Below are 1,080,481 nucleotides of genomic sequence, written 5' to 3' on the forward strand. Positions count from 1 at the left end.
ACAACCCGTAAGATGTGTATCATGCCCTATGCCTAAGGTGTACATCAGTACTATGCTCTGTATCTTATATGTGGGCATACTGTGGCTGAGGCATATTTGCGGGTGTGGTGTTTATGCTGTTACACACCTTGGGATGCTGTGCCCCGTGATTTATTTTATTTTATTAATTTTTAAGTACAGCTGAGGTTATTATATAATCAAAATGGAATCTTTTACCACGTTCCTTAAAATAGTGATGAAACCTACAATTGTATATGGGTAGAGGAGTATATATACTTCTAGCATTTTTAAAAAGCTATGTTCCGGTGCGGTTTATGCTGCCTTATAGATCTGGGAGGCAATGTTTCCGCTGTATTCATTTAGAATGTCAGCGGTAATATGCTGTGCGATGTGATCTTGACATGCGCAGTACTGTTTCCTAAACCTCTTGCTTCGGACATATACCTCTCTCTGTGTGGCTGATGCTGCCGGACTAATCCGATAAGCGGGGCTTCCGCTGTGTGTGTCCAGTTGGTCAGCGGCACTATGCGATTTGACATTGACATGCGCAGTAGTGGGTCTAGACCTCTCGCCTAGGATACACACAGGGATACCTGCGCAGTAGGCTGCAGCTTGTGTCCTCTGTGCGCAGATCGGAGTGGACATGTGCAGTTCAACTGGGGGCATGCCACAGGAAGTGGTCAGACGGCACCGTGAGTGAGCTTGACTGGCGGCAGTTATATAAGTGTTTAAGGTGAGACTGGGCGCTCAAGCTATCCATCATTATAAGTGACACTACCTATCATTGTATCTGGCCTCCTGAAGAGCCGTGGCAGGCGAAACGCGTTGAGGCGTTCATTATAGATGGCGGTAGTGCGGATATGCCGACAGATGAGTACTGATAGTTTATATATATATTAATGTCTTGAGAATAACATAGTAACTGGTGGTGTATCAGGGGTACTTAATGAGGATGCTCCAGTTGATGTGAATTAGATAGTTCGGTCTGGTAGCAATATATCCTATCTCTTTTAGTTACCCGTTATTGTCCACCTAGTACCGGAGTACTATCTGTTGTGCTGTTATATGCATTTCACCTACCGCCATAGGTGTCTATTATCTTCCTTGTTCGTTTTGGGGTATAGGCTTTCCCTAGTACAGTAGATCTCTGTATAGTACTAGAGGACCCTTTAGATGCTGGGTAGAGGTGGTCATTAGGTGTAGGGTACACTAGGGCCCCTAGGGACAGTCATCGTGGAGCGGGGGCGCCAGTACGTTCCCCCTAGGGTGTCTACCTCCGCAGCTAGGCAGGGGAGCATCTAGTTTACCTGACTAGGGTGATATAGCCATCCCCATTAGTTCAATGGTGTTTTTATAGCACGTTTTTGTATGCTTTTTTTGGTTTGTTTGTGTTTATTGGTCACTATGGGTTGGGTTCGTCGCCTTGATTTTAAACAATAAATAGTGGTTTTATATTTTTTCTGAGGTCTACTTTATGATTTAAGCTGTATGTACCTCGTGCTTATATACATTTTTGAGAGTAACCCCCATTACTAATAATAAAAAGTAAGAAAGACAGACACAGAAAAAAATTATTTAATTGAACTAAACACTGCCCGACAAATCCCCTCTTACTTTTGATTATGCAGTTAGACATAGGGGTATCTGATAGATGCCTCTCCATTACTAACCTCTGGGCTTCAAATCAGCTGACATTACAAAGCTGACATCAACCCCAAAATATGATCCCCGTTGCCAATGCACCATGGCAAATGGGAAGAGACGGGCAAAGCGCCAGAATTGGCACATCTAACGTATGCACCTTTTCTAGGGCGCCTGGGAGCTGATGTTATCAGTCTCAGAGAGGGCCAATATCCATGGCCCCTTCCCAGCCTATTAATACCAGCCTCCAGCTTCTGCTTTAGCTTGGCTGGTTATAAAAAATTGAGGGATTCAACACTGTTTTTTTATTATTTAAATAATTTATAAAAAATGACATTGGGTCCCACCTATTTTTAATAACCAGCAAAGGATAAACAGACAGATGCAGGATGATATTAATAGGCTGGGAAGAGGCCATCGATATTAGCCCCCTTCCAGACTAATAACATTAGCCCCCAGCAGCCCCTGAAATGGTGCATCCATTAGATGCTTTTCCCACTTGCCTTGGTGCATTAACAAGTGTGATAATGGATTTGGGGTCACCGTTGGTCACACGCAGCTGTGTTCTCACACTCAGCTCAGTGAGAGCTGGTTGCTGGCCTGAACGGTAGCATTACTGATGTCACCGCTCAGCAATGCAACCAATGCAACCAGATGTAGCAGAGTTGGTGCTCATCATGGGACATCAGCATTATGGATTATCAGCGGACAGGTCAGTATAACTTTGATTTTGGATTTTGTAATGAATAAATGGGAAAAAGAGGGGATTTGTCAGGAGTGTTTTGTTCCATTAAAATACTTTTTTCTGTGTTTGTCTTTTTTAATTTTTACTACTGGGTTAGTAATAGGGGTGTCTGATAGATGTCTCTCCATCTTTGTCATCACAAAGCTGACATCAACAGCCAAATATTATCCTGCTTGTCAAGGCATCAGGGCAAGCAGGAAGAGCTAGGCAAAGCTTTAGCTTAGCTGGTTATCAAAAATAGGGGGACTCCACGCCATTTTTTTTTAAATTATTTATTTATATCATTTTAAAAAATGGTGTGAGGACCCATCTATTTTTGACAACCAGTCAAGGTGACAACTGAGGGCTGCAGCCTGCAGCTGTCAGCTTTACTTGCGCTTGTTATCAAGAATAGAGGCGACACCATGTCTTTTTTTTTTAGTACAGTGCACCGCCCAATCACAGCCATGCCAATACTTGAAGTGGCTGTGATGGGGAAAATGAACCAAGCTTTGTTCGGGCTGCCAAACCTGAGTGGTAACACGGTCCATTCGGGTTCGCCCTAACCCTAAACAAAGTGGTGTGAAAAGAGGGTTTTATAGGTAAAATGTGTGACCCAGTGCATTTCTTCCTGTAAGCGTTACAGACCCAGGGTCTGCATCCTTTTCTCTGCATACTGCCTCTGTTTTTATATCTCTCCACTTTGTAGTAGTAGCGTAAGGCTGGAGTCACACTTGCGTGTGTAATGTGAGAAACTTGCGCAAGTCTCTTGCCTCAATACCCGCCACTGCTGCCAGCACTCAGGACTGGAACATTGAGGTACATAGAAATACATGCAGCCATAGACTACGGCCCCGAGAGTCGGCAGCAGTGCCAAGTATTGATGCGAGTTTCTTGCATTACACACGCAAGTGTGACCCCGGCCTAACAAGTGATTTATATGTGGCACTGCGATCAGCAATCAGGTAATATCTGTAATGTGCTGGATGAGGGTTGTAAAATATATGGTGCATGATAGGCATTACTATAGAATGGAGGCTTCTACTGCATTCAATTGCTAGATTGCATTTCCATAGCAATATCAATTTTTATGTCACTGCATAAAGCATGTTTGACAGCTTGACATTTTTTACAGATAAAAATGAGAATGTCTATGTATATCTGTATATATATACTGTAGTCATGGTCTAAATTGTTGACACCCTTGAAATTGTTCCAGAAAATTAAGTGTTTCTCTCCGAAAATTATTACAATTACACGTTTTGTTATATACATGTTTATTTCCTTTGTGCTCTCTGGTGTGTTCGCCTGTACCCTGTGCTGTAAGTTCTGATCTTCTTCTGCTGCTGACCTTTGGACCGTGTTCAGACTGCCCGTTTGTTATTGCCCCTTTGCTTATCCACTATTTCTCTGGTATTCTGACATGTGACCTGATTTACGACTTTGTATTTTCCCTTGGTTTACTAGTGATCTTTTGGTATTGACCCCACAACGTCTGACTGCGCTGATTCAATGCCTAGCCGTGGGTTGTGACTAGCATCACAGTATTGTTGGTGTTTTCATTTATCTCTGTCTGTCTCCCATGTTTATCTGATTAGTGTGTTACTATACACTTTAAGGTACCTTCACACATAACGATTTCGTTAACGATATCGTTGCTTTTTGTGACATAGCAACGATATCGTTAACGAAATCGTTATGCGTGACAGCGACCAACGATCAGGCCCCTGCTGGGAGATCGTTGGTCGCTGGGAATGATCAGGACCTTTTTTTTGGTCACTGATCACCCGCTGTCATCGCTGTGCGATGTGTTCACTGATAACCAGGGTAAATATCAAGTTACTAAGCGCAGGACCGCGCTTAGTAACCCGATGTTTACCCTGGTTACCATTGTAAAAGTTAAAAAAAACAAACAGTACATACTCACATTCCGGTGTCTGTCACGTTCCCCGGCGTCAGCTTCCCGCAGTGACTGTCAGCGCCGGCCGGCCGTAAAGCAGAGCACAGCGGTGACGTCACCGCTGTGCTCTGCTTTACGGCTGGCCAACGCTGACACAGTGCAGGTAAGCTGACGCCGGGGGATGTGACAGGCACCGGAATGTAAGTATGTAGTGTTTGCTTTTTTTAACTTTTACAATGGTAACCAGGGTAAACACCGGGTTACTAAGCACGGCCCTGCGCTTAGTAACCCGATGTTTACCCTTGTTACCCGGGGACTTCGGCATCGTTGGTCGCTGGAGAGCTGTCTGTGTGACAGCTCTCCAGCGACCACACAATGACCTAAACAGCGACGCTGCAGCGATCGGCATCGTTGTCTATATCGCTGCAGCGTCGCTAAATGTGACGGTACCTTTAGCTTCCCACTGCCTGGGGTGGGGGAGAGAACAGATAGGGGTTGTTATAGGAGCATAGCAAGGCACAAGAACCCAACATCTCCACCTTCAGGTGTAAGGCTACGTTCACATTATCGTTGTGCGGGGCAGCGTCAAGCGCAGCCGCGGCGACGCATGCGTCATGCGCCCCTATATTTAACATGGGGGGCGCATGGACATGCGTTGTCTTGTGTTTTGTGACGCATGCGTTATTTTGGCGCAACTGTCAGGGCGTTGAGGACACTGCATGATGCAGTTTTTCTGCGCCAAAAATCATGCAAAAATGAACGCATGCGTCACAATAAGCTGCGTTGTGCATGCGTTTTTGCATGCGTTTTGCATTGCACTGCCGACGCTGCCCCGCACAACGCTAATGTGAACGTAGCCTAATCCTGAAGACAGGGATAGACCAGGGCGCCCCTAGTTTTAGGGAACTGGTTAGGCTACTTTCACACTAGCGTCGGAATCTCCCCGTCGCATTGCGTCGGGCCGAGATTCCGATGCTAGCGTTTGTTGTGCCACAAAACAACCACATCGGGCCTCGTCTCATCTGCTCACCGGGCCCCTACCGGTGCTGCGGCGGTTTCCTATCGCGCCCGCACGCCAATAGTTAACAACAGCCGCCAGCCAATTGGAGGCTGGCAGCTGAAGTCGGCCGCAGGCGCAGCGCACACGTCGCCGTCGTCTGACGTCACTGTCAGTCGCTGGCGAGTTCGCGCTGCTGGAGGGAGTTAGCCGCCTGGAGCGCTGGTCAGGTGAGGAGAACTCAGTTTGTTTGTTTTGTTTTTTGTTAACCTAACGGCAATCCGGGTGGGCCAGAATGCTGGACACTGACTGGGGGCAATATGCTGGAGTCGGAGGACACACTGGGGCAGATGATAGCTGGACACACTGGGGCAATGCTGAAGACACTGGGGCAATGCTGGAGACACTGGGGCAGATTGCTGGACACACTAGGGGCATTTCTGGAGGACACACTGGGGCAGATAATTGCTGGACACACTGGCGCAATGCTGGAGACACTGGGGCAGACTGCTGGACATACTGGGGGCAATGCTGGAGGACACACTGGGGCAGATGATTGCTGGAGACACTGGGGCAATGCTGGAGACACTGGGGCAGATTGCTTGACACACTGGGGGCAATGCGGGGGCAGATGATTGCTGGAGACACTGGGGCACTGCTGGAGACACTGGGGCAATGCTGGAGACACTGGGGTAGATTACTGGACACACTGGGGCAATGCTGGAGGACACACTGGGGCAGATGATTGCTGGAGACACTGGGGCAATGCTGGAGACACTGGGGCAATGCTGGAGACACTGGGGCAGATTGCTGGACACACTGGGGGCAATGCTGGAGGACACACTGAGACAGATGATTGTTGGACACACTGGGGCAATGCTGGAGACACTGGGGCAGATTGCTGGACACAATGGGGGCAATGCTGGAGGACACACTGGGGCAGATGATTGCTGGATACATTGGGGCAATGCTGGAGACACTGGGGCAGATTGCTTGATGCACTGGGGGCAATGCTGGAGGACACACTGGGGCAGATGATTGCTGGACACTGGGGGCAATGCTGGAGGACACACTGGGCCCGATGATTGCTGGACACACTGGGGCAATGCTGGAGACACTGGGGCAATGCTGGAGACACTGGGGCAGATTGCTGGACACACTGGGGGCAATGCTGTAGGACAAACTGGGGCAGATGATTGCTGGACACTGGGGGCAATGCTGGAGGACACACTGGGCCCGATGATTGCTGGACACACTGGGGCAATGCTGGAGACACTGGGGCAATGCTGGAGACACTGGGGCAGATTGCTGGACACACTGGGGGAAATGCTGTAGGACAAACTGGGGCAGATGATTGCTGGACACTGGGGTCAATGCTGGAGGACACACTGGGCCAGATGATTGCTGGACACACTGGGGCAATGCTGGAGACACTGGGGCAGATTGCTGGACACACTGGGGGCAACGCTGGAGGACACACTGGGGCAGATGATTGCTGGACACACTGGGGCAATGCTGGAGACACTGGGGCAATGCTGAAGACATTGGGGCAGATTGCTGGACACACTCGGGGTAACGCTGGAGGACACACTGGGGCAAATGATTGCTGGACACACTGGGGTAATGCTGGAGAAACTGGGGCAGATTGCTGGACACACTGGGGGCAATGCTGGAGGACACACTGGGGCAGATGATTGCTGGACACACTGGCGCAATGCTGGAGACACTGGGGCAGATTGCTGGACACACTGGGGCAATATGCTGGAGTCAGACACTGGGGCAGATTGCTGGACACACTGTCTGGGGGCAATGCTAGACACACTGGGGCAGATTGCTGGACACTGGGGCAAAATGGTGGACATACTGGGGCAGATTGCTGGACACACTGGGGGTAATATGCTGGACACACTGGGGCAGATTGCTGGACACACTGGGGGCAATATGCTGGAGCCAGACACTGGGGCAGATTTCTGGACACACTGTCTGGGGGCAATGCTGGACACACTGGGGCAGATTGCAGGACACTGGGGCAATATGGTGGACATACTGGGGCAGATTGCTGGACACACTGGGGGTAATATGCTGGACACACTGGGGCAGATTGCTGGACACACTGGGGGCAGGACTGGAAGCATGGGCAGAATGTAGATACGGGGCAGGATTGGATCACGGGGCAGGATGGATACGATGGAGACAAATGGGGCAGGATGGGGAGAGTACATATGGGGTAGAATGGATACTCATGAGGGCAGGATGCAAGAACATATGGCTGGAGCCAGGAAAGAGATAAACGGGGCCAGGATGGGGAATATTATTACCATAGGGGCTAATTAAGGGATATTATTACTGCAGTGACGTATTTATTTTATTTTTTGAGTATACTGTTTTAAATGGGGGGGGGGCGGTCCTGTTACTGTGTGCAGAGTGACACTATCGCCTTTTTTTCTTCATGTGGTGTAATGTAGAAGTTGTGAAAAATTAAGTAATGTGCTCTGCAAGCGGAGCTTGAGATAACTGTGTTATTTCCTGCAGAAACGAGTCCTGGCTGGAAGAAATGATGGCAGTCTGTGCTGGATGAAAGATGAAGGACTTCACCTAGAGACGTCACTGGTGAGTCAGTGTTACCTATACACTGACACTATACACTGTATACTATATACAGAGGTCCTGTGTACAATGTCACCAGTGATCACTGTATTACCTATACATTATATACAGAGCTCCTGTGTATAATGTCACCAGTGATCTCTGTATTACCTCTACACAGACACTGCATACTAAGTACAGATCTCCTGTGAATACTGGCACTTATGGAGATAGTATTGTGTTTTTTTATTTTTTTTATTACTGATCAGTATTGTACTATTCAGTCACTATGTGGTGGTAATATGTGGTCTGGAAATGGTGTTGTGGTATTTGTCCCTTGTATGTGCTATTTGGTCACCAAGTGGTGGTAATATGTGGTCTTGACATGGTGCGGTGGTATTTGTTCCTTGTATGTGATATTATTTGATCACTGTGGTTGTAATTTGTGGTCTGGTCATGGTTCGGTGGTATTTGTTCCTTGTATGTGATATTGGTCAAAATATACCTAAATTGTATTGCATAATTTAACAAATATTTAACAGGTTACAGTAGAGTAGGGCCCGGCCATTTTTCTGGAATAATCTGGTTCAGGTATAACATGACCCCGTCACATGACCCCCGTCACATGACCCCCGTCACATGACTTCCGTCACATGACTTCCGTCACATGACCGGGGGGGGGGGCCCCACAGTGTCTGAACAGCCCGGTGTCCTGGCTACCCTTAATCCACCCTTGGGGATAGTACACATCACTGTTATGAATAGGTAATTCAGAACCACAATGGACCATGACGTTCAGAGCACACAAGTGACCTGACAAAAACCACAAAACATAGGACGAGCTCTGAGACGTGGAAACTCTGCTGACCGCAATCCCTAAACCTATCAAACCACACTAGAGGTAGCCGTGGATTGCGCCTAACGCTCCCTATGCAACTCGGCACAGCCTGAGAAACTAGCTAGTCCTGAAGATAGAAAAATAAGCCTACCTTGCCTCAGAGAAATTCCCCAAAGGAAAAGGCAGCCCCCCACATATAATGACTGTGAGTTAAGATGAAAATACAAACACAGAGATGAAATAGATTTAGCAAAGTGAGGCCCGACTTACTGAATAGACCGAGGATAGGAAAGATAGCTTTGCGGTCAACACAAAAACCTACAAACAACCACGCAGAGGGGCAAAAAGACCTTCCGCACCTACTAACGGTATGGAGGTGCTCCCTCTGCGTCTCAGAGCTTCCAGCAAGCAAGCAAAACCAAAAAAGCAAGCTGGACAGAAAAAATAGCAACAAAAGTAACACAAGCAGAACTTAGCTTATGCTGAGCAGACAGGCCACAGGAACGATCCAGGAGGAAGCAAGACCAATACTAGAACATTGACTGGAGGCCAGGATCAAAGCACTAGGTGGAGTTAAATAGAGCAGCACCTAACGACCTAACCTCATCACCTGAGGAAGGAAACTCAGAAGCCGCAGTACCACTCGTGACCACAGGAGGGAGCTTGATCACAGAATTCACAACAGTACCCCCCCCTTGAGGAGGGGTCACCGAACCCTCACCAGAGCCCCCAGGCCGACCAGGATGAGCCATATGAAAGGCACGAACAAGATCGACAGCATGGACATCAGAGGCAAAGACCCAGGAATTATCTTCCTGACCATAACCTTTCCACTTAACCAGATACTGGAGTTTCCGTCTCGAAACACGAGAATCCAAAATCTTCTCCACTATATACTCCAACTCCCCCTCCACCAAAACCTGGGCAGGAGGATCAACAGATGGAACCACAGGCGCCACGTATCTCCGCAACAATGACCTATGGAATACGTTATGGATGGAAAAAGAATCTGGAAGGGTCAAACGAAAAGACACAGGATTAAGAACCTCAGAAATCCTATACGGACCAATGAAACGAGGCTTAAACTGAGGAGAGGAAACCTTCATAGGAATATAACGAGATGACAACCAAACCAAATCCCCAACACGAAGTCGGGGACCCATACAGCGTCTGCGATTAGCGAAACGTTGAGCCTTCTCCTGGGACAAGGTCAAATTGTCCACTACATGAGTCCAAATCCGCTGCAACCTGTCCACCACAGTATCCACACCAGGACAGTCCGAAGACTCAACCTGCCCTGAAGAGAAACGAGGATGGAACCCAGAATTGCAGAAAAACGGTGAAACCAAGGTAGCCGAGCTGGCCCGATTATTAAGAGCGAACTCAGCCAACGGCAAAAAGGACACCCAATCATCCTGATCAGCAGAAACAAAACATCTCAGATATGTTTCCAAGGTCTGATTGGTTCGTTCAGTCTGGCCATTTGTCTGAGGATGGAAAGCCGAGGAAAAAGACAAATCAATGCCCATCCTAGCACAAAAGGCTCGCCAAAACCTCGAAACAAACTGGGAACCTCTGTCAGAAACGATGTTCTCTGGAATGCCATGTAAACGAACCACATGCTGGAAGAACAATGGCACCAAATCAGAGGAGGAAGGTAATTTAGACAAGGGTACCAAATGGATCATCTTAGAGAAGCGATCACAAACTACCCAAATGACCGACATTTTTTGAGAAACGTGGAGATCCAAAATAAAATCCATAGAGATATGTGTCCAAGGCCTCTTCGGGATCGGCAAGGGCAAAAGCAACCCACTGGAACGAGAACAGCAGGGCTTAGCCCAAGCACAAATCCCACAGGACTGCACAAAAGAACGCACATCCCGTGACAGAGACGGCCACCAAAAGGATCTAGCCACCAAATTTCTGGTACCAAAGATTCCAGGATGACCAGCCAACACCGAACAATGAACCTCAGAGATAACTTTATTCGTCCACCTATCAGGGACAAACAGTTTCTCTGCTGGGCAACGATCAAGTTTATTAGCCTGAAATTTTTGCAGCACCCGCCGCAAATCAGGGGAGATGGCAGACACAATTACTCCCTCTTTGAGAATACCCGCCGGCTCAGGCAAACCCGGAGAGTCGGGCACAAAACTCCTAGACAGGGCATCCGCCTTCACATTTTTAGAGCCCGGAAGGTACGAAACCACAAAGTCAAAACGGGAGAAAAACAGCGACCAACGAGCCTGTCTAGGATTCAACCGTTTGGCAGACTCGAGATTAGTCAATTTCTTGTGATCAGTCAAGACCACCACGCGATGCTTAGCTCCTTCAAGCCAATGACGCCACTCCTCGAATGCCCACTTCATGGCCAGCAACTCTCGATTGCCAACATCATAATTTCGCTCAGCAGGCGAAAACTTCCTGGAAAAGAAGGCGCATGGCTTCATCACCGAGCAATCAGCACCTCTTTGCGACAAAACAGCCCCCGCTCCAATTTCAGAAGCATCAACCTCAATCTGGAACGGAAGCGAAACATCTGGTTGACACAACACAGGGGCAGAAGAAAAACGACGCTTTAACTCTTGAAAAGCTTCCACAGCACCAGAAGACCAATTGACCACATCAGCACCCTTCTTGGTCAAATCGGTCAATGGTTTAGCAATACTAGAAAAATTACAGATGAAGCGACGATAAAAATTAGCAAAGCCAAGGAACTTTTGCAGACTCTTCAGAGATGTCGGCTGAGTCCAATCATAAATGGCCTGGACCTTAACAGGGTCCATCTCGATGGTAGAAGGGGAAAAAATGAACCCCAAAAATGAAACCTTCTGAACACCAAAGAGACACTTTGATCCCTTCACAAACAAAGAATTAGCACGCAGGACCTGGAACACCATTCTGACCTGCTTCACATGAGACTCCCAATCATCCGAGAAGACCAAAATATCATCCAAGTATACAATCAGGAATTTATCCAGGTACTCTCGGAAGATGTCATGCATAAAGGACTGAAATACTGATGGAGCATTGGCAAGTCCGAATGGCATAACTAGGTACTCAAAATGGCCCTCGGGCGTATTAAATGCAGTTTTCCATTCATCGCCCCGTTTAATACGCACAAGATTATATGCACCACGAAGATCTATCTTGGTGAACCAACTAGCCCCCTTAATCCGAGCAAACAAATCAGATAGCAGTGGCAAGGGGTACTGAAATTTGACCGTGATTTTATTTAGAAGGCGGTAATCAATACAAGGTCTCAGCGAACCATCCTTCTTGGCCACAAAAAAAGAACCCTGCTCCCAATGGCGATGACGACAGCCGAATATGACCCTTCTCCAAGGATTCTTTTACGTAACTCCGCATAGCGGCGTGCTCAGGTACAGATAAATTAAACAGTCGACCCTTAGGAAACTTACTACCAGGAATCAACTCGATAGCACAATCACAATCCCTATGCGGAGGTAGGGCATTGGACTTGGGCTCATCGAATACATCCCGGTAATCAGACAAGAACTCTGGGACCTCAGAAGGGGTGGATGATGAGATAGACAGAAATGGAACATCACCATGTACCCCCTGACAACCCCAGCTGGACACAGACATTGATTTCCAATCTAATACTGGGTTATGGACTTGTAGCCATGGCAACCCCAACATGACCACATCATGCAGATTTTTCAACACCAGAAAGCGAATATCCTCCTGGTGCGCAGGAGCCATGCACATGGTCAGCTGGGTCCAATACTGAGGCTTATTCTTGGCCAAAGGCGTAGCATCAATTCCTCTCAATGGAATAAGACACTGCAAGGACTCCAAGACAAACCCACAGCGCCTAGCAAACTCCAAGTCCATCAAATTCAGGGCAGCGCCTGAATCCATAAATGCCATGACAGAATAGGAAGACAAAGAGCAGATCAAAGTAACGGACAAAAGAAATTTCGACTGTACCGTACCAATGGTGGCAGACTTAGCGAACCGCTTAGTGCGCTTAGGACAATCGGAGATAGCATGAGTGGAATCACCACAGTAGAAACACAGCCCATTCTGACGTCTGTGTTCCTGCCTTTCAGCTCTGGTCAAAGTCCTATCGCACTGCATAGGCTCAGGTTTATGCTCAGATAATACCGCCAAATGGTGCACAGATTTACGCTCACGCAAGCGTCGACCGATCTGAATGGCCAAAGACATAGACTCATTAAGACCAGCAGGCATAGGAAATCCCACCATGACATCCTTAAGGGCTTCAGAGAGACCCTTTCTGAAGATTGCTGCCAAAGCACATTCATTCCATTGAGTGAGCACAGACCACTTTCTAAACTTCTGACAATAAATCTCTATCTCATCCTGACCCTGACACAGAGCCAGCAAATTTTTCTCTGCCTGATCCAATGAATTAGGTTCATCGTACAGTAATCCGAGCGCCAGAAAAAACGTTACATAAATATTACATAATGCAGGATCTCCTGGCGCAAGGGAAAATGCCCAGTCTTGAGGGTTGCCACGTAAAAAAGAAATAATGATCTTAACTTGTTGAACTGGGTCACCAGAGGAGCGAGGATTCAACGCCAGAAACAGTTTGCAATTATTTTTGAAACTCAGAAATTTAGCTCTATCTCCAGAAAACAAATCATGAATAGGAAATCTTGGTTCTAACATAGAATTCTGAGCCACAAAGTCTTGAATATTCTGTACTCTTGCAGTGAGAAGATCCACACATGAAGACAGACCTTTAATGTCCATCACCACACCTGTGTCCTGAACCACCCAAATGTCTAGGGGAAAAAAAAGGCAAAACACAGTGCAAAGAAAAAAAAATGGTCTCAGAACTTCTTTTTTCCCTCTATTGAGAAGCATAGTACTTTGGGCCTCCAGTACTGTTATGAATAGGTAATTCAGAACCACAATGGACCTTGACGTTCAGAGCAAACAAGTGACCTGACAAAAACCACAAAACATAGGACGAGCTCTGAGACGTGGAAACTCTGCTGACCGAAATCCCTAAACCTATCAAACCACACTAGAGGTAGCCGTGGATTGCGCCTAACGCTCCCTATGCAACTCGGCACAGCCTGAGAAACTAGCTAGTCCTGAAGATAGAAAAATAAGCCTACCTTGCCTTAGAGAAATTCCCCAAAGGAAAAGGCAGCCCCCTACATATAATGACTGTGAGTTAAGATGAAAATACAAACACAGAGATGAAATAGATTTAGCAAAGTGAGGCCCGACTTACTGAATAGACCGAGGATAGGAAAGATAGCTTTGCGGTCAACACAAAAACCTACAAACAACCACGCAGAGGGGCAAAAAGACCCTCCGCACCGACTAACGGTACGGAGGTGCTCCCTCTGCGTCTCAGAGCTTCCAGCAAGCAAGCAAAACCAAAAAAGCAAGCTGGACAGAAAAAATAGCAACAAAAGTAACACAAGCAGAACTTAGCTTATGCTGAGCAGACAGGCCACAGGAACGATCCAGGAGGAAGCAAGACCAATACTAGAACATTGACTGGAGGCCAGGATCAAAGCACTAGGTGGAGTTAAATAGAGCAGCACCTAACGACCTAACCTCATCACCTGAGGAAGGAAACTCAGAAGCCGCAGTACCACTCGTGACCACAGGAGGGAGCTTGATCACAGAATTCACAACACATCACATCGCATGATTGGGGGTCAGTGATGCGTCGGCATGACAACCTGAGGTCTCCTTGAGACCTCTATGGTTGTTGATGCCGGCTTGCTATGAGCGCCACCCTGTGGTGGCGCTCATAGCAAGCCTGTAATACATCTACATAGGAGCGATCTGATGATGTAGCTGAGCCAATCCAATTGTGCCAGCTTCTAGCCTCCCATGGAGGCTATTGAAGCATGGCAAAAGTTAAAAAAAATGTTTAAAAAAATATGAAAAAAATAAAAAAATATAAAAGTTTAAATCACCTCCCTTTCGCACGATTCAAAATAAAACAATAAAAAAATAAAATATACACATATTTGTTATCGCCGCATTCAGAATCGCCCGATCTATCAATAAAAAAAGGATTAACCTGATGGCTAAATGGCGTAGCGAGAAAAAAATAAGCCCTCACCCGACCCCAGATCACGAAAAATGGAGACGCTACGGGTATTGAAAAATGGCGCAACTTTTATTTTTTTTTAGCAAAGTTTGGAATTTTTTTTCACCACTTAGAAAAAAAAGAACCTAGACATGTTTGTTGTCTATGAACTCATAATAACCTGGAGAATCATATTGGCAGGTCAGTTTTAGCATTTAGTAAACCTAGCAAAAAAGCCAAACAAAAAAACAAGTGTGGGATTGCACTTTTTTTGCAATTTCACCGAACTTGGAATTTTTTTCCTGTTTTCTAGTACACAACATGGTAAAACCAATGATGTCTTTCAAAAGTAAAACTCGTCCCGCAAACAATAAGCCCTCACATGGCCATATTGACGGAAAATTAAAAAAGTTATGGCTCTGGGAAGGAGGAGAGAGAAAAACAAACACGGAAAAATGGAAAATCCCAAGGTCATGAAGGGGTTAAAATTGCTGTTGGGAGAAGGCCCAAAATTCCAGGTGAGAGGTGGAAGAAGCTTGTTGATGGTTATCAGAAGGGATTGATAGCAGTTTTTTATTCCAAAGCGTGTGCAACGATCAGGGTTCCAACAATTTTATCCATCCCATTTTAGTTTTTTTCCCTGTTTTTTTTTTGTCTTATTCCAATACACACAAAGGAAATAAACATGTGTGTAACAAAACAAGTGTAATTGCAATAATTATCTGGGAGAAAAACTTCATTTCCTAGAACACTTGAAGGTAAGGTAGATGGAATATCATGGTGACTTGGCATTAGATGCTATTTCTTCCTAGCACCATAGTGTTGCCATTCCTTTTATGCCTGTATTAATTACAAATAACTATGTGTTCAGTGACATATGCGACGTATGTGCGCAGTGGTGTGTCATTCATGCAATCAATTGTTTTTCATTCACTTTCACCCGTATTTAGATTTTGCAATGGAATTATGACATTTTTCTATAGTAATCATCATGTTTATGAAATCCCATAGTTACTTTTGTTCTAAGAAAGTCAAAAATATACCATATTTTTCAGACTATAAGACGCACTTTTTCCCTGGAAAATGGGGGGTGCGTCTTATAGTGTGAACACAGGCTTACCGGGGGGTTGCGGCAGAGGTGTGGCGATGCTGCGGCGGTAGGCAGTGTAGAGTGCACCTGAGCAGGGTCCCTTCCTCAGGATGCTGGCAGTAGGAATGTGTCGATGCTGCGGCCCGGTGTCCACGGCGAGTAGAGCCGAGTGCATCACTGGTTTCCCTGCGGCCATCTTCCTGAAGCCTTGGGCCGCCGGATGTGGAGTGAATAGTTATGCACAGTGAAGTTTTAGGTTACTTTTTCCTATTTGTTGTTTGCTTCACAATAAAAAGAAAAGCAAATGTTCACAATTGTAGACATGTTCTTTACATAAACTGATACGAACCCTCAAGAAGCCAGTGAAATTCCAGGTTGTGAAGTAGCAAAACACAAAAAATGCCAAGAAAGTGAATACTATTGCAAGCCACTGTAGATCTTCTCATATCTCTATGTACGATGTAAGTGAGACATCGTAGTAGCTAGTCTATACCCATTAACTCAGAGACAAATAAATATTAGCAAGAAACAGAAGATGGGAAAATACAGAATACAAGCCATATAATGGCTACAAATAGAGTTTTTCTTCATGAACATATACATGACATCTTATTCTGAAAAGTCATCTGAAATAGCAGCATTTTAATGTGTCTATTAAATCATTCCAAATAGGCATGTGGTTCTGGTTTGCTGCATATCAGTTATGGCAGCCCCCGGTGTTCATTTGTGCATTCACTGCAGGTATCCAGTGGTTGCACATGCTGAGTAGTTCAATACCATCGCCTGGATTTTCTAGTAGAATGGCAGCAAAGTGATCCCTGCACATGTGCAGCCAGCCAATATGAATCCCTGTACTAGAAACGACATCTTCTAACCAGCACTGGACACATCCTGAAAATGGAAGCAAACAGATAATGAGGGGATATGAATCATAAATAGGATCTCGCTGATTGACTTTGAGGCATATTTTGTAATCTGTGAAGAAGTCATAGCGAAAAGCAGTGGAGGTGGTGATGTGGTGCCCCAGGGTCCTGGTCGTAACAGTGGCATTGCTTTCCTTTTGGGGAGAGTGATGCTACGATTGGAGGCAAGGAAGGATAACTGCATCCAGGTACCACAAGCATGCAACATATTCATACTCCAGGCCACCAGGGGGAGCTTTTGATCCTATTTACTAGGTGACTCCCCATATATATATATATATCACTGGTAGTCTGTAGGGAAAGTGAGAAAGTTCCAGACATCCGTCTGAGGAGGACAGAGGGTCCACGGAGCTGTGTATGCCCTAAGAGCTGCAGCTCCCAGAAGGAGACATTTCAGAAGGCAGAATATGTTGCAGTGAGCGTGCAGGAAAGCAGAGCGCAGGAGAGGATACCAGGAGAGGACCAGCACCGAGCAGGCTGCCTCCTTCTGAGGCACAGATAACCGGTAGCCGGTACACCGAGGTAGTAAGGACCTCTACGCCTTACTTCAGAGACTGGCAGGACAGCTAATTGCACGTTACCTGTCTGCACCTACACCCAGGAGGCACGGTGGCTCCCCTCAGAGGCCGGGGCATGCTAGAGTCCCTATAAACCGCCTCAAGCCACCAGGTAGGTTTTGTCCTATCCGTCTACGGGGGACAGAGAGAGAAACATCACATTTGTGAGGACCTTATTTGAAGCTTATACAGTAAGGGACTACACCACTACAGCGCAAGGGAAGGCTATTGATTTCCACCTGGACAAGGGGACTCTGGACTTGCCTCCAAACCGGCCGAACTCTACCTGCCCTGTGATCTGGTGCCCTGGACTGTGGATGCTGAAACCAACAGTAAACAAGGTAAAGAAACTGCAAACCTGTGTCCTCGTTCTTCACTGCACCTCTCACCATTCTACCATCTACACACCGGGAAGCCCTGGGGACATACTTCAAATGTGGGAAAGTATACCATCTAGCTGCCATAACATCACCCCAGCGGACCCCTTAAAGCAGCGTACGTCACCCTGACTGAATACCAAAGGTGGCGTCACAAACATAAACCTTATCCCTTTAAAGACCTTTCCCTTTTATACGGATGTCCCAGGGCCACGAACCAGGTCAGCCACAGTGACATTCCCCAGTGAACCTCAGGACCCGGTACCGAGTAACCCCCTTGCCCTGACGGGGCGCTCCAGTGACGTCTACGCTTCCACTTTTTTAGTTTTTGGTAGTTTTCTAGGTGATTTGGTTCAATTGAAAAATACTTTTTTTGTTATAATCATGTTAAAAAATATCCGTATGTAGAACACTTTGGATCACACTATTCATTACTGTAATGGCTGATCTGATAGACCCTGACCAGCAGCTGCTCGGTAATATTACACTGCACAGCCTTGTGGACCGCATCAGCCGTTTGCATAATTGTAATGATCAACATAATAAGTGGCTATTAGGCATTGCCTTAATCTGCAGCTTCATAGAGACAAATTATACTTTTTATTATCCACTTACTGTGGGAGTTCTTTGTAATCTTTGGATTTATCACTTGAGAGGTAAATGACACCGACCAAACATTTCTGCATTCCATAGTCATAGCAAAAGCACACGAGAAACACTATTAGGACAAGAAGAAGAGAGCCTGGTCCTAAATCTGTGATGATTAGACTTGGCGAATTGTAACTGTAATTATATCATGAGACAAAACCATGACAATATAATTGTAGACTGCAAGCGGAGAGAACAAAAGAAGAAGGTATTTCATTGCTTTCAACAACTAGGAGATTGTAGAACAGGCTGAACTAAAAACAAACTTGGTGAACACAGCGAGATTAATTAATGGGCAGGCGTTATTAGCAAATGATCTATTGACCTATTTTGTTATGCTCGCTCTGTTCACCTAGCTTAATACTAGACTTGTACTTCTAAAATGTAAAGCGCTGCGGAATATGTCGGCGCTATAGAAATAAAATTATTATTATGTTCTGTACAGATGACTTTTCAGCAGTCTCATTATCAGCACAGATAAGATTATAGAAACAGGAACACATGGGCTACTTGCACAGTGAACAAGTCTGTAGGAAAATGTTCACACACCACCAACAAACTTGAAGACAAAAAAGAGCATAGTAGAACCAAAAACACTCAGTTTCAAAAAATCACAGTAATCCGCAAGTGCTAGTAAAAAGATGTAAAAAACAGGGTATTTGGTTGATACGTTTTTTGCAAAAAATGTATACTAAGCTGCTCCACCAAACGTCAAGGTATACCCATATCAGAGCAGTCCTAACTAATGTATATAATCCCTATCTGATGTATTTATAAACCTGATCATCTATATATTACCTGTGTGAACAGGGTTCAGAGAGGAAAAATCCATGTGGACATGCTGAGTGGAACAGCTTTTGTGCAGATAGCCCAAGAGGAGTGGTGGGTAATGCAGCGCCCCAGAGACCTGGTCGTTGCAGTATAGCGCTCTGCCACTAAGGGGAGCAGCGGTACGTCTGATGGCACTAAGGAGTTCTCCTGACCAGGTATCATCAGAACACATTACACTTCACACTCTGGCCACTAGGGGGAGAAAAAGGCTTTATTTATTGGGCCACTCCTCACACTGGTAAAACTAGGGGCTGGGGAGGAAGTTAGACAGAAGCTGACTGGGTTGGAACCAGGCAACATCCCGTGGCAGGGGGTGTTGCAGGGAGAAGGCACAGGGGGGTCCCTGTCAGGCGTGGGAACCTGGCAGGTGCCTAGCGAACAGAACAGAACGTAACGGAACCGCGCCTGCACACCTTGCGGCGGTATCCTAAGAGAGAGACAAGAAGGGAAGAATGTTGTGGAACAGTGTAAACGAGATCAGCACAAAGGAGAGCCAGTAAGAGTTGTGCCGAGAGAGGAAGGCAACATCTTACTGAGGCGCGTAGTCGGTGGCCGGATCACCGTAGGAGTAACTGACTTCAGGCCTTACTTCAAATCCCGCTGGACAGTTGATTATAGGTTGGCTGTCTACCTTCTACACCTACGAAGACATAGGGGGCAACATTGGGAGAGGGGCGTCTCTAGGGTCCCGGAAGACCTCCAAGCCTTCCCGTCAAACGGGTGGCGTCCTAGCCAAAATATACCTGGGGGACGTTAGAAACTAGCAACATCTGGAACCAAAGAACGAGAGAGAGAAAGCTGTAGAGAACGAACGAAGGAGAATAGCAGTTGTGAGGACTATTCCGAATGCTCAGCAGGGTAGGACTACAACACACAGGCGCTATTGGTAGGCAACGATTTCCATCTGCGAGGGAAACTGTTATGGCTGGCAATCAGGCAACACAGCGTGCAGTAATCAGCGCACATACAGAGATCTGGCAATAACCCAAAACAATAGGACGAGCTCTGAGACGTGGAATCTCTGTAGACTGCAGTACCTGATCTATCCTCACACAACTGTAAGCAGCAGTGGATTGCGCCTATCAACTACCTATGCAACTCGGCACTGCCTGAGGAGCTGACTAGCCTGAAGATAGAAATACAAGCCTGACTTACCTCAGAGAAATACCCCAAAGGAATAGGCAGCCCCCCACATATAATGACTGTTAGCAAGATGAAAAGACAAACGTAGGAATGAAATAGATTCAGCAAAGTGAGGCCCGATATTCTAGACAGAGCGAGGATAGCAAAGAGAACTATGCAGTCTACAAAAAACCCTAAAACGAACACCACGCAAAGGGGCAAAAAGACCCACCGTGCCGAACTAACAGCACGGCGGTGCACCCCTTTGCTTCTCAGAGCTTCCAGCAAAAGTTAATAGCAAGCTGGACAGAAAAAACAGAAAACAAACTAGAAGCACTTATCTAGCAGAGCAGCAGGCCCAAGGAAAGATGCAGTAGCTCAGATCCAACACTGGAACATTGACAAGGAGCAAGGAAGACAGACTCAGGTGGAGCTAAATAGCAAGGCAGCCAACGAGCTCACCAAAACACCTGAGGGAGGAAGCCCAGAGACTGCAATACCACTTGTGACCACAGAAGTGAACTCAGCCACAGAATTCACAACAGTACCCCCCCTTGAGGAGGGGTCACCGAACCCTCACCAGAACCCCCAGGCCGACCAGGATGAGCCACATGAAAGGCACGAACAAGATCTGGGGCATGGACATCAGAGGCAAAAACCCAGGAATTATCTTCCTGAGCATAACCCTTCCATTTGACCAGATACTGGAGTTTCCGTCTAGAGACACGAGAATCCAAAATCTTCTCCACAATATACTCCAATTCCCCCTCCACCAAAACAGGGGCAGGAGGCTCCACAGATGGAACCATAGGTGCCACGTATCTCCTCAACAACGACCTATGGAATACATTATGTATGGAAAAGGAGTCTGGGAGGGTCAGACGAAAAGACACCGGATTGAGAATCTCAGAAATCCTATACGGACCAATAAAACGAGGTTTAAATTTAGGAGAGGAAACCTTCATAGGTATATGACGAGAAGATAACCAAACCAGATCCCCAACACGAAGTCGGGGTCCCACACGGCGTCTGCGATTAGCGAAAAGCTGAGCCTTCTCCTGGGACAAGGTCAAATTGTCCACTACCTGAGTCCAGATCTGCTGCAACCTGTCCACCACATAATCCACACCAGGACAGTCCGAAGACTCAACCTGTCCTGAAGAGAAACGAGGATGGAACCCAGAATTGCAGAAAAATGGAGAGACCAAGGTAGCCGAGCTGGCCCGATTATTAAGGGCGAACTCAGCCAACGGCAAAAATGACACCCAATCATCCTGGTCAGCAGAAACAAAACATCTCAGATATGTTTCCAAGGTCTGATTGGTTCGTTCGGTCTGGCCATTAGTCTGAGGATGGAAGGCCGAGGAAAAAGATAGGTCAATGCCCATCCTACCACAAAAGGCTCGCCAGAACCTCGAGACAAACTGGGAACCTCTGTCAGAAACAATATTCTCAGGAATGCCATGTAAACGAACCACATGCTGGAAGAACAAAGGCACCAAATCAGAGGAGGAAGGCAATTTAACCAAGGGCACCAGATGGACCATTTTAGAAAAGCGATCACAGACCACCCAAATGACAGACATTTTTTGAGAAACGGGAAGGTCAGAAATGAAATCCATCGAAATATGTGTCCAAGGCCTCTTCGGGACCGGCAAGGGCAAAAGCAACCCACTGGCACGTGAACAGCAGGGCTTAGCCCTAGCACAAATTCCACAGGACTGCACAAAAGCACGCACATCCCGTGACAGAGATGGCCACCAGAAGGATCTAGCAACCAACTCCCTGGTACCAAAGATTCCTGGATGACCGGCCAACACCGAACAATGAAGTTCAGAGATAACTTTACTAGTCCACCTATCAGGGACGAACAGTTTCTCGGCCGGACAACGATCAGGTTTATTAGCCTGAAATTTCTGCAACACTCTCCGCAAATCAGGGGAGATGGCAGACACAATGACTCCTTCCTTGAGGATACTCGCCGGCTCAGATAACCCCGGAGAGTCGGGCACAAAACTCCTAGACAGAGCATCCGCCTTCACATTTTTAGAGCCCGGAAGGTATGAAATCACAAAATCAAAACGAGCAAAAAATAACGACCAACGGGCCTGTCTAGGATTCAAACGCTTGGCAGACTCAAGATAAGTAAGGTTCTTATGATCAGTCAAAACCACCACGCGATGCTTAGCACCCTCAAGCCAATGACGCCACTCCTCGAATGCCCACTTCATGGCCAGCAACTCTCGGTTGCCCACATCATAATTACGCTCAGCAGCAGAAAATTTCCTGGAAAAGAAAGCACATGGTTTGAACACTGAGCAACCAGAACCTCTCTGTGACAAAACCGCCCCTGCACCAATCTCAGAAGCATCAACCTCGACCTGGAACGGAAGAGAAACATCAGGTTGACACAACACAGGGGCACAGCAAAAACGACGCTTCAACTCCTGAAAAGCTTCCACGGCAGCAGAAGACCAATTAACCAAATCAGCACCCTTCTTGGTCAAATCGGTCAATGGTCTGGCAATGCTAGAAAAATTACAGATGAAGCGACGATAAAAATTAGCAAAGCCCAGGAATTTCTGCAAACTTTTTAGAGATGTCGGCTGAGTCCAATCCTGGATGGCCTGAACCTTAACCGGATCCATCTCGATAGTAGAAGGGGAAAAGATGAACCCCAAAAATGAAACTTTCTGCACACCGAAGAGACACTTTGATCCCTTCACGAACAAGGAATTAGCACGCAGTACCTGGAAAACCATTCTGACTTGCTTCACATGAGACTCCCAATCATCTGAGAAGATCAAAATGTCATCCAAGTAAACAATCAAGAATTTATCCAGATACTCACGGAAAATGTCATGCATAAAAGACTGAAAAACAGATGGAGCATTGGCAAGTCCGAACGGCATCACCAGATACTCAAAATGACCCTCGGGCGTATTAAATGCCGTTTTCCATTCATCTCCCTGCCTGATTCTCACCAGATTATACGCACCACGAAGATCAATCTTAGTAAACCAACTAGCCCCCTTAATCCGAGCAAACAAGTCAGAAATCAATGGCAAGGGATACTGAAACTTAACAGTGATCTTATTAAGAAGGCGGTAATCAATACACGGTCTTAGCGAACCATCCTTCTTGGCTACAAAAAAGAACCCTGCTCCCAATGGTGACGACGATGGGCGAATATGTCCCTTCTCCAGGGACTCCTTCACATAACTGCGCATAGCGGTGTGTTCAGGTACGGACAAATTAAATAAACGACCCTTAGGGAATTTACTACCAGGAATCAAATCGATAGCACAATCACAATTCCTATGCGGAGGTAGGGCATCAGACTTGGACTCTTCAAATACATCCTGAAAGTCCGACAAGAACTCTGGGATGTCAGAAGGAATGGATGACGAAATAGACAAAAATGGAACATCACCATGTACTCCCTGACAACCCCAGCTGGTTACCGACATAGAGTTCCAATCCAATACTGGATTATGGGTTTGTAGCCATGGCAACCCCAACACGACCACATCATGCAAATTATGCAGTACCAAAAAGCGAATAACTTCCTGATGTGCAGGAGCCATGCACATGGTCAGCTGGGCCCAGTACTGAGGCTTATTCTTGGCCAAAGGTGTAGCATCAATTCCTCTCAACGGAATAGGACACCGCAAAGGCTCCAAGAAAAATCCACAACGTTTAGCATAATCCAAATCCATCAGATTCAGGGCAGCGCCTGAATCCACAAACGCCATGACAGAATACGATGACAAAGAGCACATTAAGGTAATGGACAAAAGGAATTTGGACTGTACAGTACCAATAACGGCAGAGCTATCGAACCGCCTAGTGCGTTTAGGACAATTAGAAATAGCATGAGTAGAATCACCACAATAGAAACACAGTCTGTTCAGACGTCTGTGTTCGTGCCGTTCTACTTTAGTCATAGTCCTGTCGCACTGCATAGGCTCAGGCTTACTCTCAGACAATACCGCCAGATGGTGCACAGATTTACGCTCGGTCAAGCGACGACCGATCTGAATGGCCAAGGACATAGACTCATTCAAACCAGCAGGCATAGGAAATCCCACCATTACATCCTTAAGAGCTTCAGAGAGACCCTTTCTGAACAAAGCCGCTAGTGCAGATTCATTCCACAGAGTGAGTACTGACCATTTTCTAAATTTCTGACAATATACTTCTACATCATCCTGACCCTGGCATAAAGCCAGCAGATTTTTCTCAGCTTGATCCACTGAATTAGGCTCATCGTAAAGCAATCCCAGCGCCTGGAAAAATGCATCAACATTACTCAATGCAGAATCTCCCGGTGCAAGAGAAAACGCCCAGTCCTGTGGGTCGCCGCGCAAAAAAGAAATAATAATCAAAACCTGTTGAATAGGATTACCAGAAGAATGAGGTTTCAAGGCCAAAAATAGCTTACAATTATTTCTGAAGCTCAGGAACTTAGTTCTGTCACCAAAAAACAAATCAGGAATCGGAATTCTTGGTTCTAGCATCGATTTCTGATCAATAGTATCTTGAATCTTTTGTACATTTACAACGAGATTATCCATTGAGGAGCACAGAGCCTGAATATCCATGTCCACAGCTGTGTCCTGAAGCACTCTAATGTCTAGGGGAAAAAAAAGACTGAAGACAGAGCTAAGAAAAAAAAATGATGTCAGGATTTCTTTTTTCCCTCTATTGGAAATCATTGAATGGCTCCTTGTACTGTTATGGCTGGCAATCAGGCAACACAGCGTGCAGTAATCAGCGCACATACAGAGATCTGGCAATAACCCAAAACAATAGGACGAGCTCTGAGACGTGGAATCTCTGTAGACTGCAGTACCTGATCTATCCTCACACAACTGTAAGCAGCAGTGGATTGCGCCTATCAACTACCTATGCAACTCGGCACTGCCTGAGGAGCTGACTAGCCTGAAGATAGAAATACAAGCCTGACTTACCTCAGAGAAATACCCCAAAGGAATAGGCAGCCCCCCACATATAATGACTGTTAGCAAGATGAAAAGACAAACGTAGGAATGAAATAGATTCAGCAAAGTGAGGCCCGATATTCTAGACAGAGCGAGGATAGCAAAGAGAACTATGCAGTCTACAAAAAACCCTAAAACGAACACCACGCAAAGGGGCAAAAAGACCCACCGTGCCGAACTAACAGCACGGCGGTGCACCCCTTTGCTTCTCAGAGCTTCCAGCAAAAGTTAATAGCAAGCTGGACAGAAAAAACAGAAAACAAACTAGAAGCACTTATCTAGCAGAGCAGCAGGCCCAAGGAAAGATGCAGTAGCTCAGATCCAACACTGGAACATTGACAAGGAGCAAGGAAGACAGACTCAGGTGGAGCTAAATAGCAAGGCAGCCAACGAGCTCACCAAAACACCTGAGGGAGGAAGCCCAGAGACTGCAATACCACTTGTGACCACAGAAGTGAACTCAGCCACAGAATTCACAACAGGAAACTCTGGATGTGCCCATCGGACCGGCCGGTCTCTGATAGCCCGGTTGAACGTGCTCTGGACTGAGTATATTGAAGCCTTCAGTAAAAAGGTAAAGAGACTGCAACCTTGTGTCCTCGTTATTGCCTGCACCTCACACCATCACCATCCACCTTACTGGGAAGCCCTGGGGATATACTTCACCTGTGGGAAGGTATACCATCCAGCTCCATTCCACCACCCCAGCGGACCCTACAGCAGCGTCGGTCACCCTGACTGAACACCACAGGTGGCGTCACGAACCCCTGACAGACTGTACTACCACCTTCATTGGACGTCCCTTAGCAGGGTCACGACCGGGTCCAGCCACCGTGACAACCGCAGAACCAAAGGAGAAGGGACCGGTACCGAGTGACTTGTGGCCCTGTGTCTGGGGGCGCTCCAGGTAACTACCTAGTCTTGTAGACACAAGAGAACAATTATAGAAACAGGAACACATGGGCTACTTGCACAGTGAAAAAGTCTGTAGGAAAATGTTCACACACCACCAAGAAACATGAAGACACAAAAGATCATAGTAGAACCAAAAACTCTTGTGTCTACAAGACTAGGGAGTTACCCACCACTCCTCTTGGGCTATCTGCACAAAAGCTGTTCCACTCAGCATGTCCACATGGATTTGTCCTCTCTGAACCCTGTTCAGACACGTAATGTACAGATAATCAGGTTTTTAAATACATCAGACAGGGATTGCATACATCAGTTAGGACTGCTCTGATTTGGGTATACTTTTACGTTTGGCGGAGCAGCTTAGTATACATTTTTTGCAAAAAACATATCAACCAAATACCCTGTTTTTTACATCTTTTTACTAGCACTTGTGGATTACTGTGATTTTTTGAAACTGAGTGTTTTTGGTTCTACTATGCTCTTTTGTGTCTTCAACAGATAGGATTATGTGGCGCCCCAGGGTCATGGTCGTCACAGTGATATTGCTTTCCTCACGGGGAGAGTGATGTTACGTTTGGAAGCGATGAAAGATATCTTTTATCAGCTAATCATAATACACATAACATGTTCACACTCCAGGCCACAAGGGTGAGCTTTTGAGCCTATTCCTAGGTGACTCCCCTATATATATTGTGATTTGGAGGGAAAGAGAGGTCAGATTGTCAGAGAGACAGAAGAGAGCAGACCGACATATTGTTTCAGAAGATCTGAAGGGGCCGTGTAGTCTGAAGTATTAAGGTACCTTCACACATAACGATATCGTTAACGATATCGTTGCTATTTGTGACGTAGCAACGATATCGTTAATGAAATCGTTATGTGTGACAGCGACCAACGATCAGGCCCCTGCTGGGAGATCGTTGGTCGCTGAATAAAGTCCAGAACTTTATTTCGTCACTGGATCTCCTGCTGACATCGCTGGATCGGCGTGTGTGACACCGATCCAGCGATGTCTTCACTGGTAACCAGGGTAAACATCGGGTAACTAAGCGCAGGGCCGCGCTTAGTAACCCGATGTTTACCCTGGTTACCATCCTAAAAGTAAAAAAAAACAAACACTAGATACTTACCTACAGCCGTCTGTCCTCCAGCGCTGTGCTCTGCTCTCCTCCTGTACTGTCTGTGAGCCGGAAAGCAGAGCGGTGACGTCACCGCTCTGCTTTCCGGCTCCCAGACAGTACAGGAGGAGAGCAGAGAAGCAGAGCACAGCGCTGGAGGACAGACAGCTGTAGGTAAGTATCTAGTGTTTGTTTTTTTTTACTTTTAGCATGGTAACCAGGGTAAACATCGGGTTACTAAGCGCGGCCCTGCGCTTAGTTACCCGATGTTTACCCTGGTTACCGGGGACCTCGGGATCGTTGGTCGCTGGAGAGCGGTCTGTGTGACAGCTCTCCAGCGACCAAACAGCGACGCTGCAGCGATCCGGATCGTTGTCGGTATCGCTGCAGCGTCGCTTAATGTGAAGGGGCCTTTACAGCCCCTGGAGAAAGAGACTTACAGAAAGCAGAACATTGTCCAGTGAGAGTGAAGGAGAGCGAGGCACAGGCGAAGACTCCAGGGGGAGGGCAGCAGCGAGCAGACTGTCTCCCTGGCAAAGCGAAGATAACAGGTAGCCGGCACACTGAGGATATAAGGGACACTAGCACTTACATCAGAGACCGGCAGGACAGCTGAACTGCAAGCTACCTGTCCGCCACACACACCTGAAGACACAGTAACACATACAGGTCCTTCTCAAAAAATTAGCATATAGTGTTAAATTTCATTATTTACCATAATGTAATGATTACAATTAAACTTTCATATATTATAGATTCATTATCCACCAACTGAAATTTGTCAGGTCTTTTTTTGTTTTAATACTGATGATTTTGGCATACAACTCCTGATAACCCAAAAAACCTGTCTCAATAAATTAGCATATTTCACCCATCCAATCAAATAAAAGTGTTTTTTAATAACAAACAAAAAAACCAACAAATAATAATGTTCAGTTATGCACTCAATACTTGGTCGGGAATCCTTTGGCAGAAATGACTGCTTCAATGCGGCGTGGCATGGAGGCAATCAGCCTGTGACACTGCTGAGATGTTATGGAGGCCCAGGATGCTTCAATAGCGGCCTTAAGCTCATCCAGAGTGTTGGGTCTTGCGTCTCTCAACTTTCTCTTCACAATATCCCACAGATTCTCTATGGGGTTCAGGTCAGGAGAGTTGGCAGGCCAATTGAGCACAGTAATACCATGGTCAGTAAACCATTTACCAGTGGTTTTGGCACTGTGAGCAGGTGCCAGGTCGTGCTGAAAAATGAAATCTTCATCTCCATAAAGCATTTCAGCCGATGGAAGCATGAAGTGCTCCAAGATCTCCTGATAGCTAGCTGCATTGACCCTGCCCTTGATGAAACACAGTGGACCAACACCAGCAGCTGACATGGCACCCCACACCATCACTGACTGTGGGTACTTGACACTGGACTTCAGGCATTTTGGCATTTCCTTCTCCCCAGTCTTCCTCCAGACTCTGGCACCTTGATTTCCGAATGACATGCAAAATTTGCTTTCATCAGAAAAAAGTACTTGGGACCACTTAGCAACAGTCCAGTGCTGCTTCTCTGTAGCCCAGGTCAGGCGCCTCTGCCGCTGTTTATGGTTCAAAAGTGGCTTTACCTGGGGAATGCGGCACCTGTAGCCCATTTCCTGCACACGCCTGTGCACGGTGGCTCTGGATGTTTCCACTTCTCCACAATCTTCCTCAGGGTCCGGTCTCCTCTTCTCGTTGTACAGCGTTTTCTGCCACATTGTTTCCTTCCAACAGACTTACCATTGAGGTGCCTTGATACAACACTCTGGGAACAGCCTATTTGTTGAGAAATTTCTTTCTGGGTCTTACCCTCTTGCTTGAGGGTGTCAATGATGGCCTTCTTGACATCTGTCAGGTCGCTAGTCTTACCCATGATGGGGGTTTTGAGTTAGGGTACCGTCACACAGTGAAATTTTGATCGCTACGACGGCACGATTCGTGACGTTCGAGCGATATCGCAATGTCTGACACGCTCCTGCGATCAGGGACCCCGCTGAGAATCGTACGTCGTAGCAGATCGTTTGAAACTTTCTTTCGTCGTCTAGTGTCCCGCTGTGGCGGCATGATCGCATGGTGTAACATATATCGTATACGATGTGCGCATAGTAACCAACGGCTTCTACATCGCACATACGTCATGAAATTATCGCTCCAGCGTCGTACATTGCAAAGTGTGACAGCAGTCTACGACGCTGGAGCGATATTGTTACGACGCTGGAGCGTCACGGATCGTACCGTTGTAGCGATCAAAATTTCACTGTGTGACGGTACCCTAATGAACCAGGCAGGGAGTTTATAAAAGCCTCAGGTATCTTTTGCATGTGTTTAGAGTTAATTAGTTGATTCAGAAGATTAGGGTAATAGGTCGTTTAGAGAACCTTTTCTTGATATGCTAATTTATTGAGACAGGTTTTTTGGGTTATCAGGAGTTGTATGCCAAAATCATCAGTATTAAAACAATAAAAGACCTGACAAATTTCAGTTGGTGGATAATGAATCTATAATATATGAAAGTTTAATTGTAATCATTACATTATGGTAAATAATGAAATTTAACACTATATGCTAATTTTTTGAGAAGGACCTGTAGAGCCTGGGGCGTGATAGAGTCCCTGTAAAAAGGCTCCTATCCTATATGGGGGACAGAGAAGAACTGTGAGGACCTTATCTGAAGCCATAGGCAGTAAGGGACTACAACACCACCGCGCTAGAGGAAGGCTTTTAACTCCACCTAATAAAGGGGTCTTTGGATTCGCTTCCAAACCGCCCGGACCCTGCCTGCCCTGTTATCTGGTGCCCTGGACTGTGGCTGCTTGAAAACTTCAGTAAACCAGGTAAAGACACTGCAAACCTGTGTCCTCGTTCTATACTGCACCATTCACCATCTTCCATCTACACACCGGGTGCCCTGGGGATATACCTCACCTGTGGGAAATTATACCATCTAGCTGCCATAACATCACCCCAGAGGACCCCTTAAAGCAGCGTCGGTCCCCACTGACCGAATACCACTGGTGGCATCACGAAAATAAACGTTATTCAATTATCCCTTTTTACATGGGCGCCCAGGGCCATGAACCGGGTCGCCACCGTGACATCCCCCTGTGAACCCCGAACCCAGTACCGGGTACCCCACAGCCCTGGGGGGCGACTCAAATACAATGAAAGGTATCTGCTCTGTATACATTAGATGACAACACAGTATGTACCATCCACCATAAGTTACTGTTTATGAGTCGCCCACCAGGGCAGCGGGGTACTTGGCACCGGGTCCAGTCGCTATTAAAGGGGATGTCACAGTGGCTGTGACCTGGTCCATGGTCCTGGGACTTACTGTAAAAGGGGAATGATCTTTAAAGGGAATTGTGATAAAGTCTGTTGTGACACCACCTGTGGAGTTCGGTCAATAGGGGTACCGACGCTGCTTTAAAGGGGTCCTCTGGGGGATGTTGTTGCAACAATGATGGTGACGCTTCCCACAGGTGACGCAGGGTCCCCCGGGCTCCCAAGGTGTATGGCAATGATGATGTATGCCGGTCAATGAGTAAAGGACACAGCGTTGCAGTCTTTACCTGGTTTACTGAAGATGTAACAGGCCTCAGTCCAGGGTACCTGCAACAGGTACATTAGGTGTCCATGCAGTGCACAAACAAGTAAAATCCCCTTGGCAAGTCAGGTTGGGAGCCTTCCACTTTGCGCTCGCTATAGTCCCTTGCTGCCTGAAGTGTCCTAACAAGATCCTGGTTATTTCCCCTGTCCTGGGACAGGTACCTGTATGGTAGGCAGTTTGAGCTGTTCCTTCTGGGGTCTCTGCACAGTGACTCCAGGCTCCAGAATGCTGCTGTACCACAGGTTTAATTTGGGCAATGTACATGTAGTTATGTGCCCTCCAGATCTGCTATGGGGCTTGCAGCTCTCCACGGCCTCTGGCTCATGGTACCCGGTCTCTGCGCTCTGGCTCCTCGGGGCCCACTTGCAGCCTCCTTTAGCCCTATTCTCTCCTCTGTGCTCCTTTCCTATCTGTGTTCATTCTCAGACTGTCTGACTCCTCCTCCAGACCAGGATCATTATTCAGGGAAGCTGCCCTAAAACTGGGTTTTGAGCTCCCCCTCCTGGCCTGGATTCAGAAGGTGTTGTGTGTGTGAGGTTACCTTCCAAAGAGATCCCTCTTGTTTCCAGGCATAGCACTACCCTCCCTGAGAGGTACTGTCCCTGAGAGGTACTGTGGTACCCGAACTCCTGGGGTGCCACATTTATCTCTTCCTCTGCGCATATTGGAGCATGCCAAGAAAACTTTCCTGCAAAAGTCAATGAGTCATAGACAATCTATTGCTCCCAATTGCCATCCAAATAATAGAAAGTAGGAGTCTAGTATAAGGCCTAGTTGCAAGAGTTTAATTTTACTTTACTATTTTAAAACCATAGAATATTAGAGTTGGAAGGGACCTTCAGGGTCATCATGTCCAACCCCCTGCTTAATGCAGCATTCACTAAACCATCTCAGATAGATATTTGTCCAGCCTCTGTTTGAAGACCTCCATTGAAGGAGAACTCACCACCTCTCGTGGCCGCCTGTTCCACTCATTGATCACCCTCACTGTCAAAGCATTTATTCTAATATCTAATCTGTGTCTCTTCACTTTCAGCTTCATTCCATTGCTTCAGGTGTTTCCATTTGCAAATGAGAATAAGGATGATCCCTCAACACTGTGACATCCCTTCAGATATTTATAGACAACTAGATGGTGACCCGATTCTAACGCATCGGGTATTCTAGAATATGCATGTCCACGTAGTATATTGCACAGTTACAAAGTATATTGCCCAGTCACATAGTATATTGCCCAGCTACGTAGTATATTGCCCAGTCACGTAGTATATTGGCCAGCCACGTAGTATATTGCCCAGCCACATAGTATATTGCCCAGTCACGTAGTATATTGCACAGCGACGTAGTATATTGCCCAGTCACGTAGTATATTGCCCAGTCACGTAGTATATTGCCCAGTCACGTAGTATATTGCCCAGCCACGTAGTATATTGCCCAGTCACGTAGTATATTGCCCAGCGACGTAGTATATTGCACAGCGACGTAGTATACAGCACAGACACGTAGTATATTGCCCAGTCACGTAGTATATTGCTCAGCGACGTAGTATATTGCACAGCCCATGCAGTATATAACAGTGGCCACGTAATATATAGCACAGCCCACGGAGTATATAACACTGCCTATGTAGTATACAGCAGTGTGGGCACCATATCCCTGTTAAAAAAATAATTAAAATAAAAAATAGTTACATACTCACCTCCTGGGATCCAGCGGAGCTCCGGCGATAGGCGCACGGCTGCTGCCATCTTCCATTCCCAGGATGCATTGCGAAATTACCCAGATGACTTAGCAGTCTCGCAAGGCCGCTAAGTCTTCTGGGTAATTTCGCAATGCATCGCTGGAAATGGAAGATGACAGCAGGGGCGAGCAGCTCAGCAGACAACGGAGGGCGAGTATAGAAGGTTTTTTGTTTTTTTATTATTTTTAACATTACATTTTTTTACTATTGATTCCGCATAGGCAGAATCAATAGTAAAATAATAATAATAATCTATATTTATATAGCGCCAACATATTCTGCAGCGCTTTACAGTTTAAGTAAAAGGTTGGGGACACACAGGGTTAATAGCGGCGGTAACGGAGTGCGTTACCCGTGGCATAACGCGGTCCGTTACCGCCGGCATTAACCCTGTCTGAGCGGTGACCGGAGGGGAGTATGGAGTGGGCGCTGACTGCGGGGAATATAGAGCGGGCGCCGGGGACACTGACTGCGCCGCGGGGAGTATGGAGCGGGGAGTATGGAGCGGGCACCGGGCACACTGACTGCGGGGAGTATGGAGCGGGGAGTATGGAGCGGGCGCCGGGGACACTGACTGCGCCGCGGGGAGTATGGAGCGGGCGCCGGGGACACTGACTGCGGGAAGTATGGAGCGGCCATTTTCTTCCGGTCTGTGCCCGTCGCTGATTGGTCGTGGCTGTTTTGTCGCGACCAATCAGCGACTTGGATTTCCAGGACAGACAGAGGCCGCGAGCAATTAATATCCGTGACAGACAGACAGATGGAAGTGACCCATAGACAATTATATAGTAGATATGGAATATACTCTCTCTATATATATATATTCATATTTATCTTTAAAAGTACATTTGCCATAAAATTTAAATTTCAACACTTATTAATGACAAATTGCATTTAAAGGGAACCTGTCACCCCCAAAATCGAAGGTGAGTTAAGCCCACCAGCATCAGGGGCTTATTTACAACATTCTATAATGCTGTAGATAAGCCCCCGATGTATCCTGAAAGATGAGAAAAAGAGGTTAGATTATACTCACCCAGGGGCGGTCCCAGTCCGGTCCGGTCCGATAGGTGTCGTGGTCAGGTCCGGGGCCTCCCATCTTCTTACCATGACGTCCTCTTCTTGTAGTCACGTGCGGCTTTGGCGCAGGCGTACTTTGTCTGCCCTGTTGAGGGCAGAGCAAAGTACTGCAGTGCGCAGGCGCCGGGAAAGGTCAGAGAGGCCCAACGCCTGCGGACTGCAGTACTTAGCTCTGCCCTCAACAGGGAAGACAAAGTACGCCTGCGCCGGAGCCGCAGCGTGAATACAAGAAGAGGACGTCATCGTAAGAAGATGGGAGGCCCTGGACCGGACCGCGACGCTCATCGGAACGGACCGCCCCTGTGTGAGTATAATCTAACCTCTTTTTCTCATCTTTCAGGATACATCGGGGGCTTATCTAGAGCATTACAGAATGCTGTAGATAAACCCCTGATGCTGGTGGGCTTAGCTCACCTTCGATTTTGGGGGTGACAGGTTCCCTTTAAAGAGAACCTGTTAGGAGATTAATACTGCCAGAACTGTGGGCAGCGTGAATCTCAGTCCGGTTGCATGATTACAGCCTGGAGTATTAAGGTACCGTTACACCAAACGACTTACCAATGATCACGTCCAGCGATACGACCTGGCCGTGGTCGTTGGTAAGTCGCTGTGTGGTCGCTGGGGAGCTGTCACACAGACAGCTCTCTCCAGCGACCAACGATCAGGGGAACGACTTCGGCATCGTTGAAACTGTCTTCAACGATGCCGAAGTCCCCGGGTAACCAGGGTAAACATTGGTTTACTAAGTGCAGGGCTGCGCTTAGTAACCCGATATTTACCCTGGTTACCATTGTAAAAGTAAAAAAAAAAACCACTACATACTCACATTCCGATGTCTGTCACGTCCCCCGCCGTCAGCTTCCTGCACTGACTATGTCAGCGCCGGCCGTAAAGCAGAGCACAGCGGTGACGTCACCGCTGTGCTCTTCTTTACGGCCAGCGCTGACAGACATTTTTTTTCCCTATACTATGTTGTGCATAAATATGTGATTCTTCAGAATTTGTTTTAGTCTTTGCCTGATGAAGAGACGTATGTAGTCTCGAAAGCTTGCAGTTTGTTACCATCTTTTCAGTTAGCCATTAAAAGGTATCAACCACTGAAAATAATCTTGAGATTTAAGCACCTTCCTCAATTCAGGTATATTTTTCTGTTAAACACATATAGGGATCATTTTTGGACTAGACAACAATCTTAATTTGATGGCCTCTTGTCGAGCGTCTGAGATTTATGGCAAACAACTGCTTTTGCCTGGGGAAGATGCCAGCTTCATTTGATAAATGGCTGTCAGAGCGAGATCCGCTGCTTCTTAACAACTCTAAGCTGTGAAGCTCTTTCTGTCTGGTGAAGGGATTCTTAGGATGAATATTAGGATCACGGATGAGGCTACTCCTGCAGCCATGTGCCCCTCTCCCACATGTGGTGGATGCTTAGTGCAGGCCGAAAAATGTTCCTCTACCAAACAGCCGAGCTTATGATATTGACAACAGCATTGACACGTATCGGCTTCCACTATGAATTATGACAGCATCTGCTAGCAAACTAAATTACCAGAGCTATTACTGATCGCTAGCATTGGATTTATGTCAAATACCTGCCATAAATGCACATGGCATCTATGATATCAGATATCTAGATTTTGATACTGGTCGGGCTGACATTTAGATATGCAAAGAAATCAATGGTCAACGTGCATCAATTCATATCAAGTCATATATTTTTTGCAGTTCATTTTGCAATAGATTTATCTTAATAGATAGGCACCAGCTTATGGGCCCCCCATCTTCTGGAGGCCCCCACATTGAAAATATTGATTAGATATTGAAAAAAATGTACCATCAGCATGTCGTCCTGGCTGTGCGGCACCGGAGGCAATGTGGCGCAACGGCGCTCCAATGTGAACATTATAGCAAGTGGCAGTGAAATTATGCTTAAACTGTTGTCAGGTACAGTGGGGCAAAAAAGTATTTAGTCAGTCAGCAATAGTGCAAGTTCCACCACTTAAAAAGATGAGAGGCGTCTGTAATTTACATCATGGGTAGACCTCAACTATGGGAGACAAACTGAGTAAAAAAAAATCCAGAAAATCACATTGTCTGTTTTTTTAACAATTTATTTGCATATTATGGTGGAAAATAAGTATTTGGTCAGAAACAAACAATCAAGATTTCTGTCTCTCACAGACCTGTAACTTCTTCTTTAAGAGTCTCCTCTTTCCTCCACTCATTACCTGTAGTAATGGCACCTGTTTAAACTTGTTATCAGTATAAAAAGACACCTGTGCACACCCTCAAACAGTCTGACTCCAAACTCCACTATGGTGAAGACCAAAGAGCTGTCAAAGGACACCAGAAACAAAATTGTAGCCCTGCACCAGGCTGGGAAGACTGAATCTGCAATAGCCAACCAGTTTGGAGTGAAGAAATCAACAGTGGGAGCAATAATTAGAAAATGGAAGACATACAAGACCACTGATAATCTCCCTCGATCTGGGGCTCCATGCAAAATCCCACCCCGTGGGGTCAGAATGATCACAAGAACGGTGAGCAAAAATCCCAGAACCACGCGGGGGGACCTAGTGAATGAACTGCAGAGAGCTGGGACCAATGTAACAAGGCCTACCATAAGTAACACACTAAGCCACCATGGACTCAGATCCTGCAGTGCCAGACGTGTCCCACTGCTTAAGCCAGTACATGTCCGGGCCCGTCTGAAGTTTGCTAGAGAGCATTTGGATGATCCAGAGGAGTTTTGGGAGAATGTCCTATGGTCTGATGAAACCAAACTGGAACTGTTTGGTAGAAACACAACTTGTCGTGTTTGGAGGAAAAAGAATACTGAGTTGCATCCATCAAACACCATACCTACTGTAAAGCATGGTGGTGGAAACATCATGCTTTGGGGCTGTTTCTCTGCAAAGGGGCCAGGACGACTGATCCAGGTACATGAAAGAATGAATGGGGCCATGTATCGTGAGATTTTGAGTGCAAACCTCCTTCCATCAGCAAGGGCATTGAAAATGAAACGTGGCTGGGTCTTTCAACATGACAATGATCCAAAGCACACCGCCAGGGCAACGAAGGAGTGGCTTCGTAAGAAGCATTTCAAGGTCCTGGAGTGGCCTAGCCAGTCTCCAGATCTCAACCCTATAGAAAACCTTTGGAGGGAGTTGAAAGTCCGTGTTGCCAAGCGAAAAGCCAAAAACATCACTGCTCTAGAGGAGATCTGCATGGAGGAATGGGCCAACATACCAACAACAGTGTGTGGCAACCTTGTGAAGACTTACAGAAAACTTTTGACCTCTGTCATTGCCAACAAAGGATATATTACAAAGTATTGAGATGAAATTTTGTTTCTGACCAAATACTTATTTTCCACCATAATATGCAAATAAAATGTTAAAAAAACAGACAATGTGATTTTCTGGATTTTTTTTTCTCAGTTTGTCTCCCATAGTTGAGGTCTACCTATGATGTAAATTACAGACGCCTCTCATCTTTTTAAGTGGTGGAACTTGCACTATTGCTGACTGACTAAATACTTTTTTGCCCCACTGTATATTCAAGAATTCACAAGTGGTAGAGGAGGAAAATCTATGCAACCAGGCGTGGCAACTGTGCGATTCGCTAGACCAGAGAGTGGGAGTTGAGGAGAGGTTTGCAGCCATTTTGGGGTGAATCTGGATAGTGACAGGACGTCACAGATCACAGATTGTCCATTGGGATAGGGAGAGAAATCCATAAAACACATAGAAACTGTACAGATAGTGTGTGACAGCACAACAGCGAAGAAAATCAGTGTGTGAGCAAAAGAGAAGAGTTTCATGCACGTACGTTTAGGGCACTTGGAGGCTTTTCAGTTCTTTCAGTTTGCCACAAAACAAATTTTCTGGGAAAAAATTGGCAAACCTGAATTTCAAAAGATTCACTCATCTCTTGAATTTTCAAGGTTCATTTAAATTGTCTTCTTTATTGATTCCCCTCTACCAATTTAGTATCCATAGCCAGCAACAATAACCCCTTCAGTGCAGTACGGTTTTCTTTATGGCCAACTACACTTTGTCACTATAGTTTGGCACCATTTGGAATGTAAGAAATTATTTCTAACATACATTATCAGCATACAACTCTGACAATGACTATAACGTTCCGATGTTTTGTCCAGAGTTGAAGCTTTCCTCCTTCATTTTCTCCTGCTTATTCTCCAGTATGTATTAACATGAGCAGGTTTCTTCGCTCCAGTCTCCAGGATGTTTGTGTGGGTGGAGAGGTTAGATGGCAGCTCAGCTATAAATGTAGTAATAACATCTTTATAAGCAGCACATAGAAGCCCTCAAGACATTTCTCACCAGATAAAGCAGTTATGTACTGCAGACGCAGAATTGCTGAATGGAGATGTCAGGTTTCCACTTTCTGCTGATTTCCTTTTTTTTATCTTTAATATTTTCAGTCCTGCTTTTTTTTAATGAAAGGTAGGTCACAGTTTACATCTGGAAGTGAACAAATTCCCTGAAAAGCTCAGTGGTCTCCTTTAAAATATTGCAATGGTATTTTCACGCCAAAAAAAACTTTATGCTCAGCTCATACTTATACAGGGCTCTCCATCCAGCACTATATCGAAATTTGTGATGGAACAATCAAGACAGGAAGCCATTAATTTGACTTAATGTTTGGGATTCAAGTTACTCAATTTTCCAGCCAGACACTATTTTTCCTAGATTTGTTTGGACTGAAAAAAGTCAAAACATATATAAAAAATTATACCCCATTTTTCTCACCTCTGCCACTATGGCAGCTCACCTGTTCTGTTCTTACGGTCTTATGTTCATCCTCCATTTCGCCCATGAGATCAATCTTTTGACTGTGCAAGGCCAATAAGAGGCCTCAGATTGACCTGATGCATCGGAATGGGTGAAGAACAGAAGTCTGGCACAGAGGACCAGGGAACTGCATTGGAGGTGTAAACAGGTGCACGGATGCAACGGGGCAGAAGATGAAGACAAAGTTGTGTAACTAGTGTACAATATGAATGGATTAACAAAGGATTGGAATACAGTAAAGTATTTACGATATGAATAGCTCAATTCTGAGTAAAAAGATTCTAGTAACAATTCTAACATCTCAGCTCTGCTATGCAAATAAATGTACGATTACTATAGTATTAATGTCTCAATCGAACACCTCGCTCTATAATGCATCAGAGTCTGCCCCATGGCCACTACTGTCATCACTTAATCACTATGTCTATGATAATATGCACCTTAGAGTTCCTCTCGGAAGATAATGATGCCGCTTTGGTAGGTTGCAAGTCTCTTGCTTTTGAGTCCCTATAAGCCCAGCCCTGGTCCCTTCTGTACTGTATACCTCAGGTCACAGCTCACATGATTTCCCGAGTTCCTCTATCTGGACTCACAATCATGTGGGCCTCGTTTGTCTGTGTTCACACGGTTCTGGCTCTGCTCACACGGTTCTGACTCTGCTCATACGGTTCTGGCTCTACTCACATGGTTCTGGTTCTGCTCTCACCAATCTGGCTATGCTTACAGGTGTAACGGGGTCTACCAGTGTAACGGGGTCTACCAAGCTGGGGTACCTCTTTCAGTACCACCCCGTGTTTCAGGAGGTCCACTCTGCTTTGGCTGGAGTCTGAATGAAGGACGCTGGCTGGAATTGCTTGGTTACATGGGCGCATATAAGAGATCACTGCTTCTCCACGTATTTCCAGTCTGACAACACTTTACTCACAGGACACAGAATATATCACACAGATACAGAGGGCAGGCCAATAGAAAAGCGGCAGGCCAGACATACATTACAATAGCCGCAGGTGGCCGGAGCCTGCTGATATTTACTGTGGGAATTACAAAGGTGGGGGGTGGACAAAAGGGGAATATCGTGTCCCCTCTGCCCAGGGCGCAGCCTGTGGGCTGATGCATTAGGGACATGCATCTCACATGGAACCTATTATACATACATATAACTGCACAACATATTCTGGATGCTGAGTGGTTCCGTAACACGTAACACCTGCGATTCTGGACATGCGGCGCGTCTTTTTAGATCGCAGCATGTACGTTTACCTTGCGGCGATGCTGCGCCGCCGCAAGGTATAACACAGGGCCCTATGTGTGGGGTGCGATGATTCCGGATGTGTACAATGAACACATCCAGCATCATCGCGTCTCCAGAAGAGGGTGGAGCTTTGGGCAAAGCGAGTTCGCCGCTCCGTCAAAACCGCCGGCAATCCTGAACGTGGACACATACCCTAAGATTAAAAGCCAAACCAGAATCTAAATTGCAAACATGTGTTTCAGGGTGTTGCCTCCCTTCAGTTAAAACAATGATATCTGATTTGGCTGTATGAGAGGCCATTGCCTGGGGTCTGAAAGGTATGATAGACATTACCCTTTAGACCTCAATCAGAGGCCTCACATACAGCCAAATCAAATCTCATGATTTGCACTGAAGGGTGGCCACACCTTGAAGCACGAGTCTGCAAACTGAGATTCTGGTTTTGCTTTAATTCAAAGGCATATAGCTTGGGTTTATATTGACTTTTAGAAATGCTATTTCCAAAAGATGGCATGAGACTTCAAGTCCTCTTCCTCTCTGAAGAGGCAATTTGCACTATTGTTTATGTAACTTTCCAGCAATGTGTTTTTATTTCGGTTCCTTGAAGCAGCTTCTCAGCCTCCACGTGTGTACATGTTGTAACCAGCAGAGTGTCTCTAGTCTCTATGTTATAGGTGCTAATAATTACACTATTAATCCTGCCATCGTCTGTTCTCTCTGAAGTTCTTACAGATTCTATTCGCCTATGACAAGGGTTATCTGTAGTGCACTCAGGGGTCAGGATTTCTGCCTGTTTGGATGCCCGGTGTCCCTTATGTTCTTGTCTATTGTGTCTTTGTTCCCCTAATACCACAACAATTGAATTGAGGCATCTGCAGTTAACAGAAAGCTGGCAAATACAAATCTGTCTGACTGTTGTAATCATGCCCCTGAAAATATCCAGAGCTATGTGGACTATTCCTGTGATGCTAAAATATGCTAACCATCTGCTACATACACAGCATATTCCTGGTTAATGTATTGTAATCTGCATTTTCAAAACACCAAGCAAGTATTTCTTAATGTAGCTGTCCAGTAATTTATATTATGCAGCATAGTATTAGAGGGAACCTGTCCATCATTACAGTAAAGGACCTGTAATGATAATTACTTCCATACCTTTATATTACAAATCCATGTATTCCTTGTCTTGAACTTCATTAGCAAATTCTTATGAAAATTAACCTGCAAATACAAGGGCGTGGTCTGTCCTTACAGATCTCCAGCTTCTCTGGCACTTTTTCCTCCCAACGCCGGGCTCCTGCCATTGATTGACAGGTCACTCTTGTCTGTGACCCGCTACCCGTCGACATCTCATGCAGGCGCCGTCACTCCAGGGACAACGCTACGCATACGTAGTAACAACCTTACGATGCTGCGAGAGCCAGAATTTCCATCTGCCCATGTGCTGCCCAGAACAATGTTGCTGCAAGTGAGACTTCTGTGTCCTACTCCTCTGCCTGAGATCTCACACAGACATCATCATTCCCACGCATGGCGCATGTGCAGGCGGATATTCCAGCTCTTCCAAGGTCATCAGGAATTTACCTACCGTGCATGTGCCATGCCTGATATGATGGCGCCTGTGCAAGATGTTGGCTGGAGTAGCAGTTCATTGATAAGAGTGATATAGATTGGATGAACAATCAGCTAAAGCAGCCAATTCTGACGAAACTGAGTGACAATGAGGTATCATTTTATAAGGGTGTATTTTTGGCAGGCATCACACTCCATGGTGGCCATGAATGGGGTGAACTTACAAAATCAGCAAGGGATCAAATACTTGTTTCCCAGACTGCAACATTAAAAAAAAAGCATTAAAAATGGTTTGGGAGTTAAATCTCTCACGCATAAACTATTCCGTGGTCTGGAGTACATTTCTGTGACATATAACACTCCAAAAAAGCATTAAAAACATTTTCTGGGTAACATTTCTTACCAATACACTAGTGATCTGGGGTACATTTCTGCAATATATAACACTCCTAAAAAGTGTTAAAAATTATTTCTGGATTAAATTTCATATCCATACAGTATTCTGTGGTTTGGGGTCAATTTCTGTGATACATAACACTCCAAAAAAGCGTTACAATTTTTTACTGGGTTAAATTTCTCAGCCCTACACTATTCTGTGGTGTGGGGTACATTTTTGTGATATTTAACCCTCCAAAAAGGCATTCAAAAATGTATCTGGATTCAATTACTCATCCATGGAGTATAATGAGTTCTGGGATACATTTCGCTAGTATATAACCTTCAAAAACATTGATCAAAAGTTTATCAGTATTATATTGCTCACCCATAGAGTATTAGGGTGTTCTTGGGTACATTTCGCTAGTATGTAACCATCCCAAAAATTGTTAAAAATTTATCGGTATTATATTGCTCATCCATAGAGTATGTTACCTCCAATTCTGGCGCACGTGGTTGTGTGGCACACTGTGCCATGGACCAGACTTATCCTGGAGGGGCGTGACTAAGCAGCTACCTTCATGTTTACTGGAGCTTCTATTGCTGAGGTCAGGCTTGTGTGGTAGGTAGCTGCCAGGGGCAACTCCAGGGCAGCATCAGGCAGTAGCAGCTGACCCCAAGGGTCAGAAACATTAACTCGCATAGAGTGTCCAACACAGGGAAGGATGGCCACTTGGGACAGGTTCAGACTGTGTAGACAGGATGGCCACTTGGGAAACAGTTTTGTGGCCACAGGGTACAGATACCGAAGACTCGGTTTTCAGGATAACGTGTAACAAAAACACAACTACAGGGACAGTAAATGATAGGAAATCTCAATAGCAGCCTAAGGGAACACAGGATGATGGAATGGTTCAGGGACCTGGCAACATACAGTTGCACACACTAATACACCTAACACTATACTATTGGGGTTGCTCAGGTACCTTCCAATTGGGGAGGGTGCCTTTAATACAAGATGCCTCCCAGCTATTGGTTTGGAGACATCTAGCAGGTGTTCACATTAAGTAAATGTTCCAAGCTGTTAGCTGGGAGCGTTTTGCAATGTGCCTTTAAAAGCAGGGGAATGCACATGCACAGACCAGGAAACAGGAGCATGCAGAAGATCATGCTGGGGCCAGGGCTGTGAGTAAGCCAGAGTCCCTGCTTGGTGGGAGAAGGGGAACCATGCAGAAGCGCCGGCAGACGCTACAGACTATTACGTCTTTTTGGGTCGATTTCGATGGTATCTAACCTTCCAAAAAATTGTTAAAAAATGTATCAGTATTATATTGCTCAACCATAAAGTAATACATGCTCTTGGATACATTTCAATGGTATCTAACCCTACCAAAAATCGTTCAAATATGTATTTGTATTATATTTCTCATTTATACAGTATTACATGTTCTTGGGTACATTTTGATGGTATATAACCTTCAAGAAAATTGTTCAAAATTTATCGGTATTATATTGCTCATCCATACAGTATTAAATATTCTTGGCTACATTTTAGTGGTATATAAGCCTTAAAAAAATTGGTAAAAAATTTATCGGTATAATATTGCTTATCCATAGAGTATTACATGTTTTTGAGTACATTTCGGTGGTATTTAACCTCCAAAACAAGTTGTCAAAAATGTATAGGTATTATATTGCTCATCCATAGAGTATTAAGCATTCAGTGGTACAGAAAAAGCAGTAAGAAAACTTTCTAGATTCAATTGAAATTTTTTTTTATTGATTCAATTACTGATCTATACAGTATTACATGCTTTCTATTACTCTTCGTAGTTATATAAAAATTGAAAAAAACTTGAATAAATGTATATGGATTCAATGATTCATCCAAACACTGTAACATGGTTCTTGTTACATTTTCATCAATGTACTTCCCTCAAGTTCCCTCACTTGTTTTCCCTTCTTTTGAAGTCCATGCTGTCAGACTCTACCTCCCCTTCTCCATGGGAGTGGTGGTGGTGTATCGTCCTCTGGGCCCCTCCCATCAGTTCCTGGATCATGTTGCCACCTGGCTTCCACACTTTCTCTCCTGCGATATCCCCACCATCATCATGGGTGATTTTAACATCCCCATTGCTTCTCTCCTCTCCCTATCTGCTACTCACCTTTTATCTCTAACCTCCTCCTTCAGCCTTTCGCAGCTTACTAACTCTCCAACGCATGAAGACAGAAACTCCCTCGACTTGGTCTTCTCCCGGCTTTGCTCAGTGGATGATTTCACAAACTCCTCTCTCCCGCTCTGTGACCACAACCTTCTTTCATTCTCTATCAAGAACGGCTATTCCGCCCAGGTCACCCCTACTTTCCACACATATAGAAATATACAGGCCATTTATAGGCTGAACTGGATAGACAAATGTCTTTTTTCGGCCTTACTAACTATGTTACTATGTAACACCCAGAAACCTATGAAGAACTTGCAGTTATCACTGGCCCCTATCTCCTCCCTCTCACATCCTGATTCTGCACTGAAGAATTACAATGAAACACTGCAACATGCCCTGGATGAAACTGCACCTCCTATACATAGAACAACATGGCACAGGCGGCGACAACCATGGCACACGTTGCAAACACGTTTCCTGCAGCGGTGCTTCAGGTGCGCCGAACGTCTGTGGAGAAAGTCCAATCTACCCGAAGATTTCATCTATATATATAATTGTCTAAGGGTTTTTCTGTCTGTCTGTCTGTCCTGGAAATCCCGTGTCTCTGATTGGTTGAGGCCGCCAGGCCTCGACCAATCTGAGACGGGCACAGCATGGCGACGATGATGTCATAAAGGTTGCCTCGACCAATCAGCGACGGGCACAGTCTGCCGCGAATTAGCCTCGACCAATCAGCGACGGGCACAGTATCGACGTAGATGTCATAATGGTTGCCATGGCGACGATGATGTTATAAAGGTTGCCTCGACCAATCAGCGACGGGCACAGTCTGCCGCGAATTCTGGAATCGTCATTGTCCATATACTACGGGGACATGCATATTCTAGAATACCCGATGCGTTAGAATCGGGCCACAATCTAGTCTATTATAAGTTTACTAGATTGTGTCCCGATTCTAACGCATCGGGTATTCTAGAATATGCATGAACCCGTAGTATATAGACAATGATGATTCAAGAATTCGCGGCAGACTGTGCCCGTCGCTGATTGGTCGAGGCAACCTTTATGACATCATCGTCGCCATGGCAAACATTATGACATCTACGTCGATACTGTGCCCGTAGCTGAATCAGAAACGTGGGATTTCTACATCCTTTATGACATCATCATCGCTGTGCCCGTTGCTGATTGGTCAAGGCCTGGCGGCCTCGACCAATCAGAGACGCGGGATTTCCTGGACAGACAGACAGACAGACGGAAAAACCCTTAGACAATTATATATATAGATGCTTAAAACATACAACACTGCCCTTCACCTCTCCAAACAAACCTATTTCAACACTCTCATCACCTCTCTATCCAATAACCCAAAACATCTCTTTGACACTTTTCATTCCCTACTCAACCCAAGAGTGCAGGCCCCAACCACCGATCTCCACGCTGACGATCTGGCCAAATATTTCAAAGAAAAAATTGATTATATCCAACAGGAAATTATCTCCCAATCACCTCATACCATGCACTCTTCTCCCTCCCCCACTGCATCTAGCTGGCTCTCTGACTTTGAACCAGTCACAGAAGAATGTAATTAGGCTCCTTGCATCTTCTCATCTGACAAATTGCACCAGTGACCCCATTCCGTCACATCTCCTCCAGTCCCTTTCCCCTGCTGTCACCTAACAAAAATATTCAACCTCTCTTCTGGTGTCTTTCCCTCCTCATTTAAGCATGCCATCATACATCCATTACTTACAAAAACATCTCTCGGTCAAAACTGTGCCGCTAATTATAGACCTGTCTCTAATCTTCCCTTCATCTCTAAACTCCTGGAACGCCTGGTCCACTCCCATCTTATCCGCTATCTCTCAGATAACTCTCTTCTCGACCCTCTAAAATCTGGTTTCCGCTCTTAACACTCTACTGAAACTGGCCTTACTAAAGTCTCTAATGATCTACTAACAGTTAAATCTAATGGTCACTGCTCCCTGCTAATTCTCTCTGCAGCATTCGATACTGTGGATCATCAACTCCTCCTCACTATTCTCCGATCCATCAGCCTCAAGGACACCGTTCTCTCCTAGTTCTCCTCCTAGCTCTCTGACCGCTCCTTCACTGCATATTTTGCTGGCTCCTCCTCCTCTCCCCCTTACTGTTGGGGTTCCTCAAGGATCAGTTCTAGGCCCACTCCTCTTCTCTTTGTATACTGCCCCTATTGGTCAAACAATCAGTAGATTTGGGTTCCAGTACCATCTCTATGCTGATGACATCCAGTTATACACTTCTTCTCCAGATATCACGCCTGCCTTTTTAAAAAACACCAGTTTTTGCTTTACCGCTGTCTCTAACATCATGTCCTTCCTCTATCTGAAACTGAACCTGTCAAAAACTGAACTCCTTGTGTTTCCTCCCTCTACTAATGTACCTATGCTCGACATTGCCATTTCCAAGTGTGGTTCCACCATTACTTCCCAGCAACATGCCCACTATGTTGGGGTCATACTTGATTCTGAGCTTTCATTCACCCGCCACATCCGATCACTGGCTTGCTCTTGTTATCTGCACCTCAAAAACATTTCTAGAATTCGAATCTTACTTTCGACTCTTCAAAAACTCTCAGTATTTCTCTTATTAATTCTCGTCTGGACTAATGTAACTCTCTACTAATCGGTCTCCCTCTTACCAAACTCTCCCCTCTCCAATCTGTCTTGAATGCTGCAGCCAGGATCATATTCCTCACCAATCATTACACCGATGCCTCTGCCTTGTGCCAGTCATTACACTGGTTACCCATCTAGAATCCAGTACAAACGTATTACCCTTACCCACAAAGCACTCCATGGCTCAGCACCACCCTACATCTCCTCCCTCGTCTCAGTCTACACCTGACCCGTGCCGTCCATTCTGTTAATGACCTCAGGTTAGCATCCTCAATAATTAGAACCTCCCACTCCCGTCTCCAAGACTTTTCACGTGCTGCGCCAATTCTTTGGAATGCACTACCCAGGTGCATATGATTAATCCCCAATCCCCACAGTTTTAAGCGTGCCCTAAAACCGCACTTGTTCAGACTGGCCTACTGTCTCAACACATTAACCTAACTATCCCTGTTTTGCCCATTCAAAATTTTTACCATAACAGGCTCCTCGCATCATGTTCTCACATGCTTTATGCATTTAATAGCCCTCTGTGTCTAAACTGTTACATACTTAGGCTGATAACCGGTTCATGCAGCAGTACATGAACACCCAATTCTTACACTTTGGCTAGTCCGAACAATGAAAGCAGTTGTTACCATCCACCTTTTGTGTCTCCCCTTTTCCTCGTAGATTGTAATTTTGCGAGCATGGCCCTCATTCTTTTTGGTATCTGTTTTGGTCTATGTGTTTATTGTTATGATGTAATGTCTATTGTCTGTACAAGTCCCCTCTAAAATGTAAAGTGCTGCGGAATATGTTAGCGCTATAGAAATAAAATTAATATTAATATTGCTCAGCTTGAGTAACGAGCATCCAAGCATTTTAGTGCTCGCTCATCTCTACTGGCTATAGACACTAATAGTAATAACACGAATGAGACCTATAAATCCGATGAAACCTGAAAAAGTCAACATTTTATTATTTGACTTGTTGAAAAATACATCATGATATCAGTATTTGGTTGCATGTTGACTGTACATACACTTTCACTACATGCATTTATAAAATATAAAATAAAGTACTAGACCTGACCTAGTTTTTACAGTACATACCTGCAGTTTGTCTCAGTGGTGGACATATCTTCGGTGCAACTGCACAGGGACCCAAGAGATAAGGGGGCCCATTTCTACATCTAAAACAGGTGTAATTATGTATTATGATGAGTTATTGGACTGTAAAGGGTCCATATATAGTATAGTTACAGCCAACATTAACAGAAATAAATACTTGAAATAAATCACTCTGTTTTTAATGACTCTATATAATAGGAGTTTCGCTTTTTGTACTGAAGAACTGAAATAAATTAACTTTTTGATGATATTCTAATTTTTTGAGAAGCACCTGTATATGATGAACACATGTATGTTGTCCATGTATGTTGTAGACATGAGTATGAGTCTGTCCATATACAGTATGTGGTTAGCGTGTACCATTGCATCTGTGTAAAAGGTAAACGCATGTATAACTGTATCTTTGTATATGATGAACTTTTGAAAAATGTGTCCATGTATGTGATGAATATGTATAGGATTGCATACGAGTATAAAATATTAAATGAAAAAGAACATATATATATATATATATATATATATATATATATATATAAGGGAAAAGGAGACCTGTCATTTAAAATTGCTGTCTAAGTTTTTAGGGTGGATCAACCCATCACATTCTGATAATAGTCCTAGCGATGGACCACTAACCGCTGCATTTTAACTGCTTTGATGCTATGGTCAATTTTGACCTTGTCATCCAGGTGATCCGGTTTAGCGATTTCCCTCTGTCAACCCGTAGCTCCCCAGGGGATACTTGGAAAGTGCAAAGTGGCGTGCAGTATTTTGTCTTCAGTGTCCTTGTAGTTTGACATGCACATGGCTTCTACTCTATCACATGATGAGCATATTATGTCTCTACAAAAAAGGTATGATTTTTATGCAGCTATACTAGTACTTCAACAAGTAAAAATGGGCTGACAGGTTCCTTTTAAAAAAATTGAGGACTTGATCAAAATACTGGAGGAGTGCAGTTTGCCTTTTGTCAAACATAGCATAGGACTGCTTTAAAGTTGGTAAACAGAGATTTATACCTGCAGCAGACTTTAAATGCACATTATCAAACAGGTATGGTAACTATTACTATTTTACAATATTACAATTTTTTTTTTAATGTCAATTGTTTGCACCATGCTACAGTAATTGCTGTAATTCTTTGCAGAATGTAAGTTTCTGATAATTTGAACAGTTGTAACCATGTAAATGTATTCACTGTAATTTGTCGTCAATTTATTAGTACTTTGATAACCACGTCGGAGTGTTTCCGAGCTTTACATTGGTATTATACAATAGTTAGATAGCTTGATCAATGTATCAGTAGGTTGAGTCTTAAGGGCGCTGGAAGAAGAGCGTAAAGGTCAGGTTTTAAGACAAGAGGTTAGGACCATTCCGAATGGGGTGCACCTTGTCACGGTGGGATGGCTTCTATGCTTTTTTTTTTATATCAAAAACAGTATTTACTAAGTACCATATGTTATTTACATGCACTATCACTATCTATTTACTTACAGCATGGTATATGTTCATTTTGTTTCTATCTTAGGTTTTGTCTATAAAATGGCCACAGTGTGAACATGCTCTTACACGTTGTTTGTGCCGCGCCCCCACGTAAGGGCAATGGGGTACTCGGTACCGGGTCCTTCAGTTCCCTCAGCTGGGATGTCACGATGGCTCGACCCAGACCGTTACCCTATGAGGGGCGCCCAAATTAAAATAGGGCTCAAATAGTTTATAGATGATGGTAGTGTTCGTGACTCCACCTGTGGTGTTCAGTCAGGATGACCGATGCTGCTTAGGGGTCCGCTGGGGTGATGGAATGGCAGCTAGGGGTGATGGACTGGTCAGTTGCTCCCTCTCTCATCAATGCAGTCAGCTGCATTGGCATATAGCCGATACAGCTGACCCTGCGATGACAGGCGGGGGGCCCACTGCTGGCACAGGGCCCCCCAACACCTCCTCAGGGGCCGCACGGCGGCCGGGCGGCAGAGCAGGGAGATCGTGTCTCCCTGCCCTGGCGCAGAGTGTAACTGTATCGGTGCACTGTGCACTCCAATACAGTTGCATAACGTAGCTCCGGGTGGGCCCCTCAGAGTGCCACCACCCCCTCGGCCCCCCAGTAGCTATGCTACTGATAGCCGCACTCCCAGTATACTGAGTGGTGACATTGTCCTGCACCACCTCATTGACTCAGAGAGAACTGTTACACGGTGACACAGTGATTAAAACTTAATTTTCAATGAATTGCCGCATTAGAAGTCAGCCAGCTGCACAGGGTTTTAATGCAATTTACTTGCACATTAACCCAATATCTGCAAATAAATAGCATTTTGGTGATGTCAGATTCCCTTTAAGTAATTGATAGTGTTGAGCAAAGAAATTTGCAAGGCCAGTCCAGTCCTCCGTGGCAGAAGGACCAGGGCGGACTTCACATCTATGGCACAATCTGTCCGATTATGCTAATCACACTCAGATCACAGTTTGATTATGATGTGCTCCGATTCTCTCGGATGAGAAGATGGAGAGAAAAAAGTCTCCATCTTCTCCATTCTATCAGTCCGTGGAAATCGGACTTTACATAGATGGCATCTGAGTGCAGTCCAATGGTTTCCACAGACTCATAGACTTGTGTGACAGAGAGTGATCCGAAAATTGGATCAAACTTAAGCATGTAGCGATTTTTTCTCCCCCCGTACCGGATTGCAATCGGACCAAAAATACAGCCATGTGCATGTGCCGTAGTATAGGTCTGTTTTTCTCATTTATTTTTCATTTCAAAAAGATAATGCATTTTTAGATTAAAAGAAAAAACACAAAAAAAAACTTAACTCCAATCTACAAATAAAAGTCAAGGACAGTTTTAAACACAATTTATTTTTGTTTTAAATAATCAACTAGATCATCCAGTGTTTTGATTTCATACATTGTTATTAGAGCTATTATCAATGAATGCTGTTTTCATATGAATATAATCAACAAATGAAAAGATTTCACCAAAACCCCCCCAAAAAAATAAAAAATAAAAATGCCCTTTTAAAACACAGCAGCATTAACAACCTAATATTACACTGCTAGAATGAATACAGATGATTGGCTTTACTGAAAAGAGTCTACATCTTTATAGCCAGTACACAATACAGTAAGGACTTTACATCGTGCTGCCTGCCTAATTGTTCTTTTCAGTTTCTTTTTGTGCTTTTTTTTTTTTTTTTTGCTGAAAGCACAACTTTCGTTTCTAAAAACCTTACCCCACCCATGTAAAAGCAATACAGCGAGTGCCTGGAACTATGCACTACCGTACAATATATTATTATTTTGTTCTTAAAAGTTCATGAGAGGTTGGCAACAGCGATACGATTAAATAAAGGGCTTGTGTGGATAGCGCCGATGTTGGTTTTGTGTCCTAGTGTAGCTTTTGCAAAGTTCAACGAAGGCTAAATGAAAGTAAAATGGGTGATACATGCACCAAAATATTACTTAATCCGAAGAAAAATGATTCGGGATAGCAGAAGTCCCTGTTTCGTTGTGTACTGTTAAAGTTTACGGCAGAATTAAAGAAATTTGTGTAAAATCTGCTTGGCTTTTGTTTTATTTTATTTTATTTTTTTTCATATACAAACAATTGAATTGATAATATACAAGATTTTATGAAGACGCACCCATTATATACCCCGTCGGTGAAGTATTATCAGACACCTATTAGGTTATATGGATATGTGAGTGATCTTCGGTTGGTAAGTAGTTACCAGGCGGTGCATTATTAACATCAATCGTAGTCTTGTTAGACTTTTATACAAGTGTCACTTATTTACAGCAAATCCATTGATGATTTATAAAAGAAAATCAAGAGCATTTTAGACCCCGGTTTACGGGGTACATGTAAAATAAGGCGAACCGTTGCTTATTTTTAGTGATTATTGTGTCTTTCACAAGTCCATCCAATGTCATCCTCTTCGTCGGTTGTTCCAGCATTGGGAAAATCCAGACGCTTGTAGAGACGTCATTACCAGCATGGCATTTAATATGTACACTGCATTGTAAACTACACACTCCTGGACTCCATCCGAATGAAGGTGATTTCCCATGCTCTGTATAATTGGCTCATGCTAAAATAAAGGTTTCTTGCATAAAAAAAACCCATGCGGTTAATGTGTGGAAGCGGCAAACACACACTTTTTGCTTGTTTTTCAGTGTTTTCCACTAATTGTTTTTTATTCTGAATACTGGCAGTAACCATTCATCCTATAAAAAAAGAGAGAAGAATGAGCGTTATATTCACCACAAGGCTTTGTTCACACTAGCCATGAATGTTAAGGCTTCTTCACATGTTGCAGCATGAGTTCAACAAAGTGAATGAGATTTCTGAAATCTCATGCACATGCTGCTTAATGTTTCTTTGCAGATATGAATCACTATGCTATGTTCCCACAATGACCTTTAGGTGCAAGAATTTCTGCTCCTATTATTTAAATTAGGTTACTTGCATTTTTCCATTGCATTTTTCTGTGCTTTTTTTTTAAATAAGTTTTTATTGCATTTTAGTTTGTCATGCTTTAAATAAAGCTACTTTAGTTTTGAAACTTCCTGGTATTTGGCTTTGACAAAACTTTCTTGATATACTTAGGTGTGGATTACATGTGTTTTTATGCATTTCAGAAGTGAAAATGCACTTAGGCTATGTTCACTCCTTGCGTTTTGCAGCTTTTTTTTATTATCAGTAAAACAAAATTCATACAGCACAGAATCCTGATTAAGGGATGGAGTAGAGTTTAGTGTAAACCTTTCAGTATATCATTGGTAGGAGATCAAACGGTGGAGTACTCCAAAACATTAACATTAGAGCAAAAGGACAAAAAAGAGTAACCACGAACCATCAATAAAGTTAAAAAAAGATAATTTACTGAAGCAATTCAAAATACATATGAGTCTACTAAGGAGGAAAGAAGATGGGGAGCTACACAAAAATCCTATGCATAAAGCAGAACACTGTGTAATACACAAAAGTCTCACAACACGTCAAACGCGCGTCGGGGCAGTGTTGACGGGCTCAACTAATCCGCCCTCACATGAGTAAGCAACACTTTATTTAAGTAATCTCCCCTTGTCTCACTTTGTACTTACAGCGACTCGACCTGCTTCACAATCTATGACCTCTTGAGACTGTGTGCTTTTGTATTTTGTACACTGTGGGCTGCTTTATGCATAGGATAATAAAAAGTAAACTAAATCCCAGCACAGAGACCCACAGAGAGCATCGCTGCCACAATGAGGTAATAGGGGGATACTCCACTTACACCTTCCCTGTGAGACGCCCCCTCTCTTCGTCATCGGGACCACTCCCCCACACCATATGCACATTGGTACGTACCCGCCCTATAAGACGACACCCGGAGTATAAGACGACCCCCGACTTTTAAGAAGATTTTCAGGGGTTAAAAGGTTGTCTTATAAACTAGAAAATACGGTATTTGCCAAATGCCAGAATAATGAGAGAGAATGTTTTAAGGCATTTTTATTACTTACTGCAAAGTCAAAAGTTTACATACATTTCATTAGTATTTGGCACCATTGCCATAAAACTGAATGACTTGGATCAAACGTTTGGGATATCCTTCCATAAGCTTCTCACAACAGATGGTCAGAATTTGGGCCCATTCCTCCCAACAACACTGGTGTAACTGATCCAGGTTTGTAGGTTGCCTTGCTCGCACCTGCCTTTTCTGCTCTGCCCATAAATTTTCAATAGGATGGAGATCAGGGGTTTGTGATGGCCACTCCAAAACATTGCCTTTGTTATCCTTAAGCCACTATGTTACCATTTTGGTAACTTCCTGGCTGATGTCTTGAGATGTTGCTTCAGTATTGCCACATAATATTCTTTTCTCAGGATGCCATCTACCGTATTTTGTGAAGTGCACCAGTTCCTCCAGCAGCAAATCAACCTCACAACATGATACTGACACCCCCATGTTTCACAGTTGGGATGATGTTCTTAGGCTTCCAGGCTTCTCCCTATTTCCTCCAAATGTAACAATGGTCATTATGCCCAAAAAGTTCAATTTTAGTTTCATCAGACAACAGGATATGTCTCCAAAAATTAAGGTCTTTGTTCCTGTGTGCATTTGCAAACATTAATCTAGCTTTTTATGTTTCTTTTGGAGTAATGGCTTCTTCCTAGCAGAGTGGCCTTTCAGCCCATGTTGATACAGTACTCGTCTCACTGTGGATATTGACACAATCATACCAACTTCCGCAATCATGTTCACAAGGTCTTTTGCTTTTATCCTTGGTTTGATCTGCACATGTCGGACCAAAGCACGGTCATCTCTGGGACACAGAACCCATTTCCTTCCTGAGCGGTATGGTGGCTGGACATTCTTGTTTGTGCTTGCGTATAATTGTTTGTACAGATGAATGAGGCACCTTCAGGTATCTTGAAATTGTACTCAAGGATGAGCCAGACTTGTGCAAGTCCACAATTCTCTTCCTGATATCTTGGCTGATTTCTTGAGACTTTCCCATGATGCTGCACAAAGAAGCAGCGTGCTTCAGGTGTGCATTAAAATACTTCCACAGGTGTGTCTCTAATTAACTCAGATGTTGCCAAAAAACATTAGAAGCTTCCAAACACATGACATCATCATATGGGCAATCCAGAATTGCTTAAAGGCATAGTAATCTCAATGTATGTAAACTTTTGACTTTGCAGTAAGTAATAAAAATGCCTTAAAATATTCTCTATCATTATTCTGGCATTTGACAAATATTAATAATTCTGGCAATCCTAATTGACCTAAAACGGGAAAGGTTTATTGTGATTTCATGTCAGATAGTGAGAAAAACATGCAGATGTGTCTTTTAATATAGTGTATGTAAACTTCTGGTTTCAGTTGTAGATGAGATTCCAATAAAACTCATGTTACTGAAAACTTCTTTCCAGAAACTGATGTGATGCAGTTTTAAAATCTGCAGCATATCAATTGTTGGTGCGGAAAACGGGCAGATTTGACCCTTTGCAGCGGAGAGGATGAAATCTGCAACAAAATCCACAGAAAAATCTGAATGTAACATGCAGATTTTGCTGCAGGTGATCTGCAGGTATGTCGTGAACAAATATGCATCAAACATGCAAAGGGTGAACTTAGCCTTAAAGGGGCTGTCTAGTGAAGATACATTATCACCTATCCAATGCATAGGTAATAACTTGTAGATTAGTGAGGGCCCAACATTTGGGACCCACACGGATCTGGAGAACAGTGCACTTTCATCCTTGATGAGACAATTGTATCCGTAGTAGAATGGAGTGGCAACGTGCACGCCCAACTGCTGCTCCATTCATTTTCTAACGGAAATAAAAGTCCCCCCCTCTGCCAACTGGTGCTGGTGGCAGCGATCGGATCCCAACCAATTTCTAAAGTATGACATATCCTGGGGATCCTTATTTTCACTGGACAACTGATTTAATGTTCCAATATTTTTTATTCCATACTTGACGGCATATTGGAGGCTCCACTATTTGTGCCATGAGAAATACCAGATTGTTTCCATAATAATAAGGGGCATCATTAGTATCAGAGTGAACAAAGCATCATTAGTATTTGGAAAGCTTCTTGTGTACTTGTAGCAAAGGGCCTTAGCTAAGGTTGACTCTGCAAGATTATCGTGAATAAGTGTTGTTAAAAGCATTAGTTTCACGATTATTCTGCCGTGTAATCAATGCTATGCGGATGATGCAGGACACGTTATCAATCAAAGCTGGAGGACGGCGATTAGGAGCAGAGAGGAGGCACAGATGAAGCAGCAATGACACCTATTGGGCTGGACCATCCAGATCTACATACAGCGTGAGAGCAATTAAAACCGTATTTTTAGGGGTGTACAAGGGTAGTCAGGAGATGATAGGCAACTTTGTGGAATGCAGTACAGAAGCAAATAAAGTTGGTGACATTTGTTCAGAGACTCAAAACCTGGTGAAAAGATCCCTTTAATTCTGGTGTTTTTAATTTTAATCTTTTTAGATAGTAGTTTGTAGTGGACTTAAACATTTTGCTGTTGGTGATCTGCAGCAGATTTTACAACAAACGAAGTTATGTGGATTTTGACCTTGACTATTGAACTCAATGGGGAATCCAGAACAAATGTGTATCATAGATTAGAATGCTGCTGTTTTGCAGGGTTTTTTTCTTTTCTTTTTCAGTGTGTGAATAAGATTTGGAAATCTCTCAGCCCCTCTACCGCTACTGTAATTTTCATATCTGGGCAGAAAATATGAAGTGTAACTTCCCTTGTGTGCAAACTGTCTCTTGAGAGAGGAAGAGGACTAGATCTCTAGTGCCACCTATAGGAAGCAGCAATCCTAACAGTCAATATCGACCCTCCAACGAGCCTTATCACATGACTTAGGATAAAAGCGAAATCATATCCTAAGTCATGGGACAAGGCTTGTTAAAGGGTCAATATTGACTTGTAGGTTGCCAGTTCCAATAGGTGGTGCTGGAGTTCTAGTTCTCTTCCTTTCTGAAGAGGCAATTTGCATATTTAATTTCTCAGAGGAGCATTGCAAGGCTTAAAAGTCTCCTTACCTTGACATGTCACTCTTCACAAAGAGAAATATTACCCCTTGATTCTCTTGTGTGAACATGCCTGAAAGTTACAGCTCTTGCTGATGATGTATTCTAGAGATTCTTAAAGTCACCCTCACCCACCAAAGAAAACCCCCAAAACAAATTGGAAGCATTGGTCTAACACAAACAGTGGCCTTACTGGGTAGCTAATGGGAAAATTCAGCCAAAAATGTCATACATATATGTCCAAAATATGTTTCTCACTGATAAGCGAGTAGAAGGTGAGACCAGCAGTGGTTACCTGAGGGATTTAGCTGCTTCTCTTTTAGTTATTGGAAGCTCCATGTAATGTGGTCTTGAGCCTGGTATGTAGTGTAAGATATTTATCAGAACACAAGTGATCACATGTGAATACTCTACTCGTACTCAGTGGATAAGTGATAAATATCCATTGTGGGGTAAAATCTTTAGTAGGTCTGATGTGCTCGTATATTGAAATTGGTGGTGTTCCAAGCTGACAGACTCCATAGATATCATATGTGTTGGAACATTGCTTATGGGTGGATTTTTTTTTCTTGTCCATCATCATATTCTGCATATGTCTTTCATTTCCCATAGTTATAATAAACTAGAGGGGTTTTTGGACTTAGAATACTAGATTGGTGGGAGTCCGATATCCGACGGCTGCAATGATTAGCTGATTTCAGATCTGGTCACCAGTAGAGATGAACTAACTCAAAATTAAAAGTTCGGGATTCGTACCGGACAGTTAGTGCCTGGTGCTATACGCCAAACATGACCTTCTCCCAGAAGTCTGTTGTAGTGTTCGAAGTTCCAGGGAAGTCCATGAGAGAGGTTTTTTTCCCAGATCAAAAGTTCAGGTCTCCATTGTTTTTAATGGGGTTAGGGTTCTGCCGAACTTTGGGCTAAAGTTCTGCTTGGGCACTAGAACCAGAACTTCCACGGGTCCACTCATTCCTTGACACTACCATTCTCAGCAATGACCACTACATGGGGAACAGATCTGTGCTGTTCCAGCTTTGTTCATTGTTTATGGCCAGAGCTAAAAACATCAACATTAATCAGATACTGACGACTATCCGATCATAAGGCCAGACAACACCTTTAAATCTGAACTAGAAAAGAGTGAATCTTCCGAAATTCAAATTTGTTGTTTGAATTTGAAAAATGGCTCTGAGTAACAAACCTGCCTTCATCTGCCTTGGGAGTCGGAAATCTTTCACGTCCTGCAGCAGCGTGGTCATCTTTAACGCCTAACCTCCTATCCATTATCTATTCCATGCAGAAGAGGGTGGTTAGATAGCAGCGGCTGACTCACCCACAACCTTTTATTGGAGTAGTGCCAATCACGACTCCACCAGTTCAGCAGTATCTCACCCTCTATTTATGGTACCATATCACCCTATGGGAGATTGTCTATTTTTCTTCTTTCTCAAAATTCAGATTTCAAAGATTTAGGCAACTTTGATACGCATTAAATACTTCATGCGAACCAAGTGTGCCTTACTATGTCCTGGGGTCTCTCCCGATTACAAAGCATAATAAATGTTGTGTAAAAATGTTGTGTAAAAAAAGGTAATATTAATACTCGCCTCTCCTTGGCCATCACCAACTCGCTCTCTCCAGTCTGGATGAGTGTGAGGACTAAGGAAAAGACTCGATTGGAGGAAGTAACTGGACACAGTGTTACTTTTTACACCTTCCTGGCCCATCAAAATTCAGCCGGCTGCCATTTTGCATGATTCACATGAAGCAAATCACAAAAAGTATTTTGCCTCAAATTGCTTTTCTTATGATTAATCTGAACCTATATGATGAGGTTCTTTAAAATATGGGATTCTGCTAAATATTTGGCACATTGTATTTGACTACAGTATTAAGAGAGATAATTGAATAGTTGGATTTATAATATGAGATTTGTACCACCCATGAAGGCTAATTAGTTTACTTTGGACTAGCATGTATGAGATAATCTGGTACTGTAGCCTCAATGTTTCCAGACCTTGGATGATGACTTTGAATTCTTATAAAATCTTACACACCACTCACCTGAATCACTATGGTATTAAGAATAACTTTTCTTCTCAATGTGTCGGACTTCCTTCTTGGTCTTCACTTTATACCCGTCATTCTAGAATATAAATGATTTAAGAATTGTTATAGATAATTCAAAGAGAAAATTCTGTATTTTAATATTTTAATTTTTTTCTCAAAAACCTTAAATAAAGTCTTAAAGAAATTGCCAGTTCAAAATATACTGATGATCTACCTGTGGGTTTGGTCATCAATATCAGACAATGTGGGGTTCTACAATCGGCACCCTCACCGATGAGCTGTTACAAGGTTTATTGTGCGGTACCCATGAGCGGACATTGAATGGAGCTGTACAGTGCAGGTCCATTCCATGTGTTTACACCCAGACGCCACTGGAACAAATAATGGCTGATCAGTGGGGATGTCGGGTGTCGGACCCTCATGATCTGATATTGATGACTTATTCAACATGTTAGGGCATGTTAGGTTAGGCTATGGGTTGAACTAGATGGACTTAACGTCTTCCTTCAACCTTAATAACTATGTTACTATGTTATTCACATATAAGAAATCAGTATATTCTGACCGGACAACCCTTTTAAGACAACAATCGAGGCTTTGTTCACCCATTGGCTTTGCAATTTTACATATATGTCAGGTGACCTAAGAAATGAAATTGTGGAGGAACATTTTCCTCTAAGTCGACTGTCCATAAGTTTCTAAAGGACTCAGAGTCAACCCTAAATCAGGGGTTCAGCACTCACTCAGGCCTACTCCTACAGTAGGTATTTTATCAGAATTAGAATGGTTAGTACCACTGAAGCCAATGCAAACCTGACAAAATATTAATGGCAGAAAACATAGAACACATAAAGCAAAAACAAGATTAGCCTTTCCACAACCAACCAAGGTATAATAAATGTTATAAGGTCTAAAACCGGTCACCCAAAAGGTGTGCAAAACTTTAACAAGAACAGATTTAGGTTAAACCTTTAATATGGATGAGTTCATCAGGAATACTTACCTAAATAACCTGCTTACCAGAATTACTTTCTGTACAGTTCACTCTGGCAGTGACCGGTCACTAGTGAAAGTGCCTGAATCATTTCTAAATTGCTTTAGACGTGTGTGGTTTTATATGTAACCAAACAAGAGAATATAGAATGTGTGATAAGGGCACGAGTAAAGAGCATGCACTATGCTAACTACCATACATAATGTAAAGGAATAAACTTTATTCAGAACAGCAAATAGAAGACCAAACAAATAAAAGAGCACAATCTCCAATGACAACTGTGGGGCCGCACTCTGATAAGTACCGGTATCCTATCCCCTCCACACACACAACCACAAAATAATAAGCCTGGGACCCCTCAAAGATGTATACCTATTAAGACAGCAAAAAAAAGAGCATAAAGCATATTTAATAGCAAAGTAATAATAGCAAGTGAATTAAAAAATTGAACCGATATAACAGAACTAGTGACCTGAATGAATGAATAAATGAAACGGATTTAATATGTCCAGTGACCAGGTTGCATTATATCGGTTTATTTTTTTTTCTTCACTTGCTGTTATTACTTTGCCATTGGCTATACTCTTATGCTTATGTTTGCTATCTTAATAGTTACAATGGGAAAAATAAGTATTTGATACCCTGCAGATTTTGGAAATTTTTCCCACCTACAAAGAATGGAGAGTTCTCTAATTTTTATTGTAGATACACTTCAACTGTGAGAGACAGAATCTAAGAATAAAAACCAGAAAATCACATACTGCAAGATTTTTAAATAATTAATTAGCATTTTATTACATGAATTCTTTCTCTCACAGATCTGCTCTAAATACATGTATTAGTTGCACTGTTTGAACTTGTTTCATGTATAAAAGACACCAGTCTACACACTCAAGCAATCACACTCCAACCTCTCCACCACGGCCAAGACCAAAGAGCTGTCTAAGGACACTAGGAACAAAATTGTAGACCTGCACAAGGCTGGGATGGGCTACAGAACAATAGACAAGCAGCTTGGTGAGAAGACAACAACTGTTGGCACAATTATTAGAAAATGGAAAAAAAACACAAGATGACTGTCAATCTTCCTCGGTCTGCATGCAAGATCTCGCCTCGTGGGGGAAGGATGAATTTGAGAAAGGTAAGGAATCAGCCCAGAATTATCTGGAGAAGATCTGTATGGAGGAGTGGGCCAAAATCCCTGCTGCAGTGTGTGCAAACTTGATCCGGAACTACATGAAACGTCTGACCTCTGTAATTGCAAAATCAAAAATTTCTGTGTCAAATATTAAGTTCTCTTTTTCTATTATATAAACAATAAAATGCTAATTATGTAAAAATCATACAATTTGATTTTCTGTTTTTTTTTTTATTTTTAGATTCTGTGACTCCATTCTTTGTAGGTGGGAACTTGCAAAATCAGTGATGTATCAAATACTTATTTTCCCCACTGTATATATATTTGAGGGGTCCCAGGCCTATTTTTTTCATGTGTTTTCGGAATATGGCACATATCAGAGTCTAGGCCTGAGATTATCATTGGAGCATATGATGGGCATATTATATTGTTTATTTTTTGCATTTATCTGGTAGTGTATTCCTGGGCTCGTATCACACAAACTCTTTTCTTTTGTTTGGCTCTTATAACTTACTGGTGTGTGGTACTTTACTTGCACTGGGATTTCAGCTATTCATGCTTAACCTGTTTTATACTTTCTACTGTTATACACATGTATGAGAAACATTAGTTCAGAGAATAGGGCAGTTTAATAGGAACAGTTTGGAGGGTTTTGCTCTCCAACTGCTAATAAAATGCAACTTGGGGGCTGGATCAACACCTACAAACTAATTATATGGCTGCATCTGTCTTTTAGGCCTAAATACAGACAACCCCATTGTGTGAGGAAACTTTGCTTACTGTTTCAAACTTCTTTCAAGGACCTAGTGTAGTTGAACACTCGTGCACTATGGGTGGACCAGTCCTACTATTCTGCCGATAGAACGCCCACTGAGGCATGGCTGGAATACCTAATCCGGCCTCACTCGCTCCTCCCAGAACTTTACCGCTTGCGGCTGCTTGAGAACTCAGCAATTTTGGGCATGCGCCGTGGATCTCAATCTACATGACAGATACTTAAAGTCACAGTGCGCATGTCTGAAGTCATGGGGATCACAAGCAAACACAAGATGCAAAGTTCTGGGAGGAGAGAGGGAGTCTCGATAAGGGATTTCAGCCATGCCTCAATGGGCGTGCCATTGACAAAACTCGTCCGCCTATAGTGCACGCCTTTTTGACTATTCAAGTGTTCAAAAGAAGTTTGAAAAGTTTAGTGTCACTAGATACTGTAAGCGTTCCCCACACAATGCCTGTAATGAGCCTCAAAAGACAGATGCAGCCATATAATTAGTTACTAGGTGTTGATCCCGCCGTGAAGTTCACTTTAATGAATGTTTGCCAGTTTCACATACATACCAGTACAGAAGACAACATCATAGAGATCCATGGTGCTGTCGGTTCAGGATAATAAACCTGTAGTCAGACAGGGACATTCAGCTATAATACTGTCTTGTGAAACTATCCTCTAGGAGAAACTCACTCAGAAATTTCCATAAGCATTTGTCAGAGTTGTTGATGAGGATTTTGAATCAGATCTCCTTCGAATACACTTTGAATACTCTTGCTATTGATTTTAATGGAAAATCCACTTCATGCTGTTCATATGACAAGTTTGGGCGTTTTTTTCTGATGAGGTTTCAAAAAAAGAAGTGACATGTCACCTCATTAGTGTGGATTCCTCATGGAATCCACTCCAAACTTGTTAAAGCATAGAAAAAAAACTCCAAAAATCTTATCAAAATAGCTTCAAATAACCCTTCGGAAAAAAAAGTATTCAAAAACAGTGATTCCTGAAGCAATCCCATGTGAAAACCATGCCTAATATTTCTACCTCAAAAAACTCAAGTGAATCTACCAAAAATCCCTCAAACATAACCCAATCTACTAATAACTAGGGACTATTAGCATAGTCCTTGCATCTCACATGCAGTGTAGTAAGAAAAAGAAAAAGGAAAAACTTTTCTTAGTGGTAGAACAGGGCAGCCAGGAGTGCTGCTGTGCAGTTGCAGATATCATATGTCTGCAACCTTACATTTCCACAAGTCCATAGTATGAGTTAAAGGTGTTTTCTTTGACGGTTTTCATTTTTTTATTATGTGCTTAAGAACGAACATGCAGGTAGTTGCTAAATATCTGCCTGCTCTACTCTGCCCGGACTGCTGCCGCTGGCGATTCTGCCATTTCAATTCTTCCGTCAGTAGGGCATGACTGCTGGCATCATGCTGACTGACAGCCAGCTTCCCGCAGCCAGGCGGTGTTGACTTCGGCAGTTGCCCCATCAACAGAGCAGAGCGAAAAAGAAGAGAAGCAGCTGCTGTGTTGATGTGATGTCAGCAGGATTGCGGGCAGGAGCAGACTCTTAGCTACTCCCTGCCTTAGGCGCAAAGGAAAAAATAAATTAGTCCTGGATAACTCCTTTAAGGTTGTAAAAGCTTCTATTTCCAGAATATAAATATATGGAGAAAAGATCCAAAACATGTTTGCCACAGTGTTAAATACACACCAAACGGATACTCGTCTTAAGACATCAAACCTGGCACACAGAAAGGCATGTGTCACCACAACAAACATAATTACTTGCCCCAACCTTTACAGTTCCACCAACTTTTTTCTCTTGTGGAACCACAACACGTCTCACGACTTTCCGTGTCACCTATGAGAAGCAGGAACATTGACTTTCTATGGTGCTCAACATTCGGAAGCTCACACCACAAAAAGTTGAATATGGGAATACTTCCCAAATTAACGAAGGACATTGAGGAAAGAAAATTACTTTTCTGGTGATAATGTTGCCTTCTTCATCTGTGTATTGTTCTTCAGTAACAGTTTCACCGGGAATGTTTTTAACTTCCTCCCCCTAGAGAGTGTCAGATTATTACATCAATTGTACATTAATCCTTAATTTCTAAACACAGCACACTGGGCATGCAAGGTAAGGAGGATAAGACAAGACAAGCCTTTGGGAACCATGCTACGAGTGGGTAACACTGGTAATATAAGGCAGGTTGAATGGAAACAAATATATGGTTAGATTTCATTTTTACTGCAAAGCCTAAAGTCTTTCACTTTGTGGAATTTATCCTAACTACATTGTTGTAAATGACAGTCGGCTTATTATAGTAAATGAGGTCACATAGTAATCATTTATCGACGATTAGTATTAGATATTTGTATATGCCATTGGAACAGACCTCTGAGGAGCTTGTGTCAGGCTATGTATGTGACCACCCTATGACCACAATATTCCACTCGATCAGCATGAAGACAAAAATGAACAGAACTTATCCAATCTGGCCACTAATGTCTAGACATTTATACAGCCAATCAACCTTCAAATTAATTGTGAAAATAATTTACATTCCCAAGATTCTCCATAGTTAATGAAATTATAAAACTTTTAGAAAACTATTTTTTTCCTTATTTTTAATAATCATATAGTTAGTGATAGCATTTCAATAGGATATGCCATCACTTTTTATTGGAGGTAATATGACTATCAGGTTTACCACTGCTTTTCAGTTAAGCATCACGTCACCTTCAGTATAAATTCAGATGTGTTGGATTTTCTGCATATTTGCACTGCCCTATTTACTCTATTTGTTAGGTGCTGCATTCTTAAATAAAGTTTTCCCAGGAGCAGCCACAGATAGTAGAGGACCCAATTAATCCACATCTCTCCTCGCTATTCCTCCGCATCTCCCAGCTACAAATCCCTTCATTAGCTTCCAATTCTCCAATTAATCCAGTTAAAACTACTAAAACTACTAACCCCGATCTACAAGGCCGTCTATAATCTGTCTCCTCCATATACCTTGTATCTAATCTCCCGATATTTTCCTACACATAATCTCTAGTCCTCCCAAGATCTTTTTCTCTCTTCCACACTTGTACGTTCCTCACTCAATCGCCTCCAAGACTTCTCGCGAGTATCCCCATCCTTTTGAATTCTGTGCCCCAACACATCCCATTATTCACCACATTTGGAATTTTCAGATGGAACATGAAAACTCATCCTTTCAATAACCCCTTGCCCCACCTCACCAAGCAAGCCGCTAACCTACTGTCTCCTTCCCTATTGCTCTGTAGACTGTCAGCCCACAAGGGCATTGACCTCTGTACTAGTCTGTCAGTGGTAGTCTGTTCACTGTAATTTATACCTTTATTTTGTATGTAAACTCCTTTTCACGTGTAAAGCCCTATGGAATCAACAGAGCTCTACAAATAAATAATAATAATAACAGTGCAAGAACTGTGTATGGAACCCTCATATTCCACAGCTCTTCATAAAGCACCTAATTATTTCTAACAAATTTAGTGATGAGGAAGCGTGTTCAGATGAGGTGTTATACAAGCACGCTCATGTCCTAATCAAGTATTATCGGCATGATGGGAAAAAAATGCTTGAGCCGCCGCGGCTGCATGTCTCGGGGCTGTTCGACAGCCACAACACATGCAGGGATTGCCTAAACAAACGTGGCAATCCCTTGTGAGCTACGAAGATTATGAGCTTGTGCATTCTGATTGAGAGTAAGAAACTGCTGTTAAGACGAGCGTAGACCCACTAATCTATTGGGCCTCTGCACCGTTGCACAGTTTGCACCAATGATATGTGTTGTCACAACATTCATATGGCAGACAGCTATCTCTCCCGACTCCCGCATACACATGAGTGCTTGACTTGGCCAAGTGTTCATATGTTTTCAACTGGGAGAGCGAAGAAAGCCAATGCTAAACACATCTGGCAGATACTCCTGAAAATAAAAAGGATCCCACATACAGTGCTGCTCACCATTATTGGCACCCCTTCCATTTTTTTCATAGACTGTATAATATCTTCAGAAATAAATGTTAATGTACCAAAGTTATATCCTCAGGATTTTTTAATTAGTGGTCCAAAGTAAGACAACAATAAAACATTGTTTTTTAACTTCCAAGATACAATTTCAAAGAAGAAACAGAATAAACAGCAAGTGAAGCAATAAAGGCACCCCTAATTAATACTTGGTTGCACACCTTTTGGCATTGATGACAGCCTCCAAACGTTTCTTGTAGGCATGTTTAACCTTCTTGCACTTCTCAGCTGGTATGTTGTCCCACTCTTCCTTTGCAGTTTGTTCAAGCTCTTAAATGTTTGCAGGGTTCTTTTTCCAAATAGCAGACTTCAGCTCACCCCAAAGATTTTCAATGGTATTGAGGTCAGGACTCATTGTTGGCCATTTTAATAGTCTATTTTTTCTTTTCCACCATTCCTGTGTACTTTTGGATGTGTGCTTTGGGTCACTGTCTTGCTGGAGGACCCATGATCTTTGACTTAAATCAAATTCTTACACTGGGTAGGACATTTTGCGCAAAAACTTCTTGATAATTCTCTGATATCATGATTCCTGTGATACGGTTAAGGCCTCCAGCACCAGATGCAGCAATACAACCCCATGGATTTTCTACCATGCTTAACTGTTGGTAGGGTGTAGTGATGAGCGAGTATACTCGTTGCTCGGGTTTTCCCGAGCATGCTCAGGTGTCCTCTGAGTATTTTGGAGTGCTCGGAGATTTAGTTTTCGTCGCCTCAGCTGCATGATATGTGCCTGCCGGACAGCCTGAATACATGTGAGGAATGCCTGTTTGTTAGGGAATCCCCAGATGTATTCAGGGTGTCCAGCAGCCACAAATCATGCAGCTGAGGAGACTAAAACTAAATCTCCGAGAACGCCAAATACTGGGAGGACACCCGAGCAACGAGTATACTCACTCATCACTAGTAGGGTGTTCTTTTCCTTATATGTTTCATTGTGCCATTTGTAAACAAACTGTTGCTTTGCATTGCCAAAAAGTTCTATTTTTGTTTCATCTGTCCACAGACCATTTTCTCAGCAGGATTGTCACTTGTCAAGGTACTCTTTGGCAAAGATCAGTTGTTTCTTTTCATGTCTTTTCTTCAGCAACAGCTTCATCCTCGGCCTTTGCCCATAAAGATCTGCTTGGTTAGTGTGCAGTGTACGGTACTTGTTGAAACCATGACCCCAGACTGTTCCAGGTTGGCCTTCAGGTCTTTAGATCTTTGACGTGGTGTTTTTTCCACCATTCGCACCAACCTTCAAAGACATTTGTTGTCAAGTTTCCCCTTTCCCCAACATCCAGGGAGGTTCTTTATGGTTCCATGCATGGCGAACTTCTTAATAACATTAAATTATTGTCTATCATTTGCTCTTTTGCATTTAACACAACTGCTCTTTACTAAAAACTGCTTCACTTGATTCATTTCTTTCAGGAGATATTCCTCATTATGTACTTGAACTTCATGGGTGCCAATAACGATGAGCAGGACTGTACACAGCAGATTGCTCTGTTATCCCAACTTGTTAGTAAACTGTGATAGACTTTCTTCTTCTACTTCATTCTAAAAACCACACAATCATGCACATAGTGAATGTTCATATCCTGATCGATCCGAATTCTGCAAACCATGCTCAAAAAGAGAAGCCTTCTCAAAACTAAATTAGACAGCAGGAATGAATGTGGGAGGACAGAGCTCTTCATATCACAGGGAAATAGGGTGAAAATCAGGAATCCACAGGGCAATGATGATCGGTTCAACAATTTCAGAATAACGTTCTAACGCTTAAATGTACGTGTTCAATCATTACCCGGGATTACTCAAAGTTGTAAGGTACCAGATTCTGCTCCATGCTAAAGACGCGTGTTCCAACAAATGTAAGTTATGTTACTTTGTTCAAGTTGGTCATGCCAATTTAGTGCTTTCTTTTATATTCCACTTATAATGGGATGCACAATGACATTTTAATATATCGATTACGGAGGTCTGCTATGCTAAAAATATTTGTACTGATTTATCTATTGACTGTTATAAAATGGAGCAGAAAACTAAAACTAAAATTATAATCTGCATATATCACCACCAGGTAGCTTGGACAATGATGTATGCACTGTGAGGATTGTCAAGGGCTAATGTATCATAAGGTTATTATTTCAGCATGCTTTTAAGAAAACTGTAAATAGCAAACATCCAAGGTATTGGAGGCAAAAACTCATGCTACAGCTGGGCCCAGGAGTCATCTGCACTCGGTACCTTATAAATCAGCCGTCGCCGAGTAATTTTTGTAGTGATTCTTCGTTCCTCATCTGAGCTTGACTCACTTTCATATTCACTGCCACTAGAATCCTGATAAATGCATTTTAGGCATGTTTTACCAGAAAACTTAAAAGAAAAAGAAATATTTTTATCTACGTAGCCAGAAATTGACATCTGAGTCTTTTTCGAGAGATCACAGACATCATTGCTTTTCTTTGGAGATTAGTAGTTCAGGTGTTGACGATACTTCTCGAGGTTTACAAAATGCTATGCGTGAGACCAGTTGTCAAGAGAAACTTGATTCAACCCAAAACCCAAGACCAATAACTTCTTATACACTTGGACTAACCAACACTTGTTGGTTACACACAAGTAAAACCTCATTTAAATAGTAACCAACCAAATGAGAAAGTCTGTCTTCACTGAATACAGATTTTACCTCAGGATTGAGAACTTTGATAATGACTGATACATTTTGGCAGAAAAAGAAGCAGATTTCTCTGATAAGATATATTACAAAGTTATTTATTTTTACGTGTACTATTGTTTTATGACATAAACATTAAAACGACTGTTACTCTTTAAGGTCTGTGCACACAACGTCTTTTACATGCCGATTCTGTCTGGAACCAGTCTGGAAAATTGTTAAAAAAAAATAGCAAAAACAAGGAACACATGCACTGCGACGTTAAAACAACTTCCTGTGCACACTGTACATTCCAGCTTTTTGAAGTTCTTTTAACTGCTTCCAGCTTTAAAAGTTAAGAAGCATCTAAAAGTAATGACCTTACTATTCTTCAGATGGCTTCCCTTTGGAAGCTGCTCAGTAGTATGTCTACACAATTAAAAAAAAAAATAAATCACAGATGACAAAGTTAATGAAAAAAACAAAAACAAAGAGGATGGCAAGGATGATGCGTCAAGAAAAACCATCTGTTTCAAAAACTCTACAGATACATCTATGAGGTGTCTAAAAGACGTTGTGTGCACATACTCATACAGTGATAAGGGGCCTTGCACAGCAAGCTTTGATTAGCTGACTGCCCATTACAGAATGTACAAACTGGTCTATTAGAACAAGTTTATAGTCAAAAATGGGGGAGTTTTTTTTTATTATCTAAGATTAGACAAGTGCAATAGATCTCAATCCATCATGTTTAATGTATTTGTCTATATTTGCCCCGTATTCACATGTAAAGCGCCATGGAATAAATGGCGCTATAAAAATGTATAATAATAATAATGTATAATAATAAATTTGCAGTATCAAATTTTCTCAATAGGAGTCATTTTGATTGAACATATCTGACTTAGAACTGTACATTCTTAGCAGGAGCTCCTGTTTGCACATTTTTTCTAGTTTCAAGCACCATGACGGAGTAAATATATAGCTAAATTAACCTCTCACGACTTGTCTGTTTTGGTCTCTCAATGTCAAGAAATCTTTTTCATTAACACATTCTAAAGGTTGTAGCTTTTACCCTGTGACAAAGTTGTATGAAGGTTTGCTTTCTTGTAAGATTAGTTCTAGCTTTATGGCACCATTGTTACATAATATTTATTGGAAAAGAAAATGGTTTCAGCTCACCCAGTGTCCTTTCCATGAAACCACAGTTCTGAATTAGCAGTGGAGTGTGTACCGTGTTGGCCATTTGTAGACCAATTGTAGTATTGATAATCCAGCACATTTCCAAAATCATTAAAAACATGAAAAATCTTCATTCCAAAAGTACGGTACATCAAACTGTATCCTGTACACAATTCAAGTGTTTCTAGTCTAGGCTTAGTCATAATGAGTAGTGATGAGCAAATGTGGCAAATCCCTGCATGTGTTGCGGCTTTTGAACCGCCTTGAGATATGCAGCCGCCGGGGACTTCAACATATGTTTTGAGCATGCCGAAGACACTCAGCACACAAGCATGTTCTGATAACACCTTATCCGAGCACATTTGCTCAACACTAATAATGAGCAAGAATTAGTCATGACTACAGATGAGCGTCTGAAATAAGAATTTAAACCGGTCTGCTTGTGCATTTTTTCCTTGGAAATTTTATTGAAAAAAGTTATTCTCCACAAATTGAATGCTTCTTATTATGCTCTGGTATCTCTGCACATCCCAGAGAATAACAAACATCATATGTAAAAAATAGAGAGAAAACTTATACTTACATAATCGCTCACCTCTCTGCCCCCTTAGCTACTCACCGTCACCCATCCAGTCCTCGTCACATCTTCTGATCTCTGGCATGAGCACTGCTTTCCTGGGCCTCTCATACTGAGCAAAGCTCTGAGGAGGTCTTGGAGGGTTCTGTGCAAGTGTGCAAAAGGTCATGACATGAGGTGTACTGTGACTGTGCATGCGCATGGAATTTCAACACTCGAATCAGAAGATGAGGCAAGGACCTGATAGGTGATGTTGAGGAGTGGAGGAGCCAGATAGGTGAGCGGTAAGGTGAATGTAGGGAAATTTTTTATTTCTTAACCTGTTGATAGCTCTTTACAGTACTGAAAAATGGCAGTGAATATATACAGTGGGGGAAATAAGTATTTCATACACTGATGATTTTTCCAAGTTTTCCCACCTTCAAAAAATGGAGAGCTTTGCAATTTTTATCATATGTACACTTCAACTGTGAGACAGAATCTTTAAAAAAAAATCAGAAAATCACATTGTATGATTCTTAAATAATCAATTTGCATTTTATTCCATTAAATAGGTATTTGATAAAAATAGAAAACAGAACTTAATATTTGGTACAGAAACCTTTGTTTGCAATTACAGAAGTCAGACGTTAACTGTAGCTTTTGACCAAGTTTTCATTCAGGGATTTTGGCCCACTCCTCCACACGGTTCTTCTCCAGATCTTTCAAGTTTAGGGGCTGTTGAGGAGTAACATTGAGTTTCAACTCCATCCAAAGATTTTCTATTGGGTTCAGGTCTGGAGAGTAGCTAGGCCCCTCCAGGACCTTGAAATGCTTCTTACATAGCCAGTCCTTACTTGCCCTGGCTGTGTGTTTCGGATTATTGACATGCTGGAAAACCCAGCCATGATCCATCTTCAATGCTCTTACTGAGCGAAGGAGGTTGTTGGCCAAAATCCCACGATAAATGACTCCATCCATCCTCCCTACAATATGGTGCAGTTGTCCTGTCCCCTTTGCAAAACAGCACCCCCAAGGTATGATGTTTCCCCTACCATGCTTCATGGTTAGGATGGTATTCTTGGGGTTGTACTCATCCTTCTTCTTCCTCCAAATATGGTGAGTGGAGTTGATACCAAAAAGTTCTATTTTGACCTGATCTCCCATGCCTACTCTGGACCATCCGGATGGTTATTGGTGACAGTGAAACGGGCCTGGACATGTGCTGGTGTGAGCAGGGGGACCTTGCTTTCCCTGTAGGATTTTATGGGGGTGATCTTATGTTAATGTATAAATATATGAGGGGACAGTACAAAGACCTTTCTGATGATCTTTTTAATCATAGACCTGAGACAGGGACAAGGGGGCATCCTCTACGTCTGGAGGAAAGAAGGTTTAAGCATAATCACCGATGCGGATTCTTTACCGTAAGAGCAGTGAGACTATGGAAGTCTCTGCCGTATGACGTTGTAATGAGTGATTCATTACTTAAATTTAAGAGGGGACTGGATACCTTTCTTGAAAAGTATAATGTTACAGGGTATATATACTAGATTCTTTGTCAGGGTGTTGATCCAGGGAACTAGTCTGATTGCCGTATGTGGAGTCGGGAAGGAATTTTTTTCCCCAGTGTGGAGCTTACTCTTTGCCACATGTTTTTTTTTGCCTTCCTCTGGATCAACATGTTAGGGCTTGTTAGGTTAGGCTATGGGTTGAACTAGATGGACTTAAAGTCTGCCTTCAACCTTAATAACTATGTTACTATGATCGCATAGTGTGTTACTAACGGTAATGTTTGAGACTGTGGTCCCAGCTCTCTTCAGATCATTAACCAGATTCTCCCATATAGTTCTGGGCTGATTCCTGACCTTTCCCAGAATAATCCCTACCCCACGAGGCGAGATCTTGCACGGAGCCCCAGGCAGAGGAATATTGACAGTCATCTTGTGTTTCTTCCATTATCTAATGATTGTGAAAACAGTTGTTGCCTTCTCACCAAGATGCTTGCCTATTGTCCTGTAGCCCATTCTAGCCTTGTTCAGGTCTACAATTTTGTCACTGCTGTCCTTAGACAGCAGTTTGGTCTTGGCCATGATGGAGTAGTTGGAGTGTGATTGAGTGTGTGGACAGGTGTCTTTTTTACAGGTAATGAGTTCAAACAGGTGCAATTAATACAGGCAATGAGTGCAGAGTAGGAGGGCTTCTAAAGAAAAAATAACAGGTCTGTGAGAGCCAGAATTCTTGCTGGCTGGTAGGTGATCAAATACTTATTTCATGCAATAAAATGCAATTTAATTATTTAAAAATCATATTTTTATATTCTGTCTCTCACCGTTGAAGTATACCCAATTTAAAAATTACAGACCTCTCCATTCTTTGTAGGAGGGAACTTGCAAAATCTGCAGTGTATCAAATATTTATTTTTCCCACTGTATGCTCATCTTTAGTCATGGCTAAAAGTCGAATAGGGTTTTAAACACGTAATCCTCAAGAATATAGTCTCACATACTGTGGATTTTATAACTTTCCTTCCTTTCAGACCAGGCACAGTTTTGGATTATATTGTACACGTTCTTCTAATGTTTGTTTGTTTTTTTAATTCTTGTTTGGATTTTCTAATAATTATTACCTCTTTTTTTCATGACACATGGGGCCTAATTTTCATGTCATTTTTAGGCTATGCTTTTTGTTGCCTTTTTATGAAAGCAAGACCTGCTCATTAAAAACTCAAAAACACATTTCATTTTTTTTGCAGCAATATTTTTGCAGCTTTTTTATGGTGTGGGTAATGAGTTTTTGTCCACAGTACATGTTTAAAAAAGCTCGATTTTTTTTCACCAAAAATGTAACAAAAATTGGAGTCTTTTTTGGACTTTGTCATTGCTGGGTGAAAAAATGCTGCAAAAATACTGAAAGAATTCACATGCTACAGAATTTAAAAAAATGCTGCAGTTCACAAATTAAGTCAAGAATACAAAATGCAAGTGTGTGCATGAGATTTCTGAGATCTCATAGCTTTTGTTGGTGCTGTAAAATGCAGCTTTTTTGCATTAAAAAAATGTGGTGGCTCCATCCCTCCCCCCGCAACAAAAAAAATGTTGCATGTGAACATACCCTTATATTCCTTTTTTTCTTTGCTGATATCAGAGAAAAATGTAAAGAAAATAAGAAACACATGTCTATTTTTCAATTTTTTTTTCCGACCGCAAGGGACCATCAAACATTTTCGACTGTGTTCTCCTTTCCATAAAAATTATTTTTATATATTGGACTTTTTTTTTCATGGTTAGGGGGACTGGCAGTGTTTCTTATTTTCAGTTTTGTTTTATTTTTATTCTTGCTTTTTTATAAATTTATTTTTTCATTCATTGTACACACTGTTCCCCCATAACGCCTTTAAAGACCGTTGGGGAGAAATTGAATATATTAAGAGAGTGAATCTTTTGAAATTCGAATTTGCCAGCTTTACCGAATTTTGCCCCAAAATTTGATTAGAGATGAATAAAATTGCATTGATTTCAATACTGAAAAAAAAGTGTGGGTGGGGAGACGGAAAGAGAAGAGAGCAACATTTCATTTCAATATGATCTATCTACTCCGCACACTTAGTAAATCTGGAGAAAGGATCCATCTCTGTTGTACATACTACCAGTCCTGCGCCCAACTGTACTCCACTGGGAACCATTAATGTCCAGCGACCCAGCGGTGTACCGACCACTGTACAAGGTATGACGATCCAATCAGTTAACTGGGATATGTCACAGCTGCTGGTCATTATGGGGAAGCCAGCTCGACTTATGCAGACTAACATTAGTCCAATCACTGATGTTTTACCAGTGTGGGAAATGGTGAAGGGCAACTTTTGTTTTGCAAATTGAATCTCAAAGTGATCAAATTTGCATGGAGCTAAGAATTTCAGGAAATTCCACTCGATCTTGGTCCTTATTGGATCGTTCCACACATCTTTAATTAATACGGTATTTTTGTTGTTGGTTTTCCCTGTAACTGGGCTTGGTATATTAGCCCCAGGTAAAATGGAAATTCAGCCTCCCAGCTGCATAGCAGAGTTGACTGGTTCTTCTAGGACCCAGAAGCTTCTGCTTCCATCCTATACCTAACGAACACATGATTACTGGGTCCAAAGGAGAAAGCACCTTCACTACTTCCTAATTTGTATACACAACACTTGTTCAGCTTTGTGTAGACAGTGATCGGGAAGGCAAATAAGATAGTAAATCACATCTGCTTCCCAGTAGGGGAGTCTGGCTGTGTCTGACAGCCGGCTCACTACCCATGCAGTTTCATAATCCAGTAAGAATGTCAATGCAAAGTAAAGTGTGGATCACCGGAATGTTTAAGGTTTATGGGGGGGTCAGAAGTAGTTAACCTTATTGTACTGGAAAACACAAACAGAAGAGGGCCCCTGTGCAAAAACCGTAAAAGGGCCCTTGGCAGGCAAATAATTCATCATAATGCAAAATTCCACCTGCTTTCCAACTGGATGTAGGCCGCTTACCTCTTGTGGCCTTGCACCAAAGGTATGTCTACTAGTGATGAGCAAACATGCTCCGATAAGTTGATATCCCATAGAATGTAAGTCCGCAAGGACAGGGTCCTCACCCCTCTGTACCAGTCTGTTACTGTAAACCTGTTTACTGTAAACGATATCTATAACCCTGTATGTAACTAATTTCTCATCTACAGAACCATTGAATTAATGGTGCTATATAAATAAATAATAATAATAAAAAATAATAATAATAATAATATCAGAGTATGCTCGGGGGCTAACCGAGTGACTTTCGTGTGCTCAATTAATATGTTCGAGTCATCGCGGCTCCATGTCTCGCGGCTGTTTGACAGCTGGAACACATGCAGGGATAGCCTAACAGACAGGCAATCTCTGCATGTGTTGTTGCGGTTGAACAGCCACGAGACGTGCAGCGGCGAGGACTCTAACATATTTTTTCAAGCACTCTGAAGTCACTCGGTTATCACCCGAGCATATTCAGATAACACCTTATTTGAGCAGGTTCGCTCATTACTAATGCTCACCGCTGCCTTATGAAATAAACCAATTTCACACCTTTAATCATTTTAGAAGTGTGCTAGACTACAATTTACAAATATTATAAGTAGATATACTGAATAATTTATTATCTTGCATTTTATTTATTTTCATAAGAAGGTGAATATTAATACAAAAGGCAATTTCACTATCATGAAATCACTATTTCACCGATCATGTTAGTTTAATAGTATAAAATGGTGTGATTGTAACATTATAGAAGTGTTTTTATAAAGACTTTTGCTGAATAAAACTGAGTTTTGAGGAATAAAAAAATCATTTTTGGAGAGCCACTTCTCACAACCCATATATTTTTCCAGAGATTAAAAAAAAAACAAAAAAAAACATGTGTTTGCTTCTTGTCAATGGTTTTGCAAGCATTTTAGGAAATTGTATCAGATTTTTTTTAGTCAGAAATTGGATTTGTCCACTACTAGGAAAATCCCTTCTTATTCCCCATGAGGTTGATATGTAATGTGAGCCCTGCGCCCAATACTGTCCCTGCCTTCAGACATATAAGTAATTAACAGGAAGTGAGCGGCCAGCCATAGCTCCCGCTTCCAGGTAATTGCCTATACATCTGAAGGTAGGGACAGTGATGCCAGCGCTGATTGGCTGCCAGGCTTACGTGTCATATCAACCTCACTTGAACCCCGAAATCACGACTGCCAACACCGCTAGAACAGCGCCGACACAGGAGGTGAGTGTTTTTATTTTATTGGAGCTAAACACTCAGATTCAGATGGGTTGTCCTAGTAGCGGACAACCCCTTTAACTAAATTCTAGAAATAAGAGTGGACAGATCTGTACCAGTCTAGGCGATTTCTTAAACGGGGTTGGACTTGAGCTCAGGAATATGACTGTTGACAAGCTGATAACTGTTTCACAAAGCAACATGAAGAATTCTGAGTGTAGACTGGGATAAAGAGTGTTTGTATGAAATGTCTGTGTTCTGAGAAATTCTACACTACTTTTTTTTTTGCAAAATAATAAATACATATACATGCCTATAATTTATTGTCACTCATCCATTTCCTCAGGCTCAAAATGTTTCAGTGCATTCTAGGTATGGAGCAACTAAATTGAACTGTACCTTTTCAGATGTTCCTTCTTCTACATGGGCTGAAGGCCTGGATTTTCCATCTTCCAAGCCAGTCCGTTTTGCACTAATAGGTAATGAGCTCTTGTGCTCTATTACTGTCTTGCTTGTCATCTCTGATTTTTGATGTCCCGTTAATATTGTTGTTTGTTCCACTTTGCCTTGGAGTGTTTTTGGTTTCTGTTTTTCGTTCAGTTTTACAGGTTCTTTTTCCAGAGCACTGGGACTTGTCTTACCTTCTGGTAATGACTCAGAAGGACTTACATTAGATCCCAGCCTTCCTACTTCTCCCTTGAGATATGAGGTAATTGACTCATGGCTAAAAAATCATAAACAAAGTAAAATAGATATATTAGGCAATACTTCGTACAACCTAAATACACAAAATCAAACTTCATGACAAATGTTTTTTATTTACATCAATCATTGATAGAAAACTCTAAAACAGATAAAAGTTTATGCATTTAGCTCATGTTTGTATTACAGTGATAGTGTAGCCATATATTGAATGAAAATCTCAGTCCATTATGTCCACTCTGACTTGGCCTTTTCTATAGATTCCAAATTGGATTTACAGAGCAAGACAACATGCCATATAAATTCTTAGCCGCAAAGATGTTCCCTAACAATTTCAAGAGTTTCATCAGAAACACATTTATCACGTATTCTGTGGATAAGCTATAAAGTGGCATCCTATAGTTTGGGCACCATCCCCCCCCCCCCGGTCAAAAGTACTGTTATTGTGAACAGCTAAGTAAGTTGAAAATTAAATGATCTCTAAAATGCCACAAGTTAAAGATGACACATTTCCTTTGTATGTTAGGCAAAAAAATATACATTTTCATCTTTTACATTTTAAAAATTACAAAAAGGAAAATGATCTGATGCAAACGTTTGAGCAACTTTGAGATTTGTGTGGTCAGATAACTTTGGCCAAGGTTTCAGACCTTAATTTAGTCTGTTAGGGTTATGGCTTGTTCCTATCATCGCTAGAAAATGCCAGGTGATGCAAATTTCCCAGCTTTATAAAAACCCAGCCTCCTCTAACCTTGTGCCAAAAAACAGAAGCCATAGGTTTTTCTAAGCAGCTGTCTACCACTATGAAAATGAAAATGGTGGAGGCCCACAAAGCAAGAGAAGGCTATAAGAAGATAGCAAAGCGTTTTCAAGTTGCCTTTTCCTTACTTTGAAATGTAATTAAGAAATGGCAGTTAACAGGAACGATGGAGGTCAAAATAAGGTCTGGAAGACCAAGCAAAGTTTCAGTGAGAGCTGTTCGTAGGATTGCTAGAGAGGTAAACCAGAACTCCCACTTGACTACAAAAGACCTTCAGAAAGATTTAGCGGACTCTGGAGTTGTGGTACATTGTTCTACTGTTCAGAGACACCTGCACAAACATGGCCTTCATGGAAGAGTTATCAGAAAAAAACTTCTCCTGCGTCCTCACCATAAAATCCAAAGGCAGAAGTATGCAAAAGAACAGCTAAACAAGTCTGATACATGTGGAAACAAGTCCTGTAGATGGATGAGGTTAAAATAGAACTCTTTGGCCACAAAGATCAAAGGTATGTGTGGAGAAAACAGGGCACAGAATTTCCAGAAAAGAACATATCGGCAACCATTAAGCAAGGTGGTGGATCAATCATGCTTTGGGGTTGTGTTGCAGTCAATGGCTGGGGAACTTTTCATAGGTAAAGGTAAGAAAGGATTTAATGATATTTCAACAAATTCTTCATGTAAATGGATTGCCCCCAAGGGCCGTGGTGTACTCCGTACCGGGTCCGATGTTCACTGGGGAATGTCATGGTGGCCGACCCGGTCCGTGGCCCTGGGACGTCTGTATAAAAGGGAAAGGTCTTTAAAGGGATAAAGTTTATGTTCATGATGCCACCTGTGGTATTCGGTCAGGGTGACCGATGCTGCTTTAAGGGGTCCGCTGGGGTGATGTTATGGCAGCTAGATGGTATACCTTCCCAAAGGTGAAGTATGTCCCCAGGGCTTCCCGGTGTGTAGATGGTGGTATGGTGAGAGGCGCAGAGAAGAACGAGGACACAAGGTTGCAGTCTCTTTACCTTTACTGAAGACTTCAGCATCCACAGTCCAGAGTCAGGCCGGTTTGGAGGCAAGTCCAGAGTTCCCTTGTCCAGGTGGAAATCAGTAGCCTTCCCTTGTGCTGTGGTGGTGTATTCCCTTACTGCCTATGGCTTCACATAAGTGTCTCACACATGTGCTCTCTGTCCCCCATTTAGGATAGGACAAAACCCGTATGACTGTTGACTTGAGCCTGTTTATAGGGTCTCTTAGATAACCCGGCTCTGTAGGTGTCACCATGCCTCCTGGGTGTAGGTGCGGACTGGTAACCTGCAATTAGCTGTCCTGCCAGTCTCTGAAATAAGGTGTAGAGGTCCTTACTCCCTCGGAGTTCCGGCTACCGGGATTTTGCGCCTTAGAAGGAGATAGCCTGAGCGGGGCTGGCCCCCTTCTGGTATCCTCTCCTTTGCTTTGCTTCAACTTCTTTCACGCTCGCTGCAATGCAATTCTACCTTTCAATGTCTCTTTCTGGGAGCTGCAGCTCTGAGGACATGCACAGCTCCATTAACCTTCTGTCTTCCTCAGACTCCGGTCTGGAACTAACTCAGCTGAGCTCAGCCAGCAACTAACCAACTTTCCCTACAGACTACCAGTTATATATCTATATATATAATTGTCTAAGGGTTTTTCCGTCTGTCTGTCTGTCTGTCTGTCTTTCTGTCTGTCTGTCCTGGAAATCCCGCGTCTCTGATTGGTTGAGGCCGCCAGGCCTCGATCAATCAGCAACGGGCACAGCGATGACGATGTCATAAAGGATGTAGAAATCCCACGTTTCTGATTCAGCGACGGGCACAGTATCGACGTAGATGTCATAATGGTTGCCATGGCGACGATGATGTCATAAAGGTTGCCTCGACCAATCAGCGACGGGCACAGTCTGCCGCGAATTCTGGAATCATCATTGTCCATATACTACGGGGACATGCATATTCTAGAATACCCGATGCGTTAGAATCGGGCCACAATCTAGTATATATATATATATATGGGGAGTGACCTAATAAATAGGAGCAAAAGCTCCCCCTGGTGGTATGAAATGCGTTGCATGTTTGTGATACCTGGATGCAGTTATCCTTTCTTGCCTCCAAACGTAGCATCACTCTCCCTGAGACGAAAGCAATACCACTGTGACGACCAGGACCCTGGGGTGCCACATAAACATAACACCATCTGTAAAAAATCTGACGTTGAAAAGAAGATGTCTTCTACAAATACTGCTAAAAACATTTCAAAATCCACAATAGGCTACCTCAGAAGGCACAACCTGAAGGTTTTACAATGGCCCTCACATTCCCTAATCTGAACATCACTGAAAATATGTGGCTATACCTCAAAACAGCAGTGCATGGAAGACAACCCAGGAACCTCGTAGAACTGGAAGAAATTTCCAAGGAAGAATGGATGAAAATCCCTCAAAGAAAAATTGAAAGACTCTTGTCTCACTAGAAAAACCATTTACAAGCTGTGATACTTCCAAAAGGTGCTACTAGGTACTAACCATGCAGCGTGTCCAAACTTTTGCATTGGCCTATTCTTTTTTTTGCAATTTTGAACATGTAAAATAAATAAATATAAATATATATATATATATATATATATATATATATATATTACTTGCCCAAAATACAATGGAAATATGACATCTTTAGCTTAAGCCTTTTAGAGATCATTTCATCTTCAACTTGCTTAACTGTTCAGAATAACAGTAGTTTTTGACCGGGGGTGTCCAAACTTTTACATGTAAATATTCATGAATGGAATACATCTTTTATCTGTTATTTAGAAATAAGTAAATGCATGAAAACGTAGGCATTCAAAAAACTAAGCTTTAGACTGGATTCAAGCATATAATTTTAAGTATTTTTAATGTAAATAATTCAAAAGGAAGGGGAAATATAAAGGAATGACTAAAGCTGCATTTACACCTGCATATTTATGCCCATAAGCAAGCGCCGATCGATTTTACATAAGTCCTTAGGCGGTTGTTTAATGGTCGTTCACACAGGCCGATGTGCACTGTATAGAGACATGATGATTGTTAATACAATCGTTCCCACACAGCATCCAATATGTCAACAGCTCTTTCCCTATTTGCGTGGAGTGATGCAGCATGTTTACATGAATGATTAGAAACGAGTGTTTGTAAGAACACTCGTTTGACAACTATTTGTCCATATAAAGGGACCTTTATATATGTCCTGTTGCTGAATGCACTGCTGACTTTGAATATCTCAAAACAATTATAAATGCATTTCTGGCCTTTAACCCATTACTTGTCAAATTAGCAATTTTCATTTTCTATTTTTTTTTTAATGACAGATTTTTAATGATTTGGGTCCTAATGAATCAGAAACATAATTTGCTAAATTTTTTCAAGTACGGATTTTTCAGAAAAGGGCGTCCCAATATTCAATTAAAAATGACAATGACATGATTTGCTATTTTGAAAACATTCATTTTACAAACACAACACAAAAAATTGGACCTAATTATAAAAATGATAAAATCTTAGTTGCTAGAAGCTAAAGATTAGGCGTCCCAAAAAAAGGACATTGGTAGATAATGGAAGCTATACTCAGAAAATAACCCATTGTTTAAATCTGGTTGTTGTGGTAAATTTATTTTTACAATATTTTTGGTATAATTTTAATTTTATATATCATAATCTGTATTAAACACAAAACATAGAAATCTTGCAATTTTCACTCTGACCACTGAGGCTTTTTTTTACTCTAACTTCCGGTTGTTTCAGGAAACAACACATGTATATAGCCACAATGATCAGACTATGAGCCTATCTTCTGTATTGAAGTGTTTAATGAGCCTGTGCAAAGGTTATTGTAAAGAAAGGGGGAGCAGCATCAAATGTGAAATCAACTATTGTGAATGGTGGCTCCAGAGTTATCAGATGTATATACAGTACAGAGCAAAAGTTTGGACACACATTCTTATTTAAAGATTTGTCTGTATTTTCATGACTATGAAAATTGTACATTCACACTGAAGGCATCAAAACTATGAATTAACACATGTGGAATTATATACTTAACAAAAAACTAAAAAAAGTGTGAAACAACTGAAAATATGTCTTATATTCTAGGTTCTTCACAGTAGCCACCTTTTGCTTTAATGACTGCTTTGCACACTCTTAGCATTCTCTTCATGAGCTTCAAGAGGTAGTCACCCGGAATGGTCTTCCAACAATCTTGAAGGAGTTCTCAGAGATGCTTAGCACTTGTTGGCCCTTTTGCCTTCACTCTGCGGTCCAGCTCACCCCAAACCATCTCGATTGGGTTCAGGTCTGGTGATTGTGGAGGCCAGGTCATCTGGCGTAGCATCCCATCACTCTCCTTCTTGGTCAAATAGCCCTTACACAGCCTGGAGGTGTGTTTAGGGTCATCGTCTTGTTGAAAAATAAATGATGGTCGAACTAAACGCAAACCGGATGGAATAGCATGCCACTGCAAGATGCTGTGGGAGCCATGCTGGTTCAGTATGCCTTCAATTTTGAATAAATCCCCAACAGTGTCACCAGCAAAGCACCCCCACACCATCACAACTCCTCCTCCATGCTTCACGGTGGGAACCAGGCATGTAGAGTCCATCCGTTCACTTTTTCTGCATCACACAAAGACACAGTGGTTGGAACCAAAGATCTCAAATTTGGACTCATCAGACCAAAGCACAGATTTCCACTGGTCTAATGTCCATTCCTTGTGTTTTTTAGCCCAAACAAGTCTCTTCTGCTTGTTGCCTGTCCTTAGCAGTGGTTTCCTAGCAGCTATTTTACCATGAAGACCTGCTGCACAAAGTCTCCTCTTAACAGCTGTTGTAGAGATGTGTCTGCTGCTAGGACTCTGTGTGGCATTGACCTGGTCTCTAATCTGAGCTGCTGTTAACTTGCAATTTCTGAGGTTGGTGACTCGGATAAACTTATCCTCAGAAGCAGAGGTGACTCTTGGTCTTCCTTTCCTGGGGCGGTCCTCATGTGAGCCAGTTTCTTTGTAGTGCTTGATGGTTTTTGCCACTGCACTTGGGGACACTTTCAAAGTTTTCCCAATTTTTCAGACTGACCGACCTTCATTTCTTGAAGTAATGATGGCCACTTGTTTTTCTTTACTTAGCTGCTTTTTTCTGACCATAATACAAATTCTAACAGTCTATTCAGTAGGACTATCAGCTGTGTATCCACCAGACTTCTGCACAACACAACTGACTACCTCTTGAAGCTCATCAAGAGAATGACAAGAGTGTGCAAAGCAGTCATCAAAGCAAAAGGTGCCTACTTTGAAAAACCTAGGATATAAGACATATTTTCAGTTGTTTCACACTTTTTTGTTAAGTATATAATTCCACATGTGTAAATGCATAGTTTTGATGCCTTCAGTGTGAATTTACAATTTTCATAGTCATTAAAATACAGAAAAATCTTTAAATGAGAAGGTGTGTCCAAACTTTTGCTCTGTACTGTAGGTGTTACCTGTCATTGTGATCTTGACTCTAATAATATATAGCCTTGTTGAAAACGTTTCATTTTTTTTGTTTAAATATATGTAACCGAAAAACCTGATATAAAGCAATAGTTAATTTTCTGATTATCCCTTTCCTTCTAGTTTTGTTTAGATGGGCAGATTCCTGCAGATAAACAAGAGCTGATTGACTATATACAATATTAATGGCCTGATCACATAGCCTGATACAAACTGTATGGGGAAAAAACAACATGACCCTATACAGCTTGCATATTGTTGGCAGCACATCCCCTGTTAATATGGGGCAATGTGCTGCCGACAATGTTTTTCATGTCCACATATGAAATATAATCAGTGTGCAAAAAAATAATTTTCTACATTTGTTGGCTGAATGTTGGCATGTTTACACGAGCTGATGAAAAATAATACTCATTTACTGTTTAGTGGCCCATTTAAATGGGCAGTTAGACTAATTTGACAAAAGGTGGTCACACTGCACCTTGTCTAAAAAAACAGCAAAGGCCCCAATACACATCTGACTAATGTTAGCTGATCCTGCCGGTTTAACATACAAGCCAATGTGTATGGGGGGGCTTCCTGTCACCCGACAGATGAGGTTGAGAGACAGAAGGATCTGGCATGTCCTATATTGGACTGCCAATTCTTTAGTTCTTTAAGATACTATCTATTATTATAAAGATGTCTGGCAGCACTCTCAGAGAACACAGGAGCGCTCCGTCAGCTGAGCACTCCAATGTATGAGATAGTTGGTGGAAATAGCTGTTGGCTGAATGGCAGCTTTCTAAAGTGTCTTTGTTTGTAACTTTGGGAGACATATTGTTAGGGCTAGCGGAACGCACCGAGTAAATAGAGATGTTTATTGATATTGGTGCGTTCGCAGCCCGGGGTCCACCGTGCAGGAGTACCTGCTGCTAGCAAACGGCGGAGCTATATGGCGGTATAGACTAACTCAGTTAATTCACTGAGTAGCCGTGAAAGGAAAGCACTATGCCCTGTTAGACTCCACAGAGGCACAGGCTAACTGCCCAAACAGAGAGCAGTCAGTGGTCACACAAACACACAAAACTCCTCGCCGGAGGAGCCAGCATTCTAGGGGCTTATTTCAGCCGGGTCCCTGAACACACATACATGTGACCACACTGGTGCAAAGCACATAACATAAGACAATACTAGCGCATGGCCGTGCGGTCATGCGCAGTTTATATAGTTGCAGCACAGGAAGCTGCTACTGAAGTTTTTGCCCTTTCAGGACCTTCCAGAAGGACCAATGGAAAGTGCTGCAGTACCTGAGCATGTTTTGCCCTTTCAGGACCTTCCAGAAGGACCAATGGAATATACTGCAGCACCTGAGCATGTGACCGAACATGTGGCCCTCGACCTCCAATGGGAGACCCTGCCCTGGGCATGCTCAGTGTGAGAAAACAAGGACTTAGTCCCAGAGAGGCTCGCTCGCCGCAGATCAGTGCAGGGTACCATAGGAAAGCCAGAAAAGGCAGTAGTGACCCTATGCACCGAATCAGCCCCAGCAAGACGCTGGGAGCGACGTCTCCGCTGAGCAGAGCCCACTGCGGCCGATACCGAATGGGAGACCGCAGCAGACACGGATCGAGATTCCCCCTGTGCAGCAGAGGAAACTCGACTCCTAACACATATTAAGTATGTTTGTAGGGCAAACACCATTATTCTTTCAATAAATCACACAATGTACTAAGAAAATTATTTTTTCTAAGAATTTATATTTACTAGGGGAAAGTTGGGTCATACCTGTCATCCAATCGTTCTAACAGTTCACTATTGAGTTTCCGCTCAGGTGTTGACTGATCCACATGAAGACTTGATGCTTCTGTGTGCCAACCTGCAATTGAAGACATCTCTTGTTCGGCTTGTTGAACATTTTTGAGGATGGCCTGCACCTTCTCCTCAGTCATCTCCTCTGATTCAATCTCTTCAAGATGAAGATGCTTAAACAGTAATTTAAGCCTTTCCTCAGTGATCTCCTCAGGACCAGATGTATCGCTCTTAAGCTGGTCAGCATCTTCTGCTCTTTCAATCAGTTTTTGCTCTTTGTATTGAAGAGACTTCTCAACTTCAATGTAGCTACCCTTATTTTGGGGTTCATCATACAACTTAACATCTTCAAATTTCACCCGATGAATGGGCATTTGAAAGGAAACATCGGGACTGTGAATTAGATAGTCTGGTCTGCTGTCATCAAGAGATGTGTCTTCTGCTACCACCACGGGTGGTGCAGCTGAACTGTCTCCATTTCCCTGTTGTGTTACTAACACATCACTTAGTCTACTAGGAGTTCTAAAGGGTGATTCTATACTAGAACTATCACTAAAGAAATCATCTTGATGGAGGGGGGTAGGAGGCGTGTATCGTAAACCAGTGGGAGTTTCCAGTTCCACTTGAATGGTAGGATAACCTGAGGAAAACAGTACACTGAACTGAATGAAATGGTTTATGAAACAACAAAAATAAATTACAATACAAATCATGCTGATATGATAAGTTGATTGAACACATAAAATGTACAATGTTACATTAAAATGAAAAATGTTGTGAGGTACAATGATGTTAACATTAGTTTGCAGACATCTTCCCACATATTTAGGTTCTTATGCAATTATATTAATATTTTTCACAATTTTTAGTTGAATAGACCAGTGCACCTGGAAACTGAATTTTCCAAACTGGTGTAAAAGACTACAGAGCATTTTGAAGCTAAATCTAAAGGGAAGAAGTGGTATAGGAAAGGTTGTCTACAAGGATATTTCAGGTATAGTAATAATAAGTGGATGAGTAGAGTGTGATGCGAAAGATGATCTCGGAGAGTGAAGAGAATTCGTTCTCATGGGTAAGATCAGAAACACTGAGAAAAGAAAAAGAAATAGTAAGCCATGGCGTAATGATCACAGTCATGTTACACAATGGACAGACCGGAAGATGGAAGCAACATATATTGTAAAATGATCATTCGAAATAAAGCTTTAAGAGAACATCTGTCACCAGTCGGCAATTCATTGTATCCTTTTGCCAAATCTTTTTAGAATATTTATTTTTGCGGAATGGTTTTGGAACGGTTATTTATTTTTTTGATTGAAATTATCTATGTGTCCTAAATATATTGAACAATATAAACTTTAATGGACATTCATTAAAGTGTACCTCCAATGACAAAATGAAAGATTGGCAGTGCTACAAGGTTCTCATATACACCACAATTGTGGAGCCTTTGCCTTAATAGCCCAGCCATCTGTGCTGCTGATCTCTCCCGCCTCCAAATTTACTAGCAGGAAATGATCATGGTCTGCCATGTCACGGATGTAGTAGAGCTGAAGCCCAATCATTGGTCACTATATCTACAAACCTACTAAATCACATTAATTCACATTCAGCCACTCATCCTTCCCCTCTTTTGTACTGTTAGTTGTTTCCAATGGTTAAATTATTACTTTATTTTAGCAGCACAGTGACTCAGTGGTTAGCACTGTTGTTTTCCAGCACTCGGGTCCTGGTTTCAAATCCCACCAACATAATCACCAACAACATCTGCAAGGAGTTTGTATGTTCTGTATGTTTGTGTGGGTTTCCTCTGGGTTCTCCAGTTTCATCCCATACTCCAATGACAGACTGGTAGGGAAGATTTAGCTTGTGAGCCAAATTGGGGACAGTGATGATGATGTCTGTAAAAAACGTAAATTCTACACACAGCAGAAATTGGTGCAGAGGCTGCTGTAATCACATGAATTTATTAGCAAGTTTTCTCTACACGCACAGATTTTAATGTTCTGTTGAATCTGGTCACATTAGATGGCTTTTACCCAGCTCTCTTATATACAGGAGCTTATCTACGAGAGAACAAAGCGATCAGCAGTCTGAAATCAGACATGGCCAATCGTCATCTCCCTAAAAATTATCAGTTGGTTGGCAACCCCCATACACATGAGAGTGTTGGCTGAATCTGTCAATATCAGGGGGTTCGGGATGATAGTCTAATGTGTATGGGGGGGCTTCAGATAAGATACCAAAGTTATTTTAGTAGTATTTTAGCTCCCATTACAATGGAGGATATAAAGGGCTTCAGTTATTCAACCATCTTTCTTCTTCTCTTCTCTTTTGTAAATGGATCCTTGAAGGTACAATTTAACCCCTGTCCAACTACTTCATAAATTTCTTCTAAATTTGCTTAAAAAAATCAGATTTATTATTTTACTGAAATCTCTAAAGATAATATATTAGAGTAATATTAATTCTAACTTACAAATAGTGACAAATGCTCATTGAGCGAGTTTACAGCAGAAAAGGTAAAAAAGGAGAAATGAAAATCATGAGTCAACAACTGGAAAAATAAATATGAACTGTTGGATAGCCATGACACTTGTAATGTGTTATCCACTTTAGGTTATGTAGCTAACACTTATAAAATCTCCATTTTTGGTATTGTTTTTCCATTGAAGGATTGCTTTAAATCGTAATCTGACAATGTGAACTCAATCGATTCTCAATAAATAAAACCAATTTTCCATTTCGCGGTGAAGAGCATTACAGCAATATTGCAATAAAGCAACATATATCATCATAATAGTGGAGAGTACTTCAGATATGTGTTTCCTACTGAATTTAGTTTAGGGGACACTGTGCACCAATAGAAGTTTTCATTAAATAAATGATAAATGCTAAACACATTCTTCATTCTAGATGAATTCTAGAAGAATTAGTCTTATATTGAAAGAGCAGTAGTCTGTAGTCTGGTCTTGATGAGGTGTAAAGGATTCAGAGGAGAGACCGGAACAGTGTTGCTCAATCTTTAAGAATTGCAGATGCAGACTCAAGCTGGTCAAATAAGAAGATGATATGAAACAGCAAAGGGCGCAGGGCATTTCACATGCATGCATTTAGAAGAAGCATTATGACAAAAATTTCCAAATGAAAATCGGCAGATATTGAGTGCATGGTAACACAGTTAAAAATCACATTAGATTACATACTTGAAAAGTTTGACACTATTATTAATGACCTAAACACAAGATAGGTCATAAATACCAGTTTGGTGGGGGTCAGACACCTAGTACCCCCACCGATCTGCTGTTCCCAGCTCTTCCAGCAGCCAAATGTAAACAGTATATGAAGCAGAACCCCACCGCTCCATACACTGCTTACTGTTTGCTCCCGGGTACTGTGGATTACTTCCTAGGACAGTGTTCCTCAAGTCCGGTCCGCAAGAGCCACCAACAGGTCATGATTTCAGGATTTCCTTAGTATTGCCCAGGTGATAATTGCATGACCTTCACAGGCAATAATTCCATCACCTGTGCAATACTAATCAATGATGGCCGCTGGAGCTCTGCGCATGTGTTGCCAGGTTTTGTACGCACTTCCGCCCTCAGTATATACTGTTTACATCCGGGTGCTGCCATAACCTTGGATGAGTAATGGGGTGGGTGGGGTGAGGTTGTTGGGTTTAAGACATCCACTGATCTCATATTAAGGACTAGAGATGAGCGTTTCGTATTGTGCAACCCAGGTCCACAGTCCAGGTCAGTGCTCTCTGGCTGTGGAAGAAGCTGTGCGAATCTCCTGAGTTTACAGATTCTTTTGTGCGGTGTTTGATTAGCCAGCCTGGTGTGATGTCTTCTGTGCGCTGCTCATAGGTGACGGAGAGCCAGCACAGCTAATCATAAGATGAACCCGGGATCCTGGAAAGTCAGGAAACTCACACAGCTCCTGTCCACGGCCAAAGAGCACAGACCTAGACTGCGGACAGGGGTTGCTCAAAGTGATTTGCTCATCATTATTGATGAACTATCCTACAGATACATCATCAGTATCAAACTAATGTAAACCCCCCTTTGATACAGTCATAAACTAATAGAAGTGTCCTTCAGGTAGGGCACAAAGCCTATTTATAGTCCGCAAACATGGTTTATAACTTTAATTGATATTTTTAATTAATTTTACTACCAGTTTGAATTTTTTAGGGTCAGCTTGCCCCTTACTTTGTTCTTCATCTATGCTTAAAAAGAAGCATATAGGGGGAGGCTTGGGGAAAGGCTTTTCCAAAGAAAATAGTTTGCAGTCCACTTTGAAGTACATGTTCTCCCTTGTACACCTTTTTTATTTTTGTTATCTGAACGGGTCAAATTGTGAGCTGAATTGTACACTGTATTTGGCGGAGCTTATTCATGGTGTCACATATCAAGCAAATTCAGCACAGAAATTGCTTTTTATTTTAATTATGAAAAAAGGAACTATGCATAAAGTGATCTTGATTTATTGAGCAGACTTCCCTCAGAAAATAGCTTCTTGCTAGAATGACACCAGATACCTATTACCTATGAAATGATTACCAAAACTTCCAATTTGTGTGTGAAAGTCAAACAAAACAGGCCTCAAAGGGGTGGGGAATAGCAAAATAACGCTCAAAGTGGTTATTTCAGCGGTGTTATTTGTGGTCTTGGAAGTTGTGACTTAATGTTCACATTTTGTGTTCTAAATGTGGGTAAATATACTATGAAGAAAATATTAGAAACTGAGGTTTATCTATGTTAAAGCCTTTCGACTCCCCATTAACCAATATTGACCAGTAGACTCTAATATTGCACAGCTATTTGCTCAATAACTAGAGTTACCAATAGTCCATCAAAATATGGGACTGCATTCCACTATTTGTGAGAAAAAAATTGATGCGTCTATGATTTTTTTATTTTCTTAGATTATTAAGATATGTTCATTATAGTGCCTTAGTATAGTATAACTTGTGATCTCTATGATTTACTATATTTTTTCCAACGTATTCAGGAAAATATCAACTGTCTGTCAACATGCTATGCTTAACATGCAGGACTAGGTTTAGAGCACATTGCAATGTTATAACATAACACTGGATCAACCCTTTAAGACCACAAGTTGTCTCCATTTGATGTATAAGCATCTGTAATTTAGATATGCAATTTACTTTTACCATCAACAGCGGGGTCACCAAACACATTGATGTCATCTGCAAAACTTCTAGTGCCGCTAATATTTCCATAGTCAAAAATTGGACCCTCCAGCAATGTTACAATATCTATTCTGTTGATTTTTGTCAGGACATTGGTTAAGGCATCAGCTAAAAACAAAAACAAACAAAAATATATTTTACATTAATTATGTGATAAGAATTAAACCATTTTTATGCTGATAATTTAGCTAAAATAAAACATAAAAGGATTTTTTGCCTAATTATGCCCAATCACACCAGCTGGAACCCTCAATAATCCCCAAAACGTAGCTCTGAAATTCAGGAACCGTGCTCTGTAGAACCTCTCTTGAATCAAGCAGAGGATCATATGTTTGACCCCTGCTCCATTCATTGTCTATGGGACTACAAGAAAATAGCTGAGATTTGTATTCGACTTTCTCCGACTTTCTCCCATAGTCAACGACTGGAGCAGAAGTTGAACGTGCACACCTAAGCCTCATTTTACAAGTAACGAATCAAAATACAAAAGATTTTGCAAGTCTAGCTTTTAATAAAAAGAAATGTACATTTGTATTCTCTGCATTAATTTTCATTAATTGACTACTTTTACCTATATACCGTATATGTCCATATGTGATTGCTGCTAAATGCAAGGCTTCGATATAATAAGAATTACAGCTTCATCGAAGTGGGATTTTGCTACAGTTTACACACAAACACATAGAAAATAAAACTGTATTAAATATTTTTAAATACTAGTTTTAACGTTGTTAACTGTAAAGCCAAAAAGGTAGGGTGTAACTTAATATAACTTTAAAAAAAAAACTAAATTCCAAACTCTTAACATTACCGTACTCACTTGTTGCATTTTTGCCATCTCTGATAACCCATTTCTTTAATAAAATAAAGCTTTGTGTAGTCAGCGAATTTGGATTCTCAACCCGAATTTGATTAATTTCATCTACTGAAAAGTTCAGCTCTCTTGCAAGTTCTAAAAAATAAATATATATACATATACATTATTCTAACAATAAAGATCTAAGATATTGCAAGTAAAAGAGGTTGTATAATGTTAGTCAATATGTCAGAATTTTTCCAGAAAATTTAACATTTTGAATGCTATAATATATTTTAATTGAACCTTTTAAAGACTTTTTTTTAAATCAAAGAACATTAATGAATTTGTAACTTGCATATGTGGAATTGCTAAATTAGAGCAATTTTGTACCTGTCCAACTAAGTCCCAAATGATCAGCAACTATGGCCATTCTTATGTCCGTCCGCTCACATGGACTCTGAGGACCTGAAATTTACAAAACAAAAATTATAACATTTTGTTGCTTTCCGAAAATGTGTTGGAAGTTTGAGATTGTCTACTGAAACTACTCTATGAAACTGTGTGATCCGTGATCTAGAAACATTGGACTGTTACGACTTGTACTTTTATGTGTTTGGGGAGTACAAGTTGATCTCTGTGAGTACAGTTATTAAATGGATGTAAACATGCTGGTTGAGTGTACAAGAGGTGAGTTTCAGTGTTGGAGGATGTTGGCCTGGAAGAGGCAGTTTTCATGTTTAGATCCATGGGTAAAGTGTCATTTTTTTTCTTTACTGGCATGCTTTTCTAACTAACTGAAGTGTATCTTTAAAAAAAGAAAGAACGAGTAGTGTAAGACACAGACACAGATGACGATGAAAGAATGGAAACTAACATAGGTCACTCCACAAGCAATCACGACAGGTCATGCACTAAGGTCAACAAGTCGAGAGGTTTACAAACTAGGCTGGATTTCCACGATGTGAGCTATTACAGCCCCAGAAACCTGACTGCCTTTATTCTCACCAGTCCTTCTACTGCTCCTTCTCTCACTGTCGGCCTTTTCAATCTTTGATTTTAAAGATGCTGCGTCTGCTTTCATGTCTTTAGCAGACCTCGATGTTACCGAAGGCTGGGACACTTGGGTGGCTTCAGATAGTGATGTATTTCGCGATGTGCTTTCTTCATCATCAGAGATGTCATGCTGCAACTTTTTTTCTTCATCAGAAAGGCGATCCACAAGCTTTAATGTCTCACCACTAATTCCCTTAAAATATTCAATAGAATGTTTACACACCTCACTGAACTCAGGTTTCTTTACTTTGGCTGCTGATGTGGCAGTGGGCAAAGATCTTACCTTAACTGGTAATTTAGAAGGAGTAGGTTTACTTGTCTCCTTCTCTATCTGTGCCTGCCTTTGTTTTGGTGCCACTTTTCTTTGTATGGGTGGGTTCACTCTACTTACATTTTTAACTGGAATTTTAGACTTTATTTCTATATTTGAAATATATCCCTGTCTTGTTTCTTTTGTAACCTTACTAGGCAAACTTCTAACAACTGATGTGTTTGTATTGCTTATTCTGTCAGTAACTGGCTTTACTAATATGGCTTTGACTGGTAGTCTAGACCTTAACCTATTTGCTAGTGGATCTGTCAACTTTTGCTCATTTTGATGTAATTTTCTCTTATCTATATCAATGTTTCGATTGGAGGTCCCTAAATCATTATCTACATTAACTTTTGTTTTACTAAGTTTTTTAGAAGACTTAGATTCACAATCTTTGCTAAGTGCCAAATTGATTGTGTTATTATTTACATTTAAAGCTAATGAATCCAAGTTGTTATTGTTGTTAAAATTTTCTGCTTGAAAATCATGTATTTCTATGTGTCTTATAATTGTCTCGCTAGTTGTTATGTTTGTGAAAATAGCCTTATTCTCATTATCTAACTTCTGGGAATCTGGCACAGACTCTATTTTATCTGCCACTTCTCCAGTGCCATCTTTCTTTGCGGTCATTGTAGAGGCAGATATGCCCATCTTTATAGGTGTACGAAATTTAGGATCAACTTTACAATTGGAAGTAGTAGCTGTTTTGTCCAATGAATTATTACCATTTGTTCCATCAAGACAATCTCCACTTCCCTGGATGATCGAAGCACGTTCAACTGTCGATGTCTCTACTTGTTTTTCTAGGATGGGATCTATCAAGATGTCCCCTGACTGTGGAAGTGTGATGGCAGTAATTTTGTCCCCTTCCCCCTTGTCCCCTGACTTCCCTTCAGAATTATGCTCACCAATCTGAAAAAATTGAAGTCTTTCTTCAACAAAATCCCTCTTGCTCATGTCAATAGCACCACTGCGAGTCATCTCAAACATCTTCCCTTCATGAAATGGGAAGGGGTTGGGCTCACTAGTTGGAGTGCTTTCATCTGTAGGAGTTCTGGCAGGAGTTGTATCAGGTGTAGTTGCTTGAGAACGATCTTCTACAGCCAGACTAAACTGCTTTGGTTCCTCATCTTTGGATTTGGTTTCAAACACATCATCATCTCCTGCTTTACTGGACCATGGATCAAAATCAAGGCTTTTTGTAGCTACAGTTTTAAAAGGTGTTGCAAACTCTTCATCCACTTTATAACTAAAGTATGTATCTGGAAACACTGGTCGATCTGGATGCCTTCCTTCTAAAGTAAAAAACTGCCCTCCTTGCTTCTTGTCTCCAGTTTCAGTTTTCTTTTCACCATCAGATATTTTTCTACATGGCTTATACTCCTCAATTACTACTTTTTCTTCTTCAATAACTTCAAGTTTACTTTGACTAAAACTACGATCACTGTGTTTCAGCGTTCCTTCTTTTGTCCATGGCTCCTTTTTCACTTCCACATCTTGACCATGTTTTGTATCGCATTCTGTCAAGCCATCATCTTCATCTTGCAAGTCATAACCATCTAGAGAATCAATCTCCGTTGCATCTGTATCATGTGAGAATTCTGCAGTGGTTGCTATGGAGCACTCTGTGACAGATTGGTCATTATTACCATTTTGTTCAAGGTCATTAGATGGTGCATTGAAGCCCATATCTGACTCTTGAGCTTGCTTTGAAGTACAAGACTTCCCAGAAGAATTCATTTTTGAACATTCCTTTATCTCTTCATCATTAATTTTGAATGTGTACTTTTTAACGGAAAAGGGCTGAAGCACTGATTCATCATCACTTGAATCACTAATGTCTAATTCAGGGGGAACTGGAGATGGTGGTTGTACTCGTATTACTGGCTCAGCTGAAAGGAACTTGTCATGGTCATCTTGTAGATTAACTTCAGTTAGTTCCATTTCACTGTCTGTTGAATTCTCCATATTTTTTTTGCTAGAGTCGCTGTGCTCAGAATCTAGAGGTGGTGGAGGCGGAAACTCAATATATGCAACTCTGTTGTCTTTTGATCTTTTGTTTAAGTCTTTGCTAACAGTAACTGGTTTTACTATATCTGAATTTATAGCATCTGGGATATTCTGTTTAATGATTGGAAGTTTCACTAACTCTTCCTCCTCTGACTCTTCAGAGACTTCTGGTATAGGGCTTGGTTTTCCTGGTATATAGGGCATTAGTGAATCAGGGGTTTTAGAATTAAATTCATAGCTAACTTCCTCTGAACTGGGTGTTTCTGGAGTCAGAGGACTTTTACCTGAGCTATCTATAAATGACACTTGTTCTAGGGTATCATCCTCTGGGCTACCTTGAGGAGATGGGGGTTGTTTCTGTTGCTTAAAGAGGGTGCTTCTAGTTTCCTGAATTGTCCTACTCTCCTGGCTTACTATCTTTTTAACACCTCCTTGTTGTACTTCTTTGTCATATTGTTTTCCTACTTGTACAATACTAACATAAACAGGTAATGTTTTTATTTCCTTTAATACCTCAGTATTCCCTGATTTAAGTTTTTTGTTTAAGTCCTCTACTAGCATAGATTCATGAATATTGGCCAAGCGTTCTTTAACAGGACTAATCTCTAAAGAATCTGGGGACTTAACAGGGGATATCTCGTTTTCTTCAGTAGAAGGCGAGAACCCCAGGTATTCTTGGGCCTTATCTGCACGTCTATTACTTTCATCTGCAACTAGTGTAGAATGTAGTATATCAGGCTTTATCTTCTTATTTAAAGGTAATGAAGATGTTCTATTAACATCATTAAGTTTTGACTGACTCTTATTGCTGTCTGCACTATGCAATGCTCTCTTTTCATCAGAGACTCTGACAGGAATATGGGATACATTTGTCCCTTCCTTCTTGTTCTCATGTTTTTCATCACTGATATGTCCTACATCCTTTCGAGCAAGTTCTGTGTACAAAAGTTTTTTCGAAGGAGATTTAACACTCTCTTTTGTATCAGTTGTACAAGATCCATTTTTGGGAAACGTTTTGTCTTTATCAGTTTCACAGTTGGAATGATGTGATCCACTGATATCTTCTCCATTGTCCTGTATGAACACGTGCGCCAATTTTTCCTTCGGTATTTTTTGAGTAGCAGCACCAGATGTCTCCCATGTTCTATAAGTTTTCTTTTCAGGGGAGTCTTTAGTGCCAGAAACGGAGGTCACTGACTGCTGTGGTAACTGATCCATTAGTCCTCCAATTAATTTATCGGCTTTGTGATCTAAAAATCCACCGCTATTTTTAATCCTTTCTTTGAACTTTAAACATTCTTCATTAATGGCTTCTGAAATTGACTCCTTCAGCAAGGGAAACTCTCCATTCATTTCCTCAATGGTCTTTTGTGGTTTTTCTTTTGTGTGAAACTGAAAAAATGGAAGCCGACTGTCCTGTGTTTTCTTAATTGGAATTTTTGATGGAGTCCCGTGTTTTTTCTCTTCCTGGCTGTTGTCCTTATTTTTAAGATTTATGCTTTGCTCAAATTTTAACTTAATAGAGTTGAGTTTTGACTGTTTTAGTTGAAATCCAGATTGTGAACCTGATTGTTGGCTGTCTACCCTGTGGTCAAACATCTTTTTCTCAGGACTACAAGGCAGACTTGTTGCTTTTCGGTCATCAGCTAACGTGGTACACTTTCCATCATGTAAAAATTGGTGCATTTTAGTCCAGTCTTCGCTGGAAGTCCTAAAATCTGTAATCTTTCGTTTTTCTGGACTACTGTTAGTAGAATGTTGACCTGAGTTATAATCTTTACCATTCTTTTTGTGTGACTTCTTCTCTGGTGACTGTAGCTCATCATTTAGCTTTTCAGTTTTGTCCCGAAAAAACTGTGATACTTCAGTGAGTTTTTCCTCTGCCTCTTTAACAGTCCTATCCACCCTATCTTCGTACAATATCTTTTCTCTACCTCTGTCTAGCCTATCCTCTGTAAACCGCATCCACATTGCATGTTTAGGACTTTTAGAATCTCCGGCATAATGCAATACTGTCACTTTATCAAGAGAGTCATCATTGCACATTTTACCTAAACCATTTTCAGCTACATCCTTATATATTTTGGAAAGGATTTCCTTTTTAGGGGTAGTGATTGTTTTCTCTCTGCATTGTTTTTCAGGTAGATGGAAATCAGATCCAAGGAGTACAGCGTGGTCTGTCAAAGACTCCTGCACATCATCTAGATTTTCTGAAAGGAGCATTTTCTCAGCAAATCTGTATGACTCCCCTCTCAGCTCCGATAACTCATCATCATGATATTCTACAGAATGTTGACTCAGTAATTTGAGTGTTTTGTACGAGTCATCTGATATAAGTTGGGCAGAACTTGGACGGCTATCTTCTTCTTGGGAAACTGGGGTGTTTACTCTTGATGACTCCAAATAAGATGGTAAAGACTCCTCTGCAGTCAACTCCTCTTCTTCTCCCTGTCCCTGTTCATCTGAACATGGAAACATTTTATTTCTTTCTGTTACCACATCTTTGATAAAATCTCCCTGACTTAAGTCCCTTTGATAAACATACATTTCCTTCTCTGGGTGTTTTTTCGTTTCTCTAATAATGACTTCTGTAGGCTCAGCTTGGTTACCTTTTTCAATATGGACCTCAATTATGCGCTCCAATTTTGGTTTCATTTTGATGTCCCTTTCAGCATGTTGTTGTGAGGTATCAGCATACTTCTGAACATCTGACGCTACTGAAGTTTTATGTTCAAAGAGGCCTGCCAGCTCTTTAGATGGATCACGGCCTGACTGGAAAGCTTTCATTATGTCATGAACAGACATGGTTTCCTCAATTCTTTCTGATTTTTCAGCAGATTGAGGAGGATGATACACCATTCTTGTAGTAGTTGTTATATGAGTTTCTTCTTTCACTCGTACGCCCTTTCCCAAAACCCCTGCATGGTCATCTTCATCAATCCCAGTTTTCAACTGAAATGCCTTATTTTTTACTTTTAAAGGACCCGGTTGATTTTGTTCTAGCTCCATGAATGTTTTCTCTGGTTTTAACTGTGGTGGCTCTATTTTATCAACTTCTCCAACTTCTCCAGTTGATGGCTCATAGCTCCTTATAACATGAACAACTTCTGTTCTTGTTTCTGTAATTACTGGCGGAATAGGTACATCATGAAAAAGTGGCTTAGGACCAGTGCTCTCTGCACTCTGCGGAGCCGATGGGGTTTTTTCACTTCTGGTCTCAAAACCACTATCGGATAAAGGACTTTTATCTTGTTCATGTTGTGAAAAATCATCTGGAGACTCTAAAATCATGTCTGTTCCAAACACAGAGTCTGCTATTTTGCACAATTCTTTTTCTGATGCTGATGATCTCATCGATGGTGGTGGCATTTTAAGTTTGTGATCCTGCAGCGCTATACCTGGCTTCAGAACTCTTTTTTGTTTCTCTTCTCCTTCTTTTCTCCCTTCATCATATTTGTATTTAAGGGTTGAAAATGTATTCCCACCAATATCATTTGTCAGGTAATCAATTACTTTTGTTAAATTATAGTCTTTTTCGGATAAAGTCCTAGATCTAAAATCTACTTTTTCTGGTGGATAAAGGTTTTTTCTAACACTTTCTCTGGCTTCTTCAATTTCCTCCCTACTGAATTCTACCCAGTCGTCATCTGGTGACAAGCCTTGATCAGATGGAGATGTCATTTTTTCTAAGAATACATCTTTTTTTAAAATTTCACTGACTTTTACCAAGTCCTCTTTTACTTTCTCTACTATTTTAAATGGCTCCTCGTCTTCAATTCTGACTTCTTTTGCTAACTCAGAATGGAACGGTTTGTCTTCGGTAGTATCGGTCTGTAAGATTGCTGTCATTCGTATTAAGTCTTCTTTCATATCTGCAACATCTTTCAGAATCTCTTGACTTGAAGATAATGAAGAGGTTGTAGATAACTTGAGGGCAGCAGGGGAAAGAAATAAGGATGTCTTAAGTGGTGAGGAAATTCGACTGAACTGATTAGTTTCGGTCGACATGTTTTTTGATGTTGATAGTAGAGTAGCTGCAGACTTTGTCAAGGATGCAGATTCTGTTAGTTTCTTTAAGGTTGGCTCTGACAGTACATTTACCACAGAATACACTGGTACAGTTAATGTAGAAGATGTAACAGATGAGGTAGTCGAGGATAATGAAGATCTAAAATTTGTGTAGACTGCACCAGCAGGAGGAGCTCTTATTGTCTGAAAAGCTGATGTGGTAGATGCAAAAGGCTTGATTGGTGAATATGACATTTGAGTTGTTGTTGGAATGGAGTAAGTTTTCTCAGTTGTATCGATGGCCGTATTAAGCGACGCAGTTGCAGATTTGGTCACTGCTGATATCTTGTCTTGCAGATTTACTGCTGATCCATTGATATAATTGGAACAGAGTGGATACTTCAGTGGTGATGCAGACCCATTCACTAATCCAACTTCACTTGGCCCATTCCCAATCTTTAAAGGTGAAGAAAGAGAGGGTGCAATGCTTACTTTAGAAGTGGAGAGTGTAGAAGAAACCACAGATTTTAGAGGTGAAGATGAAAGTGACCCTGCAGAGGTAATGATTGATTTGAAAGGGAGGCTTGAAGAGTACATGTTAATGTTTGATTTAGGAGATGCTGGAGGTGTCATTGTAATGGATGATCTTTCTAAAAGAGTGCCAGCAGTAGTCACTGGAGATGTTCTGGAAGTAAAAACTGAGGTTGTGGATAATCCCTTAAAAGCTGGAGCTTCTGCAATTGTAGCAGCTCTAATTGGTGAACCCGTGCAGCCTTGAAGTGTATATGGCGACTGTGTGACAACAGTTTTTATTGGTGAAGCAATTGTCCGAAAGGATCTTATTGGAGATGCTACATCACTAACAGATTTAACAGAAGATGTAGTGGAGGCTCCCAATGTAGATTTTATTGGAGAGGCAGAGGAGACAGACCAAATTGATTTTAATGGAGATGCTGATGGAGTATTAGAGGAAGAGCTTGATAGAGAGGTAAAGCCTGATTTGGTCTGCCCAGGCACTGTGATTGGAGCAGTTGTCCATGACTGATATGGTCTTGTTGGAAAACCGGGCTTGTATGAATAGGTAACAGGTATAGTTCTCGGTGCTCCTGCATTCCGATCAATGGGTTCTTTTATGAATAAATTAAAATTAAATGCAAAATTAACAAAAAATGATTGAAAAAAAACAGAGAGACCAGAGAAAAAAAAAAATTGGTCAGTAACGATTATATTATTTCAAAAGCAAGTACAACTGTTTTAATGAGTCAGGATGATGGTTATGGTTTTAATGTATGGAAGGAAAAAAAAAAGATTTGTTGAACAAAAAAATGAGCCAACACTATAAGCAACACAAAGCGAAGGACAAACAACAAAAAACAACAAAAGGACAGAAAACACAGCACATGTCAAAAAGGGCTACAAAACACTTTGCTACTCAAACTTCCTATTGACTTTCTGATGTGCTAATTTCGTCCTGCAGAATACATTATGGGTGTGTAGAGTTAGTGTTCAGAATTAGTATTGCCTTTTGCGTTTTCTCTGGTTGTATCATGGGTTCACACATTACTGTCAATTGAAAAAAATATAAGTAATAATTAATATTATATTTAGGCAGTACCTTTCATGCAGACTCCAAATTGAAATATGTGACAGGCAAGTACAGTGCAAAAATGTGGAGGAACTTCGATACATTCGAAAATATATATATATTTTTTTTTTCATGCAGAATTTAGATATAAGCTGCACAATCACAAAGCCAATAAGATCAAGTTTTCTCAAAATGTCCTCAATAATTGTATATTCCTTGCATTTTTTTCATGCTGTTGTTTTGTCTTACTTATTCATAAAACCAAAGAAAACATGAAATGAAATGATGTAAAAACCATTGGGTGAAACGTGATGTCTTGAGAACATGGTCAGGCAGGGGTAGCCAAAGTATGGTTTCTGGACTTAAGCGTGCATGGAATGTCATGTCAAAACAAGCAATGGATTATGACATTATCTTTTATGTTATTTTTGTACAGATCGTTTCCAACGCCAGCCTTTCAAGCTCCAGTCACGTTGCAGAATAAATTACTTTTTACCAAATAAATGTTACCCATATAAAATTTAGGTTCTATAGTAATTAGGCTGGATTTGGAAATCTACAGTTGAATATTTACATTCACATTTCCTTTTAAAAGAAGAGTTCTTCTTGATTACAAGTTCTCATTTTTTTAAATTAACTTTTAGGTGCAATTTAGCATAATACTTGAAGATTGCTATTGGGCCCACTGCAGCATCTGGAAAATGCTGCTGGAAAAAGTTTTGCAATATCTGATAAAAAAGAATAAATTAAAAAAAGCTGTTCACAGGGCAGCTGATTAATCAGACCATCAACAATCAGCTGTATCAGACTAAGGAATCTGACAGGGAATACTCTAATTTACTGAAACGCCACCACTGGGTGCGTGAAACATTACTTGGTGCTGTGCATAAAATGGATTATGGTATCAGGTCCTAATTAGTGATGAGCGAGTATACTCGTTACTTGAGATTTCAGGAGCATGCTTGGGTGGTCTCCGAGTATTTCAGCGTGCTCGGAGATTTAGTTTATGGCGACGCAGCTGCATGATTTGCGGCTGCTAGGCAGCCTGAATACATGTGGGAATTCCCTAACAAACAGGCAATCCCCACATGTATTCAAGCTGTTTATCAGCCGCAAATCATGCAGCTACGGCGACAGACAGTAAATCTCCAAGCACATCCAAATACTCGAAGACCACACAGGCATGCTCGGGAAATCTCGAGTAACGAGTATACTCGCTCATCACTAGTCCTAATTAGATGGGGTCAGAATGTTTAAAAAAGGTTTTATAACTCGAACAAATCTAGGGGGAATCTGACACCATAAACATAGTGTCCTATTAAAGAAAAGCTCCCAGTTAATTTTGTCTATAACTGCACCCGCACCTGACTGTATGTCACATTATGGTTTTCTAACCTTTCGTCTTCATCTTGATTCCTAGCTTACTTCCTGATGTTATTCCTCTATTCTCTGATATAAATCCCATGATTCATCAGTACAACATCACAAGACCTGATGTCGCCAGTACCAGGTCTAATTGCTGGGATGACACTGAATACTCTTTTTTTATATTCTCCTAAATAAGTTACTATCAGTATACAGTCACAGAGGCTGAACTGTAATATCCAACATTACAATTTTGTGGCAGGAACTGTGCAGTCATCATCATTTCATTTTGATATAAAGTCCTGCTCCCACCTTACTGTGGAGAACTTCAATAGTACAGTCCATTAATTAGCATCATACAGGCAGTTCTGGTGACCTTCTAACAGAGAACTTAAATCCATGTCATTCCAAGGGGGTCAACTGGGATTTAACTGAGGAGCAGCAAACCATGAATTTCCAGATTGAAAGTAACAACTATGTAATACAAGCTAAATTATATCGCCCGATATCTCTTCTCCATTATGCCTCAAAACTAGTGAAACAGCATGTCCATCTTGAACGGTCCTCCCACCTCTCCTCCTGCTCCCTCTTTGACCGGTTACAATATGGCTTCCGACCCCATCACTCAACTGAAACTGCCCTAAAGTCACCAATGAACTACTAACTGCCAAGAGCAAGCAACACTACTCTGTCCTCCTTCTCCTGGACCTGTCTTCTGCCTTTGACACTGTGGAACACTCCCTTCTGCTACAGATCCTGTCATCTCTTGGCATCACAGACTTGGCCCTATCCTGGATCTTGTCATATCTAACAGACCGAACTTTCAGTGTCTCCCTCTCCCACACCTCCTCCTCACTTCGACCCTTGTCTGTCAGTGTTCCTCAAGACTCTGTTCTAGGACCTCTACTCTTCTCCATCTACACCTTTGGCCTGGGACAGCTCATAGAATCTCACAGTATGCAGTATCATCTCTACGCCGATGACACGCAGATCTACCTATCCGGACCTGACCTCACCTCCTTACTCACCAAAATCCCACACTGTCTATCTGCTATCTCGGCCTTCTTTTCTGCTTACTTTCTAAAACTGAACATGGACAAAACAGAATTCATCAACTTTCCCCCATCTCACTCTACCCCTCAACCAGACCTATCCATCAATGTCAATGGCTGCTCACTTTCCCCAGTCCTGCATGCTCGGTGCCTCGGAGTGATCCTTAACTCTGCCCTATCTTTCAAGCCACACATTCAAGCCCTTGCCTCCTCCTGCTGTCTCAAACTCAAAAATATTTCCGGGATTCGCACATTCCTTGACCACGAAACCACAAAAATACTAGTACACGCCCTTATCATCTCCCGCCTTGACTACTGCAACCTCCTACTCTTTGTCCTCCCCTCTAGCACTCTGGCACCACTCCAATGCATCCTACACTCTGCTGCCCAACTAATCTACCTGTCACCCTGCTATTCCCCAGCCTCTCCCCTATCCCAAGCACTTCACTGGCTTCCTATCGTGCAGAGACTCCAGTTCAAAACCCTTACTATGACATACAAAGCCATCCCCAACCTGTCTCCGCCATACATCTGTGACATGGTCTCCCGGTACTTACCTACATGCAACCTTCGATCCTTTCAAGATCTCCTTCTCTACTCCCCTCTCATCTCTTCTTCCCACAACTGCATCCAACACTTCTCCTCTGCTTCCCCCATACTCTGGAACTCTCTACCCCAACACATCAGACTCTCGCCTACTATAGAAACCTTCAAAAAGAACCTGAAGACTCACCTCTTCCGACAAGCCTACAGCCTGCAGTGATCCTCAACCTACTGAACCACCGCACAACCAGCTCTATCCTCTCCTAGTGTATCCTCACCCATCCCCTCCTTCTGTACCTGTTAGTGCCTTGTTTTTTGCTCATGTTTATTGTATTTGTCCATATTTGCCCCCTTTTCACATGTAAAGCGCCATGGAATAAATGGAGCTATAAAAAATGTATTATAATAATAATAATATAAGGGGGAAGAAAAGGGGTGGCTAGGGACAGGATGAGTTAATTAAAAAAACTGGATTGCTACTTCAAGCATAGCGTGTTACAGTGACAGGCTCGCTTTTCCGTTTGGCTTTGACAGATTCCGGTAGACTCATAGTTAGGAGTCTGAACTATTGAGGATGGAAACGCTCCCCTCATCTCCTCTCTCCCTTCTTTATTGTTTGCTGGCTATCAGGTACCCGCTTGGACACATGGTGGCCAAGAGTCAACTGTGCATGGGCAGAAGGTGGCACTATATTCTGTATTAGGTGCCTTTTTACCAAGTGGAGTTATATTTTTGAGCTGTTTGGTCTGATAATATCACATCTTTCACAATAATATGTTGACACTGATGTGAATTTGATCAGCTTACATGACACTAACTTCAAAGCAAGTTACTTTGACCCATAGTAAACTATCTAAAAGCAGATCTGGACTAGGCCCCCATTAAACCGTCAGGGTAATGATACTTGGGTTGCTCTTTTCAACTGACATAAGGAACTTGCATTCTGAGATGCAACTAACATAAAAAAGCTCATATGTCTGTAAAGAAGACTCTTCTTTTAAAGTGATTAGTACTGTTAGATTGTTAATAAACTCACTCATTCCAGGCTCAGTCAGATAGCTGTATCGCTTACGCAAGGCTAAAGATACAAAGTTCTGACGACGATCCACTTTCTCATTCTGTGAAAAATAAATAGAAAAAAATATATAAATATGTAATAAATTAAGCAATAAGTAACCAAATGTATAAGTCATATGTAGAGATGAGCGAACACGGACTTCTCCTGGAAGTGCATTTTATTGTTTAGAGTTCCGGCAGAACGGTTGCAGAGACGAGAGCTATGGCAATAGAGAGAAAGACCCCTAGCCCTTACTACAACCATGTTACAGCACCAAAATTTGGGTCCCCATTAACTTCTATGGAGTTCGGGTTCAGGTTCAAATTCGAGTAAACTTCTGGTACCCGAACCGAACTTTGAACAAAAGTTTGGTTGAACACGACAATCACGAACATCCACACGTCCGTTCATCCCTAGTCATATGTAAACATCATAACAACGTAGAACAATGGTGTTTCCTATCAGATTATTCCAGAACATTTTAGTCAAAAATAAGCTTTATATTAAATTTTCCAAATAAAAATATATGCATGTAATCAAAAATCTTTAGGTATACTTAGTTTTGTGACACTGTAATAGCACAAACAATCAACAAGGTAACATAGCATGTAACAATAGACAAAAACGACTGAATTTCGCATTACTTAGGTTAAGGTTGCTGCACTAGACTCATCTTGTGTATTATTAGCTGCATTTGTTATAGTTTTATATATATTTCTTTTGTACATTTCATTCCACAAAAAGAAAGGTAAGGAAACACAAACTAAATCCTGAGTTTGAGATTAAAAGTTGTGAATGCCATGGTTAAAGCTGCCCATGCTCATTACAAATATGTTAATGGAATCCATCAATTTGGGAGTGATCCAGTCTAGATCTAGTGTATACTGAGATCTCTCTAATGGTCTGATTTATTGATACTGTCAGAGGTTATGTTTAGACAGTTACTTATGGGGGTAAAATATTCTCCTTTGAACACCCTTTAAATTACTCTGTTTAAAACCCAGCGCACAAGAGATTAGTATTTTTAACTCCTTTGAACTGAACTTATGGAGCCAAAACAGTGAAGCTCATGCAAGGTTTACACTGATTTCTACGGGAGTGAGACTTTGCATGCTGGTATCATAATGGCAGCAGTTGTATCATTGACATACGGTATCAGTCTTGATACTTTCCTATGGCCGAGATCACTATACAACGGTGACTACCACATAGCATTATATATTTGAAGCTGTTGTGTATCCCAGGCCATATATTAGTCAACCAGAATTTAGACCAGAAGCCAAAGTGTGATACTGATAAAAAATGTTGCTTTTATTTACAGACTAATTGGAAATTCTCTATTCCGTTGTGACAGCTATTTTTGGTGAAAGTGACAACAGGAAGCATAGCCATATTTGTTGTTAGGAAAATAGAATATTTCTAAAGTGACATCCATGAGTGAAAAGTCACGGCTTCGCAAATTTGCTGTCACTTTTCCAAAAGCGTCTGGCAAAGCTTCACAGAAAAATGTCAATATTGGTAAAAAAGAACAAAAAAACATTTAAAGGGGGTTGTCACTACTCAGACAACCCCTTCTCAATGGCTATATTTCTTCAACCCGGTGTGGGTGCATTCCAGCTATGTTGGCACCGAGTCTCCCATGACGCTGTTGTCACGAGAGTCCTGCAGTCAATCAGCGACCACTTCACTTCTCACTTCCTTCTGAAGTAACGGAAAACCGGAGGAAGTGAGAAAACAGCAGCAACTCTCAGTTCTTTCGGATGTCCATTTTGTTGAAGGAAGTGAGAGTGAAGCAGACGCTTATTGGCTGCGGGACTCTCTTGACATAACAATGTCAAAAGCACCGCACCGGAGGTGAGTATAGCTGTTGCTATTTTACAAGGGAGAAGGATAGTGATTGAGAAGGTGCTGTCCGAGTAGTGGACAAACCATACAAAAAGGATATTTGCATCTTATACATCCAAGAGACATGTCATAAATGAATAGAGATCCCAAGAATAAGACTTGAGGGGCAATGGTCAGGGAAGAGGAGTCCGAATTCTCATTGATTTCTATAGGAATTCCAACAAGCTCTCCGCTGATAGCAGCAGGAGGGACTCACATCTACTATACATTTCTGAAATTATCCTGTGAGTATGCCATGACTGTACCAAGAGGTATATATACACATTTACATTGTGGTTTAACAAAAGTCTGCACAGTTTTTCGTTAGTGTGAGGGCAGCCATGGGAAGGTGGATACATATATTGTTCATATGCCTTCTGCATACTTCCCTGCCGATATAACACACACGTGATGTAGAATCGGTCAGGGACGTTAATGACATGCCTCCTAAACGCTTACATTTTCAGAACTGACGTGGGATCCTTAACTACAGATGATTGTTATTGAGAAAGGTGCACGAGTTATATTACCTCATCATCTTGGTCTGACTCTGTTTCCTTTTGGGTCCAAGATGGATTGCAGAGATAAGGTAAATTATAGTGGGCAGCAGGGAAAAGAATATTAGGATGTGATAAGGGAGAGGAAAGCAGCAGCGCAAGCACAAAAACAGCAAACAGAAGTAGACAGGTAAATTAAAAGGTAAAGAAACGTACAGGTTATCAGAAGTATACAAGCTCACACCGTGAACCAAGCAATCCAGTAGAACACACAATTGCAATTATGACAGTACAGTGGGAACGACAGATATTTGTCACAAAATCCAGAAGACTAAGCAGGACGTGAGGAAACACAGCCAAAATGACAGAGGACAAATAATAGCAATTTTGATTTACTACTTATTAGTAAAAAATTAACAACACTCAACTGCTTTAACCTGAGCATTTCACCTATACATGCGGTTATCATTCATTGCTAATCATGACAGCGGGGAACGGCTTTGCTCGGAGATACATCATCTTTAGTGATGAGAGAACATGCTCGGATAAGGTGTTATCTGAGCATGATCGGGTGACAACTAGTGATGAGCGAATATACTTGTTACTCGAGATTTCCCGAGCACGCTCGGGGGTCCTCTGAGTATTTTTTAGTGTTCGGAGATTTAGTTTTCATCGCCTCAGCTGAATGATTTACATCTGTTAGCCAGCATAAGTACATGTGGGGATTCCCTAGCAACCAGGTAACCCCCCACATGTACTTATGCTGGCTATCAGATGTAAATCATTCAGCTGCGGCAAGAAAACTAAATCTCCGAGCAATAAAAAATACTCGGAGGACCGCCGAGCGTGCTCGAGAAATCTCAAGTAATGAGTATATTCGCTCATCACTAGTGATAACCCTTCGGTGTGCTTGACAAACAAGCTTGAGTCCCCGTGTCTGCATGTCTCGTGGCTATTTGACAGCCGCAATACATGCAGGTATTAAAACCTTTTTGCTTACAATCTGGATGCTGTAAAATAAAATAATAATTTCCAACACTAGAGGGGTTTACCAGTTTTAGTAAACCCCTGATCTTCTGCTACAGTTCGTTTGGAAAAAATTTTAAAAAAAAAAAGAACAGAGTCTTACTCACCTTTCCCGGGTCCTGCACTGAGTCTCACTGATTGACTACAGCGCTCGATGTAACATCAATGCTGCAGACAATAAAAGATACTGGCAGCAGTGGCATAGACTCTGCACTGGACCTGGTGAGGGGGAGTAAAGCTCAGTTTGTTTGTTTCTTTTTTCAACAAACTTCACTTAAAGGTCAGGTGTTTTCCAAAACTAGAAAACCCCTTTAAGGATCTATTAGCATAACAAAAAAAATAAATATAAAAGGAAATAGATAAGTATTGGATATGAAAACTATTTTACTCTGTATGCACATGTAAAAAAAAAATCTATTTTTTAACTTTAAGACTGGAAACAATGTAGGAAGGTATTGTTGTGGAGGGTAGAAAGCCTGGTGAATTTTAACCTACTGAACAATTCACTACAATTAATTCTTCTTTGCATTTATGGTCTTCTCTCATCTTCACAATCTTTAGTTCCAGACTTGATGTCTGCAGCACTTCTTTAATCTTTGTTACTGATGCTCCTGGGTTGATGGATGTAATCACAGAAGCATATAATGATGCTGTTATGGGGATCCAGATCAGGTTAAATGCATTTTTTTTTTTAATGGGTGACGAAAACGTGTACAAGGATCCTTGGAAATCAAATGAAAGATAATGGAAAGGAGTTGGGAGTGACAAACAAGAACCAGATCTTCCAGTCTGAGGTGGTTAAGTATTTAATAGTCAGGAGCTTGCAATTAACTTTTACTAAGTCATCCCTTCTTCTGTATGTATCTAATATATATATGTCTTTTAGTAGTTTGGGGAACATCTGCATAATTTGGTGTACCCTAACGGGACATCGATGCAGACGAAGATTTCGGCTGGTCCAGCCACCTGTCAGAACGCCCGCCAAAGTCAATAAGGAGTTTTTCTCCGCTTCATGGTAAATTGAATCTCAGTAATTTAAAGAGTTGTTTTTGTCTTTATCTGGATCTTGACAGTCTTTTTTTCAACACAATAAACTATGGAACTATGAGGTCAACATCCCCATGAGAATTGTAAACCAGAATATAGAGGTTGGAGCTTTGTCATAATGAAGGAAGAGCTGCTGACATAAGGCCTTGAGCTTCCAAAGCTGATCTCTCAAATCTAAGCTATGGGAGGGAACAAGTATTTTCACAAGTTTAATCCAGAGTAAAGGACCTACCATGTAGAACTTGCTGAAGTTCACATTTATGGGGTTAAAAAGAGATTTGCCTGAAAGATGAACCATCAATGCTGAGTATTCTTTATACTTAATTTTCCCTTTTTCTAATAAAATAACTATATATATTAAAAAAAAAAAAAAGATTTGAAAACAAGTCATGTTATTATTGATAATCCAGAAGTATTGCAGTGGTTTCCTCCTTCGGGATTCTTTATCCATTGGCATTTGGAAAAGTCACAGTAGCCAAGGTTAAGTTGGGTTTTTAATAAAAATGGAGTAGGTAAAATCCACTGCAATTTTTTCCATAATTGGTCTAATGACAATCAGCTCATGGTCACTATTTCCTTTATAATTTTCTAAAAGAACTAAACTGAAGATTAGCATTTTCTTGTTGGCGAGTACTCGATAATAAGGACCAGAAGGGAATCTGGAACCAAAATTATAATAGTACTGCAAGTATTGTGTGCAATTCTGGTGGAGGTAATAATAAAAAAAAATAATCTCCATGCTACCAAACAAGTCAAGAGCCACTCAGAGAATCAAGAAAAACTATTATTCCAATTCCGGTTGGATAGGAGGTACTATCAATGTAATAAGTGGAAGGGATCTGGATTCAAAGCCGTATAATTTGAAGACCACAACGATTTAAGCCGCAAGGATACACTCAGTGGTCGTATTAAGTACTCTTGAATATCAAGGTAAAAAGTGCCATAATATTTAAAAGGTGAACAACATGAAAGATATGTAGATCTAAGCTGAACCGCCATTGACTTTGGAATATAGAAGTTGTTTTTTACAGGATCCCCAATTTGAGCAGAATTCTTCTGACCAATAGGGAATTATATTAATCTGTATTCATGAACATAGCCATACAGGACAGCTAACTCTCTGTAGTCGTCTCATTACCTTTTTCTGGGTTGGCAGAGTGATGTTGAGGTTGCAAACTGCAGTCTGGGGTAGGCCTTTTGTTGTCTTTGGCTCTTTCAAAAATGACAGTCGCCCACAAGGCTCCTGACTGGGGTCTCTCACCTGAAATGTATTTTACAAATCACAATACAAAGCACATTAAATAAAAAATAATAGTATAGTACACAATCTGCTGTAACTTTCAGGTAATATTATGAAAATCACAGACTGATGGATCATATTTATTAAAGCATAGGTTTGAGTACAATTAGCTATATCCACCAGACTTCAGTAGGAATTCGCACAAAAAAACTGACATACGTGCTATTGAAGTGTTGTGGACAGTTTTTTCTCCTCCTTTAACAAGAAGGCATGGACTACATATAAAAGTCTAAAAGGAGGTATGGTATGAAATGAGAAAGTAAGCCAACCAACAGGGGAAAAATTCCAAAAGAAAGAGGAAAATGCTGGCACAACCATCCAGTAAAATAAAAAAAAAACCTTCATTCAAAATTCCATAAAAATAGGTGGAACCACATAATAACTTAAAAACCTGACATGTTGCTGACAAGACAAACACCCTTAATCAGCCTAGAAACATTTCAGGTTTTTAAGTAGCTATATGCTTTAGCCTGTTTTTATGGAATTTTTAATAAAGGCTTTTTGATTTTATTGTATGGTTGTGACAACATGTACCTCGGATATTTTTGCTATGCTTCACCGGCTGGATTTTGCACACTTCCTTCAATATGTCATCCGATCACAGGCGTGGTAAGCCCCCTTTTTATTTCTTTCAACCAACAGGTGTTCTAAATGTAGATACAATGTCTAAATATTCATGAAATGTATTATACTAATGAACAAATCTGCTAAAAATTGAATTAGGCAGATCACATGAATTATCCAGGAAGTTCACATTGAAGTTATTTGATTTGAATCAAATTCTCTGCAGACCTCAAAGCATAATAAACATGGGGTGAAAAAAGAAGCCTCACCACACCACTCACCTGTGTCACTTCTACTGCTTGCAGTGTGGTCCTCTGCGAGTCTGGTCCTCTGTGCATCCTCTTCTGCCATCTGCACTTAGTACCAGGGATTCTGGCAATGAGTAGGTCTCAGACGTCACAACGCACGTTGCCCAAGACCGAGTCATTGCCTCAGGTGATGTGCCATGTGACGTGACATCATGACGGAATGACTGATATCTGAGGTCTACATGGCACCAGAAGCCCCAGCTCGGGGTGAAGATTTTGGAAGAGCTGAAGAGTAGGCATGGAGGAGTAGATGGCAGAGCTGCGGTGGGATAGATGAGCGGCGAGGTGAGAATTAATTTTTACAGCCCTGTACAGTTCAGCAAAATGGTCGCCAGATGGTCGCCATGTTGTTGAATTTGCACAAGGCAAATCACAAAAAAATTCAGATTCAAGAGAACAGATTGGTTCATCGCTAACTGTCCACCATAAGCTCTGATATAACTTTAGTAAATGTTCTGACTTTCAGGTTAATGTGCGTATTGAATCTGAGTTACAGTCTATATTTATTGATGACTCATTTTAAATTATGTAGAAAACGAAGCTCAACTACCCCAATTTTCTAGGAGCAACCAGCAGGAATCTAATGGGAGTAAAAATCTATTTGTGCTATTGAGTCTACTAAAGGTTGAGGTGGGAAACAGTGAAATGTTCTTGGGGACTTCAGGACCTCCTCAAGTGCTTATTTTCTGAAGTAGAAGCCTTTTCCAGGATGAGATGAACCCTGAAGTTGGACCTACCCTGTACATGGTACGTGGATGACCAAGAGCTTCAAGCTACAGTATGTCTTTACACTTATCCTACCTGACTGCACAGAAAGTGTAACACCCATCAAATTTAACAACTAACGGCTATTGTGTCATCTGACATTAGAGGCCACGTGGTGTTTATATAGAAATGAGAAGATAGGAATCAGTCATCTCCCCGAGCATTAGGAATATGTTTCAGGACGTTTCTGGCCATCAGAAAGTTCCTCCTCTTATACGGACCTTTGTTGCTCAAAATAAATCATAATTTACATTTGAGCGCTTGGGGTCAGATTGTACATACGTACATCCAAGAAATCCATAATAAATTATCATATTTATCACTTACCTTCACAGAAAAAGGCAGTCTGTTTTCTTTGAAAGCATAGAAATTAAATACAAGCTGCTGCCCTCCTTTTGTTAGTGGCGCCAGATTTCCATAGCAGTCCAAATGGATCGGTTTCCCTTCTAGTACCTGTTTAAAAAAAAAATTATTAACATGACGATCTGAATGAAAAGATCAGTGGCTTTATTTATTTATTTTGTTTTGATAAAGTATTTTTACTGATGTTTTCCAACAATTTTTACACAAACACTACTATTACTGTACCCGCATCGGGTAAACACAGAAAATTAAGAACAAATGGGATGGGGGGGAATGGGACATGGAAAGGGGAAGATCAAATTAAATTATAAACAAAAGTTCCCAATCTACAAAAAAAGGACAAAACATATAGTTATCACCACTGTAATGCCTAGAAAGAAAACATCTCCTTTTGGGGCTTCTAGCTGTGCAATCATTATTATTGCTCATGGGATAAACATGGATCATATCTCTCGTAATCCTCTTTATTAAATCAAGCCCAATCTATATCTTACTAATTCCCTTGACAGGAGCCCTGGTTCGTCCATCCAGGCAGCCCAAAGCTCTTCAAATTTATTAATATTGCCTCTTTTTTTGTACACACCTTTTTCCAAACTTATAAACCAGTTAGTGGTCTTATTTATGGACAACACATCTTTCAAAGTATGTAAATTCTCCAGATAGTAATGGTTTAGTAAAAACTTATATTCCCCTGGAAGTGTAAAATCTGGAGAATTTGTTCCAACAACTTTGCATCGTGCAATTATTTTGTTATTCTCCTAGAAATGCCTTGTAAATGTTGCATGCCAGTACATGATAGTGCCAGCTTCTCTAGGGTCACATCTTCTAGACAAGGAGAGGGATGATCAAAAGAGAAGTGATCCCCTTTGCATTAGCTTCAAAGAAGGAAACGTTTCAGTCAATAATAACAGTGAAAATGAGAGATGACTTTGGCATATACTCTATATAAGCTATTGTCCACTCAATATTCTCCTACGGACAGAGAAACTTACTTCTATGTCTTTACTCCTGGCAACCTCTTCAAAGTTCTCCTGCTGTTCCAGTGTTTTGTCCACTTTGTCATCTGTCATGCAGAAGCAACGCAGTCGAGCTTCCACAGGGTCGTTCATTTTGGCAAAGACAACAAACTTGGCCATGTATGGTACACATATCAATTCCCTGTAGAGCTGCGTCGCTAAACTCACAGTTTCAGGAATCTGATGACAGTCGCCAAGCCAAAATCTGCACAAACACACACAAAAAAAAGTGATATAACTTCCATATGTAGAGAAGTTTAGCAGGTTAAAAGGGTTGTGCAATGTTTGTTCCTCAGGGGTGCACCATTCCTTGACTTCCCAACTTCCGTCTAGCAGAGGGGCGGATAGCTCATGAAGATTTGGCCCAGTGATATGGCTGAGCTGATGTTCTCAACTCTACACTCTCCAATTTTACTTTGCCTCTGCACGATTGCAAAAGTGTGTGGGCACTGATGCTGGTCGAATCAGCAACAAGGCCAGTGTCATAACAGCTTGCAAGATGAGGAGCAAACGGCTTGGAAGGGTGCACTTTTTGGCTTGGAAATCAGCCACCTCCCAGGTGGCCACTATCCTTGACAATGAGCTGTAAGAATTAAGAATCCCTCCATTCTTGAGAATAAAAAGGATTTTTAGTAAGTAGTAAATTGGAATCTTGCTTGTTTTTAGCACTTTGCAATTGTAACCATTTGCAATCATGAGACCACCCATTAATGAAAGAAAGGTATTTTATGATTTTACAGGATGTCTGAAACTGGGAAAAATATGGTTTTCTTCCAAAAACAGAGCGACACCAGTTGATGGGCTGTGCTCATTATTACAGCTTTGCTCACTTCACTTCATTGGACCATACCTGCAATTCAGACGTAACTTACAGACAGGCATGGCGCTGTTTTTGGAAGAATTCCATCATGTTTGTCAAATCCTGGACAACCCTTGTATTTAAAGGGAACCTGTCACCCCCTTTTTTCGATTTGAGATAAAAATATGGTTCAATTGTGCCTGAGCTCTGCTTTACAGCAGTACCTTTCATATCCCCCTATTCCCCACCTTTGCTTATAAAATACCTTTGTAATCTCTCAGTTTTCGTATGTAAATTACCCCGCTTCGGTCCAAAGGACGGGGCCTATTCGCCGTCTCTCCCCCTGCTCCTCGGCGTGCTTGACTTTACGAGATCTGTGAATAACACATATCCCGTACAGTTTGTGTGTGCGCATTGAATTGGCCTCTAGCGCCTGCGCAGTATATTTTGCCCAACTGTGGTCAAAGCATAATATCACTATTGCACATGCGCCCCCATTTTTCATGACATTCTATGCCCCCTTGCATGGCAAGACTTCCAGGGCACAAAACGTCATAGAAAATGCCAGCGCATGCGCAATAGTAATTTTATGCTTTGACCACAGTTGGGCAAAACATACTGCGCAGGCGCTAGAGGCCAATTCAATGCGCACGCGCAGAAATTGTACGGGATCTATGCTATTCACAGATCTCGTTAAGCACGCCGAGGAGCGGGGGGAGAGACGTAGAATAGGCCCCGTCCATTGGACCGGACCGGGGTAATTTAAATACGAAAATGGAGAGATTAAAAAGGTATTTTATAAGCAAAGGTTGGGAATCAGGATATATGAAAGGTACTGCTGTAAAGCAGAGCTCAGGCACAATTGAACCATATTTTTATCTCAAATCGAAAAAAAAGGGGTGACAGGTTCCCTTTAAACAGAAGAATTATGGTAATCAATATTTTTTGTCAGGGATAATTTTTAGGCATGTTGGTGTCCATAGTATGTCGCTCAAACAAGTCATGTTTGCTATCCATTTTCTTGGCTTCCAGAGCAGCTTATCACCTGCTTCAATTTTTTTAAGTAGGTATGATAGGATAAATATTTTATTTTAAAATATATTACATTTTAAAGACAACACTTTGTATCTTATGTATTGCTATGGTAACGAATTTTGCCAATTCATACCCATTGTGAGGCAGTGACTGGTGCTATATGCGAGGGTTGTTATGTGTCCCCCATGATGTGCAAAGAAGCATATGGCGTAGCTGTGGTTGCAATGCAAAATAAAAGTGAGTATTGGTCTTGGACATACTATATGTCCAGGGCAGATTTAAGAAAACCTGTTGGGCTTTTCTTTTTGAAACGGACTACAGGATGGTAGTGGGGCAGTCCATTTCCTCCCCCGCCCCCCAGCCTGGGTTTTCCATGTGGCCCATGGACACAGATTCAAGTTACAAACCCTGCAGAAAAGGGTTTGGGTGTGTCAGTTTTGATCTTGTAAGCAGGCACTGTGGAAGGCTCTGTAGAGCTCTTCCTGTGTGAGGCAACACAGGGTCATGCGGAGCCAAAAGTCCTGGCACTCGCAGCGTACACGGCGGGGCAGTCGCCCATGGCAACCAGTCACAGACTGTCTTTGTTTTCCCGGCTGCGATCCGGAGGATCCATTGTACTTTCTGTTTGTGAGTACGCTGTACATTAAAAGAGACTTTACTTTTAACTTTTCCTGGGTCACTGCCTCATCACTGCACAGCGTGGACACCGCTGCACTACACCACACCATATATTTCTTGTATTTTTTTGTGACTTAAAATTTACCTGGCAGACACATTGGTTGTAAAAGATACACAGTCATTGACAAATGTCAGAGGAGTTGTTCCTGTAATGTCCTCCCATTGAGCTGGAGACGTCCCACCTACAACAAAACGTATTACCTTTTAAGACTTCAAAAAGTTGCAACCTAAACAAACTGCTAATCATTGGGTCTGATTGATATTTGACCGGGACCCATAACAAACTGCAAATGAATGAAAATAGCACTGAGCGATTTGCTGGCTATAAAATATTCAAGCACATGCCAAGGTTCAGATGGACTTCTGTCCAAATATCATGGGGTTTTGAGTCTGAACATTTTAAGTTTTTACACTTTGATGTAGCAATTTCTGCTAACAGAATGGTGAAAGCATATAATTATGGGCACAGCAGCTGTCAAAGCTCAATTTGTTTGCAATGTTTAAGTGCTTCTCAAGTGGATACAAATTACTATACAAAATTATTTGCTTGATTTAAAACAAAAAAAAAAAATTAAAGAAGCAGTGCCTTCATCGATCGTCCAGTTCTGATGTTTAACCAGGCCCCAATACTTCTCGATGCCATCTCAACACACAGAGAATAGCAGGAGATGCCTAATTTGCCAATTACTGGGCAAGGTGTGTCACACTGCTATGGCTAATGATCGGCTGATATGGCATTTCCTGTATGTTGAGATGGTCTCGAGATGTAGTGACCTGTGTGGAGCAGGGAAGTCTCAGAACCGGAACTACAGAGATTGGGAAGAAAGCACTTGGAGGAGAAAGCACTCGGCTTTTTTTATTTCTTGAACCAGTCTGAGACCTTTATAAAAAATTTTTTACCAACCCCTCAAAATGTGGAATCATTATTTGATATGAGGATACTGTATTTGGAATTTTGTATGTTCCAAAATGTCAATGTTGTTATACTTTTATATATATATTTATTCCATCATAGATGAAAATGATCTGACAATAGGAAATGTGCCTGATCAATAGTATGACCGACTGTTTGTAAAAGCTCGCTCACACTGGTGCCGAGCCGAGTGCTATCAGAGGTTTTATCGGATAGCACTCGGCCCAATGTTATACTATGGGGACACGCAGATCTGGTAATTATTTTTCATGCTGATTTGGCATGAGAAAAAAAACTGCAGCATGCTGCGAGCGGCTCTGCAAATCAGATCACATGCACCCATTCACACCTATGCGTGCAAAACATCGGACTGCACTCAGATATCATCCGGATACAGACAATGGAGAGTTCAGTGTACCGACACTCGGATCTAACTCTGATCAGAGTTTGAGCTGAGTGTCATTAGCATAAGCCATTAATTCTTGCATAAGAAAATGATCGCTTGGGTAACCTCCTACTATCAACATTCCGGAAAGAATTGGTAGATTAGGACCATGGTTGAAAAAAATCCAACATGTTTCCTTTTAGGCTAAAATTGGTTCCATTTAAAACTATGATCAGCCAAGTGGTCAAACCTACCATCGTTTTGCCCTGTGTGTGGCTAACGTGCGGGTTTTAGTCATTGATACGCACCTGTAATACTGCACAGCAGCCTGAGACTCGGGGTAGTGTCTCCTTTATAGCCGTTGGTTACACCTTCACCGGATGGTGGGGGCACCGGGATTGTCATAGTTATCGGCTTGTGGAATTTCCTCCTCCTGGGTTCCACAGTGACAATAGGACTAAACGTGGCTCGGTTTCCAATGACCTTTTTGACCAACTCATCGGGTACCGGCTGTGCCTGTAATTCATTAATGATTTACATAATTAATAGCATCCATCCAGCAGGTCAACAGTAAAAAAAAAGCCATTGTTTCATTTTTCATTAACTAAAATATCATTTGTACTTAATTGATTTAGAAAGTATAGAGCTGGGGAGCCGGGCAGGTGCATGGGCGGTCAACCACAACAAATTAACCAGAACCTGCAAAAACAACAGTTTTTTTTGCCTTGTATTCAATTTCCAGCATCAAATTACAATATAAGTAAGAACAAAATATTCCCTGTATGATTAACTCCTCAATCACCTTCTTAAGTTATGTTAACATTCTAACTACCGTAGATGAATAATTGTAATACTGGCTCCATTATTGGTAATTTGCCCCTGAAATCAGGCAGCGGGTTTTTTAAATTTTACTCAAAGCAGGGATGAGGAGTATGCTGAATAGGAGGCAAATAAATGGCATTTACTGACTATCCAAAAGCTAGTATTCTGACATTTAGGAACTGAGGGTGATGCATTAAGATTATTGGGCCCCAATATTGCATGTCCTGCTCCTGTTTCCCTGACTTCTTAAAGAAGCAAAAAATGTCATGTATTCTAAGCCTGCGTTGTTCTGTTCATTTTCAAGGAAGTCCATCACACTGTCAAAAGAAAGAAGACGGTGCTAGTATGGTTGTTATAGGTGCCAAGCCCCTACAACACTGTATAGGCCACTTAAAATTCATTTTGGGGGTGACGGACTCCCTTTAATGTTTCTTAACTCTGCTGTTCTGCTCCTTCGCAGCATGCATTGTTTTGTCTGGATCTGTGATGGAAGCCCTAAACGGAGCAGATGTGAAAATAGCCTAACTTACTACTTTTTTCCTTCTTGCTTTCCATCTTTAGATCATAGTTTCCATCTGATTAGTTTGGTCATTTGATCCAAAGGTGACCTCCACTGGGATTTAATGATGTCTCTGTGTTCTTAAGGGTACCGTCTTCGCGTGACTCATTTGCGTCCGCCTACAAGCATCTTTGGGGTTGAATAGAGCTGTATGCTTGCATGCATTAAAGGGTTATTTCTGAAATCATGATTTAAAAAAAAAACGGGCCTCCGGAACCCCAATAATAGGGCTTTGCGGAGTCCCATCTTCAGTGGAGCAGAAATGCGTATGCTCAGCTTCCATTCCATTCATTGTCTATAGGACTGATGGAAATAGTATTGTATTCTGGGTCTGTTGGGAAAAGTAAAGACACTGACTGTTGCATAGATCTGCTATATGAAAAACGGGGCTCCACCGAGGCTTGTCTATATGAAAAACGGAGCTCCACCGAGGCTTGTCTATATGAAAAACGGGGCTCCACCGAGGCTTGTTCTTGGGGTTCTGAAATCCTTTTCTCAGGAATGCTGGGTGTCTAAGAAGCTGGACCCCCAGCGATCAGCAAAATATCCCCTATCATATAGATAGGGGATAACGTATGATATTGGGAATAATCCTATAAAGGAAACCATCAGCGGCTGGTAAAGTGACCACTGGGTGACTCACCTGTGGCTCTTCCACCCCTGTCCAAGCTTGATTAACAGGTCTCTACCTATATGTATATATTATGTACCTTGTATAACACAATGATAGGGAGTCTGAAATATAAAATCCAATTGTCTTACTTACCTGTAGGCCTACTCGAATTCTCTTAGTCAGAGCCCCCTCTGGGAAGGAGGCCTGAACTCGAGGGGCTGTTGTACTCTTCAGGACTCCACCTTCAGGTCCAATCTGATTACTCTCTTGCTTTATCCGAGACACAACAGCAAAATATTGTGGGAAATCCTTTGTAACAATTCGACATATTCTCTTCTTTTCTAGTTCTTCTGCGCTGTCCAATTCTTAAGTAACAAAGAATAATATCTTAAGGTCATCATTTTTTTAAAACTTGTCTTAACCAGTGTATTATGGGACATAATTGTCCTTGAGATTAAAAATATCAAGTTCTGCTAAATGCATTTGTAAAGTACCAGTATGTGCCGTATACTGTGATTTATATTTACACCTCTTAGACCGCTGTGGATCATTATTTAGTCTATGGCGTCTGTTATATTGATCCTGCAATGCTCTTTTCTTTATTTAATACTATAAACTGATTTAAAAATCAAGGTTTTCAAAACAGTCATATAATGGCCACGCGGAAGGTCCATTATGTGCAAGCTGCACTTTCAAAAGAGGGGGTGAATCTGTAATCACATTTTATACTTAGATTTTAATGGTTTTTACATTTTATTGCTTTATTTTTACTTTATGATTGAAATTAAATTATAAGAACAATTTTTCATGAAGACTTCACTTTCCTGTATATAATCATCTCCCCTTTGGGATGTATGGCAAAATGTGAAAATATCTATATAGAGCAGGATGATACATAGAGGAGATGGCTTACAGTGGACAATTATATTATCTAAACCCCACCACCGGTGGCTAGCCTCCATTTAGACACAGCAGGGAATGACTTTGTGTACTGTCTTCATATTCTCTCGTTCTTGTTTTCTAATATTACAATTCTTATGAAAACACTTTTTGTTTTTCCTTTGAGAAAGGCGCCGTACCGGCACTGAAATGCGTTGGGGAAATAAAAAACCTTGCTTATACTCTCCAGATCTCGTCCTTTCCGTGAGTGAAGCTTTCACATTGTTATAGTCTCCACTTTACCAAACCGTTATCTGGACAATACTCTCCTCCAGCGCCGGGGCTGCAGCTACGGCACATCAGGCTTCTATAGGTGTTATGCCCTTATGCAACGCTTACAGGTGAGCGCTATCATCTCCCTCACCCCATCCTGTTCCTTCCCTATCTGCACATTTATCTCATCCACATCTTCCCAATTCTTATGAAAAAGGCTATTTACATAATTAATGGTGTATACCCTAAGCCAGTGTTCCCCAAGTCCGGTCCTCAAGAGCCACCAACAGGTCATGTTTTCAGTATTTCCTTAGTATTGCACAGGTGATAATTGCATCACCAGCACAGGCAATAATTCCATCACCTGTGCCATACTAAGGAAATCCTGAAAACATGACCTGTTGGTGGCTCTTGAGGACCGCACTTGGGGAACACTGCCCTAAGCTGTGCTTCCCTTTTCCACATCTCTTATGGCTGTGGCATATGAAAATTACATACCCTTGATGTGAAAGTGATGATAGCCGTAACATGTAAAGAGAATTGGTCATAATATTTCATGTTAAAAAACTTTATGCGATATCTTGGTATTCTTCTACCCTCCAACCCACATACTATTTACCAACTTAATATCCGACCCTTAATATCTGCCATTACTCGGGAAATAGAATCTTGGACGTCTTTTAAATTATCTTTCGCCGGTAAAGCTCACCTTATTAAAATGGTTTCCTTCCCTAAAATACTCTTCCCTTTACAAACGCTGCCTGTTCTATTATCTAAAGCTGACGATCAACTCCTAACTAAGATTTTTCGACAATTTATATGGTGTTCGAGGGGGAGATCTAGGATCAGTATTTTTAAATTGCAAGAGGTTAAATCTTTGGAGGGCCTCAATTTTCCAAATTTAAGATTGTATAGCGTTGCAGCCATTTTCAGACATTCTCTTGATTGGATTTGGGCCCATACTAAATTTACCAACACCCCATTAGATGAAGCAATGTCTGGACCAATCAGTCTTCCTGCCTTGCTCCATTTACAACAAAATGGAGTTCCCGCTGCAATCAGAGATAATCCTCTGCTATGGTCCGTGGTATTGGCATGGCGTCATGCTAGAAGGATCAGCGGACTAGACCCTTATACCTCAGTTTTCCTTCCCTTTCAAGGTAACCCATTCTTTTTACAAGGCAGACTACCCCCAATTTACCGAGTGCTGGGGGAGACAGGATGCAGACTGGTCTGCGATCTTCTGACAACTACTCAATGTCCTCTTTCTCTGGAGGGTATTGTAACAACTCTGCTGGCATCGCAGCATGGCCTCACATCTCTCACACAATCTTACCCACTGCTCCAGGCCATGATGTGCTTTCTCTTTAATGCCAGCTCCATGTTCTGTGTCTCTGCTCTGTGCATGCTTCATGGCTATGTGTATAGGGGGCCGGCGCCTGAACTCTCTGGTTCTTATAGGAATCAGGTGCACCTGTCCAATCAGTTCCTGACCAATTACCAAGAGGCTTCCTGTATATAGTGCAGCTCCACCCTGTGCTCTGGGCCTGTGCAATGTGTTAGCTCAGTTAGTGTTTAACTGCTGAGTTTGCCTGGCCTTGCTCTGAGTTACTCCCTCTGAGCTTTTCTCTGTGCTATTGCCTTGTTCTTGTAGTCTGCCCTCCAGGAGGCAGAATATCCTGGTCCCTGTGTCTTTGTCCCTGTGTCTTGTTCTATTGCCTTGTCTGTACTTTGTCTTTTCTCGGTCTCCTTGTCTGTGGCTTCCTTCCCTGCTTTCTTTCCTTGTGTTTTCTGTTTCCTGCCGTGTCTCTGCCAGCCCTGAGTTCTCTGCCGTGTCTCTACCAGCCCTGTCTCAGCCGTGCCAGCCTACTCGTCTGTGTTCCAGCCGTGCTCTTCTGCCAGTCCTGCCTAATGCCCGCACCAATCCTGGTGTTCCTGTCTCTCAAGTGGGATCAGCAGCCACAGCCAGACACCACCCTGGAGTAGCACCTGGCAGCTGCCTACTGCACAAGCCTGTCCTCACCATCAGAGGCTCCAGTGAAAACCCAGGCAGCTGTCATAGTCACGCCCCTTCAAGGGTAGTCTGGTTTGTGGCACAGTGGGGCCACAAACCCCCCGAGCTCACGCCCACCAGTCAGGGCGTGAGCGTGACAGGTATTTTCTCCAAATATCCAATCTTAGTGGGTAAAATTTTTATTGCTACTCAGATTAAGCATTACGTTGACTCAGTCTTCCGAGGCATACCAGAGAGTCTCAGAACCTGTCCTCTCCATCTGATCTCCCTTGGCGCTCGTGCAGGAGTTTATTCACTAAGTCTTATCTATAAATCAAACCTTCTATTTCATGGTCAGATTCTTCAACAGGCCCGGGCAGATGGGTATCACAACTATCTAATTATAGACTGATTGATCTTTTGAAAGCCACTCTACTTATAAACTCTTTATTGCCATATGACAGTTACTCAACTATGGCCCTGTAACAACTCTGCTGGCATCACGGCATGGCCTCACACAATCTTACCCACTGCTCCAGGCCATGATGTGGTTTCTGTTTCATGCCAGCTCCATGTTCTGTGTCTCTGCTCTGTGCATGCCTCATGGCTATGTGTATAGGGGGCCGGCGCCTGAACTCTCTGGTTCTTATAGGAATCAGGTGCATCTGTCTAATCAGTTCCTGACCAATTACTAAGAGGCCTCCTGTATATAGTGCAGCTCCACCCTGTGCTCTGGGCCTGTGCAACTTACTCCCTCAGTTCTTAGCTGCTGAGGTGCCAGGTCCTGTCTCGGTTACTCTCTCTTGTCTGCCACCCAGGGGGGCGTTGTACCCTGGACTTGTCCTGTGTAGCCACCCAGTGGGGCTTTGTACCCTGGTCTCTGTCTTGTGTAGCCACCCAGAGGGGCATCATACCCTGGCTTGTGTCCATGTCTCTGTGTCTTGTCTCGTTCCTGACTCTGTCTTAGTCTAGTCCTATTCCTCTGTCTGTTTATATTTGTCTTGGTTTGCCTTTTCTGCTCTGTTCGTCACTGTCTGTGGCTCTGCTCCTCTTTGCTCTGCACTCTGACCTTGCTTTACACTCTGTGGTTTTGCTCTCAGCTCTGCACTCAGACCTTGCTCCGCACTCTGTGGCTTTGCTCTGTGGCTCCGCTCTTTGCGGTTCTACCTGGCTCCGCTCTTTGCGGTTCTACCTGGCTCCGCCTCCTGCGTTTCTGCACTTGGCTCCGTCTCCGCTCTTGGCTCCGCCTCCAGCATTTCCGCTCTTGGCTCCGCCTCCAGCGTATCCGCTCTTGGCTCCGCCTCCAGCGTCTCCGCTCTTGGCTCCGCCTCCAGCGTCTCCGCTCTTGGCTCCGCCTCCAGCGTCTCTGCTCTTGGCTCCGCCTCCAGCGTCTCTGCTCTTGGCTCCGCCTCCAGCGTCTCTGCTCTTGGCTCCGCCTCCAGCGTCTCTGCTCTTGGCTCCGCCTCCAGCGTCTCTGCTCTTGGCTCCGCCTCCAGCGTCTCTGCTCTTGGCTCCGCCTCCAGCGTCTCTGCTCTTGGCTCCGCCTCCAGCGTCTCCGCTTTTGGCTCCGCTCTTGGCTTTGCCTTCTCCTTCTCTTCTCTTAGTTCCACCTTCTACTCGTACTCGGCCTCCTGCGTTTCTGTTCTTGGTTCTAGCTCTTGTGCTTTCGCTCTGCATCCGCTCTTGCGGTCTGTCTCTACTTGTTATTTAGTCCTCCTGTCTGAACAGGTTCCTACCTGTTTCACATACCTGCCTGCAGACCGGTCCCTACCGGTTCTTCCTATGTTCCAGTGTCTCTGTCAGTGTCTCTAATGAGCTGTTTGATCGACTTCAAGCCTGCGCTCCTAATGACGAATCCAAGCCAGTAGATCCTCCATGCTACTATGGGGACCCAAAGCAATGTCGTGTGTTCCTGGAGCGGTGCTTGCGTTATTTCAAGTGGCATGCTACCCAATTTCCCACTGACTGGTTGAAAGTAGGTTTCTTAATAGCCTACCTTAGAGGAGATGCTTTGATGTGGTGCGACCCCCTTTGGGAAGCAGGGGACCCCATCATCTCGAATCTGCCGGCCTTCCTGGTGGCCTTCTGTAAAGCCTTCGATGAGCCAAGTACTGCATCTCCTGAAAAGTCTTCCCCTTCAAGCTCACAGAGATGGTCCAGACGAAAGAAACCTGTAGGTAAACCGTGACTTCCGTCCATGACCGTCCAAGACTCATCTGTTCCACAACCCGCCAAAACGGCCACCCGAGCAAGATCCAAGAGGTCTAATAAGAGGGGTCTGGCAAATCTGCAGCCTGAATCTGGTGCTGAGATTGAAATACGGTATCCCTGTGGTTGTAAAGAAAATTCAGATGGTCTTTGCCCTGTGAAGCCTGTACTCCAAAACCCTGGGCCAGTAGGAGAGGCTGCCCCTGGCGAGAGTACTTCCTCTCCGTCAAAGTTAATGACTGTTTCTCTGCCTTCTGGGAGCTTTGGTGTGTTTGAGCCGCCTATCATTCGGAGTCAGTGTATGGTCTCCATTCTACAGCTCCAGAACCCGGTGTGGGCGTTGCCTGATAATGGCCGAGCCCTGCTAAAGAGCAGTCTAGTCCTGCAAGGACAACTACAGCTCCAAGTTGGAGCCTTATACACGAAGAAGTTTGTTTTCCGTATGCTGTCTGTTATGCCCATGGGTCATTCTGAGCCAAGGAGTCAACCACCCGCTCTGGTCAAGAGTTCCAGTAAAGTGCTTCGTTTGAACTTACCCAGTCTTGAGAAGTGTCTGGTTCCCATGCATCAAAGACTCTCAGCAGTGTCATCTTCTTCAGCTGGTCTGCTAGTCGTCGAGTCAAGATGTGCTGACGTCACCGAAGATGGGGAAACGGTGACGATGTCTCCACACATCTCCAATGACTATACCACTAAACAGTTAGTCGTCGAGTCAAGGTGTGCTAACGTCACTGAAGATGGGGAAGCGGTGACTATCTCTCCACACATCTCCCACGACTATTCCTGTAATCCGTTCCTAGGAACATCCCCACCGTTTGGACGATTTCTTCTGGATAACGGGCAGAGGATGATTCCTATGTGGATACCTTCAGCGTCCTTGTGGCCGGCTGGTGAAGATTTCAAAACAGAAGTTTGTTCACCTCATTTTTTCTCTGACCCGGTGGAGCTGTTCTCCACTCTCATCTCTAATGACTTTTCTTGTGTTCCGTACCTAAGAACATCTCTGCTACCTGTCGGGCAAAAGTTGAATCCTATGATTCTTGCGGTCTTTCTCTACTTGTCATTTAGTCCCCCTGTCTGAACAGGTTCCTACCTGTTTCACATACCTGCCTGCAGACCGGTCCCTACCGGTTCTTCCTATGTTCCAGTGTCTCTGTTGTACCCGTCTGCCTGCCTGTGTCCCAGCCGTGCCCGCCTGTCAGCCAGAGTACCAGCCGTGCCCACTCCGTTCCTTAGTGGGATCAGCAGCCACAGCCAGACATCACCCTGGAGTGGCACCTGGTAGCTTCCTATTGCACAAGTCTGACCTCACCATCAGAGGCTCCAGCGAACACCTAGGAAGCTACTTAGTTACGCCCCTTCCAGGGAAGTTTGGTCTGTGGTCCAGTGGGGCCACACCCCCGTATGCCCGCGCCAACCAGTCTTGGCGCGTGCGTGACAGGCCCTCATGATTTTCCATAGGGTTTACATTTCCCCAGAGGTCAAATCTAGGATGATTTTGGCTAATCCCTCTTGTCATAAATGTTTACACTCTCCAGCTGACATCTTTCATTGTCTCTGGGATTGTCCAAAGATACAGGAGGTTTGAGATATGCTTCTTCGCCATTTCACCAACACCTTCAGCATTCGCTTCACATTATCTCCAGAATGGGCGTTATTTAATATTTTCCCACGGGATCAAGTACTCGGACTCTGCTCAGCAACGACGTGTTTTAACTATTTGGGCGGCGGCTACCCGCAAGAGTATTCAGCATCTGTGGGCACAGGATGCAACCCCTTCACTAAATCTAATTTCTTCGAAGGTAACATATTTGTTTAAAATGGATTGGATTGAGTCCATACTTCATAAAGAAAGTCATACGGAACATTTTTAACGCACATGGTCCTCCTTTATTGATCTGCAGCCACTATCAGTTCGTCAAGCATGACATGGTTGCTTTCAATTCACCAATTGGTATATGAGAGAGCTTATATCTGGTAACACAGCTATTAGTCTTACCTAATTAATCCTGCAGGGTTTCAAATGTGCCTGGGGGGGGGGGGGGTGTGTTGGGGTCGGGATTGGTTGTTATACTGAATAACCCTGTCTTCTTTTGAATCTTTCAAGCTACACTTTCTGGATATTGTTATGCCCTTCTTTGTCTTTACATGCTATGTATGTTGCTGATTCTTATCTTGTTTGCAGACGGTTATAAATAAATATAAAGATTTAAAAAAAAAAACTTTATGCGTTTTTAAAATAGTTTATTTTTGACCTGGCGAGGCCGGTGTATTTATTTTTAAAATCCATGATTTAATACTTTTTAATTTTTCAGCAAGAAAAGGAGATGACAGATCTCTAACCACAACATAATGGCCAAATGCTTAAAATTTACTGGAATGTATTTTACACTGGCAGATACAAGTAGAAAACGGCCCCTGTGCAAGAACAGTATATGGGCCCTTTGCAGACCAATAGCTCATCATAATGCACAAGTCTACATATTTTGGAAGTGGAAGTGGGCACCCTTTACCTTTTGGGCCCCTGTGCGGCTGATATATCCGCCTCTGGTACTTTACTGAAAATAAGATTTACCTTCATCCATGCCGTTCAGCAATTCAGTCAGCTCTTCCAGTCTGCAGTCATATTGGTGCTCCTTCCAAGACTCTCCATTCTCACTTCTCAGTACAATCAATTCCCTTTCTTTGCTTCTCATAGATCCAAAGTGGGGGATTTCTACTATGACAGGTCTGCACAGAAAAAAAAAGTCACTTTAAAAACAAAACCACCAAAAACACAGACACCAAACCCTCGACATGTAAAAAAGTAACAAAATAATATAAAAACGAAAACCAAAAAGCTGCAGAATCCATCAGATGATAAGTGAGTATAAGTGCTCTTCATAAAAGAATTATTATAAGGCTTAATCATGTGTTATTTACTTCTGAAGTTTATGGTTACAGAAGACGGATTCTGCAGCTTTCTTGGTTGATTAATAGACAGTATCCATATTCTCCTACAGAGGTTGTACATATGTCATCCAAGCTGTGAGTTGCAGCAAAAGAAGCGCAGAGCAAATTTTTAGAAGAAGAATATATCATCGTATGGAAAGCATCTGTTAACCCGATCTTTTTATTTCCTATTTAGAGCTAAGGAATTAGGTTGTTTGGAGTAAATCTTCCATGCAATCCTGTAGACATACAAACATAGGAGACTGGACATACTTTAGTCAAAGAAATGAACACAGGGCAATGGCAATACAAACTTTGCAGGTTAATAGGTCAGATACTGTCTGCTTTTCGTCAGAGACTACATAATCATTGTGCATGGAGTAGAACGTGACTGTTCGGAGAGAAGGTATTTCACAGTCTTTCATCATTTCAACTTTTTTCAAATTTTAGAATTTGTTCAGTAACTTTTATTATAAGTACACATAATACTACAAAGCAATGGCTTATAAACACAACTTTTCTAGAAAAATGTTACTTTCTGAGTAGAGACCCACATCAAAGAAATGTCAGTCCTAAGATATGAATAAGCTATTGAGTTGTTGCCTCACTTTGCTGAATTCTACTGAACCATCTCCTACTTTTATCTGTTCATGGGCGGACTGGGTGAAAGTCAATATGACAGCCCTCACACAAGGTCAACTGGGTATTCTGCTTTGTTGGTCAAGATCCAACTGAAAATTTCACGAGCCAGATAAGGTGTAGAACGGATTTTATTTTCAAGGCGTTTCAAAGTCATCTGAGTTCTTCATCAGGAAAAAAACAAGGACAATCTGAAAAACCAGGACAATTTTTCTGGATGAAGAATTCAGAATAGTTCAAAACACGTTAAAAATAAAAGCAGTTCTCTACCATATGTGATTTGTGAAATGTTCTTTTGGATCATCACCAACAGCGGAGAATACTCACCTTTCCTTCCCCAATTCACCATTTATCGGTTGTTTATCGGTTGTTTCAATCCGTCGGACTGCAGCAGTTGTTCTACATGCGGTTTATGTGTTGTCTCACACAACTGAACCAGGAAATGTAACCTTTTTACCTATACCAGTGGTTGACGGAAAAAACCCTATTGCACTTTTCTGTTACTCAGCCCTTACACAAGGTCACACAAAAACACTCCTTTATTTGTGGGGATCCTCTCTGATCCTTGGGCCCCTAATTCACTCTGAACATTCATGATCCCTTGAAAGGAACGGCGATGCACAGTGTGTGGCTAGGAGTGTCACTATGCACATGAGCTGTGGAGGGAACTCATTTTAGGGATAGGAATAGTGTTGCATATCCTAGCGATATTCCACAACATTCTTGGATTGGACAATCTTTTTGAAGACAACCTGTCATCACTTCTGACATGTCTGTTTTAATGTTTATTTGTTAATGCAAGAATTTAAGAAAAAACAATCCGGGAGCATCTTTTCTTAGAACTCTACATTGTGCTTCTGATATTCCTCCTCGAAATGTATAATTAAAGGGACATGTTGAAAATTGCATCTGATCTGCTGGCAGGATGTTATAGAGTAGGAGGAGCTGATTTTTTTTTTCTAGGAAGTTCTATATTTTTTTGTGGGAAAAGTTTAAGAAACTTGCATTTTATTTATTGTCATCCCTGGTATGGCTATGAGTCCAGTGGGCCGGACTGCATGTACAACATGACACCCAATTCACTACTGGGTATCAGCATTCACCTTGTCAAAGAGGTATATCCCTACATACTCTCACACTGTCCAATCAGGGCTTCCAGACAAGTCAGACTGTTTAGGGACATACTTCTTTAAGAAAGGGAATTATTGAATGAATCATTCATTCATTTCTAGGAGGAATAACAGAGGAGCAGCATAACACAGAGACTTAATTAAAAAAATGCCCCAGATTTGTAATTTGTAATTTCACACAGAATACAAGTAGTTGATAAAATGGCGAGGTCAGGGCAGCTGATAGATCCTCTTTAAGATCTGATTTCCAAATCAACAGTTATCAAATTATTTTATAAGGTAGAATGCAGTTTTTCTACTTTAAGTTCTGCAAAAAACTTCAAGCCTTTTCGATAAATAAGTTTGCCTACGGAATAGAATTTTTTAACATCTTAACAGAGAATAACAGGTTGTTATTGTCTTTGGGGCAAATATAGTTTAATCTCATTTAAGTGATTGTTCTGTCTTCTCTTTTATGGGGAGCATTAGTCCCAATCGATACAGAACCCCTACATGACTCAAGATCCAAACCTTATAAAATGAGGGCATAATACCATTTACATTATTATAACAGTGGTTTATACTTGAACACTATTTTACAGTTTAAATAATATAAAATACAATTTTCATTAAAAACAGTTAAGAATCTTGCTAAACTGCCATGTATTATACATTCCGAGCCGTGCTGACATTTCTGATATTTTCTTGTGGATCTCAAGATCTATCACTTACAGTTAAATTGAGCACATATAATCTACTATTATCTGTTGTATTATATATTCTGAAAAAGTAAACTTTCTGAGTACCAGATTCTGTACAGTGCAGAGTATATCATCAGGGCAAGCGCTGTACATACACACTACAAGTAGGGAATGCTGAGACATATAAACTCAAGCGGTTGAATTATATTTCTACAAGTTAATCATAGCAAAATATTTGTAGAGCTGCTCAACTCAACATGGTACAAAGATAGAATGTGTTTTCCTGTATATACTGTAGATTATATAATCAGTATATAAACGTAAAGGGTAAACATCAGAATTTTTGAATCCTTGCGCATTATTTTACAGTTCTGTGTGACTGCCGTTGTTAGAAGTCATAATTTAGAGATGTTCACTTAAAGAGTTTGTACAGTATGTACTTTTTTTTTACTATCTGCCTAAAAACTAACAGGTATCACGATTCCACCATTCTATAACAGCATAGCCGCTCTATAGGACAAGGTCATTGTAAGTGACGGCCCAATTGCCCAATCTCGCAGGGCCTGCCGGATCTTTCAGGTGTCACCCGTTCTGGGCGATTACCTGGCTTTTTAGTTTTCTGACTATTATCAGACCTTGCTAATTGTAGCTTTTAGCTCAGTCGTGTGTTTGCTCTGTGCTCTGTATTCTGATCTTTGTTGCCAAACCTTGGAATTGCCTTTTTGACTTCCCGTTTATATTACCGGTACCTCACACTCTGAACTTGGCTTCTTGAACCCGGACTTTGTCTTTGACTATCCGTTTGTATTATCCCTTTGTCTATGACGTAACCTCCTGGCATTTGATCTCAGACTCTATGACTTTCCTGCCTTATGGCTTGCCCATGAGAAGTGACAGCATCACACAGGCAGCTAGTTACTAACTATATGCCTGTTGTACCCGATGCTGGCTCAGAGCTGTCACAGACAGCTCCTGCTGGTAATTCAGATGCAACGTGTCATAAGAGGAATCCTTCCTCCTCTGGGCTGCTCTATCAACGGGGTGGCGTGGGTGCTGGTGTCATGCTGCCTGCAGTTAACCCCTTCATGACCCAGCCTATTTTGACCTTAAAGACCTTGCCGTTTTTTGTAATTCTGACCAGTGTCCCTTTATGAGGTAATAACTCAGGAACGCTTCAACGGATCCTAGCGGTTCTAAGATTGTTTTTTCGTGACATATTGGGCTTCATGTTAGTGGTAAATTTAGGTCAATAAATTCTGCGTTTATTTGTGATAAAAACGGAAATTTGGCGAAAATTTTGAAAATTTCGCAATTTTCACATTTTGAATTTTTATTCTGTTAAACCAGAGAGTTATGTGACACAAAATAGTTAATAAATAACATTTCCCACATGTCTACTTTACATCAGAACAATTTTGGAAACAAAATTTTTTTTTGCTAGGAAGTTATAAGGGTTAAAATTTGACCAGCGATTTCTCATTTTTACAACGAAATTTACAAAACCATTTTTTTTAGGGACCACCTCACATTTGAAGTCAGTTTGAGGGGTCTATATGGCTGAAAATACCCAAAAGTGACACCATTCTAAAAACTGCACCCCTCAAGGTACTCAAAACCACATTCAAGAAGTTTATTAACCCTTCAGGTACTTCACAGCAGCAGAAGCAACATGGAAGGAAAAAATGAACATTTAACTTTTTAGTCACAAAAATTATCTTTTAGCAACATTTTTTTTATTTTCCCAAAGGTAAAAGGAGAAACTGAACCACGAAAGTTGTTGGCCAATTTGTCCTGAGTACACTGATACCTTATATGTGGGGGTAAACCACTGTTTGGGCGCACGGCAGGGCTTGGAAGGGAAGGAGCGCCATTTGACTTTTTGAATGAAAAATTGGCTCTACTCTTTAGCGGACACCATGTCACGTTTGGAGAGCCCCCGTGTGCCTAAAAATTGGAGCTCCCCCACAAGTGACCCCATTTTGGAAACTAGACGCCCCAAGGAACGTATCTAGATGCATAGTGAGCACTTTGAACCCCCAGGTGCTTCACAAATTGATCTGTAAAAATGAAAAAGTACTTTTTTTTTTTCACAAAAAAATTATTTTTACCTCAATTTTTTAATTTTCACATGGGCAATAGGATAAAATGGATCATAAAATTTGTTGGGCAATTTCTCCCGAGTACGCCGATACCTCATATGTGGGGGTAAACCACTGTTTGGGCACACGGCAGGGCTTGGAAGGGAAGGCGCGCCATTTGACTTTTTGAATGGAAAATTAGCTCCAATTGTTAGTGGACACCATGTCGCGTTTGGAGAGCCCCTGTGTGCCTAAACATTGGAGCTCCCCCACAAGTGACCCCATTTTGGAAACTAGACCCCCCAAGGAACTTATCTAGATGCATATTGAGCACTTTAAACCCCCAGGTGCTTCACAGAAGTTTATAACGCAGAGCCATGAAAATAAAAAATAATTTTTCTTTCCTCAAAAATGATTTTTTAGCCTGGAATTTCCTATTTTGCAAAGGGTAATAGGAGAAATTGGACCCCAAATGTTCTTGTCCAGTTTGTCCTGAGTACGCTGATACCCCATATGTGGGGGTAAACCACTGTTTGGGCGCACGGCAGGGCTTGGAAGGGAAGGCACGCCATTTGGCTTTTTAAATGGAAAATTAGCTCCAATCATTAGCGGACACCATGTCACGTTTGGAGAGCCCCTGTGTGCCTAAACATTGGAGATCCCCCAGAAATGACCCCATTTTGGAAACTAGACCCCCAAAGGAACTAATCTATATGTGTGGTGAGGACTTTGAACCCCCAAGTGCTTCACAGAAGTTTATAACGCAGAGCCATGAAAATAAAAATAAAAAATTATTTTCTCAAAAATGATCTTGTAGCCTGCAATTTTTTATTTTCCCAAGGGTAACAGGAGAAATTTTACCCCAAAAGTTGTTGTCCAGTTTCTCCTGAGTACGCTGATACCCCATATGTGGGGGTAAACTACTGTTTGGGCACATGCCGGGGCTCGGAAGTGAAGTAGTGACGTTTTGAAATGCAGACTTTGATGGAATGCTCTGCGGGCGTCACGTTGGGTTTGCAGAGCCCCTGATGTGGCTAAACAGTAGAAACCCCCCACAAGTGACCCCATTTTGGAAACTAGACCCCGAAAGGAACTTATCTAGATGTGTGGTGAGGACTTTAAACCCCCAAGTGCTTCACAGAAGTTTATAACGCAGAGCCATGAAAATAAAATTAAAAAATTATTTTCTCAAAAATGATCTTTTAGCCTGCAATTTTTTTATTTTCCCAAGGGTAACAGGAGAAATTTCACCCCAAAAGTTGTTGTCCAGTTTCTCCTGAGTACGCTGATACCCCATGTGTGGGGGTAAACCACTGTTTGGGCACACGTCTGGGCTCAGAAGGGAAGTAGTGACTTTTGAAATGCAGACTTTGATGGAATGGTCTGCGGACGTCACGTTGCGTTTGCAGAGCCCCTGGTGTGCCTAAACAGTAGAACCCCCCCACAAGTGACCCCATTTTAGAAACTAGACCCTCCAAGGAACTTATCTAGATATGTGGTGAGCACTTTGAACCCCCAAGTGCTTCACAGACGTTTACAACGCAGAGCCGTGAAAATAAAAAATCTTTTTTCTTTCCTCAAAAATGATGTTTTAGCAAGCATTTTTTTATTTTCACAAGGGTAACAGGAGAAATTGGACCCCAGTAATTGTTGCGCAGTTTGTCCTGAGTATGCTGGTACCCCATATGTGGGGGTAAACCACTGTTTGGGCACACATCGGGGCTCGGAAGTGAGGGAGCACCATTTGACTTTATGAATACAAGATTGGCTGGAATCAATGGTGGCGCCATGTTGCGTTTGGAGACCCCTGATGTGCCTAAACAGTGGAAACCCCTCAATTCTAACTCCAACACTAACCCCCCCACACCCCTAACCCTAATCCCAACTGTAGCCATAACCCTAATCACAACCCTAATCACAACCCTAATTCCAACCCTAACCCTAAGGCTATGTGCCCACGTTGCGGATTCGTGTGAGATTTTTCAGCATCATTTTTGAAAAATCCGCGGGTAAAGGGCACTGCGTTTTACCTGCGGATTTACCGTGGATTTCCAGTGTTTTTTGTGCGGATTTCACCTGTGGATTCCTATTGAGGAACAGGTGTAAAACGCTGCGGAATCCGCGCAAAGAATTGACATGCTGCAGAAAATACAACGCAGCATTTCCGCGTGGTATTTTCCGCACCATGGGCACAGCGGATTTGGTTTTCCATAGGTTTACATGGTACTGTAAACCTGATGGAACACTGCTGCGGATCCGCAGCGGCCAATCCGCTGCGGATCTGCAACCAAATCCGCACCGTGTGCACATAGCCTAATTCTAAAGGTATGTGCACACGCTGCGGAAAATGCTGCGGATCCGCAGCAGTTTCCCATGAGTTTACAGTTCAATGTAAACCTATGGGAAACAAAAATCGCTGTGCACATGCTGCAGAAAAACTGCACGGAAACGCAGCGGTTTACATTCCGCAGCATGTTGCTTCTTTCTGCGGATTCCACAGCGGTTTTACAACTGCTCCAATAGAAAAATCGCAGTTGTAAAACCGCAGTGAAATGCGCAGAAAAACCGCGGTAAATCCGCGATAAATCCGCAGCGGTTTAGCACTGCGGATTTATCAAATCCGCAGTGGAAAAATCCGCAGAGGAACAGAATACGTGTGCACATACCGAAACCCTAACCCTACCCCTAACCCTACCCCTAACCCTACCCCTAACCCTACCCCTACCCCTACCCCTAACCCTAACCCTAGTTCTTACCCCAACCTTAGTGGAAAAAAAAAAAAATTTTTATTGTCCCTACCTATGGGGGTGACAAAGGGGGGGGGGGGCATTTACTATTTTTTTTATTTTGATCACTGAGATATAACCTATCTCAGTGATCAAAACCCACTTTGGAACGAATCTGCCGGCCGGCAGATTCGGCGGGCGCACTACACATGCGCCCATCATTTTGGAAGATGGCGGCGCCCAGGAAAGAAGACGGACGGATCCCGGGAGGCCAGGTAAGTATAAGGGGGGGAGATCAGGGCACGGGGGGGCGTCGGAGCACGGGGGGGGTGGATCGGAGCATGGGAGGGGTGGATCGGAACACGGGGGGGTGGATTGGAGCACGGGGTGGGGGAACGCTGTGCAGGGGGGTGGATCGGAGCACGGGGGGGGGATCGCTGTGCGGGGGGGGGATCGGAGTGCGGGGGGGTTTGACTGGAGCACGGGGGGTGTGATTGGAGCACGGGGGGAGCGGACAGGAGGACGGGGGAGCGGAGCACAGGACGGAGGGGAGCGGACCACAGATCGGGGGGCTGGGGGGCGATCGGTGGGGTGGGGGCACATAAGTGTTTCCAGCCATGGCCGATGATATTGCAGCATCGGCCATGGCTGGATTGTAATATTTCACCAGTTTTTTAGGTGAAATATTACAAATCGCTCTGATTGGCAGTTTCACTTTCAACAGCCAATCAGAGCGATCGTAGCCACGGGGGGTGAAGCCACCCCCCCTGGGCTAAACTACCACTCCCCCTCTCCCTGCAGATCGGGTGAAATGGGAGTTAACCCTTTCACCCGATCTGCAGGGACGCGATCTTTCTGTGACACAGCATATGCGTCACAGGTCGGATTGGCACCGACTTTCATGACGCATACGCTGTGTCACAGGTCGGGAAGGGGTTAAGCATTAGTCAGCCGGTTGTTTATCAGCATGATGTTGGCAGTCACGACCAGTCAGCAGAGCAGAGCGGCTGCTCTGTCGACATGACATCAGCAGAAGCCAGTGAATTGCCGGAAGAAGTGGTCTGAGACTGCTCTGTGCCAGCAGAGATCAGCACTGGGCACAACAGGCAGGTACTTAGCAACTATCCGCCTGTTAGTACTTAGGCACATTTTAAAAAAAATTCCCAGATAACCCCTTTAATGTGTCATTTCACTGTGACTGACAATAGCTTTTTTAAAATATTAGGAAAAGGGAAAAGATTGTTATGTTCTGTAGAGAAACCAGAGTATAGAGCCAGGAGGGGTCTTAAAGCTTAAAGAGGTTGTCCACTACTAGAACAACCCATTCTTAAACTAAATGTTATGCCTCGATAAAATAGTAAAGCCTATACTCACCTCCCGTGCCGCTCCATTCCAGCGGTGTTGGTACTCGCAGTCCTGGGGCTGTGATCCAGTGGAATGACACTTCATGCCTGGCGCCCAATCAGCACTGGCGTCACTATCAACGCCTTCAGAGAAACTGAACATGAGGAAGAAGTCCGGGCTACAGCTGATCCCTGGCTTCTTCTACATGTCCAATTTGTTCGAAGGTGGAGACAGTGACACCAGCGCTGATTGGGTGCCAGCATCACGTGTCACAACACGGCATCACAGCCCCGGAGAGAGCGAGCGCCGACACAGCGGGAATGCAGCTGGCACGGGAGGTGTAGGCTTTATTATTTTATCGGGGCTGAACATTTAGCTTAAGAAGGGGTTGTCCTCGTAGAATCTTAATGATTCTAGTGAGTTGCCTATTATGCTTCCACAGCTTGCAACAGTACATGACCACTCGGAATGTTATCAGGCAAAGCTAACCAGATGTTGGAATGTGCCCAATGTCATTCAATAAGTAATGATTAACTTAGTGATTCCGATGCGGTTCATAAAATATAATGCTAGTTGCTCGCAGTTGTGCCTTTTCACTGTATACCTCAAACTAGTATTACAACAATAGATACTGTACTTGAATATACTGAATATGCATTGTTCCATAATGGTATTATTTTTTCTTTCCTCCTACATTATCAATAAAACACTATTATGACTTGGGGTAATCCAAAACCTTTCAGGTTTTCTTTTTTATATACGGTATATTTATGCCTTTATGATTATACATTTGTGCTCTGAGATTTTCCAATAATCAACTAGGTTGCGTGGCTTCTGGCTTCAGTAATCAGTTCACCAGGCTCAGTCCTCTGTGTGTAACTAGCCAAGGAGAAGATTTATTTCTTCTCCTATCACAGTCCTTGTTCCATCTCTGGTATGTGTGCTTATGATACAGCTCCTTTGTTAGATGAGATACAGATCTTGGGAGCTTTGTTTCTTCAGACTTCAGACAGTCCTGACACTTGACTATGTTGGGTTGATATTTTAATTACCTGACTAGGGACATTTTATTACATTCTCAGAAAACCTGTTTAAGGAGCAAGGACACAAGCACATTTAGCTTCAGTTGATTGATGGAGCCTAAGGGCTCATTCAGATGTCAGTTTTTCTCATACAAGTCCTGTTTGTATTTTCCATGGATAGCACTCGTACCTACGATAGTCTGCAAGGTTGTTGAAGTGTCTGAGTATGTTTGCCAACCGAGTGGTCAGCACAAAATTTATAGACATGTCTTTGAGTAGACTCACCATTACAAATCTATGAGTCTGTGAAATAAATGTGATAACACTTGGATGTCATCTGTGTGCAGTTCATTTTTCACTAACTATTCAGTATGAGAAGGTTAAGAAAATGTCGTTAATTTTGTTTTTCATTCTTGAAAAAGTGATGAAATTCTGACCAAAATATGATGGTTAAAACTGACACCGAACAAACTGATGAAACTCTGATAAAAAAACATTGATGAAATGTCTGAATGAGCTTGTACAGCAGTACAGAGGCAATGTGGCTGTATACTAAGGAGCAAACTGCATTGTGTGTACTGCTGTACAGGCTCCATGTGATTGTGCTTATGGCCTTATGCTTAGTGTGTAGGGGGCGTAGGTAGTAGTCATACCCCAATCCATCAGGCACTAAAACAATATATCAGTTTTTCTAGGAGTGTTCCTTTAAAGGGTTTATCCAGTACTATTTAATTTTTCTTTTTTACTATGAGCCCTCACAGACCGCTCCTGCTGGCAAATCAGTGGCTTCTGCTGACGTCACGTTGACCGATCAACAGCTTCTCTGCAGCTCTGCTCTGTTAACAGGGTGCGACTGCCAATGTCATGCTGATTGACAACTGTCTCCTCACTGCCTAACTATGGGGAGGCGGCTGTCAATCAGCATGATGTCAGCAGTCACGCTGTATTGACAGAGCAGCCCGGGAGAAGAAAAGCTTCTCTGCTGACATGAAGCCGGTGAATTGCCGTCAGGAGCAGTCGATGATCACTGTGAGCTGGCGCCGGGTACAACAGGCAGGTAGATGCATCTTTTAGCAACTACCTCCCTGTTAGTTTTTAGGCATGTAGTAAAAAAAGTCCTGGATAAACTCTTTAAATACTAAAAATAAAACTTATTTAACTGTTGTTACTAGGAGTGAATTCATTCATCGTAAAAAGGCTGTTCTTACCATATTTCTGCAAAACTCTAATAGTCAGCTCGGTGGCAATTTCGACTGGCAGAATGGAACTTTTGCAGGCTTGCCAGAACAGGATAATTATTCCAATACACACATAGACTGAGCCTGTGTTTCTGCAAATATCAGGCCGCCATGTTCAGACAAGAGAAGAACATTCCTTACTGTTCACATGACTGGAATTCTTTGAAGTATGGCTACTGATAAGCAGCTCGCTCCCACCGCCAGCTGGGAATGAAGAACTCATTCAGTGCTTTCATTCAGCTGGAAACCTCTCCTCTGTGTAACTGAACCCACCGGGGTGTCTAGGTCCCACATTCATTCTGACTGTGGCAGACATATAATTATATAACAGCAGAGCAATGGAAACCATGCGTACAAATGACTTACCGTACTAAACAAGCACATGTAGAAATGTCATAGTATATGTAATTGCATACAATTTTCCATTAACTGCGAATACCTTCTCTTGAACAAAATTATATGAAAATACTGTCTCTCCAAACTACAACGTGTTAGATGAGGCACTAACATAAAAAAAAAAAACAGACGAAAATATAGCAATCATGAAAAAAAAAAAAAAAAAGCAACTTAAAAGAAATCATTGTTTGCTGTGAGTTTCACATGCCTAAAAGCACAATAAAGTCAGCGATAGACAAGCCACTCTCCCTTCACCAACATGACTTCACTTAAAAATTGTAACAGAAAAGAAAAAAAAAAAATGTGGATGAAAAATAATAGAAAATGTCCAAAAAAAAACCCTTCGACCATTTAAAGCCTTAATTTTTGGTTTAACAATGCAGCATCCTACCCAATAAATTTTGTCCCTTGAGGCCCAAGCTGCAGGATTCGGCTAATCAAGCTCTCTCCCTCGTTTAGAGGGGGGGAATTAGTAGGAAGATGCAGTTTACTGAATAACATCCATGCAGCAAGAAGAGAAATAAGAAGGGGAAATTAGGATTGGGGAGGCCACTCCAGACAATAATTGCCGGTTTTATGCCACTAGTAATGAACGAATGTCCTCGTGTAAGGTGTTTTTGGTGCTTACTCGGGTGCTAACCGAGTGACTTCGGCGTGCTCGAAAAATATGTTCCGAGTCCTTGCGGTAGCTTGTCTCGCAGCTGTTCGACATCCGCAACATATGCAGGGATTGCCTAATCCATGCATGTGTTGCGATTGTGTAGTAGCGGTGAGACATGAAGGCGCAGGGACTCAAGCACGCCGAAGACACTCGGTTAGCACCCGAGCATGCTCTGATAACACCGTACCCGAGCACGTTCGCTCATCACTATATGCCACAAGTCTGGTGTCCGCTTTGGAAAATAAAGTAAAGTTCTGCATGCAGTCTAAGGAGAGGGCATTCATGGACCTAGTGGTCAATAGCATAAAGCATATGCATTGACAGCCCGCGTACAATCACTGGAAGTTCTAAGAATTTGCATTACAGACACAAAGCAACCACATCAAAATGTGAGAAGTTCTGTAATGCAGCGTTTCAGAACAGTAGAAGCAATCTGGGTTTTAAGGTCTAGTCCATACCATGAGGTTTGCTGCCTGCCATGAAGATGGATAATACAGCAATGTCACCGGTATGATTGCTTGCAAAATAGAATATGGCACTTACACTAACATTATCGTTTCGGTCGGCTTCACTGCCAACTAATGGTGAAGTATCTGAATTATTTAATAATGAAATATTCATTATTAATCTGATATGGCTTTCATGTCTTTGTGATATGAGAAGATGTAATCTTTATTTTAAATAAGTAAAAACGAAAAAAAGACACAGGCTGTATGAAATAGCGGACTTTAGTCAGTATCACACATTGCAAGGTTGTTTGTGCTTTTTTTTTTTTTAACCATAAATGCATAATTAGTCACTTTAAATGGGCGCTATCATCAGTGACATAATTATGCTGGCCTGTCATGCAAAAAATAAATGATGAAATATTGTAGTTTTCACATTGGCCAATGGATGTCAGCACAACAGGCTAGTTAAGTTAAAAATCTCGTTTTACAGCCTACAGTAAATGTGAATGTCAGAGTCTTCGGTAGTCAAAGAGTTGAAGAGGTTATCTGGTCAGAGGATACTGGTGACGGGATAGATCATCAATATTAGATTGGTGGAGAGATCGACATCTGGCAAACCAAGTCATCCGCTCTTACGAGCTTTGGCGTTTGCCGGATGTAAACAGGTGAAACAAAGTTGCAAAGCGTGGAGCGTAGTGTAGGGCTGCTGCTGAGTGCTGCAGAACATCTCTTATTCTCTTGAATAGGAGTTGTTGTGATGGACACGGCAGCAGCCACTACACATTAAATGGAACTTTGTTCCATCTGTTTACATTTGGCCACCGGCAGAGCAAAAAAACGCTAATCAGTAGGGGACCTATGGATAGATCATCAATATTCTCTGACCGGAAAACCCCTTTAAGGACTTCATACACATGGTAAAAACAGCCCAAACAATTGTTGAATCAGTGTTCAGTGTAAATGTGCAGTCGTCAAAGGATCGGGTATAATTTGTTTGTACATCGTTGATTGACACATCTATGTTGACCTACAAATTGAGATTTGTTGGCAGCACCTCTGTAAGCAGGCATGTTTATCTGACCATGTGAAAGGACACTTAAACGGGGAGTCCAGTTTTTTTACAAACGTCTTCTGTCATTCTAGGAGAATCCTCACATTATGCACAATGCGCACTGGGAGGATTCTCCAATGCCAGTAGTAAGACCCGAGCCATCATGCGACCAGAAGTATGTGATATGAATACTCCCAGCCACGTTCCGAAGAGATGTGTACAACCTCGCTCAATTTGGTGTTGAGTGAGGCCATGCACAGCTAGTTGGAATGTGGCTGGAGGTACGTTCCCGCAGCTCCCCCTGATATTGATCAGTTCAGCCAAAATTCTAATGTGTAAATGGGGACTTCGTCGTGGGAGATGTCGATCAAGCATGTCCAATGTCTGTCTGCAGTTTTGTCATAGAGAACACTGGAGCACTCAGCTGAACTAGCACGCCTGTACATGGGAGAGATGGCCAACATGGCTGTTGGCCAAACGATCGGTCTAAGCATAATTCGGCAGAAAGCCATCTAATGTGTATGGCTGGCTTAAAGAAGCAGGGTTACCAGTAGAGAAGGGACACATAACAGAGTAAAATCCCCCACATTTGAATAACAGTAGCTGAAATTGCTGATATCGATGGGTTCAGCTTCCAGTGTAATGTATATGCCCTGGACAGATGATTGTTGGGGGACTTAAGGACCTGACATGTCTGATTTCAGACAGATGATCCTGATTTCTCCTTAAGATAACCCATCACTAGAGATGTCCATACTGCTTGTCTGGAGCTGAGAGTTTAAAGTTGTCATAGTCAGACTTAGGTCCGTTGTGCTCAGGGCAACTTGTAATCTCTCAACAGTGAGATCAGGTTGTCTCTCACTGTATGTATCACACAGGGGTAACCTGCCTGTTCTGAGCTACGCCTGTGTGAGACATATAGTGACAGCTTGGTCTGATCTCACTGCAGTGTAATTACAAGTTGAGCTGAGCACAACAGACATATATGTGTTATGTACTGCTTATGGATGTACATTAAAGTCATTTCCTTTTCTGCCTTTATCCAAAGTTGAGTGCCAAGTTTATTTCTATAAATGTGTTACTGACACCTTTGTACTTTCAGCTCTAGGTGTTTGTGTGTGTGGGGGGTGGTGGTGGAAGGTAGACATACAGCAGAGGTGTTTGTGCTATGAGAGGATGAGAGCTGATAGAAGTGTTTGTAATCTGACACAGCTAAACTCAGCTGTGCAGCCTCTCTCGACACTGACTGACGGGACCTTATCTGAATAGTTTTAGTGATCTGTGCTTTTACTCTCTGTATTTTCTAATCATGCAGGGAGTTAGACCAGGAGATCAGGGCTGTCATTCATATGTCTCACACAATGTGTTTGCGTACTGTATAAAGGAGTAATTCTTCCAGCGGAGAACATAGTGCAAAATTCAAAAGATAATATTTTCTGGAGAGTGCAGTGCCGTCACAGCTGTCTTCTAAACTGATCTGTTGCAGAATGAAAGGTGTAACGGCTTTCTTAAAAAGGTCATAGATGTAAAAAAAATAATCTACATAATAAATACATTATAGTTAATTCAATGGGTAAAGATATGATTTTGGATGTCGATCATTCTGTATGAATGTCACTATGGAATCGGCATGTACATATAGCTTTATCGGATATCATGGTATAAAAACTTATCTTAAACTGCAAATGAAAAGAATAACGTATAAATAAAATGTATAATAAGGTAACTCACCCCAAAAACTGAGCCCCTGCTGGGCCCATTTCAACTAAACGACTTGCCAATCCTTCTCCTTCTACCATTGGTGGTGGTGTTGCTAATTTGTGCCTCTTGACCAGGCGGCAGGTAATACGAGTTGGAGCTGTGCATTTCCTTGGTGGGATAACGATTCTCATGCCATTGTGTCGGCTTCCTCTCATTGAGCCACCACGGGCGTCCACCATGAAGCTTACCAGGAAACTGTTAAAAACAGAACAACAGGTGTCAGTAAAAAAGCGACAAGGAAAAATAAAAGACGATATATATTCAGCTATTCATGCAGTTTCTCTGATTAGCTGTAATAATTAATATTCCAAGCGCCCCAGGAAGATCAATGGTGCAAGTATAATAACTTTGGATAGGTTTATCATGCAAATGCAATATTTGAAGTGCAAAATTCAGTTCTGATTAATTTCTATATATATGTATATCTTTATAAGGTCAAGGCTCCATTTCATAGCTCCAAATTCGCCACATGGACATACAGTTATATGATAAAACTCTAGTTTGCAGCAGGGGGGAGTTCAGGAGCTGGGTGGTCCACCTTTGCCGACAATTGTTTTTTTGTTTTTTTACATAAGTGCATGTATTTTGAGGCTAAAAAAAACAATTCTGCAATTTTATTGTTTATTTTTTTTTAGGTTCTTTTTTTCTTTTACAATGTTCACCAAGTGGAATTACTGACATGTTTCATCAGGTCAACATGATAATTTCTATAGATCTTTTTATTTACACTTTCATACTTTTGTCCGAAAAAATCCATTGAAAAGAAAATCATTTGTATTTGTGTCGCCATATTCTGAGAGCCATAACTTCTTACTTTTCCATCGAAGGAGCTCTGTGGGGGCTCGTATTTTGCTGGATGAGATGACGTGTTTATTAGTACCATTTTGGGGTACGCACATTTTTTTAATGGTTTTTATTACAATGTTAGGGAGGAAGATGAACGATAACAGCAATTTTGCCCCTTATTTTCATATGGCGTTCACTCTACGGCATAACTAATGTGACATTTTTACAGGCAGGATCGTTACGAACATGGCAATACCAATTATATGCTTTTATCATTGTTTGATTTGTTTTTTTTTTTAAATAATAAAGAGATGTCTAAGGGATAAAGGTAACCTTTTTATTAACATTTATACATATATGTAAATAAAAAGTTACATTTATCCCTATATATATATATATATATATATATATATATATATATATATATATATATATATTTTATTTTTTTTTTTTCACTTTTTTTTGTCACTTTTTATATCTAGTTCCTCTTGGGTACTTGAACTTGTTTGATCTTGATCGCTTATGTAAGACACTGCAATACATCAGGCCAACAGGGATTCTATTAGACCCTAATTTGCTGGGTCTAAGAGGAGGACAAAATTGACAGATTTGGGCTCCGTGGACAGCCCCAGTCCACCATGACAACATATTAGTACCCCCATCATCAGGGTAGGGTGGCATTGGTCTGACATAGGGAGCTCGCTCCCTCCCTCATTTTAACCACCTACATGCCGCAGTTGCTTTTGACTGTGGGTAGCAAACAGTTCTCACGTAGTTTCAGCAGGGGCCTGGCTGATGCATCAGCTGATCGGGAGAACAGATGTAATACTTGTTCAGCATGATGAATAAATCCGTTAAGTAGAGCCATGCATACGATTCATACATTGGGCTCAATAATAAAACAGTATGCAGTTAGCTCCCTCTAGTGGTGACTGAAGTCTATGAGAACTTTGCACATTTCATTTAACAGCTGTATGAAAGGGAGCAGGTATATTGGAGCTGTGACCGCTATAAAGATGTTTTATGGAATTAATCAGCACACAATTTAGACTTAAAAAACAATATTCGGTTTAAAGTGAACATTCACGTATTAAAATAAAATCTCTGAACTGGTCCATCCAGACGCAAACTGCAAATTTACATGCATCAGATCAAAACCACTCTAGTTAGTTTCAAATATGTGATAGTTGTAAAATCTGGATGGACGAGGACAGTAATTCTCTATCAGATGCTCTTGGATGTAGCAGCCAATATAGGCACACATTTAAAGAGGACTTATCACCTGTTATAAATATATAACATTTTCTAGCTGATCTGAATGTCACTGATCCTTGCATCTAGTGTCGTACTTCTTTGTTACTGCACCTTCTGAGCTTTTAAGAGATGACCTCCTATTCCCTGTGTGTAAATCTAGTCTTTTTAGCCAAGGGGGTGTGGTCCTCAACTCTCTTCTGTGGGCATCGATTCTGTCCCCTTGGCTAACAAGACTAGATTTACAGAACTGTGGCAAAAGTTTCAGGCAGGTGTGGAAAAAAATGCTGCAAAATAATTATGCTTTCAAACATAGAAGTGTTCATTGTTTATTTTTATGAATTAACAAAATGTAAAGTGAATGAAAAAAAAGTGAAATCTCAATCAAATCAATATTTGGTGTGACCGCACCTTGTGCAAGGTCAGGGATCATAACAAACAAGTGATAATTAACGGATTTGCATTTGTAGGTGGAAACACGCTCATTAACTGAAACAGAAACAGCTGGGTAGGAGGTTTAAAAAAGGGTGAGGAACAGACAAAAACCTGCTAAAAAGGTGAGGTTGTGGAAGACCAAGTATATAAAATGTGCATGCTATTGGAAAGTGAATGTTTTCTGGGTTTTTGTTAAAGAGACTCTTTTTCTATAGCCGTGGCTGCAGTATATGAGCTGCTGCTGAAGCCTTGGGTATATATTATACCGTGAATGTCAGAAGTTTTCCTATTGAGTAAACCTTGGCAAGTCTTCCATCCTGAACATACATTTACTTTGTCCGTCACTGATTAGTGCAGCCGTCCTTGTCATACAATTACGCCAGACACAGTTCTTCTGGCAGCAGTCGGCTCCCGTGACCACAGACAAGCAGCGCCTGTATCAGGCACACAAAGCGCCTTTGATTTAAACCGGTTTGATCAATAAGGGACAGAATGGCCCCACAGGTTATGGGATATCCTCAGGTTTCCCCTAGCATTGTGTAATGTGAATCCTCAGACCCTGCACTGACTGATTCACTAACAATTCTGCATCGATATGACTGCCATATTAAGCAAGAAAAGACCTTTCTAATCAAAACACACTTATAAAATCAGGGTGCACTGTGTTCTGTTAGCACAAGGACTATTCTTACTTCTGAGTCCAGAAATTTAATATTTCTATGTAGAACTTACCAACAATGCAAACTGGATTCCCGTAAAGACAACCCCTGTCCATATCCCATATTAGACCATATAGAGGTCATAGACCACCTCAATGGGACAGAATGGACGCCATGTAATAAAACATTATCTCTACCACACTGAACGTGAACCAAGCTGCAACAAGAACTTCAATGATATATGGCGAGCTTAAAGGGAATCTGCCATCAGATTTTTGCTACCTCATCTGAGAGCAGCATGACGTAGGGGCAGAGACCATGATTCCAGTAATATATCACTTACTGGGCTGCTTACTGCAGTTTTGATACAATCCCTGTTTTCTCTGCTGCCGATCTACCAGTGCTCTGAATGCTGAGCTCTGATTGACCACTGTGTGTACAATGTGCATAGGCAGAAAGCTGCCAATTAGTGATGAGGTTATACAGGGCTCATATATATGGAGGACTACCTGGCAGCAGGTTTGCGAGTCTTCTAGTGAAAATCTGCTGCTGGTAAAGCAGTGATTTCAAGAAAACTACACTAAGGATCCCAGTAAGTGACATATCATTGGAATCAGGGTCTATGTCTCGACATTACAGCGCTGTTTGGTTAGGCTACTTTCACACTAGCGTCGTACGACGCACGTCGCAATCCGTCGTTTTGCAGAAAAAAACGCATCCTGCAAAGTTGTTTGCAGATTGCGTTTTTTCTCCATGGGCTTGTATTAGCGACGCATTGCGACACGTCCCAATCGTCGTGCGACGGTTGCGTCGTGTTGTAGCGGACTGTCGGCACCAAAAAACGTTGCTTGTAACGTTTTTTTGGTGCGTTGTGTCCGCCATTTCCGACCGCGCATGCGCGGCCGGAACTCCGCCCCCTCCTCCCCGCAACTCATAATGGGGCAGCGGATGCGTTGTAATAATGCATCCACAGCCCCCGTTGTGCTGCGTTGGCACAGGATACGTCGGTACGTCGGCCCGACGCACTGCGACGGGCCGACGCTAGTGTGAAAGTAGCCTTAGGCGGCAAAAACCTGGTGACAAATTCCCTTTAAAGACTTGCTAGTAATTGGTGCATGTAAGGCTATGCTCACACTATCTTTAAATAGATGACAAACCCTATTTTAGTACAGCGGGGTCCATGGCAAGCCACAACGCTACTCCACTTGTCTCATGGTTTCCATCATAATTGTGAGAAGAATCAAATCTGTTGAAACCGCCACGTAATGGCTCAGAACTGAGTCTATGAACACAGCCTAAATTCCCAGACTAGCTATCCACACTATTTCCATGCTCGAAGGAGCAGCAGTACCAAGCACAGGCACTACAAAACATACAGAGCTGTGCTTGGCACACAATAACGTGATCTTAATCAGCTGATCACTGGAGGTGATGCTCATGGATCTGATAATAATGTCCTATGGAAAATGTCCCCATACACAATACACAGCTGTTCGTCAGATCATTCAGCCGCCAGCTATTGCCCCCAACTTCTCCATACACAGAAGAGCTCCGTCCAGTGCTCCTATTCCCTCTATGAGAGAGCTGCTGCCACACTGTTTCGGCGGTGGCTTAATTCGCCGAGAATGAAAGGATTGGCAGTCTGAAAACAACTGAGAAAGAGAGGAAGGTGATCCAGATCCTGATCCGACAACTCAAATTGGTGTGATAAAAAACATGAAGTCTTTATTTCGAAGATTAAAAGTACAAAGTGTCAAAAACTCACAAATATGGGAAGTCACTGGTGTTTTTTGAAACCCTGGATATACTTTTAATCTTGGAAATAAAGATTTCATGTTTTTAATCTTACGATTTGAGTTGTGGATCAGAAGCTGGATCATCTTCCTGTCCTTCTCAGTGCGTACTCACGCCGGGCAGTGGTGTGGATCTTGTGCTTCTGTACAGATTGAACTACATCGGTGAGTGAGCTGGCTTTTTTCTTATACCTTATTATAGTCTGAAATCAAGACTTACTGGATCCTTACCTCCCCTTACATCAATTGTCGAGGGAGAGCTGAGAGGTCACCAATTGTCGAGGGAGAGCTGGGAGGTCACCAATTGTCGAGGGAGAGCTGGGAGGTCACCAATTGTCGAGGGAGAGCTGGGAGGTCACCAATTGTCGAGGGAGAGCTGGGAGGTCAACAATTTTCGAGGGAGAGCTGGGAGGTCACCAATTGTCAAGGGAGAGCTGGGAGGTCACCAATTGTCGAGGGAGAGCTGGGAGGCCACCAATTGTCGAGGGAGAGCTGGGAGGTCACCAATTGTCGAGGGAGAGCTGGGAGGTCACCAATTGTCGAAGGAGAGCTGGGAGGTCACCAATTGTCGAAGGAGAGCTGGGAGGTCACCAATTTTCGAGGGAGAGCTGGGAGGTCACCAATTGTCAAGGGAGAGCTGGGAGGTCACCAATTGTCGAGGGAGAGCTGGGAGGTCACCAATTGTCAAGGGAGAGCTGGGAGGTCACCAATTGTCGAAGGAGAGCTGGGAGGTCACCAATTGTCGAGGGAGAGCTGGGAGGTCACCAGTTGTCGAGGGAGAGCTGGGAGGTCACCAATTGTCGAAGGAGAGCTGGGAGGTCACCAATTTTCGAGGGAGAGCTGGGAGGTCACCAATTGTCGAGGGAGAGCTGGGAGGTCACCAACAGTCGAGGGAGAGTTGGGAGGTCACCAATTGTCGAGGGAGAGCAGGGAGGTCACCAATTGTCGAAGGAGAACTGGAAGGTCACCAATTTTCGAGGGAGAGCTGGGAGGTCACCAATTGTCGAGGGAGAGCTGGGAGGTCACCAATTGTTGTGGGAGAGCTGGGAGGTCACCAATTGTCGAAGGAGAGCTGGGAGGTCACCAATTGTCGAGGGAGAGTTGGGAGGTTACCAATTGTCGAGGGAGAGCTGGGAGGTCACCAGTTGTCGAGGGAGAGCTGGGAGGTCACCAATTGTCGAGGGAGAGCTGGGAGGTCACCAATTGTCGAGGGAGAGCTGGGAGGTAACCAATTGTCGAGGGAGAGCTAGGAGGTCAACATAATCATTACACTGTCAATCAAGTTGATATTGGTCTAATGATTACGTGGGCCATAAATATTAAAATCCTGGAAAAACCTTTTAACTCTATGGCTGTGTGAAGGTAAGCAACGCCCATATGACCCAACCATGAGTTTCTATTGCAAATGCCTAGCTCTCTCAGTGCCACCATGTACCGCCTCTGAGGAACTAAGGTGGCACGTTACGGTACAGTATTATATTGTTATTGCCGTGTAATTGTTCTTAGTATAACATTGTACAGCACCACAGAAGATGATGGGGATACATTAATAGATAATTCCAATCTGTGATATATAATTTTGACATTTTTAATATGATAGCAGAAAATAGTAGTGAATTTTATGTTTCTTCACCAATCTAACGCATCAATCAATCTGTAATTCTGTACCAGCATGCTAATCCACCACAGCCACATTAAATAACTGCATTCAATGCATTCTCTATCTTATTGCCCACTTAAAAAAATAAATACAGCAGCGAAAATCCAGTTAGTACTTTTAACACAAATTGGCACAAGCGCACACAAATCAGCATGATCACCTTGCATCATACAGTGGAAGTGAAGAGTAATAGCTGCAAAATAATATGGAAAAGCAAAATGGAAAAATAATCATATAAACAGTTATACACAAGCAAAAAATGTATCAATGTAAAGAACCATATGGGTAGCAAAGGAGAGAAACATGAGTCATCATGAGCGCGCCGCTTTCTTTCTATATAAGGCTCGGGTCACCTCTTCTGAGATAATCTTGCTAATTATGCTAATCACACTCTGATCAGGGTTTGATCAGAGTGTGAGCACAATATGATCCGATTTTCTCGGATGTGGAGAAGTTAAAAAAAAAACAAATTCTCCATCTTCTTCACTTCTCCATTTTGTCAGTCTTTGAAAACCAGACTGCACTCAGATGTCATCCGAGTGTAGTCCAATTTTTTCCACGGACTCATTGAATAGCATGGCCGAGTGTGATCCAAATATTGGATGCAAATAAAGCATGTTGAGATTTTTTCTTCAGACAGAATTTGTCTGCGGAATAAATCGGATATGTGCACGGCCCCATAGGAGAAGATTGGATCGCACATGGACCCAAAATACATTTGTCTGCACAAGCACTTATTGCGGATATACCGCATAGCACCCATCACCTTCCAAATTATGCTCCAGCAAAATGTAGGGGGAATTACAGAGGGTACGGAAAGTAATCAGACCCAGTCTTCTTGGGAATGATGCAACAAGTTTTTCACACCTGGATTTGGGGGTCCTCTGCAATTCTTCCTTGCAGATCCTCTCCAGTTCCATCAGGTTGGATGGTGAAAGTTGGTGGACAGCCATTTTCAGGTCTCTCCAGAGATGCTCAATTGAGTTTAGGTCAGGGTTCTGGCTGGGCCAGTCAAGAATGGTCAGTCACAGAGTTGTTCTGAAGCCACTCCTTTGTTATTTAGCTGTGTGTTTAGGGTCATTATCTTGTTGGAAGAAGAACCTTCGGCCAAGTCTGAGGTCCAAAGCACTCTGGAAGAGGTTTTCATCCATGATATCTCTGTACTTGGCCGCATTCATGTTTCCTTCAATTGCAACCAATCATCCTGTCCCTGCAACTGAAAAACATCCCCATAGCATGATGCAGCCACCACCATGTTTCACTGTTGGGATTGTATTGGGCAGGTGATGAGCAGTGCCTTGTTTTCTCCACACATACTGCTTAGAATTATCACCAAAAACGTCTATCTTCGTCTCATCAGACCAGATAATCCTATGTCTCATAGTCTGGGAGTCCTTCATGTGTTTTTTTAGCAAATTGTATGTGGGCTTTCATATGTCTTGCACTGAGGAGAGGCTTCTGTCGGGTCATTCTGCCTTATTTACTTAACTATATACGAGTTGGCGACTCTGGGTTCAGCACCTGTTCACACTGAGTCTATGTTTGGATGTGCCGGTCAGGTTTTTGAAATGTATTCTTTAGCCTTCTGATCGTGCACTCCGCCTCCTAGCTTCAGGTGTTTTAATTACAGCAGGTCCAATACCCCTCCACAGAGAGAGAGAATTTTAGTCTAAGAAGAGGTTTCACATGCACCCATTCAGATGGAGACGTTTATTCTCAGCGAGGAAGGCAAGCGTAGGACCTCGTATAAGAGAGATGCCGTAAAGGGGCTACCAGGTACACATAAAATTGGCCATTTTTATGCGCTAAAAGCTCTCATTTTTCATATTTCTAGTGCAGTAATGCAGTTCAAATTTCGTGTTTTCAAGTTTGCATGTTTTAGCGCTGCAGTGTGCTGCCTTATTTACTTAACTATATACGAGTTGGCGACTCTGGGTTCAGCACCTGTTCACACTTAGTCTATGTTTGGATGTGCAGGTCAGGTTTTTGAAATGTATTCTGCCATAACAGCCCGACTGGTGGAGGGCTGCAGTGATAGTCGACTTTGTGGAACTTTCTCCCATCTCCCTACTGCATCTCTAGAGCTCAGCCACAGTGATCTTGGGGTTCTTCTTTACCTCTTTCACCAAGGTTCTTCTCCCACAATTGCTCAGTTTGGCTGGATGGCCAGGTCTAGAAAGACTTCTGTTGGTCCCAAACTTCTTCCATTTAAGGATTATGGAGGCCACTGTGCTCTTAGGAACCTTGAGTACTGAAGAAATTCTTTTGTAACCTTGGCCAGATCTGTACCTTGCCACAATTCTGTCTCTGAGCTCCTTGGTCAGTTTCTTTGATCTCATGATTCTCATTTAGTCTGACATGCACTGTGAGCGGTGAGGTCTTATATAGACAGGTGTGTGTCTTTCCAAATCAAGTCCTATCAGTTTAATTAAACACAGCTGGGCTCCAATGAAGGAGTAGAACCATCTCAAGGAGGATCACAAGGAAATGGACAGCATGTGACTTAAATAAGAGTGTCTGAGCAAAGGGTCAGAATACTTATGACCATGTGATATTTCAGTTTTTCTTTTTTAATACATTTACAAAAATATCTACATTTCAGTTTTTTTCAGTCAAGATGGGGAGCAGAGTGTACATTAATGAGTAAAAAAATTAACTTTTTTAAATTTACCAAATGGCTGCAATGAAACAAAGAGTGAAAAATTTAAAGGGGTCTGAATACGTTCCGTACTCACTGTATATACAGATACATTTATATATTCACAGTGTATATGTATATATATATATATATATATATATATATATATATATATATATCTATTGTAGCGTGGCTAAAGGTTGTATAGTCGACGGGAGGTATGTATCACAGAGAAGGCTTGTTGCTGTGATGTAACCCGGAGTGTTTTCTTTAGTACACATAAAGCAATTAGGAATTGTTTAGGATATTTGGGTCCGGGTTACGGGTAGCTATGAGAGATGGGAGGGTCTGGCTACCCATATACCTCACCCGTGGGTAAGGGGCATAACCATGCCTGTCTATGTTTGTTTCAGGACCTGTGCTGATGTCATAACCACATGTCTAATCATGTGACATTACCTCACCAATGGGTGTGGTTTCAGGCTACATAATGGAGGTGTGTAGCACATGGTGTGAGAGTGTTTGGGAGTCTGCCAATGTGGACAGACTTCCATGTGTCCAGGCTGAACACTACAGAGTGGTCTGTGGCTGCAGATAGAGCCTGAGTGCAGGACGTTGCACAGCCTGTGTTCCCACAGGCCTGAGAAGAGCAGAGCTTTTCTATGGACTTTTATGCTATGTCGGCCTGATGTACGGACTGTTTTCCTTTCTGTTCCTGTCTTGCTGGTTTATGGAGCAAATAAGCCCACATGGACATTAAAGAGAATGTGCCTCCTGTTTCCTCCTACGCACCTGAGCGGGTACAACGTTACTATATATATATATATATATATATATATATATATATATATATATATATACACATACACATATATATATACACATACACATATATATATATACACATACACATATATATAAAACTGCAGGCAATTTTGTATTTCCCACCATTGAATAGCTGATCCTTCAGGAGACTGAAGCTGCTTACTGCTATACAGCAGTATAACCTGACTATGAATTCTATATAATTCTGTTAACATCTTGTGTAAACATATGTACAGTAGAAGGAAAATGTCTTGAGGATCTACCAATGAATATATCTGACTAAAGGTAACATTCTACTCCATAATATGGGCATATAATGCGATACAGTGGGGCAAAAAAGTATTTAGTCAGTCAGCAATAGTGCAAGTTCCACCACTTAAAAAGATGAGAGGCGTCTGTAATTTACATCATAGGTAGACCTCAACTATGGGAGACAAACTGAGAAAAAAAAATCCAGAAAATCACATTGTCTGTTTTTTTAACAATGTATTTGCATATTATGGTGGAAAATAAGTATTTGGTCAGAAACAAAATTTCATCTCAATACTTTGTAATATATCCTTTGTTGGCAATGACAGAGGTCAAACGTTTTCTGTAAGTCTTCACAAGGTTGCCACACACTGTTGTTGGTATGTTGGCCCATTCCTCCATGCAGATCTCCTCTAGAGCAGTGATGTTTTTGGCTTTTCGCTTGGCAACACGGACTTTCAACTCCCTCCAAAGGTTTTCTATAGGGTTGAGATCTGGAGACTGGCTAGGCCACTCCAGGACCTTGAAATGCTTCTTACGAAGCCACTCCTTCGTTGCCCTGGCGGTGTGCTTTGGATCATTGTCATGTTGAAAGACCCAGCCACGTTTCATCTTCAATGCCCTTGCTGATGGAAGGAGGTTTGCACTCAAAATCTCACGATACATGGCCCCATTCATTCTTTCATGTACCCGGATCAGTCGTCCTGGCCCCTTTGCAGAGAAACAGCCCCAAAGCATGATGTTTCCACCACCATGCTTTACAGTAAGTATGGTGTTTGATGGATGCAACTCAGTATTCTTTTTCCTCCAAACACGACAAGTTGTGTTTCTACCAAACAGTTCCAGTTTGGTTTCATCAGACCATAGGACATTCTCCCAAAACTCCTCTGGATCATCCAAATGCTCTCTAGCAAACTTCAGACGGGCCCGGACATGTACTGGCTTAAGCAGTGGGACACGTCTGGCACTGCAGGATCTGAGTCCATGGTGGCATAGTGTGTTACTTATGGTAGGCCTTGTTACATTGGTCCCAGATCTCTGCAGTTCATTCACTAGGTCCCCCCGCGTGGTTCTGGGATTTTTGCTCACCGTTCTTGTGATCATTCTGACCCCACGGGGTGGGATTTTGCGTGGAGCCCCAGATCGAGGGAGATTATCAGTGGTCTTGTATGTCTTCCATTTTCTAATTATTGCTCCCACTGTTGATTTCTTCACTCCAAGCTGGTTGGCTATTGCAGATTCAGTCTTCCCAGCCTGGTGCAGGGCTACAATTTTGTTTCTGGTGTCCTTTGACAGCTCTTTGGTCTTCACCATAGTGGAGTTTGGAGTCAGACTGTTTGAGGGTGTGCACAGGTGTCTTTTTATACTGATAACAAGTTTAAACAGGTGCCATTACTACAGGTAATGAGTGGAGGAAAGAGGAAACTCTTAAAGAAGAAGTTACATGTCTGTGAGAGCCAGAGATCTTGATTGTTTGTTTCTGACCAAATACTTATTTTCCACCATAATATGCAAATAAATTGTTAAAAAAACAGACAATGTGATTTTCTGGATTTTTTTTTCTCAGTTTGTCTCCCATAGTTGAGGTCTACCTATGATGTAAATTACAGACGCCTCTCATCTTTTTAAGTGGTGGAACTTGCACTATTGCTGACTGACTAAATACTTTTTTGCCCCACTGTATGTCACCCAAAGGCTTCCTTCCAATGTAAAATCATCTTACTCCTTACAGAGTGCTGGCAGAAATTCAGAGATTCCTGGTAAACTTACTCTCCGCTAATTGAGAGCAAATCTAATACAATACTACAAAATCAGCTATTTGGATGATTCTCTTGCAGATTTTGCATATATAATGCAGTGTGATGATATATATATATATGGTCCTATATATAAAAAACAACATTAAAATGTATAGATTATATATGATTTCTACTGCTGCGGCAAAGCAGACACAGAGAAGACTCAGCAATGCTCAGAGGTTAATGTCAGCAAGGGCAGAAATGCTGGGCCATAAACTGCGCCATAAACAGTTAAAAATACATTTTTACTCAATGATTGCCCTGGATCTACTGGCATGCAAAAGCACTTTGCTCACTTTTGACTGTTGTGACTTCTTTTTCTCTCTCAGTTGATAGTCTATCCCCAGGGTCTTCTCTAGCCCATATGGATCCATTGTCAAATGTCACAAAATCTCATAACATGTTGGTTTTTTTTTTCCCCATTTCAAACAATAGACAGGTTCAATTGGCTAAGTTGACAAAAAACAACTATGCAGTATATAAAACAAAATGGTTAAAAACCCCTGAGATTTTCAACTTACCCAGAATGCACAGGGCTTGAGACAAGATTGACGTTGTCCAAAGTGTCTGCAGCCCAGCTATAGTGCCTCAGTGAATCCGAGTCAAACTCTCTTGTAAAGGAATTATGCTGAAATAGAGACAGAACAACTGGTAAGTAATCTGGAAAATGCCATAATCTGTACTATTACCAATACTAACCTGATAGAAAGAGGCAATAATGAGCCATTTGTATGAAAGAAAACCACACCAACATTCTGTATGGATGATTTTGTTTACATAGCTTATCCCATGTTCATTATTAAGGGCACACAGCTCCCCTGTCACCCGGCTTCTTATTTTCCGGGGGCAAAGCACTCTTCATTAGTTGCCCGAACAGTGCGCTCTCTGATGCTGTAAGCAGGGGCAGCTTTGCCACTGTAGCATCAATGGAGTCCAGTGGCACTGAAGATGGGCAAGTCTAGTGGTCTGGCCAGGTTCAGAGCAGCACTTCATAGCTTTATTGGAAAGAGCTTGTAAGCGCTGCACTCCATACCTAACAGACCTGCCTCCGCTTATGAAACTGCAACGGTGGCTGATGACATAGACAATGATCAGTAGGCTATCAAATGTAAAATCCCTCCGTTCTTAAGACCGAAGATGAATTTTAATAATTAAATTGGAACGATGTTGCAAGCATTTTGAAATTTTACCCGCTTGATAAAATTAAAATAACCTTTTAAGTAGTTTTCAAATCAGTTTTATTGTCTTTAAATATCAGGATACCAATTGTTGGACACTTGGTGACCCCCCTCAATACCAAATCGTGAACATTATTTGTGAGTGTAGACGCACCATCTATAACCCATTTATTTGTTTTAATATTGAAGGGGAGCGTTTCTTTGATGAAATTCCATTTTAAGGTTCATGGTTGTTAGGGAACAGAAATCAACAAGATGTGTTCAGCTACTGTTGTGCTCAAAAGTTTACATACCCCGGCAGAATTTTTGCTTTCTTGGCCTTTTTTTCAGAGAATATGAATGATGACACCAAAACTTTTTCTCCACTCATGGTTAGTAGTTGGGTGAAGCCATTTATTGTCAAACTTCTGTGTTTTCTGCCGGGGTTTGTAAACTTTTGAGCACAACTGTATTACCCTCAATATCTCTAAGACAGACCAATGTACAATTCAAGGGTACTAGTAAAGTATGACATATTTGAAAAGCTAGAGCCCATAAGGCTGGGTTTAGATTAGGCCAGTGCTCCATATCCATCATTCTTTGAAGGGATCCAGATGAATGGTCCCAAAATGGGATTCAGCCAGAATTCCCAAGGGAGTAATTTAGTATGATGATGCAAACAGAATCCAAAGGCTTTAGTATATGACTCTTTTTTAGCTGGACACAGTATTGCAGTCTAAATTTTGTCAACTGTATAAAAAACACTTAAAAAGTATCCAGGATCCATTAGAATTTACTGAATCTATTCAAGGAATCTAGCAAAGTTCTCATTCTTCAGACTAACGAAAGGTAGGAAAGATCACTTTGAAATAATATATATTACTTATTTAATTAGTTATATTGCTAAGACTGAATGTCTAACAGGGTTTTGGGAGTGACACAACTCTACACATTGCGTAGTCACCATAATTGGTACAGGACTCTCTTTTCAATTCACCGATCTGATATTAGTGACCTATCTTAAAGGTAGAGAGTCCTGGTAAAACACTCTAATATCATTGTCTTTGATAGGTAAAAAAAAAATTCTTCTATATTGAGCAGATATGCAGATAGTAAAGCTTTCTCTATTCTTGTACTTTGCATGGCATGTAAAGGAAAGCAGATGGAGCAATGTTTCCACGACATATAGCCCTTTGTTGGCCGTATGCGCTGGAAACTTTATTGTTCTGAACATATTGACTTACATAACCCAGATAATCCTATGTGAGTGGCGCACAATTACCTATTAGCCCAGGTGCACCGGTAGACATTTTCCTGCCAAGTGCTTCCCCCTGTTCATTAATAAATGTATTATTTAGACACCTGACAGCGGCTTGTTACAGGATTGTCAGTGACCTAAAGTGAAGCAGATGGTTTCCGAAAATGAACGGGATTAAAAATTTCCCTTAATTGTAATTAGCATGTTAACGGAGTTGTATACGCTCAAAGATCCCTTTTTAGAGCTCTGCAGCCGTTCCGCTTCCTGACGACCGCTAACCTCTCACAGGACGAGGCTTACACTTTCCAAAGTAATCAAAGTGTTTTAATAGAAAAAAATTGGCAAATAAATGGAGAAAAAACTAAGAATACATACATGGTCAACAGAGCAAGATGGTCTCATTAATTTTACTGACCAGAAAAGCGTATGTTTGTGTGTTACATGGGGCTGGGCTTACTGTAGTTTTGAATTAGTTTAATTTCACCCGCCGCTATTGCGGGCACATGTCAGCTTTGATGCGGGCTCACCGCGGGGGCTCTGACCTCGGACGTACTATTCCGTCCGAGGTCAGAAAGGGGTTAGGCTAGGTTCACATTGCGTTAGAGCAATCCGGTTAGCAGATACGCTAACGGAATGCGCTAACGCAATGTCTAAAAAGGGATTGCGTTTGGCAATCCCGCTAGCGCAGATGCCCGATCTGCGCTAGTGAAGAACGCACTCTGAACGCTGCAAGCAGCATTCGAGGTCCGTCCGAAAATAACGGGACATCGCTGACGCATGCCAAAAAAGGCATACGTTAGCAATGCGTTAGCGATCCATTAGCACATTGCAGTCAATGGGTGCGCTAACAGATCCATTAGATAGCATTAATTGCGACAATTGCGCCATGTAATGGATTCCGTTAGCGGACACCCACTAACGCAATTTGAACCTAGCCTTAAAGACTAAAAATAATGGTCTATCAATGACTGTACTTAATTCTTGCAGTACTCGGGGGTGTATCCCATCCGGGCCCGGAGATTTGTCAATTTTAGTGATTTTTAGACGCAGATGTACTTCCTGCTGGGTTAAGCAGGTGACACTTAATGGGGAATTTTTGTTATCACTGATCATATTGTCCGTCATGGGATTTTCTTATGTAAATACTGATGAAAAAAAGTCATTTAGCATGAGGCTTTTTCCTCATCCTCATCCACCATTTCACCCAGACTATTTTTAAGGGGGCCTACACTATCATTTTTTACTTTCTTACTATTCACGTAGTTAAAGAATATTTTGGGATTATTTTTACTCTTTCTGGCAATGAGTCTCTCTGTCTCAATCTTTGCTGCCTTGATTTGCTTTTTACAGAATTTATTTCATTTTCTGTATTTATTTAATGCCTCATCACCACCTACTTCCTTTAATTCTCTAAATGCTTTCTTTTTGTCACTTATTGCGCCCCTTACAGCTCTATTTATCCATATTTGTTTCCTCCTATTTCTAGTATGTTTATTCCCATATGGTATATACTGTGCACAGGTCCTATCCAGGATGCTAATAAACGTCTCCCATTTTCTTTGTGTATTTTTATGTCTTAGGCTAGTTTCACACTAGCGTTTTTATGATCTGCGGAGGGCTGCGGACTTCCTCCGTGAAGCACCGCCCTCAGCTGCACCTCCACTGCTATCTCCGCCTACTTCTGCATGCGGGCCGCATGCGGCCTGCGTACCTATCTTTAACATTAGGTACGCAGGTCGTGCGGCTGTATGCGGATGCTTCCGCATGCGTCGTTTTGACGATGCGGAGAAAAAAAAATTGCTACGAACTGCGTCCTATGCTGGTCGCCGCATCGTCAAAACGACGCATGCGGAAGCATCCGCATACAGCCTTCACGGAGGAAGTCTGCAGCCCTTCGCAGATCAGGAAAACGCTAATGTGAAACCGACCTATTAGGATATCGTCCCAGTTAATTGCGCCAAGATCATCTCTCATCCGTTGGAAATTTGCCCTCCTGAAGTTTAGTGTCCTTGTAACCCCTCTACTACACATCTATTTAAAGGATACATGAAAACTTATTATTTTGTGATCACTATTACCCAAGTGACCCCCAACCCATATATTTGATATGCGGTCTGGCCTGTTGGTTAATATTAGGTCGAGCAGTGCCCCCCTTCTTGTTGGGTCCTGAACCAGTTGTGAAAGGTAATTGTCTCTCATAGTTGTCAAAAACCGATTACCTTTGCTGGAACTGCAATCTATTTGAGGGTAGTTGAAGTCCCCCACAATAATGACTTCTCCTTGAGTCGCAGCTTCATCTATTTGCTTTATGAGGATATTCTCCGTTGCTTCCATTATTTTTGGAGACTTATAACAAATCCCTATTATTAATTTATAATTTGTTCCCCCTCCCCTTATCTCCACCCACAGGGACTCTACATTTTCATTAGATTCACCTATATTATCATCACGCAGGATGGGTTTTAAGGATGATTTTATATATAGACACACACCTCCCCCATGCTTATCCGTGCAGTCATTTCTGAACAGACTATAACCCTGCAAGTTAACAGCCCTGACATGGCTCTCATCCAGCCATGTCTCAGATATCTCCACCATGTCATAATTATGCTCTAACAACATTAATTCTAATTCCTCCATTTTGTTGCCGAGGCTTCTGGCATTAGTATACATTCAATTTATGTATCACTCTGTACCTCTATTCTTTCTTAAATGATTAATTGTTCTAACCCCACCCCCCCATGCCACCGCCACCCCCAACTTCCTTATTTGTGCCCAGGTCTCTATCTGCACTATCTTCCCCTCCTATAAAATGAATACCCTCCCACCTAGTCCCTAGTTTAAACACTCCTCCCACCGTCTAGCCATTTTCTCCCCCATCACAGCTGCACCTTCCCCATTGAGGTGCAGCCCATCCCTAGCGTAGAACCTGTAGCCAACTGAGAAGTCGGCTCATATACAAATTCTTGAGCCACTTATTAACCTCCCTAATCTCCCGTTGCCTCTCTGGCGTGGCACGTGCTACAGGCAATATTTCGGAAAATACCATGTTGGAGGTCCTTGCTTTCAGCTTGCAAAATACATTTGAAAAAGACATTTTTTGCTTGCTCACTGGATCAGTTTCAAACAGAAGATAACGGATGGCTATTTAACAAATGTGTTTTTCTATAGACTTCAATGTTAAAAAAACAGAACCAGCTGAAGTCAGTTCTTTAAAAATTTGCATCTGGACAATTTTTTGCCAATGGATTGCTGCTGGATCTGTTCTAACGGATGATTACTGGACATGTGAACTTGGCTTTAGGACTGACAGGAATACAAATTGGCTGAGATTCGGTTGATGATTAATCAAGGATTCACCTTAAAAGTCCACCAACTGTTGTGAATTAGGTCTCTATATACGGTAAAATAGAACTGGTTTTCAGTTATTCAAACTGAAAATAGATGGAATTTACAAATATAATTTCATTAAGAAAACTGTCCCAATGGTGATATCAGTGCCCCTACCTTGGTTTTGGCCACTCCACAATTATGGTAGTTTTATTACGGAAGGGACCTGTTTGAAGGACAGGAAGCTGGATTTCTGGCTTGATTACTTACAGTACCACTCCAGCGGTTTTTCTTTTTTATTGCTGCGCTGAAGTGGTGCAATTAATGTAAGGTCCCTGCCCCTAGTCTTATACTTAACAGCTCCCATCCTCATCTTTTATCTGCACCGCTCGTTTGGGACCTGCCGGATTGCTCCAGGGTTTGCTGGAGTGAGCCGGAGGTCACTTTTCAATGCAAGTCTATGAGATCATCGCTTGTGCTCTCAAAGACTTACATTGAGAGCTTGTGACCGTTACTTCTAACTTACAGTTAGTCAGAAGCTAAACCAGGAAAAACTGGTGTAAAAACTTTGATGAATCGGGGTCTATGAATTAAAAAAAAGAAATATTTAACATAAAACCTTATTTAAATAAGTGATCGTTTCCCGATGACAATTTATTTTTAAGGATTTAAGAGAGGGTTTAAAATGCATGTGCCTAACGAAAGATGCCCATGGAAAAATACTTGCTATCGAATGGAGAACAAAGATATTAAATCTGTTGATTAAATTAGCTCACTGGAATATGACCAACAAATGTAGAGATATTGAGCTGCCAGCTTTCTTAGATTTGAAACGTGCTGTCTTTTCGGTCTAGCTCCATCTCTGGAAGTGAACATACCCAACATCTAACTCAATATGCGAGGGTTCTGCTGGGGATACTTCTTAACGTATTTTGTATTCAGTCTCTTTGGCCCAAAGCCTGAGAGAACAGCTGAGTGTTGTTTATGAAATAAGAAGCGTGCGTGGCTAATGACGGATAAATAGAAGGTCGTCGGGGCTGGAAAACAAGAAGATAAACTGAATCTGCATACTGGGCTAGAGGAACATGCATTCTCCGGGAAGCTCGAATGTATACAATTTGGACATTCACCTTAAAACAAATGTACCAAGAATTTGAGGAACATATACAGAAGGTCACCAGTATTAACTTCTGTCCAGGTTTCTGTATCTCAGTGTATATGTGATGGAGACTATAATGTAATCATCAATGACTTCATCTTTTAGCTTAGTAGTGTTGGTGAGACCTTCTGACCCATAAGTATCCACATATGCCAGTTTTGTCATAGTTTTTTGTGCGTTTTTTTCTCATTTCCTCTGTGCCTGTTTTTTACAATCACTTTTGTTAGAAGAGCCCATTGATTAATACAAAAAGTCTGATTAGGACCCTTGACAATCAGCTGTGATCTGTGAGAGAATCTTCACTTTCCCTGCAGCACCCCCGAAGGGCAAACTAAGCATTACAGTGTTTCTGAGTCCCCAATTCATTGAAATCATTGGGCTGTAACTGGGCGCTATGGCAACTTAAGGGCCTACAATTACAGGCAAGAATTAAAGAACAAAAGCTAAAAGTCACTGGATCCTCCTGTTGTGTTGCCGCAGGTGCTATCAGGTAGGCAACACTGCAGGAGGGCCTGGCGATGACATGTGTGGGTAAGTGGATTCATGGTGTCACAGTGGGCAGCACAGCATTAGTGATGAGCTGTGAACCTCATTCAAAAGTTTTTAATGGGAACTTGGGTCTTGTATTTATCCCCTTGGATCGTAAATGGAATTCGGACATGTTGAGTCCACCAGAGCAGCGCTTCTCATTCTGTGAAGTGCTGCCTACTTGTTGAGGACCAAGAGTATCTTTATCTGCAGCAGTTTTGCTATGGATTACAACGAATGGTGAAGCCTAAGCAATTCATTGTGAGCCTAGTGAGGTCCCAGTTGAAAAAGGCTTAGGAGTCACGCTCTGGAGCAAGAGAGGCCTTTTGTAGTCACTTCGCACTCTTGCGGGTTGCGGGAGGATGAGTCTTTTTGATGGTGGATCTAACCTGGACTCAGCATTCCATAATAGGGCCTTAGCTAGAAAGGTTTTCTAATTCTGAAAACGCTTTTCTGAAATATGTCCAGGATAACAAAGGGCACTGTGTAATTGTGATAACGATCATTAATTATAATAAATTGTCATGTATAGGATTTCAGGAGGAAACATGAACGTACCTGATCCTTTGAAGGTGCAAGGAGTTCTTCAATCATCATACTGTCCCGGGCGAAAGAACTCCTGTTCAGTGTGTAGGACCTATCCGAACTGAAGGAGCGGAGGCTGTTGTTGCATTTACAATTTACCACAGTACACGCAGATGACAATGAGATGGATGGAAAAAAAAAGGAAACAATGAATGCAGCTTCCAGGGCAAAACAAAATATGATTAAAAAAATATGGTCAGAGCAACAATGAATTTAGAAAATCGTACGAATGAAAAAAAGAATATTTGTCACAAATGATTTGGATAATATGACTTTTGGGGAAAAAATAGCTACTAGGGAGAAAATATATACTGTACATATATTGATTAAGGTTCAGCAATCATCGCTGAGCAACTCAGTCAACTTTTAGAGTAAAGTTTATGTGTCATATGAAAATGGGACCCTGGAAGATACATGATTGGCAGACTCCAAGCCAAAACCTACATCTAAGAGGCAAAGCAAACAGGTAAAACTAAAAACCCACTAGGTCGCTCTCATTTCAACCCGTTATACGCAGTCTTCAAAAAACATGACATGCATTTCACAGTTATATACATCATCAGAACAAAATAGACCAGCGAATAGATCATTGAGGGGTTTATAAAAAGTTGTTACAACCAGGGGCTAAATGTTCTGTGGGCTCCTTCCCGTGCACATTATTTACAGAGTAATATCACTGTCAAAAGGCATAGAACAGCATATGGGGGCACATGATTCTACTACAGGGCTCAGCAGTGTGCCTAAGGCCTTGTATTTAGAAATCCTTTAAAGAGAACCTGTTCTAAGCCTTTTACACCTCAAACTTATGACATGTATTTGCAAGTGCCTTTATGCTGATTAAATCCATACTGTGAGGACGGTGGGTGTGGACCCACTGTGCCACTGGCCAGGCTTACCCTGGTGGAGTGTAGCTAAGTGACTGCCTGATCTTCACTAGAACCTCTGATGGTGAGGATAAGTTGGCCTGTTGAGGTATTCACCAAGTACCACTCCAGGGCAGTTCTTGGACCTGCAGCAGCTGACCAATGGGTCATAGGTAAATATGAAGCAAAGATGGTGAAGACACAGACGTAGTCTGACAATTTGAGGAGGAGGCGGGCAGCACAGGTTTAAAATACAAAGCCTGGGTCAGGAGCGGAGATATCAGAACAGACGAGTAAACAAACTAAGTCGGTAACAAGGAGTCAAAACAATAATGCACCTTTACAGGGGCCTAGTGAATAACTGCAACTTGGACCTAAACTCAGGCAAGGTGTGGAGGGAGGAGTTGCCTAATATATCCACTGCTGGAAGGGAATAGGCCAGCGAAGCAAAACTCTGCAGAGCACAGTGGTTTTAAATTCCTGCAGTGTCTGGCTGCAACTCTCTATAGTCGGGTGGAGGCTCTCCAGCAACTGGAGCATGTAGCCATGCTTGAAGTGTTGCATGAGGCAACTCAGCGAGATGGTCTGACACTGGGGGGAGCATAGTGGTGCTTGTAGTGAGTGGTATGGCGCTTAGAAACTGTGCAAGTCACCGGCTTGATTGTTGAAATCAGTTTGGTAGTTTCTAAGAAATCTAACGTTGAACTCACATGTAAATGAGCTGCAAGTGCTTTTGGGAGGGACAATCCACTTACAACTCTCCCTCCCTATTCCCTACTCTCTGTGACAAACTACAGCTTTTTTGTATCCAATTTTAATGCTGGATTTCTCAGAAACCACTAAACAGATTTCTACAATCAAGGTATAGATTTAATCAGCATGAAAGCGCCTGCAAATACATGTCATTAGTTTAAGGTGTAAAATCTTCATGATAGATCCTTTTTAAGATGTGACACAGATTCTTGAAAAAAAATTATTAGAAGCATACAATGACATATTCCCCTTGCACAGTAAATACGGGGCAAACCAGCCATCAAGCTTTATCTTTTTAGGAGAGGGAAGGGGAATCATGGCTCTTATTTAATAAAAATACGTCTCTTTCTTGTAAAGTTAAGAATATATGAGAGGCCCAACTACAGTGCCACAAAGCAGTAGTGTTAGACTTCTGATTGGACACTGCCACATTTCTGATTTGGAAGTCTTGTCATCAGACGTAGGTTATGACACATATTGTTAGACAATACTCCTTACACAAGCACGCTTTCCTAGACACACAATAGATGACTGAGCCTTATGTAAGCAGCATTTCATGCATTAATAATTACTATGGTCAAATAATCATTATACTTATTTTTTGATTATGCTTCATCTGTGGGTTAGGCCATTTTATGGTGTAGCAGTTGCAGTAGAAATGCTTATAAAAAAAGTGGAGAAGACGCACAAAGTATCCACTTGGGTTTCATATCAATCAGATCTGTATTTTGTATGTACCAGTGAATGCAGTCATTTCTGTGTACTGCATACATATACACTACTCACAAAAAGTTAGGGATATTTGGCATTCAGGTGAAATTTCAAGATGATCCGGAAATGCACTCCAACCTTTTAAGGTGAACTTAATGTGACCATCTCTAAACTTTTGGATGCACGTGTCAAACTGTTCAATGTTTCAGTACTTTATCCACAACTTGCTGTTCTCTAACAAAGAGCTTAATGGCAAAATTTACAACAGCTGTTTAATCCATGAATTGGCCAATACATTTCTGAGTTCAATTAGAATTGCTATTAAACAGTCCTCCTCATCATGCTGTTCATATTTTGACATCATGAGACCAAGACAACACCTAACAATTGATCAACAGTACCTCGCCATTGTGAGACTTCAAGCAGGATGTTGTTAGATGGAAGTGGCCACTGAGCTTAGAGTGTCACAGAGTCATCAGCAGGTTGTAACAGAGATATAGATAGACTGGAAGAGTCATAGGCAGAGGCAGAGAAGTGGACATCCTTTGGTCACCTCCCAAACTGATGAACGCTTCATTGTGAACAAGGCCTTCCGGAACGGGATGATGAATGTCACACAACTCCATGCACATTTGAGGGAGGTGAGAGGCACCCAAGTATCACATCACACCATTCAAAACCGTTTACATCAGCATGGTCTGTGTGCTAGATGACCTGCAAGGGTATCTGACCACACCACCAGGCATATGTGTAATCATCTTGCTAGAGAGCGTCTATGCTGGACGAGGGACCAGTGGACCTTAATGCTGTTCACTGATGAAAGTCAATTCACGCTTAGCAGAAATCGTGGTTGCCAACAATGTCGGAGAGATGGACACATCAAGGAGAGCACTGTGAATCAGCCCGTGTTGTCACCAGATGAGCCTGTGGTGGTGGTGTTACATTGTAGACAGGTGTGTCAAGTCAATAGAGAAATGCTCTACACTTTGTGAATGGTACAGTGACAAGTCCCTACTACTTCAATAACCTCATTAATTCAGTCATTGTGCCTCTGCATGAACAACACAGGCCTAATTTAATCTTCAAGGATGACACTGCTCCAGTGCATCGAGGTTGCATAATTAGGGAATGGCTGTTGGAGACAGGGGTACCTCAAATAGAGTGGCCTGGACTTTCTCCAGACCTGAATCCTGTAGAAAACCTATGGGATCAGCTGACTTGCTGATTAGAGGCTCATAACTATGTACCCCAGAACCTCAATGACCTGAGGGTCGCTCTTCAAGAAGAGGGGATGCCATGCCTCAGCAGACAATAACTCTACTTGTGATCAGCATGAGATGTCGTTGTCAAGCTGTAATTGATGATCAAGGCCACATGACAGGTTATTGAGACATTGACATTTAGGCACTGTTCTTGGCTTTTGTTTCAATAAAATTAAATGCTTGCTTCTACGTAAATGCCCTACTTTCACGATAAAATATCACTGTAGCGTGAAATTAAAGTTTTCTATAAATATCACCCAAAAGCCAAATATCCCTAACTTTTTTTGAGCAGTGTATATCCAAAAAGTAATTTGCTGTATTCTCCAAATGTGGGGAAAAAAGTAATGAATGCACACGTCCAAGAAATCAATTAATGTTACAAGCTTCTCACAGCCTCTGCTAGTTCTTAGGCCAAGTTGATGCCACAAGCTCGGCACACCGAGGGAATGCTCCACACATAGGACTGCATGACTGTTTATGAACTTTTCATGAAGCATCTGCCAAATGGTTGTCATGCTAGCCTATCGGTGATGGATGCTGTAATGCATTGTTTACAGGCATCTGTCATTCCTAGGCTGTTACAGCATAAGATTAGTTGTGTTTTTTTCGCTTTCTATTGTATATATGAAATAACAGAGTTACATACATTATTTTGATGTATCATGTCCAGATGGAAGCCAAAATAATTATTTTTTACCTCCATCATTAGATGTTTGCCCACCGGAGCAGCCAGTGTAGGATTTATGGGCATAACAGGAGGCAATATGCCTACGTTTCTTAATTTAATAACCCGTTGTGGCTAAAAAACAAAATGTTTAATGCTTTAAATCTCTATTTAACTGGGTTATATTAGGTCAGGATTTTTAATAAAAGTCAATGAACAGGCTTTTAAGACCGCATTGAGTATTTTAGTCAAAACTAGGAGTAGGCCAGGTAACAGAAGGTGCAAATCTTTTCCATCATAGTTTTCTCTATGACCCTGAGTCATCATTGCCTTTCCGCCTGTTTTTTGTTTAGTCTTTGTGTTTTCCACCTTTTTTTTTATTAGCACCCATCTCACTATTCTACTTGTGCCTTTTTTTAAGTCTATTTTGTTACGTGTTCGCCTGTATGTTTTTCTACTTTGTTGAGTTTAGCAATTTCACATGTTTTCGCCTAATTCTTCAATTGCAACTTTTTTTTTAAAAAAAAAAAGTCGCTATTTTGGGGAATTTTGGTGCCAAAAGCTGAAAAAGCTATTCAAGACAAGGCCATTTTTTTTTTTTTACTTTGAGAAAATAAGTGCGTCATTTTGTTGAATTTGAGGCCAAAAATGACAGCTAATACTGCATGATGAAAGAGGAAAAGTGACTTAAAAAAAACAAATGGTGAATCGGGGTCTATAAGTTCCACTAGCGGTAAAATACTGACCGATATACCACCATATGAAAGTAGACTTTCACAGTCTGCTGGAGTACGTATGTTTATGGGGGTCAATAGAGCTATGGCACTGGATGTGTTTTTTTCTCTCCATGTATGTAGAAGATATTAAATGGGCTAAAGTTGCCTCTTTTTCAGTACTAGCCCAAAACGTAGATTTTACATCTGTGAAAATATGACTACATCAGTGGTCCTTAATACAATGAAAAGCTGAAAGAAGTCAAATACAGGAATAGCACTCTAAAAAAGGACCCATAAAATGGCCTTTACCCACTTATAAAATCCTTACATTAGCACTAGTGATGAGCGAGTGTACTCGTTGCTTGGGTTTTCCCGTGAACGCTCGGGTGGTCTCCGAGTATTTGTAACTGCTCGGAGATTTAGTTTTTGTTGACGCAGCTGCATGATTTACGGCTGCTAGCCGGCCTGAGTACATGTGGGGGTTGCTTGGTTGCTAGGGAATCCCCACATGTATTCAAGCTGGCTAATAGCTGTAAATCATGCAGCTGAGGCAAAGAAAACTAAATTTCCGAGCACTTACAAATACTCGGAGATCACCCGAGCCTGCTCGGGAAAATCCGAGCAACGAGTATATTCGCTCATCACTAATTAGCACTGATTTTCTAAAACTGTCAAAACATTACTAAACAGGAAAAGCTGCTTTAACCCCATTCTGATGAATGAAAAGAACATCCCTTCAGCAAAGATGTAAATGTAAAAAAACAAAACAACAACCCATAAAGAAAAAAACACAACTTTACAAATCTAAAAACAAAAAAGTAGAATATGCACGGCACAATAATGACTAATATGAATGACAATGAGCGAAAGTTAAAGCAGCACTCTGAAAACGATGGATTACATGCCTTCTTACCTGATTTTAGGACTAGTTTAAAGAAATATATTTTGAACAAGGAAAAAAAAGTAAAATAATAAAATCAGACACAGCAAATGTAAAAAGTATAAATGAATAAGCAGTTGGATCGCTGACTTCTCTGTTCATGTTATACACAAATGTACCTGTAGATTTAGCAGTAAGAGAATAATCTTAGCTAATCAGTCGTTTATAAAGGATATTATGTGTATAACATGACAATTATGACTTGATATGTAAAAAAATTTCAAAATAGAATAAAATTTGGATGAATGAAAGCATTTTCTAATAAACAACACAATGCATTAGATATAAGGTAATATGCACCTTTAACTGCAAAGTCTCACGTTGATGAATCGTGTGAAATATCCAGGGTTGTATTACCTATAGGGGTGGTGGGTAGGGGTGCTTGTAAAAGGGATTGCTTAGATAAGGATGCACTGCACAATGTGCTGTCGACTATCCTCATTGCCACAGACTTAAAGTAGAGCAGCAATGCACATAACGCAGCTCCATTCAACTACTCCTGGCCTTGGTTTTTCTGCAGTCAATGAAGAATCGGAAACACCGGCTCTGATTTCTGGCAATCAATTGGTGTCCCGGTATTGAGAACCTCACCGATATTATTGTCACCTATCCAGTGACAAGGTGATCATTTACGTTTAACAAAATTCCCCTTAAGGTACAGCCTAATGGTCTGCATAAAAGGAGGTAAATCAAGTACACCGCAAACATTAGCTAGCCGTGGGACCTAATGATTGTTCATCTGACAGCCATATTTCTCAATTTGGCCGAATATTTCTGTGTTCTCTATTGAGATAGCCAGAAATATCGGTCAATGGACTGGTGGCTGAAATTCAACAGACCAGATCCTTCTCCCCTCCTTTCCTGACATCTGTTGGGGGTGAGTCGAGAGAATGTATAGCTTCAAAGATGTGATTCCATTTTTTACACTTTTCATAAAATGTCACTACTACCAAAAAACTAATTGGGTTGAGCTTCTATAATGATCAACCTTTTTTTTCCCCGTTTGTACACAACACAGTTTAGAAAAAAATTCACAGACTACTTGTAGAAAATGATAATATATTATGTGAAATGTTTAGTTTTCAAGGGAAAAGTCTGCACGGCTTTAAACTTTTGAGAGGCGGCATTATTGGCTTAAAGATTGGCTCATCAGCAAACACACCACTGTAATCCGAATCACCGACGGTAATCTCCTCCACCAACACAGAGACGGGTTTTGTTTTGAGCTTTGAGTAATCTTCATAGGGAATGTATGGCTATGTCTCCGACAATCGCAGGGCTCCAGAGTACAGATATCTCAGACAGCAGAGATTTAACAGACCCCAATTCCACATGCAAAGTGTAATATCCTGATACACTGATGAGTGTTCGGTCTGTTCAGAAATACCAGCAAAGAAATAGTTAGCGTGTCTATTAATATTGTGAATCCTTATAAAGGGAACATATTGAAATAGAGCTAAAGAACAAAATTAGAAAGGCGCCGCTTCACAAACTATGGCAATACCTCCTAAGTAAGAATGTTGTCTATTCTTGGACATCCATAAGCTATGTTGATAAAAAAAAATTTGCATGAGTTTAATGGCAACTATTTTTCTAGATGGCGTAGTGGATCATGCTGGTTTACCTATCCTGAGGTTATAATGGATAGCCGATCCACCTGGGCCATGACACCTAAGGGTATGTGCACATGACATCTTTCAAGTGGCCAAAAACATCAGTTTTTCCAAGTAGAAGACATTTCAGGAAACTCTCCTTTTCTCTGGTGTTTTGTAACCTGAACCGTCTTTTTTTTTTCCTCTCCTTTTTTTAGCATTATTTTTTTGACCATTTTTTTTCTAGCATTATGGGGGGGGGGGAAGTCTTTTTTAACTGTGATTTTACAGATGTTTGTGTTTTTAATTCCAACCATGAAGAAACTGATAGTGGTTTTTCAAGCAAGAATGCAGACAAAATGCTCTAATGATGCCCGGGGAGTCTTTTGAGCCTTCCCATTAACTTGTATTTTAAGTGTGGAGCATCTTCCAAGAATATCCAGCTCAATCCTTTTAACCGCTTGCCATCTTTGGAAGTCTGAAACGGATAAGTGACGCTCAAAAGCATGAATGAATGAACAGCGAGTCTTTTTTTCCCCATGTAAATACAAATATATTCCTTCTTTTGAGCTTTTTTTGGCCACTTTTTCGGAGCGGAGCCAAACAAACCCTACCTGAAAAAAATCATAGTGGGCACATACCATAAGAGTGGCCCAATGACCCCACTACCACATAAAAAACACCAATATTTTAAATAGAACATGGAAAGTTACATCTTTGACTATTCCGCACCTATCGTATGGGGCAGCAGGTGACTATTGAATTGTAGGAAGTCTCACTTTGTATGGCTTGGCTGAGATTTCAGAGGTGAACTCCACTTATCTGCCGCCATGCTGTCTTGTGCCATATAGATGTAATACAATGTAAAGGCTTTGGGCACTCACACAATGTGACACATCGTAATGTCCTCCTGATCTTCGAGTGAGGGTCCGAGGGTCCCAATGTACTCATGATATATTTTGATATTCTATATATACATATATGGACTTTTGTGGCCCACATGGTCATGACCATTATGGTCGTAAGTCCATATGACCATATATTAATATGTGCCTGCAGATGAATTGTTAATAATGGGATCTATCCTCCAGGTATATGGTACATGATTCCGCATGTATGTGTTTATGGAAGCCAAGACAGAAATAAAGAAAATTATTTTATTATATGGCTGCTGCTAAAAACTGTTCTAAATCCCCCAGACCCCAGCAAGCATGATGCAATAATTGGTATATACAGTATATAATGCACAGGGTTTATTCTAACTATACTTTTCCATGCACAAATGGAATATGCACACGTATTAGATTTTCAGGCGTTATAAACAAGTTTGTGACTATGAAGTAGTTGCTCGAAATGGAAAATAGATGGAAAAATGTAAGTCAATGGCGTATCATGATATACAATATTAGCATCCTGGGACTTACCTGGCCGATCTGGCTCCGAGGCTGAAGACCATGTATCCTTCTTGGGGCAGAGAATCATCCCCAAGCTCTTTGAGATCTTGTGGTCCAAGGTATTTGTCAGTGTCACCTGTCATTGCATCTTCACCTAAGGAAGAAGAAGAAGGACTGTTTAGCTACAAGCAGCAGCTTATACAAGCCCTGATGATGGGTTACTAGATCATCATTGTGAACACTCCGACATCTAATCAATGATGTGACACAGCCCTGGGACATTTTCCATACTGAAATTTCAATAATGTGCATCAGCAACAGGACAACACAGATGACTGAGCCTCTGGATGTCACGTTACAAGGATACATGGCCAAATATCAGATGTATTTCTGCAGTGAAGCCTCAGATTTCATATTATGGAGGCACGGATAATGTATATGTATTAAGCTTTGTAATTATATTATATATTCACAACTGCCCGTGTTACTTTATGCGGCCGATTGATGGTTCATCAACCACAATCTATGCTACCATGCAAGACAATGGGTTTCTCAATGTCCTATTCACCTACTATAAAAAAAAATATGCATGGATTTTATGTAATGTTTTAGATGTGCAAATGTCACCAATTTCTTTCTGATTTTTGCTGCGGATTCCACTTTTTGCAATCTAAAGCAAACACATGCAAGATATGCAGTGGTCTGTAGCCTGACACCATATTGACTCTGTACCAAAACTGACTACAGTATGTTGGGTTTTGGCAGTTGATGCCTGAAACACCTTTCCTCATATTGATCCAATTTTTGAGTATAATCATCTTATTTGTTATGCTCACTTACATAGCGCCATCATATTCTGTAGCACTTGTTACAGACATTATCATCACTGTCCCTATCGGGGCTCACAATCTACATTGCCTATCAGTATGTCTTTGGAGTGTCGGAGGAAACTGGAGAACCCGGAGGAAACCCACGCAAACACGAGGAGGACATACAAACTCATTCTGGATGTTGTCCTTGGTGGGATTTGAACCAAGGATCCCAGGGCTGCTATATTACAGTGCTAACCACTGAGCCACCATGCTGCGCCTTAGGTATTCATGGTTAGGACCACGAATAACTAATTTGCTAACTGTCACTATATGAGTGGTCGTAATTAGTGTTGAGCATTCCGATACCGCAAGTATCGGGTATCGGCCGATATTTGCGGTATCGGAATTCCGATACTGAATTCCGATACTTCCCGCGTATCGGATACCGGAATCGGAAGTTCCCAGAATTCAAATTGAACGCAGCAGCCAATGAGGAATGAATGAAAGTGTGGGCACATCCTGTTTAGCATGGTGGGCATGTAAGTACTGGCAAGGCTTGGATTGGCTGCTGAAATGATGTCACTCTGCACTATAAAAAAGCGCTGCCGCCATTTTGCGCTCACTCTGCTGTGATTTCAGTTAGGGACAGGACGCTGTGTTCTAACTGAGGGCCAGTTGAGCTTGCTAATTGCTTTATTTTCCTTTCCAAAGGCTAATTTAGCAAAACGCTGTGTGTTCTTCACTGTTCACCTTGCTCTTGCCTTGCAGCGCTGTTTTAACAGCGTTCTGCAAGGTCTCTGTGTGTGTGTGTGTGTGCAGCTCACTCTGTAGTCTGTGTGCAGCCATATACCCGGTTGTATTCAGCTCAGGGGGGGTTCACACTGCCTCACACAGTTGTTCTTTTTTGCTCTTAGTGCAGCCTGCTGCACATTTTTTCTCAAATTTCCTATTAGTGTTTTTCCACCAGTCTCAAGCTCTATTGTGGAAAAACACTACATAGGATAACCTAGAGGGGGGTTTTTGGGCCTTGCAGTGCCGTTTACGGCTGTCTGCACGGTCTCCGTGTGAGCCCAGCTCGCCCTGTAGTCTGTGTGCAGCCATAGCCGGTTGGATTCAGCTCAGGGTTCGTTACTGGCTCATACCTTGAGAAAAATTTTCCTTTTTTTCAAATAGTGCAGCCTGTTTAAAATTTGAAAAAAAAAATTCCTATTAGTGTCTTTCCACTCGTATCCAGCTAAATAGTGGAAAAACACTATATAGGATAACCTAGAGGAGGGTTTTTTGGCCTTGCAGCGCCGTTTACGGCTGTCTGCACGGTCTCCGTGTGAGCCCAGCTCGCCCTGTAGTCTGTGTGCAGCCATAGCCGGTTGGATTCAGCTCAGGGTTCGTTACTGGCTCATACCTTGAGAAAAATTTTCCTTTTTTTCAAATAGTGCAGCCTGTTTAAAATTTGAAAAAAAAAATTCCTATTAGTGTCTTTCCACTCGTATCCAGCTAAATAGTGGAAAAACACTATATAGGATAACCTAGAGGAGGGTTTTTTGGCCTTGCAGCGCCGTTTACGGCTGTCTGCACGGTCTCCGTGTGAGCCCAGCTCGCCCTGTAGTCTGTGTGCAGCCATAGCCGGTTGGATTCAGCTCAGGGTTCGTTACTGGCTCATACCTTGAGAAAAATTTTCCTTTTTTTCAAATAGTGCAGCCTGTTTAAAATTTGAAAAAAAAAATTCCTATTAGTGTCTTTCCACTCGTATCCAGCTAAATAGTGGAAAAACACTATATAGGATAACCTAGAGGAGGGTTTTTTGGCCTTGCAGCGCCGTTTACGGCTGTCTGCACGGTCTCCGTGTGAGCCCAGCTCGCCCTGTAGTCTGTGTGCAGCCATAGCCGGTTGGATTCAGCTCAGGGTTCGTTACTGGCTCATACCTTGAGAAAAATTTTCCTTTTTTTCAAATAGTGCAGCCTGTTTAAAATTTGAAAAAAAAAAATTCCTATTAGTGTCTTTCCACCAGTCTCCAGCTCAATTGTGGAAAAACACTACATAGGATAACCTAGAGGGTTTTTTTGGGGCCTTGCAGCGCCGTTTACGGCTGTCTGCACGGTCTCTGTGTGAGCGCAGCTCGCCCTGTAGTCTGTGTGCAGCCATAGCCGGTTGGATTCAGCTCAGGGTGCGTTACTGCCTCATACCTTGAAAAACAATTTCCTTTTTTTCAAATAGTGCAGCCAGTTTAAAATTTGAAAAAAAAAATTCCTATTAGTGTCTTTCCACTTGTATCCAGCTAAATAGTGGAAAAACACTATATAGGATAACCTAGAGGAGGGTTTCTTGGCCTTGCAGCGCCGTTTACGGCTGTCTGCACGGTCTCCGTGTGATTTAAACTAGCTCCGTAGCCCGATCTGCACCAAAAAAAAGGTTAAGTTCACCAAACACAACTTACACTTGTGTAGGCCACATTTGAAAAATAATAAAGTTTAGTCCACAATTTACAACATTAGTGTTTCTTACACCTGTTAGGAGGAGCATTACAGGAATAAGCACACTAAGGCCTTAGTACTTTTCTGCTTATCTTTATCTGTCAACCAAGATGAAGAGGGCAGGGAGTAAGGCACGTGGGCGTGGGCGCGGAGCAGGGAGAGGAGCAGGGAGGGGACGTGGTGATTCTGTGCCTGCTGCGGGCGCCGGTGACTCGTCGTCACTCAGTTTCAGCAGGGAACAGTCCTTCATGCGCAGCTTTGTCGGAGAGCGCCGTGCACCGCTGCTGCGTGAAGACCAAATTGAAGCCGTTGTCGGGTGGATGGCAGCTAACGCCTCGGCATCGACTTCAGTTAGTGCCACATCCTCTCAGGCACAGAGCACTGGAGAGCAGCCATCTGTCTCTTCACCACCTGCCAAATTGGCCAGGCAGTCAGAGAGCCCAGGACAGGAGCCGTCTCTACTTCTGTTCTCTGAATCTCTTGGCTTGGAAACAGGGGGCCAGCCAAGCAGCATTGGAGAAATGGAAGAAGAGGCAGTGTGCAGTGATGCCCAACACCTTTTTCTCTCTGACTCTGAAGAGGCAGGTGGGCCAGTGCCTCCGGTGACCACAGCGCAGTACGCATCTGATGATGAAACTCAGGTGCCGCTTTCTCGTGCGTACTGTGCTGCTGAGACTACCCAGGAGGAGCAGTTGGTGGCAGAGGGTAGTGGAGATGATGAGGTCCTTGACCCATCGTGGCGTGAGGAACAGGAAGGTGGTGGGAGCAGCTCAGAGGAAGAGCTTCCTCTTACGGGCCAAAGAGGGAGAGGGAGGGGGAAGACTGCGGAGCCTGTAGCCTCCACTTTGGCACCCGTTAGGAGCCTGTCTCTTTCCAAAGCCAAAAAGGGCGCTCCCAAGACTTGCAGTGCCTGGTCCTTTTTTGACACAGTTGCAGATGACATTTGTTTTGTCAAATGCAAGCTGTGTCATCATAAAGTAAAAAGAGGGAAAAATGTCAGCAACCTCAATACCACAAATATGTGGAAACATGTGCGGACCAGGCACGCGGTGGAGTTACAGAAACACACTGAAGATGTAGGCCAACCAACAGCGGCAGCTACCACCTCTTCAGCTCGTGTTGCCTCTTCCTCCAGCTCACGCACAGCTGGTTTGGCTTCCTCCCAGAGACCTTGTGTAATTCCACCCACAGCACCACCTTCCCAGTCATCCTCACACTCCCAGTCTACTCTACAGCCATCGGTAGTACAGGCATGGGAGAAAAGGCGGGCATTCTCGGCCAACCACCCCCGAGCACAGGCTCTGAATGCAGGCATTGCCAAACTGTTGTCCCTGGAAATGCTCTCGTTCAGGCTGGTGGAGACTGACAGCTTCCGTGACTTGATGGCATTGGCAGTCCCACAGTACAAGGTGCCCAGCCGCTTTTACTTCAGCAGGCAGGCTGTCCCTGCCCTGCACAGGCATGTTGAGGCAAACATAAAACATGCGCTACTGAACGCCGTCAGTAGCAAGGTCCACCTCACCACCGATGCGTGGACCAGTCAGCATGGACAGGGGCGATATGTTTCCCTCACTGCCCATTGGGTTAATGTTGTTGAGCCAGGTACAGATCGTGCGAGTGGCGCAGGACGTGTCCTGCCCACTCCAAGGATTGCAGGAATCCAGTCTGTACGCATCGACTCCTCCTCTTACACCAGTTCCTCTGATTCCTCTCTGCAGGATCCGTCACAGTCCACCCCCACATGGACCCGTGAACGTTTACCTATGACCGACATGAGCACAGCCGTGGCCAAACGTCAGCAGGCCGTCTTGAAACTAGTTTCATTGGGGCATCGAAGCCACACAGCGCAGGAGCTCTGGAATGCCATAAAGCAGGAGAGCGATGTGTGGTTACTGCCAGCGAATCTCCAGCCAGGCATGGTAGTGTGTGACAATGGCCGAAATCTGGTGGCAGCTTTGGCCCTTGGCAACCTCACTCACATCCCATGTCTGGCACATGTGCTCAATTTGGTTGTGCAGAGTTTTCTGAGGGACTATCCGGATCTTGATGCCCTGCTGCACAAGGTCCGCCTAGAGTGTGCTCACTTGCGGCGTTCCAGCTTGGCCAGATCCCGCATTGCTGCTCTGCAGCGCCGATTCCGCCTTCCGGAACACCGCATCATATGTGACCTACCTACCCGGTGGAATTCCACGTTACATATGTTGGAGCGGTTGTGTGAGCAGCAGCAAGCAGTTATGGAGTACCAGCTGCATCAGGCGCAAAGAAGTCGCAGTCAGCGCCGATCAGACTTCACAACCACAGAGTGGGCCACTATGAAGGACGTCTGCCAGGTTTTGCGTCCTTTTGATTATTCCACGCGGATGGCAAGTGCAGATGATGCACTAGTCAGCATGACTGTCCCCCTTATCTGCCTGCTTCAGCAAACTTTGCAAGGGTTAAGGGATGATGTGGTGGAAGAGGTGGAGGATGAGGAGTCACCTTTTCCATCAGCTTCTGGAGAGTCAGCGCCACGTGGTTCCTCACAAAGGGGTACGCAGGGGCCAATTTGTGAGGAGGATGAGGAGGAGTCAATGGAGGAGGAAGAGCTCCGTCCAGAGGAGGGAGCGACACAATTGTCCAGTGGTCAGTGTGTACAGCGAGGGTGGGGTGATGACGAGCGGGCAGAGATCATGTCTCAAGCAGGGGACAGCGTTTCTGGGCCGGTTGGCACTCTGCAGCACATGGTGGATTTCATGCTGCAGTGCCTGAGAAACGACCGCCGCATCGACCACATTCTCAACATGCCTGATTATTGGGTGTTCTCCCTCCTCGATCCTCGCTACCGGGACAACGTCCAAAACCTCATCCCTGCGTTGACCCGGGAGCGTAAATTGCGGGAGTACCACGACACACTGGTGAATTCCATCATCTTCTCCTGTCCAACTGAGAGGAGTGCTGCTAGTGCTTTACAAAGCAGCTCAGTGCGTCGAGGCAGTGGGGGAGGCTCTGCCCAAAGAGGGAGCAGAAGCAGTGCCTCTGCCCAAGGCAAGCCCAGTATGGCACAACTCTGGCACACTTTTGTGTGCCCGCCCCAAATGTCTACACCATCACCGGCGGCTCCAGTCAGCAGGAGGCAACGGTTCCGTCAGATGGTGACAGACTACATGGCTTGCCCTCTTACTGTACTCCCAGACGGCTCTTCCCCGTTCAAGTTTTGGGTCTCTAAGCTGGATACATGGCCAGAGCTAAGCCAGTATGCATTGGAGGTGCTGGCTTGCCCTGCGGCTAGTGTCTTATCGGAACGTGTCTTTAGTGCCGCAGGTGGTGTACTAACAGACCGTCGCATGCGACTATCCTCCGATAACGTTGACCGGCTTACTTTCCTGAAAATGAACCAGGCCTGGATCTCGCAGGAATTTGCCACTCCTCTGCCTGATTAAGTAATTGGGTGTCATCCAGGTCTCCTGCTGTGTTCATCTTTCTACCACCTGAACTGCTATTCCTGGGCTCCAACACCGCCAGTTGCGGCTCAGAAGTGCAGGCTGCACAGTAAAAACATACGACCCAGTGTTATTGGGTTTCAGTAACGTCAGCTGATCCCCAGCTGTGTAGCCGGCAATGTGTCCTGCGACCGCCACGCTGGCACAACAACCTAAATGTAAGGGAACCTGTCCCCCCCCCCCCCGTCGTTTGTTACTGAAAGAGCCATCTTGTGCAGCAGTAATGCTGCGCAAGGAAAAGGTAGCTCTTTTTTTTTAGCTCTTTGCACACGCAGAACTTAACACTTATAAAATGTGTTCACTGATACCGTTATACCGTCCCGGAGCTGGGACTTTCCTTCGTAATGTGACGCAGCACAGCCGTCATTCCTACCCCCTTGGTGCCATGCGCTGCCTCCTCAGCGTTGTTTTAAGCTGTCACGGAGCCTGCGCTGTTCTGTTATCCCTTGGGCATGCCCTATTTGCGCTGCCTGTCTTCTGACATAATTTGGTGTCAGGCTGGCTGCGCCTGTGCGGCCGCGGTGCCCGAGATCCCGCCTCGCAGTGTCTTCTGATTGAGTCACACTGCGGGCCTGGGATCCATGGGCATGCGCAGTGCATATCTTCCCCTCGGGCTCTCGCTCATTTCCCTCCGCCTTCTTTAGACTGTGCGCCGTCAGCTGATCCCTAGCATGCCACGGCCGTGACACCGCACAGTCTGAAGAAGAGGGAAGGAGGGGAGTGAGAGTCGAGGTTATGCACTGTGCATGCCCATGGTTCCAAGGCCCGCAGTGGGATTACGTTAGATGAGACTGCGAGGTGGGATCTGGAGCAGCGTGGACGCACAGGCACTGACAGCCTGACACCAAATTATGTCAGAAGACAGGCAGCGCTAATTGGGCATGGCCAAGGGCTAACAGAACAGCGCAGGCTCCGTGACAGCTTAAAACAAAGCTGAGGAGGCAGCGCACGGCATCAAGGGGATAGGAATGACAGCTGTGCTGTGTCCCATTACGAAGGAAATTCGCACCTCCGGAACGGTTTAACGGTATAAAGGGACACATTTTTAGTGTTTACTTCGGTGTTTGCAAGGAGCATAATTAAAAGAGCAACCTTTTCCTTTTGCATCCTTAGTGCTGCACAACATGGCTCTTTCAGCTACAAACGTCTTGGGGGGGGGGGTTAAAGGTTTCCTTTCAACTTGCTCCAATCAGGCTTCGGCCTACACTCTGTTCCTCTGCTCCTCCTGCTGTCCCTGGGCTCTAACACCGCCAGTTGGTGCCTGGAAGTGCTGTGTGCACAGTCAACAGTCGCTCCTCTGTTATTGGGGTTCAGTAACGTCAGCTGATCCCCAGCTGTGTGTGCGGCAATACCTCCAATCTGCTCCTCCTGCTGTCCCTGGGCTCTAACACCGCCAGTTGGTGCCTGGAAGTGCTGTGTGCACAGTCAACAGTCGCTCCTCTGTTATTGGGGTTCAGTAACGTCAGCTGATCCCCAGCTGTGTGTGCGGCAATACCTCCAATCTGCTCCTCCTGCTGTCCCTGGGCTCTAACACCGCCAGTTGGTGCCTGGAAGTGCTGTGTGCACAGTCAACAGTCGCTCCTCTGTTATTGGGGTTCAGTAACGTCAGCTGATCCCCAGCTGTGTATCCGGCAACGTGTCATGCGACCGCCACGCTGGCACAACTAAAATGTAAGGGGACCTGTCCCCCCCCCCCCCTAGGCGTTTGTTACTGAAAGAGCCACCATGTGCAGCACTAATACTGCACAAGGGAAAGGTCGCTCTTGAAATTATGCTCCTTGCAAACGCTGAACTACACACTCATGTAATGTGTCCCCTCACACCGTCCAACCGTCCCGGAGGTGGGACTTTCCTTTGTAATGTGACGCAGCACAGCCGTCATTGCTACCCCCTTGGCACCGTGCGCTGCCTCCTTAGCGTTGTTTGATTCCGTCATGGACCCTGCGCTGTTATGTTATCCCTTGGCCATGCACAGTTTGCGCTGCCCGTCCTCTGACATCATTTGTTGTCGTCCTGGCTGCGCCTGTGCGTCCACGCTGCCCGAAATCACACCTCGCAGTGTCGTCTAATGTGATCCCACAGTGGGCCTGGTATCCATGGCCATGCGCAGTGCATATACTAGCCTCTCACTCCCCTTTTTCACGCTTCTTCAGACTAGGCGGCGTCAGCTGATCCCTAATAGCATGCCACGGCCGTGACGCCGCACAGTCTGAAGAAGCAGGAAGGAGGTGAGTGAGAGGCGATGATATGCACTGCGCATGCCCATGGATCCCTGGCCCGCAGTGGGACTACATTAGAGGACACTGCAAGGTTGGATCTTGGGCAGCTTGGACGCACAGGCACTGCCAGCCTGACACCTACATGATGTCAGAAGACGGGCACCGCTAACTGTGCATGGCCAAGGGATAACATTACAGTGCGGGCTCCGTGACAGAACCAAACAACGTTGAGGAGGTGGTGCCCGGCACCAAGGGGGTTGGAATGACGGCTGTGCTGTGTCACATTACAAAGGAAAGTCCCACTTCCGGGATGGTTTGACGGTGTGAGGGGACACATTATATGAGTGTGTACTTCAGCGTTTGCAAGGAGCATAATTTTCGGAGCCACCATTTTCCATGTGCAGTATTACTGCTGTACAAGATGGCTCTTTCAGCAACAAATGCCTGGGGGGGGGGGGTTAAAGGTTCCCTTTCAACTTGCTCCACTGCAGGCTTCGGCCTACACTCTGCTCCTCTTTGATTCCCTGGGTTTCAACACTGTCAGTTGCCACCTGGAAGTGTTGTCTACACAGAAAAAACACTAGGTGATGTGTCAGTGGGGTTCAGCACCGCCAGCTGTTCCCCTGCTGTGTAGTCGGCAACGTGTCCAGCACAAGCCACGCTGGCACAACAGAACAAAAGCTGCCACCAGTGCAGGCTTCGGCCTACACTCTGCTCCTCTCCTCCTCCTGCTGACCCTGGGCTCAAACACCGCTAGTTTTTGCCCGGAAGTGCTAGCTGCACAGAGAAAAACACCAGCCAATGTGTTAGTGGGGTTCAGCAACGCCAGCTGTTCCCCTGCTGTGTAGCCGGCAACGTGACCTGCAAACGCCATGCAGGCACAGGAACTGAAATTAAAAGGGAACCTGGCCCCACCCCCCCAGGTGTTTCTATGTATAACAGCCACCTAGTACAGCAGTACTGCTGCATTTGTACAAGGTGGCTGACTTTTTCTCCTTGCCCACGTGTAACTCAACACGTACAAAATGTGTCTCATTGAGACCATTCCACTGTCCCTGAGGTGTGACTTTCCTTTGTAATGATACGCAGCACCCCCCTTGGTAGCGTTTCCCGTCTTTTGTCATCATGGTTAGCTGGCTGCGCCTGTGCATCCGCCCTGCTAGAAACAACGCCCCTCGTTGTCATATTTATTTTGTCAGCGAGGGTGTGGTTTATGGGCACGAGCAGTGCATATGTTCGCCTGTCTTAACTCATCTCCTTCCGCCTTCTTCAGACTGTGCGGCCTCCTGGCCGTGGTAGGCGATAAGGGATCAGCTGAGGCCGCCCAGTCTGGAGCAGGTGTAAGGACATGTGTAAGCGGCAAACCTATTTACTGCACAAGGCCACGAATCCCAGCCACGCAGTGTGATTTTTTGAAAACACACTGTGGGTCTGGGATTCATGTCCATCGCTAACCGCAACGGCCGACATGAAATGAGGTCAGAAGACAGGAAGCGCTCACAGCGCATGGCCAAGGGATCACAATAGCGCAGACTCCTGTACAGCAAATAACAACGCTCAGGAATCTGCGCCCAGTACCTAGGTGCAAATTTTGACACCTGTGCTGCGTCTCGTTAAAAAGACAAGTCACGCCTCCACAACTGTTTGACAGTATAATGGGCTAAATAGTGTACGTGTTTTAGTCAGCGTGTGCAAGGAGCAAAACAAATAGAGCAACCTTTTACTTGTGCAGCATTAATGCTGCACAAGGTGTGGCTCTTGTACCTTGCAACACCTGAGGGGGGGGTTAAAGGTAACCTTTGAAATTGGTTCAACTAGGCTTCGGCCTACACTCTGCTCCTCTACTCCTCCTGCTGACCCTGGGCTCTAACACCGCTAGTTTTTGCCCGGACATGCAATCTGCACAGAGAAAAACACCAGTCAATGTGTCAGTGGGGTTCAGCAACGCCAGCTGTTCCCCTGCTGTGTAGCTTGCAACGTGACCTGCAAACGCCACGCAGGCACATGAACTGAAATTGAAGGGAGCCTGCCCCCCACCCACAGGTGTTTCTATGTATATCAGCCACCTTGTACAGCAGTACTGCTGCATTTGTACAAGGTGGCTGACTTTTTCTCCTTGCCCACGTGGAACTCAACACGTACAAAATGTGTCTCATTAGAGACCATTACAATGTCCCTGAGGTGTGACTTTCCTTTGTAATGACACGCAGCACCACCCTTGTTAGCGCTGCCCGTCTTTTGACATCATTGGTTAGCTGGCTGCGCCTGTGCATCTCCCCTGCTCGAAACAACGGCCCTCGGTGTCTTATTTTTTTGGACAGCGAGGGTGTGATTGATGGGCATGTGCAGTGCATATGTTTGCCTGTGTTCACTCATCTCCTTCCGCCTTCTTCAGACTGGGTGTCCTCATGGCCGCGGCAGGCGATAAGGGATCAGATGAGGCCGCCCAGTCTGAAGCAGGTGTAAGGACATGTGTGAGCGGCAAACATATTTAGTGCACCAGGGCACGAATCCCAGCACCGCAGTGTGATTTTTTAAAAACACACTGTGGGTCTGGGATTCATGTCCATCGCTAACCGCAACGGCCGACATGAAATGAGGTCAGAAGACAGGAAGCGCTCACAGCGCATGGCCAAGGGATCACAATAGCGCAGACTCCTGTACAGCAAATAACAACGCTCAGGAAGCTGCGCCCAGTACCTAGGTGCAAATTTTGACACCTGTGCTGCGTCTCGTTAAAAAGACAAGTCACGCCTCCACAACTGTTTGACAGTATAATGGGCTAAATAGTGTACGTGTTTTAGTCAGCGTGTGCAAGGAGCAAAACAAATAGAGCAACCTTTTACTTGTGCAGCATTAATGCTGCACAAGGTGTGGCTCTTGTACCTTGCAACACCTGAGGGGGGGGTTAAAGGTAACCTTTGAAATTGGTTCAACTAGGCTTCGGCCTACACTCTGCTCCTCTACTCCTCCTGCTGACCCTGGGCTCAAACACCGCTAGTTTTTGCCCGGAAATGCTAGCTGCACAGAGAAAAACACCAGCCAATGTGTTAGTGGGGTTCAGCACCGCCAGCTGTTCCCCTGCTGTGTAGTCGGCAACGTGTCCAGCACAAGCCACGCTGGCACAACAGAACAAAAGCTGCCACCAGTGCAGGCTTCGGCCTACACTTTGCTCCTCTCCTCCTCCTGCTGACCCTGGGCTCAAACAACGCCAGTTTCTGCCCGGACATGCTAGCTGCACAGAGAAAAACACCAGCCAATGTGTTAGTGGGGTTCAGCACCGCCAGCTGTTCCCCCGCTGTGTAGCCGGCATCGTGTCCAGCACAAGCCACGCTGGCACAACCGACCAAAAGCTGCCACCAGTGCAGGCTTCGGCCTACACTTTGCTCCTCTCCTCCTCCTCCTGCTGACCCTGGGCTCTAACACCGCTAGTTTTTGCCCGGACATGCAATCTGCACAGAGAAAAACACCAGTCAATGTGTCAGTGGGGTTCAGCAACGCCAGCTGTTCCCCTGCTGTGTAGCTTGCAACGTGACCTGCAAACGCCACGCAGGCACATGAACTGAAATTGAAGGGAGCCTGCCCCCCACCCCCCCAGGTGTTTCTATGTATAACAGCCACCTTGTACAGCAGTACTGCTGCATTTGTACAAGGTGGCTGACTTTTTCTCCTTGCACACGTGGAACTCAACAAGTACAAAATGTGTCTCATTACAGACCATTACAATGTCCCTGAGGTGTGACTTTCCTTTTTAATGACACGCAGCACCCCCATTGTTAGCGCTGCCCGTCTCCTGACATCATTGGTTGGCTGGCTGTGCCTGTGCGTCCCCCCTGCCCGACACAACGCCCCCCGTTGTCTCATATATTTTGACTGCGAGGGTGTGATTGATGGGCACGAGCAGTGCATATGTTCCCCTGTTTTCACTCCCCTCCTTCCGCCTTCTTCTGACTGTGCGGCCTCATGGCCGCGGCATGCGATAAGGGATCAGCTGAGGCCGCCCAGTCTGAAGCAGGTGTAAGGACATGTGTGAGCGGCGAACATATTTACTGCACAAGGCCACGAATCCCAGCACCGCAGTGTGACTTTAGGAAAAGCCACTGTGGGTCTGGGATTTATGGCCATCGTTAACCGCACCGGCCAACATGAAATGAGGTCATGAGACGGCCTGCACTAACAGGGTATTGCCAAGGGATAACACAAGAGCGCAGTTTCCTGTACTGCAAATAACAACGGTAAGGAATCTGCGCACAGCACCTAGGTGTAAATTTGTACACCTGTGCTGCGTCTCCTTAAAAAGACTAGTAGTCACGCCTCCACTACTGTTTGACAGTATAATGGGCTAAATAGTGTACGTGTTTAATTCAGCATGTGCAAGGAGCAAAATTAAATAGAGCAACCTTTGACTTGTGCATCAATAATGCTGTTCAAGGTGTGGCTCTTGTACCTTGCAACACCTGAGGGGGGGGTTAAAGGTAACCTTTGAAATTGGTTCAACTAGGCTTTGGCCAACACTCTGCTCCTCTACTCCTCCTGCTGACCCTGGGCTCAAACACCACTAGTTTTTGCCCGGAAATGCTAGCTGCACAGAGAAAAACACCAGCCAATGTGTTAGTGGGGTTCAGCACCGCCAGCTGTTCCCCTGCTGTGTAGTCGGCAACGTGTCCAGCACAAGCCACGCTGGCACAACAGAACAAAAGCTGCCACCAGTGCAGGCTTCGGCCTACACTTTGCTCCTCTCCTCCTCCTGCTGACCCTGGGCTCAAACACCGCTAGTTTTTGCCCGGAAATGCTAGCTGCACAGAGAAAAACACCAGCCAATGTGTTAGTGGGGTTCAGCACCGCCAGCTGTTCCCCTGCTGTGTAGCTTGCAACGTTTCCTGCAAACGCCACGCAGGAACATGAACTGAAATTGAAGGGAGCCTGCCCCCCACCCCCCCAGGTGTTTCTATGTATAACAGCCACCTTGTACAGCAGTACTGCTGCATTTGTACAAGGTGGCTGACTTTTTCTCCTTGCACACGTGGAACTCAACAAGTACAAAATGTGTCTCATTACAGACCATTACAATGTCCCTGAGGTGTGACTTTCCTTTTTAATGACACGCAGCACCCCCATTGTTAGCGCTGCCCGTCTCCTGACATCATTGGTTGGCTGGCTGTGCCTGTGCGTCCCCCCTGCCCGACACAACGCCCCCCGTTGTCTCATATATTTTGACTGCGAGGGTGTGATTGATGGGCACGAGCAGTGCATATGTTCCCCTGTTTTCACTCCCCTCCTTCCGCCTTCTTCTGACTGTGCGGCCTCATGGCCGCGGCATGCGATAAGGGATCAGCTGAGGCCGCCCAGTCTGAAGCAGGTGTAAGGACATGTGTGAGCGGCGAACATATTTACTGCACAAGGCCACGAATCCCAGCACCGCAGTGTGACTTTAGGAAAAGCCACTGTGGGTCTGGGATTTATGGCCATCGTTAACCGCACCGGCCAACATGAAATGAGGTCATGAGACGGCCTGCACTAACAGGGTATTGCCAAGGGATAACACAAGAGCGCAGTTTCCTGTACTGCAAATAACAACGGTAAGGAATCTGCGCACAGCACCTAGGTGTAAATTTGTACACCTGTGCTGCGTCTCCTTAAAAAGACTAGTAGTCACGCCTCCACTACTGTTTGACAGTATAATGGGCTAAATAGTGTACGTGTTTAATTCAGCGTGTGCAAGGAGCAAAATTAAATAGAGCAACCTTTGACTTGTGCATCATTAATGCTGTTCAAGGTGTGGCTCTTGTACCTTGCAACACCAGAGGGGGGGGTTAAAGGTAACCTTTGAAATTGGTTCAACTAGGCTTCGGCCTACACTCTGCTCCTCTACTCCTCCTGCTGACCCTGGGCTCAAACACCGCTAGTTTTTGCCCGGAAATGCTAGCTGCACAGAGAAAAACACCAGCCAATGTGTTAGTGGGGTTCAGCACCGCCAGCTGTTCCCCCGCTGTGTAGCCGGCATCGTGTCCAGCACAAGCCACGCTGGCACAACCGACCAAAAGCTGCCACCAGTGCAGGCTTCGGCCTACACTTTGCTCCTCTCCTCCTCCTCCTGCTGACCCTGGGCTCAAACACCGCTAGTTTTTGCCCGGAACTGCTAGCTGCACAGAGAAAAACACCAGCCAATGTGTTAGTGGGGTTCAGCACCGCCAGCTGTTCCCCCGCTGTGTAGCCGGCATCGTGTCCAGCACAAGCCACGCTGGCACAACCGACCAAAAGCTGCCACCAGTGCAGGCTTCCGCCTACACTTTGCTCCTCTCCTCCTCCTCCTGCTGACCCTGGGCTCTAACACCGCTAGTTTTTGCCCGGACATGCAATCTGCACAGAGAAAAACACCAGTCAATGTGTCAGTGGTAGAGTTGAGCGACCTTGACCTTTTTAGAGTCGAGCCGGGTTTTGCGAAACCCGACTATGTCCAAAGTCGGGTCGAGTGAAATCGGCCGATTATGACGTAAAGTCGGGATCGACCGAAACACGAAACCCAATGCAAGTCAATGGGGCAGCATAGTCGGCAGTGAGTGGGGGCCAGGAAAACACCTAGAGTGGCCATTTTAATGTCAAAACCATCCATTCTTCTTAATGAAGCTTGTCAAGCGTAATTTACCTTATAATAATTGGAAGGCATTTGAAATTGGGGGTCATTTGGCTAAAGTTGTGGGGGGTAGGGCTGGTTCAAGTAATTAGTGGGCCCAGGAAATCTGGACCACGTCACGGCAGTGGAGCAGGGAGAGGTAAGTATTTCAACTTTGCAAGTGCTGTGAACCTGAGCAAGCAGGGGGGGCCCACTCGTTGGCATTGGCACTGGCACAGGGCCCCTCAAAGTACAGCGGTGTGTTTGCACGGCGGGGGCGCCTCCCACCGGCAGCAACACTTTTGCGTACTATGAGAGGCCCTGTGCCAGTGACGTCGCCAACTAGTATTCCTCCCCCCACCTGATGAAGGAACCTGCACTTTCATCTGCACCTTCCTCTTTGTCCCCGTGTAAGGTGGTATGGTATGCGGGAAGAGCAACCTGACTTTCAGCAGGGTCACAATGTTGTTGTGTAGCGTGCACGGGGAATGTTGCGTTATGGGTCAATGTACCAGCAGACTCATCTATCACTGGCTGGGCAATGGGCACGATGAAGTGGAAACACAGATATAGGCCCAAAGAAGAAAGTGGGCTAAATGCAGTTCAAAATTGGTAACACAGGAATAACCAGGGGGCATTGCAGTGGAGGACAACTGGAATGAGAGGCTGACACAGAGAGTAGGGCCAAATCAGTAAGTAGTCGAAATGCAGTTCAAAATTGGCAACCGTAGTAAACAGGCGGCACAGCTTTGTTCAGTGGAGGAGAACAGCAAGGAGTGGCAGACACCGATAGTAGGCCCCAAACCAACTAGTACGCCAAATGCAGTTGTTCCATTTAACCACAATTTAATGAGAGCCTGAAGATAGAAGCTCAGGAAAGGCAACCTGGGGAACACCTTGGAGTGTAACACACCATCTCTCTCCACCCCATACCCATTTTGTATGGCCTAATGCAGTGTACTTTTCTACAACTACTAAACGAGAGTCGGAAGACCGAAGCAATGGCAAGGAAACCTGGGGAACACCTTAGAGTGTAACACACCCTCTCTCTACACCCCATACCCAATTTGAAGGTCTAATGCAGTGTAGTTTCCAAGAACTACTAAACGAGAGCCGGAAGATCGAAGCTCAGGAAAGGCAACCTGGGGAACACCTTGGAGTGTAACACACCCTCTCGCTACACCCCATACCCAATTTGAAGGCCTAATGCAGCGTAGTTTCCAACAACTACTAAACGAGAGCCGGAAGATCGAAGCTCAGGAAAGGCAACCTGGGGAACACCTTGGAGTGTAACAAACCCTCTCTCTACACCCCATACCCAATTTGTAGGCCTAATGCAGCGTAGTTTCCGACAACTACTAAACGAGAGCATGAAGATCGAAGCTCAGGAAAGGCAACCTGGGGAACACCTTGGAGTGTAACACACCCTCTCTCTACACCCCATACCCAATTTGTAGGCCTAATGCAGCGTAGTTTCCGACAACTACTAAACGAGAGCCGGAATATCGAAGCTCAGGAAAGGCAACCTGGGGAACACCTTGGAGTGTAACACACCCTCTCTCTACACCCCATACCCAATTTGTAGGCCTAATGCAGCGTAGTTTCCGACAACTACTAAACGAGAGCCGGAATATCGAAGCTCAGGAAAGGCAACCTGGGGAACACCTTGGAGTGTAACACACCCTCTCTCTACACCCCATACCCAATTTGAAGGCCTAATGCAGTGTAGTTTCCAAGAACTACTAAACGAGAGCCGGAAGATCGAAGCTCAGGAAAGGCAACCTGGGGAACACCTTGGAGTGTAACAAACCCTCTCTCTACACCCCATACCCAATTTGTAGGCCTAATGCAGCGTAGTTTCCGACAACTACTAAACGAGAGCATGAAGATCGAAGCTCAGGAAAGGCAACCTGGGGAACACCTTGGAGTGTAACACACCCTCTCTCTACACCCCATACCCAATTTGTAGGCCTAATGCAGCGTAGTTTCCGACAACTACTAAACGAGAGCCGGAATATCGAAGCTCAGGAAAGGCAACCTGGGGAACACCTTGGAGTGTAACACACCCTCTCTCTACGCCCCATACCCAATTTGTAGGCCTAATGCAGCGTAGTTTCCGACAACTACTAAACGAGAGCCGGAATATCGAAGCTCAGGAAAGGCAACCTGGGGAACACCTTGGAGTGTAACAAACCCTCTCTCTACACCCCATACCCAATTTGTAGGCCTAATGCAGCGTAGTTTCCGACAACTACTAAACGAGAGCCGGAAGATCGAAGCTCAGGAAAGGCAACCTGGGGAACACCTTGGAGTGTAACACACCCTCTCGCTACACCCCATACCCAATTTGAAGGCCTAATGCAGCGTAGTTTCCAACAACTACTAAACGAGAGCCGGAAGATCGAAGCTCAGGAAAGGCAACCTGGGGAACACCTTGGAGTGGAACACACCATCTCTCTACACCCCATACCCAATTTGAAGGCCTAATGCAGAGTAGTTTCCAAGAACTACTAAACGAGAGCCGGAAGATCGAAGCTCAGGAAAGGCAACCTGGGGAACACCTTGGAGTGTAACACAACGTCTCTCTACACGACGGAAGGGCTGATTCTTAGGAAGGAAGGCTGTTGGAAATAAGCATTGCGCGTCCGAGGGTGATTATATTCTTATTAGGTATATACTCACCCTCGGACGCGCCCTGCTTCTTTATTTGGAATGAATGTTTATTTGCAATGTGGTGTTGACTTTCTCTATTATTTTGGTAATTAATGATTTTATTATTTTCATTATTTTGCATCTTCTCGGCAATAATATAAAGAAGACGCGACAGGACAACACTCGGTGGATGCCATATGTGTGTTTTCAATTTAAAAAAACTTTCAGTTAACTACTTGCAGGAGAAAGTAATTGTAGCTGGTGGCCATTTTTAGTACTGTACCAGATTTTAGTTGTGTGTTTGTTTTTAATGTTAAAATGTCTGCATTTGATATCTCACCAGTATTTTCTTTTTTATAAGCAAAATACTTATTTTTATATTTTCTGATGTTGGTTCCAGGGGTACACGGCCAGCAGTGCCCTGGTCAGTGTAGTAGTAGTTGAAAGAATGGACCGCAGACAGGCATCGAAGGCCTAAAATAATAACACATGGCTGTAGGCAATTTTAAATTGGTTCCAGGGGTACACGGACAGCAGTGGTGTGGTCAGTGGAGGCCTAGTGGAAGGAGTGACCGCAGACAGGCATCGAATGCCTAAAATAATAACACATGGCTGTAGGCAATTTTAAATTGGTTCCAGGGGTACACGGACAGCAGTGGTGTGGTCAGTGGAGGCCTAGTGGAAGGAGTGACCGCAGACAGGCATCGAAGGCCTAAAATAATAACACATGGCTGTAGGCAATTTTAAATTGGTTCCAGGGGTACACGGACAGCAGTGGTGTGGTCAGTGGAGGCCTAGTGGAAGGAGTGACCGCAGACAGGCATCGAAGGCCTAAAATAATAACACATGGCTGTAGGCAATTTTAAATTGGTTCCAGGGGTACACGGGCAGCAGTGACCTGGTCAGTGTAGTAGTAGTTGAAAAAATGGACCGCAGACAGGCATCGAATGCCTAAAATAATAACACATGGCTGTAGGCAATTTTAAATTGGTTCCAGGGGTACACGGACAGCAGTGGTGTGGTCAGTGGAGGCCTAGTGGAAGGAGTGACCGCAGACAGGCATCGAAGGCCTAAAATAATAACACATGGCTGTAGGCAATTTTAAATTGGTTCCAGGGGTACACGGGCAGCAGTGACCTGGTCAGTGTAGTAGTAGTTGAAAGAATGGACCGCAGACAGGCATCGAAGGCCTAAAATAAAAAAATTGGGCTGGCTGTAGGCAATTTTAAATTGGTTCCAGGGGTACACGGACAGCAGTGGTGTGGTCAGTGGAGGCCTAGTGGAAGGAGTGACCGCAGACAGGCATCGAAGGCCTAAAATAATAACACATGGCTGTAGGCAATTTTAAATTGGTTCCAGGGGTACACGGGCAGCAGTGACCTGGTCAGTGTAGTAGTAGTTGAAAAAATGGACCGCAGACAGGCATCGAATGCCTAAAATAATAACACATGGCTGTAGGCAATTTTAAATTGGTTCCAGGGGTACACGGACAGCAGTGGTGTGGTCAGTGGAGGCCTAGTGGAAGGAGTGACCGCAGACAGGCATCGAAGGCCTAAAATAATAACACATGGCTGTAGGCAATTTTAAATTGGTTCCAGGGGTACACGGACAGCAGTGGTGTGGTCAGTGGAGGCCTAGTGGAAGGAGTGACCGCAGACAGGCATCGAAGGCCTAAAATAATAACACATGGCTGTAGGCAATTTTAAATTGGTTCCCGGGGTACACGGGCAGCAGTGACCTGGTCAGTGTAGTAGTAGTTGAAAAAATGGACCGCAGACAGGCATCGAATGCCTAAAATAATAACACATGGCTGTAGGCAATTTTAAATTGGTTCCAGGGGTACACGGGCAGCAGTGACCTGGTCAGTGTAGTAGTAGTTGAAAGAATGGACCGCAGACAGGCATCGAAGGCCTAAAATAAAAAAATTGGGCTGGCTGTAGGCAATTTTAAATTGGTTCCAGGGGTACACGGACAGCAGTGGTGTGGTCAGTGGAGGCCTAGTGGAAGGAGTGACCGCAGACAGGCATCGAAGGCCTAAAATAATAACACATGGCTGTAGGCAATTTTAAATTGGTTCCAGGGGTACACGGGCAGCAGTGACCTGGTCAGTGTAGTAGTAGTTGAAAAAATGGACCGCAGACAGGCATCGAATGCCTAAAATAATAACACATGGCTGTAGGCAATTTTAAATTGGTTCCCGGGGTACACGGGCAGCAGTGACCTGGTCAGTGTAGTAGTAGTTGAAAAAATGGACCGCAGACAGGCATCGAATGCCTAAAATAATAACACATGGCTGTAGGCAATTTTAAATTGGTTCCAGGGGTACACGGGCAGCAGTGACCTGGTCAGTGTAGTAGTAGTTGAAAGAATGGACCGCAGACAGGCATCGAAGGCCTAAAATAAAAAAATTGGGCTGGCTGTAGGCAATTTTAAATTGGTTCCAGGGGTACACGGACAGCAGTGGTGTGGTCAGTGGAGGCCTAGTGGAAGGAGTGACCGCAGACAGGCATCGAAGGCCTAAAATAATAACACATGGCTGTAGGCAATTTTAAATTGGTTCCAGGGGTACACGGACAGCAGTGACCTGGTCAGTGTAGTAGTAGTTGAAAGAATGGACCGCAGACAGGCATCGAAGGCCTAAAATAAAAAAATTGGGCTGGCTGTAGGCAATTTTAAATTGGTTCCAGGGGTACACGGGCAGCAGTGACCTGGTCAGTGTAGTAGTAGTTGAAAGAATGGACCGCAGACAGGCTTAGAAGGCCTAACATAACAAACTTGGGCTGGCTGTAGGCACTTTTAAATTGGTTCCAGGGGTACACGGGCAGCAGTGGTCTGGTCAGTGGAAGTCTAGTGGAAGGAGTGACCGCAGACAGGCTTCCAAGGCCTAACATAACAAACTTGGGCTGGCTGTAGGCACTTTTAAATTGGTTCCAGGGGTACACGGGCAGCAGTGGTCTGGTCAGTGGAAGTCTAGTGGAAGGAGTGACCGCAGACAGGCTTCCAAGGCCTAACATAACAAACTTGGGCTGGCTGTAGGCACTTTTAAATTGGTTCCAGGGGTACACGGGCAGCAGTGGTCTGGTCAGTGGAAGTCTAGTGGAAGGAGTGACCGCAGACAGGCTTCGAAGGCCTAACATAACAAAATTGGGCTGGCTGTAGGCACTTTAAATTGGTTCCAGGGGTACATGGGCAGCAGTGTATGGTCAGTGGAAGTCTAGTGGAAGGAGTGACGGCAGACAGTCTTCGAAGGCCTAACATAACAAAATTGGGCTGACTGTAGGCACTTTTAAATTGGTTCCAGGGTAACACGGCCAGCAGTGGCCTGGTCAGTGTAGTAGTTGTAGAAAGAAGGGACCGCAGACAGGCTTCGAAGGCCTAACATAACAAAAATGTCAAAACAATGGTATTGTCAGTGCCAGGCATTGAAGGATGTCAGCGGCTAGACTACACATTGGTGAAGCTGTGAGAGATAATTTTGCTAGTGGTAGAGCACTGTTTGAGCTGGGGGGGGGAACTGTCTTGTGGCCGGCGGTACAGGCACAGGGCCCCTCATATTACAACGGTGTGTCTGACGTTGGGTGCGCACCACCACCGCCAGAGACACTTTATTGTACTATGAGGGACCCAGTGGCAGTGCCGTCGACCAAAAGCGGCCACACCCACCTCTTCAGACAAACAGCACTCTCAAGGGTCCAAGCGCAAAGTGGCGATAGCACGGCCCCGTGTGGGGAGTTTGGCCATTTCGTGAGGTGGAAACATGTCGTATGCTGGACAATCAGGTGAAGAAAATTACGAGATTGGAAAAGTCATTCAGAATAGTCCACAGGCAAGACCTTTTCATAGGAAAGCTAGGTGTCAGCCGGGCAGGGTGGGGCAAAAGATTTTGAAATCCAGTTGTGGTTCATTTTAATGAAGGTTAGATCATCTACATTTTGGGTAGCCAGACGAGTCCTTTTTTCTGTTAGTATTGAACCTGCAGCACTGAATACTCTTTCTGATAGGACACTAGCTGCCGGGCAAGCAAGCTCCTGCAATGCATATTCTGCCAATTCTGGCCAGGTGTCTAATTTGGATGCCCAGTAATCAAATGGGAATGACGGTTGAGGGAGAACGTCGATAAGGGATGAAAAATAGTTTGTAACCATACTGGACAAATGTTGTCTCCTGTCACTTTGAATTGATGCTGCAGTACCTGTCCTGTCTGCGGTCATAGAAAAATCACTCCACAACCTGGTCAGAAAACCCCTCTGTCCAACGCCACTTCTGATTTCTGCCCCTCTAACACCTCTGGTCTGCTGGCCCCTGGAGCTCGTGTGAGAACGATCACGGGCGCTGTGTGCAGGGAATGCCAGAAGCAAACGGTCAACAAGAGTTGATTGTTTTGTTGCTAATATTAGTTCCAAGTTCTCATGTGGCATAATATTTTGCAATTTGCCTTTATAGCGAGGATCAAGGAGGCAGGCCAACCAGTAATCGTCATCGTTCATCATTTTTGTAATGCGTGTGTCCCTTTTGAGGATACGCAAGGCATAATCCGCCATGTGGGCCAAAGTTCCCGTTGTCAAATCTGCGGTTGTGCTTGGTTGAGGGGCAGTTGCAGGCAAATCTACGTCACTTGTGTCCCTCAAAAAACCAGAACCCGGCCTTGCCACGCCACCAATTTCCCGTGCCCCCGGGAAAGCTTCCTCATTAAAAATATACTCATCCCCATCATCCTCCTCATCCTCCACCTCCTCTTCGCCCGGTACCTCGTCATGTACACTGCCCTGACCAGACAATCGCTGACTGTCATCAAGGCTTTCCTCTTCCTCTGGTGCAGACGCCTGATCCTTTATGTGCGTCAAACTTTGCATCAGCAGACGCATTAGGGGGATGCTCATGCTTATTATGGCGTTGTCTGCACTAACCAGCCGTGTGCATTCCTCAAAACACTGAAGGACTTGACACATGTCTTGAATCTTCGACCACTGCACACCTGACAACTCCATGTCTGCCATCCTACTGCCTGCCCGTGTATGTGTATCCTCCCACAAAAACATAACAGCCCGCCTCTGTTCGCACAGTCTCTGAAGCATGTGCAGTGTTGAGTTCCACCTTGTTGCAACGTCTATGATTAGGCGATGCTGGGGAAGGTTCAAAGAACGCTGATAGGTCTGCATACGGCTGGAGTGTACAGGCGAACGGCGGATATGTGCGCAAAGTCCACGCACTTTGAGGAGCAGGTCGGATAACCCCGGATAACTTTTCAGGAAACACTGCACCACCAGGTTTAAGGTGTGAGCCAGGCAAGGAATGTGTTTCAGTTGGGAAAGGGAGATGGCAGCCATGAAATTCCTTCCGTTATCACTCACTACCTTGCCTGCCTCAAGATCTACAGTGCCCAGCCACGACTGCGTTTCTTGCTGCAAGAACTCGGACAGAACTTCCGCGGTGTGTCTATTGTCGCCCAAACACTTCATAGCCAATACAGCCTGCTGACGTATGCCAGTAGCTGCCCCATAATGGGAGACCTGGTGTGCAACAGTGGCAGGTGCGGATGGAGTGTTTGTGCGACTGCGGTCTGTGGACGAGCTCTTGCTTCTGCAGGAGGACGAGGAGGAGGAGGAGGAGGGGGTGCGAACGGCTACAGACAACTGTTTACTAGACCGTGGGCTAGGCAGAACTGTCCCAAACTTGCTGTCCCCTGTGGACCCTGAATCCACCACATTTACCCAGTGTGCCGTGATGGACACGTAACGTCCCTGGCCATGCCTACTGGTCCATGCATCTGTTGTCAGGTGCACCTTTGTGCTCACAGATTGCCTGAGTGCATGGACGATGCGCTCTTTAACATGCTGGTGGAGGGCTGGGATGGCTTTTCTGGAAAAAAAGTGTCGACTGGGTAGCTCGTAGCGTGGTACAGCGTAGTCCATCAGGTCTTTGAAAGCTTCGCTTTCAACTAACCGGTAGGGCATCATCTCTAACGAGATTAGTCTAGCTATGTGGGCGTTCAAACCCTGTGTACGCGGATGCGAGGCTAAGTATTTCCTTTTTCTAACCATAGTCTCATGTAGGGTGAGCTGGACTGGAGAGCTGGAGATCGTGGAACTAGCGGGGGTGCCGGTGGACATGGCAGACTGAGAGACGGTGGGAGATGGTATTGTTGCCGCCGGTGCCCTAGATGCAGTGTTTCCTACTACGAAACTGGTGATTCCCTGACCCTGACTGCTTTGGCCTGGCAAAGATACCTGCACAGATACAGCAGGTGGTGCGCTAAATGGTGGTCCTACACTGCCGGAAGGGATGTTGCGTTGATGACTAGCTTCATTGGCCGAGGGTGCAACAACCTTAAGGGACGTTTGGTAGTTAGTCCAAGCTTTCAAATGCATGGTGGTTAAATGTCTATGCATGCAACTAGTATTGAGACTTTTCAGATTCTGACCTCTGCTTAAGGAAGTAGAACATTTTTGACAGATGACTTTGCGCTGATCAATTGGATGTTGTTTAAAAAAATGCCAGACTGCACTCTTTCTAGCATCGGATACCTTTTCAGGCATTGCAGACTGAGCTTTAACCGGATGGCCACGCTGTCCTCCACCAGGTTTTGGCTTTGCCACGCGTTTTGGGCAAGATACGGGCCCGGCAGATGGAACCTGTGGCGATGTTGATGCCTGCTGCGGCCCCTCCTCCTCCTCTGCTTCAGAACTGCTGCCGCCTGCACCCTGTTCCCCCAATGGCTGCCAATCGGGGTCAAGAACTGGGTCATCTAATAACTCTTCTTGTACCTCCTGCGCAACTTCGTCTGTGTCACCGTGTCGTTCGGTGGTATAGCGTTCGTGATGGGGCAACATAGTCTCATCAGGGTCTGATTCTTGATCAGCACCCTGCGAGGGCAATGTTGTGGTCTGAGTCAAAGGACCAGCATAGTAGTCTGGCTGTGGCTGTGCGTCAGTGCACTCCATGTCAGATTCAATTTGTAATGGGCATGGACTGTTAACTGCTTCACTTTCTAAGCCAGGGACGGTATGTGTAAAGAGCTCCATGGAGTAACCCGTTGTGTCGCCTGCTGCATTCTTCTCTGTTGTTGTTTTTGCTGAAGAGGACAAGGAAGTGACTTGTCCCTGACCGTGAACATCCACTAACGACGCGCTGCTTTTACTTTTACCAGTTTCACGAGATGAGGCAAAAGAGCTAGAGGCTGAGTCAGCAAGATAAGCCAAAACTTGCTCTTGCTGCTCCGGCTTTAAAAGCGGTTTTCCTAATCCCAGAAAAGGGAGCGTTCGAGGCCTTGTGTAGCCGGACGACGAACCTGGCTCCACAGCTCCAGACTTAGGTGCAATATTTTTTCCCCCACGACCACCTGATGCTCCACCACTACCACTACCCTCATTACCAGCTGACAATGAACGCCCCCGGCCACGACCTCTTCCACTAGACTTCCTCATTGTTTTAAAAACGTAACCAAACTAACGTTATTTGTTGCAGTCACACAACTTACACGGTGAGCTATAACTTCAGTATGATTTAGCTACCCCTTTACAGGTTGGTGAGACCACAGCGAAAATCAGGCCCAATGTTACACACTCTTTTTTTGGTGGCTGCAAATTAGAGAGATGCCCCACACGCAGGACTGTCACTGAAGCACAAATGTTAATATTAATGTCACACTATTATTTTTTTTTTATTTTTATTTTTTTCAGGAACACTTTAGAAACCCCCCAAAAAAAAAAAAATAGATTTTTGCAGGGAGAATTTAGAAAACAAATGTAACAAACTATATGCTTTCTATGGGCCACTGAGTGAGAGATGACGCACACAGGAATCAGGAGTGGCACACAAGCCCAGAGGCCAATATTTTTCTACCAATGATTGATGGAGTTATTTTCTCTGGTAGATTTTGGAACCCAAATCAAGGAAAAAAAATGTAGGCTTTCTATGGACCACAATTGGAGAGAGAGAGAGAGAGAGATGGCACACCCAGGAGTCAAGACTGGCACACAAGCAGAAAGGCCAATATTAATCTCCCACTGTTTTTTTTTTTTTTTTTTTTTTTTTTTCAGGGAGACTTTAGAAAAAAAAATAATAAAAAAAATATGATTTTATCAGGAAGAATTTAGAAACCAAATAAAATAAAATGATTTTTTCAGGGAGAATTTATAAAACAAATAAAAACAAAAATAGGCGTTCTATGGCCCACTGACTGAGAGATGACGCACACAGGAGTCAGGAGTGGCACACAAACCCAGAGGCCAATATTTTTCTACCAATGATTGATGGAGTTATTTTCTCTGGTAGATTTTGGAACCCAAATCAAGGAAAAAAAATGTAGGCTTTCTATGGACCACAATTGGAGAGAGAGAGAGAGAGAGATGGCACACCCAGGAGTCAAGACTGGCACACAAGCAGAAAGGCCAATATTAATCTCCCACTGTTTTTTTTTTTTTTTTTTTTTTTTTTTTTCAGGGAGACTTTAGAAAAAAAAATAATAAAAAAAATATGATTTTATCAGGAAGAATTTAGAAACCAAATAAAATAAAATGATTTTTTCAGGGAGAATTTATAAAACAAATAAAAACAAAAATAGGCGTTCTATGGCCCACTGACTGAGAGATGACGCACACAGGAGTCAGGAGTGGCACACAAACCCAGAGGCCAATATTTTTCTACCAATGATTGATGTAGTTATTTTCTCTGGTAGATTTTAGAACCCAAATCAAGGAAAAAAAATATAGGCTTTCTATGGACCACAATTGGAGAGAGAGAGAGAGAGAGAGAGAGAGAGAGAGAGAGAGAGAGAGAGAGAGAGAGAGAGAGAGAGAGAGAGATGGCACACCCAGGAGTCAAGACTGGCACACAAGCAGAAAGGCCAATATTAATCTCCCACTGTTTTTTTTGGTTGTTTTTTTTTTTTTTTTTCAGGGAGACTTTAGAAAAAAAAATAATAAAAAAAATATGATTTTATCAGGAAGAATTTAGAAACCAAATAAAATAAAATGATTTTTTCAGGGAGAATTTATAAAACAAATAAAACCAAAAATAGGCGTTCTATGGCCCACTGACTGAGAGATGACGCACCCAGGAGTCAAGACTGGCACACAAGCAGAAAGGCTAATATTAATCTCCCACTGTTTTTTTTTTTTTTTTTCAGGGAGACTTTAGAAAAAAAAATAATAAAAAAAATATGATTTTATCAGGAAGAATTTAGAAACCAAATAAAATAAAATGATTTTTTCAGGGAGAATTTAGAAAACAAATAAAACCAAAAATAGGCGTTCTATGGCCCACTGACTGAGAGATGACGCACACAGGAGTCAGGAGTGGCACACAAACCCAGAGGCCAATATTTTTCTACCAATGATTGATGTAGTTATTTTCTCTGGTAGATTTTAGAACCCAAATCAAGGAAAAAAAATATAGGCTTTCTATGGACCACAATTGGAGAGAGAGAGAGAGAGAGAGAGAGAGAGAGAGAGATGGCACACCCAGGAGTCAAGACTGGCACACAAGCAGAAAGGCCAATATTAATCTCCCACTGTTTTTTTGGTTGTTTTTTTTTTTTTTTTTTCAGGGAGACTTTAGAAATAAAAATAATAAAAAAAATATGATTTTATCAGGAAGAATTTAGAAACCAAATAAAATAAAATGATTTTTTCAGGGAGAATTTAGAAAACAAATAAAACCAAAAATAGGCGTTCTATGGCCCACTGACTGAGAGAGAGAGAGAGAGATGGAACGCTTAGTACTGGCACACAAGCCCAAAGGGCAATATTAATCTCCCTTTTTTTTTCCAGGGAGAATTTCTAAAACCCAAAAAAAAAATAAAATAGGCTTTCTATGGCCCACTATTTGTGAGAGAGATGGGACGCTCAGGACTGGCACAGATGGCACGCTCAGGACTGGCACAGAAGCCCAGAGGCCAATATTAATCTCCCTTTTTTTCTGGGAGAATTTATAAAACCAAAAAAATATTTAAATAGGCTTTCTATGGCCCACTATTTGTGAGAGAGATGGCACGCTCAGGACTGGCACAGATGGCACGCTCACAACTGGCACACAAGCCCAGAGGCCAATATTAATCTCCCTTTTTTCAGGGAAAATTTATAAAACAAAAAAAAAAATTAAATAGGCTTTCTATGGCCCACTATTTGTGAGAGAGATGGCACGCTCAGGGCTGGCACAGATGGCACGCTCAGGACTGGCACACAAGCCCAGAGGCCAATATTAATCTCCCTTTTTTTCAGGGAGAATTTATAAAACCCCCAAAAAAAATAAAATAGGCTTTCTATGGCCCACTATTTGTGAGAGAGATGGGACGCTCAGGACTGGCACAGATGGCACGCTCAGGACTGGCACAGAAGCCCAGAGGCCAATATTAATCTCCCTTTTTTTCTGGGAGAATTTATAAAACCAAAAAAATATTTAAATAGGCTTTCTATGGCCCACTATTTGTGAGAGAGATGGCACGCTCAGGACTGGCACAGATGGCACGCTCACAACTGGCACACAAGCCCAGAGGCCAATATTAATCTCCCTTTTTTCAGGGAAAATTTATAAAACAAAAAAAAAAATTAAATAGGCTTTCTATGGCCCACTATTTGTGAGAGAGATGGCACGCTCAGGGCTGGCACAGATGGCACGCTCAGGACTGGCACACAAGCCCAGAGGCCAATATTAATCTCCCTTTTTTTCAGGGAGAATTTATAAAACCCCCAAAAAAAATAAAATAGGCTTTCTATGGCCCACTATTTGTGAGAGAGATGGGACGCTCAGGACTGGCACAGATGGCACGCTCAGGACTGGCACAGAAGCCCAGAGGCCAATATTAATCTCCCTTTTTTTCTGGGAGAATTTATAAAACCAAAAAAATATTTAAATAGGCTTTCTATGGCCCACTATTTGTGAGAGAGATGGCACGCTCAGGACTGGCACAGATGGCACGCTCACAACTGGCACACAAGCCCAGAGGCCAATATTAATCTCCCTTTTTTCAGGGAGAATTTCTAAAACCCAAAAAAAAAATAAAATAGGCTTTCTATGGCCCACTATTTGTGAGAGAGATGGGACGCTCAGGACTGGCACAGATGGCACGCTCAGGACTGGCACAGAAGCCCAGAGGCCAATATTAATCTCCCTTTTTTTCTGGGAGAATTTATAAAACCAAAAAAATATTTAAATAGGCTTTCTATGGCCCACTATTTGTGAGAGAGATGGCACGCTCAGGACTGGCACAGATGGCACGCTCACAACTGGCACACAAGCCCAGAGGCCAATATTAATCTCCCTTTTTTCAGGGAAAATTGATAAAACAAAAAAAAAAATTAAATAGGCTTTCTATGGCCCACTATTTGTGAGAGAGATGGCACGCTCAGGGCTGGCACAGATGGCACGCTCAGGACTGGCACACAAGCCCAGAGGCCAATATTAATCTCCCTTTTTTTCTGGGAGAATTTATAAAACCAAAAAAATATTTAAATAGGCTTTCTATGGCCCACTATTTGTGAGAGAGATGGCACGCTCAGGACTGGCACAGATGGCACGCTCACAACTGGCACACAAGCCCAGAGGCCAATATTAATCTCCCTTTTTTCAGGGAAAATTTATAAAACAAAAAAAAAAATTAAATAGGCTTTCTATGGCCCACTATTTGTGAGAGAGATGGCACGCTCAGGGCTGGCACAGATGGCACGCTCAGGACTGGCACACAAGCCCAGAGGCCAATATTAATCTCCCTTTTTTTCAGGGAGAATTTATAAAACCAAAAAAAAAAATAAATAGGCTTTCTATGGCCCACTATTTGTGAGAGAGATGGCACGCCTAGGGCTGGCACAGATGGCACGCTCAGGACTGGCACACAAGCCCAGAGGCCAATATTAATCTCCCTTTTTTTCAGGGAGAATTTATAAAACCCCAAAAAAAATAAAATAGGCTTTCTATGGCCCACTATTTGTGAGAGAGATGGCACACTCAGGACTGGCACACAAGCCCAAAGGCCAATATTAATCTCCCACTGTATTTTTATCAGGGAGAATTTATACACCCCACAAAAAAAAATACAGAAAAATGAAAAGGCTTTCTATGGCCCACTATGTGAGAGAGATGGCACACACAGGGATGGCACTCTAGCAGAAATGCCAAATTGCCAATCTTAATCTCCCACCAAAAAAAAAAAAAAAAAAAAAACAGGGAATGTCCTACAATTACTATCTCCCTGCCTGCAGTAATCTCAGCCAGGTATGGCAGGCAGCTACTATCTCCCTGCCTGCAGTAATCTCAGCCAGGTATGGCAGGCAGCAATAAGGAGTGGACTGATGCACAAATGAAATAAAAAGTGTGGACAAACAAAAAAGATAGCTGTGCAGAAAGGAAGGAACAAGAGGATTTGTGCTTTGAAAAAAGCAGTTGGTTTGCACAGCGGCGTACACACAGCAATGCAGCTATCAGGGAGCCTTCTAGGGCAGCCCAATGAGCTACAGCGCTGAGGGGAAAAAAAAAAAAAAAAAAACTTCCACTGTCCCTGCACACCGAGGGTGGTGTTGGACAGTGCAAATCGCTGCAGCACAAGCAGTTTTGTGGTTAATGGACCCTGCCTAACGCTATCCCTGCTTCTGACAAAGCGGCAGCAACCTCTCCCTAAGCTCAGATCAGCAGCAGTAAGATGGCGGTCGGCGGGAACGCCTCTTTATAGCCCCTGTGACGTCGCAGACAGCAAGCCAATCACTGCAATGCCCTTCTCTAAGATGGTGGGGACCAGGACCTATGTCATCACGCTGCCCACACTCTGCGTTTACCTTCATTGGCTGAGAAATGGCGCTTTTCGCGTCATTGAAACGCGACTTTGGCGCGAAAGTCGCGTACCGCATGGCCGACCCCGCACAGGGGTCGGATCGGGTTTCATGAAACCCCGACTTAGCCAAAAGTCGGCGACTTTTGAAAATGTTCGACCCGTTTCGCTCAACCCTAGTCAGTGGGGTTCAGCAACGCCAGCTGTTCCCCTGCTGTGTAGCTTGCAACGTGACCTGCAAACGCCACGCAGGCACATGAACTGAAATTGAAGGGAGCCTGCCCCCCACCCACAGGTGTTTCTATGTATAACAGCCACCTTGTACAGCAGTACTGCTGCATTTGTACAAGGTGGCTGACTTTTTCTCCTTGCCCACGTGGAACTCAACACGTACAAAATGTGTCTCATTAGAGACCATTACAATGTCCCTGAGGTGTGACTTTCCTTTGTAATGACACGCAGCACCACCCTTGTTAGCGCTGCCCGTCTTTTGACATCATTGGTTAGCTGGCTGCGCCTGTGCATCTCCCCTGCTCGAAACAACGCCCCACGGTGTCTTATTTTTTTGGACAGCGAGGGTGTGATTGATGGGCATGTGCAGTGGATATGTTTGCCTGTGTTCACTCATCTCCTCCCGCCTTCTTCAGACTGGGTGTCCTCATGGCCGCGGCAGGCGATAAGGGATCAGATGAGGCCGCCCAGTCTGAAGCAGGTGTAAGGACATGTGTGAGCGGCAAACATATTTAGTGCACCAGGGCACGAATCCCAGCACCGCAGTGTGATTTTTTAAAAACACACTGTGGGTCTGGGATTCATGTCTATCGCTAACCGCAACGGCCAACATGAAATGAGGTCATAAGACAGGAAGCGCTCACAGCGCATGGCCAAAGGATCACAAGAGCGCAGACTCCTGTACAGCAACTAACAACGCTCAGGAAGCTGCGCCCATGCAAAAAGGTGTTGTTTTCGACACCTGTGCTGCTTTTCTTTAAAAAGACAAGTCACGCCTCCACTACTGAATAACAGTATAATGGGCTAAATAGTCTACGTGTTGCATTCAGCTTGTGCAAGTAGAAAAATTAATAGAGCAACCTTTTACTTGTGCAGCATTAATGCTGCAGAAGGAGTGGCTCTTGTACTTTGTAACACCTGAGGGGGGGTTAAAGGTAACCTTTGAAATTGGTTCAACTAGGCTTCGGCCTACACTCTGCTCCTCTCCTCCTCCTGCTGACCCTGGGCTCTAACAACGCTAGTTTTTGCCCGGAAATGCTAGCTGCACAGAGAAAAACACCAGCCAATGTGTTAGTGGGGTTCAGCACCGCCAGCTGTTCCCCCGCTGTGTAGCCGGCATCGTGTCCAGCACAAGCCACGCTGGCACAACCGACCAAAAGCTGCCACCAGTGCAGGCTTCGGCCTACACTTTGCTCCTCTCCTCCTCCTCCTGCTGACCTTGGGCTCAAACACCGCTAGTTTTTGCCCGGAAATGCTAGCTGCACAGAGAAAAACACCAGCCAATGTGTTAGTGGGGTTCAGCACCGCCAGCTGTTCCCCTGCTGTGCAGCTTGCAACGTGACCTGCAAACGCCACGCAGGCACATGAACTGAAATTGAAGGGAGCCTGGCCCCCACCCCCAGGTGTTTCTATGTATAACAGCCACCTTGTACAGCAGTACTGCTGCATTTGTACAAGGTGGCTGATGTTATCTCCTTGCCCACGTGGAACTCAACACGTACAAAATGTGTCTCTTTGAGACCATTCCACTGTCCCTGAGGTGTCACTTTCCTTTCTAATGATACGCAGCACCCCCCTTGGTAGCGCTTCCCGTCTTCTGACATCATTGGTTGGCTACTTGCGCCTGTTCGTCCGCCCTGCCTGAATAAAATGCTCCTCGTTGTCTTAATTATTTTGACTGCGAGGGTGTGATTGATGGGCACGAGCAGTGCATATCTTCGCCTGTCTTAACTCATCTCCTTCCGCCTTCTTCAGACTGTGCAGCCTCATGGCCGCGGCATGCGAGAAGGGATCAGCAGAGGCCGCCCAGTCTGAAGCAGGTGTAAGGACGTGTGTGAGCGGCCAAAATATTTACTGCTCAAGGCCACGAATCCCAGCACCGCAGTGTGGCTTTATGAAAAGACACTGTGGGTCTGGGATTTATGGCCATCGTTAACCGCACCGGCCAACATGAAATGATGTCATAAGATGGGCAGCGCTAACAGGGCATTGCCAAGGGATAACACAAGAGCGCAGACTCCTGTACAGCAAATAACAACGCTCAGGAAGCTGCGCCAAGCACCAAGGCGTTATTTTGGACACCTGTGCTGCGTCTCATCAAAAAACCAAGTCACGCATCCACTACAGTTTGACTGTAGAATGGGGTAAATTGTGTATGTCTTTCATTCAGCGTGTGCAAGTAGACAAATTAATAGAGCAACCTTTCACTTGTGCAGCATTAATACTGCACAAGGTGTGTCTCTTGTACTTTGTAACACCTGAGGGGGGGGTTAAAGGTTTCCTTTGAAATTGGTTCAACTAGGCTTCGGCCTACACTCTGCTCCTCTCCTCCTCCTCCTGCTTCAACACGGGCTCTAACATCGCTAGTTTTTGCCCGCAAGTGCTAGCTGCACAGATAAAAACACACGCCATTGTGTTAGTGGGGTTCAGCAACGCCAGCTGTTCCCCCAGTGTGTAGCCGGCAAAGTGTCCTGCAAACGCAACGCAGACACAAAGCTGCCTCCAGTGCAGGCTTCGGCCTACACTCATCTCCCCCTGCTTACCCTTTGCTCCAACACCGCTAGTTGGGGCTCTAGGAAGACAATCTTTAATAGGCAAGGCAACGCATCCGGGTTCCAGCACCGCCAGCTGGTTCTCGGCAGTGTTCTTGTCACAGGTACTCCCTCGTGCCAAGCCTGGTTTCAGCACCGTCAGCTGTTTCCGGGTTGTGTCAACTTCACTGAGACGCCTATGCTTGCCCCGTCGTGGGGCGGTCGAGTTAGCCAACTCCAGGGTGCCTCCAGTTTAGGAGCTTCCTATGTGGGCTGCGTGAACTGGTAGTCAAGGCTGGTTCTGTAGTGCCAGTAGGCCCAGCTCCCCCTGTAGGACTGTTGGGGTTCGGTAACTGCGGCTGCCTCGCGGCCTAGCTGTTCTCTCCTCTCCTGTGGGCCTTGGGGTCCACCACCTGGTTCCAGCACCGTCAGCTGGTTCCGGGCCGAGCCTTTGGCTTAGGTGCCTCCTCCTGGGTATCCGAGTTCCGCCAACGCCAGGCGGTCCTTGGTAGTGCTTTTAAGCGCGGGCACCTACAGCTTAGTAACCGGGTTCCAGCACCGTCAGCTGGTCCTCGGTCGTGCCATTGGCTCTTGCACACTGGGGCAACGCATCCGGGTTCCAGCACCGCCAGCTGGTTCTCGGCAGTGTTCTTGTCACAGGTACTCCCTCATGCCAAGCCTGGTTTCAGCACCGTCAGCTGTTTCCGGGTTGTGTCAACTTCACTGAGACGCCTATGCTTGCCCCGTCGTGGGGCGGTCGAGTTAGCCAACTCCAGGGTGCCTCCAGTTTAGGAGCTTCCTATGTGGGCTGCGTGAACTGGTAGTCAAGGCTGGTTCTGTAGTGCCAGTAGGCCCAGCTCCCCCTGTAGGACTGTTGGGGTTCGGTAACTGCGGCTGCCTCGCGGCCTAGCTGTTCTCTCCTCTCCTGTGGGCCTTCGGGTCCACCACCTGGTTCCAGCACCGTCAGCTGGTTCCGGGCCGAGCCTTTGGCTTAGGTGCCTCCTCCTGGGTATCCGAGTTCCGCCAACGCCAGGCGGTCCTTGGTAGTGCTTTTAAGCGCGGGCACCTACAGCTTAGTAACCGGGTTCCAGCACCGTCAGCTGGTCCTCGGTCGTGCCATTGGCTCTTGCACACTGGGGCAACGCATCCGGGTTCCAGCACCGCCAGCTGGTTCTCGGCAGTGTTCTTGTCACAGGTACTCCCTCGTGCCAAGCCTGGTTTCAGCACCGTCAGCTGTTTCCGGGTTGTGTCAACTTCACTGAGACGCCTATGCTTGCCCCGTCGTGGGGCGGTCGAGTTAGCCAACTCCAGGGTGCCTCCAGTTTAGGAGCTTCCTATGTGGGCTGCGTGAACTGGTAGTCAAGGCTGGTTCTGTAGTGCCAGTAGGCCCAGCTCCCCCTGTAGGACTGTTGGGGTTCGGTAACTGCGGCTGCCTCGCGGCCTAGCTGTTCTCTCCTCTCCTGTGGGCCTTGGGGTCCACCACCTGGTTCCAGCACCGTCAGCTGGTTCCGGGCCGAGCCTTTGGCTTAGGTGCCTCCTCCTGGGTATCCGAGTTCCGCCAACGCCAGGCGGTCCTTGGTAGTGCTTTTAAGCGCGGGCACCTACAGCTTAGTAACCGGGTTCCAGCACCGTCAGCTGGTCCTCGGTCGTGCCATTGGCTCTTGCACACTGGGGCAACGCATCCGGGTTCCAGCACCGCCAGCTGGTTCTCGGCAGTGTTCTTGTCACAGGTACTCCCTCGTGCCAAGCCTGGTTTCAGCACCGTCAGCTGTTTCCGGGTTGTGTCAACTTCACTGAGACGCCTATGCTTGCCCCGTCGTGGGGCGGTCGAGTTAGCCAACTCCAGGGTGCCTCCAGTTTAGGAGCTTCCTATGTGGGCTGCGTGAACTGGTAGTCAAGGCTGGTTCTGTAGTGCCAGTAGGCCCAGCTCCCCCTGTAGGACTGTTGGGGTTCGGTAACTGCGGCTGCCTCGCGGCCTAGCTGTTCTCTCCTCTCCTGTGGGCCTTCGGGTCCACCACCTGGTTCCAGCACCGTCAGCTGGTTCTCGGCAGTGTCTTTTGCTCTTGTACCTTCTGCTCCCCATCCTGGTTCCAGTACCGTCAGCTGGTTCCGGGCAGAGCCTTTGGCTTAGGTGCCTCCTTCTGGGTATCCAAGTTCCACCAATGTCAGGTGGTCCTTGGTAGTGCTTTCAGGCACGGGTACCTCCTGCTTAGTAACCGGGTTCCAGTAACGTCAGCTGGTCCTTGGTAGTTCCATTGGCTCTTGGACATTCGGCTACCCATCCGGGTTCCAGTACCGTCAGCTGGTTCTCGGCAGTGTCTTTTGCTCTTGTACCTTCTGCTCCCCATCCTGGTTCCAGTAACGTCATCTGGTTCCGGGCAGAGCCTTTGGCTTAGGTGCCTCCTTCTGGGTATCCGAGTTCCGCCAACGTCAGGCGGTCCTTGGTAGTGCTTTTTAGCACGGGTACCTCCTGCTTAGTAACCGGGTTCCAGTAACGTCAGCTGGTCCTCGGTAGTTCCATAGGCTCTTGAACCTTCGGGTAGCCATCCGAGTTCCAGTTCCATCAGCTGGTTCTTGGCATTTTTTCAGCCTTCTTGTACCTTCTGCTACATTTCCAAGTTGAAGACCCTAACGTCGACAACCCGGAAGACCACCCCGATGACGACGACCCGGAAGACCACCCCGATGACGACGACGACGACGGCGGAGACGACGACGGCGGAGACGACGACGGCTGAGACGACGACGGCGGAGATGACGACACTGGAGACGACGACCCTGGAGACGACAACATGGAAGACCGAGAAGCAGAAGAACAAGAGGCTGCAGAACAAAGAGCAGAAGAACATTAAGCATAAGACTTAATATCAGAGCAAAAGATATTATCTAAATTATATGCAGAAGAAGACTAAGCAGTGTATGGGGGTGAGTCCGTTCCTCCTCGTGGTGCCCCTGGATAAAGCCTGATGCTGCAGGCCAAACTGAACGCGGACAAATGTAACTTTTGTGACTGGCAGAACGGAAGGTGTAATCTTCCAACTTTTATAGATAACAACTACGGGAATGCCTGTCACAAATGAGAATATGATGAAGAAGTAGAATAGGAAGAATAATAACAGTGGAATAAAAAGAATATGTAGAATAGGAAGAATAATAATAGTTGAAGAAAATGAATATGAAGAATGTAATAAAAAAAAAAAAATAGGTAGAAGATGAAGAAGAAGATGAATAAGGTGAAGAAGTTGATGTCAAAGATGCTGATGATGATGAAGATGAAAGTGTGGGAAAAGAAAAAAAAAAAAAGAAAAAAAAGAAGGGGAAGGGCGTGGAATAGTGAAACATCAATATCTGACAAAATAAAAAAAATTTACATACTCAATATCTTTTTCACTCCGAACGTCTTTAAAAAAAAACAAAAACATGCTATTCTATTTGATTGGACTAATCCTCATTGCCTTTAATGTCTCCGCCACCTCCCCCATACATCCTACATTATTCTTAGTTGTTTTCCTTCATGTAGAATGAACCTACAAGGAAAGAAAGGGTTTATTTTAATTCCGATATTTTGGTCCCATTGACTTGCATTGGGATCGGGTATCGGTATCGGCGATATCCGATATTTTTTGAATATCGGCCGATCCAAACCGATACCGATACTTTCCGATATCGGAAGGTATCGCTCAACACTAGTCGTAATCATGGTCATCTAAGCTATTGCAATGCCATGCCATGCACATAGGGTAAGCGACATAGCAAATCAGGGGAACTATACTACCTTTCTAATTGGATGTATTTACATAGTTACACAGGTAGAAGGTAGAAAAAAAGACCTAGGTCCATCAAGTTCAACCTTTCTCCGCCAATTGTTTTTTTTTGCTAACATTATTATTATTACTCACACTACATAATGGGATAGGATCTTGGAGATGGGAATAGCCCTTTAAGTCATACACCAAGTCATGTACAAGAAAGCCTTGGTCCTAGAAATGCCCTGACACACACAAGACAGCCCACTTTTGGGTAGGACTTAAATGAACCGTGCTTCTTTTCAGTTCAGGATAGCTTAAAATGTACTGGCGCTGAATTTGAAAAATTGGGACAGTCCAAGCAAGTTCGTGACTGTCGGCAGCCATGAGGTAATGTACAGTATGCAAGCCACACATACACATTATATGTTCTTTGATAAATCCCGCGAATGGCTCGGCGGACTACGGAGGGTGAGAATAGCAGGGTTTTTGTTTTTTCATTATTTTTAACATTACATTTTTTTTACTGTTGATGCCGCATAGGCAGCATCAATAGTAAAAAGTTGGGGACACACAGGGTTAATAGCAGCGGTTACGGAGTGCGTTACCCGCGGATTACCGGTAATCCGCTGCCTCGGAGTAACCCTTGACACTGCCCTGTCCTTTAAACCACACTTCAAAGCTCTCGCCACCTCCTGTCGACTCCAGCTCAAAAATATTTCCAGAATCCGTCCTTTCACTCTACCAAAATGCTTGTGCATGCCCTAATCATCTCCCGCCTCGGCTACTGCAACATCCTCCTCTGTGGCCTACCTTCTAACACTCTCACACCCCTCCAGTCCATCCTTAACTCTGCTGCCCGACTAATTAATATTTCTCCTCGCTACACTCCTGCTTCCCCTCTTTGCAAATCCCTTCACTGGCTCCCAATTTCCCAGCGTATCCAGTTTAAACTACTAACACTGACCTACAAAGCCATCCATAACCTTTCTTCTCCGTATATTTCCAAACTAATCTCTCAATATCTTCCCTCACGTAATCTCCTGTCTTCCCAAGACCTCCTTCTCTCCTCCATGCTTATTTGCTCATCACCCCTCCAAGACTTCCCCCGAATATCCCCCATCCTCTGGAATTCTGTGCCCCAACACGTCCGGTTATCCACCACATGTGGATCCTTCAAAAGAAACCTGAAAACTCATCTCTTCAAAGAAGCTTACAACCTGTAATGACCATACGGCCACCTCAACACCCGCGGAGCTACTGCAATCCCCGACCTACTGTCTCCTTCCCCACCATCCTGTAGAATGTAAGCCCGCAAGGGCAGGGTCCTCTTCCCTCTGTACCAGTCTGTCATTGTTAGTTTTGTTTACTGTAAGTGATATTTATATTTTGATGTAACCCCTTCTCATGTACAGCACCATGGAATTAATGGTGCTATATAAATAAATAATAACAATATATTCAGCCTCATTTGCAGATTGATTCAAATGCTGATTTTTCAGTAATAGAAGAAGGGACTGGACATACAAAGGTAAGACTGGACACATGTAAAGTTTGGGGGTTGAAATCCTGCTGGCAAATTCCCTCTAACCTTAACCTCTCCTCTAACAATGGACTTCTTACTCCATACTGCAGGCTGTCACATGAAAACCGTTTCTACCTGCTGACACTTATGGGGGGATGCTTTTACTTTGATCTTAAACTTTGTTGGTTATAGTTAATTTAGTGACAAACTGCATAATTTTTGGAGAAAGGGTGAACCTGATGGACCGAGGTCTTTTTTCAGCCTATGTACGGTTACTATATATGTACTTTATACACCTCCCTACTGTAGTCCATGAACAGTTGCAGGATCAGCCTACGCTATAGGCCACGGTTGATGACAATTTCTCATGTAACTGAAGCAGATATTTGTATAAATGCCATTTAGATGCAACTCTTCGGGGCCCCGGTGTAGCTGCACCGGCTGAACCAGTGGTATGTCCGCCCCTGACTTCAGGGTCATTTACTTTAGAAATAATATGCAATGGTAGCAGTGAATGAGGATCAAGACAGAAGTGCAAATTTTTCCATATATTTTTGTGGTAAAATTGGCCATAGACATTAGATGGTAGTTGTTGGCCTAACGGTCATTTGGCTGACAGCGATCCTTGCCAGCTGCTCAACCAAGCATCCATGTTATCCCAAAGGGCAGAGGAGGGAAAGCTACTGACAGCGGAGTCTGCACAACGATTGCTCTCAGCCAAACACTCCTGAGACTGAAATCAAACATCAGGCCTTGAAATTTTATCTGCCCTATAAAAATAAGATTGTCACTCAGTTTCATCAAAATTTGCTGCTTTAGCTGATTTTCATCCACCATACATAGGGCCTTAAGATTTTAATAGGGGGCACTTGTTTAGTTTAGATATAGTCTAGCCCAGAGGTTAGTAAGTGTGTACACCAATCTATATACCACTACTGTTCATCTTCATGGACAAGTAATAGTCACTCTGCCCATACAATGGTTAATTATACTCGCTCCCCAGTGCACCATCATCAGTGCTCAGTGTACTATAATGGTTACAATGGTTTATAAAAGCAATGCTGAAATGTTTACTTTGCTTTGCAAACAACCTCTGTGTATTTGAGCACCTGGGGGTATGCTCACTTTGCAGACGAGCGGCTGAACCTCCCTCACTCAGCTACGGCTCGTGTTCAAAATATTAATTTCCAAAAATATTTCTTGATTGATCTTTAATTAATCTCACAATAATTCCCTTAAGTTGATATTTGTATATTGGACTTTGTGTCTAAGCATCTTTTTTTTCCACAGGAACAAATGATATACACATTATAAAATACCTATTTGGAAAGGCGCGGATCTTTCTATTGCAGTCAAATGTATTATATGATCTCATATAAAACATAAGAGATCCGAAAAAAAAAAAACCCAGACACCAAACTCACGTGAAGCAAAGTCACAAGGTTGTGCGAGATTAGGAAAATATGACCAGGAACAGCGCCACCCTTGGCTATAGGCTGTATACGGTACTGCAGCTCTTCTCCATTCACTTGAGTGTGAAGTGCCGTACGCTACATGGGACCATAACACACACGGACAACAGTAGACCTTACAATGACCAACACGCTACTGCAGTGGTCAGCACCTTGTGTCACTATAGCTATTTGAGAAACTACACCCCCCCTGTAGCTATAGAGCATGCTGGGAGTTGTAGTTTCAGATCAGGCGGAGTGCTAGTTGATAATACCTGCTTTACAAGTTTCATGTTGCTGACAATGCAGATTTCATCTGTCACCTCTCCTGTTCTCAGAATAGAGACGAATGTGACCGGACCTGTCCATCAGCATCATCCAAATGGAAAACAGCTTTCCCATGTTTGGTGCTTTTTAATTGGACGAAGCTGATGGACGGGTCTGGTCACATGCTCCTCCATCAGCCGTAATTTTGTGGACAGGAAACCTATGAGGTCAGTGAGGACGGCAGAAGAAGAACCTGTAGTACTGTTTATAAAAATGTACTTATAATAATAATTATACTCTACAGTATAATGTAGAGACAGAGACCCCGATTCAAGCACCATGTCCCTTATTGGACAGTTTGCTGTAGTTTCGATAAAATTACAGTTCTATCAGCAGCAGATTATTATTAGTGGCAGCTTTATGTGTTCATTGTACATGGGCAGAAAGCAGCCAGTTTTGTGGTTATACAGAGGTCAGCATTTCAGAGAACTGCTAGATCTGCAGCAAATCAAACAGGGATTTTATCAAAACTACAGCAAGCAGCCATGCAAGAGACACATTGCTCAAGTCAGGGTATCTGGGATGTGGTGGCAAAAACATGGTGACATATTCTCTTTAAGTCCCAGTAGACATTAGATTTGCAGGACTAGAGCTCATTCAGGCATCTGTGTTTCACTTGCATGGTTCATCAGTGGTTTTCTTGGATAGAAGACTTAAAGGGACTCTGTCACCTGAATTTGAAGGGAACAATCTTCAGCCATGGAGGCGGTGTTTTCGGGTGTTTGATTCACCCTTTCCTTACCCGCTGGCTGCATGCTGGCTGCAATATTGGATTCAAGTTCATTCTCTGTCCTCAATAGTACACGCCTGCGCAAGGCAATCTTGCCTTGCGCAGGCGTGTACTACGGTGGACACAGCATAAACTTCAACCCAATACTGCGGCCAGCATGCAGCCAGCGGGTAAGGAAAGGGTGAATCAAACACCTGAAAACTCCGCCCATATGACCACAAACCTGTCCCGCCAAATTCAGGTGACAGGTTCCCTTTAACCATAGTAGTCTATGGGACTGTTCATATTTCATATCCACAAAAAAATACCAACACTAGACATATGTTTTTGATCACAGTGATAGATCGAATTCACCAGTTTACATCTATGGGTCCATAAAAAATGCAGACAGAACACGGATGGCAGAGAGAACACGTATGGCAGTCAGCACATGGATGGCAAACAGCACAGGGATGGCAGACAGCACAGGGATGGCAGACAACACACAAATGGCAGACAGAACACTTATGGCAGACAGCACAGGGATGGCAGACAGCACATGGATGGCAGACAGCACACGGATGGCAGAATGGCAGACAGCACATGGATGGCAGACAGCACATGGATGGCAGACAGCAGATGGATGGCAGAATGTCAGACAGCACACAGATGGCAGACAGCACACGGATGGCAGACAGCACATGGATGGCAGACAGCACACGGATGGCAGACAGCACACAGATGGCAGACAGCACACGGATGGCAGACTGCACAGGGATGGCAGACAGAACACAGATGGCAGACAGCACACGGATGGCAGACAGCACAGGGATGGCAGACAGCACAGGGATGGCAGACAGCACATGGATGGCAGACAGCACATGGGTGGCAGAATGGCAGACAGCACACGGATGGCAGACAGCACATGGATGGCAGACAGCACACGGATGGCAGACAGCACACGGATGGCAGACGGCACACGGATGGCAGACAGCACACAGATGGCAGACAGCACAGGGATGGTAGACAGCACACGGATAGCATCCTAGTTGTATCTTAGTGCTACGAGGTTGTCAATCTTTGCTAGAAACTTGAGAAAACACTATCTTTTTTACATATGAGAAAAACTGATGAAAAATCAATGGTATAAACTGACAAACTGTCGAAACACTGATGAAACCTGATCCAAAACACTGATGGAAATTGGACATCTGAATAATAATATTTTCTGTACAGCAGCAGCCATGACAAGATCACAGGTGGCAACAACTCCAAGCATCACATTATCATATAAGCATTGGTCAAAATAAAACCAATCTTGCAGCTATCTTCCTTCCTGATTGTCTCCTCGTCGATTATCGCACATCTGTCAACACAGCACTCACATTCATGTGACTATAAATTATGCAAATACGGCTCATTTACTGAAAACAAAAACAAATAACAAAAAGTTCTAAAGCTTCATAATACACTCTGTGATTCAACCGCTTTCTGTCAGTGAACTAAGTATTCTTGTTTACATTCGGATTGTAAATATGTCCCGACCACTTCTTGCCGACAGAAGCTTTAATAAAAGACTTATAAACATACAGCAGTTGTGGGATGTTACAGGTTTTACACCCGCTCAGTGACGACTCACATTTTATGCTAATTAATGGAGGTTTGTGGAGTATGTGTCACATGGAGAAGGCTGGGACTTTTTTGTGCTATGGCTAGGACCACATGACACATCTGGGCCCACCAGGAGAGCTATAGAAATTAGCATAGGACACCACAACATATAAACACACAAGAAAGAAAGGCGTAAAAAGGAAAACCAAAACCAAATAAAACCTTCCATATATCCAATACAATTCAACAAATAGTAGATATAGACGTCTCTTTCGCGTTTCAGGCGCAACAACTGGCTCTTAACCAGAAAAAAAGACAGATTGCAAAATACGGACAGATAATAATAATCTTTTTATTTATGTAGCGCCAACATATTCCGCAGCGCTTTACAGTTTGCACACATTATCATTGGGGCTCACAATCTAAATTCCCTATCAGTATGTCTTTGGAATGTGGGAGGAAACCGGAGAACAGGGAGAAAACCCACGCAAACACGGGGAGGACATACAGACTCCTTGCAGATGTTGTCCTTGGTGGGATTTGAACCCAGGACTCCAGCGCTGCGGATGTCTACAGCGCCTCACGGATCCTGTTGACTTATGGTGCATTCACACAAAGTTTTCAGGCATGGTTTTTGGAGCGGAGCCTCTACAAAATCTACATCAAAAAGTTTGCAAAGAACATTGGAAGCATTTTGTTTTAGGTGGTTTTCGACTTTTGTAGTTTTGCCATTCAGACTCCGGGTGGACACAAGTCTGATCTATTAGATGACGATCCCAATGACCCCTGATGGACCCAACTGACTCTAAATGAAGTCCATCAGGTACCATTGATGTGCTGCATCCACCTTGGATCCACTTTAATTAGGGATTTTCATTAGCAGCCAATGGCTAAACTATTATTATTGGAATCTTTCCTTTTACATAATGGAGCTTCCAGGAACTTCAAATTCACCATCATCATCCTGGAATGTAGGATAAAGCTGAACTCGTTCCCAAGACCCTGGGACATTCATTCCAATACACCTTCTATACAACTTTTCTCTTTTTCCAACCATTTGCACCCATATGTGTCTAATGGCTTGTTCAGATCAGATGAGCACTGTCCGTAGTTTTTCCAGATCAAACTCGTGCCCATGTTATTCTATCGGGCACATATCCAATTTTTTTCCTCGGACTGAGTAGTCCTAGAAAAAAAAAAGTCACAGCATGCACGAGTTGCATCCAAGTATTTGATGGCACTGGGCCATTCATTTCTATGGATCTGTGGGGAAAAAAAAAAATCGAACTGCACTCGGATGACATCCGAGAGCAATCCGATTTCTACTGACTTACAAAATGGAGAAGATGGGAGTTTTGTTTGTTTTTTTTATTCTCCATATCTGAGAAAATTGGATCCCACTCTATTTAAACTCTAATCAGAATGTGATTATAATAATAGGACGGATTCTGATTCTCTCGGGAAAAAAAAACGGTCGTGTGACCCCGGTCTAATACACACAAATTACAGCCCTACGACCCGCTGAACTTTTCTCCATTTTTATTCACCTTTCATGGCAAAATCTCAGCAGATGACAAAGGGTTACCGCGCAGAATGCACCTCCGGTTCCCAGTCGCACATTCCAGCGGTGACGCAGGACTAGAACCTTTATCTGCACTTTCACTGGAATTGTTTTTTCCATTACAGGTAAAGCAAAGTTCAGGAATCAGCTTCTCTCCCCCACCTTATTATACAGCCAGCTATTACCCTGTACAAAGACTGGTAATTAAAGCAATCTCCATCTTTCCATTCTGGTTTACAAGGATAAGTCAAAGCCACAGTTTCCATCCAGGAAGCCGCAGATGGACTCTGTATAACTGGCCAGAAACCGTCTAAAAATACCCAGCACATACACGTCTACTTATAAAGAACGGATCATCTTTCCGCCTCTCCCAATTTATTTTAAGAGCCTCTTTCTGCATTTTACACCCACCGGGAGGTCAATGCATATAAAGTTCAGAATCGAAATCTTACTTGGTAAAAGAAGAGCCATTCGAGCGGAGTTACAAGATGTTCCGTTTTTTTTTTTCTGCAGAAATTCCTTATAGTCCTTAAACGGTGAATTAAATTTAATCCAAAACAGCCCAGGAAAGAACCTAATTCCGCAGGGTCATGTTAACTTCTCCATGTGACAAGCAACATGTTCCAGACATTTCAGAGCCGCTCCAGCCGAAATAATCCACAAAGACCAAAGTCCCTTTACATTTCGTGTTACCATATAGAGTGACACAAACAAGTCGCCAACCACGAGAACAGACAGACAGCAATCACCCAAAGAGTGGCATATCATCTGCCCTGCACACATCCATGGAAAAGTGCTCCGGACTGGATACCAAAACTTCATGCAGGCAGAGAATGGTGAAATAATGAGCCCTTCACGTATTTGTATGTAAATAGGTATCTGCCAGGGGGTGTGGAGGCTTTTTTTTTTTCTCGTAATCTGAGCCTTAAAGGTACAGTCCCCTTTTCTGCAGCTGTAGACACTAGTCAGGGACATCTATAACCCAGTAGTTCAGAGAGTTTGTAGTGCTAATAATCTGCAACCAAGGTGGGCTATATTATATTCTATGGGGGGCTGCATTATATTCTATGGGGCAGGGCTGTGTTATACTATATGAGGTGGGCTATATTATATTCTATGGGGGGCTGCATTATATTCTATAGGGGGCTGCATTATATTCTATGGGGCAGGGCTATGTTATACTATATGAGGTGGGCTATATTATATTCTATGGGGGGCTGCATTATATTCTATGGGGCAGGGCTATGTTATACTATATGAGGTGGGCTATATTATATTCTATGGGGGGCTATATTATATTCTATGGGGGGCTGCATTATATTCTATGGGGCAGGGCTATGTTATACTATATGAGGTGGGCTATATTATATTCTATGGGGGGCTGCATTATATTCTATAGGGGGCTGCATTATATTCTATGGGGGAGGGTTGTGTTATAATAATAATAATAATCTTTATTTTTATATAGCGCTAACATATTCCGCAGCGCTTTACAGGTTGCACACATTATCATCGCTGTCCCCGCTAGGGGCTCACAATCTAGATTCCCTATTACTATGTCTTTAGAATGTGGGAGGAAACCGGAGTACCCGGAGGAAACCCACGCAAACACGGGGAGAACATACAAACTCTTTGCAGATGTTGTCCTGGGTGGGATTAGAACCCAGGACCCCAGCGCTGCAAGGCTGCAGTGCACTATATGAGGTGGGCTATATTATATTCTATGGGGGGCTGCATTATAGTCTATGGGGGAGGGCTGTGTTATACTATATGAGGTGGGCTATATTATATTCTATGGGGGGCTGCATTATATTCTATGGGGGAGGGCTGTGCTATACTATATGAGGTGGGCTATATTATATTCTATGGGGGGCTGCATTCTATTCTATGGGGGAGGGCTGTGTTATACTATATGAGGTGGGCTATATTATATTCTATGGGGGGCTGCATTATATTCTATAGGGGGTTACATTATATTCTATGGGGGAGGGTTGTGTTATACTATATGAGGTGGGCTATATTATATTCTATGGGGGGCTGCATTATATTCTATATGGGGGTTACATTATATTCTATGGGGGAGGGTTGTGTTATACTTTATGAGGGGGCTGCATTATATTCTATGGGGGGGAATTATACTCTATGAGGGGGCTACATTATATTCTATGAGGTGGGATGCATTATATTCTATGAGGGGGGCTACCCCAACCCCTGCTATATCATTAAAACCTGTACTACCTTATATTATACCCTGATATTAGCGTGTTTTACAGCACAATCAGTAGTCTTGTATTTATTTCTATGTAGCTACATAGTGGGCCCAAAGAATGATTTTCTCTGGTGGGCCCAAGGAGCTCCAGTCCGACGCTGGCAACCATACTGTATAAAGTATACAACGTTACAGTAATTCTCTGTCATTTCAAGCTAGTTTACCATTTACCAACTAATAAAACAATCTTATATACAGATATAGATACAGTAGATAGATAGACAGATAGATGTTATTGAGATATATAATCAGTGCAGCTTACTGTACATGTACTTAGCTCATAATTAAATAAGAGAAAAAATGGATTGGGTTCCCTTTAATTTTCTTAACCAGCTGTGGGAAAGGCAACAGCTGGGGGATGATGTTTATAGTCTGGGAAGGGGGTTAATAAACACATAGTTTCCCTGGCTATTAATATCAGCTCCTAGCTGTCTACTTAGCCTTTACTGGTTAATGACAAGGTGTGACCCCCCCTAAAAAAAAAAAATGAAGCTCCATGCTTATTACCCCCTTCCCAGATTATAAATATCATCCCTCAGCTGTTGGCCTTCCCTCAGCTGGTTAAGAATAATATGGGGGTCACTACGCAGTTTTTTAAAATTCTATATATCTCTTTTTTTGTACTCTGACGGTTCACGCTGTGAATTTACTGTCCTTCCTACATATATCCCTTTAAAAAAATTAATATTTATCAATATCGTTTGTCCCCTTTTGAGTATATTTACTTTTGAATTTACTGTACTTGGCTGATGAAATGTTTCCTATGAGATGGGTGTGTAAAAACCGTGTGGCGTGCGATTTTTTTTCTTGCACCCTTTGACTTCCATTATCGAGTCTCATCCGATATGCACGGCCATTTGCAGCATGCTGCGATTTTATTTTTTTTCTCAGTCTGATTAGAGCTGAGAAAAAAATAGCAGATGAATACATAATCACTGACTAACATTAGTTAAGAGTGCAATCCGTTTTTTTTATCGGATTGTACTAGTCCGTTTTAAATGTAGATACAGCGCTAGCAAAAATTAAGAGACCACTGCAAAATGTTCAGTTTGTCTGATTTTTCTCTTTGTAGGTATATTTTTGAGTAAAATGTAAATTGTTCTTTTATTCTATAAACTACTGACAACATGTCTTCGAATTTCCAAGCAATAATTTTTGTATTTTCTTTTCTGACAAAGAAAAATGGTCAAAATTAAAAAAACTGCTTTCAAATAATGCAAAAAAACAAGTTCATAATCATCTAGAAACAACAATACTAATGTTTTAACTCACGAAGAGTTGAGAAATCAATATTTTGTGGAATAACCATGATATTTAATCACAGCTTTCATGCATCTTGGCATGCTTTCCACCAGTCTTTCACTCTGCTTCTGGCGCAAGAATTTAAGCAGTTCTTCTTCTTTGTTTGGTGGCTTGTGACTATCCATCATCCTCTTGATTACATTCCAGAGGTTTTCAGTGGGGTTCAGGTCTGGAGATTGGGCTGCCCATAACAGGGTTTTGATGTGGTGGTCTCTTAATTTTTGCCAGAGCTGTAAGTATGAGCCCTAAACAAATAATATCCCGAGCCCCACGGGTATCAGGAGTGGAACAATCAGAGGAAAAGTATAATAGAAACGCGTCACCACTTTTGCAGTTATCACCCACTCCTGGTTTTGACTTTTCAATGCTGATGTAAAATGCTGACTGAATACTGAACGTGGCCTCAAAGTTAAAGGGAACCTGTCACCTCATTTTGGCCCTATAAACTGCAGCCACCACCATTAGGGGCTTATCTACAGCACTCTGTTATGCTGTAGATAAGCCCCCCCCCCCCCCCCCCGATGTAACCAGAAAGATAAGAAAAACAAGTTAGATTATACTCACCCAGGGGCGGTCCCGGTGCGGTTGGGTCCGTTGGACAACGCAGGTCCGGGTCCGGTGCCTCCCATCTTCATGCGATACGTCCTTCTGTCGTGGCCCATGCGCAGGCGTAATTCTCTGTCCTGTTGAGGGCAGAGCAAAGTACTCCAGTGCGCGGGCGCCGGGAAAGGTCAGAGAGGCCCAGCACCTGCGCACTGCAGTACTTTACGCTGCCCTCAACAGGGCAAATCAGTACGCCTGCGCCAGAGCCGCAACAGAAGCAAGGAGGATGACGACATAGTATGAAGATGGGAAGTGCCGTACCCAGACCTGCGACGCCCATCGAACCCGAACCGCACAGGACTGCCCCTGGGTGAGTATAATCTAACTTGTTTTTCTTATCTTTCAGGTTACATAGGGGGCTTATCTACAGCATTACAGAATGCTGTACATAAGCCCCTGATGGCAGTGGCCGCAGTTTATAGGGCCTAAATGAGGTGACAGATTCCCTTTAAACATAAACGGTTGAAAACATGAAGCCAGCGACTGATACATGTTGCGTGTGGATTGGGCAGCATGTAACAGCTGTCAGGTTCCGTTTACAGGGTTTGTCCAGCCTTAGGCTACAAACATGCAGTCACTCTATGTGACTGCAGACTTGTGAATCCTTACGTAGCGCACACTGCGTGCTGTAAGGATTCTCCAGTGTCGGCGCCGGGAGCAAGGAGCGCATGATCACAAGTATATGATTTGTATTCATGCGGTTACATGCTGACTAGATGGTTGCAGTCTCGCTCAATGCAAATGCATTGAGCAAGACCAGATACAGTCTAGTCAGAATGTGGCTGGAAGAACGCATGCTAGAGGTCACATCACCGCCTGGAGTCGAAGAATCCTCATAGCTCGCTACTTGTAGCACTGCAAAAAAAAAAAAATACGTTCCAGCCTATCAAAATCTCTGAACTATAAAATGCCTGATTAAGAGATGCTAGATGTGATTGATTTGTTGTAATTTTTTTCTTCTGAGCTGTGTGCTTTTCACCAGGTACAAGACAAAGATCAGCCTGGTCTGATCTAGGTCTAATAATATCAAAAGGTAAATAATATAAACATTTCTAAGGTGATCGACTATGAAGTGGTGCGAGCATGAAAATGAAGCTGCAAACAATCTGTATTACTTCGTCCATTGATAATTTGTCTTAGTGGGGGAGGGGTGCTTTTTATAGAAATTGTTCCCAAAAATGTTATTTGAACTATTTTTAATCTAAACTACATTATGATCTCAGACGTAAAAACCCTACATGGAGCGTTCCTATTGTTTCCTTGTGAACAACACAGAACGCAGACACTTTTATCCTAATTTAAATCAATAGGGAATGCTGGTTACTAAACCGCAGCGGGGCTTAAATTCTACAGATTTATGTATAATTATATTTATGTAAAAGTTTACTGGAGGAAAATGATTAACCATCCATGTGCTGTCCATTATTCACAGAATAGTTGCTTGGGAATCGGACATCTGATTTTTTTTTGCGCACAAGAAAGAAGAATGACGCATGATTGGTATAAAATAGACACAAGGATCACAAACAGATGAAGATCGGATCACACTTGTTAAAGTCCCTTTTGTTCTGAAAGCAAAACAGACGTGGATATCTAATAGCTTAAAGGGGTTGTGCAGTCAAAACTAGCGATGAGCGAATATACTCGTTACTCGAGATTTCTCGAGCACGCTCGGGGGTCCTCCGAGTATTTTTTAGTGCTCGGAGATTTCGTTTTTCTTGCCGCAGCTGAATGATTTACATCTGTTAGCCAGCATAAGTACATGTGGGGGTTGCCTGGTTGCTAGGGAAACTCGGTGAATACCCGAGCATGATCAGAAAACCCCGAGTAACGAGCATACTCACTCATCACAAGTGTCCAATGCAATTCTATTGGGAAAATCTGCATATAAAACTCAACATACAAGAGAAAACGACTTGTGGATTTCAAAAACTCACCACAGGTCAGATTTCTATAAATCCCATCCACTTCAATGAACTTTAGTACGCTGTGCTGTTTGTGCACTGAAAATACGCTGCGTCAAAAACTCACCAATACCTCATCATGGGAACTTAACCCTAATATGGATAATGCTCTCAGGTGTCTTCCTTTTATTGGAGTTCTTTGCATCCCATCGTTATGTTCCCAGCAGTGTTTCCTGTTCTCATACTGTGCTTTTCTGTCTCACATCTGTATTACTTCCATGTTACTATCTAGGTCTCTTCTACAAGCCCTTTGTATATGAAATGGGAAAAAACAAAAGAGGCCAAAGCACTGAGGCATGTGTTAATTACACTAAATTGGGACACACTTTCCCATGAATAATGTCACCGGAGGCGGTAATGGTAAGTGAGGACACAGTAGACTAATCAGGAGCAGAGTGGGCAATCCTACAACTAATCTGAAAGTACAGCTTCATTCCTGCACACTTAGGCCGCCGTCACACATGCGAGTTTTACGGACGTAAGAGCGCAGAATCTACGTCCGTAAAACTCGCAAAAAATACGGCACAATTATTCTCTATGCCCCTGCTCCTATTTGCCGTATTTTACTGATCAGTATTATACGGCTTTCTACGGCCGTACAAAATCGCAGCATGCTGCGTTTGTCACCGTACTGCGCAAGAAATACGCCAATGAAAGTCTATGGAAGCGTGAAAAATACGGATTACACACGGACAATCAGTGTGACTTGCGAGAAATACGCAGCGCTGTTAGAGAGAAAAGCCGGTAATTCAGTGCGGTGTACAGTAAAATCACACTGACAGCTTACAGTAGAATAGGTAGAATAAATGTGTACACATAGAATAGGTATATATATATATATGTCAGTGAGACACATATATGTATATATATTAATATTTATTCCAGCGCTAGACAGCTTGAAAGCCGGTAATTCAATTACCGGCTTTTTCCTTCTCCTTCCTAAAACCCGACATGATTTGAGACATGGTTTACATACAGTAAACCATGTCTTCTCTCCATTTTTTTTGCAGATTCCACACTACTAATGTCAGTAGTGTGTATCTGCAAAATTTGGCCGTTCTAGCTCTTAAAATAAAGGGTTAAATGGCGGAAAAAATTGGCGTGGGCTCCCGCGCAATTTTCTCCGCCAGAGTAGTAAAGCCAGTGACTGAGGGCAGATATTAATAGCCTGGAGAGGGTCCACGGTTATTGGCCCCCCCTGGCTAAAAATATCTGCCCCCAGCCACCCCAGAAAAGGCACATCTGGAAGATGCGCCTATTCTGGCACTTGGCCACTCTCTTCCCATTCCCGTGTAGCGGTGGGATATGGGGTAATGAAGGGTTAATGCCACCTTGCTATTGTAAGGTGACATTAAGCCTAATTAATAATGGAGAGGCGTCAATTATGACACCTATCCATTATTAATCCAATACTAGTAAAGGGTTAAATAAAACACAAACACATTTGTTAAAATTATTTTAATGAAATAAAAACAATGGTTGTTGCAGTATTTTATTCAACGCCCAATCCAGTCACTGAAGACCCTCGTTCTGTGAGTAAAAAAACATAATAAACCAACAATATACTTACCCTCCGCAGATCTGTAACGTCCAACGATGTAAATCCTTCTGAAGGGGTTAAAACATTTTGCAGCAAGGAGCTGTGCTAATGCAGGCTGCTCCTCGCTGCAAAACCCCAGGGAATGAGGCTAAAAATAGATCAATGATCTATAATTAGCTTCATTTGCGGTGAGGCGCCCTCTGCTGGCTGTTCATAGATCGTGGGAAATTACCTAGAAAGCCAGGGAGCCAGGGAGCTTTCTAGGTAATTTCCCACGATCTATGAACAGCCAGCAGAGGGCGCCTCACCGCAAATGAAGCTAAATATAGATCATTGATCTATTTTTAGCCTCATTCGCCGGGGTTTTGCAGCGAGGAGCAGCCTGCATTAGCACAGCTCCTTGCTGCAAAATGTTTTAACCCCTTCAGAAGGATTTACATCGTTGGACGTTACAGATCTGCGGAGGGTAAGTATATTGTTGGTTTATTATGTTTTTTTACTCACAGAACGAGGGTCTTCAGTGACTGGATTGGGCGTTGAATAAAATACTGCAACAACCATTGTTTTTATTTCATTAAAATAATTTTAACAAATGTGTTTGTGTTTTATTTAACCCTTTACTAGTATTGGATTAATAATGGATAGGTGTCATAATTGACGCCTCTCCATTATTAATTAGGCTTAATGTCACCTTACAATAGCAAGGTGGCATTAACCCTTCATTACCCCATATCCCACCGCTACACGGGAATGGGAAGAGAGTGGCCAAGTGCCAGAATAGGCGCATCTTCCAGATGTGCCTTTTCTGGGGTGGCTGGGGGCAGATATTTTTAGCCAGGGGGGGGCCAATAACCGTGGACCCTCTCCAGGCTATTAATATCTGCCCTCAGTCACTGGCTTTACTACTCTGGCGGAGAAAATTGCGCGGGAGCCCACGCCAATTTTTTCCGCCATTTAACCCTTTATTTTAAGAGCTAGAACGGCCAAATTTTGCAGATACACACTACTGACATTAGTAGTGTGGAATCTGCAAAAAAAATGGAGAGAAGACATGGTTTACTGTATGTAAACCATGTCTCAAATCATGTCGGGTTTTAGGAAGGAGAAGGAAAAAGCCGGTAATTGAATTACCGGCTTTCAAGCTGTCTAGCGCTGGAATAAATATTAATATATATACATATATGTGTCTCACTGACATATATATATATATATACCTATTCTATGTGTACACATTTATTCTACCTATTCTACTGTAAGCTGTCAGTGTGATTTTACTGTACACCGCACTGAATTACCGGCTTTTCTCTCTAATATATGTGTCTACTGACATATATATATATATATATATATATATATATATATATATATATATATATATATATATAGACAGTATATATATATTTTCTTTTCTTTTTGGGACACATGGATCACTTCTATAGCGGTATGTTGGTTTTGCTAGCCTGCGAGAAAACCACGCAGTACGGATGCCATACGGATTACATACGGAGGATGCCATGCGCAAAAAACGCTGACACACCCTGCCTACGGAGGAGCTACGGACCACTTTTTTCGGGACTTTTCAGCGTATTACGGCCGTAATATACGGACCGTATTGTTTTACGCTGTGTGTGACGCCGGCCTTATTGTTGAGTTTATTGTCAAGAAATCCCCACAAAAATACTACAAGTTAAATGTTTTGTTCTCATCCTTTTAACCACATTTTTATTTGTTTTTAGAGTTTATGTTACTTTTTTATTTTAGCTCTTCTACAAATCATTTAATTAATCGATCATTTAACTCAAAGATTTCTCTTAGTATGTGCAAACCCCCCCCACTAAAATTGCAATACACTTTAATCCAAGCATTTTTATAAGCAACATAAAATACATACGCAGGTTCATTGGAAAAAAAAAAGTACCAGGAATGAGCTTGCCACATTTGCAAATTATTCTAAAGTCACGAAAAAAATACGCTACAAAAGTGAAAAATACATGTTACAAAAAGTAACGTACTAATTGTAAGGTATTTTCTATTTTCCTACTGATTTACAGATAACGCGATGCGGTTTCCGCATTTTGACGAAGAAAACCATCAACAAATAAAAAGTAATGCTCCATATGAAACGCAAGAGAAGATATCCATTCATTTTCTATAGAAGCTCTTTCCATTTAGGTTGACAAGACAGCCTAGTTTAGGCCAACTGTGGGAACTGAAGAAGGGTTTGGCCTACAGTCTATTGTGTATGGGGGGCCTGGACGATTTACTGTCAGGACAAATATTGATCTGGAATGTCTGATTTCAGAGTGTCTCTCGGAGATGAGCCGCCCCCAGACATGTCTCTCATAGAGCTATAAAGGCACAGATGATTGGCCTCAGGGAGACCAAAACATCCAACACTGCAGAGACACCATCACGTGTTTCTCAACGCAGTGATTCCAGAACACTGCCCCCATCCCTTATGGGAAATATGCAGATGCATGTAAAGAAGCTGCGGAGACACCATCACGTGTTTCTCGACGCAAGCAGTGAATAGCCAGGCCTTTCCCCGGGAAGGAACAACAAAAAACCCCGAAACAGCTGTCTGTGGATGGATACCATGCTTGGCATAGGTGGCTTTCCTTCATAGGATGCTGCCCTTCCCGTGGTTGTTCCTTCCCGGGGAAAGGCCTGGCTATTCACTGCTTGCGTCGAGAAACACGTGATGGTGTCTCCGCAGCTTCTTTACATGTCTCTCACAGAGAACACAGGAGCTCTCGACCGAACGAGCACTCTTATGGTTGATGACTACCGGCCAAACAATGTCTTTTTGTAACCAGAATACCCCAGAGAGGTGTACTGATCTTCCCCAATAAAGGATTGGGAATGTTAGATTTAATATGTCCTATGCTTTGTTCCTACAAGACTGAAGACATCGCAAGAGATCTCTGGCAAAGTCATGTGCTTGTCTCTCCATTGCCAAGCAAGATACTAAAAAGTATAAAATTCAGTCAGGACACCAACCATCTACAACAACAAAATATTTTAATCCATATAAAGGATTAAAATTGTCTCTCATTGCTCCAAATTGCATGTCCTGGATTGACTTTTCTTTTGCTGTTAATACCAGATTTTAGCCTCATTCTATAAGCTAAGGCTCATTCAGACAAAATAATAATTGGTGAAACTAGGAACGATCACTCCACCCTGATGAGTCCATGTAAATATGCGGGCAATTACCCAACGAATGAACAAAACGCACAGGGAATGTGCTGCCCTCAATATGATGCTGTTTGGGGACAGAATTAATGTATTAAAGTAGATTCCACAATACAAACCGTACTCATTATAAAATACATCTCTCAAACCTGATGGGGCTGGTATATGTACTTTGATAATCCATGTCAAAATGGCTGTATAATCCTCATATTAAAAGGAATCTAAATGTATTCACCCAGCCTGACAGCTGCAGCTTGTACTGAATAATGTGAGACCTGATCAGCAGGGAGGAGGGACACTGAGGGATTGTCAATCATGCTAGGTGGGCGGATATTGAGTTTAATTGTTCACGTAAGATTATACGTCCATAATGACATGGATAGATACAGCATTATTATCAGATCTAAGAGACTGATGTATTTAGTCATACTGTATAAGCACCTTGCATTGTGAAATCTGGTGACACATCTACTTTAAACACTCATTCTGTACCCATCGGGTTTTTGTTGGCCAATGTAAACAAGTGCTGGAATCATGTATATAGTTGATCAACGCTGGTTAACTAATGACATATCCAACATACAATCACAGTTTAGATAAGCTGCCTTGTAGTGCCATTAAGGCATTAATTGCATTGAATACTCAGAACTTCTATATGAGCATTTGTATAGAAAAGTATATAAAAAAAAATGTACAGTGTGTTTCAGGTGTGCATTAAAATACATCCACAAAAAAAGAAGCTTCCAAACACTCACATGGGCGGTCCAGAATTGTGTAAAGGCATAGTAATGTTAGTGTATGTAAACTTTTGACTTTGCAGTAAGTAATAAAAATGCCTTAAAACATTCTCTCTCTCATTATTCTGGCATTTGACAAATATTAATAATTATGGTAATCCTAATTGGCCTAAAACGGGAAAAGATTTATTCTGATTTCATGTCAGATATTGAGAAAAACATGCAGATGTGTCTTTTTATATAGTGTATGGAAACTTCTGGTTTCAGCTGTATCACAGGGTATGTGCACACGCTGCGGATTTTGCTGCGGATCCGCAGCAGATTGGCCGCTGCAGATTTGCAGCAGTTTTCCATGCGTTTACAGTACCATGTAAACCTATGGAAAACAAAATCCGCAGTGCACATGCATGTCAATTCTTTGTGCGGATTCCGCAGCGGTTTACACCTGCTGCATAATAGGAATCCGCAGGTGTAAAACCGCAGGTGAAATCCGCACAAAAAAACGCAAAAAAAAAAACGCGGTAATTCAGTGCAAATTACCTGCGGATTTACCAAAATCAGTCGGGAAAAATCTGCAGAGTAATCCGCAGCGTGTGCACATAGCCTAATGATAATGCTGTATCTGAGCACAGAGGCCGTATCTAACAAGATGGACTGTATGTATCTAAACATAATGCTGTATCTGATCACAGAGGCCGTATCTAACAAGATGGACTGTATGTATCTAAACATAATGCTGTATCTGAAAAGAGAAGCTTAATTTAGGAAGACATTCAGCTTTCTCTTTAAGCCGTGTTCACATCATGTCTCTTCCACCTGATGTGGCAGCATGGCAGGTTCCAGGATTCGGAAACGCCAAAAGACGGAGCCATAGATTTCAGTTATCACATGGAGTCCAAAACATGCAACTTTGGACTTATTTTTTGGGGGGAGGGCTCAGCCAAACAACAAGGCTGAGTTTGCATGCACTGTCCCCCGTGGAATCTATGCCTCTGCCTCGGCCACATCCAAACCTCATTTTCGAATCCCCTGACGGAATCGTGAACGTGCGTCAGAGATGTGATGATGACACATACATACATACAGCTCCTGTCTTTGAGTTCACACGTCAGGGCTATTTCTTGTATCAAAGTTGTGTCATTTTTTTTGAAAAATGTTACATTTACATAATAGCATTTCATTAGGAGCTCTAACACCCCAGGGTTAAACTCATCACCCACTTAGGAAATACCAGCTGAAGCTTCGTGCAGTTAAGATCCACACCAAAATTAATGGATTAGATTGGGAATAAAACAAACACTTGGAATTAAAGAAGCGATTACAGTACGTAACTTGGAGCTCACACAACATTCTGACTGAGGGCTTTACCTACTGATGGTGCCAGTACTACACACCTCACACCAGGGCAGGGAGGGCTGGACGGACACCACTTGGATGACACACGTATGGCCACCAAGAGCAGTCTTTTTTCATTGACAAGTTTGAGCCATGAATTGAATCAATAATGGTCATGTCTCTAGATCGGGTTTTTTGCAATCAGTTCACACAAAAAATGAACCACTTACAGATTATAAGCTTGCGGGCACTTTAATTGTAAAGTGTTGCGGAATATGTTGGCGCTATATTAATATAATTATTATTATCCTTGAAAAAACACAGAACATTATACTAAATGACGACTAAGAGCTCTTTCAGAGATGATTGCATAATCGTCAGATCCCAACAATGTGATATTTGTGACTTATCCTATATGATATGTGATTTTTATCGTAAGCCCAGAAAACTCCATTTACCTGTTATGGACAGAAAGATACGTGGCGCTCTTAATGGTAGATGAGAGCTCAAGTAGGATCCAAGTAGCCCTCCAAAATAAATTCAGAGCTTTATTAAGGAATAGCAATCCTCTATGCATATGATTAACGTTTCAGCCGCCACTTGGCCCTTCTTCAGAAATAGATTGCAAAAAGCAATCCTCATCACAGCACCATAAGTTTATCACCTAGCGCTGTCTTTTCTGTTGTCTGCTTGCTTTTTGCAATCTGTTTCTGAAGTAGGCCCAAGTGGTGGCTGAAACGTTAATCCTATGCATATACGGAGGATTGCTAATCCGTAATAAAGCTTTGAATTCATTTTGGAGTGCCAAGTTCCCCAATTTAACAATTAGCCACATAAATTCCAGTGAGTTTTCTCTGTTAGGTTGCATTTATATGTCTACGTTGCATGGTCCATGCACAAACAGTTATTTCTGGACTATATGCCTACGAGGCTGTTGAGTTCTGGTAATGAGACCTGAAGCTGGTCTGGAAATCAAAGAAATTGTTTCTCCTGTTTTAATACATCTATAATGCAGCCACATTTTAGCGTCCATGTCAGGTTTGCAACCTCCAGTTCTTCCCCCAGCATAGTTCTACAGAACCAAAGATAGATTACTATCAGGTTTTATAGTTATTTAAATTTAATCTGTCACAATCTTTTACATTTTTTATTAAATACATTTTAAACCGGAAGAGGCTGGTGAATATACTTTGAAAAGCCATGTCAGAATGGCTGAATAATCCCGTTATTAAAATGAGACTTTAGATTCCAGCTAAAGAGTAAGAGAGCTCATGAGTCCAAGAGTATTCAATCTCTCTGTCCACCAATCCGGCCTGACTGATATTTGCTGCATGCACTGAGCAATGTGAGATCTCAGCAGGGAGGAGGGACACTGCGAAGCTGTCAATTAGGAAAGGTGGGTGGAGATTGCTTTTAAACTTTAATAAGGCATTATACAGCCATTCTGACAAAGGTTTTCAAATTAAGTACACCCTCAGGCCTCAGATCTATTTAATAATCTTTACAGTCTGTATTGTCATATCTGGTGAAGCAGAAATGTGGGAGGTTTAGGTATTGTGGGCATAACATACATGCTTAAATTTAGTCTTAGTTTAAATAATTTCTAGTGTTTGTAATGCCAAAATCACTATTATACATATTACAGGGGTCTAACGATAGAGTAAGTTTATGGCACTCGCCTTGCTAATTCTTTCCATTTTATATGGGAACACTCGACTATTAATTCATGACTATTACAGGCTGCACCTAAACCCTGTGGTTAACCCTGAATCTCATTGTTGTGAGAGCCTCAAATTACTGATAAATGTTAGTTGAATCCGCTGCGGATGAATAAAGCATTGTACCTTCATCCCCTTCTGATAGATACTCTGCATCACTGAGAATCTCAGGTACATTGGCTTTACGTACTGTGTAATTCAAGTAAACATAAGTAAATGGCAGCAATGAGATGCACAGGAAATTCATTTCTTTTGCACACAGAAATATTTGCTTATTGGCCAGCGCTAATTTTGTCCAGTATACCGCAATAATAGATAAGATAGGCTGTAAAAATGTGTGAGAGTAGACATGGGTAGCTGAAAACTATTACCCCTGATACCTCATCAAAGTGCGTTCTGTTAGGTATGTTATTTTGGAGCTACCATTTCCTGTATTCTAGGGGAGAAAGACGGACACGTTCCCGACTCGCTAATTAAATATGAGGACTGACCGCTCCGCCTCGTAGACATTACAGGAGCAGCACATCCGGGTGAAAAGCAGAACTATCCACCAATAAAAGTCTAATCTCTGCGTCTAACTTTATGTTTTTGTGGTTGATTTGCGGTCATTAGGTCACATATAATAATATAGACCATCGACAGGAAAACAAAAATTGCACTATAACTTGAATGGGTACCTTATAATGATGAGCGAACGTGCTCGGATAAGGTGTATTCGAGCATGCTCATGTGCTAACTGAATGTCTTCAGCGTGCTTGAGAATTATGTTCGAGTCTCGGCACCTGCATGTTCGACAGCTGCAATAACATGCGGGGATTTCCTGTTTGTTAGGCAATCCCTGCATGTATTGCAGCTGTCTAACAGCCATGAGACATGCAGCCGCGAGGACTCAAAATTATTTTTTGAGCACACCAAAGACATTCAGTTAACACGCGAGCATGCTCAGATAACACCTTATCCAAGCACGTTCGCTCATCACTAGTACCTTACCCTACCATAAGAAAGAATATATAGATTTCAAATGATAACTACATTTATCTTACTTTATCTTATCTTTCCTCCATTACTTCCATGCTGAAGTGGCTGTTTTAGCTGCCTAGTTCATTCATTCAGGTTAGCGGTTTTGAGCTGCAGGTCTGGCAAATATCTAGGCTTCCGTGGCAATGCTCATACAGGAAGACTGTTAGTAAATGGTGCCGGAGAATGGTGGAAGGGAGCAGAGACGCCCACACTGAAGGATAGATATTTGTTAGACCTGAAGTTCAAAATAGCTACTTAATGAATGAACTAGGCAGTTCAAACAGCATGGAGTCTGGGGGAAAAAGGAAGAAAGATAAGATAATGGAGTTCATAACTTTGCAAAGGCTGATCAATATTTTACTAAAAAATATGTATATATAATAAAAAATATTTATATTTATTTATGAAAAACATTGAATTTTTTTTACACTTTTTACATTTACTCCTATTTAAAAAAATGAATAGTTCCTAATGCCACCTGCCTAGTGCTGCTTCTGTATTTGCAATTTTCTTTAGGTGGCAGAGTGTGCGCAGTACATTTTTATTCCATTGGCACAATTTGCCCTCTGCTTTGAACGCACAATCCTCTGCCTGGCCAGAGTACATTTACAGAGCCGGCTACTGTGACAGATCTACTGTGCCTTCTCCGTCATCTGTCTTCTGTCACGGTAGCTGCATAAAGTATTAAAATTAGATTCCTCCACCCTCGCCAGCTTTTTAAATGCTACCCTGGGCAGGAAGGAAGATGACACTTTTACAGCTAAGGAGGATATAGATTTACTGTGCATGCTCGGCCACTTAGGCGTCTTTCACACGTCCAGATAATTCCGGTACCAGAGAAATCGGTACCGGAATTATCCGTGTCCGTGTGCTCACGTAGCACATCAGTGTGGCACACGTGCGGCAGCCGTGTGCCGCCCGTGTGCCGACTGAGGACCACACGGACCGTGCAAGAGACAGAGCTACAGTTAAGCGCTGTCCCCTGCGTGCGGTGCTGAAGCCGGTATTCATCCCTTCTTCCCAGCAGCGTTCGCTGGAAAGAAGGAATGAAAAATTTTTTTTTTCTTTTCCCTTAAAAATAAAGTTTGCGCGTCCCCTCCTGCCTTCCATCCGCCGCTGAGAGGAGACATCGCTGGAGCTGAGTGTCGTTGAGTATTTCCTGGCAAGCGGGGGGGGGGACAGGGGATGGGAGGCGGGAGGGGACACACAAACTTAATTTTTGAGGGAAAAGGAAAAAAACGCTGCTGGGAAGAAGGGATGAATTCCGGCTTTAGCACCGCACACGGGGGGGACAGCGCTTACTGTAGTGCTGTCTCTCCTGCGGGCAGTACGTGCTCACGGAGGAAAGTGCACACTGTTCTCCGTGTGCACGTGTGCGGGACGCTTTGCGGACCGTGCTGTCGGAGAAAAACGGACATGTCTCCGTGTTTTCAACACGGACACACGGTCCGTGAAAACACGGAGACATGTGCATAGACCCATTCATTTGAATGGGTCTACGTGTGTCAGTGTCTCCGGTATGTGAGAAAACTGTCAGTACACGTACCGGAGACACTGACGTGTGAAAGAGGCCTTAGAGAAAGTTGCAAATACAGAACCTATAAGCAGGCAGCATTAATAACTCTAAATATTAATCATGGATATCTCTAGAACCAGACCTTTAGATATTTTTAATAGGAGTAAATTTAACAAGTTTAAAAAATACAATTTTCTTCATAAATAAATATAACGGTGGCAACAACCCCTTTATCTAATTTAAAAGGTTACTCTAAACTGGGCAAGTTATCACCTTTCCAATGCATAGTTGATAACTTGTTGATTGCTGGGGTCCGACCACCGGGCCCCTCACCAATCACAAGAACACGTCTCTAAAATTACCCTTTAAAATAGAGTGGTGGCCACCCTACATTGCCTGTGGGACTGATGGAGATAGCAGTACAATAGACAATGAAAGGAGAAGTGGCATGTTCGGCCACAACACCAGTCCAAAATGCATTTCAGAGTCCAGTTCTGAATAGTGGTGAGAGACCCAGGTCGGATTTCCAGTGAACTTGTTTAATTGGGAAAAACTTTTTCTAAGAGTTATTTGGGTTTCTCCATGCAAATTGCTTCTGCAGAGAGTAAGAGGCTTAGATCTCTAGCGCCACCTATTGAAAGCAACAATCCTAAAACTCAATATCGACCTTTAACGAGTCTTGCCATATGACTTAGGATAAAAGTCAAACCAGAATCTCAATTTACAGACACATTGTTTCGGGGTATTGCTCCTCATCAGTGCAAAGTATGAGATCTGATTTGGCTAGGTGAGAGGCTTAAGACTGGGATCTAAGGAGTAACGTTTCTCCATGTGGAGAGTGACAAGCAAGGCCTCGCATGTCAGAGTGAGGATATATATACGTATGCATTGCGCATATGTCTCCTCACATACCAAGCCTAGCTTGTCACTCTCCACAAGGAGAAACGTTACACCTAAGATCTTTGGTTTCTCCAGAAATGTTATTTCAGACAATTTTATAACATGATAAATTAACCATAATTTCTGCAGTAATGACATTATGTTTATGATTTGCATGACCGCTGCAGCCAATCAGAGTTGAAGCTGGCATATACTGCATGTGACGAGCAGCAGGATCAACAGGGAACACCAAAGTGGTGGCTTAGGAATGGCTGGGAATGTGCAAGATGACTTAAAATTGTTCAATTACTATATTACATTCCCTGCTGTTAACCAAATTTTACAAATAATTTTTAACTGATCTGGCACCCAAAGCTTTTAAGCACCATGAAATGTATGGTACCGTTACTAATGCGCCATACTGTATGGCAATTTTAATGAGGTACTGTATGGTTATATGTGCACTGTAGGAAAGTTATTGGCCTACTTATGGCACTGTTGGACATCGTATGATATATGACGATTTGTACATATATTCTATGATCGGGGTGGAGTTCCAATAGAGGGTACTACACAGGGTCCGACATGGGCTGCAGATCCTGCTGCTACCTCTGCGCACCCATATCAACGCCCCTGACTGAACAGTAAAATCTCTGCGCTCAGTCGTCTGATTGTCCTCTTAGTTTGTAACTCTGTGCGGCTTTATTGGGATTTTAGGAATACTGGATTCAGATCTAAATAAATTTTACTGAATATTAAATTAATGGAGGCAAAAAGTTAAAAGCTAAAACTCTTCATAGAGCTGGTGATGACACAGATAAAAGGAAGGATATACGTTGTTCCCATACCTTCATCATCTGACATGTCCAGGACCTCGTTCATTGTTTCAGGAACATTCATTTTATGCTTTTCAGTCACCATCTGTTGGATTAAAAAAAATAAAAAAAGAAAGAAATGATCACTTCCTATGTTAAGTTTGGGATATACGAAGCCAAGTGTGATAACATAGTTGGAAAAAAGCAGCAAGATGATGTGTTGTGTGTGTGGCGGCTTTCATGCCAAGAGAAGAGCAATTCCTGGAGTTGATAAAAGATTTACTATGCCTAAAACACGTGGGCCCCAAACTCTGAAACCTCAACACATGGAATACACGCACAGATATCTTGATTAATACATCCAGGCCTAAAGGAAGGTCACCGTGCTTAAAGGGGTTGTCCTGCGGTCAGAATGTCCAGCAGATAGGCAGGAGTTTGTGTGGAGCAGTGGTCAGAAGTTGGAAGAAGCCAAACAGAAACCACCAAGTGAGAGAGGACCTTCCCCACTGTAGGTTAGTGAAAAAAGGGGGCAGCGGGATGAGAGTAATGCATGTCTGCAAGATCAGACGACACGTAGGGTTTACTTGTAGCCTTCAACCATGGAGACATGGCTGTAGAACAAAAGAAAATAAGTGTAAAAAGGTTCATGATGTTAACGTTATGAAACATCTTTTAAATCTGAAGCACACAATAAAATAAGTGACTGGACATCACTAGTTCGGCATACTATGCATTTCGACATCTCACTTGTGACAGTGGCACATCCAATCACAAGGTTCAGAGATGCGGTTTTGCTACATAAATCTTCCCTCCTGCTTGGTTTACATCTATCTCCACTCTTCTCAGACTTTAAGAAGCCAGAACTGTCAATCAAAGAAGAGGAGGAGGGAGAGATAGAGGTAAAATGACTGATAGGAAGGTGTATGTAAATGATTGCTTCCGCCGTGAAGCACCGAGCGACTTAGGCTAATTTCACACTAGCGTCGTTCGACACACGTCACAATGCGTCGTTTTGAAGAAAAAACACACCCTGCAAAGTTGCCTGCAGGATGCGTTTTTTCTCCATAGACTTTCATTAGCGATGCATTGCGACGGATTGTTATACATTGCATCCGTCGGGCGACGGATGCGATGTGTTTTTGCAGTCCGTCGGGACAAAAAAACGTTGCTTGCAACATTTTTTTGTCCGTCGGGTCCGCTTTTTCCGACTGCGCATGCGCGGCCGGAACTCCGCCCCCTCCTCCCCGGACCTTACAATGTGGCAGCGGATGCGTTGTAAAACTGCATCCTCTGCCCCCGTTGTGCTTTTACTTCACAGCATGCGTCGGTACGTCGGCCTGACGCACTGCGACGGGCCCGTACCGACGCTAGTGTGAAAGTAGGCTTAGTTTGGACAGTTATTCTGTGCTGTCAGAGTCCCTTAAAGAGAATCTGTCAGTAGGATCCATCCTCCTAAGCCGGGTACATGGGCATGTAGGTAATAGGAAGGCAAATTAAATAATACTGTAATGGGGGGAATCCCTCCAAAAATATTAACTCCTACACCTCTAACGGGTAATGTCAAACTTGAGCACTATACTAAACATGTGGGGGGATTATATATATATATATATATATATATATATATATATGTATATATATATATATATATATGTATATTTTGACCAGAAACCCACTGGTGAGTCAATGTGAACATGTATATTTTGGCATTACTAGAATAATGCTAAACTATCAGGTATTCCAATACATAGGCCATATATAGTCATTTGATGGGTATGTGCATCTTGTAAAGTGATGACATAAGCTAGCAATATATCATCTGATATCTGGGACCCCCACCACTCACATGGGAGGTAAACTGGAGTACCCTGCAGCAGTCACTAAGCAGTGTATGGTATTGCGGTGCTCTGCTCTGCATATACCGTAACTTACATCCGGCCACCGCTGGAGCAGATTTCAGCTGAATCGGTGCAGGTTCAGTATGAAAAATTCTCATTGATCTTATATGGGTGACCTATCCTATGGATAGGTTATCAACTGTGTAGTCCAGAGCCACCCCATTATACCCATTCCTGGGGGTCTGGGGTATTACAGTCACATACTATGTAACTGCGTCATTTAACATTCAGTAGAACTGAGCGCTGATTTAATGAGATTGGTATTTCCAGCCAACGACCTTTCATGTTTTGTCATAATAAATGTGTAAATCTATATATCCAAGCATAAACTATGGTAAAAGTTAAAACAGTAAAATGCTTGTATGTAGATTGCATCTTTCATAAGAGATTTAATTATCTGGTTGCAAATCTCCTCAATCATTGTGGGCTGTGCAGCTCATCTCTCAGCCAGAGATTTGGCTCATCAGTAGAACACAACGTGTCATCACCTGCTTATTGTCAATGCTAGGAGAATGGAGTTACTGGACGCTTTCACATCAATCAAAAAGTGTTTCCTGTAAATCTACATAGAAATAATGAATTGTCGTTTTTTACGCTCCCATCAATGTTGATGCATTGCAAGGGACATCAGTAAGAGGACAGAAATACTGTAAATGTAGAAACCAATGGCTCCAGTATTTATAGATCCTGCCTCCAAAAAAAACTGTGTGCACAAACTGTAACCCTGCGATATCCATAAAATACCACCACTTCTAGATTATCTTTTCTTAGAACTCTACATTTTGCCGTCCCCTTGTTATTAATCCAAGCAATGAAAGCTCAAATTGAGATGTTACAATTCCCATAGTCAATGGGTCATGTACCTTAACTCAAACTATCAGACCAGGGGCAGACACAGACAGAAGATGGCCTCTGTGCAACCAAAATATATTAGTTCTTTGCAGTCCTCTTCACAATAGACCGTGAGCCCTCGCCAGCAGGGTCTTCTCTCTTCTTGCACCAGTCGATGACTTGTTTTGTTCGAGATTATTGTTATTGTTTTTTATTATGTACACGCCTTTTCACATGTAAAGCGCCATGGAATAAATGGCGCTATAATAATAAATAATAATAACAATAATAAAAATAATAATGTACAATTCCACCGACTTTGGAGGTGGAGTTGGGCCCCATTACCCATTGCAGCTTCCCTTTTGTTAGGGGAGGTGCAGACGGCCATATTATTGTTCCGATTGTGAGCTGACAAGACATCTGGATCACATCTGGACCAAGGATAGTCTATGTGGCCGTGCAGTATCTGTCCGAGGAAAAATAACAGCTGTCTGCCTGAGTTTGATCAGAAATTCGTATTGCACTCCGACATTCAAGTCAATGAGTCCATGGAAAACATCGGACTGTGCTTGGCTGACATCTGAGTGAAGTCCGATTTTTACAGACTGACAATGGAGAAGATGGAGAATATCTATTCTCCATCTTCACCTCATCACAGAGAACAGGAGTACATTGTGATCATGCTCTAATCAAACTCTGAGTTTGATCAGTGTCTTGTGCATTATTGGCCGGAACCCGAGAGAATTTACGGTGGTCTACACGAGCCCTTAGACAGTGTATTGACCCCCAAGGGAGGAGTGACACCCTCTTGGTAATTTATTCATACAAGAGGAACAGCACTAAAAAAGGGTCTAGAAAATATGCTCTAGAATTGTTGTTTCATGATGAATGCAGTGTTTTAGTATAAACAGACTAGAGTAGAGGACAGCTCCTTTTTACACTGGATGTGAAGGAAGTGATGACTGGGGCTTCTAGTGATCAGCTCGTCTCCATGAGACTCTTTCCTTATAAAGGAGTTGTCCACATTAGCCAAACGCTTTACTAGAATATATTATCACATTATTACAGAGAGTAGCTGGTACGAGGAGCACTGTAGTGATATAAATCCACTTACCACTGTAGTCAGAGTCTCTTCCGTCACCACCTTCAAAGTATCCACCACTGAAATGTAGCCCAACCTTCGAGCAATGGCGAGAGCGGTGTTGCCATTCTGGAGGAAAAATAATACAGCAACGCTTTGTATTAGTGTCAGAGGTTAGACACCGATAGCCTAAATGTGAAGACCTGTGACTGATTTTTCTACATCCGTACACCCACACCAGACGCCTCCAGCTCACTTCTCCTGATCTACAACTTTCCCTGTGAAGTTTCTGCTCTGATGACTCTTTCCTGGATCTCATTCACACATGAAATCAACGCTGAAAGACAACATCCTGCATGCAATAAGCACAGAACATGAGCAAGTGTATAAAGCTTTACTAAAGAACCACTGGAAAATATATAATGAAAAATATTTAATGAAACCTAATTGAAAAAATGATGGTTAGCCCCAACTGCATGCAAGAAAAAAAAAAATTGTCCTCAAAGGTGGACATGCCCATTAAGGCCAATTTTTTGGTTTGTCCTTAGATTCATCATTTTTTGGTTTGTCCTTAGATTCATCAAGTATCAAAACAAAAAACAAGCATTTTATCAATTTTTATTTTATTCATTTACTGTATCTATCTGTGCATGACACACATTTTTAGCCATGTAGTTGTTGATGAACATATTTAACACAAGTTCATATTTTGGGAAAAAGGATTGCATTTTTCTTTTGCTAATAGTTGTTTGAAAACAGCGTGAAAATAACAAGCGATCTTTTGTGAGAAACTGTTCCCTATGCAAGACCCAGGGTTTTGGGGGACCATTTCCAGTATCAAACTGAGGAGTAACTGATTAGATACTTAGCGACTACTTTAGAATGAGTCTCCATCTTTTAACATCATGTTTTTGTTTGGTACAATATTTAATGCTGATTTATTTCCCAATACATCTTCATGGTGATCCAAGTCATTTTTATTATATACGGTACATTTCTATATCTTCTGCAATGTTTTCGAGAAGCAAAAGAATAAAAAATGAAGCTTGGACTCGCCATAGCTGTCTCTATAGAGGGCTTACAGTACTGGCCACTGCTCAAGTATTGCGTTTAATGTATAATAGTATTCCGTAAGATGCACCAGTGGTAAAAGTAGACCACCAGAATTCAAGTTATTTTTATCCCGGTTACAAAATGGAGAGGCAGATTGTCTAAGGGACGGCATTAGCCGGTTGTTGTCTCTGTGCCCAAAAACGCCCGACATAGGTGACCCTAGGTGTGTGCACATGTTACTGTTTCAGCTGCTGACACCTTCAAACTATGTTCTGCCATGATTTGCGAGACACTTAGACCCTTTAACTCTACGATGACAAAGACAAACAGGTTTACGAAAATAAACTCTTGTTTACTAGGTCTGAAACATATGTACAATGGGTAGCAGGAATGATGCTTGAGTTTTTCTGGACAGTATAACAGATGTTCACACTTGACTGTTGCGGTCGGCGGCACATTACTTGTGTAGAATGTTGCAAATGAATAACAGGCTACGCTGGGGACCTCCATCTACCCGGTACAGGGCCACGGGGGACAATGTGTTGCACTGTGACCACTGACCCCCAAAGTGCACGCTGTGAACGGTGTGAGGGAGCCCTCCCTGCTACCACCTTACAGTCGTACCCCAGCACGGCTGATCCTGTATTTATTTACAAAGACCTGCAAGTCTGGCTAACACTGAGACTCGCTTAAGATCCACTTCCAGTAGGTTCCCAACTTGCCTGCTATGAGGATAACTGCTGCCACTGTTCCTTGCTGAAAAAGTGCTACCTTCTACGTCTGACCTTGACACACACCTGATGATGATCAGAACTGACTGAGGGTGTCCTTTCTTCTCTCTAGCTCAACCAAGACTGACTATAAAACAGAAACTAATCCCTAGTGCCCATTTACTCCTTCCCAACTTTGGCCTGGCCCTACAGTTAACCCTGTCACCCCTGACTAAAAGGAAACTGCAGTCTACATCAAGATAAACACACAATCATAAACAGGCCACATCATATATAATGACAGGCGTCTTCAGAAATGGTGTTCCACCATCTGTTCCACCATCTTCTCAGCCTTTACAGTTCGAAGCACGACTGCCGGGTTTTTCATTTTGTATGGGCTCAGCAGCCCCAAAGGGAATGAATGGAGTATCAATCAAGCATGAGCACTACCATTCCATTCTAGTAAAATTAAATCTTCCCCATTCTGTCAACTGGTGCAGGTCCCAGTGGTCAGACCCTCACTAATTAACAAACTTGTCACCTATCCAGTAGAAAGGTGATAACTGTTGTCACCAGTAAGTCCCTTTGAGCAAACCACAGAAAAAAACCTAAATCAGTATTTAATGTCTATAATGCACAGAGCGCAAATTATGTGGATTGTAAAACATACTGTTCTGAATATTCACTTACCACAGTGACTTCATTGGGGGAGGCACCATGCTGGAGTAACACATTGATGATGTGGGTATGTCCTTGCTGAGCAGCCTGATGTAATGGAGTATATCCATTCTGGAGAAAATAAATATTGCATGAATAATCTTCAAGCGAAAATCTTCTCCAAAACCAAGGAAAGCAAGTACAAAGAGGGGCTCATGTACTAACGATCTTAATATATTGAGCTTTATTGGTATAGACATTACATATGTCACTGATATAAGTGACATCTCTAACGACATAACAACACAACAAAGAAAATCCCTAAAACGGTGAACTTATTAATATGGAACCATGGGAAGATGTGTAAACTTTGTTATTTGCATGTGCGCGTGGCGTGACATTGAAATCTGTAGTGCAAGATTACTTCTCCCCCAACCACCATGTATGTTACATTTGTAAATTGTTAAAAATTACAACCCACCTTGGTTTTGGCATTGACTTTGGCACCATGCTGCAGCAGGAAGTTCACCATTTTAATGTTCCCATAGTGGCTGGCTACATGCAGAGGAGTGTATCCCATCTGTAGAACATAAGAAAAGACAGGCGATTACCCCCAACTCCATTCATAGCTACATTTTTTTCTTTTACTGTGTTACCTTCATAGCCTTTAGGCGCATGTTCTTTGTTCACAACACTATGATGTGTCACATCCACCACCCAAATTTTGTACTATTCCCTGTAATGTTAATGGTTATTAAAATGGCCAATAAATATAGAGTAAAAAAGAAAATTATACTAAACAGTTTAATTATTAACCATGTGAATTTCCACAGTTTTATATAATTTCCATGCCTTCAGCCACTCCAAATCTATACTATCTCAACAATAGAAACCAGGCAGTGCAGACACTTTCTTTATTAATTGGTTTTGAAGAAGTGACACGTTCTTTGTTCCTACAATTACATTGTCACGATCCAATTTTCGATTTGTGGCAGATCTGGTTTGCTTCTGTTTAATACCTTTTTTCCTTTTTGGTCATCGGGGGTTAATGCAGTTTTTCCCCCTCTGGTGGCCGCTCGTGTTATTGCATTGCTTCTGGTTCAGCTGATGTTTGTAGTGACCACTCCCTCCATCCTTTAAAAGGTCACCTGGTTCATCAGCTGACTGTCGGTGTTAGTTCATTCTTCAGCGACCAAGCCAGGAGTAGGAGCTAGCTGAGAGCTGTTTGTCTACTGCTGTGTCCGTTACAGCTGGTGTTTCTTTCTGCTGTGCTGTGCCTTGCAGCATTAAGCTAAGTTTGGTTTTCCTTTTACTTTTCTGTTTTTGGTGATATTTTTTACTCTGGTGCAGTCCACCTTCCTTTGGGGGAGAGGGGGTCACTTATAGGGCCTGAACAGGAGACAGGGATACGCTGGCGGCTCGGGCCTCCTAACCTTCATAGGTACCCCCGAGATAAGGGAGAGCCAGGACCCCTTTATAGTGGCAGGGACAGGTGCGGGTTCCAGTACGCCGTGCTGCCCCTTTATCGCCGTATACGGTGTGACATACATCTTGATTTAAAATGAACCCGTCAGGACATTTTTACTAATCAAACTAAAAGTTATGACAGCAAGGGCCAGAGGACAGCAATAAAAATGACATGTCTTGTAACAACCTGATGTTCCATAGCTGAGAAACCAGTTTTTGAAGCCCCATGGAAAGCAGTCTGGAGGTGCATTGGGGGCGCGTTGATCTGCTCCAAGTGCAAAAACATCCCAAATGCACTGTCAGGATGATTTGCCTGTGGGTTCAAAGTTTGTTTTCTTAGCCATGGCGCATTGGATTACTACAAGATAGGCTTCATAGTTATTGCTGTACTATAATCTGCACAGCCATGCTGCCAGTTTGAGTAATAAAATTGTCCTGATATGTTCCCCTTAATGACTTGTGTCAGGCAATAAGCTATAGAAAGCAATAGCTTGGGAACCTTGACATGTATAATTAATGGCTAAGATTTGGACTTCAAAGTTTTTATGTGCAATATACGTGTATAAAATAAACAAATATATATAACATAACAAATATCCAATTTCTGTAGTATTTAAAAAGAGAGAGGCAGCACTCCAAAAAATGAATACAAAAAGTGTGAACTTTATCAAGCCGATATGGCCAAGCTTGAGAAAAGTCCTGTGAACCGCAGCCATTTGGGCTTAATAAAGGCCACACTTCTTTTTGTATTTATTTTGTGGAGTGCTGCCTTTCTCTTTATATATATATATATATATATATATATATATATATATATATATTTTTTTTTAAGATGTCATACATCACTTTAAGGATACTAATGAGACACAGTAATATATTACGAAGGGTAGAAAAAATGCATATGTCCTTCTATTCAACTTGTTTTCCTAAAGTGTTCATGAAGATAAAGGCAAATCCTTATAGTGAAAAATTTCTTTGTAAAATAAGAGGTAAACTATTTGTGTAAAGGTCATTCTAGAACCTAAAAATCCATATCTTGAGACCATGTACTTGCCAACATTCCCATATGTTACTGGACTCTCCTGCTTATTGTTTCCCAAATGGGGCACTTCTTAAAGATTTAGGGGGAATTTTGATACTGATAGATATATATTTTGTGTATATTAAAACGATCCAGTCAGCAGGATTTTGCTAAGTAAACTACAGGCATTGTCATATTGTCGCTGTTACAGTGATTAAATTGATTTCTGGGGTGAAAAAATCCATCTTGTAGTTCTTGTGTAATCAGTTTAGGAAGTTGTCAGTTAATGATATGTCTGTGCTCCAGGGCAGGACTGTAGGCAGAGTCTTATATTCTGCTCGAAGCCAGAGAAACGAAGGAAAGACCTGCCCACAGGCCGCCCCAAAGTACAAACATGTCCCTTATCATAGAGACAGACTGTTTGGGCTTTGGGGCGGCCTGTGGGCAGGTCTCTCCTTGGTTTCTCTGGCTTAGAACAGGAAGTTAAGACTTTACCTATAGTCCTGCCCTGAAGCACGGGCATATCATTAACTGAAAACATCGATCACACAAGAACCACAAGGCAGATTTCTTCACCCCAGGTATCAATTTAATCAGTGTAACAGCGCAAACATGACAATGCCTGTAGTATACTTAACAAAATCCTGCTGACAGGTTCACTTTAAATACAGTTTGAGATATTAAGTATTGGGTTCAAATACAAAACTAGAATATCTACATGTAGACGTTTCAGTTGGAGCCCAGGACATTCAGGTTATCCTTCTACCTGTAATTATTACTCTGGTTAGCTTTTCCCCATGAACCTTACTTTAAAATTCATCAGCATGGCTCGGGGAGGCACGACTACATGGTAAGAGAGCAGCAGAAGGAATGAAAGAAGATACCACAAATATCATTCATGCAAATATTTAGCATTTTCCATGAATATTTCATATTTGTCTCACCTTTATGAATATATTCAGAAAAGAAGGCCACTAAGTCAGTCATTTTACATTTCCTTGACCCCAAGGCTTTTGCAGTTTAAATGACAACTAATCATGTTATCACATCTCTGTGGGCATGCGTAATATAATTTTGCAGGAGCGGCATCACCACTGCCTCTTTGCAGATATCTGCCTCTCTGACATTATGTAGTAAGCTGGGTTTATCCATCCTGAATTCATCGGCGCACTGAGCATGCCCTGGAAAGCAGAGGTGATGTAGGACACAGCCAACTGCAAGATGTTTAGAGCCACTGGTATCGGCTGGCCGAGTCACTGCTGCCTCCCTGGTCAGTGCACCGATGAAGCTGGGATGCATACAACCGGCTTCAGTACGCATTGTCAGATAGATTTGCAAACAGCTCAAATATCATGATACTCATGAACTTATATAATTTTTAAGATGTCCCCATAAATAGATTTTTGCTTAGGACACTTACATCTCCTATCATACGCAGCACACAAATAATAAATACCTTAGTTGTGCAGTCGGTGACTGTTCCATTGTTGAAGAGGACTTGGGCAACGCTGACTCTATCCTCCTGAGCTGCCAAGTGTAGAGGTGTCAGTCCGCTCTATAAATCATGTGCAATATCAGTATTTAGTATGAGGACAACTTATTATTTCTATTCACCAAATATTAGTGACCTTTTTGTAACCTCTAAACTGATCCTTAAAGGGTTTATCCAAAACTGATTTTTTTTACTATGTGCCTAAAAACTAACAGGCAGGTAGTCGATACCTACACCTGTCTGTTGTGCCTAGCGCCGATCACTTTCGGCACACAAGTCACAGACCGCTCCTGCCAGTGAATCAGCGGCTTCACTTCTGCTTTACTGTGTGGGGAGCTGGCTGTCAATCAGCATGACGTCGGCAGTCACACCCGGTCGATAGGGCAGCCCGGAAGAGGAGTAGCTGCTCTGTTGATGTTGAGCAGCTGAATGGCCGGCAAGATCGGTCAATGACCGCTCTGTGTCGGCTCCGGATAGAAAAGGCAGTTAGTTAGCAACCACCTGTCTTGTTTGTTTCTAGGCCCATAGTAAAAAAAATAGACCTCGATAAATCCTTTAAACTTTTTTAGGAGTCCTTGAAGTCTATCCCAACTACTGCATAATCTACCCTAACACAGATATGTAATAATAGCAAAATCTAAAGGTAATGTATACATATACTAGTTGGCAAAATATTCTTGGTTTATGATTAACTTTTCCACACAATGCAAATTTACATCCTGCCTGACGAAATAGGCTAAAAAGATTAGGTGCTTCCAGGTGTTTTTCAGGTAGAGACAGGAGTTTATCTTGTATCTTTCCGCAGATTGTGTTAGCACAAAATAAATAACAAGGAATATACAGTATATAAACATATAAATGGGTGTTGTTCTCCCGTGTTAAGTATTTCATTTTCTATTCAACTCTTTTTTTCAAGACTCAATGGTCCACTAAACAGATGCTAACCATTAGTGCCACAGAGGTTATTTATAAATATAGCCTTATATACTCTATAGGATTGAAATAGAATTAAAAAAAAAGACAATAGCTTTATACATAGGATCCTGGAAGGAAAAGTGAAATGTTTTGTTAAAAAATGACTGGGATGATTTTATAACATGGGATTTGGAAAGTGTTGTCTTTCGGACATTCTGGTTTGGCTGGTTTTGTCACAATGTGCATAAGCAATGGAGATTATGTTGCTCTGTCGAGCTTTATGTATAAAACATCTATTCAATGTGACGTAGCAGGAAAGCGTTTAAAACATTTACAATCAGAGCTACAATATTTGCAAATTTCCTTCCCAAATTAGAAAGCATGGGTTAGGCTGGAAAGAAGGGGAGAGGGTTGGTAAAATGCTTTGTCCTGATTGGTAAACTGATGAGACACCCAGCTACTTGTACATCTGCAGACACATGAGCATTTACGGTATATACATATACATTGCTCAAAAAAATAAAGGGAGCACTAAAATCCCACATCCTAGATATCACCGAATTATATATTCCAGTTGCAAATGGATGTTAGTGCCCTGCTCGCATTGATGTTCCATCCTGGATGAGCTGCACTTCCTGAGCAACTTCTCTGGGTTGTAGACACCGCCTCATACTACCGTACAGTACCTCTAGGGGTGAGAGCAATGACAAAATGCAAAAATGACCAAAACAACAGCCAAAAGGGAATGGGAGCAGAGAAATGGTCTGTGGTCACCCCCTGTGGAACCACTCCTTTATAGCGGTTGTCTTGCTAATTGCCTACAATTTCTACCCGTTGGCTGTTCCATTTGCACAGCAGCAGGAGAAACTGATTTACAATCGGTGTTGCTTCATAACTGGATCAGTTGATTTCACAGAAGTGTGACTGACTTGGGAGTTACATTGTATTGTTTAGGTGTTCCCTTTATTTTTGGAAGCAGTGTATATATACACATACATATATTTCTTCTTCAGATCGACCTTATGCCATGTTTTAAATTTGACAATTCTCGCCTAAGGCACAAACAGATATTTGCCTAAGGTCTGAAGGAAGACGTCAAACCTGATTTTCTTGCCCGATAGTGAATCATAGATTTATTTTTTCACTATCACTTTATAAACCTGACAAAACCCTTTTTTTGTAGCACTTCAGACACTTTGGCAGTGCATTAATACATCTCATCATATCTGAGGTTTATTTACAATCAGACAAGCTGAGTTCCCGGGCATTTTGGAATATGTTGGCACTATGTAATATGGCTTCTCTCTAACTGATTAGTATTTTTGTAGTATTTTCAGTACCTTGTTGCTAACATTAACATTAGCATTTCTGGTGAGAAGCAGAGACACCATATCCACGTGGCCCTCCTGGGCAGCTAGATGGACAGGAGCTATTCCTTGCTTAGTAATAGCATTGGCATCAGCACCATATTCGAGTAAGGTGGTAGCTATGTCCATTTGGTTTTTCTTTGCAGCAATGTGAATAGGAGTGTAACCATTCTGAAAGGAAAGTGACAATGATTGATCATTTTTACCATGGCACTGAACATCAGTAAATCAGACTCATACACCCTACTACGCAGAATCCTATTTGTCAGAAAATATATAGCACGAAAAGACCACCCCCACCCTACCCGCGTAACTAACAGACGGTATTGTTCCTTTAATCCAATGTTAAAGGATATCTATAGGTAAGACTACAGAAAATAGGAATAAGAATAAAAGACAGACTGCGGTGTGACTAAAAGCCACCTGTATCCGTGATATGGGTGTCAGAGAACAGTAGTAATGACAGAAAAATATCTGAAATGGGTTGACAAACCCTGTTTACGAATGTTTTATTGGGAGACAGGGATATCAGACAGGGTCTCCTGCTGGTAACCATGAGGTAATCATGACTACCCCTGTATGACACCTGACCCGCAGACCAAACGCGCGTTTCGCGTGGTCTTCCTCAGGGGAAGTGATATGTTGTGTTCAGACATACCCTATATACTACCACCGCAGATGTCAGTTAAACAGGCCTGATTATCGGTGCATGCGTGTATGTAGCGAGCGCCGGAAGTTACATCACTTCATGGCTGCCCATGTGACACAGTGGGTAAGGGAAAAAACCCTGTGACATCAATGATCCACATGTGTCACAAACAGGGCGACATTAGTGATGCTCTGGAACGCATCACGTCATATTTTTTTTTTTTTTTCGATGCGTTGGATCTCTAATTTGGATTTTTATATATGAAATAGTTAGCAACTAAGGCTGTTGGTTCTTAGGCCCATAAGAAAAAAATATAATCGTCCCGAAAAACCCCTTTAACCCCAAAACAGGAATTAAAACTAAATATTAATACATACTAATATATTTAATTCTGAAAAAGTAACTAAACTTTGTGTTATTTAACTATCCTCCAGGCATTCCAAAGTTGCGATCTTTTTGCTAAATACTTTTACATAATCTCTCCTAAACATTGCTGTTTTATACAGCCAGTTCATGCTTCATTAAAATCTGTTTTCAACTGCTGCTCAGCCAAGCTCTATATTCTGTTTATGGGAATAATCCCATCTTAGTACAGGAATATAGAACAGGGAAATCCTGTGCTCTGTGTATTTGCATACAAAGTAGTCCTGCCTGAGCAGCAGTCAAAAGCAGCTTTTAAAGAAGCATGAACTGACTATGTGAAAAAGGAGTGCAGCATGTTTTTGAAAGAAAAGGAAAAAAAAGAAGGTAATTAAGCACATTCTAAAACATCATAACTTTTCAATGCCTGGATGATGGCTAAATAAGAACAAAAAGTTTAACTCTATAAACTGTATGACATCAAATATGGCTACAACTATCTGGGGCAGCAATAATGGGTGGCTTTGTAATGAGATGGGATTTGTTAAGTATATAGGATATTTGTTGCTATCCAGCCTCTACATAAAAAGCTATGATTAGCATTTGTAGGTGATTTATTTTAAAGGAGATGTCCGGTATTAGAGAAAAGATCTTTTTTTTCTAATCCCAATATAAGGTGGACACTGTTCATGTTGATATCAATAAATTAAGTCACACACAGAAAAATAGTCTGAGTCCCTGTACCCTCCTGTCCATTTCTAATAAAAAATCTTCTTGTTATATTTAACACTTTGTTATGCCGATTGCTATTTACTCCTTCATTTAAAAGGTCAGTGTGGACACTCGCTCCCTTTCAGCAGATATCAGATGTGCATGCCACAACCCACAGAGCATGATTTGCAGATGTCTAATGTCAAATGCATTTCTGTGTTATTAGTCACCAGTCCCTGTCTGTGAGGGTATGCCTGTTATTGTTGGAGGTCCTAGCATAATGACGTATGTCATTGCTCACAAACAGTGAAAGGTGTTCTCCAAAGCTAAACTTTATTTTAGGCATAGATATTTTCAAAATAACAAATGGAGGCATACTCACCTTCTGTCGTTCCCATGGGCCTAGCACCGGTCATTCTGGAGGTCTGCACTAGATCTGGAAGCAATGTCTGCTTTGTCTGGGTGTTGACAGAACCACTGAAGCTGCATCAGTCAGGTGACTAGAAAAACACATCATCATATTTACATCCAATGACGAGCTCTTCTAGTCACCTGACCGCTGCAGCCGATCCTTGGCTTCAGCGGTTTTGTGAATATTTGGCAAGTGCAGACATTGCTTTAGGAGCCGGCGCAGACCTCCGCCGCAGCCTGTGCCACATGTGAAAGTTGAGTATGCCACTGAAACAGTGCCATCCTTTTTTTATTCAAATAAATTTTTATTAAGAATAACAAGGCAATTAACATGTTACATTTACATTTTCAATATAGAGTATTTCCCCCCCTCCCCCTTCAAACAGCCCCCTTCGATCCCAAAGCCCCCCACCCCCACCCCACAAAGCAGCTCATCTTGTTAATTAGTGCCATCCTTATACAGAGGCCACATCTGGTATTGCAATGCCAGACATAAGCAATGCCAGACATAGCCCATGGAACATACAATCAGTACTTCTTGGATATGACACTTTTTAAATACCTTTGTCTTATATCTTACAATGTTTTATAATGTGACAAGGAAGAATGGATGAAAATCCTTTAAACAAGAATTGAAAGACTCTTGGCTGGCTACAAAATCCATTTACTAGCTGTGATACTTTCAAAAGGGGTTGGTACTAGGTACTAACAATGCATGGGTCTAATTTACTGTTTGTAATTTTTAAAATGTAAAATATGAAAATATATACAATTTTTTTTTTGCCTGAAATACAAAGTAAATGTATAATTTGTAGCCTTGCTCAAGTGGTGTGTATTTGCTCTGAGCTTTTGTTCTTGTATTCTGATCTTTAATGCTCAACCTTGGATTTGCCTTGATCATCTGTTTGCGTAGCCCCTTTTGTCGTGATCGGCTACCTTCTTGGAATTCTGACCTTGAACTGTTACCCGATTCCACCTTGGTCTCACCCCTCTGCCTATTGCGCACCCTCCTGGCTTTTGACCTCGGACCTCTTGACTACCCAGCCTCATGGTTTGTTCGTGAGCAGTGACTAGCATCACACCAGATTGCTACATTTTGGCGTATTTTAAGACTAACTAATCAAAGGGTCTGTTTATACGGACCAACCGATGGCAGTAACATTTACCGATCGATGGTCGTTTAATAGCCGGTTTAAACAAGCAGACCACTGTAAAAGTTGAGCATTGAACGATCTGTAATAGATCTGGAATAGATTGCTCGGAGCGCATAAGCTGCCTTGCCTTGCCTCTCGGCAGTGTATACAGGAATCTACGTCGCCAAGAATGATGATCTTTTACTCTGCACAAAAGATCATTTCACTAGATGAAAGAGAGTTTAGCTTGCTCATCAGGTGATTGGCAGCCTGTTTATATTGAAAGATTCTTGTGAACGCGTCTTAAGAGCGCATTCAGTGTAAATGCAGCTTACGTTTGACAGTATTGATAAATCAGCCCCATTATCTATATGATGGACCAACATAGTTTGTCTTATAATAGTCTGTACATATAAATCCAAACTGGTAAAGTGTCATTAGCCATTCTGATGGCATTAGCAAGGAAATTACCCAATATCATGCATATATAACGTAAGGTGGGTTACCTTTGCAGCTCCGTGAGGCGATGCACCTTTATCCAAGAGTAATAAAGCCACTTTCTGGTTATCATAATGTGCCGCTACATGCAGTGGAGTTAGCCCGCTCTAAAGACATGCAGAAACAATGAAGGTCACACAACATGTCAATGAAGAAATCTGTGATAAGTAGAATTCTCATTCTGCCCAATTGGTGACTAACAGGATGCGTTATTTCTGTATGTTAGTAGTAGCCAGTACATCATCGTTTAGAGGAATAAGAAGTCTTTGTAAACCCAATATAGTTAGCATATATGACTGCTGCATAGACAAGTGTCCCACTTGAGAGAGTAGATTGAGAGAGTAGAGAACATAGTTGGATTACTTATACTGCTATTATAGTATGAGGATTTGGGGTCACACTTGCCAGTGCAATGCGAAAGACTCGCACAAGTCTCTCGCATCAATACCTGGCACTGCCGCCGGCACTCGGGAGCGAAGCGTTCAGCTGCATAGAAATACATGCAGCCGCACGTCTGTGGCCCTGGCCTTACTAATACTATCAAAATATAATACGAATATGTGTAGCCTAAATTAGGGCTTCACGTTCCAGGGTGTTGCCAGTCTTTGGGGAGAATTCGTCACTGGAAGTCAGTATTGTTTGTGTCTAAATTGCCATTGTTTGAGCAAAATTTACCAAAATTTTCCACATTATTATATGGTTTTGACACAACTTTTGATATAAAACTTCTGTCTAGAGATGATTTTATACTCCAGTTAACTACTGGGTTAAGTTTTTAACTTTTTGTGAAACTATTTAACAAGTTACAGTTCTTCAATTTGATTTAAACCAAATTTGCATAGCTAACCAATTTTTTTTTTTTTTTTTAAAGTATCAAGAGAAGACTTAAGATGAAAAAAGTTGCACATTTTCCCAAAAATGCATGGGACAAAGTTAGCGACACTTTCTTAATGACAAAAAAAAAACAACCTTTGGTTTCAGCCATCGCTTGTATCCTATATGATTAGATTTTTTTTGTTTAATAGTTTCAATTAAATGATTAATAGAACCCTATGGAAATTATGGCCATGTTTGGTTTCTATCTGCTATTCAAAAATGTTTCCAAAATTGCCATGATTTATTATTTTCCGACAGGATGCACTTTCACAAGTGTTAATTCAAAAGTTTTTAAGAGTGGGATTGGAAGTAGAGAAGTAGGATCTAAGATATGCTTTTTCTTCTGACTATGGCTCCAAAACTGCATCAAAATGTCACGTAGTAACATACTCTTACTTTCTGGAACCTCAGACAGCTTGCAGGTGCAATTAGCAGTGGAAACGTCCACTAAGGCGCCATACACAACCAGCCATGAGGTTCATCAGAAGTTCATCTGAAGCCGATCACTTGCTCGTTGGTGGTGAGATGGCTTGTACGCAGTAATAAAATTAGTATTTACAATTCCATGAAAAGGGGATATTCTTTGCCCTCAGTGTCAATCTATCATCCCAAAGGAACCATAATCTGGCACTTGCTGAAATGTTCACATTACAGGAGGTCTCTAAATCCAAAGCAACAAACTCAGTTGACTCATAAGAATGGTGGGGTACTTGTAGATAACGGCTACATTTGTGACTTTTAGATCTTCTGATCTTTTGAATGGCAATTTTTGCCTTATTACTTACAACGGAATAAAAAATCTAGTTCTATACTTACCTTTCCAGCTGCATCCGGGGATGCATTTTTCTCTAAAAGCAGCTTGGCTACTTCAATCTTTCCATATTTTGCAGCAACGTGTAGAGGAGTAAATCCTTTCTGTAAATATACATTTTGCACGCGGTTATACAGGTTTTGCTCCTTAGTTCATTATTTGTTCCATTAACCTTTCCATAGTTTATTTCCCTTCATAATTACTGATTCAAATATTGGTTCAATCCCCAATATGAAAGTCTATCAACCACTCGAACCCTAACGCTAACCCATGTACAGATTACTGGGATACTGCCATACCAGCATAACAAAATGCAGTATGCTAATAATAAAACAGGAGTAAAAACATGTCAAAGAGTATAACAGATAATCATCAGCCTTAATACCACAATGCATAAGGAAAGGTTTATTTCGCAGAGTATAACATTATCTAAGGTTTCCATGCCATATGAGCTATTACCTTACCTTCGTGACAATTGCATAGGTAGCCCCATGTTCCAGTAACACAGACGCTACGTCATCGTGCCCTTCCCTGGCAGCCAAGTGCAGTGGAGTGTAGCCAGAGGTTGTGGAGGCATCAGGGCTTGCCCCTTGCTTAAGTAACTGCTGAACAATATCGGCTTTCCCAAGGCGAGCTGCTATGTGCAGTGGCGTTTGGTCATCCTAAGAACAGAAATAGACAAACTTTTTTTTTAACATTTTGAGGAATACGTCGGAATAATTTGTATTTATACATTTCTGCAACCTAAGACTAGACTGTATTAAGTAATTACATATGTCATGCATGTGGGAGTGGAAGGAAAGCAGCTGTCAGATCACTCTAGAACAGAGGTCCCAACCTTTCCGACCTTGAGGGTCACATCCAGCTATGAAAGAGGGTTGTGAGCCACATTCAGCTTTGAGAGAGGGTCGCGAGCCACAACCAGCTCCTTCCCCACTCACAGTAGTGACACCAAGAGCCTCCATTACTGGTATAATGATAACCAAAGCTTTTCCACTGAAATCACACCAAGGCAGTATGCCAAGCTCCAAGGTCTCCTATCTCACCCCCATTCAGATCTACTCTTCTGTACAGGGCTACACACAAGTCACCAACTAGAGATCTGCTCTTAATAATTATTTACATCTGGTGCTAATGCACCAAGCTGGCAAGTAGCCGCGAGCCACATCACAGGCTCGCGAGCCACATGTGGCTCCTGAGCTACAGGTTGGGGACCCCTGCTCTAGAATATGTTCCCTGGAAATATGTTTCCCAGCAAATCTTAGAAATAGTGGACATATCTGTGGGGGGGATGACATCCACTATCACCTCATCTCCGCCGGTGGCCAGATGTAAACAGTGGACAGACCTGAAAAACCTGGAACGGCATGGCTCTAAACACTGTAGTTGCCGCTCCCAGGCACTGCAGATCACCTCCTATTCCCTTCAATGGAAGCTGACTTTAGGCACCTGAAACCTGTACACCATGGTGCTGTTCTAACTCTTCTTGGGAGTGTTGTCGATTGGAGCCAAACTGGACTGATATTGATGATTATTTCTAAAGATAGATCAGCACTCTCACAGTTCTGGATATCACACCAGTTTAGAAAATCAGCAGATCAGTGCATGATAAACCATCGCGGATGGGGCTAAAAATTGGCCTGAAATATATGCTGCATAAGCAAACATGGTGTGACATCATCACCTTGTTCCACTTTACCTATGAACCCATTTTCTTTCTTTGTCTTGCTGTTATTGTGCAGCCTACTACTACGTAACAATTTGTTTTTTGCTCCAATTTTTCATGAGCTGAACTCAAAGATCTAAGACTTTTCTATGTACACAAAAGGTATATATCTCTCAGATTGTTCACAAAATAGTCTAAGTTTGTTTTAGTGAGCACTTCTCCTTTGCCGAGATAATCCATCCACCTCACAGATGTGGCATATCAAGGTGCTCATTAGACACCATGATTATTGCATAGGTGTGCCATAGGCTGGACACAGTGAAAGGTCACTCTAAAATGTTCAGTTTTACTGTATTTGTGGGTCCAGGGGGTCAGAAAACCAGTCAGTATCTGGTGTGGCCACCATTTGCCTCTCGTAGTCTGGTTACATAGTGATTGTGGTCTGAAGAATGTTAGTCCACTCCATGTCAATAGCTGTGCGAAGTTGCTGGATATTGGCAAGAACTTGAACATGCTGTTGAATACACCGATCCAGAGCATCCCAAACATGCTTAATGGGTGATATGTCCAGTGAGTACGCTGAACTGGGATATTTTCAGCTTCCAGGAATTGTGTACAGATCCTTGCAACATAGGGCTGTGTATTATCATGCTGCAACATGATGCGATGGTTGTGGATGATTGTGAAGAGATCCTGAGGCCCAGTGTTGTGCCAGTATCTCTGAGCATTCAAAATGTCATCAATAAAATGCACCTGTGTTCACCCACCGCCTCCATGGGCCACCTTACTCACAACAGTGACATCAGCCTAGCCACTCACTCACTCACACAACATCCTACACACCGTCTGCCCTGTACAGAATCGGGATTCATCAGTGAAGAGAACACCTGTCCAACATCCCAGACGCCACTGAATGTGAGCATTTGCCCACTCAAGTCGGCTACCATGGCAAATGGCTGTCAAGTGGAAACCCCGAAGAGGATGACAAGATGAGCATGCCAAGGAATTTCCCTGAGACAGTTTCTGACAGTTTGTGCAGAAATTCATTGGTTATGCAATCCGATTGTTGCAGCAGCTGTCCGGGCGGCTGGTCTCAGATGATCATGGAGGTGAAGATTCTGGATGTTGAGGTCCTTGGTGGTGTGGTTACACGTGTTCTGTGGATGTGAGGCCGGTTGGATGTACTCCCAAATTCTCTGATGCCTTTGGACACAGCTTATGGTAGAGTATGGCACAGCCCTGGTGGACATTCCTGCAGTCACCATGCCAGTAGCAGGCTCCCTCAAAGCTTGCGACATCTGTGGCATTGTGCTGTGTGATAAAACTGCACATTTTAGACTGAACTTTTATTGCGGCCCGCCTAAGGCACCTGTGCAATAATCATGCTGTCTAGTCAGATTCTGGATATGCAAGACCTGTTAGTTAGATGGATTATCTTAGCAAACGATAAGTGCTCACTAACACAGATTTACATAAATTTGTGAACACTATTTGAGAGAAAAAGGCCTTTTGTGTACACTGAAAAAGTCTTAGGCCTAAGTTGCGCTTATATTTTTGTTCAGTGTCACCAGTTTCACTATACCCATCTTTGTACCCTATTTCAATCATGGGCAAGTTCAGGGTTGTTTCTTCTAGTACCTGGATCCCTCTCCTGAGCAGTTCAGATGGCAACAATTAATGAAATTTATACAGTACAGATATTACATTTTTACTCTTAAGCATACAAGACCATAATATTTTTCAAACCTAACTTCTTCTGCAACCCCTAGACCCCCAGAGATACAAGGTATTAACCTTGTCGCTCTGGACTCCCATTGATATTACTTACTGTTTACAGCCCCTTTAGACAGCCATTAATGACTGCTGATTGGCTACATGCGAGGCTGATGGACAGTCTATGCTCATAGAGAAATCTTTAATAATCCATCTTAATGATCATCGCACTCGTGAGACGAGGGTTTAGTTTGTTCACCTTGTGACTGCTGGCATGATTAGAGAGGAAAAAGTTGGAAACAAGATTTTCTAGAAGTCTTCCCCAATTATTGGCTAGTTTGGAAGCGCTATTAAGCAACTTTTGTGTAATGTAGTACATGAAGGAAGTTGAGAAAACCAGTATAATCGAGGTAGGGGGTGAAGGAGGATAAATTATCTACCTCTGTTTTGGTACCATTACACTTGGAAAACCCTCTTTAAAAATTGATATCAGCACGTACCAGTGTAAGACGTGCTGTGAAAGCAAATTTAAGCACCCCATACATATTACACAAAAATGGTCTGAACCCGCTAATATTGATAGCTTCGGCTGGTTGTCTAATGTGTATTGAGGCACCAGGACAAATGATTGTCGGGAGAGATAAGGATTCAGCATGTCTGATTTTGCACTGCCGATCCTTTTGTTCTACATAAGAAATGTCTGGCAGCAGAAATGGCCAGCAGTGATCCAAGGCTTTGGGCTCTGTATAAAGAAAATCCTATAGAAAATCCTGAAATAATCATGTGTAATACCAACATCACCTACCTTCGCTTTAGCTTCTACCTGAGCTCCATTTTGCAAAAGGTATCGAACAACTTCAGACTGACCAGCTCTGGCAGCCATATGGAGCGCCGTTTCTCCCCTCTAGAACATTTATGGAAAATAAGCCAGTTATTACCACAACTAATTTACATTAAGCGTTACATAGTTGTACAGCAGTGAAAGGCCTTTACTTTAGAGGCAATCTGTCACCGGGTTTTTATTAACCCATCTGAGAGCAGCATGATGAAGGAGCAGGGTCCCTGATTCCAGTGATGTGTCACTTCATTTACTCTTGCTGCCGATTTGATTTAAAAGTTTTCGTCTGCTGCAGATTTAGCAGGTCTCTGAATGATGAGCGCTGTATAACCCTAGCCACAACACTGGAGAAAATACTATGTATCCAGAAGGAAAACACTGGTTACAACTTTTTATGTACACTTTGCATAGGCAGAAAGCCAACAATCAGTGGTGGGGTCGTGCAGAGCTCATGAATACGCTTGACTTCCTGGCAGTAGGTTCCAGAATCCTTTAAAGATAATCTCCTTGTCACTGCGGTAACTCGCATGCGTTCCCACCACTGTGCTATTCACTGTGTCTGCCGCTCTGCTTACCCTCATGTCTGGCTGCTGCGCCGAGTCCATTCTGCACTTCTAACTCTGCTGCATATCCCTGATGTCTTCACATGACTATCGTGGGGTGCGGCCAGATCTTGCAGGAATTTAACCCTTCTGTGTCCTGCAGGCTTTGGATCCCCAGCAGTTGCCAAGCAGCGCGGCCCTCCAGACCTTGCCTGAGCTTAGGTTCTAGTATCTTTTGGCTCTAGTTTTCTGCTAAGGTGTACCTCTGTTTAGTCTCCTCAGGTTATCGACCAGACTTGTTCTGATCTCTCCATCCCTGACCCTGGCTTTGTTTGTGAACCTGTGCTGCCTGCCCCGACCTCGGGCCGTCTGACTACTCTTCTATCTCGCCACTCTGCACCTCATGTACCTGCTCTGACTTATGGGTCAACTGCTGCAGGTCCGGACACTGCCCTGGAGTGGCACCTGGTGGCTATTCTGTGACCCAAGCCTATCCTCACCATCATAGGTGCTAGTGAAGACCAGATAGCCACTTAGTCACACCCCTCCAATGTAAGCCCGGCCAGTGGCGCAGTGGGTCTACACCCACCAGCATTATATTCCTGCTGATAAAACAATGATTTTTTAGAAAAAACTACAGCAAGCAACCCAGTAAGTGACACATCACTGGAATCATTGTCTGTGCTTCTAGATATACTGTTCTCAGGTTAAGTAGCAAGAACCTGGTGACAAATTCCCTTTCAACTACATTGGTGTGACAGCATTTTCAATCCCTTTTTGACCATCTTGGACACATCACTGCTGATTAAATCTGCCTACTGGATCAACAAGGAAAAATGCTGCAGATATGTTAAATAGGAGGTATACTACAGCCAACCAGAAATAACATACACCCACATGTAAAACATATTCGCATATTTTAAAGTAGTAACTAAAACACATTTTGCTGAATTTCCTGATTGGATTTAATTTATTATTTTTATTCGTAAAAAAAGTGGAACAGAAATAGTGGTAGTGATACAGCACTGTTGTATACACAGAGCAAATGACAGCTACCTGAATTAGCCCTAAGGTGAAAAACTTATCTAAAGGGTACAAACAAGTTCTAAACTAACAACCTGCAGCACAAGTTATGGCTACTATAGACATTATGGTCATGGTCTATATTAAAGGGGTTGTCTGGCACTTTAACACTGATGGCCTATCGTTGGGATGGGTCATTAATATTTGATCCATGGGGGTGCGACACCGGCACCTCCCTTGATCAGCTGTCACATAGCAGCTGGAAGTGCTCAGTTACGTAGCTGCACAGCACAGCTCATTTGACTGTATACTGGCCGCGGCTGGTACTGCACATCTGCCACCTATTCAATCAATAGGGGGTGGATGTAAATACCCGGCTGTGGCGACTATTCCGTCAGAGCTGTGCAGCCCCAAAACTGAGCAGTTCCAGCCAACAGCGGTAACAGCTAATCGGCAGGTGTGCCAGGAGTCGCGCCTCCCACTGATCTGGCATTGATGACCTATCCTAAGGTTTGGCCATCAATTTTAGGGTATATTTCCACGGTCAGGAACCGGCAGCACTTTGGACGCAGCACATGTCTGCTCCATCCAAAGCGCTTCTGGCTTTTGGACACCGGTGATTCCGCATGTGTTCATTGAACCGCGCGGAATCACCGTGCCCAATACATTGGAGGGTGATATTTATCTTGCGAAGATGGAGCGTCTCCACAAGATTAATAGACATGCTGCAGTCTAGAAAGACGCACCGCATGTCCGTCTCCGCAGGGAAGCCGCGTGCATCTGTGCACGCATAGTGGAGATGGGATTTCTGGAAATCCCATCCACTATGCTGTAACATCTGGACGCTGCGGGTTGGACGCTGTGGGTTGGACGCAGTGCACCAACCCGCAGCATTTACTGACCATGGAAACATACCCTAAAAGTCCCAGAAAACCCCGTTAAAATGGCAACTAACATGTACCCCCTAAAAAAAACATGGTTACATGAGAAATTTCCAAATCAATCATACTACAGCTTTTATAAGAAAAGAATACAAATTTGCCATGAATCTGGGAATTTTAATCATTGGAGGAAATCTATTCCCAGCAATTTGATAGACCATATTTATGTATCTTGGCACATGAATAGCCGCAGAGCCAGTAAGTGGACGATTTTTTGATGTGACTCAGTCCTAAAATTATCCCAGCTGTACAGGACACATGGGTTAAAATAAATAAATCAAGACCTCCAACATATAAGGCTGCTGTTTTATGTTAGGTAATAGGAGATGAGCATTTGTGTGTCCTGTGCTCTTTAGACATTTCCGGTTGGCAATAAAATAGGATTAAAAGAAAAAAAAAATCTCCTGAGAATATCATGTTTCAGGCCTGAAAAGATAAGGAACATTTCTAAAAATACACTGTACATTACACTATGTGCTGGAAACTCTACTGTCAATGTGCAAACTACCCGACTTAACTTGTAGCTCAGCCGCTGTGTACGGTGACATTAACATTACACCAACTGGATTCTGTCGCAGGGCAATGTCTTTATTAACGGCCGTGATTACGTGTAATCCGCTGCAGCCAAGCTACACAAAACTGTCGCGGGAAGGATCGGAGCCCCTGTAGCCTAGCCATGCTAATAGCATGGTTATGTTCACACAGGGCGCTTTGAGAGCGTCCGCTTTAAAAAAAAAAAAAAAACACACCTGAAAAATCCTTTTAAAACACTTTGTTTCTATAGTAAAATCAATTTGATAGTTATATGTTTAAATATTATTTGTGGTTTTTTTTCTGCTTCAGGATAAGAAAGTGCACGTCATCTCTTTGAAATGGCGCCTGATTAGACCTCCTCTGTCTAATGAGACGTAAGCAAAAAATTAAGGAAAAAAAAACCTCTTAAAAAAAAGAAACTCCTACAAAAACTCATTTAAAAAGGAGAGTTTGCTTAAAATGATTTTCACTTGAAAACTGGTTGTTTGGGTTCACCTAAAAAAAAAACCTTCAGTATGCACAGGGACTTACAGTCAACATTGTTTAAAAAAATTAAAATAGTTAAAAAATAAAAAAAGTTTACATTTTAATTTACTCTCTTGATTGAATATAATTTTAATGACCGGGGAATTTTTCATCTTTGCAATTCGTTTATTTCCTTTCCTTGTTCCGAGAGGCATAACATATTTATATTTTCTGTTGATACAGCTATATGAGGGCTCGTTTTGTTTTTTTTTACGTATGAGTTGTGGTTTTCAAGGACACCATTCATTTTACCATACAATGAACTGGAAATGACCTGACGACCTGATTCTTCAGGTCAGTAAAATTCTAGTGAAACCAAACATAAATGTTTACATTTCTTTATTTAATATATTTTTTTAAACTTTTTTTTTTTCATTTTTACTTTTTTTTAGTCTCCTTAAGCAACTTAAGCCTTTAATCATTCACTCAAACTATATCCTAAATACTATATAAATATACTATTCTATATCCTATACGATATCTTAAATATTAAAATATTGCGGTACAAAGCAAAATCGCAATTCTATGAAACTTAGGACGCCGATGAGAGCAACATCTAAGTTGCCAAAATACAGCGATGGGCGCACACTTCAGTCAATATCAATGTGGTAGCAGGCAGATACCGGCTATTTAATGCAGTCGACATCTGCCACGTATGGAGCAGGCTCAGCTCCTGAGCCTGCTTCATATTTTACTTAATGACCTATGTACACGAAAGGCTGTTAACCAGTCAAAAGTGTGAATATTAAAACTTTGGGTAATTCAAATACTCTTTGTAACAACTCTCAACTATTTCCAAAAAATTCGAGCTCCACACTGTTCGACTCATAATTTTCTGGCATATATGAAACGGGGTTTGCTAAACTGGATAATCGCTTATAGGATCTTGCCAAACAAATTCCCATTGAAGGAATGATTTACCAAACATACACATACAATGAGTTGTACTAAATGGCAAACTCAGCTATTCTACAAATGTTATGCATACTTCAAAAATTCTGCATTTCTTTTAGCAATCGGTAACCCAACTCACCACATTGGTTGTATTGGGCGATGCTCCATGGTGCGTTAATTGAGAAACAATATTAACGTGTCCCATAAAAGCAGCAACATGGATCGGTGTCAGGCCAGACTGTAAATGAAACATACATAAAGATATTTGGTAGCGGTAGTGTTATTTCACAGGTTGTTAGTCATTTTAAATAGTAGTTACACTTGTTGTTTTTACATAAATCACCAGTACAAGCAAAGATAAGAAATGCTGTATTGTTAAAGAAAAATGCCTTTTTTTCCCAACTTATCAATCACTTCTCTCTCCCTGTACTCATAATTGACTCTCAAAAACTGCTCAAATCTGTCTACAGGTTTGTCTACAGTGATGGATCAAATTACCACCTGCTATCTACAAAACTCTATAGAAAGGGAAGTGGAGAGAAGCTGGAAGGAGACGTAGGGCTAGCTCACACTGGCATATAACATGGCCGAGAGCACCCTGCCCAGTGTTCTACTATGAGGCAGTGCAGATCTGTGATTATTTTGTCATGCCGATTCCTAATGAGAAAATAGCAGCAGCATGGTGCGGGTCGGATCACGCACACCCAAACTAGTCTGTGGGTAATTGAGAAACATCGGACTGCACTTAAATGACATAGTCTGACAGACAGAGTCTGATGTATGAGCACAGAAACAATGGAGAAGATGGAAAAGTTAAGTTCTCCATCTTCTCCACACCTGTGCTAGCATGAGAGGATATACAATAGTGTGAGCGAAAAAGAGAAAAATCTGAGGCTTCTAGTGCAGAGGGGAAAAACGGCTAAAAATGCAGATTACAGGACATAGAATAGACAGAAATAATTCCTCGTGTACACTCATACATGACACCTGATTCCGAAAGGCAAAGGAGAGTGCAACTACACTTTAACATTGCTATATTATGTTAGTGATAGAAGAAATTCTAGTTCCGAATTTCTAAAGCAGATTAGCCCTACTAACCACCAGAGACAGGAGGACTTGGGGCTTGTTTGCCTCCTCGCCCCTCTATTTAATAATAATCCATGGGTGAGATCCCCCTATCCCTTGTTTGCTAATGTTACATACTAGGCTTAGCAAGTGAAACCCTCCATAGAGGGGCAGACGCAGACAGTAGATAGACCCTCTACAAGAACGGTATATGGGCTCTTCTTATCCCGGAGCTTATCATAAAGCACATCATTATTTTTCTCTAACAATCTGATGGTCAATGTGAAGCCTATTAGGTCATACTCAATGTCAGTGATAGTAGGAGACTGCTTTTAAGACCACAGTGGACCCCCTAACCTATTGGACCAGTGTGGAGCTGCACAGGTTGCACCAATGGGGTGTCCACCCTTTTTAAAGATGTTCTCACCAACCATTTTTAAAAGGTTCCAACCAACCTGAGATGGGACCTATGGGCTACTTTTATGGTACTATGTCCTTGCTCTCCTAGCTACTACCCTTCATCAGTTTCCGAATCTTAAGAAGATAGCAAAGCCGACAGCAACGTAAAAAACTCCCCTGTCAATATGATACTCACTTCAGTGACTGCTTGAATAGAGGCACCATGTTTCAAGAGAAGTTCCATTACTTTATTCCGGTTTTTCTTGCAGGCTATATGAAGAGGTGTGAAGCCATTCTGTGGGGGCAAAAAACAAGAGAAGTCCATTAGTGGCTCCATATTAGTTGTACAATTTCTCATATTAAATTTTCTATATAGAAGAAAAAAATGGAACAGCACCGTATAGATGAATTCAGGGTGCAAGGCCCTCCAAACAAATATTCATTTGTATAAATAATAAAAAAGAAAAAAAAAAGAATCACTCCAATAAATGATGAAAAAAGTGGAGTTTATTAGCCCGTATGGTGTGGCAATTTTATATATAGATATTTAGATTCTGCATGTGTGATGAGCACCTTCCAAGGGGAATGATCGCCTACAGAATACGGGGTGAAGGAAGAAACTACAATATTTGTAACTCACCCAACCATTTACTCACTTATCTGAAAAAAAAGTACCAAAGTGTCCATCCCTGCGACGTGTATATAGGTACATTTATAAATAATTTATGTTTGAAAGACAAAGAGACTTTGAGATAAAAGTTTGGACACTTTTGGACTTTCTCTAGATTTAAAAGTTCATATTAGGAGCTCCCATTGGGATCACATATATTGGTTTATATATGTGTAAAGCACAGCACCACTTGTATTTTATACTGATTTTTTTTTTTGGTGTTCCAAGGGCAAAGAATCCCCAAGCTCAGCAAAAACCAGAAATGTATAATGCTGCACGCCACTGAACTGTGATGATGACTTGGCATGATGGCGATGTACTCTGATCAAACTTTGATGAAAGCTTGCTGGTTGCAGACACATTTTTAACTCAATAGGTTTTTGCATATTTCACGCAAACATTTGAACTTTAAATCCTGAAATCAAGACCTAAGATGCTGATCTCTAGCAATCCTTCACTTACAGAGGAAAGTCACCGGCTCATGTAAATATAAAGCATGCAGTGGCCATTGGTGGTAAAGGAGTCCCCCACACTGGGATGGCGGAAAGAATGTAGGAATATGTGGGAGACAGTTCAATTAAAGCTTTATTCACTACGCTTAGTTGTTACAATCTTACAAGAAGCAACAAGCTTAGTGGTTTCAACAACCTTGCAACAAGCAATGGCTTAGCATGAATAGACGTAGCCAGTTGGTTTTTACTAAATCAGTGGGCTAGTACCTGGGACACGTATCAGCCTGCTGATAAACTCAACAGCATCTTGGATACCTGGACAGTCACTAGGCCACTCACATTACAGACATTACGCAAAAAGTATCACAAAAATATGATATTTGCATAGTAATAAGGCACCTTATGCAAACAGTTGGTACTTTACCTGCAACACATTCAACGGTAACCCTTCAGCAATAGCACTAGGTCCTGGATATTTAAGAACCTACGAGAATGCTTCTGGTGGCATTAGTCCTGAATTTTTGCTGACCCATTCCTAAAAAAGTTATCCAGGCTTGGGGCTCAAATTTGAGGTCACTTTATGAGACTGCAGACTTGTGAAGCCCCACAGTGCGCACAGTGGGGATTGTCAGGATTTTTATGTGGCGACAATATTTGATTTGCATACTTCTGGCCACATTCCGACTAGACGTGTCCAGTATTGATCAATTCACTTGCATTGAATGAGACCTCGCATGTCTGGTCTGCATGTAACCACGTGTAGGCAAATCATATACTTGCAGTCGCGCGCCAGCCCGTTCCTGGTGCCTGCAGAGGAGAATCCTGACAGTGCGTAGATTGTGTGCTGCGAGGATGCACAAGTCTGCAGTCACAAAGGGATTGCAGACTTTAACCACAAACATGGACAACCTTTTTAAGACCTCTAAGAGGTGTATTGGCCACAAACTCCTTTGTTTATCATAATTATGTTCGGTTTATTTCTTATTACTATTTGCGTAGTGCTTTCAGGCCTGTTTTGCTGACGCAGAGCTAAAATCGACCTAATAAGCACAAAATTTTGGACTTAATTTGGTTATAAAAATGTTTTCAAGAATGGATATTGACTTGGAAAGAATTTGTATCATTCACATGGTAGGTAATGAGAAGTTACATAGTTGGTATGGCTGAATAAAGACATTTATCCATCAACTTCAGCCAAGGGAGAGGGACAAGAATAAAAGGAAGGGATATAATGTTGTGATTGTAACACTATAACCAACCCTAATACTTAGCAATTGGAAAACGTGGAACAAAGAAATACAATAAAACTATAGATAAGCCCATCAATTTTAGTACTAAGGTGACCCACGATGCGTCAGTCCTGGATGCTCAGTAATGACAGGATACAGATTACACATGATACCTCGTCATACTCCTTCTTGCTTTGTGCTTTCAATTACTGGAATTAAGAGCATTCATGTATAATGAGGAGGACGATGACTAAATTACATGGAGAATTACAAAACAGATTCTGCTAAAAAAGAAAAACATCTACCATAAAAAAACAACTTCCCTTATGAGTAATGATAAGTAAAAAAGCAAAAAAAAAAAAAAATTAACTGCACAATTGCTGGAGTAAAGAAATAAAAAAAACAAGTTGTGGCTCCACTCACATTATTAGGTGGTAGGTTTGCAACTGAAAGCTGAGCCATTATCCCTTCGTGGACCCGTTTTATGTCCTTTTGTAGGAAGACCCTCACCATTAGGCCGGAGTCACACTCAACGTATAAAAATACGGTCCGTTTTTGATGGCCGAGATACGCAGAAAATTTCCTGAACAGTGATCCGAATTCAATGCGAGGATGCGATTTCTTCTCCAAAAATTATACGTTTGTCATCTGTATGGTATCCGAAATCTCGCCGGCTTGCAAAATGGACATAGAATGGATCCATGGCCTCAAATATTCGTAAAAACATATATACAGTCTATATATATATATATATATATATATATATATATATATATATATATATATATATATATGTCATTGGGACACATATACGGTACATATATTTATATTTCATATAGCGCTAGATAGCATAAAAGCTGGTAATTCAATTGTCGGCTTTTGCTATCACCTTCCCAAACCCGACAGGATATGAGACATGGTTTACATACAGTAAACCATTTCATATCCCTTATTTTTTTACATATTCCTCACTACTACTGTTAGAAGTGTCTGTGTGCAAAATTTGGGGGCTCTAGCTGTTAAAATAAAGGGTTAAATCACGGACTGAGGGTAGATATTAATAGCCTGGAGAGGGTCCATGGTTATTGGCCCCCTGGCTAAAAACATCTGCCCCCAGCCACCCCAGAAAAGGCACATCTGGAAGATGCGCCTATTCTGGCACTTAGCCTCTCTCTTCCCACTCCCGAGTAGAGGTGGGATATGGGGTAATGAAGGGTTAATGTCACCTTGCTATTGTAAGGTGACATTAAGCCTGGTTAATAATGGAGAGGTGTCAATAAGACACCTATCCATTATTAATCCAATATTAATAAAGGGTTAAAAAAAACACACACACACATTAGGAAAAAAAGTATTTTAATGAAATAAAGGCACATGGTGTTGTAATAGTTTATTAAATGCTCAATCCAATTGAAGACACTTGTCACCTGAAACAAAGTAAAAAAAAAAAAAACAATATCCCATACCTCTCCGGCATTACAGTCAAGTCCCACGATGTAAATCCATCAGAAGGGGTTAAATAATTTTACAAGCAGAAGCCTGCTAATGCAGCCGCCCCTGTTATGCTGTGCTATCAGGCAACACAGTGTGCAGTAATCAGCGCACATACAGTGATATGGCAATAACCCAAAAACAATAGAACAAGCTCTGAGACGTGGAATCTCTGCAGACTGCAATACCTGAACCTATCCTCACACAACTAAAAGCAGCAGTGGATTGCGCCTAACACTACCTATGCAACTCGGCAATGCCTGAGGAGCTGACTAGCCTGAAGATAGAAATACAAGCCTGACTTGCCTCAGAGAAATACCCCAAAGGAATAGGCAGCCCCCCACATATAATGACTGTTAGCAAGATGAAAAGACAAAACGTAGGAATGAAATAGATTCAGCAAAGTGAGGCCCGATATTCTAGACAGAGCGAGGATAGCAAAGAGAACTATGCAGTCTACAAAAAACCCTAAAGCAGAACCACGCAAAGGGAGGCAAAAAGACCCACCGTGCCGAACTAACGGCACGGCGGTGCACCCTTTGCGTCTCAGAGCTTCCAGCAAAAGAGAATAGCACAGCTGGACAGAAAAAACGGAAACAAAAACAAAGTAACACTTATCTAGCAGAGCAGCAGGCCACAGGAAAGATGCAGTAGCTCAGAACCAACACTGGAACATTGACAAGGAGCAAGGAAGACAGACTCAGGTGGAGTTAAATAGCAAGGCAGCCAACGAGCTCACCAAAACACCTGAGGGAGGAAGCCCAGAGGCTGCAATACCACTTGTGACCACAGGAGTGAATTCAGCCACAGAATTCACAACACGCCCCTGCCTGTAAAAACTGGGGAATGAAAGGAAAGCAGGGGATCATATATACCTAGACTTGCGGTGCTGCGCCCCCTGCTGGCAGAAACTCATATGAACTCGAGCGTGAGAAAATATTCAGAAAAATTCCCACGCTCGCAATTTTTTATCGCATTGCACTCGTCCGTATTACGGTCTAGTGTGACTCTGGCCTTAGCCACGTTACTGGGGGAGACTAGACCAGACATTATCATCTATCATATGTCAGCCATCCATTGGAGCAGTTTGCATCTTTACTTCATGCATTTCATTCAGATGAAGATGTCCTCCTGCCCTAATTATACTATCTTGTTAAATATGAAACCATAGTGATGAGCTGATTACTGGCTAAGCTATAATAAGGGGATGTAATAAGGCGAAAATGCTCATTTACAAACTGGGAGATAACAATGATTGATAAATTGTGAGATAATGATAATTGCCAAATTATGACACAAGCTGCAGTTATAGATGGTAAAGCACAAGCACAAAACACAGAATAAAGACAAAATATTACTAGGAACTAAAATATATATTTTACCATTATTTTTTATTAATGGCTATAGCGCCATTAATTCGGCAGCGCTTTACAGAAATTATTGACCGCTGTCCCCATTGGGGCTCACAATGTAGATTCCCTATCCGTATGTCTGAGTGTGGAAGGAAACCGAAGAACCCGGAGAAAACCCACGCAAACATAGGGAGAACATACAAACTCCGTGCAGATGTTGTCCTTGGTGGGATTTGAACCCAGGACCCCAGCACTGGAAGGCTGCAGTGCTAACCACTGCGCCACCGTGCTGCCCAAAGACAGAAAAATATTTTATTTTAATAAATATTTTTGATACATTTGTAAAGTTGCTTCCTTTTGTTATTTATGATGCATTGAAGCAATTAAAATGTGAAGACATTTGGTAAATGTTACTATGGCTATTGACACGGAAATAAGATTGTCTGCACCAATGGGATTGTGAAACTAAACATCCTGCTTATAATACTGGTAGTCTGGAAGGGAAACGTGGTAAAACAAAACATGGCAAATTTGATAAAAAGTGCAAGTTTTTAAATACATTTGGCACATCCTGAACTATCATAAAGACAGAAAACCAAAATTGTATGATGATGACTGCTATGTACAGGCGCAGATTAAATTACTCTAAAGTTTCACCCATTTGCTGACTATCCTGAGAAACAAAAAGTTGCACTTTTTAGTGCCGAGATGATATGCTCTATACTTTGCAACTTTTTTAAATGAAAAAATGTCACAAATTGAATGAGAAGTTCCTCTGTGCCTCTATCTGAGTCTTAACGTTTTGAGTAATCAGCAAAAAAGCCTTCTACAGCTAGGACCCATGAGATCTACAGGTCCCATTCCTGGCATCCGTGATACAAAAAACAAGGAAAAAAAAACAATTCAACATATGAATATATATATATATATATATATATATATATATATATATATATATATATATATATATATATATATATATATATATATATATATATATATATATATATATACATACAGTGGGGCAAAAAAGTATTTAGTCAGTCAGCAATAGTGCAAGTTCCGCCACTTAAAAAGATGAGAGGCGTCTGTAATTTACATCATAGGTAGACCTCAACTATGGGAGACAAACTGAGAAAAAAAAATCCAGAAAATCACATTGTCTGTTTTTTTAACATTTTATTTGCATATTATGGTGGAAAATAAGTATTTGGTCAGAAACAAAATTTCATCTCAATACTTTGTAATATATCCTTTGTTGGCAATGACAGAGGTCACACGTTTTCTGTAAGTCTTCACAAGGTTGCCACACACTGTTGTTGGCATGTTGGCCCATTCCTCCATGCAGATCTCCTCTAGAGCAGTGATGTTTTTGGCTTTTCGCTTGGCAACACGGACTTTCAACTCCCTCCAAAGGTTTTCTATAGGGTTGAGATCTGGAGACTGGCTAGGCCACTCCAGGACCTTGAAATGCTTCTTACGAAGCCACTCCTTCGTTGCCCTGGCGGTGTGCTTTGGATCATTGTCATGTTGAAAGACCCAGCCACGTTTCATCTTCAATGCCCTTGCTGATGGAAGGAGGTTTGCACTCAAAATCTCACGATACATGGCCCCATTCATTCTTTCATGTACCCGGATCAGTCGTCCTGGCCCCTTTGCAGAGAAACAGCCCCAAAGCATGATGTTTCCACTACCATGCTTTACAGTAGGTATGGTGTTTGATGGATGCAACTCAGTATTCTTTTTCCTCCAAACACGACAAGTTGTGTTTCTACCAAACAGTTCCAGTTTGGTTTCATCAGACCATAGGACATTCTCCCAAAACTCCTCTGGATCATCCAAATGCTCTCTAGCAAACTTCAGACGGGCCCAGACATGTACTGGTTTAAGCAGTGGGACACGTCTGGCACTGCAGGATCTGAGTCCATGGTGGCGTAGTGTGTTACTTATGGTAGGCCTTGTTACACTGGTCCCAGCTCTCTGCAGTTCATTCACTAGGTCCCCCCGCGTGGTTCTGGGATTTTTGCTCACCGTTCTTCTGATCATTCTGACCTCACAGGGTGGGATTTTGCGTGGAGCCCCAGATCAAGGGAGATTATCAGTGGTCTTGTATGTCTTCCATTTTCTAATTATTGCTCCCACTGTTGATTTCTTCACTCCAAGCTGGTTGGCTATTGCAGATTCAGTCTTCCCAGCCTGGTGCAGGGCTACAATTTTGTTTCCGGTGTCCTTTGACAGCTCTTTGGTCTTCACCATAGTGGAGTTTGGAGTCAGACTGTTTGAGGGTGTGCACAGGTGTCTTTTTATACTGATAACAAGTTTAAACAGGTGCCATTACTACAGGTAATGAGTGGAGGAAAGAGGAGACTCTTATAGAAGAAGTTACAGGTCTGTGAGAGCCAGAAATCTTGATTGTTTGTTTCTGACCAAATACTTATTTTCCACCATAATATACAAATAAAATGTTAAAAAAACAGACAATGTGATTTTCTGGATTTTTTTTTCTCAGTTTGTCTCCCATAGTTGAGGTCTACCTATGATGTAAATTACAGACGCCTCTCGTCTTTTTAAGTGGTGAAACTTGCACTATTGCTGACTGACTAAATACTTTTTTGCCCCACTGTATATATATATATATATATATATATATATATATATATATATATATATATATATATCATGAATTACCCCTAAAAATTAACATTTATTGGATATACTCTAAAAAAAAAAACCCCTTCCTTAAAGGCCTGAAAAGGGAAATCTAATCCACAACCACTGATTGGAAAACAATCAGTACTGATAAATCTCTCTTCTCTAACTCCAGCACCTACCTATTAGCGGAGGCTGGCACCCTATATGGCCGGGATCACACATGCGAGAAACACGTCCGTGCCAGAACGGTACTGTGCACTTATCTTTGTCACCTCACTATTACCTTTGGGTTGCCTAGGTAAAGGAGGGAGAGCCGCCGAGGAGCGGGGCGCCAATCTCATTCTTAGGCCAGGATCACACATGCAAGAAACACGTCCATGTCTTGCATGTGAAATCCAAGCTCTGGTGTCGGCACTGTGGAGCGGAGCGTGCGGCCGCATAGGAACACATGGAGCTGCACGCTCCGCTCTGGAGTGCCGGCGCCAGAGCTTGGATTTCACATGCGAGACACGGACGTGTTTCTCGCATGTGTGATCCTGGCCTAAGAATGAGAATGGCGCCCCGCTCCTCGGCGGCTCTCCCTCCTTTACCTAGGCAACCCAAAGGTAATAGTGAAGTGACAAAGATAAGTGCACAGTACCGTTCTGGCATAAAATATACCAGCAAAATATTAGTATCATAAATAAAGTGACAATGTGCAAGATAGAAAAGTGACTATATGCAAAAACAAAAAACTGAATTGTTTTGGTACTCCGATAACCTCTGGCAATGACTAACCGCTACATCACTAATTGATACCCGAGCCCTCACACCTGGCTGCCCTGCGTATCATATGGAGTTATCGCTATATTAGCCTCCTGAGGAACCTTGATATGGGGAAACGCTTTGAAGATTTACCAAAATGACAACAAAGGATTTTATTAAGCTAAGTACGCTCGGCATATTGACCACAGCATTTTTGGCTCGCTACCTGTTTGAAACATTATTTATTATATTATATTTCTCCCCTCCCCTGTTTTACTATGACTGGTCTTAGGTTGTGGTCAGGGATAATAAGGGAGAGTCATCGAGGAGCGGGGGCGCCATAGTCGTCATCACATAGTGTGACAACCTCTGCAGGACAGGCGCCCACATGAGAGGTGAGAATGTTATTTTTCTTTTACAAGGAAGACTACTTTATAAAGAGGTTGTCGAGTTAGGTGACCACCCTATAAATCTGAAAGTCATCGTGAATATAAATGGCTTTGTCTGAATGTAAGATTGCTATCGACTATAATGATTTTTGTGAGGACCTATAACCAGGTCAAAAGTTGAATAGTTTCAGCTTTTATTTTATTCCTGCTGCTCCCTCAGGGGTTAGTATTTTGTTTGTTTTTTTAATCCACCATATGGTTTCAGAGATATGTTCCTTTTTTATTCTTGTTAATTTTCAAGGCCTTTACCAAGGGGGCATTGCTCACAGAGTAAAAATGCAGGGCAGCCTAAAGACTCGCCCCCAATAATCCTGTAGGAAACGCTTTCTTGTTAAAGACTGTCAAAATTAGCACAAAATAATAAGGCTCAAATTTCTGGAACCGTATGGTGGGTAAAAACAAAACAAAAAAAACCTAAATACTCAAGGGGAACAATGGGAAGTCTATGAGTGGAGTAACAGTTATGGTGAGGTGCACGGAGGCGCATGGCAGTGTCAAGATGCTGCATGCACCTTTTAACCCCTTTCTGCCATTAGACGTACTATTCCGTCCATGTGGGGTGGGCTTTACTTCCCAAGGACGGAATAGTACGTCATAGGCGATCGGCCGCGCTCACGGGGGGAGCGCGGCCGATCGCGGCTGGGTGTCAGCTGCTTATCGCAGCTGACATCCGGCACTATGTGCCAGGAGTGGTCACGGACCGCCCCCGGCACATTAACCCCCGGCACACCGCAATCAAACATGATCGCGATGTGCCGGCGGTGCAGGGAAGCATCGCGCAGGGAGGGGGCTCCCTGCGGGCTTCCCTGAGACCCCCGGAGCAACGCGATGTGATCGCGTTGCTCCGGGGGTCTCTTACCTCCTCCCTGCAGCAAGTCCCGGATCTAAGATGGCCGCGGATCCGGGTCCTGCAGGGAGGGAGGTGGCTTGCCAAGTGCCTGCTCAGAGGGGGGACAATACATATCGGTGATCTGCCAGTTTGCACAGCACTCTGACAGATCACCGATCTGCAGCGCTTGACAGATCGGTGATCTGTCAGAGTGCTGTGCAAACTGGCAGATCACCGATATGTATTGTCCCCCCCTGGGACAAAGTAAAAAAAAAATTTTTTACAAGTGTGTAAAAAAAAAAAAAAAATCCTAAATAATGAAAAAAAATATATACCGTATATTATTCCCATAAATACATTTCTTTATCTAAATAAAAAAAAAAAAAACAATAAAAGTACATATATTTAGTATCGCCACGTCCGTAACGACCCGACCTATAAAACTGGCCCACTAGTTAACCCCTTCAGTAAACACCGTAAGAAAAAAAAAAAAACCAGGCAAAAAACAACGCTTTATTATCATACCGCCGAACAAAAAGTGGAATAACACGCGATCAAAAAGACAGATATAAATAACCATGGTACCGCTGAAAGCGTCATCTTGTCCCGCAAAAAACGAGCCACCATACAGCAACATCAGCAAAAAAATAAAAAAGTTATAGTCCTCAGAATAAAGCAATGCAAAAATAATTATTTTTTCTATAAAATAGTTTTTATCGTATAAAAGCGCCAAAACATAAAAAAAATGATATAAATGAGGTATCTCTGTAATCGTACTGGCCCGAAGAATAAAACTGCTTTATCCATTTTACCAAACGTGGAACGATATAAACGCCTCCCCCAAAAGAAATTCATGAATAGCTGGTTTTTGCTAATCCTGCCTCACAAAAATCGGAATAAAAAGCGAAAAAAAATTGTCACGTGCCCGAAATTGTTACCAATAAAAACGTCAACTCGTCCCGCAAAAAACAAGACCTCACATGACTCTGTGGACTCAAATATGGAAAAATTATAGCTCTCAAAATGTGGTAATGCAAAAAATATATTTTTTGCAATAAAAAGCGTCTTTCAGTGAGTGACGGCTGCCAATCATAAAAATCCGCTAAAAAACCCGCTATAAAAGTAAATCAAACCCCCCTTCATTACCCCCTTAGTTAGGGAAAAATAAAAAAAATTTAAAAAATGTATTTATTTCCATTTTCCCATTAGGGTTAGGGCTAGGGTTAGGGTTAGGTTTAGGGCTAGGGTTAGGGCTAGGGTTAGGACTAGGGCTAGGGTTATGGTTAGGGCTAGGGTTAGGGTTAAGGCTACAGTTAGGGTAAAGGCTACAGTTAGGGTAAAGGCTACAGTTAGGGTTAAGGCTACAGTTAGGGTTAAGGCTACAGTTAGGGATGGGGCTAAAGTTAGGGTTAGGGTTTGGATTACATTTGCGGTTGGGAATAGGGTTGGGATTAGGGTTAGGGGTGTGTCTGGGTTAGAGGTGTGGTGTTGTGAATTCTGTTGTTGAACTCCCTCCTGTGGTCGTGAATGGTACTTCAGCGAGTTCTGTCTATGGGCTCCCTCTGGTGGCTGTGAGTGGAGCTGCTGCTTCTGAGGTTCCTTACACAGGTGACGTGGTTTATCCTTTGGTTGGCTTCTCTATTTAACTCCACTGAGATCGTTTCTCCATGCCAGCTGTCAATGTTTTAGCATTGGTTCAGTTCGCTCCTGGATCTGCCTGGTGACCTGTCTTCTCCTGCAGAAGCTAAGTTCCTTATTGTTATTTTTGCTCATTGTTTCTTTGTCCAGCTGGTTATCCTGATTTTGTCTTGCTAGCTGGAAGCTCTGGGATGCAGAGTGGCACCCCGCACCGTGAGTCGGTGCGGAGGAACCTTTTGCACACTCTGCGTGGTCTTTTGTAGGTTTTTGTGCTGACCGCAAAGATTCCTTTCCTATCCTCTGTCTATTTAGTAAGTCTGGCCTCCCTTTGCTGAAACCTATTTCATTTCTGCGTTTGTGACTTTCATCTTTACTCACAGTCATTATATGTGGGGGGCTGCCTATTCCTTTGGGGAATTTCTTTGAGGCAAGGTAGGCTTTATTTTCTATCTCTAGGGCTAGCTAGCTCTGAGGCTGTGACGAGGCACCTAGGGAGCGTCAGGAGCGCTCCACGGCTATTTTTAGTGTGTGCGGTAGGATTAGGGCTTGCGGTCAGCAGAGCTCCCACATCCCAGAGTTCGTCCTGTATGAGTTTAACTATCAGGTCGGGTGCTCCTAACAACCAGGTCATAACAGTGTGGTTAGGGTTACCGTTGGAATTAGGGTTAGGGGTGTGTTTGGATTACGGTTTCAGTTATAATTGGGGGGTTTCCACTGTTTAGACACATCAGGGGCTCTCCAAACGCGACATGGCGTCTGATCTCAATTCCAGCCAATTCTGCGTTGAAAAAGTAAAACAGTGCTCCTTCCCTTCCGAGCTCTCCCGTGTGCCCAAACAGGAGTTTACCCCAACATATGGGGTATCAGCATACTCAGGACAAATTGGACAACAACTTTTGGGGTCCAATTTCTCCTGTTACCCTTGGGAAAATACAAAACTGGGGGCTAAAAAATAAGTTTTGTGGGAAAAAAAAGATTTTTTAACTTTCACGGCTCTGCGTTATAAACTGTAGTGAAACACTTGGGGGCTCAAAGTTCTCACAACACATCTAGATAAGTATGTGGGGGGGTCTAGTTTCCAATATGTGGTCACTTGTGGGGGGTTTCTACTGTTTAGGTACATTAGGGGCTCTGCAAACGCAATGTGACGCCTGCAGACCATTCCATCTAAGTCTGCATTCCAAATGGCGCTCCTTCCCTTCCGAGCCCTCCCATGCGCCCAAACGGTGGTTCCCCCCACATATGGGGCATCAGCGCACTCAGGACAAATTGGACAACAAATTTTGGGGTCCAATTTCTCCTGTTACCCTCGAGAAAATACAAAACTGGGGGCTAAAAAATAATTTTGGAGGGAATTTTTTTTTTCACGGCTCTGCGTTAGAAACTGTAGTGAAACACTTGGGGGCTCAAAGTTCTCAAACACATCTAGATAAGTTCCTTTGGGGGTCTAGTTTCCAATATGGGGTCACTTGTGGGGGGTTTCTACTGTTTAGGTACATTAGGGGCTCTGCAAACGCAATGTGACGCCTGCAGACCATTCCATCTAAGTCTGTATTTCAAATGGCGCTCCTTCCCTTCCGAGCCTTCCCATGCGCCCAAACGGTGGTTCCCCCCCACATATGGGGTATCAGCGCACTCAAGACAAATTGCACAACAAATTTTGGGGTCCAATTTCTCCTGTTACCCTTGGGAAAATACAAAACTGGGGGCTAAAAAATAATATTTGTGGGAAAAAATTTGTTTTATTTTTACGGCTCTGCATTATAAACTTCTGTGAAGCTCTTGGTGGGTCAAAGTGCTCACCACACATCTAGATAAGTTCCTTGGGGGTCTACTTTCCAAAATGGTGTCACTTGTGGGGGGTTTCAATATTTAGGCACATCAGTGGCTCTCCAAACGCAACATGGCGTCTCATCTCAATTCCTGTGAATTTTGCATTGAAAAGTCAAACGGCGCTCCTTCCCTTTCGAGCTCTCCCATGCGCCCAAACAGTGGTTTACCCCCACATATGGGGTATCAGCGTACTCAGGACAATATGTACAACAACTTTTTGGTTCCAATTTCTACTCTTACCATTGGGAAAATAAAAAATTGGGGGCGAAAAGATCATTTTATTTTCACAAACATTATTTTTTATTTTTACGGTTCTGCATTATAAACTTCTGTGAAGCACTTGGTGGGTCAAAGTGCTCACCACACCTCTAGATAAGTTCCTTAGGGGGTCTACTTTCCAAAATGGTGTCACTTGTGGGGGGTTTCAATGTTTAGGCACATCAGTGGCTCTCCAAACGCAACATTGCGTCCCATCTCAATTCCAGTCAATTTTGCATTTAAAAGTCAAATGGTGCTCCTTCGCTTCCAAGCTCTGTCATGCGCCCAAACAGTGGTTTACCTCCACTTATGGGGTATCGGCGTACTCAGGACAAATTGTACAACAAGGTTTGGGGTCCATTTTCTCCTGTAACTCTTGGCAAAATAAAACAAATTGGAGCTGAAGTAAATTTTTTGTGAAAAAAAGTTAAATGTTCATTTTTATTTAAACATTCAAAAAATTCCTGTGAAACACCTGAAGGGTTAATAAACTTCTTGAATGTGGTTTTGAGAACCTTGAGGGGTACAGCTTTTAGAATGGTGTCACACTTGGGTATTTTCTATCATATAGACCCCTCAAAATGACTTCAAATGAGATGTGGTCCCTAAAATAAAATGGTGTTGTAAAAATGAGAAATTGCTGGTCAACTTTTAACCCTTATAACTCCCTAACAAAAAAAATTTTGGTTCCAAAATTGTGCTGATGTAAAGTAGACATGTGGAAAATGTTACTTATTAAGTATTTTGTGTGACATATCTCTGTGATTTAATTGCATAAAAATTCAAAGTTGGAAAATTGCGAAATTTTCAAAATTTTCGCCATGTTTCCAATTTTTTCACAAACGCAGGTAATATCAAAGAAATTTTACCACTATCATGAAGTACAATATTTCACGAGAAAACAATGTCAGAATCACCGGGATCCGTTGAAGCGTTCCAGAGTTATAACCTCATAAAGGGACAGTGGTCAGAATTGTAAAAATTGGCCCGGTCCATAACGTGCAAACCACCCTTGGGGGTAAAGGGGTTAATAAATTAGGCACATCATATTCCTTTTCATAACTCGTTAAGATTGGCCTATGAAATACCAGTCTTAACAGATCCATCTCTACATGTTTAGATTTCTCCATGTTCCCAAAATGTAAATTGCAAAACTTACAAAATGAAAAAACTAATAAACACATTTGGTATCTCCGCATGCAGAATTGTCTGAACGAGTAAAGTATCAAAATATTTATGCCATGTGGTACATGCTGAAATGTGTAAAGAAAAAGTTGTAATGGGCAGAATCACAGTTTTTTGAAACCTGTCATCACTAGTGATGAGCGAGTGTACTCGTTGCTCGGGGTTTCCAGAGCACGCTCGGGTGACCTCCGAGTATTTATGACTGCTCGGAGATTTAGTTTTCAATGTTTTAAAGCTACTAGCCAGGCTGAGTATATGTGGGGGTTATCTGGTTGCTAGGGAATCCCCACATGTAATCAAGCTGGCTAGTAGCTGTAAATCATTCAGCCGGAAAACTAAATCTCCGAGCAGTCATAAATACTCGGAGGTCACCCGAGCGTGCTCTGGAAGCCCCGAGCAACGAGTACACTCGCTCATCACTAGTCAGCACATTTTTATATATGGAAATAGTGGTATAACTGTGTAGACCACCCCCCCACACACACACACACACAAAAAAGATAACATTTTAATTTATTAGAAAATCAAGCATAGAAAACTTATGTAAATCAGGCTGGAGGTGCACTGGTGCTGTGTAACAATGCAGTGCCAACCTGTTTTGCATATGTCTCATAAGATAGATTTCTCATGACTGGCACATTGGATTTCTACTAGTGATGAGTGAGTATACTCGTTGCTCAGGTTTTCCAGAGCACGCTTGGGTGGTCTCGGAGTATTTGTAAGAGCTCGGAAATTTAATTTTCCTTGCCGCAGTTGCATGATTTACAGCTATTAGCCAGCGTGATTACATGTGGGGATTCCCTAGCAACCAGGCAACCCCCACATGTACTCAGGCCAGCTAGCAGCTGTAAATCATTCAGCTGCGTCAACAAAAACTAAATCTCCGAGCAGTCACAAATACTCGGAGACCACCCAAGCGTGCTCGGGAAAACCTGAGCAACGAGTATACTTGCTCATCACTAATCTCTACTATAAAAAAACCCAAAAACAATGTATTGGGGTATAGGTGTCATTATAGCTCAGTGTCAGAACAGGGCCAACTAGAAACCAACTCCAGGGCCCCACTTTTCATACATAGTGATTCAAGTACATTGTGCCAAGTACTGCACATGTGGCCAACACTTGCACAGGGGCCCACCGGAGGATTCTCCTGTTCTCTTGTGGGCCAGTCCAGGCCTGCATACAGCTATTTCTATATGGTTAAACATACTGACATATTCCCTATGTGTGTCAAGCTCCCCTGGAATTCAGAGATACTGTAAAAGCATTACGGCAGGGGTACTATAGGGGTACTCTAGAAGCATTGCTCCTGAGGCAGAAGATCTCTGTAGACACACAGCCCGGCAGAGTGTGCGACTATTTAAAATGAAAGAACCACTTGTATGCCATGGCAGAGATATATCCGACATCCCGAAAATGGCTCTGAAAAATTGAGCAGCCTGCTTGGCACACAAAGCTGTGCAACTAGAAAGTTAGTGAATGCCCTGTAATATGTCATAGTTAAAAAGAAATCACAGCCGACAGACATAAATAATAAATCACATCCACAGAAGTCCCCAAGAGGAGAGAAGAATGAGACAAGGTGTACTGACTTGTATAAAATTGGAATATTTCATATTAATGAAGTTGGTGTCAAAACTTCTGATTTCAAGATTTGAAAAACTTCACTTGTTTCTAAGCGTTCAAAGAATTTTCTTAAACATTCTCCCAAACTTGACTCCGCATGATCGGCCTTGTCCCATAATGCGTACCCCCATATCTCTATCGCATGGTAAGGCTCTAATATCTCCAAACTGGGCATTAATGCGACACCCCTGCAAGTGCTGACTCCGTAGAACATTTGTGATGCAGTCAGTGCTCAATGATGTCAGTCTGTGCTAACAGGATCCGGGCCATACTGACGATACAAGGTCAAGGTTACACCCGACACACTGAACCTGTGGGGAGCTATGATGCTGGCTCCATTTTGTATCTACCCAGTGTAAAAAAATCACAATGATTGTACATCTACGACCAAATATATTATTAAGTGTAGTGGGACAAGGTTTATTACATGTGCATTATGCTTCAACCTTATAACTTTGTGTATTACATCAGTGCTGTGACATCATTACATTATTATCTGTGACATCATTATGTTTATTATCCCAGCTCTGTACTGCTATATTTGTTCTGTGTCATTCTTTTGCACATGTATCGCATACTGTGATATCACCGTGTGCAGAAATCCTTATGATATTAAATATGAACTACACTGTTTATTATCCATATACTGTGGCATGTGTTTGTTATTTCTCTTTTGTGGCATCATTGTCTACTATCACTTTAAAATACTTCACTGTGAATGACCTCTGTGCATTATCTACTGTGACATCACTGTGTGCTTTATCCCTGTACTGTGACATTACTGTGTGCTTCATCTCTGTACTGTGACATCACTGTGTGCTTCATCTCTGTACTGTGACATCACTGTGTGCTTCATCTCTGTACTGTGACATCACTGTGTTTATCATTCTTGTACTGTGACATCGCTGTGTTTATTATTTCTGTACTGTGACATCAATGTGAGCTTCATCCCTGCACTGTGACATCACTGTGTTTATCATTCTTGTACTGTGACATCGCTGTGTTTACTATCACTGTACTGTGACATCACTGTGTTTATCATTCCTGTACTGTGACATCACTGTGTTTATTATCCCTGTACTGTGACATCACTGCGTTTATTATCCCTGTACTGTGACATCACTGTGTTTATTATCTCTGTACTGTGACATCTATGTGTTTATTATCCCTGCACTGTGACATCTCTGTGTTTATTATCCCTGCACTGTGACATCACTGTGTTTATTATTCCTGCACTGTGACATCACTGTGTTTATTATCCCTGCACTGTGACATCACTGTGTTTATTATCCCTGTACTGTGACATCACTGTGTTTATTATCCCTGTACTGTGACATCAATGTGTTTGTCATCCCAGTACTGTGACATCACTGTGTTTACTATCACTCTTACTGTGACATCACTGTGTTTATTATCTCTGTACTGAGACATCACTGTGTTTATTATCCCTGTACTGTGACATCACTGTGTATATTATCCCTGTACTGTGACATCACTGTGTTAATCATCCCTGTACTGTGACATCACTGTGTTTATTATCCCTGTACTGTGACATCACTGTGTTTACTATCTCTGTACTGTGACATCACTGTGTTTATTATCCCTGTACTGTGACATCACTGTGTTTACTATCTCTGTACTGTGACATCACTGTGTGTATTATCCCTGTACTGTGACATCACTGTGTGTATTATCTCTGTACTGTGACATCACTGTGTTTATTATCTCTGTACTGTGACATCACTGTGTTTACTATCCCTGTACTGTGACATCACTGTGTTTATTATCCCTGTACTGTGACATCACTGTGTTTATTATCCCTGTACTGTGACATCACTGTGTTTATTATCTCTGTACTGTGACATCACTGTGTTTATTATCCCTGTACTGTGACATCACTGTGTTTATTATCTCTGTACTGTGACATCACTGTGTTTATTATCCCTGTACTGTGACATCACTGTGTTTACTATCCCTGTACTGTGACATCACTGTGTTTATTATCTCTGTACTGTGACATCACTGTGTTTATTATCCCTGTACTGTGACATCACTGTGTTTATTATCTCTGTACTGTGACATCACTGTGTTTATTATCCCTGTACTGTGACATCACTGTGTTTATTATCTCTGTACTGTGACATCACTGTGTTTATTATCTCTGTACTGTGACATCACTGTGTTTACTATCCTTGTACTGTGACATCACTGTGCTTATCATTCCTGTACTGTGACATCACTGTGTTTATTATCCCTGCACTGTGACATCACTGTGTATATTATCCCTGTACTGTGACATCACTGTGTTTATTATCCCTGTACTGTGACATCACTGTGTTTATTATCTCTGTACTGTGACATCACTGTGTTTATTATCCCTGTACTGTGACATCACTGTGTTTATTATCCCTGTACTGTGACATCACTGTGTTTATTATCCCTGTACTGTGACATCACTGTGTTTATTATCTCTGTACTGTGACATCACTGTGTTTATTATCCCTGTACTGTGACATCACTGTGTATATCATCCCTGTACTGTGACATTATTATCCCTGTACTGTGACATCACTGTGTTTATTATCTCTGTACTGTGACATCACTGTGTTTACTATCCCTGCACTGTGACATCACTGTGTTTATTATCTCTGTACTGTGACATCAATGTGTTTATTATCCTTGTACTGTGACATCACTGTGTATATCATCCCTGTACTGTGACATCACTGTGTTTATTATCCCTGTACTGTGACATCACTGTGTATATCATCCCTGTACTGTGACATCACTGTGTTTACCATCCCACTACTGTGGAATCATTGTGTTTATCCCAGTTTATTGTCCCCATAATGTGACATCATTGTCTTTATTATACTTGTACTTTGACATCATTGTCTGTACCATCTCTAAACTGTGATATCACTGTAACTATTATTTTTTTTTGCACTCCAATTAGGGTGCATTTATTTTTCCACCTTTCCTCTTAAGCTATTATGTTGTCCAGCAGAGAGGTGCGTGAGGGCGGAGGAACCATTCTCCGTCTGCTGTGTCCTGGCTGTTTTCCCTGCAGATTCAGCCTGCTTTGCCTGTGACAGTGCATGAGTCACATAGGCAGGCTACCCTTACCAAAAAGAAGGGGAAGCAGGAGCAGTGAATACCACTGCACTGTTTAAGTGTCATTGTTGTAAGGTCACTCATCAGGGACACTGTGGATCTCAAGGTGAGAAGTAGAGGAATGTGAGGAGGCTAGATAACCCGTCAAAGCTTTTTTTTTTATTTATAAAAAACATATGTGCTATTGACACTAGCAATAGGGTGGACGAGATGGTGGAGGGGAAAATAGTCACTGCATAGCATATGCTTATACATGTCTGTTCCTGGAGTTGGGGGGGGAGGCATTATTTTACTGCAAAGGGGTGTTGTGTGAATGAATCATATTGATAGGAGTATAATCACATGCACCCATTGTTGAAAATTGTGCCTCCTTGAAGTATAATCACATACACCCCTTAAAGTCACCTTGAATATAATTATATAAACCCCTTGTAATAAAATGACATCTCCTCCTTCCCTTAAAGGGGTTGTTCCCTTTCAGCAAATGTCTGGCCCTGGCTGAAGTTTATTAGAAAAAAACAAACCACATGGAATCATTTATAGGGACACCTTTATAAGATTATCTCGGGTCAGGCCTTTTTTTTTAAGACATCCATTGTGGACCTTATTTTATTCTAAGATCTATTAATAAAATGTACTTTGTTCGTGGGACAACAATGATCAGCATTATCAGTAGGGATGAGCGGACCTCATGAAAGTTCGGGTTCAGCGGAACTTTACTCCAAAGTTCCGTTCAGGTACCAGAACTTGTCCTGAACTTAAACCCGGACCCTAACACCATGTATAAGTCAATGGGGACCCGAAATTTTGTGCTGTAAAATGGCTGCAAAATGGTCGAAGTAAGGGCTAGAGGGCTGCAAAAGGAAGCAAAATCGGGATAAGAACATAACAATTGCCCTGAAAATAAATGTGGATAGGGAAATTGTTTAAAATAACACAGAATAAAAATAATTATCTTGAACCAGGAGGCAGAGATCCAAATGGAGGCGCAGGGCCTTGCGTGTGTAGGACATGGGGTCCCCACTAATTAAATTAACCATCCAAGGAAAAGCAGACAGCTGTGAGCTGGTCTTATTATGCTGAGAAAGAGCCAATATCCATGGACCTTCCCAGTCGATTAATATTAGCCCCCAGCTGTCTGCTTTGCCTTTGCTGGTTGATAAAAATGGGGAGACCTAAAAAAAAATAACCAGCTAAGGCAAAGCAGATAGCTTTGGGCTGATATTAATAGGCTGAGAAGGTCCATGGATATTGGCCCCTTCACAGCCCAATAAGACCAGCCCTCAGCCATTAGATGTGCAAATTCTGAGATTAGCCTCGACTCTTGCCGATTGCCCTGGTGCAGTTACAATCGGGGTAATAGTTTTTGGGGTTGATGTCAGCTGTGTAATGTCAGCTGGCATCAAGCCCTGGGGCTAATAATGGAGAGGCATCTACCAGACACCCCCATTATTAACCCTGTATTTAAAAATAAAAAGAAACACAGAAGAAAAAAAAGTTGATTTGAATAAAGACTCCTACACATTCCCTGGTTTACCCATTTATTATTAAAAAGGAATCACCAGCAGTTCTGATGTAATCCATTACAGGTTCACACAATATCCAGTGATTTGTAGAATGTGAGCCTTCGCGGGCAGGGTCCTCTCTCCTCCTGTACCAGTTATGACTTGTATTGTTTAAGATTATTGTACTTGTTTTTATTATGTATACCCCTCCTCACATGTAAAGCGCCATGGAATAAATGGCGCTATAACAATAAATAATAATAATAATTCTCTCAAGCAACCTATGAAGCGTCATTCTGAGAACGACGCTCCATAGGTACTCACGGTCATGTCTGATGAGCGGTAATGTCATTACTAGTGAGTAACATCATCGACAATAATACACGACCATGAGTGACCTATGCAGCCTCATTCTTGAGGATGGCAAGGTCAATGGATATTGGCCCTTTCCCGGCATAATAAGACTAGCTCACAGCTGTCTGCTTTCCCTTGGCTGGTTATTAAAGATACGGGGAACCCTACATCATTTTTTTTATTTATTTCTTTTACACTCTTCCTCACTTGAGCTGTTCCTACGCTAGTCAGCCACCCGTGATCCGGCAGTTATACAGGCTGGGTCAGCCTTTCAACAAGCTTTATAAAGCATCCGAATTCCAAACAGTAACACGGACTTCTCACGGACTTTTGGGAGCAGTCCGTGATCAGGGTTCAGCACCTGACACTAGGTGTATAGTATGATCCTCAAACTTTACAGTTCAGGTTCTCTCATCCTTATTTATCAGGGATTACTACAACTTTTAGTTTAACTTTTCTTACATTCCTAAAAAAGTCCCTATAGCCCTAATAATGGTTGGTGTTCAACATGCTCAACTCTGTGGGCATTGGGTGTAAAGTTAGACTATGACTTTGTAACTGAAATAAATATAAAGAGAACAGTAAAGAAACAAGCTCGAACTATAATTAGTACTCACCAGTGCTTTGGCGTTAGGATTGGCTTTCTTATCCAGCAAGACTTTAGCAACCTTGTAGTGGCCACAGTGTGCGGCAACGTGTAGTGCAGTTAGATAGTCATTGGTGACATCGTCTACAGGTACGTTGTGCATCAGCAAGAGCTGGACACAGTTCAGGTGATCTCCTTGGGTTGCCATGTGCAATGGTGACAGTCCGTTCTGTAAACAAAACAAGCAGGATGAAATACCGGTGAGCAAAAGCTTCCAATACTCTTCTCCTGTTACTGAGAGATCCATGGAGGTTTGGCAAGTTACTTGTCTATAATGACTGTATGCAACCCAACCCTCTTTCTATTTTTACATTTTATTGAAATACATAATTGAAAACAGTCTCTCATACATCTACTGTATTTTATAAGGACCCTGTCACCAGATTTTGGTAACCTATTTGAGAGTAGCATAACGTAGAAAAAGAGAGCCTGATTGCAGCGATATGTCACTTACTGTGCTGCTTGCTGCAATTTTGATAAATACCCTGTTTCGTTTACTGCATGGTAATACCATGATTAAGAAGCAAGTCGAAACGCGTTGGTTTCAATGCTGCACCATTGTTCATTGTGCTATTATGTGCTGATTATTATCCAGTGGACCTCAACTCTGATCTTCTTCATATTTTAATGGCTCATTAAAAGGTATTTTTTATTACAAGGTTGCAATTTTTCTCGCTGGATTAACCCTGCTTTTTCCTGTTCCTTCACCGGCTGCTCAGCCTACATCTGTGAGAGTCCTTGACCTTAAGAATCCATGTATTAGCCACTTTTTCTATTTTTTTTAAAACGTAGAACAAGGATGAATTCCCATCTCCACACAATAAAAGAAAAAATAATAGGTCTATCTATGGCCAAACATTTTGTATCCCTGATCACAGCATCATGGACATGAAATTTCTGGTACTGAAAGGTAACTTCAAACCTCAGAGAGACAGAAGAGCCTGGGAGTACAAACTTATGATGACCTGTGACACACTCAGAGCAGGAATGAATGTGTAGCATGGATTTATATCTTTCTACATCAATTAAAGAATGTGCTCTTCAGACCTCCTGGAGGCATCACAACCCTGGACCAGACCTCAGTCAGGGGACAATAAAACTTTTACGCTCCTTATCGATGAACTCTTCCAATATTTACAGCCACAACTGTTTCTCCCATTCCCACATTGATAGTTCTGCTTCACATCACTTGCCTCATTACTGCATTATTCCTGTGTCCTGTTGCATATAAATATGTGACATGTCAGATTTTGTTTTACACTGAGCCTGATGAAGAGACCTGAGTAGTACCGAAAAATGCTACGTGTTTTCATCTTTTTAATAAGCCATTAAGCTATCAAACACTGAGGACTTTCAAACTTTAATATTTTATTATTTAAATGAGCGTAATATGAGACTATAAGAACATTGAGACACTGTATGAGCATAGTATCACACTATATAAGATGAGCATACACACACTATATAAGGTGAGCAAAGTATGACACTATACACTCCCTGACCGAAGTTATGTCGCTTAACAATGTTATGTAAATAAAAGCTTATAACCTGACATTAAATTCATCCATTGGTTGTATAAATTATTCTTTTGAAAGCTGAAACCCTCCGAAATGTAGTTTAGGTTAAGAAAATAAATTGGCATCAATACAGAAATATTGATCAGTTAATAGACACAGAATGGTCAGATTTTGGCAAGACAAGCGATGCACTTAACGGCTGTGACCCCACCAATCGCCAGAACAGGGGCCCATGTCACACACACTGCCATCACCCTGCCACTGCATTCAGAGTCGAAGGCAAAGATAGCAGCCAAATTCCATACTTGACAAAGACTGAGGTCAGTCAGTAACAAACCTTTGTTTTGGAAAGAATCGGGGCTCCTCTTTCCAGAAGCATTTCCACGACCTGGTCATGGCCACTCCTTGCTCCACAGTGAAGAGGCGTCAGGCCATCCTGTAAGAAAACAGTACACTGTATAAATATTTTGCACCCCTATTATTTTTTTCATGCTTTACACTGAATTACAACCCACAATTGTTGTATCCCGTTATTCACATTATTCCTTTACAGTTTTTTCTGCTTCCTTGCACCACACTAGTTACAGGTTATACTTACAATTCTATATTCTTTTACCATAGATGACACATACATGATATTTCATATATTTCATGCCCTTAGTTATCACATGCATTATTTTAACAAAAATAATGTAATACCTTCTCTATCCACTGAGTGACAGTATTGCTCCAAACAATAATGTTACTCTATAAATATAAACTCCCCGAATCTGGTGCAAAGCATGAAGCCAGAAGAAATCACAATATGTAGGGCAGAGATTTCCTTACTTGGCCTTAAAAACCTAATCATCAATAATATGTCTAACGGTAAAGAAAATGATTACGGTACTATGAATATGCAATTCCATATTATATATAGGGATCCACGGGGTAATATCATACCTCCCAACTTTTGAAGATGGGAAAGGGGGACAAAGTTTGCGTGCCGCGGCTAATTTTAGGCCACGCCTCTGACCACACCCATTCATAACTAGTCACACCCATATCCACGTCCCAACTACACCCATTTAGCACTGCTGATCACACTGTTTCATAAAGAATAATTATAAACAAAAAAATATGGCCACCCAGTGCTCCATACTGTATAATGGCTACACATGATGCTCCATACTGTATAATGGCTACACATGATGCTCCATACTGTATAATGGCCACACATGATGCTCCATACTGTATAATGGCCACACATGATGCTCCATACTGTATAATGGCCACACATGATGCCCAATACTGTATAATGGCCACACATGATGTTCCTTACTGTATAATGGCCACACATGATGTTCCATACTGTATAATGGCCACACATGACGCCCAATACTGTATAATGGCCACACATGATGCTCAATACTGTATAACGACCGCACATGATGCTCCATACTGTATAACGGCAGCACATGATGCTCCATACTGTATAATGACTGCACATGATGCTCCATACTGTATAATGACAGCACATGATGCTCCATACTGTATAACAGCCGCACATGATGCTCCATACTGTATAATGACTGCACATGATGCTCCATACTGTATAATGACTGCACATGATGCTCCATACTGTTTAATAACTGCACATGATGCTCCATACTGTATAATGGCTGCACATAATGCTCCATACTGTATAATGACCACACATGATGCTCTATACTCTATAATGACCACACATGATGCTCCATACTGTATAATGACCACACATAATGCTCCATACTGTATAATGACAGCACATGATGCTCCATACTGTATAATGACCGCACATGATGCTCCATACTGTATAATGACCGCACATGATGCTCCATACTGTATAATGACCGCACATGATGCTCCATACTGTATAATGACCGCACATGATGCTGCAAACTGTATAATGACCGCACATGATGCTGCAAACTGTATAATGACCGCACATGATGCTCCATACTGTATAATAGCCACACATGATGCTCCATACTGTATAATGACCGCACATGATGCTCCAAACTGTATAATGACAGCACATGATGCTCTATACTCTATAATGACCACACATGCTGCTCCATACTGTATAATGACCGCACATAATGCTCCATACTGTATATTGGCCGCACATGATACTTCGTACCGTATAATGGCCACACACAGCTACTCCTACACACGCGGCTGCGCTCTGTACACACGCGGTGCGCTCCATACACCTTGTACACATTCAGCTCCGCTCCATACACCTCATACACACACGGCTCCGCTCCGTACTCCTCGTACACATTCAGCTCCGCTCCATACACCTCGTACACATTCAGCTCCGCTCCATACACCTCGTACACATTCAGCTCCCCTCCATACACCTCGTACACATTCAGTTCTGCTCCATACACCTCGTACACATTCAGCTCCCCTCCATACACCTCATACACATTCAGCTCCGCTCCATACACCTCGTACACATTCAGTTCTGCTCCATACACCTCGTACACATTCAGCTCCCCTCCATACACCTCGTACACATTCAGTTCTGCTCCATACACCTCGTACACATTCAGCTCCCCTCCATACACCTCGTACACATTCAGCTCCCCTCCATACACCTCGTACACATTCAGCTCCGCTCCATACACCTTGTACACATTCAGCTCCGTTCCATACACCTCCTATACACACGGCTCCGCTCCGTACACCTCGTACACATTCAGCTCCGCTCCATACCCCTCGTACACATTCAGCTCCGCTCCACAAACCTCGTACATATTCCGCTCCGCTCCATACACCTCGTACACATTCAGCTCCGCTCCATACACCTTGTACACATTCAGCTCCGCTCCATACACATCATACACACATGGCTCCGCTCCTTACACCTCGTACACATTCAGCTCCGCTCCATACTCCTCGTACACATTCAGCTCCGCTCCATACACATCATACACACATGGCTCCGCTCCTTACACCTCGTACACATTAAGCTCCACTCCATACACCTCGTACACATTTAGCTCTGCTCCATACACCTCGTACACATTTAGCTCTGCTCCATACACCTCGTACACATTCAGCTCCGCTCCATACACCTTGTACACATTCAGCTCCGCTCCATACACCTCGTACACATTCAGCTCCGCTCCATACACCTCTTACACACACGGCTCTGCTCCATACAACTCATACATGGCTCCGCTCCATACACCTCATACACACACAGCTCCACTCCATACAACTCGTACACACATGGCTCTGCTACATTCACACTGTAAACACCTCCTAACCCCACACACAAGGCAGCTTACTTACCTCATCCAGCAGCACCATGGTAAGATGGCAACCAGCACAGCCAAATCATGCAATCCACGGAGGTCCCGATCATGTGACCCCTGACTCCTCCCCTCCTGTGACCTCATCACAGGTCCTGTGCGCATGGAGCAGCCAATATGTGGTGTGCTGTGCTCAGGCTGCTCTGTGGGTGCAGGGATGAGGCTGACTGCCTGATATTGCAGCACACCTCCCAACCACTGCGGGACAACTAATGTCCCGCCCGGGATTACGGGGCTTACTGTCAAAATCGGGACAGTCCCGCTGGATCCGGGACGGTTGAGAGGTATGGGTAATATTCCTTCTTGCAGAGAGTGACACATCAAGCCTGACATGTTGTGTCACTGTTACCTCTTGGATCCCGGTCAGACTCCTCTCACCCTGCCAAGCCAGATCTCACACTGCACTGACGAGGGGCAGTACCCCGAAACACAGTGTCTACAAACTGAGATTTTCGTTTGGGCTTTTATTCTAAGTCATGTGACAAGCCTCGTTAGAAACTAAAATGCCATAAATAATTATCAGATAAATATAGATAGATGATGGTGTGCTATAGCAAAAGGGGGAGGGAAACACAGGGGGCTAACAAAGGCACCAATTTTATTAAAGCACAAGACCAGCGAGCTAAATTAGTATCACTTTTTAGTTGAGAATTCCCATGCAAAAAAAAAGGTAAGATGAGTTTGTCATCGGCTGTTGCGCTCTGAATCAGGAGCGGCCAAGATGACAAAGGTCTCGGTACACAAAGTGAGCTTTGTTATTTCAGTTACAATGGCGGCATTGCACATGGGAGAGTACGTGGATGGCATCCGAGTGCTGTACGATTTTTCATGGACCCTTTAAATAATTTAAAAAAAACAGCGTGTGGTCCTCCCAATTTTTGACAACCAGCCAAGCTAAAGCAGACAGCTGGGATCTAGATATTGGCCCCCCAGCCTAAACACAGCAGCCTGCCCAGAAAAGGCGCATCTATTAGATGTGTCAATTTTGGCACTTTTCCTAGCTCTTCCCACTTGCCCTGTGGCAGTGGCTAGTTCGGTCAATATTCATGGGGTTGATACAAAAATACAGGGGAACCCACGTTATTTTTTATTTATTTATTCTTAGAGCAGGCGCCGGCTGATGAATATTCCCATCAGCCGCCGCCTGCTCTCGCTGTTACCACTGACAGCAGGTGTAGGCTGATGGGAGTAGTAGTCCCATCAGCCAACGCCTGTGACTGGAGTTTACCTCCAGACAAAGCTGCGGCTTCAGCAAGGCAGCCGCAGCGCTCTGACCAGTGGCAATGTAACCAGAGGCAGTGTTTGCCGCATTGTCATGCACATGACAGCGTGGCAAACACTGGATGTTCGGGCCCCCCATTCATGTGAATGAGGTCCGGATTTGGGTAATGTACTGGTACCGGAACCAAACTTTTTTTTTTTTTTTTTTTAACTGTTCAGCCCCGCCGAAGCCGAACATCCAGGGGTTCACCTCTCACTACTCAATACTGTACTGATTGAAGAAATTCAGGGAGGGATAATGATAGATAGAAAGATAGATAAAAAATATTAGTTGGACAACCTCACTAACAGCCCATTTAGCATCTTCCATTCACATTCTGCCCTCTCTCTGTTGGTGTTCCTCACGATTCTGTTCTTTTGTACATTCCTCAAAAAATCACCTTCTTCAAGACTTCTCCTGAGCATCCCCCATCCTATTTAATTCAAGGCCCCAAGATGTTCAATTATCTCCCACATTTGGAACCTCCAAACATAACCTGAAAACTCATCTCTTCAGAAAAGTCCGCAGCCTGCAATAACCCCACTGTCATTTCACCGAAGTTTCTCCAGCCCCAGACCAACTGTCTCCTTCCCCAATACCCTGAACATTGCAAGCACATAATGGCAGGGTACTCATCCCTCTGTACCAGTCTGTCAGACTGTTCACTCTAATTTACATTTGTATTTTGTATGTAACGCCTTCCCATGTACAACACCATGTAATCAATGGTGTTCTAAAAAGAAATAATAATAATAATAATAATTCTAGAAAAAATATTAGATAAATACAGTGGCTCCCCTTGGCATTTTTATTGTTTTGCTACTTCACAGTTGGTTTGTTTTTCGGGCTGGCATCAGTTCAAGTAACTGTAACACACATACTGTACCTACAACTGTGAACATTTGGTTTTCTATTTTTTATGAAGCAAACAAAAATAACTGAAAACTTCAGTGTGCATACATATTCACGAACCTAAGGTCAGTACTTTGTAGAGCCTCCTTTCTTGACAATTACAGCTGCAAGTCGCTTTGGATAAGTCTCTATGAGCTTTACACATCTGGCCACTGGGATTGTTGCCCATTCCTCAAGGCAAAACAGCTTCAGTTTCTTCAAGTTAGGCCGGCGTCACACTGGCGTTTTAAATGGCCGAGTGCAATGCGATAAAAAAAATCGCATTGCACTCAGACCAATGTTAAGCTATGGGGCAGCTCCCAGCAGCCAACTTTTTGTCAGCCATTTTCCTCGGTCCGAGACAATTGCAACATGCTGCGATTGTCTCGGACCGAGGAAAACTCTCGGCTCACTCGCACCCATATAAGCCTATGGGTGCGAGTGAGACAGCGCACAACACTCGGATATCATCCGAGTGATGTGCGCTATAAGCGGACCCCGGCAATGGAGGAGATGGAGAAATTCATTTCTCCGCCTCCTCCGCAGCTGTGCTCCGATCCTCCCTGTGTAAGAGGGTGAACTGTAGTCCCACTGAGAGGGCACTAGGACCCTGTGGTTTTTGCCTGTTGCAGCAGAGGACAGACCTCCCAGAGACAATGTGTGCTGCGGGGTGGGGTCTAGTGTCTCGAGTGTAAAGTGAAAGTAGGAAGTGAGAGCTGAGAGAGAAAAGGCGGGAAGAAAAGGAGAAGCTGCTGTGAGATCTTAAAAAGAGACTGTGTGGATTTACTGCAAGTGTTTTTGGAGGAAAAGAAGCTTTTGAGAGACTTTTTGTTGCTAACGTTCCCCTGGAGAAGAGCTAACCTTTTGTTTAACTCTGTGAGAGACTTGTGTTGCTAACGTTTCCTGGAGAGGAGCTAACCCTTTATCTAAGAAAAGACGGAGACTTTGCTAAGAACCCAGTACGAATTTGGAAGTCTGTGGATTCCCTGTGCATTGAGTGGAGGAACAAGTCTGGACAGACTGCTGATACAGAGACGGACGGATTGTCGTGGAAGCATTCCTAGGAGCTACAGAAGCAGAGACAACATCGTGAGACCACTAACTAAGTCCCCGGCGTTTGGGCTCGGCATCGGCCGACAAGACAAGAGGAGCTTGCTGTAACTTATTGGCGCTGAAGATATGAACTGGCTACAGCCTCTGCGGATTCCTGCCTGAGAGGAAATCCATCTCAGGATACGGTACCATAGTTATAGATACCCGGGTATCTCTGCTCAGAGTGTTAAATTGTTACTTTAGAGGTGTATCTTATATTAGAGTTGTGTAAGTTATACTCAATGTGCCATTCCAGGGGCTCCCTTAATAACACTACATTCAATTTACACTTGTTCCTGTTTTTAGTTGCCTGTTAGGTAAATTTCTTACTAGTCTGTTGTAGTACACAGTTCTCAGGAGACCTTTGAGTGGCACAGTGATTTCAGCTGCTGCTGAATTAGTGTATCTTTGGGGTGCATCTGCCTTAATATTCTCCATATTACCTTGATTAATTTGCCTTTGAGTAAATACCGTTGGAGATTTCTGCCTTGGTCTTGGTTTGTGACTCACTGGATCTTATTCGGACCTCTGGTCATTACATTTTTTGGCGTAGTCGGCAGGATCCAGTGTTTGTCATGGACGAGGGCGAGGGTGGAAATGACCCCGCTGTATCCGCATCCTCCTCGGGGGTTGGGGTTCCCCTGGCAGCCGCTGCGACTACGGGAGGGTATGTGCCTGTAGGAGCTTTACTTCAGCACATGCCGAAATACGATGGGCGCAATATGGCGTTGCAAGATTGGGCTGAGAGAATCCGGAGTATTCTGCGCATGTGTAATTTGACCCCCGCGTTACGCGCTGAGCTGGCATTAAATGCACTGGAGGGTGATATTAGGCGTATGGTGATGGTGCACCCAGAATCAAAGAGGGATACATTAGAAAAGATTTTGGAACTGTTAGAGGGGAGTTTGGGGGGCCGAGCGCGTGTGGCCCAGCTTCGGTCCCTATTCTTTAATCGTCCCCAGAGAGAGTGTGAGTCCCTGATGCAGTACTCTAATATTTTACAAGAGATGTTGAATGAGATGCAGCGACTAGACCCGGGGGCCATGGGGGCGTTCCGGGAGGTAGACCGCTTGCTTCGGGACCAATTCATCACCGGTTTAGCCCATAGACTTCTCCGGGACAAGCTGTTGGAAATGGCCCGGGTTGCACCAGAGTTATCTTTCTGGCAGATTTACCGAGCTGCAGTGGAAAGGGAAGAGAAATCAGCCTATGTTCCCGAGGGGTCAGTGAACAGTGCCCAGCTGGAGGAAGGTGTGTCATCAGGGTCGGGGGGAGAGGGGCTTGTAAGCGTGGTGCAAGCTTTGCGTGCTGAGGTGAAGGAGTTGAAGCTGAAATTGTCTCAACTGACAGTTGATCCCGCCTCTACCACCTCACGGGAACCTCCTGCCCCACCCCCTGGAACGGTGACCCCGCAAATGGCCAGGTCGTCCTATCAGAATGAGTCAAGCCCTCGCCCACGAGGAACAATCACCTGCTGGAAGTGTGGCCGCCAGGGACACATCTCGCGTTACTGCCGGGCGCTTACAGCCCCAGAAACCCCGTCGCCGGCTTTAAACTTCCGGCCGCTGCCATGAGAGGGCAAGCAGCAGCGGCCCCACCCACACAAAGCCCTCGATGGAATGAACAAGATTTGTTTGCATGTAGTCCAGTGATAGAAGCAGAGTTTGAAGGGCGGAAGATGAGGTGCTTGGTTGACACGGGATCCGAATGTACTATAATGCCTCTAGAAGTATATGAGAGATACTTCAGTCGACTAGTGATTCCAGAGGATGGCCGAGTGATACGACTGACCGCCGCAAATAATGGTCAATTGTCAGTCAAAGGGATCGTGTGGATGCAACTAAAAATGTTTGGTCAAGAGCTGGGGCAGAAAGGGGTAGTACTGGTGGATCACCCCCCTAGAAGAGGGATGGAAGTGACGCTCGGAATGAACATGCTGCGAGATTTGAATCACCAGATGTATGCCAGTGAAGGACCCCGATACTGGGCCCGTGCGACAAGACACCGACCCACACAGAGAATTCTACACCGTCTAGTGCTGAGTTGCGACTTGCTGAAAAGTGCGGTCCCAGGTGGCCGGGTGGGCCGGGTCCGAGTGACTTCGAGGGCCCCGATCCTGCTGGGACCCAGACAAGAGGAACTCTTAATGCTGCCTGTGGGAGCTGCACAGAGATTGAATGGGCTTCAAGTGCTACTTGAGCCCGCCCGAGAGGGTTCCTCATTTGCCAAGGTACATGTGGCCCGGTCTTTGGCGATTGTGAAGAATGGACGAGTGCCGGTCCGATGCATCAATGTTTTAGATGAAGCTGTTGCAATTCCCGCTGGGACCATACTGGCTGAACTGTTCGTGCCGGCAGAGAAGGTGCCGGAAAATGCAGGGTTCGAATTGCGACCAGACCAACAGTCATCCTGGACATTCGCGGTCGAGGTAGGCCGGACTGAACCTCCTACGGAGGAATGGAATGTTCATGTGATCATGGAGCAGATGGGAGTGGATCGGGAGAAGCTGACCCCCGTGCAGCTGGAGCAGTTGGAGAGAGTTTTGTGGGAACATCAAGAGACATTTTCCCGACATGGAGAGGACTTCGGGTGTACCCAGACGATTGAGCATGAGATTCCAACGGGGGATACTCCACCCATTAGAGAAAGATATCGTCAAATTCCTCCGGCGCTCTATCCAGAGGTGAAGAGCATGGTGGCCAGTATGCTGGACAACCAAGTGATCCGAGAGAGCCGGAGTCCCTGGGCGGCCCCTGTAGTCTTGGTCCGCAAGAAGGATGGGACACTCCGATTTTGTGTGGACTATCGGAAATTGAATGCCCACACCGTACGGGACGCATATCCTTTACCCCGTATTGAAGAATCCCTGTCGGCCCTGGGTCGGGCCAAGTATTTCTCAACGTTGGATTTGGCAAGCGGGTACTGGCAGGTCCCAATGGCTGAAAAAGATCGGGCCAAGACGGCGTTTGTCTTGCCAATGGGGCTCTTTGAGTTCAACCGGATGCCCTTTGGCCTCGCTACCGCCCCAGGAACCTTCCAACGCCTGATGGAACATTGCTTGGGCGATCTAAATTTTGAATCAGTCCTGATATATCTAGACGACATTGTGGTGTTCGGAACCTCATTTGAAGATCATCTGGAGAAGCTGCGTCAAGTTCTCCGGCGGCTCAAGAGCTACGGCCTGAAAATAAAGCCAAAAAAATGTCAACTGTTACGAAACCAGATTGAATATTTGGGGCATCTGGTGACCCCGGACGGGATACTACCTTTAGCCAGTAAGATTAAGGCGGTACAAGAGTGGCCACCTCCTTGTGACCTGCGAGAAGTGCGGGCCTTCCTGGGCCTAGCAGGATACTATCGGCGGTTTGTGCCTAAATTCTCACAAGTGGTGAGTCCCTTGAATGAACTTTTGAGAGGGACAGCGCTGGGTCCTCGAAATCGCCCCATTCCATGGGGGCCCCTACAGAAAAAGGCATTTGATGGAGTGAAAACCGCCCTAACGAGTGCCCCATTGCTGGCCTACGCCCGGTTTGACACCCCTTTTTTGTTGTATACCGATGGTAGTCTTCATGGGTTGGGGGCAGTACTAGCACAGGTGCAGGACGGCCGAGAACGAGTGATTTCTTATGGCAGCAGATCTTTAAGAGACTCCGAGCGAAATCCGGCTAACTACAGCTCATTCTGGCTGGAATTGCTGGCCCTGGTGTGGGCAATGACAGAACGCTTCGCCGAGTATCTAACAGGGGCTGAGGTGCTAGTCATGACAGATAACAACCCGCTAGCTCACTTAGAGAATGCAAAACTGGGGGCGTTGGAGCAGCGGTGGGTCGCCAGACTGGCCAAGTTCAATTACCGCATTAAATTTCGCTCTGGTCGAGAGAACGGCAATGCAGATGCATTGTCAAGGGTGCCCCTTGGGTCATCCGGGGAAGATGTTGACGAACAACTTGAGGATACTGAAACTCCAGCTTTGGGGCAGATACCTATCTTCCAAAGTGTGGTACACTCAAGTGGGGTGGCCACCGGGATGCCCTGTGTCCTGGGTAAAACACCCTCAGATTGGACAAGAGTCCAGGATGAGTGTCCGGACATTGCACTTGTGCGCCGTTGGGTACAAAACAAGGCCTGGCCCAGTGCAGAGGACAAGGCTCAGTTGTCCATGGAAGGAATGAAACTCCTTCGACAATGGGATAAATTGTGTGTGGAGCAAGGACTTTTGTATCGTAAGGTGTACCTGCCATCGGAGCTGCAGCATCGGTACCAACTGATAATTCCTGTGGGGATGGGGCCAGTGGTCGCTCGTGAGGCGCATGAGAAGGGGGCCCATTTTGGAAGTGAAAAGACACTTCAGTGGTTGCAGCGAGTCCTCTACTGCCCTGAGTTGGGAGGGATGGTGGCCGACGCGTGTCGGCAGTGCCGAATTTGTGGGCTCAACAAAAGCCCTGAGCAGCGGGCTCCCACACAGTCTATTAAGACTTCAGCTCCACTGGAGCTACTCATGATTGACTACGTGTTGATAGGGTACTCTACGTCAGGGTACTCCTATTGCCTGGTGATGACAGATCACTTTACCAAGTATGCTGTAGCGGTGCCGACAAGAGATCAGACGGCCAAGTCGGTGGCTGAGGCAGTGTGCCGACATTTCTTCCAAGTGTTCGGGTGTCCGCAGAGAATACATTCAGATCAAGGGGCCTGCTTTCAGGGGACGCTGATGAAAGAGTTGCACCAGCTCTATGGTATCGAGCAGTCGAGAACAGCGCCTTACCACCCTCAGGGTAACGGGGCGTGTGAGCGTTTTAATCGGACCCTGTTGCAAATGTTGAGGTCCTTAGAGAGTCAGCAACAGACATGCTGGCCTGAGTATCTCCCCGAATTGATGTGGGCTTACAATAACAGGGTGCACAGTACTACTGGTTACTCACCACACATGTTGATGTTTGGTAGACCTGGCCGAGACATTGAGGATTTGAACATGCCAGATCCCTCCTCCGCCCCCCTTCGGACTGCATCCGAGTGGGTACGAGAGCATCGGCGGCGGTTGAGGGTGGTGCATCAGGTGGTGGGCGACCGCCTTCGACAGGTGGTCCATAAGGACACGCGACCTGTACAAACAGAGCTGTTCTCTCCGGGGGACAGAGTGTTGGTGAGGACAAAACGACGGTCAGGAAAGCTGAGTGACCGATGGGAGGCGGTACCGTATCTGATAAAAAAACAGGTGAACCCTGAGATTCCAGTGTACGAGGTCGAACCGGTGGGGACAGGGGGGCCAACCCGTAATTTGCATCGTAACATGTTACAACGGTGCTGGTTTGAAGATTCGGCGCCTACCCCCCTAGAGCCAGAGGCCATGTTCCAAGGGGCGGAAGCTCTGAATGATCTTGAGTTTGATGGTGTGCTTACTCCTGCGCCTGCTTATTTGCCCCCTGTGACTGATCTGGCCTCGGGTGATGAGAATGTTGGGGATATGGAGGATGTTGTTGAGGAGAGTGCATCAGGTCAACTGCTTGGTCCTGACGCTGTATCACAGGACATCGAGCCGCAGGAGGAGACAACTCCACTTACGCCCACTAACACGACCACGGAAGAGACTCTAGCTCCCTCTAAGGTCGCACCTGTTGATGTAGGACTCAGGAGAACTACACGATCTACGGCAGGAATACCGCCTCAGCGATATGCTCAAGATGAATTTGAGTGGGAAGGTATGTCGAGGACGCCAACCTCTAGTGGGGTGGCATGTAAGAGGGTGAACTGTAGTCCCACTGAGAGGGCACTAGGACCCTGTGGTTTTTGCCTGTTGCAGCAGAGGACAGACCTCCCAGAGACAATGTGTGCTGCGGGGTGGGGTCTAGTGTCTCGAGTGTAAAGTGAAAGTAGGAAGTGAGAGCTGAGAGAGAAAAGGCGGGAAGAAAAGGAGAAGCTGCTGTGAGATCTTAAAAAGAGACTGTGTGGATTTACTGCAAGTGTTTTTGGAGGAAAAGAAGCTTTTGAGAGACTTTTTGTTGCTAACGTTCCCCTGGAGAAGAGCTAACCTTTTGTTTAACTCTGTGAGAGACTTGTGTTGCTAACGTTTCCTGGAGAGGAGCTAACCCTTTATCTAAGAAAAGACGGAGACTTTGCTAAGAACCCAGTACGAATTTGGAAGTCTGTGGATTCCCTGTGCATTGAGTGGAGGAACAAGTCTGGACAGACTGCTGATACAGAGACGGACGGATTGTCGTGGAAGCATTCCTAGGAGCTACAGAAGCAGAGACAACATCGTGAGACCACTAACTAAGTCCCCGGCGTTTGGGCTCGGCATCGGCCGACAAGACAAGAGGAGCTTGCTGTAACTTATTGGCGCTGAAGATATGAACTGGCTACAGCCTCTGCGGATTCCTGCCTGAGAGGAAATCCATCTCAGGATACGGTACCATAGTTATAGATACCCGGGTATCTCTGCTCAGAGTGTTAAATTGTTACTTTAGAGGTGTATCTTATATTAGAGTTGTGTAAGTTATACTCAATGTGCCATTCCAGGGGCTCCCTTAATAACACTACATTCAATTTACACTTGTTCCTGTTTTTAGTTGCCTGTTAGGTAAATTTCTTACTAGTCTGTTGTAGTACACAGTTCTCAGGAGACCTTTGAGTGGCACAGTGATTTCAGCTGCTGCTGAATTAGTGTATCTTTGGGGTGCATCTGCCTTAATATTCTCCATATTACCTTGATTAATTTGCCTTTGAGTAAATACCGTTGGAGATTTCTGCCTTGGTCTTGGTTTGTGACTCACTGGATCTTATTCGGACCTCTGGTCATTACACCTGTGCGAGAGAATCGGAGCACAGACGCATGACACTCGGCTCCTGCTCTGTTTAAAGGTGGCAGATGAGGTTTAACAATGATAAATGTAAGGTTATACACATGGGAAGAAGGAATCAATATCACCATTACACACTGAATGGGAAACCACTGGGTAAATCTGACAGGGAGAAGGACTTGGGGATCCTAGTTAATGATAAATTTACCTGGAGCAGCCAGTGCCAGGCAGCAGCTGCCAAGGCAAACAGGATCATGAGGTGTATTAAAAGAGGTCTGGCTACACATGATGAGAGCATTATACTGCCTCTGTACAAATCCCTAGTTAGACCGCACATGGAGTACTGTGTCCAGTTTTGGGCACCGGTGCTCAGGAAGGATATAATGGAACTAGAGAGAGTACAAAGGAGGGCAACAAAATTAATAAAGGGGATGGGAGAACTACAATACCCAGATAGATTAGCGAAATTAGGATTATTTAGTCTAGAAAAAAGACGACTGAGGGGCGATCTAATAACCATGTATAAGTATATAAGGGGACAATACAAATATCTCGCTGAGGATCTGTTTATACCAAGGAAGGTGACGGGCACAAGGGGGCATTCTTTGCGTCTGGAGGAGAGAAGGTTTTTCCACCAACATAGAAGAGAATTCTTTACTGTTAGGGCAGTGAGAATCTGGAATTGCTTGCCTGAGGAGGTGGTGATGGCGAACTCAGTCGAGGGGTTCAAGAGAGGCCTGGATGTCTTCCTGGAGCAGAACAATATTGTATCATACAATTATTAGGTTCTGTAGAAGGACGTAGATCTGGGGATTTATTATGATGGAATATAGGCTGAACTGGATGGACAAATGTCTTTTTTCGGCCTTACTAACTATGTTACTATGTTACTAACTATGTTACTATGTTACTATCATCCTCCAGTCAGTGTCGGCGTCTGACGTCGCCGACACTAGCAGCGGGTGCAATGACGTCACTGCCCGGCGCCATTTTTTTAATGGGTGCTGCTGCCTTATTACAGGGTATGCCTATGGGGGGGCTGCCTTATTACAGAGTCTGACTGTGGGGGCTGCCTTATTACGGGGTCTGACATTGGGGGTGCTGCCTTATTACAGGGTCTGACAATGGGGGTGCTGCCTTATTACAGGGTCTGACTATAGGGGTGCTACCTCAATACAGGGTCTGACTGTGGGGGCTGCCTTATTACAGGGTCTGACTATGGGGGGCTGCCTTATTACAGCTGCTGCCTGTGGGGGTGCTGCCTCAATACAGGGTCTGACTATGGGGGTGCTGCCTTATTACAGGGTCTGACTATAGGGGTGCTGCCTTATTACAGGGTCTGCCTATAGGGGTGCTGCCTTATTACAGGGTCTGACTATGGGGGTGCTGCCTTATTACAGGGTCTGCCTATGGGGGTGCTGCCTTATACTACAGAGTCTGCCTATGGGGGTATTGCCTTATTACAGGGTCTGCTAAATGGGGGTGCTGACTTATTACATTGTCTGCCTATGGGGGCTGCCGTATGCTATAGAGTGCCTATGGGGAGTACATTATACTGTATTGTGGACTATTTGGTGCATTATGCTACTGTATATGGAGGCTATCTAGGGGGCCATCATACAGTATGGAGATTACAGTGTAGGGGTCATTACACATTGTTGGAGCCATCAAACAGTTTGGGGGCTACTAAGGAGTCAGTATACTGTGTGGGTGCATTATACTGTGTATAAGAGAGCATCATGCTGTGTATAGGGGAGCTGTACAGGGGGAGACTCGGGACTTTACTAAATGTAAAGTGGGCACTTATTGTTATAGGGGAACTCAGGTTACTGTGGCTATCAAAGGGGCACACAGAGGGCATTATTACTTTCTAGGGGGCAAAATATGGGCACTGTTTTCTAGGGCACTTGCACCTGGCATTACTATATTATAGAGGGTTGCTTTAGAATTTAGAGGGCACAGAGAACCACACAGCAGGTGTAGTTATAGGGACACATACGGCAGCAGCGGCTCAGTATTGGGGTATCAGGAGCAGTAATAGGGACACATACGGCAACAGCGGCTCAGTATTGGGGTATCAGGGGCAGTAATAGGGACACATACGGCAGCAGTGGCTCAGTATTTGGGTATCAGGAGCAGTAATAGGGACACATTCGGCAGCGGCTCAGTATTGGGGTATCAGAGGCAGTAATAGGGACACATACGGCAGCAGTGGCTCAGTATTGGGGTATCAGCAGGATGAGGAGTTTGTGCAGGTTGGTAGTAGATGGTGATAGCTGGAATACGAGAAGTGAAACGTGTCTTTGTTGTATTCTCTGCAGATGAGTCGTTGCTGGAAGAAGTTGTCATGTCGGTCTGGGCCAGATGGAAAAGACGGGAAAAATGAACGATTCCATCAGAAAGGAAGACGGCGGTAAGACATTATCTGGAACTGTGCAGTGATCTGTTATATGTTCTGTAGGGCTGGTATCTACCACTGAACATATGGCGGTAATATCCATATTGGTCTTTATATAGAGATTATCTTCAGTAACAGCACTGTCATCTGCTGAGGTTCTCCTCCAGTATTATGGCGTGTGACCGAGTTGCAATCAAGGTTACCTGATTAGGAGCCCCTGGACCAAAATCCTACCTACGCCTCTGTTGAACAGCAATCTTCAAGTCTGACCATAGATTCTCAATTCGATTTAGGTCTGTGCTTTGACCACATTTACACGTTTCCCCTTAAATCACTCGAGTGTTGCTTTAGCAGTATGCTCTGGGTCATTGTCTTGTTGGAGGGTGAACCTCCGTCCCAGTGTAAAATCACTGACAGTCTGAAACAGGTTTTGCTCTACGATGTCCCCGTATTTTGCACCATCCATCTTCCCCTTGTCTCAGACCAATTTCCCTGACTCTGCTGCCGAAAAACATCCCCGCAGCATGATGCTGTTACCACAAAGTTTCACTGTGGGGAAGGTGTTCTTGGTGTGATGAGCTGTGTTGGTTTGGTGCTAGATATAGCGTTTACCTGCATTGGCAAAAAGTTCAATTTTGGTCTCATCTGACCTCAGCACCTTCCTCTATACATTTGAAGAGTCTCCCTCATGTTTTCTGGCAAACTCAAAACGAACCTTACAATTTTTATGTGCAAGTAAAGGCTTTTTTCTGTCCACTCTTCCATAATGCCCACCTCTATGGAGTGTATGGCTTATTATGATCGTATGAACAGATACTCCAGTCTCTGCTTGATAATTCTCCAGTTCTCTCAGGATTATCTTTGGTCTCTGTGCTGCCTCTCTGATTAATGCCCTCCTTGCCCGGGCTGAGAGTTTTGGTGGGCGGCCCTTTCATGGCAGGATTGTTGTGGTACCATGTTCATTCCATTTGATGATAATGGATTTGATGGTGCTCCGAGGGATCATCAGAGATTGGGATATTTTTTTTATCCCAACCCTGACTGGAACTTCTCAACAACTTTGTCCCTGACTTGTTTGGGAACCTCCTTGGTCTTCATGGTGGTGTTAGATTAGTGGTTTCTCTAGCTTAATGGTGTTGCAGCCTCTGTGGCCTTTTAGAAAAGGTAAAATGTATATACATTTGACACTTAGATTACACACAAGTGAACTTCCTTTCACTAAGCATGTCTCAAAGAAATTTGACTTGCAACTACTTAGCATATGATTAGTTATGCAGATTCTTATCATGTCACTGCATTGTTACTGTTTTTCTTCTAAAAATCAAAATTTTTAATTTTTATTATTTTGTTAATCCACCTTTGGCTTTCAACACTGCCTGAATCCTTCTGGGCATGCTCTCAATCAGATTCAAGCAAGTCTCGACCAAAGTCTTATCCCAGGTCTCTTCTACTTGTTTCCACAGTTGGTGCATAATGGTCAACTCACTTGGTTATGTATACATTTTTTTCTTCAACTCTACCCACAAGTGTTCGATTGGGTTGTGGGGACTGTGGGGGCCAATCCAGAACCTCTACTTCATGGTCATTGAACCATTTCTTCGCCAATCCCGACATATGCTTCTGGTTATTGACCTGCTGGAAGACTATGTTGCCCTTTTCATAGTTGTCGAGTGTACAAAGTACTTGTCTTGCAGGATACTCACATGTAGCTCAGCATTGAGACCACCATTGATCCTGGTGAATCCTGGTCCAACGCCTTTGGCTGTGAAACAACCCCATATCATAAGGCTTCCTCCACAGTTCCTTTAATTTCTCGAGCCGTTAGCCACTTTTCCCATGTTTCTTCCAGACCCATTTGCACCCATCAGAACCTAGACTATTTACTTTCGTCACAGTTCTCCAAATCACCCGTTTACAATCTTTTACTGTCCACTTTTCACACGTTTTTGCAAACTCGAGTCGACGCTTCTTATGACAATATTGAAGTCAAGGATTCTTCACCTTTCTTCGAGTCAACATTCCAGACTTGTGTAACATGCGTTGCACGGTGCTTGCATGGACATCTGTGATCTCACTATTATGAAACACCACCACTGTCGTGTTTGTTGCGCCACAACTGATAGACCTTGTGATGAGCTGACCTGTAGACTCCGATATTTTACCTGGACATCCACCTCTTGGCTTTTGAATGGCTAGACAGGCTTCATTTCATATTCTTCCAACTATCATGGCACTCACATGATGCAGTTTGGCAATTTTCCTGGCAGACAGACTGCTATAGATGAGCTGGATGATGCCATTACTCTTTTCTTGAGAAACCTTCCTCATGGCTGCTCCTCAAGTTCGAACCAATGACCTTTCAGTTGGGAATGAACCTAATAACACTCTGAGGTATTAGTGAATGTGAGAACAGGTTCTAATTTGTAGTATACAGGCAGAAAAAGATTTTTCCACCACCAGAAGCAAAACAGTGACAATGCAGTGACATGACAATCTGCATACCTAATAATATGCTAAATAGTTGCAAGTAACATTTATGTATGAGACAGCCAAGATGATCATCTATAAAATGATGGTGGTCTCATGTTCGAAGCAGTAGTGAATGGTGAGACATGGAGCCTGAAAGTCAAAAGTTCAAAACGTTGTTAACCTTTTGCTCATCAGTGTAGATAGATATAGAATGGATGGATAGATAGATAGATAACATAACCTTCATAAGCTCACATGACCTTGTATAGATATTACTGACTGTATCTTGTTTTTTAGGAATGACTGAGCGCTCTGTAGCATTTGCACATATGTAATCAGACAGCTTTTGACTAATGTCAGCCCCTGGTAATGAACCTTGTTGAGTCTCTAGTCAGTGTCTGTAAGCCTCCAGGGCCATTGCATGCTGCCACTGCTGCACTAAGAGGGCTGAAAGGATCCCCATGGCAGAAGGGTCTTATTAAATATATAAACGGTTAACATCTGTAAAGAAATCACTTTCAGCTATTTATACTTTGGGTAAAAGGCCTAAAAACCTGCAAGATACTACTCTGGTCCAGCTCCAGGGATCCTAGGGAGCAGCTGAGATGACTCTGGCTTCTGCGTAAAGTAAGCAAATAGCTATGACATTAAGACGTGCCCTCGTATACAGAAAGTCATGTCCAGCCAAAAGAACGGCTCAGTATAATAGCGCAACGCGATATTCATGGTATTTTACTGGCTCTCGAGTGATGGGCTATCATGGCACTAATGCACGACTGGACATCTAGGTTATATCTGTACATATATCTGTATATCTTTACCTATGAAGTTGGAAACTAGTCAACATGTTATGCCTGGGCCCAGAGTAGGATATGTGTTCAGTCCACAAAGGTCTATATATTTTAACAGAAATAGATTTCTATAGCACGAAGGTGCAAACTGAAGTCAGGCAGGGAAGACATCCAGTCTCACGAGTAATATCTCACCTCTTGTTCTCTTGGTACCGGTCAGGTAATATATAATGGATAAAGCATAAGACTGGATTCTCTCCAAAAAAATCAATACTGCAGCATCGGCTTTACGTAAGACATGATGCGCGAGTTATAGACTGAATGCATATTCAACATCACCGCCAGAGAGGTTTCTGCCTTCCGGACGCTCTCATTAAAATGTATGATATCTGTGTGGTTTTATCACTGTCTCAAGACCTGCAAATACTCTGAAGTTACTCTGATAAACAGACTTTTATGTGTCTTCCCCTATAAATAGTGTTTGTAAGTGCAGTGCAGCTTATATGGTAGATCTGTCTGGAATTTTGGAGAACATGGGGCTTGATTCATCATGTGCCCTTTTTGTTACAGTCACTTTTCTTTTACTTTTTTATGTCTTGTGATATTCGCTCATGGTGTTATTACCCAACTATTCATAATCGCACACATGGTTCATAAATTTTCATGACTTTTTCAGGCAAGTTCTGGCCAATATGCGAGGGATGAACAATGGCCAAACCAGCACGTCACATGTATAAAACATTACTCCACTTTACTAGCTTAACTTACTCCAGGAATGTACTCCAGTCCTTGACTGGAGTATATTTTTTGCTGGAATTGAAAAGCAGTTGTAAAATGCACCTAATTCATTAAAGAAGCACTCCTCCTCCCATCAAGGTTTTTATCCTCTTAATATATTGCAGTCATCATAATATAACACTGTATCATTTTACCCCTTAAGCCCCAAGGGTGGTTTGCACGTTAATGACCGGGCCAATTTTTACAATTCTGACCTCTGGCCCTTTATGAGGTTATAACTCTGGAACGCTTCAACGGATCAGGATGATTCTGACATTGTTTTCTCGTGACATATTGTACTTCATGATAGTGGTTAAATTTCTTTGATATTACCTGCGTTTATATATGAAAAAAACGGAAATTTGGTGAAAATTTTGAAAATTTTGCAATTTTCCAACTTTGAATTTTTATTCCCTTAAATCACAGAGATATGTCACACAAAATACTTAATAAGTAACATTTCCCATATGTTTAATGGGGGTAAATCACTGTTTGGGCGCATGGCAGAGCTCGGAAGGGAAGGAGCGCCATTTGACTTTTCAATGCAAAATTGACTGGAATTGAGATGGGACACCATGTCGCGTTTGGAGAGCCCCTGATGTGCCTAAACATTGAAACCCCCCACAAGTGACCCCCTAAAAAACTTATCTAGATATGTTGTGAGAGCTTTGAACCCCCAAATGTTTCACTACATTTTATAACGCAGAGCCGTGAAAATAAAAATTCCTTTTTTTTTTTCACAAAAATTATTTTTTTAGCTTCCAGTTTTATATTTTCCCAAGGGTAACAGGAGAAATTGGACCCCAAAAGTTGTTGTCCAATTTGTCCTGAGTACACTGATACCCCATATGTGGGAGGGAACCACCGTTTGGGCGCATGGCAGAGCTCGGAAGGGAAGGAGTGCCGTTTGGAATGCAGACTTAGATGGAATGGTCTACAGGTGTCACATTGCGTTTACAGAGGCCCTAATGTAACTAAACAGTAGAAACCCCCCACAAGTGACTCCATATTGGAAACTAGACCCCCCAAGGAACTTATCTAGATGTGTTGTGAGAACTTTGAACCCCCAAGTGTTTCACTACAGTTTATAACGCAGAGCCGTGAAAATAAAAAATCATTTTTTCCCACAAAAATGTTTAAGCCCCCCAAATTTTTATTTTCCCAAGGATAACAAGAGAAATTGGACCCCCAAAAAATGTTGTCCAATTTGTCCTGAGTACGCTGATACCCCATATATTGGGGTAAACCCCTCTTTGGGCGCACGGGAGAGCTCGGAAGGGAAGGAGCACTGCTTTACTTTTTCAAAGCAGAATTGACTGGAATTGAGATCGGATGCCATGTCGCGTTTGGAGAGCCCCTGATGTGCCTAAACAGTGGAAAATCCCAATTTTAACTGAAACCCTAACCAAACACACCCCTAACCCTAATCCCAACTCTAAACATAACCCTTACCACATCCCTAACCCGAACATGCCCCTAACCCTAATCCCAACAACCCTCATCCCAACCACACCCCTAACCCCAACACACCCCTAACCCTAATCCCAACCCTAACTCCAACACACCCCTAACCCTAATCCCAACCGTAACCCTAACCACACCGCTAACCCTGACACACCCCTAACCCTAATTCCAACCATAAATGTAATTCAAACCCTAACCCTAACTTTAGCCCCAACCCTAACTTTAGCCCCAACCCTAACCCTAACTTTAACCCCAAACCTAACTGTAACCCTAACCCTAGCCCCAACCCTAACCCTAGCCCCAACCCTAACCCTAACCTTAGCCCCAACCCTAACCCTAATGGGAAAATGGAAATAAATACATTTTTAAAATTTTATAATTTTTTCCTAACTAAGTGGGTGATGAAGGGGGGTTTGATTTACTTTTATAGCGGGTTTTTTAGCGGATTTTTATGATTGGCAGCTGTCACACACTAAAAGACGCCTTTTATTGCAAAAAAGAGTTTTTGCGTCTCCACATTTTGAGAGCTATAATTTTTCCATATTTTGGTCCATGGAGTCATGCGAGGTCTTGTTTTTTGCGGGACGAGTTGAAGTTTTAATTGGTACCATTTTCGGGTACGTGACATTTTTTGATCGCTTTTTATTCCAATTTTTGTGAGGCAGAATGACCAAAAACCAGCTATTCATGAATTTCTTTTGGGGGAGGCGTTTATACCGTTCCGCGTTTGGTAAAATTGATGAAGCAGTTTTATTCTTCGGGTCAGAACGATTACATCAATACCTCATTTATATAATTTTTTATGTTTTGGCGCTTTTATACGATAAAAACTATTTTATAGAAAAAATACTTATTTTTGCAATCGCTTTATTCTGAGGACTATAACTTTTTTATTTTTTCGCTGATGATGCTTTGTGGCGGCTCGTTTTTTGCAGGACAAGATGATGTTTTCAGCGGTACCATGGTTATTTATATCCATATTTTGGATCGTGTGTTATTCCACTTTTTGTTCGGTGGTATGATAATAAAGTGTTGTTTTTTGTCTCTTTTTTTTTACGATGTTCACTGAAGGGGTTAACTACCAGGACAGTTTTATAGGTCAGGTCGTTATGGACGCGGCGATACTAAATATGTGTACTTTTATTGTTTTTTGTTTTCTTTTTTAGATAAAGAAATGTATTTATGGGAAAAATATACCGTATATATTTGTTTTTCTTTATTTAGGAATTTAATTTTTTTTTACATATGTGAACATTTTTTTTTTAACTTTACAAGATTGCCCCGGGAAGGGGGCATCATGTTATAGGATCAGATCGCTGATCTGACACTTTGCAGTGCACTGTGTCAGATCCGCGATCTGATGTGCACTGCTGGAGGCTTGCAGGTGCCTGTTCTGAGCAGGCGCTTGCAAGCCACCTCCCTACAGGACCTGGAAGCAGCCCCGTGACCATATTGGATCTGGGGCCTGCAGGGAGGAGGTAGGAGACCCTCGGAGCAACGCGATCACATCGCGTTGCTCCGAGGGTCTCAGGGAAGCACACACGGAGCCCCCTCCCTGCCCGATGCTTCCCTGTACCGCCGGAACACTGCGATAGTCAGCTCACACCCGGCCGATCCACTATGACGTACTATCCCGTCACTGGGATTTAAGTCCCAGGACACCTCAACGGGATAGTACATCATACGGGATTAAGGGGTTAATTTGCTCATTTTGACTTTCTACACAGCTAGTTCTTCTCTTTACCATTAGGTCTAGGACATCATGTGATTAAAAACAGACTAGCTGAATCTTTCTAAGCTCTATGTAGAAATAGGAAGTCTCTTTTTTTATCTCTGCATGAGTCATCATTAAAACTACAATTCTATATCACTGCAAACTCCCTAGCAGCCCAGCTCCATACCAGCTTCAAATCCTGCTCCAGCTGCTCTCCTCTTCCCTTTTAAATTGACTTTACAGTGAGCTAGAATTGTAGTTTTAATGATGACTCATACAGGGAAGTGAGACTACATGTTTCTACATAGAGCTTAGAATGATTCAAGCTGTTCTTAATCACATGATGTCATAGACCTAGTGAAAAAAGCAGAAGTAACTGGGTAGAAAGGAAAAATTAGCAATTGTAAGTGCACAGCACCATATAATATGATGAATGCCATATATTAAGAGGACAAAAATTTTGATGGGAGGGCTTCTTTAAATGGCGTTCACCACGTAGTAAATTAGTAACTTCTCACGCCAGCCGCCCCTTTCATTAAGACTTAACATAGTCTTAGGGTGTCAGTGGGCACAGCTTGATGTTCCTGGGGAACAGTGTAAAATCTGTACTAACACCCTTTACTCTTTTTTATTTTTCACACGCTGTTTATAATACTGTTGTCGCCAATCATGTCAGAGAGATCATTTGATCACCCATCAAGCCTAGTTTCCTTTTAAGAAAAATTGGAAAATATTCCTTGCTGAACCACAGAAGATGACAAGTGTAAGTTCAATGTCATACTCACAGACAAGTCCCATTTTATGCCATCATTGTGTAGGTCTTAAATGTGTCTTACCCTAGTTTTGGCATCGATTTTGGATCCTCGATCAAGAAGAAGTTTCACCATGTTACCATTGCCTCTCTTGGAAGCCACGTGTAAGGGAGTAATGTCATTCTAGGAGAAACAAGAGCACAAAATAATTTACGTATGTAAAGTCAAGTCAAGGTAAAGAATAACACATTTTTGAAAGGTAGTAAATTATCCAGACCCAGAACTGACAGTGTTAAACATTGGTCTGATGTTAGATCGCTAATCAGGAATCAGATCCTCAGCAGTAAAGCAATGATGGCAAACTTTAGGATATAAACTACGATTTTATTTATTTTTTAGATAAAATAGTACAAGGAAAACATTAGAAACTGTATAATATATCTTATTGGATACAAATTCTTCCCTAGACACTTATAAGTCACTTCTCTCCTGGACTGATCATTCTCAAAAACTGCTCAAATCTGTCTACAGATCTGTCTGCAGTGAGAGATCAAAGTTCACCAATTGATTATAAAACAAAAGCAGAAAGGTAGAAGGAGGGGACACGAAAGGTAATTGGTAAAAAGTGCTTGTATTGTACAATCCGGCCATTAAAATAATACAGTACATAGGTTATTCACATAACGTTGCATGAACTGTTCACCAAGGACAGACACAGAGGGTTATTAAGTGAATGGAGGTGTGTGAACAGATGATACTAGGGTCCTAATTTTTAAGAAAATTTTGTATGTGCAAAATGGGGATAATTAGATAAGTGAGGTTAGAAGATAGGCCAGAAATGCATTTTTAAGCCATGCTTAAAACTGTGGGTATTGGGAATTAATCGAATTGTCCTGGGTAGTGCATTCTAAAGAATTGCCGCAACACACAAGAATTCTTGGAGAAGGGAGTGGGAGGTTCAGATTACAGTATTATAAATGTTCGGCGCTGGCACCTGAACGCAGAACATGGACTTTCTGCTGATGTCCAGTGAAGTGCTCGGTGCAAGTTGGGGTGGTGTGGAGGGGAGAGAGACAGAGAGAGAGAGATTTTTCATTTCTTAGCAGTGCAAGCATGCATTATTTTCAATGGGGTTCAAGCTCTGTTACCTTAACCCAACTTTCTAAAAAGTGTGGGTCTGGTACCAGGACCCGAACTTACACTGTTGAGCCCATCCCTAGTCTTAGGTCACTGGCAGAAGACGGGCACGAGTAGAGTGATGGACTGAGATGACGGAGGAAATCTAGGGTTTGTGGATGAGAGTGATAAATATATATTGGACTCTGTAACAAAACGGCAACCAGTGCAACGACTGGCACAGGGTGGAGGCATCAGTGTAGCTGTTGGATAGGAATATGATACTGGCGGCTGCATTCAGGACGGATTGGAGAGGGGAGAGTTTAATAAGAGGGAGACCAATTAGTTACATTAATCTTGACGAATGTGAACAAGAGGAACAGTAACAGGCTTTGCAATTATTAACAAATTAATATCCATGTCAATGTGATTATGGGCAATGTTGTAATATAAGCATTACAGATAGATCCTGAAATCCTTTTGCATCTGCAGTTACACAACATACCGTACTCTCTGAACTATACACTATTCATGAATGTTTTATAAAGACAAATCAGCTGCAGTGCGGAATATTGTTGCACATTTCCTTTAGGTGCATTACTTCTGCTCTACTTATTGCATATTGTAGATTTTTCTCACCCAAACTGACCCAGAGTTTGGGAACTTAGATCCACACTTTGCTGTGTTGCCGTGACATGAATGTTAGTCTATTGCTGTTTCAAAAAGACCTTTTTTTTTTTTTACATCCTTTGAAAACTCCAATAAGCAAATGCTTGAATATTAAACAATTGCCATCAGCCTGGTACAATTTCTCCTTGATTAGCATTTTCTTTTTTAATCAAATATATTTAACAAACATAATAAACGAACTTACTCTTAAAAAAAAACAGAATTTGGGTCTAAAACAATGCAAAGCAGCTGTCATCCATAAGAAAGAAAAGCGTCCTATCTGTACAGTCCATAGGTATCTACCATGTAAGTCAATGTCCGACTCATGAAATAGCCTTGATATTGGCCAAAGCACAGATAACCATGTGTAGACAGCGGTTTCAGAGCTTCTTGCTCCTCGTCAGTACAGAGCAAGGTATTGTTTGACCTGGCTAGAATGCCAGGTCAAACAATAGGGGTGGAGCCGCATATTCATTACTGTAATAAGCGGCACCACGTGACCACTCATACGGGAGAAGGTGCGGCGAGGACAGGACGCTGCGAGGGAGCCGGGTGAGTATTTTAGTAACAGCGGGGGGACGCACAGGGGGTGGAAGGGGGATGGCAACAGGAATCTTTATTTTAAACACGAGGACAAAAAAAAAAAAAAGGATTTTTCATATCTGCTTTCCAGCGAACGCTGCTGGAGAGAAGATATGAATGGCCGCTTCAGCACCAGATGCAGGGGACAGCGCTTATCTCTAGAAATAATGCACAGCAGCTTAAAGACCCACCCCCAGAGAATCCTAGGAGGCCAAAATAGGCCTATAAAATAATATAGGGTTATAAAATATTTATCCATTTTCGATTACTTTATATTTTACTTGTATTCCACTATACATATTCTTTGTAATATTAGAGTTATATGGAGATGTGTCCTTTTATAGTTGCATATACCCTCATCATTGCACGGCCATTGTTACAGCTCCCAAGTGGGTCATCATTAATGTTGAATAGATTCTTATATAGCATATCCACCCAGTCAGGTAACAATGTCCTACACTCCAAAACTAATGATACCGAGAAGCAGATAAAATAGAAAACAATTTAAAAAAATAATAATTTAGGGCATTCTGAATTACCGTAAAGTGCCAAGTTTAGCATGGCCAAATATTGCATATGACAATAAGTTTCAGGCCCTTTTTATTTATGACTACCCCACAACCTTGAATATGATGTTTCACATTTTATTTCATTTTAGTTATCTTCATGAAAACAACATTAAGCATGGCTGGAAACTAAAAATAAGGCACAGTTCTCGTATTTGGAGTATTCTAGTGGTAAAAAAAAAAAATCCATTTATCAGTCAGCAAAGATAGATCAAGGTAAAACACTTAGGTCATATGTCAATCAGTAAAATGCTTCTATAGCATTACAGCAAACATGAGTCAGGTGATCGATAATGTATAACATAGGCTGACCAAAACGCTTTTATTTCACTAATCCCCGGGCTTTCTTTTCATAGCCCATGCTGTAACTGTCATGCAAGTGCCTTGTTCAGCAAAATCCCTATATGATCCATATAGCTATAGAGACAACACTTGCCCTGTCCCATTCACTGCTCTTACTCTTCTAGTTGTTATTGGTTTGGATATGATGTCTCTTAGCATCACCCCATAGTATAAATCATACATAAACCGTATTTTATTAATGAGTTTTCACCTCATCCTCAGTCCTTTCTAGAACTAGGCAAAAGCCTGTGACATCACTTTTTTGGCATCATCAGTACTAGCTAGACCTAATCAAGATTTAGTGACATCACTCTCTCCCAGTCACATTGGTTTTTGTTATCAGTCTTTCTTACACAGAACCAAAATTCACTGACATCACTCTCTTGTAGTAACATCACATTTTTGTCATCATTAAGCCTTAGAATCATAGAATATTAGAGTTGGAAGGGACCTCCTGGGTCGTCTGGTCCAACCCCCTACTCAATGAAGGATTCACTAAATCATCCCAGACAGATGTCTGTCCAGCCTCTGTTTGGAGACTTCCATTGGAGGAGCACTCACCACTAGGGTTGAGCGAAACGGGTCGAACATTTTCAAAAGTCGCCGACTTTTGGCTAAGTCGGGGTTTCATGAAACCCGATCCGACCCCTGTGCGGGGTCGGCCATGCGGTACGCGACTTTCGCGCCAAAGTCGCGTTTCAATGACGCGAAAAGCGCCATTTCTCAGCCAATGAAGGTAAACGCAGAGTGTGGGCAGCGTGATGACATAGGTCCTGGTCCCCACCATCTTAGAGAAGGGCATTGCAGTGATTGGCTTGCTGTCTGCGACGTCACAGGGGCTATAAAGAGGCGTTCCCGCCGACCGCCATCTTACTGCTGCTGATCTGAGCTTAGGGAGAGGTTGCTGCCGCTTTGTCAGAAGCAGGGATAGCGTTAGGCAGGGTCCATTAACCACAAAACCGCTTGTGCTGCAGCGATTTGCACTGTCCAACACCACCCTCGGTGTGCAGGGACAGTGGAATTTTTTTTTTTTTTTTTTTTCCCCTCAGCGCTGTAGCTCATTGGGCTGCCCTAGAAGGCTCCCTGATAGCTGCATTGCTGTGTGTACGCCGCTGTGCAAACCAACTGCTTTTTTCAAAGCACAAATCCTCTTGTTCCTTCCTTTCTGCACAGCTATCTTTTTTGTTTGTCCACACTTTTTATTTCATTTGTGCATCAGTCCACTCCTTATTGCTGCCTGCCATACCTGGCTGAGATTACTGCAGGCAGGGAGATAGTAGCTGCCTGCCATACCTGGCTGAGATTACTGCAGGCAGGGAGATAGTAATTGTAGGACATTCCCTGTTTTTTTTTTTTTTTTTTTTTTGGTGGGAGATTAAGATTGGCAATTTGGCATTTCTGCTAGAGTGCCATCCCTGTGTGTGCCATCTCTCTCACATAGTGGGCCATAGAAAGCCTTTTCATTTTTCTGTATTTTTTTTTGTGGGGTGTATAAATTCTCCCTGATAAAAATACAGTGGGAGATTAATATTGGCCTTTGGGCTTGTGTGCCAGTCCTGAGTGTGCCATCTCTCTCACAAATAGTGGGCCATAGAAAGCCTATTTTATTTTTTTTTGGGTTTTATAAATTCTCCCTGAAAAAAAGGGAGATTAATATTGGCCTCTGGGCTTCTGTGCCAGTCCTGAGCGTGCCATCTGTGCCAGTCCTGAGCGTCCCATCTCTCTCACAAATAGTGGGCCATAGAAAGCCTATTTAATTTTTTTTTTGGTTTTATAAATTTTCCCTGAAAAAAGGGAGATTAATATTGGCCTCTGGGCTTGTGTGCCAGTTGTGAGCGTGCCATCTGTGCCAGTCCTGAGCGTGCCATCTCTCTCACAAATAGTGGGCCATAGAAAGCCTATTTAATTTTTTTTTTGGTTTTATAAATTTTCCCTGAAAAAAGGGAGATTAATATTGGCCTCTGGGCTTGTGTGCCAGTTGTGAGCGTGCCATCTGTGCCAGTCCTGAGCGTGCCATCTCTCTCACAAATAGTGGGCCATAGAAAGCCTATTTAAATATTTTTTTGGTTTTATAAATTCTCCCAGAAAAAAAGGGAGATTAATATTGGCCTCTGGGCTTCTGTGCCAGTTGTGAGCGTGCCATCTGTGCCAGTCCTGAGCGTGCCATCTCTCTCACAAATAGTGGGCCATAGAAAGCCTATTTAAATATTTTTTTGGTTTTATAAATTCTCCCAGAAAAAAAGGGAGATTAATATTGGCCTCTGGGCTTCTGTGCCAGTCCTGAGCGTGCCATCTGTGCCAGTCCTGAGCGTCCCATCTCTCTCACAAATAGTGGGCCATAGAAAGCCTATTTTATTTTTTTTTTGGGTTTCAGAAATTCTCCCTGGAAAAAAAAAGGGAGATTAATATTGCCCTTTGGGCTTGTGTGCCAGTACTAAGCGTTCCATCTCTCTCTCTCTCTCAGTCAGTGGGCCATAGAACGCCTATTTTTGGTTTTATTTGTTTTCTAAATTCTCCCTGAAAAAATCATTTTATTTTATTTGGTTTCTAAATTCTTCCTGATAAAATCATATTTTTTTTATTATTTTTTTTTCTAAAGTCTCCCTGAAAAAAAAAAAAAAAAAAACAACCAAAAAAAACAGTGGGAGATTAATATTGGCCTTTCTGCTTGTGTGCCAGTCTTGACTCCTGGGTGCGTCATCTCTCAGTCAGTGGGCCATAGAACGCCTATTTTTGGTTTTATTTGTTTTCTAAATTCTCCCTGAAAAAATCATTTTATTTTATTTGGTTTCTAAATTCTTCCTGATAAAATCATATTTTTTTTATTATTTTTTTTTCTAAAGTCTCCCTGAAAAAAAAAAAAAAAAAAACAACCAAAAAAAACAGTGGGAGATTAATATTGGCCTTTCTGCTTGTGTGCCAGTCTTGACTCCTGGGTGCGTCATCTCTCAGTCAGTGGGCCATAGAACGCCTATTTTTGGTTTTATTTGTTTTCTAAATTCTCCCTGAAAAAATCATTTTATTTTATTTGGTTTCTAAATTCTTCCTGATAAAATCATATTTTTTTTATTATTTTTTTTTCTAAAGTCTCCCTGAAAAAAAAAAAAAAAAAAACAACCAAAAAAAACAGTGGGAGATTAATATTGGCCTTTCTGCTTGTGTGCCAGTCTTGACTCCTGGGTGTGCCATCTCTCTCTCTCTCTCTCTCCAATTGTGGTCCATAGAAAGCCTACATTTTTTTTCCTTGATTTGGGTTCCAAAATCTACCAGAGAAAATAACTCCATCAATCATTGGTAGAAAAATATTGGCCTCTGGGCTTGTGTGCCACTCCTGATTCCTGTGTGCGTCATCTCTCACTCAGTGGCCCATAGAAAGCATATAGTTTGTTACATTTGTTTTCTAAATTCTCCCTGCAAAAATCTATTTTTTTTTTTTGGGGGGGTTTCTAAAGTGTTCCTGAAAAAAATAAAAATAAAAAAAAAATAATAGTGTGACATTAATATTAACATTTGTGCTTCAGTGACAGTCCTGCGTGTGGGGCATCTCTCTAATTTGCAGCCACCAAAAAAAGAGTGTGTAACATTGGGCCTGATTTTCGCTGTGGTCTCACCAACCTGTAAAGGGGTAGCTAAATCATACTGAAGTTATAGCTCACCGTGTAAGTTGTGTGACTGCAACAAATAACGTTAGTTTGGTTACGTTTTTAAAACAATGAGGAAGTCTAGTGGAAGAGGTCGTGGCCGGGGGCGTTCATTGTCAGCTGGTAATGAGGGTAGTGGTAGTGGTGGAGCATCAGGTGGTCGTGGGGGAAAAAATATTGCACCTAAGTCTGGAGCTGTGGAGCCAGGTTCGTCGTCCGGCTACACAAGGCCTCGAACGCTCCCTTTTCTGGGATTAGGAAAACCGCTTTTAAAGCCGGAGCAGCAAGAGCAAGTTTTGGCTTATCTTGCTGACTCAGCCTCTAGCTCTTTTGCCTCATCTCGTGAAACTGGTAAAAGTAAAAGCAGCGCGTCGTTAGTGGATGTTCACGGTCAGGGACAAGTCACTTCCTTGTCCTCTTCAGCAAAAACAACAACAGAGAAGAATGCAGCAGGCGACACAACGGGTTACTCCATGGAGCTCTTTACACATACCGTCCCTGGCTTAGAAAGTGAAGCAGTTAACAGTCCATGCCCATTACAAATTGAATCTGACATGGAGTGCACTGACGCACAGCCACAGCCAGACTACTATGCTGGTCCTTTGACTCAGACCACAACATTGCCCTCGCAGGGTGCTGATCAAGAATCAGACCCTGATGAGACTATGTTGCCCCATCACGAACGCTATACCACCGAACGACACGGTGACACAGACGAAGTTGCGCAGGAGGTACAAGAAGAGTTATTAGATGACCCAGTTCTTGACCCCGATTGGCAGCCATTGGGGGAACAGGGTGCAGGCGGCAGCAGTTCTGAAGCAGAGGAGGAGGAGGGGCCGCAGCAGGCATCAACATCGCCACAGGTTCCATCTGCCGGGCCCGTATCTTGCCCAAAACGCGTGGCAAAGCCAAAACCTGGTGGAGGACAGCGTGGCCATCCGGTTAAAGCTCAGTCTGCAATGCCTGAAAAGGTATCCGATGCTAGAAAGAGTGCAGTCTGGCATTTTTTTAAACAACATCCAATTGATCAGCGCAAAGTCATCTGTCAAAAATGTTCTACTTCCTTAAGCAGAGGTCAGAATCTGAAAAGTCTCAATACTAGTTGCATGCATAGACATTTAACCACCATGCATTTGAAAGCTTGGACTAACTACCAAACGTCCCTTAAGGTTGTTGCACCCTCGGCCAATGAAGCTAGTCATCAACGCAACATCCCTTCCGGCAGTGTAGGACCACCATTTAGCGCACCACCTGCTGTATCTGTGCAGGTATCTTTGCCAGGCCAAAGCAGTCAGGGTCAGGGAATCACCAGTTTCGTAGTAGGAAACACTGCATCTAGGGCACCGGCGGCAACAATACCATCTCCCACCGTCTCTCAGTCTGCCATGTCCACCGGCACCCCCGCTAGTTCCACGATCTCCAGCTCTCCAGTCCAGCTCACCCTACATGAGACTATGGTTAGAAAAAGGAAATACTTAGCCTCGCATCCGCGTACACAGGGTTTGAACGCCCACATAGCTAGACTAATCTCGTTAGAGATGATGCCCTACCGGTTAGTTGAAAGCGAAGCTTTCAAAGACCTGATGGACTACGCTGTACCACGCTACGAGCTACCCAGTCGACACTTTTTTTCCAGAAAAGCCATCCCAGCCCTCCACCAGCATGTTAAAGAGCGCATCGTCCATGCACTCAGGCAATCTGTGAGCACAAAGGTGCACCTGACAACAGATGCATGGACCAGTAGGCATGGCCAGGGACGTTACGTGTCCATCACGGCACACTGGGTAAATGTGGTGGATTCAGGGTCCACAGGGGACAGCAAGTTTGGGACAGTTCTGCCTAGCCCACGGTCTAGTAAACAGTTGTCTGTAGCCGTTCGCACCCCCTCCTCCTCCTCCTCCTCGTCCTCCTGCAGAAGCAAGAGCTCGTCCACAGACCGCAGTCGCACAAACACTCCATCCGCACCTGCCACTGTTGCACACCAGGTCTCCCATTATGGGGCAGCTACTGGCATACGTCAGCAGGCTGTATTGGCTATGAAGTGTTTGGGCGACAATAGACACACCGCGGAAGTTCTGTCCGAGTTCTTGCAGCAAGAAACGCAGTCGTGGCTGGGCACTGTAGATCTTGAGGCAGGCAAGGTAGTGAGTGATAACGGAAGGAATTTCATGGCTGCCATCTCCCTTTCCCAACTGAAACACATTCCTTGCCTGGCTCACACCTTAAACCTGGTGGTGCAGTGCTTCCTGAAAAGTTATCCGGGGTTATCCGACCTGCTCCTCAAAGTGCGTGGACTTTGCGCACATATCCGCCGTTCGCCTGTACACTCCAGCCGTATGCAGACCTATCAGCGTTCTTTGAACCTTCCCCAGCATCGCCTAATCATAGACGTTGCAACAAGGTGGAACTCAACACTGCACATGCTTCAGAGACTGTGCGAACAGAGGCGGGCTGTTATGTTTTTGTGGGAGGATACACATACACGGGCAGGCAGTAGGATGGCAGACATGGAGTTGTCAGGTGTGCAGTGGTCGAAGATTCAAGACATGTGTCAAGTCCTTCAGTGTTTTGAGGAATGCACACGGCTGGTTAGTGCAGACAACGCCATAATAAGCATGAGCATCCCCCTAATGCGTCTGCTGATGCAAAGTTTGACGCACATAAAGGATCAGGCGTCTGCACCAGAGGAAGAGGAAAGCCTTGATGACAGTCAGCGATTGTCTGGTCAGGGCAGTGTACATGACGAGGTACCGGGCGAAGAGGAGGTGGAGGATGAGGAGGATGATGGGGATGAGTATATTTTTAATGAGGAAGCTTTCCCGGGGGCACGGGAAATTGGTGGCGTGGCAAGGCCGGGTTCTGGTTTTTTGAGGGACACAAGTGACGTAGATTTGCCTGCAACTGCCCCTCAACCAAGCACAACCGCAGATTTGACAACGGGAACTTTGGCCCACATGGCGGATTATGCCTTGCGTATCCTCAAAAGGGACACACGCATTACAAAAATGATGAACGATGACGATTACTGGTTGGCCTGCCTCCTTGATCCTCGCTATAAAGGCAAATTGCAAAATATTATGCCACATGAGAACTTGGAACTAATATTAGCAACAAAACAATCAACTCTTGTTGACCGTTTGCTTCTGGCATTCCCTGCACACAGCGCCCGTGATCGTTCTCACACGAGCTCCAGGGGCCAGCAGACCAGAGGTGTTAGAGGGGCAGAAATCAGAAGTGGCGTTGGACAGAGGGGTTTTCTGACCAGGTTGTGGAGTGATTTTTCTATGACCGCAGACAGGACAGGTACTGCAGCATCAATTCAAAGTGACAGGAGACAACATTTGTCCAGTATGGTTACAAACTATTTTTCATCCCTTATCGACGTTCTCCCTCAACCGTCATTCCCATTTGATTACTGGGCATCCAAATTAGACACCTGGCCAGAATTGGCAGAATATGCATTGCAGGAGCTTGCTTGCCCGGCAGCTAGTGTCCTATCAGAAAGAGTATTCAGTGCTGCAGGTTCAATACTAACAGAAAAAAGGACTCGTCTGGCTACCCAAAATGTAGATGATCTAACCTTCATTAAAATGAACCACAACTGGATTTCAAAATCTTTTGCCCCACCCTGCCCGGCTGACACCTAGCTTTCCTATGAAAAGGTCTTGCCTGTGGACTATTCTGAATGACTTTTCCAATCTCGTAATTTTCTTCACCTGATTGTCCAGCATACGACATGTTTCCACCTCACGAAATGGCCAAACTCCCCACACGGGGCCGTGCTATCGCCACTTTGCGCTTGGACCCTTGAGAGTGCTGTTTGTCTGAAGAGGTGGGTGTGGCCGCTTTTGGTCGACGGCACTGCCACTGGGTCCCTCATAGTACAATAAAGTGTCTCTGGCGGTGGTGGTGCGCACCCAACGTCAGACACACCGTTGTAATATGAGGGGCCCTGTGCCTGTACCGCCGGCCACAAGACAGTTCCCCCCCCCAGCTCAAACAGTGCTCTACCACTAGCAAAATTATCTCTCACAGCTTCACCAATGTGTAGTCTAGCCGCTGACATCCTTCAATGCCTGGCACTGACAATACCATTGTTTTGACATTTTTGTTATGTTAGGCCTTCGAAGCCTGTCTGCGGTCCCTTCTTTCTACAACTACTACACTGACCAGGCCACTGCTGGCCGTGTTACCCTGGAACCAATTTAAAAGTGCCTACAGTCAGCCCAATTTTGTTATGTTAGGCCTTCGAAGACTGTCTGCCGTCACTCCTTCCACTAGACTTCCACTGACCATACACTGCTGCCCATGTACCCCTGGAACCAATTTAAAGTGCCTACAGCCAGCCCAATTTTGTTATGTTAGGCCTTCGAAGCCTGTCTGCGGTCACTCCTTCCACTAGACTTCCACTGACCAGACCACTGCTGCCCGTGTACCCCTGGAACCAATTTAAAAGTGCCTACAGCCATGTGTTATTATTTTAGGCCTTCGATGCCTGTCTGCGGTCACTCCTTCCACTAGGCCTCCACTGACCACACCACTGCTGTCCGTGTACCCCTGGAACCAATTTAAAATTGCCTACAGCCATGTGTTATTATTTTAGGCCTTCGATGCCTGTCTGCGGTCACTCCTTCCACTAGGCCTCCACTGACCACACCACTGCTGTCCGTGTACCCCTGGAACCAATTTAAAATTGCCTACAGCCATGTGTTATTATTTTAGGCCTTCGATGCCTGTCTGCGGTCCATTCTTTCAACTACTACTACACTGACCAGGGCACTGCTGGCCGTGTACCCCTGGAACCAATTTAAAATTGCCTACAGCCAGCCCAATTATTTTATTTTAGGCCTTCGATGCCTGTCTGCGGTCCATTCTTTCAACTACTACTACACTGACCAGGTCACTGCTGCCCGTGTACCCCTGGAACCAATTTAAAATTGCCTACAGCCATGTGTTATTATTTTAGGCCTTCGATGCCTGTCTGCGGTCACTCCTTCCACTAGGCCTCCACTGACCACACCACTGCTGTCCGTGTACCCCTGGAACCAATTTAAAATTGCCTACAGCCATGTGTTATTATTTTAGGCCTTCGATGCCTGTCTGCGGTCACTCCTTCCACTAGGCCTCCACTGACCACACCACTGCTGTCCGTGTACCCCTGGAACCAATTTAAAATTGCCTACAGCCATGTGTTATTATTTTAGGCCTTCGATGCCTGTCTGCGGTCACTCCTTCCACTAGGCCTCCACTGACCACACCACTGCTGTCCGTGTACCCCTGGAACCAATTTAAAATTGCCTACAGCCATGTGTTATTATTTTAGGCCTTCGATGCCTGTCTGCGGTCACTCCTTCCACTAGACTTCCACTGACCAGACCACTGCTGCCCGTGTACCCCTGGAACCAATTTAAAAGTGCCTACAGCCAGCCCAAGTTTGTTATGTTAGGCCTTCGATGCCTGTCTGCGGTCACTCCTTCCACTAGGCCTCCACTGACCACACCACTGCTGTCCGTGTACCCCTGGAACCAATTTAAAATTGCCTACAGCCATGTGTTATTATTTTAGGCCTTCGATGCCTGTCTGCGGTCACTCCTTCCACTAGGCCTCCACTGACCACACCACTGCTGTCCGTGTACCCCTGGAACCAATTTAAAATTGCCTACAGCCATGTGTTATTATTTTAGGCCTTCGATGCCTGTCTGCGGTCCATTCTTTCAACTACTACTACACTGACCAGGGCACTGCTGGCCGTGTACCCCTGGAACCAATTTAAAATTGCCTACAGCCAGCCCAATTTTTTTATTTTAGGCCTTCGATGCCTGTCTGCGGTCCATTCTTTCAACTACTACTACACTGACCAGGTCACTGCTGCCCGTGTACCCCTGGAACCAATTTAAAATTGCCTACAGCCATGTGTTATTATTTTAGGCCTTCGATGCCTGTCTGCGGTCACTCCTTCCACTAGGCCTCCACTGACCACACCACTGCTGTCCGTGTACCCCTGGAACCAATTTAAAATTGCCTACAGCCATGTGTTATTATTTTAGGCCTTCGATGCCTGTCTGCGGTCACTCCTTCCACTAGGCCTCCACTGACCACACCACTGCTGTCCGTGTACCCCTGGAACCAATTTAAAATTGCCTACAGCCATGTGTTATTATTTTAGGCCTTCGATGCCTGTCTGCGGTCCATTCTTTCAACTACTACTACACTGACCAGGGCACTGCTGGCCGTGTACCCCTGGAACCAATTTAAAATTGCCTACAGCCAGCCCAATTTTTTTATTTTAGGCCTTCGATGCCTGTCTGCGGTCCATTCTTTCAACTACTACTACACTGACCAGGTCACTGCTGCCCGTGTACCCCTGGAACCAATTTAAAATTGCCTACAGCCATGTGTTATTATTTTAGGCCTTCGATGCCTGTCTGCGGTCACTCCTTCCACTAGGCCTCCACTGACCACACCACTGCTGTCCGTGTACCCCTGGAACCAATTTAAAATTGCCTACAGCCATGTGTTATTATTTTAGGCCTTCGATGCCTGTCTGCGGTCCATTCTTTCAACTACTACTACACTGACCAGGGCACTGCTGGCCGTGTACCCCTGGAACCAATTTAAAATTGCCTACAGCCAGCCCAATTTTTTTATTTTAGGCCTTCGATGCCTGTCTGCGGTCCATTCTTTCAACTACTACTACACTGACCAGGTCACTGCTGCCCGTGTACCCCTGGAACCAATTTAAAATTGCCTACAGCCATGTGTTATTATTTTAGGCCTTCGATGCCTGTCTGCGGTCACTCCTTCCACTAGGCCTCCACTGACCACACCACTGCTGTCCGTGTACCCCTGGAACCAATTTAAAATTGCCTACAGCCATGTGTTATTATTTTAGGCCTTCGATGCCTGTCTGCGGTCACTCCTTCCACTAGGCCTCCACTGACCACACCACTGCTGTCCGTGTACCCCTGGAACCAATTTAAAATTGCCTACAGCCATGTGTTATTATTTTAGGCCTTCGATGCCTGTCTGCGGTCACTCCTTCCACTAGACTTCCACTGACCAGACCACTGCTGCCCGTGTACCCCTGGAACCAATTTAAAAGTGCCTACAGCCAGCCCAAGTTTGTTATGTTAGGCCTTCGATGCCTGTCTGCGGTCACTCCTTCCACTAGGCCTCCACTGACCACACCACTGCTGTCCGTGTACCCCTGGAACCAATTTAAAATTGCCTACAGCCATGTGTTATTATTTTAGGCCTTCGATGCCTGTCTGCGGTCACTCCTTCCACTAGGCCTCCACTGACCACACCACTGCTGTCCGTGTACCCCTGGAACCAATTTAAAATTGCCTACAGCCATGTGTTATTATTTTAGGCCTTCGATGCCTGTCTGCGGTCCATTCTTTCAACTACTACTACACTGACCAGGGCACTGCTGGCCGTGTACCCCTGGAACCAATTTAAAATTGCCTACAGCCAGCCCAATTTTTTTATTTTAGGCCTTCGATGCCTGTCTGCGGTCCATTCTTTCAACTACTACTACACTGACCAGGTCACTGCTGCCCGTGTACCCCTGGAACCAATTTAAAATTGCCTACAGCCATGTGTTATTATTTTAGGCCTTCGATGCCTGTCTGCGGTCACTCCTTCCACTAGGCCTCCACTGACCACACCACTGCTGTCCGTGTACCCCTGGAACCAATTTAAAATTGCCTACAGCCATGTGTTATTATTTTAGGCCTTCGATGCCTGTCTGCGGTCACTCCTTCCACTAGGCCTCCACTGACCACACCACTGCTGTCCGTGTACCCCTGGAACCAATTTAAAATTGCCTACAGCCATGTGTTATTATTTTAGGCCTTCGATGCCTGTCTGCGGTCCATTCTTTCAACTACTACTACACTGACCAGGGCACTGCTGGCCGTGTACCCCTGGAACCAATTTAAAATTGCCTACAGCCAGCCCAATTTTTTTATTTTAGGCCTTCGATGCCTGTCTGCGGTCCATTCTTTCAACTACTACTACACTGACCAGGTCACTGCTGCCCGTGTACCCCTGGAACCAATTTAAAATTGCCTACAGCCATGTGTTATTATTTTAGGCCTTCGATGCCTGTCTGCGGTCACTCCTTCCACTAGGCCTCCACTGACCACACCACTGCTGTCCGTGTACCCCTGGAACCAATTTAAAATTGCCTACAGCCATGTGTTATTATTTTAGGCCTTCGATGCCTGTCTGCGGTCACTCCTTCCACTAGGCCTCCACTGACCACACCACTGCTGTCCGTGTACCCCTGGAACCAATTTAAAATTGCCTACAGCCATGTGTTATTATTTTAGGCCTTCGATGCCTGTCTGCGGTCACTCCTTCCACTAGACTTCCACTGACCAGACCACTGCTGCCCGTGTACCCCTGGAACCAATTTAAAAGTGCCTACAGCCAGCCCAAGTTTGTTATGTTAGGCCTTCGATGCCTGTCTGCGGTCACTCCTTCCACTAGGCCTCCACTGACCACACCACTGCTGTCCGTGTACCCCTGGAACCAATTTAAAATTGCCTACAGCCATGTGTTATTATTTTAGGCCTTCGATGCCTGTCTGCGGTCCATTCTTTCAACTACTACTACACTGACCAGGGCACTGCTGGCCGTGTACCCCTGGAACCAACATCAGAAAATATAAAAATAAGTATTTTGCTTATAAAAAAGAAAATACTGGTGAGATATCAAATGCAGACATTTTAACATTAAAAACAAACACACAACTCTAATCTGGTACAGTACTAAAAATGGCCACCAGCTACAATTACTTTCTCCTGCAAGTAGTTAACTGAAAGTTTTTTTAAATTGAAAACACACATATGGCATCCACCGAGTGTTGTCCTGTCGCGTCTTCTTTATATTATTGCCGAGAAGATGCAAAATAATGAAAATAATAAAATCATTAATTACCAAAATAATAGAGAAAGTCAACACCACATTGCAAATAAACATTCATTCCAAATAAAGAAGCAGGGCGCGTCCGAGGGTGAGTATATACCTAATAAGAATATAATCACCCTCGGACGCGCAATGCTTATTTCCAACAGCCTTCCTTCCTAAGAATCAGCCCTTCCGTCGTGTAGAGAGACGTTGTGTTACACTCCAAGGTGTTCCCCAGGTTGCCTTTCCTGAGCTTCGATCTTCCGGCTCTCGTTTAGTAGTTCTTGGAAACTACTCTGCATTAGGCCTTCAAATTGGGTATGGGGTGTAGAGAGATGGTGTGTTCCACTCCAAGGTGTTCCCCAGGTTGCCTTTCCTGAGCTTCGATCTTCCGGCTCTCGTTTAGTAGTTGTTGGAAACTACGCTGCATTAGGCCTTCAAATTGGGTATGGGGTGTAGCGAGAGGGTGTGTTACACTCCAAGGTGTTCCCCAGGTTGCCTTTCCTGAGCTTCGATCTTCCGGCTCTCGTTTAGTAGTTCTTGGAAACTACACTGCATTAGGCCTTCAAATTGGGTATGGGGTGTAGAGAGAGGGTGTGTTACACTCTAAGGTGTTCCCCAGGTTTCCTTGCCATTGCTTCGGTCTTCCGACTCTCGTTTAGTAGTTGTAGAAAAGTACACTGCATTAGGCCATACAAAATGGGTATGGGGTGGAGAGAGATGGTGTGTTACACTCCAAGGTGTTCCCCAGGTTGCCTTTCCTGAGCTTCTATCTTCAGGCTCTCATTAAATTGTGGTTAAATGGAACAACTGCATTTGGCGTACTAGTTGGTTTGGGGCCTACTATCGGTGTCTGCCACTCCTTGCTGTTCTCCTCCACTGAACAAAGCTGTGCCGCCTGTTTACTACGGTTGCCAATTTTGAACTGCATTTCGACTACTTACTGATTTGGCCCTACTCTCTGTGTCAGCCTCTCATTCCAGTTGTCCTCCACTGCAATGCCCCCTGGTTATTCCTGTGTTACCAATTTTGAACTGCATTTAGCCCACTTTCTTCTTTGGGCCTATATCTGTGTTTCCACTTCATCGTGCCCATTGCCCAGCCAGTGATAGATGAGTCTGCTGGTACATTGACCCATAACGCAACATTCCCCGTGCACGCTACACAACAACATTGTGACCCTGCTGAAAGTCAGGTTGCTCTTCCCGCATACCATACCACCTTACACGGGGACAAAGAGGAAGGTGCAGATGAAAGTGCAGGTTCCTTCATCAGGTGGGGGGAGGAATACTAGTTGGCGACGTCACTGGCACAGGGCCTCTCATAGTACGCAAAAGTGTTGCTGCCGGTGGGAGGCGCCCCCGCCGTGCAAACACACCGCTGTACTTTGAGGGGCCCTGTGCCAGTGCCAATGCCAACGAGTGGGCCCCCCCTGCTTGCTCAGGTTCACAGCACTTGCAAAGTTGAAATACTTACCTCTCCCTGCTCCACTGCCGTGACGTGGTCCAGATTTCCTGGGCCCACTAATTACTTGAACCAGCCCTACCCCCCACAACTTTAGCCAAATGACCCCCAATTTCAAATGCCTTCCAATTATTATAAGGTAAATTACGCTTGACAAGCTTCATTAAGAAGAATGGATGGTTTTGACATTAAAATGGCCACTCTAGGTGTTTTCCTGGCCCCCACTCACTGCCGACTATGCTGCCCCATTGACTTGCATTGGGTTTCGTGTTTCGGTCGATCCCGACTTTACGTCATAATCGGCCGATTTCACTCGACCCGACTTTGGACATAGTCGGGTTTCGCAAAACCCGGCTCGACTCTAAAAAGGTCAAGGTCGCTCAACTCTACTCACCACCTCTTGTGGCAGCCTTTTCCAGACCCAACCTTCCTGGACCCAACCAAGATTCACTGACATCACTATCTTCTAGTAACATCACATTTTTGTCATCATTAAGCCTTAGGGTACCGTCACACAGTGGCATTTTGATCGCTACGACGGTACGATTCGTAACGTTCCAGCGATATCCTTACGATCTCGCTGTGTCTGACACGCTCCTGCGATCAGGAACCCCGCTGAGAATCGTACGTCGTAGCAGATCGTTTGAAACTTTCTTTCATCACTGGATCTCCCGCTGACATCGCTGAATCGGCGTGTGTGACGCCAATTCAGCGATGTCTTCACTGGTAACCAGGGTAAACATCAAGTTACTAAGCGCAGGGCCGCGCTTAGTAACCCGATGTTTGCCCTGGTTACCAGCGTAAACGTAAGAAAAACAAACACTACATACTTACCTTCAGCTGTCTCTCCCCGGCGCTCTGCTTCTCTGCACTCCTCCTGCATCCTGTGTCAGCGCCAGCCAGCTGGAAAGCAGAGCGGTGACGTCACCGCTCTGCTTTCCGGCCACTGTGCTCACAGTCAGTGCAGGAAAGCAGAGCGTCGGGGACAGACAGCGGTAGGTAAGTATGTATTGTTTGTTTTTTTTTACTTTTACGATGGTAACCAGGGTAAACATCGGGTTACTAAGCGCGGCCCTGCGCTTAGTAACCCGATGTTTACCCTGGTTACCAGGGGACTTCGGGATCGTTGGTCACTGGAGAGCTGTCTGTGTGACAGCTCTCCAGCGACCAAACAGCGACGCTGCAGCGATCAACATCGTTGTCGTATCGCTGCAGCATCGTTTCAGTGTGACCGTACCCTTAGAATCATAGAATGTTAGAGTTGGAAGGGACTTCCTGGGTCGTCTGGTCCAATGAAGGATTCACTAAACCATCTCAGACAGATGTCTGTCCAGCCTCTGTTTGAATACGTCCATTGAAGGAGAACTCACCACGTCTCATGGCAGCCTGCTTCAGACCCAACCTTCCTGGACCCAACCAAGATCCAATGACATCATTCTCTTTCCCAGACAGTTACATCATACTCTTTCCCTTTCTTTTTGTCATCGTCAGTAATACCTAGAACTACCCAAGATCCTGTGATATCACTCTTTTCCAGTGACATTACCTTTCTGCTGAGATAATCGTCATTAGATATGGGTTAACCTTATGTTTCATAAATGATCGAATAAGGAAATTGCCGTAATTTACAATTAATTTAGGCCCAGATTATTGACTTACTCTGGCAGTGAAGTCTACAGCTGCTCCCCGACTTATGAGCAAGGTTGCGACATTAATGTTCCCATAGTGTGCGGCAATGTGGAGGGGTGTAAAGCCACTCTGGAAAGACCAAACAAGAGCAATGAAAATTTTATGGATTGGTCAACGATAGCAATATTAATTCACATAATTAATATCAAAAGCAAAGGCAATAACATTCTAAACCTATTGGCACACATAAAACATTAGCAGTAACCAGACCAATATTCTTGCTTCTGCTGCATTTGACTTATAGTTCAACAGTTTAAGCTGTCGACATTACTCACGGCCCGTTTTATCATCCGTAATCCTTCCGTAGCCCAGAACAGATTACATATTTAATTTTATTTTTTTATAGTTAAATACAAGTACATTTAATGTTGCCCATAGTATATGTGAGTCACTGCAATCTTTGAGCATAGGTATAATTTTTCTGCATGTTCTGGACACACAGGAGCAGACACCAGCATATCAGAGGATTCTCTAATGGGCTCATGCTTGACCCTAAAGGTCCAGCAGAAGAAAATTCCCTTTTGGAGAAAAGGTCCCCATGCACATTAGGCTAATGTCGTCCAATCTCACAAATATCGACAAGTTTGGCCACGATCTAATATGTATGGGGGCACCTGCCAACTGATCATCGGGAAGATATCAATCAGTCAAGTCCTATTTCAGACTGCAAATCGCATTTCTCACCCGGAGATAAGCCACTAGCCGACACGCCAACTGATGGCTTTCAAATGGAGTACACAGGAGCTCTCGGGCAAATGGTTGCTCCTCTGAATGGGAGAGCTGACTGAGATGGCGGTCAGTCGAACGCTGCCTCTAATCTGTATGGGGGCCTTTAGTGATGGAGACAATCAGATGCTTCCTACGAGGAACTGTACTCTATGTTTTTTACTTTCAACTAATGTATTCGATTTTTTTGTAAAGATGACAACAAAGTTCACAATGTGACTAGAAGTAGACATGGACATGCTCTGTGCGAATGGAGGGAGGGTGCTCAGAACAATTTCCCCTTGTTAGCCCAATGAACCCCAGTTCAACACTGCGTGACCAAGACTGATTTACTATTTCTATGTAATAGGTTCCTATTCAAACATTCTAAACTTTATTTCACATCTATTAACCTCTATTTATCTTGAAAACTAATATAGGAATTAAGAATGCGGTGCTAATAAATATACAAATATCATAATTGTGAATGTGAACGTTCTTCAACGAGCGTTGTAGCATATATGATGTCCACACATGGTGTTTGTCTACGTGGATGGAATACATACATTTATGCATATACTTCATGCCATGATCGTCCCATGATCTCCAAAATCAAAACCAGATAATTACATTATATGAGTGTCATACTCCCTACATGTTCACTTTTAGTGTGTCCTTACATTGATGATCTCTAACCTGTGCAGCCACCATGAAGTGCATGTGCAACCACAGATGGAGACCCATAGGTTTGAGGCCATCGCCTTTTATGAGAAAAACGACGGAAATCCAAACCAAATGCATACTCTAATGTTTCCTTATGGATTGGCTTTTGCTTAGAACACGAGATCACTGTATAATCGACCATTTACGCTATGGGATCTAGACTTTGCCAACTAATAACATGCAAACAGTCTTCAATTCATCCTTCAAACAATGTCTCTAATAAACTAGATGCAATTTGTAAAGAGGTAGCAAACATTTCAGCCATGCTAGCCGGTAAAGGGCTTCATAAGTGAGGGTCTGCCAAATTCTGGCAGAGATTGCTGGTTTGCTGACACCAGGTAAGTGCAAGTGTCATGCAGAAAAGCCTACTAGAAAAAACAGTCTAGGAAGCAGTGTTTGAGGACTGTCTGCAGCTCAGGACCAAGGCAATAAAATATTTACGAGGACGTCCCAAGCATTATGTGACATGCTGATAATTTGTTTCTCTGTTCCGGTTCTTTACTGCAGGCAGCCCCGTTTACAGTATTGCCTCCTATTGCACATGCTACCTTATAGTCTAAAGCAAATCAATACTACATAGGAGGCAACACAAAGAAGAGAAGGAGAAAGCAGCAGCAGTGCTAAGGTATGAGCAAGTGACTGCGTGTACATATATACCTCGGTTGTCCTATTCACCATCACCTATGTTTACACATTGGGAAGCAAAGAAGGGGAAAAGAATGAATGGTTAGTCCACCAGTGATGATATGGATGACATAGACTAATGGTCATATTATGGGATGTGGGTGACCACACGACAGGCAAAGAAGGGGAGTTACATCTTACAGATAAGTGTGAGCGTGGAATTCTGCATGCCTTATCATGCATGTTAGACAAAAAATTACGTGACCCTCAACAAATTATTAGGGTGTGACATTATACTGGATTACTAAAAAATATACAGAATTTTAGCACGTCTTATAGGATTGGCAATATCTAAAAAGAAATACATAATTTACTGATTGCGTTATTATGAGTTTGCAAAAATGGGTCATGTAAGATAACAGATTACAGCACAAAGCTAAGGTGACCCCCTGAGCGCAAAACTGCACCCATGTTGAGTTTGGAGTCGGCTCGTGTAGACGTTGTCTACATTAAAAAATCTAAATCTCAATTTTTTTTTTCTCAGAGTAATGGGACAGTCTGATGACCATGCTGGCTCAAATCTAGTCAATGCAGTGAGAAACTAATGGTATAGTAGCTTTGTGATAGATTAAAGAGAACCTGTCAGCAGGTTTTTGCTACCTCATCTGAAAGCAGCATAATGTAGGAAAAGAGACCCCGATTCCAGCGATGTGTCACTTAATTTATTGGGTGCAGCAGTTGTGACACAATCAGAGTTTATAGATGCAGCATATTGCAAAGATCAGAAAGCTGCCCCCGCCCACATCACAGTTTTCTGCGTACATTGTCTATAGACAGTGAGCTGCTAATCACAGGAGTGATAATGCCCTAAATGCGTTAAAATCATCAATGTGTTGAAACAACAGCACACAGCCTAATAAGTGATACATCGCTGAGTTCAGTAGTTTAACCTTAACAGCATGCTGTTCTCAGGTTACATAGCAAAAACCTGCTGACATATTCCCTTTAAGGTCTGTAGTGTTTCCTAGGCACAATATTATGTGGTGATCCCCCATTTATTAAGAAATAAGAATAACTAAAAAGCAAGTTATAGGTCAAAACTACAGTATTACTGCAGTACTATATGATGCAAAAATTAACAATGCCATATGTCTCGTAAGGCTGCCATATAGTGGACCTATATTAGTGCGATATTGTGACTAAATACTGCAAAATTTCTAAATAAACAAGTAAGTTTACTTTGATGCTGCAGGGGTGTGTAACGGACCTAGCAATGACCTATTCTCTGACTCCTCCTTTTTGTCTTTTCTATAACCCGACCTCCCAGACACTGGAACTCTGACATAATCTTCCCTTATAAGCTCGAAAACGACGAACAACCCATGAAAATAATTCTTGACTTCTTTTTGATTGAAACTAAGGGGAGATGCAGTGATGTACTACTGGCACTACTGTGTGTTGGCCGAGGTTCCTCTATGGCTACGTTCACATTTGCGTTGTTGGGCGCAGCCCCTATCTTTAACATGGGGGGGCGCATATGAGTTGTAATGCGTTTTACGACACATGCGTCATATTGACGCACAAGACAGGGCGCAGAGGACGCTACTTGTAGCGTTTTCCCTGCGCCGAAATTCCTGATCTTTACGATTTTATGACAACAAATGCGTCGCAAAATGCTGCGTTGTGTACATGCGTTGTTGGTTGCGTCGCCGACGCTGCGCCCAACAACGCAAATGTGAACATAGCCTAACCAGTAGGTCAATGCCAAGTAGCATACCTTTAATGTATGAACTTATACTTCTACAGGCATAGGTTATATACATGTTAGGGTTACTGATGTATAAAGTACTAACGCTAGCCTAGCTCGGGTTCTATAGGTTCCGGGAGTTGTAGTCGGCTGAGGTTTTCTCTAGCCCCACTACAGATAGCCTTGTCTGCAAGTCCTTGTCTGGTCACGTCCATTGTGCTTCTGTTCTATAATTACATGCGAGCCTCCTATAATAAAGTTTTCGCATCTGAGTGGCAGAGACATTCCTGTGAGCAGAATGTGTTGGCACATGCACTGCATAAATTAAAAGTAGATAATAAGAAATAAACTTAACTGGCAACTTAAAGCTGTGCCCATAAATTTCCAGAAAGGAATGACTAAATAAACAAAACTAGATGTTGGGGAGACAGAAGATTAATAGAAGGAAGGGCTTGCGGTGCAACTTGGGGAGATGCTTTGCTGGTAGACATTTGACTGCATTATAACATGCATTAAATTGTCTATTACATCCAAATAGAACAGACGAACCTTGGATTCCACATCGGCGTTGTGGTCATTCTGCAAGAGAAGAGCCGCTGCTTTCGTGTCGTCCTTCCGGGCAGCAATGTGGAGAGCTGGCAGGCGGACTTTTCCTTTAGTGTCATTTTCAAGAAGAAGAGAAACCACTTGGTCATGACCTTGCTGAAGGGCAACTGCCAGAGGCGTGAACCCATCCTGAGAAGGCAAATGGGGTGATTTCAATTTATTTCAACTGTTTCAGAAGAAGATAACTGAATAGCAATTGGCGGTGGAGATGTAAATGAGAGACAGCTATAAGGGGGTCTATAACCTAAACCTAAGGAAGAAACAGATTCCTGTCCCCATCATTCATTAAGGGGTTTCCCAAGACTTTCAACATTGGAGCAAATAACAATTGTTTAGTTTATTCACTATAGCCAAAGTGCTCCCGTTTTGGTAATTATCCATAGATCATATGACTATCATTGTACGCTTTGACTTTTTCAGAGATACCCGTATAATCAGTCTCATAACCCTGTTTCTGATATTCTACCCCCAAGATATAGAATGTCAAAAATAACGTGGCATTCCTGTGGTTGTATTGAGTTTCCCTAATTGTTCAGGTGTGGTCTCAGCTCAAAGTAGCCGGTTTTGCAATGCGTAGTGGAAACAACATTTTTTGGGAGTCAACAGCTGGGCAGTAGTTAGAGGAAGGAGGTCAGAGCGTACTATTCACTGTATAAAACTGTATAAAATGGTCCAATAACAGCATCATGGTAGTAGACAATTGGCACAGGGACCCAGAACCATGATATTACCAAGACATAAAAAACAACTGTTCAGGAACCATTAGCCCAAGTGTAACACGTACCTCTGTAGCAAGACTTTGACTTGCTGCATTGTCTAGCAAAAATTTCACAACTTCCAAGTGGTTTTCCTGTGCTGCCATATACAGTGGCGTGAATCCATTCTAAAAGGAAAAAATTATAATACAAAAATAAATACATTTGCAGTTGAAGCCAGGATATTTTGTAAAATTTTTACTTCTCCACTGTAAGGAAGCATCTCTTCAACATAAACATTCCCTAAGGGCAGTGGTTCCCATCCTTTCTATGATTGGAATTTGGAAATTTATGAAATTTTTTTTTATTCTGCCCTTCCAAGTTTTTTTTTTTATGTAGGGATGCATAAGTATTCTATCTAGTTAAGAATTAGTTAACTGCTTTGTCCGCCACCATGCCAAGCATCCTGAGACTGAAATACTTGTGCTATCTCTACTCGTGTTGTGTTCTTGGGACCTACTGGTCATGATCCAGAGAAATGTGGTTGGGCATTCCTGCAGTAGATATAAGAAAACCACCACAAAAATCACGGACTGTTCAGAAATTTAGAAACCTTGATGAAAAATGTCATCCAACGTTTCAAATACAAGTTATCATATGGTAGACTTAATACGATAGAAATGACAATAAGCATTAAAATTACTGTAATAATTCCTAATTAATCATTCTATTGTTTTACTTACGGTATATTTAAATACCACGCGACAATTTCCTCATCCCCTCTTGCCATAAAACTTCATTTTTTCCAAGGACATTTACTTTTACCTTCACCAAACTAGCTCCGATTCATAAAGCATTGAAGCTTGTGTGCAGCCTACTGGGAAGTGTTTTTTTTTTTCTATCATGCCCTTGAATAACCTTCTTTAATGACTTGAAGTCATTTTGATGACATTTTCAGTGATTTACTTGCAACTAATACTGTAACATCTAAGCCCTGGTGCACCCGCTGGACTGGAGTTCTCTATGCTTTAGTTTGTTCTTGCTATTGATTAAATATATTTTGACCTCTTCTAGGGACCGTACCATCATTGATAATCCTGTCTTAAATAATTATCAGGATTGAAAAATTATTTTAGCTGAGAACACTCCTGGTGTAAGGAGAAATTGGTAGGGCAGATACCAAAGCCCAGATACAGATTGACTTTCATGAACTTTTGATAATGCAACCATCTTCTGATTCATATATGGTCACCATGGCTGCGCATTAAGGCTACGTTCCCACGATGAGTTTTTAGCAAAATTTTTAAGCTGTGTACGGTAATTTTCAAAAAATGCAAATAACCTATTTGACTTTATGGGTGCAGAAATGGTACAAAAAAATTGCAACACCAAAAGCTCATTATGGGAACCTAGCCTAAAGACAGATTAGAAAATTTCCATTTCACTAAAAGGAAAATGCATATATGAACCACGAGTATAGAAATAGTTATACATACAAAATGCAATTAAACGAGACAAAAGAAAGGGGCAAAACACTTTTATACAACACTATGAAAAAAAGAAGTAGAAAATGTGCTTTAGGCTTCTTTCACACTAGCGTCGGGCTCGGCCCGTCACAGTGCGTCGGGCCGAGGTTACCGATGCTAGCGTTGTAAGCGCCACACAACGGGTGCAGCGGATGCAGATTTTCATCGCATCCACTGCCCCATTGTGAGGTGCGGGGAGGTGGGGGAGCAGTAGAAAAAGCAGTCCGTCGGCAGCAAAAAACGTTACATGTAGCGGTTTTTTGTGCCGACGGTCCGCCAAAGCACGACGCATCCGTCGCACGACAGATGCGACGTGTGGCAATCCGTCGCAATGCGTCGTCAATACAAGTCTATGGGGAAAAAATGCATCCTGCAAGCACTTTTGCAGGATGCGTTTTTTCTGCAAAACGACGCATTGTGACGGATTGCAGTTAACGCTAGTGTGAAAGTAGCCTTACATACACAATACTGTGCAAAAGTTTTAGGAAGTTAACTAAATTTGTGCCTCCCTCCTATAAAATGTAACTTAAACAGTACTATGTAAAAGTTTTAGGTAGGTGTGTAAAAAATGCTGCAGCGTAAGAGTGCTTTCAAAAATAGAAGTGTTGCCAGTTTCTTTTTTATCAATAAAATTGAAAGTGAAAGGAACAAAACAGAAATCGAAATAAAATCAATGTTTTGTTGTGACAACCTTTTACCTTAAAAGGAGCATCAAAACATCAATTTTTCTAGGGATACATGTGATGCAAAAAATCAGAGGAAAAACAAAAACGTTGTCGCGGGCACTGTCACGATGAAGGCCAGGATGAGAAGGTGTAGGGAAGCAACAAACATCTATTAAAAGACAGCAGCACGTTTCAAATCGAGCTGATTTCCACATCATACATGACAGCCTGACGAAGAAATCAAACTGATTTTGAAATGCGTTGCTGTCTTTAAAGGGACACTGTCACCTGAATTTGGAGGGAACAATCTTCAGCCATAGAGGCGGGGTTTTTGGGTGTTTGATTCACCCTTTCCTTACCCGCTGGCTGCAATATTGGATTGAAGTTCATTCTCTGCCCTCCATAGTACACGACTGCGCAAGGCAAGATTGCCTTGTGCAGGCATGTACTACGGAGGACAGAGAATGAACTTCAATCCAATGTTGCAGCCAGCATGCAGCCAGCAGGTAAGGAAAGGGTGAATCAAACACCCAAAAACCCCGCCTCCATGGCTGAAGATTGTTCCCTCCAAATTCAGGTGACAGTGTCCCTTTAATAGACGTTTGTTGCATCCCTACACCTTCTCATCACGGTCTTCATTGTGACAGCACCCACCGCAATCTTTTTTCTCTAACTTTTTGCAGCTCAATTCTTTCAGTCAGCAGTTTTGTCTGCTACACTAATGATCTCATCAAAGTTGAACCTGACCTGCACAACTCCGGCAGGTGAGCAGATTCCATCTACTCTTCCCTGTTTCTCATCACCAGGACTTCACCATGGACCACTCTTATTTTGTCTTCTAGGTACACTTCCATACAGTCAGGGATTTTGCAGGATTTTAGTCATGTGTATGAGTAACAGAAACAGCTGTGCAGGAAGCATAGAACTGGGTGAAGAATAGCCAAACGCTGTCTTCCGCAACTTCACATTTGTAGCGGTTTCATGTCACACGTCATGCACCATGTTAAGACTGAGCACAGCAAGAAGATACTTATACTGCAACAGCCAGGTCTCAAACAGTCAAAGATTTCAAAGCAGACTGGGAAATCCAAGTTGTACTATTCAAACTCCTCTGAAGAAGCACCAAGAAATGGCCAGTGTTGCGGACCGTAGTTACAGTGGTTGGCCATGGAAACGTAGTGCAGCAGGTAAATGACACACCATGCTTAGTTCCCTTCGAAATCAGAAGCTGGCAGCCATGTCATCAGCTCAGAACGGGAGGCAACCAATGGGGCTTAGCTACACCCATCTTTTGTTCAAATAAATCTGGCCAGAAATAGTCTTTTTGAAAGCGTTGTAGCCAAAAACCTACCTTTGAAGTGGAAACAAGACCAAGTGACTCAACTATGCATAAAAACAAAGGAAATAGGGTGAGGAAAAATGGTAGCATGTGCTTTGGACTGATGAGTCAAAAAGTGAATTATTTGACTGTAACAGAAGGTAGTTTAATGCCGAAGTGCTGGAGAGCGGAACAATAATGATCATCTGTAGGCAACAGTGAAGCATGGCGGAGAGTCCCTGCAAGTTTGAGGCTGCATTTAAGTAAATGAAGTTGGGGATTTAGTCAGGATTAATGGTGTCCTCAGTGCTAAAAAATACATGCAGATATTTAACCATTATGTAATACCATCAAAGAGGCTCCAAATTTATTCTGCAGCAGGACAACAAGCCCAAACATACAGCTAATGTCAAGAACAAAATTCAGCGTAAAGAAGAACAAGGAGTCCTGAAAGTGATGATATGGCCTACACAGAGCCCTGATCTCCACATCATATGTCTGGGATCACATGAAGACATCCATGGTTAGTTCCAGATTTGAAGCAACCTCCCTGCTGAGTTCCTTCAAAAATTCTGTGCAAGTGTAGTTAGAAAAATGAATGCTTTGATGCGGTTTTGAAAGCAAAGGGCGATCACGCCAAATACTGATTTGATTCAGATTTTTCTTTCATTTATTCACTTTATTTTTTCCAATTAGTAAAATGGAAAGTTTTATTTTTACACTTCTATTATTTTAAAAGCTTTCTTACTTTGCAGCATTTTTGCACACCTGCCTAAAACTTTTGCACAGTACTGTACATCAAAAGTATTTCTACAGCATGGTTAATCTATATGATACCATACTTGAAAGCCGCAGCCTAGGGGACAGTGTAATCTTTTCTAAGTGGCAGGGACATGTTCCTGATGTTCTGCACTTGGTGTTTGCTTCTGCGATTAAAATGAGATAATCAGGGGAATAGTGTGGAAAATTCCTGTACAGACCCTGATGTAAGGTTACAATGGCGAGATTAGCCGGGAATGCATTTTGTACACAGATAGGTGAAGCCATTACTTCCCATTGGCTTGAAATGGGCAGACGTTGTTGAGATGCAAGGCACAAATTATCCTGGAATGTTTTCAACAGATTTTGATATGGGACAGATTATTATTCATTATTGACCTAAAAAAGCAAGGGATCACAACCTAAGGGAAAAGGGAATCATTCCTCCCCTCTTTCCCCATGATCTAGATGACCCTTCATATGCCTGTGTATTTCCTAATATTTTATTGATTTTTATGGAAACTGTACAATTCTTAAAGGGGTTGTCTGGTCTTAGGTTACAAGTCTACAGTCACTCTATGTACTAAAACAAGCCTCGGTTGCATGCTATATGCAGGGTGGTAGCACTAAGTAGTGGCCCACCCTAAGAGAAGATATGCACCAACTCCTTGTCGGGGTATCGCCACCTGGCCCAGGGTCCTACTCCTTCCATCTTGGTAAGCACCATCCCTGTATGGGATTTATAACTATTACTGCTTGTATTATATGATGTTGCTTCTCTTGGGAGGTTCTTTCCATGGTTCACTTACTGTTATACTAGCACCTTAGACATCTGGTTTCCGGATTTGTGTCTTATTCCTGGAATGTGTCACATAACATGTTTCTATAACTTTTTACTGTTTTCTAATAAAAACTGATCTTTTATCTCATCCACCTGAGTACTCCTTATCCTCCTTTCTTCACATAGTCACTCTATGTGACTGCAGACTTGTCAGTCCCCAAATCGTGTGCAGTGTGAGGTTTCTCTGGTGCTGGAACTGGAAGCAATGTGAGTGTGACCACAAGTATGTGATTTGCATACGTGCAGTCAAGTGCTGACTAGACGTACCTGACACGTCTAGTCGAAATGTGGCCAGAAGTATGCAAATCACATCCTTCCGGTCAAGACTGGAGAATCCTCACAGCGCGCAGTGCACTCGATGTGAGGATTCACAAGTCTGCAGTCACATACCTGGACTGCAGACTTGTAGCCTAAGGCAAGACTGCACCCGATCTGCCTGAAGCCAGTGGAACACCGCAACTCTACATTGCTTAATGGCTACTGCCGATAGCTGAGGCTTCTTTCTCATTCACTTGCATGGGAGAATGATAGCAGCCAATAAATAATGTACAGAGCTGCAGTGTACTGCTCCATTCATTGTTTACATCCAGTCAATGCCAAAACAGATATCAGATGATCATGGGGGTGATGGGTTTCGCAACCCCACCAACATCAATGTGTAAGTCCCAGATAACCACTTTATCAATGTGCCAAGAGACTGCCGAGGCCAGTGATTGACTAAATGGTCATGTGGGTGTCACTAGAGTATACACAGATGGGTGGCAACCACCAGATCGGCAGCACTGGTACAGCAGAGGAATTAACAGACAAGTCATATTGTTTTATTATTATTGTTTTCTTTTGACACAGGACTGCACAGACCTGTTTTATAGTCCTAATTCTTCCCACTAGGGGGTTAAACATACAATTATACTATATAATAATAATATATTTGCACTATAGTTTGTACAGTAATTTGTTTTACTTTTTCTTTTCTGTGTTTGCATTCCTTCAACTTGACCAAACATTGTTAAAACCCCTAAAAATAAATCTGTTAAGCTGTTTTATCCCTATTTCTTGTGTGTACTAAGCTTTGCTTAGGGTAACCTTAGTTAACCAATGTATAAGATAAAGATCATCCTGCCATTTTACAGAGCACCCAGCAAGATGTGAGCTGAGTTGGGTCCCTTTAAAGGGAACAGTGGCCCATTACATAGAGTCTGTCATCAGGTTTTCGTTATGTCATCTGAAGACAGCATGACGTAGAGGTTAAAACACTGAATTCAACAATGTGTCACTTATCAGATGCTGTTATTTGCTTACAATGAAGGTTTTATGATTAGGACATTGTCATTGCTGGGACTAGCTGCCCTGTGCCAAGTGGTCCGACCACGCCCCCTCCTGTGATAAGCAGCTCACTGCCAATGTACAGAGAAAGCTGTGGTGTGGGCACTGGGCAGCTTTCTCAACTGTGCTGGACTGTACATCTAAGAACTCTGGGTCACAACGTTTGCACCTAGTAAAATAAGTGACACATTACTGGAATCAGGGTCTCTTTTACTACATTATGCCGTTAACTGATGAGGTAGCAAAAAACTGGTGACAGATTCCCTTAAATGGTCACCTTTTGATTTGGGGATTGGTAAAAGCCAAAATTGAACTACTGTATCAAATTGCTAAAAAATGCCAATAATACGCCCAAAAATAGATAGCAGCTACCACCCATATCTTGAAAATAAGTTAATCCAGACCCCTTTTCATTTGCACTTCAAAGGCCAGTAAAATAAGCTATTAATCTACTGAATGACTTTGGGAGACGCAGCTGTCATCCTTACATTATACCATCTTCCTCAAGCAGCTGAACAAAGATCTGAAAAAGGAAACTACCGTAGATGAGTTGGAGGTCAAAAGGGTCTCAGTAGTGTAGGAGTCCTAGCACTGTCGATCAAGGTGCGATTTTAGTAACTGATACATGTCGCACCTTCGCTGCTTTTACTATTTCACAATTTATTACATTTCTGTATCCAGCTAAATAATTTTTCGATCTGTTCTTTGCTTACACTAGGAAAGGCGGAAATGTAGCTGACTGCACTCTCACTCTCTCATTATCTATTCAGACCATGTAACAATGCAGTTTACGCGACTGTACTGAGGACACACGAGTACCGGCTCATAAGTCGTCTGGGCAGAAATTGCTCTAAGGATACTATCGTCTCAAAAAGTCATGGCACATCACTAGGATATGCCAATACTTTAGGATATGGCAATTATACGATCTGTGGGGAAGTTTGACCTTCTACCAATGACAAGCAGAAAATACTGAAAAAAAAAAGAAAATACAAGTAATGTAAAGTCATTACAAAGTTACTGAATATTGTAAAAAGTTTTTATACAACCTACTGTGAACAGAGGGCCCTAATTTTTAGGAACTGCTGCAAGAAAAAGTAAGTGAACCCTTTGGAAAAAGGCTCTGTTCAAATATCCATATATTTTTTTCTGTTTCTCTTTTCTGTAGAACAAACAAATGCGACAAACGGAACAGATGAACTGAATTAGCGCGTACATTAGTGTTTCTAAGGCCGGGGTCACTCTTGCGTGTGTGATGCGAGAAACTCGCATCAATACACGGCACTGCCGCCGGCACCTGGGGGACGGAGCGTGCGGCTGCATGTATTTCTATGCACCTCAACGTTCCGGTCCCGAATCCGACGGCTGTGCCAGGAGTTTCTTACATCGCACTCGCAAGTGTGACCCCGGCCTCAGAGAAGCAGTGGGGCTCCATTGTTATATACATCAGACATACTGTATATTTTTAGAAAGTTGAAAAAAGTTCTGCTCAGAAATATTTCTTCCGTTCTAGAAATAAGCGAACAATGAACAGAAAGCAGACGGACCCCATATAACTCAAAGGGGTCCTTATTAGTGATGAATAGTGATGAGCGAGAGTACTCGTTGCTCGGGTTTTCCTGAGCACGTTCGGATGACCTCCGAGTATTTGTTAGTGTTCGGAGATTTAGAGTGCGTGTCCACTGCCCGGATTACATCCGGATTAGCTGCGGATTGAACGCTGCATACTACCGCAGCGTTCAATCTGCATCGTACAGATGTTACAGCATAGTGGAGGGGATTTTATGAAATCTCATCCCCACTATGCGTGCGATCACGCACCCGGCGGCCCTGCGTTTCCGGACATGCGGCGCGTCTTTTTAGATCGCATGTCCGTTTACCTTGTGGCGACGCTGCATCACCGCAAGGTAAATCACAGGGCCCTATGAGTGGGATGCAGAGATTCCGGATGTGTGCAATGAACACATCCGGAATCACCGCGCGTATAGAAGGGGGCGGTGCTTTCCATGGAGCGAGTTTTCCACTCCGTCCAAAGCGCCGGCAATCCGAAACATGGAACCTTACCCTAAGTTTTCATCACCACAGCTAAATGATTTACAGCTACTACCCAGCCTGAGTACATGTGGGGGTTGCCTGGTTGCTAGGGAATTCCCACATGTGTTCAATCTGTCTAGTAGCCGCAAATCATCCAACTGCCGCAAGGAAAACTAAATCTCCGAGCAGTCATAAATACTCGGAGACCACCCGAGCGTGCTCTGGAAAACCTGAGCAACGAGTACACTCGCTCATCACTAGTGATGAACGAATGTACTCGTATGTTTTCCGAGCATGGTCATGTGCTAACCGAGTGTCTTCGGTGTGCTCAAAAAATATGTTTGAGTCTCCATGGCTGCACGTCTCATGGCTGTTTGACAGCCGCAATAAAGCAGGGATTGCATGGTAGTTTGGCAATCCCTGTATGCGTTGCGACTGTCAAACAGCCGAGAGACATGCAACTGCGGGGACTCGAACATACAATTTGAGTACGCTGAAGACATTCAGTTAGCACATGAGCATGCTCGGACAATGACTTATCCGAGCACGTTCGCTCATCACTACTCATTATGTTTACTTTTGACACAGGACTGCACAGGACGTTAATTCTGTTTATCTCCTCTAAGTTGGACACTACAGATTTGTAAAAAACTGTGTATGTGTCTATTATTAAAAAAACTAGAATAAGCCACCACTATTAAAAAAAACAATTTAGAAAAAAACATATCCATTGCGGCCCATCTCAATTTTTACCAGGGACCACCTGTATGTTGCAAGTAGGCAGGGGCTGGCTGGCAAATTTTAGCCTTGGGGGCAAGCGCACAGCAGTGGCCCATGAGTGGCGACCCATTCTTAAAGGGGTTTTTGGATCTTAAGCTACATGTCTACAGACACTATATGTGAATCCTCATATCGTGAGCACTGTGATGATTCTCTGGTGCCAGCGCCGGGGACAGGTGGTCTTGTTACTGCAAGTATGCGAATATATAATATATATATTTTGACACACACACACAGTCCCACTGTATAATGAGACAAACACAGGGCCGGACTGGACAAAAAAGCAGCCCTGCCTGCCACACAAACCCATATCCATTTAAATGGGTTTTCCAATATTTTTTTTTAAACTTTCCCATTAAAAAAACCCTGAAAATAATAAACCAGTAATGACCTTCCCAACTTTCCAAAGTCCAAAGTCACCTCTCTGACAATAGAACAGGAGGAGTGGTACTGTGCAGTGTATATATACAGGAGGAGTGGTACTGTGCAGTGTATATATACAGGACAGGAGGAGCGGTACTGTGCAGTGTATATATACAGGACAGGAGGAGCGGTACTGTGCAGTGTATATATACAGGACAGGAGGAGTGGTACTGTGCAGTGTATATATACAGGAGGAGTGGTACTGTGCAGTGTATATATACAGGAGGAGTGGTACTGTGCAGTGTATATACAGGACAGGAGGAGTGGTACTGTGCAGTGTATATATACAGGACAGGAGGAGCGGTACTGTGCAGTGTATATATACAGGAGGAGTGGTACTGTGCAGTGTATATATACAGGAGGAGTGGTACTGTGCAGTGTATATACAGGACAGGAGGAGTGGTACTGTGCAGTGTATATATACAGGAGGAGTGGTACTGTGCAGTGTATATATACAGGACAGGAGGAGCGGTACTGTGCAGTGTATATATACAGGAGGAGTGGTACTGTGCAGTGTATATATACAGGACAGGAGGAGCGGTACTGTGCAGTGTATATATATACAGGAGGAGTGGTACTGTGCAGTGTATATATACAGGAGGAGTGGTACTGTGCAGTGTATATACAGGACAGGAGGAGTGGTACTGTGCAGTGTATATATACAGGAGGAGTGGTACTGTGCAGTGTATATATACAGGACAGGAGGAGCGGTACTGTGCAGTGTATATATACAGGAGGAGTGGTACTGCACAGTGTATATATACAGGAGGAGTGGCACTGTGCAGTGTATATATACAGGAGGAGTGGTACTGTGCAGTGTATATACAGGACAGGAGGAGTGGTACTGTGCAGTGTATATATACAGGAGGAGTGGTACTGTGCAGTGTATATATACAGGACAGGAGGAGCGGTACTGTGCAGTGTATATATACAGGAGGAGTGGTACTGCACAGTGTATATATACAGGAGGAGTGGCACTGTGCAGTGTATATATACAGGAGGAGTGGTACTGTGCAGTGTATATACAGGACAGGAGGAGTGGTACTGTGCAGTGTATATATACAGGAGGAGCGGTACTGTGCAGTGTATATATACAGGAGGAGTGGTACTGCACAGTGTATATATACAGGAGGAGTGGTACTGTGCAGTGTATATACAGGACAGGAGGAGTGGTACTGTGCAGTGTATATATACAGGAGGAGTGGTACTGTGCAGTGTATATATACAGGCGTGTGGTACTGTGCAGGGTATATATACAGGACAGGAGGAGTGGTACTGTGCAGTGTATATATACAGGACAGGAGGAGTGGTACTGTGCAGTGTATATATACAGGACAGGAGGAGTGGTACTGTGCAGTGTATATATACAGGACAGGAGGAGTGGTACTGTGCAGTGTATATATACAGGAGGAGTGGTACTGTGCAGTGTATATATGCAGGACAGGAGGAGTGGTACTGTGCAGTGTACATATACAGGGGAGAGGTACTGTGCAGTGTATATATGCAGGACAGGAGGAGTGGTACTGTGCAGTGTATATATACAGGAGGAGTGGTACTGTGCAGTGTATACATACAGGAGGAGTGGTACTGTGCAGTTTATATATACAGGAGGAGCGGTACTGTGCAGTGTATATATGCAGGACAGGAGGCGTGGTACTGTGCAGTGTATATATACAGGAGGAGTGGTACTGTGCAGTGTATACATACAGGAGGAGTGGTACTGTGCAGTGTATACATACAGGAGGAGTGGTACTGTGCAGTGTATATATACAGGGGAGAGGTACTGTGCAGTGTATATATACAGGACAGGAGGAGTGGTACTGTGCAGTGTATATATACAGGAGGAGTGGTACTGTGCAGTGTATATATACAGGGGAGAGGTACTGTGCGGTGTATATATGCAGGACAGGAGGAGTGGTACTGTGCAGTGTATATATACAGGGGAGAGGTACTGTGCAGTGTATATATACAGGACAGGAGGAGTGGTACTGTGCAGTGTATATATACAGGAGGAGGGTACTGTGCAGTGTATATATACAGGACAGGAGGAGTGGTACTGTGCAGTGTATATATACAGGACAGGAGGAGTGGTACTGTGCAGTGTATATATACAGGACAGGAGGAGCGGTACTGTGCAGTGTATATATACAGGACAGGAGGAGCGGTACTGTGCAGTGTATATATACAGGACAGGAGGAGTGGTACTGTGCAGTGTATATATACAGGGGAGAGGTACTGTGCAGTGTATATATACAGGACAGGAGGAGTGGTACTGTGCAGTGTATATATACAGGACAGGAGGAGCGGTACTGTGCAGATATACAGTACAATACAGATAAGGCCACATTATTCCCGTCCTTGTCTGCATGGCTCCTTATCCCCGTCCTTGACTGCATCGCTCCTTATCCCGGTCCTTGTCTGCATAGCTCCTTATCCCCATCCTTGTCTGCATGGCTCCTTATCCCCATCCTTGTCTGCATGGCTCCTTATCCCCATCCTTGTCTGCATGGCTCCTTATCCCCATCCTTGTCTGCATGTCTCCTTATTCCCGTCCTTGTCTGCATCGCTCCTTATCCCCGTCCTTGTCTGCATGGCTCCTTATCCCCATCCTTGTCTGCATGTCTCCTTATCCCCGTCCTTGTCTGCATGGCTCCTTATCCCCATCCTTGTCTGCATGGCTCCTTATCCCCATCCTTGTCTGCATGTCTCCTTATCCCCGTCCTTGTCTGCATGTCTCCTTATTCCCGTCCTTGTCTGCATCGCTCCTTATCCCCGTCCTTGTCTGCATGGCTCCTTATCCCCATCCTTGTCTGCATGTCTCCATATCCCCGTCCTTGTCTGCATGGCTCCTTATCCCCATCCTTGTCTGCATGGCTCCTTATCCCCATCCTTGTCTGCATGTCTCCTTATTCCCGTCCTTGTCTGCATCGCTCCTTATCCCCGTCCTTGTCTGCATGGCTCCTTATCCCCGTCCTTGTCTGCATGGCTCCTTATCCCCGTCCTTGTCTGCATGGCTCCTTATCCCCATCCTTGTCTGCATGGCTCCTTATCCCCATCCTTGTCTGCATGTCTCCTTATTCCCGTCCTTGTCTGCATCGCTCCTTATCCCCGGCCTTGCCTGCATAGCTCCTTATCCCCGGCCTTGCCTGCATAGCTCCTTATCCCCGTCCTTGTATGCATGGTTCCTATTAAAAAAAACAAAAAAACATCCTACTTACCTTCACTGCATGCCCTCGCAGCATCTCATTCCGGTGCCAGCAGCTCCTGTGACCGGGTGATCACGTGTCCCGCGCTCATTAAGGTAATGAATATTTACTCCACGCCTATGGGAGTGGAGAGGGGTGAATACTCATTACCTGAATGAGCGGAGGGCACATGATCGCTCGGCCTGAAGAGCTGCTGGTGCAGGAACGAGATGCAGTGAGGGCGCGCAAGGAAGGTAAGTAGGATGTGTGCTGGAAGCCGGCAGCTGTGCACGCTATAAGAGAAATGAATATTCACTGCCAGCGCAGTGAATATTCATTTCTCTTTAGCAGCGGCACAGGCTTTAGCCACAGCCACCGGCTCCTGCCTCTGTGACCCGCTGCTCCCCCTCCATCTTTCTGACACAATGACTCGTGTATAAGCCGAGGGGGGCCTTTTCAGCTAAAAAAAAATATGCTGAAAAACTCGGCTTTATACACGAGTATTTACGGTATACTACATTCTATTATATACACAGCTGCATATTATATACCGTGTTAAGGAATATAGAGCGGTGTAAATATTATATAGTGTAGAGATGTGGCAGTGTATATATAGTGTGAATTCTACACTATATACATAGCGCCATACTATATAAACATCTCTAGACACACATATATATATATATATATATATATATATACACACTAGATGGTGGCCCGATTCTAACGCATCGGGTATTCTAGAATATGAAAGTCCTCGTAGTATATTGCCCAGCCACGTAGTATATTGCCCAGCCACGTACTATATTGCCCAGCCACGTACTATATTGCCCAGTCACGTACTATATTGGCCAGCCACGTAGTATATTGCCCAGCCACGTAGTATATTGCCCAGCCACATACTATATTGCCCAGCCACATACTATATTGCCCAGCCACATACTATATTGCCCAGTCACATACTATATTGCCCAGCCACGTAGTATATTGCCCAGTCACGTAGTATATTGCACAGCCACGTAATATACAGCACAGAGCCATGTAGCATATTGCACAGCCACGTAATATACAGCACAGAGCCACGTAGTATATTGCCCAGCCACGTAGTATATAGCACAGCCACGAAGTATATAGCACAGCCACGTAGTATATAGCACAGCCACGTAGTATATAGCACAGCCACATAGTATATAGCACAGCCACGTAGTATATAGCACAGCCACGTAGTATATAGCACAGCCCACGTAGTATATAGCACAGCCCACGTAGTATATAGCACAGCCCACGTAGTATATAGCACAGCCCACGTAGTATATAGCACAGCCCACGTAGTACATAGCATAGAGCCGTAGTATATAACAGGCCACGCAGTATATAACATAGCCCATGCAGTATAAAACACAGCCATGTAATATATAACACAGCCCACGTAGTATATAACACAGCCTATGTGGTATATAGCAATGTGGGCACCATATTCCTGTTAAAAAAAGAATTAAAATAAAAAATAGTTATGTACTCACCTTCCGGCGGCCCCCAGATCCAGCCCAGGCCTTTAACAATGCTCCTCGCGACACTCCGGCCCCAAGAATGCATTGCGGCAATAACACATGATGATGTAGCGGTCTCGCGAGACCGCTACGTCATCTCCGGTCATTGCCGCAATGCATTCTTGGTACCGGAGCGTTGCGAGGAGCAGCAGGAAAGGCACCGGAAGGTGAGAATAGCATGATTTTTTATTTTTTAAATTATTTTTAACATTAGATCTTTTTACTATTGATGCTGCATAGGCAGCATCAATAGTAAAAAGTTGGTCACACAGGGTTAATAACAGCGGTAACAGACTGCGTTACACTGTGTAGCACGGTGGCGTAGTGGTTAGCACTGCAGCCTTGCAGCGCTGGGGTCCTGGGTTCTAATCCCACCCAGGACAACATCTGCAAAGAATTTGTATGTTCTCTCCGTGTTTGCGTGGGTTTCCTCCGGGCACTCCGGTTTCCTCCCACATTCCAAAGACATACTGATAGGGATTCTAGATTGTGAGCCCCATCGGGGACAGTGATGATAATGTGTGCAAACTGTAAAGTGCTGCGGAATATGTTAGCGCTATATAAAAAAATAAATGTGTGTGTGTGTTATGCCGCGGTGTAACGCAGTCCGTTTAATGGACTGCTAAACCGCTATGGGGGCACTGACTGGAGGGGAGTAGGGAGGGGGCCAATTCGTGGCTGGACTGTGCCCGTTGATGACTGGTCGCGGCTGGCCGTGATTTCCGTGACAGACAAACAGACGTAAGTGACCCTTAGACGATTAGATAGATAGATACTGCGACTATACACAGCAGTATCACCTATATATCGAATATGAAGTAGTCTATACATTATACAGATGATACTGCAAATGTTGGATACATGTTATATATACTGCTACTGCTGTATATAATGATAGTATCACCTACATAATGTATATACAGCAGTCTATACACATTCTATAGGAGATACTGCTACTGTATATACGTTATATATAGGTGATACTGCTGGGGTGTGTGTGTGTGTGTGTGTATGTATATATATATATATATATACATACACCGTCCGCAGTGTCAACTATAACGAATATACACATCAGTAGCAGTATGTATTGCCTATAGAATGTATATAGACTGCTGTATATACATTATATAGGTGATACTGCTGTATATAATCACCAGTCTATATACATTATATAGTGAATACTGCTACTGATGTGTATATACGTTATATAGATGAAACTGCTGTGTATATATGTACGGGTGTGTGTATATAAATATATATACACACACACCGCAGTGTTACCTATATAATCTATATACATCAGTAGCAGCATTCCCTATATAATGTGTGAAGACTGCTATACATACATTATATAGGTGATACAGTGATTATATATAGCAGCATCACCTATATAATGTATATATAGCAGTCTTCACACATTATATAGGTGCAACTGCTGTATATACACATTTTAAAAAATCATCTTGGGACTTACCCAGGTCCCTGAGATGGGGGAGGAGGTCGGTAGGATAAAGGGCTGAGTGAGGTGGGTCAGGTCCCAGCGTCGGCGGTAGAGGATCCCGGCCACAGGCAGCATAGTGTGCAGTCTTCTCTGACGCTGGTTCAGGCCGGCCAGCGTCAGACACACAGGTGGAGGTCCCTGGTCCCAGCGTCGGCGGTAGAGGATCCCAGGCAGCATTGGTAAGGAGAGAAGTCTTCTCTGACGCTGGTTCCGGCCGGCCAGCGTCAGACACAGGTGGAGGCGCCCTATTCAAGCGCCAGCCTTTTCAAATATCTCCGTGTGCACGCGGGGTCTCCTGCTTGCCCGCGCTGGCAAGGGCAGCAGCAGCAGACGTGCACACTCAGCACACACGCAGGCGGCAGGAACAAGGACCGCAGCAGGAACAAGGACCGCGGCCGTGCACTGCTCGTTGCTCCCGTGACCCGCACTGACGCCGGCCGCGGCGCGGCCCTTGTGAGTGCGGGCAACTGAACGCGCACATACAGGACCATTTAAAGGGCCGGTGCGCTATGAAGTAAAATCGCTGCCGGTCTTCCAGCGGCCCTGTGCAGCTGCACAGGCACCGGCCCCGGGGCACATGCATTCCTGCCACCCAGCCCAGTCCGCCCCTGCAAGTAGGGCCTGAGGGGAGGGCCACATGACTAGGATTTATGCCAGGGTCTTAGTATTAGGGTAGGGTATCAATCAGTGGAGGAACCTAGTAGGTATCTTAAGGTATCTGCACACGTTGCGGATTTGCTTGATGAAATTTCTGCGCGGTTTCTGCATCTCTTTGCAGAAAACACAATGGAAATTCCGTGCGGATTTGATGCATTTTTGTTGCGGTTTTGATGCGGTTTTATATGCGTTTTTCTAAGCTAAATAAAGATATATTATAAAAAAAAAAAGAATTGTGATGTCCTTTCCTTGTTCAACCTCTTCAGCCAGATACCCTCATTAATATTAAATAAAGACACACACACACACACAGTCACCAGCCGATGTAGGAGCATTAACATAATTAATAGTGATGAGCGAATATACTAGTTACTCGAGATTTCCCGAGCATGCTCGGGGGTCCTCCGAGTATTTTTTAGTGCTCGGAGTTTTAGTTTTCAGCACTGCAGCAGAATGATTTACATCGGTTAGCCAGCATAAGTACATGTGGGGATTCCCTAGCAACCAGGCAACCTCCACATATACTCAGCCTGGCTAACAGATGTAAATCATTCAGCTGCGGCAAGAAAAAGTAAATCTCCGAGCACTGAAAAATACTCGGAGGACCCCCGAGCATGCTCAAGAAATCTCGAGTAACGAGTATATTCGCTCATCACTAATAATTAACCTACATATGAACAACTGTCAGAAATCTGAATGAAATGCAATATCTGTTTATTGAAAAAAAAACAAAAAAATTGCGTGGGCTCCCGCATAATTTTCATAACCAGCAGAGAGAAAGCCGAAGGCTGAGGGCTGATGTTAATATTCTTGCAAAGAGCCAATAGCCAAAGGTTCCCAGGCTATTAATATCAGCTCACAGCTATTTGTTTAGCCTTTACTGGCTAGTGTACAGGGGAACCCCAGAAAAAAGTTGACATGGGGTCCCCCCATTAAATCGAACCAGCAAAGGCTAGGCAGACATCTGTGGGCTGATATTAATAGACTGGGAAGGGGCCATGGATATTGGCACCCCACCAGGCTAAAAACATCAGCTCTCAGCCGACCCAAAAATGGCGCATCTTATAGATCTGCCAATTCTGGCACTTAGTCTCACTCTTCCCACTTGCTCTGTAGCGGTGGCATCGACAAGACACATATCCAACATTAATATTGTAGTTATATGGTAAATAAACACACAGCTAGAATAAAGTCCTTTATTTGAAATAATCACACAGACTCCTTTAATGAATCTAAATTTACCATATTTACTGAATGCCTAATCCCAAACGCCCTCGTTCTCCTGGAACAAAAATAAAATAATAAGTCAACTTATAATACTATCCTGTCCAACGTAGTCCATTTAATACAGAGTGTCCCACAGCGATCTCATGTGTAGAACAGTCATATCGGGAGATGTGACAGCTCTACACAGCTGCTGGCAATACAATGACAGGAGGTAATCGCTCCTGCAGTGTATCACTGCGCTGCCGTGAGAGTTCACTGGAGTTCATCAGCTCTGGTGCTCTCACTTACGGCACCACTGCATAAGAGCTTTCTCACGCAGCGGTGCCGTAATTGAGAGCACCGGAGCTGATCAGCTGATGAACTCTGGTGAACTCTCACCTCCTGTCAGTGTATCGCCGGCAGCCGGGTGAGATCAACATGGGATACTCTGTATTAAATGGACTACTGCGGACAGGTAGTATATGTTGGTTTATTATTTTTATTACTTGTAGGAGACACGGGCGTCGGGGATTAGGTGTTCGACGAGTATGTACTTTGTGAATATGTATGTAATTATGTAAATGTTTTTATTATTTTTTTACAATTTAACACAGGCACCAGATCATGGAACTACTCTCCCATCATCGGCTCATGCGGTCTCTGTTATATGTGACAGTAGACATAGCCGGTTGGGTAGTGGTCCCATTAGACGACGCCTGAGTACACACGTCGCATGGCTACACACACACACACACACACACAGACAGACACACAAACACAGAGAGACACAGGCATGTATTTTTCGCTCACACACATATTCTCCACCCACACAGAGAGACACACGCACATATTCTCTGCCCACACACAGAAACACACACATTCTCCACCCACATACACACACATATTCTCCGCACACACACACACATATTCTCCGCCCACACACACATAAATTCACCGCACACACACACACACATATTCTCCGCCCACACACACACATATTCTCCGCCCACATGCACACACACACACACAAACACATATTCTCCACCCACACACAGATATTCTCCGCCTACACACAGACACAAACACATATTCTGGGCCCACACACTCTTCCTCCTTTTGACATAATTTCCTTTGACAATTTGCAGCGTTTTTAGCAGCAACTCTGCAGCAAATCTGCAAACCTTTTTACACCTGCATTTTTGCTGTGGATTTGACTGACTCAATGGAAGTCAATGGGTGCAGAAATGCTGCAGATCCGCAAAAACAATTGACATGCTGCGGGAAATAAAACGCTGCAAATTAGGACGGAAATTTCTGGATCATGTGCACAACACTTCAGGAATGTCATTTATTAACATTGCTTAAGTAATCCATTGCATTTCTGGAGCGTATCCAAGTGGAAAAAATGCTGTGTAAATGCTACAAATCCGCATCGTGTGCACATAGCCTAATATTGCGCTTTAGAAGGCAGTAAACTGGGTCAACACTGAAAAGTGGAGGTAGATTAGGGGAGTAGGGTGATTACATAGTCCTACTTGATTGGTTGATGCAGAGTGGTATATAGGATGGCATAGGCCATACAATGGCAGTCCGTTAGTGTATCTGTGGGCTGCACTCAATGGGCATGCTATACATTGCTATGAATGGTGTCCTATGGTATGCACATTTTTCAGTTCCCCTGTGCTTAATATGGCTAGTCCATGTTCTATATAGAGCTATTTGGCTAATAACTAAGTATTAGGCCTAATAACAAAGCCGAGGAGTACTAAGACTTGTGTCTTCATATGTGACTGAATATGAGTAATACATACAATTTTTCCTAGATTACGCAAGGATTTTTTCATTTGATAAAATTTCTTAATGTATGAAATTATTTTGACAGAAATTCTAAAATTGAGACTTGACAGATTTCCAAAGTAAATCTGTTTGTGACAAGTCAACGATAATAGAAGATATTTTTAGCACTTTGGGTGTATTAAATACACTTCATACTGGAAGGTCCGGGTTACATAGCTGTGTATTCTCTCTCTCATCCAAGAGAATTGGGTCAATTATGCAAATTATACTATGATAAAACTCTGATTAGAACTGATCAGAGTGTCAACATAGTGTGATCCGATTCCCTCGGATGAGGAGAAGATGGAGAAAAAAAGTCTCCATCTTCTTCATTGTGTCAGTGTACAGAAATCCGAAGACACTCAGATGTCATTCGAGCACAGTCTAATGTTTCCACAGATTCATTGACCTGCATAGCCGAGTGTCATCCGAATATTGAATCTAACTTGGGGATGCAGCATTTTTTTTCTTGGACAGACTCTGTCCAAGGAAAAAATGGGACATGTGCAGGGCCCCATAGAATAACATTGGTCCAAGTGGAATCCGATGTTTTGTTGGCTCACGCTCATATCTAAAATATGGTTGTCTGCACCTGCCCTTAGAGAATCTCGTTGTATTTCATTTTGTTTGAGCAGTCTGTGGTCTCATTCTCACCAGGGTCACGCAGGTGCGTCCTCTGGCAGGAGAGCTATGTAAGCGGACATAGAAGTGATTTTCCAAAGTTAAACAGGTACATCTGTCTCATACCAAATATGCTAAAGACTTGGCTAAATTATTGTAATATGTAACCACGTTAAAACATAAGACATCCCCCCAAACTATCAAGATAAAGGCAGACTGTGTAGTTGCTATGAGGGTCCTAGAAAGGAGAGGTTGAGCACTGGTTGGCCCCACCTACTTGGTAGTGGCAAAAACTTGTGTAGGACTCCATTCTACATAGCAGCCCCTAGGATCATGCCGAGAATTCAACAGAAGGAAAATTCCTAGGTGCCAAAATTCAGCACTATAATGTTGGTTCCGGTTTTATCTCTGTCATGGGACCTCCTCTATTCAAAGGAAACCACTTCAAATTAAATACCTGCATCATCCACAAGGATCTAAGTTTTTAAAGATAGATGTTGAAATCCCAATAGAACATATGTATAATTATATATTTCAATCAATAAAAGTGTATAAAACACACATTACAGGCATCCGACAGCCTACCTGCGACTGTGCATTGACGTTTGCGCCATTCGTCACCAAAACTCTTACGACTTCTGTCTGTCCAGCCAATGATGCTATGTGAAGAGCTGTATTTCCTTTCTGTAAAAAAAATAAAAATAAAAATATGACCGTTTTATAATATTCCCATCTACATTATGTTTTAAGGCATAAATGTCAGAATAAAACAACAGTTTTGCTGCTTCAATGGAGCTGTGTGAGATAGAAAATATATAATCTTATCCCTTATTGATATGATTAGGTCTATGGTTCTGATGAAAGAAGGAAATCTGTTTTAAATTGGGACATAAAAACAAATTATCATCTATCCACAGATTAGGGGATAACTTACTAATCGACTGGGGTCTGACTGGTGGGACCAAAAGGGGCACTTTTATTTTGTTACAAAAGGAGCTGCGGACTGGATGGCCAACCACTGTTCCATTCATTCTCAAAGGGGCTTCTGGAGAAAGCTGAGTGCAGCGCTCTGCAGCCCCAATGAAAGGAACAACGGTTGAGTATACAGAATGTTGCTCCATTCTGACGGGGATAAAAGTGACCCATTCTGCCAATCAGTGCAGATCCCAGCAGTCGGACTCCCACTGATCAACAAGGTATCACCTATCTTGTGGGTAGGTGATATAGGGATTATCTGTCTGATGAAAACACTTAATAAAAAGTTATTCAAGAAGAAATGGAAAACTTGAAATTAAAAAAAGAAGACAGCAATTGCAAACAAAATGGGCATTATTAATCCCTGCCATATGGAAAAATAAATAATGTATACCCATCCTGCTACTGGAGCGCAATATGGATCAAAAGAAGATCCCAGTGTACAAAGTCAGTGCTGTAGGGAATAAGGTGGATATAATCAAATCTGGGCCCTATTCCCTTAGGAGTCCCCAAGGCTCCTCTATCACATAAAGACCAAAGTACATACAAATAATGTGGTATCAAAAAATGTTGTTGGGAAGGAGCATTTATCAAGTTATAGAGCCAATTAATTATATTACCAAAGTGTAGTGCATGAAGAACTTCAAGAAAGTACATTTAGGAGAAGGAGATTTAGCCCTACATTGAAATATCAGTTATCAGCCTCAGTGAAGAAACATTTTCCCATTATTTCAGATTGCAATGCTAATAAGAAGTGGCATCCAACTTCAAGTGAGTGATGAACAGAGGGGACCTTGTGCTGCACTAATTACGGCTGAGATGTGTACCACAATGCTTTGTCAGGTGGGCTTGTGAAACGTGGTGAATTGGATGACCTGAATCTGGACATAAGGCACAAACCTTGGTTGCCGCATCCACATCAACGCCTCGCTGGATGAGTTCAGAGACTATTTCCACATGCCCTTCTTTAGATGCAAGATGGAGAGCGTTCAACCCATTCTGATAATGAGAAATACACAATGTTAGTAAACGTGTTCAGCAAAATGAAAATCTATGACCTAATCTTCGTTTCTTTTCATCATTTAGATAGTCTTCTTCACTCTCCTTCACCTTAGACCATTCAGCAACCTTTAACATGGTCAATGGCTCCCTTCTATTAAAACTTCTCTTGTCCCTTGGCCTCTGAGACTTGGCACACTCCTATATCTCCTCATCCCTTCACATCTGAACATTTAAAGGTTTATTTACTCTGTTTCCTAAACTGACTGATAACTTACAGCTTCTAAATAGACATCTCAGTAGATAACATCACTATTAGTGATGAGCGATTACTCGAGATCTCGTTATTAGAGATTTCCCGAGCATGCTCGGCGGTCCTCCGAGTATTTTTTAGTGCTCGGAGATTTAGTTTTCAGCACCGCAGCTGAATGATTTACATCTGTTAGCCAGCATAAGTACATGTGGGGGTTGCCTGGTTGCTAGGGAATCCACACATGTAATCAAGCTGGCAAACAGATGTAAATCATTCAGCTGAGGTGAGGAAAACAATCTCTGAGCGATAAAAAAATACTCTGACGACCCCCGAGCGTGCTCGAGAAATCTCGAGTAACGAGTATATTCGCTCATCACTAATCACTAGTGGTTGTTGTCTTCTAGTGGTTGATGAGCTTGGACAGCACCATGTTCCAACCAGAAGGGTTTTGCAGGAACTTTTTTGGCATAGAGATTGCTTCTGAAATGTCAAATACCGTAAGTAAGATCACCAATACCTGAAAGGAAACACATGATCTATAGATCACAGGATCTGGGTTTTTTAAATAGATGAAGGGCTAATATTAGATATCCACATTTTAATCAAGTGATGATATTTCAGGTATGTGCACATAATGTCTTTTTCAGGTGGATTCTGCCTGGAATTCTCCTGAAAAAGTGGCAGAAAAACTCCTCCTAAAATTAACAATGTACAGCAATGTCAACACTATATTGTTGTAAACATTTTCCGTCTTATGTCCTGTTTGTTAACCGCTCCAGTATTAGGAAACCATGAAATGGTTATAAGATGTGACATTCTTATTTTTCAGCGCAGAAGCCGCCGCCGCTCTATACTTGACAGTGTAGCAGAAAAGACGCTGCCGCATGAACAATGGGTTATTTGCCGGCAAGGCCGCTGTTGGCGTTTTTGCTGAAGTGGCTTTGCCGCAGAAGACTTGAGAAAGACGCCATGTACACAAAGACTAGTGCAACCAATAATTAGTGCTATAAGCCTGCAACACATAAAAGATAATAATATTTTTTTTTATTTATTTATTTTTTTTATTAACATGCTTACCTGATTGCAGACATTGATGTCCACACCATTTTTTAAATAGTCGAGCGCCTTTTCTAAGTTACCGGCTCTGGCAGCTCTCAGATAACTTGCACTTGTGTCTGACTGCTGCAAGACAAAAAAAAAGGAGAAATCAGTAATTACTATCTATTTTCACCTAAAGAGAAAACTAGTAGACAACTTAAAAAAGTGACAAAAAAAAAGTCTTAAACAAAAAAACTGGTATCAGTCATTGGAAATGGTGGATTTAAAGTTCATTAGCCGAATAAACAGTGAGGGTCTGCATACGTCTGCCTCTCTGATGAGGACCACATTACTTCTGGGACCTATAGAAAAGCCCACATAGACATTAGATTAAAGGTCTCCGCACCTGCGTGTCAAGCTGCTGTTTGTTAGGCAATCCCTGCATGTGGGCCTCCAGTGTCAGACCGGGGTGTCAAGGGCCCACCAATAACCAACTCCAGGGTGCAACTATTCAGCTACATGAAATTGTGACATTATCCTCAAATTTATATAACAATCAACTGGGTAGATTGTTGAATGAATAAGATGCCGCTTGTGTCTGTACATAGTGATTCAAATATATTGTCCCAAGTGCTGCTGATCCTACGCTTGGGCCCACCAGAGGATTCTCCTGTTCTCCTGTGGGCCATTCCAAGCCTCTCTGTGGCTGTCAAACAGCCGCAACACATGAAGGGGGGATCTGAAGCATATTTTTCGAGCACGCCAAAGTCACTCGGTTAGCACCTGAGCATATTCGGATAACACCTTATCCGAGCACATTTGCTCATAACTAATAATGATATAAAATCTCATCCTAACACTTTTTCTAAAAAGGCTCAACACATCCTCACACACCATCATCATATTTCAAATGATTCACAATAGCAATTGTAATGAACACTAAGCCCCCTTTATGCTCCGTAGATAATGTGTATTCATATTTGTCATTGTATTGCTGCCCCTGACCTGATGTTTATGTAAACAGTGAGGGCGCTGGGCCAGACGTCATGGATCCAGTTCACACACGTCCACCCCTTCTAAATAAGGCGATTGTTCCAAAAACCAATGTTCAGCATTCTGCTCTGGGACAGAGGCCAACGGATTGTGCTGCTCAGCACAGACAGAACATACTGGAGGTCATCATTCGATGGATGACCAAAGAACACCTTAGATCAGAATCACTTATCTAAAAGGTTAGAGATGCCAAAATATTACTACTCCTAAAATTATTTGCTTTAGAATTTAACTCCCAAAGTGTTATCTAATTTTTTGAGATTAGATGCTTAAATGATAATTCCAATCATTGCAATAATTTGAAAATTGATATCTAAAGATCTACCGTAATTAAAATACTCAAATTCTAATTTTGGAGGAGGTACAAATTTTTAAGCTTCGGAGGTATCTGCTTTTAATTTTAGATTTCATAGAATTTCACAAGTCACAAATAATTCCTATCCCTCAAACTGAATTCCTTTTGCCACTTTTGAGGTTGCAAGCCTTGCTTTTTGTTAAAAATAATGAATGACAAAAAAAATTTCCAAAACAATTGGCCAAAAATGGTGAAAAATTATGTCTACAGGTATTAACATGAACACTTAGGCTACTTTTACACTTGCCGTGTTTTTTTGTGGCCCGTTATTGGGGATCTTTTTTTGCGGGCTGTATCGCCGCAATGTTCACGGCCTGCCGCTATAATGGACCGCAAAAAACTTGCAGATCGCCATTTTTCGGGTTTCCAATACTATAGAAATAGTATTGAAAAAAAAAACGGCGTTCCGCAAAACTGAAAGTCACGGTGCACCACAAAAACAAGCTTCCGTTGTTTTTGTAGCCCCATTGATTTTCAATGGGGGCCATGTCCGTAAGCCATGAAAAAGATCGAGCAGGCTCGATCTTTTATCACTGCCGTAAATACGGCCCTCATGGTGCACCGTGAAAATATTGCGGCCTGTTTTTGCGGCCCCATAAAAATCTATTGGGGCTGCAAAAATGGGCCGCAAAACAAAGGTTTGTTAAAAGAAGCCTTAAGATGCATTTCCCTGTCGACGGTTATCAATTTTAACCTATGCATGTATCTGTAGTCCTCTCTCCACCCCCATCAACAAAAAATTATGGTAAAAAAAAAAGAGTTTGCAGAGTAAATAGGCTGAGCATAGTTCAAGCCCAGAATATGTAACGGGGGAGTGTGCTGCCCTTGAAATTGCCCTAAAGAGATCAGCACAGGCTAAAGTTAGGGGGATAGAATGGATACCATTTATACAAGTCCAAAAAGGACTTTAGATCAATGGGACTCTACAACATCTAACATGTCTTTATTGAATTTTAGGTGTACAAATTGACTCTTCAGAGAGGAAGAGGACTAGAACTACCGAATATTGGAAGGAGCGATCCTAAAAGTTAATATTGACCCTTAAACGAACCTTGCCACATGACTTATCATAAAAGCCAAACTAGAATCTCAAATTGCGGGCACAGTGTTTTGGGGTACTGCCCCTCATCAGTTCAAAGTATGATATCTGACTTGTCTAGCTGAAAGCCTCTAGACTGGTGTCTAAGGGGTAACTTTTATTCTTGTGGAGAGTGACAGTGAGGAGACTTATAAGCCATGCAAACTCCTCAGGGAAATTAAATATGCAAATCATCTCTTCAGAGAGGAAGAGGACTACAGCTGTAGCACCACTTTTTGGAAGCAGAGATCCTAAAAGTCAATATTGACCCTTTAACGAGCCTTTCAATATGACTCAGGATAAAAGCCAAACCAGAATATCAATTTGCAGACACGATGTTTCGAAGCTGCTATATCTCATCAGTGCAAAGTATAATGAGTCTGTATAAATGAGTATAGCGTGTTTAATGAGCCTTGCCACACGACTTAGGATAGGGAACGTTTGTAAGGAAATATTACTAGCCAATATAAAAAATGAGATAAAGAAAGTCTTTTTATTAATATTTTACTCAATTATTGTATCCAATGTATATGATGCAGAATTTGACCGTAAAGATCTTAAAATGCTGTTAATAGTTCAGGGAAACAGGGTCATTTTTTTGAAGGGTGTATGTAATTTGCTTTTGAGGATCTTTATATCATTATTTTTTTTTCGTATAGAAACAATACTGGAAAATGGTGCCTTCAATTACAGATCACACTTAAAAAGATTGAATCAGTAGGCATCAATTATCCGTATATCTACTGACTTAAATATAAAAAAAGGTGGAATAGTGGAACTGGCTACAATGTATTGCCTACCACAAAACAAATATTGACAGAATTAAGACAAACTTTTCGCAGGATAAAGATAATTTCTAAAAGGGTTTAGATTGGAATAAGAGAGAGTAAATAAGTATCTGTCACCCTCACTGATCCCTGTTCTGACGCTTACTTGGTTCCTGCTGGTGTCAACCTCCTGATACTGTCTCAATACACCGGAAATGTCCAGAAATGTCCATTGAGACAATCGCACTAGTAATCCACCTAAGACCGTGATTGACTAAGTAGACATTTTCTTCCATTTCTACTGTGTCAACATGGGCATTCCTACAAAATATTTTTTTGCTCCCTGGACAACCTCTTTGATCTTATTTCCTATTTGAAAAATTCTTCAAACTCATTGGGAAAATTTATGGAAAACAGAAATAATGGAATATAATAAAGCCTAAAAATACTAGTGTATACATTTGACAAACAGGCGAACAGATTAGGTTAGACGCCTGAAATGATCATCCAAAGGGCTTGAGAAACCATTCCATGTAGAAGGGCCTTTATTCCTTAAATCCATGGCCTTAACAAAATAACATCCATAACTCAACAGCTCAAAGGAAGTGCTTCTCATCCCTGAAACATTGATCTGCAGGCAGTATGGCAGAAAGTGGCTTTATGCTGTAGTACAAATGTGCTCGGACATTTCTGGGTATATTCCAATATAGGTGTGAGAAATAATGAGATGATAGTCAGCTTTTCTTTGATGTCATTTCCAGCCATAGTTGTTACAGGTAATATCCAATCTTCTTGAACATGGACCTAGGGGTGTACTGTGCATCCAATGGTCCAATGGACCCTCTCGATAAATAGCACAATAACTTCAAATAGAAAAAAATTCCATAAAACACATATTACTTTGCACAACTTCTTTGACAAGGAAGGGGCATCGTTCCGAAAAGTTTACACAGTCTCACGGGTGAATACACACCGATGAGCTTCAGCTGCGTCTCCACGTGGATTTGATGTAATAGTGATAGGACTATCACTTTGGGTGAGAATTATGACTTCTAATGCCTAAACTTACATATTGATTTGCTAATTTGTTATATGGTATTATGAGAATTTCATGAGAAGATAAAAATTATGCAAAACAATGTATGTGGCGCAGTCCTTTTTTCTATTTCCAGCCAAAGTTCCCATCATTTACAAGGCTGGGTTGACATTGCGTTAAAGCAGCCTGTTCAACACATGCGTCAAAGTGCCGAAATGTGATTGTACTAGCGCAGATAGAGCTAGCAGATGCTCTATCTGCGCTAGCGGTGACGGACCCGGAAACGCTGCAGACCGCGTCCCAGGGTCCGTCACTCAATGACGGCACATCGCTAGCGCATGCCCATTGTGGGTGTGCGCTAGCGATTCGTCTGACATAGGGCTTAATGGCGGCTTTAACGGACTGCGTTACACCGCGTTATGCCACGGTGTAACGTAGTCCATATAACGGACTGCCAAAACGCAATGTGAACCCAGCCTTAGAGTACAGAAGAACTTTAAAGAGACCTTCCAGTCCAAATTGAAGATGTTACTTAATACTGGATCTGGTGCCCTTAAATTGAACCTTTCTGCCACTGTTCCATTCTTCTAGAACTCCATTTGCAACATCCTGTGATTTCTTTATGGGACGAATGCTCTCCCCTTCCATTGCCTTTGATGATGTTAGCACTGGCGCCAGTGCTGGTCCTATCAGAGAGCAGTGGAGGGGATGGAGACAATGTGTTCTGCTACACAGGAAACATTTAAGGAACATGACAAGGAGTCCAGATTATGAGTGGGATCCCAAATTCCAAATATTGCCAATTCAATAGAGAACCTGTGAAATATGCTGAAAAAAATAAGTCCAAGGAGACCTAATTTTGCATTGTACAAATCTTCAACGATATGTTGCTAACCTCTTGGTGCCGGATATCACAGGGAACCTTCAGTGAGGTGTTTTGGTGGCAGGAGGTGGCCTGCACAAAATTAGGCAGGTGTATTTAATGTAATGGTTGATTAGTGAGTCTAATATTTCTCATGTACAGATGTGCTAAGGTTAAAAGAATCTGCCTCCATGTTTTTCTTCTCGAAGTAAGAGTTGGGACATACGAAAACCTACATCTGTATGGTTCAGTCACAAGCTACTTGATCAGTTTGCTTCAAGTGATGGGTACTAACTGATTTTCTGTCTCAATAATCCCAGTGCCTTTTAATAATGCAAGAAATTGGGTCTTGGATGTGTTCACAACTAGCACCAACTACGATCAGGGAACAAAACAATCTATATTATTAATTTTCTTATTTGTACTACAAATAAAAGTTGGGTTCACCAATTTCTCCTTCAACACAGCCCCAATAGACTGTTATACCCTTAATCTTCATCCATATGAATAATTAAACATTACATATAAAACACATGGTATAGATTATTATTATTTATTTATACAGCACCATTGATTCCATGGTACTGTATACGAGAAGGGGTTACATACAAATTACAGATATCACTTACAGTAAACAAACTAACAATTACAGACTGATATAGAGGGGTGAGGACTCTGCCCTTGCGAGCTTACAGGTATAGATGATGGTTTGCATCATTTTTACTTCTGTATTAATCATTTTCATGACCATATAATGTTTGCCAAAAACAGGAGCAAATGCCATCAAACCAGCAAGAAAATGTTCTTCAGGGTAAGGTTAACTTCTCTTTTTCCTCAGATGAGCTCTGCTCACTTTTTCAGGAAATAAATATACAGTCTTCACACAGTCCATTTTTGTGGAGGTGTGAATGCAGTGTTACTATAGAAACCTTTCTCTTTGGTTACAGCTTTTTCCTTTTCTGTGGGCCCAAACAGGTATTGTATTACCAGAATTATGTCGTAAAACACTGATATGTCGCAAACTTTTTGCACAAACCAAGTGTCATGAGGTTTCCGCAACAGAGAGGAGCCAGAAGACCGCGGTGTCTGATTGCTCCTACTCCTGAAATGAGAAAAAGCACTTCTCCTTCATTTTAATGGTGTTTATTCCTTTTGTCAGAATAGGGGTTAATTGGCCATGTTGGAAAACCCTGATCTCTCAGCTCAGCTCAATTAGCCACTCCTGTTCCCTTTATAATCTGGCTCCTGATTCAAATTAATGTCAGAGCTAGCACTTGCTGCATTGCTTAGGAAGAGAGGAGTTCAAATGAGAAGGAGTTCTGAAGGAGTTATCTGTGACTGTTGCGTGGTTTATAAGTGTGGTAATTCCCTTCCCTCTTCTACTTTGGTTTATTCCCCTTCCTCCATGCCCCAGTGCATTCCTCTGTTACATGTGAGTGAATATTTTGTATGTCTGGTGTTTTCACTTTACCCTCATTTGTGTAGCCTTGTTTGTCGGGTTGGTGTACTGCGGTGCACAGTAGTGCCTCTCTTCCCTAGGTGGGGGAAGAGAACAGACAGAGGGCTAACTCAAGAGATAAGGCAAGGGTGGTGACCCCGGCATCCTAACCTTCAGAAGTATCCCGGGGAATAGGGCGAGCTAGGGTGCCCCCTAATGTCAGGGACTGGGAAGGAGCCCCTGGTCCCGAGTCACCTGACAGCTGTGTCATAACACCAAGGTTTGACAAAAATGTAGTGAGGTTTGACATTTTCACTCCAGTTGTGCCCAGCTCCGCCAAAATATGCAGAGCTGGGGTGAGTCAGGGTCAGAGGAGCATGACACCCCAACTCATTGAATACATGATTAGCGACAGCATTCCTAACACCATAAATCTTACTTCAGTCCCGGACTGGAGTAAGATTAGCGGCATAGAACGTCTCATTAAAACCGGTTTGAACAAAACTGGACTTGGTGATTGGGGCCCTTTGGTTACATCAAGCTCACAGTCCTTTTTTACATTGCCCATGGCCAGGCTAAACTTTTCTTGCACAAAAATAAAAAATAAGTCAACTAAAATCCTAGATGCCTGCACAAAGGTATCCAGTGTAAACTGCATCCATCAAATACACCATGGCTACTATAATAAAGGAGGTCATGAAGCCGGTGCGAGACAATTCTTACAAGTTTGGAAATCTTTTCTTTTTCGATTTACATTGAATGTATAAATTCTATTGAGGAGTGCACTCTTGTAGACAGAAGCAGTCACATTTCATAATGGGTGACCTTGGCAATGACTTGTTTTTCATTTTTTTATTCTAGCAGTTTAAAAATATTCTTTTCACAGTATAATATCATGACATCAACATTAGATCATCGTGACAAACACTAAGCATTACATATAAGAACAGAGCTTGATATGAACCAATTACTTTAAGATGTCACCCCAGCTTTGTCAGAAGCAAGCGTGCCCAGATGGCAGAGACGTTATTCATAAAGTGGGTCAGAGGAAAAGGCTGACTTTTGTCAGGCAAATCACTGCAATGTGGTGTCATATGGCTTTGCACAAGCCGTGTAGGTTAACATCTTTATTTACTCTTAAAGGGGTGGGCCAAACCACAAATTAGTTTTCAACCTAAATTCCTATCTATTTAATGCCATAATCTAAACTGTTTTCTAATATACTTGAATTAAACATTCCCTATGCTTCCCTCACTACATGATCTAACTGCTTTTCTTTCCTTTTTTTTCCACCTCCTTCTTTATGACACTTTGTTTGAAAATCCCAGGGCATGCTGGGATACTCAAATGAAGTCTCATCTGCCCCCCCCCCCAAAAAAAAAAACTTAACGTCAGTGACCTTTGATTCATGGGCTGGGCTAAACCCCACTCTGTCACTGTGCGATGTGCACAATGACAGCGCGCTCTCTCACCACCTCAGATCAGTAGTAACGAACGAGCAACAAAGAACACTATAAGTGTGTGTTGTCAGAATACTCGGTGTGCAGACCTAAGCCACCTCTGCATATGATGTTTCTTGCAAGGATGGTGCAGGTATTTGCAAGCCAGGTATTCAACTTACAACGTGCACTGACAGTGTGCTCCATCGCGGGCTTGTTACTGCTGATCTGAGCCGGCGAGGGTGCACGCTGTCATTGTGCACATCGCACAGTGACAGAGCGGTGACTAGCCCAGTGGAAAGCGAAAACCCCTCAAAAATATTCTACAACACTTGCCATTCGTCTCATCAAATATGCCATAGCTCACTAAGTTAGTCACCCTTCTAAGCAATCTAATAGAGGTCAGTTGAAATATATCTTAATCGAGACCCAACATGTAGTAATTCAATAAATTAATCCACTATCACAACATCCTGGGAAGAGAACAATAGAAAAAAATGTAGACTAATGTTGAAAGCCTCTTTCCTCAGAAAATAGGTTAACCACAACTGGCTATTCCTTGGTAAGCTGGGGCGTAGCATGGATGGGCGGTCTATTAGCAGATTAAAAGAGTTTGTTGGGTGAATGGCACTCAAGAAAACCAAAGGCCCCAAAACTCAAGGATTTTATTAAATGTTTCTGTATATCCAGAGTTGTATGGAGCACAACAGCAAACATGCCGGAGGAACAAGACATTTGGGCCATCATACTAGTGGATGTGTGATGAATTTTGTTAGTTGGTTAAATGTGGAATATTTTTCTTTGAATGAGTGAATTAAAGAAATCGTTTTTGTTTTAATATGATGGAAAATAAAAGATCAAGTTCAATATTTGCACAATAGTCAATGATCAAACCAAGTATTACACTGACAATGATAAAGTCTTTAATTCAACCAAAAGAGATTGGAATTATTTGTCCGCCCAAAAATTCCCACTCAGGCCAATGGTTAAGATTTGGTACTGATATGATAAAACAGGACACGGAAAAAAAGTTCCGTTAAATTGAACTACGTAAGAGAAGTTCTCATTGAGGTATCAGAAATGGAGCAACGTTCCTTCTTAACCATGGCATTTTTGGAAATAACCTTTGATGTTGTGTTAAGAAATGTAGATTTAAATGGTCACTTTAAATTATGAAAATTACTTTATTTAAAGATTATGGCCTCATACCGCTGAAAAAAACATTCCCATATGCTAGCCATCAGGTATCATGCTTCTGAATATATTGCTGCCCACTACCTGCTATCAGGTATAACCTGTCTCTAGCAGCAGTGATTATAACTCACATTACAGGAGGGAGGGGCTGGTTTTTGTCTTTCTGTTTCTGCTCTCTAAAGGTACCGTTACACTTAACGATTTACCAACGATCACGACCAGCGATACGACCTGGCCGTGATCGTTGGTAAGTCGTTGTGTGGTCGCTGGGGAGCTGTCACACAGACAGCTCTCCAGCGACCAACGATGCCGAAGTCTCCGCGTAACCAGGGTAAACATCTGGTTACTAAGCGCAGGGCCACGCTTAGTAACCCGATGTTTACCCTGGTTACCATTGTAAATGTTAAAAAAAAAAACACTACATACTCACATTCCGATGTCTGTCACGTCCCCCGGCAGCTATAGAAATCCAGTCTCTCTCTAAAGGTACCGTCACACATAACGATTTCTTTAACGATATCGTTGCTTTTTGTGACGTAGAAACGATATCGTTAACTAAATCGTTCTGTGTGACAGCGACCAACGATCAGGCCCCTGCTGGGAGATCGTTGGTCGCTGGGAATGATCAGGACCTTTTTTTTGGTCGCTGATCACCCGCTGTCATCGCTGAATTGGCGTGTGTGATGCCGATCCAGCGATGTGTTCACTGGTAACCAGGGTAAATATCGGGTTACTAAGCGCAGGGCCGTGCTTAGTAACCCGATGTTTACCCTGGTTACCATTGTAAATGTAAAAATAAAAAACACTGCATACTCACATTCCGGTGTCTGTCACGTCCCCCGCCTTCAGCTTCCCGTACTGACTGTGAGCGCCGTCCGTAAAGCACAGCGGTGACGTCACCGCTGTGCTCTGCTTTACGGCCAGCAGGCACTGACACAGTGAGTGCGGGAAGCTGACGCCGAGGGACGTGACAGACACCGGAATGTGAGTATGGAGTGTTTTTTTTTTTACATTTACAATGGTAACCAGGGTAAACATCGGGTTACTAAGCGCGGCCCTGCGCTTAGTAACCCGATGTTTACCCTGGTTACCTGATGACTTCGGCATCGTTGGTCGCTGGAGAGCTGTCTGTGTGACAGCTCTCCAGCGACCACACAACGACTTACCAACGATGACGGCCAAGTCATACCGCTGGTCGTGATCGTTGGTAAATCGTTAAGTGTAACGGTACCTTAAGGGGCAGACAAGCCATTGAATAACAACTGGGAAGTGGGTTAAAGGAAGTCCCTGCACCTATAGTGCTGGCAGAATGTTAATTAAGAGGGAGTCAAAAAGATCGCAAGTTACAGACAGAATAATAAGTTAATGGACAGATTAAACTTCTATGTGCATCTAAAAGCAGTTTTATCTTATTTGACGGCTGCAGCACCATGCATTCCATACGTTTTATGTCAAAGGAGAGGTAGATTTTAAATTCAACTGCAAGGAAAAATACTAACAATTTAGAAAGATTTTCTAATGCCGGTTGCAGGACACTTACAACATTTCAGAACTATTGTAAAGAAAAGCACATTGTCAAAGAACCAAATGTGAGGAACAGCAACAAAGCAGCGTTGTCCTTAGAAAACTGTGACAAGGGATATCCTACACAGGAGACCGGCTCCAAGCTGAGCATGCATTTTAGATATTGCAGACATTTTGGGAAGTGTCCAGGCCGCTCGTACAGCTCGTGCTGCCGTCGGCACTTATTGTGAGCACACCATGAAGTGGAACATGTTTCTGCCCCATTTCCATACACTAATCCTCAGCTATGTGACGAGACAATGCAATGCTTATTAAGACCAAGAATACCAAAGCAGGAAAAGAAAATTACTATTAAAATATTCTCATTTTATGCAGCCCACTGAATTACGCGGCCTTGGGCACATGCCACGTTTGCTCATATGATGAATACAATTTTAGAGATGAACTTTTAACAATTTAACACAATGTTAGATAATACTGATTACTGTAATATTCGTGTAGAAATGGCAGCTTGTTTCTTGTCTACCTGGTCAATACCTGGCTAATATGCTAATCATGTGGGTGCTTAGACAGAGCGGCAGCATATTGGTTCTTGGAGGGTTGATGTGCTCATGTAGATCTGTTTTTGAGGGGATCAATATCGGACCACAATGCATGGACTGGCCGGCGGCGGCGGCTGTCCCGGCCCAAGCGTGACGGCTGCATAAAAATACATGAAGCTGTCACACTCAGGTAGGGAGAGCCGCCCGCCAGTCCAAACATTGTGGTCCAATATTGGATCCAGAAGAAACCCTGAGTGAAGAATTGATGCATATCTGGTCTTCTTACCAATTACTTTTACAAGCTAGATTATAAATATCTAATCACCAGTATTGGGGTCTCTTACAATCCTGTCCCTCTATACTGCATGTCCACAATATGGAGGAGTGATTGAACATACACATTGCAGCTGTGGTACATATGAGCATTTTGCTTAGCGGTCTCCTTCAGACCCCTACACATTGGAGGAAGCGATGGCAGTGGCACACACGCTCAACTGTTGCTTCTTCCAAAGTCTTCCTCACTGTGATTTTGCAGCAACCGTGATTTTTGGTAAGTGCATTCTTCTGCTCACTGCACTTAAAACTCATCCGGCAAAAAATGACGCAAGAAAACGCAAATATAAAAGCACCAGTGAGTCCAATTTTTCCAATCATTACTCAACTCAATCCAAAATAAGCCCAATGGTGCACAGCAGGTCACCTTATACACAGAGGGTACGGAAAGTATTAAGACTCCTTTAAATTTTTCACTATTTGATTCATTGCAGCCATTTGGTAAATTCAAAAGAGTTCATTTTTTTCTCATTAATGTACAATCTGCACTCCATCTTGACTGATAAAAAACAGAAATGTACAAATTTTTGCAAATTTAATTAAAAAGAAAAATTGAAATATCACATGGTCATAAGTATTCAGAAACTAATATTTAAGTCACATGCTGTCTATTTCCTTGTGATCCTCCTTGAGATGTTCTACTCCTTCCTTGGAGCCCAGCTGTGTTTAAACTGATAGGACTTGATTTTGAAAGGCACACACATGTCTATATAAGACCTCACAGCTCACAGCGCATGTCAGAGTAAATGAGAATCATGAGGTCAAAGGAACTGGTCAAGGAGCTCAGAGACAGAATTGTGACAAGGCACAGATCTGGCCAAGGTTATAACAGAATTTCTACAGTACTCAAGGTTCCTAAGAGCACAGTGGCCTCCATAATCCTTAAATGGAAGAAGTTTGGAACCACCAGAAGTCTTCCTAGACCTGGCCATCCAGCCAAACTGAGCAATTGTGGGAGAAGAACCTTGGTGAAAGAGGTAAAGAAGAACCCCAAGATCACTGTGGCTGAGATGCAGTAGGGAGATGGGAGAAAGTTCCACAAAGTCAACTATCCCTGCAGCCCTCCACCAGTCGGGCCTTTATGGCAGAGTGATCGACGGAAGCCTCTCCTTCGGGCAAGACATACTAAAGCCCACATAGAGTTTGCTAAAAAAACACATGGAGGACTCCCAGACTATGAGAAATAAGATTATGTGGTCTGATGAAAGGAAGATAGACCTTGTTTGGTGATACTGCTTAGAATTATGTGTGGAGAAAACCAGGCACTGCTCATCACTTGCCCAATACAATCCAAACAGTGAAACATGGTGGTGGCAGCATCATGCTATGGGGGTGCTTTTCAGTTGCAGGGACAAGACGACTGGTTGTCATTGAAGGAAACATGAATGCGGCCAGGTGCAGAGATATCCTGGATGAAAACCTCTTCCAGAGTGCTCTGGACCTCAGACTTGGCCGAAGGTTCACCTTCCAACAAGACAATGACCCTAAACACACAGCTAAAATAACAAAGGAGTGGCTTCAGAACAACTCTGTGACCATTCCTGACTGGCCCAGCCAGAGCCCTGACCTAAACTCAAATGAGCATCTCCGGAGAGACCTGAAAATGGCTGTCCACCAACGTTCACAATCCAACGTGACCGAACTGGAGAGGATCTGCAAGGAAGAGTGGCAAAACATCCCCGAATTTAGCTGTGAAAAACTTGTTGCATCATTCCCAAGAAGACTCATGGCTGTACTAGCTCAAAAGGTGCTTCTACTCAATACTGAGCAAAGGGTCTGAATACTTATGACCATGTGATATTTCAATTTTTCTTTTTTAATAAATTTGAAAAAATTTCTACATTTCTGTTTTTTTTCAGTCAAGATGGGGTGCAGAGTGTACATTAATGAGAAAAAAATTAACTTTTTTGAATTTACCAAATGGCTGCAATGAAACAAAAAGTGAAATATTTAAAGGAGTCTGAATACTTTCCGTACCCACTGTAAGTTCCTTCCACTTCTCACCATGAAAAAAACATACAACAAATTGTTCCTATACTTCATATCTCTATAATGGGATGTTGGAGAATTCAACAAATAAAAGAGCAGGACAAGATCAGACGCAAATGACCCTATGTAGCAATAGATGATGACATCAGCAAGACTATAGTATATGTGAGCGATATATCCAAACAAGTGGGTTACATTACCAGCACGGTGATGTTCTTTTCCATGATTTAGTCCATTGAAACTGACAAGCTCCAGATGAAACCATCGGTAAGCGGGGTATCCAATTGAGTGTTTGCAACCCCCCAACCAGCGCAGTAAATACTGTCCCATTGTTGTATGGCCAGACTTGCACAGGGTCAGCACACTTCTAAATCCACAGCAGTGGACAAATAATGAACTCACTTCAGCTCTGGAATCACAGCACAGACAAACAAGCTTAGTTATACTGACTGTACCGAGAGCTGTAGACATCATTGGCAGCTTTTTTTTAGGCAATATTAAACAGTGAAAACTGTTATAGCCTTCACCGAATGTCCAAAAAAACTCTAAAAATCCCTTTAAAGAAGAACTGTCACTTGCTATATATGTATTCTTTACCTGTTTTTCTAGATCGGGCATCATTGTTCTTTTGTTTCTGGCCTCTCCATTCCCGAGATATGGTTCCATCTTCCCTGTATGTAAATCTATCATTTTTAGCCACGTAGGTGTTGCCTTCAACTCTTGAATATGGAAGTCTTCTTGAGGACCATGCCAAGTTGGCCAAACAGAGAAGATTTATACATAAGAAAGAGAAGGTGATATCTCAAGAACTGAGGGGCACAGGAACAAAAAAACACCTGGTATAATAATCACATATTAGTGGCAAACGACAAATTCCCGTAAAACATCCTCATATAATGGACTGAACCTACCAATATTTACAGATGAGTCAATTCTTCACCAGTCCTTTCAAAAATTAAGAAGAAGGGTAAACTATGTCCTATCTTCAGAATCCAAGAAATTAATTTATTAGTCAAAAATATATAATCTGACCATCTCAAAAAACTGTTGTTTCGGAGCCGCTCACTTCCACAAAGGGATGTGAACCGCACTGGTGACAGATAGCGGCACAGAAGTAACCCTAGAATGACGACATGCTCCGTCCACACTTAATTTGATAGTTGGACAATATTATACTTGTATATGAATAACTTCTACTTATAGAAATATCTAACATTGCTCTGGAACAGATATAACGGCATCTATTGAAATCAATAGGCATCTGTCCAATCTAATGGCCGGTCCTCTAAATATACAAGCCACCAGACTCCGCTCCTGACTGGAGTTAATAGAGGTGATACCACATGGGAGAACAACTACGTGAATGATAACATATCCCATTAGCGCAAATAACAATGAGTTATCAAAAACAGACAAGTCCTTTAATTGAGTAATTGATGAGGGTTGATTTGCCCTGGATGGGTGTATAGTGAACACAACATTATATACAGTGGGGCAAAAAAGTATTTAGTCAGTCAGCAATAGTGCAAGTTCCACCACTTAAAAAGATGAGAGGCGTCTGTAATTTACATCATAGGTAGACCTCAACTATGGGAGACAAACTGAGAAAAAAAATCCAGAAAATCACATTGTCTGTTTTTTTATCATTTTTTTTTGCATATTATGGTGGAAAATAAGTATTTGGTCAGAAACAAACAATCAAGATTTATGGCTCTCACAGACCTGTAACTTCTTCTTTAAGAGTCTCCTCTTTCCTCCACTCATTACCTGTAGTAATGGCACCTGTTTAAACTTGTTATCAGTATAAAAAGACACCTGTGCACACCCTCAAACAGTCTGACTCCAAACTCCACTATGGTGAAGACCAAAGAGCTGTCAAAGGACACCAGAAACAAAATTGTAGCCCTGCACCAGGCTGGGAAGACTGAATCTGCAATAGCCAACCAGCTTGGAGTGAAGAAATCAACAGTGGGAGCAATAATTAGAAAATGGAAGACATACAAGACCACTGATAATCTCCCTCGATCTGGGGCTCCACACAAAATCCCACCCCGTGGGGTCAGAATGATCACAAGAACGGTGAGCAAAAAACCCAGAACCACGCAGGGGGACCTAGTGAATGAACTGCAGAGAGCTGGGACCAATGTAACAAGGCCTACCATAAGTAACACACTACGCCACCATGGACTCAGATCCTGCAGTGCCAGACGTGTCCCACTGCTTAAGCCAGTACATGTCCGGGCCCGTCTGAAGTTTGCTAGAGAGCATTTGGATGATCCAGATGAGTTTTGGGAGAATGTCCTATGGTCTGATGAAACCAAACTGGAACTGTTTGGTAGAAACACAACTTGTCGTGTTTGGAGGAAAAAGAATACTGAGTTGCATCCATCAAACACCATACCTACTGTAAAGCATGGTGGTGGAAACATCATGCTTTGGGGCTGTTTCTCTGCAAAGGGGCCAGGATGACTGATCCGGGTACATGAAAGAATGAATGGGGCCATGTATCGTGAGATTTTGAGTGCAAACCTCCTTCCATCAGCAAGGGCATTGAAGAAGAAACGTGGCTGGGTCTTTCAACATGACAATGATCCAAAGCACACCGCCAGGGCAACGAAGGAGTGGCTTCGTAAGAAGCATTTCAAGGTCCTGGAGTGGCCTAGCCAGTCTCCAGATCTCAACCCTATAGAAAACCTTTGGAGGGAGTTGAAAGTCCGTTTTGCCAAGCGAAATGCCAAAAACATCACTGCTCTAGAGGAGATCTGCATGGAGGAATGGGCCAACATACCAACAACAGTGTGTGGCAACCTTGTGAAGACTTACAGAAAACGTTTGACCTCTGTCATTGCCAACAAAGGATATATTACAAAGTATTGAGATGAAATTTTGTTTCTGACCAAATACTTATTTTCAACCATAATATGCAAATAAAATGTTAAAAAAACAGACAATGTGATTTTCTGGATTTTTTTTTCTCAGTTTGTCTCCCATAGTTGAGGTCTACCTATGATGTAAATTACAGACGCCTCTCATCTTTTTAAGTGGTGGAACTTGCACTATTGCTGACTGACTAAATACTTTTTTGCCCCACTGTATAACAAGAATAATATCATCATAAATATTATTATTATTATAATTGAAAGAACTTACTAAAATTAAGGCGTATTTTAATACCTAGGGTCTGTGAACATGTTGCATTTTTGCCATTTTGCCACAAAACCTGAAGAGTTTCCTATTATGGTACCTGCAAACTGAATGAGATTCCTGAAGTCTAACAGGCACACGGTGCGTTTTTGATGTGGTTTTTTTTTCCGTGCGGAATTGACCTAAAAATGCTAGCGAATCCTGATGCTAGCACAGTCAATGAGAATCCTGAAGTGCTGTGCGCATGATCACTATTTTTCCTTTCAGGATTTTCTGTGCATTTAAATCTGCAGCATGTCATTTCTTTGTGCATTTTTGCCTGCGTTTTTGACCCATTGAATGCAGAGGAAAAAAAACGCATGCAAAAAAGCACCAACAACGCAGTGGAATTTTCCGCAGTGTTTTTTTGCTGACAAGAGATGCAGAAACATTGCAGAAATTTCTGCAAGCAAACTTTTTCCTTTTGAGTCTGCAGGATGTCAATTCTTTCAGCATTTTTCCTTCAGATTTTACCCATATTAATGAGCGGGGAAAAATCTGCAAGTGAACCGCATGTCAATAACACGATAAAAACTCAACAAAACCACAACAAAAACACGCTAATTTAATGCTGTGTTTTCCTGCCAAAAGATGCACAAATGGTGCCGACACTGGTGACAACTGACAAACTGTACATTGTCACTCAGTATCACAGACTGATCATCATCATTAAATGTTCTATAAACCACACTGCATTTTGGGCCGTGGTCACACTGGCGAGTGCAATGCGAGTCTCTCACATCAATACCCGACTCTGCTGCCGGCACTCCGGACCGGAGCCGCACATTCCGGTCCCGAGTGCCGGCGGCAGTGTCGGGTATTGATGCGAGAGACTCACTTGAGTTTCTCACATTGCACTCGAAAGTGTGACCCCGGCCTGTGTGTACAAGTCAAGGATTTTGTGGGATCATAGTCAGGTGTAAGAATAACTAATTCTACCAAACACGCTATAATTACAATTATTTTCATATGCAACAAAACAGGTCAAATTCATTTATCCTACCACCATGATTTCGCAGACGATATGAGTTTTTTATGTTGTAATGAAGTGTTTTTCTTTCTCCAAATATAATGTTACCCATTAAAAATAAAAACTCTATATTGATCTCAAATATCCAAAAATCAGTATTGCGATAGCCTTCTGCTCCAGGTGATAGTGAGCAAACAACCACTGTTCCCCAGTGGAGTGGCTTGGAGCTGACACGTCCCCATACTACATTACCGGTTTGTTATCCATCTGTGTCACTGTTCTCGGACACTGGTGTGCACAAACCTATGTATATGTAATTTTTACCTGTGTGTTCCTGATTTAATATGCAATATACTGTTACTAGCAAGGAACATTCAGGTTTATGATCATTGGTGCCTCATTCCAGTATTTGGTGATTCATTGGATGTTATGGGGAGGTTTGTCTGACTCCATGCGCTCCATGCAGTTTGTCGGCAATTTTTAACCCGCTATTGTCCAAGTACCTGTTGTCTATATATTTATACTTAATAAAGCTATTTAAAATTATTCTTTGGACTTAGGCTGGTTTCACATTTGCATTTGTGTCCGCAGCGTTTCTACCGCATATATCTGTATGCGTTGTGTATTCCTATATTTAACATTAGGGACGCATGCGTTTTAATTGTTCGCGTTTTGCCGCGTTTGACGACGCATGCGTCATTTCGTTTGCGGCTTGGCGCAGAAATTCAACATGTAGTAATTTCTAGAGGCGTCAATTTGCCGCCTGGAAACGCATGCGGTCAATTGCACAAGAATTGCGACAAAAAAACGCATTGCTGTCTATATGAACGCATGCATTCACAAGAACATGCGTTTGCTTGCGTTCGTGAACGCATGCGTTTCAATTGAAAAAAAACATGTCTAGACACTGATAAGCCACCCCCCACATAGTAGGTGATAAAGGGAGGTAGTCGACATTTGCAGGTCACTACTCAGCAGACACTGAAGCAGACGAGACACAGGCTACATCTTGGAGGAAAACAAGACACTGAACAATGTGAGTATATCCTAACCAATGCCTTTATTTTCTATTTTCTGTCTCTACATGTCCTAATTTCTTGAATTTCTTTCTTTCTACATGCATCATAATGTCTTCTTCTTCTTCTTCTCATGAGGAGTTTCTTCCTGGGCCGTCGGAAGTCGAGCATGTCAGTGAGGTGAGTACTTGCCTCGTCAGATTGGTAAGTATTCACTGTCACATCTACACATGTGACAATTTGAATTTTTCATTTTTTAGAGCTCTTCTTCAACTGTGGCAGAGACTGGGCAAGAGCAGCGGACTCAAGGTCGGGAGGAAAGACGGCAGTGGGTACGTATACAAGGCTGACTGTTTACTGTATCCTCAGTGTAATATTCTTGAATCTTCCTTTCTTTCCATTCCTATTTCTTTACTTTTTTTTTCTGGAATCCTTTTTTATGTTGACTTTCCTATTCATGCCATTTCTCAGCATCTTTTTCTTTCTTTTCCTTATGTTAATTGACCAAACTTTAATGACTTTATTTAATTTTTAGGTTCCACAACGGGAGGATGACCTAATTGAAAATTACCTCCTCATCTCCCTGGTCCAGGAGCTAGTCCCGTTGTGGGACACCCGGGATCCACTGCACTTAAACAACGTCACGATGCGGCGCTTATGGAATGAGGTGGCCAAAGAGATGTGGGATGGCTGGGACAACGCCCCGACTCGGGTCCAAACTGCATTTGGTAAGTATTGCATTGCAGTGTGAAGCAGCAGAGACCTTGGCCGTGCTCACTCGACTGTGTGTGATGAAAGAAACTCTCTGGAGTTACCACCCACTAGTTTCATTGCCCCTTCTCCTGTCACCTCTGCATCATCCACAGTTAGCCAGGCCTCAGTGCTTCACACCCCCCGTTTACATCACTCTACCCCAAGCCGGCGCAGTTAAATAAATTTTTTGGGTTGTTAAAAAAATAAATACAATTTGATTTGCCCCAATTATGTTTGGTTTATTGTGTCTATCGCCGTCGGCAACACACACCGTGCGCCAAATAAGAAACTTCGCCACACACGTAATTTTTGGGCCATACCATATCTCCAGTAGTTATAAAAAAAAAAGACTGCAGCTTTGTGTGTCTTTAGTATAAAGATATGAGGTGGGCCAAACAATAATAGATGTATTATCTCCATAATCTCTTCATTCTGCTTAGTCTGTGACTAGTGTTGCAGTCTGAAGAGAAAATGGCGGAAAAACAGTGCAGAACTCTACTGAACAGGTCAGGTGTCAAAAAAATCATTAGTTAGGACACCTGACCTGGTGAGTTAAGAACTGCCTTGTATAACCTCCATTTTCTCTTCTGTGTACATAATCTATTACACACAAATTGAAGGGACGATGGTGGTCGCAGGCAAGAAACAGCTTGATGCTTAAATCCAGGTTGAAATAAAAGCTCTCCATGCGAAGATCCATCATGACACAGGATACAGGAGCAAAATCTGAAGATTACAGCTGTTCAGGTGTCTATATAAAGAAATACCATAATACACGCCCTCTGTAGTCCCATTGGCGGTGTCTGGTTATCTTGATTTTTTTCTTGTGAAATTTCTCATCATGCGCACCAAAAACGCAAACGCAGAAAAAACGCATATAAATGCATACAAACGCGGCGTTTTTTAAACCGCATGCGTTACCACATGCGTCTAAAAAATGCAGTGTTTGTACGCGTTTATATACGTTTTTCCACCACTTGCGGATGCGGATTAAACGCTGCGGTTTTAAACGCAAATGTGAAACCAGCCTTATTGCACCATTTCTTAGTGGTTGCTTGCTTTTCAGCATTGGTATGTTCGACACAATTCCATTTGCAGGCTCATGTTATCTCTATTTAACGTTCAGTTTAGGACATCAAGACTAGATGGTGTATGTATTATTGCCTGTTTTGTTTTCCTTGCTTGTACTCCAGGTGATATTTAGCAAATTGCAGAAAGGCAGCAATGTTCTTTTTTGGAGAACAGTGGCTATTTCATTGCAATCCTGCCAGTGCAAACAATGTTGTTCAGTGTCCTTATGCCGGACTCTTCAACACTAACATTAGCTAATATGAGAGAGGACTTTAGTTGCTTAGACCACTACCTTGGGTTCCTTTGTGATCTCACAAACTATTTTACATCTCGCTCTTGGAGTGACCTTTGTTGAACACTTTTAGGGATTGTAATATGGTGTTGAATTCCCTCTATTTCTACACTATCTGTCTAATAGTTGATTTGTGGAGCATCAAATTCTACTTAGAGATGGTTTGTAACCTCTGACAGCCTGATTATCATCAACACCTCTTCTTCTGAGGTCCTTAGAAATTTCCTTTATTTATGCTATGATATAATACCATAAACTTGTGATCAGACTTCAATAGCTCCAGATTCTATATTTCCCCTCTAATTATCTGCTAATCCTAAAGATTCCCTCCGCTTCCCTCCTCTGCAAATCTCTTCACTGGCTCCCATTCCCTCAGCGTATCCAGTTCAAATTACTAATACTAACCTACAAAGCCATCCATAACCTGTCTCCTCCATATATCTCTGAACTAATCTCCCGATATCTTCCCTCACATAAGCTACGGTCCTCCCAAGACCTCCTTCTCTTCTCACTTATTCGCTCCTCACCCAACCGCCTCCAAGACTTCTCCTGAATATCCCCCATCCTCTGGAATTCTTTGCCTCAACAAATCCCGGAACCTGAAAACCCATCTCTTCAGGAAAGTCTACAGCCTGCACTGACCCCGCTGCCTCCTCACCACTACTGGAGCTACCGCCTCACCCACAGTGGAGCTCCTGCAACCCTCAACCTACTGTCTCCTTCCCCATAATCCTGTAGAATGTAAGCCTGCAAGGGCAGGGTCCTCGACCCTCTGTATCAGTCTGTAATTGTTAGTTTGCTTACTGTAAGTGATATCTGTAATTTGTATGTAACCATTTCTCATGTACAGCACCATGGAATCAATGGTGCTTTATAAATAAATAATAATAATAATAATGATAATAAAAATTCCCATACTTTTGCTACTCACAGACATGTGATATCGGATCATTTTCCTCAATAAAAAAAAGTCTACTTTAATGACTTGTGTGAAAATTGGATGTAATTTTATTAGAATTCAAATTTATATAGAAGTATTGAAAAATTGTTAACAAACTTTTAAGCACCACTGTATGCTAAGTTGTTCTACATGTTCTTTAAAGAAAAGCCACATCGTAAGCACCATGTTCATCTTATCCCACAACAAGCCTAGAAACAAATAAAGCAAATACCATGCTAACAGCCTGCAGACAACCATCGTCAGCAATTCACATAAATTATTCTTTGATGCATGTATCCCAGCACATAACAATCTGTATTACCCTTGAAACATCACCATTCACGTCGGAGCTCCTTACTGCTCCTAATGGAATAATCTGGTATGGAAACCCGCAAGACGCATTCATGCTAAAAGCAACAAACTAAGTGCTTTTAAAGAAATTGAATTGAGGCCATTTATTATACAGAATACAATCCAAAGAAAAAGCAGCACTGTCTCTGTGGGTGCCAGATCCTGCAAGGATAACCGGCACCGCACTCTCCCCAAAAAGATACAGAACAAAGATACGGCAGGACATCGAGTTGGTGAAAAAGATCCTATATTCATCCATACAGGCTACGGTTCAGCTCTTCCTATGGAGCGTGCCTTGAGTAAAGGTCTATATAGGGTGATGAAACACAGCTAGTATGGGTATATATATATATATATATATGTGTGTATATGAATATAAATACATATGCCCAAAATGGTAATGATGATTTAGTCCTAAAATGATAAATACTAATAGAAAAGAATTAAGCAGGAAGGTTCTCACTGTGACATACTATAACATTCACCGTCTCACCCCTGCATTCCTACATTAGTGATCTGCAATACATGGCTGGTATCAAGTGTCATAACGACCTCAGCCGTATGCTGCAGAATGATGTCACATTACCAGCTACATGCATGGTATATAAAGAGGAACAAGCCAATGCACCAAGGTCTTATAACAAGAACTAGATGTTCTGAAAGTAGCTTTGCACAACGCCTCCTTCATATGATGCTTCATTATTAGTGATGAGCGAATGTGCCGGGATAAGGTGTTCTCATAGCACGCTCGTGTGCTAATTGAATGACTTCGGCATGCTCGAAAAATGTGTTCGAGTGACCGCGGCCGGCTGCATGTCTCTCGGCTATTCGACAGCTGCAACAAATGCAGGGATTGCCTAACAATCAGGCCATCAATGCCTGTGTTTTGGCTATCGAATAGCTGAGAGACATGCAGCCGGGGGGACTCGAACATATTTTTCAAGCACGCCGAAGTCAGTCTGTTAGCACACGAGCGTGCTATGAGAACACCTTATCCTGGCACGTTCGCTCATCACTAGTTCTTATAAAAAAAAAATTGGGGGGAAGAACACTATTTTATGTCTCAAGATTATTCTCAATATTTTCAAGACTTTTTAATAGTTCTGCCACAGTTTACAATTACCAATATAGGGGATGGAGTGTCTCCATTACGGAAAGAGAAATGTCTGATGATTCAAGATCGAAGAAATGAAGGTGTATTGTGTGTTGTGTCTTTGTATGTCTGTGACTTCATGCAGAACTTCAGGAAGATTTCATATGAATCCAACAGAAAAAATGAAATAAGTTCAATCAGACCCTGTATGCAGTAGAAGCACATATGTACTTGTAGAAGCACAATAAGAGCCCGTTCCGGCCCGTACACGGGAGCCATGGCTGGGACCCCAAAGCAATGTAACAACAGGTCCCATGCCGCTGTGTCTGAGCCCTAATAATTCAGAAGTTCCTCAGGCAGATTTGCTAGGAAAATCTCTTGATCTAAGCTACATACACAATAATAATAATAATGACTGAACAAATGCAACTGTATCAACACAACTGAATAATAAGATTGCAAAAAAAAAAAACAAGAAGAAAAAACATATAGTACGTTTTTTATGGAATATTCTTGTATTAAAAAGTATATTTGACTATTCTTTAAAAAAAATAAAGTTAAAAGAAGCTATAGCTGTCATAAAGGCCAAGTGGCCAATTAATCAAAACTGGGGTAATTAATTAATTTAGTGTCGCAAGTAAGTGGGATGAGATACCGTGTGCTGCAGCAGATATGCTACTCTAGTCAGGAACTGGACTAGCATTTCTGGAGTAAAAATGCCAACAGATTCGATTCATTGGGCAGGGGGATGAATCCATGCCCCATTATGGCTCCTCCCTGGCTCTGCCCATTTTAGTGGGGCTATTCCAATATGGCGTAAAAACATCAAAAGTCTCAACTCCACATTGCACAAACATTTTGCTATTTTTCAAAGCTTTTAGGCCACCTTGATTAAAAAAAAACAGCGATTCAGTCATTTTTTTTTTCTATTTTGGCATTCAACATGAGACTAATGTGATATTTTATTATTTTAGGCAGGTACACATCGATCAATATCAAATATTTTACATTTTACTGTTTGTTGTTTTTTTTAGATTTTATTTGTATTCTGGGAAAAATGGTATAATATGGTCTTTTATTTAATTTTTTTGAAATATTACATTTTTAAAAATAGATTTTTATTGGTTTTTTTGGGATACTGTAATATTGCAGCAGTATATTATAAAGGATGGGCTTTATAGCTGTACAAACATGGAAGATATCCACCTTCACACCAATGCCATCAGCACCCTGTGACAACTGATATTTAAGAGCTCGGCGATTAGGTTCCGGTGCTGGCTGTACAACACAGCTAGCATACCGGCTGTATGGAAGGGGATCAGCTCCTTAGACTGCTCCAAACATGTAGTGTGCACATCTGCCGTTCATGTATGCCAGATGTCACAAATTGAACCCTGGGCATAGTGGGTCATGTAAGTGCCACGAGTCAGGTGATGGCGCCAGCCCTGAGGGAGTTGAGGGTTAAACAACTATTGAATATAGGTTACACCAACGCAGCCAAAAATGTTTAGTCCATGCTGGACATTACAGTTGTCAATCTGGCCATACATACTTAATGGCACCAAGTAAAGGCGAACAATCATTTTCTGAATGTTACAAGAATGTTTTGAGAACTATCAAAGAATCCCGAGGCCCCAGTGGATAATCCTTACAAATATCTTTATTCCATAACATTTAAAATCACCATAATAGGAAGACAAGACAATGTTTCAGCCATACCTGGCCTTTCTCAGGCCTCAAGATACAGCTATCACAATACAGTTGAGGCTTGAGAAAAGCCAGATATGGCCGAAACGTTGTCTTGTCTTCCAACTATGGTGATTTTTAATATTATGGAATGGAATAACTGGATCTAAGGATTATCTTTGGGATTTTTGGATATTCTGTTTTTGGGCCTAGTGGAAGGCCCTACTGAGCAAGCACAGAATGGATCAATGGTGCATGGCACTTGGAAACTGGATTAAGTAATGGTTTGAGAAATGTTCTTTCAGGGAACAACCGTTGATGCACCAGCATCTATCAGTCACGATACGACCGATGATCGATAAACTTTTACTGATCGGCGGTCGTTTAAATGCCTGTTTCCTCCGGCAGAACTCCGTAAACGATGCGCATAGAGCAATCCATACTACATCGCTCAGTGCACGTAGGCTACCATATTTCTCGGCAGTGCGAGTCCCGGTTACATGGAACGATGCACAGCCGAGTACGATGATGTTTTCTGCTGAACAAAAGATCATTTAGTCCGAAAAACGAGTGTTAAACTCGTTTACCAGGAAATCGGCAGCCTGTTTAAATAGCAAGATAATCATCACACGAGCACTTTTAACCCATTATCTACCAATGTCCTTTTTTTGGGACGCCTAATCTTTTGCTTCTAGCAACTAAGAGTTTATAATTTGTATAATTAGGTCCAATTTTTTGTGTTGTGTTTGTAAAATGAATGTTTTCAAAATAGGAAATCATGTCATTGTCATTTTTAATTGAATATTGGGACGCCCTTTTCTGAAAAATCCGTAAAATGAAAATGTCCAATTTGGCAAGTAGTGGGTTAACAACGCTTGTTCACGATTAACCCTTAGTAAATTTCCCTTTAGACCATCAGAGCAAGCTCACTGCGGATTCTTAGGTAACCCATTCTGTGGGCATCAATAGGCAGGGCAACAGAGAAGCTACGGTGCAAACTTTTTAATGAAGCCCAACTACAAAAAGGATTTTTAGCCAAAAATACAGGCATTTAAGTTTAAAAAAAATCCTTAAAACGGAACAACCCAAGATTTGACACAGTAGTCATAGTGTACATCAGCAACCATCATCATCATCATCACATCTCCATTTCTGTGTCTTTGGACATTGTCCATGACTGACAATAACACCATTGATTAATATCTAAGGAACCTCATCCGCCATATGCCCAGTCTTTGTTTTAAACACCTCTGGCCCTTTAGATTGGCAATTACTATTAATAAAACCAATCAAAACAAAGCAAACAAAAGCCGTCATACTCATACTAGTGCTCAGCAGCAAATCAAACAGTCCTGATAGATGAATACTGACTGCGAATCTAGTAAAAAACATGAATTAAAATGCAGAAAATATCCATGCGATCCTAGCTTCTCATAGACAGAATTAGCAGAGCTGAATGCATTATTGACTTTTTAGTGTCCGCATTATTAATCCCTGAATTAATATTATTCGATACAGTCCCATGTAAAACCACCGATAACACATTGTGACTCACCAGAAGATAATGATTACCCTTGTAAATGCAATGTTACAGTGAAGGCAAAGTATAATGACCTTTCATTACAAATATTTACAAGTCATGTTATATACCATAATGAAAATTATATTTGATACATTTGCAATAAAGAGGATCATGCAATAAAAGTACCTACGGTAATTAGCCAGCTGTAATGAAATGACCTTCAGGATTGAAGCCATTGGATTTAATAGCTTATAAATAATACTGGGGGGAAAAAAAGTTATAAAAAATATGAATATACTAAAGTGGTATAAAGATGAGCTGTTCAATATATCCGTGCAATAGCAGAACGCTGCACAACATTTATCCTGGAGGCAAGGGCAAACGCGGACGTCCTGTGCAGATGCGTGGAAATGTTTACATCTGTTCCTCGCCTATGAGCTAAGTTACCAGAATATAAAAAAAGAAAGTCATCTCAGACATTACGACCAAGGAAACGACAAAGAGGTCCTTACTTGTCCGAAAAAGCGTTCTCCTTCTTCTACTGCCATATTTACAATGAAACCTGATAACGTGATGAATTAATACCGCATCCCAAGAGCAAAAATAAAAAACAATGGCAAAACGTAATCCCGAAAGGACACGGACTTAAATTCCAAGTGACGTCCTACAGTCTGAACCATGCACTCAGCAACACTTGCAAAACAACAGTGGATGAGGATTCCTGGCTGACTTACCATATTTGTAAGCTCCAATCGTTCTCTGTATATGTAACCATGATATGTGGCATACCCAAAATAGCAGCAGAATCAGCCGGCTACTTCCCTACAGTTGCTTGGAAGGGCTCAGAAGAGGCTTTTGTCATTTCGCTTATCAGCTTTCTCAGCTGTAATTCAGCCTGCTTAGGATAATGAATCAAATTGCTGTAAGTGTGGAAAGTCCTATACTGTGAAGTCGGAGGGAATCTAGAATGTGTATCTATTGTGTAGTGGAGACATAAGCATATTAACCAAACAAAAAGGGTCAAAATGCTGAAAGAGGATTAAGAAATGGGAGCTGCACCAAGGCTAATAATGTTAAGCAGTAAATGGCAGAATGAGAATCCTCTTTATGGACAAGACTAAAGAATTATATATATATATATATATATACACACACAAGATTGTGGCCCGATTCTAAAGCATCGGGTATTCTAGAATATGCATGCCCCCGTAGTATATGGACAATGATGATTCCAGAATTCGCGGCAGACTGTGCCCGTCGCTGATTGGTCGAGGCAACCTTTATGACATCATCGTCGCCATGGCAACCATTATGACATCTACGTCGATACTGTTCCCGTCGCTGAATCAGAAATGTGGGATTTCTACGTCCTTTATGACATCATCGTCGCTGTGCCCATTGCTGATTGGTCGAGGCCTGGCGGCCTCGACCAATCAGAGACGCGGGATGTCTACGTCGATACTGTGCCCGTCGCTGATTGGTCGAGGCCGGGATTTCCTGGACAGACAGACGTAAAAACCCTTAGACAATTATATATATACTGTATATATATATATATATATATATATATATATATATATATATATAGCTAGATAGATAGATAGAAGATGTGCGTTGGCACATAAGAGGCGACTCCTAGCAAAGATCAGTCAGGGTCATTCATTATTGTCTTGGGTTCCGCCACTTAAGTCATAATGGCTTGGTGTTTCTTTCTCCTCCACATGACCTTTTGGTCATGTCCCTACTAATTTGCCAGTTGCAGCTTTGGTAAGGAGCCTGAGATCTAGAAGTATAGAATTACAAGCCGAACCCTAAAAGTATAGATTCACGAGTCTTGTGCTAAAACTGGTCTGACCTGACAGTCTAATGTATATGTGGGCCTTCTGACTTGATAGATAATTGGCATGTCTTATATCGAAATGCTGAACCTTTTTGTTTTTTGGTAAAATAAATCTCTGCCAGAGAAGCCTGGCAGCGGCCTTCTCATAGAGACAGATAGACAGTTTTCTATTGTGTGGGGGACTTATGGCTGTATTTAGACAGGCCAACCACGGGTCTTAAATTACTGCATCAAAGCTCTCAGTTTTGGAAGTATAAAATCACGAGTCACAGTCCTGGTAACACAGAATCGTGAGTCTAAGAACAAAATTAAAAGCCTTAGTCCTAGAAGTATAGAATCTAACCTCTGACCTACAAGTATAAAATCACGTGCCATAACTTTTATCCGGCCATACACATTATGGAGCTATTTGCCAAATGCTTATTTGACCAACAGCTATCCCTTCTATGTACGGTATGTGATTTTAATAAGAAAAGGTGAATAAACAGGTTCAGACAGCATTCATCTAATGTGTATAGACGTTTTTAGTCCAACGCCTCTAAAATGAACTTTGATTGTAATCTTCTTCTCTAAGAGCCTAATGTTAGAGCCCACTATGTTGAAGGGTCCATAAAAGTCTGGGTTAACATTACCAAAGCGTCCCCTGTGACTTCCATGGGTCCACAAACACCTTGAGCTGGCCCTGTTTCCAGACTTAGTGATTAAACCTATGACTTGCTCAACATTGAAGTGCTCACTACGACTGTCCCTCATCTGATGACAGTGATAATAATTCTTAACTACCTTATTACATTTTTTTTCCCACCGGGAAAGAAGCCCAAAATTTTCAAGTTCCTACTGATCTCCACTCTTTTCACACCTGTTCTATGGGAATAGGAAAAAATAGAAGGAATCTACTATATAATTGTCTAAGGGTCACTTCCATCTTTCTGTCTGTCCCGGATATTCATTGGTCACGGCCTCTGTCTGTCATGGAATCCAAGTCGCTGATTGGTCGTGGCAAAACGCCCATGACCATTGCCACGACCAATCAGCGACGGCCAAAGTCCAGCGGCAATATGGCCGCTCTTTCCTCCCCGCAGTCAGTGCCCGCTCCATAATCTCCTCCAGTCATCCAGTCAGCCCTCAGACAGGGTTAATGCCAGCGTTACCGGAGCGCGGTGTAACGCACTCTGGTTACGCAGCTATTAACCCTGTGTGACCAACTTTTTACTATTGATGCTGCATATGCAGCATCAATAATAAAAAGATCTAATGTTACAAATAATAATAATAATAAAAAAGTTATTCTCACCCTCCGACGTGTCGCCCTGTCCTCGGCAGTGCAAGCGGCAGGTTGTGGTGCCACTGTCATGTGACCGCGACGTCATCACAGATCCTGCGCTCATACCAACCCTGGGAACGGAAGCTGCCGCGTGCACCGCACACAGGCGACAGAACTACAAGGGGCCCTCGGAAGGTGAGCATATGTTTCTTTTTTTATTTTTTAACCTGTTACATACCTGGCTGGGCAATATACTATGTAGCTGGGCAATATACTACGTGACTGGGCAGTATACTACGTGTCTGTGCTGTATACTATGTGTCTCTGTGCTGTATACTACGTCGCTGTGCAATATACTACGTGGCTGGGTAATATACTATGTGACTGGGCAATATACTACGTTACTGGGCAATATACTACATGGCTGGGCAATATACTACGTGACTGGGCAATATACTACGTGACTGGGCAATATACTACGTGACTGGGCAATATACTACGTGACTGGGCAATATACTACGTGACTGGGCAATATACTACGTGGCTGGGCAATATACTACGTGGCTGGGCAATATACTACGTGGCTGGGTAATATACTATGTGACTGGGCAATATACTACGTTACTGGGCAATATACTACATGGCTGGGCAATATACTACGTGACTGGGCAATATACTACGTGACTGGGCAATATACTACGTGACTGGGCAATATACTACGTGACTGGGCAATATACTACGTGGCTGGGCAATATACTACGTGGCTGGGCAATATACTACGTGGTTGGGCAATATACTACGTGGCTGGGTAATATACTATGTGACTGGGCAATATACTACGTGGCTGGTCAATATACTACGTGGCTGGGTAATATACTATGTGACTGGGCAATATACTACGTTACTGGGCAATATACTACATGGCTGGGCAATATACTACGTGACTGGGCAATATACTACGTGACTGGGCAATATACTACGTGACTGGGCAATATACTACGTGACTGGGCAATATACTACGTGGCTGGGCAATATACTACGTGGCTGGGCAATATACTACGTGGTTGGGCAATATACTACGTGGCTGGGCAATATACTACGTGGCTGGGCAATATACTACGTGGCTGGGCAATATACTACGTGGCTGGGCAATATACTACGTCACTGGGAAATATACTACGTAGCTGGGCAATATACTACGTGGACATGCATATTCTAGAATACCGGATGCGTTAGAATTGGGCCACCATCTAGTACATTAAATATGTGTGATCCGATACAAGGTCATCTTTTGGCCCTTTTAAGAGAACTTCCACCACTCTTCGTTGCACATCTTCATGAGAACATCAGGATCCCATGGGACTCTATCATTATAAAGATTTAGAACTATCAAATCATGTAATTTCTAAAAATTATACTTACAAATATAGATTTCAGAACACTCAACACAAAGATAGCTTTCCTCAAAGTTCCAGAGGAGCAGTGCACTCTAGTAAAGACTATTTTCTACTACTGAGCATCAAATCCTCTTTTCATTCTATGTTTCATTCCTATAAATCCTATGAAGATAGCAACATTAATGTCTGCCTAATATCTTTATTGGATTAGCCAAGTGAAATATTAGCATATAAAATAAGCTTCTAAAATGCTAATCTGGATCTACCTAGTAAGATTAATAAAACGGCATAATAATCTTAGTTGGGAGGATGTCAGACTGAACCATGATTAGGTTGCTTTTCTGGGTTTATCACTGCGGTGTTTTTCACCACACATAGAGATTGCATAGACCTCATATTATGCCCCCATGCATGCTATTTCACAGAGCCCATTGTGGACATCTACAGGCGCGTGCCAGAGTCAGAAACTGCCCTGCTTGTTAACAGCATGTAACAGGAGACTGAATAGAAGGCACGCAAATCAATACTGTGCTCTTCAGACTTTGTCCTGTGACTAAAGAAGGTTATGATGGTGGCCATGTTATAACACTAATGTTTTCAAGGACTGCTGATAGCACACTAGGCTTCCTTCTGTCTCCTCAAATCCACTATTAATATTAATCATCCAGCCAGGCCACTTCACAAAATGGTAGAGTAACAGCACCTCATGAGTATGACCCCTAAAGGGTAACTATACTTTCAAGTAACTTATCAGAATAATATGTCCTGTTTGAGTACAGGAGGTATAACACTGTTTCCCGCCATTATATTACTTGCATCCTGCACATTTTAACCAGTTTTCTCCTTTGTGGACTCTAGGTCTTAATTTGCAATTGACTCTGAGCTGGTGGGCATCTGGTATGATATCCAGTACACATCACAGCACACAGTGATAGATTCCTGCTCTTCACTCCTTAGTTAGAACACAGAGAGAAGCATTCACAGCATGTATTAAACAGTGAAGATGTGAATCCAGCTCTGGGATGAGGTAACAGACTTGTTTGAAAGCTCAGCATAAGCTTTCTGTGTCTCCCTCTGCTTTTTAAGTTCAGAAGACAAGGGGGAGGGGAAGAAGTTACTATTCAGTAAAGAAAGAAGCAGAATTCTCTTCTAAGATATATTACAAAGTTTCTTATATTCGCACGTACTATTGATTTAATGTGAAATTTGTTAAAAGTAGAGGTCTCTTTTAAACACTCATATGAAAGAAACAGTGGCATATTATGGACGTGCAAGGCTTAGCGCACCATGTTAAATCTCTTTTCTAATCAGAAAGACTTAAATTATTATTATATTTTGTAAGAACTGCTAAATTGTAAAGTTACAGAGAACAAATGTGTAGATTTTTCATTTGGGATCCAAGAAGTATCGTTTCTCCTTGCGGAGAGTGACATGATAAGCATGTCGAGGTGAGGAGACTTAAAGCTGCAATGCTCCTCTGGGAAATATGCAAATTGTCTCTTCAGAGAGGAAGAGGACTAGAACTCTAGTGCCACCTATTGGAAGTAGCAATCCTAACAGTCAATGTCGACTCTTTAACGAGCCTTGTCAGATGACTTAGGATAATAGCCAAACCAGAATCTCAACAGTGTCTGCAAATTGAGATTCTGATTTGGCTATCAGAGCATAGACAATACGCACAGCAATGTAATAGTACAACGACAATTCACTATCCACTGTGATGTCAGATTGCACAAGGTGAGGTCACTACCGTTCCCGTGTTATGCATTATTCATTTATCTGCATGTGTCCATGATGAGCAATAAGGGGCAGTGTTCATATAGATCATACTATTTTTTATACTTCTTGTTGGGAGACCATTCATCCATCAGTAAAAAATAGCTGACTGTCCCATTACCATTCGTTATCTAAAGTCTATGGGCAGCCTAAAGTATCCATCACAAATTATCGCAATAATGCCTGTGCCAGAAGACTACATCTAGGAACATCAAACGACAGAAGCGCTGGTGGAGACAATCATTTGTTAACCATTGCCCCTGGCGGTCTGAATAAATAAGCTGTTAGATATTCCAGCATTTATAATTTATCTTATGCACCAAAGGACACAGACAAGACCACGAGGTAAAGTCCCCCCAGGGTCCATACTGTTTATTGAAGTGCAGTTAGCTTTAATTGTCCTTATGAATATTTTGGACAACTGGTAGAAAAAGCTGAATTATTTTAATTTATTCTTATTGTGGCAGCCAGATTGTGGAGTATAAGTACTGGCAAAATAGAGAAGAGTCCTGGGAGACCAACTTCAAAAACTTCACTGTCATTGCAATTGATAATGTATGTTTCACCACCTGCTTAGCTTCACGCTAGCGCAGAGTTGGTGCATTGATGGAATATAAAGAATATTGACATTTAATAGAAATCTACAATCTTCGTCTTTGAAAACCCAGTATTTTTTATATATACAAAAGTAAGTGATGAGCGAATGTGCTCGGATAAGGTGTTATTGGAGCATGCTCAGGTACTATCTGAGTGACTTCGGTGTGCTCGAAAAATAAGTTTGAGTCCCCATGCCTCCATGACTCATGGCTAGGCTTGAGCGAAACGGATCGGACAAATTCAAAAGTCGCCGACTTTTGGCAAAGTCGGGTTTCATGAAACCCGACCCGATCCTAGTGTGGGATCGGCCATGCGGTCGTCGATCTTCGCGCCAAAGTCGCGTTTCGTATGACGCGTTTGGTGCCATTTTTTCAGCCAATGAAGGAGCGTGGGCAGAGTGATGACATATGTCTTAGGGGCGTGCCTATTGCCATCTTCTCGCTTGTGCGCTGTAGCGATTTGCAATGTGTAACACCAACTTTTCTGTTCAGGGATGGAGAGAGAGAGAGAGAGAGAGAGAGAGGGATTTCACATTGACTTTGCATTGGGTTTCGTGTTTTGGTCGATCCCCGACTTTTCGCGATAATCGGCCGATTTCACTCGACTCGACTTTTGAGATAGTCGGGTTTCGCGAAACCCGACTCGACCCTAAAAAACTAAAAGTCGCTCAACCCTACTCATGGCTATTCGACAGCGGCAACACATGCAGAGATTGCCTGAAAAAAACAGGCAATCCATACATGTCTTGTGGCTGTCGAACAGCCACGAGTCAAGGAGGCATGGGGACTCAAACTTATTTTTCGAGCATGCTAAAGTGACTCGAAGTGAGTACATGAGCATGTTCCAATAACACCTTATCATTCGCTCATCACTAATAAGAATCAAACATTTATGGTCCAGGATACACAATGAGCCGTATTTATTAGCATTCACAGAACAACACTTTACAAACTATAGCGGGAAAAAACACGCATTTCTATAATTCTGCAAAAAAAAATGAAGTATATGTTTTTAGTGCAATTTCAAGGATAAAATAAGTAAAAAATTGGCTGTGAAGTGCAGTACAGGAGCAATGTTACTTCAAAGCTTCTTTGAGATTAGTACAAAAGTAACATCCTAATATAATACAAGCTACAAGACCACGCTGGATTGGTTACTAACAAACAACACATGTGCCCAACACACCTCATTGACCTACAACAAGGTCTGTAAAAAACCTGACAACGATGAACCGAGAGATGTGAAAAAGAAATATAAAAAGAACAATATAACATTGTTGGTTATAGTTACCATATATACTCGTGTATAAGCTGAGTTTTTCAGCACATTTTTGTTGTTGCTGAAAACACCACCCTCGGCTTATACACGAGTCATTGTTCCAGAAAGGCGGCAGGGGAGCGGTGCGGCGGGCCTGTGCCCGCTGCTAAAGAGAAATGAATATTGCTAAACTGGCCGGTGCCAGTAGCTCTTCCGGCCAAGCAATCACATGTCCCTCGCTCAGTAAGGTAATGAATATTAACCTCTCTCCACTCACATAAGCGTGGAATGAATATTCATTACCATAATGAAGCCGGGACAGATTGACAGTGATGGCTTCACTTGGGCAACCGCTGTCAATTAATTTTTAAATGATCAAACAGAGAAAAAATTGGAAGACACAAAAAGAAAGACAAGATGATAAGGCCTCAAATGAAAACTACAGTTCTATCTAGGAAAAAAATAGGTCCTGGTTGGTCACCACTTCTAATATTAGGGTAGCTTTGCACATGTTTGTCCACTTCCCATACGGAATCTTAGTAAGTCATTGTAATCTTCAAATAGCACCATTAAAAAGTCAAGGCATTCCAACTACTGATAAGCGAGCGTGCTCTGATATCATGTTATCCAACCATGCTCGGGTGTTAGATGAGTATCTCGGGTGTGCTCGGGTAATATGCTTGAGTCCTCGCAGCTGCACGATTCACGGCTGTTCAACAGCTGCAACACATGCAGGGATTACTTGTTTTTTAGGCAATGCTTGCGTGTGGTGCGGCTAACAGCCGCGAATCATGGAGCCGCCGGGACTCAAACATATTATGTGAGTACGCCCGAGATACTCGGCTAACACTCGAGCATACATGAATAACACGAGATCGGAGCATGCTCGCTCATCACTAATTCCAACCACGTTGTTGTAGCCATCGTTGCATCATCTAAGAAAACTACTCAAATTGGTATATACTCCTGTATGTATTTCAGCTTATGCCGAGAAATATATACAGTTTCCTCCGTACAGTCATTGTAATTGCTTTGATGCTGCAATGAACGTTTGTGCTCGATATATTCCACCCTCACAGTGTTTGACGAGCAAAGTGTAGTCTGCAACACTGCGTGGAAAGGTATGAGGGATGTATGCAGCTAGTAGTGAGTCTTACCGGTGTGGGGTAGGCCACAGAATCCATTACTCTAAGGGCTGCCTGTGCTGTTAATACTGCAAAAGCCACTCATGCAGTCTAGATCCATAGTATAATGCCCTCTTGTCTGCTTGTCACTTTAAACCAATACATGAGCATTTATTAAGTAATCAATGAAGGAGCTTTACCTCAAATAGAAGGCATTTCCCTGATGATAATGTATGGCGACCTGGGTCCACATGGAGAGATTTACTTGAGCCTACAGTACATATCCTTACCCCAGTCTGGACAGGATTTGAGTTCATTGTGTTTATGTAAATGCTCGTATAATGTATTCTGGTGTAATATTAGGCCTCCTATGAGTTATCCTGCTGAATCGAAACTGTTTTCTATCACATCCTCTCTATCTATTGTCCGGGTGTTATACTGCATACGCGATGGATCATACAGGCGTAATCCTGCGTTCCTGGGTGGCACACTCCTTACATTGTATATTCTGTAGTCCTGATTTATGCTTTTAAGACATCAAAATTTACCGTATTTTATTTGTACTATTATTTCTCTATTTATTTCAGTTTCTGATGCAGGTTTCAGAGATCCAAACATCATATTACTCATGGATTACTTCCCAAATAAAGTACTACAACTGCATCACAAAAAAGGAGTGCCAAGGTCTCTATATTCCTTTTATATGCCAGCCATTCACATAAATGTCTGTCCATGTACAACATTTTTCCACCACACAGTGAGATGCTCTTACAAAGGCGACAGTTTGCTCTAGCACATAGCGGGGGATCCTAAACTGGGAACCTCCTTTATGACCGCCATGTGTTCTAGTAGGGAATATTAAGAAAAAGCATCCTGAATGGTCCATACCTTTTAAAAGGTCATCCTTATCTCACACATATATAGCATATCCTTGAGAAAGTCGGTGCTGCCATACTGTCAAATGTCAATGTCCGTAAAACCCTTCATTGTGAACCTTTAATGGGCAATTGAGAGACTTGGCTGTTGTGCTGCATAAGCGTCAGGTTATTTCCCTTCATTGAAAAGTGACCCCCCGGATGGTGTAATATCTGGACTAATATAGGGGAATATTTCTCTTTCTATACACTTCTAGATCCAAACGCCCATATACCAGCACTGACGTCTGCAATGCGGAACATGCCAAGAGCAAGGAGACCTGCAGCTCAGTATGGAGGGACGCCTCTGCCCTAATGCTAAGAGAACATGGTTTAAATCACCGCATGTCATTCATTCTCACTGTGACCTTTGTCTGAGACACCAAAATTAGACTGCAGATAAGGCAGACACATAAGAGTCATACTATGTCCTCTATAGACGTGCCTCGCCGTGCAGACGAGTATAATGTGCCCTCATGATCCGCAGTATGCCATTCTCATCTGTAATGTATATGTTGAGAAATATTCTGCTTCCGTTATGAAAAAAAAATCTAAAAAAAAAATACTCCTGAAGCAGCTGTCTCCCATTGTAGACACTTGTGAATTCTGTGGCAGAGTTCACTCCTGTGGTCACAAGTGGTACTTCGGCTGATTCTCTCTGGGAGCTTCCGTTTGTGGAGGAAAGTGGTACTGCAGCTTCTGAGTTTCCTCCCTCAGGTGATCTGGTGAGGTCGTTAGCTGCTTCTCTACTTAACTCCACCTGATGCTTTGATCCATGCTTCCTGTCAATGTTCCAGTGTTGGACTTGTGTTTCTCTGGATCATTCCTGTGGCCTGCTGCTCTGCATAGCTAAGTGCTTCTTTGCTATTTGTTGCTATTTTTTCTGTCCAGCTTGTCTATTTGTTTTGCTGGAAGCTCTGGGACGCAAAGGGTGTACCTCCGTGCCGTTAGTTCGGTACGGAGGGTCTTTTTGCCCCCTTTGCGTGGTTTTCTTTAGGGTTTTGTGTAGACCGCAAAGTTATCTTTCCTATCCTCGTTCTGTCTAGAATATCGGGCCTCACTTTGCTGAATCTATTTCATCCCTACGTTTGTCTTTTCATCTTACTCACAGTCATTATATGTGGGGGGCTGCCTTTTCCTTTGGGGTATTTCTCTGAGGCAAGGTAGGCTTATTTTTCTATCTTCAGGCTAGTTAGTTTCTCAGGCTGTGCCGAGTTGCATAGGGAGCGTTAGGCGCAATCCACAGCTGCCTCTAGTTGTGTTTGGAGAGGATCAGGAATTGCGGTCTACAGAGTTTCCACGTCTCAGAGCTCGTTCTATTATTTTGGGTTATTGTCAGATCACTGTATGTGCTCTGATCACTATGTACATTGTGTTACTGAATTGCCTATCCTAACAAGACACCACAACAAAAGATTATACTAATAATACATTACTTCTGATGGACATTTTATTTGATATTTCTGAGTCATTTTTCTACCTATTGACCTTTACTAATGTTCTGCCCTTGCTTATTACACCAGTATCCGTACCCGGCGATATGATCATGGGAGGATACAGTGCTCATGAAGGATACTACAGAGTTGGACTCCATTTTACAAAATAAAAGGTCAGTTTTGCCATGTGTATGAACCTTTACTACCGTTCTCCTACTGTTCTTGTGTAAGGCTGACCACACTCATTAGATAGCACAGCTACACCTTCCAACCCATATAATGCACAGTCACCTTGGCATCTTTATGTAATAGGAAGATGTTGCCTAACGATCCCAATACATATTAGATTAAATTCAGTCAAACCTGTTGATTTTTAATGTGGACCTCCCAACTCACCACTGAAAGATTATGTACAATCTGCCAATTCTTGTCTCTTCCAACAATGCCCAATTCTTTTGCTTCTTCATTTTGAGTTGTGCGTTGGCAGCTTACACCACTCTTAACATTGAAAACACATACACGCTTGACAGTTGTGAGTGTGGATGTGTACAATGGAGTTGGGAGAGAGTCCTGTTGCCTGATCTCAAGTTAACTTTTAGGGATGCCTTAAGCCATTACTCAGGGGCGGACACAATAGAAGAAGGACCCTGTAAGAACCAAATATTGGGCCTTTGAAGGACAAAATAATAATCTTTGAAGCTGCTTGATGATTTGGAGGTGACAATAACCTCTTTTACCCCTTGGGCTCTTGTGTGTCTGCACAGGTTGCACCAATGATATAAATGGAGAAGGAAGATTAGGAAAACCAGGTCACCATTGTGTCTCAAATCGTACAGATGCACAGAACTTGTGACCAAACGTATTAAATCCAAGGAAAAATGGGTTGGTTCCAGATTCTTTAAAAAGTAGTCCTTTATTAATATACATTAAAAACAGATTCCATATATCATGAAGAGAAAAGCAACATGTTTCAATCGCATTTCTGGCATTGTTTATCTGACAAAGAATGCAGATATGCATTCGAAACGCGTTGCCTTCCCAAAAAGGAGCTGGAACCAACCCATTTTTTCCTTGCACCAATGACATGTCTGCCCTTGCACCTAAGGGCAACAACTTGTGTCTGCAAAAACAAAGGAACTGGCTGGACAGTTGACCTCAAACTGCTCGCTCGATCTTTACACTCACTAATATCTGACCTCCGAGGAAATTCAGGAGGTCTTGACCAATATTCTGTACATCTATCTAATGCCTACTTTTATTAAATTATAGTCGGCACTCCAGGATAAAGATAGACAAGTGCAAGTGGAAAGGGAAGAAAACCCAAGTCACAACCGGCTGGAGTAAACTACAGCATTTATGATTCTAATCAGATTGCTTTTTATTAAGAATTCACTGATCAATCCAGCAAGAGCTTTGTGTTTTCATGACTCCAATGTATTATAACAGATGTACAGTGACATAATACTTAAATACAGCACCAATGTTTGAGTCCTCCCACACTCCCGGCATTGGACTAGCCAATTTGTCTTTTCTTCATCTCTCGCAGACAGAATAACAGTGTGATCAAGGTGCTGGAAGAACAAAATGTTGGTGGTGTATTCAATTATTCTGTGATTGTACATCTATAATAATACGTTGGATTTTTGAAAACACAAAGTTCTTGCTGGATTGATCAATGAATTCTTAATAAAAAGCAATGTAATGAGCATCTTAAGTGCCGTGGTTATCTATTCCACACTGCGATCATACAGAGGGCCCATCACTTGCCATAAATATGTCACTTATTACTTGGTCTAAATGCAACTGTTCCTCTGAATCTTTTCTTGTTCCTGAGGGTCTCCTTACCTGAGATATGGCCCCATCTTCTTCGTATAGAAACCTAGACTTCTTAGCCAAGGAGCGTGATCCTGAAATCTTCTGTGGGTGTCTCCATGAGGTTCACACCCAGTTGCCCAACAAGACTACACATGAATAAGAGAGGGCCATATCTCAGGAATGGAGAGGAGCAGAAACAAAAGAAATGAAATGCCATATTCAAGAAAACCGCAGCATTTATACCAGATAGAACATAATATTATTGGCAAGTGGCAGATCCTCGTTGACAGTATAATGAAGTTCTGAATAAGTCATAGTTATAGTTTCCGCCTAAATAAAAAATAAATAAATTGGTACTCAATATTTAAAATTACTTTTATTTCTATTTTTATCGGTGTAAGTAATGCTGGAGCTCTGTTTGCCTCATCTCATGAATTAATAAAGGTAAATTAAAGATAAAAACAAAACAAAACAAGAAAGCATGACCATGAGCTGCAACAAAAGAAAGAAAACAATAACACACATGTATCGAACCCTTGAGATTTCTAATTGTCTTGAATTGTGTTTCCCTCTTTCAGGGGCACGGTCGTAGAATTGAAGTGAGGCGCTTCACTTGTTATTGTCATGGCAACCATTAGTAATGTCATAATACTCCAAACAGCTGAGCTGCGCATAGAGTGGAGACCCGGCAAGCATCACGTATTACTCAGCACAGACACGACCAAGGGGCCCACCACCGGCTGCAGAGTATTTATGTGTCTAAATGATGTACAGTGATAAGCGAATATGCTCGGATAAGGTGTTATCGGAGCATGCTCGGGTGCTAACCGTATGTCCTCGGCGTGCTCGAAAAATATGTTCGAGTCCCCGTGCCTGCATGTCTCGCTGCTGTTCGACAGCCACAACACATGCACGGATTGCCTCCCTGTAAAACAGCCATGAGACATGCAGCCGTGGGGACTCGAACATATTTTTCGAGCACGCTGAAAACACTAGATTAGCACCCGAGCGTGCTCCGATAACACCTTATCTGAGCATGTTCGCTCATCACTAATGCTGAATGTGACGGATGGGGACTAGTTATACTGAGAGATCATGTATCACAATTGCCTTTATATCTGTTTTCATATAAATTGAGGGAACGTGCATCATAGAAAATAAACTGAATATCGCATTAGTCTGCGTCACATACGATGACAAGATGCCAGCCACAGATGTGTATGGGGTTTCTGCAATCAGTGCATGACAATGAAGTCTGATCCTTGTGAGTACCTACTGCGGATCTGCAGAAATCTTACTGCTTGGCCTTATTAGGACATCTATTTTCATAATTTCTATTCTATCCATGTTTTTCCCGGATAGAACACGTACCCGTTATATCATTGGTGTCGTTCACATGTACATGTTTTTGGTCTGGGCTTGAGCATACGCGTGACGATCAAACTCGTCAATGAAACAAATATTGATCGAACTCGAATGCCATTTGTGTGTCATCCGAACGCTGTCTGTTTTTTACTGTCCAGGGGAAGCTCGGACATTTTATTTTTTGCATCCAAGAAAAACAAATGCCCCACTGATGGTAAAACCCAACAAATGGACCAAAAAATGAAGGGAATATGCATCCAGCAGAGTGATAAAGAGTCTCTATTTTTCACAAAAGATAACACTACTTATTCGTTCTGATGAAGTGTAACGTAGCCCTGGGATCTTTCAATCGAGGTAGGGAGGCCCGGAAAGAGAAAATCCCAGCTGGGCGATGGTTGAGGCACAAGAGGAATAGGAAAAATCCAGCAATCCCAAGAGAACAAATATTGTACTTAAAACTTCACATTTAGGCTGGTTTCACAATTGCGTTTCAAAACGCATGCGTTTTAAAAAAAAAAAACGCATGGTGAAAAAACGCATGTAAACGTGTGCAAACGCTGCGTTTTTTGATGCATGCGTTTTTGCATGTGGTGAAAAAAACACGGCGTTTTGACGCGTTTACATGCGTTTTTTCATGCGTTTGCATTTTTTAAACGCATGCTGAGGAATGTGTGACAGCTGCCAATCATCAAAATAAAGTAAAAAACCCACTATAAACAGAAATAGTTAGGGTTAGGGGTAGGGTTAGGGGTAGGGATCATAACCCTAACCCTAACCCTAAAGGGATCCTAACCCTAACCCTAAAGGGATCCTAACCCTAACCCTAACCCTAAGCCTAAAGGGATCCTAACCCTAACCCTAAAGGGATTAGGGTTAGGGGTAGGGTTAGGATCCCTTTAGGGTTAGGGTTAGGGGTAGGGTTAGGATCCCTTTAGGGTTAGGGATAGGGTTAGGATCCCTTTAGGGTTAGGGTTAGGATCCCTTTAGGGTTAGGGTTAGGATCCCTTTATCACCTTTATGGTGGGGGGTGGCATATCAGTGTGTTTTCTGTTTTTTTTAATAAAAACGCATGCGTTTTTAACGCAAACAAACACATGTGCTTAAAAACACATGCGTTTACATAGACATCAATAGTTTTTTTTGCAGTGAAAAAACGCATGCGTTTTTTTGTGGCAAAAAAAACGCCGCAAAAATTACTACATGTTCCATTTCTGCAACACAACGCATGCAGATAAAAATGCATGCGTTGCAAAAACGCGTCAAAACGCATGCAAAAAAACGCATGTGTTTTTAATGTTAAATATAAGGGTAACAACGCATGCGCTTTTTTTGCGTTTTTTACCGCAAAAACGCAAAAAAAAAAGCGCAAATGTGAAACCAGCCTTAATGAAACTCAATTCAAAACGTATTTAAGGGGAAAGAAAAAGGGGACATAAAAAAATTAGAGAAAGGATGATGCGTTTCGAACTAGTATGGCTCATTCTCATATCCTACTAGATTGCTAAATGCCCAACGTCTAATCATGGGGAAATGAAATATTTAATATTTTTGGATTTTTCATACATTCAAGTTTAATGGACTGAAATATCTGGAAAGACAGTGGGTCTCCTGACCCGAAGTGACAGCGTAGTTGGTATATGTGAGGCTGTTAGTTTGGTTCAGGACACCAGCGGGCATTGTGGTCTGTATATGGACTTTAAAACACGGACTTCTGACTTGAGCCCAAGTCTTAACAGAGCCATAGATCATATAACCTTGCAGCTTATTTTGGGGTCAAGAACATTAATCTAATCAAGCATTCTAACTTTAGGGGACCCTCAGCCCCCTTTTCAACACTTATTAGAAACCAGGTCCCAACGCTTCAAGAGATGGAGCTAGCAGACTGGGCCTGTTTACTCTTAAATTCTTACTAATCTACTATATAATTGTCTAAGGGTCACTTCCGTCTTTCTGTCTGTCTGTCTTTCTGTCTGTCTGTAACGGAAATCCCAAGTCGCTGATTGGTCGCGGCAAAACAGCCGCGACCAATCAGCGACGGGCACAGTCCGGCGGCAAAATGGCCGCTCCTTACTCCCCGCAGTCGGTGCTTGCTCCATACTCCCTCCAGTCAGCACTCACACAGGGTTAAAGGCAGCGCTTCACAAATAAACTACATACATATTCTACAATACCCGATGCGTTAGAATCGGGCTACCATCTAGTATCTAATATATAATTGCCTAGAATACTACTTTCTGCAATTTGTGCCAACTTCCTGTCCGGAGCTAATGTCCGGAGATAATGTCCGGAGCTAATGTCCGGAGCTAATGTCCGGAGATAAGTGACGTCAACAGTGTCCAGTGTCTGATTGGTTGCCGCCTGCTGCGAGCGACCAATCAGAAACGTGCCGTACTGTGACACACTCCGCCCGCCATTTTGGTGTGATTTTTGAATTTTTACCTCACAGCAAGTTTCTACTGCGTGGAGGCGGGCCCAGTGACGTTGCTCTTCAAGCTCCTGCCGAATTTCGTCAAAAAAATGATGATACCATTTACCAAAACTATATATATTTAGTTGTGAAGTGGTTCAGTGACATTTTCACACCAATTTTGAACTTTTGTTTGGTGTTTTCTCCATATACTGCCTATTATTCACTGACTGTTATACTGAGAGACTGCCGTTTATTAACCTCTTCTTTGCCACATTGGGTATATTGCTCTATTATTTGCCACATAAGGACATTGTCCATTATTGCCCAGCAATTTCTCTGCAATATAAACTGCCTATTTGTTAATATCTGCATTCCTGCAAAGAACTATTGCCTATTATTAACTGGGTATTTTCCTACTACCTGACATTGTTCTTAAGCAAAGAACCGTTGTTGTGGCATTTGCCACAACACGCAAAGTTGTCGTCTGATGTCTTTCATCCCTCCCCTCATAAGCATGTTCATGGATCCTGTGTAACTGTACCTTAAATAAGAATTGTCAAGAGCTGGTGAGTGCAGCCATTTTTTGTTCTTTCTTACTATTATTTATTAATTGTATTATTTTTACATTTGAATAAATAAAGTATATATGGATTCTAGACTCCCGATTCTTTAGAATCGGGCTGCCATCTAGTACATATATAAAACGTTAGAATCAAGAAGAAGAACATTTTTATGGATCTTTTAATATTCCATAGCATGTATCAGATCATCAGATATCGTAATTGCCCCATTATAGGATTAATTGAAACCTGAAATATCAGTTTAAAATGGTGTTGACTAATGTAAGACCAAAAATCAACAGAGGAAATGAGCATGCTGATGTTCTGCCTGGGTTTTTGGCTTGTGATTTGCTGCTGCAGTAGTTTTTCAGATTCCCTTTAATTTAGCTCATCATGTGAATCAATGTTTTATGAGGGTATTAGCTGTGATTGTATCACCAGAAGCACTGAACTGTGAAAGAATGATTAGAGAGCACAAAAGGACAAATGTGCACCAAGCCGATCTATTTCTGATTGTTCTCTGCAGAGAGGGATAATAAAATATTCCTGTTTATTAAAAAGAATTGTAAAATAATTAATATATTGTATCATACGCTGATATGTATAATTATGTTGTTTTTGTCTATGGTATGATTTTGTACAGTACTAAGGGCCCCACATAGTGCTCCATACACTATAATGGGCCCCACATAGTCCTCCATACAGCATAATTGGCCTCACATAGGCCTCGATACAGTATAATGGCTTATATAGTGTTCCATACAGTATGATGGGTACCGCATAATTCTCCATACAGCTTAATAGGACTCACATAGATCTCCATACAATAAAATGGCCTCACATAGATCTCCATACAATAAAATAGCCTCACATAGGCCTCCATACAGTTTAATGGCTTACAAAATGCTCCATACAGTATTATGGGCCCCACATAATCCTCCATACAGTATTATTGGCCCCACAGTCCTCTATACACTACAATTGGCTTCATATAGTCCTCCATACAGTATAATGGGCCTCACATAGACCTCCATGCAGTATAATGGGCCACACATAGTCCTCCATACAGAATAATGGGCCACACATAGTCCTCCATACAGAATAATGGGCCCCCATAGTCCTCAGTGTCGTGGGCCAAATATAATCACCCAGAGGGCCAGATTTGGCATGGGGCCAGAGTTTAACATGTGTGCATCAGATGGTTAGCTTGGAGGGGTGTAATAAAGTTTTGATTAGACTAAGACGGTTAAGCCTAATGATAGTGAAAGATGCAATAAAGTCGGCGGTAATCCCTGGAACTGAATACCAGGAGACTCTCCCAGTGGCATCTGTGTATAATACATGTTTACTGTTATTGTCTGTTAACTTTTTGATAATGTGATACAATTTTTATACATCTTTTGATATATTACATGACTTTGTATTGTCTTATATACATTTACCATTATCATTTTAATAAATTGTATTAAGGTATTTACTTGAACTATTGTGCATAAATTAATTTATTCTTGCATCTTTGAGTCTATTACAAAAGAGCTATTATACGTACTAATTTTATATAACTATTATTGCGGTACATATTACTATTTTAGATTTTTACAATTACTGTATGATATCCAGTAGATATGTGGGAATTCCATATGCCGGATTCTTGTTTCCCCAACTACATAAATTTAATGGTTGGACGGCTCCCAAACCATAAGCAAGATATCGTCAGCCCAATATCAGCAGAATCCACAGCTATATATACATATTGTGCTTCACCATGATTTGCCATATTGTGTTGAAATGTAAATTTTATGTCTTAAAAATCCAGATTGTATTATGGAGAATAATTCAGGTAAAAATCCAATCAATTTCTAAACCTAATATCTCCCATCCCCCATGCCCACCATCCACTTCACTAAACAGAAGGGTCCCATCTGCTACAGTGTGAACTATGAGATGAAATACAAAGGAATGATCCCCCTAAACAGATACATCAGTGGGGTTGCACTATATATTATTAAAAAATGCTGGCTTTTTTTAAATTATAAGATGAATATTCAAATTAATTTAATCATGCAGTGTTTAACCTACAGTGAATAGAATGTCCCTTATAAATCAATATCAAGGAAATCCATCCCCAGATGCACAAGTGGCATATATCCAGCAAGTACATCTGGTGAGTTTGTACGAGTCGCTGTGACATAGAGATGCCAAATATAGAATTATCCGCATCACTGGCATCACATGCTGCACCACGCTGCTGGAGAACGTGAGGGACGGAGGGATCCGAGCCTCCAATGTCCAGCACCAATGACCTCATTTGTAACGTAGACCTTGACACTTTCAAGTGTCTGATTGGGATTAATACAAGGTTCAGTCTATGAGATAAGACAAACATGCTTAAAGGGAACCTGTCAGCAGGATTGTGCACAGTAACCTACAGACAGTGTCAGGTTGGCGCCGTTATACTGATTAAAATGATGCCTGTGGTGATGAAATCCGTTTTGTGGTTGTTGTTTAATCTTTATTCTCAGTTTTGAGTTAATGATATGCTCGTGCTCCGGGGCGGCCTTTGGGGGGTCTGTATGTGGTGCTAGGCTTAGGTATTTATAATGCAGACTGCTGACAGGACAGTGATCCCTCAGTGACCTGCCCGCTAGTTCACATAATGAATATTATATATACAGTACATATTGAAACAAAAATAAAACCTTTTGTAGGCAGGTGCCGGTAGTGGCGCCTGGGCTACAGCTTTATCGCATATATAATGTGTATGTAACTAATTTCTTTGATGCTATCCTAAAAATTCCTAAAATAAAATCAGTTTGAAAATGACGCCGGCCGCATCTGCGCAGTAGCAGCTATCAGCAATCCGATAGCTGCTATTGCGCATGTGCTGGCGGCGCCATCTTGCTAGAGAAAAAAAATCTCCCTCCAAGATAGCGCTGACACCTGCGAAGTAGCAGCTATTGGCGATCGCCGATATTGGAGGAGGAATTTTTTTCTCTTGCATTTTGAAACTGATTTTTTTTTTTTTAGGAATTTAAGGATAACATCACAGAAATGAGTTATTTATTATATATGTGATAATTCTGCAGTGCAGGTGCCATCGCCGGAACCTGCCTGCAGAAGGGGAGTTTTTTTAAGATATATATATATATATATATATATATATATATATATATTAGTTATAGCACCTCACATCTCTCATTTTCTCCCTTACACCTCTCATTTTCCCCCTCAATCCTCTCATTTTCTCCCTCACTCCTCTCATTCCCCCTAACACTTGTCATTTCGACCTCACATCTGTCATTTTCCGATCACTCCACTATTTTCCCTCACTCCTCTCATTTTGCACTCACACCTTTTCATTTTCACCTCAGTATATACATGTTTGTCATCTCCCTTATATATAGTATACACCTGTATGTCATCTCCTGTATATAGTATATACCTGTATGTCATCTCCCCTGTAAATAGTATATATCTGCTGTATGTCATCTCCTCCTGTATATTGTATATACCTATGTGTCATCTCCTCCGGTATATAGTATATACCTGTATGTCATCTCTTCTGTATATACTATATACCTGTATGTCAACTCCTCCTATATATAGTATATACCTGTATGTCATTTCCTGTATATAGTATATACCTGTATGTCATCTCCCCTGTATATAGTAAATACCTGCTGTATGTCATCTCCTCCTCTATATATCTATGTGTCATCTCCTCTTTTATATAGTATATACCTGTATGTCATCTCCTCCTGTATATAGTATATACGTGTGTCATCTCCTCCTGTATATAGTATATACCTGTAAGTCCTCTCCTCCTGTATAGTATATACCTGTGTGTGATCTCCTCCTGTATATAGTATGTACCTGTATGTCATCTCCTCCTGTATATAGTATATACCTGTGTATCATCTCCTCCTGTATATAGTATATACCTGTGTGTCATCTGCTCCTGTATATAGTATATATCTGTGTGTCATCTCCTCCTGTATATAGTATATACATGTGTCATCTCCCCTGTATTTAGTATATACCTGTGTGTCATCTGCTCCTGTATATAGTATATACCTGTGTGTCATCTCCTCCTGTATATAGTATATATCTGTGTGTCATCTCCCCTGTATATAGTATGTACCTGTATGTAATCTCCTCCTGTATATAGTATATATCTGTGTGTCATCTCCCCTGTATATAGTATGTACCTGTATGTCATTTCCTCCTGTATATAGTATATACCTGTGTGTCATCTCCTCTTGTATATAGTATATACCTGTGTCATCTGCTCCTGTATATAGTATATACCTGTGTGTCATCTCCTCCTGTATATAGTATATATCTGTGTGTGTCATCTCCCCTGTATATAGTATGTACCTGTATGTAATCTCCTCCTGTATATAGTATATATCTGTGTGTCATCTCCCCTGTATATAGTATGTACCTGTATGTCATCTCCTCCTGTATATAGTATATACCTGTGTGTCATCTCCTCCTGTATATAGTATATATCTGTGTGTGTCATCTCCCCTGTATATAGTATGTACCTGTATGTAATCTCCTCCTGTATATAGTATATATCTGTGTGTCATCTCCCCTGTATATAGTATGTACCTGTATGTCATCTCCTCCTGTATATAGTATATACCTGTGTGTCATATCCCCTGTATATAGTATATATCTGTGTGTCATCTCCTCCTGTATTAGGCCTCGTTCACACGTTATTTGGTCAGTATTTTTACCTCAGTATTTGTAAGCTAAATTGGCAGCTTGATAAATCCCCAGCCAACAGGAAGCCCTCCCCCTGGCAGTATATATTAGCTCACACATACACATAATAGACAGGTCATGTGACTGACAGCTGCCGTATTTCCTATATGGTACAGTTGTTGCTCTTGTAGTTTGTCTGCTTATTAATCAGATTTTTATTTTTGAAGGATAATACCAGACTTGTGTGTGTTTTAGGGCGAGTTTCATGTGTCAAGTTGTGTGTGTTGAGTTTTGTGTGGCGACATGCGTGTAGCAACTTTTTGTGTCGAGTTGCATGTGACAGGTTAGTGTAGCAAGTTGTGTGCGCATGGTGAGTTTTGCATGTGGCGAGTTTTATGTGTGGTGCATTTTGAGTATGTGCAAGTTTTGTGTGAGGCAATTTTTGCACGTGTTGCAACTTTTGTGCATGTGGCAATTTTTCAGCGTGTGCAAGTTTTGTGTGTGGCGAGTTTTCCATGAGGTGAGTTTTGCACGTGTGGAGAGTTTTGCGTGAGCCTAGTTTTGCATGTGGCGAGTTTTGCGCATGGCGAATTTTGAGCGGCGACTTTTGTGTTTCGACTTTTATGTGGTGAGGTTGGTGTATGTGTGGTGAAATGTGTGCTGAGGGTGATATGTGTTCAAGCACGTGGTAGTGTGTGGCGCATTTTGTGTGTGTGTTCATATACCCGTATGTGGTCAGTATCCCATGTCGGGCCCCACCTTAGCAACTGTACGGTATATACTCTTTGGCGCCATCGCTGTCACTCCTTAAGTCCCCCTTGTTCACATCTGGCAGCTGTCAATTTGCCTCAAACACTTTTCCTTTCACTTTTTCCCCATTATGTAGATAGGGGCAAAATTGTTTGGTGAATTGGAACGCGCGGGGATAAAATTTCGACTCACAACATAGCCTATGACGCTCTCAGGGTCCAGATGTGTGACTATGCAAAATTTTGTGGCTGTAGCTGCGATGGTGCAGATGCCAATCCCGGACATACATACATACACACATACACACACACATTCAGCTTTATATATATACCGTATATATATATATATATATATATATATTATTCATTCTGTAAACTAGGAGCCAGGTCAGTGAGGGTTCAGTGACCTGTCATAAGCCATCTGTATGAATTCCTAATCAGAGCACCACATCAAGACCTGATGTGAATTCTGTTATCGAACTCCCTCCTGTGGTCATGAATGGTACTTCGGCGAGTTCTGTCCATGGACTCCCTCTGGTGGCTGTGAGTGGTGCTGCTGCTTCTGAGGTTCCTTCTACAGGTGACGTAGTTTATTCTTTGGCTGGCTGCTCTATTTAACTCCACTCAGATCGTTACTCCATGCCAGCTGTCAATGTTCTTGTACTGGTTCAGTTCGCTCTTGGATCTTTCTGGTGACCTGTCTACTCCAGCAGAAGCTAAGTCCCTGCTAGTTAATTATTTGTTCATTGTTTCCTTGTCCAGCTTGCTATAATGATTTTGCCTTGCTAGCTGGAAGCTCTGGGATGCAGAGTGGCACCTCCACACCGTGAGTCGGTGCGGAGGTCTTTTTGCACACTCTGCGTGGTCTTTTTGTAGTTTTTTGTGCTGACCGCAAAGATACCTTTCCTATCCTCAGTCTGTTTAGTAAGTCTGGCCTCCCTTTGCTGAAACCTGTTTCATTTCTGTGTTTGTGACTTTCATCTTAACGCACAGTCAATATATGTGGGGGGCTGCCTTTTCCTTTGGGGAATTTCTCTGAGGCAAGGTAGGCTTTATTTTCTATCTCTAGGGCTAGTTAGCTCTTAGGCTGTGAAGAGGCGTCTAGGCAATGTTAGGTACGCTCCACGGCTATTTCTAGTTGTGTGATAGGATTAGGGGTTGCGGTCAGCAGAGCTCCCACTTCCCAGAGCTTGTCATGTGTGAGTTTAACCATCAGGTCGTTCCGGGTGCTCCTAACCACCAGGTCCATAACAAAGACCCTCCACAGGCCGCCCCGGAGCACGAGCATATCATTAACTGAAAATAAAGATAAAACAACAACCACAAGACAGATTTCATCAACTAAGTTGTCATGTTATCAGTGTTAAGGTACCTTCACACCTGAACGATATCGCTAGCGATCCGTGACGTTGCAGCGTCCTGGCTAGCTATATCGTTCTGTATCGGGGACAGACAGCGGAAGGTAAGTATGTAGTGTTTTTTTTTTTTTACTTTTACGCTGGTAACCAGGGTAAACATCAGGTTACTAAGCGCGGCCCTGCGCTTAGTAACCCGATGTTTACCGTGGTTACCAGGGGACCGGCATCGTTGGTCGCTGGAGAGCTGTCTGTGTGACAGCTCTCCAGCGACCAAATAGCGACGCTGCAGCGATCGGGATCGTTGCCTGGATCACTGCAGCGTCGCTCAGTGTGAAGGTACCTTAATGGCACCAACCTGACAATGTGTGTAGGTTACTGTACATAATCCTGCTGACAGGTTCCCTTTAACATCCTCCATGTCCAAGAATAGGTGGGATTGTGCACAGGTTCTATAGAATCTGTTATAACTAAGGTGTTTCCAATGTCATGTTGCCGGCAGGAAAGTTATCATCGTCATATAGACTGGACATCTGGGACATTTGCTGGAATTCATCCATGTACAGCGGGGGTGGGGAATCTTATCTCTGCTAAGGGCCATTTGGGTATTCATAGCATCCCTCGGGGGCCGTACAAATTGTACACTAACTCCGCCCACAAAATACTGGCGCTGGTGTCAGGACGTAATCTTTCATTACACACGCTGCAGCGTTGAATATTGAATACTGCTTGATCGTGTCCACAGAGCAAGGAGAAATTAATGGATTAACGGGCCAGCGGCCATCAAAGCACAGCTGCCGGCCCAAGCACTGCGGTCCCTATGTATCTGACTGGCCGTAAATGGCTCACAGGACTGAGGTTCCTCACCCTTGATGTACAGGAATAGCTAAAGCTCTTGCTATTGGTGCACCGTGCATGTCCAGCAGCACTTCTGCAATATCCCAGAATTTTACTGGTTCACTGAATGCGTCAATATTACTAGTTTACAGAATTTTACTGGTATACAGTGATTTTGATGTCTGAATGGTTTTAAGTTTATGGTGCTGATTAAGAATATGACTTTGGTTTAGCCAGATTTGCTAAATATTTAATAATTAATTACAGTAGAATTCTGGCTTCAAAAAACGACTTTTATAGCATTGTAAGCTTACAAATTGAAATGCAAAATAATTAGATGGAATATTTTATTACCCAAGACACTCAAAATCTAGAGCCAATTCAGCAAAAGTAATTGGATTTTTTAATTCAGCACCCTCAACATACCCTAAATCAGGGGTGTCAAACTGCATTCCTCGAGGGCTGCAAACAGGTCATGTTTTCAGGATTTCCTTGTACTGCACAGGTGATAATTTAATCACCAACTCATTATTTGTGTAAGTGATTAAATTATCACCTGTGCAGTACAAGGAAATCCTGAAAACATGACCTGTTTGCAGCCCTCGAGGAATGCAGTTTGACACCCCTGCCCTAAATCCATTTAAAAAACACCTTTGCGCCTGTATTTTTTTTTGTAGACCTGTGTTATAATATAAAAATTACAATGAGTATATTTCAAAATGCCAATAAGAGATATCAGCACTGGTTTAGATACCGTAAATGTTTTCCAACGGAACAATTTTAAAAAAATGCCTCTGATGCCCTCGGTAGGGTTGAGCGACTTTTACTTTTTTAGGGTCGAGTCGGGTTTTGCAAAACCTGACTATCTCAAAAGTCGAGTCGAGTGAAATCGGCCGATTATGGCGAAAAGTCGGGGATCGACCGAAACACGAAACCCAACTCTCTCTCTCTCTCTCTCTCTTCCCTGAGCAGAAAAGCTGGTGTTACACATTGCAAATCGCTACAGCGAGAAGATGGCGATAAGCATCCACGCCCCTAAGACCTATGTCATCACTCTGCCCACGCTCCTTCATTGGCTGAAAAAATGGCGCCAAACGCGTCATACGAAACGCGACTTTGCCGCATGGCCGATCCCACTCTAGGATCGGGTCGGGTTTCATGAAACCCGACTTTGCCAAAAGTCGGCGACTTTTGAATTTGTCCGATCCGTTTCGCTCAAGCCTAGCCCTCGGTTCTTTCGACAAACAGACAATGCTGCAATCACTAGATGAGACAGATCACTGCTGTAGCTCCAGATTGATGGAAAAGGCAATTCCTGACCAGGTAGCCGAGACCTGCAAGGTCTTATGGGGTATTGGAATTTTTGATCCAATCTCACTGGGCCAAAACCATTTTGCAAGGAAAAATGGGCAAAAATTTCAGCCTCTCGATGTGCAAAGCTGGTAGAGACAGACCCCTAAAGAGTTACAGTAGTAACTGCAGCAAAAGGCGGTCCTACAAAGCATTGACTCATGGGGGCTGAATACAAATGCACGCCACATTTTTCAGATTTATATTTTTTTTAAATATTAAGAAAACCATGTATTATTTCCTTTACACTTCACAAATACTTGCTACTTAGTGTTTGTATATCGCATAAAATCCCAATAATATACATTTACGTTTGTGAGTGTAACGTGGAAAAGTTCGTGGGGGTATGAATACTTTTTCAAGGCACTGTAGCTGCCATATAAATAACATTGTTTTTTCTAGTTTTAGACTTTTTTCTCAGTTAAAAACATTGGAATTAATCAAAAAATCTCCACTCCCATTAAAATCTCAGTTTCACAAGACAGTAGCTATAAACTGGAGAGCGCCAAATATTCTGCAGTAAAAGTTGTGATTTATACCAAAATGTTGATTAGACGGCACTACAAAGGAAGGATACATTTTACCAGAAATATCCGCATAAGTAGGAGCCCATTTATGTAAATTACACTCTTCTTGAAGGATCACAGCAGGTCTTACCTTCTTTCCTACACTTCCGAAAAATACTTTCTACTTTAATTTTAATATTGTACATTATATAGCAATGGCATACGTATGTGCACCTATTTGTGTTTCGTCACCTCTGCATGTTGGTATATTACTGGGATCAGTGGAATAAGGACGGTAACAATTGGGTCGTATGTGCTTAGAGCATAGAAACAAGTAAGGCTTATGAATCTTAAACCAGCCTAAATTAGGAGTGTTTCGCTGACACCTTCATGTCCACGGACTGTGTCTAGTACTGAATCTGAGCTTCATTCTCTTATATGATGACACAATCTGAGGACGGTCACCTCAGTGACATTGCTTAAAATCTCAGATAAACCCCTTTAACTATTTAGGAGGATCCATTAGTTATCAAAAGCATACAGAAGTAAACCTTTTTACACTTGATATTATGGAATATTTACATGTTTAGAGTGTGCGTACATGTAGTTTGTATATACAGCAGCGTGCAAAAGTTTTTGGCGGCTTTGGTAGAATGTTACAAAGTAAGAATACCTTCAAAAATAGAAGTATTAACCTTTTTCGTTTTTGTGCTTTCGTTTTTTGCTCCCCTCCTTCCCAGAGCCAAAACTTTTTTATTTTTCCCATCAATATGGCCATGTGAGGGCTTATTTTTTGCGGGTCGAGTTGTACTTTTGAACGACACCATTGGTTTTACCATGTCTTGTACTAGAAAATGGGAAAAAAATTCCAAGCACGGTGAAATTGCAAAAAAAAGTGCAATCCCACACTTGTTTTTTGTTTGGCTTTTTTGCTAGCTTCACTAAATGCTAAAATTGACCTGCCATTATGATTCTCCAGGTCATTACGAGTCATTATGATATTTTTTATCTAAGTGGAGAAAAAAAATTCAAAACTTTGCTAAAAAAAAAAAAAAATGCGCCATTTTCCGATACATTTTTCGTGATCTGGGGTCGGGTGAGGGCTGATTTTTTGCGTGTCGAGCTGACGTTTTTAATGACACCACTTTTGTGCAGATACATTCTTTTGATCGCCCGTTATTGCATTTTAATGCAATGTTATGGCAACCAAAAAAAGTAATTCTGGCGTTTCAAATTTTTTTCTCGCTACGCCATTTAGCGATCAGATTATTCCTTTTTTTATTGATATATCAGGCGATTATGAACGCGGCGATTCCAAATATGTGTAGGGTTTTTTTTTATTGTTTTATTTAGGATAGAGCGAAAGGGGGGTGATTTAAACTTCTATTTTTTTTTATTTTTTTCATATTTTTAAAAACATTTTTATAACTTGTGCCATGTTTCAATAGCATCCATGGGAGGCTAGAAGTTGGCACAACTCGATCGGCTCAACTACATAGCAGCGATCATCAGATTGCTGCTATGTAGCTGAAATGCAGGTGTGCTATGAGCGCCGACCACAGGGGGGCGCTCACAGCAGGCCAGCATCAGTAACCATAGAGGTCTCAAGGAGCATGTCGGGAAGGGGTTAATAGTTTCTTTTTTCATCAAAATTGCAAAGTGAAAAAAAAAAAAAAAAATCTAACTCTGATCAATATTTGAGGTGATCATCCTTTGCCTTCAAAAGATTAGTTCTAGCTACACTTGTAGTTTTATAGGAACTCAAGAGGAAAGTTGTTCCAAACATCTTAGAGAACTACGGTAATCGCAAAACTTCTGTGGATTTCGCTTGCGCAAATCGTTCTGTCTGTTCATATAATCCCCAAAAGACTCATAGAATCATAAAATGTTGGAGTTGGAAGGGACCTCCAGGATCATCATGTCCAACCCCCTGCTCAATGCAGGATTCACTAAACCATCTCAGAGGTCTGTCCAGCCTCTGTTTGAAGACTTCCATTGTAGGAGAACTCACCACTAGTGATGAGCGAGTGTACTCGTTGCTCGGGTTTTCCTGAGCACGCTTGGGTGACCTCCGAGTATTTATGACTGCTCAGAGGTTTAGTTTTCATCCCGGTAGCTGAATGATTTACAGCTACTAGACAGCTTGATTACATGTGGGAATTCCCTAGCAACCAGGCAACCCCCACATGTACTCAGCCTGGCTAGTAGCTGTAAATCATTCAGCTGCTGCGATGAAAACTAAATCTCTGAGCAGCCATAAATACTCAGAGGTCACCCGAGCAATGAGTACACTCGCTCATCACTGCTCACCACCTCTCCTGGCAGCCTGTTCTACTCATTGATCACCCTAACTGTCAAAAAAATTTTCTAATACCTAATCTGTATCTTCTCCCTCTCAGTTTCAGTACATTGCTTCTAGTGTTTCCAAGTGCAAATGAGAATAATGATGATCCCTCTACGCTGACATACCTTCAGATATTTGCAGACCGCTATTAAGTCTCCTCTTAGCCTTCTTAGCTGCAAGCTAAACATTCCCAGATCCTTTAATCATTCCTTGTAGGACATAGTTTGCAGTCTGCTCACGATCCTCTCAATGATGTTGAGATCAGAGCTCTATGAGGGTCATAGCAACATTTTCAGGCCTCTAATTTTTCTTTACTTTGATGACAGTACTTAACGACATTAGCTGTATGTTTGGGGTCATTGTACTCCTGCAGATTAAACTTGGAGGCAATCAGATGCCTCCCTGATGGAATGCACACTAAGGACCGAAGATGCCAGTAAAGGAAAGTTAGTGCAACAGATGAAAGACTCATCATGCTTACTTCCCATCAAAATTGGAAGTGGTTCTGCAGAGCCAGCAGCTCAGAATTGGCAGCAATGACTAAGACCCAGATCCACTCATCTACTGTTTGGATGAATCTGGCCAGAAGTCATGGACTTCATGGAAGAATTGCAGCCCAAAAAAATAGAAAAATAAAAACTACGACATGGAAACAAGGCCAAGTAAGGCTAAGTTCACATTAGCGTTCGGGGGCTTTGCAGAGGGCTGCGTACGTCCTCCATTAAGCTCCGCCTACTTCCGCATACTTCTGCATGCGTCCTGCGTACCTTTCTTTAACAATGGATGTGCAGTACATGTGGATGTATTCGGATGCGTTGTTTTGACACGCCTGCCGACCGCACTGGAACGCAACAAGTTGCGTTTTGTGCGGATGACGGGTGCGTCAAAACAACGCATCTGCATACATCCACATGTCTTGTGTACCCAATGTTAAAGAAAGGTACGCAGGACGCATGCAGAAGTATGCGGAAGTAGGCGGGACTTAACAGAGGACGTACGCAGCCCTCTGCAAAGCCCCTGAACGCAAATGTAAACCCGGCCTACGTTAAATGTGCACGCGTACATAGGAACTGGGGTGCCGAAAAATAGTAGCAGGTGCTCCTGATTGAGGAGTCAAAAGTTTTTAAATATTTGGCTACAACGGAAAGCAGTTTGTTCTGTGAAATGCTGGAGAGTGAAATTGGGGATTTGGTCATGGATAATGGAGTCTTCAATACTGAAAAATGCAGGCACTTAGCCTTTATATAATATCATCAGGGAATTATCAGATTGGCTCCAAATTCATTCTACAGAAGGAAAATGATTTAGAACATTCAGCCAAAGTCATTAAGATCTATCTTCAGTGTAAAGAAGAAGAACCAGGAGTCGTGGAAGTGATATTATGGTCCCCACAGAGCCCTGATCTCAACATCATGCCTAGGATTCCATAAAAAGACATCTACAGAACATCTGCGGTTAGTGTTTGGAACAACCTCCCTACCAAGTTCCTTAAAAAATCTGGGTACAAGTATAGCTAGAAAGAAGATCTGATGGTAAAAGGCAGTCACACCAGACATTTATTTGATTTAGATCCCTCTTTTGTTCATTTACTTTTCATTTGGATAATTGATAAAAAATAAACTAATAAGACTTCTAGTTTTTCAAGCTAATAACAGCTGATCGGTGGTGGTGCCATGGGTCGACTAGGTCATCAACATCATATATTTCTGGACAAGCCAATTACTGTAAGTAAGGAAACATCTATGGTATAAGCCAATTATTGAAAATAGTGATTTTGGAGACAAACCCTTTTATATGCATTGATTAAAGGCAAGATATTTTTAATTTATTTGAAGCAATATCATCTTTTCCGCACATATTAGCATATGATTATGTGACAGATGGTAGAAGGACATTACATAAGTCATTCATTGGAATTAACAATACTGCTTGGAAACAAAGCACATACAATCCGATTTAAAAAAACAAAATGCTACATGATGTCTTTAACTATTCACAAAAAGTTCTAAAGGGGTATTCCAGTCTGTAGAAATGATAACTGCTTAGTTACTATCATCAATCCTGTAGGCAATGAATGGAGTAGCAATGCGCCTGAGTGACCACCAGCTCCATTCAACCTCTCACACATGTGGTGACAATGGGGGTCATGAGCCTCCTATCTGGCTACGGGTGGTTTCTTTTTCAGCTTTGGTAGCCAAAATGATCTCAGAATTAACACTTGATCAATGACGTGGGGGTGTATTTTTTTTTTTTTATAAATTACAATATCCTTTTAAAGATTATTACATTCTTGTTGACTGCACAATGTATGGTTCCTGGGGGACAGAGTTCTCACTGGTTGCAGGACTGCGGTCTATCTTAGCTTTACCGTAGATATTGCTAACCACCGGATTTGCAGAAAAGTAACAGATTTGGATACGAAGTGTCAATCAATGAACAAAATGAACTAGCAGATTTTACGGAATATGGCTACCTTTTATATATGTAGTTGCCATTTCCAACCAGCAGTCATCTACAGTATATCCACAAGAAGGTTCCCTCTCGCTGTCATGAGCTCCATAACACAGTGCTCCATACATATCTGTTATCTTGAGGTCATCATTGATCGCCCTGCTATTTTCTCCGAGGAACTCAATCACTCAAGTCTCCATATAAAACATTTCCTTGGCTCCCTCATTGATCATGTCTTCTTCCACAATCTATACCATCAAGCCGGCCAATATTCTTCTAGATGCAATTGTCAGCAATCCATCCAAAGTAGCCTGTCCATTCCCTCTACTCACAAGATGTATCATCAACTGAATGCACAAGCCTGCTCTCTGCCACATCGGTCTGGTAGACTTTCATAGAGATACCCATTGAAAACGCAAATTATTTTAAGGGCACAAACTAATTTCTGTTTCTCTTGAAGGGTCCTACACTGGAGTCTTCTGTGATGGATTGTGCCAGCACTCAAATAATGTCACGGAGGAAAGAAGTTTTGTATACGATATTCAGTAAAAGATAAAGCTAGATCCTTCATGGTGATATACTGTGTCTTGTATTACGGTACTTATACATTACATAAATAAGTATAAAAGAACAGGCACGGGGAACAATGAGAAAACCTCAGAGAGGGGAACTGGCTTTCTTTAAGGACAAAAGGAGAAAAAATGCAAATGATCCGTTTCTCTCAGGGTGAAAAGTGCTCTTTTTGCAAGTGTCTCCTAGTGGAGGTAGTCATACTGTAAGTCAATGTCGAACTCTTGCAACAAGTCTGGCTTGGTTTATATCCCTGGACATGTCGCGAAACATATAAAGGGTTGCACACTGACTTATAGGTCAGCTGCCTTCATACAGGGTACTGGTGAGAAAGCATCTTTTATCTCTTTAGGAAACCTAATTTGCAAACTGACATAAAATCCATCATAAGACATGTACGTACAGGAATTTGCTTTAAACTTCGATTGTCTGGGCTGTATACTTTTAATGACTCCTTTTTTCAGAAGTCTTCTCCAAAATTAAGCTGGTCACTGGGTGTCCTGTAACAATTATCTGTAATCTGGGTACCAAGTGTTCTATTCCTAAAGGGGAGATTAATGCATTACAAAGCGCCCACCTAAATTGGTCTGTGAGTGCTATATGATGCATCTGTGTATATTATTTATGAAGCGGATGTAATTTTGCTTTCTTATTGGGTAGAAAACTTGACAGCATCTAAAACTTGTAATCACAACTGTTCGGAAGAGAGCTTTAAACTATGCATTGAAGGAGTTGTCGGACACTATATTGCAGGCCTATCCATAGGATCTGTGATCAATATGAGATTGATGGGGGTCTGACGCTTGGCCCCCACTAATCAGCTGCTATCTGCTCCGGCCAAATGCAGACAATGACTTGAGTGAAGCATCACCGCTCTGTACATTGTTTGGTGGACGCCGCCTTGTATGGAGGTTTATCTTCCAGCTGATGCAGGTAATTAGCAGTGAATGAGTGGCCAACCATGTAATATATGTATAGTCAGGGTCCAGCTAAAAGGAAGCTGCTCCTAAAGGGCTCCATAGAGGGATCCAAAGAGGAGAACTCCCTCCATGACTGTGTTCCCCAAGCTCAGTCTTCAAAAGCCTCCAACAGACCGTGTTTTCTTAATGTCCTTAGTTTTGCCTAGGTGATAATTCTTTCACCTCTATATTACTAAGGAAATCCTGAAAAGACGAGGACTGGAGCTGGAGAACCCTGCTCTATGAGGCCCATATGCATCAATCATGTCCTTATGCCCATATTCCTAATACGTGCAGGCGCGAGGACTTGAACATTTTATTCGAGCTCGCTGAAGACACTAAGCACCCGAGCGTACTCGGACAACACCTTATCCCAACACATTCACTCATCACTAATCCCAACCTTACCGGAAAATTACTAATTAATGACAGACCAATTGCACTGTGAATTTTGTCAAAGCTCATTATATCTCATCATTCTCCCCTCATCATTAGACTAATCTATTGTAGTGCTCTCCTTGTACTCAGGTTTTAATAGACGTGTTATTCTGCCAGGCTTAGCACATAGTCTTCATTTTCTAGTAAGTTAAGCATAACCCAGATAGAGAAATATTATACCATTCACTTGCACAGACTTACTAGGATCAGATTTTCTTTCCGCTGACCTGATTTCTTCAATCAATCAGGATATTACAGAACATTTACAATAGTTTAAAGAAAAGCACCAAAGAATATTTAGCTACAGGTTCACTTTAAATTAATCAGCTAAAACATTGATATTACAGACTATTCTGTTGGACTCTTCACAATATCTTATAATTCTGAAGAGTAACCCTTGTACGATTTAAGGGTGTGTTCACACATTGTGTACTTGCTTATATTTTGTTACGGAAACTCGTGCTTTCTGTAAATCCTGTTCAGACAAACAGAAATTTCTGCAACAAAATCTACAGTGTGTGAGAATCCACCCTCGGGGTACGTTCATAAATGGCGGACGCACAGCAGATTTTCCAAGCGGAACATGCACAGAATATTACAGTGCCAGCAAAGTGGGGAAAATCTCATCCAAAAAAAAAATCTTTGGAAAATCCATTAACAAAATTGGCCTGTGGTGCAGATTTTAAATCTACAACACGTCACTTTATGCTGCATGATTTTACCCAGCAGAAGTAAAATCTGTGGCAAATATGCAGCAAAATCCGTGACTGCACTACAGCAGATTTTATTAAAGGGGTTAAACTGACTTGATCTGAGCTAGCTTGGATTGCATCAGTTACTTTTATATGCTGGCTATGTAACAGAGCCTGCACCTGTGCAGCATGGAGCGAGCGCAGGCCCTGAGCCCGCACCATACAGAGACCGCGCACAGCCACTTCTGTTAAAATAAAAAAGTGGTTAATGTCTTAAAGTGAACCTGTCACCAGGTTTGGCCAATATAAGATGCGGCCACCGCCTATAATGCTGTAGATAAGCCACCGATTCGACCTGAAAGATAATAAAAATAAGTTTTATTATACTCACCTGCAGGGCGGTCCGGTCCGATAGGTGTTGCAGGTCTGGGTCTGGTGCCTCCCATCTTCTTATGATCGCCGCCCTCCTGCTTGTGTCATGGCTCCCAGGCATCGCCCTCCTGCGCAGGCGCACTTATCTTCCCTGTTGAGGGCAGAGCAAATTCCTGCAGTGCGGAGGCGCTGGGCCTCTCTGACCTTTCCCGGCGTCTGCGCACTGCAGTACTTTGCTCTGCCCTCATCAGGGCAGATAAGTGCGCCTGCACAGGAGCACGATACCGGGGAGCTATGACGCAAGCAGGAGGGCGGCGATCATAAGAAGATGGGAGGCGCCAGACCCAGACCTGCGACACCGCTCGGACCCGACCGCCCCCAGGTTAGTATAATAAATCTTATTTTTCTTATCTTTCAGGCCGGATCGGGGGCTTATATACAGCATTATAGATTGCAGTAGATAAGCCCTGAAGGGCGGTGGCCATATCTTATAGTGGCCCAACCTGGTGACAGGCTCGCTTTAAGGGCTCCTATTCACTTGCGAGCAACTCGGATGAGTCTTGCATGTTAAAACCCGGCTCTGCTACCGGCACTCAGATCGAAGCATGCAGCCGCATAGGAATACATGCAGCCGCACGCTCCGCTTCTCTGTGCCAGGTGCAGTGCCAGGTATTGACTCATCCGAGTCTCGCGCAAGTGAGTAAGAGCCCTAAAGTAACCCCTAACTGCTGAGGGGAATGACAGACATTATTAGGGGTTGTACAAGTTTAGAAAATCAAAGCTGCTTCTTTATCAAACAGCGCCACTCTTGTTCACAGGTGGAGCGTGGTATTGCATTTGAAATCCATTCACTTTAATGGATCTAAATTACAGTAGCAAAATTCAACCTTTGAACCCTGTTTATTGAAGAATGGAGCCACCTTATATTTTTTCTAAACCTGTACATCCCCCTTATGTAGCAATACCCTAAAGTAATAATACTTCTCCATAGGGGAACACATTTTTGCAGCCCCAGGTTGTTTTGTGTTTCTACAATGCACCCATTCTTCTCAGCCAAACATGGATTAGAAGAAAATGTATACATCACATTATATAAAACCAGCAGTCAAGCATTCGGCAATGAATTCCATGGTGGCCACAGATGGAGTTGCTCCCGGTGAATATATTACTGGTGTCTGCCTGATAGAAGCCAAACATAAAACAGTTGCAGAAGCTCCGGGCTGAAGCACAGCACAACCCTTTGGGTATTGCAGTATCCCAAGGAGGTCTGATTTATTATACAAAATAACACAGAGCCTTTCATTTCCTATAATACTCCCATGTTAATATGCACATCGGGGATAATACAGCAGGAGATGATGAGCTCGATCAATAGATCAAACCAGTTCCAGGATTCGCTTCTTGCAGGAATAGGTTTGATGGGAACCAATGATCGATGAATGAGTTCATGCATGGGTTTAGATTAAGACAGATGTTGATCAGCATTGTTGGTCATTTTTCATAGAGAACAATTGTATGTAGCGTCATCTAATTCTCATTAATTTTACCCTATTCATTTAATTAGTGGACATGTCCTGCAGCTTCGGATTCACCAGGACTAAATTAGTTTTTTGACTGGTGCTAATAATTAGTTGCAACTACCTGCTTGTTCTATCTGGTGCCAGCTCAGATAGGTCACGGACCGCTCCTGCCAGTGATTCTACTGCTCCATATCAACAGATAAGCTGTTCTTCTTCTGGGCTGCTCTGTCAATGGGGCGTGACTGCCGACACCATGATGATTAACAGCAGGATTCCCGCAGTTAGGCAGTGAGAATCAGTCATGCCCGTCAACAGAGCAGAAGAGAAGCCATTGCTCTGTTGACGTGATGTCAGTAGAAAACGCAGAATCGCAGTCCTGGGTAACCCCTTTAATATTTCGGTATGCTTACGATGTAGGTTATAAACGATAGTTTCTAAAGCAAAAATTGATGTTACCTATAGCTAGAATAATGGATTAAAAGGATTGTTTAACAATTAGGCCACTTTCAGACGTTAAGTATTAGGTACGGTAAGTTTTTTACCTCAGTATTTGTAAGCAAAAATCAGGAGTGGAACAATCAGAGGAAAAGTATATTAGAAACACATCACCACTTCTGGATTTATCACCCACTCCTGGTTTTGGCTTACAAATACTGAGGTAAAATACTGACCAAATACTGAACGTGTGAACGTGGCTTTACAACATAACTCTAGAGATGATTGAATCTGACAAGTTTCTAATTCGGTCAGTCGTGCAAATATAGCAGGGAAATTTGATTGCAATCAAACTTATTCAATTTGAATAGAATGTTACTTATTATATTCTGGGGGTCCCTCCATTAATACCACTCACCTGTCCAGCCTCCTTTGCAGAGGTGCAGAGGATCGGACGGTGGGCTGTGGGAGCGGTCAGATAGGTGACGTGAGTTGTCTACTAATTTTACTTAAACCTTTTGTTGGCCCTCTACAATTCAGCAGTATAGTAGTAAGCTGACTGCCACTTTGTTAAATTTGCTTTGATCAAATTCTCCAAAATTTATTTTCTAGAGAATTAAATTCTCCTTGAATAAATTTACTCATCTCTATTTATCAGCCATCCAAAGGATAAGCATTACATCTCTTTTCACTGAGGGAGCTATCGCTAGGACCCTCACTAATGACAAGATTAGGGGTCCTGCTTCCCTTTTTGGAATATGCAAATTGCCTTTTCAGAGAGGAAGAGGACTAAGGCTAGTTCCACACTAGCGTTCAGCAGGGTTGTGGAGGGCTGTGAACATTGTCCGTGAAGCCCCGCCCACTGCCACGCCTTTTGATTCAGCTCCGCCTATGGCTGCATGCGGTGTGCATACCCTATCTTTAACACTGGGTACGCAGGCCATGCGGATGTATGCGGATGCCGCATGCAGCCGTAGGCGGAGCTGAATGGCTGTGGGCGGGGCTTCACAGAGGAAGTCCGCAGCCCTGCTGAACACTAGTGTGAAACTAGCCTAAATCTCATATCCTAAGGCCACGTTCCCACCGTCAGTATTTGTAAGCCAAAACCAGGAGTGGGTGATAAATACAGAAATGGTGACGTGTTTCTATTATACTTTTCCTTTGCTTGTTCCTCTCCTGATTTTGGCTTACACATATTGAGGTAAAATATTGACCAAATACTGAAGGTGGGAACGTGACCTAAGTCATGTGACAAGGCTCATTAAAGGGTTGATATTTACTTTTGCTACTTCCAATAGGTAGCACTAGAGTTCTAGTCCTCTTCCTCTCTGAAGAGGCAATTTACATATTTCATTTCCCATTGCATGGCCTATAAGTCTCCTTACACAGTCTTGGCACTCTCCACAAGGAGAATTGTTACCCCTTAATTAAGCCCCCTTTTGGAATGGCACATTCATCTATGGTACAACTGATGACCAGTAATAGTGGGTGGCCCTTTTGCAAATTTTGCATTGGGGTCTATAAGCTTCAAGTTACACCACTGGATCCCAGCGGTGGCACTTCCAGTGATTGCCAACTTATCACCTACAATGTGACTGGTTGATAAGATCCATTGTGGCACAACCTGTTTAATGGAAAACCACTGGATCCCAATGAATGAGATCGTATATAGTTACAGGATGGTTATTCTGGTTCCTCGCACATCAGACAGAATAAACTTTGTGACTTGCCGCATTGGATGTAGTATGTACGGAGTGAGATATTCCATACAATTATACACCACATATTACACAATAAATATTTTGTAAAACAAGGAAAATGTTAAAAAAAATTGAACTTGAATTAAAATCCATGTACAAGGCTACGGTCCACCGTACAATGGTGATTTATCACCCCAGTACCAGGCGCACTTTACAACCCCCTTAGCACTTAAGCATTTTACATTAATTTAGTAATTTTGACAGCTTGCCCCATTCCCCTCCCCCACACACGTCTCGCACAATGAGGAGCAAGCTGAGGCCTTTGTGTGGTTGCCATGAAAACCAAACCATTTTGCTTTTGAAAAGATTAAGTGTTTTTTTTTTCTTGTGTGTGTTTTTAAAAGGTACCCAAATATTGGGATCTTCTGAATATACAGAAGGCATTCCCTCGTTTTGGCTCCGGCTGCAGTAATAATAATAATAACAAGGTCCGATCATGACGAATGTTGTCATCAATTAGTACATTGTTGGGTGGTTAGTATAATCACTGTTTTATTATATACATGACAGCTGAAATGGAAAATTTACTGTAATTCCCAACCTGCACTGTATGTGGTCCAAAAATCACCATAAGGCTATGTTCAGACGTTGATTTTTTGCTGATTTTTTTAATGCAAATTTTAAGTTGCGTTTTACAGTACCAGCAAAGTCCATGAGATTTCAGAACTCTTATGCACACACATTTCTTTTCCTGATTGATTTGGAAAACTGCTGTGTTTTTGCAGACTGCAGCATGTCGCTTCTTTCAGCGTTTTTGCAGCGTTTTTTCACCCACAGAAAGCAACGAGTAAGTGCAAAAACACAACAAAAAACACAGGTATCAGGTTTTGCTGAGTTTTTGGTGCAAAAACCTCAGGATGTTGCATCATGTTTTTTTGGGGGGACGCTAAAGTTTATCAGCATGCACAAGAAACAGCAAAAAAACAAAAGCAGTAAAAATGCAGCAAATACGCAGCAAAGACCTACTTTTTATAAGTGGCTTCTTTACTGCCAAGAGAGCAGGCTTTGCCTGCAGAAAAAAAAACATAGCAAAAATGCAACGTGGTGTAAAGATGGTCTAAGGGCTTATTCAGACCTGCTTTTTTCACGTTCGTGTTCCATCTGCGACTTTCACGGATGGATTTTTTACAAATCTCCTTGACTATGCCATAAATGTCCAGAATGGGAATATCCATTTAAGGAATGGCACAACCAATGCCAAGGGTAATGTTCTTGTTAATTATTTTCATAGGAGGTAATTATTATAAATTATTACCTTTAAATGGGTGTGATCACAAAAACAATCCCTTTCATTTGGAAGCTACTGCGGTGATCAACTGATCCTCACCGATCTGCCTTCTCTAACCCACAGCAATCAGTTGTGATCGAAGATGGCGGCCAAGTCGGACTACATATCCGAAATGTAATTGTAACATCTCAGGAAACCGGTTGTTACAATGGTGTTGCCATCCTTTTGGGGAGGGTGATACCATGCCTGGAAGCGAGGAGGATCCCTTTAAGAGGTGGTACATAGACACAACGTGTTCTGATTCCAGGCCAGAAGAGGGAGCTCTAAACCCGGTTTCAGGGGAGCTTCCTCAGATACAGTATATATTCTGGCTTGTAGGAGGAGTTAGAGCAGATGGTGAGCGGGAGAGAGAAAGCAGACAGAGTCAGGAAGGCTGGAGCCGCGCAGCCCCATAATTATGTAATAATAAGCAAGCGTGCTAGGATAAGGTGTTATTGAGCATGCTCGGGTGCTAACCGAGTGTCTTCAGCGTGCTCAAAAAATATGTTCGAGTCCCCACAGCTGCATGTTTCGAGGCTGTTCGACAGTCGCAACACACGTGGGGATTTCCTGTTTGGGAGGCAAAACCTGTACGTGGTGGTCGAACAGCATCGAAACATTCAGTAACGGAGACCTGTTTAGCTTATTTTTCACTAAATGTGATCCACACTATGCTGCAATTTCAATGTGACGGGCGTCCTTTAGAGCTTGTTCACACATTGAGTTTCTACATTTTTTTTTACAACATGTTTTTCAAGGGGAAAAAACACAGCAGTTTACAATTTTTCCCTTTGCGGATATAAACCATCAGATCATTTTTCTTTTAATCTGCAGCACGACGATTCTTTCAGTATTTTTGCAATGTTTTTCACCCATTGAAATGAATGGGAAAAATGCAAATAGAATACATAGAAAAAAAACATAAAAATATGTATTTCACACTATGTCTTTCCTACCAACACAAGTTTTTAGTAGAACTATAAACACTAACTAATAGTGAAATATTGGGGCTTACCGCAGATAAGAAGGGCTACACCGCACACCGGACCGGAACCAGGATAAAAAGACCCCCGACGTACGTTTCGCTTATTCCATATAACCGCTTTATCAAGGGGATATTTCACTATTAGTGATGATTTGTCACTTTATTATATGTACTACTGGCTTCCTGCAGCGCTGTGTATTTTCAGTCTGTTGTATCAGACTGTTTTGGATTTTTTTTTTTTTTGTGCTCCCGCACACTGGGTGGATTGTTATGACCTGGTGGTCAGGACAATAATGGACCTGGTGGTTAAGAGCACACGGAATGACCTGATAGTTACTGATAATAAAGGACGAGCTCTGGGACGTGGGAACTCTGCTGACCGCAATCCCTAATCCTATCACACACACTAGAAATAGCCGTGGATTGCTCCTAACGCTCCCTATGCAACTCGGCACAGCCTAAGGAACTAGCTAGCCCTGAAGATAGAAAAATAAAGCCTACCTTGCCTCAGAGAAATTCCCCAAAGGAAAAGGCAGCCCCCCACATATAATGACTGTGAGTAAAGATGAAAATACAAACACAGAGATGAAATAGATTTCGCAAAGTGAGGCCCGACTTACTGAACAAACTGAGGATAGGAAAGGTTACTTTGTGGTCAGCACAAAACCCTACAAAAAGACCACGCAGAGGGCGCAAAAAGACCCTCCGCACCTACTCACGGTGCGGAGGCGCTCCCTCTGCGTCCCAGAGCTTCCAGCAAGCAAGACAACAATAAAAATAGCAAGCTGGACAGAAAAATAGCAAACCAAAGAAAATACAAGCAGGAACTTAGCTTCTGCTGGGAAGACAGGTCACAAGAACGATCCAGGAGTGAACTAGACCAATACTGGAACATTGACAGGTGGCATGGAGCAAAGACCTAAGTGGAGTTAAATAGAGCAGCAAGCTAATGAATTAACCTCGTCACCTGTGGAAGGAAACTCAGAAACACCCACCAGAGGAAATCCATGGACAGAACCAGCCGAAGTACCATTCATGACCACAGGAGGGAGCCCGACAACAGAATTCACAACAGTACCCCCCCTTGAGGAGGGGTCACCGAACCCTCACCAGAGCCCCCAGGCCGACCAGGATGAGCCAAATGAAAGGCACGAACCAGATCGGCAGCATGAACATCAGAGGCAAAAACCCAGGAATTATCTTCCTGACCATAACCCTTCCACTTGACCAGGTACTGGAGTTTCCGTCTCAAAATACGAGAATCCAAAATCTTCTCCACCACATACTCCAACTCCCCCTCAACCAACACCGGGGCAGGAGGATCAACGGATGGAACCACAGGTGCCACGTATCTCCGCGATAACGACCTATGGAACACATTATGGATGGCAAAAGAAGCAGGAAGGGCCAAACGAAATGACACAGGATTGATAACCTCAGAAATCTTATACGGACCATTCAAACGAGGCTTAAACTTAGGAGAGGAAACCTTCATAGGAACATAACGAGACAACAACCAAACCAAATCCCCAACACGAAGTCGGGGACCCACACAGCGCCGGCGGTTAGCGAAACGTTGAGCCTTCTTCTGGGACAATGTCAAATTGTCCACCACATGAGTCCAAATCTGCTGCAACCTATCCACCACAGTATCTACACCAGGACAGTCCGAAGACTCAACCTGCCCTGAAGAGAAACGAGGATGGAAACCAGAATTGCAGAAAAACGGCGAAACCAAAGTAGCCGAGCTGGCTCGATTATTAAGGGCGAACTCAGCCAACGGCAAAAAGGACACCCAATCATCCTGATCAGCAGAAACAAAGCATCTCAGATATGTTTCCAAAGTTTGATTAGTTCGTTCGGTTTGGCCATTTGTCTGAGGATGGAAAGCCGAGGAAAAAGACAAATCAATGCCCATCCTAGCACAAAAGGATCGCCAAAACCTCGAAACAAACTGGGAACCTCTGTCAGAAACGATGTTCTCCGGGATACCATGTAAACGAACCACATGCTGGAAAAATAATGGCACCAAATCAGAGGAGGAAGGCAATTTAGACAAAGGTAACCAAATGGACCATCTTAGAAAAGCGATCACAAACCACCCAAATGACCGACATCTTTTGAGAGACGGGGAGATCCGAAATAAAATCCATAGAAATATGCGTCCAGGGCCTATTCGGGACCGGCAAGGGCAAAAGCAACCCACTGGCACGAGAACAGCAGGGCTTAGCCCGAGCACAAGTCCCACAGGACTGCACAAAAGAACGCACATCCCGTGACAAAGACGGCCACCAAAAGGATCTAGCCACCAAATCTCTGGTACCAAAGATTTCAGGATGCCCAGGCAACACTGAACAATGAATCTCAGAGATAACTCTACTAGTCCATCTATCAGGGACAAACAGTTTCTCCGCTGGGCAACGGTCAGGTCTATCAGCCTGAAATTTTTGCAGCACCCGCCGCAAATCAGGGGAGATGGCAGACAAAATTACCCCCTCTTTGAGAATACCCGCCGGATCAGGAACACCTGGAGAGTCAGGCACAAAACTCCTTGACAGGGCATCAGCCTTCACATTCTTAGAGCCCGGAAGGTACGAAACCACAAAATCAAAACGGGAGAAAAATAACGACCATCGAGCCTGTCTCGGATTCAACCGTTTGGCAGACTCAAGATAAGTCAAATTCTTGTGATCTGTCAAGACCACCACGCGATGCTTGGCTCCTTCAAGCCAATGACGCCACTCCTTGAATGCCCACTTCATGGCCAACAACTCTCGATTACCAACATCATAATTGCGCTCAGCAGGCGAAAACTTTCTAGAAAAGAAAGCACATGGCTTCATCACCGAGCCTGTTGTGAATTCTGTGGCAGGGCTCCCTCCTGTGGTCACAAGTGGTACTTCGGCTGATTCTCTCTGTGAGCTTCTGTTGGTGGAGGAAAGTGGTATTGCGGCTTCTGAGTTTCCTACCTCAGGTGATGTGGTGAGGTCGTTAGGTACTGCTCTACTTAACTCCACCTAATGCTTTGATCCTGGCTTCCTGTCAATGTTCCAGTGTTGGACTTGTTTTTCCCTGGATCATTCCTGTGGCCTGCTGCTCTGCATAGCTAAGTTCCTCTTTGCTATTTGTTTGCTATTTTTGTGGTTTTCTTTAGGGTTTTGTGTAGACCGCAAAGTTATCTTTCCTATCCTCGCTCTGTTAAGAAAGTCGGGCCTCACTTTGCTGAATCTATTTCATCCCTACGTTTGTCTTTTCATCTTACTCACAGTCATTATATGTGGGGGGCTGCCTTTTCCTTTGGGGTATTTCTCTGAGGCAAGGTAGGCTTATTTTTCTATCTTCAGGCTAGTTAGTTTCTCAGGCTGTGCCGAGTTGCATAGGGAGCGTTAGGCGCAATCCACAGCTGCCTCTAGTTGTGTTTGGAGAGGATCAGGAATTGCGGTCTACAGAGTTTCCACGTCTCAGAGCTCGTTCTATTATTTTGGGTTATTGTCAGATCACTGTATGTGCTCTGATCGCTATGTACATTGTGTTACTGAATTGCCTATCATAACAGTACAGGAAGCCAAAAGTACTAATGATTCTCAATAGAGGGAAAAAAGAAGTTCTGAGACCATTTTTTTTTCTTTGCACTGTGTTTTGCCTTTTTTTTCCCCTAGACATTTCGGTGGTTCAGGACACAGGTGTGGACATGGACATTCAGGGTCTGTGCTCTTCAATGGATAATCTCGTTATAAATGTACAAAAGATTCAAGATTTGCTGGTTCAGAAGCCTATGTTTGAACCAAGAATTCCTATTCCTGATTTGTTTTATGGTGATAGAGTCAAGTTTGTGAATTTCAAAAATAATTGTAAACTATTCCTGGCTTTGAAACCTCGCTCCTCTGGTGACCCAGCTCAACAAGTGAGAATTATTATTTCTTTTTTGCGTGGCGACTCTCAAGACTGGGCATTTTCCCTTGCGCCAGGAGATCCTGCATTAAGTAATATTGATGCGTTTTTCCTGGCGCTCAGATTGCTGTACGATGAGCCTAATTCAGTGGATCAGGCAGAGAAAAATTTGCTGGCTTTGTGTCAGGGTCAGGATGAGATAGAGGTATATTGTCAGAAATTTAGAAAGTGGTCTGTACTCACTCAATGGAATGAAGCTGCGCTCGCAGCGATTTTCAGAAAGGGTCTCTATGAAGCCCTTAAAGATGTCATGGTGGGATTTCCTATGCCTGCTGGTCTGAATGAGTCTATGTCTTTGGCCATTCAGATCGGTCGACGCTTGCGTGAGCGTAAATCTGTGCACCATTTGGCGGTATTACCTGAGATTAAACCTAAGCCTATGCAGTGCGATAGGACTTTGACCAGAGTTGAACGGCAAGAACACAGACGTCTGAATGGTCTGTGTTTCTACTGTGGTGATTCCACTCATGCCATCTCTGATTGTCCTAAGCGCTCTAAGCGGTTCGCTAGGTCTGCCACCATTGGTACGGTACAGTCAAAATTTCTTCTGTCCGTTACCTTGATCTGCTCTTTGTCATCGTATTCTGTCATGGCATTTGTGGATTCAGGCGCTGCCCTGAATTTGATGGACTTGGACTAAGCGTTGTGGGTTTTTCTTGGAGCCCTTGCAGTGTCCTATTCCATTGAGAGGAATTGATGCTACACCTTTGGCCAAGAATAAGCCTCAGTACTGGACCCAGCTGACCATGTGCATGGCTCCTGCACATCAGGAGGATATTCGCTTTCTGTTGTTGCATAATCTGCATGATGTGGTCGTGTTGGGGTTGCCATGGCTACAAGTCCATAATCCAGTATTAGATTTGAAATCCATGTCGGTGTCCAGCTGGGGTTGTCAGGGGGTACATGGTGATGTTCCATTTCTGTCAATTTCGTCATCCACCCCTTCTGAGGTCCCAGAGTTCTTGTCTGATTACTGGGATGTATTTGATGAGCCCAAGTCCGATACCCTACCTCCGCATAAGGATTGTGATTGTGCTATCAATTTGATTCCTGGTAGTAAATTCCCAAAAGGTCGACTGTTTAATTTATCCGTGCCTGAGCACACCGCTATGCGCAGTTATGTGAAGGAATCCCTGGAGAAGGGGCATATTCGCCCGTCATCGTCGCCATTAGGAGCAGGGTTCTTTTTTGTAGCCAAGAAGGATGGTTCGCTGAGACCTTGTATAGATTACCGCCTTCTTAATAAGATCACGGTTAAATTTCAGTAGCCCTTGCCATTGTTATCTGATCTGTTTGCTCGGATTAAGGGGGCTAGTTGGTTCACCAATATAGATCTTCGTGGTGCGTATAATCTGGTGCGAATTAAGCAAGGCGATGAATGGAAAACTGCATTCAATACGCCCGAGGGTCATTTTGAGTATCTAGTGATGCCGTTCGGACTTGCCAATGCTCCATCAGTGTTTCAGTCCTTTATGCATGACATCTTCCGAGAGTACCTGGATAAATTCCTGATTGTGTACTTGGATGACATTTTGATCTTCTCGGATGATTGGGAGTCTCATGTGAAGCAGGTCAGAACGGTTTTTCAGGTCCTGCGTGCTAATTCTTTGTTTGTGAAGGGATCAAAGTGTCTCTTTGGTGTGCAGAAGGTTTCATTTTTGGGGTTCATCTTTTCCCCTTCTACTATCGAGATGGATCCTGTTAAGGTCCAAGCCATCCATGATTGGACTCAGCCGACATCTCTGAAAAGTCTGCAAAAGTTCCTGGGCTTTGATAATTTTTATCGTCGCTTCATCTGCAATTTTTCTAGTATTGCTAAACCATTGACCGATTTGACCAAGAAGGGTGCTGATGTGGTCAATTGGTCTTCTGCTGCTGTGGAAGCCTTTCAAGAGTTGAAGCGTCGTTTTTCTTCTGCCCCTGTGTTGTGTCAACCAGATGTTTCTCTTCCGTTCCAGGTCGAGGTTGATGCTTCTGAGATTGGAGCAGGGGCTGTTTTATCGCAGAGAGGTTCTGATTGCTCAGTGATGAAACCATGCGCTTTTTTTTCCAGGAAGTTTTCGCCTGCTGAGCGAAATTATGATGTGGGCAACCGAGAGTTGCTGGCCATGAAGTGGGCATTCGAGGAGTGGCGTCATTGGCTTGAAGGAGCTAAGCATCGCGTGGTGGTATTGACTGATCATAAGAACTTGACTTATCTCGAGTCTGCCAAGCGGTTGAATCCTAGACAGGCTCGTTGGCCACTGTTTTTTGCCCGTTTTGACTTTGTGATTTCGTACCTTCCGGGCTCTAAAAATGTGAAGGCGGATGCTCTGTCTAGGAGTTTTGTGCCCGACTCTCCGGGTTTGTCTGAGCCGGCGGGTATCCTCAAGGAGGGAGTAATTGTGTCTGCCATCTCCCCTGATTTGCGGCGGGTGCTGCAAAAATTTCAGGCTAATAAACCTGATCGTTGTCCAGCGGAGAAACTGTTTGTCCCTGATAGGTGGACGAATAGAGTTATCTCTGAGGTTCATTGTTCGGTGTTGGCTGGTCATCCTGGAATCTTTGGTACCAGAGAGTTAGTGGCTAGATCCTTTTGGTGGCCATCTCTGTCGCGGGATGTGCGTACTTTTGTGCAGTCCTGTGGGATTTGTGCTTGGGCTAAGCCCTGCTGTTCTCGTGCCAGTGGGTTGCTTTTGCCCTTGCCGGTCCCGAAGAGACCTTGGACACATATCTCTATGGATTTTATTTCAGATCTTCCCGTATCTCAAAAGATGTCAGTCATTTGGGTGGTCTGTGATCGCTTTTCTAAGATGGTCCATCTGGTACCCTTGTCTAAATTGCCTTCCTCCTCTGATTTGGTGCCATTGTTCTTTCAGCATGTGGTTCGTTTACATGGTATTCCAGAGAATATCGTTTCTGACAGAGGTTCCCAGTTTGTTTCGAGGTTTTGGCGAGCCTTTTGTGGTAGGATGGGCATTGACTAGTCCTCAGACTAATGGCCAGACCGAACGAACCAATCAGACCTTGGAAACATATCGGAGATGTTTTGTTTCTGCTGATCAGGATGACTGGGTGTCCTTTTTGCCTTTGGCTGAGTTCGCCCTTAATAACCCGGCCAGCTCGGCTACCTTGGTTTCGCCATTTTTCTGCAACTCTGGGTTCCATCCTAGTTTCTCTTCAGGACAGGTTGAGTCTTCAGACTGTCCTGGTGTGGATACTGTGGTGGACAGGTTGCAGCAGATTTGGACTCATGTAGTGGACAATTTGACCTTGTCCCAGGAGAGGGCTCAACGTTTTGCTAATCGCAGACGCTGTGTGGGTCCCCGACTTCGTGTTGGGGATCTGGTTTGGTTATCTTCTCGTCATATTCCTATGAAGGTGTCCTCTCCTAAGTTTAAACCTCGTTTCATTGGTTCATATAGGATTTCTGAGGTTCTTAATCCTGTGCCTTTTCGTGTGACCCTTCCAGATTCTTTTTCCATACATAACGTATTCCATAGGTCATTGTTGCGGAGATACGTGGCACCTATGGTTCCATCTGTTGACCCTCCTGCCCCGGTTTTGGTGGAGGGGGAGTTGGAGTATATTGTGGAGAAGATTTTGGATTCTCGTGTTTCAAGACGGAAACTCCAGTATCTGGTTAAATGGAAGGGTTATGCTCAGGAAGATAATTCCTGGGTTTTTGCCTCTGATGTCCATGCTCCCGATCTTGTTCGTGCCTTTCATGTGGCTCATCCTGGTCGGCCTGGGGGCTCTGGTGAGGGTTCGGTGACCTCTCCTCAAGGGGGGGGGGTACTGTTGTGAATTCTGTGGCAGGGCTCCCTCCTGTGGTCACAAGTGGTACTTCGGCTGATTCTCTCTGTGAGCTTCTGTTGGTGGAGGAAAGTGGTATTGCGGCTTCTGAGTTTCCTACCTCAGGTGATGTGGTGAGGTCGTTAGGTACTGCTCTACTTAACTCCACCTAATGCTTTGATCCTGGCTTCCTGTCAATGTTCCAGTGTTGGACTTGTTTTTCCCTGGATCATTCTTGTGGCCTGCTGCTCTGCATAGCTAAGTTCTTCTTTGCTATTTGTTTGCTATATTTTCTGTCCAGCTTGTCTAATTGTTTTGCTGGAAGCTCTGGGACGCAAAGGGTGTACCTCTGTGCCGTTAGTTCGGTACGGAGGGTCTTTTTGCCCCCTTTGCGTGGTTTTCTTTAGGGTTTTGTGTAGACCGCAAAGTTATCTTTCCTATCCTCGCTCTGTTAAGAAAGTCGGGCCTCACTTTGCTGAATCTATTTCATCCCTACGTTTGTCTTTTCATCTTACTCACAGTCATTATATGTGGGGGGCTGCCTTTTCCTTTGGGGTATTTCTCTGAGGCAAGGTAGGCTTATTTTCTATCTTCAGGCTAGTTAGTTTCTCAGGCTGTGCCGAGTTGCATAGGCAGAGTTAGGCGCAATCCACGGCTGCCTCTAGTGTTGTTTGGAGAGGATTAGGGATTGCGGTCTGCAGAGTTCCCACGTCTCAGAGCTCGTTCTATGATTTTGGGTTATTGTCAGATCACTGTATGTGCTCTGACCGCTATGTCCATTGTGGTACTGAATTGCCTATCATAACACGAGCCATCAGAACTTCTCTGCGACAAAACAGCCCCTGCTCCAATCTCAGAAGCATCAACCTCAACCTGAAACGGGAGCGAAACATCTGGCTGACACAACACAGGGGCAGAAGAAAAACGACGCTTCAACTCCTGAAAAGCCTCTACAGCTGCGGAAGACCAATTGACCACATCAGCACCCTTCTTGGTCAAACCAGTCAACGGTTTAGCAACACTAGAAAAATTAGCGATGAAGCGCCGATAAAAATTTGCAAAGCCCAGGAACTTTTGCAGGCTCTTCACAGATGTCGGCTGAGTCCAATCGCAAATGGCCTGGACTTTAACAGGGTCCATCTCGATAGTAGAAAGGGAAAAAATGAACCCCAAAAATGAAACCTTCTGAACTCCAAAGAGACACTTTGACCCCTTCACAAACAAGGAATTCGCACGAAGGACCTGGAACACCATTCTGACCTGCTTCACATGAGACTCCCAATCATCCGAAAAGACCAAAATATCATCCAAATACACAATCAGGAATTTATCCAGGTACTCTCGGAAGATGTCATGCATAAAGGACTGAAATACTGATGGAGCATTGGAAAGCCCGAATGGCATAACCAGGTACTCAAAATGGCCCTCGGGCGTATTAAATGCTGTTTTCCATTCATCGCCTTGTTTAATACGCACAAGATTATACGCCCCTCGAAGATCTATCTTGGTGAACCAACTAGCCCCTTTAATACGAGCAAACAAATCAGACAGCAACGGCAAAGGATACTGAAATTTGACTGTAATTTTATTAAGAAGGTGGTAATCAATACGAGGTCTCAAAGAACCATCCTTCTTGGCCACAAAAAAGAACCCTGCTCCTAACGGTGATGACGACGGGCGAATATGGCCTTTCTGCAAGGATTCCTTTATATGACTCCGCATAGCGGCGTGTTCTGGCACAGATAAATTGTACAATCGGCCTTTAGGAAACTGACTACCAGGAATCAAATTAATTGCACAATCGCAATCCCTATGAGGAGGTAGGGCACTGGCTTTGGGCTCATCAAATACATCCCGATAATCCGACAAAAACTCTGGAACTTCAGAAGGAGTGGAAGACGAAATAGACAAAAATGGAACATCACCATGTACCCCCTGGCAACCCCAGCTGGACACAGACATAGATTTCAGGTCCAATACTGGATTATGAACCTGTAGCCATGGCAACCCCAAAACGACCACATCATGCAGATTATGCAACACCAGAAAGCGGATATCCTCCTGATGTGCAGGAGCCATGCACATGGTCAATTGGGTCCAGTACTGAGGCTTATTCTTGGCCAAAGGCGTAGCATCAATTCCTCTCAATGGAATAGGATACTGCAAGGGCTCCAAGAAAAAACCACAGTGCCTAGCATACTCCAAGTCCATCAAATTCAGGGCAGCGCCTGAATCCACAAACGCCATAACAGAATAGGATGACAAAGAGCAAATCAGAGTAACGGACAATAGAAATTTAGACTGTACCATACCAATGGTGGCAGACCTAGCGAACCGCTTAGTGCGCTTAGGACAATCGGAGATAACATGAGTGGAATCACCACAGTAAAAACATAGCCCATTCCGACGTCTGTGTTCTTGCCGTTCAGCTCTGGTCAAAGTCCTATCACATTGCATAGGCTCAGGCCCATGCTCAGATAGTACCGCCAAATGGTGCACAGCTTTACACTCACGCAAGCGTCGATCGATCTGAATGGCCAAAGACATAGACTCATTCAGACCAGCAGGCATGGGAAATCCCACCATGACATCCTTAAGGGCTTCAGAGAGACCCTTTCTGAAGATTGCTGCTAGGGCACATTCATTCCACTGAGTGAGCACAGACCACTTTCTAAACTTCTGACAATATATCTCCGCTTCATCCTGACCCTGACACAGAGCCAGCAAGATTTTCTCTGCCTGATCCACTGAATTAGGTTCGTCATAAAGCAATCCAAGCGCCAGGAAAAACGCATCAACATCACGCAATGCCGGATCTCCTGGCGCAAGGGAAAATGCCCAGTCTTGAGGGTCACCACGTAACAAAGAAATAATGATCTTTACTTGTTGAACAGGATCACCTGAGGAGCGAGGTTTCAAGGCAAGAAACAATTTACAATTATTTTTGAAATTCAAGAACTTAGATCTATCACCAAAAAACAAATCAGGAATTGGAATCCTAGGCTCTGACATCGGATTCTGAACCACAAAATCTTGAATGTTTTGTACCCTTGTAGTGAGATTATCCATCCAAGAGGACAGACCTTGAGTGTCCATGTTTACACCTGTGTCCTGAACCACCCAGAGGTAAAGGGGAAAAGAGAGACAAAACACACTGCAAAGAAAAAAAAATGGTCTCAGAACTTCTCTTATCCCTCTATTGAGATGCATTAGTACTTTTGGCCACCTGTACTGTTATGATCTGGTGGTCAGGACAATAATGGACCTGGTGGTTAAGAGCACACGGAATGACCTGATAGTTACTGATAATAAAGGACGTGGGAACTCTGCTGACCGCAATCCCTAATTCTATCACGCACACTAGAAATAGCCGTGGATTGCTCCTAACGCTCCCTATGCAACTCGGCACAGCCTAAGGAACTAGCTAGCCCTGAAGATAGAAAAATAAAGCCTACCTTGCCTCAGAGAAATTCCCCAAAGGAAAAGGCAGCCCCCCACATATAATGACTGAGTAAAGATGAAAATACAAACACAGAGATGAAATAGATTTAGCAAAGTGAGGCCCGACTTACTGAACAGACTGAGGATAGGAAAGGTTACTTTGCGCACAAAACCCTACAAAAAGACCACGCAGAGGGCGCAAAAAGACCCTGCGCACCGACTCACGGTGCGGAGGCGCTCCCTCTGCGTCCCAGAGCTTCCAGCAAGCAAGACAACAATAAAAATAGCAAGCTGGACAGAAAAATAGCAAACCAAAGAAAATACAAGCAGGAACTTAGCTTCTGCTGGGAAGACAGGTCACAAGAACGATCCAGGAGTGAACTAGACCAATACTGGAACATTGACAGGTGGCATGGAGCAAAGACCTAAGTGGAATTAAATAGAGCAGCAAGCTAACGAATTAACCTCGTCAACTGTGGAAGGAAACTCAGAAACACCCACCAGAGGAAGTCCATGGACAGAACCAGCCGAAGTACCATTCATGACCACAGGAGGGAGCCCGACAACAGAATTCACAACAGTGGATACTGGTTTCCCATGTTTCCATCCTTTCTTGCACTTTATATTGTGTTCTCTGCTTATATACTATCATCTTACTGTATGTATATTTATACCCTGTATTTGTAATAAATGTATATACCTATTATACTCCTGGTTCTCCTGTTTATAGTGTTAATATGGAGTGGGTTGCCTCTTGTGTAGGCGTTGGGGCTTTTTTCTACTATTTAGTGTAAAATTGCTCTTTTTTTCTTTGTTTAAATATGTGCTCTGCAGTCGTTATAATAGTTTTTAGTAGAGAAGAATCTGCAGCAAATACTCCACGTGTGCACATACCCTTAGGGTTACCCTAAACATTTTTAGGCTGCAGTGAGTGAAGACATTCGGGGTAATAAATCGATGCTATAAAGACAATGGAAAATAGATGTGAAGAGAACAGAACATAGACTCATAGCAGGAAGGTCACATAATGTACTTTCAATACAGCTAATATTTGTTTTGTGGGAGTCCAATTCCCAGCAGCATATTTAGTATGTACATTCGCATTTTTCCTAGAGAATATGGGGCATTTTTGTACTTCTTCTGCTGGCATACATCATCTGAATGGCTCATATCTGAAGCTTGTTTCATTACGGCATGTCCTGGCTTCATGACTTCAGGCACATTGTGCATGCGCTCTTTCAAGCCGGATTTATTGTACATGTTCAGTGGTTTTAGGTCTAATTGGAATTGTACAAATATAAAATTAAGAAGCACACCAGAAGTTTACATTCCAAAATAATTACAGTCAATAAATAAATCAGACAAGTAGAAAATGTCCTCATTCGAAGACCATAGAATAGGGTACGTATTTGTACGCAAAAGTTTCATTATTGTGGTTTGCTAATACAAATAAACACAACATACAGTACTGTAATTCTAGAGATTATTCATCCCGGATATATTTTACAAAAACTCGCCAGCATACTGTAAAATAAAAAATAAAATAAACATACTATATCCTGCTCCTCTTCTTCTAATCCCTGGATTTCTCTCCACTCCAGACCTTGAATTTACTATCACACGTTCAGAATTTGCTCAGTATTTTACATCAGTATTTATAAGCCAAGTCCAGGAGGGGAACAATCAGAGGAAAAGTATAATAGAAACATATGCACCACTTCTCTCACCCACTCCCGGTTTTGGCTTACAAATACTAATGTAAAATACTGACCAAATACTGAACGTGTGAACGTGACCGCTGCAACCAATCAGTTGCCAAAACAATAATGCATTAGTCACTGCTCCAAGTAGGGACTGGTTTCAAGGCTTGGATGCAAGGATGATTGGAGTGCAATACTGGAGTATAATAGCACCAATGTTTGTGACTTTTGAAAAGTCACAACTGATGAATCTGCTGAAAACAAATAAAACATGTAGGAACCACAGACCTTACCCCAATGGCGAACATAAAAAAAAAAGTCAAACACATAAAATACTCTTAAAAAAAACCATAAACCTATATTGCCTGACATACATGGGCTATCCCTGCATGTTTTGTGGCTGTCTAACAGCTGTGAAACATGTGGGCGCGGTGACTCGAACATGTGACTTGAGCCCTCGGGATACTCGGCGCATACATGGGCACCCTCGGCAAACTTTAGCAACGAACATTTGCGCGCATCACTACTGAGCATGCATCTATGTAAATGGGGAGGTCCGGAGGAAAAGCAGTCAGGCTAACAAGCACTTGGCTGAAGGCCATCTCAAATGCATGGGCAGCGTTATACTACGTAATGATGCGTCACTTTAGTTAAAAGCACCACGACTAGCTGACATGATCTGTTTTGTGGCAGCATACGCCAGCATGAGGCGGCCATTCCACATATCTAATCTTTGTTATAATCTACACAAATGGAATATATGGAGCTAAGCAACGTTTTGGCCTTTTTTTTCTATTTGGTTGATCCAAACTAATCGCTTTTATATCTTTCACACGCAGCAAAGAATGCAGCTATATATGGTACGTCCTGTATCCACCAGCTAGTGGAAGGGTCCCTCCTATATATCTGCAGTCTGGCATGGAGCCAGGACGAGCACTGCAGATGTAGGCAGCACCATGTATGTCTGTAACACCCAAGTAATGCTCAGTTGCACTGCAGAGGCGCAGCAAAGGAGAGCAGCAGAGATGGCCAGCAGCTGCAATGGATCTTACTGACAACTGTGATTATCCTTAACCCTTACCGAACTGCACTGCCCAAAAAAATAAAGGTAGCACTTAAACAACTGAATATAACTCCAAGTAAATCAAACTTCTGTGAAATCAAACTGTCCACTTAGGAAGCAATGCTGTTTGACAATCAATTTCACATGCTGTTGTTCAAATGGAATAGACAATAGATGGAAATTATTGGCAATTATCAAGACACACTCAATAAAGGAGTGGTTCTGCAGGTGGGGACCACAGACCACATCTCAGTACCAATGCTTTCTGGCTGATGTTTTGGTCACTTTTGAATGTTGCTTGTGCTTTCACACTCTTGGTAGCATGAGACAACCCACACAAGTGGCTCAGGTAGCGCAGTGTTGTGAATTCTGTGGTCGAGCTCCCTTCTGTGGTCACAAGTGGTACTGCGGCTTCTGAGTTTCCTTCCTCAGGTGATGAGGTTAAGTCGTTAGGTGCTGCTCTATTTAACTCCACCTAGTGCTTTGATCCTGGCCTCCAGTCAATGTTCCAGTATTGGTCTTGCTTCCTCCTGGATCGTTCCTGTAGCCTGTCTGCTCAGCATAAGCTAAGTTCTGCTTGTGTTACCTTTTGTTGCTATATTTTCTGTCCAGCTTGCTTTATTGGTTTTTCTTGCTTGCTGGAAGCTCTGAGACGCAGACGGAGCACCTCCGTGCCGTTAGTAGGTGCGGAGGGTCATTTTGCCCCCTCTGCGTGGTTGTTTGTAGGTTTTTGTGCTGACCGCAAAGCTATCTTTCCTATCCTCGGTCTATTCAGTAAGTCGGGCCTCACTTTGCTAAAATCTATTTCATCTCTGTGTTTGTATTTTCATCTTAACTCACAGTCATTATATGTGGGGGGCTGCCTTTTCCTTTGGGGAATTTCTCTGAGGCAAGGTAGGCTTATTTTTCTATCTACAGGGCTAGCTAGTTTCTCAGGCTGTGCCGAGTTGCATAGGGAGCGTTAGGCGCAATCCACGGCTACCTCTAGTGTGGTGTGATAGGATTAGGGATTGCGGTCAGCAGAGTTCCCATGTCTCAGAGCTCGTCCTATGTTTTTTGGTTATTGTCAGGTCACTTTGTGTGCTCTGAACTTCAAGGTCCATTGTGGTTCTGAATTACCTATTCATAACAGTGCAGCTCATCCAGGATGGCACATCAATGTGTGGCAAGAAGGTTTGCTGTGTCTGTAAGCCAGTGTCCAGAGGCTGGAGACGCTACCAGAAGACAGGACAGTACACCAGGAGACGTGGCGGGGTCATAGGAGGGCAACGACCCAGCAGCAGGACCGCTACCTCAGCCTTTGTGCAAGGAGGAACAGGAGGAGCACTGCCAGAGCCCTGCGAAAAGACCTCCAGCAGGCCACAAATGTGAATGTGTCTATCATTCAGTGATATCTAGGATGTGGGATTTTAGTGTTCCCTTATTTTTTTTGAGCAGTGTACATTTTTCCATTGAGTGTAATAGAATTGTTTTGCAAATCAGGAGAAATATAACTTGAATCCTGGTGCAAATTTGTACCCCAACAACCCCAACTAGGGAACAGTTCATCTATATCCCTCCAACCCCTACCTATCAGTTACTTGCAATTCTATAGAGAAAATCCAAGCATAAAACTTAGCATACCCACAAGAAATGTTGCAGATTTCAAACACGCACCGCGGGTCAGTTTACACTGAATAAAAAAAGACGCACACTGGGCTTGAGATTTCTATAAATTCCATTAACTTTGATGGAACTGTAAGACGCTGCGTTTTTTTCTTAGTTAAAACACGAAGCGATAAAACTCACTAAACACTCATTGTGGGAACTTAACCTTCATGATGTAAATTACCGTATAATGAATTAGTCGAATGTGCTTGGTCACACACCATCCCCAGCTCAGCCCTGGCCAAATTTATAAACGTTAGTGAAGCTTGCCCAAATGTGATGTAAATATGGCAAAAGTCACCTAACTTTTGTGTTTTACGCCAGAATTCTACTTCGAGTTCTGCATTTGGAGAGGAGACCTCCTGGAGAAGTTGACAAGTCTCCTGTTTTCTGTGTCATCAGACTAGCTCCAGGATGCAGACTTAAATTCTGGGGATGGAAATAGTCGCGGTTTGTGAATGGGGATGTGGCTATGCAAAAAACTTCCCAAGCTGCGTTCAGTAATTTCTTCCATTATCTGTATAAAGTTGGCATATATGGTATACAGTAAAGAAACACAACATGAAGCTACTACAGGAACTCGTAAGGAGGCGTATAGCCCTGGCTGGTCCCATTCCCTTTATTGGCAAAAGCTTGAGCATGATTTTCCTTTCCATGGAACCTAAGGAACAAATCTATGGGGGCAATTCATCAAAGCTTTTACATCAGAAACCTGACATACACCACTTTGAAAAGTCACAACATTTTTGCGTAATACAGAGTAGTGTAAACATTTTACAACTTTTTGTATTTTCCCAGTAGTTTGAAACAGCTTTGGCAAAATGGGCAGAGATGGGAAGGAGCTGGCTAGGCATGGCTACAAAGCCCGTCAGGGCATGGCTACAAAGCCCGTTAAATTCAGCAAAAGGGACAGCTTTTTTTTTTTACACCAGAAATGCTACTCCAAGTTCTGACTGATGGAGAATTTCAGGCAAAACGACGATACTGAGAAAATGTGCCGAATTCATTAAGTGGCATGTGTGTCCTAATGAACTTGGCACACTAGACTCCAGGGAGACTGGCATTGTATGTACATCAGTCATAGTTGATGCAAATAGTTGTATGTACGACAGACCCTGGACATTACATGCACCTAGCCTTAAAGTCTTCTATGTTCAGTCTCAGGCACCTGAACTGAAGAAGGGGTATAGTACTAAGGCTGAACAACCCAATATTGTAAAAGTCCCACCTAAATCTATGTATAACATGAGCATGTCACTTTTTCTTTAATTTTATTTATTGTCGAGAACCTGGGTTTTTCCACACACTACAGGAAAGCAAGAATTAAATAGTGCTGCCCAACAAAAGCCAAAGTCACTTAGGGATTTACCCGTCACTGTGCCAGCAGGACACGCAGAGCGACCCCATCTTACGCCTCCCCCTCATACAACTAACACAAAACACACAGAGAACAGACACGCATTGACTAATACAGGAGCACAAAAGACCTTAGAACTCCAGCAGCTTATCAGCTGTTATTAGCTCTGGCGGCCCCATGTAAATATTGAACAGAGCTTAAAGGGGTTTTCCGCTTTCAGAAAACCCTTTTCAACAGGCACAGTTTGTATATTTAAAAAAAACCACCGACTCTGCTTTAATCACCATCACCAGGTCTAGCGCTGAGTCTGCCACTAGTCATGGTGTCGGTTATTGTCTGCAGTGCCGACGTCATATTGACAGCGCTGCAGCCAATAACTGAGCTCAGCGGCTCTGCCAGTGCAGATGGCACAAGCCCATGAGCTCCCCGATTTACTGCAGCGCTGTCAATGTGACATCAGGACTGCAGACAATAAAAGACACTGGGAGAAGTGGCAGAGATGGGACACCTTGGGAGTGTGGGCAAAGCAATTTTTTTTTAAGGTCTCGCTCACACTAATATGTAACACAGCCGAGTGCTCTCCGATGTTTTATCAGATAGCACTCAACCCAATGATATACTATGGGGCAGAGCAGAACTGTGATTATTTTCTCATGCTGATTCGGCATTAGAAAACAATCACAACCTGCTGCATGTCACTCCTATATTCGGATCACGTGCACCCATACGAGTCTATGGAGTGGGGTCCCCCATAGTTTTCCAAACCAGCAGGGGGAAAGCCGAAGACTGAGGGCTGATGTTAATATTCTGGAAGGGGTCAATAGCCATAAAGGTTTTCAGGCTATTAATATCAGCTCACAGCTGTTTGCTTAGTCTTTACTGGTTATTATAGGGAAGACCCCCCCCCCCCTCCAAAAAAAAAAAATGACATGGGATTCCCCTATATTTACTAACCAGCAAAGGTTAAAAAGACAGCTGCAGACTGATATTCGGAAGGGGCCATACATATCGGCACCCTCCCAGACTAAGGACATCATCCCCAGAAATGGAGCATCCATTAGATGCACCAATTCTGGTGCTTAGCCTCCATTCTTCCCACTTGCCCTAGTGCGGTGAGAAGTCAGGTAATAGCTGTGGGCTTTATTTCAGCTGTTTTATGTCCACTGACATCATGCCAAGGGGTTAGTATTGGAGAGGTGTCTATAAGACACCCCCATTACTAACCCCATAGTCAAATGTAATAAAGACACAGAGTAAAGCCCTTTAATTGAAATAAACACACAGACTCATTTATTTGAAACAAAAACTCCCCAACTCTTTTACCCATTTATTCCACAAAAATATAAAATAGAAAAGTTATACCCATCTTTCAGCCGATAATCCATTAACACTCATGTCCCACGACAATCCGGACGGTTTGGTGAGTGGTCACATCAGTGATGCCACAGCTCTCCATGCCAGCCGGAACACACTGAGCCGAGTGTGAGAGCGGTGCCTGTGACCGGCGGTAACCTTAATGACGTCACCGCCGGTCACAGGCACACTTTAATTTCTATAATAATCTTATAATAATAATAATCTTTATTTTTATATAGCGCTAACATATTCCGCAGCACTTTACAGTTTGCACACATTATCTATGCTTTATTTCATTACATACGAGTCACACTGACAGCACACAGACACATGGATGTAACATATGTACACACAGATGGCACACGGTCACAGACCATAGATCTCACCAGTACTGTTTTTTTCCAGTACAGTAATCCCCAGGACGTGTGAAGGAGCCTCATGTGTAGCAGACACTGTGGAGTACTGCAGATCAGCTTAGAAATAGAACAGATCTGCTTGTCAGGAACTGCTACACATTAAACAGAGCTGTTCTCAGTGTTGGACGCACCATTTTCTACCTGATCATCAATATTACATGCCCAGAGAACCCCTTTGATGCACCTAGGGAACATAATGTGAACAGGGCATATGTAAAATTTTAAAAATTGATGATCAAATTTGAAGTAAAAAGAAAAAAAAGAATAATATATTCAGCAAATTACATTATTACACCCACAGCATTACGGAAGTCGGCCAATTCCCAGTGTTCTTACTCTATTCTGAGCAGCGAAAAAACAACATCACAGGTTCCTCCTCGGCACAGCAGCGAAACATACGCAGCAAATGTATTCATGAATTCCCCTTGAAGGCTGCGCTCCTTCCATAGCCAGTGAAGCACTGGGAAGATTTCTGATGTAAAACGAACCCCTGATTTAATCTCGCTTTAATATGCAGTTGTGAAATATTAAACACGTTCAGATTCTCGGCTGAATGTTTCAAATGTGGAGACAGTGTCAATGCAAACAGCGAGTAGCTATAGGCACAGACCTGAACCTAGTCCGACCCTATCCCCAGGGTGGCTAAGGCTACTTTCACACTGGCGTTTTTTTTAATAGGTCGCAATGCGTCAATTAGGGGAAAAAACGCATCCTGCAAACAACTTTGCCCCATAGAGTTACATTACCGACGCATTGTGACGTATTGACACACGTTGCGACGGTTGCGCCGTGTTGTGGCGGACCGCCGGGAGCAAAAAACGTTAAATGTAATGTTTTTTGCAGCCGACGGACCGCTTTTTCCCACCGCGCATGCGCGGCCGGAACTCCGTCCCCACCTCCCCGCACCTCACAATGGGGCAGCGGATGCGCCAGAGAAATGCATCCGCTGCACCAGTTGTGCGGCACAACAAACGCTAGCGTCGGAATCTCGGCCCGACGCAATGCGACGGGCTGATTTCGACGCTAGTGTGAAAGTAGCCTAACTTGACTTTTTATTTTTTCAGGACACATACAAGAAAAAAATCACAGACAGGCAATATTTTTTTTTTTACGGTCACATTGGAAAACAATAATAAATCATTATGATTATAAGTGATCCATGTGTACAGCCCGTAATTCTGACATGAAGACATCATCTGCATTCACTGTAAAATCAGAATAATTACAGGCAAAATAATTTGGTTCTTCAGCTTCAAAAAGTTTACAGACGCCTCAAATAATTTTTATAGACAGGGCAACAAAAAAAGTACCGTACGTTATTCTTATGGACTGTCCAGGAATTTCAGGACGGTTGGCGACCCTGCCTTTCCTATATTAGATGGAGCAAGTATTATAAAACTACACTTAGACAGGTCATGTATGTAATAGAGCCAGATGGAAACTCAGCTGCACATTCCAGTATCTGCAATATGCACACACTGCAGTCAATGGAAGTCTCTGACCATCAGATATAACATTTCTGACCATCAACATGCACACAGCAATATGGAGATGACTGCAACTCAGGTATCAGATCTATTTTAAAGTAATCTTATTATCACCTTTTTGATTTTTTAACCCCTTTACTACCTTAGGTTTTTCCTGTTTTGCGCTTTAATTTTTTCGCTCCCCTTAATTCCAGAGCCATAACTTTTCTTTATTTTTCTGTTAACATGGCCAAGGGAGGGCTTCTTTTGTTGCGGAACGAGTTGTACTTTTGAACGACACCATTGATTATTATTATTATTATTATTTATTTATATAGCACCATTGATTCCATGGTGCTGTACATGAGAAGGGGTTACAAATATCACATACAGTAAACAAACTAACAATGACGGACTGATACAGAGGGGCGAGGACCCTGCCCTTGCGGGCTTACATTCTACAGGATTATGGGGAAATTGTATTATATCATATGGTGTACTGGAAAACGGGGGAAAAACTCCAAGTGCGGTGAAATTGCAAAAAAAAAGTGCAATTTTACATTTTGTTTTTACCATGATCATTAAATGCTAAAACTGACCTGTCATCATGATTCTCCAGGAAATTATAAGTTCGCAGATATCAAACATGTCTAGGTTCTTTTTTATTTAAGTGGTAAAAAAAAAGTCCAAAGTTTTTAACCCCTTCATGACATGAGCAGTACATGTACTGCTCATATCGTGTCTCCCCCTTTGATGTGGGCTCCGGCGGTGAGCCCACATCAAAGTCGCGACATGTCAGCTGTTTTGTACAGCTGACATGTGCGCGCAATAGCGGCGGGTGAAATCGCTATTCACCCGCCGCTATTAATCTGTTAAATGCCGCTGTCAAACACAGACAGCGGCATTTAACTACCGCATCCGGCCGGGCGGCCGGATATGACGTCATCGCCGACCCCCGTCACATGATCGGGGGTCGGCGATGCATCAGGAAGGTAACCATAGAGGTCCTTGAGACCTCTATGGTTACTGATGCAGGCCTGCTGTGAGCGCACTCCTGTGGTCGGCGCTCACAGCACACCTGCATTTCTGCTACATAGCAGCGATCTAATGATCGCTGTTATGTAGCAGAGCCGATCAGGCTATGCCAGCTTCTAGCCTCCCATGGAGGCTATTGAAGCATAGCACAAGTAAAAAAAAAAATGTTTTTAAAAATATGAAAAAAATATAAAAAATATAAAAGTTTAAATCACCCCCCTTTCGCCCCATCCTAAATAAAACAATTAAAAAAAAAACAAACCTACACGTATTTGGTATCGTCGTGTTCAGAATCGCCCGATCTATCAATTAAAAAAAAGCATTAACCTGATCGCTAAACGGCGTAGCGAGAAAAAAATCCGAAACGCCAGAATTACGTTTTTTGGTCGCCGCGACATTGCATTAAAATGCAATAATGGGCGAGCAAAAGAACGTATCTGCGCAAAAATGGTATCATTAAAAACATCAGCTCGGCACGCAAAAAATAAGCCCTCACCCGACCCCAGATCACGAAAAATGGAGACGCTACGGGTATCGGAAAATGGCACTTTTTTTTTTTTTTAGCAAAGTTTGGAATTTTTTTTCACCACTTAGATAAAAAATAACCTAGACATGTTAGGTGTCTATGAACTCGTAATGACCTAGAGAATCATAATGGCAGGTCAGTTTTAGCATTTAGTGAACCTAGCAAAAAAGCCAAACAAAAAACAAGTGTGGGATTGCACTTTTTTTGCAATTTCACCGCACTTGGAATTTTTTTCCCGTTTTCTAGTAAAAGACATGGTAAAACCAATGGTGTCGTTCAAAAATACAACTTGTCCCGCAAAAAATAAGCCCTCACGTGACCATATTGACAGAAAAATAAAAAAGTTATGGCTCAGGGAAGGAGGGGAGCGAAAAACGAAAACGCAAAAATGAAAAAGGGCCGCGACTTGAAGGGGTGGCTCAGTGGATAGCACTGCAGCCTTGCAGCGCTGGAGTCCTGGGTTCAAGTCCCACCCAGGACAACATCTGCAAGGAGTTTGTATGTTCTCTCCGTGTTTGCATGGGTTTCCTCCAGGTACTCTGATTTCCTTCCACGTTCCAAAGACATACTGATAGGGAATTTAGATTGTGAGCCCCATCGGGGACAGCGATGAGAATGTGTGCAAAACTGTAAAGCGCTGCGGAATATGTTAGCGCTATATAAAAATAAAGATTATTATTACGATTATTGTTAAAAATTGTTATTGTTAAAAATTAACAAATGGCGCCATTTTCTGAGACCTGTAGAGTCTCAACTTTTCAGCATGATTTTTTGTTGATACCATTTTGGGAATGATACATTGTTTTTGATCACCCGTTATTGCATTTTATTGCAATGTTGCGGCGACCCCAAAAAAATAAATTCTGGAGTTTTGATTTTTTTTCTCATTCCGCCTTTTACCATTTGGATTCATTCTTTTTATATTTTGATTGAGCGTTTCTGAACTTGGCGATTTCAAGTATGTGTATTTTGTTTTTTGTTTACTTGTTTTATCTTTAATGGGTCAAAAGGGGGTGATTTGAACTTTTATTTTATTTTTTAATATTTTTAAAAACATTTTTTTTCTACACTCTTCAATAGTCTCTTTAGGAGACTTGAAGCTGCGATCATCTGATCGCTTGTGCTACACATAGAAAGGCTTTCAACCCTGCTATGTGTAGCTAAAATGCTCATCTGCGTTGAGCGTAGGCCACGGGGTGGCACTCATAGCAATTCTGCAATGACAACCCCCAGGGTCTCCTGCAGACCCCCGGTTGTAATGCCAACCCACCGACGCCCGCTATCACATGACAAGGACGCTGATGGGTGGAGCGAATGACGCACATCTGGTTTGCAAGAGTTAAATGCTGCAGTCAGAGATTGACCTCTACGTCATAGGTCTTAAAGGTGTTAAAGGGGTTTTCCGGGACTTGGATACAAATGAGTAATCCTTAGAGTAGCTCATCAATATCAGATGGGTGGGGGGCCAATACCTGGCACCCACGCCAATTAGCTGTTTATAGCTAATGTAACTTTAATCCTCACATAGCCTTAATTCCAAAAAAAGTTGGGATGCTGCGTAAAATGTAATGAAAACAAGAACGTAATGATTTGGAGATTTATTATAGTCATATTTTATTCCCAACAGAATATAGAACACAGATCAGAAGGTGGTCAGTTTTTCTGTTTGTAGCAAACTCCTATGACATTTGCAGTCCTACTCCCATCAGCCTAAGGCGATTTTAATTAGCTGGTTCCTTCCTGCCCTATAAATTGTAGGCTTTTCAGCCCAGGAGAGGTGACTTATCAGGTTAGGGACCCAACAATAAGGTATGCCTTGACAATGGCTGTTGGGCTCACATATATGGGCCAACATATGCGTTTATTATTATCGTAGTTTTTCCATAGCAATTTTGTAGTTCCATTTTTCCAATATTCCATATATAAATAATATAGTGTTTACCTATTTTCTATGGCAGTAATGCAGTTCCAATTTTCTAAATGTATTATTCTTAGGAATTTTAGAGTACAGCTATATTTTTCTTAGAATTATAGTCTTAGCTGACACCTGTACGGACTAGGATGTGCTGGTTAGTTTTTCTGTTTGTAACAGATCAGAAGGTGAAAGTTAGACATTTGTCCATTTTATTTGGAAAAATTAGCTCATTTAGAAATTGATGGCAGCAACACATCTCAAAAAATGTTGGAAAAAGGCCAAGTCTACCATTGTGTAGTGTCTCCTCTTTTTTTTCCTGCAAAAAAGTCTGTAAATGTCTTGGAAGTGAGATCACTCAGCGGAGTTACGGGAGAGAAATTTTTTTCCCATTCCTGTCTGATGTAGGATTTTATCTGCTCCACAATCCGGGATCTTTGCAGTATTTTTCGTTTCATAATGCACCAACTGTTTTCTATTGGTGAAAGGTCTAGACTACAAAAGGGTCAGTTCACCACCCACCATGACCTTGTGCACATGGATTTCTCCAAAGCTCTAACTCTTTTGATGATATTATGTACAGTAGATGGTGGGATAATCAAAGTTTTGGGAATTTTACAATGAGGAAATTTTTTTTTTTTTTTAATTGTACAACTATTTTTTAGACGCAGCTGTCTGCAGATTGGTGAACCTCTAACCATCTTTGCTTTTGAGAGACTCTGCCTCTATCAGTCTCTTACTATATACAGTCACGTGACTTAGTTGAAAATTGGACATCCAACTGTTTTTTCATTAGTACCACTTAGCTTTCCAGCCATATGTTGACCTTTCACAACTTTTTTGAGATGTGCTGCTGCCATCAATTTCTACATGAATTAATTTGTTCAAGTGAAATGGAAAACCGTCTAATGTTCACCTTCTAATCTGTGTTACATGTTCTCATTGGCAGATTATAATGAGGTCCATCCCGGTGAAAGCACAGGGCCCAGTGGTGTAGGGGTACCCGGGGCTACCGCTGAGATTGCCCTCGGCCGCCATCAGGGCATTACTGTCCTTACTGGCGTATGGGGCACGGTGGGCAGAGGGGGCCCTCATTTGCTCACCAGGCCCCTACCGGCGCTGCAGCAGTTTAACGCTATTGACGTGCGGGCCCGTAAGTTAATAGTTAATGGCCGCCAGCCAATCGGAGGCTGGCAGCTGACGTCAGCCGCAGCGTGCATGTCGCTGGCGTCTGACTTGATTGTCAGTCGCCGGTGAGTGCGCGCTTCAGCTGCGTGAAGGGAGCTTCGCCGCAGGAGCGCAGCCAGGTGAGAAGATTTTTTTTTTTAATTTGAGAGCAGTGATCCGGGGGGCCCAGGGCAGAATAATGCTGGAGACACTGGGGACAGAGATGCTGGACACAAATGGGGACAGAGATGCTGGACACAGATGAGGGCAGAGATGCTGGGCACAGATGCGGACAGAGATGCTGGACACAGATGAGGGCAGAGATGCTGTACACAGATGGGGCAGAGATGCTGGACACAGATGGGGCAGAGATGCTGGATACAGATGGGGCAGAGATGATGGACACAGATGGGGCAGAGATGCTGGACACAGATGGGGCAGAGATGCTGGACACAGATGAGGGCAGAGATGCTGGGCACAGATGGGACAGAGATGCTGGACACAGATGAGGGCAGAGATGCTGGGCACAGATGGGGCAGAGATGCTGGACACAGATGGGGCAGAGATGCTGGACACAGATGGGGCAGAGATGCTGGACACAGATGGGACAGAGATGCTGGACACAGATGGGGCAGAGATGCTGGACACAGATGGGGCAGAGATGCTGGACACAGATGGGACAGAGATGCTGGACACAGATGAGGGCAGAGATGCTGGGCACAGATGCGGACAGAGATGCTGGACACAGATGAGGGCAGAGATGCTGTACACAGATGGGGCAGAGATGCTGGACACAGATGGGGCAGAGATGCTGGACACAGATGAGGGCAGAGATGCTGGGCACAGATGGGACAGAGATGCTGGACACAGATGGGGCAGAGATGCTGGACACAGATGAGGGCAGAGATGCTGGACACAGATGAGAGCAGAGATGCTGGACACAGATGGGGCAGAGATGCTGGACACAGATGGGGGCAGAGATGCTGGACACAGGTGGGGCAGAGATGCTGGACACAGATGGGGCAGAGATGCTGGACACAGATGGGGCAGAGATGATGGACACAGATGGGGCAGAGATGATGGACACAGATGGGGCAGAGATGATGGACACAGATGGGGGCAGAGATGCTGGACACAGATGAGGGCAGAGATGCTGGGCACAGATGGGACAGAGATGCTGGACACAGATGAGGGCAGAGATGCTGGGCACAGATGGGGCAGAGATGCTGGACACAGATGGGGCAGAGATGCTGGACACAGATGGGGCAGAGATGCTGGACACAGATGGGACAGAGATGCTGGACACAGATGGGGCAGAGATGCTGGACACAGATGGGGCAGAGATGCTGGACACAGATGGGACAGAGATGCTGGACACAGATGAGGGCAGAGATGCTGGGCACAGATGCGGACAGAGATGCTGGACACAGATGAGGGCAGAGATGCTGTACACAGATGGGGCAGAGATGCTGGACACAGATGGGGCAGAGATGCTGGACACAGATGAGGGCAGAGATGCTGGGCACAGATGGGACAGAGATGCTGGACACAGATGGGGCAGAGATGCTGGACACAGATGAGGGCAGAGATGCTGGACACAGATGAGAGCAGAGATGCTGGACACAGATGGGGCAGAGATGCTGGACACAGATGGGGGCAGAGATGCTGGACACAGGTGGGGCAGAGATGCTGGACACAGATGGGGCAGAGATGCTGGACACAGATGGGGCAGAGATGATGGACACAGATGGGGCAGAGATGATGGACACAGATGGGGGCAGAGATGATGGACACAGATGGGGGCAGAGATGCTGGACACAGATGGGGCAGAGATGCTGGACACAGATGGGGGCAGAGATGCTGGACACAGATGGGGCAGAGATGCTGGACACAGATGGGGCAGAGATGATGGACACAGATGGGGGCAGAGATGATGGACACAGATGGGGGCAGAGATGCTGGACACAGATGGGGGCAGAGATGCTGGACACAGATGGGGCAGATGCTGGACACAGATGGGGGCAGAGATGCTGGACACAGATGAGGGCAGAGATGCTGGACACAGATGAGGGCAGAGATGCTGGACACAGAGGGGGCAGAGATGCTGGACACAGAGGGGGCAGAGATGCTGGACACAGATGAAGGCAGAGATGCTGGACACAGATGGGGGCAGAGATGCTGGTAGGCCGCTCTGAACAAATGTGTTTTGAGCGAGCGCCTAAAACTATGCAAATTGTGGATGGTCCTAATATCTTGGGGTAGAGCATTCCAGAGGATTGGTGCAGCACGGGAGATGTCTTGGAGTCGGGAGTGGGAGGTACGGATTAGTGCAGAGGTTAGTCGAAAGTCATTTGCAGAGCGCAGCGGTCGGTTAGGCCGATAGACAGAAATGATGGAGGAGATATAGGGGGGTGACGCACTGTGGAGAGCTTTGTGGGCGAGAACAAGTACTTTGAATTGTATCCTGTAATGAATGGGCAGCCAGTGTAATGACTGGCGAAGAGCGGACACGTCCGAGTAATGATTAGCCAGATGGATGACCCTGGCTGCTGCATTAAGGATGGACTGGAGAAGGGAAAGTCGCGTGAGGGGGAGGCCAATTAAAAGAGCGTTGCAGTAGTCCAGAAGGGAGTGGATCAGGGCGACAGTGAGGGATTTTGTTGTTTCCATGGTGAGAAAAGGGCGGATTCTAGAGATGTTTTTTAGGTGTAAGCGGCACGAGCGGGCAAGAGATTGTATATGGGAGGCGAAGGAGAGATCGGAGTCAAACATAACACCCAGACAGGGCGCCTGCTGCCGGGGTGTTATTATGGTGCCACCCATGGAGAGGGAAATGTCAGATTTAGGGAGGTTAGTAGAAGGCGGGAGAAGAAGTTCAGTTTTGGAGAGGTTGAGTTTCAGATAGAGAGCGGACATGATGTTGGAGACTGCGGACAGTCAGTGGCGTTCTGTAGTACAGCGGGGGTAAGGTCAGGGGATGACGTGTATAGTTGTGTGTCATCAGCATAAAGATGATACTGAAAGCCAAATCTGCTGATGGTCTGTCCAATTGGGGCTGTGTAGAGGGAGAAGAGAAAGGGGCCAAGGACTGAGCCCTGAGGTACCCCGACAGTGAGAGGAAGAGGAGAGGAAGTGGAGCCAGAGAATAGAACACTGAAGGAGCGGTCAGAAAGGTAGGAAGAGAACCAGGAGAGAGCAGCGTCCTTAATGCCTAGTGACTGGAGCCTAGAGAGTAAGAGAGGGTGGTCAACAGTGTCGAAAGCTGCAGAAAGATCGAGAAAAATGAGCAGAGTGGTCACCGTTACGTTTTGCTCATTTACAGTAATGAATATGCAGCTCCACCCCTATGGGAGGTGGAGCCGCATATTCATGACTGTAATCGGCGGCCCCACGTGACCGCATACAGTAGAAGGTGCGGCCAGGAGAGGAAGCAGCGACAGCCAACGAGGGAGCTGGGTGAGTATTTTCAGAACAGCGGGGGGGGGGGGGGGGCGCACAGGGGGTGGGGACATGGACCTTTATTTTATACACGAAAAACCACAAAAAATGGATTATTCATATCTTCTCTGCAGCAAACACTGCTGCACAGAAGATATGAATCACGGCTTCAGCACCAGTGGGGGGGACAGCGCTTACTGGAGCGCTGTCTCCTGCACGGCACACGGACTGCACACGGACAACGTCCGTGTGCGGTACGTGTTTTACACGGACCCATTGACTTTAATGGGTCCGTGTAATACGTGCGCTCCCACGAACACTGACAAGTCTCCGTGTTTGGCACACGGAGACACGGTCCGCAAAAAATCAATGACATCTGCACAGATGCATTGATTTTAATGCGTCTACGTGTGTCACGTGTCTCCGGTACGTGAGGAAACTGTCACCTCACGTACCGGAGCCTCTGACGTGTGAAACCGGCCTTACATGTCTAAATTCTCTCAATTCACTCCCATAAAGATAAGCCGTGTGCGTTTAGTCACCACATGACCACAAGTATTTACATCACATACAGTCACGAGACTACCTGACTACAATAGCAACGCTAGGGCATCATGACAGTGTGCACACACTGCGTGCCGTCTGCAGTTATCTAGAAAACCACACACACGCACAATAATAATATAATTTATATATCTAAATTCAATAAATAAGTGTGGTGTATATAAATAATTAATAAGATATATGGAGTGTGTGGTAAAATTGAGTGAACCCACTCAGTGCATAGAAAAAAGACCAAAACCCAAGTGACATAGACTAAAAGAAAGAGGAATACTAAGCTAGGATATGCATACAGTGGGGCAAAAAAGTATTTAGTCAGTCAGCAATAGTGCAAGTTCCACCACTTAAAAAGATGAGAGGCGTCTGTAATTTACATCATAGGTAGACCTCAACTATGGGAGACAAACTGAGAAAAAAAAATCCAGAAAATCACATTGTCTGTTTTTTTAACAATTTATTTGCATATTATGGTGGAAAATAAGTATTTGGTCAGAAACAAACAATCAAGATTTCTGGCTCTCACAGACCTGTAACTTCTTCTTTAAGAGTCTCCTCTTTCCTCCACTCATTACCTGTAGTAATGGCACCTGTTTAAACTTGTTATCAGTATAAAAAGACACCTGTGCACACCCTGTGTGTCTGACTCAAAACTCCACTATGGTGAAGACCAAAGAGCTGTCAAAGGACACCAGAAACAAAATTGTAGCCCTGCACCAGGCTGGGAAGACTGAATCTGCAATAGCCAACCAGCTTGGAGTGAAGAAATCAACAGTGGGAGCAATAATTAGAAAATGGAAGACATACAAGACCACTGATAATCTCCCTCGATCTGGGGCTCCACGCAAAATCCCACCCCGTGGGGTCAGAATGATCACAAGAACGGTGAGCAAAAATCCCAGAACCACGCGGGGGGACCTAGTGAATGAACTGCAGAGAGCTGGGACCAATGTAACAAGGCCTACCATAAGTAACACACTACGCCACCATGGACTCAGATCCTGCAGTGCCAGACGTGTCCCACTGCTTAAGCCAGTACATGTCCGGGCCCGTCTGAAGTTTGCTAGAGAGCATTTGGATGATCCAGAGGAGTTTTGGGAGAATGTCCTATGGTCTGATGAAACCAAACTGGAACTGTTTGGTAGAAACACAACTTGTCGTGTTTGGAGGAAAAAGAATACTGAGTTGCATCCATCAAACACCATACCTACTGTAAAGCATGGTGGTGGAAACATCATGCTTTGGGGCTGTTTCTCTGCCAAGGGGCCCAGACGACTGATCCGGGTACATGAAAGAATGAATGGGGCCATGTATCGTGAGATTTTGAGTGCAAACCTCCTTCCATCAGCAAGGGCATTGAAGATGAAGTGTGGCTGGGTCTTTCAACATGACAATGATCCAAAGCACACCGCCAGGGCAACGAAGGAGTGGCTTCGTAAGAAGCATTTCAAGGTCCTGGAGTGGCCTAGCCAGTCTCCAGATCTCAACCCTATAGAAAACCTTTGGAGGGAGTTGAAAGTCCGTGTTGCCAAGCGAAAAGCCAAAAACATCACTGCTCTAGAGGAGATCTGCATGGAGGAATGGGCCAACATACCAACAACAGTGTGTGGCAACCTTGTGAAGACTTACAGAAAATGTTTGACCTCTGTCATTGCCAACAAAGGATATATTACAAAGTATTGAGATGAAATTTTGTTTCTGACCAAATACTTATTTTCCACCATAATATGCAAATAAATTGTTAAAAAAACAGACAATGTGATTTTCTGGATTTTTTTTTCTCAGTTTGTCTCCCATAGTTGAGGTCTACCTATGATGTAAATTACAGACGCCTCTCATCTTTTTAAGTGGTGGAACTTGCACTATTGCTGACTGACTAAATACTTTTTTGCCCCACTGTATATATATATATATATCTTTATTTTAATAGCAGATGGTCAAATTACATAACAAGATAAAAAAAATTAATATATAAAAAGAAGTGCACCACAGGACATATAATAGTATTAATAATTAATAGTTAATAAATAATTATATAATTAACCCACAATATGATTCAAAGGAGACCTGATGCTAAAAAACGTATAATAATAAATAAGTGAACGTGTAACAGTGAAAATCATCCAATATGGTAAAATATTGTTTAAAATTTACAAAAGTGCATCAATCAGTAGCAAATAAGCAAATAAATAACAAATAATAACATAGTGCATCAACGTGCTCCGACGCGCATTTCGGTAGAATTTCCTTCGTCAGGGGGACTAATTTCCTGGCGAAGGAAATTCTACCGAAATGCACGTCGGGGCGCGTTGTTCACACGGACATTAACCCCTAAAGGTATCCTGTATGTGTATATTGTTACCATTTTGTAATCACCGATTTGGGTTTCGCAGAGCAGTGTCTCTGATATTTATACTGGCTCTGGTATCTATACTTGATCGGTGTGAACACCTTATGTTTGCGGTGGCACTTGTGCACTTTAACTATTGATGCTCTATGTTATGCAATTTGACCATCTGCTATTAAAATAAAGATATATATATATATATATATATATATATATATACACACACACATGTCCTAGCTTAGTGTTCCTCTTTCTTTTAGTCTTTATCACTTGGGTTTTGGTCTTTTTTCTTAGTCTGCAGTTATGTACAGTGACTGCAGATTTTTGTATAAAAACCTAGACCCCTTTAGTTGGCAGTCTTATAATTTCATTATTATAATGTGTTTGCATACATTTATTATGTAATAAAGAAATATGGAAGAAAGTAAGAATGAAGGCCATCTTCGCCTTGAATGAATACTATGGGGATCTTTGAAGCGCTGTTTTTCAGTATGGGTACCTGACATACTCGGAGCTCGATAATTGGAAATCTGTAGCCAGCATTCTTGCCCATTGTGCTGCTCCAATTAAAAATAGATGTAGAGGAAGTAGTGCTGACCTCAATAAGCAGCTACATCGCGGAGTTATGTGCTGAATCTATTCTACTTAGTGGCTATTAGTATAAGACACCCACACACTATTGCAGCACTCTGATGAAGCGTTTTCATACACAGCATAGACCAGCATTGTATCACCGAATATCAGGGTCCATATTGGCTGCAAATCTGGTTATCGACTTCATGAACAAGTTTGTGACACTTAATCTCACATTGAAATGATACAGTTGAATAGTAAGGAATAATGTTATCTGTGGATGAGTGCTTCTTAGATGTTATCTGGATGCTGGGACTATCAATAATCGGCTCTGGGGAACAAGTGTTTAAATTCCATGTATTATTATTTATTATTATTATAGCACCATTTATTCCATGGCGCTTTACATGTGAGGAGGGGTATACATAATAAAAATAAGTACAATAATCTTAATTAATACTAGTCACAACTGGTACAGGAGGAGAGAGGACCCTGCCCGCGATGGCTCACAATCTACATGGGATAAGTGAGGATACAGTAGGTGAGGATAGAGCTGGTCATGTAGCGGTTTGGTGGATCGGTGGTTACTGCCGGTTGTAGGCTTGTCGGAAGACGTGGGTCTTCGGATTCTTTTTTTGAAGATTTCCACAGTAGGCGAGAGTCTGATATGTTGGGGTGGAGAGTTCCAGAGTAGTGGGGATGTACGGGAGAAAGCTTGTATGCGATTGCGGGAAGAAGACATAAGAGGGGAGTAGAGAAGGAGATCTTGTGAGGATCGGAGGTTGCGTGCAGGTAGGTACCGGTAGACAAGGTCACAGATGTATGGAGGAGACAGGTTGTGGATGGCTTTGTATCAAATTGAACACACTGTCTAGCAATTTTATTTGGCTGAAGGAGAATTCAGGGTACAGAGTCCTAGGACCCCGATAAACATTAGACCAGGAATGCACAACCTGCAGCCAGGGGGCACATGCAGCCCATCACGCCTTTCTCTGTCGCCCCCAATAATCTGGTCTCTGATTATATGTCCGTATCCAGGGAAAGTAGCATACAGTCCTCTCAGTGTCCCCCATAAATATTAGGAGAACATTATCTATTGACCCTTGTTGGGCGATCTAGGAAGGTGTATAAGAAAGAATGGCGGGTGACCATCTATGAAGAACTCTCTAATGTAGTTAATGATAGTTGACAATCGGGAGAGTCATAGACCACAATGTCTTCCTTCTTTCTGGAGTGCAAGCTGTGGAAGAAGAGGATCTCTATTCTTCTTCTAGGCACAAGTTATACTTTCATGGGCTTTTATCTATCACGTAGGTGTGGTATTTACAATTGATATGCCAGAAATGTCCTAGCCTAGCAGGTCTTACTGTGACCTCGGACCACAAAAGGTTGCGCCCCCCTGCATAAATGTCAGCAGACTATGCCAATACCCACAGTCTGATGAGTATGGGGGGTTCCTGACTCGCCCATGACAGATGATGTCTGGGAAGATAAAGGACCCAGTATGTCCATTTTTTGGCAAGATAAATGCCAGGCGGCTCCTTTGTAGACAATACAGGAGTGCATGGCAGAGCGAGTATTCCTGTGTATGGAGGAATCAGGAGACATAGTTGTAAACCGAACCAACCTTCAGCTGACAGCTATATATTGTTTAGGGGTCCCTAGGGGTCCTTTTATAAACTGCTCATAGCAAGAACTAATCAATGGTCTACAAAGTCAATCAGCCCTTTTTTTTCCACCTTCATGTAATAATATTTTGCATGTTCGTATGAATGGTCATTTGTGCTCGCATGGAAGAATTGACAAGCAAGCATTTTTCTGCATATCTTTTCATTACTGTTGAGGTTTACCTTGGCCAATGATGATGAATGAAGGCATTCATTAAGGTTATTTTTTAAGTCTTTGAAAAAAAAGACTTATAAGAAGTATTCCCATTTCCAAAATTCCATCATAATATGTAATAAGTGTAGCAATAATATTAGCAAATACCACCAATTAGAAATGGAATATAGTTCTTCTGATTATCTGTCACTTACCCCATGTGCAGGGCATTGCAGGAGCTTAAGTATCCATGGTTACAAACGCTAACAACTAACTGTCACCATGTTAGTGGTCGTAACCATAGATATCTAAGCTAATGTAATGCCTTGCACATGGGGTAAGTGACATAGCAAATCAGAAGAACTATACTACATTTCTAAATAGAGGAATTTGCTAAAATTATTATTATTACATCTACTACACACTGGAATAGGATCCTGGAGATGGGAATACCCTTTAAGGACTTTCACCCCTCTTTAAAATGCCCCCCACAAGCGTATGGAGGGACTGTACAGGAAACCCCCATATAGCACCCCTACGGTAGTCAGAAATAGCAATATCTGGTCCCTAGCAGACAGAAATTTGATGCCAGTTACAAAAGACAGATGGCTAATCATTAAACACCAAAATCAGGGTGAACAGAGTTCAATCAAAACGGGTAGACAGCATCCGGTCAGGGCAGGTGGCAATCATAAATCAAGTCAATAAATGGTCTGGATAAAAACGAATAATCACAAATGCACACTGGTCACCGCCAATATACAAAGAAAGAAGGGGGCTGGCTGAGCTACTGAAATGGCCAGACCGCCACCTACACGCGACCTGGTCTCTGCCAGCGCCGGAAATGAGAACTCATTCATGTCAGCTCATTCACCACAATTGTTTGTTTCTTGTTTTTTTAGTTTGTTTTTATATCTGTCACCCATTTAACAGGTATGGATAAAGAGAAAAGGATTAACAAAGGCTGGTAAAGGAAGGAAACAATGGATTATTGGAAATGCATAGCAAACATTCTTCATGTACACCAAGTCAAGAATTCAGTTACATAAAATATAATTGCAACGAGATATATGTAATGCAATGTAAAGACTATGCCGTGCTCTTCTGTCCATCATTTCAAAGGGAAAACTCGTCTCTCATATCTGCACATATTTACACTTTGAAGTTGACTTCAAAGAAATTACATTGTAAGGCATCCAAGTCTGCCGGGGGTCTTATTCTCCGCAACCCCTTGTGTTACAGTCCTCTGCCAAACAATTGTACCCCAACATCACAAGCATACCTCCACCCACCCACGGTGAACCCTGGTAATGCCGGCAGACTGCCTTCCCATACAATTCACCACCTCAGTAAGTGGGAGTCTTGGTGGGCTTCTTTTCCTCTACATTTACTATTGCATATTGTCTAGTCACTATTACAATTATAATTCTATTTTTAAGGAATTCATGACATGACCAGAATGCATAATGTGGTAAAATTGACCAAAAATGTTCACTGCAACCAGAGAAAACCATTTAAAGAGAAGCTTCTGGTATTTTTTTTTTCATGGATCTATTTTTCTAAAGTTCGAAGGATAAATCTTTTCTATGGTTCTACCAATGTGAGGCCACAATGGGTGCTTCCAATCAGATTGTGGAGGAACCATTGTAGCGGAGATAAGAGCATGCTGTAGTCTACAGTTTGCCCAATAATGGCGCCCTCATTAGGGGATACCCATCGCCATTTATAGGGGATATCTGGTCACACCATATCGATGACCTTTGCAGAGGATCGGCGGGGTCCGACACCTGACATCCCCACGATCAGCTAGGGGGTGGCTGGATATAAGTACATTAAACAGAGCTGTTTTCAGCTGATATTTGGAGGTGTCTGGAGGGCGGCTTCCCACAGACGTCATATTGATGATCTCTATCCCACGGACCTATCCTATCCTATGGATCGGTCATCAATATATTGTGACTGGACAAGCCCTTTAATGTATAAGTGGGCTCTCTACCCTGATTGTCCTCAAAGGGATAAACTCTCTCCAAATGTGTCTGGCAAAAGCTTAGAACATATGCATGATCAATTGTCACGGATCCCTTCTCCGTGGTGTCACTTATTCGTCACGTGCCTGTTCTCACACGTGACTTGGGGTTGTGCCTGCAAGGGTTAATCCATCTCCCCACTCTCAGTCCAGCATTCAACCTCTGTCCTATGCTGTAATGGGGGCATAAATCACACACCGACCCAGGCCACACACCCGCTCATACACGCTGCCACCACTCATCGAATACATGGGCGGGCGATGAGTCCTGGAGCTAACAATAATACTAATAAAAATATGTCTATCACTCATAAGGCTCACACACCGTTAGGCTAAAAATAAAAATAAAAGATGTGCATGAGGGTTGGGAGAGGTAGCCGTAAGCCGCACAAACCTTTGGCCAATAACTATCTAATGTGGATAGCCAGGAAAAGGCTTGTCATTATACCTTTCAGGGATAGGCTTCCCTGCCACAACTCAGCTACAAAGACACCAACAAATGTGAGGAGTAATTAGCAGTGGAGAGTTTAGGATTCTCAGCAAATTCATCACACCAAAAATAATTACGGTAAATATTTGTCTGGAGGACAGGGTTGCCAGCCATTTGGAAGGTCAACGAAACTCCATAAAAACTTTTTTTCAGATACTGTAATAAATACATGCGTATGTGATCTTATTTGGGATATATAAGGATTTAGACAAATGATCAACGTGGCATCACAAGACCCAGTGGATGCAGCCGGTGAGCACATATCAGCATCTGTATATATATATATATATATATATATATATATATATATATATATATATATATATTCTCTTTACGATTCATTATGGTTTTGCACTTCATTAAAAAAAAATTGTGTCTGTCTGTGATTTTTGCATGGAAAAAAAGAAAAAGAGGATTGCGCCCCTGGTGTATAATAATTGACAAAGTGGTGACATAATCTGCATTTAGGGCATACACAGAGAGGACATGGCAAACAATTCAATAAGGTCAATAATTAATGTTGATTATTACTACAGCACTCAACCCCCGGGGACTAGAGAACTTGATGTTTGCTTCTCCCTTTTTTTTTTTTACAGGCTCTGTTAATTTTTTAACTCTGACAGAGGTGTAAAATGTGGCGCTGTGGAGTGAATACTACCCCTGCAATGTTGTTATCTGTGGATGTTAAAGGAGCAATCCACCTTTGGGGACATTTTTTTTCCTTAAATGCATGTGTAGTCTACTGAGCTCACTGATGAATCCTCAGTTAACTCATTCTACAACCCTCAATAGACAGTGCAACACAGAAGCTGTAGAAGACAAATGGTACAAATATTTCAAAGAAATCCAACTGCTAAAATTATTTTTCGACAATGATCCATACATTTAAGGAAATATAACATCCCTGATGATGGACAAGCCCTTTTAACATTACGTACAATTTTTGCTCATATATGTTCTGTAAAGAATGTAGATAAAGTAAAATGTATTTTATTAAAGGGTATTTCCCAATATATTAAGCATTTATCTATTTACAGCACAGGCATATCTTACTGATCATTGGGGTCTGACTGCCGGGACTACAACGAGGATGGGGCTGAGACCTATAGGGATCAGAAAGTTCTTCTCTATCCTTTGGATTTGTGATAAAAGGACATTACTAACATAGTACGTTAAGTGATAAAGTGATAAAAATGATTTAAACTTATTCGTCCCTTATCCCAGACATGAGCAGAATAGAGAAACACAAGACAGTATCAGCTAATGTCCGGCATATGACAGAACAACATAAAAATACTTTGGCTGATAGTCTGATATATTTTATTAAACCCACTGAGAACTAATGAGGTGATGATATACTATACGTTTTACCGATGCTACATGCGTCCATAAACCATAGGAACAAAAGCCTTTGTTAGAGGCATCTGGCCCTTGTTTCTGGGCCCACATTGTCGACATCACGTTGAAGCATTGTATCTGTCACACATAAATATTCCCTCTACTAGCCTGTCAGCTAGGGGTTAATTCCATTTGACCTAAGATTTCTATGCAGTAGAGGAGGCATCAGCTGGATCATGTATACAATGGATGGTGCTGGGTCAAGTCAGGATCCATTGTAAGTGATTGCCAGCCCCCTCATCCTACAGGCTTAGTGTATAACATGCTAACTCTCAGCAAAGCTTATTAGGCATCTAATATAGCGGCGATATATGAAGGAATCAGTTTCCAGGACCGGACAGGATTATGGTCAAACTCCTACTAATTGCATTGACAGGTTTCTTTATTGGCAAGTCCAGATGTTCGCTATTGTTTTTGTGCATTGCCCATAGTATTGTTGTCCCTGGGGTCATTGATACTGCAAAAATATTCATGATTTCCCCAATGAACCACCGACGAGCTATGGCCTGCTTATTACTAACATTGAGCAGTTCACAGAAAGCACAAAGACTGCATAATCCCCCCCGCAAAAAAAAAAAAAAAAAAATATATATATATATAAAAATATTTATACTCATATATATAAAGAAAACTGGACATTTCCATTGATGGAATGACTGCATTGAATGAACAGAAACCAGACTCCTATGGTGAGTTGTGAGGGTCACCTAAATTATGGTGATCTCTCCCACCCCCCATAATGACCTAGTGGCACTCTATAGCAAACTACGGAAAGGTTATATACAGTTAAGAAGAGAAATATATACTATCGCAATTATTTCTGAAGGAACAACTCCTAAAACCCGTATACACTGCACAGGATTTAGGCAACACCACAGCAGCTAGAGAGACCCAGAGCGGAAGATGTCACCGAGCAGATACGATGATACGATGATATTCTGGGCAAACCCGAACAGAAGAGCTCGGCGTTCACACCAGACAGTCACCGATTGGCCCTGAACGCCAAACACTGACTTTCTGCTGAAGTCCGAGACAAAGAGAGAGATTTTTCTTAGCAGTTCGGAATCCATTATTTTCAATGGGGTTTGGGTTCTGTTGGAAGTCTGAGTACTGATCTGGTACCCGAATCAAACTTTATAAAAAGTTTAAGTCAGGTACCAGAACCTGAACTTCAACCAGTCCGCCCTAATCCTTACATGACCTCTTTTTGGTGACTAATCCCACGAGTACATCAGAATGATCGCCGACATGTGATCGGGGTTATAAGAATGGGCAGAGACATCATCAGGTGTACGGCATATATACGGCCCGCAGACAATCCCCATGAGGGTACCTGCAGCATAACATTACAGTACTGTGTAACAACTATACACCAGATATTACATGAGCTCTACATTGCAGTGACCTGTAACCAATGTCTTGTCCTTGACCCATGCACTAGTGATCAATCATACATATTCTATGTAAGTGGTGTAAATCTATATTACTCTACCCCTGCCAGTAAATAGTCCGGCTGCGTAAAGTTGGAGAGTGTCTGCGGAGCAGTAATAAGTAGAGGCAGACTCCGTTTTAGCGTTGATTTGACGAAAACAGAAATGCTGACTCGTCCATTACGGAAAACCACACCCATCGCTTTACACAAATATTAATGTGGCTTTAATGGAGTTAAACATTGTATTTTCTGCACTGGAAACATTTGATGGATCCCGTTCTAACACTCCATTGAAGGTCTTCGGAGACAGTAAAACACCAGTGCACTATACATAATGCCATGTCGGCACTACATAGATATCAATATAAGCGCTGGGTATTAGAATGCCTATAACACGGGTTTCTAGGCTGCATTATTGTGCAGTTAGTAACCATCACGTCATTAACACCATATTTTGAAGTGACGACATTGAGAAAATGTAGATCATTCAGCGAGTTGATGGGCGTTTATGACGTAGTGGCAGCATGTAGGTTTATTGTGCATTGTCTGTAGGCCTCATATACAATCACTCATACCAGACACATGATCAAAGCTCTGCTGGAGAGACAAAGGCCTTACACACCACAATGTATACCCTTTCAGTCTTCTCTCCCCCTCTACACTGAGGAGGTGGTCTTATGGTAATAGAAAATGCTTGAAGAATGGAAGCGGACGCTTTAACTCTCAGCTGTGACCCCGACGCATGTTACTGCTATTGTCATTCCGCTCTATGGTTTTACAAATTGATAATGATGACTTTAAAGGCTAACGTTAGGGGGGCACAGCATGAACCATTTCCTGCAGAAACAGGCGCAATAAGTGAGCACTTGGCAAAAAAATATATTAAGTGTTAGATAAAATGATCGAGAACTAAGTATTATACACTGAAGCCAAAACAGTAATAAATGAAGGGATCTGGCCAAACATTGAGAATTTAGTCTTCAGTGGTTGATACGTTTCTGGGATCTGGCCAGGGATCAGTTTCATCACTAGGAGCTGTCCAAATGACAATTGCTGAATCTTCTGCTTACTCACGAATGGTGGTTCTAGACACGTGTATACATTGGAAAGGTGTGTGACATTCAGGCAGACCCCAATATCGATGCACACACATAGTGGTCATCCTCGAACCTCTGCCCAAAGTAATGTTCTCCTTGTGATCATTCTTCTATGCCTTGTCCTTTTTCCATGCCATTTTCTGCCCGGTCAATACACATCCGGATCATACACAAAAACCGCTAAGGGCACTGAGAACACAATGGCCGATCGCCCACAATGATCAGCCAAGGGTGACAATGTCAGATATTTAATGCATAGGAATAGGAGGGAATACATTCAACAGTCAAACCAAGAAACATCCTCTCCGATGACATTACCTGGAGCCTGTCTAATACGTCACATACAACAATCGTTAATGGTTTCCTCTGAGAAATGTGCGGTGTAACAGTGTATACAAAAAGGAAGCCAAGCTGTGTGATACCCTATGTGTATAACTGGGGGGATACACATTTACTGCAGCCAATCTACATGTCATTGAGGGAGCTCATGCATCAATGCCCCTTGTAAATTGGGTCTATCTGTCCTTAAGGGAAGACCACAAAGGGTCATAAAATGAAAGGGGAAAAAACTAGATCTATAAAGTGCTGTCTCAGACTGTGGCCTCCTGGTCAATATTAATTCTACTAAATATTATACTGGGCCTTATTTATGGAATTTGAGGACGGAGTCTCCCCGCTGCCTACACCGTCCTCTACAGGAACATGCATTTTAATTGCCCTTTGTCCCGGGCAGAGACTCTGGCACCAACAGAAATGTAGGAGACAATGTTTTTATCTTTCGGGCGCTGTTTTAAATTAATAATTTAGCAACATTGTCAGAAAAATTTACGTCACCCGCGTACAAGTGCGATGGGACTGACATAGTGGGCAATCTCGAATGAGGTCACAGCAGTGGTAGAATAGCGCAGCAGCTCACTTAGGAAATCTAGACGGCGAATTAATTATATATATATATATATATATATATATCATATTTTGCACATAAATATATATTTGTAAATATATCATTCAATAGAAACAATAGTTCAATCAAGTGGAGAATGAATTATGCTGTATTTATCCTAATTGCTGACCTCATATATACAAATTCAATACATGATATATACTATATATGTGTGTGTGTGCGCGTGCGTGCATATTATATGTATATCTCTCTATATAGATATATATACACATACAAGCACACATATACATATATTTATATACACACACATTATATATACAGTATATTACACGCACACACTACAGAAAAGTACATCTAATTTCATTATGTCGGGCAATGCATAACATATTCTGGAAAGATGTTGAATGGCAAATATGGGTCCTCCTGAAGCTCTAAACCACAGAAGTGGAATCAGATGCTGGAAACCCCCATAAAGAAGACGGCCATGTGTGTCCAGCACACACCTCACACCTCCTGCACCATCTCTGCAGTTGTCTAGGACAGTGTGACATGGGTTTCTTGCTTCCATGCCAGGCTAAGGCTGAATCTACACATGTGAAATCATCATAAATCCACAGATCTGTCATATGTACAATTTATACCTTTTTCTTGCGATCCTTGGAGCGTTTCCTGTGCCTCCTTTTTTCCTTAGCTTCCTCCTCTGCATTAATTTCCAGATCCCTGTTCTTCTTTAACTGGGATGCTGCGTGAGCCATTATGAGAAAGAATATCCCATGTAGCAAAGGTCCCTTGAAAAAAGGTGATGTCCCCTAATGCACCTTCTATCCAGCTTGGCAGGGAAGACTCCCAACAAATGGAGAGACAGAGGCGAGAGCCCAGTACGCAGGCTCAGGATGAGGAACGGTGGAAATATCCCGAGCTCACATCCCTGCCTTTACCTGGAGCATTCCCAGTCATTGTTATGCATTAAGTACAATGGGAAAGACAGCTGAAGCAGAGAGTGCTGGATGACTGCTGAATCCCCCTGCTACCAGCTGGAAGTGTCTAAGTGATCCCAGTAAGGGGGGATTGCTCCTAATGATGCTCTATGCAGAGGAACAGTCATGTGGAGCCGCACATGCAAAGATCCAACATCACAATCTGTTTCCCAATCCAGGAGCTGGAAGCTAAAACATTCACTTAGTCATTAGCTGAAGACCAAAATGTTGTCCTTGTGTAGATCTGTGAACCCAAGACGCAGAGCATCATCCCACTGTCATATAGCTGATGATGATAAAGACAAAAAATAGAGCAAAAAATAAGAATATAGAGCCCCTGAGCGGCAATATGCGGTGCTCAACGTGACGGCACGGTCTTATCAACACTGTGTGTGTTGGATGCTCCCCCCCCCACCACCACCAATGACAACAAATTCATAGAGGGAGGTAGAAGAAAGCCTGTTCTTGTCTCAGAAGAATGTACACATAAACACCCATTGTAACCCACTCCTGCAAAGAGGGAAAAAAATACCGATGCAAAGGCAAAAATACAAATTGTTCCAAATTTATAATTTTTTTAATATCACTAATGAATAAGGACTAACGAGTTGCATCAAGGCCTCCTTCAATCACCTTAGCATCTATCACCACCTGAGTCCATAGCATCTGCAGCTTGTGAATATTCATCACATGTATAAAAATAGCAGAACGTCGGCCCTGGAGCAGGAGCTATTAACGGAATGTACACAGGAGAAAATTAAAAATCGCTCGAGCAAACGCTAATATGTGACATGCGAAAAATCCCGTTTATTTGCATCATCCCCCCAATTAAAGAAAAAGGGAGAGAAAATAATTTGGGATGATTTTCTTATTCTCTGTACATGATGTTGTTTACAAAATGTGACCTAAAAAAACATTTTGTTGGACCATCACGTGATACACGCGGGGCTTAGACTATTCCACTTTCATCAAGGATGGGTATATTGCCACGATGCTGAGCCCGGTTAATCTCTGCATGCTTGATCCAGATGCCAGTGTGCACGGAAGGCTAGACCCAATAAACCCTTCTAATATGCATGGAGCAGTAACTGGTTTATCCAAATACGGTTAATCCAGATGAAAAAATTCATTTTACCAACTGCTCTCCGTCAACTAGGTCATGTTACGTGGAAAACAGCGAAGACTATCATAACAGTAAACAAATGTAACGATGATGAATAACAGAAGGCACTCAATAAATAAAGATCATAAAAAAAATGGTTACGTCAGTGAAGATTTAAAGGGTTACTCCATATTTTAATTTTGTTTTAGAAAATAGAAGAAGGCCTTTACTCAGGGGCCACTTTCACCGAACTCTTGATTGTAGGTTTGTGGAATGTTGGAGGAAACCGGAGTAACTGGAATCCCATGCAAACACCATGCAGATGTGGCTCCCGCTCAGATTACAGCTCAGTGATGCAACAGGGTTAACCAGTGAGCCACCATGATGCCCTCCACAACAGGATGGATACCTTAGGGCCAGATACACTGTTAACCAGTGAGCCACCATGATGCCCTCCATAACAGGATGGATACCTTAGGGCCAGATACACTGTTAACCAGTGAGCCACCATGATGCCCTCCACAACAGGATGGATACCTTAGGTCAGGGGTGTCAAACTGCATTCCTCGAGGGCTGCAAACAGGTCATGTTTTCAGGATTTCCTTGTACTGCACAGGTGATAATTTAATCACCTACACAAATAATGAGTTGGTGATTAAATTATCACCTGTGCAGTACAAGGAAATCCTGAAAACATGACCTGTTTGCAGCCTTCGAGGAAAGCAGTTTGACACCCCTGCCTTAGGGCCAGATACACTGTGCATATGTGCAAATCTCTAATGATCCCACAGCTGATCTCAACTACATGTATCCAACCTTTCTGGCAAAGTTTCCACGTAGTATAAAAGGCTGCATTTTTTTATTGTGCAAAAAAAAAATCTGGAAAAAAAATAGGAAAATGTGCTCAATTTCCAGCAAAGTCATGTCCACTGTGCATTTAAAGACGCTGCTGAACTGTAAGGGTTTTGGTGAGTTTTATTTTCCCTATAAGCTTTTATGGAGAGCCGGGGAAAAAAAAATTCACGTGTAAAATACACAGTGGTGTTTTTAAAGGGGTTGTTCTGGCTTTCTGTATAATTTGGGTGTTCTTAGTACCGTATGCAGAATGCTGACAGTTTGTAATAAACTCCCGGTCAGCATTCTGCATGTCCTAGATAGCACACCTAGTCATGTGAGCAGCTGTCTCCTGATTCTGGAAGAGCTGCTCATTCCCTACAAACCCTGGCAAAAATTATGGAATCACCGGCGTTAGAGGATGTTCATTCAGTTGTTTAATTTTGTAGAAAAAAAGCAGATCACAGATATGGCACAAAACTAAAGTCATTTCAAATGGCAACTTTCTGGCTTTAATAAACACTAAAAGAAATCAAGAACAAAAAATGTGGTAGTCAGTAATGGTTACTTTTTTAGAACAATTAGAGGGAAGAAAATTATGGACTCACTCAATTATTTAGAAAAAAATTAGGGAATCACCCTCTAAATTTCAATTCCCAAAACTAACACCTGCATCAAATTAGATCTGCTCATTATTCTGCATCTAAAAAGTAGTGATCACACCTTGGAGAGCTGTTGCACCAAGTAGACTGACATGAATCATGGCTCCAACATGAGAGATGTCAATTGAAACAAAGGAGAGGATTATCAAACTCTTACAAGAGGGTAAATCTTCCCGCAATGTTGCAAAAGATGTTGGTTGTTCACAGTCAGCTGTGTCTAAAATCTGGACCAAATACAAACAACATGGGGAGGTTGTTAAAGGCAAACATACTGGTAGACCAAGAAAGACATCAAAGCATCAAGACTGGAAACTTAAAGCAATAAGTCTCCAAAACAGGAAATGCACAACAAACAAATGAGGAACGAATGGGAGGAAACTGGAGTCAACGTCTGTGACCGAACTGTAAGAAACCGCCTAAAGGAAATGGGATTTACATACAGAAAAGCTAAACGAAAGCCATCATTAACACCTAAACAGAAAATAACAAGGTTACAATGGGCTAAGGAAAAGCAATCGTGGACTGTGGATGACTGGATGAAAGTCATATTCAGTGATGAATCACAAATCTGCATTGGGCATGGTGATGATGCTGGAACTTTTGTTTGGTGCCGTTCCAATGAGATTTATAAAGATGACTGCCTGAAGAGAACATGCAAATTTCCACAGTCATTGATGATATGAGCCTGCATGTCAGGTAAAGGCACTGTGGAGATGGCTGTCATTACATCTTCAAAAAATGCACAAGTTTATGTTGATATTTTGGACACTTTTCTTATCCCATCAATTGAAAGGATGTTTGGGGATGATATGATTTTTCAAGATGATAATGCATCCTGCCATAGAGCAAAAACTGTGCAAACATTCCTTGAAAATAGACACATAAGGTCAATGTCATGGCCTGCAAATAGTCCGGATCTCAATCCAGTTGAAAATCTTTGGTGGAAGTTGAAGAAAATGGTCCATGACAAGGCTCCAACCTGCAAAGCTGATCTGCAGCAATCGGAGAAAGTTGGAGCCAGATTAAGGAAGAGTCCTGTGTGACCCTCATTAAGCCCATGCCTCAGAGACTGCAAGCTGTTATAAAAGCCAGAGGTGGTGCAACAAAATACTGGTGATGTGTTGGAGTGTTTTTTTGTTTGCTTGTTTTTCACGATTCCATAATTTTTCCCACATAATTAAGTGAGTCCATAATTTTTTCCCTCTGCTTGTTCTAAAAAAAAGTAACCATTACTGACTACCACATTTTTTGTTCTTGATTTCTTTTAGTGTTTCGTCAAGCCAGAAAGTTGCCATTTGAAATGACATTAGTTTTGTGCCATGTCTGTGATCTGCTTTTTTTCCACAAAATTAAACAACTGAATGAACATCCTCCAAGGCCGGTGATTCCATAATTTTGCCAGGGGTTGTAGAGTTTTCCTGTCTGGCAGAGACTGGTCCTAACGTCACACTATTACTACAGACGGAGGTTCTGCAGCAGCTGTAGTGTGTTATGAGGTATATATTTAGATATACGTACATAGTCACACTCTTGCACACACATGACTATACTCTTTTCACTTCACAGTGCTCATTTGTCAGGGGTGATGTGGGGACATGTGAAGCTCTATCACTACTGTGGATGTGATATTGGGACATGTGAAGCTCTATCACCACTGGGGATGTGATGTGGAGACATGTGAAGCTCTATCACCACTGTGGATGTGGTGTGGGGACATGTGAAGCTCTATCACTACTGTGGATGTGATATTGGGACATGTGAAGCTCTATCACTACTGTGGATGTGATATTGGGACATGTGAAGCTCTATCACCACTGTGGATGTGATGTGGAGACATGTGAAGCTCTATCACCACTGTGGATGTGATGTGGAGACATGTGAAGCTCTATCACCACTGTGGATGTGATGTGGAGACATGTGAAGCTCTATCACCACTGTGGATGTGATGTGGAGACATGTGAAGCTCTATCACCACTGGAGATGTGATGTGGAGACATGTGAAGCTCTATCACCACTGTGGATGTGATGTGGGGACATGTGAAGCTCTATCACCACTGTGGATGTGATGTGGAGACATGTGAAGCTCTATCACCACTGTGGATGTGATGTGGAGACATGTGAAGCTCCCACCACCACTGTGGATGTGGTGTGGGGACATGTGAAGCTCTATCACCACTGTGGATGTGATGTGGAGACATGTGAAGCTCTATCACCACTGTAGATGTGATGTGGGGACATGTGAAGCTCTATCACCACTGTAGATGTGATGTGGAGACATGTGAAGCTCTATCACCACTGTAGATGTGATGTGGGGACATGTGAAGCTCTATCACCACTGTAGATGTGATGTGGAGACATGTGAAGCTCTATCACCACTGTAGATGTGATGTGGAGACATGTGAAGCTCTATCACCACTGTAGATGTGATGTGGAGACAGGTGAAGCTCTATCACCACTGTGGATGTGGTGTGGGGACATGTGAAGCTCTATCACCACTGTAGATGTGATGTGGGGACAGGTGAAGCTCTGTCACCACTGTGGATGTGGTGTGAGGACATGTGAAGCTCTACCACCACTGTGGATGTGGTGTGGGGACATGTGAAGCTCTACCACCACTGTGGATGTGGTGTGGGGACATGTGAAGCTCTATCACCATTGTGGATGTGATGTGGAGACAGGTGAAGCTCTATCACCACTGTGGATGTGGTGTTGGGACATGTGAAGCTCTACCACCACTGTGGATGTGGTGTGGGGACATGTGAAGCTCTGTCACCACTGTGGATGTGATGTGGAGACAGGTGAAGCTCTATCACCACTGTGGATGTGGTGTTGGGACATGTGAAGCTCTACCACCACTGTGGATGTGATGTGGGGACATGTGAAGCTCTGTCACTACTGTGGATGTGATGTGGGGACATGTGAAGCTCTATCACCACTGTGGATGTGATGTGGGGACATGTGAAGCTCTATCACCACTGTGGATGTGATGTAGGGACATGTGAAGCTCTATCACCACTGTGGATGTGGTGTTGGGACATGTGAAGCTCTATCACCACTGTGGATGTGATGTGGGGACATGTGAAGCTCTATCACCACTGTGGATGTGATGTGGAGACATGTGTTGCTCTATCACCACTGTGGATGTGATGTGGAGACATGTGAAGCTCCCACCACCACTGTGGATGTGGTGTGGGGACATGTGAAGCTCTATCACCACTGTGGATGTGATGTGGAGACAGGTGAAGCTCTATCACCACTGTAGATGTGATGTGGAGACATGTGAAGCTCTATCACCACTGTAGATGTGATGTGGGGACATGTGAAGCTCTATCACTACTGTGGATGTGATATTGGGACATGTGAAGCTCTATCACCACTGTGGATGTGATGTGGGGACATGTGAAGCTCTATCACCACTGTAGATGTGATGTGGAGACATGTGAAGCTCTATCACCACTGTGGATGTGATGTGGGGACATGTGAAGCTCTATCACCACGGTGGATGTGATGTGGAGACAGGTGAAGATCTATCACCACTGTGGATGTGATGTGGAGACAGGTGAAGCTCTATCACCACTGTGGATGTGATGTGGAGACATGTGAAGCTCTGTCACCACTGTGGATGTGATGTGGAGACAGGTGAAGCTCTATCACCACTGTGGATGTGATGTGGAGACAGGTGAAGATCTATCACCACTGTGGATGTGATGTGGAGACAGGTGAAGCTCTATCACCACTGTGGATGTGATGTGGAGACAGGTGAAGCTCTGTCACCACTGTGGATGTGGTGTGAGGACATGTGAAGCTCTACCACCACTGTGGATGTGGTGTGGGGACATGTGAAGCTCTATCACCACTGTGGATGTGATGTGGAGACATGTGTTGCTCTATCACCACTGTGGATGTGATGTGGGGACATATGAAGCTCTATCACCTCTGTGGATGTGATGTAAGGTCATGTGATGCTCTTTCACCTCTGGGGATGTGATGTGGGGACATGTGACACTGTCACCACTGTGGATGTGATGATGGGACATATCGCCGCGGCAGGAAGACAAGAAGAGAACGTGATCGTATGATGATAGGAGGCACCAGACCAGACCGCGACGCCCATCGTACCAGAACCGGACCGCAACGGGACCACCCCTGGGCGAGTATAATAAAACCTGTTTTTCTTACCTTTCAGGATACATCGGGGGCTTATCTACAGCATTACAGAATGCTGTAGATAAAGCCCCTGATGCTGGTGGCCTTATCTCATATACGATTTTTTGGGGTGACAGATTCCCTTTAATAAATTGCTTTTCTAAAGCTTTATAGTGTAGTTTTAGGTCAGGGAGGGATGGTTAGGGATGAGCTAGCAAGGTGCAGGGACAGGTAGTTATGGCTACTTGCGGACATGTGCGGCACTTGCGGTTTTGCACTTGCGGTGAGACAAAAACACTGCTGGCAGCGTTTTTTCCCATTGCTGCAAGTACCGCATTTGTCGGACCGTGGCAAAACCACAAGTGCCGCACATGTAAGCAAGTCCCATAGGGAATGAACGAAGCCGAACGCAGTGTTGCCGTAAGTGATCTGTTACGTGGCAGATGCGGAAAAACTGCCGGATCTGCTACAAAATGCTACTTTCACATCAGCAATTTATGCCAAAGTCACTGCCGATAGTGTCATACTCACCAATAGGGGAGGCAAAAGTAAAAGTGCCTAGGGCAGCAGAAACTCTAAATACGGCCCTGAGGCCAGCCTCACACTCAGCGTACAAAAATACAGTCCGTTATTTACGGCCGTAATACGCAGAAAAGTCCCCAAAATAGTGATCCGTATGTCATCCGTAGGCAGGGTGTGTCAGCGTATTTTGCGCATGGCATCCTCCGTATGGCATCCGTACTGCGAGATTCTCTCGCAGGCTTGCAAAACCGACATACGGATATACAATGGATCCATGGGCTCAAATAATCGTAAAAACATATATACTGTGATATATATATATATATATATATATATACACCCCTATACTATGTGTAGACATGTATCTTAGCTATTCTATTCTAACCTGTCAGTGTGATTTTACTGTACACCGCACTGAATTGCCGGCTTTTCTATAGAACACCGCTGTGTATTTCTCGCAAGTCACACTGTTGGTCCATGTGTAATCCGTATTTTTCTCGCCCCCATAGACTTTCATTGGTGTATTTTTTGCGCAATACGGTGACAAACGCAGCATGCTGCGATTTTCTACGGCCGTAGAAGACTGTATAATACGGATCAGTAAAATACGGCTGATAGGAGCTGGGGCATAGAGAAGCATTGTACCATTTGCAATCCGTATTTTCTGCACCTCTCTTACGTCCGTAAAACTCGCTAGTGTGAGGCCGGCCTGAGAGTGACACATAGTTCAACACATGCAAAGTGGAGTGAGGGCCCCTCACAGTGTCGCTTCCACCCACGTCTGGCCAGGTAACTGCTAGATTATGTAGTCGATGCACCAGCGGTATCAGAGAAAGCACCGGGCAGGAAGCTAATAATGGCTTCCTGCAGCTACTCTGCAACTTGCTATTGTCGCTGGCGGGACTGGAAGAAAACTACCTACACCATGATGCATGCTGCCAAGGATTGCAAAAAAGACTATAATGAGGGAAACACCACCCACTCCAACTCCAGAGCCCCAGACTCTGAATGCTAGCCCAGATTTTCCCAATTATAGTTCGTCCCTGGCTGTGCGCCATAAGAAATTGCTTTGGTCCACGGGCCGCTTGTTTAAAACCCCTAATGTAAAGGGCATCTCTAGATCTTACTTGATACTGGAGGTCTGAATGTTTTGTAAAATTAACCAGAAGTAGAGAGGTCTACTAACACTGACTGTTGGCAAAAGATCCACCTGTCCTGAAAAATCTCACAAATCCATAAATTCTGCCAGCTCACTTGAAGTTTCATCCTTCAAGGGGCAGAAAAACACAAGGGCCCCCGTGAAAGAACAGTTCATGGGGCCCTAAATTTCAAATGCCTAATTTCATGGTTCACATAGTCCCCTGTGTTTACCAGACTCAAACTAATATGGTAGCTTTCTAGTTGTGATGGTTACAGCGGCTTACCTGAATGATACACATTTCCAATGTCACAGCATTTTAGTTTTCTTAACGGGAATGTCAAACTTTTCGTAAAAAAAAAAGTCTGCAAATCAATAAAATGAGGTACCGTTTATCCCCGGCTCTGACCTTCAGGGCTGGCCATCAGTGGCCATCTCCACTGGGACAGGAACTGCTGAGCTCCTGTTTTTCAGACAACTGCAGCCATGTGATAAAGCAGGCACTTGCCTCTAACAGCAGGGAGCGGAGTTAGCTCCATACACTGCTGGCTAGCTAGTTAACACCTTCTTGACCAGGTGAAACCAATCATGCATAGTTTTTTGTATTTTATTTAGGCCGGTTTCACATGTCAGTGGCTCCGGTACGTGAGGTGACAGTTTCCTCACGTACCGGAGACACTGACTCACGTAGACACATTAAAATCAATGTGTCTCTGCACATGTCAGCGTGTTTTCATGGACCGTGTGTCTGTTTGGAAAACACGGAGACATGTCAGTGTTCGTGGGAGCGCACGGATCACACGGACCCATTAAAGTCAATGGGTCCGTGTAAAACACGTACCGCACACGGATGTTGTCCGTGTGCAGTCCGTGTGCCGTGCAGGAGACAGCGCTACTGTAAGCGCTGTCCCCCCCACGTGTGGTGCTGAAGCGCCATTCATCCCTTCTTCCCAGCAGCGTTTGCTGGAAAGAAGGAATGAATAATCTTTTTTTTTAATTTATTTTTGTTTTTTAAATAAAGTTGCCGGTAATCTGCCCCCTCCCACCCCCTGTGCGCCCCTCCGCTGGCATTAAAATACTTACCCAGCTCCCTCGGCGCTTACATCCTATCAGCGTCGCTGCTTGTCCTGTATGAGCGGTCACGTGGTGCCGCACATTACAGTGATGAATATGCGGCTCCACCTCCCATAGGGGTGGAGCCGCATATTCATTACTGTAATAATGATAATTAATTAATGTATAATTAAAACATTTTTTGGAGGTGGAGGCACACAAAAAAACTCTCATACAAGTATTTTTTTTCTTTGTTTTTTTTTAAATGGCATCACAATTATTTTGTTTTGGAGAAATCTGAGTTTTTTAACCCCTTAGTGACAGAGCCAATTTGGTACTTAATGACCGAGCCAATTTTTGCAATTCTGACCACTGTCACTTTATGAGGTTATAACTCTGGAACGCTTCAACGGATCCCGCTGATTCTGAGATTGTTTTTTCGTGACATATTGTACTTCATGTTAGTGGTAACATTTCTTCGATATTACTTGCGATTATTTATGAAAAAAACGGAAATATGGCGAAAATGTTAAAAATTTTGCAATTTTCAAACTTTGTATTTTTATGCCCTTAAATCAGAGAGATATGTCACGAAAAATAGTTAATAAATAACATTTCCCACATGTCTCCTTTACATCAACACAATTTTGGAACATTTTTTTTGTTAGGGAGTTATAAGGGTTAAAAGTTGACCAGCAATTTCTCATTTTTACAACACCATTTTTTTTTAGGGACCACATCACATTTGAAGTCATTTTGAGGGGTCTATATGATAGAAAATAATGAAGTGTGACACCATTCTAAAAACTACACCCCTCAAGGTTCTCAAAACCACATTCAAGAAGTTTATTAACCCTTTACGTGCTTCACAGGAACTGAAACAATGTGGAAGGAAAAAATGAACATTTAACTTTTTTTGCAAACATCTTAATTCAGAACCATTTTTTACCAAGTGTAAAAACAGAAATATAACCATAAATTTTGTTATGCAATTTCTCCTGAATACGCCAATACCCCATATGTGGGGGTAAACCACTTTTTGGGCGCACCGCAGAACTTAGAAGTGAAGGAGCGCCGTTTGACTTTTTCAATGCAGAATTGGCTGGAATTGAGATCGGACGCCATGTCACGTTTAGAGAGCCCCTGATGTGCCTAAACAGTGGAAACTCCCCACAAGTGACACCATTTTGGAAACTAGACCCCTTAAGGAACTTATCTAGATGTGTGGTGAGCACTTTGAACCCCCAAGTGCTTCACAGAAGTTTATAACGTAGAGCCGTGAAAATAAAAAATCGCTTTTGTTTAGACAAAAATGATCTTTTTGCCCACAAAATCTTATTTTCACAAGGGTAACAGGAGAAATTAGACCACAATAGTTGTTGTGCGATTTCTCCTGAATAAGTCGATACCCCATATGTGAGGGTAAACCACTATTTGGGCGCACCGCAGAGCTTGGAAGTGAAGGAGCGCCGTTTTACTTTTTCAATGTAGAATTGGCTGGAATTGAGATTGGACGCCATGTCGCGTTTGGAGAGCCCTGATGTGCCTAAACAGTGGAAACCCCCCACAAGTGACCCCATTTTGGAAACTAGACCCCTTAAGGAACTTATCTAGATGTGTGGTGAGCACTTTGAACCCCCATGTGCTTCACAGAAGTTTATAATGTAGAGCCGTGAAAAAAAAAAATCGCATTTTTTCAACAAAAATGATCTTTTTGCCCACAAATTTTTATTTTCACAAGGGTAACAGGAGAAATTAGACCACAAAAGTTGTTGTGCAATTTCTCCTGAGTACGCTGATACCCAATATGTGGGGGTAAACCACTGTTAGGGCGCACCGCAGAGCTTGGAAGAGAAGGAGTGCCGTTTTACTTTTTCTATGTAGAATTGGCTGGAATTGAGATTGGACGCCATGTCGCGTTTGGAGAGCCCCTGATGTGCCTAAACAGTAGAAATCCCCCACAAGTGACCCCATTTTGGAAACTAGACCCCGCATGGAACTTATCTAGATGTGTGGTGAGAACTTTGAATGCCCAAGTGCTTCACAGAAGTTTATAATGCAGAGTCGTGAAAATAAAAAATATTTTTTTTTCCCACAAAAAAGATTTTTTAGCCCCCAAGTTTTTATTTTCACAAGGGTAACAAGAGAAATTGGACCCCAAAAGTTGTTGTCCAATTTGTCCTGAGTATGCTGGTACCCCATATGTGGGGGTAAACCACTGTTTGGGCGCACGGCAGAGCTCGGAAGGGAGGAGCGCCGTTTTGGAATGCAGACTTTGATAGAATGGTCTGCGGGCATTATGTTGCGTTTGCAGAGCCCCTGATGTACCTAACCAGTAGAAACCCTCCACAAGTGACCCCATTTTGGAAACTCGACCCCCCAAGGAACTTATCTAGATGTGTGGTGAGAACTTTGAATGCCCAAGTGCTTCACAGAAGTTTAGAATGCAGAGTCGTGAAAATAAAAAATATTTCTTTTTCCACAAAAAAGATATTGTAGCCCCCAAGTTTTTATTTTCACAAGGGTAACAGGAGAAATTGGACTGCAATAGTTGTTGTCCAATTTATCCCGAGTACGCTGATGCGCCATATGTGGGGGTAAACCACTGTTTGGGCGCACGGCAGAGCTCGGAAGGAAAGGAGCGCCTTTTTGGAATGCAGACTTTGATAGAATGGTCTGTGGGTATTATGTTGCGATTGCAGAGCCCCTGATGTACCTAAACTGTAGTAACCCCCCACAAGTGACCCCATTTTGGAAACTAGACCCCCCAAGGAACTTATCTAGATGTGTGGTGAGAACTTTGAATGCCCAAGTGCTTCACAGAAGTTTAGAATGCAGAGTCGTGAAAATAAAAAATATTTTTTTTTCACAAAAAAGTTATTGTAGCCCCCAAGTTTTTATTTTCACAAGGGTAACAGGAGAAATTGGACCACTAAAGTTGTTGTCCAATTTATCCTGAGTATGCTGATGCCCCATATGTGGGGGTAAATCACTGTTTGGGTGCACGGCAGAGCTCGGAAGGGAAGGAGCGCTGTTTTGGAATGCAGACTTAGATAGAATGGTCTGTGGGCATTATGTTGCGTTTGCAGAGCCCCTGATGTACCTAAACAGTAGTAACCCCCCACAAGTGACCCCGTTTTGGAAACTAGACCCCCCAAGGAACTTATCTAGATGTGTGGTGAGAACTTTGAATGCCCAAGTGCTTCGCAGAAGTTTAGAATGCAGAGTCATAAAAAAAATATATATATATTTTTATATTTTTCCACAAAAAAGATTTTGTAGCCCCCAAGTTTTTATTTTCACAAGGGTAACAGGAGAAATTGGATGCCAGAAGTTGTTGTCCAATTTATCCCGAGTACGCTGATGCCCCATATGTGGGGGTAACCCACTGTTTGGGCGCACGGCAGAGCTCAGAAGGGAGGGAGCACCATTTGACTTTTTGAGCGCAAAATTGGCTGTCGTGTTTGGAGACCCCCTGATGTACCTAAACAGTGGAAACCCCCCAATTCTAGCTCCAACCCTAACCCCAACATACCCCTAACCCTAATCTCAACCTGATCCATAATCCTAATCACTAACCCTAACCATAATCACAACCCTTACCCCAAAACAACCCTAGTGTCAACCCTAACCATAACCCTAATCAAAACCCTAAATCCAACACACCCCTAATCCTAATCTCAACCCTAACCTCAAACCTAACCCTAATCCCAATACACCCCTAATCACAACCCTAACCTTAACCCTAATCCCAAACCTAACCCTAATCCCAACCATAACCCTAATTCCAACCCTAACCCTAATACCAACCCTAATCCAAACCCTAACCCTAATCCCAACTCTAACCCTAACTTTAGCCCCAACCCAAGCCCTAACTTTAGCCCCAACCCTAACCCTAGCCCTATGGCTACTTTCACACTTGCATCGTTTGGCATCCGTCGCAATCCGTCGTTTTGGACAAGAAACGGATTCTGCAAATGTGCCCGCAGGATGCGTTTTTTTCCCATAGACTTGTATTGCCGACGGATCGTGACGGATGGCCACACGTCGCGTCCGTCGTGCACTGGATCAGTTGTGTTTTGGCGGACCGTTGGCACAAAAAAAACTTTCAATGAAACGTTTTTTTGTACGTCGCATCCGCCATTTCTGACCGCGCATACGTGGCCGTAACTTCGCCCCCTCCTCCTCAGGACATAGATTGGGCAGCGGATGCGTTGAAAAACTACAGCCGCTGCCCATGTTGTGCACAATTTTCACAACGTGCGTCGGTATGTCGGGCCGACGCATTGCGACGGCCCCGTACCGACGTAAGTGTGAAAGAAGCCTAACCCTAAATTTAGCCCCAACCCTAACCCTAAATTTAGCCCCAACCCTAACCCTACATTTTGCCCCAACCCTAGCCCTAACCCTAACCCTAACCCTAGCCCTAACCCTAGCCCTAACCCTAGCCCTAACCCTAACCCTAGCCCTAACCCTAGCCCTAACCCTAGCCCTAACCCTAACCCTAGCCCTAACCCTAGCCCTAACCCTATAGCCCTAACCCTAGCCCTAACCCTAGCCCTAACCCTAACCCTAGCCCTAACCCTAGCCCTAGCCCTAACCCTAACCCTAGCCCTAACCCTAGCCCTAACCCTAATTTTAGCCCCAACTGCTGTTCTCCTGCCGGCCAGCAGATGGAGACAGATGGCGGGCGCACTGCGCATGCGCCCGCCATTTTCTTTTGCCGGCGGCCAGGAGGAGCAGCAGGAGGATCCAGGGACACAGGAGAGTATGACAGGGTCCCCGAATCCCCCTATTTCTCTGTCCTCTGATGTGCGATCACATCAGAAGACAGAGGATTACACTTTACTTTTTTTTTTTTTTTGCGGTCGCCGGTAAACAGTTAATCACCGGCGATCGCAAAACAGGGGTCAGTAAAACCGACCCCGATCATGCTCTTTGGGGTCTCGGCTACCCCCGGCAGCCGAGACCCCAAAGATTCTCGCGGGGCCGGCCGGCGGGCGCACTGCGCATGCACCCGCCATTTTGAAGATGGCGGCGCCCACCGGGAGCCACGAGGAGCACCGGGGGAGATAGGTGAGTATTTGGGGGCTACCTGGGACCCCTTTTCTCTGTCCTCTGATGTGCGATCACATCGGAGGACAGAGAAATTAATTAAAAAGAGATCTCGTTTTTTTTTTTTTTTTGTGATCGCCGGTAAACGGTTAATTACCGGTGATCGCAAATGCGGGGTGGGTAAAAAACCCCCCGAATCATGTTCTCTGGGGTCTTGGCTACCCCCGGCAGCCGAGACCCCGGAGAAAATCCGACTCTGGGGGGCGCTATTCACTTTTTCCACAGCGCCGTTAATTAACGGCGCTGTGGTTTAAGTACCCTTAGCGGCCGCCGTTAAAAGGCGTATCGGCGGTCTCTAAGGGTTAAGCCACTAAAATCATAAAAACAATAGAATTTTGCCATCGCTGTAGTCACGCTAACCTGAAGAATCATGTTGCCACTGCATTTTTATTGGACAATAAACAGAAAAACAAAATCCAAAAAAACAATTGTGAAATTGAGTTGTTTTTTTTTTTTTTTAACTATTTCATCTGATTTTGAATTTGGTTACAGTTTTTTAAGTTAATTATATGGTAAAATGAATGGGGTCTTTCAAAACTACAACTTTAGCAAAAACAAGCCTTCATATGGTTATGCTGAAGTGAAAAAAATGTTGTTGGAAGAAGGGAAAGAAAAAAGAAAAGCGCAAAAGTGAATCCTTAACCCCTTCAGCTTTTTTTTTTTTTCAACCCCTTCTTCCAAGAACTATATCTTTTTTTATATCTCTGAAAGCCTAGCCATGGTTGTTGGCTTGTCTTTTTGTTTGACAAGTTGCAGTTTGGAATTACACCATTCAATTTGATATATAATGTGCTGAAAAATGGGGGAAATATCCAAGTGGGTTGAAATGATGAAAAAAACTATTCTGCCATTGTTTTGGGGTTTAATTTTTACGGCCTTCATTCTATGGTTACAGTTTGTTACAAATATAAAGATACAAAATTTGCATTTTTTAATTATTTCATTGGTAAAACAAAAAATTCAGATTTTTGTAAAAAATTTTTTTTATAATATATACTGTATATATATATTAAAAATCCATACCTTTTTTTTATTTTCCAGCAATGTAGCTGTGCTTGGCTTTTTTGTGTCACAAGCTGATACTTTTATTGATACAATTTTTGGAACCATAAGGCATTTTCATCACATTTATTGCATATTTTATAAGACATGAGCAACTGAGAAACAGCAACTCTGGCATTTCTTTTTTCTTCACTCTTTATGGTGTTTACTGTACCGGTTAATTACTTTTGCATTTTGATAGATTAGACTTTTACAGGCGCAACTATAGCAGATGTATTTTTTTATTTCTTTATTTTTAACCCCTTACCGGCTTCGGACGTACTATACCGTCCGATGCCGGCTCCCCTGCTTTGATGCAGGGCTCCGCGGTGAGCCCGCATCAAAGCCGGGACATGTCAGCTGTTTTGAACAGCTGACATGTGCCCGCAATAGGTGCGGGCAGAATCGCGATCTGCCCGCACCTATTAACTAGTTAAATGCCGCTGTCAAACGCAGACAGCGGCATTTAACTACCGCTTCCGGCCGGGCGGCCGGAAATGACGTCATCGCCGACCCCCGTCACATGATCGGGGGTCGGCGATGCTTGTATATTGTAGCCATAGAGGTCCCAGAGACCTCTATGGTTACTGATGAGCGGTGGCTGTGAGCGCCACCCTGTGGACGGCGCTCACAGCACACCTCCATTTCTGCTACATAGCAGCGATCAGCAGATCGCTGCTATGTAGCAGAGCCGATCGTGCTGTGCCAGCTTCTAGCCTCCCATGGAGGCTATTGAAGCATGGCAAAAGTTAAGAAAAAAAGTTTAAAAAAATGTGAAAAAAATAAAAAAAACATAAAAGTTTAAATCACCCCCCTTTCGCCCCAATCAAAATAAATCAATAAAAAAAATATCAAATCTACGCATATTTGGTATCGCCGCGCTCAGAATCGCCCGATCTATCAATTAAAAAAAAGTATTAACCTGATCGCTAAACAGCATAGCGGGAAAAAAATTCGAAACGCCAGAATTACGTTTTTTTGGTCGCCGCGACATTGCATTAAAATGCAATAACGGGCGATCAAAAGAACGTATCTGCACCAAAATGCTATCATTAAAAACGTCATCTCGGCACGCAAAAAATAAGCCCTCAACTGACCCCAGATCATGAAAAATGGAGACGCTACGAGTATCGGAAAATGGCGCAATTTTTTTTTTTTTTTTTTAGCAAAGTTTGGAATTTTTTTTCACCACTTAGATAAAAAATAACCTAGTCATGTTAGGTGTCTATGAACTCGTACTGACCTGAAGAATCATAATGGCAGGTCAGTTTTAGCATTTAGTGAACCTAGCAAAAAAGCCAAACAAAAAACCAATGTGGGATTGCACTTTTTTTGCAATTTCACCGCACTTGGAATTTTTTTCCCGTTTTCTAGTACACGACATGCTAAAACCAATGATGTCGTTCAAAAGTACAACTCGTCCCGCAAAAAATAAGCCCTCATATGGCCAAATTGACGGAAAAATAAAAAAGTTATGGCTCTGGGAAGGAGGGGAGCGAAAAACGAACACAGAAAAACGAAAAATCCCCTGGTCATGAAGGGGTTAAACTGGGAACAGGGGAGTGATTTGATTTCTTTTACTTTTTAAACTTTTTTTAAAAATTTTTTAGTCTTCAACCTACAATCCTTTGATCGCTTGTTCTACATACTCTTATACCACAGTATTGCAGTGTATAGTCATAAAGATCGTGCCTTGTGGCTAGGTTTCACAGGAGTTCCAAAATGACAGCCATGTGGGTCTTGAGCAGACCTCTACCATCATGTCACAGGGGCCAATTGGAGCCAGTGCACACATATACTATTCCATTTAAATGCCAATGTCAGTTTTTGTCAACATCATTTAATGGTTAAATAGCAGCACTTGAGATCAAAATTGACAAATCTCCGGGCCCGGATGGGATCCACCCTCGAATACTGCAGGAACTAAGTACAGTCATTGATAGACCATTATTTTTAATCTTTAAAGACTCCATAATAACAGGGTCTGTACCACAGGACTGGCGTATAGCAAATGTGGTGCCAATATTCAAAAAGGGGACAAAAACTGAACTCGGAAATTATAGGCCAGTAAGCTTAACCTCTACTGTGGGTAAAATCCTGGAGGGCATTCTAAGGGACGCTATACTGGAGTATCTGAAGAGGAATAACCTCATGACCCAGTATCAGCACTGGTTTACTAGGGACCGTTCATGTCAGACTAATCTGATCAGCTTCTATGAAGAGGTAAGTTCCGGACTGGACCAAGGGAACCCAGTGGATGTAGTGTATATGGACTTTTCAAAAGCTTTTGATACGGTGCCACACAAAAGGTTGATACATAAAATGAGAATAATGGGGATAGGGGAAAATATGTGTAACTGGGTTAAGAACTGGCTCAGGGATAGGAAACAAAGGGTGGTTATTAATGGAGCACACTTGCACTGGGTCACGGTCAGCAGTGGGGTACCACAGGGGTCAGTATTGGGCCCTCTTCTTTTTAACATATTTATTAATGACCTTGTAGGGGGCATACAGAGTAGAATTTCAATATTTGCAGATGACACTAAACTCTGCAGGGTAATCAATACAGAGGAGAACAATTTTATATTACAGGATGATTTATGTAAACTAGAAGCTTGGGCTGATAAATGGCAAATGAGCTTTAATGGGGATAAATGTAAGGTCATGCACTTGGGTAGAAGTAATAAGATGTATAACTATGTGCTTAATTCTTAAACTCTGGGCAAAACCGTCAATGAAAAAGACCTGGGTGTATGGGTGGATGACAAACTCATATTTAGGGGCCAGTGTCAGGCAGCTGCTACAAAGGCAAATAAAATAATGGGATGCATTAAAAGAGGCATAGATGCTCATGAGGAGAACATCATTTTACCTCTATACAAGTCACTAGTGCGAACACACTTAGAATACTGTGCACAGTTCTGGTCTCCGGTGTATAAGAAAGACATAGCTGAACTGGAGCGAGTGCAGAGAAGAGCGACCAAGGTTATTGGAGGACTGGGGGGTCTGCAATACCAAGATAGGTTATTACACTTGGGGCTATTTAGTTTGGAAAAATGAAGACTAAGGGGTGATCTTATGTTAATGTATAAATATATGAGGGGACAGTACAAAGACCTTTCTGATGATCTTTTTAATCATAGACCTGAGACAGGGACAAGGGGGCATCCTCTACATCTGGAGGAAAAAAGGTTTAAGCATAATGACAGACGCAGATTCTTTACTGTAAGAGCAGTGAGACTATGGAACTCTCTGCCGTATGATGTTGTAATGAGTGATTCATTACTTAAATTTAAGAGGGGACTGGATGCCTTTCTTGAAAAGTATAATGTTACAGGTTTTGTATTAGATTCCTTGATAGGGCGTTGATCCAGGGAACTAGTCTGATTGCCGTATGTGGAGTCGGGAAGGAATTTTTTTCCCCAAAGTGAAGCTTACTATTTGCCACATGGGGTTTTATGCCTTCCTCTGGATCAACATGTTAGGGCATGTTAGGTTAGGCTATGGGTTGAACTAGATGGACTTAAAGTCTTCCTTCAACCTTAAGAACTATGTTACTATGTTACATCTGTGATGTCACAGCAGCGTACCAGATAAAACACATTCGTGATGTCACAGCGGTTTTCCAGATAAAACACATTCGTGATGTCACAGCCGCTTACCAGATAAAACACATTTGTGATGTCACAGCAGCTTTACTGACAGCTAACTACTAGACAAATTTGTGATTTTATATCACCAGCATAAAGGACCCTTGAACAGGCAGCATTCATCGGTTTATAGAAAAAATTATTTCCAAGTGAAACAGTGGTCGCCATAAACCATCCCAGTTAATTGTTCTCTAAAATATATACACTCACAACTGATTCAACTTAAAGACATTACTATTTTTTTTTTTGTGGTGGTGGGGGGGTGGGGACGGGGCCTTCGGGGACCCCTCGGCAGCTGCATGGTGTGTCCACCCCGGGATACTTCAGTGTATCCATTTTATACAAATAGAGCAGAATGAATGATTATGTAATAAGAGGTTATCACACGACAATGACTTTTTCATATGCACTATTACACATCATAAAGAAGGTCATCATGAGGACTCGGCGCGCCATTCATTTCAATGGCCATCATGCAAAATGCTACATTTCCTTTGCAGTGGCTGCTGCAGGAGAAATGTAAACCTGTCCATGGCTTTCCCCAGCAGTGCAAGCTATGGGGACAGAAACTATGCCACAGAAAGGGGATGCACACACGTCCTGCACCATCTCTGCAGTTGTCTAGGACAGTGGGAAACCTTCTTGTTTTCATGCCTGGGTAAGGCTGGATTGACAAATGTGAAAGCAACAAAAATATATAAAAGCCATATATCTGTCATATGCAGAAATTATACCTTTTTCTTACGATCCCTGGAGCGTTTCCTGTGCTTCTTTTTCTCCTTAGCATCCTCTTCTGCATTAATTTCAAGATCCCTGTTCTTCTTTAAGTGGGATGCTGCGTGAGCCATTATGAGAAAGAATATCCCATGTAGCAACCGTCCCTTGAAAAAGATGCTCTACCCTTATGCACCTTCTATCCAGCTTGACAAGAAATACTCCAATACAACAAATAGAAAGACAGAGCTAAAAGTCTAAGGATGAGGATGAGGATGAGGAGCTGTGTAAATATCCAGAGCTTATATCCCGTCTTGTACTTCCCTGTACCTGGTGCATTCCCAAAGACAGCTGAATCAGTGTGCAGGACGACTGCAGTATCCCCCTACTACCAGCTGGAAGTGCCTATGTGATCCCAGTAAGGGGGGATTGCTCCTAATGGTGCTCTATGCAGAGGAACACTAATGTGCTGCACGGAAACCAATCGTCATAAAATTCATGGACAATTGACAACTTTTTTTCCAGGGTCTATGAAAAAATTCATGCCTGTGATGTTTTTGGAAGCTAAAGGTACCTGAGCAGATAATTCTTATTATTTTACTACTCATTTAAACTGCAGCTAATGTGCTCAGGACAGTATATTAGAGACATATACGTTGGCTGTCTGTGATTTCTGCATTGGCTGCCAGAAAAAAATTAGAGATAAGGCTTGGCAACCCTCATGTAGAGCTGCAAATGCAACGTCCCGGAATCACCATCTGCTTCCCTTAGCTTAAAGTAAAAACAGCTAATGCATCCTTGTGTAGGTGTCTGGACCCAAGATGCAGAGCCCTCATCTCTGGCCATTTCGCGGTCTCCATTGGGATAGACATCTTTTTTTTTTTTTTATTGCAGCACAGAACAGCAACACGGAGCAGTTATGGCTTCTGGCAGAACCACTACTCTATATAATAAGGTATCGGTGTTGCAAGAAGCCATGATCGGCTCCCTGTCCTGCTGCTCAGCGCCTTTTCTATGACACAACCTGTGCAATGATGTCATTTTTCTGGCGGTGTCATGTAGGGGGTAGGCTGGGTTCATGAAGACGCTGTGGCAACAGGGGAGTTCTTATGATGTTGTTTGGAGTTTGATGTAGTGATGTTGATCTGTGAATATTTGTGTGATAAAAAGGGGTTTTACTATATTCATATGGCCGGTATGTATTCAGTTCACCTATAGGCTATGCCTAAGGCCGTCCCCGGGAATGCGGGAGGTCTGTCCACTAGGAGGACCACACTAAGTACAGGAATAAAGCTTACACTACAATAGGGATTAGATAGTTAATAGAGTTGGGATTAGCCAACAGTTTGGGAGGGGTGAGACCAATTTTATAAGAAAAGGTTTCCGGGTTACAGCGAGATAGAGTCTAGAACTCAGTCAAGTGCAAGCTCAAAGAGAGAGTCTAGGGAGAGTGGAAGTAAGCTGGACAAGGCAGCAGTAACAGGTGCTAGAAGATTCAGATGCAGCAGAGCCAAACAGGTGTTGTCAGGTCAAGCTTACCCACCGCATGAGAGCACAGTTGAAGTTTCGACTGGTCGCCCCTGCAGTCTTGGGCTTGAGAAAGAGGTATTGAGTGCCATACCCCTGTTCACCTTTGTGAGGAAGATGCCAGAGAAAGGGAAGGATGGTGGCTCTCTGGGAAGCTGTTATGCCGGGAGGAGGGTCCCTAGGGTCAACAAGAGCAGCTGGGCTGGGGACAAGTCGAGCAGTAAGGAGACAAAGACTGACAGACCAGGAAACAGAGGAAACATCACTAAAATGGGACTATGTCTTATGTATGCTGCAGCTGTGTGTAACCAAATTGCACAGTAAAGCTGAACCTGCTATCCCAGACCCAAGTTCTCCTGTCTTGTCTGAAGCTACAGAGTGGATCCGATCCCATGGATGGGGAGGTAGAAGGTACAAGGTAGAAGGAACAGTGAGTAAAGAAGAAACTCCACCGCACCACACTCTCATAACTGACACCTGTTTAGAAGAGGGGTTTCAGGGCAACCAGTAATCAGTGTTGGCCCACAGCAAACCGCCGGCCCTGTGCCACCCTTCATGTGGAGCTGCGAGCAGGGTCAGGCCCTGGAAAAATGAAGAAAAAGAAGAAACAATCAAGTAAAGCATTAACTACCTTAAAGACGATAAAGATGGCATACAGTAACTTGAACTCCAAAATGGCAGATGGTGGCTCGATTCCCAAGATAGCGGACAGCATCATGAGACTCAAGATGGCAACTACGGGGGGTCCGAAGAAGGGAGACCCATACCATCGTGGGAGTGGTTAGTGTCCAATGGCGCGAAAATCGTGTGCCCAGCCCACTGGAAAAACAGCCTACAAGAGGTGTTTTGGATCCAGGATCCATCCCAGAAAAGGTGTGGTGGCACAGAAGAAGGTGCAACCCAGGAAGAGATACGCCTCACCTGGTAAGAGACGATGAGATCAGGGGGCTCGTTTTAAGGTGGAGTCGAGAGGAGTGAAAGTGGACAGAGAAGAGATGTTGAGAGATCCTGAAAATGAGTTGCGCTAGTCTTAATTCCCAAGAGGCCGAGGCGATGGACTGTCTTCCGGATAAGAAGATGATATACCTCACCACCCCAGGGGTCGCCGCCTGAAAGATTCCCTACGGGGCCAAAGAAAAAGATTCTTCACTGGTCATCACGGTTTACTGGGAGGCCATACCACATCCAGAAGTGGGACTTATCCAGCACGAGGTTCGGCTTGTGTATTGGAGCCGGATGAATGAGGAAGAAAAGATGCCAGCTAGTGATGAGCAAATATACTAGTTATCCGAGAATTCCTGAGCACGCGTGGGGGTCCTCCGAGTATTTTTTAGTGCTCGGAGATTTAGTTTTCATCACCTCAGCTGAATGATTTACATCTGTTAGCCAGCTTGATCACATGTGGGGATTCCCTAGCAACCACGCAACTCCCACATGTACTTATGCTGGCTAACAGATGTAAGTCATTCAGCTGCGGCAATGAAAACTAAATCTCCCAGCACTAAAAAATACTCGGAGGACACCCGAGCGTGCTTGATAAATCTCGAGTAACGAGTGTATTCGCTCATCACTAATGCCAGCTTTAGAATATGTACCACTCTGAAAGTCAGTGTACTCCCCCTGGGCCATCCAAATCACCCCAAGTGGCTGAAGAGGAGGAGGATATTCCCCTGCCTGCCCCCCTTTCCCTGCCGCTGTCTTCAGCTTGGATAGTGGACGCTGGGACCCCCCGATCCCAGAGCTCCCCAACGTAGGTCAAAGAGAGGATGCAGGTTGACCGAAGTGGGCCCAACTGAGGAGCAGTGTACTGAGGGGTGTGTGGTTGACATTAACCATATGAAAGGGTATGGTTTCATTAAAGAACAAGGTACGGATGATGAAGTATATGCTAATTATTTAGGAGGCATATTGATTGCTTAATTTATATACAGGGGATCAGTGGTGTCTTCATCTATATTGGAGCGCAGTGGGGGCTTACTGTATATTTAGGGGTCACAGTTGTGATTACATATGTACTAAGGAGGCACAGTGATTGCTTCATATATTTTTAGGGTGCATATTGGTGCCTACACGTTTATTCAGGTCTCAAGAGAGCACATTGGTGGTGCCTTTTATATTCAGGGGCAGTGGTGGATTCCTTCAAATTTAGAGGAGCACAGTGGTGGCTTCAATTATTTTCAAGAGGCAGAGTGGTAACTTTATATTCAAGAGGTAAAATGGCTACATTTATAGTTAGGGGGCCCAATAACTAATTTTACACACATGGGCACAGTGTCAGTTACCTATTTTAATGTAATAATAGAGGCACAATGACTAGTTAAATATTCATAGGGGGCACAGTGCCTACATATATATTCCATGCTACATATATAGGTAGGATGTAAGACTAAAGCACTGGCATAATGGCCAATTTCTCAGAAGCCTCCAATATCTAGTTGACTTCACTACCCTTTTTAAAGTGCGTGCAGTATTGATTTATTATATATTGTATTGTAGCTGGCCTCCGTTATGCTTGTTTCCAAAAATGGAGAGAGGCAACAAGGGCTATTACATGCCGTGATTGTTCCCTGGTTCATCAGATTATGAAAATCTACATCCACAATTCCAAAAAAGTTGGGACACTGTGTAAAATTTAAAGAAAGCAAGAATTAAGTGATTTGGAAATCTTTTGTAACCATGTTTTATTCAGAATAGAACATAAAACACAGACCAGAAGGTGGAAATTAGAAATTTCATTTTAAAAAGATAACGGATTTAGAAATTGATGGCAGCAACTCGTCTCAAAAAGTTAGGACAGACTTAACAAAAGCCTGGAAAAGTAAGTGTTACAAATGAAAAAATATCTGGATGGTAAATTTTCAACTAAGTCACTTGACTGCATGTAAAAAGAGCATGTTAGCGGCTAAGTTTCTCAGAAGCAAAGATGGTCAGAGGTTCATCAATCTGTGAACAACTGCATCTAAAATTTGTGGAACAATTTCAGAAAAATGTTCCTCAATGTAAAATTTAAGGATTCTCTGGTGCCGGCACCGGGAGCAGGCACTCATGTCACCGCAATTATGCTATAAGCAAGCATATAAGCATACTCCATACTCCAGACCACATTCCGACTACATATCGCACACTTCTGGTCACTTGACTGTCCGATCTCCGGTCGGGTCCGTTACTGGAAAATCCTCACATATAGTGACTACAGACTTTTGTGAAAAACCTGGACAACCCCTCTGAAGCTTTATCACACAAGAAAAGAAGCCATGTATTAATCCCATCCCAATCTTGGACGTACTCAGTATGACCTGATTGGGAGATGCCTCCAAACCTTGGAAGTATTGGGTACGTCCAAGAGATTCTGCGAGCACAGAAGTTGTGCACGCGCGATTGCCGCCATGTGGTCAGCTAATATAATAGCTGACACCCACATGCACTGCCAGGAGTGGTGCCTGCACCATTCCTGGCAGCTTCACCCACTAAATGCTGTGATCGATACCGATCACAGCATTTAGAAGGTAGGAAGAGGAAGCCCTCAATGACCTCCGATCGGCACCCCTACGATGAATTAATCTCTGGGGCCCGATTACTGACACGACATCTGGGTCATCAGGCTCTAGCAAGCTTGTTAGTGTTAGCTTGTGTGAGAGCAGACTGACAGTTGTAATACATTACATCTATACCTGTAGATAAATTCCCAAAGAGGTATAATTTCCAAAATAGGGTAACTTGAGAAGGGATCTAGTTTCCAAAACAGGGTCACTTGTGGGGGGTTTCCACTGTTTAGGCACATTAGGGGCTCTCTAAATGCGACATGACACTCGCAGACCATTCTATCAAAGTCTGCATTCCAAAATGTCACTCCTTTTCTGAGCCCTACTGTGAGGCCAAAAAGCAGTTTTCCCCCTCATATGGGGTATCTGCGTACTACCGTTAAAATTGCACATTTTGCTAATTTTGTGTTCCATTTTCTCATGTTACCCTTGTGAAAAGAAAAAATTTAGGGCAAAAAGATACTGTACGTTTTGTGGAAAAAAAATCAGATTTTTTATTTTCACGGTTCAACGTAATAAACTTCTGTCAAGCACCTGGGGGTTCAAGGTGCTCAATACACATCTAGATAAGTTCCTTGAGGGGTGTAGTTTTGAAAATGGGGTCACTTGTGGGGCTTTTTCACTGCCTAGGCACATCAGGGGCTTTTCAAACGGAACATGGCGTCCGCTCTTGATTCCAGCCAATTTTGTGTTCAAAAAGTCAAACGGTGCTCCTTCCCTTCTGAGCCCTGCCGTGCACCCAGACAATAGTTTTCCTCCACATATGGGGTATTGGCGTACTCAGTAGAAATTGCACAACAATTTTTTGGGGTCCATTTTCTCCTGTTACCCTTGTGAAAAATAGATTGTGATCTAAAGTAAAATTCTTGTGAAAAAAAGGTTAGATGTTAATTTTTTCCTTTGACGTTCCATTAATTCCTGTGAAGCACCTGAAGGGTTAATAAACTTCTTGAATGTGGTTTTAAGCACCTTAAGGTGCTTCACAGGAATTTTTGTAATGTAGAAAAAAATGAGCATTTCACTTTTTATCACAAAAAATTTACTTCAGATCCAAATTTTTTTATTTTGAAAAGGGTAACAGAAAAATAGACCCCAAATTTTGTTGTGTAATTTCTCCTGAGCATGCCTATACACCAAATGAGGGAGAAAGTCACTGTTTGGCCGCACATTACCTCTCGGAAGGGAAAGAGCGCTAATTGACTTTTTGTATGTAAAATTTCCTGAAACAATTGGCGGACACTATGTCGCGTTTGGAGATCCCCCGATGTGCCTAAACAGTGAAAATCCCCCACAAGTTACACCATTTTGGAAACTAGACCCCTCAGGGAACTGTTCTAGATGTGTGGTGAGCACATTGAACCCTCAGGTGCTTCACAGAAGTTTATAACGTTGAGCCATAAAAATAAACATCAAATTTTCCCCACAAATATGTCTTTAGCACAAAATATTGCACTTTCATAAAGCTAACAGGAGAAATTGCACCATGTTGTTGTGCAATTTCACCTGAGTACGCTGATACCCAAAATGAGGGAGAAAACTACTGTTTGGGTGAATGGCAGAGCTCAGAAGGGAAGAAGCGTCATTTGACTATTTGAATGTAAAATTTCCAGGAATCATTAGCAGACGTCATGTCCCATTTGGAAACCCCCCACAAGTGACCCCATTTAGGAAACTAGACCCCTCAAGGAATGTATTTAGATGCGTGGTGAGCACATTGAACCCACAGGTGCTTCACAGAAGTTTATAACGTTGAGCAGTGAAAATAATAAAATCCCATTTTCCTCACAAAATTTTTTATTTTAGCCCCAAATTTTGCATTATTATAAGGGTAAGAGGAAAAATTTCACCATACAATTTGTTGTGCAATTTCTCCTCAGTACGCCGATACCCTATATGTGGGGGAATACTACTTCTGAGGCAGTGGAAATCTCAGAAGGAAAGAGGCGCCATATTGGAGTTCAGATTTTGCTAGAATGGTTTGAAGGTGCCGAGTCCCTGAGGTGCCAGAACAGCAGAATCCCCCTATATGTGAACTCATTTTACAAACTACACTCCCCAATGAATTCATCTAGAGGTGCGATGGTCATATTGACACCACATGTGCCTCTCAGAATTTTATACCACTGGGCAGTGAAGAAAGAATAAATTACATTTTTACCACTAAAATGTTGTTTTAGCCCCAATATTTAATTTTTTCTAAGGGCTAATAGGAATTTGTTTTTACAACAAACTGAGGTCCATTTTTTTCCTAAGTGCGCCAATACCCTACATGTAATCTGGAAATATTTTTCAGGCACAGTGCAAAGCTCAGAAGGCAAGGAGTTCCAGATTTTACTGTTATGGTTTGCAGGTGCCATGACCCATTGGGAGAGCCCATGATGTGCCATTACAGCAGAATCCTCCTCTATGACCCCATTTTACAAACTACACCTCTCAATGAATTCATCTAGGGGTACAGTGATCACACTGACACCACGGGTATGTCACAGAATTTTATACCATTGAGCAGTGAAGAAAAAATAACTAGTTTTACAACCAAAATTTTGTTTTAGCCCCAGATTTTACATTTTCACACAAGAAGTGGGTAAAATGGCACCCAAATTTGTCCCACAATTTCTACTGAATGTGGCAATACCCCATATGTGGCTGAATAGTACTACTTAGCCATATGGAGAGACTCGGGAGGAACAGAGAGCTATTTGCCTCTTGGAGCGCAGATTTTCCTAGAACAAAAAAAAAAGAGCATGAACCGCACATCCCAAAATCATACGTTGATCTAAAGCCGCTAGTGCGGTTCATGCTCTTTTTTTTTCCTTTTTGCAAAGCATGTTCTAGTCTTCTTCTTGGACCAGCACTCCTCCCATTTGGCACAGGTCATTTTAATTAGCAGGAGACTGCAAAGTAAGGGGTCTAGCCCATTTTGGCTCTCACTGAAGAGCTGGAGGAAGGTGAGCTTCAATGCTCCTTTCATTTTGGTGTTGGTGCTGTGTGGCGGCCATTGTTGCTGTGGCTTTGTGCTGGTGGGGCGGCACGGTCTCGCAGCATGGGTGCTGTGGGGCAACAGGCCGTCTGCCCTGCTGGTGCGTGGCTGCTGTGGCGGTGGTCGCCGCACGGCTCCGCTCCGTTAGGGCGATAGGACCCACTACGAGGTTTTCCGTGAAGTGGCTGTGGGCTTCATACAGTCTGATCAGAATGTTAAACTGAAAACCTCATATTCAGTTATATAAATTTTTGCCTAGCGGCTTTAGATCAACGTATGATTTTGGGATGTGCGGTTCATGCTCTTTTTTTTTCCTTTTTGCAAAGCATGTTCTAGCTTTCTTCTTGGGCCAGCACTCCTCCCATTTGGCACAGGTGATTTTAATTAGCAGGAGACTGCAAAGTAAGGGGTCTAGCCCATTTTGGCTCTCACTGAAGAGCTGGAGGAAGGTGAGTTTCAATGCTCCTTCCATTTTGGTGCTGGTGCTGTGTGGCGGCCATTGTTGCTGTGGCTTTGTGCTGGTGGGGCGGAGCGGTCTGGAGTCATGGGGGCTCAGTCTCGCAGCATGGGTGCTGTGGGGCAACAGGCTGTCCGTCCTGCTGGTGCGTGGCCGCTGTGGCGGTGGTCGCCGCACGGTTCCGCTCCGTTAGGGCGATAGGACCCACTACGAGTTTTGCCGTGAAGTGGCAGTGGGCTTCATACAGTCTGATCAGAATGTTAAACTGAAAACCTCATGTTCAGTATATAAATTTTTGCCTAGCGGCTTTAGATCAACGTATGATTTTGGGATGTGCAGTTCATGCTCTTTTTTTTTTCCTTTTTGCAAAGCATTTTCCTAGATCAGTTTGCATACTCCCTATACACAGCCCCTAATTGCTAGAAGAGCAGAATACCCCCTCAAGTGACCCCATTTTGGAAACTGTACCTGTTGGGGATGGGTAATTTTTCAACAGGTGGAGTGATGATTTTGACTCCATGGGTATTTTCCAGAGACAAGCAGCAATCAATGTTGCTGAGTGAAAATTGAAAACTGTTGCAGTAGTGACCAGTACGTTGCAGTCACCAGTATGTTATGCCTATCCCGTGCTTCTGGAGACATTCACCCATAAGTTAGGCGGGCTCTCATCACTTCAGAAATGCCAAAAGTGGACAATGTATGTGGTTTAGGTACACTGTGGGGCTCAGAAGGGAGGGGGAATTTGGATTTGGGAGCGGAGAATTTGCTGAATTTCTTTTGGGGGCGAGGAGCCATTTCGGTTTTCCGGAGACTTTGTGCTACCAGTAACATGGAAGCCCCCTACATTTCCGTTAACAGATGACATACCTGAGTAGGGACTTGATTTTTTTGTGGACTGAGTTGAAGCTTTTATTGGGAACATTTTACACAACCTTTGGGATCACATTTATCCAATGCTCTACGCTGACCACTTAGTGACATGATTCAGATGAAAACCCCAATTGATCCATTCACTAAAATGAGGCAGCAGAGTTACTCTGGACTCCGTCTGGCCTCTGTTCCGTGGTGTCCTTTTCAGAAATGCACAAAACTGTGGCCAACAGCACTTTTTATGCAATCCTAAAAAGACGGTCACCGCCAAATCACAGGTCAGACGACTTTCACAGTGCCTCCATCTGCCTCATTATACGCAATCTTCTGCTAGAGGTTCAGTCTGAAACACGTATTTCATAGATTTACACGGAAACCCTGGTGTAAGCGCTCAGTGCAGAGCGCAGGATAAATGTGCACCAAGCCTTACTGCGATCTTTGGGAGGCAGACTGAAAAAATCAACAGCACGTGAAGAATTTGTTTTCATTTATTTTTTATGCCATTCCTCGTGTGGTATAAGTGATTAGGCGACTTTATTCTTTGGGTCGGTGAAATTGCAGAGATACCAGATTTATATTGATCGGGTTTTTATGTTTGGCTGCTATCACACACTAAAAGGTGCTTTTTATTTCAAAATATAGTTTTTGCATCACCACATTTTGAGAGCTATAATTTTTTCATATTTTGGCCCACAGAGTCATGTGCGGGCTTGTTGTTTGCAGGACAAGTTGACGTTTTTAATGGTACCATTTTCGGGCACACATCATTTTTTGATGGTTTTCTATTCTGATTTTTGGGTGGCAAAATGCCGTGTGTGGTAAAATTGATAAGGCAGTTTTATTCTTTAGGTCAGTTCGATTACAGCAATACCTTATTTATATCTTTTTTTTATGTTTTGGTGCTTTTACACAATAAAAACTTTTATATAAAAAATAATTATCTTTGCATCACTTTATTCTGAGAGCTATAACTTTTTTTTATTTTTCCGCTGATGGATATGTATGGCAGTTTGTTTTTTGCTTGACAAGATGACATTTTCAGCGGTACCATGTTTATTTATATCCGTCGTTTTGAACCCTTTTTTCCACTTTTTGTTCGGCAATATGATGGTAAAGCATTGCTTTTTCCCTTGTTTATTTATTTTTTATGGGGTCGGGTCATTGCGCGACAATACCAAATATTGGTACTTTTATTGTTTTTTTCGTACAAATATTTATTTATAGATACAATATCTTTAGATTCTTTTTATTATTTTTGATACTTTTTATAGTTTTACAATTATTTAAAAAAAATATTATTTTTTTTACTTTTTTACTTTGTGCCAATATGAGACCTATCATTTTTTGCAGGCTGCTTGCTTGTGTAGTATGGGGATGCAGCAGCATCTCCATGCTGTAGAAACTGTCAGCTCTGCACTGACACAGAAACCAAATCCAATCCAAAGGCGGGGAAGCTGTCATCCCTCTGCCGACTCCTGGAATGCTGCGATTGTTTTTGATAGCAGCATTTAGGAGGTTAAAATGCCGGGAGCGGTGTGTGACTGGTCCTGGCACTTTAGTGCCGGGTGTCAGCTGTCAGAATCAGCCCGTGTGTGCGGGCGATCGTCATGCAGTAATAATATGTCCCTGGTCAGATAGGCGCATGGCACAGGGACGTATTATTACGACAAATGTCAGAAAGGGGTTACATTTTCCATCACTTCCTTGACCATACAAACCGTATGTGCCTAATATTTAATACATCCTCCCTTACTATACCAAGCTTAGCATCTCCTTGAAGGGGTTATCTGGGGATATTTCATTCTTTTTACTATGGGCCTAAGAACTAAAAGGCAAGTAGTTGCTACGTACATGCTTGCTGTGCCCAGCGTTGATCTCTGCCAGCACAGATCGGTCACAGACTGTTTTGCTGGTGATTCTATGGCTTCCGCTGATGTTATGTCAACAAAGCAGCATATTTTTTTCAGCCCTACTTTCTTGACGGGGCGTCACTGCTAATATCATACTGACTGACAGCAGGCTCACCTCAACATAACTAAGGGGAACCGGCTGTTAATCAGCCTAACGTGGGCAGTCACGCCCCATCAACCGAGTGGCCAGGATGAGAAAGAGCTGCTTTGTTGATGTGAAGCAGCAGAATCAACAGCAGAAGCGATCCATGTTATGGATCAACTTTGCCAATGCAAGTCTATAGCCCTGTGGGAAAAAAAATGTTGACAGAACCTGAATTTTATCCATGTTCTAGTGTATTTTATTGTAAGAGAATGCAAGAAAATGTTTTCTTAATATAAGAAAAACAAATGGGACATGGATTGCAAAATCTGACACATGGACCAAAAATGGATCCTTTACACTAAAAAGAGGTAAGTTTTTCACATACCTCAAACCTACCTAAAGGGTTTGTACCATCAAGTACATTTCTTACCTTTGCAAAGGGTAGGGGATACATATTTCACCAATGGGGGTCCCATTGCTGGCTACACTCATCTGCTTTCGTTAGCCCCATAGACCAATTAAGTGGAAGCGGGGCCCTGGGCAAAAGGGGCCCTCAATGCTCACAAATTGTACCATCACAAAGAAACAATTCAGCTGTATTTACATGCGCTGAGTCCAGGATGTTAAACTAGTAATCAGCAATATTCACATCTTTGTCTACCGGACTCTTCACACCGGCTAATGAAGAACGAAGTGCACAGAACGATCAATCTGTCGCCTGAAATATGTTAGCAGCACATCTGCAGTTTACACCCGGGTGCGATTGCGGACATGTTTACACCTATGGACTCTCGTCTGCGCTGCCGGGATTTATAAATGCGGGTGCTAGAAACAGTATGTGACAACAACACTGTATGTTATACACACAGGTATACACAGAGTACATACGCACACGTTTGTATATGTGGACCAGATACTTGCACACACAAAGCACATACATACAGACACATGCATGCATAGAGCACATACATACAGACATACTTAGAGACATGCATGCACATACATACAGAGACATGAATTCACATAAATACAAATGCACGCACATACATATACCGTATATGTTGCGGCTGTCAAATGCAGGTGCGCAGACTCAAATATATTATTTGAGCACACTGAAGACACTCTGTTAGCCGCGGAGCATGCTCGGATAACACCTTATGACACGTTTGCTCATCACTAGAGTTGAGCGACCTTGACCTTTTTAGAGTCGAGCCGGGTTTTGCGAAACCCGACTATGTCCAAAGTCGGGTCGAGTGAAATCGGCCGATTATGACGTAAAGTCGGGATCGACCGAAACACGAAACCCAATGCAAGTCAATGGGGCAGCATAGTCGGCAGTGAGTGGGGGCCAGGAAAACACCTAGAGTGCCCATTTTAATGTCAAAACCATCCATTCTTCTTAATGAAGCTTGTCAAGCGTAATTTACCTTATAATAATTGGAAGGCATTTGAAATTGGGGGTCATTTGGCTAAAGTTGTGGGGGGTAGGGCTGGTTCAAGTAATTAGTGGGCCCAGGAAATCTGGACCACGTCACGGCAGTGGAGCAGGGAGAGGTAAGTATTTCAACTTTGCAAGTGCTGTGAACCTGAGCAAGCAGGGGGGGCCCACTCGTTGGCATTGGCACTGGCACAGGGCCCCTCAAAGTACAGCGGTGTGTTTGCACGGCGGGGGCGCCTCCCACCGGCAGCAACACTTTTGCGTACTATGAGAGGCCCTGTGCCAGTGACGTCGCCAACTAGTATTCCTCCCCCCACCTGATGAAGGAACCTGCACTTTCATCTGCACCTTCCTCTTTGTCCCCGTGTAAGGTGGTATGGTATGCGGGAAGAGCAACCTGACTTTCAGCAGGGTCACAATGTTGTTGTGTAGCGTGCACGGGGAATGTTGCGTTATGGGTCAATGTACCAGCAGACTCATCTATCACTGGCTGGGCAATGGGCACGATGAAGTGGAAACACAGATATAGGCCCAAAGAAGAAAGTGGGCTAAATGCAGTTCAAAATTGGTAACACAGGAATAACCAGGGGGCATTGCAGTGGAGGACAACTGGAATGAGAGGCTGACACAGAGAGTAGGGCCAAATCAGTAAGTAGTCGAAATGCAGTTCAAAATTGGCAACCGTAGTAAACAGGCGGCACAGCTTTGTTCAGTGGAGGAGAACAGCAAGGAGTGGCAGACACCGATAGTAGGCCCCAAACCAACTAGTACGCCAAATGCAGTTGTTCCATTTAACCACAATTTAATGAGAGCCTGAAGATAGAAGCTCAGGAAAGGCAACCTGGGGAACACCTTGGAGTGTAACACACCATCTCTCTCCACCCCATACCCATTTTGTATGGCCTAATGCAGTGTACTTTTCTACAACTACTAAACGAGAGTCGGAAGACCGAAGCAATGGCAAGGAAACCTGGGGAACACCTTAGAGTGTAACACACCCTCTCTCTACACCCCATACCCAATTTGAAGGTCTAATGCAGTGTAGTTTCCAAGAACTACTAAACGAGAGCCGGAAGATCGAAGCTCAGGAAAGGCAACCTGGGGAACACCTTGGAGTGTAACACACCCTCTCGCTACACCCCATACCCAATTTGAAGGCCTAATGCAGCGTAGTTTCCAACAACTACTAAACGAGAGCCGGAAGATCGAAGCTCAGGAAAGGCAACCTGGGGAACACCTTGGAGTGTAACAAACCCTCTCTCTACACCCCATACCCAATTTGTAGGCCTAATGCAGCGTAGTTTCCGACAACTACTAAACGAGAGCCGGAATATCGAAGCTCAGGAAAGGCAACCTGGGGAACACCTTGGAGTGTAACACACCCTCTCTCTACACCCCATACCCAATTTGTAGGCCTAATGCAGCGTAGTTTCCGACAACTACTAAACGAGAGCCGGAATATCGAAGCTCAGGAAAGGCAACCTGGGGAACACCTTGGAGTGTAACACACCCTCTCTCTACACCCCATACCCAATTTGAAGGCCTAATGCAGTGTAGTTTCCAAGAACTACTAAACGAGAGCCGGAAGATCGAAGCTCAGGAAAGGCAACCTGGGGAACACCTTGGAGTGGAACACACCATCTCTCTACACCCCATACCCAATTTGAAGGCCTAATGCAGCGTAGTTTCCAACAACTACTAAACGAGAGCCGGTAGATCGAAGCTCAGGAAAGGCAACCTGGGGAACACCTTGGAGTGTAACACAACGTCTCTCTACACCACGGAAGGGATGATTCTTAGGAAGGAAGGCTGTTGGAAATAAGCATTGCGCGTCCGAGGGTGATTAGATTCTTATTAGGTATATACTCACCCTCGGACGCGCCCTGCTTCTTTATTTGGAATGAATGTTTATTTGCAATGTGGTGTTGACTTTCTCTATTATTTTGGTAATTAATGATTTTATTATTTTCATTATTTTGCATCTTCTCGGCAATAATATAAAGAAGACGCGACAGGACAACACTCGGTGGATGCCATATGTGTGTTTTCAATTTAAAAAACCTTTCAGTTAACTACTTGCAGGAGAAAGTAATTGTAGCTGGTGGCCATTTTTAGTACTGTACCAGATTTTAGCTGTTTGTTTGTTTTTAATGTCAAAATGTCTGCATTTGATATCTCACCAGTATTTTCTTTTTTATAAGCAAAATCCTTTTTTTTTTATTTTATGATGTTGGTTCAAGGGGTACACGGGCAGCAGTAGACAGGTCAGTGGAGGCCAAGTGGAAGGAGGGACCGCAGACAGGCTTCGAAGCCCTAACATAATAAATTGGGCTGCCTGTAGGCAATTTAAAATTGGTTCCAGGGGAACACGGGCAGCAGTAGACAGGTCAGTGGAGGCCTAGAGGAAGGAGGGACCGCAGATGCGCCAATGTTTCCCCCATACCAAATTTGTAGGCCTAATGCAGTGTAGTTTCCAACAACTACTAAACGAGAGCCGGAATTTCGAAGCTCAGGAAAGGCAACCTGGGGAACACCTTGGAGTGTAACACACCCTCTCTCTACACCCCATACCCAATTTGAAGGCCTAATGCAGTGTAGTTTCCAACAACTACTAAACGAGAGCCGGAATATCGAAGCTCAGGAAAGGCAACCTGGGGAACACCTTGGAGTGTAACACACCCTCTCTCTACACCCCATACCCAATTTGAAGGCCTAATGCAGTGTAGTTTCCAAGAACTACTAAACGAGAGCCGGAAGATCGAAGCTCAGGAAAGGCAACCTGGGGAACACCTTGGAGTGTAACACAACGTCTCTCTACACGACGGAAGGGCTGATTCTTAGGAAGGAAGGCTGTTGGAAATAAGCATTGCGCGTCCGAGGGTGATTAGATTCTTATTAGGTATATACTCACCCTCGGACGCGCCCTGCTTCTTTATTTGGAATGAATGTTTATTTGCAATGTGGTGTTGACTTTCTCTATTATTTTGGTAATTAATGATTTTATTATTTTCATTATTTTGCATCTTCTCGGCAATAATATAAAGAAGACGCGACAGGACAACACTCGGTGGATGCCATATGTGTGTTTTCAATTTAAAAAAACTTTCAGTTAACTTCTTGCAGGAGAAAGTAATTGTAGCTGGTGGCCATTTTTAGTACTGTACCAGATTTTAGTTGTGTGTTTGTTTTTAATGTTAAAATGTCTGCATTTGATATCTCACCAGTATTTTCTTTTTTATAAGCAAAATACTTATTTTTATATTTTCTGATGTTGGTTCCAGGGGTACACGGCCAGCAGTGCCCTGGTCAGTGTAGTAGTAGTTGAAAGAATGGACCGCAGACAGGCATCGAAGGCCTAAAATAAAAACACATGGCTGTAGGCAATTTTAAATTGGTTCCAGGGGTACACGGACAGCAGTGGTGTGGTCAGTGGAGGCCTAGTGGAAGGAGTGACCGCAGACAGGCATCGAAGGCCTAAAATAATAACACATGGCTGTAGGCAATTTTAAACTGGTTCCAGGGGTACACGGGCAGCAGTGACCTGGTCAGTGTAGTAGTAGTTGAAAGAATGGACCGCAGACAGGCATCGAAGGCCTAAAATAAAAAAATTGGGCTGGCTGTAGGCAATTTTAAATTGGTTCCAGGGGTACACGGGCAGCAGTGGTGTGGTCAGTGGAGGCCTAGTGGAAGGAGTGACCGCAGACAGGCATCGAAGGCCTAAAATAATAACACATGGCTGTAGGCAATTTTAAATTGGTTCCAGGGGTACACGGACAGCAGTGGTGTGGTCAGTGGAGGCCTAGTGGAAGGAGTGACCGCAGACAGGCTTCCAAGGCCTAACATAACAAACTTGGGCTGGCTGTAGGCACTTTTAAATTGGTTCCAGGGGTACACGGGCAGCAGTGGTCTGGTCAGTGGAAGTCTAGTGGAAGGAGTGACCGCAGACAGGCTTCGAAGGCCTAACATAACAAAATTGGGCTGGCTGTAGGCACTTTAAATTGGTTCCAGGGGTACATGGGCAGCAGTGTATGGTCAGTGGAAGTCTAGTGGAAGGAGTGACGGCAGACAGTCTTCGAAGGCCTAACATAACAAAATTGGGCTGACTGTAGGCACTTTTAAATTGGTTCCAGGGTAACACGGCCAGCAGTGCCCTGGTCAGTGTAGTAGTAGTTGAAAGAATGGACCGCAGACAGGCATCGAAGGCCTAAAATAAAAACACATGGCTGTAGGCAATTTTAAATTGGTTCCAGGGGTACACGGACAGCAGTGGTGTGGTCAGTGGAGGCCTAGTGGAAGGAGTGACCGCAGACAGGCATCGAAGGCCTAAAATAATAACACATGGCTGTAGGCAATTTTAAATTGGTTCCAGGGGTACACGGGCAGCAGTGACCTGGTCAGTGTAGTAGTAGTTGAAAGAATGGACCGCAGACAGGCATCGAAGGCCTAAAATAAAAAAATTGGGCTGGCTGTAGGCAATTTTAAATTGGTTCCAGGGGTACACGGGCAGCAGTGGTGTGGTCAGTGGAGGCCTAGTGGAAGGAGTGACCGCAGACAGGCATCGAAGGCCTAAAATAATAACACATGGCTGTAGGCAATTTTAAATTGGTTCCAGGGGTACACGGGCAGCAGTGACCTGGTCAGTGTAGTAGTAGTTGAAAGAATGGACCGCAGACAGGCATCGAAGGCCTAAAATAAAAAAATTGGGCTGGCTGTAGGCAATTTTAAATTGGTTCCAGGGGTACACGGGCAGCAGTGGTGTGGTCAGTGGAGGCCTAGTGGAAGGAGTGACCGCAGACAGGCATCGAAGGCCTAAAATAATAACACATGGCTGTAGGCAATTTTAAATTGGTTCCAGGGGTACACGGACAGCAGTGGTGTGGTCAGTGGAGGCCTAGTGGAAGGAGTGACCGCAGACAGGCTTCCAAGGCCTAACATAACAAACTTGGGCTGGCTGTAGGCACTTTTAAATTGGTTCCAGGGGTACACGGGCAGCAGTGGTCTGGTCAGTGGAAGTCTAGTGGAAGGAGTGACCGCAGACAGGCTTCGAAGGCCTAACATAACAAAATTGGGCTGGCTGTAGGCACTTTAAATTGGTTCCAGGGGTACATGGGCAGCAGTGTATGGTCAGTGGAAGTCTAGTGGAAGGAGTGACGGCAGACAGTCTTCGAAGGCCTAACATAACAAAATTGGGCTGACTGTAGGCACTTTTAAATTGGTTCCAGGGTAACACGGCCAGCAGTGGCCTGGTCAGTGTAGTAGTTGTAGAAAGAAGGGACCGCAGACAGGCTTCGAAGGCCTAACATAACAAAAATGTCAAAACAATGGTATTGTCAGTGCCAGGCATTGAAGGATGTCAGCGCCTAGACTACACATTGGTGAAGCTGTGAGAGATAATTTTGCTAGTGGTAGAGCACTGTTTGAGCTGGGGGGGGGAACTGTCTTGTGGCCGGCGTTACAGGCACAGGGCCCCTCATATTACAACGGTGTGTCTGACGTTGGGTGCGCACCACCACCGCCAGAGACACTTTATTGTACTATGAGGGACCCAGTGGCAGTGCCGTCGACCAAAAGCGGCCACACCCACCTCTTCAGACAAACAGCACTCTCAAGGGTCCAAGCGCAAAGTGGCGATAGCACGGCCCCGTGTGGGGAGTTTGGCCATTTCGTGAGGTGGAAACATGTCGTATGCTGGACAATCAGGTGAAGAAAATTACGAGATTGGAAAAGTCATTCAGAATAGTCCACAGGCAAGACCTTTTCATAGGAAAGCTAGGTGTCAGCCGGGCAGGGTGGGGCAAAAGATTTTGAAATCCAGTTGTGGTTCATTTTAATGAAGGTTAGATCATCTACATTTTGGGTAGCCAGACGAGTCCTTTTTTCTGTTAGTATTGAACCTGCAGCACTGAATACTCTTTCTGATAGGACACTAGCTGCCGGGCAAGCAAGCTCCTGCAATGCATATTCTGCCAATTCTGGCCAGGTGTCTAATTTGGATGCCCAGTAATCAAATGGGAATGACGGTTGAGGGAGAACGTCGATAAGGGATGAAAAATAGTTTGTAACCATACTGGACAAATGTTGTCTCCTGTCACTTTGAATTGATACTGCAGTACCTGTCCTGTCTGCGGTCATAGAAAAATCACTCCACAACCTGGTCAGAAAACCCCTCTGGCCAACGCCACTTCTGATTTCTGCCCCTCTAACACCTCTGGTCTGCTGGCCCCTGGAGCTCGTGTGAGAACGATCACGGGCGCTGTGTGCAGGGAATGCCAGAAGCAAACGGTCAACAAGAGTTGATTGTTTTGTTGCTAATATTAGTTCCAAGTTCTCATGTGGCATAATATTTTGCAATTTGCCTTTATAGCGAGGATCAAGGAGGCAGGCCAACCAGTAATCGTCATCGTTCATCATTTTTGTAATGCGTGTGTCCCTTTTGAGGATACGCAAGGCATAATCCGCCATGTGGGCCAAAGTTCCCGTTGTCAAATCTGCGGTTGTGCTTGGTTGAGGGGCAGTTGCAGGCAAATCTACGTCACTTGTGTCCCTCAAAAAACCAGAACCCGGCCTTGCCACGCCACCAATTTCCCGTGCCCCCGGGAAAGCTTCCTCATTAAAAATATACTCATCCCCATCATCCTCCTCATCCTCCACCTCCTCTTCGCCCGGTACCTCGTCATGTACACTGCCCTGACCAGACAATCGCTGACTGTCATCAAGGCTTTCCTCTTCCTCTGGTGCAGACGCCTGATCCTTTATGTGCGTCAAACTTTGCATCAGCAGACGCATTAGGGGGATGCTCATGCTTATTATGGCGTTGTCTGCACTAACCAGCCGTGTGCATTCCTCAAAACACTGAAGGACTTGACACATGTCTTGAATCTTCGACCACTGCACACCTGACAACTCCATGTCTGCCATCCTACTGCCTGCCCGTGTATGTGTATCCTCCCACAAAAACATAACAGCCCGCCTCTGTTCGCACAGTCTCTGAAGCATGTGCAGTGTTGAGTTCCACCTTGTTGCAACGTCTATGATTAGGCGATGCTGGGGAAGGTTCAAAGAACGCTGATAGGTCTGCATACGGCTGGAGTGTACAGGCGAACGGCGGATATGTGCGCAAAGTCCACGCACTTTGAGGAGCAGGTCGGATAACCCCGGATAACTTTTCAGGAAGCACTGCACCACCAGGTTTAAGGTGTGAGCCAGGCAAGGAATGTGTTTCAGTTGGGAAAGGGAGATGGCAGCCATGAAATTCCTTCCGTTATCACTCACTACCTTGCCTGCCTCAAGATCTACAGTGCCCAGCCACGACTGCGTTTCTTGCTGCAAGAACTCGGACAGAACTTCCGCGGTGTGTCTATTGTCGCCCAAACACTTCATAGCCAATACAGCCTGCTGACGTATGCCAGTAGCTGCCCCATAATGGGAGACCTGGTGTGCAACAGTGGCAGGTGCGGATGGAGTGTTTGTGCGACTGCGGTCTGTGGACGAGCTCTTGCTTCTGCAGGAGGACGAGGAGGAGGAGGAGGAGGGGGTGCGAACGGCTACAGACAACTGTTTACTAGACCGTGGGCTAGGCAGAACTGTCCCAAACTTGCTGTCCCCTGTGGACCCTGAATCCACCACATTTACCCAGTGTGCCGTGATGGACACGTAACGTCCCTGGCCATGCCTACTGGTCCATGCATCTGTTGTCAGGTGCACCTTTGTGCTCACAGATTGCCTGAGTGCATGGACGATGCGCTCTTTAACATGCTGGTGGAGGGCTGGGATGGCTTTTCTGGAAAAAAAGTGTCGACTGGGTAGCTCGTAGCGTGGTACAGCGTAGTCCATCAGGTCTTTGAAAGCTTCGCTTTCAACTAACCGGTAGGGCATCATCTCTAACGAGATTAGTCTAGCTATGTGGGCGTTCAAACCCTGTGTACGCGGATGCGAGGCTAAGTATTTCCTTTTTCTAACCATAGTCTCATGTAGGGTGAGCTGGACTGGAGAGCTGGAGATCGTGGAACTAGCGGGGGTGCCGGTGGACATGGCAGACTGAGAGACGGTGGGAGATGGTATTGTTGCCGCCGGTGCCCTAGATGCAGTGTTTCCTACTACGAAACTGGTGATTCCCTGACCCTGACTGCTTTGGCCTGGCAAAGATACCTGCACAGATACAGCAGGTGGTGCGCTAAATGGTGGTCCTACACTGCCGGAAGGGATGTTGCGTTGATGACTAGCTTCATTGGCCGAGGGTGCAACAACCTTAAGGGACGTTTGGTAGTTAGTCCAAGCTTTCAAATGCATGGTGGTTAAATGTCTATGCATGCAACTAGTATTGAGACTTTTCAGATTCTGACCTCTGCTTAAGGAAGTAGAACATTTTTGACAGATGACTTTGCGCTGATCAATTGGATGTTGTTTAAAAAAATGCCAGACTGCACTCTTTCTAGCATCGGATACCTTTTCAGGCATTGCAGACTGAGCTTTAACCGGATGGCCACGCTGTCCTCCACCAGGTTTTGGCTTTGCCACGCGTTTTGGGCAAGATACGGGCCCGGCAGATGGAACCTGTGGCGATGTTGATGCCTGCTGCGGCCCCTCCTCCTCCTCTGCTTCAGAACTGCTGCCGCCTGCACCCTGTTCCCCCAATGGCTGCCAATCGGGGTCAAGAACTGGGTCATCTAATAACTCTTCTTGTACCTCCTGCGCAACTTCGTCTGTGTCACCGTGTCGTTCGGTGGTATAGCGTTCGTGATGGGGCAACATAGTCTCATCAGGGTCTGATTCTTGATCAGCACCCTGCGAGGGCAATGTTGTGGTCTGAGTCAAAGGACCAGCATAGTAGTCTGGCTGTGGCTGTGCGTCAGTGCACTCCATGTCAGATTCAATTTGTAATGGGCATGGACTGTTAACTGCTTCACTTTCTAAGCCAGGGACGGTATGTGTAAAGAGCTCCATGGAGTAACCCGTTGTGTCGCCTGCTGCATTCTTCTCTGTTGTTGTTTTTGATGAAGAGGACAAGGAAGTGACTTGTCCCTGACCGTGAACATCCACTAACGACGCGCTGCTTTTACTTTTACCAGTTTCACGAGATGAGGCAAAAGAGCTAGAGGCTGAGTCAGCAAGATAAGCCAAAACTTGCTCTTGCTGCTCCGGCTTTAAAAGCGGTTTTCCTAATCCCAGAAAAGGGAGCGTTCGAGGCCTTGTGTAGCCGGACGACGAACCTGGCTCCACAGCTCCAGACTTAGGTGCAATATTTTTTCCCCCACGACCACCTGATGCTCCACCACTACCACTACCCTCATTACCAGCTGACAATGAACGCCCCCGGCCACGACCTCTTCCACTAGACTTCCTCATTGTTTTAAAAACGTAACCAAACTAACGTTATTTGTTGCAGTCACACAACTTACACGGTGAGCTATAACTTCAGTATGATTTAGCTACCCCTTTACAGGTTGGTGAGACCACAGCGAAAATCAGGCCCAATGTTACACACTCTTTTTTTGGTGGCTGCAAATTAGAGAGATGCCCCACACGCAGGACTGTCACTGAAGCACAAATGTTAATATTAATGTCACACTATTATTTTTTTTTTATTTTTATTTTTTTCAGGAACACTTTAGAAACCCCCCCAAAAAAAAAAAAAAAGATTTTTGCAGGGAGAATTTAGAAAACAAATGTAACAAACTATATGCTTTCTATGGGCCACTGAGTGAGAGATGACGCACACAGGAATCAGGAGTGGCACACAAGCCCAGAGGCCAATATTTTTCTACCAATGATTGATGGAGTTATTTTCTCTGGTAGATTTTGGAACCCAAATCAAGGAAAAAAAATGTAGGCTTTCTATGGACCACAATTGGAGAGAGAGAGAGAGAGAGAGAGAGATGGCACACCCAGGAGTCAAGACTGGCACACAAGCAGAAAGGCCAATATTAATCTCCCACTGTTTTTTTTTTTTTTTTTTTTCAGGGAGACTTTAGAAAAAAAAATAATAAAAAAAATATGATTTTATCAGGAAGAATTTAGAAACCAAATAAAATAAAATGATTTTTTCAGGGAGAATTTATAAAACAAATAAAAACAAAAATAGGCGTTCTATGGCCCACTGACTGAGAGATGACGCACACAGGAGTCAGGAGTGGCACACAAACCCAGAGGCCAATATTTTTCTACCAATGATTGATGTAGTTATTTTCTCTGGTAGATTTTAGAACCCAAATCAAGGAAAAAAAAATAGGCTTTCTATGGACCACAATTGGAGAGAGAGAGAGAGAGAGAGAGAGAGAGAGATGGCACACCCAGGAGTCAAGACTGGCACACAAGCAGAAAGGCCAATATTAATCTCCCACTGTTTTTTTTGGTTGTTTTTTTTTTTTTTTTTTCAGGGAGACTTTAGAAAAAAAAATAATAAAAAAAATATGATTTTATCAGGAAGAATTTAGAAACCAAATAAAATAAAATGATTTTTTCTGGGAGAATTTATAAAACAAATAAAACCAAAAATAGGCGTTCTATGGCCCACTGACTGAGAGATGACGCACCCAGGAGTCAAGACTGGCACACAAGCAGAAAGGCCAATATTAATCTCCCACTGTTTTTTTTTTTTTTTTTCAGGGAGACTTTAGAAAAAAAAATAATAAAAAAAATGTGATTTTATCAGGAAGAATTTAGAAACCAAATAAAATAAAATGATTTTTTCAGGGAGAATTTAGAAAACAAATAAAACCAAAAATAGGCGTTCTATGGCCCACTGACTGAGAGATGACGCACCCAGGAGTCAAGACTGGCACACAAGCAGAAAGGCCAATATTAATCTCCCACTGTTTTTTTTTTTTTTTTTTTTCAGGGAGACTTTAGAAAAAAAAATAATAAAAAAAATGTGATTTTATCAGGAAGAATTTAGAAACCAAATAAAATAAAATGATTTTTTCTGGGAGAATTTATAAAACAAATAAAACCAAAAATAGGCGTTCTATGGCCCACTGACTGAGAGATGACGCACCCAGGAGTCAAGACTGGCACACAAGCAGAAAGGCCAATATTAATCTCCCACTGTTTTTTTTTTTTTTTTTCAGGGAGACTTTAGAAAAAAAAATAATAAAAAAAATGTGATTTTATCAGGAAGAATTTAGAAACCAAATAAAATAAAATGATTTTTTCTGGGAGAATTTATAAAACAAATAAAACCAAAAATAGGCGTTCTATGGCCCACTGACTGAGAGATGACGCACCCAGGAGTCAAGACTGGCACACAAGCAGAAAGGCCAATATTAATCTCCCACTGTTTTTTTTTTTTTTTTTCAGGGAGACTTTAGAAAAAAAAATAATAAAAAAAATGTGATTTTATCAGGAAGAATTTAGAAACCAAATAAAATAAAATGATTTTTTCAGGGAGAATTTAGAAAACAAATAAAACCAAAAATAGGCGTTCTATGGCCCACTGACTGAGAGAGAGAGAGAGAGAGATGGAACGCTTAGTACTGGCACACAAGCCCAAAGGGCAATATTAATCTCCCTTTTTTTTTCCAGGGAGAATTTCTAAAACCCCAAAAAAAAAAAAAATAGGCTTTCTATGGCCCACTATTTGTGAGAGAGATGGGACGCTCAGGACTGGCACAGATGGCACGCTCAGGACTGGCACAGAAGCCCAGAGGCCAATATTAATCTCCCTTTTTTTCTGGGAGAATTTATAAAACCAAAAAAAAATTTAAATAGGCTTTCTATGGCCCACTATTTGTGAGAGAGATGGCACGCTCAGGACTGGCACAGATGGCACGCTCACAACTGGCACACAAGCCCAGAGGCCAATATTAATCTCCCTTTTTTCAGGGAAAATTTATAAAACAAAAAAAAAAAATAAATAGGCTTTCTATGGCCCACTATTTGTGAGAGAGATGGCACGCTCAGGGCTGGCACAGATGGCACGCTCAGGACTGGCACACAAGCCCAGAGGCCAATATTAATCTCCCTTTTTTTCAGGGAGAATTTATAAAACCCCCCAAAAAAATAAAATAGGCTTTCTATGGCCCACTATTTGTGAGAGAGATGGGACGCTCAGGACTGGCACAGATGGCACGCTCAGGACTGGCACAGAAGCCCAGAGGCCAATATTAATCTCCCTTTTTTTCTGGGAGAATTTATAAAACCAAAAAAAAATTTAAATAGGCTTTCTATGGCCCACTATTTGTGAGAGAGATGGCACGCTCAGGACTGGCACAGATGGCACGCTCACAACTGGCACACAAGCCCAGAGGCCAATATTAATCTCCCTTTTTTCAGGGAAAATTTATAAAACAAAAAAAAAAATTAAATAGGCTTTCTATGGCCCACTATTTGTGAGAGAGATGGCACGCTCAGGGCTGGCACAGATGGCACGCTCAGGACTGGCACACAAGCCCAGAGGCCAATATTAATCTCCCTTTTTTTCAGGGAGAATTTATAAAACCAAAAAAAAAAATAAATAGGCTTTCTATGGCCCACTATTTGTGAGAGAGATGGCACGCTCAGGGCTGGCACAGATGGCACGCTCAGGACTGGCACACAAGCCCAGAGGCCAATATTAATCTCCCTTTTTTTCAGGGAGAATTTATAAAACCCCAAAAAAAATAAAATAGGCTTTCTATGGCCCACTATTTGTGAGAGAGATGGCACACTCAGGACTGGCACACAAGCCCAAAGGCCAATATTAATCTCCCACTGTATTTTTATCAGGGAGAATTTATACACCCCACAAAAAAAAAATACAGAAAAATGAAAAGGCTTTCTATGGCCCACTATGTGAGAGAGATGGCACACACAGGGATGGCACTCTAGCAGAAATGCCAAATTGCCAATCTTAATCTCCCACCAAAAAAAAAAAAAAAAAAAAAACAGGGAATGTCCTACAATTACTATCTCCCTGCCTGCAGTAATCTCAGCCAGGTATGGCAGGCAGCTACTATCTCCCTGCCTGCAGTAATCTCAGCCAGGTATGGCAGGCAGCAATAAGGAGTGGACTGATGCACAAATGAAATAAAAAGTGTGGACAAACAAAAAAGATAGCTGTGCAGAAAGGAAGGAACAAGAGGATTTGTGCTTTGAAAAAAGCAGTTGGTTTGCACAGCGGCGTACACACAGCAATGCAGCTATCAGGGAGCCTTCTAGGGCAGCCCAATGAGCTACAGCGCTGAGGGGAAAAAAAAAAAAAAAAAAACTTCCACTGTCCCTGCACACCGAGGGTGGTGTTGGACAGTACAAATCGCTGCAGCACAAGCGGTTTTGTGGTTAATGGACCCTGCCTAACGCTATCCCTGCTTCTGACAAAGCGGCAGCAACCTCTCCCTAAGCTCAGATCAGCAGCAGTAAGATGGCGGTCGGCGGGAACGCCTCTTTATAGCCCCTGTGACGTCGCAGACAGCAAGCCAATCACTGCAATGCCCTTCTCTAAGATGGTGGGGACCAGGACCTATGTCATCACGCTGCCCACACTCTGCGTTTACCTTCATTGGCTGAGAAATGGCGCTTTTCGCGTCATTGAAACGCGACTTTGGCGCGAAAGTCGCGTACCGCATGGCCGACCCCGCACAGGGGTCGGATCGGGTTTCATGAAACCCCGACTTAGCCAAAAGTCGGCGACTTTTGAAAATGTTCGACCCGTTTCGCTCAACCCTACTCATCACTGATGCTAACCAATCATAAGTTGGAAGCAACATAGCACAAAAAGAACAGACCCCACAATAGCTTAGAGCAGATTTATCAGCGTGTGAGCAAGTACAAGTTGCTTTACTACAACAAACATAAGTCTGATTAAATCTCACACACTGAGAAACTTGCTCTAAGCTATAATGGGGGCGTGTTCTTTCTTCAGTGTGTTGCTGCCTGCTTATGATTGGGCAACTCATACAAGGAGACGAAGTGCACGCCCCCAGTGTAAACTGTCTCACAACTACTTGGACTTAAACTCATTAGGTGCCAAATACATTGATTGCTAATATCTCCTCAACAGTAAGGTAACAAAAATAAATAAAAGATGTTTTATTCCACTCTACACACTACACACACTTTCCTGTGTGTATAATTGGGTGACTACATGATTCACCAGCCCTGGGTTATCCAGGGATTTAGGGACAGCTGCCGAGGAGCGGGGGCGCCATTTCTTGTTTTTTTTTATGTGTAGGGTGCCAACATTCGCTGGTAGGTAGGCCTCGAAACAGGAACTATTGTGCAGGGTGCAAGTAGCCGGCACAGTTGGCTGTATGGTGATTGTTTTTATGTTTTGTGTCCGTTTTATAGGTACTCATTAAAAGTTGATTTTCATCTGATATATCATTTGGGTATAAGGTTATGTCGTTTGGTTTCTTGAATTTTTGACCTGATTAGTTTATTTTTGGAATTTGTGGCAGACATTTTTAATGATTTTTTTTTGCTTCAGACATTTGATATGATCCACTAAGACATAACATTATTGAAAAGACAAAGTCTTAATCCAGCTAGTGAGATTGAGTTTAGAGAAGATGAAAACAGAGAATTACTATGAATGCTCTTATTACACATTCAAATAAATAATATGGAAATACAAAAGAATCCTAGAAGGATAGAGTGGCGTAATAAAAACAGCCATCAAGTGAAATTCCAGATAGGTTTATGAAAAACTTTTAAAAAAGCAGATCCATGCTCGCACTATATATTTTTGTCCTGTGCAATAAACATGCTGGGAAGCATTGCATACATACAGTGTAGCATGGTTGAAGACTGTAAACAAGAACTTTATTATTATGCTTTGCTTATTTAGGCTAGTTTCATACTAGCGTTTTGAGGAGCTGCGGAGGGCTGCGGACTTCCTCCATGAAGCCACGCCCTCGGCCGCACCTCCGCCACTAGCTTCGCCTACTTCTGCATGTGGCGTGCATGCGGCCTGCGTACCTATCTTTAACATTAGGTACGCAGGTCGTGCCGCTGTATGCGGATGCTTCCGCATGCGTTGTTTTGATGATGCGGAGAAAAAAAAATTGCTACAAGCTGTGTTCTTCGCTGGTCGCCGCATCGTCAAAATGACACATGCGGAAGCATCCGCATATAGCGGCACGACCTGCGTACCTAATGTTAAAGATAGGTATGCAGGCCGCATGCAGGCCGCATGCAGAAGTAGCCGGAGCTAGCAGCGGAGGTGCGTCTGAGGGCGGGGCTTCACGGAGGAAGTCCGCAGCCCTCCGCAGCTCCTCAAAACGCTAATGTGAAACCGGCCTTAGGGCCATCATATTGAACAGCGCTTTCATAAATTTTCGTTGCTGTGCCCAATGGGGCTCACAATCTGATTTCACATCAGTATGTCTTTGGAGTGTCGGAGGAAACACCGCACAAACACCGGGAGAACATACAAACTCCTTGGATTTGTCTCTGCAAGGCAACAGTGAAAACCACTGAACCATGGGCTGTGTTATACCGTTAGGTGAGCAAGCATTCACAGTGAAGATTGGAAGATATACAGAAATAAGTACCAGTAGCAGCCATTAAATAATTGATAACCGAACACAAACACTTATTTTTTAAGACGCATATCCACAAGTTCTGTATTCCCTAAATATAAATGCATCCATTAAAGGATTTGTTTCATAAATACAATCTTTGTCCACATGCTTGGGACAGCAAAGTGGGAAGTAGATGTTGTCCTTGGTGGGAACTGAACCCAGGATCCCGGCGAAGCAAAGCAACAGTGCTAACCACTGTGCTGCATGGAGCATGTATTTCCCCCCCTCGTTAGTGTGAGTTTCTTCCGGGTTCTCCAGTTTCCTCCCACACTCCAAAGACTGACTGATAGGGAATTTAGATTGTGAGCCCCAATGGGGACAGCGATGATGATGTCTGTAAAGCGCTGGGGAATTAATGGCGCTATATAAGTAAAGTATAATATATAAATAAATAAGAACCTTGTTAGGATCCCCTTCAATACAGCAAGAAGTGAAAGATGTATCAGAATGGCTTCACACCATGTTTTACTACACTGTGTGGAAAATCTATGGGAAAATCAGTTGTTTCCAACGCAGGGCCGGTGTCAGAATCCGGTGTACCCGGGCAAGTGTCGGGGCCCTGGCGAGACAGGGGGGCCCATTCAGGGCCGGCGTTAGGGGCAGGCAGCCCAGGGGTCCTCAGCTAGCTGCACATCATGCTGCTGCTACGGGGCCCCTGTGGGGCAGGGGGGCCGCCTGTCGCAAGCGCCAACGCCCCTGCCGCCGCTTTGAACTTTACCGGCATATGCCGGTAAAGTTCAAAGCAAATGATGCAGGAGAGAGCGTCACCTGACGCTCCCTCTCCCATCATTCCCCACTCTGCCTCTGACACTGCCGCTGTGGGTGCACGATGATGTCATCGCACACTTGCTGTGTGGCAGGCAGTGCAGCGGCAGCCACCGAGACTGGAGCAGGGAGGGAGCAGCGTGGCGTGGGAACTTTGATAGGTGATGAGTGTTTTTTTTTCTGTAACTCACAGTGAGTACTGGACTATGGGGCCATTCTTGGGGGGAGGGGGGCTGTGCTGTATACTACATGTCTGTGCTATATACTACATGGCTGTTCTATATACTACATGGCTGTTCTATATACTACGTGGGCCGTGTTATATGCTACGTGGGCTGTTATATGCTACGTGGGCTGTGCTATATACTACATGGCTGTTCTATAAACTACGTGGGTTGTGTTATATATTATGTGGCTGTGCTATATACTATATGGGCTGCTATATACTATATGGGCTGTTATATGCTATGTGGGCTGTGCTATATACTACGTGGCTGTGTTATATACTACATGACTGTGTTATATGCTACGTGGGCTGTTATATACTACATGGCTGTGTTATATGCTACGTGGCTGTGCAATATACTACGTGGGCTGTGTTATATACTACATGGCTGTGTTTATATGTGATCATGAATCTTGGTATGTGTTAAAGGGGGGGCCCACTGAGACTCTTTCGCCCAGGGCCCTCAAAAACCTGGAGCCGGCCCTGGCCTCTGTAGACAGTGGCCTATTAAAGTGACCCAGTGACCTGCATAGACAGTAGCCACATGTTGAAAAAGTTCTCTTGGCTTTAAGTCTCCTCATCCTGGAATGCTTAGCATGTCAACCTTCACAAGGAGAAATTATACTTCTTGGATATCTCTCATGGGAAAACCCATTTAAAATTATAAGGACATACATAAAGAAAACTGAAGAGCGTACGTTGTTTCTTTGCCGAAAACCTAGAAAATACTATACATGCCGCTTCTCCTGGAACATCCTTGATGCTCTCAGAACTAGGAGACACCTCCTGGACTCCCGGTGGAGTTTGTAAAGCTCTCGGGCGAGCACCATTCTCATTACTCCAGTACTTTTTTATTGATGCATCTATTTTATTTAAACAGAAATACGGTAAGTAAAAAAAGTAAGAAAAAAAAAGAAATAGAGCAAATAATTTCCTAGCAAGAGAGAATGACAGAGAGCAGCTTGTGCCTTCTGTGCTTCCCGTCATGGTCGACAGTCATATCCCACAGTGCACGTTATGCATCACATATCATATGGAGGCAGCAGAATAACAATACGGCCGCAGTTCTCATGATTAGTCCACTAGAAAACTACCAACATGGTATTGATTCGCTTGTAACATGGCTACAAAATGATTCATCTGCAAAACAGGAACGCTTCGCCAGGGACTATGCTGCAGTGCTGCCTGCAGACAATGGGAGGAAATGAACATTACTATGATAATACGAGCAAAAAATAACTCATTTACATCCCAAATCAGTCTCCGAGGATAGGAAGAGTTTCAGACAGATGAAGGGGGCGAGAAATAACCTTCAAAGGACAAACAGTCAATACAATTACACCCATAAAGGGTGACTTACACCGCCATAAGGGCACGTCCGCTGTGAAATCTAGAGCAGCAAAATCCACGTTAAACCGGGTTTATTGCAGAAATGCTGCAGGTTCACTACAGATTTCATCTTCTGCATTTTTTTTCAAGGAAAAAAACCACAAGATTTCCCAAAAGCATCTTCTGCTTGACAAGCTCGGCAGGTTCACCTGAGTTTAAAAGGCGTCACTGTAGAATTGGTGCAGATTTTACACATCCCTAAACTTAAATCCAACGCATTTGTGCAACTAAAATCCAAGCCTATATTCCACACTCAGTCATGATTTTTTACGAGCGGCTTCTGTTGCAGAAACTCCCAAAGAACATTGGAAAACGAAGATTGGGTTTAACTGGTGGATTTATGGTCCCTATTGTAATGAATGACTAAAATCAAAAGTCAATTTCGGAGCAGATTTTGCAGCAAAAAAAAAAGCATTAGGTGGATGAGAATAAATTAAAACTCATCCACTTTGCCGTAAAATGATGTGGATAAAATTTGTGGATAAAATCTAAATATGCGACTTTTGAATGTAACCTTACATGGACAGATCAGGCATGGGACGGATTGATAGAAGGAGTGGAGTGGGACAGATTGATAGAAGGAGTGGAGTGGCTCAGCTGAGCTGGGGTGATTTCCTGGATGGTGTTGCCCTATGTCACCCTTCAGCTGTGATAGGCAGAGGTGTCGGACCTCAGGTTTCCGCTAGGCTTGGGACATTATGTAACACAAGTTGTAATAGGAAAGGTTACATTATATTCATGTATGTTCCTTCATATTATACAATAGACAGTATTAATGCTATTGTAGGGGCAGTTACTGAATCGGTCACCCGGTGACCCCAGCCTGGGGGGTTGGAACAGGAGATCTAAAGCCCTTGGCAGTCATCATCAATAGGACCATGATGCGGTGCTGGGCTCAGAGCCTCTGTAGTGAGGGACACTGTATGTACTGTGTATTCAGTGGCTAAATGGCCAAGAATTTATTTTTGAAGTATGATGCACCGATTTGAGATAACAAAGCTGCTTGTGGTCAATTCCAAACCTAATTCGATGTTTTGGAGTTAAAGATTTTCAGATGCCAAATGTCTGAGGGCTCCTTCAGACTTCAGTGATTTAGCATCAGTGTTTGAATGTCAACACCAGGATTGGAACATATAGAGAAAAGCTATTCCATAATTGAAAGATTGATTCCAGTTCTGTGCTTTGGAGACACTCCTGGTTTTGGAATACAAACACTGACGGAAAATCACTGATGTCTCAACGAGCCCTCAGAAGAAGGAGGCAGTGATGGCAGATATGCAACAGATGCAGACTTGTTTGTGTGCAGGAGGAGTTTACACTTTTCTGACAGTATATGTCGATGTTGTTACTGTTATATGCTTAGTTGAATGTAATGAATATACTTGTATGTCCGCTCCTGTGAGGCTGCACAGGTTTCACCACTGGTATGTCCACCCCTGTGAGGCTGCACAGGTTTCACCACTGGTATGTCCACCCCTGTGAGGCTGCACAGGTTTCACCACTGGTATGTCCACCCCTGTGAGGCTGCACAGGTTTCACCACTGGTATGTCCACCCCTGTGAGGCTGCACAGGTTTCACCACTGGTATGTCCACCCCTGTAAGGCTGCACAGGTTTCACCACTGGTATGTCCACCCCTGTGAGGCTGCACAGGTTTCACCACTGGTATGTCCGCCCCTGTGAGGCTGCACAGGTTTCACCAATGGTATGTCCGCCCCTGTCAGGCTGCACAGGTTTCACCACTGGTATGTCCGCCCCTGTGAGGCTGCACAGGTTTCACCACTGGTATGTCCGCCCCTGTGAGGCTGCACAGGTTTCGCCAATGGTATGTCCGCCCCTGTGAGGCTGCACAGGTTTCACCACTGGTATGTCTGCCCCTATGAGGCTGCACAGGTTTCACCACTGGTATGTCCGCCCCTGTGAGGCTGCACAGGTTTCACCAATGGTATGTCCACCCCTGTGAGGCTGCACAGGTTTCACCACTGGCATGTCTGCCCCTGTGAGGCTGCACAGGTTTCACCAATGGTATGTCCACCCCTGTGAGGCTGCACAGGTTTCACAAATGGTATGTCCACCCCTGTGAGGCTGCACAGGTTTCACAAATGGTATGTCCATCCCTGGCGCTGCACAGGTTTCACTAATGGTATGTCCGCCCCTGTGAGGCTGCACAGGTTTCACCAATGGTATGTCCACCCCTGTGAGGCTGCACAGGTTTCACCAATGGTATGTCTACCCTGTGAGGCTGCACAGGTTTCACCACTGGTATGTCCACCCCTGTGAGGCTGCACAGGTTTCACCAATGGTATGTCCACCCCTGTGAGGCTGCACAGGTTTCACCACTGGTATGTCCGCCCCTGTCAGGCTGCACAGGTTTCACCACTGGTATGTCCGCCCCGTCAGGCTGCACAGGTTTCACCACTGGTATGTCCACCCCTGTGAGGCCTCACAGGTTTCACCAATGGTATGTCCGCCCCTGTCAGGCTGCACAGGTTTCACCACTGGTATGTCCGCCCCTGTCAGGCTGCACAGGTTTCACCACTGGTATGTCCCCCCTGTGAGGCTGCACAGGTTTCACCACTGGTATGTCCGCCCCTGTCAGGCTGCACAGGTTTCACCACTGGTATGTCCGCCCCTGTCAGGCTGCACAGGTTTCACCACTGGTATGTCCACCCCTGTGAGGCTGCACAGGTTTCACCACTGGTATGTCCGTCCCTTGTGACAAATCATATGTGATGCTTTTTGCTGGAACAGGAATGAGCCATCAGAACAGCCATCTGCTTCCGTAAATGAGCCTGTGTGTACATCGGCCTTCACTATCACAATACGACATGTTGGATACTGACACCAATACAGGCCTTCAAAAATGCAACCCAGACTGGGAAGAACATTTCTTACTCTGCTGTGGTGAACGCTGATGAGTTACTGAGGTTGATGAAGGCAGATATCTGTTTATGTTTTAGGAATTGCATTCTAGTGAATCCATGCACAAATTTTTATCCTTGTCTGACACAATGATTCAGTCCGCATACAGACACCCATCCCTCCCAGTCATCTAAATTCTGCATTTTAACCACAGTGGTCGGTTTAACATTTACTAAGCCATAAGATATTAGAATTGTCTCTTGAATAGAATCTCATTGTGTTACTCGGTGCATTTCTTTGGCAAATGACATTTCTTGCCTTATGTTGCTGTACTGGGAAATCTGCAGAAGCCTCACACTGTAGGGGAAGACTCCTCCATGTTACTGGCCTGTGCTATTTATAGAGCTGGTGGAGAAAAACTAAGAAAGGCCGCCATCTGCTGGTAGCTTTTTGTCATGACATAAAAGTTACAGAATTTAAGAACTTCATTATTGTGTAAGCATATTTATTGCATTTTTACATAGTTATATTCCTCTTCTTTAACAGAATTAGTAATATTACTAATGTGTGTACATATATATATATATATATATATATATATATTTTTTTTTTTTTTTTTTTCAAAAAAAGAAATCTGGCAATTTTGAGACTTCATGATCAAAGACAGGGTTAATTAAAGGTTAATTAAAAGGTGACACCTCTATATGCATTAGTTAAAACAGGATCCACTATTCACAATAGGTGATGTCACAGCTCACCTCCTCTTCCTTCCTGCACAATTCTATATGCACAGGATAGAGTTTGATCAGTTAATGCTTTTATAAAAACAAATGGAGTCGGAGTCAGTCTATTGCTGCTAATGTCCATGTCGCTGCTGAAAAGAAAATGAAGCAAGGAGTCTAATATTAGGTCTAGGGGCCTTTTTTTTATTATTTTTATATAGTGATATAAAAAAAATATTTTTAAATTACATTTTACATAAAACCTGATTAAAACAAAAGGTCATTTATGGATATTACATTCGTTTTAAGCCTGAACATGTCTGCATAAAATTTAAAATATACTTTTAGCCCTGTTTCAAAATCAATGTCCATAAGAATAAGCAATAAATCTCTTTTTTCAGTGTCACACGGTAGTAGCATTCCAACAACATTTATGTAAAACGCAAAACATGAATGTTCAAGAACAGCTATAAGCGGTAATTGTCCTTACCATTACGCACATGGGGTGCCATCTAGTGGCAATCAGTGATATTGCAATGTGAGCCTAAACCTATGTGTGAATATATATATATATATATATATATATATATATATACACACACACACTATATTTACAGTATATATACGGCTCTGGCAGAAATTAAGAAACCACTGCAAAATTTTCAGTTTGTCTGATTTTTATCTTTATAGGTATATTTTTGAGTAAAACCAGATCAACACCTGGTCGTCTAATGGTTAGACGGAGACCTGGAGAGGCATACAAGTCACAGTGTCTTGCACCCACTGTGAAATTTGGTGGAGGATCGGTGATGACCTGCGGATGCTTCAGCAAGGCTGGAATTGAGCAGGTTAATCTTTGCGAAGGACGTATGAATCAAGCCGCATACAAGGTTATCCTAGAAAAACTTTTGATTCCTTCTGCTCCGGCAATGTTCCCCAACTCTGAGGACTGGGGTTTCCAGCAGGACAATGCGCCATGCCACACAGCTAGATCAATCAAGGTGTGGATGAAGGACCACCACATCAAATCCCTGTCATTGGCAGCCCAATCTCCAGAAGTGAACCCCATTGAAAACCTCTGGAATGTAATCAAGAGGAAGATGGATCGTCACAAGCCATCAAACAAAGAAGAACTGCTTACATTTGTGTACCAGGAGCGGCATACGGTCACCCAAAAGCAGTGTGACAGACTGGTGGAAAGCATGAAAGCTGTGATTAAATATCATGGTTATTCCACTAAATATTTATTTCTGAACTCTTCCTGAGTTAAAACATTAGTATTGTTGTTTCTAAATGATTATGCACTATGCATGATTTGACGTCTGCAAGCACAACATTTGTTTGTTATTTTGTCGATTTCTCATTTTCAGAAAAGAAATACATTTATTGCTTGGATCTTCGGAGACATGTTGTCAGTAGTTTCTAGAATAAAAGAACAATTTACATTTTACTCAAAATATACCTACAAAGAGAAAAATCAGACAAACTGAACATTTTGCAGTGGTCTCTTCATTTTTGCCAGAGCTGTGCGTGTCAGTGCAAGAGAAATTTGGTGGATGTAAAAAAAAAAAACCTGCAGTAACGGAAAAGTTAGAGAAAAACCTAACACAGCTCAAGCAACTTATGCAGGCACACTTAAGTGGGTTATATATTTATCAGAATCAATCTCATGTAATGCTTGCACTTCATACTTCAGTTTATATTATATTTTCACATGGAGTATTAGGGTATGTGCACACGTTGCGGATTCTCTGCGGATCCGCAGCGTTTTTTGCGGTGCAGAAACGCTGCAGATCCGCAATTGATTTACAGTACAATGTAAATCAATGAGAAAAAAAAATGCTGTGCACACTTTGCAGAAAATCTGCTGCGGAAACGCTGCGGTTTAAAAGAAGGAGCATGTCACTTCTTTTTTGTGAATCTGAAGCGTTTTTGTACCCATTCCATTATAGAAAACCGCAGGGGTAAAAAAACGCAGCAAATCCGCAAGAAAACCGCAGCAAAAACGCACAAAAAACGCTGCGGAACCGCACGTGCGTTTTCTGCCAGGAGAGGCAGAAACCGCACCAGAAATTGCTAAGCCTAATCCACAACTTGTGCACATAGCCTTAAGTTCCAAACCAAGGCTGCAGTGAATTAGTGGTTGTTATTGTTTGAATATGGTTTAATGAAGGCCCTAATACACAAGCTGGTAGAGTAGCACGTCCATACAGCCGCCTTGGTACTGGTGTATCTAAACCACTGTGGATCCTCTTAGGATTTGTGAGTGAATTTTGCAGAAAAAAACAAAAAAACAACATCATCTCAGCAGCCGTAAGCAAATCGTTGGCTCTTTGTTTAAAAAGCAAAAGGATCAATGCAACATTATTGGGATCCATCAATGGAAGCCTCTCATTACAAAAATGGGTTCCCAAGTCCATGTAAGGCCGGTTTGACACGTCAGTGGCTCCGGTACGTGAGGTGACAGTTTCCATAGGGGTGGAGCCGCATATTCATTACTGTAAATGAGCGGCCCCACGTGACCGCATACAGTAGAAGGTGCGGCCAGGACAGGAAGCAGCGAGTGAGCCGGGAGCTGGGTGAGTATTTTAATCACAGCGGGGGGGGGGGGGAGTGTTTGCGCACAGGGGGTGGGAGGGGCTTGGGGACCTGGATCTGGATTTTACACACTATTATTCATATCTTCTCTACAGCAAACACTGCTGCAGGGAAGATATGAATGGGGCTTCAGCACGATGCAGGGGACAGCGCTAAACTTTAGCGCTGTCTCCGGCACAGTGCGTGTGGTACTCAGTGGGCACACGGGCGGCACACGTGTGCCGCACGTGTGCCACACTGATGTGCCACAGAAACGCACCGGCACACGGACACAGATAATTCCGGTACCGATTTTTCCGGTACCAGAATTATCTGGACGGGTGAGACTGCCCTAAAGGGTAGGGAGCATTAGTGTAGAGCGAACGTGCTCGAATAAGCACAGAAACACGCCACATAAATGTAGTGGTTTGTAAAGCCCACGTCAAGTTGACAGCTGATTACTCCTGACTACCAGTACTGTAAAGGCCCCGTCACACATAGCGAGATCGCTAGCGAGATCGCTGCTGAGTCACAAGTTTTGTGACGCAACAGCGATCTCAGTAGCGATCTCGCTATGTGTGACACGTACCAGCGATCAGGCCCCTGCTGTGAGATCGCTGGTCGTGTCGGAATGGCCTGGGCCATTTTTTGATCGTTGAGGTCTCCCGCTGACATCGCTGAATCGGCGTGTGTGATGTCTTCGCTGGTAACCAGGGTAAACATCGGGTTACTAAGCGCAGGGCCGCACTTAGTAACCCGATGTTTACCCTGGTTACCATCGTTAAAGTAAAAAAAACAAACGCTACATACTTACCTACCGCTGTCTGTCCCCGGCGCTGGGCTTCTCTGCTCTGGCTGTGAGCGGCGGGCAGCCGGAAAGCAGAGCGGTGACGTCACCGCTCTGCTTTCCGGCCGCTGTGCTCACAGCCAGAGCAGAGAAGCACAGCGCCGGGGACAGACAGCGGTAGGTAAGTATGTAGCGTTTGTTTTTTTTACTTTAACGATGGTAACCAGGGTAAACATCGGGTTACTAAGCGCGGCCCTGCGCTTAGTTACCCGATGTTTACCCTGGTTACCCGGGGACTTCGGCATCGTCGAAGACAGTTTCAACAATGCCGAAGTCTTTCCCCTGATCGTTGGTCGCTGGTGAGCTGTCAGTGTGACAGCTCCCCAGCGACCAAACAGCGACGCTGCAGCGATCCGGATCGTTGTCGGTATCGCTGCAGCGTCGCTATGTGTGACGGGGCCTTAAGACTAACAGTTTAAGAAAACTGTACAGGACTATTAGAATTTAATTACCTGTGACATTTCCTGCCACCAGAGGGTTTTATAATTCTTAGATTTTTGTTCACTTTCTTGATTAACAAATTAAATTGGAAGACGCTGATCAAAGCTTTTTGTGTAAAGTATTTTTTTAAGCACACCTGTGTACGTGATACAGTATCGCTTACCACAAAAAATGTTAAAGGAGCAGCTCAACTGAAAATTTATTTCATAAATAGGATCAGTATTAGAGAATGATACTCCTCTTACTAATCCCCTGCGCTGCCAGTCATACTCTCTTTTCCTGTGTGTTAAGGAGGATTAGGACCCTGGAAGGGTGGCTCGGTAAAGTTTTTAATCTTTATTGTCCAGAATATAAAAAAAAAAGTTTCCCTATACCTATCCACTAAAGTGTTTTTTCTTTTAAACATCACATTTATTATTAAAAAACATAGGTGTCAGTCTTTCCTCCCCTCTGTTCTGTGCTCTGCTGCCCTCCTTTCCCCTTCGCCTGCCCCAGCCTCCCATCCGCCCCCCCCCCCCCCGCTGTCCGATCCCACCCCCCATACTTACCAAGTCCTGGTGTCCCTCCCGATGTCTGTCCGTCTTCAGCGATGGTCGCTGCCATCTTCCAAAATGGCGGGCGCATGCTGAGTGCGCCCGCCGAATCTGCCAAATCTGCCGAATCTGCATATTTGTTCCAGATACATTTTCATCACTGTAATAGGTTATTCCCCAGTGATCAAAATGAAAAAATAGTAAATAAAGCCCCCCCTTATCACCCCCACAGATAGGGAAAATAATGAAATAAATAAAATATATTTATTTTTATTTTTCCACTAGGGTTAGTTTTAGAACTAGGGTTAGGGTTAAGGCTAGGGTTAGGGCTAGGGTTAGAATTGGGATAGGGTTGCAATTAGGGTTAGGATTGCAATTAGGGTTAGAATTAGGCTATGTGCACATGGTGCGGATTTGGCTGCGGATCCGCAGCAGATTGGCAGTTTTCCATCACGTTTACAGTACCATGTAAACCTATGGAAAACCAAATCCGCTGTGCCCATGGTGCGGAAAATACCGTGCGGAAACGCTGCTTTGTATTTTCCGCAGCATGTCAATTCTTTGTGTGGAATCCGCAGCGTTTTACACCTGTTCCTCAATAGGAATCCACTCAAAAAACACTGGAAATCCGTGGTAAATCCGCAAGTAAAATGCAGTGCGTTTTACCTGTGGATTTTTCAAAAACGGTGCGGAAAAATCCGCAAACGAATCCGCAACGTAGGCACATAGCCTTAGGGTTAGGGCTGGAACTAGAGTTAGGGTTGAAATTAGGGTTAGGGTTGGAATTAGGGTTAAGATTAGGGTTAGGGGTGTGTTGAGGTCAGGGTTAGGCTTGTGGTCAGGGTTATGGTTGGGATTAGGGTTGGCTGTGTGTTGGGGTTAGGGTTGTGGTTAGGGTTGGGATTAGGGTTAGGGGTGTGTTGGGGTTAGGGTTGTGGTTAAGGGTGTGTTGGGGTTAGGGTTGTGATTACGGTTATGGTCAGAGTTGGGACTAGGGTTAGGGGTGTGTTGGGGTTAGTGTTGGAGTTAGAATTGAGGGGTTTCCACTGTTTAGGCACATCAGGGGGTCTCCAATCACGACTTGGCACCACCATTGATTCCAGCCAATCTTGCATTCAAAAAGTCAAATGGTGCTCTGTTGTGAATTCTGTGGCTGAGTTCACTTCTGTGGTCACAAGTGGTATTGCAGTCTCTGGGCTTCCTCCCTCAGGTGTTTTGGTGAGCTCGTTGGCTGCCTTGCTATTTAGCTCCACCTGAGTCTGTCTTCCTTGCTCCTTGTCAATGTTCCAGTGTTGGATCTGAGCTACTGCATCTTTCCTTGGGCCTGCTGCTCTGCTAGATAAGTGCTTCTAGTTTGTTTTCTGTTTTTTCTGTCCAGCTTGCTATTAACTTTTGCTGGAAGCTCTGAGAAGCAAAGGGGTGCACCGCCGTGCTGTTAGTTCGGCACGGTGGGTCTTTTTGCCCCTTTGCGTGGTTTTCGTTTTAGGGTTTTTTGTAGACTGCATAGTTCTCTTTGCTATCCTCGCTCTGTCTAGAATATTGGGCCTCACTTTGCTGAATCTATTTCATTCCTACGTTTGTCTTTTCATCTTGCTAACAGTCATTATATGTGGGGGGCTGCCTATTCCTTTGGGGTATTTCTCTGAGGTAAGTCAGGCTTGTATTTCTATCTTCAGGCTAGTCAGCTCCTCAGGCAGTGCCGAGTTGCATAGGTAGTTATAGGCGCAATCCACTGCTGCTTATAGTTGTGTGAGGATAGATCAGGTACTGCAGTCTACAGAGATTCCACGTCTCAGAGCTTGTCCTATTGTTTTTGGTTATTGCCAGATCTCTGTATGTGCGCTGATTACTGCACGCTGTGTTGCCTGATTGCCAGCCACAACAGTGCTCCCTCCCTTCCAAGCCCCAACGTGCTTCCAAACAGTGATTTACCCAAACATATGGGGTATTGGCGTACTCAGGAAAAATTGTACAACAATTTTGGGGTCTAATTTCTCCTGTTACCCTTGAGAAAATAAAAAATTGGGGGCTAAAAAATTATTTTTGTGGGGAAAAAATGATTTTTTTATTTTCATTGCTCTGCGTTATAAAATTCTGTGAAGCACTTGGCGGATCAAAGTGCTCACCACACATCTAGATAAGTTCCTTGGGGGTCTAGTTTCCAAAATGGGGTCACTTGTGGTGGGTTTCTACTGTTTAGGTACATCAGGGGTTCTGAAAACTCAACGCGACACCCGCAGACCATTCCATCAAAGTCTGCATTTCAAAATGTCACTACTTCCTTTCCGAGCCCCGACGTGTGCCCAAACAGTGGTTTACCCCCACATATGGGGTATCAGCGTACTTAGGACAAACTGGACAACAACTATTGCGGTTCAGTTTCTCCTGTTACCCTTGTGAAAATAAAAAAAATTGTGGGCTAAAAAAATAATTTTTGAGGAAAAGATGATTTTGTATTTTCACGGCTCTGCGTTATAAACTTTTGTGAAGCACTTGCGGGTTCAAAGTGCTCACCACACATCTAGATAAGTTCCTTGGGGGTCTAGTTTCCAAAATGGGGTCACCTGTGGGGGGGTTTCTACTGTTTAGGCACATCAGGGGCTCTGCAAACGTAACATGACACCCATAGACAATTCCATCAAAGTCTGCATTTCAAAACGTCACTACTTCCCTTCCGAGCCCTGACGTGTGCCCAAACAGTGGTTTATGGGGTATCAGCGTACTCAGGACAAACTGGACAACAACTTTTGGGGTCCAATTTCTCCTGTTACCCTTATGAAAATAAAAAATTGCGGGTTAAAAGATAATTTTTGTGGAAAGAAAAATTATTTTTTATTTTCATGGCTCTGCGTTATAAACTTCTGTGAAGCACTTGGGGGTTCAAAGTGCTCATCACACATCTAGATAAGTTCCTTGGGGGGGCTAGTTTCCAAAATGGGGTCACTTGTGGGGGAGCTCCAATGTTTAAGCACACAGGGGCTCTCCAAACACAACATGGTGTCCGCTAAAGATTGGAGCTAATTTTTCATTCAAAAAGTCAAATGGCGCTCCTTCCCTTCCAAGCCTTGCCGTGTGCCCAAACAGTGGTTTACCCCCACATGTGAGGTATCGGTGTACTCAGGAGAATTTGCCCAACAAATTTAAGGATCAATTTTATCCTATTACCCATGTGAAAATGAAAAAATTGAGGCTAAAATAATTTTTTTGTGAAAAAAAAGTACTTTTTCATTTTTATGGATCAATTTGTGAAGCAACTGGGGGTTGAAAGTGCTCACTATGCATCTAGATAAGTTTCTTGGGGGGTCTAGTTTCCAAAATGGGGTCACTTGTGGGGGAGCTCTAATCTTTAGACACACAGGGGCTCTCCAAACGCAACATGGTGTCTGCTAAAGATTGGAGCCAATTTTTCATTCAAAAAGTCAAATAGCGCTCCTTCGCTTCCGAGCCCTGTCGTGCACCCAAACAGTGATTTCCCCCCCCCCCCCCCACATTTGGGGTATCGGCGTACTCAGGACAAATTGTACAACAACTTTCGGGGTCTAGTTTCTCCTTTTACCCTTGGGAAAATAAAAAAATTGTTGCTAAAAGTTCATTTTTTGCTGATGGGAGATGACTGGCTGCTATGATGTCTCACATACACCATACAGCACACAGAAAGAGGGATTCCTGCTCCTCATTGATGAAGACATCCGTGTGTCATCACTGTGACACGTACCGGAGCCAGAGAAAATCTGTGCTGACCCCAGATGCTGAAGACAGCTCTGATCATTGTCGCCTGGTCTCCCTGAGCTCAACGCGACCAGGCAACAATGATGGGAGTTATACTCAACCCCACTGTGTACATAGTGTGTAAAACAAAGAATTAAATAAATACATTGTTGTGGGCACCCGTGTAATTTTGATAACCAGCAGAGAGAAAGCCGACTGCTGGGAACTGATATTAATAATCTGGGAAAGGGGACAATATCCCAAAAATTTTCCAGACTACTAATAGCTCACAGTGGGGTAATAGGGTTGGGGTTGATGCCAGCTTTGCATTGTCTGCAGACATCAAGCCCAGGGATTAGTAATGGAGAGGTGTCAATAACTATTACTAAATAATACAGCAAGAATAAAGTCCATTAATTGAAATAAACACATCTCACCCTCATTTTCTAATTTATTATTGTAAAAATGCAAATAATGAAAAAAACATATTCCTCAACTGACAATTCATTTGTCACACGAAGAAGTCCTGCTCAGCTACATCTGGATTACATGGCTGGCAGTGGCATGATGTGACATTTGAATTGAAATGTATTTTTTTTATCTCTAAAACTTTGTTAACATGATGTTTACTAATGGGCTCAAATGGAGGTTTGTTAATATCAAACTCAGTTAATATGGGCGCATAACTACTTTTACTAGTTGACTGCAGCCAATAGCTGAGCTCAGCAGCTCCATCTGAGTCGACAGCACGAGCCATTCATCTCGCTGACTGGCTGCAGACAATAACAGACAAGAGGAGCGGAGGACATGCAGTGACTGGCACGGGGAAGGTGGGTGAAACCCAGTTTGTTTGTTTTTGTTTTATTTTTTAAATTGCAGCAAAGGAGAGGGGTTTTCCAAAATCAAAAAAGCTCTTTAAGCAGAGACATTTCTGTCTCAATTCATCCTATGAATTCAAGCCACTTTTTTTTATCCTGTGGTATTTATTGCCTCATTTTGCTCCAATTTCTTCAAAATGGCATATATGGTTCAGGAATTTTACACCAAGTCAAAAATGGTCTACTCTTCATTTTTAGTCTTTTAAAGCTTTTTTGTGTCATAAAATCACTCACTGGAGAATATTTAATCAAAACTTTTGCAACTTTTCAAAAAGTTACACATAAATAATCAGGCAAAAACATCTGCAACCCTTAAACCCTGCCAACAATGACAAAAAAAAACAAAAATAAACTTTAAAAAAGCCACAAATTAAATGAAAAATTCAATGTAAATAAAAACAGTCGAAAAACAACAAAAACTAGAGAAAAAAGTGTGAATCCCATGGTGAATCGGCCAATATATTCACACAATTTTTTTTACATTTTGTTTTACTGCTCTGTTATGGGAGCAACAAAATTAATAGCATGCTGGAAAGTAGATTTGCCCGATGGACCCCATTGACTAGAATGGGATCGTTTGTGTTTTTGTCATGTTGACTAATAGCAATGGATGTTCCAGTAAAAATTTCAGATTCTGCAACAGGAGCTCTTATAAGAGGCTCCAATTTATGTGTGAACAGCGCCCAATGGTCCAATCAATGTATGAGAATTTTATGAGATTCGCCACAGATTTTGCTCCTAAATACTCATCAAATTCCACACCAAGTAGATGTGAATGGGGTTATTAAGAAATAACACAGAAAATATAAGTATGAACACAATTCTGTAGAGGTCACGTGTAAAGGACATGGACTAGTCCATTAAATGACTACGAGGGCATCCTTGTTCACCCTTGTGTGGATCTGTAGCATATCAACATCACACCCATGGCTGCTGTATATTCACTCATAGTTAGTCAAATTTAGGAGAAATAAACAATACTGTAACATGTTTTCCTGGAAAAAAAATTCTTCATGCTAATATGCCCCGATACACTGCACCATCCTATTTTTAAACTGGATCGGTTTCCAAATATGTGATCAGCCGTATGGTACGATGTGTAAACATATGGAAGTGAATTCAACTTGAAAAGACGTGTGAAAAATAAAGCTAATATTTATGCTGATTCATCCGATAAACAGAGTCTTCGAAATGAATCCTCCTAAGTGAACGCTGAATAGACTGATACAGGCAGAAATAAGTGCAAGTTTGATAGCGGGGGCAACCTTAGATGAATCTTCAATCTGCCTGCCCCTAGCACCACATCAGCCTACCAGTGCCACTGTGGGTTTATGATCACCCATCCATACAACCTCCATGCCCACAGTACTACCGTGCTGCGAACAAACGGAAGAGCTTTTTTACAGTTTTATTCTATTATTTTCCTAATGGATGAAGGCTATTCAAATCAATAGGAGGTGGATGAGAAGTACCGCGCCACTGTCAACCGCTGCCGACACTGAGGACAACTGATCGGCGGAGGTGCTGGGTGTCGGTACCCTAGCGATCAGACATTCATGAACTATCCTAAGGCTGGGTTCACATTGCGTTAATAGCAGCCCATTAAACACATACGTTAATGGGCTGCAGTTAACGCAAGTGCCGTTATGGCAGCACGCTAGCGCAGATAGAGCATCTGCTAGCTCTATCTGTGCTAGCGGTGACGGACCTGGAAACGCTGCAGCCCGCGTCTCGGGGTCTGTCACTCAATGACGGCACATGGCTAGCGTACACCCATTGTGGGCATGCGCTAGCAATGCATCCGACATTGCATTCAATGGCGGCGTTAACGGACTACGTTACACCGCGTTATGCCGCGGTGTAACATAGTCCATCTAACGGACGCCCATAACGCAATGTGAACCTAGCCTAAGGCTTGGTACTGCACATCCGCCTACTATTCAAATCAACAGAAGGTGGATGTGTAGAACCCTGCTGCGGCCACTATCAGCCACTGCCGACAATGAGGACAACTGATCAGCGGAGGTGCTGGATGTCGGAACCTTAACGATCAGACATTCATGAACTATCCTAAGGCTTGGTACTGCACATCCGCCTATTCTTGAAATCAACAGGAGCCGGATATGTAGTACCCTGCAGCGGCCATTATCATGCCGCTGCCGACACCAAGGACAGCTGACCTGCGGATGAGGTCCTGGGTGTCGGAACCCGACCGATCAAACATTCATGAACTGTCCTAAGCCTTGGTACTGCACATCCGCCTATTCTTGAAATCAAGAGGAGGTGGATGTGTAGTACCCTGCTGCGGCCATTATCATGCCGCTGCCGACACCAAGGACAGCTGACCTGTGGATGAGGACAACTGATCAGAGGAGGTGCTGGATGTCGGAACCCGACCGATCAAACATTCATGAACTGTCCTAAGCCTTGGTACTGCACATCCGCCTACTCTTCAAATCAACAGGAGCCGGATATGTAGTACCCTGCAGCGGCCACTATCAAAAGACGGCCAGCTCCGCAAGTGAGAACTTCCAGTCAGTGGCCTCCACCACCGATAACAGCTGATCGGTGGGGGTGCCAGGAGTCGGACCCTGGCCGATCAGACATTAATGACCTAAGGATAGGTCATCAATGCTAAAGTAGTGGACAACTTCTTTAACAAAAGCAGTGACAATAGAGTGGGTGAGTTAAAGTTGTATAAGCCATAAGGGTCTAAAAAAAGATCCATTGTGATTAGTGCAGGCACCTGCCCATGAAGTATGGTGAAAACTAGTTTGGTGTGGGTGCGCGCCAGGACCTATGAGTACCTGTAGTCCTACCACCCCTGTTGCAGTGGTCTGCTTAGAGAGGTAAGCTAGTGCCTGGACTAAGAGGAGGGTGTGAACTGTGCTGTGCACTTTACCCTTATTGAGAGGAACTGAGCCATGGCTGGAGGGTATGGAGTAGGGTGTTGCAGCTGAAGAGAGAACATTAATGATGTGGGCTGTGGTCGGGCCACAGACATAGACATTCAACAATGAAATAATGTCTGGGAATTGTAAAGAAGACCAAGAGCAGCGAGGTGGACTCTAAGGAGTCACTACAAGGAGAAGGAGAAGGAAGTAGGTTCTAGCTGTTCTTCTTATTCGTGATGGTGATGTCTACTGTCAGGTTAATTGTGCCTGCATATTGCGAGACCAACTGTATGAGTTTATGTCCTATAAATCCGATAAAAAGGAATCGCCTGCTTGTTTGTGCCTGAAACTTTCAATAATAAATTATTGTTGCTGCATTTATTAAAGTTTGTCTCCATCTGACATTTATTGCACCTCAGGCCAACAACCTACATAGTTTTAAAAAAGACCTACAGTAGGTCCATCAAGTTCAACCTTCCTCCACCAATTATACGCTCATCTGAAATGTAGAATAAAAGACATGGACCGTATATCCAAATATTTTACATGTATCTACCGCAACCATGAAAAATATTTTCAGTAAAGAATATCAGGTTCTTAATATTTTGATAAAATTGGGTAAGCCCACTGCCACGTCACAGCAAAATCTTTTTAAGTGGGTTTCTACATTATTAAGTTTAGTGCTACACTACATCATTTCCTTGACCTGGCAGTGGGCTTATAAACTTTGATCAAAAATGTCAACTAAAAGCCTCAGGGTTTGGAAAAATTTTCCACAGCTGCAGTAGATCTAAGTATAACATTTGAGTATATGGTCTTTTTTTTTTTTTACACATATTGTAAACCTGCACATTTGTTCCTTGAAATAAAATAATGCAATTCCTTGTGTTCTTTTTGAAGCAGAACATCCCACAGTAACAACTGCTGCTGTGGGTTCACAGTCCACCTTGCTGGAAGATCTCTGCGTGGTTTTGCCTTGTGGCTCACCGAGACGCTTACTCAAAGTGACATGGCTTTAAAAAAAAAATGTATCTTTGTCACACTGTATGACTTGACAGATTTGCACTATGGGCAGTTTAGTCATAGACAACATCAATTGTACATTTCACTTCACTGAGAATAGTCTCAGCAGCCGGGGTTCTCATAAAATGTTTGCCGACTGCCTTTGGCATATTATATGCCATATTATTTTATAATTCCTAGAAATGATCTCTGTCCATAAAACAGTAACAGGATGAAGGGGTTAGAATGGGGATATTTTTAATTTTTAATTTTATTTTTTTTAAAAAGGACTCAAAATTTAGGAGCCATATTTAATCAAAAGATGCCATCGTGAACAAAATCGGTGTCTGGTCACTTGCCCTTGGAAAGGTCATTTGAAAATGTTGTGCCACGTTTCCTATTTAAAGTGTGGCATTAGGTCACTAATTCTACACTAGATTAGTTAAGGATGTATAAGATTTATGAACAAATATGTATGCAAGAACTCCTGACCTCCTGAGCACACCATTCCTAGAAAGGTCTCATTTTGGTCTACAGAATTATTAAGTGTTCGTATGTTGGAACCATAAGATGAATAAAAGTTATTTTCATGATCCTGATCTATATATATAATTGTCTAAGGGTTTGGCTGTCTGTCCTGGAAATCCCGTGTCGCTGACTGGTCGAGGCCGCCAGGCCTCGACCAATCAGCGACGCGCACAGTCTCTGATTGGTCGAGGCCGGCTGGCCTGTGCGCATCGCTGATTAGTCAAGGCCGCCAGGCCTTGACCAATCAGCAACGGGCACAGTCTCAGATTCGTCGAGGCCAGCCGGCCTCGACCAATCAGCGACGGGCACAGTCTGCCGCGAATTTTGGAATCATCATTGTCCTCCACTGCTGTCAAGTGCCGCCATTGTGTTGTCTAAGGGTCTAATTGTCTGTCTGTCTCGGATATCAGCCAATCAGCGATATTAGTGCGGGATTTAAAGGGAACCTGTCACCCTGTTTTTTCAGATTGAGCAATAAATACTGTTAAATAGGGCCTGCGCTGTGTGTTACTATAGTGTATGTAGTGTACCCTGATTCCCCATGTATGCTGAGAAATACATTACCAAAGTCGCCGTTTTCGCCTGTCAATCAGGCTGGTCTGGTCAGGTGGGCGTGTTCACAGCGCTCTTTTCTTCCCCAGCTTTCCGTTGGTGGCGTAGTGGTGTGCGCATGTCCAAGGTTCTAATTCCCTGTGCCCACGTGAAGACACAGCGCGCGATCTGCGCTGTCATCCCTTTCATCGGTGGGGGCGGCCATCTTCCTGGGGCCGCGCGTGCGCAGATGGAGTGCTCTGCTGCACGGGGCTTCAGGAAAATGGCCGCGGGATGCCGCGCGTGCGCACAAGAGATCGCGGTGGCCATTTTCCCAAAGCCGAGATGCGATTGTACGTCGGTGACCCCACGTTGACAATGCACTCCAGTCCCCAAGCCTCTGTCAATAGTTTCCCCGCACCCTGAGGATATATTTGTTCCTAGACAGTTTGCTATTTACATACCTTATCGCAGATGACTTGGAAGCCATCTATCTTGGAAGATCTATGAGAGTAGCAGGATCTCTCCGTACTTTTTTTTTTTAAATGCTTGTAAGACAGATTCAAAATAAGTGTGACAAAATGTCAGCTCTTGTTAGATATCGGTGACTCATACTCCAGAAAATTACGACTTCTCTGAAATGTTTTCATTTCTTGCCTCTCTAATACCATTTAATGGATCGTTCAGTGAATCCAGCAAAGCCCTTACAATGACAGAGGGTGACTCATAGGTTATTTAGGATTTTGGGACTGTGTCTCTTGACGCCATTACCTGACATCTCTGGGGTTTCTTCCACTTCTCTATATATATGTTGCATAAATCCCTGAAAATTACATTTTTCTGTAGTTTAAGATTAAAGCAGGTTTGATGTTTAAAAATGGCGTCAATAATACCCATCTTTTTTCTGTGCCTGCACTTTTTTTAAAGAAAAAAATTGGGCAGCCATAGACAGAAGATTTGAAATATGTAACTCATTAACAAAAATAACCAAAAGTCTCCCTAATGCCTGGGTAAAAGGACCTGACTTTCCAGCATAAGTCAGTTCCATACTTTCAGACTGTGGGATCATGGCATGCAGATTTATTATTTCTTAAATATAAGGGCAGTTACAGACAGGCGTTTTAAAGAGTTTGCAAAGACAATCCCTTTAAAAAAAAAAAAAAAAAGGTCAGTATGTTGATTAGCTTTTCACCAGTCTCGATTTTCCTACCACCTTGCAAAAAGTTTTTGAAACTCGGGAAATTTGAGTCTGTGGCAGATGCAAAGGATGTGTAGAATTACAGGCTAGTCATTGGGCTGACATTGACTGTGCAATGCTTGGATTTTGGGGTCTTCCATATGGGGCTTCTTCTGAAGAATGGATCTTTATTTTGGTACACAGGGGCTGATTTATCAAAGCTTTTGTGCCAGAGTTGCGTCAAAATTTTAAGACTTTTGCCATTTTGACGCCAGTTTAAATCAACTCCGACAAAATTTGCTGAGCTAGGGAGGATCCGAAGCGGGATCAGGCCACTCCTGCAAGTCAAATTAATCGAAAGTACCGGTGTTGTGTGCCACAAAAATAATACTCCAATCTCTAACATTAAAAAAAACAGTCTGTAATAGCCAAATGGTGCTGCAGTGTTATTTAGGTAAAATTGCAAAAATTATTTTTAGTGCCAAAAACGACATGCATGTAGTGAAAAAAAAGTTCTCAGAGTCCTCAAATTTAATTGCACAAACTAACCCAGAGTAAATAGAGTTATGTACCACATTACCATGAGGAGGGGTACAGTTTACCGCTATAGGCAGCTTAACTATGAGGAGTTATCCCGTTGACAACTCGGGAAAGATATAGACCTATATATTCCATCCATACCAATTCCTATAAGGTCAAAAAGCAAGTAAATAACTCCTCCTGTAGTCATGTTGTTAAGCCCAAACTCTGAGATGACCATATAATATATATAAATATACTGTATATATACTGTATATATATATGTATATATATATATATATATATATATATATACTGTATATATATATATATACATATAAAAATATACTGTGTATATATATATATATATATATATATATATATATATATACACAGTATGTATACAGTATATTTATATATATTATATGGTCATCTCAGAGTTTGGGCTTAACAACATGACTACAGGAGGAGTTGATTTCTGAACTCTTCCTGAGTTAAAACATTAGTATTGTTGTTTCTAAATGATTGTGAACTTGTTTTCTTTGCATTATTTGATGTCTGAAAGCACTGGGGTTTTTCTTATTTTGACTATTTCTCCTTTTCCAAAAAAAAAAAAATACAAAATTTATTGCTTGGAAATTCAGAGACATGTTGTCAGAAGTTTAAAGAAGAACAATTTACATTTTACACAAAAATATACCTATAAAGAGAAAAATCAGACAAACTGAACATTTTGCAGTGGTCTCTTAATTTTTGCCAGAGCTGTATATATATAAAGAAAATGAATACTTAAGGAGTTTTTGCCAATTATCTATTGTAAAATTCTTTAAAATGTTGCAAAAATCCGTCACAACCCATAAATGTAGAAAAAATTTGCCGACGTTTGGAATATTTAAGGCAAATAAACAGCTCATAGGCCTGATCCAGAGGCAAACCCCACAACCTTATACATTTCCCTGGCTGCGACACACCAGTCCAGGCAGTGAGGTATAAATATCCCATAATTAATACCCCTACCCTTGCAGTTTCTACGCCCGCCTTGGCCTGTAATAGAAGCCACTACTCCCACTAGTGGCTTCCCACCAAAAGGACTTCACCAACTAACCAGCCCTTAAACTAGATCTATCCCCCCCCACTGCTGTGACAGAAACCACCCCTCCCGCTGTTTTATAATATACAAAAATGGTGAAAAGGTGGAGCAGGTGGGTGGGCAGCTGGGACCTGAGAAGCAAGACTCGGCAATAATGATGAGCGAATATACTCGTTACTCGAGATTTCCCGAGCACGCTCGGGTGTCCTCCGAGTATTGTTTAGTGCTCGGAGATTTAGTTTTTATTGCCGCAGCTGAATGATTTACATCTGTTAGCCAGCATAAGTTCATGTGGGGGTTGCCTGGTTGCTAGGGAATCCCCACATGTATTTATGCTGGCTAACAGACACCCGAGCGTGCTCGAGAAATCTCGAGTAATGAGTATATTCGCTCATCACTACTCGGCAACAGTCACCTATCACTTTAACAAACCTGCCCCCAGTCCTTCCCCTTCAGTCAGATTCCCTGCACGTATACCCTGCATTATTTGCAATCTTTTTAACCCCTTAGCTCCAACCCTCTAAATTGTCACGAGGCCTGTATGCCCTATAGGGCTCCCTGACCTTTCTTTCTGGACACGCAAATTACAAAAAGTGAATGAGGTGTTACAAAAATGAGTGTGTGTTGATTTCTTTATTTTTATTTTTGCCATTAACCATATTAACCCGTTATGGACCGGGCACTTTTTCGTTTTTGCGCTTTTGTTTTTTCTCCCCTTCTGCCAAGAGCCATAACTTTTTTATTTTTCTGTTGATATAGCCATGTGATATGGGAAAATAAAGGACTTTTACCGCAACACTACTTGGTGAGTGCCACATTTTTCATTTTTTCCCCAATAGACTGTGTGATAGCCATGTGAGTTTGTTTTTTGTTTTTTGCAGGATGAGTTGATGTTTTGACACTATCCATTTCATGAAGTGATAAACTAGAGAACAGGAAAAAAAATTCCAGGTGTCAAAATAGCAAAAAAGCGCAATTCCGCAATTGTTTTTTGAATTTTTTTTTTATTTACAAAGTTTATTTTATGGTAAAAATTACATGGCAATAAGATTTTCCAGGTCAATACGATTACACAGATAACAAACATTCACCCACTGCTCTTAGAGACAGATGATAGCTGATTATCACAGCCATCATCTGCCAGCAAAAATGCGGGCTCACAAGTCAGGGAGACAGCATGTGACATACCCTGTATGTCCATATGTCATTAACTGGTTAATATAATTTGGGGATCATAGTTGCTAACTTTCAGTACATAGTGCACATCCACAATGCCGTATGTGGCCGCCACGTACAATGGCATGACAATGATATAATAATATAGTATAAATTAAGTAAAGTTTTACCCAAGAAAATTCTTCTGACGTCTAAGAATGCACCTATTCACATCACCGGGGGGATTCATGGTTCATTTATTTTGCGGTGTTATAAATATGCTAGTCTACGAAGAACTACTCAATATGCGTCTTGAATTTTTTTCGATTTTGATATATTATTGATATCAACAAGAACGTTTTGACTTTGACTTCTTTGCTCTAGGGTTTTTACTAGATTTCCAAAACGAAGCTTACAGGATTTACCATTCAAGTTGAAGTGTAAAACCACTAGATCTCCTTCCAGGCTTATCACTTGTTTAGAGGGTGTTAGAAAACCGAGAGGAATGAATAAAACCTTTTCTTTCGCTATAATACAGGATGATGTTGAATATGAAGAGTATTAACCTTTTCATCAGACGATATAAAGCAGCTTTTAGGGGATAGACACAGATTTTGGATAGACATCTCCTGCAGTAGAGGACAACATCATCCTATTACTCCACTGTTATATTAGTTGAGTGTCATTTTCACTTGAAGGCTTTGTTCATCCATCGGCTTAAAAGGCTTTTACCAGCTTTTTAAGTTCTCCCCTATCAGGAGGATAGGGGAGAATTTACTGATCGTGGGGGTCCAACCATTGGGGCTTTCAGAAATTGCGATAACAGGCCTCTACATTCCCATCTACAGTGCCTTGCGAAAGTATTCGGCTCCCTGGAACTTTTCAACCTTTTCCCACATATCATGCTTCAAACATAAAGATACCAAAAGTAAATTTTAGTGGAAGAATCAACAACAAGTGGAACACGATTGTGAAGTTGAATGAAATTTATTGGTTATTTTAAATTTTTGTGGAAATTCAAAAACTGAAAAGTGGGGCGTACAATATTATTCGGCCCCTTTAACTTAATACTTTGTTGCTCCACCTTTTGCTGCGATTACAGCTGCGAGTCGCTTGGGATATGTCTCTATCAGTTTTGTACATTGAGAGACTGAAATTCTTACCCGTTCTTCCTTGGCAAACAGCTCGAGCTCAGTGAGGTTTGATGGAGATCATTTGTGAACAGCAGTTTTCAGCTCTTTCCACAGATTCTCGATTGGATTGAGGTCTGGACTTTGTCTTGGCTATTCTAACACCTCCTAGTGCATTCCCCTGTTATGTGTCAGTATATTTGCATGTTTGGTATTTTTCGTTACCCTTGTTTGTATTACCTTGTTAGTCTGGTTGGTGTATTACGGTGCACTACTACTCCCCTCTTCCCTGGGTGGGGGAAGGGTTCAGACTGAGGGCGGATTCAGAAGCAAAGGCAAGGTACGTGGCTCCGGCATCTACACCATCAGAAGTAATCCAGGAAGCAAGGTTAGCTAGTGCGCCCCCTAGTGTTAGGGACAGAGAAGGAGCTCCAGGTTCCGGGACACCTGACAACAGAGTCGTGACACTCGGCCTTTCAGCAGCTGGCAGCTGATGTTGCGGGCAACGCATGACGTCACTGCCATGGTCTGCCTGCTCTCCAGCTTCAATAATAATGTAAAAAACTTGTCAATCTTGCCGCTTTGTAAACACAGGTGTAAATTTTGCTATGTGAAAGTTTCCAGACAAAATGTGAAACGTTTCAGTCAAAACCCGACCTTCAATAGTCAGTTGGATAGATGAGACACTGTAGAATGCAGCGCAATGTGAAGCTATGCGATATCCACCGCTGTGCTCCCCTCTGTTGGCTGTGGAGGGGGAAGAGGGCATAGCTCACCACTGGAGCGAGGAAACGTGAGAATAATCATTGATTTTTTTTGTAGTCAAATGTGTTTAGGGATAGCATCAAAGTGGGGGATATTATTACAGGAAGGGTCCTAGGTTAAATGCCATTATTACAAAAAGGGGCCAGGATGAGGACCTTATTACAGGATAGGAGACATTATTACAGGAAGAGTGCCATTATTATAGGATGGGGGCCAGGATGGGAGGCATTATTAAAGGTCCAGGACTGGGGACATTATTACAGGATGGAGGACATTATTAGAGGACTGGGTCATTACTACAGGATAGGAGCCAGGACAGAGGACATTATTACAGGGGATTATAGATCTGACCAACATGCTGATGGGGGCCCTAGTCCAAATTTTGATTCTAGTTACTCCACTGAGTGTACAAGCTTGTTGCCTAGATTATTGGCCACCTTGGAGTTGCCGGTTTCCTAGGCAAGGAGCAATCCCATACACAGGAGTGGTCATTTGGTCTCTGGTGATCTCAATCTCATCTCCAGGAGAACAAAAGGATTGACAGACAAAAACCAGACATGCTGAATTCTTAACTTCACCAACTATCAATTGTCTGGGGCCCCCATTTACAATAGGCTGTCTGCAGAAGACTTCAATATTGGTGGGTTCAGCTGACATTAGTCTATTGTGTTTGGGGGCAGGGCTTGAGTTAAGAGATAAGAGAATTCCTTCCACTTTGAATCCCAAATCTTCTTTTAAGTATAAAAGGCAGGATAATAATTTGAGAATAGTAAACTGAACAAGGAAAATGGCTAAATCAAATAAGTCAACCATAGCATGGATTCCGCTTCCACAGAAGATGAAACCTGGTAGATGAACTTTTCAACCTTGACACTTAAGAGTCTCTGTTTAGTACAAAGTCATTAAAGGTACAAGAGACCGGACAGTGTTGGAGTAAATCAGTATCCAGGGCGTAATCCTGCTCTATTCTAAGTCACAGCAGGACTGTAAGTAATGTACGAGAAAGCTTAAATCGCTGAGCGGCTACAGACAAAATCATTTCGGGAAGAGGTTGTTTTGTTTCCCAAAATATTACAGCAGTAAGTCCGAATGAATTACTTGTTCACAAACCCACTGCAATAATATAGAATAACCCAGTCACATAATGGGGCTTTGCTACAAGTTTGCATGTGCATGGTCTAATATGTTCGAACAAATGCAATTACGAGACTACAGTAATAAACTTTGAGCAATAGATTTGGTACAGATGATCCACATCTAGAAAGGAAAACATGGAGGAAGCCAAATTCCCAGCAGCCCATAAACAGGGTACGGTAATTGTTTTGTTATACTTTACAACCTGTGTCCTAAAAACTATAGATTGTGGCAGTGATACAACTAGAATCAAAGGGATTGGCAATAATTTACCAATAATTATGCACAAAAGAGAACACATACTGTATATTAAATAAAGTCAGATAGTAGAAAACCACCAATGTCCAACCTACATCTGATTAGGCCTCCTCGGCCTCGCCGAGACCCATGGCAGCCAACTGCTACGATTTCTATATCTATGGTTATATGCATGAATACTTTGACTCCAGGAAGCTAAAAATGTTGTGTTGAATTTGTTCTATTACATTTTCAGAAGTTTCTTGATGTTTTAGAAACCATTAACAATTGAGGAGCGCGTAGAATTCTGGTGCTTTTTCAGTTTGGGTCTACGTTTGCCAGAAGCCGGATAAGAGGGACTTCTGAATCTTTCTGGTGGTAGGTAGGGTACCGATATTATAGGCTGCTTACCATCTTTGATTAGGTCTTACTACTATTACATCTATTAAATATTTACTTAAAGGGGTGTTTGAAGATGAAAATATCATAGCAGGCAGGATCAGAATGTCATATCAAAAAAGGTGAGGGTCAATCAAGATTCTCGAGATTAGCTGTTTGAAAGGTCCGAGAACTGCAGCCTCTTAATTCACATTGCTCTGTCTCCCTGTACACCACCCACTGTCATGCCGTTGCTGCCGCCGCCTCTCCCCACTGCAGCTCGCCGGGTGCGCGCGCGCATCACATTCAGCTCTGCGCGTGCGCACATCTGATTCCTCTGTTGGCGCTCTTTCCTGTCCTCTCCGTCATCCTGGAGGACTATAACCCGGAAGTAGCTCCCATGCTGCTATGTAAACTGCTTCCTGCTGCTTCTCTGTGCCTGATGTTCATTTGTGTGTACAAGTGCTTCTAGCCACCTGTGGTCTCTGTGCGTTCCTAGCTCTCTGACTTTGGGTCTCCTCCGCCCTCTGCAGTGCCTGCCTGTTTCCTGTGTTCCTGCCTTGTTCCTTCATTTCCTTTTCCTCTGCGGTACCTGCCCGGCTCCTACAGTGGGGCAAAAAAGTATTTAGTCAGTCAGCAATAGTGCAAGTTCCACCACTTAAAAAGATGAGAGGCGTCTGTAATTTACATCATAGGTAGACCTCAACTATGGAAGACAAACTGAGAAAAAAAAATCCAGAAAATCACATTGTCTGTTTTTTTAACATTTTATTTGCATATTATGGTGGAAAATAAGTATTTGGTCAGAAACAAAATTTCATCTCAATACTTTGTAATATATCCTTTGTTGGCAATGACAGAGGTCAAACGTTTTCTGTAAGTCTTCACAAGGTTGCCACACACTGTTGTTGGTATGTTGGCCCATTCCTCCATGCAGATCTCCTCTAGAGCAGTGATGTTTTTGGCTTTTCGCTTGGCAACACGGACTTTCAACTCCCTCCAAAGGTTTTCTATAGGGTTGAGATCTGGAGAATGGCTAGGCCACTCCAGGACCTTGAAATGCTTCTTACAAAGCCACTCCTTCGTTGCCCTGGCGGTGTGCTTTGGATCATTGTCATGTTGAAAGACCCAGCCACGTTTCATCTTCAATGCCCTTGCTGATGGAAGGAGGTTTGCACTCAAAATCTCACGATACATGGCCCCATTCATTCTTTCATGTACCCGGATCAGTCGTCCTGGCCCCTTTGCAGAGAAACAGCCCCAAAGCATGATGTTTCCACCACCATGCTTTACAGTAGGTATGGTGTTTGATGGATGCAACTCAGTATTCTTTTTCCTCCAAACACGACAAGTTGTGTTTCTACCAAACAGTTCCAGTTTGGTTTCATCAGACCATAGGACATTCTCCCAAAACTCCTCTGGATCATCCAAATGCTCTCTAGCAAACTTCAGACGGGCCCAGACATGTACTGGCTTAAGCAGTGGGACACGTCTGGCACTGCAGGATCTGAGTCCATGGTGGCGTAGTGTGTTACTTATGGTAGGCCTTGTTACATTGGTCCCAGCTTTCTGCAGTTCATTCACTAGGTCCCCCCGCGTGGTTCTGGGATTTTTGCTCACCGTTCTTGTGATCATTCTGACCCCACGGGGTGGGATTTTGCGTGGGGCCCCAGATCGAGGGAGATTATCAGTGGTCTTGTATGTCTTCCATTTTCTAATTATTGCTCCCACTGTTGATTTCTTCACTCCAAGCTGGTTGGCTATTGCAGATTCAGTCTTCCCAGCCTGGTGCAGGGCTACAATTTTGTTTCTGGTGTCCTTTGACAGCTCTTTGGTCTTCACCATAGTGGAGTTTGGAGTCAGACTGTTTGAGGGTGTGCACAGGTGTCTTTTTATACTGATAACAAGTTTAAACAGGTGCCATTACTACAGGTAATGAGTGGAGGAAAGAGGAGACTCTTAAAGAAGAAGTTACAGGTCTGTGAGAGCCAGAAATCTTGATTGTTTGTTTCTGACCAAATACTTATTTTCCACCATAATATGCAAATAAAATGTTAAAAAAACAGACAATGTGATTTTCTGGATTTTTTTTTCTCAGTTTGTCTCCCATAGTTGAGGTCTACTTATGATGTAAATTACAGACGCCTCTCATCTTTTTAAGTGGTGGAACTTGCACTATTGCTGACTGACTAAATACTTTTTTGCCCCACTGTATATCTTTTTCTTGCTCCCGTCAGCCTCGGTGTCTCCATATTGTCCTGCCAGCCTCCGTGCCTCCGTAGCGTTCCCATCTTCTCCCTTGTCTCAGTAGTTCCTTTCTGTTCCCTCTTTCCCTTTGTGCCTGCTGTGTTCCCTTCTGTTCTTAGTCGACCCTCCAGCTTCCGTGGCGATAGTCCCTCACGGGCCTGCCCCTAACTCTCCCTGTATAGGGGGCGGTCCACCTGGTCAGCTCGTCCGAGAGGGGTTCGTCATCACGGTCCAGTGAGTCCACTCTCCGTTTTTCACTGTTTGAATCTACATGCTCTAATAGGACTGCACTCGGGTGACATCCGAGTGCAGCCAGATTCTTACAGCGTCACAGTAACATCAGGCCATGGACCCCACTGGAGTCTCCGCCACTCAAAAGGAGTTACTCTTTTTGCATGAAAACCAGACTAGGATCATGTCATTTTTAAAGAATATGGAGTCTCGCCTAGTGGCTTTACAGCCTTCTGATCCTGGTATTGCTCCGCAGTTGGTTGCCCTTCAGCAGGAGCTAGGTCAACAACGGGACACTCGGTCCCATATTTTGAATTTTATGGCCTCCATTAATGATCGGCTTCTCTCCCTCCAGAATGTGGCCTCTGTTTCCACTCCTGTCTCTGCGCCACAACCCTCGCCCCGACTTGCTAGACCTCCTCGGTATGGTGGGGATTCTAAAGCGTGCCGCGGCTTTCTTAATCAATGCCAGTTGCATTTTGAATTGTCTCCGCTACTTTATCCTACCGACCGAGCTAAGGTTGCTTTTATAGTATCCCATTTGGAGGGTGAGGCTTTGGCATGGGTTAATCCTCTCTGGGAGTGTGACGATCCTTTGGTCTCCCAACTCAATCCGTTCCTGGATACCTTCCGTAAGGTTTTTGATGAACCTGGTCATCTGGTCTCTACCACTGAGTCCCTCTTTAACCTTTACCAGGGTACTCTCTCAGTAGCCCAGTACGCCATCCGTTTCCGGACTCTGTCCTCAGACCTTGGGTGGAATAATGAGGCTTTGGTTGGAGCGTTTTGGCGTGGTTTGTCTTCACGGATTAAGGATGAGTTGGCGGGACAGGACACCCCCACCTCTTTGGATGATCTTATCTCCTTGGCCATACACATTGATCTGCGCTTTCAGGAGCGCACTCATGAGCTTGCCAGAGAGAGGAGATCTCTTCGCCAGACCACTGTTGCTCGAGGGACTTCTTTTTCTCAAGCAGCCCTGGTGGCTTCTTCATCTTCTCCTGAACCCATGCAGGTCGATCGCCTTAAGTCTTCTGAGCAACGCCGCAAGGAGAGACTCGCACAAGGTCTTTGTTTTTACTGCGGCAATGCCTCTCATCTCTTACGCGCTTGTCCTCAGAAGCCGGGAAACGCATCCGCCTAGGACAGGTAAGAGAGGCTTTCCTAGGTGGTTATGATTCCTCTCCGCCTCTGGTTTTGTCTGTTATTCTACATTTAGGTTCCCGTCGCTTTTCTCTGGAGGCTTATGTTGATTCAGGAGCCGCTGGGAACTTTGTTCAGCTTGATGTTGTTAACAGGCTTGGGATACCTGTTAGACCCTTGGAGACTCCTAGACAAATAGCTTCCGTCGATGGTCAGCCTTTGCGGGAGACCGTCAACTTGGTTACGGAGGAAGTCGAACTTCAGATTGGAGCTCTTCATCGTGAGAAACTGGCCTTTTATGTTTTACCTTCTTTGTCTCATTCTTTCCTTTTGGGTCTTCCTTGGTTGAGAGATCACGAACCCACGCTGGACTGGCGTACTGGAGATGTTCTACGGTGGGGACAGTCTTGTCTGAACAGGTGCCTGCTTCCCGTCAAGCCTGCATCCTCCTCTCGGTCTGCTTCGGAATCTGTGGGAATTCCTCCAGCCTATTGCGCTTTCTCGGATGTCTTTAACAAGAAGGAAGCGGAGATTTTGCCGCCTCACCACTCTTATGACTGCCCGATAGACCTTGTTCCTGGTTCTACTCCACCTAGGGGTCGTATTTACCCATTGTCTCCTACCGAGACTCAAGCCATGTCCGAATATATTCAAGACAATCTGGCCAGAGGCTTCATTCAAAAGTCTTCCTCACCTGCAGGAGCTAGGTTCTTCTTCGTTAAAAAGAAGGACGGTTCTCTTCGCCCATGTATAGACTATCGGGGTCTCAACACCATCACGATCAAAAACAAGTACCCACTTCCTCTCATACCAGAACTCTTTGATCGTCTGCGTGGAGCACGAATTTTTACCAAATTGTATCTCAGAGGAGCTTATAATTTTATCCGTATCCGTTCTGGTGACGAGTGGAAGACTGCGTTTAATACCAGAGATGGTCATTATGAATATTTGGTTATGCCATTCGGTTTATGCAATGCACCCGCAGTCTTCCAGGAGTTCGTAAATGATGTTTTTCGGGATCTACTTTACACCTGTGTTGTAGTGTACTTGGACGATATCCTTGTGTTCTCTCCAGATCTGTCTACTCACAGAAGAGATGTACGGCAAGTACTTCAGCGTTTGAGAGAGAATCGGCTGTACGCAAAACTGGAAAAATGTGTCTTCGAACAGTCATCTCTACCCTTCTTGGGTTTCATCATTTCCGACGCTGGTTTGTGTATGGATCCGGGAAAAGTTTCTGCCGTGCTCAACTGGCCGCGTCCTCTTGGAGTGAAAGCAATTCAGCGATTTCTTGGATTTGCTAACTACTATCGGCAGTTTATACCTCACTTTTCCTCTCTTTCAGCTCCAATCTCCTCCATGATTCGGAAGGGTGCCAATCCTCATCTGTGGTCGTCTGAGGCCGAAGAGGCTTTCCGGTCCATCAAGCAAGCCTTTGCCTCAGCTCCTATTCTTCATCGTCCAGTGGCCAATAAACCCTTCATCCTTGAAGTAGATGCTTCTGCAATTGGAGCTGGAGCTGTGCTCTCGCAGAAATCCTCTTCTGGTCGTCTTGTGCCCTGTGGTTTTTTCTCAAAGATCTTCTCCTCCTCAGAAAAAAATTATTCCATCGGTGATAAAGAACTTTTGGCAATCAAGTTGGCATTAGAGGAGTGGCGGTACCTCTTAGAAGGGGCTTTACATCGTTTTATAATCTACAGCGATCACAAGAATCTGGCGTATATTCGTTCTGCGCAAAGACTTAATCCTCGGCAGGCCAGGTGGGCCTTGTTTTTCGCCAGGTTTGACTTCGAACTTCGTTTCTTGCCAGGAAATAAAAACTCCAAAGCCGACGACCTGTCTAGGTCATTCCAGGTGGTGGATTTGGAGGACGTGCCTGCACACATCATTGATCCTGCCAGAATCATCACAGTTGCTCCAGTCTCTCTCACTTCGTTGCCTCCGGGTAAGACCTTTGTCGCTGAAGGGAACAGGAGACGTGTCTTACTTTGGGGTCACGCCTCCAAACTGGCTGGACATGTTGGTTTCAAAAAAACCTTTCGTTTGATCTCTCGTTTTTACTGGTGGCCAACGTTGTCTAAGGATGTCCAAAGTTTTGTCGCCTCTTGTCCTTCCTGTGCCAAGAATAAGATTCCCAGGCAACTACCTTCTGGGCTTCTACATCCTTTGCCAGTACCTTCCTCTCCGTGGCAACATTTATCTATGGATTTCATCACTGATCTGCCTCATTCTTCTGGTTCCACCGTCATCTTCGTGGTCATGGACCGTTTCTCCAAGATGGCTCATTTCATCGCTCTCCCAGGTTTACCTTCTGCTCCCGAATTGGCAAAGATTTTTGTTCACCATATTTTTCGTCTTCATGGTCTTCCTTTACATATTGTTTCTGACCGAGGTGCTCAATTCACCGCCCGCTTCTGGAGATCCCTCTGCAGATCTATGAACATTTCGCTTGATCTTTCTTCGGCCTACCATCCACAGTCCAATGGCCAGGTGGAACGTACTAATCAAACCTTGGTAACTTATCTCCGTCATTTTTCCACTTCTCATCAGAATGATTGGTCTGACTTACTGCCATGGGCTGAGTTTTCTTACAATAACCATCCCAGCGAAGCCACTAACAAATCTCCATTTTTTATCGTCTACGGTCAACATCCTGGTCTTCCTCTTCCGGTTCCTCCTGTCTCTACTGTAGCAGCGGCTGATCTTCTGTCTAGAGAGTTCTCCAGGGTCTGGCAGGAGACCAAGTCCGCCCTTGAGTTGGCTCAAATTAGAATGAAGAGACATGCGGACAAAAGACGTCTTGATTCTCCTATATTCCATCCTGGGGACAAGGTTTGGGTTTCTTCTAAATTTATCCGTCTCAAAATCCCTTCACATAAGCTGGGTCCTCGCTATATCGGTCCATTCGAAGTTTTGTCTCGTATTAATGACGTTTCTTACAAACTTAAGTTGCCTGCCTCTCTGCGTATTTCTAATTCTTTTCATGTGTCTCTCCTTAAACCTGTAGTTTTTAATCAGTTTCATTCTTCTAACCTTTGTTCTCCTTCGCCTGTTTCCGAGGATGATGTCTTTGAAGTTAGGGATATTTTAGCCATGAAAAAACTTAGAAGGAGAACTTTGTTTTTGGTTGACTGGAAGGGTTTTGGTCCTGAGGAGAGGTCCTGGGAGCCTCGAGAGAACATTCGGGCTCCTCGTATTTTGTCCCGGTTTCTTTCTAGTCTTAAAAAGGAGGGGCGTAAAGGTGGGGGTACTGTCATGCCGTTGCTGCCGCCGCCTCTCCCCACTGCAGCTCGCCGGGTGCGCGTGCGCGTCGCATTCAGCTCTGCGCGTGCGCACATCTGATTCCTCTCTTGGCGCTCTTTCCTGTCCTCTCCGTCATCCTGGAGGACTGTAACCCGGAAGTAGCTCCCATGCTGCTATGTAAACTGCTTCCTGCTGCTTCTCTGTGCCTGATGTTCATTTGTGTTTACAAGTGCTTCTGGCCACCTGTGGTCTCTGTGCGTTCCTAGCTCTCTGACTTTGGGTCTCCTCCGCCCTCTGCAGTGCCTGCCTGTTTCCTGTGTTCCTGCCTTGTTCCTTCAGTTCCTTTTCCTCTGCGGTACCTGCCCGGCTCCTATATCTTTTCCTTGCTCCCGTCAGCCTCGGTGTCTCCATATTGTCCTGCCAGCCTCCGTGCCTCCGTAGCGTTCCCATCTTCTCCCTTGTCTCAGTAGTTCCTTTCTGTCCCCTCTTTCCCTTTGTGCCTGCTGTGTTCCCTTCTGTTCTTAGTCGACCCTCCAGCTTCCGTGGCGATAGTCCCTCACGGGCCTGCCCCTAACTCTCCCTGTATAGGGGGCGGTCCACCTGGTCAGCTCGTCCGAGAGGGGTTCGTCATCACGGTCCAGTGGGTCCACTCTCCGTTTTTCACTGTTTGAATCTACATGCTCTAATAGGACTGCACTCGGGTGACATCCGAGTGCAGCCAGATTCTTACAGCGTCACACCCACTTAGTTGATAGCCTTATGGTAGACATGGCAATGTAGATAATGAAAAGGTCTCAGAACTTCACCAAGACAGCAGCATCTCCAAGCAGCTGATTCCCGGAGGTGTCAAAAGTTAACCCCCCACCAATCTGATATTGATGGCTTACTCTAATGATAGGTCATCTTAATTCTGATCCTAGAAAAACTCCTTTAAATGGAATATGCCATAAGGTTTTTACAGCCCCATGTATTGGTGGGGGTTAGAAATTCGACCCCTTCACTGATTAATGAGCTCCAGCGCTGACCCAATGTAAACAGTGTACGGAGCAGGAAAGGTTGATTTGTGAGTGTTTCACCCCCTTCCCTCCTCCGATCTGATAGGGGTTATCCAAGTCCACAGTCCTGGACATCAGTGTTCTTATTATTTATTAAAGTATTTATCAAGTCTAGAACTGAAGCCGTTTCTCAAAAGAAGTGGAATCAGTATTTTCAGTTTTCCTTTCAGTTGTTAATATACCCATCCTGTTATGACGCACGAGCAATTACAAAGAAAAGAAAATGTTTTTCCACCATTGACAAGACTTTATTTTAAAGGACCTGGTACTTGAGATGTGCAACGTCTATTATTAGAGATCTGTGTTGGTGGATGCACTCTAAAATGCTTTAACCGTTCAAGTGTCCTCTACCTTCGACGTTCACATAAAACCTACGTGCCTGACACAAGAAAAAGGCAAAAGAGTAAAAGACTTTATAGCATCATAAAAAAAAAGATTACCGTAATCATCACAGATGAAAAAAAAAAGTTTAGAATTTTTGTACTTGCCCAAATCAATATTAAAAATAAAATATAAAAAAAATACAGCATGTGTCATTATAATGCTATGCCATGCTACATGTGCGGGTCTACAGGGTAACGTTTCTTGTGGAGAGTGACATGCCACGCTAAAGAGGCTTTTAGGACATGCAGTGCTCCTTTGGGAAATTAAATATGCAAATTGCGTCTTCAGAGAGGAAGAGGACTTGAACTCTAGTGCCACCTATAGGAAGTAGTGATCCTACAAGTCAGTATTGACCCTTTAACGAGCCGTGTCACATGACTTTGAATAAAGCCAAATCAGAACCTTAATTTGCAGACACCGTGTTTTGGTGTGTTGCCTCTCCTCCTAATCTGGCTTTATGAGAGACCTCTGACTGGGGTCTAAGGGGTAACATTTTTCCTTGTGAAGAGTGTCATGCCAGGGCTACCAGATATGCAATTTTCATATTTAATTTACTGATTAGCCTCCTTACAGTGGTGTGTCAGGCATGTTATTCCCCACAAGGAGAAACATTACCCTTTAGACTACAGTCATAGGCTTCTCATACAGCCAAATCCGATCTCATGCTTTGCACTGATGAGAGGTAACACACCAGAACACGTGTCTGCAAATTGAGATTCTGGTTTGGCGTTTATCCTAAGTCATGTGACTAGGCTCCTTAAAGGGTCAATATTCACTTTTAGTATTGCTACTTCCAATAGGTGGTGCTAGAATTCAAGTCCTCTTCCTCTCCGAAGAGGCAATTTTCATGCAGCATCTGCAGCACACCGTCAGGTGCTAGGTAGTATTAAAGGGAACCTGACACTGGAAAAAACACTATTAACCTGTAGATGTGGGGTTATTTATTATGCATTATAAATATTCTGCAGGTTAATAGCGTTACTAACCTGCCCAGCGCTAGCACTTAGACGAACGCTGCAGGGAGGAAATTAATTTTATTCCTCCCGGCAGCATTCAGGTTTTCAGCCCTTACTGACACTGGCTCTGTATTGGGGCCGGCTGTCAGTCAGGGCCGGGAGAACGGTTACATCCGCCGCTCTGTATACTCGGTGACTGAACCAGAGCCAGTGCCACCCCGATGACTGAAAGCAGGACTCTGCCGGGAGGGAATAAAGCTCATTTTCTCCCCACAGCGTTCAGCAAAGTGCGAGCGCCGGTCAAGTTAATAACGCAATTAACCTACAGATTACCCTCATATTTGCAGGTTAGTAGCACTTTTTTCTAATGACAGGACCCCTTTAAGCTCCCATAGTTAGGTATGTGTGTCCCGCAGCCAATCAGTGGCTGTTGTGTAGTAACTTCCCTCAGACAACCGGAGGCCGATGATTGGCTATAGGACTCATGTGGCAAAAAATGTCATGCACATCCCCGACAGACTTGGCGCCGACATCTCTGGAACAGCGGTGCTACAGAACGTGAGTATATGTTAGTTTTATTTTCACAAGGAGGGGTACTTATTTTAAAAGGGGGTTGCAGCTCATCAGTGGCAAAAGAAACACAGACATTGACATCTCTGGCACGCAGCCAGTCAGGGTGGTATATGCATATTTTTTTATTTTATAGGGTCCATTTTAGTATTTAATAAGCTGTTGTCCAGTAGTGACGGCCTGTTTAGCATAATCTTGTACGTTTTAGGTGCATTACTGTTTGGAATTACACTGAGCATGTACATGTTAGAAACTAATATCTTTATAGAAGAAATGAGTGGCTGCTTATGAGCGAACCCTGAACCCATCACATTCAAACAAGAATCAAGGGTCAGATACAAGGTGACGCCTTAGGTTGGCGTTTTCTGCAGTACGTGACGCTCTTTACACACAATCCTCATATTCCTATTCTCAGGGTCACAATATCTAGTGCTCCGTGCACATTACTGTCTTGGCAATGTCAGATGAATCAGACATTCATTCAGGTGAGAAAGATTGAGTCGGCCCCAGCATTGTTTGAAACAATAAGCTGAAAGAATTATTTGCAGAAATGACTCACACCTGCGTATGCTGCACGCCATTCATTTACATTTATATTAAAGGGAATTTTTTTTTTAAAGGGCGCCCCAACAATAAACTAGTTGCAAAGCTTTTCAGTGCTGAGACCCCCTACAAATTAATTTTGATTTTTATCAGTGAGTTGTCATGGACCACATTCAGACCAATGTTAGATAATCAGTGTGTTAATTCACATGAAAATGTTTTCACCTACAAAGAAGGACTTCGGATGAGACGCAATCATCAAATTTAAGGATTGCCTTAAAAAATGGATTAGTTGCAAATATTACTTGGAAAACTGAAAAACGGCAGTTTTTTTTTATTTTTTAAAAGAGGAATTAGGTTTAAAAAATGGATGTAACAATATTTAAATCCCCAGAAGTGTCACCACAAGGAGAAATAAATGACTTAGTGTCTACTGAAATCAGTGGGCCGTCCATTCAGAGCATAAATGTGTCCATGGATCCATCCACACACTCACATTCATGTGTCATGGTCCGTGATCCACAAACTGGCTGTGGCTCTCCCAACCTGAACTCAACAACCTAATAGGCATATACCAGGCTGTCAAGGTCAGGTTGGGAGACCAGAAGGCAGTCTGTGCATCGTGGATTGACTATGGATGTGTGAATGCAGCAGAAAAATGGACACATTGGGTTTAAACTCTAGCTAATTGATGGTGGTGGAAAAGTAGGAACTTTATTCTATCAATTCAATTTAGAATTTTTTAATGCTGTTGTCTTATTACAGAAAGCCCTAATATGAGGGGTTGTTAGGGGATTTTAGAGCAGAAACTAAGTGAAAACTCTCCAAATCCTCCTCAAATCTCAAAAGTGAGTATTTATGGTACGTGTGGTGACAGTTTTCAAACGTGCCGGAGACATTTGCACACGTAAACCCATTCAAGTGAATAGGTCTGTCCACATGTCAGTGTGTTTCCATGGACCGTATGTCTGTGGGCTAGACATTTTTTAACAGCAGCATGGGCCGCAAAACCACGTGCACACTGACGACACATGGATGACATCCGTGCGTCATCAGCGTGACACGTACTGGCTTCTGGGAATCAGAGGTACTGTTCGTACTGTTCCCCGCAATATTTAATTATTTCCATTTTTGACAAACAGCCAGCTAAAGCAGACAGCTGGGGGCTGGTATTCTCAGGCTGGTAAGGGGCCATGGATATTTGCCGCCCTCAACCTAAAAATAGATTTTTAGATGCGCCAATTCTGGCGCTTTGTCAGTCTCTTACCACTTGTCCTGTGGCGGTGGCAAGTGGGGCTTATCCCCAGACATGGATTACGGCATGGAACAAAACGACGGACAGGTAAGGGATATGGTTGTTTTTTATTTTTATTTTATTACAGGAGACATTGGCTTCAGTGGAATGGGTGATGACGTGAGTATGGTTTAATTTAGATTTATTAAAGGAGTCTGTGTCATTCTTTCAATTACAGGACATTATACTTGCTGTGTGTTTATTTACAATATAACTACAGGATTAGTAATGGATAGGTGTCTTATAGATACCTCTCCATTACTAAGCCGTGGGCTCGATGTCACCAGACAATACAAAGGTGACATCAACGCCAGAAATATGAAACCCACTTGCCACCACCACAGGGCAAGTGGGAAGAGCCAGCAGCTAATAGATGTACCTGTTCTGGGCTGCTGCGGCCACTATTTTTAGGCTGGGGGGGGGGCAATATTCATGACCTCTTATCAGCCTTAGAATACCAGCCCAATGCTGTCTGCTTTAGCTTGGCTGGTTGTCAAAAAATGGGGGACCGCCATGCTTTTTTTTAAATTATTTATCTAGATAATTAAAAATACGGCATAGGGACCCCTCTATTCTTGATAACAAGATTTGCTAAAGCTGATAGCTGGGGTAGCAGCCCGCAGTTGCAGCAAAGCGGCATATGGGTGCAATAGTAAGTTATGGGTCTGTGCATGTACACGGACTGGACTGTCTTTGGATCCATAGAGTTACTATTGAGCCATACTATATGGATCCATGTGCTGTCCATTTTTAAAAACAGACACCGTATTTTTTAAGAAATACAAGCAAATTATTTTCTCTAAGCCATCACATCCCATTTTAGTCTTGGTTTCATACATCATATTCAAACAATATAGGTGCCCATGCACCTTCAATCTGCCCCACTTGCCCAGACATATGCATGCTCAGCTAGGCGTAGCATGCACCTGTTTCCAGTTGACAGCTAGAAGTCACTGTCAGGCACCTGTGCTGAACTGCAAGTGGGAACAGATGGATTAAGCTTGTAGAGATTTGTTTAACGCAGAATTGTTTTGAACAGCCTGAGCCTGAGAGGTTTATTACTCACGAGTTTTTCCAATAACCTATAAGCAAAACCCAGCTCATCCTGTATTATCTAAAAAGTAATACGAGTTGGAAAAGTTGCACTTCAGAGGCATTATCTCTGTAGGCTTAATGGCTGCGTTCCTTCTAGAATATGTCACTTCTCATTGGAGATTATACCTACTATGTGGTAATCCATGTTATGGCTCAGGCTTTTCTCCAAACACTTTCTTGCTTCATTAGTCTGCATCAATATTTTTCATTCCTTGCTGCTTACTTGTTGTGACTTGTGTTTCCATAAAAGTACCTAATGGACTCGGGTTATGTTTTATGTTGCTGTGGATATTATGATTAGGTCATGCTCTTGGTTCTCTTAGCTGATGCTGAAAATTAACTCACAAGCACAATGTAAACTGGGTGCTGGCAACATTGGAGTGGGTTAATTTTCAATATATTCTTCTATTTAGGCTGCCGTCACACTATCAGTATTTGGTCAGTATTTTACATCAGTATTTGTAAGGCCGGTTTCACACGTCAATGGCTCCGGTACGTTAGGTGACAGTTTCCTCACGTACCGGAGACACTGACTCACGTAGACACATTGAAATCAATGTTTCTCTGCACATGTCAGCGTGTTTTCACGGACCGTGTGTCCGTGTGCAAAACACGGAGACATGTCAGTGTTCGTGGGAGCGCACGGATTACACGGACCCATTAAAGTCAATGGGTCCATGTAAAACACGTACCGCACATGGAGGTTGTCCGTGTGCAGTCCGTGTGCCGTGCAGGAGACAGCGCTACAGTAAGCGCTGTCCCCCCGTGGTGCTGAAGCCGCCATTGATATCTTCTCTGCAGCAGCGTTTGCTGTAGAGAAGATATGATAAATCCTTTTTTTTTTGTTTCTCGTGTTTAAAATAAAGATCCCTGTCCCCCTCCCACCCCCTGTGCGCCCGCCCGCTGTCATTAAAATACTCACCCGGCTCCCTCGCAGTGTCCTGTCCTCGCCGCACCTTCTCCTGTATGAGCGGTCACGTGGGGCCACCCATTACAGTCATGAATATGCAGCTCCACCTCCCATAGGGAAGAGGGAATATCAGCCTCCAGCTGTCTGTTTTAGCAATTCTGTTTGTCAAAAATAGGGGGGGAAGACCCAATGCCATTTCTTTTTAATTATTTTTTTAAATAATTAAAAAAAACTGTGTGGGGATCTCTCTATTCTTGATAACCAGCCTTGCTGAAGCTAACAGCTAAGCATTGCAGCCCACAGTTGTTAGTTTTGCCTGGCTGGTTATCAAAATTACAGGGGAACCCACGCAGTTTTCTTTAAATCTATTACTTTTTAGTGCAGGCGGCGGCTGATGATAAATACTACCATCAGCCGGCACCTGCTTTTGCTGTTATTAGCGGCAGCAGGTGTAGGCTGCTGGGAGTAGTAATCCCATCACCAGCCACCTACTCTCTCTGTTTTCAGTGGAATACAACTCTCAACATTCTCCCCTGCTAGCGATGATAGCAGCGCGAGCAGGGGAGAATGATGAGCGCGGTCTTTAGCACCCAGTGCCGGGGAACAGCAGGAACAGCACCGCTGATTTCCAGGCATCGATATGTGTCACACTGACGACATGTGTCGGGTCGTTTTGCAGCCCGTGCTGCTATTAAAATGGATATGTCAATGTGTTTTGCTCATGGACACAAGGTCCGTGGAAACACACTGACGTGCACAAACCCATTCACTTGAATGTGTCTATGTATGTAAGTTTTTCTGGTACGTGTGAAAACTGTAAAGCGCTGCAGAATATGTTAGCGCTATATAAAATAAAGATTATTATTATTACTATTATTAAAACTGCCACCACACGTACCCAACACACTGACCTCTGAAAGAGCCCTAAGAAAAATCCACTGGAATCTGTTGTCATTTTCACAATGAAAGATGTATGAGTGCAGATCTTTTAGGGCTCGTTCACACCACTGTATAAATCGGACAATTGCTATCTGAATTTTTATTGCATAGCACTGGGACCAATGTTATTCAATGGGACAGTGATGATGAGCAATTTTTCTCACTGACAGTATCTGTCTATGAAAATAACTGCATCGTGCTTCACTACAAAATCAGGTGGGTGCAAGCAGATTTATGGATGTCTGGGTCAGGAGACCCCTGCCGATCACAGGACAGGAGAAGCACACAGCTCGGAGCATGGATACTATACTGTATAAGGCCATGTTCACACGTTCAGTATTATGTGAGCATTTTACATCTTTATTTGTAAGCCAAAAGCAGGAGTGGGTGCAAAATACAGAAGTGGTGAATATGTTTATGTTATACTTTTCCTCTGATTGTTCCACTCCTGGTTTTGGCTTAAAATACTGATGTAAAATACTGAACGTGTGAACGTGGCCTAAAGCATTCAATATGAAGCCTGTGCTCTGTATTGAATCTGTACCTAACACTGTGGGTGCTCTCAGCCATGAGCTGTGGGTTCCTGTCACCTGAGCTGTGTACTAGGCCGGAATCACGCTACCGTAGAATACAGCCTAGTGCTTTGTGAGAAAACATCGCATAGCACTCAGCCCAGTGTTAATCTATGGGGCAGCTCACATCAGCTTTTTTTTTCTCAGCCGTATTCAGTGTGCATGTAAAATCGAAGCATGCTGCGATTATCACCGAGACTCCGCCGAGACTCGCCAATGCAAGCCTATGGGTATGAGAAAAAAAATCGCACAGCGCTCGGACCAAGTGAGGGGGACCCTATTATTATTTATTATAGCCCCATTTATTCCATGGCACTTTATATGTGAGGAGGGGTGTACATTATAAAAAGCAGGTACAATAATGTTAATCAATACAAGTCACGACTGGTACAGGAGGAGAGAGGACCCTGCCTGCGAGGGCTCACAATCTACCAGGGATGAGTGAGGATACAGTAGGCGAGGGTAGAGCTGGTCGTGTAGTGGTTTGGGGGAATCCACTATTTTAATAGCCAGTAACGGCTAAGTGTACAGTTGTGAAATGATATTAATAGCCTGTGAAGCTCCATGGGTATTACCCCCTTTCCAGGCTATAAACATATGCCCCCAGCCGTCAGCTTTCCCTCTGCTGGTTAAACCCTTCAAGACGCAGCAGCCCTTTTGCGTTTTCGTTTTTCGCTACCCTCCTTCCCAGAGGCATAACTGTTTTATTTTTCCATCAATATGGCCATGTGATGGCTTATTTTTTGCAGAACGAGTTGTACTTTTGAACGACACCATTGGTTTTACCATGTCTTGTACTAGAAAATGGGAAAAAAAATTCCAAGTGTGGTGAAACTCCAAAAAAAGTGCAATCACACACTTGTTTGGCTTTTTTGCTAGGTTCAGTAAATGCTAAAACTGACCTGCCATTCTGATTGTCCAGGTCATTACGAGTTCATAGACACCAAACATGTCTAGGTTATTGTTTATCTAAGTGGTGAAAAAAAATTCCAAACTTTGCTAAAAATAAAAAATAAAAAATTGTGCCATTTTCCGATACCCATAGCGTTTCCATTTTTCATGATCTGGGGTCAGATGAAGGCTTATTTTTTGTGCACCGAGCTGACGTTTTTAATCATACCATTTTGGTGGAGATGCGTTCTTTTGATCGCCCATTATTGCATTTTAATGCAATGTTGCGGCAACCAAAAAAGCCTAATTTTGGCGTTTTGAATTTTTTCTCGCTATGCCGTTTAGCGATCAGGTTAATTCTTTTTTTTTTGATAGATTGGGCGATTCTGAATGCGGCGATACCAAATATGTATATATTTTATTTTTATTGTTTTATTTTGAATGGGGCGAAAGGGGGGTGATTTAAACTTTTTTTTTTTTTTTAATTTATTTCATATTTTTTTTTAAACATTTTTTTTTTTACTTTTGCCATGCTTCAATAGCCTCCATGGGAGGCTAGAAGCTGGCATAGCCTGATCGGCTCTGCTACATCAGATCATCAGATACATCAGATCGCTCCTATGTAGCTTAATTACAGGCTTGCTATGAGCGCCAACCACAGGGTGGCGCTCACAGCAAGCCAGCATCAGTAACCATAGAGGTCTCAAAGCCATTTATTGTCAAACTACTCTGTTTTCTCTTTTTAAATCATAATGACAACCCAAAACATCCAAAAGACCCTGATCAAAAGTTTACATACCCTGGTGATTTTGGCCTGATAACATGCACAGAAATTGGCACAAATGGATTTGAATGGCTACTAAAGGTAACATCCTCGCCTGTGATCTGTTTGCTTGTAATCAGTGTGTGTGCATAAAAGCTGAGAGAGTTTCTGGGATCCAGACAGACTCTTGCATTTTTCATCCGGCCACTGATTTTTCTGTATTGTGAGTCATGGGGAAAGCAAAAGATTTGTCAATGGATCTACAGATCTAGTTGAACTGTATAAAACGGGAAAAGGATACAAAAAGATATTCAAGTAATTGATAATGCCAGTAGCGTTCAAACTGTGTTTAACCCCTTTCTGACATTAGACATACTATCCCGTCGAGGTGAGGTAGGCCCGTATGACCACTGACGGTATAGTACATCATAGCGATCGGCCACGCTCACAGGGGGAGCGCGGCCAATCGCGGCCGGGTGTCAGCTGGCTATCGCAGCTGACATCCAGCACTATGTGACAGGAGCGGTCACGGACCACCCACGGCACATTAACCCCTGGCACATTTCTTTATCTAAATAATAAAAAACAATAAAAGTACACATATTTAGTATCACCGCGTCCGTAACAACCCAACCTATAAAACAGTCTCACTAGTTAACCTCTTCAGTGAACACCGTGAAAAATTTTTAAAAAATGATGCAAAAAAACAACGCTTTATTATCACAATGCTGAACAAAAGTTGGAATAACACGCCATCAAAAAGACGGATATACATAACCATGGTACCGCTGAAAACGTTATCTTGTCCCGCAAAAAACGAGCCACCAAACAGCATCATCAGCAAAAAAATAAAAAAGTTATAGTCCTCAGAATAAAGTGATGCAAAAATAATTTTTTTTTTTTAATAAAATAGTTTTTATCGTATAAAGGTGCCAAAACATGAAAAAAAAATATAAAAATGAGGTATTGCTGTAATCGTACTGACCCAAAGAATAAAACTGCTTTATCCATTTCACCAAATGCAGAACAGTATAAACGCCCCCCCCCCCCCCCTTCACCCCCCAAAAGAAATTCATGAATAGCTGGTTTTAGGTCATTCTGCCTCACAAAAATCAGAATAAAAAGTGATCAAAAAATGTCACATGCTCGAAAATGTCACTAATAAAAATGTCAACTCGTCCCGCAAAAAACAAGCCCTCATATGACTCTGTGGACCAAAATATGGAAAAATTATAGCTCTCAAAATGTGGTAACGCAAAAAATATTTTTTGCAATAAAAAGTGTCCTTTAGTGTGTGACGGCTGCCAATCATAAAAATCCGCTAGAAAACCCGCTCTAAAAGTAAATCAAACCCCCTTCATCACCACCTTAGTTAGGGAAAAATTAAAAAAAAATGTATTTATTTCCATTTTCCCATTAGGGGTAGGGCTAGGGTTAGGGCTAGGGTTAGGGTTAGGGTTAGGGCTAGGGTTTGGATTACATTTACAGTTGGGATTAGGGTTAGGGGTGTGTCAGGGTTAGGGGTGTGGTTAGAGTTATGGTTGCGATTAGGGTTAGGGGTGTGGTTAGGGTTGGGATTAGAGTTAGGGGTGTGCTGGGGTTAGGGGTGTGGTTGGGGTTAGGGGTGTGTTTGGATTAGGGTTTCAGTTAGAATTGGGGGTTTCCACTGTTTAGGCACATCGGGCGCTCTCCAAACGCAAAAACACATGGGCCACCTGCATAGCGAACAAGTCTGTAGAAACCTGTTCACACCACCAAAGAACTTGAAGACACAAAAGCGCACAGAGAGGTAAAAAATACTCTATTGTAAAAAAAGTCACAGTAAATAAGCAAGTGCTAGTCAAAAAATGAAATTAGTTAATACGTTTTTTTTTGCAAAAAACGCTCTCCAAACGCAACATGGTGTCCCATCTCAATTTCAGTCAATTTTACATTGAAAAGTCAAACGGTGCTCCTTCCCTTCCGAGCTCTGCCATGCGCCCAAACAGTGGTGTACCCCCACATATGGGGTATCAGCGTACTCAGGACAAATTGCACAACAACTTTTGGGGTCCAATTTCTTCTCTTACCCTTGGGAAAATAAAAAATTGGGGGTGAAAAGATCATTTTTGTGAAAAAATATGATTTTTTAATTTTAAGGCTGTACATTATAATCTACTGTGAAGCACTTGGTGGGTCAAAGTGCTCACCACATATCTAGATAAGTTCCTTAGGGGGTCTACTTTCCAAAATGGTGTCACTTGTGGGGGGTTTCAATGTTTAGGCACATCAGGGGCTTCCAAGCGCAACATTGCATCCAATCTCATTTCCAGTCAATTTTGCACTGAAAAAGTCAAATGGCGCTCCTTCCCTTCCGAGCTATGCCATGCGCCCAAACTGTGGTTTACCCCCACATATGGGGTATTGGCGTACTCAGGACAAATTGTACAACAACTTTAGGGGTCCAATTTCTCCTGTTGCTCTTGGTAAAATAAAACAAATTTTGTGAAAAAAAGTTAAATGTTCATTTTTTTTTAAACATTCCAAAAATTCCTGTGAAACACCTGAAGGGTTAATAAACATCTTGAAAGTGGTTTTGAGCATCTTGAGGGGTGCAGTTTTTAGAATGGTACCACACTTGGTAATTTTCTATCATATAGACCCCTCAAAATAACTTCAAATGTGATGTGGTCCCTAAGAAAAAAATGGTGTTGTAAAAATGAGAAATTGCTGGTCAACTTTTATCCCTTATAACTCCCTAACTCCCTTATAACTCCAAAATTGTGCTGATGTAAAGTAGACATGTGGGAAATGTTACTTATTAAGTATTTTGTGTGACATATCTGTGTGATTTAAGGGCATTAAAATTCAAATTTGGAAAATTGCTAAATTTTCAAAATTTTCGCCAATTTTCCGTTTTTTCACAAATAAACGCAAGTAATATCAAAGAAATTTTACCACTATCATGAAGTACAATATGTCTCGAGAAAACAATGTCAGAATCACCAGGATCCGTTGAAGAGTTCCAGTTATAACCTCATAAAGGGACAGTGGTCAGAATTGGAAATATTGGCCCGTCGTTAAAGTGCAAACCACCCTTTGGGATAAAGGGGTTAACAAATGGAAAAATCAGGGGTTGTTTAAAAACAAAACCATGGTCAGGTAGACCAACAAAAATGTTGTCCTCAACTGCCATGAAAATTGTTTGGGATGCAAAGAAAAACCTACCAATAACAGCAGCTGAAATAATGGGCTCTCTGAAAACTAGCGGTGTTGCTGTTTCAAGATGCACAATAAGAAGGCACTTGAAGAAAAATGGGCTTCATGGTCGAGTCGCCAGAAGAAAGCCATTACTGCACAAATGCCATAAAGTATCTCACCTACTACAATATGCAAATCAGTACAGAGAAAAGCCTCAAACCCTCTGGAACAAGGTCATTTGGAGTGATGATGAGACCAAAATTTTACTTTTTGGCCATAACCATAAACATTACATTTGGAGAGAGGTCAACAAGACCTATGATGAAAGGAACACCATTCTTACTGTAAAGCACGGAGGTGGATTGCTGATGAAATGGAGATGTGTGAGCTACAAAGACACAGGAAACTTGGTCAAAGTTGAAGGAAAGATGAATGCAGCACGTTATCAGCAAATACTGGAGGCAAATTTGCACTCATCTGCCTCGAAGTTGCACATGGGACGTTCCAACATGAGAACAATCCAAAACGCAAGGCCAAGTCGACCTGTCATTGGCTACATCAGAACAAAGTGACGGTTCTGGAGTGGCCATCTCAGTCTCCTGACCTCAATATCATTGAGCCACTCTGTGGAGATCTCAAGCACGCAGTTCATGCTAGAAAGCTCAGGAATATACAGGAACTGGAGTTTTTTTGCCAAGAAGAGTGGGCAGCTTTACCATCTGAGAAAATAAAGAACCTCATCCACTACTACCACAAAAGAGTTTAAGCTGTCATTGATGTTAGAGGGGGTAATACACGGTATTAAGAAATGGGGTATGCAAACTTTTGATCACGGTTAATTGGATGTTTTGGGTCATTATGATTTAAAAAGAGAAAACACAGTCTTATGACAATAACTGGCTTCACCCAACCACTAGCCATGAGTGCAGAAAAAATTTTGGCATTATCATTCATATTCTCTGAAAAAAGGCCAAAGAAGCAAAAATTCTGCCAGGGTATGTAAACTTTTGAGCACAACTGTATATAAATGTGTATCTGTATTTTGAAGAATATTTCCTTTGAAAACGATGTGTAAATGACTTAGAGCATTGCTCTACGTAAAAGCTAATGTTAAAGTCGCACTGCATTCAGATTTAAATCGGATATTAGGTGTGAAAAATTGGATTGTACTCGCATGACACTCGCATTACACTTGTGCGTGTCTCGGCAGGGAGACTCGGAGCGATTTTTCATACATTTAGTGTGACTCCAGCCTTGGGCCCCTTTCACACGCCCGTGTCTCCGGTATATATGGTGACAGTTTTCACACGTAGCAGAGACACATACACACATAGACCAAATCAAATGAATGGGTCTATGCACATGTCAGTGTGTTTCCATGGACCGTGTGTCCATGGGCAAAACATGCTGAGATGTGTTTTTTGCCATCAGCTCGGACGACAAAGCATCCTACGCACTTGCAAACAGAGAAAACACTGATGTCCTCCGTGTGACACAGACAGCTGCCGGGGAAGAAGCGCTACTGTAAGCGCTGTTCCCCGGCAGCTGGTGCTGAAGACGGCTCTCATCATTCTCCCCTGCTCTACCCGCGAGCAGAGGAGAATGATGAGCATTATATTAAAGTCCAAACAACAGCAAATAGTGGCTTTTGGGACTGTAACCCCCATCATCAGACACCTGTTGTCACTAATAACAGTGACAGTAGGTGCTGAGGAAGGGGGTATTCCACAGCCACCGGTTGCGATCGTTCGGAAATAAATGACTGAAAAACCCGACCTGGGTTCCCCCCTATTTTATTGAACCAACCAGACAAAACTCACAGCTGGGGGCTGCAGTGCTGGCAGGAGAGAATGTTGAGAGTTTTATTCCACTGATAACAGATAGAGCAGGCGGTGGATGATGGGATTACTACTCCCAGAAGCCTACACCTGCTGCCGCTAATAACAGCAAGAGCAGGTGCTGGCTGATGGGAGTATTCATCAGCCGCCGCCTGCACTATAAAGTAATAAATTAAAAAAGAGCACAACATCATTCACCAGCGGTGACATCATCATGGCCGTGCAGAACTGAGGTGACCTCTGGACCATGGGAAAAAGCCGGTGATGATGTCACCGCTGGTGAATGATGCTGCGCTCTCAGCAGCTCATTCACCAGTGGTTTTCAAACGGCACAGTCTCATCTTGGCACCGTCCTGGTTGAAAATTATTTAGCCCCCAGACTTGGACTACAACATGGGACAGAACGACGGACAGGTATGGTATATTGTTGGTTTATTATTTTATTTTTATTAAATGAGATCGAGGGCTTTGGGAAATTAGGTGTTACAGTAAGTATGGTTTCATTTAGAACATTAAAGGAGTCTGTGTAATCTTTCCAAATAAAGGATTTTATTCTGGCCACGTCTTTATTTAACAGAACAACTATAGGACTAGTAATGGATAGGTGTCTTATAGACACCTCTCCAATACTAAGCCGTGAGCTTGATGTCACCTGAAAGGTGAAATATTACCCCACTTGCCATCGCTACAGGGCAAGCAGGAAGAGCCGGGCAAAGCGCCAGAAAAGGCACATCTAAGGCCGGCTTCACACTCAGCGTATGAAAATACGGTCCGTTTTATACGGCCGTAATACGCTGAAAAGTCCCCAAATTAGTGGTCCGTAGCTCCTCCGTAGGCAGGGTGTTTCAGCGTTTTTTGCGCATGGCATCCTCCGTATGTAATCCGTATGGCATCCGTACTGCGTGTTTTTATCGCAAGCTTGCAAAACCGACATACGGCTATACAAGGGATCCATGTGTAAAAAAACAAAACAAAACATATATACTGTCTATATATATATATATATATATATATATATATGTGTGTCTCACTGACATATATATATATATATATATATATATATATATATATACCTATTCTATGTGTACACATTTATTATACCTATTCTACTGTAAGCTGTCAGTGTGATTTTACTGTACACAGCGCTGAATTACCGGCTTTTCTCGCTAACACCGCTGCGTATTCCTCGCAAGTCACACTGCTGGTCCGTGTGTATCTGTATTTTTGGGGCTTCCATAGACTTTCATTGACGTTTTATTTACGGTGACAAACGCAGCATGCTGCGATTTTCTACGGCCGTACAAAGACGTATAATACTGATCAGTTTAATACGGCAGATAGGAGCAGGGGCATAGAGAATAATTGTGCCGTATGTTTTGCGAGTTTTACGGACGTAGTTTCTGCGCTCTTATGTCCGTAAAACTCGTAAGTGTGAAGCCGGCCTAATAGATGCGCCTTTTCTGGGCAGCTGCAGGCTGCTGTTTTTAGGCTGGAGGGCTTATAAAAATGGCCCCTTACCAGTCTGAGAATAGAAGCCCCCCGCTGTGAGCTTTAGCAAGTCTGGTTGTCAAAAATGGGGGAGACCCCATTCCGTTGTTTAATTTATTTAAATAATTAAAAAAACAGCGTGGGGACCCCTCTATTCTTGATAGCCAACCTTGCGGAAGCTGACAGCTGAGGGTTGCAGCCACCAGCTGTGAGTTTTGTTTTGTTGGTTCAATAAAATAGGGGGGAACCTAGGTCGGGTTTTTCATTCATTTATTTCTTAACGATCGCAGGCAGTGGCTGTGGAATACCCCCATCCTCCGCACCTACTGTCACTGTTATTAGCGACAGCAGGTGTTGGATGATGGGGGTAACAGTCCTAAAAGCCACCACCTGCTGTCGTTCGGACTTTAATATAATGCTCATCATTCTGCTCTGCTCGCCAGCAGACCAAGGGGGAATTATGACAGCCAACTTCAGCATCAGCCGCCGGGGAACAACGCTTACTGTAGCGCTTCTTCCCTGGTGGCTGTCCGCGTGGTACCGATGCGGCACGTGGGTGGCACACGTAGTACACACACGGACATCTCCGGTACCGGAAATATATGGATGTGTGAAATCGGCCTTAGGGAGATGGTATGGTTGAGTGTTCGGTGGGGGTCTTAGGACCCTGACTTCCACAGATCTGCTTAATAAGAGGAATTAAATTTGAAAAACATTTCATAGACTTAGTTCCTCTTTTAAGAAAAGATGCTCCAGAATACCGTAGGATTGCTGTGTCGTATAGCATAATTTACTAAACCGGACATTTCAGGAGAGATGACCAGTCCTCAGTGGTTTCTCTTTTATCATTAAAAACAATCTTTCACCAGGTTTTTGCTACCCCATCTGAGAGCAACATGATGTAGGGGCAGAGACCATTCCAGCAATGTATCACTTACTGGGCTGCTTGCTACACTTTTGATAAAATCACAGTTTTCTCTCTAGCATATCTCTGAATGCTGAGCAGTGTATAACCCGCCCACACCACTGATTGGCAGCTTCCTGTGTACACTATGCATAGGCAGAAAGCTGCCAACCATTGGTGGGGTGGAGTTATACAGAACTCATAAATATGGAGGAATAGGTGACAGCAGGTTTACTAGTCCTTTATAGTGATAATCTCCCTCTGTGATTTTACCAAAACTGTAGCAAGCAGCCCAGTAAGTGACACATCGCTGGAATCAGGGTCTCTGCCTCAGATTATATGACAAAAACCTGGTGACAGATTCCCTTTAAGGTTTCTGAATATTTCAAAAAAGCTGATGCTTCATATTTACTAAAGTTTATTTGTTACATTTGTTAATTGACGACCATGAATCCTGTAGAAGGTCAAACAAAAAAGTGCAATTAGTAAATAATTAATGTGCAAAGAAATTTTTTGCCCACGGAACACGGTAATTACACAGATCCACAACCGCGATTCTTTTTTTTTTTCTCTGTTTTTGCAAAACCAATGCATTACACAGATAAGAATCCTGCGAAGCAAACGTGCTTATCAGTCCGCCTCATATGGTGGGAGCTCAAAGGACGGATCTGTGTATATTCATCACACGCCGAAGAACATAATCACAGCCGTTACTATGGTTACTGAAAGAAGGAAAAAAAAAACCTCGCTTAGTCGCCAATGTTACAATTACCGAGCATCTAACCTTTTGGATTTTGGATTTGATCTGGATGGAGCTGCCTATCTGGACGCCTTTAATCCGCTCGGCTTGCGGCGAGGAACACTTTAGTCGAATTAGTTTGAAGGGAGGGGAAAACATTTATCTTTTATTATTTATTTCCATTGCAATTCTGCTTAGATGACGGCTTTGTTCATTTCCGATGCTTGTGATTTACGAGACAGAGGAATTAGTGCGGTTTAATAGGCACACGGCGCCTCGCACATGAGATGTGCTTTCAGCAGCGGCAAATTTTAACACACAGGTTTTTGACAAAGAATTTGGAAGCAGATCCTATTCCAAAATCTGATTTTAAAAACTGCTGCATGTCACTTCTTTCAGTGTATTTGCACTGTTTTTTCAACCATAGAAAAAAATGGGTGAGTGCAAAAATGCAGCAACAACGCAGGTATCAGTTTTTGGTGCGTTTTTGGTGCAAAAACCTAAGGAAGTGAAATCATGCTTTTTTGGGGAGCACTAAACTTTATAAACATGTACAAGAGACAACAAAAAACACAGCAAAAACTCAGCAAAACCTCCTTTTTGTAAGCAACTTCTTTTCTGCCTGAAGAAAAAAAACACACATCAAAAACACAACGTGTGACCACAGCCTTATATACTCCTTTTGATTTTGATGGGGAAACATGTTTGGATTTTTTTTAACATTTTTTTAGCATTTCCCATTAAAATCAATAAGTAAATTTTTCAAAGCGTGCCTGAAGTATTTTTATGTGGTTTTTGGAGCAGAATCCAGTTTATCAGGCCAGTTACACCATCCATTAAACACAGACTGTTCTCACATCAGAAGACGTGGCCTGACAGCCGAATCTCCCAACCCGAGCCAAGTGCTTCATACACCTGAGAAGCAGTTAGCTCAGGTCGGTTTCAAGGATGCATGAAACCGGCCCAAACCTTGTAAAAAAAAAAACAACAATTATGTGACGAGGATTTTGAAGCAGATCCACTCTAAAATCCACATCAAAAACTGCATCAACTCTTCTTCAAATACGCTTCTTATTTATATTAATGGAAAATCCTCTTTAGTGTTCATATGATTGTTTGGATTTCTTGATTGATTCTTCTAACAAGGTTTAGGCTGCTTTCACACTAGCGTCGGTACGGGGCCGTCGCCATGCGTCGGCCCGACGTACAGACGCACGTTGTGAAAGAAATGAACAATCTTGCCTTGCGCAGGCGTGTACTATGGAGGACATAGAATGAACTTCAATCCAATATTGCGGCCAGCATGCAGCCAGCGGGTAAGGAAAAGGTGAATCAAACACCTGAAAACTCTACCCATATGACCGAAAACCGGTCCCGCCAAATTCAGGTGACAGGTTCCCTTTCAGAAGGATTTAGCAGACCTCAAAAGGAACAAGCTGAAGGTTTTACAATCGCCCTCACAGTCCCCTGATCTGATCTATATAGACAGGTGTGCGCTTTTTCCAAATCAAGTCCTATCAGTTTAATCTTGCACCGGGGCCCATCTGACTATACTCCACTGCTAACTACCATGATTAGGTTGCGAGAGGCTGATGGGTGTTGTGAGAGCCATCACCCACTCACTTCCATTTACATGCCGCAGTCAGAGATTGACAGCGATGTTTAAATGGTTGAGAGTCGACCTCCGTCCGCGGCTCGTAGACACAGTTGCCTGCTGTTTAATTTATCCGACATCTACCTCATGTGGAGGCAGAAAAATTCAATGTGGTATTTAAAGAGAAATCCAGTTTACAAGTCTGTACATTCTTTTATGAGGTTGTCAAACGCGATGTTTTTTTTAGTGTTTTTCTTTTTGCCATGTCAGCATCTATTGAGAAAGGGTTTGTATGAAGGGAGGTGTCCATTTATGAATAAACCTCTTTTAAATATTTTTTTTTCCTTTTTTTGTATACAGAAATTATTTTCCGGCATGATCATTCATTAGCATTGTCTTTTCTTATGTGTAATGAGTTCTCATATTGCACATTATTTCCCTTACCAGCATCTCGTTGCCGTTCTGTCAATTCAATCAGCATTACGGCAATCATTTCTCAGAATAATGGGCAGTAAGTGCATCTGATACAGTATTTGCAGTGCAGAGCAATCAGAAATACAATCTGGATTTTAAGAGCTCGGAGTACAGTCTGTTCTGTGCACATCTACATAAAGGGAAACTGCCAATACATCTACTAAGTGTACAAGGGAACATGGTTGGTCTTGCAATCCATTTTAAGTGTATGCCTAGGAAATTATGGAAACAGATCTTCAGGTACAGCTGAGCTGTCCTGTCAGTAGGAAGCAACATTAACCTCTGTGTCCCTGTCATCGCCACATCAGTATATTTCGGTCGTGTTTCCGGTCTTACGCTCCATGGAAAGGGCTGTTCAGGCTGTCGAAATGTCTCATTATATTTTGATCACCAGCAGAGACAGAGCATTGATTGACCCAGTGCTGATTAAATGTGAAATGAGAGCAGTGTACACACAGCCCGCTCCCACATACACGGCTTTGTTCTGGATACTGTAGATCATTACGTGAAGCATAAAAAATTATGCCTGAGGTGACTGAGGAAATGGAAGAAATGATCTTCCTGCCCATACCTTAAATATATTTCCTAGTAAATCTACGTAAAAAAACAACCTGAGACATAATTTTGCTTTTAAGGGGTTGTCCAAAATTACAATCTTCAAAGCTCTCTTGGAAATGAATCGAGAACCGCACACGTGTGGCCACCTCTCCATTCTTGGTATCTCAAGATAGATGAGGGTCTCTGACATAAATGTCCCAGATGGAAAAACATGTTCAATTATTTATTATATACTTTGAGTTCTTGCCAGTTCTTCTCCATTCCTACACATAATCTATAACGCTGTTGGATGACTTTGAAATCAGTCAACATTTTGGCACTATCCGCCATTAGGCATGACCATACAGTGTTATTCTATCGGTTTAACAATGTTCTGAATTCCGTAATCTTACAGGAATTAAGAAAAAAATGTTTAAAGCTCTACACCAACATTTTTGTTTTATTTCAGTACTGGAGTGGTATCACTAATGTAAGTTCCTTACCCATACTGACCAGTCACCGTCTTCTTTCCTGGCACAGCTCTGATCCCATTCCACCATCTTGTGATCACAGCTCCTGACTCACCGCAAGTCAGAGGTAACGGTCACAAGATCTCAATTTAAGTCTACGAGATCTTCATTTTGGCCTCATTCTGCCTCCCATATACTTACATTGAAAAGTGACTTCCAGCTCATCCAGCAAACACTGGAGCCATTAAGCAGCTCACAACTGGAGAAGACAACTGGACCGGTACCAAGAACAGAAGATGATGGCAGCTGGTGAGTATGACCCTAGGGTCAGGGAACTCACATTAGTGACACCATTCCAGTGCTGAAATAAAAAAAAAACACTGGGGTGGTGCTTCAACTTTGCTTTAGGTATTAATGTAGAAGAATACATTGGGGCAAATTTGCCATTATGAGAGTGACTCGACCTTAAAAATTTTGACACTTCCAGTTTTAGACCTTTGCATGTCAGACCAAATGAGAATCATGAGGTCAAAGGAACTGACCAAGGAGCTCAGAGACAGAATTGTGGCAAGGCACAGATATGGCCAACTTGAAATGCTCTAAATGGGTGTGTTGGTTTGCTGGAGGAACTGGCTTAATAGAAAATTAATGTGGATGAATTGTACCACATTGCGCAAAAAGTTTCCAATAATGGAACAAGTTTATCATCTAGCATGAGCCCCTGTGATCAATTTGACCTTTTTTGACTGTCTAGTTTATGTTTGCATTGTATAATAGGGCAGGATTAGTAAATATTCCCCAATTATGCATTTCAAAGTCAAAAGAAGATCCAAGAAGTATAGTTTCTCCTTGCGGACATTTTAACGAGCCTTGTCACATGACTTAGGATAGGAGCCAAACCAGGATCTCAATTTGCAGACGCTGTGTTTCGGGGTACTGCCCCTCGTCAGTGCAAAGTGGAGATCTGGTTTGGCTGATTGAGAAGCGTCTGACCTGCATCCAAGAATATCGTTTCTCCTTGTGGAGAGTGACATGATAAGCATGTCGAGGTGAGGAGACTTAAAGCCGCAATGCTCCTCTGGGAAATATGCAAATTGTCTCTTCAGAGAGGAAGAGGACTAGAACTCTAGTGCCACCTATTGGAAGTAGCAATCCGAAACACAGTGTCTGCAAATTGAGATTCTGGTTTGGCTCTTATCCTAAGTCATGTGACAAGGCTCGTTAAAGGGTCGACATTGACTGTTAGGATTGCTACTTCCAGTAGGTGGCACTAGAGTTCTAGTCCTCTTCCTCTCTAAAGAGACAATTTACAAAGTCAAAAGAAGAAAGATATGGCCCATTATATGAAATGTACACCACACAAGAGGATGCCAAAGGGGTTTCTGACCATAAAGTCCCCTGTTCATTCATGGTTTTCTGTATAACGGAGTAAGGTTTCATTTATTCTGGCCGATAAGGAAAATGAGTGTCTCTAAACAGGCCGCTAAACACCCGTCAAATGAGCAAAAAGCTTGTTTGTCGGGTGAAATGATTTTTAAGCTTGTTTATTTATACATTCTTGCTCTCAGCAGCACATTGTGCTGTGTAAACAGATGAAGTGCTGTCAAGAACCATGATATTTTATGTGCACAGAACAATCTTAATTGTTTCTGTGCACATGGAAGTACGATCAGACGGTCTAAGCAGGCTGTCAAAAGGAACTGATGTGGCTGATCCACAATCATTTTATGACTGCAATCGAGCTGTCTAATGCAGCCTAAGATGTGAGACTGAGTATATAATGTTCAACACGCTGTGGGACTTAATTATGGCGATGTAAAGCAATTCTGGACACCAGGTATTAATCATTCCCCTGCCACAAACAAATCGGGAACTCCTTTAGTTACTGAGACAAACAAAATACACAATACTTTTGGCCACCAAAGAAGCATCATCTTAAGGTGACCAATAGCTAAAATACCAACAGCTATCCCTCCCCAGATGTACATCCAGCAGTATCTTTTTCCCCTCTCTGATGAGAACAGGTAATGTCCCTGAGAACAAAAGAATTTTGCATGTTGAAATCTACATATGCCATTGAAGGAAAGTTGGACAATGGTCGCCTGGTCTTGTGAATGAATCTTAATCCAATGTTTATGGCCATATCAACCCTTTTAGTATCCCATAACCCCAGGGAAATAACCCTCATTTTATTCTGGATTACCAGGAAGATGCCCATTACCCCTCCACACCCTAGACCACCAATTAGACAGACTATGATGGTGTAGCCATTCCCAGAAGAAAAGTGACTGTTTAGGCTTCCTGAAATCTAAGGAAATTCTGGTGATGCTGACACCTTCTGGAAATCATGAATCCAAAAAAAAAAAAAAGTTTTTTCTTCTTCTCTGTATTCTTGGAGAGTTGTTGAAGGAGCGGAGAACTGAGCAAAGAAGAGGAATGGAGGGCTGTGCCCAATGTGGTGCAGGGCTCTTCGTCTCTCGATTACCAACTTCCAAAATTTGGCAACAATGCCTTATTGTAACGGGTGGTAAGAACTTCTGCCAAATTTTAGGAACAATGATGTGGAGAATTAACTCAAAGAACACAGAAAGGTGATCGGGGCAAACAAGCACCATATCCTCTTGTCTCACATAGTGGATAGATGGGGTAGGGTTAAGAGGAACCATAAGGAAGCCCCACTTTAATCTTATTGGGACCTCTTTATCTACATAAAGTAAAATAATTTTCAGAGGTATAAATTGTGATTTCACATGTTGTCATCTATAGTAAAAGCTTATGCAGCCATACATGTTCTTAATATTAACCCCTTTCTGACCTCGGACGGGATAGTACGTCCGAGGTCAGATCCCCTGCTTTGATGCAGGGCTCCGCGGTGAGCCTGCATCAAAGCCGGGACATGTCAGCTGTTTTGAACAGCTGACATGTGCCCGCAATAGGTGCGGGCAGAATCGCGATCTGCCCGCACCTATTAACTAGTTAAATGCCGCTGTCAATCGCAGACATAGTAACATAGTAACATAGTAACATAGTTAGTAAGGCCGAAAAAAGACATTTGTCCATCCAGTTCAGCCTATATTCCATCATAATAAATACCCAGATCTACGTCCTTCTACAGAACCTAATAATTGTATGATACAATATTGTTCTGCTCCAGGAAGACATCCAGGCCTCTCTTGAACCCCTCGACTGAGTTCGCCATCACCACCTCCTCAGGCAAGCAATTCCAGATTCTCACTGCCCTAACAGTAAAGAATCCTCTTCTGTGTTGGTGGAAAAACCTTCTCTCCTCCAGACGCAAAGAATGCCCCCTTGTGCCCGTCACCTTCCTTGGTATAAACAGATCCTCAGCGAGATATTTGTATTGTCCCCTTATATACTTATACCTGGTTATTAGATCGCCCCTCAGTCGTCTTTTTTCTAGACTAAATAATCCTAATTTCGCTAATCTATCTGGGTATTGTAGTTCTCCCATCCCCTTTATTAATTTTGTTGCCCTCCTTTGTACTCTCTCTAGTTCCATTATATCCTTCCTGAGCACCGGTGCCCAAAACTGGACACAGTACTCCATGTGCGGTCTAACTAGGGATTTGTACAGAGGCAGTATAATGCTCTCATCATGTGTATCCAGACCTCTTTTAATGCACCCCATGATCCTGTTTGCCTTGGCAGCTGCTGCCTGGCACTGGCTGCTCCAGGTAAGTTTATCATTAACTAGGATCCCCAAGTCCTTCTCCCTGTCAGATTTACCCAGTGGTTTCCCGTTCAGTGTGTAATGGTGATATTGATTCCCTCTTCCCATGTGTATAACCTTACATTTATCATTGTTAAACCTCATCTGCCACCTTTCAGCCCAAGTTTCCAACTTATCCAGATCCATCTGTAGCAGAATACTATCTTCTCTTGTATTAACTGCTTTACATAGTTTTGTATCATCTGCAAATATCGATATTTTACTGTGTAAACCTTCTACCAGATCATTAATGAATATGTTGAAGAGAACAGGTCCCAATACTGACCCCTGCGGTACCCCACTGGTCACAGCGACCCAGTTAGAGACTATACCATTTATAACCACCCTCTGCTTTCTATCACTAAGCCAGTTACTAACCCATTTACACACATTTTCCCCCAGACCAAGCATTCTCATTTTGTGTACCAACCTCTTGTGCGACAGCGGCATTTAACTACCGCATCCGGCCGGGCGGCCGGAAATGACGTCATCGCCGACCCCCGTCACATGAGGTCGGCGATGCGTCTCCATTGTAACCATAGAGGTCCTTGAGACCTCTATGGTTACTGATGAGCAGTGGCTGTGAGCGCCACCCTGTGGTCGGCGCTCACAGCACACCTCCATTTCTGCTACATAGCAGCGATCAGCAGATCGCTGCTATGTAGCAGAGCCGATCGCGTTGTGCCTGCTTCTAGCCTCCCATGGAGGCTATTGAAGCATGGCAAAAGTAAAAAAAAAAAAGTTAAAAAAAATGTGAAAAAAATAAAAAAAATATAAAAGTTTAAATCACCCCCCTTTCGCCCCAATCAAAATAAATCAATAAAAAAAAAATCAAATCTACACATATTTGGTATCGCCGCGCTCAGAATCGCCCGATCTATCAACTAAAAAAAGCATTAACCTGATCGCTAAACGGCGTAGCGAGAAAAAAATTCGAAACGCCAGAATTACGTTTTTTTGGTCGCCGCGACATTGCATTAAAATGCAATAACGGGCGATCAAAAGAACGTATCTGCACCAAAATGCTATCATTAAAAACGTCATCTCGGCACGCAAAAAATAAGCCCTCAAGGGACCCCAGATCACGAAAAATGGAGACGCTACGAGTATCAGAAAATGGCGCAATTTTTTTTTTTTTTTTTTTTTTTAAGCAAAGTTTGGAATTTTTTTTCACCACTTAGATAAAAAAAACCTAGTCATGTTAGGTGTCTATGAACGCGTACTGACCTGGAGAATCATAATGTCAGTTTTAGCATTTAGTGAACCTAGCAAAAAAGCCAAACAAAAAACAAGTGTGGGATTGCACTTTTTTTGCAATTTCACCGTACTTGGAATTTTTTTCCCGTTTTCTAGTACACGACATGCTAAAACCAATGATGTCGTTCAAAAGTACAACTCGTCCTGCAAAAAATAAGCCCACACATGGCCAAATTGACGGAAAAATAAAAAAGTTATGGCTCTGGGAAGGAGGGGAGTGAAAAACGAACACGGAAAAATGAAAAATCCCATGGTCATGAAGGGGTTAATAGAACCAAAAACAGTAGTCCATGTGTTTTTGGTTCTATAATTGTTCTCTTGTTTCTACAAGACTGGGGAGTCCACTGCTCCTCTGTGGGTCATTTGCATTGTAGCTGTTCCATCCTGCATGTCCACATGTATATTTTTTCTCTCTGAACCCTGCTTACACAGGTACTATACAGATGATCAGGTTTTTAAATACATCAGATAGGGATTATATACATTAGATAGGACTGCTCTATTATGGGTATACCTTGGCGATTGGTGGAGCAACTCAACATACATTTTTTTGCAAAAAAACGTATTAACTAAATACCCTGTATTTTTTTCATTTTTTGACTAGCACTTGCTTATTTACTGTGACTTTTTTTTTATAACAGAGTATTTTTGACCTCTCTGTGCGTTTTTGTGTCTTCATGTTCTTAATATTAATAATACATTTTCATCTCCAGAAATCCTCAGCCCAACTCCAGTATGAAGTTGAGGAAGTCACATACCGTATATTGCTAGACATAGCAATCAAAACGGTTCCCTGCTCAGCTTGGGGAAGTCTTGAAGCTTACAAGGAAATTTTTACGATTACGCCTGGAGTGAGATCTTGTTCGGTTCCCCGGATACTGAGCTGAAAGTGCTGAAGTCGTATCCGGGCTCAGCTGCTATATACCATGCGCATGGTAATTGGCAGTAAACTACTTTAAATAGTATTCCTCTTTTGATCCCAAGGAGAAGAAAAATAGGTTCTTCTCAATGACAGCACATAATATTCTGGGATTAGAAAGCTTTAAGGCTTCCTATTTCTAAGCTGGGATACAGATTACGATGAATAAATGAAACATGACACATTGTGGATGAAATCTGGATGAACAGAGAATTTGTATCCGTCTTTGATAATAACAGTGTTGCAAGTTTTTGCTTTGTTTGTATCATTGTATCACTAAAGCTGAAAAGAAATTGCCGATATTGCAAGAAACAATTAGATGCAACACTTAATCAGGGGCACAGCTGCATAGAGATCAGAGATTGTAGTCATGCCTGGACCCCAGTACCTGAGGGTGGTGAGGGTCCCTTGTAATGATTGCCCTTAAAGGGAATCTGACAGAAGGTTTTGATATGTAATCTGAGATCAGCAGAATATAGGGCAAGAGAGCCTGATTCCAGCGATGTACCACCTACTGGACTGATTGGTGCAGTTTTGAATGAATCCCCGTTTTATCCCTTACAGAAATAGCAGTGGTCATATTGCTAAGCTGTGTGTAACCCCGCCCACACCCCTAATTAGCATCTTGCTGACAATGGACAGTGTTCACAGGAAGCTGCTATTCAATAGTGGGGGCAGAGTTACATAGACTAGCTTGACTACTGTGAATGTGAGACCTAGTCCAGCAGTCATAATCTCCTGCTGATTGTATTCAAACTATAACACACAGGCCAGTGAGTGACACATCCTTGGAATCAGGCTCATCTGCCCTACATTATACTGCTCTCAGAATAAATAGCAAAAACCTGCAGACAAATTCCCTTCAGGCCACGTTCACACGTTCAGTATTTGGTCAGTATTTTACATAAGTATTGGAAAGCCAAAGCCAGGAGTGGGTGAAAAATTCTGAATTGGTGACGTGTTTCTATGTGGTTTTGGCTTACAAATACTGACCGGAGTGTTGTCCGAGTGTCATCCAATTTTCTTGTGCATGGAGAAATTTAAAAAACAAAAAAAAGTTCTCCATCTTCTCCAATCTGACAGTCTATGAAAATCGGACACACTGAGATTTCATATTAGTGTTGTCCAATTTTTTCACGGAACCACTGAATGGTATTGCTGATTCTGATCCGACCCTGAGATCAAAATTGGACAAATGTCCGCGGACCTTGAGCTTCGACATGCAAATGGCCACATAGACTATCACAGGCACAAGTGTTGTCCGTGAAAAATTAGAAAGATGTAGGAAACGTCATTATACAATGAATGAACTTTAGTAACATAAATATTTGAACAGCCCCTTTAAATATTTCAGATGACCCTTCCTTTCAGTTTATACAGTAAAATTCATATAAAGCTCATCTGGCGTAAACAATATATTTTTCAAATGTTTCACAGCATCAGGGACAACATCAGGCTCGTGACTACATTATATCATTAAAGCCTGGAAATGTACCACTTTACTGGTGAGAGAAAAAAATGATGACAACAAGCATTAGATTACCGCTGAATCATGCCCATGTCTGCTTATGTAAGCCATAAGTGAGTACAGCTCCCCGGATGTAATTCTGCTACTTACGCATGTGTGCGAGGCTTACTGAGAGAGATGCAGAACAGAGGAATCACCACACCGCCCCTTTAAATGCATTAAAGCAATATACGGTAAATGCTTCCTGTCTCACCCTACTGTCTGCACTCAGCCGCTAAACTGAGCTTTATTTTAAAGGCATATTGAAGGAACAGTGAGATCGCGGATATCAGGGATTTAATATAGGGCAGGCTGAAAATTATTCTTAAGAATATAGACATGCGGATGTGAGAAATGGACATATTGAACACTGTACAGGTTAAAAAATAAATAGCTGGAGATGATCCCATTTTTGAAAATTGGATTCGGGTTCATCCATATTGTCATTTTTTTTTTTGACCAAATCAATCCATCACAAATCAAAAGTGCCCCAAAAAGATGTTTATTATTATCTTGAGATCTCTCCAGATCCTAAATTGTTGTAAACAGCAGGCTGGGAAGGGGTTAATAATGACGAATATTATACTGACTTCTCCCAATGTCCTGAAGAGAACACCGAGGGTCAGAAGACCATCCAAAGCAAAGCCCAGAGGCCATGGGTGAAGGGGGCTGCAGAAGTTGGACAGGTGAGGGGCAGGTCACCACAGAAAAATATTTTTTATATTATATATATATTTTAACCCTTTTCCGGCCTGCTGGCCACCATTTACCTAGATCCATTTACATCATGAAAAATTCATAAGAAATCCAATTAGTATAGAATCAATTCGCTCGTCTCTAAACATCCTCTTTTTTTTCCCAAAGGAATAATAGTTGGATTTGGAAGCTCACAACATGTGTGAATTCAACATTTCATAGTTTTATATTCTGTTTCTTTCCTATAATGTATCAGTATATAGTAAATAAAACTAGGGATGAGCGGACCCATGGACGTTCAAGTTCCGGTACCTGATCCAAACTTTATTCCAAAGTTTGGTTTGGGTACCAGAACTGTCCCCGAACTTCAACCAGAACCCGAACCCCAGTGAAAACATGGTAACCCGGACTTTTGATGTGTAAAATCTCTCTCTACAACGTTCTTCCACCGGAACGCTGTACATTGCACTGGACTTGCGGGGAAAGTCCGCGTTTTGGCGTTTAGCACCGGAGAGGTCTGGTACGAACGCTGAACTGTGCAGTTCGGGTTCGCTCCTCTCTAATTACAACGTATCAGTCTGGCTTCAGGGCTGTTTAGCTCACAGGGTTCTTTACTTTGAGTGAATACAATTGAATTAAGTTCATGCTGTTACAAGTATTACTTCTGCGCAGATTTTCAGCTTTCGAACAAATTATTTCTATTCACAGACAGCAAAAAGATCACTTCATTATATAAAGAATTTACCATGTGAAAAACATTTACAATTACAATAGCGTCCATGCATTTTTTAAAAACTTGTAAAATTGCACTAAATTCTAAACCCTTCCATTCCGTCTATAACAGATGTGTACATTGTCCTGGTACAGACAGACATATACGGTAAATTCTGTACGGAATTTTGACATTTTCAACCTGAACCTCCAAGTTCAGCACAGAAAAACTCCAATCAACCACTCATTATTGATACTATAACATGAAACTGATAATATAACATGAAACGGCATCTCTCCAGAATTCAAAGTAGTAGAAAAACTTGTGTCTTTATTGAGCCGTGTGGTTAAAGAAACGTTTCGGTGGCTCCTGGAACCTTTTCACGCCATCACATGGTGTTAGAAGTGCATTTAAATAGGGCAAATGTGAATACAATGCAAAACTGACATTCACGATCTAATTATGTGATACAGATAACAAATACAAATAATATTCCACAATCATAAAATACCATTTATATATGTGGAAGAACTGCAAAAGTTACACAAGTGATATATATACAAAGTGCCTAAAAGTGCTAAAGTGGATAGTAAGTATGTGGATGAATATATTACATTCAGGAGAACTCGCCCTACATGAAGAGTAAATGTCTCTGATATATAAGGACACATTATTGATAATGCTTGTGTATCTTCTGGTCCCCATAACCATGAGTGTAATTACACAGTAGCTAGTATTTTGGCTGCCATATGAATTTCCCCCAAAAAAGCTAAAGAGCAAAACCTACTTGAGAAAAATAGAAAATCAATATCTCACAATCTTGCAAAAGTCGTTCTGATTTTACTCCAGAAAAAAAGTTCATTTCCTGGGAAGGAGATACTCTTCACTTGCACCTAAAATCCGTTGCAGGCGAGTGCGGAGGCACGATGGGTCATTTGCACTTACCATCCTTCGTCAGCCATTAAATCCCCGGAATTGAAGCATAGCAGACTTTTCTCAACTTTATTAAATCCACCATCACCATAGAAAGTGATACCAAGAAGGATACAATTCACTGCCACTTACCTGGAAAGAGAAAAGGACAGAGTATGAGGCCGCTAATCACACAAGGCTAATCTCTTTACCACGCTGCTAAGTGGTTGTGACATAAAGTAGGATAAGACCTGATGTGGCAACGAAATAGAAGCATTTAACCTTGCAGTGAAGTGGATATTTGATGGACTGACACAGTGCGAGAATTCAAATTATTCATTTACTGAGCCCGGAATAACCGATCTGACAGTGTTCTACTGCAACAGATGTGCAATCGGGGAAGGTGACGGATCTGTAAGCCTCTTAAGTCCACCATGGCGATCCCTTCAGGAAGAATGGAATGATTGCAGCTAGATCTGCTGCAGCTTTCTCTCTTTGTAGGCCAGCCGGGAGCAGGTTGTGGTGGCAATCTGCCAGTGATTTCCTAGGCAACTGACATCTCAAAGGAGCCACAAATAGCAGCAAACCCCAGAACGCTTACTGGTGTCGCGCACAATCCCATCCAGCCTGACAGTAAACATACAAGTAATCTTCAAACACGCTTTATGCAAACGCTGGTGATCAGGCCTTATCTCCGGGACTTGGAATTCACCACTTGATAGCGTGATATGGAAATGATTGTTATTGGAAAAGGTATATCTCATCCCAACTGACTGTATCTATGAATGAAAGAAACTTCCAATAAAGGGGAACACCCAACGTAGAGTCAACAGACACGCCATGAATGTCTGATATATTCAGATCCCACTTCTAGGCATTGCAGGAGGAAGCAGCCCTGCCTCATACGGTCAGGGATCTCTTCAGAATCTGAAAATGTAGATTTTCCACGTATGTGTTCTATCAGTTTTTTTCACGGGTAAAACACGTATCCATTATAGCCTTTGGGGCTGTTCATATTTCTGTGTTCTTGTGCGTTCGTGTCACTTTTTAATCCAAGTCACAGATCAAAACCACCCATACACATCTATGGGTCCTTGAAAGTCATGAACAGCACACGGATGGCATCCGGCACCCCTGCTGGTCAGCTGTTTTTGATGCCTCTATTCAAATCAATAGAGATGGATGTGCAGTACCAGGCTGCAGCTACTAGATGGTGAGGCTCTGTAACTGAGCACTTCCGGCTTTCGCCGGAGGCAGAGAGCAGCTAATCGGCCGGGGTGCTGGGTGTTGCATCCCCCGCCGATTAAGACATTGATAACCTATCATAAAGATAGGTCATCAGTGTTAAGGTAGCGGACAACCTCTTTAACATTGCAACATATTGGAGAAGCTTCATAATTTACTTATTTTTTCATTAGTGAAAATGAAAGATGAAACACTGGTGGTAAATACTGATACACAGACCAAACACTGATGAATCTTGGGTCCAAAACACTGATGAACAACGGACCATGTTTTTAGGTGCAAAAAATATCAAGGCATTTTTCTTACTCTTGGTAGAGATCACTTACTGTCTATATGACTCACATATGATTCATTTAAAGTGGTCCTCGATTGACTAAATATAATTTGACTATATATCAGTAGACTGCCGGTAGAGTAGCAATCGAAGATGTTGAGGTTTCTCTGTTTTGTCGCAGTGACCATTTTGTAATCAGAAATTGCAACCAAATGAGTTTTTAACTTTAAAAAGGACCTGTCACTTGACATACTGTAAATATATATTACTAGATGGTGGCCCGATTCTAACGCATCAGGTATTCTAGAATATGCATGTCCACGTAGTATATTGCACAGCCCACGTAGCATATTGCCCAGCCACGTAGTATATTGCCCAGCCACGTAGTATATTGCCCAACCACGTAGTATATTGCCTAGTCACGTAGTATATTGCCCAGCTACGTAGTATATTGGCCAGTCACATAGTATATTGCCCAGCCACGTAGTGTATTGCCCAGCCACATAGTATATTGCCCAGCCACGTAGTGTATTGCCCAGCCACATAGTATATTGCCCAGCCACATAGTATATTGCCCAGTCACGTAGTATACAGCACAGAGCCACGTAGTATACAGCACAGACACGTAGTCACGTAGTATACCGCCCAGCCACATAGTATATTGCCCAGCCACATAGTATATTGCCCAGCCACATAGTATATTCCCCAGCCACATAGTATATTGCCCAGTCACGTAGTATACAGCACAGAGCCACGTAGTATACAGCACAGACACGTAGTCACGTAGTATACTGCCCAGCCACATAGTATACTGCCCAGCCGCATAGTATATTGCCCAGCCACATAGTATATTGCCCAGCCACGTAGTATATTGCCCAGCCACATAGTATATTGCCCAGCCACATAGTATATTGCCCAGCCACATAGTATATTGCCCAGCCACATAGTATACAGCACAGAGCCACATAGTATACAGCACAGTCACATAGTATACTGCCCAGTCAAGTAGTATAGTGGCCAGTCACATAGTATGCACCATATCCCTGTTAAAAAAAAGAATTAAAATAAAAAATAGTTACATACTCACCTTCCGGATCAAAGCGGCCGGTTACCGAGGCTTGTCGCGCGCTCCGGTCTAAAGAGTGCATTGCGGTCTCGCGAGATGATAACATAGCGGTCTCGCAAGACCGCACGTCATCATCTCGCGAGACCGCAATGCATGGAGCGGTCACCGGGGCGTCACGAGGAGCATCGGGAAACGGTCGCTTTGATCCGGGGGCCAACCGAGGGTGAGTATGTAACTATTTTTTTTTTTTTTATTATTATTTTTAACATTAGATATTTTTACTATTCATGCTGCATAGGCAGCATGAATAGTAAAAAGTTGGTCACACAGGGTTAATAGCAGCGTTAACCGAGTGCGTTACACCACGGTCAACGCTGCCATTAACCCTGTGTGACCGCTGACCGGAGGGGAGTATGCGGGCGCCGGGCAGTGACTGCGGGGAGGAAGGCGCGGCCATTTTCTTCCGGACTGTGCCCATTGCTAATTGGTCGTGGCTGTTTTGCCGTGACCAATCAGCGACGTGGATTTCCATGACAGACAGAGGCCGTGACCAATGAATATCTGTGACAGAAAGACAGACAGACACACGGAAGTGACCCTTAGACAATTATATAGTAGACTAGCTGAAGAGCCTGCCATTGCCTGGGCATAGTAACTAACTGTGGTTAGTTATAACAAATTATAATGATTATATTGCACATAAAAACATTTCACATCATATATTCAACACTACAGATTTGCAACACAAATTAACTAAATGATTACCCAAGTATTAATAGGATTTTAGTTTCAACTCGTTCCAGAGCCTTTTGATAAACAACATTTTTGGTTTTTTCTTCCAGTGCAAAGATGAACAGATTTTTGGAAGTTCCAACTCTTGAACATGTCGCTTTTGAACATAGCAACGATTCCGCACTGGTACACAGAACACAACCAGCGCCATTTTGTTGAAGCAAAAGTTTTTTTTAACACAATATTAACTCCTTAACGACTGCCGATACGTCTTTCAACGGCGGGAGTTAAGGGGCCTTATTCCTCCTGCACCTCATGCTCCTTCATTTTACACAGCCTCCTCCTGCACCTCACGCTCTTCCTTTATACACAGCATTTTTCTGCTGCAGCACAGCTTTTCTCCTTTATAGTCTCCTCCTCCAGCAGCACCTCACACTCCTCTTCCATTTACAATTGGAAACACCTGATCTCGAGAGAAATTACACTAATGCAATAAAGCGTATCGTATACACAGTCTACTTCTTCTGCAGCACCACACTTTTCTCCTTTAGACCTCGTTCACACATTATTTGGTCAGTATTTTTACCTCAGTATTTGTAAGCTAAAACTTAGAGTAAAACAATCAGAGGAAAAGTATATTATAAACACGTCACTACTTCTGTATTTTTCTCCCACTCGTGGTTTTGGCTTATAAATACTGAGGTGAAATACTCACCAAATACTGAACGTGTGAATGTGAATTTATACACAGCCTCCACCTGCAGCACCTCACTTTTCTCTATATAAAGCCTCACACTGCAGAAGCACCTCACTTCTCTCATTTTCCCCCTCACATCTCTCATTTTCCCCCTCACACCTCTCATTTTCTCCCTCACACCTGTCATTTTGACCTCACACCTGTCATTTTCCGATCACTCCACTATTTTCCCCTCACACCTGTCATTTTGACCTCACACCTGTCATTTTCCAATCACTCCACTATTTTCCACTCACACCTCTTCATTTTCCCCTCACTCCACTATTTTCCCCTCACTCCTCTCATTTTCCCCTCACACCTGTCATTTTGACCTCACACCTGTCATTTTCCCCTCACTCCACTATTTTCTCCTCACTCCACTATTTTCCCCTCACTCCACTATTTTCCCCTCACACCTCTCATTTTCCCCCTCACTCCTCTCATTTTCCCCTCACTCCTGTCATTTTGACCTCACACCTGTCATTTTCCGATCACTCCACTATTTTCCCTTCACTCCTCTCATTTTCCCCCTCACTCCTCTCATTTTCCCCTCACACCTGTCATTTTGACCTCACACCTCTCATTTTCCTCTCACTCCACTATTTTCCCCTCGCTCCACTATTTTCTCCTCACTCCACTATTTTCCCCTCACTCCTCTACTTTCCCCTCACTCCTCTACTTTCCCCTCACTCCTCTACTTTCCCCTCACTCCTCTACTTTCCCCTCACTCCACTATTTTCCCCTCACTCCACTATTTTCCCCTCACTCCTCTCATTTTCATCTTACTCCTCTCTTACCCTCACACATGCACAGCAACTTCCTGTTATGAGCACAGTGGTGTAATCCATGAGGCTCCTCCCTTGTCGTCGTGCCTCACAGGAGCAACTCCATTCTAGACACGACAAAGCTAGATGTGGTTTGTGCCTGCCGTGCATGGATACTCTGAAGGAGGCGGCCCTGATTGTAGCTCGCAGCAGCTGGGATGTCACAGCCACTGAGTTTTGCAGGGTGGCTTTCTAGGTGAATGTGTCTCCGCCCATGTGCGCTAATAACATGGACCGTGTGGACATGGCTTTGCGTGTGGAGTGAGTGTGGCTATGCGGAGTGGGCAGGGCTATGTGGAGTGGGCATGGCTTGATACATACAAACATACACACACATACATACACTCAGCTTTATATATATAGATTTCTTATTTGGTGTAAATCCTGCTGTTCTCCAGAATCTGGAGTTTTCTTTTTTTTTTTTACCTGTACCTCTCCATTCTTTGCCTATGGTACCTCTTCCTTGTATATAAATCTATTTTTGCCAACTGGGTGTGGACCTTAAGAAGACTCCCATAGAAATAGTAGAGGACAAAATCCACTCCCTAACTTAGCTAAAGAGACTAGATTTACAGCGGGTAAAATAAGTAATTAACATGTCACCAATTTTCTAAGTAAATATATTTCTAAAGGTGCTATTGAAATGAAATTCTCACCAGGTGTCGGTAATAATCCATCCAATCCACACAGACAAAGAAATCAAACCATACATGTCCATAAATTCCGTTATTTGTAAAAATGAGAAATGAAATTTAATTACTACTTCACACAAAAGCCTTTGTTGGTGATGACAGCTTTAAGACGCCTTCTGTATGGAGAAACTAGTCGCATGCATTGCTCAGGTTTGATTTTTGCTCATTGTTCCATACAAACACTCTTTAAATCCTGAAAGTTCTGTGGGCTCCTTCTATGAACTCAGAGATTTAGTGCCTTCCATTAATTTTCTGTTGCATTCAGGTCAAGTGACCGACTAGGCCATTCTAGCAATTTTATTTTCTTTTTCTGAAACTAAGAGTTTCCTTGGCTGTGTGTTTGGTATCATTGTCTTGCTGAAATGTACACCCTCGCTTCATCTTTATCGTCCTGGTAGATTTTTATCAAGAATGTATCTGTACATGGTGCTTCTATTTGAAGTTTGCCAGTGACGTATGTTGAAAAACAGCCCCAAACCATGATGTTCCCACCTCCAAACTTCACTGTTGGTTTGGAGATTTTTGGGTGATATGCAGTGCCTTTTGGCCTCCAAACATTGTGTGCATTATGGCATCCAAAGGGTTCAACTTTTGTTTCATCTGACCAGACTATATTCTCCCAGAATTTCACAGGTTTGTCTAAATGTTGCCGAATAAACTTTAAACGTGCTTGAACCTGCTTTTTGTTCAGTAATGGAGTCTTGTGTGGTGAGTGTGCACACAGGCCATGGTGGTTGAGTGTATTACTTATAGTTTTCTGTGAAACAATTGTACCTGCTGATTCCATGTCTTTCTGTAGCTTTCCACAGTCACAGGTGATCCTTGCCTCTTGGACAACTCTTCTGATTATTTTCACTCATCTGTCTGAAATCTTGAGTGGAGCATCTGATCGTGGCTGGTTTATGGTGAAATTATGGTCTATCCACTACCGGATTATGGCCCCAACAGTGCTCACTGGAACCTTCAGTAGTTTAGACATTTTTCTGTAGCCAATGCCATCAGTATGTTTTTGTCAGGATTCCTTCTGTCCAATAGTTTGACCACTAGTGGCTGCTATTGTTCAGCTTGATAATTATGCTGCAATTATACTCCTTACCACTGGAGGCTGCTGTTGTGTTCTGCAATTGCCCTTTACTAAGATGTCAGATTCTGAACCTATAGAATCCATCTTGTTTCTTGATTGTGCCTACTTAAATCCACATTGATTCCTCACTTCTTATTTGAGTATTGTGTCTAGCTGTTAGTCTAGTTCCAGTCTCCAGCTCCTGAACTTTTTTATCCAGACTGTTCTCAATTATCTCCAGATTGTTTCCTATAACTCCTTTGCTATCTCCAAGGACTTCTGTTACCGCTTGCTGTTCCTTGCTTGTGCTCTTCCGGCCACTGGATTCCAGCAGTAGTACATCAGTATCTTAACAGTTTTGCAACAATAAGGTTGTGAAGGTCTTAAGACAGCTTACTGGTTTTACCCATCATGATATGTTTCTTGTGTCTTGGTAATGAGACACCTTTTTCTAGGCCATCAGTTGAACCAGCCAACATTATTTTTCCCTAAGTAGCAGGATTACTTTCTAATTACTGATAGATTTCAGTTGGTGTAATGACTTTCAATGACTTTTTGCACTTCTCTTTGTTCATGTGTTCAGTACTCTTTGCCTGTCATTTCTCATTATCACACAAGTGGATCGGATGGGTTGTTACCAACATCTGTTAATAATTTCATGTCAAAAGCACCTGTAGAAATATATTTACTTAGAGAATTGGTGATGTGTTCAATACTTATTTTACCGATTGTATTTAATAATGTATACATTTTGTATTGTGAAATCTGATGAAAGATCTGCTTTAAAGTGGACTACTAATTTATATATCTATATGTAATTTTTTAAAAATAAGTCTTCTTTCTATCCAGGCATTTTCTTTTTCCTAAATTGCTGTTGTGCTCTTCTGGGGATCTGCTGACTACTTTGGTTGAGAAACACTATTATTGGCGATCAGTACTCAGAACTCAGCTTCTATTTTATTTTTATTTTAACTGAAGGCCGAGGTTGATTCTCACTTTTTAGACACCATTAGACATACAAGAAAAAAACCTTGCCTCTATCAAGGTCATCAATTCACCTTCTCAGTCGCACAAGTCAGTCTATTCTCCCAAGTGGCATACTCACTACTTAGCAGCATCTGTTCATTTTAGCCGGCATGTATAAACGTAAAGCGAACTTGTCACATTGAAAATTCAGCCCAATCTGCAGGCAGCAAGTTACAGAGCAGGAGAAGCTGAGCAGAATGATGCATAGGTTTGTGGGAAAAGACTCAGTAGAACTCATATTTTCCTTTATTTGCACTTTGTAGACTTTTCAATTGAGTGGAAAGTTCTAGTCTGTGACTGACCACCTTTCTTGCATAAATCTGCATAAAGATAGATCAATCAATGGTTAGAACCGCCCACTTGACAAAAAACAATTGGATTTAAATAAGAATAATTCAAGCTCTACTAATTATGTTCTTAAAAACCTATATATCGTTTTGTTCAGCTTGTCCTGCTCTATTACATGCTGCCAACTTATTTTCAATAAGTTACCTAGAAATGTATATATTTTATTCTTCCTATATATTATCGTCCTGGTGTTAAAACAAAAAGGAACATTTTCACCATTTAGAATCTTGTATGTTTACGAAAAATACTGAAAAGTATAATACATTTTAGACTATTTAAAATAAAAAAAAAAGGTTCCAAAAATTATCCCTTTTTTTAGGGGCAGATTGCTGCAGTGTTCGTAGGGTGTACGGATCTAATACTGGACAACAAGGAAATGTATAAAAAAAAGTGTGTTTTTTTTACAGCAAGCACGCTATGTGAGGTAGGATAGTTTTGTTTACATTTCTGTGATAAAAAAAAATTAAAATTAGGAGAGAGGGGTATTAGACAACCCTCATTGTTTGGCTTAAAAAGGCTATTATTCAGGTGTTGTTACGGCAATGTATAACAGATCAATCAATTCACAGTTACAATGACTCTATAGATACAGCATATCCCTATATCACTTGAAATTTTGGATTATTATTCACAGACTGAGAGTACAACTCCCATTTTCAATGTGCTTCAGCACTGCAGTAGTACACCACAATTAGATTAGACCTGTTTCTACCCTGAATTGCGGTCTGACCTCCTATACCTATGCTGTATAAACCCATGGCCATTGATCTTCTGCGCAGGTGCGGTGAGTCACTGCACAGTGGCAGGGACTCGCCGGCGCCTACGTAGACTCCGCCTATGTGCCTTGACCCAGCTTACCCCACCAAATATTTTTTTTGCCGGGGGGTGCTCAATATGGACTTTTGCTATGTGGCCTCATGAGTAGTGATTAGGGAGTGTACTCGTTGCTCGGGTGACCTCCGAGTATTTGTTAGTGCTCGGAGATTTAGTTTTCATCTCGGCAACTGAATGATTTACAGCTACTAGACAGCTTGAATACACATGGGGATTGCCTAGCAACCAGGCAACCCCCACATGTACTCAGCCTGGCTAATAGCTGTAAATTATTCAGCTGCCGCGATGAAAATTAAATCTCTGAGCACTAACAAATACTCGGAGATCACCTGAGCAACGAGTACACTCGCTCATCACTACTTATGAGTTCTATGCATGTCTATGAATAAAATAGCTACTTTTAATAACATTGGAACCAGGAAGCAATATGAAATAATTAAGGCGATGGTGGGAGTTATAGAAAATGAATTTTATTGAAAATCTTTTAACAATATCTTTGATACTGTACATAAATGTACAAAAATATCACTGACGTCATCCCAATAAATTCACACAAAAAGACTATGATTCATGACTCCAGTTCTACTTACTGAGTCACCTGTTGTGAGTTCTGTTTTTGGGCTCCCTCTGGTGGTTACTGATGGTACTGGGTGATTTGTGTTCTGCTGTCTCTGGTGTCCACCTGTTCTATTAGGATTTGGGAGTTTCCTATGTAACCGGGCTTTCTTGTCATTTCCCCGCCGGCTATCAAGGTTATCAGAGTGTTTTGTTACCTCAGCTTCTGGCTTCAGTAATCTTCAGGACAAGCTAAGTTTTGATTTTCTTGTTCCACGTTTTGCTTTATTTTTGTCTTGTCCAGCTTGCATATAATTGTCTCTTTGCTGCTGGTTGCTTTAGTGGGCTGTAATTGCTCCTCATGTTCCATGAGTTGGAACATGAGTTCAAGTAATTACAGGATGGTTTTTTGAAGGGTTTTTTGCTGACCGCGCAGTTTACTTTTGTATCCTCTGCTATCTAGTTTTAGCGGGCCTCATTTTGCTGAATCTGTTTTCATACTGTGTATGTGCCTTCCTCTCATTTCACCGTCATTATATGTCTGGGGCTGCTATTTCTGTGGGGTATTTCTCTGGAGGCAAGAGAGGTCTGTGTTTCTTCTAATAGGGGAAGTTAGATCTTCGGCTGGTGCGAGACGTCTAGGATCAACGTAGGCACGTTCCCCGGCTATTGTTATTTGTGTGTTCAGGTTTAGGGTCGCGGTCAGCTCAGGTTCCATCACCCTAGAGCTCGTTGGTGCTTGTCCTTTTGTGATTCCCTGCCATTGGAATCATGACAGTCACCCTAATGCACAAATTACTGATTATATTCACTGTGCTCACATCTCTTCAAACAGATCGTGAGCTTTAATTAATCTTCTAACAATTCAGATATTAAATCAGCAATTAGAATTTAGAAGAAAAATCAGACTGATGAATCATTATAAAAGGTGCAGAACTAAAGAATCCCGTATACAGCGTGTGATGGAAATACTACTCCATATGGGATGTGTGGCACAGTTGGATCATTTACAAATCTACATTAATCATGGAAATCCTGATGAAACACAAGCTCTGGCTTCCTAAATGTATTTTTGCCTGTACATTTGTGCATTGCTGATTTGCATTTTAAGTATTTGGGTTAGTGTCCTTCTTCCAACATGTAACTTCTGTGAGAGTCTGCAAAAAGGGGGTATTCAGCTTGTTATAAACTCCTGTTTTGAGATCAGACACTTGCGAAATCCACCATGTTCTCACATCATCTATTAAAGTATACCTTTAGTAATCCACTTACATTGCAAATTTTTTGTGGCTCTAAACAAAGAAGTTGCTATTTAATAAAAATCCTGTGATTACCGCAGCCTCAGCACTAGTTAGAGGTGTAGTAACTAGGTAGAGACAAGTTGGGATTGGCAAGGGCAATATTGGTTTGTAACGCGTGGCTCTGTACAAAAAAAATTGCGATCTAATAAAGTCCTGAGATTACTGCAGCCTGAGCACTAGTTAGGCCGGGATCACACATGCGAGAAAAACGTCCGAGTCTCGCATGGTAATATCCGGCATTGGCGGCGTCACTCAGGAGCGGAGCGTCAGCCGTATAGCGAAACATGCGGCCGCACGCTCCGCTCCTGAGTGACGGACGCACTGCTGGGTATTACCATGCGTATTTCTCGCATGTGTGATCCCGGCCTTATAGTAATGTGTAGTGGTGTACTAATTATGTAGAGACAAGTTGTGAATGGCAAGGGCAATCAATATAGGCTTGCAACTTGTGTTTATAGAAACAATACATACAGTACGTGCTTTATTCCTGTTTACATTTCTTTGAAATCATCCTACTTGTGAATTTCACAGATTTTTTTTTTAAAGAAAATTATTTTTTAGGTACTATAGTGCAGTGGTCCCCAACCTTTTTTGCCCCAAGGACTGCTTTCAAGCAAGACCATTCTTCCATGGCCCGGCAGAGCGGGTTGGATTTGGGGCAGAGGCAGAGCTTTGGTCATATGGGGGGGGGCGAGGTTATGGACCGAGTTGTAGTTTAGTGCATAGTTATCATTTAATTATGACATTTATATAGTATGATGGTTCCACCTGTAATCCCCCATATATTGTATGATAGCCCCACACATATAATCCCCCATGTATAGTATGATGGCCCCCCACCTATAATCCCCCATATATAATGATGGCCCCACACATGTAATCCCCCATATATAGTATCATGGCACCACACATATAATCCCCCATATATAGTTTGATGGCCCCACACCTGTAATCCCCCATATATGATGGCCCCACACCTGTAATACCCCATATATAGTATGATGGCCCCAAACGTATAATCCCCCATATATAGTATGATGGCCCCACACATATAATCCCCCATATAAAATGATGGCCCCACACATGTAATCCCCCATATATAGTATCATGGCACCACACATATAATCCCCCATATATAGATTGATGGCCCCACACATGTAATCCCCCATATATAATGATCGCCCCACATCTGTAATACCCCATATATAGTATGATGGCCCCAAACGTATAATCCCCCATATATACTATGAAGGCCCCACACATGTACTCCCCCATATATAATGATGGCCCCACACAGATAATCCCCCATATATAATGATGGCCCCACACATGTAATCCCCCATATATAATGATGGCCCCACACATGTAATCCCCCATATATAATGATGGCCCCACACAGAAAATCCCCCATATATAATGATGGTCCCACACCTGTAATCCCTCATATATAATATGATGGCCCCACAAAGTATTGATTGCTATATATATATATATATATATATATATATATATCAAAAAAAAAAAAGGAACAGCACAATTATCTTCGGGTGCAAGGCTCGCAGACCACCTGTCCACAGATTGCTCCAAATACGCACAAATTCAAGGCTTGAGAAAGGCTCATTCAGAGCTGAAATGTCGCCCAGACATGTGGGTTAAATAAATTCTCACCAAGGATATGGAGTGCTGCCTTCATTTTTTGAATTTGTGTAAATATATATATACTAGATTGTGGCCCGATTCTAACGCATCGGGTATTCTAGAATATGCATGTCCCCGTAGTATATGGACAATGATGATTCCAGAATTCGCGGCAGACTGTGCCCGTCGCTGATTGGTCGAGGCAACCTTTATGACATCATAGTCGCCATGGCAACCATTATGACATCTACGTCGATACTGTGCCCGTCGCTGAATCAGAAACGTGGGATTTCTACGTCCTTTATGACATCATCGTCACTGTGCCCGTCGCCTGGCGGCCTCGACCAATCAGAGAAGCGGGATGTCTACGTCCTTTATGACATCATCGTCGCTGTGCCCGTCGCTGATTGGTCGAGGCCTGGCGGCCTCGACCAATCAGAGACGCGGGATTTCCAGTACAGACAGACAGACAGAAAGACAGACAGACAGACAGACGGAAAAACCCTTAGGCAATTATATATATAGATATATATATATATATATATATACAACAAAAAAAATACCACTCTTCCTCTCTTCATTCCTTGCTGCTCTAGTCGGGCCTCGGTTGCAGCGTTACTATGGCCATGGGCGGGAAAGCGGAGTGCACGCTTCCTTCCCAGAGACAGCGCTGACATATAACAGTGTCAGTTCGTTCAGATGTGATGAACGCTGCATGCGTACCCGCGACCCACACCGGTGATAATAAACAACCAGGGCAGGCACCTGCAGTGTGGACTGAGCCGCCGCAGAGCAGAGCACACTGTTAGCGTTTAGTGCTGGTCTGTGGCAGCGGCGCGGACTGGCAAAAGAACCTCAACGGCCCAGTCCTGGGCCGCGGACCGGTGGTTGGGGACCCCTGCTATAGTGTATTTGTAAGAGCACCGTACTGTTTTTATGTCTGACTTTAAGAACTCATGCAGACGTTAGAGTAACTCTGTCCTAGCACGGACCACCATTCACAGACTTTCTGTCCGTGGGTCTCCTGACACAAACTTGACTCTCTCACATACACATATGAAGCTGTTGAGTTTGGGTCAAGAGACCATCGGACAGTCTGTGTATGGCGGTCCGTGCTCAGACAGAGTTACACTGATGTCTGCATGAGCCCCAACTTTGAGAAATTTATTTTCAGAATTAGACTAATGATACGTCATCCCACCTTAGCTCAAAGGCTATATAGCATTTTCCACCTTTCCATGTGAGGTTACTGGGGTCCAAGCTATCAATGGTCATACTTCCATACATCATTTTTCAATTAATGAAATAGACTTTCCAGCTACCCCATGATTAGACTTAACTTCAATGTATAAAAAGTAAAAAACTAGCAATCAGATGTGAAGGTTTTTTTTTTATATTTATGCTACTCACTTATATAGCGCCATTAATTCCACTGCGCTTTACAGATATCATCATTATTGTTCCCATTGGGGCTCACAATGTAGATTCCCTATAAGTTTGTCTTTAGCGTGTGGGAGGAAACCGGAGAATCCGGAGGAAACCCATGCAAACACGGAGAGGACATACAAACTCCTTGCAGATGTTGTTCATGGTGGGATTTGAATCCAGGACCCCAGTGCTGCAAGGCTGCAGTGCAAAATACTATGTATTTGTGATTCACTTCAAATATGGAAGATTGTCTAAACAAAGAAAAGGATGGCGTTATATGCGGCGCCCCAGGGTCCTGGTTGTCGCAGTGGTATTGCTTTTCTTTCGGGGAGAGTGATGCTACGTTTGGAGGCAAAGAAGGATAACTGCATCCAGGTATCACAAATATGCAACACATTTCACACCCCAGGCCACCAGTGGGAGCTCTTGACCCTATTTATTAGGTCACTTCCCATATATATATAATTGGTAGTCTGTAGGGAAAGTTAGTTCCAGACCAGAGTCTGAGGAGGACAGAAGGTTAAAGGAGCTGTGCATGCCATCAGAGATGCAGCTCCCAGAAAGAGACATTGAAAGGCAGAATTGTATTGCAGCGAGCGTGAAGGAAGCCGAAGCAAAGGAGAGGATATCAGAAGGGGACCAGCCCCGCTCAGGCTGCCTCCTTCTGAGGCGCAAAATCCCGGTAGCCGGAATACCGAGGAAGTAAGGACCTCTACGCCTTATTTCAGAGACCGGCAGGACAGCTAATTGCAAGTTACCTGTCCGCACCTACACCCAGGAGGCACGGTGACAACTACAGAGCCGGGTTATCTAAGTGACCCTATAAACAGGCTCATGTCACCAGTCATACGGGTTTTGTTGTATCCTATATGAGGGACAGAGAGAATGAAACACCACATCTGTGAGACCCTTATGTGAAGCCATAGGCAGTAAGGGACTACACCACCGCAGCGCAAGGGAACTCTGGATTTGCCTCCAAACCAACCGGACATTGCCTGCCCTGTGATCTGGTGCCCAGGGCTGTGGATGCTGATGTCTTCAGTAAAGGTAAAGAGACTGCAACCTTGTGTCCTCATTCTTCTCTGCGCCTCTCACCATACCACCATCTACACACCGGGAAGCCCTGGGGACATACTTCACCTGTGGGAAGGTATACCATCTAGCTGCCATAACATCACTCCAGCGGACCCGGTAAAGCAGCGTCAGTCACCCTGACCAAATACCACAGGTGGTGTCACAAACTTTATCCCTTTAAAGACCTTTCCCTTTTAAACGGACGTCCCAGGGCCACGGACTAGGTCAGCCACCATGACATGCCCCTGTAAACCGAAGGACCCGAAACCGAGTACCCCACGGCCCTTGGGGGGGCGATCAATTATAGATTCCTATGTCCACAATGTACTCCCTCGTAGAAGTAAAATTAACATTGCTAGATAAATGATAGAAGGATTAACATTAAAATAAAAGTATACATATATAAAAATTACTAAACAAAATTTAGCTTTATGTAGGTATTGTGGACACTCGACACATGAAGCCAATGGAGGAATGTGTTTTATCTGGAGTGAGCTATTCCTGTTGCACTGTGATCTCTGGGAAGTGTTAAAGCACATGGCTCTAATTCCAAAGCAGCGGAAGCATTGGATCTATGTCAATAATGTCAACACTGCACCGGATGAACCATTGACTAAGTTCAAATTATTCCTATTATACCTCATCATATCCTGTTCGCAAGGAGCAAAATAACTTCCCATACATGCCATTAATGAGCATCTGGCAACCTGTAACATGCAATCCTAGACTTGTCCATTTCCTACTGTAAATCAAGAGCAAGTTATTTACTACATTTACAAGTAACGTTTTCGTCAGTGATGAGCGAACGAACGGTGCTATCCTAGCACGCTTGGGCGCTAACAGAGTGTCTTCGCCGTGGTTGAAACATATTTTCGGGTCCCCGTGGCTGCAAGTCTCGTGACAGCCGCAACGCATGCAGGGATTGCCCAAAATACAGGAAATCCCTGCATGTGTTGGGGATGTCGCGAGACATTCAGCCGCTGGGACTCGAACATATTTTTCGAGCACTGCGAAGACACTCGGTTAGCACGCTCAGATAACAACTTATCCCAGCACATTCGCTCATCACTAGTTTTCAGCACTTACAGTCTCTAAATTCGATATGGACCATATATTTTATCGTGGTCTACGGCTATAAATATTTTTTGGTCACCGTGCGTTAAGTAAAAATAGAAAAAAAACGTATCCAGAAATGATTTATCGCTCATCTTAAGCAGCATTTTTCAACTACAATCCTTAAGTACTCCCAGCAGATCATGATTCACACATATTCCATGTAATAATACTTGAGGCGCCAACAAAAATCAAATTGCCTGCGAAATTCTAAAGAAGTTTGGAAAACATGACCTCTTGGGGGATTCTCAGCAATGAGAACTGTACATAGTCCAATCTGACAATGCAACATCTGAATTCTAAAGATGAAGCAAAGGCCACTTATGTAGATCATACTGTATATTATATTGATCAAGTAAAAGCAAGCACAGAACATACAATATTGAATACAACCGATGAGACTGTAGGCTACACATCAAATAAAAGTTAGAAATAGTGGCCTTGTAAACCTCCAACAGAGGAAAGGAAAAGGAACAAAAGTACATCTTACTTGTAAAGCACAAAAGTGTGTCCTGAAAAAATGCTGCCAAATTAACCCCTTCACGACATATGTCCCTGATATAGATGCTGGCTCACGTGCTGAGCCCGCATTTTTCTGCCGCATGATAACTGATTTAATCATTCACCATGTGCCTTTTACAGCTGCGGGTGGATTAGAGCTCCAGACACGGCTGTTAATCAGTTAAATACCACCATCAGTCACTAACAGCGGCATTTAACACGTGCCATCCGGGAGCGTGTCATTCATTCTGCCCATCAGCAGCCCTGTCACGTGATCGTGATGTGCCAATGGGTTATCATGACAGCTGGAGGACTGCTGATGACCGCAAGCCTATCATTACAATAATTCTGTTAGCGCGGTTCATAGGATAATTGTGATTTCTACTACAGATAGCGGGGCTGATGCACTGCTATATGAAGCACAAGCGATCAGACGATCACAGGTTCAGGTGTCCTAAGGGGACTATTAAATAAAGTAAATAAAAGTTTTTAAAAACATGAAAAACATTTAAAAACCCTATAAAAGTTCAAATCGCCCCCCCTTTTGCCCAATTGAAAATTACACAATTTAAAAAAACATAAAAATACACATATTTGGTATCGATGCGTTCAGAAATGTCTGAACTATCAAAATCTAAAATAAATTAGTCTGATCAGTAAACGACATAATGAGAAAATTGAATCGCCAGAAATACGATTTTTTGACTCCGCAACATTGCAATAACATGCAATAAGAGGAGATTAAAACATTGCATCTACCCCAAAATGGTATCCGTAAAAATGTCTGCTCAGGGCACAAAAAATTAGCCTTCATACAGCCCCATATCACAAAAAAAACATTACAGGTCTTGGAAAATGTCGACAAAAGCAAAAAAATGTTTTCATTTAAATTTCCGAATTTATTTTCAAAACTTTAAATAGAAAAAGAAAACTATACATGTTTGGTATCTGCATACTCGTACTGACCTGAAGAATCATGTTGCCAGGTCAGTTTTACTATATAGTGAACATGATAAAAAAAAACCATTATTGTGAAATTCCACTTTTTATTCCAATTTCACCGCACTTGGAATTTGTTTCCCGTTTTCCAGTACACTATATTGTATAATCAATGGTGAATCTCAATACTGGAAAGCTGGGCAGCACGGTTCAAATCCCACCACAGACAACATCTGCAAGGAGTTTGTATGTTCTCCCATTGTTTGCGTGGGTTTCCTCCGGGTACACAGGTTTCCTCCCACATTACAAAGACGTACCGATAGGGAATTTAGACTGTGAGCCCCATCGGGGACGGGGATGATAATGTGTGTAAAGCGCTATAGAAAAATAAATAAAATTATAGTAATTGCTCAAAAAATACATGAGGGGGAGAAGAGACTAACTATAGGAGCTTACCCTCTACAGGCAAGAGAGAAAGAGAAGACTCCGCTTACCTTAAGAACTTGCACTCTATAGAAGAGAGAGAACCACAGTGACCCTAAGAGTTTACACACTACAGGAGAGAGACTCACCCAGTGACTCCAGAGATGGAAGATGACTCTGCCGTACAAACTGTGCTCCATTGGGAACCGATAATCTGTGATGGCCCCGGTACTGACCACCACTGTACAAGGTATGATAATCTGTAAGATGTTATAGCTGCAGGGCATCATGGCCCGAAAAATGAAGGATGCTAGTTCGCTCTCTGATGCTTCAGCAGTGTTGTTTTTTTCTGTTTGTGAACCGCGAATCAAATCTCATAATCAAATTTGCATTAAAACAGCAAATGTCAGGAAATTCAACTAGAAATCAATCCCCCGCAGACCAGTCAACTCATCCATAGTCAACAGCTATTTAAAGCATGTGGACAACTCCCAGGTGCGTCAAGGTGGAGTAACCATTTGTTAAAAATCCAATGACTATTAGGCCTGACAAATGTGTTTTTTAGGGAAACCAGGATCCAAAATTCTTTATTATTTCCTGTCAGATCCATTGTTTTTCCAGGAGACTAGTGTCTGCATAAGTGTCTGTCGATCTCTAATTTCTCCACTGATATAATAATCAAACTAATACGAGATTGCAGGCTAATATGGCCGTAATTAGTACACTGTTTCAAATTGTAAGACATTTGTTATGATTGCCCCAACAACGAGGTTTTGCAACTGCTACCACCCTGCTGTAAACCTGCTTCCCTTCCTCTGGAATAGATGAAATGCTCCAATTTAAATTTACTTTACTTAATTCGTGTTTTTAAGTTATATCCTCAAGGCAAAACTTTCTAGACAAACCTCAATTTGAAACTGCATATATTTAATAAGAGATTACCATATTATAATGTGCCTCTGCTGTGCAGTGAGAAGGAGGCACATAACCGTGACAAAATAACAGACAAGTGAGAATTATTCATGCAGAGTCTAAAAAGATTGTGATTACAATGCCAGGTCTGAACTGCCTAATACCTTTATACAAAAGAGAAATATCCTCTAGACACAGACAACATTTAATCACAGTATTCAAGAAGAACATGGTGAGGAGCACAGACTCTAGGAGCTCTAACTAAAAAAAAAGTTATATTTTTTTAGACAAAATAGAAATAAATCTTCTGCTTTAAGCTGTCAGTTAATGAGCAACCATGCCATAACTCAAGGGTGCACAACCGGTGGCCCTGAGTCCACTTGCAGCATATGATTCTATTCTGTGCAGCCTCAAAAGAAGTTTGAGTATCCCTGGTCAAACTTACTGTTTTTGTGAACAGGTAAGCAAGTTGAAGATGACATGATCTCTAAAAGGCCTAAAGTTAAAAAAAATAAGTTTAGGCCTTTTAGAGATCATGTCATCTTGACATATTTCGTTTGTAATGATTTAGGCAAAAAAAAAATTGACTTTTTTTAAATGAGCCAATGAAAAAGTTTGGGCACCCTTCATAGTACCTAGAAGCACTCTTCCCTTTTGAAAGCATCACAGCTTGTAAACACTTTTTGAAGACAGACAAGAATCTTTGAATTCTTGCTTGAGGGATTTTTATCAATTCTTCCTTGGAAAATGTTTCCAGTTCTGTGAGATTCCTGCGTCATCTTGCATGCACTGCTATTTTGATGTCTAGCAACAGATTTTCAATCATGTTTAGATCAAGGGACTGTGAGGGCCATTGTAAATGTTTAGCTTGAGCCTTTTAAGGTAGTCTATTGAGGACTTTAACATGTGTTTAAGATCATTATCTATCTGTAGAAGCCATGCTCTTTTCATCTTCAGCTTTTTTACCAATGGTGTTCTGTTTGCATCATGAATTTGTTGAAACTTCACTAAATCCATTCTACCCTCCAGCCATAAAATGTTCCCTGTCCCATTGGCTGCAACACAACCCCAAAGCATGATTGATCCACCTCCATGCTTAAAGGTTGGTGAGATGTTCTTTTCCTGAAATTCTGTGCCCATTTTTCTCCACACATACCTTTGGTCATTGTGGCCAAAGAGTTCTATTTTAACCTCATCGGTTCAAAAGGCTTGTTTCCAAAATGCATCAGGCTTGTTTAGATTTTCTTTTGCATACTTTTGAAGCTGAATTATATGATGAGGATGCAGGAGAGGTTTTCTTCTAATGACTCTTACACGAAGGCCATATTTGTGCAGGAATCCCTGAACAGTAGACCAATGTACCATAACGCTAACTGGCTAATTAAGGTCTAAAAACTCAGTAAAAGTTATCTGAGCACACAAATCGCCAAGGATGCCCAAACTTTTACATCAGCCCATTTTCCATTTGTAATTTTTAAAATGTAAAAAATTATAACATATTTATATACATTTTTTGCCTAAAATACAAACTAAATGTCACGAAGTGACTGTCCAGATGTAACACGACCTGACGGGTTGGTCACAAAATGACGGAACACACAAGGGTACACCGGGGACACTTTAACAACGGTGGGCCCTGACGGTAGGGAACAGGGAATGGGCACCTCCTGCACTCACCTGAGGCTGTGCCCTGATCTTACTACCGTCCCTATATGGGTTCTTTCAACCCATCGCCGACCAGGATACCTTGTCGCTCACTTGCCCTGCTCTAATCCCTATGTAGGGAACTGGCAGGTGAGAGCACTGGTCCCACCGCTGCACTAATACAACACAAGGAGAGTTACACAACAAAGGGACAAAGAAACAATAACAGCACACTTAGCTTTCTCTGCTGCAATGCGCCGCGCAGCAGAGTAAGGCACGAGGAATGAGGATTCAGCTGCAGAACCGAAGCACTTAACCAGCAGCAATTCCAGAAAGGTTGGTATCCAAAGGACCTGTATAACCAACAGTCAGCAGATGCACCAGGTGACCTTTTAAAGGATGGTGGGAGTGGTAACAAACATCAGCTGACCCAACAGCAATGCAATGCAATATCACCAGCGGCCACCGAGGGGAGAAAACTGCATTAACCCCCAATGACCAGAAAGGAAAAAACGTTTTAATCTGAAGGCAACCAGATCTGCCACAGATCCAAACAAAGATCGTGACACTAAATATGCCATCTTCAACATTAAGCCTTTTAGAGATAATTTCATCTTCAAATTGCTTAACTGCTCACAATATCAGTAATTTTGACCAGGGATACTCACACTTTTACATGCCACTGTATATTCCTTGCCAAAGAGAAGAGGCATGGTTTAGTGTGAATTAAGGATAGATAACTAACTACCTATGGTTCACTTTCTGTCCCTCACTGGAACTTCAAAATATTAGCAGAATGGTTGTTTCCTGATTCCTTTGTAGCACGACAGAAAGGAGAGGATGACGTGGAGACGTGGCAATACATAAGGCTTTATTCAATGTATTTTTATGGGTATGAGTGAAACATATTTTAACAATTCACATCATAGAGATTCTCCAACGATGTGTTAAAATGGCCGCAATCACATAATTCAAACTGCAGCCTGTCCTAGACATGTGCCAGACTCAGTAGGGGTTGCAGTCTGAAAAAACAGCTCCCAAAACTTGTGTCTTAACTGTCACAGGAGACATATTGTAAAAATACATACCTCAGTGAGCTTCTGGAGCAGGCCTGTCACATGAGAAGAAATAAATCTTTTCCTCTCTGACTGCACATGGAAGTCTGAGGCTGGAGGAAAAAAATCATTTGTGCTCAGAGAAGATTTATTTCTTCTCATATTGCAGCCCTGCTCTGACAGCTCCCTGAGGTATATCTGTTTAGGATATTAGTCTTCTGTTAGCTGAGACACGCGTCTCAAGCAGTGATTTTTCAGACTGCAACCCACCCTGACATGCAACGAAGTTGGGTTGCAGTTTGAATTATGTGACAGGGGCCATTTCATCACAATCTTGAAGAACACGTTTAAATGAGGTTAGGGAACAGTCCAGTTGAGGACATAGAAATCATGGGGCTACATAAACAAAAAGTCTAAATTGCCCCTTCCCTCTCTACTCCCCTGCCGCCCCCCAAAAAGTTGCTGAAATAGGTGAGGTCATACCTTCCAACTTTTAAAAATCAGGGGGAAGAACACATATTACAGCAGGAACACAGTAATTATACAAATAATGAAGTTCCTTAGTGTCCTCACCGAATACTATACCCTTTTCATGGCCCTTATAGAGTATAATGCCCTAAAAAATACCTCCCATACTGAATGACCCCACCATAGTATAATTCCTCCCACAGCATGAAGCACCTAAGGTTCCACCTACACAGTATAATTGTCCCATTATAGCTCTCCTGTATATGGCATTGAGGCCCCACAGCGCGATATACACAATATAATGGTCCCCACATGTAATATGAAGTTCTATACCACCCCAATAAGCAGTTTGAGGGCCCCACATTGCATGAGAACCCCCACACACAATATGATGCCCCCCAGTTTTCCACTCAGTATAAGAGCCCCCACATCACCCCACACAGTATGGGGACACCCAGAAACAGTTTGATATCCCACCTCGACACACACATATTCCCCCAATGCCTGCTCCAGTCAGTGAACAGTGTCAACTAAGGCTCCATCCACCCAGGAGGTGGGATGTAATGACGTCTGTTATGATACGGTGGTCTAGGAGCAACATGGAACGAGCTCTGAAGGAAGTGGTAACTGTACTGACCGCAGTCCCTAAGCTCAACACAACACTAGAAGTAGCCGTGGAATGCTCCTAACTCTCCCTAGGCATCTCGTCACAGCCTAAGAGCTAACTACCCCTAAAGAAAGAAGCAGGAAAGCTATCTTGCCTCAGAGAAAATCCCCAAAGGATAGATTAGCCCCCCACAAATAATGACTGTGAGTGGAGATGGAAAAGACATACACAGGATGAAACCAGGATGAGCACAGGAGGCCAGTCTAGCTAAATAGATAGGACAGGATGGAATACTGTGCGGTCAGTATAAAAACACTACAAAAATCCACGCAGAGTTTACAAAAAATCTCCACACCTGACTAAAGGTGTGGAGGGCAAATCTGCCTCCCAGAGCTTCCAGCAAGTCAGAATAAATTCACACTGATAAGCTGGACAAACATAGAAAGCACAGAATGGATAAGTCCACAATCTATGGACAGAAAAGAGCAAGCAAAAACTTAGCTTTGCTGAACTGGTCAGGATAACAGGGAACTCCAAAGAGATGTGAATCCAACCAGGAACCATTTACAAGTGGCACTGGCTGAAGAAAGAGCCAGGCCTAAATAGCCGAGCAGAAGAGAAGATAAGTGGAGGCAGCTGAAGACAGCAAACTCCAAGGAGCAGCCATACCACTAGAAACCACAAGAGGGAGCCCAAGAGCAGAACTCACAAAAGTGCCACTTACAACCACCGGAGGGAGCCCAAGAGCGGAATTCACAACAGTACCCCCCCTTGAGGAGGGGTCACCGAACCCTCACCAGAGCCCCCAGGCCGATCAGGACGAGCCAAGTGAAAAGCACGAACCAAATCGGTGGCATGGACATCGGAGGCAACAACCCAAGAATTATCCTCCTGGCCATAACCCTTCCACTTGACAAGATACTGAAGCCTCCGCCTCGAAAAACGAGAATCCAAAATCTTCTCAACCTCATATTCCAACTCTCCCTCAACCAACACCGGGGCAGGAGGGTCAACCGAGGGAACAACGGGCACCACATATCTCCGCAACAAAGATCTATAGAAAACATTATGAATGGCAAAAGAGGCTGGAAGAGCCAAACGAAAAGACACCGGATTAATAATTTCAGAAATTTTATAAGGACCAATAAACCGAGGCTTAAACTTAGGAGAAGAAACCTTCATAGGAACATGACGAGAAGACAACCAAACTAAATCCCCCACACGAAGCCGGGGACCAACACACCGACGGCGGTTAGCAAAACGTTGAGCCCTTTCCTGAGACAACGTCAAATTGTCAACCACATGAGTCCAAATCTGCTGCAGCCTGTCCACCACAGAATCAACACCAGGACAATCAGAAGGCTCAACCTGCCCAGAAGAAAAACGAGGATGAAAACCAAAATTACAAAAGAAAGGTGAAACCAAAGTAGCCGAACTAGCCCGATTATTAAGGGCAAACTCGGCCAACGGCAAGAAAGACACCCAATCATCCTGATCAGCAGACACAAAGCATCTCAAATAGGTCTCCAAGGTCTGATTAGTTCTCTCAGTTTGGCCATTAGTCTGAGGATGAAACGCCGAAGAAAAAGACAAATCAATGCCCATCCCAGCACAAAAGGCCCGCCAAAATCTTGAGACAAACTGAGAACCTCTGTCAGACACAATATTCTCCGGAATGCCATGCAAACGAACCACATGCTGAAAAAATAATGGAACCAGATCTGAGGAGGAAGGCAACTTAGGCAAAGGTACCAGATGGACCATTTTAGAGAACCGGTCACAAACAACCCAGATAACAGACATCTTCTGGGAAACAGGAAGATCCGAAATAAAATCCATGAAAATATGCGTCCAGGGACCGGCAAAGGCAAAAGCAACCCACTAGCGCGGGAACAGCAAGGCTTGGCCCAGGCGCAAGTCCCACAGGACTGCACAAAAGCACGCACATCCCGCGACAAGGAAGGCCACCAAAAGGACCTAGCAACCAAATCTCTGGTACCAAAAATCCCAGGATGACCAGCCAACACTGAACAATGAACCTCAGAAATTACCTTACTTGTCCATCTATCAGGAACAAACAGCTTCCCCACTGGACAGCGGTCAGGCCTATCAGCCTGAAATCCCTGAAGCACCCGCCGCAAATCAGGGGAGATAGCAGAAAGAATCACCCCCTCCTTAAGAAAGCCAACCGGCTCAAGGACTCCAGGAGAATCAGGGGGAAAACTCCTAGAGAGGGCATCAGCCTTAACATTCTTAGATCCCGGGCGGCACGGTGGCGCAGTGGTTAGCACTACAGCCTTGCAGCGCTGGTGTCCTGGGTTCAAGCCCCACTAAGGACAACATCTGCAAAGAGTTTGTATGTTCTCTCCGTGTTTGCGTGGGTTTCCTCCGGGCTCTCCGGTTTCCTCCCACATTCCAAAGACATACTGATAGGGAATTTAGATTGTGAGCCCCATTGGGGACAGTGATGATGATGTGTGCAAAATGTAAAGCGCTGCGGAATATGTTAGCGCTATATAAAAATAAAGATTATTTATTATTATTATTATTATCCCGGAAGATACGAGACCACAAAATCAAAACGGGAGAAAAACAGGGACCATCGAGCCTGGCTAGGATTCAGCCGCTTGGCCGACTAGAGGTAAATCAGATTCTTATGATCGGTCAGGACCACAACACGGTGTTTAGCTCCCTCAAGCCAATGTCGCCACTCCTCAAACGCCCACTTCATAGCCAACAACTCCCGATTGCCGACATCATAATTGCGTTCCGCAGGCGAAAACTTTCTGGAAAAAAAGCACACAGTTTCATCAAAGAACCATCAGACTCCCTCTGAGACAAAACGGCCCCTGCCCCAATCTCAGAAGCGTCGACCTCAACCTGAAAAGGAAGAGAAACATCCGGCTGACGCAACACAGGGGCAGAAGTAAATCGGCGTTTAAGCTCCTGAAAGGCCTCAACAGCCTCAGAGGACCAATTCGTCACATCAGCGCCTTTCTTCGTCAAATCAGTAAGGGGCTTAACCACACTGGAAAAGTTGGCAATGAAACGGCGATAGAAATTAGCAAAGCCCAAAAATCTTTGAAGACCCTTCACAGATGTGGGTTGGATCCAGTCATGAATAGCTTGGACCTTAACAGGATTCATTTCTATAGACGAGGGAGAAAAAATAAAACCCAAAAAAGAGACCTTCTGAACTCCGAATAGGCACTTAGATGTTATGATAAGGTAATTCAGTACCACAATGGACATAGAAGTCAGAGCACATACAGTGACCTGACAATAACTCAAAAACATAGAACGAGCTCTGAGACGTGGGAACTCTGCTGACCGCAATCCCTAATCCTCTCCAACCACACTAGAGGCAGCCGTGGATTGCGCCTAACGCTCCCTATGCAACTCGGCACAGCCTGAGAAACTAGCTAGCCTGAAGATAGAAAATAAGCCTACCTTGCCTCAGAGAAATGCCCCAAAGGAAAAGGCAGCCATATAATGACTGTGAGTTAAGATGAAAAGACAAACGTAGAGATGAAATAGATTTAGCAAAGTGAGGCCCGACTTTCTGAACAGAGCGAGGATAGGAAAGGTAACTTTGCGGTCAACACAAAACCCTACAAAAACCACGCAAAGGGGGCAAAAAGACCCTCCGTATCGAACTGGCACGGAGGTACACCAGCTGCGTCCCAGAGCTTCCAGTAAGCAAGAAAACAATATAAAGCAAGCTGGACAGAAAAAATAGCAAACAAAATAGCAAAAGCGGAACTTAGCTATGCAGAGCAGCAGGCCACAGGAACGATCCAGGAGGAAACAGGTCCAATACTAGAACATTGACTGGAGGCCAGGATCAAAGCACTAGGTGGAGTTAAATAGAGCAGCACCTAACGACATCACCACATCACCTGAGGAAGGAAACTCAGAAGCCGCAGTACCACTCTCCTCCACCAACGGAAGCTCACAGAGAGAATCAGCCGAAGTACCACTTGTGACCACAGGAGGGAGCTCTGCCACAGAATTCACAACAGTACCCCCCCCTTGAGGAGGGGTCACCGAACCCTCACCAGAGCCCCCAGGACGACCAGGATGAGCCATATGAAAGGCACGAACAAGATCGGGAGCATGGACATCAGAGGCAAAGACCCAGGAATTATCTTCCTGAGCATAACCCTTCCACTTAACCAGATACTGAAGTTTCCGTCTTGAAACACGAGGATCCAAAATCTTCTCCACAATATACTCCAACTCCCCCTCCACCAAAACCGGGGCAGGAGGATCAACAGATGGAACCATAGGTTCCACGTATCTCCGCAACAATGACCTATGGAATACGTTATGTATGGAAAAAGAATCTGGAAGGGTCAGACGGAAAGACACAGGATTAAGAACCTCAGAAATCCTATACGGACCAATGAAACGAGGTTTAAACTTAGGAGAGGAAACCTTCATAGGAATATGACGAGAAGATAACCAAACCAAATCCCCAACACGAAGTCGAGGACCCACACAGCGTCTGTGATTAGCGAAACGTTGAGCCTTCTCCTGGGACAGGGTCAAATTGTCCACTACATGAGTCCAAATCTGCTGCAACCTGTCCACCACAGTATCCACACCAGGACAGTCCGAAGACTCAACCTGCCCTGAAGAGAAACGAGGATGGAACCCAGAGTTGCAGAAAAACGGCGAAACCAAGGTAGCCGAGCTGGCCCAATTATTAAGGGCGAACTCAGCCAAAGGCAAAAAGGACACCCAGTCATCCTGTTCAGCAGAAACAAAGCATCTCAGATATGTTTCCAAGGTCTGATTGGTTCGTTCGGTCTGGCCATTAGTTTGAGGATGGAAAGCCGAGGAAAAAGACAAGTCAATGCCCATCCTAGCACAAAAGGCTCGCCAAAACCTCGAAACAAACTGGGAACCTCTGTCAGAAACGATATTCTCTGGAATGCCATGTAAACGAACCACATGCTGGAAGAGCAATGGCACCAAATCAGAGGAGGAGGGTAATTTAGACAAGGGTACCAAATGGACCATCTTAGAGAAGCGATCACAGACCACCCAAATGACTGACATCTTTTGAGAGACGGGAAGATCTGAAATAAAATCCATAGAGATATGTGTCCAAGGCCTCTTCGGGACCGGCAAGGGCAAAAGCAACCCACTGGCACGAGAACAGCAGGGCTTAGCCCGAGCACAAATCCCACAGGACTGCACAAAAGAACGCACATCCCGCGACAGAGATGGCCACCAAAAGGATCTAGCCACTAACTCTCTGGTACCAAAGATCCCAGGATGACCAGCCAACACCGAACAATGAACCTCAGAGATAACTTTATTTCTCCACCTATCTGGGACAAACAGTCTCTCCGCTGGGCAACGATCAGGTTTATTAGCCTGAAATTTTTGCAGCACCCGCCGCAAATCAGGGGAGATGGCAGACACAATTACTCCCTCTTTGAGAATACCCGCCGGCTCAGATAAACCCGGAGAATCGGGCACAAAACTCCTAGGCAGAGCATCCGCCTTCACATTTTTAGAGCCCGGAAGCTACGAAATCACAAAGTCAAAACGGGCAAAAAACAGCGACCAACGAGTCAGTCTAGTATTCAACCGCTTGGCAGACTCGAGATAAGTCAAGTTCTTATGATCAGTCAAGACCACCACGCGATGCTTAGCTCCTTCAAGCCAATGACGCCACTCCTCGAATGCCCACTTCATGGCCAGTAACTCTCGATTGCCAACATCATAATTTCGCTCAGCAGGCAAAAACTTCCTGGAAAAGAAGGCGCATGGTTTCATCACCGAGCAATCAGAACTTTTCTGCGACAAAACAGCCCCTGCTCCAATCTCAGAAGCATCAACCTCGACCTGGAATGGAAGCGAAACATCTGGCTGACACAACACAGGGGCAGAAGAAAAACGACGCTTCAACTCTTGAAAAGCTTCCACAGCAGCAGAAGACCAATTGACCACATCAGCACCCTTCTTGGTCAAATCGGTCAATGGTTTAGCAATACTAGAAAAATTGCAGATGAAGCGACGATAAAAATTAGCAAAGCCCAGGAACTTTTGCAGACTTTTCAGAGATGTCGGCTGAGTCCAATTATGGATGGCTTGGACCTTAACAGGGTCCATCTCGATAGTAGAAGGGGAAAAGATGAACCCCAAAAATGAAACCTTCTGAACACCAAAGAGACACTTTGATCCCTTCACAAACAAAGAATAAGCACGCAGGACCTGAAACACCGTTCTGACCTGCTTCACAAGAGACTCCCAATCATCCGAGAAGATCAAAATGTCATCCAAGTACACAATCAGGAATTTATCCAGGTACTCTCGAAAGATGTCATGCATAAAGGACTGAAACACTGATGGAGCATTGGCAAGTCCGAATGGCATTACTAGATACTCAAAATGGCCCTCGGGCGTATTAAATGCAGTTTTCCATTCATCACCTCGCTTAATACGCACAAGATTATACGCACCACGAAGATCTATCTTGGTGAACCAACTAGCCCCCTTAATCCGAGCAAACAAATCAGATAACAACAGCAAGGGGTACTGAAATTTAACCGTGATCTTATTTAGAAGGCGGTAATCTATACAAGGTCTCAGCGAACCATCCTTCTTGGCCACAAAAAAGAACCCTGCTCCTAATGGCGACGATGACGGGCGAATATGCCCCTTCTCCAAGGACTCCTTCACATAACTCCGCATAGCGGCGTGCTCAGGCACAGATAAATTAAACAGTCGACCTTTTGGGAATTTACTACCAGGAATCAAATCGATAGCACAATCACAATCCCTATGCGGAGGTAGGGTATCGGACTTGGGCTCATCAAATACATCCCGGTAATCAGACAAGAACTCTGGAACCTTAGAAGGGGTGGATGACGAAATAGACAGAAATGGGACATCACCATGTACCCCCTGACAACCCCAGCTGGACACAGACATGGATTTCCAATCTAATACTGGATTATGGACTTGTAGCCATGGCAACCCCAACACGACCACATCATGCAGATTATGCAACACCAGAAAGCGAATAACCTCCTGATGTGCAGGAGCCATGCACATGGTCAGCTGGGTCTAGTACTGAGGCTTATTCTTGGCCAAAGGCATAGCATTAATTCCTCTCAATGGAATAGGACACTGCAAGGACTCCAAGAAAAACCCACAACGCCTAGCATACTCCAAGTCCATCAAAATCAGGGCAGCGCCTGAATCCACAAATGCCATGACAGAATAAGATGACAAAGAGCAGATCAAGGTAACGGACAAAAGAAATTTTGACTGTACCATACCAATGGTGGCAGACCTAGCGAACCGCTTAGTGCGCTTAGGACAATCAGAGATGGCATGAGTGGAATCACCACAGTAGAAACACAGCCCATTCAGACGTCTGTGTTCTTGCCGTTCAACTCTGGTCAAAGTCCTATCGCACTGCATAGGCTCAGGTTTATGCTTAGATAATACCGCCAAATGGTGCACAGATTTACGCTCAGGCAAGCGTCGACCGATCTGAATGGCCAAAGACATAGACTCATTCAGACCAGCAGGCATAGGAAATCCCACCATGACATCCTTAAGGGCTTCAGAGAGACCCTTTCTGAAAATAGCTGCAAGCGCACCTTCATTCCATTGAGTGAGCACGGACCACTTTCTAAACTTCTGACAATAAATCTCTATCTCATCCTGACCCTGACACAGAGCCAGCAAATTTTTCTCTGCCTGATCCACTGAATTTGGTTCGTCGTACAGCAATCCGAGCGCCAGAAAAAGCGCATCAATATTACATAATGCAGGATCTCCTGACGCAAGAGAAAATGCCCAGTCCTGAGGGTCGCCACGTAAAAAAGAAATAATGATCCTAACTTGTTGAACTGGGTCACCAGAGGAGCGAGGTTTCAAAGCCAGAAATAGTTTACAATTATTTTTGAAACTCAGAAATTTAGTTCTAACTCCAAAAAACAAATCAGGAATAGGAATTCTTGGTTCTAACATAGAATTCTGAACCACAAAGTCTTGAATATTTTGTACTCTTGCCGTGAGCTGATCCACACATGAAGACAGACCTTTAATGTCCATCGCTACACCTGTGTCCTGAACCACCCAAATGTCTAGGGGAAAAAAAAGGCAAAACACAGTGCAGAGAAAAAAAAATGGTCTCAGAACTTCTTTTTTCCCTCTATTGAGAATCATTAGTACTTTCGGCCTCCAGTACTGTTATGATAAGGTAATTCAGTACCACAATGGACATAGAAGTCAGAGCACATACAGTGACCTGACAATAACCCAAAAACATAGAACGAGCTCTGAGACGTGGGAACTCTGCTGACCGCAATCCCTAATCCTCTCCAACCACACTAGAGGCAGCCGTGGATTGCGCCTAACGCTCCCTATGCAACTCGGCACAGCCTGAGAAACTAGCTAGCCTGAAGATAGAAAATAAGCCTACCTTGCCTCAGAGAAATACCCCAAAGGAAAAGGCAGCCCCCACATATAATGACTGTGAGTTAAGATGAAAAGACAAACGTAGAGATGAAATAGATTTAGCAAAGTGAGGCCCGACTTTCTGAACAGAGCGAGGATAGGAAAGGTAACTTTGCGGTCAACACAAAACCCTACAAAAACCACGCAAAGGGGGCAAAAAGACCCTCCGTACCGAACTAACGGCACGGAGGTACACCCGCTGCGTCCCAGAGCTTCCAGCAAGCAAGAAAACAATATAAAGCAAGCTGGACAGAAAAAATAGCAAACAAAATAGCAAAAGCGGAACTTAGCTATGCAGAGCAGCAGGCCACAGGAACGATCCAGGAGGAAACAGGTCCAATACTAGAACATTGACTGGAGGCCAGGATCAAAGCACTAGGTGGAGTTAAATAGAGCAGCACCTAACGACATCACCACATCACCTGAGGAAGGAAACTCAGAAGCCGCAGTACCACTCTCCTCCACCAACGGAAGCTCACAGAGAGAATTAGCCGAAGTACCACTTGTGACCACAGGAGGGAGCTCTGCCACAGAATTCACAACACTTAGACCCCTTCACAAATAAAGCATTATCACGAAGGATCTGGAACACCATCCTGACCTGCTTCACATGAGACTCCCAATCATCGGAAAAAATCTAAATATCATCCAAATATACGACCATGAATTTACCAAGATAATTGCGGAAAATATCATGCATGAAAGACTGGAACACAGATGGAGCATTAGAGAGCCCAAATGGTATCACAAGGTATTCAAAATGGCCTTCGGGCGTATTAAATGCAGTTTTCCATTCGTCATCCTGTTTAATACGAACAAGATTATATGTCCCTCGGAGGTCAATCTTAGTAAACCAACTAGCCCCCTTAATCTGAGCAAACAAATCAGTAAGCAAAGGCAAGGGGTATTGGAATTTGACCGTGATCTTATTAAGAAGACGATAATCAATACAGTGTCTCAAGGAGCCATCCTTCTTAGCAACAAAAAAGAAACCCGCTCCCAATGGTGACAAAGAGGGCCGAATATGCCCCTTCTCCAAGGACTCCTTAACATAAATCCGCATGGCGGCATGCTCTGGCACAGACAGATTGAAAAGTCGGCCCTTAGGGAACTTGCAACCAGGAATCAAGTTAATAGCACAATCACAGTCCCTGTGCGGAGGAAGGGAACTGGACTTGGGCTCATCAGATACATCCTGGAAATCCGACAAAAACTCAGGGACCTCAGAAGAGGGGGAAGAGGAAATTGACATCAAAGGAATGTCACTATGTACTCCTCGACAACCCCAATTAGTCACCGACATAGTTTTCCAATCCAGCACCGGATTATGTTCCTGTAACCATGGAAATCCCAGTACAACAACATCATGCAGGTTATGCAACACCAGAGAACGGCAATCTTCCTGATGTGCAGGAGCCATGTACATAGTCATCTGTGTCCAGTACTGAGGTTTATTCTTGGCCAAGGGTGTAGCATCAATACCCCTCAAAGGAATAGGGCTCTGCAAAGGCTGCAAGGAAAAACCACAGCGCCTGGTGAATTCTAAGTCCATAAGTTCAGGGCAGCGCCTCAATCCACAAATGCCATGACAGAAAAGGACGACAATGAGCAAATCAGGGTCACAGATAAGAGAAATTTAGGCTGTATAGTACTAATGGTAACAGACCTAGCGACTCTCTTAGTACGCTTAGGGCAATCAGAGATAACATGAGCCGAATCACCACAGTAAAAACACAGCCTATTCTGACGTCTGAATTCCTGCCGTTCTATTCTAGTCAAAATCCTATCACATTGCATAGGTTCAGGACTTTGCTCAGAGGATACTGCCATATGGTGCACAGCTTTGCACTCGTGCAGACGCCGATCGATCTGAATGGCTAGAGACATAGATTCGCTCAAACCGTCAGGCGTAGGAAAGCCCACCATAACATCTTTAAGGGCTTCAGAAAGACCTTTTCTGAAAATAGCAGCCAGAGCCTCTTCATTCCATTTAGTGAGCACAGACCATTTTCTAAATTTCTGGCAGTATAACTTTGCCGCTTCCTGACCTTGACACAAGGCCAACAGGGGTTTTTCTGCATGATCCACAGAATTAGGTTCGTCATACAATAATCCGAGCGCTTGAAAAAATGCATCTACATTCAATAATGCCGGATCCCCTGTTTCAAGAGAAAAAGCCCAGTCTTGAGGGTCACCACGCAGCAAGGATATGATGATTTTTACTTGCTGAATGGGATCACCAGGAGAACGGGGTTTCAAAGCAAAAAACAATTTGCAGTTATTTTTAAAGTTCAAAAACTTGGATCTGTCCCCAAAAAACAAATCAGGAGTAGGAATTCTAGGCTCTAAAGCCGGAGTCTGGACAACATAGTCCTGGATACTCTGTAGTCTTGCAGCAAGTTGATCCACACGAGAAAACAAACCCTGAACATCCATGCCAAAGCATATATCCTGAACCACCCAGATATCAAGAGGAAAAGACAGACAAACCAGAGCACAGAAAAAAAATGGTTCAGAACTTTCTTTTCCTTCTTTTGAGATGCATTTAATTCATTGTTGGCCACTTGTACTGTTATGATTCGGTGGTCTAGGAGCAACATGGAACGAGCTCTGAAGGAAGTGGTAACTGTACTGACCGCAGTCCGTAAGCTCAACACAACACTAGAAGTAGCCGTGGAATGCTCCTAACTCTCCCTAGGCATCTCGTCACAGCCTAAGAGCTAACTACCCCTAAAGAAAGAAGCAGGAAAGCTATCTTGTCTCAGAGAAAATCCCCAAAGGATAGATTAGCCCCCCACAAATAATGACTGTAAGTGGAGATGGAAAAGACATACACAGGATGAAACCAGGATGAGCACAGGAGGCCAGTCTAGCTAAATAGATAGGACAGGATGGAATACTGTGCGGTCAGTATAAAAACACTACAAAAATCCACGCAGAGTTTACAAAAAATCTCCACACCTGACTAAAGGTGTGGAGGGCAAATCTGCCTCCCAGAGCTTCCAGCAAGACAGAATAAATTCACACTGATAAGCTGGACAAACATAGAAAGCACAGAATGGATAAGTCCACAATCTATGGACAGAAAAGAGCAAGCAAAAACTTAGCTTTGCTGAACTGGTCAGGATAACAGGGAACTCCAAAGAGATGTGAATCCAACCAGGAACCATTTACAAGTGGCACTGGCTGAAGAAAGAGCCAGGCCTAAATAGCCGAACAGAAGAGAAGATAAGTGGAGGCAGCTGAAGACAGCTAACTCCAAGGAGCAGCCATACCACTAGAAACCACAAGAGGGAGCCCAAGAGCAGAACTCACAAAAGTGCCACTTACAACCACCGGAGGGAGCCCAAGAGCGGAATTCACAACAGACGTCATCCCACCTGCTGTGCTGGTCCAGCAGGGAGCTGATGGCTTCCTCCTGCATCGTTTTATTCAACAGTATCTGCATCCGATACCATTGAAATTGCAATAACAGGTGGGGTGAATTGAGGGGGAGTGGTGCCACCCGGCACTGCCCCCCAGCTCACGGGTTCTGTAGTCACGGCGTGGTTTGCGGCTATGAATGATACGTCCCTGGAACAGTCCTTTCTACATGGCAAACAGATTTTGTGATAAGTAGGAGTCCTGTAACTTGACTATATCGGACATATATGGCATATTTTTTATTTAATTATAATATTTTATACGTGTCCTAGATCTCAAAACCACTTGCAACACTTGGAATTGATTCAGTCTAACAATGCAATGTGGGTTATACAGAGCTCAGCATTCAGAGAACTGGTAGATCTGCAGCCGAGAAAACAGTGATTGTATCAAAATTGCATCAAGCAGAATTGCTGGAATCAGGGTCTCTACCCCTACATCATGCTGCTCTCAGATGGGGAAAGAAAAACCTACAGTTTCCCTTTAAAAACAGATGTTGCCAGTGAATTCATAGAAAGTGAAGCGAGGGAAAAGCATTTTTCTGCAATAAAATAAATTATAAAGTTTCCTATCTTTGTTTGCACTATTAATGGAAAGTTAAAATTAAAATTAAGGCTGAACTTAATTTGATTTTGAAAATGATAAAAAGATGAATATAATAATCATATTCTATTTGGCTTGAAATGTTTTAGTAAGAACAATCAACACTGAAAAAAAAAGAGGTTTTGATTGGTTGTCTGTGTCGCCCCCCCTCCCCCCCTTCTTCCATTGCCCCCAGCATTCAAGATCATGTTTTACATGAACGTGATATATATAATAGGGAGAAATCCACTGTATATTTTTGGACCGCTGGTACAAATAGATAAATGTAAAATATCAATTAATAAAATAGTGCACCGCGCAGCAGTGCCAATATTAGTCATTACCATAATCAGGCATGAAAGTATTTCCACAAGCCAGCCTGATTAATTAGCATAAATAAAATTAAAGATGAGGAGAAAAAATGTTATCAGTTCATGCAGAGTATTTGTCATACCAAATGCTCTCCATTTAATTATGCATATGGTGCTTTTCCCGCCAAGCTAAACTGCGCTGCAATGCATTTTTGATGTTCTTTGTAAGTAGCAGTAGATTGGAAGGTCACATAAAGCATGGGGCTTAGGGTCTGTGTAGGAGTATAAACAGAAATGATGAACAATTTCAGCAAATTACTATGCTCCATTAGATTACTAAGGTTCTACAGAATTGATTTCATTTATTTTTTTTACACATTGTTTAATTTTCCCCATATGATAATCAATCTTACATACAGACATCAAAAAAACAATAGTTGTTGGACACAAGGATTGCTGGATTTTGTATAGGGAATTGCGATATAAAGAGGTTTTTTTTCTTGGGATACCTTTTAACCCCTTCACGACCTTGGGATTTTTAATTTCTTTGCGTTTTCGTCTTTTGCCCCCCTTTTCTGAGCCATAACTTTTTTTTTTTTTTTCCATCAATATGGCCATATGAGGACTTGTTTTTTTGCGGGCCGAGTTTTAGTTTTGAACTAAACCATTGATTTTACCATATAGTGTATCGGAAAGCGGGGAAATAAATCCAAGTGTGGTGAAATTGCAAAAAAAAGTGCTCTCATCAAGAGAATGCCAAGAGTATGCAAAGCAAAAGGCGGCTACTTTGAAGAACCCAGAATATAAGACATAATTTCAGTTGTTTCACACTTTTTTGTTAAGTATATAATTCCACATGTGTTAATTCATAGTTTTGATGCCTTCAGTGTGAATGTACAACTTTCATAGTCGTGAAAATACAGAAAAATCTTTAAATGAGGTGTGTCCAAACTTTTGGTCTGCATTATATATATATATATATATATATATATATATATATATATATATATATATATATTATATATATACATATGTATATATACACACTATATATACATGGTTGGGTCCTATATAATCTTTGCGTTATGTTACACTCAAGGTTTTCTGTCTGCTTCCAAAAATATCACCATGCCTGTCCATTATTATTTGTTTCTGGTATTTCTTTCAGCTCCACTTAAGAGAATTGGGATTAAAGTGCAACATGACACACAACCTATGGACAGACGTGGCACTGAGTTTTGAAAAAAAAATGTTTTTCTAATCCTGATAGATAGAACATAAAATGTTCCATTCATGGAGACTCTAGCTTTATTCTTGTGATACTTTTTTACCAGACAAATACATGTAATAAAATACTACTGCACAACAGCCTGTAATCCCATGTTCATTTACTACAATAAAATAATAATTATTGATTGTTTGCCACCATTCACTTTAACCGCTATGAAATGAAATCAGCTAATGTCTGCTCTGGCCATTTACTAGATTCTACGTGCCAGGCTTCCTGAGCAAATAGCATTATACAAGAATAAATAATAATTATTTGATTACAGCCTGTTATTTACTTCTGCTCATGGTCTGGTTTTTACAATTGTGCTACAGTAAATGTTGCTGTTTGCTCAGATTATTATTTTGTCTAATTTTGTTAACCCTTTATTAACTGCCAAGAAGCTTTAGAAACAAATATATAGATGTCTTTAGAAATATATAGCACTCCACGACAGGCGAACTTGTAGCAGGGGTCAGCCATATACTATAGCTAATACCGTGCTGCATCAGCCACGATTGATGTGAGAACTGATCATTACCATTTAACCACCTAGATGCCTGTTAATAGCGACAGCAGCATCTACATGGTAACCAGAAAGTGGGGATCCCTCTTTGACTCCATCCATTAAAATTCATATAGTGCAGTGTGCAATACAGGGAAAAGGACGTGGTGGTAATGCATCAATCTCACCTTATTAACTAAAGATCACATACAATAAATAGTATCCAATAGCAAATATCACAATTAGATCATTAATAATGTAAGCAAAAGTAAATGTAAGATGATTAAAGAGGCTGTCCGCTACTTTTTTATTGATGACCTGTTACTAGGCACTGCTCCTAATAGCCAGTTTCCTACTCCATACTGATGAGGGGCAAATACCCCGAAACAGCTGTCTGTGGATGGATACCATGTTTTGGCATAGGTGGTTTTTCTTTATGGATGCTGCCCTTCCCGTGGTTGTTCCTTCCTGGTGAAAGACCTGGCTATTTATTGCTTGCGTTGAGTAACACGTGATGGTGTCTCCGCGGCTTTTCTACATGCATCTGTCACTAGGATAGGTCATCAACGTCTGAAGGTTGGGGTCAGACAATTGGCACCCACGCCGATCTGCTGTTATTGGTGTCGACGGCCCCCGGCCGGAAATACTCACTCACTTGCCGAGCTGCTCAGTCTTTTGATAGTGGCCGAGGCTTTGTACTGCACATTCAAATCAATAGGAGGCAGATATGTAGTACCCTGTGGTGGTCACTATCAGAAGACGGCCAGCTCCGCAAGTAAGTATTGCGGGTGGCGGCTACCACCTCCGACACTGATAACAGCTAATTAGACAGGTGTGCTGGGTGTCAGACCTCGACTGATCAGACATTGTTGACCTATCCTAAGGATAGGTCATCAATGCTAAAGTAGAGAAAACCTCTTTAATTACCCACCAAGCATTATTTTGACACAATACATACAGCACTCTGCCTATCACCCTTATTTATTTTGTTTCCATCTCACTACAGTAAGATCTGACTGCTTGTTCCCTTTACTCATTATATGGTGATAACATTTGGTCCTGGTATATCAGCATCAATGACAAACGCTAATCGCATATGTATGTATGTTTTTCTTCGAGGAGGGGGCATATGGATTCTGCCCCTAATCTATTTAGACCTTAGCAAGATCCTTGATGGCAAGTTCAAGTTCTGTAGAACTTCAAGTGGATATTATAGGCTGCGTTAGCTCATACAGAAACTATTGGAGCATATGTATATTATGAGGAAATGAAGAAATATTCAACTCCCATGAACCAAAAAATATAATCGATGGCTTTATTTAATAATCCACAAAAAATGTGTACAAGACAAAGTGTAGATATGCACAGCGTTTCAGATCAATTATGATCCTTCTCCATGAAGAAGGATCACAATTGATCTGAAATGCGTTGCATGTCTACAGTCTGTGTCTTGATCATATTTTTTGTGGATTATTTAATAAAGTGAGTCATTATTTTATTTGGATAGTGAGAACAGGATGTTTCTTAATTTTTCCGCTGATTACACACAGGCCGTGTGATCTGTGCCATTGTTGGTGAGTGAGCTGGACTTTTCTTTATTCATATGTATATTATATATCATGAATCCCCCTGTATGAGCCAAAGGGCAGCTAAGAAACAGGCTCGCTCTCTGGCAGACGTGAAATGTCCACTTAATAAAGAGTTGGCCATTCATTTAAATGGCTGTTAACGCTTTTCAATGCTTAATGAGACAAATCGTCTAATTATGTTCTTTCCATTTTTAAAAGGGTTGTCCACTACTAGGACAATTCCTTCTCATTCCTCATATTTGACCCTATTAAAATAAAAACTCTTATGCTCAGCTCTGGTGCAGGCGCCGTTCAAGTGGTGTCAGCACTCATGTTCCTGGGGATCATGTGAGGTTGCTGTGTCACGTGAGCCAGCACTGGCATCACTGTCCCCACCTTCGGACAAATCGAACATTAAGAGGAAGACATAGAGCTGTCGCAGCCCAGAATCCTATTGATGCTCAATATGTCCAAAGGCGGGGACGAGGACACCAATGCTGATTAGGAACTGGGCTCGTGTTATGTCCCAACGTTGTGAATCCTGGGAACGTGAGTGCTGACTATGCTGGCATGACGCCGGCACCAGAGGTGCGTATAGGTGTTTTTATTTTAAGGGGCCAAACATAAGCAATGAGAAGGGGTTGTCCAAATAGTGGACAACCCAACCCCTTAATGACAGCCAATACGTCTTTTAACTGACCTGAGATATAAGAGAATAGCCTCCCCATACAGGTGACCGTCCAACAGCTGTTGGCTGTGCACTATAGCTGACAACTTGCTGTATCAGCCACGATCAGTGTTTGTACCGTCCATTTCTGTTTAACCCCTTAATGCTGCTGTCAATAGTGCCTACATCATTATAAATGGTTATCAGAGTGTGGGGGCTTCCTCTTTATCCAAATTGGTGCCCTCACATCATGATTTTGTGGTCCTGATGTTTGGCATGGCAATTCATGACCAAATAGTGGCCTAAGAATCTAACGGCTGTAGTAATCTGTTCAGAAGTTAGGCTAGGTTCACATTGCGTTAGTGCAATCCGTTTAGCGCATACGCTAATTGAATGCGCTAACGCAATGTCCAAAAAGGGATTGCATTTGGCGATCCCGCTAGCGCAGATGCCCGATCTGCGCTAGCGAAGAACGGACTCTGAACGCTGCAAGCAGTGTTCAAGGTCCATCCGAAAATAACGGGACATCGCTGATGCATGGCATACGTTAGCGATGTGTTAGCGATCCGTTAGCACATTGCGGTCAATGGGTGCGCTAACAGATCCGTTACATAGCGTTAATTGCGACAATTGCGCCATGTAACGGATTCCGTTAGCAGACACCCACTAACGCAATGTGAACCCAGCCTTAGAGACATTTAGGTGATAAAAATACACATTTTCATTTCTGTCATGCCACTTTGCATTAATTCCTGTAAAGCACCTGAAGAGTTAATAAATTACCTGACTGCAGTTTTCAATACGTCAGGGGGTGCTGATGTAAAAATGGTATCACGTTTGGGGGTTTCCCATTGTATGAGATCCCTGAAGTCACTTCAAACATGGATAAGTCTCTAAAAAAAAAAAAATTGCTAATTTCCTTGAAAAAATGAAAAACTGCTGCTACATTTTTAATCCTCCTAAAATGCTAGCAAAATAAAATAACATTTTACAAATGGTGTTGATGTAAAGCAGACATGAGGGAAATGTTATTTATTAATAGTTTGCGGTGGTATGACCATCTGGATTAAAGGGATAATCATTCAAATTTTGAAAATTGCTAATTTTTTAACATTTTTCTAAAATTTTTGATATTTTTTATAAATAAACACGAAACATATTGACCTAAATTTAGCATTATCATAAAGGATAATGTGTCACGAAAAAAACAATCTCAAAATCACTGGGATTTGTTGAAGCATTGCAGAGTTATTACCACATAAAGTGACACTGGTCAGATTTCAAAAATTTGGCTCCGTCACTAAGGGGTTAAAGTATCTTCTATAGAATTTTACATTTGTATTATAAGGCAATAATATGAACCTCGGTCTTTGTCCTATATTTCTACAATCTGCATTACGAGGTTGCATTATATCATATACACTTTTATGATGTACTTCTAAATGTAATGTTCCCTCTTTGACTAAGGACAAGACCATTACCATTTTGTTCTCTTTTAGACCAGTGCTTAATAGGCCTGAGCTTCACCTTCAGATTGTAAAGCATCTTCTTCTCCAGAATTAGCCCTCAATACTGAGTAATTCTGACATGTACTTCCTGTGTATTCCTCCTTAATGACACATTTAGAAGCTAAAGCAGTCCTGCAGATGCCTGGCAGAGCCTTGGTAATATAAACTGTGTAGGTATGCAGAAGTCAATAAATCAAATGGACCCTTTACTTTATTGCTTAATCCTAAAGTCAGAAAGATTTACTACAATATGACATAGAGGGACCTGCGTGATGTTAGATTACACAATAGCAAAATCGTTTCCATGCTTTAAAAAAAAAAAAATCTTAGCTAAAAGCTTTCAGTATTGTTTTTAAAGACATGTACATAGACTTAAGCCACAGATTACTCATCAGTTCAATACCCCTGTTGATCTAGCTGCCGTTTCTACTGTCAGTCTCCACGAAAAGTTAGTAGACCACAGCAAATGCGAAGCTGTCAGCTGGAATGAGATGGACAATTTCACATTTTGGTTAGCGGTCCTGCTGCCCTGATAGGTTAGGGTATGTCCAACTTCAACTGTTTCTGTATCCTTTGGAAAATGGTCAGGATATGTCCAACTTCATTGGTATCTGTGTTCTTTGGATAATGTATATACTGTGACACAACACTCCGGGATCGCCTTTGCTGGGGTCAAAGGCCACGTGGTTTGTGCATTGAATCTGAGGCGTACAGCAGGTTTTCTGAGCAGGCTGACCTCAGGTCAGATTTATTAACGTGAAAGCAACATAGATAAAACAAAACATAAAAATAAATCCTAGCCTGTCCGGCGCTAACTAAACCAACATGTTGCTATCTCAACAACTGGGGGGGCTTCTCCCACCCAGCTAACATCACACAATTCTTGAGCACAGCTCTCACTCACGTTTGTCTCACACAGACAGGCAATCTGTGTGCCCCAGGCTGACGCTGGAAACCCCCAGCTGGTCATCCTTTATTCCTGCACTTGTTAACCCATTAGCATCCTGAAGATACTGAGTGGCCTAATTCACATAGGACAAATACCTGGGCGAGATATACCTGCCCCCAACTACCACACCGACATGAGTCTTACATATCCCCCCCCTTGCTCAGACCACTCTGGTCGAGCAAGAACACTCTTGAAACAGTGCACTCGGGACAGGGCATCGGCGTTCCCCATCTGCACCCCAGGTCGGTGCTCCACCGTAAAAGAGTAAGCCTGCAGGACAAGGAACCACCGGGTTACCCGACTATTACGGTCCTTGTGGAGGTGCATCCACTTGAGAGGGGCATGGTCCGTGACCAGCCTAAACTTCCTACCGGCCAGGTAATACTTGAGGGAGTCGAGAGCCCATTTAATGGCTAGGCACTCTTTTTCAACCACCGCATACCTCTGCTCATGTACATTCAGTTTCCGACTGAGGTAGAGGACCGGGTGTTCGACTCCGTCCCTCACCTGGGAAAGTACAGCTCCGACACCAGTATCAGAGGCATCAGTTTGTACCACAAACTCGCTGCTGAAATCAGGAGTCACAAGTACGGGCTGAGAGCACAAAGCCCGTTTCAGATTGTGAAAGGCCTCTTCAGCAGCTGAGGTCCATTTTACCATGACGGAACCCTTCCCTTTGGTAAGATCCGTCAAGGGGGTAGCCATGGCTACAAAATTGGGTATGAACCGGCGATAATAGCCGGCAATCCCCAGGAAAGCTTGTACTTGTTTTTTGTTCACTGGTTGTGGCCAGCCCTGGATTGCCTGTATTTTGTTGATCTGGGGTTTAAACACTCCTCTGCCAATCACGTAGCCCAAGTATCGGGCTTCTTCAAGCCCGATGTGACATTTCTTGGGGTTTGCCGTTAAGCCTGCATCTCGCAGGTCATCAATCACCGCTTGTACCTTCCGGAGGTGAGTTTCCCAGTCCATGCTGTAAATTACGATGTCATCCAGGTAGGCAGAAGGGTACTGTCTGTGGGGCCTCAAGACTCGATCCATCAATCTCTGGAACGTTGCGGGAGCTCCGTGAAGTCCAAACGGCATGTAGACATACTGGAACAGACCTTCCGGTGTAGCAAATGCCGTCTTCTCTCTGGCCGCCTCGGCCAGAGGGATCTGCCAGTACCCCTTTGTTAAATCCAGGGTCGTAATGTATCGGGCTTTACCAAGCCGGTCGATCAACTAATCGACCCAGGGCATAGGGTACGCATCAAATTTAGAAACCGCATTCAGTTTCCTAAAGTCATTACAAAACCGTATGGAGCCATCCGGTTTAGGTATCAACACGATTGGACTGGACCAGGCGCTGTGCGACTCCTCAACGACTCCTAAGTCCAACATTGCCATCATTTCCCGGGAAACGGCTTCACGGCGTGCTTCCGGAATCTGGTAGGGCTTCACATGAACTGTGACGCCAGGCTCTGTGACAATCTCATGTTTCACTAGCTTAGTCCGGCCAGGTTTTTCTGAGAAAAACTGTTGGTTCTGTAACAAAAACTGCTTAACCTCCGATTTTTGTCGTTCCGAGAGAGTCTCGGCAACCTGCACCTCCGGTACGGTAGGTGAACAAACCGGACGGGGCAGATCCGCCGTTAGGGCAGAGCGGTCTTTCCAGGGTTTTATCAGATTCACATGATAAATCTGTTCTGGTTTTCTCTTACCAGGCTGGTACACTTTATAGTTCACTTCACCAACTCTTTCCAGGACCTCAAATGGGCCCTGCCGTTTCGCCAGAAATTTACTATCCACCGTAGGGATTAGGACCAACACCCTATCCCCGGATGCAAATGTACGGACCTTAGCGCCTCTATCATAACTTTGCCTCTGGGCTCCCTGGGCCTGTAACATATGGTCCCTAACAATGGGCATGACAGCGGCAATACGATCCTGCATTTGTGTTACATGGTCGATCACCGTTTTAAAGGGAGTGACTTGACCTTCCCAGGTTTCTTTTGCGACATCCAACAGTCCCCGGGGACGACGGGCGTACAACAGTTCGAAAGGCGAAAACCCTGTGGAAGACTGGGGAACCTCCCTAATGGCAAACAGCAAATAGGGTGACAAGTAATCCCAGTTCTTCCCATCTTTGTCTATCACCTTCCGGAGCATCTGTTTTAAGGTTTTGTTGAACCGCTCAACCAGGCCATCTGTTTGAGGGTGATAGACAGACGTACGCAACGTGTCTATTTGTAAGAGTCTGCAGAGCTCCTTCATTACCCTCGACATAAAGGGAGTCCCCTGGTCGGTGAGTATCTGTTTTGGAATTCCCACCCGACTAAACACTTGTACCAATTCCTTGGCGATCGTCTTGGTAGCTGTGTTACGCAAAGGGATGGCTTCCGGGTAACGAGTGGCATAGTCCACGATGACGAGGATATGTTGGTGCCCACGTGCGGATCGGGGAAGGGGCCCAACCAAATCCATTCCAATTCTCTCAAAAGGGACTCCAATGATAGGAAGGGGTACCAAAGGGCTACGGAACTGAGGTTTAGGTGCCGCGATTTGGCACTCTGGACAGGACTCACAATAGTTACGCACATCATTATGTATTCCAGGCCACACAAAACAATGCGATATCCTTTCTGTGGTTTTCTGTACCCCCAGATGTCCCCCCATTATATGTCCGTGGACCAAGTCCAGTACCTTCCGCCGATAAGGTTTGGGTACCACTAACCGTTGCACTGTGTCTTCCCCTTTTTTTTCTACCTGGTAGAGCAAATCATTTTCAAGAACCATATACGGGTATGCTACCTTAGTGTCAGGTTCTACGGGTACCCCATCTATCATTTTTACATTTTTCCTAGCCGGAGTCAGGGTAGGATCTTTCATTTGCTCACTGTGGAAGTCATCCAACTGGACTCCCAAAGCTGGCAGGCAGGGTGCCGGATGGCTGTCTGCCTCCGCCTCTCGCTGAGGTTCCTCAGTTTCCTCCGTTTCCCCCGCCATGACAGAGAAGGGGTACTGAAGGTTAGATTCACTAACCTCCCCAACAACATCTTCCTGTGGGGTCTCCTCTAGGGACTCGGGACCTCCAGATGGCATGGGAGAAGATTCACGGGTACAGCTACCGTGAAGGAGCAACTGATTCTCCCACAACTGCCAGAAATAGGGAAAATCCCTGCCCAGGATTACATCCTGTAACAATGCGGGAACGAGTCCCACTTTGTGCTGCACTGACCCATAGGGAGTGGAAATCCATATGACCGCTGTTAAGTACGAGCAGGTGTCACCATGCACACACGTTACAGAAAACTTGTCAGACGGACCAGATGGAAGTGCCACCAGACTAGCTTTCACCAGAGTCACCACACTTCCAGAGTCTAGTAATGCCACAACATTTTTCCCATCAACAGATAATTCACACAGGTGTTTCGCTGTATCATTTTGACCCACATTCACACTCACTAGCCGTGTCACCAAAGACATGCGTTTTTTAGAGTCTATAACGTCACACTGCATGGGTTCAGCGGTAACAGGACAGTTCGCAGAAACATGGCCCTTCTCATGGCAGCGGAAACACCTAACAGGTCCCCTACTGAGACCACCGTCCAATACTCTCGGTCTCGGAGTGCGAGCAGTCCCGGGTTCCTCCCCCACAGTTTTAAGCGATTTTCCTTCACCCGTGGTCCCTGGAACAGTCTTACCGGTTCCACGAGGAGGAGGCACAGACCGGGGGCTGGCGGTGTCGTCGGGAAGTCCTTCTGCCACGGAATAACGCTCGACCAACTCCACAAGTTGATCCGCTGTCGTGGGATTTCCTTGGCTTACCCACCTTTTCAGCGCTGGTGGTAGTACTCTCAGGTACTTGTCCAGGACAACCCGCTGGATTATTTCGGGTATTGTCAGTACCTCAGGTTGCAGCCATTTCTTTGTCAAGTAGATCAGGTCGAACATCTGAGACCACGCCGGTTTATCTTGCTGGTATGTCCACTGATGTACCCTCTGTGCCCGGACAGCCGTCGTCACACCCAGCCGGGCCAGGATCTCAGCTTTCAGCTTCTCAAAGTCCTGAGCGACCTCCGGGTCCAAATCATGGTAAGCTTTTTGGGCCTCGCCGGAGAGAAACGGGGCAATCAAATCGGCCCATCGTGCCTTCGGCCACTTCTCTCTCAATGCCGTCCGCTCAAACGTTGTCAGGTATGCCTCGACGTCATCTTCTGCAGTCAGCTTTTGCCAGTATCGACTCACATGGATCCTTCTGGACTCTGCTTCCGGGTCAGCGTCAGGCATGCTCACCAGGCGCTGCGCCACCTGTTGGAGAAGTTGGCGGTCTGCAACCGTCATGTCCACTAACTCCTTCAGCTGTGCGGCCATCAAGCGATTAGCTTCGTGCTGTGCGGCAGTGGCCTGCTGCTGTACGGCAGTGGACTGTACTAAGGCTTTCACCACGTCTTCCATGCTGTCACCTGTGCCACGGTATGCCCGCATTCTCCACCACAATGTGACACAACACTCCGGGATCGCCTTTGCTGGGGTCAAAGGCCACGTGGTTTGTGCATTGAATCTGAGGCGTACAGCAGGTTTTCTGAGCAGGCTGACCTCAGGTCAGATTTATTAACGTGAAAGCAACATGGATAAAACAAAACATAAAAATAAATCCTAGCCTGTCCGGCGCTAACTAAACCAACATGTTGCTATCTCAACAACTGGGGGGGCTTCTCCCACCCAGCTAACATCACACAATTCTTGAGCACAGCTCTCACTCACGTTTGTCTCACACAGACAGGCAATCTGTGTGCCCCAGGCTGACGCTGGAAACCACCAGCTGGTCATCCTTTATTCCTGCACTTGTTAACCCATTAGCATCCTGAAGATACTGAGTGGCCTAATTCACATAGGACAAATACCTGGGCGAGATATACCTGCCCCCAACTACCACACCGACATGAGTCTTACAATACATATATGGTTACCATTGCTGCAGAAATACCATGACCAAATGTTACCATAGTGATTAAAGGGAATAACGAGTCCGATCAGACTCTGTGGTGAAGCAGGAGTGAAATGGACAGAAGGATGTTACTGTGATGCTGAGTCACTTCTCACCACCAAGCTGTCAGTCAGGATGGCCAAGAAGTCCAAGGTCAGAAGCCAGAGGGTACATCATAAACATAAGGAAGAAAGAAAGGTGTAGTCAGGTAACGTTTCAAGGTCAGAATACCAGGAGGATAGCAGATCAGAGCAGAAGGGGTTAAACAGAAGGATGGTAAGACTGGCAATCACCTGGGATAATGAACACCTGGAGACAGTCAGCGCATCCCAGTCTCAGATTGGATAGACGAGTATTACGACCCGAGAAGTGGACCCTCTGGGTCACGGCTACAGAGCCCCCGAAGGCGAGCGGACCAGATGGAGCCACCCCCTATACAGGGAGTGTTAGGGACAGGCCCAAGGAGGGTGAAGCCGCGACTGCCGGAGCCAAAGGGACGACTGATATAAGAACCAGAGATGGGTCAGAGGATAAGGGAGAGGTGGTGTCACTGAGGCAAACAGATCAGAAGAGTCACAGGATGAGCAGAGTATGTAGGGAAAATGTATTGACCGGTATGAAGGAGACACACGATGGGGAACGTCAGGAACACAGGACCGGCAAGGACGGCTGGAACACAAGACTGGCAAGATGGCAGGAAAACGGGACTGGCAAGATGGCAGGAACACAGGACTGGCAAGGCGGCAGGAACACAGGACTGGCGAGACGGCAGGAACACAGGACTGGCACGGAGGCAGGAACACAGGACTGGCACGAAGACAGGAACACATGACTGGCAAAACGGCAGGAACACAGGACTGGCAAGGTGGCAGGAACACAGGACTGGCGAGATGGCCAGAACACAGGACTGGCATGGAGGCAGGAACACAGGACTGGCATGGAGGCAGGAACACAGGACTGGCGAGACGGCAGGAACACAGGACTGGCACGGAGGCAGGAACACAGGACTGGCACGGAGGCAGGAACATAGGACTGGCACGGAGGCAGGAACACAGGACTGGCGAGATGGCAGGAACACAGGACTGGCACGGAGGCAGGAACACAGGACTGGCACGAAGGCAGAAATACAGGACTGGCAAGGAAGGCGACAATGAGACAAAGACCAAAACAGAGTAAACGCTAGTGGAGCCAAGGAAACTAAAGGGATGCCGGCTAGGAGCCGACAAACACGATAAATGCAAAGGCGTCTAACCAGGGCAACTGCAGGAGTGAAATACCCCCATATTGGGGGCGGGGCCAACGGGTCACGAACTCCCAGAAGCCCCAGCAGTACGAGAACCCCGTCTGCGCATGCGCGGACCGGCAAAGGGACGAGCACCCAGGAAAGCTGAGACAGAGGAGCAAGGAGGAGCGTCGGGAGCACACCGGCCGGAAAGGTAAGTATAGGATGGCGTAACAATGAGCCTTCAATCAACACACTGACAGCTCGGCACACCCCTGCACCAGACTGGATGACTGAGCTGTCAATCAAAGCACTGATAGCTTCAGCACGCACCTGTGCCAGTTACTAGACATGGCAGTATATTTCCCATTCATTTGTGTTCTGCTCCATACATTGTTAATGGACTTCCATTACAATGACAAATGACATTGTGGTGTTTCTCCACTACGTATTTTGCCTTGGACATTTCCATCAAGTCATCTGCCACGACCGGAGGATTGTCTTGTTCAACTTTTAGTGAAAGCTCTCCCTGAGCTTAGCACCCTTCAAGACCCCTCACCAAGATGGGCATTTGCAGTTCCGCCTTTTGGCTAGCACGTGTCACACAATAAATTCTTTAATTAAATTTTCAGATGGGGTAGCTTATCCACCCACAATCTGCCGCTTCAGAGTTCTACCCGTTCCTTCATCAGCAGGTTCAGTTTTCTCTTGGGTCTTCCCTCCATTTTGTTCATCCACCTCTAGGGTCTCTGCTCGGCTCTTTGAAGAGTCAATGTTCTCGCTCCCAGACTCCATCTCTCCAGCCTCGGGTTCTCTGGAGTTCTCACACCCCTACTGTCCTGGTGTCACATGCCTCAGTACAGATCCCTTCCCCTTCCAGAATTTTGTCACTTTCCACCACCTCAGAGGCAAATGGATCACCAGTCCGCTCTCCATGACTTTTGTGGGTTTTCACTCCACCTGCGCTCTCTGGGATTTCTCCTCCTACCACAATCTTTGCTGAAAGGCTCCCCACCATCAAAATGTGTCAGTTTTATTTTCAGCACATCAGCAGCTACCTCTATGCTGGGGTTTGTCAGCGGCATTGTGACCTCCTTATCTACGACATTGTTTGCTTGCAACTCACCCAGTCTCTTCTTCAAAGGGTTCAGTCTGACCTGCCTTTCTGCGGCGTGTCCCCGGCGACGAGGGGAACCCTTGTCAATTTTACTTGGGTCCACCTTACTGCACTCTCTTTCCCTTGCGTTAACGTCATAGTCCAAATTGGCATCACCACCTGTCACCCTGGAACAACAAGTCCCCATGTAAATTGGTGTCAGACCCCTTTCCTGATGCTACCCCACTTTCAACGGTCAAACATTTGGTCACCCCAGCCAAGTCTCTGAGTTTAGACCAACACTTTTTCCCGGTCACTCCTAATTCTGGGACCTTTACCTTAGAGGGCCCTACCTCCTCCTCCTCTTGATACATCCCATTAACAGGAACCCTTTCAGCCCCCTGCTGTGGTGGGGCTCCCTAAAGGTACCTTCACACTGAACGATATCGCTAGCGATCCGTGACGTTGCAGCGTCCTGGATAGCGGTATCGTTGAGTTTGACACGCAGCAGCGATCAGGATCCTGCTGTGACATCGTTGGTCGGAGCAGAAAGTCCAGAACTTTATTTCGTCGCTGGACTCCCGCAGACACATGTCTTCACTGGTAACCAGGGTAAACATCGGGTTACTAAGCGCAGGGCCGCACTTAGTAACCTGATGTTTACCCTGGTTACCAGCATAAACGTAAAAAAAAACAAACACTACATACTTACAATCCGGTGTCTGTCCCCCGACTCTGTGCTTCTCTGCACTGTGAGCGCCGGCCAGCCGTAAAGCAGAGCACAGCGGTGACGTCACCGCTGTGCTTTCCGGCTGGCACTCACAGTCAGTGCAGAGAAGCACAGCGCCGGGGGACAGACACCGGAATGTAAGTATGTAGTATTTTTTTTTTTTTACGTTTACGCTGGTAACCAGGGTAAACATTGGGTTACTAAGCGCGGCCCTACGCTTAGTAACCCGATGTTTACCCTGGTTACCAGGGGACTTCGCATAGTTGGTCGCTGGAGAGCTGCCTGTGTGACAGCTCTCCAGCGACCACACAGCGACGCTGCAGCGATCGGGATCGTTGTCTAGATCGCTGCAGCGTCGCTAAATGAGACGGTACCTTTAGGGTCATTCCAGCTTCCCTCTGAGCAATCAGACATTCCCCTCTCCTCCCACAAGTCCCAAAACCATTTAAAGTCCCGGCCTATTACAATAGGGAATGGGAAGTCCAGGACTACAGGGACATCATGGCTGGTAATAATCATGGGTGTCTCAATGATCACACTGATGAGGCTTTGTTGCCCAGGAGAGGTGACAAAACAGGACAGGAACCCAATTATGAAGGATGCCTTGACATGGCAATTGGGCTCACATACATTGGCCAATTTATGCGCGAAGTACCTTCCTATTTTCACAGCAATTTTTGCAGCTAAATATTTCATGTGTACATTATAACACTTTTTTCCTATTTTCTATGGCAGTAATGCATTTTCAATGTTCTAGAGCAGTGATTTTCAACCAGTGTTCCGACACATGGTTGGGTGTGCCGCGGGGAACGCCGCCGCCTAATGCGGCGGTCCAAAGTGTCTCCCCCGGCGGCTACATTCTGCCGCCCCCGCACTGGGAGTCAGCTGTTCTCTGTGCCGACTGTCAAGCTGACAGCCGGCACAGAGAAGCTGCAGCGCGCCGGCTCCCGGAGATCAATTGTACTCACAGACATCTACCAGCTGCGAGTACAATTGAGGCTCTGACCGCTGGGTCAGAGCGACGCCAGCAGCGTGATCAAGTCATGTGATCACGCTGCTGACGTCACTATCCGGCACGCAGGAGAAAGAAGAGACTTGGTGGTAAGTGCTCATGTACTTCTGGAGCTGAAGACACCGAAGATTCAGCGTGGGGCGGGTTTATGGGGAATATTTATTCAGTGTTTGGGGGAGTCAGGATTTAATCAGTGTGTTGGGGGGGGGTTATTCAGTGGGGGGGATTTATTCAGTGTGTGTGGGGGTATTTATTAAGTGTGTGTGGGATTTATTAAGTGTGTTGGGGAGATTCAGTGTGTGTGGGGGGGATTTATTAAGTGTGGGGGGATTTATTAAGTATGTGGGGGGATTTATTAAGTGTGGAGGGGATTTATTAAGTGTGTGTGTGGGGGATTTATTCAGAGTGTGGGGGGGATTTATTAAGTGTGTGGGGGGATTTATTAAGTGTGTGGGGGGGATTTATTAAGTGTGGGGGGGATTTATTCAGTGTGTGTGGGGGGATTTATTCAGTGTGTGTGGGGGGGATTTATTCAGAGTGGGGGTATTTATTCAGTGTGTGTGGGGGGATTTATTCAGTGTGTGTGGGGGGATTTATTCAGTGTGTGTGGGGGGATTTATTCAGAGTGTGGGGGGGGATTTATTAAGTGTGTGGGGGGATTTATTAAGTGTGTGGGGGGATTTATTAAGTGTGGGGGGGATTTATTAAGTGTGGGGAGGATTTATTCAGTGTGTGTGGGGGGATTTATTCAGTGTGTGTGGGGGGGATTTATTCAGAGTGGGGGGATTTATTCAGTGTGTGTGGGGGGATTTATTCAGTGTGTGTGTGTGGGGATTTATTCAGTGTGTGGGGGGATTTATTCAGAGTGTGTGGGGGGATTTATTCAGTGTGTGTGGGGGGATTTATTAAGTGTGTGAGGGGATTTATTAAGTGTGTGTGTGGGGATTTATTCGGTGTGTGTGGGGGGATTTATTCAGTGTGTGTGGGGGAGATTTATTCAGTGTGTGTGTGGGGGGTTTATTCAGTGTGTGTGGGGGGGGTTATTCAGTGTGTGTGGGGGGGATTTATTCAGTGTGTGTGGGGGGGATTTATTCAGTGTGTGTGGGGGAGATTTATTCAGTGTGTTTGGGGGGGATTTATTCAGTGTGTGTGGGGGAGATTTATTCAGTGTGTGTGTGGGGGGTTTATTCAGTGTGTGTGTGGGGGGGGGTTATTCAGTGTGTGTGGGGGGATTTATTCAGTGTTTGTGGGGGGGATTTATTCAGTGTGTGTGGGGGAGATTTATTCAGTGTGTTTGGGGGGGATTTATTCAGTGTGTACGTGGGGGGGCTGGAATTTATTTAGCATGTGTGGGGCAGGGTGCATTTATTCTGTGTGGAAGGGGATGGATTTATTCTATCGGAAGGGGAGTGGATATATTCTGTGGGGGTGAGTGGGGAGATGGGGTGGACACAGTAGCAAGGGGAAAAATGTGTGCTGACACAGTATTGGGAGCAACGGTGATGGGATGTGTGAGGATAGTATGGAGAGTCGGGGGAATGTGTGAGGGGGGAATGTGTGAGGAGGAAATATGGAGAGAACAAAGGGGTATGTTAGCAGGGGGGGGATGTACATGAGGAGGCTATTAGAAATGTGTGCAGACAGTATGGGGGGATGAAAGTGTGAGTGGATACAGAATAGATACTGAGTAGGGTGAGGGTAACAGCCAGGAGGAGACAGTATGCCAAGTAGGCACAGTAGAGAGACTGGGCTCTCTATGAGGGACACAGTATGAGAAGGCAGTGTGAAGTATAGAAAAGAGAGAGAGGGTAGTGTGGATGGCATGTACCATAAGAGGGACAGTGAGGGTCATATTATGTGCTGGGAATAAAGTAAGGGGCAATTATTTACTCAGGGGCTCAGCCTAGGGCAGATATTTTTATTCCGGAGCATTATAATAACACTGCTATCTTTAAGGGTGTTGTGTCGGGATGTGCTGCAGAAGACAGGAGAAGATGGAAGTCTGCAGAAACGAGCTCTTCCGGTGGATGAGAAGAGTCATCATGGCATCTGGACAAGGTGAAGATGAAAAGAAAGAGGCGACTCCACAAACAACGTCATCTATCAGGTACCTGGATGTAAATGTGTTTTTTTTGTGATACTAATTCTCATATTTTTATTTATGTTAGGAACATTAAAGGGGATGTCCAAGGTTGTGATGAGTCTGCAGTCATACTATGTGACTGCAGACTTCTGAGTTCTCACAGTGCACACTGCTATCATAATTCTCTGATGTTGGTGATTTACATACATGCGGTCACGTGCTGACTAGATATGTGTGGCCTCATTCAATGAAAATGAATTGACTGAGGCCGGACACGTCTAGTTAGAATGTGGCCAGAAGTATCCAAATCACATACTTGTCCTGTCATGACCATCCACTCTGGCCACCGGCAAGGGAGAATCCTAAAGGTGTGCAGTGCTTGCGCTGTGAGAATTCAGAAGCCTGCAGTCACATAGAATGACTGCAGACTTTCATCTCAAACCTGGACGCACCATTTTGTGCCATTTTGGTTGGTGGTGTGCCCCGGGATTTTTTAAGTATAAAAAGTGTGCCGCGGCTCAAAAAAGGTTGAAAATCACTGTTCTAGAGTAATCATTCTTGGTAAATAATGGTGCAACCTTTATTGTTTTTCAACTTATATGTTTTTTTGGGGTTGGCACCTGTTTACACTAGCTTGGATGTGCTGGTCTTGTTCTCTATTTGTATTAAGCCTTTTTGGACATGTGCACTCCCACTCCCAATAGCCACAGGTGATTTTAGGTAGTTAGCTGGTCCACTCCTGACCCATAAATTGTAGACTTTTTTGCCCAGGAGAGTTGACAAAACAGGACAGGGATCAAATTATGAAGGATGCCTTAACATGGGATGTGTTTTTTTTATGTGTTTTTTTTTTTGGCACCTGTTCACACTAGCTTGGATGTGCTGGTCTTGTTCTCTATTTATTATGATTACCCTGGACACCGGATAATCCCTAGGGACCCCATGGATGCAGTGGACTTCCATCTTCCTTCCAGGAATCAGATAGGAAGGGAGTGTGGAGCTCACCAGGGTCACCGGGCTCCCTGAGTCTCGAAGACCAATCACACTCTCTCCATTGACGTCTACAGTACACCTCTGTGACCTCTGACCTCATGTCAGATGGATAGTCAGTGCATAATCCCGGACCTGCGCTGTTTGAACATCGTTCGCGGCAACAGTCCTTCAGCACATTCGCTGCCGCCCCTTTTTGAGCCACCACCCCTATTTCGGTCACAGCCCCATTTTGGGACTCCACCCATTTCTGAGCAACCATCCCTGTTTGGATCACCGCCCCTTTTGGGACTCCACCCCCTTTTGGGCAACCATCCCTCCTTGGGGTACCTGCCATGGGCTCCCCATGCCCTCTCTGGCCCCTCAGCGCCTATGCACGGCAGTCTATCCGCCCCCAACAGTTGCTCACAGAGAGGGTGTGGACCGCTCTGCAAGGCTCTGTCTGGCTCTGCCCGGTTCTGCACGGCTCCACACCACTCTGCACGGCTCTGCACAGCTCAATTCTGCAGATTTCATGCACTCGCTGATCCACAGCAAGCCGCCCAGTGTTCGTGGACCCGCCGATCCACAGCAAACACCTGCTTTAGTACTCCCAGGTACCTCCTAGACCGATGCCCGCAGTCTAGCACCAACTGTAGTGTTTCTCCACTATCTGTGGACAGGGAGTACTCACTTGGCTGGTCATTGAAGTATACGCTGGGACACTCAGGTTAAAACAAAAATCCATTTGGCTTATTCACACACAGCATAAACCAAATCTCAGGTACTTGGTAACCTGCAGCACCCCGTGCACCGTCCAGCAACTCTTCGGCTCGACAGTACCCACGGTTTTTGCTGAGCCTTAGTGTGTCTAACATGGATTAGGGTCCGTTAACTATCCGTGACGATTTCACAGGTTTCCGGATTCCTCTTATCCTCAGAGGCATCCTCTCTGGAGGTATACCACAGGCCTCCTCTCTCTGGCTCAGTCTAGCCAGCACTGCCCGTGCACAAACACACAGACTCCATACTGAGTGTTCAGACACCCCCCTGTGGGTGGGGTATGTAGGTGACCGGACTCACCCATCTCTCCAAGTCACCTGGAATCCTTCCCAATGTATAGTAACACTCAGCAGTAGATCTGCTGAGCAAAACAAGCCCAGGCTTCTATCACAGGGCCACCCACCTCTGTGATACATACCGCCCATTAACCACGTGGCCACTCATCATACCACAACATGTTTTGCATCTAAAGGGGCCTATTCACTAAGACTTGTTCTGGGCACGCCAGTCTTAACAGGGCTAGCTGGAGTACAATACAACAAAATCATTATGAGGTGCACGCCATTCAATGAATTCAGAGCATGTTCTCTGGCATATAGCTTTCCAGAAATGCAATTTTTAAAATTAATTTGATAGGCAAGCAAGGCAATGCCACTTTCCACCTATTGCAACAGAGCTGCTTCAATCTGGTGTGAAAATACCCCTTTCCAAAAAAAAAGACCATTAATGGGCCACAAAATATCACAAAATGTAGCATGGCTAAAGTATATTTGGAAAATACATCAAGACATGGTAAAAAATGCTTATATATCCCTGCCCTCTCTGTGTTGCCTGTCAGTTATCAAGAAGTTGGGGAAAGGATCAAATTGAATAGAGGCCCCCATTGATATTAGACAAACAATCAGCTAAACCCACCAAAACAGAGGGATTTGGCTGACAGGCTCGTGTGTATGAGTGCCCCCGCCCCCATGTTACATGATGTTGGGGGAGATAAGGATTCAGCATGTCCAATTTCCTCTGCTGATCCTTTTGTTATCTATGTGATAAGCCTCCAGATGTCTGACAGTAGCTGCCTCATAGAGAGTGCAAGAGAGCTCAGGTGCTCTGTGTATGGAGGAGTCTTGAGAGAAAGTGGTTGGCAGAATGATCAGTCATACCATTGCTCGTCTGACAGCTGTTAAAAGTTATTTGGAGGCTTCACACCTCTCTGCCATATAAAAATGCACAATTGTCCTTTTGAAGTCTGTATTCGTAATTAAATCTGGCCATTCATATTATATGACCAATGACAATGACCAAACAAAGCCTATGGCGATCATTGGGCCAACAGCCATCTTGGTTGATTCTTCTTGCATACACAGAGGCACTTATTCAGCTGAGCACTACTGTGTTCTCTATGAGAAACCCATCTCCAGAGATGTCTGGCGATGGCTTATCTATGTCAGACAGCAGTCCGAAATCGGGCACAATCGATCAACATCTCCCACAACAATCAAATGGCCGGCGCCCCCTATACACAGTAGATCGTCAATGTCGGCTGGTTTGGTCGCTATTAGTTTGTGTTTGGGAACCTTAAAAAGACACATAGATAAGCATAGAAGCTGTATACACAAACTGATGAGATATTTAATTTATGACAATATATCGCGTCATGAGACCACCTACCCTGCTGTTTGTTTACTTTCATCAACTTCCTTTTCTGATTCCATAAAATACAAACCATCACATATGATGAGACGGATTGTCTAGCCAACGCTGCATCCTCCATTAAGCTAATGTGAATGATGCAGGATAATTCAGAGTGTGGCGCCCATCAAAGCAGGAAAATAGGAGATGGGATTTATAGGAGGTGTGGGTTTTCTAGCTTCCGTTCTAGAACAGTGGGACCACCAGATGAATGAGGCAGTGCTCCTAAATAAAGGCACCACAGAAGGCTATGAAAATACAAAATAATAATGTAGATAAGAGTACTGGAAAGAAGCATTATCGGGTATGCCTCTGTACAATTCTGTACAGTATGGGCCCAATTTATCAAAGATTTCACACAATTTTGGTGTTAAAGCTTTGAAAAGTTGCAAAATGTAGGCACAATTTAGTACTGTGCCTAAATTTTGCGAACACAGGCGTCTTCTTGTCAGCTCCTTCCAGTGGGACAGTGGCATGGCGACTACCGCTCATCAAATTCAAGACTAGTAGTGGCGTTTCCTAAGCCACAAATCTTAGCAGGATTCGTGCGGAGGTGCACACACAAGTGTACGCTACTCGTCCAGCGCTCCTGATTTATGAAGAGGCATACGTTGGTCTTTATGAATCCGGCCCTTTGTTGGTGGTTTTTTGTTTTTTTTTTAAGTTGTATAACCCTTCCGAAGTTAAGAAAGTTTAGAGTCAAGTCTAAAAACTAACACACAACACATTTGGAGATGTAAAAAACAATAAAAGTTCTGGTAATATGTTAGAATTAGACACACAGCTGCAAAAAGAGTCACGTTACTGAAGACACAGGGAACATGCTAAAAAATATCTTCAAGTAATTATTTTTGACTAAGAAAATACAGAAAATAGATGTGAAAAAGATCAAGGCAAAATTGTATCATACCGCCGTTCTTCATATCCTTAAAGGCTAAATGGCAGAATTTCCCATCACAAACTTGCTTTATACCCGAGCCTCACAATGATTATCAAACACTAGAGGGCATTAAAGAAGTAGACAAGAGGCTGAAGTACGGGAGTGAGTCATAAAATGAGATGTTATATTTTGTCCCTTTAAATCAACGCCAATGTAAAGAGAATGCACAGAACATGGGAAGAAACATAGGTTGTTTAAATGCAAACACTCCACACAATTTAATGGAGAAAACAGCAAATAGCTTAAAAATCAAGTTTTGTAGTTTTTAGCTTAAAATACATAAAATGACAAAAATGTTACCAAGGGTTCTCCCTCCCTTTATCTCCGGCCACTTCCCTGAACCAGGACAGAGCACCTTGAGACATCTTAAAGGGACACTGGTAGGCTGCAGCTTTTACAGCTTTGTCCAAGCGTAAGGGTGCGTGTCCACTGTCCGGATTGACGACGTTTTGGACGGAGCAGAAAACCTGCTCCGCCCAAAGCGCCATCACCTTCTGTACTCGCGGTGATTCCGGATGTGTTCATTGACATATCCGGAATCGCTGCACCCTATACATAGGACCTTGTTATTTACCTTGCAGCGACGGAGCGTCGCCGCAAGGTAAACTGTCATGCAGTGTTCTAAAAGACGTGCCACATGTCCGGATGCGTGTTCGCACGCATAGTGGAGACAGGATTTCATAAAATCCCCTCCACTATGCTGTAACATCTGGACGCTGGGGTTGTACGCAGCGTTAAATCCGTGACTAAGGCCTCTTTCAGACTTCCGTCTTTCTTTTTCCATCACAATGCGTAGTTTCTGCTGGATCCATTTTTTTCTCACAGACTTGTATTAGCGATGGATTGTGATGAATGGCATTCCGTTTCATCTGTCGTGCACTGGATCCGTCGTAAAATTGATGTCCGCGGGGCGGAGACAACACACATAGAAACTTTTTTTATGCATGTCGGAAAATTGCTCAGCGATGGACCCTGCACTGTCCGTCGTTGGCTATAATGGAAGCCTATGGGCGCAGGATCCGTCACTAACTGTCAAAAGCAGGAATCCAGTGATGGAGGCCATCTTTTGAAACTGAGCATGCGCGGAAGAATTTCCAGTCAGGGAAATTCTCTCTTGCTCTCTCTCTCTTTTTACTATTGATGCTGCCTATGCAGCATCAATAGTAAAAAGATATAATGTTAAAAATAATAATAATAATAATAAAAAAATCGTGATATTCTTACCTTCCGTGTCCCCTGCAGCCTTCCCGATGCTCGCGATGCTTCCGGCAGCTCCCGTTCCCGCTACATCATCACAGGTCATTGTCTTGCAAGACATTACTGGGAACGGAAGCTACAGGGAGGATCGCAAGCATTGGGAAGGCTGTGGGGGACACCGGAAGGTAAGAATATCACGATTTTTAATTTTTTTAATAATTTTTAACATGGGTTGTGTTGTGTACGCGTTTTTGCAGCGTAAAAACGCGGTGACTCGACAGATCCATCAAACGGACCCAGTGCACCCTTTTTTACAATCTGCACAGGATCCGTCTTTTCAACATTTTGACGGATTGTGACTGATTGTAAAAAACGGAAGTGTGAAAAAGGCCCCAGATGTAATCCAGCCTGTGGACACATACCTTAAAAATAATATCCAATGGGGGACATAGCGCTATTATTGGAAGAATCAGCGTTGGGTGTAAATATTGATTTTTTTATTTTATGCTGCTTCCTAGGGTTATTAATATGGCGTTGTCAAAAAGTGGTCAACCACGTTAAGCCTATGTTTAGATAAGCACTGTACTTTGTGAACAAATCACGTCCACAAATTGCAGATGTGAAAGACTCAGAGAGCCCGTCTCCATAGTGGGTACATAAACTTCCTACTATTTACATGCACTAGTCTGTTCTATAAATTGGATCAGACTATGCTGGAAAATAACCCATGTGCACCAGCAGATAGGCTAACATACAGTAGGTCCATCCTACACGTGCAGTACTTTGCGCAGACAGATAGCACAAATATTTGCTTGTGTGAACTTTGACAAAAACTGCTTAGAATGGCCACATCTTGCCAAAGAAACAAGATTCTGTTAGGCACAGCAAGGTTGGCAATACTACCATAAGTCATATGCTGCACAAGCCTTTCTATAGTTAAGTTATTAATGATTGTTTGAGAAATGTTCGCTGAAAGAACTTGGACACACAAATAATTAAGACACCTTGCTGGCAGCAATTGCAATCATCGATCAATGACGGTCCAGATTTGCTTGATAGGAGACAAGTCTGGAGATGCTACAGGCTGTGGGAGCACATTTAGGCCACTTAGGCTGCAAACAATAGCACGAACAGTATATGGCATTTTTGCGTTAAAAAACGGCTCCTGGGAAACTTTGGTAAAGAAGCTGTACAAAAGGTTCCATCATCATAGCGTTCATGTAATGAAGATTACAAGGGTCTAGCTACAGTACATTAGCGGAAAAGACGCTGAACTAGCTGGGTTGAAAGACAAAGAGCAGGATATGGTGGATGCACAGGACAAACTGGCTATGGCGGAGACACAGGACAGACAGGATATGGCGAACGCACAGGACAGACTGGCTATGGCGGAAACATAGGACAGACTGGCTATAGCAGAGACACAGGACAGACAGGATATGGCGAATGCACAGGACAGACTGGCTATGGCGGAAACACAGGAAAGACTGGCTATGGCGGAAACACAGGAAAGACAGGATATGGCGAACGCACAGGACAGAGAAACGCAAAGCACAGAGAGACCTGGGTCACAAGAAGACAAATGACAATCAGGCATGGAGCAGAGAGAAGGGTCACCTTAAATAGGCTGCATGCTGCAGGACTTCCGGGTCAGGGTCCTCCAGGATCACCGAGTGGAGGAACGGAGCGTCTGCAGTCCAGAACCAGGAAGTGCGCATGCGCAGAAGGAGTTGGAGAGGTGCGCACGCACACCCGACGAGAACCTGGGACCAGCAGTGAGACAGGAAGAGAGGACACAAGGAGCGCGCACACCGCAGGAGTGCGCTGGCACGGGTAAGTATGCCAGTGGGCAGGGAAGGGGTGGCAGGAACGGCGACAGGTGCGGCAGCAGGGAGAGACGCCGTGACACCCACTTTTGTCTTGAGCACAATAGGGACCACATGAGCAACGCCATGAACAGGCCGTTGTGAGGGACTGTCACACTAGTCCTACTTCTGGGATTATGGTGTGGGGTGGCATAATCTACATTGATTTAATTGTGGAACCAGTGGTAGGGCCATTTCTCTAAAGTGTTTCAAAAGCCATTTTTCAACATGACAATACCATGCCGCATGTTGATCTAAACATGTTACAATAGCCAGCAGCGGATATTGATGATTTTCCAAAGTGCATTCAGCCTGACAGAATATTCTTCAGACAACCATTAACAACCTCATTGTAAAGGTACCGTCACACTTAGCGACGCTGCAGCGATACCGACAACGATCCGGATCGCTGCAGCGTCGCTGTTTGGTCGCTGGAGAGCTGTCACACAGACCGCTCTCCAGCGACCAACGATGCCGGTAACCAGGATAAACATCGGGTAACTAAGCGCAGGGCCGCGCTTAGTAACCCGATGTTTACCCTGGTTACCATCCTAAAAGTAAAAAAAACAAACACTACATACTTACCTACAGCCGTCTGTCCTCCAGCGCTGTGCTCTGCACTCCTCCTGTACTGGCTGTGAGCACAGCGGCCGGAAAGCAGAGCGGTGACGTCACCGCTCTGCTTTCCGGCTGACCGACGCTCACAGCCAGAGCAGGAGGAGAGCAGAGCACAGCGCTGGAGGACAGACGGCTGTAGGTAAGTATGTAGTGTTTGTTATTTTTTACTTTTAGGATGGTAACCAGGGTAAACATCGGGTTACTAAGCGCGGCCCTGCGCTTAGTTACCCGATGTTTACCCTGGTTACCAGTGAAGACATCGCTGAATCGGTGTCACACACGCCGATTCAGCGATGTCTACGGGGAGTCCAGCGACGAAATAAAGTTCTGGACTTTCTTCCCCGACCAGCGACAGCACAGCAGGGGCCTGATCGCTGCTGCCTGTCACACTGGACGATATCGCTAGCGAGGACGCTGCAACGTCACGGATCGCTAGCGATATCGTCTAGTGTGACGGTACCTTAAGAGCGGGGATTTCTGCATGTGGCGCTCATAATTGACATAGAATTAATAAAAATGTTTCCATTTTTTATCCTTTATATATTACCATGTCTAATCATCCTTTGATTTCCATAATTCATGACTTTCCCTTCTTGGTGTTGCCATTTTAATTCTGAGTGGTAAATGACTCATTTTGTGCCTATTTTAAGTGTCTGCTGGGTTGAGGAGACAGATTAAAAACGAAATTAGGATAATTTTAAACATTTTGCCACAAACTATGACCAATGTTGACATCAAGGAACTAATTTTGTGGCTGTGAAGCCCTTGTAGAAAAAGATGTTAGTAACAGATTTTGGGCGGTGGGGTGTTCTGGGTTCTGTATTTATTTAGGGTCTCTGGCCTGTGGCCGGTATCGATTCAGGACGTCACGTTTCAGAATCACAATGGTATCCTTATTTAAAAGTGAGCAAATATAGGTAACATCTTCATTGATGCATACTCAGCACTGTCGGACATCTCACGTGTCTGATTTTCAACACTTTCTTCTTTTCCACAACGAACAAACAGCTGCACAACAGGAGCTACTACCATTCATTTTCATGTCAGAATTTATGATCGGCTCCATGTACCAATTGAGTTGCAAGTGAGCAAATACTAGAATATGGCGTGCACAGACAGTTGTGAACATTGTCGAGTCGCAGTTTAGACCAGACCTAAGAACTGATGAAGATTTGCATCTGGGCGCCAATATCAAATCATTAAATATGACAATTTGCTCATAAACTTACAGAAGTTTTCCTGGTATTAGAATATTATCTATCCTCATGGTAGGAAATCAGAACACTAGTGATTAGATATTTATCACTTACCCCTTTAATGTTATCGTGTAGCCCTTTTTCAGGTAGCTGCTCTTTGTATTGGAGCATGGAAGATGCTGATAGACAAACGAAGGTCTCACTGGTAGATACATTGAAAAAGTTGAGCTCATCATGCTTGCATATACAGGAGAAGCTGAGAATATTGCACCAGTGGGAGACATGTCCTACTTGTGCGGTAAAGCCGAAATACCAAAGTTCTACCGGAAAAGTTTGGCAGTACCATCGAATGCAATAAAAAATACTTTATTCAGAAATCCATTAAAACAAGTAAATCCACGGTGAAGACATTGAAAAAACCTGTCGCGTTTCTGGTGCCTGGATTTTCTTGTTTTTATCGATTTCTGAATAAAGGAATTTCAATTTTATCCGATGGTCGTGCTGAACTTTTCCTGTAGAACTTTGGTAAAGTCTACCCCCTGGTCTACGTCAACATCCATTAATCTAATATTTAGAAAAAAAAATTTCCTACAAAAAGTGATTGGGTTTTTTGCTGCTAATATCTCAAAACAATATGTGTAAAATATAGAAAAAAAGGCTATTAAAATGTACAGGTGTCTGAACTCAATGACAAAAAACAATTGGCTGAACGGACATTAATAAAACCACTCACTTCCATGGTCCATGTCAGTGCGCTAGCAATCAGTCCACAAATAATGGTGGCCTAGGTTGGCTCACTGATTCCCATATAATTTGCATCAGTATGTGTTCTGTTGCATTAATTTCCTTACATGGGTGGAAATTAATACTTGTAAAAGAAACCTTAGCCATGAATGCTTTTGAAGAAAGATTGAGGAGAGAAGTAGAGTTTTTATCATTATGCATCATTTTTAGTGTTTTGGACAAAGATTTAACCGGAACGCCTTAGCACCTTTTTATATATGGAATATGGCAGTGTAGGTGCTTGTGACCCACAAAAAAAATTATATCTTCTTTTCTGGTGATTTAATGTGCCTGTCAAAATACCTCATGTAGAAGCAATATGTATATCAGGCTGGAGGTGAATTGGGGGCATGGTACTTGGACCACTTCCATGTGCACCAACACGCCCCCAGTGCACTTCCAGCATGAAATTATGGATTTCTATGCTAGATTTCTCATGACCAGCACATCGGATCTCTACAAAAAAGGTATCATTTTAATTGAGGGTTAAGCACCTATATAGCAATAATAATAATGCACCCCTCCAGTCTATCCTTAACTCTGCTGCCCGACTAATTACTCTCTCCTCGCTACACTCCTGCTTCCCCTCTTTGCAAATCCCTTCACTGGCTCCCAATTTCCCAGCGTATCCAGTTCAAACTACTAATACTGACCTACAAAGCCATCCATAACCTTTCTCCTCCGTAGATTTCCAAACTAATCTCTCAATATCTTCCCTCACTTAATCTCCGGTCCTCCCAAGACCTCCTTCTCTCCTCCACGCTTATTTGCTCCTCACCCAATCACCTACAAGACGTCTTCCGAATATCACCCATCCTCTGGAATTCTGAGCCCCAACACGTCCGGTTATCCACCACATTTGGATCCTTCAAAAGAAACCTGAAAACCCACCTCTTCAAAGAAGCTTACAGCCTGTAATGACCACACGGCCACCTCAACACCAGCGGAGCTCCTGCAACTCCCGACCTACTGTCTCCTTCCCCACCATCCTGTAGAATGTAAGCCCGCAAGGGCAGGGTCCTCTTCCCTCTGTATCAGTCTGTCATTGTTAGTTTTGTTTACTGTGATATTTGTATTTTGATGTAACCCCTTCACATGTACAGCACCATGGAATTAATGATGCTATATAAATAAATAAATAAATAAATAAATAATAATAATAATAATGGGTTCCCTTTGGACAGGTTGTACTATATTGGTAAAAAGTTGGATGTGGTTTTCAGGACTAGACCAGTCCAATTTCGACAAGTGTTGAGCTTTGTGACCAGATACTGGTAAGTTCTGTATAATTCAGTTTTAATCACATGTACATATACTTTAGATTTCTAGCTGGAGAACCTCTTTAATGTTACATGTGGCATAAGGTATCAAGATGCACTTTACAGAATAAAGTCACATTGTATTACAATAAAAAGCATTTATACTTCAGCCAAGAGATCAAAGTAACAGATTAAGGGCTGGCATAAGCCTTCCACTGCAGAATAATGACTTTGCTTCCCTCCGAGTTTTAACCCTTTTGGTCCTAGAGGAAAATCCCAGACAACGTTGTTTTTGCGATATATAAAAAGGTAGGAAATTGCAGCAATATTGTAAATACATCAGTTTTGAGATGTAACACCTGGCACATTGTGTACTGCGTCTTTCCCCTCTGTGAGTTGATTCCCAAGTGATTAAGTCCCCTGGATGGGGCTGCCTATTAGCACTGGCTTTAATCATATAGTCGCTGGGAGTTTTTCCAATGCACAACTAAATGAAAGGGAGTGGTATACTGGGCTCACTGCCTGTCTTCAATTTGCTTCCCAGAAAAGGTGCCATCATCAGTTTACCGTGTACACTAGATGTAATTTTTTCTTATTGTAATTTCTTAAAAGAAAAAATGTAATTGTTGGGAATATGGGCAAGTAAGAAGTTCTAGTCAATGGCACCAGGCGCACATGATGGGAATCATCGGAGTTCTGGAGGGATCAAATATATTTTGCAGGGGTTCTAGAATCTATTAAGTCACGGCGACAATTTTCGGTTATTTTTTTTCTTCAAACGTTTGCTGTATATTTTTCTATTTGCCAAAAAGCAATCATAATCCCATTTGTCCCAATAGTACCAATGGCTAGGGTTTCACAGATTTTAGGTAATAATTATTAAAAAAAGAAGACAGTTTGCATAAATAGTTGTATTTATTTTGGCGCTCGATTCAATTTGTTGGACAGGAAAGAACTTTCTGATCACTAGGGGTGCAGCCATTGAGACCCCCCAGTGATCCAAAGATCAAGCCTTTGGAACCCCTAGAACTGGGCTCTGTAATTCCGCTCTGAATTCAGGTGCACGTGCCAATAGACAATGAATGGCGCGGAGGCAGAGTATTCAGGACGGTGCAATGGAGCCCCTTTCTCTGGGTTTCAAGGCACCAATCTTCTGATCACTGTGGGTCCTTACAGTCAGACCTTCAGTGATCAGCAAGTCATCCCCTATCCTACATGTTGGAAAGGTGAAACAATAGAATTAATGAGTTACCATGGTCAATGCAAAAGACGCTTGTGGGAAATGTAGTTTCCACACAAGGCAATCATTTGCTAAAAAGCAGGCCTTCCCAGTTTTCTCTATGAAAAGTCAAAGGTTTATGGAGACAGAGGAGTTGGAGCAAAGAGAAGAACCACACAGTGAGATTATTATGGGGTGTTCATTTTTGTTTTGTCACAGTTTTTTTTTTTTAAACACATCTCGTCTCCACTACCAAAACTCAGCTGTTCCAGTTCTGCTCTATCTGGTCTTCTTTACTCCAGTTCCGCTTCTCAGATTGTTTCTTCATCAGTTAGACGTCACTACATGTTCGACAGCATTGCGTATACACTCATCCACCTTGCCGCACCACAGCCACCCTGTCTGGGCTGCTTCACATCGAGGATACACCTCACCAGGTGAGACAACAACAGATTGGGAGATGATCCATTGAACAAATTCTCCCCTAAAACTATTGCTTCTCAGGGGGAATAACTGAGTATATACAAAATAAATGGAATCCAATACACTCACACACCCTCAGTGGACTGTCGTACCGGTTCCATAAGGCTACTTTCACACATCAGGTTTTTTGCATCAGGCACAATCCGGTGAATTTAAAAAAAAAAAACTGAACTTTTTTTTCGTCCGAATCCGTTTTTTCCCCCATATTGTTGCATTAGCGCCGGATTGTGCCTGATGTCCCAATGTTTCATCTGTTTTTGATGGATCCGTGACAAATTTCTTTTCCGGCGGACGGAGAAAACGTTCAGAGAAAACCGCACAGCGACTGAATCGGCCAAAAACGTATGGAACGCAAGAAGAAATTGCCGGATCCAGTTTTTCTACCAAAATCATGCATTTTCTATTCTGGAAACGCTCTCTCTCGATATATATATCTATATATAGATATACAGTTAGGTCCATATATATTTGGACAGAGACAACATTTTTCTCATTTTGGTTACAGACATTACCCACAATGAATTTTAAACAAAACAATTCAGATGGAGTTGAAGTTCAGACTTTCAGCTTTCATTTGAAGGTATCCACGTTAAAATTGGATGAAGGGTTTAGGAGTTTCAGCTCCTTAACATGTGCCACCCTGTTTTTAAAGGGACCAAAAGTAATTGGACAATTGACTCCAAGGCTATTTCATGGACAGGTGTGGACAATCCCTTCATTATGTCATTCTCAATTAAGCAGATAAAAGGCCTGGAGTTGATTTGAGGTGTGGTGCTTGCATTTGGAAGGTTTTGCTGTGAAGTAAACATGCGGTCAAAGGAGCTCTCCATGCAAGTGAAACAAGCCATCCTTAAGCTGCGAAAACAGAAAAAACCCATCCGAGAAATTGCTACAATATTAGGAGTGGCAAAATCTACAGTTTGGTACATCCTGAGAAAGAAAGAACACTGGTGAACTGATAAATGCAAAAAGACCTGAGCGCCCACGGAAGACAATAGTGGGCTCGCAGAATAATCTCCATGGTGAACAGAAACCCTTTCACAACAGCCAACCAGGTGAACAACACTCTCCAGGAGGTCGGCATATCAATATCCAAATCCACCATAAAGACAAGACTGCATGAAAGTAAATACAGAGGGTTCACTGCACGGTGCAAGCCACTCATAAGCATCAAGAATAAAAAGGCTGGACTGGACTTTGCTAAAAAAATCTAAAAAAGCCAGCACAGTTCTGGAAGAACATTCTTTGGACAGATGAAACCAAGATCAACCTCTACCAGAATGATGGAAAGAAAAAAGTATGGCGAAGGCGTGGTACAGCTCATGATCCAAAGCATAGCACATCATCTGTAACACCCGGCGGAGGCAGTGTGATGGCTTGGGCATGCATGGCTGCCAGTGGCACTGGGTCACTAGTGTTTATTGATGATGTGACACAGGACAGAAGCAGGTGAATGAATTCTGAGGTATTCAGAGCTATACTGTGTGCTCAGATCCAGCCAAATGCAGCCAAATGGATTGGTCGTCGTTTCATACTACAGATGGACAATGACCCAAAACATAAAGCCAAAGCAACTAAGGAGTTTATTAAAGCAAAGAAGTGGAATATTCTAGAATGGCCAGGTCAGTCACCTGATCTCAACCCAATTGAGCATGCATTTCACTTGTTAAAGACTAAACTTCAGACAGAAAGGCCCACAAACAAACAGCAACTGAAAACCACCACAGTGAAGGCCTGGCCGAGCATCAAAAAGGAGGAAACACAGCGTCTGGTGATATCCATGAGTTCAAGACTCAAGGCAGTCATTGCCAACAAAGGGTTTTCAACCAAGTACTAAAAATGAACATTTTATTTACAATTATTGAATCTGTCCAATTACTTTTGGTCCCTTTAAAAACAGGGTGGCACATGTTAAGGAACTGAAACTCCTAAACCCTTCATCCAATTTTAATGTGGAAACCCTCAAATGAAAGCTGAAAGTCGGAACTTCAACTGCATCTGAATTGTTTTGTTTAAAATTCATTGTGGTAATGTCTATAACCAAAATTAGAAAAATGTTGTCTCTGTCCAAATATATATGGACCTAACTGTATATCTATTTCTCTACCTCGCTCTCTGTTTTCTGGGGTTCCGTTACATTTCTGCATTCAATGGATGTGACTGCAAATTGCTGAATTCTGAAATCAGCAATAAGCATACTGTCCACTTTGTTGCACTTTGCTGTCTTGCTGTTGATTTCCATGCTGGTGGTCATGTGCCAACTAACTTCTCAAACACTTTCCTTAATCGAACACTGAGAGACGAAGAAAAGTTGCTCAACATCAGAAATTACATACTTCAGGTGAGGACACCTGCCATTCGAGAAGGCACCTGAGTGGAATCCTGACAGTGTGCACATACCACTTTTTTAAGATTTAGGAATCCGCAGTCACATAGCGTGACTGTACAAATGTAGCCATAGCCCAGAAAACCTCTTTTATAATATTTCCAATAATTTAAGACTCTCTGACTTTCCTGACACTTGACTTTGGAATCCTGAAATTGGATAACGAATAAGCAGAACCTCTTAAAAAAAATATCAGACTTATTCAGGCCTAAGACGTGGATTACACATACTGCTAAATTTAAATCCTCAGATTGTATAAGAATAGAGACAAATCCTACTCATCGCAGAAACCGAAATTAATGATCAGCTTACATTACCAATTAACATAAAGGATAGGCATAACAATGCCACCTCCTAATTCACATGTGAATGGAACTAAAAATTAAGTAATCACATGGTGAATTTTGTCTTTTCCCACACAGCTATAACCTCCAGCTTCACAGACTAAATAAAACAGGAGATGAAATGCTATTCTGCTGCTCTGGCTGCCTGGAGGCCATGTCTATATGATATGATTCTCTAATGCTTAAAACTCATAGCTCCATTTACCGTAACAACTTAATTTTCCTACTGCCTACTGGCACATTTAACCTGCAATGGATTTGTGGAACGTAGGTAATTACCAAACTTCTAGATTAGTTTTCTTGGGCATATAAAATAATGCCAAATATAAAGACAAGTCATTATAATTGGCACTGCTGTCAAGGACCTAGGCAAAATGAAATGCAATCACATTGGTCAAGCCATCTACCCAGTATTTGTCATTTGTTGCACAGGAACTGAGAAATTTAACATCTATTATGTAAGGATCATCTTTTATGGGTATTGATGGTCCAAACCTGATTCCCAGTATGGTACCTTTTATTTCAGTGCAACGGCCCCAATTATTCTGTGCTCCCTATGGACTAATTAGAAATATAGTACAAGCCTCAGAGGCTGCATAATTATCAAATTATTATCTTTCACACTTCTTCTCAAGCACATGGGAATAATTATAAATGTGTTTCCTTTTTCATTTATTGACCCACCAAATGGGCAAAATAGGGAACACGATACAGGTGGATGAGCATAGGAGATCGATCAGGGACCCTGATTCTACATATGTATGGGGGTCAGTTTTGTGATGGTGGACTTGGACGTGGTCATTATGAAAAACAGAAAAATGTGCTGTTCAGTAGTCTTTTCTGCAAGTGTACAGGTCCCACTCTTTACTTATGCCTTCACTTGCGTTTTGGATTAATTTAGCTTCTGTAACGGGAGTGGAGGATCCACTGTGCCATGGTCCAAGGAAAGTCTGGAGGGGTGTGACTAGGTGAGCACCTGACTCTTCACTAGAGCCCCTGATGGGCAAGTTAGGCATGTCTCCCGATGGACACCAGGTGCTACTCCAGGACAGACCTAGCACACATGGCAGGTGATGCCCAAGGGACAGGTAGGTGGAATGGCTTGGTAGGAGAGTAAAGTTGATACAAGCAAGCACAGCAAAAACACAGGAACCACAGATGCAGATGGGTAAGGCTGGTATACCAGCATGCTCAGGCAGGTGCAGGCGGGTCCGGCTGATATGCAGACTGGCATGACAGGTACAGGAGGCTCCGACTGAAATACTCCCTGAGAATCTGCCTATTTTATATGAAAGGGGGTGTTACCAGTATGAGATATGTAAGGACTAACAGTCTGGTCTCCTGTTTGTGATTCCAAAGTGCAGCATGGAACAGACATAAGTTTGATTACTAACAATTTTTCAGCTTTCATCTCACACAGCCAGTGTGGGGGGAGGTGCAGTACAGCAGAGCTGACAACAATGAGGGGAGCTGTTAGAAGTGTTTGTTCTGAGACAAGGCTCAGTGAGGAGAGTAGACTGTCTGTCATTACATGTCTCACACAGGAGAGCCTTCTTTCCTGATCTCTCTGCAGAGCTATGCCTAATTACAGCTAACACTTCCTCAGTTTCTATCTCAAAGGCGACCAAGGTGGGGAGAGGTGAAGTGCATCTGAGCTGACAGCACTGGGAGAGAACTATAACTGTAAATGTGTTTGTAATGAGACAAAGTTCACTTCAGCTGTACTGTTTTTTATTATTATACACAGCTCTGCAGTGACATCAGGAGAGCAGACATTAAAATAAGCTCTGGAGGCAGATTTTCAGGGAGATCAATTTCTGGCCCATAGATCTTAACAGCTCATTTACATATAAGAAAAACATGTATTTCCCTGTAATAAGACATACGATAGCCGATATCAAAGTATAATTTTATTCAACTTTCTATGATTTGCATGACCATTTAGACAGCTTAGGAGGATTGATTAGATTCCCTGTAAAGATTCCCTGTAAAAATCTTCAACATTACAAAGTAATGAATTGAAAAAAAAAAAAACGCACAAATATTTTGCCACATCACTTGTTATATGTTGCTTATCCTTGTCTTTCTGAATATGAAGAGAACACATTTTCGCCACATTAATTATGAAAATATATTGGGGAGTAAATGAAAATTTTTCTTAGGATAGAGTTGCATTGAGAAATGTTCTATGACCTATATGCCCATATACACCGTGTTCCAAATTATTATGCAAATTGGATTTAAGTGTCATAAAGATTTAAATGTTTTGTTTTTCAAATAAACTCGTGGATGGTATTGTGTCTCATGGCTCAATGGATCACTGAAATCAATCTTAAACACATGTGATAATTAGTTTTCCAGGTGATTTTAATTAAAGGAAAACTACTTAAAAATGATGTTCCACTTTATTAAGCAGGCCACAGTTTTCAAGTAACAGGGGAAAGAAAAAGGATCTCTCTGCTGCCGAAAAGCATCAAATAGTGCAATGCCTTGGTCAAGGGATGAAAACATTAGATATTTCCCGAAAACTTAAGGATGATCATCGTACTGTGAAGAGATTTGTGGCTGAATCTGAGCACAGGCATGTTCGTGCTGATAAAGGCATAATGAGGAAGGTTTCTGCCAGGCAAATTCATCGGATTAAGAAAGCAGCTGCTAAAAAGCCATTACAAACCAGCAAACAGATATTTGAAGCTGCTGGTGCCTCTGGAGTCCCTTCAACCTGAAGGTGTAGGATCCTTCAAAGGCTTGCTTTGGTTCATAAACCTACTATTCGGCCACCCCTAAACAGTGTTTACAAGTAGAAATGGTTGCAGTTGGCCCAGACATACATGAAGACTTTTCAAACAGTCTTGTTCACTGATGAGTATCAAGCAACCCTGGATGTTCCTGACTAACAACTTTCTTCCATGGTATAAAAAGCAGAAAGGTGGCTTCAGGAGCAAAATCATCTTCATGCATGACAAAGCACCATCTCATGCTGCAAAGAATACCTCTCAGTCATTGACTGCTATGGGCATAAAAGGAGATAAACTCATGGTGTGGCCACCATCTTCCCCTGACCTCAACCCTATAGAGAACCTTTGGAGTATCATCAAGCAAAAGATCTATTGAGGGTGGGAGGCAGTTCACATCAAAACAGCAGCTCTGGGAGGCTATTTTGACTTCATGCAAAGACGTACAAGCAGAAACTCTCCAAAAACTCACAAGTTCAATGGATGCAAGAATTGTCAAGATGATATCAAAGAACGGTTCCTATGTTAACATATAACTTGGCCTGTTAGGAGGTTTTGGAGTTAAATAGCTTTTTTGTTCAGTGAATGTGATCTCCTAATGTTGCAAATTCCACAAATGAGCATTTTCAGTTCTTTAAAACATATCAAATGTTTAGATATTCTACTGTGCCTAATAATTTGAACAGTGCATTTTGAGTTTTTATTCATTTTGGAGATTATACTGTTATCATTGGGAGGTTTCTTCAATAAAATGTGATGTATACTCTAACGGGTGATGACTTATGTTAGACTGACTGTCATTTGCACCGACCATTTAGGAAAATCCGAGAAAAATATCATTTGCATAATAATTTGGAACATGGTGTAGTTGGCTTAGAAGGGCTTGTCCTACTGACAGTTTCCATTTAAATATCTATAAGTTATGATGACACAATACTTTTTCACAGTTTTTTCTTTTCTTATTTTTTCACAGCAAGCTCATTTAATTTTTTAATGGGATTTCTGTTTCGACGCCCACAGCATTATTTTTACTGCAGTTACTAAAAGCCATTATCTATATTACGACGTATTGAATTGATGCAAGTAACTGATGTTGTTATTCACGTTCTATATTCTCCATTTATTCACTAAAACCACATACATTTATTTACCATGTAATGACCAAGATAAGATGAAATATTTAAAAAAAACTATTATTGGTCTCCAAAGTCAAATAAATGAAAGTGATGCTGCGAAGAGTTGCCAGGTCAGAATCAATTCCTGTGTTATGAGCTTATCCCCAATGGCTTTTAATGGGCAAGAAAACTATGACGTAGAGTTCTTTTCATTCACTATAACAGCACTGAGCAGAAATATCACGTTCAGTTCATGGAAAGGTTACACATTGTCTAGGAAGACAGAGTAACAGGCTTGGTCAAGGCATATGGTGAAATCCAAAATGTATTTACATCAAACACATATTCACATTCCAAACTATAAAGCCGAGGGATGTCCCAAAGACGAGTATTATCAGCGATAACACTAAAGGGGTGTATCCATCACATACATTCATGACATATCTAAGAGATACCGAGTTTAAGCCGCAAAACGCGGCTGTCGCTGGAACGAGGAGCAGGTGAATATAGCAAGGGCCTGAGAGTTGAGTATGTAATTTTTTTTTAATCGCAGCAACAACATATGGGCCAAATGTCTGTATGGAGCATCTTATCGGGCCATGTGCAGCATTATATGGGGCAAATATCTGTATGGGGCCTTGTACAGCATTATATGGGTCAAATTTCTTTATGGGGCCATGTATAGCATCATATGGGGCAAATATCTGTATGGAGCATCTTATGGGGCCATGTGCAGCATTATATAAGGCAAATATCTCTATGGGGCCATGTGCAGCATTATATGGGGCAAATATCTCTATGGAGCATCTTATGGGGCCATAATCAGCATTTGTGGAGCATTATATGGGGCAAATGTCTGTATGGAGCATCTTATGGCGCCATAATCAACATTTGTGCAACATTATATGGGGCATATTTTAATATGGAGCATCTTTTGGGGCCCATCATAAACTGTATGGAGCATTATATGGGGCTCCTGATTCAATATGGATATTCAAAAACACTTAAACTACTGATGTTTCAATTAATTTTACTTTTATTGGTATCTATTTTTATTTTTGAAATTTACCAGTAGATTCTGCATTTTCCACCCTAGGCTTATACTCGAGTCATTACATTTTCCCAGTTTTTTTGTGGCAAAATTAGGGGGGTCGGCTTATACTCGGGTCGGCTTATACTCGAGTATATACGGTAATCCATAAAAGTGTGGTAAATAGTGGCATAATCTTCTACTTGCTTACATGTTCACAATAACAGTACTTTTGACCAGGGGTGCAACAATTTTTACATCCCACTGTATGTGTTTCAACAATGGAACCTGCATTTATCTCAAGAACAGGGCTGCTTTCAGTAGAAAGATGGTCGAAATATACATACAAAAGAATGGACATTAACACCAGCTCTCCACTGACAGCGGTTATCTTCAGGGCAATGTTCTCAAGAAGCAGTTCTATTGTTGAAATTCACATCTTCAATACATTTATGGTATATCCTTTGGTTACAAGATGAGAATACACCTTTTACTCCACTGATATTAATAACAATGACTATGTAGCTACAATGACACCTGTCAAGGAGTGAGATATATCAGGTGGTAAATGATCCATCGGTTCTTGAAGTCAAAGTGTTGGAAGCAAGAAAAATGGCCAAATGTAAGGTTATGAGTGAATTTGACAAGAGCCAGATTGTGATAGTTAGATGTCTGGGTCAACAAATGTTCAAATTGGTAGGTCTTGTTGGGTTTATTCTTTACGCATTGGTTAGTACCTACCAAATCTGGTACAAGGAAGAACAATAGGCAACAAGATTATAGGTGACCAAGACTCACAAGGGAACATAGACTAGCTCATGAGGTCTGATCCCACAGAAGACCTACTGGAAGAAGGAAGTCTGGTCATTATATCATAAGTATGGCCAGATATGTGTGTATCACTTACTTAGAATAGAAATGGCACATAAAGAAGACAAGAAAGCAAAGCGAGGGTAAGGCTCTGGGTATTGTTTGGCTGTAAACTTTGGGTTCTGGCATTCATGGGGCTGATATTTTATATGTACTTCCTAAGGTACCTAAGCATTGCTGTAAACTAAATAAATCCCTAATTGCAGTGTCTTCTTTCAGCAGGAAATGTGTCATGTACTTCATAAATTGTTCAGGAATGGTTGCAGGAACATCATCACAAGGAGTTCAATGTGATGACCTTGCCTCCAAATTCTGATGGAGCATTTGTGGGATGTATTAGAAAAACAAGATTGATCCACAGAAGCCCCGTAGTTCATCTCATAGGTCTTATGACATAGGACTTTAAGCATCTATCAGCTGCTAACATCTTTGTCCCGGAAACTTAGAGGTCAGCCCATGTCTCGACAGGTCAAGGCTGTTTTGGCAGCAGGAGCATGTGACTTTTTCAATATTAGGAATGTGGTTTTAGAGTTGATTAGTGTATATAAATAATAGAAAGACATCTAATAATCTAGGTTGATAATCCGGGACTTAAATGGGCACAGAATAATGCGTAATTTTTAATAACCAGAAACGTAAATTTATGCATAAATTTCTATCATCATTCCATAATCCACTAAGTCAGGATAGAAAAAGGCAAAATGATAACAAACTATTAAATATTTGCAAAAGGGGAATATGGCAGTTTACTTATCGTACTTAAGTTCTTTCAATACACATTTGTTACAGAAGTAGATTGGTTTCTGGAAAGTGTGGACTGGGCGAAATAACATTAGCTAAAGGGGTTATCCAGGACTACAGTATTTTATTATTATGGGCCTAAGAACTAAGACGCAGGTTGTTCTGCCCAATGCAGATCTCTGCCAACAAAGAGGGGTCACAAACCACTCCTGACGGCCATTCTGCAGCTCTTGTGGACATCGCGTCAACAGAGTAATGGCTTTTCTTCCCCTCTGCTCTGTTGACGGGACATGACTGCAGATGTCATTCTGGTTGAAAGCCGACTCACCGCTGCCTAACTGCAGGATCAGCATGACGTTGGCAGTCGCCCTGTCGACAGAGCAACCAGGAAGAGGAAGAGCTGCTCTGTTGACATGGTGCAGCTGAATCACTGACAGGAGCAGTCTGGATAACCTCTTTAATAAGAAAACAAATGTAGCAAGCACAATTCCATAAGCATCTTCTGACAAATCACTGCTACTAGATGAATGTGCATAGTTTGCTCCGGTATTGCTATGACGTAACAACCGTGAGTCATTATGGTACAACAGAGAGCAATTTGGGGTCAGTTAATTGTACTGTGTTATAGCTATAATGCTTTTTCAGAGAAAGGACTGTCTGCTCGCAGTGTAGACAGTGAGGTCAGTGGATCTATCTTTCTGTCAAACTGTCATACACTTCATTTGATGAATATTTGCACTAAAAGGCATTTACACATTCAAATAGTACTGTGTTCAAAATATCTACAGGCACTCAATATTGCTGCCAATAGCAGCCGCCACTATGTAAGCCCTCATTGTCTACAAGTAATATATGTAAAAGTAGATAAAATCAGCACCTGATATTAATAAAGTATTAATTTTGATTTAAGAGAAACAACGCTAACCCATTCCCCATAAAATATGGCATTTATTTAAGCAAATTAACTAATGTATAAAGACAATGCCTATAGTCACTCAATATGGCTGCCTATATTGGCTGTCACTGAGTCTAGTTGAAAGACCTTACTAAGAATCTACTAGTATGAAAAATATAGTAATAAAATATAATGTGACATAATTTAAGGATAACTGTCCTTCCAAATAAAACTGGTAGAAATGGAGTTGTTCTTGGCCCCAAAACAAGATAAAACTGCTTTTGGTGCACATACCAGTCTGATATGGTTAGAAGTTGTCCAGAATATCATGCTCCGACACTTGACATCCACTCTTTTTCAGTGGGCAGTTCCTTTTCATTGGCAACTTCCCAGTGCTGTAAGTGTCGGAACTTCTTTTCCAGCATGTATTGCACCTGACATTGCCCAAAACTTTGCTACCTTAAACTAAATACCTTGCTCTCTGCTAACTGTATGCTGTTAAACGACAAGAAAGTAAGATCAGGGAGACAAAGACCCGTCCCCACTCCCTGTAATCCATCTCAGCATCAGTGATGCTAAAGATGGATTACATATGCCAAAAGGCAGACAACACTTTTTAATCATTTTCTTTCTTAACGTTAACTAAAGTTCCATTCTGTAAGCTTAAGCCTTTAAAGAGGACCTTTTACCAATTTTAGTTTGTTAATAGGCCACCACATGCAATAGTGACTGCAAAGTGGAAAACATTTCTCCTCTCTATTACAGAGATATTAGCTTGCAAAGTTTAGGTTCAAATTTAGGTTAAGACTAAGGCTACTCTCACACTAGCGTTTTCTGCAATCCGTCACAATGCGTCGTTTTGCAGAAAAAATGCATCCTGCAAAAGTTCTTGCAGGATGCGTTTTTTCCCCATAGACTTGTATTGATGACGCATTTGCGACGGATTGCGTCGTGCTTCTGCGGACCGTCGGGAGCAAAAAACGCTACATGTAACGTTTTTTGCTCCTGACGGACCGCTTTTTCCGACCGCGCATGCGCAGCCGGAACTCCGCCCCCACCTCCCCGCACCTTACAATGGGGCAGTGGATGCGCCGGAGAAATGCATCCGCTGCCTCCATTGTGCAATGCGCTAAACGTTAGCGTCGGAATAACTCAGCACTATTCCTCTTACTCACTCACAGATTGCCATGAGATGAAAGCGGCAAGAGGTGTTTGTAATAACACATTGCTCTGCTCTACTCCAATACCCCCACACTGACTGCTGTGATATGAAAGTAGCAGGAAGTGTTTGTAATGACACATCATCAACTCTGTACGACTCTGTACAGTAGATACGAACAGTCAGACCACAGTGGAAAGCAGGGCTGTTCTATTAAAAAAAAATGATGCATGGTTAAATGCTAACAGCACCATCTCTGGTGGCAATATCTGCTGAGAGATTGAATGAAATCTGATTGGATTGTTACACTGTTATAGAAAAACCCTAGGAGTGCTTTCAGTTCGAAACAGAGGTGGGCAGATGTGCAAGGGAGTGCCCCTTGGGGCATTCCATGATAAAGTAATAAAGGTTTGTACACATAAAATGCTATGCTGAGCAACTGAAATGTATTATATTGCATCTATTAGATGACACATATTATCTGCTGCATATTCACACTCAGTCAGCATCCAAACACAAGGGAGATCCCCTTTTGATCTATCTATGTCAATCATATCCCCATTAGGTGTTATGACTGCGCTAGACATAGGTAAAATCAAAGAAGCCTATACTGTCAAACACTATAGTTTGTTCTATGGAAGCTAATTCATAACACTCAAGGTCATTCATATCGTAAACACTATTCACAAGATTTACGTGGTTGACAAGTGTGTTCCATCTAAACAAGGGAAATTATGAAATGCTAATCTATGTCATTACAATTTGCTTGTGTGAATTAAAATGGAGTTAGTGTACTGGGCACAGGCACAGAGAACAAAAAAGGGTCCATAATGTTTTTTTACTCAAAAAATTGTTTCGGCACTCAAAAGATTTAATGCTTGTGCAAAATTATTTTTTTATTAAGGAAATATGTTCCAGGAAAATAATGAAACGTTTCAGTCATTACACTGACCTTCATCAGACAAAAGAATGATAGGGATAATTGTTCAGGATGTCATCAGCAATGTGACATGATTCCCTGGACCTAGCGCAGCGGATAGCAGGTGAAGACCGGAGAAAAGGCACCATGTTTTTTTTATGCTGAAGCATTACAATTTCCCTTCAGTAGAACTAATGGGCTTTGGCCAACCCCTGAATAAATAACCCATAGCATTATACATCTTTAAAGTTGGCACAATGCAGTCAGGATAGTAACATTCTCCTGACATTCTCCAAACACAGACTCATCCTTCAGGCTGCCAAGTAGAGAAGTGTGATTTGTTACTCCACAGAACACTTTCCACTGCTCCAAAATCCAGTGGCAGTTGCTTTATACCACTATATCTGACACTTGGTATTGTGCTTGGTGACATAAGGCTTGGATGAAGTTGCTCGGCTAAGGCAACCCATGTCAAAGAAGCTCCTGGTGCACAGATTTTGCGTTTTGCGAGGTTTGGACTTTCTTGCGCAACTTGCTATGAAAAGTCGTAAAATTTTGGCAGAACTTTCGGCGTTTTCATGCCAGTGTCTCCCACCTACGTCAAAATGGTCCAGGTTTGGTTGAAGCTGGGGTGTGTCAGGGGTGCAGCAGGGCATGACTCCATGGCTCATCTAATTCAGGATGAGCTGTGGGGTTTCTTAAGCCAGAAATCTTACTTCTGTCAAAGACTGGTGATAAGATGTCTGGAATGGTGCAACCTTCTTCATGAATCAGGAGCATCTGATGAGTGGCGTATGCCTCTGTGCACCATACCAGAAATCCTACACTAGTCGTTGACTGCAGTAAGAAATGTGGCGTAAGAAACGCTATAGCTCTTAATGAATCAGGGGCATCTGTCTCCACCATGTCCCCTCATCATGACTAGTGGGAAAATCATCTTGATGAATCGGGGCCTATGTGCCTCAACACTCAGCAATCTCGATCTCTAACTTTACGTGGTCTACCCTTCAGTGTTATGTTGCTATGGTTCCACTTTTAAATGATTCCATTGATGGGATGGAGGAATATGTAGGAGGGAAGAAATTTCATGAACTGAATTGTTACAATGGCGGCAACCTATTACAGGACCGTGCTAGTATCAGTGAACTCTTTACAATGAGCCATTCTTTCCTAAATGTTAGTAAAGACAGACTGCATAGTAAGGGCTTGACGTTATACCCTTGGGGCAATGGGCTGAATGAAAAAAATGATAGTATGTCCCAATGCTTTTGTATACACATCTACACACACATTTATACACACATATAGAAAAATGGATCAGGACTGAAGTTGCCACCTGCAGTTTTTAATAGCTTGCCAAAACATCTACGAGGTTTCCAATCCAGTGCCCATGAACAGTCAGTTATCGAAAATAAGGTAACACCTAACTGGGTAAGAAATAACCCCAGCCCCTACCGAAATTTGACTTACCCTTCAGCATTACATTCCTTATGAAGAAGGATAATTTCTGGCAATACATCTATCAAAAATCATTGTTGTAGCATAGAAGAAATTATAGTGCAACTATCACTATTATTAACAAACCTCCTGAAAGCAAAATTCTCCAAGAACCTCCATAAATAATGGTAAACTAATAGAACTGTGCTGTATGAGCCTCCATTCATGGTGGGGAGTTTTATATACTGTGATGTCACCGCATGAACATGTACAGCCAAGATTGTCCTTGAAAAGTCTGAAATGTCACACGTCTTCGAAGAGAGAATTACGGTATGTCTTTCAGATTTTGCCAATTTTTTTTTTTTAACCACAGCTATGGACACTCCACAGTGGGCATCCCTCATCCAGATGGTAAACAAACAGTAGTTTTTATGAGTTTTGGCCGACATGGCCAACATAAAAGTCTATACTAGAAGAAGAGAGTAAAAGTTTAATACACAGCATTATTTTCTTACTGTGCCTATATTCACACACAGATGTAGCAAACCTGTTTTCCTGAAATGTAGCAGAGCTGAGTGGGTCAGTTATTCGACTCGCTGAGCTATCGTTGTGATACGCGCTTTTACGTACTACCGCGCAACTCAAGGAATGATCACTATGTACAAGTAACATGGCCCATAATATTAAATGACATCTATCAATCACTCAATATTCACTTTTGTACAAAACCACGTCCATACTTCGCACAAGTTAAAATACCGCGGCCAGCCCTCTACTACTGGTATATTCATAAAAATGTCAGCGAGATGGAGCATGAATAGGCAGCGTTCACATTGAAATCAACAGTATAAAAAGGTGATGTAATAAAAAGGGGTGTAACCAAGGCGGAGCTGGACGTACAAAAAAACAGTATGGCATTACTGTGGAAAATGACTAAAAATTGATATAATCCTTTAAAAAAACCATTACGGCATGAAAGAGATTATAAACAAAAAAAGAGCTTATAATAAAAATAATAAAGTCGTAATTATTCACACAGAACAGAAAAACAGGTGCTGCCATGGATTTCATTTCACACTGAGACGATTCGAATCTTGACGGCTCTCATTTTTTCCAAACCATTCACAAGCTGAGATTTTCACGGTATTAAAATCGAGTCGTGGAATAGTAAGTGGCAAGTAGGTGGAATGACTATCTATCTATCTATCTATCTATCTATCTATCTATCTATCTATCTATCTATCTATCTATCTGAGAAATAAAATGTATTAATTGATTTCTTTTATTTTTGTGTATTATATATATTATATTATGTATGTTATAGTTGCGTTTTACGTAATACAGATTTTAGCCTTTATTTTACCACCCTCCATTTACACTGTACAATCTCTAACTAAACAGACAAAGCACCTGTTTGCACAATGTAAGAACCAGGAGTACACTGCAATAAAATGCAATCCGGCCATGATCCAGATTTACAAAGCTGAATCTCAATACATTTTGCTAATCCTAACACAGCAGGTACCAATCTCCACCGATAAGACCATCTATTGGACATATTGATAGCCATCAAAGCCTGTAGACTCCTACAGAACCCCAAACCTGCCCATAACAGAAAGTTCTCAGAGCAGCATGGGCATAGGATTGGCATATATATATATTATATATTCTGTGATATTCTACAAGGCAATGCCATAAGCAGGATCTGATCACCCGTGTAAAGGTGTGTCTATGTTATGGCACATGAAGTCCTTTACTGTTTTCCTCCTATATGCACACCCAGCAGACTCCATCGTACACCACCAGCATCATATCTGGTGATGTCTGTCTTTTTTTTATTTTTTTTAAATAAATTAATATGTTGATGACAGTAAGCACGGCAAGCACAATGCAAGCAGCAGACATATCTGTTACCTTTTTTCCTTTCTTTTTCCTATGTGCAGGCTTGGAAATTTTCTCCTTGGGTTCCTCACTCATTTTATTGGTATATTGTAAGTAAAGTGATCGCTGTTCCTATATATTCCAACATCCGAAGGCAAGGAGTGAAATCAAAACACAGAAACCCAAAGTCCTTCTCCCGATATGCCACAGACAAGTGCTGCTTTGAAGCGGATAGCTCTACAGTCTTGACTTCCAGCTGTACAGACAGAAAGTGCCCATGCCTTGGCTTAAAGGGAGGAAAAAAAACTGGGAGTTTCCCTGACACAAAAGACTATTATTCCTTTAAATAAATGAGCGTTAACCCCATCCGGCATTAACTATGCTATATCCCTGAAGTCAATTGGAATAAGACTTTGAAGCCTTGTCCTCCCAACAGTGTTTCCAGGCTTTAAATGGTATTGACGAGAACAGGAATGAGCTGCAGATTGCTGACAAGTCTGGGAAGCTTTTCCTCCTTGGATGATCTGCTCTTTTTTCTCTCTCGTGGACTGGAAAGTGAATATGAATTTCACTGATTGCAGCAAGCGTCTTAATACTAACACATGTGTTAAATGCATCAAGGCATGGCAGAGAGGAGAAGGACTCACGCTCCCTCTGCCTTTGAAGCCACTCCCAGGCTGGCGAGCAAAACAATCAAGTTACATCAAACTGTTGGTGATAATGAGGTTCATTTTTAACCATCTCTAGTTTACGCTCCTGGTGGAATGATTTCACAAAGCCTGAAGAGTTAGAGTCATATGACGTTATCGTGAGAAATATTATCAAAGCTACCATGTTGTTGGTGAGAAGGCATCTACTGGGTCTTCACGTTTCATCCTGTGACATTACAGCACTTAGATGTACAAAATAAATCATAGCGACTTTTTGTACTTTTCCTTAAAAAGTGATTTTTGACTCTAGGTGACCATATAGTGTTTCTTCAGAATATCTTCTCGACAGTTACCTTTTTATTATTATTTTAAGGCGCTCTTTACTTTGGACAACATCGTATTGTTTAAGAGTTTATTTATAACCTTTTAAAGGCTATCCTGCTGCTCGGACCTCTTACCATAAGGGGAAAAAAAGACACATGGCATGTAAGGCAGGTGTTACAGAATGGTCTAACCCTCTAAAATGGTGCCTAAGAATCGGTAATCATTCAGTTGACAGTTATCAAACTTGATTTACTCAGTGACCTGCACTTTTGGCCTGGTACACATGTAACATTCGAACATGTTGTGTTCATTTTTTTGTTCCTCAATTACCTTTTCCTTTAAAGACTGGATGTTAGTTTTCAATATCTCTCGATAGGTTTCTATATCTCTGATACAGTGGTTTCACCTCACCACCCTTTGATGTCTACAAGGGCACTCGTCAAGGCTTCCCACTTGACGTCCACAAGGGCACTCGTCAAGGCTTACCTCTGTCCTATTTATTATCGGTTTTAGCCCCAGAGTCTCTATTAATCATAACCAGGCAAAATCGTGACATCGAGGACCTTCAGATGACTTCTGTTATTCAGTAAATTTGCAACTTCACATCCGATATTTTACTTTGAATTTGTTTTCTCCACATCCTTCCTTACCAATCTTGTGCATGTCCTATTCAGCTTTAGTCTTTGGTCCTGTAATGAACATTCCAAAATCGAGGGCTCTCAATAAGGTTAAAGAAAACCTTTCATTAGGATTTTATGTCCCAAACTAATGACACACTTGTAAAAGTGCTTTTAATGCAGAGTAAATCCTTACTTTGCTGATAAAAATTATTTTTGTTGTTTTAAAGAAATCCATAATTGAAATTGTATGCTAATAAGTTGCAAGTGCTTAACGGTGGGACAGTGCACTTGCTGCCCTCCTGCCTTTCTCTCTATTCCCTTCCCACTGCCTGCCATATGTCTCTCACTGATAGGTCCCTCCCGTTTCAGTGACGCCTTGCCTGCCTGACATCTATCAGTCTGCGACTGGAGGCAGGTGCTGGGCAGGGAATGGAGAGAAGGCAGGAGGGCTGTATGTGCATTGTCCCACCCACTGCACTTGTAAGTAATTAGTATACAAATTCAAGGATGGCTTTGTATTAAAACAAATTTCTACAATCATGGTATGATTTAATGCAATCAGTTTGAGATATAAAAACCTGATGAGTTCCCTTTACGCAATCCACTTTCTTCCTCCTGTTGCTTGCCACCCTGTGCACGAGTCACATTTTTTACTCTTGACAGGTATCCACAAATAGTTTGCAAAGGTGGACAATGCTTAGCAAAGGCATGGTTTGACACTGAATAATGGAATAAAAAATGGCGTCTCTTGGTACATGATTAACAAAAACATTATTTTCTACCTTATCCAATGTTCAAGATAAATTTCAGAAATCCTGGACTCCAAGGACGGAATATGCCTTTCTACCTGGCAATTCCAGTAGCTTTCTCTCCCTTTAGTCAATTTATTCCACTAGGAGTACTGTTCCTCTCACCTACCTTTATTTAATCCTTCTCCTTTCCCCTCTCTTTTTTCCTTTTCTGTATTCCAGTAATGTTACATAATTCCATACTAATATTTACAGCTTCAGTATTAAACATATCCAAGTATATTACAGGATTCATTGTCTCATAGAGTGACTAGAATGTTAAGGATTTTCATCTATTCTTCCATGTAAACTTTGGTTGAACTTTTTTGAAATTTTTGCCAAACTCCTGAAATGTGGAAGAATAGAACTAATATATAAAAATGTATTTCCTAAATAATTATCAGAGTATTTAATACTACAATATGTGAAAGGAAGAGTGCGTGGAGGCCTAGGAGATCACAAGACAAGGTTTTTATTTCAAACATATGGAAGCTTTAACCTTGCAGAAAATATCTCAATAGGAAATCAGGGATGGGCACCAGCATTAAAATGTGAAGACTTTGGCAGTGATTATATAGTAACCAAATGCAATAATGTAGAATCTTTGCCAGTTATACATAATTCATTCATACTCAATGCCTACCATGGGACTAAAAGCTTTCAGAGTTCCTCTGGACTTTTCTAGTAAAAAAAATGAAGGGTTTTTAATATTCTTCTCCCATATTATATCATCATCTCATATTATCTTTGTCTTCAACCGGTACATTTGTCCATTGTACATGTGCACAGAACAAATGACAACACACATCCGATTCATTACTGTTTTCCCCAAGTGTTATGTGTTAACGAAGAGATATATTACCTGCAAGATATAAAGTACTTGATACTCACCAGTTAGCTTTTCTCTCTAGTGCGTTTTTTTTGTTTTTTTTTTAGTTAAAAGAGTAACAGAGCTAAAACCTCAATTGAGTTATGTATTGATTTTGAAACTATGGTAAACTATGCGTTTCAGGCTTTTACTTTTTTTATTTTGTGATGTGTTTTTCACTTTTACATATAATCTATTAAAAATTAGGTAGTAGGTTTGAGACAAAATCAATTTGCCTTGATTTTCCAAAATATCCAGATTTAGTTTTTTTTGCTGATTTGTAGAGTCAAGTGTGAAAGTAAAAATGTGCTGCTCACCATCTCCGCCATCGCAGCCCTCAAGCCTGTCCTTCGTAGAGCTCCAGAGGGAGGACAGGTGAACGTATAGGTGATTAATATTTTTACTTTAGTGAATGACTAGTAATACGAGTCTCATATTTCCTGTTCTATAGCGTTAGACAGATGGATTTACAATTAAATGTGATATGACTTTGTTAAGTCGATAACACAGGATCCACTTATTCATAATAGGTTATGGTCTTATCTCACCTGTCCCCTCTTTTCAGAATGGTCTTTGCCCAGATCAGAGAATGCCTATAAAACTTTCTTGTAAGAGCCAAAGAGTCAGACTCATTCTATTGCACCTTACGTAATGATGAGCGAACTTGCTCAGATAAGGTGTTATCTGAGCATGCTCCGGTGCTAACAGTGTCTTCGGCCTGCTGGAATAATATGTTCGAGTCCCTGCGGCTGCATGTCTGTGACTGTTCGACAGCCGCAACACATGCAAGAATTGCCTATCAAACAGGAAATCCCCGCATATTGTTGCAGCTGTTGAGCAGTCACAGACATGCAGGCGCAGGGACACGAACATATTATTTGAGGACGCCGAAGACAATCGGTTAGCATCGGAGCATACTCACATAACACCTTATCTGAGCAAGATTGTTCATCATTAATCCTATGTCACGTGTCTGCTGTACGGAACAACATGTACATATGTGGTGAAAATTGTTGGTACCCCTCGTTTAAAGGGAACCTGTTACCCCGTTTTTTCAGTACGAGATAAAAATACTGTTAAATAGGGCCTGAGCTGTGCGTTACTATAGTGTATTTTCTGTACCCTGATTCCCCACCTATGCTGCCGAAATAACTTACCAAAGTTGCCGTTTTCGCCTGTTAATTAGGCTGGTCAGGTCATATGGGCGTGGCGACATGGCTGTTTCTTCCCCCAGATCTTGCATATATTTCCGTTGGTGGCGTAGTGGTTTGCGCATGCCCATCTTCTGAATCCACTTGGCAGGAGAAGAAAAAACGCGCGATCGGCGCTATTTTCCTGGTGATCTGTGGGGGCGGCCATCTTCCTGAGGCTGCGCGTGCGCATATAATAATAATTTTTTATTTATATAGCGCCAACATATTCCGCAGCGCTTTACAAATTATAGAGGGGACTTGTACAGACAATAGACATTACAGCATAACAGAAATATAGTTCAATACAGATACCAGGAGGAGTGAGGGCCCTGCTCGCAAGCTTACAAACTATGAGGAAAAGGGGAGACATGAGAGGTGCATATGTAGTCCTCTGCTGCCTGGGGCTTCAGGAAAATGGCCGTGGGATGCCGCGCGTGCGCAGATGGAGATCGCGGCGACCATTTTCCTGAAGCCGAGATGCAAACTTTTCCATCTGTGAACATAGAGCTAATGTGCCTTGTCAAAAAGTTACATTTTTGTCTCATCTGTCCATAGGACATTCTCCCAGAAGCTTTGTGGCTTGTCAACATGTAGTTTGGCAATTTCCAGTCTGGCTTTTTTATGATTTTTTTTCAACAATGGCGTCCTCCTTGGTTGTCTCCCATGATGTCCACTTTGACTCCTACAATGACGTATGGTGCATTCTGCCACTGATGTTCCTTGAGCTTGAAGTTGACCTTTAATCTGTTTAGAAGTTTTTCTGGGCTCCTTTGTTACCATTCGTATTATCCGTCAATTTGATTTGTCATCAATATTTCCTGCAGCCACATCCAGGGAGGTTGGCTACAGTCCCATGGATCTTAAATTTCTGAATAATATGTGCAACTGTAGTCACAGTAACATCAAGCTGCTTGGAGATGTTCTTATAACTTTTACCTTTAACATGTTTGTCTATAATTTTCTTTCTAATCTCCTGAGACAACTCTTTCCTTCGCTTCCTCTGGTCCATGTTGAGTGTAATACACACCATGTCACCAAACAGCACAGTGAGTATCTGTAGCCCTAAGGCCCCGTCACACATAGCGACGCTAAAGCAATCCCGACAATGATACGACCTGTCAGGGATCGTTGCTGCGTCGCTATGTGGTCGCTGGTGAGATGTCAAACTGTGAGATCTCCCCAACGACGCAGCAGCGATGCGGCGACCTGTAGCGACCTGTACAACGATGTCACATGGCAGCTATTTCATGACGATTAACAGACCTCAATGAGGGACGTCCTGTCATGAGGTCGTTGGTAAGGTGTCAAACACAGCAATGTGTGCTACCCAGCGGGACCTCAACGATCAAAAAAAGGTCCAGGCCATTCCGACACGACCAGCGATCTCACAGCAGGGGCCTGGTCGCTGCTACGTGTCACACATAGCGAGATCGCTACTGAGGTCGCTGTTGCGTCACAAAACTTGTGACTCAGCAGCGATCTCGCTAGCGATCTCGCTATGTGTGACGGGGGCTCTATATAATGGCCTCTCACTGATTCCAAGATTGTAGACACCTGTGATGCAATTAGTGGACACACCTTGATTTAGCATGTCCCTTTTGTCACATTATTTTCAGGGGTACCATCATTTCTGTCCAGGCCTATTCATTCATTTTTTTTTTTAATTCTGTGGAAGCATGGTTCGAAAGCAATGTCTGGCTTTCATTTGCTCATTTTCATAGATTGTTTATTTATTATTACTTTTTTCAGATTCAAGTTATTTCGGTGACCGTTGTGGGTTTTTCTCTCATTAAACGAGGGGTACAACAATTTTGACCATGTATGTAAGAGGCTAGTACTAGGCTTGGTGTACAGTGCGAAAATTGCAAGATTTCTGAATATTTGTTTAATAGAGATGAGCAGATCTAAAAAAAAAATTAAGTTAGTCAAAACGAACAGATTGCGATTTGCAAAGACGTTTTTCTCTGTGAACTGAAAGTGCCTTATATTAGAGTCCCCACAGCATACTAAACGTAAGATGAAAAAAAAAAAAGTCATACTTAATCTTTCTAGCTGTTTCCTGCCCATTGTTGGTCGTCTACGCCTCTTTTCCAGACGCAGGACCCAAAGATCACTGAGCATACGTTGTGACCTCCATGGCCTACAGCCATAGGATTCTAGATCAGTGTTCAGTCCAGGTTGGAGCTTCTAGACAAGAGTAAGCCCTGGAGCATGCACGGTGATCTCCAGGGCCTGCTCGCAGCCTGAAGCCCTGGCCTAGAACACTGGACTGGAAATATGGCGCAACAGAGGACCTTTCAGGGGACAGCAGTGGCCAGAAAGGTGAGTGGTGAGGTATTTTTTTTTCTTTTTAACCTTCTGCTGGCACTATACTATCAGGCAAGATGGCAGCCACACCTGGCCACCATTATGCTGAATTCATTCAGAGCAAATGATAAAAATATCAGTATTCCCTAGAATGTGGATTTTTGGAAAATTCGAGTACAATTCAAATCCACTCAAAGACATTCACCCATCTCTAACAGATAATTATTCATGGCTGTGATCGTACAGCCAATGGCTGATAAAGCGCTGCCCACAGTTTGGGCAGCATGTATTAGCTGACAGGTTCGCTTTAAGCGATATGAAAAAAATTATCCCAAAATATTTTTAAAAAATAAAGTTATCTAAAAAACCTGATTTAACTAACCAATGACACATTTCTACTGACGCCTTCCCTTTAAGCAAAAGCACCATCTATTTTCATATCATAAATGGGGAAAACAATTGATCTTTTTATTGACATTACTAACCCGTCATGATCATGGCCTCCTTAAGAAGTCTTTAGCCGTTCCTCATGTCGGGTGGTATACAATCAGACCAAACTGCGCCATAGATAATAATGTTTTGCATTGCTCAAGATTCATCATCGACAAGCAGAACAATCGCTTTTGACATGTCTAAGCTGAAAGCTAATAGCACAGCGATTACCTTCTATTAGAATTCATTTTGCCATTGCAGAGAATTTCTGATGCATTTGTGCATTGCCATGACAACATAGCGTGGCCTCACTCACTTGTTGGACATCTCATGTAACACCTGACCAGAACAGAATATTGCACTCCGCAAGCAGCAATTTCAGTTACACAACCACAAGGGTTGCCTGTGATTAAAATGTCCAGACGCTGAGCATTCACTGCTGAAGACGCTAAAATACACTAACGGTTAATTCCTGCTGTTATAGGAAAATGCCATTACAACATATATATATTCATATATATACACGTTGTGTGCATATTAATGATTTCTAGCATCAGAAAATATATGATTAGGGACTTAAAAGGGTTATCTACCCCATTAAGATTGGTCTCTGATTGCAAATTCCAGTGGTCGTCATGTAATTGCCAGTATGCGATTTGCGCACATGAGTGTTATGACCTGGTGGTCAGGACAATAATGGACCTGGTGGTTAAGAGCACACGGAATGACCTGATAGTTACTGATAATAAGGACGAGCTCTGGGATGTGGGAACTCTGCTGACCGCAATCCCTAAACCTATCAAACACACTAGAAATAGCCGTGGATTGCGCCTAACGCTCCCTATGCAACTCGGCACAGCCTAAGAAACTAGCTAGCCCTGAAGATAGAAAAATAAAGCCTACCTTGCCTCAGAGAAATTCCCCAAAGTAAAAGGCAGCCCCCCACATATAATGACTGTGAGTAAAGATGAAAATACAAACACAGAGATGAAATAGATTTAGCAAAGTGAGGCCCGACTTACTGAACAGACCGAGGATAGGAAAGGTTACTTTGCGGTCAGCACAAAAACCTACAAAAAGACCACACAGAGGGCGCAAAAAGACCCTCCGCACCGACTCACGGTGCGGAGGAGCTCCCTCTGCGTCCCAGAGCTTCCAGCAAGCAAGACAAAATCAAAATAGCAAGCTGGACAGAAAAATAGCAAACCAGAGAAAAACAAGCAGGAACTTAGCTTCTGCTGGGAAGACAGGTCACAAGAACGATCCAGGAGAGAACAAGACCAATACTGGAACATTGACAGGTGGCATGGAGCAATGATCTAAGTGGAGTTAAATAAAGCAGCCAGCTAACGAATTAACCTCGTCACCTGTGAAACTCAGAAACACCCACCAGAGGAAGTCCATGGACAGAACCAGCCGAAGTACCATTCATGGCCACAGGAGGGAGCCCGACAACAGAATTCACAACACATGAGGTCACGTGCCGACTTGAGATTCAGCCACATGTGCCAATATTTTATAGGGAGACACCGTTGAGACTCGAGTGGGCATGTGACCACACATGAGCAAATTGCGGTTAATGATGCGACTGCGTACATTACTTCCTGTTAGGATTCAGCAACCTGCAGTGCTGTATATGTGTAGTATATTAACAAACGACTAATAGGACATAGCCATAGCTACTGCATCAATCATTTCTGACTTTCAAAATCAATTTAGTGGGGTCAGACATTTTTCCCCTGATACAAACAGACTTAGGCAACGTTCACACGATCAGTATTTTACCTCAGAATTTGTAAGCAAATGCCAGAAGTGGTTGAAAAATCCAGAAGTGGTGACGTGTTTCTATTACTCTGAAGGTTCCTCTCATGATTTTGAAATACTGAACGTGTTAATGGAATTCAGACGTGTACCCTCATTTTTTTTAGGAATTCAGATGTCGACATATCATGGTTTGGTTACGGACTGTATTTCAGAACTGACTGTGGGTCTTCTGTCCCAAGCTCGGCCGCATAGGCATATATACCGTGAGTCTGATGTGCACGAGTTAGGTGGCCCACTATCAGTCCTAAAACAGAGACGTATTAAGTTGGCATTAGAGAAGCCATTATGATCAGCAGATGGCAGAACGATTTAAAAAGGTGCTATCTCTCTTCATGAGACAACTCTCTTAAAGTGGTTGTCCGGTCACATGATATTGATGGTCTATCTTTAGTTTATACCATCAATATCAGTTTGGTGCATGTCTGACACCCGACATCCCCATCATCATTGGTCATTAATTCCGTTCTGATGTGAACATTGAAGGAGCTGCACTGCACAGCTCTGTTCAATGTCTATCGGCCGTTAAGGTGTACTGAAGATCGGTTTCGTGCACCGTATTGTCAGCAGCCGGTACACATTACACAGAGCCATGCAGTGCAGACCCTTCAATGCTCAAATCCAGCCACCACCGGATCTAATAACAGAGGACTGGTGAGGGTACCAGGTGTCAAACCCTCACCGATTTGGCATTTATGACCTATCCTGAGGATAGGTCATCAATATCATATGACTGAAGAATGCTTTAAGCCTAGGGCATCACCTCCTTGTCAACCTGTACATCTCCAGATCAATTGGGAAGGCTAAAACCAGAAGTGGTGGCTAATTTCTGGCATGGATTTTATTGCAAATTTAAGGAAATACTGTATTACAGAATTGTTACATGGTACAATGGTTCAAAGAAAGTACCCTTGTCTTATGCACCACCCAGTCAGGCTCTCCAATGAGCATTAGGCCAGCGACTTATGGCAGTATTCTGGTCGGTAGCAAAGAAACTGAATTGGAACCTACACAGAGAAAAAAAATATAATAGAAACACTTTCACCTTTTCTATATTTAATACCCAATTTTGCTTTTGACTTGAATATACTGATGTAAAATATTGTCTAAAGTATACTACTGTGTGAAATGTGGCCTTACATAATATAGCAGATTTAGACACAGTGTTCCCTTAATTGAATTAATTAAAGGCTTATTACTAACTTTACCATTTATTTGTTAGGCAATCCTTGTATGTGTTCCAGCTGTCGAACAGCCGCGACGACTCGAGCATAGTATTCAAGCATGCCGAAAATACTCGATAAAGACATGTGCTCGGATAACACCTTATCTGAGGAGACTCGCTGATCACTACAAGTAAGGGTAGGTGCTGATTGATTAGGAGGATAACTACCCATTATCCAAAGAATGGGGCTCTGAAATGTGTCATTAGTATGCAACAGTGGCCCCACATGGGATCGCTGTCCTCCACTATCTCAAACAGTCCTACAATGAATGGAGCAGAGACATACATGCATGGTCACCTCTCAGTTTCGGCAAGGTATTTTCAAAGCTACGTTTTCAGGAGCAGTGGAGTTTCAAGCAGTTGGACCTTCAGCGATCAGCTGGTTATCACCTATCCTGTAGATAATTGATAGCTATAAATTTTGAGAACAACCCCTTGAGACACTGAGCAGACATCAAATAATTAATTCTTAGTTATGCCACTAAACATTGCCTTATAATCCAGCAGGTATTTTCTACATGCCTGGTAAATAACAAAACAGGTGGCGTCGTAGAATGTCAACCGCTCAGGAACTGCTGAATATTTTATACTTGGTGTTATTTCAGAATCAGATTTTTCCAGCCGAGCCAACAATTATCTTCAATCAGCCTGTTATTTTTCTCAGTTAGTGAATTCTACAGACCATATAGAAAGAGATTTTTGTATTCTATACACATGAAATTAGATATTATAGAAGCATGTGTGTTTTACATAAAACAACTAAGGACAAGGCAGTACTTTACAACATGTTTAATGATGAGCTCTGCTGCAAAACTGAATGGTACGTAGACTCCAGAAAGAAAGAGGGGAACTTGTGGAGGAGGTAAATCGATGAGGATGTTTCCAGTTTTCCATGGAAAAGGTTGTGTACCTTCATAACTAAAATGAGTTGTCCACTGCTTCTTAAAAGCTGTATTCCACCATAGAAAATTAAAAAAAATAAACAATATACATATCTCCTGCACCAGCGCTGTTCAAGTGGGTCTGCTGGCGCATGCATGATATTATTATGCCATGTGAGGGCTGCAGCCAACCAGCAGCTGCTAATTGATTGTAGGGTTCACTCATGCCCTGGACATCCAGGTTTTGTCCAAGGGAAGTGTTAGGAAGGCAACTCATTAGCAGTCACTGATTGTTATGCTACATGAGTGATGCAGTCAATGTCATATATGTCAAATAACCAAATAGCCTCTGTAAAGAGGAATAGGACATTAACTGTAGGACCACCGATTGGATATATCAATCCTATAAATCAATATCGACCCTTTAACAAGCCTTGCCACATGTATTAGGATATGAAACCAAACCAGAAACTCCATTTGCGGACTCGTGTTTCACGGTGTTTGCTCCTTCTCAGCGCAAAGCAGGAGATCTGATTCTTACACCGACTTGGCACTCTTCTGTTATGACCTGGTGGTCAGGACAATAATGGACCTGGTGGTTAAGAGCACACGGAATGACCTGATAGTTACTGATAATAAAGGACGAGCTCTGGGACGTGGGAACTCTGCTGACCGCAATCCCTAATCCTATCAAACACACTAGAAATAGCCGTGGATTGCGCCTAAAGGCCCCTTCACATTAAGCGACGCTGCAGCGATACCGACAACGATCCGGATCGCTGCAGCGTCGCTGTTTGGTCGCTGGAGAGCTGTCACACAGACCGCTCTCCAGCGACCAACGATGCCGGTAACCAGGGTAAATATTGGGTAACTAAGCGCAGGGCCGCGCTTAGTAACCCAATGTTTACCCTGGTTACCATGCTAAAAGTAAAAAAAAAACAAACACTAGATACTTACCTACCGCTGTCTGTCCTCCAGCGCTGCGCTCTGCTTCTCTGCTCTCCTCCTGTACTGGCTGTGAGCCGGAAAGCAGAGCGGTGACGTCACCGCTCTGCTTTCCGGCTCACAGACAGTACAGGAGGAGTGCAGAGCACAGCGCTGGAGGACAGACAGCGTTAGGTAAGTATCTAGTGTTTGTTTTTTTTTTACTTTTAGCATGGTAACCAGGGTAAACATCGGGTTACTAAGCGCGGCCCTGCGCTTAGTTACCCGATGTTTACCCTGGTTACCAGTGAAGACATCGCTGGATCGGTGTCACACACGCCGATCCAGCGATGTCAACAGGAGTCCAGCGACGAAATAAAGTTCTGGACTTTATTCAGCGACCAACGATCTCCCAGCAGGGGCCTGATCGTTGGTCGCTGTCACACATAACGATTTCATTAACGATATCGTTGCTACGTCACAAATAGCAACGATATTGTTAACAATATCGTTATGTGTGAAGGTAGCTTTACGCTCCCTATGCAACTCGGCACAGCCTAAGAAACTAGCTAGCCCTGAAGATAGAAAAATAAAGCCTACCTTGCCTCAGATATAATGACTGTGAGTAAGATGAAAATACAAACACAGAGATGAAATAGATTTAGCAAAGTGAGGCCCGACTTACTGAACATACCGAGGATAGGAAAGGTTACTTTGCGATCAGAACAAAAACCTACAAAAAGACCACGCAGAGGGCGAAAAAGACCCTCCGCACCGACTCACGGTGCGGAGGCGCTCCCTCTGCGTCCCAGAGCTTCCAGCAAGCAAGACAACAATAAAAATTGCAAGCTGGACAGAAAAATAGCAAACCAAAGAAATACAAGCTGAAACTTAGCTTCTGAACGGAAGACAGGTCACAAGAACGATCCAGGAGAGAACAAACCAATACTGGAACATTGACAGGTGGCATGGAGCAAAGATCTAAGTGGAGTTAAATAGAGCAGCAGCTAACTAAATAACCTCGTCACCTGTGGAAGGAAACTCAGAAACACCCACCAGAGGAAGTCCATGGACAGAACCAGCCGAAGTACCATTCATGACCACCGGAGGGAGCCCGACAACAGAATTCACAACACTCTCCACAACGAGAAACATTCCCCCTTAGTATACCAATCAGAGGCCTCTCACCTAGCCAATTTAGATCTCCTGCTTTGCACTGAGGAGAGGAAAACACCCTGTAACATTTCTGTGCACATGGAGTTTCTGATTTGGCTTCTTATTCTAAGTCATGTGACAAGGCTATTTAAAGGGTCGATATTGACTTTTAAGTTTGCTGCCTCCAATAGGTGGCATTATAGTCCATATCCTCTTCTTCTCTGAATTCTCTGAATATGTGATATATACTATGACCAATGTTATTAGATCTCTAGCTTCAATAGTAATTAAACCTTAGATTTTTTTTCCTGCTCCAATGAACCTTATTTTGCAAGTAGTCCTTAAAAATAAGGTCATGTTTTATGTCAATAGCACCTATTATGATCATGTAGATCTCCATAGCTAAAGACTACAAACAAATGCTGTGTAATCTAATCCTATTACCATTCCTCACCTGCTAACCTAAAATATTTTTATTTTAGATGTGCTAGGGCATTAAATTTGGCTATCATGGTGGTTACAATCTAGAGTACGAAATAACTGCAGTTTAAGGGCGCAGTCAGATGGCTGTATTATTTGTTCGAGGATCACATCACAATCCTCAGACTGTCCATTGGTCTACGTCACTGCGCCCTCTAACCTGAGCGTCACAGCCAGGAGACGCTGCAGACGGAGCCGCACCGGAGCGAGGAGCAGGTAAATATAGCGCAGCGCTGCGCTCCCCGTATACTTACCTGCTCTTGGCGCGGTCCCTGCAGTCCCTGGCTTCCCCGGCGCTGCAGCTTCTTCCTGTAATTGAGCGGTCACAGTTACCGATCATTTACAGCAATGAATATGCGGCTCCACCCCTATGGGAGGTGGAGCCGCCTATTCATTTCTGTAATGAGCGGTGCCATGTGACCGCTCAGTACAGGAAGAATCTGCAGCGCCGGGGAAGCCAGGGACTGCAGGGACCGCGCCAGGAGCAGGTAAGTATAACTACACAGCCCCCGCTCCCCCTCCCCTGCCGACCCCTGGGTATATGACTCGAGTATAAGCCGAGAGGGGGACTTTCAGCCCCAAAAAATGGGCTGAAAATCTCGGCTTATACTCGAGTATATACGGTACTTTTCCATGCAATAAAACGCATGTTAATTATGTATAAATCGTTCAATGTGATTTTCTGGATTTTTTTTTAGATTCTGTCTCTCACAGTTGAAGTGTACCTACAATAAAAATTACAGATGTCTCCTTTCTTTGTAAGTGGCAAAACTTGCAAAATCGGCAGCGTATCAAATACTCTTTTTTCCCCACTGTACTGTATATACAGGAAAATAATACATGTGAAAATCTAAGCAATTGATCAATACATCAGCTAGTTCAAGTCAATGTGAATGTGCTTTGTTTTGCTTTTTTGCAGCCAGGTACTGCTATTATAAACCATGGAAACAAAGTACCTGATTGTATTGAGAAGAGGCAATATATTCATTCATGCAAACAAGAAGATATGCAAAAAGACATGGAAATATGTACTAAGATACTCTCTGTAACAGTTTAGATATGTGTGCTTATCTCTGGATCTAATGGCTAAGACAACATTTTAGTGTTGGAGGCCTGTGAGTGAAAAAAAAATGTAATTTAACTTTATTAAAACTTTGTATTCGATTTCATTACTTTATGCTCCCAAAATGCATGACCAGAAGTTTAACTCCTCCTTTTCTCTTGACATGGGAGGAAACTGCTCCTTTGTCGACATCAGTGGACCATGCGACCACAGTTGTTTGGCTGTTTTACTAGCTGTTCTTCAAGTCAATTCCATTCAGTCCTGCCCTCTCAGCAATGTCAGCCTCTTTCATAGCATGTCTATTTCTGCCATTCTCTCTAACCAGCTTCCAGGATCATGGAAAGTGGTTTTCCCCTGTGCAGAGCAATGAGATTCAGGTTTTACCCCCTGAGGAGGAGACACTACGGAGCAATGAAGAGGGTGAGTAGAAGTCGGGACAAAGCCTTGACCTGCCGGGACAGCGGGGCTGACCTCTCAGATAGGGACAGTCCCGTTGATTCTGAGATGGTTGAGAGCTATAAAACACATACCATAAGACACAGCCTTCACAAACCCTGTCTGATGATAAATGCACATCTAGCAGGATGGTTGAGAGCTATGGCTCACTATCTACATTATTATACAAATGGGGGGGGGGGGGGGCAACACTAACCGCCTGTGGGGAATTGAATGCAATGTTAGCAATGGGTGTAGAATGCTGCGGTCAAATAATTGCTCAAAGCAATCATATAAGCAGGAATACTTTTAAATATTGAGCTATCATGAAAGCTGGTTACGCATGGGGAGAGATAGAGGTGTAGAATTAGTCAGGTTTCAAAAGAAACTGGCCTTACTAAGTAGGCAGGACCCAAGAGTGTGGCTTTGATCAAGGCAGTGAAGAATGTCAAACTCTTTTGGCCACAAGATCCACTGACTTCTTAAAATACAACATTTCCAGTTTTGCAAAAACGCAACAGAAAGTAAACATATACATCTGAATTTTTAAAGAAGGTAAATTACTAAGATTTTTGTTTTACACAATGTCAAAAAATAAATATTTTTAGTTGCTGGAAAAGAGTTTTTTACTTTGACGGACCCATATAATCTCCAAATCAGTAATTAAGCAACTAAGGCCAGTTTTAGACTTCCTTGATTTAGGTTTGCGTAACTGTGATTTCTAGACCAGCTACAGTTCTTACCAAAACTCAACAATTTCACAGGCATGAGGCTGTTGAGTTTGGGTCAAGAGATCTATGGCCGGTATGGAAATCGTAGTCCATACACAGACAGTAAAACATGGTCAAACAACCGGTGTTGCTTTATAATACTTCTTTTTTGCACATTTTCTACATTTGCGGACATTTTTTGCAATTTACAAAAATATTAGTATTATAATTGATCATACTGATAATTAATAATAGTAATTACTTTTAGATTTTACTTTATTTCTTTTAAAAATAAAGCATAATGGATAGACACTGGAATGACTCTCAATACACATAGTGCAGAAGAGGCATCTAGAGGCCATGCCGCTGGAACGCTGCCTAGCTGTGCTGTGCATAGTGCAGCATGTGACTGCCTAGCACAGAAAAGACCCTCCCCCTCTGGAAGCAAATGTAATTAAAACACTGTGGCATGGTACCAAATATGCCCACCCCGCCTTTAATGCAGTAGCTAAGTTTCTAAAAATAAAAAAACTACCTCCATGAAAACTACAACCACTCATGTTTCTTGACAGCTCTTTGCTATAGTTTGTTTGTGTGCAAAGAGTTATTAATAAACGTAGGCAAACCCATCGCAATTACATGGTGAGCTGATAGGTGGGTAATAGGTGGGTTAGAAAATTTAAGGATGACTAGGTTAAAACAAATTTACTAATAAAATTTTTCTTAACACACTTGAACCAAGTATGACATAGAAAAAAAAATCACCCAAGTAGCCCAATGTGATAATTTATTCATGGCTCCAAGCAAAATTGCTCCCTGACATCTTATTACTGTGTTACTTCTACTACCAACTGAAGCCATACTTCCTGTGACTGCACAGCTTGGCAATTTTGAAGAAGGGAAAGATAGAAATAAATTTGTGCTTCGATGTGCACACATTGGCAAATGTCCCTGCTGACACGATGCCTGTACGAGAGTAAGTCATGGTCCTCCTGAGAGCTGCAATTAGGGCCATCATCAGGGCATTACTGCCATCAATACTGTATAAGGCCCGGAGAGGAGAAGTGAGGGTATGTGCACACGTCAGGATTTCTTGCAGAAATTTCCTGAAGAAGACCGGAAATTTTCTGCAAGAAATCCGCATTTTTTTTTGCGTTTTTTATGCGTTTTTTTTTAGCATTTTGCAAGCGTAATTAGCTTGCAGAATGCTAAAGTTTTCCAAGCGATCTGTAGCATCGCTTGGAAAACTGACTGACAGGTTGGTCACACTTGTCAAACATAGTGTTTGACAAGTGTGACCAACTTTTTACTATAGATGCAGCCTATGCAGCATCAATAGTAAAAGATGGAATGTTTAAAAATAATAAAAAAAAATGGTTATACTCACTCGCAGACAGCAGATCTCCTCAGCGGCGTCCATTCCTATAGATGGTGTGTGTGTGCAGGACCTTCGATGACGTCGCGGTCACGTGAGCGGTCGCGCGACCAATCACAGGACCGCGACGTCATCGCAGGTCCTTCACACAGACCATCTATAGGAACAGAAGCGGCAGCATGCACCGCTGAGAGGCAGGAAGACACCGGGACCATCAGAGGGTAAGTATATGACTATTTTTTATTTTAATTCTATTTTTTTTTTTATTAATTATATGGTGCCCAGTCCATGGAGGAGAGTCTCCTGTCCTCCACCCTGGGTACCAACCGCACATAATCTGCTTACTTCCCGCATGGTGTGCACAGCCCCATGCGGAAAGTAAGCAGATCAATGCACTCCTAGGTGTGCGGAATCCCCGCAATTTTGCATTTTTAATGAACATGTTATTTTTTTTTCCGCAATGCGATTTTTTCGCGGAAAAAAAAGCAACATTTGCACTAGAAATGTGGAATACACTGTAATTAATAGGGGGCATATGTAAGCACTTTTTTCGCGTTTTTATCACGTTTTTATAGCGAAAAAACGCGAAAAAACGTGAAAAATACTGAACATGTGCACATGGCCTAAAGAGGGGGGCCCAGACCGACTACAAGCCCCACCTCTTGTGTTTCTGCTCACCGGGCCCAAGAGTATAATAAAGTATATTGTGCGGGCATGCTGCCTTTGACGGTGCACATCTCATCGCAGGGAGCCTTCCTGGATATGCACGGCCTTCAAAACTGAACAGCCATGCAGCTCCAGGGCTCCTTCCACCTCTTCTGTAATGCGCTGGTGATGGTCCATATGCGATGATGTCGCGTGTGTGCAGATATGTATGCACGAAACTCACAAGGACACCAGAATTGGCGCGAGCTGAGCCTGTAGGGGATCATGAGAGATGAGTATGAAACATTTTTTTTCTATTTTTAATAAAATGAATTAAATCGGTTTGGGGGGACAAAATGATGATGAATTGACGGTGAGGGTTGAAGGACAGTGAATGATGATGTATTGAGATGGGGAAGTGCAAATAACGATGAATTGGGGTTGGAGGACAGCAAATGGTGAATTGAGGGTGGGGCGGGGTGGCAGATAATTTTGTATTGAAGATGGGAGGTGGGGAGAGCAAATGATGACTTGAGGGTTGGGGGGAAAGCAAATAATGATGAATTGAAGGTGGGGTACAGAAAATAATAATGAATTCAGGGTGGGGTACAGCAAACGATGATGAAATGGGACAGGAAGATGGGGACAGCAAATGATAATGAACTGAGGGTTGGGCTAGTAAATTATGAAGTATTGAGACTGGGGGATAGGAGGTAAGAAAAAGATTATGATATGGAGGGTGAGGAACAACAAATGATGATTAATGGGGAGTGGGGGAAAGTAAATGATGAGGAATTGAGGGTAGGGATGGGAGAGAGAACATGACATACTGAATTGGGGCTGAGGTGGGCATGTAATTATAATGAATTGGCGGAGCAGGGGGCACAGAGTGGGGAGGGCGCTGAGGATGCTGGTGTGTGACTGGTATTGAATTCTGGGAAAGTGTACAGGTTGTAATTAATTTATATATTTATTGGGTATGGAAAGTGGCTATTTATAGTTGGTGGGGGCACAGTGGTGGATTACAATTTATATTTGGAATGGGGGTTGCATAATAACTAATGATATATTAATTGGTGCACATCTGAATTCAGCTGCGTAGCGTACAAGTTGAGGAAAAAGTGGGGAATGTGCTCTGGAAGCAGTGCTCTAGATAACTGTGTGATATTTTACGAGTCTTGGCTGTAAGAAATTATGGCAGACTGCGTTGAATGAAGAAGAAAAGCAAAGATTAAGAACTTCAACTAGAGACGTCACTGGAGAGTCACTGTGTTACCTGTACATTGATACTATACCCTGTATACTATATACAAAGCTCCTGTACACTGACACTATATACTGAGCTCCTGTGTATAATGTCACCAGTGATCTCTGTATTACCTTTACAACGACACTATATTCAGAGCTCCTGTGTCCTGTACACTGACACTTTTTACAGAGCTCCTGTGTGTAATGTCACTGGTGATCACTTTATTACCTTACACTATATACTGCATATTATGTACAGAGCTCCTGGGTATAATGGCACTTAAGGTAATATTAGTATTGTGTTTTTTTTAATTAATGATCAGTATTGTAGTATTCTATCTCTATGTATTGGAATTATGTGGTCTGGTCATGATGTGGCGACATTTGTTCCTTTTATGTGGTATTATTCAGTTATTATGTGGTTGTAATATGTGGTCTGGTCATGGTGTGGTGTTACTTGTTCCTTGTGTGTGGTATTATTTGGACATTATGCGGTGGTACTATGTGGTCTGGTCATAGTGGTGCAGTGTTTGTCCCTTGTAAGAGGTATTATCGGTCACTATGTGGTGGTAATATGAAGTTCGGTCATGGTGTGGTGGTATTTGTTCCTTGTATGTGCTATTATTTGGTCACTACGTAGGGGTAATATGTGGTCTGGTCACGATGTGGTGGTATTTCTCCCTTGTACACGGTATTATTCAGTCACTATGTGGTGGTAATATGTGGTTCGGCCATGGTGTGACAGTATTTGTCCCTTGTATTTGGCATTATTGGTCATTTAAAAAAAAAATGTATGTGACACATTCCCTTAAAGGTAAATAAATAAAAAATATGCCTAAAAAGAGTTTTACATATTTTAAGAAATGTTTAATAGGTTAGAGTTGAGTAGAGCCTGGAATAAAGAGTCTACCTTGTTGTGACGGAGGCTTAAAAAATCTTTTGGCCAAAACAAAAGCTGCCGGAGGACAGACAGCGGAAGGTAAGTATGAAGCGTTTGTTTTTTTTACTTTTAGGATGGTAACCAGGGTAAACATCGGGTTACTAAGCGCGGCCCTGCGCTTAGTAACCCAATGTTTACCCTGGTTACCAGCGAAGATATCGCTGAATCGGTGTCACACACGCCGTTTCATTGATGTCAGCGGGAGAGCCAGCGACCAAATAAAGTTCTGGCCTTCTAGCCCCGACCAACGACATCACAGCAGGATCCAGATCGCTGCTGCGTGTCAAACTGAACGATATCGCTAGCGAGGACGCTGCAACGTCATGGATCGCTAGCGATATCGTTTAGTGTGAAGGTACCTTAAGGTGTAGAAGACATGTATCATTTTGCCCGCTGTCTAGTTTAATATGTTTACATGTTTTATTTATTTATATTTTAAGTAAATGTATTAAAAACTTTATCACTGAATTTTATTATGTGGGCAGTAAGGGATGCTTTCGTATGGAAGTGGAGGTACAGATACTTTAATAACGGGCAGTTGACATGGGACATGGGAGAATCAGCACTGACAAGTTGCTGGACTGTTTTCCTCTGTTAAGGAAGGATTTCCAGAGGCTGGATTCATAATATTGGGTGTGATATCGGTAGGCGTCAGTATTTTGGTATGCATCAATACGCTATCCAGTAGTCTGGCCACACGTCCTACTTGGCTCCACCACAACCAGGTGTCTGATTGTCTAATAAACTCAGATATTCCTTAGATCTACCCGCACATCCTACTCTCCCTTCTACATGTGCCACATTGCCTATACAACTTTACTGTTCCTGAGAGTTACCCGCACATCCGGCACTGCTACAACAAAGATTCAGATGATCAACTCAGCCCTGCTGTTTCTGAGTATTATACACACATATAGCTCTGGTACAATAAGGTGGTCTGTTTGCCTATTCAGCTCTGTGGTTCCTGAGTGCTATCTGCACACTCACCTCTGCAGCATCAAAGTACCTGCTTGCCTACTAGTCTCTGCAGACTCAAGGTGCTGTCTAAATACTTGGCTCTACGGATGTACCACTTCAAGCTCCACTCATCCACCAGCCATCCTGAATATAATGACTGGTCCTTGTGTTCCACGTGCCGCCTGGCCACTCCAGCTTCTATGTATTAATACCTCCGGTCCGTGCTGCTCACCTTGACCTATGGCATAGCAAATATATATCACCGAGTGATCCCATAACAATAACAAAGCTACTTGGAGATGGTGAAATTGGAAGAAATCTGCTCAGAATATGGCCTGAGGGCTTCATATATACCCCATACATCTTTGCCACATATAATGTATGCATAACTGTTTAAGTACCGTCCGTAACCATTCTATAAACTAACAAGGAAACAGTACTAGTCATGGTTGCTATATTGTATGTAATACACGTGGTAAAGCCAGTGTCACTATAGCTTTTAGGTGGCTAAGCTGTCAAACACATGCACATAGGTTGAGTGGCATAGTGTATTATGAAACAGCCAATTTAAAAGACGCACTGTCTTTCATCTACAGACTCTTTTTATGTTTGTGACTGTGGATACCTTAGATCAAACTCTTAATTAGAACAGAGTCAACACAATCTGTCTTATTCTTTTCAAAAGTATTAAACATTCAATAATCTTTTGCATATAATTTATAACTTTTCATTTTGACCTAAATTCACTTATGTAACATTTTAGACTTTTGAAAAAAAAGAACGAAAAATATTGTTATGTCCCACAGGCACGCCCTCCAATAACTGCCATACTGTGCAGAGTTTCAAAATTGATGGACCACCACTTTCAGAAGACATTGATTTCCAAACTCATATTATCGGGGAACTTTAAATATAAAGATCTAGGGGTTCTCTTTACCAGTTTCCTTTGGATCAACACAAGAGACTTGTTCATATTAATCACTTCAACCTCTTTCTGGGAATTTTCAGTCCAGTGGGTGGGCCTATCAGTGATTGACAGCTTCCTTCACATAAGTCTGCATACAGTGGTATCTGTCAGTCACTGATAGCACTGCCCACTGGACCGAAAATCCCAGAAAGAGCAGAAGTTTAAATGGTTAAAACAAGTTATACTGAATCTTTTCTCACAAAATTATATATCAATCTGCTCAGCTCCTCCTGCTCTATAACATGTACTTTCATGGAGACAGGTTCCCTTTAATGTCTTACTGCGCCACCACAGTGGTCATTAATGCATTATATCCTTCAATGGATTGTCTATGTAATGCAGGACAGGACAGATCCTGTGGCATATGGGCTTTTCAGCTGATATTTTGTCCAGCCAAGAGATGAGAATTCTGAACAGAGGATCTATTAATTTTTCAATGGAATGATCAATCCTTAAGATTTTTAGAGGTAAGGGCATCCATTCTTATTGACTCAATGTCCCACTTAGGGTACGTTCACATTTGCGTTGTTGTGTGTTGCGTCGGCGACGCAACGCACAACGCATGCACAACGCATGCAAAAACGCATGGTTTTGTGACGCATGCGTCCATTTTTGGCTTGCTTTTGGATGCAAAAAAATGCAACTTGCTGCGTCCTCTGCGCCCTGACGCTTGCGCCAAAAATGATGCATGTGTCACAAAACGCAAGACAATGCATGTCCATGCGCCCCATGTTAAATATAGGGGCGCATGACACATGCGTCACCGCGGCTGCGCCTGACGCAACGCTAATGTGAACGTAGCCTTACACGCTCTGTTCGGCTAGAGTCACAGCCGCGTATTTTCTCTCATCCGAGAGAATCGGGCCGATTATGCTATTCACATGATGATCAAACTGTGATAAGAGTGTGACCATAGTGTGATCCGATTCTCTTGGATAAGTAGAATGTGGAAAAAAATCTCCATCTTCTCCATTCTGTCAGTTCATGAAAATTGGACCGCACTCAGATGTAATTCAAGCGCACCTCAAATTTTATCAATGGACTCATAGACTTGCATGGCCGGGTGTGATCCCATAATCGGATCCGACTCGGGCATATTGATTTCATTTTTCCTCAGACCGGCATATATGAAAAAGTGAGACGCGCGTAGGGACGCAGGGCTTCTGTCCTTGGGTTGACCTCTCCTCTGGTGATTTTTAATTGGTATGTTCAGTTTGATTACCACAATCATAATGCGTATATGTTTGTCAGATGTTGTGACTCATGATTTATTCAATAATGTGCTATTTCCTGCATGTTCATGCCTGATACTTTGTTAAAAGTCCTCATGTACTGGTGTGTGGTCATTCCTAGACTTTATATTGGTACTGTACTGTCCTTTTATTGTATGTTATTTGCACCAGCTGTATGTGTCAGCCTTACTCTTTGCTACAATCATCGTTTAGTTTGTCTGTGTATTTTCTATTCATTATTATATAGTACAGACCAAAAGTTTGGACACACCTTCTCATTTAAAGATTTTTCTGTATTTTCATGACTCTGAAAATTGTAAATTCACACTGAAGGCATCAAAACTATGAATTAACACATGTGGAATTATATACTTAACAAAAAAGTGTGAAACAACTGAAAATATGTCTTATATTCTAGGTTCTTCAAAGTAGCCCCCTTTTGCTTTGATGACTGCTTTGCACACTCTTGGCATTCTCTTGATGAGTTTCAGGAGGTACCGTAGTCACCATCAGCATTAACATGTGTTAATTCATAGTTTTGATGCCTTCAGTGTGAATTTACAATTTTCATCGACATGAAAATACAGAAAAATCTTTAAATGAGAAGGTGTGTCCAAACTTTTGGTCTGTACTGTACGTCTTAATAAAAAGTTTGTTATTTTGGAAGCACTTTAGACTTTAACTTTTTTCTCCTGTGTATAAATGTTGTTTCATAGAATTGCTTCCAAGGTCAGTTACGACATTTATTTGTTATCATGCATTTTCATACTTTGTGGATTTTGATTTAATGATGTTCAATTTTTGTAGCGTTTTTTATGCTTTTTCATGAGGATTCCTGGTGGAATCAGTTTGAAAAAAAGACATTGAATGTGCATATTCTTGAAGAGTTTTCGAAGCGTTTCCGAAAGCGTTCTTTTTTTCTTTTGCAGCCATTTGATTGGACAATGCCTAGTTTGCGGATTCCATATCAACAGCCCGCTTCAAAGAAATGACATGCCCCTTTTCCCGCCAGGCATTTTTACAAACCTGAAGTTGAAAAGAAAGAACAAAAGACTGTACATGTGAACTGCAACGGTTTTACAGTAGAAACTAATGCAAAGTCTTTGAAGGAAAACCAATCTTTTGAAGAGTTTAAGAATTTTTAATTTGTAAACTCTGTATGAAACAGTCATAAGAATAAATCCCATCAAAAAACTAATTAGGAGTATTGACATTGCCATGTCGCTTGATGAAATGAAAAGATGAATAGTGACAAAAATTGGATCGACTATGGCATGCAGGGAGCAGGTGCACTTTAAGTGAGGACAGATATACTGTACATGTGGAACACATAATATTCATCAACAAAATAACCTTGACTCAGGCCCCCGTGAAAGATGTAAGCTATAAAAAGCACGGAATGCCATACATGCAAGTGACTGACATGTATTGTAACTGTTTAAGGCCGAATGTGTTGCAATGAAGTCACACAAAATAATAAAATTATGATTCTATTAAGTTTTTCTTAAGTTCACAATTTGGATTTGATACAGATAATTTAGCAGTAAATCCGACCTAGAATCCGCAGGTAAATCTACCAGAAAATCTGCACAATTTTGATGCAGATTTTCCAAAGCTTGTTCTACGAGAAAAGAAAAAGCAGTTTCCTCACCTTCTACTGCTTCCGTGCTTAAACAGTTATGTGTTGACACAGGAGACCACTGAAGAACGTGATTGTCTGCAGTGGTCACATGCCGACACAACAAATGACTTGAAGGGGCCAGTAAACTACAACAGGAAGAGAGACCAGGAGATACTTGCCATGGGGATGGCGGGAGACTGGAAGGTGCATATACTGTTTTAATTTAGATCATTTTACGCAACAGATTTCACTTGTCCACTTAAGTCAATGAATGAAATCTGCAACAAATCGTTATATTTTCCCCTGGAAAAAAAAAATTGACAAACCGTGGATTTAAAAGTCTTCTGTATATCGCAGGTCAATTTAAAGCAAAATTTGGAGCCAAAAAGTACTCAGTGTGAACATAGTCTAAGGCTATATGCAGACGACGTCATTAGTCCAATGGCAGAGCCACCCGAGTTTTCTTTCACAAATACTGAGCTTGACATTGCTCTGCATTATGCCCATTTTAGTTTTTTTAGGGGGGTGGTGGCTATTTTTGATGGATTACGGGCACAATATGCCTGAAAAAGACGCTGTGTGCACATAGCTTAACCGTATGATCATAATGAGCTTTTTAGGAGTTTTTGGTGCAGAAAATTAGCAAAGGTTCTTCGAACCCTCAAAAACTCAAAACTCCTCAAAAACGAAGCTCAAGCACTCAGCAAAACATCTCAGTGTGAACACACCCTAAGGCTTCGGTCATACGACAATATAAAGAAATCAGTCCGATTTTCATCCAGAAAAGTGGGAGAATTTTTTTCCTCACTTGTCATCCGTGTACAGTCCGCATACAATATATTTTTTATTAATCATTTACAGGACCATTTACAGTTTCCTATACTTTATATGTGATACTGTAATTTCCCTCAGGATCAATACAGTGTATTGTATAGTATTGTATGCTTAATATGTAAATGAGCTGTTAAGATGTATGGGCAGGACACAGATTTCCCTGGGAATTTGCCTCCAGAGCTTTTTTTAAAGTAAAGGGGGTGTTACCAGTGTGAGACATGTAGATCAGGAGAGCAGACTGTCAGTCATTACATGTCTCACACTGGTAACGCCCCTTCTCATTTAAAATAAGCTCTGGAGGCAGATTTTCAGGGAGATCTATGTCCAACCCATAGATCTTAACAGCTTATTTACATATAAGAAAAATGTGGATTTTTCTGGAATAAAATATCAGATCACAAATATCAAGGTATCATTTTATTTCATTATCTGTGACTTACATGCTCATACACATGGTGTCACGACTCCTCTGCTCAGAGTGTCCAGGATTCAGTGATGGACAGCCCTGTCATCCAATCCTGTGCTGGGGCATGCCGAGCTGTCAGGGCTTTGATTGACAGTTCGGTTGACCTATCTGAGACTGTAGGGGCAAAGATTTCCACAGGTGCTCCCTGTTCCTGGTAATTGTCCTGCTATTTAGGTTTGCTGTCCGGCCCAGATCACTGCCAGCCAAAGCTTGTTCTAAGCTTGTGCTCCCTGTTGTGTGTTCGCCTGTTCCCTGTGCTGTAAATTCTGATCTGCTGCTGCTGACCTTTGGACTGCTTTCAGACTACCCGTTTGTAATTGCCCTTTGTATCTGATATTCTGCTGCTGACCTTCGGACCATGTTCTGATTACAAGCTTGTTATTACCCCTTAGCTTACCCGCTATTTCTCTGGTATTCTGACCCTGGCATGTGACCTGACTTACGATTTCATATTTTCCCTTGGTTTACTACGTGCTCTCTTGGTTTTGACCCCAGAACGTCTGGCTTCGCTGACTTTCGGCCTCACACATGGCTTAGGAGGGTTGATCCTACTGGCAGATTCCTTTAAAAATATAGCAAGAAGCCCGGCAAGTGACACAGTGTTTGAATCAGGGTTTCTGCACCTATTTTATGTGGCACTCAGATGTGGCAACATAAACTTGGCATCAGATTGTCTTTATAACATAAATCATAACGATTGAGAACACCTTTAAAGCTTTTACCTCACAATCCTATTCCGGACAGTGCGTTCTTGTGATTCAATTACTGCCTCTTCTCAGACATTTGTCAGGTACTAAATCTCTTTTTTCTCTATCCCCATGTGATCCAAGTCTGTGTAAACCTCCACAGCTGAGAGTTTGCCGATTTCCCCACCCACGTTAGGTGCTGTACTCAGTGATCACATAATGGAAGTCTGGACACGGGCCCAGATATTTTGGCATCTAATGCACATGATTCAACAATTTGCTCTACTTGCTTTGGAGTTGCAGCGACAACAATTCTCACCTCTTCTATTTTGCCTATGACACACTTTGTAAGGCATTAAGGCAATGTAAAATAGAGACTAGATGGTTTAATATGAATTATGTGCACCGCAGCTACGTGCTACTGAGAACTTCAGATCAGATTTTTCTGATTACTTTAAATACAGCAGAAATCATGCTTGATAACTTTTTGAGAAATTCTTTTAGGAACTTAGAATGGGTTGCACAAAATGTTTGAAACATTCTAAAGCCCTTCATATATGTCTTTGAATCATGATTATTACATCTGACTGCTGACCCCAGAGTTTCTTCTGGGATGTGTGCTAGCTAGGCATTGGATCTAATGTCTTACTTGGATGGTTATGCAACTGCACGAAAACAGTGCAGAAATGAAACTTTATAGAGGAACCCTCTTTATTTTTAGACTCATTTCGGCATGCTGGTGCGTAAGGTACGCCACAGCTCAACATGCATTAGATGAGCTGTGGTGTCGCATCCCCATTCCATCCCCATTCTGCCCCCGTCGTGGTCAAAACTGTTGTGAAAATGCAAAAAGTCACAATTTCCCTGTACAACTCAGCTTTGGACAAAAAGACTGGCAACTTTTCAAAGCATTTTACACCACAATTCTGTCAGAATCGCTTTGATGAATCAGGGCCAATGTTTTTTGATTGTTTGTTTGCTTTTAATTTGCTGCCTGATAGAAGCACTCCCATCAAAGTTTTTATTCTCTTAATATATTGCAATCATCATATTATATAGCACTGTGCACTTACAATTGCTCATTTTGCCTTTCTACCCAGATAATTCTTCTCTTTTCTCTGCTCTATGTAGAAACAGGAAGTCTCTTGTCCCTATATACAATGGGGCAAAAAAGTATTTAGTCAGTCAGCAATAATGCAAGTTCCACCACTTAAAAAGATGAGAGGCGTCTGTAATTTACATCATAGGTAGACCTCAACTATGGGAGACAAACTGAGAAAAAAAAATCCAGAAAATCACATTGTCTGTTTTTTTAACATTTTATTTGCATATTATGGTGGAAAATAAGTATTTGGTCAGAAACAAAATTTCATCTCAATACTTTGTAATATATCCTTTGTTGGCAATGACAGAGGTCAAACGTTTTCTGTAAGTCTTCACAAGGTTGCCACACACTGTTGTTGGTATGTTGGCCCATTCCTCCATGCAGATCTCCTCTAGAGCAGTGATGTTTTTGGTTTTTCGCTTGGCAACACGGACTTTCAACTCCCTCCAAAGATTTTCTATAGGGTTGAGATCTGGTGACTGGCTAGGCCACTCCAGGACCTTGAAATGCTTCTTACGAAGCTACTCCTTCGTTGCCCTGGCGGTGTGCTTTGGATCATTGTCATGTTGAAAGACCCAGCCACGTTTCATCTTCAATGCCCTTGCTGATGGAAGGAGGTTTGCACTCAAAATCTCACGATACATGGCCCCATTCATTCTTTCATGTACCCGGATCAGTCGTCCTGGCCCCTTTGCAGAGAAACAGCCCCAAAGCATGATGTTTCCACCACCATGCTTTACAGTAGGTATGGTGTTTGATGGATGCAACTCAGTATTCTTTTTCCTCCAAACACGACAAGTTGTGTTTCTACCAAACAGTTCCAGTTTGGTTTCATCAGACCATAGGACATTCTCCCAAAACTCCTCTGGATCATCCAAATGCTCTCTAGCAAACTTCAGACGGGTCCGGACATGTACTGGCTTAAGCAGTGGGACACGTCTGGCACTGCAGGATCTGAGTCCATGGTGGCGTAGTGTGTTACTTATGGTAGGCCTTGTTACATTGGTCCCAGCTCTCTGCAGTTCATTCACTAGGTCCCCCCGCATGGTTCTGAGATTTTTGCTCCCTGTTCTTGTGATCATTCTGACCCCACGGGGTGGGATTTTGCGTGGAGCCCCAGATCGAGGGAGATTATCAGTGGTCTTGTATGTCTTCCATTTTCTAATTATTGCTCCCACTGTTGATTTCTTCACTCCAAGCTGGTTGGCTATTGCAGATTCAGTCTTCCCAGCCTGGTGCAGGGCTACAATTTTGTTTCTGGTGTCCTTTGACAGCTCTTTGGTCTTCACCATAGTGGAGTTTGGAGTCAGACTGTTTGAGGGTGTGCACAGGTGTCTTTTTATACTGATAACAAGTTTAAACAGGTGCCATTACTACAGGTAATGAGTGGAGGAAAGAGGAGACTCTTAAAGATGAAGTTACAGGTCTGTGAGAGCCAGAAATCTTGATTGTTTGTTTCCGACCAAATACTTATTTTCCACCATAATATGCAAATAAAATGTTAAAAAAACAGACAATGTGATTTTCTGGATTTTTTTTCTCAGTTTGTCTCCCATAGTTGAGGTCTACCTATGATGTAAATTACAGACGCCTCTCATCTTTTTAAGTGGTGGAACTTGCACTATTGCTGACTGACTAAATACTTTTTTGCCCCACTGTATTTATCATTCCCCTCTTCAACTCCGAATACAGCTGCTCCCTCCTCCCCCTGCCAGGGACTTTTGCAGTGACTTATGATTCATACAGGAAAAATTGACCTCCTGTTTCTACATAGAGCTTAGAAGGATTCAGCTAGTCAGTTTTTAATCACATGATGTCATAGACCAAATGGAAAACAGAAGAAATGACTGGATCGAAAGGCAAAACGAGCAATTGTAAGTACACAGTGCTATATAATATAATGACTGCAATATATTAAAGGGATCCTGTCACCAGAAAAACGCTTTCAACCTGCAGATATGGGGTTAATCTACAGGTTAATAGCGTTATTATCATGCCCGATGCCCACTCTTAGCCGAACGCTGTGGGGGGGAATAAACTTTATTCTCTCTGTCAGAGTCCCGGTTTCAGTCAAGGGGAAGGCACCAGGGCAGGATCTGTCACCGCTCTGAGTATACAGAGCGGTGGCTGATACAGCCTCCCCGGTCCTGACTGACATTGGCTCTGCATTGTGTCAGGGCCAGAGGTGCGGTAAACTCTGCCGGGGAGAATAAAGTAAATTTTCATTGTTCAGCTAAGTGCCGACACGGGCAGGTTAATAACATTATTAGCCTGCAGATTAACATTAACAATAGCATTCTTTCTGGTGATTGGTTCCCTTTAGGACGATAAAAATTTTGATAAGAGTCTTTCTTTAAAAGAAAACACCACTGGTAGATATTAGCCCTGTGAAAAAAAATATGATTTTTTAATTAAATTCACTTTGTTTCTTTTGTTTATCTTTCTTACAAAACATGACGTGTTTTTACAAAATGGCTGTGAACATTGCATGAATTTCTCCATAAAAAAAAAGTTCCCAAAAATAGTTTTCATAGAGAAAACACCCTGACATTTGCAATAAACAAAAAAAGCATCATGTCAATTATAATAATATAAGGTACAGTTCTCACAAGTAAAACAAATGTCGGACTACATAAAATCCATGCGCTTGGCTAACGGCCTCATGTATAACAACTGCAGACAGACAGTAACTGTACACAGAAACAAGATTAAGAACAGGCCTGTTTAGTTTGTCTGGGCTTCTGCTTTGCTTCTCCAGTTGTGTCATGGTACTGTGCATTTTTTAGATCCTTCTCTACTAAAATCACAGCATGGCCATCTGGTATTTTAACATTACTGAGTTGTATAAAAGTTCTCCACAGAAAATAAGGACCTTCGTGTCACAACCACTAATTGCTGCTAAAGCACGTACAATAAATAAAAACGAGCGCAATGCCACTAATTTCCTCTTTGCCCCGAGTTATTATTTGTACAGTTCTTGATGTTCATGAAGGTAGCCTGTTGTAGAGATTAGAGTATCTCCAGACAATCATTTTAGATTTGCTTGAATCGGCCTAAAGATCTGATTTGGTCTGGAAATAAGTCAGACTGAATCAAATCCAACCCAAAAAGCCATTTTTTATTATACTCTGAAGTCTTTCCAGACCCCAATGCCTGGAGGGCTACGGAGGTATTGAAAATAAAAGACTTTACTCGCCTGTCCTTGGCCCACGCCCTACCCAACCTGTTGCCACAACTCCAAGCTTAGTTTTCCATTTGTTTCTTCTTTGAGGTCTTCTCTTTGGTTGTGATCTCAGGTGTCTCATGGTCATTTGGGCACAACATGAGGGGCAAAATAGATCATTGACATGAATCACGCCCCACATGATCAAATGAACCCTAATCAGTGCATGTTGATCCAAAATGAAGAGAAGACCGATTCAGAGACCAAAGACCAATCCTAATCGAACAGAAGTCTGGGCATGGTGGTAGGACAGTTGAGAGGCAGGTGAGTATAGTCTTTTTTTTTCTTTTTTTGTTACCCTCTACCGGCCCTTAAACAAATGCAGCAAAATGGCAGCTCACCGTTTACCATTTTACTGAATTGTGCAGATTCTAGCAAATTCAAATTTTGAGGGAAATTGATAGCAAATGTGATTAAGGTCCAATTGATTAACCCATCTTTACTAAGTAGTCTTCACATCCATCACAATAACGTAATAGGCTTAGGCTGGTTTCACATTTGCGTTTTTTTGGGTGCGTTTTTGCGGTAAAAAACGCAAAAAAACGCATGGTGAAAAAACGCATGTAAACGCATGCAAACGCTGCGTTTTTTTGACGCATGCGTTTTTGCATGTGGTGTAAAAAACGCGGCGTTTTACCGCGTTTACATGCGTTTTTTCATGCGTTTGCGTTTTTTAAACGCATGCTGAGAAATGTGTGACAGCTGCCAATCATTAAAAAAAAGTAAAAAACCCACTATAAACAGAAATAGTTAGGGTTAGGGGTAGGGTTAGGGGTAGGGATCATAACCCTAACCCTAAAGGGATCCTAACCCTAACCCTACCCCTAACCCTAACTCTAACCCTACCCCTAACCCTAAGGGATCCTAACCCTAACCCTACCCCTAACCCTAAGGGATCCTAACCCTACCCCTAACCCTACCCCTAACCCTACCCCTAACCCTAACCCTACCACTAACCCTAACCCTACCCCTACCCATAACCCTAAGGGATCCTAACCCTAACCCTAACCCTACCCCTAACCATAAAGGGGTTAGGGTTAGGGGTAGGGTTAGGGATAGGGTTAGGATCCCTTAGGGTTAGGGTTAGGGGTAGGGTTAGGGTTAGGGGTAGGGTTAGGATCCCTTTATCACCTTTACGTTGGGTGGTGGCATATTAGTGTGTTTTCAGGGTTTTTAATAAAAAAACGCATGCATTTTTTAACGCAAAAAACGCATGCACCAAAAAACGCATGCGTCCCCTTTGACTCCAATGCATTTTTTGACACAAAAAAAACGCATGAAAACGCATGCGGTTTTTTTGGTCCAAAAAACGCTTCTAAAAATACTACAAGTAGCATTTTAGAAAAAAAACGCATGCAGTAAAAAAACGCATGCGTTGCAAAACGCGACCAAACGCATACACAAAAAAACGCATGCGTTTTCAATGTTAAATATAGGAAAAAAAAACACATGCGTTTTTTTGAAAAAAAAACGCAGCAGACAAAAACGCAAGTGTGAAACCAGCCTTAGCGCATCGAGCAACATAAATCTCAAATCCAGTACATCAAAAGTGCAAGAAAAAGATATTTGTACCGTGTTAGCTAATAAATAAAAAAAAATATTAAAATTTGAGAGTCCTCGGCGGCTGATAGCTTTTAATTGTTTATGAAAATGATGGTATCAAATAGCAGCTTCCGAGACTACTCCAGTCTCTTCATCAGGCTCAGTATAACACAAAATATGAGGAGTCACATATTTATACACAACAGGACACAAGATTAATACAGTCCTGACAAGTGACGTGAAGCAAAACTATCAATGTGAGATGGAGATAAAACAGTTGAGGCAGTAAATATTGGAGCAGTTCATAGATAAGGAGTAGGAAAGTTTTATTGTCCCCCGAAAAACATCATAGACAGGAAATTGCTGGTATTGAAAGGTAACTTCAAATCTCAGAGAGGCAGAAGAGTTTGGGAGTACAAGCTTATTATGACCTGTGACCGATTCAGAGCAGGAATAAATGTGTTCCATGGATTTATGCTGCTTTTATATCAATTAAGTAATGTGCTCCTCAGACCTCCCGGGGGCATCACAACCCTGAACCAGACCTCAATCAGAAGACAATTAAACTTTCATCCTACTTATCTATGAACTCCTCCAATATTTACTGCCACAACTGTTCCTCCCTATCCCACATTGATAGTTCTGCTTCACATCACTTGTCTCATTACTGCATTTTTCCTGTGTCCTGTTGTATATAAAGATGTGACTCCTCAGATTTTGTGTTACACTGAGCCTTATGAAGAGACCTGAGTAGTCTCAAATATTTGCTATTTCTTAAGTAATAGTCATGTATGGGAAAAAAAACAACATAGGCGCTTAACAAACCCTTCTGTGGTTCAGCATTCCCCATTAGTTGTTATTTTTACTTGGCCACAACTATTGTGCATTGCAGAAGTCAATCACTTGCCAGATTGGTGATGTCAACGTTGGACTGAAAGTCACATCGGTAGTCAAAGTTCTCTGCTGTGGACTGTGGACACATGTCAAGTAAGACACATTATCACCACATAAGATTTAAAAGAGGAGGTTCTATATTTTTTTTACTTTTAGCTATATGTAGCTACCTACTATTGTTCTCCAAACCACCCATTTGAGGGTGTACTTTTTAGCAAGGTACTGATTGGTTTAAAAGAGTAACCTGATGAAATCTGAATGCACTTTTGGATAAGAATGGACTATAAGAGCTTCTGTAACTCAGAACGAATGCATTGTAAATGTAAGTAAATACCCAGGGAGATTATACACTACTAGATGGTGGCCCGATTCTAACGCATCGGGTATTCTAGAATACGGTATATGTAGTTTATTTATAAATATTTTAGAATAATACAATGAATACACAGAATTCGGCTGGCCGGGGCGCGACCAATTAGCGAAGTGTGGGTCAAATCGCGTGCCAATTTGTGGCCGGAGTGCACCTGTCGCTGATTGTTCGTGGCCAGCCATGTAGTATATAGCACAGCCACGTAGTATATAGCAGCCTACATAGCATATAACACAGCCATGTAGTATATAACACAGCTCACGTAGTATATAACAGCCCACATAGCATATAACACAGCCACGTAGTATATAACACAGCCCACTTAGTGTATAATAGAGCCACGTAGTGTATAACAGAGCCCACGTAGTATATTGCACAGCCACGTAGTATATTGCACAGCCAACGTAGTATATTGCACAGCCCTCATAGTATATTGCACAGCCCACGTAGAATATTGCAGCCACGTAGTATATTGCACTGCCACGTAGTATATTGCACAGCCCACATAGTATATTGCACAGCCCACGTAGTATATTGCACAGCCACATAGTATATTGCACAGCCACGTAGTATATTGCACAGCTGACGCAGTATATTGCTGAGCCAATGCAGTATATAACACAGCCCACGCAGTATATAGCACAGCCCACGCAGTATATTACACAGCCACGTAGTATATTGCACAGCCAATGTAGTATATAACACAGCCACGTATTATATTGCACAGCCGATGTAGTATATAACACAGCTCATGCATTATATAACACTGCCCACGTAGTATATAGCACAGCCACGTATTATATTGCACAGCCGATGTAGCATATAACGCAGCCCACGCAGTATATAGCACAGCCCATGCAGTATATTACACAGCCACATAGTATATTACACAGCCCACGTAGTATATAGCACAGCCACGTATTATATTGCACAGCCGATGTAGTAGATAACACAGCTCACGCAGTATATAACACTGCCCACATAGTATATAACACAGCCCATGCACTATATAGCAATGTGGGCACCATATCCCTGTTAAAAAAAGAATTAAAATAAAAAATAGTTATATACTCACCCTCCGACAGCCCCCGAATCCAGCCCAGGCCTTTCCCGCTCCTCGCGTGCCGCTCCGGTCCTAAGCGGCAATAACACGTGATGATATAGCAGTCTCGCGAAACCGCTACGTCATCTCCGGTCATTGCCGCAATGCATTCTGGGGACCGGAGCGGCGCACGAGGAGCGGGAAATGCCTGGGCTGGATCCGGGGGCCGTCAGAGGGTGAGTATATAATGATTTTTGTATTTTTTTATTATTTTTAACATTATATGTTTTTACTGTTGATGCTGCATAGGCAGCATCAACAGTAAAAAGTTGGTCACTCAGAGGGTTAATGGCAGCGTTAACGGACTGCCTTACACCACATTATGCCGCAGTGTAAGGCAGTCCGGTTAACGCTATGTGGGCGCTGACTGGGGGGAGTAGGGAGGGGGCACTGACTGCAGGGGAGGAGGGAGGGGCCAATTCGCGGCCGGACTGTGCCCATCGCTGATTGGTCGCGGCCTCGAGCCGCGACCAATCAGCGACGTGTGATTTCCCAGTCAGACAGATGGAAGTGACCCTTAGACAATTATATAGTAGAATATAAAAGCTAACACTCATAGGTGAAGATTACTGCTCTTTAGTTCAGCTACATTAAAGCAGAGCTGTGACCTTTGTGTAAAGTTTAGCTACAGTGCACACAAGTAGTCTGAGGTAGTCTGAGACACACCTCCTATGTCATCTTTGGTTCATGCAGATCTCTTGTCCCTTCCTCTAGAGCTCTGCCTTCACTGATTGGCAGATATGTATAACACAAGATTATCACATAATTAGCAGGAAATGTGTGTATGAAGAGCCATTTTCTATTACAGCAAGCAAAGAATAATTATTACATACAGGCGACTAAACTACCGGTAAGAAAAAAATAATTATCATGTAATTGTTACACACTGCCGGTAGAAAGCCTGGAGAGTCACTTTTAAGCAAGTTAACCTACAACATGAAAAATAAAAATCAGTTTTGAAATGTAATATTTCATTTTTGTTTTCTTTAAATTCTGAGGAATTAAAAAAAAAAACCTCATCCAACACTAATCTCTGTGGTTAAAAGGAATATGTCATCCAAACACTCAGATTAACAAGATCAGAATCTGGAAGAACATGGAATGTTCGGCAGTTAAATTGTTCCACAAATTACACTTGTTCCTATCTGAAAAACTGAGACATTATTAAGGCACAATCCGAGATAGTGTCATTTCCTGCTAGTGTGCCGAAAAAAGAAAGACATATTTAACTGTAGAAGGAAAGCGGCGATTAAACGACTTTACTTCTGATGTGTTTAGAAGGTATCATGTAATTCTCACTTGCAGCCATGTGAAATATGTAGGGGGAAAAGTTCAGGCTTTGCTGACCTTGTAGATATGGAGGGAATAGCTCTGTGTACTTCATGTCCTAGTTTTCTCTGCACCAGTTGGTAGGGAAATGAGTGCGAAGTTTTTCAAAAATATTCTAACATGTTTCACCCTAGACAGCAGAAAATACTTTACACCCGTGATTAAATTTAGCAGCAGTCTGGCAGACTAATCACAGGAAAATACGGAAAAAGTTTGACAAATAGGATTCTTCCAAGTAGATGAGAATCCAAACAGCATAACAAACACATCGATTGTAAGACATAACCAATCAACCGGTAATTGGATATATATTATTCTCATTTCAACAAAGACAAATATTATTGAAATATTACTTTTTAAAGCTGGATTCCGACTTGAATAGTGCTGCTAATAGATTAAGTCCATAAACCCATATTGGCACAGGGTATGCAGCCATAATATGAACTGTACTCTACTCAGTGCTCATATTATGCCCAACTGATACTGACCTTAGAGTATTGCTGTTTACAGAAAATAACACAAAAAAGGATTTATTAGTGTGTTCTATGAAACCAGCTTGTAATCATTATTAAAATAGTTAAAACTTAATACATTTAAAATATACAATACAATGTAAGCCGTCATAATTATCGTACTAATGGGGAGGAGACACACATCCAAGTTTCACAGTCCGAGTATGGGCAGCGAGATGTAAGGACTAGTCATGGGTTTCCTGACCCAAAATAAATTGCATCATACAGTTAGGTCCAGAAATATTTGAGCAGTGACCAATTTATCATGATTTGGGCTCTGCATGCCATTATTTTGGATTTAAAAGGAAACAACAGTGTTCAAATTGAAGTGTACACTTTCAGGATTAAAGGGGCTAAATAAAAATATCATGTGAAACGTTTTGGAATCTCAACCCTTTTCCTAGAAAGCCTCCTCATTTCAGGGGGCTCAAACTTAATTGGTCAAATTAACTTTATAATAAAATGATCGTTTTTAATACTTTGTAGAGAAACCTTTGCAGGCAATGACTGCATGAAGTCTGAAAGCCATGGATGTCACCAAACGCTGGGTTTCCTCCTTTGTGATGCTTTGCCAGGCCAATACTGGAGCGGACTTTAATTGTTGCTTGTTTGTGAGCCTTAAATTTTGCCTAAGGAATTTCAAATGCATGATGGATGGAGTTGAGATCTGGTGATTGACTCGCCATAGCAGAATATTCCACTTCTTTCCCTTAAAAAACTTCTGGGTTTCTTTTGGAGTACATTTTGGGTAATTGTTCATCTGTACTCTGAAGCACCTTCCAATCAACCTTGATGCATTAGTTTGAACCTGAGTAGAAAGTATCGCCCTGTACAGTTCAGAATTAATCCGGCTGTTTCTGTCTTCAGTCATATCATTAATAAACACTAGCGACCCAGTGCCATTGGAAGCCATGCATGCCCATGCCATCACACTGCCTCCATCATGTTTTACAGAGGGTGTGGTATGCTGATGATCATGAGCAGTTCCAAACCTTCTCCACACTTTCTTCTTCCCACCATTCTAGTACAGGTTGATTTTAATTTCATCTGTCCAAATAATGCATTCCAGAACTGAGTTGGCTTCTTTAGATTTTTTATTTTAGCAAAGTCTAATCTGATCTTTCTATGTTAAAAGGCTGATTAAGGGTATGCACCTTGTGGTGATTCCTCTGCAATTGCTCTCAAGAAGTCTTCTCTTTATGGTAAATTTAGATACTGAAACATCTATTTCCTTGAGAATCTTCACTTGGATGGACGTTATGAAGGACTTTTCCTTCACCGTGGAAAGGATTCTGTGATCATCCACCACTGTTGTCTTCCATGGACATCCAGACCTTTTCAGTTCCTAAGCTCACTAGTGCGCTTTTTTTTTTTTTTTACAAAGTGTACCAAATGTTGATTTGGTCATTCTTAACATTTCGTCTATCTCTCTGATGGATTTCTTCTTTTCAGCCTAATGATGGTCCTTTGCTTTTCCATTGACTGCATTTTGTGGGTTCACAGCAACAGCTTCCAAATGCAAATGCCACACCTGGAATCAGATCCAGACCTCTTTTACATACGTAATTGATGATGGATAAATGAGGGAATAGCCCATGCTGCCCATTAAAAAGAAAAAAGATTTTGAGATAAATTACTTTTGGTCCCTTGAAAAAGAGGCAGCCACATATTAAAGAGTTGTAATTCTTATACCCTTACTCCAACTATGATGTGAATGCTTTCAAATTAAATCTTAGAGTCTGCACTTTAAGCCCATATTGGTTATACAACTTTATCTTGAATATGTTTTGGTAACAGCTAAAATGCCAACTTAAAGCTGGTGCAGCATTTCTGGCTTAAAAAAAATCAGCATTTGTAATGAATTTGATGGGATGGGCGTGGCAACACCTGTCCTGCTCCGATGTCGCCCCATTTCTACGGAGATACTTCACATTACGCAGTAACAACTGTGACTTTTCATAGCTTTTACACCAGCTTTCTGGTGTACATGCGTTTCTTGAATTGATCCCAATGCATATTGACGGATAGGTAAGTCATTGAATGGATGGTGGTTCTGCATTTATTCTCACTTTAAATGGCTGATTATGTGCACTATAAAGTGCAGCATTCAAAAACATGCAAAGACATGTTATACAAAGAGGCAGGGCTAAAGAATAATATATATATTATGTTGCACGTAACATGTAGTACCAGATTGTGAAGAAGGGAGATCTCGGCAGACAAGGTATGGCATAAGAAGCGAATACTAGTCATATAAACCTAATGACAATCACATGCAGTCACGCTCTGGGAATAACAGCTTCCTTAGGTTGCAGTACAAGGTAATATTTCACACATGATACCACATTCATGACATGACAAGTAGCAGGGTCAAGAAGATGCAAGATATCATTTGAACTTCTGGGACGTACATGGAAGAGGTAAAAAAAAAAGCTACAAATAGACCAATCTGCAAATGATTGCTATGATTTTAGAAACCTACTACAAACTATGCCTACACTTGTTTATAGCTACACCATTTCTTAAAAGCCATAAACTGCTGGCAAGGGGGTGTCCATATTCCCGATTAGGGCACATATGCAACATAAAGGGGAACATTTTAAAATGTTTCCATGGCCAATAGAAAGAGACTGGAGGAGTAGCTGCATCTGGATCGGCTTTGGCACGTAAGCACCAGCTGTGTCCTGGTTGATGACCGCTGCCCGTGTCTCTATGTTTCCATGGTGTCTGGTCATCTGACCTGGAATCATTGGTCTCATGGCGCGAGTGGCGGTGCACCTCCAGGTTATGTCAGGCAACGGATGCGGCTACTCCTCTCGCCTCTTCCTATTGGCTATAGACAACTTTTAAACCTCTGGTCCACAGTGGAACATCATAACCTGACAAATGATCATATACAAAACACGCATCCGGGTGTGCACCACACTTTTGAAGCTTGACCACCCTGCCAATGTACTGTTTATTCATTATTTGCCAGTCGACCTCCTGCCTCTCTATACCTTCTATACATTTTTTTATTTGGCCCTCATGTTGTTCACTGATATGCAGGGGCGGATTATAATGGAGTCAATCTGGGCGGTAGATTGCCCGCCGCCATCAGGGCAGTACTGCCCTTACTGGCATATGGGCCCGGTGGGCAGAGGGGGCCCACATTGGGCCCCGTCTCATCTGCTCACTGGGCACCTACCGGCACTGCGGCAGTTAAACGCTATTGATGTGTGGGCGCGCGCTCGCACGTCAATAGTTAACAGCCGCCAGCCAATCGGAGGCTGGCAGCTAACATCAGCGGCAGCGCGCACGTCGCCGGCATCTGATGTCATTGTCAGATGCCGACGAGTGCGTGCTTCAGTGGTGAGGAGAGAGCTTCGTCAAAGGAGCGCAGACAGGTGAGGAGAACTCTTTTTTTTTTTTTATTGTGAACGGCAATCCGGGGAGCCCGGGCCAGTATGCTGGACACTGGGGGCAATATGCTGGACACATGGGAGCAATATGCTAGACACTGGGGGCAATATACTGGACACACTGGGGGCAATATGCTGGATACACTGGGGCAATATGCTGGAAACACTGGGGGCAATATGCTGGACACACTGGGGGCAATATGCTGGATAGACTGTAGGCAATATGCTGGACACACTGGGGCAGATTGCTGGACTCACTGGGGGCAATATGCTGGACACACTGGGGGCAATATGCTGGACACACTGGGGCAGGATGCTGGACACACTGGGAGCAGGATGCTGGACACACTGGGAGCAGGATGCTGGACACACTGGGGGCAGGATGCTGGACACATTGGGGGCAGGATGCTGGACACACTGGGGGCAGGATGCTGGACACATTGGGGCAGGATGCTGGACACATTGGGGCAGGATGCTGGACACATTGGGGGCAGAGATAATGACATTGGGGCAGAGATGCTAGACACTGGGGGCAGAGATGCTGGACACTGGGGACAGAGATGCTGGACATTGGGGGCAGAGATGCTGGACACACTGAGGGCAGGACTGGAGACAGATGGGGCATGATTGGAGACATGGGCAGAATGTAGATACGCGGCATGATTGGAGACACGGGGCAGAATGAAAGACATGGGGCAGGATTGGAGACAGATCGTGCAGGATCATGGGGCAGGATGGATACGATGGAGACTGATGGGGAGATCATATGGGGCAGGATGGGGAGATCATATGGGGCAGAATGGATACTCATGAGGGCAGGATGAGAGAACATATGGCTAAAGCCAGAAATGAGATACACGGGGCCATGATGGGGGATATTATAATTACCATACAATTAAGGGATATTATTACTGCAGTGATGTATTTATTTTATTTTTTGAGGACACTCTTTTAAATGGGGGGCAGTCCTGTTACTGTGCATAGAGTGACACTATGTTGCCTCTTTTTCTTCATGTGGTGTAATGTAGAAGTAGGGAAAAATTAGGTAATGTGTTCTGCAAGCAGAGCTCGAGATAACTGTGTTATTTCCTGCAGAGACAAGTCCTGGCTGGATGAAGTGATGGCAGTCTGTGCTGGATGAAAGATGAAGGACTGCACCTAGAGATGTCACTGGTGAGTCAGTGTTACCTATACACTGACACTATTAAAATAATAATAATCTTTATTTTTATATAGCGCTAACATATTCCACAGCGCTTTACAGTTTGCACACATTATCATCGCTGTCCCCGACGGGGCTCACATTCTAAATTCCCAATCTGTATGTCTTTGGAATGTGGGAGGAAACTCACGCAAACACTGAAAGAACATACAAACTCTTTGCAAATGTTGTCCTTGGTGGGGTTTGAACCCAGGACTCCGGCGCTGCAATGCTAAACACTGTGCCACTGTGCTGCCCACTATACACTGTATACTATATACAGAGGTCCTGTGTATAATGTCACCGGTGATCACTGTATTACCTCTACAAAGACATTACAAACTAAGTACAGATCTCCTGTGAATACTAGCAATTATGGTGATACTACTGTTTTTTTTTTCTTCCTAACTGAAGGGTAAATTGACTAGATCAATGGATGTTTGACAGGTTATAGTTTCACACAGCAACTATTTTTCTGGAATAATCTGGTTCAGATATATGATGACCCTGTCGCATGACCCCGTTTCATGACCCCGTCACATGACCGGAGGGCCCACAGTGTCTGAACAGCCTGGGGCCCTAGCTACCCTTAATCCATCCCTGCTGATATGTATCATCCAACTACTATAATCCATTTACGTGCATAGTTTCCACTTCTTTGCCTGCGACAATAAAATATGCAAAGAACCTTCTGGCTTAATTGCCCCATTCCTATCTTACATGGCAAAGATCTGGTTATGTGCACGTATTCTCTACCTCTATTGTACCATTAAGCACATATCCTAAGTTACATAACGCCTCTAATCATCTCATATCTTAAAGGGAACCTGTCACCCCCAAAATCAAAGGTGAGCTAAGCCTACCGGCATCAGGGGCTTATCTACAGCATTCTGGAATGCTGTAGATAAGCCCCCGATGTATCCTGAAAGATGAGAAAAAGAGGTTAGATTATACTCACCCAGGGGTGGTGCCGCTGCGGTCCGGGTCCGATGGGTGTCGCGGTCCAGTTCGGGGCCTCCCATCTTATTACGATGATGTCCTCTTCTTGTATTCATGCTGTGGCTCCTGCGCAGGCGTACTTTGTCTGCCCTGTTGTGGGCTGAGCAAAGTACTGCAGTACGCAGGCGCCGGGAAAGGTCAGAGAGGCCCAGCGCCTGCGCACTGCAGTATTTTGCTCTGCCCTCAACGTCATCGAAGAAGATGGGAGGACCTGGACAGCACCGCGACACCCATCGGACCTGGACAGCAGCGGGACCGCCTCTGGGTGAGTATAATCTAACCTCTTTTTCTCATCTTTCAGTATACATCGGGGGCTTATCTACAGCATTCCAGAATGCTGTAGATAAGCCCCTGATGCTGGTGGGCTTAGCTCACCTTCTATTTTGGGGGGTGACAGGTTCCCTTTAATATTCGGGGCCATTATATTTTCTTTATGGTAGGCAATGGTCTGTGTCTCTGACTGGCCATACTACCGCTTCACTTGCGATTTATGATTTTTTCTTTTCTGATGTGTACTATTCTCTTAGTGGTTCAGGTTATGCCATTTAAATTATTTTGTGTAATCATATATTCTATGTATTTTAATTAGTGTGCACCCACCACGGAAACTCCAACCAAGCATAGTCATATGTGATAATGGCCATAACCTGGTGGTGGTTGTGAAGCTTGGCAAGCTGACACACGTACCATGCTTGGCCCTCATGCTCAACTTCGTAGTTCAGTGGTTTCTAAAAACCTACCCACATTTGGCAGAGCTTCTGGTCAAAGTACACCGCATCAGCACTCATTTCCGCAAGTCAGCTACAGCTGCCTTCGTAATGGCAGTGCTGCAGCAGCACATGCAAGTGCCAGCTCACTGACTGGTGTGTGACGTGACGCACTGAAACTCCACACTGCACTGCTGGGTATGGTTGTTTGACATATGTGCAGTTCTCCAAGACTTTGAGGACTCCATAAAGATGGTGAGCGGCGATGATGCCATAATCAGTGCAAAGATCCTGCTTTTGTGCCTACTTGAACAATTGCTGTTAACAATTAAACATGAAGCTTTGCATGCGGACCAGGTGTGGATGGAGGAAGACATGATACAGGCAGATACTATCCAGCCTCATCTCATCTGCTCAGTGCGAATTTGGTAACAATGAGGAGGTGGAGACTGAGGAAGGGGAACAGGAGTTGGTTGCTAGAGCAACAAAGGTTTATACCCACACAAGCTTCTTCCTGTCTCTTCTACATGGATGGGCAGAGGAGGGGAATGAAGGGAGCTTTGCATCTCCCCTTCCTAAGGTGGAGAGTTATACTAAAATGGTGCTGTACGCGAAGACCATTGTGGAAATTATGATGAAAAAATTTCCATCAGACAACACTAGGGTAGGGAGCAAGCTTCCAGGGTCATAATGACCGGGTATTTTTGACAAGGAGGGAAAAGTTTTTAAAGATGGTCAAGCAATACCTGGCCGACAAAACCAGCATACTGCCTAAAACCTTCAACTATTGGTCTCAAAGCTGGATATCTGACATGAGCTGTCCCTCTATGCCTCGGAGGCATTGTGCTGCCCTGCCACTAGCGTCTTGTCAGAGCATACTTTAAGGCTGTGTGCACACGTTGATTTTTTGCGTTTTTTTCACGTTTTTTCCCTACAAAAATGCTATAACACAGCAAAAAAACAGCATACATTATGCATCACATCATTTTTAATGAATTCCGCATTTTTTGTGCACATGATGCATTTTTTTCCGCGAAAAAAACGCATTGCGGTAAAAAATGCAGCATCTTCATTAATTTTGCAGATTTTTTGCGGATTTCCCACTATATAATGCATTGGGAAATGTCCAGAAAAATCCGCAAGAAAACCGCACCAAAACGCGGTAAAAACACGCAAAAAAACATGCAAAAACGCATGCAGATTTCTTGCAGAAAATTTCAGGATTTTCTCAGGAAATTTCTGCAAGAAATCCTGAACGTGTGCACATAGCCTTAGTCCCGCAGGGGGTCGTAACAGACAAGTGCTTTCATCTGTCAGCAGAAAATGCTGTCAGGCTCACTCTGATAAAAATGAACAAAGCTTGGATTAGCCCCAACTTTTCCACACCACCAGATGACAGAAGCACCTAAAGTGTTTTTAATCTTCAATATTTGACTGAGGCTCTCCAGTTGCTGCCTTCAATGGTGTATTGATGACCCTCCTTATAATTTTTTCTGGGTTTGCACTATGTGCAGAGCCTTATGAGTGTAAAAGTACCACAACTACACTTAATTTTTTTTAAGAGGCACTCCAGTTGGTGCCTTCAAGGGTGCATAGCCTTTATGAGTCTAGGAGTACAACTTCATGATAATTTGAACAGAATGTGTATGAAGCCCGCCTTTATGTCTAATGAAGGGTGTATCTGAGTCTCTCTTCCATCAAATTTTGGGCAGTTCTTGCTTTCTAAATAAATTCATAAATTATACTGAAATTTCCAATTTTTTAATAAAAATTTAAATTTCGGTTTACTTAAATTATTATGTTTGTATAAATCCTTTTTCAATTTTGCCTTATATACAAATTACGGTAACTATTCAGGAAAGAATGTTTAGCATTTTTTTCCTGTAAACTCCAAATTCTCGTCGGTTTTGAATGTTTTATTGTAAGTCCTTAAAGTTGAGTAAGGCCAGAGTCACACAACCGTTGAATACGGACGCGTGCTATATGATAAAAAATCGCATAGCACTCAGACCAGTATTCATCTATGGGACAGCTCACATCAGCGTATTTTTTCTCGGCCGTTTTCAGTGTGCGAGTGAAATCGCAGCATTCACCGACACTCGGCTGAGACTCGGCTCACTCGCACCCATATAAGCCTAAGGGTGCGAGTGAGACAACGCACATCACTAGGATATCATCCGAGTGATATGCGATATATACTGTCCCCGGCAATGGGGGAGATGGAGAAAGTCATTTCTCAGCCTCCTCCACAGCTGTGCTCCGATCCGCTCTCTGCGAGAGGCTCGGAGCACAGACGCATGACACTCGGCTCCTGCTCGCAGCAGAGCAGGAGCCGAGGGTCATTAGCATATCGCATCGGATGCTCTCACATCGACTGCCATACCCTAGTGTGACTCCGGCCTAAAGAGTGTGACACTATTGTTCTCAGCAGCGATCTGGGAGTCAGAGATGCTTCCACAGATCATTCCCATGCTGTTCTCCTTCCATTCAGCACTTTTTCCATCCATTTAAACATTTTCACTGCCCCCCAGAAGTCCTTGTAATTTCTGCTGGAAAAATCCTCAGATTTCCCATTGACTCTCATTAACCCCTTCCCGACCTGTGACACAGCGTATGCGTCATGAAAGTCGGTGCCAATCCGACCTGTGACGCATATGCTGTGTCACAGAAAGATCGCGTCCCTGCAGATCGGGTGAAAGGGTTAACTCCCATTTCACCCGATCTGCAGGGACAGGGGGAGTGGTAGTTTAGCCCAGGGGGGGGTGGCTTCACCCCCCCATGGCTACGATCGCTCTAAATGGCTGTTGAAAGTGAAACTGACAATCAGAGCGATTTGTAATATTTCACCTAAAAAACTGGTGAAATATTACAATCCAGCCATGGCCGATGCTGCAATATCATCGGCCATGGCTGGAAACACTTATGTGCCCCCACCCCACCCCACCGATCTCCCCCCCAGCCCTCCGATCGGTGGTCCGCTCCCCTCCGTCCTGTGCTCCGCTCCCCCGTCCTCCTGTCCGCTCCCCCGTGCTCCAATCCCACCCCCCGTGCTCCAATCCCACCCCCCCGCACTCCGATCCCCCCCCGCACAGTGATCCCCCCGTGCTCCGATCCACCCCCCCGCACAGCGATCCCCCACCCCGTGTTCCGATCCACCCCCCCATGCTCTGATCCACCCCTCGTGCTCCGACGACCCCCCCGTGCCCTGATCTCCCCCCCCCTTATACTTACCTAGCCTCCCGGGGTCCATCCGTCTTCTTTCCTGGGCGCCGCCATCTTCCAAAATGGCGGGCGCATGCGCAGTGCGCCCGCCGAATCTGCCAGCCGGCAGATTCGTTCCAAAGTGAATTTTGATCACTGTGATAAAACCTATCACAGTGATTAAAATAAAAAAACAGTAAATAACCCCCCCCCCTTTGTCACCCCCATAGGTAAGGACAATAATAAAATAAAAAAAAAAATTTTTTCCTCTAAGGTTGGGGTAAGAACTAGGGTTAGGGGTAGGGTTAGGGGTAGAGTTAGGGTTAGGGGTAGGGTTAGGGTTAGGGGTAGGGTTAGGGCTAGGGTTAGGGGTAGGGTTAGGGGTAGGGTTAGGGTTAGGGTTTCGGTATGTGCACACGTATTCTGGTCCTCTGCGGATTTTTCCGCAGCGGATTTGATAAATCCGCAGTGCTAAACCGCTGTGGATTTATCGTGGATTTACTGCGGTTTTTCTGCGCATTTCACTGCGGTTTTACAACTGCGATTTTCTATTGGAGCAGTTGTAAAACCGCTGCGGAATCCGCAGAAAGAAGTGACATGCTGCGGAATGTAAACCGCTGCGTTTCCGTGCAGTTTTTCTGCAGCATGTGTACAGCGATTTTTGTTTCCCATAGGTTTACATTGAACTGTAAACTCATGGGAAACTGCTGCGGATCCGCAGCGTTTTCCGCAGCTAGTGCACATACCTTTAGAATTAGGCTATGTGCACACGGTGCGGATTTGGCTGCGGATCCGCAGCAGTGTTCCATCAGATTTACAGTACCATGTAAACATATGAAAAACCAAATCCGCTGTGCCCATGGTGCGTAAAATACCACGCGGAAACGCAGCGTTGTATTTTCCGCAGCATGTCAATTCTTTGTGCGGATTCCGCAGCGGTTTAAACCTGTTCCTCAATAGGAATCCGCAGGTGAAATCCGCACAAAAAACACTGGAAATCCGTAGTAAATCCGCAGGTAAAACGCAGTGCCTTTTACCCGCGGATTTTTCAAAAATGGTGCTGAAAAATCTCATACGAATCTGCAACGTTGGCACATAGCCTTAGGGTTAGGGTTGGGTTGGAATTAGGGTTGTGGTTAGGGTTAGGGGTGTGTTGGGGTTAGGGTTGTGGTTAGAGGTGTGTTGGGGTTAGGGTTGTAATTAGGGTTACGGCTACAGTTGGGATAAGGGTTAGGGGTGTGTTGGAGTTAGAATTGAGGGGTTTCCACTGTTTAGGCACATCAGGGGTCTCCAAACGCAACATGGCGCCACCATTGATTCCAGCCAATCTTGTATTCAAAAAGTCAAATGGTGCTCCCTCACTTCCGAGCCCTGACATGTGCCCAAACAGTGGTTTACCCCCACATATGGGGTACCAGCATACTCAGGACAAACTGCGCAACAATTACTGGGGTCCAATTTCTCCTGTTACCCTTGAGAAAATAAAAAATTGCTTGCTAAAACATAATTTTTGAGGAAAGAAAAATGATTTTTTATTTTCACGGCTCTGCATTGTAAACGTCTGTGAAGCACTTGGGGGTTCAAAGTGCTCACCACATATCTAGATAAGTTCCTTGGGGGGTCTAGTTTACAAAATGGGGTCACTTGTGGGGGGTTTCTACTGTTTAGGCACACCAGGGGCTCTGCAAACACAACGTGACGTCAGCAGACCATTCCATCAAAGTCTGCATTTCAAAAGTCACTACTTCCCTTCTGAGCCCCGACATGTGCACAAACAGTGGTTTACCCCCACACATGGGGCATCAGCGTACTCAGGAGAAACTGGACAACTTTTGGGGTCCAATTTCTCCTGTAACCCTTGGGAAAATAAAAAATTCTGGGCTAAAAAATAATTTTTGAGGAAAGAAAACGTATTTATTATTTCCACGGCTCTGCGTTATAAACTTCTGTGAAGCACTTGAGGGTTCAAAGTGCTCACCACACATCTAGATAAGTTCCTTTGGGGGTCTAGTTTCCAAAATGGGGTCATTTGTGGGGGATCTCCAATGTTTAGGCACACAGGGGCTCTCCAAACGCGACACGGTGTCCGCTAATGATTGGAGCTAATTTTCCATTTAAAAAGCCAAATGGCGTGCCTTCCCTTCTGAGCCCTGCCGTGCGCCCAAACAGTGGTTTACCCCCACATATGGGGTATCTGCGTACTCAGGACAAACTGGACAACAACATTTGTGGTCCAATTTCTCCTATTACCATTGGCAAAATAGGAAATTCCAGGCTAAAAAATCATTTTTGAGGAAAGAAAAATTATTTTTTATTTTCATGGCTCTGCGTTATAAACTTCTGTGAAGCACCTGGGGGTTTAAAGTGCTCAGTATGCATCTAGATAAGTTCCTTGGGGGGGTCTAGTTTCCAAAATGGGGTCACTTGTGGGGGAGCTCCAATGCATAGGCACACAGTGGCTCTCCAAACACGACATGGTGTCCGCTAACAATTGGAGCTAATTTTCCATTCAAAAAGTCAAAAGGCGCGCCTTCCCTTCCGAGCCATGCCGCGTGCCCAAACAGTGGTTTACCCCCACATATGAGGTATCGGCGTACTCGGGAGAAATTGCTCAACAAACTTTAGGATCCATTTTATCCTACTGCCCTTGTGAAAATGAAAAAATTGAGGCGAAAAGAAATTTTTTGTGAAAAAAAAGTACTTTTTCATTTTTACGGATCAATTTGTGAAGCACCTGAGGGTTTAAAGTGCTCACTAGGCATCTAGATAAGTTCCTTGGGGGGTCCAGTTTCCAAAATGGGGTCACTTGTGGGGGAGCTCCAATGTTTAGGCATACAGGGTCTCTCCAAACGCGACATGGTGTCCGCTAACGATGGAGATAATTTTTCATTCAAAAAGTCAAATGGCGCTACTTCCCTTCCGAGCCTTACCATGTGCCCAAACAGTGGTTTAACTCCACATGTGAGGTATCGGTGTACTCAGGAGAAATTGCCCAACAAATTTTAGGATCCATTTTATCCTGTTGCCCATGTGAAAATGAAAAAATTGAGGCTAAAAGAATTTTTTTGTGAAAAAAAGTACTTTTTCATTTTTACGGATCAATTTGTGAAGCACCTTGGGGTTTAAAGGGCTCAGTATGCATCTAGATAAGTTCCTTGGGGCGTCTAGTTTCCAAAATGGGGTCACTTGTGGGGGAGCTCCAATTTTTAGGCACACGGGGGCTCTCCAAATGTGACATGGTGTCCGCTAAAGAGTGCAGCCAATTTTTCATTCAAAAAGTCAAATGGCGCTCCTTCCCTTCCAAGCACTGCTGTGCGCCCAAACAGTGGTTTACCCCCACATATGAGGTATCGGCGTACTCAGGACAAATTGGACAACAACTTTCGTGGTTCAGTTTCTCCTTTTACCATTGGGAAAATAAAAAAATTGTTGCTGAAAGATCATTTTTGTGACTAAAAAGTTAAATGTTCATTTTTTCCTTCCATGTTGCTTCTGCTGCTGTGAAGCACCTGAAGGGTTAATAAACTTCTGGAATGTGGTTTTGTGCACCTTGAGGGGTGCAGTTTTTAGAATGGTGTCACTTTTGGGTATTTTCAGCCATATAGACCCCTCAAACTGACTTCAAATGTGAGGTGGTCCCTAAAAAAAATGGTTTTGTAAATTTCGTTGTAAAAATGAGAAATCGCTGATCAAATTTTAACCCTTATAACTTCCTAGCAAAAAAAAATTTTGTTTCCAAAATTGTGCTGATGTAAAGTAGACGTGTGGGAAATGTTATTTATTAACTATTTTGTGTCACATAACTCTCTGGTTTAACAGAATAAAAATTCAAAATGTGAAAATTGCGAAATTTTCAAAATTTTCGCCAAATTTCCGTTTTTATCACAAATAAACGCAGAATTTATTGACCGAAATTTACCACTAACATGAAGCCCAATATGTCACGAAAAAACAATCTCAGAACCGCTAGGATCCATTGAAGCGTTCCTGAGTTATTACCTCATAAAGGGACACTGGTCAGAATTGCAAAAAACGGCAAGGTCTTTAAGGTCAAAATAGTCATGAAGGGGTTAAACTAGTTACTTGAAATGACCATCCGAGCATTAGGAGTTGCTTGGTTCCAGTAATGAGTATGTGATCATTTTAGCGCTCCCTCATCCCTATTAGTTTTCTGATTTTTAGCTCAATGTGGCTTTTCTAGATGTTTTAGACAAATTCATGAAATGCGTTTTTTTTAAAAAGTCGCTAAATTTGGCACAACCCTACTCCAGTCCCCCCTGGAATGATTTTATGTACATCGCTTAGATTGTTGCGTTTTGGTGACATTTTTCAAAATGTGCGACTTTTCCTGCCAAAAAGTCACAAAATCAGTTATGGATAGAAAGAATGTATAAACGCATTTCAGAACATCTCTTTTGATGCAATGGACGCGGCAACACACTGCAGGTTTTACTAGAAGCTTCGGACTTGCTTCTGCTTGCATCTTTTCTAGCACTAGACCAAATGAAAGCCAATGTCTGCAATTTATTGCCTCTTTACTAAATTACTTGTTCCTAATATCCTGCTTTACTGTTGGCTCAATAGTAAAATCCATAATAAGATAAAGTTGCCAAAAACATACACAATATATTGTACCTGGCAGGCAAATAATCCTAAATCCTATACAATAAGGACTGCAGACATGCAGTATTTAGTAGCTTTACTGATGCATCAAACATATCATTTTTGTATTATGTATCCACAGGTTGTGAACAAAGAACATGACTACAAGCTCTCCATTTGTGGTCTACACCAGTGATTATACAAGATCTATTATGTCATCCAATCCTTAAAGGGTGTTCTCATGTGGACCTGTATGGTTTTTTATGGCTAATTACTCTCCACCACAGGTGATGTTAACAGAAAAAAGGATCAGGCATTTTAAATTTCAACACACAATCATTGTCTTTGCAAAGGAGATAAGTCACAGCCATAGGGAAGGCACGGGTTACTCCCCTCTCATCATTGAATAACTGAATTAATTGTGCATATAGTTGATGGAGAAAATGTATGGCCAGTTTTGCAAAAACTCTGGGCAAGTTTATTTTCTTTTTACTTTTATCAATTTTTTTGTTAGTTCTTTAACCCCTTCATGACCCAGCCTATTTTGACCTTAACCCCTTTACCCCCAAGGGTGGTTTGCACGTTAATGACCGGGCCAATTTTTACAATTCTGACCACTGTCCCTTTATGAGGTTATAACTCTGGAACGCATCAACGGATCCCGGTGATTCTGACATTGTTTTCTCGTGACATATTGTACTTCATGATAGTGATAAAATTTCTTTGATATTACCTGCGTTTATTTGTGAAAAAAACGGAAATATGGCGAAAATGTTGAAAATTTCGCAATTTTCCAACTTTGAATTTTTATGCAATTAAATCACAGAGATATGTCACACAAAATACTTAATAAGTAACATTTCCCACATGTCTACTTTACATCAGCACAATTTTGGAACCAAAATTTTTTTTTGTTAGGGAGTTATAAGGGTTAAAAGTTGACCAGCAATTTCTCATTTTTACAACACCATTTTATTTTAGGGACCACATCTCATTTGAAGTCATTTTGAGGGGTCTATATGATAGAAAATACCCAAGTGTGACACCATTCTAAAAACTGCACCCCTCAAGGTTCTCAAAACCACATTCAGGAAGTTTATTAACCCTTCAGGTGTTTCACAGGAATTTTTGGAATGTTTAAATAAAAATTAACATTTAACTTTTTTTCACAAAAAATTTACTTCAGCTCCAATTTGTTTTATTTTACCAAGGGTTACAGGAGAAAATGGACCACAAACCTTGTTGTACAATTTGTCCTGAGTACGCCAATACCCCATAAGTGGAGGTAAACCACTGTTTGGGCGCATGACAGAGCTTGGAAGCGAAGGAGCGCCATTTGACTTTTTAATGCAAAATTGACTGGAATTGAGCTGGGACGCCATGTTGCGTTTGGAGAGCCACTGATGTGCCTAAACATTGAAACCCCCCACAAGTGACACCATTTTGGAAAGTAGACCCCCTAAGGAACTTATCTAGAGGTGTGGTGAGCACTTTGACCCACCAAGTGCTTCACAGAAGTTTATAATGCAGAACCGTAAAAATAAAAAATCATTTTTTTTCACAAAAATTATCTTTTCGCCCCCAATTTTTTATTTTCCCAATAGTAAGAGAAGAAATTGGAACCAAAAAGTTGTTGCACAATTTGTCCTGAGTACTCTGATACCCCATATGTGGGGGTAAACCACTGTTTGGGCGCATGGGAGAGCTAGGAAGGGAAGGAGCGCCGTTTGACCTTTCAATGGAAAATTGACAGGAATTGAGATGGGACGCCATGTTGCGTTTGAAGAGCCACTGATGAGCCTAAACATTGAAACCCCCCACAAGTGACACCATTTTGGAAAGTAGACCCCCTAAGGAACTTATCTAGAGGTGTGGTGAGCACTTTGACCCACCAAGTGCTTCACAGAAGTTTATAATGCAGAGCTGTAAAAATAAAACAAAAATTTTTTCCCACAAAAATTATTTTTTAGTCCCCAGTTTTGTATTTTCCCAAGGGTAACAGGAGAAATTGGACCCCAAAAGTTGTTGTGCAATTTGTCCTGAGCTGCGCTGATACCCCATATGTGGGGGGGGAACCACCGTTTGGGCGCATGGGAGGGCTTGGAAGGGAAGGAGCGCCATTTGGAATACAGACTTAGATGGAATGGTCTGCAGGCGTCACATTGCGTTTGCAGAGCCCCTAATGTACCTAAACAGCAGAAACCCCCACAAGTGACCCCATATTGGAAACTAGACCCCCCAAGGAACTTATCTAGATGTGTTGTGAGAACTTTGAGCCCCCAAGTGTGTCACTACAGTTTCTAACGCAGAGCCGTCAAAATAAAAAAAAAATTCCCCCCAAAATTATTTTTAGCCCCCAGTTTTGTATTTTCTCGAGGGTAACAGGAGAAATTGGACCCCAAAAGTTGTTGTCCAATTTGTCCTGAGTGCGCTGATGCCCCATATGTGGGGGGGATCCACCGTTTGGGCGCATGGGAGGGCTCGGAAGGGAAGGAGCGCCATTTGGAATGCAGACTTAGATGGAATGGTCTGCAGGCGTCACATTGCGTTTGCAGAGCCCCTAATGTACCTAAACAGTAGAAACCCCCCACAAGTGACCCCATATTGGAAACTAGACCCCCCACAAACTTATCTAGATGTGTTGTGAGAACTTTGAGCCCCCAAGTGTTTCACTACAGTTTATAATGCAGAGCCGTGAAAATAAAAAATCTTTTTTTTTTCCCACAAAAATTATTTTTTAGCCCCCAGTTTTGTATTTTCCCAAGGGTAACAGGAGAAATTGGACCCCAAACGTTGTTGTCCAATTTGTCCTGAGTACGCTGATACCCCATATGTTGGGATAAACTCCTGTTTGGACACACGGCAGAGCTCGGAAGGGAAGAAGCACTGTTTTTCTTTTTCAACGCAGAATTGGCTGGAATTGGGATCGGACGCCATGTCGCGTTTGGAGAGCCCCTGATGTGTCTAAACAGTGGAAACCCCCCAATTATAACTGAAACCCTAATCCAAACACTCCCCTAACCCTAATTCCAACGGTAACCCTAACCACACCTCTAACCCTGACACACCCCTAACCCTAATCCCAACCCTATTCCCAACTGCAAATGTAATCCAAACCCTAACCCTAACTTTAGCCCCAACCCTAACTGTAGCCTTAACCCTAACTGTAGTCTTAACCCTAGCCCTAACCCTAGCCCTAACGCTAGCCCTAACCCTAGCCCTAACCCTAACCCTAGCCCTAACCCTAACCCTAGCCCTAACCCTAGCCCTAGCCCTAACCCTAGCCTTAACCCTAGCCCTAACCCTAGCCCTAGCCCTAACCCTAACCCTAACCCTAGCCCTAACCCTAGCCCTAACCCTAGCCCTAACCCTAGCCCTAACCCTAGCCCTAACCCTAGCCCTAACCCTAGCCCTAGCCCTAACCCTAGCCCTAACCCTAATGGGAAAATGGAAATAAATACATTTTTTTTATATTTTTCCCTAACTAAGGGGGTGATGAAGGGGGGTTTGATTTACTTTTATAGCGGGTTTTTTAGTGGATTTTTATGATTGGCAGCCGTCACACACTGAAAGACGCCTTTTATTGCAAAAAATATTTTTTGCGTTACCACATTTTGAGAGCTATAATTTTTCCATATTTGAGTCCACAGAATCATGTGAGGTCTTGTTTTTTGCGGGACGAGTTGACGTTTTTATTGGTAACATTTTCGGGCATGTGACATTTTTTGATCGCTTTTTATTCCGATTTTTGTGAGGCAGAATTACCAAAAACCAGCTATTCATGAATTTCTTTTGGGGGAGGCGTTTATACCGTTCCGCGTTTGGTAAAATTGATAAAGCAGTTATATTCTTCAGGTCAGTACGATTACAGCGACACCTCATTTATATCTTTTTTTAATGTTTTGGCGCTTTTATACGACAAAAACTATTTTATAGAAAAAATAATTATTTTTGCATCGCTTTATTCTGAGGACTATAACTTTTTTATTTTTTTGCTGATGTTGCTGTATGGCAGCTCGCTTTTTGCGGGACAAGATGATGCTTTCAGCGGTACCATGGTTATTTATATCTGTCTTTTTGATCGCGTGTTATTCCACTTTTTGTTCGGCGGTATGATAATAAAGCATTGTTTTTGTCTCGTTTTTTTTTTCTTACGGTCTTTACTGAAGGGGTTAACTAGTGGGACAGTTTTATAGGTCGGGTCGTTACGGACGTGGCGATACTAAATATGTGTACTTTTATTGTTTTTTTTTTTTATTTAGATAAAGAAATGTATTTATGGGAATAATATTTATTTTTTTTTTTTCATTATTTAGGATTTTTTTTTTTTTTACACACTTGTAAAAAAATTTTTTTAGCTTTTTTACTTTGTCCCAGGGGGGGACAATACAGATCGGTGATTTGCCATTTGAAGTCAGTGTTTATTTGTGATAAAAACGGAAATTTGGCGAAAATTTTGAAAATTTCGCAATTTTCACATTTTGAATTTTTATTCTGTTAAACCAGAGAGTTATGTGACACAAAATAGTTAATAAATAACATTTCCCACATGTATACTTTACATCAGCACAATTTTGGAAACCAAATTTTATTTTGCTAGGAAGTTATAAGGGTTAAAATTTGACCAGCGATTTCTCATTTTTACAACAAAATTTACAAAACCATTTTTTTTAGGGACCACCTCACATTTGAAGTCAGTTTGAGGGGTCTATATGGCTGAAAATACCCAAAAGTGACACCATTCTAAAAACTGCACCCCTCAAGGTGCACAAAACCACATTCCAGAAGTTTATTAACCCTTCAGGTGCTTCACAGCAGCAGAAGCAACATGGAAGGAAAAAATGAACATTTAACTTTTTAGTCACAAAAATGATCTTTCAGCAACAATATTTTTATTTTCCCAATGGTAAAAGGAGAAACTGAACCACGAAAGTTGTTGTCCAATTTGTCCTGAGTACGCCGATACCTCATATGTCGGGGTAAACCACTGTTTGGGCGCACAGCAGGGCTTGGAAGGGAAGGAGCGCCATTTGACTTTTTGAATGAAAAATTGGCTGCACTCTTTAGCGGACACCATGTCACATTTGGAGAGCCCCCGTGTGCCTAAAAATTGGAGCTCCCCCACAAGTGACCCCATTTTGGAAACTAGACGCCCCAAGGAACTTATCTAGATGCATAGTGAGCCCTTTAAACCCCCAGGTGCTTCACAAATTGATCCGTAAAAATGAAAAAGTACTTTTTTTTCACAAAAAAATTCTTTTAGCCTCAGTTTTTTCATTTTCACATGGGCAACAGGATAAAATGGATCCTAAAATTTGTTGGGCAATTTCTCCTGAGGACACCGATACCTCACATGTGGGAGTAAATCACTGTTTGGGCACATGGTAAGGCTCGGAAGGGAAGGAGCGCCATTTGACTTTATAAATGAAAAATTATCTCCATTGTCAGCGGACACCATGTCGCGTTTGGAGAGACCCTGTGTGCCTAAACATTGGAGCTCCCCCACAAGTGACCCCATTTTGGAAACTGGACCCCCAAAGGAACTTATCTAGATGCCTAGTGAGCACTTTAAACCCTCATGTGCTTCACAAATTGATCCGTAAAAATGAAAAAGTACTTTTTTTTCCACAAAACATTTCTTTTCGCCTCAATTTTTTCATTTTCTCATGGGCAATAGGATAAAATGCATCATAAAATTTGTTGAGCAATTTCTCCCGAGTACGCCGATACTTCATATGTGGGGGTAAACCACTGTTTGGGCACACGGCAGGGCTCGGAAGGGAAGGCGCGCCTTTTGACTTTTTGAATGGAAAATTAGCTCCAATTGTTAGCGGACACCATGTCGCGTTTGGAGAGCCCCTGTGTGCCTAAACATTGGAGCTCCCCACAAGTGACCCCATTTTGGAAACTAGACCCCACAAGGAACTTATCTAGATGCATACTGAGGACTTTAAACCCCCAGGTGCTTCACAGAAGTTTATAACGCAGAGCCATGAAAATAAAAAATAATTTTTCTTTCCTCAAAAATGATTTTTTAGCCTGGAATTTCCTATTTTGCCAATGGTAATAGGAGAAATTGGACCACAAATGTTGTTGTCCAGTTTGTCCTGAGTACGCAGATACCCCATATGTGGGGGTAAACCACTGTTTGGGCGCACGGCAGGGCTCAGAAGGGAAGGCACGCCATTTGGCTTTTTAAATGGAAAATTAGCTCCAATCATTAGCGGTCGCGTTTGGAGAGCCCCTGTGTGCCTAAACATTGGAGATCCCCCACAAATGACCCCATTTTGGAAACTAGACCCCCAAAGGAACTAACCTAGATGTGTGGTGAGCACTTTGAACCCTCAAGTGCTTCACAGAAGTTTATAACGCAGAGCCATGAAAATAAAATAAAAAATTTCTTTTCTCAAAAATGATTTTTTAGCCCGCAATTTTTTATTTTCCCAAGGGTAACAGGAGAAATTTGACCCCAAAAGTTGTTGTACAGTTTCTCCTGAGTACGCTGATACCCCATATGTGGGGGTAAACCACTGTTTGGGCACATGCTGGGGCTCGGAAGTGAACTAGTGATGTTTTGAAATGCAGACTTTGATGGAATGCTCTGCGGGCGTCACGTTGCGTTTGCAGAGCCCCTGATGTGGCTAAACAGTAGAAACCCCCCACAAGTGACCTCATTTTGGAAACTAGACCCCGAAAGGAACATATCTAGATGTGAGGTGAGCACTTTGAACCCCCAAGTGCTTCACAGAAGTTTGTAACACAGAGCAGTGAAAATAATAAATACGTTTTCTTTCCTCAAAAATAATTTTTTAGCCCAGAATTTATTAATTTTCCCAAGGGTAACAGGAGAAATTTGACCCCAATATTTGTTGTCCAGTTTTTCCTGAGTACGGTGATACCCCATATGTGGGGGTAAACTACTGTTTGGGCACATGCCGGGGCTCGGAAGTGAAGTAGTGACGTTTTGAAATGCAGACTTTGATGGAATGCTCTACGGGCGTCACGTTGCGTTTACAGAGCCCCTGATGTGGCTAAACAGTAGAAACCCCCCACAAGTGACCCCATTTTGGAAACTACACCCCGAAATGAACTTATCTAGATATGTGGTGAGCACTTTCAACCCCCAAGTGCTTCACAGAAGTTTATAACGCAGAGCCGTGAAAATAATAAATACGTTTTCTTTCCTCAAAAATAATTTTTAGCCCAGAATTTTTTATTTTCCCAAGGGTTACAGGAGAAATTGGACCACAAAAGTTGTTGTGCAGTTTCTCCTGAGTAAGCTGATACCGCATGTGTGGGGGTAAACCACTGTTTGGGCACACGTCGGGGCTCAGAAGGGAAGTAGTGACTTTTGAAATGCAGACTTTGATGGAATGGTCTGCGGGCGTCACGTTGCGTTTGCAGAGCCCCTGATGTGGCTAAACAGTAGAAACCCCCCACAAGTGACCCCATTTTGGAAACTAGACCCCGAAAGGAACTTATCTAGATGTGAGGTGAGCACTTTGAACCCCCAAGTGCTTCACAGAAGTTTGTAACGCAGAGCAGTGAAAATAATAAATACGTTTTCTTTCCTCAAAAATAATTTTTTAGCCCAGAATTTTTTAATTTTCCCAAGGGTAACAGGAGAAATTTGACCCCAATATTTGTTGTCCAGTTTCTCCTGAGTACGGTGATACCCCATATGTGGGGGTAAACTACTGTTTGGGCACATGACGGGGCTCGGAAGTGAAGCAGTGACGTTTTGAAATGCAGACTTTGATGGAATGCTCTACGGGCGTCACGTTGGGTTTGCAGAGCCCCTGATGTGGCTAAATAGTAAAAAAAAAACCCACAAGTGACCCCATTTTGGAAACTAGACCCCGAAATGTACTTATCTAGATATGTGGTGAGCACTTTCAACCCCCAAGTGCTTCACAGAAGTTTATAACGCAGAGCCGTGAAAATAATAAATACGTTTTCTTTCTTCAAAAATAATTTTTTAGCCCAGAATTTTTTATTTTCCCAAGGGTTACAGGAGAAATTGGACCACAAAAGTTGTTGTGCAGTTTCTCCTGAGTAAGCTGATACCCCATGTGTGGGGGTAAACCACTGTTTGGGCACACGTCGGGGCTCAGAAGGGAAGTAGTGACTTTTGAAATGCAGACTTTGATGGAATGGTCTGCGGACGTCACGTTGCATTTGCAGAGCCCCTGGTGTGCCTAAACAGTAGAAACCCCCCAGAAGTGACCCCATTTTGTAAACTAGACCCCCCAAGGAACTTATCTAGATATGTGGTGAGCACTTTGAACCCCCAAGTGCTTCACAGACGTTTACAACGCAGAGCCGTGAAAATAAAAAATAATTTTTCTTTCCTCAAAAATGATTTTTTAGCAAGCAATTTTTTATTTTCTCAAGGGTAACAGGAGAAATTGGACCCCAGTAATTGTTGCGCAGTTTGTTCTGAGTATGCTGGTACCCCATATGTGGGGGTAAACCACTGTTTGGGCACACGTCGGGGCTCGGAAGTGAGGGAGCACCATTTGACTTTTTGAATACAAGATTGGCTGGAATCAATGGTGGTGCCATGTTGCGTTTGGAGACCCCCTGATGTGCCTAAACAGTGGAAACCCCTCAATTCTAACTCCAACACACCCCTAACCCTTATCCCAACTGTAGCCGTAACCCTAATCACAACCCTAACCCCAACACACCCCTAACCACAACCCTATCCCCAACTCACCCCTAACCCTAACCACAACCCTAATTCCAACCCTAAGGCTATGTGCCAACGTTGCGGATTCGTATGAGATTTTTCAGCACCATTTTTGAAAAATCCGCAGGTAAAAGTCACTGCGTTTTATCTGCGGATTTACCGCGGATTGCCAGTGTTTTTTGTGCGGATTTCACCTGTGGATTCCTATTGATGAACAGGTGTAAAACGCTGCGGAATCCGCACAAAGAATTGACATGCTGCGGAAAATACAACGCAGCGTTTACGCGTGGTATTTTCCGCACCATGGGCACAGCGGATTTGGTTTTCCATATGTTTACATGGTACTGTAAACCTGATGGAACACTGCTGCGGATCCGCAGCCAAATCCGCACCGTGTGCACATAGCCTAATTCTAAAGGTATGTGCACACGCTGCGGAAAACGCTGCGGATCCGCAGCAGTTTCCCATCAGTTTTCAGTTCAATGTGAACCTATGGGAAACAAAAATCGCTGTACACATGCTGCAGAAAAACTGCACGGAAACGCAGCGGTTTACATTCCGCAGCATGTCACTTCTTTCTGCGGATTCCGCAGCGGTTTTACAACTGCTCCAACAGAAAATCGCAGTTGTAAAACCGCAGTGAAATGCGCAGAAAAACCGCGGTAAATCCATGATAAATCCACAGCGGTTTAGCGCTGCGGATTTATCAAATCCGCTGCGGAAAAATCCGCAGAGGACCAGAATACGTGTGCACATACCGAAACCCTAACCCTAACCCTAGTTCTTACCCCAACCTTAGTGGGAAGAAAAAAAAAAATTATTTATTTTATTATTGTCCCTACCTATGGGGGTGACAAAGGGGGGGGGGGTCATTTACTGTTTTTTTTTATTTTGATCACTGTGATAGGTTTTATCACAGTGATCAAAATTCACTTTGGAACGAATCTGCCGGCCGGCAGATTCGGCGGGCGCACTGCGCATGCGCCCGCCATTTTGGAAGATGGCGGCGCCCAGGAAAGAAGACGGACGGACCCCAGGAGGCTAGGTAAGTATAAGGGGGGGTGATCAGGGCACGGGGGGGCGTCGGAGCACGGGGGGGTGGATCGGAGCATGGGGGCGGATCGGAACACAGGGGGGTGGATTGGAGCACGGGGTGGGGGATCGCTGTGCGGGGGGGTGGATCGGAGCACGGGGGGAATCGCTGTGCGGGGGGGATCGGAGTGCGGGGGGGTTGGATTGGAGCACGGGGGTTGGGATTGGAGCACGGGGGAAGCGGACAGGAGGACGGCAGAGCGGAGCACAGGACGGAGGGGAGCGGACCACAGATCGGAGGGCTGGGGGGAGATCGGTGGGGTGGGGGCACATATGTGTTTCCAGCCATGGCCGATGATATTGCCATGGCTGGATTGTAATATTTCACCAGTTTTTTAGGTGAAATATTACAAATCGCTCTGATTGGCAGTTTCACTTTCAACAGCCAATCAGAGCGATCGTAGCCACGGGGGGGTGAAGCCACCCCCCTGGGCTAAACTACCACTCCCCCTGTCCCTGCAGATCGGGTGAAATTGGAGTTAACCCTTTCACCCGATCTGCAGGGACACGATCTTTCTGTGACACAGCATATGCGTCACAGGTCGGATTGGCACCGACTTTCATGACGCATACGCTGTGTCACAGGTCGGGAAGGGGTTAATCTATTTTGACAATGAAGCCCGGAACCATTCCACTAGGAATGGAGAGTTGGCTGCGGGAGCACGGCTCTCCCCATTCATTTCAATGGGAGCTCCAACAATTGGCAAGTAACCATGCTTGGATATTTAGGACATATCAAGTTGATGTACCATTAATGTGCAGACATAAATATCCATAAAAAACCCAACCAGATATAAGTGATAAAATTAACGAATGAAATTAACTTGACAACATTTTATTGAAAGCTGGGACCCCATGTCACATACAGTACATGCATACACAGTATGGCGTTTTCAGAAGCGAGATGAGAGTAAGTGGTGCCTTACCTCTGACTGCAAATTATCTCCCAAAAGAACAAAACACTGGGGAGTTGAAATGCATCATGCCCGATCCTTCTTTGTCCAGACAGCATTTGTCTGGGGCGAGTTAGGAAGCCTCTATACACTTTAGAAAGTGTTAACTTTTTTTGCCTATTTTCCATTTTTGATGTTGATTTAATGGTGCTTTTTCACAGCATAAAGATATAAAGTCCCACCAAGTAGCATAACTACCGGTGGGGTAGAGGAGGTCGGTCGCCCTGGGCCCCGCACTCTGAGGGGGCCCACTGGGAGCTACGCTACTGTAACTGTATTGGCATGCACAGCTATGTTCTGAGGCAGAGCAGGGAAAATCAATCTCCCTGTTCTTCCACCCGCACCGCTATGGCTCCCTGAGCAGGGCCCCCCCATCATCGTAAGTTCAACTGTTACGGCTGGATGCTGAAACAGCTGACTGCATTGATGAGAGAAAGAGCATTATGATTCCTCTCCCATCATTCCCCCTCTCAGTGTCTGATGTCCCTGATGCAGACATTGATGGGTCGCGATGATGTCACTAAGCGTCCGCTGTCCGAATATATGCTGGAGCTCAGAGCAGTGCAGGAATCAGGATGAGAGATGAGTATTGAATGTATTTATTTTCTTTGGAGGTGCTTTATTATTATATAGAGTTTGCCTATAGTGGGTGGGGAGAACATACAGCAACCTCTAGCTGTGACATCAGTCACTGCCTCACAATTGCAATCACAGCTACGCCTGTGACTGCAATGCATCTCCATGGCCTCAATATGCCTCCGTGCGCATCCTGGGGAAAGCATACAGCGACCCCTACCTGTGACACCAGTCACTGACCCACACTATATAGAGTCTGTGAATGGGGGCTGCATTATACTATATAGAGTTGGCCTATAGGGGTGTGCATTATACTATAGAGTCTGCCTATGAGGTGCTGCATTATACTATATAGAGTCTGCCTATGGGAGCTGCATTATACTATATAGAGTCTGCCTATTGGGGCGGCATTATACTATATAGAGTCTGCCTCTGGGGGGATGAATTATACTATAGAGTCTGCATATGGGGGGCTGTATTATACTATATAGAGTCTGCCTATGGGGGCTGCATTTTACTATAGAGTCTGTCTATGGGTGGCTGCATTATATTATTTGGAGTCTGCCTATGGGGGGCTGTATTATACTATATAGAGTGTGCCTATGGGGGCTGCATTATACTATAGAGTCTGCCTATGGAGGGCTGCATTATACTATATGGAGTCTGCCTATGGGGGCTGCATTATACTATATAGACTTTGCCTATGGGGGACTGCATTATACAATATAGAGTCTGCCTATGGGGGTGTATTATACTATAGGGTCTGCCTATGGGGGAGCATTATACTATATAGTCTGCCTAAGGGGGTGCATTATATTATATAGAGTCTGCCTATGGGGAATGCACATAGAGCATGCTTATGTACATTATACTATATTGAGGCCTATGAGGAGTGCATTATACTATATTGAGGACTACCTGGTGCATTATACTATATGGAGGCCATCTAGGGGGCCATCATACAGTGTGGAGATTACAGTGACGGGGCCATCATACAGTGTTGGAGCCAGCAAACAGTTTGGGGGATACTAAGAGGTCAATATATATATAAAGTGAGGAGACATTAAACTGTGTATAAGAGAGCATCATACCATGCATAAGGGAGCTGTACAGGGGGCGGAGACTCAGGACATTATTAAATGTAAAGTGGGCAATTATTGTTAAAGGGGTACTCAGGTTACTGTGACTGTTACAGGGGTACACAGAGGGCATTATTACTTTCTAGGGGACAAAATGTGGGCACTGTTTTAAGGGCACTTGTACCCGGCATTACTATATTCTAGAGGGTTGCTTTAAAATTTATAGTGCACACAGAACCACACAGCAGGTGCAGTAATAAGGACACATACGTCAGCAGCGGCTCAGCATTGGGGTATTAGCAAGATGAGGAGTTTGCTCAGGTTGGGAATAGCCCCATTGGGGAAAGTGCTGAAAATATGGGACATGAAATGTGTCTATGTTATTATCTCTGCAGCCGAGTCCTGGCTGGAAGAAGTTGTCGTTTCAGTCTGGGCTGGATGGAAAAGACGTGAAAAGTGAATGACTCCATCAGAAAGAACGTCCTCTGAAGTCACCATCTATAACTGTGCAGTAATCTCTTTTGTGTTCCGTAGGACTAGTATCTACCACTGACCATATGGCGGTAATATACATGTTGGTCTTTATATAGAGAATATTTCAGTAACAGTGCAGTCATCTCCTACATCCACTATTAGGGTGTGTCACCCAGTTGTAATCAAGGTTACCTGGTTAGGGGACCACTCACAAGTTCCCCCCATTCCCCCATACAAAAAAACAAAAACCCTAGCTACGCTTCTGGTTCTACAACATTTTCTGATGAAAAATGTTTTCAGGTGCTAGTTGTGAAATATGGCACTGCACGTTACAGGTGGAGCTATAAATAACCGAAAAATTCAATTTAGGGTAAAAATAAAGTAACAGCTATAGATATCTACCTACAGCAGGGTCAGACACAAACAGACGAAGACCCCTGTGCAAGAAGAATATATGGACCAATAGCTCATTACAGTGCACATTTGCACCTGCTTTGGGGATGGTAATGGCCCCCTTACCTCTTGGGCTGCACAGGTTTCATTAATGACATGTGCACCTCCGACCTACAGTGTTATCTGATGATAGATGTTTGTAGCCTCATATGCTTTTAAGTTTGTTTTTTTACATTTTGTGCTGACAAACATCCAAGGCTGTGCGGCTGTCAGCTTATATTTTTGGTAATCTGAGCAATCCTGTCATGATAAAAACCTAAAAGGACATGTAATGATGGCTTATGGTTATCATAGTTCTTCGGTCTATTTCATATCGTATGTTCTGATTTGGCCTTGGAGACTTCTTTGTGATCAGTCAGGCACAAATGTGATTTCACAGTAACTGGCAGTCAGCACTCCATCTCCCACACATGGAAAAGCATGATCTCTGAAGAATCTGGGACCAACTGTTCTTAGTTGTCAGATCAGGTAATGTGTATCCTAAATTCATGTGCTCACTACTAATTTTTGTCAGTCATTTATATGGATCATGTTGGATTCATCTATAGGAACGTTCATGTCCTGCTCGGTTGACTTTTTGGTTTTGAGGCGATCTAGAAAGGGGTAATATCTGGTCATTTTCAACCTCTGCTCACTACCCTGACTATGGCTAGACATGACAAATCAGTAAAAGGATGACCAAGGTCTGGCATTCATCACGGGAAATTCTGGCTAGCTGTAGCTCCCCCCCCAGAAAAAAAAATCAGCTTTTGCAAAAGGCAGTTCCTATCAGACATGGTTGTCTCTGATGATATAACCCCTTTAAAGGAAATGTGCCATCAGAAAATATCAAGTTTACATGTTTGTTTAAACATTTTAGATGATATTATTTTTCAATGTTCCACACCACTATTTACATTAAATAAAATCTGCAATTTTGCCATTATTTATCAATGGCCAATAAACCCTATAATCGACTCATGCTTACTGTTCTGTAGAGATGACTATTAATCAGTCTCATTATCATAACAGGCAGGATTACAATGAAAAAAAAGATAAGGTACCTTGAAAGCTGCCCAGGGACTATGTTATGACTAGTCTGATGCAGATCCCTGGTAGAGTCTTCCCAACCGGATGCCAGGTCTCTTCCTATGTGCTGAGATGCTAGTCACTACTTATGGAGACACCGTGAGGTGAGGAAGTCAGGGAGTCTGAGGTCAAAACCAGCAGGATACATCAAACAGAGGGGTGAGGCAAAGGTGTAGTCAGGTCACAGTCCAGGGTCAAAATTCCAAGAAGGTAGCGGATCAAGACATAGGGGCTAGGCAAATGGATGGTCAAAGGCAAATCCAAGGTTGGTCAACAAAGATCAAAATGCTGCAATTCAAAGCACAGAGCCAGCACATTCCAAACTGAGAAAAGCTACAACTGGCAGAGAACAGGCAGACAGCCTGGGAATCATTCTGAACAGCGAGTTTTGCGCTTTACACCTGGTCCCCACTGGCGTCCAGACTTACGCTCCCTTTCTGCCTTGGGAAGCCATACTATTGTGGTCAATGCACAGTACTCAATTATTTCATGTACTTGACATAACTGGACATAGCGATGTTTGAAAAAGACCCAGGCTGGGTCAAAACGTAACCCATCATTTACCTATCGCTTTACCCATCATCGCTGGATTTTGATTTTCAACGGCGTGGTGAATGATGACTTCATGTTAAAATACAAACAAACACTTTTCCAATCTTCTGAGAGTGCGGCTTATTACCTTATTTACGATTTGGAACTCTCCAGTCCGGGCAGCACCCACATATCTGCTGAGTGCACACCTATTCTATTGCTTACCAACTTGTGAATCCTCACATAGGGCACATTGCATGCTGTGAGGATTTTCTGGTGCCGGAAACGATTTGCATACTTCCGGTCATATTAGGATTACACTGTCAGCGGCCTCATTCCATACTTTTACACTGAGCAAGGTCACACCCATAACATGACCGCATGGCATGCATTTATGTTCACGGCAACGTACCTGACGCTCCTGCAGGCCCCGGAGAATCCTCACAGCATGCACACTGTGTCACGGGATTACCGCAACAGAGAGGAGCCAGAAGACCGCAGCGTCTGATTGCTCCTACTCTTGCGCTGAAAGAAGCACTTTACCTTCTTTTTAAATGGTGTTAATTTATTTTGGCAGAACGGGTTAATCGGCCATGTTGGAAACTCTGGGAGTCTGAGCCACTCCTATCCTATATATAATCTGGGTCTTGAATGAAACACATTGTCAGAGCTAGCTTATGCTGCATGGTTTGGAGGAGAGGTGTTTTGGTGATTATATGAGGAGTTTGAAAAAGTTATATGTGACTATTGCATAGCTTTCTAAGTGTGATAATTCCCTTCCCTCTTCTTACTTTGTTGTTTGCCTGTCCTCCACTCCCCGATGCATTCCTCTGTTATATGTGAGTGAATATTTGTATGCCTGGTATTCTCAGTTACCCTTGTTCGCGTTGGCTTATTCGTCAGGTTGGTGTACTGCGGTGCATGGCAACTCCCCTCTTCCCTGGGTGGTGGAAGGGAACAGACAGATGGATCATTCAGGAAATAAGGCAAGGGTGGAGGCCCAGGCATCTTCACCTTCAGAAGTATCCCGGGGAATAGGATAAGCTAGGGCGCCCCCTAGTGCTAGGGACAGGGAAGGAGCCCATGGTCCCAGGTCTCCCAACAGCTGAGTAGTGATAGTGAGGACCCACAAGTCTACCGTCACATAGAGTGACTGCAGGCTTGTAGCTTAAGACCGGACAATCCCTTTAAGTGTTAGACATGAGTCAAAGTGCAAAACCGAACTGTGATTAGTATTTTTAAATGGACTGTCTCATCAATGTAGCCTCTGTCCATAGGCACTATTAGTATATCCACAAGAATGCTCATTCCCAACTACTATCAGCCACTGGAAGGTACCTTTTTACTTTATCAGTGATCTTATTTAATTTAATGTTATTACTACGAGTTACAAGTCAAAGTACAAAATATTTTTCTAAATTTGAGAACTTCTTTAGTCGCCTTGCTTCATCGTGGAAGCAAAGCAGATTTATGAGCTCTCTCAGTGCTTACGTTACAGGATGCAACTTCTCTAGGTCCACTGAAACTCAATATGAAATGTTTAAATTTGTCCTGTGCTTCCTGTACGCCTGTTATCATTGCAAAGAACACGTTGTAACTTTCTGCCCGTAGACATTCTGATGAAGTATTTCCATAAGGATTTGCATATTTTTCCAGGAGGTATGTCATATTGGCAGCCAGAGCAATCAACTATATATATATATAATAGTCATTCTTTACGTGTCCTTTTTCTTCCAAAAGGCAGTATGAATGAGTCATTTATTACTAGCTATAAGTGTGAGAAAACCATTAACTGAAAAATAGATTCCCAAACAGACGATTCCAGAATACACCACACACCAGGATCCAAGAACTCCCAGGGGTCTACCCTTTCATCCACCAAAAGGGATCTCGACTTCACTGCATGAGCCCCTAAGTTAAAGTTGGAGTCAAAGTAATCGCTGGCTCCTGATATGAGTAGAGGGAAAATATGAAAACCTTGGATCAGAACCCAATTGGGAGGTAAATGACAGTACTCCAGAGAAGATATCAGCTGAGCGGTGGGAGTGCCAAGCAGGCTTGGACCCTGTGCAAATAGTATTTGGCACAATCCTTCTATATTATTTCAAAACACTCTTTTTCCGTGATTACTTTGTATCTCCATTCATACTGAACCCACATACACAAATGATACAGCATATGAAAGGTAAACTTGCCTCCTTCAGCAAGAAAATAGCCAAACAAACCACACATCCACGATGTGACCACAAAATACATTTTAAATTTTAAACATTAATTTTCATAAACCTGCAGTAAGGAAAAATGACCTGCAGGTGGCACCACACTACCCCAAAGAATACTACCACAAAGCTGAAACAAATCCTAACATTTGCCTTGGGGGCTTTCCAGCTTGCCGAACTCCTTGCCCAGCCGATTTTAGGCAGGCACATATAAAATATCTGCTACATATGTGGAAGTAGAATAAAAGTAAAACTTTACCTGTTTAAGACTTCAGCTTTAAAACTAAAGATATAAATGAAAGCAGCCTAAAAGGGACTGGGCGGGTTCTGAACCATCAGATTTTCCATATTATTGGACAGTCATTGAAAAGTCTATCTTCCTTCTAAGGTTTCAGCTTATTGGTGACCTGGAGTCACCTCTGGTTCCAAGTAAAAAACTGCAGCGTTGACATAACTCAGACTGTACATTGTTTCCCGATGGGGAAGATTGGTGGAAACAACCTTGCAAAAAAGAAAAAGAAAAAAAACATCCAACCGTAGGGAAAAAAGGGTAAAATAATCTGCAGATAAAACTTTTTTTTAAAGGGAACTTCCCAATTATTATACAAGGGTGTAAATACGCTCAGTTATGGGGTCAATTCTTCATCATCATTTTTACTGTCAAAGTGGCACTGCTGTACAGGGAGCTGCTCCGTTCGCATACATAGGGTTGTGTGCACTTCCCTATACTGCAGATAGGTGTCAGTGCTGCTGTGGAGGGGAAAAAATGCTGCTGCCCCTGTTCTTTTGCAAAGTCCTGACAAACAGATCCCTTCTGATTAGTAAGTAAAATACCATTATGTTTAATGTTGGGGGATCTCCTTTAGGCTGGAGTCACACACAACGTATAAAAAAATCGGTCCGTTTTACACGGACGAGAATCGTAGAAATGTTCCCTGGACAGTGATCCGTATGTCATGCAGTGCGAGGATGCGATTCTCTCCCATGAAAGCATCCGTGTGACATCCATATGGCGTGATTTTCTCGCCGGCTTGCCAAATGGACATATAATGGATTCATGGCCTCAAATATTCGTGAAAACACACGCGGTCACGTGATCACCGGCTTGTACCTGGAATATCACACTGAATTCTGTCATAATTCGACAGTCTGCAGTGACATTGGGTAACTACAGATTTTTGCCCCAATCCTGGACAAACCATTTAAGTACTTACCTAGTAGCTGGATTGTGTTAATAACCACCGGTAATTCTCATCTCGATTTCTTGATCTAGATCATTTCTATGCCCATGTGACTTCCTACATCGGTGGGTGATGATCACTCTAACGTGCTCACAATCACCATGAGTAGTTCAATGTCTTAAACTGATTGCTTACTGCAGTAATGTCTTCAATTTCTTCTCCGTATTTATTATAATGAGGAAAATTGTTTTTTTGCACTAAGTAGCTGGATGTGTTTCTTAGAACCACTTATGGTCACTTTGCAATAGCTTACAAATTGCTTACAACAATAAATGGAAAGAACATAACGCAAAAGGGAAGAAACCCTTTGATACATCCTAAAAGGATTTCCAAGTAAATCCAGAGTACACATATTTATACACATGCCATAAAACATTTCAAAGATTAGTTAAAATAGCAGGAAAAAAAATCACAAGAGTAAACTGGTTAGAGTATGGGGAAAAGACTACAGGATAGTTTGCTAATATAGGTTCTACCACAATTAAGTTTCCAAGAAGAAATCCATGTGGGCATTATAGGTCAACGCATTTCACAGAGATAAACAGCTTCTTCAGGGGGTGGTCTATAACTTTACTCACACATAGAAAAGTGTCAGTGTCAGTCAGTCTAGCTGATTGGTAGGGAGAAGCTGGTGGAGATCGGACATCTTGGACTTGTTTCCTTGTCCCTGGCCTCACTTTTAACATTGTTTTTGTATGAAATGCAGTAAGGATGTTTGTAAGGCAGGATCTAATCTTTGAAATCACGTTGCCCATAGTTCAAGCATCATGAATCAGCTGAAAGGTTCCCTTTAAATGCACAATTTTGACTAGGTTTTACTTCACTTGAGGAAAATATTCAGTTTCCTACTCACCATTTATCTAAATCATACTTGTCAATTTTTTACGTGAGAAAATCAGACTTTTTTTTGCAGAGCTGCACCTCCATCAGTCAAACATGCCATCACAACATACAGAAAACCTTTAGAGAGCACTGCTTACTGGAAGTTTTCTGCAACACTCAGGAGTCTCAATCGTATCCCCATTTTCAAAAAGTCTATCTAAAGTTTAAGGAAAGTTGTCAAATTTGACCTGGTGGAGAGTCACCATGGAAACCCCTCTACAACTACATGTTTTGCCATGGCCAAGGCACAGTGGCTTGTTGGTGCAGTCAGAATACTGAATTTTTCGCTTTGTAAGATGCACTTTATTTCCCCCAAATTTGGGGGGTAATGGGTGTGCGTGTTACAAAGCGGATATACCACTTACCGTTACCGTTGCAGGCTGGGATGAGGGGGTTCCACCGCCGCTGCCCAGGGTGTCCGCCGCTGCCAAGGGTGATGCTGCGGGGGCTCTGCCGACATTTTGTAAAGGCCAGAGCCCCCCAGCAGTTTGTCCATGCTTTCCTGTGCGACAGACTCCAGGAAAATGGCTGCTGGGAGGAGGCGCATGCACAGATAAAGATCTCAGGAGATGAGATTTCAGCGCTGAGATCTCGTCTCTCGAGATCTTGGTCCAAAGATCTCCACCTGCGCATGCGCCGCCTCCCGGCGGCCATTTTCCTGAAGTCCACCGCACAGGAAAGCATGGATGAACTGCCGGGGGGCTCAGGCCTTTCACAAAATGTCGGCAGAGCCCCCCGCAGCATCGGAGACACCCCTGCAGCACAGGTGACACCCTTTCAGCACAGGAGCCCCCCTGCAGCACAGGAGCCCCCCACAGCACAGAACACCTGCAAACCCCCTCATCCCAGCCTGCAGCAATGCTCCACTCCTGCCTCCTCCAGCGGAGACCCTGGGACCCCAGCTTCACCACAGCCACCACCCTGGTAAGCAATAAGACGCATGGATTATAAGAAACACCACCAATTTATTAAATTTTCCTATTTTTCTCCTCAAAATTTGGGGTGTGTCTTATAATCCGGAGTGTCTTATAAAGCGAAAAATACAGTATCTATCAAGTTCTTTTCATAGCTATATCCCTTGTTATAATGTTATTCAATCACTACATGGGGAAAACAGAATACACACATATGATAACTAATATTGTACTTTGTAGTTAATTGGTATGTACTACCTTAGACGAACTCCGTGGAGAAGACAACCGCTTGTCAGTCTAAAAAGATGAAAAGTTTTATTTTGTTAAAATTTGAATTTATACTTATGGAAATAATCTGAGAAATTATCTGCTACAGCAGAAAGAAGTAACATTTTTAAACCACTACATTGTGCTATGTACAGTACTCAGCATAAATGAACACATCACCTTTGAAAATCTCTCTGAAGACAAGAACAGTTTCTAAAATTTCGACAAGACTGAGTTTCATTAAATATTTTTTTAACCTATGACATGACATTAAAATAATAACTTTCATTTCAAAATCGTCAGTTTTACTCAATTGAGTTGACACAAAAAAAGAATACACCCCAGAAACAATTTTTTTCACTGGATAAAGAGGCTGGTACAGCATTGAAACACATTTTCAATAAAAAAAAAACCTTTTTATCATCATTGTTAAAAAATCGATTTCCTTCAGTAAGATGGCGGCCCACCTTATGTGTTTTATCCAAACTGGTTCCAGAATCAGGAAGGTGGGCAGAGAAAAGCCCCACCCGCAAAAAAGATTTCACTTTCATGGGTGGGGTTAGTCCCTGCTTTGCTTTCCTGGTTCACTCCTTACAATGTGCACTAACAGTGCGCTCTCTTGTCGCCAGTCACTAGAGCCGGTGAGGAATTGCACTGTCACTGTGCACTGAGAACAATATTGCACAATGACAAGTGCTTGCACTGAGTACACTGTAACTGACAACAGATGCCATCTCAGTATAGCAAGGACTAGCCCAGCCCTGAAACGGATGTCACTGATAACTCTTCTTTTCAGGCTGCAGGAGTGACAGCTAACCTCGGCCCCCTGATGATATCCCGTTTGCAGCAGCATGCCCATGCTGTAGAAACTGTCAGCTCTGCACTGATAGAGAAGCATGCTGATCATGCAATGTACATGATCAGTATGTTTCTTAGCTCTGGTGACCTGGATACCGTTATGATGACATCGGGTTACCATGGCAATGATCGGGACCCCGCATCACACCGCAGGGTCTCCGATCCAAAGGCAGAGGGGACTGTCAGCTTTCTGCCGGCTCCCAGAGTGCTGCAATCTGGTTCGACCGCAGCATTTCGGGAGATAAAGTGCCAGAAGTGGTGCATGAGCGCACCTAGCACTTAGTGCTGAGTGTCAGCTGTTGGAATCAGCTGACACCAGAAGGCGATCACCCGCAGACCACCCATGTGCGCAGGCGATCGCGTAGACATAATAATCTGTCCCTGGTCAGACAGACCCAAATCACATGGACAGATTATTACATCTAATGTCAGAAAGGGGTTAAAGTGAAAAGAGATTAGATTATTACAATAAATAGACATTTAGGATTAAAATCAATATTAGTTTCGGACCACCCCTTTGATTCCTGAGTTCTATGACAAGGTTAACTGTTAAGTTTCTTATGAGCCAAATGAGTATTTGTTTCAGACCCACCTGAATATCAGCGAGACCACATAGTCTATTGAGTTTCCATTCTGGAGCAAGCTCTTAATATACAACTTATTTACAAGAAGGAAATTGTAGAAACTTTATAGAACCGATTTCAGTTTATATTCTTCCATTTACTTTACTTCTGTATATTCTAGTCCTTTTAGACTTTTATCTTTTGCACCACTACTTTGGAAATGCAAACAATATTGATCCGTAGAATCCCACAGTACAATCACATAGAGCCAAATGTATGGCTGAAATTCCTTTTTCCTCTGTATTATTGTATTGCTGTTCTGGCACTGCTGGCCATTCATTTGATATAGGCTTAATCTAAGTAAATATAAAGCAATTAAAAAAAATGTAGCCAAGATTTAACAATGTAGATCTGCAAGTTTGTAAATTAAATCAACTAGTGAAAAACCCCAAAGCTCAATACAACTTTGAATCGGAGCTTAAACCTTTAGACAATGTTTTAAAAATAAACTAAATATAGAAGAAAGGGCAAGAGCTCAGCAGACATGGGAACTGACCACGAAGCAACAGGTCACCCCAAACCGAGACATCAAAATGGGTACTGAAAGTAGCATACCTCCCAACTTTTGGCCTGGCACCAGTGTTGTTCAACATTTTTTATAAATGATCTAGATAGGGGAACTGAAGGTAAACTGATCAAAGTTGCAGAAGATGCAAAGCTAGGAGGAATAATGAACACTTGAGAAGACAGGGAAAGCATTCAGAAGGATCTAGATAAGATTCAACAATGGACAGTACCTAATAGAATGGTATTTAACAGGGAGAAATATAAGATTCTACATTTGGGCAAAAAACGAAAAAGACATCTACAGAATGAGGATTAGAACGAAGCAACAGCACGTGTGAAAAAGACTTGGGTATATTAATAGATCACAGACTGCACGTGAGTCAACTGTGTGATGCAGCAGCAAAAAAGGCAAACACAGTTCTGGGAAGTATTAAGAAAAGGATACAGTCTAGATCACGTGAAGTAATTATCCCCCCTACTCTTCCTTGGTCAGGCTTCATCTGGAATACTGTCTCCAGCTCTGGGCACCACATTTTAAAAAGACATAAAAAAACTGGAGCAAGTTCAGAGAAGAGCTACCAGGATGGTGAGTGGACTGCAAACTATGTGCTACAAGGAATGATTAAAGGATCTGGGAATGTTTAGCTTACAAAAAAGAAGGCTAAGAGGAGTCTTAACCTAGCTGTCTGCAAATATCTGAAGGGATGTCACAGTGTAGAGGGATCATTTTTATTCTTATTTGCACATAGAAACACAAGAAGCAATGGAATGAAACTGAAAAGGAGAAGATAGAGATTAAATATTAGAAAAAACTTTTTGACAGTGAGGGTGATCAATGAGTGGGACAGGCTGCCACGAGAGGTGGTGAGTTCTTTTTTGATGGAAGTCTTCAAACAGAGGCTGGACAGACATCTGTCTGACATGGATTAGTGAATCCTGCATTGAGCAGGAGTTTGGACATGATGACCCTAGAGGTTCCTTCCAAATCTAACATTCTATGATTCTTTTATAGCAAAATCTTGGTATATCCATGCAGAGAACACCATACATAGCTTCTCAGCAACCATCATTGCATATACTACAAATTATGAAAACATGATCCGCAACGTTGGAAAATGTAATGGTTCCCCTTAAATATAGATTTATGCATCGATATATACTTAACAGTGAAAGACTGTAAATACAGTGGCATGCAAAGTGCATAGGATGCTTAATCGTACAGTAACAACACTCCATTGGGGGATTATTCTTTAATGTTGCTGAACAAACATAATGAAATGAAGAATGACCATTTTATACAATACTCTCTTCCAGTCCTCTGTTTCTTCCCCACATACTTTGTTCTCCTCACTTCTCAGGCATCTGTTTTCCCACACTCCCAGACTCTTCACCTAGGGCTCAATCTCCTTTTTCAGACCATGTTTTCCAGAGGCTTGTCTGTTTTCCCAACCACTGTTCCTGCATCTCAAAGGTTCACCAAACTCGCCAAATTTTTTTCAACACAACTTCTTCCCGACACAGACAATTTCCATTTGTTTGTTTTTTATTTTTCTGTCCACACAGACATGTGAGGGCTTGTTTTTTAAGGGATAAGTTGCACTTTTGAGTGACACCATTCATTTTACCACATCACATGCAAAGCACCATGGAATAAATGGCGCTATAATAATAAATAATAATAATATTAATAATAATAATAGCATATTGGAAAATGAGAGAAAGAAATTCCAAGTGAAAAAAAAAATTCTGACATTGTGTTTTTGGGAATTGTTTTTAATCATGTCTGGTAAAAATGAGTTTGCAATATGATTCTCCTCATCGGTATGTTTATGGCGATACCAAATGTGTCCAGTTTTTTATCATGCTGGTAAAAAAAATCAGAACTTTGAAAAAAAAAATTTAGTTTTGATTGTATCGCCTTTTTTTTCAACACCTGTAACATTTTCATTTTTCATTTGATGGAGCTGAGTAATGGATTATTTTTTGCAGGGTGAGATATTGTGTTTACCAATCAGGTTAATTACCTTTATATTTTGATAGACCAGACTTTTCTGAATACGGTGATATCACATGTGTATTTATAATTGTTTTATTATCGTTATTTTTAATGGCGGAAAAGGAGAATGATTTAAAACCATCACTGATTATGGAAACTTCACACTAGACCTCAAGCAGCTTGGATTGTCTGTCTCTCCATTCTTCCTCCAGACTCTGGGACCTTGATTTCCAAGGTCTAGTGTGAAGGTTCCACAATCAGTGATGGATTAGGGAGCCATGTCATCTGTTGGTGTAGGATCATTGTGTTTTATCAAGATCAAAGTCAATGCAACCGTCTACCAGGAAATTTTGGGGCGCTTCATGCCTCCCTCTGCCGGCAAGCTTTTTGGAGATGGAAATTTAATTCTCCAGCAGGACTTAGCACCTTTCCACACTGCCAAAAGTAGCAATACCTGGTTTAAAAACAACAGTATCACTGTGCTTGATTGGCCAGCAAACTCCCCTGCAACCTGGGCTTCCATAACACCTCAGCAGTACCACAGGCTGATCACCTCCATGCCACGCCGCATTGATGCAGTAATTGATGCCAAAGGAGCCCTGACCAAGTATTGAGTGTATTTATTGAACATACATTTCAGTAGGCCAACATTTCGGATTTTATAATCATTTTTCAAGGTGGTGTTATAAAGTATTCTAATTTCCTGAGATAATGACTTTTGGGTTTTCATTGGCTGTAAGCCATAATCATCAACATTAACAGAAATAAACACTAGAAATAGATCACTCTGTAATGACTCTATATAATATATGAGATTCACTTTTTGCATTGAAGAACTGAAATAAATTAACTATTTGATGATATTCTAATTTTGTTAGAATCAGCTGTATGTTCTAGTCCCTGTGGCAGCTTGTTTTGTGGCTGTTAGACAGCCGCAACACATGCGGGGATTGCCTAACAAATGCAATGCGCACCACCTGAGGCTGTAATACACACACCCATTACCTGTCAAGTATGGGGCGAGCTCACCCTGCGAGTTCACACCATACACCCCCTACAGACTTGCGTCGTACATGTATATTGGATGTCGGTAAGGGATTAAATGAAAAAAATAACTCAATACAAGTTTGGTATCGCTGTAATTGTACTGACCTGAAAAATCAGATTTCAAAGTCACTTTTATTGCTCAATGAATGCCATAAAAACACGCTTGGAATTTTTTCACCTTTCCCAGTGCATTTTACGGTAAAACGAATGGCGTCTTTCAAAATTACATCTCGTCCCATTAAAATCAAGCCCTCATATGGCTGTTGGCTATTGGAAGAAGGGGAGTAAAAATCAAAAATGCAAAAAAACAAAAAACAAAATAGAAAGTCGCCCAGTCAAGAAGAAGTTCAGATGACTTATGTATGTGTTAGGGGTCGAGTTCCCGCTTCTGCACAGGGGGAATCTCGAGCCACTTCCGCTGCGGTCTCCCATTCTTGTCCAGCCGCAGTGGAGCCTGCTCAGCAAGGACGTCGGTCCCAGCGTCTTGCTCATTCTCACTCTGTTCTGAGAGTTAGTGCTGCTTCTCCAGTCTCTGCCATTAAAGTCAGTGCTGGTCAGCAGCGAGCGGACTTCTCTGGGACTAAGTCCTTGTCTGCATGTACTGAGCATGCCCAGCGTAAGGTCTCCCGTTGGAGATCGAGGGTCATGTGCTCAGGCTCTGCAGCACATTCCATTGGTCCTCTTGGCAGGTCCTAGAAGGGCAAAAGTGCTGTGGCCACTTCCTGTGCTGCTGCTATATAAACTGCGCATGACCGCACGGCCATGCGCTAGTATTGTCTAACAATTGCTAATGTGTGTATGTTGTGAGTGCAAGTCGTCCTTGGAAACCCCTACCCTAGTGAATGTCTGTTCGCGGAAGGTGTATGGCTGCTACCTAGCGCCCGACTTAGCCTACAGCACTAAATACACATCTCAGCGTCCTGTAGCTGTGCCTGCCAGTACTGCGCCGTGCGCCTGCCTTGCGCTTTCCATACCCGAGTCTGGGTGGTTAGTGGCGTCCGTTAGTGCGGCATCGCTCGCACTCTTGTGCACTTATATTTCTTTAGGTTCTCTACACACCCAGTTGCGGTGTTACGCCAGCAAGGGTCTAATCGGGCTCCAATCCCTTCTGGGGTTAAGTCCGCTGACCACTTGCTCGCGCACTAGTGCGGTACTGCGGTCCTGTGAATTAACAGGATCGCTTTCTTCACGCTGGGTGAGGTTTAACCCACGCGTGTATCCTTTAGTGTACCGCCATATTGTCCGTCTTGCTAGCTGCAGGGTCTTTTACCTGCACGGTGGACCTCGGCCTGCGAACGCACCTAGTTTCTTACCATCTATACTTGGTGCGTTCCGCCAGTCCTTAACATAATACTAGCGCCAAGGTCTGGCTAGTATGGCGGACATTCAGCAATCTTTGCGGTATATCCAGCAGTTGGAGGGTAGGTTGAAGGTTCTCGAGAACTCAACCTCAGCTGTGGATGTTACCGCAGTTGCTGTAAAGGCTGCTGGCGTGGCAGCAGCAACCTTGTCCACTGCCACCCCTGTTCCGACATTATCCCGCCTCCCGTTGCCAGAAAAATTTTCTGGAGATTGCAAAACTTGTAGGGGATTCGTGAGTCAGTGCTCTATCCACCTCGAGCTCCTGGCTGCACGTTTTCCTACAGAGCGGGCTAAGGTGGGATTTATTGTCTCGCTGTTGTCGGACAGGGCGTTGGAGTGGGCTACGCCGCTGTGGGAGCGTGATGATCATGTGGTGCAGAGTGCTCCGTTGTTTCTGGGCACGCTGAAAAAGGTCTTTCTAGGACCTCAACTCACCCATGATACAGCGCTCCAACTACTGGCATTAACTCAGGGTGAGTCCTTGGTCAGCCATTTTTCCGTCCGATTCCGTACTTTAGCTTCCGAGCTGGAGTGGTCGGATAAAGCCCTTATCCCCATATTCTGGAGGGGCCTGGCTGACCATGTTAAGGACGCTCTGGCCACTAGGGAGATTCCTGCCACACTGGAGGAGTTAATATCTATTTCTACTCGTATAGACCTCCGTTTTAACGAGCGGAGGTTGGAACGAGCCCAGTGTAGGCAGAGGTTTCGGCTGGCTCCTACCTTCGCCAAACCTTTGGAATCCCCAGTCCAGGCATCTGAGTCACATGAGACCTTGGAGGTGACACGAGCGGGATCTAAGTCTCAGTCCGCTCGTGCACATAAGGTCCGTCATGTTTGCCAGCAGTCAGGACGTCTTGCCTCCAAGAGTCCTCAGCGGTCGGGGAAACGTCAGCGTCTAGTGGCAGTTGGAGGAGGTACACTAGACACGGCGACGTTTGCCTCAAAGTTGTCCTTCAAGGGGACAATTACCATAGGCCCATCCACTCTTACGGTCGAGCTATGCTTGGATTCTGGGGCAGAGGGTAACTTTATGTCCTCCGCCTTTGCCCAGCGTCACGCAATACCCTTGGTGATGCTCGCCCAGCCAGTGACCGTTCGAGTGGTAAATGGGTCAACACTACCTTCACAGATTACCCACCAAACCATTCCTTTCACGCTATCTGTGTCTCCATCACATCAGGAGATAATCTCCCTATTAGTCATTCCTGAGGGAATTGATGAGGTCCTGTTGGGGATGCCATGGCTTCGCTACCATTCTCCTCATATTGAGTGGTCCTCTGGGAGAATTTTGGGATGGAGTAAATCCTGTGAGGGTAGATGTCAGAGGGAGTGCGTTCAGGTTGCTACTACACAGGTACCCGCAGATCTTTCCTCTCTCCCCAAGCACTATTGGTCCCATGCAGACGTGTTCTCCAAAAGAGCTGCGGAGACTCTTCCGCCTCACCGCCCCTATGACTGTCCTATTGACCTCTTGCCTGGTGCTGAGCCTCCCCGGGGTCGAGTCTACCCGTTATCTCTCCCGGAGACGGAGGCAATGTCCCAGTATATTCAGGAGAATCTGGCAAGAGGATTCATTAGGAAGTCAGTGTCACCGGCAGGGGCTGGGTTCTTCTTCGTACAGAAGAAGACTGGAGACTTACGTCCATGCATAGACTACAGGGGTCTTAATGCCATTACCGTTAAGAACAAGTACCCATTACCCCTGATATCTGAGCTCTTTGATAGGCTACGGAGAGCAAAGGTATTTACAAAGTTAGATCTGCGGGGTGCTTACAACCTGATTCGCATCCGTGAGGGGGATGAATGGAAGACGGCTTTTAACACCAGGGATGGGCACTATGAATATCTAGTGATGCCCTTTGGGCTCTGTAATGCCCCAGCCGTTTTCCAAGACTTTGTGAACGACATCTTTCGGGATATGCTCACCACCTCGGTCGTAGTCTATCTGGATGACATTCTCATCTACTCTCCAGATATAGACTCCCATCGGAGAGATGTTCGCAAAGTCTTCGACCTCTTACGGGCAAACTCCCTCTACGCTAAGTTGGAGAAGTGTGTGTTTGAGCAGGAGTCCTTGCCTTTCCTTGGTTATATCATTTCTGCCCAGGGTTTGGCTATGGATCCTGCCAAGCTACAGGCAGTAATGGACTGGCAGGAACCCCATTCTCTTAAAGCGGTGCAGCGCTTTATGGGGTTCATTAATTACTATCGCCAGTTCATTCCACACTTTTCAACTTTGGTAGCTCCCTTGGTCGCCCTCACCAAGAAGGGAGCAAATCCCAAGTTGTGGTCAGAGGAGGTCTCCAAGGCCTTTCTCTCGATTAAGTCACACTTCGCTAGCGCTCCCATCCTACATCGCCCCGATGTAGATAAACCATTCATCTTGGAGGTGGATGCCTCATCCGTTGGTGCTGGAGCAGTCCTTTTCCAAAAGGATGCTCAAGGTCGGAAGCATCCTTGCTTCTTCTTCTCCAAAACTTTCACACCAGCGGAGAGGAATTATTCCATCGGGGACAGGGAGTTGCTAGCCATGAAGTTGGCTTTTTCAGAGTGGAGACACCTCTTGGAGGGAGCTCGCTTTCCCTTCCAAGTCTTCACTGACCACAAGAACTTGGTGTATATACAGACGGCCCAGCGGCTAAATTCTCGCCAGGCTAGATGGTCCCTGTTTTTCTCCCGGTTCCATTTTACCCTCCATTTTCTCTCCGGGGAGAAGAACGTTCGTGCCGACGCTCTCTCCCGCTCCGTAGTGTCATCTGAGGAGGAGGAGGAGGAGCCTCGGCTTATTGTCCCGCCTGAGAGCTTGAGAACTGTAGCTCCGGTTTCGCTGGAGTCTGTGCCCCCGGGCAAGACTTTCGTGCCAGCTAACTTGCGACCGGAGGTTCTCTCTTGGGCTCACTCCTCCAGAGTGGGTGGGCATTTTGGGACCAAGAGGACTTCTGAGCTTTTGGCGAGAACATATTGGTGGCCGCATATGGTCCGAGATGTCAAGGACTATATTCAGGCGTGCGTTTCTTGCGCCCAGAATCGGTCTCCTCGGCAACGGCCTGCTGGGTTGCTTTACCCTCTACCGGTGGCAGACAGGCCCTGGGAGATGGTCGGAATGGACTTTGTGGTGGGCTTACCCAAGTCGCGTGGCTGCTCCATTATTTGGGTTGTCACCGACCATTTCTCTAAGATGGTACATTTGGTACCGCTTCCTCGGTTACCCTCAGCACGGGCCTTGGCGGTGTTGTTCATGAAGCATGTTTTCCGATTGCATGGTATGCCTGATAAGATTGTCAGCGATCGGGGTCCCCAGTTCGCGTCTCGGTTTTGGAGAGAGCTCTGCCGTTTGCTCAGCATAGAGTTAAACCTCTCCTCTGCATATCATCCCGAGACGAATGGGTTGGTGGAGAGAACCAACCAGACTCTGGTGACATATTTGCGACATTTCGTCTCCGCTAGGCAGGATGACTGGGCATCTTTGCTACCTTGGGCGGAATTTGCCTTGAACAACGCCGTAGCCGATTCCACTGGCCAAACTCCTTTTCTCCTTAATTACGGCCAGCATCCGCGTGTTCCTGTGCCCATGCCCGTGTCATCCACCGATTCTAGGGTGGCAGACTGGGCGGTGGAGGCACGGGACATCTGGGACCGCACACAGGATGCCATTCGGGCCTCCAAGGAGAGAATGAGGGTTTCGGCTGATACACACCAGCGTCCCGCTCCGGTCTTTGCTCCCGGCGACTTAGTGTGGCTCTCCGCCCGTAACATCAGGCTGCGAGTTGAGTCCACTAAGTTTGCTCCTCGCTACATTGGCCCGTTTAAAGTTCTGGAACAGGTCAACCCTGTGGTTTACCGTTTGGCCATTCCTCCACGCCTTGGTATCACCGATACCTTTCACGTTTCCCTCTTAAAGCCCGTTCGTTTGTCTCGGTTTTCTGAGTTATCTGCTGGGACATCGGGTTCATCCACGGATGAGTTTGAGGTGAATGCTATTGTGGGAAGCAAGGTGGTACGTGGCAAAAAATTTTATTTGGTGGATTGGAAGGGTCATGGTCCAGAGGATAGAACCTGGGAGCCTGTGGAGCACATTCGGGCTCCGCAGCTCATTGCTGCCTTCGAACGTAGCGAGGCCCAAGGAGGGGGGGGGTAATGTTAGGGGTCGAGTTCCCGCTTCTGCACAGGGGGAATCTCGAGCCACTTCCGCTGCGGTCTCCCATTCTTGTCCAGCCGCAGTGGAGCCTGCTCAGCAAGGACGTCGGTCCCAGCGTCTTGCTCATTCTCACTCTGTTCTGAGAGTTAGTGCTGCTTCTCCAGTCTCTGCCATTAAAGTCAGTGCTGGTCAGCAGCGAGCGGACTTCTCTGGGACTAAGTCCTTGTCTGCATGTACTGAGCATGCCCAGCGTAAGGTCTCCCGTTGGAGATCGAGGGTCATGTGCTCAGGCTCTGCAGCACATTCCATTGGTCCTCTTGGCAGGTCCTAGAAGGGCAAAAGTGCTGTGGCCACTTCCTGTGCTGCTGCTATATAAACTGCGCATGACCGCACGGCCATGCGCTAGTATTGTCTAACAATTGCTAATGTGTGTATGTTGTGAGTGCAAGTCGTCCTTGGAAACCCCTACCCTAGTGAATGTCTGTTCGCGGAAGGTGTATGGCTGCTACCTAGCGCCCGACTTAGCCTACAGCACTAAATACACATCTCAGCGTCCTGTAGCTGTGCCTGCCAGTACTGCGCCGTGCGCCTGCCTTGCGCTTTCCATACCCGAGTCTGGGTGGTTAGTGGCGTCCGTTAGTGCGGCATCGCTCGCACTCTTGTGCACTTATATTTCTTTAGGTTCTCTACACACCCAGTTGCGGTGTTACGCCAGCAAGGGTCTAATCGGGCTCCAATCCCTTCTGGGGTTAAGTCCGCTGACCACTTGCTCGCGCACTAGTGCGGTACTGCGGTCCTGTGAATTAACAGGATCGCTTTCTTCACGCTGGGTGAGGTTTAACCCACGCGTGTATCCTTTAGTGTACCGCCATATTGTCCGTCTTGCTAGCTGCAGGGTCTTTTACCTGCACGGTGGACCTCGGACTGCGAACGCACCTAGTTTCTTACCATCTATACTTGGTGCGTTCCGCCAGTCCTTAACAGTATGTTGTCTCCTGGAACATCTACCAAATGTTGCGGATTTTCTTTCTGCTTCTATCTTACCGCGGGATAAATATTCACTGTAAATGAGAAGTGTGTGCCGAGCGCTTCTCTTATATTAGCATTTTGTCTCATTTCGTCTGACGCTTTGGGTAAAACTGAGAGCGTTCTTTGTCAGTTTTCACACAAGTAGGACACAGGCAACATGTACTGGAACCTGTGATTTACTTGTCACAGTTTCTAAAGGAAATTCTTCCCCTTCTACACCCATGCACCTGTTTTGGTCTGCGGGACATAACATATATTCAGTAGCCGGAACAAAAGGAATACAATTGAAGGATTGCAAATAGGATAAAAATGTATAAAAAGTCATACATCCAATAAAGATTCTATAAAGTGACCATGTGATCAATAAATCATCAGACTTGTTACTGATGTAATAATTTTCTTTAATGATAAAAACATCAAAAAATAGAATTTACTGGAAACGTTTTTGTAAAAATATAGTGAAAATATATTGTGAACCCAATTACATGACCAATATATTTATACACAGCAAAGACACTCGTGTACATTATTTGTATACTGACGACTGCATTATTTATGTTCATTTTTCATTTCCACACAACAGAAAAAAAAAGCTTTACTGAATGGGACCAATTAATTCACCGAGAACCAACCACAATGGCCCAGCGCTGTCAGTGGAAGTCCTAAACTCATTGTGAGATTTACTTTTACCCAATGGCGTAACTTGAAGCTCATGGGCCACAATGCAAAATCTCCAACAGGGCTCCAAATTATTGTTAAGTCTAGTATTTGTCTTTTCATATAGGCCAAAGGAACTTTATGGGACCCTTAGGCTCCATTTGCAACTGCAACCCCTGCACCTGCTGTGGATACGCCCCGGCTAATGTAACCTATTGGCTGCAGGATTACCAAATACTATGAATTAAAGGCTGGATAGGATACATGTTAATTTATAAAATGTATTAAATGTAAATGAACGCTGTCATTTCAACAAATTGCATAAATCAATAGTACAGGTGAATATTTGTAGGATATCATATTATGGGAATATGCTTCTTTCTCCAATTATGAGACACTTCTTATCCTCCCCTCTGCCTCATATACTCATCATTCATACAGAAAGACAGCTAAAATTAATCTCTGTCAAATCAAGAGGGTCTTCCAGCACGGTGAGGTGTTATTTTACAGCTGCTTATTGACGTCTCTAGAGAACAGAAAGGAAAAAGTTGGGTGAAAGAGACAGGAAGACAAACAAACTATGCTGTTGTTTTCTGGTATTTTATTTCAACCCAGAGCTGGATTCACAGTTACACTGCTTGGTACTTCTTTATAATGTCATCCATGCTGCTGTGGAAAAAATGTTACATAAACACAAGGAAACAGGAATCCCTCATGCCTGTATGCTGTGTATAGGAGACATTAGTTTCTAACAATAGCTCAAAGACAACTGAGAATCAGAGATAGAGTCTGCAGAGGGTAAAACTGCTGAAATGGATCCAAGTCACATAATGTCCAGAAAATGCAAGATCCAAGTCATATAATGGCCTTACATAATGGTGATCATTATGTACACACAACAGCTTATTCTAAAAAAAAACACTTGGAACAAAAGGCAAGCTTTAACCGTAAAGATAGAGGCATCCAATGTGGCCATTACTACTAGTTCCAGGACTATCACTACTAAATGTCTTCTTGCTATTCTATCTGAACAGCATTCTGCAGCTTCTATGGTTTTAGCAAATTCCATTAAATCAGAATTGTCTCTTCTAATAAGTCATGATCTCTTTATGTCCTGCACAAGAACCGGAGAGATGTTTAGTCTCTAGGGGTAAACAAGGAAAAAGAAGATGAAGCCAGCTCACCGATCTTAAAGAGAAGCACGGAAACAGTCCTGATAAGACGTGCAGTATATAAATGAAAAAACGAAAATTCCAGCTTGCTCTGAATAAAATGTAAATCTTTAATCCAAAAAGGTTAAAATAGCAGTACATGCTCCTTAGACCCACCATGAACCCCATAAGGGAGAGAGCGACGCGTTTCGACTGAAAAACAGCTTGGATAAAGACTGTTTTTCAGTCGAAACGCGTCGCTCTCTCCCTTATGGGGTTCATGGTGGGTCTAAGGAGCATGTACTGCTATTTTAACCTTTTTGGATTAAAGATTTACATTTTATTCAGAGCAAGCTGGAATTTTCGTTTTTTCATTGGTAAACAAGGAAAGCAGCAATTGGAAGACTGCAACCGGGGATCTTGAAAAACTATACGAAAATAACACAGAAAGTATTTAAAAAAATTATATATATATATATATATATATATATATATAAATTGTTTTGACTAAAGCAAAAAAAAAAATCTCTGATATCCACACAGTCATTTTGGCAATGTTCCCTATTTTTCAGTCGATTGTCAGACGTGTTGTTTTGTCAAGAAAGCAAGAAGTGATTCCACGCACAAAAAGGTTCAAGGTCTGTAAAATAACCCTTGATCATCACATATTAAGAGATGTAATTTCACAGCTATTGACGCCGATTTCCAGCCTCTTGTAGATACCTAATGGTGGAGAGTCACCATGGAAACCGCTCTACAACTACATGTTTTGCCATGGCAACAAGGCCTCCCCGGAATATTAATGAATGCCTATGGCAACAGGAAGTTAATACAGGGATATCAAGGGACCTCGTATCTCATGTATCATTTATAAAACATTGCTATTAAGGCGGTTAAACATATCCAAAATATTATTATGAGCAGCAATACATTTTATGTCATCAGGTGAGAACAAGCTGGGGAATAAGGGGAATCTAACCTGTGACTGTGCATTTATATGGATATCATCGTATTGGCAGCCTCTACACAGGAAAACAACAAGTTTGCTTAACCAGGGCTGTGGAGTCAGAGTTCTGGAGTCGGTGTCCATTTTGGGGAAGTCGGGGTTGGTATTCTCAGCGAGGAAAGAAAGTTTAGGACCTGGTATACGAAAGATGCCCTAATGTGGCTACCAGGTACACATGAATTGGCCAATTTATGCGCTAAACGCTCTCATTTTCTCATATTTCTAGTGCAGTAATGCAATTCAATTTTCATGTTTCATGTTTGCATGTTTTATCGCCGCAGTGTGCTGCCTTATTTATTTGACTGTATATGAGTTTGTGACTCTAGGTTCAGCACCTGTTCACACTTAGTCTATGCTTGGATGTGACGGTCAGTTTTTTGAAATTGGTATAAAATGGACCAACTCATAAAATATGTAGTAAATTGGGTTCAGTAGTTCAGTGCAGGATGTGCTGTAAATGTTTTCATAAGAATTTGGGAAAGTTATAAAATGTCCTATAAATGTCTGTTCTGTTCCTGATCTAAGGATCTTGGCTTTTAGTTTAAATTAATCTGTGCTGCACTTTTACATGCTGAGTAGTGACAAATGCTGTGGAGTTAGAGTCATGGAGTTGGGCTGGAGTCAGGGAATTTATGGAGTCGGAGGTTTGGCTTACTGACTTCACAACCCTGATATTATCGGGACCACCTAAACGTAATGAAATATGGTACTGATCTGCTGAACAGCGTAACATGCACAACAGGCGGCCCATGGTGCAGCTCTCCACTTGACAACTAAATTTTTTGGCATATTGAATAACCCTCAGAGACCCGCCAAAAAATAAAGATAAAAAATACCTAGAATTTGCATATACAGAGACTCTCCATTATATACAGTATGTAAAGTAACATACAGTTGAGTCTTTGGATTGTTGGTGCTGACAGTGCTCTAAATAAGATCTTATTCTAAACCATTTTTTTCACCTGTCTGGTTTTTTTTCCATGTCCTGCATGTTTATTTTTACTTTCTGTGCTTTGGCTCACATGGTTAGGTGGATCCTCCAAGCCCCTGGTCCAAGTAGGCACAATGACCATGGGTATCAGTGCAGCAGGTAAGGCTTGTTGACACAAGGACTGGCAGCACTGAGGACCGCAGGCAGACCGGACAACGGAAAGCAGGTATGGATATGGAGCAGATACTGGAAGCACTGGAGGCCGCAGGCAGGCAAAACACAGATGAAACAAGTATTAACAACAAGGTGTGTATCTCGGTGGACCTCATATACTGTAGGTCACATGGCAGCACGCAAGGCCACTTGCAAAGCCTGATGCGGAGCACAATAGAGTTAAGAAGACCAAGGCAAGGGGAGCAGAGGCCTGACCCAGGACAGGTGTGTAACACTCTTGCTTCTCTTGTCTGAAAAAATATTGGATATATGCTTCCCAAGTGTCTCCCAAAGCTGGTCCATGAAAGCCCAACCATTCAAATGGAGGAATCTGTTATAAAAAAGGATAGCTGATAAGTTATAGATCGAAGGGGGTCTGACCACACTGGTACCCCCACCGATCAGCAGAACTAACGTTTTCCGGCATAGAAGAGAATGAATGAAGCAATGGTCAAGCATCCACAATTTCGATTCATTTTAACAGGGAAAAAAAAGAGCTCTTTTCTGCGTTTGGAATCCAACTGATCAACAAGTTATCAGCTGTTCTATGATCCTGTTAAAACCAAGCCAATATCATTATCTGTCCTCAATCAAACCTTATTTTGGCACAATCCAGTCAGGCAGGTTATGTTCTCCTGGCATTTGCCGAAACCCAGACTTGTCCATCAGATTGCTAGATAGAGAAGTGTGATTGCTCGTGCAATAGAGCACATTGCTACAGCTCCAAAGTCCAATGTCAGTGTGTTTACATCGCTCCATCCAGCACTGTGATTGACACTTGGCATTGTGATTGGCGATATAAGGCTTTCATGTGCAGCTGTTCAACCATGGAAACCTATGCCATATATCTTCTGGTCAAGAGTTTTTGTGCCAATATAAATGCCTAAATTGGTTTGGAACTCTTTCTACTATTTTTATATAATATACACCTTAGCACACTTTGACCCGCTTTGTAACTTTTTGTGATTTAGCCATTTGTGGTTCCGAAATGCTTCGACTGTTCAATAATACCACTCACTGTTGATTGTGGAATATATTGGATGGAAGAAATTGTATGAACGATCTTGTTTATGTTAGAATTCATATTATTAGTATCAGAGTTATTTAGTTTGGCAACTTGGAAATTAGGGAGACTTACATTGGCACAAAAAATATAACAGAGTTAGGAGTACCTACCCTGAACATTACATAATGTGGAACAGTTCAGAAATTAGCCAGATCTCTTTATAACTAATTTCTCCACCACATCTTTTTCCTCTCAATAATTAAACGGGTCCTGGGATGTCAATCATCTCTCTATTTAGATTTATTTCGATATATCTGCATCAGCCTTTGGTTCTTAAGTGCTCTTAGAATTCTAGAAACGTAATTATCAGCAGGTGGAAACTGGTAGCAGTAGTAAAAATGGTAATTTTCCTTTCCATAGAAGCTACAATTTTGTGGTAGGGTTCCTAGAAGACTGGACATTTTTAGCATTCTCACACATCTCTATAAATAGAGCATGAAATGAAAAAAAAACAAAAACATAATTTCTTAATGTTCACATTATACAATATCAGCCATGCAGACGTTGGAGATCTTAGGTCCTAGGTTCCAATGTTTAGTTGACCGTGGCCTCAGTATTTGTTGTCCAGTGCTGGGCTGCCACTAGAAATTTCGGGGCCCCATACTGGCAAAATTTTCATGGCTCCCTTGAGACTCTGCCCAGGCTCCACCCCAGCCCTGCCTCCACCCCTAGAACTATCCACAGTCCCACTGTTCTCTCTTGGAAAAACTCTACTTCTCACCTATCACACATTAATAGTTCCCATCACCAGATCACACATATAGCCGGCAGCTTTTGATTTGGCCAAAAGATTTTTTTAAGCCACCACCTTAACATGGTAGACACTTTTGGCCGGGCCCTACTCTACTGTAACCTACTAAATATTTGTTAAAATATGCAATACAATTTAGGTATATTTTTATTTATTTTTAAATTTTTAAAATGACCAATAATATCACAAACAAATACCACAACACCATGATCAGACACCATATTACCACCACAGTGATCGAATAATATCAAATACAGGGAACAAATACCACAGCACCATGACCAAACCACATATTACCACCACAAAGTGACCAAATAGCACCTACAAGGGACAAATACCACAACACCATGTCCAGACCACATATTACTACCACATAGTGACTGAATACTACAATACTTATCAGTAATAAAAAAACACAATACTATCACCATCAGTGCCATTATACACAGGAGATCTGTACTTAGTATGCAGTGTCTGTGTACAGGTAATACAGTGATCACCATTGATATTATACACAGGAGCTCTGTATATAATGTATAGGAAATACAGTGATCACTGGTGACATTATACACAGGAGCTCTGTATATAATGTATAGGTAATACAGTGATCACTGGTGACATTATACACAGGAGCTCTGTATATAGTATACAGTTTATAGTGTCAGTGTATAGGTAACACACTGACTCACCAGTGACGTCTCTAGGTGAAGTCATTCATCTTTGTTTTTCATCTTTCATCCAGCACAGACCACCATCACTTCTTCCAGCCAAGGCTCGTCTCTACAGGAAATAACACAGTTAACTCGAGCTCTGCTTGCAGAACGCATTACTTAATTTTTCCCAACTTCTACATTACACCACATGAAGAAAAAAAAGGTGACATTGTATCACTCTACACAGTAACAGGACTGCCCCCCATTTAAAACAGTATCCTCAAAAAATAAAATGAATACATGACTGCAGTAATATCCCTTAATTAGCCCCTATGGTAATAATATTCCCCATCCTGGGCCTCGTGTGTCTCATTCCTGGCTTCAGCCATATGTTCTCCCATCCTGCCCTCCTGAGTATCCATTCTGCCCCATATGATCTCTCTATCCTGACCCATCTGTCTCCATCGAATCCATCCTGTCCCATGATCCAATCCTGCCCCCATGTCTTTCATTCTTTCCCGTGTCTCCAATCATGCCCCATATCTCCATTCCTGCCCCCAGTGTGTCCAGCTTTCTGCCCCCAGTGTCTCCAGTCCTGCCCCCAGTGTGTCCAGCATTCTGCCCCTAGTGTGTCCAGCATTCTTCCCCCAGTGTGTCCAGCATTCTGCCCCCAGTGTGTCCAGTCCTGCCCCCATTGCTCCAGCATTCTGCTCCCAGTGTCTCCAGCATTCTGCCCCCAGTGTGTCCAGCATTCTGCCCCCAGTGTGTCCAGCATTCTGCTCCCAGTGTCTTCAGCATTCTGCCCAAGTGTCTCCAGCATTCTGCCCCCAGTGCTCCAGCATTCTGCCCCAGTGTGTCCAGCATTCTGCCCCCAGTGCTCCAGCAGTCTGCCCCAGTGTGTCCAGCATTCTGCCCCCAGTGCTCCAGCATTCTGCCCCCAGTGTGTCCAGAATTTTGCCCCCAGTGCGCCATCATTCTGCCCCAGTGTGTCCAGCATACTGCCCCAGTGCTCCAGCATTCTGCCCCAGTGTGTCCAGCATTCTGCCCCAGTGCTTCAGCATTCTGCCCCAGTGTGTCCAGCATTCTGCCCCCAGTGCTCCAGCATACTGCCCCAGTGTCTCCAGCATTCTGCCCCCAGTGCTCCAGCATTCTGCCCCCAGTGCTCCAGCATTCTGCCCCAGTGTCCAGCATTCTGCCCACAGTGCTCCAGCCTTCTGCCCCAGTGTCTCCAGCATTCTATCCCCAGTGTGCTGAGCATTCTGCCCCCAGTGCTCCAGCATTCTGCCCCCAGTGCTCCAGCATTCTGCCCCAGTGTGCAGCATTCTGCCCTCAGTGCTCCAGCATTCTACCTCCAGTGTTTCCAGCATTCTGCCCCCAGTGCTCCAGCATTCTGCCCCCAGTGCTCCAGCATTCTGCCACAGTGTCTCCAGCATTCTGCCCCCAGTGCTCCAGCATTCTGCCCCAGTGCTCCAGCATTCTACCTCCAGTGTGTCCAGCATTCTGCCCCGGGCTCCCCGGATCGCCGTTCTCAATAATAAAAAAAAAGTTCTTCTTACCTGGCTGCGCTCCTGCGGCGAAGGTGAAGCTCCCTCCACTCAGCTGAAGCACGCTCTTGCCGGCAACTGACACTGACGCCAGACGCCGGCAATGTGCGCACTGCGGCTGACGTCAGCTGCCAGCCTCCGACTGGCTGGCGGCTGTTAACTATTGACGTGCGCACCCGCACATCAATAGTGTTGCCGCAGCGCCGCTAAGGGCCCGGTTTAGCCTGCCGGTAGGGGCCTGGTGAGCAGATGAGATGGGGCCTGATGCGGGCTCCCTCTGCCCACCGGGCCCCATACGCCCATTGGTCTTTTACCACTTACTAGTGGCTTGATTAAAATCATTGCCATAAAGCTTTCAAATAAAGGTACTACTAGTGAGCTTCAATTCTTCTTTCGGGAAGAAAGCTAATCTGCATACTTTTTTTAATACAGGAACACTGCAAATAAGATGCCTTACCAAGCCAGTCCTTTATGTATACATTTTTTAAATAAAAGACTGGAATGCAAGGAACTCATTTAAAGGGAATCTGTCACTAGGATCAACACTCCTAAGCTATCTATGTGGGCATTCAGGTTCTAGAAAGTTGAATAAAATTATATTTTGATTTCTGTGGTCCAATGTTTTGGGGTTTTTTTTTTTTAAGAAACCCACATTTTTGTTATATGTAAGTGAGCTGTTAAGATCAATGGGTTGGACATACTGGGTGGACCATTTATATGGATACACCTAGATAAAATAGGAATGGTTGGTGATATCAACTTCCTGTTTGTGGCACATTAGTATATGGGAGGGGGAAAACTTTTTTTTTTTTTCCAATGGGAAGAGGGTCATGTGACATATCAAACTTATTGAGAATTTCACAAGAAAAACAATGGTGTGATTGGTTTTAACGTACCTTTATTCTTTCATGAGTTATTTACAAGTTTATGACCACTTATAAAATGTATTCAAAGTGCTGCCCATTGAGTTGGATTGTCAATGCAACCCTCTTCTTTCACTCTTGACACACTGATAGAAAGACAGCAGAAGAAATGTTAGCACAGGCTTCCAGTATCCATTGTTTCAGATGCTGCACATCTCGTATCTTCAGAGCATAGACAATTGCTTTCAGATGACCCCAAAGATAAAAGTTCCTACATGATCAGTTTCTTGGAAAGTGGATTGGTTGTCGTGGGCCAGTTGAATGGCCATTAAAGTCTCCCGATCTGATCCCCTTAAGGCCCCTTAACATTAAGCGACGCTGCAGCAATACCGACAACGATCTGGATCGCTGCAGCATCGCTGTTTGGTCGCTGGAGAGCTGTCACACAGACTGCTCTCCAGCGACCAACGATGCCGGTAACCGGGGTAAACATCGGGTAACTAAGCGCAGGGCCGCGCTTAGTAACCCGATGTTTACCCTGGTTACCTTCCTAAAAGTAAAAAAAACAAACAGTACATACTTACCTACCGCTGTCTGTCCCTCGGCGCTGTGCTCTGCACTCCTCCTGTACTGTCTGTGTGAGCACAGCGCCGGAAAGCAGAGCGGTGACGTCACCGCTCTGCTTTCCGGCTGACCGACGCTCACACAGACAGTACAGGAGGAGTGCAGAGCACAGCGCCGAGGGACAGACAGCGGTAGGTAAGTATGTAGTGTTTGTTTTTTTTACTTTTAGGAAGGTAACCAGGGTAAACATCGGGTTACTAAGCGCGGCCCTGCGCTTAGTTACCCGATGTTTACCCTGGTTACCAGTGAAGACATCGCTGGATCAGTGTCACACACGCCGATCCAGCGATGTCAGGAGGAGTCCAGCGACTAAATAAAGTTCTGGACTTTCTTCAGCGACCAACGATCTCCCACCAGGGGCCTGATCGTTGGTCGCTGTCACACAGAACGATTTTATTAACGATATCGTTGCTACGTCACAAAAAGCAACGATATCGTTAACAATATCGTTATATTTGAAGGTACCTTTAGACTTTTATCTTTGTGGTCATCTGAAGGCAATTGTCTATGCTCTGAAGATGCGAGATGATGTGCAGCATCTGAAACAACGGATACTGGAAGCCTGCATATAAGAAAAATGTGGATTTATTTGGAACATGACATCAGATTGCAGATATCAAGATTTCATTTTATTCAACGTTCTATGCCCTACTTGTCCACATAGTTGGCTTAGGATGGGTTGATCCTACTGACAGATTCCCTTTAAAGCTTTGCTGCTCCAGTGCCACAGCTATGGCTGTCCCCGATTATATGTTTACACAGCTGATCATATCAAGTGACCACTGCAGTCAATCACTGACCTTAGTGGCTTTCTGCTGTACATGCAGTTATCACCACTGAGGGAAGTGATTAACGTCAGTTGTCATGCGTGAGTAGATTTTTTTAAATCATGTTTGTGTTGTTTACAGCATTCAGTGACTTTGTAGAAGAGAATATTAATATCCTTGACAACTTCTTTTTCGTCTAAGTAGGATACTATTAGCTTTGGCCAGTTAGAAGGCCTTCCCGAGTATAGAGTTTCCCAGCAATCACAAAAATCCATTTTGTCCTTTTAAATTCATTCAATAAAACAGTAACAAATTCCAAAAGAAGCAAACTAATTATTCAAGCATATATTTTCTGAATGGTAATCTGAATAAAGCATTTTTTATTTTGCATTTCAGGCCATCCCAGCTAATGCTTGTCTTATGGAATGGAAAATATAAAGCCTGTGACCGCTATGCTTAAGGGAATGGGCACGTTTTTGTTATCATTCCCTCAGGTACCAAAGCATCTTCTCTCACTTTGATCAGTATTCCAATCACTTTCCCACAAAATTCTGTGATAACATGTCTGCCCGATACACCACCGAGCTGTGCCGAGACACAGAATCCTGAAATCCTGCGTCACAACAATGAATCATTTTATTCCTTCAGCAAGGTTAATTCAATTCACAGTTTTTATCTAGCTCTCTAGAACAAGACAAAAACTAATTTTTGCCTTAGGGAAGAACAGGCAGATACGTTGTGCTTTGGAAAAGAAACTTATCGGCCAAGCTCTTGGCTATGTTCTAATTGTGGTTTATTAACGAAAACAAATAGGCACAAAGTGCATAGAAGACTTTCTAGCTCAGTCTGTGCTATTTGTATGAAAAAATTAATTTAGGGGATTTTTGTCACAAAAACATTCGGCAGAGCTAGCAATTTTGTGCTTGTGATGTATGCTCTTTAAAGTCAATACATAAATACCAAGTACCAAATTTAGCAGGGATCTAACCGCTGCTTGGGTACATGTAGAGTACTGTGTACCTATAAAAGAAGTCACATGGATTGGTTAGACTTATTTTCATACTTTTGTAAAGTCTACAGCAAAAAAATTTTTTTTTTTTTTTTAACCCTAATGCTTGTCCAAGCACGATTGATACCTGAGTGGGCAAAAACGTTACTAATGAATCATTCAGTACTATCTTCTGGCTTAGGATTTTCAACTGATAAGCCAACTTCCACATTGGGAACCAGCCTTAAAAAAATATGATTTTCCTAAATTATTGGATTTTTTATACATATATTTTAGGGAGTCAGTGACCAGGTTCAGGTTGCAAAGCACAAGTTGAGTAATCCACGGCCTACAGTAAAACTCCAATAACTTGTAAATCTTATTAGAAAAACAGAAGATTGGAATTTGTACATTCTCTCCTCCTCTCTCTCCTGGTTAATGGTATTGAGAACCCAGGAAAATAGAGAGGTCAAGAACGCCTTTTTTTCTCCCAGTAAAGACCTGTTTAACAGTAAAATGTTATGTCACACTTAATTGGGAGATTTTGTAAAAATTATTGTAACAGTAATTATAAATGAAGCTAATGCCCCCAAGAAATAATAAAAAAAAATATTGTACATAGCAGCAACACGATCATAAATGTAAATGATGCTTAGGCATTGCTGTGGAAGAATGTTGCAAAGTCTTCACTAAGCAACAACAATCTTCTTGGCCGGCCATGGAGCAGATTCCGCTCAGGTGAAAAATACCACAATATACTGATTAAAGCTGGAGTGGGAAGCCTCATGCCCATCATTTGGATTATCCATTGGGCAGATTACAAGCAGTTCTTGCACCATCTGCCTCATTTTTACATAATTTTCCAATAGAGCGTGCACACAAGAACATTGTTTTCATGTGGCTGAGACAGGGAAATTCCCATACTGTAACTGTAAATAGAGTATGGATTCTTGCTGGACAGCAAGTGAGAGCTGTTTCTTCAGGATCTTGAACTAGGCAGTTAAAACTGCACTGCAGCATGGTGGGGCAGAGGGAGGTAAAATAAGGTATATGAAATATATAAAAAAAATGTCATATCATAGCAAAGGCTGACTGATAATTAAAAAAAGTTCTGTTACTCTTTACACATTTTTTTTTACATTATCCCCTGTTCGTAGGTAGTTTAAAAAGTTGTCCGGTGTAGAAGGGACCTTTAGCATCTGATTCTGCACACTACAGAAACTTTTGCTATATTTGTGGATCCCATCTGCATAGAATGTAAAGTAGGAAGGAGATACTACTTAGCCCACTCACAAGAATATAGATTAGCAGGAGAACCAAGGTGAACCCAGGTACACAAACTGTGATGATGGTGAGTTTGGACCCATAGCGTCACTGGCGGGGCTTACCCTGGAGGGACGTAACTTAGTGGCTACTTGATCTTCACTAGGGTCTCAGATGGTGCAGATAGTCTTGGGTCACTCCAGGGAAGTGTCCAGACCTGCAACAGCTGACCGAAGGGTCAAGGCAGGGATATGAGGTACAAAGGGCACAGGCAGAGATGTAGTTAGACAGGCTGAGGTCGGGGCAGGCAGTGCAGGTTCAGGATACAAAGTCGAGGTCAGGAGCGAAGAGATCAGATGGATCGTGTGGACAAGCTGGGTCAGTAACAAGAGACAAAACAGGAACACAACTAGACCGGAAGCTAGTAGCAACTACTGATTAGAATCAAAGCTCAGGCAATGAATAGAGGGAGGAGCTGCTCAATATATTATCTGCTGGCAGTGGATAGACCAGGGAAGCTAATCTCTGCAGGACATAGCAGGGTTAAATTCTTGCAGAGACTGCACACGCCTCCCTATAGTCAGGTAGAAACAGCAGGAAGTTGCAGCAGTGCGGGGAGTGCTGCAAGAGGCAAACTCAAGGAGATGGCCTGACATGAAGGAAAGCAGGGGGGTGACCACATTGAGTAGGACGGCAGTGAGAGGGTGAGCGAGTTGTTGGTGTGACACAAAAAACATGAGAAATTGTATTTTTGTATGCCATAAAGACTGTAAATTGCTCTTAAAACATATTAACAGCTTTCAGCATTCTTCGTGTAAACACATATACATTTACTAAATCTAGCATTGCATAACTTTATTAGCGATATATACACAGCTTAAATGCACTGAAGTTCTTTACATGTATATGCATTAAATGGAACAGTAGTCCAAATCCTTGTATTTTTACAGGTCATACACAGATTCTAATTAACAGACGAGCACAGAGGGTAGTGGAAAGTGTTTGTTGACAGTAAAACACCAGTACTCTAGGGGGCTTGATCCAAGCACAGCAGGAAAAATGTACTGGGAAAATAAAATACTAATTAAGAATACATAGGCAATTTCCAATGTCCTTGCTGCTTTTTGTTGCTTTCTTAGGAACAAAAGATCCCTACACATTCTAAGATGGAAATTTGCTCAGACAAGTGGCTATAATAAATATTGCTGAAATGTTTCAGGGAAGTCTAACAATTTTGATTCTGTTCCTCTTTATTCGATATCCTTATTCACAGCAAAAATTATATTATAAAATGCTGTAAGTACGGTAAATTCTACTTGCTATAGCCAATAGCACCAATAAAAGGAGCACTCCAAGAAAGACTGATATATTGTGTTATGCCTATTGAAATGTCTGAAAGAGATTACTGCATATATGATGGCCTTGTAATCTTGCACTATGCATTACCTCCTCTGGTGCCAGTCTGAGCCATCTGTGTATCTAGAGCCTACTTGTCACATCTCACGACTTGGGACTCATACAGTCTTGTATTGTATTGTTGTGTTGCTATGCAATAAGGTTTGCCTTTTAGAAGTTTGTATTCCCTATCTCTCTGTCTGCCTCCCTAGCTTTTATGTAAGTAACCCTTCCCTTAGTTTCATTCTGATTATAACCATGTTATGATGCTCATGTTTTTGCATCTCTGGATCAGAATTAGTAATTTTTATTATTATTTATATTGCACCATTAATTCCATGGTGCTGTACATGAGAAGGGGTTACATCAAAATACAAATATCTCTTACAGTAAACAAAACTAACAATGACAGACTGGTACAGAGGGAAGAGGACCCTGCCCTTGCGGGCTTACATTCTACAGGATTATGTGGAAGGAGACAGTAGGTCGAGGGTTGCAGTAGCGCCAATGGTGTTGAGGTGGTCGTGTGGTCTTTACAGGCTGTTAGCTTCCTTGAAGAGGTGGTTTTAAGGTTTCTTTTGAAGGATCCAAAAGTAGTGGATAACCGGATGTGTTGGGGCACTGAATTCCAGAGGATGGGGGATAATCGGGAGAAGTCTTCGAGGCAATTGAGTGAGGAGTGAATAAGCGTGGAGGAGAGGAGGAGGTCTTGGCAGGACCGAAGATTACATGAGGGAAGATATTGAGAGATTTGTGTGGAAATATATGGAGAAGAAAGGTTATGGATGGCTTTGTAGGTCAGTGTTAGTAATTTAAACTGGATACGCTGGGAAATTGGGAGCCAGTAAAGGGATTTGCAAAGAGGTGAAGCAGGAGTGTAGCGAGGAGAGAGATTAATTAGTTGGGCAGCAGAGTTAAGGATGGACTGGAAGGGTGCAAAAGTGTTAGAAGGTAGGCCACAGAGGAGTATGTTGCCGTAGTCGAGGCGGGAGATGATTAGGGCATGCACGAGCATTTTGGTAGAGTGTGGGTTGAGGAAAGGACGGATTCTGGAAATATTTTTGAGCTGGAGGTGACAGGAGGTGGCGGTTTGAAGGACAGGGCTGAGTCAACGGTTACTCTGAGGCAGCGGATTTTGGGGACAGGGGAAAGTGTGATTTCATTTATTTTGATAGATAGATTAGGTAGGGAAGATATGCGTGATGGATGAAAGATGAGTTCAGATTTGTCCACATTGAGCTTGAGGAAACGAGAGGAGAAGGAGGATATGGCTGATAGACACTCTGGGATTCTGGAGAGCAGAGAGGTGACATCTGGGCCAGAGAGGTAGATCTGAGTGTCGCCGGCATATAGATGGTACTGGAAGCCATAGGACCTTATGAGTTGTCCCAGGCCGAGTGTATAGATTAAGAAGAGTAAGGGTCCCAGGACAGAGCCTTGGAGGACTCCAACAGAGAGGGGGCGAGATGAAGCGGTAGTATGGGAGTAGGAAAAGCTAAATGTGCGGTTGACAAGGTATGAGGAGATCCAAGATAGGGTGAGGTCTTTGACCCCAAAGGAAGAGAGGATCTGTAGTAGGAGGCAGTGATAAACTGTGTCGAAGGCAGAGGACAGGTCTAGGAGGAGAGAATTGTCTGTTAGCTTTGGCTGTAAGTAAGTCGTTAGTAATTTTGGTCAGGGCAGTCTCAGTGGAATGGTGGAGACGGAAGCCAGATTGTAGGTTGTCGAAGAGAGGGTTAGATGCAAAGTGAGAAGAAAGTTCAGCATGGACATCTACTGTAATTGTTATCTACTGTAATTGTGCATAATTACTAGAATTAAGCTTGAAAATAAACCTTCTTCTGTAATCTTCAGTCGAGTCAAGCTATTTGATGACATATCTTTGTGGGAGTACTAGTACTCAGAGACAGCCCAAAAAATGGTGTCTCAAGAGCCCCACACCCGAAGCCTAGTTATGGATTAAGAATACTACTGTTAAGAAAGTGCAATACGTTTATGATTTCTTAGAAGCGAAAGTCTTCTGTCATCTCCATTCCTACTTATGCAGAGAGCAGCAGTCAAGGCGAGTTTGTCATCAGCCACTGTGTTCTGCATAGGCAGTGAATGAGATTGGAAAGCTTGTTTCATAATATTGAGCTTTGTAATTTTGATCACAGCCTAATCAGAGTGTAGCATCTGATGAATAACTAATCTCCCCTGCTCTGTATAAACATCTCCAAGCAGGTACTCCCTGCATCTCTGTAAGAAGAGGCAGTATTTGCAGGCACCGATCACTTGACAAGGGTGGTGGTATAGGTGAGGTGCAGGGTTGGTTTGGGCACAAATTTTGCTTCCCTATAGACTTTTGTCCCGTGTTGGGTCTATGCAACAGTGGAGATTTTTTACATGAGGGTGGTCAATCATTTTTCAACCCTCAGACATGTATCTTGCATCTCTTATATACAGTATGTTTACAGGCACCTCATGCATTCAAAGATAGAGAAGTAGGGTCACTTACCGTACTTTTTTTCCTGTTCTGTATTTGGAAACTTTTTTTCAATGCCTTCAGTTATAGGGTCATGTGCAGGTGACTCTTGGTGCACATGGATCCACTGATCACAAGTGGATAGAATAGTTGAATCAAATCGCTGGGCTAATTTTCTTTTCGAAATGGGGTTGTCATCATGAGAAAATCCCTATATACCGTAGGTAAGATGTAAGCGAGTAAGAAGTTACTATTTTAATACTACCCTTAGCTGGCTCTTATGGCATATTTATTAATTCTGGCATCTTCCGGGATAATCTAAGATTTATAACATGTTTTTTTTTGTCAATGATATGACTTTACATGGTCTTGTTGAAACCCCAGGAATGGTTCCAGGATTCTAAATGCAAAAACATTGTACATTTAATTTGCATTTAAAAAGGAAGCTGATGCTAAAAAATAAATAAAAAAAACTCAAATAACATTAGCAAGGCCTACATTTAACTGTTAAAACCTTAGAAAGTATTGAAGGTAGTAGCAATCAGTGGCTGATGTGCGTATAGTTTAAGGCCTTATTCAGATTTTCGTTTTCCTCATTTTTTTTATAGAAATTAGTATGGGCTTTCAGTGCAAAGAAGAGAAAGAAGTCTCAGTATAGTCCATCAAATCGCTGCTGGATTAGTGAAGAGGACCATAACCAGGCTTAGTGACAAGATGGCAGCACCACCAGTGAGCTGAGCATTCAAAGTGCTCCCTGTCTCGATGTCCTCTACAGGCCTGCACGCTGTTTCCTTTCCTGGTTCTCTGAAGATAATGTGGGAATTAGGGCACTGGTATATGGAGGACCGATTCAGTGGCTGCCGGAAAAGGATAGGGCACTGGGAAGTAAGATTAGGGCACCATTGGGGAAAATAAGAACTTCACCTTGATAGTAATACGTGTACTAGGATAACAATACTAGGGATCCCTTAGGCTGACACTCCTACAATGCCTACACGTAGGGCACACAGTCAGTAATGGCCCGTAACCCTTTGCTGCTGGTTGAATATTTTTTGGACTACCTATTAATTTTATGACTAAAATTTGAGACACTTTTAAACGTAAAAGTTACATATCACAAACCACTCTTTTGTCAGAAACATGTATGTTTCTCTTTATATACCATTCAGCTTCTTTTTTGCTATTATGCTTTTATTTTAAATAGGAAATTAATAGCAAGGTGTACACTAAGTTAGACAGGCCAGGGTGCCCGTACACGACAAAGGTCTGTACCATGGTGCATACAAGGGGCTGGCGCTAAACAGAGGTCTTATCTTGGGTCCAATTTTGGGGTCTGCTCTAGGAGGTCCATTCTCAGCGAGCTTCATTATAAATTGTGGCACACTTTACTTATTCTACTGCTTAAGTAACTTTTGTGAATACAGTGAATTACTATACATATCTTGTACTGATACCGTACTTATAGTTTTTTATGAGCTGCATTCACAATTCTCAGCTGAAATGTCACCACTTTTTGTAAGTTCAGTGCAAAGATCTGGTAAATTGCATTCTCTTAAGTGTTGACTCGACACCAGGTTAAAACAATCATCTATCTGTGATGTAATACAGAGTCCCTCAGTATTATAGGATCTCAGCTACGCCAAGTATGTATGAATATAGTTATGGGCTATAAAACTTTCAGAGCTGACTCTGGTAAAGATAAAATAAAGTTAAAATATAATAGTCATACAGCAGAATTCCAGAAGAAATTCTGAGGAAGATGAACTAATGGACAATCTAAAGATACCATCACATCATCACTATAATGGGAACTACTACTGTAAGTGCGAAGATAACAAAAAAGTAGTCACAAATTCCCAGACCCTTGTTGCTTAACAATGGCCCAAACATTCAGGCTTAGAAAAATGAGTTCTTAGGGAGTCTCAAGAGTTCCCTAAAATTACTATGGAAAAGTGAAATATTATCTTTAAAGTAGCACTTCAGAATTTTTTTCCAGCCATCTATTACCTATTAGTAATGTTCCCTCAGTGTTTACATTAAAATACGTACCGGTCGCTGTCTCATGCTGTTTCCAGCGCTGCTCTGGTCCTCTTCTGTGACTGCAGTTGTGACTAGCCGGCTCACACCAGCATTTCTGTGTGGACTAGAAGTCACTTTCTCAATGTAAGTTTATGAGACTCAGCAGGGGTGGACTAAGAGAAGCCAGGGCTCAAAGCAGTTTAGAAAGCATGGCCACCATCCAAGTACCTAATGTATCACATGACATGTCACATGATCCCCCGATAGATCATGTGATAGGTCATATGAGTAACACTCAGGTGCTCTGGGACACATCCATACAAGGAAAAGGTCAGAGACAGTGGTGCGCTTACCGCGCAGCGCAATTTTTTTCCTTATGTACGGCACTATAAATAACATGGCACTATACAAAATAGAGCGGAATGGGACATTAATTAATTTTCCCTTGGGGCCACATGACAGACCATGACTTTTGTGCAGGCTGAACCAATAGGCTGAAATTCATTCCGGTCAACATGAATAAAATATTTAAAAAAAATAAATATTAATAATTGTATGACTTAATATTGAGACAAATTAAGTATGCTTACATCCCTTATCTACAGTATGACCCACCACATAGCCCCCACTAGATACAATACGAGTCTACACACAGCCCCCTACATACAATGTGAGCCTAATTACTTAAACAATGATGCCCCACAATACTGATTTTGGCACTTTAGCAATTTAGACAACAAATAGGGAACTCAGTGAGAATTATCCCCTGAGCCCAAAGAAGAGAACCAACGGATGCCGAAACATATAAAATTTATTGTCAGAAATATTAAAAGAAAAAAGGCTTGGTATATACAATACAAAATAATACCCAGAGGAGACCAGAATATCACCCTCAACCATATAGTACAATTATATACCTGGGAGTATAGCAAAGAAACAAATGTGAGGCAAAATACTTACTGGAATTAGCTCAAACTATTGTATGCTGAGGCATTATAAAATATGCCAAGTATAAAGGATAACAATTAACTATTCAATGGTGCCCTAATCAGGCATACACAATGAGTCATACTTGTATACAGCATAAACCATAGGTGGCATTACCTTGAATCTGTAGGTCCCTGGTGTTTGTGAGTAATAAATCATATGGTGCAGGATGGCCTGGTCCTCCCCTCTCGCCCCGACGCGCGTTTCGCCCTTAGCTTCTTCCGGGGGCGTGAGCCGCCTCATTGCTACTTATATACAGTATAAGCCTTACATAGCTCTATATATATAACATGAGCCCCCATATATCTACCTAGATACCGTATGAGCACACACATAGCCTCCTATATACAATATGAGCCCGCACATAGCCTCTTATATACAATGTTACCCCACAGATAGCCTGCAATATACAGTATGAGTCACACATAGCCTCCTATAAACAGTATAAGCCCCTACGTAGCCTCCAGTATACAGTGTGAGCCCCCATATATCCTCATATGCAGTATGAGCCCGCACATAGCCCCCATATACAGTATGAGCCCCCACATAGCCTTCTGTATACAGTGCGAGCCCCATTGAGCCTCCCACATACAGTACGAGTCCGCATATAGCCTCCTGTATACAGCATGAGCCTGCACATAGCCTCCTATGTGCAGTATGAGCCCACAAATAGCCTCCTATATATAGTATGAGCCCGCACATAGCCTCCTATACACAGTATGAGCTCTCACATAGCCCCCTATATACAGTTGTGCTCAAAAGCTGACATACCCCTGAAGAATTTTGGCTTTCTTGGCCTTTTTTGAGAGAATATGAATGATAATTCCAAAACTTTCTCCACTCATGGTTAGTGGTTGGGTGAAGCCATTTATTGTCAAACTACTGTGTTTTCTCTTTTCAAATCATAATGACAGCCCAAAACATCCAAATAACCCTGATCAAAAGTTCACATAGAATATATATAGAAGGGGTGCTCACTGTTGAAAAAGGTGCTCTGGAGAAAAAAAACAGTATAGCTATCAAAAAATAACTCCGGCACACTAAGAGTTCCAAATGAATAATATAGTTTATTGTATGCTTCCAAAATCACTGTATTTCTTATATTTCATAATACATTCCGCACACGGTAGCCAAAAGAAGATGAGTGAATCAAGTATCAAATTCAACGTTTCGGCTTGCTATAAGCCTTTATCAAGAAATATCTATATCTCATATGAAGAAAATGTCCGGGTGATTAGAATCCGAGCACATCTGTCCCCACATAGCCTCCTATATACAGTAGTAGCTGAAGAGCCCGGCGTTGCCCGGGCATAGTAACTAACTGTGGTTAGTTATAACAAATTATAATGATTATATTGCACATAAAAAGGCTACTTCTTCTGCAGCACCACACTTTTCTCCTTTAGACCTTGTTCACACTTTATTTGCTCAGTATTTTTATCTCAGTATTTGTAAGCTAATACTTGGAGTAAAACAATCAGAGGAAAAGTATATTATAAACACGTCACCACTTCTGTATTTTTCTCCCACTCATGGTTTTGGCTCATAAATACTGAGGTAAAATAATGACTCAATACTGAACATGTGAAAGTGGCTGTCATGCCAAGGCAGGCGGAGCAAGGTTAGTAAACCCACTAGACCACAGAGGACTCTGTGGAAGCTGAATACTAGGAACCAGCTGGACAAGGGTGTCAGATGAATCAGCAATGCTTTATCCAGGCTACAACGGAGAACCCCCTGGGCTGAAACACAGAATACCCCCGACGGAACTCCTGCGAGCGAACCACTATACATGGATAGACCCGGCGCAGCCAAGGAAGCTCAGGTGCAACAGCTCCAAAGACCAGAGGGTCAGACCCAAACGGGACAGTGGTACTGGGTGAGGAGGAGCGAGAGGTCCAGGGAACCGGAGAAAGAGAACCAGCAGGGCCCAATGATACCGTCAGAGTCCACAGGTTGATGGTAGGTATACGGGACGACGGCACTAAGGGTAAAAACATTGGATATTACTTCAGGCAAGACAAGGCAAGACAGAATAAGCAAGCGCTGATTTGCGACCTGAGAACGGCAACTAAGAACAAAACACAAAGTTGCCAAGTCACCTCCCAAAGGAAGTGAGGACCTTAAATACACCCAGATCTCTCAGCGATTGGCTGAGAGGACATTCAGGAAAAGGGTGCGCTGGCCCTTTAAATGATTTTACAGTGGTGTGCGCCGTTTGCTTGCTCCCCTGTAATCAGGAAGTGAGGGAGTGGAGGAGACGCGTCAGACGCACAGCCAGGCGGAGCGTTGTGGGAGCGTGGACTGGGCGAGGATTGTGGGGACCAGGGAAATGCCTGTGGGCAGGCGGGACCCAATCTCCCTGTACCTTGGAGACAGGACCCGCCGGCTGGAGCGCTACAGTGACCTTATACACAGCCTCCACCTGCAGTGCCTCATTATTCTCTATACACAGCCTCATACTGCAGCAGCACCTCACTTCTCTCATTTTCCCATCACGCCTCTCAATTCCCCCTCACATCTCTCATTTTCACCTGTCATTTTCCGATCACTCCACTATTTTCCCCTCACTCCTCTCATGTTCCTCTCACTCCTCATTTTCCCCTCACGTCCTGTTATGAGCACAGCGGTGTAATCCATGGTGCTCCTCCCTTTCCTTTGACGTCATGCCTCACAGAAGCAACTCCATTCTAGACACGATGGAGCTAGATGTGGCCTGCGCCTGCTGCACACTGATACTCTGAAGGGGACGGCCCTGATTGTAGCTTGCAGCGGCTGGGACGTCGCAGTCTGTGAGTTTTGCAGGGTGGCTTTCGAGGTGAATGTGTCTCCGCCCGTGTGCGCTAACACCGTGGGCCATGTGGACAGGGTTCTGTGTGTGCAATGAGTGTGGCTATGTGGAGTGGGTATGGCTTGATACATACATACACACACACATACATAACACCCCAGGGTCCTGGTTGTTACAGTGGCATTGCTTTCCTCACGGGGAGAGTGATGTCATGCTTGGAAACAGGCAAAGATCTTTTCTATCAGGTAACACAAACATGCAACATGTTCACACTCCAGGCTAGAAGGGGGAGCTCTGATCCAATTCGTGGGTGGCTCCCTTATATATATATTCTGGCTGGAGGGGAAGTTAGGGAGAGTTTGTCAGGAGGACAAAGAAGAGAGCAGTCAGACAGTGAATGTCGCAAGGACTGAAGAACCCGGGCAGCCAGAGGTGCTGCAGCCCCTGGGGAAAGGGGAAATACAGAAGGAAAGGACAGATTGTAGAGAGCATGCAGGAGAGCTAAGCACAGGAGAGTGACACTTGGGGAGACAGCAGCGTTTGGGCTACCTCCCTGTAAAGCGCAGATTCCGGTAGCCGGAAGACCAAGGTTGTGTCGGACTCTAAGAGGCACAGCAGAAACCAGCAGGACAGCTGGACTACACATAACCTGTCTGCCCAAATACCCGGGAGACACAGTGTTGCATAAAGCCCGGGTTGTGATAGAGACCCTGTAAAAAGGCTCAACCCACCTGTCATACAGGTTAGTGTCCCACCTTTATGGAGGATAGAGAGAAATGTGAGGACCTTGATAGAAGCCACAGGCAGCAAGGGACTACACCAAAGCGCTGGTAGGAAGGCTTTCATCTCCACCTGGGAGAGGGGACTCTGAACTTGCTTCCAAGCCGGCCAGACCCTACCTGTACCTGTGATCTGGTGCCCTGGACTGTGGACTCCTGAAGCTTCCAGTAAACCAGGTAAAGAGACTGCAAACCTGTGTGCTCTGTTCTTTACTGCACCACTCACGATCCTCATCTACACACCGGGAGCCCTGGGGACCTACTTCACTTGTGGAAAATCATACCATCTTAGCTGCCATAACATCACCCCAGAGGACCCTTTTAAGCAGCGTCGGTCCCCACTGACCGAATTCCACAAGTGGCGTCACAAACACGAACTTTATTACAACTCCCTTAAAAGACCTTTCCCTTTTACTTGGGCGCCCAGGGCCACGGACTGGGTCGCAGCCACCGTGACATCCCCTTTAAGTACTGGACCCGATACTGAGTACCCCATGGCCCTGGCGGGTGACTCACATACACTCAGCTTTATATATATATAGATGAGTTCTCATATAACCCCATATATACATTATGAGCCTGTACATAACCTCCTGTATACAGTGTGAGGCAGCACATAGCCTCCTATATACAGGGTGAGCCCCTATATATCCTCATGTATACAGTATGTGCCCCCATATAACACCCTATACACAGTGTGAGCACCTGTATAGTCTTCTACAGTGTGAGCCCCTATATAGCCTCCTGTATATGGAATGTCCGCTAGTGCCTGGGGCACTCGGTACTGGGTCCGGTTGCACTTAAAGGGGATGTCATGGTGGCTGCGACCAGGTCCGTGGCCCAGGGTGCTCAATTAAAAGGGAAAGGTCTTTTAGGGGAGTTGTGATAAAGTTTGTGCTAGTGACGCCAACTGTGGTTCTCGGTCAGAGGGACCGATGCTGCTTAAATGGGTCCTCTGGGGTGATGTTACTGTAGCAAAGATGGTAACGCTTCCCACAGATGAATCGGGGTCCCCAGGGCTCCCGGTGTGCTGGACAGGGATGGTGTGGTGGATGCCGGCAAATAAATGGAGGACACAGGGTTGTAACGTTTTTACCTGGTTTACTGGTGGTAGCAGGCCACAGTCCAGGGTACCAGGAACAGGTGGTGATATGGTCCGGCCGGCCTGGAGTTAAAGGTGGATCCCTCTCCCAGGTGAGGTCTGTAAGCCTTCCAACTCGCACTTGTATGCGAGGTCTTTGCTGTCTGTGGCTTCCATACAAAGTCCTCTCTCTCCTGTCCTGGGACAGTTACCCGTATGGTGGGCAGTGTGAGCCATTTTATAGGGTCTCTATCACGACCAGGGCTCCTAGTGTACTGCTGCACCTTCAGGTGTGGGTGTGGGCAAATAACATAAAGTCCTATGACCTCCGGTTTTGCCATGTGACCTGGAGTATAACACAGCCTCCGTCTCCCAGTACCTGGTTCCTGCGCTTCAGCTCTGAGGGTGCCCGGTCACAGTTCCCCTCTGAGCCCCTTTCCATCTCCTGTGCTTTTTTCCTCTGATGCTTCATTACATTCAACCCCTCGGGTTTACTTCCTTTCCCTGGAGCTGCAGCTTAGTCCTGGCTGCATGGCCCCGCTGTCTACTCTCCGTATTCACTCCTCCTCCAGACCAGAACACTTACAGCTAGGGAAGCTCCCCTAAATCCGGGTTCAGAGCTCCCCCTTCTGGCCTGGATTCAGAATGTGATGTATGTGGGTGCATTACCTGGTAAAGGGAATCCTCCTTGCCTCCAAACATGATATCGCCCTCCCCGAAAGGAAGGCAACATCACTGTAACAACCGGTTACCTGGGGCATTACATATACAGTGTGAACCCCTATATAGCCTCCTGTATACAGTGTGAGCCCACACATCCCATTCATATATTAATAATTTAAAAAAATACATACAGACATACTCACCTCGTTCCAGTTCACGTGGCGCTCTGTTGCGGTCCCCGAGGCTCCACTTCTGGTCTGGCCAGTGCGTATATACTAGCGCGATGACGTCATCATGCCAGGGCCAGCTTATTATGTCATAGCGCTGGCACAGCAGGGGCGACGGTCGTCGATGCAGAATGGCAGCACAGTGCCAGGAAAGCTCCCTGCCAGGATATGTGCGCCAGGATATGTGCGCCGCATCGGTGGTACTCCTTGGAGCCATGGGCCCCAGCCAATAGCCCAGATTGCCCTCATTAAAATCCACCTATGAAACTCAGAATGAGGCTCTCACAGGTTGTAAGACTGCGAAAAATGGCTCTCACCACTCTTGGTAATTGCTGAATTATGTGTTACTCTGTAATATCTTATTTTGTCTGCACATGTTCGCCCTGACTTGTAAAATGTATATGTTGGCGACATACAAATAAAATGATTATTTATTGACTTACATTAAGAAAGGAATTAATAGTCTGAGGTGTGAGCCAGCAAGAAACAGCTTCGGTCACACAATGCAGGGGAGGGACTTGATCAGAGCTATAAACTGCAGAAGACAACAATGTGTAAGAATTTTGTACAATTTTATACATTTGTATACTTTATTTTAATTAATAAAGGTGCCCTGATCTCTAGATATAAGCGTTGCTCATAGAACAAGTTCTAATCCTGGCCTGTGTTTGACTTAAGTGAGCTTTTTCTATATTGGCATATGAACAGTGCTGTATGTGAAGCCAATCCAAAGACAGAAAAGATAACTGGCCCATGATCCACCCAAGTCATTTTGACTGAGCTCAGGCAGCAGGATGCCTCCTGAGTATTCAGGTAGGCAACATTCTTGCCTTTAAAATTATTATTATTATTATTTATTGTTATAGCGCCATTTATTCCATGGCACTTTACATATAAGGAGGGGTATACATAATAAAAACAAGTACAATAATCTTAAACAATACAAGTCATTACTGGTACAGGAGGAGAGAGGAATGCTCACAATCTACAAGGGATGGGTGAGAATACAGTAGGCGAGGGTAGAGCTGGTCATGCAGCGGTTTGGTCGATCGGTAGTTACTGCAGGTTGTAGGCTTGTCGGAAGAGGTGGCTCTTCATGTTCTTTTTGAAGGTTTCGATGGTAGGCGAGAGTCTGATGTGTTGTGGTAGAGGGTTCCAGAGTAGGGGGGATGCATGAGAGAAATCTTGTATACGATTGTGGGAAGAGGAGATAAGAGGGGAGTAGAGAAGGAGGTCTTGTGAGGATCGGAGGTTGCGTGTAGGTAAGGCTGGGTTCACACTGTGCTAGCAGCAGCCCGTTCAGCACATACGCTAACGGGCTGCTGCTAGCGCAAGTGCCGGCGTTCAATGGCGCTAGCGCAGATAGAGCAACTGCTAGCTCTATCTGCACTAGCAGTGACAGACCCGGAAACGCTGCAGCCCGCGTCTCCGGGTCCATCACTCAATGACGGCACATCCCTAGCGCACGCCCATTGTGGGCGTGCGCTAGCGATGCGTCCGACATTGTAGTCAATGGCGGCCGTAACGGACTAGGTTACACCGCGTTTATGCCGTGGTATAACGTAGTCCGTCTAACGGACTGCCTTGACGCAATGTGAACCAAGCCTAAGTACCGGGAGACGAGGTCACAGATGTATTTAGGAGACAGGTTGTGGATGGCTTTGTACGACATGGTTAGGGATTTGTACGGGAGTCTCTGGGCAATGGGGAGCCAGTGAAGGCGCGCAACTCTGCTGTGCACTCTGCTATTCTGCAGTTCCTACACTGTTTACATTAGCCTATGTTGTACAACTCTGCAATTCCCTGATTTTAGCACTGCTACATCGTAGTGACAACTCTGCTGCTAAGACGACCCAGCCCTGCTACATCAGACATTGCTCAACGTGCTTTGCTAAACCATTCATCGCTAATCCATATCTGCTACACTGTTCATCACTCATCTGGATCTGCTACCCCTCATCATTGAGCCAGCTTTTCTACACCAATCATAACAAATCCAGCTTTGCTACATCATTCATCACTGAGCCAGCTCTGCTATACAATTCATCACTGATCCAGCTCTGCTCCACCAGTCCTCATTGATCCAGCTCTGCTAAACCTGCCTTGAGCTCCAGCTGCACCAATCACTCCAATCCAAACTGTTCTTCCAGATTGAGGGCTTTGAGGATACACCTCACCAGATTAGTCATAACACTTATAAATTGACAAGAGCAAAAAGTATTGGCCCACTAGTCATGGTGAACAATGGAATATGTTCTCTCTTTTACATAAAATTCCATACCCAAGTTCTGATCTCCAGTACACAAGTACAATGGCTGCTCTGGATGTAAAAGGACGTATTTATGGGATATAGGTAAAGAATCAGATGTAGAAAGACTCTTGTAGCTGGATTCATCTACTGTATGAATGTAAAATCTTGTAAAAATCAGATTATTCTCCAATTTTACATATCCTGGTATATGTATGCCTAAATAATAAAAAGTCCTTTGTCATGTAGATATCTTCTGAAAAAGTACGTGGCTCAATGGGTGAGCTGGACGTCACCTCGGAGTAGTGTTTCATATAATAATAATAATAATAATTTTTATTTATATAGTGCCAACATATTCCGCAGCACTTTACAATTAAGCGGGGACATGTACAAACAATAAATTCGGTACGAGTTAAGGCAGTTTAAACAGTGACATTAGGAGTGAGGTCCCTGCTCGCAAGCTTACAATCTACAAGGAAATGGGGGGACACAATAGGTGAGAAGTGATTGTTGTTTCAGGTCTGGCAATGATAATAAATAGGGATTTTCATACAAAGCTGCATGATCCGGTCATCAGCCCTTGTGTTTAAGTGCAATAGTCAAGTATCAAGTGCAGTTATCATGTGTATGGAGGGTGTGGAGACAGATGAATAGTAGGGTGCAGATTCAGAGTAATATTTGGAAGGAGGGAACAGGACAAAGTTAGTTTACTGAGTAGTTGATGTGGTAGGCTTGTTTGAAGAGATGGGTTATCAAAGTGCGCTTGAATAGGTCGGGGCTAGGTATCAGTCTGATTGTCTGGGGAAGTGCATTCCAGAGAGCTGGTGCAGCACGAGAGAAGTCTTGGAGACGGAGGTGTGCAGTTCGGATTACATGGGATGTTAGTCTTAGGTCATTTGTAGAACGGAGGGCACGTGTAGGGCGATAGACAGAGATGAGAGAGGAGATATAAGGCGGTGCAGAACTGTGGAGAGCTTTGTGGGTGAGAGAGATGAGTTTATACTGGACCCTGTAGCGAATAGGTAGCCAGTGTAATGACTGGCACAAGATGGAGGCATCGGTGAAGCAGCTGAACAGAAATATGACTCTGGCTGCAGCATTCAAGATGGATTGGAGAGGAGAAAGTTTGGTAAGAGGGAGACCGATCAGAAGAGACTTGCAGTAATCCAGACGGGAATGAATGAGAGCGACAGTAAGAGTCTTAGCAGTTTCAAAGGTGAGAAAAGGTCGGATTCTGGAGATGCAGGTGACAAGAGCGAGTGAATGATCGGATATAGGGAGTAAAGGAAAGTTTGGTGTTGAATATGACCCCAAGACAGCGGGCATGCTGCTTGGGAGTTATGGTTAAACCATCCAGGGTAATTTCGATGTTGGGTAAAGTGAGGTTAGTAAAAGGGAGAAACACAAAGAAGTTCCGTTTTGGAGAGATTAAGTTTCAGGTAGAGGGAGGACATGATGTTAGAGACAGCAGACAGACAATCCTTGGTATTTTGAATTAGGGTAGGGGTGATGTTGGGGGAAGAAGTACATAATTGGGTGTCATCAGCATAGAGATGATACTGGAACCCAAATCTGCTGATTGTTTGTCCAATAGGGGCCGTGTAAAGAGAGAAGAGGAGGGGGCCTAGGACTGAGCAGAAGAGGAGCCGGCAAAAGATACAGTGAATGAGCGGTCAGAGAGATAGGAGGACAACCAGGAGAGGGCTGTGTCCTTGAGGCCTATAGAGCGGAGCTAAGGCTACGTTCACATTAGCGTTGCGCCGCCGTGCGTCGGCGACGCAACGCGCGACGCACACTAAAACGCACGCAAACGCGCGCAAAAACGCGTGCGTCGTTTTCCGACGAAAATCGGACGCACAGAAAATGCTACATGTAGCGTTTCCTTGCGTCCGACGATAGCGTCGGAAACGACGCACGTGGCGAAAAACGCCACCAAAACGACGCACGCGTCCCCTATGTTAAACATAGGGGCGCGTCGCCGCTGCGTCGCCGCTGCGTCGCCGGCGCAACAGCGACGCACATTGGCGGAACGCCAATGTGAACGTAGCCATAGTGAGGAGAAGCTGGTGATCCACAGTGTCAAATGCGGCAGAGAGATCCAGGAGAATCAGCGGAGAGCAATGACCTTTGGATTTAGCTGTTATTAGATCATTAGAGACTTTAGTGAGGGTAGTTTTAGCGGAGTGTAAAGAGCGGAAACCAGATTGTAAGGGGTCAAGAAGAGAGTTATCCGAGATATAACTGATTAGATGGGAGTGGACCAAGCGTTCAAGGAGTTTAGAGATGAAGGAAAGGTTAGAGACAGGTCTGTAGTTAGCAGTGCAGTTCTGGTCCAGGGATGGCTTTTTAAGTGAAGGGGTTATGATGGCATGTTTAAATGAGGAGCGAAAGATACCTGAAGAAAGAGAGAGGTTAAATATTTCAGTCAGGTGAGTGGTGACCACTGGTGAGAGAGACTGCAGGATATGTGAAGGAATGGGGTCACTGTTGCAGGTTATAGGCCGAGCAGAAGCGAGGAGCTTGGAAACTTCTTTCTCTGAAACAGGCTCAAAGATGTCTAGTGAGCTTGAGGTGCGGCAGGGAAGGGGATCCAGGCACTGAGGAGATTGCGCTGAGATATTCTGATGGATGTGGTTGATTTTTTTCTGAGAAATAAGTGGCCAGATCCTCACCGCTGAGGTTGGTGATGGGGGCCTGTACTTTAGGTTTCAGAAGGGAGTTTAAGGTTTCAAAAAGTCGTTTTGGGTTGTTGGATAGTGAGGTGATGAGGGTGGTGAAGTAGGATTGTTTGGCCAGAGAAAGGGCAGAGTTATAGGTTTTCAGCATGAACTTATAGTGGATGAAGTCTTCTGCTAAGAGAGATTTTCTCTTAGCAGACTTGTGCTCCAGTCAGCACACAAATGGATGGATGGATAAAATACCATGTGCTAAGCTTGCGAAATATGGTTCAGTATGCACAGATATGGTTATGAAATATGGTTCATATGCACAGAGTTTGCAGGTTCTACCTGTAAACATCCAAAAACATCAAAAACATAGGGAAACCTAGAATGTTTAATATCAATCGGGGGGAAATTTATTTGTGCTTTTGCTAAGATATCATGAAAATAAGCAACATTAATTTCTACACAGTATATTTCTTTCAATCCACTAGGAAAAGTTCGGCCTCACAGCAGGGCAGGAAGAAAATAATTTCTCATAAAAGCTCTGAAATGACTTGCAGAAAAAAAGCCATAACAACAACATCATCGGCCATGACAATAACTGTATTATTGCCATGGCAACCACCAATCATGGAGGAGTGACACATTTTTTTCATCGCTCTTCTTTCTGAAGTGGCCACACAGCACCAGAGAATTCTGAAGCAATATCTGTTGCCATGGTAACACATCCCCCCCTCTTTGTTTTGGATGTGATATGACTCTCTGTGCGAATTGCATGCAAAAGCAGAGATGTTCTATGAAATATCCATGTCTGTTCTTCTAAACACGCATTTCCCGATACAAGCTATACACCCCTGTATGAACATGGCTTACAACGCTCGCTCGGCATTGCTTCCAGCTAGACAAATAGTCATCCCTACCATACAGAATTCGACATGTTTTTATTACAGGAAAAAAATGACATTGACTCTTCTCTGGAAACAGGGAAAGGTGTCCTTGAAGCAGTAACACAGTGAAGAACTGGGCAGAAGAGGGTAACATATTACCTATGTAGAGCTGTGTTTATAGGAATGACTACTACCTGCAAGACACTGGTAGACATAGACAGAAGGGGCCCCTGCGCAAGAACAGTATATGGGCCCTTTGCAGTCCAATAGCTCATCATAATGTACAATTCCACCTGGTTTGTAGGTGTAGTTGGGCTCCCTTACCTCATGGTTGCACCAATGATATGTCCGCCCCCGCCTCTACAGATGAATGACTATTGTTCCATATGACTCTTCTTTATACTGTAGAGCTGCAATATCGCATACTTAACTTTGAGGAGTGACTTTGGAGAGATAACGTGCACAATCGGCACGCCTTAATATAGAGGCAAACAGTTTAAACTTCCTCAAACCAATGCCTTGAACCAGAAGCGTAGCTTGGGTTTTGGTTCAGGGGGAGCGAAACTTTTGAGTCGGCCCCTAACCAGGTAACCTTGATTACCGCTGTGTGACACATCCGGAAAGTGGAGGAGAACCTCAGCAGATGATCACACTGTTGCTGAAAATATTCTCTTTACAATGACCAACATTTATAGTACCGCCATATGATCAGTGGTAGATACCAGTCCTACAGAACATAAGTGATTACATTACAGTTATAGATGACTTACAGAGGATGTTCTTTCTGATGGAATTGCTCACTCTTCCCATCTTTTTCATCTGGCCCAGACCGACATGACAACTTCTAGAGCCAGGACTCAGCAAAGACACATTTCACGTCTCATATTTTCAGTACTATCCCCAATGGGACTATTCCCAACCTGCACAAACTCCTCATCCTGCTGATACCCTAATACTGAGCCGCTGCTGATGTATGTATCCCTATTACTGCACCTACTGTGTGGGTCTGTGTGCCCTATAAATTCTAAAGCACCCCTCTATAATATAGCAATGCCGGGTGCACGCGCCCTAGAAAACAGTGCCCACATTTTGACCCCTAGAAACCTAGAAAGTAATAATGCCCTGTCTGTGGGCCCATTTGACAGTCACAGCAACCTGAGTTCCCCTATAGCAATAAGTGCCCACTTTACATTTAATAAAGTCTGCCCCCTGTACAACTCCCCAGTACACAGTATAATGATCTCTTACATAGGCAGACTCTATAGTACAATGAATCTGCCATAAGCAGACTCTATTGTATAATGAACCCCCCATAAGCAGAATTATTGTATAATACACTCCCCATAGGCAGACTCTATGGTATAGTGCACCCCCATATGCAGACTCTATAGTATAATGCACTCAAATACGCAGACTATATATTGTATAATGCACCCCCCCCATAGGCAGACTCTATATTGCATAAGCATAGTTATGTTCATAAATGTTATGGGCCGCAATCCTTTCAATAATATCTTCTATTATAGGGGGATCTTTGCCATCCCAAAAGGTAGCTATCAGATGCTAGCTGTGGAGTTAGTGTAAGATGACTACCAATGATATCATGAATTAAAGATTCCACTTTCCCCAATGACTTGATATTTCTACAATCCCAAAAGAGATGTTTCAAGTGTCCATTGGAGCATTAATTCAGAATTTTTAACATGGTTTGTGAAAATATATTTTGGTAGGAACTATGTGTATTCTGTAAACTCCATGGATGGGGCTTGGGCTTGCACTGACAGTCTTGACCTTAACTACTCTGCTTTGCAGGTTCCAGGAAACAGACTGGTTTTCAACCCTTTCACCTCTATACAGGGATTTCACCTCTAGGTTAGCATCCACCAAAAGAGTTGCTGCTGGCTGTTGAGCCCGTAGGGAAGCAAGATAAAAACCAGAGGAACGGAGACAGTGGAACAATCAGAACGCAGGGACAAGGTCAAGAGGATAGTCAGGGTTAAGTCCAGGATATCAAGCACAGATGGCTTGCAAGCAAAATTTTACATTGTCTAGAGTAAAATAGTAGAGAAGCGATTTATCATGTTTGTTCATAAATCAGGTTATCACACAGGAGTAATCGCACCACAAGATATAAATACTACGCACTTGACAATGCACTGAAGACAGATATGGAATTAAATAGGGTGCTGTGCTCCGCAATTGGTCCCTTAATCCTGCTGTTGTGTTTGGGTCATAGTGACCCGTAGAGAATTTGTGAGGCCCTGTAGATATTTGTACACTTTCGCCGATTTGTACACTTGTCGTGTTCGGGTCATAGTGACCCGGCATCATTTTTTACAGCTGTGAGGCCATATTTTCAGTGAAATAAAGGAGTTATAACCTCAGTTGGGTCTATTTATTGCATCTACTATTGTACATGAATTTATTGATTTCCTAAATTATTTCAATGGGGTCGTACAGGCGCTCTGCCGGGTGTATGCATTGAGATCTGCGCACCATGAAAATGGCTTTATATTGATTATTTTTGGTGCACAGTCTATACTAAAATGTAGAGCGCATCCAGAGAGATCACTAGGTGTGCACTACACGTGTATATTCTGTGCAGAACGGACCTTGTTTTGTAAAGCTCAGCTCTAAAGGCTTGCAAATGATTTTTTTTTGGCTAAGTAAGTCTGTCTTCTTGGCTTATCTCCTTGTTTTTTGAACGGAAGGACCAGCAGGCCTTCTACAGAGCATTCAGCAACATGCTCAGTAAAGGGAAACCATGGCCTCCACAAGCACTTCTACCCCCATGGCCTCTACCAGCGGTGCTTCCAGAATAAAAAGAAAAAGGTGCAGCTATTGCCCTTATTCTTGTGATAATAAAACAAGTATTACATGTTCTGGATGCAAAAACTTCTTATGCAACGCCCATGTTTATTGTTCTTCATGCAAGAATACATAAATTTATATTACCATGTAAATATGTTCAAATTGAAGTGTTTATTATCTTAAATTTTTTTTCACAAAACGTTTGATTTGCTTGTTTTGGTTTATTTATTTTTTTACCACATATGTGTAGTTTGCTATTTTTCGGTTTGCTTATTACTAAGTTTGTTTTTAATTAAAAAAAAAAGATTTCAATTTCATTTTTCTTTTTTTTTTTTATTTCCAAACATATTCCCATACAGTCTAGTAAGCAAAAGGTATAAAAATAATTGAGCTAGAGTATCTAAAATCAAGATTTAATAAACTGGGCCATAGTGACCCAGGAGCAATACAAGTGTATAGTACATGGGAACCAAATCCTGCAGTTGGTTGATAGACAATGGTCCTGTTAACAGTCCATGTGATTGGCCACCGAACACTGTTCTGCAATTGGTTCATAGAAGATGATCCCTCATACCAGCCATGCCATTGGCCAGTCAGCAGAACCTCAACTGCCCTCTTCCAAGTGTAATAAAAAGAAGGAACCTGAGTTCTTGGGTCACTAATCCATGATCTGAAATATATGACTCAAGTAAAAGAGCGGATAAAAAGAACATTGCTGCCAAAAATATGGAGTTTAGCCTGACATAGCCTTAAATTCATATAAATTCAATTTGTATGTCAATACATAAGGACACAAGCTAAATCCGAGGCTGTGAGATTAGCCAAAGCCTTCATGTCAAATCAGTCTCCGCTCATGAGAATGAGGAACAAATCATGTTACAGACAATGACCTGTGAAGTGAGCCCTAGAAAGCAGCACACAGGAGAGGCCTCTCGGGTGCACACTCAGAGGGAATATTCAGAATGTACCTAAAGGGTTAAAAGTCGAATATTTCATAGAAGACCCTCTGCCTATTTGCCGCTCATGCAGAACTTGCTGGAAATGTCTGTGGATGACTGTAGATGATATCTAGCTGTGCTGGAACCTGTGGCACGCACAGGGTAATTTGTTGCACCTTTTCAACCCGGCCTATTTATAGTTTTAAATGCCACTCTAAGAAAACCTATGAGTCATCTAATCAATAATTCTGAGCATGCTGCTCTGGGCTGTCAGCATGTAAGCCGCTCAGCTCCGAGTCATGTGGCTAGGCTGCCATCTATCGACAAGAAAAGGGTAGCCTCTGATGTACGGTGAAATGGAGCACTGTGTGTGCCTATATCAATAGTAACGATAATAATATTCCACAGTGAAAATGTAACATTAGCATACACTTTTCATATGATTACACTCAGACTTGTTTCATCCAATGCACAAGGCTATCCTGATGATGCGGTTCTTTTCCCTATAGAGGTGGACATATCATTGGTGCAACCTCTGCATCTGCACAGAGGCCCAAGAGGTAAGGCGGCCACTATCACGCCCATAGCAGGTGGAATATAGGGCCCATATATTGGTCATGCACAGGAGCCCTCTTCTCTTTGTGTCTTCTCACGCAATAATGTCACGTTCTATATAGTTACATGTGACTATGGAGCTTGGCTATTGAGTAGTATGACGGTCAATGCTTTACTGAACGCTGGGTCACTTATGTAACATATTCTACAAAGAGCATGGATAAATATTAATACACACTGGTGACAAATATGACAAATCTTCAGGACAAATTGGAATATAATTGTCTTAGCAGGCAAATCACGTATAGTACATTATTCATCTGAAAAGTACAGTGGATAGAATCATCTGATTTCTTGTTTCTTGGGGTGCTAAAGAAACCTGGTATTCTCTTATATTAATAAAGAGATTATTATTATTATCGTTTTATAGAGCAAAATTTGTAATATTAAAGGGCAATATTCTGAAATACTTTTACTTTTCAGAGATCAGTGTGTGATGAACCAGGTTGTGCTCTCATCACAGACAACCTTGGATTGGTTTCCCTACTGTGTGCTCTTAAAGGGAATCTGTCACCAGGTTTTTGCTATGTTATCTGAGAGCAACATTATGTAGGAGAACAGACTCTGATTCCAGAGATGTGTCCCTTGCTGGGCTGTATTTTGCTGTTTCTATACAATCAGAGTTTTATCAGCAGGTCATTATCACTACAGGACTATGTGCCTTGTGCCTCCTAGTCTCCTAGTCTAACCACACCCCCATCACTGATTAGCAGCTTTCTGTCAATACACATTGTACAGTAATAGCAATGGGTTGAGGATAATAAAGAAAGCACTGGAGGAAATAATAATATAGCAAAATGTAGTCATATAAAACTTAACTTTTATTTACTAAATAAAATGGTAGCAAAACCATAGAACAATTGTAGTCCAGCTGTACTTAATGTGCAGAAACAAGGCAACAGAACAAAGAAAATCAAATGTTTACATGTAAACTCCTTACTATGTCACTAACACTGACCAACATATAGGACTAAGAGTCCTGGCAATGCTACTAGCGACACAATGTAAACAATATGATAGTAGACCTTAACATACAGTGCCTTGCGAAAGTATTCGGCCCCCTGGAACTTTTCAACCTTTTCCCACATATCATGCTTCAAACATAAAGATACCAAATGTAAATTTTTGGTGAAGAATCAACAAGTGGAACACAATTGTGAAGTTGAATGAAATTTATTGGTTATTTTAAATTTTTGTGGAAATTAAAAAACTGAAAAGTGGGGTGTGCAATATTATTCGGCCCCATTACTTTCAGTGCAGCAAACTCACTCCAGAAGTTCATTGTGGATCTCTGAATGATCCAATGTTGTCCTAAATGCCTAATGATGATAAATATAATCCACCTGTGTGTAATCAAGTCTCTGTATAAATGCACCTGCTCTGTGATAGTCTCAGGGTTCTGTTTGAAGCACAGAGAGCATCATGAAGACCAAGGAACACAACAGGCAGGTCCGTGATACTATTGTGGAGAAGTTTAAAGCCAGATTTGGATACAAAATGATTTCCAAAATGTGAAACATCCCAAGGAGCACTGTGCAAGCGATCATATTGAAATGGAAGGAGTATCATACCACTGCAGATCTACCAAGACCCGGCCGTCCCTCTAAACTTTCATCTCAAACAAGGAGCAGACTGATCAGAGATGCAGCCAAGAGGCCCATGATCACTCTGGATGAACTGCGGAGATCTACAGCTGAGGTGGGACAGTCTGTCCATAGGACAACAGTCGTACACTGCACAAAACTGGCCTTTATGGAAGAGTGGCAAGAAGAAAGAAATTTCACAAAGATATCCATGAAAAGTGTTGTTTAAAGTTTGCAACAAGCCACCTGGGAGACACACCAAACATGTGGAAGAAGGTGCTCTGGTCAGATGAAACCAAAATTGAACTTTTTGGCAACAATGCCAAACGATATGTTTGGTGTAAAGGCAACAGAGCTCATCACCCTGAACACACCTTCCCCACTGTCAAACATGGTGGTGGCAGCATCATGGTTTGGGCCTGCTTTTTTTCAGCAGGGACAGGAAGAGGGTTAAAATTGATGGGAAGATGGATGGAGCAAAATACAGGACCATTCTTGAAGAAAACCTGTTGGAGTCTGCAAAAGACCTGAGACTGGGACGGAGATTTGTTTTCCAACAAGACATTGATCCCAAACATAAAGCAAAATCTACAATGGAATGGTTCACAAATAAACGTATGCAGGTGTTAGAATGGCCAAGTCAATGTCCAGACCTCAATCCAATCCAGAATCTGTGGAAAGAGCTGAAAACTGCTGTTCACAAACGATCTCCATCAAACCTCACTGAGCTCGAGCTGTTTGCCAAGGAAGAATGGGAAAGAATTTCAGTCTCTCTATGTACAAAACTGATAGAGACATACCCCAAGAGACTTGTAATCGCAGCAAAAGGTGGCGCAACAAAGTATTAAGTTAAAGGGGCTGAATAATATTGCACGCCCCACCTTTCAGCATTTGAATTTCCACAAAAATTTAAAATAACCAATAAATTTCGTTCAACTTCACAGTTGTGTTCCACTTGTTGTTGATTCTTCACCAAAAATTTACATTTGGCATCTTTATGTTTGAAGCATGATATGTGGGAAAAGGCTGAAAAGTTCCAGGGGGCCGAATACTTTTGCAAGGCACTGTATGTAATGTAGTCATGTGTCATATAACTTATTGCTGCAGCCTCAGATTATGATATCCAAACTGACATATAGGTCATGAAAAATACCCCCAGTAAACCTTCATCTATCCTGCTCATCTGCTCGGGTGAGAGTGTTCCTTTTTCATGCTATGTATACTGTAATGGGGATGTTTTTCATGACCTATATGTCAGTTTTTAAGACAAGGAAAATGGAGTAAAAACACGTCAGTTAAATAATTTTGAAGGGTTCTTAGTTATAGACTACATCATAGGCTACGATTAGGAACCATTAGAGGTTCGAAATATGTCACCCAACATGTTTTTATTCCCTTTTCTGATCTCTATTTTGCACTGTGATGCATGGATTTTAAAGGGAATCGGTCACCCCAAAATTGGCCTATAAGCTAAGGCCACGGACATCAGGGGCTCATCTACAGCATTCTGTAATTCTGTAGATAAGCCCCAATGTCACCTGAAAGATAAGAAAAACAGGTTAGATTATACTCACCCAGGGGCGGTCCCAGTGCGGTCCGGTCCGATGGGCATCGCAGTCCGGGTCCAGCACCTCCCATCTTCATACGATGACGTCCTCTTCTTTTCTTCCTGCCTCGGCACCTGCGCACGCGTACTTTGTCTGCCCTGTTGAGGCCTCTCTGACCTTTCCCGGCGCCTGCACACTGCAGTACTTTGCTCTGCCCTCAACAAGGCAGACAAAGTACGCCTGCGCAGAAGCCACGGCAGGAAGAAAAGGAGAGGACGACATTGTGTGAAGATGGGAGGCGCTGGACCCGGACCACAACGCCCATCGGACGTGAATATAATCTAACTTGTTTTTCTTATCTTTCAGGTTATATCGGGGGCTTATCTACAGCATTACAGAATGCTGTAGATAAGCCCCTGATGCCGGTGGCCTTAGCTTATAGGCCAATTTTGGGGTGACAGATTCCCTTTAATCATTTTTGAATAATAATGTGTTTTTTTCATCTATTTTTTTTTTGGGGGGGGGGGAATGTTGGTTACACTGGCAATATATGGCCTAGATTTGCAGCATAAATGGTTCCGGATATATCTGAAATATTATAAGTGTAGATGTTTGTTATAACTTTTGAATATAGTGAATATAGGAATGGGTTGACATTGGGAAAATATTGTAAAAAATGGTCATACTTAGCAGATGTCTTTGCAGTTATTATTGCTTTTGTAAGTTGGTTCCATACATTAAAAAAAAATCTGTAGCAGGTGCATGGATTTTTGCAAGCTTAATTCAAATCTGCCATGTGTGTTTACATGTTTATTTTACATTGGAAATGTTTCATCCCCACCAAAAAAGTTCAAAGTATACCAGGAATAATATATCTTTGTTAGTCAGTAGATAGAAAAAACTATTTACAAAAATTGCACCCTTAGAGGTACACTAAGGACTCTCAATTCTTCTTCTTTTTTTTAATATATCTCAGCTCCAATAAATTTAAATTATATTATAAAAAGTATAATGTAGAGTCATGCCTTGTTTCAAAAGATATGGCTCCAATAATAGCTATTGAAAACTTATTTGAACAGAACATTGTGTCCACATGTAAAACAATAAAAGCTTCCTTCACTTAATACATCACATGGTGAACACTGACTACAGAGGATTACACCCTTTTTGTTTAGGTCTTTGATGTTTGCGGTTTGGCATTTCCACCCAAGTATTATTTTGACAATGAATGCAGCCTATGCTTGGTTTACGCCTGCATAGCAGCTAAACAACAAATTCAATAGTAATACTGGATCTATCACATGACTAAAAGGAGGGATTTCAGATGGATCCTACTGATCATAAGGGAGGAGTCAGAAGGTCATATAACTTGGACAAGGATTGCAACGCAATGCTCGTACTGGCCGGCTGCTCTCCCGACCCAAACGTGACAACATGCACCGTATTTCTATGCAGCTGTCAAGCTTGGGTTGGGAGAGCCAACAGCCAGTCCGAGCATTGCGTTACGATCCTCGTCTGAGCTATACGGCTGTCCGACTCTTCCCTAACAGAGTCTATTGAAGTTCTGTAATGATGTCTAACAATGCGAGCACTGAAATCCCCAGGTATCTAACAGTGAACCAGGACTAGTGGCTCTCACAAGGCCTGGGAAAGTTCAGTGCAACTGCGCAAAAAATCATAACATCATGAGGTCATGACATGCGCCGTGACCTTGCACACGCATGCACAAACCATGCTACCAAAGCTCCAGCCATGGCGAGTCATTGACCTCATGATTGTGAAACAAAATCATAAAACAATTGGTCATTTTGGAGGGTGGAGTCTTGACCACATGCATCCAAGCTGTGGTCTTATCCTTAGGATACATTCAAATGAACATATTTTCGGTTTAAGTACTGTCAATGATAAAAATGACAGCAATAGTGCAAATCTTATTCAATTAGGCTATTCAAATGAGCATTTTTTATTTTCGTGGACCAAATTTGTACATGAAAAATATTGCAGTATACACTAGTTCCTCCTGTATGTCGCAAGAGATTTGACAATTCATGTTTATGGATGCCCAGAAATACACAGATCCCTTAGTAATAATTCTTACCGCATCATTTTTTTTTCAGATACATTAACACTGCAGTTCTTAACAGAGGAAACTGTATTTGGTGTTTTAAATAACTAGTGATATAAAAAAAACTGCTGCATCACAGACTGCATACTGAACACCATACGGGTGAAAATAATTTTTTTCTGAATGAAACTTGGATGATTATTTTATAACCTCGGGTGAATCTAGGCCTGAGATTGAATGAAAAGGTGTTTACTGACACCTAAAATTCTAGCACACTTGATCAGAGCCAAGTTCAAATTATAGTATTATAGTAGGAATTCATCAAACACTTTATGGCTGAAAACTGGCAAATAAAAGACTTTTGGGGCTCAATTAATCAATAACATTTTTTTTTAAATTCATAAAAATGTATGACACTATATGTCACGACTGTTGTTGGATGTGCCGGCACCAAGTGATCCTTCCCTGTGCCTTACACTAGGGGCGCACTAGCTTGCCCTGTTTCCCAAATTACTTATGATGGTGAAGACGCCGGGGCCACACACCTTGCCTTAGCTCCTGAATCCACCCTCAGTCTGTACACTTCCCCCACCCAGGGAAGAGGGGAGTAGTAGTGTATTGTAATACACCAACCAGGCTAACTAGGTAATATGAGCAGGGATAAAGGCAAAAAGCAATCATACAAATATACTCACATAAACTACAGAGGGATACACCAGGGAATGGAAGATGGTGTAAAACCAAAGTAGGAGAAGAAGAGGAATTAGCACACACCCAAAACCTAGTAACAGTCTGAGATAAATCCACCAAACACCTTCTCAAATAACAACCACCAACCAACAACCTCCAGCTATGCAGCATAAACTATCTCTGACATTGAGTGCTTGCCAGGACCCAGATTATATAGTAGATGGGAGTGACTAATAGTGCACAGCTGAGAGCCTTAATGCAGGAAAGCTTCCCGGAGCTCTCAACTGAGCAGATTAATGCTTGCACTGCTAAAAGAAGCCTGCACTGTTTAATAAGAAAGTGAAATACTTCTAATCAGATGCTCCAGTCTTCTGACTCCTCTCTATTGCGGTAAACCCGTGACACTATAGTAGTGGAAATTATTCCAGAAATGTAGCTGAATCCCTGGCTAAAGTAACATTTCTAGTGAGGCACATGGCAGTTCTAAGATGCGCTTCTTAATGATTTAGGTGAATCTTGCACCATTAGTATAATTAATGTCAGAAAGAGCAAAATATACTGCAGCACATGAGTGGAATACATTCCCTGACCCATGAGAATGTGCAAACCAAAAGATCCAAAAAAGAGCCAAATTTGCTGCATTTTAGTTCAGTGGATTCGTGGTCAAGAAACGAGTATTAAAAGTCAGTCTTGATCAATTCCCCCTAATACATATTTTTCTGATTATGAAATCAAGTTGAGCACTGAGATGTCTGTTATTTTTAAAACCCAAGTGTATGAATATATTGGGAAATAACACAAACAGAAAGTTCTTAAGATGCATTCCATATATTCCCTGCCACTTTCACCACTGCTTCTTTTACTGCTCCTATACAGGCCTCAATGTCTCCATGACAACAGATTACAATCACACTGTGTATAGTCTGATTCTGCAGTGTTCAGGCCCGCCAAGGTGACAGATATTTAGGATTTTTTTTCAGCAACGATACCAACATAAATTCATAAGGAGTACATATACATAGACAGGAGTGATGGCTTTGGGGAGGGGGTATGAAGTAGTGGTCATGTGCTGTAGAAACTATATGTATAGGCCTCATGTGACAGGTATAGATAGGGTACAAATAGTCCTATGCGAGTACTATTAGTTGTACATCAGATGACCAATATGTATAGAATGTCGAGTTCTAAGCCTTTATTGTACTTTTGTACTTTAGTTTACTTTTGGGTTTCCATTTCCCTTTAAGTTTATATTATAATTCTGAAGCCACAGATACAATCAGCCATACAATATAGTGCTGTCCATGGCTAGATAAAGTCACCCCATTGTTTCCAAATGGCCCTATTGTATACACAAATGAGTCCTCTGTGCACAGTGCATATTATGCTGAGGCTTCACTTGTCTATAATACAGAACCATTTTTGCACAACAATCCCATAATTTTCATATTACAATTCCCAGTACAGATATCATTTAAAATGCATTGGGAAATGGTGAATGACCAGAACAAAAGAGATTCTGTCTCTGTAAAATCAGTCAGTCAATGGAACTTATTCCCTCATTATACTATTCATCATCTCAGTGATGCACCACTCTCTGGTGTCGTGGAGAACATGCAGGTGCTGGTCACATTTTGCAATGATCTAGTGTAATTGTGTTATCAGGAGTAAGGCTACTTTCACACTGGCGTTTTTTGCCAGACGTCGCAATGTGTCCTTTATGGCAAAAAACGCATCCTGCAAAGTTGTTTGCAGGATGCGTTTTTGCCCCAGAGATTAACATTAGCGACGCATTGCGACGCTTTGCCACACGTCGCAACCGTCGTGCGACGGTTGCGCCGTGTTGTGGCGGACCGCCGGGAGCAAAAAACGTTAAATGTAACGTTTTTTACTCCTGACGGACCGCTTTTTCCAACCGCGCATGCGCGGCCGGAACTCCGCCCCCACCTCCCCGCACCTCACAATGGCGCTGGAGAAATGCATCCGCTGCACCCGTTGTGCAGTGCGTCAAATGCTAGCGTCGGAATCTCTGCCCGACGCATTGCGACGGTGATATTCCGACGCTAGTGTGAAAGTAGCCTAAAACATATCAGATGAATATTGTTTGCCCCTTTTGTGTCAAGAGTTGGGACTACAGTAGAGCTGGTGCGAATCAATTTGCACGTCCCAGTCCACGTCACTAATCTGTTGCAGCTAAGTGGGAAGCGGAGAACTGCCTCTTACCTGATGGCATCTAAGGATCTTGTTTTAATGAGTTGGCCTAGAGTGACATCAAAAGAAAAGTCGTGAATGCTGGAAGCTAAGAGACGGTTCTCAGGGCTCCAATCTGGGGAACACTGACCACAATCGTAACCGATGAACTGGGACATTTGCACCAACTCTAGTTTCAAGATATAACTGCTTGAAGTTCTAGGTCCAAAGTCTGAAGCTACACTCTTCGGTGATTCTGGGAACACTATGTCCTGTTCTTAGTTCAATGGGAGAGTGCAGTTGCTAGCTTTTACAGTGATTTTTAATGTCTGGCATAAGGTTTTTTATTAAACAGAATTTTTGACTAAAATGATATTGATGACTCATCTAATGGGTTATCAACATCAGATCAGATCAGTGTTGGATCGATACCTTACAAATCCAGTGATCAGATCATTTTCTCTGCTCCATCAGCAGCCAGATGTAAGCTAAAACGTAGTGGAACAGCGCAGTTCCGCCAACTGTTTAATGGCTTCTGCTATTTGATGGCTCAATTCTTATGCCTTTTAAAGCTAACAGAAAAAAAATCAATTTAGCTTCATTTGCGGTGAGGCGCCCTCTGCTGGATGTTCATAGATCGTGGGAAATTTCCTAGAAAGCTCCCAGGCTTTCTAGGCAAGTTCCCACGATCTATAAACAGCCAGCAGAGGGTGCCTCACCGCAAATGAAGCTAAATATAGCTTATTGATCTATATTTAGACTCATTCCCCGGGGTTTTGCAGCGAGGAGCAGCCTGCATTAGCAAAGCTCCTTGCTGCAAAATGTTTTAACCCCTTCAGAAGGATTTACATCGTTGGACGTTACAGATCTGCGGAGGGTAAGTATATTGTTGGTTTATTATGTTTTTTCTTTCACAGAACGAGGGTCTTCAGTGATTGGATTGGGCGTAGAATAAAATACTCCAACAACCATTGTTTTTATTTCATTAAAATAATTTTAAATAATGTGTTTGTGTTTTATTTAACCCTTTCATTCAATTGGATTAATAATGGATAGGTGTCATAATTGACGCCTCTCCATTATTAATTAGGCTTAATGTCACCTTACAATAGCAAGGTGGCATTAACCCTTCATTACCCCATATCCCACCGCTACACGGGAATGGGAAGAGAGTGGCCAAGTGCCAGAATAGGCGCATCTTCCAGATGTGCCTTTTCTGGGGTGGCTGGGGGCAGATATTTTTAGCCAGGGGGGGGCCAATAACCATGGACCCTCTCCAGGCTATTAATATCTGCCCTCAGTCACTGGCTTTACTACTCTGGCGGAGAAAATTGCGCGGGAGCCCACGCCAATTTTTTCCGCCATTTAACCCTTTATTTTAAGAGCTAGAACGGACAAATTTTGCAGATACACTCTACTGACATTAGTAGTGTGGAATCTGCAAAAAAAATGGAGAGAAGACATGGTTTACTGTATGTAAACCATGTCTCAAATCATGTCAGGTTTTAGGAAGGAGAAAGAAAAAGCCGGTAATTGAATTACCGGCTTTCAAGCTGTATAGCGCTGGAATAAATATTAATATATATACATATATGTGTCTAATGACATATATATATATGTATATATATATATATATATATATAGACAGTATATATATATATTTTTTTCTTTTTGGGACACATGGATCATTTCTATAGCGGTATGTTGGTTTTGCAAGCCTGCGAGAAAACCACGCAGTACGGATGCCATACGGATTACATACGGAGGATGCCATGCGCAAAAAACGCTGACACACCCTGCCTACGGAGGAGCTACGGACCACTATTTTCGGGACATTTCAGCGTATTACGGCCGTAATATACAGACCGTATTTTCATACGCTGAGTGTGAAGCCGGCCTAACCGGCAAGGGCAGGGCCCTCGCCCGTCTGCACCAGTCTGTCATTGTTAGTTTGTTCATTGTAATCTATATTCATATTTTGAATCTAACCTCTTTTCTACATGTTCAAGCACTATGCAATCAATGTCACTCCAAAAATAATTAATAATACGGAACAGCTTAGAGACATCATATAGCCAAGTGCAGGGGCCATAAACTTATATTAAAAATACTTATAACATTTATTTCCCTGAATGAATATTGAATGTGGCTCCATTCAGTTATGAGGTCAGGGTGGAATGGTGGATACAAGTCATTCTGGTGATCAGTGATGGCTCAGCTTTGCTTAGGCAAGAAAATTAAGTTGCCACGGAAGTTATTTACTATCTTATTGTCTATCACCAAGGGTATCAGATTTAATCAAGCTACGCGAGTCGAGGACTAGTCATCATTATTATTAGGTCTGCTCTCTTGAGAAATGCTATGGGCTGATGCTGAAGGTGGCCGGGTGTGGAGGATTATATTGGGCTGAGGGTGTCAGGGCGTTCATATATTGTTCAAAGCGAGGACTGGGTGAGGCAGACACTAGATAAAAGAAGAGGATTCAATAAACCGGAGTATATGGTGGATTTGTAAAGCTGTTCCTCTAGTAAATGCAGCTATTATGAGAAGCATAAAGCCATCTATGAGTGCAGGAAAATACATTCAGTATATTCAGTACAACGATCGTAATCTTCAGTAATCAAAGAGAACCTGTCATAGCACATAACTACACTATCTGCACAATATCTGAACATGGACTGTATTATTTTGTGATACTGTCACCTATTAAAAGCCATTAAAAGTGTTGTCTCATCTTCATTAATGACTAAAACTGCAAAGTCCTTGTAAAAACCAGCAACTCTGCAATTTACCTCTTCCAAAAAATTCTCTAAAGAATGGAGACACTTGCTACATTCCCATGAGCTTTTGAGGGTTCAGATTTTATGTAGCATTTCTGCACCTATTAGTCAAATCAAGTTACTTGCCTTTGTTTTCATTGCGTTTTTCACTGTGTTTTTTTACTTGTATTTTTTATTGAACTTTTGACTCTGGTTTTTATGCTCTTTCAGCACATCTTTTAAAGGGAATCTGTCACACCATTTTTGGCCTATACTGCAGTGCGCAGGCGCCGGGAAAGGTCAGAGAGGCCCAACGCCTGCGCACTGCAGTACTTTGCCCTGCCCTCAACAGGGCAGACAAAGTATGCCTGCGCAGGAGCCTGACAGAAAGCAGAGGACGACATCGTATGAAGATGGAAGGCGACAGACCCGGACCTGCGACTCCCATTGGACCGGACCACAGCGGGACCGCCCCTGGGTGAGTATAATCTAACTTGTTTTTCTTATCTTTCAGGATACATCAGGGGCCTATCTACAGCATTATAGAATGCTGTAGATAGGCCCCTGATGGCGGTGGCCGCAGCTTACAGGCCAAAAATGGGGTGACAGATTCCCTTTAAAGGGAACCTGTCACCTGAATTTGGCGGGACTCGTTTTGGGTCATATGGGCGGAGTTTTCAGGTGTTTGATTCACCCTTTCCTTACCCGCTGGCTGCATGCTGGCTGCAATATTGGACTGAAGTTCATTCTATGTCCTCCGTAGTACATGCCTGCACAAGGCAAGATTGCTTTGCGCAGGCGTGTACTATGGAGGACAGAGAATGAACTTCAGTCCAATATTGTAGCCAGCATGCAGCCAGCGGGTAAGGAATGGGTGAATCAAACACCCGAAAACTCCGCCCATATGACCCAAAACCAGTCCCGCCAAATTCAGGTGACAGAGTCCCTTTAAATGAAGCTACTTTGTTTTTGATACTTCCCGGTATTTGGCTTTGACAAAACTTTATTGATATAGTCATGTGCAGATTTCATGTGATTTTTTAGTGTTTCCACAGCACTAAAAACACACATGCGTTTTTTTACCTGCGCCTTTTCCGCATCTAATACAATTCAATGGGAAAAATCTACACATAAAACTCAACGTACCTGAAAGAGAAATTTACGCAGTTTATACAGCATTAAAAAAGAAGCATGGTGGGCAAAGCGAAAATACACAGCATAAAAAAAACTCAACAAAAAGTTAACCTTAAAGGGGTTGTCTCAAAAACAAAGTACATTTTAATTCATAGATATCTACTATATAATTGTCTAAGGGTCACTTCCGTCTTTCTGTCTGTCCTTCTGTCTTTCTTTCTGTCACGCGAGACCACTACGTCATGACAGGTCATTGCCGCGAGGCATCACTGGGAACGGAAGCATTGCGAGGAGCGGGAAGACTGCCGGGGACGCCGGGAGGTGAGAATATCACGATTTTTTATTTTCATTCTTTTTTTTAACAGGGATATGGTTTCCAGGGCCTGGAGGAGAGTCTCCTCTCCTCCACCCTGGGTACCAACCGCACATGATCCGCTTACTTCCCGCATGGTGGGCATAGCCCCATGCAGAAAGTAAGCGGATCAATGCATTCCTATGTGTGCGGAATCCCTGCGATTCCACACAAAGAATGAACATGCTGCATTTTTTTCCGGAATGCGATTCCGCCGTGGGAAAAAATGCAGCATGTGCACAAAAAATGCGAAATGCATGAAAAATTATGGGGTGCTTATGTAAGCATTTTTTTAGCATTTTTTCAGCCATTTTCCGCCAAAAAAAACGCTAAAAATCCTGAACATGTGCACTAATCCTAACTCAAATGGTGGACCACAGAAATTCAGAGAAGAATCATCTCCGATGACCATCCGTTCTAAATAATTGAACCCAGTTAACTATTACAGTGCCCAAGTTGCAAACCACTTCTTGTGTAGAAATAAAGTCAGTACAAGACCGTTGCACAAGCCTGAGATCACCATACCCAATGCATTGGCTAAAAAATGGAAAACTACAATGTAACTTGAATTCTGGAGTAGTGGAACATGAGTTCTTTGGAATAGCAACTCATACTTTGCTATTTGGCGAGCTGAGGTATGTCCAAAAACCTGGGTATTTATATGTCCATATGTTCTAACATCTGTCCTAAGAGTTTCTGGTAAGATACAGAAGTATCAATGAGACCGGGGTCACACTTGCGAATGTGATGCGAGAAACTTTCCAGAGGACATCCGCCTGAAAATGACGTAATGTGCACATACCCTTATACTATTATAAAGCATATGGCTTTTAAAATGATACATTTATTCCAAATACATATATGTTGGTTAATGTACTTACATTTTGTTGATTGTACCTGTTGTGCAACCTGAATTTGATTTTGATGCATGTTGAAACATCAATTGTTAACTATAACTTCAATAAAAATATATTGAACCGTAAAATGATACATTTAGTATTATTATTTACTTTTGGATGAACCGGAAAGGGAATTAGTTACCGTAATTAGATGTTAAAAACATTGCTTTCACTAAAATATTTGGGTTTGGAATATGCGATAACCATAGGGAAAAAAAATGCACCAAATTAACTGTGCCAGTCTTAGCAAAGGTCTTTACTCCCTTGGTTCTTCTTTATTTCTCATCAATCTCCATGTTACCTTTTTAAATTCATAATCTTTAGACACTTTTTTTCTTGGTTATAAGGTGTGAGGCTGTAATGTTTTGTGATTCTGTAAAAATATTCTTTAGCAAAAGTCTTATGACTCCAGAAGCATTTAGCTTTCTTCGTTGTCCCCTTGTTAGTTTCAGGCAGGGAAGATGAGAAATATCGCTGGGAAGAAACTGCTGATTGTACCATATACTGCACAGTTATTTAATTTTAATGTTACATTAAATTCTCCAGTGTATGCGGCGTATGTATGAATTAATATACAATAAGCATGTTTAGACGCCATCCAGTTACATCATGAGCAGGCTTTGCAGAATTTACTGGAACATCAAAAATTCCCCAAAACATTTCCCTCATAGGTAAAAGGGACTTTCCATCAGATATTCGTGTAACTAATATCCAGAATTCCCCAATAGTTGTACAGTTTACTTTTGGTTTACTGGAGACATGGCTTCAAGGTATAATTTGAGCAGAATAAAATGCAATCTTGATTGGATTGGGACGACATAGTCTATCATCTGGGACAGGGCCGACTCCAGGTTTTTGTAGGTTCCAGGCAAAAGGGTCACAGTGGGCCGCTTTAATACATACCATAATTCATAATGCACAGATACAGCAGAAATATAGGTATAGAACAATGCCAAAGATCTGGGATATCAGTCTAAGTCGGGGGTCACACTTGTGAGTGTAATGTGAGAAACTCGCGCAAGTCTCTCGCCTCAATACCCGACACTGCGGACCGGAGTGTGCGACTGCATGTATTTCTAGGCAGCTGAACGCTCCGGTCCTGACTGTCGGCGGCAGTGGCGGGTATTGAGACTTTTCGCGAGTTTCTCACATTACACTCACAAGTGTGACCCCAGCCTAACAGATACAGCAGGATTAGGGTACAGCCTGCTTGGCTTGTCTGCACAGGTCACCACGAGTGATGAGTGAGTGTACTCGTTGCCCGGGTTTTCCCGAGTACGCTCGGGCGGTCTACAAGTATTTGTGACTGCTCGGAGATTTAGTTTTCCTTGCCTCAGCTCCATGATTTGTGGCTACTAGACAGCTTGATTACATGTGGGGATTCCCAAGCAACCAGGCAACCCCCACATATGGGTGCTAGATTCTATGATGGGACTTTGATCCAGGGAACTAGTCTGATTGCCATATGTGGAGTCGGGAAGGAGTTATTGCCTTAATATGTTGGAATTAGCATCTGCTTCTTGAGGTTTTGTTTTCTCCTGGGTCAACAAGTTACGTTATAGGTTGAATGCGATGGACTATGTCTACTTTTTACCTTAAAAATTATGAAACTGTGAAACCTTCCATGACTACAGACTGATAATTTGCATAGAGCACAAGTGGGATTTGAGGAGCACTCATTTGGTGTACAGATGATGGTAGTGAAAGGATAAGCACGTCTCCTCTGAGTATTCTGCTTAGGCCAGCGTCACATGGACGTATAAATTGGATGAGTGCTATCTGATTTTTTTTTTATATCGAATAGCACTCGAACCAATATTATTCTCATTTGCACATTACTGCCCCTATTGGACAAACAATTAGTAGATTTGGTTTCCAGTACCATCTCTATGCTGACGACACCCAATTAGACACTTCTGCTCCTGATATCACACCGACCTTTTTAGAAAACACCAGTGATTGTCTTACCGCTGTCTCTAACATCATGTCCTCCCTCTATCTGAAACTAAACCTGTCAAAAACTGAACTCCTCGTGTTCTCTCCCTCTACTAACCTACCTTTGCCTGACATTGCCATCTCCGTGTGCGGTTCCACCATTACTCCAAAGCAACATGCCCGCTGCCTTGGGGTCATCCTTGATTCTGACCTTTCATTCACCCCCCACATCCTATCACTGGCTCGCTCTTCTTACCTGCATCTCAAAAACATTTCTAGAATTCGCCCTTTTCTTACTTTCGACTCTGCAAAAACTCTTACTGTTTCACTTATTCATTCTCGTCTGGACTATTGTAACTCTCTAATAATCGGCCTCCCTCTTACCAAACTTTCCCCGCTCCAATCTGTCCTGAATGCTGCAGCCAGGATCATATTCCTCACCAACCGTTACACCGATGCCTCTACCTTGTGCCAGTCATTACACTGGCTACCCATCCACCCCAGAATCCAGTACAAAACTACTACCCTCATCCACAAAGCACTCCATGGCTCAGCACCACCCTACATCTCCTCCCTGGTATCAGTCTACCACCCTACCCGTGCCCTCCGCTCTGCTAATGACCTCAGGTTAGCATCCTCAATAATCAGAACCTCCCACTCCCGTCTCCAAGACTTTACACGTGCTGCGCCGATTCTTTGGAATGCACTACCTAGGTTAATACGATTAATCCCCAATCCCCACAGTTTTAAGCGTGCCCTAAAAACTCATTTGTTCAGACTGGCCTACCGCCTCAATGCATTAACCTAATGATCCCTGTGTGGCCTATTTATAATAAAAAAAAAATAAAAAAAAAGTTCCTCGCATCATGTTCTCATACACTTTATGCAGTATTAGCCCTCTGTGTCTGTACTGCTACATACTGGTTCATGCAGCTTTACATGAACACCTGAGCCTTACACTATAGCTAAAGCAATTGTTACCATCCACCTCTCGTGTCTCCCCTTTTCCCCATAGTCTGTAAGCTTGCGAGCAGGGCCCTCATTCCTCCTGGTATCTGTTTTGAACTGTATTTCTGTCATGCTGTAATGTCTATTGTCTGTACAAGTCCCCTCTATAATTTGTAAAGCGCTGCGGAATATGTTGGCGCTATATAAATAAAAATTATTATTATTATTATTATAGAAACACAAGAAACAATGGTATGAAACTGAAAAGGGAGAAGATACAGATTAGATATCAGAAAAACTTTTTGACAGTGAGGGTGATCAATGAGTGGAACAGGCTGCCACGAGAGGTGGTGAGTTCTCCTTCAATGGAAGTCTTCAAACAGAGGCTGGACAGACATCTGTCTGAGATGGTTTAGTGAATCCTGTATTGCGCAGGGGGTTGGACACGATGACCGTGGAGGTCCCTTCCACCTCTAACATTCTACAATTCTATAATTCTATGATTCTATTCAATGGGGCAGTGCTGATGGCCGATTTCTTTCACTGACAGAATCGGTTTGTGAAAAAAATTGCAGCATTCTGCAATTTCACTCTGATATCAAAAGACACATACCCACTCAAGTATATGAGTGTGTGGAAATCATCAGACTGCACTTGAATGACATCTAAGTGCAGTCAGATTTCCGTGGACTCAGGCAATGGAGAAGATGGAGAAACTACGTTCTCCATCTTCTTCTCACGGTCTGCTACAGTTTTTCTATTTGAACGAATCGGGTCAAAGTATTCTGACACTTGGAGTAAACTCCTATCACAGTTTGATTGAAGTGTCATTAGGATAATAGATCCGGTCCTCTCGCATTAAATAAACTACAGTCGTGTGACTCTGGCTTTATAAGAACAATCTCCTGCAGCAGCTTTAAACAAGAATTAGTGAGACTCAGGTGCTGAGCTGACCTTTTCACTGTCATCATCTGTAAACTCACACAAGTACATTCTGATATCAGTGCAGATAAAAGTACAGTAAATACACTGGGGAAAAGAAGGAGTTTGGAAGCCAATTACATGCTATTTTTTTACAGAAATAAAAAAAAATCCCTACTAAAGTGTTTTGCAAAGTTTTATAACTTTCCATGCTGGACAAAATTATAAAAAAAATTAAAGCTTAGTTATTCTTCAAAATTTTGTTTAATCAAAAGTAGGTGTCTGCTTGGGCTACTAAGCAAACCTTTCGATAGTTCAGGAGGGAATGGTAGCAGTAGCAGATAGCAACGAGCAAAAATCTCCTGACAGGTCCTGATAAATGGACAGAGACGTTTATAGATTTGCGCATAGTTCCACAGCAGTGATCATGCCGAATTCATCCTGCATAGTGTAGAGTTTGCCTCTGTGACCAAGGTCCTTTGTGTTTGGGCCTTTGTAGTGACACGGAGTGTATTCTGCATACATACCGTAACTCCGGTTGCTGTAGCTATGTAAACCTTCTAGCGGATTGCATGTAGGGTTAACTACGGTACTTGTTATTGATGTATTTTCATTGTTAATAATATCATGGCATACTGATCTCCCCTTACTCAATGTGTTCTGTACGCAGGAAGCATTGCACTTATTTACAAATTAATTTTTCTCATGGTTTTATTGGTGCTTTATTACCATATATACTCGTGTATAAGCTGAGTTTTTCAGCACTTTTTATACTCGAGTCATTGTCCCAGTTTACAGCGGGGGAGGAGGAGCAGCAGCGGAGCAGCAGGTCACAGGAGGCAGGAGCCGCTGCTGCGGCTAAAGCCTGTGCCCGCTGCTAAAGAGAAATGAATATTCCCTGCACTAGCAATGAATATTCATTTCTCTTACAGCGCACACAGTTACAGCTGCAGCCGCCGGCTTCCAGCAGCTGCCGGGCTATTCATTAAGGAAATAAATATTCACCTCTCTCCACTCCCATAGGCGTGGGACACATGATCCCTAGACAGCAGGAGCTGCTGGCACCAGAACGAGATGCTGCAAGGGCGCGCAGGGAAGGTAAGTAGGATGGTTTTTTTTTGTTTTTTTTTAATGCTTTTCTCATGGGGGCCATGCATGCAAGGATAGGGATGAGTAAGCATGTATATAAGGATGGGGATAAAGAGCCATGTAGACAAGGATGGGAATGAGGAGCCATGCAGACAAGTATGGGGATAAGAAGCCATGCAGACTAGGATGGGAATAAGGAGCCATGCATACAAGGAAGGGAATAAGAAGCCATGCATACCAGGATGGGGATGATGAGTTTTCCCAGTTTTTTGTGGCAAAATTAGGTGGCTCGGCTTATACTCGGGTTGGCTTATACACGAGTATATACGGTGTGTGCATTTGTTCAGCAAAGCATAGGTTTGCAAACATCACGGTTCAGACCTCATGGCCAGTGGCAGACTAAGGACTTTTGTGCCACTATATTCTTGCATTTCGCATGGGCTTCCTCGGGGGCTGTAACTCACTGTGTCCTAGATTACCTATAAGTAGGATCTTAGCTGATTACAATTACGTGTAAACACCTGTGCAGGCAGAGAAGATTGACTACGACATGCAAGCATGTTGTGAATTCTGTGGCAGAGCTCTCTCCTGTGGTCACAAGTGGTACTTCGGCTGGTTCTCTCTGTGAGCTTCCGTTGGTGGAGGAAAGTGGTACTGCGGCTTCTGAGTTTCCTTCCTCAGGTGATGTGGTGAAGTCGTTAGGTGCTTCTCTATTTAACTCCACCTAGTGCTTTGATCCTGGCTTCCAGTCAATGTTCTAGTATTGGACCTGTTTCCTCCTGGATCCTTCCTGTGGCCTGCTGCTCTGCATAGCTAAGTTCCTCTTTGCTATTTGTTTGCTGTTTTTTTCTGTCCAGCTTGTCAATTTGTTTTTTTCTGCTTGCTGGAAGCTCTGGGACGCAGAGGGTGTACCTCCGTGCCGTTAGTTCGGTACGGAGGGTCTTTTTGCCCCTTTGCGTGGTTTTTGTAGGGTTTTGTGTTGACCGCAAAGTTACCTTTCCTATCCTCGCTCTGTTCAGAAAGTTGGGCCTCACTTTGCTAAATCTATTTCATCTCTACGTTTGTCTTTTCATCTTAACTCACAGTCATTATATGTGGGGGCTGCCTTTTCCTTTGGGGTATTTCTCTGAGGCAAGGTAGGCTTATTTTCTATCTTCAGGCTAGCTAGTTTCTCAGGCCGTGCCGAGTTGCATAGGCAGCGTTAGGCGCAATCCACGGCTGCCTTTAGTGTGGTTGGAGAGGATTAGGGATTGCGGTCAACAGAGTTCCCACGTCTCAGAGCTCATTCTTGTTTTTTGGGTTATTGCCAGGTCACTGTATGTGCGCTGACCTCTATGTCCATTGTGGTACTGAATTACCTTTCATAACAGTACTGGAAGCCAAAGTACTAATGATCCTCAATAGAGGGAAAAAAGAAGTTCTGAGACCATTTTTTTTTTCTTTGCACTGTGTTTTGCCTTTTTTTTCCCCTAGACATTTGGGTGGTTCAGGACACAGGTGTAGCAATGGACATTAAAGGTCTGTCTTCATGTGTGGATCAGCTCACGGCAAGAGTGCAAAGTATTCAAGACTTTGTGGTTAAGAATTCTATGTTAGAACCGAGAATCCCTATTCCTGATTTGTTTTTTGGAGACAGAACTAAATTTCTGAGTTTCAAAAATAATTGTAAACTATTTCTGGCTTTGAAACCTCGCTCCTCTGGTGACCCAGTTCAACAAGTTAGGATCGTTATTTCTTTTTTGCGTGGCGATCCTCAGGACTGGGCATTTTCCCTTGCGCCAGGGGATCCTGCATTAAGTAATATCGATGCATTTTTCCTGGCGCTCGGATTGCTGTACGATGAGCCTAATTCTGTGGATCAGGCAGAGAAGAATTTGCTGGCTCTGTGTCAGGGTCAGGATGAAATAGAGGTATATTGTCAGAAATTTAGAAAGTGGTCCGTACTCACTCAGTGGAATGAAGGTGCGCTCGCAGCTATTTTCAGAAAAGGTCTCTCTGGAGCCCTTGCAGTGTCCTATTCTATTGAGAGGAATTGATGCTATGCCTTTGGCCAAGAATAAGCCTCAGTACTGGACCCAGCTGACCATGTGCATGGCTCCAGCACATCAGGAGGTTATTCGCTTTCTGGTGTTGCATAATCTGCATGATGTGGTCGTGTTGGGGTTGCCATGGCTACAAGTCCATAATCCAGTTTTAGATTGGAAATCCATGTCTGTGTCCAGCTGGGGTTGTCAGGGGGTACATGGTGATGTCCCATTTCTGACTATTTCGTCATCCACACCTTCTGAGGTTCCTGAGTTCTTGTCTGATTACCGGGATTTATTTGATGAGCCCAAGTCCGATACCCTACATCCGCATAGGGATTGTGATTGTGCTATCGATTTGATTCCTGGTAGTAAATTCCCAAAAGGTCGACTGTTTAATTTATCTGTGCCTGAGCACGCCGCTATGCGGAGTTATGTGAAGGAGTCTTTGGAGAAGGGGCATATTCGCCCGTCATCGTCGCCATTGGGAGCAGGGTTCTTTTTTGTAGCCAAGAAGGATGGTTCACTGAGACCTTGTATAGATTACCGACTTCTAAATAGGATCACGGTTAAATTTCAGTACCCCTTGCCTTTGTTATCTGATTTGTTTGCTCGGATTAAGGGGGCTAGTTGGTTCACCAAGATAGATCTTCGTGGTGCGTATAATCTTGTGCGTATTAAGCGAGGCGATGAGTGGAAAACTGCATTTAATACGCCCGAGGGCCATTTTGAGTATCTAGTAATGCCATTCGGACTTGCCAATGCTCCATCAGTGTTTCAGTCCTTTATGCATGACATCTTCCGAGAGTACCTGGATAAATTCCTGATTGTGTACTTAGATGACATTTTGATCTTCTCGGATGATTGGGAGTCTCATGTGAAGCAGGTCAGAACGGTGTTTCAGGTCCCCTGCGTGCTAATTCTTTGTTTGTGAAGGGATCAAAGTGTCTCTTTGGTGTTCAGAAGGTTTCATTTTTGGGGTTCATCTTTTCCCCTTCTACTATCGAGATGGATCCTGTTAAGGTCCAAGCCATCCATAATTGGACTCAGCCGACATCTCTGAAAAGTCTGCAAAAATTCCTGGGCTTTGCTAATTTTTATCGTCGCTTCATCTCCAATTTTTCTAGTATTGCTAAACCATTGACCGATTTGACCAAGAAAGGTGCTGATTTGGTCAATTGGTCTTCTGCTGCTGTGGAAGCTTTTCAAGAGTTGAAGCGTCGTTTTTCTTCTGCCCCTGTGTTGTGTCAACCAGATGTTTCGCTTCCGTTCCAGGTCGAGGTTGATGCTTCTGAGATTGGAGCAGGGGCTGTTTTGTCGCAGAGAAGTTCTGATTGCTTGTTGATGAAACCATGCGCCTTCTTTTCCAGGAAGTTTTCACCTGCTGAGCGTAATTATGATGTGGGCAATCGAGAGTTGCTGGCCATGAAGTGGGCATTCGAGGAGTGGCGTCATTGGCTTGAAGGAGCTAAGCATCGCGTGGTGGTCTTGACTGATCATAAGAACTTGACTTATCTCGAGTCCGCCAAGCGGTTGAATCCTAGACAAGCTCGTTGGTCATTGTTTTTTGCCCGTTTTGACTTTGTGATTTCATACCTTCCGGGCTCTAAAAATGTGAAGGCGGATGCTCTGTCTAGGAGTTTTGTGCCCGACTCTACGGGCGTATCTGAGCCGGCGGGTATCCTCAAAGAGGGAGTAATTGTGTCTGCCATCTCCCCTGATTTGCGGCGGGTGCTGCAAAAATTTCAGGCTAATAAACCTGATCGTTGCCCAGCGGAGAAACTGTTTGTCCCTGATAGGTGGACTAATAAAGTTATCTCTGAGGTTCATTGTTCGGTGTTGGCTGGTCATCCTGGAATCTTTGGTACCAGAGAGTTAGTGGCTAGATCCTTTTGGTGGCCATCTCTGTCGCGGGATGTGCGTACTTTTGTGCAGTCCTGTGGGATTTGTGCTCGGGCTAAGCCCTGCTGTTCTCGTGCCAGTGGGTTGCTTTTGCCCTTGCCGGTCCCGAAGAGGCCTTGGACACATATCTCTATGGATTTTATTTCAGATCTTCCCGTCTCTCAAAAGATGTCAGTCATTTGGATGGTCTGTGATCGCTTCTCTAAGATGGTCCATTTGGTACCCTTGTCTAAATTGCCTTCCTCCTCTGATTTGGTGCCATTGTTTTTCCAGCATGTGGTTCGTTTGCATGGCATTCCGGAGAATATCATTTCTGACAGAGGTTCCCAGTTTGTTTCGAGGTTTTGGCGAGCCTTTTGTGGTAGGATGGGCATTGACTTGTCTTTTTCCTCGGCTTTCCATCCTCAGACTAATGGCCAGACCGAACGAACCAATCAGACCTTGGAAACATATCTGAGATGCTTTGTTTCTGCTGATCAGGATGACTGGGTGTCCTTTTTGCCTTTGGCTGAGTTCGCCCTTAATAATCGGGCCAGCTCGGCTACCTTGGTTTCACCGTTTTTCTGCAACTCTGGGTTCCATCCTCGTTTCTCTTCAGGGCAGGTTGAGTCTTCGGACTGTCCTGGTGTGGATACTGTGGTGGACAGGTTGCAGCAGATTTGGACTCATGTGGTGGACAATTTGACTTTGTCCCAGGAGAAGGCTCAACGTTTTGCTAATCGCAGACGCTGTGTGGGTCCCCGACTTCAGGTTGGGGACTTGGTTTGGTTATCTTCTCGTCATATTCCTATGAAGGTTTCCTCTCCTAAGTTTAAACCTCGTTTAATTGGTCCATATAGGATTTCTGAGGTTCTTAATCCTGTGTCTTTTCGTCTGACCCTTCCTGTCATGATCCCAATGGCAGGGGATCACAAAAGGACAAGCACAAAAAACAAAACAAACTCTAGGGTGATGGAAACTGAGCTGACCGCGATCCTGAACCTCAACACACAACTAGCTGTAGCCGGGGAACGTGCCTACGATGATTCTAGACGTCTCGCGCCAGCCGAAGAACTAACTTTCCCTATTAGAAGAAACACAGACCTCTCTTGCCTCCAGAGAAACACCCCACAGAAATAGCAGCCCCCCACATGTAATGACGGTGAAATGAGAGGAAAGCACATACGTAGTTATGAAAACAGATTCAGCAAAATGAGGCCCGCTAAAGCTAGACAGCAGAGGATACAAAAGTGAACTGCGCGGTCAGCGAAAAACCCTACAAAAAACCATCCTGAAATTACTTGAACTCATGTTCCAACTCATGGAACATGAGGAGTAATATCAGCCCACTAGAGCAACCAGCAAAAAGGAATCACATATCTGCAAGCTGGACTAAGACAAAAATTAAGCAAAACGTGGAACAGGAAAATCAAAAACTTAGCTTGTCCTGAAGAATACAGAAGCGGGAAGCAGAGGTAACAAGACACACTGATTACATTGATAGCCGGCGAGGAAATGACAAGAAAGCCAGGTTAAATAGGAAACTCCCATATCCTGATAGAACAGGTGGACACCAGAGACCGCAGAGAACACAAGTCACCCAGTACCATCTGTAACCACCAGAGGGAGCCCAAAAACAGAATCCACAACAGTACCCCCCCCTTGAGGAGGGGTCACCGAACCCTCACGAGAACCACCAGGGCGACCAGGATGAGCCCTAAGAAATGCACGGACCAAATCAGCAGCATGAACATCAGAGGCAACCACCCAAGAATTATCCTCCTGACCATAACCCTTCCACTTGACCAAATACTGGAGTTTCCGTCTGGAAACACGAGAATCCAAGATCTTCTCCACAACATACTCCAATTCTCCCTCCACCAGCACCGGAGCAGGAGGCTCAAGCGAAGGAACAACAGGTACCTCATACTTCCGCAACAACGACCGATGGAACACATTATGAATAGCAAACGATGCCGAGAGATCCAAACGAAACGACACAGGGTTAAGAATTTCCAAGATCTTATAGGGACCGATGAACCGAGGCTTGAACTTAGGAGAAGAGACCTTCATAGGAACAAAACGAGAAGACAACCACACCAAGTCCCCAACACGAAGTCGAGGACCCACGCGGCGACGGCGATTAGCAAACTGCTGAGCCCTCTCCTGGGACAACTTCAAATTGTCCACCACATGACTCCAAATCTGATGCAACCTATCCACCACCATGTCCACTCCAGGACAATCAGAAGGCTCCACCTGACCAGAGGAAAAACGAGGATGAAACCCCGAATTACAAAAGAAAGGAGAAACCAAGGTAGCAGAACTAGCCCGATTATTAAGGGCAAATTCGGCAAGCGGCAAAAAGGTAACCCAGTCATCTTGATCAGCAGAAACAAAACACCTTAAATAAGTTTCCAAGGTCTGATTAGTTCGTTCCGTCTGGCCATTCGTCTGAGGATGGAATGCAGACGAAAAGGACAAATCAATGCCCATCTTAGCACAGAACGTCCGCCAAAATCTAGACACAAACTGGGATCCCCTGTCAGAAACGATGTTCTCCGGAATTCCATGCAAACGAACCACGTTCTGAAAAAACAGAGGGACCAACTCAGAGGAGGAAGGTAACTTAGGCAAGGGTACCAGATGAACCATCTTAGAAAAGCGGTCACACACAACCCAGATGACGGACATTTTTTGAGAGACAGGGAGATCCGAAATAAAGTCCATGGAAATGTGCGTCCAAGACCTCTTCGGGATAGGCAAAGGTGACAACAATCCACTGGCCCGAGAACAGCAAGGCTTAGCCCGAGCACAAACTTCACAAGACTGCACAAAAGAACGCACATCCCTCGACAAGGAAGGCCACCAAAAAGACCTGGCCACCAAGTCTCTAGTACCAAATATTCCAGGATGACCTGCCAACGCAGAAGAATGGACCTCGGAGATGACTCTACTGGTCCAATTATCCGGAACAAACAGTCTTTCAGGCGGACAACGATCAGGTTTATCCGCCTGAAACTCCTGGAGAGCACGTCGCAAGTCTGGGGAGACAGCCGACAAAATCACCCCATCCCTAAGGATACCAGTGGGCTCAGAATTTCCAGGGGAGTCAGGCACAAAACTCCTAGAAAGAGCATCCGCCTTCACATTCTTTGAACCTGGCAGGTATGAAACCACAAAATCGAAACGGGAGAAAAACAGTGACCAACGAGCCTGTCTAGGATTCAGACGCTTGGCAGACTCAAGGTAAATCAGATTTTTGTGATCAGTCAAGACCACCACACGATGTCTAGCACCCTCAAGCCAATGACGCCACTCCTCAAATGCCCACTTCATGGCCAAAAGCTCCCGATTACCAACATCATAATTCCGCTCAGTGGGCGAAAACTTTCTAGAAAAGAACGCACATGGCTTCATCACTGAGCAATCGGAGCTTCTCTGTGACAAAACCGCCCCCGCTCCAATCTCGGAAGCATCAACCTCAACCTGAAAAGGAAGCAAAACATCTGGCTGACGCAACACAGGAGCAGAAGAAAACCGGCGCTTAAGTTCCTGAAAGGCCTCCACAGCAGCAGGAGACCAATCAGCAACATCAGCACCCTTCTTAGTCAAATCCGTCAAAGGCTTAACAACACTAGAAAAATTAGTTATGAAACGACGATAAAAATTAGCAAAGCCCAAGAACTTCTGTAGACTCTTAAGAGATGTAGGCTGCGTCCAGTCACAAATAGCCTGAACCTTGACGGGATCCATCTCAATAGTAGAAGGGGAAAAAATATACCCCAAAAAAGAAATCTTCTGGACTCCAAAGAGACACTTTGAACCTTTTACAAACAAAGAATTGGCCCGCAGGACCTGAAACACCTTCCTGACCTGCTGAACATGGGACTCCCAGTCATCCGAAAAAACCAAACCATAATCCAAATACACAATCATAAATTTATCCAGATATTCACGGAAAATATCGTGCATAAAGGACTGGAAGACAGAAGGAGCATTAGAAAGTCCAAAAGGCATCACCAAATACTCAAAATGGCCCTCAGGCGTATTAAATGCGGTTTTCCACTCATCACCCTGCTTTATCCGCACAAGATTATACGCACCCCGAAGATCAATCTTAGTGAACCATTTAGCCCCCTTAATGCGAGCGAACAAATCAGTCAACAATGGCAAAGGATACTGATATTTAACTGTAATCTTATTCAAAAGACGGTAATCTATACAAGGCCTCAAGGAACCATCTTTTTTGGCCACAAAAAAAAACCTGCTGCCAAAGGGGACGAAGATGGACGGATATGTCCCTTTTCCAAGGACTCCTTAACATAATCCCGCATAGCAGTATGCTCTGGCACTGACAGATTGAACAAACGACCTTTAGGAAATTAACTGCCAGGAATCAAATCTATAGCACAATCACAATCCCTGTGAGGAGGAAGCGAATTGAGCTTAGGCTCCTCAAAAACATCCCGATAATCAGACAAAAATACCGGAACCTCAGAAGGAGTAGATGAAGCGATAGAAATCGGAGGTGCATCATCATGAACCCCCTGATATCCCCAGCTAAACACAGACATCGTTTTCCAGTCCAAGACTGGGTTATGAGTTTGTAACCATGGCAGACCAAGCACTAGGACATCATGTAAATTATACAGTACCAGGAAGCGAATCACCTCCTGATGAACGGGAGTCATACGCATGGTCACTTGTGTCCAGTACTGAGGTTTATTCATAGCCAAAGGTGTAGAGTCAATTCCTTTCAAAGGAATAGGGACTTCCAGAGGCTCCAGACTAAACCCACAGCGGTTGGCAAATGACCAATCCATAAGACTCAGGGCAGTGCCTGAATCCACATAGGCATCAACGGAAATGGCTGATAATGAACAAATCAGAGTCACAGACAGAATGAACTTAGACTGTAAAGTACTAATGGCAACAGACTTATCAACCTTTTTTGTGCGTTTAGAGCATGCTGATATAACATGAGCTGAATCACCACAATAAAAACACAACCCATTTTTCCGCCTATAGTTTTGCCGTTCACTTCTGGACTGAATTTTATCACATTGCATTGTCTCAGGTGCCTGTTCAGAAGACACCGCCAAATGGTGCACAGGTTTGCGCTCCCGTAAACGCCGATCAATCTGAATAGCCATAGTCATAGACTCATTCAGACCTGTAGGCGCAGGGAACCCCACCATGACATCTTTAATGGCCTCAGAAAGGCCATCTCTGAATCTTGCAGCCAGGGCGCACTCATTCCACTGAGTAAGCACCGACCATTTCCGAAATTTCTGACAATATATTTCTGCTTCATCTTGCCCCTGAGAGAGAGCCAATAAAGCTTTTTCAGCCTGAATCTCTAGGTTAGGTTCCTCATAGAGCAAACCCAATGCCAGAAAAAACGCATCCACATTAAGCAACGCAGGATCCCCTGGTGCCAATGCAAATGCCCAATTCTGAGGGTCACCCCGCAGGAAAGATATAACAATCTTGACTTGCTGAGCAGGGTCTCCAGAAGAGCGAGATTTCAAAGAAAGAAACAACTTGCAATTGTTCCTAAAATTCAGAAAACTAGATCTATCTCCAGAAAAAACCTCTGGGATAGGAATTCTAGGTTCAGACATAGGAGCATGCACAACAAAATCTTGTATATTTTGAACCTTAGCAGCAAGATTATTCAGGCTGGAAGCCAAACTCTGGACGTCCATGATAAACAGCTGAGGTCAGAGCCATTCAAGGATTAAGAGGAGGTAAGACGCAGCCAGGCTGCAATTAAGGCTATGCAGCAAACTCTGAGGGGAAAAAAAAAAAAAACTTCCTCAGACTACTTTTCCTTCTACTTCAGCCAATACGATTACCACTTTTTGGCCGGCTATACTGTCATGATCCCAATGGCAGGGGATCACAAAAGGACAAGCACAAAAAACAAAACAAACTCTAGGGTGATGGAAACTGAGCTGACCGCGATCCTGAACCTCAACACACAACTAGCTGTAGCCGGGGAACGTGCCTACGATGATTCTAGACGTCTCGCGCCAGCCGAAGAACTAACTTTCCCTATTAGAAGAAACACAGACCTCTCTTGCCTCCAGAGAAACACCCCACAGAAATAGCAGCCCCCCACATGTAATGACGGTGAAATGAGAGGAAAGCACATACGTAGTTATGAAAACAGATTCAGCAAAATGAGGCCCGCTAAAGCTAGACAGCAGAGGATACAAAAGTGAACTGCGCGGTCAGCGAAAAACCCTACAAAAAACCATCCTGAAATTACTTGAACTCATGTTCCAACTCATGGAACATGAGGAGTAATATCAGCCCACTAGAGCAACCAGCAAAAAGGAATCACATATCTGCAAGCTGGACTAAGACAAAAATTAAGCAAAACGTGGAACAGGAAAACCAAAAACTTAGCTTGTCCTGAAGAATACAGAAGCGGGAAGCAGAGGTAACAAGACACACTGATTACATTGATAGCCGGCGAGGAAATGACAAGAAAGCCAGGTTAAATAGGAAACTCCCATATCCTGATAGAACAGGTGGACACCAGAGACCACAGAGAACACAAGTCACCCAGTACCATCTGTAACCACCAGAGGGAGCCCAAAAACAGAATCCACAACACCTTCCAGATTCATTTTCCATACATAACGTATTCCATAGGTCATTGTTGCGGAGATACGTGGCACCTATGGTTCCATCTGTTGATCCTCCTGCCCCGGTTTTGGTGGAGGGGGAGTTGGAGTAAATTGTGGAGAAGATTTTGGATTCTAGTGTTTCAAGGCGGAAACTCCAGTATCTGGTTAAGTGGAAGGGTTATGCTCAGGAAGATAATTCCTGGGTCTTTGCCTCTGATGTCCATGCTCCCGATCTTGTTCGTGCCTTTCATATGGCTCATCCTGGTCGTCCTGGGAGCTCTGGTGAGGGTTCGGTGACCCCTCCTCAAGGGGGGGTACTGTTGTGAATTCTGTGGCAGAGCTCCCTCCTGTGGTCACAAGTGGTACTTCGGCTGGTTCTCTCTGTGAGCTTCCGTTGGTGGAGGAAAGTGGTACTGCGGCTTTTGAGTTTCCTTCCTCAGGTGATGTGAAGTCGTTAGGTGCTTCTCTATTTAACTCCACCTAGTGCTTTGATCCTGGCTTCCAGTCAATGTTCTAGTATTGGACCTGTTTCCTCCTGGATCGTTCCTGTGGCCTGCTGCTCTGCATAGCTAAGTTCCTCTTTGCTATTTGTTTGCTGTTTTTTTATGTCCAGCTTGTCAATTTGTTTTTTTCTGCTTGCTGGAAGCTCTGGGACGCAGAGGGTGTACCTCTGTGCCGTTAGTTCGGTACGGAGGGTCTTTTTGCCCCTTTGCGTGGTTTTTGTAGGGTTTTGTGTTGACCGCAAAGTTACCTTTCCTATCCTCGCTCTTTTCAGAAAGTTGGGCCTCACTTTGCTAAATCTATTTCATCTCTACGTTTGTCTTTTCATCTTAACTCACAGTCATTATATGTGGGGGCTGCCTTTTCCTTTGGGGTATTTCTCTGAGGCAAGGTAGGCTTATTTTCTATCTTCAGGCTAGCTAGTTTCTCAGGCCGTGCCGAGTTGCATAGGCAGCGTTAGGCGCAATCCACGGCTGCCTTTAGTGTGGTTGGAGAGGATTAGGGATTGCGGTCAACAGAGTTCCCATGTCTCAGAGCTCGTTCTTGTTTTTTGGGTTATTGCCAGGTCACTGTATGTGCGCTGACCTCTATGTCCATTGTGGTACTGAATTACCTTTCATAACACAAGCACCTACAAATGTTTAGGGTGGATGTCAGCGCATGCTGTTGACTTTTTTATTATTTGGGGGTTTTTTTGCTTGTGTAGTGTATTTGTAATAAACATTTTTGTGACATTTACTTATAGTAGTGGACTCTGACTCTTGTAACACATATATGCTGTGGTGTGTCCATTAGTGCCTTCTTTAGAGGTTTTTTCATTTTTTTCTAGCAATTTACCATGATACATTACAATATTGCCATATTATTATACAAAGTTGTTTGTTCGACTGATATTGAACACGTACATATTACATATATATTTGGACAGATACATTTTTCTAATTTTGGTTATAGACATTACCACAATGAATTTTAAACAAAACAATTCAGATGCAGTTGAAGTTCAGACTTTCAGCTTTCATTTGAGGGTATCCACATTAAAATTGGATGAAGGGTTTAGGAGTTTCAGCTCCTTAACATGTGCCACCCTGTTTTTAAAGGGACCAAAAGTAATTGGACAATTGACTCCAAGGCTATTTCATGGACAGGTGTGGGCAATCCCTTCGTTATGTCACTCTCAATTAAGCAGATAAAAGGCCTGGAGTTGATTTGAGGTGTGGTGCTTGCATTTGGAAGGTTTTGCTGTGAAGTAAACATGCGGTCAAAGGAGCTCTCCATGCAGGTGAAACAAGCCATCCTTAAGCTGCGAAAACAGAAAAACCCATCCGAGAAATTGCTACAATATTAGGAGTGGTAAAATCTACAGTTTGGTACATCCTGAGAAAGAAAGAAAGCACTGGTGAACTCATAAATGCAAAAAGACCTGAGCGCCCACGGAAGACAACAGTGGTGGATGATCGCAGAATAATCTCCATGATGAAGAGAAACCCCTTCACAACAGCCAACCAAGTGACCAACACTCTCCAGCAGGTCGGCATATCAATATCCAATTCTACCATAAAGAGAAGACTGCATGAAAGTAAATACAGAGGGTTCACTGCACGGTGCAAGCCACTCATAAGCATCAAGAATAAAATGGCTAGACTGGACTTTGCTAAAAAACATTCTTTGGACAGATGAAACCAAGATCAACCTCTACCAGAATGATGGAAAGAGAAAAGCATGGCAAAGGCGTGGTACAGCTCATGATCCGAAGCATACCACACCATCTGTAAAACACGGCGGAGGCAGTGTGATGGCTTGGGCATGCATGGCTGCCAGTGGCACTGGGTCACTAGTGTTTATTGATGATGTGACACAGGACAGAACAGCCGATTGAATTCTGAGGTCTTCAGAGCCGCCATACTGTGTGCTCAGATCCAGACAAATGCAGCAAAACCGATTGGTCATCGTTTCATACTACAGATGGACAATGACCCAAAACATAAAGCCAAAGCAACCCAGGAGTTTATTAAAGCAAAGAAGTGGAATATTCTTGAATGGCCAAGTCAGTCACCTAATCTCAACCCAATTGAGCAGCATATCACTTGTTAAAGACTAAACTTCAGACAGAAAGGCCCACAATCACACAGCAACTGAAAACCACCGCAGTGAAGGCCTGGCAGAGCATCAAAAAGGAGAAAACACAGCGTCTGGTGATGTCCATGAGTTCAAGACTTCAGGCAGTTATTGCCAACAAAGGGTTTTCAACCAAGTACTAGAAATGAACATTTTATTTAAAATTATTTAATCTGTCCAATTACTTTCGGTCCCTTTAAAAATGGTGGCACATGTTAAGGAGCTGAAACTCCTAATCCCTTCATCCAATATTAATGTGGATACCCTCAAACGAAAACTGAAAGTCTGAACTTCAACTGCATCTGAATTGTTTTGTTTAAAATTCATTGTGGTAATGTCTATAACCAAAATTAGAAAAATGTTGTCTCAGTCCAAATATATATTGACTTAACTGTATAAGGGAACACATTATTATATTTTTGGAAATACATCTTTTAAGAGATTTTACATTTTCAACTCTTTTAAAATAATGATGTCAGTAGGTGCTACATCTCCGCGGCTGCTTCAGTGATTGTGGACAGGCTCCAGAGGATCGATGAGTTTCATATTTTTGTTTTTTATGTCATACTGAGCCTTTTTCAAAACAATTGTATTGTGTCAAGTGTGAGAGTACTTTTTTGATGGAACCTATATTCTAGTCATATCTAAAATATTACGGGTGCAGCTGTTGCCACCAAAGGTATGGCAGGTATGTAATAAAGGTAAAGCAAGGCAGCTAAGCTGTCATCGCCTGAGGGTACATTTCTGTGAGAATTCAGGCAAGCATGCTGATTTCAGCAAAAATTACTGAACAAGTGGAGAGATGTAAAATACATTCCAGATAATTAATCGAACATGACATATTCTCTTTCAGTAAAGATAGCTTTTCTTTCCATCAACCACCAAAAAGCATACTCATAATAAAAATATCATATAGTAACGTGCTTAAACACCTTGGTCCCCAGTATAGAATTTGAAACAGGCAGAGGGGTAATTGAGCCTTCTCAAATATCAGGTCTAGGTGTGGGTGCTACATCCATATCTCAACTTCCTGAATAGCTAAGCTCCCATTTGACTATGTTCACACAGAATGTTTTGGATGAGAATTTTTCTCATCTACTTCAGAATCCTGAAGCAGTTTTTAAGTGCTTTTTAGGCTATTTTGTGTATGGAGCATGTTTGTGCTTCCAACTCACTTAGACAAATTTCGAGAGGGTTTTAAGACAGAAAAGCTTTAATAACTGTCAGGCTGATTATTTGACATGTTGTGTGGAGTGGCACCTGGCAGTCAACTGCCGCACAAGCCTGACCTTACCAGGCTCCAGCGAACACTAGGTGGTTCCTTAGTTACGCCCCTTAAGGGTGAGTCCGGTCCATGGCACAGTGGGTCCACGAACCACGTGCCACCTGCATACGAGACATATACCAGGATGGTACAGGATGAGGAAAATATATACCAGGATGGAGGACATATACCATAAATATATATACATAGGTCAAGGTAAGGTCTGGAAGACCAAGCAAAATTTCAGTAAGAGCTTCTCGTAGGATTGCTAGATAGACAAATCAGAACCCCCGCTTGACTGCAAAAGACCTTCAGAAAGATTTAGGAGACTCTGGAGTTGTAATACATTGTTTAACTGTTCAGAGATACCTGCATAAATATGGCCTTCATGGAAGAGTCATCAGAGGATGTATTTTGGAAACAAGTCCTGTGGACCGAGGAGGTTAAAATAGAACTCTTCAGTCACAATGATCAAATGTATATACAGTACAGACCAAAAGTTTGGACCCACCTTCTCATTTAAAGATTTTTCTGTATTTTCATGACTATGAAAATTGTACATTCACACTGAAAGCATCAAAACTATGAATTAACACATGTGGAATTATATACTTAATAAAAAAGTGTGAAACAACTGAAATTATGTCTTATATTCTAGGTTCTTCAAAGTAGCCACCTTTTGCTTTGATGACTGCTTTGCACACTCTTTGTATTCTCTTGATGGGCTTGAAGAGGTAGTCACCGGGAATGGTCTTCCAACAATCTTGAAGGAGTTCCCAGAGATGCTTAGCACTTGTTGGCCCTTTTGCCTTCACTCTGCGGTCCAGCTCACCCCAAACCATCTCAATTGGGTTCAGGTCTGGTGACTGTGGATGCCAGGTCATCTGGCGTAGAACTCAAATCACTCTCTTTCATGGTCAAATAGCCCTTACACAGCCTGGAGGTGTGTTTGGGGTCATTGTTCTGTTGAAAAAGAAATGATGGTCCAACTAAACGCAAACTGGATGGAATAGCATGCCGCAGCAAGATGCTGTGTGTTGTGAATTCTGTTGTCGAACTCCCTCCTGTGGTCGTGAATGGTACTTCGGTGAGTTCTGTCCATGGACTTCCTCTGGTGGCTGTGAGTGGAGCTCTGCTGATTCTGAGGTTCCTTACACAGGTGACGTGGTTTATCCTTTGGTTGGCTGCTCTATTTAACTTCACTCAGATCGTTACTCCATGCCAGCTGTCAATGTTCCTGCATTGGTTCAGTTCGCTCTTGGATCTGGTGACCTGTCTACTCCAGCAGAAGCCAAGTTCCTGCTAGTTATTTTTTGTTCATTGTTTCCTTGTCCAGCTGGATATCATGATTTTGTCTTGCTAGCTGGAAGCTCTGGGATGCAGAGTGGCATCTTCGCACCGTTAGTCGGTGCGGAGGTTTTTTTGCACACTCTGCGTGGTCTTTTGTAGTTTTTTGTGCTGACCGCAAAGATACCTTTCCTATCCTCTGTCTATTTAGTAAGTCTGGCCTCCCTTTGCTGAAACTTGTTTCATTTCTGCGTTTGTTACTTTCATCTTTACTCACAGTCAATATATGTGGGGGGCTGCCTTTTCCTTTGGGGAATTTCTCTGAGGCAAGGTAGGCTTTGTTTTCTATCTCTAGGGCTAGCTAGCTCTTAGGCTGTGAAGAGGCGTCTAGGGAGTGTCAGGAACGCTCCACAGCTATTTCTAGTTGTTGTGATAGGATTAGGGGTTGCGGTCAGCAGAGCTCCCACATCCCAGAGCTTGTCCTGTGTGAGTTTAACTATCAGGTCGTGCCGGGTGCTCCTAACCACCAGGTCCATAACAGCTGTGGTAGCCATGCTGGTTCAGTATGCCTTCAATTTTGAATAAATCCCCAACAGTGTCACCAGCAAAGCACCCCCACACCATGACACCTCCTGCTCCATGCTTCATGGTGGGAACCAGGCATGTAGAGTCCATCCGTTCACCTTTTCTGCATCGCACGGTGGTTGGAACCAAAGTTCTCAAATTTGGACTTATCAGGCCAAAGCACAGATTTCCACTGGTCTAATGTCCATTCCTTGTGTTCTTTAGCCCAAAACAATTCTCTTCTGCTTGTTGCCTGTCCTTAGCAGTGGTTTCCTAACAGCTATTTTACCATGAAGGCCTGCTGCACAAAGTCTCCTCTTAACAGTTGTTGTAGAGATGTGTCTGCTGCTAGAACTCTGTGTGGCATTGACCTGGTCTCTAATCTGAGCTGCTGCTAACCTGCGATTTCTGAGGCTGGTGACTCGGATAAACTTATCCTCAGAAGCAGAGGTGACTCTTGGTCTTCCTTTTCTGGGGTGGTCTTCTGGTTAGCCAGTTTCTTTGTAGCGCTTGATGGTTTTTGCCATTGCACTTGGGGACACTTTCAAAGTTTTCCCAATTTCTTGGACTGACTGACTTTCATTTCTTGAAGTAATGATGGCCACTTGCTTTTCTTTACTTAGCTGCTTTTTTCTTGCCATAATACAAATTCTAACAGTCTATTCAGTAGGACTATCAGCTGTGTATCCACCAGACTTCTGCACAACACAACTGATGGTCCCAACACCATTTATAAGGCAAGAAATCCCACTTATTAAACCTGACAGGGCACACCTGTGAAGTGAAAACCATTCCCAGTGACTACCTCTTGAAGCTCATCAAGATAATGCCAAGAGTGTGCAAAGCGGTCATCAAAGCAAAAGGTGGCTACTTTGAAGAACCTAGAATTTAAGACATAATTTCAGTTGTTTCACACTTTTTTGTTAAGTATATAATTCCACATGTGTTAATTCATAGTTTTGATGCCTTCAGTGTGAATGTACAACTTTCAGTCATGAAAATACAAAAAAAATCTTTAAATGAGAAGGTGCATCCAAACTTTTTGTCTGTACTGTATGTGTGGAGAAAAAAACAGCACCAAATTTCAGGAAAAGAACATCTCGACAACTATTATGCATGGGGGTGGATCAATCATGACTTGGGGTTGTGTTGCAGCCAATGTCACGGGGAACATTTTACAGGTAGAGGGAATAATGGATTCAATGAAATTCAACAAATTCTTGATGCAAACACCATTTATAAAAAAAAAGCTGAAGTTGAAAAGAGGATGGCTTTTACAAATGGATTATGATCCTAAACACACATCAAAATCCACAATAGACTACCTCAAAAGGCACAAGCTGAAGGCTTTACAATGGCCCTCACATTCCCCTTATCTGAACATCATTGAATATCTGTGGCTAGACCTCAAGATAGCAGTGCATACAAGATAACCCAGAAATCTCACCGAACTGGAAGAATTCTCCATGGAAGAATCGATGAAAATCCCTCAAACAAGAATTGAAAGACTCTTGTCTGGCTACAAAAAGTGTTTACAAGCGCAAAAGGGAATGCAACTAGGTTCTAACCAGGTACCCAAACTTCTTCATCGGCCCATTTTCCTTTTTGTAATTTTTAAAATGTAAAAGATGAAAACACAAATATCTACTATACAATTGTCTAAGGGTCACTTCTGTCTGTCTGTCTGTCACGGATATTCATTGGTCGCGGCCTCTGTCTGTCATGGAAATCCAAGTCGCTGATTGGACATCGCTAAACGCCCACGACCATTGCCACGACCAATCAGAGACGGCCATAGTCTCGCAGCGAAATGGCCGCTGCTTTACTGCCGTGCAGTAAGCGCTGAGCGCTCACACAGGGTTAATGTCAGTGTTAACGAACCGTGGTGTAATGCACTTCGTTAACGCTGCTATTAACCCTGTGTGACCAACTTTTTACTATTGATGCTGCGTATGCGTGTTTGGCACACGGAGACACGGTCCGCAAAAAATCAATGACATCTGAACAGATGCATTGATTTTTAATGTGTCCACGTGTGTCAGTGTCTCCGGTACGTGAGGAAACTGTCACCTCACGTACCGGAGACACTGATGTGTGAAACCGGCCTAAGGGCCCCTTTCCACTTGTGAGAAAAACGGACGAGTGCAATCCGATAAAAAATCGGATTGCACTCGGACCAATGTTTTTCAATAGGTGACATTCCATTTGCGATTTTTTCCCAGCCGAAATCGGACTGAGAAAAATCTGTCGGCTGAGAAAAAAAATCACAGCATGCTGCGTATTGCTGAGATTCTCGGACGAGACTCGCCAATGCAAGTCAATGGGTGCGAGAAAAAAAACGCACAGCACTCGCACCATGCGAGTGCTGTCCGATTTTTACGCACCCGTGTCCTTTGAAAAGCCGGCAATTCAGCGCAGAGTACAGTAAAATCACACTGACAGGTTAGATGAGAGAAGATATATACACATAGAATAGGTATATATACATATATATATGTCAGGGAGACACCTATATATATATATTTATATTTAATGCAGCGTGAGATAGCTTTAAAGCTGGTAATTCAATTACCGGCTTTTGCTTTCTCCTTCACAAACCCGACATGATATGAGACCTGGTTTACATACAGCAAACCATCTCATATCACCATTTTTTTTTGCATATTCCACACTACTAATGTCAGTAGTGTGTCTATGCAAAATTTGGGCGTTCTAGCTATTATATTTAAGGGTTAAATGGCGGAAAAAATTGGCGTGGGCTCCCGCGCAATTTTCTCCGCCAGAGTAGTAAAGCCAGTGACTGAGGGCAGATATTAATAGCCTGGAGAGGGTCCATGGTTATTGGCCCCCCCCTGGCTAAAAACACCTGCCCCCAGCCACCCCAGAAAAGGCACATCTGGAAGATGCGCCTATTCTGGCACTTGGCCACTCTCTTCCCATTCCCGTGTAGCGGTGGGATATGGGGTAATGAAGGGTTAATGCTACCTTGCTATTGTAAGGTGACATTAAGCCTAATTAATAATGGAGAGGCGTCAATTATGACACCTATCCATTATTAATCCAATTGAATGAAAGGGTTAAAAAAAACACACACACATTATTAAAAATTATTTTAATGAAATAAAAACAAAGGTTGTTGTAATATTTTATTTAACGCCCAATCCACTCAGTGAAGACCCTCGTTCTGTGACAAAAAATAAAAAATAAACCAACAATATACATACCTTCCGCAGATCTGTAAAGTCCAACGATGTAAATCCTTCTGAAGGGGTTAAAACATTTTGCAGCCAGGAGTTCTGCTAATGCAACGCTACTCCTCGCTGCAAAACCCCGGGGAATGAAGCTAAATATAGGTCAATGATCTATATTTACCTGCATTTGCGGTGAGGCGCCCTCTGCTGGCTGTTCATAGATCGTGGGAGCTTTCCTTGAAAGCTCCCAGGCTTTCTAGGAAAGCTCCCACGATCTATGAACAGCCAGCAGAGGGTGCCTCACCGCAAATGAAGCTAAATATAGATCACTGACCTATATTTAGCTTAATTCCCTGGGGTTTTGCAGTGAGGAGTAGCCTTGCATTAGCAGAACTCCTGGCTGCAAAATGTTTTAACCCCTTCAGAAGGATTTACATCGTTGGACTTTACAGATCTGCGGAAGGTATGTATATTGTTGGTTTATTATTTCTTTTTTGTCACAGAACGAGGGTCTTCACTGAGTGGATTGGGCGTTAAATAAAATATTACAACAACCTTTGTTTTTATTTCATTAAAATAATTTTTAATAATGTGTGTTTTTTTTAACCCTTTCATTCAATTGGATTAATAATGGATAGGTGTCATAATTGACGCCTCTCCATTATTAATTAGGCTTAATGTCACCTTACAATAGCAAAGTGGCATTAACCCTTCATTACCCCATATCCCACCGCTACACGGGAATGGGAAGACAGTGGCCAAGTGCCAGAATAGGTGCATCTTCCAGATGTGCCTTTTCTGGGGTGGCTGGGGGCAGGTGTTTTTAGCCAGGGGGGGGGCCAATAACCATGGACCCTCTCCAGGCTATTAATATCTGCCCTCAGTCACTGGCTTTACTACTCTGGCGGAGAAAATTGCGCGGGAGCCCACGCCAATTTTTTCCGCCATTTAACCCTTAAATATAATAGCTAGAACGCCCAAATTTTGCATAGACACACTACTGACATTAGTAGTGTGGAATATGCAAAAAAAAATGGTGATATGAGATGGTTTACTGTATGTAAACCAGGTCTCATATCATGTCGGGTTTAGGAAGGAGAAGGCAAAAGCCGGTAATTGAATTACCAGCTTTAAAGCTGTCTCGCGCTGCATTAAATATAAATATATATATATAGGTGTCTCCCTGACATATATATATATGTATATATACCTATTCTATGTGTATATATCTACTCTAATCTAACCTGTCAGTGTGATTTTACTGTACTCTGCGCTGAATTACCGGCTTTTCAAAGGAGACCCGTGCGTAAAAATCGGACAGCAATACGGATGTCATACGGATGTTGCGAAAAAAAAAAATCGCATGACACTCGCATGACACTCGCATGGCACTCGCAGACGTTACATCAGTTTTTTCGGTCCGTAAATCGGACCGTTTTTTTTCTCACACTAGTGGAAAGGGGCCCTAACAGTAATTTTGACCAGGGGTGTCCAAACTTTTACATGCCACTGTATCACCTGTCTGGTCCCCTGAATGAGCCCTACAATAATGTAGACTCACATCTGATAAATAGGTGAAAGCTGCAGCCGTGGTTTGCAGGTCAAACTCAAATATTTTTAATGAGGGAATACAAAAGCTTGTTAATAATTGGACAAATTGTATTTATAATCGGGGCGATTATGTGAAAAAATTATGCATTTATCTGTTCTGAAAATTGATTAAATTCTATAGTCAGAATGCAGATAATTTTTGACTCTGCTTTGTATGTTGTATTAATTTACAAACCTGCGTAACAGTCTTGTGTTCATTGTATGGACACATATAACAGTACAGATCTCCTTTAAGTATTTAATGCAGGTAATCTGTTTTCTATTCTGCAAAGCACACCAAAACCACACAGAACATTAACCTCAGCAGGTTTCCAGGCTCCTCAGCTAAAAGTAAATTGCTTGAATTTTCTGTGTGTCAGACTATAAAAAAGCAGAGTAGAGTCTCCTATAGAACAATACATCCAGAGTCAATTTACTAGAAATAAATAACGTGTGTCTGACGGAATTCAGGGCTAAGTAGCTCAGTATCTAAATACTCATTTATGTCTTTCTAAGGATTTGCTCTCAGTGGCGTTTAGGTTTCAATGTGGGTTTTACGAGCTTTCTGACACTTTTGACATACAGCATAGAAGAGCAGTGTACAACACTATTTTTATCTGGGTTTTAAAATGTGCATTTTGTTTTTTTCCTCAAATAAATTTATCCAAAGTACCTATTTAACCAACTCTGGACAAAATAGTGTCCTTTTTATTCCCTCAATGTGATAGTATTAGTGATGGGCGAACATGCTCAGATATCTGGAATATGGAGTTTAGTTATATGCAAAGATTAAAAGAACTAAATCTATTTATTCTTGAAAAGAGATGTCTAAAGGGGGTCATGGTTAACTTGTACAATTACATAAATATCCCATACAAAAAATATGGTCAAAATCTTTTTTGATATGCATAGAGCACTGAAAAAAAAACCCACCGGAGTGGCCCTTTTAATCTAAGCCCCCCGGTCATATACTCACCCTCCGGCATCTTTTTTTTATTGGTCCTTTTCTATTTGGTATTGATTACATATTATATACTAAATGGTGGCCTGATTCTAATGCATCGGGTATTCTAGAATATTCTGACTGACAAAATGTTTTCAGTGAACGTGACTGAACTATGTCGCACTGTGACTGACTGAACGTGTTCAGTAAACATGAGTGAATTACGTCACACTATGACAGACAGAACGTGTTCAGTAAACGTGACTGAACTACATGGCACTGTGACTGACAGAACTCGTTCAGTAAACTTGACTGAACTACATGGCACTGTGACTGACAGAACTTGTTCAGTAAACGTGTCTGAACTACTTGTCACTGTGACTGACAGAACTTGTTCAGTAAATGTGACTGAACTACATCACACTGACTGACAGAACTTGTTCAGTAAATGTGAATGAACGACATCACACTGTGACTGACAGAACGTGTTCAGTAAATGTGACTGAACTACATGGCACTGTGACTGACAGAACTTGTTCAGTAAACGTGTCTGAACTACGTGTCACTGTGACTGACAGAACTTGTTCAGTAAATGTGACTGAACTACATCACACTGTGACTGACAGAACTTGTTCAGTAAACGTGACTGAACTACATCACACTGTGACTGACAGAACGTGTTCAGTAAACGTGACTGAACTACATGGCACTGTGACTGACAGAACTTGTTCAGTAAACGTGACTGAACTACATCACACTGTGACTGACAGAACTTGTTCAGTAAACGTGACTGAACTACATCACACTGTGACTGACAGAACGTGTTCAGTAAACGTGACTGAACTACATCACACTGTGACTGACAGAACTTGTTCAGTAAACGTGACTGAACTACATCACACTGTGACTGACAGAACTTGTTCAGTAAACGTGACTGAACTACATCACACTGTGACTGACAGAACGTGTTCAGTAAACGTGACTGAACTACATCACACTGTGACTGACAGAACTTGTTCAGTAAACGTGACTGAACTACATCACACTGTGACTGACAGAACGTGTTCAGTAAACGTGACTGAACTACATCACACTGTGACTGACAGAACTTGTTCAGTAAACGTGACTGAACTACATCACACTGTGACTGACAGAACTTGTTCAGTAAACGTGACTGAACTACATCACACTGTGACTGACAGAACTTGTTCAGTAAACGTAACTGAACTACGGCTGGACTGCGCCTGTTACTGATTGGTCGCGCCAGCCGCCTGCGACCAATCAGCGATGCGGGATTTCCATTACAGACAGACAGAATTAGACGATTATATAGTAGATGCATTCTATGGAATAGTTGATTTTTCTAGCAGTCTTGCACATCATGTTTAATATATTGTGTAGTTTGCTGTCAGCACTTTTGTAGCATTCTGGTGTGGAGTAATTTATTGAAATTAGGCAATTATTGGCCTAATTAAGTGTATTTTTTACCCATAAATAAACACCGCAATTTAAGATGAGAAACTTTGTAATATATCTTATAATAGAAAACTGCCTCCATTCACCATTTATGACAATTTTTCTCCTGCGCTGATCATTCATTCTCAACAACTGATCAAATCTGTCTACAAATCTGTCTGCAGTGAGGAGACAAATTACACTTGTTGCCTAGAAAACTTTTAAGAGCTAAGGAAACAAAAGCAGAAAGCGGGAGAACCAATAAAAAAAATCCACAACTTTTGTATTTTGTTGCTGATCAGTTCCATTCAAATGCAAAGCAGCAGTGTCTTTTTTTTATAAACCCAGAGAACCCATTTAACTACCGTACAAAAGTTGTTTTTCCAACAGTAATTATAGTTAGTATGTGCACCTTCTTTCTATGGATCAAGGAAAATAACCAAAAACTCCCTTTAAAAAATGTGCCAATCCTTGGTATAACACAAGTTGGGTTTCTGCAGGATTACAATATTACAAGATATCAGGTATGCACTGGTTCATATTGAGGAAAACAAATCACCACAGATGTCAGTATTAGTCTGTTTTTAAATGTTTAAAGAGTATTTTTTTTTCTTCTTTTTTTACATAAACCAATAGTACATGTGAAAATAAGACACTTTGTAATATACCTTATTGGAGAAATCTGCTTTCTGCTTCTGAACTGATCATTAATTCTCAATTCAATAGTAAAATAGGTCTTCAGTGAACACAGACTTTCCCATTACTGAGAGAAAAGGCAGTTGGTGTTCATAAACTTCTATGGAGAAATGTAACTGTTGCCTCAGGAGAACTTGCAGCAGAATGTCAGAGTCTGTCTCTAGCTCCTCCCCCTCACTGCTCTATAGAATTTTAAGAGTACCAACTGTCATTTCCTATTTCAGTAATGGGAAAATCTGTCTTCTTCACTGTACACAGATTTACAGATTTTACCCATGAAATGAAAATAAAAGATCAATCCAGGAGGAAAATGAAGCAAATTTGTCTAATCAGATATATTAAAAATTTCTTATTTTTGTGTAATATTGATTTATGAAATAACAATTAAAACAAAAATTTACTGTTTTAAAGGGAACCTGTCAGCAGGATTGTGCGCCGTTATACTGATTACAATGATACCTGTGGTGATGAAATCTGACTTGTGGTTGTTGTTTAATCTTTATTTTCAGTTTTTAGTTAATTATATGGTTGCACTCCGGGGCGGCCTGTGGGGTTCTTCATGTGGTGCTCTAATAAGGTATTCACCAGTATAGCTAGCTTCTGATAGGTCACTGATCCCTTCTGATAGTGACCTATCAGAAGCCATACTGGTGAATACCTAAGGAGAGCACCACATGAAGACCCCCCACAGGCCGACCCAAAGCATGACCATATCATTAACTCAAAACTGAAAATAAAGATTAAAGAACAACCACAAGTCAGATTTCATCACCACAGTTATCATTGTATTCAGTATAACGGCACCAAACTGACAGTGTCTGTAGTTTACAGTTCACAATCCTGCTGACAGGTTCCCTTTGAACAGTATGTCTCAGATTAGGTCTAAATAAAGTGAGTAAAGTGTCTGCTTTTATATTGAACCACTTTCTAATTCAATAATTTATTGGTTATTCAAACATATTCAGAATTCTACAAGGTTCCTGTTACCAGGGAACAATGCACTACAGGCATTACAGCTACAGGACCTTATTCTGAAACAGGGGTGGGGAATCTTTTTTCTGCTAAGGGCCATTTGGATATTTATACCATCCTTCAGGGGCCATACAAACTCCACCCACAAAGTGCATAATGACTCTGGCACTGGTGTCAGGATGCAATCTTTCATTGCATGCCCTTCAATGTTCAGTAGTGAACACTGCGGATGTGTGCTAACAGAGCAAGAAGAAATTAATGAGCTGGTGGCAATCAAAATACAGCTCCCTGCCCAAGAATGCGATCCCTGAGAATCTGCCCGGGGGCCTGATAAAAGGTCATCGAGGGCCGTAAATGGCCCAGGGGCCTGAGGTTCCCCACCCCTGTTCTAAAACCTTAGGTATTAATATGGAGTTGCTTCTCCTTTACAGCTACTGCAATTTCTGCTCAACTGTAAAGGATTCCTACAAGATTTTGAGGGTGTCTTTGGACATTTTTGCTCCAATCATCCAGATGAGCATTTCTGAGGTCAGATATTAATGTTGGATGAAAGGGCTGGGCCCAGCAATCTTCCAAGAGTGTTTGATGGGGTTCAGTTCACAGCTCTCAAGTTCTTCCACACCAAAGAGCCATGCCCCTATGGACCTTGCTTTAGGCACGATGGCAGTCATGCTAGAAAAGAAAAGGACCTTCCTCAAACTGTTCCTGTTGAATGCTACAGTTGTCCAAAATGTCTTGCTACATTAAAGAATAGTGATTTAGCTTTATTGGCACTAAGGGTCCTAGGTCAACCCCAGAAAAACATTATCCCTCCTCGCCCAAACTTTACAGCTGGCACAATGCAGTCAGGCAGGTAATGTTATCCTGGAATTCACTAAAACCAGACCCGTCAATAAGTCTGCTAGGTAGAGTTACATGATTTGTTAGTCCACTAAACATGTGTACACTACTCTTGAGTCCAGTAGCGGAGTGAGTTTCACGGCTCTATCCGAAGCTTTGCCATTTGCTTGGTGAGCTAAGCATTGGATGCAATTGCGCCAACCTGGAAACCCATGCCACGAATCTTGCAGTGATCAAATTTTTTGCTGATGTTAATCACGGTGGAGAATTGGACTCTGCAGTAATGGAGACAGCAGAGTGTTGGTGATTTTGATGTACTATGCGCTTAAGCCATTGTTGACCCCTCTGCATGATTCTATGTGGTCTGACAATTTGTGGCCGAGTTATTGTGGTTCCTAAATTACCTTTTTGATAATACCACTCACAGATGATCATTGAATATTTAGGATTTTCATAAATTGTCTTGTTACAACAGTAACCCACTATTACGGTACCACACTCAAATTCAATGAGCTCCTTAGCAGGAGCCATTGTTTCATAAATGTATGTAAACCTCGAATGCATGGCTCGGGGCTGGATTTTATATACCTGGGGCAATCAGACAGAATAAAAACTGTAAGTCAATAATTTAATTAAGAGGGAGTCCCAATACTTTTAATACATAATAAGCATTAAATTTAATAAGCATCTACCATATAAATATATACGGTAACTGATGTGCTCGGTTGTCTTATGTAACCTAGCCACTGTCTTACATATTCCAATCATATGTCATATCTTTGTGTCACCAGAGGAAGTTCTACTTAAAGGTCTAGAGGGGTTTATGTGCACAAATAGTAAAAGTAAGCTTAAAAGACAACACCACCCAAGTCATATAATCCTTCAGTGAAATTAATGGTAATTCTCTGATCACATATTTTTATCCTTGGAATCAGTCATTCATGAAATCCACTGATCTTCTAAATTAATTGTAGTAAAAATCCCAGTAGCACAACAAGTAAAGCTGTCACGTCTGTTGTGAGTTCTGTTATCGAACTCCCTCCTGTGGTCATGAATGGTACTTCGGCGAGTTCTGTCCATGGACTCCCTCTGGTGGCTGTGAGTGGAGCTGCTGCTTCTGAGGTTCCTTCCACAGGTGATTTAGTTTATTCTTTGGCTGGCTGCTCTATTTAACTCCACTCAGATCGTTACTCTATGCCAGCTGTCAATGTTCTTGTACTGGTTCAGTTCGGTCTTGGATCTTTCTGGTTACCTGTCTACTCCAGCAGAAGCTAAGTCCCTGCTAGTTTATTATTTGATCATTGTTTTCTTGTCCAGCTTGCTATCATGATTTTGCCTTGCTAGCTGGGAGCTCTGGGATGCAGAGTGGCACCTCCGCACCGTGAGTCGGTGCGGAGGTCTTTTTGCACACTCTGCGTGGTCTTTTTGTAGTTTTTTGTGCTGACCGCAAAGATACCTTTCCTATCCTCAGTCTGTTTAGTTAGTCTGGCCTCCCTTTGCTGAAACCTGTTTCATTTCTTTGTTTGTGACTTTCATCTTAACTCACAGTCAATATATGTGGGGGGCTGCCTTTACCTTTGGGGAATTTCTCTGAGGCAAGGTAGGCTTTATTTTCTATCTCTAGGGCTAGTTAGCTCTTAGGCTGTGAAGAGGCGTCTAGGTAGAGTTAGGTACGCTCCACGGCTATTTCTAGTGTGTGTGATAGGATTAGGGGTTGCGGTCAGCAGAGCTCCCACTTCCCAGAGCTTGTTCTGTGTTAGCTTACCCATCAGGTCGTTCCGGGTGCTCCTAACCACCAGGTCCATAACACACGTCCTCCTGGGAGATCTGGGGTTAAAAGATCACTACATATTGTGAATTGCAGTATCATGATTCCAATGGCAGGGAATCACAAAAGGACAAGCACCAACGAGCTCTAGGGTGATGGAACCTGAGCTGACCGCGACCCTAAACCTGAACACACAAATAACAATAGCCGGGGAACGTGCCTACGTTGATCCTAGACGTCTCGCACCAGCCGAAGATCTAACTTCCCCTATTAGAAGAAACACAGACCTCTCTTGCCTCCAGAGAAATACCCCACAGAAATAGCAGCCCCCCACATATAATGACGGTGAAATGAGAGGAAGGCACATACACAGTATGAAAACAGATTCAGCAAAATGAGGCCCGCTAAAACTAGATAGCAGAGGATACAAAAGTAAACTGCGCGGTCAGCAAAAAACCCTTCAAAAAACCATCCTGTAATTACTTGAACTCATGTTCCAATTCATGGAACATGAGGAGCAATTACAGCCCACTAAAGCAACCAGCAGCAAAGAGACAATTATATGCAAGCTGGACAAGACAAAAATAAAGCAAAACGTGGAACAAGAAAATCAAAACTTAGCTTGTCCTGAAGATTACTGAAGCCAGAAGCTGAGGTAACAAAACACTCTGATAACCTTGATAGCCAGCGGGGAAATGACAAGAAAGCCCGGTTAAATAGGAAACTCCCAAATCCTAATAGAACAGGTGGACACCAGAGACAGCAGAACACAAATCACCCAGTACCATCAGTAACCACCAGAGGGAGCCCAAAAACAGAACTCACAACATTGCAGATCTTGCATTTAGCCTTTTTGTTTATGTTCCATATTAAATGGATTTGGTTTATTTTGGTGCTGAAGAGGTTCATGATCCATTCTATGCTGGTCAGAAACTTGCAGCTTTATTTTCATCTGCTTCTGATCTGGTCATTACCTCTCCACATAAAACCTGGCTAGACCTTCTCTGTCTTGCTAGTGAAAGCATTGCTGGAGATGCTCTGCTGAATAGAAGATCGTTATTACTACTGGAGGTTGTTACGTGCTCTTTTGGGGTGTATGCTTTCCTTATTGTCCTATTCCTATTTGGTTGATACATTCCTATCCTTTCCTATATGCCTCTTTACTTTTTGTGAGTGTTTGTATGTTTATTGCTTTCTGTTTTTCCTGTTTTGTCTTTGTGTCTTGTTTACCTAATATTTCTGTCCCATGCCTCATGGTGTGGGGGAGAGAACAGATCGGGGGTTAACAGGAGCATAGTAAGGTCAGAGACTCGGGCCTCTCTACCATCAAGAGTACCCCCAGGCAGGGATAGTTAGGGTCCCAGTTACAGGGACAGTTGGAGGCCCCCTTCCTTACCTAAGACCATCATGACAAAAGGTCCATGAATCCTTCTCATCTGACATCTACACATACCAAAGCATCATTTTAAAGGGAAGCAAAGCCTAGAAAAGAATGATGATAGTAAACAGGAGATAAGCTTTCCTACATTGTTTGTCAGTCTGCAGGATATTTGCATGTCCCTAAAGCAAATACTGTAGTGCAGTAGAAATACAGTAGAGCACACAAAGAGCCTTCTCTGATCTCTAAGGCTATGTGCACACGTTCAGGATTTCTTGCAGAAATTTCCTGAGAAAAACCTGAAATTTTTAAAGGTCAAAGTATTTCTATGATGAGCCACACAGTTTGTTCTCCAACCATGTTTCTTTGGATTATTCATTTTCATGTAAGGTTAGCTAAAAATGAAGTAACATCAGGGCAGCTGCTAATGAGAAATAATAAGAAACAGTGGGTAGTTTTCTCATGGAATGGGGCATTACTTAATTTCATGTCTATATAGATTTAGATCTAGTAAACTGCAGCTTTCCTCCAATCAACATCAGTAGATCCACTTTGTAAAAAATACTCATGTGCTGCAAAAATTAAAAAATTTCATTTTCCTTCCCTGATAAAAAAAAACAGTACTTGCTGCACTTGAAAGGTTGTTTTCCTGACACTTCTCACTATGTGTTTAACCCCTTCATGACCGGGGGATTTTTCGTTTTTCCGTGTTCGTTTTTCGCTCCCCTCCTTCCCAGAGCCATAACTTTTTTATTTTTCCGTCAATTTGGCCATGTGAGGGCTTATTTTTTGCGGGACGAGTTGTACTTTTGAACGACATCATTGGTTTTAGCATGTCGTGTACTAGAAAACGGGAAAAAAATTCCAAGTGCGGTGAAATTGCAAAAAAAGTGCAATCCCACATTGGTTTTTTGTTTGGCTTTTTTGCTAGGTTCACTAAATGCTAAAAATGACCTGCCATTATGATTCTCCAGGTCATTACGAGCTCATAGACACCAAACATGACTAGGTTATTTTTTATCTAAGTGGTGAAAAAAAATTCCAAACTTTGCTAAAAAAAAAAAAATTGCGCCATTTTCCGATACTCGTAGCGTCTCCATTTTTCATCATCTGGGGTCGGTTGAGGGCTTATTTTTTGCGTGCCGAGATGACGTTTTTAATGATAGCATTTCGGTGCAGATACGTTCTTTTGATCGCCCGTTATTGCATTTTAATGCAATGTCGCGGCGACCAAAAAAAACGTAATTCTGGCGTTTCGAGTTTTTTTCCCGCTATGCTGTTTAGCGATCAGGTTAATACTTTTTTTTATTTGATAGATCGGGCGATTCTGAGCGCGGCGATACCAAATATGCGTAGATTTGATTTTTTTTTATTGATTTATTTTGATTGGGGCGAAAGGGGGGTGATTTAAACTTTTATGTTTTTTTTATTTTTTTCACATTTTTTTAAACTTTTTTTTTTAACTTTTGCCATGCTTCAATAGCCTCCATGAGAGGCTAGAAGCAGGCACAACCCGATCGGCTCTGCTACATAGCAGCGATCTGCTGATCGCTGCTATGTAGCAGAATTGCACGTGTGCTGTGAGCGCCGACCACAGGGTGGCGCTCACAGCGACGGGCAATCAGTAACCATAGAGGTCTCAAGGACCTCTATGGTTACAATATACAAGCATCGCCGACCCCCGATCATGTGACGGGGGTCGGCGATGACGTCATTTCCGGCCGCCCGGCCGGAAGCGGTAGTTAAATGCCGCTGTTTGCATTTGACAGCGGCATTTAACTAGTTAATAGGTGCGGGCAGATCGCGATTCTGCCCGCGCCTATTACGGGCACATGTCAGCTGTTCAAAACAGCTGACATGTCCCGGCTTTGGTGCGGGCTCACCGCGGAGCCCTGCATCAAAGCAGGGGAGCCGGCATCGGACGGTATAGTACGTCCGATGCCGGTAAGGGGTTAAGAAACATATCTGTTTAACAAAAAAATTAAGAAAAAACTAAATACAAAAACAGATCTCGTTCAGTTCACAGAAATACTAACCTGTAAAGTTTAGCTGATAAATCTCTTAACTTGTCATCATTTTTTTTACTAGGGGTGTATAATTCTTCTCCTATTTATCATTGACCAATCATAAGCAAGCAGCAATGTTCAAAAGAAAAAAGAACACGCCCCCACCATAACTTACAACACTGTTCTCAGTTTGAGGCTACACTACCATTATCAGTATTTGGTCAGTATTTTTTTGGTGACATGTATAATAGAATCACGTCACCACTAGTGATGAGCAAGTGTACTTGTTGCTCGGGTGACCTCCGAGTATTTATGACTGCTCAGAGATTTAGTTTTCCTCGTGGCAGCTGAATGATTTACAGCTACTAGCCAGGCTAAGTACATGTGGGGGTTGCCTGGTTGCTAGGGAATCCCCACATGTACTCAGCCTGGCTAATAGCTGTAAATCATTCAGCTGCCACGATGAATACTAAATCTCCGAGCAGTCATAAATACTCGGAGGTCACCCGAGCAACAAGTACACTTGCTCATCACTAGTCACCACTTCCGCATTATTGATGCACTCATGGTTTTGGCTTACAGATACTGCTGTAAAATACTGACCAAATACTGATAGTGTGACCGTAGCCTAAAGACATGTAATCAGACAATCTGCTCTACTCACTAGAGTCACTGCAGAGTTATTACAAATTGGGGAACTACAGCAGAGATTGCTAACACCTTTCAGCTTTCATCTCACAGCAGTCAGTACTAAAGTACTGAGCTTTGTCTCATTACAAACTCTTCTGCAGCTCTCCTCTCACAGTGCTGTTAGCGCAGCTCTAATGTTCCTCCCCCCACATTGACTGCAGTGAGAAGGTTAAAACTATCTATAAAGTAATTATACCTAAATTACAATCTGTCTGGATCAAAGTGCAGAGTAATACTAGCAGACTGCAGACAATGGAAAATCTTTCAAAATTAGTGATTCATTTTAGAAACTGCATAAATATCAATGCCGTAATACATATTATCAGAATCACACTACATTGAGGCAATATTTTACTGATGATAAACTTCAAGCTATGGTAAAGTATGTTCCCCATGCGATTTCTTTAGTAACTATCACCAGAATATAAATTCTCTTATTGCTCTGAGGTTATAACAAATTGACTTTTGAATTTGACATCTTACAACTCTGACAATGTTTAGCATGCTGCACTATTTTTATGTCACAATGACGGACAAATAAATCTAGGTGACTCATTTAAAGTTAATAGCATCTTTATGTGTTTATAATGGCATGCATTTCCATACTGCAATAGTTCCATATTTTCTGTTAATATAATGGAACAGAAAACACTAGTAAGAACCAAGACTAAGGGAAAAAAAGCTTTAAATAGTTACAAGCCTGGTAAATTGACTGGAGAGAATTTAAGAACAGAAGAGAAGCAGTAATGTAAAGGGAGATGAAATGAAAAAAATAAATTTTTCATGTTACTTGTAAAATATTTCATACTGTGTATATGTCCTAACTTAAATTTATATACCGTACTCAATGCTGAAATTGCAACACCAAGAAGGAAAAGATGTAGTATTTCGGAGATCACAGGATGGATAGACATGCTATGAAATGCAAATTATGACAAAATGGAAACAAAATTTTCAAATATCTCAGTATCAAGTATGAGTGCCACATGAGTACAAGTAAGCTGAGCAGCAGTACTCAATGTCAAGCAGCAGCCGCAAAAGCAAACAAGATTTTAGGATGCATAAAAAGAGAGATAAAATCATAGTAACATAGTTAGTAAGGCCGAAAAAAGACATTTGTCCAGCCAGTTCAGCCTATATTCCATCATAATAAATCCCCAGATCTACGTCCTTCTACAGAACCTAATAATTGTATGATACAATATTGTTCTGCTCCAGGAAGACATCCAGGCCTCTCTTGAACCCCTCGACTGAGTTCGCCATCACCACCTCCTCAGGCAAGCAATTCCAGATTCTCACTGCCCTAACAGTAAAGAATCCTCTTCTTTGTTGGTGGAAAAACCTTCTATCCTGCAGACGCAAAGAATGCCCCCCTGTGCCCGTCACCTTCCTTGGTATAAACAGATCCTCAGCGAGATATTTGTATTGTCCCCTTATATACTTATACATGGTTATTAGATCGCCCCTCAGTCGTCTTTTTTCTAGACTAAATAATCCTAATTTCGCTAATCTATCTGGGTATTGTAGTTCTCCCATCCCCTTTATTAATTTTGTTGCCCTCCTTCGTACTCTCTCTAGTTCCATTATATCCTTCCTGAGCACCGGTGCCCAAAACTGGACACAGTACTCCATGTGCGGTCTAACTAGGGATTTGTACAGAGGCAGTATAATGCTCTCATCATGTGTATCCAGACCTCTTTTAATGCACCCCATGATCCTGTTTGCCTTGGCAGCTGCTGCCTGGCACTGGCTGCTCCAGGTAAGTTTATCATTAACTAGGATCCCCAAGTCCTTCTCCCTGTCAGATTTACCCAGTGGTTTCCCATTCAGTGTGTAATGGTGATATTGATTCCTTCTTCCCATGTGTATAACCTTACATTTATCATTGTTAAATCTCATCTGCCACCTTTCAGCCCAAGTTTCCAACTTATCCAGATCCATCTGTAGCAGAATACTATCTTCTCTTGTATTAACTGCTTTACATAGTTTTGTATCATCTGCAAATATCGATATTTTACTGTGTAAACCTTCTACCAGATCATTAATGAATATGTTGAAGAGAACAGGTCCCAATACCGACCCCTGCGGTACCCCACTGGTCACAGCGACCCAGTTAGAGACTATACCATTTATAACCACCCTCTGCTTTCTATCACTAAGCCAGTTACTAACCCATTTACACACATTTTCCCCCAGACCAAGCATTCTCATTTTGTGTACCAACCTCTTGTGCGGTACGGTATCAAACGCTTTGGAAAAATCAAGATATACCACGTCCAATGACTCACCGTGGTCCAGCCTATAGCTTACCTCTTCATAAAAACTGATTAGATTGGTTTGACAGGAGCGATTTCTCATAAACCCATGCTGATATGGAGTTAAACAGTTATTCTCATTGAGATAATCCAGAATAACATCCCTCAGAAACCCTTCAAATATTTTACCAACAATAGAGGTTAGACTTACTGGCCTATAATTTCCAGGTTCACTTTTAGAGCCCTTTTTGAATATTGGCACCACATTTGCTATGCGCCAGTCCTGCGGAACAGACCCCGTTGCTATAGAGTCCCTAAAAATAAGAAATAATGGTTTATCTATTACATTACTTAGTTCTCTTAGTACTCGTGGGTGTATGCCATCCGGACCCGGAGATTTATCTATTTTAATCTTATTTAGCCGGTTTCGCACCTCTTCTTGGGTTAGATTGGTGACTCTTAATATAGGGTTTTCATTGTTTCTTGGGATTTCACCTAGCATTTCATTTTCCACCGTGAATACCGTTGAGAAGAAGGTGTTTAATATGTTAGCTTTTTCCTCGTCACCTACAACCATTCTTTCCTCACAATTTTTTAAGGGGCCTACATTTTCAGTTTTTATTCTTTTACTATTGATATAGTTGAAGAACAGTTTGGGATTAGTTTTACTCTCCTTAGCAATGTGCTTCTCTGTTTCCTTTTTGGCAGCTTTAATTAGTTTTTTAGATAAAGTATTTTTCTCCCTATAGTTTTTTAGAGCTTCAATGGTGCCATCCTGCTTTAGTCGTGCAAATGCTTTCTTTTTACTGTTAATTGCCTATCTTACTTCTTTGTTTAGCCACATTGGGTTTTTCCTATTTCTAGTCCTTTTATTCCCACAAGGTATAAACCGCTTACAGTGCCTATTTAGGATGTTCTTAAACATTTCCCATTTATTATCTGTATTCTTATTTCTGAGGATATTGTCCCAGTCTACCAGATTAAGGGCATCTCTAAGCTGGTCAAACTTTGCCTTCCTAAAGTTCAGTGTTTTTGTGACTCCCTGACAAGTCCCCCTAGTGAAAGACAGGTGAAACTGCACAATATTGTGGTCGCTATTTCCTAGATGCCCGACCACCTGCAGATTTGTTATTCTGTCAGGTCTATTAGATAGTATTAGGTCTAAAAGTGCTGTGATTGTAATGTATTATTACCCCTTTATAAATAACTGGTGAGGCCACATCTAGAATATGGGATCCAAGTTGGGCTGCACATTTTAAAAAGGATGTTCAAAAGTTAGAATAAGTTCAAAGACGGGCAACAAGATTATTACAAGGGATGGATGCCTCAGAGGGGATCTCATATACATGTATAAATATATGTGTGGCCACTGGCCAGTACAAAACACTGACACATGACTTATTCCGTCTAAAGAGCATACTAAGGACCAGGTTGGCACTCATGACATGTTTTAGAAAGGCGATTCCGGCAGTTAAACAGGAAAGGTTTCTTTACAGTTAGAGCAGTCAGACTGTGGAATGTCCTACCACAAGAGGCAGTAATGGCTGACACTATAACAGCTTTTTAAAATAGAGCTGGAAGGTTTACTTGATACACATAACATTGTGGGTTATAGTTAAATTATTGACGAAACGTAGAATTGGTGGTGGAAGGTTAAACTTGATGGACCTAGGTCCTAGGTCTTTTTTCAACCTATGTAACTATGTGGGACGCCATTGGTTGGGAATTGTAAGGAGAGCTGACAGCAGCAGATCTTGATGATTTACCCATGTGCATTCATCATGTCAGAACATTCCTGAAAAAAAACATTAATATCCTTATTGAAAGCAGCCAAGGCATGTGTGCAACTCATACTAAATACTGAATAAATCGAATTGTTTTGAAAATTTTGTTTCCATTTTTTTTATAGCTAAAATGTCTATCGGTCCTGTGATTTTCACAATTTCACAACTTTCTCTCCTTGGTTCTGCAATTTCAATGTTGAGGAGTGTACTTATCCTGCTTAACGTGACAGCAGGAGGTTATTACTTAGTGCCTTTTGCGAACGTGTTCACCCTCAGAGAGCCACTTGTCACCCATGCACGAAAGAATAATGAAGTATGTGTATATCTCCAGCTCAGTCTTCCATGCTCCGTTTTTCTTGAATGCCAATTAGAACATTTATTAGAGTTTCCCAGCCCAGTTTATGCCAGTAACAGTGACAATGCAGCACATTCATTGTGAGAGCATTGAGAATTCGGAGGGTCAGGAACCAACAAGCTGTAAAACACACAGCGTTTTTATGTTAGAATGCATTCAAAGCTGGCCTCTTAAGTATTACCAGGGAATTTGGGGAAAGGTACAGGGGCTTGTTCTAACAGATCTGTACAATTATAAATATATATTGTGTACTCTATTCAACTGGTTTGGACACTGAACCTCTCCCATATGTGACAGTTATGTTATAGTAACATTTTTGTTTGCTTTAGTAGGGATCACAGATCCCATATTAGTGGGAAATTGCTAGAAACATAGTCATAGCACATCATACCTGGCAGATGCTGGCTATGTTACAAAGCTGGTATCTGTCTCTAACAGCAGCAATCAGAGCTAAGCTCCAATAGTTGCAAGAGAATTGTCAGCATAGTGTGATCCTCACCACATCCCCACAGTCAGTTCTACCTCCCATCCAGGCTCCATCACAAATTTCCGTAACCTCTCTAACCTTATACCCATTCGCCCAGCGCCCACTTCCCCAGTCCCACTACCAGGAGCTCTATGGAACGCTCGCTCTGTCTGCAATAAGCTTTCCTACATCCACAATCTTTTTGTTACTACCAAACTTTCCTTCCTCGCATCACTGAAACCTGGCTCACCCCTTCTGACACAGCCTCTCCTGCTGCTCTTTCCTATGGTGGCTTCCACCTTTCTCACACACCTCGCCCCAGCAGCAAGCATGGCAGAGGAGTTGGTTTTCTCCTGTCAGATAACTGCTCCTTCATCCCAATCCCGCTGCCACCCTCTGTTACCCTCCCTTCCTTTGAGGTGCACTCTGTGCGCATCTATGCCCCCACCAACCTCCAACTGGCTGTCATTTACCGCCCCTCAGGGCCAGCCACCACCTTTTTTTACCACTTCACCACCTGGCTACTTCATTTCCTTTCTGCGGACATCCCCACTATCATCATGGGCGACTTCAGCATCCCCATTGACACTTCCCTCTCAGCTGCCACTAAACTTCTATCTCTCACTTCCTCCTTCGGCCTCACTGGTCTTCTGCAGCCACTCACAAAGATGGTCACACATTGGACCTCATCTTCACCCGCCTCTGCTCCCTATCTAAACTCTCTAACTCACCTCTTCCTCTTTCTGACCACAATCTAATCAGATTCTCTTTCCTCTCCACTCCTTGTCTACAATCCCCACCCCACAAACTTGCACACCCTCACAGAAATCTTAAACACCTTGATCTACATTCATTCTCTGAATCCCTCCTCCCTCTCACAGACATAAGTTCCCTACACAATGCGGATGACGCTGCCGCTCTATATAACACCACAATAGCTGCAGCTTTGGAATCTCTTGCCCCTCGCACACATACCAAAGCTCGCAAAATCAACAGACAGCCCTGGCACACCAGCCTGACCAAAGAACTGAGACGAGCGTCCAGGGCTGCAGAGCGGAGATGGAAAAGATCCCACTCCAACGAGCACTTTATCGCATTCAAACAGTCCCTCACTACTTTCAAGACCACACTCGCCACAGCTAAACAAACCTACTTCTCATCTCTCATATCCTCCATGTCTCACAACCAAAAACAGTTATTCAACAACCTTCAACTCTCTCCTCCGTCCCCCAGCACCTCCTCCCTCTCCACTTATCTCAGCTGAAGACTTTGCATCATTTTTCAAGCAGAAGATTGAGAACATCAGAGACAGTTTTAGTCGACAACCCCCAGAGACCTTCCTCCCAACTACCCAGCTCTCCACCTCAAAAACCAACTTCTCCACCATTACAGAAGATCGACTCTCCACTCTACTCTCAAGATCGCATCTCACCACCTGTGCACTTGTCCCGATGCCTTCTCACTTCATCCTAAACCTCGCCACAGTCTTCATCCCAACTCTAACCCATCTCTTCAACATATCACTAACAACTGGTGTTTTCCCCTCAAGCTACATGCCTCAATCACACCTATCCTCAAAAAGCCCTCTCTTGACCCATCCTCTGTATCTAGCTATCGCCCTATATCACTTCTCCCCTATGCCTCAAAAATACTGGAACAACACGTCCATCTCGAACTGTCCTCTTATCTATCTTCCTGCTCCCTTTTCGACCGCTTGCAATCAGGCTTCCGGTCACACCATTCCACTGAAACGGCCCTAACTAAGGTCACCAATGACCTATTAACTGCCAAGAGCAAGCGACACTACTCTATCCTCCTCCTGGACCTGTCCTCTGCCTTTGACACAGTGGACCATTCCCTATTACTACAGACCCTCTCATCCCTTGGCATCACAGACTTGGCCCTATCCTGGATCTCGTCATACTTAACTGACCGAACATTCAGCGTCTCCCATTCACACACCACCTCCTCACCTCGCCCCCTATCTGCCGGAGTCCCGCAAGGTTCAGTTCTAGGGCCCCTGCTCTTCTCTATTTATACTTTTGGCCTGGGACAGCTCATAGAATCTACAGATCTACATCTCTGGACCAGATATCACCACCCTACTAACCAGAATCCCTCAATGTCTGTCCGCTATTTCATCCTTCTTCTCCGCTAGATTTCTAAAACTTAACATGGACAAAACAGAATTCATTGTATTTCCCCCATCTCACGCGACACCCCCAATGAACCTATCCATTACAGTAAACGTCTGCCCACTCTCCCCAGTCCCACGAGCTCGCTGTCTCTGGGTAATCCTTGACACTGATCTCTCCTTCAAACCGCATATCTAAGCCCTTTCCACTACCTGCCGCCTTCAACTCAAAAATATTTTACGGATCCGTACATTCCTAAACCAAGAATCTGCAAAAACCCTAGTCCATTCCCTCATCTCCCGCCTTGACTACTGTAACCTCCTGCTCTGTGGCCTCCCCTCTAACACTCTCGCACCCCTCCAATCTCTTCTAAACTCTGCTGTCCGACTAATCCACCTGTTCGCCCGCTATTCACCGGCCTCTCCCCTCTGTCAATCCCTTCACTTTCTCCTTATTACCCAGAGACTCCAGTACAAAAGTCTAACCATGACATACAAAGCCATCCACAACCTGTCTCCTCCATACATCTGTGACCTCGTCTCCCGGTACTTTCCTGCACGCAACCTCCAATCCTCACAAGATCTCCTTCTCTACTCCCCTCTTATCTCCTCTTCCCACAATCGCATACAAGATTTCTCTCGCGCATCACCCTTACTCTGGAACTCTCTACCACAACATATCAGACTCTCACCTACCATCGAAACCTTCAAAAAGAAACTGAAGACCTACCTCTTCCGGCAAGCCTACAACCTGCAGTAACCACCGATCGACCAAACCACTGCACGACCAGCTCTATCCTCACCTACTGTATCCTCACCCATCCCTTGTAGATTGTGAGCCCTCGCGGGCAGGGTCCTCTCTCCTCCTGTACCAGTTGTGACTTGTATTGTTCAAGATTATTGTACCTGTTTTTATTATATATATCCCTCCTCACATGTAAAGCACCATGGAATAAATGGCGCTATAATAATAAATAATAATAATAATCCGATTCTTTTGGATGAGACAATCGGAGCACACTGTAAGCAGAAGATGGAGAACGAAATGTTTCCATCTTCTCCATTGTTTCAGTTTGCGGAAATCAGATTCCACTCAGATGTCACCCAAGTACAGTCTGGTTTCCACGCACTATTTGACTTGCATGGCCGACTGCGATCCAGATATCAGATCAAACTTGAACACACAACGATCTTTTCCTCAAACCGGTACGAGGAAAAAAATCAGACATGTGCATGGCTCCATAGAATAACATGGTCCAAGTATGATCCGATGTTTTGCCAGATCACACTTGGACGGAAATTGCGGTGGTGTGAGTGAGAGCTAAAGGGAATGTGTCAACAGGATTTCACACCCATATAGATCTTTAAAAGTCCAGTAATACATTTTACTGTTATGCCTCTCGGAAAAAATAGGAGGAAAAAAAGAGAATTTTCTGCGGCAGGAGGGTTTGATACTATGGCTTATTTTATGAATGTAAGGAAGCCATTTAAAAAAGATAAAAGATAATGGCCTCAGTACATTAAAGTTGTCAAGCACTGAGAAACTTTTTATTAGCCATGTTATAAACCAGTTTTGATGCACTTTGCTCAATGTGTAATATGACCTTTCACAAACAAAACATTCCAAATAGAAGCTCATTATTAAAGACATGCTTTGCCATAACATCCCATTAAGCTTCCCGTGAAACGATGCCCAAATGAATCTCAGGTTACCTTAATAAAATAGGTAAAATATCTATGTTTTAAAGAAAACCTATCACTAAGATACCATGCATATTAGTATGATAATCTAATACTCTACGGAATACATTTGCACCTGCTAAAAGCCCAAACCTGACAATCACTGGTTTTATGAACTTCCAAGTGCATCAGGTGATCCACGCCAGCTTTAAAGGACTATTCCCATTCATAAAGTGATTGATGGCAGGACCTGTGATGACGTCGCAGTCACATGACCGTGATGTCATGGCAGGTCCTTCTCGCATAGCATCCTTGGCACCGGAACCTGCAGCTTGCATTGCCGAGGACAGCGCGCCACGTTGGAGGATGAGAATAACCTTTTTTATTATTATTATTTTTAACATTAGATCGTTTTACTATTGAGGCTGCATATGCAGCCTTAATAGTAAAAAGTTGGTCACACAGGGTTAATAGCTGTGTTAACGGAGTGCATTACACCGCGGTCTGTTAACTCTGGCATTAACCCTGTGTTATAACTCAGCGCTGACTACAGGGCAGTAAAGCAGCGGCCATTTCGCTGCCAGACTATGGCCATAGCTGATTAGTCGTGGCAATGGTCATTGGCGTTTTGCCACGACCAATCAGCGACTTGGATTTCCATGACAGACAGGGGCCACGACCAATGAATATCCGTGACAGACAGAAAGACAGACAGAAAGACAGACAGACGGAAGTGACCCTTAGACAATTATTTAGTAGACTAGATGGTGGCCCGATTCTAGCACATCAGGTATTCTAGAATATGCATGTCCACGTAGTATATTTTCCAGTCACGTAGTATTTTGCCCAGTCACGTATTATAATGCTCCATGCAGTTATGGCCCCATAGAGGCCGGCTGGCCTCGACCAATCAGCGACGCGGGATTTCCAGGACAGACAGACAATTAAACCCTTAGACAATTATATATATACTAGCTATTGAACCCGTTCTACGCCCGGGTGGCGAGCATTTATATTGGTATATGGTCTCCATCCTGGTATGTGCTGCTCCATCCTGCGTCCCCATCCTGTCATGTGCTGCTCCATCCTGCGTCCCCATCCTGTCATGTGCTGCTCCATCCTGCGCCCCCATTCTGTCATGTGCTGCTCCATCCTGCATCCCCATCCTGTCATGTGCTGCTCCCATCCTGCGCCCCCATTCTATCATGTGCTGCTCCCATCCTGCGCCCCCGTTCTGTCATGTGCTGCTCCCATCCTGCGCCTCCATTCTGTAATTTGCTGCTCCCATCCTGTCATGTGCTGCTCCCATCCTGCTCCCCCGTTCTGTCATGTGCTGCTCCCATCCTGCGCCCCCGTTCTGTCATGTGCTGCTCCCATCCTGCGCCCCCGTTCTGTCATGTGCTGCTCCCATCCTGCTCCCCTGTTCTGTCATGTGCTGCTGCCATCCTGTGCCCGTTCTGTCATGTGCTGCTCCCATCCTGCGCCCGTTCTGTCATGTGCTGCTGCCATCCTGCGCCCGTTCTGTCATGTGCTGCTGCCATCCTGCGCCTGTTCTGTCATGTGCTGCTCCCATCCTGCGCCTCCATTCTGTCATTTGCTGCTCCCATCCTGTCATGTGCTGCACCCATCCTGCGCCCCCGTTCTGTCATGTGCTGCTCCCATCCTGCGCCCCCGTTCTGTCATGTGCTGCTCCCATCCTGCGCCCCCGTTCTGTCATGTGCTGCTCCCATCCTGCTCTCCTGTTCTGTCATGTGCTGCTCCCATCCTGCGCCCGTTCTGTCATGTGCTGCTGCCATCCTGCGCCCGTTCTGTCATGTGCTGCTCCCATCCTGCGCCCGTTCTGTCATGTGCTGCTGCCATCCTGCGCCCGTTCTATCATGTGCTGCTGCCATCCTGCGCCCGTTCTGTCATGTGCTGCTCCCATTCTGCTCCCCTGTTCTGTCATGTGCTGCTCCCATCCTGCGCCCGTTCTGTCATGTGCTGCTGCCATCCTGCGCCCGTTCTGTCATGTGCTGCTGCTATCCTGCACCCGTTCTGTCATGTGCTGCTGCCATCCTGCGCCCGTTCTGTCATGTGCTGCTGCCATCCTGCGCCCGTTCTGTCATGTGCTGCTGCCATCCTGCGCCACCATTGTATTATATGCCCCCCATAAGACGCTCCAGTGTGTATGCCCCCGTATGCTGCTGCCATATAAAAAAAAAAAATACCATACTCACCTATCGTCCGGCTCCACTGCAGGTGTGTCTTCAAGAAAATGGCATCGGAAAGCGCGGACTGCGCAGGCGCCAATTCCGGCAGCAGGAATCGGCGCTTGCGCAGTCCGCGCTTTCCGGCGCCATTTTCTTGAAGACACACCTGCAGTGGAGCCGGAGTTTGTCTTCAAGAAAATGGCGCCGGAAAGCGGGGACTGCGCAGGCGCCGATTCCAGCAGCAGGAATCGGCGCCTGCGCAGTCCGCGCTTTCTGGTGCCATTCTCTTGAAGACACACTCCGGCTCCTCTGCCTATGACTGGTAAGTCAGAGGGCGGCGCCGGCGCGCATTAAGCGCGTCATCGCGCCCTCTGAACTGTCACAGCAGAGGAGCCGGGAGACGGAGCCACACGCAGCGCTGGAACGGGGAAAGGTGAATATACCCTCCTGGCGGTCCCTGACTCTCCGGTGGAGATCGCGGTATGCGTTCAGTGCTTACGCATACCTCGATCTCCTGGGAGCGTCACTCTGTGGGGGCCAGACTGCGCCGGCGCTTGCACCTGCGCAGTCTATAAAGGCTTCGGAAAGAGTGACGCTCCCAGCATTATATTATAGATATAGATAAGGCAAAGAAGGGACATTATTACTGTCTGGGACACTATTAATAGCGCTATGTAGTTTGTGTAGTGGAGGTAAAATGTGAGGAGGGTCATGAAAAAGCAGTAAAGAAGTGTGTATGTTACATTTTACATAGGCTAATTACACAGTGGGCTGTCCCGTGACCACAATATGGGGTTTTCATACATGCAGTCACGTGCTGACTAGACGTGCACAGTCTCTCTCAAAACAAGTGAATTTTGCAAGATCGAGTACGTTTAGTTGGAATGTGGCCGGAGGTGTGGAAATCGCATTCTTGCGGCCACATGACGGCCTACTGCTAATACCGGCACTGGAGAACCCTGATAGTGTGCACTGTGAGGATTCAGAAGTTTGCTGTCACATAGACTTTAATCTCAAGTCTGGACAACCCCTTTAACAATAAGTATGGTGGTATTATCAATACTGTATATGCTGGTAATATTTGGTTATGATTTGTTGGTATTTGTCTGTTATATTGCAATATTATTATTGCGGTATTATTATTATTTTATGCAGCGGTACTATTAGAAATATTGATTTCCTCCAGGCAGTGTAATATTAGCAATAGATATCCCCATTTGGGCCTCAGGTGCAGGTACAGCATGGTCTGTGTTCTTTCATATCATGACTAAGGGTGCTTGGTCACCAGAAAAGCGTTGATATCGCATTTTACTCTTTATTATTGCTGATGTTTTATCCTCCACTGAGCACATTTTTTAAGTGAATACAGAAAAGATTTTTTCACTACCTTGTTGAGCTGGATTCCTCATTTTTGTGCTTTCAAAAGCCATGGCTGAATTTCAGTCCCCGTCCGTCCCTGCTGGGAACAAGTATTTTATGGTTGTTTGAATCCAATGTGTAGATTTTGGGTGAGGCTTTAATGATAGGTGTAGCCTAAAGCAGCTGGCATTCAGTGCCTTTAGGTGAAAATCTAGTTTGGCTGACCTGAAAAGCCTCAATAATGTTAATTACCGTATATACTCGAGTATAAGCCGAGATTTTCAGCCCATTTTTTTGGGACCGCACCAGGAGCAGGTTAGTATAACGGGGAGGGGAGCGCTGCGCTGTGCGATATTCACCTGCTCCTCGTTCCGGGGCCGCTCCGTCTTCAGCTGTGACGCTCAGATCAGAGGGCACGGTGACGTGGTTAGTGCGCGCCCTCTGCCTGAACGTCAGTGCGGGAGATGCTGAAGATGGAGCGGCGCCGGAAAGAAGTCAGGTGAATATTGAAAGTGCTGGGGGCCTGAGCGACGGAGAGGTGAGTATGTGATTTTTTAATTTTTATATCGTAGCAACAGCAAATGGGGCAAGTGTCTGTATGGAGCATCTATGGGGCCATAATGTTTGTGCAGCACTATATGGGGCCATAACGTTTGTGCAGCACTATATGGGGCCATAACGTTTGTGCAGCAATATAAGGGGCCATAACGTTTGTGCAGCACTATATGGGGCCATAACGTTTGTGCAGCACTATATGGGGCCATAACGTTTGTGCAGCACTATATGGAGCCATAATGTTTATGCAGCACTATAAGGGGCCATAACGTTTGTGCCGCACTATATGAGGCCATAACCTTTGTGCAGCACTATATGGGGCCATAACGTTTGTGCAGCACTATATGGGGCCATAACGTTTGTGCAGCACTATATGGGGCCATAACGTTTGTGCAGCACTATATGGGGCAAGTGTCTGTATGGGGCCATAACGTTTGTGCAGCACTATATGGGGCCATAACGTTTGTGCAGCACTATATGGGGCCATAACGTTTGTGCAGCACTATAAGGGGCCATAACGTTTGTGCAGCACTATATGGGGCAAGTGTCTGTATGGGGCCATAACGTTTGTGCAGCACTATATGGGGCAAATATCTTTATGGAGCATCTTATGGGGCAATAATCAACATTTGTGCAGCACTATTGGGCAAATGTGTCTATGGAGCATCTTATGGGGCCATTATTAACCTTTGTGCAGCATTACATGGGGCATATTTTAATATGGAGCATCTTATGGGGCCATCATAAACTTTATGGAGCATTATATGGGGCTCCTGATTCAATATGGATATTCAAAAACACTTAACCTACTGATGTCTCAATTAATTTTACTTTTATTGGTATCTATTTTTACTTTTGACATTTACGGGTAGCTGCTGCATTTCCACCCTAGGCTTATACTCGAGTCATTAAGTTTTCCCAGTTTTTTGTGGCAAAATTAGGGGGGCCGGCTTATACTCGAGTATATACGGTAGTCAAAAAAGCTCTACGATCATACTTCTATATTAGCTAACATATGCATAGCAAATTGGGAAATTAATGTGACACATATGGCATAGATTGGATTTCAAAATCTTATTTTCTGGTAACATACATTATGTCTTTGTGCACGTATTTTCTGTATTTTCAATTTTGCATTATATTCTAAATGACTATAAAATAAGAATAAGCATTTCTGGTTTTTAATATAAAAATGAATATATCAATTAATCTAAGCATAAATACTTATTGCTATAAACAAATGAGTGGCAGCCTGTAAGAGCCCTTATATTGTAACCACAAGAGTGAATCAGTCTTTGTTAGAAATGTGATTGCTCAACACCAGGACAAACAGTGATGAGAAACTGATATATGAATTACAGTAATGGAACTTGACTCTTTAGTGCAAAACAGACCGAACATCTCACAATAGAAGCGGAGAGTGTTAAGCTTTTTTTTTGTTAATAAGAATATAATGAATCCTCAAATAGGTGTTTATCTTCGGTTCATATTGCTCAATAGAGGCTGGGAATAATTCCATTTACAAGACATTGTCAGCACGCCTCATACAAATAGCCACATAGGTCTATAAATACAGATAAAATAATGGCTCCCTACTGTACATTTGTAAGCCCTCAAAGAACCAAAAAGTAATTGTGTTCCTAAAATGTCAAGCCAATCAGTTATAATTAAAAAGGGTGGTCCGAAGTCCAAAGTCATTTTCAATCGAAACTATTTTCTAATATACTTGAATTATTTAATATGCTTGAACAATCTAACGCTTTACTTGGTTTTTTTTTTACTTCCTTTTTGATGACGCTTCGTTTGATAATCCCAGTGCATGGTGGAATACTCAAATTAAGAATCATGAGGGGGAAGAGGCTGCGGTCACTGTTGTAGCCACTGCCATCTCCCTGAAATGAAGACTCTTCGGTAAAGCTCATTTCAGGGGCTGGGCTAGTCCCTGTGAGATGTGCACAGTGACAGCGCACTCTCTGGTACCGACTCAGATCAGCAGTAACAAATTAGCACCAGAGCGAACTGTTAGTGTGTGTTGTAAGGCAGGTGATATCGGCGTGCACGTGATTGGGAGCGAATGGCAGTGACAATGTACGCTCCTGTCGCTTGCAAACTAAAGTCAGCTGCCGGCTTCAGAAGAGGATGCCATGCAGCGGGGAAAGGTGAGTATAATCATTTTTTTTTCTTTGCAGTAAAGAACAGTGGGAGAATGGGGGACATATACTGTACCAGGATAAGCCCAGGATGTGGAACATATATACCGGTATAGGTAACATGTATACCAGGATGAAGAACATATATCCTGGGATGTGCCCAGTATGGGGGACATATATACCAGGATGGGGAACATATACAACAGGATGGTGCACATATACATCAGAACAGGGAACATATATAACATGATGGAGTTCATATATACCAGGATGGAAGACATAAAATACTAGGATGGGCCACGATGGAAGACATATATAACAGGAAGGAGCTCAGGATAGGGGACATTACTACATAATGGGGGAGGGGGCAACTCATATGTCCTTATAGCAATTAGAACACTACAAGGGCCCATACATCAAACCAACTTGTGGGATGGGGATGGGGGCCCAGGTCAGTCACATTTTGCACCGGAGCCCATTGGACTCTAGCTGCACCATAGCCCCTGATGACACTTTGTTTCAGTGTCCCAGCATGCACTCAGATTCTCAAACGAAGCATCATCAAAAAGGAAGTGAAAAAATATATATAAAAGCAGTTAGATAGTGTAGTTAGAGAGGGATAGGGAATTTTTAATTCAAGTACTTTACAAAACAGTTTAGATTATGGCACTAAATTGATAGGGATTTAGCATGAAAATCACTTTAGACTTTGGACGACTTCTTTAACTCTTTACTATAGCAAGCCGTTAACATACTGTGTTTATTAGTGAATATGCATATTACTATTTTTAACTAAAGGACACGGTAGTAAAGTTTTGGAGCCATAATATATTTAAATAAAGCAAATAATATCTAATGTGGCTGTAAAAGCATCGGGTGAATGTTGGAAATAGTTTGAATGAATTCAAAGGATTATTCCATGGAAAACATATTCTTAAAAGGGCATCTAAAAAGGGTGTTTAAAAAAATGAATAAAAGCAATGATACTCACCTGCAAAGAACTCTCACAGCCCTTGGGCTCACTGTTATCAAATTTCCGCTGGTCTATATTCCTGGTCCTTCTCATCACATCAGAAATGCCCATGAAGTAAATCATGGTCCGCAGATGTCTCCTGCAGAAGTGTTTGAAGACATGACGAGGAAGTATAGACTGGCAGAGAAAAGGATTACAGACCGGCAGAGACAAGGTAAGGGCTCGCTCACACTAGCGTATACATCGGACAAGTGCTACGTGATGCTTTATCGTATAGTACTTGGACCAATATTATATTATGGGGAACTGCAGAGCTGCAAATTTTTTCTCACGCTGATTCGGCATGAGAAAGAAATTGTAGCATGCAGCGAGTGGCTCCTGAATTTGGATCACGCATCCATGTAAGTCTACGGGTGATTGTAAAACATTTTATTACACTCGGATGTCATCAGAGTGCAATCGATATCCGTGGACAATGAAGAAATTAAGTTCTCCATCTTCTCCACACCTGTGCTCCGATTCTCGCATGTGAGAGAATCAGATCACATGAAGATGACACTTGTATCGAAGTCTGACAGACTTTGAGCTGAGTATCATTATCATAATCGGCTCGATTTCCTCACATGAAACAACCGTTGCAATGGGACTTTTTGGAGATTAGAGATGATTTTACAATTTAACTTTTTTTCATACTAATCTGAGCCACCTTTTAGCCCAGGAAATGCATCATGTTAGGTTTTGGGTCCCAAGGTGACCTGGAGCCAGGGGCTTCTTTGCTGTCCCTACCACTGGTGGGCACCCTAGCTTGCCCTATTTCCTGGGATACTTCTGAATGTAAAGATGCTGGGGCCACCACCCTTGCCTTATCTCCTGAATCAGCGCTCCCTCTGTTCTCTTCCCCAACACCAACCAGACAAACAAGGCAACACAAACAAAGATACACTGAAAACACCAAGCATACAAGTATTCACTCACATATAACAGAGGAACGCACCGGGGGATGGAAGATGGGGAAATAACCAAAGTAAGAAAAGGGAAGGGAATTAACCACGCAACAGTCACAGGTAACTCCTCCAAAAGTCCTTCTTATGTGAACACATCTCCACTAAGACATGCAGCAAAAGCTAGCTTTGACATGGGTTTGAATCAGTGTTATAAAGGGGATATGAGTGGCTAACTGAGCTCAGCTGAGAGCTCATACTCATAGAGTTTCCAACATGGCCGAATAACCCATGTTCTGCCAAAATATATTAAAACCATTCAAAAAGATTGAGAAGTGCTTTTTTTCAGTGCAGGAGTAGGAGAAATCAGACGCTACAGTCATCTGGCTCCTCTCTGTTGCGGTAAACCCCTGACAGGTATGGCTTGCCGCTGGCTTCCCATTTGTGCACGAAGGCCCTTAATTTTTTAACATGTTCTCTTCAACAGTAATGTAGTTACAATTTCATATATCCAATGTTTGTATATTATAGCGTTACAGAGTGCAGCTTTACCTTACAGTTTCATAGGCATTTACTGTATAAGGCCATTAGTGCGAGGCAGGGAACTCATAGTTGGTCCAAGAATAGCAGTATGTGCACGTCCTGCGAAACACGGACTTGTGAATTCAAGCTAAGTTAAGATGAGCACTGTATTTTGCAGACGAGCCAGTTTTGCAAATTCAGAACCGATTGTCTCCGAGGGCTTGAAATTAGTGCATGGTGCAATTTTTTTACCCATGCAAACCATAGGTCCATGTGGAAAATGCCCCATGTGCACTAGTACAGCGGCTATCATTGGTCAGTGTGCCGTACGTGTAATAGTTCATCGTGTACCCGGACAACACAAAAAATGAAAATACACTCAAGTGAAATTAGCCTAAGGTCACATACTAGGACACAGAGGACACAACAATCACTCTCCAAGAAGAACATCGTTAATTAAAATCACCTGTAAGGGTCAGCATTCACGTGAACTTTCAAAAAAAAGGAGAGGTATGTTTGGCAAAAAACAAAAATAAAAAATTATTGCATTTCTACCTAAATATAAACCTATACAAATTACAGCAACAAACTATATTAAAATAATCAATATTTATTGCATTATTTGTTACATAATTAAAATTGATAAAATTATGGAGAATCTTCATGTTAACCAAAATCATAGGTGAAGTATACATACGGTAATTATTGTTTTTTCATACATTGTAATAAAGCTCATATACCAAGGACTCCATTGGTGATAAATATGCTGGGGATATTAATATACCGGTAGTTAAGAACTTCGTCAATGGTACATAAGTTATTTACATAAAGTATACATGCATACATACAAATTATTAAAAATAATATAATTCATGAAGAAATAAGAAACATACAGATAGATCCAGAAATATTTGGACAGTGACCGAATCTTCATAATTTGGGCTCTGCAGGCTATAATTTTTTGGTTTAAAATAAAAGAACTGAGATGCAATTGAAGTGTAGACTTTCAGGTTTAATTAAAGGGGTTGAACAAAAATATCCTGTGAAACATTTAGGAATTGCAACCATTTTTCTACAAAGCCTCCTCAAAAGTAGTATGACAAATTTGCCATAAATAAAATATTCATTTTTAATACTTTGTAGAGAATCTTTACAGGCAATGACAGCCTGAAGTCTGGAAGCCATGGACGTCACCAAAAGCTGAGATTCCTCCTTTGTGATACTTTAACAGGCCTTTGCTGCAGTGACTCCAGTTGTTGCTTGTTTGTGGGTCTTTCTGCCTTAAGTTTTATCTTTTAATGGAAACCTGTCAGTTAATACATGCTGCCCACAAGATTTGGACAGCATCTATCAGCTGACAAGTTCCCTTTAAGTAAGCAAAATTAATGTTCAATGCGGTTAAGATCTGGTTATTGACTCGGCCATTGCAGAATATTCCACTTCTTTGCCTTAAACTCTTGGGTTGTTTTCACAGTATATTTGGGGTCATTGTCTATCTATACTGTGAAGTGCCGTCCATCTAACCTTGCTGCATTTGGTTGAATCTGAGCAGAATTCATCTGGCTTCAGTCACATCATCAATAAACAATAGTGGCCCAATGCCATTGGAAGCCACGCATGCCTGAGCCAGCACACTGCCTCCACCATGTTTTACAGAGGATGTGGTGTACTTTGGACCATGAGCCATTCCAAGCCTTCTCCATTCTTTCTTCTTCACATCATTCCGGTACAAGTTGATCTTAGTTTCATCTATTCAAAAAATGCCTTTCGAGAACTGGACTGGCTGCTTTAGATGTTTTTGACAAAGTCTGATCTGATCTTTTTATTTTTAAGGCTGAGTAATGGTTTGCCCCTTGTGGTGAACGCTCTGTATTTGCTCTCATGAAGTCTTCTCTTTATGGTAGACTTCGGTACTAAAACACCTACTTCCCGGAGTCACTTGGGTGACTGTTGTAAATGGGTTTTTCTTCACCATGGGACAGATTCTGCGATCATCCACTACTATTGTCTTCTATAGGCGTCCAGATCTTTTTGAGCTCTTAAGATCACCAGTGCGCTCTTTTTTTGCAGACTGTACCAAACTTATATAATAAAAACAAAGAAAACATATAATGTCTGGTGTTATGAACAGGTGATTCAGAACCACAATGGACCTAGTGGTTAAGAGCACACAAAGTGACCTGATAGTTACTAACATAGGACGAGCTCTGAGACGTGGGAACTCTGCTGACCGCAATCCCTAATCCTATCATACCACACTAGAGATAGCCGTGGATTGCGCCTAACGCTCCCTATGCAACTCGGCACAGCCTGAGAAACTAACTAGCCCTGAAGAAAGAAAAAAAAGCCTACCTTGCCTCAGAGAAATTCACCAAAGGAAAAGGCAGCCCCCCACATATGACTGTGAGTTAAGATGAAAATACAAACACAGAGATGAAATAGATTTAGCAAAGTGAGGCCCGACTTACTGAATAGACCGAGGATAGGAAAGATAGCTTTGCGGTCAACACAAAAACCTACAAACAACCACGCAGAGGGGCAAAAAGACCCTCCGCACCGACTAACGGTACGGAGGTGCTCCCTCTGCGTCTCAGAGCTTCCAGCAAGCAAGAAAAAACAATATCGCAAGCTGGACTGAAAAATATAGCAAAAAAAAGTAACACAAGCAGAACTTAGCTTATGCAGGGCAGACAGGCCACAAGAACGATCCAGGAGAGAGCCAGACCAATACTGGAACATTGCCTGGAGGCCAGGAACAAAGAACTAGGTGGAGTTAAATAGAGCAGCACCTAACGACTTAACCTCGTCACCTGAGGAAGGAAACTCACATCCACCAGCGGAAGCTCATAGACAGAACCAGCCGAAGTACCACTCATGACCACAGGAGGGAGCTTGACCACAGAATTCACAACAGTACCCCCCCTTGAGGAGGGGTCACCGAACCCTCACCAGAGCCCCCAGGCCGACCAGGATGGGCCAAATGAAAGGCACGAACCAGATCGGCAGCATGAACATCAGAGGCAAAGACCCAGGAATTATGTTCCTGACCATAACCCTTCCACTTTACCAGGTACTGAAGTTTCCGTCTCGAAATACGAGAATCCAAAATCTTCTCCACTATATACTCCAACTTCCCCTCAACCAAAACCGGGGCAGGAGGATCAACGGATGGAACCACAGGTGCCACGTATCTCCGCAACAATGACCTATGGAATACGTTATGGATGGAAAAAGAAGCTGGAAGAGTCAAACGAAAAGACACAGGATTAAGAACCTCAGAAATCCTATACGGACCAATGAAACGAGGCTTAAACTTAGGAGAGGAAACTTTCATAGGAATATAACGAGATGACAACCAAACCAAATCCCCAACACGAAGTCGGGGACCCACACAGCGCCTGCGGTTAGCGAAACGTTGAGCCTTCTCCTGAGACAATGTCAAATTGTCCACCACATGAGTCCAAATCTGCTGCAACCTATCCACCACAGTATCCACACCAGGACAGTCAGAAGACTCAACCTGCCCTGAAGAGAAACAAGGATGGAAACCAGAATTGCAGAAAAACGGCGAAACCAAAGTAGCCGAGCTGGTTCGATTATTAAGGGCGAACTCAGCCAAAGGCAAAAAAGACACCCAATCATCCTGATCGGCAGAAACAAAACATCTCAGATATGTTTCCAAGGTCTGATTGGTTCGTTCAGTCTGGTCATTTGTCTGAGGATGGAAAGCAGAGGAAAAAGACAAATCAATGCCCATCCTAGCACAAAAGGCTCGCCAAAACCTCGAAACAAACTGGGAACCTCTGTCAGAAACGATGTTCTCCGGAATGCCATGCAAACGAACCACATGCTGGAAGAACAATGGTACCAAATCAGAGGAGGAAGGCAATTTAGACAAGGATACCAAATGGACCATCTTCGAGAAGCGATCACAAACAACCCAAATGACCGACATTTTTTGAGAGACGGGGAGATCCGAAATAAAATCCATAGAGATATGTGTCCAGGGCCTCTTCGGGACTGGCAAGGGCAAAAGCAACCCACTGGCACGAGAACAGCAGGGCTTAGCCCGAGCACAAATCCCACAGGACTGCACAAATGAACGCACATCCCGCGACAGAGACGGCCACCAAAAGGATCTAGCCACCAAATCTCTGGTACCAAAGATTCCAGGATGACCAGCCAACACCGAACCATGAACCTCAGAGATAACTCTACTCGTCCATTTATCAGGGACAAACAGTTTCTCCGCTGGGCAACGGTCAGATCTATTAGACTGAAATTTCTGCAGCACCCGCCGCAAATCAGGGGAGATGGCAGACAAAATTACCCCCTCCTTGAGAACACCCGCTGGCTCAGACAAACCCGGAGAGTCGGGCACAAAACTCCTAGACAGGGCATCCGCCTTCACATTTTTAGAGCCCGGAAGGTACGAAACCACAAAGTCAAAACGGGAGAAAAACAGCGACCAACGAGCCTGTCTAGGATTCAACCGTTTGGCAGACTCGAGATAAGTCAAGTTCTTATGATCAGTCAAGACCACCACGCGATGCTTAGCTCCTTCAAGCCAATGACGCCACTCCTTGAATGCCCACTTCATGGCCAGCAACTCTCGATTGCCAACATCATAATTACGCTCAGCAGGCGAAAACTTCCTGGAAAAGAAGGCGCATGGTTTCATTACCGAGCCATCAGAACTTCTTTGCGACAAAACAGCCCCTGCTCCAATCTCAGAAGCATCAACCTCGACCTGAAACGGGAGCGAAACATGTGGTTGACACAACACAGGGGCAGAAGAAAAACGACGCTTCAACTCTTGAAAAGCTTCCACAGCAGCAGAAGACCAATTGACGACATCAGCACCCTTCTTGGTTAAATCAGTCAACGGTTTAGCAATACTAGAAAAATTATTGATGAAGCGACGATAGAAATTAGCAAAGCCCAGGAACTTTTGCAGACTCTTCAGAGATGTCGGCTAAGTCCAATCATAAATGGCCTGAACTTTAACAGGGTCCATCTCGATAGTAGAAGGGGAAAAAATGAAACCCAAAAATGAAACCTTCTGAACACCAAAGAGACACTTTGACCCCTTCACAAACAAAGAATTCGCACGCAGGACCTGGAACACCATTCTGACCTGCCTCACGTGAGACTCCCAATCATCCGAGAAGACCAAAGTATCATCCAAGTATACAATCAGGAATTTATCCAGGTACTCTCGGAAGATGTCATGCATAAAGGACTGAAACACTGATGGAGCATTAGAAAGCCCGAATGGCATCACCATGTACTCAAAATGGCCCTCGGGCGTATTAAATGTTGTTTTCCATTCATCGCCCTGTTTAATGCGCACAAGATTATACGCACCACGAAGATCTATCTTGGTGAACCAACTAGCCCCCTTAATCCGAGCAAACAAATCAGACAGCAGCGGCAAGGGGTACTGAAATTTGACCGTGATTTTATTTAAAAGGCGGTAATCAATACAAGGTCTCAGCGAACCATCCTTCTTGGCCACAAAAAAGAACCCTGCTCCCAATGGCGACGACGACGGGCGAATATGACCCTTCTCCAAGGATTCCTTTACGTAACTCCGCATAGCGGCGTGCTCAGGCACAGACAAATTAAACAGTCGACATTTAGGAAACTTACTACCAGGAATCAAATCGATAGCGCAATCACAATCCCTATGCGGAGGTAGGGCACTGGACTTGGGCTCATCAAATACATCCCGGTAATCCGACAAGAACTCTGGGACCTCAGAAGGGGTGGATGATGAAATAGACAGAAATGGAACATCACCATGTACCCCCTGACAACTCCAGCTGGACACAGACATTGATTTCCAATCCAATACTGGGTTATGGACTTGTAGCCATGGCAACCCCAACACGACCACATCATGCAGATTATGCAACACCAAAAAGCGAATATCCTCCTGATGCGCAGGAGCCATGCACATGGTCAGCTGGGTCCAGTACTGAGGCTTATTCTTGGCCAAAGGCGTAGCATCAATTCCTCTCAGTGGAATAGGATACTGCAAGGGCTCCAAGAAAAACCCACAGCGCCTAGCAAACTCCAAGTCCATCAAATTCAGGGCAGCGCCTGAATCCACAAATGCCATGACAGAATAGGATGACAAAGAGCAGATCAAAGTAACGGACAAAAGAAATTTCGACTGTACCGTACCAATGGTGGCAGAGCTAGCGAACCGCTTAGTGCGCTTAGGACAATCGGAGATAGCATGAGTGGAATCACCACAGTAAAAACACAGCCTATTCCGTCGTCTGTGTTCTTGCCGTTCAGCTCTGGTCAAAGTCCTATTGCATTGCATAGGCTCAGGTTTATGCTCAGATAATACCGCCAAATGGTGCACAGTTTTACGCTCACGTAAGCGTCGATCGATCTGAATGGCCAAAGACATAGACTCATTCAGACCAGCAGGCATAGGAAATCCCACCATGACATCCTTAAGGGCTTCAGAGAGACCCTTTCTGAAAATTGCTGCCAGAGCACATTCATTCCATTGAGTGAGCACAGACCACTTTCTAAACTTCTGACAATATATCTCTACCTCATCCTGACCCTGACACAGAGTCAGCAAGATTTTCTCTGCCTGATCCACTGAATTAGGTTCGTCATAAAGCAATCCAAGCGCCAGGAAAAACGCATCAACATCACGCAATGCCGGATCCCCTGGCGCAAGGGAAAATGCCCAGTCTTGAGGGTCGCCACGTAATAAAGAAATAATGATCTTTACTTGTTGAACTGGGTCACCAGAGGAGCGGGGTTTCAAAGCCAGAAATAGTTTACAATTATTTTTGAAATTCAGAAACTTAGCTCTATCTCCAGAAAATAACTCAGGTTCTAACATAGGATTCTGAACCACTAAATCTTGAATGTTCTGAACACTTATAGCGAGATTATCCATCAAAGAGGACAGACCTTGAATGTCCATGTCTACACCTGTGTTCTGAACCACCCTGATGTAAAGGGGAAAAGAAAGACAAAACACAGTGCAAAGAAAAAAAAATGGTCTCAGAACTTCTCTTTTCCCTCTATTGAGAAGCATTAGTACTTTGGGCCTCCAGTACTGTTATGAACAGGTGATTCAGAACCACAATGGACCTAGTGGTTAAGAGCACACAAAGTGACCTGATAGTTACTAACATAGGACGAGCTCTGAGACGTGGGAACTCTGCTGACCGCAATCCCTAATCCTATCATACCACACTAGAGGTAGCCATGGATTGCGCCTAACGCTCCCTATGCAACTCGGCACAGCCTGAGAAACTAACTAGCCCTGAAGAAAGAAAAAAAAGCCTACCTTGCCTCAGAGAAATTCCCCAAAGGAAAAGGCAGCCCCCCACATATAATGACTGTGAGTTAAGATGAAAATACAAACACAGAGATGAAATAGATTTAGCAAAGTGAGGCCCGACTTACTGAATAGACCCAGGATAGGAAAGATAGCTTTGCGGTCAACACAAAAACCTACAAACAACCACGCAGAGGGGCAAAAAGACCCTCCGCACCGACTAACGGTACGGAGGTGCTCCCTCTGCGTCTCAGAGCTTCCAGCAAGCAAGAAAAACCAATATCGCAAGCTGGACAGAAAAATATAGCAAAAAAAAGTAACACAAGCAGAACTTAGCTTATGCAGGGCAGGCAGGCCACAAGAACGATCCAGGAGAGAGCCAGACCAATACTGGAACATTGACTGGAGGCCAGGAACAAAGAACTAGGTGGAGTTAAATAGAGCAGCACCTAACGACCTAACCTCGTCACCTGAGGAAGGAAACTCACATCCAGCAGCGGAAGCTCATAGACAGAACCAGCCGAAGTACCACTCATGACCACAGGAGGGAGCTTGACCACAGAATTCACAACAGTCTGGTAACATAAGGATGGTGCGACATGGTGGATAGAACTGCTGAACTAAATTACGTGTTGGAACGTGTCGCCAATTATCACAGCTAAATTACAGGTTAAACACATTTGTCTCACCGGAATTGAACAACCTTAAAATAAAGTAACAGGTACTTAGTATATGTTCATTCCTTCCATATATCACATTACTTATGTAATACAGTGATATTTGCCAAATACGTCCACAGACGATATTCTCCATGAAAGCCAAACGCCACAGAAACTTAATATGTTCATAGTTTCTCTGTCTCAAAATCAGATGTGTTCAGATGGAGACATTGCATGGAAGAATAAGGAAAATATGATTTTTGTTTTACCCCTGACACAGCAAACTCTTTTCCTAGTGGACAGTCTTGTGACGGCTTTAGTTAATGGAGTTGTATAAAGATTGCTCTGCTTTGTAGAAACTATTTCTGGAACTTGATACTGAGAAAAGGACAAAACAAGTACGGTGGGTGCAAGGGTTGCAATTGCATCGGGGCCCTGGAGCCTAGGGTGTCTCAAAGGCTCCTGATAGTTGGGAGTCCTGTTAGAGATTTTTTGTGTTGGAACCCACGAGCTTCAATTTTTGCTACTAATTGGTGGTTAGATATCATAAGGGCATGTCCATACATTTACATACATAGAAATTTCCATGATTGAGGTGTGTCCCATTTTTTAAGGGGTTTGTAAAATCACAGGTATGCTCTTCAGAAATAACCTACGGTAATTTAGACTGTTCACAATGTGTTTTGTACCGTAAATGAGGCAGGAGAGCGCCTGGTGAATATGCCAAACATAGTAATAGGCCCCTCATTCACCTGTCATAGGCCAAAGTAATGTCTCATTGTCCTCATGTCACTATATCACTTTCTCCTGAACAGAAAACTGTAGAAGACTATAATTGTTCTATACCTGGCTGTAGAGTGCTATATGTCAGAGCCTTCATCCCCAGCAAATTCTCCTGAGGAATACCTCTGATAGGCGGGTCAAACTGCCTGTAGACCCCAACTAATTCCTAAAATGAAACTATAAAAAAAGGACACAGGGAGCTCCCAGAGTATAATCCATTTGAGTTGGTAATGATATGGACAGGATATAGAGATATATATCCACCTCCTTGTATACAGCCTTGCAGATAGCAACTGCCACTTATCCAGACTGGGACAGCACTCACTAGGAGATGGACGACGATGGAAAAATGGTCACTCACTGAGCGGTGGCAGATTAGGATGCAATGAAGATAATCCTAGACATCAACGAGAGTATATTAGTTATATCATCTTATTAAACCGCAACATGTTTGTACTAACATCTTCTTCATCTGATCTCAATGCCGAAAATGTGCTGTTTGTAGTCATGTCAACCAGGGTACAGGAGGCTATGTATACTTCATACCTTTAAAATTAATATGAGCTAGTGATTGTGCAGAATGATCTAAGCAAATCCTGACAAAATATTGGAAGACTAGCCAAAACTTTTAAGTAGGTGTTTACACTAGCAGGTACCCAGGGCTGACTTTGTGTTGGAGCCACTTACTCTGATATGCTGTATGGTCACACAGTATGCACGTGGCTAAACCAGACAGTGCCTTAGTATGAGCGCAATACAGTATGTACCCAATAGCATTGCCAATTATAAGCCAAATAATTTTCACTCACCAACAAATGATTTAAAAAAAGATACCTGTTCATATGGACAGTTTATGTTATCTTCACATCCATAAATCAGACACTGATTTATGAATGTCATGACTAAAGCACCACTCCAGTGTTTTTTTTTACTGCACCGTTGGAGTGGTGCTTTATATGTAATTCCCCTGCCCTGTCTCATCCTCCCTTACCGCCGCATTCATCGTTTTCCAGCGTCGCTCGCTTTGGTCTTTATTTCATGGAGCTGTACGGAGGTCACATTTCAATACAAATCTATGTGAGCTCATTTTGGCTTCATTCTGGCCCTCATAGACTTGCACTGAGAGCTTGTGGCGTAACTTCTGAGTTCCAGCCAGTCAGAAGCTGCGCTCACAAGACAGAACAGGGGTACCAGAACAGCACCGAAAAACATTGAAGATGCCGGAGGGTGAGTATATGACCGGGGGTGGGGGACTTACATTTAAAGCGCCACTCCAGCCTTTTGGGTTTTCTTTCAGGGCTTTAAGCATATCAAAAAGCTTTTGACCATCAACAGTCAGTGCTGTTACGAGTTCAGCAGTGATATGGATTAATTACTAATGAAAAATGTCAGAAGACCCTCAAAGCCTAAATCTAAATGGCACTGGCTATAAAGAGACATGGTTTTCCTGGTTCTCCACCTATTTTCTCTGTACTGGAATCTGGACTTGACTTCTGGGAATCCCCCAAGTAGTTTCATATTGTTGAATGTGGCGTTGAAAAGTAGCAAGGTCAGGATTTAAACCAAAAGTCATAATAAAGAAAGCAGACAGAGGTAATCAGACCATGAAATAATCAATAAGTGTAGTCAGAACCAGAGAAATGCAACAGAGCTAGGCAGGGTATCCAAAGTATCACACATGAGTGAGCTCAGGGAATAGGCCACGGTCAGAATTCAAGACTCCATCACATGACTGCGTATAGCCCATTTGGGATCCTTTCCAAAATCCCTTCCACTAAACCAGCTATTTGCGACCAAACCAATTCCGCCACCCCCCAACTTAACGCTAATTATGCAATAAAAACATAACACGGTAAATTCTTTTGGAAAGTTTTGGCCACAGCGGCCAATTTATTACCAAACAACAAATAATTATTATAATTATAACAAAAAATATCTGTAAAAACTTGAGGGGAGGGTTCTTGGAGCTAAAAGATCTGGCATCATATCTATAGGCAAAAAATGCCCCAAACTATTTTAACCACCACTTATTTACCCTCAGCCGTGACCACCAGCTCGAGGGCACCATGTAACCCTTTTCAGGGCAGACCAAAAAACCCCAAAGCTCCCGAGGACAATCCCCGTCCAGAGCCCGTAACCACAAGCCAGATCAACCCCCATCCAATTGACCTTCCTCCAATAAAACATCACCAACTCCAAGAACCCCGCCCCCGCCAAACCTGCCACTGTGACAATGAAAAATATCTGGAAAATGCAAACCAAATAACATGACCCTTCCCTTAAAATTGGCTAACCAACCCCCGAAACCAACTACACACATCCCAGAAAAAAGAGGGAGGGTGCGTGGGCTTTTCCCGCTGTGTTCTATCTTGCTAATGGCACTTTCCCGCACTTTTCCCACTCCTTATCGCCCGTCCCCAACACCCAATCTCCTACCCCATTCCCTTACAGCCAATCCCCACTCAAAGCCTCTTTTAAACAATATGAGGACAATCCTCGAATGGCAACGCAGTCATGGGGGGCCTCCATCAAGCTGCGCCTATTCCAGCCCCCATCTAGAACCATGTAGACTAAAAAAGATGGCTTGGTTGAGACAAGGCCATGAACAGAGCTGGGGTCAGAGAACAATATTAGTAATGGACCAAAAGCAAGCAAACAGGATCCGGAAAGGTTTTTACCTTATACACCATGCAATTAATTGCATAAAATATGTTAAAAAGGCATACAAAAAAAAGTTCTTCTTACATGTTCAAGTCTGTTCGACTCTTACATCCCCCAAACAAATTAAATGGCTGTCGGCCAAACGGAGGTTCAGCCAACCGGTCAGCCATACACAAGAGTGCTTGCTCAGTACTATTTCTATGAGAGAGCCACTGCCAGACAAACGGAATAGGCAGTCCGACATATATCCCGATCAATTGCCTGCCCCATATCGGCAGAACCCATTGTTTTCGGTGGGTCAACACTAGCTGAATGAGTATTGTGGGCTTTAGTCTATGACTAAGAGTCAGACAGACTCAGAACTTTTTTTTGTACGACTATGACATATTTTTAATGAAGCAATAAAAAAATAGATTTTTTTTTCACTTTTTTAGCCTGGTGCTGGATACGAAAACCTATTTGCCGTGACCAGGTAATAAGCCTGAGAAACAGCTGGGTTTATGTAGCAAAACCAATGACATTGTAGAAACAATATACAAGAGATGAACAATGGGACTCCTCTGTGCCTTGGTGCCCATCCCTCAATGTCCACTCTGCAAAGAGTGGAGGTATCATTGTTGCAACCTGCACAGTCGCACAGGAGCCCGAGAGGTAAGGAGCCATTACCATCCCCAAAGTAGGTGGAATTGTGCATTATGATGAGCTATTGAACTGCCAAGAGCCCAATAGACTCTTCTTGCACAGGGGCCTCTTCTGTCAGTGTCCGCCAGTGCGCTCTGCCTATGGTCTTTTACATCAATAATACAAAACAAACAAGACAGTACGCAATTCAAAAATGTATTATTACCACCATTTGCATGGCACCCTTTCTCAGGCATTTAGAAGTAATTCTGTGAGTAAAGCTAAAGGTACCATTACATTAAGCGACGCTGCAGCGATATAGACAACGATGCCGATCGCTGCAGCGTCGCTGTTTCGTCGTTGTGTGGTCGCTGGAGAGCTGTCACACAGACAGCTCTCCAGCGACCAACGATGCCGAAGTCCCCTGGTAACCAGGGTAAACATCGGGTTACTAAGCGCAGGGCCGCGCTTAGTAACCCGATGTTTACCCTGGTTACCAGTGTAAATGTAAAGAAAACCAAACAGTACATACTTACATTCCAGTGTCTGTCGCGTCCCCCGGCGTCCGCTTCCCTGCAATGTGTAAGCGCCGGCCGTAAAGCAGAGCGGTGACGTCACCACTGTGCTCTGCTTTATGGCCAGCCGGTGCTGACACAGTGCAGGGAAGCAGAACGCCGGGGGACACGACAGACACCGGAATGTAAGTATGTAGTGTTTGGGTTTTTTTACATTTACACTGGTAACCAGGTAAACATCGGGTTACTAAGCGCGGCCCTGCGCTTAGTAACCCGATGTTTACCCTGGTTACCAGTGAAGACATCGCTAAATCGGCATCACACACGCCGATTCAGCGATGTCAGCGGGAGATCCAGCGACGAAATAAAGTTCTGGCCTTCTAGCTCAGACCAACGACGTCACAGCAGGATCCTGATCGCTGCTGCGTGTCAAACACAACGATATCGCTATCCAGGACGCTGCAACGTCACGGATCTCTATTGTTATCGTTGTTAAGTTGTTCAGTGTGAAGGTACCTTAAGGTCAGATTCTCAAGTCTTGATAATAACATATAACCTGCTCTCCAGAAAGCATCATGTTGCATAGCAATAAAGCACTGAACAAAGAGTTAACACAGTCCTGATAAGGCAGCAAGGTGTGACTGAGAAAGAGAAAAAAAGGTCACAGGAACCTGTTAGTTTCCGTCCAAGTGCTGTCCGTGGAAAAAAAAAACCAGACAGCACTCAGACCAATACTATCGAATGAGGCAGTGCAGAGGAGCGATTTTTTTCACCGAATGCGCTTGTGAAACAATTTGCAGCATGCACTACTTTCTTCTGTAATTTGGATGAGACTTATCTATTCAAGTCTACTGGAGCGTAAAAAAAATCAGATGTCATACGGAGGCTCAGTATAGCAATACATTTTTACAGATACATTACAATTCAATAGCAATCTGTAAATGCTCTTGTAAGGGATTGATAGCTGCTGCTTTAAAAAAAAAATAGATTGTATATGGATGACTAACTAGTGAGAAAAAATTGTCCCACTTTTCTGGCTGAAATTCTGTGTGACTTTTTTATATGCTCATATGAACCTACATTAAAGTCCCCTTTACACATCCGTTTGTTATGTCTGTATGCAGTTAGTTATTTAAGGACACAATATGGACACAGGCACACCTATAGTATTCAATGGTGGTGCGCACATGTCAAAATCTCACAGACATGTCCTTTCTTTTCGGCACCACGGAGGAAATGTGAGCCGAGGCTAAAAGCCAAAATTGGCACATCTAATGGATGCACCTTTTCTGGGGTGGCTGAAGGCTGGTGTGATTAGTCTGGGAAAGGGGCCAATATCCATGGCCCCTTCTCTGCCTACTAAGATCAGCCCACAGCTGTCTGTTAAGCCTTTGCTGGTTATTAAAAATAAGGGTGACATCATATCATTTTTTGGGGGGTCCCTCCTTTTCAATAACCAAAAGGCTACAGACAGCTGGGAGCTGTTATTAATAGGCTGGGAACCTTTATGGATTATAGCCCCTTCCCAGAATATTATCACCAGCCCCCAGCTGTCTGCTTTCCCTCAGCTGGTAAATAAAAATAAGTGGTACCCCGTGCCATTTTTTAAATTTATTTATTCAATAAATACAAGTGCAATTAAATACACATGCAATGCACTGATTATTAGGGTTGAGCGAAACGGGTCGAACATTTTCAAAAGTCGCCGACTTTTGGCGAAGTCGAGTTTCATGAAACCCGATCCGACCCCTGTGCGTGGTCGGCCATGCGGTACGCGACTTTCGCGCCAAAGTCGCGTTTCAATGACGCGAAAAGCGCCATTTCTCAGCCAATGAAGGTAAACGCAGAGTGTGGGCAGCGTGATGACATAGGTCCTGGTCCCCACCATCTTAGAGAAGGGCATTGCAGTGATTGGCTTGCTGTCTGCGGCGTCACAGGGGCTATAAAGGGGAGTTCCCGCCGACCGCCATGTTACTGCTGCTGATCTGAGCTTAGGGAGAGGTTGCTGCCGCTTCGTCAGAAGCAGGGATAGCGTTAGGCAGGGTCCATTAACCACAAAACCGCTTGTGCTGTAGCGATTTCCACTGCCCAACACCACCTTCGGTGTGCAGGGACAGTGGAAGCTCCTTTTTTTTTTTTTTCCTCAGCGCTGTAGCTCATTGGGCTGCTCTAGAAGGCTCCCTGATAGCTGCATTGCTGTGTGTACGCCGCTGTGCAAACCAACTGCTTTTTTCAAAGCACAAATCCTCTTGTTCCTTCCTTTCTGCACAGCTATCTTGTTTGTTTGTCCACACTTTTTATTTAATTTGTGCATCAGTCCACTCCTTATTGCTGCCTGCCATACCTGGCTGAGATTACTGCAGGGAGATAGTAATTGAAGGACAGTTCCTTTTTTTTTTTTTTTTTGTGGGAGATTAAGATTGACATTTCTGCTAGAGTGCCATCCCTGTCTGTGTCATCTCTCACTCAGTGGGCCATAGAAAGCCTATTTATTTTTTTGCTTGATTTGGGTTCCAAAATCTACCAGAAAAAATCACAACATCAATCAGTGGGAGAAAAATATTGGCCTCAGGGCTTGTGTGCCACTCCTTACTCCTGTGTGTGCCATCTCTCACTCAGTGGGCCATAGAAAGCCTATTAATTTTTTTGCTTGATTTGGGTTCTAAATTCTACCTGAAAAAATCAATAAATCAATCAGTGGGAGATTAATATTGGCCTTTGGGCTTGTGTGCCAGTCCTAAGCGTGCCATCTCTCTCTCTCTCAGATAGTGGGCCATAGAAAGCCTATTTTTTTATTATTTTATTGGGTTTATAAATTTTCCCTGGAAAAAAAAAAAAGTGGGAGATTAATATTGGCCTCTGGGCTTGTGTGCCAGTCCTGAGCGTGCCATCTCTCTCACAAATAGTGGGCCATAGAAAGCCTATTTATTTTTTTGGTTGATTTGGGTTCATAATTCTACCTGAAAAAATCAATCAATCAATCAATCAATCAATCAGTGGGAGATTAGTATTGGCCTTTGGGCTTGTGTGCCAGTCCTAAGCGTGCCATCTCTCTCTCTCAGATAGTGGGCCATAGAAAGCCTATTTATTATTATTTTTTTTATTGGGTTTATAAACTTTCCCTGGAAAAAAAAAAAAAGTGGGAGATTAATATTGGCCTCTGGGCTTGTGTGCCAGTCCTGAGCGTGCCATCTCTCTCACAAATAGTGGGCCATAGAAAGCCTATTTATTTTTTGGGTTGATTTGGGTTCCTAATTCTACCTGAAAAAATCAATCAATCAATCAGTGGGAGAAAAATATTGGCCTCAGGGCTTGTGTGCCACTACTTACTCCTGTGTGTGCCATCTCTCACTCAGTGGGCCATAGAAAGCCTATTAATTTTTTTGCTTGATTTGGGTTCTAAATTCTACCTGAAAAAATCATTAAATCAATCAGTGGGAGATTAATATTGGGCTTTGGGCTTGTGTGCCAGTCCTAAGCGTGCCATCTCTCTCTCACAAATAGTGGGCCATAGAAAGCCTATTAATTTTTTTGCTTGATTTGGGTTCCAAAATCTACCTGAAAAAAATCACTAAATCAATCAGTGGGAGATTAATATTGGCCTCTGGGCTTGTGTGCCACTCCTGACTCCTGTGTGCGTCATCTGTCACTCAGTGGGCCCTAGAAAGCCTATTTTTTGTTTTATTTGTTTTCTAAATTCTCCCTGAAACAATCATTTTATTTTCTTTGGTTTCTAAATTATTCCTGAAAAAAATCATTTTTTTTGTATTTTTTTTTCTCTTAAGTCTCCCTGAAAAAAAAAAAAAAAAAAATCTGTGGGAGATTCATATTGCCCCTTCTGCTTGTGTGCCAGTCTTGACTCCTGGGTGTGCCATCTCTCTCTCTCTCCCCAATTGTGGGCCATAGAAAGCCTATAAATTTTTTTGCTTGATTTGGGTTCCAAAATCTACCAAAAAAAATCACTAAATCAATCAGTGGGAGATTAATATTGGCCTCTGGGCTTGTGTGCCACTCCTGACTCCTGTGTGCGTCATCTGTCACTCAGTGGGCCCTAGAAAGCCTATTTTTTGTTTTATTTGTTTTCTAAATTCTCCCTGAAACAATCATTTTATTTTCTTTGGTTTCTAAATTATTCCTGAAAAAAATCATTTTTTTTGTATTTTTTTTTCTCTCAAGTCTCCCTGAAAAAAAAAAAAAAAAAATCTGTGGGAGATTCATATTGCCCCTTCTGCTTGTGTGCCAGTCTTGACTCCTGGGTGTGCCATCTCTCTCTCTCTCCCCAATTGTGGGCCATAGAAAGCCTATTAATTTTTTTGCTTGATTTGGGTTCCAAAATCTACCAAAAAAAATCACTAAATCAAACAGTGGGAGATTAATATTGGCCTCTGGGCTTGTGTGCCACTCCTGACTCCTGTGTGCGTCATCTGTCACTCAGTGGGCCCTAGAAAGCCTATTTTTGGTTTTATTTGTTTTCTAAATTCTCCCTGAAACAATCATTTTATTTTCTTTGGTTTCTAAATTATTCCTGAAAAAAATCATTTTTTTTGTATTTTTTTTTCTCTCAAGTCTCCCTGAAAAAAAAAAAAAAAAAAAATCTGTGGGAGATTCATATTGCCCCTTCTGCTTGTGTGCCAGTCTTGACTCCTGGGTGTGCCATCTCTCTCTCTCTCCCCAATTGTGGGCCATAGAAAGCCTATTAATTTTTTTGCTTGATTTGGGTTCCAAAATCTACCAAAAAAAATCACTAAATCAATCAGTGGGAGATTAATATTGGCCTCTGGGCTTGTGTGCCACTCCTGACTCCTGTGTGCGTCATCTGTCACTCAGTGGGCCCTAGAAAGCCTATTTTTTGTTTTATTTGTTTTCTAAATTCTCCCTGAAACAATCATTTTATTTTCTTTGGTTTCTAAATTATTCCTGAAAAAAATCATTTTTTTTGTATTTTTTTTTCTCTCAAGTCTCCCTGAAAAAAAAAAAAAAAAAATCTGTGGGAGATTCATATTGCCCCTTCTGCTTGTGTGCCAGTCTTGACTCCTGGGTGTGCCATCTCTCTCTCTCTCCCCAATTGTGGGCCATAGAAAGCCTATTAATTTTTTTGCTTGATTTGGGTTCCAAAATCTACCAAAAAAAATCACTAAATCAAACAGTGGGAGATTAATATTGGCCTCTGGGCTTGTGTGCCACTCCTGACTCCTGTGTGCGTCATCTGTCACTCAGTGGGCCCTAGAAAGCCTATTTTTGGTTTTATTTGTTTTCTAAATTCTCCCTGAAACAATCATTTTATTTTCTTTGGTTTCTAAATTATTCCTGAAAAAAATCATTTTTTTTGTATTTTTTTTTCTCTCAAGTCTCCCTGAAAAAAAAAAAATAAAAAAATCTGTGGGAGATTCATATTGCCCCTTCTGCTTGTGTGCCAGTCTTGACTCCTGGGTGTGCCATCTCTCTCTCTCTCCCCAATTGTGGGCCATAGAAAGCCTATTAATTTTTTTGCTTGATTTGGGTTCCAAAATCTACCAAAAAAAATCACTAAATCAATCAGTGGGAGATTAATATTGGCCTCTGGGCTTGTGTGCCACTCCTGACTCCTGTGTGCGTCATCTGTCACTCAGTGGGCCCTAGAAAGCCTATTTTTTGTTTTATTTGTTTTCTAAATTCTCCCTGAAACAATCATTTTATTTTCTTTGGTTTCTAAATTATTCCTGAAAAAAATCATTTTTTTTGTATTTTTTTTTCTCTCAAGTCTCCCTGAAAAAAAAAAAAAAAAAATCTGTGGGAGATTCATATTGCCCCTTCTGCTTGTGTGCCAGTCTTGACTCCTGGGTGTGCCATCTCTCTCTCTCTCCCCAATTGTGGGCCATAGAAAGCCTATTAATTTTTTTGCTTGATTTGGGTTCCAAAATCTACCAAAAAAAATCACTAAATCAAACAGTGGGAGATTAATATTGGCCTCTGGGCTTGTGTGCCACTCCTGACTCCTGTGTGCGTCATCTGTCACTCAGTGGGCCCTAGAAAGCCTATTTTTGGTTTTATTTGTTTTCTAAATTCTCCCTGAAACAATCATTTTATTTTCTTTGGTTTCTAAATTATTCCTGAAAAAAATCATTTTTTTTGTATTTTTTTTTCTCTCAAGTCTCCCTGAAAAAAAAAAAAAAAAAATCTGTGGGAGATTCATATTGCCCCTTCTGCTTGTGTGCCAGTCTTGACTCCTGGGTGTGCCATCTCTCTCTCTCTCCCCAATTGTGGGCCATAGAAAGCCTATTAATTTTTTTGCTTGATTTGGGTTCCAAAATCTACCAAAAAAAATCACTAAATCAAACAGTGGGAGATTAATATTGGCCTCTGGGCTTGTGTGCCACTCCTGACTCCTGTGTGCGTCATCTGTCACTCAGTGGGCCCTAGAAAGCCTATTTTTGGTTTTATTTGTTTTCTAAATTCTCCCTGAAACAATCATTTTATTTTCTTTGGTTTCTAAATTATTCCTGAAAAAAATCATTTTTTTTGTATTTTTTTTTCTCTCAAGTCTCCCTGAAAAAAAAAAAAAAAAAAAATCTGTGGGAGATTCATATTGCCCCTTCTGCTTGTGTGCCAGTCTTGACTCCTGGGTGTGCCATCTCTCTCTCTCTCCCCAATTGTGGGCCATAGAAAGCCTATTAATTTTTTTGCTTGATTTGGGTTCCAAAATCTACCAAAAAAAATCACTAAATCAATCAGTGGGAGATTAATATTGGCCTCTGGGCTTGTGTGCCACTCCTGACTCCTGTGTGCGTCATCTGTCACTCAGTGGGCCCTAGAAAGCCTATTTTTTGTTTTATTTGTTTTCTAAATTCTCCCTGAAACAATCATTTTATTTTCTTTGGTTTCTAAATTATTCCTGAAAAAAATCATTTTTTTTGTATTTTTTTTTCTCTCAAGTCTCCCTGAAAAAAAAAAAAAAAAAATCTGTGGGAGATTCATATTGCCCCTTCTGCTTGTGTGCCAGTCTTGACTCCTGGGTGTGCCATCTCTCTCTCTCTCCCCAATTGTGGGCCATAGAAAGCCTATTAATTTTTTTGCTTGATTTGGGTTCCAAAATCTACCAAAAAAAATCACTAAATCAAACAGTGGGAGATTAATATTGGCCTCTGGGCTTGTGTGCCACTCCTGACTCCTGTGTGCGTCATCTGTCACTCAGTGGGCCCTAGAAAGCCTATTTTTGGTTTTATTTGTTTTCTAAATTCTCCCTGAAACAATCATTTTATTTTCTTTGGTTTCTAAATTATTCCTGAAAAAAATCATTTTTTTTGTATTTTTTTTTCTCTCAAGTCTCCCTGAAAAAAAAAAAAAAAAAAAAATCTGTGGGAGATTCATATTGCCCCTTCTGCTTGTGTGCCAGTCTTGACTCCTGGGTGTGCCATCTCTCTCTCTCTCCCCAATTGTGGGCCATAGAAAGCCTATTAATTTTTTTGCTTGATTTGGGTTCCAAAATCTACCAAAAAAAATCACTAAATCAATCAGTGGGAGATTAATATTGGCCTCTGGGCTTGTGTGCCACTCCTGACTCCTGTGTGCGTCATCTGTCACTCAGTGGGCCCTAGAAAGCCTATTTTTTGTTTTATTTGTTTTCTAAATTCTCCCTGAAACAATCATTTTATTTTCTTTGGTTTCTAAATTATTCCTGAAAAAAATCATTTTTTTTGTATTTTTTTTTCTCTCAAGTCTCCCTGAAAAAAAAAAAAAAAAAAAAAAAATCTGTGGGAGATTCATATTGCCCCTTCTGCTTGTGTGCCAGTCTTGACTCCTGGGTGTGCCATCTCTCTCTCTCTCCCCAATTGTGGGCCATAGAAAGCCTATAAATTTTTTTGCTTGATTTGGGTTCCAAAATCTACCAAAAAAAATCACTAAATCAATCAGTGGGAGATTAATATTGGCCTCTGGGCTTGTGTGCCACTCCTGACTCCTGTGTGCGTCATCTGTCACTCAGTGGGCCCTAGAAAGCCTATTTTTTGTTTTATTTGTTTTCTAAATTCTCCCTGAAACAATCATTTTATTTTCTTTGGTTTCTAAATTATTCCTGAAAAAAATCATTTTTTTTGTATTTTTTTTTCTCTCAAGTCTCCCTGAAAAAAAAAAAAAAAAAAAAAATCTGTGGGAGATTCATATTGCCCCTTCTGCTTGTGTGCCAGTCTTGACTCCTGGGTGTGCCATCTCTCTCTCTCTCCCCAATTGTGGGCCATAGAAAGCCTATTAATTTTTTTGCTTGATTTGGGTTCCAAAATCTACCAAAAAAAATCACTAAATCAATCAGTGGGAGATTAATATTGGCCTCTGGGCTTGTGTGCCACTCCTGACTCCTGTGTGCGTCATCTGTCACTCAGTGGGCCCTAGAAAGCCTATTTTTTGTTTTATTTGTTTTCTAAATTCTCCCTGAAACAATCATTTTATTTTCTTTGGTTTCTAAATTATTCCTGAAAAAAATCATTTTTTTTGTATTTTTTTTTCTCTCAAGTCTCCCTGAAAAAAAAAAAAAAAATCTGTGGGAGATTCATATTGCCCCTTCTGCTTGTGTGCCAGTCTTGACTCCTGGGTGTGCCATCTCTCTCTCTCTCCCCAATTGTGGGCCATAGAAAGCCTATAAATTTTTTTGCTTGATTTGGGTTCCAAAATCTACCAAAAAAAATCACTAAATCAATCAGTGGGAGATTAATATTGGCCTCTGGGCTTGTGTGCCACTCCTGACTCCTGTGTGCGTCATCTGTTACTCAGTGGGCCCTAGAAAGCCTATTTTTTGTTTTATTTGTTTTCTAAATTCTCCCTGAAACAATCATTTTATTTTCTTTGGTTTCTAAATTATTCCTGAAAAAAATCATTTTTTTTGTATTTTTTTTTCTCTCAAGTCTCCCTGAAAAAAAAAAAAAAAAATCTGTGGGAGATTCATATTGCCCCTTCTGCTTGTGTGCCAGTCTTGACTCCTGGGTGTGCCATCTCTCTCTCTCTCCCCAATTGTGGGCCATAGAAAGCCTATTAATTTTTTACTTGATTTGGGTTCCAAAATCTACCAAAAAAAATAACTAAATCAATCGGTGGGAGATTAATATTGGCCTCTGGGCTTGTGTGCCACTCCTGACTCCTGTGTGCGTCCTCTCTCACTCAGTGGGCCCTACAAAGCCTTTTTTTTTTTTTTTTTTCCTAAATTCTCCCTGAAACAATCATTTCATTTTATTTGTTTTATAAATTCTTCTGTAAAAAATAATTTTTTTCTAATTTTTTTTTTTTCTGAAGTCTCCCTTTTAAAAAAAACAAACACAAATCAGTGGGAGATAAATATTTACATTTGCGCTTCAGTGACAGTCCTGCGTGTGTGCCATCTCATTTGTTGCCAACAACAACAGAGTGTGTAACATTGTGGCTGATTTTCGTTGTGGTCTCACCCACCTGTAAAGGGGTAGCTAAATCATACTGAAGTTATAGCTCACCGTGTAAGTTGTGTGACAGCAACAAATACCGTTCGTTTGGTAACGTTTTTAAAACAATGAGGAAGTCTGGTGGAAGAGGTCGTGGCCGGGGGCGTTCATTGTCAGCTGGTAATGAGGGTAGTGGTAGTGGTGGAGCATCAGCTGGTCGTGGGAAAAAAAATATTGCACCTAAGTCTGGAGCTGTGGAGCCAGGTTCGTCGTCTGGCTACACAAGGCCTCGAACGCTCCCTTTTCTGGGAGTAGGAAAACCGCTTCTAAAGCCGGAGCAGCAAGAGCAAGTTTTGGCTTATCTTGCTGACTCAGCCTCTAGCTCTTTTGCCTACTCTCGTGAAACTGGTAAATGTCAAAGCAGCGCGTCGTTAGTGGATGTTCACGGTCAGGGACAAGTCGCTTCCTTGTCCTCTTCAGCAAAAACAACAACAGAGAAGAATGCAGCAGGCGACACAACGGGTTACTCCATGGAGCTCTTTACACATACCGTCCCTGGCTTAGAAAGTGAAGCAGTTAACAGTCCATGCCCATTACAAGTTGAATCTGACATGGAGTGCACTGATGCACAGCCACAGCCAGACTACTATGCTGGTCCTTTGACTCAGACCACAACATTGCCCTCGCAGGGTGCTGATCAAGAATCAGACCCTGATGAGACTATGTTGCCCCATCACGAACGCTATACCACCGACCGACACGGTGACACAGACGAAATTGCACACGAGCTACAAGAAGAGGTAATAGATGACCCAGTTCTTGACCCCGATTGGCAGCCATTGGGGGAACAGGGTGCAGGCGGCAGCAGTTCTGAAGCGGAGGAGGAGGGGCCGCAGCAGGCATCAACATCGCAACAGGTTCCATCTGCCGGGCCCGTATCTTGCCCAAAACGCGTGGCAAAGCTAAAACCTGTTGGAGGACAGCGTGGCCATCCGGTTAAAGCTCAGTCTGCAATGCCTGAAAAGGTATCCGATGCTAGAAAGAGTGCAGTCTGGCATTTTTTTAAACAACATCCAATTGATCAGCGCAAAGTCATCTGTCAAAAATGTTCAACTACCTTAAGCAGAGGACAGAATCTGAAAAGTCTCAATACAAGTTGCATGCATAGACATTTAACCACCATGCATTTGCAAGCCTGGACTAACTACCAAACGTCCCTTAAGGTTGTAGCACCCTCGGCCAATGAAGCTAGTCAGCAACGCAACATCCCTTCCGGCAGTGTAGGGCCACCATTTTCCGCACCACCTGCAGTATCTGTGCAGGTTTCTTTGCCAGGCCAAAGCCGTCAGGGTCAGGGAATCACCAGTTTCGTAGTAGGAAACACTGCATCTAGGGCACCGGTGGCAACAATACCATCTCCCACCGTCTCTCAGTCTGCCATGTCCACCGGCACCCCCGCTAGTTCCACGATCTCCAGCTCTCCAGTCCAGCTCACCCTACATGAGACTATGGTTAGAAAAAGGAAGTACTTAGCCTCGCATCCGCGTACACAGGGTTTGAACGCACACATAGCTAGACTAATCTCGTTAGAGATGATGCCCTACCGGTTAGTTGAAAGCGAAGCTTTCAAAGCCCTGATGGACTACGCTGTACCACGCTACGAGCTACCCAGTCGACACTTTTTTTCCAGAAAAGCCATCCCAGCCCTCCACCAGCATGTTAAAGAGCGCATCGTCCATGCACTCAGGCAATCTGTGAGCACAAAGGTGCACCTGACAACAGATGCATGGACCAGTAGGCATGGCCAGGGACGTTACGTGTCCATCACGGCACACTGGGTAAATGTGGTGGATGCAGGGTCCACAGGGGACAGCAAGTTTGGGACAGTTCTGCCTAGCCCACGGTCTAGGAAACAATTGGCTGTAGCCGTTCGCACCCCCTCCTCCTCCTATTCGTCCTCCTGCAGAAGCGAGAGCTCGTCCACAGACCGCAGTCGCACAACCACTCCATCCGCAGCTGCCACTGTTGCACACCAGGTCTCCCATTATGGGGCAGCTACTGGCAAACGTCAGCAGGCTGTATTGGCTATGAAGTGTTTGGGCGACAACAGACACACCGCGGAAGTTCTGTCCGAGTTCTTGCAGAAAGAAACTTGTAGATTGTGAGCCCTCGCGGGCAGGGTCCTCATTCCTCCTGTACCAGTTATGACTTGTATTGTTTAAGATTATTGTACTTGTTTTCATTATGTATACCCCTCCTCACATGTAAAGCGCCATGGAATAAATGGCGCTATAACAATAAATAATAATAATAATAATAATAATAAAGAAACGCAGTCGTGGCTGGGCACTGTAGATCTTGAGGCAGGCAAGGTAGTGAGTGATAACGGAAGGAATTTCATGGCTGCCATCTCCCTTTCCCAACTGAAACACATTCCTTGCCTGGCTCACACCTTAAACCTGGTGGTGCAGTGCTTCCTGAAAAGTTATCCGGGGTTATCCGACCTGCTCCTCAAAGTGCGTGGACTTTGCTCACATATCCGCCGTTCGCCCGTACACTCCAGCCGTATGCAGACCTATCAGCGTTCTTTGAACCTTCCCCAGCATCGCCTAATCATAGACGTTGCAACAAGGTGGAACTCAACACTGCACATGCTTCAGAGACTGTGTGAACAGAGGCGGGCTGTTATGTTTTTGTGGGAGGATACACATACACGGGCAGGCAGTAGGATGGCAGACATGGAGTTGTCAGGTGTGCAGTGGTCGAAGATTCAAGACATGTGTCAAGTCCTTCAGTGTTTTGAGGAATGCACACGGCTGGTTAGTGCAGACAACGCCATAATAAGCATGAGCATCCCCCTAATGCGTCTGCTGATGCAAAGTTTGACGCACATAAAGGATCAGGCGTCTGCAGCTGAGGAAGAGGAAAGCCTTGATGACAGTCAGCCATTGTCTGGCCAGGGCAGTGTACAGGACGAGGTAGCGGGCGAAGAGGAGGAGGAGGACGAGGAGGATGATGGGGATGATTATATTTTTAATGAGGAAGCTTTTCCGGGGCCACTGGAAATTGGTGGCGCGGCAAGGCCGGGTTCTGGTTTTTTGAGGGACACAAGTGACGTGGATTTGCCTGAAACTGCCCCTCAACCAAGCACAACCGCAGATTTGAGAACTGGAACTTTGGCCCACATGGCGGATTATGCCTTACGTATCCTCAAAAGGGACACACGCATAACTAAAATGATGAATGATGACGATTACTGGTTGGCCTGCCTCCTTGATCCTCGCTATAAAGGCAAATTGCAAAATATAATGCCACATGAGAACTTGGAACTAATATTAGCAACCAAACAATCAACTCTTGTTGACCGTTTGCTTCTGGCATTCCCTGCACACAGCGCCCGTGATCGTTCTCACACGAGCTGCAGGGGCCAGCAGACCAGAGGAGTTAGAGGGGCAGAAATCAGAAGTGGCGTTGGCCAGAGGGGTTTTCTGACCAGGTTGTGGAGTGATTTTGCTATGACCGCAGACAGGACAGGTACTGCAGCATCAATTCAAAGTGACAGGAGACAACATTTGTCCAGTATGGTTACAAACTATTTTTCATCCCTTATCGATGTTCTCCCTCAACCGTCATTCCCATTTGATTACTGGGCATCAAAATTAGACACCTGGCCAGAATTGGCAGAATATGCATTGCAGGAGCTTGCTTGCCCGGCAGCTAGTGTCCTATCAGAAAGAGTATTCAGTGCTGCAGGTTCAATACTAACAGAAAAAAGGACTCGTCTGGCTACCCAAAAGGTAGATGATCTAACCTTCATTAAAATGAACCACAACTGGATTTCGAAATCTTTTGCCCCACCTTGCCCGGCTGACACCTAGCTTTCCTATGAAAAGGTCTTGCCTGTGGACTATTCTGAATGCCTTTTCCAATCTCGTAATTTTCAGCACCTGATTGTCCAGCATACGACATGTTTACACCTCACTAAATGGCCAAACTCCCCACACGGGGCCGTGGTATCGACACTTGGCGACAGCACCCGTGAGAGTGCAGTTTGTCTGAAGAGGTGGGTGAGCCCGCTTTTGGTCGACGGCACTGCCACTGGGCCCCTCCTAGTACAATAAAGTGTCTCTGGCGGTGGTGGTGCGCACCCAACGTCAGACACACCGTTGTAATATGAGGGGCCCTGGGTCTGTACCGCCGGCCACAAGACAGTTTCCCCCCACCCCAGCTCAAACAGTGCTCTACCACTTGCAAAATTATCTCACAGCTCCACCAATGTTTAGTCTATGCGCTGACATCCTTCAATGCCTGCCACTGACAATACCATTGTATTGACATTTTTGTTATGTTAGGCCTTCGATGCCTGTCTGTGGTCACTCCTTCCACTAGGCCTCCACTGACCACACCACTGCTGCCCGTGTACCCCTGGAACCAATTTAAAATTGCCTACAGCCATGTGTTATTATTTTAGGCCTTCGATGCCTGTCTGCGGTCACTCCTTCCACTAGGCCTCTACTGACCACACCACTGCTGCCAGTGTACCCCTGGAACCAATTTAAAATTGCCTACAGCCAGCCCAATTTTTTTATTTTAGGCCTTCGATGCCTGTCTGCGGTCCATTCTTTCAACTACTACTACACTGACCAGGTCACTGCTGCCCGTGTACCCCTGGAACCAATTTAAAATTGCCTACAGCCATGTGTTATTATTTTAGGCCTTCGATGCCTGTCTGCGGTCACTCCTTCCACTAGGCCTCCACTGACCACACCACTGCTGCCCGTGTACCCCTGGAACCAATTTAAAATTGCCTACAGCCATGTGTTATTATTTTAGGCCTTCGATGCCTGTCTGCGGTCACTCCTTCCACTAGGCCTCCACTGACCACACCACTGCTGCCCGTGTACCCCTGGAACCAATTTAAAATTGCCTACAGCCATGTGTTATTATTTTAGGCCTTCGATGCCTGTCTGCGGTCACTCCTTCCACTAGGCCTCCACTGACCACACCACTGCTGCCCGTGTACCCCTGGAACCAATTTAAAATTGCCTACAGCCATGTGTTATTATTTTAGGCCTTCGATGCCTGTCTGCGGTCACTCCTTCCACTAGGCCTCCACTGACCACACCACTGCTGTCCGTGTACCCCTGGAACCAATTTAAAATTGCCTACAGCCATGTGTTATTATTTTAGGCCTTCGATGCCTGTCTGCGGTCACTCCTTCCACTAGGCCTCCACTGACCACACCACTGCTGCCCGTGTACCCCTGGAACCAATTTAAAATTGCCTACAGCCATGTGTTATTATTTTAGGCCTTCGATGCCTGTCTGCGGTCACTCCTTCCACTAGGCCTCCACTGACCACACCACTGCTGCCCGTGTACCCCTGGAACCAATTTAAAATTGCCTACAGCCATGTGTTATTATTTTAGGCCTTCGATGCCTGTCTGCGGTCACTCCTTCCACTAGGCCTCCACTGACCACACCACTGCTGCCCGTGTACCCCTGGAACCAATTTAAAATTGCCTACAGCCAGCCCAATTTTTTTATTTTAGGCCTTCGATGCCTGTCTGCGGTCACTCCTTCCACTAGGCCTCCACTGACCACACCACTGCTGCCTGTGTACCCCTGGAACCAATTTAAAATTGCCTACAGCCATGTGTTATTATTTTAGGCCTTCGATGCCTGTCTGCGGTCACTCCTTCCACTAGGCCTCCACTGACCACACCACTGCTGCCCGTGTACCCCTGGAACCAATTTAAAATTGCCTACAGCCATGTGTTATTATTTTAGGCCTTCGATGCCTGTCTGCGGTCACTCCTTCCACTAGGCCTCCACTGACCACACCACTGCTGTCCGTGTACCCCTGGAACCAATTTAAAATTGCCTACAGCCATGTGTTATTATTTTAGGCCTTCGATGCCTGTCTGCGGTCACTCCTTCCACTAGGCCTCCACTGACCACACCACTGCTGCCCGTGTACCCCTGGAACCAATTTAAAATTGCCTACAGCCATGTGTTATTATTTTAGGCCTTCGATGCCTGTCTGCGGTCACTCCTTCCACTAGGCCTCCACTGACCACACCACTGCTGCCCGTGTACCCCTGGAACCAATTTAAAATTGCCTACAGCCATGTGTTATTATTTTAGGCCTTCGATGCCTGTCTGCGGTCACTCCTTCCACTAGGCCTCCACTGACCACACCACTGCTGCCCGTGTACCCCTGGAACCAATTTAAAATTGCCTACAGCCAGCCCAATTTTTTTATTTTAGGCCTTCGATGCCTGTCTGCGGTCCATTCTTTCAACTACTACTACACTGACCAGGGCACTGCTGCCCGTGTACCCCTGGAACCAACATCAGAAAATATAAAAATAAGTATTTTGCTTACAAAAAAGAAAATACTGGAGAGATATCAAATGCAGACATTTTAACATTAAAAACAAACACACAACTAAAATCTGGTACAGTACTAAAAATGGCCACCAGCTACAATTACTTTCTCCTGCAAGTAGTTAACTGAAAGGTTTTTTAAATTGAAAACACAGATATGGCATCCACCGAGTGTTGTCCTGTCGCGTCTTCTTTATATTATTGCCGAGAAGATGCAAAACAATGAAAATAATAAAATCATTAATTACCAAAATAATAGAGAAAGTCAACACCACATTGCAAATAAACATTCATTCCAAATAAAGAAGCAGGGCGCGTCCGAGGGTGAGTATATACCTAATAAGAATATAATCACCCTCGGACGCGCAATGCTTATTTCCAACAGCCTTCCTTCCTAAGAATCAGCTCTTCCGTGGTGTAGAGAGACGTTGTGTTACACTCCAAGGTGTTCCCCAGGTTGCCTTTCCTGAGCTTCGATCTTCCGGCTCTCGTTTAGTAGTTGTTGGAAACTACGCTGCATTAGGCCTTCAAATTGGGTATGGGGTGTAGAGAGATGGTGTGTTCCACTCCAAGGTGTTCCCCAGGTTGCCTTTCCTGAGCTTCGATCTTCCGGCTCTCGTTTAGTAGTTCTTGGAAACTACACTGCATTAGGCCTTCAAATTGGGTATGGGGTGTAGAGAGAGGGTGTGTTACACTCCAAGGTGTTCCCCAGGTTGCCTTTCCTGAGCTTCGATCTTCATGCTCTCGTTTAGTAGTTGTCGGAAACTACGCTGCATTAGGCCTTCAAATTGGGTATGGGGTGTAGAGAGAGGGTTTGTTACACTCCAAGGTGTTCCCCAGGTTGCCTTTCCTGAGCTTCGATCTTCCGGCTCTCGTTTAGTAGTTGTTGGAAACTACGCTGCATTAGGCCTTCAAATTGGGTATGGGGTGTAGCGAGAGGGTGTGTTACACTCCAAGGTGTTCCCCAGGTTGCCTTTCCTGAGCTTCGATCTTCCGGCTCTCGTTTAGTAGTTCTTGGAAACTACACTGCATTAGGCCTTCAAATTGGGTATGGGGTGTAGAGAGAGGGTGTGTTACACTCCAAGGTGTTCCCCAGGTTGCCTTTCCTGAGCTTCGATCTTCCGGCTCTCGTTTAGTAGTTCTTGGAAACTACACTGCATTAGGCCTACAAATTGGGTATGGGGTGGAGAGAGATGGTGTGTTACACTCCAAGGTGTTCCCCAGGTTTCCTTGCCATTGCTTCGGTCTTCCGACTCTCGTTTAGTAGTTGTAGAAAAGTACACTGCATTAGGCCTACAAAATGGGTATGGGGTGGAGAGAGATGGTGTGTTACACTCCAAGGTGTTCCCCAGGTTGCCTTTCCTGAGCTTCTATCTTCAGGCTCTCATTAAATTGTGGTTACATGGAACAACTGCATTTGGCGTACTAGTTGGTTTGGGGCCTACTATCGGTGTCTGCCACTCCTTGCTGTTCTCCTGGTTTCCTGTCCTGAAATTCCATTTTCAGGCTCTCGTTAAGTAGTTGTTAATGTTAGACTGCATTTGGCCTACTAGTTGGGTTGGGGCCTACTATCGGTGTCTGCCACTCCTTGCTGTTCTCCTCCACTGAACAAAGCTGTGCCGCCTGTTTACTACGGTTGCCAATTTTGAACTGCATTTCGACTACTTACTGATTTGGCCCTACTCTCTGTGTCAGCCTCTCATTCCAGTTGTCCTCCACTGCAATGCCCCCTGGTTATTCCTGTGTTACCAATTTTGAACTGCATTTAGCCCACTTTATTCTTTGGGCCTATATCTGTGTTTCCACTTCATCGTGCCCATTGCCCAGCCAGTGATAGATGAGTCTGCTGGTACATTGACCCATAACGCAACATTCCCCGTGCATGCTACACAACAACATTGTGACCCTGCTGAAAGTCAGGTTGCTCTTCCCGCATACCATACCACCTTACACGGGGACAAAGAGGAAGGTGCAGATGAAAGTGCAGGTTCCTTCATCAGGTGGGGGGAGGAATACTAGTTGGCGACGTCACTGGCACAGGGCCTCTCATAGTACGCAAAAGTGTTGCTGCCGGTGGGAGGCGCCCCCGCCGTGCAAACACACCGCTGTACTTTGAGGGGCCCTGTGCCAGTGCCAATGCCAACAAGTGGGCCCCCCCTGCTTGCTCAGGATCACAGCACTTGCAAAGTTGAAATACTTACCTCTCCCTGCTCCACTGCCGTGACGTGGTCCAGATTTCCTGGGCCCACTAATTACTTGAACCAGCCCTACCCCACACAACTTTAGCCAAATGACCCCCAATTTCAAATGCCTTCCAATTATTATAAGGTAAATTACGCTTGACAAGCTTCATTAAGAAGAATGGATGGTTTTGACATTAAAATGGGCACTCTTGGTGTTTTCCTGGCCCCCACTCACTGCCGACTATGCTGCCCCATTGACTTGCATTGGGTTTCGTGTTTCGGTCGATCCCGACTTTACGTCATAATCGGCCGATTTCACTCGACCTGACTTTTGAGATAGTCGGGTTTCGCGAATCCCGGCTCGACTCTAAAAAGGTCAAGGTCGCTCAACTCTACTGATTATATATCACAGTGACATATTTCTATCTACCTAATTATGTTCTTCATTGCTATCTATCTCTATCTTTGAACATCTTTAATACATAACACTTTTTAATTTCTATGCTACATTTCATTCCATATGTATCACACTGACCGCACACTGACAGCACACGGAAACACAGATGTCAGATACGTACACACAGATGGCGCACGGACCATGGATCTCACCACTACTGGTGATTCCAGTACAGGAAACACCAGGACGTGTGAACTGGGCCTAACAGATAAGTTGTATTCAGTAATGGAGCTAGCTAGTATACAGAAGTTGCTGCACAGCACTTTATGGCTCACCGACTGTTGTAAATGAAATTATAAATTAGTTTTTAGGGTCAATGTGCTTCTGTGCTACGGTATCGAAAGGCAAATGTGAGCATTAAAGTTCCACACTCCACTACATTCATGGTTACGGCTCTAATTATAACATTCTTCCGTGAATTTTAAATAGCCATGCTCAATAAATATTAACTTTTAAAAGCTTCCAGGCTCTGAATTCATTGTAAGAGTTTAATTTACCCTACTAACAAAGTCATGGAATAAACCTCCATATTTTTTACATATTTGTGCATGTGTATATTTTAATAAAACACATATTTAGATATGCAATATTATCAAAAGTGTAGACACATCTGTTCATGCAATGTTTGTTCTTGATCTCATTGGAATGTGCACATTATAGATTCAGACTCAAAACAGCAAAACCATAAAGGGATACATAAGAAAACAAGGTGTAAAGAAACATGTGAAAAAACAAATCCGAATAATTCTTAAGTTTTAGGTTTCTCACAGTACCCCCCTTTTAATTGATTGCAGCTTCACACACCCGAGCCATTCCCTCAAGCAGGTTCAGCAGATAGTCACCTGAAATAACTTCCATTGAACATGTATGCCTTGTTAAGAGTTTATTTGTGGAATTGCCGGTCTTTTGAAAATGTTTGTGACCATCAGGTGTTTTTCAGAGGCAGTGCTGGTGCACAATTCCATGAGGTGCTGAGTCCTATTACACAACTGTTCTAAACCAGAATATAGAAAGAACCACTAAGCTAAGAAACAACAGTCCATCATTATTTTAATAAATGAAGGTCAGTCAATGTGGAAAATCGATAGAACTTTGAAGATATCCTCGTGTAGTCATGAAAATTATCAATCGCTCCATCGGGTCCGTGCGCGACGATACACACTGCCGGCCAATCAGAGGCCAGCAGCTGATGTTGGCGTGCACCTAATGAGATGCATGGCAGTGATGTCATACGCGCCGTTCGCATGCCAAAATCAGCTCCTGGCTTCACAACAGGACGCCATAGGGGAGCGAAGGGAAGGTGAATATTTTTTTTTTTTAATCAGTGGCCATACTAGTACATGGATGACTATGGGATGCATTATACTTTATGGATGACTATGGAGCTGCATTATACTTTGCAGATGACTATGGGAGTGCATTATAGTACATGGATGACTATGGGCTGTGCATTATACCTTATGGATGACTATGGAGTGCATTGTACTTTATGGATGATTATGGGGTGCATTGTACTTTATGGATAACTATGGGGGTGCAATATACTTTATGGATGACTATGGTGGTGCATTATACTTTATGGATGACTATGGGAGTGCATTATACTTTATGGATGATTATGGGGTGCATTATACTTTATGGATAACTATGGGGGTGCAATATACTTTATGGATGACTATGGGAGTACATTATACATTATGGATGACAATAGGGGTGCATTATAGTACATGGATGACTATGGGCTGTGCATTATACTTTATGGATGACTATGGAGTGCATTATACTTTATGGATAACTATGGGGGTGCAATATACTTTATGGATAACTATGGGGGTGCAATATACTTTATGGATGACTATGGGAGTGCATTATACTTTATGGATGACTATGGTGGTGCATTATACTTTATGGATGACTATGGGAGTGCATTATACTTTATGGATGACTATGGTGGTGCATTATACTTTATGGATGACTATGGGGGTGCAATATACTTTATGGATGACTATGGTGGTGCATTATACTTTATGGATGACTATGGGAGTGCATTATACTTTATGGATGATTATGGGGTGCATTATACTTTATGGATAACTATGGGGGTGCAATATACTTTAAGATGACTATGGGAGTGCATTATACATTATGGATGACAATAGGGGTGCATTATAGTACATGGATGACTATGGGCTGTGCATTATACTTTATGGATGACTATGGAGTGCATTATACTTTATGGATAACTATGGGGGTGCAATATACTTTATGGATAACTATGGGGGTGCAATATACTTTATGGATGACTATGGGAGTGCATTATACTTTATGGATGACTATGAAGGTGCATTATACTTTATGGATGACTATGGTGGTGCATTATACTTTATGGATGACTATGGGAGTGCATTATACTTTATGGATGACTATGGTGGTGCATTATACTTTATGGATGACTATGGTGGTGCATTATACTTTATGGATGACTATGGGAGTGCATTATACTTTATGGATGAATATGTTGTGTGCATTAAACTTTATGGTGAACTATGAGCTGTGCATTATACTACATGGATGACTATGAGATGTGCATTATACTATATGGAGGAATATAGGCTGCATTATACTATATAGAGAACTATGGGGGGTGCATTATACTTCTGATTATGAGCCCCATGACTTCTAGGTATGGCCCTGGAGAGCATAATGGTATATTTTTTACTATACATTAAAGAACAGCAGCAAAACGGGGGACATATACCAAGATGGGGGATATATACGGTATGTATATACCAGGAGAGGTCCCAGGATAAGGAACATATACCAGAATGGGCGATACATACCTGGATGGGACCAGAATGAGGGACATATATACAAGGATGAGGGACATAAATATCAGGATGGAGGGTGCATATATACAAATAACAAGAGGATAAACACATACAACTAATGGAAGATAGCATGTTCAATATAAAATGTTGGAAAGTGTATAAAAAATACTCCAAATAAATTCCATAGCTAAGTGCTAGGACAATACGGACACAATGAATATCGATACGAAAACCACCACAGAAACAATTACAGTGAAAACAGTCCAGTTCAAAATATATATATAATTACAAAATGAATTTACTAATAGTAGTACAAGACAATATCAAAAAGAATACAGGCAAGTAATAGAATCAAGTAAACACCCGGCGGGAGACAGCGTGGGATCCCTTTACTTGAATACCTGGTATGTTTACTTGATTCTATTACTTGCGCACATGACTTGAACTACTTCCTATATGTATTCTCATGCCTGTATTCTTTTGGACACTCAGGGATCTCTATGCTGTAATTACCGCCCTTATGTATGCGGCATAATCTGTCACTTTTTAGTCTTGTTGTCTGCCATCGTCTTGTACTACTATTAATAAATTCATTTTGTAATTACGTATATACTCAAGTATAAGCCGACCCGAGTATAAGCCGACCCCCCTAATTTTGCCACAAAAAACTGGGAAAACTTATTGACTCGAGTATAAGCCTAGGGTGGAAAATGCAGCAGCTACCGGTGAATTTCAAAAATAAAAATAGATGCTCCATACCGTTCATTATTGCCCCATAAGATGCTCCATATAAAGCTGTGCCACATATAATGCTCCATACTGTTCATTATTGCCCCATAGATGTGCCATATAAAGCTATGTCATATAGTGCTCTGCACCGTTCATCATTGCCCCATAGATGTGCCATATAAAGCTGTGCCATATAGTGCTCTGCACCATTCATTATTGCCCCATAGATGTGCCATATAAAGCTGTGCCATATAGTGCTCTGCACCATTCATTATTGCCCCATAGATGTGCCATATAAAGCTGTGCCACATATAATGCTCTGCACCGTTCATTATTGCCCCATAGATGTGCCATATAAAGCTGTGCCATATAGTGCTCTGCACCGTTCATTATTGCCCCATAGCTGTGCCATATAGTGCTCTGCGCCGTTCAGTATTGCCCCATAGCTGTGCCATATAGTGCTCTGCACCGTTCATTATTGCCCCATAGCTGCCATATAGTGCTCTGTGCCGTTCAGTATTGCCCCATAGCTGTGCCATATAGTGCTCTGCGCCGTTCATTATTGCCCCATAGCTGCCATATAGTGCTCTGCGCCATTCATTATTGCCCCATAGCTGTGCCATATAGTGCTCTGCACCGTTCATTATTGCCCCATAGCTGCCATATAGTGCTCTGCGCCGTTCAGTATTGCCCCATAGCTGTGCCATATAGTGCTCTGCGCCGTTCATTATTGCCCCATAGCTGCCATATAGTGCTCTGCACCGTTCATTATTGCCCCATAGCTGCCATATAGTGCTCTGCGCTGTTCAGTATTGCCCCATAGCTGTGCCATATGGTGCTCTGCGCCGTTCAGTATTGCCCCATAGCTGTGCCATATAGTGTTCTGCGCCGTTCATTGTTGCCCCATAGCTGTTCTATAGAAAGCTCTGCCATATATAACGTTGCTGCTGCTGCAATAAAAAAAACCCCGCCATACTCACCTCTCTTGCTTGCAGCTCCCAGCGTCCCGTCCCGGCGTCTCTCCGCACTGACTGATCAGGCAGAGGGCGGCGCGCACACTATACGCATCATCGCGGCCTCTGACCTGCACAGTCAGAGAAGAGAGACGCCGGGAAGATGGAGCGGCGCCCGGCGTGTGGAACGGGGACAGGTGAATATGACATACTTACCTGCTCCCGGCGTCCTGCTCCCTCTGCCTGTCACACGGTCTTCGGTGCCGCAGCCATATATATATATTTTGATCTGGACTGTTTTCACTGTAATTTTTTCTGTGGTGGTTTATATATACAAATAAATATATATGTATACAGTGCCTTGCGAAAGTATTCGGCCCCCTGCAACTTTTCAACCTTTTCCCACATATCATGCTTTAAACATAAAGATGCTAAATGTAAGTTTTTGGGGAAGAATCAACAAGTGGAACACAATTGTGAAGTTGAATGAAATGTATTGGTTATTTTAAATTTTTGAGGAAATCCAAAACTGAAAAGTGGGGTGTGCAATATTATTTTGCCCATTTAACTTAATACTTTGTTGCACCACCTTTTGCTGTGCATGTGCGGTCCGTAGCTGCCGCTGTGGAAGCTATCTGCGGGTTTCAAGGTCCTCTGCAGCTGGTGCATGACTTTCACATGTGTTCAGGCTTGCAGTCGCTGCAAGGTGCCCTAAGCCTCAGTTCCTGTGCTGACTGTGCTGTAATAGTTTCTGTTTGTGCTTAGGGTGCATGCGGCCACACCTTCCCGGCTTTTATTAGGGTTAGTGTGTGCACCTGTGTTGCTTTCCTCAGCCTATTGCGGAGGGGTCGCTCCTATATAAACTCTCTATTTCCTGTTGGGCATTGCCAGAGCATTGCATTGTGTTTCTGAGTCTTGCCTTGTGTGTGAGGTATCCAACTCCCGTTCTGTATGGAGTCTGTTCTGGGAGAGCCGATACCTGTTTTTCCGCCTGTCCTGGGTGCAGAGTACCCAGATCCGTTAGTATCTTGTTTTTCTGCCTGTCCTGGGGCAGAGTACCCAGATCTGTTATCTCGTTTTTCCACCTGCTCTGGGGACAGTGTACTAAATTAAATCCATTTGTATCTCATTTTTCTGCATGCTCTGGGGGCAGAATACCCAGATCCGTTTTTGTGTCTAGTTTTTCCGCCTTCTCTGGGGGCAGAGTACCCAGATCCGTTTGTGTCTTGTTTTTCCACCTGTTCTGGGGGCACAGTACCCATATCTGTCTATCCTGCAGGTTGCATATCCAGTACCTGACCCTGTCTGAACTGTGTCCTCTGTATTATGCTCCTGAAGTCTTTTTGTGTCTGACACCCCGTACCCAGTGACTGTGAACTTCCTGGGCTCTTCTTTTAAAGATGGAGTTCGGTGTTCTTGCTGATCGTTTACAACGCTGTGTTCAGCCTGCTATGCGGAGCTAACTCCATCTGGCCCAGGTCCAGTCTGGCGGTTCTTGCACCATCCCGCTTGAGATCCTTCCCAGGTCCAATGCCTGGAGCCTGAAGGCCTTAGCTAGGAACCTAATGACCACCGCTGCCTGGTCCTATGTCATCCATCTCCCAGCCGATGACCTGAGCTGCCATACCAGTGTCCCAGATGTCTATCGGTGTCCCTGATGTCCTGATGTAGACAATGATATGGGCTGCCACGCCAGTGTCCCAGATGTCTCTCCGATGTCCTGCCTTTGTCCTGATGTCCTTCCTGTGTCCAATGTCCTGAGGTCCAGCCTGTGTCCAGATGTCCAGCCTGTGTCCGATGACCTGATGTCCAATCTGAGTCTGACGTCCTGAGATCCAGCCTGTGTCCAGATGTCCAGCCTGTGTCCAATGACCTGATGTCCAATCTGAGTCCGATGTCCTGAGGTCCAGCCGTGCCAGATGACACTGGACTGCATCAACCCGTGATGAACCCTGACGTCTGTCCAAGGTCGGTGTCTGATGTCTGATGCGGTGTAATCTAGTTTTGCATATCGCCATCTTGACCATATGCTCAGCTGCCACCGACCCTGCTCACTGCCCTTCCCTAGTCTGGGTAGGTCCTGGTTACTCTATGTGGTCCAGTGGGTCCACATTCCGGAACACTTGGGATGCTCGCTCCCCGTCATCATGGTCTGACGACATGAAGGTGTCGGCTAGGCCGCATCTCCGGTTCCAGCCGTAACAGAGGGGAAGGTCAGATGGTGTGACGGGGTCTTGCTGGTGACACTGTTATTTGTTTGTTCAACATTCAAGGCATTCTGCAACAACATGCCATCCAATCTGGTTTGCACTTAGTAGGACCATCATTTTTATTGAAACAGGAACAACACAATGACACAAAACACACATATTAGGCTACGTAAGGGCTATGTAACCAATAAAGAGAGAGATGGAGTGCTGCACCACGTGATATGGCCTCCACAATTATCAGACTTCATTCCAATTGAGATGATTTGGGTTGAGTTTGGAATGCAGAGTAAAGGTAAAGCAGCTCAGCTCCTTACATCCTAGACTGTTAGAAAGCCATATCAGATGACTATCTGACCAAGCTGCTTAATTCAATGCCATGGCTGTGTAAAGTTGTCATTAGAGGAAAAAGGGAAAGGGGGGTTGATACTTTAGTTCCTTTGTGGGTATTTTGTCTTCAGTCTGACTATACATTGTGCACATTCCAGGGAAAGCCATTGTTAGAAAGTTGTTTAACTTTTGACCCATTGACCCATACTGTACGTCAACAAAGGAAGCCGATTTCAAAGCATAATTGCTCCTGCCATTTGCTTGCCTGCTAGGAACTGAGAAACTGTCTTTATTATACCTGTATGTATTTTAACTGACAGAACAGATCAGAGAAATAAAGATGCATGACCATTTCTGCTTCCATGCTGCTAGAGACAGATTACACTTGACAGCAGGCAGTTACATCTGCTGCATATCTGCTAGTAGGAAAACATCTAATGGTTGGTTCAGGTAGCAATATATAATTTGTAATAGCATAACAAGTTATGCTAAAAAGGTCATTCAAAACTGGACAGTGGACAGCAGAGACAGATTAGTTTTAATCTACAGCAAAACAATTTAGGAATATTTTTAAAATTGTTTGAGCGTGCTGCGATCCAATTAGCCAGATCTGCTAATCAGAGCCGTTGAAAAAACGGATCCGATGCATCAGTTTTTCACAATCTGCGACGGATCCATCGAGCCAACGGAGTGTGACTGATGACAAAAAACTGATGTGTGAAAGGGGCCTTATTGTGCTCTGCATGCTGGGATACTCAAATGAAGCGTCATAAAAGCAGGGGGCAGAGGCTGCGGTCACTTTGCAGCCTCTGCCTCCTTCATGAAATGAGGCGTCATCAGTGATGCTCGTTTCAGGGGCAAGGCTAGTCCCTGCTGTGTCCCTCCCTACGACCTGTGCACTGTGCATACGCTGGGATTCTCAAAAAAATAGGCATCATACAGGACATAGGAAAAAAATAGAAAAGCAGTTAGTGTAGTTAAGGAATAGTAGAGAATTTTTAATACTAGTATATTTGAAAATAGCTTAGATTACGGCACTAAATAGTGTAGGGGTTCCACTCACTCAGCTGCGACGGCTGACACACAGGAGACGTGTTCCTTTAAAGTTCACTGGGTTTATTGCTTCATAAACCATGTGGCAAAACAACAGAAAACAAGATAGCCTTTGGTTCAGGCAAAGAAAACAAGTGTCCAGTTCTCCCGGCTCAGTCCTGAAGCCGTAACACACTCAGGAGGGTTTCACCTCCACACATATCTACCTGTGTTAAGCATTAGGCTTTCTTTTATATGTCTAACCACACCCAGAACCCATCACATGACCAGACATGTGGTTGTGACATCACCACAGGTCCTGAAACACATATCGGTAGCTATGGTTACATAACAGCAGCAAGCCATCTATAAGACACATATCTCCCATCGATTAGACATCCTTTAGCCACGCTACATACCTCCCCCCTCTGCCTAAAGCCGTGGGGCTTGGCACTTTCTCCCTCTAGACAAGGGATTCTTGACAGGGCATCAGCATTACCGTGCAGCTTTCCGGCCCTATGTTCCACATGGAAACAGAAGTCCTGCAGGGCTAAGAACCAACGGGTGACCCTAGCATTTCTACCCTTCGTTTCCCTCATCCACCTAAGTGGGGCATGGTCGGATATCAGTCTAAATTTACGTCCGAGCAAATAGTACCGTAATGTGTCGACTGCCCATTTTATGGCCAAGCACTCCTTTTCAACGACTGAGTAGTTCTTTTCAGACGAGGACAGCTTCCTACTCAGATAGAGAACAGGATGCTCCTCTCCATGTAGTTCTTGGGAAAGGACTGCTCCCACCCCAACATCTGAGGCATCTGTTTGAAGAATAAACTCTTTCTTGAAGTTTGGGGCCATCAGAACGGGTTGCTAACATAAAGCCTCTTTCATTTCTTGGAAGGCTGAATCTGTTTCTTCGGACCACTTAACCATTACTGATTTTGTCCCTTTTAGCAGGTCAGTCAGAGGCGCCGCCATTGTGGCGAAGTTTGGGATGAACCTCCTGTAATATCCCACGATTCCCAGGAAGGCTTTAACTTGCTTCTTGGAACCTGGTTTTGGCCATGTTTGAATTGCCTCCACTTTACTGATTTGGGGTTTTATTTCTCCACGACCCACTATGTATCCAAGGTACTTAGCTTCTTCTTTACCCAATGCACACTTCTTCGGGTTTATTGTAAATCCGGCCTCTCTTATAGCATCAAACACCGCTTGGACTTTCTCCAGATGACTCTCCCAGTCCGGGCTAAAGATGACGATATCATCTAGGTACGCAGCAGCGTATGCCTTGTGGGGTGCAAGGACTCTATCCATAGCCCTTTGGAAGGTGGCCGGAGCTCCCTGTAGGCCAAATGGCATCCGGACATACTGGAAGCATCCATCTGGTGTAGAAAACGCCGTCTTCTCCTTGGCTTCCTGTGCCATGGGGATCTGCCAATACCCCTTCGTCAAATCCAAGGTGGTTATGTACCTGGCGGGCCCAAGCCTTTCGATGAGCTCATCAACGCGGGGCATGGGATATGCGTCGAACTTGGAGACCTCATTCAACTTCCTATAGTCGTTGCAAAATCTCCACTCCCCATCAGGTTTTGGGACCAGGACAATTGGGCTCGACCAACCGCTCTTGGATTCCTCAATGACTCCAAGCTTCAACATACGCTCCACTTCCTTGGAGACTATTTCTCGACGGGCCTCAGGAATTCTATAGGGCTTCACGTTCACGCGCACATGGGGCTCTGTCAGGACCTCATGCTCTATGACCTTCGTGTACCCAGACAACTCGGAAAACAGGTCCCTGTTTTTCTGGAGTAACTCCCGGCATTGCTGTTTCTGGGACTCCGATAGCGTCTCCGCTATAGTAACCGCTCCAACCTCATCTTCTGGGTTGCTTAACAACGATGGAGTTACTGTCGGCTCTCTATCTTGCCACGGCTTGATAAGGTTGACATGGTATACTTGGAATGGTTTCCGTCTTCCTGGTTGGTGAATTTTATAGTTTACTTCACCAAGTTTCTCGACAACCTCATATGGCCCTTGCCATTTGGCCAAGAACTTGCTTTCCACTGTCGGAACTAACACAAGAACTCGGTCTCCCGGATTGAATTGCCTCACTCTTGCAGACCGGTTGTAGACCCTGGCCTGAGCTTCCTGTGCTTGGAGAAGGTGTTCTTTCACGATAGGCATCACCTTTGCAATCCTCTGCTGCATCAGGGCTACATGCTCAATGACGCTTCTGTGGGGCGTGACTTCGGCTTCCCAGGTTTCCTTGGCTATATCCAGGAGTCCTCGTGGATGTCGGCCATACAGAAGCTCAAACGGTGAGAAACCTGTGGAGGCCTGTGGAACTTCACGAATGGAAAACATCAAATAGGGTAAGAGACAATCCCAGTCTCTACCGTCTTTCTCTATAGCTTTTCTCAGCATGCTCTTCAGTGTCTTGTTAAATCTCTCAACAAGGCCATCTGACTGGGGATGGTACACCGAGGTCCTCAACTGGGAGATTTTCAGGGCTTTGCATAGTTCCCTCATCACCTTGCTCATGAAAGGTGTACCCTGGTCAGTCAGGATCTCCTTCGGCAGACCTGTCCGGGAAAAGACATGGACCAACTCGCGAGCTATACTCTTTGAAGAAGAATTTCTCAAGGGAATTGCCTCAGGATAGCGTGTGGCATAGTCCAGGATGACTAATATATACTGATGGCCCCGGGCTGATTTAACTAAGGGACCGACCAAGTCCATGGCAATTCTCTCGAATGGCACCTCAATAATGGGCAGTGACACAAGGGGGTTTCGGAAATGAGGAGTGGGAGCAGTTAGCTGACATGTAGGGCAGGACCTGCAATAGTTCACTATTTCCCGGTGGCACCCAGGCCAATAGAACCTCTGCACAACCCGTTCCTGCGTTTTTTCCACCCCTAGGTGTCCACCCAAGATGTGTGAATGGGCCATGTCCAACACCTTCCGTCTATATGGACCCGGCACTACCAACTGCTCTACCAACTCCTCCCTTATTTTCGTGACCCGGTACAACAACTCCCTGCTCATTAGAAAATGGGGAAATCTTCTGTCTGCCCCCGGCTCCTGTACCACCCCGTCAATAACTGTGACATTATTAAAGGCTTCCCTCAGAGTGGGGTCCCTATGTTGGGCAGTCCCAAAATTTTCACCGGATACCTCTAACTCCAGAATGTCAGATGCAGGGGACACTTCCTCCTCATCTCCAGCCAGGACACAAAAAGGAAACCTGTCTGACTCTGGGTGTGGCACCACCCTTCCAGGGTTCACTGGTTCCCTACTCTTGCTAGGGAGCTCAGAACCTTTCCCCCACAAATCCCAAAACAAACAGAAATCCCGGCCAATAATTATAGGGTGCAACAAGTCCTGAACGACGCCGACTATGTGGGACTCCGTGCCACATGTCGTTTCAATGTTCACACTGGCCACAGGGTAGTCCTTTGCATCACCATGTATGCACCGCACTCCGACCTTCTTTCCCGGGAGCAGGTGGAGAGGAAAAGTGGCCCTCACCAGGGTTACTAGGCTCCCCGAGTCTAACAGTGCCGTTACTGCTCGACCGTTCACCTTTACGGGACACGCTTGAGGTCCCTCGTTGGGCGGAGAGTTCACACTGCAGGCTGGATACGCATAGTATGAACAACGGCGTCCCATGCTGCAGTCCATCTGCTCAGTGGCCTGGGAACAACGGGCAGCTATATGTCCTGGCCCGTGGCACCTCCAACAAATAATATCACCCGTAGGGACCTTGGGCACCACCTCCCCCGCCCTTGGTGACCTTGGACGCGCCACCCCTTTTTGGGGCTCAGCTCCCTTCTGGGACCCCCAGTATGGCATGGGCTGCCTCCTGAAGGAGCCTTCCAACCCTTGGTATCTCTCAACCAGTCCGATCAGCTCGTCGGCATTCTGGGGATCACCCTGGGCAACCCAAGTCTGTATAGGCCTCGGGAGGGAATGGACAAACCGATCCATCATCACCCGTTCTACCATTTGAGCAGGCGTAGATGACTCTGGCTGCAGCCATTTCTGGACCAGGTGCAACAGATCAAACATTTGGGAACGAGGTGGTTTGTCCCGGTGATAGGCCCAGCAGTGAATTTGCTGTGCCCTGACAGTCAGTGTCACCCCCAAACGTGCGAGAATCTCGGCTTTCAACTTGTGATACTCCTTGGCATCCTGCAAGGTCAAGTCATAGTACGCCTTCTGGGGTTCTCCCGTCAGGTATGGCGCCAATACCTCTGCCCACTGCTCTGGCGGAAGTCTTTCCCTCTCAGCGACCCTCTCAAACACTGTCAGGAAGGCCTCAACATCATCCCCGGGGGTCATTTTCTGCAATGCGCGTCTTACCGTCTTCCGGACGTGGGCGTCATCAGCCAAACCTGGGGTTGGGGCGCTCGCCTTGCCCTGGATGGCGGTTGCCAGAAGCTGCATCTGCTGCTGATGCTCCTGTTGGCTCTGCTGCATCTGCTGCCGTTGCTCCTGCTGGTTTTTCTGCATCTGCTGCCGTTGCTCCTGCTGGCTCTGTTGTATCTGCTGCATCAACAGCCTGTTGGTCTCTTGCTGCCTTTGCTCCTGCTGGACCAAGTGTTTCAGCAAGTCCTCCATTTTCTCCGGCAATGCTTGCTGGCTTGCAACAGCCTTGACCCAGGACATTCAAAAATAAACTCACGTCTCCGCTGGGAACGCTGCTCGCATATCTATCACCAATTGTAGGGGTTCCACTCACTCAGCTGCGACGGCTGACACTCAGGAGGCAGGTTCCTTTAAAGTTCACTGGGTTTATTGCTTCATAAACCATGTGGCAAAACAACAGAAAACAAGATAGCCTTTGGTTCAGGCAAAGAAAAACAAGTGTCCAGTTCTTCCGGCTCAGTCCTGAAGCCGTAACACACTCAGGAGGGTTTCACCTCCACACATATCTACCTGTGTTAAGCATTAGGCTTTCTTTTATATGTCTAACCACACCCAGAACCCATCACATGACCAGACATGTGGTTGTGACATCACCACAGGTCCTGAAACACATATAGGTAGCTATGGTTACATCACAGCAGCAAGCCATCTATAAGGGACATATCTCCCATCGATTAGACATCCTTTAGCCACGCTACAATAGATAGGGAATGGGATATAAGAGGATGCACACCAGTGACCAATATCCATATGCACGAACATTGATGTCATCACACAGGAAATAGGAAAAGAATTAGAATTGCTGTTAAATAGTGTAGCTCGGGAATGGTAGGAAATTTCTAATGCAAGAATATTAGAAATTAGCTTAGATTACAGCACTAAATAGATGGGAATTTACAATTTAATTTAGTTTGACTTCCGACCACCTCTTTAACAGGTTTTGTAATGTTTGTCTTTTCATTTCTCGGTATTTTCTGCTGCTAGTTTAATTACTAAAACTCTAGAACAATCCCTATAATTTTGGTTGTAGTTGGGGCGTTACCCATTAAAAGCACGAACATGACTTATAAAACCTGAAAAGCTGACGCGAGCCATAAACCATGAAATAAGCCAGCCCTGCATTAAATCATAGCTGGAATTCTGGACATGCATTAGATTTTCATTAATTATGGAAGAAAGATACCATGTATTATCTAACACAGCAATGAGGCATTTACCGACAGCATTATGAACACACATTTACCTCAGCATTAAAATATTAGCGAATAATGGATCACTGAGACGTGCACTTCCTCGGTGATGCATTACTGAGCCCACAGCTTCCAGCAGTAAACTCTGACAAATGGACATTGTTCATTTTGCTTCACTCTGATGCCAAGAAGACATAAAACATCATCAATGTCTCATACGGTTTAAATTAACGTTCTGCAGAAATGCATTATTATGTTGTATCTATCTATCTATCTATCTATCTATCTATCTATCTATCAATCAAATCATTACTAAAATAACCCAAAGTACAGATATTTATGCTTCATAATTCAGTATTCATTCAATGTATCTCCTACTGTACCTTTATAGCAAGCTTTAGAATTTACTGACCCTAAATAACTTCCAAGGCTAAATAGGTCATTTAAAAATGAGCATGTCATTGGGTTCATGCTTCCAATCTGAAGGCAGAATTGAAAGGTAGAAAGGTGCAAAATAGTGACAGACAACCATTCACACACATATCCTTCATGAGTGCAGCTTAGTATTATAAATGCACATGGATAAGGCTTGCATAAGGTGTCAGTCATAGACATCTGTAGTGCACCATGGCCTAGGGTACATTCGCATGTTCTTTCACCGACAAACTGATGTTAATTCTGCGTATGGAATCAAAATATTATGCAGAAGAAACGAAGTGTGCTACTGAGTCAGGATCCCTAAATGTAGTAAAATGAATACTTTAATTAACAAAAAAAACAATTATGTACTGTATATTAAAAACATAACTTGTACTGTATATTAAAAACATTTAAAAAGCACAATGGCTAATGACTATTACCCCTGAGGAAGCTACACTTTCGGTGGCGAAACGCGTGGGATTCCATTCCTCCGTTATTTATTGTCCATATCTACAGTTTCCATTTACTCATGGACATCTTGCTACAAGCTTTTTTTTTTCCCAATAGGGTACTTACTATTGTTCTCATACATCTGGTGATCACTTTCTCTTGCAAAAATAGGTATTGTTCCTTATTCTTCCTTTCTATCTTGCAAACCATTATCTTTATATTGCTACCGCTTTATGCTATACTTGGTGTAATCATGATTACTTATTTTTGTTATAAACCCATTTATTTTTGTTATCCTAAAGTGTTTTATTTATAGTACCAGATTTTTGTATTTCTATTGTATCACCCTAATACTGCAAAATATAGTGGTCCTCAGTATTTCTCTGTGATAATTATTTATTCATATGACTGGGATTTTTTCTGTGTTGGACATTGCATGAGAGGTGTAGTTTCTTATGTGGGGAGGAGACACAAACTATGCAAGATATTAGAAAAAACGTTTTGACAGTTAAGGTGAGCAATGAGTGGAGCAGGCTGCCACGAGAGGCGGTGAGTTCTCCTTCAATGGAAGTCTTCAAATAGAGGCTGGACAGACATCTGTCTGAGATGGTTTAGTGAGTCCGGCATTGAGCAGGGGGTTGGACACTATGACCCTGGAGGTTCCTTCCATCTCCACCATTCTATGATATAAACACACCTGGTGAATTCAATTTAGCCATTGTGCTTTTTAAATGTTTTTAATATACATGTCATTGTTTTTTTTATTAAAGTATATGTTTTACTATATTTGGTGATCCTGACTGAGTAGCACACTACTTTTCTTCTTATTGCAGGTTTTGTTCTTGGTGTGCAGATGGCTGATCTAGTATTTATCAGTAGTGCCTTCAGCTATTTTTCTTGGAACCAACCTTTTAGTTCACAGGACATACACTATATACCGTATATACTCGAGTATAAGCCGACCCGAGTATAAGCCGACCCCCCTAATTTTGCCACAAAAAACTGGGAAAACTTATTGACTCGAGTATAAGCCTAGGGTGGAAATGCAGCATTTACCGGTGAATTTCAAAAATAAAAATAGATCATTATTTCCCCATAGCTGTGCCATATAGTGCTCTACACCGTTCATTATTTCCCCATAGCTGTGCCCCATATAGTGCTCTGCACCGTTCATTGTGCCCCATAGCTGTGCCATATACGGTGCTCTGCACCGTTCATTGTGCCCCATTGCTGTGCCATATACAGTGCTCTGCACCGTTCATTGTGCCCCATTGCTGTGCCATATACGGTGCTCTGCACCGTTCATTGTGCCCCATTGCTGTGCCATATACGGTGCTCTGCACCGTTCATTGTGCCCCATTGCTGTGCCATATACAGTGCTCTGCACCGTTCATTGTGCCCCATTGCTGTGCCATATACGGTGCTCTGCACCGTTCATTGTGCCCCATAGAAATCTCTGCCGCCGCTGCTGCAATAAAAAAAAAAACACATACTCACCTCCCTCGATTGCAGCTCCCGGCGTCTCGTTCTGGCGCCTCCATCTTCCCGGCGTCTCTGCTCTGACTGATCAGGCAGAGGGCGCCGCGCACACTGTATGCGTCATCGCGCCCTCTGCCTGAACAGTCAGAGCGCAGACGCCGGGAAGATGGAGGCGCCGGCCGGGAAGATGGAGCGGCGCCCGGCGGCTGGAACGAGGACAGGTGAATATGCTATACTTACCTAGTCCTGGCGATCCTCGCGCTGTCCCTCTGCCTGGTCTTCGGTGCCGCAGCTCTTCCTGTCAGCGGTCACCGGCACCGCTGATTAGAGGAATGAATAGGCGGCTCCGCCCCTATGGGAGGTGGAGCCGCTTATTCATATCTCTAATGAGCGGTCCAACGTGACCGCTGAAGAGGGGAAGAAGCTGCAGCACAGAAGCCCGTGGGACGGCAGGGACAGCGCGAGGATCACTGGGACTAGGTAAGTATACCTCAGCGCCCTCACCCCCTCACCCGCCGACCCTGCCACCCACATTGACTCGAGTATAAGCCGAGAGGGGCACTTTCAGCCCAAAAATTTGGGCTGAAAATCTCGGCTTATACTCGAGTATATACGGTAATACATTAAAACATCAATTTTATTGTTTCCTTTAAAAATAGGGGGATTGTATCAACAATTAAATGAAACCAATATACCAGGTAAGGCTACGTTCAGACTAGCGTTGTGCGCCGCTGCGTCGGCGACGCGACGCACAGCGCACCGAAAAATGCGGCAAAACGCACGCAAAAACGCTGCGTTTTGCGACGCGTGCGTCGTTTTTTGCCGAAAATCGGACGCAAGAAAAATGCAACTTGTTGCGTTTTCTTGGTCCGACGCTTGCGGCAAAAAAGACGCACGCGTCGCAAAACGCAACAAGCAAAAACGCATGCGTCCCCCATGTTAAACATAGGGGCGTATGACGCGTGCGTCGCCGCTGCGTCGCCCGACGCGGCGCCGACGCAGACTAGCACAACGCTAGTCTGAACGTAGCTTAAGTAAACCTGACCAAGAATTGCTAAATAGAGGGAGAGTTGGGTATGACCCCAGCACTGGTCTAGCCTTTTACCACTTCGCCATAGAAGTTGGCACCCTATAAACACAAATGGTGCCCCACTCAATGTAAGCTCACCCTAAGGCCGGAGTCACACCAGCGTATGGCATGTGATGCGAAAGCATCAGATGCGATATGCTAATGACCCTCGGACTCCTCCTGCTCTGCTGCGAGCGGGAGCCGAGTGTCAGTGCTCTGTGCTCTGATGCTCTTGCATGACAGGATCGGAGCACAGCTGCAGAGGAGACAGAGAAAGTAATTTCTCCATCTCCTCTGCTGCTGGCATCGGCAGGAATCGCACCGCACTCCATGGGTGATATCCAAGTTCAGTGCAATGTTTCACATGCACCCATAGACTTACGTGGCTGCGAGTGAGCCAAGTCTCGCTGCCAATCGCAGCATCAAAACGTTTAATTAATAGCTTTAGACACATGAGGCATATAGTAGCTCAGGAATACTAGATGATATCCACAGGGATACAGAGATGTCATATTTTCACAGCTGTAAACCGTCCCAGATCAGTTTCTAGAGTCCAATGTATATGGTATGTCATATTCTCTCCGCGGCGAGGTGAGGACAGGATAGACCAGTACTAGACTCATCCACAACTTTCTCTCTCTCTGCTTAGCAATTCTTGGTCAGGTTTATTCACCTTGGTTACCTACATCTACAGTATATTGGTTTTATTAAATTCTTGATACTATCCCCCTATTTTAATGGAAACAATAAAAGTGACGTCTTAGTATTTTCACATGTTGCGTATTTTCAAACGCTTTGACTCAAAGCTCAGGCGAAACGCGCGTCGGGCGGGTGCGGGTCACCACAGGACCACTTTGACAGTTGAGTATTCCACTGCTTATACAATTAGGTCTTTGTCTGATGTACGGGCTTTAGACTTATTTAGAGCACACTTGTGCTATTGTAATAGTGTTTACATTGTACCACTATTTAGATTATATTGCTGTGCAGGGGGCTTCCTATTCACTGCCAGATGGACTTAATGTGCAATATCTATGCTATGCTGCTAGTTAAATAATTTGCATTTTGCTGCTATAATAATGTGTGCACATAGCTTATGACTTATACATGGTTTTTTACCTATGGTCTTTTACTTATATTTCTGTCCATATACTCTGGTATTACCTAAATCTTTGGAAAAATATACCCTGTGGCATTACCATTATCTATGTGGTTTTTGATTATTACCCCCGTTACAGACTATAATTCCCACTTTTACATTCCGTGGATACCAATGTTGTTATTATTATTTCTTGTATCTATGTAGATAATTTTTACTTTTTATTTTGATTATATAATATACGTTATTGTGGTCTCTGTGCTATCCCGTACTTCTTTCCACTTTTTTTGCTTTTCCCTTTTACTTATGTCTTGTGATTACTTGTATGATTAATAAAGTTATGTTTACTATATTTCTATGAGTTGTGCATTATGTTATAGGTTGCTAGAGTGTGCATGGTGCATAAAAGATGCAGAATTTTACATTACCAACAAAATTAGTCAGATTACAGAAATAATCTGTTGCGCATTGTGCTCTTTTTGTGTGTATTGCGAGCTCTGATGCATTTTTTCAGTTCTGCAGCATTTCAGTTATTTTGTGTTTTCTGCAGTGGTTTTCGCTCATTCAAATGAACGTAAAAAAAAGAAAATCTAGTAAAACGGCTGCAAAACCACACGTGAGAAACGCGTGTATTGTACGCAGCATTTTCCTTACCTAAATAATGTTTTTTGCTGAAGAAAAATCCACTGCAATAACACCGCGTGTGAACATAACCTTACAGCCTACTGGTGACACCCCTGTTAGGTCAGGCAGGCTGCCCAGTACTATATAAATGAGCCTCAAAAGAACAAACATCCTATTTCATTCACCACAACATTACAGGGCATAGCTCTATCTTGTGAAGGAGAAAAAGACATTATTTTATATTTTAGCCAGAATACACATTCTGGTTACCAACGTCAAGGATGCCCATCCGGGGCGGACATATCATTGTAGCAACCTGCGCAGCCGCACAGGGCTCCAAAGGCAAGGGGGTCCATTCCCACCTCCAAAGTAGCTGGAACTCTGCATTATGATGAGATATTGGGCTGCAAAGGGCCCATATATTGTTCTCGCACCGGGCCCTTTCCTGTTTCTGCCAGCGGTGCTCATTGTCTTGTGAATTCAAACACTAATATTAAAAGCAATTTATACGTACCAATACCAATATACTGCAGGGTGCAGACAGGACGCCATAACGCCAAGCCTTACTTGTGTACATCTATAAGGCTGGGGTCACACTTGCGAGTAGCTCACCTGAGTCTCTTGTATCAATACCCTGCACTGCTACCGGCACTCGGGACCGAAGCGTGTGGCAGCATAGAAATACATGCAGCCGCACTTTCCGGTCCCGAATGCCGGCGGCAGTGCCAGGTATTGATGCGAGTTTCTCGCATTGCACTCGCAAGTGTGACCCCGGCCTAACACTAGGCATCGGCCCTCCATGGAGGATGCGTGTGTGAATGATTGTTTTATCAGCATTTTGCATCTCTCCAGCCTCAGCCTTTATAATGGGGGTCTGCTGCATTCTGATTAATATTGTGACCAGGTGTTGGTAATTACGGCCTCGTTTTTTCTGTGCTTTTATTGGATTCGATGTCTTTACCTGTGATTTCTTTATAACATGCTAAGGAATGAGCTACACGTAAGAAGTAAATAAGTTCTGTAAAAGAACCAACATTGTTATCTCAGTGATTTGTTTTTCAAAGAAGTTCAGCAATGGAAATAAAGAATACAAGTTGGAAGAAATGAAATTTCATCTAGCTAATCATTAATCTATCCTGTTTGTAAACTGTGATTTTATTACGTTGGGGGATGGGGAGTATTTATCGGTACCACTGCATTATCTCCAAGTCAATTGCAAATTATCTTACCTATGACATTCCTCCATAACATCTAAATGTTCAAACTGATTTGAGAAAAGATCTTCGGCTATGTTCACACATTGCGCCTTTGATGCATTTTTTTCCGCAGGCAAAACCTGTCCTCTTGGCAGTAAGAAGCGTGCTCCAAAAAAAAGCAGGTTTTGCTTAGTTTTTGTTGTGTTTTTGTTACGTCTTTTTCCTGTGTTTTTGTCAAGGTACATTTGTCTCTTGTGCATGCTGATAAAGTTTAATGCATAAAAAAAATCTGATTCTACTTCATCAGGTTTTGGCACCAAAAACTGATAACGGCGTTTTTGCAGCATTTTTCAGCGTTTTTTTGCACCACCCATTGCTTTCAATAGGTGAAAAACTCTGAAAAAGAAGTGACATGCTTAAGCTTGCAAAAACCAAGGTATTGCACAAAATACTGAGGACAGCACTTTGCTGGTACTGTAAAACGCAGATGAAAATTTGCATAAAAGATGCATAAAGAAAAGTTGAAAAAAACGCAACATGTGAACATAGCCTTATTTTGACATCAGATGGCATTTTGATACAATAGGGTAAACAATACTACAGCTCACAGACTAAAGTCCATCAGCATTTTATATAGGCAGGACGACTTCTAAAAAGGATACAGAAATTCTGACATGGATTTACAAATTGCACCAGACTCATTGGGTCCAAGGCCTCATTCACATGATGCTCCAAGAGACTGTGAAAAACACGTACAGAACAATACTAGGACTAAGGGCGTTTAAGGCTCCAGAAACGCATCAGTGTTATAATTCCTCCTTGCGTTCCTTCATTTTAAAGGAACATCAATAAAGTTTTATTAACATATTATGTGACCAGATGGAAGTGCCGACCTCTCCTTCCATTTTCCAAGTTGCTGCACCAGTGAGATCTGGCACCCGTCGGTTACAAGTCCCCCAACTACCTATATGAGCGGCAGGCGTGGTGAGCTCCTTATATACAGTACTTTTGATATCATCTATGTCCTTTGATATCATCTATGTATCCAGTGTCGGACAGGGCCCACCAGTAACATTGACTTGGGGGGGGGGAGGGGGGCATTTTTCACCTGCATGCAAATATTATACTACCTTCGATCACAAATTTACCTTTATCTCTACATAATAATAAACTGGGTAACATGGTTAATGAATGATGAGATGCTGCTTTTTTCTGTACAGAATGAATCAAGTGAATTATGCCAAGTACTGCCCATACAGTGGGGTTGGGGGCCCAGATCTACACAGGGGCCCACCGGGGGATTCCCCTGTTATCCTGTGGGCCAGTCCGAGCCTGTGTGTATCATCTAGATATCATCTATGTCCATGCATTCAAAATCAGGTACAAGTCCAAATAAAGAACATGGTGAACCATTAGTGATCGCACACGCTGCGTCTTGCTGCATCACATTCAGTCATTGATGAAACTTGGTTCTATAAATACTGAACAGCTATAATATTGAAACCACTCACAGGTGAAGTGAATAACTTTGACTTTCTTTAACATTGGCACCTTTCAGGGGTGAAATATATTAGGCAGCAAGGAACAATCAGATCTTTAAGCCGGTGTGTTACAACAAGGAAAAATAGACGAGTACATTTTGACAAGGGTGAACGTGTCAAGGTTAGAACATCTCCAATATGCCAATATGTCAGTTTTTGTGTCATATTCCAATAATTCAAAGGTTAGTGCCTACTAAAAGCGGTCTAAAGAATTAGAACCAGTGAAGTAGTAACAAGAGCATGGGTGCCCAAAGCTGACTAATGTAGGTGGGAATTAACTGGATCAATCAGACAAAAAAGATCTATGGTTAAGGTACCTTCACACTGAACGATATCGCTAGCGATCCGTGACGTTGCAGCGTCCTGGCTAGCGATATCGTTGAGTTTGACAGGCAGCAGCGATCAGGATCCTGCTGTGCCATCGTTGGTCGGAGCAGAAAGTCCAGAACTTTATTTTGTCGCTGGACTCCCGCAGACATCGCTGAATCGGCGTGTGTGACGCCGATTCAGCGATATCTTCACTGGTAACCAGGGTAAACATCGGGTTACTAAGTGCAGGGCCGCGCTTAGTAACCCGATGTTTACCCTGGTTACCAGCGTAAACGTTAAAAAAAAAAAACACTACATACTCAAATTCTGGTGTCTGTCCCCCGGCGCTGTGCTTCTCTGCACTGTGTAAGCGCCGGCCGGAAAGCAGAGCACAGCGGTGACGTCACCGCTGTGCTTTCCAGCCGGCGCTCACACAGTGCAGATCCAAGGGATCGTTGTCTAGATCGCTGCAGCGTCGCTAAATGTGATGGTACCTTAACACAAAGAGATAAGAAGGTAGAGCTGGCTATGGTAGAAAGTGTGTCTCAAAGTGTCCATGCAGACCCTGTCCACAGCTCAAAGTGCCTTCAATAAGCATGATAGCATCCAGATTCGCCATGAAGAAATGGAAGACGTTGGCTTGGTCTCATAAATCACATATTTTTCTACACGGATGGGTGTATGTGTAGTGCTGGGGAAGATATGCCACAAGGATGCACCATGAGAAGAAGGCAAACCGGCAGAGGCCGTGTGTTCTGCCTCTCCCGGTTTGCCTTCATAGTTACATAGTTATTAAGGTTGAAGGAAGACTATAAGTCCATCTAGTTCAACCCATAGCCTAACCTAACATGCCCAAACATGTTGATACAGAGGAAGGCAAAAAAAACTCATGTGGCAAAGAGTAAGCTCCACCTTGGGGAAAAAAATTCCTTCCCGACTCCACATACGGCAATCAGACTAGTTCCCTGGATCAACGCCCTATCAAGGAATCTAGTGTATATACCCTGTAACATTATACTTTTCCAGAAATATATCCAGTCCCCTCACTCATTACAACATCATACGGCAGAGAGTTCCATAGTCTCACTGCTCTTACAGTAAAGAATCCGCGTCTGTTATTATGCTTAAACCTTTTTTCCTCCAAACGTAGAGGATGCCCCCTTGTCCCTGTTTCAGGTCTATGATTAAAAAGATCATCAGAAAGGTCTTTGTACTGTCCCCTCATATATTTATACATTAACATAAGATCACCCCTTAGTCTTCGTTTTTCGAAACTAAATAGCCCCAAGTGTAATAACCTATCTTGGTATTGCAGACCCCCCAGTCCTCTAATAACCTTGGTCGCTCTTCTCTGCACCCGCTCCAGTTCAGCTATGTCTTTATTATACATCGGAGACCAGAACTGTGCACAAAATTCTAAGTGTGGTCGAACTAGTGACTTGTATAGAGGTAAAATTATGTTCTCCTCATGAGCATTTATGCCTCTTTTAATGCATCCCATTATTTTATTTGCCTTTGTAGCAACTGCCTGACACTGGCCACTAAATATGAGTTTGTCATCCACCCATACACCCAGATCTTTTTCATTGACGGTTTTGCCCAGAGTTTTAGAATTAAGCACATAATTATACATCTTATTACTTCTACCCAAGTGCATGACCTTACATTTATCCCCATTAAAGCTCATTTGCCATTTATCAGCCCAAGCTTCTAGTTTACATAAATCATCCTGTAATATAAAATTGTCCTCCTCTGTATTGATTACCCTGCAGAGTTTAGTGTCATCTGCAAATATTGAAATTCTACTCTGAATGCCCCCTACAAGGTCATTAATAAATATGTTAAAAAGTGAATAGAATGTGGGCCATACAGAACTGCATCACAGGCCATGTGTAATACAACCCTGACCTGAAGGAAGTTTTCTTTGGTGTGCAACAATAATCGTTTTTTTATCGCTCATGGTGATGTTTTTCTTAATTGTCATGTAGACACACTTCTGATTGTTCCAGAACTTTTACTGAGATATAAATTAGTGCAGAACATACAATTTTCTTTTAGGTTCGCCACGTTATATAAGAGGTTTTATCAAATTAACAGCCAAATTAATTTCAGGACTCAAGGATTTCCTGCAAAACATTTCCCAGAACACAGGGGAGGACAGTGCCGCCAGCGCTGATTGGGCACAGGGTTTCCATGTCATAACAACCTCACGAGAGTGCCAGCATCGAAAGTGTCGACATCGCTATAGCACTGCCGCCATGGGAAGTGAATATAAGTGTTTTAATTTTACCGGCGGCAAATATTCAGATCTAAAAGTAGTTGTCCTAGTAGTGGGCATTGTTGCGGACTGGGTGGTCAAACCACTGTGCAGTGATCCGAGGAGAACCTGGAGGGGTGTGGCTAGGAGGCTCACCAAGTCCGACTTTGGGTGCACAGCTGCAGGTGATACCGTGATCTGACGAGGGAAGAGGCACCAGGTGATACACCAGGACTGACCTTGGGTGGATGGCAGCTGACCCCAAGTGACAGGAGGCAGGAACCACCTTGCATGTTAGTCAGTCAGGTGGGTACCGCTGATAGACTGGCAGGCGAGTATGGCTGATTGGCAGGCAGGTGGGCACGACTGATAGACATGCTGTCACGGGTGTATCAGATGCTACAGTCGCTCTCCATCTGGCAGAAGTCTTCTTAATAATTCTGACTTTTGAACCCAGTGGCAACCTCCCTTTGGCTCTAATTGATACAAATGGACCTGGGAGTTTATAGACTCCTAGCCTGCTTCAGGGAGTCACAGGTGATATTCACATTTTCCCCTTGTGAAGGCTTGGAGCAATAGCAGTCGTCCTTCCTCTCTGGTGCTGTTGGAGGATGTTTGGTGTTACCTCTCTGGAGTTTGCTCAAGCTAAGTTGCTTCCCCCTTGTTTGCTTCCCTTATTTTTAGTGTTCACTGGGGACTAACCAGTGCTCACCCTCCCCCTTCCCTATTCAGGGCCTGCCTCTAGGAATATACAGGGCTTAGGTTCCTGCTTGGCGATTGGTGTGTAACCAATATAGGGGTAGTAGGGGAGGTAGGGTGCTATTAGATCTGCCTAGTGGGTCTCTAATCCCCTTTTCCGTAGCATTTGGGCTGCCTTCCCCTCATGTTGCACTTAGTCTTCCTACACTGTGTGTGACACAAGCAGGCAGGTACACCGAAATATGATCATTGGGACCAGAGAACTAGCAAACATGTTAGACACAGTATACTACATTGCACAGGCACCTCCCAACTGGTGCATGTGCTTTAAATAATAAGTGTTCCCCAGCCATTGGATGGGGACACTTTAAGACGGCGCGTTCTAACCACAGTGCCTGGGGATCTGCAAGCCGTGCGCAGACCCCGGGAAGCCACAGGATGATGAGAAAGAGGTGCGGGACTGCGGCGGTGACAGAATGGGCGTCTCTGCCAGGGAAGTGGGTGCATTGATGCCACCATTACAGACAACCCCTCTAAGCAACCTAAAGAATTTTGAATAAACTGCAAACATGTTATATACAGTTCAGACCTAAGCGGTAGTGCGCAAGTGGATATCTCTGCTTCCCAGCCCTCCTCTCAGGAGTGTCAGCCCATCACCTATCAGCATTTTATGTGGAAATGCCATGTTTCAAATAGAAATAAACTTCCAATGATTATAAATTCCTGCAAAAATAAAGTTTTTATGAATTTAAATTCTTTTTCTTAGCCTTTTAGTATTTTGCTGCTTTTGTTATATGCAGTCTTACTGTCTTAAAGAGCAACAAATAAAAAAAATACCTAGAGCATGGTGAATTTTAGGGAAAACAAGTCAAAAAGTTCACCATACTCCATATGCTGTAGGACATTGCAAAATTTGCAAAAATATTCTTTTTTAATAAGGGAGAACGCAACATTAAAAAGTACGCATTTAATATTTTAGAAAATTTCCCCTATTTTTATTAGATATGTTCTCATAATTTAACGAGGCAGAGAAATGATTTCCCAGAGTACTGTGCAGAGGAATTCCATTCAATGCAAGCCAGTGTTTGGCTGTATGTGAACATCTGACCATGACAGAGACACAGAGGAGCTGGCACCAAAACCCACAGCAAATGGAACTGACAGGTCTTCAGCTCTGTGAAAACAAACCCACTTGTGTGCAGCCAGCACGGCTCATTGTATCTTGTGTCTACATTTCCCCACTTTACGTACGTCAGAATCTTTTTCTATGGAATATTTTCAAAATAGTAACCGACATTATGGAACATTTCGATATTATCATTTCTACAAACAGGACCCGTTGTTACAAATAGACCATCTGCATATAGAGAACAGTAAAGTGACTATTAATGCACTGTATCAATATAATAAACACTGCAGGAAGATACTAATATGAATAATTTCCTACATAAACAGAAAAACACAACTTTTCAGCTTTAGAAAGTCTTTAAAACTTGAACCAAAATCTGCCACTCCAAAAACTTTTATGTACCCTCTGTTGTAGTACTACAAGTCTCTAGGTGATAAGGTTGTACAATTTTCATAAAAGTCTCCAAAGCTCCACTCTTGATGCTGTATCTAATGCTATGGTCACACTATCAGTATTTGTAATAAAACCAGATGAGGAACAATACCAGGAACCTATAATAGAACCTTGTGCACCAACTCTTCATTTTTGACCCACTCCTGGTTTGGGCTTACAAATACTGATGTGAAATACTGACAAAATATTGATAGTGTGAACAGGAAAAGTAGCTTTACAAATACCGATGGGAAATACTGACAATATTGATAGTGTGAACAGGAAAAGTAGCTCAACATCTGCACACAACTGAAAGTCTCCCAAAAGGGAAAGTAACTGCAGAACATTGCTCACCTGGTGTCTTTCTTTACCACCCCCTGAAGAGAAGGAAGCCATGTCTACACAATGTGCAACTTCTGTAGGAGTCCAAACAGTGATGATAATCCTCCGATGGGTTCTGGATAAGAGTCCAGAAGAGCAGGAAGGTCCAGGGTCCCTATGTGATCAGTGCAGGGAGCTATCCTGAGAGTTGTGCTCTGGGCAGAGCTCCCTGGATACTTGTTGCAGCTGCTCAGCCTGCAGTTACTAGTATTACATTACATACAGAGGGAGTGGCTGCTGGGCAGCCAGGTACAGGGCTCCAGTGCTGGAGGGAAGGAGGTTTGCAATCAGTACAAGTCATCTACACTACTTTCATGTTTACACTCCATTTTGTCAAGGACATTGTCTCCACAGGTAGGGTTAAAGAACAAAAGATCAGTAATGATGTTCAATGTACAGTATATATATGTATCTAGGAGTCCTAAATAGTAAAATGTGGTCATTGTGTTCTACATCCAGTAAAAAGGAATGTATCCAAGTGATGAAAAAAAAAGAAAAAAAAAAGGTCAATCCGGAAAAGCAAATTAAAATAGTAATACGGGCATAAAAAAAAATCTGACGCATTTCGAGTTTGGTTGACTCTCAATCGTAGATATAGACTCAAAACGCGATGTTTTCCAATGCCCTTGCTACTCTTTTAATGAAATCACAATAAAGAATTTTTGCTTTTAAAGGGAACCTGTCACCCCCAAAATCAAGGGTGAGGCAAGCCCACCAGCATCAGGGGCTTATCTACAGCATTCTGTAATGCTGTAGATAAGCCCCAATTTATCCTAAAAGATGAGAAAAAGATGTTAGATTATACTCACCCAGGGGCGGTCCTGGTTCTGTCAGATGGGCGTCGTGGTCCGGCGCCTCCTATCTTCATCAGATGGCATCCTCTTCTGGTCTTCACGCTGGCGGCTCCAGGCAGGCGAACTTTATCTGCCCTGTTGAGGGCAGAGCAAAGTACTGCAGTGCGCAGGTGCTGGGCCTTTCTGACCTTTCCCGGCGCCTGCGCACTGCAGTACTTTGCTCTGCCCTCAACAGGGCAGATAAAGTACGCCTGCGCCGGAGCGTGAAGACCAGAAGAGGACGTCATCCTATGAAGATAGGAGGCCCCGGTCCGGACCGCGACGCCCATCGGATCGGACGGCCCGCCCAGGTGAGTATAATCTAATCTCTTTTTCTCATCTTTCAGGATACATCCGGGGCTTATCTACAGCATTACAGAATGCATTACAGAATGCTGTAGATAAGCCCCTGATGCTGGTGGGCTTAGCTCATTATCAATTTTGGGGGTGACAGGTTCCCTTTAATTTTCTTTGCTGGATTAAATTTTTTTTTGGCAAATTGAACAAAGCTGCTTGATAAGTTACAAACTTAATCCGTGTACAGTGGAATGGATTGCCTAGGAACCAGACTGAACAACATATACGTGTATTGGATGGGTGAACTGTATCCACAAACTTTCTGTAACAACCCTGCCGGCATCACTGCATGGCCTTCCATTCCCCACCTGCCTGTTACATCTACTCACCCAGTGCCATGCTGTGAGATCTGTCTGCTGCTGGTTCCATGCCATGTGCTTCATGGCGGCCTGCTCTGTGTACACTTCCTGGCAGTGTGCATAGGGGGGCGGCGCCAGCTACTCCGGATTCTTATTGAGACTGTGTGCACCTCCCTAAGGTGCTTCTGGCCAATAGCCTTGAGGCCTCTGATACTTAAGGCATCCTCACCCATTGGAGGATGCCTGAGCAAACTATTCCCCTCAGTTTGCATTTGCTACTGAGCTGCCAGGTCGTGTGTTTCCTGTCTCTGAGGGCTGCACTATTGCAGGCCTTCATCTGTGTTCTGTTTGTGTATCCGTTTCCATTCCTGTCTGTACTCTGGTCTATGTCCGTCCCTGCTCCATCTTTGTCATTAGTCATTTCCCACTCAGCTGTGTGTACCTCTGCCTTATCTTTCTGCTCTGTTCGCCACTGTCTGTGGCTCTGCTTCTCTCTGCTCAGTTCTACCACAACCTGTGGCTCTGTGTCTCTCAGCTTTTCTCTCAGCTCTGCTCTCTGACCTTGCTCCGCTCTCTGTGGCTTTGCTCTACGGCTCCGCTCCTAGCGGTTCCACCTGGCACCGCTCCTTGCGGTTCTACGTCTTTAGCTCTTGGCTCCGCCTCCACCGTCTCCGCTCTTGCCTCCGCTCTTGGCTCCGCCTCCAGCGTCTCCGCTCTTGGCTCCGCCTCCAGCGTCTCCGTCCTTGGCTCCGCCTCCAGCGTCTACGTCCTTGGCTCCGCCTCCAGCGTCTCCGTCCTTGGCTCCGCCTCCTGCGGCTCCGTCCTTGGCTCTGCCTTCTCCTTCTCTACTCTCTGCTCTGCCTTCTGCTTCTCTGCTCATAGCTCCACCTTCTACTTGTACTCCGCCTCCTGCGATTCAGCTTTTCTTCCACTCTTGCTCTATCTTAATTCTGCAACTTTCCCTACAGGTCTCTACCTGTTCCTTTATATTCTCCAGTCTGAACAGGTTCTTACCTGTTTCCACATATCCATCTGAATACCAGTTCCTACCAGAGTATCAGTCCTGTCTGCCAGTGCCAGCCGTGCCCGCCTGTCTGCCTGAGTGCCAGCCGCGCCGTCTGCCTGCCTGTATCTCCGTCAAGCCAGTCCGCCCGTGAGGGCCTCTGCCATACCCGTCTGTCAGCCAGTGTCACAGCCGTGCCTGCCTGCCCGTGTCTTGTCCCCGGTGGGATCGGCATCCACAGTCAGACTCCACCCTGGAGTGGCACCTGGTAGCTTCCTATTGCACAAGTCTGACCTCACCATCAGAGGCTCCAGCGAACACCTAGGAAGCTACTTAGTTACGCCCCTTCCAGGGAAGTTCGGTCTGTGGTCCAGTGGGGCCACACCCCCAGGTGCCCGCGCCAACCAGTCTCGGCGCGAGCGTTACAGATTACTCAGGCCATGGTCCCCACTGAGTCCCATGAGCCATTGCTCTCGGAGCAAAATGAACTCTCTTCTAGCCTGTATTGGCCCCCAGAAGGTTTTTATACTCAGTTGAAAGATCTGCCTACACCTACTCCTGGTGGTCCACTCATAATCTCAAGAGAGTTGTATGATTACATCGCCAGTAGAGAAAAACTCCTTCCGCCTAGATACTATGGGGATCCAGAGGAGTGCATGGAATTCCTGGAGCGTAGTCTGATGTATATCGAAGCTAATCCTTCTGAATTTTCTTCTGATGAGTTCAAGGTAGGATTTATCTTGTCCTATCTAGCAGGAAATGCATTGAATTGGATGAACCCTCTCTGGGAAGCAAGGGATCCAATCCTCTCAGACCTTGGGGCTTTCCTGGAAGCCTTTGTTAAAGCCTTCAAAGCGCCTAAACCTGCTCCTCCTGCAAAGTCTTCCCTCACCAGATCCCAGAGGCGGTCTAGACGAGTTAATCCCCCAAAGAAATCGTCACGTCAGACAAAGTCCGTCCAAGACCCACCTGTTCCTCTACCTGTCCCAGCAGCTACCCAAGCAACACCCCAGAAGGCTGATAAAAGTGGGCTGGCAAAGCAGCAGCCCAAATCCAGCCGCAAGAAGGGAACGTGGTATCGCTGCGGTTGCAAGGAACATCCAGACGGTCTCTGCCCTGTAGATCTAAAACTCCAAAACCCTGGGCCAGCAGGAGAGGCTGCCCTAGGTGAGAGTACCTCCTCTCCATTAAAATCAAAGACTGTGTCTCTGTTTTCCGGGAGCTTTGGTGTGGTAAAGTCGCCAACCATTCGGAGTCGGTGTGTGGTCTCTGTCATACAGCTCCAGAACCCGGTAAGGGCGTTGTCTGAAGTTGGTCAAGCCCTACTCAAGAGCAGTCTAGTCCTGCAAGGACAACTACAGCTCCAAGTTGGAGCCTTATACACGAAGAAGTTTATCTACCGTATGCTGTCTGTTATGCCCATGGGTCATTCTGAACCTGGAACTCTACCACCCGCTCTGGTCAAAAGTTCCTGCAAAATACTTCATTTGATTTTACCCAGTCTTGAGAGGTGTCTGGTTCCCATGCATCAAGGACAGTCAACTGTGTTGTCTTCTTCTTCAGCTGGTCTGCTAGTCGTCGAGTCAAGGTGTGTTGATGTCACCCAAGATGAGGAAGCTGTGACTATTTCTCCACACGTCTCTTGTGACTATACCAGTAACCTGTTAGTCGTTGAGTCAAGGTGTGTTGATGTCACCCAAGATGGGGAAGCGGTGATAACCTCTCCACACGTCTCCAGTGACTATACCAGGAACCCGTTAGTCATCGAGTCAAGGAGTGCTGATGTTACCAAAGATGGGAAAGCGGTGACAATCTCTCCTCACTACTCTAATGACTATACCTGTAACCTGTTCGTGGAAATACCTCCGCCTCTTGGACGTTTTTTTCTGGATAATCGGCAGAAAATGGTTCCTATGTGGGTGCCTTCATCGTCCATATGGCCGGTTGGTGAAGATTCCAAAACAGAAGTTTTCTCCTCTCAGTTTTTTCCTGATCCGGTGGAGTTATTATTCTCCACCCTCTGCTCCAGTGATTTTTCCTGTGTTCAGTACTCTGGAACATTTCAGCTACCTGAAAGTTTGTCTCTGGATATCGGGCAGAAGGTGTATGCTGTGAGTGTTCCTTCGGCTTCTAAGTGGCCGGCTGGTGAAGATATCAAACCAGTAGCATCCAAGTCCCTGCTTCTTGTCTACCCAGAGGAAATGGTCCAGTCCATTGAGGAGGCTAACCCTATTGGGTACAAAGAGACTTTGCTATCCGAGATATCTGATGAAGCTAACCCTGTTGGGCACAAAGAAACTTTGTCTTCTGAGATTCCTGGTGACCCGTTTGCCTTATCCTACTTTGAAGATGTTATGACTTGGACTGTGAGTGGTTTCTTTCTTCTTCTATGGATCATTTTAGCGGGTTTGAAGAAGAGGGGGCGTAAAGGAGGGGGTACTGTAACAACCCTGCCGGCATCACTGCATGGCCTTCCATTCCCCACCTGCCTGTTACATCTACTCACTCACCCAGTGCCATGCTGTGAGATCTGTCTGCTGCTGGTTCCATGCCATGTGCTTCATGGCGGCCTGCTCTGTGTACACTTCCTGGCTGTGTGCATAGGGGAGGCGGCGCCAGCCACTCCGGATTCTTATTGAGACTGTGTGCACCTCCCTAAGGTGCTTCTGGCCAATAGCCTTGAGGCGTCTGATACTTAAGGCATCCTCACCCATTGGAGGATGCCTGAGCAAACTATTCCCCTCAGTTTGCATTTGCTACTGAGCTGCCAGGTCGTGTGTTTCCTGTCTCTGAGGGCTGCACTATTGCAGGCCTTCATCTGTGTTCTGTTTGTGTATCCGTGTCCGTTCCTGTCTATACTCTGGTCTATGTCCGTCCCTGCTCCATCTTTGTCATTAGTCATTTCCCACTCAGCTGTGTGTACCTCTGCCTTATCTTTCTGCTCTGTTCGCCACTGTCTGTGGCTCTGCTTCTCTCTGCTCAGTTCTACCACAACCTGTGGCTCTGTGTCTCTCAGCTTTTCTCTCAGCTCTGCTCTCTGACCTTGCTCCGCTCTCTGTGGCTTTGCTCTACGGCTCCGCTCCTTGCGGTTCCACCTGGCACCGCTCCTTGCGGTTCTACGTCTTTAGCTCTTGGCTCCGCCTCCAGCGTCTCCGCTCTTGTCTCCGCTCTTGGCTCCGCCTCCAGCGTCTCCGCTCTTGGCTCCGCCTCCAGCGTCTCCGTCCTTGGCTCCGCCTCCAGCATCTCCGTCCTCGGCTCCGCCTCCTGCGGCTCCGTCCTTGGCTCTGCCTTCTCCTTCTCTACTCTCTGCTCTGCCTTCTCCTTCTCTGCTCATAGCTCCACCTTCTACTTGTACTCCGCCTCCTGCGATTCAGCTTTTCTTCCACTCTTGCTCTATCTTAATTCTGCAACTTTCCCTACAGGTCTCTACCTGTTCCTTTATATTCTCCAGTCTGAACAGGTTCTTACCTGTTTCCACACATCCATCTGAATACCAGTTCCTACCAGAGTATCAGTCCTGTCTGCCAGTGCCAGCCGTGCCCGCCTGTCTGCCTGAGTGCCAGCTGCGCCCGTCTGCCTGCCTGTGTCTCCGTCAAGCCAGTCCGCCCGTGAGGGCCTCTGCCATACCCATCTGTCAGCCAGTGTCACAGCCGTGCCTGCCTGCCCGTGTCTTGTCCCCGGTGGGATCAGCATCCACATTCTGACTCCACCCTGGAGTGGCACCTGGTAGCTTCCTATTGCACAAGTCTGACCTCACCATCAGAGGCTCCAGCGAACACCTAGGAAGCTACTTAGTTACGCCCCTTCCAGGGAAGTTCGGTCTGTGGTCCAGTGGGGCCACACCCCCAGGTGCCCGCGCCAACCAGTCTCGGCGTGAGCGTTACACTTTCTTATATTAAAAAATGCATTTAGTTGAACAATGTACGGAAAGCAATGGTTTTCCTTAAAGGGAACTTGCCAGCAGGATTGTACACAGTAACCTACACACACTGTCAGGTCAGCGCCGTTATACTGATTACAGTGATACCTTGGTTGATGAAATCCGTCTTGTGGTTGTTGTTTAATCTTTATTCTCAGTTTTGAGTTAATGATATGGTCGTGCTGCGGGGCGGCCTGTGGGGGTCTTCATGTGGTGTCTGATTAGGTATTCATAATGCAGACTGCTGACAGGTCCGTGATCCCTCAGTGACCTGCCCCCTATTTTACATACTGATAATAAAATGTATTGAAAAAAAAAAATCACATTCAACAGGTAGACTCCAGCGGCGGTGCCTGCGCTGCAGCATGATCACATCTATAATATGCATTAAATTATTTAATTTAGTGATACACATATATTCTAAAAAAAAAATCTATCTCAAAATGGCGCCGGCAGCGACGGCTCAGTAGCATCTATTGGCAATCCGATAGATTCCACTGTACAGGTGCTGCCGACACCATTTTGCTAGATGAAAATTTTTTTTTGTCTTCATCAGGATGGCGCTGGCGGCGCCGGCACAGTAACATCTATCGGATCGCCAACAGATGCTTCTGCACAGGCGTGACCGGCGTCATTTTGTGACAGAATTTTATTTTTTTTCAGAATAAATGTATATCACTAAATAAAATAATTTAATGCACACTATACATGCGATCATGCTGCAGAGCAGGCGCCACCACCGGCGCCTGCCTGCTGAATGATGATGATTATTCTTTTTTTTTGTCAAAACATCTTATATTCAGTATGTAAAATATGGGGCAGTTTAGTGAGGGATCAAAGATTAGAATCCTTATCCAAATTCAGTAAAAGATGAGTTTGGCCTAAAGGTACCGTCACATTAAGCTACGCTGCAGCGATATAGACAACGATGCCGATCGCTGCAGCGTCGCTGTGTGGTCGCTGGAGAGCTGTCACACAGGTCCCCGGGTAACCAGGGTAAACATCGGGTTACTAAGCGCAGGTCCGCACTTAGTAACCCGATATTTACCCTGGTTACCATTGTAAATGAAGAAAAAAACACTACATACTTACATTCCGGTGTCTGTCGCGTGCCTCGCCGTCAGCTTCCCGCACTGACTGTGAGGGCCGGCCGTAAAGCAGTGAAGACATCGCTGGATTGGCGTCACACACGCCGATTCAGCGATGTCAGCGGGTGATCCAGCGGCGAAATAAGGTGCTGGCCTTCTAGCTCCGACCAGCGATGTCACAGCAGGATCCAGATCGCTGCTGCGTGTCAAACACAACGATATCGCTAGCCAGGACGCTGCAACGTCACGGATCGCTATCATTATCATTGTTAAGTTGTTCAGTGTGAAGGTACCCTAAGACAAGCCACATTACACCAAAATCTGCACTCATTTTTTTTCTAAAGAAAGTCAGTCAAGAGGTGCTATAAAAACAGACAGACATGAAGAAGCACGAAATTTATCATGCATCATGAGCCACTGAGATAAATGTTGACATAAATTTGCTGGTTTAATAAAATGAGATCTAGTTAAAAAAGAAAAAAAGAAACATTGATCATAGATGATAAATGGATATTCAAGAAAAAATAGCATTTTGGGCCAGTATACTTTTAAGGTGGACCTGTCCTTTTAGCAAAGGCTACTTTCACACTTCTGTCTTTTCAGCTCCGTCACAATCTGTCGATTATTGATCCTGCAAAAAATTTGGATCCTGCATTTTCCCATAGACTTGTATTAGCGACGGATTGTGACGGATGGCCATCCTTTTCATCTGTCGTGTACTGGGTCCGTCGTAAAATAGCGGTCCGTCGTGCAGAGAAAACGTTCATTGTAATGTTTTTTGTGCACATCGGAAAATCGGTCAGCGACGCATCCTGTGCAGCCCGTCGTCGGCTACAATGGAAGCCTATGGACGCAGGATCCATCGCTGACTGTCACACACAGAAATCCAGCGATGGATCCAGTTTTTCCCTTCTGAGCATGCCAGAAGGATTTTCAAGTCCGGGAAAAGTCAGTCTCTCTCTCTCATCCACGGACATTTCATTCCCGGAATTTCTGTACGACGGATCCGTCATTACACTGGATCCGTCGCACATGCTTTTACCTATTTTCATGACATCCGTCGATACGTCATTTTACTGCACCACGACAGACCCCAGAAAACAGAAGTGTGAAAGTAGCCAAACTTGTCAAAATAAGGCTAGGCACAGGTTACATTCGTGCCCAATGTTTGGTGCATACTGCATACACTCAGGAGGACATATCATTGGTGCAACTTGTGTAGTCATGTAGGGGTCCAAGAGGTGAGGGGGACAACTTCTACTGTATCTCCAAAGCAAGGGGAATTGTGCATTATGATAAACTTTTGGATTGCAAAGGGTCCACATATTGTTCTTGCACACAGGCTTCTGTCTGTGTTCGCTCCTGATCTGTGTACATGAGAAATAACGCTATTTCCATTAGTTGTATTGGTCTACTTTTTGCCAGTTTCCGTCTCTGCATGTTCTAGCTCTAATTTTCAGTTCTCTCTGATAGAGTGAGGTGCTTTTATGTATTCAATATATCACACTTAATAATAGATGGATTCCTGCTCCTCTTTCTCTGTAGCACACAGACCGAAGCAGCAGCAGCATTGAAGATATTATACAGCAGTACTGAGCTGTGTGGCTGTGAATCCAGCACTGTAGTGAGGTAGCTGTGAAGCTGCAGCAGGATCTGCCTGTGTCTGTCTATCTCTCATTGTGCCAAGTGCTCCTCACTCCTCCTCCTCACTACTCCATAGAGTATAAAAAGAGGTGTAAAATGACACCTCAATGTGCTGGCATTCTGTCTTGCTTTGACTAAGATGGATTTGAGCTATTTTTGTAGAGTACATTGTGAGTTAAAAAAGCAGGAGAGCAGAGGTAGCTAATATGTGGAGAAAGAAGTAGATTTCTCTGAGAAGATGTGTTAGAAATGATGCTATATTTACTTTTGATTCACTGTATATGTTCGTGTATAAGCCGAGTTTTTCAGCACATTTTTTTGTGTTGAAAATGCCCCCCCTCGGCTTATACACGAGTCAGTTGTACCAGAGAGTCGGCGGGGGAGGGAGAGTGGCGGAGCAGCGGGTCACAGAGGCAGGAGCCAGCGGCTAAAGCCTGTACCGCTGCTGTAATAGAGCACAGTGCCAGCCGCAGCCGCCGGTTTCCAGCATACATCCTACTCACCTTCCGGCACACCTTCACATGGTACCGCTCATTAAGGTATCTCCACTCCCATAGGCATGGAGCGCATATTTATTACCTTAATGAGCGAGACCACGTGATTGCTCGGCTGGAAGGGCTGCTGATGTCGGAACGAACGACATGCAGTGCCACCGAGTGCGCGCAGGAAGGTAAATGGGATGTTTTTTTTTTTAGCAGGAATCATGCATACAAGGATGATAAATAGCCATACATAAAAGAATAGGGGATAAGGAGCCATGCATACCAGGACAGTGGCGGGGGAGCCATGCATACAATGACAGCGACATAGGAGCCACGTATACAGTGACAGGGACGGGGGAGCCATACATACCAGGACAGTGACGGGGGAGCCATGCATACAATGACAGCGACATGGGAGCCACGCATACAGTGACAGGGACGGGGGAGCCATGCATACAGTGACAGGGACGGGGGAGCCACGCATACAATGACAGCGACATGGGAGCCACGTATACAGTGACAGGGACGGGGGAGCCATGCATACTAGGACAGTGACGGGGGAGCCATGCATACAATGACAGCGACATGGGAGCCACGCATACAGTGACAGGGACGGGGGAGCCATGCATACAGTGACAGGGACGGGGGAGCCATGCATACAGTGACAGGGACGGGGGAGCCACGCATACAGTGACAGGGACGGGGGAGCCATGCATACAATGACAGCGACATGGGAGCCACGTATACAGTGACAGGGATGGGGGAGCCATGCATACCAGGACAGTGACGGGGAAGCCATGCATACAATGACAGCGACATGGGAGCCACGCATACAGTGACAGGGACGGGGGAGCCATGCATACAGTGACAGGGACGGGGGAGCCATGCATATCCGGCTTATACTCGAGTCAATAAGCTTACCCAGTATTTTGTGGCAAAATTAGGTGCCTCGGCTTATACTCCGGTCAGCTTATACTCGAGTATATGCGGTATGTAAAATTTGTTAAAAGGGAAGTTACCATTTAACCCCTTCCCAATCTAACAAAAAATTTTTTATTGTACTGCCCACACAGCCACCTGAGGGCTTGATTTTTCTGGGATGAGATGTAATTTTGAATGGCTCCATTAATTTTATAATTCAGTGTAATGGAAAATGGGAAATCAACAGGAAAATAAAAAATGGAATTTTTTTGTGTGTTTTATTTTATGGCGTTCAGTGTGTGGTAAAAATGACCTGGTAGCATAATTCTCCAGGTTGGTACAATTACAACGATTCTAAACATGTGTAGTTTTTATTTACGGTATATAATAGTGAAAGTAAAAATCAGAAAGTAAAAAACAAATCATAATTTTGTCAGAACAGCAACGTTTTCATTTTTCAGTCAATTTAGCTTTGTGAGGGCTTTTTATTTGTGTGTTGAAATGAAATGTTTTTATTGATATACTTTTTGGGATAGATACTACACTCTGATTACTTCTTGTTCCTTTTTCATGCGTTGCAGTATGGCAGCAGCCAAAAAACTCCCAAATTTCTTTTTTTTTTTCTTTTTATGGTGCACTGTTTACCGATTAAGTTAAATAATTTTAGATTTTGATAGATCGGACTTTAATGCTCATAGCGATGCCAGATATGTTTACTTTTTTCCTTTTTATTACTTCTTTATTTTGAATGTGAGAAAACAGCTTTCCCATTGTTTTTTTTTTACATTTTTCTTACTGTAAATTTCTTCACACCATTGAATAATGAAGAAACCGCTAGTGATTTTTTTAAAGGGAACCTGTCAGGTGAGATAACACTATTAAGGCCGGGGTCACACTTGCCGAGTAGCTCACGTGAATCTCTCGTATCAATACCCTGCACTGCCGCCGGCACTCGGGACCAGAGCGTGCGGCAGCATAGAAATACATGCAGCCGCACTTTCCGGCCCCGAATGCCGGCGGCAGTGCCAGGTATTGATGCGAGTTTCTCGCATTGCACTCACAAGTGTGACCCCAGCCTAATACTAGGCATCGGCCCTCCATGGAGGATGCGTGTGTGAATGATTGTTTTATCAGCATTTTGCATCTCTCCAGCCTCAGCCTTTATAATGGGGGTCTGCTGCATTCTGATTAACATTGTAACCAGGTGTTGGTAATTACGGCCTCGTTTTTTCTGTGCTTTTATTGGATTCGATGTCTTTACTTGTGATTTCTTTATAACATGCTAAGGAATGAGCTACACGTAAGAAGTAAATAAGTTCTGTAAAAGAACCAACATTGTTATCTCAGTGATTTGTTTTTCAAAGAAGTTCAGCAATGGAAATAATTAATACAAGTTGGAAGAAATTAAATTTCATCTAGCGAGACCGCTAAGTCATCTGGGTAATTTCGCAATGCATCACTGGAAACGGAAGCTGGCGGTAGCATCGTGCGCATCGGGACAGCTTCGGTGGACGCCGGAGGGTGAGTATATAACTATTTTTTATTTTAATTTTTTTGTTAACAGGGATATGGTGCCCACACTGCTATATACTACGTGGTTGTGTTATATACTACGTGGCTGTGTTATATACTACGTAGCTGTGCTATATACTACGTGGCTGTGCTAAGCGCGACGTACATACATATTCTAGAATACCCGATGCATTAGAATCAGGCCACCATCTAGTTTTTACAATAAATATGAACACAAAGAGTCTCCAAAATGTTTTTTTTATGAGTTTTTCAGACATATTGGAAGCGGACCCTCTCCAACAATGTGTTCACATAACCAAATGGTTCATAGATTCATGCTGTTTGCATTGGATTCTGATCTCCCCATCAGAATAGTGCACCTGAAACTTACATTCATTGCTAAGGATCCAATATTCGTCCTTGTTTGCCACCTGGAGTCTTGCCTTTCTGTTTCCCTAAGATAGTACCGGAACTTGAACTGGTCGTCTGTCACTGTTGTTATAGCTCAACAGTGCTAAGGAAAGACAAGTTGTGAAGAATATGGAGGGATGTAACGGCAACTTACAATCCTCCTTCAGCATGTGTAGCTGTAACAAGACACCTGGCTCAACAGGTGGTCCAGACCCACAGGCTAGTGTCCAGGCACATACAGGATGACCATCAATGGAGCTCACACTGTTTGACTGTTTAATTCAAACTTTCTCCAGTCAGATAGGATTTCATATTTCAAATAAAAGACTTTATAATGAGTGTTTTTTACTTACATTATGACTATAAGGTTAGGAATGGATAGGCGTCTTAAAGACGCCTCTCCATTACTAACCTGTGGGCTTGATGTCATCTGACAATACAAAGGTGATAGCAACCCCACAACTATTACCCCACTTGCCACCGCCACAGGGCAAGTGGGAAGAACCGCGCAAAGCACCAGAATTGGTGCATCTAATAGATATGCCTTTTCTAGTCAGCTGCTGGCTGCTATTTTTTGGCTGAGCGGGGCGATATCCATGGCCCCTTACCAGCCTGAGATTACCAGCCCCAGCTGTCTGTTTTAGCATGGTTTGTTGTCAAAAATGGAGGGGACCCCAAGCAATTTTTTTAAATCATTTATTTAAATAATTAAAAAAAACAGCTTGGGAACTCCGCTATTCTTGATAACCAACCTTACTGAAGCTGACAGCTGAGGGTTGCAGCTTGCAGCTGTCAGTTTTGCCTGGTTGGTTATCAAAAATACAGGGGAGCCAAGCCGTTTTTAAAATGTATTTATTTAAATAATAGCAACAAAAAAAAAGCCAGTGTGGAAACCCCTCTATTCTGGATAACCAGCGATGATAAAGATGACAGCTGAGGGTTGCAGCTGTCAGTTTTGCCATGATGGATATCAAAAATAGAAACAGACCCTACGTCATTTTTTAAAATTTATTCATAGAGCATGTGCCGGCTGCTGAATACTTCCATCAGCAGTGCCTACTATCAATGTTATTAACAACAGGCGTAAGCTGATGGGAGCAGTACTTGCAGTGCCCCAGGGTCCTGGTCGTTGCAGTAATATCATTCTCCTCTAGGGGGGAGTGATGTTATGTTTGGAGGCAATGAAAGACAACTGAATCCAGGTATCACAAACATACAACACATTTCGCACTCCAGGCCACCAGGGGGAGCTATGCTCCTATTTATTAGGGCACTCTTCACACTTAGATAAAACTGGTTGCCTGGGGAGGAAGTTAGTCATTTGCAGGCTGAGCTTTGCTCAGGTAGTTGGTAGTTGACAGGGGTGGGATCCTGTCAGAGGCTGAGACAGAAGGACACGGAGCTGCGCCTGCCCTGAGTGCGGCAGCTCCAGAAAGAGACATTGAAAGAGAACTGTATTGTAGAGAGGGTGAAGAAGTCATAGCAAAGGAGTGGATATCAGAGGAGTTCTGCCCTGCACAGGCTGCCTCATTCTGAGGCGCCAGATCCCGGTAGCCGGAACACCGAGGGAGCAACAGTCCTTTATGCCTTGCTCCAGAGACCGGCAGGACAACTAATTTCACGTTACCTGCCCGCCCTATACCCAGGAGGCAAGGTGGCACCCACGAGAGGCTGGGGCATGATAGAGTCCCTGTAAAAAGCCTCAAGCCACCGTTCATACGGGTTTGTCCTATCCTATCCTAGGGACTGAGAGAGAGACATAACATCTGAACATCTTCAACAGTTTTGAGGACCTTATGAGAGGCTTAGCAGTAAGGTACTACAACACACGGCCCTAGCGGAAGGCTACTGATTTCTACCTGGATAAGGGGACTCTGGATTTGCCTCCAAACCGGCCGGGCTCTGCCTGCCCTGTGGTCTGTGCTCTGGACTGTGGATGCTGAAGCCTTCAGTAAAAGGTAAAGAGACTGCAACCTTGTGTCCTCGTTCTTCACTGCGCCTCTCACCATCCACCATCTACACACTGGGAAGCCCTGGGAACATACTTCACCTGTGGGAAGGTATACCATCTAGCTGCCATAACATCACCCCAGCAGACCCCTTAAAGCAGCGTTGGTCACCCTGTCCGAATACCACAGGTGGCGTCACAAACATTTCCCCTTTAAAGACCTTTTTCTTTTACACGGACGTCCCACGGGCCATGGACTGGGTAAGCCACCATGACATCCCCCCTGTGAACCGAAGGACCCGGTACCGAGTACCTGTTACCCATGGAGGCGCTCCATACTCACATGACGCCTCTGTGACCGGAGGTAAACTTTTTACCGCTGGTCACAGTGGCCGGCTCATGCTGTCATCTGACATGGGAACCGCAGCTCTCTGACCGCCCTTAATAATCTTACTGTCAATCAGAGGCATTGTTTGCCACACTGTCATGCAGATGACAGCATGGCTAGCAACGGATGTTTGGGCCCTCCCATTCATCTGAATGGGGTCCAGGTTTGGCTATTGTTCTTTGTTTGCTTTTTTTAGATCCATGAGTTAGCACCTGTGTTTTAGGTTGTGTTTTTTTTTTAGTTTGGCCTTTAGTTTCTATCAGATTTACCGTATATACTCGAGTATAAGCCGAGATTTTCAGCCCAAATTTTTGGGCTGAAAGTGCCCCTCTCGGCTTATACTCGAGTCACGGTGGGCTGCAGGGTCGGCGGGTGAGGGGGAGAGGGCGCTGAGGCATACTCACCTAGTCCCGGCGCTCCTGACGCTGTCCCTGCAGTCCCACGGTCTCCGGGTGCTGCAGCTCTTCCCCTGTTCAGCGGTCACGTGGGACCGCTCATTAGAGAAATGAATATGGACTCCACTCCCATAGGGGTGGAGCCACATATTCATTCCTCTGAGCGGTGCCAGTGACCGCTGACAGGAAGAGCTGCGGCACCCGAAGACAGTGTGACAGGCAGGGGCAGCGTCAGGAGCGCCGGGACTAGGTGAGTATTTTATATTCACCTGTCCGCGTTCCACCCGCCGGGCGCCGCTCTGTCTTCACGTCCTCTTGCACTGACTGTGCAGGCCAGAGGGCGCGATGACGCATATAGTGTGCGCAGCGCCCTCTGCCTGATCAGTCAGTGCAGAGAGACGCCGGGACGAGACGCCGGGAGCTGCAAGCAAGAGAGGTGAGTATGGCATTTTTTTTTAATTATTGCAGCAGCAGCAATGGCACTTCTTTATATGGAGCATCTATGGGGCAAAAATGAACGGTGCAGAGCACTATATGGCACAGCTATGGGGCAAAAATGAACGGTGCAGAGCACTATATGGCACAGCTATGGGGCAATAATGAACGGTGCAGAGCACTATATGGCACAGCTATGGGGCAAGAATGAACGGTGCAGAGCACTATATGGCACAGCTATGGGGCAGTATGAACGGTGCAGAGCACTATATGGCACAGCTATGGGGCAATAATGAACGGTGCAGAGCACTATATGGCACAGTTATGGGGCAATAATGAACGGTGCAGAGCACTATATGGCACAGCTATGGGGCAATAATGAACGGTGCAGAGCACTATATGTACAGCTATGGGGCAATAATGAACGGTGCAGAGCACTATATGGCACAGCTATGGGGCAATAATGAACGGTGCAGAGCACTATATGTACAGCTATGGGGCAATAATGAACGGTGCAGAGCACTATATGGCACAGCTATGGGGCAAGAATGAACGGTGCAGAGCACTATATGGCACAGCTATGGGGCAAGAATGAACGGTGCAGCACACTATATGGCACAGTTATGGGGCAAGAATGAACGGTGCAGAGCACTATATGGCACAGCTATGGGACAATAATGAACGGTGCAGAGCACTATATGGCACAGCTATGGGACAATAATGAACGGTGCAGAGCACTATATGGCACAGCTATGGGGCAGTATGAACGGTGCAGAGCACTATATGGCACAGCTATGGGGCAATAATGAACGGTGCAGAGCACTATATGGCACAGTTATGGGGCAATAATGAACGGTGCAGAGCACTATATGGCACAGCTATGGGGCAATAATGAACGGTGCAGAGCACTATATGTACAGCTATGGGGCAATAATGAACGGTGCAGAGCACTATATGGCACAGCTATGGGGCAATAATGAACGGTGCAGAGCACTATATGTACAGCTATGGGGCAATAATGAACGGTGCAGAGCACTATATGGCACAGCTATGGGGCAAGAATGAACGGTGCAGAGCACTATATGGCACAGCTATGGGGCAAGAATGAACGGTGCAGCACACTATATGGCACAGTTATGGGGCAAGAATGAACGGTGCAGAGCACTATATGGCACAGCTATGGGACAATAATGAACGGTACAGAGCACTATATGGCACAGCTATGGGGCAATAATGAACGGTGCAGAGCACTATATGGCACAGCTATGGGGCAATAATGAACGGTATGGAGCATCTATTTTTATTTTTGAAATTCACCGGTAGCTGCTGCATTTTCCACCCTAGGCTTATACTCGAGTAAATAAGTTTTCCCAGTTTTTTTGTGGCAAAATTAGGGGGTCGGCTTATACTTGGGTCGGCTTATACTTGAGTATATACGGTACCTTATTTGTAATGTTAAAATGTTATCAAACATGCAATATATATGCACATTAATCTTTTGAAAGAGTAAAATTATCAATGGGAGACAAATACCATGCCACAAACAACCTGAAAAAATGCTGATGCTGTGATTTTAAAGAAAAGCCAAAAATGAAAATTGCAGTTATCCCCCCTCCCCCCCAAAAAATAAAAATAAATTTAAAAAAAATAACCCTGCGTGTATAGAGTTTAATATTTCCCTTTGGACTAAAACATCTGAACGCTGTGAGAGAAAGCTTTTAAAATATATATCACACTTTTTTGTTTTTTTAAAAAAGCATAGATTTCACTTTGCAATTGTGAGTTATAAGACCCCTAGGGTCTGCATATGTAAGTTCACAGATTAAGTGAATGTGTAAAAAGGATAGTTCCATAGTCAATGAAATGGAACGTTCAAATAAATTCACACCAACTCTACCTTTGATAAGGTTCTAATCGTTTTCCTTGTTTTTGGCAATCAATGTTCTCTAAACTTTTTAGGCCACTGTCTAGACACCCCAAGTGCATTCAGCATGGTAGAAAAGTCCTCAGACAACCATTGATAACCTCATTGCTAGAAGCCAAGGGAGTAAGTGCGGGGATTTCTGCATATGAAGCTCATAATTATAATCGATACTGAATAAATAGAGATGTTTTGAAAATTTAGTTTCCAATTTTCATCATTTGCATATCATTAACTTGCCTATACATCCTGTGATTTCCATAATTCTGTGACTTGTCCTTCCTGTCCTTTTTTGCAAATTCAATACTGAGGAGTGTATACTAGATTATATAAAGATACAATGACACAAAAACACAATTTATTTAACCTATTAGAGTCCATGAATTAAGACAGGAATTGGTAAGGACATGGCAACAAAAGTGGTTTAATAACAAATATGTGTAAACTCATTCCATATATTTATTAGTAGATGCACAGACAAGTTCCTAACGTACCGTTAGTCTCTGTTGCAATGCCCCCTAGTGGTAGCACAGTTTACATGACCCAGTAACACAAACATTAATTCAAATTCTGTAAAGAATCCTTTTTATTTTCTAAATCTATGGAAATGTATATGTAGTGTTGTGTAAGATCATTAAAGGGGATGTCTGGCTTTATGCTACAAGTCTGTAATCATTCTATGTGACTGCAGACTTGTGAATCCTCATAGTGCTCACAGACATGTCAGGCCTTGCTCTTCTCACTTGCATTGAGCAAAGTCATGCACGTCTAGCCAGCATGTGACTGCATGTATGCAAATTGCCTACTTGAGGTCATGCACCCACTGCTCCCAGCAATCTTCACAGAGCGCAGAATGAGTGGCTGCAGACTTGTAGCCTAAGGCCAGACAACTCCTTTAATATACTGACCGATTGCCGCCTTCTCTGGTTTCCAGCACCACTCTTGTCCTCAGGGCCATATTTCGAGTTTATGCTGCCCTAGGCACTTTTCGTGCTGCCTCCCCCATTGGTGAGTATGAATAATGCAGACACTGTCGGCAGGGACTTAGGCTACTTTCACATCAGCGATTTTTGCCATTTGCAGCAGATCCGGCAGTTTTTCCTCATCTGCTGCATAACGGATCACTTACGGCAACACTGCGTTCGGCCTCATTCATTCCCTATGGGACTTGTGGACAAGTACGGCTCTTACGGTTTTGCCGAAATCCGGCAAATGCGGTACTTGCAGCAACGGAAAAAAGAAATGCCGCTAGCGGTGTTTTTTTTGTCTCACCGCAAGTGCAAAACCGCAAGTGCTGTGCAAGTCCCATAGGGAATGAATGAGGCCGAACACAGAGTTGCCGGCCTGTAAGTGATACGATACACGGCAGATGCACTATGTCCCGGAACACAGCGAAATACTTCCGGGACATAGTGCGCCGGCACATGCGCACTGATGCTTTTCGGCTTTGCCCGCAGTTGGGCAAAGCATACTGCGCGTGCGCAAGGCAAGATTGCATTGCACACGTGTGTACTACGGAGGAAACCTAATCAAATTCAAGACAATATTGCAGCCAGCGGGAAAGGAAGGGGTGCATGAAAGAACAGAAAACACAGCCCATCGGACCGTTAACAGAGCCCGCCAAATTCAGATGACAGAGTCCCTTTAAGCAGAACATGATGCCTATTGAAATTAATTGTCTGAACTGTACAGAACTATCAAAGCCTTTGTAGGACCCGTGGAAGTGCAGAAGCACGAAACGGCTGTCATTCTTTTCTGTCCACGTTCTCCCTGGTATTCAATGCATATGTCCCAATAAAAGGAGAATGGTCACAGAGTTGTTCTGAAGTCACTCCTTTGTTATTTTAGCTGTGTGCTTAGGGTCATTGTCTTGTTGAAAGGTGAACCTTTGGCCAAGTCTGAGGTCCAGAGCACTCTGGAAGAGGTTTTCATTCAGGATATTTCTGTACTTGGCCGAATTAATGTTTCCTTCAGTGGCAACCAGTCGTCCTGTCCCTGCGGCTGAAAAACACCCAAATAGCATGATGCTGCCACCACCATGTTTCACTGTTGGGATTGTATTGGGCAGGTGATGAGCAGTGCCTGGTTTTCTCCACACATACCACTTAGAATTATTATCATAAAGGTCTATTTCGTCTCGTCAGACCAGAAAATCTTATTTCTCATAGTCTGGGAGTCCTTCATGTTTTTAGCAAACTCTATGCGGGCTTTCATATGTCTTGCACTCAGGAGAGGCTTCAGTCAGGCCACTCTGCCATAAAGGCCTGACTGGTGGAGGGCTGCAGTGATAGTTGACTTTGTGGATCTTTCTCCCATCTCCCTACTGCATCTCTAGAGCTCAGCCACAGTGATCTTGGGGTTCTTCTTTACCTCTCTCACCAAGGCTCTTCTCCCAGGATACTCAGAGGTGTATCTAGCCTTTCCTGCATCTGGGGCAAAGGATCAGTTTGGCGCCCCCCCCCCCACCTCCCCCATTTGAACATTAACTGTATTGAAACTGTATGACCAAGCCAAGGTACATTCCTGTAAATTTATTTGTGTCCCCTATGGGGGCACAAATCTGGAAAGTATGACAGTATGGCGGCACAAATATGGACATATGGGGGCACAAATCTCATCTGGACAGTATGGGGGCCCAAATCTGGACAGTGCCTGGTATTACAGCTCAGTCATATTTACTGGAAAGTGACTGAAAAGCCTCAGCGGTGCTCTGCCCCATAATAAATGAAGAATGCCTTCCCTGTAATCAGCTGATTAGTCAGGCCCACTCTGGTCCAATATTGTTGGCCTATGTTTCTCGTTAAATTAATTTTCTTTATCGTGCATGACACAATGTGAGCAGAATATAGAAGATGTGGCCACATATTTATTGTGTTATTCATATACATTAAACTAAATAAGCCTTAGCTCTCAAAGTCAGCTCTGCTACATCTGACATATCAGGACTACAAGAGCTGCTACATGTGAATGACAGGTTCAGGTTTGCTACATTTCACAAATTTAGATAGGTGGCACTTAACAAACTCAGCTCTACAATATCAGACAATCTCAGCTCTGCTACATCAGACCATCACAGCTCTGCTTCATCAGACCATCACAGCTCTGCTGCATCAGACCATCACAGCTCTGCTTCATCAGACCATCTCAGCTCTGCTTCATCAGACCATCTCAGCTCTGCTTCATCAGACCATCTCAGCTCTGCTTCATCAGACCATCTCAGCTCTGCTTCATCAGACCATCTCAGCTCTGCTTCATTAGACCATCTCAGCTCTGCTTCATCAGACCATCTCAGCTCTGCTGCATCAGACCATCTCAGCTCTGCTGCATCAGACCATCTCAGCTCTGCTACATCAGACCATCTCAGCTCTGCTGCATCAGACCATCTCAGCTCTGCTTCATCAGACCATCTCAGCTCTGCTTCATCAGAACATCACAGCTCTGCTGCATCAGACCATCACAGCTCTGCTTCATCAGACCATCTCAGCTCTGCTTCATCAGACCATCTCAGCTCTGCTTCATCAGACCATCTCAGCTCTGCTTCATCAGACCATCTCAGCTCTGCTTCATCAGACCATCTCAGCTCTGCTTCATCAGACCATCTCAGCTCTGCTTCATCAGACCATCTCAGCTCTGCTTCATCAGACCATCTCAGCTCTGCTGCATCAGACCATCTCAGCTCTGCTGCATCAGACCATCTCAGCTCTGCTGCATCAGACCATCTCAGCTCTGCTGCATCAGACCATCTCAGCTCTGCTGCATCAGACCATCTCAGCTCTGCTGCATCAGACCATCTCAGCTCTGCTTCATCAGAACATCACAGCTCTGCTGCATCAGACCATCACAGCTCTGCTTCATCAGACCATCTCAGCTCTGCTTCATCAGACCATCTCAGCTCTGCTTCATCAGACCATCTCAGCTCTGCTTCATCAGACCACCTCAGCTCTGCTTCATCAGACCATCTCAGCTCTGCTTCATCAGACCATCTCAGCTCTGCTTCATCAGACCATCTCAGCTCTGCTTCATCAGACCATCTCAGCTCTGCTTCATCAGACCATCTCAGCTCTGCTTCATCAGACCATCTCAGCTCTGCTGCATCAGACCATCTCAGCTCTGCTTCATCAGACCATCTCAGCTCTGCTGCATCAGACCATCTCAGCTCTGCTTCATCAGAACATCACAGCTCTGCTGCATCAGACCATCACAGCTCTGCTTCATCAGACCATCTCAGCTCTGCTTCATCAGACCATCTCAGCTCTGCTTCATCAGACCATCTCAGCTCTGCTTCATCAGACCATCTCAGCTCTGCTTCATCAGACCATCTCAGCTCTGCTTCATCAGACCATCTCAGCTCTGCTTCATCAGACCATCTCAGCTCTGCTTCATCAGACCATCTCAGCTCTGCTTCATCAGACCATCTCAGCTCTGCTTCATCAGACCATCTCAGCTCTGCTGCATCAGACCATCTCAGCTCTGCTTCATCAGACCATCTCAGCTCTGCTGCATCAGACCATCTCAGCTCTGCTTCATCAGACCATCTCAGCTCTGCTGCATCAGACCATCTCAGCTCTGCTTCATCAGACCATCTCAGCTCTGCTGCATCAGACCATCTCAGCTCTGCTGCATCAGACCATCTCAGCTCTGCTTCATCAGACCATCTCAGCTCTGCTTCATCAGACCATCTCAGCTCTGCTTCATCAGACCATCTCAGCTCTGCTGCATCAGACCATCTCAGCTCTGCTTCATCAGACCATCTCAGCTCTGCTGCATCAGACCATCTCAGCTCTGCTTCATCAGACCATCTCAGCTCTGCTGCATCAGACCATCTCAGCTCTGCTTCATCAGACCATCTCAGCTCTGCTGCATCAGACCATCTCAGCTCTGCTGCATCAGACCATCTCAGCTCTGCTGCATCAGACCATCTCAGCTCTGCTTCATCAGACCATCTCAGCTCTGCTGCATCAGACCATCTCAGCTCTGCTGCATCAGACCATCTCAGCTCTGCTTCATCAGATCATCTCAGCTCTGCTTCATCAGACCATCTCAGCTCTGCTTCATCAGACCATCTCAGCTCTGCTTCATCAGACCATCTCAGCTCTGCTTCATCAGACCATCTCAGCTCTGCTTCATCAGACCATCTCAGCTCTGCTTCATCAGACCATCTCAGCTCTGCTGCATCAGACCATCTCAGCTCTGCTTCATCAGAACATCACAGCTCTGCTGCATCAGACCATCACAGCTCTGCTGTTTCAGAACATAACAGCTCTCTGCATCACACCATCTCAGCTCTGCTACATCAATCTTGGGCAGAAGAAATAAAATGACTTTGCTTACAATCAGCAGCTGGAACATCCACAACCTGAACAACTCGGCCTTTGGATGTAATACAAATTATTCTGACTTTATACAAAGACTGAAAAATATAGACATTCAGATCCTCCTGGCAACATGGACCAGAGCTGAAAATGAATACCTGATACCCATCAGATACAGGGAAAGCTCTGTCTCTGCCCCGAAAAAAAAACCAGCTGCTCAGGAGGAATATTGATCTGGTATAAAGAAGCCTTCCACCAGTACATCAAACTGATGAATAGAGGAGACAGACACATATGGATCAGAATTAGCAACTCCATTCCCACCTCTCAGTCTGACGTCTACTTCTGCACCACCTACATACCACCACAAGAGTCCCCCTACTTCAGTCCAAAAGAAAAAAGAAAGAGAATGAACTAAAATAGGCCTGCACAACCACATAGAAAAATAATAACAAAATACGTTTATTAAACACCACACCCCTACTTCAGTCCAGACTGCTTCGAGATCTCACAAAGAGAAGCCACCCATTATCAGGCCCTGGGCAAAGTTTTCATCCTGGGAGACCTCAATGCAAGAACTGGGAGAGAAAAATACTTTTTGACCATATATTTGGAGCAAAGACTGACTGCTACTGTGGCGCCCCTGGGGTCCAGTCGCTACAGAGTACTGCACCTCATCCAGAGGTGTGGTATTCCGCTCTCAGGTAAGGAGGGGGCACGGCACCGAACCCTACACCTGTATCCAACACTAGACACTTCAGTCAGGGCACCTGGACGTACCCTAAGGGAGGAAGGTCAGGCTGGATAGGAAAGGTGTTGGATGAGTGGGTGGGGTAGGTAGAGTAGGGGAGGAGCTTAGTAAACAAAAGACAGGAAAGATCTAGAAAGTTAGTGAGTTGATGAGAGGAGTTGATGAGAGGAGAGGAGTTGAGCAGACGTGAGGGTCTGCAGCTCCTGTCACACAGAAAGACATTCCCAGAGAGAGGGAGCTGAAGGTAAGTGAAGCTACAGAAAGATGCTCCCAGAAGGAAGAGGTCCTAGAGGCACAGATAGTGAGAGATCCATCTGTGGGGCTCATATGGACTGGCGTGGTCAGTGGAGGGATCAGGTCGCAGTCAGGGGACCGGCCCCATTCTAGTGGAGAAACTAAGGACTCAGCTAGCTACTCGGAGGCTGTGGTATCTGTATGTGCCACAGCCACATCTGCACACATTCACTGAAAAGGCAGCCATATAGGATCCAGGGGGATTCAGCGCACACCGCCCGACAAGATCTGTGGCTGGTGGCTTAGGACACTGTGTGGCAGGCACAGGGCAGGAGAGGCTAAGCCAACACAGTGAGGCGGCCAGGAAAGGACATATGAAAGAGGGTTCTGGAAAGTGTACCCAATTTGCTTGAGAGCGGGCTGGATCACAAACCTGGAGGACACAGCACCCCAGCTGGGGCAACTAAAAACTGTGAGTAAAGCATTAGAAACTGCACCATGCTGTGTCCTCACATTTATTTACTGCGCCATCCACCCTGCACCACAGCTACTCCAACATCCATCATCTCACATTTTCACCTAAGTGCCCTGGGACTAAAGCTCTACCTGTGGAGAGCTGTACCCACTCTGCTGCATCACCATCAGCCCCAGCGGTCCCTTCAAGCAGCGTCGGCTAACATCTCCCTATTTGCCGAGTACCACAGGTGGCGCCACAAACATTTATCCCATAAACTTTATTTCCCCTTTTATTTCCCTTTTATTGGACGCCCAGGGCCACGGACTGGGTCACTGCTGCCATGACACATCCCCTTTAAGAACCGGCCTGGTACCGAGTATCCCCACGGCTCTAGCGGGCGCTCCAATACGACTTCTTGGTACATGCAGAGAGAAACAGCTATGACAGTACTAGTCAACAAAAATGGCAAAAAGCTCCTGAACGTATGTAGAAATTTAGGACTCATATTCCTAAAGGCCGCCTCAAGGGAGACTCCTAGGAAGGTGTACACTAAACTCCCATGTAGGAAGTAGTGTAGTAGATTATGCCATTACAGAAATGGACCCAGCAAATATCAGCACCTTTATAGTCACCCCACAAACGCACCTGTCAGATGACAGTCAACTTGTTCTGTACATGAAATTTACAAAGAAACCATCCACACAAAAACCTCAGCCGAGCGGCCTCTTCAATCTGCCTCCATCCTATAAACGGTCCAAGACGTTGGCAATGAAATATAAAGAGGTTCCAAGCATACCTGAAATACAGGAGATGCTCCACCACTAAAACAACTACAACAACTTCCAGAAGCAGTGAGTCAAGCTGCAAAGAACCTCAATGATATATTGTACACCATGGCCAGATTGTCCGACCTTACAAAAGTCAACTACAAAAGGCCAAAAGAGAAACAGATCAAAGGTTGGTTTGACAGAGAATGCAAAACTATACGAAAGATCCTGCGAACAGCCTCAAGAAGGATGCCTATGACACCATACAAAGGCAGTATAAAACAAACCTCAGTAGGAAGAAGCAGAGTTACATCTCTACCAAACTTAGCCAACTCCAAGACTCCCTTCGAAATAACTCTTTCTAGGAACTATAGAACCTAATGGGCTCAAAGAGAAAGAAAACATCCATATACAAAATGGCAACATCTGGCTCCAATACTTCAGAGACCTCTATAAAGATATCCGGAAGGAACGACTAAGCCAAGAACAGAAAAACATGATGGCAAAACTAAAGGTAATGAAGGAAAAATTAAAAAATTTCCAAAACGCTCTGGATACACCAATCACGTTACAGAATGTTACAGACAGAAGCTCTTCCATGAGATGTAGAACAGCCAGTGGCCTGGATGGCATCCCACCAGATAAACTGAAATACAGTCCAAAGGAAATACAGGCAGCAATGGTTAAACTGTTCAATATTGTGCTGTGAGCACACTCAAGCCTCATCATACCCATTCACAAGAGTGGGGACAGGTAGGACCCTGCCAACTACAGAGGCATATATGTCAGCAGCAACCCAAGAAGACTCATGTCTGTACGAGCTCAAAAGGGTGCTTCTACTCAATACTGAGCAAAGGGTCTGAATACTTATGACCATGTGATATTTCAGTTTTTCTTTTTTATTAAATTTGCAAAAAAATTTACATTTCTTTTTTTTTTCAGTCAAGATGGGGTGGAGAGTGTACATTAATGAGAAAAAATGAACTTTTTTGAATTTACCAAATGACTGCAATGAAACAAAGAGTGAAAAATTTGAAAGGGTCTTAATACTCTCCGTACCCACTGTATGATGTCATCAAAAGTTTCACATGAAGAACCACTGCAGCGTGCGTGTGAATGATAGAAGAACGACTGATTTCCAGCAAAGCCACAGAGTCAGACAGGGCTGTAGCCTAAGTCCAACGCTCTTCAACATTTACATCAATGAGCTGGACACTGCTCTGGAATCCTCCGCAACACCAGGTCTCACACTACTTGACACCATGGTAAAATTCTTGCTGTATGAATGCAGATGACCTATAGCTGCTGCCACCATCCAAGAAAGGCCTCCAAGACAACCTGAACATCTTGTAGAAGTTCAGCTCCACCTGGGCACTACTTATCAACCTCAAGAAAATCAACATCATGGTGTTCCAGAGGAGAAAGGCAAGATCGGACCAGCACACTTCATTTGTGCTAAACAATTGTACTCTTACAGGAACAGACAAATACTCCTACCTGGGTCTGGAAATTGACCTGTCAGGGAGTTTAAAACAAGTCATAGAGACCCTGAAGGACAAGGCCTGCAGAGCCTGTTATGCCACCTGAAGGAAACTCTACCATTTGAAGCTGCTAGTGAGGGTCTCTCTAAAAATCTTCTATGCCTTCATCGCCTCAATCCCCCTGCCTGTATGGCAGCGAAGTCTGGTGTCCTTACACAAACCCAGACTGGTCAAGGTGGGATTCTAGCCCAACTGAAATAGTCCACCTGGAATTCTGTATGTACCTTCTCCAGGTCCAGCGGAGCACCACCAACATTGCCTGTCGGTCTGAGCTGGGCAGATTCCTTCTAAAGGGGGCGTTGTCATTCTGAACTCACCTACACAGCAGCAATCCAAGCAACCATCACAATAAAACCTTGTTACATATAGGTGGTCCACCCGAACAAGGACCCCTGGAACAGGTCACCAAAACCTAACCGGCAAAAACACGACTTGCCTGCATAGCAGCAATCCAAGCAACCATCACCATAAAACCTTGTTACATATAGGTGGTCCAACCGAACAAGGACCCCTGGAACAGGTTACCAAAACCCAACCGGCAAAAACACCAATCACAGCAGCATGACAAATGCCAGAATCAGGAAGATGGTAGACGAGGGCCAGGAGAAGTATGACAGTGACTGGAGGAATGATATCATCACCTCACAGAAACTGACAATGTACCTGAGTTCTACAGAGAGACTCCATATCTGGAGAAACTACCAGACTCCAGAGACCACCAGATCCTGAGTCGGTATAGATTCAGTGCCCACAATCTGGCCATCGAGTCCGGAAGGCACAGACAGAGCTACAAGCCTAGGGAGGAAAGACTGTGCCCACACTGTGACCTGGAGGATGAGATCCACTTCCTGCTACACTGCACCAAATACTCAGCAGTGAGGGACACTCACCTCAGGAGACTCTCCGATCTCTTCATGGATTTTCAACTCCATGAAGGAGGAAGAGAAAACATTTATCCTGCCGGGGGAAGAAGAAAGCGCAGTGGAGATAGCAGCGCAGTATGAGAGTATGACAGAGGCTGAGAGAAAGGAAACTATAATATGCCATGGACTTCCATAGCCCCAACCCTGGATGTGCCCCATTCATCCTTCCTACAGTCCCTATCCATCATCCCCACAGTCAGTATCCCTTTTCCTTTTTGTACACGTGTTTTGGCAAAACTAATGCTCATTTGGTCCTGCCAATAAAGCGTTGTTTAAATTTTAATATGATAGATAGATTATATATAGAGTATAGATAGGTAGATATAGATAATAGGGATGAGCAAAATTGGTTGGTGGTACACAGGAGCTCTGTATATAGTGTCAGTGTACAGGTAATACAGTGATCACCAGTGACATTATAAACAGGAGCTCTGTACACAGTGTATAGTGTATAGTGTGCGTGTACATGTAATACACTGATTCACCAGTGACGTCTGTAGTTGAAGTAATTCATCTTCGCTTTTCTTCTTCATGCAGCACAGACGGCCATTACTTCTTCCAGTCAGAACTCATCTCTGCAAAAAATAACACACAGTCCTCAATAGCTGATCGCTTCCAGAGAACAATCCCTACTTTTTCACCGACTTCTACACTGTCAGATGAAGGAAAAAAAGCGACGTAGTTCTGCCCTGCACAGTAACAGGACCTTCCTTTTGTTCACTCCATGGAAAACAGTTTCCTAAAAGGTAAATTATATTACAGTAGTAATAGTGTCCCTAATTGGACCCTATACAAATTATGTTCCCCACTTGTCACCATAAACTAATATAACATGTTCCTCATTCTGGCCCCCAAACCGTAATTAAGTCGCTAATCCTGGCCTCCTTTATTTAATAATCTCCCCAGCTTGGCCCCCTATGTCCCTTGTCCAGCCTGGCCCCAATATGTGCAGCCTGGCCCTCAAATATCCATCCTGCCAGTCTTCCCCATGATTGTGGAGCCTACTGAAATAGACTACGGCCACGGCACACGTTGCAGAAAGTGGTGCGGATTTTTCCGGACGGATTTTGGTAAATCACAGGTAAACTGCACTGCGGATTACCTGCAGAATTACTGTGGATTTACCGCTTTTTTTGCGGATTCCACCTGCAGATTCCTATTATGGAGCACGTTGAAACCGCTGCGGAATCCGCACAAAGAATTGACATGATGCAGAATAAACAACGCTACGTTTCCGCGCGGTATTTTCTGCAGCATGTGCACTGCGGATTTTGTTTTCCATAGGTTTACGTGGTACTGTACAACGCAAGGAAAACAGCTGCAAATCCACAACCTGTGCACATACCCTTATAGGCCTTTTTACATGCTTAGGAAGCCTTTACAGGTGTGTTTTGTTAATTATTCTAATTTACTGAGATAATGACTTTTCGGTTTTCATTGGCTGTAAGCCATAATCATCAACATTAACAGAAATAAACACTTGAAATAGATCACTCTGTAATGACCCTATGCGAGTATAATTCATGAGTTTCACTTTTTGCATTGAAGAACTGAAATAAATTAACTTTTTTGATGATATTCTAATTTTGTGAGAAGCACCTGTGTGTTAAGGGGTTAAATTCCTTTGGGCCACTGATCTGACACTTAAAACACACAGATAGTGATGCCCTGCATCAAACCCTTGTCCCTCCAGCCTGATCCAAATGGGTTCTGGGCATCAGGACAGGCATCAAAGTGTGCAAACGGCCCATGTTCACACATTTGAATAAGTAACTGAAATGCCTTTGGGCCACTGATCTGACACTTAAAATACACAGATAGTGAAGCCCTGCATCAAACCAGGTCCCTCCAGCCTGGTCCAAATGGGTTCTGGGCACAAGATCTGGCATCAAAGTGGGCAAATAGCCCATTTTCACAAATTTGAATAAGTAACTGATGTTTTTAAGGGGTTAAATGCCTTTGGGCCACTGATCTGACACTTAAAATACGCAGATAGTAATGCTCTGCATCAAACACAGGTCCCTACAGCCTGGCCCAAATGGGTTCTGGGCACCAAAACTGGCATCAAAGTGGGCAAATAGGGTTTGATGCAGGGCACCACTATTTGTGTATTTTAAGTGTGAGATCAGTGAAAAATCTGTGAAAATGGGCTGTTTGCCCACTTTGATGCCAGTTCTAGTGCCCAGAACCCATTTGGGCCAGGCTGGAGGGACCTGGGTTTGATGCAGGCATCACTGTCTGTGTAATTTATGTGTCAGATCAGTGGCCCAAAGGCATTTAACTCCTTAAAAACACCAGTTACTTATTCAATTGGCCAAAATTAACTGTCTGCCCACTTTGATGCCAGTTCTGATGCCCAGAACCCATTTGGGCCAGGCTGGAGATAACTGGTTTGGATGTGGGGCGCCCTGTTCTATGTGTCTGCAGTGTGAGATCAGTGGCCCAAAGGCATTTATTTAACCCTTTCTTCAGCGCTCTTTGGTGCCCATTTGGATGACCATTTTTTTTTGCCAGTTTTAATGTTTTTGTAGCCGTTTTAAGTGTATTCACATCAGGGCTCCTCGCTGCATTGTCTTTTATTATTGTAATGATTATTTTTTGCTGTTTAACCTATAAAAAAAACAGAAAAGAAAAAATTGCCGAATAAGAAACCAACTTCAGCCTGTCAGTGTATACATGAGCATAACTATAGAGGGTGCAGGGTTTGCTATTGCACCCAGGCCCTGGAGCTTAGGGGGGCCCATATGAGAAGACCATTAAGTGTGTGTATTCCCACATTGTACACATATTGGCATGTGATGTATGCAGCAGCTGCAGTACAGCATAGCAGGAGCACTGTCTCGCTGGAGGGGCTTTCTTTTACCACATATCATGTCTCACGCTGATTACACCCCGTAACCTAAAACTCTAATTTCTGACAAACCATTAAAGAGCTGGAGGAAAACTCGCCCTACCGCGCTAAAACAAAAGTTTTATTCCGCAATATAATGCTGTCACGTCCCCACCCGCATGCTTTTTTTCACCGCCCTTCCTCGTACGTTTCGCGCCGTCATCACTGCTCGATTCTGATTGGTTGCTTTGAACGTTCACTTCCGCCCCGATTGGCTGAGCTGCAGGAGTTTTGAGCGGCCGGTTTGAAATCCTCTCAGTCTGTCGCTGCCCGTGTATTAGTAGGAAGAGGCGCTCTGTGAGGTAATGTCGCCGATGTGCTCCGGCTGTGCGGCCGGTGTGGGCCTGCAGACTGATACATGTGACCCGTATGTAGGGGCCGTAATGTCTGCGCGTGTGTGGCGGGGGGCTATGGTTTATATCATCACTATAAGGGGAGACGGGGGGGGGGGGGGGGGGGGGTGCAGATTCTAGAACGATCAGTGATTCCGGATGTTATTCCCTTCCATTGTCTAACAGGCCCAGGGATATACGGCGCTGTGCTTATACTGCTCCTGTATACTCCGAGCAGCCACGTGTGCCAGGCATGCTGCGACTTGTAGTCTCCCAACTGCTTATCTTGTGTCTGGAAACTATGGTGACATAAGGGACAGTACACACCATTTTCAGTAAGCACCCCCCCATAGTGCCTGGAGGAGGCGCTACTGCCGGCTGTAGGTGTAGGGGGGGCGCTACTGCCGGCTGTGGGGGGGGGGCGCTACTGCCGGCTGTGGGGGGGGGGGGGGGGGCGCTACTGCCGGCTGTAGAGGGGGGGGGGGGCGCTACTGCCGGCTGTAGAGGGGGGGGGGGGCGCTACTGCCGGCTGTAGAGGGGGGGGGCGCTACTGCCGGCTGTAGAGGGGAGGGGGCGCTACTGCCGGCTGTAGGGGGGGGGGGGGGCGCTACTGCCGGCTGTAGGGGGGGGGGGGCGCTACTGCCGGCTGTAGAGGGGAGGGGGCGCTACTGCCGGCTGTAGGGGGGGGGGCGCTACTGCCGGCTGTAGGGGGCGCTACTGCCGGCTGTAGAGGGGGGGGGGGCGCTACTGCCGGCTGTAGAGGGGGGGGGGGGCGCTACTGCCGGCTGTAGAGGGGGGGGGGCGCTACTGCCGGCTGTAGAGGGGGGGGGGCGCTACTGCCGGCTGTAGAGGAGGGGGGGTCGCTACTGCCGGCTGTAGAGGGGGGGGGGGGGGGGTGCTACTGCTGCCTGTAGGTCTAGAAATCTGTCTGAACTCTTGACCTTTGCTTTCTTACTGTAGATCCCCAGATCTAATGATCTGTACAGGAATTTCTTTATGATCTCGCTCGCACGTTTCGCTTTATAGACTGAATATTTTCTGTGTATATAGATGGTCTGGGATATTTTTGAGTAACATTGTAGCTTGATACAGAGATATGTGGGTATATAGTGTTTTCCCACCTACAAACAATGGAGAGGTCTATAATTTTTATTGTCCGTACATTTTAACTGAGACAGAATTTAAAAATAAGAAAAAACCTGAAAATCATTGTATGATTTTTACATAATTTGCATTTTATTGCATGAAATAAGATTTTGACACAATAGAAAGACAGAACTTAATATTTGGTACAGAAACCTTTGTTTGCAGTTACAGAGGTCAGACGTGTCCTGTAGTTCTTTTCCACGTTTGCACACACTGCAGCGGAGATTTTCGCTCACGCCACCATACAGATCTGTTATGTTTCGGGGCAGTTCCTGGCAACATTGAGTTTCCGCTCCCTCCAAAGATTTTCTATTGGGTTCAGGTCTTGAGACTGGCTAGGCCACTCCAGGACCTTGAAATGCTTCTTAGGCCATGTTCACACAGTGCGTTTTTTTCTGCGGAACCGCAGCGTTTTTGCCGCTGCGATTCCGCAGCTGTTTTCCATGCAGGGTACAGTACAATGTACCCTATGGAAAACAGGAACCACTGTGCACATGATGCGGGAATCGGGGAAAAAAAGCCGCGCTGAATAGCCGCGGTAAAAAAGAAGTACCATGTCACTTCTTTTTTTCGGAGCCGCAGCGGTTCTGCACCCATAGACCTCCATTGTGAGGTCAAACCCGCAGTAAAACCCGCAGATCAAAAATATATCTGCGGGTTTTATTGCGGATTGTGGTGCCGAACCGCTGCAGCAGGAAGTGCGGGGAAGCGGGCGGAAGTGCGTGGGCGGAGTGTGGCTGCCCCGATCCCACCCCCCCCATGCTCCGATGTCGTCCCCCCCCCCCCCCCCCCCCCCGTGCTCCGATGCCCCCCCGTGCCCTAATCTCCCCCCTTATACTTATACTTACCCGGCCTCCCGGTGTCCGTCCGTCTTCTCCCTGGGCGCCGCCATCTTGCAAAATGGCGGGCGCATGCGCAGTGCGCCCGCCGAATCTGCCGGCCGGCAGATTCGTTCCAAAGTGCATTTTGATCACTGAGATATAACCTATCTCAGTGATCAAAATAAAAAAAATAGTAAATGACACCCCCCCCCCCCCCCTTGTCACCCCCATAGGTAGGGACAATAAAAAAATTAAAAAAATTTTTTTTTTTTTTCCCCACTAAGGTTAGAGTAGGGTTAGGGTATTTTCAGCCATTTTAACCCTAAAAAACTTCCTAGAAAACACACTCTGCATAGAAAACTGCATAAAAAAACGCATCAAAAAACGCACCAAAAAAGGACCTGCGTTTTCTGCAAAGAGCTGCGGTTTCAGTCCTGAAAAAAAAGATGGAAATCAGGAACGTGTGAACATACCCTTACAGATCCACACCTTTGTTGTCCTGGCTGTCTCAGGTTACTGACGTGCAGGAAGACCCAGTCACGACCCACCTTAAATGCTTTTGAGTGAAGGAGGTTGTGGGCCAAAATCTCCCGTTACATGACCTCATCCATCCTCCCTTCAATACGGTGCAGTCGTCCTGTCCCCTTTGCAGAAATGTACCCTAAAGTATGAGGCTTCCTCCACCATGCTTCATGTTTGGGACAGTGTTCTTGGGGTTCTACTCATCTTTCTTCCTCCAAACATGATTAGTGGAGTGGATACCAAAAAGTTCTATTTTGGTCTCGCCTTACCACATGACCTTCTATGCATCCTCTGGATCATCCAGATAGCCATTGACGAACTTCAACTGGGCCTGGACATGCCCCGGCGAGAGCAGGGTGACCATTCTTGCCCTGCAGGATTTTAATCCATGACTGCGTAGTGCGTTACTAACAAATGTTTTATACACTGGTCCCAGCTCTCTTCAGGTCATTCACCAGATCCTCCTTTGTAGTTCTGGGCTGATTCCTGACTACAGGACTACAATTATTATGTCCTTGGTGTCCTGAGACAGCACTTTGGTCTTGGCCATGGTGGAAAGGTTGGAGTGTGATTGTGCGTGGTGTCTTTTTATGCAGATAATGAGATCAAACGGGTGCATACAGGCAATGAGTGCAGAGTAGGAGGGCTTCTTAAAGAAAAACTCGATGTGAATACTTTTCTGCCCAGTGATGACAGAAGTATTCTAGGAGTGATACCTTTATTGGCATCACTCCTAGAATACTTCTGTCATCACTGGGCAGAAAAGTATTCACATAGATTTTTCTGGCTAACACGGTACCACAATACAATTTGTTATTGTACATAAAGAAAAACTAAAAGGTTTGTGAGAGCCAGAATTCTTGCTGATTGGTAGCTGATCAAATACTTATTTCATGCAATAAAATCATACAATGTGATTTTTTTTTTTTATTATTTATTTATTTTTTTTAGTTTGTCTCACAGTTGCAATGTACCAATGGTAAAAATTACAGACCTCTCCATTCTTTGTAGGTGGGAAAACTTGCAGCATCTGCAGTGCATCAAATACTTATTTTCCCCACTGTATATAGGAGAAACAAATAAATTGCCTGTTCCTTAAAGGGGTTGCCTAGGATTGCTGCTATATGATGTATTGGTGCATGGGTCGCCTGCTGGGACCAGTACCGATTTGCAGAACTAAGCACTGTGTCCTCATGGTAGTATGGGGCAACAGTGTGCAGGCTCGACCTCTGCACCATTCATGGTCTATAGGACTCTCAGAAGTAGCAGAGTGCAGCACGTTGTTTTCTCTGGCAATCCCAAAGACAATGAGTGACGCGGAGGCTGAGCATTCACAGCTCCATTTAGTACTGGGCTCTGCAATCCTGTTGTTCTAAAGCCCCAATTCTGTGATTGTCGGGGTCCCGGGACACACACGCTCTCCTCAGTCAGCAAGCTATCTCCTATAATATGGTTGGGGCATAATTAATTTTTTTTTGGGGGTGCGTGGGGAGGTGGCAGCAAGGGTAGAGAATTATTTAAGATATGAGGGAAACATTATTTAAATGGTTTGTCCACCAAATTTTGTTTTCCAGGTATATATATATATATAGAAATCCCACAGAAATGGATGAATATGCGAAGATAGAAAAAATCGGCGAGGGTATGTATAATATGGCAAAAGTACAACTAAAAGGGGAGAGTGTTAAAGGAAAACGTTTAAGTTAGGATAGCGCTAGTAATCGGCAAATAATATGGGTTAAGGTACCGTCACACATAACGATATCGTTAACTATATCGTTGCTACGTCACAAAAAGCAACGATATCGTTAACTATATCGTTATGTGACGGTACCTTAACCCATATTATAACGCTATCGTTGCTTTTTGTGACGTAGCAACGATATCGTTAAGGAAATCGTTGTGTGACAGCGACCAACGATCAGGCCCCTGCTGGGAGATCGTTGGTCACTGAGGAAAGTCCAGAACTTTATTTCGTCGCTGGATCTCCCGCAGACATCGCTGAATCGGCGTGTGTGACACCGATCCAGCGATGTCTCCACTGGTAACCAGGGTAAACAACGGGTTACTAAGCGCAGGGCCGCGCTTAGTAACCCGATGTTTACTCTGGTTACCAGCGTAAACGTTAAAAAAAGAAACACTACATACTTACCTTCAGCTGTCTGTCCCCGGCGCTGTGCTTCTCTGCACTCCTCCTGCATCCTGTGTCAGCGCCGGCCAGCCGGAAAGCACAGCGGTGACGTCACCGCTCTGCTTTCCGGCTGACCGGCGCTGACAGTGCAGAGGAAAGCAGAGCGCCGGAGGACAGACAGCTGAAGGTAAGTATGTAATGTTTGTTTTTTTTTAACGTTTACGCTGGTAACCAGGGTAAACATCGGGTTACTAAGCGCGGCCCTGCGCTTAGTAACCCGATGTTTACCCTGGTTACCGGGGACCTCGGGATCGTTGGTCGCTGGAGAGCGGTCTGTGTGACAGCTCTCCAGCGACCAAACAGTGACGCTGCAGCGATCGACATCGTTGTCGGTATCGCTGCAGCGTCGCTTAGTGTGACGGTACCTTTAATCTGCAGGTTGATAGCAGTAGGTAGGTGCCCGGCTGCTGGACTGAATGTGAGAAAATTAATATTTCTCCCAGGAGCCGCCGAATTTCAGTCATGCCGTCGTGGCTATGGTCACCACAGTATAGAGATCCTGAAAACATGACCTGTTGGTGGGCCTTGAGAACTGGATTTGGGGAACACGGATTTAGGCTGTTTCTACTGTCTGGAATCCCTTCGCTTTGAACGCAGCGGATACCCTGCTCTGCCCAAAGCGCCAACCTCTGTTGTACGCACAGTGATTCTGGATGTGTTCATTGAACACATGCGGAATCACCGCATCATTTTCATACTGTATTATTTATCTTGCGGAGTGTCTCCGCAAAATAAAGACATGCTGCGGTCTGGAAAGACGTGCCACATGTCCGGTAACGCAGGGCTGCCGGATGCGACCCTGCACGCATAGTGGAGACGGGATTTCGTAAAATCCCCTCCATAATGCTGTAACACCTGGATGCTGTGGATGTACGCAGCGTCCAATCCGCAGCAAGTACTGAATGAATCCGGCCAGTGAAAACATAGCCTTACAGGTCTGGTATGGGAAACACTTGTCAATCATCAAGTGCAGTGCTGGGAAAAGCTGTCTGGAGACCATGGCCAGAGATAAGCAATGCCATTTTATTCAGTGTCCGCTATGCATTCCCTAAATACTTATGTAACCCCCTAACTCCCCATGTATCACCCATAAAAACCTTTATATTTATCCGGTGATGTATGCTAATAGTGCCCATCCGGTCCGATGGGTGTGGCATCAGTTCTCTCACTCTACCCCTCTCCTCGGCTGCTGCTTGCAGTCCTTGACGTGGATGGCGCAGATTGCTGTGAGGTATTGCACCTGCGCAGTCAAATGGTTTCTCACGCAACTGCGGGCAAAGCTGAAAAGCAGAAGTGCACACGCGTGAGAAATCATTTGACTGCGCAGGTGCGATAGCTCACAGCATTCAGCGTCATCCACATTAGACTGCCTGCAGCAGCCGAGGAGAGAGGTGGAGTGAGAGAACCGATGCCACGCCCATCGGACCGGATGGACACTATTGGCATACATCGCGGGAGAAATATTAAATGTTTTTCTGGGTGATACATGGGGAGTCAGGAGGTTACGTAACTATTTAGGGAATGCATAGTTAACACTGAATAAAATATTTTTAGCTGGTAGGACAGAAAAGTGATGACAGGTTCCCTTTAATAAGCATTTGGGAAAGTTTTGAAATGTGCTACAAATGTCTGTTCTATTCCTGTTCTAAGGATCCCAACTTTAAGGTGACAGAATCTGTGCTGCACTTTATGCACATGCTCAGTAGTGAGGCAGTGCTGTGGAGTCTGAAGTTGGGGAAATTGAGGAGTCATGGGTCCGTGGTTTGGCTTACCGACTCCATAGCCCTAGTTCTGGCTGCTGCCGACACTGGGGACAATTGAGCGGTGGGGATTGGGGGGGTGCAGTGTGTCGCACCCCCGCCGATCAGACATTGACCTATCCTAAGGATAGGCTATCACTGTTAAGTCCTAAACAACCCCTTTAAATCTGTAAAGCTGAATACATGTGGAGTGTGACTAGAGAAGAGTTGTGATTTTTACTTTTTTTTTTTTCTGTGCCACTGTAGATGAAGCCTAACAAAAACTTTGTTTTCAGGCACTTATGGGGTTGTTTATAAGGGTCGACACAAAGCAACAGGGCAGATTGTTGCCATGAAAAAAATTAGATTGGAAAATGAAGAGGAAGGTGTCCCCAGTACAGCGATCAGAGAGATCTCTCTCCTCAAAGAACTTCAACATCCAAACATTGTATGGTAAGTTTGATTTAATAGCCTTACATTAAAAGGGTTGCCAGGCTTTGAGTGTGCACGCTGTCAGGATTTTCCTGTGTTGTTGGTGCAGTCACGTGACTGCATGTATGCGATTTACATTCGTGTCATAAAGTGTTGACTAGAATGCTTGGTCTTTATCAATAGAGATGCATTAAGAAGGGACGAGCATTTCATAGTGACTGGAAGTTTTCAACCTAAGTCTGGATAACCCTCCTTAAAATTACCAATAACGGACATGGCACTTCATGAGCGCTGGTTAGTTCCTGCACAATAACTTGCTATACCCGTCACGATTTAAAAACGCAGTGACCGTTCCTTCGTGACAGCTGAGCAGCGTGGGAAAAGCTGTGGGGACCGATCTTACTGACAACAGCATGAATCTTGCCGAAGGTGCTGAAATTGGCACCTCCTGCCCGATTGGATTGCAGCAGGAGCTCAGCGCTGCTTAGGCCTGAGCTCCTGCAGTAACAGCCAGGGATAATGCCAACACCACCCTTGGTGGTTTAACACCCTGAATGCTGCTAGTCATAACAATTGCAGAATTTAGAAAGCAAGGAGGGGGATAGGGGTCACTCTCCCTTGAGATCTGCACCCCTGCATTGTAGTCGCGGGGGCCCGATTGTTGTCATGGCTACTCCGTGTCACCAACTTAAGAAAGCATCTTGGACCATGCTCAACGCATGGTCTGAAATGCTTCTGTCCGTGCAGAATGTTGGTGCATTGCAATGCTTCATACCAGCGATCAGAGTAAAATAAGTGAAAGTCCCATAAAGGGAATAAGTATAAAAGAAAAATAAATTATGAAAGTATTTAAAAGAAAAATCACAAAATAATAAAAAAAATCCATAAATATGTTTTATGTAAAATAAATAAATACCAAATGTGTATCTCCAGGTCCAGAATGTCCCCATCTATAAAATTATCACGATAGTTAACCCCTAGAGTGAATGCTGTATAAAAAAAAAAGTGGCAAATTATGGTTTTTCATCATACCGCTGGGAAAAGTTGACAAACTCGATAAAAGGATATACAGTCATCGCCAAAAGTATTGACACCCCTGCAATTCTGTCAGATAATACTCATTTTCTTCCTGAAAATGATTGCAAACACAAATTGTTTGGTATTATTGTCTTCATTTAATTTGTCTTAAATGAAAAAAACACAAAAAGAATTGTCCTAAAGCCAATTTGGATATAATTCCACACCAAACAAAAAAGGGGTGGACAAAAGTATTGGCACTGTTCGAAAAATCATGTGAAGCTTCTCTAATTTGTGTAATTAACAGCACCTGTAACTTACCTGTGGCACCTAACAGGTGTTGGCAATAACTAAATCACACTTGCAGCCAGTTGACATGGATTAAAGTTGACTCAACCTCTGTCCTGTGTCCTTGTGTGTACCACATTGAGCATGGAGAAAAGAAAGAAGACCAAAGAACTGTCTGAGGACTTGAGAAACCAAATTGTGAGGAAGCATGAGCAATCTCAGGCTACAAGTCCATCTCCAAAGACCTGAATGTTCCTGTGTCCACCGTGCGCAGTGTCATCAAGAAGTTTAAAGCCCATGGCACTGTGGATAACCTCCCTAGATGTGGACGGAAAAGAAAAATTGACAAGAGATTTCAACGCAAGATTGTGTGGATGTTGGATAAAGAACCTAGACTAACATCCAAATAAGTTCAAGCTGCCCTGCAGTCCGAGGGTACAACAGTGTCAACCCATACTATCCTTCGGCGTCTGAATGAAAAGGGACTGTATGGTAGGAGACCCAGGAAGACCCCACTTCTTACCCCGAGACATAAAAAAGCCAGGCTGGAGTTTGCCAAAACTTAAATGGAAAAAGCCTAAAACGTTTTGGAAGAATGTTCTCTGGTCAGATGAGACAAAAGTAGAGCTTTTTGGGCAAAAGCATCAACATAGAGTTTACAGGAGAAAAAAAGAGGCATTCAAAGAAAAGAACACGGTTCCTACAGTCAAACATGGCGGAGGTTCCCTGATGTTTTGGGGTTGCTTTGCTGCCTCTGGCACTGGACTGCTTGACCGTGTGCATGGCATTATGAAGTCTGAAGACTACCAACAAATTTTGCAGCATAATGTAGGGCCCAGTGTGAGAAGGCTGGGGCTCCCTCAGAGGTCATGGGTCTTCCAGCAGGACAATGACCCAAAACACACTTCAAAATGCACTAGAAAATGGTTTGAGAGAAAGCACTGGAGACTTCTAAGGTGGCCAGCAATGAGTCCAGACCTGAATCCCATAGAACACCTGTGGAGAGATCTAAAAATGGCAGTTTGGAGAAGGCACCCTTCAAATATCAGGGACCTGGAGCAGTTTGCCAAAGAAGAATGGTCTAAAATTCCAGCAGAGCATTGTAAGAAACTCATTGATGGTTACCGGAAGCGGTTGGTCGCAGTCATTTTGGCTAAAGGTTGTGCAACCAAGTATTAGGCTGAGGGTGCCAATACTTTGTCTGGCCCATTTTTGGAGTTTTGTGCGAAATGATCAATTTTTTGCTTCATTCTCTTTTGTGTTTTCATTTAAGAGAAATTAAATGAAGATGATAATACCAAAGAATTTGTGTTTGTAATCATTTTCAGGAAGAAAATGAGTATCTGACAGAATTTCAGGGGTGTCAATACTTTTGGCCATGACTGTAAATGTGGTGTTGCTATAATCGTACAAACTCGAAGAATAAATCTGCCTTATCAATTTTACCACACACAAGGCATAAACAAAAAACAAAACTCTGAACAGAAAACGATTAAAAATGTGGCCTAAAATGTACCAATAAAAATGTCAACTTGTCCCGCAAAAAATGCTCCATGAGACTCTGTGGACTGAAATATAGGAAACTATTGTTTGGACTATGGCGATGCATAAACTTGTTTTTGAACAAAGTGTCTATTAGGCTACGTTCACATTTGCGGTGCGTCGGGCGCAACCGCAGTGACGCATGCATCATGCGCCCCTATATTTAACATGGGGGCGCATGGACATGCGTTTTGTTGCGTTTTGTGACGCATGCGTCTTTTTTGGCTCAAGCGTCAGGGCGCAGAGGACGAAGCAAGTTGCATTTTTTTTGCGTCCAAAATTGGCCAAAAATGGACGCATGCGTCACAAAACAATGCGTTTTTGCATGCGTTGTGCGTTGCGTCACCATTGCGTAGCCGATGCAACACACAACGCAAATGTGAACATAGCCTTACTGTGTGACAGCAGCCAAAGATGAGAAAAACTACCGTATTTTGCGGTTTGAGACACCCCAAATTTTGAGAAAAATAAGAAAAAACTTTGTTTAATAAAATGGTGGTACTTCTTACAATCCATGCGTCTTATTGCTTACCGGGGGTGGTGGCTACGGTGAAGTGGGGTCCCAGGGTCGCTGCTGGCCGAGGCAGGAGTGGGGCGAAGCTGTGGACCACAGACTGGGAGAAAGGGGTGTTCGGTGGTGCAGGGGCTCCGCCAACATTTTGTGGAAGCGTGGGACCCCCGTACTTCCTTGGTTTATTTTGCGGTGGACTCTGGGGGAAAATGGCTGCCGAGGGCGGCGCATGCGCAGATTGAGATCTTGCCGTTGAGATCTGATCTCCTCCATCTGCGCATGCGCTGCCCCTTGCAGCCATTTTCCCAGAGTCCACTGAATTGTAAACCAGGGATCCCCGGCTTTCACAAAATGTCGGTGGGGCCCCCGCACCTCCAAACACCACCCTCATCTCAGCCTTCAGTAACACTCCACTCTTGCCTGCTCCACCGCGGCCGGTAAGGTATATTCGAATTATAAGATGCACCCCCATTTTCCCCTCAAATCTGGGGGGAAAAGTCTTATAATCCAAAAAATACGGTATACACATTTGGTATCGCTGTAATCGCGCTAACTTGAAGAATAACGTAATCTAATCCAATCCGTCAGCTGCTGTTTCTTTTTTTTTTTTTCCTCTTTCCCTTCATTCTGCCTCCCAAAGATTGCAGTAAGGCTCGGCTCACATTTATCTTGCGTTGAGCGCTTACAGCAGAATTTCTGTGTAATTTTCTGAAATGTGTGATTCAGACAGAACCTACGGCGGAAGGTTCCCTATGAGGCAGATGAAGGCGCTGTGGACGCTGTCTGGCCTCTCCTTTTTTTAGACTTGCACAAAAGTGCAGTCCGCCAGTTTTGTGCACTATTGAAAAGGACAATGCTGAACAGAGGCCAGACTGAGTCCAGAGAAACTCTGCAGCCTCATTATAGTGATGGACCCTCAGAGGTTTAATCTGAATCACGTCATTTGGAGTTTTATGCTATATCCCAGATGTAAGTGCCCAGCGTAGAGCCCTGGATAAATGTGATCCGAAATGTTCCCAACAAAAGCTTAAACTCAATCCACAAAAGTCTCCCTTAAGTCTGTCTTCTGTTAACAAATGTAGGGGGCTTCCACATTACTTGGCGCACAAAGGCCCTGGAATAGTGACATGGCACCCACCAAAAGAAAACTAGTAAAATCTGTGCTCCCAATTCCAAGAATAATAAAACAAAAATCAAATGCCATTATTTATTATTGCTGCTTTCAGAAACTCCCAATCTATCAAAATCTAAAAAGAATTAATCAGATCGGTAAATGGCGTGACAAGAAAAAAAAAAAACTCGAATTAAATTTTTTTTTTTTTTTTGTCGCTGTGCATTGCAATAAAAGGTCATCAAATGATCTGACTTCTTTTTTTTATTTATTTTTTTACAAACTTTAGATTTACCATAATTTTGTCACCACTTAAATAATAAAAAGCCTATACTTGTCTGGTATCTGCAAACTCGTAATGACCTGGAGAATCATCATGGCAGGATTGTTGTTAGCATTTAGTGAACATGATACAGACAAAAAAAAAAAATACAATTGTGGAATTGTGATTTCACCGCGCTTGGAAGTTATGGCTCTGGGAATAAGGGTAGCAGACAACAAAACCGGAAAATGGCCCTGTTGTGAAGGGTTATTTGCACATGTCTTTTCTGAGAGAAAAGCCCATCAGGTCACGTCAAATGGTTTTTGTCTGAAAGTTGTCTTGAAGCATCATTTATTTATTTATTTATTTTTTGGTCGTTTTTCATCATTGATTGTCTTAGCATTTTTTTTCACTCCTCCATTCAGCACTGAGGAAACTGGCAGTGGATCTGTGAAAACTATCAAGATGCCTGGGAGTCTTTTGAGACTTCCCATTGACTTTCTTTGTAAAGTATGGAGCGTCGTCAGGGCGGCAAGCTCCTGGAAAATGGTCTGTTGACTTGTTAGCTGCTCGGTGTATTTTGAAACCTGAGGCTGTCAAAATGCTCAAAATCCTGAATATATGCAAGTCAATTTTACATGGACTCTTGTCTCGTTAATAATCACAGAACATAGCAGGAGATTTGCTATGCCATGTGTAGCACTGCGTGAAGTGCAAGACACCATTTTCCCCCTTTTTTATTATTCCTAGAGATTATCAAATCTTTAAAATTCAAATCCGTCAGGTTTGGCAAATTTTTTTTTTTCCAAAAATGAGATTTATGGCTAATTCACTAAGTTTTGTATGTACTACAATATAAATATTACAATTGTATCCAGCCCCTATTAATCTATTTAACCCCTTCATGACCCAGCCTATTTTGACCTTAAAGACCTTGCCGTTTTTTGCAATTCTGACCAGTGTCCCTTTGAGGTAATAACTCAGGAACGCTTCAACGGATCCTAGCGGTTCTGAGATTGTTTTTTCGTGACATATTGGGCTTCATGTTAGTGGTAAATTTAGGTCAATAAATTCTGCGTTTATTTGTGATAAAAACGGAAATTTGGCGAAAATTTTGAAAATTTCGCAATTTTCACATTTTGAATTTTTATTCTGTTAAACCAGAGAGATATGTGACACAAAATAGTTAATAAATAACATTTCCCACATGTTTACTTTACATCAGCACAATTTTGGAAACAAAATTTTTTTTTGTTAGGAAGTTATAAGGGTTAAAATTTGACCAGCGATTTGTCATTTTTACAACGAAATTTACAAAACCATTTTTTTTAGGGACCACCTCACATTTGAAGTCAGTTTGAGGGGTCTATATGGCTGAAAATACCCAAAAGTGACACAATTCTAAAAACTGCACCCCTCAAGGTACTGAAAACCACATTCAAGAAGTTTATTAACCCTTCAGGTGCTTCACAGCAGCAGAAGCAACATGGAAGGAAAAAATGAACATTTAACTTTTTAGTCACAAAAATTATCTTTTAGCAACAATTTTTTTATTTTCCCAATGGTAAAAGGAGAAACTGAACCACGAATGTTGTTGTCCAATTTGTCCTGAGTACGCTGATACCTCATATGTGGGGGTAAACCACTGTTTGGGCACATGGTAAGGCTCGGAAGGGAAGGAGCGCCATTTGACTTTTTGAATGGAAAATTAGCTCCAATTGTTAGCGGACACCATGTCGCGTTTGGAGAGCCCCTGTGTGCATATGCATTGGAGCTCCCCCACAAGTGACCCCATTTTGGAAACTAGACCCCCCAAGGAACTTATCTAGATGCATATTGAGCACTTTAAACCCCCAGGTGCTTCACAGAAGTTTATAACGCAGAGCCATGAAAATAAAAAATAATTTTTCTTTCCTCAAAAATGATTATTTAGCCTGGAATTTCCTATTTTGCCAAGGATAATAGGAGAAATTGGACCCCAAATATTGTTGTCCAGTTTGTCCTGAGTACGCTGATACCCCATATGTGGGGGTAAACCACTGTTTGGGCGCACGGCAGGGCTCGGAAGGGATGGCACGCCATTTGCTTTTTAAATGGAAAATTAGCTCCAATCATTAGCGGACACCATGTCACGTTTGGAGAGCCCCTGTGTGCCTAAACATTGGAGATCCCCCAGAAATGACCCCATTTTGGAAACTAGACCCCCAAAGGAACTAATCTAGATGTGTGGTGAGGACTTTGAACCCCCAAGTGCTTCACAGAAGTTTATAACGCAGAGCCATGAAAATAAAAATAAAAAATTATTTTCTCAAAAATGATCTTTTAGCCTGCAATTTTTTATTTTACAAAGGGTAACAGGAGAAATTTGACCCCAAAAGTTGTTGTCCAGTTTGTCCTGAGTACGCTGATACCCCATATGTGGGGGTAAACCACTGTTTGGGCACATGCCGGGGCTCGGAAGTGAAGTAGTGACATTTTGAAATACAGACTTTGATGGAATGCTCTGTGGGCGTCACGTTGCGTTTGCAGAGCCCCTGATGTGGCTTAACAGTAGAAACCCCCCACAAGTGACCCCATTTTGGAAACTAGACCCCGAAAGGAACTTATCTAGATGTGTAGTGAGCACTTTGAACCCCCAAGTGCTTCATAGAAGTTTATAATGCAGAGCCGTGAAAATAAAAAATCATTTTTCTTTCCTCAAAAATGATGTTTTAGCAAGCATTTCTTTATTTTCACAAGGGTATCAGGAGAAATTGGACCCCAGTAATTGTTGCGCAGTTTGTCCTGAGTATGCTGGTACCCCATATGTGGGGGTAAACCACCGTTTGGGCACACGTCAGGGCTCGGAAGTGAGGGAACACCATTTGACTTTATGAATACAAGATTGGCTGGAATCAATGATGGCGCCATGTTGCGTTTGGAGACCCCCTGATGTGCCTTAACTTTGGAAACCCCTCAATTCTAACTCCAACACACCCCTAACCCTTATCCCAACTGTAGCCGTAACCCTAATCACAACCCTAACCCCAACACACCCGTAACCCCAACACACCCTTAACCCTAACCACAACCCTAATTCCAACCCAACCCTAGCCCTAAGGCTATGTGCCAACGTTGCGGATTTGTATGAGATTTTTCAGCACCATTTTTGAAAAATCCGCGGGTAAAAGGCACTGCGTTTTACCTGCGGATTTACCGCGGATTTCCAGTGTTTTTTGTCCGGATTTCACCTGCGGATTCCTATTGAGGAACAGGTGTAAAACGCTGCGGAATCCGCACAAAGAATTGACATGCTGCGGAAAATACAACGCAGCGTTCCCGCGTGGTATTTTCCGCAACATGGGCACAGCGGATTTGGCTTTCCATATGTTTACATGGTACTGTAAACCTGATGGAACTCTGCTGCGGATCTGCAGCGGCCAATCCGCACCGTGTGCACATAGCCTAATTCTAAAGGTATGTGCACACGCTGCGGTAAACGCTGCGGATCCGCAGCAGTTTCCCATGAGTTTACAGTTCAATGCAAACCTATGGAAAACAAAAATCGCTGTACACATGCTGCAGAAAAACTGCACGGAAACGCAGCGGTTTACATTCCGCAGCATGTCACTTCTTTCTGCGGATTCCGCAGCGGTTTTACAACTGCTCCAATAGAAAATCGCTGTTGTAAAACCGCATTGAAATGCGCAGAAAAAACATGGTAAATCCGCCATAAATCCGCAGCGGTTTAGCACTGCGGATTTATCAAATCCGCAGCGGAAAAATCCACAGAGGACCAGAATACGTGTGCACATACCGAAACCCTAACCCTACCCTAACCCTAGTTCTTACCCCAACCTTAGTGGAAAAAAAAAAAAAATTATGTTTATTGTCCCTACCTATGGGGGTGACAAAGGGGGGGGGGGGGGGGGTCATTTACTTTTTTTTTTTTTTTTTTATTTTGATCACTGAGAGGTTATATCTGTGATCAAAATTCACTCTGGAACGAATCTGCCGGCCGGCAGATTCGGCGGGCGCACTGCACATGCGCCCGCCATTTTGGAAGATGGCGGCGCCCAGGAAAGAAGACGGACGGTCCCCGGGAGGCCAGGTAAGTATAAGGGAGGGGGGGGGGGGAGATCAGGGCACGGGGGGGGGGCGTCGGAGCACGGGGGGGTGGATCGGAACATGGGGGGGTGGATTGGAGCACTGGGTGGGGGATCGCTGTGCGGGCGGGTGGATCGGAGCACGGGGGGGGAGGGAATCGCTGTGCGGGGGGGGGGATCGGAGTGCGGGGGGTTTGATTGGAGCACGGGGGGTGTGATTGGAGCACGGGGGGAGCGGGCAGGAGGACGGGGGAGCGGAGCACAGGACCGAGGGGAGCAGACCACAGATCGGGGGGCTGGGGGGGCGATCGGTGGGGTGGGGTGGGTGCACATTAGTGTGTCCAGCCATGGCCGATGATATTTCAGCATCGGCCATGGCTGGATTGTAATATTTCACCCTTTTTTTTAGGTGAAATATTACAAATCGCTCTGATTGGCAGTTTCACTTTCAACAGCCAATCAGAGCGATCGTAGCCACGAGGGGGTGAAGCCATCCCCCCTGGGCTAAACTACCACTCCCCCTGTCCCTGCAGATCGGGTGAAATGGGAGTTAACCCTTTCACCCGATCTGCAGGGACGCGATCTTTCCATGACGCATATGCTGCGTCATGGGTCGGAATGGCACCGACTTTCATGACGCAGCGTATGCGTCAAAGGTCGGGAAGGGGTTAAGGCTAGATTCTGACATCTCATTCTTATGAGTCTGCTGAGTGTGGGGTCTGGGCACCCGTGTCTGTTCCGTGCATGGTGATCTGTGCTCAGATCGCGTGACAAATGGATGTGAAGCTAGTCTCCGAGGTGCCCTTCATGTCTCAGAAATTACTGGTGGGCCATATGCCAGGGCTGAGAAGGAAGGAGCACTATTTGGATTTTGGAGCACAGGTTTTGCTAAAATAGTTTGTGGGTGACACTTGCGGAGCCCCAAAGGTGCCAGAACAGCAGAAAACTCACAAGTGACCCTATTTTAGAAATTGCATCTCGATAGAATTCATCTACGGCTGTAGTGACTATTTTGTATCAGCCACACCAGGCTTTATTCTGGAGAATTGCAAATATGCCAGTTTAGTGCCCTTACATTGTGCCCCCATAAAGTGTAGAGCCCCCATATATGGCAGTGCGATACCAGACCTGCATTGTTTGTTTTTTTTCTTAATAGGTTTTACAGCTATCACACAGTAAAATGTTTTTCATAAGTGTTCTTTAATTCACTCACCATTTACCACTGTAACTTTATTTATTTTATTTTTTTTTTTAATTTTTTGGCTTATTTTTTGTGGGACAAGTTGCAGATATTTTTTTTTTTTGCTACGGTTTTGGGGTACATAATTTTTGATTGCTATGTATTCAGATTTTTCAAACACAGAATGAACAAAAAAACCGCAATTCAGTTATATTAATTTTTTTTTTTTTTGTGCCAATCACCATTTGGTATAAGTGATGAGACTGGTTTTGTTCGTGGGGTTCAGTGTATTGAAATTTTTTTTATATGCATTGCTATTTTTACACACTAAAAACAATACTTTACAAAAAATGATTTTTTTTTTCTTTCCATTGTCAAATTCTGAGATGTATTATTCCTCAGCACCATTAAAAGATATATCGGTGGTCGTTACAGGGTTAATGTAGCAATGGTTTCAAAATTCCTCATGAAATTGTAAATATTGTGAATAGGGCCTAAAGTAAGAAAATGTATTGAATGCATTCTGTGCTGGTAAATGATTGCATCTAATTGCAGGGGAAGGAGAACAGACTGGGTTCAAATCGGGTCTCAGCCTGTCAGTATAATGCCACCAGAACGTAATGCACAAAAGCAAAGCATTAATTCCAGAAGTGTATCTATACTTGGCAGTAATTGATTGTAATATATTTCTCCCACAGCCTTCTGGATGTTTTGATGCAAGATTCAAGGCTATATCTTATTTTTGAGTTTCTTTCTATGGATTTGAAGAAGTATTTGGATTCCATCCCGAGTGGTCAATATTTAGACGCAATGCTTGTAAAGGTGAGGAATATCCAATCCAGCTGACGCCTCTTTGGTTGTTACAATGTAGTCCACAGTGCTCTGCTTTGCCCCACGTTTCTTTATTTTGTTCATTTCTCTTGTATTTGACAGAGCTACTTGTATCAGATCCTACAAGGCATTGTGTTTTGTCATGCCAGAAGAGTATTACACCGAGATCTGAAGCCCCAGAACTTGTTAATAGACAGTAAAGGAGTAATAAAGCTGGCTGATTTCGGGTTGGCTCGAGCATTCGGCATCCCTGTCCGTGTTTACACACATGAGGTAAGAAAAAATAAATACCGTAAATGTGTAGTGACATCGCATTTAGAAATGTAACTTTTTTTGCTTTGTTCTCTTATAGAATGGGTAATGCTGCAAAGTGCTTGCAAAAAACAACCAACTATGCAACTTGGCTTTCTTTAAAAAAAAAAAAAAATCTTTGCAGCTTTCAAACGAAGGGATACTTGCTGCGGTAGTTCTACTACTCATTGCCAATTATATGGTCCACATCGGTGATGGCCGATCTAGGCAACGAGTGCACTTTGCAGGTTGTTTGCTTAGTTTGCAGGCATTGCTCTGAAGCTGGCCAGGATGCACTGCACATCTTCTTCCCCTCCACCCCCAGTTAGCAGGAAGGCAGGGCCTGAGGAGCCCCCCTGAAGATTGGAATGAGACAGCCCTCTAACTCCATAAATAGTTTTTTTGTTTTTTTTCTTTCACAACATTTTCAAAAATAGTTGGGTATTGCATAAAGGGAATGTCAGCAGGTTTTTGTCTATCCCATCTGAGAGCAGTATGATCTAGTGGCAGCTGCCCTGATTGCAGCGATGTGTCACTTACTGGGCTGCTTGCTGCAGGTTTGATAATTATCTACTGCAGCTCTCCCAGTTCTCTGCATTCTGAGCTCTGTAGAACTGTAAAAATCTGATGACTGACTTCCTGTAACAGAAAGAGTAAGGGTCTTCCTGTCACATGACAAACTTACTGTTAAATGAAATGCAAAATGTTGGTATACATTAGAGCGCATATCTAATTTTATAATTTGCTTAGCCTTTTTCTGGTGCAAGCTCAGCTGGAGAATTAGCTAATTTATTTAGAAGTGTACGTCTCTTAATACAAAGCCTGCTGGAAGGGTGCATAAAGTGCCAGTCTTTTAACCCCTTCACGACATGCGCCGGTATGTCGTGTCTCCCCCTTTGATGTGGGCTCCGGCGGTGAGTCCACATCAGTCGCGACATGTCAGCTGTTTTGTACCGCTGACATGTGCGCGCAATAGCGGCAGGTGGAATCGCAATCCACCTGCTGCTGTTAACTAGTTAAATGCCGCTATCAAACGCTGACAGCAGCATTCAACTACCGCTTCCGGCCATCGGGCCAGAAATGCGCGCATCGCCGACCCACATCGTGAATGGGGGTCAGCGATGCGTCGGCATGACAACATGAGGTCTCTTTGAGACCTCTATGGTTGTTGATGCTGTCTTGCTGTAAGCGCCACCCTGTGGTCGGCGCTCATAGCAAGCCTGTAATTCGGCTGCATAGAAGCGATCTGATGATGCTATGTAGCTGAGCCGATCCAGTTGTGCCAGCTTCTAACCTCCAATCGAGGCTATTGAAGCATGGCAAAAGTAAAAAAAAAAAAAAAAAATTAAATATGAAAAAAATATAAGTTTAAATCGCCCCATTCAAAATAAGAGACCCTTCTGCAGGCATGGCGCCTGCACTACAGCATGATCGCATATCTATTAATTATATGCACGATATATATTTTCTTGATGCAATTTGTATGTGGTCATCCACCACTAAAGCCTAGAAAGAGCAGGCCTCCCGCAAACTATTATATTCAAAACTCAGACAATGCTGGAAATTCAGCACAAACCCATCCATGGTACAATACTTGGTTCTGCAGTTGGGTGGTCATTGGATCTGTATTGGAAATGAGCTTTGGAGATAAACACCTGTTACTGAATATTGGTTATGTCCATTTACATACCAGTTATTCCTTGTCAACACTGCAGGTTGTGACTTTGTGGTACAGGGCGCCGGAAGTCCTCCTGGGCTCTGTGAGATATTCCACACCAGTCGATGTATGGAGTATAGGCACGATATTTGCAGAGATTGCATCAAAGAAGCCACTGTTCCATGGCGATTCAGAAATAGATCAACTATTCAGAATATTCAGGTATGTAGATCTACAGTGTATGGGGATAGTAACGGTGATGATGGCGTCATAATCTCTGGCCATATTTGTGGAGTACTCGAAGCAGCGCATCAGCCTCATCACTTTTGCACCCTGTTCTCTCATTTCCTGTTCATCTGGGTCATTGTGGCCACCGCTTCTTCCTCTGTACTGCCCACATGATTTTAATGACCTTGACTCCATGTGGGGTCTAGGACCTCATCATCCATCGCATCGTCACCTCTCCAGGCTGTCTAACTGTGCTGCCCTTCAAATCCACTCCTGTCCTCACTACTCCTCTGCTTCTCCCCTCTGCAAATTCCGTCATTCTCTCAAATATCCACAAAGTATCTACTTCAAGCTAATTAGGCTACGTTCACATTAGCGTCTTGCGGTGGTGCGTCGGGCGCAGCCGAGGCGACGCATGCGTCATGCGCCCCTATATTTAACATGGGGGCGCATGGACATGCGTTTGCATGCGTTTTGTGATGCATGCGTCTTTTTGGCCGCAAGCGTCAGGGCGCAGAGGACGCAGCAAGTTGCATTTTTTTTGCGTCCAAAATCCGGCCAAAAAAGGACGCATGCGTCACAAAACTATGCGTTTTGCATGCGTTCTTGTTTGCGTTGTGTCGCCGACGCAGCACCGCACAACGCAAATGTGAACGTAGCCTAACAAAGCTGTCCATAATCTGTTTCCCATATATCTCTGAACTAATTTCTCACCATGTAATCTCTGGTCCTCCCATCTCTCCTCCATAATTGCACTTTCCTAATAATCCACACATGTTTCACCCTGCCCTTTGCCAGTGTACACACATCAGAAAGCTGCAGCAGTTGGCACCTTTGTCATCCGCATCATGAGATGTGCTGCGGTAGTCCGCTGGCCGTTTGCACTACTCCTCACACATAGTTGTCCTCTAAGGGTATGTGTCCACCTTCAGGATGGCCGGCGGTGTAGTCTGCGCGGCTTTGCTGCTCTGTGCTAAGCTCCGCCCCTTCTGGGGACGCAATGATGCCAGATGTGTTCATAGCACACATCCGGGATCATCGCACCCATCGCCTAGGGCCCTGTGCTATATCTTGCGGCGACGCAAGATATACGGACATACTGCGATCTGAAAAGACGCGCGGCATGTCCGGAGTCGCAGGGCCGCCGCGTGCGTGTTACCACACATAGAGGAGACGGGATTTCATTAAATCCCCTCCACTATGCTGTAACATCTGGACGCTGCGTGTTTGACGCTGCGTCTCTATGCAGCGTCAAACACGCAGCGTTTACTGCACGTGGAAACATACCCTGACATAAGTTGTTGAACATCAGTGCACTTAATCTTTCAATTGTTGGCCAGGGCCAGGTGGATGGCCCATGGAACCATAGCCAGCCGGTGTCAAAGAGCAGAAGTGACTGCTGCATGGCTAGGGGCTCAGACTGCTTGCCTGATTTTCAAAGGGGTGAGATGGAAGACTGATTCCCATGGGCCTCTGGTGCCAAATCTGCACTTTCAGCAGGGGACCGGGTGGAAGACAAAAGGGCCTGAACAGACTCTCAGCCAACCACTCTAAAACCACCACTACTTTTTCTGGCCTCACCATTCATCCATTGGTACTTGGGCCTACGAAATTACACAGAATAACCTGTTGCCTGCTTGCAGCAGAAGGGGGTGTTTTATTTGGGTGCATAGCAGGCACAGTTTGAACATTCTCTCTCCCTGCAGCAGCTGCATCATCACCACCACCTGCAACACGGCCACATCTTCTATTTGATGCTTTCAATTTTTGGGTTGAAAATTAGTATTTATTTCAAACTCTGCTTGGACCTCTGCCTTCTGGTTCAAGATTATTATTTTTTTTTTTTAATTTTGTTTGCATGACCTATCCACACTTGTTTGCAGGGCACATGTCCTGCTCTTACCCCCATTTAGCGTAGTTTTGCATCCCCTTAGCCCTTACTATGACATTATTTACAGCCATGACTTCAATTGGGTTCGGTTTGGGGGTAAAGTTCAGTTCTGAACCAAACTTATCTAGCTTTGGCAAAGCCAAACATCCACGGGTCCACTCATCCCTAGTCCTAATCTCTTTGCAGTTCCTGCAAATTGCCTTACTGGTACAACATGGTGGTTGTGTGGGAACAGGAACTGTCAGACCAGAATACCGCAGGAGCTCGGCTGAGCAATTCTGCACCTTCTCTTCTGCTCTGATCTGTTGTAGAAGAATCACTGCTGACATGTTGATTGACAGCCGGCTCCCTGCAGTGGTCTATCAACATATGGTCAGTGACACACTGGCAATAAGTGCTTGGCTCTGGAGGGAAAATATAAAGTCCTGATTTAAATTCCTTTTAAGGTCTTTAACCCCTTAGTGACCACCAATACATCTCTTTACTGACCTGAGATGTAAGAGAATAGCATCCCCCAACAGGTGGCAAGCCAGCAGCTCTCAGCTGTCCACTATACCTGACAACTTGCTGCATCAACCACTATCCGTGTTGGTACCGACTATAGTTGTTTAACCGCTTAAATGCTGCGGTCAATGACTGCAGCATCTAGATGGTTAAGTGTGGAGGCTCCTTCTTTAATAGCATTGGCTACCTGAGATCTTGATTGTGTGGCCGTGATGTTTGCGATGGCAATTCATGGTCAAATAACGGCGTAAGAGTCTTCCAGCTATAGCGGGCTGCTCAGAAATTAGCGACATTTAGGTGGTAAAAATCAACTTCTTTATTCTGGTCATGTCACTTTGCATTAATTCCTGAAAAGCACCTGAAGGGTTAATGAACCATTTGAAAGCAAATTTGAATACATTGAGGGGTGCTGTTTTTAATATTGTATCACTTTGGGGGTGGGTTCCAACATATAGGATCCCCCAAAAGTCATTTCAAAACTTAACATTTTTTTAAGGACCTATTATGTAAATTTCCTTGAAAAAATGAAAAATTACCGCTACGTTAAAACCTTCTGAAATTCTAAGGGTATGTTCCCAATGTCAGTAAATGCTGCGGGTTTGACGCTGCGTACATCCGCAGCATCCAACCCGCAATGTCGATGTTACAGCGTAGTGGATAGGATTTCTTGAAATTCCATGTCAGCTATGCGTTCACCGATTCCCACGGCTTCCCTGCAGAGACAGACATGCAGTGCGTCTTTCCAGACTGCAGCATGTCAATTTATCTTGTGGAGACGCTCAGTCTTTGTAAGATAAATTTCACCCGTCCAATGAATAGGATGCGGTGAAACTCGCACGGTTTACTGAACACATGCAGAATCTCCTGCGTTCAAAAGCCGGCAGCGCTTTGGACATAACGGACATGTACTGCGTCCAAAGCGCTGCCGATTACTAACTGTGGGAACATACCCTAACAAAATAAAAACCTTTTACAAATGATATAAATCAGACATGAGGGAAATGTTGTTTGTTAATGTTTGTGTGGTATGACTTTATCATCATGTACAATCTCAGAATCAATGGGATATTTTGAGGCGTTCCAGAGTTACCACATAAAGTTACACTGTTCAGATTTTAAAAATTTGGCCCAGTCACGAAGGGGTTAAAAGCAATATAAAAATAAACTGTATTTTAGTAGTTGAGGTACCCTTCACATTGCTTTCTTGCTTCTGTTCAGTGTTCCTATCAAGGCTTGTCTTTTCCCAGCATTTATTGGGATTTGGCGCATGTGCTGATCATTAAAGGGAACCTGTCACCCCGTAGAAAAAGAGCGCGCTCGCCGCTATTCAGCGGTTTCTCGGTGGGCGCTTCAGGAAAATGGCCGCCGCGATGTCCATCTGCGCACGCGTGGCATCCCACGGCCATTTTCCTGAAGCCCCGGGAAGCAGGAGACTCCATCTGCGCACGCGCGGCCTCAGGAAGATGGCCGCACCCACCGAGAAACTGCTGAATAGCGGCGAGCGCGCTCTTTTTCTACAGCTGCGCTGTGCATTCGGCACTTGCGCATGCGAGAAGCACTACGCCACCAACGGGAACTTAAGCAAGATGTGGGGGAGAAACAGCGCTGTGACCACGCCCATCTGACCTGACCAGCCTGATTGACAGGCGAAAAAGAACACTTTTGTAAGGTATTTCGGCAGCATAGGTAGGGAATCAGGGGACAAAAAAATACCCTATTGTAAAGCACAGCTCAGGCCCTATTTAACAGTATTTTTTTTTATCTCCTACTGAAAAAACGGGGTGACAGGTTCCCTTTAACGTGTGATCTGACGTGCATCATTTTCAGGTGTATGCTCCTGAAAATGATGCACAGTCTGTACCATTTAATCTATGGCCTCATCGGCACATATGCCGAAAGCTGCTTAGCATGGGGTGAATGAATGTGGGCAAGAACGCAATGTGAAGGGATCCTTGGGCATTGATGGTAGTCGCACATAATCTAACTTTCCAGATTTTCTTTTTTAAATTTATACAGAGCTCTGGGAACACCGAATAATGAAGTATGGCCAGAAGTGGAATCTTTGCAAGACTACAAGAATACATTTCCAAAATGGAAAGGTGGCCACCTTGGTTCTAATGTGAAGAACATTGATAAAGATGGCCTTGACTTGCTATCGGTATGTACTAAAAGTAGAGCTCTATATATGTATTTTAGTGGTGACAATTTTTTTTTTCTCCTGTGGTTCTCAAATTGCTTATTAAACAGAAATACAAGCAACTTCTTTCATTTTATTTTTTAAATTTTTAAAAATCCTCCCTGTTCTCGAGCGATTGCCACTTGCAGGCTTTGGATTGCAATACAGCATCCAAGAAGTCCCTTACTGGCTCTTTTGCAGGGGAAGGGCTCTTCGGAAAGAGCCAAGATGGGATAATGAATGGCTGAGACGTTGTCCTTTTCCAAGAGATTTGTCAGGGTAATCTAAGTGACAACTTGGTCAGGAAGGGGCTATCTCTAGGTTACAAGATCAAATTTGTGTCCCTTTCTAAATATTTTGCATGGAGTCCTGTCACTACAGCAGAGAATTTATTCTGCCATACTTAATGCTCATCTTCCCATTCCCATTGCTGAGTGCTACCAGCAACTTCTTGGCTTCTCTTCCAGTTTATTGCACTTATTTTTAGATTTGTGAAGGCCCTCAACGTGGTCAACTGTGACAGAGGGGTAAAAATGATCCTGTATCCGGACGATCTTTTTGTGAAGGCCACGTCCAGAGAGGACTATCTGTCCAGTCTCCAAATCTTTTTGGACTCCTTGGAGCCCTTAATTTGAATCATCAATCAGCATAAATTATGTCTGATACCATTCCATCTCTTGCAATTTTTAGGAAAAACCAAACCACACAGGAGTGCCTATCATTAACCCCTTAGCGACCGCCGATACGCCTTTTAACGGCGGCCGCTAAGGGTACTTAAACCACAGCGCCGTTAATTAAGGGCGCTGTGGAAAAAGTCCATAGCGCCCCCCAGAGGCCGATTTTCTCCGGGGTCTCGGCTGCCGAGGGTAGCCGAGACCCCAGGATTCGGGGGGTTTTTAACCCACCCCGCATTTGCGATCGCCGGTAATTAACCGTTTACCGGCGATCGCAAAAAAAAAAAAAAAAACGATCTCTTTTTAATTTCTCTGTTCTCCGATGTGATCGCACATCGAAGGACAGAGAAAAGGGGTCCCAGGTGGCCCCCCAATACTCGCCTAGCTCCTCGTGTCTCCCGGTGGGCGCCGCCATCCTCAAAATGGCGGGCCCATGCGCAGTGCGCCCGCCGGCCGGCACCGGGAGAATCTTTGGGGTCTCGGCTGCCGGGGGTAGCCGAGACCCCAAAGAGCATGATTGGGGTCGGTATTACCGACCCCTGTTTTGCGATCGCCGGTAATTAACTGTTTACCGGCGACCGCAAAAAAAAAAGTAAAGTGTAATTCTCTGTCCTCTGTGATCGCACATCAGAGGACAGAGAAATAGGGGGATTCGGGGACCCTAGCATACTCACCTAGGTCCCTGGATCCTCTTGCTGCTCCTCCTGGCCGCCGGCAGCAGAACATGGCGGACGCATGCCCAGTGCGCCCGCCATCTGTCTCCATCTGCCGGCCGGCAGGAGAACAGCAGTTGGGGCTAAAATTAGGGTTAGGGCTAGGGTTGGGGCTAAATTTAGGGTTGGGGCTAAATTTAGGGTTAGGGTTGGGGCTAAATTTGGGGTTAGGCTTCTTTCACACTTACGTCGGTACGGGGCCGTCGCAATGCGTCGGCCCGACATACCGACGCACGTTGTGAAAATTGTGCACAACGTGGGCAGCAGCTGTAGTTTTTCAACACATCCGCTGCCCAATCTATGTCCTGGGGAGGAGGGGGCGGAGTTACGGCCACGCATGCGCGGTCAGAAATGGCGGATGCGACGTACAAAAAAACGTTTCATTGAACGTTTTTTTGTGCCGACGCTCCGCCAAAACACAACTGATCCAGTGCACGACGGACGCGACGTGTGGCCATCCGTCACGATCCGTCGGCAATACAAGTCTATGGGCAAAAAACGCATCCTGCGGGCACATTTGCAGGATCCGTTTCTTGTCCAAAACGACGGATTGCGACGGAATGCCAAACGACGCAAGTGTGAAAGTAGCCCTAGGGTTAGGGTTGGGGCTAAAGTTAGGGCTAGGGTTGGGGCTAAAGTTCGGGTTAGAGCTGGGATTAGGGTTAGGGTTTGGATTAGGGTTGGTATTAGGGTTAGGGTTGGCATTAGGGTTACGCTTGGGATTAGGGCTAGGTTTGGGATTAGGGTTAAGGTTAGGGTTGTGATTAGGGGTGTATTGGGATTAGGGTTAGGCTTGAGGTTAGGGTTGAGATTAGGATTAGGGGTGTGTTGGATTTAGGGTTTTGATTAGGGTTATGGTTAGGGTTGTTTTGGGGTAAGGGTTGTGATTATGGTTAGGGTTAGTGATTAGGATTATGGATGAGGTTGGGATTAGGGTTAGGGGTGTGTTGGGGTTAGGGTTGGAGCTAGAATTGGGGGGTTTCCACTGTTTAGGTACATCAGGGGGTCTCCAAACACGACAGCCAATTTTGCGCTCAAAAAGTCAAATGGTGCTCCCTCCCTTCTGAGCTCTGCCGTGCGCCCAAACAGTGGTTTACCCCCACATATGGCACATCAGCGTACTCGGGATAAATTGGACAACAACTATTGCAGTCCAATTTCTCCTGTTACCCTTGTGAAAATGAAAACTTGGGGGCTACAATATCTTTTTTTGTGGAAAAAAAAAAATTTATTTTCACGACTCTGCATTCTAAACTTCTGTGAAGCACTTGGGCATTCAAAGTTCTCACCACACATCTAGATAAGTTCCTTGGGGGGTCTAGTTTCCAAAATGGGGTCACTTGTGGAGGGTTTCTACTGGTTAGGTACATCAGGGGCTCTGCAAACGCAACATAATACCCGCAGACCATTCTATCAAAGTCTGCATTCCAAAACGGCGCTCCTTCCTTCCGAGCTCTGCCGTGCGCCCAAACAGTGGTTTACCCCCACATATGGGGTACCAGCATACTCAGGACAAATTGGACAACAACTTTTGGGGTCCAATTTCTCTTGTTACCCTTGTGAAAATAAAAATTTGGGGGCTAAAAAATCTTTTTTGTGGAAAAAAAAATATTTTTTATTTTCACGGCTCTGCATTATAGACTTCTGTGAAGCACTTGGGCATTCAAGGTTCTCACCACACATCTAGATAAGTTCCATGGGGGGTCTAGTTTCCAAAATGGGGTCACTTGTAGGGGATTTCTACTGTTTAGGCACATCAGGGGCTCTCCAAACGCGACATGGCGTCCGATCTCAATTCCAGCCAATTCTACATTGAAAAAGTAAAACGGCACTCTTTCTCTTCCAAGCTCTGCGGTGCGCCCAAACAGTGGTTTACCCCCACATATTGGGTATCGACGTACTCAGGAGAAATTGCACAACAACTTTAGTGGTCTAATTTCTCCTGTTACCCTTGTGAAAATAAGAATTTGTGGGCGAAAAGATCATTTTTGTGTAAACAAAAGCGATTTTTTATTTTCACGGCTCTACGTTATAAACTTCTGTGAAGCACTTGGGGGTTCAAAGTGCTCACCACACATCTAGATAAGTTCCTTAAGGGGTCTAGTTTCCAAAATGGTGTCACTTGTGGGGGGTTTCCACTGTTTAGGCACATCAGGGGCTCTCTAAACGTGACATGGCGTCCAATCTCAATTCCAGCCAATTCTGCATTGAAAAAGTCAAACGGCGCTCCTTCACTTCTAAGTTCTGTGGTGCGCCCTAACAGTGGTTTACCCCCACATATGGGGTATTGGCGTATTCAGGAGAAATTGCATAACAAAATTTATGGTTACATTTCTGTTTTTACACTTGTGAAAATAAAAAAAATGGTTCTGAATTAAGATGTTTGCAAAAAAAAGTTAAATGTTCATTTTTTCCTTCCACATTGTCTCAGTTCCTGTGAAGCACGTAAAGGGTTAATAAACTTCTTGAATGTGGTTTTGATAACCTTGAGGGGTGTAGTTTTTAGAATGGTGTCACACTTCATTATTTTCTATCATATAGACCCCTCAAAATGACTTCAAATGTGATGTGGTCCCTAAAAAAAAAATGGTGTTGTAAAAATGAGAAATTGCTGGTCAACTTTTAACCCTTATAACTCCCTGACAAAAAAAAATTGTTTCCAAAATTGTGCTGATGTAAAGTAGACATGTGGGAAATGTTATTAACTATTTTTCGTGACATATCTCTCTGATTTAAGGGCATAAAAATACAAAGTTTGAAAATTGCAAAATTTTAAAAATTTTCGCCATATTTCCGTTTTTTTCATAAATAATCGCAAGTAATATCGAAGAAATGTTACCACTAACATGAAGTACAATATGTCACGAAAAAACAGTCTCAGAATCAGCGGGATCCGTTGAAGCGTTCCAGAGTTATAACCTGATAAAGTGACAGTGGTCAGAATTGCAAAAATTGGCCTGGTCATTAAGTACCAAATTGGCTCTGTCACTAAGGGGTTAAACAAGTTCTTCCTCCTTTCAACTGGAGTGTTTTGTTTGTTGAACTTGTGCTGTATCAGAGGTGTTTTTTTGCATGATGGTCTGTCTTCAAGGCAGTGCCCTTCACTCAATATCTGCAACATTTCATTCTCTCTTTGAATCAAATTTGTAAGGACTGCACCGACTTGTTTCAGTTTTTCTGTTCTAGTCTTCATAGCCCTTTGGTGGTTGACAGCCCTTCTCTGGTTTCAGGCAGATATTTCCTTTCTCCTTCAATGGCAGCTAGTAATGTCCAATGCTAGTCTTTTGGGCTGGAGAGCAGTGTTCAATCATCACTCCATTCAGGGTCTTTGGAGGAATCTTGCCTGCATTCTGTCCTGGAACGGAAAGCCATTTTATGGCTCTCTACAACTGGTCCTCGCTTCTCGGAGACTTCCTGCTTTCAGTGCTTTGAGGCCTATGTGAACCATCATGGGGACACCTGTAGCCCCTCAGCCATGAGTAAAAATTGTCAATGTTGTTCACTGGTCAGGGTCATGTTCCACTACAAGATGCAACAGGCTCCCGGGATAAAGGTGGGGCAGCACAATTACAAAATACAAATGTGTGACAGGCAGCCATGAATGGTAGGTATGAATAATCTTCTCATCCGTATTTTACACCAAGGCCACAATGATCTTTTCAGTATTTGGTTAGTATTTGTAAGCCAAAACCAAGAGTGGGGGAAAAAAATGCAGTCACGATGTTTTCATTGTACTTTTTCCTCCGATTGTTCTAATTCTGGTTTTGGCTTACAAATACTGAACGTGAGACTATGGCCTAATGCTGCCATGGGGGGGTCTGCTGCATCCTGCACGTCATTAACATTGTGTGTTGGTAATTACAGCTGCCTATTTTTCTGTGATATTTCCTTAGCTTCACTTTCCTGCGTTCTCTACTGTTCACATTCACTGGAAAACTGGGCTGCAAACTCTCAGCCAAGCAACTTTACATCCAGGACAGTAGAATCACTTCAGTGGTCTTCAACCAGCTCTGATTTTGCTAATGCACCCCTGGCATGGATTTCTTTGCACTTTACCTTAACCCTGCTGTTTTGTTCGCATTTACTATACACTTGTAGTGTTCCGGGTCACTATGACCCGGCTTATTAAACCTTGATTTTAGACACTCTAACTCCATTTTTTTAATACTTTTTGCTTACTAGACTGTTTGTGAACATGTTTGGTAGTAAAAAAAAAAAAATGAACTAGAAATCTTTTTTTTTTTGTTTTTATTCTGAAAAAACAGATCAATGAGCAAAACAAAAATAGAAAACTACACATTTTGTAATAAAAAAAACCTTTGTAAGTAAACAATAATAAAGTCTGAGAAAAAAAACAGCTTCAAAAACAATAAGAGCTTCTATACTACATCAAAGCATACCAGTGCTCAATATCCAGCAATCTATCATGCTAAGTGCAGAGCAGTGTATCACACAGTAATAACACTAATTACATGTAATAAAGTAAAAGTATTCCTTTACAATATATCAATAGAATTGATTAGTAAAAGCATAACAAGCAACATACCTGTAGAAAACAAAGATACTGCCTGGAACAGAGATGTCCTGGAACAGAGGTATGTACACAGCTGCTCTCCAAAGAAACTGAAAGGTAACATGTCTGGGCTAGCATATGTATACTGATTAGAGCAGAGAAGATAAGAACCCTTCTGAAAACAAGCAGATAAGCCAGGAAGACAGACTTAAGGTACCGTCACACTTAGCGACGCTGCAGCGATACCGACAACGATCCGGATCGCTGCAGCGTCGCTGTTTGGTCGCTGGAGAGCTGTCACACAGACCGCTCTCCAGCGACCAACGATGCCGGTAACCAGGGTAAACATCGGGTAACTAAGCGCAGGGCCGCTCTTAGTAACCCGATGTTTACCCTGGTTACCATCCTAAAAGTAAAAAAAACAAACAGTACATACTTACCTACAGCCGTCTGTCCTCCAGCGCTGTGCTCTGCACTCCTCCTGTACTGTCTGCGTGAGCACAGCGGTCGGAAAGCAGAGCGGTGACGTCACCGCTCTGCTTTCTGGCTGACCGACGCTCACAGCCAGTACAGGACTGCAGAGCACAGCGCTGGAGGACAGACGGCTGTAGGTAAGTATGTAGTGTTTGTTTTTTTTACTTTTAGGATGGTAACCAGGGTAAACATCGGGTTACTAAGTGCGGCCCTGCGCTTAGTTACCCGATGTTTACCCTGGTTACCAGTGAAGACATCGCTGAATCGGTGTCACACACGCCGATTCAGCGATGTCTACGGGGAGTCCAGCGACGAAATAAAGTTCTGGACTTTCTTCCCCGACCAGCGACAGCACAGCAGGGGCCTGATCGCTGCTGCCTGTCACACTGGACGATATCGCTAGCGAGGACGCTGCAACGTCACGGATCGCTAGCGATATCGTCTAGTGTGACGGTACCTTTACTTTACAAAAAAAAATGTCTTAGCGCGTTCTGAGCAGTCCGTTCTGCGCATAATATACACATGTAGTGCACACCTAGTGATCTCTCCGGATGCACTCTACATTTTAGAATAGACTGCGCACCACAAATAATCAATATAAAGCCATTTTTATGGTGCGCAGATCTCAATGCATACCCCCGGTAGAGCGCGTGTACGACCCCATTGAAATAATTTAGGAAATAAATCAATTGATAAACAATAGTAGATGCAATAAATAGACCCAACTGAGGTTATAACTCCTTTATTTCACTGAAAATATGGCCTCACAGCTGTAAAAAACGATGTCGGGTCACTATGACCCGAACACAAGTGTAACTTTTTGCGTGTAGCAAAAAGTAAACGAAAAAAAAAAATACTCATAGGTAGGTCCCCCCAAATGAGGAAAAGTCAAGGAGTCTCAATTTTAGACTTACAGGAAAAAAATCTACAGGGCCGCAAAAAGTCTGTTCGGGTCACTATGACCCGAACAGAACATCAGGGTTAATCACAAAATCCCATCTTATGATACCTGGATGTGCCAGTCAGTTCTTTGTCATTTGTATGTTGGCTTACTGACTGAGCACTCCGCCCTTCAATATGGATGAATAGATGATAGAGTGCATTTTTTTGTATATAGCAAAAATGCAACTCTGCGTACAAAAAAAAGTCTTCATGGTTGTGAATGGATGAATAAGTCATGGCTCTTGGAAAAAGGGGAGGGAATAAACAAAAGTGCTGAAATGTAACTCGCTATGTCGGGAAGAGGATATCACCAAGAGGTCTCGGGAAGACCCTGATTGCCATTGTACCAAAGGGGGGCTAATGGGAAACGGGCTCTTCCTGCCACCCATCTCTAACCACTTGGATGATTGTGATTCTGTGTCTTATGATGGGGTAAACTATGATAGGGTAAACTGCTACAATTAATGATTACATTGATTGCTGCAGTCAGTAACAGACTGTATAACAGATGGCACCAACCCTTTTGACTGTCTCTGTTCTGGACCACAACTTGTACATACTCATACTTATTTTCCTGCGGTGAAAATATTTCCAAAGTAACTTTAATATTTTGTCCTCTCATTAACAGAAAATGCTGATCTATGACCCTGCAAAGAGAATTTCTGCCAGGAAGGCCCTGCTTCATCCATACTTCGATGACTTGGACAAGTCAAATCTTCCAGCCAATCAAATTAAAAGTTAAATCCTGACACCCATGCTGGGTCCTAACTACTTAATTCTATGAATGGTCACCTCTTGTTTTTTTTTTTTTGTTTGTTTTTTTTACTACTTGTGTATATCTATGTTGTTTTTTGTCTTTTTTTTTTTTCCTGCAGACTTTGCAGGTAATGTATTTACATGTAAATATTGCCGTGTGCTGTGTACAAATACAGTAGAGGAAATCACAGCAAAGACTAAAATAAAGATCTATATTCACAAACCATCAAAGATTTACTCAAGACATGCTGCTTAAATCATGTCACTGGTAGTGAATTGTTCTCGAAGTATGGAAACCAAAGGCAAGTTGTTGTCCTATGTGGTGACCAGTAAGGGGGATGTATTGCTTATATTAAACTCAATCCAGAAAGTGAAACACTTGGTAGTTTAAAAAAAATTCTTTTTTTTTATTTTTATAAATAACTGGTGCTTCCCCTACCCACCCCACCCCCTCTCCAGTTTATTGGGTGTGTGAAGCTTGCAAAGTTTAATTTTGTTATAATTAAATTATTTCTTTTAGTTTAAACTATTGCCACACAAAAACAGATTAAATTGGATCATGCACTCTGTTCTGTCCTTTTCTGATCCCTTTGTACTTGTACATCTCCTTTATGTATGCTGTAAATCTGTTTATTCTATATAAATGTTTTTGACATTACCTTTTTACTGCTGTATTTTTCAATGCTTCTAGAAAGGAATATCTTTCTAACTTGTTAGGTGATGTAATGTCACTACTTGCTACGTACTACAGTGCTCAGCATGAATGCACACACCCCTACAGATTTGTCAGAAAACACTTGGTTTTCATTTTAAATAAAGATTATTTTCTATGGGATACAATACTATAAAATACTCAGTGTAATTTTAAAAGGTAATTTCCCTAACAAATTTATTAAAGACCCTGTGGCAAATAGGAGTACACCTCAATGAAAGGCTTAGGAGCACAGCTAAAGTTTGGACTACAAAATTCTAATGAACAAGGATTCAACCACAGGTAACTAATTCATTAGGCAGGTATCCAGCAGACAGTTAACCATAAATGGTGTTACTTAACAAAACCCCTTCCCATTTCATGATATCAACAATGGCACCACATGGAAGAGAAATGTCACAAGGCCAAACAAAGAAAATTACTACTTTTATGCAAGAAAGGTGAAGGCTACAACAAGATCAACAAACCTTTAATTATTTCCTAAATTGTATTCTGGCTAAACTGCAGCCATCTCCCAGGTGCCCAGGCTGGCCACAGACATTAATACCTAAATAGGGGCATCTTCTGATGAGAATGATTTTAAAAAAAAAATCAGCGTTCAAGTTGACAAAGTAGAAACTCTAGTTTGAGTTTCCTTGACACAATTTATTGTACACTGCAGAGGGATGATATGCATTGGTGTCATCCATGAAGGAAGTACCTCCTAGAGCCCATGCAAACCAAAAGCCTGGCCATATTTTTCAGCATGAGCCCTGGCAAATTATAAAGACTCTCTAATCTGGAGTGATGAGACCAAAGTAAATTGTTTTGGGAACACATTGCTTTCAAACTGGCACTGTATAGGTGAGGAGTGCAAAGAAAAATGTATGGTGTCTACATTGAAATATATTGGTGGTGGCAGCCCCCTAATGGGGGCTGAATGAATGCTGCTGGTGTCGAAGCTTTCATTGCTTTCATGAATCCACAGATGTACTGCTCTGTATTGAAAGATAAGATGCTGCCATCATTCTGTGCCCTTACTAGAAAATTATCCAAAACACATCAAAGGCCAGTGTTGTGTTTCTGAAGGAGGACAGGGTAAATGTGATTCAGTGGCCAAATGTCTCTTGATCTGAACCTAGACGAACACCGATGGGAAAATTCTGAAGAGAAAAGTTGAGCTTCACTCTGCATCCAGCATCCAGGCTCTAAAAGAGTTCCTTGAATGGAAAAAGATGGATGTTGCAATATGGTCGCCAACTTGTTCATGCCATGCCTAGAAGGCTTGGTGCTGTCCTTAAAAATCACAAAAGTCATGAAATGGTAGAAGTGGGATGTGTTCATTTTTTGCATCACTGAATTAGCTTAAAACTGAAGATTTAGTAATGACTTGTATTATAAACCTTACTTTCATGTTTAGAGTTAAAAACTGTTTTATGAAATGCAGTCTTGCCAGAATTTGGGAAATTGTTTGTTCATTGAGCTAGTGATTAAAATCTTGTTTTCAAAGGGGGTGTACTTAGTTATGCTGAGCACTGTATATGTTCTATTATTTGACTGACATGGTAATTCAGTGGTGCATTTCCCTTACTGCTCATTAATCAGCATGATTCACTGCGCACAGGCACTTTTTACCTACTACAGGATCATAGTTTTTTGATCATGTGCGATTGTACTTTTTTTTTTTTTTTTTTTGTACATATGTATTTGAAATTTCCATTATGAGCTCACCTGCTACATGCACATGACTACATGCATGTATCATATAGTTTTTGTTTTAAGGTGTCTGTCTTAACATTCTAAATTATTCTTGTGACATATCTCATCCCCGCTACAATCTCTTCTTTCTGCAGATTTTTTGCGTTTTTCTGGAGCTTCCCAATGCATTAAATAGCGGGAAATCTGCAAAATTAATGAACATGCTGTGTTTTTTTTATTGCGGAACACATGTGCACAAAAATTGCGGATTGCATTCTAGTAATAGGATGCAGGGCCGGCTCCAGGTTTTTGAGGGCCCCGGGCGAACGAGTCTCAGCGGGTTCCCCCCAACCCCTCCTTTAACACATTCAAAAAATGGCGAAATTTGGGGGGGGGGGGGGGTTGGATGGTCACCATTTCATCGCACTTTGGAATTTTTTTTTCCCGTTTTCACAGTATTATATGGGAATATAACGCAGTCAGTCACATCTACAGATCGTACTGCAAAAAGTAAAATAACAAAATGCTAAATCTGGATAGGACCACAGGGGACGGGAAGAAAACGCACCATAAGAAGCTGGAAAGGAGACGAGCAATAATAATATTAATCAAGTCTAGTCGCCGGGTCTGCAAAGGGTTAAGAAAGGGGGGTGCCCCGGAATCCCCCTGTGATCACGTCACAGCGGCCCCGGAGCCCCCAAAACCATGTCCAGCACATTACACCTGCCTGGGGGCAGTGCAGCACCCACATAATCACTGGCAATGCACGGAGCTTTCTGACCATCTTGCTCCTGAATGAGCTTTATTAATTTGAGGGCGTCAGGCAGCAGACCCAGCGAGGCTCAGCAGCAGCCAGCCTGCATCCCATATTCCACTCTCCCCTCCCCCCCGCAAAGTGCAGCGTTGGGACGGGACCCGGCCTCACCCACCCCCCTCACCGAAGACGAGTCACTGACTCACTCACTGCTTTGCCGGACCCCTCGTTGTGGACACAGCAGGAGAGGGTGCACCGACCGTGCACTGTCCTCACTGCAGGCTGCAGCTGCTGCTAGTCTTCTCCTGCTTGGCGCTGCCGGACCTGTCCTCTCCTCATGTCCTGGATGGTGGACGCTGGACGGATAGATTCTGGACTGGAGTGGAAGGCTTCAGCGGCGCCAGGCCAGCGAACGGTCCGACTACGAACGGCTCTCTCTGTCATCTCCTTCTTGCTCTAGGATGACGAGCCCGCCGACCGGATGTAACAGGAGAGGAGATGACCCAGCGACCCGGAAGTGTCTTCTGTATCCATGGTGAGGGCCGGCGGAGGTGAGTATTGCTGGCTGCTATTGTAGCTGCGCAGCGCCAGCGAAACGGCCTCAGAGCTGACTGTGCCCCCTGCAGCAAAGGCGCCGCCAGGCGATGTGGATGTAGTGAGTGACGCTGATGTGTACTACCATAAATGGGGCCCCCCCTTCTCGCCAGGGCCCCGGCATTTGCCCGGGTGCTGACGCCGGCCCTGATAGGATGCTTAACCCCTTCATGACCGGGGGATTTTTCGTTTTTCCGTGTTCGTTTTTCGCTCCCCTCCTTCCCAGAGCCATAACTTTTTTATTTTTCCGTCAATTTGGCCATGTGAGGGCTTATTTTTTGCGGGACGAGTTGTACTTTTGAACGACATCATTGGTTTTAGCATGTCGTGTACTAGAAAACGGGAAAAAAATTCCAAGTGCGGTGAAATTGCAAAAAAAAGTGCAATCCCACACTTGTTTTTTGTTTTGGCTTTTTTGCTAGGTTCATTAAATGCTAAAACTGACCTACCATTGTGATTCTCCAGGTCATTACGAGATCAGACACCAAACATGTCTAGGTTATTTTTTTTTTTATCTAAGTGGTGAAAAAAAATTCCAAACTTTACCTAAAAAAGAAATTGCGCCACTTAGCGTTTCCATTTTTTGGGATCTCGGGTTGGGTGAGGGCTTATTTTTTTGTGTGCTGAGCTGATGTTTTTAATGATACCATTTTGGTGCAGATACGTTCTTTTGATCGCCCGTTATTGCATTTTAATGCAATGTTGCGGCAACAAAAAAAAAAGTAATTCTGGCGTTTTGATTTTTTTTTTTTCTTGCTACGCCGTTTAGTGATCAGGTTAATCCTTCTTTTAATTGCTAGATTGGGCAATTCTGAACGCGGCGATACCAAATATGTGTATGTTTGATTTATTTTTGTTTGTTTGTTTTATTTTGAATGGGGCGAAAGGGGGTGATTTAAACTTTTATATTTTTCATATTTTTTAAGACTTTTTTTTTTTTTTTTTTTTTTTTTTTAACTTTTGCCAAGCTTCAATAGCCTCCATAGGAGGCTAGAAGCTGGCATAGCCTAATCGGCTCTGCTACATAGCAGCGATCATCAGATTGCTCCTATGCAGCCGAATTACATACTTGCTATGCACACATGCTAGCCACCTTAGGGAGAGACCCAAGTTGGGCTAAATGTAGCGGGACGAAAGAGACCGAAAAGCCCTCTACTTAAAGGAAATACATAGTGGATGCTTTCCACATACTTGCTATGAGCGCCGACCAGTTAAATCCCGCTGTCAGCGTTTGACAGCGGCATTTAACTAGTTAATAGCGGCAGGTGGATCACTATTCCACCTGCCGCTACTGCGCGCACATGTCAGCTGTACAAAACAGCTGACATGTCGCGACTTTGATGTGTTGCGACTTTGATGTGTTGCGACTTTGATGTGGGTTCACTACCGGAGCCAACATCAAAGGGGGAGACACGACATGCGCAGTACTAGTACGGTGCATGTTGTGAAGGGGTTAATGTCTTTCTAGATTGGAAGCTCTCAGAGCATTTTTATCACTACCTGAGTATGCATTGATTTTGAGGTCATGGCCTTTGTCTTTATCTGTCATACACTGACGCACAAAATATTTGAGTTAATGTGAAATGCTCAAATACAGCTGACTTCATAGGAAGCTTCTTAGGCATTTTATAATCCTATAAATTCACTCTCAAAATAATTTTGTCCTATATAAAAAAAATTATTCTACATTAGGACAATATTCTTTAAAAATACTGTATATAAAAAAAAAAAAATTTTTTTAAATGGCTGCTGTATTATGAAAGCCATGTTCAACATGATATAATTGTTGTGGTCTTGTATTGCTGTAAAATCGCCACATGTGATCACATTGTGTGAACATAGCTTTATGTTTTACTTTTCATTTTGCAGAATAATGTGTTTTATCAGACAACATATGAAACATTTCACTAGGGGCGGAGAGAAGCTGTGCATGTCCCTAGGGAACTCAACTTCTATACGTTGCAAGAATGAATATGTAATCTATATATAATCATCTAAGGGGCACTTCCCTCTGTCACAAAAATCCCAAGTCTCATAGCGCGGTGTAATGCAGTCTGTTAACGCTGCTATTAATACTGTGTGACAAACTTTTTACTATTGATGCTGCCTATGCAGCATCAATACTAAAAAGATATAATGTTAAAAATAATAATAAAAAAAAAATTTATATACTCACCCTCCGACGTCCACAAATGCGCACGAGCGGCGAGGCTGCCACCAGCTTTCATTCCCAGAGATGCATTGCAAAATTACCTGCTAAGTCATCTGGGTAATTTCGCAATGCATCTCTGGGAACGGCAGCTGGCGGCAGCCTCGCCGCTCGCGCGCATCGGTGGACGCCGGAGGGTGAGTATATAACTATTTTTTATTTTAATTTTTTTTTATATACATGGATATGGTGCCCACACTACTGTATACTACGTGGGCTGTTATACTGCCTGACTGATATATACTGTGTGGGCTGTTATATACTACGTGACTGTGCTATATACTATGTGGCTGTCTGTGTTACATAGTACGTGGGCTGTGCTATATACTACGTGGCTGTGTATATACTACGTGGTTGTACTGTTTCCTGCACCCCGAACCCCCAACAACGTGCGACCAATCAGCGACAGACGCAGTCTGGCCGCGAATTGACCGGGATTTAAACCACGCTTCGCTGATTGGTCGCGGCCGGGCATGACCAATCAGCGACATGCGCCGTCCAGCCGCGAATTGGCACCAGATTTGAACCACGCTTCGCTGATCGGCCAGCCGTGCACGGTCAATCAGCGTTATTGGCGCAAAATTTAACCCCCGCTCACAGTGCAACGTACATACATATTCTAGAATACCCAATGCGTTACAATCGGGCCACCATCTAGTAAATATATTGGACTCATAACCTCCGACTATGATGTCTTGACCTGTGTGACTGCAGAAGAGGTCATATAGGCTGAAACATTACAGGAAGTCATAATAGACAGAGACTGATGTAATACTAGTGTAATAAACTTCGTGCTAAGTGCAGTGGAGATCAGTATCATGGGTCAGAAAAGAGGCCGAGAGACAACAGGTTGAGTTCAAGAATATTTACAATGATATGCAGATAAACGGCTATGACCCAGCAGGTTAGTAGCAGACAGAGCTGGATAGGCAGTAAGCACGTGTACAGACCGTGGAAGTCCAAGTATATCGGGTCTAGAGACCTGGAGACCAGACCAGGCCTCCTAGCAGGGAGCAGTCCAGCGGCAGAGACGAGTGCAGAGCAGATCCAGGGAAATGAGTCTTTGCAATGAAGAGATGTAGAACCGGAGACAGATGGGATATCCCAAAGTAACGAAGAAACCAGCAAGATAGCAGTTCTTCCAGCTTGATCACAAGTCAGGAACAAGATACTCAGCAATGAGTATATATACAGAGCTCCCTTAAATACACCACAGACAGGAACAAGGAAAATCTCACAGGAAACAAGATGGCCCCCGTGAGGCCAATGACTCCATCTTAGGTAAGGCCAAAAGTAACTGAACTGAGAGCAAACAGAAACAGATATACAGTCCAAGTCCTTACAACTAGTAAAGTGAGCCTCCAATGCTGCATGATCCTCAGGTACTCTGCAGAAAAAAAGGTTTATTGCTGTTTTTGACTTTCTAAATCAACCCAATGGAGAAAGTTGTATCAAGAATTTTGCATGATGTGTAATTAAAAATTTATACAGTTATTTTGCAATGAGGAAAATTCCTAGAGTTGTTGAAAGCTTATCCGCTTTGCTGCCATTGTAGTCTTCTGCAGAATTTCTACATCACTTTCATCATGTGAACAAGGCCTGATGGCACCTGTTGTACATTCTGATGACCTATGATTAGTGATGAGCGAATATACTCGTTAGTCGAGATTTCTCGAGCACGCTCAGGTGTCCTCCGAGTATTTCTAAGTACTCGGAGATTTAGTTTTCATCGCCGCAGCTGAATGATTTACATCTGTTAGCCAGCTTGATTACATGTGGGGATTCCCTAGCAACCAGGCAACCCCCACATGTACTTATGCTGGCTAACAGATGTAAATCATTCAGCTGCACCAACAAAACTAAATCTCCGAGCACATACAAATACTCGGAGGACACCTGAGCGTGCTCGGGAAATCTCGAGTAACGAGTATATTCGCTCATCACTACCTATGATGGATGCTTTGTCCTGGACCTTTTCCCACTGTGAGTTTATTGCATACCTCTGCTACATAACAGAAGGTAATTGTTGAAAATGCTAATATAACAGGCCTGTTGCTTTAGTTATGATACCTGCGAATGCAGCAGAGATAGCAATATCAACCTGCCTCATCACAATATGAGGCCTCACATGTCATGAAAACCACTCTGACTTGTTGACCTGTTAAGGGATCTTGCGGCATTTTGCACCAAGACGTTAGCACATCCTACTAATGCTCACTTACATTGAGATCTGGGGAATTTAGAGCCGAAGGCATCATCTTTACATAATGTTCATAAAGCATTTTGTGAACAATTTTTTTTGTTGTAGAACAGGACACTTTTTACTATTGAAAAGGGCCTTTTCCAACCTCTTTCTCAGATTGCACTCGCAAGTGTGACCCCGGCATTACTACATCGTGTGGCCCATTGAGCACATTTATGGAGGTCTGAACAAGCCCTAAATGTGTCCTCTGTGTCTGGTATCTGATTATATATCAAATAGAATTCTAGGAGAGTCTAGTAGACTGCACTGCGCACATAACAGCATCCTGCAAAAGACATGTAGATTAAACATTTACTTTTGACGTAAGGCAACCAAAGGAGGTAATTGATTAAAGGGGTTGTCTGGTCTAAAATTCACTCTATGTGACTGCAGATTTGTGAATCCACCGAGAGCACGCACTGCTCGCTGTGAGGATTCGCTGGTGCCAGTGCCAGGAACGGCGGTCATTACCAGAAGCATGTGATATGCAAGCTCCTGACTAGAATCTGATTGTTTCCGGCCTCACACATTACACTTGTATTTAGTGCACTGGAATCAGTCTAGTCAGATTCTGCCTGGGAATATGCATATCATATACTTGCGGTCACACGAATGCAATTCCCAGTACTGTCACTGGCAAATCCTCTTAGCGTGCAGTGTGCGCGCTCGGAGGATTCATAGGTCTGCAGTTACACAGAGTGACTGCAGACTTATGATTTTAGACTGGCAATCCCTTTAATGTATGTCTGTATACAACCCCTGGCAAAAATAATGGAATCACCGGCCTTGGAGGATGTTCATTCAGTTGTTTGATTTTGTAGAAAAAAAAGCAGATCACACTCATGGCACAAAACTAAAGTCATTTCAAATGGCAACTTTCTGGCTTTAAGAAACACTAAAAGAAATCAAGAACAAAAAATTTGGTAGTCAGTAATTGTTAAGTTTTTTGACCAAGCATAGGGGAAAAATAATGGAGTCACTCAATTCTGGAGAAAAAATTATGGAATCACCCTGTAAATTTTCCTAGCCAAGAGAAAAGAGAACCTAGACATGTTTGGTGTCTATAAACTCGTACTGACCTGGAGAATCATAATGTTAGGTCAGTTTTAGCATTTAGTGAACCAAGCAAAAAAGCCAAACAAAAAACAAGTGTGGGATTGCACTTTGTTTGCAATTTCATCGCACTTGGAATTTTTTTCCCGTTTTCTGTTACACGACATGGTAAAACCAATGGTATCGTTCAAAAGTACAACTCGTCCCGCAAAAAATAAGCCCTCATATGGCCATATTGATGGAAAAATAAAAAAGTTATGGCTCTGGAAAGAAGGTGAGCGAAAAAAGCTGCTGGGGTTAAGAGTCAAATGGAGCACCTGCCAGTGCCGTGGGGATATTTGGTACCAAGCCGGTTCTTTAGGGTATGTGTCCACGTTCAGGATTGCATCAGGATTTGGTCAGGATTTTTCATCAGGATTTGTAAGCCAAAACCAGGAGTGGGTGATAAATACAGAAGTGATGCATATGTTTCTATTATACTTTTCCTCTAATTGTTCCCCTCCTGGTTTTGGCTTACAAATACCGATGAAAAATCCTGACCAAATCCTGATGCAATCCTGAACGTGGACACATACCCTAAGGCTGCGTGTCCACGATCAGGATGGCCTGCGGTATCGTCTTAGCGGCTTTGCCGCTCTGCGCTAAGCCCCGCCCCCTTCTAGGATGCGATGATGCCGGATGTGTTCACAGCACACATCCGGCATCATCGCACCCATCGCATAGGGCCCTGTGCTATATCTTGCGGCGACACAGCGTCGCCGCAAGATATACGGACATGCTGCAATCTGAAACGACGCGCAGCATGTCCGGAGTCGCAGGGCCGCCGCGTGCGTGTTACCACGCATAGTGGAGACGGGATTTCATTAAATCCCCTCCACTATGCTGTAACATCTGGACGCTGCGTGTCTGACGCTGCGGCTCTATGCAGCGTCAGACACGCAGCGTTTCCTGCACGTGGAAACATACCCTAAAGGGATGTGTCACGGCAGCAGTGACCCAGTCTGTGGCCCTGGGCGTCTAATGAAAATGATGAAATAAAGGGTAATATAGTTTATAGGGGAATTGTTCGTGACGCCACTTGTGGTACTCGGCTAGAAATGGCTGACGCTGCTTAAAGGGGACTGCTGGGGCTGATGGTGATGAGCTCTGATCATTAATTATGAAATGGGTAGAAAAGCAATGAACCAGCACATATAATATGTTATTCGGCTCCGATGTTAAACTTCATTTTATTCTTTTAATTACTGTTGTGCTTTGCATATAAAGCAGCATCATATGTCTTTGGCATGTGGGAGGAAACCGGAGAACCCGGGGGAAACCCACGCAAACACAGGGAGGACATACAAACTCCTTGCAGATGTTCTTGGTGGGATTGGAACCCAGCTGCAAGGCTCCAGTGCTAACCACTGAGCCACCGTGCTGCCCCCAAATGAATTAAGACAAGTTATTTGTTCCAGCAGATCCATCCATTTACGTTCAGCGTTGTACTGAATAGCGAGGAGAGCTGTCCGCTTCGTCTCTTCGCCCTTGTTGTTGTTACATTCTTAGGTGGTGGCCAGTGGATGTAATCGGCCTCCACAGCGGCTGCAATAGCATTTATTCTTTGCTATTTCTCTGTAACGCCCAAATCTACAAAGATAGAAGGAATATTGGTTAACAGGCTGGTATGAATGTTGGTTAGTACCTTGGATTGTATCAAAAAGAAGAAATTGTGCACAATATGTTAAGAACTGCTGATGGACAACAAAATATAATATATTGCATCCTTAACCCTACAGCTTCCAGACGTCAGTCTACGCTGATAATAGTAAAATATAAAAGCTTAATATGAACAGAACCGCACTGCTATCATTCCACAGTGACTGCATTTCATCAGGCGTTGAATCATCAAATTTACTTACCTCTTATCACATAAAGAACATTGATAGTAGAAGTTGAACTTTATGATGTAATAGTGATATTGCGTCACCTCTGGCAGCTCAGGATGGATATATTTGATGCTTTTCGCATAATCCTGCCATAAGGGACCATGATGATCTTTCAATAGACCATCGATCGTCCAGCAGGCGGCATGGCACATCTCATGTGCAAGTGTGGAACGTAACCGTTCTGAAAATAAGAGTATATGAGATGTATTACCTAAGTTGGAGCTGTTTACCATGTATGCACGTTATCTTATTAAGCTGCTGGAAGTGATGTAGTGATGTGAAACCTACCGGCAGAATCCAAGACTTTATCAGAAAGATGTATCATGGAAAAACGTTGCTTAGTCTTCGTATTCTGCATGTGGTAGCATCGACCGGCTGTTGTTTTCAGCCTCTTATTCCACACAGTGTTTGCTTTTTCAGGAAGCTAAAAAGATTAAACAAATTCCATTAAATCTGTAAACTTTTAGGTCCCAGTCTAAAGGTACCGTCAAATTAAGTGACGCTGCAGCGATATAGACAACGATGCCGATCGCTGCAGCGTCGCTGTGTGGTCGCTGGGGAGCTGTCACACAGACAGCTCTCCAGGGACCAACGATGCCGAAGTCCCCGGGTAACCAGGGTAAACATCGGGTTACTAAGCGCAGGACCGCGCTTAGTAACCCGATGTTTACCCTGGTTACCATTGTAAATGTAAAAAAAAAAAAAACACATACTCACATTCCAGTGTCTGTCACGTCCCCCGGCGTCCGCTTCACTGCACTCCTCCTGCATCCTGTGTAAGCGCCGGCCGTAAAGCAGAGCGATGACGTCACCGCTGTGCTCTGCTTTACGGCCGGCCGGCGCTGACACAGGATGCAGGAGGAGTGCAGGGAAGCGGACGCCGGGGGACGTGACAGACACTGGAATGTAAGTATGTAGTGTTTTTTTTTTTTACATTTACAATGGTAACCAGGGTAAATATCGGGTTACTAAGTGCGGCCTTGCGCTTAGTAACCCGATATTTACCCTGGTTACCAGTGAAGACATCGCTGGATCGGCGTCACACACGCCGATTCAGTGATGTCAGCGGGAGATCCAGCGACGAAATAAAGTTCTGGCCTTCTAGCTCCAACCAGCGATCTCACAGCAGGATCCTGATCGCTGCTGCCTGTGAAACACAACGATATCGCTATCCAGGACGCTGCAACGTCACAGATCGCTAGCGATATCGTTCTAAAGTCGCTCAGTGTGAAGGTACCTTTACAAAGTACCCAATGCTCATACGTTATTTACATTACTGGTCTCCTTATATTGGGCACGGGGTATTTTCAGAAGTCGAAGTTGTGAGAGCAGCAACAAAAATAATCTTATAAAATATCCAAATGTCAAATAAATGGATTTATTTCTAAATGTAAAAATCTTTTCAACTTCAAGTCAAAATTTGTGAATCACTCTATTAGTTCATAGTATTTCTCATTTTCGGCTCCACTTATTCCATAGATAAGAAGAGGGTTTTCCTGAGATTTTCAATAACTAAATTTCAGAAGAGTAACAGAGGTGCTAGGGTGCCCTCCAGAAAGCAAAGCCTCTTTTCTTGGAAATAATTGTGGGAGGAGGGAGATGATGAATACGTCATGTATAACCCAGATACTGATGATAGGATACCTGATTCCCGAAGACGGTTATATTATACAGATGGTATAGTTCTTCCGCTAGCTCCTTTTTAGTCTCCTGGAAGTTTGTCACGTAGATGGAACTGGGTGATATAATGTCTTCCAGGAAACAACCAGGGATTTGGCACATTGGCATACTGGGAAAAATAAGGAATCATCTATAAATTCACCAGAAACATTTCTTACCTAGTTCATGGTTTTATATAGAGATATTTATGCATTATATAACTCACCTCTCCTCTGTGTCGGAACACTCCTCACTATTAGATGGTTCATTATCTGTACAGAAATATGGAAGAGTGAAAAGATATTTTGAAGTTTTAGGTTCAAAACTGATGATTTTGTCAATGAGGTATGTCAGTATGCAGGTCCATACTAGAGAGAGGTCCATAAACATGGAGTCTGGAAAGTCAATAAGACTTCAAATATAGGTTCAAACCAGAACAGAATGTATCCCTGACCAGAATACAGGAGACCCGCAGGATGCTACATTGGGACCAGGATCTCACATTGTAAGGAGGTCCAAACACAACAGGACCAAGGAGTTTTAGCATACGTCTACTCCACCTGCTGCTCAGTGAAACTGCCCTTATTAATGAAATGATGTCTGTGTTCAGTACAAGATTAGTGAACATGTCCTATGTCACCAGAGTATGAACTCTGAACAATCTCAACCATTCTAACAATGGTTTTCAGAAAATAAATGGTTGTCAGGAAATAAATGGAAGCTGAAATTATATGATTTCCAAATAAAAATGAGAATTTAAGTCAACTAATATTTTTTTCACCTCTAACACAGGTAGTACTGTCATATTAATTATTTATGGCAGATCAATGGGAAAGTCCTGTCTAGTGGGTCTTCCATGTGGCATGAAAATAGATGTGATGTGACCTTCTTTGCTGAGTCATTATAGTTTCCATAGGTTTCGATGAAGATATGGAAGCACTTGTATAAGACTATTGATGTCTATGGGACTTACAGCAAAACCCAAGCAAATGTATTGCTCTGCTGTAAGAAATTCTGTAAAGAAAACGGTGGCACTTAGCCAACATGGCGGTCACTAGCTCTGCCAATGTGGAAGTGTCCATGACCTGAGGCAGCACAGAAAACTAGGAATTGTTCATTCTACTATCACATTAACCTGAATTTTATCTAGAAGTTACTACTTACTTTCATTTGAGGAAGTTTCTCGACCATTAGATTCCTCATTATTACTAATGAGAATGATATCATCATCGGAGCTGTGAAGTAAATGTAACAACATATGAGCCCACCGCTAATCATTAATCCCCATGAAGTATTCAGTAATGGAGAAGATGTATGTCTTACCTGGTGGTATCGTCCGAATCACTGTCTGAAGTTTTTACTTTCAGATCTGAGGGAAGAAAAAAACATAAATCTCTTTTTAGAATATTGTAATAACAATGACTGACATTCAACATCACAGAAATAAATGGTATTAAGGTATTCAGTATACTCCTATATGTATGTGGGGACAATGATTCCACTAGGCTACAGGAAATTGTACTGTGGACAAATTTAGTCAATGTGACTCAACATGAGAAGAAATTCCCAAATCCCAATGTCTGAATTAAGAATGACAGCATGAATATTCATAACCAAATGTTGAAAAGTAAAGTAAATATTAATTAATTACCAGGGAAGTAAAAATCCCAACCATGACCAGGCACGTGACGATGGTGATATTATTACGGGATGGGCCAAAGATGGCGGATATTTTTACAGAATTCATGCTTAGAAGGGGACATTGTTACAGGATAAAGGCCAGAATGGATGACATTATTACAGATGTGCACATAGGCTGCACCCAATGACTACAATGACGGTAATAAAAATATCAGAACCTTTTCTGGATCAGAACACAGTACCTGGTTTACTCGGTGATGAGCAGGAATTCAAGCCACTGGTGATATTCAGGCTTGGGGACCTGGGAATTGGCTTCTTCCTTGGATGAGACTGGAAAAATATCAAACATGTCAACTAAAACCATTAAACATTAATATCTCCAATTTATTATTACTCCTCTTATCTTCTGGGGTTTTTAACTCAAATATATTCTAAATAATTAACAATATAAAATTGAAAGTTACCTGATGGATATCTTCATCATCACTAATGTCCTCACTATCAGAAAGGACAATAATTCGCTTAAAGCGCTTCTTTTTCATCATATTTGCTAAATAATCTCTCAACACTCCTCTCTCCACAAACGCCTACAGACACCCTCAACAGAACTTTGGATGGCGGGGTGTTCTATATTGTTCTGTCATTTGTGACATCATTGGACGAATGCATTTCTTTTATTTTTTCAAAATCTTTATTTAAATATACTATAAAATGAACAAAAAGGAAACCAGACAATGAACAATCCTTCTTACTCCGCCGCGCCCGCCTAATTCCAACTGTTCAGAAAAACACAAACATAAACCTACATTAAAAAAACAAAATACATCGGTAAACTTACAGAATAATTATCCCAAGTATTAATGCTCTCCGCTTCATTTTTTTTCCATATTCTCCTCCAATCTGCTTTATTCAATTATTTTCCTCATTCTGTACTATATTTGGTGAAAATAATGTAAGCCAATGGATCAATTGGATCAATTTATGTTTTTATTGAGGGAGATCTCACTTATGTTTTTATATATAACAAGCCTTCAGACAAGCCTACAACCTGCAGTAACCACCGATCGACCAAACCGCTGCATGACCATCTCTACCCTCACCTACTGTATCCTCACCCATCCCTTGTAGATTGTGAGCCTTCGCGGGCAGGGTCCTCATTCCTCCTGTACCAGTTATGACTTGTATTGTTTAAGATTATTGTACTTGTTTTTATTATGTATACCCCTCCTCACATGTAAAGCGCCATGGAATAAATGGCGCTATAACAATAAATAATCATAATAATAATATATATTGTGCCATATTGCAGTTATAATATTTACTGTATACTTTTTTCAACTAATAAAAAAAAGGGAGAAAAGGAATTCAGCTCATGGCCCTAGATGATAAAATATCAAAACTTTATTCCGCCTACATTAATCAATTGTGATACATGGTATGTTGTATGTTGCATATGTTGTCTTCAATGCAGGGTCCAGTATATTGGCTGTACTATACGCAAAGTTAAGTAAAGAATAGCGGAACATTTGAAAAATATTCAAAATTAAAATTCAGCATACCCTGGTGCTTCCAAACATTTTGTCAATGTCCATCAAGGTGATATCACACATTTTGATTTTTGTGGCGTTGAAAAAATGTGTAACCCTATTCCAGGTGGTAATAAACAGAAGGTGTTAACTACGTGTGAAGCGTTCTGGATCTTAAAGTTAGATACCAAGTTTCTTAACGGCATGAATTTGAGGATTGATTTGTATTATATTTATGACATGATTTTTTGTGTGTTTTCTTTGTAGTGTTTCACTTTGTCACACCTGTTGCATTTGTAATTCAATCATTGGTCGAATCATATTGGTGCACTAATTGTATATCAACTTTGTTCATTTGGTTTTAGTATACCTATGAGTAAGGGTGCTTCTAATGCACCAGAAACACGTAAGGTGTTTTTTCCACGTTTTTAACATGGGTTGATAACTGGAACAAAGTTGTGATATTTTTTCATACAGATTGGTGTGCCGAATTCCTTTTCTCCCCTTTTGATGAGCACCCACCTATTTCTTTGTCTTTGATTGGATCCAGCCCAAGGTGGCCTCATTCTGTGGTTAACGTCGACAGCTCCCAGACCTCCCTCTCCTTTTCTCAACTAAGCTTACTCTGAAAGGTGAAAGTATACATGTAAGCTGTGGTTATATAATACTGTGCATTACATGTACATTTATAAATATTTCATGGATTATTTTTTTAGGTCCAACTAATCAACAAGTAATCCATTCTTCTATAATAGGAAATGTGAAAAGGATTTGAATTCTTCATAGTCTTCACCGCATGATGAATGTCGAAAAGGATCCACTTTACTTAACTTTTTCTCCCACTTATTAAATGGCATCAATTCATGTTCATGGATTAAATGTTTAACCAAATAAAACCATTTCTCCTACAAAACTTTGTGTCTTGTATCTTAACAAATTCATGTACATTTATTTTATCCCATGAGGGGCATTCAATTGCCATTTTAACATTTAATATCTTTTTTAAAAATTCCAAAATACAATTCCAAGAATATTGTCCATCTACTACATTCACATAAAACAACACCTCTGATACCAGTAATTCATAAATGGATCATAATGTCCTTTTGTTCTTATTTAGGGAAAATCTTTCTAGTTAAACATCCTGAATTTTTTTAACCCAAGTAATTAGTCTGGCAGAAATATCTGTGGAAAAAAATGGATGGTGAAGCATCTTTCTCACTCAGACTTCAAAAGATTTTTTCTTTTTTATTCTCACCATATTTTAACCTCAAATCAGGTTTAAAAGTGTTTCCATGAATTAAAAAATTCTATCATTTACTCATACCAGGCAGACACTTAGTACATATACAACCCCTGGCAAAAATTATGGAATCACCGGCCTTGGAGGATGTTCATTCAGTTGTTTAATTTTGTTGAAAAAAAAGCAGATGACAGACATGGCACAAAACTAAAGTCATTTCAAATGGCAACTTTCTGGTTTTAAAAAACATTAAAAGAAATCAAGAACAAAATATGTGGTAGTCAGTAATGGTTACTTTGTTTAACCAAGCATAGGGAAAAAACTATGGAATCACTCAATTCACCCCAAGAGTATAATGTACCCCCTTGTCATGGCTTCTGATTGGCTGGCGGCTGTTAACTGTTGCCATGCGGGAGGATTCCCCTGCACGGCAACAGATTTCAACTGATTTCAACTGAGTGCGTCTGAGGACTCGTGATCAGTTACTGAGCCGACAGACTTCTGCTGCAGGGGCCTGGTGAGCAGAAGACTGGGGGCCGCTGTGGCCCCCTCTGTTTATTGGGCCCCATACGCCAGTAAGGGAAGTAATGTTCTGATGGCGACCCTGGTTGGTGACCTGAAGGGTTCATCGCTTTTATGAGTCTAGGAGTACCACTAAATGACAATTTGAAGAGAATGAGTATGAGGCCCTCCTTTATGTCTAATATAGGGTGTATCTGAGTCCATTTTGCATAGCATTTTTGGCAGTTCTTGATTCTTTCATATATTACACTGAAACTTAAATAATTTTATTTAAAAAAAAATCAATCTTGGTTTGCTTAAATTACTATTTAAAAAAAATATTTTTTACATTTTGCATTACATACAAGTCATTGTACAGGATTGAATGTTTCTTAACATTTTTCTCCTCCAATTTCTCTTCAATTTTGAATGTCTTATTGACAGTCCTTAAAGTGGAGTAAAAGTGTAACACCATTGTTCTCGGCGGCGATCTGGGAGTCACAGATGCTTCCAGAGGTCTTCACCATGCCGTTTTTCTTCCATTCAGCACTTTTTCCATACATTTCAACATTTTCACTGTCCCCCAGACCTTTTTGTAGGGTCTGCTGGAAAAATGCTTGGATTTTCCATTCACTTACATTCTACTCGTTACTCGATATGAGCATCCGAGAATAAGGAATTGCTCTGTTTGAGTAAGGAGCATCTGAACATTTCATTGTTCACTCATCTCTACTCCTGTCCCTCCCCCCCCCCCGTAAACATTCACCATTGAGGCGCTGTGTAGGAGGACAGAGGCTGCAGCCAGCGAGCGCTCTCACCATTGTGATGAGGAAGCATTCATTGGCCAGCAGCCTCTCTCTCTGCATGACATGCCTCTTTTTTCTGTGCCCGAACCTGAATCAGCGACGCAGCGAATATCATGCACCTAAATGTCTGTGCGCAGACACAGCAGAGCTGACCAGCGCATAGCAAAAAAGTTAATAGTCTGTTAGGGAAAATCGCACCCCTCCCCTTTTGAAAGAAGGTGGCGCTCTAGGCAGCGGTCCACTCTGCCTTCCCCTCGTCCCGGCTCGGGCTGTGCTACTAACCAAGCCTGATGCAGACCTAAGTATTGGTCCTGAAATATTTGGGATAAGACCTCTGATGACATTGCTAATTTGTAGAACACCAGGTTTAAATGAGTAATAACTCTTGTAAGTGATATGATATCTGCTTGTTATTTTTTTTAATTACTGTTATGCTTTGCATATAAAGCAGCATCATATGTTTTTGGCATGTGGGAGGAAACCGGAGAACCCGGAGGAAACCCACGCAAACATGGGGAGGACATACAGACTCCTTGCAGATGTTCTTGGTGGGATTGGAACCCAGCTGCAAGGCTCCAGTGCTAACCACTGAGCCACCGTGCTGCCCCCAAATGAATTAAGACAAGTTCTTTGTTCCAGCAGATCCATCCATTTACGTTCAGCGTTGTACTGAATAGCGAGGAGAGCTGTCCGCTTTGTCTCTTCGCCCTTGTTCTTGTTACATTCTTAGGTGGTGGCCAGTGGATGTAATCGGCCTCCACAGCGGCTGCAATAGCATTTATTCTTTGCTATTTCTCTGTAACGCCCAAATCTACAAAGATAGAAGGAATATTGGTTAACAGGCTGGTATGAATGTTGGTTAGTACCTTGGATTGTATCAAAAAGAAGAAATTGTACACAATATGTTAAGAACTGTTGATAGACAAAAAAATATAATATATTGCATCCTTAACCCTACAGCTTCCAGACGTCAGTCTACGCTGATAATAGTAAAATATAAAAGCTTAATATGAACAGAACCGCACTGCTGTCATTCCACAGTGACTGCATTTCATCAGGCGTTGAATCATCAAATTTACTTACCTCTTATCACATAAAGAACATTGATAGTAGAAGTTGTACTTTATGATGTAATAGTGATATTGCGTCACCTCTGGCAGCTCAGGATGGATATATTTGATGCTTTTCGCATAATCCTGCCATAAGGGACCATGATGATCTTTCAATAGACCATCGATCGTCCAGCAGGCGGCATGGCACATCTCATGTGCAAGTGTGGAACGTAACCGTTCTGAAAATAAGAGTATATGAGATGTATTACCTAAGTTGGAGCTGTTTACCATGTATACACGTTATCTTATTAAGCTGCTGAAAGTGATGTAGTGATGTGAAACCTACCGGCAGAATCCAAGACTTTATCAGAAAGATGTATCATGGAAAAACGTTGCTTAGTTTTCGTATTCAGCATGTGGTAGCATCGACCGGCTGTTGTTTTCAGCCTCTTATTCCACACAGTGTTCGCTTTTTCAGGAAGCTAAAAAATGAAACAAATTCCATTAAATCTGTAAACTCTTAGGTCCCAATCTAACAAAGTACCCAACGCTCATATGTTATTTGCATTACTGGTCTCCTTATATTGGGCACGGGGTATTTTGAGAAGTCCAAGTTGTGAGAGCAGCGACAAAAAGAATCTTATAAAATATCCAAATGTCAAATAAATGGATTTATTTCTAAATGTAAAAATCCTTTAAACTTCAAGTCAAAATTTGAGAATCACTCTATTAGTTCATAGTATTTCTCATTTTCGGCTCCACTTATTCCATAGATAAGAAGAGGGTTTTCCTGAGATTTTCAATAACTAAATTTCAGAAGAGTAACAGAGGTGCTAGGGTGCCCTCCAGAAAGAAAAGCCTCTTTTCTTGGAAATAATTGTGGGAGGAGGGAGATGATGAATACGTCATGTATAACCCAGATACTGATGATAGGATACCTGATTCCCGAAGACGGTTATATTATACAGATGGTACAGTTCTTCCGCTAGCTCCTTTTTAGTCTCCTGGAAGTTTGTCACGTAGATGGAACTAGGTGATATAATGTCTTCCAGGAAACAACCAGGGATTTGGCACGTTGGCGTACTGGGAAAAATAAGGAATCATCTATAAATTCACCAGAAACATTTCTTACCTAGTTCATGGTTTTATATAGAGATATTTATGCATTATATAACTTACCTCTCCTCTGTGTCGGAACACTCCTCACTATTAGATGGTTCATTATCTGTACAGAAATATGGAAGAGTGAAAAGATATTTTGAAGTTTTAGGTTCAAAACTGATGATTTTGTCAATGAGGTATGTCAGTATGCAGGTCCATACTAGAGAGAGGTCCATAAACACGGAGTTTGGAAAGTCAATAAGACTTCAAATATAGGTTCAAACCAGAGCAGAATGTATCCCTGACCAGAATACAGGAGACCTGCAGGATGCTACATTGGGACCAGGATCTCACATTGTAAGGAGGTCCAAACACAACAGGACCAAGGAGTTTTAGCATACGTCTACTCCACCTGCTGCTCAGTGAAACTGCCCTTATTAATGAAATGATGTCTGTGTTCAGTACAAGATTAGTGAACATGTCCTACGTCACCAGAGTGTGAACTCTCAACAATCTCAACCATTCTAACAATGGTTTTCAGAAAATAAATGGCAGCTGAAATGATATGATTTCCAAATAAAAATGAGAATTTAAGTCAACTAATATTTTTTTCACCTCTAACACAGGTAGTACTGTCATATTAATTATTTATGGCAGATCAATGGGAAAGTCCTGTCTAGTGGGTCTTCCATGTAGCATGAAAATAGATGTGATGTGGCCTTCTTTGCTGAGTCATGACAGTTTCCATAGGTTTCGATGAAGATATGGAAACACTTGTACGAGACCCTATTGATGTCTATGGGACTTACAGCAAAACCCAAGCAAATTTACTGGACTGCTGTAAGAAATTCTGTAAAAACAACGGTGGCACTTAGCCAACATGGCGGTCACTAGCTCTGCCAATATGGAAGTGTCCATGACCTGAGGCAGCACAGAAAACTAGGAATTGTTCATTCTACTATCACATTAACCTGAATTTTATCTAGAAGTTACTACATACTTTCATTTGAGGAAGTTTCTTGGCCATTAGATTCCTCATTATTACTAATGAGAATGATATCATCATCGGAGCTGTGAAGTAAATGTAACAACATATGAGCCCACCGCTAATCATTAACCCTATGAAGTATTTTGTAATGGAGAAGATGTATGTCTTACCTGGCGGTATCGTCCGAATCACTGTCTGAAGTTTTTACTTTCAGATCTGAGGGATGAAAAAAACATAAATCTCTTTTTAGAATATTGTAATAACAATGACTGACATTCAACATCACAGAAATAAATGGTATTAAGGTATTCAGTATACCCCTATATGTATATGGGGACAATGATTCCACTAGACTACAGGAAATTGTACTGTGGACAAATTTAGTCAATGTGACTCAACATGAGAAGAAATTCCCAAATCCCAATGTCTGAATTAAGAATGACAGCATGAATATTCATAACCAAATGTTGAAAAGAAATGTAAATATTAATTAATTACCAGGGAAGTAAAAATCCCAACCATGACCAGGCACGTGACGATGGTGATATTATTACAGGATGGGCCAAATGTGGCGGATATTTTTACAGAATTCATGCTTGGATGGGGACATTGTTACAGGGTAAGAGCCAGGATGGATGACATTATTACAGATGCCTGTATATCTGACCTACATGCTTCTGGGGTCATAGGTCAAAGTTTTGCCCCAATGCCCACAGGGCTCTAATTATGCCACAGCTCATTACCGCCGACTTACAATAGAGGATAATCCAAACCCTTACCAAAATGTGCGTATAGGCAGCACCCAATGACTACAATGGCTATAATGACAATTAAAGCAATAAAAATATCAGACCCTTTTCTGGATAAGAACACAATACCTGGTTTACTCGGTGATGAGCAGGAAATTAAGCCATTGGTGATATTCAGGCTTGGGGACCTGGGAATTGGCTTCTTCCTTGGATGAGACTGGAGAAAAATCAAATATGTCAACTAAATTGTTTAAACATTAATATCTCCAATTTGTTATTACTCCTCTTATCTTCTTCTGGGATTTTTAACTCAAATGTATTCTAAATAATTAACAATATAAAATTGAAATTTACCTGATGGAAATCTTCATCATCACTAATGTCCTCACTATCAGAAAGGACAATAATTCGCTTAAAGCGCTTCGTTTTCATCATATTTGCGAAATAATCTCTCAACACTCCTCTCTCCACAAACGCCTACAGACACCCTCAACAGAACTTTGGATGGCGGGTTGTTCTATATTGTTCTGTCATTTGTGACATCATTGGAATAATGCAATTCTTTTCTTTTTTCAAAATCTTTATTTAAATATACAGTAGAATGAACCAAAAACACAGACAAAACAACAGTCTTTTTAAGTTTGCAGCTGCAACCTAACTCCAACTGTTCAGAAAGCAACCAACATAAACCTACTTTAAAAAAAAAAAACACTGGTAAACGTAGAAAATAATTATCCCAATTTTTTATGCCTCCCACTATTTTTTTTTCAAAATTCTCGTCCAATCTGCTTTTTTCAATTATCCACTTTGCTTAACTTTTTCTCCCTCATATTAAATGCCATTAATTCGTCTTCATGTATTAAATGTTTAAATAAATAAAACCATTTCTCCTCCGAAAATTTGTGTCTTGTATCTTAATGCAAACCTGTCACCTGAATTTGGCGGGACTTGTTTTGGGTCACATGGGCGGAGTTTTCGGGTGTTTGATTCACCCTTTCCTTACCCGCTGGCTGCATGCTGGCCGCAATATTGGATTGAAGTTCCCTTTAACAAATTAATGTACATTTATATTATCCCATGAGGGACATTCAATTGCCGTGATAACATTTAATTTATTTAATCGTATGAACATATATTTAAACAACATATAAGAATAAATAAATGATAAACAGTGATTGAAAAGAACAAAGGAACAGAAATCAGAGTCAGATATCGAGATTTTCTATGTATGCAATAACATTGTCATTTCCAGTATAGAAATCATTCTTGTCACCAGTATAAGATCTGAGGGGACATTCCTCGACAATGTGCTGAATTGTTTGATGGTCAGCTCCACAGTCACAGGCAGGAGTCAGATTTTCCCCACTTATGCATAAGATCTGCACAGACACCAAAGTTTGTTCTGATACGATTCAAAGTGACCCAGGTTTTCCTTGGCAGATTGAAGCCTGGTGGTGGATTTTGAAAGTGAGGAAACGTTTGAGGCTCACCGTCTACTGCACTGACCCAAAGTTCACGCTATTTCTCTTCTAAATAGAAATCATGTTCATACAGGGTAATTGCGGTTCGGATGGGTAGATGTCTTGATTTCAGTCACTGTATTTGAACATCTTGGATATTTTGCTGTATTGGGAGATTTTCATTATTCACTACCTTGGTGTATTCTTTAAGTAGGAGCTTTTGTCTTCTCAGATTTGCAGGTGCGATATGGGTCAAGACAGGTAACCAGTGGATGTCCGTAGGTCAGATAGCACCAGAAATTATGCGCATAGAGTTGTTCAACTGATTGTCGATTGCATTCACATGACAACTATTCAGCCATACTGGAGCACAATATTCTGCGGCAGAGTACACCAAGGCAAGGGTAGACGTTCACAAGACAGATATGGAGGAACCCCAGGAGGATCCGCAGAGTTTCTGAATAATATTATTGCGTGCTTTCAGTTTCTGTGCTGTCTTTTCCAAGTAAGATTTGAAGGGTAGGCTTCTATCAAGGATTATGCCTAAATACTTGGGATTGAAGTTGTGTTTGACAAGTTGACCTTCAAAACGTACTTTGAGTTCAGTCTTAACACATACTTCCGTTTTTGATGAATTGGGCTTTAGCCTCCATTGTCGAAAATACTTTCCCATTACACTAAAATCTTCTGTTAGAACCTCCTCTGCTTCCTCCATTGTTTCTCTCACTGTAGCAAGTGCCCAGTCATCGGCGTATCCAAATTTCCGTGATATTGTGTCAGGAATGTCAGCTAGGTACAAAGCAAACAGGAGAGGTGCCAGCACTGATCCCTGGGCCAAATCATTGATTAAGGTTTTCTTACAACTGGTTGAATCACCCAAGATAAGTTGAAAGGTTCGATTTGCAATCATATTATTCAAGAGGTACATCATTTTCTTACATGGAATCACCTTCAGAAACTTATATAGAAGTCCTTCCCTCCACACAGTGTCATATGCGGCAGAAAGATCGATGAACGCCACTGAAACCTTCTTGTTCTTTTGAAATTCAGCTTCAATTAAAGTTGTCAAAGATAAAACTTGGTCACTGCAGTTTCGAGCAGGTCTAAAGCCGGCTTGTTCTATAGGTATTGAGTAAAAAATCGTTAAGTTGATCTTGTTGTTGTTTTAGATTAAGTGTTCTAACAGCTTGTAAAGGCAGCTCAATAAAGCAATGGGTCTATAGCTTGATGGATTATCTTCAGGCTTCCCAGGTTTTAACACTGCAATGATCTTGGCGTGTTTTAATTTACTGGGGACTTGAGCATTCTCCATGATATCTGAGAAGAACTTTGCCAGCCATTTTTTCGCAAAGGTCTACAATTTTTGAGAAATTCGAGATGAATCCCATCAAATCCAGGAGCTTTGTTACTTTTAGTATCAACAAGGGCAATTTCAATGTCACAAGTTGTAAAAGGACGGGAATATTCTTCAGTTGATGCCACAGATGATTTTAGTAGCTTAAACTTATTTTTAACTTCTATGGTATGAGCTCAGTCTTTAGGGGTTCTTGAGATGTTCACAATGTGTGCTGCAATTTGATTTGGAGTTACAGCATTCGTTTTCTGTTTTGCTTTACGGTTTCCTTCTAGTTTTCTTAAAAGAGATCACGCTTTTCTACTGGACATTTTAAAGTCCAAGTTCTCAACTGTTTCCATCCATTTGACACAACGTGCTGCATTCAGTTTGTTCAGCAACTCATCACCGATTTCACCATCTTCACTCTCAAGAAATTGTCTGTATAGTTGTTCACATTCATCAGTCCAGCCTGGAATGTATTCTTTGCGGAAGCCACGTGGTATTGATTTCTTTGCAGCTTTAATAACAGCTTTCCAGAACTGCTCATAATTTTACTGATTGGAGGTATCCAACCAATACACTTGTCAAGATGATCTGCAAACTTTTTCCAGTTGGCTTTAACAAAATTCCATTGAGGACGTGGGTATGAAGTTACAAGAGGAATGGATACTCCAACAGTGATGATGGCAGGGCGATGCTGACTACGAGGGAAATGTTTGACAACACTCTGAGATGTAGATAAAGGTTGATTGCTTCTATTGCGTGATACGAAACATAAATCAGGGTTGTATCCTCTCTGCCAGGCTGCTGATTGGAAGGTTGGAAAATCCTTTGCATCAGAAACCAAGAATGTGTTGTGCACGTCAGACCAGTTTACCAGGTGCTCACCATTGTCGTCATTACTAGCATATTGCCAGAGCTCATGGTGACTGTTGAAATCTCCTATGTACATGGTAGGATGTGGATGGACATGGATAACTTCAGTAGGCCATTGTACTGCAGGAGGCTTGTAAATATTAACAATTGTGACATCACCAACTTTAATCACAGCTTCATGGACGTAATTTTAAACAGATGTAGATACAAGATTTACATTTTCAATGTTGCCTTTCACATAGGTAGCTACACCTTAGTGTGGGTCATATGTAGCACCAATTAAATCAAAACCAGCCATGGGCAGTGCTAGCTTTGGCTGTGAGTTTAGAAAAGAAGTACAGGGAGTTGCCTAGTCTGGAGAGCAGCATGCAAACAAACTGTGTGCAGACAATTAAGTGAAATTCAGAAGGAACAAACGTTAGATACAAAAAACAAAAATTATAGGGGTTTTATTAATTACAATAGAGCACAGAAAATCTTAAAAATTGGATTGAAGGGTCAGACAACTTCTTTAAATTGCTGCCAGATGGAATTTTTTTGTTGTCTCTGCCAAGTAGAATTGGGTGGTTGCTGCTGCCAGATAGTGAGGTTGCAGTTGTTGTTGTTGCTAGACGGAAGTTTTTTGCTATGTAGCGTGTAGATATAACAAATAATGTTAAAGCTCATTTCAATCACGAGATATTGATGAGCTATCCTCAGGACCTATCACCAAAAATCAGCTGTTATAAGCTTTTCTAAGACTGGATATGCATTGTCTGGTGATGACCGCTATTCATTGATTAGGACTACATGTTAGCACTCTATTCAATGTGTTTATATCAGCCAGACCTTATAACATCTGATCAGCGGGGCAGGGTGTTGGACCCCCACTAATCTGATATTAATGACCTATACTAACCATATGTATTCAATATATTGTCACTTGACAAAACAACCCCTTTTTGTAACAGATGAACAATTATTTTGCTTCTCAACATCTAGCCATCCTGGTTAATATTGAATAAATTTTATTTACTACATAATCCGCTAGAACTACAAGGATGTCATTTAATGCTGAAACCATTCCTGCATGTAATGGCTTAATGGTGCGCGATTTTACATAAAAAATTACAGCTAAGTTTATATGTAGGAAACTTCACTGCTGCAACAGGAATGAACATCTCAGCTTATCCAGAGCCTGGCTCCTTCAAAGAGGTCAGTATAGATGAACTATAACCAGTAAGGAATGAAGCTACCAGTGGGTTTATATAGTGGATTGGAGTGGTCACAAGGTGCTCTTGCTGAGTACTCAAGCTCCATGTTTACAGTCAGAGGAGACAGAGAAAGGGTCCTTAACCCTTCCAGCACCGAATGAAAGAAAATCCACTCCAATTCAAGATAAACAATGCATCCTAAAGAGGACCTGCAATCTAATAAATGTTGTGACCTTCTGATCCTAGATCTTTGAATAGTCACATCAGGAGGAGTGACACTCCCGTGAAACTGAAGCATCAAGGAGAAGTCATGTTGTTCTGGGAAATCAAACATTGGAAGAACAGGATGGTCTGCTCGTCTCTGTTGAGCTGGATACACATAGTGACTGAAGGAGAATTAAAAAAAATGCTAAAAGGGATCAAAAAGAAATCTCCTGTTGGGCTGGTCTGTATATTTACTGTAATTATATAGATTTGGAGCTTTGGGTAAAACATTGCTATTGGGGGAATAATGTTTTAAATGCCCAAATGCAGACAAAGAAGAGAAGACATAGAAAACTGTTTCCAATTCCATATTGACTACCATGAATTATACTAGCTAGTTAAAATTTTAAATACTGGAAATTTAAGTCTTAAAGCTAGAGGCAGCATATTACAGAAACATGAGTGTTAGGAAAAACATTCTCCATTTCCCGATACCAAGATATTGAGTAACTCGCTTACTCTGCAAATAAGTCCAGAAGACTCATGAAATATGGTGGGATCTCCTGAATTCCTGGCACAGTAAACAAGCAGCACACTTTATAGTCTGTCCTGTCGCTGGTACTGCAGTTCACACCATTCAAGTGTATAAAACTGCTATCGATTAACTATTTACCGGCTACAAATCCACTACAAATGTATGGTGCAAGCCTATAGCAGGTGTAGGGGTGAGCCTGCCTCATACCCGGCAGATAATGGCTGTAACACACAGCCAGAACCTACCTCTAACAGCAGAGACTGCACATCTATTAAATGCTACTGTAAAAAGTTTACCCTACTTCTCATCCAAGACTACTAAATGCCTCTGTTAAACTCTGACAGCGGCATTAATAGCATGCTGGCATGGTGGCACGTCATATGCGCCCATCAGTGCCTTGTAACGTGATCACAGGGCACCAATGAAGGCCTCCGTGCTCAGAGGTTGGGCTTAATAGGAGATCATGATTTTTTTTTTACTATATACAGAAATACTGTGTTATTACTGTGTATAGTACAAGCTATCAGACTATAGCATGTTCAAGTCCCTTAAGTGGACTAACAAATACAGTAAAAAGTTTTAAAATATATGAAAAAAATGAAAGCATAAAAGTTTGAATCATCACCTTTATCCCCCATTTATAAATAAAGGTAATAAAAATATACATCATATAAACATCATAAACATAAAAAAATCAAAATGACAAAATTGCGTTTTTTTGTTTGCCGCAACATTGTAAAAAAATGTATGAAGTGATCAAAATGTCATCAAAAAATGGTATAGGTAAAAACAACGTTGTCTCATCCCGCAAAAAATAAGTCCTCAGACAGCTTTATCAACAAAAAAATGAAAACTTTTTTAGTTTTGGCAAATGACAACACAATCCGCCCAAATTTTTTACCAAAAGTCTGTTTTTGTTTTCACCACTAAAATAATGAAAAATCTGTACAAGTTTGGTATCACCATAATCATACTCATGAGGAGAATCATAGTGGCAGGTCCTTTTTTACTACACAATGTTTGTCATAAAAACTATTCCTAAAAACGATGTTAGAATTGTTTTTTTTTTGCAATTTCTCGTTATTTGAATTTTTTCCCCTCATTTTCCCAGTAAATTTGTGGTAAAATAAATAGTGTCACTCAAAAGTACAACTCGTCCCACAAAAACCAAAGCCCTGATACATCTGTGTAGAGAGAAAAAAAAGTTATGGCTCTTAAATAGAAAGGGGGGGAAATACAAAAACTGAAATTGTCCATGTCTGGATGGGTTCAATCAATACTTGTGTATTCTAGGGATAGGACATGAATGTTATAGTCCCTGAGAAGCCTTTTAACCCTAGTATTTACTGTCCAGACCGGGCAGGAGATATAACATATATTTTAGACAGTAGAACGTAAATTACTTTAAAACACACCCCTGGTTTGGAGAGCAGAAAATACAAAAAATACAAAAAAAAACATACTGTATTTCCTGATATTTAAAACTTTCCTTTTGGTGTAAAGAACTGTAATGCACAAGGGTTGAGTAAGGAATTAATGGATCTATTCCTAGTGTTGCTCTGCAGTTTCTGTATTATACACATGTCGCTTTACAGCCCCACACATACATACTGTACAAGTGCTTCTCACTAAATTAGAATATCATCAAAAAGTTACGGGAAAGATATACAGTATATATTTTTTTTACTTGGATTGTGGTCTCTCCACTCTTTCTCCAGACTCTGGGACTTTGATTTCCAAATGAAATGCAAAATATACCGTACTTTCTTCTGAAAACAACACCTTGGACCACTGAGCAACAGTCCAGTTCCTCTTCTCCTTGGCCCAGGTAAGAGGCTTCTGGCATTGTCTATTGGTCAGGAGTGGCTCGACACAAGGAATGCGACACTTGTAGACCATGACCTGGATATGTCTGTGTGCGGTGGCTCTTGACTCCAGCAGTAGTCCACTCCTTGTGAATCACCCCCAAATGTTGAATAATCATGATGAAAAAATAAAGATATAAGCACTGGAACAATGAGGGGGAAAACATTTTACCAGACCTTAAAGGGAACCTGTCAGCTGGATTTTTCTAAGGAAAGCACACACATCACCATATTGGCACCGTGACACTGATTAAAATGATACCTGTGGTGAAGAAATCAGTTTTGTGGATTTTGTTTAATCAGCGTTTATAGTTTTCTTATAATCAGATCTTTGTGCATTGGAGCAGGACTGTGGGTTGGTTTTTGGCTCTACTACGGCCCCTGTGCTGCTCTTGTTGTCTTTTATCATCCCTCTAGTTTAGACTTCATGCCTGCGCCATACTAGACACAAGGTGTGCTGATGCACCATGATCTCTTTGCAATCTTTTGGAAAATGGCGCTGGTGGTATCACATGTGCAATATTAACCTCCCGGCGGTCTTCAGTGAAATGATGCCAGTGGCGGCACATGCGCTGATTGAGATCTTGGCTCGTCATTGAGACGGGATCTAGGTCTGCCAATGTGGCCCCACTGGGCCATTTCCCTGAAGACTTGCAGGAGATCAATGTGCACAAGCGATGCTAGCGGCTAGGACAACACTGGAGCAAAGTCTAAACCAGAAGGATAATAATAATAATCATTTTATTTATATAGTGCCAACAAATTCCGCAGCGCTTTACAAATTATAGAGGGGATTTGTACAGACAATAGACATTACAGCGTAACGAAAACACAGTTCAAAATAGATACCAAGAGGAGTGAGGGCCCTGCTCGCAAGCTTACAATCTATAGGAGAGAACAGGAGTAGCAGAGGAGCTGTGGCAGAGCCAAAGACCCTACCCACAGTCCCACTCCACAGTCTCACAGGATTTTGGAGTTTCTGCTCCATAAACTCAGTAAAAAATCTCAATAGGAACTCTCCCTTAGTCTATGTTCACATGTTGTGGTTTTGCAGCGTTTTTTTTACTGCGTTTTGCAGTACCAGCAAAGTCTGTGATTTCAGAAAACTCATGTAAACTCATTGGTTTTTTTCCTGACTAATTTGGAAAACTGCTGCATTTTTGCAAACTGCAGCATGTCACTTCTTTCAGCAATTTTTCAGCCATAGTAAACAATGGGTAAGTGCCAAAATGCAACAAAAAAGCAGGCATCAGTTTTTGCTGCATTTTTGGTACAAAAACCTAAGGAAGTTAAATCATGCCTTTTTTTGGGCCACTAAACTTTATCGACATGCCCCAAAGACAACAAAAATGCAGCAAAAACTCAGCAAAACCTGCTTTATGTAAGTAGCTTCTTAAAAGGAACTTGTCGGCAGGATTATGCAGAGTAACCTACAGACAGTGTCAGGTCGGCGCCATTATACTGATTAAAATGATACGTTGGTTGATGAAATCTGTCTTGTGGTTGCTGTTCAATCTTTATTTTTGGTTTTTAGTTAATGATATGGTCGTGCCCAAGGGCGGGCCTGGAGGGGAGGTCTGCATGTGGTGCTCTGCTTAGGATTTCATCAACCAAGGTATTATTTTACTCAGTACAATGGTGTCGGCCTGACACTGTCTATAGGTTACTGTGCACAATTCTGCTGACAGTTTCACTTTAATGTCAAGAGAGCCGGTTTTGCCTGCGCAAGAAAACACAGCAAAAACGCAACGTGTGCACATAGCCTAATGCTAAAAGTTGGTTACATGAGCATGTGCTCATAACACTTTTGGAAGGGTTTTTAAGCAAATCCTCTACAAAATTCACCTCAAAAAATTATTTCAGGAACTCTTGGACAGTAACTCCAATTCATTTCTGTAAAAAAACACTTTGTTAATATTAGGAGGACCTTTTTTCTGAAGAGGTTTAGACAAAAACCTGGTGGGAATAAATAAATTGCATGTCATTTCATTGAACAGGATGCAAAAGGAAAATTCTCCAAACATGGCACTGTCGAATAAGAAGGCAGCACAGATGCTTCACGAACAAAAAAATCCTCTTAAATATCAGGTGTATAAGATGCGTGACGGTAACAATAAATGCAGTCGGATATATACAGCAGTGAGGAATCATCTATATCATTATGTCATCTAGAAGGTTTGCTCAGTAATCTCTGCTCTTACATGATCAGAGTGGTGGTCTTCTCTTTATTTTCGGTGGTCTCGTGTCTGCAATATATGAAAGATAGATCATCTAATTTAAATGTGCAAGTAACAGTGCGGATTAGGATCAATAATCACAGTGAAAATATACCAACAAAATTATACTTTATTAGATACTAGCTGAAGAGCCCGGTGTTGCCTGGGCATAGTAAATATCTGTGGTTAGTTATAGCACCTCACTTCTCTTATTTTCCCATCACGCCTCTCATTTTCCCAATTACATCTTTCATTTTCCCCCTCACATCTCTCATTTTCCCCCTCACATCTCTCATTTTCTCCCTCACTCCTCTCATTCCCCCCTAACACTTGTCATTTTGACCTCACATCTGTCATTTTCCGATCACTCCACTATTTTCCCTCACTCCTCTCATTTTGCACTCACACCTTTTCATTTTCACCTCACACTTCTCATTTTCACCTCAGTATATACATGTTTGTCATCTCCCTTATATATAGTATACACCTGTATGTCATCTCCTGTATATAGTATATACCTGTATGTCATCTGCCCTGTATATAGTATATACCTGCTGTGTGTCATCTCCCCTGTATATAGTATATACCTGTATGTCATCTCCTCCTATATATAGTATATACCTGTATGTCATCTTCTTCTATATATAGTATATACCTGTATGTCATCTCCTCCTGTATATAGTATATACCTGTGTGTCATCTCCCCTGTATATAGTATATATCTGTGTGTCATCTCCTCCTGTATCTATATATATAATTGTCTAAGGGTTTTTCTGTCTGTCTGTCTGTCTGTCTTTCTGTCTGTCTGTCTGTCCTGGAAATCCCAGCTCTCTGATTGGTCGAGGCCGCCAGGCCTCGACCAATCAGAGACTAGCACAGCATCGACGTAGAAATCCCGCGTCTCTGATTGGTCGAGGCTGCCAGGCCTCGACCAATCAGCAACGGGCACAGCGACGATGATGTCATAATGGTTGCCATGGCGACGATGATGTCATAAAGGTTGCCTCGACCAATCAGCGACGGGCACAGTCTGCCGCGAATTCTGGAATCATCATTGTCCATATATTACAGGGACATGCATATTCTAGAATACCCGATGCGTTAGAATCGGGCCACAATCTAGTATAGTATATACCTGTATGTCATCTTCTATATATAGCATATACCTGTATGTCATCTCCTCCTGTATATAGTATATACCTGTAGGTCATCTGCTCCTGTATATAGTATATACCTGTGTGTCATCTCCTCCTGTATATAGTATATACCTGTATGTCATCTCCTCCTGTATGTAGTATGTACCTGTATGTCATCTCCTCCTCTATATAGTATATACCTGTGTGTCATCTCTCCTGTATATAGTATATATCTGTGTGTCATCTCCCCTGTATATAGTATATACCTGTGTGTCATCTCCTCCTGTATTAGACCTCGTTCACACGTTATTTGGTCAGTATTTTTACCTCAGTATTCGTAAGCTAAATTGGCTGCCTGATAAATCCCCAGCCAACAGGAAGCCCTCCCCCCTGGCAGTATATATTAGCTCACACCTACACATAATAGACAGGTCATGTGACTGACAGCTGCCATATTTCCTATATAGTACATTTGTTGCTCTTGTAGTTTGTCTGCTTATTAATCAGATTTTTATTTTTGAAGGATAATACCAGACTTGTGTGTGTTTTAGGGTGAGTTTCATGTGTCAAGTTGTGTGTGTTGAGTTGCATGTGGCGACATGCTTGTAGCGACTTTTGTGAGATGAGTTTTGTGTGGCGACATGCGTGTAGCAACTTTGTGTGTCAAGTTGCATGTGACAGGTTAGTGTAGCAAGTTGTGTGCAGCAAGTTTTGTGCATGGCGAGTTTTGCGCGTGGTGAGTTTTATGTGTGGTGCCTTTTGAGTATGTGCAAGTTTAGTGTGAGGCAACTTTTGCATGTGTTGCAAATTTTGTGCATGTGGCAATTTTTCCGCGTGTGCAAGTTTTGCGTGTGGCGAGTTTTCCATGAGGTGAGTTTTGCACTTGTGGCGAGTTTTGCGTGAGCCTAGTTTTTGCATGTGGCAAGTTTTGCGCGTGGCGAGTTTTGAGCGGCGACTTTTGTGTTTCGACTTTTATGTGGCGAGGTTGGTGCATGTGTGGTGAAATGTGTGCTGAAGGTGGTATATGTGTTCAAGCACGTGGTAGTGTGTGGCGCATTTTGTGTGTGTGTTCATATCCCCATGTGTGGTGAGTATCCCATGTCGGGGCCCCACCTTAGCAACTGTACGGTATATACTCTTTGGTGCCATCGCTCTCATTCTTTAAGTCCCCCTTGTTCACATCTGGCAGCTGTCAATTTGCCTCTATCACTTTTCCTTTCACTTTTCCCCATTATGTAGATAGGGGCAATGTCAGATTTAGGGAGATTAGTAGACCTAACCAGTGGTAACCTTTTTATTGCCAGTTACAGTTGCTGGCTCAAATGCTGTCATCTGTGTGATAGCATGGGAACCGCAGCGCTTTGACCGGCATTAATGTTTAAGACTACTGCCAATCAGAATCTGTGTTTTTCACACAAATAGCATCGAAACCGCCAAATGTTTGGGTCCCCCATTCATTTGAATGGGGTTCGTGTACGGGTTCAAGTTCGGGTACCTGAACCAAACATTTTTATAAAGTTTGGCAGAACCCAAGGTCCCAAACATCGATGGGACCGCCCATACCTATACATGGCTTCAAAGTTTAAAAGTTTATGTTGACAACGCTAGACATGTATTAATAGTATTCAATTGTCCAACAGTTTATTAAAGCATGTGAATTGTACTGAGGGAGATTTATTAACGCATGTGAATAATGCAGAGAAATTTTTTTTATCCTATTTGACTCTCTCTTTGTTCTCTCTATTCTCTTTCCATTCATCTCCTTTGTTTCCTTCCTTTTACTTTCTCTCCCCCCTTCCCTTCTTTTATAAATCAATCGTAGGTGCATTATTTTTTGAGGGGAAGAGGATTTAATATACCGTATTTTCCGGCGTATAAGACAACTTTTTAACCCCTAAAAATTGTCCCAAAAGTCGGGGGTCGTCTTATACGCTGGGTACGGCGTGTGCAGGGAGCGATCCTGGATGGTTCCCAGGGTCTGAAGGAGAGGAGACTCTCCTTCAGGCCCTGGGATCCATATTCATGTAAAAAATAAAGAATAAAAAAAAAAAATATGGATATACTCACCCCTCCGACGGACCCTGGCTCTCAGCAGTGCAAGCGTCTGCCTCCGTTCCTAAGAATACAGTGAGTGAAGGACCTTCGATGACGTCGCGGTCACGCGACCGCTCACGTGACCGCTCACGTTACCGCGACGTCATCGAAGTTTCTTCACTCACTGCATTCTTAGGAACGGAGGGAGACGCTAGCAGCGCTGTGAGCCAGGGGCCGTCCGAGGGTGAGTATATCCTGGGAAACACACATTCGCCAGAAGACTCGCTACACTCATCAGGAGGGCATTAAACTAGAAGAAGATGGGACGGGAAGAAAAACATTAGACTCGAACAAAGACGACCCAGGAAAACATACTCAGAAGGGAGGTAAGAACATTTCTAAAACAATCCACAGTGAGGAGATTGGAACAAAACAAAATCCTCTAAACTGCATGCTCGCAAACGCCAGAAGCCTGACAAACAAGATGGAAGAACTAGAAGCAGAAATATCTACAGGTAACTTTGACATAGTGGGAATAACCGAGACATGGTTAGATGAAAGCTATGACTGGGCAGTTAACTTACAGGGTTACAGTCTGTTTAGAAAGGATCGTAAAAATCGGAGAGGAGGAGGGGTTTGTCTCTATGTAAAGTCTTGTCTAAAGTCCACTTTAAGGGAGGATATTAGCGAAGGGAATGAGGATGTCGAGTCCATATGGGTTGAAATTCATGGAGGGAAAAATGGTAACAAAATTCTCATTGGGGTCTGTTACAAACCCCCAAATATAACAGAAACCATGGAAAGTCTACTTCTAAAGCAGATAGATGAAGCTGCAACCCATAATGAGGTCCTGGTTATGGGGGACTTTAACTACCCGGATATTAACTGGGAAACAGAAACCTGTGAAACCCATAAAGGCAACAGGTTTCTGCTAATAACCAAGAAAAATTATCTTTCACAATTGGTGCAGAATCCAACCAGAGGAGCAGCACTTTTAGACCTAATACTATCTAATAGACCTGACAGAATAACAAATCTGCAGGTGGTTGGGCATTTAGGAAATAGCGACCACAATATTGTGCAGTTTCACCTGTCTTTCACTAGGGGGACTTGTCAGGGAGTCACAAAAACATTGAACTTTAGGAAGGCAAAGTTTGAACAGCTTAGAGATGCCCTTAATCTGGTAGACTGGGACAATATCCTCAGAAATGAGAATACAGATAATAAATGGGAAATGTTTAAGAACATCCTAAATAGGCAGTGTAAGCGGTTTATACCTTGTGGGAATAAAAGGACTAGAAATAGGAAAAACCCAATGTGGCTAAACAAAGAAGTAAGGCAGGCAATTAACAGTAAAAAGAAAGCATTTGCACTACTAAAGCAGGATGGCACCACTGAAGCTCTAAAAAACTATAGGGAGAAAAATACTTTATCTAAAAAACTAATTAAAGCTGCCAAAAAGGAAACAGAGAAGCAGATTGCTAAGGAGAGTAAAACTAATCCCAAACTGTTCTTCAATTATATCAATAGTAAAAGAATAAAAACTGAAAATGTAGGCCCCTTAAAAAATAGTGAGGAAAGAATGGTTGTAGATGACGAGGAAAAAGCTAACATACTAAACACCTTCTTCTCCACGGTATTCACGGTGGAAAATGAAATGCTAGGTGAAATCCCAAGAAACAATGAAAACCCTATATTAAAGGTACCTTCACACATAACGATATTGTTAACGATATCGTTGCTATTTGTGACGTAGCAACGATATCGTTAATGAAATCGTTATGTGTGACAGCGACCAACGATCAGGCCCCTGCTGGGAGATCGTTGGTCGCTGAACAAAGTCCAGAACTTTATTTCGTCGCTGGACTCCCTGAAGACATCGCTGGATCGGCGTGTGTGACACCGATCCAGCGATGTCTTCACTGGTAACCAGGGTAAACATCGGGTAACTAAGCGCAGGGCCGCGCTTAGTAACCCGATGTTTACCCTGGTTACCATGCTAAAAGTAAAAAAAAACAAACACTAGATACTTACCTACCGCTGTCTGTCCTCCAGCGCTGTGCTCTGCACTCCTCCTGTACTGTCTGTGAGCCGGAAAGCAGAGCGGTGACGTCACCGCTCTGCTTTCCGGCTCCCAGACAGTACAGGAGGAGAGCAGAGAAGCAGAGCGCAGCGCTGGAGGACAGACAGCGGTAGGTAAGTATCTAGTGTTTGTTTTTTTTTACTTTTAGCATGGTAACCAGGGTAAACATCGGGTTACTAAGCGCGGCCCTGCGCTTAGTTACCCGATGTTTACCCTGGTTACCGGCATCGTTGGTCGCTGGAGAGCGGTCTGTGTGACAGCTCTCCAGCGACCAAACAGCGACGCTGCAGCGATCCGGATCGTTGTCTGTATCGCTGCAGCGTCGCTTAATGTGAAGGGGCCTTAAGAGTCACCAATCTAACCCAAGAAGAGGTGCGAAACCGGCTAAATAAGATTAAAATAGATAAATCTCCAGGTCCGGATGGCATACACCCACGAGTACTAAGAGAACTAAGTAATGTAATAGATAAACCATTATTTCTTATTTTTAGTGACTCTATAGCGACAGGGTCTGTTCCGCAGGACTGGCGCATAGCAAATGTGGTGCCAATATTCAAAAAGGGCTCTAAAAGTGAACCTGGAAATTATAGGCCAGTAAGTCTAACCTCTATTGTTGGTAAAATATTTGAAGGGTTTCTGAGGGATGTTATTCTGGATTATCTCAATGAGAATAACTGTTTAACTCCATACCAGCATGGGTTTATGAGAAATCGCTCCTGTCAAACCAATCTAATCAGTTTTTATGAAGAGGTAAGCTATAGACTGGACCACGGTGAGTCATTGGACGTGGTATATCTCGATTTTTCCAAAGCGTTTGATACCGTGCCGCACAAGAGGTTGGTACACAAAATGAGAATGCTTGGTCTGGGGGAAAATGTGTGTAAATGGGTTAGTAACTGGCTTAGTGATAGAAAGCAGAGGGTGGTTATAAATGGTATAGTCTCTAACTGGGTCGCTGTGACCAGTGGGGTACCGCAGGGGTCAGTATTGGGACCTGTTCTCTTCAACATATTCATTAATGATCTGGTAGAAGGTTTACACAGTAAAATATCGATATTTGCAGATGATACAAAACTATGTAAAGCAGTTAATACAAGAGAAGATAGTATTCTGCTACAGATGGATCTGGATAAGTTGGAAACTTGGGCTGAAAGGTGGCAGATGAGGTTTAACAATGATAAATGTAAGGTTATACACATGGGAAGAGGGAATCAATATCACCATTACACACTGAACGGGAAACCACTGGGTAAATCTGACAGGGAGAAGGACTTGGGGATCCTAGTTAATGATAAACTTACCTGGAGCAGCCAGTGCCAGGCAGCAGCTGCCAAGGCAAACAGGATCATGGGGTGCATTAAAAGAGGTCTGGATACACATGATGAGAGCATTATACTGCCTCTGTACAAATCCCTAGTTAGACCGCACATGGAGTACTGTGTCCAGTTTTGGGCACCGGTGCTCAGGAAGGATATAATGGAACTAGAGAGAGTACAAAGGAGGGCGACAAAATTAATAAAGGGGATGGGAGAACTACAATACCCAGATAGATTAGCGAAATTAGGATTATTTAGTCTAGAAAAAAGACGACTGAGGGGCGATCTAATAACCATGTATAAGTATATAAGGGGACAATACAAATATCTCGCTGAGGATCTGTTTATACCAAGGAAGGTGACGGGCACAAGGGGGCATTCTTTGCGTCTGGAGGAGAGAAGGTTTTTCCACCAACATAGAAGAGGATTCTTTACTGTTAGGGCAGTGAGAATCTGGAATTGCTTGCCTGAGGAGGTGGTGATGGCGAACTCAGTCGAGGGGTTCAAGAGAGGCCTGGATGTCTTCCTGGAGCAGAACAATATTGTATCATACAATTATTAGGTTCTGTAGAAGGACGTAGATCTGGGGATTTATTATGATGGAATATAGGCTGAACTGGATGGACAAATGTCTTTTTTCGGCCTTACTAACTATGTTACTATGTTACTATGTATATATCCATATTTTTTATTTTTATTCTTTATTTTTTACATGAATATGGATCCCAGGGCCTGAAGGAGAGTCTCCTCTCCTCCAGAGCCTGGGAACCACACGCCGTATAAGATGACTGGGCGTATAAGATGACCCCGTCTTATACGGCGGGTATATCCCAAATTCCATATTTTATATGGAAAAGTTGGGGGTCGTCTTATACGCCAGAAAATACGGTAATATAAACACAAAGTAGCAAGTATTTGTGAAGTTTAAAGTTTAAAGGAAATGATACATGGCTTTCTAAATTTTCTAAAAACATAAATATGAAAATTGTGAAGTGCATTTGTATGCAGCCCTCTGAGTCAATACTTTGTACCTTTGCACATCTAGAGGCTGAATTTTTTTTCCCATTCTTCTTTGCAAACTAGTTCTAGCTCAGTGAGATTGTAAGGAGAGCATCTGTGATAAGCAATTTGCAAGTCTTGCCATAGATTCTAAATGTGATGTAGGTCTGGACTGTGACTGGGCTTTGATATAAACCATCCTTTGTAGCTGTGGCAGTATGTTTAGGGTCATTGTTCTTGCTTCTTTGCGTTGGTATATCACATAAAATCTTAATAAAATACATTTAAGTTTGTGGGTATAATGTGAAAAATGTGGAAAAGTTCAAGGGGCGAGAATACTTTTTAAGGCAATGTACTGTATATATTACATACACATATATACTGTATGATATATTTATGCTTTCATTTGCATATAAAATTAATTCTGTATCATGTGTTGGCCATTGTTTTCTAGATTGATCAAACAATCATTCATGATAACATTCCATGTAAATACAGAGAGTACAGAAAGAACTGAACATAAATCCCCGCAGGTAAAACAACATTTTCAATACAAAGAATCATTCTAAAATCTCTTATCAAGCAGTCATGTGACAGAAACTAAAACTACCATCCAATGGGAATTGAAATTAGATCTTGTGATCCACGTTAAAACCTTGGCAACATCTCACTGTAATTTAATGAAATATTTTTGTGAAATAAACCTTTGTTCAATAGCAACATTACTTCTTAAAGGAGAACACCTGCACGTTCTATATAAATGTCTACACTATGCTTTAAAAAGTGACAGAATATAATTTTCTTACTGTCTAGAAATTGATTAGCAACTATTAAATCACACTTGATGCATTTCAATTCTACACAACTGTGTAGGTAGGAGGCGTGCACTTCTGAATTAGGCATTTTAGCAGCTATGCGCCAAAGTAAGAATTTTTGTGATGTAAATTATTATTAATTTTGTCAACCACACACCATCCCTGCTAAGGTCCATCAATATTCAAAAAGTTGTCAAAGCTGGTATTAAAATGCCAAAATACAAAGGGTTTTAGAACAGCTATATGCCAGATGTCTGGCAAAAATAGTTTGATAAATTGGCCCGAAAAACAGTTTCAAATTTTCAATTAGTTATCGCGACAAAACAGCATTTAATCTTAATTATCCAGACATAAATTCAGTAATCTAGGAGGGCATAGACTGTAATTTATATGTTGACTTTTGAATTTATATGTTTGTTCTTTTTTTTTAATTCCAATAAATTTTTATTAAGTTTTCAAAAATTCAATACAAACAGCCACCTGCCAACAAAGCTGGCGGAACCATATAGCTTCAGTTGGTCAAGAACCTTACACTGTTGTCATATGAATCTTCAACATTGATTTTTGCTATTTTTAAATGTCTGATCTTTGTATTTTATATCAGCTCCTACAGTTTATTGTCTGCTATCTTTGCAATACAGTGATGCAGGGTCATTGAACAATGGATATTTGCTTAATATGTTGAGTGACCATTGTGTGGGTCCTGTGGCTTGTTGACTTGCAAAACAGATGAATAAAACCTATGCAAATTTATTAAATAGTCAAACAATGCAAGTTAATCTCATCACATCTTCCTCTTGAGCTCTGGATGCTGGCTAGAGGTTGTGAGCTATAAAAACACATCATCCAAAGATCCAGAGATTCAGAGAACCAGAGACTCTTTGCAAAACCACAGGAACACTCTACAGGATAGCTGCCAGATCATGGCTCCATCATGAGAAACACAGATTTGACATTTTACAAGATGCCAGCTTAGCGGACCACGGCCCCAGATGAAAGAATACAGATTTGCTCCATTGACCATCACTGAACCCATGGATGCATTTGGGACCGACTGATCACATGGCTCCATGGAGATGTTTGGAGACGCCAGGTCCGGTCACCTGGCCTTGTGCCTCAATGAACTGTCAACTTCGTAAAACTTGATTTTACCTACTCTCTGTGCATGCTATGGCCTTCAAGCTCTGAAGTCACAGCTGCTCTTATCCCGGCGAGTCAGCAGATGGGTGAAACGCTATAATTTTGCACCATCTTGAGTATCTTGCTTTGACTGTTCTCTGTGTTATTTACTTGCATTGTGGTTCAATAAAGTACTATCACACTGTTTAACTGTCACCCTGTGTTGTCTGAGTAGTTTTACGCTCATGGAAAAAGGAGAGCATGCTTTTGGTGGGATAAGCCCTGGTTCATGCGGCTTCAGCTAACAGACTAGAGCACCCGCTGACCCCACATGTTTCCATAATTATGTTTTAAAGAAGACAACCCCTTCTCATTCCTCATTTTTGGTCCTTTAAAATAAAAATACAAATACCTCCCATGCCAGCACAGTTCAAGCAGTGTCGGCACTCACTTGCCCAGTCCTCATATAAGGTTGTGACTGCATCACTGTCCCCGCCTTCGGACATATTGAACATCAACAGGAAGCCAGGGCTGCGGCTACTCTCTGACTTCCTCTTGATGTTCAATTTGCCCAAAGGATGGGACAGTGACGCCAGTGTTGATTGGCTGCAAGGCTCACATGAAATAACTACCGCACGTGAGCCCCAGGAATGCGAGTGCTGACACCATTGGAATGGTGCAGGCACAGGATGTGTGTATAGGTGTTTCTATTTTGATGAGGCCATACACGAGAAATGAAAAGGGGTTGTCCAACCCCTTTAAGGCAAATATTTTTGGACTATATTGTTTAACTATGTTTGAAAGTGACCAGCTAAGATACATACAGTATATTAAAAGGAATAGTTTACAAGTTTTCGATATGCCATCTGAGAGTAGCATGATATTGGGGCAGAGACCATGATTCTAGTAATTTATCACTTACCTTCTGTAGTGATTTTGAAAAAAAAAATCACTGTTTTCTCTGCTGCAGATCTATCATGTCTCTGACTGCTGAGCCCTGCATAACCCTGCCCACATCGCTGATTGTCAGTTGTGTACACTGTGCATAGGCACAAAGCTGCTGTCACAATAATGTAGTAAGATATCCCAGGGTAGGGGCTCCTTCCCTATCCCTAAAGCTAGGAGTGCACTAGCTATTCCAGCTCCCCTAATAACCTCTAATGGTGAAGATGCCTGGGCCATGAACCTTGCTGTGCTCCTGAATCAGCCTTTATCTGTCCCCTCAGTAGTTGTATATAAGCATAAACAAACAAGACTAAGAAGGGAAGACATAAAGAGATATATGAAAATACAAATAATACACAAATGCACTCACAAACAATAGAGTGAAATGCCGGGAAGTAAAAGGAAGGGAGAGGATGAGGAAATGCAAATAGACAAATCATGAAGCAACAGTCTTTAGAACATCACTCCAAATGCCTCCTCAACAAATACCTCTAACTCCACACCAGGCAGTTTAAATCTAACACTGGCAATTCTGATTACAAGAGGTGGGTATAAGTAGGGAGTGGCCAACACTGAACAGCTCAAAGCAGGTAAGCTTCAGAGTCTTTCAACAGATTTACTCCCTGCACTGCCAGCAGAAATCTGCATCATTTAATATGATGGTGATGTGTTTTTAATTAGGGCATGGGTATGTGGAATCAGACACGGGGGTCTTTCTGGCCCCTCTCCCTCACGGTAAACCTGTGACAGCTGCTAATCAATGGTGGGGGCAGGTTGCACAGCAGGAGGACTAAATAGCATGAGGCAACTAGTCCTCTAGTGATACGGTAATTTCCTACTGATAAAACACTCAATTTATAGAAGCTACAACAAGCAGTCCAGTAAGTGACACATTGCTGGAATCAGGGTCTCAGTCTCTACATTATGCTGCTCTCAGATTAGGTGACAAATCCCTGCTGACTGATTTCCTTTAACATAAATAGAATTCTTCATGAATATATTTGCTTAAAATTTACATATTGACTGACGCCCTCTCAATATGATATAGTGTGTGTATTTAGGCAGGTGCACTATTTGGGATAACAGAGGTATTGTACAGGACACAATACTAATTGGCATGGTATTACAAGGAATAACAGGTTTGAAAGTGAAAATCATTCCAGCAAGAGAATGCCATAGTTCAGCAAACAATGCCTTGCTTTATGCCGTGGCCCGGCTTTGTATAAGAATTACTCATTCATACTGAATAATGGGGCACACATTTTGGTCTGTGCATGTTTTTGGCACGTTGTATTACAGGCAGGCAGTGCATCATAATCCTAATATGAATGGGAAAAAATCTTTATCATACTATTGTAATCTGATGGTGGAACGCTTAAGAAAGACACATTCTGCTGTCAGATGGACAATCTTATATTGCTCCCTGTCAAACTCTTCCCCAGAGTATTATAATGCATAACCCAAGAGATATACTATATAAAAAGTATGCACAGTGCTGTAACCCTAGGGATCCCAACCCTAACCCTAACCCTAGGGTTAGGGTTAGGATCCCTAGTAACCCTAGGGATCCTAACCCTAACCCTATCCCTAACCCTAACCCTAGGGATCCTAACCCTAACCCTAGGGATCCTAACCCTAACCCTAGGGATCCTAACCCTAACCCTTGGGTTAGGGTTAGGATCCCTAGGGTTAGGGTTGGGGGGTGGCTTATCAGTGTGTATTCTTGTGTTTTTCTATTGAAACACATGCGTTTAAAAACACATGCAAACGCATGTGCTTAAAAACGCATGCGTTTACATAGACAGCAATACTTTTTTGCCGCAAAAAAAAACGCAGCTAGAAATTACTACAGGTTGCATTTCCGCAACAAAATGCAAGCATAGAAACGATGCATGCGTCGTCAAAACGCGGCAAAACGCATGCCAAAAAACGCATGCGTTTTTAATGTTAAGTATAGAAAAAAACCGCATGCTTTTTTTGCGCTAAAACGCAGCGGCAAAAAACGCAAATGTGAAACCAGCCTAAGGCTATGTTCACAAGTTGCATTTTTGCAGCGTTTTTTTTTTTGCAAAGTTTAAGCTACTTACAAAATGCAGGTTTTGCTGTATTTTTTAGGGTTAAGTTTTTCTGCGTTTTTGGTACTTTTTTTTTACTGAGCTTTTGTCAGGGTACATTTGTCTCTTTTGTATGCAGGTAAAGCTGAGTGCATAAAAAAAAATCTGAATCAATTTCACCAGGTTTTGGAAAACCTGATACTGTCATTTTTTGCTTAGTTTTTGCACTACCCATTGCTTTCAATGGGTGAAAAAAGCAGAAAAAACGCTGAAACAAGTGACATGCCGCATTTTGCAAAAGCCAAGCTCTTATAATAATACAGTCAAATAAAAGAAAAAAAACAAGGAGTGTGCATGAGATTTCTGAAATCTCATTGACTTTGCTTTTACTGTAAATGCAGCTAAAATTTTTCATTAAAAAAAAACTCTGGAAAAAAAGAACGCTGCAAAAACGCAATGTGTAAACATAGCCTTATGTATCCAGAGGGTACAAAAACCGACGCATTTCGACTAGTCATGGTCTGTCAAAACATTGGGAATTGCCTTTGTGCATTTGCATACAATGTCTGGAGACTGCAGATACATTTGTCGCTGTAAGACTGACCGCATCTGAAAGAATGCGCTTCTTAAGCGGTACTGAAGTACGTCCAGCGTATTGTAATTTACACTCAACACTTTACACTTTCTATAACATATATTAGTCTCACCGTATTGCAGCTTTTTATAGGAATTCCCGTCCTGTAACATTTGAAACAAAAGTACCGTAGTTGTTTTATTAACATGATAACAGATTTTATAAGGTGTGTGGCCACATTTAAAAAAAACCTTGGGCCAGGTTCACATTACTTTTTCGACGAACGTTAGACGGACTACGTTACACCGCGGCATAACGCGGTGTAACGCAGTCCGTTAATGCCGCCATTACTTCCTATGTCGGACGCATCGCTAGCGCATGCCTACAATGGACGTGCGCTAGCGATGTGCCGTCATTGAGTGACGGACCCTGGGACGTGGGCTGCAGCGTTTCCGGGTCCGTCAGCGCTAGCGCAGATAGAGCCCGTTAACGCAATGGGAACCTAGCCTTATAAGAAAGCCAGGTGGTGTTGGCTTTTCTATTATCTTGGAAAAGACTTGAAGAGAATATCCCCCTACTTTAGGGGCTTTTTTTCCCACAAGTTGAACATCAGATTTTATATAGAATATTAGCAAGTTTTTTTTATCTTGATTAAGAATTGGCAGATTTTATTTAATTATAGTAATTATTGTCTGATATTGAGGACTGTAATGTGTTGAAAATGTAATAATAATAATAATCTTTATTTATATAACGCTAACATATTCTGCAGCGCTTTACAGTTTAACAGTTTCAAACACAGCAGTCATAAGTAACAACGTTAACAATACAATAATTTAAGCAAAATAAGACTTGAGAGCTTACAATCTACAATGAGGTGGGGAGATACAAAGTACAGGTGTGTATTTACAATGATGTATTTACAATGATGGTCCAGCCATCTTCAGGGGGTGGGGGATAGATGGAGATAGTGAATGGGCTACACACAAACACAAACCTGAAATGACTTTGATTAGTAAACGTGGTAGGCCGCTCTGAACAAATGTGTTTTGAGGGAGCGTCCAAAACTTTGCAAATTGTGGATGGTCCTAATATCTTGGGGGAGAGCATTCCAGAGGATTGGCGCAGCACGGGAGAAGTCTTGGAGTCGGGAGTGGGAGGTACGGATTAGAGCAGAGGTTAGTCGGAAGTAGTTTGCAGAGCGCAGCGGTCGGATAGGTCGATAGACAGAAATGAGGGAGGAGATGTAAGGGGGTGCCGCACTGTGGAGAGCTTTGTGGGTGAGAACAAGTACTTTGAATTGGATTCTATAATGAATGGGCAGCCAGTGTAACGACTGGTGAAGAGCGGACATGTCTGGATACCGATTAGCCAGATGGACGACCCTGGCTGCTGTATTAAGGAAAGACTGGAGAGGGGAAAGTCGAGTGAGGGGGAGGCCAATTAATAGAGCATTGCAGTAGTCCAGGCGGGAGTGGATCAGGGCGACAGTGAGGGTTTTTGTTGTTTCCAAGGTGAGGAAAGGGTGGATTCTAGAGATGTTCTTTAGGTGTAAGCGGCAAGAGCGGGCAAGAAATTGTATATGGGAGGTGAAGGAGAGATCGGAGTCAAACATAACACCTAGACAGCGCGCCTGATGTAATGGATGTATTACCTTGATTTTTAACTTGCTTCTTTTTCTTTTTGCTTTTAGTCTTATTTTTGGGACTGTCTAATAATCAGTTTCTATTTATATGGTTGACTATAGATTCAGCTGTCTGGAGTGACCATTGTGGATAGCCTCTATGTTTAAGTCTATTCACCACCACCTTGTTTAGGGGCCTATGGGGGGTGCATTATACTAAATTAAAGCCTATGGGAAGTGCATTATACTATATGGAGGCCTATGTGGAGTTCATTAAATGTATAAGGGCTATGGGGAGTGCATTTTACTGTATGGAGGCCTATGGGAGTGCATTATACTATATGGTGGCCTATGCAGTGTACATTATACTATAAAGAGGGCTATGGGGAGTGAATTATACTGTATGGAGGCCTATGGGAGTGCATTATACTATATGGAGGCCTATGCAGTGTACATTATACTGTAAAGAGGGCTATGGGGAGTGAATTATACTGTATGGAGGCCTATGGGGAGTGAATTATACTGTATGGAGGCCTATGGGGAGTGCATTATACTGTATGGAGGCCTATGGGGAGTGCATTTTACTATATGTAGGCCTATGTGGTGTGTATTATACTGTAAAGAGGGCTATGGGGAGTGAATTATACTGTATGGAGGCCTATGGGGAGTGCATTATACTGTATGGAGGCCTATGGGGAGTTCATTTTACTATATGTAGGCCTATGTGGTGTGTATTATACTGTAAAGAGGGCTATGGGGAGTGAATTATACTGTATGGAGGCCTATGGGGAGTGCATTATACTATAAGGAGGCCTATGGGGAGTATATTATACTGCATGGAGGCCTATGGGCAGTGCATTATACTATATAGAGTATTTTATACTTTTAGTAACAGCGCAGTCATCTGCTGAGGTTCTCCTACATCCACTATTACATACACAAAAATATCCAAAAACATATGGCAATATATAGGGACCTTCACCATGAAAAGAGGTCCCAAGAAGCATACGAATATAGGGGTATGTAAACTCACAATAGCCTAATAAGTGGATACGAAGTATCCAAGCACACCACTCACGAAGAGAGTATTGAAAAAGTAACAAATTTTATTGAAAATAAACCAACATATCAACATGCATTATATAGAACATAGCCAAACTGTCCGTAGGGCACGGTGCAAATGCATATTATCAGTATACACATAATAACCAGCACATATCCATGTAGTACGCCCGTCCTCGATATCACAGATGCCCCGACGCGCGTTTCGCGTGCTGCGTACTCAAGGGGAAAGTGGTGTCTTCATATAAGCCACATGATCCCAGAGCCTGTATGTATTTCCTCTATCCTATTTTGTGCACTATGCTTGGGTTAAAAAAATCCTTTCCTCTTAATAAGTACTATGACATGTTATTCATGATCTTTGGAACTTTTTATTAATTGTATTTTCAATAAAATTTGTTACTTTTTCAATACACTCTTTGTGAGTGGTGTGCTTGGATAATACACTTGCACCTTTTAGTGTCTTTTATGTGGTACTAAAGGGTGTTTACCCTAACAAATAAAAAAACTGATGTAGGGTCCTCCCCTATTTTTGGTAAACAGACAAGTTAAAGTCCATAGCTGTGGGCTTTCTAATATCAGAATGGGAAGGTCCCTGGCTATTGGGCTCTTTCCAGCCTAAAAATACCAGCCCGCAGACACCCCAGAATTGGCACATCGCAATAGCTGCGCCAGTTCTGGTGCTCTTCCCGATTGCCCTGGTGTGGTGGCAATCGGGATAATGGTAGGATTTGGGGTTGATGTCAGCTGAGAATTGTCCTAAAACACAGCTGACATGAAGCCCTGTGGTTAGTAATAGAGAGGTGTCTCATGACACCCTCATTACTAACCCACTAATTATACAAAAAACAGACAAAAAATAAATTGTATTTGATTAACCCCTTCACCTCGAAGCCTGATTTCACCTTACTGACCAGGCCAATTTTTTCAATTCTGACCACTGTCACTTTATGAGGTCATAACTCTGGAACACTTCATTGGATCCCATTGATTCTGAGACTGTTTTTTCCTTACATATTGTACTTTATGATAGTGGTAACATTTCTTTGATATGACTTATGTTTATTTGTGAGAAGATCAGACATTTTTCATGCCCATAAATCAGAGAGATGTCACACAAAATAGTTAATAAATAACATTTACCACTTGTCTACTTTACATCAGCACAATTTTTGAAACGTAATTTTTTTGTTAGGAAGTTAGAAGGTTTAAACGTTGACCAGCAATTTCAAATTTTTACAAGAAAATTTACAAAACCATTTTTTTAGGGACCACCTCACATTTGAAGTGCCTTTGAGGTGCCTATAAGACAGAAAATACCCCAAAGTGACACCATTCTAAAAACTGCACCCCTTGGGGTGCTGAAAACCACATTCAAGAAGTTTATTAACCCTTCAGGTGCTTCACATGAATTAATGGAATGTGGAAGGAAAAAATAAAAATTTAACTTTAGACCCAATTTTTTTTACTTTCACAAGGGAAACAGGAGACAATGGACCATACAGTTTGTTGCACAGCAGGACTCGGAAGGGAAGGAACGCCATTTGACTTTTTGAATATAACATTTCCTCGCATAAATAGCAGACGCCATGTCATGTTTGGAGAGCCCCTGATGTGACACCATTTGGGAAACTAGACCCCTCAGGGAACTTATCTAGATGTGTATTGAGCACCTTGAAACCCCAGGTGCTTGACATGTGGTTGTAGAGTAATGCTTAGCCACATGGCTAGATTCTGGAGGGACAAAGCGCTATTTGCCTCCTGAAGCACAGATTTTTCTAGAATAGTTTGCAGACTCCATATACAGAGCACCTAAGTGCTAGAAAAGCAGAACTTCCCCTCCAGTGACCCCATTTTGTAAATTATACCCCTTGGGAAATTATCTACAGGTGTAGTGATGATATTGACTCCATGCATGTTTTCCAGAAGCAAGCAGCAGTATGTGACTCTGCAATGGCAGGAGACAATTAGATTTAAATAGAGGCACGCCATGCCTCTCCCACCCCCGGTGTGTGACGTCACCTCCCATTCTCCTGCTCCAGACACCAGGGCTGCCAGAGATTCCGGAGGCAACGTCACAGCTGTGTCCTCTCTAGAAGACACAGGGCATGGCCTCATGTGGTCCACCATGTGGAGCGCAGGCCACCCTAAAGTGACCACGCCATCTTGGCCGCGTCACATCCAGTTACAGTCACTGCACGCTCTCTTGTTTCTATGGAGACATGAGCCAACAACCATTCACGATCTCTAGCCTGTTACTGTAATGCAACCTCAGGTCCACAGGAGGAAGTTCCCACCTGATGGTGCCACCCTATATTCAGAGTAGTAGCTGCAATTTGTCTGCAAGGGTCAATGAACCTTTATCACTAATGTGACTCAATGGCTGCAATAATTTTTTCTTTTTTTCTTTCTCCTTCCCCTTTAAGGGGGGTAATAATAAGAGGAAAAAATGCCGCGCTCATCTATTTATACCAAAACCTACTATTGGGTGTAAACTACAATTCCAAACTTTAATAAGACTAATTCCATGTGCATTATCTTCAGTTGCTTATCCCATGGTGGGGAGCTGAAGTTTTTTTTATATACATGGAATTTACAGTGGGTACGGAAAGTATTCAGACCCCTTTCAATTTTTCACTCTTTTTTTCATTGAAGCCATTTGGTAAATTCAATACAGTTAATTTTTTTTCTCATTAATGTACACTCTGCTCCTCATCTTGACTGAAAAAAAACAGAAATGTAGTAATTTTTCAAATTTATTTAAAAAGAAAACCTGAAATATCACATGGCCATAAGTATTCAGACCCTTTGCTCAGTATTGAGTAGGAGCACCCTTTGAGCTAGTACAGCCACGAGTCTTCTTGGGAATGATGCAACCAGTTTTTCACACCTGGTTTTGGGATCCTCTGCGGTGGACTAACCTGATGAGCAGACTGTAGACGGCACAGTTGGACCCCGACGCACATTTCGCGTTAGCTTTATCCCAGGGGAAGTCTGCTCATCAGGTTAGTCCACCACCTCAGCACTTGTGTAAAGCATTCTCTGCACATTTAGCTACTATTTTGGCTGTTGCATTTGCTGGCAATCACTTGCACCTTATTGTTTTATTGGCTGCTATATATATTCATAATATGGTAAGGTATTTTGCCTACCACAAATTATGCATGGTACTCTATTTTGCCTAGATTTTGTACATCCTTGCACTTTATATATCTAGGCAGGAATTTTTTTTTTCTGCCATTATATTGACCAGCAAATTATAAAATTCCTCTTTTGCACATTACAGATGTATTTGATTTATACTTATATTAGTTCTGTGAGTAAGGCATATTGCCCATTGTAACCTATGCAAATATCTCTTACACCTACTAAAGTGTTACCTTCTGAAGGTGATTTATTTGGTCAGATACTGAGTTAGTAATTTTTCTGAATTGTGGTGGACGTTATAGCACTTGCTATCAGTTTTTTGAGCATTTATTTGTTAGCGGGGTTTTTTTTGCAACTATGTCCCTATCTATTTTAATGTATTTTTTAATTTGTCTCAATAAAATTGTTTCCTAAATTTTGGTATATGCTTCCCATTTTTTGATAGGTAATCTATTTTTGGAAGTGCCACTTATTTAGGCCATTTTTTCTTGGTTCAGTTTAATTAAACACAGCTGGACTCCAATGAAGAAGTATCTCAAGGAGGATCACAAGGAAATGGACAGCATGTGACTTAAATATGAGTGTCTGAGCAAAGGGTCTGAATACTTATGACTAGGGTTGAGCGAAACGGGTCGTTCATTTTCAAAAGTCGCCGACTTTTGGCAAAGTCGGGTTTCATGAAACCCGATCCGACCCCTGTGCGGGGTCGGCCATGCGGTACGCGACTTTCGCGCCAAAGTCGCGTTTCAATGACGCGAAAAGCGCCATTTCTCAGCCAATGAAGGTAAACGCAGAGTGTGGGCAGCGTGATGACATAGGTCCTGGTCCCCACCATCTTAGAGAAGGGCATTGCAGTGATTGGCTTGCTGTCTGCGGCGTCACAGGGGCTATAAAGGGGCGTTCTCGCCGACCGCCATGTTACTGCTGCTGATCTGAGCTTAGGGAGAGGTTGCTGCCGCTTCGTCAGAAGCAGGGATAGCGTTAGGCAGGGTCCATTAACCACCAAACCGCTTGTGCTGTAGCGATTTCCACTGCCCAACACCACCTTCGGTGTGCAGGGACAGTGGAAGCTACATTTTTTTTTTTCCCCTCAGCGCTGTAGCTCATTGGGCTGCTCTAGAAGGCTCCCTGATAGCTGCATTGCTGTGTGTACGCCGCTGTGCAAACCAACTGCTTTTTTCAAAGCACAAATCCTCTTGTTCCTTCCTTTCTGCACAGCTATCTTTTTTGTTTGTCCACACTTTTTATTTAATTTGTGCATCAGTCCACTCCTTATTGCTGCCTGCCATACCTGGCTGAGATTACTGCAGAGAGATAGTAATTGTTGGACACTCCCTGTTTTTTTTTTTTTTTTTTTTGTGGGAGATTAAGGCCGGCTTCACACTCAGCGTATGAAAATACGGTCCGTATATTACGGCCGTAATACGCTGAAATGTCCCGAAAATAGTGGTCCGTAGCTCCTCCGTAGGCAGAGTGTGTCAGCGTTTTTTGCGCATGGCATCCTCCGTATGTAATCCGTATGGCATCCGTACTGCGTGGTTTTCTCGCAGGCTTGCAAAACCAACATACCGCTATAGAAATGATCCATGTGTCCCAAAAAGAAAAAAATATATATATATACTGTCTATATATATATATATATATATATATATATATATATATATATATATATATGTCATTAGACACATATATGTATATATATTAATATTTATTCCAGCGCTATACAGCTTGAAAGCCGGTAATTCAATTACCGGCTTTTTCTTTCTCCTTCCTAAAAGCCGACATGATTTGAGACATGGTTTACATACAGTAAACCATGTCTTCTCTCCATTTTTTTTTGCAGATTCCACACTACTAATGTCAGTAGAGTGCATCTGCAAAATTTGGCCGTTCTAGCTCTTAAAATAAAGGGTTAAATGGCGGAAAAAATTGGCGTGGGCTCCCGCGCAATTTTCTCCGCCAGAGTAGTAAAGCCAGTGACTGAGGGCAGATATTAATAGCCTGGAGAGGGTCCATGGTTATTGGCCCCCCCCTGGCTAAAAATATCTGCCCCCAGCCACCCCAGAAAAGGCACATCTGTAAGATGCGCCTATTCTGGCACTTGGCCACTCTCTTCCCATTCCCGTGTAGCGGTGGGATATGGGGTAATGAAGGGTTAATGCCACCTTGCTATTGTAAGGTGACATTAAGCCTAATTAATAATGGAGAGGCGTCAATTATGACACCTATCCATTATTAATCCAATTGAATGAAAGGGTTAAATAAAACACAAACACATTATTTAAAATTATTTTAATGAAATAAAAACAATGGTTGTTGGAGTATTTTATTCTACGCCCAATCCAATCACTGAAGACCCTCGTTCTGTGAAAGAAAAAACATAATAAACCAACAATATACTTACCCTCCGTAGATCTGTAACGTCCAACGATGTAAATCCTTCTGAAGGGGTTAAAACATTTTGCAGCAAGGAGCTTTGCTAATGCAGGCTGCTCCTCGCTGCAAAACCCCGGGGAATGAGTCTAAATATAGATCAATGAGCTATATTTAGCTTCATTTGCGGTGAGGCGCCCTCTGCTGGATGTTCATAGATCGTGGGAAATTTCCTAGAAAGCTCCCAGGCTTTCCGGGGTTTTGCAGCGAGGAGCAGCCTGCATTAGCAAAGCTCCTTGCTGCAAAATGTTTTAACCCCTTCAGAAGGATTTACATCGTTGGACGTTACAGATCTGCGGAGGGTAAGTATATTGTTGGTTTATTATGTTTTTTCTTTCACAGAACGAGGGTCTTCAGTGATTGGATTGGGCGTAGAATAAAATACTCCAACAACCATTGTTTTTATTTCATTAAAATAATTTTAAATAATGTGTTTGTGTTTTATTTAACCCTTTCATTCAATTGGATTAATAATGGATAGGTGTCATAATTGACGCCTCTCCATTATTAATTAGGCTTAATGTCACCTTACAATAGCAAGGTGGCATTAACCCTTCATTACCCCATATCCCACCGCTACACGGGAATGGGAAGAGAGTGGCCAAGTGCCAGAATAGGCGCATCTTCCAGATGTGCCTTTTCTGGGGTGGCTGGGGGCAGATATTTTTAGCCAGGGGGGGGCCAATAACCATGGACCCTCTCCAGGCTATTAATATCTGCCCTCAGTCACTGGCTTTACTACTCTGGCGGAGAAAATTGCGCGGGAGCCCACGCCAATTTTTTCCGCCATTTAACCCTTTATTTTAAGAGCTAGAACGGCCAAATTTTGCAGATACACTCTACTGACATTAGTAGTGTGGAATCTGCAAAAAAAAATGGAGAGAAGACATGGTTTACTGTATGTAAACCATGTCTCAAATCATGTCGGGTTTTAGGAAGGAGAAAGAAAAAGCCGGTAATTGAATTACCGGCTTTCAAGCTGTATAGCGCTGGAATAAATATTAATATATATACATATATGTGTCTCACTGACATATATATATATATATACCTATTCTATGTGTACACATTTATTCTACCTATTCTACTGTAAGCTGTCAGTGTGATTTTACTGTACACCGCACTGAATTACCGGCTTTTCTCTCTAACAGCGCTGCGTATTTCTCGCAAGTCACACTGCTTGTCCGTGTGAAATCCGTATTTTTCACGCTTCCATAGACTTTCATTGGCGTATTTCTTGCGCAGTACGGTGACAAACGCAGCATGCTGCGATTTTGTACGGCCGTAGAAAGCCGTATAATATTGATCAGTAAAATACGGCAGATAGGAGCAGGGGCATAGAGAATAATTGTGCCGTATTTTTTGCGAGTTTTACGGACGTAGTTTCTGCGCTCTTACGTCCGTAAAACTCGCAAGTGTGAAGCCGGCCTAAGATTGACATTTCTGCTAGAGTGCCATCCCTGTGTGTGCCATCTCTCACTCAGTGGGCCATAGAAAGCCTATTTATTTTTTTGCTTGATTTGGGTTATAAAATCTACCTGAAAAAATCACTACATCAATCAGTGGGAGAAAAATATTGGCCTCAGGGCTTGTGTGCCACTCTTGACTCCTGTGTGTGCCATCTCTCAGTCAGTGGGCCATAGAAAGCCTATTTATTTTTTTGCTTGATTTGGGTTCTAAAATCTACCTGAAAAAATCACTACATCAATCAGTGGGAGAAAAATATTGGCCTCAGGGCTTGTGTGCCACTCCTGACTCCTGTGTGCATCATCACTCACTCAGTGGGCCATAGAAAGCCCATTTTTTTTTTTTTTTGCTTTATTTGGGTTCTAAATTCTACCTGAAAAAATCAATAAATCAATCAGTGGGAGATTAATATTGGCCTTTGGGCTTGTGTGCCAGTCCTAAGCGTGCCATCTCTCTCTCTCAGATAGTGGGCCATAGAAAGCCTATTTATTATTTTTTTTATTGGGTTTATAAATTTTCCCTGGAACAAAAAAAAAAAGTGGGAGATTAATATTGGCCTCTGGGCTTGTGTGCCAGTCCTGAGCGTGCCATCTCTCTCACAAATAGTGGGCCATAGAAAGCCTATTTATTTTTTTGCTTGATTTGGGTTCTAAAATCTACCTGAAAAAATCACTACATCAATCAGTGGGAGAAAAATATTGGCCTCAGGGCTTGTGTGCCACTCCTGACTCCTGTGTGCATCATCACTCACTCAGTGGGCCATAGAAAGCCCATTTTTTTTTTTTTTTTGTTTATTTGGGTTCTAAATTCTACCTGAAAAAATCAATAAATCAATCAGTGGGAAATTAATATTGGCCTTTGGGCTTGTGTGCCAGTCCTAAGCGTGCCATCTCTCTCTCTCAGATAGTGGGCCATAGAAAGCCTATTTATTATTTTTTTTATTGGGTTTATAAATTTTCCCTGGAACAAAAAAAAAAAGTGGGAGATTAATATTGGCCTCTGGGCTTGTGTGCCAGTCCTGAGCGTGCCATCTCTCTCACAAATAGTGGGCCATAGAAAACCTATTTATTTTTTTGCTTGATTTGGGTTCCAAAATCTACCTGAAAAAATCACTACATCAATCAGTGGGAGATAAATATTGGCCTCTGGGCTTGTGTGCCACTCCTGACTCCTGTGTGCGTCATCTCTCACTCAGTGGGCCATAGAAAGCCTTTTTTTGTTTTATTTGTTTTCTAAATTCTCCCTGAAAAAATCATTTTATTTTATTTGGTTTCTAAATTCTTCCTGAAAAAATCATTTTATTCTATTATTTTTTTTTCCTAAAGTCTCCCTGAAAAAAAAACCAAAACAAATCAGTGGGAGATTAATATTGCCCTTTCTGCTTGTGTGCCAGTCTTGACTCCTGGGTGTGCCATCTCTCTCTCTCTCTCCAATTGTGGGCCATAGAAAGCCAATTATTTTTTTAGTTTGATTTGGGTTCCAAAATCTACCTGAAAAAATCACTACATCAATCAGTGGGAGATAAATATTGGCCTCTGGGCTTGTGTGCCACTCCTGACTCCTGTGTGCGTCATCTCTCACTCAGTGGGCCATAGAAAGCCTTTTTTTGTTTTATTTGTTTTCTAAATTCTCCCTGAAAAAATCATTTTATTTTATTTGGTTTCTAAATTCTTCCTGAAAAAAATCATTTTATTCTATTATTTTTTTTTCCTAAAGTCTCCCTGAAAAAAAAAAAAAAAAAAATCAGTGGGAGATTAATATTGCCCTTTCTGCTTGTGTGCCAGTCTTGACTCCTGGGTGTGCCATCTCTCTCTCTCTCTCCAATTGTGGGCCATAGAAAGCCTATTTTTTTTAGCTTGATTTGGGTTCCAAAATCGACCTGAAAAAATCACTACATCAATCAGTGGGAGATAAATATTGGCCTCTGGGCTTGTGTGCCACTCCTGACTCCTGTGTGCGTCATCTCTCACTCAGTGGGCCATAGAAAGCCTTTTTTTGTTTTATTTGTTTTCTAAATTCTCCCTGAAAAAATCATTTTATTTTATTTGGTTTCTAAATTCTTCCTGAAAAAATCATTTTATTCCATTATTTTTTTTTCCTAAAGTCTCCCTGAAAAAAAAAAAATCAGTGGGAGATTAATATTGCCCTTTCTGCTTGTGTGCCAGTCTTGACTCCTGGTTGTGCCATCTCTCTCTCTCTCTCTCTCCAATTGTGGGCCATAGAAAGCCTATTATTTTTTTAGCTTGATTTGGGTTCCAAAATCTACCTGAAAAAATCACTACATCAATCAGTGGGAGATAAATATTGGCCTCTGGGCTTGTGTGCCACTCCTGACTCCTGTGTGCGTCATCTCTCACTCAGTGAGCCATAGAAAGCCTTTTTTTGTTTTATTTGTTTTCTAAATTCTCCCTGAAAAAATCATTTTATTTTATTTGGTTTCTAAATTCTTCCTGAAAAAATCATTTTATTCTATTATTTTTTTTTCCTAAAGTCTCCCTGAAAAAAACCCAAAACAAATCAGTGGGAGATTAATATTGCCCTTTCTGCTTGTGTGCCAGTCTTGACTCCTGGGTGTGCCATCTCTCTCTCTCTCTCCAATTGTGGGCCATAGAAAGCCTATTATTTTTTTAGCTTGATTTGGGTTCCAAAATCTACCTGAAAAAATCACTACATCAATCAGTGGGAGATAAATATTGGCCTCTGGGCTTGTGTGCCACTCCTGACTCCTGTGTGCGTCATCTCTCACTCAGTGGGCCATAGAAAGCCTTTTTTTGTTTTATTTGTTTTCTAAATTCTCCCTGAAAAAATCATTTTATTTTATTTGGTTTCTAAATTCTTCCTGAAAAAATCATTTTATTCTATTATTTTTTTTCCCTAAAGTCTCCCTGAAAAAAAACAAAAAACAAATCAGTGGGAGATTAATATTGCCCTTTCTGCTTGTGTGCCAGTCTTGACTCCTGGGTGTGCCATCTCTCTCTCTCTCCAATTGTGGGCCATAGAAAGCCAATTATTTTTTTAGCTTGATTTGGGTTCCAAAATCTACCTGAAAAAATCACTACATCAATCAGTGGGAGATAAATATTGGCCTCTGGGCTTGTGTGCCACTCCTGACTCCTGTGTGCGTCATCTCTCACTCAGTGGGCCATAGAAAGCCTTTTTTTGTTTTATTTGTTTTCTAAATTCTCCCTGAAAAAATCATTTTATTTTATTTGGTTTCTAAATTCTTCCTGAAAAAATCATTTTATTCTATTATTTTTTTTTCCTAAAGTCTCCCTGAAAAAAAAAAAAAAACAAATCAGTGGGAGATTAATATTGCCCTTTCTGCTTGTGTGCCAGTCTTGACTCCTGGGTGTGCCATCTCTCTCTCTCTCTCCAATTGTGGGCCATAGAAAGCCTATTATTTTTTTAGCTTGATTTGGGTTCCAAAATCTACCTGAAAAAATCACTACATCAATCAGTGGGAGATAAATATTGGCCTCTGGGCTTGTGTGCCACTCCTGACTCCTGTGTGCGTCATCTCTCACTCAGTGGGCCATAGAAAGCCTTTTTTTGTTTTATTTGTTTTCTAAATTCTCCCTGAAAAAATCATTTTATTTTATTTGGTTTCTAAATTCTTCCTGAAAAAATCATTTTATTCTATTATTTTTTTTTCCTAAAGTCTCCCTGAAAAAAAAACAAAAAACAAATCAGTGGGAGATTAATATTTACATTTGTGCTTCAGTGACAGTCCTGCGTGTGTGGCATCTCTCTCATTTGTTGCCACCAACAACAGAGTGTGTAACATTGTGCCTGATTTTCATTGTGGTCTCACTCACCTGTAAAGGGGTAGCTAAATCATACTGAAGTTATAGCTCACCGTGTAAGTTGTGTGACAGCAACAAATACCGTTAGTTTGTTTACGTTTTTAAAACAATGAGGAAGTCTGGTGGAAGAGGTCGTGGCCGGGGGCGTTCATTGTCAGCTGGTAATGAGGGTAGTGGTAGTGGTGGAGCATCAGCTGGTCGTGGGAAAAAAAATATTGCACCTAAGTCTGGAGCTGTGGAGCCAGGTTACATAGTAACATAGTTAGTAAGGCCGAAAAAAGACATTTGTCCATCCAGTTCAGCCTATATTCCATCATAATAAATACCCAGATCTACGTCCTTCTACAGAACCTAATAATTGTATGATACAATATTGTTCTGCTCCAGGAAGACATCCAGGCCTCTCTTGAACCCCTCGACTGAGTTCGCCATCACCACCTCCTCAGGCAAGCAATTCCAGATTCTCACTGCCCTAACAGTAAAGAATCCTCTTCTATGTTGGTGGAAAAACCTTCTCTCCTCCAGACGCAAAGAATGCCCCCTTGTGCCCGTCACCTTCCTTGGTTCGTCGTCTGGCTACACAAGGCCTCGAACGCTCCCTTTTCTGGGAGTAGGAAAACCGCTTTTAAAGCCGGAGCAGCAAGAGCAAGTTTTGGCTTATCTTGCTGACTCAGCCTCTAGCTCTTTTGCCTCCTCTCGTGAAACTGGTAAATGTCAAAGCAGCGCGTCGTTAGTGGATGTTCACGGTCAGGGACAAGTCGCTTCCTTGTCCTCTTCAGCAAAAACAACAACAGAGAAGAATGCAGCAGGCGACACAACGGGTTACTCCATGGAGCTCTTTACACATACCGTCCCTGGCTTAGAAAGTGAAGCAGTTAACAGTCCATGCCCATTACAAGTTGAATCTGACATGGAGTGCACTGATGCACAGCCACAGCCAGACTACTATGCTGGTCCTTTGACTCAGACCACAACATTGCCCTCGCAGGGTAATGATCAAGAATCAGACCCTGATGAGACTATGTTGCCCCATCACGAACGCTATACCACCGACCGACACGGTGACACAGACGAAGTTGCACACGAGCTACAAGAAGAGGTAATAGATGACCCAGTTCTTGACCCCGATTGGCAGCCATTGGGGGAACAGGGTGCAGGCGGCAGCAGTTCTGAAGCGGAGGAGGAGGGGCCGCAGCAGGCATCAACATCGCAACAGGTTCCATCTGCCGGGCCCGTATCTTGCCCAAAACGTGGCAAAGCCAAAACCTGTTGGAGGACAGCTGTTATGGCTGGCAATCAGGCAACACAGCGTGCAGTAATCAGCGCACATACAGAGATCTGGCAATAACCAAAAACAATAGGACGAGCTCTGAGACGTGGAATCTCTGTAGACTGCAGTACCTGATCTATCCTCACACAACTATAAGCAGCAGTGGATTGCGCCTAAAACTACCTATGCAACTCGGCACTGCCTGAGGAGCTGACTAGCCTGAAGATAGAAATACAAGCCTGACTTACCTCAGAGAAATACCCCAAAGGAATAGGCAGCCCCCCACATATAATGACTGTTAGCAAGATGAAAAGACAAACGTAGGAATGAAATAGATTCAGCAAAGTGAGGCCCGATATTCTAGACAGAGCGAGGATAGCAAAGAGAACTATGCAGTCTACAAAAAACCCTAAAACGAAAACCACGCAAAGGGGCAAAAAGACCCACCGTGCCGAACTAACAGCACGGCGGTGCACCCCTTTGCTTCTCAGAGCTTCCAGCAAAAGTTAATAGCAAGCTGGACAGAAAAAACAGAAAACAAACTAGAAGCACTTATCTAGCAGACCAGCAGGCCCAAGGAAAGATGCAGTAGCTCAGATCCAACACTGGAACATTGACAAGGAGCAAGGAAGACAGACTCAGGTGGAGCTAAATAGCAAGGCAGCCAACGAGCTCACCAAAACACCTGAGGGAGGAAGCCCAGAGACTGCAATACCACTTGTGACCACAGAAGTGAACTCAGCCACAGAATTCACAACAGACAGCGTGGCCATCCGGTTAAAGCTCAGTCTGCAATGCCTGAAAAGGTATCCGATGCTAGAAAGAGTGCAGTCTGGCATTTTTTTAAACAACATCCAATTGATCAGCGCAAAGTCATCTGTCAAAAATGTTCAACTACCTTAAGCAGAGGACAGAATCTGAAAAGTCTCAATACAAGTTGCATGCATAGACATTTAACCACCATGCATTTGCAAGCCTGGACTAACTACCAAACGTCCCTTAAGGTTGTAGCACCCTCGGCCAATGAAGCTAGTCAGCAACGCAACATCCCTTCCGGCAGTGTAGGGCCACCATTTTCCGCACCACCTGCAGTATCTGTGCAGGTTTCTTTGCCAGGCCAAAGCAGTCAGGGTCAGGGAATCACCAGTTTCGTAGTAGGAAACACTGCATCTAGGGCACCGGCGGCAACAATACCATCTCCCACCGTCTCTCAGTCTGCCATGTCCACCGGCACCCCCGCTAGTTCCACGATCTCCAGCTCTCCAGTCCAGCTCACCCTACATGAGACTATGGTTAGAAAAAGGAAGTACTTAGCCTCGCATCCGCGTACACAGGGTTTGAACGCCCACATAGCTAGACTAATCTCGTTAGAGATGATGCCCTACCGGTTAGTTGAAAGCGAAGCTTTCAAAGCCCTGATGGACTACGCTGTACCACGCTACGAGCTACCCAGTCGACACTTTTTTTCCATAAAAGCCATCCCAGCCCTCCACCAGCATGTTAAAGAGCGCATCGTCCATGCACTCAGGCAATCTGTGAGCACAAAGGTGCACCTGACAACAGATGCATGGACCAGTAGGCATGGCCAGGGACGTTACGTGTCCATCACGGCACACTGGGTGAATGTTGTGGATGCAGGGTCCACAGGGGACAGCAAGTTTGGGACAGTTCTGCCTAGCCCACGGTCTAGGCAACAGTTGGCTGTAGCCGTTCGCACCCCCTCCTCCTCCTCTTCGTCCTCCTGCAGAAGCGAGAGCTCGTCCACAGACCGCAGTCGCACAACCACTCCATCCGCAGCTGCCACTGTTGCACACCAGGTCTCCCATTATGGGGCAGCTACTGGCAAACGTCAGCAGGCTGTATTGGCTATGAAGTGTTTGGGCGACAACAGACACACCGCGGAAGTTCTGTCCGAGTTCTTGCAGAAAGAAACGCAGTCGTGGCTGGGCACTGTAGATCTTGAGGCAGGCAAGGTAGTGAGTGATAACCGAAGGAATTTCATGGCTGCCATCTCCCTTTCCCAACTGAAACACATTCCTTGCCTGGCTCACACCTTAAACCTGGTGGTGCAGTGCTTCCTGAAAAGTTATCTGGGGTTATCCGACCTGCTCCTCAAAGTGCGTGGACTTTGCTCACATATCCGCCGTTCGCCCGTACACTCCAGCCGTATGCAGACCTATCAGCGTTCTTTGAACCTTCCCCAGCATCGCCTAATCATAGACGTTGCAACAAGGTGGAACTCAACACTGCACATGCTTCAGAGACTGTGTGAACAGAGGCGGGCTGTTATGTTTTTGTGGGAGGATACACATACACGGGCAGGCAGTAGGATGGCAGACATGGAGTTGTCAGGTGTGCAGTGGTCGAAGATTCAAGACATGTGTCAAGTCCTTCAGTGTTTTGAGGAATGCACACGGCTGGTTAGTGCAGACAACACCATAATAAGCATGAGCATCCCCCTAATGCGTCTGCTGATGCAAAGTTTGACGCACATAAAGGATCAGGCGTCTGCAGCTGAGGAAGAGGAAAGCCTTGATGACAGTCAGCCATTGTCTGGCCAGGGCAGTGTACAGGACGAGTTAGCGGGCGAAGAGGAGGAAGAGGACGAGGAGGATGATGGGGATGATTATATTTTTAATGAGGAAGCTTTTCCGGGGCCACTGGAAATTGGTGGCGCGGCAAGGCCGGGTTCTGGTTTTTGGAGGGACACAAGTGATGTGGATTTGCCTGAAACTGCCCCTCAACCAAGCACAACCGCAGATTTGAGAACTGGAACTTTGGCCCACATGGCGGATTATGCCTTACGTATCCTCAAAAGGGACACACGCATAACTAAAATGATGAACGATGACGATTACTGGTTGGCCTGCCTCCTTGATCCTCGCTATAAAGGCAAATTGCAAAATATAATGCCACATGAGAACTTGGAACTAATATTAGCAACCAAACAATCAACTCTTGTTGACCGTTTGCTTCTGGCATTCCCTGCACACAGCGCCCGTGATCGTTCTCACACGAGCTGCAGGGGCCAGCAGACCAGAGGAGTTAGAGGGGCAGAAATCAGAAGTGGCGTTGGCCAGAGGGGTTTTCTGACCAGGTTGTGGAGTGATTTTGCTATGACCGCAGACAGGACAGGTACTGCAGCATCAATTCAAAGTGACAGGAGACAACATTTGTCCAGTATGGTTACAAACTATTTTTCATCCCTTATCGATGTTCTCCCTCAACCGTCATTCCCATTTGATTACTGGGCATCCAAATTAGACACCTGGCCAGAATTGGCAGAATATGCATTGCAGGAGCTTGCTTGCCCGGCAGCTAGTGTCCTATCAGAAAGAGTATTCAGTGCTGCAGGTTCAATACTAACAGAAAAAAGGACTCATCTGGCTACCCAAAATGTAGATGATCTAACCTTCATTAAAATGAACCACAACTGGATTTCGAAATCTTTTGCCCCACCTTGTCCGGCCGACACCTAGCTTTCCTATGAAAAGGTCTTGCCTGTGGACTATTCTGAATGCCTTTTCCAATCTCGTAATTTTCTGCACCTGATTGTCCAGCATACGACATGTTTACACCTCACTAAATGGCCAAACTCCCCACACGGGGCCGTGGTATCGACACTTGGCGACAGCACCCGTGAGAGTGCTGTTTGTCTGAAGAGGTGGGTGTGCCCGCTTTTGGTCGACGGCACTGCCACTGGGTCCCTCCTAGTACAATAAAGTGTCTCTGGCGGTGGTGGTGCGCACCCAACGTCAGACACACCGTTGTAATATGAGGGGCCCTGGGCCTGTACCGCCGGCCACAAGACAGTTCCCCCCCCCCAGCTCAGACAGTGCTCTACCACTTGCAAAATTATCTCACAGCTCCACCAATGTTTAGTCTATGCGCTGACATCCTTCAATGCCTGCCACTGACAATACCATTGTATTGACATTTTTGTTATGTTAGGCCTTCGAAGCCTGTCTGCGGTCACTCCTTCCACTAGGCCTCCACTGACCACACCACTGCTGCCCGTGTACCCCTGGAACCAATTTAAAATTGCCTACAGCCTGCCCAATTTTTTTATTTTAGGCCTTCGATGCCTGTCTGCGGTCACTCCTTCCACTAGGCCTCCACTGACCACACCACTGCTGCCCGTGTACCCCTGGAACCAATTTAAAATTGCCTACAGCCATGTGTTATTATTTTAGGCCTTCGATGCCTGTCTGCGGTCACTCCTTCCACTAGGCCTCCACTGACCACACCACTGCTGCCCGTGTACCCCTGGAACCAATTTAAAATTGCCTACAGCCATGTGTTATTATTTTAGGCCTTCGATGCCTGTCTGCGGTCACTCCTTCCACTAGGCCTCCACTGACCACACCACTGCTGCCCGTGTACCCCTGGAACCAATTTAAAATTGCCTACAGCCTGCCCAATTTTTTTATTTTAGGCCTTCGATGCCTGTCTGCGGTCCGTTCTTTCTACTACTACTACACTGACCAGGCCACTGCTGCCTGTGTACCCCTGGAACCAATTTAAAATTGCCTACAGCCATGTGTTATTATTTTAGGCCTTCGATGCCTGTCTGCGGTCACTCCTTCCACTAGGCCTCCACTGACCACACCACTGCTGCCCGTGGACCCCTGGAACCAATTTAAAATTGCCTACAGCCATGTATTATTATTTTAGGCCTTCGATGCCTGTCTGCGGTCACTCCTTACAATATGCCTCCACTGACCACACCACTGCTGCCCGTGTACCCCTGGAACCAATTTAAAATTGCCTACAGCCTGCCCAATTTTTTTATTTTAGGCCTTCGATGCCTGTCTGCGGTCACTCCTTCCACTAGGCCTCCACTGACCACACCACTGCTGCCCGTGTACCCCTGGAACCAATTTAAAATTGCCTACAGCCATGTGTTATTATTTTAGGCCTTCGATGCCTGTCTGCGGTCACTCCTTACAATATGCCTCCACTGACCACACCACTGCTGCCCGTGTACCCCTGGAACCAATTTAAAATTGCCTACAGCCATGTGTTATTATTTTAGGCCTTCGATGCCTGTCTGCGGTCACTCCTTACAATATGCCTCCACTGACCACACCACTGCTGCCCGTGTACCCCTGGAACCAATTTAAAATTGCCTACAGCCAGCCCAATTTTTTTATTTTAGGCCTTCGATGCCTGTCTGCGGTCAGTTCTTTCTACTACTACTACACTGACCAGGCCACTGCTGCCCGTGTACCCCTGGAACCAATTTAAAATTGCCTACAGCCATGTGTTATTATTTTAGGCCTTCGATGCCTGTCTGCGGTCACTCCTTCCACTAGGCCTCCACTGACCACACCACTGCTGCCCGTGGACCCCTGGAACCTATTTTTAATTGCATAGAGCATCCTTTTTTTAATAGTAGGCGTACAAAGTCTGTCTGCGGTCCACTATTGAAATTGTCCTCCACTGCCCAGAGCACTGCTGCTTGTGTACCCCTGTAACTTTTTTAAGCTGCAGTGAGCCACATTTTTGGGTTAAGTCCTACTACCTGTGTCTGTCTGCGCCACTCAATTCAGCTGTGTTCCTTTGAAAAAAGCTGAGCGTCAATAGTCTTGTTTTCAGCCTCTAGGAATTTTAAAACTGCATTGGGGGTACAACTTTGGTAGGGCCTACTAACGGTATCTGCCTCCCCAAGTTGTGCCCCAGGTTTCCTCGCCATTGCTTCGATCTTAATGCTCTCGTTTAGTAGTTGTTGGAAACTACACTGCATTAGGCCTACAAATTGGGTATGGGGTGTAGAGAGATGGTGTGTTCCACTCCAAGGTGTGCCCCAGGTTTCCTCGCCATTGCTTCGATCTTAATGCTCTCGTTTAGTAGTTGTTGGAAACTACACTGCATTAGGCCTACAAATTGGGTATGGGGTGTAGAGAGATGGTGTGTTCCACTCCAAGGTGTTCTCCAGGTTGCCTTTCCTGAGCTTCGATCTTCCGGCTCTCGTTTAGTAGTTCTTGGAAACTACACTGTATTAGGCCTACAAATTGGGTATGGGGTGTAGAGAGATGGTGTGTTCCACTCCAAGGTGTTCTCCAGGTTGCCTTTCCTGAGCTTCGATCTTCCGGCTCTCGTTTAGTAGTTGTTGGAAACTACGCTGCATTAGGCCTACAAATTGGGTATGGGGTGTAGAGAGATGGTGTGTTCCACTCCAAGGTGTTCTCCAGGTTGCCTTTCCTGAGCTTCGATCTTCCGGCTCTCGTTTAGTAGTTGTTGGAAACTACGCTGCATTAGGCCTACAAATTGGGTATGGGGTGTAGAGAGATGGTGTGTTCCACTCCAAGGTGTTCCCCAGGTTTCCTCGCCAATGCTTCGATCTTCATGCTCTCGTTTAGTAGTTGTTGGAAACTACACTGCATTAGGCCTACAAATTGGGTATGGGGTGTAGAGAGATGGTGTGTTCCACTCCAAGGTGTGCCCCAGGTTTCCTCGCCATTGCTTCGATCTTAATGCTCTCGTTTAGTAGTTGTTGGAAACTACACTGCATTAGGCCTACAAATTGGGTATGGGGTGTAGAGAGATGGTGTGTTCCACTCCAAGGTGTTCTCCAGGTTGCCTTTCCTGAGCTTCGATCTTCCGGCTCTCGTTTAGTAGTTCTTGGAAACTACACTGTATTAGGCCTACAAATTGGGTATGGGGTGTAGAGAGATGGTGTGTTCCACTCCAAGGTGTTCTCCAGGTTGCCTTTCCTGAGCTTCGATCTTCCGGCTCTCGTTTAGTAGTTGTTGGAAACTACGCTGCATTAGGCCTACAAATTGGGTATGGGGTGTAGAGAGATGGTGTGTTCCACTCCAAGGTGTTCTCCAGGTTGCCTTTCCTGAGCTTCGATCTTCCGGCTCTCGTTTAGTAGTTGTTGGAAACTACGCTGCATTAGGCCTACAAATTGGGTATGGGGTGTAGAGAGATGGTGTGTTCCACTCCAAGGTGTTCCCCAGGTTTCCTCGCCAATGCTTCGATCTTCATGCTCTCGTTTAGTAGTTGTTGGAAACTACACTGCATTAGGCCTACAAATTGGGTATGAGGTGTAGAGAGATGGTGTGTTCCACTCCAAGGTGTTCTCCAGGTTGCCTTTCCTGAGCTTCGATCTTCCGGCTCTCGTTTAGTAGTTGTAGGAAACTACGCTGCATTAGGCCTACAAATTGGGTATGGGGTGTAGAGAGATGGTGTGTTCCACTCCAAGGTGTTCTCCAGGTTGCCTTTCCTGAGCTTCGATCTTCCGGCTCTCGTTTAGTAGTTCTTGGAAACTACACTGCATTAGGCCTACAAATTGGGTATGGGGTGTAGAGAGATGGTGTGTTCCACTCCAAGGTGTTCTCCAGGTTGCCTTTCCTGAGCTTCGATCTTCCGGCTCTCGTTTAGTAGTTGTTGGAAACTACGCTGCATTAGGCCTACAAATTGGGTATGGGGTGTAGAGAGATGGTGTGTTACACTCCAAGGTGTTCTCCAGGTTGCCTTTCCTGAACTTCCATCTTCAGGCTCTCATTAAATTGTGGTTAAATGGAACAACTGCATTTGGCGTACTAGTTGGTTTGGGGCCTGCTATCGGTGTCTGCCACTCCTTGCTGTTCTCCTGGTTTCCTGTCCTGAAATTCCATTTTCAGGCTCTCGTTAAGTAGTTGTTAATGTTAGACTGCATTTGGCCTACTAGTTGGGTTGGGGCCTACTATCGGTGTCTGCCACTCCTTGCTGTTCTCCTCAACTGAACAAAGCTGGGCCGCCTGTTTACTACGGTTGCCAATTTTGAACTGCATGTCGACTACTTACTGATTTGGGCCTACTCTCTGTGTCAGCCTCTCATTCCAGTTGTCCTCCACTGCAATGCCCCCTGGTTAGTCCTGTGTTACCAATTTTGAACTGCATTTAGCCCACTTTATTCTTTGGGCCTATATCTGTGTTTCCTCCTCATCCTGCCCATTGCCCAGCCAGTGATAGATGAGTCTGCTGGTACATTGACCCATAACGCAAAATTCCCCGTGCACGCTACACAGCAAGATTGTGACCCTGCTGAAAGTCAGGTTCCTCTTCCCGCATACCATACCACCTTACACGGGGACAAAGAGGAAGGTGCAGATGAAAGTGCAGGTTCCTTCATCAGGTGGGGGGAGGAATACTAGTTGGCGACGTCACTGGCACAGGGCCTCTCATAGTACGCAAAAGTGTTGCTGCCGGTGGGAGGCGCCCCCGCCGTGCAAACACACCGCTGTACTTTGAGGGGCCCTGTGCCAGTGCCAATGCCAACGAGTGGGCCCCCCCTGCTTGCTCAGGATCACAGCACTTGCAAAGTTGAAATACTTACCTCTCCCTGCTCCACTGCCATGACGTGGTCCAGATTTACTGGGCCCACTAATTACTTGAACCAGCCCTACCCCCCACAACTTTAGCCAAATGACCCCCAATTTCAAATGCCTTCCAATTATTATAAGGTAAATTACGATTGACAAGCTTCTTTAACAAGAATGGATGTTTTTGCCATTAAAATGGGCAGTGTAGGTGTTTTCCTGGCCTCCACTCACTGCCGACTATGCTCCCCCATTGACTTGCATTGGGTTTCGTGTTTCGGGCGATACCCGACTTTTTGCGATAATCGGCCGATTCCACTCGACTCGACTTCTAAGATAGTCGGGTTTCGCGAAACACGGCTCGACTCTAAAAAGGTCAAGGTCGCTCAACCCTACTTATGACCATGTGACATTTCAGTTTTTCTTTTATTATTAAATTTGCAAAAATTTCTACATTTCTGTTTTTTTTCCAGTCAAGATGGGCTTCAGAGTGAACATTAATGAGAAAAAAATGACCTTTTTTGAATTTACCAAATGGCTGCAATGAAACAAAGAGTAAAAAATTTAAAGAGGTCTGAATACTTTCTGTACTCACTGTATGTAATTCATGGGCTCCTTCAGGGAGTGAGGTAACTTTATTTCTACCTATCATACACTTCTATTTATATTTTGGAAATTATAATTATCAAATAATTTTTGCATATATATTTTTATAATGTCCCTCATGTAATAAATATATTTTCCCTTCATACTTTTAGCTCATCCATTACGTGTCATTATTTATTGTAAATTAATTTTATGACTTCTCTTATTTATGAATTAACAACATGTACTTTTGAGCAAATTCTTATTTTATCATATGTTCCCTTGCCATTCTTGTTTTTTATTTTTTTTTGTATGTCTGATGTTATTTACAGTGGGGCAAAAAAGTATTTAGTCAGTCAGCAATAGTGCAAGTTCCACCACTTAAAAAGATGAGAGGCGTCTGTAATTTACATCATAGGTAGACCTCAACTATGGGAGACAAACTGAGAAAAAAAAATCCAGAAAATCACATTGTGTTTTTTTTAACATTTTATTTGCATATTATGGTGGAAAATAAGTATTTGGTCAGAAACAAAATTTCATCTCAATACTTTGTAATATATCCTTTGTTGGCAATGACAGAGGTAAAACGTTTTCTGTAAGTCTTCACAAGGTTGCTACACACTGTTGTTGGTATGTTGGCCCATTCCTCCATGCAGATCTCCTCTAGAGCAGTGATGTTTTTGGCTTTCCGCTTGGCAACACGGACTTTCAACTCCCTCCAAAGGTTTTCTATAGGGTTGAGATCTGGAGACTGGCTAGGCCACTCCAGGACCTTGAAATGCTTCTTACGAAGCCACTCCTTCGTTGCCCTGGCGGTGTGCTTTGGATCATTGTCATGTTGAAAGACCCAGCCACGTTTCATCTTCAATGCCCTTGCTGATGGAAGGAGGTTTGCACTCAAAATCTCACGATACATGGCCCCATTCATTCTTTCATGTACCCGGATCAGTCGTCCTGACCCCTTTGCAGAGAAACAGCCCCAAAGCATGATGTTTCCACCACCATGCTTTACAGTAGGTATGGTGTTTGATGGATGCAACTCAGTATTCTATTTCCTCCAAACACGACAAGTTGTGTTTCTACCAAACAGTTCCAGTTTGGTTTCATCAGACCATAGGACATTCTCCCAAAACTCCTCTGGATCATCCAAATGCTCTCTAGCAAACTTCAGACGGGCCCGGACATGTACTGGCTTAAGCAGTGGGACACGTCTGGCACTGCAGGATCTGAGTCCATTGTGGCGTAGTGTGTTACTTATGGTAGGCCTTGTTACATTGGTCCCAGCTCTCTGCAGTTCATTCACTAGGTCCCCCCGCGTGGTTCTGGGATTTTTGCTCACCGTTCTTGTGATCATTCTGACCCCACGGGGTGGGATTTTGCGTGGAGCCCCAGATCGAGGGAGATTATCAGTGGTCTTGTATGTCTTCCATTTTCTAATTATTGCTCCCACTGTTGATTTCTTCACTCCAAGCTGGTTGGCTATTGCAGATTCAGTCTTCCCAGCCTGGTGCAGGACTACAATTTTGTTTCTGGTGTCCTTTGACAGCTCTTTGGTCTTCACCATAGTGGAGTTTGGAGTCAGACTGTTTGAGGGTGTGCACAGGTGTCTTTTTATACTGATAACAAGTTTAAACATGTGCCATTACTACAGGTAATGAGTGGAGGAAAGAGGAGACTCTTAAAGAAGAAGTTACAGGTCTGTGAGAGCCAGAAATCTTGATTGTTTGTTTCTGACCAAATACTTATTTTCCACCATAATATGCAAATAAAATGTTAAAAAAACAGACAATGTGATTTTCTGGATTTTTTTTTCTCAGTTTGTCTCCCATAGTTGAGGTCTACCTATGATGTAAATTACAGACGCCTCTCATCTTTTTAAGTGGTGGAACTTGCACTATTGCTGACTGACTAAATACTTTTTTGCCCCACTGTATATGTCATTTTACTATGGTCCTTTAGGTCAATAAAATAACAAATTGAGTTTAAACTTTCCCTCTCTACCAGTCTGTTCATGTTATTTTGTTCACTGAAATATTATATATATACTTTCTATGTAAACCCTTTTCACATGTACATCACCATGGAATCATGGGGCTCTAAAAATAAATAATAATAATTATTGCACATATATTGCTTTATGTTTGTCTTTTGAATACCTTTTTAGAGTATCTAAAGATTGGATTAGTAAATCTTCATGTGATCAATTAATTTTTTTTTTTTTACAAAACATTATAAAAGCCTAAAAACGTAAAAACAAAAGTGTAGTGTAACACAAGTATTATTAACCTGTTTATATAAATTTTGCCACAAGATGTCAGTCAAGTGTATTGTAAAGAATTATAGTAAAGTCAAATGAAAGACAAAGCACACCAGAGTTTTTAATTGCTACTTTTATTGCAAGTTGACATTTCACCATCATGACCAAGCCAAATTTTACAAATCTGACCAGTGTCGCATTATGCGGTAATAGCTTTGGAACACTTCAATGGATCCCACTGATTCTATGAATGCCAAGAGTGTGCAAAGCAGTCATCAAAGCAAAAGGTGGCTACTTTGAAGAACCTAGAATATAGGACATATTTTCAGTTGTTTCACACTTTATTGTTAAGAATATAATTCCACATGAACACATAGTTTTGATGCCTTCAGTGTGAATGTACAATTTTCAGTCATGAAAATACAGAAAAATATTTACATGAGAAGGTGTGTCCAAACTTTTGGTCTGTACTGTATATATATATATTGATTGAACAGTCCACAGGATTTCACACCCCAACATCCCAGCTAGCACTGTTATCTTCTGCGTGACTGATGACTTGTTTGCCTGAAGTCACACAGCATAGAGACTGTCAGTCAAGCAGGAAGATGCAGTGCAACAGTGGCTCAGTATGCTTTATGCTTCCGCACCATGGTGGCAGAGTTGGCCTGGAATAAAGAAGCTCTGTATCGACTTTCTGGCAGGGTCTGTCAGGTCTTGATTAGGGATGAGTTGGGGCATAGATTTGCTTGCCTCTCTGGATGCTTTTATACAACTTGCTACTAGGGTTGATCTTTGCTTCCAAAGAGCAAGCTCTGGAGCAAGCTCAAGAATCTTCTCATATCAATGGACCACACGGGTTGGCTCCTACCTTTAAGTACCCCCTGCTGCCACAAGCCACACCTCCTGCTAGTGAGTCCAAGCCAGTGGAGCAGGCCAAACTTTCTGTTCAAGAGCGACAGCGTAGGTTTAGAGAGAACATGTGCATGTATTGTAGAAGCGAGGGACATTATGTTTGTCAGTACCCAGTGAGTCCCGGAGGCCATCCGCGCCTTGGGACAGTTGGAGAGGTGACTGTGGATGGAAAGTTAGCTCTCCAAAACTTTTAACTGAAGTCACATTGGTTTAGGCACAGAGTTCTCTCTCCATGGCAGCCCATTTAGACTCTGGACCCATTGCCAACCTCGTCCATCTGGACTTGGTTTGTCAGCTTCAGCTTCCTATGCAACAGCTAGGGTCCAGACTGCTGTCAGTCACCTTGCGGATTGTAACCCAAGGTTTTGTCTACACACGCCGGTTGTTGACTGGTCCATAGGTCAGGTGATTCAATAGGGATTGTCGTGTTCTACCAACTGCCTTGCCTAGGTCTTGCACAAGTCCCTGCATTTCATGTCTTTGGACCTTAACTCCCTGCCTGAGCCTCGTGTCTCGTCTCTATCTTTTGACGCTTCTGATTCTGAGGAGGAATCACAGCACATGTTTAACCCTGTCAGGATTGTTGAAGCAACTTCTCTTCTTGTAAAAGACATCCTTATGGATAAGACCTTTACTTCAACTAGGAGGAGGAGAGTTCTGTCCTGGGGACATAAATCCTAGCAGATCAAGGAATGTTTGAAATTTTGTAAACGCCTGTCCACAGTGCACTAGAAAGAAGCCCTCCAAGGACAAGCCTGCTGAAAATGTGTGCACGCCTACCATTCCTGGAAGGTTTCCTCAGAAGTCTGGCCTTAAAAGGGGTGGGGGCTTAAGGGGGGTTATGTCACACCGGTGTCTCCCATGCCTTCTTAGCATTGTGTTACTCACTGCGTTCAACACGCTGCTTCCCCAGCATAAAGCCATCTCCCTGAGCTGCCTCATTCTCACTGTCAGGTTTGCTCCTAGAAAATCTCCACCTGACTGTAGGGAGGCATGGCCAGAAATTTAACTTTTCTGTGTCCTGCAGGGTTTGTCTTTCCCAGCCTGTCCATAGACAGCAGCAGGTTTATTAAGCAGCTCTTCCCACCACTCCTTGCCCGATCTGGATCCTGTGGGTGCATGTTTGTTCGGTCTCTATCTATCCTGTCTGACCTTCTGCTCCTGACTTGGACGTTATACTCTCACTCTGTGCTGCCTGTCCTAACCCCAGATTGTCTGAAAATGTCTCCGCTTTCATTCTCCTGCACCTCGTACCCCTGACTCTGACCCTCCAGTCAAACCTGGGTACTGCACTGGAGTGGTACCTGGTGACTACCTGTGGCCAAGCTTATCCTCACCATCAGAGGCTATAGTGAATACCAGGTAGTCACTTAGTTATGCCCCTCCAAGGTAAGTCCTGCCCACGGCGCTGTGGGTCCACACAAACCAGTATTACAGTATGATCCCTTTTAGCCATAAAGTTTTAGGGCCACTTCCTTTTTCAGTCCTGTAAAGTTTGATTAAAAATATTTACTTAAATAAATGCCCCCTTTCTGTTTTGGATGAGTTTGGGCATTAGCTTAGAATTCAGTTGCTTTTGTTACTAAGTTTGCAATGTAAATTAGCAGTCAAGAATAAACTGGGATTAAACAGAACATAGAGTTGTATAAAATGATAAGAGACACTTCAATGAGTGAAAATAATTGCTGAAAATAGTCTTTGAAAGCTGTTCCCATCAGACGCTGAAAAAAAATGCAATCTTCTCAGGAGTCACATCAATGTAAATGAATATTTATAGAGAAAAGTAATACAGTGCTTTATATCTGAACGCATGGATCTAGATTTCCCTGCTTTGTCAAGCTGTCGACATGTTAGCTACAAAAAAATAAGATAATTCCACATTGTACTCAAGGATGAATTGGGACTGACATTCAGCCCTGACATTTGAAAGTACGCAGCCCCCTACCCTTTTCCCCTACACTGGGTTTCTGAGATGGTGGTCTCTATCTCCCTATTACAAGTCTACCCTGACTGATGGAGGAAATCAAGATATACTGTAAAACCAATATTACCAATAATACTGCCATCTAAGATGAAATAATGCTACCATGCTATGACTACATAATGCCTGATGTGGTGATGGAATAAAGTAATGCCACCATACCGATCAGGGCTAAACATGACTGTACCCAGGCTGTTATTGACATCCCTGACGAAGCGGCAGCGAAACGCTCATATGTGCTGATATTCATTTTATGAATTGTTCCATGGCAGCATTACCATTATAATTTTTTTTGCGTAATTTAATATCTGATTGATTTTTTTCTATTGATAATTTATAACCTCTATTGATTATTTATACTGGCCTGTTGGCATACTGCGCCCCCCCTACTTCATTACTGGTTTTATAATTTGTCCTAGCATGCCACACATGCTTTTTTAATTTGTGTTATACAATCATGGCTTTTTCTTATGTTATCTAATAAAGTTTATATAATTGTCACCTTGTTTTTTTGGATACTTGTTTTTTCTTTTTTGGATTTATTTGTTATTGCCATCAATACTGTAATTTTAAAAGCTAATAATATCACCAGAACATAACCACCATCCTGATTATTAACCAAAACTACAGTACTAAAACTAGTATTACAGCCATTCAGTGATCATACAATGGTAAAAACCAGTTGTACACCGATGCTCTTCATACCATGTATGTGTATAATGTACAGATAAATCCAGTGACTCACTGATGACGTTCTCACTGATTGCAGTCATTCAGTTTCTCTTTACCTTTCCATTTAGCGCAGGCCACCAAGAGTACTTGTTCAATCCATGACTCTTCTGTGCAGAATGTAACACACAAACATTCATTGTAGTAATAATGGCCCCGTCGGTACCTCTTTATGGTTATAGAGTCACTTATAGAAATAATGCCCCCTCCCTCTGCAGTATGGGGACAAATTCAGTCAGATTCAGGTCGCTTATTTTGGTAACTCAACTTTAGTAGAGGAAATCGCTCTGCCAGTCCAGCAGAATGAAGACAGCCAAGCAAGGACAAAACAATAGAAGTTGGAGCCGTCAGTTCTCGGACTGTAGGGATGAGACAACAGCGTGATCTCAGACTCTGCCTCTACTGTGGGCAAGCTGGACATTTTCTCAAGGACTACTCAATATGCTCTCAAGCAAGCAAAATGCCTAAAGGTACCTTCACACATAATGATTTCGTTAATGATATCGTTGCTTTTTGTGACGTAGCAACGATATCGTTAACAAAATCGTTATGCGTGACAGCGACCAACGTTCAGGCCCCTGCTGGGAGATCGTTGGTCGCTGGGAATGATCAGGACCTTTTTTTTGGTCGCTGATCACCCGCTGTCATCGCTGAATTGGTGTGTGTGACGCCGATCCAGCGATGTGTTCACTGGTAACCAGGGTAAATATCGGGCTACTAAGCGCAGGGCCGCGCTTAGTAACCCAATGTTTACCCTGGTTACCATTGTAAAAGTAAAAAAAAACAAACAGTACATACTCACATTCCGGTGTCTGTCACGTCCCCCGGCGTCAGCTTCCCGCACTGACTGTGTCAGTGCCGGCCGGCCGTAAAGCAAAGCACAGCGGTGACATCACCGCTGTGCTCTGCTTTACGGCCGGCCGGCGCTGACACAGTGCAGGGAAGCTGACGGCGGGGGATGTGACAGACACCGGAATGTAAGTATGTACTGTTTTTGTTTTTTTTTAACTTTTACAATGGTAACCAGGGTAAACATCGGGTTACTAAGCGCGGCCCTGCGCTTAGTAACCCGATGTTTACCCTGGTTACCCGGAGACTTCGGCATCGTTGGTCGCTGGAGAGCTGTCTGTGTGACAGCTCTCCAGCGACCACACAACGACCTAAACAGCGACGCTGCAGCGATCGGCATCGTTGTCTATATCGCTGCAGCGTCGCTAAATGTGACGGTACCTTAAGACTTAAAGATTGTCAAGGAGGTCACTCAGACTTCCAAGTAACTTTTTGCTCATTAGATAAAGTACTGCTGAACGTGAAACTTCTTTTCCAAAACCAGCCATTGTCAACATTATCTGTCATTGATTGCGGGTCTGCAGACAACTTCATTGATTCAAGATTGGTACTGAGATTAGGATTAGGGATAGTTAGGTTGAAAGGACCATTCAAATAGTTGTCAATGAAAGGACACCGTTGATCCAGAACCTTGTCCAGCTGGTAATGATGGAATTCACACTTAAGGTGGGAACACTTCACTCTGCGTCCATATCCTGCTATGTTTTGGACAATTTTCCTGCTGGGTTGGTATTGGGGTTTCCATGGATGCTTGTTAACAATCCTGTTATTGATTGATGTCTGAAGAATATTGTTAAGTAGAACCCCGATTGTCATAAAAGATGTAATAGTTCTGCACAAATTTTCTCTGCTAGTCTGGAGGGTCTAACGGGGTACCTGAAAGACTCAGAGATGTGTTTTCGGAAAAAGAGGAAGAAATATTAACTTCCCATTGTCCTTATCACTGCAGTTTTAATCTTATTCCTAATGCCAAATTACCTAAAGCTCACTTCTATAATATATTGGGTCCCGAATGTACTGACATGAGAAAATATGTAACCGAAACTTAACGGAAGGGTCATATCCATCCTTTCTCCTTCCATGCAGCTACTGGGTTTTTCGTTGTTAAAAAGAAAGATGTGAGACTTCATTCTTGAATTTCTGTGAATTTATCTAGATTACGGTTAAAGAATAATTACCCACCTCCACTCGTCTCCGACATATATAATCAGTTTACAGGGGCCATATGGTTTTCTAAACTTGATCATAGAGGGGATTATAATTTCATATGCATTTGGAAAGGTGATGAGTGGGAAATTACATTTTTAATGTCTGAGGGTCTATTTGAAAATCTTGTTATGCTTTTTGGGTTAACCAATGCAGTTTTTAAAACCGTTATGAATGATATATTTTCTGATTGTATTGGAAGGCTTATTGTGGTATACCTTAATGATATTCTAATTTTTTGCCTGATCTGGATTCGCACTATGAACATGTCTGTTTTCTTTTTCAAAAGCTTAGAGAAAAATCTTTGTTTGCTAATTTGGAAAAATGTACTTTTTCTGTTCAAGAAATATTGTTCCTGGAGCTCATTGTATCTGCCCAGGGTTTTAAGATGGACCCTGTGAAGATGCAGGTCATAACTGATTGGGTTCAATCTCATGACCTTAAAGCATTGCAACGTTTTCTAAGATTCGCCAATAAATTTATTAGGGGGTTTTCACAGATCGTTAAACTTTTTACTTGATATCACACGAAAGAAAGAGGGTTGATGTTAAGGTTTGGTTGCTAGATGCTTTTGGGGCCTTTAATAAATTGAAAGCGTGTTTCAAGTCTGCTCCAGATTTAATCCAACCAGAATTCTCCAGAAACGGTTCACTGTGGAGGTTGATGCTTCAGAGGTCGGGGTAGGGACTCTAATATCTTCCTAAAATATTAACACTAGGACTACTGGACTCATGACCCCGACTAGAACTACTGAAGTGCAAGTAGTCAAAATGACTATACCAGTAGTCCTAGTGTTAAGCTGAAAGTACCATCACTGAAGTTGGGTCTTAAATTTATTGGCACGTATGAGATTCTGGAGATAGTTAATCCAGTTGCCCTTAGATTAAAGGGAACCTGTCACCCCCAAAATCGAAGGTGAGCTAAGCCCACCTGCATCAGGGGCTTATCTACAGCATTCTGAAATGCTGCAGATAAGCCCCAATGTAACCTGAAAGATGAGAAAAGGAGGTTAGATTATACTCACCCAGGGGCGCTCCTGCTGCCGTCCGGTCCGATGGGTGTCGCGGTCCGGTCCAGCGCTTCCCATCTTCTTACGATGACATCTTCTTCTTGTCTTCATGCTGCGGCTTCATGCTGCCCTCAACAGGGCAGACAAAGTACGCCTGCGCCGAAGCCGCAGCATGAAGACAAGAAGAGGATGTCATCGTAAGAAGATGGGAGGCCCAGGACCGGACCGTGACGCCAATCGGATCCGCCAAGGTGAGTATAATCTAACCTCTTTTTCTTATCTTTCAGGTTACATTGGGGGCTTATCTACAGCATTCCAGAATGTTGTAGATAAGCTCCTGATGCTGGTGGGCTTAGCTCACTTTTGATTTTGGGGGTGACAGGTTCCCTTTAAGACTTCGTCCGACTTTTCTCATCCCAAAGAGTTTGTCCCATCGATGTTGGCTGTCTCGTCTTCAGCCTCCTCCTGTTTCTGTTGATAGAGGTTTGGAGTAAGAAGTGCAAAGGATCTTTGATTCACAAAGGGTCAAAACATTTTTCTCCAATATCTGTTCCAGTTATTGCCAGTTGTAGCTTAGCTCAAATGATGTGTGATTGCTCTGTTCTTTGTGTTCTTGTATTTGATCTTTGTTGCTCGACCTTGAACCTTGCCTTTGACCATTCGTTTGCCTTGCTCTTTAGTCTTGATTCAATAACTTACCAGCAGTACCGAAAACCTGCACCTCTTCCATTGAAGTCATATATAATATAAGTGGGATACAGGAGTATTGTGAAGAATATTGGAGATATCATTCCATGTCAATCAGCTGTATGATATTGAGCCTGGAATTATATAAAACCTTTTCAGCGTGTGCTGTGGCAACATGACACCTGGCCAGCTCAATCAAACAAAAGAATTCAGCCTTCTACAGGAAGACCCCCTGTGGACTCAAGCCATGCCGCTTGTGTCCTTTGTTCACCCAGCTAGGATTTCATAAAGAAGTTATGAAAATATTATACATCCTAGTTGTACATAATATAGATATATTTCTGAGACCCTCAGACCAGGGCAAACACATATCAGGTCTCCAGTCATTCTAAGACACTCGGGAGGGAGATACATAGAACAGCCACTAGCAGCTAGATAGCAAAATTGTGTTTACTCTCTATGATTAGCAGGGGCACGATTGGATCCGAAGGAACCAGAACCGCTGCCCTAGGACCACCCAGACAGGAGTTATGATCTTACATAGATTTTGGGAGATTCATATGCAAACCTCCAGGGGAGGAGATTTAGGATCATCAGCCCGAAGGGCAGGAGTGGGAGTGAAACATAGGGTTAAATGCTTGTCTGGGTAAAACTGTGCCAAGCTGACATTACGTGTCCCTAGGGGGTGCGGAACATCACATTGGTACACGTGGGGAGGCCTTACCCCATGATCCCGCTGACATAATATTGACGTCAGACGTCAGACAGAGTGGCGAGGTGTGGGTCCCTCCCTATTTCATCACAAGTATTTACTGAAATGGACAGGAGTATTCCCTACACTCCACAGTAATGCTGCATTTTTTGCCATAATTAATTTGAATAGGATTGAGTTCATAAAGCGATATGTAACACACTGTGTCATTTCTTCGCCTTGTTTATCAACATGCTGTTTCAAAATGCAAATTTTAAAATGAACCAAACATATGGGATGCAAAATGAGCTATTTTTAAATAGCACAGAAATAAGCAAGTTCACCCCAAAAGCTTAGAAGATATATATATATATATATTTATATATATATACAGTGGGGCAAAAAAGTATTTAGTCAGTCAGCAATAGTGCAAGTTCCACCACTTAAAAAGATGAGAGGCGTCTGTAATTTACATCATAGGTAGACCTCAACTATAGGAGACAAACTGAGAAAAAAAAATCCAGAAAATCACATTGTCTGTTTTTTTAACATTTTATTTGCATATTATGGTGGAAAATAAGTATTTGGTCAGAAACAAACAATCAAGATTTCTGACTCTCACAGACCTGTAACTTCTTCTTTAAGAGTCTCCTCTTTCCTCCACTCATTACCTGTAGTAATGGCACCTGTTTAAACTTGTTATCAGTATAAAAAGACACCTGTGCACACCCTCAAACAGTCTGACTCCAAACTCCACTATGGTGAAGACCAAAGAGCTGTCAAAGGACACCAGAAACAAAATTGTAGCCCTGCACCAGGCTGGGAAGACTGAATCTGCAATAGCCAACCAGCTTGGAGTGAAGAAATCAACAGTGGGAGCAATAATTAGAAAATGGAAGACATACAAGACCACTGATAATCTCCCTCGATCTGGGGCTCCACGCAAAATCCCACCCCGTGGGGTCAGAATGATCACAAGAACGGTGAGCAAAAATCCCAGAACCACGCGGGGGGACCTAGTGAATGAACTGCAGAGAGCTGGGACCAATGTAACAAGGCCTACCATAAGTAACACACTACGCCACCATGGACTCAGATCCTGCAGTGCCAGACGTGTCCCATTGCTTAAGCCAGTACATGTCCGGGCCCGTCTGAAGTTTGCTAGAGAGCATTTGGATGATCCAGAGGAGTTTTGGGAGAATGTCCTATGGTCTGATGAAACCAAACTGGAACTGTTTGGTAGAAACACAACTTGTCGTGTTTGGAGGAAAAAGAATACTGAGTTGCATCCATCAAACACCATACCTACTGTAAAGCATGGTGGTGGAAACATCATGCTTTGGGGCTGTTTCTCTGCAAAGGGGCCAGGACGACTGATCCGGGTACATGAAAGAATGAATGGGGCCATGTATCGTGAGATTTTGAGTGCAAACCTCCTTCCATCAGCAAGGGCATTGAAGATGAAACGTGGCTGGGTCTTTCAACATGACAATGATCCAAAGCACACCGCCAGGGCAACGAAGGAGTGGCTTCGTAAGAAGCATTTCAAGGTCCTGGAGTGGCCTAGCCAGTCTCCAGATCTCAACCCTATAGAAAACCTTTGGAGGGAGTTGAAAGTCCGTGTTGCCAAGCGAAAAGCCAAAAACATCACTGCTCTAGAGGAGATCTGCATGGAGGAATGGGCCAACATACCAACAACAGTGTGTGGCAACCTTGTGAAGACTTACAGAAAACATTTGACCTCTGTCATTGCCAACAAAGGATATATTACAAAGTATTGAGATGAAATTTTGTTTCTGACCAAATACTTATTTTCCACCATAATATGCAAATAAATTGTTAAAAAAACAGACAATGTGATTTTCTGGATTTTTTTTTCTCAGTTTGTCTCCCATAGTTGAGGTCTACCTATGATGTAAATTACAGACGCCTCTCATCTTTTTAAGTGGTGGAACTTGCACTATTGCTGACTGACTAAATACTTTTTTGCCCCACTGTATATATATATATATATATATATATATATATATATATATATATATATATATAAAACTATGAATTAACACATGTGGAATTGAATACTTAACAAAAAAATGTGAAACAACTGATATTATGTCTTATATTCTAGGTTCTTAAAAGTAGCCACCTTTTGCTTTGATGACTGCTTTGCACACTCTTGGCATTCTCTTGATGAGCTTCAAGAGGTAGTCACCGGGAATGGTTTTCAATTCACAGGTGTGCCCTGTCAGGTTTAATAAGTGGGATTTATTGCCTTATAATGTTGGGACCATCAGTTGTGTTGTGCAGAAGTCTGGTGGATACACAGCTGATAGTCCTACTGAATAGACTGTTAGAATTTGTATTATGGCAAGAAAAAAGCAGCTAAGTAAAGAAAAACGAGTGGCCATCATTACTTTAAGAAATGAGGGTCAGTCAGTCAGAAAAATTGGGCAAACTTTGAAAGTGTCCCCAAGTGCAGTGGCAAAAACCATCAAGCGCTACAAAGAAACTGGCTCACAAGAGGACCGCCCCAGGAAAGGAAGACCAAGAGTCACCTCTGCTTCTGAGGATAAGTTTATCCGAATTACCAGCCTCAGAAATCGCAGGTTAACAGCAGCTCAGGTTAGAGACCAGGTCAATGCCACACAGAGTTCTAGCAGCAGACACATCTCTACAACAACTGTTAAGAGGAGACTTTGTGCAGCAGGCCTTCATGGTAAAATAGCTGCTAGGAAACCACTGCTAAGGGCAGGCAACAAGCAGAAGAGACTTGTTTGGGCTAAAGAACACAAGGAATGGACATTAGACCAGTGGAAATCTGTGCTTTGGTCTGATGAGTTCAAATTTGAGATCTTTGGTTCCAAACACCGTGTCTTTGTGCGACGCAGAAAAGGTGAACGGATGGACTCTACCTGCATGGTTCCCACCGTGACACATGGAGGAGGAGGTGTGATTGTGTGGGGGTGCTTTGCTGGTGACACTGTTGGGGATTTATTCAAAATTGAAGGCATACTGAACTAGCATGGCTACCACAGCATCTTGCAGCGGCATGCTATTCCATCCAGTTTGCGTTTAGTTGGACCATCATTTATTTTTCAACAGGACAATGACCCCAAACGCACCTCCAGGCTGTGTAAGGGCTATTTGACCAAGAAGGAGAGTGATGGGGTGCTACGTCAGATGACCTGGCCTCCACAGTCACCAGACCTGAACTCAATCGAGATGGTTTGGGGTGAGCTGGACCGCAGAGTGAAGGCAAAAGGGCCAACAAGTGCTAAGCATCTCTGGGAACTCCTTCAAGATTGTTGGAAGACCATTCCCGGTGACTACCTCTTGAAGCTCATCAAGAGAATGCCAAGAGTGTGCAAAGCAGTTGTCAAAGCAAAACGTGGCTACTTTGAAGAACCTAGAATATAAGACATAATTTCAGTTGTTTCACACTTTTTTGTTAAGTATATAATTCCACATGTTTTAATTCATAGTTTTGATGCCTTCAGTGTGAATGTACAACTTTCATAGTCATGAAAATACAGAAAAATCTTTAAATGAGAAGGTGTGTCCAAACTTTTGGTCTGTACTGTATATATATATATATATATATATATATATATATATAATACATATGTATATATTTGTAATAATAATATATAATAATTTACATAAAAATATAAATATATAAAGAAACTACAGATTATGTAAAGTGTATATAAGGAGTTGTGCAGAATGTTATTAATCAAACGAATGCAGCGTGCCAAAACGTGCGTTGGCGTCATACCATCCAGGAGAGGGAGCACTATACTACTCCTGTATGTACTATAACTTCTCAATTTTCGATTGATTCTTCATAGCATTACATGATTCTTCCCTCTCTCTTTAATACCCAGCTAATATGTTGTCTTACTGTGCCCCAATAGAAACAAAATGATTATGTATATACATAAAATAAACATCAGTTATAAATAATTCAAAAAATAATATTGATGGCGACTCTAATAGCAATATTGAAACCCAGGAGAACTAAGAGTCCAAAAAATAGCCAAAGGATAAATAATCTCATGTAACTTTATTAGGAATTAACCTAGCAGAAATACAAAAGTATTACCATATAATAGTCAATTAAAACCATGTGAATGATCCGTGGATACAAAAAGTGACCCGAGAACAAAGACCAGGACAGTATTAAACATGCCAGATGTAGATACGTATTACCAAATAGACGATCAGTGTGCCGCCAACATATCAATAAGACTGTCCTAAGTATGTGGCGATACAGTTAAACAATGTAAGTTGCACCAATAGTGCCAGTGATGTCGCCACATGCCTATATGCAAAACAGTGTGCAGAGTAACATGGGATAAAAGTTAATTACCCATTATTGCGACAGGTCCTGTCCAGATCTCGGTCAGCTACCCCTTTTTGTATCCACGAATCATTCACATGGTTTTAATTGACTATTATATGGTAATACTTTTGTATTTGTGCTAGGTTAATTCCTAATAAAGTTACATGAGATTATTTATCCTTTGGCTATTTTTTGGACTCTCTCCTGGGTTTCAAAATGATTATGTATACTAATACCACGGATCTATAGTGACACCTACTGGAGCTGTCTTGCACTAGCACTTTATTAACAACATTCTCCACAACGCCTTATATGCACTTTACATAATCTGTGGTTTCTTTATATATTTAGATCTTTATATTTTTGTATTCTTGTACATTTATCCATTTATTTGCAGTAAATAGCACTCAACAATTAGCCCCATTTCTCCCTCTTGACTACTTTCATTCTCATGTCTGGGTGTGTGGACCTGTTTTTAACTTTTTAATTTGTTGTATACATTGATGTGTTCTTTCTGTTATTGTTACCTGACATAATGTAATTTAATAAACTACTATTGATTTCTCACCACATTACGCTTGGACTTAATGGTCGGCTCTCCTTCTTTGTATTTTCCTCTGTCTGAAATGTTGCAGGAAGCACCTGGTCATTGCTGTTTTATGATGAAATTATGTTCTTTCCTTTTCCGGATTATGGCCCCAACAATGCTCACTGGAACCTTTAGCAGTTTATAATTTTTGCATGTTTGCAACAATAAGGTTGCGAAGGTCTTGAAATATCTCCCTGGATTTATCCAGTTTCCTGTGTAACACCTTTTTATAGGCCATGAGTTAAACTAACTGATATTTTTTTACACTAAGTGTCAGGATTGGTTTTTAATTACTGATAGATTTCAGCTGATGTCATGACTTTCTGTGGTTTTTGCATCTCCCTTTCTTTATGTGTTACAAATTTATGGAAGGAACTAAAGCTCAAAGTTCATTAGAGGGAGCCCTCGGAGCCTTCAGGATTTTTAGGAGTGTTTATTTGGAAGAATGGGCCAAAATCACACCAGAGTAGTGTTCGGGTTCTTGTTATACATATCGAGCATGTTGTAATGCTCAAGTGCTCGGAGTAATGAGTATAATAAAAATCAATGTGAAACTTGAGCATTTTTCCAGGGGACCTTCCCAGGTGGTCTGGGGGGCAGCATAATTGCTGAAATGGATGGAACAAGTTCTCCAATGGAGTGGGAACAGCATGGGGAAGATGCCTTGATGCATTTCTGACTTACAAGACACTTCTGAGAACAATGTTGTCAGAGTATTATGCCACTTTTGTGGACTGGCAATAAAACCGAACATAAAACGGATTTTTACAGGAAATAACATTAAGAACCATTCTTTCCTGAATAATGACTTGTATATACGGTAAGTCAAAATAAAAAAGAGTAAAAAAAATAAACCACTTTCTCCACCCTTTAGGCTAAGCCTTCACTCCCACTTTAATAAAGCACACACACACACACACGCCATGAATTGTTATCTAACTAATAAGATGACGACTGCTGTCCAGACCTGCATCTCACCACAAGAACCACTCCGGAGTAATCCCTGGAGAATAAAATCATCCTAACATGCAAAGTGAGTGCCTATGCATCCATTGTGAGTTCATGGTACTGACTCTTCTAAGAGTGCTTCCTACACTTTTGGGGTGCAGCTGTGGAACCCTATTTTCACAGATGATGTCCTCCGACCAGCTTTCAAAAAGCTAAGAGGGTCTTCAGTAGAGATGGGTAGTCGAGATGGGCTATTAGACAAACACCTCTGTAGCTGTGGTGTCATCCTTCTTACAGTTAATAATTTTTTATTGGTGCTATCAGTGGCAGTGCTTTGGCTAGAGGGAGGTGGTGGGTAACTGTTCCTCAGAGCATCCACAGGTGGAAATTTCCCTCATCAAGGTTTGAGTTTTCCTTTTTTTGCTGGTATATTCCTATTCCCATGCACCCCTTCCCACCTAAAAAATTTACTGTTCATGCTTTTTATTGTCTTCCTCTTCCACCATATTCACAGAGTCATCATGCAGCCCTCACTCAATTTTTAGAGGGCCATCAAAGGCAGTAGGACATCCAGAGGGAGAAATAGATACAGAAAGGACAGGCTAATGGAGCGCCAGGCTGGCGGTCAAGGGAGATGTTGATTGAGAAAGGTCCGATGCAGCTCCTGCCGGGTGCCTCAGGAGAGGAATAAACAGTGAGTTGCAAAATACTCCGGTCACATGGAAGCGCACAGGACACAGATGAAAGGATTAAAAGTTTCTTTGTTTATTGAATTGCAATCCAGAGGGAGAAGGCAGCCAACTGTTCCCCAGAGCACCCACATGTGGCTGAGTTCCACAACAAGGGTTAGGTGTTTCTCACCCCTTTCCAAATCAAAAAGGAAATAGGGTTGAGTTTTTTTTTTAGCTTCCTCCTTAAGCATGTCCACAGAGTCATCATGAGACCCTAACTCAATAATAATCAGCATAAAATACCGCTCCAAGGTCTACGTACACGCTCCTGTTCACAATTTAAGAGGAAGGTTTTCATGTGGACTAGGCGGAGATGAAGAAAGTACACAGGGTGCTTTGTGCTTGCCATACCCTGTGCAGGGTGCAGGTGTGGAGGTGTCCAGCCTTGCAACTATTGTTGCACATTCGCAAGCACCCCCAGCGACCATGTCCACTTCATTGTCCCAGCAAACCATTCAGCTGTCGCTATCCCAGGCCTTGAAATACAAAGAAAATACCCAGCCACCCAGCTACATGCCCAAACACTGAACAGGCAAATTTACAGACTGTTTGTACTGCTGTTTAGGCTTGCGAACACTTTGTGTTTCTGTAAACTAATGGCGGCATACTCGGTCCTTATCTGCCACTATTTCTCATGTTGTTCTATCCCCGTTTTATACCAGCACGTGTCTCATAACAACACCCGTGCTCTGACCAACACAGTTACTGAGAATATCCACCTACTGACCGACAAAACTCATCTTCATTAGTCCCTGCCTGATCACAGAGTTTGGCACCCTAAAATTACGCAATGGTGCCCCCACTGAACGTCAGTTGGCCCACAATTTTGGCAGGGCCATCAGGCTCACCCAGAACTTTTGAAGGACTGTCAGGTGGCCAGCTACTATACATTTTTGGGGCTCTTTACCATAAATTTGGAAGAGCCCTCAGGCAGCCCTCTACCATACATTTATGAAGGCCTTTAGGTGGCCCTCTATTATTAATTTGGGAGGGATCTCAGGTGGCCATCTACCATAAATCTGTGAGGGCTTTCAGGCAGCTCTCTACCTTATATTTGGGAGTGCTTTCAGGCGGCCCTTTGCTATACATTTGGATGGGCCTTCAAGTGGCTCTCTAGCATTAATTTCTAAACTTGTACGAGTAATGAGTATCTTGAGTGTACTGTAATACTTGAACAAATAACGAGCAGTAAAGATCATATTCTTAAAGGGGTGGTCAGGAAGTAAAAGAAAATTTTTAATTTAAATCCCTATTTATTTGATGTTACAATTTAAACTAATTTCTAATATGCTTGCATTAAAAAATCCCTACCATTTCCAAACTGCACTATCTAACAGTTATGGTATGTTTTTTCCCTACTTCCTATGGAATTCCAGTGCATGCTGGGATACTCAAATGAAGCATCATCAAAGTCATGGGCAGAAGCTGCCTTCACTGCTGTAAACTCTGCCTCCTCACTGAAACAAAGTGTCATCAGTGACACTTGCTTCTGAGGTGGGATTAGTCCCTGTTGTGTCCCTTTGTTCTGTCATTGTGCAATGTGCACAATCATAGCGCACTTTGTGTGTTGTTGGCTCAAATGAGTAGTAATGAGCAGGGAACACAATGGAGAACACACAGTGAGAGAACGATTTCAGGGTATCTGGCGTGCATTTGTGCAGTTCTGCAGTGTTTCTGCAGCAGATTTTTCTGCACCATGTGCACAGCTTTTTTTTTCACATTGATTTACATTGTACTGCACAGAAACTGCACAGAAACTGCACAGAAACTGCATAGAAACTGCACAGAAACTGCATCAAATCTGCCAATGCAGATTTAGTGCAGAAAATTCTGCACCACATTTCCTACGTGTGCACATAGCCGTAGGCTATGTTCACACATAGCGTCCTGTCCCTGCGGGTTCTCCCGCAGCGGATTTAATAAATCTGCAGGGCAAACCCGCTGCGGTTATCCCTGCAGATTTATCGCGGTTTGTCCTGCGGGTTCCGCTGCGGGATTTTACCCCTACTATTGATGCTGCATATGCAGCAATATGCAGCATCAATAGTAATGTTAAAAATAATAAAATAATGGTTATACTCACCCTCTGACGTCCCGATCTCCTCGGCGCTGCAGGCGGCGGTCCGGTTCCAAAGATGCCGTGCGAGAAGGACCTTCGTGACGTCACGGTCATGTGACCGCGACGTCACGGCAGATTCTGGACACATAGCAAACCTGAGACCGGACGGCCGCGTGCAGCGCTGAGAGGTGAGTATATCATTATTTTTTATTTTAATTCTTTTTTTTTTTACTCAAATATGGTTCCCGGGGCCTGGAGGAGAGTCTCCTCTCCTCCACCCCGGGTACCATCCGCACATTATCCGCATTACTTCCCGCATGGTGGGCACAGCCCCATGCGGGAAGTAAGCGGATCAATGCATTTCTATGGGTGCAGAATCGCTGCGATTCTACACAAAGAAGTGACATGCTGCGGGTTGTAAACCGCTGCGTTCCTGTGCGGTTTTTCCCGCAGCATGTGCACAGTGGTTTGCGGTTTCCATAGGGTTTACATGTTACTGTAAACGCTATGGAAACTGCTGCGGACCCGCAGCTGCAAAATCGCCGCGGTTCCGCGGTAAAAACCGCAATGTGTGAACATAGCCTTAGTGTTGTAATCACGGAGTCCATTTTGCACAAGCTGGAATTTTATCAAATATGCTCATTAGGTTGCTCAGTGCACCCTTGGTGTTGCCAAGAGGCTCATAGCATTGTTCCGCCCACTGGTATCCCATGCCCCGCCTCACTCACTGCTGATTGACAGTTCTGCCTTGCATAAAGTGAACATTGTCTGCAGAGAAATCAAAGGCAATCCAACAATGTCAATATCCAGTGACGGAGGCAGGGGCATTCGCAATTGGTGGGTGGAACAGTGGGCAGAGCTTGCAGGCACACCGAGGGTGCATTGAGCACTCTAATTAGCATATTTGATTAAACTGTGTAATTTGTGACATGTTGTTCATCTAAGGTTGAATTTAGCTAATTATATGGGTACGTTCATATAGAGTATTTTTGGTGGGAAACTGAGCAGAAACATTTCTATGAGGATTTGTAGAGTTTCCGCACAGTTTGTGCTCTAAAAACGCCTTTAAAAAATCAATAAGATCTTCTAAAGACCATATGCTTTGTTATTATGTCCTGGTATGAAAAACTATAGAATTTGAAAAGGGTGTACTTATTTTTTTTTAAATTTACAATTGCATACTCCAGTCCTCACAATTCATCAGGAAGCAAATCTCCTGCTTTGGAAAACTGCAGTAAATATAATGTGGAGCACTATGGACTGTAACACTTGGACGATAGCACGCTCATTAAAGTCCATTGCATGCATTATCTGCTTTCACAATGCTGTTCCTTATGCCGTCTCTATTTTCCGCTCCGGCTTAAAGCTTTCACTGTAATGAGGTCAGTGAGTAATAGAGTACAGTGCTGTCTGAGTAATTACTCGTAACTGCTGAGGATCAGCCAAATATGGAACAATCTATACTGCCACAAGTGAAAGAATGAGGATATTGCTGAATGCATATAGGCGTCTTATTTATACAGTGCCTATATTAAAGGGAACCTGTCACCCTGTTTTTTCAGTAGGAGATAAAAATACCGTTAAATAGGGCCTGAGCTGTGCTTTACAATAGGGTATTTTTTGTCCCCTGATTCCCTACCTATGCTGCCGAAATACCTTACAAAAGTGACCTTTTTCGCCTGTCAATCAGGCTAGTCAGGTCAGATGGGCGTGGTCACAGCGCTGTTTCTTCCCCCACATCTTGCTTATGTTCCCGTTGGTGGCATAGTGCTTCTCGCATGCGCAAGTGCCGAATGCACTGCGCAGCTGCAGAAAAAGAGCGCTCGCCGCTATTCAGCGGTTTCTCAGTGGGCGCGGCCATCTTCCTGAGGCCGCGCGTGCACAGATGGAGTCTCCTGCTTCCCGGGGCTTCAGGAAAATGGCCGTGGGATGCCGCGCGTGCGCAGATGGACATCGCGGCGGCCATTTTCCTGAAGCCGAGATTCAAACTTGGCTTCAGGAAAATGGCTGCCGCGATGTCCATCTGCGCACGCGCGGCATCCCGCGGCCATTTTCCTGAAGCCCCGGGAAGCAGGAGACTCCATCTGCGCACGCGCGGCCTCAGGAAGATGGCCGCGCCCACCGAGAAACCGCTGAATAGCGGCGAGCGCGCTCTTTTTCTACAGCTGCGCAAGTGCATTCGGCACTTGCGCATGCGAGAAGCACTACGCCACCAACGGGAACATAAGCAAGATGTGGGGGAAGAAACAGCGCTGTGACCACGCCCATCTGACCTGACCAGCCTGATTGACAGGCGAAAAAGGCCACTTTTGTAAGGTATTTCGGCAGCATAGGTAGGGAATCAGGGGACAAAAAATACCCTATTGTAAAGCACAGCTCAGGCCCTATTTAACGGTATTTTTATCTCCTACTGAAAAAACGGGGTGACAGGTTCCCTTTAAGTATTCACACCCACCCTTCCCCCGGACTTACACAAATTAACAGAAAAATACTCTTTAATGTCAGTGGTAAAACAAACATCTACAAAACTATCCACATTGATCACAATTATTACACAAAAATCATAGGTGATCAATATCATATGCCCATAGAACTTCCTTAACCTATCATTATGTTGTTTTGAGTTTTGGGGAGAAAACTGCAGCATCCGAGGAAACCCACACAATATCTGCCATTACCCACAAACTCAAAACAAATGTTGTTCTTGTTCAGATTTGAATCCTGAACCCCAGTATTAAATAATAAGCTGTATTACTGACCAGGAGCCAATGAGTGGTTTATCCTAAAGGTATCTTTTACCTTTACATAACTTCTATTGCACAGGTTATTTAACCTTTTAAGGACCTGGACATTTTTCATTTTTGCTCTTTTGATTTTTACTACTAATTTTCCAAGAGTGATAACTTTTTTATTTTCCATCGACATAACTGTATGAAGTTATAGGACGAGTTGTAGATGTGAATGACAGCATTCATTTGACCATGCAATAGGAGCATAGAAACAAAAAAAGTTATTCTGAAAAAAAAAATGGAAAGCATACAAATAGATAAGAGTACCACAATTAGATTGCCACTGGTGGTAATAATTCCCTGATTACTCATGTGAGGAGAGCTCAGATCCTGCTCTCCTCTCTTCCGAAACAACTTCTCAAGTCACACAATCCAGATGGTTCCATCATCCCTGCCTAGACAGAAAACACAGCCCATACTCCAAAAGGTCAAGTGATGGCTATTCGAACTTACCAGATCACATCAGGCAAAATGTGTGAACTGGAAGTCGCTTTTCAGTGTCAACCTATGGAACCTTGTTATGAGACTCCATTTACTTACATTGTAAAAGCACTTACGACTCACACATGAGCCCACTGTCAGCAGGCAAATTCGAAGAGCTGTCACATGACCCAGAAGAGGAGCGGAGCAGTGTTCTAAACCAGTAAAGGCATCGACTGGTGAGTATATTAATGTACCTACACAATTACACAGGTTTAGCCAATAAAAATTTTCATGGGAGTATTTAGAAAACAACATAAAAATATGTATACATCCGACATGTTTCAGGGTACACACCTTATCAGGGATAAATTCAATTTATGCTAAATATGCAAAGCCTACGAAAACTGACAATGTGTTTTCTGGGATTTATACACTCATCTTGTAATACCTCACATGCCCTACCCTTTCTTCTCATTATATGTATGTCTAGCCCCTCCATTTTCTCATGTTAATAAAAATTACAGTATTTTTATAATATATATACGGTACTTATGTGCGCACCATCTTGTAGTGCTTCTTTTTCTCCCTTCCTAACCTTTCATCTTTTCTTAACTAGGGATGGGCAGACACCTGCGAATGTTCAGGTCTGCCGTGTTCAGCCAAGCTTTAAAAAGTTCTAGAACCAGTTATTTCATGGCCAGCATACTCACCGGACATGTCAACAATTGATCATGTCTGAGATGGTCTGGATCGGTGTATTCGACAGCGTGGTCAAGTTCCTGCTAATATCGAGCAACTTCACACAGCCATTGAAGAGAAGTGGGTCAACATTCTACAGGCCACAATGAACAACCTGATCAAATCTATGCAAACGAGATGTGTTGCACTTCCTGAGGAAAATGGTGGTCACTGGTCACACTAGATACTGACTGGTTTTCTGACACTCCTGGACCTCACAATAATGGAAAAAAATCACATTTTCGAGTAGCCTTTTATTGTGGCCACCTTAAGGCACACCTGTGCAATAATCATTCTGCCTAATCAGCATCTTGATATGCCACATCTGTGAGATGAATGGATTATCTCGGCAAAGGAGAAGTTCTCACTGACACAGATTTAGACAAATTTGTGAACAACATCGGTATTTAAAGGCCTTTTGTGTACATAGAAAAAGCCTTACATCTTTGAGGTCAGCTCATGAAAAATGGGGAAAAAAATCAAGTGTTGTGTTTTATATTTTTGCTCAGAGTATATGTCACTGGTATGATAAAGTTTTTTTCTGTTTCTTTTAGGCCAAGAGTCAAGAACAGTCATGTGAGAAGAAGGAGGACTTCAGAGGGTGTTTTATTCCAAAGTAGAGAACAGGGAGAAGACTAAGAATTGTAACTTGTTCTTTTTCAGGAGACTTCATGCTGGCCACTCACCCCTGAATTAACTGCAAGACAAGAAAAGAGACAAAGGCACGATGTCTAGCTTTTAGGAATCTTTTGGTCTACTTCACTTTGTCAGACAGGTCCTATTTAAGTGATTTATTGATTGAGACATAGGTGTTGCAGTAATCAGGTCTGGGTGTGGCTAGGGAAATTTTACTCCTTATGGAGAGTGACATACCATCTCTGGCTTGTCAACAGCCCGAAACACCGTGTCTGCGAATTGAGATATTGATTTGGCTTTTATCCTAAGTCATATTGCACGACTCGTTAAAGGGTTGAATGTGACTTGTAGGATCGCTACTTCCAACAGGTGGCGCTATAGAGTTTAAGTCCTCTTTTTCTCAGAAGAGGCAATTTGCATATTATATTTCCCAAAGGAGCATTGCATGGCGAATAAGCCTCCTTACCTTGACAAGCCAGAGATGGTATGTCACTCTCCATAAGGAGAAACGATACCCATTAGACCCAAGAAATTCTCAGGCATTGGGCAGGTGACAGGAAATTGGCTCAGCCATTATTTGCTCATTTTGCAAGTGTGTGAGAAAATCTCACCATACAGATGACACACGGATACTTTTTTGAGAAAAAAATGCTGACATTGCACACAGATGACATACAGATCATCATACGGAGAACATTTGTGCGATTCTCAGAAGACAAAATCGGACAGATTTTTTATACATTGTGTGTGACTCCAGCCTAAGGGTATGTGCACACGTTGCGGATTTTGCTGCGGATCCGCAGCGGATTTGATGCTGCAGATTCGCAGCTGTTTTCCCTGAGTTTACAGTACCATGTAAACCTGTGGAAAACAAAATCCGCAGTGCACATGCTGCAGAAAAAAACGCGCGGAAACGTAGAGTTGTTTATTCCACAGCATGTCAATTCTTTGTGCGGATTCCGCAGCGGTTTACACCTGCTCTATAGAAGGAATCCGCAGGTGTAAAACCGCTTGCTAAATCCGCACAAAAACCGTGGTAAATCCGCCATAATTCTGCAGTGCGTGTGCACATACCCTAAGGTTGAGAAGCTCAGTTATGCTCACGGTGGGTCAGTGGTCTGCACCGTAGCCTTTCCAGGCTAGAGTTTGGACGTTTTCCACATCTTTGCATAAGTTTCTTCCGGGTTTTCTAGTTTCATCCCATATTCTAAAGATATTTTCATAGATAATTTAGATTGTGAGTCCCAATGGGACACAGAAATGACAATGTCTGTCAAGCACTGTGGAAATTATGGGCACTATATAATGAGTAAAATAAAATATTTAAATGTGTGTTCATGATGCTAGCAATCTGCTCTGACTTCGAATAGGGATGATTTCCTCAGGCAGCCTTTCAGGAATCATCCTAATACATGTCTAGTCTGGGTAGCAGCTTGAAATATGTGATGGTGGACACTTTGGGCAACTTTTTGTAGAACCCTTTAACCCCTTCACCCCCGGAGCTTTTTCCGTTTTTTCATTTTCGTTTTTCGCTCTCCTCCTTCCCAGAGCCATAACTTTTTTATTTTTCCGTCAATATGGCCATGTGAGGCCTTATTTTTTGTGGGACGAGATGTACTTTTGAATGACAACATTGGTTTTACCATGCCGTGTAACAGAAAACGGGAAAAAAATTCCAAGTGTGATGAAATTGCAAAAAAAGTGCAATCTCACACTTGGTTTTGGTTTGGCTTTTTTGTTAGGTTCACCAAATGCTAAAACTAACCTGCCATTATGATTCTCCAGGTCATTACGAGTTCATAGACATCAAACATGTCTTGGTTATTTTTTATCTAAGTGGTGAAAAAAATTCCAAAATTTGCTAAAAATGATACTATTTTTAATGATACTATTTTGGTGTAGATACGTTCTTTTGATCGCCCGTTATTGCATTTTAATGCAATGTCTCGGCGACCAAAAAAACATAATTTGGGCGTTTTGATTTTTTTTCTCGCTACGCCATTTAGCGGTCAGGTTAATCCTTTGTTTTTATTGATAGATCGGGTGATTCTGAACGCGGCGATACCAAATATGTGTATGTTTGATTTTTTTTATTGTTTTATTTTGATTGGGGCAAAAGGGGGGTGATTTGAACTTTTATATATTTTTTATTTTTGTAATATTTTTAAACACTTTTTTTTTTTTAATTTTGGCATGCTTCAATAGCCTCCATAGGAGACTAGAAGCATGCACTACACGATCGCCTCTGCTACATAGAGGTGAAGTACAGATCACCTCTATGTAGCAGAAATGCAGGTGTCCTTTGAACGCTGACCACAGGGTGGCGCTCAAAGAAATCGTCCATCAACAACCATAGAGGTCTCAAGGAGACCTCTGGTTGTTATGGCAATGCACCGCTGACCCCCGATCATGTGACGGTGGTCAGCGGTGCGAGCACCCCCGGCCGCGCTAGTTAAATGCCGCTGTCAGCGCTTGACGGCGGCACTTAACTAGTTAATGGGCGTGGGCAGATCGCGATTCCGCTCGCGCTCATTGCGCGCACATGTCAGCTGTACAAAACAGCTGACATGTCGCAGCTTTGAGGTGGGCTCACCGCCGGAGCCCACCTCAAAGCAGGGGATCTGCCAGCTGATGTACTATTCCGTCAGCTGGCAGAAAGGGTTTTTTAAGGATACATAGTCTGTTAGGGCTGGCGGAACGCACCGAGTAAATATAGATATTATTATTGGTGCGTTCGCAGCCCGGGGTTCACCGTGCTGGAGAAGAACCTACTGCTAGCAAATGGCACTATATGGCGGTATAAGCGAGCTCTGTTACTACACAGAGTCGCCGTGATGGAAAAGCACTGTATCCTGTTAAGCTCACAGGAGAACACAGCTAACTGCTGAGCTTATAGCAGTCAGTGGTCATGCTGTCAAAGAAGCACACAAACAATTCCTCACCGGAGGTGGCGGTATTCTAGTGGCTTATTTCAGCCGGGCCCTGACCACAAGCATACATGACCACACTGGCGCAAAGCTCATAACAAAGATTGATACTAGCGCATGGCCGTGCAGCCATACGAACCTTTTATAGTTGCAGCAACTTCAGGCCCTTCCAATTGACCAATTGGAGCTGCTTCAGGACCCGAGCATGTGATCCCTGACCTCCAATGAGAGGTCTTCCTTTGGACATGCTGAGAAGGGAGAAAGCAGGACTTAGTCCCAGAGGCGAGTCCTCGCCGCTGACCAGTACTAGCTATAATGGGAGAGCCTGGAAGAACAGCAGTAGCCAGACGCAGAGTATCTGCCTGAGCCAGACTCTGCCCATGTGACCCCCGACCTCCAATGGGAGGTCGTCCCATGGGCATGCCCAGTATGGGAAAAGCAGGACTTAGTCCCAGAAAGATCTGCTCACTGCTGATCAGCGCTGTCTGCAAAGGCAGAGCCTGAAAAAACAGTAGTAACCAGTCGCCCAGTATCAGCCTGAGTCAGGCGCTGGGACCGATGTCTCCGCTGAGCAGGCTCCACTGCGGCAGGAGAAGAATGGGAGACCGCAGTGGAGATGGTTCGAAATTCCCCCTGTGCAGAGGTGAGAACTTGAACCCTAATATAGTCCACCTCAAAGCCCCTGTCACGAGGGAACAGGTAAATACTCATGTAAACATTAAAATACAATTTTCAAGGGTAATTCAAAGCTAAGCATATGCTTTTAAGGGATAGTGAATGTGACAAGCTGTAATATAAGCATACCAGCGATGTAAAAATTCCACCAACAAGAAACCATTCCGGATTTGTGTACAGTAAATACACTTTTTGAGCAGTGGTAAACACAACCCATAACTGCCCTACCTGTATTTACTATAATCAACACTCTCCGAGGCTGGATCTGCACAATCGGATTTATTTTGTTTGGGTCATAGATGAGTATTGCAATTAACCATAATTACAGTTAGAAGTTAGATTATCAGTCTGGTAAATGTCCTTATAGAAATTGCATTGATGAAAAGCGTTTTCAAGTCACCCTGATCATGCATGTGCGCACTTTCTCAAGGTCAGTAGGAACATCACTAGACTACTGGATGCACCAAGTTGCATATCTCTCAAATGTCTTACAAGTAATATTGAGTTCTATAGAAGTGATGCCCAATGTAGCGTACGCGGTGTCTATGCTTGGCGTCCGTTGACATTGGTATTGACTATTAACATGCGGCCAGGAGTTTTAACAAAAAAACTCATGTGTCAATCATGAATAAATGAAAAATAGGAAAAAAGCTTAAGATTTACAGTTGGGTTAAAATTACATCCTGGTAAGTGACAAATGAAACATTGCTCAGTGAAGGTGATATCTCCATTGGTTTTCACTTTTCTGAGAGCTGGACTTAAAAAGAATGTGCACAAAGAGAAATTTACTTTGGCTCATCATATGCTTTATTTTTAAACCATTACCATCCTCACCTCTTAGTAGAATTTTAAGCCAGGAATAGTGTAAAACTAGAATACAAATGTTTAGTATGGCTATCTAATATATAATTGCCTAGAATACTACTTCCTGCAATTTGTGCCAACTTCCTGTCCGGAGCTAATGTCCGGAGCTAATGTCCGGAACTAATGTCCGGAGATAAGTGACGTCAACAGTGTCCAAGTGTCTGATTGGCTGCCGCCTGCTGCGAGCGACCAATCAGAAATGTGCCGTACTGTGACACACTCCGCCCGCCATTTTCACTCCGCCCGCCAAGTTTCTACTGCGTGGAGGCGGGCCCAGTGACGTTGCTCTTCAAGCTCCTGCCGAATTTCAAGTATATATGGATTCTAGACTCCCGATTCTTTAGAATCGGGCTGCTATCTAGTATATAATATTTGCATATACCGGTAATTACATTTTTGGAAATGATTCCAAATGCAGTAAAATAAATCACACCTGTCTTTATTCTGGCTATTCTCTAGCCCACACATAGGAGGCACTTTATCAAGAGCATTAAAATAGCTATAAAAATTACGCACACAGCCTTACACAACATTTAGATAAAGGCCGGGGTCACACTTGCGAGTTCAATGTAAGAAACTCGCTTGAGACTCTTGCATCAAATCCAGGCACAGTGCCGGGACTTGATGCAAGAGACTCGCGTGAGTTTCTCGCATTGAACTCGCAAGCGTGACCCTGGCCAAATAGTACATATAGGACAGGGCATGTGATACAGTCTATTTTTTTGTGTGTGATCCCATTCACTTGATTGGGCACGGTTGATCCACAAATCTGACCAAACTAGGACGTTTCCTTTTTTTGGCCAACAAAAAAAAACTGGAATGTGAAAAGTCCAATGGCATAAAATGTGTCAGTAAGCTAAGTAAAAAAATTGTCAGGACAAGTATGACAATGACAGACGTGTGAATGAGGCCTATGGTGCATATAGCATCGAGAAAGAAAAGTATTTTTTCTTATTTATTTTTCCATAAAGATGAGACTAATTTATGGTATAAAACAAGAGATCTAGCAACCACAATAAATGAAAAGGTCGGAGCAGCACTGTGGCTTGGGGTTCAAACTGGACCATGGACAACATCTGCTCTTTGTGTGAATTCCATTGCTTAATTGCATTTCCTCTCACACTCCAAAGAAACACTAATTAGAGAGAGTACAATTAAGGCCCCGTCACACTTAAGGCCCCTTCACATTAAGCGACGCTGCAGCGATACCGACAACGATCCGGATCGCTGCAGCGTCGCTGTTTGGTCGCTGGAGAGCTGTCACACAGACCGCTCTCCAGCGACCAACGATGCCGGTAACCAGGGTAAACATCGGGTAACTAAGCGCAGGGCCGCGCTTAGTAACCCGATGTTTACCCTGGTTACCATGCTAAAAGTAAAAAAAAACAAACACTAGATACTTACCTACAGCCGTCTGTCCTCCAGCGCTGCGCTCTGCTTCTCTGCACTCCTCCTGTACTGGCTGTGAGCCGGAAAGCAGAGGGGTGACGTCACCGCTCTGCTTTCCGGCTCACAGCCAGTACAGGAGGAGTGCAGAGCACAGCGCTGGAGGACAGACGGCTGTAGGTAAGTATCTAGTGTTTGTGTTTTTTTACTTTTAGCATGGTAACCAGGGTAAACATCGGGTTACTAAGCGCGGCCCTGCGCTTAGTTACCCGATGTTTACCCTGGTTACCAGTGAAGACATCGCTGGATCGGTGTCACACACGCCGATCCAGCAATGTCAGCAGGAGTCCAGCGACGAAATAAAGTTCTGGACTTTATTCAGCGACCAACAATCTCCCAGCAGGGGCCTGATCGTTGGTCGCTGTCACACATAACGATTTCATTAACGATATCGTTGCTACGTCACAAATAGCAACGATATCGTTAACAATATCGTTATGTGTGAAGGTACCTTTAGCGACGCTACAGCGATCCCGACAACGATACGACCTGTCAGGGATCGTTGCTGCGTCGCTATGTGGTCGCTGGTGAGATGTCAAACTGTGAGATCTCCCCAACGACGCAGCAGCGATGCGGCAACCTGTAGCGACCTGTACAACGATGTCACATGGCAGCTATTTCATGACGATTAACAGACCTCAATGACGGAAGTCCTGTCATGAGGTCGTTGGTAAGGTGTCAAACACAGCGATGTGTGCTACCCAGCGGGACCTCAACGATCAAAAAAAGGTCCAGGCCATTCCGACACGACCAGCGATCTCACAGCAGGGGCCTGGTCGCTGCTACGTGTCACACATAGCGAGATCGCTACTGAGGTCGCTGTTGCATCACAAAACTTGTGACTCAGCAGCGATCTCGCTAGCGATCTCGCTATGTGTGACAGGGGCTTTAGATTTGCAGGACCTGGTTCACCAGTCACCTCAGTATTCTGTGACTGCTGCACAGGAGCCCACCGAGAAGCTGCTCACATCCATCGCTCTTCTTTTGATGAACCAGCTTGGTGTGAAGTCACGTGTGTTATTCCACAACGATGACACCGTGCCACGCCAGGCCATCAAAAGAGGAGAAGTGGATACCGTTATGTAGGAAGTGGTTCTCTTGGCTCCCTCTCTTAACAGACGCCGGAGTGACCATTGGACCAGGTGAATTGATTAGCACCATTTTTAATACTAATATGTTATTTAGACTGTGAGCCCTACTGGAGACAGTGAGTGATGACAATGTCTCTCTACAAGGCTTCAGGATATATTGGCACGATATAAGCAACAGAAATAAATGAAAAATAATTACAATTATTATTCAAATTAATAGGAGCTAATCTACAGTATCCGGGAGAGGGAACTAACCAGGGTGTCAGAACATTGGTCTGTAGACTGTTTACATCTAACCAATGTTGGAGCTGGTAACAACTTAACAGTGGGGTGTGAAACATCGGGCCACCTCGATCTGATATAGATAGCCTATCCTAAGGACTGGAATTCAAAATAATTGCATTAGAAAGCCAAGTTCATACTAAAAATCCCAACAAATAAAGGCTCTTTCAGACATCTGGGCAAATTGGTTCAACTGCCACGACGGCCTCATCCCAAGCGCGGTTGCATGATAGAAATACATGAATCTGTCACACTGGGGTTTTTGAGACCCGCAGCCGGTCCGTGCATTAGCCGTCCATGCTCGGAGCGATTTGCACAAATGTCTAAGTGAGCACTAAGGGTAAATAGATGACTGGAGCTGTGCAAAGTGTAGGTAACATGAAACCTGCTCCTATTGATGTACTCAATTCTCCTAAGAATTTACATTTCAGCTTATATAAAGTATTATATTTACTGCATGGGGGTTGCAAGGTTATTTCTATGTTCTCAAGGTTGATGTATCACCTGCACAAAATAAAATACTTTACCCTGTCTAGATAGAACATTAACTAGATCACAAACAATTTACTGGCAATCCAGCGTGATGCCAAAACGTGGCCCATCTAGTGTTTGATAAACAGCAGCTCCTCGGTCAGCTGAGTGCATTTCACAAGGTTCCAAAATACCTGCTTTCAAAACAAACTTTCAAATGAGCTTGAACTTAGAAAAATCATATGTAAATGTTATGGGCTACCCAAGAGGAAGGTTTGATAAGGATGAATATATATATATATATATATATATATATATGTGTATATATATATATATATATATACAGTTAGGTCCATATATATTTGGACAGAGACAACATTTTTCTAATTTTGATTATAGACATTACCACAATGAATTTTAAACAAAACAATTCAGATGCATTTGAAGTTCAGACTTTCAGCTTTCATTTGAGGGTATCCACATTAAAATTGGATGAAGGGTTTAGGAGTTTCAGCTCCTTAACATGTGCCACCCTGTTTTTAAAGGGGCCAAAAGTTATTGGACAATTGACTCCAAGGCTATTTCATGGACAGGTGTGGGCAATCCCTTCGTTATGTCATTCTCAATTAAGCATATAAAAGGCCTGGAGTTGATTTGAGGTGTGGTGCATGCATTTGGAAGGTTTTGCAATGAAGTAAACATGTGGCCAAAGGAGCTCTCCATGCAGGTGAAACAAGCCATCCTTAAGCTGCGAAAACAGAAAAAACCCATCCGAGAAATTGCTGCAATATTAGGAGTGGCAAAATCTACAGTTTGGTACATCCTGAGAAAGAAAGAAAGCACTGGTGAACTCATCAATGCAAAAAGACCTGGGCGCCCACGGAAGACAACAGTGGTGGATGATCGCAGAATAATCTCCATAGTGAAGAGAAACCCCTTCACAACAGCCAACCAAGTGAACAACTTTCTCCAGGAGATAGGCGTATCGATATCCAAATCTACCATAAAGAGAAGACGTCATGAAAGTAAATACAGAGGGTTCACTGCACGGTGCAAGCCACTCATAAGCATCAAGAAGAAAAAGGCTAGACTGGACTTTGCTAAAAAACATCTAAAAAAGCCAGCACAGTTCTGGAAGAACATTCTTTGGACAGATGAAACCAACATCAACCTCTACCAGAATGATGGAAAGAGAGAAGTATGGCGAAGGCGTGGTACAGCTCATGATCCAAAGCATAGCACATCATCTGTAAAACACGGCGATGGCAGTGTGATGGCTTGGGCATGCATGGATGCCAGTGGCACTGGGTCACTAGTGTTTATTGATGATGTGACACAGGACAGAAGCAGCCGAATGAATTCTGAGGTATTCAGAGACATACTGTGTGCTCAGATCCAGCCAAATGCAGCCAAACTGATTGGTTGTCATTTCATACTACAGATGGACAATGACCCAAAACATAAAGCCAAAGCAACCCAGGAGTTTATTAAAGCAAAGAAGTGGAATATTCTTGAATGGCCAAGTGAGTCACCTGATGTCAACCCAATTGAGCAGCATTTCACTTGTTAAAGACTAAACTTCAGACAGAAAGGCCCACAAACAAACAGCAACTGAAAACCACCGCAGTGAAGGCCTGGACGAGCTTCAAAAAGGAGGAAACACAGCGTCTGGTGATGTCCATGAGTTCAAGACTTCAGGCAGTCATTGCCAACAAAGGGTTTTCAACCCAAGTACTAAAAATTAACATTTTATTTAAAATTATTGAATCTGTCCAATTACTTTTGGTCCCTTTAAAAACAGGGTGGCACATGTTAAGGAGCTGAAACTCCTAAACCCTTCATCAAATTTTAATGTGGATACCCTCAAATGAAAGCTGCAAGTCTGAACTTCAACTGCGTCTGAATTGTTTTGTTTAAAATTCATTGTGGTAATGTCTATAACCAAAATTAGAAAAATGTTGTCTCTGTCCAAATATATATGGACCTAACTGTATATATATGGAAGATACATTATTTTTTTTTTATAAAGTTGATGTATTTGACATTTTCAACCTTGTATTATTATTTTGCTGCTAATTAAAGTGCCTGATATGAAATGTGCAAAGACCTTGTTTCTTTGTTTTCGATTTTGCACACACAGAGTCCACGCAGAGTACACAATCTTCCTATTATACCTTGAGCTTATCCAGGGTGAACACCACACTTGCCAACTCTTGTGGAACATCATGGAGGCTCCTAGAGAAAAGGGAGAACTCTCAGAACTCCGAGATGAAATGTCAAATCTCATTAGATCAGCTAAAACCCCATGTAACCTCCCAGAAAGAAGCTCTTACAAAAGCTTTGCTGCGATGAGACAGTGCCATGGTGTCCATTCTCACTTTCATGGATAGTGCATAGGATGGGGAGAAGTGCTAAAAGGACATGATCTGGAAAAATAAAGCAATGAGAAAAACTCTTCATCAGCATTCACCTCCTAGAATGCTATCACTCAAAATTCACAAGTATCATGAAGACAAATACTTATAATATTTAAAGGGGCTCTTTGTCACTAACATTGCTAGCTTATCTTTGAAAAGGCCATCAATGTTTAATTTGGGGTGCTACGCCCTCTGTTACCCTTGGGTTATGGAAGTTAAACACCTGTCAGTGAAGCATTGATGACCTATCCTAAATTTTATACTTTCCAATGGTAACAAAATTAAGAAAATGTATTTGATTTGTACAAAACTGGGCATGAACATACCAGAATTTGGTATACCATACATCAGAGCAGTGTCACTAAGCTAGAAAGATTTCTCAAATAAAGTATTCTCTAAAAATGGCCCCTCCAATTTTAATTACGAAAAGATCCATAGATCCAATTGGTCTTTTTTTTATAGCAGTTTTGAAAGGTTTGGCACAAAATGATTTTTGGAATTGGTAGACTTCCAAATTCATAGATACCACAAACACGAACTGCTTGGACTATGACATGTGTTGAAATCTCTTTTGGGTGAATTTTCCCTTTTAGGATCTATCTCAGTGGTGGGCAACTCATTTTCCCGAGGGACCATATGAGAGACTGTGACTGTTGTGGAGGCTGACCAAATTAGCTGAAATTAATTCTGCTCAATATTAAAATTAACATATTATGATAATTTATATTAATTGCATCACTTAATATTGAGCAGAATTAAGTATTCTGACACCCCTATATACTGTATGAGCCCTCTCACAGCACCCTATACACAGAATGAGTACACACACAGCCCCCTATAAACAGTATGAGCCCACACACAACCCCCTACATACCATATGAGCCTTCACACAGTCCCTTATTTACAGAAAGAGCCCACACACAGCCCCCCTATAAACAGTATGAACCCTCACATAGCCTCCATATAAACAGTAGAGCCCCACACATTACCCCTATATACAGTATGCGCCCTCACATTACCCCTATACATTATGAGCCCCATATATACAGTATGAGCTTCCACATAGCCTTCCGTTAAATATTATGACCCCCCACCCAGTCCTCTTTTATACAGTATGAGCCCCCACATAGCCCCCTATACACAGTATGAGCCCCCATATAGGTTTGCTTATAAACAGTATGAGCTCCTACAAAGTACCTCCATATACAGTGTGAACCCCCACATAGCCTCCCTATATACAGTATGAGCCCTCACTTAGCTCTCCTATAAACATACATCCCACACATATTCACACATAAAAAACACATACTCACCTTGCTTCCGTTCCCCCGTGCTCTGCTCCAGTCTTTATTGTGTGCACTGATGCTCCGCTCAGCAGCTCCGCTCAGCAGTGATGTCATCACGTCTGCTCTCTCAGTTGCACATGATAAATGATGGAAGAAGGAGCTGGTGACTTCCTCCTCCATCATTATATCCACCACTGTTTGCATTCTAAAGATGCAGATAGCCATGAAATCGGGCTGCCAAGCGGTGGAAGGCGGCCACATAGTGGGGCCTGTGGACTATTGCTGGTCTACCTTCTGATCTAGCTTTTTCTTCTCCTGGAAACTGTCAAGAAATAATCTGTGTTAACTTTTGTCTTAATCTCATCAAGAACCACTATCTCGTATATGATGATTTTTACACTGTCAACAGCCAAAATACCAAATCTGCACCAAAGCAATAACCACATAGGACATCAAGTGCCAAATCTAGCTATGGTTTCCAATCACAATTCACTTGGGACTTTATCCCACGATTGTCTCAGTCTCAGCTCCTCAAATGTGTTAAAAGTACACTGTACTAAAAACAAATACATCGCTTAGGCTACGTTCACATTAGCGTTATGCATGTTTGCGTCGGGCGACGCAGCGGCGACGCATGCGTCATGCGCCCCTATATTTAACATGGGGGATGCATGCGTCTTTTTGTGATGCGTTGTGCGACGCATGCGTTTTTTTTGCCGCAAGCGTCGGGCCAAGAAAACGCAACAAGTTGCATTTTTCTTGCGTCCAAATTTCTGCAAAAAACGACGCATGCGTCGCAAAACGCAGCGTTTTTGCGTGTGTTTTGTTGCGTTTTTGTTTGCGTTGTGCGTTGCGTCGCCGACGCAGCGGCGCACAACGCAAATGTGAACGTAGCCTAACATGGGAATAACTATATTCAGTCTCCACAAGCCCAGCCTCATAACTGTAGCTTGGACACAGCAGGGTGAGATTTTAGCAGGGAGGAGGAACTCTGAGGATTTGTCAATAAGACAAGGAGTTCAGATATTGAGTTCAAACATCCCAAAAAAAATTAAACAGCTATTCTGATGTGCATTATCAAAATAAGTACACCAGCCTCACCAATTCCTTAGAATCTATTAGATCTATTTGATTTGAATGAAATTTGTATTGTGAAATCTGCTGACAGATCCCAGTATAATAAATGTTATTGAAATCATAAGAAACTTGTAGATATGCAGAAGCAGATGCAAGTGTAAACCATGAAAAGAAGTATTGGTAGATTGCCAAATAATTCTGTCTTATTCAGCTTAACAGGATCATTAATGACCATAAATCCACATTTTGCTGCAGAGCTTTCTCGGCAGTTTTCTGCTGCAGTGTTTTTACCGCAGTGTCCAGCCCTGTATTGTGTATTCCCAGGCAATTATTGTATTATTTATCTCTGTTCTTTGAAGTAGCGAGTACTAGAAGTAGCAAATTTGAGATTTGTTTTTCTATATTATATACTGAATATGTGGGAATAGCTTTGGTAATTTTCCCCAATATTTCAGTAAGAGGCAAATAGAGGAACCATTTTCTGGCAATACATTTTTAAAAACATTGATGCCATCCAGTCCAACCCTGAAGAGATTCTGCTACAATAATAGACTTCTTTCAATAAAGGTATTAAAAAGATGGCCTAATAGAACTACATACGTGGAAGTAACTGTACCTAAAATACAGTAGCCAACATTTCTGACTGGGGGTGTTATAGTTTCTTGTGAAAGAGCTTAATACTCTAATATTATAAAGAGAGTGGTCAATATTTTCTAATGATCCCTCTTGGTGCTGCTGAATGGTATAGAGCAGAATATTACAAAGTGCGGCCCATAGGCTGGACTCAAACAGCCAGAGGACTGGATGTGACCGAGACAGCTGATGGGTTGAAAACAGAGGCCACGGACTGCTACATGCCCTCCCCCACCCGCGTCCCAATATCACCGCTATCTGCATCCTCGAGATGCAGATAGTGAATACATTGGTGGAGAACAGAGCTCACACTGTATATAGCGAAGCTATGAGGCTCATACTGTATTTAGAGGGCTATGTGGGGGCTCATACTGTATCTAGGGGGCTACTTGGGGACTCATACTTATATAGGAAAGCTATGTGGAGGCTCATACTGTATATAGGGGCTATGTGGGGTCTTATACTGTATATATGGGGCTATGTGGGGCTCATGCTGTATATATGGGGCTATGTGGGGGCTCATACTGCATTTAGAGGGCTGTGGTGGCTCATACTGTATACATGGGACTATGTGGGGGCTCATACTGTATCTAGGGGGCTATTTGAGGGCTCATACTTATAAAGGAAAGCTATGTGGAGGCTCATACTGACTGTACATAGGGGGCTATGTGGGGCCTCATACTGCATTTAGAGGGCTGTGGTGCCTCATACTGTATACATGGAACTATGTGGGGGCTCATACTGTATCTGGGGGCTATTTGAGGGCTCATACTTATAAAGGAAAGCTATGTGGAGGCTCATACTGTACATAGGGGGCTATGTGGGGCTTCATACTGCATTTAGAGGGCTGTGGGGGCTCATACTGTATATATGGGACTATGTGGCGGCTCATACTGTATCAAGGGGGCTATTTGAGGGCTCATACTTACAATAGTACTGTGTGTATGGTCATATGCTATATAGGGTGGGGTTTCAGCATACTTAATTCTGCTCAATATTAACTGATACAAATAATATTAAATAATGATTTATATATTAATATTGATATAATTAAGTATATTAATATATTATATTCATTTCAGCCTATTGGATTGGCCTCCCAAACAGTCATGGTCTCTGATGTGGCCCCTCAGGAAAACTAATTGCCCATTCCTGGTTTAGAGTCACCAGAGAGGGAAGCAGAGGCCTGCAGTGCATACAGTGGGGCTACTCTGTAGGTTCCAATCACATTCACACGGTGTTCCATCATCAGGCTGGTGTTTATATGGCTTTAATGGTGTAGTCTTCTGTACTTTCTTGATTTCAAAAGCACTGCAGCCCCAATGTTGGCCTAATAGACCCGTAATGTACACCTATAAGATCCGTCAGGATTCATTGGCATCTGCCTGTCATTGTTACAATAAAAAGGTTTTCTGGAACTATTATAAAATTATTGGTACACTTTTAAGTCAGAGCTTTGTAACAACCTACTGTCCAATTAATGAGATAATTAGCAGATCTTGATGCCGATCACATGACTTACAGCCTGGGCAGCGTATGGGATGTCACGTATATCGTGAGGTTAGCGTGGACGAAGAAAAGCAGGGTTACCTTAGAGCATGTGCGTTTCTCATTTAGGACAGCACCTAGAATGAGGGGAAGCTAAATGTGGGGAGTCCTAGGATGGAGCTAGGTGGTAGAGGAGTCGGCATGACACAGTAAGGGGAAGCTTGCTTGGGCAGAGCTAACACTTCCTTCCAGACATGATTGTAAATGTAGTAAAATAGTGAAATGTGGTGCTTGTAAGCAAACAATTGAACGGTGTGGACATCTAAATGTGCAATATGAACCTGGAGAAATCAAAATTGTAGAAATCAAATTGGCATATAGAAAAGATCTGAAGGGTAGGGTCACGTGACTGTTTCCTCCGCATCTGAGAAAAACGGTCCAATAATTCTAAGTGTCTGATCAAAGTTAGATCAGAGTGGGATCAGTTTTTCTCGGATGTGGAGAGAAAAAACAAATTCCTCCACCTTCTCCATTATGTTATTCCATGAAAATCGGACTGTACTCGAATATATACCAAGCAGGATCCAAATTTTTTCCAAGATCCATAGACTTGCGATGCCGATTTTGATCCGACACTGGATCAAAATCGGACTCGTCTCCTATTTTTTCTGCGGACCACTCCAAAACCATGGCTAGCACTCGTCCGAGAAAATCAACTGTGTGCACGAGCCCTAAGAATAAGACTCATGAGTCTAGAAAGCTGTAAAATGCGTCCAACAGGTCCTAAGTGCTTACTGAATGTTACCCTATGTGTCATCTATACATAAATATTTTATTTTTTCGTTCCAGGGATGCGTGCAAATTTTCTCAGCAGCAATCTAAAAATCTACGTATAAATCTTAATACAAACCACAGAAAACAATCACGTTATATTTAAACAAGTTTATTGACGTTCTCTTTAGTTGTTTTATTTTTATTTATTTTTTTGCAAAATTAAAAACATAAAATAACCACAAAGATAAAGGCCATAGGCTGTCTTAACCAAATGAACCAGCCACTTGGTTAAATAAACTGACATTTAAGATTACAACTGGATATTATTGCATATACCCCAGGTGCGTTCATAGAGTTGTAACATTTGGCAAGTTTACAAACTGAGCTTTGGTTGTGTAAAATCGACGACTGTTACGTTATTCCTAAGGGTGACGTCAGACATGAAGGTGTGGATTTCGGTGACCAGTCCTATATTTCTGTATGTCCCGGATCTCACGTAGCCTACATGAACATATATCCTTTCCCCAGCCACGTCTTTCTGACATTCTCTGGAGCGCACATTTTGTTGGTTATGTTTGCTGGTATGTTACAACAGGGTTATCCCATTTTCATAGCACCCGTATCTACAATGCTGAATGGAAATGGCATTGCCAACATTGAATCCCTGTCAAGAACCTGAATTTAATTAATGTTATGGCTTTCTGCAACTCTGGGGTAAGTAGTAGATTTAGATTTCATTAGGCCTAACTTACAAGTACATCATTTTTCACCTGCTACAAATTGGTGCCAAAATTAAGTCTCAACAGGCAATCTGTCATGGCGAGACTCATCGACTGCTGCAGTAGGTCCTATCACCATTCCATGCCATGGACATTAGACCTCCGGTCCTCTTCCCGGGTGCCATACCAGTAAGGTGGATGAACAATACAAGAAGTCGGCCATTTGTACATGGTCGTGAGGTCTGCAGCAATGAACCAGGAGCTATCCAGCCATGGTCCTTTATGTCCTTACATGACAGATTGTCAGTACAGATTGATACATATATTAACCATATTTTTCACATGAGCATTTCAATTTTCACAAATGATTTATGCCATCTATAAAATTATTTACTGCCACTGACATAGCAACCAATAAGCAATGAACGTTTAATGGTCTATTGCTAAATTAAGGGGCTGGCCAGTACTTTTTTTCATTTACGGTCTATGCTTAAGGTAGGCCATCAATATCTAATCAGTGGGGGCACAACCTTTGGCACCCTCACCGATCAGCTGTTACCGGCACAGGCCGAAAAATCTCAGATGCTGCCAGGACACAACAGGTCCGCCATTTCTATAGGAGCCATGGCCAAGTAGTGCAGAATCAACCCCTACTAAGGAGGATCTGTGGTACCTGGCCGAAGCCATTATAATAACAGAGCTGCTGTGTTCGGGCAGCATCCGAGAACTTCCAGCCATCATTGGTAATGGCTGATCGGTGGGGTTACCAGATGTCGCACCCTCGCTGATCAGATATTGATGGCCTATCCTTAGGATAGGGTCACACCACCATATTTTCTCTCATCCGAGAGAAACGGGCTGATTATGCTCAACACACTCTGATTACAGCTTGATCAGATTGTGATCATAGTGTGCTCTGATTTTCTCAAGATGATGGAAAAAAAAATTCTCCCATTTTCTCCATTTTGTCAGTCTGTGAAAATCAGATCCAGACTCAAGACGTCATCCAAGTGCAGTCCAATAGTTTTCACGGACTTGACTTGCATGGAAGAGTGCGATCTAAATATCAGATGCAAATCGGGCCCATAGAATAACATTGGCCCGAGTGTGATCCGATATTTTTTTGGATCGCGCTTGAACCTGCCCTTAGGGTAGGCCATTATTAAAAAAGCAGTGGCCAACCTCTTTAAGACTTTTAAAGCATATTTCTGATTGGTTGTTGTGGCTAAGCATCACGTCAGTGCATGACTGCAATGTGTATCATGTAGCTACATCAACAGGCGTACCGTCTAAAGAGAGAAGCTTCCTCCAGTCTACAGTGTAATCTGCAATTAATTTAGAATATAATGCAAAGCTAGTCAAAATAGTCCTGACGATGCAGCTTATAGAAATAATTTTATAGAGACATTTCAGATTAGTGTTTGTACTATTTTAGGTTTTCAAGTACACTTGTGATTATGTCAAAACTAGGGACAATTTTTATATATATATATATATATATATATATATATATATATATATATATAAGGCCACTAAGCCTAAAATATCTTACATTATATACGGAAGAAATGGTCATAACATTCACAAACACTGGGAAATCGTCAGGAACCCGACATATCCTCGATAACTGCTATATACGTAGATATAGGTTCTACTTGGAATCCGAAGTTCCTGGAAAAATAGGCACAATATTACAAATCTCAATTGTATGGATGCCGGGAAATAATTGTACTTTGAGAATGTTAGCAGTGATCTTTCCGTATAGGACTTGTATTTTAGGTTTACAATCTCCTTTTAGTGCCTCTCCACAATGGTAGTCCACCTTTCTAACAGGTTCTGTGGGGCTTCCATGACTGTTCTATAGCACTTCTGACAATATGTATTGTGATATACTGGACCGAGAGCAGCGTAGATCCTCCTTTATCAATAGTAATACATAGAATTAACACTGAAAGTTCACACAACAACCAATTTAAATAAGTGAAGAAGAGAGAAGATAAGGAAATACTGATACACAGGGAAGCATATTCACTACGTAATAAAGGGAAGGTTCATTTGCCCGTCCTGGGCACAGTGTCTCAACGAAATGCTATGAAATCCACTCGGCTACAATGTAAGTGACATCCCGGCATTTTGACTGGGAAAAAAAACACCCATAATTTATAGTGAACCTGACAACAACAATGGCTTAATGCAGCCGTTTAATTAGGGATCTTCCTTTACGCAATGCAAGAAGCATGTACGTGATTTCACCATATATTTTGTATCTGTTTTTATAGGAGGAAATGACATCACCGAGACAGGAAGTGATGCCATACGTTTCTCGCCAACCGATTGGCTGCACTTTTAAAGTTAAATTTGACAGACAATTGAATAATGCGTAGATTGGGAATGATCCAAGTCACAAGAGAACGTAAAATGAGATGATCCGACATTCTCTGTGTTTTTTAATATTCACAGTATACATGTATTATACAGTACGATTTGTAAAATTCTGTACAGGTTCACAATAAAACCACCACGAGACCGCACTGAAGGTGGAAGACCACTGTGTGATAAATGGATGGTATCACATGAGAGAAGTACATATTGTAGGTCACAATGACAGGAACACATTTTCTTGCAAGTAGGGTGTATAACGTACCCTGCATATCCCTGTGAATAAAGCCCTTCTATGTTGAGTAGTCTAACCTAGGTAGGCATTTCACATACAGAATAAAGTTATATTCCAAGTAAGACAGTATAAAAATGGTTCCCCATGAAGATGGAAACCAGGTCACTGCTGTGTTGTAGTGTCTACAGTAATTATTGACATTTTTTTCTAGTTTTTCTTAGGTATCTTTACATTAGGAATAGGTGATTTTTTTATTTTATTTTTGATAAATTAATTCTTTGTGATCAGTTTTGAGCTTAACAGCGTCAATGATTCTAAACTGGATATACTTTTAGCCAGAAGGAGTACAATGTAAAAAGAGGCTTGTTAACTTATGCAAAGCCACATTTGTTTCTGTCTATTCATTGACCATTATTTAGTGGCCTAATTTTTGAGGTATAGCAGAAAAAAGCTGAAACTTTAGGTCTGACTACTGACAACGTGAAAATCCCACTCCTTTCCAAGTCACACTTTTAAGGTGGATTTTAGGACGTGTTCACACAGATTTTGCTCCAAAATTCACATGAAGGAAAAAAAAAAAAGACTCTATTAATAAAGGAAAACACGCCAACAGTGCACATGGAAAAACAAGCAACAAGTCAATTCTTAAAGCATTTTTGCTTGAAAAAGCAGCTCTAAATTTGACCCTTGAATCAACTGGAGCAAAACAAAAAACGCCCCATACACAAAAAAAACATGAATAAAATACTCAAAACTTAATTTTTTGAAGTGTTTTTTTTTTCTTTTGTAAACTTGGATTTTTTTAGCTTAAAAAAATCCATGTAAAAAAAAAAAAACTCCATGTGAACATGCTCTAAGAAGTTCGGATACTGGTAATACAGCTGGAAGCATTTAATGGTACCACTCTACACAAGCCAAACTATGGCCATGATCAGGTGGAAGTTTTGGGTCATGTACTGTACGACCAACTTCAACCTCCAAGATGCCTTTAAGGCATGTATTTCTATGCAGCCGCACGCTCCGGTCCCAAGTGCCGGCGGCAGTGCCGGGACTCGAAGCGAGAGACTTGCGCGAGTTTCTGGCATTGAACTCGCAAGTGTGACCCCGGCCTAAATGTTGAATACTGAGGTTAACTGCAGTCATCTACATTTTAAAGGTTCAATATTAAAAGGTTTGTCCACTATTGGAAAAAACATAGCTACTTCCAGAAACAGCGCCTCACCTATCCATAGGCTGTGTCTGGTATTACAGCTCAGAGACAGTTGTAGCGCTGTTTATAGCATAAAGCTATGTTTTTGAACCTTCTACAATGCTTTTAATGAGCCCAAGTTTAGCTATAGGTTCTAAAGGATTAAGAACAGGGCAGCTGTCACTAAAAGCGGTAAAAATCGTGTCTGCCTTCTGCATTGCTTAGACAGATTTTTATAAAGATCCTGCAAATCATTAATTAAAAAAATACCTGAATCTGAAGAATTTCTTGGTTTCCACAAGCTTTAAGCGGAAACGTATGCACAGACGGTTAGGTTTAAACATGATTGTCGAGCTTTCCACAACGTAGGTTAGCTTGACACACTAGCCCGGATGCTACACAATATTGATCCCGAGTTTTTTTTTTTTTAAAAAAACACAGTACTAGCAGAGGAGATGGTGCTTGTGCTCTACAACGTCCCGTTATTGTGT

General features: G+C 43.1%; 2 protein-coding genes across 38 annotated transcripts; one reads left to right on the plus strand and one right to left on the minus strand.

The window, feature by feature from the left end:
- Nucleotides 1-50,561: 50,561 nt before the first annotated feature.
- ANK3 (ankyrin 3) lies at nt 50,562-904,526 on the minus strand. Of its 36 annotated transcripts, XM_069753574.1 has the most exons (47): nt 904,277-904,457; nt 732,656-732,694; nt 356,861-356,965; nt 355,432-355,530; nt 354,142-354,240; nt 333,415-333,513; nt 332,574-332,759; nt 328,196-328,294; nt 309,325-309,423; nt 285,828-285,926; nt 283,945-284,142; nt 262,143-262,241; nt 260,622-260,720; nt 255,991-256,089; nt 252,271-252,468; nt 251,812-251,910; nt 250,128-250,226; nt 246,331-246,528; nt 244,040-244,138; nt 240,577-240,675; nt 240,129-240,227; nt 237,709-237,804; nt 233,899-233,971; nt 229,762-229,824; nt 170,305-170,428; nt 161,353-161,455; nt 153,884-153,990; nt 141,238-141,462; nt 125,737-125,891; nt 117,962-118,173; nt 116,123-116,330; nt 114,602-114,698; nt 111,981-112,209; nt 110,953-111,078; nt 108,827-108,949; nt 105,649-105,675; nt 103,214-103,295; nt 91,254-98,759; nt 90,639-90,713; nt 90,270-90,401; nt 89,411-89,557; nt 84,208-84,298; nt 75,853-76,177; nt 63,231-63,314; nt 63,039-63,110; nt 58,341-58,422; nt 51,283-51,948 (listed from the first exon to the last, which is right to left on the minus strand). In XM_069753574.1, the coding sequence occupies exons 1-46, from the start codon at nt 904,316-904,318 to the stop codon at nt 58,357-58,359; spliced, it is 12,900 nt and encodes a 4,299-aa protein (XP_069609675.1). In that variant the 5' UTR covers nt 904,319-904,457; the 3' UTR covers nt 51,283-51,948; nt 58,341-58,356. The 36 variants fall into 36 exon arrangements, with proteins under 36 accessions (XP_069609685.1, XP_069609680.1, XP_069609679.1 ...); XM_069753575.1 differs by lacking the exons at nt 732,656-732,694; nt 904,277-904,457 and adding an exon at nt 661,222-661,867; XM_069753577.1 differs by lacking the exons at nt 732,656-732,694; nt 904,277-904,457 and adding an exon at nt 579,832-579,905.
- A 30,416-nt stretch (nt 904,527-934,942) lies between these two features.
- Nucleotides 934,943-968,221, plus strand: CDK1 (cyclin dependent kinase 1). 2 transcript variants are annotated; one of them, XM_069753612.1, is made up of 8 exons: nt 934,943-935,037; nt 939,139-939,197; nt 941,782-941,938; nt 952,612-952,735; nt 952,847-953,017; nt 954,751-954,914; nt 959,332-959,473; nt 967,436-968,221. In XM_069753612.1, the coding sequence occupies exons 2-8, from the start codon at nt 939,161-939,163 to the stop codon at nt 967,547-967,549; spliced, it is 909 nt and encodes a 302-aa protein (XP_069609713.1). In that variant the 5' UTR covers nt 934,943-935,037; nt 939,139-939,160; the 3' UTR covers nt 967,550-968,221. The 2 variants fall into 2 exon arrangements, with proteins under 2 accessions (XP_069609713.1, XP_069609714.1); XM_069753613.1 differs by having other exon boundaries at nt 934,977-935,037; nt 939,133-939,197.
- The last annotated feature ends 112,260 nt before the right edge of the window (nt 968,222-1,080,481 follow it).

This window comes from Ranitomeya imitator, chromosome 2 (assembly GCF_032444005.1).
Source record: "Ranitomeya imitator isolate aRanImi1 chromosome 2, aRanImi1.pri, whole genome shotgun sequence".
NCBI lineage: Eukaryota > Metazoa > Chordata > Amphibia > Anura > Dendrobatidae > Ranitomeya > Ranitomeya imitator.

Excerpts from the sequence above, each read along its gene's own strand:
- ANK3 (XM_069753572.1), bottom strand. The coding sequence starts at position 486,346 with ATGGCTCACGCAGCATCCCACTTAAAGAAGAACAGGGATCTTGAAATT. Across the intron at positions 76,178-84,207 it reads TTAGAACGATTGGATGACAG|CCATGAGTCAATTACCTCAT; the intron begins GTATGACCCAAC and ends ATGATTTTTTAG. Across the intron at positions 58,423-63,038 it reads GTGGAACTGTAAAGGTTGGG|AATGACGGGTATAAAGTGAA; the intron begins GCAAGTAATTAT and ends TTTATATTCTAG.
- CDK1 (XM_069753612.1), top strand. The coding sequence starts at position 939,161 with ATGGATGAATATGCGAAGATAGAAAAAATCGGCGAGG. Across the intron at positions 952,736-952,846 it reads TAGACGCAATGCTTGTAAAG|AGCTACTTGTATCAGATCCT; the intron begins GTGAGGAATATC and ends TGTATTTGACAG. Across the intron at positions 959,474-967,435 it reads ATGGCCTTGACTTGCTATCG|AAAATGCTGATCTATGACCC; the intron begins GTATGTACTAAA and ends TCTCATTAACAG.